This window comes from Cervus canadensis, chromosome 13 (assembly GCF_019320065.1).
Source record: "Cervus canadensis isolate Bull #8, Minnesota chromosome 13, ASM1932006v1, whole genome shotgun sequence".
Taxonomy (NCBI): Eukaryota; Metazoa; Chordata; class Mammalia; order Artiodactyla; family Cervidae; genus Cervus; species Cervus canadensis.
In genome coordinates this window covers 12,807,184-13,960,616 of record NC_057398.1, presented here as the reverse complement: position 1 = coordinate 13,960,616, position 1,153,433 = coordinate 12,807,184, and the positions used below count along the sequence as shown (strand labels likewise).

Genomic DNA, 1,153,433 nt, shown 5'->3' with positions numbered 1-1,153,433 from the left:
GAAATTGAGATTTGACCTCATATCCTCTTCACTTCAAAACTTACTCTTTCTCCAGCAACATTAATTTATTCAGTCACTCATGTATTCAGTTAATGCTACTCAAGGGCTCACTATGGACTAGGCATGTACTGGTTTCTGAAATTAAAATAATGAGTTCAAAAAAGGGCATCATCCCTGCCTGTATGGAGCTGAGAATTTCTGCTCCCTCCGGTTGGTTGCTTATTTGTGATTTATAGATGAGAATTAACTTCCTGAAACACAGACAAGAATGTAAAGTTTGCCAATTTTTTTTTTAAATGTAAGAGATGGCATTTTATAAATATTCCCTTGTGAAACAATATTAAAATGAATTACCAGCCCTAGGTTATATGTGTTTGCTTAGAGCCTTGATGACTTCAAGATTAATGAAGCACAAAAATTAATTAGAGAAGCTGAAACTCAAGAAATCCCTGGTGAGGAAAATAAGGGTTATCTGATTTTTACATGAGGCAGAAGCAATGACAGAAATTGAGTTCCTGTCAGGAAGGATCAAGCATTTAAGACACAGTTTAATAATGTTTCCTAGTAGTTTGAGCACCTTGGCCAGCACTGCCAAGTTCTTAAGTGAAAATACTGCTACATCACCAGCCATCAGCTATAATATAAATGACAGAATCCATTGTGTGTGTCAGGACTTCAGTGCCTGGAGGGGCCAGTAGGTTGTGTACCACATGTGGAAGGCCAGATCTATTAACAGGTAGGAATATTTTTCACTTCCACACACAAAAATATGTTTTCTCCTATTGGTAGATCTTTCATTTTTTGTTCCTTCTGATTGAGATATAGATATAGGAAGTATTTCATTTTCCACTTTACCATAAGAAAAACAACAGCCTGAGGGTTTTGATGAAGGTCTGGTGTTCACCTCACTCTGGGGGAATAGTTTGGAGTGGCCGGGCAGTGGGACCCTGGAAGTAACACATCTTGTGTATTGCGGCAGTAGTTATTCAGCTTCTACTGATGGTTGCCGTGAAAGAGGACCTGGTGGTGCCAGATATTTCATTTTTTAAAGAGAAGCCAGATATATGGATTTTTCTGTGAAATCACCTGACATTTAAATCTTGGCAACTAATTCAAAATTAAGGAAAAAAAAGAACAAAAAACTCTTGCACCAATATTTTTAATAGAGTGATCAGTCATCTTGGTTGGTCCAGGACCAAGGTGTTCTTTCACTGCTAAAACAGAGAGCCCCGGGCAAACTGGGATGGTTGGCCATTCCAGAATGTGGAGGATAAAGAAGATATCTCTGTAAGCCACAGAAAGACTGTAGATGGTCAGTTTGTGGCCTCTGATGATCAGGACAATGGACTGGAATAGGATTCACAGTGTCACATTTTCAAAGGAGGGAGAAGATATTTGATGAACAGCAAATGGCTATGTACATCCAGTTATCACGTTTGCTCTCCCCACAGTCCACATCTGATGACCTCAGCCAGATTAGAAACTAGCATAGTATACTGATTACAGTACTGTAGTGTTCTTTTTTTCAACTGCCTATCTAAAATTTGTTCAACCAAGGAAGACATTTAGAAAGTGGGCGATCCAGAGGGTGAAGGAAGAGGTTGACTTCTCTGAAAGGCCACAACTAACTAAAGGAAATGTTGAAAGGTTATTGGCAAGTATCTTGGGCCAGACTATTTTTATTCTACCTAAGTTTTATAACTAAATATAAAGGTTAATTTTCACAAGTTTTTCTTAAATTAAAAAAAAAATGTATTATCATAGGAAAGCAGCTTTAACACCATGTAGTCCAGAACTTCCAATACAAAGTTGGGGAAATTGAGGCCCAGCATCCCATAGCTAAGCTAGTGGTAGAATGGTTCAACCTGCATCTGTTCGAAATGGTGCTGTTGCTATTTAGTTGCTAAGTCTTGTCTGATTCTTTGCAACTCCATGGGCTGCAACCCATCAAGCTCCTCTGTTCATGGGATTTCCCAGGCAAGAATACTGAAGTGGGTTGCTATTTCCTTCTCCGGAGGGTCTTCCTGACCAAGGGATCAAACCCAAGTCTCCTGCATTGGCAGGCAAATTCTCTACCACTGAGCCACCTAGGAAGCTCTTGGAATGGTGTAGATGGGTGTCAGTGACATGATAAGGGAGGGCAACATGGCTCCTGTAAGATCCAGTTCTAGCAATTAAGGAAGTTTCATGGCACAAAAAAACCCCATTAAAATCTAAAACAACAGAAGTTATTTCAAACTCTGCATTTTGTTTATGAAATTAAAAAAACAATGAATCCCTAAATGCTCATATTGTTGAAACTCAATGCAAATTGCATTCAGTGAAGGACAGTGAAATGGAAAAAGGCAAATCCACTATCAAGAAGATTACTGTATTGTATCTGGGCCATTTCATGTGCAAGGTACACATTTCAAACTAAAAACCTATGATTTGCAAAACATAGACAAGGAAGTTTAAAAGAAGTCTTTCTAACCATCGTTAATCTACTGGCATTGTTCAGTTTCATTCAGTTCTAAATACATCACTTCTTCAGAACAGAATTCTCTTTGAAGTCAGAGAATGAACTCTGCGGGTGAGAATATGCCCCCCAGGCCCACACGAGCAAGTAAAAAACAAGGCTGATCTTTATCTTACTACAGTGGCATGATGCCCCAGCCAAAGAACTTACTGGTCATATTTACGGTCACAAAAAGATGTCATTAGGGTCCAAAGAACCACAGATTCCTTGTTTGAATAATTAGAATTATCCTTGCTACCATCTGGGACAATACAAAATACATAGTATATCTTTGACACCTGTTTCTGCTAATTCCTGGGAATCTCAGTAGATTAAAATAGAGACAATGGCCCAGTAGCTTGAATGTCACACCAAAAGACCACAAAGGCCAACCTGTGTTTCTTGCAGACTCTAAGAAGCTCCTCGAGCTTGGAGGTTGGTTGGTGCTCACACTGTCTTTATTGTGGGTAGGTTGCATATAGCTATAGACCACTTAAACACAAGCTTGGTGAATAGTTCAGAGTGAGAATGACCCTGGTCAGTGTGAGAGGCCAACACTGCATGAGTTTATGGCTACAGACCAGACCCACAGCTGCCCCAGCACTGGCCATACCCCTCCTGATTAGATCCAGGAATGCCGTAAGAAGGGAGAAGTATTTTAATTCTTTTTTTTTTATTATTACAACATTTAAAAATTTATCTATTTATTTATTTTTGGCTGCACTGGGTCTTCATTGCTATGCATGGGCTTTCTCTAGTTTCAGTGAGTGGAGGCTCCTCTCTAGCTGTACGCGGGCTTCTGTTCCAGAGCATGGGCTCTATGGTATGCGGGCTTCAGTAGTTGTGGCTCTTAGGCTTATTTGCCCCTTGGCATGTGGTATCTTCCTGGACCAGAAATCGAACCTGAGTTCCCCTGCATTGGCAGGCAGATTCTTAACCAGTGGATCACCAGGGAAGTCCTCAGTCAGTCAGTCAGTTCAGTTGCTTGGTCATGTCAAACTCTTTGCAACTCCATGGACTGACATGGGGAGGTATGCCAGGCCTCCCTGTCCATCACCAATTCCCAGAGTTTACTCAAACTCATGTCCATCCAGTAGGTGATGCCATCCAACTATCTCATCTTCTGTCATCCACTTTTCCTCCTGCCTTCAATCTTTCCCAGCATCAGGGTCTTTTTCAATGAGTCAGTTCTTCGCATCAGGTGACCAAAGTATTGGAGTTTCAGCTTCAGCATCAGTCCTTCCAATGAATATTCAGGACTGATTTCCTTTAGGATGGACTGATTGGATCTCCTTGCAGTCCAAGGGAAGTCCTGGGGTATGTTAATTCTTGATAACTATTTGGGGGTTGATTATATAGGAACAGGAAGCAACAAAACAGAATTATAAAACATTGTTTTGGTGTTCAGGCCAGATTCCCTTCCAGGACAAATCTCTAAGAGAGTGATTTGGGCATTCTCTTTCAGAGGCAAGTCCTAAGAGTGTTACTGCTGGTGTGTGTGTGTGTGTGTGTGTGGTGTTAAGCTTAAAAGCACAAATATCATACATAATTTCTGAGGGTCAGAAATCTGGGAGTGGCTTAGCTGGATGGTTTTGACTTAGGTTCTCTCATGTGGTTGCAGTTGCAGTGTCTTCAAGGGCAGCAGTCATCTGAAGGCTTGACTGGGGCTTAAGGGTTTACCTCCAGGATGGTGCATCACTGGCTCAAGGTAGCTCATTCACATGGCAGTTGGCTGGAGGCCTCAGTTCCTTACCTTTTGCCTTCAACCTGTCAGTGGGCCTTCTTGAGTGACATAACAAGACAGCTTCCTTCAAAGTAAGTGATCATAGGACTGTAATTAACATTGCTTTTGGAAATGGATTTTTGAGTTCACATGATCTTGGTAGTACTAATTTACTTCATTTCTTCATGCCTTAAAGCCACAATAGTTGAGGGTAGTGTGGATTTCACAAGAGTGACTAAGTTGCTTTAACATGGGAAGCAGATGAGTCCACGTCAGAAGATGTGGAAGGTCTGGCACTGAGACCCAGAGGAGTCTTTTATTTATTTATATATTTATTTATATTTTGGCTGCGTTGGGTCTTTGTTGCATCTTGTGGGCTTTCTCTTGCTATGCAGCATGGGCTCTAGAGGATGAGGACTCAGTAGTTGCGGCCCAGGCTCTCTAGTTGCCCTGCAGCACATGGGATCTTAGTTCCCTGATCAGGGATGGAACCTGTGGTGTCCCCTGCACTGACAGAAGGATTCTTAACCACTGGATCACCAGGGAAGTCCCCCAAGAAGTCTTTTAAATAAATGACTCCTATATTGCTGAAAGCAGTGGTAAATTATCCTTTTCTAATATTTGGAATAGACGGATTTGAGTACATGGTTAGCCCAAACCTTCCATTTCAAAGATGGTAGTTGAGGGCATGAGACGGGTAATTTTACATAAATATTTCAGAGCATTTGTATTTGAGTCATTTTCTTTAATTAACCTTTGTGCTAGAATAGAACTTCCTAGTGACTCAGCAGTGAAGAATCTCCTTGCAATGCAGGAGCCACAGGAAATGTGGGTTCGATCCCTGGGTCGGGAAGATCCTCTCTGGAGGACGGCATGGCAGTCCACTCTAGTATTCTTGCCTGGAGAATCCCATGGACAGAAGAGTCTGGTGGGCTACTATCCATAGGGTTGCACAGAGTCGGATATGACTGAAGCAACTTAGCACGCACACACGTGGGTAGAATATTTTGTAGAGTATAAAAAAGCCATCTCTGGACTTCCTGAGTTCATTGTGAACAACGTAGTGGCTGGCAATGAGGAAACCAGAACTACCATTCTTAGCAACCTTGATTCATGTGAATCTGAATGTAAACAGAGATCAAGATTTTAAACCCATTTCTCCCACGCATGAGTTGTTGGACAATGGGTTGTTGGAAAATTGTAAAGCTTCTTCTGAGCCTTAAAGGTTTTTGAAAAAGTAATGGAACATCTTGGGTAACTGGCTTAATGTTGTTAGCAAGGCCTATTTCCTCTTTTGCCAAATGAGGCTGATGATAGCAACCTTGTAGGATTATGGTGATTAGAAATATCTAAACTGAGTGAATGCTCAGTAAATGGTAGCTGATTTTATAATTATTACCATCATATTTTTTTATTCAAGGCATTAAGCTCATAACCAATAGGCTTGGAGAACCTAGGAGAACCTTTATTCCTTTGGTTCTCAAAACTATATCAGGGTATCTGATAAGTGATGGGGGGAGAAGGGGAGAATGCCTCAGTTCACCGCAGCCGTGTGGCATAGTGCTTCCCCTGAGGCCTCTTGTTGTAGAATTACCTAGTTGTTTGTTAAAAATACAGATTCTTGGATCCTGCCACAGGTCTACTACGTCAGTATATCTGGGGTTGGAACCATGTAATGTGGCTTTTTTTTTTTTTAACCAAGCCACCCAAGTGATTCCTGTGCCCACTCAGATTTGAGAACCACAGGAAAACATGTTTTGAAACTCTTGTGGGGCTCACAGAAGGCAAAACAACTGAATTGATCTCGACCAGAAGTTTCCAACTTTTACAAAATTATGTATCCCCATCAATAAAATCTTTTGTATAATGTAATCCTAATGTTTGTATGCTCATACTTGCACCTTAATTTGTAAATTTTTACATATACCACTATTGTAAATAGCCTATACATTATAAGGCAACATAGACATTTAAAAAAAGATGATATAAAAACTTTCTGTATAAATTTTATTATTTCTTTTCATATCCTAGTGGATCATATGGTATAATCCTTGGGATTCATACTGCCTAATCTGGAGACCACTGGTTAGACGAGAGTGGTCCCTATGCTTGTGTTTATTCAATCACTTAATTAAGCAAACATTTACAATGTTCTTTACAAATGTGAAGCCTGCTGTAAGCTCCAAGGGCTCACGGTGAGTGATTGGCTCTTTCTGTCTTATTGAAGCTCTAATAACATGACTACCTCATCGTGTATAAACACTTTGTTATTTCCAAGGTCTGTGGGTGGGAGCGTTCAGTTCATCTCCTCCAGACAGTAGAGTGGTGCTGCATCTAGTCACAAATATATAATTTAACAGACTATTTGGAAATAGGGGAAAGCCCAGGACAGTCAAGGTGAGCCACAAGAGAAGTGGGTAGAGCCCTCCCTGAATTAAACAAAGCCTCATCTTTGGAGATGTTGTGTGACACTGTGGAAACAACACTGCATTTGGTTCTGGAAGTCCTGTATGTCCGCCCTTCATTCCTTACAGGCTGCATGGCCTTCTGTAAATTACTTACCAATTGAGCCGTCTGTTTGGTCTTTTGTAAAATGAGGATAATAACATCTTTTGTGCTTACTTAACACAATTGCTATCACAACCAAACTCACCTCATCTTTGATAATAATCCTATTGAATGCCAGGTTTGGTCAATCAGCTATCAGTCACTGTTTTATTGAGTGCCTGATGGATATTCCAAAGCACCACCAAGTAAGTAGAATTTCATTTTCCTGATTTTACTAGAACAAGCAAGTTCTTATTCTCCTGAATTTAATAACTACCTTCCATCACCTTCCATCTGTCACCCTTCTGCTCCCACACAAGTTAAGAGAAGTGACTTCAAAGCTTGGCTTTGACACTTTAACATCTCATTTCCTTCAATATAGTTCTCTTGGGCTTCCCTAGTGGCTCAGATAGTAAAGAGTCTGCTTGCAATGTGGAAGACCTGGGTTCAATCCCTGGTTTGAATTCCTTCCTGGAGAAGGAAACGGCAACCCACTCCAGTATTCTTGCTTGGGAAATCCCATGGATGGAAGAGCCTGGTGGGTTACAATCCATGGGGTCACAAAGAGTCAGACACAACTGTAAAATGAGGATAATGATAGTTACCCCCTAAATTATTGTGAGGGTTAAATGAGATAATTTACATAAAATGTTTGGTACAATTGGAACATAGTAAAAATTGAATGAATGATTGTTACTTAAATGGCAAATATGATGAGGTACTCTTTTAACATTTTGGTAAGTGCAGACTACAACCTGAGACGTGTTCAGAAATGGATTTCACATGGTGATTCTAAAAGAAAAAAAGTAATTTGACCTTACATCTTGTATATGATTAACCTTCTTAACTGGTTATTGAGGATGAAGCTAAAAGATAAATTTCTTTTAAGATTCAGTTGGACAATGAATAATGACTAGCTTGACAGAATGGAAATTTTTGCTATGTTTTAGACTGGCCTGGATTTAAGAACTGCCCTAAACATGAAGACTTAATATTTACTAGACATAAAAATAAAAGGAAAAAATATTGCTAGTAATCTTATTTCAGAGAGATGTGCTCAGGGAATAATGAACTGGTAGTCTATAATATGGGCCACAACAAGGCTTTCATTCTGACTTTTAAATTATGTGATACAAATCTTTCCCTGTTGTTTAATAACAGTGGATTTTTTTTTCTTGTTACACAAGCTATTGACATAGCTTAAATCACTTAATGACTCATGATGTAACAGATTGGCATTTCCTTCATCCTTACTTATACACAGATGATTTGATTATACAGGAACATTTTAACTTACCTTCATAATACACCTGCAGTTTAAAAAATGTACAGAGGACAGATCAGTATTTGTTCCTATGTGAATTTATATGCCAGTTTCCCTTAAATGGCCTAACTATAAACCTAATCTTTAAAATGGGGGTTCTTCTTTTTCCTGAGTTTGAAGCTGATCTTCTGTGTTCTGTTTTCTCTTCATAGCTTAGTGTGCTTCCCTAATCATTGTAGACTCACAAGACCATCAGGTGTTTGGACAGGAGAGAACCTTGAAGATTTTCAACCTCTATTTTCTCATTTTTTAGATGTGAAAACTATGACCCTGGCAGGTCAGTTGTTTTCATCAATTTCAGAGTAGAGAACTGATTCTGGGTCAGGACTCTCAGCTCTGTTCCTGGTTTATTTCTCCTCAACTCGGCTTCTTTCCATTTCTCTGACTCCTGATATGATTGTTTCTTTCAAATATATAAGTGTGTGGTAAAATCGTATTTGTCTGAAACACTGTGTTCATTTATTTCCCTAGAACAAGCCTTGATGTGTGAGTGGAAACACTGGTATTTCCAGGTTTTAACCAGTGAGGTGTGGCACACTGGAGCATGGATGTGCCCCTGGATCTGGTTGTATTCATTCCATTATGTCTTTATGTGACTCATAAATTGAGTATAAGATTATCTACATTTTTAGTGAACATTCACATGGAGAAATCACATTTTTTTCCCCCTTTTCCACTGCAGTATGACTTAGGTGAAGTACTTCAGGATTTTACATATTCTAAATAGATTTTTGAAAACCCAAAGTATTGATTAATACATTAGATATTGAAGAACCCAAACTCATTATTGACCTTTAATTGAAGAGAACCATTATGAATGTTAATCTGATACCCTTGATTTTTTTCCCCTTTTCCACTGCAGTATGACTTAGGTGAAGTACTTCAGGATTTTACATATTCTAAATAGATTTTTGAAAACCCAAAGTATTGATTAATACATTAGATATTGAAGAACCAAAACTCATTATTGAGCTTTAATTGAAGAGAACCATTATGAATGTTAATCTGATACCCTTGGAGTTGTAAATATTGTTTAATAATAGCATGTTTCACATTATTGAAACAGGAAATCTTTTTAACACTAGTAAAAGTAATTAATTTAGCTGAAAAGGAAATGTAGTTGTAAGAGATGTCTTCAGAATAATGCAAGACAGGCTCCCAGAATTAGCTGTGTTTACAGAGAAAAACAGTATAATGGCAATTTGGATATACTAGAAGGACATAACCAGAAGTGATTTCAGGATGCATAATTGTGAACAAAGAAATAATCCCAGAACCAAACATGCATTATTATATATTAGGGAGAGGAGTGAAGTGTGAGGAATCTTAGATTTTTAGAAACATGTAGATTGCATCCATTTCCTTATTTCCTTAGTCTCTGTGCTTAAGTTTCTCCATCATTCTGCTGAAATCACTTGAAGCAAAGTCTCCAGTGAATTACAATTTGTCAAATTTCCTTTCTCAAGGAATGTACCTATCTCAAGGAATATGTCTATTGTCTATCTTCCTAGACCTATTTTTCTTTTTAGCATCCATGATGATGCCATTGAAAGTTTTCTGCTGCTCCTCTTCTTTCCCCTGTTCCTTGAATATCAATACCCAATATTCCAAAATCAGTCCTTTTCCTTTTCATACTGTCAGAAATGATGAACATACAGTATGGACCAAATCATGCATGCCCATAACAGACATTGCTAATTGATTTTGGCAATTTTCTGTGATCCTGGATGCTATCCTAGGATTCTCAAAAATACTTCGGGCAACAATCACATGATCAGAGTTTGCAGATGAGAAGAATCTTTTTATACAAGACTTTATAATTATTTTCTAATAAGTAAACTTAACATCTGCTCAATAATAAGAAACACCCACAGGAACTGTGGAAGCTTTCATTTGGGAGTTGAGGAGTTGGTAGCAAGTTAGGGTATTTTCCTCAACGTTATAAATTTCAGTTCAATGGCTAGTGAGGATAAAATGTGCTTTCTCTTTATTCCTAGCCAAGGGTGAAGTGCTGCCGTGCTGTGCTTAGTCACCAAGTCATGTCCGACTCTTCGCAACCCCATGGACTGTAGTGGAGCCAGGTTTCACTGTTCATGAGATTTTTCAGGGAAGAATACTGGAGTGGGTTGCCATTTCCCTCTCCAGGGTCTCTTCCTGACCCAGGGATCAAACCTGCGTCTCCTCCAGTGGCAAGTGGATTCTTTACCAGTGAGCCACCTGGAAAGCTCCAAGGTTAAAATTGTAGCACGTAATTTTGTACTGTACTTTGTAACTGTTTGAAATAATTATAAATCCTCAATAATCAAGGTTGCAGACTGATATGTTTTCTGAAAATTAATAAAGTAAACAAATCTCAACTATTTACTACAAAGATGCTTTCAGTAAAAATTGTTTATGAAAGTAGAATAAACTGTTGTAAACTTTGAGCTTGATTTTTCTCCTTCCTCATTTTTTAATTTTTATATTGATCTATGAAGAATTGTTAAGCAACAGGGAAGTATTTTCCACTAATGTAATACTGCCTAAAAGTTATTTATTTATATATCACCTTTACCAATTTTTCTGTATTCTTATAAAAACGCAATAGTACCTAGCATAAAGTGCTAAATAAATGTTAGCAGTTATATGATTGTATATTATCAAAGATGCGTGGCTTAAACTGAGGGTAAGAAGTGTACATTTTTCAAGGCATGTAATAATGTGGTTGAAAGTGTGATCCATCAGCTCACACAGCATTTACAGCAGTACACATTCAATTTCAAGGTGAAACAGGAAACAGCAGCACAGAGGGGGGTGTAGGAGAGCCCAGGACAGGAGGGCCAGCTTGTTTGTAACGGATCAATTTTCTCGAGCAGGTATTGGCCCCCCTTGGTAAATATTTGGGGCTTTTGGGCCACATGGATTTGTTGTGACTACTCAGCTTTGCTGTTACCGTGCAAAAGCAACTACAGATAATACATAAATGAATGGATGTAACTGTGTGCCAGTAACATTTTATAAAACTAAGTGGTGTCCTGGATTTGTTCCAGGGATCATAGTTTATAGAGCCCCTATACACTATGGTTGTAGTTTTGATGCTCAATTAGTTTTCTTAACCCTGCAAGATCTTCTTTCATCTTATTTTATTGTTTCATCCTCTATGTGTCAGTGTATTGGCCATTGCAATGTGATTCATTTTTATCTCATTCATTTTTAATGTGAACTGAACTTCAATTTGCTCTGATGTAAGTAAGTTCTTCTGGACACTTGCCATCTTATCTGAGATTTGTTTTGCTTCCATCGAATATGGTTTATAAGCTGCATATTGAGATGGGAGCTACATGCAGTCTTTATTGGAAGACCTGAGCTCTGTGCTCTAATATAAGATTGTGTTAAATATTCTATAATAAAGAGCAGACTCATTAGGAATGTATTTTATTTTTGAACATATTGTCTCAGGCTTTAATTCAATTTCCCCTTTTCCACAGAGCCCTGGAAAATGCTAAAGTCAGGAATGTTACCTCCTCCTGACATTGCCTGTGCACTCCTTTGTTTCACTAATCACCAACTTTCTTTGTGGGGGTGTGAGCAATAATTTTCTGGATTTGTTTGATTCAAAATGTTAATTCAGTGTTGTTTCTGGTAAGTGGGAATAGGATTAGTACATATTCTCAATCCTTTTTATTTCTTTCTTATTTTTTTTAGATGCCTCTTTTCAAAGTTTATGGCATAAGCTTAGATTCTTTCCTTGAGTGGCAACTGAGGACTTCTTTTCTTCTTGCTCTTCACATTGCTTGTTCGCCTGTTTGGTCTGTTTATGAGAAAATATTATGGTGGTTAAAGACACAAGCTCTGGATTTAGACTGCTTGTGATCATATCTGAGGCCTACCAATTACTAGTTACAATCTGTACTTCAGTTTCTACATCTATAAAATGGGATAATAATAGTATTTTTTCATAAATGTATTATGTTATTAAATAAGATAATATGTATAAAGTTCTAAGAATAATTCCTGGTACATACTAAGCACTTTTTAAATTTTAAATATTATTGATAAATGTTTTTGATTTTTGTTTACTCAAATATTGAGATAGGTGATTTTGCTATTTGCTTTATTTTACCATATTGACCTTCAGCTATACAATTTTTGCAGCTCTATAGTCATTGGAGAAGGCAATGGCACCCCACTCCAGTACTCTTGCCTGGAAAATCCCATGGACGGAGGAGCCTGGTAGGCTGCAGTCCATCGGGTCGCTACGAGTCGGACATGACTGAGTGACTTCACTTTTACTTTTCACTTTCACACATTGGAGAAGGAAATGGCGACCCACTCCAGTGTTCTTGCCTTGAGAATCCCAGGGACGGGGGAGCCTGGTGGGCTGCCATCTATGGGGTTGCACAGGGTCGGACATGACTGAAGTGACTTAGCAGCAGCAGCAGTCATTCTTTATTAGAAATTAAACATAAAAAGCTTACAACAAACTATTTATAATCACTTATGGACAGCAGTAGAACCAGAAAGAAAAAGGGGCATTTAATATACGTAATAAATAAGTAAATATGAATGAGGTAGCCTTGCAGGTAATCTCTGTTTGCAAATGAAATTGATTCATTTTCAACTCCATGTAGACTTGACTTATTCTGCCAGCCTGACTCATATATGACTTGACTCACTTCAGACCATACACTTTCTACTTTGTCTGTTTGTCTCAGATCAACACTCTTCCAAATCCTCTTTTCTGACCTTGTCTTTTGGCCACAAATTTCCTTTCCTTATCTCTTGCCACTTAGAATGTTGTTGGTTCCACTTTTCCCATTATTTCCCCTGTAAAGGAAGCCTTTGTGCTCCTGGCTCTAAATGGCAGAGAGGTTGGTCATTGCTTGCTTATGTTTTCACCTAGAGTTTTAGGTACAAACTCTGTCCTTCCTTGGGCTTCCCTGGTGGTTCAGCTGGTAAAGAATCCACCTGCAATGTGGGAGACCTGGGTTCCATCCCTGGGTTGGGAAGATCCCCTGGAGAAGGGAAAGGCTACCCACTCCAGTATTCTGGCCTGGAGAATTCCATGGACAGTATAGTCCATGGGGTCGCCAAGAGTCAGATACGACTGAGTGACTTTCACTTTCACTTTCTGTCCTTCATTAAACTTGAATGTGATGAATGGATTCTATCCAAATCAGGGGCACTGGCTCCTTAGAAATCCTTTAACTTGTAAAGATTAATGAAACTTTTTCAACTGGTTGCCCTGGGGCTAGGTATTTATGGATAGGCCTAGTTTTGTGCAGATTTTTTTTTTTTTTAACAATTCCTACACCCTTGTCCTCTTGCAGTAAGAGTTATTTATTTATTATTTTTAATAGTGAAAGTATCATTTATTTAATATCAACTCATGAATCACAAAATATTCACTTAACATCCAAATTCAACATATTTAAAAACAGGCCCTAATAATAAAAAAAAAAAAAAAATTAAAAAAAAAAAACAGGCCAAAAACCGCACAATATTTGATTACTCCTGGTTCTTTTTAAAGATGGTAGTTTCACTTCTCCTGAGACTTTCATTGTCTCCAAAGGAGAGGAGTCCTTGCAATTTTGGATACTTTTGGCTTCACTCATATGGCACAGGATGAGATTTTTTTTCATTCCAACTAGCTGTATACAAATTAGGAAGAGTGATAAGTCAGAAGTTTGGCCTCAACTTCATATTTCAAAGTTAAATCATGAAAGGTCTTCCTTCTAATTTAAGTTAAAGTTTTTCTCTTTAACTTTTAATTTTGTATTTGTGTATGCTGCTGCTGCTGCTGCTAAGTCGCTTCGGTTGTGTCTGACTCTGTGCGACCCCATAGTCAGCAGCCCACTAGGCTCCTCTGTCCACAGGATTCTCTAGGCGAGAATGCTGGAGTGGGTTTCCGTTCCCTTTTCTTGTATTGGTGTATAGCCAATTAATAATGTCGTGATAGTTTCAGGTGAACAGTGAAGGGACTAGGTCATACATACAGTATGAGTTTTTTTTTTTTAATTTTGGGATTATATTGCAGCAAACTGAAAATAATTCTGTTCAATAAAAGCAGCATCACTGGATGGGATGCACAATTAAAGTAATTTTTTGATACAGTGAAGATCAGCTAGAAACACATTTTATCTCAGTCTTTGATGAAAATATTTCTCAAAAGTGTACAGCTGTTCTCCTACCTTAATATTGAAGTTGTGAAGATTATTTTGACTTGGCGCCGACCCCAGGACTTAGTCTAAAAATTAAAGAATATCTTTGATAATAGCTTGTTTTTGATTTCTCTTAAAAATAGACTTTTTCCATGAAAGAAAATTTGTTTCCTGAGTTCTGATTAATTGAGGGTTTGATATTTTTCTTAATTCTTGTTTATATGCTACCACAGAATGAGGTGTAACCATAATATTTGGTCAGTCTGAGTTAAATGGCTCATGACGTCAATTACAAAAGTCTAGATCTAATATTTCCAAATTTCTGTGTAGCCAGTCTACATGAGAACCACATGATGAACCAGATCTTTTAGTCATGTCTAGTTCTATCATATTCATATGACAAAAAAGTAAAGAATGGTAGCATGCCTCTTTAAACCAGTTGGGCAATATTTCAGATTAATTCTAAAAATAATATAACAGACCCCTGTGTTACCACTGTCCAGATTTATCACAGGATTTGAGGACTTCTAAATCCTGAAAAAAGTAAGTGTAAAAGGTGAAGATGTCTCCCTCCCCTTCATAGTCTCCTTTTCCCTCTCTCCTTTGAGGTCATTATACTGAAAATAACATATGCATCCCATATTTACTGCTGTACAGAAAAATTACCCCTAATTCTTAGTGATGCAAAACAAAAACCCCTTGTTATTGCTTATGAGTCTATAGGTCAGCTGGATGATGCTATGACCTGAGATGGGCTGGACTGATCTGACCTAGGCTTGCTCATGTGTCTATGGTCATTTGGCAGCTCAGATGTGCCGGGGTCCAGCCCGGGCAGGATCCAGGGGAACCCTCAGGATGAACGACGTCAGCGAGAGAGAGACACGTAGGACTGGCCTTGATAGGGCCAAGTCTGCTAGGGAGAGAGAGAGAGAGAGAAAGAAAGAGACCAGATCAGGAATATGCAGCAGAGTCTGGCAGTTGCTTTATTTTTCACCATCGCCTTTATACCCTAAGTTGGTACATTTCTAAGGGGCAGATAAGCATACAGACTTAGGTTAACATTACATCAGCTTGTCCTTCACGAAACCAGGTGTGCTCTGTATATTTTTGTTTATGAGAGTCTTTTCCCATAGATTTTTTGTACATTATCTTCTGGCCTTGAGGTTAGCAGAAAACAGAAGGTTGGCAGTCTCATGGTACAGCAGGTTGTAACATAATAGACATACAATCCTGTTAACATAAAAGTCAGTCTTTTTGCAGAAATTCTCAGCTAAATTTATCTAAAAAGTTTAACACACAAAGACTCTGTGGCTCTGGTGAGGCAGCCCCTGATTAGCGCTCTTGGTTAAAATTAACAATTATCTTATTGTTTTTACACTAGGGCTAAACTCTTATTTTACTATATCTTTAACCATATTAACAATAGTGTCCACTGCACAACCTCAGCACATTAACATCAATCAAACGTTGATCTAATAACCACTTTTAAAACAATATTTTTTGTATTTTCTAATAGGGCTTCCTCACCCCCCAAAGGGCTCTGTGCCTATTAGGGCCTTTTTAATGGTTAATCTCTATGTATAATATCTTTTGGCTTTCAGGCCTGTTGACAATTTATGGTTTGCACCTGGTGCAACTTTAAGCAACTTCAGTAGCCGACCCTGTCTTTTTTGTGGTTAATCTATTTTCTTTCTATTAGGTGTCATTTCCAAGGGAACTAGAGAGGATTACATTTTTTACAGAACAGAAATGCAAAGGATTGCAAAAACAGCAGATATGGCACAAAACAGGCTCTCAGTCTAAAAGTTAATTACCTGCAAGAAGTTGCCAGCTAATCTCTATCTAAACTATTTTCTATTAGGCACATTTGTGGTTATAATATTTGTGGAGCTTTTTTCACCCCGCGAAGGGGCCTATGCTTAATAGTTTCTTTTGTTAGTGTACTGTGTTTAGGATGTTTAGAACAATCATGAGCATTTTGTGCAATGAGAGCACACATTTATCAAACAAGCCAGAATGCCAGCTAAAGGGTTTGAACTGAAGCATTTCCTTCATCCCTGGCTCCTTCATAGGGTACCAGCGTCCAGGAGATTTATTAATTAGGCTTTTAAGTTAGTTCTCATCCAGTGAAAGAGGAGCAGGAGAGCTCTCGGCAGGCAACACAAGAATCCACAGCAGGGCAAACAAGAACAACAGCAGAAAAGAGGGGAGGATATAGGGTAGGGTAGAGGCCAAGGCCAACCTGGAGGGTCCCTTATCCTAGACGGCCTTGCCTGCCCGGTATTTTCTTCATGACTTCTTCACGGGCGGGACCTCCCATAACGGCTCCCGACACAGATGGGTTCTTGTTTGTCTTATTACAGTTCTACTCATGTGTCTAGTGGTTAGCTGATTGTAGCCGAGGGTGACAGGGCTGACTGCACCATGGAGAGCTCATCACTCAGCAGACTAGACCAAGTTTATTCTCTAGATGCTAGGAGGTTCTGAGAGGAAGAGTAGAATGGAAGTGTGTTTAGCCACTGGCAAACTATCGCTTCTACTGCATTCTGTGGGTGAAAATGAGAGTCACGATGACGTGAGATTCAAGGGGTAGGAAAACAGAGTTCACTTCTTGGTGGAAGGAGCGGTCAAGTCACACTGTAAAAGTGGATTTCTAGGAGGGGTGGGAAGTCATGGCTATTTTTGTGATTCACTGCAAATCATATGTAGTTTTTCTCTTTATGTAGATGTATTTATATTAGAAATAGTATTTCCTACTTTTATAAATATTAGCATAGTTAAAAACTCATTAAATATATGGCTTTATAGATAGTTTTTTAAAAAATTGTCATTATGTTTTTGAAATTTACTGTTTTGATAAATTTATTACATCACTACTTATCTATACCTTCTCTTGCTGCTGGACATTTAAATTATTTTCCACTGTTTTTTGCAGTCACAGGCAAAGCCGCGATGAACACGCTGTACACAGTATTGTGTGTACGTATGTGGGTTTCTCTGGCTTAGTTTCTAAAAATGGATGGATTGTGCAGTACGATCCATGCGTTTTCAACTTTATTGGATGTTGTCAAATTGTCCAAATCGTCACACACTGTCAGGGAGTACAACAGCTTCACTTCTCCTACATTCTTATGAATTACAGTTTGTGTTATCAGACTTTATATTTTGTGGGGCCACTAGGAGAGTATCATCATTTTAATTACACATTCATTTAGCAAGGTTGAATACTTTTCATATGTACACTGGCCAGATAAATTTCCTTTTCTGTGAATTAATTGTCCATTTATATATTCCAACATTTAAATTTTATTTTAAACCTTAAAAGTGTTTCCATAAAATTGTTTTTTAATTATTACTTGCAGTTAGAATACATATAAATAGTGGAAACCAGTCCTTTCCCAATTATATGTATCATCTTTTAGATGTTGGCATTCATTTTAACATGGTTTATTGTGTCTTCTATTATACAGATGCTTTTAAATAGTAGTATAGTCAAATAATTCTATATTTTCATGGTTTGTATGTTTTTTTGTCTTGTTTATAAAAACTTTTCCTACCAGGAAGTCATAAGCATATTTTCCTGTATTTTCTTTTAAGGTTTAAGAGTTTCTGTTTAGTTTCTTAATCTGTCTGGGATCTCTTTTGTGTGTGATGTAAAATAGGGGTCTAATTTTATCTTTTTCCAACTAGAAAGCCAGTTGTCCTGGTACAAATTATTAAATATATAACCTTTTCTTTCTCAATGATTTGTGATGGTAGTATGTCATATCCCAAGTTCCTATGTCGACTTATTTCTGGGCCCTTTATTCTTTTTGCTTGGTCTCATTTTTCCATCTCTGCATCCTTTTGCTTTGATTGGCCCTTTTAAAGGCTGCAACTTTATAATAAGTTTCCTGTTCAGTGGGTGTAATATCCTTTCTCATTCTCTAACAACATTATTTGGCTCTTCATGGCCCTTTGCTATTTCATATTAAATTTAGAAGCAGCTTGTCAGTTAAAGGGTGGAAAGTTCCATATAACAAGAAAAAGTAGAATAAGGTAAGAGGGATTAAGAGTGCAGGCAGGGAATTTATAGCATTAAATAGGGTGATGAAGATAGGATTCATTGAGAAGTAGGATTTGGGGGAAGGCATATAGGAGATAAAGAATTTCACCAGTTTTCTGGGAAAGAGTCTTGTAGGCAGAAGGAACAGTCATTGCTAAGATTCTGAACCAAATGTGTCAGAAAGAACAAGGAGGCCAGTGAGACTGAAGCAGAGTGAACAAGGGAGAAACTAGTAGGAGTCAAGGTCAAAGCACTTATGGGGTCAACTAAGAAAGCTGAGTGCCGAAGAATTGATGCTTTTGAACTGTGGTGTTGGAGAAGACTCTTGAGAGACCCTTGGACTACAAGGAGATCCAACCAGTCCATCCTAAAGGAAATCAGTCCTGAATATTCATTGGAAGGACTGATACTGAAGCTGAAACTCCAATATTTTGGCCACCTGATGCAAAGAAGTGACTCACTAGAAAAGACCCTGATGCTGGGAAAGTCTGAAGGCAGAAGGAGAAGGGGATGACGGAGGATGAGATGGTTGGAGGGCATCACCGACTCGATGGACATGAGTTTGAGTAAGCTCCGGGAGTTAGCGATGGACAGGGAAGCCTGGCCTGCTGCAGTCCATGGGTTCACAAAGAGTTGGACACAACTGAGCAACTGAACTGAACTGAAGCCATTGTAAGGATATTGGCTTTTGTTTTGTATGTGGTAGGAAGTCCTTACAGTTTTTCTCCCCCCAGACAAGGCTTTATTGGGGCCCCTGCTACAGCAGGAGTAGGGAGAACAAACAAGAAGTTCCCTTGCTTGCTCACTCCCGGAGGGAGGGCGAGCTAGTTCCTTACACGGGGTGGGGGTAGGAGTGTGTCCAGGTTTCAGGCAGAGGAGTAGCTTAGGTGTTTTGCCCATCCCTCTTGCGGTGTTCAGTGCAGAGGGCATGCACCATACCCTGCTTTTGCTCCCAACTTTCAGTTTTTGCTCCTGGCTCTTCAGAAGCGGCAGCAAATTTTTTTTTTTTTTTTTTGTCTTTTGGTATCTTTTGTCCATAATTTGCCCCAACATTTCTCCTCAAGCAACAAAATACAAAGAAACTAGATGGGACTGAAAATAACTGCACTGTAGAGTTTTGAGTAGAGTCATGACACGATCTGACTTAAATTTTTTTTTTTTAACTTAAATTTTTAAAGAATTTCTCTGGCTTCTGTGTGGAGAATAGAAGGCAGGGAGTAAGCACAAGAGTAGGAGACCAGTAAGGGAATTACTGGCAATAACCCAGGTGAGAGGTGTGGTGGCTTGGACCCAGGTAGTAGCTGGCTGGGTATGGAAAGTAGCTGGATTCTGCCTCTGTTTTACAGGTAGAGTCAACAGGATTTCTTGATGGATTTGGTGTTGGGGTGTAAAGACAGACAGGAGTCAAAGATGACTCCAGGGGTTTTGGCTTGAGCAACTGGAATAAAAAATTGCTATTACCTGGTTAGGGAAGACTGGGAGGAGCAGTTTTAGGGAAAGATCAAAACTCAGTTTGGAGCATGCTGAGTTTGAGATGCCTATTAGATGTTTAGGAGATGAGTCTGGAGTTCAGGAGAGAGGGTCAGAGTGGGGATGTAGATTTGGGACTCATTAATATATATATATCTGGTACTTAAAATGTAGAGACCAGATGAGATCATCTAGAAAGTGAGTATAAAGACAACTGGTTCAAAGACTAAGCTCCTTGCCAAGTCAAAGAAATACATACAAGGGACCTTTTTGAGGAAATGGAAATGTTCTAAAACTGTATGGCAGTGGTGTGGTTGTGTGGCTTGGTAAATTTACTGAAAATCTTTGAGCTGTGCACTTAAAACATGTGAAGTTTGTGCTTAGTCGCTCAGTCATGTCTGACATTTTGCCACCCTATGGACTGTAGCCCACCAGGCTCCTTGGTCCATGGGGATTCTCCAGGCAAGATTACTGGAGTGGGTTGTCATGCCCTTCTCCAGGGGATCTTCCCAACCCAGGGATCTAATCCAGGTCTTCTGCATTGCAGGCGGATTCTTTACCAATTAAGCCATCAGGAAAGCCCAGTGAAGTTTATGGTATGTATATTATATCTCACTTTAACAGCCTTATTAATATGTTTTTTAAAAAAGAAGTAAAAGAGATGAGAAGGAACTAGTAAAGGCTATTTGAGGAGTGGCCAGTGTTAGGGGAAAAAAGCCAAGAAATTGTGGGCAAACCAACTCACTGTAACTTCAATTATATTTGTTTGTTCTTCCCTGTATTATTTCTCTACTGTATTTTTTTCACAGCTAAAACTGGATAAAAGAAATCAAAAGTCATTTGTTTGACTACATTCTTAATCCAGGTTCACACCCCTGTTCTGCCAGATTTTTTTTTGGATTGAGTAACAAACTTTAAAGCTTTGCTAGACAGGATTTTCTCAGCTAAAAGAATTGATGGATATTGGAGAATAGAGGTAAAGACAAGGGGAAAAGATGACTTCACACAGAAGATTCTTTGCTAAGATGAGCTCTGCAGGTGTAGAAACAACAATATAGAATGAAGTCATCTGGTCCTGAGTCCCAGGCCCTGGGCATTCTCCACAGGGGTTGGTGGTGGGCTTCTTGGTAAGGTGAGAAGCAAAGTTCATAACAGTTTAAAATGACATTAAACAAATGTGAAAATCCTGTGGCTTTTCATGCTGTGATATGGAGCCTAAGACATGTGGGTCATACTTTGTGGCTTTAGGAACTGATGGTGTAAGAGGCAATGGCAGATGGCTATCTTCTAATATAAGGGCTCTGGTCGCATTATGCAGAGCAATGTAGGGTTTAGTCATCATCCCGTGGAAGCCTCCCCTTTATTTAAAGGGTGTGGTGTGTTGCAAGATGCATGAAGTCACTTCTTAGAGGTGTACTTAATAAGGGAGGATTAAAGAGAAGCAAATACAGTTCTCAGGATCAGAAGAAAAGCTTGTGAGCAATTAAAGCATATTTCAATTGTTTTTTTCTTCATGATGAGAAATTATGTAAAAATCTGAGGCCCAAATAAGGAAACTGAAAAATTAACTCAATATACTGAAACATAAAATGTAGTAGGTGAGGGAGTAACATAACATAGGTAGCAAATGAAATCAGAACAAATTCATGCCAGCCTTTTATATCTTCTACTAGATAATGTGAATCAATATGTTTCTTGAGGATGAAAATAAATTAGCTAAAGAACTCAAGTAGGAGTTGGATAAAATACCTATGATGGATTGAAGTTTGGGGCATTTTGCTTTCACTGCTGCATTAGCATGAAAGATAATTATTTGTTTTAGCACGTCTCATCCAAAAAGCTCATAACTAATATATGTGGATTATTTTGGTTAGAAAAAAACACATTATTTTTTCCTAATAAACAACAATTTATTAGGCTTCCCTGGTGGCTCAGAGGGTAGAGCGTCTGCCTGCAATGCAGGAGATCTGGGTTCGATCCCTGGGTCAGGAAGATCCTCTGGAGAAGGAAATGGCGACCCACTCTGGTACAGTTTATTAGACATGGCTAATCCACAAATCACAGAAACCTTTTAAAATTACTCTGAACACATTGCCATTTCATTTTTTTCAGGTGAAGAGGACCTACTATCAGGAAGGAGCAGGGGAGGTGGTCCACTGGCCTCTCGGGAAGGAGTTGGAGGGATTAAAATGCTCAACAGTGTTTCTGATAGAATGGTGGGAGTTGCAGAGAGTGGGTTCCCTCTGGCGAGTGGTGAGTTCACTCCTGTTTCTGTAGCCGAGAGAGGGACAGTCACAGAGAGGCTGTCCAGAGATGTGGCCGCTTGGTTTCCTGAGGCAACAGTCCTTCTAGTGGCACTTGACTCATAAGTAGAATGTCTCCTCTGTGCCAAGCCGTAGGAACAATGAATAAACTGTCCTGTTGTGCAGGCTGCCGCTGACCACCAGTGAGTCGCCTGAGGCAGTCAGTGAGATCAGGCAGCTTGAGCAGCCGGATGGATGGGGATAGTAGCCATTTGCTCACCCATCCATTTAACACGTTTTACTGAGTGTCATCTAGATGCCAAGAATGGTAGTCTGGTAGTAGATGCTGAAATGTAACCGTGAGCTAAGTAGACATGGGTCCTGCGTCCATTAGTTTAGTAAACTGATACAGAATTAGAACCTGTGCTCAGTAGAAAGGAAAGGCACAGGTGTCTGTGATAGAGTGTGATGGGGTGGAGTGGAACGGACAGGAGCTGAGGGAGTCGGGTGGTCGGGGTTTAAAAGGAAAGAGAAAGGGAGCAGTGAAATGGCCTGCTGGTCAGCAGTTGTGGTGGCATTGCTCAATTTTCCAGGAGCCGGAGGCCTGCCCTGAAGGAGCAGAAGGCCAAGAGGCAGGGCCACTTTGAGAGTGGACGCTCACCTGGGTCAGTGGCAGAAGGAGCATGGGGCTGGGAGTGGGGTGGTGCTGGCGAGGGGTTGGGGAGTGGGGATGGAGGTGAAACCTGGTCCTCAGAACAAAGCTAAGGCTCAAATGCATGGGGGAGGAGGAGTGTTGTTATCCATGCAGCCTAGGGGATATTATAAAATGAAAAAAGCAATTATATGCTTATTTAAAAACAAAAACAACCCTTAACAAAATCAGCAGGCCCCCCTTGTCCACGATTTCTCTTTCTATGTGTTCAGTTACCCATCATCAATTTCAGCCTGAAAATATTATGTGGAGAAATTCCAGAAGTAAACAATTCATAAGTTCTAAATTGTGCACTGTTACGAGTAGCATGATGAAATCTCTCGCTGTCCACTTCATCCTGCCCAGAGTGTGAACTGTCCCTTTGTCCAGCATATCCAGTCCTTTCGTCACTTGGCCATCTCGGTTTCAGCTCGTGTCTCGATATAGCAGGGCTTGTGTTCAAGTAACCTTCCTTTTGCTTAATACCGGCCCTGAAGCACAGCAGGAGTGATGCCGGCGGTTCAGATATGCCAGAGAGTTCATTCTTCAAGTAAAAAAGTGAACGTCCAGATAGAAATGAGTCCCAGTGTCTCTCTCCCTAGACAGGGCTGGATCAAAACAGATACACCCTTACTCTTGGGTTATCATTTTCTTTAACTCATCGCGAATCACCATCCTTCAATTAGCACATTTATAATACATTTCCCATTAAAACAACCAAATACTTTGCTTTGTGGCTCTGTAAGGCAGTTTTAAAAAGTCAAAAGTGAGCAATGACTTGAAATCATTTCTTTAAAGAAAAGGAATAAAAAGTTGTTGTTGTAGTTGTTGAGTCCCTCAGTCGTGTCTGACTCTTTGGGACCCCGTGGACTACAGCAAGCTAGACTCCTCTGTCCTTTACTAACTCTTGGAGTTTGTGCAAATTCATGTCCACTGAGTCAGTGATGCTATCTAACCATCATATTCTCTGCCTCTTCCAATGAATATTCAGGGTTGATTTCCTTTAGGATTGACTCATTTGATCTTCTTGTAGTCCAAGGGACTCTCAAGAATCTTCTCCAGCACCACAGTTCAAAAACATCATTGTCTTTTTAATTTTAACTCTTCACCCCCCTTTCTTTCTTCACTTCCTTCCCAGTTTTGACTGACTGCTATTTTTATGTAGGCGTTTGGTTGGCGGTGGATAGGGAGGACTGGCGTGCCGCAGTCCATGAGGTTGCAAAGAGTCGGACACGACTGAGTGACTAAACTGAACTGGACTGCAAAACTCAGTTGGGATGTTTTCCTCTTTATTATTTAAATATTGTACTGTGCTTCCATCTTTGGCTTGTATTTTCTCTCTTATTTTTCATAATCTGTCCAAATCCCTTTGATACCTCAGGCCATTCAGGACTCTCACCCACACCCTCTCCCTTTTTACTTTTTGAATTCCTGAATGAGGTTTCACCAGTCACTCCTTCTTCCTCCACAGTGGTTGTGGTACCAGAGTGGAGTTGGATTTCGAAGAATTCACTGGTGCTTGAGTGGCAGCTCTCCTGAAGGGCAGTGGTCAATTGCGCACTTCTCATATTACTCAGATGTAGAGCGAGGGCATAGTCTTTCTCATGTTTACTGACAGATTTGAAGTGATAAAGATGAAATAGTTTCCTCAGGAACAATGAGTCAATGATAAGTGTTTTGCCAATTATTTGTCCATTAGAAGTTGGTCCATTGCCAATATTCTTCTTCTATAATAAATCTCAAATTAACATAATAAATACTCTTGTAAACACAAATAACAGCTTTGTGAAGATCTCAGTTGCAGGCTCTTGGAAGGGGTCCCTGTTGCTCTGTGTTCTGTCCCCCTGAAGCACCCTCTTTTTCTCAACAGGCTCAGATGTTCAACCTGACTGCTCTCCAGCCAAGTCTCCCCTCTAAGCTGAGATCCTGTGAACTATTTCTCCTCCCCTTTAACAAACGAAATATCAGAGATTAGAGTTTCCCAAAGGTTACTGAGCACTTAACTTGTTCCTACATGCTTTGCTTAAGGTCCATGCTTTGCTATTATCTCCAGTTTACTCATATTTAATACCATATATTTAAGGCCTGATTCAATCCCTGGAACTGTATCTCTTGGTCTTCTTGTTCAAATGTATAAAATCCCATAGAATGTGCCTTCAGTTAACGTGTTTCTGGTTTAGATTCTTGACTCTTGGTGAAGTCAGTTCGGTTATATCTGGACCCTGGATATTTATGTGTGGCATGATGGGAATGTTGTCTAAGGGCTGGATGAAGCCTTCTCTCCAAACATCTCTGGATGGTTCACTGCAATAAATTATCTTCCTTTCTTCCCAGGAAGCTCACAAAGAAATTTCCCTTCTCTGTTCACAATTCTGGATCTATTTCTGCTGCATGGCATGAAGTTGTTTTATAAACTTAAAAATAGCCTCTTTTATCCTCATTCTTCTGTTACTCCACCCTGCTGTTCGTTTTATCCTTGTTTCTTCTCTTAGCAAGTTGTTGTATTTACTGAAGGACACAGAAGTCCCACCATGGGAGTAGGGGGCAAGGAGATGGGACTATAAATTGGAAACAGCTGCAAAATGGAGGGAGGTGAGGACAATGCTTTTGTCTAATTAGAAAAACAAAACCATTTCAAGTTTTCGATGCTCAAATGGCCTTGCTTATTAATCACCATCACAATGCAAATAATAGTTAACAAAGTGCCATGTGGTTTTTACATGTATTAAATACTATATGATATTTAAAACATGTTCTTCCTTTTTTTTTTTTTTTAACCTTCACTTTACAGGTGAAAAAACTGAGGTTAGAGTGTACAGGTTGCCCAAGGCTACACTGGCAATAAATAATGCAGCAAGCTTCAAACCTCGGTCAGGATGACACCCAAGCCCACATGTGCTGCTTCCCTGCATTCAAATGTGAGAGGTCCAATGGGAAGAATTTGTTACTACAAAATAAAACATATATAATAAAAACACAAAGTCTGTGCAGCCTGCTATGTTGCAGTACAAATGGAAATAGAGCACACACAAATGATTCTAATCAGTATCACTCTTATGCAGTTGAACCAGTTTTTTGCTGCTTATTTCCTTATCTTGCTAGTTTTCACATATCTTCAACCACTTTTCCCACATGCCTAGAAGGTCATTTCCTGTCTTTCAATGATGTATGTGTAATGATGAAATCAAAGTGTCCCTATGTTTGGGAGGTCCTGGGTATTGCCAGCAGTTTCTAGTTCATCCTTTTTAAGATTGAACTGTAAATAATTATCATCCCTATCCAAATGTATTAGGTTCTTCATGTTACCAGAATTTTATAGTGCAGTGATTTAGAGGCTGAGCTTTGACATTTCATAGGTCATTGTTTTAAATTTGTTCTCTGTCATTTTCTAGTTTTGTGACCTTGGCTATATGCTTTCTAAATTTCAGTTTTCCTCTCTATAAAAGGGATATAGCAAGAGTACTTGGTGTGTTTACTTTAGGATTAAATGCACGAAAGCTGAAAAGCACATAGTACAGTCCTTGATGTAATAAACAGTAAACGTTAGCTGGTACTATGAAGAGTAAAATACTAATTTCATGCTTTTCCTTATTATGCAGTGAGAGAAAACAAGAGATGGCTGACGGGATCCTCTGTACTGTGTGATATTAGTTTAGATTGCTTTCAGGGGCAATACAGTGTTTCATAAATCTTATAATCTTTCTAACTTAGGAAACTGAATATATTAGAAATGGCATTTAGATGCATTCAGTTTGTTTATTTTTTTGTATTTGTTTTAAATTTTATTTCTATTCATTTTCCTCCAGTTTTAATATGCATAGTTGACAAATAAAATAGTATATACTGTTTACTATATACTACATATACAGTGTGATTTTTTACAGCCATAAATTCATGTTGTTTTTTGTTCACATTTATTAAGGTTTAGTTAACAAAATAGTAAGATATTTACAGTGTACATCGTGATGATTTGATATACATTGTAAAATAATAACCATAATTAGGTTTATTAACACCTTGTCCGCTCACCTAATTACCATTTTTGTGTGTGTGTGATGAGAACATTTTAAGATTTATTCTCTTAGCAAATTTCAAGTACACAGTACAGTAATAATAACTTTAGTCACCATGCTGTATATTACATCCCCAGAATTTATTCATCTTATCGCTGAAGGCTGGTACTGTTTGACGGCATCTCTCTGTTTTCCCCACCCTCTAGTAACTAATGTTCTACTCTCTGTTTCTATGAGTTCAACATTTTTTAAATTCCACATATAAGTAGAATCATGCATTATTTGTCTTTCTCTGTTATGTCTTATTTCACTTAGCGTAATGTCCCCTAGGTATATTCATGCTGTTGGAAATGACGAGATTTCTTACTTTTGTATGGCTGAGTAGTATCACATTTTACACATGTATATATATATATCTTTGTCGCATCTATATCACATTTTCCTTAGCCTTTTACCTGTTGACGGACACAGGTTGTTTCCATATGTTGGCTATTGTGAATAATGCTGCAATGACTATGGCAGTGCAGATGTCTCCTTGAAATACGGATTTTATTTCCTTTGGATGTAGACCCAGTAGTGGAATTTCTGGATCATATAATAGTTTTTATATTTTTAATTTGTTGAGGAACCTTCATACTGTTTTCCATAATGACCAATTTACTTTCTCATAAGCAGAGTACCATCTTTCTGGTGTGTGTCAAATATTTTCATGTGAATGTAAGAGGATTTAAACTCAGTTTTTAATTCTGATTGAGCACTGCTCTTCTTCCCAGAGTTCAGGATTAACATGAGAAGAAACTGTATTTTCTATTCTGGATAGTTTTTTTTTTTTGGAGATGTTTCCAGGATTTGTTTCTGTGTTTCAGAACCAGCCACAAATGTTGTCTTTCTACCCTCACAAACCAGCAAACGTCATTTCCCAGGCCACCTCTAAATAGGGACTTAGTGGACAATTTTGATGAATAGCTAAGCTCAACTTATTTATGTGGAAATATGCCTGAAGCTTTCAGGATGCTGTAGGAGGCATTTAAAACACAAAACTTGGATGACTAATGCAATGAGAAGTCTGGCCCATAAGCAGAAAAGGGAAATCTCTCTTCTAAATTGCACTGATTGTTCTCAGTGTTCTTTTTTAAAAAAATAATTTTATTTATTTGTTTTATTTTTGGTTGCACTTGGTCTTCATTGTGGTGCTCAAGACTTTCTCTAGTTGTGAGCAGGGGTTACTCTTCCTTATCGTACCTGGCCTTCTCATTTCAGTAGCTTTTCTTATTGCGAAGCACAGGCTGTAGGTGCAGGGGCTTCCGTAGTTGCTGCTTGAAGGCTTTAGAGCACAGGCTCAGAAGCTGTAGTGCATTGGCTTAGTTAGTGCTCAGCGGCATGTGAAGTCTTCCTGGACCAGGGGTCAAACCTGTGGCCCCTCTGTTGGCAGACAGATTCTCATCCACCGTACCACCAGGGTAGGCCCTCAGTGTTCTTTTAATTTTACCATCCCAGACACTTGAAATCTGTAAATCCTGCTAATCTAATACCTGAAAACTGTTGTTTTAAGGATATTTGTGTCTGGTAAAGATCGCAGGTAGATCTAGAGATGAGCTGGCAGGAGGGCATAACTCGATAAATTCTTTTGAGGTGTTTGTTCAGAATTGAATTGATTATCTTAAAGTTGTTTTTTGAGGAAACATGGGCAACGGTACTCTGTAAACTTATGTACTCTATAAAGTTATGAATAACTCTTAAGATATGCTGTAAGATGGCCTTAGCCTTAGATAAATGATTAAACTTATTCTGAATAATCTTAGGGAGAACACATAAGACTAATGAGAGAGAAAACTAGCATGGCCGAGATAGGAACTCTATAGAAAGGTTTTGGGGGGAGTGGTGAGTTTTTTCTCACTTTCTTGGGAACTAGTGAGTTTCCAGTCACTGAGCATGTTTAAGCATGATTGTGCGTCTACTTGTCATGGTGTTACAGAGAATGTTGACAAGATCAGCGACTTTCATTCTTACTCTCTTACAAGGGTATAGTGGAGTTTACAGAAGCTATAACATCGGTGGTTTCACAAGTGTTTAAATACAAAAGTAGATGTAAGAATAGAGCTATCTTCCATTAAAGCAGATATAAAAAAGATTTGTAAAGATGTAAAGTGATGCCATTCTTCTAAACAATTTTTGGAAAAATATTTTTCATAAAATATTATTTATTCTAACATACTATATTTATTAAGATTATTTTATTTTTTATTTATTTATTTTTTATTATTAAGATTATTTTAAATGAATTAATACACAAGTATTTTGAACTCACTTTTTATTTCTAACACAGTAAATATAAAGAGTTATAACTCATATAAATACAAACTATCTGAGATCCTCATACTTGTTATCTGTTGCTATGTAACAAATCATTCCAAACTTAGTGGCTGAAAAACAACAGATATTTATTATTTCGCAGTTTCTGTTGGTCTGGGATTCAGGAGCAGCTCAGCTGGGGAATTCAGGGTCTCACGAGCTTGCAGGCAAGATCTTGACCATAGTTGCCATCATCTGAAGGCTTAACTGGGGCTGGAGGGTCTGTTTCCAGGAAGGTCCCCTCACTGGTTGTGGGCAAGAGGCCTCCCTGCGTTGTCTTACGTGCATGCTAAGTAGCTTCAGTCATGTCCGACTCTTTGTGACCCTATGGACTGTAGCCTCCCAGGATTCTCTGACCATGGGATTCTCCGGGCAAGAATACTGGAATGGGTTGCCAATTCCTACTCCAGGGTATCTTCCTGACCCAGAGATTGAACCTGTGTCTCCTGCATTGGCAGGCAGGTTCTTTACCACTGGCGCCACCTGGGAAGCCTTGTCTTATGTGTCCTCACAATATGGCAGCTGATTTCCTCCAGAATGGGTGATCCAAGATAGAATAAAATGAAAACATGGTGTATTTTGTGACCCGGCCTCAGAAGTCAGGCTTTATCATTTTCCCACATTGTCTTCATTAGAAATGACTAAGTTAAACCCACACCCAAAGGGAAATGCATTAGGCTCCACAGAAGGGATGAGCGTCAGAGAGTTTGTGGACGTATTTTAGAACCGTGGCAGTCCTCTTTAAGAACTGCTGGACTGGATGATCCTAAAGGGTATTTTTAACCCCAAGTTTCCTTGGGGAAGGGAAATGAGGTAAATGTTTAGGTCAGAATAATGATCCAAGAGGCCTTCTTGAAAGGATTTCCCTTATTAGCCACCTGGCAAATTTCCATTAATTCTTTAAAACTAAATTGGGAAATTACTTCCTTCCGAAAATATCTAGGTCTCTTCCTCTGTACTATCTCTGCACTTATGTATTATGTCTGATATTATGCTTTTTCACACCATATTACAATTATTTTGTTTCTTATTCTCTCTTCTTATCAGATGGTGGGATTTGGAGGTCAGAGATGTTATCCTATGTCGTTCTTTCTCTGGTATCTAGCACCGTGTCATCCTTATCATCTTCTGAAGTCACATTTACTTGTGTTTGTTCATTTATTCTTTAATACTGTTCCATCTTTAGTGTCTTATACTGTGTTAGGTATTGGGACAAGATTCCTGCTCTTATGGTATATTTTACTAGGAAGACAGACAATAAATAAGTAAACAAACCAAACCAAAAGATAGTTTCAGAGTGACCCATGCTATGAAGAAAATAAATGCAGACTTAACTATGTGGGTTGCGTGGAGTGGGGGTTACTTTAGGTAGGGTGGTTTGGGAGCACTCTAAATTCTACATGTCTGGTCCTCACTGTCCCAGCCCAGTTCCCCCAACGTGAGACAGACCTCAGAGTTCTGGGTGTAGTGGCCTTAGGACATTCAGAAAACGTCAAATCCAAGCTGCCATATAAAAGCAAGAAACAGATCTGAGGTGAAGACTCTGTAGGGTCAGTGTGGCCAGAAGGGACACATCTGTTACTCACCTGTGGCTGTTTCTTCAGCCATGGAGTTAGCAAGTTTCCTTGGGCAGAAATGTGAGAACAGAGGAGGTTGCCAGTCACCCAGGGCCACTCAGAGTCCACAGTATACGCAGTGAACTTGAGCCTCCAACCCAGGTCCAGCAGTGGACTCAACACAATTACATTCTTGCTGGGAAGAAATAAATTCTTCCCAGTTCCCACAAATTCTGGAAACGTACTGGAGGGAGAGGAGACTTGCCTATTTCAGAGGACCAGAGAGCACAGGTGGAGATGTCATTGCACTGCATGTGGGACACAGAAATGCAAGGCAAGGAGATGAGTGTGGGAGTGGCAGAGGTGGTTCTGGCCTTTCGTGCTCACACTTGTCCCATCCTTTCAGGCCAGGTACCCTCATGTTCTTTTCCTCCCCTATCCAAAGTTGCTCTTGGGAAAAAATTCCCAGACCAGGAAATACTTAGTTGGTGCGTAATTCAGGTGTGGTTCAGCAGGTTTCTACACATCAGACTTGCTCAGTTCTTGGAATCTACTGGGGGAAAGATTCTGAAGATTTCTCATGAATTTGCAAATATTTTCAAAATTTAGTCTTAATATCCAAAAACCCAGCAATTAACAACGTAACTAACAAAAAACGCTCCAAATTCTCAGATGTTGACTCCTCCGTGAAACTTCCCCTGAGTGGTCAACACAGTCTACTTTTTATGGTCATAGCATTTTGTAAATGCCTCTTTTTAAGTCCTTATCATATTTTATGCAGTTAATTGTTTACAGGTCTCTCTTTTGAGGGCAGGGACTGCCCTTTACTCACTTCTGGTATATTTCACTTGGGTCATATTCTTGTTTTTCTTTTCTTCCTGCACTCATTTTATCACTGCTGTGTGTGCTTGTGTGTGTGCTTAGTCACTCAGTCGTGTCTGACTCTTGGTGACCCCATGGACTGTAGTCCGCCAGGCTCCTCTGTCCACGGGGTTTCTCCAGGCAAGAATACCGGAGTGGGTTGCCATGCCCTCCTCCAGGGAATCTTCCCAAGTTCAATAAAGGAAAAGGGAATCTAAAGCCATGAACATGAAGGTGCAAGGGGCTGGTGACTTCTTGTTATATTGTCCCTTCCCCCAGACAGTATCAGTGTACTGCAACGGGGGCTGGTTGGCTGAATGATGGCTTATCTTTCTTACAAAATATCCCTAATAAGGGAAATGCTTATCATATTAAATGATAATAGAGCCAATTGAATTGAATGTAATATATAATAAGGCTTAAGAGGAAGATCTGGGAGGAAATGAACCAAAAGATTGAAATCATAATCTCTAATTAGCAGCATTATTTATAATTTTATTTTCACCTCTTTAATTTTATGTATTATCTGAAGTTCTAGAACAAGTATGTATTAATGTATGTGAGATAAGGGAATTTGATGCCCCCTCCCAAATATCTCTCAGGAAAGCAGGAGTCTCTTTACATTCTAGTCCTTCCAGAATCCTTTGCATTGTGAAATGCTCTCTCTGACATTTTTTGATCCACAAAATACTATCTAGGAAAGACACATTAGCTTTAAATGACCTCAAGAAATAATAAAATTTTAGATGATTGTGGTGATATTCTAAATTTAAAAAAAGAGCAAATACATTTAACATCAATTTAATGAATTCTTCCTTTGGGATAAGATCAAATTGCAAGCTTTAGATGTCATTGTAAGTCAGTTTTCTAGAATTCCCTTTACAAAGCGATACTGTAAGTGGTTAAATTATTAAGATTATGAATATACACTTGTACAATAAATGGAAAAACAATTGTCATAGGGTTTTGTGAATAAGTACTTGTGGCTTGAGATAAAAATTCCAGTGGCAGCATCATAGTTAAAACACACTAGATGAAACAGAAGATTATGTCTGGAAGGCTGTCAGATGGCTCAGAAGTGTCTCTCATAATATGAAGGAGACTTGCTGCTAAAGACACATACAGCAACTTTGAATCCATGCCTTAATGAATGGAAGAGTAGGAGAAATAGTATTTCTAAATTGACTGTTATTTATATGATTTTAAATATGTATGCTTAATTAAATAATTTAACCATTGAAATTATATACATAACTATTTCATCTATATCCCTAAATGTTTATATTTAAGTTAGTCAAAACCATTAATTTTTTTTTTCACTCTTTGGGAAAATGACCTTATGTTAAGGTCACTTTCTATTCCTGTACACTTTTATAATAAGAGGAAAATCAAAAGCACAAACTTGTTATCCCTTCCAGGGACTCTTAAAATTTAATAGGCATTTACACTTTTATGTGAGTAGTTAAACTTTAATGGTGAGAGCTCAGTCATCAGGTGGTGGATGGGGAAGGGATTTAGGGATGCAGCTGGGTCTCAGTGACTGCAGAATAACACAAGGCGGGGCATTGACTTAAACCTGAGGGAGGCTGGCTTTGCAGAGAAAGTTTCCACCAGGGGAAACTTGTTGGCGGAGTGGCTTTGGAGCTCACTCTATAAGTGGATGGGGGACTTCTTAGGAAGAAAGGAATAAAAAGGTATGTGTTAATGATCTACTGCTGCATTACAAACCACCTAAAACAACACCTATTTATTTATCACTGTTCTTTGGCTTGGCAATTTTGGCAGAGCTCAGCTGGGACCACGTGTCTCAACTCTGTTTGCAGCCTCCGGTAGTCAGCTGGTCATGGACAGCCTCTTTCACCACTCACAGTCTGGGGCCTTGGTAAAGGATCCTGTGATGGCTTGGGCACTGGCTTCTTTCCCCATGGGGTCTCTTTCCACCTCACAGATGGGCTTGTTCATATGGCAGCAGTGTTCTAAGAGCATGAAAGCAGAAGGTTCAGGGCTTCTAGAAGCCAAGGCTTGGAATTCATAGGACGTCACTTGTGCCACAAACTATCGGGCAAAGCAAGTCACAAAAGTCAGTTCAGATTCAAGGCACTGGGGAAATAGTTTCCACCTTCTGATGGGCGTTGCTATAAAGACTTCGTGGCCATATTTAACTTATTAGAGGGCATTATATGGGCAAGGGAAGCTTCTAGAAGGGAATAGAGACAAGAAAATGTCAACTGTGTAGTAGGAATTTTAAGGAGTTCAGCCTGATTGAAATAGAGGAAGCTTTTTGGTGAATAGCTCATAGTGATACCAAGTAGGCATCCTGAAGGGCCCAAGGGCTGTAAACTCAGAACCAAGACTTTGGTGTGAAGGTTAGCAAACCTCAGTGCATGTGCCCTGTCCACTGCTTCAAATGATCCCTTTTATAATTTGTCTTCAGTATTGTTTTCGCTTGAGAAATACTCTTGCTTTGAGATCTTAAAAGACCCTATGTCCTTAAAGTGCCGTGTCCAGGAATGGGCTTTTTGTTTTTTAAAGTTAATTTGTTTATTTTTGGCTGCGCTGGGTCTTCGCTGCTAGGCAAGGGGTCTCCCTAATTGCAGCAAGTGGGGGCTACTCTCTAGTTGCAGTGCAGGGGCTCCTCATTGCGGTGGCTTCTCTCGTTGCAGAGAAGAGCTCCAGAGGAGAATGGGCTCTGGAGCTCACTGGCTTCAGTAGTTGCTCTGCAGTTGTGGCTCATGGGCTTAGTTGTCTCATGGCATGTGGAATCTTCCCAGACCAGGGGTCTATCCGATGTCCCCTGCATGGAGAGTCAGATTCTGAACTGCTGGACCACCATGGAAGCCCCAGGAATGGACTTGACCAAAGCCTTTATGAACTTTCAGAAGATAGGAGAGCACAGAACCAGTAAAGGACAGTGGAGAAAAACCTGAGCTCTGGAGCAAAACAGACCTTGGTTCAAATCCTGTCTTTACCACTTGGAAACCATATGACATTTGATTTGTCATTTAACCATCTGAGTTTCCTCCAATATCAAATAAAATAGTACCTACCTCACAGGATGGCTGTGATAATTAGATAATAGTCTTGCAGATTTTCCTTAGGGATTTAAGTATTAAATATGTAAGTTCTCAATTACTATCAGCTGTAATTACTGCCTTTGGATTTTTGTTCTTCATCTGTAAAATGAGATACTACCTCTGGAATTCTAGAGTCTTATTCTTAACATAGCTAATGAAATTGAGCATGAAGAGATTTGCAAATATAAAGGGCTATGCCCATTCCCGAGGAGAGTGCTCTTTATTGTGATCTGCATTTGAAGAAGGTCAGTTTCAAACTAATTGCTTCTTCTCCCTGAAAGAAAACGGACTTTATGGCAAATGTGTTTTACACAGAGTTGATGCTTTGATGAATAAATGCATTTATTCTCTATTTGAATGTATTACATAAGATGATCAGGATGCTGGAGCCTGCTTGCTTTTAACCAAATAGGTTTCCCCTATTTAACAAATATTTAAAATCTCCTACTATGTTACAGGTACTATTCTGGGTTTTGGAGATAAAATGGTGAGAGAAATAAAAATGATTGTTCTCAGCAGTGCTGCATTAAATAAAGCCTAAGTAAAAATATATATAATTTTTTCCCCCCAGGGAATATTTACGAATAGATCCCTTAATTTTTTTTTACCTCAGTCCTGGGCCATTATTCATATTTACTAGAAGTAAGTTAACCTATTTTGAAAAAACCACAGTTATTTTGATAGAAAATTCTAGAGCCATCCCCTAGTCAGACAGTCCATCTGTTTGGCAAGTAGAGTGAAAGCTCTATTGACTAATAGTGTATGGCTTCCCTGAGTCCATTAACCAGGGAAAGAGTTTTCCCATGGCTGGTTGGACCCCTTATCGTTTTGGTGGCACAACATATAGTAAGAAAGATCATTAACTACAGGTACATTAAGAAAAATAATCCATACTCATCCAAGTCAAATCAATGCCTCCCAGACCATGTGATTTGGAATTTATGCTTGGTTGTATTCATGTTTTTCACATATCTACAAACATGAATAACCTTATTGACTCAATAAATAGAATCTTAGTCACATGTAAGAGGCCCAATTTAGGTTTTAGAAGACTTCGAAGTCAAGCTCAATGTCAATGAAACATAAACTATTTGATTGATTGTGGAACTAGCTCCAGCAGAAAAATATGCCATGTTCTGGCTTCATTTCTGTTCTAGGAAAGTACATGGTACCTAATTGTGGGTGGATCTTGGTCCCAAACTGGAGGTCACAGCCAGAGAAAAGCACCCCACATCTTCCTGATTACTTCATTGGGAGCATCTGGAGAAGGCATGAGAAATACCTAGCCTCTCCACTCTGTCTCACTGTCACTTAACTTTCCAAGCATCTGTGTGGGTGCTTAGTTGCTCAGTGGTGTCAAACTCTTTGTGACCCCATGAACTGTCGTGCACCAGGCTCTTCTGTCCATGGGATTCTCCAGGTAAGAATACTGGAGTGGGTTGCCACGCCCTCCTCTAGGGGATCTTCCCAACTCAGGGATCAAACCCAGGTCTCCCACATTGCAGGTGGATTCTTTACTGTCTGAGACACCAGGGAAGCCCTTCCAAGCCTCTATTTGGAAGCATATACCAACCATTCTTCCACTCTTTTCCCTACTCCTGATTTACCCCTATAATTCTCCTTTGAACCACTACCCAGGAAAATAGTTGAATCAGTTACATTATCTTATGTCATATGTTTTAATTATAATCCCAAAATCGGGAAATGGAAAGTTTTGGCATACAACTACTTATCAGACAAAAGAGGAATGTTTCTTCAAATGTGGTGAATAGAATAGCATATAATCTACTGTCAATTAGCTATGAATGTGCCCACTCCAGCACTTTTTAAATGAGTCCCACAAGAAAACCGAGAAATAAATTTTTAATGGAGCCACTTGTGCCTTCAGGCCTTGGGAACTTTAACAAGGATCACTCTATGAAAAAAATTGCTATAGGCATGTATAATAAATTAAACATGAATTTTAAATTATCCACTGAGTCTTCCTAAGGGATTGAGAGGCTGTAGGGATAATGAAAATGCAATGTTAATAAGCAATCAGTAGTGATTTTAAAAAGGGACTGAAAAAGAAGGGCCCATCTAAATTTCACCTTTGCTGAAAAATGAACTAAAAGGATAACTTCAAACTAGTAGTACTAATTAATGTAAGTGTGCAATGCAAGGAATTACTTTATTTTATGTATTAGTGTAGTTTCATTGGTTTGTACTGTTACATGTTTAATCATGTAAACAATTTTAAGAAAGAAAACAATAATAATAATAGTATTTATGAGTTATTTGATAGGACTTTTTGTAAATTATCCCCAGATTGTATAGGAGACAACTGAGTATAGAGAGATTAAATAGCTTGCAGATGGTCATTGAGCTAGGATCTGAACACTGGCTTCTGTAAATGTTCCTTGTGGTTCCTTCCAGCTACGCTATTCTAGCCAAATCCTATTGCCTCTTGAAGGTGGACTGATCAAGAGAAGTAACTAAGGGCACTGCTATCAGAATTCTTAGTTCTAATACCATCTCTTACTCTTTCTTGCTAGCTGTGTGGTCTTGGATAGTTTCTTCCTATTTAAAATAAAGGTAATAATGTAAGGGTTATGTGGACTTAAAAAATATTAACAACCTAAAAGTTGAGAGTTATGTTTTATTCAGTGGGAATTTTTAGAACTTTAAACCTGGGAGATAGTATTTCAAGTAACCCTGAGAGAGCTACTCTGAGAAGGCAAGGAGAGAAGCCAGGTTTTATAGAGGTTTTGTAACGAAGGGCAGGTAGTCTGATCATCAAAATATTATTATTAAGTAATGACAACCAGATATCCCAAGTTAAAGAATTTAGCGCTTTTCTATGTATAGGAAGCTGCAAGAGTCAGGGTTCACTGAAATCATTCCTTTGATATGCACCTCAGTGATTTGGGGCCAGTATCCTGTGTTTTCACATCCAGAGTTTCCTTGGGGCTCACCAGAGGGAGTGGCTGCAGTCTGATGGCTGCTCAGTTCAGTTCAGCTCAGTCGTGTCAGACTCTTTGCAACCCCGTGGACTGCAGCACACCAGGCCTCCCTGTCCATCACCATCTCCCAGAGCTTGCTCAAACTCATGTCCATTGAGTCAGTGATGCCATCCAACTATCTCACCCTCTGTCGTCCCCTTCTCCTCCTGCCTTCAATCTTTCCCAGCATGAGGGTCTTTTCCAACGAGTCAGTTCTTCACATCAGGTGGCCAAAGTATTGGAGTTTCAGCTTCAGCATCAGTCCTTCCGATGAATACTCAGGACTGATTTCCTTTAGGATTGACTGGTTTGATCTCCTTGCAGTCCAAGGGACTCTCAAGAATCTCCTCCCACACCACAATTCAAATGTTCACAGTTCTGATGGCTGCTAGATGGCAGGTATTCTTTCCTTCCTGAGTTCCCTCAGGGCTCACTAGCTCACCTTCTGCTGTGACTGCAATTGCTGATGACTGTGATGTCCTTTGTTTACTGATTTGGCAGGAAATATTCCATTTCTCAGTTAAGTGAGAAAATGCATACAAAGCAATCAATCCCATGCCTGCTATGCAGTGAGAGTTCAATATGGGTTATAGTTATTGTTACGGAAAGTAAACAAAAGGAAAAAGAATGGTGTGGCTGCCTTAGATGACAAACAGCCCCAAAGTAGTGCCATATGTTCTTTCTTGGTGTGGGAAAACAGCAGACTGCTCACTCTGTTGAGTCATCAAGCCTGGGTGATCACAGCCTGTCTCACTCATGGTTTAGGTCCAAAGTCCCTGATGCATCTGACTAGATGGTGCTCACATCCTGCACTATCTGGTGACAATGAAGGAGACCCCTCAGCTCCCTTTGGGTAGTGTCATGGCAAGTTCATGGTCAGGGTGGTTTCTTGTTTTCTTCTCATGTTCTCCTCCTGGAGCTGAGTCAGCTGGGAACTTTCCAACAGGTTTCTTTTTTTTAAAATATCTCTTCCATCCCTTAGCTGCTAGGGCTTTTCCCTGTAAAGGAAGCCTGATTTAACATTCCTAGCTATATTGAAGAACAACAGCTTTATCCTTCTGTGGCTTTTTGAAATTCTTTTCTGAATATGGAAGAGTGAGATGGGTTGAATTCCTATTTCTTTTTTTAAATTTATTTTTCAATTGGAGGAAAATTGCCTTACAATGTTGTGTTGGTTTCTGCCATACAACACAAATCAGCCATAACTATACATACACGAACTGTGTTCTTTCAAAACTCATATGGTGAAGCCCTAGCTCCCAGGACATCAGAGTGTAACTGTATTTGGAGATAGAGTCTTTAAAGAGGTAATTAAGGCAAAATGAAATCATTTGAGTGAGTCCTAATGCAGTATGACTTGTGTTTTTATAAGAAGAGGAAGTTAGGACAGGGAGATGACCATGTGAGGACACAGCAAGAAGGTGACCATCTATAAGCCAAGATCTCGAGAAAACAGACCTGTCAACACCTCAATGTTAGACTTCCAGCCCCCAGAATTGTGAGAAAATTAGTTTCTGTTTAAGTCACCCAGGCTGTGGTGTTCTGCAATACAGCCCTGATGGATGAATACAGGTAGAAAGGTCCTTGCTGCTGCTGCTGCTAAGTCACTTCAGTCATGTCCGACTCTGTGCAACCCCATAGACGGCAGCACACCAGGCTCCCCCATCCCTGGGATTCTCCAGGCAAGAACACTGGAGTGCGTTGCCATTTCCTTCTCCAATGCATGAAAGTGAAAAGTGAAAGTGAATGGTCCTTAGGTGGTCTTAAAGCAGGAGATCCTACCTCAAGTGCTCTCTGGTGAAGTCTGAGTCCGAGGAGGAGCGCTCACTGCCAGGTCACTGAGGGTCTCTGTTTGTGAGGGGCAGTGGAGGGACAAGATGCTGGGAACTTTGAAGTTACTCTCTTGAGAGGGTCTTCCATCTTAAATATCTTCCTCCACAGGTCTGGAATTATATCATTAACAATTTATGTGGAAGTTTTGAAATTTTTTTTTTAGTTCAATTATCTCATGAAAAAATAAGAATGGGATCACTGGGGATGCTGTTGGTAGACTACGGATGTGGGATGTGGATTTTGGAGAAAGGTTCCAGGAAAGGAGCAGTGAAGGAAAAGATGGAAAGGCACAGATCATCAAGTGCTTTCCCTCCCAGCTCTGCCCAGGGCCAACCCCTCTGACTGGGTTTACAGGAAGAACGGGGGAGTTTTGTTCCTTCCTTGGTACCTCATTTCCAGAAAGTGATGCTCTCTTGACTGGGGGCACAGGGCTGTGGTGATTGCTTCATGGTTGGTGGTTGAGACGACCATCCTTTGAGAACCTTCTTTTGACCTTGTAGGTGCTGCAACATTTTGATCAGAAATTTCTGCTTTAAGTATAAGGGATGTGTTACAAATGAGGAAGGAAGTAGGAGAGCAATCAAAACAAAACTTTCTGGCCCCAGTTCAATAAAGCAGAATGCATTCCTGCCTCCTGCCCGCCTCTAAAGTGTTTGACAATTTTCCCTTTTTGTTCATACTTCTGACTCTAGTGTAGTATCATTTATAAGCTTGGTATTTTTGTCATCATTTTGCCTTAAACATGGGCACAAAGAAGACTTCAACAGCAGTAAACAGTAGCTTGTGGAAATGTTTTTGTGTTTGAATTCTGATTAAATTTGTCCTTCAATAAGATTTCTGCTCATGCCCACTCTCTCTCTCTTTACTTTCCCGAAATTTCCCCTCCAACACTGCAGCTCATCTCCACACCCACAGGATGTTAGCAGGTTTAAAGGAACAGAATGTACCTTTTTATGACTGCCAAGACTGAAAAAAGCCTTTAAGACTGCATGATGAATTTCTAAGGATATAGTTAATGATCAGTAGGGCAGATTTTGTGAGGCAGGAGCTGTTCCAAAGTTTCTGATAGGTTAGTCTCTGCACACATTGAGAGTTTTGTGTGTGAGATGGGAAATTAGGAGATGTTACCTTTCTTTTTTTCTGCTTATTTGCATATTTTAAATTGTATACTATAAATAGAGCTTCCCAGGTGAAGCTAGGGGTAAAGAACCCACCTGCCTAATGCAAGAGACCAGGACTCAGTCCCTAGGTGGGGAAGATCCCACCCAGATCCCACCCATGGAGAAAGGCATGGCAACCCACTCTAGTATTCTTGCCTGGAGAACCCATGGACAGAGAAGCCTGGTGGGCTACAGCCCATGTGGTCACAAATGCTGGACACAACTGAAGTGACTTGGCATGCACGTGTGTACATACCATAAATAATCGCTGTTTCCTAACGTGTATGTTCACACTTAACCTTATAGCAAGGACAAAAGACAAAAAACCAGCCCTATACCTGTTATAAAAATTATCTCATTATTTGTTACATTATTGTAAATGAATTTTATTTCATTTCGTATACTATACTTTATTTAACCGTTTATGTCCATTTCTTGACATTTCAGTTGCTGTCGTTGTTTTTGCCATTGTGCCTTTAGCACCCACAACTGTGACTTCATGGGGGTGTTGGCTGCATTCAGGTAAAGGGGAAAGCTTGAGTCTGGTTTGCAGATGGTTCTCCTGATACTGGCTGACATGGACTGCTGAGGTGCCTGGAGGCAGCTGGAGGTTGGAAGAGGCAGGTGAATGATACCCTTGGATTGGGCTCCAAGGTGAGACCCACATGTGTGCTGTCCAAAGAGCGTCTACTTCGAAGGAGACTCTCTATAAAAGGGTGCACGTGGTGAGCTGCAGTATGGATGTCTCTCAGCCTCGTCTCCAGCTATACCAGTGTGTTGTAAGGAAGGTAGGAATGAGGGCTGAAGACTACGAATAACTGCAACAACAAAATTTCCCCTTATAGAGACTGACTTGGTCATTGGCCGCTTTGAGTGCCAAGTTTTCTTTTTTTTTTTTTTAAATATGGAACGCTTCACGAATTTGCGTGTCATCCTTGCGCAGGGGCCATGCTAATCTTCTCTGTATCGTTCCAATTTTAGTATATGTGCTGCCGAAGCAAGCACGAGTGCCAAGTTTTCTAAGCAATGTCCAGTCCTGAGCATTTCATATTGTAGCATATACTAAGTGAGGCATGGAGGGGTCAACCACAGTGTGAATCCTTTCTGACCCAGCAGCACCAGCTCCAGTTGTAGAATACTGAACTACCAGGACCTGTTTCACTATTTGTAAATAGTGGCAGGGCTCACTGAATGGGGTGGCTTGGTTTTCTAGAAGGATTTATGTGTTGTCCTGATTGATTCTGCTCTCAAGAGCCATTCCCAGAGCAATAGAACACTCTGAAGTATCTGTAGTGGATTCCAGTACCGTTCTGTAGGTCTTCTGCACTAAGTGAACTGGTGATGACCTTTGACTAATAGGGCTAAGAGATGAGTTTTGACCATCATCTCCTTTGGGTTTCTATTTACTCTTATCCAGGTTCACCCTTGTGGGAATGATCGTGTCTTTCTCTAGAGCATGGATGAATAACTGTAGTGATGTCTTAGGCTATGCATATGTTCTTCCTCAAAGAACAGTCTTGGAGGGCAGAGGATCAGTTTATCTCTATAGAAGGCTTTGATTTTTTCTAATGCACCCCACACAGTGCTAGTTCCCTTGCACAATATTGACTTGTTAATCCAGGAAATGGTTACATATTCTTTGACTTTCTTTTTATTGTAATAAAATACATGTGCCATAAAATTTACAATTTTAACAATTTCTAAGTTTGTAATTCTGTGACATTAAGTCCATGAATTTTTGCTTCTAAACTTGAGCCCACCTTTCCTTTCTGTCCCTTGGACTACAAGGAGATCCAACCAGTCAATCCTTAAGGAAATCAGTCCTGAATATTCATTGGAAGGACTGATGTTGAAGCTGAAGCTCCAATACTTTGGCCACCTGATGCGAAGAACTGACTCATTGGAAAAGACCCTCATGCTGGGAAAGATTGAAGGCAGGAGGAGAAGGGGACGACAGAGGATAAGGTGGTTGGATGGCATTACTGGCTCGATAGACATGAGTTTGAGCAAGCTCCGGGAGTTGGTGATGGACAGGGAAGCCTGGCATGCTTCAGTTCATGGGGTCACAAAGAGTCGGACACGACTGAGCGACTGAACTGACTAACTGACTTCCTTTGTGTTTGGAAGCTTCATTCTCTCCAGTGCCATGACCGTGTGTCCTTCATGCCAAGGTGCCATCAACTGAAAAATAAACTACCATCTTAAGAGAAACATTTATTTAAAAAACGGTATTCCTGGCAAGTTTCTGTGAATATCACTTACAAGCCACATTCCTATTTCAGAAGAGTTAATATGTAGAAAATGCAAATGACAGGATTGAATATATATATATAGCTTCTCTGTGTCCTGTGGCAATGACAGCAGTTTTAAAAAATGTTTCAGTGAGGAAGGACACTTTCTGTATGGCATCTGTGACAATCAAGCTGGAAACCCATAGCTTACTAGGGAGTGACAGGTGCACCATGACACCTCTGAAATAAAAGGGATGTTTAGGTTTGTGGAGAATAACAGTCTGTTAAGACAATCACAGAAAAAGTTTTTATTGAAGACTAAATAACCACTACCACAGGAAAAGTTTTCATACTTACTGAACAGCTACTTTATTTACATACATTTCTCACTTTACCTTCAATGCAATCTTGGTAGGCAGGTTTGATCCATGTTTTACAGAAGAAGATAAACAGGCTCAGAGTGTTTCAGTAATTTCCAAGATCTGATGCCTGGCAAGTGGTGGAACTGGGGTTTGACATTTGGTCTGAATGACTCTAGTGCCTGCACCATTTAACTCCTGGACTCTAGCCATTCTGTAACATGATAGAAACAACTGAATTCCCTGGTTTCCTTTTAGGCTTGCTGTCTTAATATGATCTCTGCTTTAAACACTCTGGTGGCCGTTCCTATAGAATCATTTGTTGACTAATCAGATACTACTTTGTGATGTGTTTCTATTTTTTGACCCACATTTTAATCTCTGTTATTGACTATTTTATATATTTTTGTCATTTCTTTTCCATAGTTTATAAACCCTGAGAGGACACTGACTTTGACTGTTGTATCTCTCATAGCATTTTGTGAATCACTGATGCTCAATTACTACCTATTGACTTGATTTTAATGAATGTTAGGGAGACATTTTCTGACATAGTTGATCTGAAATAAAAGTCACTGTAAAGATCATTTAAGCCATTAAGATATGGTTCATGGGATTTCTGACAATTCTTATACCCACAATTCAGAAGATTCAGGGAGATTGATGAGTGAATAAATGAAATTTTAAAACTTGAGGACGGCTTTTTCATTAAGGGATTCTAGAAAATATTATTATTGCTTTCCATATTTGCTGTTAAAATTGCTTTAGATTTCAGTCACATTCTCATTATATTCATATTTTTGTCAGTCAGATTATACTCATCATGAGTTTCCACCTCATCAGGGAAACTTCCCTTACCAAACAGACAACATTATTATTTTTGGGTTTTTTGGGTTTTTTTTTGAGATTTTTTTTTTTTTTTTTTTTTTGGTGTGGACCATTTGAAAAATCTTTACGGAATTTGTTACAATATTGTTTCTGTTTTATGTTTTGGATTTTTGGCCATGTGGCAGGTGGGAGTCTCAGCTCCCGAACCAGTGCGTTAGACCTGCACTGCAGGTTAAACCTGCAACCCCTGCGTTAGAAGGTGAAATCTTAACTACTGGACTACCAGGGAAGTCCCTATTACTATTAATTTTACCTCTGAACTTTAATTTTTTGAATATTTCAGAAAACTAGTGCTGAAAATTTTTCATGCTGAAATATCTATCAAGATCAAAGGAGGGCAGGAAAACAAAAGCTAATTTTATTCAGAAGTTTCTGTTCTCTCTTGGCTTTGGCCATTGTTGCCTCCTTGGGACACTTCCCTTGAGAGGGAGACACTAGGCAGCAGCCTTGAGTGTCAGTGAGAATTGTCTCAATGAACAATAAGCAAACTTTCTTTCATTCCATGGTAGTACTTATTTTGCATTGGAAAAGTACATGTAATTCAAACTATAATTCTCATTCTTATGCCAAATGTAATCCTGGAGGAGACTATTGCTGGCATGAGGTTTTACTGCCTCAAAGCCAGTAGCTTGGTTTTTCCATCTGGGCTAGGCATAGATTTTGCAAGCTTTTTTTCCCCCCTGAGTTACCTATTCTCTGGTAAATTCCAGTCCTGGGCTACTGTGGGATATATGCAAGGCTTTGCCCCAAGCACTGGAAATGTACTATGGCCCTGGTTTAAAAATGCTTTGCTACTGGAAGTACAACTAGTTCTACTGAGGTTTGTGTTGGCCACCTCAGGTTTGTGGATTCAGTTCAGAGTTTTGATTTAGCTCTACAGGGTTTTATGGCTTGGCTACCTGAGTGACTGGCTCTCACACTATTCCTTCCTCCAAACTGGGAAGATGTGTTGGAGTACTTGGCTAAAGAGTAACACATTTTCCTGTGGAATAGTCATAAGGATGGCTCAAGTGTTCTTGGAGGGTGTTCGTATTTGGAATTCCCCTATCTGATCTAACACTCCTCCAGTGGTTGGCTTTTCCTGATGGGGAGGTGTTTAAGTACTCTGTCTTATGTAGTGTCTGTTGCGCTGAATTAATTTATGTAGGCTTTCTCAAAGTTTGGAGCCTGTATTTGGTCCCTGTTGCTACAGCAACAAATTACACAAATGTAAACAGTGCAAATTTGTTTTCTGGTGTGCTAGTGTTCAGAAGATCAAAAGACATCTAAGAGGCCAAAAGCTAGATGTCAGCAGTCCTGTTTTTTCCTGGAGGCTTCAGGGGAGAATCTGTTCCTTACCACTTTCATTTCTCGAGTACCCCAGCATTCCCTGGGTGTATCACTTTAAACTCTGCCTTCAAGGTTGCCATGCCTTTTCCTCTGTGGGGTGTGCTCTTCACAACCCCATGGACTGTAGCCCAGCAAGCTCCTCTGTCCATGGGATTCTCCAGGCAAGAATACTGGAGTGGGTTGACATTCCCTTCTCCAGGGGATCTTCCTGACCAAGGGATTGAACCCAGGTCTCCTGCATTGCAGGTGGATTCTTTCCTGTCTGAGTCACCAGGGAAGCCTTTTCCTCTACTGTAGACAAATTCTTTCTTTCAATTACAAGGGCTCTGATTACATTTAGGGCCCACCAGTAATCCAGAGTAACATCCACATCTCACATCCTTAGTCACATCATTTTTGCCATATAAGGCTCTGGGGGGTTGGACATGGACATTTTGATGGAGAAGTGGGAGTGGGGGAGGGGCTCATTGTTCAGCCTACCACAGAGCCTGATGGATCTGAACTTGAATCTTGGCTCTAACAATGTTAAGCTTTCTAAAGCTTAGATTGCTCATGTCTAAATGATGATAATAATGCTTATCTCTTACTAGGTTGATGTTATGATTTTGATGAGTAAAGTAAGTATGGCAGGTATCAGGGACGCCATGGGCTTCCAGCTAATTTTTTTTTCTTGTCTCCTCTTATAGTATCTGAAAAATTAAAGATTTCAGTTGAAGGCAAGTGACTCAGCTTTATAAATACTGTAGTACCCATACAAAGTACTAAAATTAATTCTGCTGAAGTGATTATCATGCAGACAAAATACTGGTTAATATCTAGTTAGGTGTCCAAGTCAGCTTGAAACTGTAATAGAACCCAAGAGAGAATGTATTATTATGTTGAGAGATGTACGTATTGTAATATGAATGAAATTAGAAGCTCTCCAACTTAAATACCACATTGAGGATTTTCCCCTTTTAATATCTACTCTGATTTGTCTCAACAGATCAGCCTACTTTGTGTTCAGGGGACAAGGAGTGAGACATATATCATTGAAGTGTTTCATTCTTCAAATGCTAATATGGTTTTTATTTAGGTATGGGATACATTAAAGCAATGATAATTTGTTTAATGAGTATTAATTGAGCATCTCTGATCAGGTCAGACAGTGGTCAAGATGTTGATAATGTAAAGCTGAAAAGCCATGATTTCTACCTTTAAATGGTTTATAATCTAATGGGGAGACAGAAATAAATAAATAATTTCCATAGATTAGAATAAGAATTGTAATGGGTACAGTGGAAGCACAGGGGAGGAAGTACATGGAGGAGAGATATTCTTGAGCTGACTGTTTGTTTGTTTACTTTTACTTGCATTTATTTTTTGCAGCATTTATTTCTGGGCCATAAGTTTTTGATTCTTCAGTTTCTTCTGCGATATCTTTTTCTTCTGTGAAGATACCTTCTGTGAAGCCTCCTCTTCTGGCTTAGAAACAATCTGTCCTTTTTCAGGAAGGATCATCTCCATGTGGCAGGGAGAGCTTATGCACGGGTTGATCCGACTATGAGCTCCGTTAAGTCCTGCGCTGCATCCTAGCGGCTTTGTTCACCTGGATGACTAGAGAATCTAGTCACCTCAGTGACTAGAGAATCTACACCTAAGCCCTTAAGTTCATCATTACTCTGCATTTTTGAGCATGTGCAGTAAAAATTCAGCTCTCTTGTTGGGCCACTGACCCTGTGTCCAGCCCCACTGTTTGGCCTGTGCAAGGCTACCAACTCCACCACTGTAACGACGGAATGGCACATGTTGCTTCTTTAAGGTGACATCCTGCAGATATTTGGTGGCTTTTCAGATTGCATATTCTTAATGGCCTGGGCAGTTTCACAAGTATTCTTAAAGTGAACATGAAGATTTGAACCTCTTGATTTGCATGATTTTGTGGGATTTTCTGGGTCAAGTGAATACCATACCATTTTTTAGAGGTCACCTCAGGCTGCTTACTAGAAAAGCTTGAACCAACTCTTGAGGAAGGGAAAGGCTGTTTTCCAGGTGAATATGGGGATAGATTAATCTAGGCAAAGGAAGCTGTATCTGAACATGTATGAAGGACCATAATATTACATGCTCACAGAACCATCACTAGCTTAACGTGGTAGGAGCAGACAGGTATAGAAATTTATCTTAATAAACAAACATCTCTGACGTTGAATTCAAGGGAGAATTCAGTTTCATTTTGTGTGGGTAACCCTGGATAACATATATTCATTTATTCAACAAATATTCCTTGGGCAGTTACTATATGTTCTGGGCATGCAAAGTTTAGAGGAGTACATTCTTCTTGCTATTTAGTCAGTAAGTCCTGAAGGTCTAATAAAAGAGCTTGTGATCAATGTGTTCAGACTAGAAATTTGAAGAATTTGCAGTTAAATGCAAGTGGATATTTCTTATGCTGAACCTTTATGAAAGTTGAGAGTCATGAAAACTGGAGTTATAATAGAACTTAAAGTCCATTTGTTTTATTATCCAGGGGCAGTAGTGGCGATTGACTCTTCACCAAAGATTTGCATTCCCTTTTCAGAGTGAGGAGTAATTACTGGGCAGTGGCTTCTTGGAAGTGGCCAAGGGCTGCATTTCCCAATTCGTCTTACACTTCAGTGGGGACATGTGACTATCTCTCACTAATGGAATCTGGCACACACAGCTTGTTGGCTGAGGTGGTTAAGAAGTAGGTACCTTTTCCATCTTCTGTTTCCGCCCTCATCTCTGGCTGGATTACAGAAAACAAAAATAACCCTCTGTGTTTCCGAGGATGGTGATAGTGGAGGCACAAGACAGGACTTGGTCCTTGAATCACCACTTCAAGGAAAGCTACCAGTCCATTAGAAACACTCTCATTGATTAATACAAGAGTGAGACATAATATTATATTCTTTAAAGCTACTAGAAATTTGGTATTTGTTTCAACAGCTTGTATTACCCAAGTTATCACATAATGAGTGTTCCCTTATGCAACATACCATGCTTTCTATGATTGGGTCTTCATTTGATCATGAAGGGTCAATCCTTTTATTTGACAAATCTAATTGTTAGATATAACTCTCTTTTATTATGATAAAATCTTATTACATTCTGTCATTTTTGGCCATTATCTCTGGAGCAAGGCCAGGTAAGAAAAAGTGTATGTGTTTGTGGTATGGAGGAACTTCCTTATTACATCATTGTAGATGGAAGAGTCAAGTTTCAGAGGCCAAGTCAAGCTGGTAGACATGTTACTTGGAAAAGGATTTAAGAAAACAATCAAGCTGAGGACAGTGTGATCATAAACAGAGATGGTCTTGGGAAGGACTATCTAGAAGCTCAAAGCGAGCCTGTGAAGGTCAAGAAGACCCTTGTGTGATAAACACCAGAAGACTGAGAGTTCACCTGAATTCAATGATAGGTCCGAGGGACTATAGGTATCTTTCCATGTATGGGGAGCTTGTTTCCTGAAGGAATCACAATAGGTGAGACAGGAGCAACAGAAAATAATTTACCCTTCTCTTTATGTCCTTCTTCAGTTTTTTCTTTTCCAACCTAAGCAAACCCTCCTTTCCCTTGTTTTTCTTGTAGAGTTTATAAAATTATTTTTAGTTTCTTCTGGATTCATTTTAAGTGTCTAGAATTAAATACAGTACTTCTTGTGTAGCGAGTTTATTGCAGAGGTCAGTGAGATGGTTATTCTAATATCTGACTGTTATACATTTGATGGTAGTGTTAGGAGGCTGAGCTTTGAAATGAAATAGTTTGGATTTGACTTCCCAGTTAGACTTAAAAATTTGGTGCTTTTGGGTAAAATACTTCTTTCAGTCTCAGTTTTTGCTTTTATAAAACAAACAAAAAGATGCTGTGTCATATGACTATTGCCATGTTAACAAACCGCTCAAAACTTAATGACTAAAGCAATAACCACATGTTATTTCTCAAGAGACTATATGGTAGGGTTGGCTGAACTTGGCTGAACTCCCTTATATATCTGAACTCAATGGGTTGACTGATCTAGGATGACTTCAGCTGTGATGACATAAATGGTCTCTTATCTTCTAGCAAGTGAGTCCACACTTACTCATAGGGTGACTAGCAGGGTTCCAAAACAGGCAGCATGGAAGCACATAGGGCCTTGTGAGACCTGGAGTCAGAACTGGCCTGATGTTGCTTTGGTTGCATTCTTTGGCCAAAGAAAATTCAGCTGAAATTCAGAAAATGAAGATTCTACCACTTGATGGGACGCAGGGGGAGGGGAAAGGAAGGGAGAGGTACAAAGTCACATAGCAATGCATGTGGATGGAGGGGAGCCACTGAAGTCAGTATGCAACCAGTCTCCCACAGATCCCTTCCTCCAAGAGATTTAATTGAGATTTACATGGAAATGGCAATCCACTCCAGTATTTTTGCTTGGGAAATCCCATTGACAGAGAAGTGTGGCAGGCTACAGTTAATGGGGTTGCAAAAAAGTAGGATACAACTTAGTGATTAAGCAACAAACTCTCTCCATATATAAACTACCTAGCACCCAGTAGACAATCAATCAATTTTAGATTTTTTCCTTTTTAGTCCTCTCCTTTACTTCTTTTCTATTAATGAAGTCTGAAAAATTATTAGTTTTCTTAGCTGCTACATTTTTATTCTTGGACTTGAAATAAATCCTCAACTAATTTTTTTTTTTGGCATGAATCTGTCTCTCTCACCTTCTATATTTATTTAACATCTTATATTTTCTGGTCCTCAATTTAAGGTTTAAAACTTATCCTTGCTGTTGTTCAGTTGCTAAATCGTGTCTGAGTCTTTGCGACCCCATGAACTGCAGCTCGCCAGGCTTCCCTGTCCTTCACTATCTCCCAGAGTTTGTTCAAACTCATGTCCATTGAGTCAGTGATGCCATCCAACCATCTCATCCTCTGTCACCCCCTTCTCCTCTTGTCCTCAGTTTTTCCCAGTATCAGGGTCTTTTCCAGTAAGTTGACTCTTTGCATCAGGTGGCCAAAATATTGGAGTTTAGCTTCAGCATCAGTTCTTCCAAGGTGTATTCAGGGTTGATTTCCTTTAGGATTGACTGGTTTGATCTCCTTGCTGTCCAAGGGACTCTCAGGAGTCTTCTTCAGCATCATTTTGGAGAAGAAAATGGCAACCCAATCCTGTATTCTTGCCTGAAAAATTCCATGGGCAGAGGAGCCTGGTGGGCTACAGTCCATGGGGTTGCAAAGAGTCGGACACGACTGAGTGACTAAACAGCGACAGCAACAATGGTCCGTGTATTGTGCAAGGTGCTGTGCATAATAGTGTGGTGACCTTCTCAGGAGACAGACTTCCTGGGCCTGAATCCCAGTTTTGCCACTCAGTAGCTCTCTGACCTTGGGCAAGTCACCTAACCTATTCTTTGTAAAGTGGGAATAATAATAGTATATTATATCATATGATTGTTGTAAGAAAAAATGATTAAATATTTCTGAAGCCTTTAGCATGGTGCTCAGCACATAGGAAACTCTGTATGAGTAATTGTTAAATAAAAATGAGTGAATAAAGAGGTCTATTCTTTCACCTTCAGGTTTTCACAGTTACCATGTGATCTCAAATGTACAGTTCCAACATTGTTGAATATTTTAGCACTTTCCCCCTGAATACATAGGACTTCCCTCATAGCTCAGTTGGTAAAGAATCTGCCTGCAGTGCAGGAGACCTGGGTTTGACTCCTGGGTTGGGAAGGTCCCCTGGAGAAGGAAATGGCAAGCCACTCCAGTATTCTTCCCTGGAGAATCCCATGGGCAGAGGAGCCCGGCAGGCTATAGTCCACGGGGTCGCAAGAGTCGGACACAACTTAGTGACAAAACTACCACCACCACCCTGAATACATAGGAAAATTATAATATAAATAGTTATTAAATAATGAATGAGTGAATAAAAATCCTTAATTTCAAGATATCGTAGCAGTACAGTGTTGAATGGATGTAGCCACCAGATATTGTTGATTGAGTCAAAGCTCTTCTCCCTGAGCCCTATGTACCTTTTGAATTCCTCTCAACACAGTATTGCAACAACTTTTACAAATGACTCCACGCAGATACCCAAGAAGCAAACTGTTTTTCCTGCCTAGTCTTCTGGGTTGCTCTTTCTTTTATGGAGGAATGCTATCCATACTGTTTCATAGCCTTTAAAAATTTTTTTTTACTTAGCATTCAATTATGAACTTCCTATGTTATTAAATATTCTACAGCATCATTTTTGATGGTTGCATACACTTTTGGTGTATCAGTTCTGTTCAGTTCAGTTCAGTCGCTCAGTCATGTCCGACTCTTTGCGACCCCATGAATCGCAGCACGCCAGGCCTCCCTGTCCATTACCAACTCCCGGAGTTTACTCAAACTTTGTTGTATAAATGTAACATAATGTAATTAGCAATCTCTATTTTAGGACACTTGTTTTTAGTTTTTTAGTATTATATACTGTGCTATGCTTAATCACTCAGTTGTGTCCGACTTTTTGTGACCTCATGGACTGTAGCCCACCAGGCTTCTCTGTCCATGGGGATTCTCCAGGAAAGAATACTGGAGTGGGTTGCTGTGCCCTCCTCCAGGGAATCTTCCCAACCCAGGGATCAAACCCAGATCTCCTGCATTGCAGGAGGATTCTTTACCTTCTGAGCCAATAGGGAAGCCCCTTTGGATATTATAAATATTGCCATTTGAACATTTTTATGGATAAAATTTTGTGTACAATCATGATTATTTTATTAGAATGGATTACAAAAAGTAGATTTGTTGAGGCAAAAGATGAATCATTTGTAGCTTCTTAATAAATCTGTCAAACTCCCCCCCCCCCCAATATTATTGTTGTTTATATCTTACTGTCATCTATTCTGGGCATTAATATTAAAAATTTTTAGCAACTTTGGTAGGTACAATGTTTTCTAGTTCCTATAATTTGCATTTTATTTGACTAATAGTGTGGTTTAACTTTTAAAAAATAAATCTGGGCCCTTGTAACTTTCTCTTTTGGGAATTTTCTACTTATTTCTCTTGTCTGCTTTTCCATTACTGTAATCATTTTTTTCTTATTTATTTGTACATGCTTTATATTTTAGTGTCAGTGACTCCTTGTCTGTCATATATGTTACCAAATTTTAAACTGTACATAGCCAAATCTAGCTACCACTTGGAAAAATTGTCTTTGGTATTGTCTTCTGGTAATTTTGTATACTTAAATATTTAAACCTCCTAGAATTGATTTTTGTGTGTATTATTGAATCCAGGACCTCACTGGATTGGTTTCTACTCCCATCCTTCCACATTCACTCCAGTGAGAGCAGTCATGCTCAGGGTAGGAGCCTGAACTGGAAATAGCATTGTTCTAACTAGTGCAGCATCTACAGCGTACGTATCAGTGAAGCCAGAGGAATATTCTGATAGACTTCGTGTTTGCTCTGGTCTCATCTTTTTTTCTTCTGCGTTCTCATCATCATTATCATCATTGTTTTTTGCAGCTGAAATAACCACTTCCTTCCCTTTTCTCTGAAGTTCACTTTAGTAAGCTCAGTGCTGCTACAAACTGACTAATTCGAGTTTAAAAAAATCTAGCTGAGTCCACAAGCATTCCTTCCTATTACAATGGCCTTAATATTTTTTTATTATTTTAGCTCAACAATACTTTTTTTTTCTTGTTAATACTAGTTTATGTGGGAAATAGCCTACCCAGAATACAGGATTGGAAGGAACTAAAATTTGTTTTCAAAATGTGAACTTTTGACACTTGGAGGATTTCATTCCAAGCTCTCAATTTTATAATTACAAAGAAATCCATGTTTCAGGAAAACATACTGAATCTTAACATAAAATTCATGTCACTTATCACAGGGTTAGATAGTCAAGAAAGGACAAACTACCAGTGTTCAAGCTATTTAGTCAGTTAGTTCCCTGTGAGTATAAAATATCTAGGAATCACTGAAGGGGACACAAAACAGTAGCAGTATTTACAAATTCAAACTACATGAGACATTGAGAAGAATCTTTTGTTAGTAAACAACACAATAGATACTTTTACAAACTGCCCCTCAAAAATGATGCATCTGTGAACAATATGATAAAGGTCATAATGATGAAGACTTAAATTCAAGGTTGGTAGAGTTGAAGACCAAATTCAAGGTCAAGTACTGATAGACTTTAAAGCAAGGTTGTTGTGATGAAAACTCTAAATTCAAGGACAGATTGTCTAAGAAAGGACAAACAACCAGGTATTTCTGCTTCATTTTAAGTCTTTATTCAAAACAATTTCCTCCCACTTACATGTTTTTATAAGTATAAAATTTTTAAACAAAGAAATGTCTGTTTCTTAGTAGAGAACTATTCTCCCATTGACTTCAAGAAGAGAGAGAAAAAAAAAAAGATTCCCATTTCCTCCTCTACCTCAAAAACACAAATCCAATTCCTAAAGTAGTGTTGCTTAGAACCCAGGGCCTGGCACAATATTTCATGCTAGTTTTATTGTTATAAGCTGAGAACAATTTATTTACATTATTGAGAATTCACCCCAGGTCTTCATCAGCAGTGGAAGTGTTAGTGTTAATTGCTCAGTCATGTCCGACTCTTTGTGACCCCATGGACTATAGCCCACCAGACTCCTCTGTCCATGGAATTCTCCAGGCAAGAATACTGAAGTGGGTAGCCCTTCCCTTCTCCAGAGGATCTTCCCAATCCAGGGATCGAACCCAGGTCACCTGCATTGCAGGCAAATTTTTTACCATCTGAGCCACCAGTGAAGTCAATTTGCTTAAAAAAAAAAAAAGTGAGAACATTGATGTCTTCAAATGATAGCATCAAAGACTTCTCTGTCTCTCCTCCTGGACATCTTCATAAGATTCATCCTTATCTGCTGATTCTTATCATCATCTTCCTTTTCCCCCTCTTCTTCCTCTTCCATGTCTTTATATTCATCAGAACCCATTTCCAATTGAGCTATACATACCCTGAATGTCAGACATGCCATATGTAATCGGGGAATAACAACATTAAAGATCTTGCTCTTCAGGTAAAGAAAATGGAAGGTATACTATCCCTTCATATAGCTTGATGTTGTAGAGAATGTGGTACAGCTTGTGTATTCATATACCTGGCCTGGACCGATGATTGGAAATTCACCAACTACTCCAGATCCTTGAACTTCTTCCACATCACCTTCAGTATTTGTTATTCTCCAGTAGCAATGATCTAACTGACAAGGCTTCTCAGGAAGTGCATCTTTTGAAGTTTCAATCCTGATTTGGTATGTGAAGAAATAGTGGGGTGGATGTAAAGAACTAAATTCTGGCAGAGACAATGTGGAAACTGGAACTGTAATATCGCCAGTCATTGCTACACACACTGGGTCATGAACATACCTGAAAATGTGGTCTCTGATGATAGGGAAGCCCTCCCCGCAATACAACATTGTTGACATAAGAAGTAAACCAGTCAGTAAAAGTCACACTTAAACCTGTCAATAGCAGCTGGATTCTGAGCCATTTGGTCTGGATATTAGCAGATTTCATTTTTGTTTTGGCCCTCTGCAGTTTCCATTGCTATATGTATTGACTGAAACCAATATATATGCAAAAAGTTAAAGGGAGACAATATTTCAGTCCCTATCTCTGCTAGAAGCCTCCAGAAGCTATATCAAAGTCTAAAAATCCTCAGAATAATAGTGATTAGACAGCATCATGCTTCTCAACAAACCAGGAACAACTGACTTCTGCCCATTGTGGATGATAGTCAGGAAGCTTGCAACTCATCTGAGCTTCTACAGCGTCTATTGCTTGCTTGCTAAATTGCTCAGTCGTGTTTGACTCTTTGCGACCCATGGACTTTGGCCTGCCAGGCGAGATTCTCCAGGCAAGAATACTGGAGTGGGTTGCTGTGCCCTCCAGGGGATCTTCCCGACCCAGGGATTGAACCAGAGCTTCTATATCTTCCTTTTTGATTACCCGCCCTCTTTTAGAGAATAACCATCTGAGGACATCTGGGTTCAAATATTTCTTGAGACCATCCCAGGCCTTTTTAATAGCATCATTATGGTCCTTATACCTTCCTACATCAAAGCAAGTATCAATGAAGAGGAATTGCCAATACTGACTCTTCTGTGCTTTGTCCTCCTCAGATATCGGCCACTATTTTTTGCAGTGTCTTTTCCACAGCAGATCATGACTTGATAGCTAACTAAGACTTTGACTGACGTTGGAACAATTGATTAGGTCCCTGTAGTCCAAGAAGGATAAAATGAAGAACAGGGGATCATCGGTGGGCAGCGATACCGGGATCAGGGATACCAGCTCGGTCTCCATGTCTGCCATCTTGTCTGACCTCCGCCCAGCCCTGGCCCATTCCCACTGCCCCCACTGCCTCAACAGCATTTGTAAGCTATGCATTCTATCCATGAAATGGATATAAGACGGAGGTTCTTATCATTAGCTCCAAAGTCCTAGAAATCTTTTTGTCTCTGAAGAGGCAGCACATAAGTGAATCTCTTGTGATTACCATGTGAATCAGTAAGCAGTTGTGATATGATAGAATCTGCCACTGATTCCTGATTTAAATTCATATAAGGGAAAGGAACTAACATTTATTGGGAGCCAGATACAAACATGTATTTACATGTTTAAGTCTAGACTTATTAATTAAGTCTAGACTACAGTTTTGCTGAGGTTACTTATCAGCACTCTGATTTTCAGAAGAAGAAATTGAAGCTAATCAATTTGTCTAAAGTCACATAGCTAGTATAAGGTGGAACTGACATCTTAAAACATTTAGGCCACTCAGGATCATGACTGCCTTTATCATATTAACAGTCCACTAATTAACTGAACTCATGGCTTAAGAATATACCTTAAATGCCAAGATCAAGTAACAAATTGATGTGGCACTCTGGACAAGCCTATGTAATCTATATCTGTATCCTCTGAGGTACCCAAAATGGGAACATAGTTTCTGTGGTACCTTGCTCTGTGCCTAGTTTGGTGATAGTCAGTTAGGCTCAGGAATCTGATTGCTCCAGTACTTCTTTCTTATGTAGTCTCAGAATTTCTGATAAAAAAGAAATTAATACTTACTAGCCACAGAGCTGATGGACATGAATTTGAGCAAACTCTGGGAGACAGTGAAGACAGGGAAGCCTGGTGTGCTACAGTCTGTGGAGTCGCAAAGAGTTGGACACGACTTAGTGCCTGAACACACATATGGACACAGATTTATAGTCCTAGAACCACTGACTTAAACAGATCATCTAAATAATCTCACTTTTAATTTTTAACACCCATCCTAGCCTAATGGGAAAAAAGTTTACCTTACCAAAATTCATTGCAAGACATATTTCTTCAACAAGACGGTAATGAGGCAATGTCTGGTTCCTGTTAAAAATCATAAATAAATGATTCATAACCCAAACAAAAGTATAGACTTCATCATAAACATAATTACTACCCAAGGCATTGTCAGTAGAACATGCTTTGAGAAACATGAAAGGAGACCTTTCTTTATACCTTATTTTAGTTTAGTTGTCACTTGAATCCTTCCTGACAGTTTAGAATCTGACCTTTTTAAAGTGGCTAGAGAAGGAGAGATACATTACTCACAATTTGAAAGAGCTGCCAAATGTATCCAAAGTTCACACCAGGAAGGGACCAATGTGTTGTTTGTTTTGTTCATAGTTACATAGTTTTGTTTCCATAGAAGTTTGAATTTCATGCTCAGGATTAAAAGTAGTAAAGTGCCAATAACAGTCACTGTTTCTGGGAAAGCTATGTAAAACTTCAAATCTAAACCTTGCAAACAGTATTCCTTTCTTCCTTGTTTCCCTTGACCTGTTTTCCCTTCCTGTGGAAACTAGCTTTTGTTTTGAAATCTGACATAGTAATAGATTGTTGTGAAGGAAAACAGGAGAAAACAAATCTTGTTTTAAAATATTGCTGATATGCATGAGTATAACATGTTTATTATTTTTAAGCAAAGCTTTTTGTTTTACTTGTTTAGAAAAACAAACTCTATGCCACAATGCGTAAGAGTGTTACGGAGCCATGCATGGGTGGTCAGTTATTTTGGTGGGGAAGGGAGGGTGGTGGGTGGAGGATAAGAATTTCATGCAAAAGACCTACATAGAGTAGCATAAAATGAAACTTATCAGTAAGAGTCTGAGAGGCAGCTTGACATAATAGAAAAAAATCCTGGATGCAGAGTCAGGAGATCTGTGTAAATTAGAATCGGCTGTGTGAATTTAACTTTGAAATATTCTGTGATAGGAAGTGGACTTGGGAGAGGAGGGAAGAGGTACTTCCGGAGCTTCAGAGTGGAACCATGAACACTAAACAGAAAGGATAGCTCTGGACAAGCCTGTGTGATGTCCTGACTGAGGAAAGACTATTACTCGGGGAGAAGTGGGCATGGGAATGAACTTGAGGATGTGACCTGGGAATGCTGTCTGGTTTTGGTGGGGAGTATGCTTGATTACAGAGAAGGCAATGGCACCCCACTCCAGTACTCTTGCCTGGAAATTCCCATGGATGGAGGAGCCTGGTAGGCTGCAGTCCATGGGGTTGCTAAGAGTTGGACACGACTGAGTGACTTCACTTTCACTTTTCACTTTCATGCATCGGAGAAGGAAATGGCAACCCACTCCAGTGTTCTTGCCTGAAGAATCCCAGGGACGGGGGAGCCTGGTGGGCTGCCGTCTATGGGGTCGCACAGAGTCGGACACGACTGAAGTGACTTAGCAGCAGCAGCAGCAGCATGCTTGATTAAGTGCAACCTAATTTCTGCCTGGAATCATCCTTGCTTGTCTCTTTAAAGACTATGAGGCCAGTCAGGGATCTATACTCAGATGGTAAAAGTGACTAGAATGAGAGACTCAGGTGAAATCACCTGGGAAATAAATGTAGGTAACCAAAAAGGAAAAAATCCAAGATCATTCCAAAGTTCAGAGATTGAGTAGAAACAAAGGGGCTTAAGAGAAGAAAATTAGGAAAGTAGGTGACACTAAGGACAAGAGAGAAAAGTGTTTCAGGAAGTAGGTGTTGATCAATAAAGCTAAATGTTGCTAAAAGTCTCAGTAGGATGGAGGCACAGATGTGTCCATTGGATGTGGCAACATCAGATTACCGATGATCTTGATGAGAAAATGGAAAAACTAGAAGCTTGATTGAAGTGGTCAAGATGAGATTGGGAGGTAAGAAAGTGGAGACCGCAGATTACTCAATAGTTATTCTTTTGAAGTTTTTGCTGTAAAGGGAAGGGAAAAAATGTGATGAATATTAAAGGGTATTTTGGATTGGGAGGGTGAGTTTTAAGATCATATAAACTAGATCAGATGAGACTGATTCAGAAGAATGGGAGAAATGGATGATGTAGCAGAAAGAAGGCATAATTGCAAGGTAATGATACGACACGGTTCAGAAGGTCCCAGTGGAGCAGGCAGTCTTGTTTAGAACAGACACATCAACCTTAGTAATGGCAGGAAAGAATGTAGAAAGACTAGGTACAGAGGGAAACAGACTAATAGAAAAACAAAGGAAGTCCATTTAAGTTGCTTCTAATTTCTCATGAAAATATGAGGTAGGGTCAAGGGTTAGGGTGATGTTTGAAGAGAGAGAAAGAAGTACGAAATAGTTGCCTATGTGAGTTGGAAAGCAAATATACTGGGGAAATGTAAATAGAGTTAGGGTTAGGAAGTGTCAGGTATTCGTATGTGACTCTGAGTCATGAATTGATTGTGGGACTAATTAGGGATATCATATGGTTTTCTTTCTTTTCTTAATATTTATTTAGTTGACTGAATTGGGTCTTAGTTGTGGCACGTGGGATCTCGTTGCAGCACACAAACTCTACTTGTGGCCCGTGGGCTCAGTAGTTGTGGTGTGCGGGCTCTGGAGCACATGGGCTGAGTTGCTCCACGGCAGGTGTGATCTTTGTTCCCCAACCAGGGATCAAACCCGTGTCTCCTGCATTGCAAGGCAGATTCTTAACCATTGAACCACCAGAGAAGTTCCGAAATGGCTTTCTTTATCAAACTTTAGTACTAGAATATGGCCAGAGTTGAATTTAAGGAGATTTGGTGATGTTCCAGGCAAGTAGGAAGGAGGAAGAGAAGGGGAGAATACAAAAAGGAATTTGCATGTGAGTGATTTTTCTGGGCATGGAGGATAGTGAGGACATCAGGAGTGATGGACTGAGAATAAAGTCATTGATAAATGGGGGAGTGATAAGGACACTGATACATGTGCTCTCTCTGGAGGTGGAAGTGAGTGAATTGTAGTCCAATGATATGGGCTTCAAAGGAGCTGGATGTTTTGAAGGAGAGGGCAATGAAAGCTTTGAAAGTAGCACTGGGAGCTAGGAGGACATCAGCCAGGATCTGAAATTCACAGGCTGTAAAGGAAAAAGCAAACGTTGCTTGTGTCCTTAGGAAAAATAACATTTCAGTTAGAGAAAGAAGGTGAAGGAACCATTCAGAGAAAGGGAAGACAGACTGGGGGTTCTATATCATCCTGTGAAGAGGAGGGTAGAGAATGGAAGGGGTGGATATAGGACTCTGGGATCCAGACTGGAGGGCAATGGGTGGATGAATGATAGGGTGTGAGAGTTCTGAGAGTGGTTGAGCAGAAAGGGATATAGAGTGTGAGAGGTTAGGCTTGATGGCCTCTTAAAGGAAGGCCAGCAACTCAAATTTCAGTCTTATAATTAGAAGGAACAAGGAACTGCAGACAAAAGATTCTGTACAGGCTTCCTTGGATTTCTGGACTCTCTTGGTATTCTTATTACTACTAACTAGCTGCATACCTTAGTTCTGCATGGGCAAGTTCTTGTCTGGCTCTCACTCTTTTCATGTATAAAGTGAGTCACTTGCCAGGCTCATGTGATGTTTTCATTTTCTGAAATGACCCCTACTTCCTTGCCAGGCTGTTGAAATCCTTCCCACTCTTTAAGAATCCTCTCAGAAGCCATCTATACTGTTAGACTTTTCTCAGTTTACCCATTTCAACCAGATGTGACCTTTCTATTCTCAGAATCACTTTAACACTGTCTGAACCATCCCAATGGCAGATATCAATCTTTCAAATAATAGTTATTTGTGTTTATTTGTCATCCTTGTCAAAAACTCCATGAGAATAGGACATGGGATGCATTTTTTTTGCCCAAACAGGTGCTCAGTAAGTAACTTTTGATTGAACCAGTAAAGCATACTTCTGGAGGACAAAAGAGTATTGAAGTAACAGAGACTATTAGATAAAGAAAAAGTGAGAAATACCTTGTATGGGCTTCCCTGGTAGCTCAGATGGTCAGGAATCTGCTTTCTATGCAGGAGACCTGGGTTCTATCCCTGGATCAGAGAGATCCCTGGGTCAGGAGGAACCCCAGGAGAAGGGAATGGAGACCCACTTCAGTATTCTTGCTTGGAGAATTCCATGGATAGAAAAGGCTGGTGGGCTAGAGTACATAGTGTTGCAAAGAGCTGGACATGACTGAGTGACTCACACACACACACATGATACTTCAAATTTCTTGGGACATTTAGGAAAGTAGACAATGTGACTTTATTAGATCTAAGAGTAGTCTGTATGCCTCTTGCTTCAAACTTGAAGCAGTTATAGATACAGTAAAGCGATTCTTAGAAGATTAAGGAATCAGTTCCTATTAAATGGAAAATAACAGAGGAAGAAAGGAAGAGGTGAAAAGTAATAGATTTAAAAACTATTGCAAATACAAGGCAAGTTAACTGAAAGAAATAATATGATTCCTAGACTTTAAAAAATGCAAATGTAAAAAAAATGCAAATGTAAAATCTGTACTACTATGAATTAGTGAGGAATTTCTCTGGACTAATGGTTGCCTAAAAATTATCTTTATTGGGAAGCATATTAGGTATTAAGGAAGTGTATTAGTTATTAGGGAAGCCTGGTGTACTGCAGTCCATGGGGTTGCAAAGAGTCGGGTTCGACTTAGTGACTGAACAACAACAAATTAGTTATTGGTCTATGAAACTGCATGACATGATTTGAAATGTGATGTTGCTTTGTCTGTTAAGTAGAGTGACTTTTAAAATTATCTATTAACAGGCTGCATTTTGAAAATGGAAATATATGTAATTGACAGTTAAAATAGTATATGTTTATGGCATACGATTTGATGATATAATATACATATACATTGTTAGATAATCATTATAATCAAGCTAATAACATGTCTACCGATACAGGCTACCCTTGAGCCAAGGTCAAATCTATCCTTTTTGGGGGAGGGTTCAGTTTGGGTTTCCCTGGTGGCTCAGACAGTAAAGAATCTACCTGCAATGCAGGAGACTCGGGTTTGTTCCCTGGGTCGGGAAGATCCTCTGGAGAAGGGAATGGCAGTCTACTCCAGTGCTCTTGCCTGGAGAATCCTGTGGACAGAGAAGCCTGGCGGGCTACAGTCCAAGGAGTTGCAAAGATCTGCACATGACTGAGCGACTAACACTTCCGGAGGCTTAATACTGACAAAAACAGGGTGAGACTCTGGAATTTTTTATACAATTTTTAAAGATTACACTCCATTTACAGTTGTTACAAAATAGTGTAAATGGAGTATTTTAATAGTTGCATTTTTTTGAACCCAGCATTGAGTCACATGATCTGACGAAAAAATAATGTACTTACTGGGACCATTGAGACATCTTATTGGAAACTGGAGGTGTTGGGAAATTCCAGAAGTTTGTTGTGTAACAATTCTACCACCTTCACTACCACCACCACAAACAATAAAAATAGTAACAAAATCTTTCTGAGCCTTACTATGTGTCAGTCCCTAGTCCATAGTTTTACATGTTGTACCAATTAGGGTTCAACCAGAGACCCAGAACCTGTAGGAGACATCTATTAAGAGATTTATCTTGAGGAATTGCCATATGCGATTGTGGGGGTCCATAGGCTGGGTTGTTAGGAAGGACAAGCTGCAACTTGGACATAAACTGAAACTGCATTCCACAGAGTTTCTTCGTCTCTGAGATGACTCAGCTCTGCTCTTAAGGCCTTTCATCTGATTAAATCAGGCTCATTCAAATTCTCGAGGATAATCTCCTTTTCTTACAATCACTTGGTTATGGACTTTCTTCAGGGCTTCCCTGGTGGCTCAGCAGTAAAGAATCTGCCTGCAATGCAGGAATTGCAGGAGATGCAGTTTGGATCCGTGGGATGGGAAGATCCCCTAGAGGAGGGCACAGCAACCCACTCCAGTATTCTTACCTAGAGAATCCCATAGACAGAGGAGCCTGGTGGGCTATGGTCCATAGGGTTGCATAAAACGTTGGACATGACCGAATTGACTGAGTATGCATGCACGTATGGACTTTATTCATATCTGCAAAGTGACCTGTAGAGCACCATTTAGATTGTTTGCTTGAATGACTGGACACTGTAGCCCAGCTGAACAGATAGATAAAACCTGTATTGTCTGATTTAACCCTCAAAAGAATCCCTCTGAAGCAATTCACATGAATAATAAATCTTGGAGCAAGGGTTTGAACCCAGGAATTAATGTAGGACCCAGGGATTGTGCACCATGTTAGAGTGCATTGTAGGACAGAAACTAAAGCCATGCCTGGTTTCTCCTCTGAAGCATCTCCTGGGACAGGCCCCTTGTATTTCCTAGAGAGCCATCAGTCCCTTATAACTAGGGTTGCTGGGTGCGCTCAGGCCGTCACATGGAGGATATGATCCAGCACCCAAGTGACAGTGATAAAAAGAAATTAAATTCATTCTTCCTAGAAAATTGCTTAGTCCCATTTAGTTTAATTCAAAGGGTAAAAGGGGGAACAAAGCTGTTTGTCTTTGTCATTTGGTTTACCCCTCAATACATTTTATTAAGACCAGGAATGTAAAAAATGGTATTGAGACAAGTATTAAACTGAAGTCAAAACTTAGGTGATGACTATAGAGGGTTTATTTTAATCTAAATATTTCTTAGCAATGATAAGAAAGAGCATGGGACTTCGCTGGTGGTCCAGTAGTTAAGACTGTGTCCTTCCAAAGTGAGGGATGTGGATATGGTCCCTCGTTGGGGAACTAGGATTTCACATGCCTCACGTCAAGTGTTACTATCAAGTACTTCTATACACTCTTAGTTTGAGTGAATAAGACAAAAACAAAGAGCAGATCATCTGATAGAAAAAATAGAGAGAGATGGAAATGCAACCAAATTGTGAACAGAAATGTCAGTCTAGTAACTGAGCTGCGGATGGGGATGGATGAATGTGTTTTGACTGTCTCTGTTTGAGCCTCTGGTTTCATGTGAGTCCTGGGGCTCCTGGTGGAGAGGCTAAGATTGCTGATGTCATGGCAGACCTAACAAAACCCATAGGCAGATTTTGGGAAGTACTATTGGTTTCCAGCCCAGGATCCTGCTGAGCCTGGGATCTCTTGTCCCTGGGCTTTCCTGGGACCACACTCCTCTCTTCCAGATACTCTGCTGATTGGATTTTACCTCTCAGTGCATCCTCCTTCAGGATCTCAGTCAGAAACTCTGACAAACAAGAGCAACAAAAACACAAACATTTTGTTCCTGTGTCTGTGACAAACTCTGCATGCCTGACTTAAAAAAAAAAAACAAAACTTTTTATTTTATATTGGGGTATATGAGATTAACAGTGTTGTGATAATGTCAAGTGAACAGCGAAGGGACTCAGCTATACGTATACATGCATTTATTCTCCCCCAAACTCCCCTCCCATCAAGTGCATGCCTTACTTCAACTGCAAGCTTTCTTGAACCCTAGCGTACATGCTAAGTAGCTTCATTCATGGCCCACTCTTTGCGACCTTATGGACTGTAGACCCCTAGGCTCCTCTGTCCATGGGATTCTCCAGGCAAGAATACTGGAGTGGGTTGCCATGCCCTCCTCCAGGGGATCTTTCTGACCCAGGTATCCAACTGGCATCTCTTATGTCTCCTGCATTGGCAGGCAGGTTCTTTACCACCTGGGAAGCTTTCTGAACACTGCTCTCCCCCAAATGTAAGAATTGCATGAGTAGACTGAATGAGGACCCCCAAAGAAAGAAGATCCTAATCTCTGGAACCTGCAAATGTTACCATAGATGGAAAAAGGGTCTTTGAAGATGTGATGAAATAAAAGATCTTGAAATGTGAGTTTCTGGATTATCTAGGTGGGCCCTAAATCTGATCAGAAGTGTCCTTATAAGAGAGAGGGCAGTGTGGACACAGACAGACAAGAGGGATGCAGCCACCAACCAAAGAATGCCAGCAGCCACAGGAAGCTGGTCAGGCAAGGATAGATTCTCCTCTAGAGTCTCTGGAGGGCTCTAGGGGAGATTTTGCTCAAGTAATAATAATTTTGAACTTCTGGTAGTCAGAACTGTGAGCGAGTAAATTTCTGTTGTTTTAAACTGCCTCTTTGTGGTACTTTGTTACAGCAACCACAGGAAACCAATATAGCATCCTAACTTTCCCTTCAGATGACTCCTAATATCTCATCATCTCTGTTAAGCCCTCTGTGAAAAAAAAAAAGAATCCCTAGTAGCAATTCTATACCTCATCCAATGCTCTATTTACTTGATCTTCAGAAGAAAACTCAAATATTTATTGGTTTGTTGTATGTATTTTTGGTTTGTTATAAGCTAAACATAGGAAAGGAATTCTTCATTTGCTTTGTGAAATAGCCAGCATAATGCTCTATAGATGCTGTTTTAATGATAAGAATATATAGAAGACTTTAAAAGAGAGAGAATTATGAGAATAATGGTGTTTGACCTTCAAATCAATATCTGGTTTCATTAGTGGGACTCAAAGGCCATCTGTCTCCTTCTTTTCTTATTGTTGCTACTGATTCCTGGCTTTGTAATTTATGCTGATGGAAAGGCTTCTATTGTTCATCAATAATTACAGCTTTTCTGGGCTAATGGCTTGTTTAGTGTTACAATTCTCTGTGTTAAAGGCCTTGAATCAGTTTTTAGGCCAATGACCCAATGATAAGAATAACTACCATCATAACAATAATGTGGAAGTGAGTTTTATATTGTTTTATGTCATTTGTCAGGGACTTCCCTGGTGGTTCAGTGGTAAAGAATTTTTCTGACTATGCAGGAGACTCAGTTTCAATCCCTGGGCCAGGAAGATCCCCTGGAGAAGGAAATGACAATCCACTCCATCTTGCCTGGGAAATCCCATGGACCGAGGAGCCTGGCGCTACAGTCCATTGGGTTGCAGAAGAGTGGGACATGACTTAGTGACTAAACAACAACAACAGCAATAGTGTCATTTGTCACCACAACAATCTAAAGGAAGCACTCCTATAGATGAGAGAACTGACGTTCAAAGCATTCAAGTGACTTATCCAAGATCAGAGCTATATGCTTAACAATGACATGATGCAGTTTTTTAATCTTAAGTCATTCAATATCATTCAGTAATGATCACAAGATCCCAGATACAGCTCAGGCATTTCAACTCTCTCCACTGGAAAAATGGTCCCCCAGTCTCTCTTTCCACCTCCGCTTTCCAGAAAGGCTAGGGGAGCCCTCTCTGAGACCTAAATCAGGTTCCAGGCCTGAGGTCCAGGGAGTCTTGGGAATATGACATAATTTGTAGTAACTGGTCTAGTCCTCCTCACCCTCCTTTTCTCAACTCTGCTTAAACCTCTTTCCTGGAGGATTTGCATGTATCAATGTACATTATGATTTCGCTTGGAGTGTTGTTCTACAGCTGAATTTAGAGCTAGAAAAGGTCTTAAAATATCTAATTCAACCACTTCCTTTGACAGATGATAAAGACAATATTTGAAAAACATATAGAAGACTTTCAGAGAAAAAGAATTATGAGAACAAAAAGTTAAAAAAAAAATCCTGCCCTCTTTCATTACCACAAATTTGGGATTAGAATGGCTTGCTTGTCTAGTTGCTAAAGTAAGTTAAAGTGGTAAATGCAAAGTAAGTAAGGTTATTCTATGACATTCAGGGTTTTCTGATTATCAGTACAATCTTTTTTTTTTTTTCTGGTGCATTTTAGTATTTTATTACAACATTTGGAGTGTATGTAGATCCTTTTAATTATTGAACTTACCTTAAGCTCTTAGGCTTTCAGGATACAGATCTTTAGAACACCTAATTTGTATACCAATGATTTGGTTAGAGTCTTAATTGAGAAGATAGGTTCATTTGAATTTCCGATTTACAATTTAAAGTGTCTTAATTGGTAAGATTTGTGATACTTTGGCTTTTCTATTCTCCCAAATTAAATAATTCAGAAGAGAAGGGAAAGACAAAGAGTATATGTTCAATATACAAGACAATATTAAAAATCACTTCCGTTTAACAGTAACATTGAAAATTTATAGTATCAGCAAATAACGTATGTTATTTTTCTCAAATCTGGATTTGATAACTATGTGTACAGAAAGTCTTACATAAAAGAATAACTGCAAATGCTAGGAAATTTCCTGAGTGCTCATTAATAAGGAACTGGTCAAATGTAAATCTATAAAATGAAACAGTCCATTAAAATGCAGTAGCTCCATATATGTATATATGATATGTATGTATACATACATGGTATAATCTTCAAGATATATTTTAAGTGAAGAGTGAAAGATGAAGAATAATATATACAGAACCCTACTATTTGTGTTTTTAATTAAAAATTTACTTTTCATTTTGAAATAATTTTATATTTACCAACATTTGTAAAAGTAGCACTAGAATTCCTGTTTATTCTTCACCTAGTTTCCCCCAGAGTTAACACCTTATGTAACTGCAGTAAAATGATCAAAACTAAGAAATGAACAGTGATGTAATCCTGTTAACTAAACTGCAGACTTCTTGCAATTTTTTTGCAATTGTTCTACTAATATCCTTTAGTGTACTTTGATCTGGGTTGGCACCTCCAGTTCGTCAGTCTTTGCCTTTCATGACCTTGATCCTTTTGAAGAGGATTCATCAGATATTTTGTAGAGTGTTCCTCAACTGGGTCTTTCCAATGTTTTCTTATGATTTGACTCAGGTTTCAATTTTTTTGGCCGGAATCTTGTAGAAGTGGTGTTGTGTAATTCATAGTGCATATTGCATATCGGGGACACCTCTCTTTGCTGGAGGTGTCAACTTGATTACTTGGTTAAGGCAGTGTCTTGCAGAATTCTCCATGATTAAGTTATTATATTTTTCCTCTTCTAATTAATAAGTATCTTATGGGAAGTTAGGCTTCCCTGGTGGCTCAGAGGTTAAAGCGTCTGCCTGCAATGCGGGACATCTGGGTTCGACCCCTGGGTCGGGAAGATCCCTTGGAGAAGGAGATGGCAACCCACTCCAGTATTCTTGCCTGGAGAATCCCATGGATGGAGGAGTATGGTGGGCTACAGTCCACGGGGTCACAAAGAGTCAGACATGACTGAGCGACTTCACTTCACTTTACTGTGGGAAGTTAATCTGAGACTATGTGAGTATCCTATTACTTATATTTTCTTGTCTACTAACTTGAGCATCCATTGATTTTTGCCTGAAACAATTGTGACTGATGTTTTCATTTGTGTTTTTAGAAATGACATATACAGCTATGCCTGTGTCTGTGTAAAGTGTCTTGGGAATGATATATCATAAACTGCGAAAAGGATTAGCTCTGGGGAAGAGGACTAGGGAAGAGGGCAGCTAGACAGCCAAGTCAGGGAGATGTTTCTCCATGTAAACTTCTGTGTGGTGTGAATTTACCAAGTTCATATCTCATGATTTGGCAGGCTAGAGAGGTAAGATCAAGTTTGTTGATTTAAAAAGTAAAATTATCTTTCATGTGACACAAGAAAACCTTTTGCCATCAAACTTTTGATAAAAATTGCTGCGAGAAAAGCAAAATTCTGCTCAACAAAAAGGATTTTGATATTTTTCTTAAATCAGAGACTGTTTCTGATTGGGTGTGTGTTCTAGAGCTGTAGCTGGCTGGTTAATTTTATCCTTAAAATATAAACAGTTTTAAAATTTTACTTGTTGCAACTTGTGATAGATTTTTAAGCTAGGTCTGCATTATATAATCTGTCATTTGACATAAATATTAATTCTAAAGAAACATCAATTCAGCAGCAGAATATAGCACTCCTGCTACTGAGAGTATTATGCTGAGCAAGTGCACTAGAATTTTACTTGAAATGTTTTTCAGAACTAAGAGAAAAGTTGCTTTAAAAATTCCAGGTCTTAACATTAACTATGATTTCTTATCACAGTCACTATTCTAAGAGAAGTTTTAGAGCTTTTCAGAAAGTTTTGGAAGCACTGTAGCTTCTCGAACTCTACTGGTCACATATGATATGTCTGTGAACAACTTGGTGAGGGTGAAAGAAGAGAGTGAAAAACCTGGCTTAAAACTCAGCATTCAAAAAATGAAGATCATGACATCTGGTCCCATCTCTTCATGGCAAATAGAAAGGAAAAAAGTAGAAGTAATGACAGATTTTATTTTCTTGGGCTCCAAAGTCACTGCGGATGGTGACAGCAGTCACGAAATTAAAAGACGCTTGCTCCTTGAAAGAAAGCTATTACAAACCTAGATAGCATATTAAAAAGCAAAGACATCACTTTACTAACAAAGGTCCATATAGCCAAAGCTATGGTTTTTCCAATAGTCATGTACAGATGTGAAAACTGGACCATAAAGAAGACAGGATGCCAAAGAATTGATGCTTTCAAATTGTGGTGCTGGAAAAGACTTTTAAGAGTCCCTTAGATAACAAGGAGATCAAACCTGTCAATCCTAAAGGAAATTAGTCCTGAATATTCATTGGAAAGACTGAAGCTGAAGCTGAAGCTCCAGTACTTTGGCCGCCTGAGGGAAAGAGCTGACTCATTGGAAAATACCCGGATGCTGGAAAAGATTGAATGCAAAAGGAGAAGAGGGCGGCAGAGGATGAAATGGTCAGATAGCATCACCGACTCAAGGGACATGAGTTAGAGCAAACTCCGAGAGATGGTGAAGGACAGGGAAGCCTGGTGTGCTGCAGTGCATGGGGTCAAAAATTGCTGGACAACGACTGAACAGGAACAACAAGAATGCTGCTTATATGGGCTTCCCAGGTAGCTCAGTGGTAAAGAATCTGCCTGCCAATGCAGGAGACTTGGCAGGAGCCGTGGGTTTGATCTCTGTGTTGGAACGATCTCCTGGAGAAGGAAATGGCCACCTGCTCCAGTATTCTTGCCTGGGAAACCCCATGGACAGAGGAGCCTGGTGGGCTACAGTTCATGGGTTGGCAAAGAGTCAGATGTGACTGAGTGACTAAACAACAACAATAACAAGATGCTACTTGTACAGCTGATGGGATGCCAGTCTTCTCAGCTTGTGAGCAAAATGGGTCACTTTTGTATTTGTAACTTAGATGCCTATGCCTTACTTCATCAGCGGGTTCCCCCTTTAGCATATGGAAGTAAGGAGGAGGCTTGATCTTATAGAGCTCTTGAGTTATTTACACGGAAGTCTCTTCAATGCCTTATGTCAGGAGTCCCCAACCTCCAGGATCTAATGCCTGATGATCTGAGGTGGAGCTGATGTAATAATAATAGAAATAAAGTGCACAACAAATGTAATGTGCTTGAATCATCCCCAAGTCATCACCCTTCTCTGGTCTGTGGAAAAATTATCTTCCACGAAACCCTGCCCCTGGTGCTAGAAAGATTGGGGCCTACTGTTATGTGACTTCCCACCATTCCAAGTTCCTCCGTGATTCCCAGTGTTGATCCTGTTGACTCTTGTTTTGTTCTTTTTCTCTCCTGTTATGCTTGGCTGAGATGATGCTCATCTCAGTAAAACCACTAGCGAGCTATGAGGGGAAAGTGTGTGTGTGTATTTTTAAGTTACTTTGTTTCTTTAACCTTCCTGAGACTTGTGTACTAGTTCCAATAGAACTGTCAAATAGATTTTTCTGCAGTGATGGAAATGTTCTGCATCTGGCATTCCCTGATACAGTAGTCGCTAGCCATATGTGACCAATGACACTTAAACTGTAGTTAGTGCAGCTGGGAAAATAAAAATTTAACTTTATTTAATTTTAATTAAACTCTAAATGGTCACTTGGGACTAGTGGTTACTGTAGTGGACAGCACAAATTGAATGCCTGTTTTCTGAAATTTGATTGTTGCCAGCTGTGTGATCTTGGGTCAGCTTAATTTTTCTCATCTGTTGGATGGAGGTAATTAGTACCTCTTTCATAGGTTTGGTTTGAGGATTAAATTATATATGTGGAGCACCATACCTCCTTTATGAAAAGGGATCAATAACACTTAGCTGCTATTTATTATACAGTTACCATGGCTCCAGTCCTTTTTATTTGCAGGAGCGTTTCATCTTTTTTTGAAAATTACCTGCTCTAAGTGTTTGTAAGGTTCCCTTTGATGCACACTGTAGTCAAGAATTAATGCTTTTAATTCGTCTTTGCTACTACCTTGCTGGTAGGGGTAGGACATGAAGTTAGTGAATGTTTCTTAGTGAACTGACCCACCTGCAGGTCTTGAAATCTCATTTGCTTCCATGCTTCCCTCTGACCCTAATGTAGACTTGCCCAGGTGTCCTTGGTGAGAGAAAGGTCCTATTCCCCTTTAACACTAGACTTAGTCAGAAAAGTGAAAAGTGAAAGTCGTTCAGCCATGTCCAACTCTTTGCGACCCTGTGGACTATACAATCCATGGAATTCTCCAGGCCAGAATACTGGAGTGGGTAGTCTTTCCCTTCTCCAGGGGATCTTCCCAACTGAGGGATCAAACCCAGGTCTCCTAGCATTGCAGGTGGAGTCTTACCGTCTGAGCCACAAGGGAAGCCCAAGAATACTGGAGTGGGTAGCCTATGCCTTCTCCAGCAGATCTTCCCGACCCAGGAATTGAACCAGGGTCTCCTGCATTGCAGGCAGATTCTTTACCAACTGAGCTGTCAGGGAAGCCCTAAGACTTAGTCAGAAGAATCCCCAAATAATAGTATTGGGGCCACAAGTGAACACTTTAATACAATAGTTCTTTCGGTTTATACAGACACTTTCTCCAAGGCACTTATGTAGACGACAATTTTTGACAAGTTCTGGCAACTGCCACATCCTGTGTCCATGCCACTGTGCCCACAGACTCTGAAACCCTCCACTCCTGGTGAACTTCCACATGGAATGCCTCTTTTCCTGTCTTCATACTGATGTGCTGGCCTTCCTTGGTTTAAGCCTTATTATTTTCAGTGGAGGGAATATGGGTTCTAGGCTTTTTACTCCCATGAGACTTCTCATGTCTAAATAATTGAGAACAAAGTGGATTAAGTAGGAAGAGAGACAGTACCTAACTCTACCTGGTGGCATTTGAAGCCCACGTGTAAATGGCTGTCTTGGGGAAAGATGAAGAGCCTTAGAGTCTTTACATGCTCTCATGTTTGAACTTTTTCACCTCAGTCCCTGAGAATCCTAGCCCCATTCTTTTGTGATTCCTTCCACTAAGCAATGAACTTTCCTAAACAATCACCAAAATATGGAAGTATTCATCTCATAGTAAATTCTTCTTAACTTAGGGGTTTATAGATATCTGAGGAGATTTCAAGGCAGTCCTAGAGAGAATATTTGCTTTATAAGTCAACTATGGAATATTAAATGAACTCACAGTGCTAGTAATAAAATTCTGTTTTTCAAAAGAGAGAGGTATATATGTTTTACTTTTTAAAAAAACTGTTGGTGGTATATTTCTACCTACTGGTTTTGGGTTTTTTTTTCTCCAAATGCTTGTTTAAACAAAGAAATAATCAGTAGGTCTTATTTTGTATAGAAGGATAAAAAATTCAGTCCTTTGTGATGTGCAATAGGAAGAAGTGTTTTGAAAATGCAAAGTTATAACACAATAAATATTAATGTATAATAACTGATTCACTGAATTTAAGCCTAGGGGTTATGTATACATGCTTTAAACACTATTTCAACAGTAAATAAGAAATTCAACAAAATTCTGCTTGTAAAAGACCTTAATGATGTAAAAGTGAAGGCTACTGAAGGAAAAATAATACAAAACATCCTTCCACAACTCTTTTCCTTCATAATTATTAGTTAATGCGCCCATATTTTTTGGATTGACTTTCTTTTGAAATTTCCTTTATGTATTTTTATGTTTTGAATTCATATGTAGTCTTCATAATTCTTGGGTACCCAAGGAAGAAGATATTATGAATAAAAGTTAATATTACTGCTTCAAGTGAGAAATGCTATTACAATTTTATAATACTGTTTAATCAAAAAGTGGCTTTAATTATAGAGGAATATATAGTCAAAGCCAGAATATTGATGGCAGAATATTTCCTTTAACAAACCTACTGAAACCTGGAGGTTATTATCTTTTTTTCTACTTTTATTCTAGGACTCCAATTAATATACATTTTATATATCTTTATAGGTAACCTTTTTTTATAGGTTACTGGAGTTCTGTTCCTTCTTTTTTCTCTTTTAAAAGCTATTTATTTATTAATTAGGAGAAAATCAAACAAAAGTTAAATAATATATATACATGAGAGAGACCCAGGAAAACTGAGTAACTTGTGATGTGACCAAGCCCTCATCTTTAGTAGTTTTTGCCTTAAATACCATTGTCTGCCAAAGACATAAGAGGATGTTGAGGGTGGGAGTCAGTTATGGAAGGCTACAAAGAGAAGCACAGTAATTATGGTTAGTTGACTTAACGTTCAGAAAGTTGAAGCCCCTCATGTATGACAACATAGTGTTTATTTCATTGCAAAGACACTGGTCTTCATTGCAATAGTTGTCAAGCTCAAAAGCAAAATTAGAAATATCAATTTTGTCTGTTATTTTAATGGACTATATGGTTCCATGTGACTGAATTTCATAGATAAGTGAAGCACTGATATTTTCTTTAATAAGATTATAAGCTCCTTGTGGACAGAAACCAAGAATTATTTATTTAAAGTGTATTTCCTAGTGTAAGAACTACAATATTAGACGTAGGTGAGTAAAAATACACCTTTTGACATCTACATAATTTATTTTTCGCAGCCTCTTTAAAAGGAGCAGGGTGGATAGAAGGAATTCTACTTGCATACTCTGGAACAATTATTTGTTTATGTGCTTTCATCCTCTCATAGACATTTTACTTTCTGTTTAGTTCACCTCTGTATCCTTGGTCAGGTTCCCCTGATGGCTCAAGTGGTAAAGATTCCACCTGCCAATGCAGGAGACTCAGGAGAGCAAGTTTCTATCTCTGGATTGGGAAGATCTCCTAGAGGAGGAAATGGCAACCTACTATAGTATTTTTGCCTGGGAAATACCATGGACAGAGGAGCAGCGGGCTACAGTCCATGGGGTTGCAGAGAGCTGGACACAACTGAGCATGCGTGCACTTATCCTTGGTACCCATCAGGTGCCAGCTCAGTGACTTGCACTAAGTCTCAAATGGCTTGACCTGAGGGCTTTGGAGTTAGATTCTCAGAGTCTGTATTTTCACTTTGCCAATTACTAGTTGACTGACTTTTTGCTGATTATTATTCTTGAGTCTCAGTTTATCTGTTAAACTGGGAAACTGATGCACAGTTGTTATAAGACTTGCATAGGGAGATTTACCTAACTCTGGGTCTATCTAGCATGTCATAGGCACCAATAAACGTCTCCTCCTTTTCCTTCCCTATTTCTTTGCTGGGTGGATATTCTTTTCCCTTGTTTTATGCATGAAGTAATTGAAGTATAAAAAACATATGTGATTTATCAAAGTTCACTTTTTTTTTTTTTTGCCACACTGCTCAGCATTCAGAATCTTAGTTCCCTGACCAGGGACAGAACCTGTGCTCCCTGCAGTGGAATTCCACTGGACTGGACTGCCAGGGAATTCTCATTTTTGTATTTAGGAAAAGTACCAGAATTAGGGGCTTCCCTTGTGGCTCAGCTGGTAAAGAATCCCTGGGTTGGGAAGATCCCCTGGAGAAGGGAAAGGCTAACCACTCCAGTGTTCTGGCCTGGAGAATTCCATGGACTATATAGTCCATGGGGTTGCAAAGAGTTGGACACAACTGAGCGACTTTCACTTCACTTCACTTCACCGGAATTAGACTCTGTCTCTTGACCTCCTACTCATGTTTCTGCTATTTGACCATCCCATCTTGTGTTTATCTAACAAAGTCCATAGATAGTTATTGGATTTAGGGACTCAAGCCCAGATGAAGCAATAGATAACAAATTTCTAGCAGAAGACAGTGAGAATTTCATGAATTGATAACAATGTTTCTCGTTGTAGGCTCAGTAAAAGACCTCTAATCTTAGTCTTATGTAAAGTTTGAGTTGAATGTGGCACAGTTATTGCTTTAAAGAATCTACAGATAGTAGAAATAAAAAGACATGAATCCAAAAGGTGATAATCTGGGACTTCCTGGTTGTCCAGTGGCTAAGACTCCACATGACCAATGCAAGGGGCCTGGGTTCAATTCCTGGTCAGGGAACTAGATCCCACATGCCACAACTAAGACCTAGCACAGCCAAATACATACATACATACATACATAGGGTGATAATCCATTGCAGAGCCTCCTGAGCTCTGTAAAGCACAAAGGGAAGTCAGGGAGGTGGGGGGGGTCACTTCTTGATGGCAATATGCTTCGGCAGGTGTAAATATCCCCCCTTCATCATGGTGAGTTGGTTGAAAGGGGCTCCAGTCATGCTCATTTTCAAGTTCTTCTGCCAATGGTACTTACTTCTTGTTTTAGGTGCTGTCATCATAGAAAAACACCTGGATTTGAGTCCAGAGACAAAACTCTTTACTAAACCAGTTGTGCAGTAATTTTTGCTGTCTTGTCTGTCTGAAACAGCTGTTCTGGAAAGTACTGCCTTTGTTTCCCACATTTAATTAGTCACTAATGACCAATATGGTCTATAAATGTGTTCTTTGCCTATTGTTGATGATTCAAGTCAAGAATGGCAGATGCTTCCTTATGCTGAATTTTCCAATAAGCATTTATTACAAGAAGATGGACACCTCAAGTTCAACAGAACAGCCAAGAGCAAACAGTTTGCAGACTGCCAGGGTTCCTAATGTGGGGATATTTCACCACAGGATGCTTCACCACAGAGTTTAGCCTTCTTTTCGAAGCTGGCCTCCCTTTTTGCTTTCTTCACTCTCCTTTTTTCCTCACTGCCTCTTCCCTCCCTTCTTTTTTCTTTTTGCCTTTTTTTGTTTGTTTGTTTTTAAAATTTCTTTTGTTCCTACCCAAGAGGAGTATACAAAAGAAATAGAAGCTATGATTTCCTCCCAGGTGGAATTGCAAATAAATTTAAAGAGATTAGAAACTTGAAGCATAAAAAGATGTATGGATAGAGATAAGCATAGGGTGAGGCAGACCAACCTATGTACTTAAAAGTGGAGAGAATTCACAGTAAGTGATCAGTTTGAGGTGGGGTTTGCCAGGGAAGTTTCTTGAAGTTGATTTGCTTGCTTTCTTTCCTGCTTGCTCCAAAGCAAGTTATGTCAGGTTCTAGTCATTTGATTTCATATGCATTTTGTTCTTTATCTGCATCATCAGCATATCTACATTTTGGGGGGGTTTATCATCCAAGCTGAGTGATGCATAGTGTTCTTATCTTGTTCCTCACTGTTTATATAGTGGTCAAACTTAAGGCCAATTTGTGATCAGTCTTTTTATTCTCTGTATATTCTTATGTTGGTCTGCGGGATTACAACAGTGATGTCCAGGTGATGGTGATGACAAGAAGGCTTGTTTTGAGCACCATTTAATTCCATACTCCAAATTAAAACTTCCCATTGGTCAAACATTGCCAGGGAAATCTTTGGGGGTGCAAAGGCACAGAACTAATATTTACTGAGGACACACCAGCTATATACTGTGCTATGTATTCTAGACAAATCCATTTAACTTTTGTTTATAATAACTTCAGCATACAGAGGAAGGAATTGAGGTATACAGAGATATGTCAACTTGCTGAAGATCATATGACTGGTATATGCTGGAGCTAGAATTCAAACCGAAGTCTGTCAAATCTGTACTGTTTCCACTTTGCTTAAAAGCTGCCTTACTGTAGGATTTCTAAAGGGTTTCCAGATACTGGGAATGCAGCGGAATCCCAGACATGCCACTGCCACAAAAGCCACCACCACTATCCTTGTGGGAAGAACTGGAGTCAAGGGCTCATGGGTGCTTCCAGGAAATGTGGAAACTAGGTGATGTGTGTGAGGAGGGGGCTGGGGAAAGGGGGATGGATGGTGTGTAAAAGAGGCTTCTCTATCATCAGTTTTATGTTCAGCTCTGAACACTCTGCAGTAAAGAACATGGGTGTCCCCAAAGTTACAGCTCTGTAGTTGCATTGGTCTCTCACCCTGCCTACTGTTCATAGTACCAGTATTGTCTCTGTGGAGTCTAGGTGATGTCATTTACCTTGTAGATCCAGAATCAGGATCCCCCTCTGATTGTCTTAGCGCAGGGACCAGTCATCTGATTCAGTCTCAGTCACCTGTTATGTTGTCTGATTCCCTCAAGGGTCTCTTTGCCTTTTTTGGCATTCAGCCTTGGACAAAGCCAATGCAGGCCAATGCAGTTCATCCCATTAGCGTGTTTAAAAAAAATATTTACTTGTATGGCTGCATTGGGTCTTAGTTGCGGCCCCTTTGATCTTTGCTGTGGCATGAGGAATCTTTAAGTTGTGGCATGTGGGATCTAGTTCTCTGACCAGTATTTGAACCCAGGCCCCCTGCCTTGGGACCATGGAGTCTTAGCCACTGGACCCACCAGGGAAGTCCCCATCTCATTAGCTTTTATAGCTTTAAAATCTCTGGGTAAATACATAGTAATCTTAGTTGCTTTTCCTTAGAAGGCCCTGGGTTCTTTATATAGACTGCACACCTCATTTCCAGAAATCTTCATATCCTCTTTTCAGTGGTATGAGAGAGGGGTGGCTTGCCTTCATCTGTTAAACACTAGAGCTTGCTCTCCAATTTACTCAAAATGTAATCTCTGTTTAATGTCAGAATGAGAGTAACCAAAAACATGCTCCTTTCTAAAGGAGATGACAGTACTCTCTGTGGCCTGGGTACTCCTTGAGCTCAGCCGCAGCTCTGCATCCCCTCACTTGCTCGTCCTGTTGCCATCCATGAACCAAAGTGGACTGGAGGTCAGAGAAAGGCAGTCGCAGGAAAGCGCATTTAGGACAAAACGCAGACACACGAGAGCTGAGGAGGGAGGTACCTGAGTGATGGATGGGGAGGGAAGTGAGGGGGTGAAATTCTAATTCAGGAGAGTTTTGACTCTGAGGCAGCTTCTTCCTTGTAACATAGAGAGATATACTGTTTGAAACTAATTAAGCTTAAGCTTCCAGCCTCTCATTTGCATAGGACTCTTCCAAGGCCCTGAGAGGGATCCTACAAATTATTGTCTGTAATTTTATATTCGTTTACTTACAGAAGTTCCTCTTCTTTTTGGGGGGTTTATCATTCCAACCCAAGCTGATGGTTGCTTAGTGTTCTTATCTTGTTCGCCACTGTTTATATGGTGGTCAGACTTAAGGCCAATCTGTGATCTGATCTCAGGTCCCTAGCCTCCAGGGCAGTCAGAAATAAATTTGTGGTAAGTCACCCAGTCTCTGGTACTTTGTCATGGCAGCCCTAGAAAGCTAGTATGGTGTGTTTGTGACATTCCTTCGGGATTTTGTTCTTTTCCATATACTGTGAACTTCCACATATTTTCTGTTTTCTGTTGTATTCATATTGAAAAGCTCTCCCCTCATTTATCCTTTAACCACTCCAGCTTTGGGCAGAACACTTAACAGTGGTGATTTTTGCCACAAGCTAGACTGACTTGATGATATTTCTGTTTAAAATGCCAGCAAGATTTATTGAGAAGCTGGTGAAAAAGGAGGACAATTCAAATTAATTTTGCTGAAATGTACCAGAGGATGTAAATAACCCTTGGCTTGAAAATCTGGTTTAACAGTTGTCAGTCCAGAAAAAAATGTTGCTGGAGAAGGTTATAAAAGTACAGACTTATCATGGAAAGAGTGGTTTTGATCTATATTTTGAATAACATGGTTGAGGTTAGTAATATGTTTATTTCAGAAACAAGATGACGAATTTCTGTAATTATTTGGTGTGTTCATAATCAACTGTAGAGTCAGAAAATGATGTGCCCTGTAACCCTCAAAGACTGGAATCAGAGGGGGGGAAAAACCCCACATCTTGATTAGCCATAATTCATTAACCAGAGTTCATTTACAATCTTCTCCTAGGAGGAAAATGTATGATAACAAAAAACGAACACAAGGCATTTAAAAAACAAATAATCAAGTTTCTAGAGTGTTATCCTAGGATTCAGTATAAATTCAGGCCAATCTCATGTGTCATGTACATCTATATCCAAATATGAATTATTGGCAAAAATTAGGATACTAAGGTAATGCAAATCTTCAATAATCACAAGTTGAGTTAAAAGTTTGTTCATTAATCAGCGTTTACTAAGGCAAGAAAGTAAGCTGGTTACATTAATAAAGCATTTTCCATAGCAAGGATAAAAACAAATGAGCTTTCCTATTTGTTATCTAAACAAGAGCTTTAAAGAATAAACATCAGTCCTTAGAAATAGAGGTATTGTGTTTCCAGTTCCACTAGCAACAGCCTTTTCCTACTAGTCCACTCCCATGTAAATGTTGACTTGGCTTTCAAAACTTCCTGATACTTTTATTAAAGACAATAATTTTTTTAATTTAGAAAAGGCTTTTCTGAGAAAATATGACTGTCAGTCCCTGGCACCCATCTGCAAGAACTGCTGGGTGGGCAACCATTTGCAAGGAGTCTTTCTTCGTGCATACTGCAAACCCCTGGCCTGAACCTCCATTCTCTTTTGCCCGGACCACTTCAGTAGACTCATATAAAGCCTGTGTGCATGCTTAGTCGCCTCAATCGTGTCCTACTCTTTGTGACTCCATGGACAGTAGCCCACCAGGTCCTCTGTCCATGGGATTTTCCAGGCAAGGATACTGGAGTGGGTATTCCTCCAGGGGATCTTCCCAACTCAGGGATCAAACCCACGTCTCTTATGTCAGCTGCATTGGCAGACGGGTTCTTTACCTCATGCACTACCTGGGAAGCCTCCTGTAAATCCTGCCTTACCTTAATCCCCTGTAGTCTGTGCTCAACACAACAGCCAGTGTGACAATATAAAATACGTGTGTCATTTCATGGTTTTCCTTATTTCAAACCCCCTATGACTCAGAGTAAAAACCAAAGTCCTAATAATGGCCTCCGTGAACCACCCTGACCTTCTGCCCCTTCTGTCACTGGCTTGATTTGTCCTGCTCACCCCCTCTGCTCTGGTGGTGGTGGCCTCTCTACTATTTCATAATCCTGTCAGACCTGTTCCTTGTGTCTGGAATGTTCTTTCTGTAGGTATTGCCTGATTTCTTCCTGCATGCACCTTTGAACTTTTGCTCAAATGTCACTCTTTCTGAGAGTGTCTTCTCTCACCTTAAAGCAGCTAGCTGGACTTCCCTGGTAGTCCAGTGGTTAAGAATCCCCCTTGCCAATGCAGGGGACACAGGTTCAATCCCTGGTCAGAGAAGATCCCACATGGTGTGGGGAAACTAAGCCCATGGACCACAACCACTGAAGTGCACACCCCCTAGAGCCTATGCCCCCCAACAAGAGACACTGCTACAATGAGAAGCCCTGCAACAAAAAGTAGCCCCCTCTTGCCTCAACTAGAGAAAAAGCCCATGTGTAGCAACAAAGACCCAGTGTGGCCAAAAATAGATATTAAATAAATTAATAACAATTTAAAAAGAATAATAGCAAGTTAAAAAAAAAAAACCTGCCATCCCTCCACAGCAGCACTTCCCATCCCCTAGCCCTGATTTGTTTTTCTTTATCAGTCTTATCACTGAGGACTTAGTCTCTACTTACATGTTTGATTGTCCTTGCTGCACTAGGATTTAAACTCTGCCAAGGCAGGGATTTTAGTCTATTTTGTGCACTGTCTAGAATCCTGTTTGGTCCATAGGAGAGCCAGTAAATATTAGTTTAAGGAATGAATGACTGGTGAGGACTTTCCCCAGTAACTTATTTATTTACTTGTCAAAGGGGCCAGCAAGAGAACTCAGAAAGAAGCAAAATGAAATTCTAGTAATGGATTAGAGTTCTCAATGAAGTGGAATGAAACAGAGGAAAATAATAAGCATTTTGTTTAGTGCCACCTTGCATTCTGTGGAATTTGACAATAACATAAAAAAGCAAAAAGAGGTAGATTGATATTTCCGTCATAATATCTCCTTCTATATATTAAGACCATAAAAGAAACAGTAGGCTACAAATATTCTCTTTCAAAATAATATTTCTTCCATTGTTTTTTATCTAATCACATAATTTATAAAAACTAATGAGTGGTAGCCATTTTTCAGAAGTTTGAAAAGTGAAAATCCATTGATGCCTTTTTTATTGTTGCTGTTGAACAGATTTTTAAATGAAGTTTAATTTATTGAGTTTTATCACTGCAGGCAGCTGCTGAGTATAGCTGCTCCTAGGAAGTGGATTAGAATATACTTTTTTCCTTTCTTCTCAAATGAAAACCTGACATAAAAATAGCCATTGATGATTTGAAGATGATGATTTCAGCATTTCACCATTTTGGCTCCCAGTGATTCAATATTCAGAATCTTAAAGAAGAGCACTTGCTTGACTGCTCATTGGCAAAAGTAACTGAGGCACTTAACCAGTGTAAAATGATGGATACGATTTACATATGCTCTCAAAGTAGTAACCTACTTCCTGGGCAAGAACATCTTTCATAATAGTTAAATACCAAAATACATGATTTTCCCGTCAGATAGTGATATAGAAGACCTGAGTTTCCTCATGGTGTATATTCTTGTTTTTTCCACATCCCTCAACAGCTCTAGCATCTATCAAAAGCTTGGCTTGGAGAAGTAATATTTTAAAACATCAAGGGAAAAGAAAGTAGAAGGCAGTGAGTATTTGTATGTTGATAATATTTTTTCCATAAGACCAACCACGATTTCTTACCAGTTGTGTTTTCTTTTTGCTGTGGCTGCCAGGAAGCTCCAAGCCATGTTTATTAATAATTTTAGTAACAAAATTAGCACTTAAGGCTAGCATATTTGCTTCTTCCAGGTACTCTTGGCTTTCAGATATTTGTGTGTTTTCATTTACATTTTAATTGCATTACTGTGTATGTCTGTGGTGAGCATCTGAACATCATTTTATAAAATATATAGATTATAAAAGAAACAGAATCTTGTTCTAGTCCTGAATGGCTTCTTTGTTCCTTTTCCCCTTTCTTCCTACTCCAATTCCAGCAGGATGATAAAAATTTCACAAAATGAAAAATAACAGAATTAATTTGTTTAGATTGCATTATGTTCTAGGCCTATGTCACTAACAGTACTGACAGTATATAGAGGCCATGTATTAATAATTGGATTGTTGTATTGGATTACTGAATTATAAAGACAAATGAAACAACCAAACTGACGATTTTTCAGTCTGAAGAGAATTATTAAAACATAAATAAAACAAAATTAGCAAATTGCAGTGTGACTTTTATACTATGTTCTTATGTCTGTGAATTAGAAGGTCAAATGCTGGAGTGTGAGCTCAATGAGCTTGTTAAGGGGGCTTGTCTGTTTTAGTGAGCTTATCCGCAGTGTCTGAAATGTATAGTACAGCTCCAATGAATATTTGTTGAATGACTATTGAATAAATACAGTTTACCATGTAGGATGTGTATATAAAGTATACATGAGTAGTGAAGCCTCATTCAGTCGTATTTCTAAGTGAAACATGGACTGAGTGGTGATGGGAGGGAGGAAATAATAGAGATGTTTCTATCTAGAGCCTGCATATTACAGATTTGGTATTTTCCTTCCTTGGATAGATCTAGATTTCCATTTGGTGTTGTTTTCCTCTGCCCAAAGGACTCCCTTTAACATTTCTAGTAGGGAAGGTTTGCTGTTGATAAATTGTTTCAGCTTTGTATGTCTCAATAAATCTTCATTTCACCTTCATTTTTGAAAGTTATTTTTACTGAGTACAAAATTCTAGGTTGACAGATTTTTGTCTTTCAGTGCTTTATAGATGTTGTCCCATTGTCTCTTGCTTTCGTTGTTTACAACAGGAAGTCTGCTTTTTTATCTTTGGCTCTCTGTACTTAATGTCTTTTCACTGGTTTCTTTTTAAGATTTCTCTTTATCAGTGGTTTCAAGAGCTTTGGTAATGATGTGACTTGGTATAGTTTTATTCATATTTCTTGTATTTGGAGTTTTTAAGTTTCTTGGCTCTGTAGTCTTCATTTTCATCACATTTGGAAATTTTGGAAAAAATTATTTCTTTAAGTAATTTTTTCTCTTTCACCGCTCCTTTGGCAGCTTATTTGCCCAGATATTAGGCTGCTTGAAGCTGTCCCACAGATCACTGATACTCTCCTCATTTTTCCCGTCTTTTTTCCTCTGAGTTCACTTTTGATAATTTCTGTTGCAGTATTTTCAAGTTCAGTAAGTATTGCTTCTGCTTTGTTTAACCTGCTATTAATTCCTCCCAGTGTATTTTTCATCTCACACATTATATTTTTACATCTCTAGAAGTTTCAGTTGAGTCCTTTTATATCTTCCAAGTCTACGTAACCATCATACCACTTTTTTCCAACTTCTTGAACAAGCAGAATACAGTTTTTTAGTAATTCTTCTAATGGCTTTATCAAATACTAATTCTATTGTCCCTATTATTTCATTTCAATTGATTGACTTTTCCCAGTATGGTGTATATTTTACTGTTTATTTGCAAGTTTGGTGTTATAGATTGAATTATGTACACCCTCTCCCCTCCCCACCCTGGCTTATATGTTTAAGTTCTAACCCCCAGCACCTCAGAATGTGGTTTTATTTGGAGATAGGGTTAAAACAGAGTTGGTCAAGTTAGAAAGAAGTCATTCGGGTGGCCCTAACCCAATATGATTGGTGTTCCTCCAAAAAGGGGAGATTTAGAGACACATACATAATTAGTCAAGTGAAGAAACACAGGGAGAACGTGGCCATCTACAAGTCAGGGAAGAAGGCCTGAAACATTCTTTCATTCTTTAGAAGGAACCAACTCTGCTAACACCTTAATCTCAGATTTCTAGCCTCAGAATTGTGAGACAATAAGTTTCTGTTACTTAAGCCAACCAATTGGTGTTACTTTATTACCCAAACCCTAGCAAACTAACATACTAGGTAAGTTTTGATTGGATGCAGAAATGGTGAATTTTACCTTTTTGGGAACTGGATATTTTTGTATTCTTAAACTCAGAGTTACAGCTCCTTAACTCAGGCATATTGTGGGTCCCAGCTGGAAAACCCACACAGGTTTTCCCCTGTGTGTTTCTTATCTACTCATCAGGCTAACCTAAGTGTGTTCTCATGGTTAAGGCCAAGGAGCATGATTGGAAAGAGAGCAAGCTAACTGGATAAAGAAAATTATATGAGTGAACCCCAAATCAAAAGATATAATAATAAAGGACCATTACTGTAATAAATCTTCATAACCAATTTTATGGCCCTTGATATATGAGGTCAACTTACACTTTAGAAAGAATATACAATGTTACCAGCAATGTATTTGTATACTTGTTTTTTATATTGTCTATTCATCTTTATGGTTTACATATTGATTTATATTTTCAGTACTTGGTTATATACCTGTTTTTTCCCTTGAGGAAACTGGTTCTGAGCCATTTATGTCATATTAATCATCTTTTGCTTCTGAATATATATAGTATAATTTCCTTATTGATTATCCTTGAAAGTAATTATCTAAACTCCAAAAATATTGATTAATTTTTTCTCTCTCAATCAATGGAATTCTATTAATGCCTTTGGAGATATAGCCAATACTGGCCTTTGTTTTAATAGAAATTTCCATATGATAAAGCCAGTTTACTTAGAGATGAGTGTGATTAAGTTAGAATATGGATAAAGTTAGAAATGGATTTAGAAGCAAAGACATTTAGAACTGCAAGGACTAGAGAGCATCTGGTATAATGTCTTCTCTCTCAAGATATGTACAAGAAAGAAAACTGGAACATAGAGCAGTTTAGTTACTTGTCCAAAGTGGGGAAAAATACAGTGATGCAGAGTCTGGTACTTAACAAATATGTAATAAGAATGTTTTGAATAAATAAAAAAAAATACAAGACGTGAATTTAGTTCTCCTATGTTTGGTACTCTCTTAATTGTATCACCATCCAGGTATAATGTTTCTAGGATTGAAAACTAGCCTAAGCTACAGGACAGAGAGATGCAAACTGGTTCTGTTTAGGGAAGCACAAAATTTCAGGGTATTAACCTTTTCTTTTTCCTTAGTAAGATATGGTGATAACTTTCTATCAACATCAAGTAGAGGATGTCTTCCTATTCTCCAGAGATGTGTGGGCCAAGGAGTGAAGAAGTGAATGAGGGAAAATGTCATGCCCTGGTGATAGCAAAGGTGATACTAATGAGGCAGCTCCTCAAAGCCTTTGGAATGTGGAGACAGACTAGGTTTGGGGAAAATAGTTTATGACAAGTCCCATAAATTCATCTGTATAAATAATGAATGGATTTAATACAAAAAAAATGTATCCATTCCCAAAGTGAGGATGTAATTATTGTGTGGAATTTGGTTTATTTTTAACTTTATGATGCTTTTAAAGCCTAGGATGTCAGCTCATCAGGAATGTTCAGTAAAGTTTATCTTTTTGTAAATTAACTCTTTCTCAAGTGAAGTACTAGAACTTTTACTAAATGACTAATCTGGTACCAGGTACAAGCCTGAGGTCTTAGCAGTGTTTCAACACAACACAATGGAAAAGACAATCCTAGGTTGTTAACTACTAGTTTCCCATAGATCAAGAATGGTTATCACTCAGCACAGCTATTTAGGCTCCTGGGGGCCAGGAGAGGTATTGGACAAGGTGGTTATGCAGGAATGGATTGCCCAGCTCCCAAAGAACTGGGCTAAATCTCTTGCAGTCTTGTTTAGTAAATATTTTATGGCTGACTGACTTGCAAAATCTGTTTTCCATGGTCTGTTGGTGTTAATTATCAACAGGTATTGCTGGGTATTTGCAACCGGTCTTGATAGGAATGCTCTGGAGGGAATCAAGACACAACAGTCCTGTTTCACCCTAGATAATATACATGTTTTGATGCTGTTCTCTCGAAACATCCCACCCTCGCCTTCTCCCACAGAGTCCAAAATTCTGTTCTATACATCTGTGTCTCTTTTCTGTTTTGCATATAGGGTTATCGTTACCATCTTTCTAAATTCGGAATCGGGTGGAGAGGGAGGTGGGAGGGGGGATCGGGATGGGGAATACATGTAAATCCATGGCTGATTCATGTCAATGTATGACAAAAACCACTACAATATTGTAAAGTAATTAGCCTCCAACTAATAAAAATAAATGGAAAAAAAAAAAAGACCCAACAGTCCTGTAAATTTGGCCATTGTGATAAGGGGGATAAGAAACTCATCTTATAGATGTGATTTGCATTGTTTTAGTCAACAACAATTAAGATTGACAGGATTTATGTATAAATTTTATAAAGTCATGAAGACAGTGGTGAACTCTTCAAGGGCAGGAATGCCTTGGTCTTTTTTCTACCTGAAGACTTTGCATTCACTATTTCCTATTCCTGGAACATGCTTGCTTGCTTCTTGGTGTTCAGGTCTTAGCTGAATGCCATCTTCTCAGAGAGGTCTTCCTTGATAACCCAGTCTATAAACTCATTTCCCCTGTGCCCACTCACTTCATTTTCTCACACATCATTTTGTATGGTTTTCTTCACAGTACTTATTATCTGGAGTGAAAGGCTATATGTTTATTGTATGTTCTATTCTGGTGTTAAAGCTCCCAGAGAGAAATAATATTATCTATCTTGGTTGCCATGATATCCCAGAACTCAATCAATGCTTGTTGAGTAATTGAATGGCACACACATAGCTTATTCAGTGAGTCATAGAATCATGTAAGAAGTAGGGGATATGAAAAGTGAAAGTGTTAGATGCTCAGTTGTGTCCAACTCTTTGCAATCCCATGGACTGTAGCCCACCAGGCTCCCCTGTCCATGGGATTCTCCAGGCAAGAGTACTGGAGTAGGTTGCCATTCCCTTCTCCAGGGGATCTTCCCCACCGAGGGATTGAACCCGGGTCTCCCATATTGCAGGCAGATTCTTTACCGTCTGAGCCACCAGGGGAGCCCAGAAGAGGATATATCCTGACACAAACATTAGTTTTCATGTTCATTAGAGATATTATAGTATATCTATAAAACTTTCTACCTTGATAGTATTAGTTAATTCCCAAAGGCATGAAATATTACTGAGTGATGTATCCACTGAAGTTCATTAAAAGGCAATAAGAATTGTGGCACGCAGCTATAGATGTCTTTTTAAAAATATATCTTTATTTACTATTATTAATTTTGATGTGCCCCACAGCTTTTGGGATCTTAGTTCCCTGACTAGGGATTGAACCTATGTCCCCTGCAGTGGAAACATAGAGTTGTAACCAATGGGTCTCCAGGGAGCTCCCTGTAGGTGTCTTTTACAAAATGTCCTTTGTTTTTTTCCTGTCAGAAAGCAGAATACTGTACTGAGCAGTCTGAGGTCTGGTTCAGAGTAATGGTTTTAAATGTTTCTGTATCACACCTTTATTGGAGACACCAAAGAGTGTGCACATTTCTCAGTTAGAGATGCGAAAGGCAGGAGGAGACTTTGAGATATGATGTGGAGAGATTTCTACCTGAGAAACTACCTAATTGTGGTGACATGTGGATGTGGTCCAGCAGCAAGTGTTTGACATCAGACAACGTAAAGAAGAGGAAGGGGAGAAGGAGAGGAAAACAGGCTGTGACTTCACAAGAGTTTATTTCACCTGAAAACACACTGCATGCAGAACCAAAAATAGACACTGGGGTGGCCTGAGGTTGAGCAAAGAATCAAGGACATTTAGCAAGTGTTGGCCCCCTACACTGCCCAAGTTTGAATCCTAACTCTATCTCTTATAAACATTCTGAGACTCGGTTTGCTCGCCTGTAAAATGGGGATAATAATAGTAGCTTTCTTTGGATTTTGTCATGAATATTAAATGAGTAATACCTTTGAAGTGTTTAGAATGGCATGGGGCCTGGCACATAAATGTTAGTTTTTTGCTTTTTTATATAGAAGGAGCCAAGTAGCCAGTTACATAGGAACTGATGATGGAGGAGTCAAGTATTTAATAGCATTAAAAAAGGTATTAGGAAAGAGAGTTGAAGGGAAAACAGAACAGGACTAGAATTATTCAAGAAGCCTGAGGAAGTTAACAGAAGAGGCTGAAAAAGAGTTCCACTTTGGATTGTGGAACTGCAATTATCGGTGGTTGGAGGCTAAAATGCTTTGGAACATGAAGTTGTCGTGGACCCAGGAGAGCTACATGGACCCAAGTACTAGAAGTGGGACTGCAGAATGGCTACCTGGTGATACACACACAGTAGTTTATCAGAGAAAATCTAAAGCTTTTATCCTCTCAAGCATCTATGTGCTTCCCTGTTTTGGAGACTGTTGAAATTTAAGAGTTGGAGTCAACAGCACTGAGCTATAGGATCAGATGGGATCAAACACTTGGAGGCAGATAAGAACACACCTTCTGGCAGAACCTGGATTGTTTGTCTCAAAGCCAAAGGAATTTGCAAGCAGCTTTATTAATTACAGGATGAGAAACTCTAGAAGTCTAATGAGCAGGGAGTGGTAATTGGAAAATAATACCACAGTAGCTATAATGACTAATTATAAGGTCTAAATGTCATTGACATTGTTTTTATTTAGCAAGTTGGATTATAGTTTCATTTTACTGAATTTAAAACAGTTCAGGTTTAATGATGTCCTTAGTTCTCTAATCTTGTTTCCTCTATAATGTCTAAAGTTTCTCAACTGCAGATTTTCTTACCATCAGGGCATTCAGACACTTTGGAAGTCCTGCCATGCTACAGCAGAGATGAATACTTGGCAGGTGAGCTGAGAGGCTTCTCAGAATAGCAGGGATCTAAGTGGGGTCTTAAGAAAGAAAAGAAACCGGCATTTATTGCATGCTAAGTGCCTAACACCTAAGCATACCAGGAACTTTACACATATCTCAGTTTTCCCCCACCATGCATTAGGGGGACTATCCTCATTTTACAGAGGAGAAACTGGGTGTCATAGATATTAAGTGACTTAATAAGCTGATATTGTCAGAGTCTGAATCGGAGATGTCTAATTCCAGAATCCAGGTTCTTCCTTCTATACCATCTTCCTTCCACTGTTGCTTTAACAGATGAATATGATGAGGGGGTGGGCAGAGATTTGTGGTGGGACAGGAAGGAAAAGATGTGGAAATAGCAATTGACATGGGATAATTTGGTGCAATGAATAGAAGTAGAAAAACTCATGCCTTCACAAGTCTATGGCAGCACTTACATTGTATGCAAGACTGTAAAAAAGTTAGCTGATTAGTGAGCTGGAGAACATCTGGGGAATTTTGGTTATATGGCTAGAGGGCAAGCGATGAGAGGATGGGAGACTGTTTAGGTAACCGTGGCTTGGAAAGGCAGGTAAGAAGGAAAACTGGAGGGACTGAGGATTGCAAAGAGCTCTAGCTCTGTCCTAGGTTGCTTTTGGATTTGGTTTGGCCTTCTCTTGCTTTTCTGGTTATAGGCAACCAGGAGTCACCTGAGATTCTCTGGGTTATTTAGGGTGATCTTGAACCCTGTAAACTCAAAGTAGTATTGACTTTTATTTTAAAGGTAAGTGGGTAGTTTAGCAGGTTACCTAGAGGTGGTGAAATCTGTTATTCGCTCTCTCTTTTTAAAATCTTTTTGGGTCTTATGACCAGTTGAATTAAACACTAAATTCCTGATGGAAAAATAAGTGGTTTTAAAATGTGTTTTTCAGGAAAGCATTTGAAGAATGGTAGTGACCTCTCTTACTGTGCTGTTAGCACTGTTGGTATCCCTTTCAGCTATTCTTCTTTGCTTCTCTTGAATCCATTGTGTTCTTCCTGCTTTTATTGTGGCAGCTATCACAGTTTATTAAAATTGTTACTTGTTTGTCTTCACTACTAGGTTGTTAACTTATAAAGGCAAGGTAGGGCTTTCCAGGTGGCTCAGTGGTAAAGAATCCTGCCAAGCAGGAGATGTGCGTTCAATCACTGGGTCAGGAAGATACCCTGGAAAAGGAAATGGCAACCAACTGCAGTATTCTTGCCTGGGAAATCCTATGGATAGAGGAGCCTGACGGGCTACAGTCCATGGGGTCATGAAAGAGTGGGTGACTAAGCAACAGCAACAAAGCCAAGATAAATTTAATTGCCCCTGTTCTAGTTCAGTGCTTAGAACCTAGTAGGTGCTTAATATGTGTTTGTTGAGTTAACTTGAAAAATTACAAACCTCTCAGACAGTTTGGTAATAACAGTGAGTAGTGCAGGACAGCCTAAGTGTCCACCATAAGTAAGTCTGCTTTAAGTCCTAAGCGATGGACTTCCCTGGTTGTCCAGTGGTTAAGACTCCACATTCCCTGTGTTGGGGGCGGGGGGCATGGGTTCAATTCCTTGCTGGGGAACTAAGATGCTGCATGCCACCTGGAGTGGCCCCCTCCATAAAAGGGTAAATGTGTGAATAAATCGAAATGAAATCTTGACTGTTTAAGTACACCTTGTTGTATTGGTCAAGTGCAAATTATCACCTATGGTACCTTGATTGTGCTAGATAGTCACCCAATGTGGAAAAGCACATGAGACTTATCTTTTAATCAGTACTAGTATGCTGGTGTGTTAGTATCCTTTTTCTTTTTCAGTGGCATTTTCCAACGAACAACACTACACTTCTGAGCCTTGAGCAGCTCACACAGGGAACGGGCACTTGTTTTGAGCTCTAAGGCATCCACAGCTTTGTAAACCACTGAACCGACTAAATGCACAAAGCCCTCTGATGCTGCCTGAGAAAAATACTGTTTCTCAAAGTTCAAGTTGTTTCTGTTTTTGTCTGGAAAATCTTATCTGAGGGAGTGTGCTACATGTATCCTTTTATTTTGACTAGAAATTTTGCTTTTAACTTCTGGGCATCAATCTTTTGGAAACTTACTGATGCTTACCCCAAGTATGTCTTTCTTTTCAACTGGTCCTTGAAGAGAATCTTCCTTTCCTCTATGGAAATTTATGGATATTGGAGATTTAGGTATCAACAGCATTCTAGGAGAGAGAAATAAATATTTGACCCCGGTCAGAATTATTTTTGAAGTAGAAATGGTTTTAATGTCATGCCGACCCAACTATTTGAACTCGTAGCCCAAATTTATTGTGTTTATAGAGTAAAAAACACTTAGATAATTTCTTATCACAGTGGCTTCCTACATAGATCCATTGGAAGTGACACCAAAAAAATTTAGTCTTTTCCATCTCCTGTTTGAGAATAGTCAAGAATTTTGATGACTAGGTAGCTTTGGGTGGTAATTTTGTTCTTTACTTACTTAAGCCATGTTATTAAACAATTAGTAAATAGTTAGCATTGACTCTTGTCGAGTACTGTGCCAGGAAGAAAGACACAGAAAATCCGAGACTACTCTTAAGGAACTGCTTGCAATCTAGTTGAAGAGAAGGGGCATTTGAAACAGTACATTTATTATAAGCATCAACAAGACACATATAGGATGTTTGAAAAGAGCTATCTAAATGTAAGATTTTAAGGCAAAATATGATGAATTGCCAAGTTGGGTTTTGAAGGAAGAGGAGGACAAGGGACAGGTTAGGAAGGATATTTCCAGTGGTCTTTGGTGAGGAGACAGAATAGCACAGTGTGACAGCACTTAGAAAAGTGGTTGGTTTTCCTGTTTCACGTAAAGTGAAGGGTGTGGATAGAAACATGTTCTTGGAATGTTGATCCAACAGCTCAGGGACTTCATACATGCTTTAGAGGCATTCCCTTACCTTTCCCACCTTTCCATCTGCTAGGTTTCCTCATCTTTAGATTTCATCTTAGACCTTACTTCATACCTTACTTCATACCTCTGCTTTAGAGGCATTCCCTTACCTTTCCCACCTTTCCATCTGGCTAGGTTTTTTCATCTTTAGATTTCATCTTAGACCTCACTTTGTCTCACCAGCAATCCTCTAGCCACATCCGTTAAGTGGTTCTCTCTCTCTTTTTTGACTGCACCGCACAACTTGTGGGACCTTGGTTCCCCAGCCAGAGATGGAACCTGTGCCCCCTGCAGTGGGAGTGCAGAGTCTTAACCACTCAAACACCAAGGAAGTGGTTTTCTTGAACTGCAAACCAATACTACTTGCATGCTAAGTTGCTTCAGTCATGTCTGACTCTTTGTGATCCTATGGACTAGAGCCCGCCAGGCTCCTTTGTCCATGGGATTCTTCAGGCAAGAATACAGGAGTGGTTGCCATGCCCTCCTCCAGGGGATCTTCCCCACCCAGGGGTTGAACCTGCATCTCTTTTGTCTCCTGCATTGGCAGGTGGGTTCTTTACCATTAGCACCACCTGGGAAGCCCAAGCCAGTGCTACCTTCCTTTAAATTTCAAGTGTCTTTTCTCCTCAACTAGGTTGTAAGTTCCAATGTTAGGCCATGTATCCCCCTGAGCTCCAGATATGTCTCTTTGCATTATAATTGACTGTTTATTCATTCCTATCCCCACAAAGACTCTAAACAGACTGAGGGTAAGACCAAATGTGTCTTCTTGACTGTTTACCGCCCTAGACTAAGCAAAGTGTCTCACACCTACTAGGGGCACATAACTTGCTGTCAAGTACACATTACTATATTTAAAATAAATAACAAGTAAGGACCTACCCTATAGGCCAGAGAACTCTGATCAATATTATGTGGTAGTCTGGATGGGAAAGGAATTTGAGGAGAAATGATACATGTATTTGCATGGTTGAGACACTCTGCTGTGCAACTGAAATCATCACAACACTGTTAATTGGCTATACTCCAATATGAAATAGTTTTTAAAAAAGAAAATAAAGTATTCCACTTACAAAATCTATCTTAAAATGTACAAATCTGAATACATTTTTTCTTTTTCCTCTCTACAAAGAAAAATGTGAGTTAAAGTATTATCTTTTGTTCTTTATAAACTTTCTTTAAAGTTTTTTAAACACCTCTTCTAAGTGAAATTCCACTTATTAATCCTTATTTCCAATTTCCTCTACAAATCTAAGTGGTTGTTTAAATTTGAATAATTTTCTTGACTATTTCAATTGTAATCCAAAAACTAATGGATATGAACTATGCTTGCCTTGATGAATGTAAAAATAAATATATCAAGAAATATTTTATATGCAGAACAGAAACATAATTTATGATAAAACATGCCATATTGGATTAAAATGATACAGAAGCACATGAGTCAGACTGTACAAGGGAAATGCATCAGTTAGATGTTTATTTAAAATTGAAATTTAGATATATTTACTTTAATATTTGCATGCTTATATTTTGTTCTGTTTTAAAGAAGTTGAATAAAACATACTCTGCCAGTAAAAAAAAAATAATAATTCAGTGATGGACAAAGAATTGAATGGACTTAGTCCACTGAAGGTGTCATTGTTATGAGTATAAAAAGAATGAAGGGCCATTCCTTCTTTGGAAGCTCTGAGAAAAAATTTTTCAAAGGACTGGTGATTAGGGAAATGGGATGGGAGAAGAGGGAAGAGAGGTGATTAGCAGATAAAGAGTGTGGTAAAGAAGGAGAAAGAATATTGTGTTATAGCCTGATTTCTAGTCAGTTACCTTCTTAACAATTTCATTGAGATGATAGCTCATTGTCTATCAGTCATTTCCCAGTCATCAGTTATCTTGATTTAAATTATATTTAATGTCTATACTCAAAGCATATTTAAATCTTTTTAATTCTTGCTGTTGAATTTCATTTCCCCTCTTCCTTTCATCCTTTGACTGTCATTCATTGGTTAACTCATCTAACGAATGTTTGAGAACCTATTTTATGCTAAGCTCATAAAAACTTTGGTAACTGGATATATCTTGTGAAACACAGTAGTCCCAGTTTACATGCTTTAATTTTTTTCTCTTTGCAATTTAAGCCCAAGCAATTGTTTTCACCCATTTGGGTTTTCTTAGCAGGATACAAAGATTTAGATGGAAAGTCCTGGCTGCCATGACTATATTAATAATGGTAATCTGAGTCAGGCCCTTTGAAGTTTTCTACACAAGGTCACAGGGTAACGTTTTTTTCTTCTTTGCCAAATTCTCTCCTATCCCCATCTTCTTCAGCTATTACCAGGGAGTAAATGGCTGAGAAATTGAAGTACAAAAAGATGGATTTCACATTGCACTAATCCATAGCAATTTTCAAACAGGAAGAATAAAGGTAAAGTGAAAAAAAGAGCTTTTTCCTTATCATTTTCCAGTTCTGTATGAGATAGAGAGAAGCAAAGATTTTTACACTTAAATCTCAGCTATTTCAGAGGCTTCCCTTCGCACTAAATGATATACAGTGAGTACTTGGGTCTGCCACAAAACCCCATCGTGGACTGATTTGGTGTTACATGTGACGCCAAACATCGCTTCTCAAATCAATGACTGGGATGGTATCGGAGTTTGCCATTTCTTGTGTCCACTGATAAACCTCTGAAGGTTATGCTAGTGACGGATTTTGTTCTAGATCTGTGGTATAATCTGGGACCTGGGAAGCCACTGCAAAATCCACTTAGTGACTTCTGGATGATGATCAGTGTTTTCAAATTATCAGACAAATCAAGTTGGCATAATTCAAAATAATAGATTATCCTTAAATACAAGCACAGATACAGATACAGATACTCGCTCAGTCGTGTCCGACTCTTTGCGACCCCATGGACTGTAGCCTACCAGGTTCCTCCATCCATGGGATTTTCCAGGCAAGAATACTGGAGTGGGTTGCCATTTCCTTCTCCAAATAAGCTTATAGACTTCTTGAAAAAGTTGCAAAAGAAAATACACTTCATACCACACTGATGGACAAAAACTTCGAGAGAGAGATGTTCATGGTGATCATGATCCTTCCTGATCTAGTCCTGGAGCTCTTTCTCATTTTGTTCTGGCTAATTCCACTGTCCTTAGGTCTCAGTTTATAAACAACTTCTCCTAAGAAGTCTTCCCTGACTCTCTCATGTGTAGGTTGACTGCTTGTTATACTCACATATATTATAATATTAAATGCATTCCTTCTCTTTCCTCACTTCCTCCCCCTGTCTCCTTTCCTTCCTCCTTCCCTTCCTTCCTTCCTTTTCCTTTTCTCCCTCCTTCTTTTATAGAATCTTCTACCCTGTTGAGAAGAATCTATTAGACTGGTTCTGGTTAGGGTGACAGGTGTGAGCAGTCATGCCAGTTAATTTTTCCTACTCCTTCTAGAGGTTAACTCAGGCTCTACTGAAATTCTTTGCCATCCTCTCTGAAATGTGTTAATACATGATTCTCTTGGCCAGTTAAGAAACATTGTACAAACAAGTGTTTTGAATATATGGAGATTTCATAAGTCAGTGAAGTGTAAGTGTACTATCACGCTATGAATGCAATTAATCTAGTTTTCTTCTGTTCACTCCTGCTGAAGAAAACCTTCTAATAGAAAAGTAAAATAACTGTTTTTAAGGTTTCATCCTATTTGACTACCTTGTGGTGGTCTTTTGGCCTCAAGTTGACCTTTCTATCTAATCTGCTTTTTGTTCAACATTTACTTGTAAAATTCATTCATATTGTTTTGTGTGTTACTTGTTGCTAAATGAATTCTATTGCATAAGTATGCCAAAATTGATTAATCTAGTTTGCTTTTGTTGAATATTTGGGTTGTTTCTAATTGTTGAGTATTATGAATACAGCTGATATGAACATTCTTATTTGTCTCCTGAGGTGCATTTCTTTAGATGTACAGGTAGGAGTTAAATTGTTGTGCTTCCTTTTTTTTTTTTTTGACAGGGAAATTCTCTTCAGTGATGTGACAGAACTGCTTAATGCTCATTCAGCATGACCCACAGAGTCACCTCTGAGATTCCATCTCAGAGCAGGAGAGTAAAGTGAGGCTGACTCCTATATGGGTGGTTGCAGTTGTCTAGCTCTTTTGGTTGTTGAGAAAAGCAGCTTGTGAGAAGGTGAGGAAGTCAGTTAAACGCTAGTGAAAGGAATCCTTCTACCTCTTGGTGTTGCTGGGGATGGAAAGAGAGGCTCAGGATTGGCTCTATTTGGAGACCTCTTAGTTGTTCACTCAGGACTAAGTGAGCATCAGTGGTATACTAGAATCAGAAATTTGGGCAGGTGGTCATGGAAAGCTTTTCTCAGAAGGTGACATTTGAAGAGAAATCTGCATCATTTGAGGGGAAGAACATTCTAGTGAGGGAAAAGCATATACAAGGCCCTGGAGGGAGGACATATCTGGAGGGGTTAAGGAAACACAAGATGGTCAGTGAGGCTGGAGCATAGTAAGTAGGAGGGAAGAGGGGCACAGAGAAGGATGGGAGGAGGTAGACCAGGAGCAGGCTCATAGGGCTGTGGCCCCACGGTGGGGGGAGTTAGTGGAGCTCAGTGTAAGGAAAGGAGTATTACATTGGACGGTGAACCTATCTGGTTCATGTTTGAAAGAGATTACTCTGGCTAGATTGCAATGTTGGCAGGAGTGGCAGCTGGGAGACCCATGGAAGGCTGGGCCTCAGGGAGAGATGAAGGTGGCTTGGACTAGAGAGTGGTGGTGAAGGGATGGGTTAGAGCTGGAAGGACTGAAGCCAGAAGAGAAGTTGACTATGTTTTTGTGGCTTGAACATCGAATGGATGACCGTATATGAACTGAGACAGGGAGAGCAAGGCTAGGAATCATTTGGGACAAGGGGAGCGGAAGGAAGTTGTATAAAAAAAATAAAAGTTTTGTACTCGCCATGTCAAGTTTGAGAGGCCTATTAGATATTTCAAGGAAGCATTCAGACACATGAATCTGGAGCTGAGACGGGTGTTCTTTATAAACTTTGAGCAAATTGTTATACCTCTGGGCCCTATCACATGGCATGGCACATGGTGGGCACTCAGTACATATTCAATGTGTAAATTTATTTTAAAAATATGCACGGAGCTCTTACCCTGTGCTAGATACTGTTCTAGGAGCTGAGAATACAGCAGTGAGAAAAAATCCCTGTGGCCTCCCTAGAACTTAAAATGAATAAGTGCATGTTTGGGTACATGAATGAATGAATTAATGAAATGTATATCCAGGTATTAAAGTGTCTCTTAATTTATTTTTTCTCTATGTCTTACAAAAATCTTTGAAAATATTATTAAAAACAGAACTCTCCAGCAGGATTGATGATAAGAGTCATGTGTAGAGAGACTTTATAGTAAAAACCCATTTTGCTTTCTCTTTCTCTTCTCAACTTGGTTTTTTTACCTTTATATGCCTGAGACCTTTGTATCAGTTGGTGGTACAGTGATTTGTGGTAGACGGGTGTTATTTACCATTGCTTCAGAGTCGATTTCTAATTTTCCCTTGAAAAATGTGATTTACAGGCACACTATTTTTGCTCACAGGTGTGAAGTGGCTCTGTGACACATGAAGAAGAAGCAAAATGTCACTTCCGAGGTTTGTGATAAAATTTCTTGATAGATTCTTCAGGTAGCGTGAGACACCTTTCTCACTGCTGTGACACTGTGTTGCCAAGGCTGAGAAGCTGAAGGGAAATGTGTGCTTTAGTGGGGAATGCCTGTGGTCACACCACTGTGCTAAATAGAGTTCCAAGAAGTTTGGTGTTAGTTTATGTTTTGTAAATGGAATTAACATCTGAGCTTTCAGGGAATTTGTAACTTATAACAAGCTGCAGTGATTTTTTTTCCCCCCCAATGAGGTTTCCATTAAATAATACAAAAAATTTGTTTCAGTGACTCATCCTGATGTATTTGGATTCTTATATATTAAATATCCATGTGAATTCCCAGAACAGATTATTCAGTTTTCCTACACTAAGCCCTACTCAACATGATGTTTTAAAAAAAAATGTGTGTGTTTTTGTTTTTTGGACCCTATGTCTCATTGATAACAAAGAGGAAGCTCAGTAGCAGAGTATTCATCTTTTGCCTCATCAGTTCAGTTCAGTTCAGTCACTCGGTCATGGCCGACTCTTTGCGACCCCATGAACAGCAGCACGTCAGGCCTTCCTGTCCATCACCAATTCCCGGAGTCCACCCAAACCCATGTCCATTGTGTCGGTGATGCCAAACAATGATGAGGTTGTTGCCTCATCAACAAGGTGGATATTTCTTAGAAAGTTCATTTTCAACCTGGATTTGCCTTTTTGATTACCTTTAATTGGGGAAAAGATAACCTCTCTAAATTAAATACCCCAGTCTCATCAGAATTAGGAAAGACAAATACTTAAAATCATGTTTCAAAAGGCCTGAAATTGAAAAGGAGTTAGTTAAAATGTTTATACATTAAGGGATGTGTTCCTTAATCCGTAGTATGTGCTTGCCAGAGAGTTGATAGATGCTGATTTGGGAGAGCTTGGAAAGGACTTTTCTAAATATGTGTTTTGTGATTCAACATATGCCCTCTGCTTTTCTTCTTCCTGTCCAATGTATTCCCATTTGAATCCTTGGACTCGCCGAACCAAGTCCTCTCCAGAATAAGGTTAGAAAGCTGGTTCAGAGACATCGGAGTCTGCAAAGAGGACTCTGCTGGTGCAGTGAGCATCCTTCCCTTTCCAGTACACCACACAGCCGATGGGAAAAGATGAACTTTCAAAGGTGGGTAGATTATGAAGGGCATGGAGTCTACGCTAAAGATTTTGATTCACTTACTGCTCAGTTCAGTTCAGTTCAGTCGCTCAGTTGTGTCTGACTCTTTGCAACCCCATGAATCGCAGCACGCCAGGCCTCCCTGTCCATCACCAACTGCTGGAGTTTACTCAAAGTCATGTCCATCAAGTCGGTGATGCCATCCAACCATCTCAACCTCTGTCATCCCCTTCACCTTCTGCCCCCAGTCCCTCCCAGCATCAGGGTCTTTTCAAATGAGTCAACTCTTTGCATGAGGTGACCAAAGTATTGGAGTTTCAGCTTCAGCATCAGTCCTTCCAATGAACACCCAGGACTGATCTCCTTTAGGATGGACTGGTTGGATCTCCTTGCAGTCCAAGGGACTCTCAAGAGTCTTCTCCAACACCACAGTTCAAAAACATCAATTTTTCAGCACTCAGCTTTCTTCACAGTCCAACTCTCACATCCATACATGACCACTGGAAAAACCATAGCCTTGACTAGATGGACCTTTGTTGACAACGTAATGTCTCTGCTTTTTAATATGCTATCTAGGTTGGTCATAACTTTCCTTCCAAGGAGTTAAGCATCTTTTAATTTCATGGCTGCAGTCACCATCTGCAGTGATTTTGGAGCCCCCAAAAATAAAGTCTGACACTGTTTGCACTGTTTCTCCATCTATTTGCCATGAAGTGATGGGACCAGATGCCATGATCTTAGTTTTCTGAATGTTGAGCGTTAACCCAACTTTTTCACTTTCCTCCTTTACTTTCATCCACAGGCTTTTTAATTTCTCTTCACTTTCTGCCATAAGGGTGGTGTCATCTGCATATCTGAGGTTATTGATGTTTCTCTCGGCAATCTTGATCCCAGCTTGTGCTTCTTCCATCCCAGCATTTCTTATGATGTACTCTGCATATAAGTAGGGTGACAATATACAGCCTTTATGTACTCCTTTTCCTATTTGGAACCGATCTGTTGTTCCATGTCTGGTTCTAACTGTTGCTTCCTGACCTGCATACAGGTTTCTCAAGAGGCAGGTTAGGTAGTCTGGTATTCCCATCTCTTTCAGAATTTTCCACAGTTTATTGTGATCCACACAGTCAAAGACTTTGGCATAGTCAATAAAGCAGAAATAGATGTTTTTCTGGAACTCTCTTGCTTTTTCGATGATCCAGCGGATGTTGGCAATTTGATTCCTGGGTCCTCTGCCTTTTCTAAAACCAGCTTGAACATCTGGAAGTTCATGGTTCACCTATTGCTGAAGCCTGGCTTGGAGAATTTTGAGCATTACTTTACTAGTGTGTGAGATGAGTGCAATTGTGTGGTAGTTTAAGCATTCTTTGGCATTGCCTTTCTTTGGGATTGGAATGAAAACTGACCTTTTCCAGTCCTGTGGCCACTGCTGAGTTTTCCAAATGTGCAATACTTACACAGTATCATCTTTCAGGATTTGAAATAGCTCAAGTAGAATTCCATCACCTCCACTAGCTTTATTTGTAGTGATGCTTTCTAAGGCCCACTTGACTTCACATTCCAGGATGTCTGGCTCTAGGTGAGTGATCATACCTTCATGATTATCTGGGTCATGAAGATCTTTTTTGTACAGTTCTTCTGTACAGTTCTGTACAGGTCTTATTCACCTTCTGTAGGTGATGGCAAATTACTGTAACTGATGGCAAATAGTTGGAGGATTTTAAGGGAAGAAGAAGAGAATCATGTTTGTCTTTTAGAATGTGACTGGTGAAGGTTGGGTGGTGGGATATTGGTGGTATAGCATGAATCTGGGAGCTGGAGACCCACCCTTTAGGAAGCCGTGGCAGGAGATAGTCATTTTCCACTCCCACCCTAGCTTTGTTTTGAGTGTTCTCTGTATGTAGGCTTCAGTCTCTGCTTCTAGCAAATAGTTTGTAGTGTAAAGAAGTTGGAGCTGTTGATGCAAACAAAGCTTATTCATCTTCCCAAGAGGGAAGCCTGCAGCCTTGGTCCCATTTCCCCTCCTGGTTTGTAGAAGAACAGTCTTCACTGGTGTTGCCTTTCTTTCCAAGATCAGTTATATTCTACCATGACAAAGTTTAGTGCCTTAAAAAAAAAATTAGCAGAATTTGGAAATCTCACTTTGGGAGATGTCCTGGTCCTTCCATATAACCTGTTCCTCCTAACAAACTTGATTTACTTGTTAAAATAAACATGAAGTAGAGAACAGACATGTGGACACAGGGGAGAAAGAGGGAACAAACTAGGAGAGTCACGTTGACATAAAGACACTACCATGTGTAAATCGATAGCTAGTGGGAAGCTGCTGTGAAACGGGGAGCTCAGTGTGGTACACAGAGGTGATCTAGAAGAGGAGGATGGGGAGCGGGAGGGAGGGAGGCTCCAGAGGAAGAGAATATATGTACACACACAACTGACTGACGGTGTTGTACAGCAGAAACTAGCACAACATTATAAAGCAATTATCCTCCAATCGAAAATATTCTCAGGCAAAATTAAAAAAAAAAAAAACCCACAGAAAACTTACTTTCAAGCCTATACATAAAAGGGGAACCTTTTCCAGCTTTATTGAGATATACTTTACATATAATATTTTGTACAGGTAGTTGTGGAGAATAATAAATGAATTCTCTCTTTTCACAAATAATTGTCAATACTGAGCCACCAGAACTTTTCTGTTATCTCTCTCTTTCACCACTGTAAGAATTAAATGACAATTCCCTCTCCAGAGAATAATAATAATAATAATAAGCATGAAGAAGCTCTTCTGTGAAGCTTCCCTTTCAGTCTGATGTGTACTAAAGGCTGTGCGTTCCGAGAACTTGGCTGTGATCCTCCAACAGGTACCCCTCAGCCCCCTTCCCCCACCCCCGCCTGGCTCCAGCTGGTGGTGCCAGCAGAGCTTCCTGGGGGAGGGGCTCTTGAGGGGCGTGGCCTGACACCTAGGGTGTTGTCTTCCTTGGGAGTGATCCTGGGGTGGAAAAGAAGTGAAACTCTTGGTTTCTTTCTATTTTTTTTTTTTAATAATTCTATTTATTTAGTTCTGGCTTGCTGGGTCTTCACTGCGGCGCGGGCTGCGTCTCTTAACTGTGGCAAGTGAGGGCTCCTCTGTAGCTGTGGTGCACGTGTGGGCTTCTCATTGTGGTGGCTTCTCGTTGCAGAGCATGGGCTCTAGGGCGCACAGGCTTCGGTAGTCGTGGCTCCCGGGCTCTGGAGCACAGGCTCAATAGTCGTGGTGCACCACCTTGCTTGCTCCACGGCATGTGGGATTCTCCCGGATCAGGGATCGAACCTGTGTCTCCTGCATTGGCAGGTGGATTCTTGACCACTGAACCACCAAGGGAGCCCAGGTTTATGCATTTCTTAAGCATGTCTGTATCACTGGAGATCTGTCTTCCTATTCCAGGATTGAGGTTCATGTCAGTGTAAGAGTGAGGCAGGAGATGATATTTCAAGCGAGATTTCCTCCCTAATTGCTGCTTCAAGTAGAAAGAAAATTGGGCTGGGAGTCTAGAGAGCTAAGTTTTAAATGTACTCCATTACTACTTGAAATAAAAATTAAAGAGTATTTTATAGTACATAATTTTTTATACAAATTCTTATAGATGACTTCTTTTATTTGATTTCTCCTTTGATTTTAACATAGAGACATACCTCAGAAAATCTTCCCATTAACCTATCCATATCTGTCTTTCTTTCCACACAATGTCCTCAAGCTTTCTTTGACTAATTAAAAAAAAATGTTTTGAAGGACTTCCCCAGTACTCCAGTGGCTAAGACCCCATGCTCCCAATGCAGGGGGCCGAGGTTAAATCTCTGGCCAGGAAATTAGATCCCACATGCTGCAACTAAGACTCAGTGCAGCCAAATAAATAGTAAAAATAATTTAAAAAATGGCTTGAGATCTCATCTCATGAGCTGAAAGAGCTCCAGAATTGTTCCACTTCTCTGAGGGGACAGAAGGTATGTTAGTGAGTCTGTCTTACAGCCAATAGTCTATATAAACAAGGTAATAGAGAGTGCTCCCTAAATTGGATCCAGATTGCCTGGGATTAAATCCTGATTTTGCTGCTTCCTTTGTGATCTTGGTCAAGTTACTTAACTTCTCTGTTCCTTAGTTTCCTCATCTTAAAAATAAAATAGCTATTGTATCTGCCTCATGGGCTTGTTTTGAGGGTTAAGTGAGTCAATAACTTGCAGGGTTGTTACTAAGATTGAATAAATTAATATATATAAAATACTTAGCACAGTGCCTGGCTATAGTGAACATTATTTAGCTGTTTATCATCCTTTCATGGCTCATTTTTCCATTGCTGACTGGCTCCTACCCACTACTGTCTAAGCTGCTATTGCTGCCATGCCCTTGTCTGTACCGTATTGCCTCATGGAAGACACCAGGCTTCTTCCTTCATACTCCTGAAGGCATTGCACAGCTAAGGCTGCTGTGAGAAACAGTAACAGGTAATAATAACTTAGACTTACTGAGAGCTCTCCTTATGCCAGTACTGTTATTTGTACTTAATGTCTATTCACTCATTTAATTCTCATACCAGCTCTATGAGATAAATATGATCATTTTACAGATGATCAGCCTAAGGAAATAGCTGGACTATAGTAAGAACCAAATGTGTACAGCCTTTCTGTGAGGCATTCTACAGCATTCTCTTAGGGAATTCTCACAGCCACACTCTACTTTCTTTCATTGTTTTTTTTTTTGGAAGTTTTTTTTTTTTAATTTGGACCTTTTTTTTTTTTAAGTTCTACCAGTTTATTGCTACCAACCCGTCTCCCTCCACCCACCTCATGCGTGCATGCTCAGTCATGCAACCCCATGGTCTGCAGCCCACAGGCTCCTCTGTCCATGGACTTTTCCAGGCAAGAATACTGAAGTGGGTTGCCGTTTCCTTCTCCTAATTTGGACCATTTTTAATGTCTTTATTGCATTTTTTAGCAATATTGCTTCTTCTGTTGTTTATGTTCTGGTTTTTTGGTTGTGAGGCATGTGGGATCTTAGTTCCCCAGCCAGGGATTGAACCTGCACACCCTGCATTGGAAGGTAAGTCTTAACCACTAGACTGCTAGGCAAGTCCCCAATGCACTTTCTATTAGTGTCATTTACATAGTTTTAAGAAGGTAAGGACTTGCCTTCAGGTTGCACATTGTTCATGTATTGTTAAGACAAATTTGAACCCAGGTCTCTCTGGCCCCAGAACATCATAGAGCCTCTTTTCACCATACAATCCTACCTTCATCAGCGTCCACTGGAGCCTTTATGCCTTCAAGAACTCCCTGCTGTGTGATTTTTCTTTTGGCAATCGTCTTCTCCCCTTTTTAAAAAAACCTCTCCGATTTAGCTTTTCTTTTCAACAGTTTAATCATATGAACAAACATTTGAGTGTCTACATTAGGTAGAAATACTTAAGTGGATTAAGGATGCTTATTGAAATATTTAACCTTATCATCCCAAGGGGCTTAAATGTGATATCAGTAAATGTCATTAAGATTTGTTCATCTCAATGTCAGCTGTTATTATAGTATTATAAGGTGTTAAAGCAAAATTTCTGCCCTTGAAATGGTCACCTTGGGTGGGAGGAGTGTGTGTGTGTGTGTTGCATACAGGTACCATTTCTCATGAAGTATGACAATCAAGACCCTTCCTAGGTTAATTCAAAGCAGCCACCCTGTTGAGCTGCTTTGCCTGCTGTCTGAAATTATTCTGTGATATTTTTTTAGTAGTAATTATTTATTTACCTGTGCTGAGTCTTAGTTGCAGCATGTGAGACCTAGTTCCCTGTCCAGGGATCAAACCCAGGCCCCTGCAATGGGAGCCACTGAACCACCAGGGGAGTTCCTGGGAATGTGATTTAAGGGTTTGTGTCAGACAATTAAGACAGTCTATAGGCGTGAATGTTTTTTCTTCTTGCATGGCTTATCAACTTAATTGTAAGGCAGTTATTGGATGAATGTTTATATCAATGGTGAGGGGATGTTTCTGGAGAACTCTGGATTGCCTACTGCTAAACCACTTACACTCAGCTGTTGGGTTTCTGGAATTTGCTGTTGGCCATGGTCAGCTTCCTGAAGCTGATGGATTATAGTCATTACTTTCATGTTAATGTGCTCTAAACGTGACTTAACTTTAACCTTTTTGACTGATACATGAAGAAAAATGTGTCCAGACAAAGTGCTATATAACAAATGACCACAAATTTTGTGGTTTAAAAGAAACAACCATTCATTTTCTCTCAGAGCTGCAGTTCAGAAGTCTGAGCAGGTTTGAATAGGTTCTGTGCTCAGGGTCTCACAAGGTTGAAATCAAGGTTTCATGAGAGATTATATGTAAGAAATATTTTTGCCCCTCTGAGCTGTAGATTATATGACCATTTTAAGGACAGTCTTGTAGGACTTGATACATCAGACACTTTAGCTGTAGAGATTTGAGAGGATGAACATTTTGATATTCCATTTAATTTGATATAACTGGGCTTCAGTACTTATACAAGCAACATAATTTCTTCTCTTAATCAACCAGTGACCATATTTTCCCTGACTAAAGCACTGTATTGACAGCCAGAATACCCAAATTGAGCTTTTAGTTCTGTCACTTGAACAAATCATTTTTCTTTGTCCCCATTATTTTTTCTCCTTAAGAATATTTAATTTAGGAAAACCCATGCTCAGCAGAGGTCCAGCAGGTGGTATAGAGCTTCATGATCTCACTTTCTTCTCTAGCCAGTGTTCCTCTCAGACTTTCATGCTGGGAGAAGAAACCTCTTTGTGAGGTGGCTGTGCATGCTTTGTCCCTCCCTTCTGTCGGTCTCTTGGTTACCTGGTGCAAGAACATGTAGCGTTTGTATTGTCCTTTAGAGTTCCCAAGGGGGAGCATGACCCGTTCATACTACAATGTGCTGAATGTTTATGTCCCCCCTAAATGTGTGTTGAAATCCTCATCCCCAAGGCAATGGCATTAGGTGGAGGGGGTCTTTGGGAGGTGATTAGATCATGAGAGAGAGCCCTCATGAATGGGATTAGTGCCCTTAGAAAAGAGACCTCAGAGAGATCTCTAGCCACTTTGACTATCTGAGGTTACAGTAAGAAGGCAGCTGTCTGTGGGGAGGTGGGCTATCACCAGACACAAATCTGCCCGAGCCATGATCTTGGACTTCCTAGTCTCTAGAACTGTAAGGAATACATTTCTGTTGTTCATAAGCCACCCAGTCTGTGGTATTCTGTTACAGAGGCCCAGATGGAATATGAGTGTCTTTCTAAAATTCTCTGAGATAGATATTATCACCACTTCTATTTTATGGGTGGAATGAGTAAGATTCAGGAAATTAAATGACTTTTTCAAGTTCACATAAGAAACAGAGCCAGGACTGGCACTCAAGTTTCTGGTTTCAAATCCAGTGCTCATTCTACCTCACCTCAGCTGAGCAATAAGAGAACACAGAAGAATACAAAGACCCAGCCGCATGTGAAAAAAGTTCAGACTTCAATTTTTGGTCATTCTTTTTGCTTTGTGCCATTTGGGCTTGTGCCAAAAAACTCTAATTTTTGGTTCTTTTGGGTTTTTTTTCTCAAATGTATTTTCCCAGAACCCAAATCCGCATATTGGCATTGTCCTGCATGGTCATCAGTATACACTCTGGGGGACAGCTGTGCTTGGTATGGAAGACAGTAACCAGGAACAAAGGAGTATCTACAATGTTGCTTCAAGGTCAAAAGGAGTTGTACCATTCCTATATTGGCCTCAAATGTTTACAATTCAACATGTTTTAAGTCTGAAAAGGGAGAAAATTTAATTGTAGGAGATTCTCAGGTATATGGCGTTCTCTAGGATTTATATCTTTGAGACTCTGTGAATCCTCTTCATGGAACAATTAGCATAAGAACTTATATACAAAACTTACTATACAAATCAAGGAATTTATTCATCTTTAGCATTGTCTCTTAGCTATAACAAACCTAGACAGTGTGTTAAAAAGCAGAGACATCACTTTGCTGACAAAGGTCCATATAGTCAAAGCTATGGTTTTTCCAGTAGTCATGTATGGATGTGAGAGTCCATAAAGAAGGCTGAGTGCTGAAGAATTGAGGCTTTCAAATTGTGATGCTGGGAAAGACTCTTGAGAGTCCCATGGACTACAAGGATATCAAACCAGTCAATCCTAAAGAAAATCAACCCTGAATATTCATTGGAAGGACTGATGCTGAAACTCAAACTCCAGTACTTTGACCACCTGATGCGAAGAGCCGACTCATTGGAAAAGACTATGGTGCTGAGAAAGATTGAAGGCCAAAGGAGAAGGAAGTGGCAGAGGATGAGATGGTTGGATAGAATCACTGACTCAATGGACATGCACTTGAGCAAAGTCTGGGAGATAGTGGAGGACAGAGGAGCCTGGTGTGCCACATACCATGGGGTCACAAAGAATTGGACTCTGGTTAGCGACTGAACAACAAGAGCATGCATTGTCTCTTAGTCCCATTCCTAACACAACTATTCATGTGTTCATTAATTCCAGAAATAGTAAATTGAATAACTATGTAGAATAGTGGATAGGAGGTAGGGTTCTGAAGCCAGGCTACCTGCATTGAAATCCATGTCCTAAAAAAAATAAATAAATAAAAGAAATCCAAGTCCTGCCATTTACTAGCTAGGTGACCTTGACTAATAACTTAAACTCTCTGTGCCTCAACTATAGAACGGGCTTGATAATAGACCCTACCTATTAACAGCTGCTGTGAAGATCGATGAATTATTAAATGTAAAACACTTGGAACCATGACTGCCTGTACAGATAGAACTTCTCAAATGGTACTCAAAGATATCCTGCCCTAATCCCGAGAACCTGAGTCCATGATGAAGCATCACTGTCAGAATCATATTATGTAGGCACCGCTGACATTAGATAGGAAGAGAGTCTGGTGCAGGGGTCCCCAAACTCTGGGACCTAGTGCCTGATGATCTGAGGTGGAGCTGATGTAACAATGATACAGATAAATGTCATGCACTTGAATCATCCTGAAACCATCCCCCTCAACACCTGTCCATGGAAAAATTGTCTTCCAACAAAACTGGCCCCTGGTGCCAAAAAAGGTTGGGGACCACTGATCTGGTGGACCTAACCTAATCACACAGGCCACTTCTAAAGCAGAGAGCTTTCCCCAGCTGATGACAGAAGAGGAAGTCAGAGAGATCCCAAGTGTGAGAAGGACTTCATGTGCTATTGGTGATGTTGACATTGGAGCAGCCCAAGTGAGAAGGAACGTGGGCATCCTTAAGGAGTTAACGGGGGCCCTGGACTGATGATAGCCAGCAAGGAAACGGGGACCTTAGTGCTGTAGCTTCAGAGAACTAAATTCAGCCAATGCAAATGAGCTTAGAAGTGAATTCTTCCCAGAACCTACCGATAAGAGCCCAGCTGTGTGGTATCCTGACATCAGTCTGAGACGCTCTACAGAGAACTCAGTCAAGCATGCCTGGACTTCTGAGCTGTGAGATAATGAACTGGTGTTTTTAGCCACTAGGCTTGTGGTAAATGGTTATGTAGCAATAGAAAACTGAAGAATCCACCTGCAATGCAGGAGACGTGGGTTCGATTCCCTGGGTTGGAAAGATCCCCTGGAGGAGGGCATGGCAACCCACTCCAGTATTCTTGCCTGGAAAATCCCATGGACATAGGAACCTGGCGGGCTACAGTCGCTGGGGTGGCAAAGAGTCGGACATAACTGAGCAACTTCACTTGTGGCTCAGATAGTAAAGAATCTGACTGCCAATGCAGGAAACCCAGGTTTGATCCCTGGGTCTGGAAGATACCCTGGAGAAGGGAATGGCAACCCACTTCAGTATTATTGCCTGCAGAATTCCATGGATAGAGGAGCCTGGCAGGCTACAGTCCATGGGACCACTAAGAATCGGACACGACTAAAGCAACTGAGCTCGCTCGCTATTGCATTTCTTATTAGATGTCTTCAGTGTGTGACATACTGCATGCAGCCCTGGGAAACAGTGTTGAACAAGATGCCGTGCCAGCCCTCAAGGAGTTTACAGTCAGGAGGATGAATCATTTCATTTCTTCTGACACCCAGGCCCTTTGAAGATTGATCACGTCTCAACCTTGTACACATTTCCTTTTACTTTCCTTGCTTTGGCTCACTTTTATCATAAATGTTCATGCTTTAGTTTCTCTCATTTTTAGCCAGTGGCTAGGCACTGTTTAGCCACCGGCAGCAACTGTTCACCACGAGGTAAATGAGACTAGGAATTATTGATTGTCTCCTGTGCGATACCATTAGGGGATCTACGAAGCTCCAGCGCTTGTGCTCAAATACTGGAAGTCAGACAATGAGGATGGCTGTTTTCTAACAGAGGAGCGATATAACCCTTTATCTCTAGAATCTACCACCTGGTGTTCTCAACAGCCTGGAGCACAGAGCAATTCCCAGTTTAATCAAACTGGAATATAAAAGGAGCCGTGGGGGCCGCAGAGTGTGATCCCCTTGAAGTTGTTCCAAGGGAAAGGGATCCTTTGTTACAGAGACAGCTCATTTTAGAGTTCAGTGACCTGTGACACCTCCCCAGCTGGCAGCTCAGCAGGGACCTGCTGATACCTTCCTGCACTCAAAAGCCATTTCTGGTGGGCAGACAGAGAAAGGATCATTAAGGGCTGCTTGGTGGGAGGGTGGGGGGGGAAGAATGAGGACAATGATGAAACAGTGGTATTAATGAATATGCCTGCAGTGATTTTATGACTTTTATTCAACTGTGAACGGTCTTCATTTTCTGAGTCTTAGCTTTATGGTAAGTTTGGTGAGGGTTTGTGTGTATTTACTATAGGAAATGGGGATGATATCACTGCACTTTTTTAAAAAAACATTCACTTTAAATGTCTTTGCATTGGAGCTGGAGTGAAAGAGGGGAGCCCATGTGTTGCCTATATTAATTGTGAAGCACCCAAACACCTTCCTGAACTGGAATCTTGTTCCTTCCTACTGAGGTTTTTCAGAAAAAAAGACAGGAACCATTCCCAGAGTCATTGCAATATCAAAATAAATTTTATAGAAACCTCGAGCTGTAAAGCTGGGAAGCATCTGAGTCATTTGGTCTCACCCAGCCAAACTGCCCTTGTGGGCAGGAGTCCTCATGACCACATCCCTGGGGGAGATCATGCAAGAATTTGAACAGCAAGGCACTCTGAAGAACAGGAGCTTGGGGCAGGCAGACTAATTTTCAAATCATCATTCTATTATTTCAGGGCTATGTGATCTTGAGCCAATTATTTGGCTTCCTTAAGCCTCAGTTTCCTTATCTGATAAGGGGGATAATAGTATTTAACCTTCAGCCTAATTGTGATGATTAAAATAACAAATGTAATCAACTCCTAGTAATTTCCATCCAGCAATGGTTTTAAAATTTCCATGGTTTAAGTTATTACAGGAAATGACTTGGGCAAAGCTCTGTCTAGACTGGAGAGGCTGGAGGTGAGGGAAGAGGAAGGGGTGTTAGGTGAAATCCTTGAACTTCAGAACCTTATGTCCAACTACTGGGTTGGCCAAAAAGTTCATCTGAGTTTTTCTGTAACATCTTATGGAAAAACATAAGCAAAATTTGCCAACCCAATACCTATCTTTAATACCTATCTCCTGACAGGGGTCAAATAGATTTCTCAGTCTGAATATATTAAAAACCAAGATCCTATTTCCCCCCCGCCCCCCCCGCCAGTGTCCCCCTGGTCTTTATATCTCAATGAATGGCCTTCTGTCTCTCCTTCTAGTTGTAATGGTCAAAAACTTTGATGGCATCCGTCATTTCCTTTCTTTCTCCTGCTTGTTCAGTCTGTCAGGAAATTCTATTGATTCTACCTCCAAAATATGTGTAGAATCACCACCTCCACTGTTTCTGAATTTGGTTCAAGTCATCAGCATTTTTCAACACAGGAGTCAGAGTGATTCTGCAAATATGTGTCAGACTAAATCACTCTTCGGCTTAAAACTCTCCAACAGGCTTCCTACGTCATTAACTACAAGTCAAAGACATACTGACCCACAGCACCTGTGTGTGTCTGTAAACTGTCACTAGTCCATGAGGAGATTAGGAGCTTGGGCCAGAATGTGAATCAGCCATGTTATATTCAATTTGTTTTTGTGATTCTCTCTTGAGAGAGTCTTGGAAGACTCCCATCTTGTTCTGTTCATAGTTTTGCTGGCCTGTTTCTTCTTCAGACACACCAGCCATGCCCCTGTCTCTGAACAGGCTATATAACCCAGAATACTTTCCTCCCGGATGTCCAAGGCTCATTTCTTTACCACCTTCAAGTCTTCACTCAAATATCACTTCTTCAGTGAAGTCTTCCCTGATGACCCTGACAGTCCTTACATCCCAACTCTCTGCTTTATTTTCCTCTCTCACCCTATCACCTTTCAAAATGCTTATATAATTTACTCATTCATTTAAAAATCATCATTCTCGAAACACTGGAATTTAGACTCCGTGAAATGAGGGACTTTTTAATACATTTTGTTTTTTGTTTTATCCTTGGCATCCAGAAAAATGCTGTTTAGTCATAAACACTTGAAAACACTCTAAACAAGAGAATAAATGAGTGCATTTGAAATTAAATGGCTTGATGGAAGCTATGTATTTTTAAAATATTTATTCATATATTTGCCTGCATTGGGTCTTAGTATGGCACACTGGATCTTTAATCTTCTCTGTGGCATGTGGGTTCCTTAGTTGCTGTGGCATACAGGATCTTTAGTTGCAGCATGTGGGATTTAGTTCCCTGACCAGGGATCAAACCCAGGCCCCGAGCACCAGGAGCATAGAGTCTTAGCCACTAGAACACCAGCGAAGTCACTAGTTATTGTTTTATAAGATCACATTTTGAAGGCTTTTAAAAAATTATACAGAGGCAGTAAGGTTTGAACTAAAAGTATGGCTTAAGTCAGGCATGGATGGAACTTGGGATGGCTAGGAAAGCAGTGAAAAGACTTAGTAGATCAAAGGCTTTGTCAAACAAGCAGTACTGATGCTGACATTTCTAAGTATCAGTTCTTTTCTGGGTGCTCATCATTATTTGCTATTAAAATACTATTACTACCGCTTTTGCCCATTGTTCGGTAAAAGTGGTATGGTCCTACTGTTTTAATTTGCTTTTCTTTAATTACAAATAAGGATGAATATTAATTCCATATTTTTGCTCCTTTTAAAAATGTTATCTTGTGAAGTATCACTATTTATTTTTCTTTTATTTAATGATTGGTCTTCTAATATTTTAACAATTTATATCAATTTGTATCAAAAATGTTTCTCCCTATATAAAGATATGAAACAACCCTAGGCTTTTGTATTTGCTATACATATTCTTCTGTCAGATACTTATATTTTTTATCTTTAAGATTTACATATTCAAAGTTTTGAAATTTTATTTAGTTGAATATATTGGTCTTTTAAGTTTTCAATATCTTCTGTCACTTTTGGGTTTAAAATTCAACCCTCCTTTCAAACTTCTAATTTAGAGTTTTTGACTTTTAATTTTGAAATGATTTCTGATTAAAAGTTGTAAATATAGTTAGAGTTCCTATGTACTCTTCAGTTTTCATGTCTTCTTGGCCCTCTCTGCTTCAGTCTCTCCTGTTTTTTCACAATACTGACACTTTGGAGGAGAACTGGTTCGTTATCTGGTACAGTGTCCCTCTATTTGTCTGATGATTTCTCGTGAGCAGATTGAGGTTACGTGTGTTTGGTAAGAACACAGCAGAAGTAGTGTCAGTGCCCTTCTCAGTGCATCATAGACTGAGCTTCATGATGTCGTATGTCATTACTGGTGATAAGGACCAAGATCACTTGGTTAAGGTGGCATCTGCTGGGTTTCTCTTCTGTGAAGTTACTATTTTTCCCTTTGTAACTAATAAATATCTTGAGGGAGATATTTTGAGACCTTGTAAATATCCTGTTTCTCCTCAAATTTTGTCCACTAATTTGGCTTCTGTCTGTGTATGCTTCCTGCAGTAATTATTGTTGTGTTCTAATGGTGAATTTCTTACTGCCTGTGTTTATTCTACTTTTATTAATTAGAATTCTTCTGTAAGAAAGAATTTTTTTTTCCCTCTTTTTAAAATTCATTTCACTCTGGGCTCATGGATATTTACTTTACTCAGTGGGTTATCATTCAGCAGTACTATTATTTCTTCTGTTGCTCAAACTTTTTTTTTCTTAGTACTATTGACTAATTCCTATGCACCTCCATCCTTTCTAAGCAAAATTTATTTGAGTTCTTTTCCTTCCTCTAATTTTACTATAAAAGTGTGTCTGTTTCAATTTGGGTAGGTGGAGAGAGATGGACGTAGGGTTGGAAAGGTCTCGTGGAAGCTAAAGTGTCTTGTGGGGTCTTGAGGTCTTCCAAGACTTCTTTAGGGTGAGGAATCCTTGGACCTAGAGAAGCTGAGTACCCTGAATCCTATGGTTGTTGCTGTTTAATTCATTTGCTGTGAGCCTAGTCTCAAGTGCTGCGTTGGTTCCAACTACAGCCTAACGTCTGTCATCTCAATGATTCTGCAATTAATACTTGATAGAGGAGCTAGGTGTCCCAACTTCTCATTTCTAGTCCAGTGCTATTTCTATGTTCTGAGAAAGCTTAGGGTTGACTGTGGCACTTCTGAGGATATAAGATTTTGAGACACAAGGAAAGGTGGAAAGAGTGGTAGCTTGCTAGGGGTGTGCAAACTTTATTAAAGTGATAATTTTCATTGGGGAAGGGAGTGATACTGCCAATTAGGGAGTGTGTGACACCTCAGTTTGTGTTTGTGTTGAGTCATGGTGTTGGGTCTCCTTCTCAGCATCCCAGCTCTCAGCTGCCTTCTTCCTGTTGTCACCTGATACACCAGCTGGACAACTCTAATCCCTGGGTTCTTGTCCGTGACTAACCAGCACATCTCTTGCTGGATTAGTCCTCAGGGATCACAGAACAGCTTGGCCTCTTCCTTCCCCAAGCAATGTACTGCTAATGCCAAGCACGGGGAACTTGGTGTAATGCAATACAGATACTTGGAATCGCTGACTCATTTCACAGTGATGTCGGTGCCCATGAATGTGAGTGGGCAGCATGGAAGTAAAACAGTCTTTAAGGACATTACTAGACTTTTTAGACACTCCAGTCTTTCCTACACTTGTGTTAAATGTTTTGCCAAATAATGAATTCCGGTTAAGTTGAGAAGGATTTTCTGATACTAAGGACGGAGAAAAGTAAATGAGATATGACTCATGAGAACTTCTTGGCGGAAGTGGCTTAGATCGAATGAACATAGCACGTTAATCCTTTCTTGCTATGTATGTAGATTCTTTTCTTTATTTTCTGTTTTGGCAGTCTGTCCATAATTTGAAAGACAAATCTTGAGGGAGGGGACTATGGAAGGGATGGAACAGTAGTTTGGAGTTAGCAGATGCAAACTAGTGTATATAGAATGGATAAACAACAAGGTTCTACTGTATAGTGTGGGGAACCATATTCAATATCCTGTGATAAACCATAATGGAAAAAATATACAAAGTTATATATATATATATGTACATGTACAACTGAATCACCTTGCTGTACAGCTGAAATTAACACAATATTGTAAACCAACTATATTTCAATAAAAAAGAAAGAAATCTAATTGTTCATAGTTTTAGATAGATATACAATACCCATTTGAGCCAGTGACAAACTGTCCCCATGTGATAGCTTGTTTTTCTTAAGATGTAATTATTAATTTATTTATTTTTGGCTGTGCTGGGTCTTCATTACTACGTGCTGGCTTTCTCTAGGTTGCAGCGAGTGGGAGCTTCTCTAGTTGCGGTGTGTGAGCTTTCTTATTGCAGTGGCTTCTCTTGTTTTGGAACACAGGCTCTAGGGTACAAGGGCTTCAGTAGTTGTGGCTCCTGGGCTTTAGAGCATTGGCTCAGTAATTGTGGCACATGGGCTTAGTTGCCCTGCAGCATGTGAAATCTTCCAGACCAGGGATTGAACCCATGTCCCCTGCATTGTCAGGCAGATTCTTAATCACTGGACTACCAGCGAAGTCTCCAAACTAACAGTTTGGACTCTAACTTGTGACTAAATGTGCAAGGCTAAAAGAAGCTCTGATGCCCATGGCAGGTGGAGAGCATGCAGTACTGGAGGGGTGAGCAGCTAAATCCCCTTATTTCTAGTGGTTTATCTTCAATTTCTTTATTTTTTGTGTAAAGCATAGTGGGTTTCTCTGGTGCTGCTAGTGGTAAAGAACCTGCTTGGAGATGTCCCTGGTAGTCCAGTGATTAAGAATCTGCTTGACAATGCAGGAGACATAAGAGACACGGGTTCTATCCCTGAGTCTGGAAGATCCCCTGGAGGAGGACATGACAACCCACTCCAGTATTCTTGCCTGGAGAATCCTCATGGACAGAGGAGCCTGGTGGGCTATAGTCATAGGGTCACAAAGAGTGGGACACAACTGAGGCAACTTAGCATGCACACATAAAGAATATTACATTTTTCTAATTATCTAGAAAAATTCATTCTTTCAAAATAAATTTACTAATCTTGTTACTGGGTGCCAGGCACTGTGCTAATATATAACAAGATGGCCTTGACCTCTTGGAGCTTAAGGTCTGCAGCAGCACAGCCCAATAGAAATATAATGTGTGCGCATGTTGTGACTTAAAATTTTCTAGTAGCTACATTTAAAAAGGTTTAAAAAAAATGGTTAAAATAAATTTTGAAAATATACTTTACTTAATTCAATGTATCTAAAATATCATCATGCCAACACATAACCAACATAAAAATTGTTAGTGTGACAGTTTACAATTTTTTATTGTACTAAGTCTTCAAAACTTGCTATATATTTTATGCTGACAGCACATCTCAATTTAGACTCACCATGTGTTAAATGCTCAACTGCCTCACATGGCTGGTGATTACTGAACTGGGCAATACAAGTTTACAGAAACCTGATACATAGTCACACAAGTAAATATTTGGATGACAGTGGTAATAAACACTTGGGAATGCTAAAGGTGAGACTTGAGGGATGAGCTGCTATGAGCAGGTATGAAGGAAGATAAGAGTGCTCCAGGCAAAGGAAACAGTCTGAGTGACAACTTTGAGTTGGAAAAAGGAGTGAAAAGGAGGCCAGTGAGCTGAAATTTGTGAGTAAGTGGGGAAATGATGACACTAAGAACAGAAAGACAGAAAACAAAGGAAATGTAGTTTTAGAGAAAAGGTAAATGTGACTTTAAGACCCTGACTTTTTTTTAATGGATATCTTTCCATATCACTATTTTATTTTGTTTATTTTTTATTTTTTGCTGCGCTGGATCTTTGTTGCTGTGCACAGGCTTTCTCTAGTTGTGGCAAGCAGGGACTGCTCTTCATTGTGGTACACAGGCTTCTCATTGAGGTGGCTCCTCTTACTGCGGAGCATAGGCTCTAGGGCGCGGGCTTCACTAGTTATGGTGCACAGGCATAGTTATCCTGCAGCATGTGGGATCTTCCTGGACCAGGGATCCACCCTGTGTCCCCTGCATTCATAGATGGATTCTTAACCACTGGATCACCAGGGAAGCCTAAGACACTGACTTTTGGTTGAAAAAGATAGAGATGTGCAATAGGAAGATGGGAGAAAGGAAAGACCAGAGATTTAGACTTTGGAGTTGGTGGAGTTGGCAAGTTACCTTTTTTTGTCAAAGTCCTAGGGTCTGGACTTCTTTTTCTGGCAACACTCCCAGGTGGGCTGGAGACCACAACTGGGAGGGAGTGGATTAAGTTGATGAAATAGATCAGGAGCAGGCAGAGACAGAGTGAGCATAAAGTGCATCTTGGAAAGGGCCAAAGGTCATGAAGGGGAGATTAAATCCAGTGATGAAGTCTTGGGGGCCAACAGGAAAAGGAATAAAAGTTTAAATCAAAGAGATGGAAGCCTGAGAGTGGTGGAATGAAGTGAGGGAGCAGAACCAAGAAGTAGGGGGTCAAGGTCAGCAAATCAAAAGTGATTGGTGGACAGTTGTATTCCTCAGGCCAGCATCTTCATGGGTGGTGGGTAGACCAGGATTAAAACAGAGGCAAAGAGTCCAGTAGATACTCTCAACAACTACCATGTTTCCAGTACTTCTGTACACTGCCAGCTTCAGACACAGTGACCCAGAGTCTGGTCCTGGAACATGAGTTGATCCTTCTCAGGGCTATGGTACATTTCTGTGCCTGCAGAGAAAGCTTACTTGTTTGGGAGCTATGGGAACCTGCCCATACTGTTACCTCCCATGCTCTTACAATCTGGCATGCAAGGTGTCTGCTGCTCTCAGCAAATCTGAAGGAGATGGCGGTGATGAAAACTGGTGTTTATTTTTCAGATGGTGAAGTCTCTCTTCCACCCATCACCAGGAGAAAGCAGGGCATTTCTGCATCACTAAACCTTGGGTCAAAACTCACTACTCCTAATTCCATCATGAGTTGCTTAAAGCTTGCTGTGTCCCTGCTGAGATCATATGAAGAAGCCTGATTCATAGGTTCCTGGAATTTATATTTTCTTCTCACCTGGAAATGCTGAAACAGTAAAGTGTTCTCTTGGCTGAGTAAGAGAATGCAGCAGTTGGTAAGATGGGCAGTGAGCCTGTTTGAAGACCCAGGCCTGAGCTGGGCATAGATTGCAAACACTGTAGTTCAAAACCAAACCAAACCACCCTGCAGACCAGTCTTTTAGCAGGAAAGAAACTGTTTCCTTCAAATAATGTGATGATGCTCTGCCTTGGAGGTGATAACTGGCTTTCAAGGACAAACATTTTGCTCAGTGATGTTTGTGGAAATGTTGCTATCTACTCTCTAGGTCTTAGTTCTGAAGGTATTCTCCCCTCTTAATCTCTGAAAGTTAAAGATGATAGGTGCATGAATAAGAAGGGTAACAATTTATGGGATAGAAATCATTTCTAAGACCAAAAGAGTCATTTTTAATCTAGGCTTGTCAAAATAACTGTCTACATTTATCGATTGTGTTGATTAAATAATGATTAAGAGCCATGTTAAATCATTCCAGAACCATGCAGACTTAAGCAATTTTGAGTAAATTAAAAGAAAATATGTTTAGGTCTTTGATTGTATGCAATGATCTTGGATGACAGTGCATTCAGGTCTTTTGTGAATGACAAGAGGGAAAGAAAGGAGAGGTGGTCGAGAAGATGGGAAGCTACACAGGGTCACTCAGGGCTCGGAGATCATGACCAGGTGTTTGGGTTTTATTCTAAGAATAATAAGAAGCTAGGGGGATATTCACAGGGGGATATTCACAAGATCTGATTGTCTTTTTAGAAGCACATGCTGGCTACCTTGGGGTGCAGCCATATTGGATCTAGAGGGAGGGTGAAGTTCCCATTCTAGTTCTGGTCATGTTGCTGCTGAAAGGCATGGATTCCCAGATAATGTGGCAACAAATAGAAACAACTCAGAGGAGAGAAAAGAACAGGCCAACTGTTGTAGCAAGAGGTTTCCTCCACCCCGATGTCCTACTGGCTTGCAAATGCAGCCAGAATCAAAGGGTATATAGCATCATCAAGGCTTTGGGGGGAGTTTTGTTTGCAGAGAAGTAATGCTTGGGAACAGGTTTGAAAAACTTAAAAATGTGATGATAAGTCAGGCCTGCCATTCTTCACGGTCAGTACATGGCCGGTGTGCTGAACAGAATTGCCAGGGCAGGCCCCACACAGAAAGTTCCCCTGCAGCCTTCTCAGTACTGCTTCTCTAGGGTGACTCCCACCCTGAAGAGGAGTCGAAGGGGATTTGGCTCCAGAAGGACCATCTGGGATTAGAAGCCCACCCATTTCACTCCTGACAGAGACATATTCTCTGTCCCTCTGCGTTACCCTCCCTTTATCCAGTTGCATAGCATCTCTTCTCCCCTTTGCCAGGCGTCTATGAGGCATAGGGGTACCCTGCCCACAGGCAGTTGACCCTGCAGAGAGGAGACAACAGCACATCTTTTTCAGCGATTTTAGTGAAAATTTCCTTTATTACTGAGAGGAAATTTCAGGGTACAGGTTACATACAGTCCTTCTCATTCTCCTTTGAGTAGAGTCACTTAAGAATTAAGAAGCCCCTTATTTTGCCCCTCTGCTTTGGCTAAAGGAAACCAGCGTTTAGTGTAGCATAGCATGCATGGTCAGTCCTGTCTGACTCTTTGTGACCCCACGGACTATATTCTGCCAGGCTCTTCTGTCCACGGGATTTCCCAGGCAAGAATACTGGAGTAGGTTGCCATCTCCTCTTCCAGGGGATCTTCTCCAACCAGGGATTTAACCTGTCTCCCCAGTGTCTCCTGCATTGCAGGCAGATTTTTTTTTTTTTTAAACCACTGAGCCACTGGGGAAGCCGTTAACTCCTCTGTGTAAGTCTGTGTGATTGAATTCTTCTGTTTCATCCTGACTCTTGCCCCAGAGCTGGACTGGACTGGTTCAACTAATGTCTTTCTCTATCTGCTTCTGAGGTTTCTGAGAAAAAAAGTCCCGTTAGATCTGGGCACAGACTTATTTCTTTCGTTTCAGGCTAGAGTGGTTTTTCTTGAAGCTGCATAAACCCCATGCAGTTAGCAATCTCTGGATTTTGTTCTTGGACCTTGCCAGAATCCCTCACACTTTTTCTTGTATTTGTGTGTCCTAGGCTCCTTCTCCCTGGCTGACTCTGCTCAGCTGAGACTTTGGTCCCTAACCACGTAATTCCTTCTGTAGCAAAGACTTGGCTGACCCAGTCTGCTTCCCTCTGTTGAACCTCATCTCTCTCTACAAGATGTCACCACCTAACCTTTCAGACACAGATTAGCAGGCCCGTTCCCATCATTTTTCACATCTTGAGCCCTGGGATGTGATAAATGTAGAATAACCTGTTCTCATGCCATATCCTAGCCCTGTATGCCATAACTTTTACAATGTTAAGATTTTGAAAATTCAGCTCGGTTATTTTAAAGGTCATCTCTATGGAGTTTTATTAAATTCCTTTTAAAGTTTTTTGTTATATTTTTATTTCAAAAATTTTACCCTCTATATACAATTTTATAAGTATCTGGACCTCCCAAATTTATTAATATATTTCTTTAAACATTTACTGTTTATCTTAAAGAATACTGTGCCATATATATATATATATATTTATAAAAAAGTGGAATGAAAGTGTTAGTTGCTCAGTCATGTCCGACTCTTGCGATCCCATGGACTGTAGCACCCTAGGCTCCTCTGTTCATGGAATTCTCCAGGCAAGAATACTGGAGTGGGTAGTCATTCCCTTCTACAGGAGATCTTCCTGACCCAGGGATCGACCCTGGGTCTTCTGCATTGCAGGTGGATTCTTTACTGTCTGAGCCACCAGGGAATTGAGAGAGCTCTATGATTAGATGATTTTTTATAAAAAGCATTCAGAATAATTTTAAGTGTACATTTTGAACTTTAAATTGAGATGTGTCAGATACTTTTACTTCAGTAATTACAGTTAAAAGTAATTTTAGCTCTAATATTTAAAGAAGGAGACCCTAATAATTATATCCCTTTGTACATTAGTGAAAGCTGGTATTTCTATTATCAGAACAAAGGTACATTGGAATTGTTGCTTTGTCCAGCACTCTGGCTGAGTTGCAGGTACATGAAGAAGAGTTAAGGTACTGAGATGGAGTCTGTACCTGAAGTGTTTAACAAACACAAGTTTAATGGGCTGGTAGGGGAAGAAACAGCATTTGCCTTGGATATTGTTTGGGTCAAGCTTCAGGAACTGTAATGACTTCTCAGAACTTAGGTTGGGTAACCCACTAATCATTCTTGGATCTTTTGTTTCTCCAGTTATAAATTCTCTTATGGCTTAATTATATATGAAAATGTAAACAGAGAAGGGTCATTAAGCAGCCTATAATGAGGTCAAAGTGCCTGTGGATTCTCTACCTGCCTTTTGCTGGATTACATATTAATATTTCCTGGTAATGGACAATCAACTGGGTATTCATAAACTTTCAGGACTCAGAAAAGTATTTACATAAAACCCAATATTCACTGGCTTCAAAATGGGGTCATATGAACATCTCTCTCCTGTCTTCTCTACTCCTGACTTTGAAAAGCAGGTGCCTTAACAGTGGTCCAACCCAGAGTCTTTGTGGAATTCCATGTCTGCACTCTTTGTTTCACCGTGACCTATGGTTTTTAGCAATTTATGTCAATGGAGCTTATTATGGGAGTCTTTTCTTCTTGAAAAAAATGAAGAGCAAAGGGGGATACAGTTTAAAGATATAATCCTTTTTTCTCTCTAGTCATATTCCTCCCACTTGTCACTGTTTCCATCAAGATGATTTTTTAAAAATTATATGAGCACTCCATGTTCACTGTGAAAAATTAGAAAATACAGAAGAGCAAAAGGAAAAAAGTTACATCAAATTCTGCCATGCAGAGGTGTCCAATTTGGTTTATAACAAAGTTCTCATTGGAGTGCACAGCAATTTCTATGAATTCTTCACGGGGGTGTTATCTACTGTGGATCTATGTCTAAAAGTTACTATTACTGGAATCAGGAGAGACAAACTGTTCTTGAGACCAAGTATAGCAGGATGAGAACATGGTAACACTACAGTGTCTTGTGCAGCCAAGGAAAGATGGCATCGACTCACTCTTGCCATCCTGTTGGACCACTTGGCTGTGTGTGAGGAGGACAGAAGAGGTTTCTGTCAGGGTTGTGAACAGCTTGGTTCAAACAGACTTCGGACTGACTGTAGAATGACAAACAATAGTATGGGAATACTCTGGGATGACTTACTGCTTTTTTTCTTTAAAAAGTCTTTGAATTCTTTTAACCAGCTGGCTTCACTTATAATTAAAGAAATACTAATTGGAACAACCCTGAGCTCTGCCACTACTTATTAAATTAGCAAAAAATTAGTAACTGGCAAAATCCAATAATAGCGGAAGGGTTGGCATATAGATAACATTTGTATGTTACAAGTGACATTTCAGTTGCTCCAGTGATTCTGGAAAACGTTTTGTTCAATTATAATAAGGACAGTGACACTGATTTTGTGCTCTTTTACTCGGCTATCACCCATGTTTTGGGATATTGCTCGAGGAAATAATAAAGAATAAAATCATTTATATGAAAAAGTTACAATTTAGATTATTAGGAAAAGCACTGTCAAGAGAGTGTCCTTCTAGTTTATCATTTTCAAAATGTGTTTTGTCCACTTAAGAGAGCTTTTCTAAGTATTGTAGCATTTGAGTGGTGACTGAGCCCAAGGCTGTAGGAGAGAAACTTCTCTTGCTTAAGTGGAAGGGCACAACTGACGACTTTCTGCGCAGGAAAAGCTGCCTGTGGATTTTCCTCATTCCTGCCAAATTCCCCCAATATGTACACTAATGTTGATTGATAGTGTAACAGAATACAGAATGAACAGGCCTCTTAGAAGACATCTTGTTTAACTCACTAACTGAGACGAATACTTCCTCTAAGCTTGTGGGCAGATGTCTGGTCACTACTTCAACTCATAACCTCTTGGAACCATTTGTTGGAAGTTCCATTACTCAGAAAGTTCTTCCTTAGGTTAAAACAAAATCAGAGACTTCCCTGGTGGTCCAGTGGTTAAGACTCTTGAACCCCCAGTGCAGGGGGCATGGGTTTGATCCTTTGTTCTGCTCAGCACGGCCAAAAAAACAAACAAAACAAAATCAGCCTACTTGCAATTTCACCTATTAATTCCACTTCAGTCTTCTAAGAACATGTAGAATAAATCTGGTTTCCCTTTAAGTCTTTCCCCCACCCCCCAGGCTGAAAATAGCTCTTTTAGACTTTGCTCAGATGTTCAACATATGGTTATTTTTCTCTGGAAGCATACCAATTTGTTGATATTCTCCTTTAAACATTGCAGAAGAAAATGACCACAATCCCCTGTATGTAGTCTAAACATTTCAGAGAAGGCCTAGGAAGATTGCTCACTCTTGACACCACATTTTTATGAAAATTAAGACCTTATTAACTTTCATTCCTGCCATTTACCCATATTGTATGTGTGTACAACTAAAAGTTATTAATATCTTCATTTATGTGTTTGTTTGGTTTCTCTATTCTGTAGAAGTGCTTCATTATATATAAATATATAAATACTCTGATGAGGAATCATTCAGAGATAGTAAAAATCCCTAATCTGAATTTTTGCATATGTAAACGCCCATCTAACCACTACCTAGAACAACATGTAGAGACTTCCCAGCACCTCAGTTAACAGCTCCCCAAATGTAACTTTTATTCTGACCTCTGTAACTGTGGGTTAATTTTGCCTGTTTGAACTTCATGTAAATGAAATTGTGATATTCCAGTTCTCACATTGGTGTCTATGAGCTTTATTCATATTTTTGAATGAAGCTGAAGCTTCATACTCTTCATACTCTTTTCAATGCTATTTTGCTTCTGTCATATTAATTATACCACAATTTATTTATCTATCAGTCGTTAGCCTTTCTTGAATAAAACTCCCATGACAGTTGTAATATATGTCTTTTGGAAGATATAAGTACTCACATCTGTTACATACTTAGCTATAGAATTGATGATGAGTTTGCCTGGTTGCTCAGCAGTGAAGAATCCGTCTTCAATGCAAGAGACAGGGGTTTGATCCCTGGGTGGGGAAGATCCCCTGGAGAAGGAAATGGCAACCCACTCCAGTATTCTTGCCTGGGAAATCCCATGACAGAGGAACCTAGCAGGTTACAGTCCAGTGTTTGTCACTCAGTCATGTCCGACTCTTTGTGACCCCACAAACTGTAGCCCGCCAGGCTCCTCTATCCATGGGATTCTCCAAGCAAGAATACTGGAGTGGATTGCCATTCCCTTCCCTAGAGGTTATAGTCCATGGTGTCACAAAAGAGTCGGACATGACTTAGCAACTAAATAACAAAAGAATTGATGTTTCACTTAGTATATACTGTTTTGTTTGGAATCCACTGCCAAACAATTTCCAAAGTGATTATACTACTTTATATTCTCACTAGCAATGTATGGAGTTTCAATTCTCCATATCTTTTCCAGCACTAATTATTGAAAGTTCTTTTCATTTTAGCCATTTTAAAGAGGTGTATGGTGTTATCTAATTGTTTTATTTTGCATTTTCCTGATGACTGGTTAGCTGTATAATATTCAAGTAAAATTAATTGCATGATTCAGCTCTCTTGAATTAATTTTGAATTGCCACTTTATTATCCTATAAATTTGCTATTCCACTAGCTTCTTATTATCCCCTCATTTTAATTATGCCATTTATCCTCCAAGTCCCCATAATATGTGGATGTGTACGGAATAAGGCATCAAGTCCCTCTAAGTTGATATCATGTTTTGATTGGCATCCTTGGGTAGGCCTTTCAACCAGCTATGAAATCAGCCTGTGTGATTAGCCCATATTTCACCATGCTTTCCATGAAGTTGTCTAGAAATATTGAAATTCAGATCTTCTTATACCCATAATATTCTTCTTACCTATCAGTCTAGTTGGTATTCCTACCAAAAATGAAGTAAGTTGGTATTCTCTGTGAATCCAGAATGGCTCCTATTAATCATGTATTCCCTTTCTAGAGCTTACAAATTATCCTTTTGATTTCCTAATGATATATCTTCCACTTTACAAATGTAAGACAGCATTTTCAACTTCTTACTTAAAACAAAAGTGTGGTTTATGATGGTCTCGTTGCTTCATTCAGTTGCTGTGTTTAAGCTGATTTTCTTTTTTACAAATTGAACTCTTCCTTAAAGAGTTTAAGATAGCTCATTGGTTGACGACTACATAATCAGTACTTTTTTCTTAGAGGATAGGAATTAAGCATTTCACAGTGTAAGTAATCATTTTTAATTTATTTCTAAACTTAAATTTCTAATTATCTGATTTTGTGAATCCCATATATACTAAAATAATGCTTTACTTTTGCAAATGGGCAGAATGATAGAAAAGATGGATAGTGGGAAATATTTTTTAAAAAGAAGATACTTCAAAAGTTAAAATACTGTGGATCATTTAATAAAATTATCTTGGTCTATTAAATAGGATCTCAATGAGATTAAAGAGGTAGTCAGCTTTTAAAGTGAGAATCTGGTCTAGTTATGAGAAATATAGAAGCAGTAACAGATATAACCAATTTATATCTTCGGGCTATTGTTGCTTGTTACATTTCTTTGTGAATTAAGCAAGAAAAGTAAAGATTTCATGGAATATATTCAGTTAGCTACAGCAGCTGCCTTAAGATTGAAGATTTGGGTTACCCCAGTTAGCCTTGTCTTCTATCCCTTCATTATATTGCAGTAAAATATTTGAATCAAAGAAAAACAAGAAGTTACCTAGTTCAATGTTTAAATTAACCAGTGAGGAAACAAAAATGCAGTGAAACAAAATGATTTGCTTAAATTTTACCACCCAAGTGGTGGTTGAAGAAGCAGATGGACAATATTTCTGCTTCCAGGGAAATCACATTTTAGTTGGAAAGGGACCTGGAAGAAAAAAATACAAACACTAGAACAGAATAGATGGCGGTAAGTTTTAGACAGACTGGGATACATTACATAGAGTGGTCAGAGCTTGTGGAATCCAGTTCTCTTTCTGCTTTACCAAAATGTTTCTTGAATGACTGTTTCAGAGTGGGAGGAGTGGGTGGGATGCACTGAGAGAGTAGCACTGAAATATCTACATTACAATGTGTAAACCAGATAGCTAGTGGGAAGTTGCAGTATAACACAGGGAGCTCAGCCTGGTGCCCTGTGACACCTAGAGGGGTGAGATGGGGGGTATGGGAGGGAGGCTCAAGAGGGAGGGGACATATGCACACTTCAGGCAGACACATGCTGTTGTACTGCAGAAATCAACACAACATTGTAAAGCAATTGTCTTCCAATTAAAATAAAAAATTAAAAAAAGAAAGAGGATATGAAAGACAGTACTTTGCATGTATATTGAATATCAAAATACGAATTTATTTTCTTTTGATTAACATATATCCCCATTTGTGTGGTTTTTCTGGGGGGGGTATTATTATTGTTATTGAAGCACAGTTTTTTACAATATTGTATTAGTTTCAGATGTACAGCACAGTGATTCTGTTGGTTTTATTTTTTTGGAGATTATGTTCCATTATAGGTCATCACAAGGTATTAAGTATAATTTCTCATGCTACACAGTAAGTCCTTGCTCTCAGTTGTTTTTTAAGAAATAAAAACTCAGAATATATTTACAGAATGAAGATATGTGTAAATGAAAAAGATACTCGAGGGACTCAGAAAGTCCAGCAGTGTTGCTTAGGGTAAATGAATCCTATCGTTTCATCTTTGAAACTGTTTTTCCAGATGTATTGATTAAAATCTTCTCAGAGGAGTTTGATGAAATGGTTTGACTAATGACTAATCTAGAAAATATTTCCATAGCTTTTCTAAGGAAGATTGGAAAGATACTCTTAGAGGCCTCCTCAAATCCTAGTTTTGACATTGAAGCTCTACCAGTGTACACTTCGTCTAATTTGGTGGTCCGTCAGCTTTCCTGCCACTGAATAGGGAAAACATTTAATTAACATCAAGAACTACGTTAGACTTCAGGGAGATTTTTAAAAAAATGTCTGAGATAGGATCCTGGCCCTCAGGGATGCCATACTCTAATTAAGGAGATAAGTCCCAGGTTAGTATGTTAAGCAAGTAGACAGACGAGAGTCTTGATGGCTATCCAGAGGAGGGGAAAATGCCTTTCTGTAGGAGGAAGGCTTCCTGGGATAAGTTATGAGGTGGACTGGACTCAGGAGGATACATGTTTTGAAAAGGAGAATGCTGTAACTACAGCAGTACTGGTGGAGGTTTCTCAAATAAAACTTCTACTGGGACTGGGGCAAAGGTTATTGTTGTTCCCCAGTGACATAGACCAAAAAAGTCCATTTGTGATGAACAAGGCTGGGTGACCGGAAGAGGTAAAATGGGCTAGGGTAGAGCAAAGAGGGAACTGAAAGATGACTTTGTAGTCCGTGTCTGGGTGACAGATGGCTTCATTCATACGACTGAGAGATTCTGAAGGGAAAGCAGGTTTGGGGGTAAGGTCATATCTGATGTTAGTAGCAAATCTGATTCGAAATGTCCATCAGATAGTAGGAGTGAAGGCCTGGGCCAAGAGTGCGGTGATGGTAGTATTGAGGACTCACTGATGTGAGCACTGGTCAGCGAGATGGGGAATGTGGGAACTCTAAGTTAGACACTGACTGAGAGCCACTGCTGCTCTCCCCGGGGGCCTTTCTAATTGATCTCCTAAAGTTAAATGACTCCTTGGAAGCTTAAGGGAGCTGACGGTTATTGACCCAATACTCACCTCATTCAATACTCGATGCTAATGACAGTAAATGGGACAGTCTATATTAGTACCTACATAGTCCTACTCTTGCTTATTAATAGGATGAAATGTATATGTTACACACCATGTATCTATCTCATATACTTTGTGATCTAGACCAAGGCATACTTGAGGGTGGAAAGAAGCACAATTCAGTCATTCCAGGACACCATGTGTACACCAAGACTGCCCCAGGCAAAGCAGCATGTATGGCAGACTACCTATTAAGGAATTATAGTTGTAAAAAACGTGGAAGGTAAAAAAAGAGCAATTTTTATTGTTTTATTAGCTAAGTGACCCTGTATAAACCACTCAATCTCTCTAAGCCTTGGTTTTCTCATCTGTAGAATTTAAAGAGAAACTGTCCCTCTACATTTCTTTTCACATCAGAGTGACCCTTCCAATATATATGCTAGTTCTGAGTACCTTGTTGCTCAGTCGCCCAGTTGTGTCTGACTCCTTGCAACCCTATGGACTGCAAGTACATAGGTGAAAGCAGAGAAGTGGTTAGAACCATTAGAAGACTATTGCAATAATCTAGATCAGAGATGATTTTAGTTTGGACTGGGATGGTAGCAATGAAGGTTATGAGACGAGATTAGATTCTGGATATAACTTGAAGGAAGAGTCTACAAGATTTTTTGATGAGAGAATGAGAAACGTTAAGAAAGAATATAATTATTTTGATGTAAGTAACTGAAGGAATAAACTTTCTATTCATGAGGCTGGGTAGACTATGAGTGGAGTAGATTTCAGAGGAAGATGAACTTTAGAAATGTTAAGTTTTAGATGTCAGTTAAGCATCCAAGTAGAGGCGTTGAGTAAGATATTGAAGTCTGTAGTCCGGGAGAGTTTAAGCTGCAGATATATATATTTGGAAGCCCCCAGATGACATCAGTAAGTACGTGATGGTCCAAGAGAAGAGGAGAGGTCCAAGGTCTGAGCCCTGTGCATTCTGACTAAATGAGAAGGTAAAAGAGATGGAAGGAAATAGCAGAGGAAATTGAAAAGGAGCAGCCAGAGTGCTTGGTGGAAAACCAAACAAACATATCTTGGGAGAAGCAGAAGGAGTATTTATTAATGGGAAGGGAATTATCAACTCGCATGAGCGATTGTCTGCTGCTGATACATCAAGTCAGATGGGGACTTAAAATCATTGAATCATTGGATTTAGCGACATGAAGGCCATTGAGGAATGGTGAGGGCAAAAGCCTGAGGTAGAAGGGTTTACAAGAAGAAAGGGGGAAAATTGGAGGCAGCACTTAGACAACTTTTTAAGAAGATTTTCTCTAACAGGGAGAAGTGAAGTGACAGCTGAAAGGGAAAGTGAAGTTGAGTATTTTTTTTCCTGCAAGATGGACAATGATCAAGCAGAAGAGAAGAAATGGAAAATACAGCAATGAGGAATAAAATTTGTAGAGTGATGTCAAGAAGGAACAGAGCTAGTATGAAAGTTAAAGGGGGATGGGCTCTGCTTGTCTAGTAATAAGAGCACATGGCAGCAGATAGAAGTGGGGTTGACATGAAAAGAGGTCAAGTCTGTGGTTTGTTCTGAGTGTGAGCCTGGTCATTCCACAGTGGCTTTCCACTGTGGAAGAGAGTTGTGTGTCCACTGTGGACCTTTGAATAAGGCTCACTGAAGTCTAGTATATTAATATAAAGTTGGTGCTTTCAGTGCGTGAGACATAGGAAGTCTAGGGTTTTAATCTCAGTTCTACGTGAATTTCCCAAAGTGAGGTTATTTCTCTGACCTTCAGTTTCTGGGGGTTGGAGGGGAAGGAGAGGGATGGAGAGAGTTAGGGAGAGATGGGGTGAGAGAGCACTTTTCTTTTTCTCTTTGGTCCGGAGCATTTATTACTTCTTAATTGTATGCTTCCCTCATTCTGTTTCACTAAATTCTTCCACCCTCTCTCTTTAAATTCCCTTGTTCAGAAGGCAAAGTTAAACCACTGTTATACAATTTCCTTTTTGTTCAGAGTCAGTATACTTTTGTTACTGTTCAATGACATGTTGTATTGGAGGACCATTTTTATGGCTCACAAGTACTTTCTTATAATTTATATCATGTTTGTGAGCAAGGAAGTATCTATTTAACATTTAACATATTGGGATTTTGGAAAACAGAGAGGTTAAGTGACTACTACGTGGTAGACCTGGGCCAGAAATTAAGGTATTTTTCTAATAGTACCTCTCTCTAATAATACCTTTCACAGTATTAAATTTCAGTATTAGAATGGAGGCTTATACTTGAATGCAAAATGCAAAGAAACTAAATAAAGAAAATATTCAAAATATATTCTTCCATTTTGTTCTTGTTAAAAATAAATTATATAAGAATATATTCTTTTTTTTAAAGAATTCTGACAGTTCAGACAAAGCAATTCCCCATTTACTCACCCAAGTCTCACTGCCCTTCATAGAGGTGACTACTGTTATCAATCAGCTTGTACATATCTCTCTCTTTTAAAAAGTGGTCTCTGGTGCTGCTTTATCTGGTTTGAAAAGTAGTATGTTGTCATTATAAGAGAAAAAAGAAGAGAAAAAAATCACCCACTCATTATCTCACTAAACAGAGATAAATATTTTAGTGTCTTTCCTGCTAGTTTTTTTTAAATTAATTTTTTTGGAGTATAGTTGATTTACAATATTGTGTCAGTTTCTGCTGTATAGCAAAGTGAATCAGTTATACATATACACGTATCCACTCTTAGATTCTATTCCCATACAGGTCATCACACGTAGAGCTCCCTGTGCTAGGCAGTGGGTTCTTATTAGTCATCTATTTCCTAGTAGTGTGTATATGTCAATTCCAATCTCCCAATTTATCCCTCCTCCCCTCAGCCCCTTGATAACCTTAAGTTTGTTTTCTTTATCTGTGACTCTGTTTATGTTTCATAAATATTCTACTAGTTTTTATCTATGAGATATTTATAATCATGCATATTTTGTGTAATTGTGTTTTTAGTGCATGTACAGTTGCCTAACTTTTAAAAAGTTTTAACACTGTTGGGTAGCTGCCAGTTCTCCAGCCCAGTCACCCACCTAGAAGCTAGTACCACATCACAACCAGCTGTCTGCATGGCATCTTACCCCCAAATGCCAGATATCTATCCTTTGAGAAATAAATTCTGCTCCTAAGAATATTTCCTACCTCACTAAGGATAAGTGAGGCATTGTGTGCTAACAAAAAACAACAAAGTGCCCTAACCTCAACCAATGGGAGGAAGGTTAAATAAATATGTTGCATCTATAAGATGGAATGCTGCCATGAAAAATCATGATTTCCCCTTAAAGAAAAACGACATCTTTTCTTCTCAAGCTAGGACGGAAAACAACAACTAACAAAAGGTCAAAAGGGATTTTTGCATGTGAACACGCAGGTTTTGGTTGATTCTGTATCTATTTAATACAAAAAGTATGCTATAACCCAAACATTGTGGTCTATTGTTATTTAATAAGCAAACCTATCTAAAAAAAATCATGATTTTCTAATTACCTGGGAAAATGCTTATAATAAAATAATAGGTATATATATCATACTAATAATAATATATATATGAGTATGTATAAACTGTGTGTGTATAAAATACATATAATATTATAACTTAAAAATATATCTTTATGTATTTCATGACTTTACACTAGATTATGTTTTTTAAAGTATATTAATTTGTGCTAGATAATTTCATAAGAAATGCATTAAAATATTAACTGCAGTTATCTCTCAGAAGTGGATGATGGTTGGTTATATCCTTCAACATATTTTTCTGTGCTTTTCTACTTCTTCCAGTAAAGATATATTACTTTTATGAGGAAAACAAATTTTTTAACATTGTGTTATGGGCATTTTCCCATATTGCTAACAATTTTTTTGGAACCCTTGTTTTTAATGACAGCATATTTCTTTAGTTAGGTGTGGTCCCCTAATTTAACTATTTACTATAATATTGGAAGTTTCCAGTATTTTTACAATTATAAATAATGTTGAGATAAATTATCTCCTTTATCAGGTGGGAATGTTCTTTTTCTGTCTAATAGAGTACATCTTCATTTATGAACCTCACTAAGTGTTTTTCAGGAAGAGAGAACAGATTCCATGTTAATTATTGAATCTCATTGTCTAGGTGAGTGCCTCACATCTACTGAGCCACTTAATATCAAAAGAATAATGATGGGGACAATAATAATGAACATGCATCTTTGGTTACTCATTAATGCCATCTGCTCAGTAAACCATTAATGAGCTTACACTTTTGACCTGTGAAAAGTGCTTTTAATTACACTTTTTTCCCCCTCTTTTCGCTGTGTGATTCAACCAGACTGCTGGATCCTTTGAACATGCTGTCACTTGTTTGGAGTGGCAAATAAGCTCTCTGGTTTTATGCTGACTTAAACAATGATTAAAAACAAATCGCCCTCTAGGCTTTGGGTGTTGCAGTCAGTATAGGATGAATATTTTGGAGTTAAGAGTTCCCACAGTCTATTTGATTAATAAACAAATCATGTAACTTTTCAGCAATAGATAATTGCTCAATGATTACAAATAAAAACATAAAAATTATGAAACTAAATATTAATCAAATAAATTAAAACAACTATTAAAGTTAAATATCTTTTTAAACCTATGAAATTAGCAAAGATTTTTCAACTGAAACATCCAATTTTGTCAGATATAGAGAAAAGCGTTCATGAAAAGCTTATTGGCCAGTGAGATTGTAAATTGATTCCCTTTAGACAATTTGGACATAAATATTAATGTCTTAAAATCTACTTTCTCTTTGAGCCAGTGTTTATACTTAGAGAAATGTATCCTCAAGAAATAATTATTACTGTGGGATTCTGGTATAGATTAGTGACAAAAAATGTTCAGCAATATTTATACTAAGAAATAAAGAGAACAATCTCAACCTGAATATATTCAGTCAATATGTATTTATTGAGTCCCATTATATGCCAAATTCCATCATTCCTCAGAATCTTTGGATATAATGGTGATAGAATAGGTGATCAAATACCTATAGTCCAGTAGGTACATCCATTCAGTGAAATCCTAGGCACCCATTTAAAAATTATGCTGCAGAAATTTGCTTCAGTTAAGATAGAGTAACAGGGTTTAGATTTACCTTACTGTGTTAAGCAACAAAATACAAGAGAAATTCTTTTTACAAAGTAATGATATTCAGGCATTGAACAATGGGCAGTGTGGGACTGTAATTTCTGAGAGAAAGGAAATTTAAAAAAAAACTAAGATTTTGGGGAAGTCAAGGCTGCTAACATTGTTAGAGTGGAATGCTTGGGAGGAAGAACTCCATGAAGAGAGAGCTTCATATATCTCTAGAGGGATCCCCTTGAGTCTTTGAGTGCTGACCTGTACATATGTGAAAAGAAACTTCTGAACCTAAGGAAATAACAGCTAGAAGGAATGGGTAGGAAATAGCAGCATCACATGAAGTTGGGAAGTACTAATGTTTCCTTTGGCCAGAGTACAAAGATTTTATAGAGCGGAATTCTTAGAAGGTAATCACTTTAATAATAGAGATTGATTGGCTTTAGACAAAAGGATGCTTTGGACCTATCCTAACAAAGCTTAAAAGCAAGATACACAAAGATGCAGCTGATTGCTAATAATATCACTGCACACCAGAACAAAATCCAATGCTGTTTAAAGTAATTTAACAAAATTCAACTACAAATGATGTAAAAGTAACTCTCTGTAGCAATCAATCAAAAATTATCAGGTATGCAAAGAGGTAGGAACATCCGACCCATAGTCAGAAGAAAACTCAGTCAATAGAAACAGAAATGACACAGGTACAGAAACTACCTGAAAAAGAACATCAAAGCAGCTTTGTTGTTGTGTGTCTATATATATATATACACATATATACACACACACACACACATATATATATATACACACATATATATGTTCAAAAAGGTAGAGGAAAACCTGATGATGATAGAAATTGAAGATATTAAAAAAGGACCTAAGTGGGACTTTTAGAAATGAATAATAAAATATCAGAAAAAAAAATACATTGGATGAGATTAAAAGCAGATTAGATATTGCCAAAGAAGAGATCAGTTTAAAGACAAAGCAATAGAGGCGTTACAAAATGAGGCAAAGATATAATATTTTTTTAAGGAACAGAACATCAGTGATGTGTGAACCAATATAACACATTCTATCACATGTGTTACTAGAAGCAGAAAATTTTTTTTCTGGAAATAATGGGCAAAGTTGGGGAGTTGATTGCTTGCAAAGGGCAAGAAGATAACTTTTTGGATGATGGAAATATTTTATATCAATTAAATATATATATATAAATTGTAGTTATATAATTTTATTCATATGTCAAAACTCATTAGACTTAAAATTAGTAAATTTTACTGCATATTTATCTCTATAAAAATTATGATCCCCTTCACAAAAATGATGTGGAGTATCATGAAATGATGATGAAAAATGTAGTAAAGTAAAAAAGAAAAGCTTGTAATACATGTTTACATTACATTATATTTTTTGAAAAATGTAGAAAAGACTCTTAAGAGTTCCTTTGAAAGCAAGGCGATCAAACCAGTCAATCTTAAAGGAAATCAACCCTGAAGACTCACTGGAAGGACTGATGCTGAAGCAGAAGCTCCAATATTTGTCTGCCTGCTGCAAACAGCTGACTCATTGGGAAAGACCCTGAAGCTGAGAAAGATTCTGAAGCTGGGAAAGATTGAGGATAGAAAGAGAAGGGGATGACAGACGATATGGTTCGATGGCATCATGGGTGCAATGACATGAACTTGGGCAAACTGTGGGAGATGGTAAAGGACAGGTAAGCCTTGTGTGCTGCAGTCCAAGGGGTCGCAAAGAGTTGGACATGACTTAGTGACTGAACAACAACAAAGAAAAAGGCTGAAGAGATATATAACAAAATATTAGCCCTACTGATTGCTTTGTAATGGGAAAAATTTTTTAAGTAAATTAATTTTTCTTCTTTTTACTTAATGTTTAGTTTTAGTTTTCAGTTTTTTCCCAAAGACTGGTTCCACTGTCAAGACTTGAAAGATGTGATAGGAATCACCAGCCCTGTATCTTTCAAGTCTTTGATGATGGAACTAGTCTTTCTGATGGTGGTGAGCGGGGTGTTTCATAATACTCCAAAGTTCAAGAGACTAATGTGCAGACTTTGCCCAAGTCTGAGTATACATATTCAGACTATATACTCTGACCTGGGGATACAATCACCTAATAGGTTTATGGTCACCCAGGACCTATGAATAGGTAGGCTGATCTGTATGATAATCTCTTAACTATAAGTGGTGTACCTCAGGATGGGTCTCCAAGAATTAGCACATTTTGGAGCCGAAGTCAGTAAAGATTCAGAGGACTGGTTATTTCCCTCAGTGCACAATTTTTTTGTCAAATGGTCATACTTCCCACAATTTTCATAGGAAAAGTTAGAAGAGAGATATAAAATACCTGCTTTCGTGTGCTTGCACGTTTCTTCCTTGGCAGTGCCTTGCTTTCCTTCTACGAACTGATTCTGATCAGAGAAGTGGCTATTACAATAGTTCTCATCAGTCCTTTGTTTGCCAGACTTAAAGTTGTTAGTTATATAAATCAAGTAGGACCTTAGTGGGCTCCCCACTATTTCAACCTGAAGGGACCCACAATAAACCAACAAAAAGAATCTTTCACTGAATGTCAGACAGTTCTGCCCATTAGGTTATTTTGCATTTGTGTACCTTGCATTTAATCATTAAAAATCAATACTCAGCTTCTGTGACCCCATAATCCTGGTATTTTTCAGTAAAATCAGTGGAGCTCATTTCCAATGCAGTGCCTCCTGCTTATAGGAAATAACTGCGTGCGTGGGTGCTCAGTCGCTCAGTTGTGTCTGACTCTTTTTGACCCCGTTGACTGTAGCCCACCAGGCTCCTCTGTCCATGGAATTTCCCAGGCAAGATACTGGAGTGGGTTGCCATTTCCTCGTGTGGGGGATCTTCCCGAACCGAGGATTGAACTCATGTCTCCTGCATTGCCGGTGGATTCTTTACCGCTGAGTCAGCTGGGAAGCCCATCGGCTATTACTAGGTGAGGTCTTATGAGACCTTCACGCAAGGCAAGGACAGTTTTAATTAAAAGGAGGATTTGAGACTTTTTCTACTCTCAGTAGACAGCTTAGCTCAGTGTAGTCTGTCATCTGAATCTTCCCATTTGTCCTTGTTTACATCTTGGGGCTCTAGTCTTTTATTACTGCTGCCCTTGGTTTCACCTATATATTTGCCTAGGTTGTGAATTACATTTAATGGACATGGCTAAATGTTACAAAATGGGTAACGTCTAAAATCAATCTTTGAGTTTGTTTTGGGGTTGTTACAGGCCTTCAGGAGCAAGAGATTGGAGACTTGTATAGGACCATTATAGGAAACCCCTGATAATTGGTCTGTATTTTTAGCCAGTAATTTTTAACTTTCAAAATATCCTTCTGTTTCCTTAAGCTATCACATGTCCTTGTGCTTTTTCATTCCTTTTATATAGTAGATATTTGATAGAGGAGTGGTCCCCAACCTTTTCTGCACCAGGGACCAGTTTTGTGGAAGACAGGTTTTCCACGGACCCAGCGTGAGGGGATGGTCTTGGGATGATTCAAGCACGTAACATTTATTATGCGCTTTATTTCTATTATTATTACATCAGCTTCACCTCAGATCATCAGGCACTAGATCCTGGAGGTTAGGAAGCCCTGTTATGTACGGGGGTCTCGCCAAACCTGCTTTCAGTGAGGTCTTCATTCCAGCTGATCACTATTTGCCCTTGGCTGCCATGGGCTGCTACAGTTTCATCCGTTATTACCAGCCAGGTTTATTGTTACATTTGGTTGCAATCAGGTCAGATGATAGATTTATTTATAACGCCTCTGTTTCATTAGGAATCTGTTGCTTGTCCCTGATACCTGATACAGATATCTGCTTATTTAGGTTCTGTGATAGGCAGAACAGTGCCTCTGAAGATGCCCCTCTCCTAATCCCTGGAACCTGTGAATGTGTTAAGTTTACATGGCAAAGAAGAACCAAGGGTGCAGATGAAATTAATGTTGACAATCAACTGGCTTTACAATAGGGAGACTGGCCTGGATTATCCAGGTGGAACCAGTGTAATCACCAGAGCCCTTAAAAATGGAGGAGGGTGTTAGAAAAATGGAAGGTCAAAGGGAGATGTGTCAAGGGAAGAACAGTCAGAGAGATGCAATGCTTTAAAAATGGAAGAAAGACACCTCTGAAAACTGGGGAAACCGAGAAGTGGATTCTTCTCTGGAGTCCCCAGAAAGGAATGCAGACTTGCTGATACCTTGATTTTAGGACTCCAGACTTGTAGAACTATAAGTGAATGATTTTGTGTTGTCTTAAACTACAAAGTTTGTGGTAACACTGCAGTAGCAATAGAAAACTAAGCAGATCCTTAGTTTCAAGCACAAGAAACTACATGGCTTTAAAAACATATATATTTATTTTTATTTATTTATTTGACTGTACCAGTCTTAGATGTGGCATGCAAACTCTTATTTGCTTAGTATGGGGTCTAGTTCCCTGACCAGGGATTGAACCTGGGCCCCCTGCATTGGGAGTACAGAGTCTTAGCCACTGGACCACCAGGCAAGTCCCCTAAATGCCTATTATTGAGAGAGTTTTATCAGATAGCACACACACATCTGGGAGAACCAGAACACAAGCCCTGGAGGCTCTCTGTCCAAAATCATACCACAATCTTCCTGAGAACGTGGTTCACTGAATTGTCTCAGTCCCCTTGGGGGTATAGCAACTGAGCTTGCACTGTTGAGAGCATCGCTGGACACTAGGTCTCAAACACTGTTGCTGGAACTTCAGCCTCTCTCTGGAAACTAAATGTAGGTGCTATTCTGTGTCACCCTCTCCAGACATAGATTTTGTGCAGTCTCCACTTCTTTGGATCATTAACATCTAATCAGAACCTAGAATCTAGACGTATGATTATCTTGGCTTGGCTTGTAGGCTTGCACCGTAGCTGCAAGGGATTTTGAGAAATCTCTGCCATAGCTTACTTTTCTGCTCTGCTTCCAGGGTGGTGTGTTCCTCACTTAAGAAGGTGATTCAGCTGCTAGTTAACCAAAAAGAATGACTAATGTCTACCACAGCATTTATAATCCCAGAAGAGGAGAGATTTTTGTCTCCCAGGGTCTGTTCCAATCTCTGAGAAAGATTCTGACTGGCCTTAGGTCTTTTGCTGACCCCCTGTAACTATTTATTGTTTAATATAAGTAGAGGGTCACTGATTAGCAGGTTTTGGTGGGGGTCCTTGACTTCCCTTTATGGAAAGATATAGGTACCCAAAGGAAAAGTGATTCAGTTAGCAGACAAAGAGGGAAAGGAAAAATCCATATTATGATAAAAAGAGCTTATGACTATAGCTAGACCCATTTGAATTAAATCACTGCTTGCTGGTGTGCAAACTCCAGTTTACTAAATTGTACCTGCATTTTACCAGGGGAGTTAAGCAGTCCTAATTCTGGTGCCGAGTTGCCTGTATATGTCCAGGTTCTGTCACTATTAACTGGGTGATTTTTGTGTTTCAATGTTCTCATTTTTAGAATGGGTGTAAGAATAGTACTTCATAGAACAATTGTGATTAATACATGAATTAATAAACTTAGAATAGTGCTTGGAACATAGTAATTGCTGTCATTAATTATTATTTTAATACAACTCAGACACACAAAGACAGGAACTTAATTATTTTTATATAATCTAGTTTTCAAACTGTTATTTCTGCTAATGGTGGTGGAGTGTGGGTGTGGGAGGGCAGCTGAAAATTGCCAGTAAGGGATAATTCAAACATCATCTTTTAGAGACAAAAGCAGTAAGTTTAAAACTCAAACTCCTAAAGAAACTGTCCCCCCTGTCTCGTGGGGTCTCACCCTCCTCTCCGCTCCTTCCCCAGTGTGAACTGCAGAGCAGGAAGAAAATGTAGATGATCGTGGTAGCAGGATGGTACCCAGGCTGTCTCCTGTATCTTCTCAGATGTCCATCTGACTGGTGTGTCTGGTCAGATCTTGTCCCTTTAATCTTGAGCCAGTGGCCACTGGAGTATGACTGGTTTGGGGCATCCCTGAAGAATTTGGGTCCTGCCACAGCCTCCAGAAACAAAGTCCAAGCTCATTGTGACCCTTCCTCCCGACTCCAGGCGGCTTCGCTTTAATTTTCCTGGAATGCCCAGAATTTCCACCTGTTTTATCTCTGCATTTTATGGTATGCATTACCACCCTCCGGGCTTCCCAGGTGGTACAGTTGTAAAGACTCTGCCTACCAATGCAGGAGACACTAGTTTGATCCCTGGGTCAGGAAGATCCCCTGGAGGAAGAAGTGGCTACCCGCTCCAGTATTCTTGCCTGCAGAATCCCATGGACAGAGGAGCCTGGCATTTTACAGTCCATGGGGTCCCAAAGAGGCAGACACAACTGAGCACTCACACATGCATGCACCGCCCTCTACCATTCCTACACTTTTAACCCCGTACCATATTGAAAAGAGCATGTAAATGTTAGTCTTTTTTAAGGAGTTTGCATTTCCTAAGGGCTATTCTTTTGAGAAATGAGAAAGCCTCTGTACTTGTATTCCTCTAGCTTCCTGAACTTCTTCCTTTTTTTCTTACTCTCTCCTGTCATGTCCAGTTCCCCCAGTGACAAAGATTTCTTTTTTTCCTTTCTCTGAGTTGAGGTGTACCATATCCTGAATTCTTTCTGCCTTTGTTTCCCTGCTTTGTCTTCCAGGCTCTGGTTCTTAATATTTCAAGAAAAACCTTTTGAGTTCCAAAATTTCATTCCTTCTCAACAGAACTTGGTGATCAAAACTTAAAAATGGCACTGAAATGTATAATTTGCAAATTAAACCTGGACAATAACTTTATATTTCCTCTGAAAATGTTAAATGCTCTTGATTTTATTGGGTAGGGAGCAGCAAGGCAAGTACATCAGTTTAATATTTAAAAAATGGTGTCCATAAGCAGCAGATACTTGATAACAAGCTATTCTTCTTTTAGGTAAATATACTTGTTCAAAAGATATCAGTAAACAATGCTTAACTTTATGCATAAATGCTGGAGTTGCTCAGCAATATACTGGAGCCCTATGACATTGGTTCATTCACTCAACAAAGATAAACTGATAGCCTGTTATATGCTAGCACTTGCTTTAAGTGTTCTGTCATTTCCTTTCTAGAGTTTAGGCCAAATAGGTGACATTGCTTTCAACAGTGAAATTTTCTACAAAATAGCCCCAGATTGTTCAGCAAGTTGGGTATGGCCCAAGGTGCACCATGTATATACCAAACCCACCCATTAACAAATAGTAATTTTTCAGTGTAGTGTCCCAGTTCAGTGAGGTTAACGTCTTTTGTCCCCCACTCAGTATTTGCTAAGTAAGGGATGAAAGATCAAGTTGTTGAGAGGGCCTCTGCTGATCTTTCTGTCTGACCAAACCCAGCCCAGCATAATTGCCAGGTTCATAGATCTCCTGTTGGTTTCCTTCTTCTTTCTGCCCGAGGCTGGCCATGAGCTCTGACACTGGCCTTGGCAGCAGAGGAGGCTTAATGACGGTGGTGAGTTATACTGACTCTAAGGAGAAGTCCCCTTGTTGTTCATTCACAATTAGTCACTAAGTTGTGTTCAACTCTTTGTGACCCATTATCTATAGCCCACTAGTCTCCTCTGTCCATGAGATTTCCCAGGCAAGAATACTGGTGTGGGTTGCCATTTCCTTCTCCAGGGGATCTTCCTGACTCAGAGATGGAGCCCACATCTCTTGCATTGGCAGGCAGATTCTTAGCCACTCAGCCACTAGGGAAGCCCAAACTGCCCTTAGCTTACTGATTTTTGGAATGGGAAGCCATTGGTAAAATTGATGTCTCTTACTGAGGAGAAAAGATACTGTTCCAAGTAGCAGAGTTCTGAGTGTGTCTTTTTGACCCTCTGTTTCCTAATTTTATGTAAACATGGTATAATTAGGTTTCAAACTGTGAGAAGCTCATGGAGAAAGCAGGTAATTGGAGACATCTTGGCTATACTATACGTGTCATGTATAGATCCTATTTACTATTCCTAGTTAATAAGACAATAGGTAAAGCTATAGGTTAAGTTTATGATAAAAATAAACTTCTACAACTTAATTTTACCAGTTCTCTGTAATGATAAAAATATAACCAATTTTCCAGAGATCACATGAATTTTTTTGGTATGTGTCAAGGATATTCTAAAGTGTTTTGCTATATATGAAATGGCAATTTTTCATGTGCAAAAGCAGATTTTAGAAAGATAGCAATAGATATGTCAAACTGAAGATGCTTACCCATGCAAGAAAATGTCATATGTAGCCAGATTGGCTTGTAAATGCAAACACTTCTTATAACTCTTGGATCCTCTGAAATGTATGCTTTTTTCCCCTTGTGTGCTAAGAAATCTCACAAAGGTAGCTCATCAGTTGTGACATGCCTACTATGAGGACTATTTCCTTGGAAAATGATCTCACGTTACCCATGCTTCTGTGTGCACGTGCTAAGTCACTTCAGTCATGTCTGACTCTTCGTGACCCTATGGACTGTAGTGTACCAGGCTCCTAAGTCCACAGGATTCTCCAGGCAAGGATACTGGAGTGAGTTGCCATGCCCTCCTCCAGGGGATTGTCCTGACCCAGGGGATCAAATCCACATCTCTTACATCTCTGCATTGGCTGGTGGGTTCTTTACCACTAGTGCCCCCTGGGAAGCCCACCTATACTTCAGTGACTGTCAAATGCCTGAGAAATTCTTTGGAACCAAGACTGAGACATTTTCCAATTTTTAAGCTGATTCTATGTAACATATGTGTTCCTAAACAGCTGTTTTAAACTATGTATTTTTCAACTTAATAATTTCAGTGCAGGAAGGAGAAAAACTCCCAAGCAAGTATCCAAAGCAAAAATCATCTTGTACTCTAATCACAATCTGATTTAGCTATTTTATAATTTTAAAAAATACAGGACATACCTGGTTTATATTTCACATAAAAGAAGGTTTTGAAAATACTAGATTTGTATTTATTAATGTGTAAAGTACACAGATGTTAACTTGATGGGTTTTGACAGATGCATGCCTACGTGACCAACATGTCAGCAAAGATGTAGAACATTTCCACAACTTATAAATTTTCCTAAAGTGCCTTTGCAGTCAATCCCTTTTCTCTCTCCCAGCCATTGTTCTAATCTTTATTACCATAGTTTAGTTTAGCCTCTTCTTGAACTTTCTATAAAGGGAATACTGTCTTGCATCTGGATTCTTCTGTTCAAAATGGTTTTGAGATTCATGTTGTTATGGGTGTTATTAGCTCATTCTTTTTTATTGCTATGAAGCATTCCACTTAGTGATTATGCCACCATTTGTTTAACCATACTTCTATTGATAAATATTTTAGTGTCCAATTTTTGGCTATTATAAGCAAAACTGCTGTGAATATTCTTACAAGGTCTTTATGTAGAAATGTTTTCATTTGAATTAGGTAAATTATTAGGAGTGAAATTACTGGTTCATGGAGTAGGGATGTGTATAATTTACAAAGAACCAATAAATAATTTCCTGAGGTAGTTTCTGCATTTTTTTCTCCCACCAGTAATGTGGGAGTTCCAGTTGTTTCATATCCTTGCAAATATTTATATTGTCTGTTTTTAACCATTTGAGTGACAGTTCTCATTGTGGTGCTAATTTGAATTTCCCTGATGACTAATGATGGACACTTTTTGTGTGATTCTTGGCCATTTTTGTCTTGTGTTTCTTCTTCTTCTTTTTTTTTTTTATGAATGGAAAATAGTATTTAATATGTAGCTTTCAGAAAATAGAAACACCTCAGAGAAACTGTGACACCAGTGTGTATATATATGAGGTAATATCTGTATAATTAGCAACTCTCACAGCAATGGGAAACACTGCTTTTTGGATACATTATACATAAACTTTCTATCTCAAGAATTCCACATTGTTGTAAAATAATTTCAGTTCAGTGCTATGGCAATTATGCAAATAGATGTAAACTCCATTCCCAGATGAACATTAAAAAAGCAGAATGCCTACTAATTATGTATTAACACAAATGTCAACAAAAATAATTTAACAGGTGCAGAAACACAATACTGAAAATATAATTATCAATACAGCTGTCTTAAAAGAGTTAACTAGTACCATCAGGCTTAAAAAAAAGCACTTAAGGTCACTGTTTTCATGTTTCACTCTTTCAGCCACCATACACCAGTGTTACTATCAGTATCTAAATAAGGTGTTTAACATGCTTATATTTTATTTAAGAGCTGGAATACAGGCTTTACAATATATCTGAAACATCATCAATACTGTGATAATGCCATTATGATAAGTCTATGTGTGTGGCATTAAAAAAATAATGGCTGGTCACAGTATGTTTTCTGAACTGAATTTTAAATTTCCTAGAGGCTGACATGATGACAAGTTTTCCTCCCTGACCTGGTGTATTCACAGCCTTCTCTCATAGGGTTCACAGGCATTTCTTGTCTTTCCCTGCACGATCCTGAAGTCCTGAGTGTTCTCTCAGGAGCCGGTCATACTCTTTTGAAAGTCTCTCTGATTGCATCTTCATTATCATCACGTCATTCTGTGCCTTAGAAAGGGCATCTGAAGCCTTCTTTAATTCAATTTTCAGTTTTTCTTTGTCTTCTTCTAGTTTTTTATTTTCTGCTTCCAAAACGTGTTCTTCTTCCTTGCCATAGTTTTTCAAGAGCCGTTTCAGTCTTTCATTTTCTTCCATGAATTTTTTGGCAGCCTGGTTAATATTTTCTGCTTGACGTTTAAGTACTCCTTTGTTTGACAGCTCTTTTGCCAGCTGAGTAATAAGGGTAACCAGACGTCTCAACACCAGCCAGAAAAATAATGAAAATCCAGAAATGTAAAGATTTCTTTGAGACCTGAAGAGTTTCATTTGTGTATGTTCATAGGCAGCAGGTCTGTTGGCTGAGCTCTTTTCAATAGTATGAGTCGAGGAATATTTTCTTACTTCTCTCACAGCATCTAGAAACAGAACAATCAATAGGATTATAATAGTAAGAAAAGCCTTGTTCCAGAAACTTGCAATTTTACCCCAAACGCTAAAGGAGAATATCTTCTGCCATCTCTGAGGAGGAATAAAAGGTAGACAGAAGATTAAAATGAGTCCTATTTCAGCGTAAAGAAAAGTTGCAACTGCCGCCCATTGAAGTGTCATTGTTTTTCTTCACACCCCGCCTGCGGCCGCCCGGCTCCCCGCGCTGCTCCGCGGCCGCAGACGCGCGGGACGTCACACGCCGCGGCGGGGGGAGGGAGCGGGCCTCCCCTCCCCCACCGCCACCCCCGGACCCTCCAGGGCTCCCTCTTCTTTTTTTAAAAAGTATATATTTCAGTTTTGCATATTTTAAAAATTGGGTCATTATTATTAATTTGTGGTAGTTCTTTATATATTTTGGATATAAGTTCTTTATCGGGTACATGTGTCACAAATATTTTCTTCTGTTTCTGGATTTTTTTATTCATCAAAAGAGGAGCAAAAGATTTTAATTTTGATGAAATCCAATTGATTATCTTTATTCATGATTAGAACCTTAAAAAACCTTATCTGCAAAATCTTTGTCCATCCAAGATCATAAAGATAGACTCTTAAATTTTCTTCCAGAAGCTTTATAGTTTTAAGTTTCATGATCAATCTCTAATTTTTATATGGCATGAAATAGAAATTCAGAAGTTGTAAATAGATATATGTTTTCCTAGCACTATTGGTTGAAAAGACATTCCTTCCGCATTCAGTTGCATTGACTCCTTTTGTCAACAGTTTTTTATTTATCATGGATCTATCTTTGAACTCTCCATTCTACTCCACTGATGTATTTGAATATCTGTATATTGATATTACACCATCTTAGTTACTGTAGCTTACAGTAAATCTTGAAATTGGGTAGTATAAGTACTTCAATTTTGTTTCTCTTTTTAAAGATTATTTTGACTATTTTCAGTCATTCTCATTTTCATGTAAACTTTTAGAAATAGTCTGTTAATTTCTATTTTTAAAAAGCCTTGTAGGGTTTTTAATGGTATCACCTTATGTTACATTTATTTTTTATGTTTTTATTGAGGTATAGTAGATTGACAATGTTGTGTTACTTTTTGCTGTCCAGCAGAAGTGATTCAGTTATACATACCATATATACACATTCTTTTTTTTTTATATTCTTTTCCATTATGGTTTATTATAGGATATTGCATATAGTTCTGTGTTGTACAGTAGGGCCTTGTTATTATCCATTTTATACATAAAAGCTTGCATCTGCTAACCCCAACATCCCACTCCATCCCTTCCTCAGCACCCTCCTCCTTGGCAATCACCAGTTTGTTCTCTATGTTCATGATTCTGTTTCATAGATAGGTTCATTTGTGTCATATTTAGATTTCACATATAAGTTATATCATATGGTATCTGTCTTTCTCTTTTTGACTTACCTTCACTTAGTATGAAAATCTCTAGTTGCATCCATGTTGCTGCAAATGGCATTATTTCATTCACTTTTATGGCTGAATAGCATACCACATCTTCTTTATTGAATGTTACTTTAAATCCAGAGATAAATTCGGGGAGAAAATGCCATATTAACAAACCTGAGTCTTAGAAACTCACGAACATTACATATCTCTATTTATTTAGGTCTTTAAGTTCTGTTAGTAATATTTTAGTTGTCACTATAGAAGTCTTCTACATTTTTATTAAGTTTATTCCAAAATTCTTTTATGATATTATAAATGTCAATAAAATTTTAAATTTTTAATTATTTGCTTCTAGTTATATAGAAATACCTGATTTTGTTATATGAACCTTGTAACTTGAAATTTTGCAAAACCATCAATTAGTTATATTAGCTTCTCTATAGATTTCTTAGGATTTTCTATGTATAAATCATATCTACAAAGAAAGACAATTAAAAATCTTCTTTTTTGATATTTATGCCTTTTATTTCTTGCCTTATTGCACTGGCTAAGACTTCCAGTTACAAGTTAAATAGAAGAGCCATTATTAGAAGAAATTACTTCTGATCTTAGGACAAGTATGTTAGTCTTTCACCACTGAGTACAATATTAGCTGTGGTTTTTATAGGTGTCCTGCAAAATAAAGATATATTATTATTAGGTTATCTGCCACCAATTCCTTACACAAAACTCTTAAAACCCATGTAATCTCCTGAGTTATGGGGATGGTGGGAACATCTAATAACAAATATTCTAATATTTGTTCTTTGACACCAGTTCCTGAAATAACATTCCTAAATCTCTTGGAATTTCCTAGATGATAGGAGATTCTTTTGCTCCTACAAGGTGACTCTTCCTGGGTTCATTATCATCTGGATAATCATCCAGACAACTTCATGATGGGTTACCAGAAAGACCAAGCCATGATAAGAAACTGAACTTTTGGGCCTCCTCTCTAATTCTTTGAGAAGAGTAGAGGAGTTAGAGATTGATTCATAATCCTTATGCCTACATGATGAAGCCTTTACAAAATTATCTAAAGTGTAATGTTTGGAGAGCTTCCACAAGCAAAGAGACTGGTACATCCCAAATGGGGATGTACCTACTCTGAGGAAGCTTCCAGACCTCACGCTATTGAAATGTCATCTGTCTGTTCATCTGTATACTTTAATTATCCTTTATTAGATAAACTGGTAAATGCAAGTGAGTGTTTCTCTGAGTTCCGTGAGTCATTCTAGAAAATCAATCCTGAGGAGGTCTTCGGACCTCAGTCTAGAGTTGGTCAGTTAGAAGTGCAGGAAGTTGCATTTGGAATTTGAAGTGGGTGGAGTCTGTGAGACTGAGACCTTAACTTGTGGAATCTAACACTAACCCCAAGTAGATAGTAGCAGAATTGGATTTTAAGACACCTCACGGGCATCAGAGAGTTGGTCAGTGTGGGGGAAAAACTCCACATATTTGGTGAGAGCAGAGGAAAGAAAATAGTATTTATTTCTATATCGTTTACTAGATTTAGGTTGCTGCCTTTTTATTCCTTGTTTTCCAAATTAATGAATTTGAATTTTGTCATATGTTTGTGCTTTTAATGAGATGATTTTATGGTGAACTAAACAACCTGGTGGGCTGCCGTCTATGGGGTCGCACAGAGTCGGACACGACTGAAGTGACTTAGCAGCAGCAGCAGCAGCAGCAAACAACCTATTGGTCATGATGCATTATACTCTGTATATTATTAGATTTTTTCTTTTTTTGGTAAATATATATATATATATTTTTTTGCCAAACCACACAGTATGTGGGATCTTAGTTCCCGAACTGGGAGTGTAATATCTTAACCACTGGACCATCAGAGAAGTCCCTATATTACTAGATTTACTAACATTTTGTTAAGAATTTGGGGGGAATTCCCTGGCAGTCCAGTGGTTAGGCCTCAGCAATTTCACTGGCGGGGCTGGGTTCAACCCCATGTGGTGTGGCCAAAAAAAAAAAAAAAAACCCAAACAAACAGATAAAAAATATTTATATTTATATTCAGTAGTTATTAGTATGTATCTGTAATATCCTTGTCAGGTTTTAGTATCAGGTTTATCCTAACCTCAGACACATTGGGTTATTTCTTCCTCTTTTATTTTCTGAATATGTATAAAATTGGTTTGTGTGTTCAGTTGCTCAGTAATGTCTGACTCGGTGCAACACCATGGGCTGTAGCCTACCAGGCTCCTCTGTCCATGGAATTTTTCAGGCAAGAATACTGGAGTGTGTTGCCATTTTCTACTCCAGTGGATCTTCCTGACCCAGGGATCATACCCATGATTCTTGTATCTCCTGCGTTGGCAGGCAGATTCTTTACCACTGTACCACTGCTATATATAAAGCCTATATAGGCTTTATAGGAAAGCCTATAAAATAAAATTGGTATTAGTTAAATGTTTGATAGAAATCACCAGTGACATCATCTAAGCCTTGAGGTTTCTTTTTGGAAAGTTTAAATATTCCCACATGCAAAGTTTAATATCTTGAACAGTTATATTCAAATTATTCCTATTATTTTTTTATTAGTTTTCATAATTTGTGTTTTCAATCAATCTCTTTTCCATGTCATTTAAGTTGGATAATTTGTTGGCATAAAGTTTTTCATGATATTCCCTTATTATTATATTAAGATCTAGAAAGTCTGTAATGATGTCCTTATTCCATTCCAATACAGCATTTTGTGGGCTTTATTTCTTCCTTTTTATTTCCTGGTCCAGTCTTGACAGGATTTATCACTTAAAAAAAATCTTTTCAAAAATCTAGCTTTTGACTTTTAAATTTTATCTGTTGCTTATTTATCATTTAATTGTTTTACATTCATTTGTATTTTCATTTTTGCTACTTTGAGATTAGTTACCTTGTTTTTTATAGCTTCTTTAAGTAGAAGCTTAGATCATTATTTCTTAAGTGTTTCTTCTTTTCTGATATAAGCATTCAAAGCCAGAAATATCCCTCTAAGCTCAGTATAGCTACATCCCACAAATTTTGACTTCATTAGCGTTTTGCTTGAGATACTTTCTAATTTGCATTTAAATTGCATCTTTGACTTATGGATTATTTAGAAGTAGGTTTGGTAATTTCCAGATTCTGTGGTTTTTCTATTGATAACTGCCTTCTAATTTAATTCTGTTGCACTTGGAGGAATTCTCTAAGTTCTTTGACTTTGAGATTTGACTTATACCCCCATCATACCGGCCTTCTAGATATTTGTTCCATGTGTATTTGGAAAAAGTATTTTGTGCAGTTGTTGTATTTTATTAAAGTCAAGTAGATCTAGTTGGTTGATAGTGTTGGTAAAATTTTCAGCATCCTTATTGATCTTCTCTATTTGATACATTAACATAATAATGACTGAAAGAAGAATGTATAGTTCAACTCTGTCTATTAGATTTCTTTTTCTCCCTTCATTTCTCTTTTTGTTTCATGTATTTTGCGGTCGTTCATGAATGGACACTGTTATCACTATGAAGTATCCTTCTTTATCTCTGGTAATATCTCTCATCTTGAAGTCTACTTCGTCTGATATTAACATGAGCAGTGAGGAAACGATAGACTTTAAAATGCTTTCTGTTCATCTCTCTCATCTGCCAACCTACTGTCCCTCCTGGTGTCCTTTCCCCATCAATATTAGTTCATTGGTGGGGAGTCGGAGGCAGTTTTGGGTTCTGACACTGCAGTTTTCTTAAGATCGGGCAGCACTGAGACAGTACAGGGCGGGAGTGCGGGTCTTTGTTGGTCTCAGCCTGTATGAATAGGGTGACAGGCTTAGTCTACCTTTGGAAACATTTATGATTTTTGCTTCCACCAAGCTAGTTAGAGGTATTATTTTGCTGAGAAAGATTAAAACTGAAAAAGTATTTTCAGGTGGTATCAGCTTGCTAAGAATTGTAGAGGTTATTTTTCTTCAATTGTCTTTATTTTCAATATTTTACACAGTAGAGGAAACTTATGGCATTTTGATTGAAAAGCCTAAGATTCACTGGTCTGGGATTCCAGCCTGAGAGTCAGAAGAATGGTATTTTTTTTTGGTTTGAAATTCCAAATGTCTGACTTAAGGCGAATTTTTAAAAAGCTATCTGCTGCTGCCATCCACACCCCCTTCCCCAACAAATACTGAAACAAAGGCTGTGATGCTTATCGTAACCTATAACTCATGGACTTTTGTTCTTGAATGTGAGCTTTGAGATTATACACTCCTACTAGGTAATTTTATATGTAAGGAGACTGGGGCTTTGAGAAGCTGAGTGATAATGTCTAAACAACATTCAGCACGCTCACAGCAGAGTGGAATTCGAACCCTAAACTATGATTTTTACTAAAATGTGATGGATTTAGAGAGCATTTAGAAAGACTCCAAGATTCCAAAATAATGAGTCTATACAAAATTTGACTAATAAGATGTCAAATAATTTAAAACATTTAAAAAATGCTGTTACCTGAGTTTGAAAAAGCAGAGCAGTGTTTATTTTCCGTAGCTGAATTTAAATTTAAGCAATCATGTCAGAAGAGCCCCATAAATTCTTGTCAAGTACCAAATAATCTGATTTAAAGATGTCATTTTCTTCTTATTTTTGACATAACAGTATCAATTTGTATAGCTTTTAACGATTACAAATGTTTCATTTGATCCTCACAAATAGCACTATAAAAATAATAGCTAAAAATACCAAGTGCTTGCTGCGTGCCAGGAACTCTTCTTCTAAGAGCTTCATATCTATCAACTTTTTCCTTAAAACAACCTAGTTACTTTGTTGCCCTCATTTTATCCATGAGGAAACCAAAACACAGAGTTAAAGTGACTTTCTCAATGTCACAGAGCCTTGAAGGAGAGCTGGTACTGGCCCTAGAATGGACGCCTTTAGTCACGTTCCTAGAGAGCTGCTTAGGTAAGCAGGGTCAAGGTGTAGATTGTTCTTATGAAGCTTTATTTTATTTTTTTCCCCTCCCAGTGCTGCTATATTTACCTGGAACACTTTATCCAGGTACCTTTTTCCAAAGCCATATACTGCATTATATAACTGGGCACTGGCCATGTCTAAGTCATTAGGGAGAGCATTTCTCAAGATATTAAGAAAAATCATGATACATTTTCTTGCAATTAAAATGAAATCTTTAGTTTTTGACTTTGCTATATTTAGGACTTCAAATTACAGAGATTTTCCTCTGCTATACCATTCAATTTGCCAGAATTTATTTTGGGGGAAAAAATTGGAATTCTGTATAATTCTCTTTCTATATGCTAAAGAAATTTTTAAAAATATAGAGACTGAGAAGACAAGTCACAGACTATGAGAAAATATTTGCAAAAGGCACTTCTGTTAAAAAGCTGTTATCTAAAAAATACAAAGAAATCTTAAAGCTCAACAATAAGAAACAACTCTATAAAAATGAGTCAAAGACCGCATATGAAAAGATGTTCCATATCATGTGTAATCAGGGATTAAGTCAACAATAAGATGCCACTGCCCACCTATCAGAATGGCCAAAATCTGGAACTCTGATAGCACCCAATCCTGAGTATTGGAGCAATAGGAACTCTTATTCATCACTGGTGAGACTGCAAAATGCTACAGTCACTTTGGAAGAAAATCTGACACTTTCTTACAGAACTAAACATTCTCTTACCATAGAGTACACAAGTTGCATGCCTTGGTATTTACCCAAAGGAGTTGAAAACCTGTCCACACAAAAACCTGCACATGGCCATTTATAGCACCTTTATTCATAATTGATACAACTTGGAAGTAACCAGATGTTCTTCAGTGGGTGAATGGATAAATAAACTGAGGCATATCCAGACCATAGAATATTATTCAGTGCTAAAAAGAAATGTTATTAAGCCATGAAAAGGCAAGGAGGAAACTTAAATGCATGTTACTAGGTGAAAGAAGTCAATCTGTAAAGGCTATACACTGTACAATTTCAACCATATGACATTCTGGAAAAGACAGAATTATGGACACAGTAAAAATATCTGTGGTTCCTAGGAAAAGGGATGAATAGGTGAAGCACAGAGGATTTTTAGGGCAGTGAAAATGCTTTGTATGATACTATAGTTATGGATACATGTTGTCATATGTTTTTCCAGTCACTTAGAATGCATAGCAATAAAGAGAGGTATAAAGTAAACTATGTACTTTGGGTAAGTATGATGTGTCAATATTGACTCATCAATTGAATAAATGTACCTCTCTGGTGGTGGATATTGATGATGAGAGAGGCTGCATGTGTTGGGAGGGGGATGTAGTATATGGAAAATCTCTGTACCTTCCTCTCAATTTTGCTGAAAATCTAAAATGACTCTGCAGAGTCTTTTAAAAAAGCAGATATGAACAGAACTACATGACACATTGGATATAATATAGATGCAAAAAAATGTGTATAGGAGGATGGGACTAGGTGAAAGATGCAGACTTGCAGGTAGAGATAGTTCAGTTTTGTGTTTTACAATATTTATTTATTGAGTACTTACCCTGAGCCAGGTACTGATTTTTCCCATCCTATAGATGTAAAACTGAAGCTTACAGAAGAATCAGCAACTGAAGTCTTAAACAGAGCAACTGAAGCCAGAAACAGAGCTGGGACTTAAATCCAGATCAGTCTGGCTCTAAGGAGTGTATTCCTTATCATCTGCCATACTGCCTGTGAGATGCTTGTGGGACCATCTGGGAGAGATGTCCACTAGGCAGCAGAAAATAAGTCTGGAATCCAGGATTAGGTATGAATGTGGCCATTGAGTTGAACTGAAGACAAAGGGAATGGCTTGTCACTTTGGATGAATTTAAGTGACAGATACCTCACAACAGAAAAGACAAGGAAGTATGCTACTATAATTGATGTCCAAGTCCAGGAACATGTTAGTCATCTGTTATGGTTGAGTTGTTACTGTCTCCAATCAGGTGACCCACTCTGAGACAAGTGTGACAGAAAAGAAGGCTTTATTTATAGTTTTCCATACATCGTAGCTGCCTTCTACATGTTGAACCCTTTAATAATCCTCCAAACCACCTTCTCTCTTTGGGGGATAATACTGTGTGAAAATACTTGAATCTGGACTAGCACTCACTGTGCACCAGTGCTATATAGAAACAAAAAAAAAATCAACATCAGAGTCCTGGTCTGCTGAAAGCTCAGACCCTATCCAACTGGGATCAGGGCTCTGTACCCTTGATCTTAAGATGAATAAAGTAAAGTGTGAAAATAAAGAATGTATCTTTTATCTGGTTATGTTCTGTTACTTTAAAGTAGTTTAGTCTTGAATGTCAGTGAAGTCCTGTGACTTTTTCAGCCTCCCACCTCCCTTTAAACTAACTCAAAGATAGTTTTCTTTATTTCTCTGGGCTGCTGTCATCTTATACAGAGTTTCAAGACAGCCAAAAGCAGCACCCAGATCATATTTTTCCATCTATTCTATTTTTAAAGAAAATTTTTATACTCAAAAGCCTGTGAATTTTTTTTCCCCAGAAAGAACCTGAAATGATAACTTGAACCTTTTTCCTTTCTGCTTTTCTGCTTGAGAAGAGCTGCCTTGGATCAGAGAGTCCTAGGTTTCGTTGTAATTCTGTCAAGTATTAGCAGTGTAACAATGGACAAGATCCTCAAATACACTGATCCTTAATTTCCTTGCCTATGAAGTGGAGAGAATACCAATGCTTTAGATAGTGAAGATGCAGTGAGATGTATTTTCCATTTAGATACATTCCATGGTTCCTGGTATACAGTAGTCATCTAATACATGCTTGTCTCTCTTGTCTTCTCTCCTTCTCTTTATAACTTATACTTCTCTTTCTTTTCCTCCTGCTGGAAGGGAGAGAACTGAAGACAGTCATTTTGTGTCTGGATGGCCTTCCGTAAGGGCAGAGGGAAATTTTCCTTTGATTCTTCCTCTTATGTGTTTTCTTTGCTCTCCTTTGCAACCTGCCCTGGCCTCCAGCCTCCTTGTTTAAGGTATGCCATTTGCTTGTTCTCCTAAATCCTCCTTTCTATTGCTTCCTCTATTTCTTTATTGTTTAAAGCAAGCTCAAGGATTGGTACATCTAATGAAGGAAAGACAATAAATAAGGACAGTTAAAGGAGTGGGATAAAATTGTCCTTTGAAACCCTGTACTGCAATTCTGTATATATCTAGGAGGAACACAGGTGTATAACACAGTCTTTGCCTGGCAAAATAGTTCTATAGGATGGAGGTCTTCAATCTTTCATGTGCTGAGTTAAGCTCTGAATGACATTCTTATTCTTGACATACTTTCTTGGAGACAGAGGTGAGATGGGTTGTAGGTTATGGACGACTCTAAGAGCCTCTTGTTCTATCTTCTCTGTATTCACCCCAGTTTCTCTCCTAGAGAAGAAATGCAAGTGAATTTGAGATGATTATGGGCATAGACTTTAATTAATTCTTGTGTATAAAAAAGGTGAATCATCCCAACTCCTTAACACTTTGTGTTTGTTAAAGTTTATTGCCTTCTTATTCACAACAGATTGTAGCCTAAGTCTCAAAACTGCATTTGGTTGGTTGCAAATTGCTGCTTTTGAGAGATCTGTTAATCATCCATAAAACCAGAAGGTCTGGATTGGGCTTCCCTGGTGGCTCAGATGATAAAGAATCTGCCTGCAATGCAAGAGACTGGGGTTCAGTCCCTGGGTTGGGAAGATCCTCTGGAGAAGGGGATAGCTACTCACTCCAGTATTCTTGCCTGGAGAATCCCATGGACAGAGGAGCCTAGGGTTGCAAAGAGCTGGGCATGACTTGGTGACTAACACTGCTTTGGTGCTTTCTATGGTTGCTTTGAGATTTAACACATTATGTTTTCCTCACGTTGTGCCGCAAAGTCCCAGATCATACTGGTCATGGATGACCAGATCGCTTCTGAAAGACCTGGTGGTGTGGGTGGAGTTGGGTACCCAAATACATGTTCAAGTCCCCCAGTTCCTGTGAATGTATTCTTACTTAGAAATAGTGTTTATTCCAATGTGGTCAAGTTAAGACGATGTCATCCTGGGTTGGGGTGGAAGCTAATTCAATGACTGCTGTCCTTGTAAGAAAAGGGAGACTTGGACTCGGACACAGACAAGGGAGAAAACTCCATGAGGCAGTTGAGGCAGGGGTCAGAGTGAAGCATCCAAGGATGCTTCAGTCCAAGCCACACCAAGGATCTCTGGTGGCATCCAGAGGCCAGGAGAGAGCCTTGCACAGATTCCCTCAGGCCCCCCAGAAGGAACCAACCCTCCCGCTACCTTAGTTCCAGACTTCTTGGGCCCAGAACTATGAGGCAATACGTCTCTTCTGGTTTCAGCCATCCAGTTTGTGGTCATTTGTTACGGCAGCTCAAGGAAACGGATACGCCTGACAAACTTGAGCTTTAGCTGGTCCTGACCGATGTTTAAAGTTTGGTGTTCTGCCATCCCTTTCACGTGTTCTGAGACAGGATGTGTCTCCAGTGGGCACGTGTACTTGGCCTGTGGGACTGCTTCTCCTGATCTCTCTCCATGGGAAGCTTGTAGGGGACAGTAAGTCCCCTACGGATGAACTTTCAAGTTATGAACTTTCAAAGATGCGAACCTGCATTCACATGTCCAGTCATGTAGGTTAGTTCACGTGTCTCGCACACATGGTCACGTGCGTGCCTCCTCTATAATGGCTGTGGTTTTGTGTACTTTCCTGTATAGTACTATGTAGGGTACAGTAGTATGGTACTTTTTATTCCAAGCCCAGGACGGCTGGAGGCAAGTGTAAAAGCAGCAGTGATGTAGTTGGTACTGTATGATGAGATTAAAAATGTTTTACTTTTGTGTTTGTTATGTGTTTGTATGAAAAGTATTGTAAACTTGTTACAGTATAGTACCATATAGCCCACTTTGTCAGTTGGGTACCTAGGCTGACTTTGTTGGACTTATGAACAAATTGGATTTACAAACACGCTCTCAGAATGGAGCTTGTTTGTATGCAGAAGACTTGCTGTCCTTGTTTTTTGGTTTTCCTGGCAGTTGGTTCCCATGGATTCTCTTGACCAGCTCCTGCTATGGTCTTTCTGCATAGTGACTTCAAAGCTAGACTAGAACTGAGAAGAGATTTTAGAAATCACTTCTTGGCTTCCTTTAGCTGATGTAATTTTAATTTATAATTTTCTTGACAGGGTGATCACCAGGAAATTTTTTTAAAAAGACATTATCCAGCAATCTCATGACAGTGTCATTTTATGCTGATGGGTAATTTGTCCCTTTAGAGAGAGCTATTTCTTGAGTAATTATTTTGGGCGCTAAGTGACAGGCTCAGACTATTTTCGGCCTCTGTGGCCTTGTCGCATGACATGCGTTTACCTTAAGGATAACGCGGGTGGCAGGGCTTGCCCGTGACTCATTCCTCTTCCAGCAGCTTACTGCACCATTCCTGTCTTTAGCAGACAGAAGCATGTGACAGGGCAGGCTTGGAAGACTGGCTACCAATGTGATTTTTATGTAAGACTGGCATAAATGATTGTCCTTGTTCCTTACTAAGCATCTTTTCCCACAGACCAGACTTCTTGGTGACAGCCCAGGAAATTCATTAGATGTGAAGAAATACATGATAGCCAAGTGTTCCATTTGATAGTTTTATAAAAGCTTTCCAATTTGAGGCTGCCTCACAAACTAATACAGGTTTATATAAAGTCATCTTCATTTACGTTTCCTAAAATGTAGACTTAACCAGCTATATATTAATTTGTACCAAAAATAGTACTTTGAATATGGACTATTTAAATTTATTTAAAAATATTTGGAGAAACCCTTCAAATGCTTATAACACATTTTCAGGGTAATGACATGTGCATTGAAATAATGTTCAAATCTTCCAACTCCTACCTTGTCCCCACTTTCACCTCAAGTGACAAATATTAATGACTCTGTTGTGTATCCCATTTGTAATTGCAGATTTTCCATAGATTTCTCTGTTTCAAATCCGCAGCTAAAGTACCTGGGTTTTCCAAGGCTTAAGAGATGGAAACGCTATTTTAGTAATACTGCTTTTTGAATATACAAAGCTCTATGGAGATGAGGGTAAAGTGTCATTGCCTGCTGTGCCCAAGAAGAGTGTGAATGTTCAGATTTATGAGATAATTCTTACTATCTATGTTTTATATATGAAGAAATTGCAATTCAGCTAAGTCCACTTACTTGCTCCCAAATATTTAAACCAGCAGCAAAATAGGATGATTGCCCTGTTCTGAAGGCCCAGTGATTTCAGATCAAGAATTTGAGAATCTGCTCTTACAAAAATGTTGGGGCAAAATCATAGAGGGTAATGCAATCCTTCTAATTAATGGATTTAAATGGTTTTGGCCTCTCCATAGTGTAATTGCTTTACTGGCTATTAGCTACAAGCTTTTTTACTCCTCGGTGGTTTTTAAAATATGAAGAAAACCTCAAGCCAAAGAGCTCAAAGCAAAACACACTGTTTTTTCCTGATAATGACATTTTCCAGACGTGATTTTTCCTGCTGTCAGAGTGTGATAAAAAACTTGGGCTTATAACTTGACCTAAGCCTTACCCTGGTCTTGCCCAGCAGAAATGTGTTTCACTAAATGAACAACAGATCCTAATGCAGAAAGGGAAAGTCAAGCGAATCCCCAAGGTCAGTATTTTGTTCCCATAATCTGCAGGTGTTTAAAAACCACAGAAATCAGCTTAACACAATTTCCCCATTTTCCTCTGTTCAGCTTCTGTGATGGCAACTGCTGGTTTCAAACTGTCCAGAGAGTTCATCTTTCAGGGCTGTTGAGAATTTTAGGGCTACAAAGAGAGAAGCCTGAAGATAGAGCTTATTGATTCATTACTGCATTCGTATAAAAGACTAATGGAATTTTGAAAAGCAGGAAATATAAGAATAATGTTTCTCACATTAAAAAACTGAGAATTTGTGTATGATGAAAAGAATATCTAATCTTAACATGGTACTTTTCAGTTCAAACAGTGCTTTATTTCATTCCTACAGTAATCCTATAAGATAGTTGAACTGTTCAGCTACAATGCCACCCAACACACACACACACACACAAACATACATGTTCAGTTTTCTCTCATATATAAATACCCCAACACTACCATCTCCTCAAACTGTTACTTCTTATCTCACACCTTATCAATTTCTTCTTTTAAGTAATTTTTAAAAAATTTATTTTTGGCTGTGCTGGGTCTTCATTGATGCACGCTGGCTTTCTCTGGTTGTGGTGAACAGGAGCTACTCTCTAGTTGCAGGGCGTGGACTTCTCATTGGGGTGGCTTCTCTTGTAAAGCACAGGCTCTAGAGCATGGAATCAATAGTTGGGGCTCACAGGCTTAGCTGCCCCGAGGCATGTGGGGCGGCTCCTGGACCAGGGATCGAACCAGTGTCCCTGCATTGCAAGATGGATTCCTAACCAGTAGATCACCAGGAGAGCCCTTTATTAATTTCTAAAATTCTTAAAAATGTAACAAAGATGTTGCCATGATAGCCTTCACCTCCTTACTACCACTCTGTGAAATCTGTTTAGTCTTTATCTTTATAGAAAAGCTCTTAGTTACAAATGACTTTCTCAGTGCTGAATCCAGTGTATTTTTCTGGTACTTATTGTCCAAAGCTCTTTGTCATTTTAGATTCTGTGGGTCAACTTCATCATTTCTCTGTCTTGTGTTTTAAATGTTCCTCACTGTGGCTTCTGTGGCAATATTATTTTCTTCCCACTTCTGTGGCAAAGCCTTCTCTATGTCTTTGCTGGTTCCTGCTTCCTTTCTTCTGGAAAATGTGTGCATTCCCTAAGGCTGTGCCTGCGATCCACTTTTTTCCAGCTTCTCCCCTCACAGCCTCAGGCCCCGCTGAGCAATGATTTTACCTGTTTCCTTTCATTGTCCTCCAGCATTTTCTACAACAGCCATCATGGTGCACCCCGACCCCTCCCCTCTCAGCGGATGATTGTGACCCTCCTGTAAGGAGAAAGCAGGGCTGGGAAAGCAGGGTGTGAAGCCTTTTGGCTTTCTGTCCACATTTTGCTGACCTTCACATGCACTCCCTCTCACCTCCTCTCCTCTGGTTTATGAGGAAGAGAATGCCTCTTCCTGCCCAAAACCAATCCTAAGTCATGATTCTGCCCACATTGTCCTTTTTAGGAATAGAACCTACTTGTATTGATTATTTCCTCTCTCTCTGACATTTTCAACTGCTTCCTCTTTATGGTTTGGAGCCCATGCACGTGTTCATATGTGTGTGCTAAGTCACTTCAGTCATGTCCAACTCTGCAACCCCATGGAATATAGCCTGCCAGGCTCCTCTGTCTGTAGGATTTCTTTAGGCAAGGATATTGGAGTGGATTGCCATGCCCTCCTCCAGGGGATCTTCCTGACCCAGTTTGATGCCAGGGATCAAACTGGCATCTCCTGCACTGCTGGTGGATTCTTTACTGCTGAGCCACCAGGAAGCCCACACACAAGTTCAGGTCTCTCCAATCCTTAGAAGTGCTGGGCTCTACCCAGGGCCCTACCAACCTATCTTTCTCTTTCCCAGCAGGGTCAAACATCAATAAGTAGCATCTAGATATTCTATTTCCTCTCTTTTTCTTCTGTTCAGGCTTTAATGTTCGTTTTCTGCCCTTACTGAGGCTTTCAGGGACATTTCATTGCCTCACCATCACCAGTAATCTAATTTATCAGCAGCAAATGACACTGCCTATCACACCCCCTTTTTTGAGACTTTGCCCTCTTGATTTCCATGAGGCTGCCCTCCTGTTCTCTGATTATTCTTTGTTTCTTTTGAACTCTACTCCTTCTTTCCTATTCCTCAAATTATTTCTCTTCTCCTTTCCCACTTCCTTTGGTCCTCCTCCTCCTTCTCCTTTTTTTCTTTTTCCCCATTGATTCTCTCTTTTCAACTACAAGTTTAAGTCCCATTTTTGCACCATGCTACAAATGACAGACACTGTTCATAAGCCAGACACCTCCGATGGGAATGCCCATGTCATTGGCCTCAATGTCTTCTTTCTTGCCCATATAGTAACATGGATTAGAAGGCAGGTGACTGAAAGTGGTTGTTATTGAGGTCACCTTGCATCAGTTTTAATTTCTGAAAAAGTGAATAATTTGCAAACTTTAGTACTTTAACCTTTATCAGTGATAGATTGCTGGAAACACACCTCACAGTTCATTGAACATGTTAGTGTATCACGACAACTTGATTAGAAAAGGCTACTATGTTAGGGGTTCAAATGATTTTGAATTAATTTAGATTTAATACTAGTGATCTTAAGAGCTACTTCCTAGAAAGTTTTGAGCCAAAAAAATTATTTCCCCCCAAAGACTTCTGGATTTACCTACCTATTTATCTTGCCAGTAAGTAAAATTCTTGTTCTATAAGCATACTGGATTAGAGGGGCCCTATTCTCAAATTCTTAGAATTGAGCAGTGAGAAAAATCATTTGGGGGGGCTCTTAACGGCTTTAGGTATTAAAGAGTCCTATATTACCAAGAATAGCTTCTAAGGGAACTAAGATATCATTCAAGTATTAAAGAGATCCCTTCAAGGATAAGGTCTCTGAGAAAGTTTCTGGAACCTGGAAAGAATGGACTGAATGGAATGGCACACATTCCCTTGGGGTGCTCTGGTAAGTTACAGTATCTTGAAACTTTGATAGGAAAAGATTAGAGATTGATGTGAATCAGGGCAGTTTGAGTTCTGAAACATCATATATCTTCTCACAGTGGCTTTTAAGATAACTTTGAATTTCATGACTTCAGTGAACTTATTTGCAGGGCAGAAATAGAGACACTGACATAGAGAACAAACTTAAGGACACAGTGGGGGAAGAAGAGCGTGGGAAAAACTGACAAGAGTAGCGTTGACATACATACACTATCAACTGTAACACAGAGAGCAAGTGGGAAGCTGCCGCATGGCACAGGGAGTTCAGCTCGGTGCTCTGTGCTGACCTAGAGGGCTGGGGCTGGGGGTGGGCGTGGGAGGGAGGCTTAAGAGGGAGGCGGCGTATGTATACCTAGAGCTGATTCATACTGCTGGACAGCAGAAACCAACACAACATTGTAAAGTAATTTAGTTCAGTTCAGTCACTCAGTCGTGTCCGACTCTGCAACCCCATGCACTGCAGCATGCCAGGCTTCCTTGTCCATCACCAGCTCCCGGAGCTTGCTCAGACTCATGTCTATCGAGTCAGTGATGCCATCCAACCATCTCATCCTCTGTCATCCCCTTCTCCTCCTGCCCTCAATCTTTCCCAGCATCAGAGTCTTTTCTAATGAGTGAGTCCTTCTCATCAAGGTGGCCAAAATATAGGAGCCTCAGCTTCAGCATCAGTCCTTCCAATGAATATTCAGGACTGATTTCCTTTAGGATGGACTGGTTGGATCTCCTTGTAGTCCAAGGCACTCTCAAGAGTCTTCTCCAAAACCACAGTTCAAAAGCATCAGTTCTTTGGCACTCAGTTTTCTTTATGGTCCAACTCTCACATCCATACATGACTATTGGAAAAACCATAGCTTTGGCTAGATGGACCTATGTTGGCAAAGTAATGTCTCTGCTTTTTAATATGCTGACTAGGTTAGCCATAACATTTCTTCCAAGGAACAAGAGTCTTTTAATTTCATGGTTGCAGTCATTATTTGCAGTGATTTTGGAGCCTGAGAAAACAAAGTCTCTCATTGTTTCCATTGTTTCCCCATCTATTTGCTATAAAGTGATGGGACCAGATACCATGACCTTTGTTTTTTGAATATTGAGTTTTAAGCCAGCTTTTTCACTCTCCTCTTTCACTTTGATCAAGAGGCTCTTTGGTTCCTCCGCTTGCAGCCATAAGGGTGGTGTCATCTGCATATCTGAGGTTATTGATATGTCTCCCTGCAATCTTGATTCCAGCTTGTGCTTCATCCAGCCTAGTGTTTCTCATGATGTACTCTGCATTCAAGTTAAATAAGCAGGGTGACAATATACAGCCTTGATGTACTCCTTTTCCTATTTGGAACCAGTCCGTTTTTCCATGTTTGTTTCTAACTGTTTCTTCTTGACCTGCATATGGATTTCTCAGGAGGCAGGTAAGGTGGTCTGTTATTCTCATCTCTTTAAGAATTTTCCACAGTTTATTGTGATCCACACAGTCAAAGGCTTTAGAATTGAATGAAGCAGAAGTAGATGGTTTTCTGGAATTCTCTTGCTTTTTCTATGATCCAATGGATGTTGGCAATTGGATCTGTGGTTTCTCTGCCTTTTCTAAATCCAGCTTGAACATCTGCAAGTTCTTGGTTAACATACTGTTGAAGCCTAGCTTGGAGAATTATGAGTATTACTTTGCTAGCATGTGAGATGAGTGCAATTGTGTGGTAGTTTGAGCATTCTTTGGCATTACCTTTCTTTGAGATTGGAATGAAAACTGACATTTTCCAGTCCTGTGGCCACTGCTGAGTTTTCCAAATTTGCTGGCATATTGAGTGCAGCACTTTCACAGCATCATCTTTTAGGATTTGAAATAGCTCAACTGGAATTCCATCACCTCCACTAGCTTTGTTTGCAGTGATGCTTCCTAAGGCCCACTTGACTTCGCATTTCTGGATGTCTGGCTCTAGGTGAGTGATCACATTATGGTTATCTGGGTCATGAAGATCTTTTTTGTTTAGTTCTTCTGTGTATTGTTGTCACCTCTTCTTAATATATTCTGTTTCTGTTAGGTCCATACCATTTCTGTCCTTTATTGTGCCCATCTTTGCATGAAATATTCCCTTGGTATCTTATCCTCCAATTGAAAATACAATCAGTGGAGAGATAATGTTCTCCAGAGATTTATAGCAAGCACGTACTTTTATTTTTATAATGATTTGAAGTAAATACCTCAGTCACAGTGAACTATTAAATCTGCTTTGCCTTTAATAATTAAGGCTCTGAAGGTCAAAATCTAACTTAAAAATTTACATTGACCCAATTCATATTTATTAATATTACCTTTTTCCCCTATAGCTATCCCTATCTACTTCTATTTTTAGCTTATTTTAGTAGAAAACCCATCAGTTTATCTCAGCAACATTAGATTAACAGCTTTTTAAAAACTTAAGTGTAGTTGATTTACAATGTTGTGCTAATCTGCTGTACAGCAAAGTGACTCTTTTACCCACATCTGCATTCTTTTAAAAAATATTCTCTTCCATGATAGTTTATCCCAGGAGATTGGTTATAGTTCCCTGTGTAATGGGTAGGACCACATTGTTTCTCCAGTAGATTAGAAGCTTTTTCAAAGGTGAGAACCACGCCTTCTACTTTTGTTTGAGTACTTTGTACACAATTGATATGTAGTACATTTTTTAAAGTTTTATTCCATCAGTAAGTAAAACATTTATAAGAAATATAGATTTCTGTGAAAGAAAACTCTTATTATCCTGCTAAGCAGAGATAATTACTATCAGCAGCTTAGTGTGACCCAAAGGGCAGTAAACATTTTCTGTAAACAGACAAATAGTAAATATTCGAGGCATCTTGGGCCTTGTGATCTGTCTCAACTGCTCAACTCTGCTGTTGTGGTGTGAAAGCAACTGTAGGCAATAGAAAATAAGACTATCGTAGAAAATGTGTGTGGCTGTGTTCCAGTCAAACTTTATTTACAGAAACAGGCTGGCTGGGTTTGGCCTGCAGGCTATAGTTTGCTGACTTCTGTATACACCATCCTTTAAGTCCATATGTAATATGTAAGGTAATATATGTGTAACATATATATGTGCTTAATCACTCAGTCGTGTCCGACTCTCTACTCCCCATGAACTGTAGCCCGCCAGGCTCCTCTGTCCATGGAATTTTTCAGGCAAGAATACTAGAGTGGATTGCCATTCCCTTCTCCTGGAACCTTTCTTACTCAGGGATGGATCCTGCCTCTCCTATATCTCCTGCATTGGCAGGTGGATTCTTTATCACTAGGGCCAACTGGGAAGCCCATAACATATATACACTGGTTTTTAAAAATGACATCCTAAAGTGGGAGGGAAATTTGGGGGAGAATGGATACATGTATATGTTTGGCTGAATCTCTTTGCTATTCCCCTGAAACTATCTTAACACTGTTAATCAGATATACCCCAATACAAAAGAAAAAGTAAAAAAAAAAAATGACATCCTAAGGATATTACTAAATATCCTTTCAAATCTTGGCGCCTCTGGGGATTGTCTGTCCTGGATCATGATATTTAATTGCCCCAAAGGGGGCAAATACTGATTCTTTCGGGTGGTAAAAGCAAAAACAAAGCCTCTCAGCTTTTACTATGGTTTGTGACCCTCCAATATTTAGCTCTACAAACAAAATCTTATTCTTCAGCATTTAATTTGGAAGAGATAAGGGTTAGGTAATAAATGTCTTAAGTGTCTTAGGAAAATAATAATGAAAAGTATTGAGAAACACTGCTATATGAACCTTTGTCTTTGATTAGGATATTTTTCAACCCTATAGTTGTCAGATAACTGACAAATTGTTGCAAACACAGCTAATTCTTCTCTGTAGACTCACAAATGATTTCTGTACAATGGAGAAGACCACTCTCACCCCCACTATCCATCACTTTGGGAAAAGCCAGTTTTGTGTCTATTTATAAATTTATTTCTGTGTTCATTCACCCCGTATAAATGTGTGGTTCTCTAATTTCTCCACTGAATTGGTTGAAACACTTGCCTAGTGTCCTTATTCAATAATAATAAGTTAAATAAAAACCTTCGACAAATGTATATTTTATATTATGAGAGTCATAGTGTCACCTTTTCAAAAAGATACAATCAACAATTTCCACTGATTTGTCACAATTGTTTTTCACTTGACAATATATCAAAAATCTTTCTGTGTCATTACATGTATTAAAGATTATAAATATTCCATTAAATGAACATATCTTTTAAATGATCTTGTATTGTTGGAAAACAATGAACAGTCATTTTGTGAACAAGGATAGATTCCTCTCTTGAAAACCCTCGGAATATGGAAAGTCATGAAGTGTGTCAAAAGTCTGTTACTTAATTTTTTTGGCATACAGCTTGTTTGCTTTCAGTTCCACGTTGACTTTTTCGAGGACGTGGGCCAGTGGACATAAAGGCCAAGCTATTTTCACAGCTCTGTTTGTTGACAGAAGGTTGCATGGGTCACTCCTATGAATCTAAGATCATTTGGGGGAAAGTGCTGTGCCCTGGCCTTGCCAGAGGTCCACACAGGGTGCAAGACTCCAAGTACACTGCCATGCTTTACTTGGCTTAAAGTACACGGTCAAGAATCCGGTTTGGCTTGCAATTTATTTCAGGAACATGGAAAGGCCACTGTTTTTCTGAGCCTTACATTGCCAGCTCCTAAACTCTTTACCTTCTTACTGCACAGACCCTAACTTCTAGCTCCTATACAAATGTTCTGTATTCTTTTAAAAGTTCAGTATTTAAGTCAAAATTGTTGAGATGGACCTTTTCCAGTTATTTATCCTGTTTAAGTCTTATTTGAGCTTGCCTTCCTCCAACCCTCCCTCTCTCTCTCTCCTTCATCCTTCCTACCTCTTTACGATTGCCAAGCAAATGGGCAGCAATTCTCAGAATAACAGTTTTAGCTTCCTTTCAGGAAACCAAATAAATGTTCCATACACAGAAGGGAAGGCAAAATATAAAGTCATTTTTATGAAGTAGATACTAGTTATAGGATCCGCGTCGTAAGATGGAAGTCACCTCACCCAATATCCTATAAAACAAGCCACTCTTACACGTCTGCATTGGTGGAATAATTAATCTGTTAATATTGTTTTCTCATTGTTAGGGAAAAAACCCATAAAATGTAGCACTTTCAAGATCAACCAGCACTTTATAAAATGATACCAAATTACAACCAGAGGCAAGAAAGATAATCTCTGATTTTTAAACTGAAGATCTCTGATTTTAGAACTCCTAAATTTTGACTTTTGGTAAAGTCTACTTCACATTTTGGGATGCAATCCTTTGGTAAATGTCTGCAATTTTTTTCAGTAATCTCCGCCTACAATAGCATCTAAATTAAGCACTTACTTTTTAAATATGATAATGCACTTTCTCTTATTATATAATTGCATCTCAAAAATTAATAACAAAATGGCAATTTCAATTAAAAAATAAGCAAAAATCTAACCACCCTAAAGTCAAAATGCATATTACAAGCATACTCAACCTCACTAACAAAACAGTTGGCAATAAAAATGTGTGTGTGTTTTAACATCTTAATCATTTTTAGGTGTACAGTTCAGTGGCATAAAATACCTTCACACTGTTGTGCAGCCATTGACGTGTCCATCTCCAGAAATTTTCATCCTGTCTTCAGCCCCTGGTAATCACCATTCTACCTTCTGTCTCTAAATTTGACTGCTCTAATAATTCATATGAATGAAATCATATAATATTTGCCCTTTTGTGACTGGCATATTTTAATTGGCACAATGTTCTTAAGGTTCATCTATGTGGTAGCATGTGTCAGAATTTCCCTCCTTTTAAAGACTGGATACTATTCCATTGTATGTATATATGTTCTACATTTTGGTTATTTATTCATCTATTGATGAACAAGAGTTACTTCCACATTTTGGCTATTGTGAATAATACTGCTATGAACATGAGTATACAAAAACCTAGTCAAGTTGCTGGTTTCAATTATTTTGGATATATACTCCAAAGTAGAATTGCTGGATCGTATCAATTCTACTTCTAATTATTTTTGATGAATTGCTCCGCTATTATCTATACTGGTTGCACAATTTTACATTCTCACTAAGATCACAGTGGGTTCCAGTTTCTATACATCCTTTCCAACACTTGTTATTTTCTTTATTTTTGGATAGTAGCCATCTTAGTGGAGGTAAGATGGTATCTCAATGTGGTTTTAATTTTTTTTTCCTTAATAACTAATGATGTTGAGCATCTTTCCATGAACTTATTGGGCATTTGTATGTCTTCTTTCTGGTCAAGTCATTGGCCATACTTAAAGCAGATTGCTTGCCTTTTTTTGTTGTTGTTGAGTTTAAACACTTGTATTTGTATGTACATGTGGAAAACTAAGTTCAAAGAACTGAATTTTTTCCACCCAATATCCAAATAAATCCTTGGGATAGTTTAGAGAATTACCCAGCTGATGATTGGGAAAACTCCCTTGAAAATACAAAAATAATACATGTTGTTTGTTTGAAGATAAGATTCATTTATTTCCAGTGAGATCACCCCTCTATAAAATTCATCTGTCGTCAACCAAAAGATCATCCACTTAAAAATATGTAGGCTAATTTATAACTAACTTTTATGAATATGACTAGGTAATAGTTGACTGAAATAATTCTGTAACACATCAGGGAAGCATTACCAGGTTTCAAAATGAAAGGTTAGTCCTTGAATGGTAGAGTTGAGATCAGATCTTTGTTTCAGTTTAAATGTCAGCGAAGAGTCTTTCTGAGGATGGTTTGTTGGTGCCCCAGTGAAGAATGCTAAAAGTGCCAGCTTCTCCTTAAGTTGTAAAGAAGGTTGAGGATGGGGCCCTAGAAGTCTGAGCAGGCTTCAAGGTGACCCTAGAGGCCAAACAGTTTGGCTTCAAGCACAAAAGCTTAACTCACTGCTTTAAAATCAAAGCTCCTTTCCATCATTCAAAGTCCACTGCCTTCTCTTTTCACCTTGCTCACCTGACCTAATTTCTCATTCTCTTTCCAACTCATTCTCCCCAGTCAGGCTAGCCTGCTCTTCATTCCAAGCATGCATTGTATTCCTATGGCAGGTATTTATCTTGGGACATGAGGCATGCCAATAATGTGACTTTTTCTAACAACTTAACTTCCATTTCAAGCCATTTTTCTGGTGAGTTATCAAACTCATTTTCAGTAAAATCGAGGTTTTCTTATGTAAAAGTCCCAGGGATTTAAGGTGAGCCAAGGTATCAAATAGGGAGTCCATATTTCCTTGAAGTCCTCTGTCCAGTATTTCCTCACCTCTCTCCTTCCTCTGAGCCTGGAAAATAATAATCTAGCATTCTAATTCTTTTCTCCATGGCTTGAGTCCTTTCTCCTCTCCTAAGAGCCCAAACTTTAAAAAAAAATTAATTTATTTGACTGTGCCAGGTCTTAGTTGCAGTGTGCAGGACCTTGAGTCTTCATTGCGGCACGCAGGACTCTCAGCTGGGGCACGTAGGATCTAGATCCCTGACCAGGGATTGAACCCGCGCCTTCAGCACTGGGAGCGCAGGGTCTTAGCCATGGGACCCAGAGAAGAATCTGAACTTTTTAAAGTTAAAAAACGGCAAGAAAATTCCTTTCTGTTTGTCACTGCCTACTTTTTCCAAGGCAAGACACACAGAGCAGCCCTGCTCTCTGAATGAGGGAAAAGGTGAAGGGGACGTGGGTAGAGGAGAATGAAACACTGGGGGAAAAATAATCAGTTCATACGCAAAAATTTATCTCACCAACTTCAACACTTTTACTTTGCTCAGGTTGTTCTTGGCTTGGAACATTCTTCCTCCTCTTTCCTTTATGACTCCTCTTGTAATTTGTCACATAAGTTATCGTTGAATGTCTTATACTTGCTGTAGGACTGAAAGAAAAGTCACCTCATCTGAGTCATCATATCAGGCTAGAATTTCTAAGGTATCCAAGTGTCTATTTAATTCAGTAGTTCTCAGGGTGGTCTCCCACCCAGCAGTATCAAATGGGAAGTTGTTAAAAATGCTAATTCTCAGGTCTCTTTGCTGAATCAAACTCTGAGGTCAGGTCCTGAATCTCCTTAACAAGTCACCCAGGGGATTCTGTTACTCTGGTTTGAGAAGCACTAGTTTAACCAGTGTTAGTCGCTGGAAGGAGATGCTAGCTAATAGAAGTGATTCAATATTTGAATGCCTATTGAACGTGTTTGAATACCTTTAAGTGATGAGGCACTCATAACTTGCAGAGCATATTTGGAAAACTGATTTATATTGGTCTGAAATCTAAATCTGACAACTTCTACTCATCACTCATATTTACCTTCCTGGATTATGGGGACGAAATCGGATTTCCTTTCCACATGACAATCTTTAAAATATCTCAATATTACTGTCATTTGCCTCTCTCTGCTCCTCTCTTATCCAGGCTAAAGTGGCTTGACTTTTGAGTCCCTTTACTGTCTTGTTTGAGCTTCCCTGGTGGCTCAGATTTTTAAAGAATCTGTCTGCAATGCAGGGGACCCGAGTTCAATCCCTGGGTTGGGAGGATCCCCTGGAGAAGGGAATGGCTACCCACTCTACTATTCTTGCCTGGAGAATTCCAGGACAGAGGAGCCTGGCGGGCTACAGTCCATGGGGTCACAGAGTCAGGCACAGCTAAGTGACTAACACTACTACTGCTCCTGTCTTGCTTGCACACTGCTGAACACAATCCTATTTATTTATAGTTCTCTTTAATGAGCTCTGCTGTGGTTCAAGGTGAATCAGACTAGAGTTTCTTGCTTCTCGGTACTATATATACTCCCATTAATGCTGGCTAATATGGCCTTAGCTGCTGCTTTGGTGGCCACATTGCTAATTCATACAAAGCATATTATTAACTGAAATTCTTTGCTGTTTTTCATCCCTATCTTGGTTTTTACTTTTTAACAGATGCTAGTACTATATTATATCTCCTCTATTTTATACTTTTAGGCTCAGTTCCTTGGATGTATGTGTGTAACTATGTCTATTATTGTTTCCTGATTAGTTATTTGACTATCTGATTAATGACATAATTCACTCTCTTGGCAATACATATCTCTTGTCCCTTGAAGTAGGTCCCAGATGGCATAATGAGTACTTAACAAATAATTTAGAAATATTTTATTGATGTATTGACAGATGTTTTCAGTGCAAAAATTTTCAATGCAGGATCTACAAGTTGTTACTTAATATAAAGTAAAAACACCACTGTCTTTAGTAGCAAACATTCAGAATTATATATGCTGCTTTTTAAAGTTTTCCCATTGGTTGATTATATCCTCAGTCTATATTCTTTCAAATTATATCCAAGGATCAATTATAACCTCGGTCTATATTCTTTCAAAATAATTTCGTAGTTTCTTCTTTTAGAATTGCTTCCAGACACTACTTTATGAACCACAGAAAAGAAACTCTTTCATCTTATAATGGTGGCACCTATTTATTTTTAAAATCAAAGTTGGAACTCTTCATGTTGATACCCCTCTGAACCCATAGGAATATTTTTTTTAAAATGGCTTTTGGTTGTGTATACATACGCTCTCACAGAAGGACCAAAGGTCATTCTTGGCAGAAATTCCAATAAAGACTTTTTGAAAAGGTTTCCAACAATGGCAATGTCCTTGGGAGCTATAGATAACAGATAATTGGACATAACATGTTTGTGTGCTTGCTTCTTGTGGTGACTTTGCCTCACATATTTGTTGTGCCAAATATCCCCACCCTAATAGAAGGAACTACAAAAAGAGATTTGACCTCATAAAACACAGCCCAAACATTTGTAGATCAAAGTAGTGACACTCTTTAAAATATTAGTAGGTAAACTATATGCAGTGAATAATATAAAATATACTCAAATAGACAAGATTAACAATTCAACCATTAAGTGAGAAAAGCATGAGTTTATTTATTCATCAAAATATATAGAGCTCCTTATATATAATGTGTTGGAAGAATGAATGTATATTAGACTCCTGGAATATGCCAGTCATTTTATGTGGACTCGCCATGAAGTAGAACTGATAATCCCATTTTACAGTAGAAAACATTGACTCTGAGAGGAGAAGTTGTCCTAGGTCACAGTGACAGTCAAGTAAGTAAAAAATTAGATACTTGAACCCAGGCCTTTCAGGCTCCAAATCTTGTTCTCTTTCTTGTATATTATACAAAGAATATTATAAACCAAAAGATATAGTTTCTGTACCCAAGGAGCTCAAGGTACTTCATAGAAAAATAAGTAAATATGGATTTAAAAAATTCTCTGTACAAATCAAAGAAAGCTGAGTTAAAATAAAAATTGAGTTAACTAAATAAAAAATAATTTTAAAATGGCAATGTTTCATTTTGACTAGAGCTGAATAAAATCAAGCCTTTTCCTGCCAATTGGTTAAGTTTTATTTTAAAATAAATTTAACAATACAGATCAAGAACCATAAAATATTTATATCCTCTTTTATTATCCTTTATCATAAATCCATTTCTGGAACTGTAGTCTAAGACAGTATTATAAATGTTGAAAAGTGGCATAAAGGTATTACTAACTGAGTTGGAAAAAAACACTCCTGTATACAGGTCAGTCCTGCTGCTGAGTGTGGAATATATAACTAGTGAGAGCCCGCTGTGTCGCACAGGGAGCCCTGCTCAGTGCTCTGTGTGACCCAGATGGAAGGAAGTCCAGAGGGAGGGGATACGTGTGTGCTTGTGGCTGATTCACTTCCCTGTAAGCAGCGACTGATGCAGCACTGTGAAGCAGTTCAGTTCAGTTCAGTCGCTCAGTCGTGTCCGACTCTTTGCAACCCCATGAATCACAGCACCCCAGCCCTCCCTGTCCATCACCAACTGCCGGAGTTTACTCAAACTCATGCCCATCGAGTTGGTGATGCCATCCAGCCATCTCATCCTCTGTCGTCCCCTTCTCCTGCCCCCAATCCCTCCCAGCATCAGGGTCTTTTCCAATGAGTCAACTCTTCGCATGAGGTGGCCAAAGTATTGGAGTTTCAGCTTCAGCATCAGTCCTCCAATGAACACCCAGGACTGATCTCCTTTAGGATGGACTGGTTGGATCTCCTTGCAGTCCAAGGGACTCTCAAGAGTCTTCTCCAACACCACAGTTCAAAAGCATCAATTTTTCAGTGCTCAGCTTTCTTCACAGTCCAACTCTCACATCCATACATGACCACTGGAAAAACCATAGCCTTGACCAGATGGACCTTTGTTGGCAAAGTAATGTCTCTGCTTTTTAATATGCTATCTAGGTTGGTCATAACTTTCCTTCCAAGGAGTAAGCGTCTTTTAATTTCATGGCTGCAGTCACCATCTGCAGTGATTTTGGAGCCCCAAAAAATAAAGTCTGACACTGTTTCCACTGTCTCCCCATCTATTTCCCATGAGGTGATGGGACCAGATGCCATGATCTTAGTTTTCTGAATGTTGAGCTTTAAGCCAACTTTTTCACTCTCCTCTTTCACTTTCATCAAGAGGCTCTTTAGTTCTTCTTCACTTTCTGCCATAAGGGTGGTGTCATCTGCATATCTGAGGTTATTGATATTTCTCCCGGTAATCTTGATTCCAGCTTGTGTTTCCTCCAGCCCAGTGTTTCTCATGATGTACTCTGCATATAAGTTAAATAAGCAGGGTGACAATATACAGCCTTGACATACTCCTTTCCCGATTTGGAACCAGTCTGTTGTTCCTTGTCCAGTTCTAACTGTTGCTTCCTGACCTGCATACAGGTTTCTCAAGAGGTAGGTCAGGTGGTCTGGTATTCCCATCTCCTTCAGAATTTTCCAGTTTATTCTGATCCACAGGGTCGAAGGCTTTGGCATAGTCAATAAAGCAGAAATAGATGTTTTTCTGGAACTCTCTTGCTTTTTTGATGATCCAGTGGATATTGGCAATTTGATTCCTGGGTCCTCTGCCTTTTCTAAAACCAGCTTGAACATCTGGAATTTCACGGTTCATGTATTGTTGAAGCCTGGCTTGGAGAATTTTGAGCATTACCTTACTAGCGTGTGAGATGAGTGCAATTGTGTAGTAGTTTTAGCATTCTTTGGGATTGCCTTTCTTCGGGGTTGGAATAAAAACTGACCTTTTCCAGTCCTGTGGCCACTGCTGAGTTTTCCAAATTTGCTGGCATATTGGGTGCAGCACTTTAACAGCATCATCTTTCAGGATTTGAAATAGCTCAACTGGAATTCCATCACATCCACTAGCTTTGTTCATAGTGATGCTTTCTAAGGCACACTTGGCTTCACATTCCAGGATGTCTGGCTCTAGGTGAGTGATCACACCATTGTGATTATCTGGGTCGTGAAGATCTTTTTTGTACAGTTCTTCTGTGTATTCCTGCCACCTCTTCTTAATATCTTCTGCTTCTGTTAGGTCCATACCATTTCTGTCCTTTATTGTGCACATCTTTGCATGAAATGTTCCCTTGGTATCTCTAATTTTCTTGAAGGGATCTCTAGTCTTTCCCATTCTGTTGTTTTCCTCTATTTCTTTGCATTGATCGCTGAGGAAGGCTTTCTTATCTCTCCTGGCTATTCTTTGGAACTCTGCATTCAAATGGGAATATCTTTCCTTTTCTCCTTTGCTTTTTGCTTCTCTTTGTTTCACAGCTATTGTAAGGCCTCCTCAGACAGCCATTTTGCCTTTTTGCATTTCTTTTCCATGGGGATGGTCTTGATCCCTGTCTCCTGTACAATGTCACAAACCTCTGTCTATAGTTCATCAGGCTCTCTGTCTATCAGATCTATAGTTTTGAAGCAACTATACTCCAATAAGTTAAAAAAAAAATCCTATTTCCCCTTTACTCTCACACCACTGCCATACTGCCATACTTCTGACAGCCAGTGTGTGGGTTTTCCATCCATCAGGCAGTTCTCCATGACACTAACTGGGTGGCCTACGATTCCATTTAATTCTGACACCATCTACTCAGAGTTAGCATCAGATCCCACAAGCTAAAGGCTCAATCCCACAAGCCTGCCCCAACTTCAGATGCCCATTGCAAGTCCCAGGTTGTCACTTGGACTCTTCACCAATTATCTATAAAACAAGATTCCCATGACCCTCTTCTCTTGAGTTTGATCAGTTGCTAGTATGGCTCACAGAAACACATTTATTGATTTATTTTAAAGGATATAATTCAGGCTCTGAGTGAAACGCCAAATGAAGAGATCTATAGGACAGAACATGGAATGCTGCTGAGGTCAGAAGCCTCTGTCCCCATGGAGTTGAGGTGTGCTACCCTTCCAGCATGTAGATGTATTCACTAACCCAGAAGCTCTCTGAACTCCACACTTTGGAGATTTTCATGGAGGCTTCATCACCTCAGTGTGAAAGATCATTAAGTCCGTCTCCAGCCCCTCTCCATTGTCTGGAGAAGGGGGAGCGGGTGCTGAAAGTTCCGACCTTCTAATCATGACTTGATCTTTTTAATGATCAGCCCCCATTCTGTAGCTACCCAGGAACCCACCAAATGTTGTCTCATTAGAACAAAAGACACTCCTGTCACCCAGGAAATTCCAGGCGATTTATGAGCTTTGTGTCAGGAATCAGGGTCAAAGGCCAAATATTAAGAGTACCAAGATTCTTTTAGTGCTCATATCACTTAGGATATTACAAGGATTTGAGAAGTTCTGTGCCAAAAATTGGGGTCAGCAACCATTATAAATATTTTTTTCTGTTTTACATTACCAGCAGTAACTTAAAAAACAGGAAAAAACTGCAACAACTTTATATACCTAATTTATTGCCTAAATGGTTGGGTTAAAATAAACAGTTTGGTCTGTTTGTGTAATATTTTGCAACCATTAAAATATTGGTTATAAAGACCATGTAGCATTATAAAAACAGGTTGTATTAATAAATAACCATATGTGGGTCTACAATATATCGAATACTTATGATTCATGTTATAAGAAAGATATAGGATAAAAATGAAGAAAAAATATGAAATACTATGTATTACAGTGGAATAGTTTAAATTTTTTTTACAAATCTTTTATTAATTTTATGATGAAGGAAAAACAAATCTCCACATTTTCCTGGTATTGTTTGCTGTTACTAGACATATCACATTATTTTTTTTTATTTTAACTTATGCTTTCATTCCAGTAGAACTAAGTTTTTGGAAACCAGCTTTGTTTATTAAATTGGAATCAAATAATTCTAGCTCAGTCTTCTATAGTTCTAGTAAGGGGAATATGACACATTTGACACATTAGTGTAACTCAAGTGTCACAACTTCTCCATTCATTGTGAATCTGTACAATTAAAATTTTGAAGACATTATGGCTCCTAGGATTAGTGGTTGAGATTGGGGATGCAAGGTCAGCCTCTTGGTTTCCAAGGAAAGTACTTCCTTTCATTGTGCCCTGAGTGTGTATGTCTACACTGTGAGATGGAGAACAGGATTAGAGAGTTGCTATTGAGATGTGAATTCTCCTTGGCTCTGGCAAGGCTGTTGGGACTTACTTACATATTTTTGAAAGAAATATTTTAAAAGATGAATGGTTCCTTGGCTCTGCTGGGGCCTCAGCTTGGAACTTGGTGACTCTGACTGTCACAGCAAGGGGGAAGCTGAGCCAGGACAGATAGCTGGACAAGAGTTGGAGCCCACATCACTGTGGGCCGGCATGAGTCCAAGGCCTAGAGAAGGAATAAATGGGATGAGGGGTTAGTGGAGAATTGGGTACTTAGGATAGTATAGGGAGGAACTGGGAACAAAGGCAAGACCAGGATGGAGTTTCATGCAGAGATGGAGCTGGCTCAAAGCAAGAGTTAACGCTCATGGGAACAAAGGGTGGACACAGGCTAGAACATTAAGCCTTGTCAGAGAAAGCAAAGGTAAGAGACAGGAGCCAGGGATGAAGCTGGGCTGAAGCCCGAAGGAAGTTTGGTGTTATAAACGGGAGCAAGGAAAGGCTGGAATTCTGGGGGAGACCTGGGGCTTCCCTTGTGGCTCAGTTGGTAAAGAACCCGCCTGCAATGCAGGAGACCTGTGTTCGATCCCTGCATTGGGAAGATGCCCTGGAGAAGGGAACGGCTACCCAGCATTCTGGCCTGAAGAATTCCATGGACTGTGTAGTCCATGGGGTTGCAAAGAGTCGGACACGACTGAGCGACTTTCACCTTCACCTCTTTCTGACTCCAGCTGCCTGTTGTGATGGCTCACATGTTCCAACTGCAGAGAATTCAGTGTTCAGAGTGCCCCAAAGGAAACTCAACCGCTTATGACCAAATGCCATACAGATTCTGGATAAGGTTTCTCCACCAGCATCTTCCTTAAGACACCAACACTGCTCCAGGGTCTATAGTCTAGATTGAAAAGAACGTTTTGACTGCTGGGAAGACCTTTCTCTTGAGAACTGTGGCTTCCTGAGAAAAAACAGATCTCCGTCGTAATTACCCAGATAAACAATACAGAGTTCAAGTATTTCTAATGCTATTGGTAAGCATTTGTCATTTCAAACTATCAGGGATAGATTCTCTGATTTTTACAGATGATTTTTAACCTTGGAGGATATGTGTGCACAGACGAACATCTCATTCCTCATTTAGATATTTACCACATGTTTACTGTTGACCTTTGAACAATGTGTTGGTTAGGAATGCCAACCCTCCACACAACTGAAAATTCACGTACAACTTTAATGTCAGCCATCTGTATCTGCGGTCAGCAGCTGCATATTCAACCAACCAGTGATCATGTAGTTCTGTAGTACGTATTATTGAAAAACATCTACATGTAAGTGGACCATGTCATTCAAACCCATGTTGCTGGAGGGTAAATTGTTTGTGTATACATTTGTATAAATACAGATATATTTACGTATCTGTATCTACATATAAATATATACACGCTTAACATGTATATTACCTTTTTTTCAATTTGGAAATATATTTTTATTGAAATATATTTGACAGATAACATTGTGCAAATTTAAGGTATATTGCATGTTGATATGATACCTTGGTATATTCTAACATGATTGCCATTGTAGAGATAGTTAGCTTCTCGATCTAAATTAAAACTAAATTAAAATTTAGTTTCTTAGTGAGTTTGATTATAATTCACCATGCTCTGCATTAGATCTCTGTGACTTACTTATCTACTAGTTGCAAGTTTATACACTTGAACAACATCTCTCCTTTTCCCTCCACCCCCCAGCCCCTGGCAGCAACCATTCTATTCTCTTTTTCTGTAAGTTTGGCTTTTCTACATTCCACATATAAGTGATATCACACAGTTTTTGTCTTTCTCTAACTTTTCTTACTTAGCATAATGTTCTCAAGTTCCGTCTATGTTGTTGCAAACAGTAGGATTTCCTTCTTCCTCATGACAAGGGTCTACCTATCTATCTCAAATCTTCTTTAACCATTTTTCTATCTTTTTTCTTAAAATTTTCTTATAAAATATGGTGGCTTTGAATTGAAGTCACCTTGACAATTTTTTGTAATCCATACATGTCTTTCAACTTTTCAATAGATTTAATATAGACTAGAACATGGTGTATCTTGTGGAAAGTTTTCATGGACTCTGCCCTTCTGTGGTCTCACCGATACTGGACTGAATTGTTTGTGGGAGCACAAAGCAAGGTGTCTTAACAATGCAGGCAGCAAACAGCCCAGTTTCTCCTGTAGCCCATAGACGCTGGCAAGTGTGGCCCATTACACGTGACTTTCTTGACCTTCTGTTCTAAGTCCTCTCTGCCACTAAGCAGTCACTGACTGAGTCTTGATAAAGACTCTCTTTGACCAAACCCTGGTTAGGCTCTTAAGTCCTTGAGACCTTGACCTTGTGGTTTCTGTCTGTTTTGGGCCAGCATCACCCAGCTATAGCAAGAATCTTTCTAAATTGGTTTAAAGAGAACCCTCTACCCTTGATATCTGAGAAAATTCCACATTTCCCAGCATTTCTCAAGTAACATCTGATCACCCTGGCCTGCCATCAGCAAGAATTCTTTCAAGTCACTTTACACAGAAATCTTCCCTTGGGACTTCCCTGTTGGTCCAGTGGCTAAGGCTCTGTGCTCCCGAAGCAGGGGGCCTGGGTTTGATCCCTGGTCGGGGAACTATATCCCACATGCCACAACCTGGCACAGCCAAATAAATAAATAAAAATATATATTAAAAAGAAATCCTCTCTTTCCCCTGTAAATAATCCCCTTGTAATCTTCCATCCACTGACCTCCACCCTTGACTATAAATCCCCACTCGTGCGTGCTGTTTCTGAAACTGAGCCCAGTCCCATACTGAGATCTCTTTTCCTCTGTTGTAACTTTCTGAATGAGATATACTTTTACCACTTCAACTACCATCTAGCTCTGACTTTAACAGTCTCAGCTTTAAAACTTTCTGCCACAGTTGCCTTTTGAGCCATTTGCCATGCATTTCATTGGTGCGGAGTTCTGTAAATTAAGATGATTTAGGCATGAGTTGCAGAATCACATAGACTTGTTTTGAATCCCAGCCCTTTCATCTGCTAGCTGAGTGGCATTTTTAAGGATACTTTATCCATTGTACCTCAATTTTCTTATTTTAAAAATGGGCATAAATAGAAAAACAGACATAGAGAATAAACTTATGGACGTGGAGAGAGGGGAGGAGAGGCTGAGATGTGTGGAGAGAGTAACACAGAAACTTATATTACCATATGTAAAATAGATGGCCAACGGGAATTTGGGAGGGAGGTTCAAAGGGAGGGAATATATGTATACCTATGGCTGATTCATGTTGAGGTTTGACAGAAAACAACAGAATTCTGTAAAGCAATTAACCTTCAATTAAGAAATAAGTTTTTTTAAAAATGGGCATAACCTTACAGATCTACTAAGATTATGAGGAATAAATGAAGTAACACTTGCATAAGTGCTTAGGACAGAATAGTTACATAGTAAATGATATTATTATCATTTTGGTAGGGTTGCACAATGAGAAGAAATGTGGGAATGTTTTATAGTGGGAAAACTGCTATTTAAAAGTATATTTCTTTTTTTACATATTCTTTTTCATTATGGTTTGTTATAGGATATTGAATATAGTTCCCTGTGCTAAACTATAGGGCCTTATTTTTTTATCTAGTCTATATATAATATTTGCATCTTACAGTCCCCCCAAAAGTATGTTTTTGCTGTTGGAGATATCAAGTTAACTTGGGCCGGACCTTCTTTTTCTAGAAAGAACTAGTTAATGGCTTTTCTCAGAATCATGGATGTTTAGCAACAAGCTTACTTGTTTATGGAGCAATATGAAAATATTTAAATCATAATCAAGAAAAATATTATGGCATTGAGTATACAATATGATAAAATACTTATAATTTATATTATAAGAAATGTATAGTATAAAGTTGAAGCAAATACATGAAATGCAGATGTATGATGGTGGTAGAATAGTATTTTATCTGGCCAGACCATTGTCTGGCCAACCCCTCTCTATGCTCTTGGTAGATAGGGGTTGCTGGTTGGTGTATGTGGAGTGGAAAGAGGGAAGACATATTTACGTGAGGTGCCAAGGAACTTTTAAAAATCAAAAGGATTGAGATCCTTAACTCTTTTCATTTGAGGTTCAATATTATTAGAACGTCTCTGACCTCATGGACTACGGTGTTTCCAGTTGAAGGCCCTGACCAGGAAAGGAGATCAGGTTTCTCCCACCCAGGAAGGAAGTCACTATGAAGAAGGGAGGGTTTAGGCTGGTGATGCGTGTCCCAAATAAGGTCCTAGATGGTAATGGGGAAGATGGGTTGGTGTCACTCATTCAACCCTCAAAGAAACTCTACAAAGCGGACCTGGTTTTATCCCTGTTTTTCACTACAACGCCTAGGCATAGAGAAGTGAAGAAATTTGCCCAAGCTAAGAGTGCCAGGAGGTTGTTCAGAGCTGGAACTTGAACTTGTTTGTCTCTGGGATCCTTGCATCTCACCACTACACTCATTGTCTTATCTAGATCCTTCTGTGGCTCTTCTCCTCCTCAGTTGACAGAATAAAGAAATGCAAATTGGAGTTGAGGATTAAGACATATACTTCAGTGAGAAAGGTACTGGCAATTAAAAAGAACCGCAAAAGGCTTTGAGGTTTCCTGGCCTCCTGCAGGAGGGTAATGATTATGTGATGTAATCCACATTCTTGCCTGACTTTTGGAAATGAAAGAAAACAAGAATTTTCAAGATGATTGCCTAAGATTAAAGGTCATTCTGTGGCCATGTTTAGTTGGTTATTTTTCCTATGAAAACTTGATCTTTCCAGACCTCAATGATCTCATCTATAAGATAAAAGTGTTGTTCTAAGTCATTGTTTAAGGTTCTTTTCATGCCTTAAAGTTTGTGAGTGCAGGAATTTATAAGCTTTTTTTCTGGTATTTAACCTTTGGCCTTAGCCTCTTTAGCACTATGATCAAAACTGATGAACTCAACTGAAAGTTGATGTGACAGGTGAGGAAGCCAGGACAAAGGACTTGAGGAAAGTTATGAAGCAGGGACAGGTTTCACAGCTAGCTATTAAATGGAGTTGAAAGGAAAGAATTCAAGATTTCAGAAACCAGTGGATAAAGCAGAAAAGGTTGCAGCTCAGAAAAGGCTTTCAGAGGGATTACAAAGAGATTGGTTTGGTTGTGCCTTAGACTTTAGCAGGCTGCAAATAGATTGGCCAGTGTGAGTCAGAAGAAAGGGTTAGCCATCACAGGGCTGTGGGTGATGGATGGCTGTCTGGCGTCTTGGCCTTACCATCCCAGCCGCAGTCTCTCAGAAGCTGGCATAGCATTGACACTATTACAGATAATTCTACTCCCAACTACACAAAGCTTTCTTAGTATTAGTTCAGGTAAAAGAATAGATAGTAATTAAGTAAAGGAAGGGTAAAAAAAAATCACAAAAACATAGATGGAGGCAAATTTTACTCTGAATTGTTTGAAAGAATAACTACTTTTTGTTTCCTCTTCCTTCTTTCTTCTCATCTTCCACCTTTTTGCTCATTACCCACTTCTTTTCTCCACCTTTCTCTCTGGTTCCCTTTCCTCACCCCTTCATTCTTTTGTCCCTCACTCCCAGCACTTACAACACTGTGTTTAAAAGTTCTTGCCTACTTGGCTGGTGGTTCAGTTGTTAAAGCTCCATGCTTCCAATGCAGGGGTGCAGGTTTAATCCCTGGTTGGGGAACTTATATCCCATATGCTACAACAGAGAAAAAAAAGAAACACCAAATAGTTTAAAAAAATCCAATTAAACCAAAAAAAAAGTCCATTCTGAGCACTGTGGCCAACACAAAATAAAGGAGACATGTTTCTGTTTTCTCACAGTGTTCTCAAGCAACAAGTTCAGTTCAGTTCAGTTCAGTTGCTCAGTCGTGTCCAACTCTTTGCGACCCCATGAACTGCAGCACGCCAGGCCTCCCTGTCCATCACCAACTGCTGGAGTCTACCCAAACCCATGTCCATTGAGTTGATGATGCCATCCAACCATCTCATCCTCTGTCGTCGCTTTCTCCTCCTGCCCTCAGTCTTTCCCAGCATCAGGGTCTTTTCCAATGAGTCAGCTCTTTGCATGAGGTGGCCAAAGTATTGGAGTTACAGCTTCAGCATCAGTCCTTCCAATGAACACCCAGGACTGATCTCCTTTAGGATGGACTGGTTGGATCTCCTTGCAGTCCAAAGGACTCTCAAGAGTCTTCTCCAACACCCCCATTCAAAAGCATCAATTTTTCAGCACTCAGCTTTCTTTATAGTCCAACTCTCACATCCATACATGACTACTGGAAAAACCATAGTCTTGAGACAGACAAAGAATGTGGTAAAACATTGTAAGGGCTTCCCTGGTGGCTCAGTAGTAAAGAAATCACCTGCCAATGCAGGAGACCAGGGTTCAATCCCTGGATTGGGAAGAATCCCTGGAGAAGGAAATGGTGACCCACTCCAGTATTCTTGCCTGGGAAATCCCATGGACAGAGAAGCCAAAGAGTAAAAATCCTTCATCATATTTTTTTTCTTCACTTCCATCCTGTCTGTGCAGCCCTATCCCAAATCTGCTAACGTTCTTTCCTCTTTCTCCTCTACTCCCCGCCTCCTCCCTTCTAAAGCTTGCTCTGAGGATTAGATGACTAGTGGCTAAAGATTTTCCCTATGTTGGGAGAAAAAAATTCTCCTAAGGTTCACTGTGTCATATGAACCAAGTTTCGGACATAAGATCACTCACTAGTTGGGGTTCCCTTCTCTCTCTCTTTTTTTTTTTATATTGAAACAGATATACAGAGGGTTTTAAAAAAATAAGTTTCATCTTTTTCTTTGTTGAGTAATGATGGTATTTCTAGGACTTTACTGAGTGCTGGCCGTGTGCTGGGTGCTTAGTGTATGATTTCTAAGCCTTGTTTTGTCACGCCACTGCTGCTCTCAATTCATAGATGAGGACACTCAGAGCAGGTAAGTGTAAGTTGCTCAGTGGTGCCTGACTCTTTGTGACCCCATGGACTGTAGCCTGCCAGGCTTCTCTGTCCATGGGATTCTCCAGGCAAGAATACTGGAGTGGGTAGACATTCCCTTCTCCAGGGGATCTTCTCGACCCAGGGGTTGAACCAAGGTCTCCTGCATTGCAGGCAGATTCTTCACTGTCTGAGCCACCAGGGAAAGCCCAGTCTAAGGTAAAACAGCCAGAAGTGGAATTAGAACATAAATCTGTCTAACTCAAAAACTCAAACTCTTTTCACTACCTCTATGCTTCAATGACAAAGGGAATTCCATACAATCTTTTTATTCCTCCTCAGAATAATTCTACTTTCAAGTTCTCTGTTTTTTGTTTTTGTTTTATTTCTTAAACTTATGAAGTGAAGCACATGTTTAAGCTAGGCTGCTAGCTTTGAGATACAGTTAGATTCCTTCTAGGTTGTACAATGAGTATCTGGTCTGTTTTTGTTATCAATTATAAACTCTACTTTGAGACTCAATTAAATTTTTAATAATTAGATAAATTAATAATTGGGTGGGATGTTTCAAAAGAACAGCATGTATACTATCTATGGTGAAACAGATCACCAGCCCAGGTGGGATGCATGAGACAAGTGCTCGGGCCTGGTGCACTGGGAAGACCCAGAGGAATCGGGTGGAGAGGGAGGTGGGAGGGGGGATCGGGATGGGGAATACGTGTAAATCTATGGCTGATTCATATCAATGTATGACAAAACCCACTGAAATGTTGTGAAGTAATTAGCCTCCAACTAATAAAAAAATAAAAAAAATAAAAAAATAAAAAAATAAATAAACTCTACTATGAGACTCAATTAAATTTTTAATAATTAGATAAATTAATAATAATAATAAATAATTATTATTTATAAATATAATAATAAATAATTGATTAATAATTAGAAAAAGTCTCAGTGGTATGATTTTTTAAAATTAAGGCTTTTTTCTCTTAAAAACTGATTAATGCTTATTTATAAAAACACATGCAGTTTCATAGAATAATATTCATGGTGCAAAACACAGATGGGCTTATTGGCATTAACAAAAGCAAAAGGAAATTGTAAGTTTTTTACTTCTTGGTATCACATATAGATTTAATAGAAGTTTCCAGAATTAACAATCTCACTTTGATGTTGTACATCTTTAAAATAACATTGTGAATTTTTTAACCAATCTTTAGTTCAAAAGATTGTAAAAGAAACCTAATGGATTGTTAATTTTTTTTTATTTTGACATTGATTATATCATTCTTGGCACATTAATATTAATTTGCAATGAGACTATATGCTAGTATGCTTCTGTTACAATATAATAATCAATAAGGGAAAAGTTAGCATTGAATTGAAATGAGTTGTAATAGACTGTGACATTAATTTGTGCTCTTCCTATCATGAATTTGTATCAAATTGTTGAACTGATGCAGGTCATGTCCATATTACAACAGGATTTAATGCCATATTTATGTGGTGCCTGTATATTAGAGGCAGAATTTAAACAGCGGTTCCTTTAACCCATCTGGGTATCAACACTTTCATCTGTAAGTACAGATTATATTGCATCAAAAGAGTGTCTGACACATTGCTAGCATTTGGTGTGAGTTTACTATTATAATTTATGACCCCTGTTTTAAGAGCAGGAAAACTATTAGTAAGGTTGCCTGTAACAACTGTGCTTGAAGCTAAAACTGCCTGTGGTCAGAGATATTAAATCCGTTTAAATGTGGACCTAATACAGCTTACAGTCCATGAGAGAGGTTTGGAGAGAAGGACTTGGACCATATGTGAGGGGTGGGATCTTTAATAGGGGAGCGCAGGGAACAACATTCTGATGTCAGCCATCAGTTAAGCTCTTAATTTTCTGAGTTTTCCAAAATGTGAGTCCAGGGATGCTCAGGAAGAAATTTCAGTGCTGTATCCAAATAAGCTTTAAAAACATTGTGTAACCCACTCTCTTCTTGGAGACTCACAGTATTCATTTACATAGCAAAGGCTTAGAGATATGTGAAAAAGAATTCTGCTTTAACTTAATTCCACCTCGCTTTTCTCAAACTTATTTGATAATGGAACTCTTTAAAAACACACCACCTTTAAATAGCCTGTATAATGAGTCCTCCTTGGAACACATCTAGAGAAATGCTGATTCAAAGAAAACTCAAAATTCAGCTACTTTTCCCTTTTTAAAATTCATGAGTTCAAGACAAGTTGTGCTGACAAATAGCCTCTCCAGTTTACCTTTCCGTCCATATTTAGGTGTGAATAACTTACCAACCACGTGGTAGGTAGTGAATTCATAAAACCCAGGTAAGGAGATCAGAATCCACGCACATGCCAGATATGTCTCCGTTTGATTTTTTTTTTCGGTCACTTCCTCCCTCCCTGGCTCCCTCTCCCTTCTTTTCTTCCTCGTTTCTTTCTTTCTCTCCTTGTCTCTCTTTCTTTCTCTCTCTCCCTCTTTCTTTCTTTTATTTCTGTTCTTTCAGTTTCTTTGAGCTGTAATTGACATATAGCACTGTATAAGTTTAAAGTGTACAGCATAATGATTTGACTTACATACATCATGAAATGATTATCACAATATATTTAATGGACATCCATCATCTCACACAGATATAAAATTAAAGAAATAGAAATAAAATTTTTCCTTGTGATGAGAACTCTTTTTAGGATTTACTCTCTTTAACAGCTTTCAAACATAACATATAATAGTTTTAATTATATTTGTCATGTTGTACATTATGTCCCTACTACTGATTTATCTTATAACTGGGAGTTTGTACCTTTCGTGCAATTCCCCCTCTCCTGACTTCCTGCCTCTGGTCACCACAAATCTGATTTCTTTTCCTATGAGTTTGTTTGATTTTGAAGTATAATTGACCTCCCACACTGTATTAGTTCCTGTTATGCAACATAGCGATTCACTATTTCTGTACATTACAAAATGATCACTATGATAATTATAGTTAACCATCTGGCACCATACAACATTATTTCATTGTTGACTATATTCTCCATGTTGTACATTTCATACCTGTGGCTTATTTATTTTAAAACTGGAAGTTTGTACCTCTTAATCTCCAACACCTAGTTCTTCCCTTCCCGACTCCCTTCTCTGTTGCATGCATGCTCAGTCGCTCAGTAGTGTCCCACTCTTTGTGACCCCATGGAGTGCAGCCCACCAGGCTCCTCTATCCAAGGCATTTTCCAGGCAAGAATACTAAGGTGGGTTGCCATTTCCTACTCCAGAGATCCTCCCGACCCAGGGATTGAACCCACATCTCCTGCATTGGTAGGTGGATTCTTTACCGCTGAGTTGCTGGGGAAGTTCCTCTCTGATAACCACCTGTTTTGTTTTGTTTTTTGTCTATTTCTATAGCTCTGTCTTGCTGTTTATTCACTTGTTTTTTTAGACTCCACATATAAATGAAATCATACAGTATTTGTCTTTCTCTGTCTGACATATTTCATTTAACATCATACCCTCTAGGGCTAGCCATGTTGTTGCAAATGGCAAGATTTCATCATTTTTTAAGACTGAGTAATATTCCATTGTACAGATATACCACATTTGTATATATCCACATATATCCCAGCAGTGCACTCTTCTTTGGCCACCAGAGCTATGTGCTCTAGGGATGCTCCGTATGTGGGCTGTGTGGGTCTTTCTCTTGTGGTGGGCTGAGTACTGTGTGTGGTCTGGTAAGCATTGGGCCCTGGTCTTGTTGGTTTCCAGGCCCTGTATTGTGCAGAGGCTGTTGGCCACTTGTGGGTAGGACCAGGTCACTAGGCTGAGGCTGCAGAGATGTGGGGCCCTAAGGATAGTGCTGGCCCACTGGTGGGTAGAGCCAGGTTTCTTGGTAGATAGTTTCAGGCCTGGGATTCCTGGATCTCAGGTCAGCTTACATGGAGGTAGACCCAGTTCCTGACATGACTGGCTGTTTTGTGGTCCAAGGTGTCCACCCACTGGTGATTGTAGCCAGATCCTGAGGCAGCTGACTAAGGGGTCAAGGTGTTTCAGACCTGGTACCAGCCTTCTGGTGGGTGGGCTGGAGTCCTAACATGCAGGCTACAAGGCCCAGGGATTCTGGAGCTGGTGCCTGCCCCTGGTGGCTGAGGCTGCTCTTGGAGTCACGGCTACCCCACTGGGGGCTGAGCTGGATCTTTGGGTTTCTGGATGCGGGGCTTTGGGGTTCCCATGGCTAATGCTGGTGACCTGTTGTACAGGGCCTGATGTTGGGCCCTCTGGTGAACAGAGCTGTATCCTGTGGGCTCAGGGGGTCTAAGTCAGCTAGCCTGCTGGTATGTGTGGCCATGTTCCTGCCTGGCTAGTTGCTTGGCCTGAGGCACACAAGTCCTGGTGTCAACAAACTGGTGGATGGAACCGGATTCAGTGCTAATAAACTAGAGAGGGAATTCCAGAATTGTGCTTGTCAACACCAATGTCCTCTTGGTAAAAACAAGCTCCCCAAAATGGCTACCATCAGTGTCCATGTCCCCAGAGTGAGTTCCAGGTGCCTCCTACATTTCTGAGAGGCTCTCTAAGATTAGAAGATGGCTCTGACCCTGGCTTCTTTCAAATTACTGCTTCTGCTCCGAGTCCTGGAGTATGTGAGATTTTGTGTGGACCCTTTCAGAGTAGAGTCTCTATCTCCCACATCTCTCTGGTTCTCCAATAAGTAAGCCTTCCTGGCCAAACAAAGCCAAGCATTCTAGGCACTCATCTTCCTCATGCAGGGTCTCTGGGCTGGGAAGCCCGATGTGGGGCTCAGATTCCTCAGTTCTTGCGAGGAATCCTCATCCCGTTTGTTGGTTGCCCACCCAGTGACATAGGTCTTGGCTATATCTCCTCTCTGCCCTTATATTTATCTCATTATGGTTCCTTCTTTATATCTTTAGTTGTAGGAGATCTTTTCTGCTAATCTTGTCTTTCTCACCAGTAGTTGCTCTATAAAGAGCTGTAATTTTGGTGTATCTGTGGGAGGAGGTGATCTCAGGGTCTTTCTACTCTGCCATCTTGGCTACTCCTCACTATTTGATTTTTCAGAAAAGCATCTTAAGACCCTATAACCATGGGGTTATAGTCTCCTTTATAGTATATAGTCTCCTTTCAGTTTCTTGAGGACAACAAAGATGAATCTGGGAAACTACCTTAGGGGAAAAACACACACTATTCCTGGGTAAATTTGCATCCGATGATCTAGGCCTTGGCATTACTAAGTCTTGTTCAATCATTATTTAGCACTTTGTGCCAAGAGTGCTAGGTATGCTCTAGAAACACTTAACTGTCATGTACTTTATGATTTTTATCTTAAAGCTATCTTTTTCCATATTTTATTAGTTATCTATTGCTGCATATCAAATTACTCCCAAATTTAACAGCTTAAATAACAACCATTTATTATCCTTACACCTTGGGGGACCAGACTGCAGCCAGGGGGCTGAAGTTGTCTTGAGGTGTGACAAGGGGAGAATGTGCTTTCAGGCTCATGCATGTGGTTGTTGGGAGGATTTAGCTGTTAGACTGATTGCTGGGTAGCAATCAGCTCTGTTACTATTGGTTGTTAGCTGAAGGTCTCCCTCTATCCTTTGCCACATACATCTTGGTACAGGGCAGTTCACAGTATGGCAGCTGGCCTTCATCAGATGGACAAGTGAGAGAACAGGAGAGGATAAGCAAGATAGAAGCCAGAGTCTTTCTGCAACTTCATCTCAGAAGTGACATTCTATCACTTTCGTGACATTTTATTTGTAGGAAGCAAGTCACTAGGTCCTCTCCACACTCGGGGGAGGGAATTATACCAGGGCATGAATACCAGGAAGTGGGGATCATTAACAGCCATTTTAGAAGTTGTCTATCACACACATTAAAAATTTGTGGCATGGGAGTGTTATTCCACTAAATGGGTCTGGTACTTTAGAATATGTTGATATTAGTCTGGTTCAGAGTTTATAAGTTCATGCATTAAACTTTAATAAAATATTGAATGATAAAATAGAGAAATTTGTACTTACCTCAATTCCTTTCCAAATAAATATAGGATACTCTGTTTATTTGGAAAGAATGTCTTGGTAATCTCTGGTTAGGTGGAAAAAGAGGTCTAGAAAGCAAGGGTCAGTACTCTGTGTCCAGAATGATGCCACAGAGTGGAGTTCGGAGTCCACAGCTATGGAATTCACAGGGTTCTGAGCAGAGTCAATTAGATCTAGATGTCTGAAAGGCAGATGCTAATACTGACATCTGAGTTACACTTGTTTGTGATGTGGAGAGTTAAAAATAGCCTTGGACTTTAGGTTTTTATTTAGACCTGATGATCAGAGTACAAACTTGCATGACTTATCTGCTGATGAGAAACAAATTGCCTCCAAACATAGCAGTTTAAAACAGTAAACATTTTTAGTCCACAGTATCTATGGGTCTGAACATGAAAGTAGCTTAGCTAGATGGTTCTGGCTAAGTGTCTCATGAGGTTTGACTCAAGATGTCAGCAGGAGCTGCAGTCATCTGAAGGTGTGAGTGGGACTGGAGGAGCTTCTTCTAGGATGACTTGCTCACACAACTGCTGGCAGGAGTATTCGTCACCAGGTAGATCTCTCCATAGATCTGCTTGAATATCCTCATGACACATCATCTGGCTTCCCCCAGTATGACTGACTCGAGACAAATAAACAATAAGGAAGCTGCAACATCCTTTATGATCTAGTTGAGGAAGACATACACCTTTGCCATATGCTATGCACTAGATATGAGTCATTAAGTCCAGTCCACACTCAAGGGGATGGGAATTAAGCTTCACTTCTTAAAGAGAGGAGCATCAAAGAATTTGTGGGAAGCATTTTGAAACCACTGCAGTACTTTACATGTTTTTCTTAGCAAAATAAACCTTCAAAAGCAAAGCAAAACCAAATGAACTTCCTAAATATAAATAGCCCTTGTTATTCATTAGAAGAATGCATTTAAGAACAAATTTACCTATATATCTCCTTTCATTAACAAATAAATTAATTCACAAATGTTCAAAATGAATACATACCTGAGAGTCTGAATTTCAGGATATTGTATTTGAAGGTCACTTATCAAAAGAGCAAACGTTAGGTTACTAACTCTAAAACTTGAGGAATGGACATATAAAACTTCTAATTCAGCAGTGTTTATACTAAATAGCTTTTAAGAACTAAGTGAATCAAAGTGGTTTACAATTAGATATTTTAGAGATACAGTTGCTAAAACTTTTTCTTCTATTCCAAAGCATCACTCTTTTGCTTCAAAGCATGTAAGAATTGCTACAAATAAACAGATTGTACCCAAAAAGCAAATACAAATCCCAAACAGAATTTACACTTAACTATTATTTTTCAGGAGTTCCTAAACTGGAGGTTGGTCTTTTTGCCCTTCCTCTCAATTCCTGAGATGGAGCACAAGGGCAGAATGAATAAGAAACGCTAGGAAATACTAAATAACTTTGGCAGTAAAACACTTCCTTTCTTTTAGGGTCAACCTCTATTAGGATTGCTTCTGATTTCCTAGGTTGTCTTGAATTTGGGAAACCTTCCCAGATTGGAGAGTTCATATCTTACACAGAAAGCTTCTTTTCTTCATCCAAGCACTTTTGAAGTCATCTCCTACCCCTAGAAAGATTTGGAAATGTGGAGAGATGTTTTTAGTTATCACCATTGACTAGGAGCTGTTCTTGGCATTTAGTAGTGTGTGTGTGCATGCTCACTCCGTCCTATCCCACTCTTTGCAGCCCCATGGACTGTAGTCTGCCAGGCTCCTCTGTCCATGGAATTTTTCAGACAGCTTTTAGTGATAATGTGCTCCTTACCACTAAAGGATAACCCTACAGTACAAATACTAGTCTGGCCTCAAACATCAGTAGTGCCTCCAGTTCAAAAACGTTTCCTTGTCCTCTCTTCAGCCTTGCCTCTTGTTTAGATTGTAAACTCTGGGACAGAAGGGATGTGGTGGACACTGTTCATTGCCCTAACCTCAGTGCCTAAAAGAGCACCTTACATGTAGTAAGTGTGCAGTAAATATTTGTTAAGTGAAGTGTCACCAATGAATGATTGGTGAACAATAAGATAGGTATAACAAAAACCTACTAACCAAACTTCAATTTTCTTAGGCCTTGAATGATCTGATGTTGGGATCCTAGATAAACCTGCTTTTGTCAATAAAGTTTTGATTAAAGCTTTGAGTCTGTCATTTTAGGAGATGGTTATCCTATGTGCCATTGTTTACTGTGATTCTGGGGTGGGAATATACTCCTAGAGGACTGTAAGAAATCATAGATTTAATTTTATTTTGTGAATCTGTATTCAGGGAAAGTCAAAATATGATGTATACTTTTCAGTAACAGTTTAACACCAAATTTATAAAGATATTAACTTGAAAATATCATCCCCTAGATTTTCTGGAAACATTTAGAAATCTTATAACTAAGCTGTTTTGTGACGGAGTCTGTTTTCAGTCTGTAAAGTGTGATATTCAGGGTTAAAAGGGGTAAAACGGGTTGTGAGGCTTTGGGTGAGTATAACACTTCCTCTCAATAATACTTTCCAGGAGACAAACTGACTGTAAATGTTGGGCTATGTTTCCTAAAAGTAAATAAAAATTTATGAATTATCATAAATATCATTTACATGTAATTTGTATTGTGTAGAAATTACAGGAAAGGATTTTCATCTCGATATTTCATAGAAAAAATTTCCTACTTACTACATTTGTCCTTTCTCTTCTTTTTTCCTCAGTGTTAGCTTTCATATTATATAAAAACTGCTTGCTTGATTAGCATTTAAAAATCTCTTCTCTGGGAATGTCTTTGCTTTGCATTTCTAGTTATTTATACCACCAAAGAACAACTTTTTAAAAAAGATGCATTAACTTTATCACAAAAGAAATATTTGCAAATTACTTTTCTGGTGGCATTTAGAGTTTGTTTCACCTTCTTGCCTCCTTCTGCATTTATAGTATATTCACACATTGAGCTTTTAACATTCCTTCATAATTCTACAGCAGAACTTCTTTCCCCCCAGACAGCTAATTAGTGTTTTTCATAATCACAATAGCATATATATATATATTGTGGCTAAAAATTGCATCTTTTTTTGTACCGAAAGGGATGTTTTAACTGGAGGGGCGGGGGAGTTGAGTAACTCTGTGGACCTGTCTTCAAGGCTGGATTCAGAGCAGCTATTACCATAATGGTCCCTGCTCAATTCTAGCTTCTGGTTTCTTTCTAAATGTAATAACAAGACCTTTGGAAAATAATGATAGCCAAATAAAGAAAACCAGTCCACCACAGAAAGTGGTGACACTTTCTTGGGAGTAACTGCCATTATTTATAGGCTGGTGTTTGTCTGGTTAAGTTGCTTTTGCCAGTGCACACAGCAGTGAATCTCATCACAATCTGGTCTCCTAGGCATTTCTTCTGCCTCTTGATATTGTTTCCTTTTAGTACATATTGGGATGTTCTGGAATGAGCTCAATCAACAGTGCTTTATTTCTGAGTTGAAGACAGTTGAGGAGTGTTAATGCATGTGTGTGTTTGGTTGGGTTGTTCTGCCCTTTCCTTCCCTTTGAAACCATTATTTATTTATTTACTTTTTAAATAAACCTTACATGGGGAGAGGATTTAGAGGAGGAAGATATATTCATACTGCCTTTTCTGTCTAAACCAGAAAAAAATTTTCAAGGCAGAAATTCTGATGGGATAACAAAGGATTATCCCAAGAAATGCCCAAGGGAGAGCCCTGAGTTGGAAGGTGTTCTGGTGAGATGGCCATTCGCCTGTCTGAACAAGCATGTGCAGATTGAAGCATAGTTGATTTGGGGTGTCCCTGGTGGCTTAGACAGTAAGGAACCTGCCTGCAATTCAGGAGACCTGGGTTTGATTCCTTGGTGAGGAAAATCCTCTAGAGAAGCGAACGGCTACCCACTCCAGTGTTCTTGCCTAGAGAATTCCATGGACAAAGGAGCCTGGCAGGCTATAGTCCATGGGGTTGCAGAGAGTCAGACAAGATTGAGCGACTAACACACACACACACACACACACACACACGTAGTTGATTCACAATATTGTGTTAGTTTCTGGTGTACAGGAAAGTCATTCAGTTATACATATTTTTTCATTTTCTTTTCCATTGTGGTTTATTCAGTTCAGTTCAATTGCTCAGTCATGTCTGACTCTTTGCAACCCCATGAACCGGAGCACGCCAGGCCTCCCTGTCCATCACCAACTCACGGAATTTACTCAAACTCATGTCCATCGAGTCGGTGATGCCATCCAGCCATCTCATCCTCTGTCGTCCCCTTCTCCTCCTGCCTCCAATCCCTCCCAGCATCAGGGTCTTTTCCAATGAGTCAACTCTTCGCATGAGGTGGCCAAATAATTGGAGTTTCAGCTTCGGCATCAGTTCTTCCAATGAACACCCAGGACTGATCTCCTTTAGGATGGACTGGTTGGATCTCCTTGCAGTCCAAGGGACTCTCAAGAGTCTTCTCCAACACCACAGTTCAAAGGCATCAATTTTTCAGCACTCAACTTTCTTCACAGTCCAACTCTCACATCCATACATGACCACTGGAAAAACCATAGCCTTGACCAGACGTACCTTTGTTGGCAAAGTAATGTCTCTGCTTTTTAATATGCTATCTAGGTTGGTATCACTTTACTAATTATGGTCTATTATAAGATATTAAATATAGTTTTCTGTGCTATATAGTAGGACCTTGTTATTTATTTATTTTATATATAGTAGATTGTATCTACTAATCCCAAATTCCTAATTTATTCCCCCCAACCCCTTTTTGGTTTGTTTTCTATGTCTGTCTGTTTCTACTTTGTAAATAAGTTCATTTGTATCATATTTTAGTTTCCACATGTAAGTGATATCTTATTGTGTTAGTCTTTCTCTTTCTGGTTTATTTCACTTAGCATGACAATCTCTAGATCTATCCATGTTGCTGAAAATGGCATTATTTCATTCTTTATGGTTAAATACTATTCCATTGTGTAAATATATCATATCTTCTTTATACATTCATCTGTTGATGGACATTTAGGTTGCTTTCATGTCCTGGCTATTGTAAATAGTGCTGCTATGAATACTGGGGTATATATATCTTTGAGTTACAGTTTTCTCTGGATATATGCCCAGAAGTGGGTTGCTGGAACATATGACAACTCTATTTTTAATTTGAGGAGCCTCCATTCTGTTCCCCATAGTGCCTGTACCAAATTACATTCCTGCCGAGAGTGTAAGAGAGTTCCCTTTTCTCCACACCCTCTCCAGCATTTATCTGTAGACATTTTAATGATGGTCATCCTGCACATGTGAGGTAATACCTTATTATAGTTTTATTTACATTAATAATTAGCAATGTCAAACATCTTTTCACGTACCTACTGGCCATGCTATGTGTCTTTTTTGGATAAATGTCTGTTTAGGTCTTTTCCCCATTTTTTGATTGTGTTGTTTGTTTTTCATTATTGAATTTTAACACCTGTTTTTATATTTTGGAAATTAAGCCCTTGTTGGTCACATTGTTTGCAAATATTTTCTCCCAGGCTGTAAGTTGTCTTTTCATTTTATTTATGATTTCCTTTGCTATGCAAAAGCTTATAAGTCTGATTAGGTCCCAATTATTTATTTTTGCTTTTACTTATATTACCTTGGGAGACTGAACTAAGAAAACATTGCTATGATTTATGACAGAGAATCTTTTGCCTATGTTCTCCTCTAGGAGTTTTATGGTGTCATGTCTTAATATTTAAGTTGTTAAACCATTTTGAGTTTATTTTTGTGTTGGGTATGAGGGTGCATTCTAACTTCATTGATTTGCATGAGGCTGTTCAGCTTTTTCAACACTACTTGCTGAAGAGATGGTCTTTTCTCCACTGTATATTTTTGCCTCCTTTTTTGAAGATTAATTCCCTGTAGATGTATGGGTTTGTTTCTGGGCTCTCTATTCTGTTTCATTGACCCACATGTCTGTTTTTGTGCCAAAACCAAGCTGTTTTTATTACTGTTGCTTTGTAGTATTGTCTGAAATCTGGGAGGATTATTCCTCCAGCATTGTTCTTTTTCCTCAGGATTGCTTTTGCAATTCTGGGCCTTTTATGGTTCCATAGAAATGGTATGAAATTTGCTTTACTTCATGTAAAGTGTCGTGGGTAGTTTGATAGAGATTGCATTAAATCTGTAGATTGCTTTGGATAGTATGGCCATTTTAAACATATTAATTCTTTCAATCCAAGAGCATGGGATATCATTCCATTTCTTTAAACTATTTTCAATTTCCTTTATCAATGTTTTATAGTTCTCAATGTTTAAATCTTTCAGCTCCTTGGTCAGGTTTATTCCTAAGTATTTTTTTAATGAGATTTTAAAGGGAACTGTTCCTTTACTTTCCCTTTCTGATATTTCATTGTTAGTATAAAGAAATATAATAGATTTCTTGTATCCTGCTACCTTTGTACAGTTCTTGGTAAAGGCTTTTTCTGATTTTATAGGGAAAAAAATAACACTAAGCAAAGTTAAACACCTAGATTGCTGTCCCTTCATATCACTGAGGATTGGAAAATGGGGAATATGGGAGTTGTTCTAATTTTTTTCTCAGCTAGAGTTATTTCAGAAACAAAAATTAGAGTGAACTCCTCTCTTCCTCCCTCTCTAACTGAGGGGCTTTGGGTACAAAGTTCCATTTATGCAAGATGAATAAGTCCTGGAGATCTATTGTATGGAACAGTGTCTATAGCTAATAATACTGTATTGTACATATAAATATTTGCTAATAGGGAAGATTTTATATTAATTGTTCTTATCCATATATATTGGAGAAGGAAATGGCAACCCACTCCAGTATTCTTGCCTGGAGAATCCCATGGACAGAGGAACCTTGCAGGCTATTGTCCATGGGGTTGCAAAAGAGTCAGATGCGTCTGAACAACTAAATGAAACAACAGTCCATACATATAAAACATAACAAATAAGATGTTGGGAGGAAACTTTTAGAGGTGATGGATAGGTTTCTGGCATAGATTGTAGTGATTCTTTTCATGGTTTTATATTTATTTCTAAACTCAACAACATGTATACATTAAATATAGACAGATTTTTGTGTACCAGGAAGATCTCCTGGTGGAGGGCACAGCAACCCACTCTAGTATTCTTGCTAGGAAAATCCCGTGGACAGAGGGGCCTGGCAAGCGACAGTCCATAGGGTCACCAGGACTCAAACACAACTGAAGTGACTTACCAGGCAGGCAGGCAGGCTGTGCCTCAATAAGATGGTTTAAAAAAGTGGGTGTGGAATTTGAAGTTTAATCTTCTCTGAGTTTGCTGGTCTTTTGCTGTCTCCAGCTTCCTGTCTTACTGTGGCTAACTTACTAAGAGTAGTATGGCAGAGAAGGTGTCCCTCTGGTATAGAAATCTTTCAGAAGAAAGAAGTCCTGCTCTACCTTACACCCCCAAGTATGGCAGGTATAGGAGGTGAGTCCTCTGAGATTTATGGAGGTATGCCAGGATGATAATGATTTAGGCTGAGAGGGAATGGAGCCTTGAGTCTCCCACAATACTGCATAAAAAGGGAAGCTATCTTGATCATATTAGTGTGCTCACCAGTTACTAAAAGCCCTCCTGATGTTTTGGTGGCTTTGAATAAGGGTTGTTTTGGTCCTGTACCACAGAAAACATACCTTTCTATAGAAATTTGGATCAAAGTTCTAGTTCTCAAACCATGGCTTCTAGATAGGTGCTTCAGCGGTCCTGTGAACATTTGATTCAAATATTATTTGCATATTTACCTTAACCATTATATTTTAAGAGTAAATAACGCTAGCTGTCATAAAAAGGTTCCAAACCTTTCTTGCCTAACACAGTTAAAGTTTAGTCCTTGCTCTTCCAAATCTAATAAACTGTTCTTGGTCTGCAAGTGGCCTTCTCTACATGGTCCTTGGAGAGCCCAGGCTTCCTCTGTCTTGTGGCCTTATCCTCCTCTCTGGATCCTTGGAGTCCTCTCCAGCCAGCAGGCTGTCGAGGAAAGGGTTGGAGGGTTGCCTGTGACAAGTCTGCAGGTGCAGGGTCTGGGAGTGGTGTGAATCAGCTCTGCTCACATTTCACTAGGTAAATCTCAGACAAATAACTACAAAGAAGGCTGGAAAACATGGCTGAACTGTGTACCCAGGAAGGAAAGGAAAGAGAGATGATTTTTGTGAAGAGTCCAGCTAGCTATCTTTATCACAGTCATTTAAAAAAGATATTTTAACTCTTTGGAGACCACAGCTTCTTAAAACATTGTCAATGTTAACTTGTTTCAGTGAAGATTTCGGAATGAAATTTCATTTGCTTTATTTGATAAAATGCCCTATGGTTGCAGAAAAAAAAAAATTGCTGTTACAAAAACATCCTCACCACTGCAGGAATTTCTCTGTGAGAATTGCTGTCATCACCTTCAAAGCAGTTGCAAAGAAAATACCCAAAAAAACCCTTTAAATTCTAAAATTGATATAAGTCTTCAAGTCATCTCTCAAAATCCTGATCACATCCATCCAAAAAACCTCTTTGTTCATGGTGACTAAACTTGCAGCATTGGACAGAAATGTGAACTTATACATTTATGTGAATAAAACATTTCTCTCATCTGTTCCAGGTGTGTTCAGGTTGTATGCAAGATTTATCTCTTTAAAAAGGGGTTGCTTTGCTTAACAAAGTAAAAATGGTGCTATCTAGAGTCTCTTCCAGCTCTGACATTTATGCTTTCTATTTTTACATGCCATTGAAGAGAAGACTAACTCCTGATTGCATATAAATGGTTCAATGCAAATTACTAAAGTTGTTTTCCTTAATAGGAAAGTTAAGTTGCACTAGGGAAACCCTTGTACAATGTGCTTCCCCAACTTATCTTAAATCAACTGTTTCTAGAAAATCCTAGTGGCTTGAAATCTCTAGCAGTACCTATCAGCTAACACTCCATTCTGATAGTTTCCACAATTTATTTGAAGTTTTGCAATTTAGACATGCTTTTGCTTGTTCAGAACCACCCACACTTCTCTAGCATTGATTGTAGTGTCAGGTCAGGGGTCTGTTTAATTAAACAGCCACAGGCCTGCCAAAACTAGCATTGATTGTGTCTGCCCTTAGATTTCTACTCGATTAGGTTTGGACATCTGCTTTGGGATTTCCTGGCTCTCCCATCACCCTTTTAATGGACTAGCCCCTGCCTACCTCACTCAGGGGCTGCCTTGGGTCTGAAATCTACAGCCAGGCAACTCGGACATAAATTAGACGTTGCCAAGGCTGGAGGTGCTGTGGCTTTTGTTTTTAGGCTTGCAGTTTGAGGCAGAGGTCATAACTCCTGTTCCCATGACTGCTGGCAGCAGCTCAGAGTTGCTAAGGGAGCAGCCACAGACCAGACTGTGATGGGAGAAATGAACTCAGGTGACCCCGCCTGCCTCACACAGATGAAGCCATTTGGAGCTGTGCCTCCACTGGGGAGTCTTTGCAGGGGACCAGGCTCCTAGATTGTTCATTGCCCTTTACTGAATCAGCACAGGCGTCTGGATGCACAGGGGGCAGTTTTGAAGAACAGTGTTAGCTTACAGAACTGAGCTCTGAGGAGGTGGAGACCCCACAACCCATTCCTGACTTCATCTGCCTGCTGTTAGCCAGTGATGATGATTTGCTCGGTTTGACATCTGCTAATACAGAAACTGGCCCCATCTGTAAGATCTGCTAGGTCTGGATTGCACTTGATCTGGTCCACTTGCAAAATGACCATTTGGGGTTTGAAAACAGATGTGTTTAGATCAGAGACAGGAGAAGACAAAATGGTTTCAGAACGCTGAAAAAGGACCTTGGCGACTCTGAAACGGTATTTTCATTCAGGGCTGACTGTGTGTCAAAGCAGATGCTGGAAGGTCTCTTAAATGTTCTCTTAAAAATTGCTATTATTCTAATAAAATTTTTAAAAATAAATGAAATGCAAAAAGTTTACTATTACTTCTCTGACTATTAGTCCTTAAAGGGCATAAGATGCATGGAACTGGTGCAGGAACACTCAGACATCTATTTTCTTTGACCACCAAGTATGTCTTTTATATTTCCCTGTATCACTCCTCATGTTAGCCTTTCTGTAATTTTTTAATTTTCCCTCTTATTTATTTTCAATCTTTTTTGACCCACACCCCTGTTTTGTTTATTTTTTTATCCAAACCATTGCAAAGAATGACAAACTTGAAATGCTACAGGTGAAAGAAAAAAAAAAGTAAAGCATGAAATACACGTTTTACACACTCATTGGATAAAACATAGAAAATTCAAATTTTAGAAAAAAGAGTGAAGTCATTCTGTTTCTCTAGATTCATCCTTCTTCATGCTACTGAGTGCCTAGGAGCCTGACCGTTTTGCATTCTGACCCGCCTTGGGTTTCGCCAGTGTGAATGAGGCTGGTTATTTATTTCCTCCCTGCAGGGTTACTGCCAGCTGGCTGTGCACCTTGATTGAAGGGCACAGCTCCTACCAAGCAGCCTTCTTTATAGAATTCTCTCTATACATATTCAGGAAACCACTTCCTCCTCCAGCCCCTACCATGTAGGGTGGGAATGGGGTCTGCTCTGGAAGCCTGTACCACTCTGCCCCATGTCTTGCTAATAGTCCCTTAATACATGCTCCACTCTCCTTAAATTATTTAGTTTGAGAATTTCATCTCTTTTCTGCTGAAACCCTGGGTAGTACAATTATAATTATTAACCAGAGATAAGCACTGATAAACATTTTGGTATATTTCTTTAGCTGCCTTTATTTATGACCCCATGTATGGGCAACAGATTTAGTATAATTCTGGGTATGCATCTTTATATCTCAGTTCCCCCTGGGATTATTTATGAGAGTGAGCCCCCATTAGTAAAATGTCCCATACCCTAAATCATGATTTTCATTGGCTGCGTTTTGTTCCACTGTATGGGGGTAACTGGAATTTGTTTTAGAATTCAACAGCAGTTTTATGATCTTTATTTATGATATTGATTTCCTTGAACTTAGTAACTCCCTGTTTCTTACATGTGTTCATTTTACAGCTGGGTCAGAGGGTCATCACTCATTCAGGGACACCTCTTTCAGACACAACCTTAAGCCAAGTTTCCTCACAGACAATTAAACCTATTTATGTCCAGTCTTCACTCTCCTTAGTGGTTAAGGGACTTCTACAAGGTCTCATTCTAGTAAATTGCATAGCTGAACAAATTGAATCCATGACTGCTGTCTCTAAGTCCAGGGCTTACCTACTCCAATATGTTATGTTTACCAATTTGTAAAATGGAAACTCTTCCTCCAACTATGGAAACCACAGTTCTAAGTTATGGAAGAAAGTCAATTAAAAATACGTGTGGTTCCAAAGAAATGGACTATCAAGCCATGAAAATACATGGAGGAAACTTAAATGCATATGACCAAGTGAAAGAAACCAATCTGAAAAGGCTACATATGGAGGATACATTTTGAAGAAAAGCAACACTGTGGAGACAGTAAAAGGATCATTGGTTGCCAGCAATTGGGAGAGATGAGTGGTTGGAGCACAGAGAAATTTAGGACAGTGACACTATTCGGTGTGATACTACAATAGTGCATACATGTTATACATTTGTCCAAACCTGTTGAATGTACACCACTGTACGTGGTAAACTGTATGTAGTCTATGGACCTGGGTGATGAGGATGTGTTAATTCAGGTACATCAGTGGCAACATACATTATCACTCTGTTGTGCGGTACTTGTGGGGAAATTGCATATGTGTAGGGGGAAGGGATATTTAGGAGCTCTCTCTCCTCTAAAAACCTAAAAATACTCTAAAAAGTAACATGTGTTTTTAAAAATGTGTAGTTCTTTTAAAATAGGCAAAGTTTTAGGTTTTAATGCCAATGGATTTGCCATATCTGACTTTAGTTTTCCTTTAAGACAAGTAACTTTCCTCTTTCATCACAAATGTCTGTAGTAAATTGGTGCCCCATCTCTGGGGCTTTCTCACTGGCCACCAGTTTTCCTGTTGTTATTTTCAAGCAGCTTCAGCATTGGTCTCCTATATTCAGGTAATGCAGACACATAATTGTTTATAAAATATACCTGGCTCTAAGGATGTTTTCCTGCTGGAGAGTTTCATACTCAAGTCTTGTAGTGAAGATACGAGAGATCATTTTTTACAAAGCCTTGGAGATTTAGTGGAATAAACTAGAAGCTTAACTTGAGACTTTCAAAATCTGAAAATCTGTTCAAGCATCCATCAGACATGACAGAATGGTTTTATTACCTCCAGAATTGGATGCAGAACTGTATGTATGCTTCATCGAGTTACTCTGGCTCTCAATTCTGATGTCCACTAAGTATGTCTTTTCTCCAGTATATCAACAAGCATGGAAACTTAAAAGTCAGAGCTTTGAAATGATTATGCATTAATTTCTTTTTGTTGAAACGGTTAAGGAAATATTCTTCATGGGCTTCCCTGATAGCTCAGTCAGTAAAGAATCTGCCGGCCATGCAAGCAACCCGGGTTTGATTTCTGAGTCAGGAAGATCCTCTGGAGTAGGAAATGGCAACCCAATCCAGTATTCTCGCATGGAGAATCCCACGGACAGAGGAGCCTGGTGTGGGATACAGTCCATAGGGTCACAAGAGTCAGACACGACTTTAGCAACTAAACCAGAAGAACATATGTGGATAGGTTGCCCTGTGGGTTGCTCAAAAATGAACAACTGAGACCATAACATAAACAAGAGTCTTTATGTGCACATTTTCTGAGACTGGGTGAGTTAAGAAATGCATAAAGGATCAGTGACTAATTTGTAATATGTGAGTCCTATTGTGTATATGTACTTCTAGTGTCCCCTTCCTGTTGATGCGTGGTTATGACAATGATGTTTTGGAAATTTGGTCACCTCCTGGTTTGTAAAATCAGGTCTTCCTGGGCACAGAGTTTTGTTTTTCCCTTTGTCTTCTGACATAGATTCATAGGTTGTTCTTGTTACTTCCACAAAAGGGGGAGGAGAGAGATGTAGATGTGATAAAACCGGATTGTCTGAAAATCATTTCTGTTTGGATTTAGAATTCCTTGTTTGTTTTTAGATAGAAGATATACTGTCCTATGTCATTTTCCTTGCGTTAGTTTGAAAGTTGTATTACTTGAGCATAGAGTGGTAAAAGGCAGCAGAGGCATTTCTGAAAGGCTGACAGGCGAGGAGAATGAGATTTAAATTTTATAGATATCACTGTCTTGCTCATATCTATTCAGATAACTTAGTTCTGTGATATTTGCTCACAGCGCTGTCTTTTTACAAGTTGTGTACTAGATAAGAAATTAAATAAATAAGTTTCTGTCTCTTCCGTCAGTTTGCTGTGTGCTCGCTGTAGACTGGGAATAACCAGCTATCCTGTTTCCCTAGGATTGAGAGGTTTCTGGGATGTGAGGTTTTATGTTTTAACACCAGGAAGAGTTGTTCACTTTAGCTCAAAGGAGTGGAGAAGGCATGGATTCTCCTGGCGGCCTAGGCGAGTTGTAGAACCTTGCAGACAATGAGCAGAACTAGTGGGTTAAAGAAAGACTCAGAGCAGAGTTAAGGAGAGAGGCTGAAGTTAATGGCCAAGTCAGCGTTTGAGAGAGTGAGGGGTGTCCTGGTGTAGAGTCAAATGAAACTAGAACAAGCTACCCCCATTCTGGGTGGATAGTGAGGATTATTTCCCACCGCCCCCAACCAACCCCTGCCCCAGGAATTCCAGAAGAGCTGGCTTCTGTCATGGTCTTCTCATTTGATGCCTTCTACTCCAGGGATGGGCCAGCAGAGGAAGCCGGCACTGTCCTTCAGAGCAGTAGGCTGTCTCCATCCTACCCCAGAAATGAAGGAAACACTTCATCCTAATAATGAACTCTCGTTTCTTGTTTTCGTTTTTTAAAAGTGCTGAGTATTTTATTTTATGATTATACAGGAGAATTGAGTGGTATTACAAGACACTCCAAAATGCATTCCCTGAAAGGTACTCTCCCTGGCTGAGGTGGCCTGGCAGATGACAGCAGCTTGTGATTTTCTTGTACTCTTCTCTATGGGAAGAAGAGAGGCTCGAACTCCTTTCTGAGTCTACATGGGTAGGATTCCTGTCCAATCCCAATGTGGTATGTTTCCCTCTCTCCAAACGTGGGCAGGAATTGTGCTACCCTAGCCCATGGTATGTTTACTCAGTGTACTATATTGACTAACTCAAAAATGTAAAAGAGTGGAAATACTTGAATGCAGAGAAAATAGGTAAAGAATGATGAATCTAGGAGTGAATCCACAAAATGTATGCTGTGAGGTTCCATATGATGGACAAAGGCCACAAGTCACCTCTGTGCCGAGTGAGAAACAGCGTCTATTCCGAGTCAGTGTCCATGAGAAAAGAAGTACAACATGTCTTTGTATCAAAGCAAGAGGTCATTTTTCCCCCATGGGTCTTCTTTTTCTTAACTTTAATCTTTATTTGTTTGTGTCTTAGGCCAGACTGTGCACAACATGCAGCTCTAGTTCCCTGACCAGGGATTGAACCTGTGCCCTCTGCATTGGGAGAGCAGAGTCTTAACCACTGGACCATCAGGGAAGTTCTCCCAGTGGGTCTTCTTAAGAAGGACACTTTGAAATATAGTGAGTAATATTCTCAACAGTACCTTGATAGGCGTTTCATAGAATGTTTCTCATAATGTTCCTCAGATAAAAAATGTATTGGTCTACAGTTCAACAAAATTCATATTAAAATTTTTATAGAACAAAGTGAACTATAGATGTATACATTTTAAAACCAAAATAAATAAAATTCATCAAAAGGTAGAACTAAATGGGACTGTCTAGATATGAAGATCTCTTGCTTGGATCACTTCAAAGATAGATTTTAGAGTATGCAAAGGAATGTCTGGGTTTTCTATCCTTCAGGCAATTCTCCATAATGATGCTTCCAAAGAAAGCTTTGAGGTATTGAAAGCAATGATTCTGATGAAATTCCACCTGACAAATACCTCCTGGAATGCACATTGCTCTGTGGTTAGTTGTGTCTAGAACCCATCAGATAGAATTCCTCAGGCGAATGTAAATAATTCAAATATGGATGCCACCTGAGTAGAGGCCTTTTATTGGGGTTGGGCCAAGGAGTGGTTGTGGCTCTACCAAAGCTCTCCTCACAGTTCTGGTTCTGTTCCAACACATGGCTGAATGGAAGGGCTGTAACATTCTGTATCTGTAGGGCAGTGTGGTAAGAGTGTAAGTATAGTATGTAAAAAAGATTAAGCTCTCAGTCGTGGAGAACCGAGGTCCTTTTATGACTAGGCCTTAGATAAATCTCTTTGGCTTCATTTTGACACTATTCTCAAAGTCACCTCAGAATGGAATCTCTGCTTAACTTGCTCGCTGACTTTTCCTTTGATTTTCAGAGCACTGATGAATGTTCAAAACACTGAGTAGCTTGGCCTGTTCCCCCCCCCCACCCCACCCCTCTAGAACTTTCTTTCTTTTCTTTTTCTTCCTACTTCCATCCCTCCCTTTTCCCCTTTATCCATCCTTCCTTCCTCCTCCCTCCACCTTCCTGTGTCCCTGCCTGCCTCCCCAACCCCTACTCCTTAATTCACATCTAAATTCACAGACACTCTCAGAGCTTGAAAGTAAATTTCTATTTGTCTTCTTCGCTTGCTGTTCAACCTATCTGGGGACCATAGCTCCTATTTCTTAAAGGGTTTCCACTGCTTTTCTTAATTAAATTTTGACCCATATTTCACACAATTGTTTCTTAATATACACATATTAACACAAACATAACTGTTTATATAATTTATTTCAGGCCACTTACTCTGATTCTAGACAGTTTGAAGACATCCCTAAATTAATAATGGTGTGGGGCTGAAGGAAACTGTGTTATTATATTCTCTTTGACAGGCTTCAGAAGGAACATTAAGACAGTATGAGAGTTATAAGCTTTTGTTAGTAATTTTATCCTAAGATCCTAATCACAATTGATTTATGTAATGTTTTTTATAATCCTTACAAGCTGTATGTTTCCATTTTATGTGAAAAACTGATATATAGGAAGATATTTTTAGTTTGAGAGTTTCCCAGAGATAGAGATTTTTTTAATCTTATGAACAATGAGACATTTTCTTTACATTTGCAATTTTTCACTAAGTGTTTTACTGATACTCCCTGTTTTGTGATACTCTAATTTTGTCAAGAGACATGCTCTTAGAAGCACTTTTGACCAAATTTCTGGTGTTCCATTGATAACCTTGAAGTGGGCCTCTTTCCTATTACAGAATTAGCATTTGGTACCTATTTATGAATTACTAAAGCTGCATTTTCCATGTTAAATGATATCTCATTTTTTGGCATTTCTAACTACTATTGTTTTAAAAATTGTGTCCTTGGGATATTCATATATTTTGAATCTTAAATATCAAGCTTTCCACATTTGTCCTTTTAGAGACTGTGTCACAAGGTTGAACTCTAATACCTGAAAACAGTTTGAGTTAAATACTTTACAACTGTTTGGATTATTTATCACCTGTTCTACTTCCAGCTTGTTCTATAAATTCAGACATTTAGTACCTGACTCTGAATCAAAATGTTTTGAAATATTTCAGTAACTAAACAAACCGTGCAATGATCAAGAGTTTCAAACAACATGCTTGTGGTTATGGTTATCAAGGAAACCGTTGCCTTACATAACATTTGACAACAGCTCTGTTTTTTGGTGGGTTTTTTTTTAATACTATAAAAACAAAACTTATCTAGTAGCTTGGAGAAGTAAGTGTACAGTGAAATGAGCCACAAGCTAACCGGAAGTAATGAGAATGTACTAGGTGCAAAATGCTTGATATTAATTGATGTGTTGTTTGATAATATAAACATGAAACTCAAGAGGGATAATAGGTTGAAAAGGGTGATAGAATAGGAATAGGAGTAAAATTTCTTTGTTGAAACAAATTTGAAGTCCCACTATGTTCTTAAAATATACTGTGTGCATGTTTAGGGAAATTGTTTCATTTAGCAAACTGACAATCCCATCTTTGGCAAAGGCAAATTCAAAGGATGGGATTTTAAACAGATTTGTTAACAGAATTAGTTGGAGGTTTAAATGCACTGCCCAGTGATGGACTAGACTGCTAGATGCTATAGGCTACAGGACATGATGAGCTTATTTTGGAGGTTTGTCCAGTTTACGCTGGGTTTTGCTTTTAAAGGGAAGTAGCAAGTTGTGGAGCACAGATATGCTAAAACTCCTTATAGGAAAAAAGATCCTAGAATGTTGATAATGGATGAAATATATTTCTTAAGCCTTTTCTCAAGGTCTGTACTTGCAGAACAAGACCTTAAAGAGAAAAAGATGATGTTGGTTTGGACACTGATTCTGAAATTTTGTGTTCCCATATATAAATCTAGAACATAAAGTGTGACAAGATGATAAGAAAGGTGAATTGTAAAGTGAATGACTTTACAGGAAAAAAAAAAGAGAGAGTAAATTGAGCCTCATTTGAAGCTATTCAACCTGTGAAAAGAAGTATTTTATTTAAGAGATACTTGATTTGAAATGTTAGAAGCCAGATGTCAGTCCAATTGGAAGACAATTTTCAAATAGATTCTGATGTCTGGAAGAAATTATAGTATCTCTTTCTTGGTTGAACAATGTCTTTCCTTATTTTAAAAGCTATTACACTATGTATGTAAACAAAAAAGCTGAGTTTACACCTCTCTCTGCTTTCACCTTTGATGTGTAAAGGCAGATGCAGCACAGAAATAGTAAAATGCTCACTTTTCCCCCCCTTAAACTTGCTACAAAGGATGTTTGGATGACTTAAGATGTCCAAAGATAGAGCTAGCTCATCATTGCTTGTGGCCTCACATTTAAATTGTTTTATTTCTAAAAGACTATTAAATATTGATACTTATCCTACTGCCCAACACATTATTTTCATAAGTACAGAAGAATGGGAAGAGAAAAACAGAATTAATATAGTTTAAGGGCATGAGAAACCTGTAGGCAGGTCAGAAGCAACAGTTAGAACCAGACATGGAACAATAGACTGGTTCCAAATTCGGAAAGGAGTATGTCAAGGCTGTATATTGTCACCCTGCTTATTTAATTTATATGCAGAGTACATCATGCAAAATTGTAAGGTTGCGGTTGCCAGCCATGTGCTACGCTGGGTTTCATGACCTACAGAGGAGAGGATTTCGATCTGGGGCCAGAGACAAGGCTTGCCTACTTGGAGCTTTTTGTGTAGCAGTTTTATTAAAGTGTCATAGAAAGAGGGAAAGGTTCTGACATAGACATCAGAAGGGGACAGAAAGAGTGCCTGCTCGCTAGTTTTTGGCCAGGCGTTTCATGTCTGACAGCCAGCTGCTAGTCAGATAAGAGACGCCTCAAGGCTGAGGGAGTCTCACCAGGCCCCTCCCCTATCCCTGGCCATTAAACAATGGACATGAACACTGGTTTCTTGAGCCATTATCAGCCCAAGGTTTGAGAAAAGAAAAAATTTAGTCCTCAGCGGAACCAATTTGAAGAAAGGCAGAATCCAAAGCAAATACATAGTTTCCTTAACATAGTTTAAGAAAAACATTTCCATAAGAAAAGCACATAGGTTAGCTCAAAGTCTGAGAAAAGTTAAGTTCAGGCGGAACCAGGTGTCCTCAACAGAGAAGGGAAAAACTTCTGCCATTTGCAGTTTACTTCCTCCTGATGCTTGAGGACTTCTGGCCTCCATCTAGTCAAAGCTATGGTTTTTCCAGTAGTCATGTATGGATGTGAGAGTTGGACTATAAAGAAAGCTGAGTGGAAGAATTGATGCTTTTGAACTGTGGTGTTGGAGAAGACTCTTGAGAGGCCCTTGGACTGCAAGGAGAGCAAACCAGTCCATCCTAAAGGAGATCAGTCCTGAATATTCAATGGAAGGACTGATGCCGAAGCTGAAACTCCAAAACTTTGGCCACCTGAAGTGAAGAACAGACTCATTTGAAAAGACCCTGTTGCTGGGAAAGATTGAAGGCAGGAGGAGGAGGGGATGACAGAGGATGAGATGGTTGGATGGCATCACCAACTCAATGGACATGAGTTTGAGCAAGTTCTGGAAGATGGTGAAGGACAGGGAAGCCTGGCGTGCTGCAGTCCATGGAGTCTCAAAGAGTTGGATACGATTGAGTGACTGAACAATAATAAGAGCATGATAAGTGACCTAGTAAAAGAAAATAAATGGGAATGAATAGAAGGAGGAGAATAAGGCATCATGGAATTAGCTTCAGATCCCCATAACATTTCAGTTTGTATAAAAAGGTCCTAAACTAGTGTTTACCTGTAGGTAATTTTTTCCTTTTCTATTACCACACCTCCTGGCACTGTCAACCATAACATTTCTTATCTTTCATATTCTCTTCGAGTTTCCATCTTCCAGTTAGTCAATGAGTATGAGGAAAAATGGTGAAATGTATGAAAACAATAAATAAACTTCAGACAAAAGAAAAGGGGGGCATGCATTTAAAGGGTTATCACATAGAAGAATTTAACCTATTCTCCTAGATAGAACTAGGATCAGTGAGCAGAAGATATATCAAAGTAGACATTAAGTTCTCAGAGTTGCTAAAAATGGACTAGGAGCTTTATCATGGAAAGAACTCCCCATCACTGGAAGGATACTTAGCTTATGACCTGCCCTGTCTTTGGGTGTCATTTGGATGATGGAGGAGGCTTTAGGGTTTTCACTACATCAACTATCTCCTTTCTCTCAAATGGTTTTTCCCTTAGACTAGAATCTCTCATGTCTCTCCCTGTAATCCAAACTCTTCTAATTTCCTTACCGTCCATTCATTCCATCCAAGTGAGAATCAGGTATCCAGTGCTGTTGGTTTGGTGTTCCCACTGTCTCTTGAGTCTGCCCTCTTCTTTCTTTTCCACTGCCCTTCCATCATAGGTCTTGCCTTCTGCTTGAGATGTGAGCTCCTTGAGGGCATGTACATTGCCTTTTATTTCTTTTTTATCCCTAGTTAGCATAAGATCTGGGTGCTCAGTAAAATCTACTGAATGAATGTATGACTTTCAACATTTTACTCTGAAGCCTCTTTTACTTTGAGCGGTATGTTGGTCCATTCATTCAGTAAGTATTTTTGAGCATCAACTATGTGCACTGGGGATATGGGAATGAATATGACATAGTAATTTTCCCTGAAAAGATCAGGGTCTAGTTGAGATGAAAGTGGGTAAACAAAACTTGGTTTTGCTCAGGCAATGTTAATAACAAGAAATATCTACCTGATCAACTTAACTGGATCTCCAGAATATCAAATTCCCATCACTTTGCAGGAACCCCACAACTAGCTTAGGCAGATATTCTTAGAGAAGCCAAGGTCAGGGTCTGGATTTCATGGGGCTGAAGGTAGTTCCTCCCAGAGGTAATAGAAAACATCAACATTTGAGTGGGTGAACTAAGCAAGTTTAGGCAGACAAGCCATAGTTCCATAGTTTTGATTCTGACTACCAGTCTCTTCTAGCTAGAGACTATCTTCTCCTAGGCTAACAAGGCTCATGTTTTTAGTTTTCTTCTTGGGCCTCATCTGTTTCCACATCAAACTCTGTACCACACTGGTTCACCACCAAACTGGTCACTTCTTAGAGTGCAAATATAGTTACAGAGCTTTTGATTTTTCAGCTCTGCAGTTGTTTAAATTTCAGACTTTCTTCTTGGCTTCATAAGTGTGGCTAGTTGTTTTATGATCCCCTAGTTATTTATTTTCCCATCTTCGGTGCAAATCTAAGTAAATGTACAAAATGTTAGACATGGGAGGCTCCTCCAGTGTTATGTATTCTGTTAACCAGTTCACTGGAATTGCTTGTAAATACCTATTCCTTCCCTCTACCAAAAATGCTCGTCAAAGTTTTTTCTGAAGCTTTAATGAGAGTGGTTTTATAGACCACCCCGAATTTAGGAAGAAAAAGAAAACACGTTCTTGGCTGGTTAAAAGCTGGAAGACTTTCCCTCTCTACTATGATCCCCTTCTGTCTCTATTTATTTCTGGTCTCCAACTTCTAAATGTCCTCAGGCTATGGCTCTTGCAATAAAATGTGATTTGGTTATTTTATCTGTTTCATGCTTCTCCCATATAAACAAAATGGGTATTACTATTTTACTAGCAGAAGAGGAGAAACATAGGAACTGCATATATGTGTGTTTTTATGTAGATAATTATGAATACATATATGTGTATATGTTCATGTGAAACAGAAAATTCAATGGATAAAAATCAGAATTGCGAATAAGACAAATAAGTAGAGAAATAAAACTTGGTCATTTGTGACCTCAAGTTTTACCTTCCTTTCTTTTGGTCTGTTTAATTTCCTCCTGTTTAATCTCTGATCGTCCTGACATTCGGAATGGCAGATATCTGCAATGAGCTTTGTCTCATGACACTTGATTCCCAGCTCTGCAGTCTGTGACCGACGCTCTGTGTGCAGCTGGTGACCTGTGACACACCTAAGCCATGTGAGGCCATCACACCACAGTCAACTGAGAAACAGGTGAAGTTTGAAGTCTGTGAGTAGAACCATGAAAGATGCCCTCAGGTTACTTTCCAAAAGCACTTGACATTGAAAGAAATGTCTATGTTCTGATTTTATGATCTAGCCAGTTACTCATTCACCAAGAATGTTATATGTCAGTGATGCAAAACTTATTTTATCAAGTTATTCCACTGCTGCCTTGTGATGATTGAGGGTAGAGTGGGGTGGTATGAGAAACCACAAAACAGCATGTGTCCAACGCTCTCCAGCTCATTTAAAAGTTTCAATTATTCTAACAGGCGTTTGTTTCGGTACTTTTCAGCCTTAAAATCTTCTCTCCAAGTGCCTATACTAATTTGATGTTTCTTTCCCATCTTTCCCTTTAAATCAGAATTAAACAATTAAATTCTGCTATTATTCGTTCATCTTCTACATATCAACCTCAGCATCTCTAGTGTTTTCTGGATTCACAGGGATGGATGTGCCCTTGAGGAAATACCACCTTCAAACCTAGTGTTCATGGAAGGCTTAAATCCAAGACTAACTTAGATCTCTCGGGCTTAAGATCGCATAGATTTTTTCCTTAATAAGTAATCCCAGAGTTGGATAGTAAAGAATTACATGGCTTATGTAATGTAATATGGCCAACTCCAGACTATTAAGAAAAAAGATTTTGTCATAGATAATCTCAAACTTAAAATATATCAGCTTGTATGAAAGTTAGGCATTTCATTCTGCCTAATGAAAATTAGGCAGAACATTTAAGTCAGGCACAAACTAATCTGCCTAAGCATATCCAGTGTTCTCTGCCGACTCTTGATTATGTGGGAGTTGCCGATCTATTTCTCAGATTCTCTGGGTGTCCCCTAAAGTCATGTTCTGTTTTAGGATTCAGATTGCTATGCTTCAACACAAGGCCCAATTCCGGCCTGCTGCTTCTAAAGAGGGTAAGGAAGGAATTCCTCTGGTCCCCTGAATCATGAGAACCTGGTGTCAGCTAGTTCTACCTTGGGTCAGGTTAAGTGGCAGCTAAAATACCTGTTCTTGGCAAACCTCCCGGAAAGCACCACCTTCCCTCAGTCTGAAAATCTCCCCTAGTGTTTTCTATGCAAAGTCTATTGTCTCCTGAAGACCTTGGTTAAAACAGGGGAGGAAAGGCCAGGACTCCACATTGATGGATAATATAGACTGAGTTCCTGGCTCAGGGCTTCTCTGTGTTTGTCCAGTGGATGTATATTCCTGTGAGAGGAAAAAAACGTCCTGATGAAGTTTATCTGACCAGCTAATAAATGTGAATAGACAGTGTTTGTGACCAGAGAGAGAAAGACTGGAGGAAGACATTCGTGACACCTAAGCACTTGGTAATGACACAGAGGGACTGTGTCGCAAGTCTGGACACACATGTTGAGAACCCCATCGAAACACTGAATCGGGCTCCTTGGAGGGGAGGGCCCAGAAACATGCACGTCCCCACTCGCTGCCCCCAAACTCCGCAGGATACTTAGCCGCAACCACGGTTGGGAATTATTCCAACAAAAGTAAGTTTCCTAGAACAGGCTTGAGTTTAGTGCTTTCTGGCTATGTGGAGAGACAATGAATGCTGACTGACCGATAGACTGAATGAATGAATTCATCAGGGGCTAGGTAGAACCTGAGTCTTTAATTATAATTATAGCCTTGTGGCCCCACCCACCCCTTTGCATTCAAGCCTCAACTTCTTTACTAGTACCACTAGGTCCTTAGATGCAATCCGGAGCATAAGGAGAGGAAAGGAAGAGCAAGGAGGACACAAGCAGAAGATGACAATTGAAGTAGCATCTAGAGATGATTGAGGTTCAATCTAGCCACCTCTTTTCCCCCCAAAGAGGCAGATCAACATCCCGTCTCCTCCAACCGGCTGATGTCATGTGCATGATCTAAAGTAATTTATGGCTCCTTTCCAGGATCAGCCTCAGTGCAGGAAAGCGGACAATAGAATGGTGCATGTGACAGAAATGTGGCCTTGTGGGACCCCCAGAGGAGCTCCAAATCCGATCAGCTGTCCTTCATTGATCAAAAGTTGGCTGTAGCTCACTCCTCTATTTGGAATGAGTCTAGCTTTCCATCATTACAGCAGAACAGCAGGTTCATGAATAAGGTTGTAGCCCGAAACTGGGTACACACTTGTTATTGTAATTTCAGCCTGCGAAATGAAACGTCTCAAAGGCCGAATCAAGCTCATGGTCTTCAGTCCCACGCTGAGAGTGTGTTGGCTCTTTCTCCTTTATTCTCTGGCTGGTTTCCTCTTTCTTCCAATGCAAATTGTGGGTGGTGTTCAGAGCATGTGTCCTTATGCATTCAGCTGGAATCTTCAGTGATAAGTCAGGACTGGGAGTGGTCTTCAAGGAAGAAGCACTGGCGGAGGGGAGAACTTGAGATCTGTGCCATTTTAATTAAGCACTGGGCATGCACTCTGCAGCACAGAAATTCACTGAGACATACCACTAATCCCATTTTACCGATGAAGAAACTGAGACTCCAAGATGCTGAGAAATTCCTCTAAACTGACATAGGCAATGATGTGGCAGGGTAGTCAGGAGAGGGTGAGAAGTAGAGAAGTGGAGGGAAAGGCACAAAAAGGATATGAGAAGATCAGTCATAAAGCAAGAGGAGCAGAGATGTTGAAAAAGAATGAGGAGAAGAAGGGTTAAGTGAGTGCAGTTTTTTGTTTTTTAATACCCTGTTCACCTGGATTTCAGTTATAAATCATTTGACCTTTTGATCGGTTATCTCTGTACTCACGGCCAGTTTAGAGTCTTGTCTCTCGATAGCACAGCAGAGAAGGCCAGTAGGGGAAATGCTTTGGGCAGAGCTGGCTCAAGTCTGGTGCCAGATCAAACACATGGGGAATTAGAGCCAGCCAGGGGACCAGACCTTCCCTACTGCTGGTATCAAGTCCATGTGTCCCGGTTTGGCTAGAGCCTTTCCTTGACCCAGCACTTCCTTCTCCTGTGGTCACCAGGCGAGGGTCATGCACATTTCAGAGACCACGTGCCTCTGACCTCCTCAGCCTGTCACTGCTCTCTGTCCCTTGTTTCTCTCTGCAGCAAGCTGGACCCTGAATCAAATCACATCACATGATGCAGTCAGAAAAAAAAAGAGAAAAAAATTCTGTTCAACAAACGTTCCTGCCACACTCTGCATGCTCAGCTATAGATAAAATAAAGGTGGCAAGAAAGTACCTAAAATAGTAATGATCTATTTCTTATTGCATTTTCTTGTACATGTTGAACTGTAAAAGTAACTTTAAATTAGCCACATTTCTTATACGAGTGGTCTGAAATTCACTACTTATTTAATAATCTTCAGCCATTGAGAACTTGGTGCTATACCTGTGAAATTTTAAAACTGAAAAGGACTGATAATTGCAGAAGGCTGATAGTTATGCAAACATTAGAGGGGATTAGAGTTTGTTTATGGTATCTTTACAGTTCCCTGGAAAGTAAATATTAAAACTGTGTTTTCAATTAGGGACCTTGTTTTCATTAACCAGGTCCTTGAAGAGAGCGTCAGGAGGTTGACTGAACATTTAATGAAAGTCTGAGAATTGCCACAGCTTGTACTTTTAGAGAAATTTTTGTCACTGGAACCACAATTGTGACAAGAGACTAATACGTGTCATAAGGTCCCAACTCTCAAATTTATAATGACTCCATTATGATTATATTTTTTTCTTTGGCAATAGGGAAGAAAGACTTAGAAATAGCTCTTCTAAGAATGAGAGTTTGTACTGTGCTTCCTTTTTTTTTTTTAAATGATGCTTGTATTGTTGATCATAAGATGCTCTCTGCATGTCCTCTCAAGGCTGTCATCAATCCTGGAAACTACCTGCTTTGATGAGCAGCAGTTAAGAGGCAAACTAGGTCAGAATTCTGAGTGGGGATTGTGAAAAGTACAGTAAAAGCTGTGTAACTCAAGACACCCTACATAAAACTGCTGCAGCTGCTGCTAAGTCGCTTCAGTCGTGTCTGACTCTATGGGACCCCATGGACAGCAGCCCACCAGGCTCCCCTGTCCCTGGGATTCTCCAGGAAAGAACAGTGGAGTGGGTTGCCATTTCCTTCTCCATACTTAAAATTAGTCCTCTATAAATAATGGCAGGCAAATATACCTGGTTCTGAATTACTAGGGGCTTCCCAGGTCGTGCAAAATATCCACCTGCCAATGCCAGAGATGCAAGAGACGTGGGTCCGATCCTGGGTCAGGAAGATGTCCTGGAGGAGGAAATGCCAACCTGCTCCAGTATTCTTGCCTGGAGAATCCCATGGACAGAGGAGCTTGGCAGGCTAGAGTCCATGGGTTTGCAAAGAGTCAGACATGACTGAGTGACTGAGTGCGGGCACACACACACACACACACACACACACACACACACACACACACTGAATTTCTACTGTTGCTATGTGAGAGTCTTTGAAATTGATTTTTTTTAATGTTCCTGGTCTCTAGCCCTTTATCCTTCTGAATTATTGGTTGAAACTTGAAACCTTAGTAGAATGTCTGTCTGTTCTTTGTAGGAATTGGTTCTACAAAGTAATCATGTAAGCCCTCTCAAGTAGAGGAAACTGGCTAGCTATTATATGGATTGGACATTGCAACCAAAATGGGATAGCTCCCCTCTGTCCACCAATGTCTGCCACCAGCCAGCCTCTGCCTTCTGACTATGAGTTCCTATCCATAAGTGGAGCAATCCAGCTGGCTTCATATGGGAGAGTTTGTGTGTTTATTTTGGAGACATTTCCAAGGACTGTGACCTGTCTTTCTGTCTAGCCAGCCAGCCAGCCGGCCAATAAATATCCACCAACCATTTAGTATGTACAAGTCATTGGGCATATAATAGAAAGACAGGATGAATAGATAGGGTTTCTGGCTTCAGGAAGCTTATTATAGAACAGTAAAGGAAGACAATTTAAAAAGAAAACATAAGTAATATAAGAAGTCTTTTGGTAGAGGAAGAAAACAAGAGCGTGGGAACACACAGTGTAAACACATAAGCTGTGATGGTGAGGTGGGGAGGGTGTGAGAGAAGCCCTCACAGAGGAAGTAATGCCTGAGCTGAAACCCGAGGCTGAGTGAGAGGAAGTCAATCAAAAAGCAGGCAGAGCCGTGCTCTGGGCAAGAGAATTAGCCGACAGGGAGAGAGTCATGGGCGTTCAGAGAACTGAAATGTTGAAGTTCAGGGAGAGGTAACAAGAAATGGGCTTGCGGAGGTTGGGAGGTGTCTACCTACCTCTTCTGAGGTGTCTTGAAAGAGAGGCTAATGAGACTGGATTTCATCCAAGACAGTTGTAGGTTTGGAGAAGGGAAAGAGCACAATTAGATTTCTGTTTCACAAGAATACCTTGGCTGCAGTGCAGATAACAGAGGCAAGACTGAAGGAAGGGGGGCTACTTGATTTTCCTAGTCTTTTTTTAAAATTCAGCATGTAGGATCTAGTTCCTTGACCAGGGATTGAACCTAGGCCCCCTGCATTAGGGAGCTCAGAGTTTTAGCCACAGGACCACCAGGGAAGTCCCTGATTGTCATAGTCTTTACGAAGAACATAGGTGGCCTGAATGCGGTAGTGGTAGTAGGGAACAGAGAGCCAAATAGCATAAATCATTCCATGTCAAGGACATGATAAATCCTTATGATGCTGAGCCTGGATTCTCAAAGGAAAATATGTGAGAAGCATGAAGTGTGGGGATTTTCTGGAGCTTGGAACCAAGTGTCACTTGGATTCTATGTTTGATCTTTTCTAGACTTGAAACTCTAGAAAAGTTTCAAGAGTTAGAAGGATAGAAATCATGCAGTGTACTTTCTCCCTATCCAGTTGGTATCATGAGAGAAATCACACAACAACTGGGTTTGAGTCATAGCTTTGCAGTTGAGTAAATTTGAGCTATCAGGCAAAATACCTAATGTCTAATCAGAGCCTATGTCAGGCCCCAGGAAGACAACAGGGAACACGAATGAAGTCTTTTACTTTTATGAGCTCTAGCTGAGAAGACATAGAATACGCAAATAAATAGAAAATTAGGTAATGACAAATTGTGACAAGCGCTATGAAGGAAATAAAAATGATTATGAGGTAGAGCTAAAGAGTGAAAATTGGTCAGTCACTAAAGTGCTGGGGGAAAGTCATTACAGGCAGAAGGGATAGCACACACAAAGCCTGCCGGTGGGAAAGAGCTTGGTGGTCAAGTAACAGGCACTCTGGAGGTAGGCCTTGTAGGCTAGCAGGAGGTTACATTTTATTCTAAGAGCAAGAGAAACCATTAACGCATTTTAAACAAGGTAATCTACATGTCCAGATTTACATCTTTATAGTGTCATTCTGGCTGCTAAATGAAGAATGAATTGAGAGGGAGAAAGTGAAGAGATCAGCTATGAACTGTTACAATGGTCCAGGAAAGGTAAAAGTAGCTCAAATAATAAGTAATGTGTCTACAGCACTTACATTCTTTAAACAAATGTTTATTTGGCTGTCAGGTCTTAATTGTGGCAGGCAGGATCTTCACTGCATCATGGCAGGGTCTTTCGTTGCAGTGCACAGACTCTCTAGTTGGGGCACGTGGGCCCTGTAGTTGTGGCTCAGAGGCTTAGTTGCTCTGATGCATGTGGGATCTTAGATGCTGACCAGGGATCCAACCTGTGTCCCCTGCATTGCAAGGCAGATTCTTAACCACAGGACCATGAAGAAAGTCCCTAGAAATTTTTAAATAATTATTCTGTGTAAGATTTGGATAAAAAAGACACTGAAAATGTTTTGCTCAATGTATGTATTTCCATCACTTTATTATAAAAATGCAGAAAACTTAGAAAAAATTACAGTGTTGTACTATATACCTACCTCAAAGATTCTAAAATTAACCTTTTACTATTCTTGCTTTGTCACATATGTGTTCCCCTAATCTTTGCTCTATCAGACCATCTTATTTTTTTGATGCATTTCAAAGAAAGTGCATACACAACTCATAAGCACAGAAGCATGAATAAACTTAACTCAGAATCCATATTTTTTTATGATTCCTTTTTTCTTTTGTGATAAAACATACATATTTGTAATGTATAAATTTAAATGTACTCTTTGATGAATTTGCCAAACACGTATAGTTGTGTATGCCCTTTTCTTTGGGGATCCCAGTCAGACTTTACGAGACTTTTAATATTATTTCATAGGTTCCCAAGGCTTCGTAAACATTTTTCAATCTTTTTTCCCTCTGTTATTCAGGTTGGATAATCTACTGAACTATCTTCAAGTTCACTTTGGTTTGCCATCTTCAATCTGCTATTAAATTTCATTCAGTGATTTTAAAACTTCATAGTTTTTTTTCAGTTTGAAGACTTCTTTTGGTATTCTGTTAGTTTATGTTTCTCTGCCAGATTTTCCTGTTCTTTTATTCATTTGTTGTTGTTCAGTCACTCAGTCATGTCCGACTCTTTGCAACCCCATGGACTGCAGCATGCCAGGCTTCCCTGTCCTTCACTATCTCCCAGAACTTGCTCAAACTCATGTCCATTGAGTCGGAGATGCTATCCAACCATCTCATCCTCTGTCATCCCCTTCTCCTCCTGCCTTCTATCTCCCCTCCACCGCCCCACCCAGCATCAGGGTCTTTTCCAATGAGTCAGCTCTTTGCATCAGGTGGCCAAAGTACTGGAACTTCAGCATCAGTCCTTCCAATGAATATTCAGGACTGATTTCCTTTAGGATTGACTGGTTTGATCTCCTTGCTGTCCAAGCAACTCTCAAAAGTCTTCTCCAACACCACAGTTCAAAAGTATCAATTCTTCGGTGCTCAGCCTTCTTTATGGTCCAACTCTCACATCCATACATGACTACTGGAAAAACCATAGCTCTGACTATGTTGACAAAGTAATGTCTCTGCTTTTTAATACACTGTCTAGGTTTGTCATAGCTTTTCTTCCAAGGAGCAAGCATCTTTTAATTTCATGGCTGCAGTGATTTTTGGAGCCCAGGAGAATAGTCTCTCACTGTTTCCATTGTTTCTCCATCTATTTGCCATGAAATGATGGGACTGGATGCCATGATCTTAGTTTTCTGAATGTTGAGTTTTAAGCCAACTTTTTCACTCTCCTCTTTCACTTTCATCAAGAGGCTCTTTGGTTCCTCTTTGCTATCTGCATATCTGAGGTTATTGATATTTCTCCTGGCAACCTTGATTCCAGCTTGTACTTCATCCAGCCTCACATTTCTCCTGATGTACTCTGAATATAAGTTAAATGAACAGAGTGACAATATGCAGCCTTGATGCCATCCTTTACCAATTTTGAACCAGTCTGTTGTTCCATGTTTGGTTTTAACTGTTGCTTCTTGACCTGCATACAGATTTCTCAGGAGGCAGGTAAGGTGGTCTGGTATTCCTATCTCTTTAAGAATTTTCCACAGTTTGTTGTGATCCACACATAATACTCATTATGTAGATATTTTTCTTTTTTTTAATTATGTAGATTTTTTCATTGTAATATTATGTGAATTGTAATAGCTGCTTTAAAATCTTGTCTATTAATTTGAGTATCTGGTTCATTTTAGGATTGGTCTCCATTGATTGACTTTCCTTTTGAATTTTGTTTGTATTTTTCTGTTTCTTTGTGTATAAACTAATTTTGGATTGTATCCTGGACATGTGGATAATATTTTGTGTAGACTCTGGATTCTGTTAAGATCTTCAGAATAATGTTAATTTTTTCAGTTTAAGTAAAATAAAAACAAGAGCTACCTGGTCCTAATCTAAATCTTACATTTTTTGTAAGCAATCTTTGTATATTGACTGATTAATTTACACAACCCTATAAATCCTATAAGATAGATCATTTTATAGATGAGGAAACTAGGCACAGAAAAATTAAATAACTTGCCCACACAGCTAGTAAGTGGAGGAGCTCCAGAGTCTGACCTTCAAATATTTCTTAAAGTGGGGTGCTAGCAGTGGATACAGAAATAGGTGCACAGATCTGAAAATATTAAGAAGTTAGAGTTTCTACAAGACTTGGAGAGATTAGGTATGAGGAAGTGATGAAAAGAGAAGAACCTAAGAGTGCTCTGAACTTTTGTCTTGAGCAATGGATAATTGGTAGTAAAACCTATTGATGTAATGAAAACTGGAGGAATACCTAGATTCTGTTATTGGGAGGGAAGTAGTATTTTAGATTTTTTGAGTTTGAAATTTTATTGGACATTCAAACAGTTGTCTAGTAGGCAGTTGAGAATATGAGTCTGGAGGTTGGGGGTAGGGTGGTTAGGGCTGTAGATACAAGTTTGGGTATCTACACATGGATATCCTTTAAAGTCATTGGACTGAATGAGATAACTAAGGTAAAAGTATAGCTAGAGACGAGCAAATGGCTGGGAAAAAATTCCCAAGATACTTACACACCAAGGAACTGGGAAGTATTTGGCAAAAGAAACTAAGAAAGAGCAGTGAGTAATTCTGAAGAAATTCTAGGAGAACATAGTGTCATGGAAGCCAGGAGAGGAGACAGTTTTCAGAAGAAATAGGTGGTAATATGCATGAAATACCACTGGAATGTTTAGAAAGATAAAGACAGAAAAGTGTCTATTAGAATTAGTAAAATGGATGTCAGTACAGTAATAAGGCTGGACATATTGGAGTAGGTTGAAGAATCAATATTTGAGTGAGGAAGTGGAGACAGGAATTTCTGAATCATAAGTTAATAGGGTTGTAGTGAGTTAGGATCAAAGGAAAAAGCAGAATTTTTTATCTGAGTGGGAGTCATACACTAGAAAGTGATACATTTATCAACATTAATCATTAACCAAATAGCTGATTTAGCCAACTCATTGGATTGTTTTGAAAATCAAATGATTTCTTCAGAACATGAACTATTTTAGGAATATGTTTTTTTTTCCCCTAGGTTTGTAACTTCTGTGGATTATCCTTTTATCTTATATAGTAAGTACCTGTTGATCACAGTCCACATTGACTTATCTTCTTTTTCATTGTTACATTAAAAATTGATGCTTAATGAATGCTTTTTCAAAATCATTTCTTTTGAAGCATTGACTAATTGTTTTATTCCTCTAGATTTCAGTTTTCCCATTTTGGAAAATAGATGATAAATGATGAAGAAATATATTTTTTGTCAGAGGTGTCTGAACATGGAATGGGGGTTTTAAAAAATAACATATAGTGTATGATTCCATTATTGAAAAGTAATATACATACATCAATGTATTTATCTATTCAATTAGTTTATTTTATATATCAATATCTGAAAATATTTTTAATAGACTACCAAATAGAATTGTGTTTATCAAAATATAACTATATGAAATAATAAAATGAAGAGAATAAAGAAACAGAACTGTGTAAAATTAGGTGACACTAATTTTTTTCATAAGGTAGGACAAATTTTGTCATTTGCAAAAAAGATAAGTATCAAAATCAAGATGTCTTATATGGAGTGAAATCCAGTTCAGTTTATTTGAGCCTGAGCACATCAAGGACAATGTTAATTCTGAACTTTCTACTGTCCCTCTAGGAGGGGAAAAGGCCAGCCTGAATACCAGGTGTCTTCTGATCCTTCCTTAAACTTTCCCATTTTCTGTATGCCTGTTCTTCAAAAGGACCTGCCTCCATCTACCTTTTGCTAATAGTACCGGCTCCACTTCCTGACCCATTTCTATAAGTGACTTCTTTTGGTTCTGGCTTTGAACATTTTGTCAGTTGACTCCTACAGGCTTCCTTTTATTCTGTCCTTTATCAAGAGAATGCTGAGTCCTGGCTCAGTGTCAGTTTTGGAACACAGATTTCCTGCCTGGCTCTGTAGGACAAAAGCTACTCTGCTAAGTGTGTGTGTGTGTGTGTGTGTGTGTGTGTGTGTGAGAGAGAGAGACTTCCTTCCGCTGTGTCTGTGGTGGGCAGTGATGTCCATCATGTTCTGATGCCCTCCGTGCAGTCTGCCACTTGCTCATCTGCATCTTGGCTTGCATCCCTGTGTTCCAGTGTTCTTTGTCATTGTCCTTTTTGGATTAGAAGTGCTTTATAGGAAACTGGTAACACTGCTTATTTTTGGCTACTGAGAAAAGAGTCAAAAAAGTCTCAATTAAAAAAAGGACATCTTCTAATTTTTCTAGTGGTTTTCTTTGTTTTTTAAGGTTATCTGAAGGTGAAGGAGTTGAAGAACAGTTTGGGGGGCTGTTTACTCCACCTTAGGGGCCCTTCCTTCTCCCTTCTCCTTATCTGGTGCAGTTCTATCTTCAAAATCCAGTTGAAATCTCCACTACTCTATGAAGACTCCCCACCTCTGCCTTAGGAATCTGCCTTTTCTCTGTGCTCTGGTGACACACAATGACTACACTAGTTTTCAAACGTATGTACTGCCTCTCTGTTAAGTAGTTTTGTCTTCCCGGTTAGACTGTTGACTTAAAAATATTCACAACCTGAAAGTTGAGAGTTATGTTTTATTTGGTGGGAAATTTTAGGATTTCAAGCTCAGAAGACAGCATCTCAAGTAACCAACCCTGAGAGAACTGCTCCGAAGAGGCAAAGGGAGGAGCCAGGTTATATAGAAAATTTTCAACAAAGGGCAGGTAGTCTGAACATCAAAAGATTACTGCTAATTTAAGAAAACCAGATGTCCCAAGTTAAGGAATTTAGTGCTTTTCTAAGTATAGGAAGGTGCAAGAGTCAGGGCTTATTGACATCATTCCTTTCATAGTCATCTCAGCTATCTGGGGCCAGTATCCTGTGTTTTTCACAGAATGAACTCTCTTGGGACTCATCGTAGGGAGTGGCTATAGTCTAATGGCTGCTAGATGGCAGCTATTCTTCTCCTTCCTGAGTGCCCTTAGGACTCACCAGCTCATATTGAAGGCCCGGAATTGCTTATTACAGTGACATCCCTGTTTACTGGTATGGAGGAAATATTTCACTTCTTAAGCCTGTCAGCTTTGCCCCTCACTCACTGATTCTAAGTACAGGCTCTGGAGTATCTGGAACCCCGGCTGTATCACTGGTTACTTGTATGACCTTGTTCAAGCCTCTAACCATCCCTATGCCTTAGACTCCTTCATTGTTCAGTGTGACAATAGTATCTATCTTTTAAGGTTGTTGGGTGAGTTAATCGAACTTGTGTATGAAACATGTTTATATATTTGGTACATAGCTTGGCACATAGCTTGTTGTTCAGTCACTAAGTCATGTCTGACTTTTTGTGACCCCATGGACTGCAGCATGTCAGGCTTCCCTGTCCTTCAATGTCTCCTGGAGTTTGCTCAAACTCATGTCCACTGAGTCTGTGATGCCATCCAACCATCTCATCCTCTGTCGCCCCCTTCTCTTTGATATATAACTAGACTTCAATAATTATGTTTGTGTGGTTATTGTTATTTAACTTTTGAGATTAAAAGAACTGGAGAAAGTTATGAAATACTCTACAAAAATGGGGTCTGCCATAGTGGAATTTAAATTCCAAATGCTAATAACTACCCAATTATTTATTTAAATACTACTCTTTTAATACATACAGGGTAATCTGAACACCCTGGAGGGTTTGGAAAAGTTCCCCTGAGGAAGTGATAAATGAATTTAGACCTTGCAAAGGAATAGGTATGAACCAGGTGAATGTCAGGAAGAATATTCCAGACAAAAGGAATGGCATGTGTGGCGACTGATCTGGAGGAAAGCATGGGGTATCTGAGGAACTGAAAGAAGGCCAGCATGACTAGAACACAGTGATGAAGTCAGGAACTGGGTTTTATGTGTTGTCATTTTGCTGATATCTTATGTCTGTATATTGAGGAGCTCAATTATTAATAATACTTGCTGGTGGTGGAGTCTTCTTGGGTAAAGCTGGCTCACCTGATTCTTTTAGACATCAAAAAAAAAAGCAACTTTCTGGCTAAGTGGTGCATCAGTAAGGGTCCAATCAGGAAAACAAACCACATTGAACATATCAGCAGTGAGAATTGGAAGGATGAGTTAGTCCCACAGGGCACTGGAGAAATGAACAACTGGGGAGGGAACACCAGAGGGAGTGACTATGAGAAGCCATTCTCCAGACCAGAACCTTATTGCCTCTCTCTCACACACACATTCATTCTCTCACAAAGTCCTGTCTTTAGATAGCCCAGAGGAGCTAGAACTCAGAACCACGTGTATGAGGGCGTGGGGTTGGTGGAAGAGGGGCTCTCTGGGCGCTGCCAGTAGGTGCTAATACCTCAGGAGCTTGGAAAAGCTGGGAAGACTTCTCAGTTGGTGCTGGTACCTATACCGTTAAGAATGAACCATTCACGTTAGTTCCAAGAATGCTGAAATAAAGTAGGAGACTGAGGCCAATTGCCTGTCCCAGGGTGGGACGTCATTGCTAAGACAACAGCGATAGAACCGGAAGAAAGCAGAAAGGAACTTGCCTTCAGGGCTCCCTCTAGCGGCCACTATTGGTAGAACATGATAGGGGGTCAGAAGGCAAAGCAGAAATGTGATTTACAGAATCCTAGTGTCGGAACTTCGAAGGACTGATGTTGAAGCTGAAACTCCAATACTTTGGCTACCTAATGCGAAGCGCTGACTCATTGGAAGAGACCCTGATGCTGGGAAAGATTGAAGGCAGGAGGAGAAGGGGACGACAGAGGATAAGATGGTTGGATGGCATCACTGACTCAATGGACATGAGTTTGAGTAAACTCTGGGAGTTGGTGATGGACAGGGAGGCCTGGCGTGCTGCAGTCCATGGGGTTGTAAAGAGTCAGACACGACTGAGTGACTGGACTGAACTGAGTGTGGGAACTGGCGTGCTGCCCGTTCAAAGGGTCACAAAGAGCCGGACACGACTGAGTGACTGTACAACAACAAGGCTGGTGAAGCTGAGCAGGTGCCACCGGAGACCATTTTATTACCCCCCTCCCCTCGCCCATGGTGTGGAAGATTTTTGTCACCTAAACCACAAACTATAGGTTATAAGCAATGTCTCAATATTTGTGAATAGCAATATTCTTAAAAGTTAACCACTGTTTGATACTAAGTTGACTGAACTCCAACCACAAGCAAATGGATTTTTAGTCATCCCAGAAAGTTCTAGCAAAGACTAAAATGTGATGTTCATTAGGTACTTTGGATTATTAAAAATAATGACTGGACTACCCAAAACTACTTTTAAGTACCTTAAAATACACAAGTTTAGGTATAGCTAGTTTTTTTCTCATGTGTCCTATAGTGAAAGATGTGTTTGTGTGGAACATCTATTTAGTGAAAAGTGACTTTCAATTCATTTCTCTTTGTCAGTGACAATACTTGAATTCAGTACTTTAGTTCCATTATTTCAACTCATTTTCCTCCAGAGAATTAGTGAATTAAGGACATTGATTTGAAAGGAATGAACTTTTTCCTTAAAAAGAGCATTGAGATATTATTTGTCATTCAAATTGACTCATTGGTCTCAAACATTCATTTCCTGAAAATAATCCATTGGTATTATTTGTATGATAATTGAAACCTTATTGTTTTATTTCACATACTTTTCCTGTTCTGATTTTCAGCATTAGAAAGCAATAATAACCTTGGTGAAAGAAAATTCCTGTGTGTCATTATTCCATGGCCAGTCCTAGCTGGCCATTAATCCCTCAGTAATGCCACATACTTTGATTCTGTTGCTTAAATCAACAGGAACTAGAATTACTGGCAGTCACAAACAAAGGTCTGATAATTCAATGTTCAACTGTGAAACAAAATGCAGTTTTTATCAGAAATACAAGATACAATAAATGGATGAATATATTTATTTCTCAAAAATATAGGCATGCTATAGATTCCTGAAAAATTACCCAGATACCAATTTTTTTAAATAAGTTATGCGTTATTTATGTGTTTGTTTCTCAACTGGTAATAATATTTATGTGAGAAACAGGAAAAAAACCATGGTGCAAACATAACATAAATCTTTAATGGATTTGGACTTCTTTCTACCTTTAATATGCATGCCCTTGTGGCTGCTTTATGGGATCAACTATGGGTTTGACAGACGGGTCTTCAAAAGTTACTTCATTTACTCTGGATGCTTCACTTTCTGTTAGAATATGTTGCCATAAAGTGCTAGCTAGTATCTTGATTATGTTGTATAGTTGCATACTTTAATATTAATGCATAAAAATGTAACTTATTAGCATAGTAAAGCATAAATGTTGACCTGAATTATGAAACATCATTATTATGTTTACAGTAAATACCAAATTGAAAACAAGATTAAAGTATGTTTAAAAAAAAAAGTAGGTATAATTCTGTACCTTTGTTGATGATCTTAGCTCTTGTCAATCAAACCTCAGCTCTAGTCTAGTTTAAGTTTAGGAAGAAGTTGCTAATACTTAACTTGGCCAAAGACCTTTTTGGCACTTCCACATTTTACTCAGAGTTTTAGTAGCTTCTCTAGCTTCACTTGTATTCCTGCTACAAGATTTAACTTCCTTACAGATGCAGTCTTCTATTTGCCTTTAGCTTCCTCACTTAATACTACTTATTTTTTTTTTTTTTTGTTCTCTAAGATCCATGTACCCAGTCTCTTACTTTCTCTTTAATGGGGTAGCAGATTGTCCTCCTGATTCACAAGGCCAACGCTGATGGAGAGAAATTACAGATATGATATGATATGCCTCTCCCAGGCAGCAGCACACCTAAGTTGACAATCACATTTTTCCCCCTCAACCACATGAAGACCTACTAGTTTCATTTGCCCTTTCTTAAAGGAAACTACTCTGAGCTTCTTTTCTTTTTTTCTTGACAAATTGCTTAGTTGAGTGTCTGTAGAATGAAATGTACATTAAAACAATTCTATAGGAACCCTCATACTCCCCAAGATCTAATATGTTTTCTTTCTGGTCTTGCTGAGACCATATATTCTAAGTTAACTATCTAAGTAATATGGGAGTGTAACTTTTAAAAAAACATTTTATTTATTTATTTATTTTTGGCTACACTGGGTCTTCTTTGCTGTGCGTGGGCTTCTCGTTGCAGTGGCTTCGCTCTTTTTGGGGCACAGGCTGAAGGGTGCAGAGCTTAAGTAGTTGTGGCATGCAGGCTCAGTAGTTGTGGCACACAGGGCTAGTTGCTCCAAGGCATGTGGACTCGAACCTGTGTCCCCTGCCTTGGCAGGTGAATTCTTTACCACTGGACCACCAGAGAAGTCCCAGAGTGTAGCTTTTAAAACCACACTGAAACTCTTTCAGAGGGCAACCAACAGGTACAAAGTGGTTTTAAGACAAACTCAAACACATTAGGGAAAATAATAACTATGTGTAATGGTAGTTTTGGTGGCTAGATTAAGGCAATTCCTTGCAATAGTCCTTTCATAGGCACAGTTCATCTTTGGGGAGGAGATAGGAAAATTTGCATAGGAGCCAAGGAATTTTCTGGGACTGAAGAATCAAGAACCTGGCCCCATATCTTTTGAGTTTCAATGTCATCAGAACATCTTCAGTCAGTTGATGCTAGCTGAAGTCTGCCATCAGGAAGGACTCCAAACGTTCTAAGAAATGTGCAAAATATTATGGTGTCCCAATTTTAACACCAAGGTTGCATGTTGGCGGCAGATATCCACAGAATGTACAAAATGTGAATATGGTAGAAGCTATTCTTGGCCAAGCCAGAAACATTCTGGGGAGCCATATTTTAGATGCAATGACTGTATATTTGATTATGACCTGAAAGAGCTATAGCAAGGGTCAGTGAAGAAATCATTACCAGTGGACAAGCATCCTATGGGCATTCAGAGCTCAGTAGTTATGTGTTGGGGTTTAGTGAATAATCACGCTAGTGGTTTTGCTATACTTCTTGGCTCTCATCATGTGATATTTGAAAATAGGACCAGCAACTTTGGGGTGAATAAATAAACTGGGTAAGCAAACTTGGATAGTTCAGAGCAAGTAGTGGTTCCTAGGCTTCCCTGGTGGTTCAGGTGGTAAAGAATCCCCCTGCCAATGCAGGAGACACAGGTTCAATCCCTGGGTCGAGAAGATCTTCCAGAGAAGGAAATGGCAACCTATTCCAGTATTCTTGCCTGAGAAATCTCATGGACAAAGGAACCTGGAAGGCTACAGTCCAGGTTTCTCTTTCCAGGGGTTGGAAAGAGTCAGACACAACTTAGTGACTAAACCACCACCATCACCCACCAGTGGTCCCTAAAGGAAAATACTAGGCTTCTTGCTAATGAAATAATTAATTGGTATTATAAAGGAAATATAATTACCTTTGTATTCCAAGCTTGGTAAAGAAGATCATGATTAGTAACGTATATTTGAAAATTTTAAGATAGTCATAATTTATTCTGACTGTGTATGTTAGTCACTCAGTTTTGTCTGACTTTTGCGACCCCATGGGGTGTAGCCCACCAGGCTCCTCTGTCCACAGGATTTTTGCAGGCAAGAATACTGGAGTGGATTGCCATTTCCTTCTCCAGAGGATCTTCCTGACCCAGGGATTGAACCCAGGTCTCCTGCTTTGCAGGCTGACTCTTTACTGTCTGAGTCACCAGGGAAACCTAATTTGTTCTGAACTTCAAAAGAATTTGTCCTACATTATGACATTTATCTGGGTTTCCCAGGTGGCATTTGTGGTAAAGAATCCACCTGCAATGCAGGAACCACAGGAGATGTGAGTTCCATCCCTGGGTGGGGAAGATCCCCTGGAAGAGGGCATGGCAACATCTACTCCAGTATTCACGCCTGGAGAATCCAATGGTCAGAAGAGCCTGGTGGGCTACAGTCCATGGGGTCACAGAGAGTCAGACACAACTAAAGCGATTTTGCATGCATGCAGCACACATGACATTTATCATATTTGTAATATTGAACCTATTTTTTGCAAAGATATGGCCTCTCCCTTCAAAATTCATTTATTAAGTGCCATGATTTATCTTTATCTCAACTCTTGCTTCACCTCCCATGGAGTACAGCAAAGCACCTTATGCAAAATAAATAGTAAATTAGCCAACTCAATATTAAAGTATAGAATGAAAGAAAACATTTGGAACACCCAGAATATTTTAAAATGCTCACACATCTTTATGAGCAATATTTGTTTTATTTAAGATAATTAATTTGTTACAATTAAAGTTTAAAATAATGATTTTAATGTTCCAATATTACAGAAAAGTGATGTGATTTGAGGAGTTAAGTCTAAGTGAAAAGAAGACTTAGCTCTCAGCTATGCACCAGAAATTCTCATTGATGTTTGGAACTTGCTGTTGTATGTTTTGGGGAAGTCTTTTGATCTCAGTTCTTTACTTTCCTTGTCAGTTTTATCTGTCTTTATATTTTTTTATGTGTAGTAAGTGTTTCAAGTGGATTTATTCTCAATATCTGATTTTTAAAAGTTTACATGCCACTCTTACAAAGTCCATATCCTGTTTGTAATGACTAATTTGATGTGGCAACTTGGCTAGGCCACGGTACCCAGCTATGTAGTCAAATATTATTTTGGCTGATTCTATGAGGCTGTTTTTGGATGAGATTTAGATCTAAATTGGTGGGATTTGACTGAAGTAGACGGTCTTCCATAATGGCCATCCAGACACTGGAACTTTACAGATATTCTCTGTATCTTGGTTGTTCATGAAGCAGGAATAGCCATTCTGGGAAGCAGGGAGGGAGTTGGAAATATAGAGAAGGATGGTTATTTCATCACAAGCCTATATTTTCCTTTGAGGGAAGAGTCATAGCTTTCATTAAATGAGGGGACAATGAAAGATTTTTAGGTTTGGGAGTGAGCTGATCAGGTCATAAAAACACAACTTCGGTGGCTGTATGGAGGTTGAAATCAAGGAGACAGTATTTCAGAGTATTAATGCTTAGGTGGTGATTACAACAGCCTGGATAAGAGCCAATAATAGTCTAATTTTATACACTAAGCAATGATGATGGAGAGAAAAGAAATCTAAAGAACTATTAAGGGCATATGGATCAAAAGACATAGAGATCATATATATTATGAAGGAGAAAACAAAAAAAAATCTAGAATGACCCTCCACTTTGTGGCTTGAGAAACAACTGTGTGATGGTCCAATCCCTGAAATGGCAGAAAAGATGAACAAGAGTATAGTTTAGAGGAAGACAATAAATTTATCTTGGGATATGCTAGCTTGAGCGCCTCTGAGCCATCTAGATGGAAATATCTGGCAGGCATTTGAAAATACAAACCAGCATGTCAAGACCAAAATACCGATGGTGGAAATGGAGTTGAAACCCCCAGCCACTGAAGCCAAGAAAATGGATAAGATCATCAAAGGAGAACATAGGCCCAGAAGAGATGAATTCTTGATCAAAGAATCAAAGAGACTACCAAGTCGTGAAGAAACAGAGGAGAGTCCTGAAAGAAAATATGGGTAAGAGTGGTGAGAAAGGATGGAATCATTAGGAAGGAAAAAAGAGAATTCTGTTTTAATTTACTATCATTTCAAGAAAATAGGTTAAGCAGTTGTGGCAGACACACTGCTCTGTGTTCAAAAGTCTGTTTCCTGCTCACCGCTCTGGGTTCCAGGAACACTATATTTTCCAGTCCCCCACTGCATCCATGTGGGACCAGAAGATTGAAAATTAGCCAATCGGAAGAAGGTAGAAGTGGAAGTAAGGTAGTCTACTTCTGAACCAGGTCCCTAAGATATTGCAGGTGGTTTTTGTGCATCGCTCTCTTTCCCATCCATGTGACCAGATACAACAGAGCTCCCTCATCAGAAATATTTATATCAGACTTTGCCTAAGTGGGAAATAGGCATTTATTGTGTTAACCTGCTAAGATATTGAGGTTATTTATTATAGCAGTCCTGTATCCTTTTATCTATACAACAATTTAAAAACTTTTTTTTAAAGTTTTACTTTTGGTATTGCTGACACACTTTAAAAACATAGCCATTGTGATGATATTTATCTTTCAAGACTAATTTACATCATTTCAGGATGTAAGTTTCAGGGTCATTGGAATGGCATCAAATCTTAAATTTATGTTTAAAAAGACTAATAATAGATGGAGGAACAAGAGGTTAGTACGTGCGTGCACTTCATGATCTTGTCCTGATTATGTTGTAGCCTGTCAAGAACTCAGGCCTTCTCTCAACCACCCTCTGGGGCCATCCAAATCCTTAAAGAGTAGGACCTAAAATCTCTAGTGTCAAGGGTTCGTGATGTTGCATGTGATTTCTCTGAATGGAATGTCTAAGCAGTGATTTACTACCATAACAGAAGCCTCCTGGTCCTCGGATTATGAACAAAATATAATATAAGTGGAGAACGTTACAAGAGCACACAGGGAACCTTTCCCAAGTCAGTCTTCTGGACTCATAGCAGAGACCTCCCAGGAGCCTGACTAGTTACAAGCTCCTCAGGGTGTGTGTTCAAGAAAAGTAATTCAACCACAAAAAAGGAATGTGGACAACAAAATTAATAACTTTTGGATTAATTATCCAAAGTATGAAATGCATCCATACTCACATAAATAATAAATAATAGAATAATAAAAATAAATAATTAAGAAATAAGTGGGGAGGAAGAGACAAATCTCCCATAACAAAAATTCCAAATAATTCATGTCGATACTGTCCCTTCGAGGAGGTGGAATAGAACTCTCCACCCCTTAAGGGTGGACTACGCTTAGTGGCTTGCTCCCAAGGAGTACAGGACAGGAAAGTGGAAAATAACTCAACAGTGGAGAAACCTGGCAACCAAATGCCTCCTCCAGGTAATCAACACCATCGACAGTGAGTCATGTCGACAGCACGTACCCTTGATATGATGTGGTAAGGATGGCTTTTCACCTCTGTGGTCTTCCTTCCAAATCGGTAACCCCAGTAAGATCAAGAGAAACACATCAGACAAAACCAAAGTGAGAGATATTCTACAAAATAGCTGAGCAATACTCAAAACTGTCAAGGTCTTCAAAAACAAGAAGAGTCTGGGAAACTGTCACAGCCAAGAGGTGCCTGAGAAGACACGACAACTAAATGCAGTGTACCTTGTGTGGTATCCTGGAAGAGGTGAAGGTCATTGGAGAAAAACTAGTGATGTTTTGATAAAGCGTGGTCTAGTTAATAATAGCGTATACATATTGGCTCATCAGGCTTCCCAGGTGTGGTGCTAAGTGGCAAAGAACCCGCCTGCCAATGCAGGAGATGTAAGAGACATGGGTTTGATCCTTGGGTCGGTAAGATCCCCTGGAGGTGGGCATGGCAATCCACTCCAATATTCTTGCCTGGAGAATCCCCATGAACATAGGAGCCTGGTGGGCTACAGTCCACAGGGTCGGACAGAGTCAGACACGACTGAAGTGACTGAGCATGCACACATTGGCTCATCAGCTGTGAGGAATGGATCACAGCAATCTGAAATCTTAACAGGGGAAACCAGGTGTGGGATACATGCATACTCTCTGTACTATTTTTGTGACTATTCTAAGAAATCTAGAATTATTCTAACATAAAAACTTTGTTTTTTTTTAATTTAGAAAAAATCATTTATTTCTTGAAGAAATATAAGCATATAATTCACAGCAAAACTGACCTTTATCTTCTCTAGTTCTCCAGCTTTATGAAACTCACTGGTGGACCATCTCCCCAAATCTATAATCATTCTTCATCTCCATCTGTCTCCCTGGTTACTTTCCTGCCTATATTCCTTTTTTAAGCTCCATCTTCCTTAGTCCAAAATGTTTCCCATCAGATACAGGCCAATGGGAATTTAGTTTTCCCTCTGTTACTAGTTTTCTTGGAAAATTAGGTGACCCAGTTCTTGTCCTCTGCACCCCTTCTCATCTTTGCTTCAGTTCTGGTAAAGGGCTGGGGGAGCTGTGGGCGTGTTGATATTCTCAGTCCTATTATACTGACAGATGACTTTAATAAATTAGCATGTTAAGGGGAGAAAGGCAAATTTCTTTGTTTTAGAAAAGCTACTGCAAAGTTAGTGAAGGAGGAAGTAAAAGTAGACCCTAAACTACCACGCCTTTTATATTTACTGCCCAATATCATATATTTAATAAGAATCAACAACTATTAAATATGAAGTGAAAGTCGCTGTCATGTCCAACTCTTTGTGACCCAAAGGAATCCTCCAGGCCAGAATGCTGGAGTGGGTAGCCTTTCCTTTCTCCAGGGATCTTCCCAACCCAGGAATCAAACCCAGGTATCCCCCATTGCAGGTGGATTCTTTACCAGCTGAGCCACAAGAGAAGCCCAAGAATACTGGAGTGGGTAGCCTATCCCTTCTCCAGCAGATCTTCCCAACCCAGGAATCAAACTGGGGTCTCTTGCATTGCAGGCAGATTCTTTACCAACTGAGCTATCAGGGAAGTCCATTAAATTATGGGAAGCGCATTAAATTAAATATGAAGGGAATTTGATAAACATCTAATTCTCAAGTTGCATGTTAGAAAAATAAGGGTCAGATGGCCTCAGTGGCCAGCTCACCACAACGCAGTTAATGACCAGAGGATCCATGACTATTCATCTCTTCCTTCTTGCTTCTTTTATGTTCTTCAAACACCAAGTTCAAATTTTTGTCATGATGCTGGAGAGCTACAGGCTTTGATATGATAATTCTTTCTTGTCAAGTAAGAAACATGGAAAGAGATAAAACAGCAAATGAATACACTAAAAGGGCCAGACTAACCAAATACTGTTATATTCTCTTTGATTTAAAGACATATCCAGAGATATGTACCCAGTGAGAGTCTGAATAAGCAGCATGTCAACCTTCCTGATCAGCCAGCAGCCACTACCTTCTAGCTCTTGGTGTTCAGATGTGTGGGGTTTCTCAGCCCCATCTCTTAGGTTTCATTCTTCATTAAATACACAGCAACCGCTCTGCTCCTTCAACCTTGGAAAGCTCCAGAGAACTAACATCTTGTTTGATAACCCCTGTCTTTAGCATTTCCTTCAGTAGTCATTCACTCATTTGTTCAGGCATGTGTTCGTTCATCTCCAGTTTGCCAAACACCAGGCAAAGTGCTGAAAATACCAACAGAAAATGCATCACCCCTAAAGTCCAGATTTAACTGTACTAGTCCGGATTTAAATCTACTAACTTAAGTGTTATGAGAGGAGTCTGTATCATTCTCCCAGGTATAAAAATCAAAAGTGTCTCTAGACATTGAGAAATTTCCCATGGGAGGAACAATTGCCCTCTGTTGAGAACCAGTGCTATAGCGTATTCGTAAATCATTCCTTAGTCAAATATTATCTGCAATTAACCAGAGGTCTTGTTCCCTGTAACTCCCTCCTTTCTCAAAATCTGTCCTACAAATTTTAGCTACTTTTGTCTCCCCAGATTCAGATGTCTAGCTCCTCAACTCAGAAAACTCTGGGTCTATTTGACTTCCCTCTGTCTGGAAAGCCACTAAAAGGCAAAAAGAAGTTTTTTTGCGGTCTTGTGGAACAAAAATTAGAGTTTGTAACCGTAAGGAATATACCAGGTACCCAGGTGGAAAAACCTGGGTGGATAATAGTAGAATGAGCCTAAATACAGCTTTGATTTGGCATAATTTCTAGTTGGATGAAGGTCAATACCATCCTGTTAGCCTAGTAGAAAGTGAAATATTTCTGGAGGAAGACAGTAGCATGTGTAACAGTCATAATTTTTACGTGAAAAAGTTCAGTATTCAATCTTAAAATACTAGACACATTGAAAGACAAAACCACATGACTAAAATTCAAAAGAAAAAAATCTAAACAGATATACTTTAAATGACTATAATAATACATAAAATAGAGATTTAATATTAGAGACTTCCCCAATGTGATTGAAATCTATAAAAAGTAGAAATTATGAAATTGAAAGGTATAGTTTCTGAAATTATTAACTAATGTTAATGTTATGAGTTTTAAAGGAACCTATACCTAAGCAGACAAATCGATAGTAAATATTCAAATGAATGACCACAGACAGAATGAAAAACAGCTCTCCAGCTGCAGTGGGCCTCAATGAAAATGTTTGAAAAGTTATAATCTATGTGTAATTAGAGTCCCAAGAGAAGAGGAGAAAGGGCAAAAATAGTATTTAAAGAGATCATGAATGAGAATGATCTCATATTGTTAAAAGAAATTAAGGCATAGATTAAAATAAGTCAAAATAGGCTTTAAAGAAAGAAACCATTAAGGATAAAGGGGATACTTACATAAAGACAAAAGGTTTAAGTTAGCACTTGTGAAAATTGTATACACCTAATAAAATGGCCTCAAAATACAGAAAGTGAAAACTGTCAGAACTTAGAGAGAAATCAACAAAATAAATCATTGAGTGAAAGATTTTAACATATCTCTTAGGAAAATCTTCAAGAAAAAAATTTTAAGTTCTTTTAGGAATTCATGAACTGAGAAGACCAAATGATCAGAAATACATACATGTGTAAGATTCAAACAACACAAATAAGTACAATCAAATAACAGAAAAGTGTACCCCAAATTTAGAGAATATATACTTCTCTCAAGCATACAAAAATATTTAGGAAAATTAACCACATACTAGGTTATAAAGCGATTCTTTATTTCCTCTTTCCTTCTTTTTTGAAGTATAACTGATGTACAACACCATTAGTTCCTGGTGTACAACACAGGGATTTGATATTTCTATATGTTACAACTGATCATAATGGTAAGTCTAGTTATCATCTGTCACTATACAAAGTTATTACAATATTGTTGACTGTATTCCCCATGCTCTACATTTTATTCCCATGATTTATTTATTTTGTAACTGGAAGTTTGTGCCAACTAGTTCCTGTCACCTATTTCACTCATCCTTCTAATCCCTTCTAATCCAGAAACCATTTGTCTGTTCTCTGTATCTATGACTCTATTTCTGTTTTGTTATGTTTGTTCATTGGTTTTGTTTTTTGGTTTTCATATACAAGTGAAATCATAAAAGATATTTATGTTTCTCTAGCTTATTTCACTTAGTGTAATACTCTGTAGGTTCACTCATGTTGTAACAAATAGCACAATCTTATTCTTTTTTATGACTGAATAATATGTCACTGTGTATATAAGACAAAGAATGGACAAGATCTTTATGGAGAATATTTTAAAACTCTATTAAAAGACATAAGAAAATGTTACTAAATGGAATAGATCATGTTCATTTATGGAGAGATACAAGATTTTGAAGATGCCAGCTGCCATCAAATTAGGTTTGTACTTAAGGCACTTTTCATAAATTTTCTGATAGGATTATTTTTGGAGCTTTTGACAAATTGATTTAAAGTTTATATGGAATAAATTTCCATGAAAAGATAAATTTGCAGAGAAAAGAGAGAGATACTTTATCAGATATGAACAATCAATAATAAAAGGAGAGGTCTGTCACAGGAACATTATGCCAATGAAAGAGAAAGGGAACTTAGAACATCTTATTTATGACTGAGAAATTGGCACATGCTAGGGGTGGTCTCTCTGAAACATGGAGAAGGGGATGAATTATTAGATGGTATTGGGAAAAATCATCTTACTGGGTAGAGAAAAATAAATGTGGATCCCTAATTCATACTATATATAAAAAAATTAGAATGGAATGAGTGAGAGCTGATGCTATGAAGTTTGTAAGGAAAATAAAGAAAGGTATCTGTGACTTAAGCTTTAAATATCTTATCTTAACATGAATTTGCCTATAGCACAATTAGGATTTCTGTTCCACAAAATTGAGAACAGACTGACTGGGAACAATTATGATGTCTAAAAGTGAAAAAGTGTTATTATCTAGTGTTTATACAGAGTAACTGTGAACCAGAGAGGGAGAGACAACGCACAGTAGAAAAGGGGAAAAGAATATGAAATAGCAAGTCTCAGAAGAGTAGACCCCAGTGGTTAACATGTTTAAGAGATGTCCATGTCAGTAATAATTAGAGAATAAATAAATGAGAATTTTAAAATTCCTAATTTATATACATCAAATTGGCAAAAAGTAGAGGGTTGGATGATGCCAAATGTTGGTGAGAATAGAAACTCTTAACTCCCCCAAGGAAATGCAGACTGGTGTGGCCATTTGAAAAGCAATCTGGCAGCATGGAGGGAAATTTGATCCATATATACTACTGGAGCCAAAATTTGTGTACTTCTATGTATTTACTCCATAGGAACCTATTCAGTTCAGTTCAGTTCAGTCACTCAGCCGTGTCCGACTCTGCGACCCCATGAATCACAGCACGCCAGGTCTCCCTGTCCATCACCAACTCCCAGAACTTACTCAAACTCATGTTCATCGAGTGGGTGATGCCATCCAGCCATCTCATCCTCTGTCACTCCCTTCTCCTCCTGCCCCCAATCCCTCCCAGCATCAGGGTCTTTTCCAATGAGTCAACTCTTTGCATGAGGTGGCCAAAGTATTGGAGTTTCAGCTTCAACATCAGTCCTTCCAATGAACACCCAGGACTGATCTCTTTTAGGATGGACTGGTTGGATCTCCTTGCAGTCCAAGGGACTCTCAAGAGTCTTCTCCAACACCACAGTTCAAAAACATCAATTCTTCGGTGCTCAGCTTTCTTCACAGTCCAACTCTCACATCCATACATGACCACTGAAAAACCATAGCCTTGACCAGACGGACCTTTGTTGGCAAAGTAATGTCTCTGCTTTTTAATATGCTATCTAGGTTGGTCATAACTTTCCTTCCAAGGAGTAAGCGTCTTTTAATTTCATGGCTGCAATCACCATCTGCAGTGATTTTGGAGCCCCCAAAAAAAAAGTCTGACACTGTTCCACTGTCTTCCCCATCTATTTCCATGAGGTGATGGGACCAGATGCCATGATCTTAGTTTTCTGAATGTTGAGCTTTAAGCCAACTTTTTCACTCTCCTCTTTCACTTTCATCAAGAGGCTCTTTAGTTCTTCTTCACTTTCTGCCATAACGGTGGTGTCATCTGCATATCTGAGCTTATTGATGTTTCTCACGGCAATCTTGATTCCAGCTTGTGCTTCTTCTGGTGGAGCGTTTCTCATGATGTACTCTGCATATAATTTAAATAAGCAGGGTGACAATATACAGCCTTGACATACTCCTTTTCCTATTTGGAACCAGTCTGTTGTTCCATGTCCAGTTCTAACTGTTGCTTCCTGACCTGCATATAGGTTTCTCAAGAGGCAGATTAGGTGGTCTGGTATTCCCATCTCTTTCAGAATTTTCCACAGTTTATTGTGATCCACACAGTCAAAGGCTTCGGCATAGTCAAAAAAGGTATTAGGGGATATATATTAGAATATTCACCTCATCCCTGATAGTGGTAGCATGCTACCAGGGATCTGTTACTAGAACATAGATAAAGGATCCTTTGGAAACATACACTGGAGCACTCCGCTGCAGTCAGTATTAGTGGCTCCAATATACATACAGACACGTGGGTACATCTAGAGACTCAATGTGAAGTGACAAAAAGGAAGAAACAATTTATGCTCTAGCATATTACCATTTATATAAATTAAAACACATAGGGACACAAAATTATATTATGATTATATTAGCCAAGTCTGACTGTCATAACAAAATACCCCTGAATGGGTAGCTTAAACAGTAGAGATATGTTTTCTCACAGTTTTAGAGGCTGCAACTCTAAGATCATAGTAGCAGCATGGTTGGGTTCTAGTGAGAGCTCTCTTCTTGGCTTGGAGATGGCTGCTGTCTCATGTGGGGAGGAGGGAGGGTGGGTGAGAGGAAAGGAAGGAGAGAGAGATAGAGAATATCTTCCTCTTATAAGGCTACAGTCCTATTGGATTAGGGCCTCACCTCCCTTGTAGCTCAGTCAGTGAAGAATCTGCCTGCAGTGCAGGAGACCTGGTTCAATCCCTGGATTGGGAAGATCCTCTGGAGGAGGAAATGACAACCCATTCCAGTATCCTTGCCTGGAAAATCTCATGGACAGAGGAGCCTGGTGGGCTGCAGTCCATGGGGTTGCAAAGAGTCGGGCAAGACTGAGCAACTAACACACTTAATTTATAACTTCATGTATCCTTAATTGGAGAAGTCAATGGCAACCTATTCCAGTACTCTTGCCTGGAAAATCCCATGGACGGAGGAGCCTGCTAGGCTGCAGTCCATGGAGTCGCGAAGAGTCAGACACGGCTGAGAGACTTCACTCTCACTTTTCACTTTCATGCATTGTAGAAGGAAATGGCAACCCACTCCAGTGTTCTTTCCTGGAGAATCCCAGGGACAGCGGAGCTTGGTGGGCTGCCATCTCTGGGGTCGCACAGAGTTGGACACGACTGAAGCGACTTAGCAGCAGCAGCATCCCTAATTACTTCCTAAAGACCCTAGCTCCAGATAGTCACAATGGGGATTAGGTCTTCAACATATGAATTGGGGAGGGCATAATTCAGTCCACAGCATTCCACCCTAAGCCCCCACCCCACATTTGTGTCCTTATCCCACACAATACAGTTATTTCATTCTTTAATAGCTCCCAAAGTCTTAACTCATTCCAGCGTCAACTCTAAACTTGAAAGTTTTATCTAAATATCACAGCAGTTGGGTATGTTTGAGACTTAAAGTATGATTCATCCTGAGGCAAAATTCTTCTCCAGATGTGAACTGTAGAACCGGACGTGTTAACGTGTTTCCAAAATACAATGGTAGGCAGGTATGTGTGATTAGTCACTCAGTTATGTCCAGATCTTTGCAACCCCAGGAAATGTAACCCACCAGGCTCTTCTTTCCATGGGACTCTCTAGGCAAGAATACTGGAGTGGGCAGCCATTCCCTTCTCCAGGGGAATCTTCCCAACCCAGGGATTGAACCAGGGTCTCCTGCATTGCAGGTGGATTCTTGAAGGAAGGGATGATGGATCTCAAGCAAGTCCAAAACGTAGTAAGGCAAATACTGTTTGATCTTAATTCTCAAATATAATCCTCTTTCCTTTAGTACTTTGCAAGGTCCCCACCTCTGAGGCATGGGTGGGGGTCATGTTGACCCCCTGAAACTGGGGAGATCGTCTCATTTTTTGAAATGGAGGAAAAAGTCTTGCCCATGAACTTGTGGTAGGAGTGACAGTGACATGATTTGATACATAGCCATCAGTTTTTAATTTCACAGCCATGAAATTAAAAGATGCTTGCTCCTTGGAAGAAAAGCTATGACAAACCAAGATAGCATATTAAAAAGCAGAGACATTATTTTGCTGACAAATGTCCATCTAGTCAAAGCTATGGTTTTTCTAGTAGTCATGTATGGATGTGAGAGTTGGACCATAAAGAAAGCTGAAGGCCGAAGAAGTGATGCTTTTGAACTGTGGTGTTGGAGAAGACTCCTGAGAGTCCTCTTGAACTGCAAGGAGGTCAAACTAGTCCATCCTAGAGGAAATCAGTCCTGAATATTCATTGGAAGGAGTGATGCTGAAGCTGAAGCTGAAGCTCCAATACTTTGGCCACCTGATGCGAAGAACTGACTCATTGGAAGAGACCCTGATGCTGGGAGAGATTGAAGGTGGGAGAAGAAGGGGAAGACAGAGGATGAGATGGTTGGATGGCATGAGTTTGAATAAGCTCTGGGAGTTGGTGATGGACAGGGAAGCCTGGCATGCTGCAGTCCATGGGGTATCAAAGAGTCGGACATGACGGAGCAACTGAACTGAACTGAATCATTTTTTAGAGATACATACATAACTGACACGTCCAACAAAGTTGAGTGGGTATCTCTATAGGAGGGAGGAAAATGGGAATATGAATAGGGCATGAAGAGAAAAAAACAATTAAACAAGGATGAGACTTTGCATGAAGCTGGGATCATAGCACAAAATGAACAGAGAGGTAGGATTACCCCATCTTTGTGCACTTGAGATCCAAACAGGAAAAATGAATCTAGCCTCCTCCCTTTTCACCTTGTGCCTGCATAATTAGTTACAGCTCATAAGAATTCTCCTTGTGTGACCTTCTGCCATGGAAATTGAGAAAACAACTCCTGTGAAATGTTGATGACTTGGCTGGATTTTGACTTTTCCAGATGAGCTTCAGAAACAAGTAAATTTATTTATGGTAAGAGAGAACATCTAAATGTTAATTATTCCAAAAGGAAAAAGAGGCAAAGGGGAGAGCATATCAATAACTCATTTCATTATTTGGCAGGAAGTGGGAAAAGCAGTGGGGAAGGGAGAGTTGACTGGCTCATCAGGGTTCTTCTTGCTCTGCATTAAGTTTTGTCAGCGGCATGTTTAGGTTCTAGTCTTCCTCCTGGCCAGGCATGTCTTATCCTGCCTTACAGCCCTGGGCCTTGGACTGTCTCAGTATTGCATTAGGTGCTCAGCAAATGACCTGCCTGGTGGCTCAGACGGTAAAGAATCTGCCTGCAATGGAGGAGACCCGGGTTCAATCCCTGGGTCGGGAAGATTCCCCTGGAGAAGCGAATGGCAACCCAGTCCAGTATTATTGCCTGATGAATGCCATGGACAGAGAAGCCTGGCGGGCTGCAGTCTGTGGAGTCACAAAGAGTCAGACACAGCTGAGTGACTCAACAATAGCGGCACCTGACTAGAGCAATTTTCCAAGAAGCCTCAGCCCTGCCTGGAAACACTTCAGCAGCAGCATCTGAGCCAGTGCGGTTGCCTCCGTGATGCCAGAAGACAAGCTTGAATACTCTATTTTCAAAATAAAGGACCATCTTGGTTGAATTCTAGCCTGGCATCTAGAGCATATAAGTTCTTCTAAAAGTAATGAAAAATATCTGTGCTCTCTTGGCTGGATGAAGTTATATGTGAAAGGGTCTCAGTACAATAAAAAATGTTCATATTCTTTTCTTCAAATGTAGAGTTCCAATCTTTTATTAATGCTTGGACATTTAATTTTTGCATTTTAGACTAAGCTCACCATATTTGGGGATTCAGGCTTTTCAGTGTCTCTCCTATAATTTGAAAATCTCTGTTCGGTCTGAAGAGTAAGTTTTATCTTTATTTCTCATTCTGACATTAAGACATCTTGATTTATTTCTGTGGCTCACAGAGGATTTAGTGTTTATTTCTTTTTTTTTAATTGCCACTAAGAGACTAAGCATAAACTGTTCGTTAACTTCTAGCAAAAACCATAATGAAGAAGCATTAAACAAGAAGTTTAATAGCATGATATTACTTAGCAGCCATACTTGCTTGTGTTTGGGGGTATATAAATGAATGTAAACAGTACTTGCTAAGAAATAAACAGTGATACAGAAAAAGATAATGAACTTTCTCGAGCAGGTTCAGGGCAAGGCATTTTTTTCCCTGAAAACTCAGTTGTAAATTTTCCATGCAGTTTTCTTTGCAGACTGAGAATTATGCGCCAGTCTTTTGGATTTGTGATCTAACTATTTAATCTCCTTGCTCCAGAAGTTAGAAAACTATGTGGCAACTGAACCAAGGTTGGGGATACAACTAGAACTTCTGATTTTTGCTTGGATTTAAGAATTATAGCAAATTTAGAAAATGGAAACAATAGAACCTGTTTTCAGAAAGAATATGATATGTTTGATTTGCGGCATCTTTGTGAAGCCTAAGATGCCCATAGAATCTTTAACCCTAATCCTAACCCTAGCACTAAAACCCTAACCCTAACCGCATTATAACTGAGCCAGAGCAATTGGCTGAACAAGATAGAAGTGTGGGTAGAATTTCTATTTTGGGAGTCACTGATATTGAGCTATTATTATATGTCAATATTGAGCTATTATTATATGTCAAACAGTATTAATTCATTTTACAGGTGAGGAAACCAATGTCAGAAGGGTTGAATAAACATCCTGAGGTCCCAGAGCTAAGTAAAAGGCAATCTGGGATTCAAACGCAACATTCATTGAGATGTTGCATGATTATCAATGATCTTGCTGGAAAAAAGAAATCCTAGAGGGACAGGACATGTGGAAAGGAGTGAATGTCTTTTAGAGTCTACTAACCTGTACTTTCTATGGGTATTTTGATTAGTATTTATAAAGGAAGCAGTTAATAAGTTTGGAGTCATGGTATGACACTGTTTTAGTAAGAGCAGTACTTTATTGAGCTACTAAAAGAACAAATCTGATTTAGTAAAGAAGTATAAGAGCTCCAAGATAAATTCCATACAATGGGTAATCTTGAAATGCAGTATTGTAGAAATTTCGTAAATCAGATTGTTGCTATGAAGAAGGTAATGCTGCAACATGTATAATGATGCTTTCTCTGTGCTGTTGACAACATTTGTGAGAAATGCACTTTCAGGGCTTCCCTGGTGGTCTACTGGTTAAAAATCCTCCTGCCAATGCAGGGGACACAGGTTCAATCCCTGGTCCAGGAAGATACCACATGCCATGGAGCCATTCAGCCCATGCACCATAGCTGCTGAGTCTGTGCTCTAGAGCCCATGCTTGGCAACAGGAGAAGCCACTGCGACAAGAGGTCCATGCACTGCAGCAAGGGTGGCCTCGGCTTGCCACAACTAGAGAAAGCCCACGTGTAGCAATGAAGACCAGCACAGCCATAAATGAAGAGATGCACCTTCAACAATCTAACAGGTTCGTCAAATTTCTGGATTTAGGTGAATCAGTGTTGGAGCCTTATCAGCCCTTTACGTGCACCTTGGATAAATGGATCCTCCTGTGACAGGTCGACACATGTCACTTTCCCCATCGCCAGACTTTAGTAGAAATATTTTAAATGCCTTGAAGTCTAATATCTCACTTCTACCTCTAAGTCTTGAAAGCCTCCTTCTGTCCACACTGGGGACAGGAAACAAACCTCTTTGTTCCTCAGACTTTCATTGTTATTTTAGTTTCCCCTTCCTTGGCATCCATGCCAGTGCATTTTATGAGAACTGGCTGTACAGTATCAGTGAAAAATTGACAACGACCTCTATTTGAACCAAAAAATTTTCAAGAGCACTGAAGTTTAGGATTATCCATGTTGCTTGTTTTCAGATGGAATACAGACCCCTCATAATCTGAATCCTAGGCAGCTGCCTGGGCAATACTGGGCATTTATTTCAGTGCCAGGCTAAATAGACAAAAGATCTACTTAGATATTAAATCTGTTCCAGTTTTGGGAAGAGTTGTTGCCAGTTGCTTACAATGGTTCTTTACATTTCTCTTGCTGGTAATTATTACTTTACTTACAGAAATCTTAATCCATTCTGCCAAAGATTTGGGAATGAATAGATCTTCTTAATAATATTTCTTAATTAAATGACACTTATAAGTAAAAGCCCAGCTTAAATCACTAACATATACAGTAATAGAAACTAAAACTATCAAGACAATAACAGAAATCAAGACACAAAAGCCCCTGACCTATGTAACTGAAAAACCCCAGTTAAGTAGTTTCTAATGGATTCACATTCTTCAGCTTTATGATTTTTTTTACCTCATATCTAATATTTCTACTTCAGCTTTTAATTAAAGCGAAAGAATGCATGCAAAATAAGAAGCATGTTTTAAAAGTAAAATAGGAAGGGGTGATTTCTGAAATGGAATCAATATTTATCAATTAATAGCTTTGTGGGAAATTCAAGAGCTGGGAATTTAGTAGAGGAATGTATTGTATTCTTGTCAAAATTATGACATAATGATATTGTCTCACTTGCATTCCCTCTAGTTCCTCAAGACAGATAATCATCCATCCATCATTTCCTAAGACACAGTTATTGTGGGCCTAGGATATTCCAGGTACTGTTTGAGTGCTAAAAACACAAAGATACAGCTTCTTCCTTGGAGAGGAAAGGCAACTGAGTTAAAAATAACAGAACAATATTCCTTAGCTACCCAGAGTCCCTTGTTTCAAGGCGAGATCCAGGTCTGACTCCTCAGGATAGTAAACCAGGGACCTGGAGCTTTCCCTTTTGTTCCTATTAACTCCAGTAATAAAAGATAAATAATTTTTTTCTCTCATATGGAACATAGAACTCATTATCTCAAGCGGTATCACAAAAACAAAAGGATCAAGATAAATTCGTGTCTGATGCTCACAGTTGACTCCGAATGGAAACTAGGTCACTCCTAACTTTTGAAAGTGATGACAAGAACAACCATGTTCTACCATGTCCCTTCAGAACCACTGTCACCAGGAGAATATGGGGTAGTACAGACAGGGACAAGAGAAAGAAATAAATGAAAAGTTCTGAATACCATTCAACCTGTTGGGCTTCCATACTGGGAAACTTAACTGATTTTTTTTTTCCAGTGTGATGTGGGGAAACTTAGAAATTACCATGGCCTTTCTCTGGAGAGAAAATTATACCAGAAAGAAAATAATGCTTTTAAGAAAAACTGGAAAATGACCTAGTTGTTATCTGAATGACACACAGACATGAGTAATCTCTTTGTTAGTGTCTCTATTGCTTCAAAGAAGGGAAACAAAATCTGAACCAAAGGATGAAAAAATACATGTATTTTCACTGATAAATCTAAATGCAAGATGATGACAACATCATAACCTTTAAAAGATTGCTTCCTTTTAAGGCCTTGAGTTTAATCCGACCAGTTGAATATGTGTCCTCTGTTGGTATATTGCTTCGCTCATCTTTCCCAGACATACAGACCTCCCAGCACCAATGTGTACATTCCATCTGACTAGATTTAAAGTGCTAATGGATAGAGCTTCTGGATTGGGGGCCTGGCAGGCTGTTTTTCACGTTTCCTGATAAAACATGGAAAAACACCTCCAATGTCTTCCAAAATATAACATGTGGTAGATGCATTCAGTTTTCCACTACGTTGCAACCACACTATAATATGACTAACCATGGCATCGGAGATCAGTTTAATACCATCCCATCCTCTAGCCAGTATTTTAAAAAATAAGTTTTGTATCCAAACAATTGTAAAACTCACAATATGGGACTTATGGATATGATAGAGAGGTCCCAGTGAATCAGGAGTCACTTTGTAATTCTTAAGATTTAAAAAGTAAACTTCCTCCGTGGAGTATAAGAGCACACTCTTTGTGGATGTGGGCAAACTAATGATTTTGGCAGTCCTCTTTTTTTTCTCCTTGTTCAAAAATTACTCAAGTTCTGAGTGCGTTTAAGAGGCCTGAGCAGTCTCGAGTCCTTGGAACACTGCACATGGCCGCTTTAAAACCAGCACAATATCATACGCATAGCACAGTAGCATAAAGGGCTATCCTCGTTTCCAGATTGTAGGAGGGATGCTTAGAATTTGACCCCAAATGTTGTCCTTTTGGCTTTAATTCTTTCTGGACCAGATAATATCAAGGTGAACAGGAGAATCAGAATGAAACAAACTTGCATTTCTCACAAATACTGAATCAGTAATCCTTTGGGAAGAAAGCTTTGAAGTCTATTGATTGTAAGAAAGAGCCAATAGGGGAACAATGATGTCCCTCTCATTATGCAAATATAGTATTTTACCAGACTCTTAAGAGGGGCTTCTCAACCCAGATTTTTTTCCTTGTAGGCAAGGCCACCATTTGGGCTCCATGGCGCAGTGTTTAATCTCTGTCCGTGAAGTTCACAGATTGACTTGCCCTGTGATTTCCTCGCTGTGACAGCCTCTGGCTGTGTTTTTACCGCCTTAGCAGCTACTGGCAGCCGGCTTGTCTCCCACATTCACTACAGAGTAAACAGGAATTTGGTCCCAGGGTAATTGGCTGCTCTCCAGCCTAAGAATGCAAGTTATTCATGAGCCCAGTGGGCTTGCTTCTGCTTCATGTAGACTGTTTTCACTCCGGAGCACAAGGACAAAAAGAGCTGTGAAGGTTTTGGATCTCGAGGCTTATTCTTTGCAAACATGTGATAACCAGTGTTTCTTCTCCCCAGCTATTTGCTAACCTTCCCCCACCTCTTCTACCACCTTACATTTCATGGTGATTACCAGAAATCTACCAAAGAAACAGCTATGAAATGGCATATTCCTTTCAAAAATATAACCAACTCAATACACACATCTGGGAGCGTTATTATCTTGGAGAAAGAACTGGTTTACAAAACTTTTAAAATTAAATCTTCATGAGAATGTGGGGGTAAGTGCCAAATGAGTTTGTGAGCATGTAGATTAATGATAATTCAAAAAAATTAAGAAAACAATGGAGGGGGAAAAAACAGCTTTAAGGATAGGTGTATATATACTTTGAAATTTGAGTTGGTGAATACTAACTCAAATAGATAGATTTAACGTCTACCCCAAGTTAAGAGATTTAAACAAAATTTAAAAAGGCAAAAAAAGTTATTAATTTATGACCATTGGGAGAAGGTTAAGATTTCCTGCTCCTCTAAGATAAGGCACTTAAAAGACTGTTATCTGAAAGGTGCATACTTTTACCCTGGATACCATACTTTCTGAATTCTTTCATGAACCACACTACAAACAGGACTCTAGTATTTGATACTATAGCCCTAATATCTGCTTAACAGAGACACTAACAGGTGTTTGAGATTTAGGAAAAAGAGAAAATGTTTCATTCCTTCAGTTTACTCAAAGTCATGCAATGAGTGTACAACACACAGAGTATTAAATACATTGCACACCCTGTTTTATTTAGGAGTATTTGCTGAAAACCCAAATGGAGATATTTTTTGTTTTTGGAATGTAATTCATGGTATCAATTCCTTCATATTTCAGTTCCCAATCAGGGTGTGGGCTTCCCCTGTGGCTCAGTTGGTAAAGAATCCACCTGCAATGAGGGAGACCTGGGTTCGATCCCTGGGTTAGGAAGATCCCCTGGAGAAGGGAAGAGTAGGACCCGACTGAGTGACTTTCACACTTTCACTTTCAGTCAGTTTGTGGCAGTTTCTCTCTCTTTCTTGATGATGAGTTTACCTTTTGATCAGCACCTGCCAATTGTGTGGAATCTTTCAAAACAGACCCGTGGAGATTGGCAGAGATCTATTTTTATTAGTGGGTGAAATAGAATATTAGCTAACTTTAACATGTCACCTGTAGCTTTTAAGACCAGTATATTTCATAGTTCAAACATTTGTGTTCCAGGTACTTCCGCTATAAAATTGAATGATGTATGATTTTTGCCCTTAAGGAGATGTCAGTCCAGTGGAGAATATAGAAACACAAACAAACATTAATGATAAAGTGTAAGTGCGATAAAGAGGAATGTAATAAACCGCCATGGTAGTAGTGATGAAAAAGACATTCTTCCTGAAAGGGAGATTGGTGAAGGCGAGTCTAGCAGATGCGGTGCTGTCTGAGCTTGGCCTTGAGGCCTGTATTGCAGAAGGTGGAGGCAGGGGATGGGGAAGGCACTTCAGGCAGAGGGTTAGTGTGGACAGAGGTGAGCGGCATGAACTTCTGGGCAGTGGGTGAGAGGATCGGTACTAGAGCCAGAGGTCTCCTGTGCGAAGGGCATCTGTGTACACACGACGTGGTTTCAAGGTCCTGTAGATGTCTTCAGAGCAAGCAGCACAATCAGGTCCAGGTGCCATTTGGGGTTTTACATGAGAACAATCTAAGCATTTGTTAAATGCTCATAAAGCATATATCCATCTGATTCGTACATTTGGACGTGGATTATTATCCCATTATTAGCAGTCTTGTTCCTTAAAGATTCAGAAAATTCTTTGTAACTAAAACCCTCTGCCTGGGGATATGTGAAGAGTAGGATAAAACTAAACAGGCTTATAATGTTCTGCACTAATACCAGCTTGAGCAAGATTGAGCACTCTTCAGACTTTCTTACAGGCTCAGACTTTCTCTCTTCAGACCAGCTGCAGGGGCATCAGAAGAGCCAGATATGAGTTCCAGGGTTTCATTGCAGCTGCCAAGCCAACTATGCTCTCTTTGGCAAACCGCTTGACTTCTTTAAGTCTCAGTTGTTTTGTCTGTAAAATGATGGGTTGGAAGAGTGGAGGAAGATGATTGTACCTACTTTTTCCAGAGCCTTATGAAATTAAATGAAACTAATCAAGTGATCTAATCGAAGCAAAATTTTTTGAAACCATGAAGTATCACAAAAGATACAGGGTTATGGTTATATTACCAAAAACCAGTAATGACAACAATTGTTTATTAAGGATTTGTTTTGTGCCAGCACTGTTCTATGTTCTTTACCTGTGTGATCTCATTTAATCCTCATAACAATCCTATAATGGAGGTTTTTAAAAGAAGAAAGCTGGGCTTGATAAGGTTAAAAATTCATGAGCAATAGAGCCAGAAGTTAGACCCATGCTTTCCTGACTACAAGCCTAGGCTCTTAACCACAACTTCCCCATCAATCTTTGCATAATTTTTACTTCTTCCTTTAAAGTCCAGGCAACTAACAAGAGATCAGCCACAAATGATAATTTCAGAGTTACCCGGCTAAAGTTGATCAGTGTTTCTTCTTATTAATACTATCTGAATTAGGAATCTAGAGATGGAAATTAAAAATGTAATTCCTTGCCCTTTATTCCAGATAGGAACACTAGCTATGGATTCTCCAAAACACACATTGAGGTTTTTCTGTACCATCTTTTGGAAAAATCTGAGTGGAATTTTTGGCCAGCCCATTATTGTTGGCTACAAATATACTATGCTATGAATTTTTGTTGTGAAAATACAACTCAAGGAAAAATATAAAATAGGAGTCAGTTTTTCAGGGAGGCAAAACTACACAATTTTTGAAGTTATTCTTCATTTCTTTTTTTTTCTCTTTAAAGACTACATTGCTAATAATGGAATACACAGAAAACCTTGAATGCTTGTACCCAGTCCCCTACTGCAATATCTGAAGATCCATCATCCCTTAAACAGTGAGTAAAGATTGTGTTACTTTCAGGTCTGTGAGAAAACTAAAAAAAGGTACAACTGTCTTTCCACAATGTTGCTGAGCATTTGAAGACATTGTACAGGTCCAGGAGTGGTGAAGCTTTAAAAAGCAGTGGAATGAAATGTTATACATTTGATATAGATACATTAGAAACCCTGGCTTGGTTTAATTATCCACAGTGTTGAATTGATCCTAGTGTCTGTTATTTGTTGATGCAAGCCTTGTTGCATATCCTGGGCAGTATCTCAGTGGCTTCTCTCCATCCTTGTCTAAGTGGGTGTTGGTGCTTCAGCAAAGATCCTGGGGACTCAGGTCCCAACATCCCATTGTCTCTGCTCCAGGCAGCAGATGGCAGAATTGAGCTTGGCTTTTGTGATTCTTTGTTCTCACAAGTCTTCATTGGTGAAGTTTAAATAGTCTCAAGCTACTCCTTAAAATAACTTTAGTTTTTGATCAAAAGAACTTCATTGTGTCTCTCTTATTCTATTGAATCTCATGTGTTGCATACTGTATAATGCCTTTTCAAAAAGCTTATAATAACTCTGGTGCATCTCTACCTCATTCGGAGGTTATCTACTCTAAAAAGGATACCACCCTCATTTCTATACTTTTTCTTCTGTCCAAGCTCATCAAAATTTTCTATTAACTTCCTATTCATTTAGTAAATCTTAAAAATCGATGCTAGATTATTTTCTTCGTGTCCTTCAAGTCACTCAAACATATCTACCAGTCTTAAGACTATGATGAGAACTCTTGCTTCCGTAGTATGTGAGAACTAAAGTATAGTCTGTCAATGGAGGCAGAATTCTCTTTTGATATAAATATGTGTTTTGAGAAAACCAAAGTGTTATCAGTTCAGTTTAGTTCAGTCGTTCAGTTGTGTCCAACTCTTTGCAGCCCCTGCAGCACACCAGGCTTCTGTGTCCATCACCAACTCCCAGAGCTTACTCAAACTCATGTCCATCGTGTCAGTGAAGCCATCCAACCATCTCATCTACTCTTGTCCTCTTCTCCTCCTACCTTCAATATCTCCCAGCATCAGAGTCTTTCCCAATGAGTTCTTTGTATCAGGTAGCCAAAAGTATTGGAGCTTCAGCTTCAGCATCAGTCCTTCCAATGAATATTCAGGACTGATTTCCTTTAGGATGGACTGGTTGGATCTCCTTGCAGTCCAAAGGACTCTCAAGAGTCTTCTCCAACACCACAGTTCAAAACCATCAATTCTTTGGCATTCAGCTTTCTTCGTAGTCCAACTCTCACATCCATACATGACTACTGGAAAAACCATAGCTTTGACTAGATGGACCTTTTTTGGTAAAGTAATGTGTCTGCTTTTTAATATGCTGTCTAGGTTGGTCATAGCTTTTCTTCCAAGGAGCAAGCTTCCTTTAAATTTGTGGCTGCAGTCACCATCTGCAGTGATTTTGGAGCCTGCAAAAATAAAGTCTGTCACTATTTCCATTGTTTCTCCAACTATTTGTCATGAAGTGATGGGACCGGATGCCATGATCTTAAGTTTTCTGAATGTTGAGTTTTAAGCCAACTTTTTCATTCTCCTCTTTCACTTTCATCAAGAGGCTCTTTAGCTCTTCTTCACTTTCTGCCATAAGGGTGATGTCATGCACATATCTGACGTTATTGATATTTCTCCCAGCAATCTTGATTCCAGCTTTTGCTTCATCCAGTCTGACATTTCACATGATGTACTCTGCATATAATTTAAATAAGCAGGGTGACAATACACAGCCTTGATGTACTCCTTCCCCGATTTGGAACCAGTCCATTGTTCCATGTTCGGTTTTAACTGCTGCTTCTTGACCTGCATTCAGATTTCTCAGGAGGCAGGTAAGGTAGTCTGGTATTCGCATCTCTTCAAGAATTTTCCAGTTTGTTGTGATCCACAGAGTCAAAGGCTTTAGTGTAGTCAATGAAACAGAAGTAGATGTGTTTCTGGAATTCTCTTGAAATGCTCTATGATCCAGAGGATGTTGGCAATTTGATCTGTGGTTCCTCTGCCTTTTCTAAATCCAGCTTGAACATCTGCAAGTTCTTGGTTCAAGTATTGTTGAAGCCTGGCTTGGAGAATTTTGAGCATTACTTTGCTAGCGTGTGAGATGAGTGCATTTGTGTGGTGCCAGGATCCAGCCCCAGCAGGATCCAGGGGACCCCTCAGGATGAATGGCGTCGGCGAGAGAGAGACACGTAGGACCGGCCTTGATAGGGCCAAGTCTGCTAGGGAGAGAGAGAGAGAGAGAAAGAAAGAGACCAGACCAGGAATGTGCAGCAGAGTCTGGCAGTTGCTTTATTTTTTACCGTAGCCTTTATACCCTAAGTTGGTACATTTCTAAGGGGCAGATAAGCACACAGACTTAGTTTAACATTACATCAGCTTGTCCTTCACGAAACTAGGTGTGCTCTGTATATTTTTTGTTTATGAGAGTCTTTTCCCATAGATTTTTTGTACATTATCTTCTGGCCTTGAGGTTAGCAGAAAACAGAAGGTTGGCAGTCTCATGGTACAGCAAGTTGTAACATAATAGAAGTACAATCTTGTTAACATAAAAGACAGTCTTTTTGCAGAAATTCTCAGCTAAATTTATATAAAAAGTTTAACACACAAAGACTCTGTGGCTCTGGAGAGGCAGCCCCTGTTTAGCTCTCCTGGTTAAAATTAACAATTATCTTATTGTTTTTACACTAGGGCTAAACTCTTATTTTACTAGATCTCCAACTATATTAACAATAGTTTCCACTGAACAACCTCAGCACATTAACATCAATCGAACGTTGATCTAATAACCACTTTTAAAACAATATTTTTTGTATCCTCTAATAGGGCTTACAAACTCCCCAAAGGGCTCTGTGCCTATTAGGGCCTTTTTTATGGTTAATCTCTATGTATAATATCTTTTGGCTTTCAGGCCTGTTGACAATATATGGCTTGCACCTGGTGCAACTTTAAGCAACTTCAGTAGCCGACTCTGCTTATTTGTGGTTAATCTATTTTCTTTCTATTAGGTGTCATCTCCAAGGGAACTAGAGAGGATTACATTTTTTACAGAACAGAAATGCAAAGGATTTCAAAAACAGCAGATATGGCACAAAACAGGCTCTTAGTCTAAAAGTTAATTACCTGCAAGAAGTCGCCAGCTAATCTCTATCTAAACTATTTTCTATTAGGCGTATTTGTGACTATAATATTTGTGGGGCTTTTCTCACCCCGCGGAGGGACCTATGCTTAATAGTTTCTTTTGTTAGCGTGCTGTACTTAGGATGTTTAGAACAATCATGAGCATTTTGTGCAATGAGAGCACACATTTATCAAACAAGCCAGAATGCCAGCAAAAGGGTTTGAACTGAAGCATTTCCTTCATCTCTGGCCCCTTCACAGGGTACCAGGGTCCAGGAGATTTATTAATTAGGGTTTTAAGTTGGTCTTCATTCAGTGAAAGAGGAGCAGGAGAGCTCTCGGCAGGCAACACAAGAATCCGCAGCAGGGCAAACAAGAACAACAGCAGAAAAGGGGGGAGGATATAGGGTAGGGTAGAGGCCGAGGCCAACCTGGAGGGTCCCTTATCCTAGACGGCCTTGCCTGTCAGGTATTTTCCTCGTGACCTCGTCATGGATGGGGTCCCGGACGGCCTTGCCTGCCCGGTATTTTCTTCATGACCTCGTCACGGGCGGGACCTCCCATAACGGCTCCCGACAGTGTGGTAGTTTGAACATTCTTTGGCATTGCCTTTCTTTGGGATTGGAATGAAAACTGACCTTTTCCAGTCATGCAGCCACTGCTGAGTTTTCCAAATTTGCTGCCGTATTGAGGGCAGCACCTTCACAGCCACCATCTCGCCAGCACAGAGCACCAGACTGAGCTCCTTGTGCAGTGTTACATGTTCCCGCATGAGCACTGTTTTAAACGCCGTTTCTTAGCATCAGTTTCCCATGTTAATTGGCTAGCCAGACTCTGACAGGAGAATAACAGTCATTTTGCTCAACCTAAATTTAAACAATACCTGATAACTCTGTACTTGCCGACCGGAACCAAAGTAAACAAGGGATGCCCTAGCTCTGTTGTTATTTCTACCCTAGTGAATTCGTTACGATATGGAGAAAGAATGTGATGTGATTGGAAAAGAATTTTTTCCTGAAGGAGAGATTAATCTATGTTCTGTGATTTTTCAATCCTCCGGATAAAGCCTTTAAAAATAATTTGGAACTAATAAATGTTACAGAAGTAATAACTTGACCCAAGTTAAGCTTACCCCACCATTTCTTTTAGAGAGAGAGAGCAGTCAGTACAGATGATTTCTAGGAGCCTCCAAATGGAGATTTCAAAAACAGTTAGATCGGGTTCTCAATCTTTGCTACACATTGTAATTACCTGGAAAACTTTAAAAAGATATTGATGCAGATATAATCAGTCCAGGGGAAGGCCCAAGCAGTACATTTTTTAAGAGGTCCAGAGGTGATTCCAAGTTGGGAATCATCCATGGCTGGAATGAGGGATACTTGGTAAAGAATGGCACAAAATGAGATTTGAGAGAAATTTGTACATCTGGTTAAGAAATCTATATTTATCCTACAGATAATGCACAGTGATTGAGGGTACTCTAGGCAGAGAAGAACCATAATTTTGATAGTTTTGAAGACTATCACCTTTTTGTTGGTGTGGATAATGAATGAATTGGCTTTGGGAGCCCTTGGGAGCAGGCTTCAAGGGTTGCCTTCATATTTCATGATCTTGAGATTACATGTTTGAATTCATTCCAGCAAATGTTTTTCATTTTATTTTATTTTTTAAATAAAATTAAAGTTAAAATTAATAAAAATTTAAAAATTAAATTAAAAATTAGAGTATAGTTGGTTTACAATGTTAGTTTCTGCTGTGCAGCAAAGTGTATCAGTTATACATATACATATATCCACTTTTTTTTAAGATTCTTTTCCCATAGAGGTCGTTATAGAGTATTGAGAAGAGTTCCCTGTGTCATACAGTAGGTCCTTATTATTTATTTTATATACAATACTGTGTATAGTATACTTGTCAATCCTACCAGGAGGAAAGGATTTTCCTCCTTCCCCCCTTCCCACTTTCCTCCCAGTAACTATAGGTTTGTTTTCTACATCTGTGACTCTATTTCTGTTTTGTAAATGAGTTCATTTGTATCATTTTTTTTTAGAATCCACATATAAGTGATATCATATTTGTCTTTATCTGTCTGACCTACTTTACTCAGTATGGTCATCTCTAGGTCCATCCATGTTACTGCAAATGGAATTATTTCATTCTTTTTTACGGCTGAGTAATATTCCATTATATATATATATATATATATATATATATATATATATATATATACACACACACACACACACACACCACATTTTTTAAAAATTTGTTTTCTATCTTTTTAAAATTCAAGCAGTCTTATTAACATGCCCTCATGTGGTAGCTCCTTTGATGGTTATTTTGTTCTAGTCAAGACTTTCTCCAGATTAAGCCTTTGAAATTATTTCTTACAAATCAACAGCTGTTAGATAATAAACTTACATGCTTAAGTCCCTTTAGTCTCTAAGCCTTTTTAGTTTGGAACATATAGACTTAATTTACTCCTTTGGAAACATGTTTCTCTTTCAAACAAACTGGAATTGTGAATTCCTTTTTGAGGAAAAAAAAAAAGACAATGAACAAATTATCAATTTGCTGTTAGGAAGTTTATGGTTCATAAATTGGAGAATCAAATGACGTTGATTTGAAAAAATACAGTTAAAATAAGAATCACCTTTAAAAAATAATTATTTTCCATTTTCTTCATTTAAGCCTCTAGAGACACTTCATTGTCTGGACCAGGGACTTCCTTAAGGATTACTGTCTTGGAAGTGGTTTAATGAATATGCCAAAAAATTATAAAAGGCTTTGAAATGGGCAAAAATATTATGAAGTATTTTTTTCAATTGAGTGCTGTACTTTTTTTAGTGTATGCTCTTGAGTTATCTGATTCTATAAGAGTCTATATCTTTCAATGTCTTTGACTTGTTTTATGACTCTGTAGACTGAAGAAAACTGATAGTAATGCAAATTATGATGCAAGCCATTTCCATCTGCCCTGTAAAAGAGTCCTGTTTAAAATCCATAATGTGTTCGACATCCTCCAACCACTCAGGTTTGATGATTCACTTGAAGGACTCATAAGACTCAGGAAAAAAAACCCTTATATTAGTGGATATGGTTTGTTAAAGTGAATGGCTACAGATTAGAACCAGCAAAAGGAAAAGGTGGGTAGGACAGAGTCCAGAACACCCTAGGCACAAGCTTCGAGTGCTGCCAACCTGGGAGGCTCATCCAAGCCTTGGAGTCTAGGATTTTTATTAGGGATCAGTTGTGTAGGCATGTAGTATGTGAGTGACTGACATTAGCTACTCAGTCACTATGCCCCGGAGGTCAGACTGATGCAGTGTGACCCAAAGCCTCAGACATGAAATAAACCACTCTTGGCAGGCAGGATATTCCGAGAACTGAGGTCTTCTCCCAGGTGTCAGCAGAGGACCAGTCCTTTCTTTGAATGTGCAGGGTCGAGTAACCAAGCTTGCTGAGTCAGTCCTTTCCTGGACACACCCACCCATCTATACTAAAGAAATGGGAGTGTGTGTGTGTTCTTTAGAGTTCCCATTGAACTGGCTGTTGTTGATTTTACCTTACTTGTTCCCTCATTAGTGTGCTAAATAAAATCTGTGACACATTTGTGTTTACATTAATTGTCATAGTTTAGTTTTACCCTTTAAAAATTAACCCTTTAACAAATGCATGAGTACAAAAATCAGTAATTTGTTTTGTTTCTGTTTGTATGTTTTGTCTTCCTCCTTTCCTTCCTTCCTTCCTTCCTTCTTTCATTCCTCCCATCCTTTCTTCCTCTTTCTTTCTTTTCCCCCTTCCCTCTTTCTCCATAACTGTGTGTATCCATGCCAACAGGGACATGCGGAAACACAGAAACTTACTATATGCCCTATTTCACATTTTCCTTACCAGCACGAGGAGTTATGTGTCACTAACCAAGCACTCTGCACATCTGCACTGAATTATAGTTTAGAGGGGCCCTTCACAGATGCTGCTTCATTTGTCTTCCCTCCATCCTCTTGCGGCAGGCAGGTATTGGGTCTCATTTTTCAAATAATGAGACTGAGGCTCAGTGTTTACAAGGTGACTTGTCCAAAGTTTCATGACTGATAGAAGGCTTGACGTGCTTACGGATCTAGACACACATACATAACAGCCCACTGGTGTTTCTGCTTGAACGTGTTGCAGACAATACGGACTTCACATGCAGAACTGAAACTCTTATCTTACTCTGTCTCCTTCTCCAATTTCTTCTGCTCCAGTTTTTTACCATTCAGCAAATCCAAACTGGTGGCATTCCTGACTCCCCCTTTCTTTTCTCTCACCTCTCATATCTAACCTATCACTAAATCCTCTGGATTTTAACTCTAAAACATATCTCCAACCTATCCTTTTCTTTCCACCTGTACTGTGTGCATGATGGTTTGACACCAGGTCCTCTTTCCTTTAAACCTATTTCCTACTTACCTATAATCATATATCCATATGCCCTCCAGAGTGATCTTTCATTAAAAATAAATTTCATTATTGTACTTAAAATCCATTCAATGCCACAGTAACTTACTTTCTAACGTGTCTGCAGTCTCTGTACAATTTGGGCCTGTTTGCTCTTCTAACCTCCATGCTGCTTCTTGCCAACATGTTCTAGCCCTGTGAACCTCTCTGTGGCTCACACATGCCAAACTTGCTCTGCTTTAGAGCCTCTCTATTCTGTTTTCTCCGATAACACCCTCCCCACCCCCCACAAGCTTTTCATTAATCATGTGTTTAACTCAGACATGTCTAACTCAAACACGTCCTTTAAATGTCACATCCTCAAGAAAAGCATTCCCCTAACCGTCCAGTTCAGTGTAAGTCCTCCTGCATTTTCTAATGATACCCTTTCTTTTCCTTCTGGTTTTTACTATAACTTTAATAAATATTTTTGTTCATGCTTCCCTAGTTCACAAAGGCAATGATTATGTCTGTTTTGCAATATTCTGGCAACTGTAGAGTCAGAAAAGGGTTTAGCATACAGTAGACACTTATTAAGTGCCTGACATGTTTTGTGACAGAATGAAAACAAAGCAACCCCCAGAACCAGAGTTTCTAATTTGGGTGGTGGTTTAGTTGGTAAGTTGTGTCTGACTCTTGTGACCCCATGGACTGTAGACCTCCAGGCTCCTCTGTCCGTGGGATTCTCCAGGCAAGAATGCTGAAGTGGGTTGCCATTTCCTTCTCCAGGGGATCTTCCCGACCCAGGAATCAAACCCCGGTCTCCTGCATTGCAGGCAGATTCTTTACCGACTAAGCTATGAGTCAGGGACTTTTTCCTGATGCTACATTGACTCTTTAGGGAGCCCTCTTCCCATTTTTACAATTTAATTTTCAGTTCCACTCTTACAGATTTAATTTTCTATTATCCAAGTAAAACATGATTAACTCTTTTATCATTAGTTTTTTTCAAGTATTGCATTAAAGGTTCGAAAATGACTGTGCCCTGAGGAGTGGTTAAGTCAGTGAAAGGAATCTGAGGCTCTTATTCCTAAGGCATTAAATCCTAGAGCATACTGGACATTTCTATTCTCCATATCATTCCCTTAGCTCCTTTCATCTACTTCTTTTATTGCCTCTATCAAGTCTATAGTTTTCTTTTTTAAATTTAAATTTTTTTTCTTGTGGTAAGTCACATGATATACTATTTTAACCATATTTAACTGTACAGTTCAGTTGGACTGAGCACACTCACATTGATGTACATCACTATTGCCCATCTCCCAAATTTTTCACCTTCCCACACTGAAACTCTGTCCCCATTAAACACTAACTCCTGATTTCTCCTCCCCACTAAGTCTATATTTTTCAAAGACCTGCAAGTCAGCCTTTCCACCAGCACCCACACAGCTCAACTCTCTTCTTTTCAAATTACTTTTGAGGTTGAAGAGAACTAATTTTCCCTCTAATCCACATTGTGTTACATATTCTAGATATGTAAATGATGCAGAAGGTAGCTCACCATGGAAGGGAGCCGCTAACTAGTAGTCAGAGCTATGTTTCCTGAGGAGAGACTGTGTAACAAATGAGGCACACGCCATTTCTAACCCTCACAACGGCCTTGGAATGGAGGTATTATTATTTCCATTTGTATTAACTGTGTAACAACACCCCCCCCCCAAAAAAAAAGCATAGAAGCTTAAAATGATACATGTTTATCTAACCCATAGTTTCTGTGGGTCAGAACAGCAGGCTTGATCCTAAATGGCTTAGCTTGGCCCTCTGCTTTAGGGATGCTCAGAAAGCTGTACTCAAAGAGTTGGCTGATGCTCTACTCATTCAAGGATCGGTTAGAAGACGGTGTACCCCCACACTTCCAGGAAGCTGAACGTCCACCTCACATGACTGTTGTTAGGCCTCAGATCTTCACTGCCTCTTGGTCCTAACAGAGGGAGGGAGGAGAGAGAGAAAGAGAATATGAATATGGGAGGACCTAATCTTGCAAGTGCTATCACATCACTTTTGCTGTATGCTGTTTTCTAGTCATTAGAAGCAATGGACTGGGTTCAACCAAGCCACAAAGGAAGGGGAATACACACACACAAAGGTGTGAATACCAGGAAGCCATCACTGGGAGCTGTCTTAGAGACTGCCTACCATGCCAGTGGACAGAAAAGAAGAAAAGAGAGACAGATAAATTAATTATGAAACTAGGATTCACACCCAAGTCTGTCTGTTTAAGAACTCATATCCTTTCCATCTCATTTTGTAGCCTTTTGATGTTCAACAAATGATGGTTGCTGAAATGACTCTGACATCACAAACTGGTGCACTAAAATAACCAGATATTTTCCACATCCATAGACTAAACTGCTAATCTTGGCCATCCATTTAACAATGACCTACAGTTGTTCTGAAGCAATGTCTGGTTAGATCAGCAATATAGTGGGAAATCAAGCACAAGAACGCAGAGAGTGCAACCTAAAAGCAGTCAGTTGGGACATGTCTGAAAGACATAGCTCATTACTCCTGTAGAATCATAGGAATGTTGGTGTAGCTTCTGTCTTGATAAATGGGAATTTAATCAAAAAGTTATTGACCCAAGTATTCAAGTAGCAAATGATTCCACAAGTTCCTGCTTGGTGGGAAATAAGTCTACCAGAGACTCAGTCTCCTAGAAGATCATTTCTTTGGTTTCTATTTTCTCCTGTTCAGTTTTTTGGTTTTTTTTCAATCTTTTGGTCACAACACAGCGCATATGGGATCTTAGTTCCTGACCGGAGGTTGAACCCAAGCCCCTGCACAGCCAGCGCAGAGTCCTGACCGCTGGACCACCAGGGAAGTGCCTCTTCGGTTCAGTTTCTAGTACTAGTCATTGTACATTTTCTGTACCCCAAATTTGAGATCACTAATAAAGAAAAGTCACTCTTGCATAATTCCTTCTTACTTTAAAAAAAAAAAAAGTCTTTATTAGAGTCACTCAGATAGACCTGAGTGAACTGCCCTTTTAAAAGGTCAATTTTAAAAGGTTTCGGGTGCCGATCACCAGAGGAAACAGGGGATAGCTGGCAGTCTAATCACCACCCCTCCTCTGTCCCTAAGTTTTGTTTCTCTTATCTTCTGTTTTCACATGCCCAGAAGCTCTGGAGGGGGTGAGCTGTAAGAGTTGCCAGCTGCTTCTTCCCAAAATTACATTAAAAGACTTTAAATCCTAACTGTAAAGGTTATTCTTCATGTCATAAAGCTAGTTCATAGCTGCAGATTTATGCCTGGCCATAAGAAGGACTTGCAGAAACGGACACAGAATTGTTTGATGTCAACTACATGGTCACTGGGCTTCCCAGGTGGCACTAGTGATAAAGAACCCCCCTGCCAATGCAGGAGATATAAGCGACGTGGATTTGATCCCTGGGTTGGGAAGATCCCCTAGAGGAGGGCACAGCAACCTACTCCAGTATTCTTGCCTGGAGAATCCCATGGACAGAGGAGCCTGGCGGGCTGTGGTCCATGGGGTCACACAGAGTGAGCCATGATTGAAGTGACTTAGCACGTACATGCACATGGTCAGTACTTGTAAATTTTGGCATTTATAATTTTTTAGGATCTAGGCATGAGAATTTTAATAGATGGATGTTTTGTATTTCACATACTTTCTCCTAACTCTTTTAGAACAAAAATGTAGCTGGGTCCTCCTAATAACCCTTCAAAGGTATCCTCTCAATGTCAAACTGCAAAGCAGCAGCTCTTATAAGATCCACTGAATGACTTTTAGATTACAGGAATGGAAGAAAGGGCAAGGATTCCGTGCTAAGCTCCTAGTCAAATCTCTTCTGGAATAGATAGCTTATGTGTAAGTGAAAGAAGATTAGTGCCTTTTTCTGATAAGTGTCAAAGTACATGAGCTCTTTGTTAGCAACGAAGATCAGGGAAACAAGATAACCATCACCCACGTGATGGCAGGTAACCCACCCTGTGTAATTTGGCTTTCTTTGAATTTTCTTTTCACATAACTGCTTTTAAAAAGCACTCCGGCAATTGTGCGACAGAATTGCCAGGGCCTTTCCTTCTCAGATAAGAATGACTTCGTCTGATTCATGTGACAGGAATGATAAAGAAACACACTCAGCATACTTAATTCCCATGAAGGCACTTTCCCAAATAGCTCTACAGATCATAATTCAGACCAGAGAACATCTTTTCTTTCTCTGCTCAGTGATACTGCCAGTGGTATATGAAATACAGTTGTGGGATGGGCAATGGAGCATGTAGAATTCTCAGGACTGGCCCCAATATAATTTAATCACCCAAGGTCCAGAACTCCCCTACTGACTAGAGTCTTTAAAAGACCCAAGCAATTCTGGAAAAACTGGTGTCTGGTCTATCCATCTAGAAGACACACATACATGTTGATGAATGAGTGAGAAGCATAGGTCTTGGGTTGACATAATGTTTACATCCTTCACTGAAACTGCCCTAATTGGCATCAAAGAATTTTAGAACCAGAAGGGTGGTTAGACATATAATCAGAAATGGTCATGTTTACAAGTGAGCCTGTCAGTTTGCTGATCAGTGGTAGAGTCCAGTTGATTTCAGTAGGAGTCTTCTTATGGGTACTAAAGTGGACTTTGAATGATTCAGGCAGAAAAGAGATTCATCTAGAAGATATTGGGTGGTTCACAGGATCCCCAGAAAGGCTGGAGAACCAGAATCCAAAGGGGCTGGGAGCAGGGCATGCTGCACTCTGTGTGGTATACGATGCTGCTGGCACTGCCCCTCTTGGAAACTGGATTTCAATTGGCTCTTCATCTGCCATCAACATGGTAGAACCTCCAGCATCTCTAGGGCTTCCCTGGTGGCTCAGAGGATAAAATGTCTGTCTGCAGTGTGGGAGACCTGTATTCAATCCCTGGGTTGGGAAGATCCCCTGGAGAAGGAAATGGCAACCCACTTCAGTACTCTTGCCTGGAAAATTCCATGACAGAGGAGCCTGGAGGCTACAGTCCATGGGGTCGCAAAAAGTCGGACACGACTGAGCAAATACACTCCCCAGCATTTCTGCTTGTCAGTGTCATGAAGTTCCAGTTTGAAATGTGATTGGGGGATTGGAGTAACTGGGAACTTGGGAAGTGAGTATCTACCTTTATACAAAGGGACTTGTGTAAAGCTTTAAATATTAGGTTGGCCGAAAAGTTGGTCCGGATTTTCTATACCATCTTACAGAAAAACCTGAATGAACTTTTTGACCAACCTAATATATGAGGGAGGTTTAGATGGTTGGAGATCAAAAAATTGACAGTGTTCACTGTCTCAGGTGTCTCCTGTTACAATTCATTATAGAATATTAAGGTCCACTCCATAGTTTTATAACAGTTCATTCAATGTAATTTTTTGAGCAATTAGAGTATCCTGAGCGTATTACCATGAATTTGGCGATTCCTCTCCTTCAGGGTTTCACAGATAGTCAGACCTGTACAAAGGTAAATTGTAGTAAAATTGGAAGAATGTTTTCATGTCTATTCCAGCTGCTGTAATAGAATATCATAATCCGGGTGACTTTATGCAACAAATATTTATTCTTCAGTTTTTGAGCCTGGGAAATTGGGTCTGCTTCCAAGTTCATAGACAGCAAAGTCTGTGTCCTCACAAGGTGGAAGTGGACTAGGGAACTCTGGAGTCTCTTTTATAAGGGCACTAATCCCATTTATGAATCTCCACTCAGTATCTCCCAAAGGCTCTAGCTCCTAAAATTGTCATATTGGGAGATAGAATTTAACATATGAATTTGGGAGGGGATACAAACATACGGGTGTTAGTAAATGTCTCAAGAAAAGAATTTCTCCCTAATATACTAAATACATGATATTCTTCCTTTAATTTTAAATAATTCTGCAGGTTAAGTAAATTATATAGTTATTTGGCTGCTTGGTGATAGTTCAGAAGTTCTTCTGACCAAAAAAGCCCTCAGAGAGACAGGTTGTATTGTATCCTTATTGAAAATAAATTTTTTATTTTAGTCTCTACATAGAATGAACTTCACTACTTTTTTCATGTCCAATGAACATTTGAAAAATCAAAATACTGGCTTGTACTGAATTTTAATTGGTTTCAGAATGTTATAAATATGACTTAGTTTTTTCTCGTTTTGAAGTTTAATAATAAAGGTCAAAAGTAAATTTTCTTTTTTTTTTTTTCTGTACAAAAATGTATACATAATAAAGTTTTCACCAGTTTTGGTTTTTGCTCAGACATTCTTATTAGAAACAGTTTAGAGTAAGACCAGGCATGTTTCTAATATACAGAAAGGAGAAACATTTTATTTACTCAACATAGACACAGGGGAAAATTGTGAGGGGAAGTTGTTTTCAGGGTCACTGCTTCTGCCCCCGCCACCCCCACCCCCTTTATAGGCCTTTTCTCCCACCAGCACCCTTCCTGGGCGCCTGTGTCCTTGACTTGACCTCAAAGGCCAGCCGGTAGTTCAGCTGTTTCTCTCCTACACAGAGTTTGCTGCTGTTACTACTGTTGTTTTTAACCAATTACATATTTTCTGTTCTGAGTTGGGCTTAAAGTATTTTGCTGAGCTGATTAAACATATCGATTTTGTAACAAATGAAAAGGGTTAGGGGAGAACTTCTTAGGTTATGTTCAGTACTCTTTCTTCAGTCTTCTGATAATAACAGTTACCACTTACCGAATGTTTTGACAGACTGCTGAAACCTTAGCAATTCTCACAGCAGCCTCTATGGGTGAATAGCATCGTTGGTGTTCCCATTATATGTATTTGTGAATGTTATATGACTTCTTTAAAATCTGCTGATGTTGCTGGGTTTTCAGTCTAGATCAGTATGACTACAAAGCAATATATTTCCATTAAAGGGTTATTTCATTTCTGAGAACTGTTTTGCTTTTCCTCCAATTTAAGATTAGTTATAGTGAACTAATCTTAAAGTGAAATTAGTTAAAGTGTATGTTCTTTTTTTTTTTTCCTTGAGTTTTAAGTATCCCCTTTTTCTTTCATTTTTTTCCCCCTTTCGGTAGAACTCTATTCACTTGCTTGTCTATGATTCATTCCCTCATTATATGTAATAGTAACTAATGAGCCAAATTTCAATTCGCCATAGGCAAATCAATCTAGTTTTTGTAAATAGGCAGGATGAAAAAAAATGGCAGAACAACAAAAAATCCTGGCCTTTGCAATAAGTACTTGGAAGACAGGCTATGCACCAGTTGCTTAGGGCTGCCATAACAAATTACTACAAGCTGGTGGCTTAGAACAAAAGATGTTAATTCTCTGAGTTCTGGAGGAGAGGTTTAAAATCAAGATGTGGCCAGGGCTGTGCTTCCTCTAAGGACTCTAGGGAAGAATCCTTCCTTGCCTCTTCCTAACCTCTGGTAGGTGTGGGCAGTCCTTGATGTTCCTTCTCTTGTAGATACATCACTGCAATCTCTGTCTCCATTGTCACATGACCCTGTGTGTATCTGTCACTGTCTCTTCTCTTCTTATAAGAACATGAGTTGTGTTGGATTGGGCTTCCCAGGTGGTGTAGTGGTAAAGAATCTGCCTGCCAATGTAGGAGACGAGACGCAAGAGATGCAGGTTTGGGGGAAGATCCTGGGGAGCAGGAAATGGCAATCTGCTCTAGTAGTCTTGACTGGAAAATCCCATGGACAGAGGAGCGTGGCAGGCTATAGTCCATGGTTGCAAAGAGTTGGACACAGTTGAGCAGCAAAGCACGCACGCATGCATACACACACACATATTGGATTAAGGGCCCACTTTGGGCCCTTAAGGATTCTACTCTAGTAGGATCTCATTTTAACTTAACTAATTAAACTTGTAATGATATCTGTTTCCAAATCAATTCTGAGGTTATGGAGATAAGGATTTCCCTGTGTCATTTTGGGGAGAAATATGTCAACCCATAGCAGGCCATAATATTTAAGCTAACATTAATTTCCTCTTGTTTCTTAGGGGTTTCAGTTTGTGCTGCCATTACTTAAAAAATACATGTGAAAAATAACCATAACATACAATTATGCTTATACTGGGGAAAAAAGGAGTCCTTGAAAAATTATTTCATTAGCATCTGCTTGTGCCTGGAGCTAGGTATTATGGAGGAAGATACAAGAGGGGACAAAACTTTTGCAATATCATCCAGCAACTGGTTAAAAATGCAGATTGTCAGGATCCACCCCAGACCTCAAGAATCAGAATCTGCATTTTAGCAGGTGCCCACAAACTGCAACAAACTAAAACCACCAGAGCAGGGACTCAGGGCAGTGAATCTGAAACTAGGCTGCACATTAGAATCACCTGAGAATCTTCAGAAACATTTCCATGCCCAGGATGTGCCCTATGCAAATGAAATAGTAATTTCTAGAAAGAGATTAGGCAAGAGTAGTGTGAAAGTGTTAGTCACTCAGTCATGTCTGACTCTCTCTGACCCTATGGACTGTAGCCTGCCAGGTTCCTCTGTCATGGGATTCTCCAGACATGAATACTGGAGTGGGTTGTCATGCCCTCCTCCATGGTATCTTCCCATCCCAGGGATTGAATCTGGGTCTCCTGCATTGCAGGAGGATTCTTTACAGTCTCAGCCACTAAGAACAGTTAAAAAAACAAAAGCAAGCCCACGTGATTCCAACTCACAGCCATAACTTTGCTTCTCAAATTCTCAAGCACATACAAATTACGTGGGGCTCTTGCTAAAATGCAGATCCTGATTGATTAAGACTGAGGTGGAGCCTGAGAACCTGTATTTCCAACCAGTTCCCAAGTGAGGTTGATGCAATTTTATGTCTCTTGTATCTTCTGCAATGTGTTGAGCTCCAGGCACAAGCAGATGCTAAAACTAAATTTTTAAGAGGCAAAATGGTCCAATTATAGAATTAGTTATTTCAGATATGAAGGAAGAAATAGTCTTCGCAATGTTTAGTTTGTCAGTACTTCAAACGGATTTTTTCTCCCCCTCAAACTTGAAGAAGGCAGAAACACTTCAAACAAGATGGCTTTTGTTTTCTCAGGATTCTCTACAAGAAAATAGACTCAATAAGAGATAACAGCTAGGGTTGTTTTCCTGTTCCTTTTACATAGTTGCTTCAAGTTTCATTTTAGGTTCCCTGGGTAAGACACACAGAGATCTTTCCCAGAGTGTATTAAGTTCTTGTGGACTGATTATTTCATCACAGCCCATGTGCACAGACCAGTGATTTGATAAACAATAGATCACCCAGAACTCTTTATTAAGCTTCATGCCACTAACGCATTGTTTTCTGTTTCAAAGGAAACACATCCCAGTTTTGTCAGAGAGATGCTTTGGGGGATAAAAGCTATACGATTTCTCAGTTCCTGATCAAAGTTTAAAGCATTTGATTTGATTAAAAACAACGGGCTTCCCTTGTGGCTTAGCTGCTAAAGAATCTGTCTGCAATGTGGGAGACCTGGGTTCAGTCCCTGGGTTGGGAAGACCCCCTGGAGAAGGCCAGTATTCTGGCCTGGAGAATTCCATGGACTGCAGAGTCCATGGGGTTGCAAAGAGTTGGACACGACTCAGCGACTTTCACTATACTTCTTTTACACAGACTCCATTGCAAGATGATCTGACTTTGATATGATAAAACTGTTTCTAGGCATTCTAGAATTCAGAATATAAAAATATAAAGCTCTGTATATTTCATTCATTTATTGCTTCCCTCCCTCTCACTGTTTCAAACCTCCAATCTCTTGTGTTTTTTTTTCCTGACCTCTTTTTAAAGGTGCTTGTTTACCTCGGCCTTAAGTCAAGGATTGTGTGATTCATATAATTTCACAGGAGAGTCAAACTACATACAATAATAATCTACTCAGCCCTGTGTGTTCAGATTCAATTCCTGCTTAGCACTCGGTTCAATGCTTCCTCCCGCCCCCATCCCTCTGCGCCCCTCTTCATCCCTCAGGCGTTCCTCCAAATTATTCTGTTTGTCTAGGTACTGACATCTGCTATTCTGTCTGCTCTAGGTGCCGAGCACAGGGCTAAGTATACTGTGATGAATAAAATACAGCATCCCCTGAAACCTTTCTGAGTTTTTCCTTTTACTGAATTCTCATGTACTTCTATTGAACACAATGTCATTTCGGACTAAATGGCTCTGTAACTTTTTTTTTCCTGTGAGTTATTTTTCAGTTATTAAGCAGATCAAAGACTTGTTGAAGATGGTGAGTTGGTAGTATTCAAAGCTGGTAGTACACAAAGAAAATCCATACCTGGAGGGCTGAAGAGGCTCTGGAAAATGGTAAGGGAGACACCCGCTCTAACTTTTAGGGTCATGGAAGGCTCATGGACATTTAAAGCTGAGTAGGATAAGCAGGAAGTAGTTCAACCTGTGTCCTTGTCGTGCAGGGGACAATATACAATTAGTATGATGAAGTATCAGATTGTGCTATAGATGCAAAATTCTATAAAGTAAGATTTTGCTCATCTTCCCAGGGACTTTACAGGACCAACAGAGTGCTGTGAGACAGATGAGAGATGGATGAGAGTTGGAACAGTATCCATAGCAGAGATGGCCTCAAACTGTGGGCTGACTTGGAAAGACAGAGAGGAGCGCAATAACACTTCAGGCTGGGAATACAGTCTGAACAAAGGCCCAGTGGTTGGTAGTCACGTTTTACAGGCCTGCTGAGAACAGAGATTTCTGCTCAAATTTGCACAATGATACTTTGGGTTGGCTGGAGCAGGACCATAAAACCAACTATCTGTTTCCTAGATCACAGAATTATTTATTATGCCCCAATGTCAATTTTTTCAAATCTCTGAATATACTTTCTTCACCTTTTCATTATTTCTCATTGATAATCATACAGCACTGACATCCTTTATATCCAAGTTTGCAGCTCAATAGGCCAGGTAAGTTATACACAGAACAATGAGATCTATACTGAAATAACAATGATCTTTATCTTCATCATCTCAGAAATATTATCATCATTATTTTCTTGTTCACTATCATTCTCTTCTTTCTTTTAGCTACTCTTCTTTAAGTTCTTTCTGCTTTAAGCACGATGGTAAGTTATTTACAAATTGTAAGATATAAGGGATTTCTTAATTTTTAGCATCCCCTCCCTCTTCTTTCAGAAATATTTTTTTTTTTCTGTTTAGAGACTAACCCTTCCTCATTCTAGGTCATTGCATCCATACCACTGCCCATAAGCTTTGCAGTGGTTGGGGTCATGGCCTGGCTGAGTCCACAGGTGGGCACATATCCTGAGGTATATGCCAGGCTTTTGCTGGAGTTTTTAGAGATGAGCTGCTCCCTTCTGGTGGGGTCATTAGGTATAAGAGCCATTTAAACCTGAGACTGCCCAGAAGCACCTGCTCCAATAAGAAGAGTCCCTACCTGACTGAGGCCAGCGCACAGGAAAGCAGTCCAAGAGGTGGACAGGGAACAGCAGCATCCTCAAGACGTGAAATGCTGAAGCCAGGCATTCCCGAAGGGAGCATGCTGCTGGGCCTTTCTGTTAGGTGACCCACGGAATTCCTGTCTGTCCTCATTAAGCTAGTTTGAATTGGGCCTTTGTTCTTGGTCAGTAGAATAGGCACAGACCTTGCTTTTTTTCTTTTTACCAAAAAGCTCCTGTTTTTAAACACCAGTATCTTGAAGGATGTATACTGGTCAAATAATGTGAGTAGTCATGTATGGGTGTGAGCCTTGGATCAAAAAGAAAGCTGAGCGCAAAAGAATTGATGCTTTCAAACTGTGGTGTCAGAGAAGACTCTTGAGAGTCCCTTGAATGGCAAGATCAAACCAGTCAATTCTAAAGGAAATCAGTCCTGAATAATCATTGGAAAGACTGATGCTGAAGCTGAAGCTCCGAAACTTTGGCCACCTGATGCGAAAAACTGACTCATTAGAAAAGACTCTGATGCTGGGAAAGATTGAAGGCAGGAGGAGAAGGGGACAACAGAGGATGAGATGGTTGGATGGCATCACCGACTTGATGGACATGAGTTTGAGTAAACTCCGGGAGTTGGTGATGGACAGGGAGGCCTGGTGTGCTGCAGTCCGTGGGGTCAGAAAGAGTCAGACACAACTGAGCAACTCGACTAAACTGAATCACAGTCCACCTGCCTCCAAATTTTGAGAGCTTCCCTTTAAAGAACAACATATTTAGTATGGCAGCTTAGCAAAGTGTTAGATTGTCCACAGAAAAGCAAGTCCGTGAGAGTGCTCATTTTCTCTTGGATGAGACCTGTAATAGGGCGGGAACAGCCGCGTGGGTTTTGGGGAGCTGCTCAGGGTGACTGCATTGCTGCCAGTGTTCTCCCAGCCCTCACCGAGGGGATCACAGGCTTCAGGCGCTCTCCCGACCCAAGCTGCAACTGACAAAGGGTCCTGGCTCTTCTCTTTTGCAACTGGTAAACAAACTCCTCACCATCAGTTGATCAGTTGAAAAGCCCACTGTCACAAGAAAACAGTTTTGCTTCAGAATAGTCAGGCTTGAAATTGATCAAATGGCCCCCTCCGGTGGTTAGAGCAGCTGCTGTATTCTCCTTTTTCAAGAAGCTGCCTGCAGATAGGAGACCTAAAACGAACCTTAGAGACTCTTGTAGATTCTGCTGTCCCCTCATATTTACTGTGTTGGAAAACTGCACAAACTAGCCTGCAGTGACCACAGTACTACTTAGATGGCATCGTTCAAGAAATCCCAGTTTGAATGACTTCTAAATACTAGAATGGAGTTCCTTATATTCCGGGAGCGTTAATTCACCTTTATAAGGGGAAGTTCTCATGAAATAAGCTTTTCAGGAATGTATACTAAATAAAATAAAGCAACCCTAACACAGTAGATTAATTTATCTATGTTTAGTCTGTAGAAGGGCAAGATTAAAATGGAAGTACTATATCAGAAAATTTAAAAAAAAAAATTACAGGCTTCTTGATGTCCCTGAACATTTGGTCTAAATTCTTCCTGGCTTGTTTTTAAATCAGCTGATGTGAATGACAAGTTATAAATAATCAGAGAGCCAGAGTGCCCTGCACTAGAAAGAGATGACCTTTGTGTTCCCTGAACATCTGTTCTAGTATTCTCTAGTGAGTCCACCTGAAATTAGAAGAAGTAGAGCTTATGATGATGTTAAGAATAATTCTCCTTCTTTTCTTCTTTATATTTCATGAGGCTTAAAGTGATTCTACAGTTATTAAGATGGACCTTTTAAATATTTTCAGAAATATTTTTTCATTTTGCAGTTAGATTGGTAGGCCCAACTCCTATAAAATTACTTATTTAATTGGAAAAATAACTTTGTAGATGTCACTGCGATGTTGAGGTCTTAATCTTTAAATACCTTTCTGATTCTAAAATTTTGATAGACATATTCTTAATGAGAGAGATGACTTACACCAACTAGATACTGTGATTCCTTCTCCTTTTGAAATGTTCCTCTGGCTTTGAGATGCCTTATTTCCTTGTATTTCTGTCCTCTCTCTTTCTGCTGGCCTTAAACATTGTTCACCCCAGTGCCCTCCCTGTCTTTGGTTCTCTTCTTAATATGCACCTTATCCTTGGGCGATTTCATCCAACCTCATGGCTCTACTTAGCTACCCATATATTATGGCTTCCTAAATTAGTGTTGTTATCAAAACTCCAGAACTCAGTCCTAACCTCCAGACATAGACATAACACTGACTGCCAAACATCTACCTGAATGTCCCTTAGGACTCAAATTTAATATACACAGTAATTTAATACAGTAAAAATAAACCTACTCTATTTCCTCCCAGAACTCAGTATGAGTTCATTTCATGTCACCAAAACCCAGGAAACACACCAGAATTTCCATTCCCTCTCTTTGTTCAACCAGTCACTTACATTATGCTAAATCATCTACTCCTTCGATGTCTCTGGTATTTGTCTTCTCCTCACTGTTCCCACTGATGTTACATCATTGAGGCATTTGCCATCTTTTAACTGAACTATTGCAAGAGATTCCACTCTCAACTCAGCCTGCACATTGTAGCTAGAGTTACTTTTCCAAAATGCAAACTAAGTCATGTTTCTCTCCTTTGAATACCCTTCAGGTTTTCCATTTCATAAGCATACATTCAAATTCCTCAGAGTAACAGACAAGATCCTCCATACCTGATAACAACTATCTTTCTGTATCAGATGTGTATTGCCAGGACAATGTTGTATAACAACCAACCACAGAATCTCAGAAACATACTTAGAAAACATTAATGCTCTCTTGTCTGGGCTGGTATGCTGTGTTGGCTCTCTTGATCTTGGCAGAAATTGCTCTTGTTTCAGGCGGTTGGCTGGCCTTGACTGGTCTAGGACAGACTTAGCTAGAAAAACTGGGACAGCTTGACTTGGCCTGTGTGTCCCTCATCTTCTAGCAGGGTAGCCTGGGCATAGTTTATGGGAATGATAGAGATACAAAAGAAAGCATAATCAGAAATATACAAGGTTTTTGAGGCCTAGGCTCATAAACAACACACTGTCATATCTGCTAAATTTTTTGGACCAATGGAGGTCATAAGACTACCTCAAATCAGGGTTCAGGAAATAGAATCCTGTCTGTTTAATGAAAGGAATTGCAAAGTCATGTGGCAATGGGCTTGAAACAGGTTTGGGGGAGGGTGAAGAGGGGGAGAATTGGAGGCTTTATTGTACTCTCCATCTTTATCTTCTCTAGCCTATACCTCTACTCTGGCTCTTCTGAACAGAATGGATGGCAGTCTCCTAAATATGTTCAGCTCTTTGTCACTTCTGTTTTGTTTAGCTCTTAGGTATATTTTTAAAAAAGAACAGGGCACAATGAAAAAGGAAAAATTAAAAGAAATACAATTTTTAAAAGGATGGCAAAATAAATCAGTGGGAAGGTTGGAAGATAAAACTGAGGTATATCCTAGAAAGGAGAATAAAAAGGCAGCAAAGTGGAAAGAGGCAATAAGAAAGAAATTATAAGGAAATCAGAGTCAATCTGGCTTCCCCAGTGGCTTAGCGGCAGAGAATCTGCTTGCAATGTAGGGGACACAGGAGACATCAGTTCATTTCCTGGGTTGGGAAGATCACCTGGAGGAGGAAATGGCAACCCACTCCAGTATTCTTGCCTGGAATATTCCATAGATAGAGGAGCCTGGTGTGTTACAGTCCATAGGGTCACAAAGAGTCAGACACAACTGAGTGATTACGTGTACACACACACAGAATCAACCTAGAATATTCAATACCTAATGAACAAGGGATCCAAAGAAGAGAAGGAAATTGTCAAAAATATAGGAAAAAATGCAGATGCCTAGGGTTTATGGCTGGAGAGCTCTCAATTCAGAAGGTCAGTAGGTTGGATTAATGAATTAATTTTATACCTTTCCTCCAGCTTCTTTGAAGCATTCAGTATGAAACATGGAGCAGAATTTTAGAATTGTTGATGCATTATTAAAAGTTGTTTGATTTGAAAATGTGGAGGCTGAATGTGGGAAAATGTCATAAGGATGGGGTAACTATGATTAAAACTTATTTTGAAAGTAGAAAATAGCTACACAATGTTCAGTGATTACAGGAAGTAGAGACAATGCAGTTGCTAAATGAGTCCCTTAAATATTGACATGATTGATTCTGGTGTGACTTGTTTAGTAGGAAGTGGGAGAGGAAGCAAAAATAGACCAAAGCAAACATTTGTTCAGACAAATGAAGAGAAACACATCCTCTCTGTGCTCCTCCACCCCTGTGAAAACATGGCCATACGCTTATGACAGGTTTTTTCCCTTATGTTTCTATTATTATATTTATAACAATATAGTAATTTTTAATACACTAATTATATTATTTCTAAGTCATGATTGTGATGTAGCACATTATAATGACTTATTTGTGCTTATTTGTCTGATCACATGCTAGACAAATATTTTGTGTTTACATTGTCACAACTCTTCAGGGATGAAGGTTACAGCTTTCCTTCATCAGAGACTGGAAAGAAGTATTCAGCACTAGCATCTTTTCTAAGATTATATTAAAATGCAATTTCAAGGGATCTCATTTTTTTAATCTCATCTACTTAAAAAATTATTGAAGTATTACTTGATTTATAATGTGTTTAATTTGTGGTGTACAGCAAAGTGACTCAGTTATAAATATATATATTCTTTTCCATTATGGTTTCCATTATTCCAGTATTATCACAGAATATTGAATATAGTTCCCTATGCTGTACAGTAGGATCTCGTTGTTTATCCATCCTATATATAATAGTTTGCACCTGCTATTACCAAGCTCCCAGTCCTTCCCTCCCCTGTCCCTCTCCCCCTTAGCAACCACGTCTGTTCTCTATATTTGTGAGTCTGTTTTGTTTTATAGATATGTTCATTTGTGTCATATTTTAGATTCCACATAAATGATATCATATGGTATCTGTCGTTCTCTTTCTGACTTACTTCACTTAGTACGGTAATCTCTAGATGCATCCATGATGTCACAAATGACAGTGAGAGACTTTATTTTCTTGGGCTCCAAAATCACTGCAGATGGTGATTGCAGTCATGAAATTAAAAGATGCTTGCTCCTTGGAAGAAAAGCTATGACAAACCCAGACAGCATACTAAAAAGCAGAGACATTACTTTGTCAACAAAGGTCTGTCTAGTCAAAGCTATGGTTTTTCCAGTAGTCATGTATGGGTGTAAGAGTTGGACTGTGAAGAAAGTTGAGTGCCAAAGAATTGATGCTTTTGAACTGTGGTGTTGGAGAAGACTCTTGAGAGTCCTTTGGACTGCAAGGAGACCCACCCAGTCAATCCTAAATGAAATTAGTCCTGAATATTCATTGGAAGGACTGATGCTGAAGCTGAAACTCCAATACTTTGGCCATCTGATGAGAAGAACTGACTCATTGGAAAAGACCCTGATGCTGGGAAAGATTGAAGGCAGGAGGAAAAGGGGACGACGGAGGACGAGATGGTTGGATGGCATCACCAACTTGATGGACATGAGTTTGAGTAAGCTCTGGGAGTTGGTGATGGACAGGGAAGCCTGGCGTGCTGCAGTCCACAGGGTCACTAAAAGTCAGACACGACTGAGCGGCTGAACTGAACTGATGAACATAGGGTTGCATGTGTCTTTTCGAATTATACTTTTGTCTGGGTGTATGCCCAGGAGTGGGATTGCTGGATCAAACGACAACTCTATTTTTAGTTTTTTAAAGAGCCTCTATACTGTTTTCCATAGTGGCTGCACTAATTTACATTCCCACTAACAGTGGAAGACAATTCAAGTGATCCCATTTTAAAGGTTATGGAACTATGTATAGACAGAGTTATTGGAAGAAATTGAGGCAACACTGAAGTAATGCTGAACAGATACTGTTTTACTGAAGTTTCAGTTATAATTGAGGCAAATTCAGTAAGATATGAACACAGTTGGATAATTGCTTAGTTCTCCACTGTGCCTTTTATGTGTGATGTGAGCACTAGAGAGTTTAAATCCCCTGCAGAGAAATCTCAAAACAAAGGAATGGAGAGCACACAAGTCTCTTTTGCCTTTTCTTTGTACTACAACAAGTAACTCACTCAGGCTATATGGAGTGTAAAGCAAAAGATTTTTTATGTAAAGTAAATTAATTCATTATTTCTATCTCTACTGTTTGAGAAAGTATTTCTAGAGACATGTTAAGGTGGAATTAGTGTAAGCACCTTGAGAAATGTCTGTTCTTATTGTACTTGTCTATCTTTACTGTGCTGAATAGATGCATTTAGAATTAGACTGAATTTTTTTAAAAATTAAAGTCATAAAAATCAGAGGCATTTATTGAATAAAATGATAAAAATTCTTATTCTCTGACTTTCTCTTGTATTCTTTATTTAGACTGAGCTTTTCATTTTAAACTATGTACCTAAAAATAAACTATGTGTTGGTGGTGGTGGTGTTAATACTTCTAATACTTAAAAGCTTACAGTGGTAAACAATTATATTCTATAATAAATATGTTATTGTTTTTCAGTTGCTCACTCATGTCTGACGGTTTGCCACCCCGTGGACTACAGCATGCCAGGTTTCCCTGTCCTTCACTATATCCCAGAGTTTGCCTAAACTCATGTCCATTTAGTTGGTGATGCCATCCAACCATCTAGACCATAGCTTTGACTAGATGGAACTTTGTAGGCAATGTCCCCGCTTTTTAATAAAATTTAAATCCAATTGTCTGGATTTGTCATAGCTTTTCTTCCAAGAAGCAAGAGTCTTTTTATTTCATGGCTGTAGTCACCATCTGCAGTGATTTTACAGCCCAAGAAAATAAAGCCTGTCACTGTTTCCATTGTTTCCTCATCTATCTGCTATGAAGTGATGGGACGGAATGCTATGATCTTCGTTTTCTGAATGTTGAGTTTTAAGCCAGCTTTTTCACTCTCCTCTTTCACTTTCATCTTTAGTTCCTCCTTGCTTTTTTCTGCAGTAGTAAATTTTGAGAATATATTGCTAGTGCTGTCCTAATATGAAATCCTGAAACTTAAGCACAATTTCTAGCAAGGAATTGCTGTAATAAAACAAAATATTAATTGCCTATGTCATAAAGTCATACTCTAGTCAAACTTCTTCAGGTAGATTTAGCAACATCCTACCAGACCTATTTAAATGTGAAAGATTACTATGCTTTTCCAAAGATTCTCCTCATGTTTATCAACAATAACAGTTGTATGAACTAAGCCTGGATCAATAATAAGCCAATTATAAAAAGAGGCCACCAGTAGAATCCAATAAGAACTCTGCTACCCAAATGTACTTGAACACTTATTTTTTAAGGTCTATCTAATACTGTTTTTAAAAGTATTATGAATTCTTATTAACTTTGACAAGTTGTAGCCCCCATATCTTTCTAAATCGATTTAATACAATACTATTGGGGGATAAACTGAAGCAAAGAAATAATAGTTCTTTGAGATGATAGAGACCAATGTATATATATATACACAGGATAATTTCAGAAATCATCAAAGGCAGGTTGATGCTTCTTCCTAATCCTTAACTTCTTTCCCTAGAAGATGTCAAGAAAGTAAGATGAATGATTTTTTATTCTGTATAAATTTTAATAATTGTGCATTTTAAGGACCTATTTTTTCTACCATTGCCACACTTTCTTACCTTTCCCTTCTGCTTTACTATAGTACAAAATTACAGTGAAAAACCTATCTCAATGAAAAATACTGATTCAAAAAATACCAAAATTCCAGTACATGGTATTGGAAGCCCTGTGGTAGAAACAGAAAGGGAGTGAAGTTTACTATCATATTAACAAATATATTATCCACATATGGTTAGGAACTTTAAAAACATTGTCTGATTTCTGCTTTGCAACCAACCTGGGAAGAAATAACGAATTCCTCCATTTTATAGACAAGAAAACTGAGGCTCAAAGAGTTTATATGAATTTCCCAACATTACACTGCAAGTAACCAACAGAATTGTCACTGGTAATCCAGATTGCATGATTCCAAAGTGCATACTCCTTTTACTCCACCACCTAGACCTTAAGATCTAAACAAAATAATGCCAAACCAAGTCAGTTAGAGCAATGTTTCTCATAGCCTGTCTGTATCCACCTGAGGTGAGGTAGGGAGTTTGTGCGCTTCCCTGGTAGCTCAGCTGGTAAAGAATCCACCTGCAATGCAGGAGACCCCAGTTTGATTCCTGAGTCGGGAAGATCTCCTGGAGAAGGGACAGGCTGTTCAGTTCAGTTCAGTCGCTCAGTCGTGTCCGACTCTTTGTGACCCCATGGACTGCAGCACGCCAGGCCGCCCTGTCCATCACCAACTCCCAGAGCTTACTCAAACTCATGTCCATTGAGTCGGTGATGCCATCCAGCCATCTCATCCTCTATCATTCCCTTCTCCTCCTGCCTTCAATCTTTCCCAGCATCAGGGTCTTTTCCAATGAGTCAGTTCTTTGCATCAGGTGGCCAAAGTATTGAAGTTTCAGCTTCAGCATCAGTCGGTTCAATGAATATTCGGGACTGATTTCCCTTAGGATGGATTGGTTGGCCCTCCTTGTTGTCCAAGGAATTCTCAAGAGTCTTCTCCAACACAGGGATAGGCTACCCACTCTAGTATTCATGGGCTTTCCTGGTGGCTCAGATGGTAGAGAATCTGCCTACAATTTAGGAGACCTGGATGCTATCCCCGGATTGGGAAGACCCCTTGGAGGAGGGCATGGCAACCCACTCCAGTATGCTTGCCTGGAGAATCCCATGGACAGAGGAACCTGAGGGCTGCAGTCCATGGGGTTGCAAAGCTTCGGACACAACTGAGCAGCTAAGTTCAGCACATCCCAGCACAGGAGTTTGTACCAGAGCACAAAACTGCACGCTGCTTCCCTCCCTTTGCCTCGAAAGCAAATGTCAGTTCAACTAAATAGTGTGCTTAATGAGGTAGTTGATTTGTTTTCTAGAACAAGCCCTTTATCGTAGATCCATAACAAAGAGTTTGGAAGTGGCAGGACTACATTTTGAGTAGCGCTCAACTCAAAAAAGAAACCATAACTCCTGTGAACTAACCAGGGTCACCACCAAGCCCCCTTTGAGGACAGAATCAATACAATTGCATGCCTTGCACCTGTCTAATTTATTACATTGTTATCCATGTGTGTGTACATGCTCATTTGTGCCTGACTCTTTGCGACCCCATGGAGCCCACCAGGCTCCTCTGTTCATGTAATTTTCCAGGCAAGAATACTGGAGTGGGTTGTCATTTCCTTCTTCAGGTCATCTTCTCGATCCACAGATTGAAAATGAGTCTCCTGCATTGGCCAGCGAATTCTTAACCACTGAGCCACCAGGGAAGTCCATTGTTATTCATAGAGGAAATCAAAGTGTTTACTGTAAAGAAGTCCAACTTTTCCCATACAAGGAGAGGGAAATGATTCTGAAATATGGACAGAATCCTGGCTTAAATCCACTTTCTGGAGCTGTGGTATGAAGGAAAAAGCAGAGTTCGTTTGAATTACTGGAACTTTGGTATTTAGATGGACTGGTGAAAGTGTGTTGTAGTGAGGTTAATAGCATAGGCCTGGAAACTAGACCAATTTAAATAATGAAAGGGTCTTCTTTAAAGGGCTGTTGTGAATAATGCAAAATGCTTAGCACTGCCTGGCATGCAGTGCTCAATAAATGGCACCTCTATTAGATTAGGATCAACTTTACAGGGAAGATACATAAGTGAAGTAATTTGAGCATCTTATTCACAGGACATGAAATGCCATCTTAAATTGTAATTTCTTCACATCTTAAAGCCTTTTAATCTTCCAAAAGCCAATTTTAAAATGCAAATACTCTAGACTCTTCTTATTTTTGGCTAGTATGAATAAGAGGTCAGTTTAATTTTCTACTATGTGTTTGACAAATTTCCAAAATGATCATTCAGAATTGTAAAAAAGTATCTTTCTGGAAAGGAGACATGGTAGGTAAATTCATTAGGAATTAGCTTATGTAACAGTGTTTCCCAAATTGTGTTTTAATTTATTATAGTGCCCGTGACATATACTTTGTTTTAAAAAAAACAACAAAAAACATATTAAATAAAGTTGTAATATGAATATCTGAAGATATTAAAGACCAGGGAAAAGTATACAGAAAAGAAATCTTTGTTTAAGCTAGAATTTCCAAACCTCATTTTATCAGAGACCTCTTTTGTTAGGCAACATCTAATCATATGCCATGGAGCACATTTTGGTTTAAGACCGCATAGTGGCTTAAGAGATTATTTTCCAAACAATAGTTAACTGGAAAACCAGACTTTTTAGGAACAGGACATAGCCTAAGCACTTGGAACAAAGGAACATGGTGGGGTTGGGGGGAATTCTAAAAGGGGATATAGGAGGATGACAGTTACCTCTGTCCTACATACAAAGAACAGAGAAGAGAGATTCATGTGACCTTTTGTCTGTTTCTTGTTTATTTACTAATAGCCACTGACCTGTGCTCACCTCTAAGTCAGTTAACTTATCTGGTTTTTAGGTTTTTCCTCTGTCAAGTGAGGGGTTCAAGGCAAGATGTTTGTAGAGTTTCATCTATTAATAGGTCAGCTGTCTTAATCTTTGCTTATTTTGTTCTGGAAAAAAAAACACAACATATTTTTTTATTTTGCTAGCAGTGGTATAAATTTGTTTTACACTTTTAGAGGTGTTTCATTTTCTTTCAAGAACTCTACAGACTATCCCAAAGGTCAATAAAAATATTGTGTTGTCCAAAAAAATTTGTTCCGGTTTCCCTCGAATGAACTTTTTGGCCAACTCAATATTTGACATAAAGCATTTTAGTAACTTTCCTTAGTTCAAATATTGTTACTTGTTATAGTTCAAAGTCTATAGACAAAGTTTTTTGTCTAGACATGGATTATTAATTCAAAAACTGAATTAATATTAAGTGTTTTTTTAAATAATGATAGATATTTTAGATGGACAGATCAACTCATGATTTCATTGCCTCCTCTATTATGTCCATTCAGCTTACTGACAAATTGAATGAATCTCTAGACAATGGGAGAAGTAGAAGATGCCTCATGCTCAGTGGCTAACTGGAATTATACCATTAAACCAGCAATTGTATTTCACTAATGTGCTTACTGTTGACTCAGGTTATCATGGTCTTAGGGAGGGATTAACGTATTTTCACAAAATACCAATGGATTGTCAGGTGGGACTGGATGTCAGGTGGTCAACTTTTGTTATGAAATGACCTGTAGAGGATTCAGAAGCTTTATGGACTTAATAGCCATAAAGTGAGTTGGCTGACAAAGGAGGAGAATAAAAAGAGAGCTCTAGAGGGCATTACTAACCTCTGAATAATAGGTATGCATATCACTGGATTTTTCAGAAGTAGCAGGTGGTCATGAGTCACTGTGTTTATATCTGCCCACTTTTCTGTTACATAAGGGAAGTGTTTTGGTAAAATATATGGTTTTATTGCAAAATAGTTATTTATCCATTATAGCAATTAATGATACCTCTTTGGATATAAAGTATATCAATTTTGTTTGTAGCCACATTTAACACTTGTACTACAGTGATTATATTTTCACTTAACAACTTGGTTTTTTTCCACTCCTTTTAATTCCTGGGAAAGAAAAGCACTTTCTGTTAAAGTCTTTTCTCTTCCTCAGACAGCATGATTATACAGAACATGAAGTCTCTTTTATACCAAGTAGGAAGTGCTTTGAACTTGTTGGATGATGAGATGTCAGTGGTTATTTTTGATGAACTTCTCAAGAATATTAAATAGATCTGAATTAAAATTCTTAATAATTTTCATCTAATATTTATTCCTTGAAACTGCAGTCAGCCTGGAGAAAGAAAATCTTCACTATAATAATCTTTCATTTTTCTAAATTAATACATAAATGCTATCTTCAGATCTCCAAGAGAATGACCATAGCTTTCCTTGGTAAAATGCCATTACAATTAGATATCTAAATGGTAGAGTTTAGAGAAGGTGGTAGTTATTATTCAGTGCTAACAGGTGTGTGGGGGCTTCTCTGGTGGCTCAGTGGTAAAGACCTGCCTTTGATACTGGAGATGCAGGTTTGATCCCTGGATCCAGACAATCCCCTGGAGAAGGAAATGGCAACCCACTCCAGTATTCTTGCCTGGGAAATCCCATGGAGAGAGGAGCCTGGTGGGCTTACAGTGCATGGGGTCACGAAAAGAGTTGGACGTGACTTAGCGACTAAACACTACCAACAACAGGTGTACAGTTCATAATCAGAGGATTCACATTCCTGATGAGTTTCTAAGAAGTGCTGCACAATTTGGGCTTCCCCAGTGGTAGAGTGGTAAAGAATCCCTCTGCAATGCAGGAAACACAGGTTTGATCCCTTGGTCAGGAAGATCCCCTGGAGGAGGGCACAGCAACCCACTCCAGTATTCTTGCCTGGAGAATACGGACAGAGGAGCCTGGTGGGCTACAGTCCACGGGGTTGCAAAGAGTCAAACACAACTGAAGCGACTGAGCATGCTCCCATTGCTCCATTTAGCAAAATTGTTATAGTTTTTCAATTACACTTATTTCCTTGTTAGGTGTTAAATTGTATTTAGACTTTTATGGCTGAACAAGACTAGGATTTCAAGTGCAAAGAGGTAAGTGATGAACTCATTTAGTTAAATGAAAATAGAGACATTTAAAAAATGAAAAATCCAACTACCTAAGACAAAACAATATCTGAGGAAGCTCTAAGGTCTCAGAAGCAAAGGAAATCTCCATCTTTTAAAATATTCCAAAAGCTTGCTTTTACAGCTAAACTTTTGAGTTGAGAGTAAAGACCAAATGCAAGGTTGAAACAAAAGCATGTTTGGAAATGTTTAAGAAAATATGTGGCAAAATATCCTTTAATCTGCGTACTGACTTGGAATTTTAATATGAAACATATATTTCTAAATATACAATTTGGGAACAGAGGATGTGCAATGGACATTTTCTGGAGCATAGCCTTGGATTTTGAGGAATGGAAGACCTATATTCTTATCCTGGTTTTCTACCCATGAATTTTGTCACTATGAATACATCATGTCATCTGCGTGTCCTTGGCTTCCTCATCTGTAAAGTGACAGGAATGTGTTGACTATTTCATTCATTTCTAGCAGCATTTCACCCTATAATTTTAAAATTCTATGGAAAAATTTTTGACTAGTTTTTCTCTAGATACTATTTTTCTGATCTTAGCTCCTTGGAGGTCTAATATTTTGGCACTTAATATATGGTATCCTTTCAATTGTCTGGAGAAACAGATAAAGGTTTCTGGAGACTTTAGGATGCCTCATTTTTCATAATCCTGAAAACTGGAGGAACTGAATATCAAGACACAGGCTAGGCTGGAACTTTCTAATATTTTGCTCTTTGGAAAAGTCTATCACGAAAGCGTTTGTTTGATGACATTTCAGGCAACATGGTTAAAATCCTTAGAGAATAGCAGAATTGAAAAGGAATAAAATAACTTCAAATCCCACCATCTATCCCAATAAACACCTTATACTTCCAGAGTTTCTCACAAATTCTTTCCTAGATACAGGCCTTGATCTCATCATCATTCCAGGAAAAAACAAACGAAATGTACGTGAAATAACTTTGCGACTTACTCATGACTCCTGAGTTAGTGTCTGCATTAGGGAAACTCAAGTGTGAAAAGACAAGGAGGATTTCCTTCTGTTTACAGAACAGATCAGTTTATAAAGTCAATCCATTGACAAGGAAGAAAAAACAAGCCTCCTTGACCCTGATTGAACTTCCTCAGGCGACTCCCCCTGAGGGGTGAGGAGCATCTAGCAGAGAAATTCCCAGCCACGCTGCCAAGGACGGGGGCGGCAGCTCCAGGAGCCCAGTGGAGCAGCTCCGGGAAGGACCGTGTGTACACACCCACGTTGGCAAGGTGCTGAGTGGGAAGATTATACGTGCTGCCGAGCACCCAGTGGCCTTGCCGTCCCTCTAGGCTTCTTCCTCTGTTACATAACATCCTAACAAGCCTTCAACAAGAACCAAGCAGCATTTATTTAACTGTGTGCCAGAAAACCACTGGAGCGCTTTCTCCTCTGGCAGAAGGACATGATGGTTAGTCAATTTTTACTATGCCTGTGGTACAGAGAGAATTATTACACAGCCAGATGAAAATCACAATTGATTGTTTCTGAATCAAGCCTTTAAAAAAAAATTTTTTTTTTCCTGGAGCACAGTTGATTTACAATGTTGTGTTAGTTTCTGGTGTACAGAAGAGTGAATCAGTTACACATATACATATATCCACTCTTCTTTATTTTTTTAGATTCTTTTCCCATATAGGCCATTATAGAGCATTGAGTAGAGTTCTCTGTGCGACACAGTAGGTTCTTATTAGTTATCTATTTTATATGCATGATATATGTGTCCATCTCAATCTTCCAATTCATTCCCTCCTCCCTTATCTGTTTCCAGGTACTGTTTCTGGGTCCCATGCTATAGATTAAATTGCCCTCTGCTCACAACAAACAGCTTACTTTCTCCACATCCTCTTAGCTCTGAAATTTTAGCTTAACCAAGGCCTTAGTTTCCTCTTACTTAGAAGAGGTGGTCAGAGCTCTGCCCTCCCAATAGTATAAACAGAACTTTTCTGACTCATTGCTTTCACTTAGCTCTGTTAACTAGCTTAATATTCCCCATGCATCAGAATTCTATCCAGTAAAATGTGAGCCTCTGACTACCAATGTTTGTGGCAATCATTCTGGATCCTCTTTCTTTTGTTAACCTACACCCATTTCTGTCCTTTCCCCCATTTTACACAGATCAGCTTCATCTTCAGGTACCATTTTAATCTGACCCCTTGATTCTAGAGCATGTTTCTGATCTCTGATTCCTGATTTATGGCTCCCTCTTGTGAATGTTGGCTTGGGTTTAACCTCATCAGTTTCATCTTGCCAGAACTGGTTCTGATTTATCCCATTCCTGAGAGGAGGAATTCAAATAATGGTAATATTATATAACACATGAATATGCTGTAATAAAAATGTGACTAAAGTATATTAGATATTAGGAAGGCCTAAGTCAGCCTGGGAGAGTCAAATTAGACTACACAGAATTGTAAAGGAAAAGTAGGAGTTCTCCAAGCAGACAAAAGGAAAATATGGTTAGATCATAGGCACAATACACTTTGATAACCAGGTAGATGGGCTTAGGGAAAGGGGAGTGTCCAAGATATAGTATAAGCCCGGTTCCTGGCATCAGCATCTGGGTGCTGGCCTCCATATTGGAGAATTGGTGGGTGTTTCACTTGGTTTAATAAACTATGTCTTCATATTAATAGATAATGGAAACTGATGCTGAAATTACCATACTGAAATACCATACTAGACTATTTAAAGGTATTATATGTATTTGGATAATTGGTTAAAAGATAATTTTTGTAGGGAATGTGCTATGCACAGGCCAGTCCTATAACTAACAGAGCAGGACTGGCATTACATCAGAGTGTACAGACTGGGCACTTTGTGCAAGAGCGGCACAGAGATTCTGATGTTCTCTGGTCTACCCAGAGACAAACAGATGGGAAATTAGCTGCACAAATGGCTGATTTACAATAGGTTGCCATACGACTAGGTGATGAAGTAAACAGTCTGCAAAAACAGATTCGTCTTAGGTGTGATTGGAACATTACTTCTTTTTGTGTCACTCCTCACAAATATAATGAATCTTCATTTCATTGGGACAAAGTTAAACAACACGTCTGAAATCAAGGTAATCTATCTCTGGATATTAATAACTTACCAGAGATCATGAACACTTTCTCTCAGAAACTACACCTTCTTTCCAGCAGATCTAATCTGCTGGAAGCAGCAGCAGATGGTATTTCTCAATTAAATCTGATTCCTCACTTGAAAACTATCAGAGGATCAATGGCTGGTTTTATGTTAATCTTTATATGTCTTTTTTTTTTTTTTTCTGTTTCTACGTAGTCTGGCAGCGAATCACCAAGAAAGTCGACGGACAACAGCAATTAGCGACTATCGCTTTGGCTTCTATGATCAACAATAATCAACAAAAATAAGCTTCAAAAAATAAAAAAGTGGGATGTGTAGGGAATATGCTATGCACAGGCCTGTACTGTAATTAACAGGGCTTCTTTGAAAACTAAGAATGACTTTCTCATCACCCCCAGGCGAAGGACTGGGAGCAGTAAAAAGTACATCGTGGAAAAACATCTTGAAAACAAGATGTTGAAGTACTGATGTGACTGATGGAAAACCATTAATGACTGTTGTCGTAACCGGAGCCTTAAGGGAGTTGCTGAGAAAGTCGTCACTAGCTGAAAGGCTAAACAGTCATGAAAGGCCTGAAGGTTTGACATTGAGGACTGCGCATTGTATATCTTTATCCCCAATCTGGGATTGTAAAAAAACAGATATTTCTAGAGCACATACAAGGAAGTAGATATTAGCAATAAAAAGCATACAAGGATTAAGATCTGGGCTTTTGCCTGCAAGCGGCATCAGTCCCCGATTCCTACCTTATTTCTGAGTCTTATTTTTCCTTATTCTTCTGCAGCACCACTCCTTCAGGTTGGTTCGTTGTTGGGCTTGTCCCAACAATTTTGGCTCTTGTTATCAAAGGAGGTTCTCTAAAGTTTTTTGTCAAGATACAATTTTGGTACATTCTTAGAATAATAACCCTATGTATGTATATTCTTCTATAACACAGGCTTTTAATAATTGACTCTGCATCATTAGTCCAAACTGGTGATATTAATTCACTTACTCATTCAGTAAGAATGCATTCAGCTTCTCCAGGGTGCACGCCTTATGTGATCCTATGATAGTGAAAATCATAATAAGTTGGCTCTACTTAGTACAGGTTATTGGAAAATTTACAACAGTAATCCTGGCTTTTGTTTTGTTATATTCCATGGCTCATTAATGGCTCTTGCAAATATATTTTATTTTAGAATTAACAGAATTAAATGTGTGGAAAAATATCTCTAGCTGTCAGACTGAGCCATCACTGAACAAGGTTTTCGTAGGTTCAGCAATACTGACCCACTTCAAGCACTTAAAGTAAAAGCGTAAATGAAGTTAAGCATATATTTCTAGAGAAGTATGCTTTATATGATGTGAGATTTTCTTGGCAGATGGTGTGATTTTACTCAAATAGAGGCAAGTAATCTCCCAAGAAGAGAGGGATATCTCAAAATTAGAGTGAATTATCCATCTTACCTTATAAAGTTGATTTTATTATTTGTACTTAATGTCGGATTGGAATAGATTGAATAGGGACTCATATCATCTGTTGTTGTTTAGTCACTAAGTTGGGACCTACTCTTTTGTGACCACATGGACTGCAGCCCACCAGTCTCTTCTGTCCATGGGATTCTCCAGGCAAGAATACTGGAGTGGGTTGCCATTTCCTTCTCCATAGGATCTTCCTGACCCAGAGATTCAACCCAAGACTCCTGCATGGCAGGCGGACTCTTTATCACTGACCCACCAGGGAAGCCACTCATATCATCTACCACTTGTTGAAAACTGTTAGGACTTAGCAAGTTTCATGTTATTAGTAGAATAAATAACATAGAAATGGCTACCCACTCCAGAGTTCTTGCCTGGAGAATCCCATGGACAGAGGAGCCTGGCAGGCTACAGTTCATGGAGCTGCAAAGAGTTGGACACGACTGAGTGACTAACCATGTATATATGTATATATATTGTCTTTTAATTATTTTAGAAAGGAAATGAACTCTGGGGGGAAAGCTAAGTTGTTTTTATCCTTAGCAAACTTAATCCTTGTTAAAGAGGACTAGAAACTCTTCTCTATAACAAAGAATCCTATATTATTTATCAATGTGGTACCTACAATGAGCTAACAGAAATGTTAGATAGTGCTATAGGAATACTAACCTTGTTTGTTTGTTTGTTTGTTTGTTTCAACTAAAGCCTGAAAGGACTAACAATGAGCAAATAACTACATCTGTATGTGGGAGTATGTATGTGTGCACCTGTGTGCAAATACATGGGCAGTCCTGCATCTTTTCCCAGTCTTTCATGGAGACCCCAAAGGAAAATAATCAATAATAGAGAGTATATTGTCCCCAGAACCGTGTCTCTCATACAATCTGAGGCTCAATAAATAGGTGTTGAGTCAATGGAATCATATCTGCCAGATAACTTTACTTAGGACAAAAGACAGCTATCAAGTTTCTGTTTCCTTGAAACCAATGCCCATGTGCTTTTGAAATGTGATTTCTGTAGACCTTGGGTTTTCATTTGCATAGGTGTCTAGTGTCTGTTTTTCTGTCAGGTACTGTACTTGAAGCTGATGAAAGAATGATTAGAAAGACATAGACAATCCTTGTCCTCAAGTGGCTGACTGTCTCATGGGGTGGTGCAGACAGTCATAAAATGGTGTAATGATGAGGTGAGCTAAGGAGCTAGGAGAGCAAAAGGGGTCCTTGGGTTTTAGAAGTGTAGCTGGAATTGGGAGTCCAGGAAAGGCTTGTTGGAAGGCAGGGAACCCAGTATACACTTAGTTTTTGTCTTTCTTTTAAAAAATATTTGTATTGTGAAAATTTTCAAACATACATAAATGTAAGGAGATAATTTAACCACTATCTACAAATGCTCTGGGAGATGGTGAAGGACAGGAAGCCTGGCATGCTACCCATGGGGTCACAAAGAGTTGGACACGACTGAGTGAATGACAACACAAATGGTCAGTTTTGTTCCATCCATATTCTCTTCACACCCTCCAATCCATTACTGGACTAGTTTGAATCCAGTTTCAGACCTCATATTATTTTAAGTATTTTATTATATATCTTTAAAAGATAAGGATACTTGTTTTATTTAAAAAAACAATTCAGTTCAGTCACTCAGTTGTGTCTGACTCTTTGTGACCCCATGGACTGTAGCACACCAGGCTTCCCTGTCCATCACCAACTCCTGGAGCTTACTCAAACTCATGTCCATTAAGTCGGTGATGCCATCCAACCATCTCATCCTCTGCCGTCCCCTTCTCCTCCTGCCTTCAATCTTTCCCAGCATCAGGGTCTTTTCAAATGAATCAGTTCTTCACATTAGGAGGCCAAAGTATTGGAGTTTGAACTTCAGCATCAGTCCTTCCTATGAATATTCAGGACTGATATCCTTTAAGATGGACTGGTTGGATCTCCTTGCAATCCAAGGGACTCTCAAGAGTCTTCTCCAGAGAAGCATCTCCAACACAGTTCAAAAGCATCAATTCTTCTGCATTCAGCTTTCTTTGTAGTCCAACTCTCACATCCATACATGACTACTGGAAAAATAGCTTTGATTAGATGGACCTTTGTTGACAAAGTAATGTCTCTGTTTTTTAATATGCTGTCTAGGTTGGTCATAACTTTTCTTCCAAAGAGCAAGAATCTTTTAATTTCATGGCTGCAGTCACCATCTGCAGTGATTTTGGAGCCCCAAAAAATAAAGTCTGTCAGTTTCCATTGTTTCCCCATCGATTTGTCATGAAGTGATGGGACCAGATGCCATGATCTTAGTTTTCTGAAGTTTGAGAAACAATACTATTATCTCACCTAAAGTTAATAATAATTATATTTTCAAATATCCAATCAGTTTCAGATTTCCTTTGTTGTCTCATGATTTTTTTAGATGACATACTTGATGAAACTAAGAGCTGGTCCTTTGAAAAGATAAACAAAATTGATAAACACATTTAACTAGAATGACCAAAACAGAGAAAGAGAGAAAGGATTCAAATAAAATAAAAAACAAAAAAGGTGTTACAACAATACCACAGAAATACAAAGGATCATAAGAGACCACAACTGATAATTAAATGTCAATAAATTTTACAGTCTATAAGAAATGGATAAGCTTTTGGAAGCATGCAACCTACCAAGAATGAATCATAATGAAATAGAAAATCTTGAGATTGATTACTAGCAAGGCAATTGAATCAGTAACTTTAAAAAAACTTTCAACAAATCAAAGTTCAGGACTAGAGGACTTTAATAGTGACTTATACTGGACTTTTAAATAAGAATCAATGCCAATCATTTTGAAACTCAAAATATGGAAGGCGGAGGGAGGATTCTTCCAAACACATTTTAGAAGGTCAGCATTACCCTGATACAAATCTAGAGAAGGACACTGCAAGGAAAAAAATTACAGATCAATATCCTTGATGAACAGAGATGCAAAAATCCTCAGGAAAATATTAACAAACTGAATTCAACAACACATTAAAAGGATTGTACATTGTGATCAAGTGATATTTATTCCAGGGATGCAAGGATGGTTCAATATCCACAAATCAGTCTATGTGATATACCACAATAACAAAATGAAGAATAAAAATAATAACCATCTCAATAGATTCAGAAAAACCTTTTGACAAAATTCAACATTCACTTATGGTAAAAATTCCAAACAAAACACGTATAGAGGCAATGTACTACAGCATAATAAAGACGATAATGACAAGCCCACAGCTAACATCATGCTCAGTGATGGATCTGACATCAAAAGCATAGGCAACTAAAGAAAATTAAACAGGTGGGACTACAGCAAACTAAGAAGCTTCTGCACATAAAGGAACCAACAGAATTGAAAGGAAACTTACTAAATGGGAGAAAATATTTGTAAACCATATATCTGGTAAGGAGCAGATATTCAAAATACAGAAAGAATTCATATAACTCAATAGCTGAAAGACAAGCAATCTGATTAAAAATCATCTGAATAGACATTTTTTCCAAAGAAAACATATAGATAGCATGCTCTAAGTACGGAAGAACATGCTCAACTTGATTAATAATCAGAGAAATGCAAATCAAAACCACTGTGAGATATCACTTCACTCATGTCAGAATGACTATTATCAATAAGACAAGCAATACCAAGAGTTGATGAGAATGTGGAAAGAAGGACACCCTTGTGCATGCTCAGTGAAAATGTAAATTGGTGCATCCACTATGAAAAACAGAGGTTCCTCAAAAAATTAAAAATAGAATTACCATATGATCCAGCAATTCCTCTAATCTGAACTTACGTGAAGAAAACAAAAACACTCACTTGAAAAAATATATGCACCCCCATGTTCACTGCAACATTGTTTACAATAGCCAAAATATGGCGTCTTAAGTGCCCATCAACAAATGAATAAATATATAAAATGTGATACACACACACATACAATGGAATATTATTCAGCCATAAAAAATGAAATCTTGCCATTTCTGACAATATGAATGGGACTTAAGGACATTAAGCTAAGTTAAATAAGTCAGAAGCAGAGGAAGACAAAAGCATATAATTTCTCTTCCATTGTGGCACCTAAAAACAATAACAACAATAGCAATAACATATTAATACCAAGCTCATACACAAAGAGAACAGATTAGTGGTTACCAGAGCCCAGGGAGAAGGGGGTGGAAGAAGGGGATGAACTATTTTTTTTAATATATTGTAAGCAACAGAAAACAAAGATGGCATGCTTGAGACCAGACTCAAATGAGATCCACATATAGTGTTGTGCTCAGTTTAGAGTGTGTTTAAATGGCAGAAAGAATTAGCCAAGATAATATGTGACATATGTAGGGCTTTTCGTCTGTATTTTGTTCACTATTTTGTAATTGTTCTTGTAATTATTATTCACCATTTTGATCACCCCAGTGCTTACACATAATAGGTGCTCAGGAAATATTTATTGTATAAGTGAACGAATGCAAGAATGGGGTACGGAAGCATTTCAAGCCAAGGAAGCAGGCGCAAGTGTGCGATCACAGTGCGTGTGGGGGACGATTCATTTTATTTATGGCTGGAGTACAGCACTGTGGTGAGGATAGGAAATGTGGCCGAACCAAAGTCAGGGCCAGACCATGCAGTGCTAAACAGAGTGGGAAGAAACTTTTGGAGGACTTTCAGGAGTGGAGGGACATGATCCAATTTGCATTGTAGAAAGGTTGTGATTTCCATTTACCCCCGAGGGATCATTAGATCCCTTGCAGACCATGTCATATTCAAGACCACACCAATCAAGCTATGAAACTTAATTAAAGGGAAATGAGTGAATGTTGAACATTAGTCACTCAGTCATCTCCGACTCTGCGACCCTACAGACTGTAGCCCACCAGGTTCCTCTGTCTGTGGAATTCTCCAGGCAAGAATACTGGAATGGGCTATCATTCCCTTCTCCAGGGGATCTTCCTGACACAGGGATCAAACCTGGGTCTCCTGCATTGCAGGCAGATTCTTTACAGTCTGAGCCACCAGGGAAGTCCCAGTTAAAGGGAAACTAAATGTTTATTGCAGTGTCCCAAGGGAAATTTTCTGGGAAGGTTCATCATAGAGAATCTCTTCAAATGTTCTCTCCCAAGTCTGTCTCCTGCTAAAATCTCTCTCATGCCCTCAGTTCATTCAGGCTGTCTTGGATCTTTCATCTCTGATCCTTTCCTCATCTATTTTGCTTTTCTGTCCTCTAATATAAATCCAGGTGGACTTCAGCCTCTCCTGTTGTCCCCGTGCCCAGTAGGTCAGATGGACATATCCTCAGCCCAATGGGAGCAGAGAGGTCATTTTTTAAAAATTAAATTTATATATTTTTAATTGAAGGATAATTGTTTTACAATACTGTGTTGGTTTCTGTCAAACATCAACATGAGTCAGCCATAGGTATACTTATGTCCCCTCCCTCTTGAAAGAAGCAGTTTAACCATATGGTCTGTTCTCTGTTACTCTTACATGATACAAACTTCTCTCAGGTTCTGCAGCACCTGTTTGGATGATGGTGAGACTCTGACTGATGCTCTTTTCCCAAAAGGCTACAAATCCAATTGGTACACTTGAAATTGGCCTCTCTTCTTTCACCAGAACACAGCTCTGCTACACAACAGAAAATTGCATCATCAGTGCCTTAATGGTGTGTACAGTTAACTGGAATGTCACTGTTCCAGTCTTAGAATTTTGAATGCCTCCTGGATGCCCCTACAAGGGGTGAGTAGCACCCTGAGGCTCTTGTATGAACAGCCGTGTTGGAGGTTGATGGACAGGAAGGGAGGCAGTCTGGGGAGGCTTTAGGCTCCCAAGAAGCTGTTTTCTGGCAGGATCCAGATGCTGAAGCTGAAGCTCCAATACTTTGGCCACCTGATGTGAAGAGCTGACTCAGAAAAGACCCTGATGCTGGGAAAGATTAAAGGCAGGAGGAGAAGGGGACGACAAAGGATGAGATGGTTGCATAGCATCACCAACTCCATAGACGTGAGTTTGAGCTAGCTCCAGGAGATGGTGAAGGACAGGAAAACCTGGCATGCTTCAGTCCATGGGGTTGCAAAGTGTTGGACACAACTAAGTGACTGAACAACAACAACAAAAAAGCACATCCTTTTTGGATCCAACTTATTTCTGGGGACTGGCTTGTTTTGAATAAAATTTAGAGTCCATATGTGCCTGCCAAGTCGCTTCAGTCCTGTCTGACACTGCGACCCTACGGACTGTAGCCCACCAGGCTCCTCTGTCCAGGGGATACTGCAGGCAAGAATACTGGAATGGTTGCCATTCCCTCCTCCAGGGGATCTTCCCAACCCAGGGATCTAACTCACATCACTTATGTCTCCTGCATTTTCAGGCAGGTTCTTTACCACTAGCACCGCCCGGGAAGCCCCTAGAGTAATTAGTGACAAAATAGTGATTATTCTGGGCCGTTCACTTTGTATTTTGTGTATTTTGTAGTCTACTAATGTGTATAGTAGGAATGAAACCTGATATTTTACAATTTTATTTAATGCAGCATGGGCTTCCTAAAAGAAATCTTTATAGGTCAATCATGAGGTTTTTTTCCCCCTTTTCTGAGTAGCTGCTGCCATCTTTGCTTTTATTGGATTTCTTTTAACAGCTTGTTTGGAAACATACTTATTTTGAAAAAGCCTTTAGGAGCACTCATGTATTTTAAAAAAAAATCCTAATATCACTGTGAAAGACACCAAAAATATCCTCTGATGAACTGCTATGAGAAAGGTTTCCTTACATTTTGAATCAGCACAAACTTCAGTTGCTTCAATGGGATATATTATCAAAACAACCTCTTTGTAACCCAATTGAAAGGATTTTTCTCAAATGAATGTTCAAAGAAACAGAAGGGTAAAGTACCAAACTTAGAGTTTTAAAAACTTTTGAAAAGTGAAAGAAAGTGTTAGTCACTCAGTCATTTCCTTGCAACCCCATGGACTGTAGCCCACCAGTCTCCTCTGTCTATGGAATTCTTCAGGCATGAATACTTGAATGGGCAGCCATTCCCTTCTCCAGGAGATCTTCCCAACCCAGGGATCAAACCCAGGTCTCCTGTACTGCCGGCAGATTCTTTACCATCTGAGCCACCAGGGTAGAGTTTTAAAAGCTTTTACATTCCAATAAAAGAAAAGAGATCATTAGTTTTAATGCTTGCTTTCCACTACCAAAAAGTCCTTTTTCCACCTTAAAAAGACTCCGATGTTCAAACTATTGTTAGAGACTCCTTCTTAAAACTATGTTAATCTAGGACCAATTCATAAGGAAAGAATAAGATATGAAACAGACCAATCACAAGCCCTGTTGACATGCTTAGCAATTCTGACAATGAAGTAGAAATTCAAGTGCATTAGTAAACTGTTAACCTCATTATTGATTTCAGCTACTGTGTAGTTTTTCTCACAATTTCACAGATGACAAAAGGTAACCTGTACAAAATCAGTGGCAAAATGGACTCTTCCTTCTCTCGGAGCAGTGCTTTTTCTTTCTTTTTTATTTTCCATATACTCTTCTTTGCCTTTGAAATGAGTATTTAAAACATAGATTGGTTTGTTAGTTTTGAAAAGTTCAGATCATGAAGAGACTTGCAAGATGTGTTAAAGGAACTTGTATCCTAATGGTAATCACATTTGAATTTTAGAAAGTTTTATCTTCCAGACCTCACTATTCTTTGCATGTGTAATTTATGCCGTCTCTCAGTCTCTACATATCTTTATTTTTATATTATCTAGTAATACATTTTTATATTATCTAGTAATAAATTATAGGCTTGCTAATTATATCATGTGGCAGTTGGTTCAGAGGTTCCTACACTTGAATTTTAGACATGCTTGTAGCATATGTGTATACTTAAGGCTTTGATGTCCTTCCTTCCACCAAAAAGGAAATAAATTGCAGAATGGTATATAGTTTCTGGCAAGAATGCCATTTCAACTGCATTCTTTTTTTATATGTGTGCAGGGATCTTTTTTCCTAATCTGGTAAAAATTATGATTCTTAATACTGAGATTTATTTTTACAGAAAACTCAATTTATCTTGGAAACTACCGTTAACAGCTATAAAAACTAAAGCCAAACATTTCTTCCCTGATAGCTCGGTTGGTAAAGAATCTGTCTGCAATGCAGGAGACCCTGGTTTGATTCCTGGGTTAGGAAGATCCACTGGAGAATGGAAAGGCTACCCACTCCAGTATTCTGGCCTGGAGAATTCCATGGGCTGTATAGACCATGGGGTTGCAAAGAGTCGGACACAACTGAGAGACTCTCACTTCGCTTCACTTCAAATGTTGATGCACAGTGTTTAAATGGCAAGCCCTCTCTCTTCCCAACCTTTGGCAAAATTCTACATAATCCATTGAATACTTCAATGTTATTACTAAGATGATGGGAAGATGATAGAGAATCATGGTCAAACAGATGCTGGACTTTCACACAGACCTTATTACTTAACAGTAGGTTATATCAACCTTTTTCCATCTCTTCCAATCTGGATTGTGTTACAATTGGGAAGCACTAGGGAAAGAGGATCTTATTAATTAATCCTCAATCACTCATTTGCATTTATCAAAGTAAATCTGAAGCTTCTAGAGCTACCTAGAATAAAACACAAGCACTGTGCTGAGGACTTTATGAACACTCTTTTCAGCAACATAGAAACTATTCAATGCACAGGACGTGTCCTATTCAATGCATAGGACAAAGAGAAGATTCTATAATAAATTTAAACATTGGATCCATGTGCATTATAGGGGCAATCAAAATTGAAGGATTCTTCACCTGTAATATTATTGGTGTTTGAGCAGCACAATTCTTGGTTATGTGGGAGGCCCCCAAAGTCGAGAGATTTCGCATCTCAGACCCCAGACCACAAAATACCCATAGCATCCACAGGTCAACAGTGTGACCTTGCCACCTATATTCCCAAGTGTCCTTTGAGGGATGGTTCCATCCCATACAGGCTTCCCTAGTAGCTTAGCTGGTAAAGAATCCACCTGCAATGCAGGACACCCCAGTTCGATTCCTGGGTCAGGAAGATCCAGTGGAGAAGGGATAGGCTACCCACTACATTATTCTTAGGTTTCTCTGGTGGCTCAGCTGGTAGAGAATCTGACTGCAATGCAGGAGACCTGGGTTCAATCCCTGGGTTGGGAAGATCCCCTGGAGAAGGGGACGGCTACCTACTCCAGTTTTCTGTCCTGGAGAATTCCATGGATTGTGTAAGTCCATAGGGTCACAAAGAGTGGGACACAGCTGAGTGACTTTCACTTTCACTTTGCATCCCATATGGAGACGAGATGATATCCATCTTGCCTGTACTCAAACCTCACTCTAAAAAGAATTTCAGAGGAAAGACTGCAACCTTTTTGTCAGAGGTGAAATTCTTGATCCACCTACTTGATTGACCTCATGAATGGAGCTCTTTAGGATGTTGCATGGGTGAGGAAGGCTGAAAGTTATGTACAATCTACTCCTTCCTCTCCCATTAACTAGAGACTCAGTGGTGCATCCATATAGGTTGGCAACACAGTTGCCATATAGCAGTGGTTCCTAAACTTTAGTGTGCTTAGAAATAACTTGGAGTGTCTTTTACAGTATAGATTTTGATGTAGTGTGTTTGAGCCAGGCTTCAGGGTGTGCATTTTACAAAATCACTCTAGAGAAATGTGATTCAAGTTGCCACCTCTCCACACTTTCTTTTATTTTGTTAGTTTACTTGTTTATTTTTTTCCATTGAAATACAGTTTATGTGCAATCAATGTTGTGTTAGTTTCTAGTGTACAACAAAGTGATTCAGATATATATATATGTATAGTTGTTGTTCAGTTGCCAAGTCAACGTTCGACTCTCTGTGATCCCATGGACTGCAGCACTCCAGGCTTCCCTGTCCCTCACCATCTCCCAGAGTTTGCCCAAGTTCATGTCCATTGAACCTGTGATGCCATCCAACATCTCATCCTGTCGCCCTCTTCTCCTTTTGCCTTTAATCTTTCCTAGCATCAGAAGCTTTTCCAATGAGTCAGCTCTTTGCATCAGGTGGCCAAAGTATTAGAGCTTCAGCTTCAGCATCAGTCCTTCCAATGAATATTCAGGATTGATTCCCTTTAGGATAGACTAGCTTGATCTTATTTGTATCTGCTAATCCCAAACTCACAGTTTATCACTCCCCCACCCTGTTTCCCCTTTGTTAATCACAAAGGGGACTTTGTTTTCTAAGTCTGTGAATCTGTTTCTGCTTTGTAAATAAGTTCATTTGTATCATATTTTAGATTCCACATATGAATAATATCATATATTTGTCTTTCTGTTTCTGGCTAACTTCACTTAATATGATTATCTCTACACTCATCCATATTGCTGCAAATGGCATTATTTCATTATTTTTTTACAACTGAGTAGTAGTCTATCATATATATATATATACCACATATATGTATACCACATAATATATACCACATCTTCTTTATCCATTATCTCCGCCATTTCTATAGATACTTCCTTAGAAGATTTCAACTCCAGGAAGAATCTTACAGAGCAACTGGCAATAAAACCCCCTATGTACACACATGTAGGGGATGAGAAAGGTTCTTAGGATAGGTAGACGGCTATATTAGAGGGAGAGAAAGCAGTAGTCTTCTGTATGTAAGTCTAGTGGGTCAGGATTCAGACTTATTTGAAGAGAGAGGAAATAAACATCTGGTCCCATGGGAGTGGTCAGTCTATGAACCCTCGGTAGCACTCTCACCAGAGAGGAAGGATGTAGAAATTGGTGGGAATGTCTTCAGTATACACATGGGTGGAAATGGAGAAGCATTGGCTTCCTGAGCTGCGGTGGACAGGGAGACTATGTTCATGGACATACCCCTCCACCTTTACTGGGATCATTTCCAATAATAAAGGCTCTGATTAGAAACGTATTACTGGGGTTCCTCTTCACTGTTGGCTGATACTCTACAAGGGGAGCATGTTGTGGGAAACCAGTTTAAGATGGTAGCCTACTATCTGTGGCAACCTCCTGCGGCTCCTCATTTACAAGGCTGGTCCCAGGCAAACCTGAGGAAAGAGGCAAAGTTTGTCCTGAGAGCCCCGTCCCCTCTTCCCCAACCTTCTTCAGCACCCCTTCCTCTTCCACCACCTCAAGGCTACTAAAGCAGACCCTCAGTCCTGTTTTTCCAGAGGCTTGTCCTCAGCTAGCTGCTACCTAATCCTCACTGGTGGCTTAACCAGAAAATGAATTAAAATTGTCCTCCAGGAGCTGTGTATTCAACTAGCTCCTGAAAACTGTTAAGCCTTTACCACACAAACGATAAAATGCAAATGCTGAGATCAGGCACCAAGGTGATGGGTCTTATGGGTGATCTATTCATTAGTCTTGAAATAAAATGAAATATCACTCAGAAGTCTGGTTATATAACAGTATGAATTAGAAGTTCATCTAAATCATGTTAGAGTATTAGAAGGGATATTGAATGGTCATGTGGCTTTTAGGCACATCAATACTTGGACACCCTGGAGAAATGGCTTTTTTTTTTCCTTTGCACAAATTTCCACTAAAGAAGATTATAGTGAATATTTTATTACCATGAAGTCCGATCTACCACTGGACTCTAACAGTAGTGCCCTAGTCATCACTGACTCTTGCCACAACTACCCCTTTGCCATCTGTTCTTCCTCCTAAGCTCCGTCCCCTCGTACCTGGTAATCTGTTGGCACACTGAAGCCCAAGTGATCTTTTAAATATGCTAATTAGAGCTTGCTAATTCCCTGCTTAAAATCATTTTGTGGCTTCCTGCTGTTTCTAGGATAAAGACCTTCTTGTCCAACAACCTTCGTGATCCTTACTTAGCCTGTCTCTCTCCCTCTCACCTCCAGCCTCTCTGGTCTCCTTTCTTATCTTCAGAGGTAGCCTCACCTCCTGTAAGAAAAACTTCATTTGACCTTACGAGGGTTGTCATAGCTCCTGCAGGCTTTCCTCTCTGCTGCCCCGACCCCACTGTCACTGTGGTGTTTTAGCCCATTCTTTGGTCCATTGCAACTGTCAGTTTCTCTTTGCTAATGTATTGTGTACTCATTTGATTAATGCTTGTTTTCTCATCTAGACCAAAAGCTCCATGGGGTGAGGACTTGGGTCTCTTTTACTCATACCCAGTGTATGCCCATAGAGAGAGACTACAGTAAGTTCGCAAGTAACATTTTGCCCAATAGATGAATAAGATGTTCCTTTTGTCTAACAACCATCTCTCATGCTTTGGATTGAGCCCATTTTTAATCATTGGAACAGGTGGAGAACTGGTTATTTTCCTCAAGTTCTCCTTTGTTTGAGGATGTAATATAGTAATATTTTGGTGGAAATGCACAGATACATCATTAACATGGAAACTAGGGGGTATAAATTAATTTTAATGTCACTAGAGTGAGTTTATTCATACATGTTGTTAATTTTCTTCATTTTCTTCAATTTGTTAAAACTCTGACTTGGTAACTGGAGAGGGTTAACTCCACTATTCAAGAGTTTAAGGCTCCTAGATTTTTCTATATTAAAAAAAAAAAGTCTTTTTGGGTGGTGCAAGGAGGTATAAACAGCAGGGGAGAGAAATACAGCAGCAAAGATGAATAAAAAAAAGTAAATGTTAGTATGAGCTTTAAAATGGCAATAAAGAAATGGGAATTAAGGATAGGTTTCAAGAAAGAACCAGGGATCTTATCAGATATTTTATTTTAAAGGAGAAAGATTGCTCTTTAGATTATATCAGTCACTTTTTATTTAATCTGAATCCAAAACAAACACATATGGGATCCTGACCAAAGTTTCTCCTGTGCTTTAGATCTCAGAGATTATTGCCTACAAGTGAACTGTTTGGTTTGTGTCTTCTTACTAATAGTGTCCATAATTTTTAAAATGAAAACAACCATTTACAGAGTTTTATGTGCCAGACACCTTACATACAGTATCTTGTTTGGTTCTCAGAAACAGATATGATTATTAACCCTCATTTTACAGATAAGGAAAGTGTGGATTGGAAGATTAATCAGTTTGCCTAGACTTACAGTTTTGGACAGATTCCTGATTCAAATCCCAACTGTGACTGGTTCTAAACTCGGTGCTCCTGTTTTGCCTCAGTTCCTCTTTAAAATGAGATCTCAACATTTGCTAAGGTTTAAGTTTTCCCCGTTTTCACAAGTAAACTCACTCAGAGCTGTGGTTCTCCAAGTGGGATCCTCAGGTCAGATGCATCAGGGTCACATGGTGACTTGTTAGAAGTGCAAGTTGTCTGACCCCATCCAAGAACTGGAGTGAAAACAGGATGAACACAATAGTTTGCATTTTAACTAGCCCTCCATGCAATTCTGTTGCACTCAATGGTTGAGAACCACTACCTGGAGGAATTAAGAATGAGCACCCCCATATAGCTCACTATGCTCGTAACTGATCATGTTATAGCCCACACATCACACTCCCTTTCCAGACGCCACTCCTGAAGAATATGTCTCACTCTTTTAGGTTCTCCAGGGATGAAGCCAAAGCTGAAAGTCTTCTACAGATTTTGTTTGGGTTTGAAATGATGTCATATAAGTTTACACTGGGTTAAGTAAACAGACAACATTTGAACAACATTTTACTTGGATGTTGTGGTGGATTGCAGAAGGTCAAGTGTTTTTTGGTTAATGTTTTCATGTTTCTCCATTTCTACTTTCCTCCAGAACAGGAAGCGGAAGTTCTAAATACTACTATGAAGCCTGCTCTTGGTATTTCCGGACTGGCTGAGACCAGAAAGTAGCGGAAGAGACAAATATTTCTTGTTAGAGTTCCAATTTGATTTCCAAATCAAGGTGCACAGGATCAAAGTTCTTTTAAGTAGAGATCAGCATCCCAAACTTTGATGCTTATCTAAATAAACAACTTTGGACTCTGTGCTACTAGTTGTAACATAGGCAGGTGACTGAGACAAAGAGATAAATCAACCCTAAGGAATAAGGGGGAAATTCTCACCAGATAGCTGAAAACAACAATCCTTGAGATTGTGGTTGCCTTTCTTATTAATTTTCTAAGTATTGATGATGAAAACCTATAATAAATTGAAGAATGAACATCTTAGAACCTGAGTAAGCTAGGAAGAAAAACAATTTCCACAAATGGATTCTTTCATTATGATAAAAAACTTGCAGAAGACCTTTAAGAAATTACCATTTTGAGAATTTTAGCTACTTTTGAGACTCATTCATTTACTTCTGTTGCATTCTCTCGCTAAGTTTTCCTCAGTTGTGTCCAACTTTTTGCAACCCCGTGGACAGTAGCCCACCAGGCTCCTCTGTTCATGGAATTTTCCAGGCAAGAATACTGGAATGAGCTGCCATTTCCTACTCCAGGGAATCTTCCCAACCCAGGGATCAAACCCACATTTCTTGCATCTCCTGCATTGGCAGGTGGATTCTTTACCACTGTGCCATCTGGGAAATCTGTTCTGTATATAATCACTAAGTTAAGGCATATGAAAGTAGAAGAAACAGAGAGGGTTGAAAGATTGTACTATATTTTCTATTTATTATCTAGCTTAGATTTTTGCTTTCAGTTTCTTTTGGTTTGTTTTTGTAGGGAAGAATAATAGTTCACACTACAAAAAACCAAAGGAAATTTAGATTATTTTTAAAATAATGAAACTTCTAGATGAGTAAACGGGGAAGATAATTTGTGAATCAAGCAAGTACATTTACACTGTCATTTTGGAAACGGATAAAACCCACTTACTTAAAAAGGAGGCGAGGGTTTTCTGCTTTCACTAGGGCTTCGCTTGGTGAGCTGGTCCCACTACTATATGCAAATGAATAAAACTAGAGGGATCTTTTAGTCATACTCTTGGCTTAGAATCTTCAGAATTATTAGTCTAGGACTGCTATCTGTCAAGGTAAAGGGATTTAATTATTCATTATCAGCCATAAAATATCTGTACTGATATAGTCACATTAGCCCCTTGTTAAATGTGCTCATCATCAACTGATAAAACACTGGTGTTCTCTCTCCTTTAGACCTGAACTTGACATTTCTGAACAGTACCTCCACTTTGCCACCTAATAGTGTATTGCTTAGAATTTCCTGAAATACTTTGCATGTCAGGTGTATTTCCAGTCTATACAGAAGAACCCTGATACATGAGCACTGTTTTCGTCTAGCTTAAAATAATAAGTCAGTTTCTGGCAAAATCTGAGAACACGCAGCACTCGAATCTTAAATGAGAAATTCTGGATTCTAAACCGGAGCCTGCTGTGGAAACTAATCTTTGCTTTAGATCTCCACCTTGTGGTTGTGCTTAGCTGCTCAGCCATGTCCGACTCTTTGTGACCCCATGGACTGCAGCCCACCAGGCTCCTCTGTCCAAGGGGATTCTCCAGGCAAGAACACTGGGGTGGGTTGCCATGCCCTCCTCCAGGGGATCTTCCCAACCCAGGGTTAGGTGTTTAAAATGTCAATTCCTCTTGATTTTGTGATCCTCATTTATAGATTCTGTTTAGAAGGAGGTCAGGATGTGTATTGTCTGAAAATAACTTAGATGGCCTTGTCTGAAAATAACTGAGGCTGATGATTGGGTATTTAGAAATTTATAATTTGGATTTAGCTTACTCTGGAGTGAATTTTTCCTCTGAAGCACATTTTCATCATTTTTTGTTCAACTACCTTGAGAAATTAATTTTAGATTTCTCAAAAGACATTCAGAGATCACCGTTTGTGATTTCTCATGTAGATGGATCCCATAAGAGAACTCTCATTATTAGTATCTTCCTCTGCCTTCAGTAAACTCCCATGGGTGGATATTAAGGGGTCCAATGCTCACAACCTCAGAACTCTAGGGAAAGATATCCAAACTACTCAAACACGTGGTTTAACTTGGTCCAAGAAAGCAGGTGACAACTAGGTGGCTACTAGGAATTCTGTGATTTCATTTTCTAAATTTCTTAGTTAACAATATGGAAAAGCTGTATGGCATTCCCCGTGTAGCTTTACAGACCAGGTAGGTCAAACATGAAGTCCGGCTAAAGGTGGGCCTGATGTGCTGAGATCTAGATTAGAGCTCTTTGGACTTACATGAGACTTGATTTACAGGATGTGATTAACAGAACACAGTATTTTATCATTTGTGTTTGTCATATCCTTGACTTCTATCTCTTTTGTCTGACTCTAATGGAAAATGGCGACTTTACCCAAAAATCACATCCAGAATCTGATAACATTTTATCACTTCCATTGTTCATTGCAACCTGACATGCTATTAGAACAGAAGGCGAATTCCCATCACATTGCTGCTCAGAATGCGTCTATGACTCCCTTTCACTCAGAGGAGAAGCCCAAGTCCTCCCAGCGACCCTCAGGATCCATGTGACCCGGCTGGTGTTACCTCTGCAAACTCACGTCCTCTGACTGCCACCAGCCGTCCTGCTGCAGCCCGGTCACGGTGGCCTCCCCTCTGGTCTCAGCACAGAAAAAGCTTTCATTACCCCTATCTGCCCGGAGTGCCCCCCCTCCAGACACCCACGAGGTGGGCTCCCTCACTCTTCAGGATTGCTCACAATTCATGTTTCTTTCCTGGATGCACGCTGTGTGCATGCTTAGTTGCTTCAGCGTGTCCGACTCTGTGCGACCCCATGGATGGTATCCCGCCGGGCCCCTCTTTCCATGGGATTCTCCAGGCAAGAATACTGGAGAGGGTTGCCATGCCTTTTTCCAGGGGATCATCCCAACTCAGGGATAGAACCCACATCTCTTAAATCTCCTACATTGGCAGTGGGTCCTTTACCACTAGCGCCACCTGGGAAGCCTTCTTTCCTGGCCACTCTGTTTAAAATTGCAACGGTCTCCCTACACCCCCGTTACCACTTCCCTGCTTTATTTCATTAGTTCCACTATGGTGCATGCATGCTCAGTCAGGTCCAACTATTTGTGACCCCATGGACTGTAGCCCGCCAGGCTCCTCTGTGCATGGAATTCTCCAGGCAAGAATACTGGAGTGGGTTGCCATGCCCCTCTTCAGGGGATCTTCCCAACCCATGGATCAAACCCATGTCTCTTGTGTCTTCTGCATTGGCAGGTGGATTCTTTACCACTCTGCCACCTGGGAAGTCCTTAGTCATGCTTTACATTTTACTTATTAATCTCATGTGTTATCCTTCTCCTCCGCTAGAATGTAACTGCCATGAGTAGGGATTCTGCTTGTTTTGTCTGCTTTTGCATGCTTGGTGCTCACCACAGTGCCTGGATCCAGGGGATAACAGTAACTGTTTTCTGAAGGGGTGACTTTGTCACACATTAGTCTTTAAGTTCCTTGGGTCCACATCTCATTTGTTTGTGCCCAGCACAGCACCCAACAATTTGATTTTTAATCTATGTTTGGTGGATAAATGAATGACTGTTGATGTACCTTTCTGAGGGCTCTCAACTTACTGAACATAGAAACATATAATAATTGTATTTTTTTTCCTTATTACTGATTTTAAATGATCTCTGCTACACTGCCCTTAAAAACATCTTGGCAGATTTCATTTTGTTCTTGTCAGTTTGATCACTGAGTCTGTTTTTTTTTTTTTGTGTGTGTGGATTTTTATTTACTTTTTTTTGTTTTGTTTTGTTTTTTTTAGTTGGAGGCTAATTACTTCACAACATTTCAGTGGGTTTTGTCATACATTGATATGAATCAGCCATAGATTTACACGTATTCCCCATCCCGATCCCCCCTCCCACCTCCCTCTCCACCCGATTTCTCTGGGTCTTCCCAGTGCACCAGGCCCAAGCACTTGTCTCATGCATCCCACCTGGGCTGGTGATCTGTTTCACCATAGATAGTATACATGCTGTTCTTTTGAAACATCCCACCCTCACCTTCTCCCACAGAGTTCAAAAGTCTGTTCTGTATTTCTGTGTCTCTTTTTCTGTTTGGCATATAGGGTTATCGTTACCATCTTTCTAAATTCCATATATATGTGTTAGTATGCTGTAATGTTCTTTATCTTTCTGGCTTACTTCACTCTGTATAAGGGGCTCCAGTTTCATCCATCTCATTAGGACTGGTTCAAATGAATTCTTTTTAACAGCTGAGTAATATTCCATGGTGTATATGTACCACAGCTTCCTTATCCATTCATCTGCTGATGGGCATCTAGGTTGCTTCCATGTCCTGGCTATTATAAACAGTGCTGCGATGAACATTGGGGTGCACGTGTCTCTTTCAGATCTGGTTTCCTCAGTGTGTATGCCCAGAAGTGGGATTGCTGGGTCATATGGCAGGTCTATTTCCAGTTTTTTAAGAAATCTCCACACTGTTTTCCATAGCGGCTGTTCTAGTTTGCATTCCCACCAACAGTGTAAGAGGGTTCCCTTTTCTCCACACCCTCTCCAGCATTTATTGCTTGTAGACTTTTGGATAGCAGCCATCCTGACTGGCGTGTAATGGTACCTCATTGTGGTTTTGATTTGCATTTCTCTAATAATGAGTGATGTTGAGCATCTTTTCATGTGTTTGTTTTATTTGAGTATCTACAATGGCTCATTTGGAAACTTCATTCTTAAACTCTATCTAAAGCCTCCCCTTTCTCTGACACTGCTGTCTGAAAACTATGTCTGCCTGCTGATCTGAAAACTGAGCATATGTGGGCTGTCTTACATACTCTTTCTTCCTTTCTCTTTCCTTTGGAACTTTCTTCTTGACTCTCATCAGGCCCTGGACTCCCACAGGTTCGCAGTGCCTATTGCAGGAACTCAGCAGGAAGGGCGTGGAGGCTCCACTTCCCTGATGGGTGACAGATTCGTGGCTGACAGCGCTTTCACTCAGACTTTCATGTGTAGATTCATCTCCTAGTGGTCTTGATAAAAAAGCAGATTCTGATTCAGGAAGTTGAGGGTGGGGCCTGAGACCCTGCATTGCTAGTAACTCCCTGGTACTAGTAACTTCTACTGCCTATCAGAAGGTCAGGTGTAACAGAACGGCGTAGCACAATCTTCTGCTCCTCCTGACCTAGCCTGTTTTTGTCTAATGTTGGAAGCTGCTGTTGGTATGGTGGTCTCTGCATAGGGGCAATTGGTGGCTTTTGGGGGTCACAGCTTAGCTTCTGTTTGGCCTTTCATTGCTGCCAGGAGGAAAATTGCTGAACTCTTCTCCAGGTTGGGCTGCCCGGGCAGCTCCCAGGGCTTCTGCCCCTCTGCTAATCTATGGGCACTTTCTTTTGGGGGTAAGGAATGAAAGGGGGTGATGACACATATCCTCTAAGGGCCCTGGGGGGGTGGGATTGGGTAGGGCTCACCCCATCCTCCTCTTAAATATGTCATAGAACTGTCCCATCAGACCTTGCAGATGTAGCCTTCTGGGATTTCTTAACTTGGGAACAGATGGTAGGTGACCCTTCCTTCATCCCCGGACTGGGGAGGAGACTGTGAAGGCTAACGTGCCACAGGCCACTCCTCTGAGAATGCGTTGTCTCCACCCTAAGGATGGTCTCACCAAGCCTGACTCCTGTGCTGAGATGAATGTGGCCCCTGGGTTCTGCAGCCCAGTGTGGATCCAGCTAGAACATGATGTCCTTTTCTGCAGCCACCCTGCTGTCCTCTAGGACTTTTCTCAGGGCTTCCCTCCCTTGCCTTCAGGAAGGAAAACTTCCCCACTAGAAAGTGAGGGCTTAACCCCCTTCTGGCAGACACGTGACCTCAAAACCATAGGTGATGACCTCTTCTTTCTTTCTTCTTACAGGACTTGGCAAGACTCCATTCTATGAACTTTACCTCCTTTTGGGGCCCCTCCTTCTCTCCTTGTTTCTCTGTGACTTCAGCCTAGACTCAAAATTTTAGGAGGCAAGGAGCCAGGGATAGGTAGGAATGATGGTTCATCCTCCTTGGTCCCTGCCCCAGGGATGAAACAAAAACTGAGCACCACTCCCCACTCCACCCCCTCACATGTTGAACTTTCCTCTTCTCTCTCCACACCAGAGAGGTGAGTTCTACCCTTCTTTCTCCAACTCAGTCTCAACTGACAAGGACCACCCCTTGTTCTGGCCCATATTCAGATCTAAACCACCACCACCCCCATCCCATATTCATCATCCCTGCATCACCTCTATTCAGGTTCCCATTTAAGTTTAACTCCCTAGATCTTGCATAGGTCAAGGCCAGTTATATCCTATTCTTAAACCTTAGTGAAAGTGAAAGTCACTCAGTCGTGTTCAACTCTGCAACACCATGGACTCTAGCCTACCAGGCTCTACTGTCCATGGGATTCTCCAGGTAAGAAAAGTGGAGTAGGTTGCCATTTCCTTCTCCAGGGGATCTTCCCAACCCAGGGATCAAACCCCGGTCTCCCACATTGCAGGTAGATTCTTTACCATATGAGCCACTTACACCTTACCCCAATCTAAAATCAAGCCTAGAGTTTAAACTTGCTCATAGGGCTACGCACGTCCTAATCCATCTTCTCTCCCTTTGAGGCCTCCATGATACTCCATTGACAGAAGGCTCTGTACACACACAAAAACTGATAATGAATTTTTTAAATTATTATGGGTTTTGGCGGTGGCAGGGCTGACCCTAAATGCCCGAAGTTCTACAAACTTGAAATAAGGAAATATGAAGTGCCATTTACCCTCATCCGGATTTAAGACTTAAATGCAGGTTTGGGGTGATGGGAAAAACCACATTTCATATCCTGGTACCGTTGAATGAATGAACTGCAGCAACCCAAGCCTTACTCTTGTTTCTCCTCCTTTCCTAGGGATGAGTCAGTAGATACAGCTCATATAGGGAGGAAGGTAGGGTAAAAATGAAGATGAGAGGCTTGAAAGTTCAGGGTAATCTGTTAATAAGGTGTGTAATGTGGTAGAGAAAGCACAGATTTTAGGTCAGTAATACTTGCAGCCCTGTCATTTGAAAGCTCTGTAACTGAGGGCAAGTCATGAACTTCCTTGACCTTGTTTACTTAGCTAATAAATGGGGAAAATAATGCTTATTTCTGTGGTGGTTGAATTATATAAATATTAAATTAAATGCTCATGTACTTGATAGTCTCAGACCTATAGTGAATGTTCAGTAAGAGGTAGATATTTGGCTTCCCTGCTGGTCCATTGGTTAAGATTCTATGGGGGAATCTTATTTCTATTGCAGGAGGCGTGGGTTCAACCCCTGGTCAGGAAAGTTCTATGTGCAGTGCAGCCAAAAAAGAAAAGAGGTAGATATTCAATGAACTGTGGTATTACTATCTTCACCTTTGTTTTTATGACTTTGAAAATGTATTTTTCCTCAAAATCTAAATGTCCTTTGGACATAATGCATTGAAGAGGGTTTCCCTCCCCCCTCAAAACAGTAATAAATTCTATAATAGATGGAAAGTGATAAATTGGATAGTGGTATGTTATTAAATGAATATCACTGTTTAGTTAAGTAAAAATGAAATGTTACCTGTGTTAAGCTTAGCATTATTTATTATTTTAGATGATGCTCACAACAAACTCTTATAAATGAACCTGTAAAATTTGTTAGTTAAATAAGGTGAATTTCATGTTTTTTGAGCTCTTAGGCATTATGCTTAAATTTTAAAAACCAAATTGACTTCTAAAAGTTCATACTATCTGTATTTTTTAGGGCCTATGAACAGTATCATACCATTTGAATTAATAGTAGCATTATAAAAACATTTTAGAGGCTATTTCAGATGAAGAGACTTGGCAGTTTGCTAAGGAAACTTCCTTCAACAGCCATAGCTTAATTATAATCCTAATTGTTACCCTGTCTTATTGTTGATGCAATATTTTGACTTTTTTTTTGATACAGTAAAAAGCCTCGGACAGATATGTAGTATTTTCCATTTGCAGGGTAATAAAAGATTACAAGTATTACATTGTTAATCTTTACACACTCATGAGAGAATTATTGTGAAATCCAAAATTAATTTCAATTCTTGACAAGATATCTTGATGTTACAAGTGAGTTGTGCTGAGTCAAAACAAGCATACACAGCTGTGAAGATAAATTTTTTAAAATAACTATGCAAAAATTTTCTTTCAGCTGTGTAGTCTTACGATTTCATGGCCTCAGTAGTAAAAATAATTGCTTTTCATTGAGTGAAACTATATAGTAGTTACTGTATCAAGCATCTTAAATATACTTAGCCATTTAACCAACAAAGGTCCGTCTAGTCAAAGCTATGGTTTTTCCAGTAGTCATGTATGAATGTGAGAGTTGGACTATAAAGAAAGCTGAGCACCAAATAATTGATGCTTTTGAGCTGTGGTGTTGGAGAAGATTCTTGAGAGTTCCTTGGACTGCAAGGAGATTCACCTAGTCCATCGTAAAGGAAATCAGTCCTGAATATTCATTGGAAGGACTGATGTTGAAGCTGAAACTCCAATACTTTGGCCACCTGATGTGAAGAAGTGACTCACTGGAAAAGACCCTGATGCTGGAAAAGATTGAAGGCAGGAGGAGAAGAGGATGACAGAAGATGAGAAAGTTAGATAGCATCACCGACTCAATGGACGTGAGTTTGAGTAAACCCCGGGAGTTGGTGATGGACAGGGAGGCCTGACATGCTGCAGTCTATGGGTTGCAAAGAGTCAGATTTGACTGAACAACTAAACTGAACTGAGCCATTTAACCTTCAAAATATATACAGTAAGTAGCATCTCTTTTCCCATTTTACAGATAAGGAAATTGAGGCTTTACAATTTAAATGACTTGACCAAAGTTTCACAACTTGTAAGCATCAAAACCAGGATTCATGCCCCTAAAGGCTATTTCCAGTAAAAATAAATGAAAAATGTAGGTTCTATCTCCAACCCTAGCAACTAAACATTTGTTGCTAAACATCTGTTGCTAAACCCTTGTAACTAAACATCTGTAAATTGGGTAGAGAATGAAAAGCAATGCTAGAAGAAAGATCTGATCTGCACCCTCATTTTACAGTGGCAGAGTGACTTGACCCAACCCAGACAGCTGCTTGTTGGTAAAGCTCTGATTGGAACCCCTAAACCCTGCTTTGTTTGGCGTTCTTTTCCACTCCGTTTCCTTAGACAAAACAAGTTAGCAGCGTGAGTAGATCCATTACAGAACATAGTCCTCTCTCCTTAAGTGAGCTGAGGCTATGAGAGTTCTCTGGCGATTACTTCCCTCATGTTACTTTAGGAATGTCTTATGTAATGTGTCCTCTTGAAAGTTGTCTGTAAGTCACGAAATGAAGTTGGATGGAGTCTTAAAATTCCATTAGACCCACTCATTCATTCTTGGATAAGGAAATCCTATCCCAGTGAGATGACTAGGTTCCTCTAAGGTCACACACCACCAGTAGTACCAAAATCTCCCTCATTCTACCACATTGCTTTAAGCATTTGTACTGAGATACAGAGAAAAAATAAAAGAGAAATTTAGAGTCCTAGGGAGTTTTGCTCCTAAAAGGTCTTCTTATGAATTGTTTTGTACAGTGGAAAATCCTTCTATGAAGAGAATAATTCTCCCCCTTTATATCTTCTGTATCTTTTCTATTTTTCTTATTTTAAGTTTATTGAATTCTTTGTATCCTTCAACTTTTGTCCACAGAAATGTGGATCATTAGACTCAATTATTCATACAAACTTAAACTTAAATCTAGATTGTCCGTATCTTTCTTTCTTCTAAGTCTTGGGTATATGAACCTGTGATAATTCCCATGGCTTACAGGAGTCATGAATTGAGTGGAAATTTGGCTCCAAGTTTTGCCAAATGGTTTGTGTTGATGAGCATTACATACTACTGAGGTGAAAAGGAGCTTAAACCAACGAGCCCACTCCTTCAGAGTCCAACTTTGTTTGTTCCCCTTTGTTGGCAGGAAAACTAGACAGAAACTGTATTTTGTATGTGCAAAGTGAGCCAGTCATTGTGAGCTCGTGGTAACATGAGCCTTATCTCTCAGGCTATTACCAAAGATTGGAATAAGCAAGAAAGGGATGCCAATCACAATCATTACAGTAATTTTGAATTCATTGCAAATACAGTTGTACGAGAACTTAGAACTTCTGCCAACTTATCTGTTGCAGCAAGTGGCAGCTCTTCTTGATCATGCCTGAACACAGGAATGCCCAGCTACAGGAAAATATGGAGAAAAATTCTGAATTGATTTAATAGAAGAACTAGAAAGTGATCATTCACATTGCCAAATCATCTTTCATTTTGTAAAAGATTGTGGTAATTACTTTCCTAATAAGCTTTCTCAGGGCTGCTGACATAATTTTTAGAAAATGAAAACCATGACTCACATGCAAATATAAAATGAATGCGTGTCAAGGATTTAATTCACTCATTTATTAATGAGGGAATTGGGAAGATGTCAAGAGTCTTTCAAAAAGCATTTGAGGACTTAGATTCTTACAGGCAATTTAATAAAAGAATATTAGGATAAGATTGCTGAAATAGATACTCCCCAAACTCCCCAAATATCCTATAGGGCAATATATCATAATCTTTGGGATTATCTATTTCACAAGAAAAAAAAACATTGTTTGCATCTCTACTGGACAAAATCTATATGTTTCCTGGTAACATCACTAAGCCTAAGATCTTTAATTAGTAAATAGTAAATTAAACATGACATCCCCTAGATATCCCTGGGTGGACCTTCAACCAATATGATCCTGACAAGATTTACCATCTACTCTTCCCCCCTTTTTCCATGTTTGCTACTTTTCCTTAAAAAGATATTTAATTTTTAAAATTAATTGCATATTTTTAGTAATATTGACATGGGGAAGACTAGAGATCTCTTCAGGAAAATTAGAGATATCAAGGGAATATTTCATGTAAGGATGGGGCACAATAAAGGACAAATGGTAAGGACCTGACTGAAGCAGAAGACATTAAGAAGAGGCAGCAAGAATATATAGAAAAACTATATAAGAAATGACCTAGAACTATTCCTTAATGACCCAGATAACCACGATAGTGTGTTCACTTACAGCCAGAAATCTTAGTGTGAAGTCAAATGGGCCATAGGAAGCATTACTATGAACAAAGCTAGTGAATGTGATGGAATTCCAGCTGAACTACTTAATATCCTAAAAGATGATGCTGTGAAAGTGCTGCACTCAATATGCCAACAAATTTGGAAAACTCAGCAGTGGCCTCAGGACTGGAAAAGGTCAGTTTTCATTCCAATTCCAGAGAAGGGCAATGCCAAAGAATGTTCAAACTACCGTACCATTGCACTCATTTTACATGCTAGCGAGGTTATTCTCAAAATCCTTCAAGCTAGGCTTCAGCAGTAGATGAACCAAGAACTTCCAGATGTACAGACTGGTTTCAAAAAGGTAGAGGAACCAGAGATCAAATTGCTAACATTTGTTGGATCATGGAGAAAGCAAGGGAGTTCCAGAAAAACATCTACTTCTGTTTCATTGATTACACCAAAGCCTTTGACTGTGTGGGTCACAATAAACTGTGGAAAATTCTTAAAGAAATAGAAGTACCAGACCACCTTACCTGTCTCCTAGGAAACCTGTATGTGGGTAAAGAATCAACAGTTAGAATTGGACAGGGAACAACAGACTGATTCCAAATTGGTAAAGGAATACAACAAGCCTGTATATTGTCCCCCTGCTTATTTAACTTCTATGCAGAGTACATCCTGTGAAACACTGGGCTGAATGAATGACAAGCTGGAATCAAGATTGCTGGGAGAAATGTCAGCAACTTCAGATATTCACATGAGGTACCACTCTAATGGCAGAAAGTGAAGAGGAACTAAAGAGCCTCTTTATGAGAGTTAAAGAGGAGAATGAAAAGGCTCTGAAACTCAACATTCAGAAAACCAAAATCATGGTATCTGGTCCCATCATTTCATGGCAAATAGATGGGGAAAAATTAGAAACCATGACAGACTTTATTTTCTTGGGCTCCCAAATCGCTGTGGACGGTGACTGCAGCCATGAAATTTAAAAGATGCTTGATCCTTGAAAGAAAAGTAATGACAAAACTAGAGAGGGGATTAAAAAGCAGAGGCATCACTTTGCCAACAAAGTGATCTATATAGTCAAAGCTATGTTTTTTTCAGTAGTCATGTACGGATGTAAGAATTGGACCATAAGCAAGGCTAAGCATTGAAGAATTGATGCTTTTGAATTGTGGTGCTGGAAGAGACTCTTGCGAGTCCCTTGGACAACAAAGAGATCAAGCCACTCAGTCCTAAAGGAAATCAACCCTGAATATTCATTGGAAGGAAAAGGAATTCAAATTATTACAAAAAATAAAAGTTGTGTGTAGAAGAATGGGAAGTCCTTAGAGGAATCCTTGAGATGGGGCACCATAGGCTGCAAGCCCCCTCTGATCTACTACTGTGCTGTCTCTAGTAGGCTTAGTTGTCCAGTTATGCCTGACTCTGCAACCCCATGGACTGTAATGTAGCCTGCCAGGCCCCTCTGTCCATGGGATTCTCCAGGCAAGAATACTGGAGTGGGTTGCCATGCCCTCCTCCAGGGGGTCTACTTCTACTATTTGTCAAATACCTGCTGTGTGCCAGGTGTGTCACATGAGGTATTTTATTAGCACTGTGTCTAATTCTCAGGTAATGATCCTAAAAATAACTCTATTATGATCCTAGAAACTTACTTGAGATCACACAGCTACTGAGTGTGAGTCAGGGTCTAAATCCTCAGTTAGTGGGCTCCAAAGCTTGTGCTCTGTGGAGGTTACTCTATACTCTGCCACTTCTCACCATGTTATTATGAAGGTAAGGATCTTCAAATTTTACACATTTAATTTTAATCACAAATAGGGACTCTCAATCCTTGCCTCTGTATGAAACCTATAACTGATATTTAATGGAGATTGACTAATTGCTAGCCAGTGTTCAAGTGCTTTGCCCTGGTTGTCTTATTCAATTATCCCAACAGTCCCATGAGGGTGATTATAAAGCACCCTTACTTTACTGTTTAAACACAGTGATATTAAATTAAACCTCATTTGCTCTAATTTTAAAACCTCCAAGTGTCTTGTGGCAGGGTGTAGCTGTAAAATAGAGTCTCTTTCCCTCTCTGAGTGTATTAATCTGGAGATACTGTGTAAATGTAAGAAAATATTGACGTTTGTAAAACGAGGCAAATACTGAGCAGAAACATAGATTAAACAGAGATGTAAATCATGTCCATTAGTAGCTTTCCTAAAGCATTGTGAACATTTCTGAGAAAAATATATCAGTGGTAACTTTTAACTTTTTGAAAATCATGAGCTTGCTTTATTATGATGGTACAAACACTAATTCAGTAATTTGGACTTTCTTACTCCTGGCCCTCAATTTAGAAAGTGGAGTTATATACCCTGACATTCTTTCTTTAAAAAATCTCTAAGCAGGAAATTTCTTGGTAGGACAGAAGACTTGAGAAGAACAAATTTGTCATTATCTGTGCTTTGTTTTATTTTTTTATTTTTATTGTAGCTAATAGTCTCAAATGACTTTCATAGGATTAATTTATTAGAATTCCCTTTTTACATCTAGTCAGAAGAAAATGTTGGAACTGATGGGTAGAGATATGTGGACACATGATATTTTGGGAAGCTGAATACATCTGATTTTAAATGTATGGGGTTTGAATGAGTGCACATGTTAGTTTGTCTGACCTTTCTAACGCATTAACTGCAATTTACATATTTATTGGCATGAGAATTTTGCTGGAAGGATATGTGTAGAATCCCAGAGTCAGGAGGGATCTTTTAAGGTCATCATGTCCAAATTCTCATTCAATGAAGATATCTGTTTCACAACATCCTTGCTGTATAATTGTCTCATAGTAGGGAATTGATTATACCTCTTTGGGCTTTTAATGATTCATTGTCTATTAGTTTCCTAGGCTGCCATAACAAATTACCACAAACTTGGTGGCTTAAAACAACAGAAATTTGTTGTCTCATAATTCTGGAGGTTACAAGTCTAGAATCAAGGTATTGGCAAAGCTATACTCCCTCAAAAACCTTTAGGGGAGGATCCTTCTTTGTTTCTGCCAACTTCTGGTCGCCTCAGATGTTTCTTAGTTTGTGGCAGCAGAACTCCAATCTCTGCCTGTCTGTATCTGTCTCTTCACACAACTGTCTTCCTCTCTTATTGTTATTATTCCCCTTCCAGCCATATTGGATCAAGGTCTCACCCTAAATGATCTCATCTTAATTTTGTTACATGTGTGAAGACCTTACTTCCAAATAGCTTTAGGACTTCAATGTATTTTTGGTGGGATACTTGGATGAGGAGTCATAATTCCATTCACAACACACAGTATACCCGAAAAAGCTGACTGAGTACTCTGGCTATGTCCCATTATTGTGCTTCTGTTCTTGGCTTTTTGGCCACAAATCCTTCATAGCTATTCAGTCCTGAAGTCTCACCTGTCATTGTTTCCTTGTGACCCACTACCTGCTGACCAGATACTGCAGGGAGATTTCAGACTCAGATCAGACTTACCCCTGAACCAGTCTTAAATCAGTCATTCCAGGAAGCTTATTCTACCTTTGGATAGATTAAGTTGTTTAGAGTTCTTTTTTATATTTGGTATAAAACTCCCACCTTTGGTCCTAATTCTTTTTTTTTTTCCCCCTGTGGTAATGAAAGGCTGATGCTGAGACACAAAAGACACTAGGATTCTTGGCCTCTGGAGGAGAGGAATTCAACCCGGGGCCAGTAATGAGGCTTGATCACTCAGAACTCTTGTGTAATAAAGTTTTATTAAAGTATAAAAGAGATAGAGAAAGCTTCAGACAGAGACATCAGAAGGGGGCAGAAAGAGTGTCCCCCTGCTAGTCTTTAACAGGAAGTTATACACCTACTAGCAGGTTTCTAATTAGAGAAAGGAAATATCAACATCCGTTGGATCATTGAAAAAGCACAAGAGTTCCAAAAAAACATCTACTTATGCTTTATTGACTATGCCAAAGCCTTTGACTGTATCACAACACACTATGGAAAACTCTTTAAGAGATGGGAATACCAGACCACCTTACCTGCCTCCTGAGAAATCTGTATGCAGGTCAAGAAGCAACAGTTAGAACTGGACATGGAACAACTGACTGGTTCCAAATCAGGAAAGGAGTACGTCAAGGCTGTATATTGTCACCCTGCTTCTTTAACTTATATGCAGAGTACATCATGCAAAATGCTGGACTGGATGAAGCACAAGCTGGAATCAAGATTGCCGGGAGAAATATCAATAACCTCATATATGCTGATGACACCAGCTTTATGGTAGAAAGCAGAGAAGAACTAAACAGCCTCTTGATAAAAGTGAAAGAGGAGAGTGAAAAGGTAGGCTTAACACTCAACATTCAGAAAACTAAGATCATGGCATCTAGTCCCATCACTTCATGACAAATAGATGGGGAAACAATGGAAACATTGAGAGACTTTATTTTGGGGGGCTCCAAAATCACTGCAGATGGTGACTGTAGCCACAAAATTAAAAGACGCTTGCTCCTTGGAAGAAAAGCTATGACCAGCGTAGAGAGCATATTAAAAAGCAGAGACATTACTTTGCCATCAAAGATCTGTCTAGTCAAAGCTATAGTTTTGTTAGGTAGGTAGAATAGGGAAAAGGAGTCCAATGGTGGTGGCTAAAAGACAAGGAAGGGAAAAGCCCACTAAAATAGAACAGAGGAAGGTCAAAGGAAGGTCCGAGGACCAGAGTGAGGACTTCAGGTAGAACAGCGCTCCTGCCTAAGCCCAATTTGCATAGGACAGGCCCAGGGGGAAGAAAACATATAAAAGGAAGAGCCAAGCGCATGCTCTCTCTCTCTCTCCCCAGTGTGCATCCGCTCTTTCTCTCTCCCATGCAATGGGGTGCTCTTCTCTTTGCATCTTTGGATCGATGTGCCCTCATGCCTCGAAGATGAATTTTCCTGCTACCGTCTAAATAAAATAGAGTTGTAACACTGATTTCTCTAAAAGCTATAACATAGTCCGTTCAAGACCTGAGAGCTATAACACGGTCTGTCCAAGACCCGAGAGCCCCCGCCGAGGGGGCTTTAATGTCCGTCACTCCAAATCTTTCTTGTGACGAGACAAAGAACCAAGGAGCATACACTCGCCTGACAGTTTTTCCAGTAGTCATGTATGGATGTGAGAGCTGGACTGTAAAGAAAGCTGAGCGCCAAAGAATAGATGCCCTTGAACTGTGGTGTTGGAGAAGACTCTTGAGAGTTCCTTGGACTGCAAGGAGATCCAACCAGTCCATCTAAAGGAAATCAGTCCTGAATATTCATTGGAAGGACTGATGCTGAAGCTGAAACTCCAATACTCTGGCCACCTGATGCGAAGAACTGACTCATTGGAAAAGACCCTGATGCTGGGAAAGATTGAGGGCAGGAGGAGAAGGGGATGACAGAGGATGAGATGGTTGGATGGCATCACTGACTCAATGGATATGAGTTTGCGTAAGCTCTGGGAGTTGGTGAAGGACAGGGAAGCCGGGCATGCTGCAGTTCATGGGGTCTCAAAAAGTTGGACACGACTGAGCAACTGCACTGAATGTCTCAAAACTCAGAGAGTGGCACCAGGCCCCTCACCCACAACATGCATTTTGGGATAATATTGACACAAAGTGAGTCATCCCGGGCCGGGCCATAAAACGATTGACATGAATCTTGAAGAAAGGCAGGTTTCCAGGCAAATACATAGTCTCATTAACCTAGCTTAAGAGAACATTTGTATGAGTAAAACATACTGGTTTGTCGGTTCTGAGTTTTAGGTAAACCAACTTGAAGAAAGACAGTCTAAGGTAAATACATAGTTCATTAACATAGCTTAAGAAATACATTTCCATAAGAAAAACACATTGGTTAGCTCAAGGTTTGAGAAAAGTTAAATCCAGGTAGAACCAGGTGTCATCATGGCAACACAGAGTTTTAAAAGAAACCTTTTAATTTTGTATAGAGAAGGGGAAAAAACTGACACTTGTAATTTGTTTTCTTCTGCCGTTTAAGAGAAAGATAAAAAATGTCTTGACACTTGCAGACTATTTCCTCCTTTGGAGACCCCTAGGCTTCCTGCCTGCTACCCTCTCAGTAACACACAAAATAACACATCTATTTGTAAAAATAGTGCCATATTTTACAATGAGAAGTCTGCTTCCTGGAAGAGGGCCCTCACGTGATGATGCTGGCACCCTGATCTCAGACTTTGAGCCTCTGGAACTGTGAATGGTAGATCTCTGTTGTCTATTTTTAAAAATCATATTTCTGTATCACTATAATTTACAGAGGGATTTTATATTTTCACATTAAATCTCAACAAGAATTTCTTAGAAATTAACAAAATGAATTGTCCATGGTCACACAACCTTTGAACAGCAAAACCTGGATTCCCTTGAAAGTCATCTGACTCCAGGGCGAGTTCAGTCACTCACTCATGTCCAACTCTTTGCGACCCTGTAGACTGCAGCACGCCAGGCTTCCCTGTTCATCACCAACTCCTGGAGCTTGCTCAAACCCATGTATCGAGTCGGGATGCCATCCAACCATCTCATCCTCTGTTGTTCCCTTCTCCTCCTGCCCTCAATCTTTCCCAGCATCAGGGTCTTTTCTAATGAGTCAGTTCTTCGCATCAGTTGGCCAAAGTATTGGAGCTTCAGCTTCAGCATCAGTCTTTCCAATGAATATTCAGAACTGATTTCCTTTAGGATGGACTGGTTTGCTCTCCTTGAGGTCCAAGGGACTCTCAAGTGTCTTCTCCAACACCACAGTTCAAAAGCATCAGTTCTTTGATGCTCAGCTTCCTTTATAGTCCAACTCCCACATCCATACGTGATTACTGGAAAAGCCATAGCTTAGACTATACGGACCTTTGTTGGCAAAGTAATGTCTCTGTTTTTTAATATACTGTCTACGTTGGTCATAGCTTTTCTTCTAAGGAGCAAACATCTTTTAGTTTCATGGTTGCAGTCGCCTTCTGCATTGATTTTGGAGCCCCCAGAAATAAAGTCTCTCAATGTTTCCATTGTTTTCCCATCTATTTGCCATGGAGTGATGGGACCAGATGCCATGATCTTGGTTTTTTTTTAATGTTGAGTGTTAAGCCAGAGCTTGCACTCTCCTCTTTCACCTTCATCAAGAGGCTCTTCGCTTTCTGCCATAAGGAAGGTGTCATCTGCATATATGAGGTTATTGATATTTCTCCTGGCAATCTTGATTCCACCTTGTGTTTCATCCAGCCTGGCTTTCCTCATATTGTGCTTTAATTATTGTAGTCCTCCTCCTTATGATGCTCCTTTAAATGTTGGACCAAACATTTACATATCCTACTTTCTAGTAATCCCATTCTTACTTATATTCCTAGAATCAACCTTTGTAAAAATACTCCAGGAGACATATAAGAATGTTCTTGGCAAAACTAATCACAATAGCAAAAACCTGAAATAACCTTACAGCCCCATTGACTGTAGAATGGATGATCAACTTTGTATATTCATTCAATGTAATATTATTTAGCAGTATAAATTATTGAACAAAAACAAAAAAGATGGATCCTACAAATGTGAAACATTAAGTGAAACAGTAAGTTCTAAAAGAATACATTCAACATGATATCTTTTTATAAAGTAAAAATCAATTAAAATTAAAACTACACTTTTAAGATGAGATGAGATCTGATTATGTAAGATGAAAGGAAGGGATGCATAAACACAAAGTACAAGATGGTGGTTAGTTTAAGTTGAGGAGAAAGGGATGACAGAGGATGAGATGGTTGGATGGCATCACTGACTCAATGGACATGAGTTTGAGTAAACTCCGGGAGCTGGTGATGGACAGGGAGGCCTGGCGTGCTGCAGTCCATGGGGTCGCAGGGTGTCGGACATGACTGAGTGACTGAACTGAACTGAAAAAAGTGAAAACAAACCTGAAGGCCACTATTTATATCCCTCAACTTGGATGTCCCACGTTTCTTAGTTTCTCATCCGACGTGGCCTTCATCATCATGAGACATCATCAAGAGTGTCTCATCATCTTGGTCATGCCCCCCCCTTTTTTTTCTATTTATTTTTATTCATTGGAGGCTAATTACTTTACAATATTATAGTGGTTTTTGCCATACATTGACATGAATCAGCCATGGATTTACATGTGTTCCCCATCCCGATCCCCCCTCCCGGCTCCCTCTCCATCCCATCCCTCTGGGTTTTCCCAGTGCACCAGCCCTGAGCACCCGTCTCATGCATCCAACCTGGTCGTGCCCTTATCAATGCTCTTCACTTAGCGTTTTCTCTTCAGGTGTCACACTAGAGGGCAAACGTGTGTTCTGCCTAATGCAGGGCCAGTGGACCACTTACTCTTATAATCTGTATAGAAGAGTCTTGTTAATACTAAACTTTACATTAACATTTTAGTCGTCATTTGACATCATTGGCTCATACTGATCTGTGGTCATTTGCAAACTTTGATTATTTTTCATGCTGTAACTCCCATGCCACATTTTCCATCCCACTGAATCCAGATTCTCTCATCTTACATTACATTTAAAAAATTTTCGTGAATCTAAAAAGTGATGTAGGGCTTCCCTGATGTTCCAGTGGTTAAGAATCTAACTGCTAATTCAGGGAACATGGGTTCCATCTCTGGTCCAGGAAGATTCCACATGCCAGAGTGGCAGGGGGCAACTAAGCCCTTGCACCACAACTAATGAAGGCTGAACACACTCTAGAGCCCGCAAGCTACAGCAGCTGAAGCCCAGGCACTCTAGAGCCCATGTTCTGCAACAAGAAAAGCCGCTGCAAGGAGACGCAGCCAGAGAGTAGCCCCTGCTCGCTGCAGCTAGAGAAAGCCCACATGCAGCAATGACGACCCAGCACAGCCAATAGTAAATAAACTAATAATTAAAATTAAAAATTCATCATGCACAGAGTTACACGTTTTAGAAAATCATTTACATTTATCTTTGTTAAAATTTCAAATAGTCCGTTTTTCAGATCTTCCAGATAAAGTAGAATCTCCATTCTGTTATCGAGTATATTAACTTTCCCCACCAATTTTGTAATGTTCACAGATTTAATTAGTATGCTGATTATGTTTTGATCCAAATTGACCAGGACCTGGCAAAGAATGAAATCCTCTGGGATTTAGCCTGGCATGATTTGTTTTTAATGAGCCTGGACTCTTTCTGAGGGGTCACAATTCATCTACGTATTTCTCACTTCAAGAGAAGATAGATGTTATATTTGCCAGTTTATCTCAGTTTCAGAATCTGAGTTTCTGTCATTCATTCATGTATGTTACAGATGCTTACTAAGTGCTGCCAGTAAAAAAGTATATAAAATATAGCCTTAACTTCAAAGACCATATACTTTGTTTCTCCTGATCTCTATTCCTTTGAAAATCAGGGTTATCCTATCTTTGGTCTTCGGGGACATCTAGTAAATATCCCAGAAAATGATATCCATCATTTCTTTAGAAGTGCTGCCCATGGGATCAGATTTATGAACGTTTTATTAAGACAAGGATAGGATAACAGGGCAGGAAATTGCTATTGAGGCAAGTCTTTGTGGAGGAGGTAGAATTTCAGGAAGTCTTAAAATAGCTGATGAATTTTGTTTGAATATTGACATAATTTTATTAGATTGACATAATACAGAAATATGATTGAACTGAGGACTAATTATTAACTTGTCCTGAACCAGATAGTAAATATGAACATTTTTACTGCTGTTGGAATAAATCTTAAGAGTGTGAGGACTAGCTTGCATCTCACAGGAAAACTGGCTTTCTTAAAAAAAAAAAAAAAAAATTAACCTTATTAAGTTTCCCACTTAAAGTTTTATTTTGATATTCTGTATGTGCTCATAATACTAGGCTATAAATCTGGAAATAGTACCTCAGGCACTGGGGAAACAAAGTTTACAAATTTAATGTAGAATCAACTTTTTTTTTCCTTCAAAATAGTAACTTTTTACTGCCTGGTTGTACTCCATTACTGTGCTAACAATTCTATGGGGATAAGGAATCGAGATTTTACTAGAAGTAAGCCGAGTAACTTTCCCCTAAAACTACGTGGTAGAATTGTCACTTCATTACTAACATGGACTTCATTTTACCATTCAGTTATTCTATTCAGCCAAAATCTTGCCCATTATGCTGTGTGTGTGTGTATGTGTGTGTGCATTTTGCTTTCTGTCCTTGTCCATTTCTTACATCTGTTTCCTTACTTGTCCATTTCTTTTCTTGTACCTAAGTTTCTTTCTTCTTTCAGAGAGAAAGAGGGGGGGAAAGCAACATTTTCTCAATTCCCTTTCTTTAGTACTATTGTTTCTCTTCTCAAAGTGTCTACTTTTGGCCAGACTGAAGGTGGTGAGGAACAAATTGGCCAGATTGAAGGTGGATTGGGATGGCTTTGTGACTGAGTGGTTTTTCCTTGGGGCTTTTAAAAAGTAGTCAACCACTGAGAGATTCTTAAGAGAAAGGCTACAGAAGTGATTTAAAGAAGGTAGACATGGCGAGGCAGTAGAAATTGTCACATTTGCAAGGCTATTTCTTCAGTTATTATATAAGTCAGTCCTGAGCTGACGGCTCTGACACCAGAGAAAGTCTATTATTAATGTCTTTTCCCCCCCCTCCGTTTTGTGGGGGAAGAGGGTGAAGTGAACAGCAGAACCAGGGCCAGAGAAGAATGTTGAAGAAAGAGAGGGAAAGGATAACAGTGTGGGTGGCATGCCTTATATATTGGTAGGAACTTGGAACTTCTTACTGAATTCTGAGCTTAAATGCAATTTGGGGGAATACAAATTATGATTTTGAGGGAATACAAAAAAGTGATGAGCTTGGCCAATACCATAATATATTTTGGTGTTGGGTATAAAGAGGCAAAATCAGAACTTCTGTGAACTTTTCTACATTAAAGAAAGCAAGAAAGAAGCAAGATGGGCAATGGCTTTGAACCAGCTGCTTCACTTGATTAATGGGAAGGTGAGCAAAGAAAAACAGTGAATATCAGCAAATTGTAATCTGTCGATTTATAAATTATTATTTATTAAAATTGATTATGTACTTTCTTATCAGATACATCATGAGCTTATAAACTTGAAATATGACCTTTGCGTCCCAGAAATCCTCTTCCAGAAGTTTTTACAAATACTTATTGTTAATATGTTGACTAAAAAAGGTAAAATTACGGTAGAAAAGTTTCTATTTTATAACCTACTCTTTACAAGTGATTCATCATCTATTGCCTGTTAATTGATATACTATTTGAACTTAAATTTCCTTTCTCATGTTTTATTCCTACTTTACTTAGTCTTTAACTTAACTCCAGAAGTCTCCTATTGGTGACTGAAGTTTTAAGATGAGAAATAAGTATTATTTTATTTGCACTGAAAATGAATATAGTGGGGTACCTGTCTACAGCCATTTTTCTTTATCCCTGTTCTGAATAATAGATCCACCTGAAAATCTGTTAAAAATATGAGCCTTCTCTTCATCAAAATGTACAAATCTAAATTTGAGTTGGGAGATCAAGTTCCCTTAAAGGTACAGGGATCCCAGCTAAATACACTTTATCTGGGATGTAGGACTGCAAGAATAGATTATATTGTTAAAGCCTAAGCATGGTGATAGATCTGATACAGGAACAGTGGCAGGAAGGCATTACACATCTTTTACACAGAATATTTCTTGATAGTGTGGAAGCTTCTTTAATTAAAATATGATGAGAACAGCTGGCTACCAGCTAGCACTGGCAACACAACAAGAATGTCAATAAATGCGTCGCAGGAGAAAACTGAATGCACAGCTGTTTCAAATGGAGACTCTGAGTCTGTAGCCCTACAGACAAGAGCTTCAACTTTTCCATTTGGTTCACATTTGCTTTAGCATCTTTAATGTTGAAAATAAACTGAGGACCTCCCTAGAATTGTTTAAAAAAATAAATGCCACCAAGAGCATTTATCGTTTGTAAAATGATGAAAGAGTGGTTAATTCTAAACAACTCATCACAAGCCTGATTGTGAGTTACCGAGAACTCAAAAACACACACACACACAAAATGAGCTGCCGGACTCATGACTTCGGTGTCCTTTTTAACTGTGCCTACGTACTCAGTCGCATGGGCCTCTTAGCGACCTCATGGACAGTGGGTTGCCTCATGGGTGGGTTGCCATTGCCTCCTCCAGGGGATCTTCCCGACCCAGGGGTCAAACCCGAGCCTCCTGTGGCTCCTGCATTGGCAGGGAGATTCGTTACCACGGAGCCATAGCCCGAAGCCCCACGATGCCATCGGCAGCAGGAAACGCGGGGTTTGGGATGCGGTGCCTAAAGCACGCGGCAGGGAGCGCTAGCGAGCAGGCAATGGTGGCTCCTTGGGAGAACGCATGAAGGAAAGCATCTCAGGTGGGTTAGGAGTGATCCCTGGACAAGTCGGAACACATGGTTTCTGATTTTACTCCCCGTATTTGGCAGCTCCCCCACTCCTTATTTCCCCTGCTCTGTTTCCTTAGCTTTAAAATGGAGGCTATTATGAAACTGAAGTGAGAGGGTACAAAGTGTTTTGAAATCTGCAAATCATTAATGTAATAGAAGGTGTTATAATTTTCTCCACTTTTAGTTAATTGGAAAATGACGGTAAAATAAATTTCCTTAGTGCCTTTCCCAGTGTATGTAATCTCTTTTGAAGTTGGTAGAAACCCTCAAGCAAGCAAAATATGGGAGCTTATATATACATCTTATTCCTGGTGGGGGAAAGAAAATTTTGTAAATTAAATAAATAATGTAACTACAACACATTTTCTTTCTCCTTTTGTCAAAATGTATCTAAGCTCAATTTGTCCTGTAATACTGATTAGAAAGAATGAAGTTAGCAATTTAACTAAAAAGAAAGAGAACTAAATTTTTGAATGCTTGTTATGTGCCAGATACTTTGCATAGTTTATCTTATCTAATCTCTACAGCAGCATAAGAGAAAGTATTGATATTGTATTTCTTATTTACAGATGAGAAGCCTGTCGCTCACAGAGGTTAGGTGAATTTCCTACCACACAGATGGCTATCAAAGCTAGGATTTAAATCCAAGCCTGTTCAACTCCAAAGCGTGTGTTCTTCCTACACACCATATGCCATTCTACCAGAAGCATTTTATTGAAAAATAAGGCAAATAAGGCTTAATCTATTCAAGAAGACGTCCTTAAATATATATTAATTATAGGACACTGCGAAGTCCTAGAAATACAGAGAGGAAATAAGAGAGCGCTTGCTCACAACCAAAGCTTCTTGTATCCACACGAAAAAAAGGGAAATTCATTGAAGAAAGGTGGAATCAACTTTCAAGTGTGATTCAAATCTTTTCAACAAAAAAGGAGCTTTTTTGTTATAATGCCTCTCAATCTATTAACACAGGATCATCTAAGACTGAGAGTTCCTACAAATATCTTGAGACATTCATGTCCCCAGATCTTGTGCTACAGCTGAAGTTTTAACTGGAGTGAATTCATACATCTCAGTGGTAAAAACTGCAACATTGTCTATCACATGGACTGAAAAGCCTACTCAGATGTCAGAGCTATCTAGTTCACAGGAGCCTAGAGAGTCTTGGATGATCAAATTCAGGTTCAGTGAGATGAAATTAAGATATCCCTGAACTGCTATGCTAGGAGACAATACCTTCACATGATGTGGGTAGAACTGTATTTTTAAAAGTATTTATTTTAGTTGGTGCTGACTATGCTTGCCATTATTGCCTAGACATTTTGGACTTTGTTTCCAAGCCTTACTTATAAGAAGCAAGTCTTACTTATAAGAAGCAAACTCTAATCTCTTAACCTCAAAATGTATCCCCAAAGACTGAGGAATAAGGTAAACGGCAAAACAGACACAATGCTTTTTACTTGAGAAATCTGCCAGTAGAGGGCAATATTAGTTTTCACACTTTCCTAATACCTCTAGTGATCCTTAACCGTTAAGTATAAAATAGCTATTTATCACAGAGTGTCAGGCTGGGCTCCCTGTGTTAGATAGCAACTTTTCACCAGCTATCTGTTTTACACATGATAATGTATATATATGTCAATGCTCTTTTCTGTGATCCTCCCGCTCTCTCCTTCCCCCACTGGGTCCACAAGTCCATTCTCGACGTCTGTGATGGCTTAGAGGGGTGGGACAGGGTTGGGGCAGGGGAGGCGAGGGAGGCTTAAGAGGAAGAGGATATACGGATTATGGCTGATTCGCACTGTTGTATGGCAGAAACCAACACAACACGTAAAGCAATTTTCCTCCAATTAAAAAATAAGTAAGAAAGGAAGTTTAATTAGGAAAAAAAATAGCTATTTAACAGAAATCTTAGGTGAATAAGACCAGTAACATGTTAGAAGCAAAGATAAAGTGTTAGTTGCTCAGTCGTGTCTGACTCTATTTGACTCCATGGACTGTAGCCCACCAGGCTCCTCTGTCCATAGAATTCGCCAGGCAAGAATGCTGGAGTGGGTTGCCATTACCTTCTCCAGGGATCTTACCAACCCAGGGGTCAAACCCAAGGCTCCTACATTGGCAGGCAGACTCTTTACCATCTGAGCCACCAGGGAAGTCCCGGTAATATCAGGAGTGGGAAGAAGCAAAGATAAGGCAAATGTTAATTATCAAAGACAATTCTACAGTTCTATACACATCATGTGCAGTTATTGTCACAAGACCTTCTAGAAGTAACACCCCAAAAAGATGCCCTTTTCATTATAGGAAACTGAAATGCAAAAGTAGGAGGTCAAGAGATACCTGGAGTAATAGGCAAACTTGGCCTTGGAGTACAAAATGAAGCAGAGCAAAGGCCAACAGTTTTGCCAAGAGAACGCACTGGTCATAGCAAACACCTTCTTCCAACAACACAAGAGATGACTCTACACGTGGACATCACCAGATGGTCAAAATTGAAATCACATTGATCATATTCTTTGCAGCCAAAGATGAGAAACTCTATACAGTCAGCAAAACCAAGATAGGGAGCTGACTATGCCTCAGATCATGAACTTCTTATTGCAAAATTCAGACTTATATTGATTAAAGTAGGGAAAACCACTAGACCATTCAGATATGACCTAAATCAATTCCCTTACAGTTATACAGCAGAAGTGACAAATAGTCTCAAGGGATTAGATCTGATAGATAGAGTGCCTGAAGAATTATGGATGGAGGTTCATGACATTGTACAGGAAGCAGGGATCAAGACCATCCCCAAGAAAAAGAAATGCGAAAAGGCAAAATGGTTATCTGAGGAGGCCTTACAAATAGCTGAGAAAAGAAGAAAAGCTAAAGGCAAAGGAGAAAAGGAAGGATATACCCATTTGAATGCAAAGTTCCAAAGAGTAGCAAGGAGAGATAAGAAAGCCTTTCTCAGTGATCACTGCAAAGAAACAGAGGGAAAAAATAGAACTGGAAAGACTGGAGATCTCTTCAAGAAAATTAGAGATACCAAAGGAACATTTCATGCAAAGATGGGCACAATAAAGGACAGAAATGGTATGGACCTAACAGAAGCAGAAGATATTAAGAAGAGGTGGCAGGAATACACAGAAGAATTATACAAAAAAGATCTTCATGACCCAGATAACCACAGTGGTGTGATCACTCACCTAGAGCCAGACATCCTGGAATGCGAAGTCAAGTAGGCCTTAGGAAGCATCACTACGGACAAAGCTAGTGGAGGTGATGGAATTCCAGTTGAGCTATTTCAAATCCTAAAAGATGATGCCGTGAAAGTGCTGCACTCAATATGCCAGCAAATTTGGAAAACAGCAGTGACCACAGGGCTGGAAAAGGTCAGTTTTCATTCCAATCTCAAAGAAAGGCAATGCCAAAGAATGCTCACACTACCACACAATTGCACTCATCTCACACACTAGCAAAGTAATGCTCAAAATTCTCCAATCCAGGATTCAACAGTACATGAACTGTGAACTTCCAGATGTTCAAGCTGAATTTAGAAAATCCAGAGGAACCAGGGATCAAATTGCCAACATCCGCTGGATCATGGAAAAATCAAGAGAGTTCCAGAAAAACATTTTCTTTATTGACTACGCCAAAGCCTCTGACTCTGTGGACCACAACAGACTGTGGAAAATTCTTAAGGAGATGGGAGTACCAGACAACCTTACCTGCCTCCTGAGAAACCTGTATGCAGGTCAAGAACCTGGTCAACAGTTAGAACCAGACATGAAACAACAGACTGGTTCAAATCGGGAAAGGAGTACGTCAAGGCTGTATATTGTCACCCTGCTTATTGAACTTATGTGCAGAGTACATCATGCGAAGTGCTGGGCTGGAAGAAGCACAAGCTGGAATCAAGATTGCTGGGAGAAATATCAATAACCTCACATATGCAGATGACACCACCCTTCTGGCAGAAAACGAAGAAGAACTAAAGAGCCTCTTGATGAAAGTGAAAGAGGAGAGTGAAAAAGCTGGCTTAAAACTCAACATTCAGAAAACTAAGATCATGGCATCTGGCCCCATCACTTCATGACAAATAGATGGGGAAACAATGGAAACAGTGACAGACTTTATTTTGGGGGGCTCCAAAATCACTGCAGATGGTGACTGCAGTCATGAAATTAAAAGACGCTTGCTTCTTGGAAGAAAGCTATGACCAACCTAGACAGCATATTAAAAAACAGAGACATTACTTTACCAACAAAGGTCCATCTAGTCAAAGCTATGGTTTTTCCAGTAGTCATATATGGATGTGAGAGTTGGACTACAAAGAAAGCTGAGCTCCGAATAATTGATGCCTTTGAACTGTGGTGTTGGAGAAGACTCTTGAGAGTCCCTTGGACTGCAAGGAGATCCAACCAGTCTATCCTAAAGGAAATCAGTCCTGAGTATTCATTGGGAGGACTGATGCTGAAGCTGAAACTCCAATACTCTGGCGACCTGATGCGAAGAACTGACTCATTGGAAAAGACCCTGATGCTGGGAAAGATTGAGTGCAGGAGGAGAAGGGGACGACAGAGGATGAGATGATTGGATGGCATCATCAACTTGATGGACATGAGTTTGAGTCAGCTCTGGAATTTGGTGATCGGCCTGGAAGCTGGGGGTGATGCAGTTCATGGGGTCGCAAAGAGTTAGAGATGACTGATTGACTGAACTGAACTGAACTATCAAAATATTAAAGTCTCTGATAAGAGTTGTTTATTTATTTATCTTATCATGATAACTCTAGATATTGGCTGATTATAATGTGGCTGGAGGGTTGCTGTCTCTTGTGGTATTTCCCTAGTGTCTAGCATATAAAAGGTTCTCAATGACTATACATTGAATGACCTATGAATAAATAAATGCTGATCAGATATATCCGTGTATAGAGACTGAGGGTAGGACAAAGACTTCCCACACTTCCTTCTTATTTAGAATGTAGTCATTTTGTGCATAATTTCTCTAAATGTTTCCAATAGCACCTTGGAAAGTAGTCTCTGTCCATTCTGAAAATTTTAGGGTAACCTTAAATCAGTGAGCTAATCGTCATAGCTTTTTGTTAGTAGAAGACAAACAAACCTGCTGAATTTTCCTTAGAGAAGTTCCAAGTTTTACTTAGTATTGGTAAAGATATTTGGCTAGACTGATTTTATGAGGAGAAAGCTTTGGGGTATTAACATACTGTTGATCAATTGCTGGTTGAATTAAAGGAGCCACTTGATAAGAACTAGAGTCAGAGAGAGTGGAACTATGACCTTTTTAAAGGATGAATATAGTTGAGAGATATAATACAAATGCATTTGTTGAATATGTCTGTACCTCGTTTTGTCAATTTTGGTGTGCAGTTATTATTATTTTGTTCTTTACATAATTTGATAGTAGTAATATTGGTAGTTTGAATTAGTTGGCATAACCCAAATTTTTTTCCAACATCTCTTAAATATGGTTCTAATTTTATACAAAATTTCAGCATACACCTAAATATATAGCATTAAAGAGTGCTCTTTGGAGATGACTGAATGAATTTCCATGCTTCTAATAATTCATTGTACATTTGTATTTAGAAAAATCAACCCTACGCCATAAACTGTAAGTCCAGTGGGAGGAAACCCTTTTCTGTGCAATCTTGATGTTCAGTTCCTTGGCCAGTCTATATGTCACAGCAAAAGAAATTTGTGGAGATGTTTTAAATGTGGTACAGAAAATCTTCTATCAAGAGATTTGGGATTAGCTGCAGTGTAAGTGGAAGGATTTTGCTGAAATTTGTCCGTCAATCTCAGCAAAGTTCTCCCACTAGAGTCATTTATAGTAGCATTTGCTTTGGTTCTGCTCAGGTTCTTTCCCAGGTCAATGCAGGTCAAGTTCCTTAAGAAAGTAAAATATGTGATCTGTCATCAATATGACATTTTGTTTAAGCAATTTTTAAGGGTTTGGGCTTACGATAATCTAGGCACACTCTTGTCCCACACTGACTAATGACTCTGAGGCAACAAGCTGGTATGAGGCTATAGTTTGTCACCAACTATATTAATAGTCAACCTAAATAACTTACATGCTAATAACTTTGGTTTCATTAGCAAGCTGTTCTGATTGAAGTAGTAGTTGCAATTTGTTATAGATAGGTTTTGTTTTTGAGAAAATAATCATGAATTTCTTCTACCCTCGATGTTTCAGTAACATTGTGTTAGTGCTGCTAACACTCGCATGAGCAGCAATGATTTGCCATATGGCAATCAGTATTTTTGCTTTAGGGTACATTTTTTTAATGCTTATTTATGCTATATAATGCATTTAGTCTGATTTCAATATGCCCAGTAGAATTTCTTTCAGATGTTCTGTATTTTAAGCTTAAGACATTATTCTGCTGATAAAATACACTCATGAATTACCATGAATTATTTAATTCACTTCATTGTATGGATGACAAATGACTAATACAAATCATTTGTATTTTTTGACTCTATCATATTCCTGCCTCGTAAAACATGACTTCAGGGCTCCTTTTGCTATTTATTTTATAAATAACCTTTTTTCATTGTGAAATAGTTTTAGATTTGTAGAAAATTTATAAAGATAGAACAGAAAGTTTCCATATACCCCATATCCCGGGTTTCCCACATTGTTAATATCCTTCATTGATATGGTACATTTGTTGCAACTAGTGAACTAACATTGCTGTTGTTGTTGTTCATTGTTCAGTTGCCAAGCTGTGTCCAAATCTCTGTGATACCATGGACTGTAGCACACCATATTTCCCTGTCCTTCACTATCTCCCAGAGCTTGCTCAAACTCATGCCCATTGAGTCGGTGATGCCATCCAACCATCTCATCCTCTGTTGTTCCCTTCTCCTCCTGCCCTCAGTATTTCCCAGCATCAAGATCTTTTCCAATGAGTTGGCTCTTCACATCAGGTGGCCAAAGTATTGGAGTTTCAGCTTCAACATCAGTCCCTCCAATGAATATTCAGGGTTGATTTATCTTTAGGATTGGCTGGTTTGATCTCCTTGTACTCCAAGGGACTCTCAAGAGTCTTTCTTAAACACCACAATTCAAAAGCATCATTTCTTTGTCCCTCAGTCTTCTTTATGGTCCAACTCTCACATCTGTACATGACTACTGGAAAAACCACCACTTTGACTATACAGACCTTAGTCAGCCAAGTGATGTCTCTGCTTTTTAATGTGCTATCTATGTTTGTCATAGCTTTTTTTCCTAGGAGTAAGCATCTTTTAGTTTTGTGGCTGCAGTCACCATCTGCAGTGACCAGCATTAATTAAATATTAATTAAACTCTACCATACTTCATTCATATTTGCTAGATTTTTACTGAATGCTTCTTGTTTACTTCAGGATCCCATCCAGGATACCAAATTGCACATTAGGTTTCTCTAGTCTATGACAAGAATTCTTGGGGGGATTCTTGGAAGGAAGATGACGAATGCTAATCTCATCTCATTAAGAATACATGCTACCAACATGACTTATCATTGTTGATGTTAATTAACCTTGATCACCTGGTGGATTTAATGTTGACCAGGTTTCTACTCTGTATTTTCCCCCTTTCTTTACTGTATTTTTGAGGAGCAAGTTACTTTGTTTAAGGGATGGGTATTTATCTTCCCTCTCCTTGAGGGTGGTGTTTCTACATACATTATTTGGAATTCTTCTGCATAGTAGAAGGATCCCTTGTTTGTTTGTTTTTATCCAGTTATTTATTTGTATCCTTATGGACTCAAGAATATTTATTTTATACTTTGTGTTGTAATTTAGTATTATGTTTTGCTGCTCAAATTGTTTCAGCTTAGACACTAGGAGTTCTTTCAGTTGGCTTCTGTGTCCCTTTGACATAAACTATTATTGTGTGTGTGTGTGTGTGTGTACTTTTTTTGCTTTGTTTTGCATTTCCTTCCTTTATGACCCAATAAGATGCTCTAAGCTCATCTTGTATATTTTCTGTTCCAGCCTTATAATTCGCCATTTCTCTGAGGAGCCCTGGTTCCTTTTATTGGAAATTTCCATTAGAAACCAATCTGGGGGACTTCCTTGGTGGTGCAGTGGTTAAAAAATTCCATGCTTCCAAAGCAGGGGACACGGGTTCAATCCCTGATTGGGGAACTAAGATCCCACATGCTTGCTACGTGGCCAAAAAGAAAGAAAGAAACCAAGATTTGGGCACTAAATGTGCTCATTGCTATTGGAGTGTCATTGCTTGTAGGCCCTCTCAGCTGACTGAGCAAGGAAATACATGTGTGTATATTAGCCTGCATATAAATATGTGTGCAGAATTGCTTCAGTAGTGTCTGACTCTTTGCAACCCCATGGACCTGCCAGGCTCCTCTGTCCATGGGATTCTCCAGGTAAAAATACTGGAGTGGGTTGCCATACCCTCCTTCAGGGGATCTTTCCAACCCAGGGATCAAACCCACATCTCTTATGTCTCTTGCATTAACAGGTGGGTCCTTTTTCACTTATGCCACCTGGAAAGCCTGCCTGCACATATACACATCTCTATAAATATTTTCATATGTGTTTATTTGTATCTGTATCAAGTTAAACTGATTCATTTTGATGTCTCTAACTCTAATCTCTCACCACAGTATCACCGTAACCTTCTTTTTAATTAAAAAGAAAAATTTTTAATTTTAAACTGATTGTAGGGTGAAAATTAAAAGGAAAGAAAGAAGAATGATTTTTATCATATATCCCCTTATTTCCTCAAAGGAACCTGGAATTATTTATCACATTTGGATTAATGTGATTTGAATAGGGCTAAAAAAGTGTTTTTGTTTTTTTTTAAAAATAAAGGCAGAAAGCCGAGATCCAAGTGCTTATTATTGAAGCCAATACCCTTCCCTTTTCATGAATTGATAGAGAAAAACAAATATTTGGAGGGATGTGACCAGCTGTAGTTCTTCTGAAAACAGAACAAGAAGAAAAAGGCTTAACATGTTAGAAGAAATGTAAGGAAAACATTCTGATTGAGAGAGTTACTGAATGTTGGAATATAAGATAGGAAGTTAGAATGTCTGCCTCTGTTTGAAGTTAGGACAGATTCCCAGCTGTCTAAAATAGTAGGTGTTTTCTGATTTTCAAAGCTCTTTTCCCTCCCTGAATTCTGGGCCTCTTTATATACATAATCAAAACCTTAGCCTAGAGAAAATCCCAATTTGAAAACACGGAAGGGAGGTCTGCAAAAAGAGAAAAAAAGCTTCATCCCTAAAAACAAATTGTAGTTAGACTAGAAGTGAAAACAGAAAATGGGTTATATCTACCATTAGCTATACTCTAATACCTTTTCTTATTTTTCAGAATCAAATAAATTGATGTTAGAATATTGGTCTTTCTCTTGTCGTTAATAGAAACTGGTCACAGGCATTGATAGATGTTTCTAATAAACAGATGAGTAGCTAAATAAAATATTCACAGCTTCACACTATTCCCTTTTTTTAAGAGCTACTTTTTTTTCCCCAAAAAACTACATCCTGCTAAATTGTCCTCACTTTTACAACTCGTTGACTATCTATCTGGAGTTAAATAAAGATAGCTTCATGTAAGCAAGATGATTTAAATACATAATTTGGCCTTAGAATGAATAATTTTCTTTGCATAACATTTATTTTTCCTAGAAATGTCAGGTTCAGACTTATAATGAAATTATTTTACATGATGGTGATGGAGTATATTGGAAAGAGGCCTAAAAGACTTGGGTTTAACTCCTAGATGTACAATGTACTACCAATGTGATCTTGGGCAGATTGCTTTCCATTCTTAGTTTAGTTTGTTCATCTTTGAAATGGTTATAGAAATATTTATCTTATAAGATCATTGTGAATATTGAATATTTTTATTTCACTTATGTGACAAGAACATGGTTAAAATATCCCTTAGATGGCAATTGTTATTACTGTTGTCATTATTATTAACCATTATGAATTAAGCAGTTCATTAAAGAAAGATTATTGAATTCCTACTGCATGTTGAGCACAATGTGTTTATGAAGATGACCCCAATATAGCCCTTCAGTTCAGTTCAGTCACTCAGTCATGTCCAACTCTTTGCGACCCCATGGACTGCAGCACGCCAGGCCTCCCTGTCCGTCACCAGTTCTCAGAGTTTACTCAAACTCATGTCCATTGAGTCAGTGATGCCATCCAACCATCTCATCCTCTGTCATCCCCTTCTCCTCCCACCTTCAAGCCCTTATTCTCAAGGAATTAATGGAATCATGGGAAAATATAAAATTAGTTTGAATCGATAAATAATGAGGGAGAAACCTCAGAACTAGGCTTAGGGGCAGGAAAAGCTCATTATATACATATAATAATAAGCATCCAAAGACTGCTTCATGGATAATGGACAAAGCAAATGAAATCAGGATTGTAGTATCTTTTTTTTTTTTCCCTCTGAAAAGGCCAATAAAGTATTTTTTATTATATTACTAATAAAACTTTGAAATATACTATAAGGTAATTACTTCAAAGTGTGATTATTAAAATTTTCAACTTTACTGTAAAATAATAGGGAAAATGTGGACTGAAGGCAAAAGGAGGAGAATAAAAATGAAGAAAAGAATGAGAACAAGATAGAGAACCAGGCCAGATGATCTAACCCCTTTGTGTGAATTTCATCTTTAATTTCCTCTTCTGTGAAATGGGGGTCATTATGTTAACTACCTCATAGCTTTGGAATGAGAACTGAAGGTGGTTAACTGTGTTCATACATAAAAAGTACTTGAAATACTCAATAAATATTAGCTAATATAGCTAGTGAGGCAGAAAAGTGATAATTATGGGTCCAAAATATACTTCCAAGCCCTACTTCAAAATTTTATGAGACCTTGGACAAGTCACTCTCTGAGACTCAGTTTTCTCTCTGTAAAATGAAGACACTGGAGTAGAGAGATACTCTCTAAAATCTTTTCTGGCATTTGAATTGAGATAAAAGAGCAGAAAAGACTGGGTGTGTGAATGTTGCCCTGACTTTATGGGAACAGCAGCTTTCTGTGAGAGGGAATGGAGGTTTGAAAGGACATCTGGAGAGAGGTCACTGAGAATAAATTTTAATTTCTTCCATTTTCTTTTTTTTTTCCCCAGAAAGGGAAGCTGAGACATTCTTGGTTCAAGCCTCTCTCCTTCATTAAGTGTTCAGTTAAGCTTTCAGAAGTTCTCCCCAAGTAGTCTAACTACAGCTTGTAGGTCTCTTGGTCTTTATCCAAGGGGTGGAGGAGGGTGTGGGTAGAGGTGTGGATAGCTGAGGTCCTTATGAAGAGCTCACCATTGACATGCAAACCAAAATCCTGAGTCCTAGAGAACTAGGACAGAGGCTGGGCCAAAAGGGAGGCTCCCTTTGGACAAACTACCAGACACATGTTCCCTCTTCGTTAGGCAGCGTACTTCCCATTTCGTAACAGACAACAGGGGTTTTGGCTTATAAAGGGTAGAAGACTCAGTCCCGGTGCTTTCCCCTCTTCTGGCTGTCCCCCTGGCTGGCCACAAGCTTTGTGGCTTCATTAAAAATGTAAAAGTAGTATGTTCTATTCTGCAAAGCATGCCATGAAAGAGTTATGCTGTTCTTTCTTCTCTTGACATTTGTACCAAAGGAGAATAAGATTGTAAACATCTGTTTTATATAAGCCAATTCCAGGCTTATAACTTGATTAGTATGAGAATATTTGATGTGATTAATTTTCCAGTTACAACACCGATGGCTATCCATCCTTTTATTGCCTTCTTAAGGGGGATGAGAAAAAAATAATCTAACTTTATTATTTTTTTTAAGTTTCATAGTGGTGCCAAGTACAACCATTATGGTCAAAGTACAAATGTACTTATGGTTGCAAACTTACTCTACTTTTAATTCATTGTATTGCAAAGAATAGCCCATTACTTACCCTGTAGAAATGTGCTAAAGTAAACATCAAATAATCCTGGGGCTCCTTACATGGAGAACTAGACATTTGGGGGAAGATCATTGAGGATAATGTCAAACCATCTAGTGAGTTGCAGGAGGCAGTTTACAATAAGTGGTGTATAGACACATTACTTTATAGCAATTGTCTTGAGAACTCAGTCTTTTGAGGCAATGTTTTCCTGAGCTAGGCTTTATTAGGCCTAGTGTGATAAATGCTTCCAATTAGGTGATCTCTTAAAATTCTTAGCCAGTGAGCAGAGTCTGATCTTCTCCAGAATAGGTAAAAGAATTCCAAGGGAGAAAACTGAATTGGAGAGAAGATTTTAGTTGTGATTTTGCTATAAATGTGCTAGGCCACTTTTTAAAACACATTACCTTTTCATATTTCCATCCTAAAATATGGCAAAGATGAGAACCTTCATAAAGAGGATGTTTGAGAGCTAATTTGGTGGTTGTTAGCATGAAACAGGAGATGCTCTGTAATCTACTCCATCTCACTGCAAAATCTGCATTGTTTCTTCATTTCCAGGAGCAGCTACTCCCTTCTGAACTCCCATCCTTTACATCCAAGGATCTTCTAGGACATCTTGGAGGTAATCTAGGATAATATTTAGGGTTGACCAAGAAAGGACAGGTATCACCTACCATGGAACTTGCTTTTTCCTCTCATCCTGGTCTCTGTGAAAACTTTAAAGAATGTTTTTGGCTTGTGCTTGTTTGGAATTACCTCTGCAGATCTTTCATAAAAGGCAATGGGAAATTGCCAAATACTTTTGTTACTTTTTAAAAAAGTAAAACTGTCTTTATTTGCAAATAATGTAATCACATAGGTATAAAGTCCTAAGAATCTGTCTGAAAAACCACATCTTGTTAAACTGATAACAAATTACCAAATTCAGCAAGGTTGTGGTATACAAAGTCAATATATTAAAAAGCAGTGGTACTTTTAAAACTTTTGTTTTATATATTGGAGTCTAGTTGATTTACAATGTTATGTTAGTTTCAAGCATACAGCAAAGTGATTCCATTATACATACATACATATATATATATACACACATACATATATATATACATATACATACATATATATACATACATATATATTCTTTTGCAGATTTTTTTCCCCCATTTAGGTCGTTATAGAATATTGAGTAGAGTTCTCTGTGCTATGCAGTAGGTCCTTGCTGATTATCTATTTTATATATTGTTATTGTTGTTCAGTCACTAAGTCATGTCTGACTCTTTGTGACCCCGTGGACTGTAGCACACCATACTTCTGTCTTCGACTAATTCCCAGAGTTTGTTCAAATTCATGTTCATTTGAGTAGGTGATGCTGACTAACCATCTCATCATCTGCCAACCCCTTCTCCTTTTGCTTTCAATCTTTCCCAGCATCAGAGTCTTCTCCAGTGAGTCACTCTTTGCATCAGGTGGCCAAAGTATTAGAGCTTCACATCAGTCCTTCCAGTGAATAATCAGGGTTGATTTCCTTTAGATTGACTGGTTTGAAGTTCTTGCAGTCCAAGGGACTTTCACAAGGCTTCTCCAACACCACAGTTCAAAAGCATCAGTTCTTTGGCACTCAGCCTTTTTTATGGTCCAACTATCACATCTGTAAACAACTACTGGGAAACCATAGTTTTGACTATATGGACCTTTGTCAGAAGTGATGTCTCTGCTTTTTAATATGCTGTCCAGTTTTGTCATATCTTTCCTCCCAAGGAGCAAATATCTTTTAGTTTCATGGTTGCAGTCAACGTCCATAGTGATTTTGGAGTTCAAGAATATAAAATCTGTCACTTCTTCCACTTTCCCCCTTCTATTTGCCATGAAATGGTGGGACTGGGTGACATGATCTTTGTTTTTTGAATGTTGAGTTTCAAGCCAGCTTTTTCGCTCTCTTTCACCCTCATCAAGAGGCTCTTTAGTTCCTCTTCACTTTCTGCCATTAGAGTGGTATCATCTCCATATCTGAGGTTGTTGATATTTCTCCCAGCAATATTGATTCCAGCTTGTGATTCATCCAGCCTGGCACTTCCATGATGTACTCTGCACAGAATTTAAATAAGCAGGGTGATAATATATAGTCTTGTAGTACTCCCTTCCCAATTTGAAGCCAGTTTGTTGTTCTGGTTCTATTGCTTCTTGGCCCACATATAGGTTTCTCAGGAGATAGGTAAGGTGGTCTTGTACTCTTATCTTTTTAAGAATTTTCCACAGTTTGTTATGATCTATACAGTCAAAATCTTTAGCATAGTCAATGAAGCAGATGTTTTTTGGAATTCCCTTGCTTTCTCCAGGATCCAACAAATGTTGGCAATTTGACATATGTTTCCTCTGCCTCTTTGAAACCCAGCTTGTACATCTGGGAATTTCTAGGTTCATGTACTGCTGAATCCTAACTTGAAGGATTTTGAGCATAATCTTGCTAGCATGTGAAATGAGTGTGATTATTTGGTAATTTGAATATTCTTTGGCATTGCCTATCTTTGGGATTTGGATGAAAACTGACCTTTTCCAGGCCTGTGGCCACTGCTGGGTTTTCCAAATTTGCTGGCATATTGAGTGCAGCACTTTAACAGCATCATCTTTTATAATTTGAAATAGCTCAGCTGGAATTCCATTCCTTCCACTAGCTATGTTTGTAGTAATTCTTCCTAAAGCCCACTTGACTTCACATTCCACGATATCCAGCTCTAGGTGAGTGACCACACCGTTGTGGTTATCTGAGTCATTTAGACCTTTCTTGTATAATTCTTGTGTATTCTTGCCGCCTCTTCTTAATCTCTTCTGCTTCAGTTAGGTCCCTACCATTTCTGTCCCTTATTGTGTCCATCCTTACATGAAATGCTTCTTTCATATCTCTAGTTTTCTTGAAGAAATCTCTAGTATTTCCCATTCTGTTGCTTTCCTCTATTTCTTTGCATTGTTCATTTAAGAAGGCCTTCTTAACTCTCCTTGCTATTCTCTGGAACTCTGTATTCAGTTGGGTATATCTTTCCCTTTGTCCTTTGCCTTTTGCTTCTCTTCTTTCTTTTGCTATTTGTAAAGCCTCCTCAGACAACCACTTTGCCTTCTTGGATTTCTTCTTCTTCAGGGTGATTTTGGTCGCTGCCTCCTGTACAATGTTATGAACCTCTGTCTATAGTTCTTCAGGCACTCTGTCTACCAGATCTAATTCCTCAAATTTATTTATCATCTCCAATTAGGGAATTGATTTAGGTCATACCTGAATGGTCTAGTAGTTTTTCCTACTTTATTCACTTTAAGCCTGAATTTTTCAATAAGGAGCTCATGAACTTGGCCACAGTCAGCTCTCCGTCTTGTTTTTGCTGACTAGAAAATAGTCAATCTGATTTCAGTATTGACCATCTGGTGATGTCTATGTGCAGAGTCATCCCTTGGGTTGTTGGAAGAGGGGGGTTGCTATGACCAGCATGTTCTCTTGAAGAAACCCCTATAGCTTTTGCCCTGCTTCATTTTGTACTCCAAGGCCAAACTTAGCTGTTACTCCAGGTATCTCTTGACTTCCTAGTTTTACATTTCAACCCCCTATGAAGAAAAGGACATCTTTCTTTTCTTTTTTGATGTCAGTTCTAGAAGGTGTTGTAGGTCTTCATAGAACTAGTCAACTTCATCTTTTTTGGCATAAGTGATGGGGGCATAGACTTGGATTACTATGATGTTGAATGGCTTGCCTTGGAAATGAAGTGAGATCATTCTCTCATGTTTTTTTTTTTTTTCATTCTCTCATTTTTGAGGCTGCACCTAAGTACTGCATTTCAGAAGTCGACTATGAGGGCTACTCTATTTCTTCTGAGGGAATCTTTCCCACAATAGTAGATATATTTTATACACAGCAGTGTGTATATGTTAATCTCAGACTCCTAATGTATTAACAATTTCCCCTTGTCTTATCCAATGCTGTTATACCAGTTCATAATTTGGAGCCTCATGGCAGCAGTGCAAAGCGGTGAAGAGCAGGAGCGTGGGAATCAGCTTGCCTGCCTCCAAGTCCTGGTTCCGCTCCTCACTAACCATGACCTTAAGGCAAATTGCAGAAACTGGCTGAATCTCAGTTTTGTTAGATGAAGGATGTTAGTATTATTACTTCAGCCTGGTCCTATTTTTGTCTTTTTCCCAAGTTTACTTTCCTTATCCCATTATTCGCTCATTGTCTGATTTTGCTGAAGTATAACTAATCTTTTTGCTCTTTAGTTTGAATTCCTTCAGTGTCTTTTCATGGCAGCCCACTCCAGTACTCTTGCCTGGAAAATCCCGTGGATGGAGGAGCCTGGTAGGCTGCAGTCCCTGGGGTCACTAAGAGTCAGACACGACTGAGTGACTTCACTCTCACTTTTCACTTTCATGCATTGGAGAAGGAAATGGCAACCCACTCCAGTGTTCTCGCCTGGAGAATCCCAGGGACGGGGGAGCCTGGTGGGCTGCCGTCTATGGGGTCGCACAGAGTCAGACACGACTGAAGCGACTTAGCAGCAGCAGCAGCAGCAGCAGTGTCTTTTCATGCCTTCAGGATATAACACAAGCTCCAACCAACTTCATGCAGGTGTAACCCGATAGCATCTTTTCTCAGGCGTCTCCTGGGCCTCTCTTGTCTCTGTCCTGGGCTTTCCTATTGATGCCTTGGAGCAGGATGCCAAGGAACTCAGATCAGCACACATATTTGTAGGACCCCAAATTGTGGGGTTTTTGACCTGATGGGATCAGTCTTTGACCAATGAGGATGGTTGCTTGCTGATGGCTAGCTAATTTCCTCTTTTACTTCCTTCACTTCCCTTGCTCCTTCACAATGTTGAGGGGCTAACATAAAGGTTTTCAGTCTGTCCTATGGCCCCAGTAGCCAGTAGCTTAAAGCAGAGGCCGACTTGAGAGTATACTTTTCCACCGGCTCTCCTTCTCTGCTGCGTCATTGCCTCTACCCTTCATGCCTGCACCCTGCCATCACACCCCAGACCTTATTTCAGGCTCTGCTTTCTGGGAACTTCAGCTAAGACCAACAGAGAATGTTACAGCTGGAACAAATTTTAGAAATTGTTCAGTATGACCTGCTTGTGAGTGACAGAACTGAAAACAATTAGTGGTTGAAGTCACTAGATTCATAGACTAGTATTCCTTCAGCCTTACAGAGAGTGTTTTTAATAACACAAGTGTGAAAAAAGGCTATATATTACTATTTATTATTATTGTTATTTCTGAGAAATACTGTTATTTCCCAGAAATATATATTGTTATTTCTGGGCAATACTCTGACTTAAGCATCGCCGTCTGTTTTGCCCCACCCTTCCTTCTTCCGTCCTGGGCCGTGTCCTCTTCCTGACCCAATCACTTTCTCCCATTTTATATTCCCGGTATGCTTAGCTGACTGCCTGCCAACATCTACTTTCAGGGAGTCATTTATTTTAAAGTGTAAATAACATTTTCGTACAGGGCTACTTGGTCCCTAGAGATCTGCATTTGAAAAAAGAGTTCAAATTTTATTGAAAAGCAGTGGGAGAACCATGTATGTCTCCCCAATGTTGCAAATCATAGTCATCAATTATACGAGACTAGAGTGGAGAGATGCACTGGGGTTATGGAAGTTAATGTGTATTTACATTAAATATCCCATTTCTTTATCACCTGTTTTCCCCATCATGGTACCTTGTAAACCTTACACCTGTTCTTAAGTGTTACCACCCACTTCAATTTCAGGATGCTAGTGAAGCTACAAAAGACCGTCTATAAATAAACAAGTAAAAATGCCTCCTTAGTTATCCGTCCCTTCCAAAGCATTGTGTCCCCAATGCATATACACATAGCTTCAAACTTGCAATGCTGTAACTTCAAATAAATATAATGGTACTAATACTACTAAACTTTATTGAGTACTTGCTGCATTGCCAGGCATTGGGCTAAGTGCATCATAAGCATACTTTTCATTTTGCTCTCAGGCAAAGAAGGACAATGATCCCAGAGAGATGGGAGATAAATCCTATAACTGTCCCAGTTCACCATCTTCAGAGAGTTTCCAGGCCATGGTGTGTGGAGGTGGAATCAAGATGGAGCGGGGAGGAGAGTCTTCCTTGTACATTCAGCTGTGCTGACCAGCAATGTGCATGTGAGGGAAAACCACTGGCAAGAGTAAGGGTGACTGTGCCCACACTCACACAGGGATGCGGATGGCTCCGTCCCCACCTGCCAGACTAGGAAACCTCATGCTGCAAAGCGCACTGGGGAGAGTATTCAGAAGAGTCTTTCCTCAGCAATGCGCAATAATTCATTCTCCACTGAATAGCGCTTTGGTCTGACATGACAAATTTAAAAAGTGAGTCGCAAAAGGATCAAACTCTTTCCAAATAACTTTAGTCTGTCCCAGAATAGAGTTCAAGAATATTTATAAAAATACAGAAATATCTAATATAAATTTATAATATAAAGGTAAAATTCATATGTCTGACATTCAATCAGAAAATAGGAGACCTGAAAGGTATCAAGAAAATACAACCTATACTAAGGAGAAACACTGATGAATTGAAACTGATGTAGAGCTGATACAGATATTAGAATTACCAGTCAAGGACATAAAAAGTTATTAAAACTGTATTCCAGATATTCACACACTTAAAATGAGACATGGAAGACATATATATATATGATCTAAAGAGAGCTTTTAGAAATAACTGCAGCATCTGAGCTGTAAGGTACACTGGATGAGACAACTGGCAGAACAAACAGTAAAGAAAAATAGATTAGTGAACTTTGAGAAAGAGCTTGAAGACTATCAAAAATTGAAACATAACAAGAAAAGAAAATAGTAATTTAAAAAACTGAAGAGACCATCAATGAACTAGGTAACAATTCCATGGCCTCATATATGTTAATTGTTTCATATAAAAGGACAAAATACATATGACAGAAATTTCTCACTGGAAACAGCGCGAGAAAGACGACAGTGGAATAACCTCTTTAAGGTACTAAAAGGAAAACAAAAACCTGCCAACCTCGATTCCTCTATCCAGCTAAATAAGTAAAAACAACCCACGGACCTAAATGAAACAAAACCCCCAAACTATCAAAAACAAAGGTGGAACAAAGAATTTTTTGAACACACAACAGTGAAAGAATTCATCACCAGCAGAACTGCACTACAGGAAACAGAAAAGCAAATCCTTCATGGGGAAGGAAAATGACATCAGATGAAAACCTGGATTTACACAAAGAAATGAACAGCACCAGAAATGGCAACTACATGAGTAAGTATATTCATTTTTAAATTAATTATATCTTTTAAAAAGATAATTGACTACTTTAAAAATTATATTTAGTGTGGGGTTTAAAATATTGTAAAATAAAATGGATGAAAACAGCAAAAAAGATTGGGAGGAAATTAATGGGAGTATATTATCCTGAGGTTCTCTTACTGTATGTGAAGTGGTATAGCATTACTTGAAGGAAGATGGTGATGTATAATTTAAACACTGTTGTTATTTAGTTGCTCAGTCCTGCCCGATTCTTTTGCGATTCCATGGACTGTAGCCCCCCACTCCTCTGTCCATGGGATTTCCCACCACCAGGCTTCTTTGTCCATGGGAATTTCCAGGCAAGAATACTGGAGTGGGTTGCCATTTCCTTCTCCAGGGGATCTTCCCAACCCAGGAATTGAACCCGTGTCTTCTGCTTTGCAGGCAGATTCTTTACTACTGAGTCATTGGGGAAGCCCTGTTATAAATGCTATGTGCTTAGTCACTCAGTCCTGTCTGACTCTGCGGCCCCATGGACTGTAGCCCTCCAGGCTCCTCTGTCCATGGGGTTCTCCAGGCAAGAATACTGGAGTGGGTTGCCAAGTCCTCCTCCAGGATAAACACTATAGCAACCACTAAAATAAAATAGTTATAGCTAATAAGCTAGCAATAGAGATAAAATGGAATCATAAAAAACATTCAATCAACCCAAAAGAATGCAGAAAAACGGGAAAAAAGAAACAAAGAACAGAAGAACATATAAAAAACAAATAGCAAGATGTTAGATTTCAACCCAACCATATCCATTACATACTGTATGGAAATAGTCTAAAGAGCTCAATAAAAGGCTGAGATTGTTTGCATAAAAAAAGCGAGACCCAATGTTAAGGTGACTACAGGAAGCACATTTTAATATACACAAATAAGTTAAAAGCAATAGGATGGGAAGTTATATATCATGCTAAAACACTAATCAAAACTGGAGTGCTATATTAATATTAGACAAAGCATATTCCACAGTAAATAATATTACCAGGGATAATGAATGTAACTTCACAATGATAAAAATATCAATTAATCAAGCTGACATAATAATCCTAAGTGTGTATGGATTACAGGCTTCAAAATGCATGAAGCAAAACCTCATAAAAGGACAAGAAGAAATCGACAAATCCATAATTAAGTCAGATTTTGATTCTGATTGTTCTGTTAGGAAGGCAGAAATCAGTAAGAATACAGAAGATTCGAAAAACACTATCAAACTAATTGACATTTATGGAGAATTCCCACCAAACAACATTTTTTTCAAGTGTACATGAAACAATTACCAAGATAGATCACTGAATCCTTATTAGGTCTGTTCTACCATTATTTCCATTTACAGCTGAATCAACGAAGGCATGAAGAGGTAGGTAACTTCTGAAGATACCCCGTAATTAAGGGTCACAGCTGGGCATTGCACTCAGATTATCTGACCCAGAAGTCTTAACAGCAAGCTCTACCACCTGGATCAGCTCAGGTCTCAGTGAAGTCTCAGGACTTAGAATGCAATCCCTTTAAGATAAACAAAGGAGTAGGTTACTCAAATAGCATTTTCTAAATACTACTTAGAGAGGAAATACTTTCCCCCTTTCTTCTCATATTCTCACTCAGCCCAAATGGCTAGGCTGCTTCCTTTAAATGACATGACTTATAGGTATCATAAACTCAGGTTCCAGAGTCGCTGGGTCTGAAAGGGAAGACAGTTGCAGATTAAAGTCTAAGAGGCTCAGGGGACCCGGCTCTTCCGGAGGCTGCCTCTGTGTTGGATGGGTGGTCTAACACACATTCCAACTGGATCAAGATGCCTGCTGGCCCCTCTTTACATGCCAGGATCTGGACAGCAGCTCCTTTGGCAGGATGTGAATACATTTTTATTAAAAAGAGGCAAAGAACCCTCAGCTTATGGTTGACTTTCTTTGTCCACCTTGTTATCTCTATTACTGGTACCAAAGTGTAGGGTAATAATGACAAGACGGAAAAACGCTGTACTGTTTTTCGGGCGAGGTTTCCTCACTTATCAGCAAGAAAATGCCACAGAGGGGAACACCTTTGTAATGGGTCTTTGGCTGAGGCTGGGCACACGGGTGTTCTATGGGAGGAAATATGAAATGAGGATATTACTACGCCTCACTAAGCTGAGGGGAGGATTTATGTTGCTCGGCAAGCATGAATCTTGACAGGGAAATTTAACAAAAAATCAATTTTCTCCTTCAGACGGTCTCCCCGCCCCCCCCCCGCCCCCCACCTTCCTTTGCCGCTCTCCCTCTCCTCCGGCGCACTGAGCCTCCATCCTTTACTCCATCCTCCATCCTGTACTCACACCCAACTGCTTTGACTCCTACCATCTTTCCCACTTACGCTCAGTGACTACCCAGGCCCCGCTGTCTCTCTCTCGTTTCCCTCAACAACCCTTTTCCCTGTCCGCCCGTTTCTGGCCGGTCCAGCTCTCTCCTCCCTCCCTCCCACCAAAGCCCCACCGTCCCCGAGGAGATCAGAGTGATAAAGTGGCTGCAGCCCAGCCGGGAGGACCTTTCCAGCTCCCCCTCCCGGCTGGGTTGAGAGCCGAGGACAGGAAGCTGGGCTGCGCAAGCGGGGGGGGAGGGGGGTGGTCTTGGCTTCTTGGGGGCGGCGGGGGGGTGGGGGGGTGTATTATGAACGAGGTGTCTGAAGCAGCGTTTGCATCGCAGAACAACAACAACAAAAAAAGGCAATCCCCTTTGTGCACTGGGATAGCGCAGTGTCCCTCGGTTCGGGACCTTGCCACACATTCTTGAAAGCCATTGTTTACCCCGGGGTTTTGGGGGAGGCGCCGCGCGGGTAGGCGCGGAGGGGACCCGGGGAGCGCTTCCCTGGTACTCAATTGACCCGGGACTCGGTGGGGAGAAGTTGCCCTCCAGGAGGCGGGGCCCGGGAGCCAATCAGGAGGCCCTCGACCAATCAGGAGGCGAGGCCGAGCCCGTCTTCCCCTCCCCGGCCCGCTTGCGGGCGGGCGGCGCGCAGTGGAAAGTTGGGAGCCGCGGCGGCTGGTCCGGGCGGAGAGCGGCGGCGGCGGCGGCGAGGGCAGCGGACTCGGCGCGGCGCCGCTGGCTGGGAGCGGTCCCCGGGGCATGGGCCGGGCGCGCCGCCCGCACTCAGCCACACGCCGCCCCGGCCGCGGGCACTCGGCCGTCCCGAAGGAGGCTGCGTCCGGACGAAGGCTGCCGCATCTTTGCCTGCCCGGCCCCGTGCAGGGATTTCGGGTTTGGTGCTCGTCCCCATCTGATTCTCAGCCCCCAACTTTTTGCAAGTTCAAAGAGGTTTCTGAAGTCGAATAAATTGCCCAGAGAGGAAACCCGCTGCCTGTTGAGGAGGGCTCAGCAGAGTGCTTAGGCGCTCCAGGAAAAAAAGAAAAAAGGAAAAAAAGGAAAGAAAGACAAAATGATTTCCTGGGACATGGTCCACACCATATTCCTCCTCGCTCTTCTTTATCCTTCCCGAGCGCAGGATGCAATCCCCCAGTCCGAGGTCGAGGCAGAAGAAATTCCCGAGGGGGCCTCCACCTTGGCATTTGTGTTTGATGTGACTGGTTCCATGTATGATGATCTAGTTCAGGTGATCGAGGGGGCTTCCAAAATTTTGGAGACGTCTTTGAAAAGACCTAAGAGACCTCTTTTCAACTTTGCTTTGGTGCCTTTCCACGATCCAGGTAAGGGAAATACTTGTTCTTTGTTATTCCTTATGATTACGTTGTTTCTTATGCTACGGAATTGCGTGTCAGTAAGTTTCAGAACCATTTTAAATGTGTAGCTGAATACTGTTGTAACAAAGAATTGCTCGCCTACATCTGGGTTTGCTCTCTGATACCTGCTCAAGTCTCAGTCTTGGAGATGGCTTGTTTGGGGTGCTTGCACAGTGGTACCCAAACCTGGAAAGTGTGGAATTATGAAAACCAGAGCAATGATATAAAAATCAGTTAACTTAAAAATTTTTGAAACTAAATGTTTAAGGCAGAGCGGTACATTGGGTATTCAGCAGCAGTGCTTTAACACCCAACTTGAGAGCATTCTCAAGATAACTCTCAAGTTAGGGGGAGAAAAACCTGTTGTGTGAGACACAGGGAAGCTTGTAAGCAACAATTACTAATAAACTGAAGAGATGAAAATAAGCCATTCATTTGTTAATTGAATCTACTGATCTTCGCACCAGATCATCATTAGTTCGGCTCACAGATGGTAATAAATGTGTCCTCCTCTCATCCAGTAGAAATGCATGTAATTTGGTATGGCGGTGCTCTTTAAAGGTAGTTGAAGTACAATCACTTTGTTTTTTGCCCTAAAGCCATGGGTTTCAGCTGCTGCGCGGTAATTTGATCCTCTTTACTTTTTTCAGTTTCTCTTTAAAGTGGCACCTTTCTGTGAGGCTCATAGGAGCTCTCATTGTCAGTGTGAGGGTAGCATTGCCTGGGGAGCCCTGGGGCTGGCTGTCTAGCATCCACCTGAGTTTCATTAGCACAACTCACTGCCCAGTCGAAGAAATAAAGCAGTGGTTTCTTGGAGTTCTCCCCCACTGTTCTCTCACATTTTTATTGAAATTCTCTTTTCACCAGAAGACTTTGACACAGTCACTTCACAATGAAAACTTGATATTGAGAATCTCAAATTCTTTCCTTGTGCTTTTGACAAGCATATGATAGTTCAATTTATTGCTTGGTTTTAAATGTGGCAGGTTTCAGCTGTTAAAGAATTGGCAGGGGGAGGAGTTTAGAGGAGTTTAGAGGGATTTTTGTTTGTTCTTCAAATGATGAAAATAATAACCTGTTCTGCGCTATGCATATAACCTTAGTAATTTCTATGTTATTAAAAATAAAAATTTTAATATTTGAATAAAGAATGATCATTTACTGTGTTAGCTGTCTCAGTGAGACACCTCATATGTTACAATGTTTTAATTTATTAAATGTCAAGATACCAATTGTGATGCAGACCAAGACTTTGTTAGCTTGGAATATGCTAAATATGTTTCTTCTATAGGAATGAATCTAAGGTTGGCAAAAATGTAAAGTAAAAATTCTTTTCTGTGACACCATAGTTTGCTTTCCTCCAAAAAGCTCTTATGAAATGCTGCTGCTATAAACAGAACTCAAAAAATTGCCTCAAGTCATAAATGGAAACTAGATCATCATGATATTTATTTTGATATGATATGAACAAAATTATTGGAATAAATTGTATTGTGGTGTGTTCCCTTCCAATTGTTACCAAATAGGAAAATTTGTTGTAGTTGACTTTCCTTTATTTTGGCAATCATGATTCAAAGTAGGGGAAACTTAGTATGCTGATAAAAAATGACTAATAAATTAGTTACTTTGAATTAAATAATAAGAGAAAATAATTAACTTAAATTGGCTCCATAAAATTAATTATATGTATAATTCAGCAAAAGCTGTTCTGATTTCATTGTGATTCAAAGAAAAGTGTGTTTGAACTTAAAGACGAGAATAGAAATTAAAACATACTAATAACCTTTAGTTTACTAACTCACAATAATGGATTGTAATATTATCTCTGCATGTCATTTTCTGTTTGTGTGTGTGTACAGTAGTTAAGAGTTTTTGACTCCCTTGTACTTCTGGTTGGTTATCAACTTGGAATCACCAGTGGACAGAAAGGGCCTTGAATGGAGATTTACTGGCTTACTGAGTGACGTTGGAAAAGTCTGTCTACATTTTTGTATCCATCATCTCAGTTATAAAACGGCAGAATTGGATTTGAGCATCTCTAAGGTCACTTCCAACAGTGACATTTTACGACTATTTTACACGTGGTAGTTTTTCACAGTCCCTGATACAACCGACAAGCAAATAAATGATGTGTGTAATTTAATATAGTTATACTAATAACATAGCTTTTCAAAGTGCTGCGGTTGAATTTAGCTAGATGAAGTAATGAATAAGATTTGGGATATAGTCTCAGGCATTTGACAGAGAACTTAAGGCCTTCACAGATGATTGCTTTGGACCTCTGCATAATAATGGGGGCAAGCTGTGTGTTTTGAGGTGGGGGTAAAAATGAAAATACATGGATGTGTAGGTGGCTCAGACAGTAAAGAATCTGCCTGCAATGCAGGCGACCCAATTTCGGTCCCTGGGTTGGGAAGATCCTCTGGAGAAGGGAATGGCAACCCACTCCAGTATTCTTGCCTGGGAAATCCCATGAACTGAGAGGAGCCTGGTAGGCCACAGTCCGTGGGGTTGCAAAGAGTCGGAATGACTGAGTGACTAACACTTTCACATAGACGTACAAGAGATAAGTCAACAAGTTGACAAGGCGGTAATAAAATCACTCAGAAAAATGTAGGAAGCTAGTGTTAGAGGAGTAACAGCATGCATTAGTAGGAGTAACCATGGTAGGAGGAAGTACCACAGAGCGCCAGAGTCATGGCAAGTCAAGACAACTTTTTGATGCTACCTCTGCTTAAGATGGGTTTTCCACTTTCATGATCACATTTAATGTATTAATTTTTAATAGCTTTGTTGACCTTACTATATAATCACTCATTTAAAACATATAATTCTGTGATTTATAGTATATTCAGAGATTGTTATTATTGTTCAGTCACTAGGTTATGTCCAACTTTTTGTGACCTCATGAACTTAAGCATGCCAGGCTTTCCTGTCCTTCACTATCTCCCAGAGTTTGCTCAAATTTATGTCCATTGATTTAGTGATGCTATCTAACCATCTCATCCTCTAATGCCCCCTTCTCCTTTTGCCTTCAATCCTTCCCAGCATCAGGGTGTTTTCCAATGAGTTGGCTCTTCGCATCAAGTGGCCAACATGAAGCTTGAGCTTCAAAATATGTCCTTCCTATGAATACTCAGGGTTGATTTCCTTTAGGATTGACTGGTTTGAAGTTCTTGTAGTGCAGGGAAATCTCAGGAGTCTTCTCTAGCACCACAATTCAAAAGCATCAGTTCTTTTGTTCTCAACCTTCTTTCTGGTCCCAACTCTTACATTCATGACTACTGGAAAAACTGTAGTTTTGACTATATGGACCTTTGTCAGCAAAGTGATGTCTCTGCTCTTTAATATGCTGTCTAGGTTTGTCATAGCTTTCCTTCCAAGGATCAAGCGTCTTTAATTTCATGACTGCAGTCACTGTCAGCAGTGATATAGACATATGCAACCATACCTCAGTCAAGTTTGGAACATCTTCCTCACTTTAAAGAGACACCCTGTGCCTTTTTATTTATCTGTCCTCTTACCTCCACCCCCTCCCCATATTATCCTCCTCCCAAGCCTAAGCAGCTACTAATTTACTTTTTGTCTCTGTGGATTTTCCTATTCTAGACTTTCATATGGATGGAATCATATATTATCTTTTTTTGACTGACTTCTTTCACTTTAGCATAATGTTTTTAAGATTTATCCACATCACAGCATATATCAGTAACTCATTTTTATGGCCAAATAATAATCCATTTTATAGATATACCATAGCTTATTTATCTTTTAATCTATAATGGATATTTGAGTTGTTTCCACATTTTGGCTAGTATGAATAATACGTCTATAATTATTTGTGGGCAATTTCCTGTGTGGACATAGGTGATACTGTGATTTGTAATATGAAATAAATATCTTATCTTTGTCACCTTTTCTAGCATGCAGCTCTTAAAACTCTTGAAATTTCCTAATTGATGAGAACCATAAAGGTATCTTCTGTCATGTTAATGAGGTGACTTTTGGACTTCACTGAAGAATGAGGGCTCATTGCCAGGAGACTCATCCCTGTGATTAGAGGGTTGGGACTTTCAGTCCCACCCCTAACCTCTGGAGAATGTTCCATGTGTACTTGAAAAGAATGTGTATTTTGCTGTTTGGGGATGGAATGTTCTATAATAGTCTGTTATGTCCATCTGGTCTAATGTGTCATTTAAGGCCAACTTTTTCTTACTGATTTTCTGTTTGGATGAGCTAGTTACTGATGCAAATAGTATGTGCAAATAGATGCAAATAGTTATTATTGTATTACTCTCAATTTGTCCCTTTATGTCTGTTAATGTTTTATATTTAGGTTTGTCTGTGTTGGGTGCATATTACAAGCATTATCCTTTTATTGGATTGTTCCCTTTATAATTATGTAACATTCTTCTTTGTTTTAAAGCCTGTTTTGTCTGATATTCTTATTGCTACTCCAACAATTCATTTTGTTTGTTTGTATGGAATATCTTTGTTTCATTCCTTCACTTTTAATCTATGTTTTTACAACTGAAGTGAGTCTTTTGCTGGCAGTGTAGATACAGACTATTAAAAAATCCATTCAGCCACCCGATGTCTTTTGATTGGAGCACTTAGTCAATTTACATTTAGAGTAATTAGTCATAGGTTGTACTTACTGCCATTTTGTTAGTTGTTTTCTGGTTTTTTTCTTAGTTGTCCTGTGTTCCTTCCTTCTCTTGTCCTCTTCCCTTGTGATTTGATGACCTTTTTTTTGTCTGTGTATGTGTTTGTATTTCTTGTATTTTTTGTGTCTCTAGTATCAGTTTTGTGTTTGTGGTTACCATGAAGTTTGTATGTAACAACCTATGTAAATATAACAAGCAGTTAGTCACTTAAGTTCAAGAGCATTCTGAAATCACTAATATTTGTCCATTCTCAACATTTTATAATTTGATGTCATATTCATATATTTTTATGCTGTGTATTGCTTAACTGATTATTTTAAATATCAGTGATTTTTATTTTGTCTTTTGACCTTCATGCTGGTTTTATAGATGGTTGCTGCTGCTGCTGCTAAGTCGCTTCAGTCGTGTCTGACTCTGTGCGACCCCATAGACAGCAGCCCACCAGGCTCCCCCATCCCTGGGATTCTCCAGGCAAGAACACTGGAGTGGGTTGCCATTTCCTTCTCCAATGCATGAAAGTGAAAAGTGAAAGTGAAGTCGCTCAGTCGTGTCTGACTCTTAGTGACCCCATGGACTGCAGCCTACCAGGCTTCTCCGTTCATGGGATTTTCCAGGCAAGAGTACTGGAGTGGGGTGCCATTGCCTTCTCCATAGATGGTTGAACCTTTGCTATATGTTTGTTTTTATCAGTGATTTTCTTCCTTTAATAATTTGTTTTATTTTGCTTGGTTTGGTTTTTGTCTTTTCTAGTTAAAGAAGTCCCTTTAATACTTTTTTTAAGGCCAGTTTAGTGGGAATGAACTCCTTTTAGCTTTTGCTTTTCTGGAAACTCTTTATATTTCCTCAATTATGAATAATAACCTTGCCAGGTACAGTATTCTTGATTGTAAGCTGTTTTTCTACAGTGTGTGTATATATATATATATATATATATATATATATATAGTGCCAGTTTCTTCTGGCTTGTACAGTTTCTGCTGAAAGTTAACTGATGGTCTTACAGGGTTCCCATGTATGTAGCTAGGTGTTTATCTATTGCTGCTTTTAAGATTCTCTCTCTCTTTTTTTTTTTTTTTTTTAACATTTGGCATTTTAAGTGTAATATATCCTTGTAGGGTCCCTCTGGGTTCATCTTGTTTGGGACCCTTGGTGTTTCCTGGACTTAGATGTCTGTTTCCTTTGCCAAGTTAGATAAGTTTTTAGTCATTATTTCTTCAAATTGGTTTCGTATCCTTTCTTTCTCTTCCTCCTTCTGGAACTCCTGTAGTGTAAATGTTACTATGCTTGCTGTTGTCTTAGAGGTATCCTAATCTATATCTTTTTATTATGCTCTTTCTTTTCGCTGTTGGGATTGGGAGATTTCCACTACTCTGTCTTCCAGATCACTGATCTGGTTTCTGTATCCTCCATTCTACTGTTGATTTCTTTTAGTGTATTTTTCATTTCATTGTTTCTTCAGTTTTGACTGGTTCTTTTTAATATTTTCTCTTTGTTGAAGCTCACTGAGTTCATCCATTCTTCTTCCAAGATCATTAAACTTATTTATGACTTGTAACTATTTACCTGGTAAATTGCTGTCACTGTTTTGTTCAGTTCTTTTCTGGGGTTTCTATGTTATTCCCATGTTTGGAAGGTGTTCATTTGTCTCCTGCTTTTGCCTAACTCTTTGTGTTTGTTTCTATATGTAAAGTATATCAATTATGTCTCCTGGTCTTGAAAGAGTGGCCTTAATATAGAAGGTATCTTGTGGGACCCAGTGGCACAGTCCCCCCAGTCATCAGAGCGAGGTGCAAAAGAGGGTCATATATCTTGGGTGAAGTTGGTAGCTGTGAAAATTTTGCGAAATAGTTGGATTCTATGTATATTTTGGAGATGAGACCAAAAGGATTTAGTGATGAACTAGATGTGAGAGAAAACTGATAGAAGACAAGACAGATTCTGAGGATTTGGCCTGAGTGAGTGGAAGCATAGTGTAGTGATTTACTGAGATGAGAGGAGGAAGCATGAGCAGGTTTGAGGAACATTGGGAGACTGAGGTCTTTATTTTTGGCTATTTGGTTAAGTTGGAGATGCCTTTCTTATCCAAGTGGAGATGGTACAAAGGCACTTGGTTATATAAGGTTATAATTCAGGGGAGAGGTCTGGGTCAGAAACATAAATTTGGGATCAGAAGGTGTGTATAAGATGATAATCAGGGTGAGGCTAGGTGGGACCACTGAAGGACCTATTAGATGAAGAATCAATGAAGGTCTGAGGACCCAGTTCTGGAATACTGCAACGTTGAGCAGTCAGAGACAAGAATAAAAGAACAAAGCAGCCCAAGAAACTGAAGAAAGAGAGAAGAGTATAACTACAAGTCAAGAGAGGAAAGCTTTTCAAGGAAGAAACAGTAATTGGTTAGTTAATAAGAGGCATGAGGATTGGCTAATCTGTTTAGCAATGTGGATATTATTGATATCTCACCAAGAAATGTTGGAAATGAAAGCCTGTTTGGAGAGAATTTAAAAGTGAAGAGGAATTGGAAATGTTTGGAATTACATTGCCTTTTCCAACTCCTGGAAAGATTGTTTTGTTCTTGAAGCTAAAATTGAAACTAGTTTTGATAAATAATTCACCCAGCATCTTACAAAATGCAAATGCAATGTAGTAGAGTCTTCAATTTGGAAGTGAAGATTTGTGTTCTCTTCCTTGTTCTTGTCATTTAAGCAAATCATTTAACCTTGCCAGACTTCTGTTTCTTTACCTATAAAAACCAGTGCATTGCTAGATTATTACCTAAGTTGATGGTTTTAGTGATCGTAATATAATGAATGATAATGGACTGCAAAGAGACTCAAAGTGGCAAGGACTTGATTCATTGGGAGAATTAACAGCATTACATATCTCTGCACTTGTGTTTCATAGTAATAAAAGTTTTGAACTCTCAATGACTTTGTATGGTTCTGCAGGACCTACACAGTGTTAAAAAAAAAAAAAAAAACACTCTAAGACTTTTGTAATGAAAATATTCTTTTAGAATTTTTTTCTGAACAAAAGAATAGAAAGATTTTTACAAAGAAAATATTGCACATTGAGACCTTGAAAACCTATACAAATTTACATGAACTGAACTTCAAATTGAATGTTTTCAGTTTCAACATATTTAAAAAAAGGAGCCAAGAAGCTATGAGTCTCCCTTTGCCTTTGGCAGATCCTACAGGAAGAAGGGTTTTCATGAGGAAAAGGATTTAAGTCCAACAGAAATCTAAAGGAAATGAACTGAAATTTAGAGTGAGAGATTTTGGTTAGACAATGATAACTTTGTTTCCTAGGATGATAAGACTATTTTAACCTGAGTGTATAGATCCCATATCACTGGTTGTTTTCTGAGGATACGGAGATAGTTTGCACAGTGAAAACTTTGTCTTGAAGTATAGGGACTGAATCTTGATATATTGGATATGTTAAATTTGTTGGAGATGTTTCTATTTTAAAACATCATCTTTGACTCCTGAAGGATGAAAGGTTTTTTTTTTATATTAAGTTGAGAAACAGCCCTTGAATTGATTGATAGTAAATCAGAATTTGGTTTTATTTATAGTTTGTCTTTGGTCAAACAAACAATAACCATTCTTAGTGAGCTTTATGACTCTGCTTACCTATAATTAGAGGTAATAAAGTTACTATTTGTCAAGGACCATGCTAGGTGCCTTTGATTCAAAGATGAGGCATAACTTACAAGACGTTAACAGTCTTTATGGAGAAGGGCTAGCGAAATAACAATATTATAAACTGTGAAAGATTTTATAGTGGAAAAATAAGCATAGGGAATTGTGTGAGCTGAGAGCAGTGTCCCTGATACCGTATTTAAGAGGGTGGTGGTTAGCAAAGGTTTTCTAGAAGTGTTACCTGGAGAAAGTGCATGAGTAAAAGCAGTTTAACAAAAATATTAAAGCTTTCAGGAGCCTGGAAGGATTATAAGTGAAAAGTGCCATGTTTGGGTTTTCATTTTAAATCCTTATCTTTTGGATAGATTGGAACAAGGCAATCCTGAGAGCTGAGAGAGAAAATCTCAGGCCATCATAGCAATTCAGGGAGGAAAATTGAGGTGACTTGGGCATAGGAAAAAGGCTATGGATTTCAGAGTTATTAATAAAGACCAAAAGAGTGGACTTGGCCTTTAAAACATGGAGAAAAGGGAAATATTGCCTTATGTAGATTAAAATATGAAATTGGCATATGATTAAAGAGAAAAGATATGTAAAGTTAGCTTTAAGAGACACTGTTACTCTCAGGATGGGCGTCTTGCTTATAAGCTCCTTATACATTAATTTGTCCAAAATCAAGTCTCAACCAAAAGTGTCGAGGTCAACAATGAAAAAGTCACAGAAACAGACTTAGACATTGTACAACCAAGTTCTTTTTCTTAAAAAAATTGTGGTATAATTGACATGATATTAATTTCAGTTGCACAGTATGACGATTTGATCTTTGTTTGTGTCATGATATGATCACCACGATAAGTCAGTATTTGTGACCATACATGTTACAAAATGCTTCTTCCTCTGATGAGAACTTTTAAGATTTACTCTCTTAGCAACTTTCACATATAGAATACAGTATTGACTGTAGTCACCATGTTGTACATTACAGCCCCATGACTTACTTATTTTATAACTGCATGTTTGTACCTTTTGACCCCCTTCTCTCATTTTGCCTACCCTCTGCCCCTGACAACCACCAATCTGTTCTCTGTATCAGTGTTTTAAAAAAATTTTTTAGACTCCACATATCAGTGAGAGCATATAGTATTTGTCTTTGTCTGATTTCACTTAGCATAAACCTGTCAAGGTCCATTCATTTGGTTGCAAATGGCAAGATTTCCTTTTTTATGACCAAGTAATAGTCCTTGGAAGGAAAGTTATGCAACCTAGATAGCATATTAAAAAGCAGGGACATTACTTTGCCAACAAAGGTCCATCTAGTCAAGGCTATGGTTTTTCCAGTGGTCATGTATGGATGTGAGAGTTGGACTGTGAAGAAAGCTGAGTGCCGAAGAATTGATGCTTTTGAACTGTGGTGTTGGAGAAGACTTTTGAGAGTCCCTTGGACTGCAAGGAGATCCACCCAGTCCATCCTAAAGGAGATCAGTCCTGGGTGTTCATTGAAAGGACTGATGTTGAAGCTGAAACTCTAATACTTTGGCCACCTGATGCGAAGAACTGACTCATTGGAAAAGACCCTGATGCTGGGAGGGATTAGGGGCAGGAGGAGAAGGGGATGACAGAGGATGAGATGGCTGGATGGCATCACCAACTCGATGGACATGAGTTTGAGTAAACTCCGGGAGTTGGTGACGGACAGGAAGGCCTGGCGTGCTGTGATTCATGGGGTTGCAAGGAGTTGGACACGACTGAGCGACTGAACTGAACTGAACTGAATAGTCCTTTCTCTCTCTCTCTGTGTGTATGTGTATGCATGTCATATTTTCTTTTTCCATTCATCCATAAATGGACACTTCGATTGCTTCCATGTCTTGGCTACTGTAAATAAGGCTGCATTGAACTTGGCAGTTCATGTATCTTTCCATGTTAGTGTTTTTGTTTTCTTTCAATAAATACCCAGAAGTGGCATTGCTGGATCATATGGTAGTTCTGTTTTTAATTTTTTGAGGAACCTTCACATTGTTTTCCATAGTGATTGCACCAAGTTATATTCTCACCAATAGTGCAGAAAGGTTCCCTTTTCTCCATATCCTCACCAACACTTTCTTTCTTTGTCTTTTTGATCATAGCCATTCTGACAGGTGTGAAGGGATAACTCATTGTGGGTGTGATTTGCGTTTCCCTGATGATTAATGATGTTGAGTAGTTTTCATTTACCTGTTGACCATCTGTATCCATCTGTATGTCTTTGGAAAAATGTCTCTTCAGATACACTGCCCATTTTTAAAGAAGACTTTTTTTTTTTTTTTTTTTGCCAAATTTTATCTAAGGTTCAGAGTGTTCATTCTATGCTTAAATAACTAGTCTGTCATGAGCAGTGTTCCAACTGTGGTGGTAGACTGTTTATCTTTATAAATATGTAATGATGTCATTACATATTTGGATCGTACTATTAGTGCTCCTTGTTTTGGTCCCATGCTCACTAAACAGCCTCCCAGTAATTTTTAACCTCATGAATTTTACTTATGGGAAGAGAATGTTCTGATCACACTGGCATATACATCAGATTCACCAGACAGTTATAGTCCTCATTGGTAACTCACAATTTGGCACACCAGCTTTATACATCTGTCTCTGTTGTTTAAAATAGTCTGACAGTGTCAAGTTAAAAGTTTCTGAGTTTGCAAGTCTGTGAGCCAGACATTGGTTGATGGTGAATTTATGAAAGTAAGTTGTCTCCCTGTGTGGATCTGTTTGGGTGGCCTGTCAGTCTCCAGGTATTACCCCTCAGCATTTCCAACTGTCAGTGTTAGTGTGAATAGCGCCAAGTAAGGGTTCTGTCCACTTGAAACTTATGCAGATGACAGCTAAAGCCATTGGAATGAATGAGATCATCTAAAGAGAGCATGTAGATTGAGTAAAGAAGGCAGACAGGCAAGAACTATGGCAAACACAGCATTTAAAAGACAAAAGGGAGGAACTTCCCTGGTGGTCCAGTAGCTAATATTTCTGTGTTTCCAATGCAGGGGGCTTGGGTTTGATCCCTGGTCTGGGAACTAGATCCCATATGCTGCAAGAAGACCACCACCACCACCGCCCCCCTCCCCTGCCCCCAGCCAAATAAATAAATATTTAAAAGAAGGGAACTTTTATAAAAGATTCTGGAAAGGAGAGTCAAGGTAAATAGGAAGAGAAATAAGAATGAGCAATGTTTGGAAATCTGAAAAGTTGTCAGTTTTAAGCAGGAGAAGCTGTCAGCTCTATCCGTTTATAAGGTTATTGAAAGTAAAGGCTAAACCAAGAGGCTACATTAAAATAGACTGTTTTGTAGGAGTTGTGGAGCCAGGAAGCTGAAATGATGGGTAAGAAAATGGAGCTAACGAATACAGTATGTTTCTGTCAAGAAACATAACATCATGGTTTACAGCATAGGCTCTGGAGTCTGATGCCTGGCTTGGAAAATGGGCTCCACCAAGTACTTTTTGTGTGATCTTAACTTCTCTGTGCTTCACTGTCAATAACTGAGGATAGAATTATCTGCTTTGTGAGGTTGATGTGAGAATTGAAATACTAGATGTCCAAAACTTAGTGCAATCCCTTTCACACAGTAAGTTCTCAATAATCATTAGTTATTGGACTTGAGAAAGAACATGTTCTTTTAAGGTGGGAGACAGGAAAGAATATTTAAATACTGCTAGAAGAGAGTCAGCAGAATAGAAGAGATAAAATATTCCAGAGAGAACAGATGCTTTATAAACCCAGTACTTTGAGAAAGCAAGAGGAGATAGGATGCAAAGTAGAAGGATTGGTGGTTCTCCTCCAAAGGAGGAGAAGACCTTTGGCTCAGTGTGATAGGAGCCAAGTGGACCACTGATAGGTACAGTCGTGGTCAAGGGGGTAGGTGAAGATGCAGGATGTTGGATGACTTCTTGTCTGATGGACTCTTTATTTTCTCAAAGGAAAAGGCGGGTCATTTGATGAGAGGAGGGAACTGGCAGAAGGGTAAGTACGATTTTAGAAAACTGGTGGAGTTTGAGAGGTACAGGATACTTTTTATGGACAGAGAGACAGTTTCAAACCAGGATGAGTTGTGGTTCAAAAGATGAATTTGTAGTGCTTGTATGCTGCCTACCTGGGTGATTTTCTCCAGCAACTCTCAGCAACTTGAGTATAATTGATGAGTTTTATCTCTTGTTTCTTCTAGGACTTGGATTTCATTGAGCAGGTGTGGCTAAAGAAAATAGGGTATGTTTGAGAGGAATCAGTTCAGTTCAGTCACTCAGTTGTGTCCGACTCTTTGCGACTCCGTAGATAGCAGCGCGCCAGGCTTCCCTGTCCACTACCAACTCCTGGAACTTGCTCAGACTCATGTCTATCAAGTCGATGATGCCATCCAACCACCTCATTCTCTTTCGTTCTCTTCTCCTCCTGCCTTCAATCTTTTCCAGCATCAGGGTCTTTTCCAAGGAGTTAGTTCTTTGCATAGGTGGCCAAAGTATTGGAGCTTCAGCATCAGTCTTTCCAATGAATATTCAGGACTGATCTCCTTTAGGATGGACTGGTTGGATCTCCTTGCAGTCCAAGGGACTCTTTAGTGTCTTCTCCAACACCTTGGTTCAAAAGCATCGATTCTTCGGCACTCAGCTTTCTTTATGGTCCAACTCTCACGTCCATACATGACTACTGGAAAAACCATAGCTTTGACTAGACAGGTCTTTGTCGGCCAAGAAATGTCTCTGCTTTTTAATATGCTGTTGTTTAGGTTGGTCATAGGTTTTCTTCCAAGGAGCAATTGTCTTTTGATTTCATGGCTGCAGTCACCATCTGCAGTGATTTTGGAGCCCAAGAAACTAAAATCTGTCATTGTTTCCATTGTTTCCCCATCTATGTGCAAAGAAGTGATGGAACCGGATGCCATGATCTTAGTTTTTGAATGTTGAGTTTTAAGCCAGCTTTTTATTCTTCTCTTTCCCTTTCATCAAGACGCTCTTTAGTTTCTCTTTGCTTTCTGACATAAGGATGGTGTCATCTGCGTATCTGAGGTTATTGACATTTCTCCCAGCAATCTTGATTCCAACTTGTGCTCCATCCAGTTCAGAATTTTGCATGATCTACTCTGCATGTAAGTTAAACAAGAGAGAGGGGACATATGTATTCCTCTGGCTGATTCATGTTGATATGTGGCAGAAACCAACCCAATATTGTACAGCAATTATCCTCCAATTAAAAATGAATAATTAAGAGAGACTGAAAAGCTGGATCATAGAGTCAAATCTGGATGTATTGACTGATAAGAGTTGAGATTTTGCTTGTGAAGCACAATATATAACAAGGAATTTGGGATAAATTGGTAAGACTAGCCAGAGTGATTGGTCATAGAATTCAGCTTGAGTAGAAGTGAAGATTATGGGCTTGATATCAAGGAACTTGAGTCTATGGAGTTGATTATGGATGTTACCATAACCTGGATAATAACAGGGCTTAAAGTAAGGAAGACAGTGAGTCAGGCATCAAGTTTGTATTTAATAACAATTATTCAGAAGTCATGTGGCTGCTGACAGTGATGAAGAAGGTTAGAGGGTGTCAGGTGGCATACACCTCAAAATGGAAGGTGTTTTCTCTGAAGGTAGAGGAATGGCATATTGGGTGTGGATACAATGATGACCCTTCTCTCCTGACCTCATGTATCTTGGGTGCTGGAGAATGAGTGGTCTCCGCTGGGGAAGTCTGTGGAGGAGGGGGCACCAATGATGTAAAACCTTATTCCAGCTAACGTGGGAATTAGATGGGGAGTTACTGTGGGAAGGGCTTCCCTGGTGGCTCAGACCACAAAGAATCCACCTGTAAGGCAGGAGACTTGGGTTCAATCCCTGGGGTGGGAAGATCCCCTGGAGAAGGGAATGGCTCCAGTATTCTGGCCTGCAGAATCCTGTGGACAGAGGAGCCTGGCAGGTTACAGTCCATGGGGTTGCAAAGAGTTGGACATGACTGAGTGACTTTCACTGTGCGAAAATGGTTTGGAAGCCACAGAATATGTGAGGAAATAGGATGTGAATGAATGGGTGAGCAGAGAGGAAACGGAATGAGAGGAAGCGGGAAGTAAAATGGTTTGCTTTTGGGGCAGTGACCACAGATAACGGTGATATAAAGCAACGTGGGATACTTTGGTTGCAATGTCTGACTTGTTTAATCCCTAAATCATGTCTGACTCTGCAATCCCATGGACCGTAGCCTGCCAGGCTCCTCTGTCCATGGGATTTCCCAGGCAAGAATACTGGAGTGAATTGCCAATTCCTTCTCCAGCGGATCTCCCCAACCCAGGGATTAAACCTGTGTCTTCTGTGTTGGCAGACGGAGTCTATACCTCTGAGCCACCAGAGAAGCCTGCATTGTCTGAAACTTGGATATAAATCTAAGATACCAGCTCAGGCTGGTGATAGTTGGAGCCTGATGAAGTCGTCTGTTGCAGATAGCCTGGTAGGCAGGGACTCCTGAGCAAACACTTCAGTTCACACATCTTAGTGACACAGGCTTAGTGGTATCATTTTTACTTCTAATAGTCACAGCTACCATCTTAGTTTTTGAGTCATTACCATGGACCCAGGCTAGTTCCGTTACCATGGAACTAGATACATCATTTCAAAATTGATGTTAACTTTTATTTTACATATGAGGCAACTGAGGCTTATATGGACTCTTGTGTTATGTAGCAAATTTCCTGAAAAAGAATAACTTTCTACAAGTTATTTTCTGCCACCTTCTTCTGTTTTGAGAAATGTGTAAAATTAAGGAGATGTGCCCAGGAAGGTGTGGCAGAGGGAACACCGTGTGATTTGTGAGGGCTGCCATAATCAAGTACCACACACTGGGTGGCTTGAATAACAGGAATTTGTTGTCTCACAGTTCTGGAGGCTAGAGACCTACAGTTAAGATGTTGGCAGGGTTGTTTCCTGCTGAACGTTGTGGGGAAGAATCTGTTTCGTGTGTCTCTGTTGTCTTCTGGTGCTTCGCTGGTGATCATTGGGGTTCTTTGGCTTGTGGAAGTACAGATCTCTGTCTCCATGTTCACAGGGTGGTCTCTGTGTGCTGTGTCAATTTCCCCTTTTTGGTAAGGACATCTGTCATTTTGAATTATTGGCCCACTCTTTCAAATCCTAATAGATGGTGCGGTGAAAGTGCTGCACTCAATATGCCAGCAAATTTGGAAAACTCAGCAGTGACCACAGGACTGGAAAAGGTCAGTTTTCATTCCAATCTCAAAGAAAGGCAATGCCAAAGAATGTTCGAACTACTGCACAATTGCACTCATTTCACATGCTAGCGAAGTAATGCTCAAAATTCTCCAAGCCAGGCTTCAACAGTACTTGAACCAAGAAACTTGCAGATATTCAAACTGGATTTAGGAAAGGCAGAGGAGCCACAGATCAAATTGTCACCATCCGCTGGGTCATTGAAAAAGCAAGAGAGTTCCAGAAAAACATCTACTTCTGCTTTATTGGCTATGCCAAAGCCTTCGACTGTGTGGATCACAACAAACTGTGAAAAATTCTGAAAGAGGTGGGAATAGCAGACCACCTGACCTGCCTCCTGAGAAACCTGTATGCAGGTCAGGAAGCAACAGTTAGAACTGGACATGGAACAACAGACTGGTTCCAAATCGGGAAAGGAGTACATTAAGGCTGTATATTGTCACCCTGCTTGTTTAGCTTATATGCAGAGTACATCATGCAAAATGCTGGACTGGATGAAGCACAAGCTGGAATCAAGATTGCCGGGAGAAATATCAATAACCTCAGATATGCAGATGACACCACCCTTATGGCAGAAAGTGAAGAAGAACTAAAGAACCTCTTGATGAAAGTGAAAGAGGAGAGTGAAAAAGTTGGCTTAAAACTCAATAGTCAGAAAAATAAAATCATGATATCCGGTCCCATCACTTCATGGCAAATAGATGAGAAACCAGTGGAAACAGTGACAAACTTTATTTTTCTGGGCTCCAAAATCACTGCAGATGGTGATTGCAGCCATGAAATTAAAAGACGCTTACTCCTTGGAAGAAAAGTTACGACCAGCCTAGATGGTGTGTTAAAAAGCAGAGACATTACTTTGCCAACAAAGTCTGTCTAATCAAAGCTATGGTTTTTCTAGTAGTCATGTATGGGTGTGAGAGTTGGACTATAAAGAAAGCTGAGCACCAAAGAATCGATGCTTTTGAACTGTGCTGTTGGAGAAGACTCTTGAGAGTCCCTTGGACTCCAAGGAGATCCAACCAGTCCATCCTAAAGGAGATCAGTCCTGAATATTGATTAGAAGGACTGATGTTGAAGCTGAAACTCCAATACTTTGGCCACCTGATGCGATAAACTGACTCTTTTGAAAAGACCCTAATGCTGGGAAAGATTGAAGGCAGGAGGAGAAGGGGACGACAGAGAATGAGATGGTTGGATGCCATCAACAACTCAATGGACATGAGTTTGAGTTTGAGTAAACTCCGGGAGTTGGTGATGGACAGGGAGGTCTGGCGTGCTGCAGTCCATGGTCACAAAAGAGTCAGACACGATGCAGTGACTGAACTGAACTCCAGTATGAACCTCATCTTAACTTACTGTATCTGAAACATCCTTTTTATTATTTGTTTTTTAAATAGTCACATTTTGGAGTGCCAGGGGATAGAACTTTACCATATGAATGTTGGTGGGGACACAATTTAACCCATACTGAGACTGTTCAGTAATTATCAACAGTGAATAAAACAAAATGCTTTCACTCTTTTACTAAAGACAGTTCAGTCTATTAATTTCTAATAAAAGATGTTTGCATCAGGGAGTATCATGGACTCTAAGCTCTGAACTCTTTTTGGATAGGAACTGGGTTCTCAGAGAGATATTATGGAGAGAGATATTAATATGTTTGGAATTCTATGTAAGTCCTTGAAGTAACTTGAATTTAAAAAAATCTGTGACTTTTACCGAAAGCATTTAATGCTTTAGAGCATCTACTCTTAAAGTATTTTATAAAGCTTTATTTGATTTTTTTTCCCCCCTTTGGAGATGTTGAGACATTTACTTTAATTTTGAAATAGGGGGAATTATATAGAAGCCAGGAATGCTGGGAATTATTTGTGTGTTCCAAAGTATTTGGGGTTTGTATACCTGTAGATTTCTTTTCTTTCTTTCTTTTTTTTGTAGATTTCTTTTCTTGGAAACTTCAAACACTATTTGGAGCAGTTTTTCCATTAGCACTAAATCTCATAGAGCTTACCTTTAAATATTGTTTTATTCTCAGGTAGGAGGAGTTCCTTGAAGTTCTCAGGCTGCAAGTCACTCTGAGTGCCATCAAAAATGCTTCAGGGCAACTCAGTTGCTGTTTTGCCAAGATCTGACTGGGAGAGGCGGGTTAAATAAGACAGATGGGTGATGGGGAAGAGAGAAATCCATGAGATGGATCTTGTTCTTTAATATTCCCTTTTCCTTTTTAAATCAAGTAGAAGGTCCAGAGAATACATTATTTCATTAATCAGTAGTGAGCAAAATTTGAAAAAGATATTGTACTACCTGGAATATTAATTTTTGAGATTCAAAGTGATAACTGTTTTGCTTTTTAGTCCATTATTTGTACTTCAAAGTCCTTTGTGGGAGTCACAGTAAAGCTCAGTTCTATTGTTTTATATTCCCCAGAGGGTCTTTGCTCTTCTTAAGTGAACATGTTGTCTAGCACCTGGATCAGGTGATCATACTTGTGCCTTGAAGTTTTCTCTGAAGTCACACTCTGTGTTGGAATATCTCTCTGTGTGCCAGACATTTTCTCTCCTGTCATTAAAAGATTTTTCAAAATTTTACCTCTTCCAAGGAATTTTTCTGCAGTATTGGAAAAGTGTCATTCAGTATTCCATCTGTCTTAAATGAACTTAATTTGTGCCTTTGATAACTTCACTCCCCCCCACCGCCACCCCCGCCACCTTGTATCAGATATCAAGGTATTCTTTAATCATTCTTCCTTAAATTATTCACACCCTTTAGTAGTTCCTTCCCCCCCACCTTGGGAATTGTGTATAAAAGTAGGTGTTGATTCACAACCACAGGAGTTTCCCAGGTGAAATTTGAATCCCTTCTCTCAGAGGGTAAGGAGAGACCAAAGAAAGAGGCAGACTATTCTGGATTCTTAAGTGGCAGTTTTAATAAGAAAAGAAACTTACACACTAGTCTTGTCTTGGGTAGCTGCAAGATGAGTTGATCTTTGCATCCACCAACCAGAATCTTAAAAGAGTTTATGTGGAGGCCTTAATGGGATTCAGTACAGATGGTTTTAAAAATACATTCCCCTCTCAAGGCTTTGTCCCTGAAGTAGCTCCCAGTGTGGGAACAGGGGTCTGAACAAACTTACATTGTAAGGAGAGAGGAGGAGGTGAGGAGACTCCAGCTCAAGGTCCTGTTCTCTTGGTGGCTTCCTCCAGTGATAGGAAATCCTTTTCATCTTTTTTTAAAGAGTGTATTTATAGAACCTTAATTTTTGATTAGTAGTTTAGTTAGGTATAGAATTCTGTACCTGTCTTAGTTTATTGAAGATACTATTTTATTTTCAGTTTGTTATTCCTTTTTAGGCAAGCTGTCTTTCCTTTTTAGTTATTTTAAGATTTATCTGTTTTGCCTTCCTGTTTCTGCAGGTCTTTATTGTTTAAGCTTGGATTTGATTTTGGTTTTCCTGCTTGGAACCTGGTTTGCCTCCCCAGCCTGAGGACTTCAGTTTGTATTCAATGCTGTAATTCAGTGTAATCAATTCAATTCTTATCTTTCAGATATTTCTCCCTCTATTCTGTAGTATCCCCTTCATAAAATCTTAAGTGTATTTTGGGTCTTTTCATTCTATTATCCAAGCCTCTTTATCTTTCTCTCATAGTTTTCTTTCTCTCTTTATCCTTGCTCCATTCTGGATGTTTTTCTCAAATCTTTTATACAGTTCTCTTCAACTCTTATTGACTCTTTAAAGTCTATCTATTAAGTTTTCAATTTCAATAACCATAGTTTGAAAAAAATTCTAGAAATTTCATTTGGCTCTTTTTCAGATCTGCCTATTTTATGTTGTATGCTCTTCAATATTACAGTCTCTTTAATATTGTATTATTTCTACCTCTTACAGTGGTGCAAATTCTTTCAACTATTTGGCCTGCTGACATTCTCTCATTGTGATTTGTTTCCTTGTGTTGTTGTTGACTGTGAATTCATCCTTAGCAGGGAGCCTGTTATACCCTGGATGGTGCACTTACTAGTGTTTCCACAGAGAGGTTTTGCATTTGATTTTGTTGAGTTCCTAAGTAATTTTCTCTGGCTTTGGGATATTGCACCATTCAATTAGTATTAGTACAACTCCTTATCTGTTACTTGCTTAGGGTTTCAATTTATCCTCAGGAGATTTATTCCCCCAATTAGAGACCTGGATAGATGGTAAACTTTCTTGCCAATTTTCTAGGTTAGTGTGAGGAATTTTTCCTGACCCTCGTTTCACTTCTAGGACTTGACTTTTAATAGGGTGCTCTATTTTAGTTCTCTGATTCAAAAAGACTGATACCATGAAAACTATACTCATATGGGCATTAAAATTTTAGCAGCCAAGCCCTATATCAGAATCTGACACCCTCTTTTGCTGCCATTGTGACAACTGAAAGTTACTTCTGGTTTGAGTTCTTTTTAATTTAAGTACTTGGGAGATTTCCCCTTTTTATTATTTAAAAGTTTGGCTCTTTATTAAAAAAGAATTGTATTTTTTATCTAGCATTTCTGTTTTGTAGGGGGAGTATCTTATCAGCTTAGCCTGCCATGTTGCTGAAAGGTCACTTCTCATACCTTTGTACTTTTCCTTCTATATGATTTTCCTGAGTCCAAATTTCTCCCATTAAGAAAGTTTTACTCATAGTAAAATATCTGTGTGTTCAGTCGCTAAGTTGTGTCTGACTCTTTGCGACCCCATGGGCTGTAGCCCACCGGGCCTCTCTCTCCTTGGGATTTTCCAGACAAGAATACTGGAATGGGTTGCCATTTCTTTTCTCCAAGGGATCTTCCTGACCCAGGGATCAAACCTGCGTCTCCTGCGTTGGCAGGCAGATTCTTTACCACTGAGCCACCAATGAGGCCCCAGTAAAATTTCTGCCTGCAAGTAAAGCTCTAGGTCCAGATGCTTGCTCAGGAAAGCTTTATCCAATATTCAAGGAAAAATAATCACAATTCTAGAAGACTACTACTTGCCAAAAAAAAAAGGAAACATTTTCCATGAGGCTCACATAACTCTTGTGCCTATATCTGATAAGGCTAATACAAGAAAGAAAAATTATAGGTCAACTTCCTTCAGAAATCTAGTTGCAAAAATTCCAAATGAATTTTAGTAAATCCATCCAGAAATTTATTGACTGTAAAGAGGGATATATGTAATGATCAGGTTCTTTTTATACCATAGCTAAGAAGATTAGTTTAACACTAGAAAATAGTAATTTATCATATTAGAAACAGAAAATAATGTCATCTCAATAGATGTATTGAGATGTATCAGTAGATACATTTGATATAATTATATAATTATATTTATTTTCAAATAAGGAATCAGACAACTCTCAGAAAACTAGGGATATACAATAACTCCTTTAATCAAAAAGAAAAAAAAACCTGTAAAAAACCTCTTCAAAAAACACTAAAGTGATCATCATGTTTGATGGTTGAATGAAAATTTTTCCCATTGTAATTGCAATTAAGATTGCATAAAGGAGGTTTAACTCTAGTGTATCAATACCAATAACTCAGTTTTTATTTCCAGCATTATTTCATTGTGCCTTCTCTTTCTTTATGATCAGTTTATATCAGTTTGTCTATTTCAGGGAAATGGCCTCTGTTTTTTTGGTCATCTCAGTTTTTTTGTTTTCTACTTTATTAATCTATGGCCCTATTTTTATTGTTTCTTAGCTTCCACTTTCCTTAGTTCTGTTCTCTTGTTCCTTTTTATCTTCTAAATTTATATGTTTATTTTTACCGTTCTTATTCATAGTGAAGAGATTTAAGGCTTTTAACTCTAATTCATACTTTTTCTTCTATTAAAAAAATTAAGACTACTTTTATGAAGAAACCGGTTTTGTCAATTATTATTTTCTAAATATTCTGAGTGTGTTTGAAAAAATCAGTATTTTCTGCTTATTGAATGTGATTTTTCACATACAGTTAGATAAATTTACTGATTATATTAATTAGAGAGGCAGTGTAACACAGTGGTTAAGAACATAGGTTCTGGGGTAGATTGTCTAGGTTTCAAGCTTGGCTCTGCTGCTTACTATCTCTGTGAATTTGGGCATAATCTCTCTATCTTCAGTTTCTTCATCTGTAAAATATAATAATAGTATCTGTTCACAGAGTTATTTTCAGGGTTAATTAAGTATTTTTTAATAGTGCCTGGTGCATATTAAGTGCTGCAGAATATCTAACGTGCTGTTGTTCAGATCTGTACTTGTGATTATTTTTGCTTGCCCTATACATTTATAATAGAGATGTGTGGAAATCTCCTGTCATCATCTGTGTTTTTTGCCTTTTACTTTGGTTGGTCTCTCTACTCTCTTTGTTGTAAACCTATACTATTATGTGCATATAAATTATCATTTTTCTCTGGGGTTGGTGAGTTGCCAGGGAGATGGGAATGGGAATGAAGGGGCTCCCCACGAGTGGAGCAGAGGAGAATCAAATTTCTTATCTCCTGTGTAGCATCCTCAGAAAGCATGAATTCTTCTAGAAAATCCAGTCCATAAGCTGGACAGACAACGTTCCCAAATGAAGGTTTGGCAGTGGAAGTCAGTAAGACAGTGTGAATGGTTGGGGAGGTGGAGCTGGAGAGAGAATTTAAGCCAAGAGTTTTACTGGACATTCATGATGAAGTTCTGGAAGAAGAGAGAGTTGTTAATGGCTGTAGCCAGTTCAGTTACTTATTCTTCTCCTTGAACACTTTCCAGACACACTGGGAAACATGGAAGTTTCCTGTGCATACTTTTTCTCGCTTTATGTCTTTACTCCTACATTTTCATAACCCCAGAGAGACACCAAGTCAAATAGGACACAGGTTTGAGTCAGAGGGACCTAGATTTGAAAGTGTTCTCTCGTAGTCATGAGGCCTTGGACAACTTACCTAACATATTTCTCTCTTAATTTTGCCTTAGAAGAAAAAGGAGGGGGTGAGAATAATATCCTCTGCAGTTGTTGTGAGAATTAAGTGAAATAATTGATGTGAAGCACTTAGAGCAGGTGATCGATAAACATGAAATCCTTCCCACTTTTCTTTCTTGCCTTTTTCTCTATCAGTATTCTAAGTGGTGAAGTCAGTCAGTTTTAAATGCACGCGCGTGTTTATTCCACTTGTTCTGCTCTAACTTCAGAATACAGCCTGGACCTGCCCATTTGTCTTAAGTCGCCACTACTATCGACCATTACCATCATCTCTCTTAACCGTATAGTAGCTTTCAACTTGGCCTCCATGCTGTGAATCTTGCTTTCACCCACACAAGAGCCATGGCAATCTTTAAAAAATGGAAATAAATCATATTAGAAACCTTTCAGCAGCTTCCTTCAGATTTTAAACTTTGGTTGGAAAAGTTCTTGGGAGGTTTCTGTAAGATGATACAAAAAAACCCAAACTAACTTTTTGGCCAACCAAATAATAAATTCCTTCTGGTTACCTATGTTCGCGACCCCATGGACTGTAGCCCGCCAGGCTCCTCTCTCCATGGAATTGTCCAGGCAAGGATACTGGAGTGGGTTGCCGTTCCCTTCTCCAGGGGATCTTCCGGACCCAAGGATTGATCTCGGGTCTCCTGCATCGCAGGCAGATTCTTTACCGTCTGAGCACCAGGGAAGCCCAGTTACCCATGAAGCCGTATGTGATCCGAGTTCCTCTTTGTGTACTTTTCCCCTTTTCAGCTTCTTTCTTAGAAATGCTCTTCCATGCGTAGCCCGTTCTCATTTCAAGACGTTTACACTTCCTGTTCTTTCTGCCAAGAATATTTTCAGTTCTCAAATCAAATGCTAAAACTTCAGAGGTTGTTACTGATTACATTATCTGAAGCTGGGGGCTTCCCTGGTGGCTCAGTTGGTAAAGAATCTGCCTACAAGGCAGGAGACCTGGGTTCAATCCCTGGGTGGGGAATATCCCCTGAAGAAGGAAATGGCAACCCACTCCAGTATTCCTGCTGCCTGGGAAACCCCACAGATGAGGGCTGAGTAGCCTGGCAGGCTACAGTCCACGGGGTCACATGAGTTGGACACAACTTAGCGACTAAACCATTACCATCTGCAGTTGCTTCCTCTCTGAAATTGATCTCCGTCAGATTACCTTATTTCAATTTATTAAAAAATAGTTGTCATTGTCTAACTTGTTTATGGTTTCCCAGGTGGCGTAGTGGTAAAGAATCCACCTGTCAAGCAGGACATGTGGGTTTGATCCCTGGGTTGGGAAGATGCCCTGGAGGAGGGGAGGGCAACCCACTCCAGTATTCTTGCCTGAAAAATCTCATGGACAGAGAAGCCTGGCAGGTTATAGTCCATAGGGTTGCAAAAGAGTCGGACACAACTTAGTGACTAAATAACAGCAACAACAAACTTACTTACATATATATATATATATATATGTTTATTATTTTCTTCTTTGAAAGTTTAAATTTCATCTGTCTTGGTTATGTTTCTTGATTCTTTAAATAGTATCAGGTATCTGGTAAAATGCCAGAATAAATTCAGTTAATGCATAAACGAATGAATAATATTGTTTTCGTCAGGAAGACTTTTCAGAGTACTCCCACCGAAGGTTATTTTTTTGTTGGAGTCTTTATTATATTTCATTTGAATTTCTCACCATTTTTATCACAAAACCTGTATTTTGGCTATTTATGGCTATTATCCTGTATATTCTACTAGACCATAGGATGCTAGAGGGCAAACTTGGAGGGCAAGTATTCAGTAAATATTGGTTGAATTGATGAATCAATTACAACAAGAAAATCATCCTTATTTACAATGCTGATAGAAGAGTCAGTGCTGAAAATGGCTGTAGCCTAGCTCACTGTCACTTCTCAATATTCCTTGACAGTTGTGACATTTGGACTGTAACTAGGATTGTTGGAACATAGTTCACCCTTGAACAAGTATGTGGGTTGTTATATGGGTTAATCCATATATAATTGACAGTTAGCCTTGCGCCCCCCCCCCCCATATCTGTATTTCCTCCTCATCCCTGGATTCAGCCAGCCATGGGCAGTGTATCAATGTACAAGTGGACCTGTGCAATTCAAACCAGCATTGTTCAAGGATCAACTATATCATTGTATGAGGGATGAAGTGTTAAGTTGCTCAGTTGTGTCTGACTCTCTCTGACCCCATGGACTGTAGCCCGCCAGGCTCCTCTGTCTGTGGGATTCTCCAGGCAAGAATACTGGAGTGGGTTGCCATTGCCTTCTCCAGGGGATCTTCCCGACCCAGGGATCAAACCTGGGACTCCCACATAGCAGGCAGATTCTTTACTGTCTGAACTACCAGGGAAGCTCTAATTATGCCCTTGCCTTTTCTCAGCCCCATTAGATTTGTACAATTCATTCATTCTTTATTCATTTATACACAGCATTTCAAGCAAACAGCCAGCTGATGGCTTTATTTCCTTTTATGCTTTTAATTTTATAACTGTTTTGCTTTTGAAGCCAGTGGGTTATGGTTTCCATACTTGATACCATGATTAAAAAAACAAAACAAAACTTCTCCACTGTCTTCCTTCTCTTCCTCCCTTCTTTTTCTCGTCTTCTGTTCCTTCCCCCTCACTTACTCGTTTTCTTCCTCCTGCCTTTGTCCTCTTACTCCTCCTTTCTTAAAAATTAGTTTTTGACGCAATAGTTAGAGAAACAACAATTGTTAGGCGTCTTTATATTTTTAAAAGATTTTTTTATGTGGACCATTTTTAAAGTCTTTAATTTATTGCAATATTGCTTCTGTTTTATGTTTTTTGGCCACGAGGTTTATGGGATCTTGGCTCCCTGACCAGGGATTGAACCCGTACCCCTGCATTGGAAGGCAGAGTCAACCCCTGAACCCCCAGGGAAGTCCCTTCGTATGTCCTGTATTTTTAAAAATAGTTGTTATATCTACCATTGTGTAGATGAAGATCAGCAAGGTTAAAGAGCTTGATCAAGACCTCCTCAGGTGGTGGAGGGGGAATTCAAATCCAGATATGCCTACTTCCAAAATCATAACTGCAGACTAACCCAGCAATGTTCCTTGAAACTGTATTTATAGACAGAAGAGAACAGAAACATGACTGAAGGCCATGGTTGGAGGTTTAAGAGTCTAAATTACATTAGGAGAAAAATGCATACATTTAAGCAAAACTTGACTGGGGTCTGTTTTTTGTACTGTCTGTGATTATAAACACTTGAGAGTATTGTCCTTTTCCCTTATTTCCTTCTTGCCATATGAACACATTTTTTCTGTTTTAACACGGCAGCAATGTGTACAGATGAGAATTGTGGAGGGAGAGGGTCTTTGCTGTTGAACTTTGATTCCCTTTCTGCCTTTCCCGGGATGTTCCTTGAATATTAACACTAGAACATTATAATGAGTTGGTTATTCTGTTAGATTCTATCCTGACCTAAACATTAGGGCCATACAGAGAGAAAGTCCTTTTGGATCTGTTCTGTATTTAGAAAGATTTAATAGAAATGAAATACTGCAAAAAAGATGATTTTAGCAGCTATCCTTCATGATCGTGATGGCTCCTTATCGTTTGGTGAAGAGCAAAGTTGGAAGCTGCTTTAACTTCAAACACTTAAGTATTATTTTAACCTAAATTTAAATCCACTAATTTATGAACTTCTTAAGGCATAGAACATGATTCATCTTTATAGCTCTCTTGTTTAATACATCACAGTGTAATAGGAATTCAATACATATTTTTGAATGAACAGATGAAATAACATTGTTTTAGTACCCTTGATATGGACTTGTATATAACCTTGTATTATCATCCCATGATTTTGTTAGTATGAAATGTTTTCTGTTAGATGTCATGGACAATGGGATGGTGTTATGAATATGGAATATTCTTAAACATTACAACTGATAAAACACAGAAGAGTAAATGATACTGAAATGTATTGAGTCAAGTCACTATTAACAATACCAATTGTCATTGTACTGTAATAATAAGAAAGTAACAATGATAATTCTAATTGATATTCAGAACAGATAATTCTTTTCTTTACAGCCAGCTAATTAATGAACAAAGTTATAGTTTGGGGTGTTATAGTGTCAATTTCCTCAACTACTGGTTGGGGATAAGATATAAGTTAAATGGGAGGAAATGCTCATCCAGGTGGTGACCCAGAGCAGGGTATTTCTTATGCGCAGCTAGGGTACCACTTCCTGTAAATAGTTTAAGAAACAAGCCAAGTCCAAACACTCAGCAAGTAGTTTAGTCCAGATTCTGAAATATCAGGTTTAGAGTATTCCAATAGCTGACTCAAGTCCAAAAGCCTCAAAGTAACACACAGTGGAATTTGGTGTGAGAGCGGTTGGACCCCTCTTGTTGTGAGTGGGGGCTGTGGACTTCTGGAGGCACAGTGACAGTTTCCTAAAAGCAAGTTTGAACTCATGTCTTGGAGGCAGTCATTGTCTAATAGTAATTCACTTCTTCATTGATTCATTAAATGCTTACTGAGTGCAATTCTATGCCTTATATCGCCAAGGCATATGCCTTGGTGCTTAGAATGCAATGGTTAGTGAGTCAGATAAGGTCCTTTATCTTAGTAGAGTTTATAATGTTTGGAAGATCATGTTATAAGACTAAGAATTGTGATAATAATACACATCATATAATAGGATGTGGGAAATCCAGATTTTGTGGCAATGATAGTATCTAATTCTTACTGAAGAGGTACTGCACATCTGGTACTGTTGTTGCTTTACATGCTTTAACAGATTTAAAAAAACTATGAAATAACAATATTGTTTATATTTTGTGATTGTCAAAGTAGAGGCCCAGAGAGGTGACATTTTCCTACCCTGGGCCTCATTACTAGTAAATGGTAGATCTGAGATTTGAAATCCAAGATTCATCTCCTGAATCCAAGCATCTAGTCAATGTATCTCCCACCTCCCTGTGGCCTATTGATTTCTCCAGTTCTCAGTAGAAGGTGATGGGACTGGGACACAGAGCCAGGAAACATCCCCCAGGCAGGGGCATGGCAGTTATCTGGGTGAAGAGTTGGGGTGGAGTTGGGACAAAAGGCGCATGGCACAGGGCCAAGGGGAGGAAGGAGAGAGAAAGCATGTTTAAGACTCAAAGGCAAAAAGGAAATGGTGACATTGGAGAGCAGTCAGTCAAGTTGGCAATAGAGCTATTTTTGTTGGCTGATGTATAAGCTTCAACATGAAGTTACTAGGGTCACAGGGAGAGTCTTTTGACTGTAGATATGTAAAAACTGGAGAAGAGCATGACTTCAGGAGAGTAAGATGGGCAGGTAGAGTCTTAGGAGAGAGATACTTGACTATGAACAGGATCGTAAGTCTTAATTAATCTCAAAAATGTTCTATTTAAGTCTTAGCATGAGAGAATTGTGATAAATATGAAAACATGTCTTAAAACAATATTCACCTTTAAAATTGACTGTATACGGAATGATTTCCTGGCCTGCTAACCTATTTTAATAGGCTCACCGCAGCTATTTCAGTTTTACCAGTTGTAAGGCACCAGAAAGACTAGTAAAGAACCGGCCTGGCAATGCAGGAGACCTAAGAGATGTGGATTCGATCCCTGGGTTGGGAAGATCCCCTGGAGAAGGGAATGGCAACCCACTCCAGTATTCTTGCCTGGAGAATCTCATGGACAGAGGAACCTGGTCAGCAACAGTCCATGGGGTTGCAAAGAGTCGGACACAACTGAAGCGACAACTGGGAACCTGAAAGGCTTCCGTGTAGAATATTCTGTGTGATTCGTACTCCAGGGGAAAAAGAGGGGAAGAGTATTTTAGAAAAATGATTTCTTTTCGCCAGGGAAAGACTTAATACTCTACCCTGCATTTCAGTTCTGTCTGGGAAGGAATAACTGGCATTATTTTTTTTGAAGAAGTTTTCCTTGAGAAATTTTATATGTCTCTACACTTTAAAAAAAAGTGCAATAATTTGTTTTAATGAAATTCTAGTTTCATCAGGAAAAGATCTGTAGATGTTATGTAGGTCTTTCATTTACATATGCCTGAGATACATGGTATTTTTGAGTGTACATATTCTGGATACTAGTAACTTGTATTAAGAGGCTAATATTTTGCTTGAACACTGAGGTTATTAAGATGAATGAAGCCTGCACTTGTGTTTTTTTTTAGTTCCTAGAGTCATGGTTCTTAGTTAACATTAAATAAGAAAACTGGAGAAACTAGAAATTGTATCAATCTGTCAATAACCAATGAGAGGAGAAGCAAATTTTACTACTGTTGGTGATGAAGACAGGCAGAGACGCTAACAGGACAGGATGGATGGAGTTCAGCAGAATCGACCATAACATTTAACACTAGTCCATTTTAACACTAGTTCTGATAACAAGTGTCAGGAATAACTTAAAGGAAAAAACTCCCAAGAACCTGAATTGAAAGCTTTTAGTGTAGAAGAGGGTTAGATGTTGGTTCGGACCACAAGATCCCCCTTGTTTTAACACTAGCAATGTTTATGCAAAACTTTTTTTAAGACTTTTATAGAGGTTTTTGTTTTTCCTCTAATGTTATTGTCCTCCTCCTCCTTGTCTTCTTCCAATGATGGAAGTTTCTTCCTTGGTTAACTTATGTATCTATTTATGCTTAAACCATTATGGCCCAAAGATGAAAGAACAGGGCTGTGGGCATGAGAAGACCTGAAGAGATCAGTGCTCTCGGGAAGTTATGTTTAAAAGGGTGGCTTTGAGTCCAGAGGTGCCGAGGCACATAAGCTCACAAACACCAGTAAATTTATTGTGCCGGGAGCGATTCCATTTTCTGCAACAAAATGTGAGGGAGAGCTGATACCAGAAGTGGTATCAGAAACCTAGTCCCAAGCCCACTAGAAACAGGCTGACAACCACAGAAATGAACTTAGGCCTGAGGGGAAATTCCAAGGGTGAAGTGTGAGGTCAAGAGTTGGCTGGAATTACAGAGATACAAAGGCACATTCCCAAAATGAGGTTTAGTTGCTGGAAGGATTTACTTGATGGAAGATCAGAAAGATCTAGCTGAAGGTAGAGACACAGAAAAGATTTTGTCTAAAGTGATATCCTTTGCTGGTGCCCTCTCCTCCCCTGGCTGAAATCTGCCTCTGTGTTAACTAACTTTTGCAACAAGCTGGTGGTGGCACTTTGAGCAACTTTGTAGTTTCTCTTCCTAAATGCATAGTGATAATAAAGAGTAATATCTCATTTTAAGGCAGACTCTGTCTTACATTATATTTTGTAGAAGGAAAGGAAAAGAACGTATATTTTGTAAAAGGACTCTGCCAAGTGCTCACATGCATTATCGCATGTAATTCTCATAATTTTGGCTTGATGTAAGTTCTTTGTATCCCCGTTCTACAGATGAGAAAGTTATGGCTCTGAGAGATTATGTAATTTACCTTGTCACCCACACCATGCATGTTCTTTGTTGTCCAATTACTCATGCTCTAAGTTTTATGTGTTATAATATTTGTAACCTTCCTATTTTATACTTAAATGTTCAAATGATATGACAGTTTCACACAGCTGAGGCATACCCACACAAAAATGTTCATGCAACTTGTTTATTCAGGTCAGGAAGAGAAAATGTATTCTAGGACCCAGGAACTAGATGTTATCCCTATGGGAGTGGGGGCGTCCATGAGGATAGTTCCAGCGAGTTTCCTGAATGGAGAACAAATGTATGTCAAGAATAGCTCGCAAGTCTCAACTTCTTGAATCAGCTGGTGGAATTCCATAAAATGAATTCAAGAAAGAGAAGTACATGCCAGCATATATACTGTGAGTGAAGTCGCTCAGTCATGTCCGACTCTTTGCGACCCCATGGACTGTAGCCCGCCAGGCTCCTTCATCCATGGGATTTTCCAGGCAAGAGTACTGGAGTGGGTTGCCATTTCCTTCTCCAGGGGATCTTCCCAACCCAGGAATCGAACCCTGGTCTCCCACATTGCAGGCAGACGCTTTACCCTCTTGGATATTATGAGAAACCTACATTTTCTGCTTTGCATGGTAAATTGGAGAATGAGGGAGAAAAAAGTATATGTGTTTATCTTCAGTTCAGTTCAGTCGCTCAGTCGTGTCTGACTCTTTGCAATCCCATGGATTGCAGCACGCCAGGCTTCCCTGTCCATCACCAACTCCCGTAGATTACCCAGACTCATGTCCATTGAGTCGGTGATGCCATCCAACCATCTCATCCTCTCATCTCGTCCCCTTCTCCTCCTACCTTCAATCTTTCCCAGCATCAGGGTCTTGTCCAATGAGTCAGGTCTTCGCATCAGGTGGCCAAAGTATTGGAGTTTCAGCTTCAACATCAGTCCTTCCAATGAATATTCAGGACTGATTTCCTTTAGATGGACTGGTTGGATCTCCTTGTAGTCGAAGGGACTCTCAAGAGTCTTCTCCAACACCACAGTTCAAAAGCATCAATTCTTTGGCGCTCAGCTTTCTTTACAGTCCAGCTCTCACATCTGTACATGACCACTGGAAAAACCATAGCCTTGACTAGACAGACCTTTGTTGACACAGTAATGTCTCTGCTTTTTCATATGCTGTCTGGGTTGGTCATAACTTTCCTTTCAAGGTGGAAGTGTCTTTTAATTTCATGGCTGCAGTTGCCATCTGCAGTGATTTTGGAGCCCAAATGTGTGATAAACTCAAAGATGGTGGATCCATAACTGGCATTTCTATAAGAAGTTAGGGCTCTGTGGTTGATATTTCAAGATGGTGTTTTTAAGGCAGCTATCACAGTTTGCATAGAATTTTTGTCTGATGCCATTTCCAGAAAGAGTTGGGAGCATTGTTTTCATTCTTATTAATATTTATTGTGCTCTTCATGTTAGTATTATGGATTTTCTTTTGAACATCACTTTCTCAGGCAGGCTCTATAAATTACCCCTTTTACTGTGCTTCCTGACTGATGGATTCAATAGTAGTATCAAAGCAGGTGATGTACGTATGCACATAGTAGAACCTTTCCTCTGGGACAGGATCAGTTTCTTCCTGTTCCCACTCTGGAAGGTCCTGCTGTACTTATTGCTGACAACCTCCAGTGATCCTAACATGTGTGAAACACATGATGTCAGCACTCAGATGTATTTGAATAGGTTCTGTATAAAAAGAGAAGTCCTGGGATAGAAGGGAATTTAGTCACAACATTTCATTTTAATGAGAAAAAACATTGAGCCACAACACTAAATGTTTTTGAGCCTTAATTATATTTAGACATGTCAGTCATGGTATCGGCCTCATTTCCAGGCCTTTCTTAGGACATCTTCCCCATTGGTAGTCACTGCTTGAAGAGCTGCCCTGTGCAACCTCATTTTATTCTACTCATCCTACTTGCACCATGGCTAACAGGACCCGGGAGAGTGACCTGGTCCCAGGGCAATGAATTCACGGATTGTGATGTGACATGGTAGCAAATGAGAATTTGACTAGTCAGATTCTCTCTTGGGAATTTAAACTGGGAAAAACGGACAGCATTCAGTATGTAATTAAGTACCTAGAGTGTGTTAGTCTCTCAGTCATGTCCGACTCTTTGTGACCCCAGGGACTGAAGCCAGCCAGGCTTCTCTGTCCATGGGATTCTCCAGGGAAGGATCCTGGAGTGGATTGCCACTCCCTTTTCCAGGGGATCTTCCCAACCCAGGGATTGAACCAGGGTCTCCAGCATTGCATTGAAAAAGTTGGCTTAAAACTCAACATTCAGAAAACTAAGATCATGGCATCTGGTCCTATCACTTCATGGCAAATAGTAGGGGAAACAATGGAAACAGTGACAGACTTTATTTTTGGGGGCTCCAAAATCACTGCAGATGGTGAGTGCAGCCATGAAATTAAAAGACGCTTGTTCCTTGGAAGAAAAGCAATGACCAACCTAGGCAGCATATTAAAAAGCTGAGACATTACTTTGCCAACAAAAGTCCATCCAGTCAAAGCTTTGGTTTTTCCAGTGGTCATATATGGATGTGAGAGTTGGACTACAAAGAAAGCTGAGTGCTGAAGAGTTGATGCTTTTGAAGAAGGTGTTGAAGAAGACTCTTGAGAGAGACCGTTGGACTGCAAGGAGATCCAACCAGTCTATCCTAAAGGAAATCAGTCCTGAATATTCATTGGAAGGACTGATGCTGAAGCTGAAACTCCAATACTTTGGCCACCTGATGTGAAGAACTGTCTCGAAAGGACCCTGATGCTGGGAAAGATTGAGGGCAGGAGGAAAAGGGGACGACAAAGGACGAGATGATTGGATGGTATCACCGATTCAATGGACATGAGTTTGAGTAAGCTCCAGGAGTTGGTGATGGACAGGGAGGCCTGGCGTGCTGTAGTCCATGGGGTCGCAAAGAGTTGGACATGACTGAGTGACTCAACTGAACTCCATCCAGCATTGCAGGGAGATAACTTTACTGTCTAAGCCACCAGAGAAGCCCTGAGTATACCATAGTCATTAATAAACTCAAAATATTGGAAATAGAGAAGCTATAAAGTAGACAGTCATATATGACATCATGTCCCTCCTGATACAATGTGTTAAGAAAGATGCAATATTGTTTCAGTGGTATTCTTGCCAGAAATGTGTAACTGCAATCTAATCATGAGAAGATAGTAGGTAAATTCAAATGGAGGGACATTGTATAAAACAACTGACCAGGACTCTTCAGAAATGTGAAAGTCATGAAAGATTAGGAAACACTGAGGAGTGGTTATTGTCATTATATAAGATGTTAAGAAGGCAAGCAGTGTAGGGGGTGTGCAGGAATTCTGTGCCATGCTTGCAACATTGATGCAAGCCTAAAATAATTGCAAAATAAAAAGCTTTAAAATTTTTTCATAATTAAAAAGTCATGAAGGGGGATAGTGACTAGTCTGCAAGTGTCATGGTGAGCCAAAATCCCAAGGAAGCTATGCTTGAATATTTTTAAAGGCATTTGTGAGAGGGAGGGAGTTGGGGGCAGAAAAAGCTAGTTAACAGAGGAGAAAATAAAATTGCACATAGGCAAAAGGAGAATAAATGCTGAAATATGATTTAGTTAAATAGATGAGTGATAATGTTATTGCTAAGTAACTGATGTTACCAGGTGCTTGTCATTATAGATACTGGCAGTGTTCTATGCATTTTACATCTTTTGTTTCATTTAATCTTCTCAACACATGCTTTGAGGTAAGTGCTACCAGTTTCTCTGTTTTACAGACAAGGAATCTGAGTCACCCAGACAGGAAACAGGCACAGAGAGGTGGGAAAATGCAGTGTGTCTACGTTCACACGTGCAGTAGAGGGGCAACTAGGATTGGGACCTCAGCAGTGAAACTCTTCCTGTTTGAACATGGATGCAGCAGGGCAGTGGTTCCCCAAGGGTGATCTCTGAGATCATGAGCAGCGTGAGCATCACCTGGGAATCTAGCTGTTGTTCAGACACTTAGTTGTGTCCGACTCTTTGAGACCCCATGGACTGCAGTACACCAGGCCTCCCTGTCCTTCACCATTTCCCGGAGCTTGCTCAGGGTCGTGTCCATTGAGTCGGTGATGCCGTCCAACCATCTCATCCTCTGTCATCCCCTTCTCCTCCTGCCTTCAATCTTTCCCAGCATCAGGATTTTTTCTAATGAGTTGGCCCTTCACATCAGGTGGCCAAATACTGGAACTTCAGCTTCAGCATCAGTCCTTCCAATGAATTTTCAGGGTTGATTTCTTTTAGGACGGACTGATCTCCTTGCGGTCCAGATATGCACATTCTCAGGCCCTGTTTCAGAAACCCTGCAGGTGGGACCCAGCCACCTGTGTTTTCCCAGCCCTCCAGGCTATTCTGAGTCTTGCTAAAAAAGGCCTAAGGAACTCTGAGAAGGAGTGATGGCCCACAATCGCCTCCTCTTTCCAGTTCTTCTCATCTTTCTTGGCGCACTGTGAAAGGCTCCGTCTCTTCCCAGTTACTCCTGGGATCCTGTGCGCTGCATTCTTGTAACTTGTTGTTTAGTCACTAAGTCGTGTCCAGCTCTTTTGCAACCCCATGGACTGTAGCCCACCAGGCTCCTTTGTCCATGGGATTTCCCAGGCAAGAATACTGGAGTGGGTTGTCATAACCTTCTCCAGATCTGCCTGACCTAGGAATCAAAACTGCATCCCCTGCATTGGCAGGAGAATTCTTTACTACTGAGCTACCTGGGAAGCCAATCCTTGTAACTACCCTCAGTTATTTGAAGTAATTTGAGCCATGTTTGTTCCTTGCATTTAAGAGAGAGAGAGTTAAAACAAACGCTTCAGACATGTGGCATATGTTTGTTTGAATGGGGTTTATTAACCCTGGGGAAACATCTGTTTCTGGAACGATAGTGGACTAGGACACTCAGGACCAATCCTGCCACTGAAAACAGCTAACAAGTCTGGGATGGATACATATAATTTTAAAAGTATCAGAAAGCTAAAAATAATAAAGGAATTACCTGGCTAAAAGTTTAGAGGAAAATGAGACCCAGAATAGTCAGTGGAACACTGAAGCCACTTCTGCTTGAGGACATATGTTAGTTGCAATGCAGGAGACCCAGGTTTGATCCCTGGTTGGGAAGACCTCCTGGAGCAGGGAATGGCAACCCACTCCAGTATTGATGCCTGGTGAATTCCATGGACAGAGGAGCCTGGTGGGCTACAGTTCATGGGTCACAGAGTGGGACGCAACTGAGTAATTAACACTTAAAAGGAAATGAGCAGATAATTAAGGGAGATGATAAATTTGTCAAGTCCTAAGCTTGAGGTTTTCTACATAAAATGTGGGTATATCAGTTTGTTTACAGATTAAGTTATTCTTATTTTCTTTTTCTTAATGGGATTATAAATACCTATGTGCGTGCTAAATTGCTTCAGTTGTGTCCGACTCTTTGCAACCTATGGACTGTAGCCTGCCAGGCTCCCCTATCCATAGAATTCTTCAGGCAAGAGTACTGGAGTAGGTTGCCATTTCCTTCTCCAGGGGAACCTTCCCGACTCAGGGATTGAACCTAGGTCTCCTGCATTGCAGGCGGATTCTTTACCACTGAGCCACCAGGGAAGTTTGAGGACATGGGCAGGTGTTATTTTTGGTTGCAAAACCTAGTCACACTGAACCCAGGACCTACCCATGGTAGGGAGTCTCGGAGGAAATCTCTCTGTGTTAAACTGAGATCCCTAGGCTCCCCCCTGAGCATAAGGATAAGGGTGAACCAGAAGTCAACACTCCTTGCCCTACCCACCTTTAGCGCTGAGTAGTAGAGGGCACAAAACCCAAATCCTAATGAAATAAATCTTTGAGAAGTTACAGCCAAACCTTGATGTTCTCAAGGATGTGGTACTTAAACACACCTCATCTAGACAGTTCAAAGAACGCTGGGTGTGGATTTGGTTTAAGGTGGTCCTGAACTGGTCGTGCCCCTGGGTGTCCCTAGTAAAAGCAAATGAAGATCCTAGGCTTCCAGGAATTCCCAGAAATAGTTCTATGAGTGTAATGGGAAAATCATAGTAAAATTTAGCCAAGTATTTGTGGAAGCCCGGCACCAAGGATAAGTACAAGCAGAAACAACCAGCTGCCAGAACAGATGCAGAAAAATGTAAGGTTGTAGAATCATCAGAGTACAAGATGCAGTTCTATCTTTAAAGAAATAAGATAAGCTTGAAAATATTTTTAAGGAAACAGGGAAATAAAATCCTATCAAATCTGATGGAAAAAAATAGAATTTCAAGAAGGGAAAAAGTAAAAATATATTAAACCAGAACTGATAATGATTAAAGTACACTGTTTTACACTCTAAATAACCGTCTGGATTTTTGATGAGTATATTTTGTGAGATCTTATATTTTGTGTGGTTAACTTTTGATTTAAATTTATTTGAAATTAATAAATGACATGTTTAAATTGTAACTTGATATATAAAGACAATTCAAAGTGGTTTAAGCTCACATTAAATCTGTATTTCAGTTTTGGCATCTGACTGTAATACAGATAATGACATGGATGTATGAGTGACTTCTCCAATAAATTAAACAGTGGCCTAAGTTGGTCTTAATTATCTGAATATATCATGAACACTTGTGAATTTTGAGGCCAAATATTTCAGTTAAATATCCTGTCCCATCACTTCATGGCAAATAGATGGGGAAACAATGGAAACAGTGACAGACTTTATTTCCTCAGGCTCCAAAATCACTGCAGATGGTGACTGCAGCCATGAAATTAAAAGATGCTTGCTCCTTGGAAGAAAAGCTATGACAAACCTAGACAACATATTAAAAAGCAGAGACATTACTTTGCCAACAAAGGTCCATCTAGTCAAAGCTATGGTTTTTCCAGTAATCGTGTATGGATGTGAGAGTTGGACCAAAAAGAAAGCTGAGCACTAAAGAACTGATGCTTTTGAACTGTAGTGTTGGAGAAAACTCTTGAGTCCCTTTGACTGCAAGGAAATCCAACCAGTCCATCCTAAAGGAAATCAGTCCTGAATATTCATTGGAAGGACTGATGCTCAAGCTGAAACTCCAGTACTTTGGCTACCTGATGTGAAGAACTGACTCATTTGAAAAGACCCTGATGCTGGGAAAGATTGAAGGCAGGAGGAGAAGGGGACGACAGAGAATGAGATGGCTGGATGGCATCACTGACTCAATGGACATGAGTTTGAGTAAGCTCTGGGAGTTGGTGATGGACAGGGAAGCCTGGTGTGCTGTGGTCCATGGGATTGCAAAGAGTCATGTACTACTGAGCAACTGACCTGAACTGATTTCAGTTAAATGGAGTCAGTCCCCATGTTATTTATCAAATTTAATTAAAGATTTTAAAGAGTATAAATAACTTCGGAAGAAATGCAAAAATATGACAATAGACTGAGTATATAAGCATGTGAGTGGAAAGTTTCTAGGCTCAACTGGCATGTCAGTGATTCAACAGTAACACAATCTGTGTTCCCCAGAGGAAAATGTCAACTTTCAGGACTGGTAAAACTTATGACTGAGGCTTAGTGTATGGAAAGGATAGAACCACCATTTTCTAACTGTGAGTAAATGTATCTGCAAATGTTGGATGTGTAATATTTGATTCATCCCCAGAGATGCTAATTATTCTTTGAGAATGTGGTAATGAGGTGTAACATACTGTGTGCCAGCAGGCGTAATAGATCATGTTTCATATCATTCGTTTAAATCGGGGCATTAATTTTCACTACAAGATAGAGTCAGTGATAGAGGCATACTATAGAGACATAGATAGAGGGAAACTATGGGAAAAATTTTTTTTAGCAAGTATAGACAATCAGCCACACAATTATTGGCTCTTAAAATGCTGATCTCATTTGCTTGCAGCCAGACTTGTTGAAAGATGGCTATCAGAAGAAAAACAAAAGTCCCCTCTGTGGTGCCCTATTAATGTTAATAGCCCTTAGCAAGGAAAAAAACATAAAGTTCAAGTTAAATTCCATAAAAGTTAATTCTTTTTAATGCAACGTGAAGCCACTGAGGCCATAGTGTCCACTTTTGTAAATATTATTCCTCTGCATTGATTTACTGAACATATGCCATGTCAAAATATACAGGAAGAAGTAGACTTTGTCCAGAAAGTTTACGATATGTATAACCAATAGCCTGGGATGCATCTCATAGGTGAGAGTAAGTTGGCATCTTATTATATGTTTAATGGATGTTTTCATGTTTTGATTTGTATTCCATCTTTCTCCCCCACTGTCTACCTCAGTCATAGATTAGAAGACAGGCTGGGAAAAGTCAGACCTTTTGGAGTAGATAGCTGATTGGTTTTTAGAGACAGGAAAACACATGTAGAAATGAGTTAGGTGAAAGTGGCTTAGTCCATTGTCATGACCTCCGAGAAGAGAAGAAGCGGGGAGATAGGTAGGTCAGTGCTGAGGATGGTAGGTTCAAGAGTGCACAGACTTAGGCTACATCTGCCACTTGGATGGATGAGTAAGCAAAGTGAAGGATTTTGGTTTGAGTTCTATAAGTTGATGCAACATTTATTATATCTAAGTCTTGTAAGAAATTAAGGCATTAGTCACATACTCTCAAAGTGAAAATAACCAATATGGTTTAATGAAAAAAGCATAGACTTTGGAATCAGAAGGACTTGAAGACATGAATTAGCCTATCTTCTCATAGAGAAGATGAAAAGAGATGTAATTTGTAAAATAGCTGGCACATAGCAGGTTATATATAATCCTAAAAGGGTTTGTTTCTGTATTATACGACAATTGTAGGAATTTGTATAATCTTAAATATTTGATTGAGGGAAATTTTACATAATACTTCCTGTGATGTCATTGTGGCTGAGAACACCCTGTCCACATACTTTGGGGATGAGGAGAATTTTTGCATTGAATTATAAGAACTTATGTGCTGCTAGGTGAAAGGGTAGTCTAATTGATGAGAAAATTTTAGCCTATCATATGAAAAGAGAAGTAGTAAAGAGGAGGCTTGGTTGTTAAGGAATGTGTAGGGGTGGCTGTATTAGTTAGCTTTTGCTGTGTGACAAGTTATCCCCGAACTTAATGGTTTTAAACAATAATCATTTACTAAAGTTCAGAGAATGAACTTACAGTTGTCACGGGGAAGGATAGGGGGAAGGGATAGTTAGGGAGTTTGGGATGGACATGTATACACTGCTATATTTAAAATGGGTAACCAACCAACCAAGCCTCTTCTTTACATTGAGTGCAGGGAATTCTGCTCAAAGTTATGTGGCAGCCTGGATGGGAGCGGAGTTTGGGGGGGAAATGGATACATGTATATGTATGGCTGAGTTCCTTTTCTGTACACCTGCAGATGGGTCAGAAAATTTCCCTCAGTCAAATATTTAAGATTATATGAATTCCTACAGTTGTCATACAATATAGAAACAAATCCTTTTAGGATTTTATATAACCTGCTAAGAGTCACATATTTTACAAATTACATCTCCTTTTATCTTTTCTATGAGAAAATAGGCTAATTCATGTCTTCAAGTCCTTCTGATTCCAGAGTCTATGCTTTTTTGATTAAAACATTGACTGCTTTCAGTTTGAGAGTATGTGACTAAAGCCCTCATTTCTTAAAAGACTTAGATATACTAAATTTTGCACCCGAAACTATCACAACATTGTTAATCAGCTATACTCCAATGTAAAATGTTTAAAAAATAAAGTTCACAGTCTTATGGGCCAACAGTTTTGGCTGAGCTCAGTTCTCCTGGTAGTTCTTCTGGTCTTGGCTGGCTTCACTGATGTGTCTTTGATAAACTGCTTAGTCAGCTAGGGCCTGGCTACTCTCAGATGATTTCAGCTGGGATGCCTTGCTCTGCTCCTTGTGGTCTTCCATCATCCAGGATGCTAGCTTAGGGTTCATCCAAGAGATGTGAGGGATCCCAGGAGACTGAGGGTAAGTGTACAAACGCTCTCAGAGTCTTCTCTTGGAACTGGCACACCCTTTCTTTTACCATATTTTATTGGCCCAGGCAAGTATCAAAGTCCAGACTAGATTTGCAGTGGGGGAAGTAGATGCTGCCTCCTGACAGGAGGGCTCATCACATTGCAGAGGGCAGGCATGTATGTAGATAGTTGAGGCCATTTTTGCAAACTACTATAGCCGGGAAGTGAGTTCTGGTATTTTTTATGATGAGAACAAAAGATCTTGAGAAGGAACTACAAGAGACTGATTCCAGCAAACCCAGCAGTTTCTCCCCAGGGGTGGTTAGAAAGGCCTGGATGACTGAGGTAGAACTTGGTGGGAACTCTTTTGGGGAAGAATACTGAAAAGAGATGCAAAGGTGATTTAAATTTTTTCAGAGAGAATATATATTCAACGCATTTTATAGATAAAAGAAATTAACTTTGGAGAGAAAATTACTAGTGTTAAACTTTAAGTTAGATAAATGTTGAAGTCAGCAGTTGGGTCATGGACTATAGCCCTTCAGGCTCCTCTGTCCATGGGCTTCTCCTGGCAAGAATACTGCAGTGGGTTGCCACGTCCTCTATCGGGGAATCTTCCCGACCCAGGGATAGAACCCAAGTCTCTTATGTCTCTAGCATTGGTAGGTGGATTCTTTACCACTAGCGTCACCTGGGAAGCCCGGAGAAAATCAAGTGGAGTGTATACATGTTAAAAAAGAAGAGAAAGGGAAAACACTATGAAGAAAATCCAGATCCTATCCAAAAATACAAATATGACATACAGCTAACTGTGATTTTTTTTTCCTATAGAAATGTGGTACTTTTGTTTTATGAGGCAGTAAGTTCCATTTTAGGGTACCCAGATGCAACAGGAATTTCTGAGAAATCTGATCTTCCCCTTGTAAATAGAATGAGGGCAGAGGGAAGAGAAGTAATGTCCCTTCAGCCTATAAACTGCCTTTAGTTCTGGCAGTGGGGAAATGTGCCTTACCATTTTTCAGAATTTATACTCTATGTGCCTGTCACTAATATTCAGTTGCTTCTACCACGGAGCAATCATTTAGCAGTGATTCTCACTCTATCCCAGCCAGTTAAGCAGGAAGTGAAAACGCAAGGGACATTTAAGGGCTGCTGCTGCTAAGTCACCTCAGTCGTGTCCGACTCTGGGCAACCCCATAGATGGCAGCTCACCAGGCTTCACTGTCCCTGGGATTCTCCAGGCAAGAATACTGGAGTGGGTTGCCATTTCCTTCTCCATTTAAGGGCAGTGCCTCATTAAAGAAGTGTTTGTGATCACCAGACTGTTAGTTAAAGCAATAGGATCACACCATAGCCCAGGCCATTTTATTAGCTCTTGTCTTTATCTTCGTGTCTGTAGTAGTTTTATGTTATTATGGATGAGAGCAGGATCTTTGGCTATTTCTGACAAACAGGGTTAAATAGAAATCAAAGGGTCAGAGAGAATAGGTCTACAATATAACATTTTTATACAAATCTCACTTTGGATATAAGATTTCGCGGTGTGTTACTGGGGCACTATTTATCTCTTTAAATAGATTTAAGGAAAAAAAACAGATTTTTATGTATGCACAAAAAGAAGCCCTTAGAACTACAGTAGTTGAGAATTCTGGTCTTCTGGCACTGTGGCCCACAGGCTAACACAGTTAAGGTTGTCTGCAAAGAAGAAAAGTGAGTGAGGGTTGACAAATAATCACAGGTGCATCTTCACCCTGTCCAGGCAAGGTAAGTGTCCAGGCTGGGACTTCCATCAGCCTGACAGAGCAGCTAAGTTTGGATTTTTTTGAGTGACCTCATAAACTTCTGTGAGCTAATTCGTATTCTTTGGGACACTGCTGATGAATCTTATGTCTGCAGTTTGGAGTTGAATTCCAAGCTCCTGGGACTTTCCAAGAAGTGAGATCAGACGGGGCCAGGACCTCCAACAGGACGTGTTCATCTTTCTCTGCGGCATTCCACCCTGTCGCCGGCCTTTCTGAAGACAGGGGCTTCTGCTGCCTGTGCTCTGAGGCACATGGGAATGGATGAGATTGATTTCTGGTTCTCTTACTGACTTGAAATTAAACTTTTGAAAGTAACATAACCACAGTATGGAAAGTTTAGAAGATAATGAAAATCCCAAGTGTAGAAATTATTAACACTTAATGGTATAGCCATTATCTTTTTTGATAGATTTAGGTAGAGCTTTTCCACATATGATTTTTTTAACTATATAATCGTGACTGAAATGTAAGTATCAGGTATCTTAAGTACCTCATGTTTTCACATAGACACTGCATAGTTTCCAGAGCTAATTTCTTTGAATGAATGTAAAAAGATGTAATTAGTCTTTTATGGTGGATTTGTAGATCAATTCTATTTTTCTTGTTTATAAAGAGGGCTACAGAGACACAAAGGTGCTTACAGACTTCCTTCTGGGTTTTTGATTATTTGCCCAGCAAAGATTCCCGAAGCAGAACCTCTGTGACAAAGAGAGCTCACATCTTTATGACTCAACATATATTGCCACATTGCTTTTCCCATTTATAGGCCTCTATAAATTCTATCGTTATTTATCTTCTAATCAGGCATCTCGTGTACTAAGAAATATAACAGACCAATAGCACGATGCCTCTGTTGGTCTCCCTAGATGGTCTCTGTTTCCCTCGACTCCTTTCCTTTGTTCTCAGTTTCTACTTTGGTTTGAATTAAAACCAACAACAGCAACCAAAAAACCCCTTTCTTCTTATCCCTTTGGAGATGTGACTTTCTTGATTTCTCTAGTTCAGCATCTCTTGGGGTCCAAGGACACTTGTACTTGAGCTCCTATTCTCAGAGAGCCCACCCAAACCCTGTTCATCATTGAGGGTGAAGTGTGAGAAGGGATTTGGATAGTCTGTGGGAATACACAGGTGTAGCAGACTCTCTGAATCATGCAAATAATTGGAAATTATCATTCCTCTTAATACAAAATGATTTTATAGATGACATTGATGAATTTTTATTTGGCACACTGGTTTTCGCTTTTTGAATTATTTAATTATTAAACAGGCATTTTGTATGTGTGTTTCAGATAATTTGACTTATTATTAGAGATTAAATACTTAAAAAATTATTTATTATTTTTTTTGGCTATGCTGAGTCTCCTTTGCTGTGTGGGCTCTTTCTAGTTGCTTCTTGTTGCAGTGGCTTCTCTAGTTGCCGAGCACAGGCTCTAGGGCCCGTGGGCTCAGCAGTTCTGGTGTGTGGGCTCAGCTGCCCTGAGGCATGTAGAATTCTCCACACCAGGGATCGAACCCATATCCCCTGCATTGGCAAGCAGATTCTTAGCCACTGGACCACCAGGGAAGTCCAGAGATTAAATACTTTTAACTGACTGGTTAGACTTAGTCCCTGAGACTTATAATAGTTTTGGGCATTGAAATATATTGAAATGAGTTCAATTCCCTTCTTTCATTTCGGTAGCTCTGCATTTAGGGCTGTTTTGTTATGTTCTAAGCACTGGACCAGAAATTGTTATAAATAGAGATAATACCTTATCTTGAGTAGCCCTGATCTAACTGCCAGATGAATAAAGCTGTAACATGTTGCATTAAGTGCTCAATCACAATTATATGTTTAATAAATATTGTGTGGATACAGCTGCTAGAGTAATTAATTTCCCATGGGGAGAATGTAAGTCACCAAAAAAAGAAATAGTGCATAAGAAGTATGTAGGACTTGAAGCAGGATTAGGAAGTGAGAGTGAAGAGGTCATTCCAGGCAGAAAAAGTGATGCAAGCAAATCATTGATATATCAGATGTCTGGTTTGAAAAGTAGTAATCTTGGGTGGTAAAGAATAAGGTAAGTGGAGGGGCTGGAATTTAGGCTGCAGTAATAAGCAAAGGGCATATCATTGCAGCCTTTGTGTACAATAGGCTGAAAATTTTCAATTTGCTTTTTTGGGTAATGAGGAAGTATCATCAAATATTTTTAAGTTGTGGAGTGATTTGACCAGATTTATCCTTAGATAATAACTGTTAAAACTGTAGGAAAGCCTAGGAGGCCGGAAACATAGTGAGGCGGCAACCACTGAGATACTTAGGTGACAGTGGAAGTGGAGAGAAGAGAAAGATCCACAAGGAGCTTTGGCATCAGTGTCGGCAGGAACTGTTGCTCACTGGGCATGGGAAAGATGACACCGCGGTTCTTAAGTTTGGGCCATTGTTCTTAGTTTGGGTCACTGAGTATCTAGACAGTGATATGTTAATCAATATCAGAAATTCAGGAGGAGAAATATATTTTGAACTTGGGAAGTAGAGAATAAGTTTGGTTTTGGACGTTGCAGTGGCCACTGTTGGTTGTCTAGTTAACTTTAATTTTTTACCTCCTTTCTTAAGATGACCCTTACTTGTGTTCTAAGGCTGTATCATAGCTAGTCTAAGCCAGTGGTGATTGTGCCTCCCAGGGGATATTCGGCAATGTCTGGAGACATTTTTGGTTGTCATAGGTGGCAAATACTATTGGCATGTAGTGGGTAGAGGCCACGATGCTGCTAGACATTCTATAATGCATAGAATAGCTCCCTACAAGAAAGGATGATCTGGCCCTAAATGTTAGTAGTTCCAAGGCTAAGAAACCTTGGTCTAAACTAAGTATGATAGTCTCATTCCATTTGCCAGTGATTGGTTTAGAAATAAGCATGGATCTCTTTCAATGGGACTTCTATAATGTTTTTTCTCTTAGCCCTAAGAGAAACGCTTCATTTATGGATGATGTTGTGTTTGACTATTACATTGTTGCATCCATCTTATCATCATCATTACCATTGAGGATAAAGCCACCATGCAGAGAAGGGCAGAACCAAGAAAAATGCAGAGAAGAGATTCAGAACCTTGATGTACATCTGAACAGTGCCTGTGGCCTGTTCTACCTCTTGTTACGTGGGGCTCTAAGTTTACTTATGGTCTAAGATTGAATGAGTAGAAATTTCTTATTACTTGTAAGCAAAAGCCTCCTGATACTGCCATGTTGAGTTGCTCGTGGATGATTCAGAATGGTAGTGTTAAATGAAGTGTTGAAATGTGATATTAGAGCTTAGGGAGACGTTTAAGCCTGGAGTTAGAGCTGTGGAAGATTCCATATAGAGATGATAGGCATAGTCATGGAGCTGATGATCTAATTCAAGCTGGGTTTGGAGAGTGAGAAGAAAAGGCAATGAAGACAGAAAAGGCAATGACTATCTTACAGTGTGGGTCTGAGAAGAGGAAGATTTAATAAAACACTTGCTGAACGGAGTCAGGAAAGCTCAGTGTCAAACCTAATGAGAGCTACAGTATATGGGAGACAACTTGCCATCTTCAGTTGTGTTTTTGGTTCCATGCTGTGGAAGAATCACTGGGATGCAGTGGAAAAATCTCTGGGATGTTCAGCCAGAAATTATCTTCCCCAGACCCCTCTAACTTCAAGATAGTCCAGTAGGAGAGAATTTGTTATTTAAAGTTTTGGAGAGTTTTGAGCACATATCCCAAGCAGATGGGAAAAAAAGGCTCTGAAGTGAAAGAATCACTGATTGAATAAATGAAAGTTGTGACTGATAGACAGCTTTGGAAAAGTGAAGAGCTGCATGTGAAATCACTTGAAGTGTGAAAGTCAGTCAGTCAAGTCCAACTCTTTGTGACCGCATGGACTATATAGTCCATGGAATTCTCCAGGCCAGAATACTGGGTAGCCATTCTCTTCTCCAGGGGATCTTCCCAACCCAGGGGTCAAACCCAGGTCTCCTGCATTGCAGGCAGATTCTTTACCAGCTGAGCCACCAGGAAAGCCCAGTTCACTTTGAGGAGGAGGGTATACCTTTGGCAAATAAGCATTCACAGTAGTTTGTCTGTTGCAGGAAGGAAAGTAGGAAGAATGGATATACTATAAATCAAGAGGGCAGTTTAGGGGGTTCTTGGCTAAAGTCATCTATTTTTTTCTGACAGTTGTTTACTGAGAGTGAGAAGGGCAGAAGCACGGAGTCTAGTGCTTGAAGCGAGTGATAAACATTTGGAATAACTACTTGTCGGCAATGGAAAAGGGAGCAGAGGAAAAAGAAATTAATGGATTGCTGAACAGCTGAGGTTGAATCTAATAAATTTGTGATGGATCCCATTAACATTTTTATGTGATTCTCCTGGCAATGCTCTGTAACTCTTAAAAGGAAATACAGTTGTATTAATCCAAACTTGGAGATTGGAAGGAGTGGTAGAATGGGGGTAGAATGGACAGTAAACTGGCAAAGTAATAATTCTAAAAGCTGGTAAGAAAGTTGCTGGTATTATTGAGCATCAATCACATTGTCAACGGAAACACATTTAGGTAAATTCTGAAGGGTATTGAAGACCACAGTAGGAATTATGAATTATTAGAACGGATCATTAGTCATCAGTTAATCTTTCAGGGATAAGGCTTATGGGGTGGTGGTAGGGCTTGATCACTTGCTTAAAATGAGAGCAGGATAGAAAGTAATTGAAGACAAGAGATCACAGATGGATGTCCTGTTTCACAAATTAACTTTGTTTTGTTTTTAAAGCTATTTTTAAAAATTTTATTTACTTATTTGGCTGTGTTGGATCTTAGTTGCCACACATGGCAAAGATCTGTGATCTTTTTTAGTTGGGGCATGTAGACTCTTAGTTGAGCACGTGGGATCTAGTTCTCTGACCAGGGATCGAACCCACACCCTCTGCAGTGGGCGCATGGAGTCTTAGCCACTGGAACACCAGGGAAGTCCCAAATTATTAACATTTTGAAAGAGAAATGGAGTTAACCAAAATTCACCCACTTTGTAAATAAGGAATCTGAGCTTCAGAGATGTCAAGGTCAGGTAGCTTTTAATGACTAAATTGAGATTACAACCTGGACAGCTTTGTTTCCAGCTGAATATTCTCATCCCAGAGCAGTTCTGGAGTAGATGAAAGAAAGATCCTTAACAGAGATGTCAAGCAAAAAACAAGTAAGCTTCTTCAATTGAACAAACATGTGCCTCCGTTGCCGCTGCACAATTGTTTCGAAAACATCTCTCTACCATACTTTTAGAAGTTCTAGAAGGCTAGTCACGTCTTTGGGGGCTGACTCCCGTGGTCTGGGAAGGGCGTGCTTTGCAGGGATTCTGGATGCAAGCCAGGTGAGGCATTTGCTTAGGAGTCAAGTAACAGGGTGGCAGAAAGTCACTGGAGGGAAACAAAAGGGGATTTGATGTAACTAATTGATTGTGAATGTAGCCTGAAGCCTGCTAGTTGGGGGGACCTTCACAGTCCACTGGCCAAGTATGTGCTTTCTAATCAAGAGGTTAGTGTTCCTGTTGAGTCCTGTTTCTCTTTTGAAAGGGGCTTATTCATTGGGGAAGTTATTGGGAACATGTGTTTATTAGGCCAGGCTGGTGAAAGCCTTAACATTGTTGAAAGGGGTCAGCTCTGTTCCTCAACCTCTGCTGTGCCCTACAGTAATTAACAAAGCCGCTCATAGGAGTAGGATGGAGAGAGAAGGTGTGGTTTTCTCTGCAGGTTCTATTGACTGTTCCATATGTTGAAACACAATACTGCCAAGGTTGGGTTTGTTTTTTTTTAAAGTGATCCAAATCGTGGCTCAGAGCGTATGGTTTACTAAGTGATAAGTCATTGGTATTTCCTGTTTATATTTATTATTAGATCTAGTTTATTGTCTTCATATTTAAATTCTTTGTAAACTCGCTCTGGCTTTCTTTTTAGAGTTGTTTATGAACCTTTAAATGGCCTCTTTTGTGTTATTTAGTAATTGGAGAGCTGAGCTGTCTTTCTGCATTTTAATTAGATAGTTTGTTTCAAGGGGGGGTCACAGCTTTCTTCACTCTTTAGGATAGAATGTCCTTTGTTGTCACTGAATTCTCCCACAATTGGGTGAGTGAGGAGCATGCCTTTGAGGAGGTGGTTAACTTTCAGTATCAACAATAATTTTATAGGTCTCTCAATTTCCTCCCTTCCTAGCTTTCTCCCTTGTTACCTCAGCTTCTTCCTTCCTCACTCACTCAAAGAACATAGCCATACTATAATATGGAGTAAATACAAGTAAATGCAAATCTTTTTGAATGATTCCATTCGCATGACTTCCTTTTTCTATGATTTAAAAAAAAGCCTCACTAAGGATGAAACTGACTTCATTAGGTCTCTGCTGGAGGTAAATTGTGAAAAGCTTAGTAAAATAAATAGGATTATTTTAAGAGTGGGAAAAATACATCAGCTTTTAGCATCCACAGATGCTTCACTTGCTCCAGGATAACAAAAATCATGATTACTTCAAAATGTTAATATGAATGGCGTGTCTCCTGGTTGTCTATGTAGGATACTTTTCTTTTATCTTGTTCCTGGTGGAATACTCACTTTTTGTAAGACTTTGCAGATTTTATTTCAGTAATTGCTGTTTTCAGTCGGTGAACTCCACCCTGTTGTGTTACTGGTGATTGTTGAGAACAGAGTCTGCACTGCCTTTGAGTGTGGACTGCTCATGTGAGAGAATGCAGTAGTGCTGCTTGCTTTTCTCTTTCAACTTAGCATCCAAGTGTGAAGCTGAAGTCAGTGGATCAATATAGGAGAGTACTTATTATTATAGTTCTACTTTGCATAATTTTCAGTACTCAGGAGTTTAGGTTCCGGTGCCTTTTCCTGTTCTTCATTTCTGCCTTTCCCCCTTGGCCAGCTGTCTGATAAATAAGGACATGAAGAGGTGGGGATGCAGAGAAGAGTATACATGTAGGTTTCTTGCAGTCTCCTCTCCTCCTGCCTCCGTTCTATGACATCCACTCAGAGCACTTCATCTTCTGATATCTCTTAAGTAGGCATTTATTGGTTGTGTTCAATAACTTACTCTCCGTAATCTTATAGTTGTATTATAAAAGATTCTGCAAATTCAGATGCGTGACACAATGTGAGATTGGGGTTCCCGTGTACACAGGGAATCTGGTGCACCGTGCCGTTCCTTTAGGTATTATTCATGTCAGATGCGGGCAGCTCCATAAGCCTCTAGTTGATGGTGATATGGCCTTGATGAGTTCTCTTTTGTCGTCACCCTATTTGAGGCTTACTTGTCATGCCCTTAACTGCTCTTCTGGGACTGGATGTACTGAGTCTTCAAAATGCTGTTCTTTGATAGCGTGAGGAGGGAAGATAGTGGAGCTTGGAGAGGACTGTGGCTGACTGTGGTGACGGGTGGACCCTCTCTGCCTAAAGGCTGAGAAAAACACACAGACTGGGGTTTCCTCTACCTGTTTGGGAGACCTTTCTTATTTTGGGGGGTTTCAGACATTTCTCTAGTTTTTGAAGGGACAGCTCTGGTTTTTGGCCATAGCCTGTTACTTCCAAGAAGTGCTGGCACTTCTATAGGGATCTCTGTGTGTTTCTCCCTGAAGGACCTCCCATCCCCTCAGAAAGTCATCTTGTTTTCCCTTTTCTTTTTCTTCCCACTGCATCCCTCTTTATTGCTAGAAATTTAGTGGGTTGGTTTTGATAGTTCTATTTTCTCATCCTAGCTTTCTTTCTAGGCAGGAAAAAAGAGCTGGACCGCTCAGTGGATGTTTCTAAACTTGTAAGATGCTGTGGTAATGGGAAGTCCTTACTCATGTGAAGGGTTTCCTTATCTTTTTCCTGGGTTGTCCACCTGTCCCCATAACAGCTGCTCTTATTCTTTTTGTTTGTTTGTTTGTTTAAAAAATCACATACAGTAAAATGTATGGACTTTGAGATTATGGTTTGAGAGTTTGACAGATGTTTACACTGTGTAACCAACGTATAGACCAGTCAGGGTAGTGAACCTTTCCATTTCCCCAAAATGTTCCCTTATGCCCCTTCTCTGCTGGTCCTCCTACTACGTAGATAACCATTTTTCTAATAACTGTGGTCATGGCTTAGTTTTCCACATGAGTGTTGTCAAAAGAATACGTATTCACTTGTGACTGACTTCTTTCACTCAAAGCGTTTGTTTTGCGTGTGTAAATTCCTTTTTCATGACTAAGTAATATTCAGTCATATGATTATACCACAGTTTGTTTATTCAGTCTTGTGTGGATAGACATTTGGGTTGCTTCTAAGTTTTTGACTATTATGAATATTTTTGTTTAAGTCCTTTTGTGGACATTATACAGAATGTTTTCATAGGTTTTCATTTCTCTTGAATGAGTATCTGTAAATACATTGCTTGGTCTTGGATTGCTTAGGCTGCTTCTTTAAATAAATAATTAGAGATATAGTAGAAAACTTGGGAATTTGTCACTGCTTACTGCTCTAGTAGAATGTGGTTTAAGATGACTGAGCTACTTTCTAGAATCTCTTTCTGTCTCCTCTAGCATCATTTCCTTTTAAAAAGCTTATTGAAGTTCAGATGAGTTACAATTTTGTGTTAATTTCTGCTGTATAGCAAAGAGTACACATATATTCTTTTTCATATTCTTTTCCATTATGGTTTAACACAGGATATTGAATATAGTTCCCTGTGCTATATAGCAGGACCTTGTCGTTTATCCATCCTATATATAGTAGTTTGTATCTGCTACTCCCAAACTCTTGATCCTTTCCTTCCCCACCTTCTGCCTCCTTGGCAACTGTAAGGGGGCAGTTGTTCTCTATTTCTGCAAGTCTGTTTCTGTTTCATAGATATTTTCATTTGTGTTGTCTTTCAGATTCCACATGTAAGGTATTTGTCTTTCCCTTTCTGACTTTGCTTAGTATGGTAATTTCTAGGTCCATCCATGTAGCTGCAAATGGCTTCATTTCATTGTTTGCCATGGTTTAGTATTATTCCATTTGTGTGTGTGTGTGTGTGTCTGCATAAGTGCACATGTGTAAACGACATCTTCTTTATCCATTCATCTGTCAGTGGACATTACATAGAGGTGCCAGTATCTTTTTGAATTATAGTTTTTTCCCAAGAGTAGGATTGCAGGGTCATATGGCAACTCTATTTTTAGTTTTTTGAGGAACCTCCTCACTGTTTTCCATAGTGGCTACACCAGTTTACATTCCCACCAGCACACCAATGTTGTAGAAGGATTCCCCTTTCTTCATACCCACTCCAACATTTGTTATTTGCAGACTTACTAATGATGGCCATTCAGACTGGTGTGAGGGGCTACCTCATTGTAGTTTCGGTTTGCATTTCTTTATAATTAGTGGTGATGAGCATCTTTTCATGTGCCTTTTGATCATCCATATGTCTTCTTTAGAAAAATGTCTACTTAGTCTTCTGCCCATTTTTGTATTGGGTTGTTTGTTTTTTTGTTTTTCAGTTGTATGAGCTGTTTTTATATTTTGGAAGTTAAGCCCTTGCCAGTAACATCCTTTGCAAATATTTTCTCGCAGTCCATAGGTGGTCATTTCATTTTGAGAATAGGTGTCATCTGTTTATTTTTGCTTTTATTTCTATTGCCTTGGGCGACTGACCTAAGAAAATATTGGTTGGCAATGTCTTAAAAAGAAAGTTGCATTAAGGTTTTGCCTCTTGCTTTATTTGATTGCTATGATACATTTTAAATTAGTTTTAGCATTTTTTTTTCTTTCATTTGTTTGTAGGAAGGATGGTTCTGTGATCTGGGTTCAAACAGCTAATATTCATTACAAGTCCAATGCATAGCAGACAAAATATTGAATATTGCTCAACTGATTCAGAGTTCTCCTTGCCATGTATTATATATATTTCTCAGAGCAGATAGATATTTTAAAACCAAATTTGACTTTATTCTGCCCTCTTCCCTCAGAAGTCCAATAAATCTGCTTTTATGGTCAAACAGGGACAATATTTTTGCAGTGCAACAATGTTACATGATTCTGTTTGTGGCTGAAAGTAGACTCTCTTGTCCTTAAAAATCAAACACTTCATTAACATGAGCAAATCCAAGGACAATTCTGAGATAGAGTCATCTTCCTCTGTGGGATGTTTTAAAACACATGGATCATTCTCTTCACTTGCTGGACTTGAAGTCATTCTATTGTGAGACACTTGACTAAAACAGCATTGCCTACTGAATAGAAGTCTGTTCCATACACTGGATGATCGTGTGTCTAATCCTGTCTCCACCTATTAGCTATTGGCAAGTGCCATTTTTTCCTGTGACTGAAATCCTCAATCAGTAGTGTTTTGTGTGTATCTTAGGGAGTCCCATGCCAGTAAACACAGAGATATCTATAAGACATTTTGAGGTATTTTAGAAGAAAAAATGCATTTGTGATGATGTTGTTATTTATCTGGCTCCAAGGAGGCCCCTTCAAGTTTCCAGATTTAAAGCCCAGAAATGGTTTTCCCTAACATGAAGTGTTCCATGGGAATTCAGAAAACAATATTTGGAAATTGTATTTATGGAATTCGTATTCTTCCATGTTCTCTCTGCATGCCCATTGCCTTATATTTAGTCTTCTTTTTTTCTCTATTAACAGTGATTATCCTTTTCTTCCCTGTCATTTATTTCTTTGTAGGGGGCTCACTGTTTGGCTGATAAGAAATAATCCTAATTTTGTTTTAAGATGAAAATGCACATAGGCAAAGGGAGGCTGGGCTTTGTATTAAAAATGGCGTCTTGGCTCTTTTAGCCTCATCTGGGATTCTCTTGCATCTTGGCTTTCTTTGACTTTCTTGGAAATCTGTTCTATGGCTCAGTCTGATTCGAGCAGTTGCGATGTAGCATTGTGCAAATCTTTGCTAGCTGCAGATACCCCCCTGAAAGATGTATGTAACTGCAGATTTCAATCTGCAAATTATTAATGCTAAAACTATTTGAAGATGGACACATTTCCAGATACCAAGCCAACACGAAGCTTTTACATAAATTAAATATGGCAGAACCAAATTAAAACGATAGAGTTTTTCCCAGTCTCTAGGTTTGGGCCATTGTGACGGCCTAGTTTCCCGTTTGTGGTTAGCATCATTATATCCTATACTATGTGTCACGCCAACGCTGCATCTGCCAGCATTGCACAGGGAGCACTCTTTCTCTCCAGGCTATTGCAAGCTAAATGTGAGATGAAGGTTCATGCTTTTTGGACTTGTCTCTGGCAACATGAGATGACTGCTGTTTTCAGTGTTTTCTCTTTCTCTTTTAAAATGTAATTTCACAAGTTAAAATATACTTTTTAAAATTTGCACTTAGGAGGTGAATGTGTGCATGTGTGTGTGGGTTTGGGTGTTGTACAAAAGTTTTCTTGATGAAAATTTTGCCTAGAAGGCAGATGGAAATGAGAGACCTGCTGGGATACCTCCTGTACCAATCAGCTATACGAGGGTTTGGTTAAGACCAGGCTCGAAGGTGGTGAGAGGATGCCCATCTCAGAAGCTGTTTTAAATTCCATCTTCGCTTGGTTTCTCACTCTGGGGTGGGAAGGTGGGAATTGACAGGCAGGTGCATGGCACACCGAATTAGAGTCTGAGAGACCGACAGAAGCACATTCGGGGCTCAGCGATGTGATGCCGCCTGACCAAATGCATGGTATGCTAATATTGTAAGATGTTTTCTGAGTGCTCACAGGAAAGTGTGTTGGAAAGGGAATGATCAAGGTAAGAACATGGAAGACAGAAAGCCTTAAAAATCCTGAACACTTCCATTGCCATTTTTCAGCTCTCCTTGGCAAGTCCTTTTTCTCTCTGTGGCTGAAATCCTCAGCAAAATGGAATGTATTTTGTCTGCATATTTCAGGGTGCTGTGCTTAATTGCTCAGTCGTGTCTGACTTTTTGCAGCCTTATGGACTGTAGCCCACCAGGCTCCTCCATCCATGAGGATTCTCCAGGCAAGAATACTGGAGTGGGTTGCCGTGTCCTCCTTCAGGGGATTTTCCCAACCCAGGATCGAACCCAGGTCTCCCACACTGCAGGCGGATTCTTTACTGTCTGAGCCACCAGAGAAGCCTAAGAATACTGGAGTGGGTAGCCTATCCCTTCACCAGGGGAACTTCCCGACCCAGGAATCAAACTGGGGTCTCCTGCATTGCAGGCAGATTCTTTGCCAGCTGAGCCTACCTATTTCAGGGTAGAAGGAACAAATTCTGGAGAAGAGATAAAGAAACTAACATTTGCTTATGTGGATTTTCTCTTTTAATCTTGTGAGATTGTGTATACCAAATTATAGGTAATAAGGCAAAGCTCTAAGGAGTCATGTGACTTGGTGAAGGCCAAACAGCAAGTAAATTGTAGCTGAAATTCAGACCCTTTTATTTGGATTCTGAGTTTATGTTTGGACTAATAGATACTAAACCTTTCTCCCACTTGCTTACCCACAAGAATGATACCCAAAGTAACAAGTCTGTCCATAATTAAAAATCAGCTTAGCTTGCTCTCTTCTAAAGGCTATAACCCGGTGAATTAGATTAATTTTAAGCTGAGAGTTTGATGTGTTTGAAATGTATGATATTTCATCTTATCTTAATTTTTGTTCTTGAGAGGTTTTATGGACTATTGCAGAGTTTTGGCATTTCTCTAATGCCAACAAATAGAAATAGGATATAGCTTTATCTCTGCATTTATTTAAATGCCATTACAAAATACCCAATTCAGTACATCTGTACACACATATGTAAGGTACTCTGCCCAGATTTCCCCTCCCCTTACCTTACTCCTTCTCCAAAAAAAGAGAGAGGGAGAGAAAGACAGAGACAGTGTAAATTAATATTACATTAGAATACATGACAGTTTTTTATTTTCATGGAACATGTAAAACATGAAAGATTCAGTATTGACAGGTAAATGCACAAATCAACTTTTAAGGAGTAGATGTTTTTAACCTATGCTAGTGGTTTGGTTGGAATTTTGCCATATTGTTTAAATTAGTCCCACAGCCTGGAGGGGGCTTCTGCAGGAAGCCATTGTAATTTTTATCCCTTAGACGCTGGTATTTTCATGAGCTGGAGTTAAGTGTCTCAAGGGGTAATGGAATATCACTAAAACATTTCCTGAGCTCTCCTGAATTGGACATTGGTATGCCCAAGTCTCTTCTCAGAAGAACAGAGCTTTTGTTTCATTTTGTGAAAAGAATGTTGCTGCCCCCAAATGCAATTTTTTAATGGATTTAAAAAAATATATTCAGAAAAAACTAGTTCAAGTAATGTATTCAGTGAAAATGTTCCATACTTAGTTTGAAGAAATCATGTTTTTTTCTTTGCATTTTCATATCTATGTAATAAAGTGGTTTAAAACAAATTCAAAGTGTTTGGTTAATCTAAGGTTTTCTGAAAAATTATGAAATAAAGCTTCCTAGGCCATTTTGAGATAGAGAAAGAAAACACTTTAACAGCACTTGTTTTTATTATAAATTCCTAAAGACTTGTAAGTTATTTTAATAAAAATTAAAATTTACATACAGTATCTGACAAAACTTATCCACCACTGATAATGTATAAAGCAGTAAATAACCATCATAAATAATGGTACCTTACTGGATATTGATGTGAGTTAACTGACATTTATGTTCTCCGCTTTAGCAGCTAGGTAGATATGTTTTCTGTTAAGATAAAGAACAAAGATATGTGAGAAAAGAGTTGGCTGTTTGGTTAGTTTGAGGTAGTTTGTGGGACCCTCACGAGTAATCACAGAGACACTGGCAAATTGTTCCAGGTTTAGCATGATGTGGTATTCAGACTTCATTATGGCTCAGATTGCATTTTGAAATTACCAGATTCTCACTATGACATGATAAATAATGCTTGATTACATCAGTTAGAAAGCAGGTCATGTACATTGATTCTTTGTGATTTTGTGCAACAGGAATGTTGTAAATGTTACAGAACAGAACTATTGTAGATTTTAACTAAATCGTACCATCGATTGTGGTAGCAGTCCAGAGAATGACATGTGACACGGCTATTTTCTTCACCATGTTTCTGACTTGATTATGGTCTTGTGATTATACTTGATGTACCTTGTGATAATCTTTCAGTAATTTAAGTGATTCAATCAGCCCTGGCTACTGGCAGAGGCAATTTTATTTTTATATGCTATCTGTTAACTTCTGTGGAATCAGGCACAGTCTGTTCCAGGGTCAAAGATTTACTGTTTACTGGTGTAGTCATTCTATGCTTTCCTTTTCTTTTCTTTTGGTCCTATCTCTGGGCTATACCTTACCTGTCAAGAAATACAGAATCTGCCCGAGTCTTTATGTTTGAAAGCTCTTTCATACTTGAGTATTTGTTAGATCCATATTTTCTACAAAAATACCTGTTCCAGTTATGTTCCTTTGAGACTCTGTTCTTTAGTCAGTTTCGATGGGCTCTTGCAAACAGCTTCTCATATCCTTTGTGAAACACGCATACCCTACACTTTATATCCTGGTGTCCTGATCCAAACAACTACAGAACAAAAATTTCCTCTACAACCCAACAACTCTTTCAAACTGCTACTTCAGTATCATGCATTCCTTCATTGTCACATTTATTGAAAGCACATTTTAAACCTACTTGAAATTTCCACTTCCTAGTCACCCCTTCCTGTGTTCCTTGTAAAAAAAAAAAAAAAAGCTACTATTCTTCAGTGGTCGCCAACAACAAGCTTGTTGCCAAAGCAAACAGTGTTTGGTCAGTCTCCGTCTTCCCTTTTCTGTAGACTGTGATGCATCAGTCCTTTCTAACTCACTGTCTTTGTGCTTGACTTTCATATCACAGCTGTATCCTGACTTATGAAAGGAGCAGGGCTTTGCAATTGGATAGACTTGGTGGGAACCTTTGACTTGCTGTCATCCCCATTGTGCTAGCCAAAAAATGCCCTGCAAATTCCCAGATATCCTCTGCAGAGATGATTCTGCCCTGGGTTGAGGGGAAATGGGGGGTTTTGATTATGTTTTTTCCTCAGAGTCCTTGACCTTGCATATAAAGCCTTACTCTTTTATTTTGTTTGAGAGACCAGTGTGGTATGTAAGTCCAGCATCGTGTATATTACCTCTGTCACATAGGATACCTTTTATCCTATTCATACTTATCCAGCCTTGTTTCTTTTTCACTTCCAAGCCTCTGTCTTAACTGATGCAAAACTGTTATGCTTGAGAAACTCCTATGCATACTTTGAAATCCATCAAGACCTAACCTCCTTGATGCCCAGATATGGGACCTGCCTCCTATGAGTGCCCTTACCACTTGCAGAGCATTTATTGTTCTGAAATCCAGAGTCTGTTTTCATGTCCATCTCTCTCAATATACTCGAAGACAGAGACTTGATCTTGTTCGTGGCTACTGTCCGGCATATAGTAGGCCCTCAGTAAATATTTACTGTTACGTGAATAAAACAAAAAATATAAGATTCAGAAACATTTTAGGTGGAAAGAGCTTATATTAATAGGTTATGAACGTTGTAGAGTGAGATGGGCTATTTTAGAAACTTGGAATGTGGAGGGAAATTTTACTGCTCTTATCCTGACAATGAGAATGAGTTAACAAAGAGTAAATAGACTTTGAAGTAGCACCTGCTCCCATCTGAGTTTAGAAAGAATGTCTTTGTAGTTAACTTAATTTTTATTCAAGTAATTTTCAAAAACCCCAGGGCAAGACTGAAAAAACTATAAAACTGTAAAGTTGAAATCAGAAACATGAAGGATAGTGATTATTCAGAAAGATTTCCAAAGGTCAGAATTGGGAACAAGGAAGAGCTGGAGTCCTGCATAACAAGAGTAAGTGAAAAAAGCAACAAACTTTTTTATGAACTGTATCTGTTTAGTACAGAGATTTAAATACATTTGGAGAATTTTATTTTTCATAGTTTCTGAACCCCTATCTTTATCATTGAGGATATTGAAAAGAATCTTTATTTTAAAACTTAACTTTTTCTCAGCACTATTTACAGTTGTCAAGACATGGAAGCAGCCTAAATGCCCATCAGCAGAAGAATGTATAAAGGGGCCATCACTGTGGTATATACACACAATGGAATATTACTCAACCATAAAAAAGAATGGAATAATTCCATTTGCAGCTACATGGATGGACCTAGAGATTTTTATACTAAGCAACGTAAGACAAAGAGAAAGACAAATAGCATACGATATATGTGGAATCTAACATATGATACCAATAAATTTATTTGCAAAACAGAAACAGACTCATAGACATAGAAAGCAAACTTATGGTTAACAAAGGGAAAGGGGCAGGGAGGAATAAATCAGGAGTTTGGGATTAACAGATACAAACTGTTATATATAAAATAAACAACAAGGTCCTACTATATAGAACAGGGAAAGATACTCAGTATCTTGTACTTAACTATAATGAAGAATATGAGAAAGCATATGTTAATATGTACATATATATGTAGGGCTTCCCTCATAGCTCAGTTGGTAAAGAATCTGCCTGCAATGCAGGAGACTTGGGTTCGGTTCCTGGGTCTGGAAGATCCCCTGGAGAAGGAAATGACAACCCACTCCAGTATTCTTGCCTGGAAAATCCCATGGACAGAGGAGCCTGGCGGGCTACAGCCCATGGGGTCGCAAGAGTCGGACACAACTGAGTGACTTTGACTACTACTGCTACTACAAATATATGTAAAAGTGAATCGCTTTGCCGTGCACCAGAAACTAACAACATTGTAACTTTAAAGTCCAAAAACTGTACTTTAATTAAAAACATTTTTTATAGTTGCCAGATTATGTTCTCAAAATTATATTCTGTTTATTCTTATGAGCATGTCTTCACTTCTGTGGCCAATTACTTTGTTCCAAGTATTACTAGTCGGCATAGCTGTTTTGTGTAGAAGTCTTTTCCTTAGCCCATAGATAAATATGAGCTGCTACTCAATGAGCATAAGCACATCTGCTCATATTTATGTGGCTTAATCTTCATTTTTTTTGGTGCTATTTAAGATTTTATGTGGTTCAAGAGATAGGATACTGATTTGGTTTTGTAGTAGTGTTCTGTGTCAATAAAACTGTGCTGTAGCTAATAAACCAAATCATTGGCCAAGGATCCTATGGAATTTGTAGTTTTTTTGTTCTGGTAGTCGGGAAAACTAGAAAAAGATCTTTGCCTTAGGGCATTACAGTTAACTGTTAATATAACCATTTATTTGGAAGCAAAAACTTAGTTAATGCTTAAAACCAGATGAATTAATTTTTTCTAAATACTTTTTTGCTGACTTTATTCAGTGATTTTTGATCCATTAGCTGCCTAGTAGTATATTTGCCTTTGTACAAGAAAAAAGGAGAACTCAGAAGGATTAAATTAGCCAGTTGGTTTGTATATTCCAGTTGAATGATGTCATTTTTAACATGTCATGAATGTTCAGAGCAATCCTAAACAACTTAAGTGAACCCATGTAACTCCTGACGTACAGGTGATTTTGCTGTCTTTTGCTGTGGGAGATGCTTCACCCAGGTGTAGGCCAAAATGAAATTGAGGGCACTAATAGGTAGATGGAATGATTGATGGAATAAACATTGATAAAATGCCTACTATGATACAAGCAGTGAGGGTATAGAGATGAGTAATAGATATGAAAAAATAGCTATAATAAAAACCCCAAAGCCATGCAATGAAAGTATAGAAGTCATTTTAGTAGGACAACTCAAGGTGGTGATAAAAAAAAATTGCTTGGCTCTTTTGCTAAGGAGCCATCACTATGCTAATAAGAGCAATTGTTTTTACTTGCCTGGGCCATTTAGCATTCATCTGTCCTATAACCACAAACCATATCCCAATCATAGTCTTGTGGTAAGCGAGATGTAGCGATAAAACTTGAAGAGACTGACATAAATCCATCACGGTAAGAAAAACCATTCAGAAGTGTTCGGTTAGCTGTTGTTATAGGTGGTTAAGTGCTGTCATCTTTTTGAGTAGAAGATAATTTCTCCAGCGTGTGCATGTTTAGGAGCTATTTGAATTGATGATGTATTTAGTCTTTAAATGTCTTGATGTCAGAATAAAAACTTGACCTATTCAGCTCCTGCATTTTCTTTGTGCATTTTCTTGGTTTTTATTTCTACTGTTATGGTTTAAGTAAAGATACTATATCATTAAATCTCTTAAAGTGGTTTTTACCTGCTAAAACATAGACATGATGGAGAATGGCTTCCACCGGGAGCCACAGATTAGCAATTTATAATTATCACAGATTAGCAATTTATAATTTTTAGCCAGTCAATTCTAGCATGGTTCTGGTAGATTTTACAATTCTTGACATAGTAGTACTGAGTTGGTTTCCTATTGTCGCTGTAACAAATTACCACAAACTTAGTGGCATTAAAAAAACACTGTCTTACAGTCCTGGACTTTAGAAATCAAAATATCAAAGTAACAGCAGGACTGTATTCCTTCTAGAGGTTCTATGGGAGAATCCACTTCCTTGCCTTTTCTATCTTCTAAAGCCACTTGGATTCCTTGTCTTATAGCTCCTTACATTGCTCTAATTTTTCTTTCGTAGTCATAGTTCCTTCTTGGACTCTGATCTACTTGCCTCCCGCTTATAAGCGCTTTTGGGATTACATGGGACCTCCCTGGTGGCTCAGAGGTTAAAGTGTCTGCCTGCAATGCGGGAGACCCGGGTTTGATCCCTGGGTCTGGAAGATCCCCTGGAGAAGGAAATGGCAACCCACTCCAGTATTCTTGCCTGGAGAATCCCATGGATGGAGGAGCCTGGTGGGCTACATTAGTCCATGGGGTCGTAAAGAGCCGGACAGGACTGAGCGACTTCACTTTCACTTTCACCTGAATAATCTAGGAAAATCTCTTTATGTCTAGATTCTTAATCACAGCTGCAAAGTCCCTTTGCCATGTAAGGCATCTTACTCTCAGGTACTAGGGATTGGGATATGGACATCTTGAGGGGACCATTATTCTATCACAGATGCTTTAAAAGTGTCTGCATCATTAAGAATTATTTTAACTCATTTACAATGCTAATTAATATCAAAGATGAGTAACATCAAATATTGAAATTATAAATTTCAATTGAAAATTGAAATTATAAATTTTTTAAACAGGGGATGGGGAAGTGTTTTAAGAATCATTTAGGTTTTAGAAGGGCATTTTTCAAATAATGTATGACTCTAAGAAGATTCTTACATACTCCACATTGGGGTTAAATGTTGCATTCCTCTACCCTCCCTTCTGTTGAGAATCATTATATGTAATGAGAGATAATAAGTGGAGTGTCTTTGTGCAGATGAGCTGTATGCTGACTTAAGAAATGGTTCAGAACTAGTGAATTCAATTTTTAGAAACTATCAAAAGATTGAGCCATTAAGTGTATTTAGATATGTAATCATTTATTCCAAATCATAATAATTTCTGACTTTAAGGCATTAATTTACAACCAGTGTTGTTACTTGATTTCTGTAAAACTTCTTGATAAGGAGACAGGCCTGGGAAATGTTATGATTGCCTTCATTATCCAGAATTTTGGCTTTGATAGGTCTTCTTGAAATTTTTGTTTTCTCCTTCTCAAAGGAGAAAACTTTAAAAAATCTTGTTGAAAATAGTAGGGATGTTTTAACAAGTCTATCATGTAGCTGCAACCTCAAGCCCAAATTATGTATTTAGCTATGTCTTTTTAATGTATGCAGGGCATTCATTTAAAAACGTGTTATAATAACATTGCCCAAATATGACTTTTGTAAGTAACATGAAAGTAATGTCACTATATTTAGAGTAGGGATTCTTAGATTAGAACCTTAACTTTTGGAATGTTAATGTTCAGAAATTGTTTCCATTCTCCATTAAGATCCACTCTGTATTTTATGAAGCAACTACAAATCTTTGCCTACTATTGAAGAAACAATGTGTATGTATGTTGTATTAGGAAGAAGTGAGCGAACCTTAGCCCACACCCGCCTTTACGAGAAGTCCCGTAACTGAGCATCCAATAGTCTTGTCTAGTGTTAGTTGCTCAGTCGTGTCTGACTCTCTGCGACCCCAGGGACCGTAGCCCACCAGGCTTCTCTGTCCGTGGGATTCTCCAGGCAAGATACTGGAGTATGTTGCCATTTCCTTCTCCAGGGGATCTTCCCAACCCAGGGATTGAACCCAGGTCTCCTGCATTGCAGGTAGACTCTTTACTGTCTGAGACACCAGGGACGCCCCGAGTGTCGAATAGTAGTGTTTTAAAGATAGGAGCAGTCATAGTCAAACTTGTGAAATTTCTTTCCCATAGTAATTTGGCCACCAGCTGACAGAAGCTATAGTGCCTTTGACTCACTTAGAACATTCAGTTGCCAACCCAAATATTTTAGTTTCTTAGCTGTCCAAGAAGTGTACATTTTAATCTTGTTACTTCATATAATCACTGAATTTGAAAACAATAAGTTAAAGAATGATTTCAAAATATTTTCCCAAGAGAAATGCCTTCCCCCCACCCCAAGGAGTTGCATGTTGAGTTGGTTGTGTGACAAATCATCAATTTCTGACTGTTGAAATAACCTCATAGTAACATAGTAAATTGGGTGCCCTCACGCCAAAGATGCAGCTCAAGAAAATCATGATGAGAGTTTGGGTGCCAGATTCTGCTTTACACTTCTTCACAGGAATGTGTTGATTGTGAGGATCTTGCCTCATTGCTAAGTTCTCAGAAATGAATGTGATCTCGGTTTACATTGGTAAGGTCATGAAGAGGAGCGTGTCCAGCATATGAGAAGAAATTTCTTACCTCTTTAGTCCTAGAAAACAACTCCTTTTGAAGGACCTGAAGAACCAAGGTCTTGGAGTATCCTTTTTAAATTGCAACACTGATTTCTTCCTCTTTAGGTTTTAAAAGTTATACTTATTAGCTTCAGTGAGGGTAAAGGACACTGACTGTCTTGTTGCCTGTCGTATCCTGAAGTCTTGACCAGATAGGTACTCACTCAATATCTGTTGATTGACTAAGAGAATAATGTTAGTTATGCTTCCATAGATATGTCTCCTTCTTTTTAACTCCATGTTAGAAATCATCTCATCATCTGTTTGATCTTTAACATTTTCTTTTTCCTTTTTTTTTTTTGATCTTTAACATTTTCAAGCTTTAATTTCCTTCTCTGTAAGTGTGACATTGTTAAATTAATTTTACAAACTGTTTTGAAGATTAGTGATGAGGACTTGATACATAATAGATACTTACTTGATGGTAGGAAATAGTATTATAAATAATTATAAATGCAATAAATGCAGCTTTGTTTCCTGATAATATTTTGTTGCAAATGAATAAGATCTTCAGTAAAAATTTCCATGCATCAAAATAATTGGATTAACCACATATAATTTATGAATTGTTCTTACTACTTATAATTGTTTATGTTAAAGAGAAAATAAATTCCTGCTATTGGAAATATGTTAGGCTCTGTATGAGATGTGAATATCTGATAATATCTCTTCTATTTTTGTGAAGAATAAAGCATTTAAAAAAATATATAGATTTATATGACATCTAAGAAAATAAACTGCATTACACCAAGTGAAAGATGAACTGGTTTCAGCATATATAAAAATAAAACACAACAACTACATCATAACAAGCACAGTAGCATAGCACATGTGTGATACCAGTTCCACAGGAATCACTTATTGTTTTCAGTTGCACTGAGGGAAACTCCTTCCTGAACAAAAATCGTATACTGCGACAATGAACATCTTGCCTGGTTAGAGTTTGGTCAGTAATTTAGAATGATTCATGGTAGTGATGAGTGCTGAAACAGAAAAAAATCAGTTGGCTAAGATATATCCACTTGTGTGCTAAGAAAAAGAAATATCCTGGAAAAATCACAGCTAAAATGACTGGATATGTTCTTTTCCATTTCTTGCAGAGCTCCGACAACTGCAGGTTATTCTGATGTTTCAGAACTCTGAGGCTCCAGTTTGGTCACTAGTTCCTTTTGTTCTCCATTCATTTTTAGCTGCGCTGGGTCTTCCTTGCTGCTCGCAGGCTTTGTCTGGCTGCCGCAGGCAGGGGCTCTAGTTGGCGTGCCTGGGCTTGTGGCCGCGGCTCCGCATGTGCAGAGCACGGGCTCTCCGTTGTGGGCTCAGTACCGGCGGCGTCGGCTGGGCTTGGTTGCTCAGTGTCGTGTGGGACCCTCGTGGACCGGGGAAGATTGGCAGGCAGATGCTTCACCGCTGGACCACCAGGGGAGTCCCGGTCATTTGTTCTGTTATTCAGCAAATCCTGTTTGCATGGTGTCCTAGGAACTCACGTGGCGCTGGGATGGTTGAGAAACCAAAAAACCAGATGCAACCCCTTCCTCCTTTGGCTGACAGTCTTGTGGAATGATGGAACTTGATGAAACAGTCAAATTAAAGAGCTGAAAAGGCAATTTAGTGAGTATGAGGCAGTTGGGGGCTTTAGGCAAAGCTTCCTCAAGGTGATGAAGACAGAAATAAATGCCAAGGAAGGACAGGAGTTAATCAGTTAATCATTTAGGGTAAGGACACAGAGGGAAGGTCCTATGGAATAAGAGTGAGTAGGGAAGTAAGAGAAACCGAAAGGGGTGCGGAGGATTAAGGATTGCTGAAGGAATGGGTAGAAGCCAGACCATACAGGGAAAGAGTGCATGTTTAGGGGTTTCAACTTTGTTCTAGGAGCCTAGAAGTCATTGTTGTTCAGCTGCTCAGTCATGTCCGACTCTTTCGAAGTCACTGGGAAGGTTTAATTGGTAGATGATGTAATTAGATGTATGTCTCAGAAAAATCACTGTGGCTTCCTGTGGGCAGTGGATCAGAGAAAAGCTCACAGTGAATGATGGGAGGACCGTTCAGGCCTCTTTCTGTAGTCTAGGTCCTCTAAGAGATAAGAGATGGTGGAGCTAGGACTAAGGTTGTGGTTGATGACATTGGGACAAGGAGAAAGACTCAAGAGCTGTTTAGTAGATAATATGGTTAGGGTTTGGTGATGGTTTAGGTAATGGAGGAGTGAGCCTGGGAGGATGAGTGATGATAAATCCAAAGGTTGTGTATTGTGCAACTGCATGAATGGAAGTACTTTTCAGAGATGGGAGACAGTGTAAGAGGACCGGATGGGAAGGTGGAGATAAAATAAGTTTTTCTTTTATATATTGAATTATATGTAACTTAAAGACATTTTAGTTCAATACACATTCTTGAGTCACTGTTGCCTAGGTTTTAACTGATGTCACTGGATGTATGAGATCAGCTAGGGAAAAGTATCAATGAGATGGCTTAAAGAAAACAACAAAATTCTGTAAAGCAATTATCCTTCGATTAAAAAGTAAATATATATGGGGAAAAAAAAAGAATGAAACTTTAGGAACTGCAAAGTCATTATTGGCCAGGTTAGGCAGAATGAGCGTGCAGCTAAGAAAGCTAGAATCAATGATAAAAGAGGCGGGAGAGTGACTTCCCTGGTGGTCCAGTGGCTAAGACTCTGCACTCCCAATGCGGGGAGTCTGAGTTCGATCCCTAGTCAGGGATTGAGATCTACATGCCATGACTGAAAGATCCTGCATGCTGCAATGAAAACCGAAGGTCTCACATGCCGAAATTAAGACCCGGCACTGCCAATTAAATAAATAATTAATAAAATAAATATTTAAAGAAAGAGGAGGGAGAAAATCAGGACAGTGTGATGTCAGGGACACCAAGGAAAGAGAGTATTTCAAGAAAGAGGGAGTGTTGCCAGATGCCCTTGAGAGATCTTACAAGATGTGGACTGTGTGCTTATTTGATTGAGTGAAAGCAAAGCCACCGGTAACTTCACGCAGAGCTGTTTTGGTGACGTGTTGGAGGAGGAAGCTGGATTTGGTAAAGTTGAGGCTTCAGAAAGAGATGAGGAAATGGTGAGCATAGACAAATATTTTGAAAAGTTTGCCTCCAGAAGGGAAGAGAAATAGAGGATGGCAGTGGAGGAGAACAAGGGGAGCAGGAGCTGCCCCCCACTCCTTTTTTGTTTTAATTAGAAAATTTGTAAAGTTCAAAAGCTAATGGGAAATCAGGGTGGTGTAGATGTATATAGTAGAAAATCAAATAATCTAAAAACTGAGGTTCCTACTGCATATTTAGAATTAGTTTTTTTTTCTCTTTGCTTATTAATCAGAATCTGATTAATTTGCACCAACCTATAAGAAGAGGAAGGTCAGAATTTTCTGTGAACTACTCAGCTCCCCACGAAGTAACCATTACACAAGAAACAGTTTGGTTTTATTAAACACCTCCACTAAAGTTAGCAGAACCAAGAAAACAAGACTTTGAGAAGTAAAAATGATGAGACAAGAAAGCAAATGTAACATAAATTCCTCTAACTAGTTCTGTAAACTTAGTTAAGTTCACTCTTCAATTTTATTATCTCTAAAACCAAAGGGTTGGAAGAGATGACCTCCAAGTTTCCCTCCTGATTAAAGATTCCAGAATTCAGGAAACTTTACTCATTGCTTCTTGGCTGTCCTTTGTTCTCCTCAAAATAAGTCTTTCTGGATCCGTTAGCTATCTGTCAACAAAAATAAATTTTTTATTTCTGAAATAGCCCTCCTAGGGCCCCAGATGTGAGAATTGGGGCAGAAAAGGGAAGAGATGTTTATCCATCTCTCACCACACTCCCTAGATGAGCTGGTTTACAGAGCACTTACAGGTCACTGTTTTTTATGTTCATTTGAAAATTGAGAGAAATGGCTAAGGAGGGCATATTGTGTACTCTCTGTTTTCAAGGTTAATTTTTGGTAATCAAAGAATGATTGTGATAATTGCAAAATTGAGTAACAATAATTATACATTGAACATCACAAAAATAGCACTAACACACCCTTATTTGGTATAATGTCTGCTTACTGAGATATTGACTTCTTTGTATATTTTAGCAGTAGTCTTCATGATTTTGGGGTCTATTGAGTTGTTTTCAGTTTGTTTGTTTGAGAGTCTTCTGGAGTGTTTACTACCTAAACTTCAAATGTCTAAATCATTCTCCTCTAAATATTTCAAGAATGCTTCACTGAATAATTAAAGAAAAAGAAAACCTGATTCTCCTCAAACTCATAGCTTCACCCCCTGCAAGATCTCAGGAGTGACTATGGAACTCCAAACACCCAGAGCCCTGTGGAATTTTGTTGTACTTTGCACTTAAAAATCCACTTTTACGGTGTTCAGCACGAAACTTTTATGTGCTTAAAGATAGCTGCGTTTATCACCAAACAGGTCTCCTACACCCACTTCCACTCATTACATCATTATTTATCTGTTAGTTTCACCTTTAGGACATGTCTTAAATGTGTCCTTACTTTAACCCGATTCTGCGGAAATTCTTATTTATGTCTTAATTGCTTCCTGTCCTGACTATAGCAGTTCCTCTTTTATAGTCTTCCTAAATTCTTGTGCTCTGAACTTCAGCGGGGTCTTAGAATGATGTTATGACGAGATTACAAATTCCTGCTTTTGGAAAGAATGTGCATTGTGTTAAAGTGATGTCTGTTGCCCTAGTGTTCTTTTCTTTTTTAAACTATACTATTTTCCTATTGACCTGTTATGATTGTTTGGTTAGGAAATGGGCAAGACTAACATTTGAAAGGGAGAGTACATTTGACAGTTTCTATTGGAAACTGTATCCTGAATCATTTCAGTTAGATTTTTTGTGGAGAAAAATGGTTATAATGGTAGATTATTCCTTAAATTTATGCTAGATTTTATTCAAATTTTACTTATCTAGCCTTAGCCGGGAGGATGAGAAAAGTGTGCAAAACATACTCACATTTCTCTTATTCTAAAGACATTAAATTTATAGACACAAAAGTTATAATTATAGTAAAGCTTATAGTATTTTGTCTTATATTTTCAAAGTAGTTTTAAAATTGGTAATCCAATTGCCCACATATGCTTATAAAGTGGACAACTAAGAATTTTGTACTCCTCCATTCCACAGTGATCAAGTGGAGAGGCTAAACTTCAAATATTTTACCTCTGGAAATAATAAATTGTTATCTAATAACATTTAGGTAGAAATGTAAATTTTTGTGTATGTGAAATGAAAGTGACTATCAAGTTTGACTAACATTTGCTAACTTTAGCAGGAATTATTAAGTTTTTGACACTCCTCATTATTAATAAAGAACAAAAAAGGAATATGTGTATTTTATCTCTCTCAAAAAAATCTTTAATGAACTTCTTATTTTTGTAAAAAACATAAGCTGTTTGATCTTTTTGTGAATTTATTCTGGGAAAGCAGGATTTTCTTTTGTGGCATATGTGTTATTTGTTTCTCTGTCTCTTTGTTTCAATCTCTGTCTGTTTACCACACATGTCTAACTCTCATCCATGGATGAGAGATGCTTGGTAAATATTGCTGAATGAAATTTGGAGTACAAAAGTACTTCTAAAGATTCAGTGGTAGCACAGTAATTTGCCTTCTTGCTAAAACGCTCCAGTGTTGGTCCAGCCAGGACTTTAGTTGATCCTGGTACAGGCAAAATACACATTTTACTCATTACCACTTGATACCACCTTCATGATTGTGTCATGGCTCATTTTCCATTAAAAAATGATGGCTGAAGAAGTGGAGAGCCACCTGTGAGTGAATCTAAGCATAAACAAACTTAACATAATGATAATAATAATAGGTAAATTTATTGGGGTTTCCTTGATGACTCAACAGTAAAGAACCTGCAGGAGACATGAGTTCAATCCCTGGGTCAAGAAGATCTCATGGAGAAGAAAATGGCAACCTACTCCAGTATTCTTGCTTGGGGAATATCATGGACAGAGGAGCCTGGCCAGCTATAGTCCATGGGGTCGCAAAAGAGTCATACACAACTGTGTGATTAAGCAACAATTTTTATCGAGAGTTTGGCTGTCAGTAATGATAACTTACTAAAATAACTGTCCTAAATGGTTTTATTTATTAAGTCATTTACATGTACAGTGGCTCTACAAAGTAGTTTTATTGTTTGATAGATGAGGAAACTGATACTAAGAGGTTAAATGCTCGGATAGTTAAAAAGACACAGAGATGGGATTTGAACACAGTCTACATTTAGAGTCCACATTCTTAACTGCCTAGCTTTTCTACCTCCACCTCTGATAACTTGGGAGTACTTTTCTCAGATTATAATTCTTTGTTTCTGAGGTCTAACAGAAGTTTCATCCAGCAGTATTTACCAAGCATCTCTCATGTACATTGGCATTGCTTCTTTCTTCATTAACCTGTACAAACTGTCTTACTTCTTAGAAAGAGCTTCCCCCCCCCCCCCGCCCCCAGAGTTTGAAAATTAAATCCAATCCACTAGGGAGGTTTGTATCGATGGTAATATTATGTATAAGTATATAAAATGATCACTGTGTTTTGGTTGTGTTTACTTTGACATGGCTTAATGATGGCAACATGTCGAGAAGTTTGAATTAATTAGTCTTGTTATGAGAGGACTTCCCTTCTCATTTCCTGTCTTGTAAATTTTTTTCATAACATTTCATTTATGAAACAGTTGGGGTTTTTCCTCACTAATTGAGAATACTTAAGATCATGCATTTGACTTTGAAATAACTTTAATTTCACTAGACTTTATAAGTATAATAGTAATTATAAGAGGATGTTTAAGGTTTGAGTTATTTGTATGTTGAAGTTTGTAAAATCAGTATAACAGGTTTTCTGTTAAAAAAAAGCCCTTGTCCCAACTACCTAAGAGTGTTCAAAAACCTTGAATGATATGAAAAATTTTAACACTTTAGTGTGATTGTTTCCTGTGGAAGATTACATAATCCTTGTGAAATAAACAGTGATGTTTTGGTTCCAAAGAGTTAATGTTTGGACTGTTTTCCACCTTGCCAATATTCTATTCCATAGTTGCATGTAATACTAAGGTACTTACACCTTCTGCATGGTTCACAAACAAAACAGATTGCTTCTTAAAATATGAAGAATAAATAAGGTTGAGAAAAGCAAATTAACATTGGTGGTGGTTTAGTCCCTAAGTCGTGTCTGACTCTTGTGACCCCATGGACTGTAGCCTACCAGGCTCCTCTGTGCATGGGATTCTCTAGGCAAGAATACTGGAGTGGCTTGCCAATTCCTTCTTCAGGGGATCTTCCTGGCCCAGGGATCGAACCCAGGTCTCCTGCATTGCAGGCAGATTCTTTACCCACTGAGCTACCAGGGATCTAAAAGATGCACAAACATGTTCATACATACGTACACATGCTCATGTACCCTCACATATTCAAACACAGATTCAAACACGTGCAATGCACATATACAGATATGCACACTAACCAGCAAATACATATGTATGCATGCACACATGCCTGTGCGTGTTCAAGTATACACTCACAAATATACACATGTGCACATAGATACTCACATACACACATATGTACTCATGCTTATACACAAACATGTCTGAAAAACTAGTTTTGGCCAAAAGGCTATTCTTGGATGACTGTGTTTTGATGTAAGGATTTAAAAACTCCTTTAAAATAAGCTTTCCAACCTTATTTAGAATTTATGAAACTGATGCTTGCATTCCTATCTTTTGTATCACTTCTTTCATGTTTATGAATTTTATATCTTTACACTGGATTCTTTCTGGAGAAATTCTTTTATGACAAGAGTACTTTTTTTCTCTTTTAGCTGAAAGATGAGATAACAAATTAGGTGGTATAACTTAACCAGTTTTCTAAAAAGTAAACATCTTAAAACATTATGTTCAGAAGCACAAGTGACAGAAAATTTCTCCTGTAGAAATATTTAAGGCGTGGAATTTTCTGATCTAATTTTTGGACATAGACAGTTCTGGTTTGTATTGAAATTTCCAAATAATTATAAAAATGATGAATGGAAACTGAGGAAACTATCTTTGATTTGCCTCTGTTATTGTTTATGGAGTGGACTACATACTATGTTTTCGAATGGGTTGTGGTGCTTCCTACAAGGTTTTCTTTTTTGTGGGAATAAGCCTAACAGCTGCGTTTTGTGTTACATTTCAATCTTTGCAACTTGATAAACTTTGTGAAATAAGGGAATCCTTCAAAGTGCATTCTACTGTCTCTGCTCCACAGGCATCTGAATGACACAAGAGGTTAACTGTTCCATTTTTCTTGGCAGATCAATATTTCCTTATTTGACTATTAATGATGTGATGGCATCCAGCATGGATCTTTGGGCAACTCTTATAAGAGTCCAAAGTATTCAGAAGGGAAATAGCAACAGGCAGTACGTAATGGATTAGCTCTTTGGAATGGATAGCTATTAATTTATTCCAGACCACTTGTTCAAGGTTACTTTACCCACCCTCCTCTTCTGTGATCCAGAGCCAAAGGATTCAAATGGGTAATTACCTTTTGTCAAATTACATTTTGACTTACCTTATGAGAGCACTTGGTATAGAATTTTTCTCCCAAAGGACATATAAGCACTTTATTAACATCTCTTTCATTCCTAACATATGTCTAAGAAAAAGATTGAGGCCAAGTTTTTTTTTCCTTCACAGTAGTAAAAACCCCATTTTACAGACAGGGCTGGACCATAAGGCCATTTTCTGGAACACAAACTTTGGCAATTTTCTCCAAGAATTTTAATTTTGAAATACTTTCTTTTAATAAGCTTTATTAATAGGAATCTTTGAGATACTCATGATTAATAAAATATGTTCTCTTCTTTACTTCATTGACAATTGAGATGCTCATGATTAATAAAATGTGTTCTCTTCTTTACTTCATTGACAATTGTATATACAAACAATCATATGTATGCACACACATATGATTAGATATATCACTAGAAATTCCTAGTGTGTGTACACACACACACAGCTTCTTGAAAATAGTAGTCATTCCTGAAATATCTGCTATGCATCTTATACTCAGTTGATGAAGATAGGAAGATAAAATTGATGAAAAGGTGATCCTTGCCCTTGCACAGTTAGCATTTCTGAGACTGTTATCAAGTAGGAACTTGACATACTTCCTGATATGTGGATGTTGGGATCAGCCAGATATGAAGTACTCCAATGGTATTTAGATACTGTAGGAGGAGAAGGGGACGACAGAGGATGAGATGGCTGGATGGCATCACCGACTCGATGGGCATGGGTTTGGGTAGACTCTGGGAGTTGGTGATGGACAGGGAGGCCTGGCGTGCTGCGATTCATGGGGTCGTGAAGAGTCAGACACAACCGAGCGACTGAACTGACTGACAATAAGGAGCACCAAAGGACTTTGCAGTCCAAGGGACTCTCAAGAGTCTTCTCCAACACCACAGTTCAAAAGCATCAATTCTTCGGCGCTCAGCTTTCTTTGTAGTCCAACTCTCACATCCATACATGACCACTGGAAAAACCATAGCCTTGACTAGACGGACCTTTGTTGACAAAGTAATGTGTCTGCTTTTTAATATGCTGTCTAGGTTGGTCATAACTTTCCTTCCAAGGAGTAAAGTCTTACCTAGTAAGGAGATTAAAGGTGAGGAAATAAGTTCTTGGAGAGGCAAGTCAAGCTCATCTTTGAAACTCTGTTTGGGGGTTCTTGGTAATTGCAAAGTAATCTTTTGATGCTATGATTGTAGCACTGCAAAGCATAAGAAACTCGGACTCATTTGAGCTTTCATCACACTGTTAAATGGAATGAAGGGGAAGACGTTTTGCGGTTAACTTATTCAACCTCATTCACTTTCATCTGTCATTTTTTCCCATTGATGAAAAAGTCTTTAATATCTCAATAGGGCAACTGCATTAAAACTGAATTTAGAAAGTTTTCCATAATAATTGGGATAATTTTGCCTGTTGGACAGAGTTTGGAAAGAGATAGAAGTGAAACTTATCTAATATGTTGTTGTTCAGTTGATAAGTCATGTCCAACTCTTTGTGACCCCATGGACCGCAGCATGCCAAACTTTTCTGTCCTCCAGTATCTCCCCAAGTTTGCTCAAATTCATGTCCAATGAGTCGGTAATGCTATCTAACCATCTCATCCTCTGCTGTCGCCGCCGCCTTTTGCCTTCAATCTTCCCCAGCATCAGGATCTTTTCCAATTGGTGGTATCCAATTTAATCAGTGACAATTTTAAGTTTAAAAGGAAAAAAACTATTTGATCTGATAAAAAGATTTAGGGGCATCACAGTAATGACTGAAAGTAAAACTCAGGTGTAAGAAAAGCTGCATCAATGTTTTACTTGTTGAGTATTGTTTTGATTTGACAGTGAACACTTAAATAAAGGTAGTTTCACATGTTATGTAAAAGTGAACCCAAATCTCTGTGTGTAGTAAAATGAAATATTTCATCCAATAATCTGCTAATGGACAGCTTTAAATATGTTCCTGGAGAGTGACATATTTTGAATAAATGCTGACTCAATATGTGTATGTATATGTGTCTGTGTGTACACAACATTGGAAGACCGTGAGTTCTTCTCACAATTAATTAAAATTTATAAAGGACATGCAAAATAAAAGTTGAGCAAACACACTAACAAAAATAAATGAAAAAAAAAGTTGAGCAAAGAAATATTGATCATAAATGATTAAATGTATAATCTCAATGGTAAATTGATAAATTCCATTTTTCAAAGTTTAGCTGGATGGTGGTTTAAGAAAAAAATATTCAGACATTTCAGCATTGTTTGCTTATGGAAAACATTTGAAATTTTGTTAGCAAAGAACACTGTAAAAAATCTAAGCATTTTTCCTTCAACATCTGCATTTGCTTATTAAGAAACACCCCACACCCCCTGTCTCTCAAACAAGTTAAGTTTGTCACAAAATGTTTTCAAATGTCATGAAATTTAGTCTTAATTTGTTTGTGCTTCTCCGAGTTTTAGTTTATTTGCTTATTTCATTTGAGTTCTTGTTGATTTATTTATTTCATTTCAACATACCCTTATATTTAAGACTTAAGATGGAAGTAGTCTTACAGAAACTTGAAAAAAAAAATGCTTAAAATTGTTTGGGGTCTCAATTTGAGACATAGTAGATTCTGTTATACTGTCTCCACAAAGAAAGAAATACGTATGTCCCCCTCCAAAGTGCTATCAGGCCATTTCAAACAGGGAAATAGAATTTTGATAGACACGTGTGAGTGTCTGTTGGTGTAACCCATTTTTCTTATGTTTCTGATTTTTAAGTTAGGAGACTAAAAGGAAAGAAAGCAGTGTGGTCTCTTGCTTTACTTGCTCTGAGAAAAAATAAATATATTTGAACACATATGCAAATACCTTCATTGAGTCGTGTTAACGAAAAGATTGAAAGAAAATGCTGAATATACTGAAGTAACCTAACTAGGAGACTTTTTTCTTGACATTTTTTCATATTTTTCTTTTTAATACTTGCTCAATATTTTAAGATTGCCTCAGTTAAGGAGATGAAGTAGTTTCTAGGGCATTTCCTTAAGAATTGTGATCTTATAGAAAACTAGAGACACATTTAATAACATTTGTGAAGGTCATTTATTTTCAGTTTAATGCAGATCCTGTCAGAGCTCTAGAATACTCAGTTTTTGATCACCTGTCAACTAATCTCTTGGTAGTATATAGTTGTTTCAGATGGGCAGCTTTAAACACTTTGCATCTGCTTAATAGTATGTTGGTATTTTTAGAGCGAGATGTAAATGATGATAACAAGGAAACAGCATGTGAGTGACAGGTGAATAAGCTAATTGTTTCTGTGTCCTCTCTGAATTATTTGGTTGATTTCTTCTCAATCAGTATCTTCCTACTGAAACATTAATTTTAGTATTATATTTGACTGAAAAACAATACAAAAAACAGTATTATATTTGAAAAACAGAACATAGACTCTGCTGAAATATTAATTTTAGTATTCTATTTGACTGGAAAACAAAATACACATGATAACATCAAACCAATGAAAAACACAAGCAACTGGATCTCTGTAAGAGTTAATTGACATGGACAAATGAGTCTCATTTTGACTTACTGCAAATATTCCTTAAAATAATAAAAAAAAAAACTGTATGTGTTGCCATATTCAGCTCCAAGAAATATTAAAGTGCTTTCTTATTTGAAATGACTTTGGTTTTTTTCACGTTCTCTGGTTACCTGTTGGTATTAACAATATATAGTATTTGAAATCTAAGAAATAAGAGTTATACTTATGATCTGCTTCCCAGTACAGAGCCCACTTTGTAAATTTTTAAAGGTATATATTTAATGCAGATATTGGGCATTTGAAACAGTTTACGTATTGGTACATAATGTAAGAATAATTGGGTAATTGAGAGAAAGTATTGAAAATATTTTTTGACAGTTTTGTTATTCACTCAATTGTTTCCTAGCTGTTAATTATCCCAATTTAATACTTTCATGTACATGCACACACACACATTCCTTCATTGCGTATCATGCTCAGTGAGATGGGAATGAGTCCTAACTTTTTTAATCTAAGAGAGAAGACATACAGCATGAAATTTATAAAATTTTCAAATTGTCAGTGCTGTACTTCCAAAGAGATACTATTATGAGTTTTCTTGACAAAGTGCATGGGCACACTTTTGATATGCTTTCCTTACGGAAGCTTTTCCTGATGGTTCCCTCACTGCATCTCACTAAAATGATAGCAACGACCTGAATAAGGATTTGTTTAGTTTTTGTTCGTCAATTACCCTATAAAGTTCATGTCTGCCTTGCTCAATTCTGCTTCCCACAGCCTAACATGGAACTTAGCCCATTATATGTAGATGCTCAACTAATATTTGTGAATGAATGAATGAATGAATCAACAGATACTTAGTTATGTAACATTCGTTCATTTATTAAGATTGAAACATGGGTATGTGGAAGCAAGGTAAACTGAGTTTAATGACTGAGGTTTTGACTACCTAGTTAAAATGTGAAAATATAATTGTGCAATAGCAGAGTAATTTCCATTTAATTCTACTTTTGGACACGTTTTAAGCAAATAAAATTCGAATTACTCTTGTGAGAGATACTGCTATAGGAGGGTTTAGGTCAGTTTTGAATAAACGAATTTAGGTAGAAAGGTTTTTAACTTGGGTCTAGAAATACCAGTAGGTGGCTCTGTATTCCAGTGCTGAATAATAACCCTTCTAGAGGGTTGACTCATGGGCTCGGACCAAAATCTTGGCCAATACTTCCATAAGGAATTTTGTATGTCATAGTATGAAGTGCATATCTTAAGTTCTATATACAATATAACCATAATTTGGAGTTTAATAGAATTTTTTTTTTTTTTACTCCTTGGCATTATTTTTGGATTTGAACCACAAGTTTACTATCATGAAAAAGTCATAATTTCACTATATTACATTTGATATACCTTGACCAGGAACTGAAACCAGAGTAACTGCAAAGCCAGGTATAGAACCATCATGAAGAAAGAGTGACAGGAAAGCTCTAGTGAAATTTTAGATGTTATTAGTTCATGTAAGCATGTTTGGCTTACATATCACTTTTGCATTTATGGCATTTTATTATTCACTGCTGAAGACACTGCATATTGTTTTCTGAATGATACACTGGAATTCTCAAAAGTAAAACAGGAACAGTAAAGTGTAATATTTAATTGGGAGAGAAATAGATAGAACCTGACAACTTGAGAATGGAAATGGCCTTCCTTCAAATATGAAGGTTGTTTTCTTCCCTTAAACCAATAGTTGTATAAGCTGTTCTTTTGAAGCAGTTCTTAACTCTTTGACTTAGATGTTTATTCTTCTGCCTTTTAAATAGATGATGCTTTTCTGGAACATTTATGTACAATAAAATTGAAAATTAGTGCTGCAAACAAGGATGAGGAAGTATTTCCCAGTATGTACTCGTTTTCACCATACAATAAATTTTAAACTACTCCCAGTTCTATCTGGGTGTAGTTGAAGATAAACATCTGCTTTCATGATTCTTTTAATAATTTAACCTACCCAATAGGAAGCAAATTTGGTGCTTGGTGACATTTAATCTGTTAGCCACTGGGGACTCAGCAACAAAGGAATCTATTTTCTCTTTTCTACTGATTGTTTCTCGAGAGGTTATTTCTTGAGAAATTATATGATCATATAATTTATATAAAATAATATTTAAATATATTATAAAATAATAATTATATTACTATACTTAGTACTTTTAAAAATATTATTGTATAGTTGTCATAATTTAGATGTTGTGAAGAGTACAAAAGAATCTTTTGGAAAAGATCTTCGTTAAAAAGAGAAAAGGGAACAATCTTGGTTTGACAAGAAAAACAGCACTGACACCAATAGCAAATAAAAAGAGCTTTATATCTGAGAAATTTTACATTTATAATGGTAGATGTATCACTCAGAAATGCTGACTAGATGATGCTGAAGCACAAATTCGAAGGATGATCTAATTAACCTTCAAAACATATTGTTTGACATGGACATTAAGGAAAGGGTGAGGCTTCCCTGGTGACTCAGAGGGCAAAGAATCTGCCTGCAATGCAAGAGCCTGCGGTTTGATGCTTGGTTGGAAAGACCTCCTGGAGAAGGGAATGGCAACCCACTCCGGTATTGATGCCTGGAGAATTCCATGGACAGAGGAGCCTGATGGGCTACAGTACTTGGGTTACAGAGTTGGACATGACTGAGTGACTAACACTTATAAGGAAATGAGCAGATAATTAGGTGGGATGATAAATTTGTCAAGCCGTAAGCTTGAGGTTTTCTGCATAAAATGTGTGTATCAGTTGTTTACAACTTGAGAAAGTTATTCTTATTTTCTTTTTCTTAATGGGATTATAAATATCTATGTGCATGCTAAGTTGCTTCAGTTGTGTCCGACTCTTTGCAACCCCTGGAACTATAGCCCGCCGGGCTCCTTTGTGCATGGAATTCCCCAGACAAGAATATTGAAGTCAGTTGCAGTGCCCTCCTTGAGGGGATCTTCCCGACCCAGGAATTGAACCTGGGTCTTCTGGATTGCAGTTGAATTCTTTACCACTGAGCCACTGGTGAAGCCCATAATACCCGCAGTCATCCAGGATTCTTTTGAAGGGATTTCATGTTTGATCATCTGTTCTGCCAAGAACTGTGCTTATACATGGAAGGTACTCCAGGAAGATAAATAAATGAAAAAATGTGTTTATTCTGAAAAGGAATTTTCAAATCTTTACTTTCATTATTTAGATTATTTGCTGCAGAGGTAATTTTGATGTAGTGTTAGAAGCATCAAGCCAAGCAGTTAGGTATGCACCCTAGGAAGAAAATGAACTATGTTAGTGTGCTCAGTAACAAGTTCGTGACAGTGTTATGCAATTATTTGTTTCCTCTGATTTTCAAAATGTGTGTGCACTAACCCTTTAATGCAAGTATAACTGACAGTAGTGTCATTAGACTTTATCAAGCTGGTTGTCTATGAAAACAACTCTTCAGTTTTGAGACTACTGCTATTTTCACAGGTTGTCATTTCTTACAACTTGGCCACATTAAGACTTGTGGATGACTGGAACTCCTTGCTAAAGTATTTGTACTGCTGAACGCCATTTTGATGCATGTATTTATTATAATGCCAAATAGTGCTGTATACTCCATATCTTGGTGATAATGCTGTTTTTTTTATAAACATGAGACTGTATAATGAATGTCCCTAGGAGTCAGAGTCCAGGCAAGAATTAATGGACTAAGTTTGGCATAAGGAAAAATTGGGAGCAGGGAAGTCTTTTGCTTTAACCAGAGAAATTCCATTTTATTTCCCTTTTAAGGAAGGGCAATCAGCCTGGTCATCATGGGATATGTCACCATCTGGTCAGACAAGAAGATTAAGGGACCCAAAAGAAGAGGAAATTATAGGCAGTAACTAATGCAGATTCATCAATCCATATGCTAAGGTGACTTTGTAATGCAATCAGTGATAATCTTCTTCTACCACTTTAATGTTTAAAAAGCAGACTTGTATATTGATGGATGCTTATAGTATGGTAAAAGGAGAGGAGGTTCGCAGAATTTTACCACCATAGCTTGATCACAGCTTTTAAATCTCTTAAAACCCTTGCTCATCCCCTTTTGACTTCCCAATATACATTCACTTTTTTGATTATAGGGAAAGAGATGAAAACAATTTATCTCCACTATGCCTGTGACAGAGTAAGTTTTAGATAATGAGGGGTGATGTTTGTATGATAATGTCAGCTGTATCTGATTAGCAATAAAGGCAAATTGGAACATAACATGGAAAACCCTGTGGTCAGTATTGGGTAACATCCTTGCAGCGAGAGTGACTCAGTACCACTGCCCCATCGTGGGGGCCGAGGCATTTCAGTACATCTTGTCTTAAGACTTCAGGAATGTCAAATGTTGTTAGGGTTAGTGCCAGGAACTGGGTACATCCATGGGTCACCAGGAGGCAGAAATAGAAAGTGGCAAGGGCTTCATTTTTGTTTATCACATGGTTTGATGGCTGACTGCAATATGCTCTTGATGCTATGGCCTGAACCTCTCTCCAGTCTTCTGCTCAGACCTCCGTCTCCTCACCAGTGGACGCCCCACGAGGGCAGAGGTTGCTGGGGGTTTATCCCCCTCCCACCCCTGCCCAAACAACGTATCTTTGGTGTCTTGAACAGGGCCTGGTACATAGTAGGAGCTCAGTAAATATTTGCAAATAAACTGAATAAGAGAGACTACTCTGTGTAAGGTGATTTCACAGGTGTGAGAGGAGAAATAAAGATGAATGACAAACTCTTTGTTTCTCAGCCAGCCCAGAGCCTAACAGGAAAAACATGTCATGTATATAAGATAGCACAGGATATCACTGAGGGTCTGCAGTGCTGAATGAAGTCTCTAAAACTACAGGATTAGTGCTACGGGGCCCCCCGTGGAGAAAGAGCCATTCAGCTTGGTCTTGAAAGATGGGTTGGCAGCAAGAGGCAGCAGGGGAAGGTGTGCACCCAGGTGATGACACAGACAGGAGCAGAAGACAATGGTGGAGGCGTCAGAGCACGATTGTGGAGCAGGAAACAGAGAGGCTGGGCCAGGGTAGGATTTGTGAGAGGACGAGGTAGGAGAGAAGGTCCAAGGGGAAGGCTGGGGCCGGATGCCGGAGGGCTAGCCAAGCCCTGATAAAACTGTTCACACTTCAGGCAGTGCAGATTTTTACTTAGAGATTTGTGCATGCTTTAAGGGTCAGTTCTCAAATCCTGAAGGTCACTAGCCATAGTTTATATCTCTTAGCATATTGCACAGTTTCAAAACGTAGTTCATTAAATTGTTTCAGATTTTAATTCACCGAAGCCTATGCACTGTATCTAATAGAGCTAATTGTCAAGTGGCTCAAGAAGTAAGTCTGCATTCAGATTTTGATACATGGGAAAGGAAGATTGAGAAAAGCCTTCCCTTTGAGAAAAATCATCCTTCTGTGTGGAGCACAGCAAGCTGCTTTGGCTCATAGACGCTTAGGAGTTAGAAAGCAGTGGAAACAAGCTTAGATGCTTGGTCCCTTGCAGCTACTGTTTTTTCTTTAATATTAGTGGTTTTTACCTGTGTTGTCTTCTTTGGTTTTCCCTCCTATCTGTCCTATCCTGTCTATCTCTTGTATTTGGCTCAACCCAACTCTTTCATCCAAACTTAGATCATTTATTTTTTTCTGTGCTTCTCTCAAAACCTTCCTTCAACTTACCCACATTTATGAGGCAAATAGACCCCCATGTGCACCTAAATATATCCTCTCTTCATATTTCTTTCATTGTACAATCATCATCTTTGATGTCAAGAATGGATCCATTAATCATTCATTCATTCCAAGCCTTAAAGTTGATTATCTAAACTGTCCTTAAACATTTCAGGTGACTGAGTATATGTCATCTTATACCAGTTTTAGTTGTAAGCATACCTCGATGATTTTGTGGGTTCAGGTCCAGATCACCACTATAAAGCAAGTAATCGCACTAAAATGAGTCCTGTAAATTTTTTGATTTCCCAGTGTATATGAAAGTTCTGTTTACACACTCTTATACTCTATTAAATGTGCAATAGCATTATGTCTAACAATGTATATATCTTAACTTAAAAATACTTTATTGCTAAAAAGTGCTCTTCATCATTTGAGCCTTCAATGAGTAAATCTTTTTGCTGGTGGAGGGTGTTGATTAGGGTGATAGTTGCTAAACTTGGTGTGGTTGTGGCAAGTTTTAAAAATGACAACAGTAAAATTTGCATCAGTTGACTCTTTCTCTTACTTGAACTCTTAAAGGCCATTGTAGAGTCATTTACTGGCCTAATTTCATTATTTTTGTAGGAATAGGGAAGCCTAGAAAGAGGGAGGGAGACTGGGGAATGGCCAGTCAGAACACACCCAACATTTATGGAGTAAGCTCACTGGGTGTGGTTCGTGGCACCCCCAAGACGGTTACAATAGTAACGTCAGAGGTCACTGATCACAGATCACCATGACAGATATAATAATAATGAAAAAGTTTGAAATATTGTGAGAATTACCAAAATGTGACAGACACAAAATGAGCAAATGCTGTTAGGTAAATGTCATCAATAGACTTACTTGACACAGGGTTCCTACAGACCTCCAATTTGTAAAAAAGGAAAATGGTATGCCTCTGTGAAGTACAATAAAGTGAAGAACAATAAGCCAAGGTATGCTTGAACTAGAAAATTCCTTACTATATTGAGCTAAATCTATTTATCTGTTTATTGTTTTTATTGCTGTTGATTTAAGTTTTTTTCCTTATAAATGACATGGCTACCAGTGTTTGAAGATGATTATCCTGTTATTAAATATACGTATGAAATGATTTCCAGATGACTGTGCCTTGCAACCTTATAGCCCTTCTCTGGATGTATTTTAATGGGTCACTTTCCTCTCTTAAAACATGTACTTGCTTACAGTTCTCCAGATATGAATTGAGTAGAACTGAATGTACTGAATTCTTACCTTCCTTGATGTAAAACAACGTCTTTATTAGCCCTAAGAGTTTTAGCTTTTTTGTTAGTGATTTTGCATTATTGGATGACATAAAGCTTGCAGTTTACTGAAGTCTGAATATATTTTTCATAAGGATTGAAATATGCTGTACCCAATAGCCACAGTTATTTTCTGAAATTGAAAATTTAGCTTACCAGTCCATATATGCTTTCTAAAATTTGTCACTCTTTTCTTCTTTTTTTGAGAGAAGAATTTCCTATTTGTCATTTTCTGTTCCATTTTCTTATTGTCCGTGAATTCTGAGATACTACATATGTCTATTTCCTTGTGTATAATCTTTCAGAAAATAAAATATAGTTTAGTCAGAAATTAGAGAAAAATTTCCTTCTTTAAAATGATTATTTTCTCCTTGTCTTTTCAATGATTTAACATGTGTTTCTCTGATTACCATGGCTTTTAAAAAAATACCTCTACATAATCACTTTTCTGAAATGTTTTATTTAAAAAATATTCTTTTGTTTGGAAAGAATTGAAGAAAGAAGCAGTCTTACAAGAAATTGTCCCAAATATTTAAAAACAAGAGAAATCCAAAATAGGCAGTATATTGAACCAGTGATGTTTTCTTAATGTAAATAGTCAGTAAAACAATCAGTATTATGAACCCTGACCAAGATTCTGAAATGTAGTTTTATTTTCCTTTACTAACAGTGCATCATGCTGTATATCTGTTTGACATAATCTCTTGAAGGTGTAGTAAGGCAGAAGAGAAGAAAATAAAAACTCAGAGAAGGAGCAGGAAGTAGAGAAAAGAAGTAACAGAAAGGAAAAATGCCCAACGAAGTGTGGCAAGGTTAGAAAAGTGTGAGAACCGCTGCCCGTGGGCTGACACACGTGTGCCTGCTGATGCCTTTGCTTGGAAACTGTCGGCAGGGGAAATGTTGATGTAATCTGTGAGGATACTTTGTTCTCCTCCTCCAAGAGAAAATTCATCTGGGACATGGATCCTAAATGAGATTAGCCTCCTATTTCATTTCACCTGAACCACCTCATCCAAAGACAGTGGCTCCATTTTTGTTACACAGGGATGAATAAAATTATTGAGTCAGAAAAGTAAGTATTGGGGGTTGAATTTTGCTGTAGTCATTTTATAAACCAGGGCTTTCTTTATTCATATCCTTTAAAGTGAAATTTAAAATTATGATACTGAGATAGCCCCAAATAATCTTAGTTGGTGGAATGTGTGCGTGCTAAGCCGCTTGAGTTGTGTCTGACTCTTTGTGACCCCATGGCCTGTAGCCCGCCAGGCTCCTCTGTCCATGGGATTCTCCAGGCAAGTATACTGAAGTGGGTTGCAATGCCTTCCAGGGGATCTTCCTGACTCAGGGATCGAACCCATATCTGTTAAGTTTCTTGCATTGACAGTCGGGTTCTTTACTACTAGTGCCACGGGGGAAGCCCATTTGGTAGAATAGATCATCAATAAATCTAGATCAGATTTGTCAGAAGAGAAAGACTTGGTTCCACATGACTTTTTGTAATGTCTTTCTGTGAAATTAAAAATTGTTTTCTTTGATTCAAAGAAGACTACAAATAATAAAATTTAAAATATAATCTGAAAAATATATTTAAGCTTGTGGTACATGTTCTTAGTCAGGGAAGCCTTTCTTCTTGGGCTTCTTTGGTGGCTAAGATAGTAAAAAATCTGCCTGCAGTGCAAGAGACCTGGGTTTGATCACTGGGTCAGGAAGATCCCCTGCAGAAGGGAATGGCTACTCAGTATTCTTGCCTGGAGAATTCCATGGACAGAGGAGCCTGGTGGGTTACAGTTCATGGGGTCAGTCAGATATGACTGAGTGATTAACACGTATTCTTTGCAGCTTTGAGATTTAGTGAATTAATATGATTAAGATCAAGTTGAGGACCGCTAACCAAATGTATTTGAGTCATCAAAGAATACTTTGTGGGAAATATTGATAGAATATATAATATTTCAGTGCCTTATAGCATTATTTTCTGGCTGTGCAGTGCTTGCGATTAACTGTAAGTGAAATGGATTGTCTATTGCCTTGAGCTGGGTAAAGATTTTCACTCAGGTAGAGATTAGCACGCTGATTTTTATATATATAGACTTTTATATAGAAATTTTCCTTTGCTAGTTCTGATGATCAAGTTTCAAACTTCTAAAATCAGTCATGCTTACTGATAAAAATCTTGAGTATATAACTGTAGTAATATACATATTAACTGAAAATCACATGCATGTACTGTTGTTCCTATAAAGTATATTAACTGAAAAACACACCAGAAATAAATTGGTTGAGATAATTAAATATAACCAGAAATTTCTTGCATACTGAAATCCATATGCACCCTTTTAGGATATGTATACTTCACTGTAGAGATCACCAATATAAAGGATTGCATTCTCTGGCATAACTTTACTAAAGGTACATACATTGAGAGGAATTCTGAGGCTAGTGTCAAGTTTTGTTTTCTCTCTCTTTAAATTTATACTAACTGAATGTCATTAGGTATTTGACATACATTTGATCTAAGATAAATGAATTTTTTATGGGTAGAAAGGTGTTAAGAAACTCATATTCTGTCATGTATTAGTAAAAAGCTAATGTAATAACCAAGTTTAAGGGTAGCATACTATAATCCCTACTGAGTTGCAGACAACTGTGGACAGTTGGTTTCCCCAGAATCGATATATGTAATTTATGCAACCAAAGCAACATTTTAGGATGTATTAATAGTTCATTTATCAGTTTTGTGAGAGTCTGGTGACAGTTATATTCTGTGTGTGTGTGTGTGAGTGACAAGTATGTTTCAGTCTTGGTGTGACTCAGTATTTTCAGCTTTTCTGAGAGCTATGGCTAGCAGCAGGGCTTGTCCATGGTCCCCATCTGCTTGGCCAAATTGGGAGGGGCTCAGGAAGGCCTCAGAGAAGGCTAGGCAACTGGAGAGTAGTTGAGCAAGCAGGCAGAGATGATTCTCTAGGGGTGGGAGAGAGTGTGTCTTGACCTGGCATATGAAACCTGTTGATTGCTTTACTGTATATTAAGTTTTATATGTATATTTTCCCTTCATGCACTAGAACAGCAGAGCTTCAGATATATCAAAACTAGTGTTCTACTTTCTGCTTGCCCGGTCGGCGTTTCCTTATTAACCGGAAAAACTTGATTGTGTTTGGTATAAATTACATCAACCCTTCCCTATACAACTGCTTTCATGTGCTTAAGTCCGCTAGAATATTTACGAGTTTTTTTTTTTTTTTCAGCTGATAAAGGTTTTAAATTAAAGAGTGAGGTTAAAAAAATCTTAAATTAGCATTAGAAATTAGTCTGTTGTTGAGTCTATCTCAGTGGCGAAAGTTCAATGGCATATTGGTTGCTTGCTGTTGTTCAGTTGCTAAGTCCTGTTCACCTCTTTGTGATCCCATGGACTGCAGTACACCAGGCTACTCTGTTCTCCATTGTTTCCCAGACTTTGCTTCAGTTCATGTCCATTGAGTTGGTGATACTATCTAACCATTGCATCCTCTGCTGTCCCCTTCTGCTTTTGCCTTCAATCTTTGCTAGAGCATCAGGGGCTTTTCCAGAGAGTCAGTTCTTCACATCAGGTGGTCACTATATTGGAGCTTCAGCATCAGACCTTCCAATGAATATTCAAGGCTGAATTCCTTTAGGATTGACTGGTTTGATCTTGCAGTTCAAGGGACACATTCTCCAGTGCCAAAATTTGAAAGTATCAATTCTTTAGCACTCAGCTTTATTTATGGTCCAGTTCTCACATCCATACTTGACTACTGGGAAAACCACAGCTTTGACGATATGAACCTTTGTTGGCAAAGTGATGTCTCTGCTTTTTTAGTATAGTGACTAGGATTGTAATAGCTTTCCTTCCAGGGAGTAGGCATCTTTTAATTTCATGGCTGCAGTCACCATCCACAGTGATTTTGGAGCCCAGGAAAATAGCATCTGTCACTGCTTCCACTTTTTCCCCTTCTGTTTTCCTGAAGATAGGACCAGGTGCCATGATCTTATCAGTTTTTTGTATGTTGACTGTTAAGCCAACTTTTTCAGTCTTCTCTTTCACCCTCGTCAAGAGGCTCTTTAGTTTCTCTTCACTTTCTGCTGTAATCCGTGAAGGGAATATTGGTTACGTGGTAGGAGTTAATACACCAAAATAAATAATATTTTAGCAAAAATATGGGCTTCCTTACTTATCATTTCTTAATTTTAAAAATTGGTTGTGTTTTTCCTGATGGAAACATCTGTATTATCCCATTTGACAGATAATACTTCAGATACAGGATTTTTCATTTATTTGCTTGTGAAACCAACTTTGCACCTTGTAGAAAATGTGGAGACAGTGTGAAAGTATAGAGAACAACAAAGTCAGCAAATTTCTAACAATCTCACTGTTAAAATTCGGCATATTTCATTTGTCTCTTGTCTTTCTCTCCCCTCCCTTCACTCTCCTCTCTTTCCTTTTTTTTCAAATGGATAGTACATGAGATAGTTGTTTTGTATTGTACTCTTTTTCCCTACGCATACATTATGGGTAATTCCAGAAAGAATTAACATTATATCAAAACATTATTTAAAATATTACATGTGGATCATCACTTCATTTCATTATTTTCTAAATGAGCATTAAAATATTTTTCTACCCTTAAAAAAAGAATGTTTGATTATGGTAATTTTTTGGAAACAATATAGTCTTGTGTTGAGACATTTTATGGAAAAGGTAGTTCATTTTCTTTTTTTACATAGTCAACAGCAGAATTAAAAATCTTTGTATTGACATTTTCCCAAGCTCCCTGTCATGTCTAAGGCAAATATGGAGAGTGTGAAAGAGTGGGTAGCATATAAATATGCTCTTAGGAATTTAAGTTCAAGTGTTAATGCTAATTTTGTAGGTCTAAATATTGATAGGTATTTTTGTTGTTGTTCTCTTTGCCTCAGTTCACTACACCTTTGATGTTGCCTCATTTTACTACAGATTTCTGGCACAGATGCTTATTTTTAAGGTTAAAATTAGTCACGAGCTTCCTAGGCGCCATCACTCGACTTTGTGGTTTTGGGGAAATTCAACCCAGGTCTGAATCAGTTCACAGGACTGAATGCCAGAAGATAGAAGCAAAAAAATATCCTACCCTAGAAAAATAAACTACCTGAAAGATCTGTATATGTTTCCTTACGTCTTTTTATTTCTAAATTAAGAACTAAAATTTAAACAGGAAGCAGCATTTTCTGTTTAGAATTATAATAATCCTAACTCCTAGAAGCAAGTGATTAGATTACCTAGTACATAGTACAGTCAAGTGTGTTATTATATCTTTATTGCTTTACTAATATCTTACTACTTCTGTTTTTTTCTTCCAAACATATCTGAGCTAGAGCTAAAGGCAAGTGAGACCTGAGTTTGACCCCAGGGTAGGGAAGATCCCCTTGTAGGAGGGCATGGCAACCCACTCCTATATTCTTGCCTGGAGAATCCCCATGGACAGAGGGGTCTGGTGGGCTACATGTAGTCCATGGGGTTGCAAAGAGTTGGACATGACTGAGTGACTAAGCACTAAGAACCAAAACAAGTAATTAGATTACGTAGTTCATAGTGCAGTCAAGTGTGTTATTATATTTTTATTGCTTTTACTAATACCTTACTACTTCTTTTCTTCCAAACATATCTGAGCTAGGGCTAAAGGCAAGTAGGTTTTTGTTTGCTTGTTTAAATCACCATGAACATCATTTAAGGGGGAACTGACAGCACGTCTTTGCTAGAAATGAGAGTAGATGTAATAGTATTCTGTCCTTAACTGTGTGACTTAGATCCTGATAGTGATATTATTCTTAACTCCTGGGTCCTGAGTGCTGAGACTTATGGTGTGTTAAATCCTCTCTACAACCCTGGGAAGGTCTGTTCTACAGGTGGGAATCTGAAGATAAAGGAGTTTAAGTAAATTGCCCAAGGCCATACACCAAGTGGTTGGGCAGTAATAGAACACAGGCTGTCTCTCCTTCAAAAGTCCATGTGTCTAACTGCTAGGCTTTTGTCCCAGGTGAATGAGGTACTCTTTCTAAACTCCAGTGGCTTTGTTTGCCCTGAACTTATCTCACATAATCTTATTTGCACTTTTTTTCCCTTCCTACTAAATTGTAGATTTAGACTAGATATTTTTTCTTCTTACTAAATTCCTTTTTTTCTTCCTACTAAATTGTAGACTTTTTATGATCAGGGTTTGAAAAAGCGGAGAATACTCAAATTGTGTAATCCAATAAAATATGCCCTCTCTGCAGGGTACACAATGCCTTCTGCTAAAATGGCTATTTGATAAGCTGTTTTAATAGGTGTGAGGTGATATCTTGTGTTTTGATATGCATTTCCCTGATGAATAATGATGTTGGGTATCTTTTCCTGTGTCTGTTGGCTCTCTGTATGTCTTCTTTGGAAAATGTCTGTTTAGATATTCTTCCCAGTTTTTAATCAGTTGTTTGTTTGTTTCACTACTGAGTTGTATTGAGTTAGCTTCCTATCAGATATATGATGTGCTGTCATTTCCTCCCATTCAGTAGGTTGTTTTTTTATTTTGTTATTGGGTTATCTGTGTTGTACAGAGGCTTTTTAGTTTGATAGAGTTCTACTTATTTATTTTTATTTTTGTTGCCTTTGCTTTTGCTATAAGAACCAAGAAATCATTGCCAAGAATTATGTCAAGGAGCTTATCATCTTTGCTTTCTTCTAGGTATTTTATGGTTTCAGGTCTTATGTTTAAGTCTTTAATCTATTTTGAATTAGCTTTTGCATATAGTACAAGATAGTGGTCCAGTTTCTTTTTCTTTTCTTCCCCTCAGTGTCACTATTGAAGAGACTCTCCCTTTTCCATTGTATTTTCTTGGCTCCTTTGTCATGAATTAGTGTAGGTTTATTTCTGGGTTCTCTATTCTGTTGTTCCATGTGTCCTTTTTTATACCAATACCATACTGTTTAAGTTAGTATACCTTTGTAATATGACTTGAAGTCAAGGAGTGTGATGCCTCCAGCTTTGTTGTTCTTCAAAATTGCTGTGGCTATTTGTGGTCTTTTTTGTTTCCATACAAATTATAGGACTGTTTGTTCTATTTCAATGAATGCCATTGGAATTTTGGTAGGGATTGTATTGAATCTGTATATTACTCTGGGTAGTATGGACATTTTAACAGTATCAATATTTCTAATCCATGAGTACAGACATCTTTCTGTTTATTTTTGTCATCTTCAATTTCTTTCATTAATACCTTGTAGTTTTCAATGTACAAGTCTTTTATCCCCTTGGTTTAAGTTATGCTTAAGTATTTCATCTCTGATGCAACTGTAAATGAGATGTTAAAAAATTATCTTTCTGATAGTTTGTTATTAGTATAAGTAAGAAACAACAGATTTTTGCAAATTGATTTTGTATCCTGCAACTTCACTGAATTTGTTTATGAGTTTCAACAAGTTTTTGATGGCATCTTTAAGGTCTTCTGTATATAATATTGATGTCATCTTCAGACAATGACAGCTGTACTTCTTCATTTCCAATTTGGATGCCTTTTATGTCTTTTACTTGCCTAATTGCTCTGACTGGTCCTTTCATTACTGTGTTGAATAAAAGTGGTGGGAGTGGGCATCCTTGTCTTGTTCCTGATTTTAGAGGAAAAGCTTTCAGCTTTTCACCATTAAGTATGATGTTAGTTGTGACCATGGTGTATAATACTTTTAATGTATTGTTTAATTTGGTTTGCTAATATTTTGTTGAGACTTTTGCATCTGTGTTCAACAGAAATACTGGCCTGTAACTTTCTTTTTTGTGTCATTCTTGTTGGTTGGGTGTCAGGGTAATGCTGGTCTTGTATGGAATGTGTTTGGAAGATATCCCCTCCCCCCTTAGACCTTTTGGAAGATTTAGAGAAGCATTGTTATTATTTTTGAATGTTTTGTAGAATTCACTAGTGAGGCTCTCTAGCCCTGGGCTTCTGTTTATTGGGAGGTTTATGATTACTGATTCAATCTCCTTGCTGGTAATCAGTCTGTTAAGATTTTCTTTTTCATCATTCAGTCTCTATAGGTTGTATGTTCCATTTCTTTTAGGTTATCCAGTGTTTCCAGTAACTGTTTGTAATTGTCTTTTATCATCCTTTGTATTTCCATGGTACCAGTAGTAAGTCTCCTCCTTCATCTCTGATTTTAATTCTTTGAGTCCTTTCACTTTTTTCTTAGTTCATCCAAACATTTATCAATTTATTTTTCTGTTCAAAGAACCAACTCTTAGTTTAATTGATCTTTTCTTTGTTCTTTAAGTCTTTATTTCATTTATTTATGCTATAATCTTTATTATTTCCTTCCTTCTACTAACTTTGACCTTTGCTCCTTTTGTAGTACCTTGAGGTGTAAACTTAAGTTGTATATTTGAGGCTTTTCTTGTTTCTTGAAGTAGGCATTTATTACTGTGAACTTCCCTTTTATAACTGCATTTGCTATAATCCATAAATTTTGGTATGCTACATTTTCATTCTCATTCTTCTCAAGATATTTTTTGTTACTCCTTTTATTACTATTTCTTCTTTGACCCATTGGTTGTTCATTAGCATGTTGTTTTATCTTCATCCTTGTCAACCTTGATAGGGGAGGCCTTTCAGGCTCTGTAACTACCAAGACTTGATGGAGGAAGCCAATAAAAATAAGAGGCTAATAAAGAAAATGCAGCTCTTGGCTGTTCTGATTCACTTACCACCCCGAGGGGACGTTGAAGGACTGAGAAGGCTGGACAGACCCCCAAGAAGATGCCTGGGCCTGAATCCATGTGCTCTTGTCAGAAAGGGGGGCACTGAAAGGGGGAATGTCCTGAGCACCCTCCTGAGGGACACCCAAGGGGCAACCCCGACCAGTCCCAGTTCTTTGTGAATAAGCTGGATGAGAGAGCCCACACACTGACCGATGGGGCCCGAGTGCCTGCCTGCTTATAGATCCCACTTGATCTTTTCTCATTACCCCAGGGGAGCCTTGGGTCACCATTGATGTAGCAGGTAAAACTGAATTTCCTGTGGACACTGGAACTGTGCTCTGCTGGGCTATGACTTGGCCAGCCAGGGCCCTCTCCACCTGTGGGCTATACTGTGGCAGGAGTTGGTGGACAGCCAAAGGGAGGGCCATTTAATTCTGTCCTTAGCTTCCCAGGTGGCACAGTGGTAAAGAATCTGCCTGCAATGCAGGAGACACAGGAGACTCAGGTTCAGTCTTTGGGTCAGGAAGATTCCCCTGGAGAAGCAAATGGCAACCCACTCCAGTATTCTTGCCTGGAAAATTCTGTGGACAGAGGAACCTGGCTGGCTACAATCCATGGGGTCGCAAAGAGTCAGCTATGACTGAGCAAGTCAGCACATTCATGAATTTTCCAGTTTTCTTCATGTAATTAATTTCTGGTTTCTGGTATGAAACTGATCTATTTCATTACTCTTAAAGTTAATAAGACTGGTTTTGTTTCATAACATGGGATCTATTTTGGAAAGTGTTCCATGTGTTCCACTTGAGAAGAATGTGTATTCTGTTGCTTTTGGATGGTGTATTTTGTAGGTATCTGTTAATTTTATGTGGTCTAATATGTCATTTCAGGCTATGTTTTCTTATTTATTTTTCCGCCTCAGTGATCTACCCACTGATGTAAGAGGGGTATTAAAGTTCTCTACAGTTATTGTGTTTACAAATGTAACAGATTCTTCTTGGATTGGCCCCTTTATCATTATGTAACACTGCCTGTCTGTTAAAACTACAGTCTTTGTTTTAAGGTCTACTTCCTTGGTGGCTCAGATGGTAAAGATCTGCCTACAATGCGGGAGATCAGGGTTCAATTCCTGGGTCGGGAAGATCCCCTGGAGAAGGAAATGGCAACCCACTCCAGTACTCTTGCTTGGAAAATCCCATGGGAAATCCCAGGAGTGTCCACGGGGTCGAAGAGAGTCGGACATGACTGAGCGACTTCACTTCACTTCATCTGATAAAAGTATAGACGTTTGAGCTTTCTTTTGGTTTCCATTTGCATGAAATATCTTTTTTATTCCTTCACTTTTTATCTGTGTAGGTCCTTACATGTAAAGTCTCTCTCTGATAGGCAGCAAATAGATGAGTCATTTGTTTTAATCCATTCAGCCATGGTGTATCTCTTGATTGAAGTACTTAATCCATTTACATTTAAGGTAATTATTAAGAGGTATGCTCTTTTAGTCTTTAGGTTGTTTTAAAGCTATTTTTATAGTTCCTTGCTTCCTTTGTGATTTGATGACTTTATTTAGTGGTATGCTTATATTCTCTTTATCTTTTATGTATTTATGATAGATATTTGCTTTATGGTTACCATGAAGCTTACATGTAGCTAACTTGGGTCTGTAGCAATCTATTTTAAATTGATAGCAAGTTAAGTTTGCTATCACTCATCATAATATCATGATATTATGATATATAAATATACTGTGATTTTCATATTAACTTCGTGCAGCAGGAAGGAGAAATAAGAAATTACTCATGTTTTTCAAGTTCAGTAAATACTTGTGTTAGAAACTACATTAGCCTGTTTACAAAGGTGTTAGCCACACAGAAACACTGAGGAGAGGTATTTCCAAGTCTATTTTATACACAAAGGCAGTGAAGTTTCGAGGTTAAGTAACTTGCCCAGATTCACACCACGAATAATGTAGAACTGGTATAAAAACTCAAGTCTTTATTTGAAATACAGTGCTTTTCTATCGTGTCTTCTTTTAGTGCTGTCTTTAGAGGATATCTATTAAAATTTTAAAATAAAACTTTATTTTGAAAGAAGGGAGGATTTGTGCATTGCTTCCTTCATTTGAATGGCAAGATGAATATGGTAGCAATCACTAATTTCTATCTGTGACTGAAATAGTGATTGTGTCTGAAGTTTTCATACATGTCACAAGTTTAAAAGATTCATGAAGTAATTATATCAGTTCTATTCAAAATGAAACATTTGTAATTTACTCTCAAAAATATATATTTTTTCATTTGAATGCTCGCCTATTTATTATTTATGTTTATTAAAAGTTTATTTTTTAGGTAGGGGTGTATCAACATTCTTAATCTTTGTCAAATCCATTGGCAGACACTTTTATAGTAGTGTTTGGTCAGTTGCTTAGGGGATGAAACCAAACAGCATATTGGTTGTGTTATGTTGGACTTTGTGGTTTTTACAGTTTAGGAAGTGTAGTCCTACTGCAATAGCATGCAACCATTTCTGTTCTAAAATTTTTCCTTCTATATGTAACCAGTGTTTAAAAAAATATTTGGAGGAGACTAAAGAAATTTAGATTCCAGAACAAGGAAATAATGCCACCATCTAATCAATCAGGAATTCATTTGTTTCCACTACAATTAAACATTTAAAAATTATATTTGGAGGAGAGGGACTTATTTGTGTGTGGTTTGGAGTAAAGAATGTGGACCTTAGAGTCAGATAGAGCGAGGTTGAATTCTGGGCTCTGCTGTTCATTTGTAAAATGAAGATAATAATACCTAATTTGCAGGGCTGTTTTAAGGACTACAGAATAAAATAAATATATTTGTATGCAGAGTGCCAGATACAAAGCAGATGGCTATTGTTATTTCTTAGTACTTCCAACTCAATTCCTAAACATGTAAAACATGTGGATTTTGAGAATGTTCATTGTTAAGACTAACAATGAAAGAATTTAGGATCAGACCTCTGATTTGAATGTGGTAGTTTATAGTCAGATTATTCCATCCTCGTCCCAGAAATTATCCAAAACAACAAGGTGAAAGAGAAACCAAAATATGAGCAACCATTTTGGGTGAAACTAGGACACTGATAAAACCCCAGATTCATCCCAAAATGAATTCTATCCAGAGCTATGATACTGTACAGTAGGATGTGGAAATGAAACAGAATGGAGTGAGAGTGTAGTCAATATACTAAAAGAGTATTATTTTTGGAGAAGGGGGATGCATACTTTGGTGCAGTGTCTGACCTCCATTTTTATAACAGGTCAAATGGGGTGAACCAGCAGAGTGCAGGCTCTTTCTCAGACCTAGCTTGGCTCTCAGCAGTAACAATAAGTTAATCATAATAAAATATAAGCCATAGTTAAGAAATATACCACAGCTACCATGTCCACTGGCTGAGGAAATGTGAAGTGCAAATAAATACATAAACAAAATCCTTTATCATGACAAAAAGTGCTGTTATCCTGGAACATGCCCCTGGATCCTTCCCTACATGAATTTCCAGCAAGCAGCTGGTACAGAAAAAAAAAAAAAAAAGTACCAGGGCTACTACTATGATATAAAAAAAGAACCAGCCCAGGATCTTTGTAAAGAAAATCACAAGGAAAATAATGAGGAAATGAAGAAGAATATCAAAAGCTAGGTAAGGAAAAAAAAAAAAGTGAAAGTGTTAGTCAATCATGTCTGACTCTTCGCTACAGTCCACCAGGCTCCTCTGTCCATGGAATTCTCCAGGCAAGAATACTGGAGTGGGTAGCCATTGCTTTTCCAAGGGATCTTCCCAACCCAGGGATTGACCTTGGGTCTCCTGCATTGCAGATGGATTCTTTACTGTCTGAGCCACCATGTAAGGAAAGGTCATGAAAAACAAAACAAAACAATGGAGCCAAGAAAGAGACAAAAATTGTTAGCTAAACCTGGTAAACTTGTCAGAAAAAGAAGAAATAACAATGCTGGAACATAGAAAAGATCTAGAGGATGGATATGAGAAAAGTGAGCAAAATGAAACAAATATAAAGAGTTCAATAAGATTATAGATAAAATTGTAACTACAGAATATAGACAAATGAAGTCAACCATGCATATTACTGGAGTTGCTAATAAATGAAACGGAAATTATGTGACAAAATTAAGTATGTGAACTTCCATAAGCCAAAGACATGGCTTTTACCAAGCCCAGTGAAAGTTGCCACAGAGCCATCAACGTGAAAACATCCATGTTAAATGCTTAACATTGGAAATAGTGAAAGAATCCTTTGGGTGGCCAAGAAAAATGTCACTTTTAAAAGAAAAAGATTAATGTGACCTTAAACTGCCCTGCAACTGTTCGGGGCTAGAAGATAGTGGAGCAACATGTACAAAATCTTAAGAGAAAGAGTGTGACTCAAGAATTTTATAGCCAGCAAAAATGTTGTTCAAGTTCAAAAGTCATAGTAAATGATTTTGAACATGCTTAATCTGGGAATATTGTGCCTGTCAGATATCTTAAGGAATTTTTAAGAAGATGAAGTATGGACATATAAGAGCTGTCTGAAAAAACCAGTGAAAATACTAACCAGGAGCACAAGATCCATGTAACTCTTTTAGGAGCAGAGCAAATATAGGGATTAGGGCAACAAAATAGACTGTAATGATAGTTGTGCTGACAGTAGAAACAATAAATGTTACAAAAGGGGGACAGTAGAGGGAAAGAGAATGGCAGATAAAGTAAGTACATTTATTTCAATATGGAAAATTCTTGAAGAGGTGGGAATACCAGACCACCTTACCTGCCTCTTGAGAAACCTGTATGTAGTTCAAGAAGCAACAGACATGAACTAGACATGGAACAACAGACTGGTTCCAAATTGGCACAGGAGTACATCAAGGCTATATATTGTCATCCTTGTTATTTAGCTTACATTACAGAGTATATCATGTGAAATGCTGGGCTGGCTGAAGCGCAAGCTGGAATCAAGATTGCCAGGAGAAATATCAACTTTAGATGTGCAGATTATATCACTCTAATGGCAGAAAGCAAAGAGGAGCTAAAGAGCCTCTTGATGAAAGTGAAAGAGGAGAGTGAAAAATTGGCTTAAAACTCAACATTTAACTAATAATGAGAAAACAGAAAGAGAAATTAAGGAAATAATACCATTCACCATTGCAACAAAAAGAATAAAATACTTAGGAGTATATCTACCTAAAGAAACAAAAGACCTATACATAGAAAACTATAAAACACTGATGAAAGAAATCAAAGAGGACACAAACAGATGGAGAAATATACCGTGTTCATAGATTGGAAGAATCAATATTGTCAAAATGGCTATACTACCCAAAGCAATCTATAGATTCAATGCACTCCCTATCAAGCTACCAACGGTATTTTTCACAGAACTAGAACAAATAATTTCACAATTTGTATGTAAATACAAAAAACCTCGAATAGCTAAAGTAATCTTGAGAAAGAAGAATGGAATTGGAGGAATCAACCTGCCTGACTTCAGACTCTACTACAAAGCCACAGTCATCAAGACAGTATGGTTCTGGCACAAAGACAGAAATATAGATCAATGGAACAGAATAGAAAGCCCAGAGATAAATCCACGAACCTATGGACACCTTATCTTTGACAAAGGAGGCAAGGATATACAATGGAAAAAAGACAACCTCTTTAACAAGTGGTGCTGGAAAACTGGTCAACCACTTGTAAAAGAATGAAACTAGAACACTTTCTAACACCATACACAAAAATAAACTCAAAATGGATTAAAAATCTAAATGTAAGACCAGAAACTATAAAACTCCTAGAGGAGAACATAGGCAAAACACTCTCCGACATAAATCACAGCAGGATCCTCTATGACCCACATCCCAGAATATTAGAAACAAAAGCAAAAATAAACAAATGGGACCTAATGAAACTTAAAAGCTTTTGCACTACAAAGGAAACTATAAGTAAGGTGAAAAGACAGCCCTCAGATTGGGAGAAAATAATAGCAAATGAAGAAACAGACAAAGGATTAATCTCAAAAATATACAAGCAACTCCTGAAGCTCAGTTCCAGAAAAATAAATGACCCAATCAAAAAATGGGCCAAAGAACTAAACAGACATTTCTCCAAAGAAGACATACAGATGGCTAACAAACACATGAAAAGATGCTCAACATCACTCATTATCAGAGAAATGCAAATCAAAACCACAATGAGGTACCATTACACGCCAGTCAGGATGGCTGCTATCCAAAAGTCTACAAGCAATAAATGCTGGGGAGGGTGTGGAGAAAAGGGAACCCTCTTACACTGTTGGTGGGAATGCAAACTAGTACAGCGCTATGGAGAACAGTGTGGAGATTTCTTAAAAAACTGGAAATAGAACTGCCATATGACCCAGCAATCCCACTTCTGGGCATACACACTGAGGAAACCAGATCTGAAAGAGACACGTGCACCCCAATGTTCATCGCAGCACTGTTTATAATAGCCAGGACATGGAAGCAACCTAGATGCCCATCAGCAGATGAATGGATAAGGAAGCTGTGGTACATATACACCATGGAATATTACTCAGCCATTAAAAAGAATTCATTTGAATCAGTTCTAATGAGATGGATGAAACTGGGGCCAATTATACAGAGTGAAGTAAGCCAGAAAGATAAAGACCATTACAGTATACTAACACATATATATGGAATTTAAAAAGATGGTAATGATAACCCTATATGCAAAACAGAAAAAGAGACACAGATGTACAGAACAGACTTTTGGACTTTGTGGGAGAAGGCGAGGGTGGGATGTTTCAAGAGAATAGCATCGAAACATGTATATTATCTAGGGTGAAACAGATCACTAGCCCAGGTTGGATGCATGAGACAAGTGCTCGGACCTGGTGCATTGGGAAGACCCAGAGGTGGGAGGGGGGATCGGGATGGGGAATACATGTAACTCCATGGCTAATTCATGTCAATGTATGACAAAAACCACTACAATATTGTAAAGTAATTAGCCTCCAACTAATAAAAATAATTAAAAAAAAAACTCAACATTTAGGAAACGAAGATGATGACATCTGGTTCCATCACTTCATGGCAAATAGATGGGAAAACAATGGAAACAGTGACAGACTTTATTTTCTTGGACTCCAAAATCACTGCAAATGGTGACTGCAGTCACAAAATTAAAAGACACTTGTTCTTTGGAAGAAAAGCTATGACCAACCTAGATAGCATATTAAAAAGCAGAGGCATCACTTTGTTGACAAAAGTCTGTATAGTCAAAGCTGTGGTTTTTCCAGTAGTCACGTATGGATATGAGAATTGGACCGTAAAGAAGGCTGAGTGCCGAAGAATTGATACTTTAAAATTACGGTGCTTGAGCAGACTCTTGAGAGTCCCTTGGACAGCAAGGAAATCAAACCAGTCAATCCTAAAGGAAATCAACCCTGAATATTTATTGGAAAGGCTGTTGCTGAAACTGAAACTTCAATACTTTGGCCACCTGATGTGAAGAGTCAACTCATTGGAAAAGACCCTGATGTTGGGAAAGACTGAGGGCAGGAGGAGAAGGGTGTGACAGAGGATAAAATGGTTAGACGGCATCACAGACTCAAAGGATGTAAGTTGGAGTAAACTCCAGGGGATAGTGAAATATAGGGACATCTGGCATGCTGCAGTTTATGGGGTTGCAAGGAGTCGGACACAACTTAGCAACTGAACAACAATTTCAAATGCAAATTAAAAGTAAGCTATAATCATGATCCAGATGATATAAAGCATCTGACTTTAAGTCAAATTAACCTTAAAGTAAACAAAAAGAGCAGTTTATAATGTTAAACAAGATAAAATAACACTTTAAAAGGATTGAACCATTCATAGCAAAGGTCTAACAATGAAATATATCTATGTACTATTCATAAAACAAGAAAAAATAAGCAGTTTAGAATGAAGAACTTTAATTTTCTTACATAGTGAATAACAGACTAAGTGGCCAAAAATATGTAAATCTCTAAGACCTAGGTAATATTACTAAAAAGATGAATCTAATTGACGTATAAAACTGTTTCCTTAAAACAGAGAGTACATCTTCTCTAGTGACCATTGAATGTTAATAGAAATGAAACATTTGTAGTATGACAAGGAAAATTGCACTAATCATAATACTGTAAAACTACAAATTATTAAAGGGCATAAAATTGAAAATAACAAATTAAAACATCTTTCTCTCAAAGTCATGTCAAAAAGGAAATCCAAACTAAGATTAATACAGAAAATAAATATAATAATACAAATACAGCCTGTTTCAGTACCTATGATAGTGGATAAATAACTTACAGAAGAAAAATTATGCATTTACTACTTTGAGTAGTAAGTTAGGAAGCTAGAAGAAAACAACAAAATCCATCTATGCAAAGCAAAATGAAATAACTAAGAAACATAAAGGCAGAAAGAAATCAAATAAATAAGAGATGAATAGTACTTTTCCCTTAGAAAAACTAAAATAAGATTACAAGAAAATGTAGAGAGCAGAAAGAAATACATAATGTAAGAAAGGATAATAGGAAAAATACCTCAAAATGCTGGAAATTTATCTTGTAAGAGAGTTTGCATTCTAAACTCCAGATGAATAATTTGACAAATTGAATAAAATGGTTAAATTTCCAGAGAGAGATAATTTACTATAAGGTTCTCTATATTTTATATAGAGAAAATAAAGACAGACAGATTAAGATGGCATTGGCTAGGAGGGCAGAGAAATATATACTCCCATTGACAAAAACACTAGGTCCTAATGATTTCACAAGAAAATTCTACTAAACCCTTTAAAACCTAATGTCAATGGTATTTAAACTATTTCAGGGAATATGAAAAGGAAGTGTATCAAGTTTTAAAATGATGTGAACATGATGTTAATGTCAAAACTTAATAATGGTTACAATTAAAAAGAAACTTTAGATCATTCATAGTCATATTCATGCAAATAACTACACAAAGTCCTAAATTAAATGTTAACAGAATTTAGCACACATTAAAAGAATAAAATATCCTGATTAAGGGAGTTTATTTCAGGAGTATAGTAATGGTCTATAAAAGGAAATCTGTTAACATTACATTTAAGGAGGAAAAAGCACATGATTGGCAACAAAATTTAATTTAAAGTTCATACTTTAAAACAGAAAAATCTCTAATTGTGACTAGGTAGTTATTTTAACATGATAAAATATATGTATTTTAATCCAAAATCCAGTATCATACTTAATGTGTAAATGCTAGAAGCATTGTTGCTCATTTTAGAACCTGACAATGATGTCCATTGGCTGAGTTTATTTTTGGGGGCTCCAAAATCACTGCAGATGGTGATTGTAGCCATGAAATTAAAAGATGCTTGCTCCTTGGAAGGAAAGTTATGACCAACCTAGATAGCATATTAAAAAGCAGACACATTACTTTGTCAACAAAGGTCTGTCTAGTCAAAGCTATGGTTTTTCCAATAGTCATGTATGGATGTGAGAGTTGGACTGTAAAGAAAGCTGAGTGCCAAAGAATTGATGCTTTTGAACTGTGGTGTTGGAGAAGACTCTTGGGAGTCCCTTGGACTGCAAGGAGATCCAACCAGTCCATTCTAAAGGAGATCAGTCCTGGGTGTTCACTGGAAGAACTGATGTTGAAGCTGAAACTCCAATACTTTGGCCACCTGATGTGAAGAGCTGACTCATTTGAGAAGACCCTGATGTTGGGAAAGATCGAGGGCAGGAGGAGAAGGGGACAACAGAGGATGAGATGGTTGAATGGCATCACTGACTCAATGGACATGGGTTTGGGGAGACTCCAACAGTTGGTGATGGACAGATGCTGCGGTCCATGGGGTTGCAAAGAGTCAGATACGACTGAGCGACTGAACTGAACAGAACTGAATCACAACTCTTTTTTTTTTTTTTTCATTTATTTTTATTAGTTGGAAGCTAATTACTTTACAGTATTGTAGTGGTTTTTGCCATACGTTTACATGAGTCAGCCATGGATTTACATGTGTTCCCCATCCCGATCCCCCCTCCCACCTCCCTCCCCACCCCATCCCTCTGGGTCTTCCCAGTGCACCAGCCCTGAGCACTTGTCTCATGCATCCAACCTGGGCTGGTGGTCTGTTTCACCCTTGATAGTATACTTGTTTCAATGCTGTTCTCTCTGAACATCCCACCCTCGCCTTCTCCCACAGAGTCTAAAAGTCTGTTCTGTACGTCTCTTTTTCTGTTTTGTGTATAGGGTTATCGTTACCATCTTTTTAAATTCCACATATATGCGTTAGTATACTGTATTGGTCTTTATCTTTCTGGCTTACTTCACTCCGTATAATGGGCTCCAGTTTCATCCATCTCATTAGAACTGATTCAAATGAATTCTTTTTAATGGCTGAGTAATATTCCATGGTGTATATGTACCACAGCTTCCTTATCCATTCATCTGCTGATGGGCATCTAGGTTGCTTCCATGTCCTGGCTATTATAAACAGTGCTGCGATGAACATTGGGGTGCACGTGTCTCTTTCAGATCTGGTTTCCTCGTTGTGTATGCCCAGGAGTGGGATTGCTGGGTCATATGAATCACAACTCTTATTTAACGTTGTTCTGGAGTACTAACCAATTCCATTAGACATGAGAGAGAAATCAGAGATGTAAAAAACAGAAAATGATTTGCAGCTTTCATGACTGTATACCTGGAAAACCAAAAAAGAGTCAGCTGAAAATTCTTACAAAGAGTAAAAAAAATTCCAAATGGTGATAAAGATAAATTACTATACAAAATCAATAACTTCTGTATAATACAAAGTTGCAACCACTTAGAAGACATAATGGAAGAAAGACCCCTGATTTTCAACATCAAAAAGTATATCTAAATAGCTATAAACTTAGTAAGAAATATGCGCACTTCTGTTTGGGGGAAAAAAACTATGAAAAACTTCTAATGATCCCGAAAGAATACTTCAATAATTGGAATAATGCATCATGAAAAATCTAAGCATTTTGTCCATTTGTCCTAATTTATTCTATGAATTTGTGTGACATAGACAAAAATGTCCACAGGATTTTTTTGAACTAGATAGACTGATCTTCTATTGTCATTGGAAATAAGCACCAATAGCCAGGAAAATTCAGCCAAAGGAGGGTGATGATGTGGAAATTAGCCCCACCTGAGATTAAAACATATTAAGCCTCAGTTATTAAGACGGTGTGGTTCTGGGCATGAAGGAAAAGATTAATGGAAAAGAATATAGAATACACATGTGAATTGTAGTGGCATGTAATATCAGTAGGGAAAAATAGATTTTTCTGTAAATAATTATGAGCCAGCAGGGTACCCATCTGGAAAAAAAGTGAATCCATACCTCACAGCTTACACCAGCAGAAACTTCAAACAAACCATAGATGTCAATCTAAAACACCAACCTTAAAAGTACTAGAAGACATCAGGGGAGAATTTTATATGACTTCAGCATGAAGAAAGTTTTCCTAACTTACGATAAAAACCAGGAACCATGGGGAAAAGAGTAATAAATTTTACTTACTACATAAAAGAAAACTATTTTTACATGACCAAAATTGCCACAAGAGACATTGAGCTAGAGAATACTTTTTGCAACTCATATCACAGACAAAACCTAATTTACTCAGTGTAAGCAGCTTTCGCAGATTGACACGCAGAGAGTAGCAACCCAGTATAAAATTGGACAAAGATCATGGGCGTTTGTTATTTTACACCAGGGAAATTTAAGAGGTCTTCCCTGAATACTGTACTATTATGCCCACCCCCTATCCATTATTTGTGTCAGTAGCCTGCTTATTTCCATCACAGCACTGATTCCAACAAGTTGCTATTTTCTCTTTGCTCATTTACTTGTTTTATTGTCTTTTTCATCTGCCATATTGTGAAATCCTCAGGGAAGTGATACATATGTCTCCTCCTGCTGTAGGATATGAGGCATTCACAATTCCGCTCTAAGTATGTTCTATTCCATCTTAGAAATATGCCTTCTAAGCTTTCTTCCTTATGATCTGTGCCAAACATGTTCAGCTTTTGTATAGTAAACTCAATAGATGAGTTGAGATTTGCAGAATTAAAACATCACAAATTCACATAGTAACGGTTGCAATGTGAATTATTTTATCAGGCTTCCAATGGTTAGCTTTAAGCATGGGGTATAATTACCTAATAGGGATTGAAAGATGATTTGTTGAATTAAAAAGTGTTAGAGCTTAAATGTTTGTCAGTTTATTCTTTGGCGCAGTGTGTGCTTTATCAATAACTTCTTTAGAGTCTTGAATTCAATTTCAGTTTCTTTTAATTTTCGTAATTCATCCACCTGATTAACTTTATTGATTTAATTATGATGAAATTAATAGTTACGGAGAATGAATGGGCTTCCCTGGTGGCTCAGATGGTAAACAATCTGCCGGCAATGTAGGAGACCTGCATTCTATTCTAGGTTGGGAAGATCCTCTGGAGTAGGAAATGGCTACTTACTCCAGTATTCTTGCCTGGAGAATCCCATGAACAGAAGAGCCTGGTGGGCTACAGTCCATGGGGTTGCAAAGAGTCGTGCACAACTGAGCGATTAACACTTTTACACTGTAGAGACCGAATATACAGTGAAATGAACCTGTTGCATGAAAATTTATTCTAAACCTTAGTGTTGAAACATAACAGATGTTTAGTAAATCACACTTTTTGAGAGTCAGGAATCCCGGTACAACTAAACTAGGTCCTCTGGCTCACAAGTCTACAGTCGAGGTACTGACTGGGTCTGTGGTTGTGGCATGGCTTGCCTGAAGAAAGTCCACTTTCTTACTCACGTGGTTGTTGTCAAGATTGAGTTCTTTGTTGGCTGTTGGCAAAAGACTGCCCTCAGCTCCTTGCCATGGGGTCCTCCCTGTAGGATAACAGGGTAACTCACATGGGTAATTTCCATCAGAGAGCGAGAGAGGGCATGCAAGACAGAGGTAAAATTTTTTAAACCTAATCTCAGTGGTAACGTTTCATTAGTTTTGTCCTGTTCTGTTCATTATAGGCAGGTCATTAAGTTCATCCCATTCTTAAGGAGAGGGGATTACAGAAGGGTGTGAATATCAGATGGTGGGGATCGCTGGAGGCCATTTTAGAGGACATCTACCACATTGGGTTATTTACCAAACAGTTAAGATACACGTCATTAGAAGAGTTCAGAGAAGTGACCTCTTAGGATTGAGACACTCAGGAATTTGTTCCAAAAAAATTGACACCTGAATTAAATCTTTAATAAAAGTTTGATAAGGGAGAAAGTGATCTCTTATATAGAAAAAATACAAACAAAGGTGTAGAGGTGGATATTTTTCTTGATTATTTTGGGCAGAGTGAACAGATAATATAGCTTTAGTAGTATTTTCATATAATATATTAATTAGCAACCCGGAATCATATACCTATTTTTTTTTATAAATACTGTTTTTATCTCAGTCTTGTTTGGGTATTAATATTTTTAAGTATCATTGAAGTGGAAAGTAAAGATCAAGCATATCTTTTAAATACTTGCTCGTGTAACTTCAAATTCTGAGATCTGATTTAATGGCAAGTATGAGAAATGTTCTATTATCTTCAAAAGCAAGAAAAAGTTTTAGTCATCTGAAAGTTTGACTTTTTTTTTCTGATGCAAGGTAGAAATTAAGGCATGACTTGATAAGAATGTGTGTGTCTGTTAGTCACTCATTCCTGTCCAATTCTTTGTGACCCCATGGACTGTAGCCTGCCAGGCTCCTCTATCCCTGAAATTCTCCAAGCAAGAATACTGGAGTGGGTAGCCGTTCCCTTCTCCAGGTGATCTTTCCAACCCAGGGACTGAACCTGGGTCTCTTGCATTCTTTATTGTCTGACCACCAGGGAAGCCCTGATAAGAATGTACTTTACTTTAAAAAAAAAAAGAGAGAGAATGTACTTAACTAATGCCTTTTTGGGTTGGAAATTCAAATTCATTAAATCATCTTAAACAGTGAGAAGTGCAAGAAAAGTATTATGTTTTACTAAACTCCCAGAGTGAATTTATTCCTTATAGTAGATTTTAAAAAAAACCAATCATTGTTGTGTGTGTTCTCTTGTGTCTGACTCTTTGCGACCCTATGGACTATAACCTGCCAGGTTCCTCTGTCCGTGCAATTTTCCAGGCAAGAATACTGGAGTGGGTTGCCATTTCCTACTCCACGGGATCTTTCTCACCCAGGAAATGAACCCATCTGCATTGGCAGGCAGATGCTTTACCACTCCCTGTCCTGGGGAGCCCTTAACCGATCGTAGTACCTACCATAATGTCTTTTACATTGCCGTGAAAGTTATCAACAGTTGCAGCAGTAGCAATAGCAGAGTTAGCGTGTTCAATCCATTCCAAGCACTACGTTTGCTTGCTATCCTCATTAAACAACCTCATTAAACACTTCTCACAACAAACCCAGTGTTTTAGGAATGGTTCAGTTTTCCCATACTAAGATGGGGGAAATAAAGTCATGGAGATTTAGGAACTGGATAAAAGTTAAAAACAAAACAAAAAAATATTATGGCAGAGCCTTGATTGTAACCCAAGTAGCTTTGATTCCAGTCTCTGAGCTCTTAAGCAAGATAGCAGACTGCCTCTTAGGTCAAACATTTAGTAAATGAAGGCCATGTGAGTGGACAATTCCAAATCCAGTGTCACTTTTCATCTAGGTTGTATTGATTTTCTGATGGCATTTGAGTCATTTAAGTGCTGTAAATCAGTTTGGTTGGGAACTGCATTTGGTCAAATTGCCTTCCCAGTGTCCCTTCTAATTTTTATTAGTAGATGCTTATAAAATATGTTAATTATTGCATTTTGGTTTGAGTAATATTGTACAAAAAGTAACAACCCTCACCTTGTGGAGTTCAAGTTTTAAACAGAGGCATATGCTTAGTCGCTTAGTTGTGTCCGACTCTTTGCGGCCCCATGGACTGTAACCTGCCAGGCTCTTCTGTCCATGGATTACTCCAGGCAAGAATACTGGAGTGGGTTGCCATGCCCTCCTCTTGGGGATCTTCCCAACCCAGGGATCTAACCTGGGTCTCCTGCATTGCAGGCAGATTCTTTACCAACGGAGCCGCCAGGGAAGGCTTGATGTAATTGGTTAACAGGAAGGCTGTACAGAGGGAAGAAGAGAAGCATGGGAACTTGGATCTGGGGTATTGAAACCCTGAGATGGAAGACTTCCCTGATAGTCCAGTGGTTAGTATTCCACATTTCCAAATTAGGGGGTGCAGGTTCAGTCACTGGATAGGGAACTAAGATCCCACATGCCGTGCAGTGAGGTTAATCTATCCATCAGGCAGTCACCCTGAGATGCTAAGAAAGGACTGATCACTGTGACATAGGAGAGATGCCACAGTGTCTCTTGTTTTTTATTTGGATGTGTACCACAGCCTTTTGTGCCTGTGGGGACATGCGTGTCTTTGCTTATGCAGTAGTGCGTCGATGAGTTGGGAGGAGAGGAACTGCATTGGCTCTTATGTGGGAGCTTTCCTCTTACCAAGCATGGGCACAGGGCACAGACTTGTCTTGGGTTGAAAACGCCTTGGGACCTAGTCACAATGGCATAAAGTAATTAACTTCAGTGACCTTAGACTATGGTAACTTCCAAATCTGAGATGCTTTTAGTTACCAACTTAGGTGAATACTCTGAACTTCTTCCCCGTAGGAGAGGTATTTAAATTTAAAATGGAAACTTACATTGATGGAACTTCCCTGTAGCTCAGCTGGTAAAGAATCCACCTGCAATGCAGGAGACCCTGGTTCAATTCCTGGGTTGGGAAGATACAGTGGAGAAGGGATAGGCTACCCACTCCAGTATTCTTGGACTTCCCTGGTGGCTCAATCAGTAAAGAATCTGCCTGCAATGCATGAGACCTGGTTTTGATCCCTGGGTTGGAAAGATTCCCTGAAGGAGGGCAGGGTTTCCCAGGTGGTGCTTGTGGTAAAGAACCTGCCTGCCAATACAGGAGACAGAAGAGACATGTGTTCGATTCCTGGGTAGGGGAGATCCCGTGGAGGAGGAAATGTCAATCCACTCCAGTATTCTTGCATGGAGAAACCAATGGAAGAGGAGCCTGGTGGGCTACTGTCCACGGGGTCACAGAGAGTCAGACACAACTGAAGTGACTTACCTTGCATTCAAGTTAAACCAGTCCAAAACCATACTAAGGTAGAATGCATGAGCACAACCTCAAGCCTGTATGTGATCAAGTGAAATCCTCTCTTTCTCTTTAATATACAAACACAAATAATATTTGTAATTTATAATATTTACAAATACAAATTTACAAATTACAAATTTGTAAGCTTGTAATTTACAAATACAAATATGAGAAATTTGAAGATGAAATAATCATTCCTCCACTTATTCCAAACATCAGTTTTTGCTCTGGTGTGACCTTTCAAAATTTGTCCTTATGCTTATCTGCCTTTGTTCATAATTGCAATCAAAGTACCTACAGGTCTGTTTTTTTTGGTGTGGGTCATGTTTAATGTTTTTATTGAATTTGTTACAGTCTTGTTTCTCTTGTCTGTGTTCTGATTTTTTGGCCATGAGGCGTATGGAATCTTACTTCCAACCAGGGATCAAACCTGCTCCCTTGGATTGGAAGGCAAAGTCTTAACTACTGGACTGCCGGGGAAGTGACTTTACCTATAGTTCTGTGTTTGGCTTTTTTTGTTTAATGGCATGTGATAAACATTTACTTGTTTTTTGACATGGAACAATAGTTTAATTGCTGCCTAATATTATTTAGAGACTCATGTTTTTTAATCATTTCTCTATTTTGATACTATTTGTTGCTGTCCTGGCAATGTCAGTATCTGTTTTCAGTGGATTATAACAGTGAGAAATAACTTTATCACAAGATAACTTTAAAACTTATCATACCTATAATCATATCATACATATAACTACAGTGAATTTCATAAAAGTTGCAACTACTTATGATCTTGAAGAGTACAAATATTCCAGGTTTATTTAGTATGACACTGGTTGCAGTGATAATATTAAACAAAATAATTTTCTTTCTTACAAGTTACTTCAAATTTGCTATAGTTTATGTCTCTATAGCAAAATATGAGCATTCGTTTCTAGTCTTGTTCTTTTGTTATCCTGTTAATGAATTTTCCTTTCTTTTAGTGATGGTACTTTATAGTTTTTTTGGTAAAAATTTGAATGATTTCTTCAGATAACATGGATTTTAATTTAAATCGGAAATAAATGTTCCCAAATCTGGCTTTATAGCCTTTCTAGGTTTTAACTTTTACTTGGTTTTTATATATTTATATCTACCAATATTTCCCCTTGTGATTTCTTCTATTACTTTGAAAAGGAGAATGTTATTTTTTATATATCTGATATATATATTCTCAGTTAGATTCAGTTGAAGTAATTATAATGGTTATACTGAACCTTTAGCCCTTTGGAGGTTATTTGTAATAGAGACTATAAAATTTGAATTAGAGTAAATATTTTTTAACATAAATAACCTTATTTTATATATCTTACCTTCAGATGCTTTTTTGTTTATAATTATTAATTCTTTTCCAGTTTTTACATATTATTTGTGTATCAGTACTTCTGTCCTTTCAGTTAGTTATGCTTAAGTTGTCCTATTTATGCTTTTTTTGGCCAGTTTTCATTGATAAAATCACCCATGTGCTATTTAGAATACATTAAAGAATATTGTTGCTAAGTATTCTAAAACACAAGTGAAAAAATTCTTTTTGAGATTTTTAATGTATTAAATCCACAGATTAACTTGGCAGAATACATATATTTCAATATTTAGCTTTTCTTTATATAACCACGGCCTTTTAATTTAAAAAATCTTTTCTGTTTTTCATAAAAAGTACTACTTAGTTCGATGTCATGATAAACCTGGAGTGTTCATACTGTTGCTGGGATTGTGGCTGAGCGGTTCCTCCTTTAATCTTGCTGGATCTGACTTGTGTGTTTCTTCTGGACAGCTGGAGGCACCATCTGTAACCAGCGATGAAATACAAATTGTATAGTTTGCATAAATCTGCATACTAGTCAAATATTCTGATATTTGCATTTAAAATTGGCATTGCACAAAATGAAGATAGATGGTAAAATTCATGCTAATAGTTTAATCTAGACTTGAGTGGGTTGCAAGGAGGAAGAGAAGATCCTCCCAGCATGGTACCTGCAAAGGGAGCACCCCTGGGTGCCAGAATACCCGGAGATCACATGCAGACCCATGCTGGCCCCTGAGGTCCCTAGGGATACAGGCTGTCAAGTTCCCCCTTGTGCCAATGGGACCCAAGCACTGTGCTCAGGCTGAAAACAGGTGAAGTTGAGACAGACATCTCCTCTGTTCCTGGCCCCACTGCCTCAACCCTTGTCAGACAGGCAGCCCCCAGGGATTTTTAAACCTTGGTGGTAGGTGCTGGGAAATGCTTGGTGCATGAATTAGGAGTGTATGAAAAGGCTTGTCCCGGCTGAGAGGCTAAGACTTGGCCTCTAGCCTTGACCAACTGTCTCATGCCCGCATCCTAACCCTCCCCGTCCTCATATCCAGGTCCTCCCGGGGTAGATGGGGGATGGTGACAGCCCCAGGAGCAGGGATGGGGCTGCTGGTAGGGCCTGGGCTTTATGGGATTAGAACAGGTGCCCTCTTCCCTGAAGGTGGTGGGGGGCAGGACGGTGGAAATGAGGCTCCAGGTTTGGAGTGCCTGTTACATCTGCCCATTGAACTTTGCTTTGCAAAACACAAATTAAGAGAGAAAATTACTGCAGGACAGTGACTGCAAAGCATTAAAGCCCAAGGCAGGGGTCTTTTTAAGATTAGGGCTTTGTACAACGTACTGGTCATAAGTCCATTCAGCCACCTCTTAGTTTGTAAGATACACCCAGATATTTCTGACTTTCTTATACTCAAGACTTCCACTCTTTAAATGTAAATATTTGCTTTCTCTTGACAATTTGAACCAACCTTAAGGATAGAACGCCTGTTGTTGATTGAGTGAATGCAAGTATTCAGGGAATAATACCGCATGCATATCATATATACAGATACATAAAAGCATCTATATTTTTGCCATGTCTCTGATTCTCATTGTTTGCAGATAAAGTGTTTACTTCATGAATATGGTTTTGGACCACTGAATTACATTTTCCCTGAAAACATGATCGAAGGATTGCATGCATTTGTTTAGTTGTAGAAACAATCAAGCCTGACATTGTCTATTCTCCTAACATGTTGAAATTTCAACAATATTAATGATTCTTTTCTAAGGACTTGCAAGCATTTTTTTTTTTTCAAAAATACTTTACTGCTCTTTTTATAATTTTTCTTTTCTTTATCCCTCCCTGCTGCCTAAATTTTTTTTTTTTTCCTGCTGCCTAAATTTATTTGGAAGACTGGTAATGCTAAGGAATTGTCAAAGAGAACAATGAAAACTTTGAAATGAATTGGCATATTTTTTTATCTTAAAGTTTAAAACATATTTTTCTGTAAGAATATCATTATTTAAATTTAAAAATATTCTTGAACATAGTATCTATTTTCTTCTTGCTTGTTTTCAGAATAACTTAATCACAATGGGAAGCTTGTTTATTAAATTTGTTAAAATAGCATGACTTAAAATATTATATGTTTTATTATATTTCTGAGTGTAACTTACCAATGCTTGGGTATGTTTTGATGTTTAAATATTTAGGAGTGCAGGCAAAACTGAGAATCTGGATTTTGTTGGGCTATTAAAAATCCCACGGCTGTTTTTGCAAGAGTGCTTGCTGGAGCTCTGGCCAAAATCCAGTCTAAGCAATAACATCCTACTCAGTATACCTCATGATCCTGTGTCAGTTATTAAGGCATTCTTCTTTGCTTCCTGCTCTAAACAGCTATGAAACATTGCTGAATTCATGTTCATGATTTTTTCTATATCCTGTTCAGTCTAAGTGAAATGACCCTTGCATTATACATATATTACCTACAGTTGTGCTAAGTGCATGTGTTTAAGATTATACAACTCGTTGTTAAATGAATAACCTCTTTGGAAAGTAAAACAGAATGCTATGTATGTAATCAATATTACATACTGTGCATGAATTCATCCTTAACTCATATTTTATAAAACACACTAAGTTACATCACTTCATGTCAAAACAATCATTAAAGGTCTTTAAGTGGTCTTGAAAATTACCTTTTTTAATGTGAGTAGGCATGTACTCAATTAAATGAGTCCTGAAATACCTTTGACATTAGCTCAGCTCAAAGTCAGGAAGCAGTTCTTTTTTGTGACTTAGATGCAAATCATTTAAAAATGGTGCTGAGCAGCAACATTATAATTAAGTGAGGAGAGAGAAATCTGGAAAGAGTATCTTACTAAATTGAAAACAATGCTAAGTATAGTTATTAGTCTGATTTTCTATAGCACTGCTAAACAAGAAACATAATTATTAATTTTTATTTAAATAATTTTAATGCTTTAAATATGTGTATATTTATATTACAGTTTTGCACAGAAGACATTATAGTTGATTTGTGTAAAATTAATTGAGAGTAGAATTTTTAGAAAGTGAATGTGTTGAGAGTCAGCTCATAGAAGGCATTCTGAACAGGCCATGTCCCAGCGTCTAGAATTTCTTTGCTCTGATATCACCCTCTGTGAGTTCAGTGTTCCCCTCAAGTCCCAACTCAGACCGCATCTTCTCCCTGATGTCTTCACTGTGTATTTCCCAAGAGCTCAGGGGTGTCTCTCTGGACACTGAAAATATTTGCCCTTCTCTGAGGCTAGATTAATTTTTCATAACTTGCTATTTTAAAAACTTTTCAACTATATTTAAATTTCCTCTATGGCAAGCACTGTGATTTATATATTTATTTTGACCTTTTGTAATGCTTTGAAAATATTGATTAATTTATAGTGCAGCTTAGGGGTTTTCACTTTTCACACATTTATGTACAATTATAAATATAAAACTAAGAGCTACATATTTTTAAAAAGCAAGGAAATTGTAAGCATTGTTATCAAACTATTCACAAGAAGTGTTTGAGACTCCAGCAAGAAGCAGTAAATATACCTCTTATTATTAAGGAACCACTTTGAGTAAAGAAAAACTGTAAGGAGCAAAAATCTGTTAGTGAAAAGGAAAAAGGAAGTGAGGAACTGGATATTGATCTTGCCAAGTGAAGCAGTAAAAGAAAATACTACATTGTGAACTTCTTTCCATTTTTTGCTCAAATTCAATTCAGCAACTCAGATTAGGAGAACAAAGGCTGAGATGTTGGAAATAAATCCAACCCATCTGATAAATCCCTAGGAAACGGGAAATAACACAATTAATGAGAAGAGGAAAGACTTGTTTAGAGTTTCAGACATTTTTTTATTTTTAATCAAAAGTTATCTTCTGATGTGTGACGTACTCCTTGTACTTTTAATAATACATATTTCTTACCTTAATGTTTTTTTTTTGCTTTTTTAAGTTCAGTGGTATGTGGAAAATTGTATATGTTGATTATCTGCATCAATAACTTGATGAAAGAATAAATACTTTTGCATAAAGAGGAAGTGAACCATTCAGTTGACTAGTCAGTGTCGCCATGCTGATTACGTAGCATGATCTTTAGCTGTAGCCTGGAGGTTCCGTGGTAAAATGAAAGGCACACAAAATGAAGAGTCTGAAGACCTGGCCTTAATCTTTATTCTTTTGTTTCCCTTCTTCTCATCTTCAAATGTTTATTTAGAATCTATTTATAGGTACATCTCCTTAGGCTGATAATCAAGTGAGGGAGACAGAAGGCAATGGCAATCACATATGTGATAGATGCTCTCACGTCACAGGCAGACAGTATCATGGTACCGTTCAAAGGGGCTGGCTGGCTTTGACTTACTATCCAACCTTCAATTATTTGTATAATAATATGGGCTTCCCTGGTGGTTCAGAGGGTAAAGAATCTGCCTGCAATGTGAGAGACCCAGGTTCAATCACTGGGTTGGGAAAATCCCCTGGAGAAGGGGATGGCTACCCACTTCAGTATTCTTGCCTGGAGAATTTCATGGACAGAGGGGCCTGGTGGGCTACAAACCATGGGTTAGCAAAAAGTCAGACATGACTGAAAACCACCACCATACCAAACCATAGGTAATAACAGTAATTTGATGAAATACAGAGTTGTTGTGAAAACTTGATATATAGAATTTTTTTAAAAATTAGCATTAGTAAGAACTTTTTTGTTTTTTCTAATTTGAAATCCTAAATTTTCATTTCCCTCTTGAAATCTCCTTGATTCATTCTGAAAAGTGTTTTTTCTATGTTAGTACTCCCACACTACTTTTTCCATACTTTTCTTTCTGCATTTATTGTGAAAAAGTGAAACTGTTAGTCTCTTCTTGTCCTTGTGTTGGTTACTCAGTTATGTCCAACTTTCTGTGACCCCATGGACTGTAGCCCACCAGGCTCCTCTGTACATGGGATGTTCTAGGCAAGAATACTGGAGTGGGTTGCTAAGCCCTTCTCCAGGGAATTTTCCCAACCCAGGGATTGAACCTGGGTCTCCTGAAATGCAGGTAGATTCTTTACCCTGAGTCACCAGGGAAGCCCCTGTATAGTATGTCATAATAATTATATCTCAGTAAAACTGGAAGAAAAAAGTTGCTTCTTTTAATCTATTTTCAAATATCCAGGCACATGACAATAAAGAATTCTAGATATTGTGTGCATCAGTTTAGGCACTCCAAACATGGTCTGTTTTGCCCATGCTCCAGAGGAAAGAAGAAAGTTCATAGTGATATAATCATTGATAGAATGGAGATCTTGGAAAAGAGGAAATGCTAGTGAGCTATGGAGGTTGCTCAGTGTAGAAAGTGTTTTCAGATGTCTTAACCTCTTTCTTCACTACCAAAGTTTTTCAATTTCATCATCTCTGAACCTCAAGTTTTCTTGTCTGTAGATAAGAAAATTGAAGCAAATGATTTTTAATGCCTCATCAAGCTTGAGGATTCTCTTTGGAGACTGATGGTTGTTTTATATTGGATTGACCAGAAAGTTCATTTGGATTTTTCTGTAACATGGAAAAAACCAAATGAACTTTTTGACCAACCCAGTATATTTTTTTGGTGTTCTTTTGGTAAGCAACCAGATAAAGTCATTGAATAAAATGGGCTATGATCACTTATTCTGTTAAATGTTGTGCCCCTTCATTCTTCCCATGTCTTTATTATACAAACATCAACCAGCATTAATGTATGCTGAAGAAAAGGCAGAACATCCAAGGAGATAGGACTTGATTCATACTTTCTAGAATGAGAGGTGTATGGGCAGATGAAAGACGTGGGAATGGCCGTGAAAGACGTGAAGGAAGAGCAGTGTCTTCATGCTAAGCAGTGTGACGAAGTTTGAAGATTAGAGAAATAGAAGAGAGGACCTGTGGTGCTTTGGAGAGGTCTCATTTGATTGTATAGGCAATAGAGGGCCATGTTCAGTCAGGAAGAGAAGACAGAGTTAGACCTGTTGAATGTTGTGGAAGGCTTGGCAGGGGCTAAAAGCAACACGAAAAAAAAGGAAGAGAAGAGGAAATTGCTCATGACACAGCTGGTGTCAGGCTCTATTAGATGAAGAGAAAGAGTGAAATGGACACAAGTCCTGAAAGGAAGGTTGATTTTGCCAAATAGTTATATCATTGCATTCAAAAGAGTTGGAAAAGATGCTTACAACTGGAGGGATATGGCAGCCTAGCAAGGCTTTATCTCTCCTGAGTATTTTTTTTTTTTTTTTTTTTTTGGTCTGAGTATTTCTTATAACTGATAAAAGATTTATCTCAAGTGTCCAGTGTGATTTGTATATAAATGGGCTTCAGGAAATATTTCCTGTCTTTGTTGAAAACAGGTGGATATTTGAATCTCTTGATAATTAAATGAAGGCTAATTATCAGTTTTCCTATTTTATAGCATCCGCTAGTCTCCACTATTGAGGAACAGACATGTATCAGGGCTATTTAAAAAAATTGTTATTATAAGGAATGTTCTTGCATGTCTGTACTATTTATTTTCATATAATTGATTTTTCTAGTATTCTTTGTATTCCGTTCTGGTTCTTGAGTTTGAATTCTAGAATTATTTCAGTATTATGCCATGTAGAAGCACAGAAGCTTGATGGTGCTGCTGACAATTTATATGTCAGGGTGTAACTGCCTGGCATATTCTTTGCTGTTTTGCATTCCTCTGCAAAGTATGCCTTTGTTTAGTCTTGAGGGAGTAGTCTTCTCCGATTTTCCATATACTCAGGACATGACGTTTACATAGCTAATGACTGTTCTGCTCTGTATGGAATGCAGATGTTTGCATTTTCACACAGTTTCTCCAATCACCTCTTCATTCCTTTTGCATGGTGCAAGGTGTCTAATCTGTGGTGAAGAATGGAGACATATTTTCATGTAATTTCTAAGAAAAATTACATGCGCTATGACAAGCATGTCATGCTTCCTATCCAGTTTACCTCATTTATTTCTAAGATTCTGCAATCTGTTTTTGTATCACATTTAGCATATTATAGAAGGCCTGGCTCATTAATTATTATCCTTTGAAGTCATAAGTCCTTTTCTAACAGTATGCGTTTGAAGCTAATGTCTCATAAAAACTAAATGTTAAGTATTTTTATAATCTTCCTTACATAAAATAGAAGAACTTTCATCCACCCTAGGAATTTAAGATGCTTTGTCTGTACGCATGATACTTGGATCAATTTTAAACTATTACTTAAATATATGGATGTTTCTGGGTTTCCCTGGTGGCTCAGACTGTAAAGAATCTGCCTGCAATGCAGCAGACCTGTGTTTGATCCCTGGGTCCCTGGGTCGGAAGGATCCCCTGGAGAAGGGAATGGCTACCCACTCCAGTATTCTTGCCTGGAGAATTCCATGGACAGAGGAGCCTGGTGGGCTACGGTCTGTGGGGTCGCAAAGAGTCGGACACAACTGAGCGACTAACATATGGGTGTTTCCAGGCTTCCCTGGTGGCTCAGATGGTAAAGAACCTGCTTGCAATGCGGGAGACCTGGGTTTGATCCCTGGATTGGGAAGATCCCCTGGAGAACAGCATAGCAACCCACTCCAGTATTCTTGCCTGGAGAATCCTCATGGACAGAGGAGACTGGTGGGCTGCAGTCCATAGGTCACAAAGATTTGGACACGACTGAGCGACTGAGCACACACACATGGATGTTTCCTGGGGGAAGTAATTGATACCTGTAGAGGCCAATTTCAGCTTGTCTATTTTAAAGGTTAATTTTTTTTTTTTAAGAAAATGGTCTTTGCAGATTAAAATGTTTACTATTAAATAAGCATGCTCTATGTGTGTGTATCTATATTTATATCTCTGTCAATTTAACCCTACTGGTATCTGGACTTCTCTTCACCTGGCTTAGGTCTTGGTTTTCACCAGGAAACAGTCCCCCTACTTGTTTCCACTTGAAACAATGGTTTGTACGGTATATTAGGACAGTCGTGAGGGTGGCAGTGACCGCAGAGGTAATTATTTTCATCAAAGGTGTTGAGGAGAATGGTGATAATGAGGGACAGCAGCCCCAGCTGTGGCAAATGAAGTGGTAGCAACTGTGTTTGAACTTTCAATATCCTTGTATCTGTGCTTCTGATCTTCCTATCTGTGGACAAAGAAGGGTCATTTGGCTTTTTTTTTTGGTTTAGTATTAAATGTTTTATTTGCAAACAAGTTTACAATTTGTAGTTGACAGATGAAAATTAAAAGATGAATAAGTGATTAATTTAGAATTCAACAACAAAATAGTTGTTCCATAAATAGTTGCTCTCCACTGACTGGTGGGAGTACAAAGAGACTGAAACTGATGCCTCCTGATTCTTTCCCCTGTGACATTTTAACTCCCTCTTTGCATTTTCCTGATGGCTCAGCTGGTAAAGAATCTGCCTGCAATGTGGGAGACCTGGGTTCGATTCCTGGGTCAGGAAGATCTCCTGGGGAAGGGAAAGGCTACCCATACCAGTATTCTGGCCTGGAGAATTCCATGGACTGTTTAGTCCATGGGTTTGCAAAGAGTCGGACACGACTGGGTGACTTTCACTTTTTGCATTTCCTAAGGCTAAAAATTGACTGTTTTAAGTATGCATCATTTATGACAAATTTTCAAGTAGTCTTTGGTAGCTATAAATTGAGAAATGGTCTTTGTTGTTTTGTTGACTATTTCTACTTGTTCAATTAACTGTACAGTGCATAGTGAAAGGACATTTGCAATGACAGTACGCTAAAGACCTTAATGCTATTGAGCACTATTCTTGACTTACGTCATTTTTATCTCCACAGAAATTGGCCCAGTAACAGTTACCACAGATCCCAAGAAATTTCAGTATGAGCTCAGAGAACTCTATGTTCAGGTGAGTGCTTTCTTTTCATTTTATTTCTTTCAGGGGAAAGGAAAATAATGAACTTTTGGCTGACCATCTTCAGTTTTAAGCCTGAAAGTAATAATTATTAGTTTTTAAATTCCAATACCACTTTTTCTGACTTGAATGATACACATGGAATTGGGACAGATTGGGTTTAAAACACCATCTTCATGTAACAGAACTACAGAATTCTGTAGTTGTGACAGACTGGCCCACAAACCTGAGTGTTTACTGTATGATGCTTCAGAGAAAAGTTCGTTGAATTTTGCTCTAGATGACTTCAGTGATAAAGAATCCACTTGCCAATTAGGAGACACAGGAGATGTGGGTTCAATCCCTGGGTCAGGAAGATACCCTGGAGTAGGAAGTGGCAACCCACCAGTATCCTTGCTTGGAAAATTCCATGGACAGAAGAGCCTGGTGTGCTACAGTCCATGGAGGCTGCAAAAAGTCAGACACAACTGAGCACTAGATGACTCCTTTCACTGACTCCTTTCACTGTTTCATAAGGAACAGTTAATTCTTTTCCTGTAGTCGTTGTGCTATAATTAGGATAATTTAAAAATTCTTTGCTTTAAGTCATCTATATAAATGTTTGTAGGTATAGTTTTGTTAGTAGAGAAGATGAATAGTTGGTTGAAATGTTATTCTGAAAATAGGACTTGGAGATAAGGTTAATAATTACCTTCTCATTCCTTGTTGAGGTCATTTTTCTCAAATCCATTTTTTTTTTTTTTTTAAATAACTTGCTTCTCTGAGGCTGTTATACTGTCCTATCCTCCATAGATGGTCTCTGCTGCAATCACCTATAGGTCTTTTGGGCACTCCCCATTGAGGCTATTGGTGACTGGATCATTGGCTACCTTTCCCCTTTAGGGCGGCCATCATGCCAGGGCACCTCACCGGTTACTGGAATGACCTGTCAGAACCTTCTCCTCTCAGTTCTCTGACCTGGCCTTCAGTGACGTTCCTCTCCTCCATCTCAGCCTTCTCTTCCCACACCCTCTGGACCTTGCGTGTGTGCTTCATTGCTCAGCCGTGTCCAAGTCTTTGTGACCCCTCAGACGGCCACCAGGCTACTCTGTCCATGGGGATTCCCCAGGCAAGACTACCCAATTCATTCTGTCTCTCAGGTCACTCAGGCAAGTTTTTAATCTCCAGCCGCAACCATCTGTTCACCAAGCTTGTTACAGCTTCTTACTACAACTGCTTCTTCACCCTCATCAAACATTCCAGTCCAGTGATCCCTATCCTTTCTCCCAGGCCTTCAGAGCTCTCCTTTTTCACTTTCTTCCAATCTAGCTCAGAGTCTTGTCATTTCAAAAACACTGCTTTTTTTTCTTGTCCATTGCTTTTTTGTTCAAAAGGCAAAACTTCATTCCTGAAGGACCAAAATTAGTATGCCAGGTGCCATTGAAGTCTCATGATATGGCAGGTTGATTTCACTATAAATACATAGCCACCTGCTTCTTCTGGACTCTCTTAATAGTCCTATGATCCTATTCTGTTTCTTTGGTCAATTATATCTCCTACGCCTCCCAATGGCAGTTGCAAACTTTAGCTATTCTTCTTAAACCTGTATTCCATTTCTCTTTTACTACTGACCATTTCCAGCTAACGATCCACTCTGAGCAAGCTGTCTCACTTACTGTTTCACACACAGGCACATTTAAATGGAAGCTCTTAGCTTCCTCATACCTTACATGTAATCCACGTGCATCTGATACCCATCCTATCCTCATTCTCTACATACTCACAACTCCTTGGCTTTCTCAGGATCTTAATGCTATCAAGCTGTTTTTTTTTTTTTTTTTTTAACTGCTTTAGGTGCCCATTTACTTAAAAAAAAATTGGTGTGTAGTTACCTTACAGTGTTGTATTTCTACCGTACAAACAACATGAATCAGCTGTACATATACATATATCATCTTTTTTTGTTTTTACTTCCTCTTTAGGTCACCCCAGAGTATTGAGTAGGGTGCTATACAGTAGATTCTCTTTAGTTTATTTATACTATTTTATACATAGTATTAATAGTGTATATATATGTCAATCCCAGTCTCCCAATTCCTCCCACCTCTTCCTCTATTTCCTATAAATATGTTCAAGTCTTCCTCCAAAACAAACCCCTCTCCCAGTGAACCAAACTGTTGAAAACAAAACAAACTAACCAACAAATCACTGTTTTTCTCAAAATTCTCTTACAGATAGCAGCTTTCATTTCTCGGTTCCTTCAATGCCTGCCATCTTTTCCTCTTGTGCCTTCTGCAGTTAACTTCTTAGTCTATTTCAATCTCGTCCCCACTCCCATGCTGGATGTAGCTCTAGCTGGTGACACATAATCTCTGGTTTTGCTAAATGCAGTGGAAACATTTCATTTGTCAGTATGTTAGTTAAACATCTTTGTAGTTCTTGGCAATACTGGCCTCTCCCTTCATCTTGAGGCATTTTCTTCCTTTACATATTCTTTCACTTTTCTTCCCACTTTTCTTGAGCTTCTTAGGCAGCTCATTTCCCCCCAGTTGGCCATTTAATGTTTAGGGTCCTAGCAGGTTTGTAAACTGGCCCCATTTATTTCTCTCATTTTTATTTTTTCTCTTTAGGAAAAATCATCCATACACACATGAATACATTTCTAGCCTAGAACTCTCCTCTGGGAAATAGACCCTTCAGTCAGTCTCTGGGATGTCACAATGGTGCTCCAAAGTGAAACTCACTTTGGATGTTCTCTTTCCACTCCTTCTAATATGGTTCTAAATCCTTGCTCTTTGTCTTCTGTTTATTATCTTTGTGAATTATGCCTGTAGTATCCTGGTTATTCACCAAAATTCTGAATCATCCTTAATATACACGTCTTTTCCCCTCCAAACCATTAATCAAATATTGGTTTTTAACTTTCTAAATAATTTTTATATCAATTGACTTTTATTCATTAATGTTACCATGTCATAGTCCCAATTATTGTATCTTTAGGCTGAATTAATGCAAAAAAGCTTCTCAGTGATTTCCCTGCTTTTATTCTTGCTTTGATTTTCTAGGCCTTTCTCTACTCTGACCGGCAGACAAAAGATCTAAAAAAAAAGTCACTCAACATTCCCCTCTAATACCCTGTCCACTCACCTCCTACCCTCACTTCATCCAAGTTTTCCTGAGTGACCTGAGGACTGTCTACCTGTCAACCCTTCCTGGAGCCACTCTCTTTGGGCCCTGAGATCTGCTGTAGGGGTCTTGCATAGCGTCTCCTGTGTCTGGATGCTCACCTGTCTCCCTGTGGGGCCCTTGCATGTGCTGTTCTCTTTGCATATGTGTGTGTGAGTCATTCAGTTGTGTCCGACTTTTTGTGACCCCATGGATGGTAGCACACTAGGCAGGAATACTGGAGTGGATTGCCATTTCCTTCTCCTCTCCTTGCATAGGAAGTTCTTGTTCTTCATCTTGCCCTCATGTCCATGCTTCTTTAATCGAGTTTAAAATCCTGTTTTCAAAATCTCATCTGGAATACCACTTCCTCAGAGAATCCTGTCCTGTCCTCCAGGATTGGTCATATCTCATGGCCTCTTTCTGTCACAAAAGTAGTTGGGATTTCAGAGTGAGGGATTATGTCTGATTTAGCTAATCAGTGAATCCCTTAGTAAAATGCATGGCATATAGAATGTGCTCATATAGAATGAATGGAAGAATGAATGAAGGAAGGAAGGAACAAACCACCACTGTGTACAAATTAACAGTTCAAATTAGAGTTTGAAGTTTAATACTTCAATTGGTTTCACTGTTGAGTGCATGACTTCATTTGGAACTATATATGGTATGAGCATATTGGGGCATAGGGTGAAAAAACTCAGGAGTTTGGCATTCCAAATATGTATTCCATCACGATTTTTTCGTTGTGCCTGTCTCTATTTTTAAATTGCATAGTAAATTGGATTATGTTTCATAAATGTCTAAATAGGTTTTTATAGTTATCCCTTGTCTATTTTTCTCTTTTATTAAATTTCTTCTGATAATTTCTATCATTAATCCTCTATTTCCTTTCTCATATCATTCTTTTTCAGTCATTATCTCAATACTTATTTATAATTGACTTTTCTATCCCCTGATATAGCAAATTCTTTTCCACTTTGGATGTCCACATTCTTTGAAAGAAAATTTACATAAAAATTTCTATCCTGTATGTGGAACACAGGAATTTAAAATTGTATTACCCCAATTGTTTATATTTTTGTATTCTGGTGTTTTGAACTCCTGAACTCCTGAGGGCAAGAGCCTTATAGCTCTCATTGAGCCTCTGGTCTACCATGGGATGAATCAGTGTCTGCAGGAGAGTGGACTTAAATAGCTATTGAATAAATGAATGTCATATGAGCTTAGCTTCTTTTAAAAATGTATATTTAACAGTGAAACTATATCAAATGCAATACAAACTTTACCTGATGGTACAAAAGATACTTAAAAATCTTATCATCACTTTTTGTAATATAAAGATTCGGTACGGCCATGTAATGGAGGTTTCTAGCTGAAAGAATGTTTGGAAGAGATTTACTGCATTCATTTCTTTTCCCCTCTGCAAGAATTCAGCTGGGATATATTCTTAGAAAGCTGGCCAGAATGCAAATGCCTACATTCTCACTGAGACCTGGCACTTCCTCATTTCCTGCCTCTCCCCTTCTTTTGTTCTAAGGGATCTTCAGATCCTCCTTGCTCTGTTTGTCTCCAGGGTGGAGAGGGTCATGATCCTTAATCATACTCCATTGATTCCCTTCCCAGAGCCCTCCTCAGCCAACCTCTGGAACTGAACTTGATATAGATACTCTGTAGAGTCATAATGTCTCTGTTCAAGAAAATAATCTTTCTTCCTTCCCTGGAATGAAAGCTGGTGTCCGTTTCTCTGGAGATTTCCTCTGTACTGGCTGCATCTTAAGGATTTATTTTTACATTGTCTTGAGATACAAGAGGATGCTTAATTAGAACTAGCCAGGGAAGGAATCAAATATTTACTTTTTCTCTTCATTCAAAGTTGGACACTGTTATAAGCATCGTGGATATCATGGAAGTATTTTTATTTTCAAAGATTCTGGTGAATTATTCCTTTTTTATCAGTGGCAAAAATTTTCATTAAGTAAGGGTCAAATATGAAGACACTAGGCTACATCATTACTTAACCCTGACCTAAAGAATGTATTTTGTTTTCTCTTCAGTGTTTGTTTAGAGAATATTTTATTTCATAACCCACTCTGAGAAACTAAAATTCACGAATTTCATAAAATTTTAGTATGATACTAAAGTTTGTGTGTGTGTGTGTGTGTTTTTGTGTAATTTCCAGACCCTTTTTTGGTTCCTCTTCTACTATTTTTAGTAACTCTCCCCAAATCACTGATATGAAGAGCAAAAAGGATGGCTGTTTTATTAAAATTAACTTGGATTTTTTTTTAAAAGAAACCTTTAAAAATATTCCTTTCATAATTTAATTGTTTTGAAAACAAGAAAAGGAAATTCAGTTTGAAGTAAATTAAATAATTGCCCATTAACTTTTCACCAGAGTCAGCTACTTTTCTTGTAGGGGTAATTAACTTGAGGAAAAAGCCATTTAAAATTTTACAAGAAAAATGTAAGAGAAATCACTAAACTTAAACCATTAAATGTATAACATTAATTTCATTTTTCTGCATCCTCCTTCATTTGGGGTATAGAACAGTAACTTGTACAGAAAGCATCTGAGCTTTCTCTCTTGGGAAAAGAAGAGACTATAAATGACAACAATGGTATTCAAATCACACAGAGCTTTGACAGTTAATATCCTTGTGAATATGCAGTGCAAAGTCTTATCTCAGATCCCATTCCTTATAAGATGCTATAAAGCTTGTTGATTTTTAGAAAATGGTATTGACAATGATATGCTTTATTTTTTTTTTTCATTATGAAATTTATTTTTTTTCTGTATAATTTCTTTTTTCTTTCTTTTTTAAATTTATTTATTTTAATTGGAGACTAATTACTTTATTATAGTGGTTTTTGCCATACATTGACATGAATCACCCATGGGTGTACATGTGCTCCCCATCCTGAACCCCCCTCCCACCTCCCTCCCCATCCCATCCCTCAGGATCATCCCAGTGCACCAGTCCTGAGCACCCTGTCTCATTCATTGAACTTGGACTGGCGATCTATTTCACATATGATAATATACATGTTTCAATGCTATTCTCTCAAATCATCCCACCCTCACCTTCTCCCACAGAGTCCAAAAGTCTGTTCTTTACATCTGTGTCTCTTTTGCTGTCTCACATATAGGATCATCATCACCATCTTTCTAAATTCCATACATATGTGTTAATATACTGTATTGGTGTTTTTCTTTCTGACTTACTTCACTCTGTATAATAGGCTCCAGTTTCATCTACCTCATTAGAACTGATTCAAATGCATTCTTTTTAATAGCTAAGTAATATTCCATTGTGTATATGTACCACAGCTTTCTTATCCATTCATCTGCTGATGGACATCTAGGTTGCTTCCATGTCCAAGCTATTGTAAACAGTGCTGCGATGAACATTGGGGTACACATGTCTCTTTCAATTCTGGTTTCCTCGGTGTGTATGCCCAGAAGTGGGATTGCTGGGTTGTATGGCAGTTCTATTTCCAGTTTTTTAAGGAATCTCCACACTGTTCTCCATAGTGGCTGTACTAGTTTGCATTCCCACCAACAGTGTAAGAGGGTTCCCTTTTCTCCACACCCTCTCCAGCGTTTATTGTTTGTAGACTTTTTGATAGCAGCCTTTCTGACCGGCGTGAGATGGTACCTCATTGTGGTTTTGATTTGCATTTCTCTGATAATGAGTGATGTTGAACATCTTTTCATGTGTTTGTTAGCCATCTGTATGTCTTCTTTGGAGAAATGTCTGTTTAGTTCTTTAACTCATTTTTTGATTGGGTCATTTATATTTCTGGAATTGAGCTGCATGAGCTGCTTGTATATTTTTGAGATTAACTCTTTGTCAGTTGCTTTGTTTGCTATTATTTTCTCCTATTCTGAAGGCTGTCTTTTCACCTTGCTTATAGTTTCCTTCATTGTGCAAGAGCTTTTAAGTTTCATTAGGTCCCATTTGTTTAGTTTTGCTTTTATTTCCAATATTCTGGGAGGTGGGTCATAGAGGATCCTGCTGTCATTTATGTCAGAGAGTGTTTTGCCTATGTTTTCCTCTAGGAGTTTTATAGTTTCTGGTCTTACATTTAGATCTTTAATCCATCTTGAGTTTATTTTTGTATATGGTGTTAGAAAGTGTTCTCGTTTCATTCTTTTACAAGTGGTTGACCAGTTTTCCCAGCACCACTTGTTAAAGAGGTTGTCTTTTTTCCATTGTATATCCTTGCCTCCTTTGTCAAAGATAAGGTGTCCATAGGTGTGTGGATTTATCTTTGGGCTTTCTATTTTGTTCCATTAACCTATATTTCTTTGTGCCAGTACCATACTGTCATGATGACTGTAGCTTTGTAGTATAGTCTGAAGTCAGGCAAGTTGATTCCTCCAGTTCCATTCTTCTTTCTCAAGATTGCTTTGGCTATTCGAGGTTTTTTGTATTTCCATACAAATTGTCAAATTATTTGTTCTAGTTCTAGTTCGCTGAAAAATACTGTTGGTAGCTTGATAGGGATTGCATTGAATCTATAGGTTGCTTTGGATGGTATACTCATTTTCACTATATTGACTCTTCCAATCCATGAACATGGTATTTGTGTCATCTATTTGTGTCATCTTTGATTTCTTTCATCATTGTTTTATAGTTTTCCTTATATAGGTCTTTTGTTTCTTTAGGTAGATTTATTCCAAAGTATTTTATTCTTTTCGTTGCAGTGGTGAATGGAATTGTTTCCTTAATTTCTCTTTCTGTTTTCTCATTGTTAGTGTATAGGAATGCAAGGGATTTCTGTGTGTTAATTTTATATCCTGCAACTTTACTATTTTCATTGATTAGCTCTAGTAATTTTCTGGTGGTATCTTTAGGGTTTTCTATGTAGAGGATCATATCATTTACAAACAGTGAGAGTTTTACTTCTTCTTTTCCAATCTGGATTCCCTTTATTTCCTTTTCTTCTCTGATTGCTGTGGCTAAAACTCCAAAACTATGTTGAATAGTAGTGGTGAGAGTGGGCACTCTTGTCTTGTTCCTGACTTTAGGGGAAATACTTTCAATTTTTCACCATTGAGGATAATATTTGCTGTGGGTATATCATATATGGATTTTATTATGTTGAGGTATGTTCCTTTTGTGCCTGCTTTCTCGAGGGTTTTTTTTTTTTAATTGTAAATGGATGTTCAATTTTGTCAAAGGTTTTCTGTGCATCTATTGAGATAATCATATGGTTTTTATCTTTCTATTTGTTAATGTATTGTATCACATTGGATAATGATATGCTTTCAATGATATTCTTTTATTCAAATATTTTATAGAGCAAAAAGCATATTAGTCAAACACATTTGAAATGTTAAAAAAAGTAAAATAGTTCTACTATTGAGCCCCAGAATTGAAATGCTTCACATAAAATTTAATTTTTCTTTGAGAAGTCTTTTAATAAAGTTGACCATAAAATTTTTTTGATGTCAAACAAATTTCAGTTTGTTCTTTTTTTTTTTTTTAAAATCACTTGGAAAGCCTATTAAGGTTTACCTTTACTATGTCAACATTTTTAGTGTTAAATATGAGGACTCTTGGACTTCCCATGTGGTGCTAGTGGTTAAGAATCCTCTGTCAGTGCAAGAGATGCAAGAGATAAGGGTTTGAACTGTGGGTTGGGAAGATTCCCTTGAGTAGAAAGTAGCACTCCACTCTAGTATTCTCACTTGGAAAATTCCGTAGGCTGAGGAGCCTGGGGGGGGTCCACCTGGGAAATTCCATGGGCCCAGAAAGAGTTGGACATGACTGAGTGACTGAGCACAGCACCATGGAGGCCCCTGTGTTTTCATATTTTTCTCCTTAAGAGAAAAGCAGATTGAATCTACTCGCACAATTAATCTGTGCTAAAGACCCATTACAAATGTACTGTATGGATCGTATTAAATGTTCCTACCTCTCAGTTTCTTTCCAAAAAAACAAAGTAAAATTGACCTTAATAAAAGCAAGAATAAGTAAAAATATGTGGACTAGCATTGTCACATAGTAACAAGATAGAGTTATGAATTAGGGTTTGGTATAATTATTGTCATTCTTTAACTGGAACAGAAGAGTAAATAGACAAACTGAAGTTAAGGGAAAAAATATTTTACTGTAGCATGGGAACAGTTGATGTTAGAATTAACTGCCAACAGAGAATATGAAAAACCGTGGCCAGATAAGCAAAGACTGTTAAAACTGAGGATGAGATAATGCTGATTTATGATGCCAATTCAGTATACATTTTATTTAATCTCAAGTATTCCAAATCATGCTACTATGTAGAAGTGTCCTTTTCATTTCTAAATTTATAGAAGTCTTCTATATGAATTTAAAAAGCAAAAGTGATATATAACCAAAAATTTAAGAAAGTGAAAAGAAAAGAAATTGACTAGAACCAGGAGAGGGAAAGGATCATGTGTTAGCATAGATATAATGTGGGCTTCCTGATGGCTCACTGGGTAAAGAATCCTCCTTCAATTCAGGAGTCTTAGGAGACACGGGTTCAATCCCTGGTCAGAAAGATCCCCTGGAGAAGGGAATGGCAACCCACTCCAGTATGCTTGCCTGCAAAATCCCGTGGACAGGGGAGCCTGGCAGACTCCATGGGGTATCACAAAGAATCAGACATAACTGAGCACGCACACACACACATGGATATAATGTAGAGTTATAAAAGGTGTGATTTTTATGTTTGGTGTTGGATGTGATTCAGCTGAAGAAAGCAGTTTTTATTTCCATTTAAGTTTTCTTAATATGCATTTCTTATAACTGCATATTTATCAGTGTATATATATGCACTTTTACAGGAGGAATGACGTGTTTAATTTAGGGAGGAAAGTGACAGGAGTCAAATACATGCAACTCATGATATGTGTAAAAGCTACAAGAATAGTAGAACAGCATCTGCTTGAAAGTAAGGGCTTGATAAATGTTAGTTATTGTTGCTACTCTTACTACTACTGTCTCTGGTCCTCCAACAGTCTTTTAGAAAAGATAGTCACCAAATAATTCTACTCTAAATGGACAGCAGTTGTCCAAGTAATTCTACCATAAAGGGATAACAGTTATCTACGTAATTCCACCATGAAGGGTCAATGATTATCCAAGTGATTCCACCACGAAGGGTCAATGATTATCCTAGTGATTCCACCATGAAGGGTCAATGATTATCCAAGTGATTCCACCATGAAGGGACAACAGTTATCCAGGTGATTCCACCATGAAGGGACAACAGTTATTGAACATGTGCCTTGTGAAAGATTTTACATGTGTTTTATTAAAGTCACCTTTTCAATTCAAACCCACACAAATATTAATCTTCCTATTTACAAATTCAGAGACTCAGGCTTTGAGGTATGAGATAACATGTTTTCCTCATGTCATCAAACTGCCAAGTAGCAAGAGCAGTCTCCAAAGTGGAAGTGTTTTACTTTTGAGCCAGTGTCCTTTCTCAATTTGCTACTTTCCTTCTAAATATTGGTTTAAGTAACCTTATTAAGCTAATCAAATTAACATTTATTTATTTAATTTCTCTTTGTGTTTTACTTCAAAGTGGGAAAGTAAAGAATTAAAGACAGATGTAGGTTGTAGGCCTGTCTCATTCTCCATGAAACAGTTTTACTTAAAATTCCTCTTCTGCATCAGTCACTTTAAGTAATTGGCTCACCTAAACTTACTGAGCAGCAAATGACAGTTAACTGTAAATTGAAAATCACTCCCTTTGCTCAGCACGTTTTCTTGCTACTTAGTGTGGTAAGTTTATTTAAGTGGAACCTCACAGTCACCTTGGAGAGACACAAGAGCAGAGTGCATTTTAAGAGATTGAAAGGTAATGTTTATACTGCAGTTGTGTTCATAGCTGATTTTGATTATTTTTATTGTTAGAGTTAGGCTTCTTTGGGCCTGATTGAAGCATCTTTTTTTTTTTTTTTTTTTTACTGATTGAAGCATCTTTTAAAACTTTAGTTTGCTGCTGGAGTTTTCTGTTAGAGGACTACATTTTCTGAGGGACAAACAATCCTATATCTCTAGGAAGTGAAGAATGGGGGCTAAAGATGGGCATTGAGTGAGAATAATTGGCTCTTTCTAGCCTTCCATCCTAGTACCCTGTCCAGAAGCAAATAGCTGGCTGATTTCTTAATGATCTTTTGCATGAACTTCAAAGGACAGAGAGTATGGAAGAATGTTCTGACTGTTGGATTGCTTTTTCAAAGCAGAATACGCAGATATTTAACATGGGTTGGGGGTGGATTGTAATGGGGCCTTTCTTGATATTCTTTTGGGAGTGGGCATGTTGGGGTACATTCTTAAGTGTAAATGCATATGTCATTGTGGAGTAAAATATTATAAATTCTTGTGAAAAAATAACACTTTTAAGAAGAGTCTACTGACCTGTGATGCCTGGATTTATTCCATTCATGCTATTAAGCCAACCAAAGGAGTACTTATTCCCCACAATAAGTACTGTAGCTGATCTTATCTGTTTTGAGGTGATGGTAAAGATGGAGGAAAAAGATGTCTTTCTTGGGAGAATGTTTTATTATCTAAAGCCTAGACTCCTAGACAAAAAAAACCTATAAACCTCACTTTCAACAAAATGGAAAATTAAAGATTTTAAATTAAAAATTAATTTCTTTAATCAAATTGAAGAGTTAATCTTCTCAATCCAACTTGATCAGAAGCAGTTCTCAGGAAGCCATCTTTTTTCTTCTTAGGTCTTAAAAAAGTCTCAAGAATTGTGGAATCTTGCTTTTGGTACTGACTTTGAGTATTATTTGCTCAGTTAAACCGTCAGCTGTTTGGAGCCCTTTCAGAAACTTATCAGTACCCCAGGCAGCTCTAACATCAGTTAGAAATTTGATAGCACTGGCCTTTCCTCACAAGACAATACCTGGGGCTTCTTTTTTTTTTTTTTTTTTTTACATTTATTTTTATTAGTTGGAGGTTAATTACTTTACAGTATTGTAGTGGTTTTTGTCATACATTAACATGAATCAGCCATGGATTTACATGTATTCCCCATCCCGATCCCCCCTCCCACCTCCCTCTCCACCCGATTCCTCTGGGTCTTCCCAGTGCACCAGGCCCGAGCACTTGTCTCATGCATCCAGCCTGGGCTGGTGATCTGTTTCACCCTAGATAATATGCATGTTAATACCTGGGGCTTCTGTGTGCAGTGTCTGGGACCCTCTGTTGGTGTTCGAGGCTGATATGGACTTTCTTAGGCAGGCCTATCCCACTGTCGATTACTGGTCCAGTCACCAGCTAAGTCCCTCAGGTTTCCGTATATAAACTTTAAGTCTTCATTCTTCTATATTCATGTTGATGTAAAGAAAAACAAACTCCCCAGGTAGCTACTGTCTATAGGTATTAGTCTCTTCCTTTGAGATGATCTGGATCTTAGTTCACCAGTCTTGCTTAGTGACTACTTACTAGTTCTAATAATAACAACTTGTCTATCTCAACTTCCATATAAATGCAATATTCATACATTATAATGATTTTATTAATAAAAATATATTCTATTGATAATTTTTTGTCGACCTAATATACACAGTATAAATATATTTTTATCACCTTAAGTAAAAAGAATCACAACAGTACAACTTCCTCAGTTACTCAGAAGCCAAAATAATGTCAGTTATGCTGGAAACAGAAAATCCATATGTGAGTATTGGAGAAGAAAGGAAGAGAAAGATTTTAGTGGGAAAGTAGAGCCTGAGAAATTCAGAGGAACGGTAGAGAAAAGTGAAAGTGTAGTGGCTCAGTCGTGTCCGACTCTCTGCGACCCCATGGACTGTAGCCTCTGTCCATGGCTCCTCCGTCCATGGAATTTTCAAGGCAAGAGTACTGGAATGGGTTGCCATTTCCTTCTCCAGGGGATCTTCCCAACCCAGGGATTGAACCTGGGTCTCCCACATTGCAGGCAGACGCTCTTACCGTCTGAACCGGCAGGGAAATCCAACGGTAGAGAAGGGTCATAGCAGAGAGAAGCCAGGGAGGAAGAAGGCCTTCCTGAGGAAGTGCAAGCGAGGTGAAAGCCTAGTCCTTAGAGAAGCAAAGATGATTAGCTACAGTGGCCTCTGTGACGGTGCCCCGTCCTCCTCTGGCTCCTTCTCACTGAGCAAACAGGAAAGCCATCTGATAGGAGACCAGGAATCCATTCCAATGAGTGTGTGGGTGCTTAGTCACTCAGTCTTGTCTGACTCTGTCACCTCATGGACTGTAGCCTGCCAGGCTCCTCAGTTCTTGAGATTTTCCAGGCCAAAATACTGGAAAGAGTAGCCTTTCCCTTCTCCAGGGGATCTTCCTGACCCAGGGATGGAACCCATATCTCCTGCAATGACAGGCAGATTCTTTACCACTGAAGCCGCCTGGGAAGTCCTGAACCAGGCCAGTGTCTTAATTTGATGGGAAAAGAAAAAGGTCCCAATAGAAACGTACAGAATCCTTGAAAAGGAGGTAATTCTCTAAGTATCAGGGAAGAGGAGAATTACTGAAGTGTATTCTGAGAATTCCAAGGTATCATTTTTGTAGTTTTCCATTTTTGCCTAGAGTTAACCCTGAACACGTCTATATGTCTTCCGATCACGAGAAGCTCTATGGTGGTCCTTCTGTTGTGCTTGGTTACTTACATGCTGTTTCCCTCTTGAAACGACCATGTGTATCATGCTGAGTGACTTCAGTCATGTGTAACTCTTTGCAACCCCATGGATTATAGCCCACCAGGCTGTCTGTGGGATCTCCAGGCAAGAATACTGGAGTGGGTTGCAGTGTTCTCCTCCACGGGATCTTCCCGATCCAGGGATTGAACTCAGGCCTCTTATGTCTCCTACATTGGCAGGTGGGTTCTTTGCCACTAGTGCTACCTGGGAAGATGTGAAAGGACCATGGTCTATTATAATTCATGTAAATTATGAAGCTTTTGAAATATTTTAAAGCATGAAGACACAGTATTTTCTGATTTATTAATCAAGATATTGAATGCCTGGTATATACATTCTTTTTAAATTTTTTAAAATTTATTTTTAATTGGAGGAGATAAGTGCTTTACAATGTTGTATTATTGATTTCTGCCATACAACAACATGAATCAGCCATTAGTATACATATATCCCCTCCTTCTTGAGCCTCTCCCACCCCACTCCCCTATCCCACCCCTCTAGGTCATCACAGAGCACCAGGCTGAGCTCCCTGTGTTATAGGCTACTTCCTACTGGTTATCTGTTGTACACATGGTGGTGTAAATATTTCAATGCTACTCTGTCAATTCATCCCACCCTCTCCTTCCCCCACTCTGTCCACAAGTCTGTTCTCTACATCTGTGACTGTATCCCTGCCTGCAAATCGGTTCGTCAGTACCATTTTTTAGATTCCATATATATGCATTAATATTGTTTAAATGCAAGTGAACTGAATATCCTCTTAAGGCTCAACATGAAATAAGTTCCAATAAATGGAAAGATCAGTTTCAAAAGAGTTAGACCCTTACTATTGATGAGTGGTAACCTGAAAGCCTGGAAATGGTTGTCGTTGTTAAGCTTCAGTGTTCCTGGAACTGAGATCAGCAGTTCTTTGATGGCTTGGTTTGGATTCCATCTTCTTCAGCCTAGTAAAGGCAGCATGGTGGACTGCCTGGAATGTGGCATCTTCTTTTTTTGATTATGGAGATTTGAAGTCTGGACTCAAATATTCTGTCTCTTAGTACATCCCTGCCGTATTTTCTACAAGTGATGAAGACCAAATGTCACTGGTGCATTAGGATTCTACAGTCATTCTGATTTATTTCATACTTGCTTGGAAGCAACTTTAAATTAAATTCGATGTAATTTAATGGTTTCCACATGTACATTCTGTTTTCTTGGTTATAGAATCACACAACTGTATTTTTAGAAAGTGAACTGAGGGTTGTAAACTTTTGTACAGTTTATAACTGAGTTTCATTCCAAAATTTTATACATAAAGGGATAACTGTGCAAATAAGACATTCAAAACAATGGGTGTTCCATGTGAAAGGAATACAATTGCACTCTGAAACTAGGCTTAGTAAATGGTAGCCATGTTAGAATAAGTGTAAATGTTGTAATGCCAATGGGCAGTCTTTTGGACTCATAAATGAACCTACCAAAAATGTTTCTTTCTTTTTTTGGTTGCTTAGAGTTAGGCGTAACTGGAAAACAATTGGTACAAACACTAATCCATTGAAAATAGATGATGAGAATAGAATTGAAATGATCTGGAAGAGAAGTAATAAGGTATGGGCAAAGGCACGCTTTGAGATTAATCTTCTTCCTTCTCTGATCCTTTGTTTGATGAGCATTTTCCCATTAGGTTTTGGGCAGAGACTTGATTTTTCTTTAACTCCTGTCAGGGTTTAAAGGTTCAGTTTATTCCAGTATTACTTCCACACAGTTTTGTATTTAAAAAAGACTACATGGTAATTGTTTTATTACTCCCTTGACTGATAGGATTTCTATTCATTTTTATTTAATCTTTTTTGACAATAATTTATTTTCTGAACATAATTATCACTGTAATTCTGAAGTTAGTTTTCTTTTCCCCTTTAATCTCAAGAGTAGTTTCCTGTGAAATGTCACATGCTTCTGATTTTTTTCTCTCTCTTTGTGTCTTTGGCAACTTGATCAATTGTAACTATCAGTAGAATTATAAAGACAAAATGATGAATGAACCTACTAATACAAATTAGTTATGTTTCAGAGTTTAAATAAAAACACAGCGTTAACAGAGTCAGGCCCTTCTTACATATATTTAGGGAATTATGCAATTCAACACATTATGCAACTTTATATCTATCACAACTTTCATTTTCATGTATGTATACAGGTTTATATGTGATACATAAACATTGCTGTTTGTTTTTACATATAAATGTAAAATTTGACCTTATAATGTTGGGAAGGGGTGGAGGATGTCAGGGAGGGAGGGGGAGAGAGAGAAAATGGGGGAGAAGGGAGATTTAGGGGAGTTAGTTTTACATACTACAATACATATTCATGTATGTATTGCTTAGTTAAAGAGCAGCTTTTGGCTCTTGCATTCTTAGGAGACTTAGCTCTGGAATTTTATTACTTGAATTGAGATGGTCCAGGCTTGGGTAAGCTCAGACTTGAATATAGCAAGTAAGTATGTGTAGGTTGTGTCAAGATTGCTTTGTACAGTCTCATTCACTCATTTACCCACTACTCATTTGTTTATCCACTCATTCATCAAGCAACAATGGAATACTGAGTTCCCCATGAAACAGTGATCTAGTGGGAGGAAGCAGATAGATTACAAATACAAGCCAGCGAATGTAATAGAAGAAAGCACAATATTCTGTGGGCATCAGGAGAACACAAATCTTCTGCTGCTTTTTCAGTTGCTCTGATAAGCTACTTGCAGTCACAGAAGTTGATGAAGGAAATTAAATGCCTCAGTGGAGTCTGTGTAGACTGTCAGGCCAGGCAAAATTGAGTTCAAATCCCTGCTCTTTTAGTTACTGGTTGTGTGATTCTGGGAGAGGGGTTTTTAAGATTTAGTGCTCTATCAATAAATGTGCTAGAAATGATCTCTGCTTCATAAATTGATGTAGAGAGTAAATAGCGTAGTGTGTGAGACACTGCTGTCTCAGTGCTTGGAGCAGAGTTGATATCCACTGAGTTAATACAAGTAGAGTGTCTTATTACCAACAGAAGTATCAGTTAAATTAATGAGACTTTTCATAGGTTTATGTTGATCAGTTCTAAATTTCGCCATTGTAAATGTTTTATAGAATATTATTTTAGATTTTTTCTTGTTATGCAGGTAAAAACAGAAAACGTTAAGACTTTTAAAGGACTACCTTTTAAGTTTGGAACTAGAAACTTAAAACAGTTTGATTTTATAGTTCAGTCACAATCCCATTGCCCTAATTTTATAATTTGTACATGAGTTTGACACAAATTAACCTAAGTATATGACTTGTGTGGCTTATTTATAAGCATGGACCTTGGACCTTTTGACAATGGTTCTCTCTAGTCCTGTTCTGACAAATCTGCCTTTTAGCTAAATTTAACGATCAGAAGTTCAGTTAATTATTTGGGAAACAGTATTAGCAATCCTGTGAGTTAAGTTTCGAAGATATTTTATACATTTATATAAATATATACACATTTTATTTATAAAGTTTTTGTGTATGTAACACATATATTTTAAATGAAGCAAATGATTTACAGATTTCTGGAGTAGATTTTAGCTTGATTCCTAAACCTTAGTAAATTAAAGCAGCTTGAATGTTGTTTTTGATAACTTTTTCATAAAGGCAAAGTTCATGGAAGACTTTTTGGTCAAAGCAACAACCTTACAAATAATAGTCTATACAAATAAATAATAGTCTAGAATGCAGCCTACGTAACTAAAGCAAACATATTACTCTGAAGCAGTGCTGTCCAATTAAAATAGCCACATAGATAATTTAAAAAAAAAAGTTGAAAATAATTTTAATAATCTATGTAATCCATTATATTTAAAATGTTATCATTTTACCATGTCATTAGGATAAAGAATTAGTGCTTCTTCAGTTTTTAAATTTAAATTAATTGAAACATTCAGTTCCTTTGTTTCACTAACCATATTTTCAGTGCTCAGTCACATACTGCTGGTTAGTGGTTATGATAGTGAAAAGAAAGTCAAAGTGAAGTTGCTCTGTCATGTCTAACTCTTGCGACCCCATTTACTGTAGCCTGCCAGGTTCCTCCATCCATGGGATTTTCCAGGCAAGAATATTGGAGTGGGTTGCCATTTCCTTCTCCAGGAGATCTTCCTGACCCAGGGATTGAACCTGGGTCTCCTGCAATGTAGGCAGACATCTTACTGTCTGAGTCACCAGGAAAGTTATGATAATAGATAGCACAGAACCGAAGTTTTCCTTTTATAGCTGATTTTAGTGGTTACTTATGATTTAAAACGATCAGAAAATTAGACTCAAGTATCAGTGGCTTTTCTAAAGGTGTAACATTTTAACTTCTTCTGGAAAAGAGACTTATTTTTCTTTTCAGGAACCTGCTTGTACAATGAGATAGGCAAACTTCCAAGCATTCTAGTAATCTCTAGAGTCTACTCCTGGATGATGCTAAGGAATGAACATCCTGAGGTCCTCTTAGGATAAATTTGAATGCAAGTCAGGTGGCTCAGAGATTGTTCTTCACTCAGTAACTGGACAGCATTTTCATCATTCTTGCCATTCCTAGTATGTGTCTCTGGAGATGACCTAGCTATTCTGATTTTTGGCCCACCAACAGATGACTTCTCCTAGGCCCTTGATACTAGATGACAGAAAAAAAAAAAAAAATTAAATTCATCTCTACTAGAGTTATTTACCATACAGCATTGTTGTGTACTTGGCCACTTAACAAATGCTGTGAAATGGATAATTTATATGGTGATTTACACTCAGGTGCACAATATCAAGTGCAACTGAGAAATGTCTTTTTTTTTTGCTTAAGCTTGTGAAAATACAGTGAAAGTGAAAGTCATTCAGTCATGTCTGACTCTCTGCGACCACATGGACTATACAGTCCATAGAATTCTCCAGGCCAGAATACTGGAGTGGGTAACCATTCCCTTCTCCAGGGGATCTTCCCAACCCAGGGATCGAACCCAGGTCTCCTGCATTGCAGATGGATTCTTTACCAGTTGAGCCACAGGGGGACACCCAAGAATATTGAAGTGGGTAGCTTATCTCTTTTCCAGCAGATCTTCCTGACCCAGAAATTGAACCGGGCTCTCCTGCATTGCAGGCAGATTCTTTACCTACTGAGTTATCAGGGAAGCCTGAAAATACAATAGGAATCTAATAACTTTTTGAGTGGTCCACAATATTCATTACTGATATGCAAAGTTGGCTACAAGTATAAATTATTCCTAGTCAACATACTAAAGTTGCCAATGTGCTCAGTAGCTATTTCCCACTTTCCTATTACACAAATGCTCATTCAAGGGCATTTGCTATATGCAATATTTCCCCCCCCACCCCCCCAATAACTGTTATGCCATGGAAAGTGTGTTACATTGTTAAAGAAGAGAGCAAATTAGAGTCCATCTGAAGAGTGAGTGAGGAAGTACATCTGAATGGGAAAAAAGAGAACATTTTCAAGAGTGGAAGGCATATTATCTCAAACTTGGAAGGAAAATAGTTCAATCTGACAAATATTTACTCAGCAGTTACTGTATGTCAGCAAATGCTATGATCTGAGAACTCAGGATGTAGCACACCATTACTACCATCAAAGAGCTTATGGAAGATGGGAGATTTTAGACATGCATACATTGGTGAGGAATGTTTGATGGTTGAAGTGGAACCGTAGAAAGAGTATTTAAGTGAAAATACTAAAGGAATTAAGGTGTGAAGCAAGGGGCATAATTAAAGAATAGAAAATAGATTAAAAGAAACAATTTTTTTCCTCCACTTTTATTGAAGTATAATTATTATGACATACAGCACTGTATAGGGGCTTCCCTGGTGACTCAGTGATAAAGAATCTGCCTGCAATGCAGGAGACCTGGGTTCGATCCCTGGAGAAGGGAATGGCAATTCACTCCAGTATTCTCGCGTGGAGAATTCCATGGACAGAAGAGCCTGGCAGGCTGCCCCCCATGGGGTTGCAAAGAGGTGAAAAGAGAGACAAAACCAGAGAGATATCTCTAGTTTTATATTTCTTTGTGCAAAGGTCACAAAGAGATGTAAAAGCAGAGAAATAAAAAAATGTTTTCCCCTGTGATGAGAACTAAGTTTACTCTCAACAACCTTCATATATAACATACAGCACTATTGATTATATTTACCATGTTGTACCTTACATTCCTAGTACTTATTTTACTTAAAACTGCAAGGTGGTACCTTTTGACTACCTTCATTATGTTCCCCCCGTGCCTCTAGTAACCACAATCTGATTTCTTTTTCTATAAGTTCATTTGTTTCTGAAATATAATTGATCTACCACATAATTCCTATTACAAAATATAGTGATTTAATATTTCTCTATATTTCATGATGATTATCATGGTAAGTCTAGTTACCAAGGAAGCAGTTTTTGAAGAGGGAACATCAGGAGATAGCAAGCTAGAGAGAGAATTTGATCCAACACAGTAGTTAATGAAAGATTTTAGTAGGAATGTGATCTAGGCAGCTCTTTACTTCAGGAAATATAAAGTTTGGTGGTCGGAAGAGCAGAAGATTAGATAGGAGGCTATACTTGTAATACAATTAATGATAAGAAGAGTGAATTGTAGGAAGTAAAGGGGAAGGGAGGGGACAAATTCATAATGGATATAGAAGGAAAATGGTTTGGCCACTGATTAGTCGAAGGAAGGCAGGGGAGGGGTCAGAGGTGACTCAGGATTTGAACTAAACCTCTCGGCAGGCAGTACCCAAAATAGGGATGATATGGTTGAGGAAAATATAATGAGTTCCATAGTAGATGCACTGAATTGTAGATCCCGTAAAACATCTAGAAGTAGATATCTAAAAGGCAATTGTAAACAGAAAATTGAAATTTGGGAGGTAGGTACAGTCTGAGGATACACGTATACAAGTTTTTGAGAACAGTGTCACCTGTTAAACTAGATGCTGTGAAAATGCATTGTCAGTAACAGAGGATAGGAAACACTTACTGCAAAAATAGAAGGACCTGCTAACTCAATAAAATTTCTGGGAGTTGATAGCTGTTATCTTCTCGAAAGTCACTACAGCGTCCAGCCCCCTACTATTTAATGACGTGATTTTTGATGTGTGACATTTTAAAGTGTGTCTCCGTTTCAGAAGTAATTTGTAACAGTTGGTGCTTGGTTCCAACTCATTCCATTGATGATGTTTGAAAGCTAAAAGCATTGAGTGGGATCCAGTGTAAGAAAAGATTCTTCAGGTGGTCCAGACTAAACGGTAAACAATTCTAATGCTTGGTTTTGTATGACCCTGATGAGTCCTCTGGTGCTCAGGGTATCTGTATCAAAGTTACAGACTGTTTGGAATCTAGGGAAAGCCACAGTAGGAGAATCAAATAGAATTTCCAGAGTTTAGAATAAAACCTTATAGGTAATTCTTTTCATTTTGAGAAAGAACTCACTGTTATTGGGTTCTGATGGACTGTGGAATCACAAGCCCTCCCACCCCAAAATGTTCCCAAGCTGCCCTGCTGTTTCTTTGATTGCCTTTTGTAGGCGTGAGCTGCTTAAGTACAAGACGCTTTGGCTTCTTCATCTTTGTGTGCCTGAATCCTAGCAGAGTGTTTAAGCACTTACTCATTGCTCAAAACATACTGGTTAAAAGTTCATTTCCTTGGCCCTGTAGTTATTGATATCTGCTAAGGAAACATGAGGAAAATGACTACAATATTTGATATATATTATAGATATAATCATACTATGATAGATTTGTATTTATATCTTTAAAACAGAGCAAGATTTGAAAGAACGTTAATGTTCAACAGTAGAGAAATGCCTGACTAAATTATGGGATGTAGACAGAATATTTCACAGTCATTAAAAGCTGTGATTTTGAAAAAACATTGATGACATGATAGCGTAAGTAGGATATAGTCCTAAATTTAGAATATAACATCTAACACTGTAAGCACAACATGCTTAGAGTTCTATCTTTAAATTCATATGTGCTTAAAGGAAATATATGTGGCAGGAATTCCTCTTAGGGCGAGGTCTGTTTTTGTTTAGGACGATATATCAAGCCTAGTAGTAGTGTGTGCTCAGTTGAGTCTGAATATTTGCAACCCCATGGACAATAGCCAGTCAGTCTTCTCTGTCTATAGGATTTTCCAGGTAAGAATGCTGGAATAGGTTGCCATGCCCTCCTCATGGGATCTTACCGACCCTGAGTTTGAACCCGCATCTCTTGCATCTCCAGTATTGATAGGTGGATTCTTTACTGCCAGCACCATCTGGGAAGCCTATTTCGAGCTTAATACAATAGCAGATAAAACACAGAGATTATGTGTTAGTAGTAAAAATGAAGCAGTGTGAAAAGAGTTACAAAGGGGCTGTACTTTACATAAGGTGGTCATGGAGGTTTTCTCTGGTTGGTCACATCAGAGCAGAAACTTGGGGTGTAGGAGATAAACCAGTCTGTTTCTTTGCTGGTGAAAATGATCCAGTAAAAAGAAAAATTTTGACAATGGAATGGAGAGAAGGGATGGTCACAGGAACTGTGTCCTTGATTAGGCACAGGTGAGAAGCTAGCCTTAGCTGTGAGTGAAATGATTCCTTCACCATGAAGGCAGGGCATGTGGCTACTATTACTGGAGGCTAATAGGTATTGGAGTGGGAGTTTATGAAAGTTCTCTATTGATTGCTTCTGTCTTCCCAGTACAATAGAGGGAAGGTCATCAAATAAGAGTCAGAATAAGAGAAGAGGAGATGTATGAAATAGTTATGTATGAGAATGGGAGTCGATCAATATTTAATTACAAAATATATAACAATTTCTATTATTTTGTGTATCTGGGGTGAATTTTTTATTTATCCATAAGTACAGGTGTTTGGTTTTTTTTTTTTGTCTCCACATCACTTTATGTCTTTTCCATCTCCTTGTAACCAAAGTAGTTAATCCAGTGGCAAACAGACAGAAAATAGAAATGAAGAGAACTTTCTTGGTTCTTGAGCTTCTAAGGCAATTTATCATAACTCTCTCTTGTCTGCTAGTGAAATAATAGGATTTTTCTCACTGTTTCTCAACAGGGTGGTGGTGACTGTCCAGAAATGAGTATTGGAGCTATAAAAATTGCCTTGGAAATTTCTCTCCCTGGGTCTTTCATCTATGTTTTCACTGATGCGCGATCCAAGGATTATCGACTCGCTCATGAGGTGCTGCAGCTTATCCAACAGAAACAGTCACAGGTGAGTAGGTGTCAACCCCCCACCCCCCAGTTTTCCATCTGAACGCAGCTGTAAGAAATACAGCATGTAAGAGACTGCCTCCGCTGTCACTATGCCATGTGTGGCAAATGTCAATAACTACAATTACGGATCCACATATAACGGCTCCAGTATGTATGTATGTGTCATTTAATGTAAATGGATATGTGATATTTGTACATAGCATGTAAATGCATTGTTTCACAATATGGAAAAGAAATGATTACGGTTTAATTAAGATGTTTGTTATCATCTTATCCATATAACTGACAAAAGCACAGCCCTAACAGAAAAAGCCTGTATTTCCAGTGTCACCTCCTATGTGAAATCTTGTTTGAGTCAATTACTCATTGTATCAGTTAGCTATTGCTGAGTAACAAGCTGTTCTAACTCTCAGTGACTTAAAACAATAGTCATGCATTTCTCACATGTTTGTCGGACTCAGTTGCCCTAGGCTCTGCTTGCTCACTTGTGTGTCTAGGCCTAGTTTGGTTTTGGCTTATCTCAGCTGATCTCTGGGTGACTTGGCTCTTCCTTGCAAGTTTCTCCACCTCTTCCTGAGACCAGTAATCTAGTTTAGGCATAATCTTGTCATGACCAAGGCAGAAACACTAAGAGATCAAGTGGACATACACAAGGCAATGGTACCCCACTCTAGTACTCTTGCCTGGAAAATCCCATGGATGGAGGAGCCTGGTGGGCTGCAGTCCATGGTGTCGCTACGAGTTGGAAACAACTGAGTGACTTCACTTTCATTTTTCACTTTCAAGCATTGGAGGAGGAAATGGCAACCCACTCCAGTATTCTTGCCTGGAGAATCCCAGGGACGGGGGAGCCTGGTGGGCTGCCGTCTATGGGGTCGCACAGAGTCGGACACGACTGAAGTGATTTAGCAGCAGCAGCAGCTTGAGTGTCAGTTTGGAACCAGTAGAGTGTGCATTTTGCCTTGTGCTTATGGCCAAAACAAGTCAGGTTTCCAAGCTTTGATTCAAAGATGACAAAGTAAACTTTACCTCTTTTGTAAGGTTAACTTCAAGATCACCTGTAAATTGCATGAATCAGGAAGATACACATACACACACATACACACATACACATGTCTCCCACTTGCCTGGCAGTATGTTAATATACAGCAAGTGCTCAATAACCGTATGATGATTTCGCCAAATGCTTTAAATTGTCTTCTTTTTTTGAAAAACTGTAGGTGGTATTTGTGCTTACTGGAGATTGTGATGACAGAAGCCATATTGGATACAGAGTCTATGAAGAAATTGCTTCCACAAGTTCTGGTCAAGTGTTCCATCTGGACAAAAAACAAGTTAATGAGGTCAGTTTGATAAAGTGGGTCTACTTTATTACTCACTACCTTATCAACATCACTTGGGCAAACCTAATTGTGTCAGTTTTGATTTCAAGAACAATTCAAACAAAAAAGTTTTTCCCCCTGGGCTACACGGTAATAAAGGCATTAAGCTGATGTTCAGAAGCATAGGTTTATCTGGTATTAATTTCTAGACAGTGTTATGCTATACTGATAAATTATTTACATTTGAGTATACATTTATTTAAAATTCATTTAGTGGAATTTGAAAATTTTTGTAGTTTTTATTGTTTAGTAAGGTTAGTTTGTATTTCTGATGTAAAGCTTTTGGATAACTGGTAAAATGAGGCTTGATTTGACTCTTCCTTGACTCATTTTACATTTGTTCACTAAACTAGAATATAAGAAGTTAGTTGTTGAGTCAAATTCTAATGAAGTTTGATCTCTAAAATAAAAAATAAAAACTATTGCTCAATAACTATATACTTATCTAAAAATTTTTATGATAGTCTATAGCACATATATTAAGAAAATTTTTGTAGTTTCTAAAAATGTGTTTGAGATATGTTTAATTGTCATGATTCTCTCTTTCGTTCTGTAACCTTACCTTGACCCTACCTGTGATGATAAAATTTTGTTTACGTATTTATTTGGCTCCCAGGTAAGTTTCTAGGAACATGCCAAAACGAAGATAAGATATGACATTTGCATAATTCATGTTTGATTTGATGTGGTCAGGGTATCTATACAAACTTTATATACAAATTTTATTTTTTTGTTTGTCATTACTTCAATTAATATTAAAATTTTTCTTAACAGTTTTCAACTATTGAAGAAAAAAGCATGATTAACTGTATTGTGTGTGTTTATATAAACACACATACATAAATATATATCCACAGGTATATACACACATTCATATATATATATATATATATACATACATACATGTGGATGTGTGTGTGTTATTTTCCTCTTTTTTTGTGATCTAATATGTGGTGAATACTTAAGTTTCTGATATGAGCTAAAAAGATGTTTTTTTCTTTGTAACACAGGATTTTACATATATATAATATCCATATTATATATAAATTTTTATATATTTATATTTTTATAAATATATAAATTTATAATAAATGTAAAATTATATATTTATATATAAATAATCTGGAGCATATTATGCTTATTCAAATAAGACAGAGAAAGACAAATACCATATATTTTCACTTATAGGTGGAATCTAAGAAAAATAATACAAACGGACAGATGTAACAAAACAGAAACGGACCCACAGAGAACAAATTTGTGATTATTGAAGGGGAATGGGTGGGGAGAGGGCAAAATAGGTGAAGGGATTTAAAAGGTACAAACTAATAAGCATAAAATAAATAAGTTTTAAGGATATAATGGACAGCACAGGGAATATAGTTAATAAACAAGTTCTGTTCATTTCATGACAGACTCCCTTGTCTTGAAAGAAATGGTTCACTATGTCCTCTTATGACTAAAGAGTTCCTATTAGATCATGCAGGAACTAACGGCACATTTCAGATTTCTAGAATAAATAATTTAGTTAAAATATTTTTTGCTAATATATGATACACAAACATGGAAGATCACTTTAGTGTAAACAAATTTTCTTGTAAGGAACAGCCTTTGGAGGAAACTATGACATGAGTCCGTATTGTGTCCATTGTGGTGGATTACTCACTAAGTCATGTCTGACTCTGCAACCCCATGGATTGTAGCCTGCTAGGCTCCTCTGTCATGGGATTCTTGAGGCAAGAATATTGGAGTGGGTTGCCATTTCCTTCTCCAGGGCATCTTCCTGACCCAGGAATTGAACCCGGGTCTCCTGTGTTGCATGCAGATTCTTTACTGACTGAGTTATGAGGGAAGCATCCCTGAGCTTTGAGGGAAGCTATGAGGGAAGTGTCCCTCAGTGTCCACTGTAGCAATTCAGAAATGCCTGGGCAGGTCTGACAACTACAGGGGGAGACCTTAACAGTTATTTGAATAAACATCTGCATGAGAGTTTGGGAGCCTGAAGTTGGAGAAGAGTGCAAGGTGTCTGTCTCTGGAACTAGGTTTCTTGTCCCTTGACCTTGTGCTTGACCCTAATGATGGGAAAGTCACCATTTGGAGTTGTTTTTAACCTGGGATTATGTAAGACTCTGGGGTACAGTCAATATCATTAGCATGAAGTAGGGCATAGTGGGGAAGAGCATCATTCTCTCTTATATCAGTGAGGATACCACCCACTTAGGGGGTTCTGAGGCTTTTGGGGGAGTGGTAGTGGTGTTCAGTGCAGATAGATGGGGCATTGATGGCAACAAAGGATACCATGCCCAGAGGACAGGGTGTTTCCCAGCAGAAGGTACTACAGAAGAGAAGAGGTGAGAAGAGTCATGGCTATGGTCAGCAAGCACCTAGTGCATTTGAAAGAGCAGCTGACTGAACCTACAGGTATAACTTGGAGATACTCAAAACAAGTTGGATAAACTTCTAGACCTTTGCCAACAAAGGCCCGTCTAGTCAAGGCTATGATTTTTCCAGTGGTCATGTATGGATGTGAGAGTTGGACTATAAAGAAAGCTGAGCACCAAAGAATTGATGCTTTTGAACTGTGGTGTTGGAGAAGACTCTTGAGAGTCCCTTGGACTGCAAGGAAATCCAATCAGTCCATCCTAAAGGACGTCAGTCCTGAATATTCATTGGAAGGACTGATGTTAAAGCTGAAACTCCAATACTTTGGCCACCTGATGCGAAGAACTGACTCATTAGAAAGGACCCTGATACTGGGAAAGGTTGAAGGCAGGAGGAGAAGGGGACGACAGTGGATGAGACGGTTGGATGGTATCACCGACTCAGTGGACATGAGTTTGAGTAAACTCTGGGAGTTGGTGATGGACAGAGAGGCCTGGCGTGCTGCAGTCCATGGGGTTGCAAAGAGTCGGACACAACTGAGTGACTGAACTGAACTGAAACTTCTAGGGAGAACCTTAGAACTTTATTGTTGGGTTTCCCTTGTGGCTCAGTGGTAAGTATTCACCTGCCAGTGTAGGAGACACAGGTTTGATCCCTGGGTCCACAAGATCCTTTGGAGAAGGAAATGGCAACCCATTCCGGTATCTTCTTGGGAAATCCTATGGACAGAGGAGCCTGGCGAGCTACAATACATGGGGTCATAAAGAGTCGGACACGATTTAGTGATTAAATGATGACAAACATAGGACATTATTAGGTTTGGATCCCAGAGCTAGAATATAACCTTGTCTGTCCCATTAGTGTGACAATTTATATTCATATAATCAGAGAAAATTGATTTATGAAAAATTGAAAATACTATTATCTTAAATTAAGATTATAAGCCCTACAGAGGTACAGACTTTCTTATTAAACAAATGGGATGATGCGTAGTCCTAAGAAAGAGTTCTGTTGTTCAGTCGCTCAGTTGTGTCTGACTCTTCATGACCCCATGGACTGCGGCACACCAGTCTTCCCTGTCCTTCACTATCTCCTGGAGTTTACTCAAACTCATGTCCTTTGAGTTGATGATACCATCCAACCATCTCATCCTCTGTTGCCCTTTTCCCCTTGTGCTTTCAACTTTTCCCAGCATCAGGGTCCTTTCTAATGAGTCAGTTCTTCCCATCAGGTGGCCAAAGTATTGGAGCTTCAGCTTCAGCATCAGTCCTTCCAATGAATATTCAGGGTTGATTTCCTTTAGGATTGACTGGTTTGATCTTGCAGTCCGAAGGACCCTGAAGTGTCTTCTTCAGCACCACAGTTCAAAAGCATCAATACTTCTACACTCAACCTTCTTTATGGTCCAAATTACCAAATAATTTATAGGAATAACAGTTGAAAAGTTTTGGTATAAATTACAGAAAATTGTATGGATGTAGATATATAACAGAAATTTAACCCACTGCTATGTTAATAGTCTTTTTCTCCTAGATTATCAGTTGATACTCAGATCTTTAAGTTCACCTAGGTAGAAAAGGACTAGATAAAAGCATTACTAAAACTGCCCATTTTTGTAAGCTTGAGTTTAATGCCAACAGGGATGGGCTTTAATGTTTATGCCAACCATAGCAATTCCAATCCCCCTTTCAGTTGGTTCATGAAAGGTCCTTAAATCTCAAGAGAGACTTAGCTAAGGGTGTCTTGGAAAAGATATTTTCTGGATATTGTCCTGCATGAATGTAAATTCCACGTCTGGTGTAGGCATCTTCATACAAGTCTGAGCTTGAAAGAAATATGAGGGGGATTAAAGAGCTAAGGAAGTCCAGAGCCTTTGGATTAAGTAAACATTCAGACTATCCTACCTCTAAGCCCAAGAATTAGGGAAGTGATCTTTTTGTTTAAGCCAGTTGGAGTTGAATATTATGGTTCCTTAAAAATAAATGCATCCTTACTTATAAACTGCACTCATCTCACCTGCTAGTAAGGTAATGCTCAAAATTCTCCAAGCCAGGCTTCAGCAATACGTGAACCAAGAATTTCCAGATGTTCAAGTTGGTTTTAGAAAAGGCAGAGGAACCAGAGATCAAATTGCCAATATCCGCTGGATCATCGAAAAAGCAAGAGAGTTCCAGAAAAACATCTATTTCTGCTTTATTGACTACGCCAAAGCCTTCGACTGTGTGGATCACAATAAACTGTGGAAAATTCTGAAGGAGATGGGCATACCAGAGCACCTGACCTGCCTCTTGAGAAACCTGTATGCAGGTCAGGAAGCAACAGTTAGAACTGGACATGGAACAACAGACTGGTTCCAAATAGGAAAAGGAGTACATCAAGGCTGTATATTGTCACCCTGCTTATTTAACTTATATGCAGAGTACATCATGAGAAACGCTGGGCTGGAAGAAATCCAAGCTGGAATCGATTGCCAGGAGAAATATCTATAACTTCAGATATGCAGATGACACCACCCTTATGGCAGAAAGTGAAGAGGAACTAAAAAGCCTCTTGATGAAAGTGGAAGAGGAGAGTGAATAAGTTGGCTTAAAGCTTAACATTCAGAAAACTAAGATCATGGCACCTGGGAAATAGATGGGGAGACAGTGGAAACAGTGTCAGACTTCATTTGTTTGGACTTCAAAATCACTGCAGATGGTGATTGCAGCCATGAAATTAAAAGACGCTTACTCCTTGGAAGGAAAGTTATGACCAACCTAGATAGCATATTAAAAAGCAGAGACATTACTTTGCCAACAAAGGTCTGTCTGGTCAAGGCTATGATTTTTCCAGTGGCCATGTATGGATGTGAGAGTTGGGCTGTGAAGAAAGCTGAGCACCGAAAAATTGATGCTTTTGAACTGTGGTGTTGGAGAAGACTCTTGAGAGTCCTTTGAACTGCAAGGAGATCCAACCAGTCCATCCTGAAGGAGATGAGTCCTGGGTGTTCATTGGAAGGACTGATGCTGAAGCTGAAGCTCCAATACTTTGGCCACTTGATGCGAAGAACTGACTCATTGGAAAAGACCCTGATGCTGGGAGGGACTAGGGGCAGGAGGAGAAGGGGACGACAGAGGATGAGATGGTTGGATGGCATCATTGACTCGATGGGCATGAGTCTGAGTAAACTCCGGGAGTTGGTGATGAACAGGGAGGCCTGGTGTGCTGCAATTCATGGGGTCGCAAAGAGTCGGACATGACTGAGCGACTGAACTGAACTGCACTGAACTTATAAAAGTGAAAGGCATTCAGTCATGTCCAACTCTATGTGACCCCATGGGCTATACAGTCCATGGAATTCTCCAGGCCAGAATACTGGAGTGGATAGCCTATTCCTTCTCCTGCAGATATTCCTGACCCAGGAATTGAACTGAAGTCTCCTGCATTGCAGGCAGATTCTTTACCCACTGAGCTATCAAGGAAGTCCTCCTAACTGTTAAGAATTCTGTATTTTTTTGTGACATGGTCTCTGTAAGTCCCAGTTTCTTTGTAAAAGAAAGTATAAATGGGAACATGTAAATGTAAAATGGGGATAGTAGAATTATATATTTCAGGAAGTTATCATATTAAATGAGATAATGCATATAAAGTGTTCCTCCCAAGTTCCACTATAGGATAAGTGCCCAATAATTGGTAACTAGTATTGTTTTAATCCTTATAATGTTGTTATTTTGCTTTCAAAGTAGGGAAATTGTGCCACTGTGTTTGTCAGAAACCAGATGGCTTCTTGTTGTTGCTGGGAAATAAATTTGAGTGGGACAGTCTGGGAAGAGGCTGGAGTGATGGTTCTTTTTCTTTGATGTGTTCTGAACATCTGAAGATCTGAGAGATGTTCTGAAGGGGTTTCTGGAGCCCCATAAGCCAATATATTCCTTGAAGCCACCAAAGTAAATGATTTTTTTTTTTAAACAAAAAACAGAATGACAGTGTTGAAATTGGATTTGCAAAATTTTTAGCATGTAATAGAGCCATTACTCTTTTCTAATTGTTCCAGGTTCTCCTATTTTGTAAATATTATAAACTCTAAGGAACCTAGATGCTATAATGATGTCTGCACATTTAATAGGTGTAAGAACTGTGGTGAAGTCATACACATACTGAGTCCTTTCATTTTAATAGAGTGATTTTTTTCATCTTTTGTTTCCAAAGGAATCTGTTGAGTATTATGCTTTATCCTCCTAACCCAGTTCATCAGTTTCCTAAGCGAGCAGGTTATATTTTGTGTCAACTCTCTTGAGATTTCTTGAAGTTTTTTTCTTTCTTCTGTTCATTTTTTTTGGATAAGATCTAGATATCTTTCATCTTTATTTAACATAAAAGAGAAACCAAAGAAAAGGAAGTATTTGGCTGAGCATCAGGGGTATATAAATCATTGTGTGGTATTACTCTTTGGCAATACAAGTTAAGGCACATCTCAAAGATGTACTTAATTCACCTTTGAAGACGGAAAAGGAACTGAACAGTCTAAGTCTTTCATTTCTTTGTAAACTGGGTGATTGTCAGTGATGCAACTGATGCTTCCTAGGTTTAAGTCCAAGTTTGAAATCTCAAAGTTACCCACAGATGTTCTATTCTTGTGTCCAAGAACATAACACAAAAGACCCATCATCCAGTGGGTAATTCACTTGTTCTGTCTCCCAACCCTTTCTCTCCACCTCTGCCAGCCAATGTCTTCAGATACCTCCGATTACAACCCCCGCCCCCAAACCTCTCCCTCCACATCCCACACTTGTGGATTGCTTTTATTCCCCACTCCTAAGTAATGTTGGCTAGCTGACTATGTTATAGCAGAAAGAAATTTTATTAAATAAAGAAGTAGTTGTCAAGAAATTTACATTTTTGAAAGAGATCAATGATGATATTTAGAAGTCTCATGAGAATATATCTTAATGACTGTCCTATCATATAACTTGCAGGTTGTCGGTGTAGGATGTTTTAATTCCAACATTCCTTTTGAATACCCAGGACTTTCTTCTAGCGTGGGTGCCCTGTGCTACTCTGTTTGGCATGGACATATTCCTCTTGATTTTCTATCAGACATGAAAGACTCCCACAACTCTTTCCTTTCCTTGGTGTGAGCGTAAGAAAATATGCTGTGTGATTAAGAAAATGATACCAGATCAGAATGATTGGGTGCTTGCTATGGCCACTAAGCAAGAGCTGAATTTTATTTTACTTCATTTTACTTAATCCTTACTACTGCCTATAAGAAAGACACCATGAAGCAGGGCCTCTGTATCAACCTAGAGGGGTGGGATGGGGCAGGAGATGGGAGGGAGGTTCAAAAGGGAGGGGATATATGTATACCTGTGGCTGATTCAGGTTGAGGTTTGACAGAAAACAGCAAAATTCTGTAAAGCAATTATCCTTCAATAAAAAAATAAATTAAAAAAAAAGACTCCATGAACATCACCTCTATTTCACAGATGAGGGGAAGAGGCATAGGGAGGCAGACCATCGTGCTCAGGGTTCAACTGCTGCTGGCTGTAAATGTCCGAGTGTAGGGAACATATACATTATTTATCCTGTAACTGCACCCATAATCATGGTGAATCCCACTTCTGATTTCCTCTTTTGTTTTTATCAGATGATGCAGTTTTAACAGTAAATGACACATCAGAGATTCCATCCTGATTCATTTGTTCAGCACATGTTTGAGCTACCTTATGCACACTGAACACTGGGATAGCAAGATCTTTGAAGTTTCTTCATTGATAGATAGAATAGAGCCACGTGGGATTAAGCAAATAAGGAAATTTCAATAGTCGTCGTTGTTCAGTAGTTCAGTCGTGTCCAACTCTTTGTGACCCCCATGGACTGCAGCATGTCAGGCTTCCCTGTCCATCACCAACTCCCGGAGTTTGCTCAAACTCATGTCCATTGAGACTGTGATGCCATCCAACCATCTCATCCTCCATCATCCCCTTCTGCCTTCAGTCTTCCCCAGCATCAGGATCTTTTTCCAATACTAGGCTCTTTGCATCAGGTGGCCAAAGTATTGAAACTTCAGCATCAGTCCTTTCAGTGAATATTCAGGACTGATTTTCTTTAGGATTGACTGGTTTGATCTCCTTGCAGTCCAAGGGACTCTCAAGAGTCTTCTCCAACAGCACAGTTCAAAAGATTCAATTCTTCAGTGCACGACCTTCTTTATGGTCCAGCTTTCACATCCTTACATGACTACTGGAAAAATCATAGCTTTGACTATACAGAACTTTGTTGGTAAAGTAATGTCTCTGCTTTTTAATATGCTGCCTAGGTTGGTTATTGCTTTTCTTCCAAGGAGCAAGTATCTTTTACTTTCATGGCTGCAGTCATCATCCACAGTGATTTTGGAGCCCAAGAAAATAAAATCTGTCACTGTTTCCATTGTTTCCCATATATTTGCCATGAAGTGATGGGACCAGATGCCATGATCTTAGTTTTTTGAATGTTGAGTTTTAAGCCAGATTTTTCACTGTCCTCAATAGTACCCAGCACAGTCAACTTGGGCATCTGATCTAAATTGACTACTTTATAAGGGATTGGAAAGGCATTGAAAGTGCTGTCTACTTTTCTTTGAATAAGTGGCAGGGTAGTAAAAGTCCAAGGTTTTAGAAATCTTGGTTCTAAGTTCTCCTCCCTCGTAGGCAAGACTGTCCCAGCCACTGCTGAAGCCAAACGTGCTCTGGGAGTTTACCATCAACTTTCTTACAGCAGCAAGGAGAGAGGGATGTCATCCCAGAATTTTTACTCTAAGAATGATTAAAGAAGCACGATATCAGTAATTATCTGAGCAGAAAAGAGATGGCTCACTCAGCGGGGGCAAAAGAAAGTTTAGTGAATAGCAGACTACCAAGGTGTGGGTTGGGCTAAGCAGCCAACAGGCAGTGTTAAAGCACTGAGAGTCCAGCAACAATAGAGGAGAGGGTTTGGACCAGCGCCCAGGGAGATCAAGACTGAGATCCTCTGACAGGCAAACTGCAGCCGTGGAGGATATAACCTGGGGAATCTTTCTTCATGCTTTTCATTTCACCCTGTCTAATTGGAAGCTGGGAGACCATGGAGCCCCTAGTGAAGCAGTTCTCAAAGGTCAGTATCCCTGGATGCAGAGCCTAAAGGAGAAGGACAGAGCATTCATCTGGAGGGGCAAAATCAAAGTCTCCAGTACAAGCAGAACTGTGCAGTAAAGACTCCAGGCCCTGGGACTATGACTCGTATCCCAGCCATGGGATGTTACATAAGTTACACAGTCTTTCTCTCTCAGTTTCCACATCTGAAAAAGAGAAGAATGATAGTACCTATTTTAAAGTTATTTTATTTAGAGCATACCAATAAATATTAACTTATTATTTTTATTTAGTGATGTATTTTAGTCAAAATATTCCAGCAACATTTTAAAAATTTTTCCTAAGACAAATATGTATTTAGCGTCCATTTGTATTGAGATAACCAAACACAGATGCTATGATGGGGCTTTAGGATCTGGGAGATCTGGATTTAAATGAGTACTCTGCCTTTAGCTAGTTGGAAACTTTCTGTAACTTCTCTGAGACTTTCTTCATGTGATAACAGGCATACTAATTAACTCACAGGACTGCCGTGAAGCTTAAATAAAATAAGGGATACATGTAAAAAGCCGAATAGAGTCCTAGGAGAATGGAAATCAGCGAGCCTGGAGGTCCTCCTACGCCAGAGAGAACCTATGATTTTGCTTTTATTGTAGGTCCTTGGGATGTCCTTCTCCCGTGGGGTATTTTGGTGAGCTCCACCTTTACAAATAAATACCTAAGGAAGAATGAACCCAGACTAGTAAAGGCTTTTTGAGATTCTCAAATATTTACAATTGCCCTGTATTTGTCATGTTTTCTTATTTTCACATCACAGTAAAACCGCTTAAAGGTAAAGGGTTTAACTGCTTATTGTGGGAATAATAATAGTATCAATTATAGTCGTAATAACATAGGTCACCCCTAGAGAGCACTTATTATATTCCAGGCACTATGCTGAGTGCATTCCTTTAATCATCACAGATCTATGGGCATTAGAAAAATGTTTAAGCAGTAAGTTATGTTATTTTTTGCTCCCCACCCCCAAATGTACCCATGGCCTCATTTAACCATATTTGTAACCTATAAAGCACTAGTGATAATAATAACATCGTAAGCACTCTCAGGAAGCTCCAAAGAGAATAAATCCCACTTGCTCGAGAGTCTACCTGGAGTCAGCCTGGGTAGTTGCCAGCTGCAGAGAAGAGAGGAAAGTAGGAAGAGTCCCTGGATGCCCTGCATGGAAAGAAGCAGGGGGAGGTGATTGGGCGAAGTGTCCTGGAGCTGAGGAACAGACAGGTTCATGGAGTTCTGGAGGAAGACAGAACAGATGATCATTTTTCTGTATGTAACATGTATTGAGACTCTAAAGAAAACATCTTTATTTGTTTCCATTGGGAAGGGAAGAGTTGAACTTACTAGATATTTCAGAGGCAATAACTGAAACCCAGGAAAATGACGTGGCAATTGGCAACTGATCAGGTGAAAAATATGAACAACCTGGCAACCAAGAGCCTCATTGATTAGAAATTACTGGATGTATTTCTCTTGTGAGTTTTATATTCTTTTTCATTGAGGTCAGTATTGATATTAGAAAAGCTGTAAGCTTTTGCTGGAGGATGAATTCAACACAGCCTCTTCCTGCAATATTGCTAAAGGCTACTTGTGATTAGAATTCAGATCAAGAGTTTTCTGTGTATGAGCTAGCTTAATGATGAGACTCTGAAACCCAGGGTTTTGAACAGTTAGTGCTCCAAAATGAGGTGTCTGCCATTTTCTTTTCCTCTGTTTCAGGTTTCACTCCAGTCATTATTTCAAAAACATAACCTTGCTGACCTTGAAAATAAGTAGGAACGGGTGATTCTTCTGAAATTGGATAATGTATGAGATAGTTATAATATCTAGAAAGCGTCTGGAAATGTGTGAAAAGAACACATAAATGTTTCCACTTATCCCTTCTTTGAATTCACCTAATTAAGTGTTGAAAATGAAGTGGAGAGCTCAGAGCTCATATTTTAAAATAAGATGGATATCTCTACATCCACAAAAATACCAAAAAGGGAATACATACCTTAGTTCCAGTGGAATGCTTTCTTCCTTTATTGTTGTGCCGACTGACATGTTTTCATGAATGTGTGCCGGATACACACACTCCTGTCACTATCTTATCTCTCCAGGGCACCTGGAGTGCTTTACAGGTCACCAAGATGATTACATGAAGCCATGTGTACTTTATGGTTTCAGTTGTTTAGAAAAAAAGCAAAATATAACAATTTATTGTTTAAAAAACTATTTATTGCTCACAGGCCTCTGAGAATGGGAACAGTTTTTCAGGATGGCATTTAAAGTATCCATAAAACATAATATTCCTTGCATGTGGGGGGAAAAAGATGACTGTTCTCAACAGAATCTTATTTAGGCAAAATATACCAAAAGTCAAAAAGAGCCCTTCTCCAATGTGAAATACTGGGGAATAGGGAGTATTTAAAAGATATGCTCTGTAAGGAAAATGGGAATTCCACCTTTCATTTCATGGTTTCATTTTCCATGCTGGCTCTGGGAGCTGTTTGAAGCACTAGTTACAGACTGTGGCAGTACTTCCTGTAAGGGCCATGGGAGTCAGACCCACGAAAAAAAGCTCCCTGCATGTGAAATGTAAAGACAGTCATGATATTTCATCTCTGGCATTACTTGTCTACGAAACTCAGAAAACGAATGGATACCACTCACTAAATTTTCTTTCTAAAATACCAAAAAAGCAAAGAGAAAGGAGAAAAGAAGCTATTACAAATGCCTGAAAGAACATTCCTTAAAGAAAAAAAAAATATTATTTAAGGGCAGATATTAGCCAATAGATTATATGCATTCAACAGGATGAAAATAAGTAGAAAAAGAAAGAAACTTGTTTACTTAACTGATTCTTTTTTTTAATGTGCATTGCAAAATTTTTTAAAATGTTTTTCGTTTTTTATTGAGGTATTGCCAGTTAACAGTGTTTTGATAGTTTCAGGTAAACAATGTAGCTGATTCTATTTTGATTTTTGTTCAGTTGCTCAATTGTGTCTGACTTTTTGTGTCCCCATGAACAGTATCTCACCAGGCTCCTCTGTCCATGGGATTTTCCAGGCAACAATATTGGAGTGGGTTGCCATTTTCTTCTCCATTTTGATTAGAAGCTGAAGTAAAATATAGATCTTAACTGAGATGTCATCTTTAATTCAATCAGTTACTTGCATATCTAATTCTAGGTTTGCAGGCATCTTACTTATCAAAAAGTTACAGTGTCAATCTCAGTCTTTGAAAAATTTATTCAAATCTGCACTGACTTGAAAGAAACAATCTGTTTTCTCCATTTAGAAGACTTGATGGAAGTTAAAGACAAGTTGAGAGAAAAAAATGCCCCAAATGCTTGATATTTAAAACTGAAACAACTAATTAGCCTCTGAAATCACTGATCTTGATCTCTTGAAGAGTTTCAACTGGGAACCACAAAGGAACACAAGAAAATATGAAGAAAATTATTGAAGCAGATAAAATTCTACTGAGCCATTTTCATAGAACCTCAACAATTTGGATGTTTCCTTTCATATTTTATCTATTTAAAATTTAAATGTTCCTTTTAAAGTTTTTTGTTTATAGAGAAAGCATACGTCTATGTTAAAATAGTAGGTACACTTTCTCCATCATTGTCTATGTACACACCTAAAATATATATGTCAGAGTATATCTGATCTTATTTCAGAAAGAATAAAAGAAGTAACAGATTTAAGAGGTTATATACCTGTCGTTTCAAAAAATATTGTATTTTATAAAGATTTATATTATTGTTAAGAAAGCAGTTACAAAACAATAAGGATTTACTGTGTAGCACAGGGACTATAATATCTTGTAATAAGCTATAATGGAAAAGAATCTGAAAAAGTGTATATACATACATATATATAAGTATATACACACACATTTATGTATATATACATGTACATACATACATATATGGGACTTCCCTGATGGCTCAGTTGGTAAATAATCTGCCTGCAATATAGGAGACCTGACTTTAATCCCTGGGCTGGGAAGATCCCCTGGAGAAGAGAATGGCAACCCACTCTAGTATTCTTGCCTGGAGAATGCCATGGTCAGAGGAGCCTGGTAGGCTTCAGTCCCTGGGGTCACAAAGCGTCAGACACGACTGAGTGGCTAACACTTTCTTTCACTTTCTTTTCATATACGTGTGTGTATATATATATATATATACACACAAATACACACATATATGTCCCTGGCGAAGGGCCCACTTCAGTATTCTTGACTGGAGAATCCTATGGAGAGAGGAGCCTGGAGCGCTACAGTCCCGGGGGTCACAAAGAGTTGGACATGACTGAGGTGACTTAGTAGGCACACATATACATATACATGTACATACTATGTTTTATACCTTAAACTAACCCAACATTGTAAATCAACTATAGTGAAAAAAAATGGGAAAAAAGAAAGCCAATTACATTTAATTGTCCAATCTAGGAATTATTAAAGACAGCAAGATTTTTTGGGGTGAAAATTTAGTGAGATCATGTGTCTTAATTATTCTGAAAAGGACCTAATTTTGAATCTTGGGAGGAAGAATTTTGGAATCTTAGTCCCTTCTTACCCAAAAAGCTTCTGAATGTCTAGGCCAGTTGCTCCATCTGGCTAAGACATCTGTATGCCCAGGATACCAAACGTCAGTCTTTTGTCTATCATAGAAGTGGGGGATGAAAAGATCTGGTTACTACACACTGCCTCCAGATCAAGAGGTACTGTTAGTAGTTATCTTTAATAATTGTAATTAAATAATTTGGCCCGAGGTAATTGGACATCATTAATTTTTAGACATAGAAGAGTTTATATAATTTTCTAATTTTCTTTTGTTAATTGCCTACCCAGAAGTCCTTTTATATAATTACTATTCATTTGAAAAAAAACATAACTTTTATATGAAAAACATGTTTAGATACATATTATTTTAAAGTTGCAAGGAAAGAGTTGGTTAGTACTTTTGGCAGAAATAATTGTTATCAATTAAAAGTAGTTTAATACCTCTGGAGAAAGCATATGAATTTGTTTCCTTAAAAGACAGTTTAAGGGATTTCATGAATTGAATACATGTATTGAATACAAAGAGTGAAGAAAACCCATGATTTTATTTCTAATATTTCTGTACAATGAACCAACAGACAGCATTGAAAACAGTAGGATTATTTAGGGAAGTGACAGGCAATTCCATGAAGATACTAGGTTGCAAATGTAGGTAAATGCCAAATACGTATCATGATTTATCCTTATTTGCATTTGTTTCAGCATAAATTAGAAACATTCATCAGGGACAATCTTAATTTTTGCTTCTATTCCTGCAGTAGAGTTAAGAGTCAAAGTAAAGGTAGTTTTATGTAAGAAATTTCCTTGTGATTTAGAGTAAATAAATGGAAACAGAGTCTATGCTTCATATATTTTCCAGGTTTCCTTATGCATTCCTGGAATGAACCAGCTGTAACAGGGTTATAAAAGCAAAGTATTTTGAGAGATGGTATGAGCTACTTTTGGTAGCTCCCTTGTAACATTTTGTACATGATTTGGCTTTATGACAAATATTACAAATGGCTTTTTTCTTTTTTGCTAAAGACCCCAGAAGGAAAATGTACTTTAAGGTCTTTTACCATATAATTTAAACAACTTTGGTATGAATGAATGAATGAAGAGAAAGAAAAAGAAGATTTTCAAAATTCTTATTTATAATCTTCAACAGACACAGATCATTTACTTTAAAAATACCATTGTTTGAATATTGTATTAACTTTTAAAATTATGAACTTATGAAAAAACACATGGTCTTGTTAAACCATTTAAAATTTGAATATTAATTTCTTCTGGGAATAGGAAGAAAGTCATCATAATTAGTAACCCATTTGTGAAAATTTGCCCATTATCCATTCAAATAATATTTATTAAATTAATATATTGACCCAATAATTTGATAATGAATTTTAAAATTTAAATACCAAATTAGTAAAAGGAATAATTAAAAATATTGTTCCTTCAAAGGATGTTTATTGAAATTACATATCTGGTAAGACTTCAGTTTTAAAAATACATTAATCATTTACATATATATGCATATTTCTAAAAAAATTGGAAAGGTTGTACCTAAATATGCTGATGTAATTACTGTACAGGTAATTTTAATATTTTTTATTTTATGTACTTTTATAAAATTTTTAAAATGATGAATGTGCATGCATGCTAAGTTGCTTCAGTTGTGTCCGACTCTTTGGAACCCTATGGACTATAGCCTGCCAGCCTCCTAAGTTTCCTGCGTTGGCAAGTGGGTTCTTCACCACTAACACCAGGTGGAAAGCCTCACAATAATGAATATATTACTTTTAAAATAAAATAAAAACAATGAAAGCATTTTCAGTTAAAAAAAAATCAAATACACTGCATATACTTAGAGACCAGGTTTATTGCAAGGCTCTACACTGCAGTGAAAGGATGAAGCACACATAGACCCAGTGTCTCAAGATACCAGATTCTGGAATCTGGGAGGAGATAGGTCACGTCTCATTCATCCAAAAGCAAAATGAAAAACTAGACTCCACCTTCTACATTTTGCTTCTTTCTTCTTCACCAGACTCGTTGAATGGTAATTACTTTGTCCCCTCATACATATTTATTCTGGCATCTTAATTTTCACTCTCTCCACCCAGTTAGAACTATTCATGTAATCAAAGACTAACCTCAGTCTTCATTCTTAGTAAAAGGTGACACTGTAGACCATTTAGCTTTTTTTTTTTTTGGAAACCCCCTTGCCCTGAGCATCCCTAATATGGTTAATGTTCTTTTGCAGTAGATCTCCATTGCTTCTCTGCCTCCTTTGCTGTTACTTCTTCCTCCTCTTATTCTAAACGTCTGTCTTTCAACCTTGGCTAGCTTCTGAGTGTACCCTTTCTCCTGATATTATAACTTAGGCTTTTCTTCCTTTCTCTGTTGTTTCTCTTCTTTCCTCAGTTCATTTAGATCGTTACTTACATGTCTCTTTCTCCTGGAAGTATTATTTAAAATAGCACTTTTCATTTTCTGTTCTAGTTCCCATTATCCTACTTAATTTCTTATAGCATTTCGCTCTGTCTAGATTTATATTATAAATCCATTGCTTCTGCTGCTGCTGAGTCACTCAGTCATGGCCAGCTCTTCACAACCTTTGGACTGTACCCTCCAGGCTCCTCTGTGCATTTGACATGCTCATTTTTAGAGCTCCCCTTTGCTCTTGACATTACCACCCTTCTTGTATTCATCCCAGCCCAAATGGCGTGAGTCGTCTTTGCCACCTTCCCTTCCTGACTTGCAGTCAGTTATTAAAATGCTTTCCATTCTGTTTTCACACTAGCTTTCCCAGTCAGCACATCGTCTCTTCACCTGATGTCTCATGTAATCTGTGTCCATAGGGTAGTTTTACTTGTGTCTCTGTCCTTCTCTTATTTCACTTCAGTTCATTTCAGTCGCTCAGTCATGTCTGGCTCTTTGTGACCCCGTGAATCGCAGCACGCCAGGCCTCCCTGTCCATCACCAACTCCCAGAGTCCACCCAAACCCATGTCCATTGTGTCGGTGATGCCATCCAGCCATCTCATCCTCTGTCGTCCCCTTCTCCTCCGGCCCTTGATCTTTCCCAGCATCAGGGTCTTTTCCAATGAGTCAGCTCTCTGCATCAGGTGGCCAAAGTATTGGAGTTTCAGCTTCAACATCAGTCCTTCTAATGAACATCCAGGACTGATCTCCTTTAGGATGAACTGGTTGGATCTCCTTGCAGTCCAAGGGACTCTCAAGAGTCTTCTCCAGCACCACAGTTCAAAAGCATCAATTCTTTGGTGCTCAATTCTCTTATTTATTTATATCTTAATTTTTTGCTGTATTCTCTTCACGCATGTACTCATTCAACAATTCCGAAGCCTATCTCCTATATGTTAGTCTTTAAGGATTCAATTTTAAGCAAAAATAGATGTAGTACACATTATCATGGTGCAAAATGGTTTCAGAGAGAGTGGCCATGTATAAAGTCTGGAGGATTTGGAGACTGTGGTGAGAAAGTGAGATATATGGGGCTATCTTTGTTGATAGCCAGTCCCTTGATGTGGCTGTGGGAGTCTGCAGCTGAAATGAAGTGGTGATGTGGTTACAAGAGGCGAGAAAGTCAAGGTATTTGAGAAGCAGGTAACAGATCATCTGTGTGAATATGGAAATGACTGTGTTGACAAGGCTTGGAATAGAAAGGCAACTGGCCAGGTACCAAAGTCTTCAGTAAATAAGGAACGGCAGCAATAGAACAATAAAGATGGATTGAGAGAGGTTTCAACGTAGCTGGGATTTATTCAAGGTGGGGCAAGCAGTAATGAGGAAAAGAAAGCCACCCCAGGTCTCCAAAATATATGGGGTACAGAACAGTGAACGTCCTTCATTAAAAGAAAGTTATCAGAGAAGAAACTCGCCTAAGTGACATATTTCCTTTGAGGTTAGGAAGTATTTTGAAGTTTTGGTGAAGACTGGGAGTAAGGGAGTCCATCAGTGGAATGGGGTTTTTAGAAATCACAGTGAAAGTTTTGAGCTATAAGGATCAGGGAAAAGTTAAGTTACTGGGAAGAAGGCACAGAGCAGAATGAGGATGGTAGTACAAAAAAGAGATTGATAATTGAAGGGATTTCAGTCCTAGAGGATGTCTAGGTTTAAGGTAGAGTGAGCCATGTGAGTTCAGTTACAATGTACTTCTTCCTGTTTTTAGTTGAAGTATAGTTAATGTACAGTATTATATAGGTGTACAGAATAGTGATTCACAATTTTTAACGGTTACACTGTATTTATAGTTATTATAAAATGTTGACTATATTCTCCGTGTTGTAAATGTATTCTTGTAGCTTATTTTTTACATAATAGTTTGTACCCCTTAATCCCTTCTGACTATCTTGCCCATCCCCCCATGCCCTCGCCCCTCTGGTAACCACTCATTTGTTCTTGACATCTGTGATTCTGCTTTCATTCTGTTATAGTCACTAGATTATTGTCTTTTTAGATTCCATTTATAAGTAATATCATACAGTTTTTGTCCTCCTCTGCCTACTTATTTTATTTAGTCCAACCATATTGCTGCAAATGGCAAGGTTTCATTCTTTTTTATGGCTGGGTAGTATTCCATTGTGTGTGAGATGTATATATATATATCCCCTGCATCCTCTTTATCCATTCCTCTGTTTTTGGACACTTAACTTGCTTTCATTTCTTAGTAATTGTAAATAATGTAGCTGTGAACATTGGAGAGCATGTATCCTTTTGAATTAGTGTTTTTGCTTTTTTCAGATAAATACCCAGGAGTGGAATTGCTGGGTCATATGGTAGTTTTATTTTTAGTTTTTTGAGAAACCTCCATACTCTTTTTCTATAGTGGCTGCACCAATTTACATTCCCATCAACAGGGTAAGAGGGTTCTTTTTTCTCCACATCCTTGCCAGCATTTGTTTTCTGTGTTCTTTTTGATGATATTTATCCTGAAAAGTGTGAGGTGATGTATCATTGTGGTTTTGATTTGCATTTCTCTGGTGATTAGTAATGTTGAGCATCTTTTCATGTGCTATCAACATTTCATCATTGGAAAAATGTCTATTCAGATCTGCTCATTTTTAAATCAGGCTGTCTACTTATTTATTTTTGATGTTGAGTTGTGTGAGCAGTTCATATATGTTGGATATTGGTCCCTTTTCAGTCATGCCATTTGCAGATATTTTCTCCTATTCAGTAGGTTGTCTTTTTGTTTTGTTGATGGTTTCCATTGTTGTGCAAGAGCTTTTAAGTTTAATTAGGTCCCATTTGTTTATTTTTGCTTTTATTTCCTGTACTTTAGGAGATAGACTCAAAAAAATATTGTTAGGATTTATGTCAAAGAGTGTTCTGCTTGTATTTTCCTCTTGTAGTTCTTTGCTTCCGGTCTTACATTTAATCCATTTTAATTTTATTTTTGAACATGGTGTTAAGAGGATGTTCTGATTTCATTCTTTTACACTTCGCTGTTTGGTTTTCCCAGCACTGCTTCCTGAAGAGGCTCTTTTTTCTCCACTGTATACTCTCGCCTCTTTTGTTGAGATTAATTGACCATATTTCCGGGCTCTCTGATCTGTTCCATTGATCTATATATCTGTTTTTGTGCCAGTACCATACTGTTTTGATTACAAGATATACTTCTTTTAGTTTCTCTGATGCACTTTGTTTTATCATGTGAGACTTTGGATGGGCTATTCCTTTCTTCCAGAAAACTTTCCAGACTCTGTACCAGTAAATCAATCCCTCATCTTCCCTTAACCTGGCTAATTCCCATTAATCCTTTAGTCTCGTGTTAGAAGTGATTTCCGTTTGTGGCCCTCCTTGAATCCCCTGATTTGGGCTAGGTACCTGTCCTTGGTTCGTCTCTTATTGTATCATCATTTTATATAGTGTATCCACTGTTATAGCCTATAAACTTCACATGAGCCAGAACTTTTGATTTTATATTTCTGCTGCTTACCAGAGTGCCAGGCATATAGTAGACTGGTAGAAACTTGCTGTCTGTTGAATGAACAAATGTAGAATTAAAATAGTGGAATTAAGTTGAGATTTCGACCAGAAGAAATCCCCAGCAATTTCTATACTTACATAAAATCTCAGATCTTCTGTTCGGTGTCATGGAAAACTGAAGAAGAAAGGAATTGTCTTGCTAATAGTTTCACCGTGCATAGGGAGACACTGTATCTAAATTTAGCCATATTCCATGTAAGCAGAGATGCTGAGTCTAAGTAAGAGCCTGATGTTGTCAACTACACACTGGCACTTGCCATGGTTGCTTGCCATCTAGCTCTGCAAGGATTAAATCATATGTTGCTGCTGAGCTCCAGTACACCCTGAAGGAGTCTGGGTGGAAAGCAGAAATGAGGCTCTTTATGCTCCGGGAAGACTGGCAGGATAGGTTTGCAGACAGTTAGCTATTCTTAGGAGCTGATTTTATAAGCCCAATTCTTCTATCTCCTCATATCTAGAAAAGCACTAAAATCCTTTATGAACTTCTCAGGGAGCACTAGTGATAAAAACCTGGCCTGCCAGCACAGGAGATGCAAGAGACATGGGTTTGATCCCTGAGTCAGGAAGATCCCCTGGAGTAGGAACTGACAACTTCCTCTGGTATTCTTGTCTAGAAAGTCTGTGGACAGAGGAGCCTGGTGGGGCTACAGTCGGTGAGGCCACAAAGACTCAGACACGAATGAGCGATCGAATAGCAAAACCAAAATCCTTCATGATGACGATTGTTTCTCATGACTAGCAGAAACTTCATGAGACCGTAGAAACTTTCTACCAAAAAACATGTGCTTGATTGCATATACTCTCCCTTTTGATTCAGTCGCTCAGTCGTGTCCCAGCTCTTTGCGACCCCATGGACTGCAGCACGCCAGGCCTCCCTGTCCATCACTAACTCCCGGAGTTTGCTCAAACTCATGTCCATTGAGTCGGTGATGCCATCCAACCATCTCATCCTCTGGTGTTCCCTTCTCCTCCCGCCTTCAATTTTGCCCAGCATCAGGGTCTTTTTCAGTGAGCCAGTTCTGCACATCAGGTGGCCAAAGTATTAGAGTTTCAGCTTCAACATCAGTCCTTCCAGTGAATATTTAGAACTGATTCCTTTAGGATGGACAGATTTGATCTCCTTGCAGTCCAAGGGACTCTCAAGAGTCTTCTCCAACACCACAGTTCAAAAGTATCAGTTCTTTGTCACTCAGCCTTTTTTATGACCCAGCTCTCACATCTGTACATGAGTACTGGAACAACCATAACTTTGGCTAGACGGACCTTTGTTGGCAAAATAATGTCTCTGCTTTTTAATTCGCTGTCTAGTTTTGTCGTTGCTTTTCTTCCAAGGAACAAGTGTCTTTTAATTTCATGGCTGCAGTCACCATCTGCAGTGATTTTGGAGCCCCCCCAAAATAGTCTGTCATTGTTTTCATTGTTTCCCTATCTATTTGCCATGAAGTGATGGGACCAGATGCCATGATCTTAGTCTTTTGAATGTTGAGTTTTAAGCCAACTTTTTGACTCTCCTCTTTCACTTTCAACAAGAGGCTCTTCAATTCTTCTTTGCTTTCTGCCATAAGGGTCGTGTCATCTGCATATCTGAGGTTATTGATATTTCTCCTGGCAATCTTGATTCCAGCCTGTGCTTCATCCAGTCCAGCATTTCTCATGATGTACTCTGCATATAAGTTAAATAAGCAGTGTGACAATATACAATCTTGACATACTCCTTTCCCAATTTGGAACCAGACTGTTGTTCCATGTCCAATTCCATGTCCCCCTTTACCAAAATCATATATACACTGACCCTCCCCCTTGCCTCTTTGGAGAAGTTTCTCAGAGCTAAATGAAGTGCTATCTCCTGGGCTGTAGTCTTTATTTTGTCCCAAATAAAACTTTACTCCCATCTCTCATGTTGTGCATTTTTTATAAGTCTACAATGTTGAACCCAGGTACTCTGACTCAGTGTCCTGGGCTCTCTCTTATTTCTTTCTGTCAAGAGACTGGAACTTACTTTAATGGAGTCTTGGAGATGAGAAAAGGAAAAATATAAATTTTCCCCTACTCTTCTGTGCCTCAGCTGGAAATCTTGTAACAAAAGACAGTTTAAGAAGAGAAAACAAACCAGTTTATTAATATGTATACCTTATGTACACATGGGAAATACCCAGCGGAAAAATTAGTCGCTTTCCAGGATGACTTAGAAACAGGCTCAAATATCACTTCCAGAAATCAAAAGAAGGAAAGGTTGGGGGAGGCAGTTTTGGGGAGGTAACCAGGAAAAGCAAGGTTATCAAAGGTAAGGTTTGTTATGCAGATTTAAGTCAAGCCCTGTCCATTGAAAAGATTCTTTTGTGACTTTCAGTTATTCTTGTCTTCCTGGTATGGAGAGGGAGACACCATTACAAATGGAGATTTCCTTTATAAATGTAACTTTCCTTTATTCAAAGGTACCTTCTCCTCTGTTTTCAGAACATCTCTTGTGCCTGCTGTTTCTCAAAACAGTTCAGTCGCTCAGTCTTGTGCAGCTCTTTGTGACCCCATGAGGCGCAGCACACCCGGCTTCCCTGTCCATCACTCAAAATAATTCTTGTGCCAAAGAGGCATATGTGGGGATAGCATTCTGTCACTCTTCTGAAGCCCTCAGGAGCCTGCCTTAATTCCTTTGACTCAGCCTGTCCATCAATTGACGCTGTTTTGTTTGTACATCCACAGATTCAGATGTTCAGATTGTTCTTGTCACTTTTCCCGCAGCTTTGGGATTCCTTATTTTCCTAATGGGGCTTCCCTGGTGGTTAGGACAGTAAAGAATCTACCTGCAGTGCACGAGACCCAGGTTCAATCACAACACTAAATATTATAGTGTTAACAAACTCAACATTCAGAAAACTAAGATCATGGTATCTGGTCCCATCACTTCATGGCAAATAGATGAGGAAACAGTGGAAACAGTGACAGACTTTATTTTGGGGGGCTCCAGAATCACTGCAGATGGTGACTGCAGCCTTGAAATTAAAAGACGCTCCTTGGAAGAAAAGTTATGACCAACCTAGACAGCATATTAAAAAGCAGAGACATTACTTTACCAACAAAGGTCTGTCTAGTCAAAGTTATGGTTCTTCCAGTAGTCATGTATGGATGTGAGAGCTGGGCTATAAAGAAAGCTGAATGCCGAAGAACTGATGCTTTTGAATTGTGGTGTTGGAGAAGACCCTTGAGAGTCCCTTGCACTGCAAAGAGATCCACCCAGTCCATCCTAAAGGAAGTCCTGAATATTCATTGGAAGGACTGATGCTGAAGCTGAAGCTCCAATACTTAGGCTACCTGATGTGAAGAACTGACTCATTGGAAAAGACCCTGATGCTGGGAAAGATTGAAGGCATGAGGAGAAGGGGACGACAGAGGATGAGATGGTTGGATGGGATCACCAACTCAAGTTAATGAATTTCATTGTTGTTGTTCAGTCGCTAAGTCATATCGGACTCTTTGCAACCCCATGTACTGTAGCACACCAGGCTTCCCAGTCCGTTACCAACTCCTGGAGCTTGCTCAGACTCATGTCCATTTAGTCGGTGGTGCCATCCAACCATCTCATCCTCTGTCGTCCCCTTCTCCTGCTTTCAGTCTTTTGCAGCATCAGTGTCTTTTCCAATGAGTCAGTGCTTCGCATTAGGTAGCCAAAGTATTGGAGCTTCAGCATCAGTCCTCCAATGTATATTCAGGGTAGATTTCCTTTAGGATGGACTGGTTTGATCCTTGCAGTCCAAGGGACTCTCAAGAGTCTTCTCCAGCACCGCAGTTCCAAAATATCAGTTCTTTGTCACTCAGCCTTTTTTATGACCCAACTCTAACATCTGTACATGACTACTGGAACAACCATAACTTTGACTAGGCGGACCTTTGTTGGCCAAGTAATGTCTCTGCTTTCTAATCGCTGTCTAGTTTTGTCGTTGCTTTTCTTCCAAGGAGCAAGTGTCTTTTAATTTCATGGCTGCAAGTCACCATCTGCAGTGATTTTGAAGCCCAAGAAAATAAAGTCTGTCACTGTTTCCATTATTTCCCCATGTACTTGCCATGAAGTGATGGGACCAGATGCCATGATCTTCGCTTTTTGAATGTTGAGGTTTAAGCCAGCTTTTTCACTCTCCTGTTTCACTTTCATCAAGAGGTTTTTTAATTCCTCTTGGCTTTCTGCCATAAGAGTGGTGTCATCTGCATATCTGAGGTTATTGATATTTCTCCAGGCAGTCTTGATTCCAACTTGTAGTTAAACCAGTCAGCATTTCATATGATGTACTCTGCCAATAAGTTAAATAAGCAAGGTGACAATATACAGCCTTAAAATACTCCTTTTCCATTTTAACCAGTCCATTGTTCCATGTCTGGTTCTAATTGTTGCTTCTTGACAGGTTGTAGGAGACAGGTAAGGTGGCCTGGTATTCCCATCTCTTTAAGAATTTTCCACCGTTTGTTGTGATCCACATAGTCAAAGGCTTTAGCGTAGTCAATGAAGCAGAAGTAGATGTTTTTCTGGAATCCCTGCTTTCTCTGTGATCCAATGGATGTTGGCAGATTGTTCTGTGGTTCCTCTGCCTTTTCTAAATCCAACTTGTACATCTGGAAGTTCTTCGTTCATATGCTATTTAAGTCTAGCTTGAAGACTTTTGAGTATTAGTTTGCTAGCATGTAAAATCAGTGCAATTATGCTGTAGTTTGAATATTCTTTTGCATTGCCCTTCTTTGGAATTGGAATGAAATGTTATCTTTTTCAGTCTTGTGACCACTGCTGAGTTTTCCAAATTTGCTGGTATATTATTGAGTGCAGCACTTTCACAGCATCATCTTTTTGGATTTGAAATAGCTCAGCAGGAATTCCATCACCTCCACTAGTTTTGTTCATAGTGATGCTTCCTAATGCCCACTGGACTTCACACTCCAGGATGTCTGGCTCTAGGTGTTATCACACCACTGTGGTTATCTTAATCATTAAGATCTTTTTTGTATAGTTCTTCTGTGTCTTCTTGCCACATCTTCTTAATCTCTGCTGCTTCTGTTAGGTCCATACCATTTCTGTCCTTTATTGTGCCTATATTTGCAAGAATATTCCCTTTGCTGTTAAGTTGCTCAGTCATGTCAACTCTTTGTGATCCCATGGACTGCAACACTCCAGGCTTCTCTGTCCTTCACTGTCTCCTGGAGCTTGCTCATACTCATGTCCTTTGAGTTGGTGATGCTTTCTAACCATCTGGTCCTCTGTCATCCCCTTCTCCTCCTGCCTTTAATCTTTGCCAGCATCAGAGTCTTCTCTAATGCATCAGCTCTTCACATCAGGTGGCCAAAGTATTGGAGTTTCAGCTTCAGCATCAGTCCTTCCAGTGAATATTCAGGACTTATTTCCTTTAGGATGGACTGGTTGGATCTCCTTGCAGTCCAAGGGACTCTCAAGAGTCTTCACCAGCACCACAGTTTAAAAGCATCAATTCTTTGATGCTCAGCTTTCTTTGTGGTCCAGCTCTCACATCTATACATGACTACTGGAAAAACCATAGCTTTGACTAGATGGACCTTTGTTTGCAAAGTAATGTGTCTGCTTTTTATTATGCTGTCTAGGTTTGTCAAGCTTTTCTTCTAGAGCCAGCGCATTTTCATTTAGTGACTTTAGTCACCATCTGCTGTGATTTTAGAACCCAAGAAAATAAAGTCTGTCATTGTTTGCATTGTTTCTCATCTATTTGCCATGAAGTGATGGGACCAGATGTCATGATCCTAGTATTTTGAATGTTGAGTTTTAAGCCAGCTTTTTCCCTCTCCTCTTTCACCTTCATCAAGAGGCTCTTTAGTTCCTCTTTGCTTTCTGTTCCCTTGGTATCTCTAATTTTCTTGAAGAGATCTCTAGTTTTTCTTACTCTGTTGTTTTTCTCTATTTCTTCACATTATTGCCTTTAAAGGCTTTCTTATCTCTCCTTGCTAGTCTTTGGAACTCTGCATTCCAATGGGTATATCATTCCTTTTCTCCTTTGCCTTTTACCTCTCTTCTCAGTTATTTTAAGGGTTCCTGAGACAATCATTTTGCCTTTTTTATTTCTTCTTTACGATGGTTTTGGTTGCTGCCTCATATAGAGTGTTATAAACCTAAGTCCATAGTTCTTTAGGCTCTCTGTCTATTAGGTCTAATCCCTGAATCTACCTCTCACCTCCCAATGTATAATCATAGGGGTTTGATTTAGGTCATACCTGAACGGCCTAGTGATTTTCCCTTTGTTCTTCAATGTAGTGCTCTTCTGTGCATAGGAAGATACAAGCTTCTGGGTTCAATGAAATAACTCCTTTCATTTGTGTTTCATCTATCTAGAGCCAGCATCATGCCTCTCGATTATTCACATCCTTCATTCCTTCTTCACCTTAGGGAGTGGTGGACGTGGTGGATGGCTGCCTCTTTGACTTTCTCGTATCTTCCTGTCCTCACAGCTCCTCAGTGCTTACCTTGAGGAGTGGCTGATGGCTGCTGGGTAGCTGGCATTGTTTTTCCTGGGCTCAGAAATTCAGAAATTTACTTTTGGAAGGCTGGAATCCCTGATGGCTTTGACATCCTTGTCTACAGATCTGGCAGGAAGTGTTCCATTTCACATATTTAAGAAAATTGCAAGTAGGGAAAAATCAGACAAAGAGACCAATTTGATTGTTACTAAATTTAACTCACTTTTATGTCATTTTTAGGAAATAAATAATTTGTCTTAAAGTATATTATTTTCTAGCAGTGTAATTGTCACAGAATATGAATTCTGATCTTGGCTTCCTGAATTTTTGTTTTTTGCTTTTTTTACTACAATGTTCTTAGTTTTTATTAGAAATGTAGAATAAGACAATACTCAGTACATGGATTTAGAAAAACGTTTCTGAATTCAGGGTGCAATATCAAACAGAATAAAGTTTCTTTTCAGGTGAAATTTCCAAAGTAAACACAATAGGATTAGCCAGTTATTATAAAATGAAAACCAATTTATACTTTTTCCAAACTTACACTGAATACTTTTGCAGCTTCAAAAATATTTGGATAAGTCTTTTAGTATTTGTTCATTTCACTCACTCCCTATACTTCCTCTTTTAGATGGGGCCTGGAAATTGAAGTTCAGGATTTCACAAAAGAACTGTTCTTTCAGAAATGTCTAACCCACACAGATGTCGAAAAGACTAGGACCCTCATGGAAAACCATTCATTACCTATTTAAGGGCTTGTCAGACTAAATCACTTTGAGAGGTTTAAGCTTATTTTTGGTTTAGAATAGAAGTATTTAAGTGCTATTTTTAAAGGCACATAAGCGTGCTTGGCTAGCTGTATTGACCATAGAAGGTTTTCCAAATATACATTGATTTATGCAGTCATGGAGTGAAACAAAGCTCACTCCCTAATGAGACCCTGTGAATCTCGCTTCATCGTGTATAAGGGAACATCCACAACTTATTATTTGCTACCTGAAAGAATAATAAGCAAATTAATGTATTGTTTTTGTGCCTGTATCAAAGAAATGAATCAGTTGTTTTTTAAGTAGAATTTTATTCTTTGATTATGCACCAAAGTGGTTTTAAAGTGTGCTTCATGGAGCTTGTTTGTAATAGGTCTTGGGGGCTCTGCAGTGGCCTGTGTTCCAGTTTCTACTGGAAAAGTTGTGTTTCTGCCTGTTTTCTATGTTTGTTTCTTTCTGCTTAAAGTTTAAATCGAAAAATTGTACTGTTTAAAAAAAAAAAGTTTGAGGAGCATTGATACTGGTTGTCATTGCAACTGAAAACTGAAATTGTTTCGAATTCATTCATGTAAAACCAACAGTCTTGGGACTTAACTCTTCCCACTGCAGAAATTAATATATAAAGAATGGTAAAAATATTTAGTTTTGCAAGTTGAAATATCAAATGGAATTTTTTTCCCCTTTGTTGAAATATCAAATGGAGTTATGCATTTTTCCCTCTGATGTTAATACTAACATCAGCTTGAGTCTTCAGCCATAAGAAATAGTTACTTATAGTGTCAACTCTTCAGTGGTTTTCCGGAAAAACATTTGTGCTCTTGTTCGGCAAGAATCAAGAGCTAAAAGATGTGTATTTTATAGCTGGTGAATGAGACCATTTATAAAGATGGCCTAAAACTGAGTTCTCTTTCTCCATAGCTGTCTCTTGAATCCTAGGCCCCACTTGAATTAATTTTTTCCTTTCTCTATACACTCCTATTTCTCTCCTTTCTATTATGATGTCAGCTTGTGAGTCCTTGAGGGCAGATGTTTTGTCTTAAACACTTAGAGCACCTTATCCTACTGTGAAGTTCAGTTGCATGCTTTCTGAACAAATAATCAAATGAATCATAGAATATACATATATATTTTATTTTATTATTATAGTATAATTGCTTCACAATGTTATGTTAGCTTCTGCTGTACAACAGAGTCAATCATCTGTAAGTATACATATATCCCCTCCCTCTTTAGCCTGCCTCCCACCCCCTCATCCCACCCCTCCAGGTCATCACTGAGCACCAAGCTTAGCTCCTGTTTGTAAGGCAGCTTCCCACTAGCTCTTGTTTTACACATGGTAGTGGATTTATGTCTGGATACTTTATATACATAAATATTTACTACTTTATCCAGCATGAATGCAAAGCATGCTTATAATGTATATCTTTATATTATTATGGCATTAACTGTATTTCCATACATGCTATATATTCACATAATACTTTTCAGCAGATATTACTGAGGTAGAGTTTGCATAAACTAAGTGAAAGTGAAGTCGCTCAGTCGTGTCCGACTCTTAGTGACCCCATGGATGGTAGCCTACCAGGTTCCTCCGTCCATGGGGTTTTCCAGGCAAGAATACTGGAGTGGGTTGGCATTTCCTTCTCCAGGAAATCTTCTCAACCCAGGGATTGAACCCAGGTCTCCCACATTGTGGGCAGACACTTTATGTCTGAGCCATTCTGATGAATTTTGACAAATTTATATACTTGTGTAACCACCTCCACAATTGTGTTGTAGAATATTTTCATCACCCTTAAAATTTCTCTTCTGCCCCATCCCAGTCAGCTTTTTTCTTTTCCTTCCTTTTCCTTTCTAGTCAGTCACTGATTTGCTTTCCATCACCTGATTGGCATAGTCTTTTCTAAACTTTCATGTAAATAGGAACTTTTATATCAAGTTTTTTCATTTAATGTTTTTCAGTTCATCCATGCTTTTGTGTATGTCATTAGTTCATCCCTTCATATTTACTGTATTTTATTTCATGAGTATACCACAACTTATCCATTTCCCTGTTGTCAGGCAGTTGGGTGGTTCCAGTGTTTGTTTTGGTTAAAACAGCTTTTGTCTGATCAGTCTGGCTAAAGGGCTATCAAATTTTAAAATTTGTTTTAAGGAAATAGCTTTTAGTTTTATTGTTATCTTTCATCCTTTTTCTTTCATCTGTTATTTTCCGTTCTTTATTGTTTTTTTCTAATTTCGGATTTAATTTACCCTTCAAATTTCTGAAGGTCAGACCATCTTAAAAACTTTTTTTATGTATGCATTTAATGCTATAATTTTTCTGAAAGCATTGTTTTAGCAACTCCTCAGGAATTAGAATCTATTGTGTCAACTACAGTTGACATGAATAAGCCTCCTCTCCTATCTCAGAAGATATGGAGAAGGCAATGGCACCCCACTCCAGTACTCTTACCTGGAAAATCCCATGGACAGAGGAGCCTGGTAGCCTACTGTCCATGGGGTCGCAAAGAGTCGGACACGACTGAGAGACTTTACTTACTTACTTACTGTAGTTACTGATTTTGTGCCCATTTGTTCTATCATTTATCACAAGAGAGATACTAAAATCTAACTGTATATTTGTCTCCTTAGTTATGTTAGGTTTTACTTCATGTATTTTGAGGCTGTTATTGGGTGCATATGTATATAGAATTGTTGTGTGTTCTTGGTTAATTGACCTTGTATCATTTTGAACTCTCTCTTTTATTTTTGGAAATGTTTCTTGTTCTGAAATCTAGTTCTTCTTATTTTAATAAAGCAATTCCAGTTTTCTTATGTTTAATGTTTATATAATAGATCTTTTCTTTTAGTCATTCTTTTGCATTTTGTTTACCAGTGTGTTCATATTTAAAGTGTGTTTCTTATAGATAGCAAATCTTTGGGTCTGCTTTTTGTACGAATAATACTCCCTTTTTAAAAACTGGAGTGTTTAGACCATACATATTTGGTATAATTACCAATATGCATGGGCTTAAATATGCCACTATTCTAGGTGTAGTTTTGTCCTACAAATAAGGAATGGCCCTTCTATAGTGTCTACTAATTTCACCAAGGTCTCTCTGCTCTGGCTGAAAAGAACTCAGTTAATACTGGTCCTTTGTGATCTCTAGGAATTTTTATCTTGCTTATCCCAAGAAAATTTTCTTTTGCAGGAAGTCGTTCTATCTTGTCCTCATGAGATTTGCCCAGGCATGCACAGATTGTTACTCAGGCAAGACTCAAGAGGCCTCCTATGCAAATATCTGAATTTTTTTGTCTTCAAAACTCCCTATTCTCTAGAATTCCTTCCTTAAAATTCTGGTTGCTTCAGCCTCTCCAAACGTAGATCTCTGTGTTCTCAATTCAGTTTCATTTCTCGGGTGGAAATTGCCTCCAGCTAGAAATCATAGGCTTTTCTCATTTGTCATCTTTTAAGAATCACAAGCCTTGGTTATTGTTGGTTTTGTTTGAAAAAAAGTTATTTTCTCTATTGTCTCATGGTTTGAATTGTTTTGGGGAGCACAATTTCTAACTTGTTATCCCCTCATGAAGCAAAATTGATTTTAAAGTATCTGAAACAGGTTACTAAGCACGTGAATCCAACACTGTATCAGCTTTGGAAAGCACGTGGTACTTTGCGGAGAATGTTTATAGAGGACTCATGGGCACACATGGAGGAAATGCAAAGACATGAGAACTCAGGATCAGACAGAACTGTTTTACTTTATCAGGTCATATAATAGACTTTTGCAAAAAAAAAAAAAAAAGGCTTAAAGGATGGCCTTTGTTGTTTTAAAGATTCAACAATACTGATTTTGCTGAGACATAGGCAAGCTATTACGTATTAAGTGGTAAAATAGCCTTGTTATAAATGATAAAAAATCTAAAATCTTAAAATATGATAAAGTTCAACAATAATGGTTAAGCAATATTACACCAAGAAATCTTTAGGAATGGTGCATGACATCCTTGGTTAAGCCATCATTTTGTGTTTTGTCTGGTAGTAGTACTTGTTTGTTATAAGAACTGTTCAAATTTGAGGAATTCAAGAGAAGTGAGAATTAGTGAAGGAGTTATGAATTCAGTGTATTAGAAAGTATTATTCATTATTAAGAATGTAATAACATTTCTAAGTGACATTATAAATATTCAGAAAAGGATAGATAACATCTTAACAAACTCAGATAGGGAGGAATGAGAACAACTTTATTTTACTTATAAAAAGGCATGCGGACATAAAGACCATGATTATACAGTTTTAAAAAATCGTTAAATAACATTTACCACCATCTCTCTTAAGAGTTTGAGACATAATTGATGCAGACAACTGGATAATGTGATTCCATCCTTTTCTGAAATTATTATGTTCTATAGGTAAATCGTAAGTCTTTCTTTATTAGCTATGTTTTTAGAACTACCTTTTTACTTTTAGGTTGTGACCAAAAAAAATTTTTTTTCCTAAATTGCCAGCATAATCATACTACATGTCACTACAGTGAAGGACTATGTTCCTATGTTCAGTCATTTCAATTAGGTCTCCTGAGGTGTAGGCTTAGCTCCTGTTGCTCTGTTATTAAGGTTTATAAACACACATACGTGCAAGATGAATCAGAAGATTTTGAATGAATAGATCTGAAGTTCTACTTTCCCATTCCAGACACATTATTCCCTTTAATTATATCTACTCTGAGTAATGTAGGGATGCCAGCCAGTCTTCTACCTTTCAATCCATAAAACTTCTAAGAGAAACACTGATTCCAGTTGTCTCTCTTGCTGTGTTGGTAATACTGTGCTTTTCATAGAAATGCGACTCAAGTGAACGATTATACTGCATTTGTGACTCGGGTGGTGAAGAACCTGCCTGCAATGCAGGAGACCTGGGTTCGATCCCTGAGTCCAGAAGATGCCCTGGAGAAGGGACTGGCTACCCATTCCAGTATTATTACCTGGAGGATTCCAAGGACAGAAGAGCCTGGCAGGCTATGTAGTCCATAGGGTCACAAAGAGTCAGACATGACTGAGTGACTTACACTTTCACTTCACTTTCAATCTAAAAGTAGTCACTCAACAGCTTTGTGGTCATTCTATAATGATTCACCAGTTGGAAATCTAACATTTTAGGTTAAAAAAGTGCCCAAATGCTTATTGTTACCTAAGATTCTATCTAAAGATAGATATTATTTGCATAACTCATTGAGGAAGTCTACACAGATTTTGCCTTGTTTCATTAAGCAAAGCACTTTACTAAACATTCTAAGCTTTAATATAAAGATTGTAAACACTTTTAAGACCATGTGCTCTGCATGTTATGTTGGAAGGAAAAAAGGAAAAACGGGGATAGAAATACAGACACACACACACAGAAATCCAGTTATGGACATATTAAATGGTTTTTAATCATTCATGATTTAAACTAAGTAAACCTGTTAGCTCAGCTGGTAAAGGATTGCCTGTGATGTAGGAGACCCTCGTTGCATCCCTGGGTCGGGAAAATCCGCTGGAGATGGGAAAGGCTACCTACTCCCATATTCTGGCCTGGAGAATTCCGTGGACTGTATAGTCCATGGGGTTGCAGAGTCAGACACAACTGAGTGACTCACTTTCAAACATCCAACATATAGAGCTAAGTAGGTAAATGCCCAAGAAATTCTTTAGTTAGGTGTTTAGAAACTTTAGGTCTTAAAAAGTTGAAGCTTGAGTGACTCTCCTTTGAAAAGGTTGTAAATATTTATTTCTCATCATTCTTTTTTATTCATCTCCCTTACATAAAATATGTATAGATCAATCTCATGTTCAAGTTTCTAATCATAAGCCAAATATTTTATGAAAAAGAAAAATATGTAGTGTGCTTTTAGGATGTTGAACTTACTTCTGCAACATCACATTTCACTTTACATGTGGAATTCACCATAGAGGTATATTGTGGAAATTTTATTTAATGCATTTTCTAATGTCAACACTCTAGTCCCGGTGTTCATCACGTCACACCCGTATTACGGCAATCACCACTTCTTTTCTGCTTCTCGTTTCCCGCATTCAATCCAGTAAGATAAGCCTCCTCAAATATCATTTTAATCACGGCTGGTCTCTGTTCTAAACACCCGCCATTACTGCCAAATGAATGCAGTCCAAATTGTTTTTGTTGGAATTCCAACCCTTCTATTATCTGGCCTCACCTTGCCATCCAAATATATCTCCAGATATTTCCTAACACTCCATTCCCTACTCTAATTAGTCTGTCTATTCTCTAATTAGGCCATCTCTTCTCTATATCCACGCAGTGATGAATACTTTGCTGCCTCTGCCCTTCTTCTTCTAAAGCTTCCTTAACCTGGAATGACCTCATCTTCCAGTCCTTAACTTCTTTCCTTTCTACCCTTCAAAGGTCATTTTTGTCCACTTAATAGATAACTGCTTCCTAGAGGATACCTGCCATGTGGACCCTTTCTTAGTCTGAGTACCCGCAGTTCCTACTGTTTATATATGGCACATTTCTCATCCATTCTAAGAGACACTTACAAAATAATGTATTTCTCATGAAATTTCTTTTATAATCAGTGGCATTCATAGATTGATTAGAAGTGTTTCACCTTTCTAATTGGCACATAAAATAATGGTGCATCTGATCAATTTATGGTATCTTAAGAGCTGAAAAATCAGTGTATATATTTATTGTTTTCTTATGTTTTCCTATGTATCTGATGTGTTACCCTGCATTATTGTACATTTGTACCATGGGAATTTTTTTTTTTAAATCTTCTTTTGAATACTGTATAGTTTTACATGTTTGATTGAATTTCTTGGAATTAATTAGCAAAACTTTATTTTGGTTAAATTAAACTTAATAAATTAAGGCATAGGTTTGATACAAAAGTGCTTTTGGAATCATTGTAAATTTTTCTTTATTTTAACCTTTCATTGAAGTATTGTACATATGCAGAAAAATGCACATAAACCTACAGCTTAATCCATTTTCACAAACTCAACAGAGTTTAGGTAACCAACACTCAGATTGAGAAGCAATACATTATCAGGATGCCAGAAACCCTCTTTAAACCACCTTTCAATTACATGGGCTATCCTTATATCCTGGTCTGGAAAAACAAAGATTGGTTTGCCACATTCTGCCCTGTATGTAAATACAGTCACACAGCACAGGCTTTAATGTCTGAGTTCTTTTGTTCAACCTTGTTATTTGTGAGACTCAGCCACATTGTTACCTAAGTTGTAAATCTTCCATCCACATTCGTGTGCTGACTTCTGTTTTATGAATATATCACAGTCTATCCATTCTATTGTTGATGTATTTTGGGTAATTTCCAACTTTAACTTTATACTGATAGCACTGCCCTGAATATTCTAGGATGTTCATTTATTGTGTATATGGATTGATTTTTCTTGGTCAGATATCTAAGAGCAAGAATGTTGGGTCACAGAGAATAGAATCACCTTCAGTTGATGCCACTTAACTGTTTTCTGAAAATGATTCAGTTTGTATTCTCATAAGTAGTATGCAAGAATCCTGGCTTTTCATTTTCACCAGCACTTGGTGTTTCTGCCTTTTTCAGTTTACCATTATGGTGGATATGTATAGTATCATTGTTATTATATTGGAGAAGGAAATGGCAACCCACTCCAGTGTTCTTGCCTGGAGAATCCCAGGGAAGGGGGAGCCTGGTGGGCTGCCGTCTATGGGGTCGCACAGAGTCGGACACGACTGAAATTACTTAGCAGCATTGTTATTATTTTTTTGTACATGTAAAGAAAAAAGTGCTTCCAGCAAAATTTTTGGATTTTCCTTTAGCAATGTGACAGTTACTGAAAATAATTACTTTAGGTTGAGTTTAAGGTTTACATGAAAACTCCTAAAGCTATTATTTGGATATTTGCTTGACTATGGTTCAGTGCCTTTGAGACTAGTAAACATTGTATTGGGAGCTGTCGCTAGTGATAACTTTCTGGTGTAATGATTAACTGTAATCATTTTTGTCTTTGTTGAAAATTTACTGACCATTTCATGTATCTCCAGAGTTATCTATTTGGCTCTCCTAATTCTCGACTTTATAATTGGGGCTTCCCTGGTGGCTCAGAAGGTCTAGAATCTGCCTGCAATTCAGGAGACCTGGGTTCAATCTGTGGGTCGGGAAGATCCCCTGGAGAAGGGAATGGCTACCCCCTTCAGTATTTTTGCCTGGAGAATCCCATGGACAGAGGATTTGGCTCTTCTTCTAATTCTCGAGTTTATAATTAGTATGCTAGTTCCTGGCAGTTGAGAACAACTTAATTAACATCTTGCTCATTACCTCTTTGGATTAATGTCATTTATTTTTTGTTTATAAATATCTCTGATTAGTACCAGCATTGTTTACTGTGTAGATAAATTTAGAATAAAACGTTGCTCCCCAGTGACACTATCATCTACTGTGAATATATTTTGCAAGTAAAAGCTGTGGTTTCAAATCTGAGCGTTAAATCTCTAATGAACTAGTATTTCTCATTGATTTTTCATGTGCTTCAAAATATTTTATGTGCTTGAAGTACTAGATAATTAGCCTGTAATTCCATTTCTCTACCCTGTGACTGCTGAGAGAAACACTGTGGTCATTTTTCTTGCCAATATTCTTTCCTACTCATGTTCGGGCCAAGACATTTGATTTCTTACTGAATCATAAAGCTATATTTTTAAAATTATTTTGAAATCAAAGATGCTGACTTCAGTATATTTAACTCCAGAAGTTGGTACAGATTGTGTGACTAATTACCATAAAAATTATGGCTGAGAAATGAGAAAGGTGTAGTCACTCATAATTTTCCATTTACAAAACAAGGTTTTAGAAAATAACCAAAGATGAATGTGGTATTTTTAATAAACCATGGTCTATTTCCAACTATTTCTTTAGTGGTCTGGAAATTCACAATGCTAAGTTCGACCAGGCACATCCCTACATAACTACTGGAAAAACCATAGCTTTGACTATATGGGCCTTTGTCAGCAAAGTGATGCTATGAACTCTGTCTAATTTGTTTTATATTCCCAAATATTTACCTGATGGGTGAGTACAGAGCAAGTGTTTATAAATATGTATTTGAATAAGGAAACTAAATGTGTAGTATAATCCTAATTAGGTAAATAAGTGTGTATAAGAAACATATGCACAAATGCACAGATATAGAAAGAAATGTAAAAATATTGAAGAGTGATTATTTGTAGGTAGTACAGAAATGGGTATTCCTTTCTCCTTATGTGATTGTCTCTTTTCCATTTTTTTTACATAGCATGTATTACTGTTATAAAAACTTTTAATATATGATTTGAAAATAAAAATATAATATTAAATAGTTTATCTAATTCATATGTTTACCTAAAACAAGTAGACTGCCAGATACTTCTCCAGCAAAGATGAGTTTGAATCAGCAGAGAACTGCAATTCGGGGACCGCAGCCAATGCAAGGCCATAGGCAAGTCCCCCAAAGGAGAACACTTCTGTAGAGATGAAAAGGAAGGAGGGAGGGCTGTAATAAACAAAGAGTCTGTGGCTTTTCATTGGCTGAGTTCTTGCCAGTAAAGATGCAGTCTTTCTCCTTCCACAGAGTGTAAGATCACCTCCATCTTGTCTCTGTTTAATTGAGTTTTCTGTTTATTAACTTGCTTCCTGTATTAGATACAGACACAGCGGGATCGTAAGGACTGATTCTTCAAAACTATGGGTCAAACAATTTTGTTGTTATTTAATTGATAGAGAAACCAGGATTCTTCTCATTGTTCCAGTATGTAAATCAGTTTGATAGTCATGAACAGAACAGTTTTATAGTCACTTTGCTGTAGTGTAGGAATCTAAAACTAATGAGTTTACCTACTCATCAGATTTATTTGTTTATTAATGTCAAGTGTCCGTCTCTCAGCCGTGTCCGACTCTTTGTGACCCCATGGACTGTAGCCCACCAGGCTCCTCTCTCCATGGAATTATCTAGGCAGGAATACTAGAGTGGGTCATCATTCCCTTCTCTAGGGGATCTTCCCAACCCAGGGATTAAACCCAAGTCTCCTGCACTGCAGGTGGATTCTTCACTGTCTGAGTCACCAGGGATAGGTGCACATAATTTGAGTTTTTTCCTCATTCTTTATAATTGGTATAACATCGTAGGATGCGTAGGAGATTTGAAATATACGTTCATGTTGTTTTAGTTTTCTCTCTTTTTTTTTAGTAGTTTTTGCCTTCCATGTAATGACTCTTGAGTGGCTTCCCAGGTAGCTCAGTGGTAAAGAACCTGCCTGCCAGTGCAGGGGACATGGGTTAGATCTCTGGGTCAGAAAAATCCCCTGGAGGAGGAAATGACAACTCACTCCAGTATTCTTGCCTGGAAAATCCCGTGGACAGAGGAGCCCAGTGGGTTACAGTTCATGGGGTTGCAAAGAGTGGGCCGTGGTGACTCTTGAACCCTACTTTCCTTTGGTGTTTCTGGTCATGGTTTAAAAAGATTATCATTCTTCTTATTTCTCAAGCCATAAGTCTGAGAGTCATTCCAGACTTTCCTTCTTTTTCATGTCCACATTAAATTGCCACCAAGGTAACGTTGAATCTAAGGTGTCTTTGGCTTTTGTTTTCTCTTCTTCCTTCCCTCTATCATTGGTGTTCCATTATTTTCATCCTGGTTTATTTTAACTGCCACATTGCTGATCCCATTGAAGAGTGCTACATGTCTTCCTTGTGGATATGTAGCATTAGTTCATTGTAGAGATTTTGTAGAACCTAGTGGCAATTGCTTAAAATGGTCCCTGTCATTTACTTAATAATCAGTCCATGAATGTGATATGTTTGCTATGTATACCCTTTACCAAGCAAGGGCAATAGTGAAACTCACTATTGACTGGTCTTCGAGCAGCTTTAAAAAAAAAAAAAAATCTGACATTGATGGTTGCCATTTGAATGGTGTCATAAGTGGGCAAGAAAGTTGTAATTAATGTATCCTCCAGAAAAATGGGAATGGAGGCAGAGTGAAAGTTTTGAAAACTTTTGTTACAGTGAAAGTAGCAAAGTTTAAGTTTGCCTATGTCCTTTTGTGTGAATCCCTTCCAAGGTACTGGGAAATGAAAGTGTTCACAGAGTTAAAAATTGTGGCTTGGGGGCATTTGCAAAAGTAAGGTATTTAAACTGTGATTGGTTAAGACCATGTCTCCTTCCACTTCAGCTGCCTCCCCCCGCCAACATACACACATGTGTCCTGTGTCTCGTGACATTGGGGTGATCTTGGCTATCTTTTTCTTTGGGCTATAGCTCTAGCAATACTTCAAGTATGCCATGTATGAAGTTGAAATTTTTAAAGTATCTCAGATAATAAAATTTTTTTGGATAACTGATATGAGAGAAAAGACTGTCTTTCTAGTCTCTCTACATAAAATATTACATTTTTTGGTCATGGGAACAGACATGCAAAGAGTATGCAGCCAAAGATGCAAGGGGGGAAATATCATAGCCTCCTGACAGTTAACAATAGCAAATTTTATATTAATGTATTTATTTTGGGAATTTACAGTATTTGTCAGTTTTTAATAATTTGAAAGTTATGTGAACTATTTTTGTTATTGCACATGTATTTTTCTTAAAGAGGGCCCTCAAGTTGTACAAGCGTTCAGCTCACAGAACCTATGTCTTTTACTAAATAGGAGGTCTCTGGAGAAACATTTATGATTTATTATCTTTTGTTGAGGTATCTCTCACTGCTCTATAGTAAAGACCCAGGACTGTCCCCCTGCTCTAAAAGCATGGATTTACTAGTAATGGAACAGAGTGGCTATATTATCCTAGTTTATGATAGCAAATGTCAAATGCCTTTACTCTGGTTATTTGAATCTGATTTTATAAACTATTATAGGCAGGGCAAATACCTTTTTACCCTGTGGATTTAATACAGAACCTAGTTTTTTTTTTAGTGTTTATAAACTTAATATAAAATCTCATTTCAGGTCATTAATCCCTTTCATTTTTTCCTTTAGTGTAATAAACTGTGATAATTAGATTTAAAGTAAATATAATTGTATTTACTCTAAAGACCTTAATAGGTTACTCATTTTTTTCCTCCTCCTTCACTACCCCTGCCCAATATTCAAAATATCCGCCTGCCTCTGTATCACCTTTATTTTATTTCTTTTTTTTTTCATGTTAAGTTACTTAAAAAAAAAAGTTTTATTTTGTATTGGATTGTAGTCAATTAACAAATGTGATGGATTCAGGTGAACAGCGAAGGGACTCAGCCATTCATATACATGAATCCATTCTTCCCCAAACTCCTCTCCCATCCAGGCTACCACATGCCATTGAGCAGAGTTCCGTGTACTATACAGTAGGTCCTTATTGGTTATCTATTTTAAATTCCGCAGTGTGTACATGTCCATCCTAAACTCCCTAAGTATCCCTTCCCACCCCTCCCCTTCCCCTTCACTTTGCAATCTCTTCTTTTTTAGACATGAAGATTACCTTTTGATATGTGGATGGGCCAGACTTTCTCTGACTTAATCCATTGCTTTCATTTGCTTCCCAAATTTTGATTCTTGATTTACTTTTCTCTTTCCCGCTTGGGAGCTGCTAAGATTTGTACAGTTGATTTCAACCACCATCTCTAGTGATGATTTACTTGCAGGTGCTAATAAAAAGTTTTACTGTAATTTAGAAGGGAGACTGAAGATAACTTGGCAAGTACTGAGTATTCACCTATATTATTTCAAACAGTACCAGTAAAACCCAGGCTGTTATATAAATTTAAGTGTTCTTGCTATAGATTACAGGAAATCTGGAAAGAGTTAGTATTGCTGAGGTTTTTGTGCATGGTGCCAGATGTTGAAAGCTGCATAGTATTGAAGTTTTCCCACTCCTATAAAGCTTTCCCAATAATTTTAGTCCACACAGATGGCTCCTCTTCTTGACTGCCTGAGGCATACATTGTTACTAACATTTATTCCTTATGGGGCCTCTGAAATAGCTGGACCTTTAAAATCTTCCAATTGATCGCCTCATCAAATGCACTTAAAGTTATATTATGTGACATTTGAATATATGCTTTTTCTTAAAGCTTCTTGTTTTTGAGTATGTTATTAGTTCTTAGGAAGCTAATTGGAAACATGGAAAGTATGATGAGATCTAGATAACTTCACTTTAAAATCTACCTATAATCAGAACAGAGATACACAAAAGGTTCCTTTTAGTGACTGAAAGACCCAGGGGACAGAGAAACTTGCCTGTAACTGAATGTGCTAAAATCTCTAGATAATATGTCAACCAGAATGGATGGGTGCAGATCAACGTAGAAACAGGGAGACAGCTAAGCCATTATGAGAAATGTTTGCAGTGCCCATCCAAGTTCTGTCTAAAAATGAGGGAGCCTCCGCTCTCTGAGTTAGGGTTCACTTGGTCCTATATGGTTCTGATTAGTGATGAAAGAGCTGTAGTCTCTAGACTGTGAGATTTTCCCATCTCATTGGTAAGAACACATCAGTTGTGAGATTAACTTGATCAACCAAATGCTATCCCTGTTTAATGTATCTGAATTACTTCCTCTGTCTTATTCCCAAACCCAGCAAACACAGGACAGCACAGTGGAGTTACATATTAAGTATGTGTAGGCGTGCATCTTAGACAAGGACATAATTTGAAATTTGCATATAATAAAAATTATGCTTGAAATCTTTTGAATTAATTTTGAATTAGTAGGATTTAGGCTTAGAAACCCAAAATTCAGTTCTTTCTTTTTCAGCCTCCTATAGCTCCCTTTCTTCCTCCTTTCCCTCCTTACTTCTCTCCCTCTCTTTTTCCTCTATCTCCCCTCCCCCTCTCCTCCTTCCTGCCTTTTTTCTCTCCTTTTCCTTCACTCCCCTTCTATTTTTTTCTCTCTATTTTTTTTCCCTTGGGCTGGTTAGAATCTGAGGTTTCTTTCAATGGTAGGAATAAGAGGCAATGGGCACCCAAAGAACTTCACCCTCTATGACATTACAGTGGTTGAGAGCATATGATTTTGACTTGTATGCTTTTTTGGAATTATACATACTAGCAACATGTTATATACTATTATATTTAAATACAGAATATAGAGAAATTGAATGAGGTAAAATTTATAAAGTTCTTAGCATGGGGCTTACATGAAAGTGCTATTTAAGTGGCAGCCATCAAAATAACCATTCAGTTATGATTTGGATTCTGGAATCATAAAGTGTATATTGTGATGTGTGTAGCTATTGATTCACTTGTGCATTGTGAAAGGACTCTCCCCATCTAGTTAATTATCACGTCTACTGCGTCCTGTGTTTCTCTCTCTCTTTTTTCTCTCTCTCTTTTTTTTTTTTGGTAAAAACATTTAAGTTCTAGTCTCTTAGTAAATTTCAGTTATGCTATACAATGTTATCAGCACAATATTTATGTGGAATCTACCAAAAAAAATTCCAGCTCATAGAAACACAGAATGGAAAAGTAGTTGCCAGGGGATCGATGGTTAGGAAAAGAGAGCCTGGTAAAAGGGTCCCAGCTTTCAGCTGTAAGATGAATAAGGTCTGAGGATCTGGTGTATAATAGTCAATGCTTTATGTTTTCGTTATTTTAAATAATGCATATTTCTGGCAAGAGAAATTTCCCCAGTCATTTATAGCGTGTTGAGTTTGTGACACACAGGAATTTTATGAAGATAAATTAATGAAATATACTTTGACACTTCAGAACAGCAGGAATGATTTCACCCTTCAAAAATGTATGAAGTGTGCTTTTATTTTTTCAGCTGTTGCACATTAGAGAACTTCCATCATGTTGAAGGTGTGGTAGTTTTATGCACGTTTTAGGTGTTCATAGAGTTGAAGTGGAGGGTCATTTTTGTCATCAACCCTCTGTAGTTCCCCCGTTGAACCCAGATTTTCTAAGGCAATTCTGATTTCTAAGCCTTTTCCCTGTCCCCTCCCTATTGAGCCTTCCCACCCCTGTCCCACCCCTCTAGGTCATCACAGAGCACCAGGCTGAGCTCCGGTGGTATATAGCAACTCCATACTAGCTATCTATTTGCCATACGGTAGAATCCCAGGCATAGTGGAGCCTGGGGGGCTGCCGTCTCTGGGGTCGCAGAGTCAGACACGACTGAAGTGACTTCGCAGCAGCAGCAGCATGTATGTGTCAGTACTACACTCTCAATTCGTCCCACACTCTTCTCCTGCTGTGTTCACGAGTCTGTTCTCTATGTCTGTGTCTCTATTCGTATCTTGCAGATAGTTTGATCAGTACCATTTTTCTACATTCCATATAAGTGTGTTAGTATATGACAGTTGTCTCTTTCTCTCTGACTTATTTCAGTCTGTATAACAGACTCTCTGCTCATCCACCTCAGTTCAACTTATTCGAATTTGTTCCTTTTAATGGCTGAGTAATATTCCATTGTACATAATGTACCACACCTTTCCTTATCTGTTCATCTGTTGATGGACATCTAGGTTGCTGAGCCATTGTGTACTGATGGACATCTAGGTTTCTGGGCCGTTGTGCATTAACATCTAAGTTTATTATGGCAGAATGATGTATTTCCTTGTTCGTGTAAGTCCATGGTTGGGAAAGGGCTTTGAGGGGAGCCTCATGACTTTAAATTCCATTATATCGCCAATCTTGGGTTTCTCCTGTGACTCAGAGGTAAAGAATCTGCCTGCAGTGTAGAAGACGTGGGTTTGTTCCCTGGATTGGGAAGATTCCCCTGGAGGACGGCATAGCAACCCATTGCAGTATTCTTGCCTGGATAATACCATGGATAAAGGAGTCTGATGGGCTACAGTCCATAGGGTTGTAAAGAATCAGACACAACAAATGCAGAGGCAACCTGTTGAATGGGAGAAGTTAGAATAGTTGCATAGCATATGTTTGATGAGGGATTAATATTCAAAACAACTCAATAGCAAAAAACCCCAATCAGTTAAAAGTGAGTAAATATATGAATAACTATTTTTCCAAATAGGACATTCAGATGGCCAACAAGTACATGAAAAGATGCTCAATATCACTAATCATCAGGGAAATGCAAATCAAAATCACAACCTCACACTGGTTAGAATGGCCATTACCAAAAAAGACAAGAAATGACAAGTTGTTGGCAAAGAGGTAAAGCAAAACGAACCCTTGTATACTGTTGGTAGGGATGTAAATTGGTACAACTGCTATATAAAAGAGTATGACGCTTCCCCTCCAAGTTAAAAAGGATCTTGAAAAATGGAAGTTAATCACTCAGTTGAGTCTGAACTTTTGTGACCCCATGGACTGTAGCCCATCAGGCTTCTCCATCCATGGACTTTTCCAGGCAAGGATATAGGACGGATTGCCATTCCCTTCTCCACAGAATCTTCCTGACCCAGAAGTCAAACCCGTGTCTCCTGTGTATCCTCCATTGCAGGCAGATTCTTTATCGTCTGAGCTACCAGGGAAAACCCCCAAATGATCTCATGATCAAGCAGTTCCACTTCTGGGTGTTTATCTGAATAAAACAAAAGTATTAACTCAAAAAACATATTTACTTCATGTTCATTGCAGCACTGTTTACAATCGCCAATATATGGAGGCAGCCTAAGTGCCCATCTATAAATGAATGATGAAAATGTGGTATATTTACATATACATATTGGGATATTATTCAGCCATAAAAAGAAGGCAATCTTGTCATGTTTGACAACTGGGATGGACCTTGAGGGCATTATGCTAAGTGAAATAAGTCAGACAGAAAAAGACAAATATGGTATGATTTCACTTATGTGTAGAATCTAAAACAAAAACAAAATAAAACTAAACCAGTAATATATAGAGAACAGAAGGTGGGGATTTGGTGGGGTGGGCGAAATGGGTTAAAGGGGTTCAAAAGGTACAGACGTCTAGTTATAAAATCAGTTAAGTCCTGGGAATGTAATGTAGAGCCTATTAGCTATAGTTAATATATTGTATAGTTGGAAGTTCCTAAGAGAGCAACTCCTGAGAGCTCTCATCCCAGGAGAAAAAAATGGCAACTATGTGTGGTGATATATGTTAGTTAGACCTATTGTGAGAATCATTTTGCAATATATTCACATATTGAATCATTATACTGTACACCTGAAATGAATTTAATGTTATATGTCAATCATTCTGATTAAAAAAAGAAAAAAAATTTCTTCCAAAGTTTTTGTCAAATTCTCTCCTTGAAGATGTATGCAAAGTTGATTTCACTTCATTTCTACTTAATGCTATGTATCATGTTTTATAATACTTAATAATGTAGGCTAGTTTTGTGTTTTGCAGTAATATTTGCATTTCCTTCCTGAGTAAAATAGAAATAGGAACTGTTTTTAAGTATTAATTATTATGTAGGATGCAAAATATTTATACTAGCAGAGTGTCTTCAAGGACTCAGGGGCTTTAGAAAAAGTAACTACTGCACCAGAATCAGTGTGGTTAGGTGTTTGAAAGGTACAAGAACTCACATATTAGTTTCCCTCATTTGTAAAGTAAAGGAGCTGGGTTAGATGTTCTCAAAGGCCTTTTGAGATTTAAACTGCTAAAAATCATTAGAGACTGTTTTTACGTTAAAACTTAATGCACAGTGCCTCAGTGGTTTGAAACACTAAACCAATGGTTTAGTAAAAATGTACTCATTCAAGGGATCTCACATTATTCTAGTTCACTTCTTTTTATTGTTACTATCTAAGGTCCTTTCCAATCTCATGAGAACATTTCTCATGGTTAGACAAAGTTTTGTTTCTTTTTCCTTATATGTGGCAACATTAGAGGCCAGAAACCTCACTTTTGGTGATTGTGTGGCTTGTAGGAATCTGCTTTTATTCACATGTTGGTGATATCTGTATTTTCTTTTTTTTTTTTAATTTTTATTTATTTATTTATTTTTATTAGTTAGAGGCTAATTACTTCACAACATTTCAGTGGGTTTTGTCATACATTGATATGAATCAGCCATAGATTTACACGTATTCCCCATCCCGATCCCCCCTCCCACCTGTATTTTCTAATAAAGTGGGTTGCATCTGTCTTCAATTTGATTTTTTTCCTATAATTGTATAAAAAAGTGATTTGAGACTTGTGACAGAAGTCTGCACTGTATCTTTCCCAACCAGTAATATCATGATACATGGTAATCTCTTTGTGAAAGCCTCATAAATGTTGATAAATTGGAAACAGTATTAAGAATAAACCAAAAGCCCACTTATATTTCCTACCATTTAAATGCAGTTCCTGTATGAAAAGGCAACTAAATCAGAAAGTTTTCCATTTTCGCAGGAATGCCTAGAACTTAGTCCTTTTCATCCATAACTAACACAATAGTATAATTTTCCAGTGGTATATCATAACCTTTTACATTCATTTCAAAGGACAGATGTATTTGAGGAGTCATGCAGAATATACATTTAAAGAAAGGTGTACTATATTAAAAATTGATTTCACTTTTATTTCTGCTCAACACTATTGCATTTCATTGTTGAACTTCAGATACTAAAATATCTTTGTTTTCTAATTCTTTTCTTTCTTATTTTGAGAATTATTTATGACCACATTTTGTGTCTTGTCCTTAAAACAAATGTTCATTCCATTTATCTGATTTCTCTTGTCTTTGCCTTCTTTAGTCTCTAAGTCAGACATTATTCTCAAAGTTATTTATCACCAGTAAAATTTATCAAGTGCTTTCTCAGAGAGTAAATCAGTTCTTTGCATTCCTTTGAGTTAGGCGGCCATGATCCATGTTGAAGACATAAAAATGTCAACACTGACTTTTAAAATATGTGTTCTATTTATGGTCAAATATTAGCAATAATCAGTCTCTGGTTTCTATAGCTACATGGACCAATTTGATTGGCAGAATGATTCATATCTTCCTGTTCATGCATGATAGATCACTCCGAACCCATTTTTCAAAATATGGCATCTGCTTCTTTAGGTAATGATATCGATACATACCTATCTCATATGTAAAATCCCAGGTGCTTTATATGGTTAACATCTGAGGAAATATATCATTTGATTTATGCAGTAATTAACTGTAATAGACTTGTTTTTTTGTGCTCAGTTAGTTGATGATACCACTACAAGCTTTTCTTTGTAAAATACTTCTGTTCAAAGTATTACTTTTCTGCTTAAAGCAGGAATTCCTTCGGAAACTTTTCACTTATGTCGTTAGGATAGAATCCGATTGTCATAGCTTGACTTTGTGACCATACATACACTGCCCCTGACATAAGCTTCCAACCTCATCTGCTTCTTGCTTTTCTGAACACTTAACTGTAGCCAGTTAGATGCACTCATGTTCCCAACATATGAGCACTTCTGTCTCTGTATGTTTTTCAGAACTTCTCTTCTACCTGGAATGACTTTGTGTCTGTTTTTCATTTATAGAAATCTTGTCTTTCAGGGATACATTTTTTTCTCACTTTGCCCATGAAGTCATTATTGAAATTTTCAATTAGGGGAAGGGAAGGGAAGGGAATTCAGTTGGAGATGGAGGAAAACATTTGACTATCCAGTATGTGGCAAGTACTATGATGGGCAGTTTACATACGTTATTTCAACAAAGGCTTCCTGTTTTATGAGTTCCTTTCTTTTATTTAAGAAGTTCAGTTTAGTTGCTCAGTCATGTCCAACTCTTTGCAACCCTGTGGACTGAAGCATGCCAGCCTTCCCTGTCCATCACCAACTCCCAGAGCTTGCTCAAACTCATGTCCATCAGGTTGGTGATGACATCCAACCATCTCATCCTCTGGCATTCCCTTCTTCTCATCTCCTGCCTTCAACCTTTCCCAGCATCAGGGTCTTTTCTAGTGAGTCCGTTCTTCACATCAGGTGGTCAAAGTATTGGAACTTCAGCATCAGTCCTTCCAATGAATATTCAGGACTGATTTCCTTTAGGGTTGACTGGTTTGATCTCCTTGAAATCCAAGCGACTCTCACGAGTCTTCTCTAACACCACAGTTCAAAAGCATCAGTTCTTTGGCGCTCAGCTTTCTTTATGGTCTGGCTCTCACATCCATACATGACTACTGGAAAAACCATAGCTTTGACTATGTGGTCCTTTGTTGGCAAAGTAATGTCTCTGCTTTTTAAAATACTGTCTAAGTTGGTCATTGCTTTTCTTCCAGGGAGCAAGCGTCTTTAAATTTCGTGGCTGCAGTCACCAATCTGCAGTGATTTTGGTGCCCAAGAAAATAAAGTCTCTCACTGTTTCCCCATCTATTTGCCGTGAAGTGATGGGACCAGATGCCATGATGTTTGTTTTTGAATGTTGAGTTTTAAGCCAGCTTTTTCACTCTCCTCTTTCACTTTCATCAAGAGGCTCTTGGTTCCTCTTCTCTTTCTGCCACGAGAGTGTCATCTGCATATCTGTGGTTATTGATATTTCTCCTGGAAATCTTGATCCCAGCTTGTGCTTCCTCTAGTCCAGCATTTCCTTCTCTTGTGGTTCAGATGGTAAAGAGTCTGCCTGCAGTGCGGGAGACCTCGGTTCAATCCCTGGGTTGGGATGATCCCCTGGAGAAGGAAATGGCAACCCACTCCAGTATTCTTGCCTGGAAAATTCCATGGATGGAGGAGCCTGGTGGGCTACAGTCCTTGGGGTCACAAAGAGTTGGACATGACTGAGCAACTCCATTTTCATCAATTTCATTCATGTTCATCAATTTCATTCACTTTCATCAGTACTCAGTACCTACAAGAGTTCTTTGAACAATGAACATTTATTTAATGAATAAACACAATTGCCTCACACTGTTAATTTTATGATAATGTCTTAGCCACTTTCCTCATTCTTGGGGACAAAAAAAAAGATGGGGATCCTTTTGACAGAGATTGAAATTATTACACAATACTTTTGTTTGATTCATTGATTTGTGACTACCATTATTGAAATTTTAAAAATACTGTTGTTTGAGTAGCTTGGTGTAGCTTAATACCCAGTGCTGTTCAGTGTTTAGTGAGTAATTATGAGGGAAATTATTCATGATGGAATACCGTCTTGAAGGATAAATGAACTAGAGGAAGATCTTAGGTGGATTAAAGCTTAATATGATCTAGGAGTAATGGTAGTAATTTCAGCTAAGCAGTACCTGTCCAGACATGCCCTGTAAAATGAGGAATTGTATTTGCTGTTGCGGAGCATTTCTGTGGACTAGAAGGCTTCCTTCAAGAGCACACCACTTAACTTGGTTCTAACCTGAAGTATTTTTCCACCTTAAAAAACATAATGATTATTTTTCCCATTATTTTTTGTTATTTTTTATTTTATCATAAAAATGAATGTTTTGCTGGCATTGCAATTATTTTTCAATAATTAATATACTATAGTGTACTCTATTACAGTAATTCAGTACTCGATATATTGAAATTGGATTTGATAATTTGCTAATTGTCTTTTATTAATTGAACTTTGAAAAAAAAACTGAGAAAGAAAGAATAGAGGGAAGAAGAATCTCAGTATTGCCATTACCTAGTTTTCTGCAGATTCTTTTCATTTCTGTTGAGAAGTGGAACTGTCTGTAGTACCTATGCATGTAATATCTTGCACAAGTAGTTTTTGGACACTGTAATCTCATTTTGAATATATTACTCCAAGATATAAAATTTGAAATTTTTTTTTTTTGGTAAAATTTGAAATTTGAGCATGGGTTAAACTAATGTTTTATTCTGAACCTGCTATAATAAGTGGATACAGGGAGAGTTAGGCTTTAAAAAAAATATAGCAGTGTATACATGTCAGTTCCAAACTCTCATCTGTCCCTTCCCCTTTTCCCGCTGCCCCCAGGTAGCCATAAATTCATTCTCTAAGTATGTAAATATCTTTCTGTTTTATAAATAAATTCATTTTATCATTTTTTTGGAGATTCCACTATAAATTATATCATATGATATTTGTCTTTCTCTGACTTACTTCACTTAGTATGATAATCTCCATGTCCATCCATGTTGCTGCAAATGGTATTATTTCATTCTTTTTTATGGCTGTGTTTTTACCACATCTTCTGTTGATGGACATTTTCATGTCTTAGCTATTGTAAATAATGGTGCATTTAACATTGGGGTATGTCTATCCTTTCAAACCATGTTTTTCTCTGGATATATACCCAGGAGTGGGATTGTTTTTAAGAAACCTCCATACTGTTCTCCATAGTGGCTGTACCAATTTACATTCCCACCAACAGTGTAGGAGGGTTCGCTTTTCTCCACATCCACTCCAGCATTAATTGTTTATAGATTTTTTTGATGATGGCCATTTTGACTGGTGTGAGGTGATATCTCATTGTGGTTTTGATTTGTATTTCTCAAATAGTTAGCATTGTTGAGCATGTGCCTCTTTTCATGTGCCTCTCGGCCATCTGTATGTCTTCTTTGCAAAAATGTTTATTCAGGTATTTTGTGCATTTTCCAATTGGGTTATTTATTTATTTATTTTTATATATTGAGCTGCACGAGCTGTTTGAAACTTTTGGAGACTAATCCTCTGGGGAGTACATTTTTCCTGTTCTGTGGATTGAGAAAGTTTGTCTTGACTGTGATTGAAATAAGCCTCACACAGTACAGAAAGCGACCATGTCATTTCATTAAGCAAATCAGCTACTGCTTCAGCAATTCCAGGTGGTATAAAGCTGTAAATATTTTGATATCACTCATATTTCTCTTTTTCTTATAGGTTTTAAAATGGGTGGAAGAAGCAGTGCAGGCTTCCAAGGTTCACCTCTTATCAACAGATCATTTGGAACAGGCTGTAAATACTTGGAAAATTCCCTTTGATCCCAGTCTAAAAGAGGTTACTGTGTCTCTGAGTGGCCCTTCTCCAATGATTGAAATTCGCAATCCTTTAGGTGAGATATGTGGAATATTCATATTAAAAATATTTAAAAATATAGAATATGAAAAAAAAATAGAAAAACCATGAAAGGTAAAAGATTTTTAACACACTTACTTGTTCAAATTAGTGATAACTTTATGAATAAATTCAACCAACTCAGAAGTGACTGGAGAAGATGTTTAAAAATTAAAACTGAGTATTTTTAGTCATAACTATCATTGAGTTAACATGAGATTCAAAAAACTGAAACTCTTAATAATTTAAACAGATGGCATTTACTAACTTAATTGTAACTGAAGTCTCCAAAAAAATATTTCAGATGAACCTGAAATATTTCTTCATCTTTATATGAGGAAATACTTCACAGTAACTTATTCTGTAAAATTCAGTGTTTTGTCATTTTTACGTGAATCATATGAAAAAAGTCCTTTATTACCAAAACAACTGTCTAATTTTTTATCATAGCATTTTCTTGATAAATTTTAATTTTACAGGTTGTTCTTGTTTAGTCGCTAAGTTGTGTCCGACTTTTTGCAACCCCATGGACTGCAGTTTACCACCAGGCTTTCCTATTCTTCACTATCTACCAGGGTTTGCTCAAACTCATGTTCATTGCCTCAGTGATACTATCCCAGTGATACCATCCAACCATCTCATTCTCTGTTGCCCCCTTCTCCTCCTGCTCTCAATCTTTCCCAGCATCAGGGTCTTTTTCCAATGAGTTGGCTCTTCACATCAGGTGGCCAAAGGATAGGAGCTTCAGTGTCAGTCCTTCCAATGAAAATTCAGGGTTGATTTCCTTTAGGATCGACTTATTTGATGGTCTTGCATTCCAGTGGACTCTCAAGAATCTTCTCGAGCACCACAATTTGAAAGCATGAGTTCTTTGGTGCTCAGCCTTCTTTATGGTCCAACTCTCACATCTGTGCATATTTGCTGGAAAACCATAACTTTGTACGTACTTTTATCGTCAATGTAGGTCTCTTCTCTTCAATATGCTGTATAGGTTGTCATAGCTTTCCTTCCAAGGAGCCAACGTCTTTTAATTTCATGGCTGCAGTCACTGTCCACAGTGATTTTGGAGCCCAAGAATATAAAATCTGTCACTACTTCCACTTTTTCCCCCTCTATTTGCCATGAAGTGGACTGGATGCCATGATTTTAGTTTTTTGAATGTGAGCTTAAGCCAGTTTTTTTCATTCTTTCCTCCCACCCTCATCAGGAAACTCTTTAGCTGCTCTTCAGGAGACAGTTTCTCAGGAGACAAGTAAACTCTGCTATTCCCATCTCTTTAAGAATTTTCCAGTTTGTTGTGATCCACACAGTCAAAGGCTTTAGTGTAGTCAATGAAACAGAAGTAGATGTTTTTCTGGAATTCCCTTGCTTTCTCTGTGATCCAATGAATGTTGGCAATTTGATCTCTGTTTCCTCTGCCTGTTCTAAATCCAGCTTGTATATATGAAAGTTCTCGGTTCACGTACTATGGAAGATTAGCTTGAAAGATTTTGAGCATTACCTCGCTAGCATGTGAAATGAGCACAATTGTGCAGTAGTTTGAACATTCTTTGGCATTGCCCTTCTTTGGGATTGCAATGAAAAGTGACCTTTTCCAGTCCTGTGGCCACTGCTGAGTTTTCCAAATTTTCTGGCATATTGAGTGCAGCACTTTTACAGCATCATCTTTTAGGATTTGCAATAGCTCAGCTGGAATTCCATCATCACCACTAGCTTTGTTTGTGGTAATGCTTCCTGAGGCCCATTTGACTTCACACTCCAGGATGTCTGGCTCTAAGTGAGTGATCACACCATTGTGTTTATCCAGGTCATTAAAACCTTTTTTGTATAATTCTTCTGTGTATTCTTGCCACCTCTTCTTAATCTCTGCTGCTTCTGTTAGGTCCTTACTGTTTCTGTCTTTTATCACGCCCATCCTTGCATCAGATGTTCCCTTGTTATCTTCAGAAGCATATTGCACACCTTCTAATCTGGGAGGCTTGTCTTCCGGTGTCTTTTTGTCTTTTCATACTCTGTTGGGTTCTTGAGGCAAAAATACTGTAATGATTTATGATTCCTTCCTCCAGTGGACCACATTTTGTGAGAACTGTCCACTGTGACCCTTCGTGGATCACAGCCTTGTCGTGGCAAAGGGGCTTGTGTAATTTTACAGGAGACAGTGGTTAAAAAACATTTATATTCTCATTAGAATAATGTTTTAATTTGTTCCTTCAATAATTATATGGTATGATTCTCAGTTTTGGCTTAATTCCATCTCTGGTCGAATTTACAAGACTTAAGGTTGAATTGAATAGTAATCTTAAAAAAGAAACCTAATTTTTCTTAATATTCGTGTTTAAGAAATTTTTTAACCAATGATGTTTGCACAGTATTTTTATTCCTATTGTAGCTGAAGTATATGTTACATTTTTTAAACCTTTGTGAACATTTATAAATTGGGAAGGAGTAACTACCATTTTTACTTTATTTGAATCTTAGAAAATGACATACCTTAGAGAAAATAGCATATGAAATTTACCTCAAAGGCTCCAACCACACTTAACAATCAAATTTAAATTTATGAGCAAGCAAAACCAATCTTTTGAGACTGTTTGGTCTTGAAAATAGATTTGTTTGTAGAAATGGATTTGTCTTTTTAGGTAGCATTCTTCTAGTACCATCTATCCTATCTACACAGGAAAGATTTGTGTTGTTCATTATCTGGATTGAAAGTACCTGTAACCATTGCCTTAAGTTCTGCTACTTTAAAAATTCATTGACATTGATATTTTAAAAGTCTTTTGCAGTGATTATAAAACTTCTGATGCAAACATGGGATTCTTTTAATTGATTTGTTTGCGTAACTGCAGAAATAGTCCACACGAGAGCCAAGACTGAAGTGAATAAGTAAACTGTGGCTTAATTCCAAATTTGCTTTCCTTCCTAAGTTCCAACTGTCAGATACTGTATATTGATCTCAGTTGGAGATGATACTGTGTTACTTCATTATACTGTCTCCTCTAATTATTCCTTTGACAAGTAAAAGCTTTCTCCTGTACTTCATGGAAAACTGAGGTTTTATACTTTCTGCAAAGTTATGCCCAGGGCTCTTAATGTTAGTAATATTTTGAGTCATCTCCAAAAAGATATTTATTCTAGTTTACTGTTTTGCCATCTCTTAAGTCTAAATGTCTCTAGTGACTGTACATAACTTCTTTGTAGCCATAATAATCGTTACCTAGATTAACTTTGGAAATATGATTATCGTTTTCCATGTTACTCTGTTTTTAAGATCACATCAACATAGCAAATAGGAATCTGTTACTTCAATTACAGTGTTCAGAAATGGTAAAGTTGAGTATATTTTAGATATAAAACGATGTTTTGAGCTAGAGGTGTAAATGTCCGCCGGGTAATTTGTACTGGAAATGTACACAGCTGATATACATAGCTGAAATAAAGATCATGCTTGTAACCTCTACGTCTGTCTTTCAGGAAAGCTGATAAAAAAGGGATTTGGCCTGAATGAGCTATTAAATATTCATAACTCTGCCAAGGTGGTAAATGTTAAAGAGCCAGAGGCTGGAATATGGACAGTGAAGGTACTGTTCTTTTACAGAGTATCTGCTGTTTTATTTTGATGTTGGCATGTTTTATAAAATGTATATAATAGTTTATTTATATCTTCTCTAACGATCATGGAGAATGCTTTTGCTAAAAATCAATAGACATGTTGCATTCTTTGGAGTTGTCTTGATCATATGAATTGATAGTGTTTGGTTTTGATGACTATGAAAGGGATCAGTACCACCATAAATAGACTTAAAATGCTCAGGTAGTTTTCCTATCATCGAATCTGTAGATTGATTATATTAGCCACTGTCTGCCTCCAAAATAATCAGAGATGGAACCAGTAGACAATGATGTTTAGGGACATAGGCCCCAGTGTGGAACTGCCCTGGGTTTGAATCTCAACACCACCACTTAAAAGCTGCAATCCCTTAGAACTATAGCTTTTCTTGATTTTCTTTCCACCTCTTTAATATAGGATGGTAATAATAGTCCTTTCCTTCATAGAAGTGTTCTGAGAATTAAATGAAGATGATACAAATGAAGTATTTGACATAGTTCCTGTTACAAAATAAGCACTCAAACATTGCTGGTTATTGGTGTTTAGTAGACCTACATTCATTGTGTGCTTGAACACAAAATGGTATTTGTATCCTAGAGTCACATTAAGTAGTATATGTTCATACTAAGAAAGCATTGTATTTTGGCAATGTGGAAGAAAAAACGTGTTTGCCTTCGAAGTTCAGGATACCATAAATCTGAGATCTAGTCCTGCTGCAAATTATATGTGGGACCCTCCCTAGTAGATGCTGTGCATGGCTTGCCCATATTTCTCAGAAATTTCAGTATGCTCTGGCCTGCTTCCAACCCTAGGATCTGCATTTCTGTGTGTGTGAGAAGGTTTTTTTTTTTTTTTTAAAGATAGAACAGGAGAAGGCTGTTCAGCTAGAGAATTAAATCCCTCTAGAGCAGCTTTCAGCCCCTGCTGGAATAAGTGCCGGTGTCCACAGGGAGAGCAGGCTTAAAGGCACACCCTTCATGTGCTGCGTGTATTACTTTTCCTCTTCCGTTAGAATCCCTTGTAACTCCCAGATAAACAGTTTACTCTGGAATACTGGGACAACTCAAATGAGGATTCCGCTGGCATCGTTTACTCTTTCACTGCCTCAACTTCCCTACATGAAGAAAGAAAAGAAAATGAGATCAGTTGGCTCATTTCAAATTAGATAGCTGCTGTGAAAGTACATGGAGGTGTTATACCATAGAAATTTTGCATTCCAGTTTTTTTTAAGAAATACTTAGCTTTATAAAATTAAAGAATAAAAGTATTCACTGTAACTCCATTTAAGTCCTAGAATATCAGTGTTTCTTTTCCTCACAACTCTCAGTCTTATAAGGAAAATAAAACAGTAATATGGATATTTTAACATGAATAATATGGAATAAGGGTTTAAGTAAAAAGGCTATGTGAAATAAAATTAGTAACTTTTATTGAATGGATCACAAACAGTCCCATCTGCCTGTGTTATCCCCCAGTTCCTTGCACAAAGCAGTTGCTCAGTCCTTCCTGAGTGCATCAGATAGTCAATAATGAAGTGTTTCGCTGTTATATTTTAAATAAATGGCAGCCAAATTTGACATTACAGGTATTTTGACCAACTTGCCTCAAATATAACTAGATTGAGTCTAACTTTCTGTGACCACAGTGGAAAGGAGTATAAGAAGTTCTGAGTCTCTGTATCCTCCAAACATTTTAATTTAAGCATGTTCTAAGTCAGCAGTCTTGGGCTAGCAAGTTCACTAAGGTAATCTGTTCTTGCTCTCTGACGAGTAACATTAAGTTGTCTGTTATTGACTTTGAGATGCGTACAAGTGATACCATTCTTCTGTATAATTAGCAACTGATTGTGAAGTATTTGAACCCATTTTATAGGTGATTTGGATTGCTACCAGTGGTATTTCCTCTAATAAAACTCTTGCCTAGAAGGGGGATATTTTACACATCTGATGTTTTTCCTTGTGCCTGACACACCTATTCATTCAGTCATCCATTCAATAAACCTTTAGTGAGTGCCTGATTCTGGCCATGTTCCATGATACTTAATGGGCACTGAGTACATCTTAATTGATCATTAGAACAGAGAGTCATTGAGGATTAATCTGTGAGTGAGGAAGGAGATAAGATGATAGGAACACTGTTTAGACAAGTCTCTAAACTTGGTCTCCTGTAATTAAGAAAACAATAAAAAGATACTATCTATTATCACAGTATTTTAAATTCATATCTAATCATCATCAAAGAAGCATCTGGTCCTGATGTTACACAATATCTGATGTACAATTAGTGATATCTAAACAAAGGATGAGAATTACAATGCAAGTAAAGATAATGAACTTATTTTGCTCCTGAATGAAATACTGAAATAATGTGTCAGGTTGGCGTAAAGGCAGTTGAGCTGAATCTACCGACATAAAGATTGCTGTTGGCTTTGGATCTCCCTTTTGGATGGCTAATGAAGGATAACATTTTACATGTGTGTTTTCTCAAGAGGAGAAACGTCTGAGATTAGACAGCACATCCCTGGTGCCATCTGTCTTACGCTCTGCTACCTGGAAAGTGTCTGCTGTATCACTGGAATTACTAACAGCTTTTTTGACTGTTTCCCATAACAGTTTTAATCTCATGTGTAGAACACAGCCCATCTCTTATTTGACCTTAGCATGGTATTCAAGGAGCACCAAATTGAGCCTCAACCAGTCTTTTTGGTTATCTTCCACCATGTGCCTTTCTACTCTAATCAAATATACTTTTGCAGTGTCTCTCATCTTCTCTTACCACATTCTCTTGGTCTGTGCTTTCTCTCAAGCTGTTGTTTCTTTCTAGAATATTCTTCTTTTCTTATTTTATGTGTGATTCATAACTCCCAATAAGGCTCAGCTCAAATGGTAACACTTGTATCAAAACTTTTCTCATCCAGAATATACTCTTTTCCCTCTGGCTTTCTATTGCAATTTTTTGGCACCTCCCTTTTGCATAATTTTTCCCCATTATGTCATATTTATTTCTGTACAGGTTTTGGCTTCCAGTTTTGCTGTAGACCAGACTTTGTCACAAGTATATGCCATAGTGCCTGGGAAAGAACTATATAAATATTCCTGAATAAAGATGAATTCATTTATTATGATGATATCCAGGGAAGCAGGCAGAAACTTTGGTTTAGTTTGGATCACAGTTGATGTACTGGCACAGAACACTTTATTATGCTCATGATTTGACTATGAGCGTGGCGATTGCTTTTCTTCTGTGGTTTCCCTATGAAACCCTGGTGATTACTTTTTTGTGATTTATTCAAACACTTTCATTGAACAAAGACAATGAGTCAACTCATCCGTATAATTCACATAAGTAACCTGGATGTTTTAGGTTGCCTCTGATGCAGGTGAAAACTTGCCAAAAAGAAGTAACTGAAATGGACCCCAAGTTATTATTACAAACAAAAGAGACAGTTGTTTGAGGCCCCTAAATTCGTATCTGTAGGGAAGCTAGAAATCCTGGGTCTTATTTCTGAGAAGAAGTGTAAATTTTCCATTCGGACAGCTCAATTATACCTAGGCTATTTGAACATAACCACATAAACTCTCAGGCCAGATTGTGTGCTCTGCTCTTTAAGGGAAACTTTGTTGCAAAGACATTAAATAATTGTCAGTACCCTTTATGCTTAGTGGGTAGACACTGTTGCTATTAGTCTAGGATTATCAGTGTGATCATGGGATGTAGCTCATCCCCTGAGGTGTTTCCATTAAGTAAATTTGGATAAACTGTTCTTAGATCATCTCCCAAGTAGAGAAGGGAGTGTACCCAGCCACATGATTATATTGAGATTCTGAGACTAGCAGAAATATTTCTGGTTGTAGTTACTTTGGTTGCCAGAACCTACTAATGCATTTTCTACAGGATAAGGGTAGTTTTAGAAATGCTCAAATGGCATAAACTTGTTAAGGAATTATAGTAAACCTCAAGTCTAACAAAGGACCACACAAGTAGCATATTACGCTGGCCTCCAGTTATTCCCACCTGGTACCTCTTTTGAATAAGCAGTCAGACAACACCAGGCGTATTATTTAAATGGATTAGCTATGGCATTAATTCAGTGTTTAGGGCCAATGGAATGCTCTATAGTAGATTTTCTTCCTGGACTATTCCCCAGTTATATTTGTCTGCCAAGATCAGATTGTCAATCAAATGGAATATTTCCTTTAAAAATTATATGTACACTTTTATTTATATTTAAATGGGTATGTGTGTGTATGTATGTGTAAATATATACAGGATTTACATTTCTTTCCTTGTATCACATTTTTTAAAACAAACAATGACTAGTAAAATGATAGTATTTAAATCTAGCTGCCTTCATTATATGTTTTTGACTAGCACAACTCCTAGCCCATGTTAGCATCTCAATAAATATTTGATTAATAGTATTCTTTACTTTGTAAAGGATGGTATGTTATATAAGAGCAAATAATTTGAAAATAGATGGACATCTATTTTAATTTAAGATATACTACTTAATATATTTTTGACCTTGAAGACATTACCTAAACCTACCCATGTCTGAGAAAAATAGGGGAAAATAATACCTACTTAATATTGTCATGATTAAATTAGATGTTGGTCAATGTTTAAACAGTTCCTGACACAGTGGTAAAATTAAATTAGTTCTTCTCCAGACTGTGTATAAATAGTAAACGGTATCTATATTTTCTATCAATTCTAGATAGACATAAAGGCTTTACTTTATTTACTTTGGCTTATTTATTGTTTTATAAAACATTGAAACTCCTTAGGAGAGAGAAATTAAAGCCAACTCTAGCAATCGTATTTTAATTCATTTATAACATGACAGGCTTCACATTTAGGACCAGGATGTGTTCTCCCTGGCTTAATACAAGTTCATTCCTCACTAGTGTCACATGTTCTGTGAGGGTTGACAGGATGCTCTACTTCATATACTCAGGAGCCCAAGCCGATGGAGACATGGCCATATTTAGAACATTGTTGCTGTTCAATTGCCAAGTTGTGTCTGACTCTTTGCAACCCCAGGGACTGCAGCATGCCAGGCCTCTGTGTCCCTCACCATCTCCCGAAGTTTGCCCAAGTTCATGTCTATTGAATTGGTTCCATCCAACCATCTCATCCTCTGTTGCCGTCTTCTCCTTTTGCCTTTAATCTTTCCCAACATGTGGCCTCTTTTTAGTGGAGGAAAAGACTGGAGAATGTGCATAGAAAAAGGAAGGGATTGTGTCACTTTTAGGATGAGATAGACATTTTTGTGAGTGACAGACACACTTCACTTCCTTTGTAACCCATTGGCCAGAACTGTTATCATGGCCTCATGGTTTTCTGGAGCTGGTTCATAAATGGCTCATGGAAAGTCAGTTATATACTTTCTCCTTCCAACTCAGTGACATCCTGTTGGGAGCTTGAAATCAGCCACTTGGTAGTATTTACATCAAAGAATTTGGCAAATGTCCCAAATTAGGGCTTTTTTTTTTTTTTTTTCAGAGAGAAGTTTACCAACACTCTACTAACCTGACTCCTCCTGAGAGTACATTTAGAAATTTAGAATGGCAAATGAATAGATGGGGATGTTATTGTTTTCTATGCCATAGGGTCCAAATCAACCCAGAGATTATGTCATCCAAAAATGTTAGGCATCGACTTAGAGTATTGAAATTGGAGTAATTGCCATTTAACTTGCTGTCTAAACCTAGGCAAATAATTAGTTCTTTGAGCCCCAGTTTCTTTATGGTGCTTAAAACCAGTTTTGGATGGAACAGGATTTTATGAGCTATCATGTGAACATACTTAGCATAATGTATCTAGAAAAATTCAATGAATTCTTGATGACTCTGGCATCAGTTGGTCCTAGGGAAATGTAAGGGAAACTGGAAAATGTAACTGGAAAATGTTAAGTGTTAGTTGGCCTTATTATTAATGATATTAATAAATCAATTTCATTTATTAAATGTACATGTATTAAGTACCTACTGGATAATATTTTATAGGTGATATATTTGACATAATTCTTGCCTTCAGGGACTTTCTATGTAGAGAAGACCTTCAATATTTAATAGATGTTTAGCTTTAAAAATGGTTTCATCCGCAGTATAGTTGACCAGGAAGATATTGGAAGAGCAACTGATTTTCCCTGGAGCTCTCCATGGTGCTTGTTCACGGTCGTTCAGCCTGCCCTGCTCCTTCCTTTCTCAGACTCTCAGTTCAGAAGCCTGCACTCTGGTCCACTCTGCTGCTGCTGCTTCTCACCCTTGTGTGTGGCTGCCATTTGTAACTAGAGAATGCCAGGAGGTGTCTGGTCTAACATCATTTTTGCTTCAGCTCAGCTTAACACTACAGCAGCCTCTGAATTCCTGACTCAGACCCTTCTGCAACTCGACCAGCTTGACATTCTAACTCAGGGCAGTAATATAACACATTATAAACCTTTATAAATAACATGAATAAGTAGACTGTTTAAAATGCAACTCTTAGAATTTCAGGCTAATACAAACCCAGTTCAGTTTCTGTCTAGAAAATTTCCTGATATGCTTGGAACCACTGTGAGGCTCCTTAATTTCCCTGTTGCTAACTACAAGAGCAATGAGGTGAGGCTGCCTCTGTGCGGAACTGATACTTCTAGATACTCTGTGGTGGAGAGATGCTTTTTGGAGCTAAATTCTCACTTTATTACAGCACATAGTTTGAATCTACATGATATAAAGATCAAATAGAAAAACAGCAAAGCAGTGGTTTTTGTCATACTAATTTAATTATGTATGTAGAAAAATGCTACTAAGATAGCCAAAATAATTCAGAAGGGAAGAAAGGAGTAAGAAATATACAGCTGGACTTCCCCTCTATTTAACTTAGTCATAGATTAGCTAAATTAGCTAAATTTTCCTTGCCCCTCCAGGGCTTTTTTATCTTTTAATTCTCCTCCAACCCCGCTCTGTCCATAACACATTAGAACCCAAAGCCTTTCCCCAATGCTTCTGGGGTTTCCTAAAGGTTAACTTTGTTTTTTGGTCTCCTTGCCTCCGATTATTTGTGTGTCGATTCTAATCTTTTGTGCCTCCATGTTGGGTAAACCTCAGTCCTTTAAAAATTTCAGGGAAATCCAGTAACAAGACCGCCTTGTGAATTTAGTAAGTTTGACTATAGATTTGGGGTTTATCTTGAAGTAACTTGTGTCCTTTTGCTCTCTCCTTGCCCTCCATTCTTCCTTTCTCTATTTTGTTTTGCTTCTCTCCTGTGAATAGTCTCAGGAATTCCATATAGATATTCACTCAGCCGTGTCTAACTCTTTGCAACCCCAGGGGCACTAGGTTCTTCTGTCCGTGGAATTTCCCAGGCCTGAATACTGGAGTGGGTTGCTACTCCAGGGGATCTTCCCAACCCAGGGGATCAAACCCAGGTCTCCTGCATTGCAGGTGGATTCTTTACTGGCTGAGCCACCAGGGAAGTGAAATTCCATATTACTCTTCTGTTATGTAGAGCAATTGGGTATATTTCAGCCTTTACCCCCAAACCAGCATAATTCAGTTCATTGAAATGATCATGAGAAGCACGTGGTGTACCTGTGGAGGTCAGTTTCTGGATCCTCACTGAATTCACATCCCAGCTCTGCTACCCACTGTTTATCTGTGACTTTGAGCAAGTGACTCTACCTTTCTGATCTGTGAAATGAAGGTAATAATACTATCATCTCAGATGGGCTTTTGTGGGGATTAAAGATGGTAATTTACATAAAAGATTTAGCCTCCTGTACGGAATGCATTTTGTGTATGTTGGACCTTTTTCCTTTTTCCAGTTACTGATACATTTTACCATTATTATTCCTAAAATCTTTTTGTTTCTATGACAATAATACTTGGAAGAGGGAGGTCAGCTAAGAAACAGTCTAAAATAATGGCTTACTTTAAGACAACAGATTAAAATAATAAATTGTTAGCACTTTCTCATGAAGATATTGAATGTGATATTTTCTGTTCCTAAAATATTGTCAAAAGTATTATTGTAATTCTTTTAAGAGAATGATTCAAGAATAATAAGTGAGTATCAGAGGTCATTTTTAACTAACTTAGTTTAAAATATTTCCTGGTATTATATTTTTAAATGATAATTGTGGTTTATTTGTGATATCTTTTGCTCCCATTACCCTAATTAACCCAGAGTTGGATGTCATTGTGCATAAAAACTAACTCAGTTGGAAATACCTTTTACTTACAAACCCTTTCAAATCCTATGCAGGGATTTCTACTGTTTACAGTATAATATATAAATAAGAAATTACAATCTTCTTTAATTATGTGTCATATTTTTAGCTTTGCTCAGAGTTTGCCTACGTCCTTATCCCCACCCACTTTGTTGATATGTTATTTGGATCAAGATTAATTTACAATAATTTTGTATAGATTGTAAGGGACTCCCTATTCATCACCCCAGCTTTATTTTTAATGTATTATTTAATACTGCTGCTGCTAAGTTGCTTCAGTCGTGTCCGACTCTGTTCAACCCCATAGACCAGGCTCTGCTGTCCCTGGGATTGTCCAGGCAAAAACATTGGAGTGGGTTGCTATTTCCTTCTCCAATGCATGAAAGTGAAAAATGAAAGTGAAGTCGCTCAGTTGTGTCCAACTCTTTGTAACCCCAGGGACTGCAGCCTTCCAGGCTCCTCCGTCCATGGGATTTTCCAGGCAAGAGTACTGGAGTGGGTTGCCATTGCCTTCTCCAATTATTTACCAGCAGGATACCGTATTTTCAAACACTTGGGTAATTTCTAATTTTTCTCAGATATTGAAGTGAAGTGAAGTGAAGTTGCTCAGTCGTGTCCGACTCTTTGCGACCCCATGGACTGTAGCCTACCAGGATCCTCAGTCCGTGAGATTTTCCATGCAAGAGTACTGGAGTGGGTTGCCATTTCCTTCTCCAGGAGATCTTCCTGACCCAGGGATCGAACCCAGGCCTCCCACATTGTAGGCAGATGCTTTATCATCTGAGCTACCAGGGAAGCCCTCTTTAAGTGTCACTTTTAAAAAAACTTTTTATTTTTTATTGGAATAGAGCTGATCAACAATGTCGTGATGGTTTTGGGTGGACAGCAGAGGCACTCAGCCATGCATAATACATGTATCCATTCTCCCCAAACTTCCCTCCCGTTCAGGCTGCCAGTAAACATTGAGCAGAGTTCCCTCTAAGCACCACTTTGGAAATGGGCTTATTATCAGTTGGTTTGTGCACAAAACACTTGGTAGATGGTTAATACTTGATAGCAGTCATTAGGCGAAGTGTGTATCATATTTGTCCTTGATAACCGCTCAATAGCTGTTTTATCATAGGGGACTTTCTGAGCAACAAGGCAACTAACAGCAATAGATGATGTCAATGAAAAAAATCTAAATCGACTCATAATATTGACTATTTTGTTTCTCCTTGACAAGAAACTAGTAAACAATAGTATTTTCAGTAAAGATCTCATTATTAAGGCAGTTGAACGTAGACTTCTCAAGGTATTATATAGCCCTGTAGGAGATCCTCGATTTAAAATTGGATTATGATATATAGTTTCCTTTTATGTCTATTAATTCATAACACAGTTTCCTTTAGAAATAATGGAATAAGTGTACTGAGACTTCTGCACTTAAACATACAGTATTTTGTAAGCCCTATTAAAATGAGCCATGGTAATTAGGAACATCATTTATGCTAAGAATACAACACATTTTTTGAGAAGGTGTAATTTTTTTTCTTTCCCTTACCTTCATTTTTCTTTCCTTTGAGTTTCTGCAGGTTCTGCTCAGTAAGGAATATGATTGGTAGCAACAGGGACATACATATCTCCTCATCTTTTCTGTACTCATTGCCACATGAGTCACAGTGATTTAGGGAAAACTGGGTGGTTTGCAGAGCCTTGTAGCCATATATAGCCATATATTACCATATATTATATGCATAGTCCTAGACGCCACTGACCAGTAAATTTTGGCTGGAGCTTGGAGTCTGTATTTTTACAAACAACCCAGGTGATTTTGTGTAGGTGTAGATATAGGTGGTCCTCAAATCATAATTAGAGAGATACTTAGGTAGAGGCTCACTCTGACTTACCTTGCCCTTGGAAAACAATCTAGCATAGTGGAAAAGAGTCCAGAGTCTGACCTTTGGGTTAAAACCTGACTTCTGCATTGTTAGGAAAGTTGGGAAACCTTGTGAACTTGGGCAAGGTATTTAATGCTTTGGTGCCTCAATCTGTTTATCTGTGCCATGGGGCTAATGATGGTATCTACCTTATACAGTTGTAATGAAAAATAAATAAGCCAATGTATGCAAGAAGTCTGGGCACAAAGAAAGTGCCAATAAATGTTAGTGTTTTATCCTGTGGCCGTAATCCAAATTATTTATTATTTATGCACATAGAGGTGACGTCAGCTCTCAGCTATTCAATATCTTGTTCATCTCCTTTAGGAGGTTTTAACTGAACTAAACCTAGACTGTGCTCCTTTAATATACATATTTCTTTTCTCTCTACCTTTTCTGTAATTCTATCACTGCATTTACTATATCGTATTGAAGATTTCTCTTCCTCCATCTGACTTCCTCACTGGCCATAAGCTCTTAGAGGGTGAGGATCTTATTTTTTCACTCATGCTTCTTTCTCGTGAACTGAATGCCTTGACTGGACACTGCTGAGTTGAAGATACTGGTCAGCTAAAAGCTAGTTGATAATTGACTCTTGTGCTTGTCCTGACTGTATCTTCCCCGAGCAAAGAGAAAGGAAATATTTTCCATAGTAGAACCTGGATGATGTTTAGGGGAGAAGATTTAGTCACTCATTTATTTCATGAAATGTTTTCCATAATAGAACCTGAATGATGTTTATGGGAGAAGATTTGGTCACTCATTTATTTCATGAATATTCATTTCTTGAACATCTACCATGTGAATCAAGTCCGTTCACTATGACTGTGCCTCTCTATCTTTTACCACTGAGCATGCAATATAATACTCAATTGTATAGACCTTAGGCCTCTGGATTGCAAAACTTGCATTGAAGATATAGAATCACAATTAAGTTCAAAACACCCAGATAAAGGCCACAATGAACAGTTCAGTCTAACTGAACACTCTGCAGTTTCTTATACTGGTTAGTGTTTAGTGTGACCAGCACCCTGGATTAACTGCTGATGGAATTTGTCATTAAACATTTTTCAGACGTCTAGCACTGGAAGACACTCTGTTCGCATCACTGGCCTCAGTACTATTGATTTTCGAGCTGGTTTTTCCCGAAAGCCCACCCTGGACTTCAAAAAAACAGTCAGCAGACCAGTGCAAGGTTTGTATGTGTGCATTAGTTCAATTGGCATAGTAGATATTGAAGTGCAAAGTAGTCCTCAGACTGTGGTTTTGTAATTTTTTAGTTCTTCAATAAAATTGGGAAACATGGCATCTTTATTTGAAATATTATTACACTTCTGTCATAGTCATTGTTTCTCAAAGTATGGTCTGAAGACTAGTGATATTGAACTCACTTAAGGCGCTTATCAAAAATTAAGATTCCTGGGACCTACCTCAGATCTCCTGAATGAAAATTATAGAAAGTAGGTCCAAGTTTTGTTGTTTAGTCACTAAGGCACATCCAACTCTTTTGCAACTCCATGAACGGTAGACTGTGTCTCCTCTATCCATAAGATTTCCCAGGCAAGAATACTGGAGTGGGTTGCCATTTCCCTCTCCAGGTCCCAGGAATATACACTTTAACAAGCACCTCATTGATTCCTATACTTACACTAAACTTTGCAAACTGCTGACCTAGATCTTGGAACTTTTTCTTACTAGCATCTTACTTGCCTATTGTCAAGGTGAAAATATAGTGTGTGTGTGTGTGTGTGTGTGTGTGTGTGTGTGTGTATAGTTAAAACATTGAAGATATCACATAGCATTGTGTGTTCCAGGATGAAGTTATTATTGATTTGAAAGGTACTTTTTCACCTTATTTTTATTCGTGCAAGATTTGTAGCTCTGTAGCTGAAAAGAAGGCTTAGTCTTACTGTGACTTTAAATTTTTTTTTCTGATTGTTCTTTTATTTTTATTGCTTCAGTTATTAGAAGGTTACAAAATAGTGAATCTTTAAAAATATTCATGTAATCAAATATATTATGCAATATTCATAATTCTAATTTTCTACATATAAACATGATTAGATAACTTAAAAATCATTATCTATGGTTTCCTGTATTTCTCTGGTCATAAATAAACTGTCTTTTATATAGAAAAGATTCCAGAGCTGGGCCACAGTTTTTGGCACAGCCGATAGTATTCATACATATGATCCTGGTTACCTGTTGTTACAGTACAAAACTTAATAAATAACCTCGGGTGCATGTTACTTATAAATGATAAACTCTTTCTCTTGTAGGAATACCTACCTATGTGCTGCTGAATACTTCTGGAATTTCCATCCCAGCTAGAGTAGATCGTCTTGAACTTCTGAGTATCTCAGGCAGTTCTCTTAAGACTATTCCTGTTAAATATTATCCTGAGAGAAAACCTTATGGCCTATGGAATATTTCTGATTTTATACCACCAAATGAAGCTTTCTTTCTCAAAGTAACAGGCTATGATAAGGATGATTTTCTCTTCCAGAGAGTGTCAAGTGTTTCCTTCTCTAGTATTGTCCCAGGTAAGATGTCACTTTATTCATCACTGGAGTATTGATAGTTTAAGGGGTTTGTGTGGTCCTATAGGTATAAAATGGACTCTAAAGTAAAAAATAATATCCTCACATTATTACTGAGTCACTATGTGGAAAAGCATTTACACATAGGTAACACAACTTTTCTTAACCATAAAATAGACATTCAAAATTTCATGTTTTAAATCGCACCAATTTGTAGATCTGAGAATCTTAGTAGATTCTAAATCTGTAGATCTGAGAATCTTACTTCAATCAGTGTAAGAACTTGAACTGGGAAATTCTGATGCTCTTCAGTTCAGTCGATCAGTCATGTCCGACTCTTTGGGACCCCATGAGCTGCAGCACACCAGGCTTCCCTTTCCATCACCAACTCCCGCAGTTTACTCAAACTCATGTCCATCGAGTTGGTGATGCCATCCAACCACTTCATTCTCTGTCATACCCTTTTCTCCAGCCTTCAATCTTTCCCAGCATCAGGGTTTTTTCAAATGAGTCAGTTCTTCGCATCAGGTGACCAAAGTATTGGAGCTTCAGCTTCAGCATCAGTCCTTCCAGTGAATATTCAGGACTGATTTCCTTTAGGATTGACCAGTTTGATCTCCTTGAAGTCCAAGGGACTCTCAAGAGTCTTCTCCGACACCATAGTTGAGAGGCATCAATTCTTCGGCACTCAGCTTTCTTTATAGTTCAGCTCTCACATCCATACATGACTACTGGAAAAACCATAGCTTTGACTACACGGACCTTTGTTAGCAAAGTAATGTCTTTGCTTTTTAGTATGCTGTCTAGGTTGGTCATAGCTTTTCTTCCAGGGAGCAAGCGTCTTTTAATTTCATGGCTGCAGTCACCATCTGCAGTGATTTTGGAGCCCAAGAAAATAAAGTCTCTCACTGTTTCCATTGTTTCCCTATCTGTTTGCTATGAAGTGATGCTCTTACTCCCCATAAAAAGCCTGGTACTTGTGTTTAATGTTTGATTAAGCTGTCTAATTTGGCTAAAGTTTATATATGATTATCAGAAACCTTCTATATAATAATCAATACTTCATTGTAAATAACATGATGATTTTGCCTTTATTTGGTTAGTTGGTTGGTTAGTTAGTAGGCTAGTTATTTATATATTTGATTTATTTCCAAATGCTGATGACTGAATTTGACAAAAACTTTATGACAAAAACTTTAAAACTGTGTGTAGCTTGAACCATGGTCTGACACAGATATCAGTCAATGCAGCCGGTCAGTTGTGTCCGACTCTTTGCAACCCCATGGACTGCAGCACGCCAGGCTTCCCTGTCTATCAGCAGCTCCTGGAGCTTGCTCAAACTCATGTCCATCAAGTCAGTGATGCCATCCAACCATCTGTATCCAACAGATATAGAAAGATTGATTCTAATATTGTCCTACTGGATGGAGCAGTAACAATCTATCATTTATATAGAAGGTTATCATTTGGGAAATTCAGGAACAACTCTATTGTTTAATGCTGAAAAAAGATCATAGTAGAACCAGCCTCAGTATTTCCTCATAGACAATATTCAGAGTTAGTTGCTTTAGCCCCTGAATTGAATGCTTAAAAAAACTACTGGATTCTTAGGAAATCAATTTTTTCATTCTTTTTCTAGAAATAGTTACACTATGAATTCAATTCTAAGCTCTGTGGGTTCTTACATACCTTTACATTTTCAGAATTAAACTCTCTTCTCCAATTGATGATGCTTGATAACTTATTTGGTAATTTTGTTTTCTGTCTTGTTGGTACAAAAAAAAATTATGCCTTAAAATCAGTGCAGTCATAGATTCAATGAGTCCTTTCTGGAGATAATCCAGAAATTAATAAACTTGGAACAAAGAAAGATAATTAAAGTGATTTTTAGTGATTTAGATTAATTGGAATGCAGAGAATTTACTGGAATAGTTTAAGCATGAAGCTTTTGAATGGATTAATAGGAAGTACCAAATATCATTGTGACCTTCTTGCCCATGTTCTTTTTTTCCCAGATGCTCCAAAAGTTACAATGCCTGAGAAAACCCCGGGGTACTACCTGCAGCCGGGCCAGATTACCTGCACTATTGACAGTCTTTTGCCTTTTACCTTGAGTTTTGTCAGAAATGGAGCTACACTTGGAGTCGACCAGTATTTAAAGTGTGTAAATGCTTCTATTAGTAACATTTTATAGCATGAAACATCCAAAATACAGATAGATACTTATGTTAATGTACATATTCATTATACATTCTTATTTGCTTCATAATCTTGGAGTATAGCACTGAACAAAACAGACATGATTCTGTACCTTTGTGGAGCTTATATTGTAAAGAAGGAAGACAGTAATAGATAATAAGTATTCTATGGTAATATAATAAATGCTAGAATACATTTAAGAGTTGATTCCAGGTTTTATAGAATCTGAATTTTATAATTTGAGGGTCCCTTGATAAGACAAAGCATACAAAATTATAACTACAAAGTTAGGTACAAGAGCCCTTGCAAATGAAAGATCCTGAAGTTTAAACTTCAGTGGCTTGAGGGTAAATATGTCTCTGAATCTGATTTAAAGTGTTATGATAAGTGAATCTGATGTGTTACAGTAAAAAGTAGAGCAGGTTATTTCAGGCACATAATTACTGATTGATGGACTGCATGTGATTTTGGCCAAGTTGCGATTTTAAAATTCATAGTAGAGACATTTGAATAAGGACCTGAACACGGTGAACGAGATGGTCATGCAGATATCCAGGGAAGAGTGTTCACATACCAGGAATAATCAGTGCAAGTGTGCTAAACCAGAGGCCCCCAGGCATGTGGGAAAAAAAGATAGGAAGAAGCCAGTGTAGCTGGAGCCCAGGCATCCAGGAGGAGAAGGGTGAAATGTGTGCTGGGATGCTGTTAGGAGACATAAGAGACTGGGGTTCCATCTTTTGGTGGGTAAGATCCCCTTGAGGAGGGCACATGGCAACCCACTCCAGTATTTTTGCCTGGAGAATCCCATAGACAGAGTAGCCTACAGGGTCACAGAGTCAGACACGACTTAAGCAACTTAGCACACGCACACACACACACACTGCAGCCAAAAATCAATGGAAGTCGGCTAGAGGACACCAACTTTCCTTGAGAAGACTGGTGAATTTTCTAGACAAATTTAAGTCATCTAATGATAAACGTTAAGTAGGCCTTGAAAAACTAGAGGATGATTTCTGAAAAACTTTTTTTCTTTTCCTAACTGTCAAACAAACTACATTTAAGGAGAATAACTCTAAGTATTATTTTATAAAACTTTCAGACTGATAACTCAACATTCACATAAATTAGCTTCTGTAATATGTTAATTTTTGACAAAGTTCATACAATATCCTCATGGGGTCATTTAAAGCAAAAGCTGTGGCAAGAATGTTTATCATAACTTGAAACAATTTTCCATTAGGTAAAGATTGGACTTATTATTTCCTGCTACTTTCTTAACATATGTCTTGATGATTTCCTTAGCTGCATAGTTAATAACCAGCAACATTAGCTGACCAAGATATCAAATGACAAACTTACATACCTAACTGATGAAATCAAACAACTCTGCTTTGGATTTAAATAGTAACATTTCTGAAAGATACTTGAGATGCTTTATAAACATTAATTTATTAATTTCACACAATTCCTCTGAGGTAAACCACAAGGATTCTTTCCTGCATTTTTCCAACTCTGTGGCTCAGAGATGTGACATGCCTTGCTGACATTTGTTAAGTTCTTTAGATGTAAGAGTCTAGAGACAAAATTGGGCATGGGTGATGATGGATTTGATGTTCTAATCCCAGTTCACTCGCACATCTCTGCCCTAGACTCCCTAACAACTCCAGATGCATGACTGGATCTTTGCTATGTGAGTCACAATGGTTTCTAGGGGATGTGGGAGAGAATTAGTTTCCATTAACAACAAGACTCATTTCTAACTGACGTGTTCCTTCCCCTGTTCCAAAGGCCGTTCCTTCAAAACTTTTTATTGTGGCCATACAATCTTAGTGAACTTCCCGGGTGGCTCAACTGGTAAAGAATCAGCCTGCAATGCAGGAGACCTGGGTTTGATCCCTGGGTTGGGAAGATCCCCTGGAGAAGGAAATGGCAACCCACTCCAGTATTCTGGCCTGGAGAATTCTATGGAGGCACCTCCTCGCCATGGACTAGAGGATAATGCCTACTGATAAGGCTACATGAAAAGGAGAATTGTTTTCATGTAATAATTTCATAAACAAGATAGGAATAAATATAATACTAAAGAATATTCTCTAAGCAACCCATACACTGGTTATGTACCTTTGAATAAATTACTTGTTCTTCTCCCTGGATCTCAAGTTTCTTGTTTTTAAAGAAAGGGCCCTAAGACTAGAAAAATTGCTGCTTTCTATTCTAAAATTTCCATGTGTCTTAAGTTTTTGATGAATCCTATATACTTGGCTCTGAAGTAAGCACTGCAGAAGGCACAAAAAATGTGTGTAATTCAAACTTCTACCTGCCTGGGACTTACCAGTACCTCCTAGATAATGGCATTTGTAAACTTGGGCTTAGCATATTGCTCTAAAGCATTCAAGATGCATCTTAGGTGATCAGTGCAGCAAAAAGTAAGTCATACTCCATTTTCTTCTCACAGTGACAGTAAGGACCACTGACACCTAATGCAGAGATGCATGTGAAAGGAAACAGTATTAACTGAAGTACATATTCTCAGTTACTAAAATTTCCTGATGGCAGGAACCTGTGTCTTGACTTTCTCTTAAAAACTATAGGTTAGTGGTAAATGTACATTAAGAGCTCAATGAATTCTTTATAGTGGTTTGGTGATGAGTACTGTTCATTTGAATTGGGAGGGCTCTGGAGTTATTACTGTGAGGAATATATCTTGTACCATTTTCAGCTTCAGTGGAAGGTGTCTTGACTCTGCAGTGGGTCATTTTATCCATATCTTGAATGTTTAAAAAATGTTGTAAATATCTATGGATGATTATAAGAAAAAATATGAAAATATTTATGACATTGCAATTATATTTTAGAGCAATATAATGCTTATCTTATAGGTTATCAGAATCTTTTCAATAAGCATTAAATGGCTATTACTAAGACATTTCCAGAAGATGAGTAACAGTTTGAAGTGTTAAAGGACATGTGTGCTAAGTTGCTTCAGTTGTGTCTGACTCTTTGTACCCCTTGTTACAAAGCCCACTTTACTGTAGCCCACCAAACTCCTCTCTCCATGGAATTCTCCAGGCAGGAACATTGGAGTGGGTTGCCATTTCCTTCTCCGGTGCACGAAAGTGAAAAGTGAAAGTGAAGTCGCTCAGTCGTGTCCGACTCTTAGCGACCCCATGGATTGCAGCCTATCAGGCTCCTCTGTCCATGGGATTTTCCAGGCAAGAGTACTGGAGTGGGGTGCCATTGCCTTCTCTGATTTATTAAATGAGTGAATATATAACATAGCACAAAGATTTGTTTTACCTAAATGACAACTTTGACTATAAAACTGATTGTTTTCTTTTATTCATTGTATACATATATTGAACCAGATATGGTATATAGTCTTATGTGGAGCTTATACATAAGAAAGTTGAAGATAATTTATCTTTTTGGGAACCAAAAATTCTGTTTTCTACCTTCACACTTGTTAATTATCTGGTTCAGTTGCTTTGGCTAAATCCCACTGAAAATGACCAAAAACTTGAAAAGAGAGGGGAAGGAAAGAAGATTTAAGGAGTGTTTTTCTGCCAGTTTTTAAAAATCTTATTTATTTAATTATTTTGACCTAGTCAGAGAATATTTTCCTAAAGAAATTTATAGTCTCCATAGGCTCAGACTGTATGTCTAAACAGCAAAGGTAGAGGCCTGATCAAAAAATAATAGTAAAAAAAAAATAGACATATGAATATGAAAAAAGTGAAAATTAAAAGTGGTAAAATTATTAGCAGTTTTTTTTAAAATGACCTTTGAGAAAAATTAAAGATGTCTCCCTGATATTTTCTCAGTAAAAAAGGTTCATTCTTCTATCCACAGCCTCTTTAAAGTTATTCTCACATTTGGAAATGATTTCTCTTGTTAGAACCTAGGAAGATCAACAGAAAAAAACAAAACCAGTTACTGTCTTTGTTTTTCTCTCAGATTAGAGAGGCTTAGCTTTCTACTTAAAATATAAAAGGTGTATAGTTTTAAGCTACAAAGAAATCTGCAGTTTAATCAATTTACTTTATTTAAACTGTTTTCTTTATTCATTTGAGTGAATAGACAAGTAGTGGAATCACTGCTTTCAACCTGGTCTTGTTTTTGTAGTAACTAAGCATGGTTCTATTTCCTTACCCCAGAGAATCCGCCAGCGTGACCTGGGATATTGAAGAGGTCGCTCTGTCTGACGAAGGCGCCTATGAGTGCATTGCTGTCAGCACTGCGGGGACTGGGCGGGCACAGACGTTCTTCGATGTGTCAGGTAATTACCACTAATTGCTTGGCAGTTGCCTCAGTATCAATGCAGGTATGGAAATGGGATGTTTGTGAACCAGGCTTTGCTGTGTATTAACTGTGTGACCTGCCTTGGACCAGTTAGGAACTCAGTGCTTTGGTTTTCCCACTGTAAAATTATTATAATAGCAGTAATAGTCTCTTTTTTTCATGGAGAAATTATGAGGATTAAGTGAGAAAGTATATGTTAAGCACTTAGAATAGAATCAGGCACATAGAAACAACTAATAGACATGAGTTTTTAAAAGTATTGTTGTTGTTATTATTGTAGGGGTTTAATAGTTTGAAATCCCCATATGGCATTCTCCTTTGAGAAAACAAGTGAGAGGTCCATTTTTAGAATAGCAAGGTTCAACTTTCCCTTTCTCTTCCCATATTTATAATATGCAAAGTGCTTTTGTGAATGGATTCTGACATCTGAGTTGAAGACAATAAGTATCACATTCAAAAACATAGGACCTCAGTGATTACAATATTGGTATTGAGAGGGACAGAAGTCATGCTAATTAATTCACATTTAAATAGTAAGTTTCCTATAAATGCTTCCCTGGTGGCTCAGAGGGTAAAGCGTCTGCCTGTAATGCGGGAGACCTGTGTTCGATCCCTGAGTCGAGAAGATCCCCTGGAGAAGGAAATGACAACCCACTCCAGTATTCTTGCGTGGAGAATCCCATGGACAGAGGAGCCTGGTAGGCTACAGTTCACGAAGTTGCAAAGAGTTGGACACGACTGAGCGACTTCACTTTCTTTCTTTTCCTATAAATAGACAGGGCTCTGATTATATTATCATTTTTCCTCCAATCTCCCAGAATTCTTGAGAAACCAAAACAACTGCCATGTATTATCAGTGATCAAGATTAAGCCACCTACTCAACATGTATCTAGAATTTATTGGAAATTTTGTTTTGACTCAGTTATTCTCTGCCTGCCTCATAGCCTAGGGCTAATGTGCATTTAATAGTAACCCTATTCTGACCTAAATGTGCCTGTGGAGTTTTCTTATAACAATATCTGAACTGTCAGTTTGTGCATCTGAAATGTCAGATGTGCACTTTCTTAGAAAAATTTAAGACAAAAGAAGCTTCATAACTGTAGGACTGTTTAGAAGCCCAGAGTTTACGTTTATTATCAATAAGTTCAAGCTAAACTTTTAAACTGAGGCATGCAAGCCTGTTCTTCTTGCAGTAAATTATTTGTATTCTCTTATTCTTAGAAAAATAAAGTTTGTCTTCTGAAACAATTTAGCAAGTTGACATACATCATAAACTATTCATTTTTTCATCTCCAGTAATTATGAAAAGCATTGGAATCATGTCAACATTCCTCAGCTTCTGGGAAAACAAACACTTGAGCACTTGAGTTTTTTCCCAGCAATATTAATTAAGAGAAGGACAACAGGGAAAAGAGATTTCAGTGAGTGGACTCAGGCGTCTCGCATAAATAACTGGGAAGTGCCAGAAAGGCTTGTGAACTGACTGCTAAGAATTTGGCCCTATGGTGTCAGTAACTTCTGAATATACACACTACACATGCCCTTGTAGTGTTAACCTGTGCCAGCCAAGCCATGGTATCACCAGGAAGTTGTACTATGCCAAAGCCAGTTTTTAGGAATTGTGTCCCATTTGCTTAATTATGAAAGAGGAGGCAGAAGTATGAATGATATGGCAATTTTGGAATTGGAAGTGTGGACATTTCTTTCTGAACTCTTTTTTTAACCTTCCAGCCTTAAACTTCTACCCAGGCCCTGGCTCAGCCATCCTACTGTTCCTACTAACTAGCAAAAGAAAACCAGCTGTTTATTCATAGGATAATTAGGTGTTATATTTTGACAGGAGTGTTGGGAAGCACAGCATGATGGGATGGTGATGTTTTACTGGTGTCACTGTGGACATTATTTTATAAAGTCACCCGAGAAATGTTTCAAGGAAAATTGAAGTTCCACCAATATGTTACTTCTATATTTTCAGCATTTTCTTCCAGCCAACAATTTTAAAGATTTTAGGTTCACTGGAAATACTGATCTTGATAACTTTAAATGCCAAATGAGTGTAAAAAGAATTACACTTCTTTTTTATTGCATATAAACATATAGAAACTAATGAACAGAACTGCAGAAGCAGGAAAAACTCTTTACACATGGCATTTGGTACTTTAGTACTAGTACGAAGTTATATTAATTTTCTCTACTGAATTTATTTATTAGCATATTGTCCCTCCCCAACACACACACACATACACACACACACACACACACAACCAAAATTTTGGCCTTAAGTAAAACTGAATCCAGAAAACTTGTCAGGCAATCTTAAATTATAATTACAGGATACTCTTTTAGAACAGGGTAAGACATGGAAATAATATTGTACCACCTCATCACTTTGTAGCTAAAGAAGCTGAAAGATGACGTGGGTCGGTGCTGAGAAGTGGATTCCTGGCCTCCCGACTTTCAGTCCAGTGAGCCTTACTTAATGTCACAGGGCCTACACTTATCATTCTTTCTCAGTTTTGAGATTCCACCTCTGGTCCCCTAATCTTAGCCTCAGCCATTCTTTCACTTAGGAATGACTACCCCTCATCCTATCAGGACCAGGCTGTTTCCAGTAGTTTGTTATCTTAGCCTCTCCTGTAAACTGCCGTCATTCTTCTTCTTCATCTCTCCATCACCACCCAGTTTATTGATGGATGCATAAATATTTCAGTGTGCATAATGTTCATCATCTCCAGATATTTATGCGGCAGTGGTACTGGGTGTCATGTTTAAAAGCTCTTCTACCCCTGGATGTCAGTAGAAAGCTGGCGTTTGACATACTTGTATATATATTTGAAGAGGAAATAGACTCTAAGGCAGATTATGCAAGCAAGAGAGTTATTGGGGAGTTTTCTAGGGAAGAGGACCTGCAAAGGAGTGGAAGAAATTCCATTGTGATGCAGCCACAGCAGGGGCCTCAGCTGATCCCACAGGGAGCTTTGCCCCGGGGATGACCTTGAATTGAGGCAAGAGAGCTGTGTGTTTTTCCTTCATAAAGTGGTCCCCGGAAGTGGGCAGCAGTGGAAAGGGAGCCTGACTGGGCATGTCAGCCCCCATGGCTCTGAGCTCAGTACTCAACAAGCAGAGCAGTTAGGGAAATGAGTGCCTAGGTTCTTGAGAAGGACCAAGGTGAGCACCTGGCACCCCCTGTATGCTGATAATATGGGATTTTACAGTTTCTAAACATCCCTAGTCTAACTGAAGAAGGTTGTTTAAAAAGAACAACAGCAAAAAAGGAAACTACACGATACATTTTGTGGTCTTCAGGAAGATTTTGATAGAGTGTTAACACGTATTCTTAAATGCTCACTTCTGGGTCTTTGGTCCGTATTGTCTTGTATGTTACAGTCATAAAGCCTTGGTGCTAGAAGGGTCTTTTGGATTACCCAATTTAATCATCTCATTTTTCAGGTAGTGAAACATTGTGAATATATTGGCTTTTCTAGGGTCGTCCAGGTAAATTTGGATAACATTAGGCAGCCTATGTTTGCTAGATTCAGCAAGTGAAAATACAGGATGCCCACTTAATGTGACTTTCATATAAATAATGTCTCAAAATATTTCATGAGAGATACAAAAATATTATATATTATAATTATATAATATATAAACTATATATTATACAATAATATTTAATACCTGAAATTCAAATTTAGCAAAGCATCCTGCATTTTATTTGTCAAATCTAACTAGAATTCAGTCAAACCTTTCTTACTTTCTTATATAACTCTCTCCAACTGATTCATTAACTTTTCATAAGAGGTTTTAAAAACATAGCAGAATGGTAAAAATTATGGATTTTTTTTTATAATTTAAAATAGCATATATTCCTCTAAAAATGTTTGGAAGACAAAGATAAATGTAAAGGAAAATATGAAAAAATATACATATTTCCTTCTCTCAGAGATAACCACTATGGTTTTGGCATATTTCTTCCAGGTTTTATTTCAGGCTTTAGATATTTATCTGTATGGTTTTGAATAAAGTTGGACCCTGAATATCTGATCCTCTTCCCCATTTCAACTGAAACAGACGCATGGCTTTCCAGCTAGTTTTTTAATGCTGTTATTGCCCAATAATGTGTTGGGATGGCAGGTTATTTTAAAGCTTTTGGGCAGAGTGAGCTTTACAGGGCATTTAGGTTTATCCTCAAACCTAACCAGAGCAATATGTGATTTTCTCTAGAAATGCTGATTAAATATTTAATCGGTAAATGGCTTTTGACCGCATCTGAAATGAGCCTGCCCCACTCAGTGCCTTTTGCGTACGTGGTCCTATGTATATAATTTTATTAAAAGTCAGTCCCTACTGTTAACTTGAATTTCTTAAACATTCTGCTGCTTCTCTGGGGGAATATTCAGTTTACTCTACTGTTGCGCTGTGTCTTAATGAGGTGATAATCTCCTTAAAGCTGATGCCGTTGTATCTTTGCCATATCTCCCATCCTTCATGTGCTGTTTTCTTTAAAACACTAAATCATGGTTTTAAATTTAAAAATCCATAAATGCTACTTTCTTCAAAATTTGACAGACTCTGCAATGCTAAGTCAGCATAGTCATATCCTTTTGCCATGCCTCTTTGATGCTCACAGCTGTAATTTATAGGTTTGGGTTTTAGTGTACTTTGGTATGTAAACATGCATTTAAAGCATTTTTCAACTAGGTGATAGTGAAATTCTCCAGGCCAGAATACTGGAGTGGGTAGCCTTTCCCTTTTCCAGGGGAATCTTCCCAACCCAGTGATCGAATCCAGGTCTCCCGCATTGCACGCAGATTCTTTACCAGCTGAGCCACAAGGGAAGCCCTCTTGATCACCCCATTTGTATTAATGAATAAGTTCTGTTGTACTGCATCTTTCCTACCAGTCTTTCCTACCAGATATTCAATACATTCTTACTAAAATTTTAAGCCACCTCTATGAATGAGTAAAATGACTTCTGGATCTTTCAGCTTGAATCTTCTCGTTTCCCACAGAGCCGCCGCCAGTCATCCGAGTGCCTGATAATGTTACAGTTGCTCCTGGAGAAACCGCAGTTCTGACGTGCCTTGTCATCAGTGCGGTGGATTACAATCTAACCTGGCAGAGGCATGACAGAGATGTCAGGCTGACAGATGCAGCAAGAATGAGGATCTTGGCTAACCTTTCCCTGGAGCTCAGGAGTGTGAAATTCAGCGATGCAGGAGAGTATCGCTGTGTTGTTTGCAATGAAGGAGGATCGTCGACTGAGTCCGTTTTCCTCACAGTGCAAGGTACTGTGCTGACGGTGACTTCTGAGTCATGGTATCTTTCTGTTTTCCTTCTTTGATCTCTATTCCCTTACGTTGTCCATCCAAGGTCCTCTACCCAAACAATTACAGTTTTGAAGGGTAGAATGCTGTGGATCTTGAGGGCCTGAAGGTGGCTAAGCTGGAAACTAAAACATCACTAGCAAGTAGTTAACCTTAAACACAGTTAATCCTAGTAATTGAAGACCTTTATTTTAAGGGAGTAGAAATAGAAATAGTCTCCGGATGATTTAATAGTTTTAAATTTTCTTATCTATTTTGTGAACTTGGAAAAAAAAAAAACTGTTTTAATTGGTAAAAGGAAAAAAAAAGCAAAGTTCCTAATTTGAGTGCATTATTTGGATATTTAATTTACTTTTATGGTTTTAATTAAGTTTTAAGATGTTTCCTATCAAGGTGGAATTTTATTGAAACTTTAACAAAGCTGTTTTTACCTTATTTATCTTAGACACATACGCAGACACACACACACAAAGGGCACTCTCTGAAAATAAGCTAATGATAAACCAGTCTTAATTGTATAGACTAAATGAGATGTTCAAATAGCTAAAAGCAAGTGCGTTAACACTGTGGTCTAACTGATACTAAATAGGTTTTTATTCCAGATTAACAAATGAAGATCAGAAGCTATTCCCAAGTATCTCTTTCAGTAGAATCCTATTTGGCTTCTAAACGTCTCTAGAGTCTTAATGTAATGAGCAACTTACCATTGGCAGTTTTACACTATTTAGCTGAAAGGTTCAGTTGCTGCCTTAGGAGAGTATTTTATTTCAAGTCCTTGATGTGGGAGACTGATTGCATCAGAATCAGGTCTGGCTACTTGGTAATGGTACTAGAAACAACTTTATAACATGCCTCACTTGGTTATAATGTTGTTGTTTAAGAAAGTTACCACTGAGTTTTGAGGTTAGCTCTTGGAATGCTATTAATGGCAAAAAAAAAGAAAAAAGTGAAACTACCATGAGACTTAATAAAATGGTTGACATCTGATTCTGGGTTTCTCACTGGTATTTGAGATATATACTGCAATCTGACTATATGACTGTGCATCTTTCGTTAGTTGATCTGCTAAAACCTCTGGGGAATGTTGCTTTTGTAAATGGTTCACTGCATTTCCACCTAGTAAATGGCCTAGATGTTTGAGTCAATACAAGTAGTAACTTTAGTTACTAGAGTTTTGGAAGTATTTTTTACCAAACTGATTATTTTAGATAGGATACATGCTGATGGACTTCTGAAATATAACCTTGGTTCTTTCCCTTAAGCCTGTTACAATGGGATTTTAAAATAGAATCAGAGCCTTCCTTGTTTCCCCAGGTCAACTGTTAGTCCTTTAGTATTGCTTAGTCAATTTGAACAGTGGTTCTCAAACATTTATGGATGAAGACTTGTCCGAGGAACTTTTTAAAAAGCAAATTTCTTGCTTCATGCCCAGCGATTCTGATTTCACAGGCCTGGGTTAAGGCCTGGAGATCTGCATTTATAACTGACCTCTCAAGTGGTTTCATGGACAACATTTTCCAAAACAGTATTTGAATCTATTCTAAAGTTTGAACCTATGACATAGAAATGCGTATTTTTAAAGGAAACCCTAAAACTTTATCTTCTTTGTGGTAAATAGACTTATTATAGCCTAACAATTTAAGTTCTGAGGTTAGATGTCATAAAATATACAAAATATAAATTAAAAAAACATATGTCGTCATATGATTACTAGTTAGCTTGCATAATCTCTGCCTGCATGTGTGCTAAGTCACGTCAGTCATGGCTGACTCTGCAATGCCGTGGATAGTGGCCCACAGGCTGCTGTGTCCTTGGGATTCTCCAGGCAAGAATACTGGAATGGATTGCCAGGCCCTTCTCCGGGAGATCTTCTGTCTCAGGGATCGAACCTGGGTCTTCCACATTGCAAGCAGAATCTTTCCTGTCTGAACTACCAGGGAAGCCCCTTATGTATAATCTCTAGTGGTGTAAATCTGTTTAAGGGCCTTATTTTATGGCCTGTCTAGTTGGTCTTGAATTTGAGTGAACAATTTTCGATGAAAAATTAGGTCTTAAAAATCTAACAGAACTAGATTCTAGAATTTGATGGCACTGTTTACTAAAAATAAGACTCTAGCTATTATTATGCCCTCTGATTATTTTATGCTTGAATACATTATTGAAAAGCAGTGGATAGTTGATGAAATAAAGTGCTGTACCTAGGATTATAATTCATGAGAATATAAGATACTTGCCAACCATTGACATTGAAACATAAATTGTAAATTAATTTCACTTTTATGCAGTTACATGTTTTAAAAAGAATAAATAAAAAATAGTTCAAGAAAGCTTAAAAGATATATCAGATACTTGGATTGAATACACACTTTAGGAATATTTTTCTTGCTTACAGGAGAATCAGTAGCTTAATTTATAACCTCATTTATCATGCTCTGCCTCCACAGATCTGTTTGGAAACTTTTTCTATCTGTAATACTTTTAAAAGTTAAACATCCAGACTTTACAAGTTTTGGTAGTAGTTTTATGAAATATAATTAGCAAGAATTTTCTGGTTAAAAATAGCACATGTCTAGCTACTGCAGCCTTTTTTCATTAACAGTAAAATATCAAGACCTAAAAAAGACAAAACTGAAGAATACCAAAAACCAGTTTCAGTCTACAGTGGCAAAAATTGGGGGAGGAATTTTATATATTACATATCAAGATTGGTGTTTGTATAAATGAATTGAGTGGAATGAAAATTTCAATCAGCAGTCCATCTTTTTTATGTCCACATGAAAGCAGAGAGCGTGTATCTTTGTTTCTTCATGTCTTAGTTCACTTCAAAAAGAAAATGTTACCCTTTAGGAAGCCAGCATGCTATCTACTTAAACCTATCAATAGCAATAACCAGCTAGTTAAGAAAACAGTAGGACAGAAAGTGGACAGGAAACCTGGCACCATGTAAAAAATTAACCTGAGATATATTTCTCATGAAATGAATATAGAAACATTGATGGGAATGTCAGCAGGGAGTTTAGAGACAAATGGGAGCAGAGGAGAGCTTCCCACCTCATCCAGAAGGGCATCATGGATGAACATCAGGCAAGGAGCTATGCGCATCAGACTTTTAGCCACAGAGCTATAGGGGGTTCAATAAGAATATAAGTAGACAGAGAACAAAGCTAGGTCCCTTCAAATACTTTGTTTTCTGACACTGAGTCTGGATAGAAGCCACATCATTTGAGGATTAATAAACAGAAAATTGTCAAATACAGCAAAACAGGAGAAAAATAGAGCATAGAACCTAAGAAAAAATACTGGGGAACAACACAATGGGGGATAGACTTAGAAGAAATAGGTGCTTTGAAAGTAGCAGTTTATTTCTAAAGACCGGAAAAAATGTTTCACATCACCAGTGTCTTTCGAAATGATCTATCCTCTTTAAGTGGGAGTATATATTTATAAAGGAAGAACTGGCTAATATGAAAGGACAATCACAAGTGTCATGGAGGAAATAAAAAAGGATTTGATTTTTTTGTTTGTTTTTGGATTTGATTTTTAAAGTGCAATATTATAATGCAATCTGAATCAGAGATACTGAGGAGCAGGATTTCTACTACGTAAGAATAAATTCAGAAATGTGCTGAATAAACTTGAGAAGTCCTTTCAGAATGTTGAGGAAAAGGACTAAGAGTTGAATAATATGACTTAAGTAGAAATAAAAACAGAATGGAACTTTAAGGTTTACAGGTATATAACATATATAGGTGCTCAACAAAAACAAAAGAAATGGGCAAAGATATAATTGAAGAAAACTGTACTAGAGAAGAAAAACAAATTGTCCATAGTGAGCAAATCCAGCAAGATCAGTGACGGGAGAACTTCATCTAAACACATTCTGTATGAAATTTCAAATTACTCATATAAGGGCATACAGCATACAGACTCAACCAGTATATTGTAAACAGGGAGAAAATCAGACTGGTATCAAACTTCTCAGGAATGCTAAAAGCTGGAAAGGAATTGAAGTGGATGTTTGTCATATTTTGGCACTTAGGGTCTGAACATGTTCCCTAATTTGGAGAGGAATTCTTTACTACTTTTTTTAAAATAGGAGTATACATGCTTTACAGTGTTGTTAGTTTCTGCTTGTACAACGAAGTAAATCAGTTATATGTATACATGTTATCTCCTCCCTCTTGAATCTCCATCCCACCCATCAAAGTCATCACGGAGCACTGAATTCAGCTCCCTGTAGTTTACTGCGGGTTCCCACTAGCTGTCTATTTGGCACATAGCAGTGTATATATGTAAAACCTAGTCTTCGAATTCATCTCACCCTTCCCTTCTCCCCACCCCCAGGTCTACACGTTCATTCTCTACATCTGTGTCTCTATTCATGCTCTGAAACTAGGTCCATCTGTACATTTTCTAGATTCCTCATTTATGTGTTAATTTACAATATTTGTTTTTCTCTTTCTGACTGACTTTACTCTGCGTGGCAGACACTAGGTTCATCCATGTCTCAACAAATGACCCAATTTCATTCTTTTTTATGGCTCAGTAATATTCTATAGTATATATGTACCACATCTTTATCCATTCATCTGTTGATGGACACCTTGTTTCCATGTCCTGGCTGCTGTTAATAGTGCTTCAATGAACATTGGGATATATCTATCTTTTGGAGTTATGGTTTTCTCAGGGTGTATACCCAGTAGTGGAATTGCTGGAAAACAAATTTATGGTTATCAAGGAATAAGGGAGAGGGAAAGATAAATTGGAAGATTGGAATTGACATATACATGCTACTATACATAAAATAGATGACTTGTTAAAGACCTACTGTATAGCATAGGGAATTTTACTCAATACTTTGTAATAACCTACATGAGAAATGATCTAAAAATATAAAAAAAAGAAATATAAATATATGTATAATTGATTCACTTTGCTGTACGCCTGAAACTAATAAACATTGTAAATCAACTATATCCCAATAATTTTTTTTTTAAAATAAAGTGGAAAACAAAAGAGATCCGATAATTACCTTTCCCTAAACCCTTGCAGGTCACATTACCTAGAGTCAGCCCCTCAGATGCTCCCTGTGGGATTTTTAATTTTTACTGAGACCATGGACATTTAAAAGACTTCAGTTTTGGCAGCATCATAGGATTTTGAGTCCAACAGCAGCAGAAGTAAATGATCCAGTGGCCTTTTTCCATCACTTTAATTTCCCTCACTGACTGTTAGGTTCATTATCAATTTATCAAAAGAGCCTTGAGAGGAAATGCTGATCTCAGAAACTGGCTGTCGAATCAGTTTCACTAATGAGCATGAGGGAATGTGAATGGGTTGATATGCTTATTTCATTGTGTGAATTCCTCACTCGGGAGATAGTAATGTAACTAGACACAGGAAATTTTTTAGAAAACTCTGTTTACCTCAAGCAGGGTTTATCACAAGATTTAGAAATACAGCTGTGCAAGCAAAATAACAAACAAATAGAAGACGTTCATAATTATGCTAGGAGGAAAAAAGTCTGGGTTGATATATACATAAACGTGGTTGTTGGTGTCAGTGGAACTATAAGTGACATTTTTACTTTGCTTTTCTGTACTTGAAAAAAAGTATTTAATAGAGATGAATTGTTTTAAAACTTTGTATAAATAAGATTTTAATAATAAAAGTTTTGAAAATTCTGACATTAATTTTATTAGGGAGATCAAATTATGTGTGAGTAATATGTTTTCTTTGTTTCTTTGCTAAATATTCTATAATTTTGTTTTATAGCTTTTATATTTAAAATAATTAAGATAAAATTTAGAAAGTCAATAGGAGATAATGTAAAAATATGGAATGATTAAAAAATTAAATTAGGAAATAATAATGCTTCTCAGAAAAGTGTTGTTAGAAGTTTTGACAGTATAACAAATCATATTTAAAAGCTTATGGATCTGGAATTTAATAGGATTGTATCACAGAGTCATCTGTTTTAAATCATTTCTGAACCAAAATGAGGGAAAGCAAAAGGAGAAATGCAGAGTATCAATTGATAATTAAATTAGGTTTTCCTATAATGAATAGCCCAGTAAGGGAGTCTTGAAAATCCTCTTGTATTTTCCCTTTGCATGCTTTTCACAGGAGTACATTTTGATTTATAGAAGTCTGAATCCATGTTTGAAAAATAAGAATTGAATTTAATTAGTTCATCTGTTTTCCTAGACATTTTAATACATTGAAGTCTTCCCAGTTAAGCTTTTATTTTTGGAGGTTGACCCTAGACACATATATGTCTGCTTTAAATACCAGTGCCCTAAATCATTCTCTTAAAACTTCTAAATCATTACTGATTGTCAAAAGTTAATTTTATTCAGTTCCTTTGTTCTTTGATGCCTCAGTGTGAATCAGCACACATGAGTAAGATGCTCTCTTAAAATACTAGGTTTTGCTGATTCCTGTACTAGGGATCTGATAAGGAAGATGTTTCAGGCTTTAAGATTTGAAGGAAAATATTCTAGGGGTATTTTACATCAAGTATTTCCTGCAATGATATCCAAGGAATATGTAGTTTTCCTATAGAAATATTTGCTTTCCTAATTCTATCTAAACTTTATGAAGAGAAAAGTTTAATATTAACTTCATCTGATGAATGTATTCTACTGACTCCATGGTTAGGGGCAATCTTCTGTTATAATATGATTCAATTCCATACAGTTAAAATGTAAAAAAAAATTAATATTACGCAGTTCATTGTTTTTGTCTTTCATGCAAAGTATCTATATCTTGCATAGATCTTACACCCCTTTTTAAAATTTATTATTTTTTAAACTTTTTAATTTGTCCTGGGGTATAGCCAATTAACAATGTTGTGATAGTTTCAGGTGAATAGCAAAGGGACTCAACCATACATATGCATGTATCCATTCTTCCCCAAACTCCCATCCCTTCCAGGCTGCTATGTAACACTGAACAGAGTTCCATGTGCTATATATGGTCCCTGTTGGTTATCCATTTTCTATATAGCAGTGTGTACATGTCCATCCCAAATTCCCTAAATATCCCTTACCCCATCCTTACCGGCTGGCAACTATAAGTTCATTCTCTATGACTGTTTTTTAAGTAAGTTCCTTTTATCATTTGTTTTTATATTCCACATTATAAGGGATGTCATGATAGTTCTCCTCTGGATCTCAGATCACTTTAATTGTAGATAGAAAGAACCCTATTTCTCTAAAACTTAGAAGAAGACAGAAACCTTATTAAAATGTTTTTAAATGGAAGTTACAAGGAAGTTTAAAGAATTAGTTATTTACATTATAAAAGAAAAAGAGAGATGATGACATAACAAATACTTCAAGTATATGAGAAATTACTATAAAGAAGTTTTACACCAAGGACATTATAATTTTGAGCAAAACTAGACCATGAAAAAAATGTATATTAAGCCAGACCTGATGGATTTAAGTGAGCTAGAAAGATGTCCAGATGCCAGGGAGGTTAAATGATGGAACCTGATACCTTTTACAGTGCAGAGACTGCTGGATGAGATAGGACAGATGAATCAGCAAGCACTTCAATCCGCTGAATTATCCAAACGAAACTACAGACATTTAAAAATGTTTGAGAATTTGTGACATATATTAGGTAACTCTCACATGTTGTGTGTATTTGTATTAATCTCTGTACTTTACCCATAAAGACGAAGAGCCTCTGCGGAGTTAGTGGCTTGCCCTAGGTTATAAAGTCAGCAGGTGGCAGAGCCTGGATCTGAACTAGGTCTTTCCATTGTTCTGCATAATATATAGAAATGCCTGCGCATGCAATTAACAGGCCTAAGGCACAGGTGGGTAGAAGAAAGTTTAAAAAGAGAAAGGATTCTTCAGTATCTGTAGGAGAAGGCAATGGCACCCCACTCCAGTACTCTTGCCTGGAGATCCATGGATGGAGGAGCCTGGTGGGCTGCAGTCCATGGGGTCGCACAGAGTCAGACACGACTGAGCGACTTCACTTTCACTTTTCACTTTCACACATTGGAGAAGGAAATGGCAGCCCACTCCAGTGTTCTTGCCTGGAGAATCCCAGGGACGGGGGAGCCTGGTGGGCTGCCGTCTGTGGGGTCGCACAGAGTCAGACACGACTGAAGCGACTTGGCAGCAGCAGCAGGAGTATCTCTCGGAAATTGAGTACTGAAGTAAATTTTTTTAAACAGAAAAGATACAAAGTGTCTGTAAATTCCTGGCACATGAGTCACAAATAGCTGGAAATCTAAATCTAAATTTTAAAAAAAATGAAACAGTTTAGTGGACCTTTGACTTAAGTTCTGATAGAGTGGCCGGTAAGGAACAGCCTAGAGGAGAGAGAGAACTGTCTGGATGCACACAGAGAGCCTGTAAGACGACCAGACTGTAAGCTGCATTAGGGCACGGCCCAATTTTCTCGTTTTGTGTCTTTATGCCTGACATAATGCTTATTTTTTAATTGATGTATAGCTGCCTTACAGTGTTCGTTTCTGCTGTAGAGCAAAATGGGTCATCCACACGTGTACAAAAATCTCCTCTTCCTTGGATTTCCCTCCCGTTTAGGTTGCCACAGAGCATTCGGTGGAGTCCTCCGTGCCATACAGCCTGTTCTCATCAGCTATCTAGAGCAGTAGGATTGCACACGCCTGAGAAGACTGAACGAGAAGCAGAGTGCTTAGCTAGGCAAAGCAACTATTGCCAACTCTGAAAAATCCTTTTGTCAGAACATGTACTAAAATTTTATTTGATTCAGATTCCCTTGAAACATTGATTAATGTTTCTTTGAGTTATTTTATAAATTAAGAATTCAACTAGGAAAATTGTTTCTAAAGTTTAGATATTTATAATATGGGAAAAACATAATGACTTGCTATTTTTATACATGAGGAAGGAGCTTTGGTATTTGACTATTATAAATAAAAATGGAATTGGAAATAATGCACAAAGTGGGAGCACTTACTGGTGCATCTGCAGAAGGGTGTGATATGTTAGGGGCATTTGATTATTGTGACTACAAAGCTGATCACTGTTGTGTTGATGGGATCCTCATGTATGCTATTAATTTTCCCATAGCACTATCTAAATCATGCTATGTCAGGTATATTTTTTCCCATAATAATGAAATCAATACTGAAACATACGAAGTGCTTTGACTAAAAATAACTTTTTAAAAAGGTATCTCCTTTGTCCATTCATTCATTCTTGCATTCACCAAAAATTTGTGCTAGGCATTCCGCTCCCTGCCAAGAATATAAATGAGAAGAAAATGACATCCTTCCCTTTAGTAAGTTCTAACGAGAAGACATAAGTAGATTTTCAAAATATTTATTACCAAAAAAAAATATTTATTACCCAAGGGGATAGGAACTTCACCAAGATACTACAGGAGCCTTGCATACTATCTCAGTAATGAGTGGAGTTTGAGAAGGGCTTCATTCAGGAGATGGTGTCTGAAGTATCTACTGGGATATGAGTCAGTATTTGTCAGGTAGAAGTCATGAAATTCTTTCCAGATGGAGAACACTACATGGAAGAATGAGAACACAGAAATATGGGCTTGCTGAGAGTAAAGGCAAGGCTGAATAGGGAGTTGTTTTCCCAAGATAGTGTGATTTTTCTTTTTCCTGCCATCTTCAATCATCTTTTCAATATACACATAGAAGAATCATTTAGGTTTGGGGTTATGTGATGTTGGTTCAGCAAAAGACAAAAGTAACTGAGAAAAGTGTTTGTAGTGATGCTCTGTGGAGTTTAGACCAGATCAAGAAAGAACAGAGGGTTAAAGGCATGGTCTGATAGATTGAAATAAAAAAAGAAGGTTCAAAGGAGTTGAGGCCATGATGAACTTGCTGAAGGGAAACGTGGGAGTCAGGAAGTGACAGCTGGAAGGATGGGAGGTTGTGACTCAAATTGGACCCTGGAGACCAAATGTTCTTCCAATCCCATTGTGAGTTGCTTCCCTGATAAGATAAGTAAGGTAGCAAATGAATTTGTCTAGCAAAATAAATGAATTGCCAGATTTTAAATTTTTTCCCTTCAAGAAAAATGCTATGTAGATCCACTTTCATATGCTTTTGATTTTATGACTGTTGCATGGTAATTTGTAAAATAATGCCTTTTTTTGTAAAGTATGTAACCACATTTTTTAAAAGACTTGTTTTTTTCAGAGCAGTTTTAGCTTCACAAAACTGTCAGTATATAGTCTTCACCTGTTTAAATTGAATTAAGCTAAATCAGTGTGTTTTACTGCTATTGTACCCACCTACTGATAAGTCATTGAGTTAGTGACCTTCTCTTGAAATTTAATATTTTTTCTCTAGTTCAACAGTGTCCACAAAAACTTTTTATAATGATGGAAATGTTGTGTATCTGTGCTGTCCCACATCATAACTACCAGCTGTATGTGGCAGTTGAATACTTGAACTATGGCTAGTACACGTAAGGAGCTTGTTTGTGAAATTTGATTGAGCTTTAGAATTTTTAAATTTGAATTTAAATCGGCTTGTAGGTAGTGGATACAGCTCTAGTTTTTCTGGAGAAAAAAGGCCGATATAGAAAGAGCAGAAATTTTAGGAAACTTGTTGCTACTGCCATGTAGAATAACCACTATCATAATTCGTTTGAGTCACTGCCATTCAGCAATAATTGTACCATTTTGGAAAAGTTCTAGCCAGGCCTTCATGTTTCCATTGATGAGATTTCATTTGAAAATGTTGCATTTGACTCCATATCTTTGGAATTTCAGTACTCTTGACTCTTTGCCCAGGTAATTATCTCTGTTTTGTTTGTTTGGCTGGTTAGTTTTAAATTTTCATCCTTTTCTTTTTGAAAAGAATCCCTGGCCACTTATGCAAGCTGACTAGTAGTCCTGAAAAAACATAAAAATCTTAGTATATTCCATTGCCATGTCTACTCATTGAAGATTGAGGAAAAGTTAAGTGAACAAGCATATATTATAAATCATTCTTAGTGACACTGTGTTAGTTTCATTATGCAAACTTCACATTTTAAAATTAGTTACTACTAAAACTAGCTAGAGTTATCTTCCTCCTCAGAAACTGAAATAATAATACATTTTCAAACAATATCAATATGTTCCAAATAAATGAGCTTTATCAGTAGATATGCATCTTTTAGAATAGGACACAGCTATTAACTACAGTTCTCAGTACGCTCAGTGAGAGTCATTATGAAAAATCTTTTGAAGCTAGTCTTTTCTGTAGTAAATACCGATTTTTAGAAGGATCATAGATTCTGTAAAATACATTTCAGGCTGCAGGACTCCATGGAAGTGAAGTTCTGTAATTAAATACTAATTATTTTCCAACTTCTCATGTAGCATGGCTTAATGTTAAGTCATGCCAATATTTTAAGGGAATATATTATTCACAAAGAAAAATATATTGGGGAACAGTTGTAAAACAGTTTTATTGTGTGTTCAGAAATGCAAGTCAATTAAGTGGTTGGACTGAATGTAGGTTTTAATTATCTCTAAAATGAGGATCTTTACTTAGCTTTTCTTGTGAGACCTCAAGTAAGAAAAGAAACAATACTAAAAATTAGTTAATGGAGTATCTTTCTTCTCATCAGTCTTAATTCCTCATGACGTAAAGTTATCGTTAGGAACATTTAGAAGTTTGGTAATCTTACATCCCAGAGATCAATTTACAGCCTTGAAATACTTTTTTTTTTTTTTTAAGAACATAATTTTTATGCCTATTTAAACAATTGATAATCCGTAGTTCTGTTAGATTCATCTGGGGCTTAAATCCTTTTGGAGGAGGGAAGTAAAAGCTTCTAAAACTTTACAATCCTATTTCTTTTGAACATGAAAAGTTATTGAGGTAAAAATCCTTTCATGGTTGATTCTGTTAATCTAATTTGCTTTGGGGGGTAAGGAAAGCTCTAGACCAGGAAGTAGGGTGCTTGAGATCTATTTTCAGGAATCATGCCTCTCTCTCTCTCTGTCCCCCTCCTCACTCCGCTTTTCCCCAGGCCACACAAACACAATGCATCAGTTTTTAACATTGAATTTCCCATGCCTTTTTTATTTATGGACATCTATATAGGACACATTTTCTACAGCCTGATGATGGAATCAGTGGGTGATTGGCAATGCTAATAGGGATCTGTGTGAATGATCTAATGGGAAGTTTCAAGTTCAAATGGAATTATCCCAGATGTAATGATATTTTTCTACCAATGTGCCTCTCACTTACCCTATGCATGGTTAGTTCAGTTCTTCACTGCCCCTCATATCACTCCCTTTTTTGTTATCTCCACTGGCATCATCCTTATCCTCCTTGTGATGCACATGCCTAAACTAAATCCATAAAAATTCTCTTTTAATGGACTTCCTTTCTTCTGATTTTGTTGCCCCACTATACTCCATAGTACCATCAGGTGAATTTCCCCTAAATATTAATTTAAATGTCCATCTATTCAAACCCTTTTGGTGGTTTCCTAATTACCTTGGAATAAAGTTTACACTCCGGAGTCTTCCACAAGCTAACTTTCTTTTAATAATACTTTGAGTATTTTATCTTCACCCTTTATTCACATAAAATCATGTATGGTGAAGAAAAAACTAAAAATGTTTCATTTCAATATATGAAAACTATTTACCCTAAAAGAATTAGATATTCATGTGCCTTTTCTTTTATTCACATTTCCTTAATATGGATAGCTGAATACTTGAACTTGCTTTTGAGGGTTCACCTCTAATTATTGATGCCAAATAGATAATCTATTAGATTAATTCTTTTATCCATAAAATATTACTGATGCTGCTATATTTCATGTCAGAGTAGTATCAGGCAGATAATTTTTGGTGTTTGTATATGAGATTTGAATTTTTCGTTGTATAGAATTTCTCAAAAAGATAGATAGGTACTACTCTTATCCTGTCTTCAAGTTTCCAGAACTGAAGTTTTGTTTTTTTCAATTTTTTTAAGTCTGTTGAATTTGTTGCAATATTGGCTTCTGTTGTTTTTATGTTCTGGATTTTTGGCTGCAAGACATGGGATCTTAGCTCCCCAAACCAGGGATCGAACCCTCACTTCCTCACTCATCAGGAAGTGAAGTCTTAACCGCCAAACCACCAGGGAAGTCCCTAGAACTGAGTTTTTATGGTCACTGAATGTTTTCTGTCACGCTCCATGTTCATCGTACCTTCAGTGAATTCCTGTTTCCTTGGTGCATCTGGTGGGCTACAGTGCATAGGGATGTCACAAAGAGTTGGACATAGTTTAGCATGCGCGCGCGCGCGCGCACACACACACACACACAGAGCTGAGTGCACACAGACACACACATACACTCAACTCTAGCCCCTGCCCAGTTACTTTCCACCACTATGTGGTTTTCCTCAATTCCACTTCTCATGCTTGAGTCACAGGCATGTCCTGACTGCCTCCAAATTACATCATTTTCCTTCTAGTTCTATGACTTAGCTCCCAGAGCTGTTTGACTTTAATGCTCCCTACCTATATCCTGTTGTTCTTATTGTGGTTCAGTCGCCAAGTCATATCTGACTCTTCGCGACCCCATGGACTGCAGCATGCCAGGCTTCCCTGTCCCTTACCACCTCCTGGAGTTCACCTATATCCTACTTATAATGAAATACTAAGCCCTTCTTTCTGAATATTGTTAATCTCTTTTTAACTGGTATTCTGTAGAACTTTTATTTACTTTTTTGCCACGCAATTCTGCACTTAGTCATGATAAATTTCATGTATCATGAAATTTTATTTGTTTTCCCCTAATCATATTATATGCACTATGAAATACTTACTGCCCTTTAAAAAAAAAATCATAATGCCTTATACAGAGAGAAAAACACAATTGTACCCAATAGATGTATACTCCTTAATTGCTGAATGGACTTCAGAATAACAATAGCAGACTCTTAGGAAGATTGAGTTCATCAACTTTATCTTTCTTGTTTCCATATTAACTTCAATGGATTATTTGAATCACATCACCAATTTTAGATTTCATTATATAGGTACTTTTCCTGTTACAGCACATGCCAGCATGTGACTGCTTATAAAACCGTATTTTCTAACAAAATCTGATAATGATCTGGTGAAAAAATTTATAGAGATGTTATCATTAAGGTATTGTTTAATCTGGTTCACCCTAATTTAATAATTCTATCTTGTGAGTTTTGCCAAATTTTATGATAGGCTAAAACAATTGATCACTTCTAAGGCCACATAGTGGCCACTAAATTTCCAAATGCTTTTTACTTGTCAGGGTTGGGAATAAAAATTAGAAAAAGTGGAGTGGTATTTATTTATATGTAATGGGTTTTAAATTTTGTTTAAAACAGACTAGGGACTGCCCTGGTGGTCCAGTGGTTAAGACTCCACACTTCCAATGCAAGAGGTGTGGGATCGATCCCTGGTTGGGGAAATAAGATGCCACATACTGCACAGCGTGGCCTAAAAAGTAAAACAAAAAACAAAAACAGACTCTCTTCCTGTTTATCTGGAAAGAGAAAAAAATCTTCTGTTGGCTCCATTGATTGCTCCTTTGTGAGGAAGATTGTTGAAGCTGAACATAGGCATCCTGGTGAAATTTTTGCACAGACACTGTAGAGCTGCCGTTTCCTCCACAATCACGTGCTGCCACATGGAGCTCAGAGGGCCAGACAAAGCCTCCTTCCCTCCTCCTCTGTCTGTATAAACATGAGAAGTATTCGTCTTCTGTGGTGTCAAGAAAGGGCAAATATCTGTCACTAATTAGACCATGTCACTGGAGAGAATTTTGCAATAAAAAAGGAAATATTTCTCAAGCTGATTGATGAAGTAAGTCCCTAATGACCAGAATTACTTCACTAAGATTGAAATTGATATTATCAGAACCATATGCTCATTACATCATCATAGCTCTTTTTTAGCATGTGCCAGGTGGCATAGGTATTAGTCTTTTTTCATCAGTAAAACTAAATTTGTCTATTTTTATTGAAATTTCTAATATATTTTGAATATCTGGAAGCATCTCAAATTTCAGAGGAATCAAGTAACATATGATAAGTATTATCTATTACTGGGATGTGTAACTGAATACTATATGCAAATCTAAGAATTGTGATCAAGTTTCATGTGTAAATGTCTGGATAATACATTTGTACATACATATTTTAAATACTGTGGTACTTATTCTATCATTCTTTGTCATACTTTGCCATATAATGGAATATAAATAATAGCAAAAATTACAGAGAACCTATTATGTGTCAGGAATTCTTAAAGTGTTTTATGTATTCAACGGACTTCCCCTGTGGCTCAGATTGTAAAGAATCTGCCTGCAATGCAGAAGACCTGGGTTCGATTCCTAGGTTGGGAAGATCCCCTGGAGAAGAGAATGGCTACCCACATCAGTTTTCTTGCCTGAAGAATTCCATGGACAGAGGAGTCTGGCGGGCTTCAGTCCATGGGGTTGCAAAGAGTTGGACATGACTGAGCAACAAACACTTTCACTTTTCATGTATTCAATATATTAATTCCACAGTAACCCTATGAGTTAAGATACCTTTATTATCTCCATTAAAGTATACATCGGATGCTGTGGATTCAGTTCAGTTCATTTCATTCACTCAGTTGTGTCTGACTCTTTGAGACCCCATCAACTGCTTCCCTGTCCTTCCCAACTCCCAGAGCTTGCTCAAACTCAGGTCCATTGAGTCAGTGATACTATCCAACCATCCCATCCTCTGTCGTCCCCTTCTCCTCCTGCCTTCAATCTCTCCCAGCATCAGGGTCTTTTCCAATGAGTCAGTTCTTTGCATCAGGTGGTCTAAGTATTGGAGTTTCGGCTTCAGGATCAGTCCTTCCCAATGAATATTCAGGACTGATTTCCTTCAGGATGGACTGGTTTGATCTCCTTGCACTCCAAGGGACTTTGAAGAGTCTTCACCAACACCACAGTTCAAAAGCATCAATTCTTCGGTGCTCAGCTTTCTTTATAGTCCAACTCTCACATCCATGCATGACTACTGGAAAGACCATAGCTTTGACTAGACACCATGTTTCGACTTTGACACCATGGATTATTTAACCATTTTGAGTCTTAGTTATTTTTTTTCTTAACCTGTAAAGTGACAATAACACTTCACAGGGTTATTGAGGAAAACAAATGCTGGGTCTGGAGTTAAATACTGGGCACATAGGTACTCAGTAACTTCTGCCCTCCTTCCTATTTCAATGAACTGACTACTAGAAAGAGATTTAGTCCCTAATTGTATATAATACACTTTTGTGTACAATATTCTGTGAGATCTTTGAGGTCACCAGGTGTCAGAAACATAATAGGTACTCAGTAAATATTTGTTTTGTGAAAGGATGAAAGCAGATTTTCCTAAGTACTCTAAATATACCAGTGGTGAAAAATATGTTATTGGTTTGTTTGTTTTTTTTTAGTAATATCCGAATGTGAACGTGAAAGTGGCTCAGTTCGTGCCTGACTCTGCGGCCCCATGGACTATACAGTCCATGGAATTCTCTAGGCCAGAATACTGGAGTGGGTAGCCTATGCCTTCTCCAGGGTATGTTATTGTTTAAGTAATTCAAATCATTACCAATGTCTGATTAAACCACCTTGAAGAGAAAGGCTTTAAGTGTTGTCTTTGATAATTTCCTGTCAGAGGCATAACATCAACAAATCAGGCCCAATTACCAATAACAGGAAATTTGCCTCCTGTGTATTAAGATGATGTTGGAGATCTTTAAGAGTTTGTTGAGATTTTATCTTCCTTGGTCTTTGTAGTCGGAGCTGTGGCTGTTTTCATGCTCTTATATAAGATGCATTTTGCCAACTTGAGCAGTAACAGTATGTTAAGACACCTAAGTCTTTGAGTAGTAGTTTTCATTCCTAGTATCCTAATCTATGTTTAACATTTTAAAATCATGGGTGGGGAATTATGAAAACTGACGTATTTCTCTTGTGGTTAAAATATAAAGAATGAGTTAATGCCTTGTTACCTGACAGAGTGCCACGTTCCCACCACTTTGGCTGATGAGCAGTAAGTTGTTATTTAGGACGATGGTGCTAATGGCCGGCGGTAGTGGTGGTGATGATAATGGCAATGACTGTGGTATTGAAATGAGGTTGAAAACCAACTAAGAATGGATTACTTCTCCTCAAAGCCTAAAAGTAGACTCTTGACTTTGATGAAATTGAACTTCTTACTACATGAGAACTATCTTATTAAAACAAGATGAGTTTTTTTCCCCTAGGAATTAAAAAAAAAAAATCTGACAGTTGAAATAATTATGGTGAGAGATGCCAATCTCTCCTAGCAGGAATCCCACTGGTATCTGAATATCTGAATCTGTAGTTCAGATATCAAAGTGAAAATAAGTGTCAATTTCCCAAACCAAGATGTAGAGAGCTATTATCCAATAAAACCTGGATATAGAGTACATCCTTATTTAGCCTGATCAAGTAAAAGCTGGATCATTCTGATCGTTTTTATTCAACAGTTATTTGGTCAAAATGCAGTTATGCGTGCCTATGTTTGTTCATATTCTTTCTGATTTTCTTATTGTCAGCAGAAATATTCTTTCCAGGGCAGTGGTAAATTTCTCACCTTCTGTGGGATGATGTCATCCCATCTGTATGTTGCACACAGACTTACTTCATGACCCTGAACAGCACCCTATATCCAGGCTTTATTGGAGAAATGACCTCTTAGCTCACTACATCCTGGTTTGGGTAACTGACATTTATTTTCACTTTGATATCTGAACTACAGAGCCTACCAGTGGGATTCTTGCTGGGACGGATGCCAAGCCAGTTCTGGCAGAGGCCACTGGAAGGCATCGTGTTTAGCCAGAAATCCCAGGAGCTGCTGAATCTTTGCAGCAATCCTATGTCAAAATGAGGTAGATATGAGAAACCTTTTATTTTGGGAAGGTGGGAGTAAATGTGGGTATTCAAAAAATTCCAAAGAGAAACAAGTGTTCGTTTTCTTCCACTTCTTCCCCTGAAGATTGTCCACAGCTCTCCCACAACATGTGTAGTACTCCGGCATTTCAGAATTGATGGACTCCAGATGGAATCACAGTTTGGACTTACTGGCTATGGCTAGTCTGCCCTTGACCTCACACATTTCTCTAGCCCTCTGTTTACTAAGAGGAAACCATAGGATAGTATTAGCTATCAACCAAGTCCGCTGGCCGGAAAAACCCTTAAACGTTAACTTCAAAGACAAAATTATTTGAAAAAAAAATATAAACAGGAAAAAAAGGGGAGTGAGTGATTAGAAGCCGCTAGCAATTAGGCACTAATTAGGTTTGTTCTGTGGTGTAGCTGCCCAGTGGCACCATTTGTATCTCTTTCAAATGCATAGGAATTCCTCAGGCTAGCGTGTCTTGGTGAAGCCAACCCACAATTTGCAGACTAACTTATTATGAAGATACACCACAAATATATCCAGATCTAATTGATTAACTGAATTCTTCAAATTCATTTGTAGTGAAAACCTGGTTAAGTGGAAAACTGACACCCTGTTTGACTCATCAGTGTATCACTATAAGTTAGCACAGAGCCTGGAATATAATAATTGTGCAATAAAGCACATTATTGAATTAATTTATTTTTGCTAATACCCATGACATCTATTTCAGACATTGTGCAAATGAATTTATTTTTTATCTTTTTGAGTGGGGCATATTTATACAAAGTAAATTATTTAAACTACCAATTATAAAATAAATAAGTCATGGGGATATGATGTATAGCACAGGGAATTTAGTTAGTAATATAACAATTGTGTGTGGTGCCTAACTATAAAAATAATCATGTTATACACCTGAAATTAATATAATATTGTAAGTCAATTACACTTCAGTAAAATTAAAAAAAATAAGCAGGCTTTAAAGAGTAAGGCAGTCATTAAATATTTCTATGATGATACTTTTGTTGATGATTAATTATTACTCTGAAGTAGTGTAGATGTAAAACATGTAATTGATTAGACCAGCCTTAACAGCATCCTAGTTACCCCAGAGAATTCTTGTATCCTTTTAGATAATACATTTCTGATTTAACATTTTATTTTTAAAGGTTTTTTTTTCTGCCACAGAAGTATAATGCATTTATACTGTATAAGTATAATACACTTATACTTCTGCCACAGAAGTATAATGCCCTTATAGAATATAATATGCACTTTGAATAATGGATATTTTCTGTTAAGTTGAGCTGTTGTGAATCCATGGGCATGAGGCAGATAATCAATATAGCAGGATCTTGAGAGGTTGGCTGCAGGCTTTACAATTTCCAGAACCAAGTTACAGTTTAGGAATGACCTGTGTTTCCTCAATGGTTTTAGGTCTCTGTTATTTACAAGTCACTGGACAATGTGAAAGGGATGTTAAATATTGTGGAGTATACTGGAATGTGGAATAATATGAAAGACATAGCCTCAACCTCAGCAAAATTTATAAAAAATTTATTAAAAAGGGAAAGAACAATTCAAACAAAGCAGGCTACTGTCAGGGCAAGTTTGGTTCTCAACCTATGTTCTCTATATCAGATCAGTTCAGTTCAGTTCTGTCACTCAGTCAGGTCTGACTCCTTGCGACCCCATGAATCACAGCCACCAGGCCTCCCTGTCCATCACAAACTCCCGGAGTTTACCCAAACCCATGTCCATTGAGTCAGTGATGCCATCCAGCCATCTCATCCTCTGTCGTCCCCTTCTTCTCCTGCCCCCAATCCCTCCCAGCATCAGGATCTTTTCCAATGAGTCAACTCTTCACGTGAGGTGGCCAAAGTATTGGAGTTTCAGCTTCAGCATCAGTCCTTCCAATGAACACCTAGGACTGATCTCCTTTAGGATGAGGCAAAAGGCTCTGTCTGGAGACCTTACCTGAAAACAGGTTTATATTGAAGTTCCAGACAAATAGGTGGAAGCCAGTGGTCAGCTAGTTGGAACAGAGTAGCACGGGGCCCCATGGTAACCAGTGGAAACACTGAAATATTTGGATCAGATTCATTTTACTCTCAAAATCAATTTACCTGTCATGCTTTCATTGCTTTTGGTGTTTCTCCTGCACTGATGGGGCCAGATCCCTGAAGGAGAGTACCCTAAGAGCTCTTTTCCAGCCAGAGCCCGGAGGGGAAGCCAGTGTCGTCCAGTGTCGTCGAGGCTTCAAGGGTACCCCCACACATGTGTGGTCCCAGCTCCGCCTTGGCCATGGAGCTCTTGCCGTGGCTGACTGCACGCTGCTGCAGCTGCCACTGCTGTTGCTGCTTGTGAGCCGCGCTGCATGGGCTGAGTTCTAAGCCAGGATCACCCTCACGCTGCCTGCTCTGCTTCACGGTCATCACTGTGGCCATGGCCGCCTGCCTGCCGCTGGCTCAGCATGGCCAGGTACTAGGGAATGTGAGCATTACCAGGTGATTCATCCAGTCCTTCAAGTATGTATATTCAAGTCTCTGTGTGTGTGTGTATTCAAGTGTATATGATACACTTACTCAAGTATATATATATGTGTATATATATATTCAAGTGTATATTATATATATATATATACATATATATATATATATATATTCAAGTATATATTCCCATTCACTTTGAGATAAAGGGCCACCAGAAGCCAGAGGCGGACCACTTCTGTGTCATTGTTTCGAACCGCTAGAGCATCCTGGGCATAGTGGGTCTCAAGGAGGACCTTCCCAAGTATTGCCAAGCAGGAGCTGCTCTTCACAGGGCACATGGGCCTGACCATGTACCTTGGGGCCTCTTCATTGCTGATGCAGATAATCAGTAAACATTGTATAATAGGAAAAGAAGAGAGTTTTATTCAAGTCAAACTGAGGACCGTCTCCTTGGAGACACAGATGCAAGAAACACTTGAATTGTGTTCTGCCTGACTACAAAATGAGGGAGGCTTATATAGGCAAAAACCACAGTGTTGCATAAGTTGTTTGTCAAAATTAGGATTGGAACTGGCAAGAAGTAAGGATGTTTGTTAAGCAAGGATTGTTTGGGGAGTGAGATGGTTGCATAGTTACAAAGGGAGACCTTGAGACCATAAGGGTGCAGCTGGCAACCGCTAGTAGATGTTTTGAGAACAGCTGTTGGTGTCCTTGAGTCTGATGCAGTTCAGAAGACTCAGGTTCTTGGTGATGCAGGAGCTTGTCTGAAACCACATCCACAGCGGCCACCTGTCTTCGTTTTGAACGCTTGAACCACAGTTACTCCATTTTGATTTTCTAAATACATTCTTTAATGGTTAAAGCAGATGTACAATGCGTGTTTGATAATCCATTGACAGGCTGTTCTCACTAGCATAAAGTTCAAGCCAGATCATGTATGAGCCAGAATGACTTCGCCATCCCTCAGTATGTGAACATTGCTTCTGTCATCATCCGGCAGTGCTCCAGGACCTGATGGCCCACGTGGTCCAGTGCGCGGTTAGGGAGAACCTCAAAGTGGGGTGCTGCTCCACCTGTACTCAGGATGACAGTAGGGACCTGCTGCCTTTTGAGAAAGGGGACATCTACCTGGTGATCTAAGTCCGTTTGCCCCTCCCCTCCATGTTGGACCCCACCTTCTCCTACAACCGCAAGAGGAAACTCTTGGCCTCAGGAACCATTAAGGTGGAGGTGCTGAACGCCACCCCTACCAGCAACCTTCCTGAGGCTGATGTCGCCAAGGTCATGGACACCTACCGCCAGGCCAAGAGGACCACCTGGCTAGAGAATGGACAGAGGAATCCACCCCCCGCCCCAGGACCTCGTATCACTGTCATAATCCTGCTGCTCTTCTCCTTGCATTCAGGGGGCAGGAAAGTGGAGGCCTCTTCCTGTCATTGACCTCAGATCCAGAGTCCTGCTGTGCCCTCAAAGGAGAGTGTGCCAGGTGCTTGCCAAGCTCTGAAGGCAAGGCCTTGCCCTTCCTCATGCCTCCAAGATCTGGGATAGGAGCAGGCCTGCCGTTCAGTGGGCTGACAGGGCTGGGCTGACCTACACGACCTTGGGATGAATGACCGGAGATGAGGCCCTCTGCAGTCCTCCCCAGGTCTGTGGGGTACAGAGTCAAGCTTTGGGGTCCCAGCCCCAGCCTGCATCAGTCTTTCATGGAGAGGAGGGGCTCTGGGGAAGTGAGGAGAGCAGACCCTGGTCTCATACAACTTGGGCTGCTGAAAGCTGGAAAACAGGGTCTGCATTCCTTGCCCGCCTTGGGGAGCATGTCTGCTGAGTAACTGCAGCTCTTTTGTTACTGTATATAAACAAGCTCTTGGAATTGCAGAATAAATAAATATTTACAAAAGAAAGGTGTGGTAGTGATAAGTCTGCAAATTTGTTAATAGAGGAATCTCCTGACATCATTGGCATTTCACCCTCTATGTTTTCTTTTTACCTGCAGAACCACCCAGAGTCACTGTGATGCCCAAGAATCAGTCCTTCACAGGTGGATCTGAGGTCTCCATCATGTGTTCTGCAACAGGTTATCCCAAACCAAAGATCGCCTGGACCTTGAATGATATGTTTATCATGGGTTCACACAGGTACTGGGTTTGTATCATGTTCTTTGTTTTTACTGAGTAAGAGGAGTTGATGAAATTTCTGGTCAGAACTAATCTGACCAAATCTCTGGGGTTAAAGGAGGTTTGACCCAAATCCACAGCTTCAGATTTTCTCAATAGACCAGGAAATGTCTATGAAATAATAAATGATGGATGTTTAGAGTTTGAGGTTCTTGAGTGTTGAATTCAACAGCTGGAACTGAGTGTTTCCTCAGTTTGCTTTGTAAACAGAACACTGTGACAGTTGATTTACCATGAATAATTGTGTGCTAAGTCACTTCAGTTGTGTCTGACTCTCTGTGACCCTATGGATTGTAGCCTGCCAGGATCCTCTGCCCATGGGATTCTTTAGGCAGGAATACTGGAGTGGTTTGCCATGCCTTTCCTCCAGGGGATCCGCTTGACCCAGGAATTGAACCGACATCTCTTATGATTCCTGTATTGGCAGGCATGTTCTTTACCACTAGCACCACCTGGGAAGTCCATGAATAATTGACATGGGGGTAATAAACTTTCTGTGGGTAAATTGATGTGCATTTAACCCATGCACTAAAGGCTTGGTCCTGGGATTTGACAGAAGAGAGAGGCAGAAGCAAAGGATGGGACAGTAGCTCTAATTAAAGTGTGTGCAGACTTTCTTCATAACTCATGTTCACCGTTGCCACTCATACTGCATTTCTCATTGTAGTATGTTATTCTGCTGGATGCTTTTAAAAGAAAATGAAACCTCTCATGCTCAAAGAAAGTACTGAACACGTGGGACATAAACAGTGAAGTTTCCAGCCATCAGGCTCCCATTACTCTGGGTTTGGCATGAGGAGACGAGCTTAGCTGTGAGCCAGATTCTATTCCTGGTCTCTTCAGGGACTCGTTTGAGATGTGAGGCATTGCATCTCTCAGGTTTTCATTTTGAGCAACTGTTTAGCTTAGAAGTTCATACAGAGCAAGATTGCCTGGGTGCAAACTTCGCTTCTCCCCTTTACTGATGCTGACTTGGGGCAAGTTGTATAACCTCTTTGCTCATCTGTATAGCAGACAGAATAGTAGTCTTAACTCATTGGATTGTTAGGAACATTTAAAACATGAATAAATGTAAAGCTGCTAGATCAGCCTTGGCACATGGCAAGTATTAGATATGTGGAACCTATTGTTGTTATTATTCTGGGGAAGGAAATGGCAACCCACTCCAGTATTCTTGCCTGGAGAATCCCATGGAGAGAGGAGCCTGGCTGGGCTACAGTCCATGGGGTCGCAAAGAGTCAGACACGACTGACCCAACTTAACACACACGTGTATATTGTTATTATTACAATGTTTCTTCTTACATACTGTTGCTATTAATCATTTTTGCGATCAGCACCAAAAGCATAACTCTAAAGTATTTGAAGATATTTGAAGGAAGTTGCTATAGTTCCTTGATCCTATTATTATTTTTAATTTTATTTTCTTTTTGTCTTTAGGTATAGAATGACCTCAGAAGGTAACTTACTTATCAAAAATGCAGTTCCCAAAGATGCAGGGATCTATGGTTGCCTGGCAAGTAATTCAGCTGGAATGGATAAACAGACTTCTACCCTCAGATACATTGGCAAGTATAATCAGTTTAAAAGCCAGTTCAAATAGAATGAATATCATATCAAGCAATGTAAGAGTGCTTTTTTAAAAATTAATATTAGGAATGAGTCATATCCAGTTGTATAATTTTTTATTTGTCTCACACACTGATTAAAGCAAATATTTTAACTAATTTAAGTTAAAAGTTCAGGGAATGAATTGCTTCATTAGTCAACAGAAATCAAGGAAGATTCCAGATTATAGAAGAGTTCCTGATTGTCCATAGAGTTCTGTCCTTCTGTAGTTGATCTGTTCTTGGTAATATTTTACTTACAAATCAACAGATTCCATATTTTTCCTAGTTTACCTCAACTTTTGTTTTACATTTTCCACTTACGTCCATATATGTTTGAATTTATATATTCATACATAAATGCATATATATGAAATTGTTTATAACATTTATATTATTATTAAATATTTATAACATTTCTGTCACTTATCTAGATATTATTTTTGCTTTTCATCTTCAGTTTTTCCCCTCTAAACTCAAATATTTATTGAAGATAAATATTTTATTTTTCTTATAATAATAATAAATAATATCATGACAACTATTCTATAATATCCCATAATATAGTAGGCTATCATACATTCTAACATGTATAATATAATATAATCTATTATAACACATAATCATATATTCTAATAATAGGTAATATATAATAGAATATTTCTTTAAATTTGACATTTCTTAAAGAAAGGACATGGGCATTACATACTCAGTCTCAGTTTGTAAATTGTAAATAATTAGTGACTAGCAATTTACTTTCTTTCATTTTTATTTACCATAATTCATAGTAAGGTAGTGAACTTGGTAGTGGAGAGGAAGGAGTATAAAAGAGTCATAATAAAGACTGAGAATTATAGATGGTATGTATAGATGAGGGAGGGAGGTAACAAAAATGTCACAAACACTCAACCTAAAAGCCTGGGAAGAGCGGTCTCATTTATAGAAATTAGAAAGGCACGTGGTAAATAAGTTTTTGAAGGGAAAATGGGCTTAAATTTGGAGATGACAATGAAAATCAATCACAGAACACCTATGTGGAGAGAGACCAGACAGTTGGGAGTGGGATTTGCATTGCAGAAATGAATTTTGGTTCATTCACAAAGAAACCAAAATATTCCACCTATTTCTTTCTTTCTTTCTTTCTTTTTTCCACCCATTTATTTAACTTATTAAGTATGTAAAATGCTATGCTAGAGATTGTGGAATATAAATTTTTTTTTTTAAAAGTACATTATGAGGCCCTTACTTTTTTCAAGAGTGTGAATAATGAAAGATATACATAAAGAAATATAATAAGGAAGACACATAAGCACTAATGTGGAAGGCTGGCAGAGGGAAGATTAATAATTCCAGATGGGGAATTTGCAAGCATTTCTCAAAGGAGACAGGATTTAAGCTCAGTCTGGAAGAATGAGTAGGATTTAAAGAGTTGTGACAAAGGGCGTCAGGCAGGAAACAACTTTAGCAAAAGTAGGAAAATGGGAGAGAGTAGGGCATGTTTTGAAACAGTTGTAGCTCCATACCTGTGGCAAGTCAGGAAGTGTGAAGGGGTGAAATTCAAGAAGAAGCCATGCACCAATGTGATTTTCGAAAGCCAGACTAGGAAATTATGAAATGCAATCACTGAAGTTTTCTAACCAGGTAGTAACATGATCTTTGAGAAGTTAACTCTTGACTTTGTTTAAAACTACCTCAGTTGAAGTTGGAAAGACCTAAAATGTTCAGTTCATTTAAAAGAATGGGTGCATAAAATGAAGCATTAGACAAAGGGGTGAATCAAACAGAGCTAAGGAAAGAAACTTAGAGAATGTCTGTATTTAACATCAAAGGGGGAAACAGAGTCAAAAGTGGGAGACTGCCTTTGATAGGTGTGAAGTTTAGCCTTAAGTAAGTAAGTGTTAGTCACTCAGTCATGTCCTGCTCTCTTTGATCCCATAGACTGTAGCTCCCCAAGCTCTTCTGTCCGTGGAATTCTCTAGGCAAGAATACTGGAGTGGGTTGCCATTTCCTTTTCCAGGGGACCTTCCTGACCCAGGGATTGAACCTAGGTCTCCTGCATTGCGGGCAGATATTTTACTATCTGAGCTACAGGGAGGAACCCAAAAAAAGTTTAACCTTAGAGAACAACTATCTCTGTAGATAGACCTGAATATCCTTAAAGTCACATAGAAAATGTGCATCAATTAATTGAAATATATGTCAGTTGTACACATTTCAAAATGTGTATCTCGGAGAAAATGTGCATCAAATAATATCCCAAACTTTTGGACTCTTGTTTTAGCAGACTTATTTTCATCTGATATTCTTTTGGTTTTTATAGATGATCTTTTCATCACACACATCATTGTGCATATACATTAGAAGAGTTTATTTCTATTTATAAAAACTGAGATAGCCACAAGCACATAAATAATGATCATTTTTTTAATTGCTTCATTTAGTAAACATAAACAAGTTGCACGTGGCATTGTGCTAGACTTTAACTGTTTGCATGTTTGTTGTTTTCAGAAGCCCCGAAGTTGACTGTAGTTCAGAGTGAGCTCTTGGTTGCCCTGGGGGATACAACAGTTATGGAATGTAAAACCTCTGGTATTCCTTCACCTCAAGTTAAATGGTTCAAAGGTACATTTCTTAAGCATGTTCATGTCTGATTCACTTAGTATTGCTTTCTCTTTTAGATAAAAATAATTTGTTAAAAATTTGTTTTGGTGTCTGACTTAGCAGCCCCATAAAATGTGTTTATGGTCTCACTAGAGACAGCAGTTCAACATGCTGCACTCTGAATTTCAGCATTTGACATCTGGTGTGGATTATAGAACCGTGAAAATCAAAGCAGGAAAACTTCTCCTCTGCTAATCCAGCTGAACATTCTCTTTGTTAGTTTAGGATTGTTTCCTGTAGAAAATTGTCCAGGAATACTCAGTTCATGTTTAAAATAGCTTCTCTGATTTCAGTTCACTTTACTTAGGCTCTCACAATTAGGAAGTTGCCTAGATTCTGCAGGATACTTTTCTATAAAGTGCTCAAATAAAGACTCATATTAAGCTTACAATTGAATAACATTTGTGATTTAAAGACAAATGTATTTTGTGGTCAGCTTTATCATGCATGGTAGATGTTTATGTCAAGTATAGAAATTATCTGCCCCTATTTGTAACATAAAGGTTCTGCCTCTGTGATTCTGTAATAAAATAATAATAATGTGCTGCTTGTCCTTGGTGAAAATGCCCTTGGGCCCTGATCCAGGCTCAGATGCTGACAGTGGCTATCTCTGCAGAATGTCCCGCTCCTGTTTCTCTCAGTTTTTCCAGTCTATGAGAAAGAAAAATCCCCACAAACACCCTGAGAGGGGAGGTTGCTAGGATTATTGAGATGCTGTTTGCAAAATACTCTTTAATCTTCAGATGAAAAATGCTAAATAGTACAAAGCACTATTGTTATGATTCTGTTTGTTAAATCACAGACATTCCCATAGCAACAGGTTGATCTCATAATCACAAAATTGTGAATTCACCTCGGGTTCAAACTCTTGGGGAACATGAGGTGAAAAAGAACATGAAGCTTTATGCAGAAAGCAAATACTTTCAATAATATAAATCAGAAACAGGGAGGGAAACAAGGAGATAATGTCATTTTTCAGAGTTTTCCTTGTTAAATGATTTTTGAGTCTTGTGTTTTCCCTGATAAGAAAGCATTTGTGAATTTGCTTCTTAATTAGGTTTCAGTTCTGTTTCAGTCAACAAAAATGAATTTTCCTTATTTGAAATGCTTAAATCTTTAACTTTCAAATGAAACAGATAATAGTTTCAAACTCACATCTTAAAGAAATCCAGAAAAAATCTGTTATAGAGATAGTTCTTTTTTTAAATTGTCAATCAGTAGTTTATATTAAAAATGTTTTAAAAACTAATAGAGCCTGCTGATTTTTCTGCTTGTGTAGAGCTGAGTCACAGAAAGAGTCTTTTATGCTCTTAAGTTGGGGCTACCCTCCTGAATAACTTTGTATGTCAGTTTTGGTCCCAGAGATACCTTGGGATCTAAATGAGGAGTTAGGAAACCATGCAGCCGCCACATGGAAGATTCTAGAGTTAACTGTGCATTTGTTTCTCTTCTCCACCAGAGACATTGGAGTTTAATGGGCCAGGCAAATCCTCTCTCATTTCTCTGTTCAAATTATGCACCAGCAGAGCTCGCATGTGGGCATTAAACACTGACAGATGATTATGGAGGACCTGCATTTTGTTCAACAGCAACACGCAGAGCTGCCCTGAACCCCAGGGTCACTGGGTCTCCCAGTCACAGGCAGGCAATTTATTCCTTAGGCAGAGTCTGAATCATAAAGAGAAAAGCCAGGAGACAAGCTCTTTTACTTGCAAACGGGCTTGAAAAAAGAAAGGGGTGGGGGGCAGCTGGACCTTCCTTGTCCACCTCTGCTGGGATGAGACACCAGCAAAATTAGGAAAATCCTACATTGGGGAAACTACAGGGTGAAAGACTAGTTCTTTCCCTAACCATAAGAATAACCTTTTGATCATGCCTTTTTTTTCCCCAGGAAGTTCTGATTGAATAAAGTTAACAGTTTTTTAAATAGACGGCAGAGCCTTGTTAACTCTATGCACCGCTATACAGCAGATCTCTAGAACTCATTCATCTTGTGGGACTGAAACTTTAAACCTGTTGAACAATGACTTCCCATTTCCCCTGCCCTGCAGCCTTTGGAAGCCACCATTCTTTAATAAGTGGTATTTCATCAGACCATTCGAGAAAAGGAATCTCACACATACAAATGCCCACCAAAATTTTAGATATTAGAAATGAGGTGGGTTCAGAGAAAGAATCAAGGACACTATTAAAATATTGTATGAAGAGTATTCCTGGCAAAATAGTAAAGAAATTGGGTTTCTTTAGATTGGTGGTTATTAAAGTATAGTTGGGAATCCCTGGAGGTTCCCACCAACTCTTTTCAGGTCCATGAGATCAAAATTATTTTCCTGATGATACTAAGTTGTTATTTGACTTTTTCACACTCATTGTCTTATGAATGATTCGTGAAGTTTTAGGAGCTATGTAATGTGTGATAGCCAGTAGAGTGAATGCAGAAGCAAAACAGAACACTCATCTGTCTTCTTTTAAGCTAGATAGTCTAGAGATTTGCAAAAATATGAAACAATGCAACTTTTCTCACTAAATTTCTCTAGTTTGGGGAAATATTATTTTTTATAAGATAGATTTATGTTAAAATGTCATGAGTTACTAGAAAATAAGTGCATATGCTTTTAAACTTTTCAGTTTCCTTTCTAAAATGCTAAGTGCAAATAAATATAATCCACATACACAAAAATTCATTAAAGTCCCTGATAACTTTTAAGAGTGTAAAAAGAGTCTTGAGACAAACATTGTTATAACCAATAAAGAGCTTTCAACAGTTTAAAGGATCTTATGTCATGGATAATTATCTATTAGTCTTTATGGGCATAGATGCCAGAATCTAATTTAAACTAAAGTAGAAAGTATCCTCCTTAATGGTAATGATTGTTTTAAATCCTAGAAGGTCAGCAAAGTTTATATACTATAATGTGTGTGAATATTCTTCTAATCTTATCTAATATTAAAACTAAAGAGTTACTCCCCCAATCATCTTCATGTTAAAGTTCTGTATTTCTTTATGGCTTTATAGCAATACTTTGATTGCTAATTGTTCAGTAGAAATCAAGAGAGATTATCAAAATATGATCAGTATGTAAACTTGATATAACTAGTGTTTTCCAATTTATATTTTGTTTCATTACTGCTGTTCTTTAAATACTTTTATTTTTTAAAAAGATGCTAGCATAAAGGTCTTTATTTCATCCTGTTATGTCCTCTGACATATACAGAAAAAGCTAAGGGAGAAGTAAAATGCAAAACTCTAAATGCATTTTAGTCCAAACATTTTAATGCTTGATGAACAGCTTGGTCACATTGCATCCTCCCCTAGTGGGAGGAAGGTTTATGTCAATATCATCTGCTTTCACTTATGAAAATTTCCCAGAGGCACACAGACAAGGCTTAAGCTGCTTCTCTCCTTCTCACGTGGTATGCAGTAGCCAGCTTAAAAGGATGATTGAGGTTTTAAATGTTGGAATGCTGAAAAATACTTTATTTTTGGCACTCACAGTTGCTAATGTAATTTTTTTTGTTTTGAAATTTATGGCTTCTTTGACCTCATCTCCTCCTCAAATTATAAAAACAAAATCAGAATTTGTTTGTCACCCTCAGTCTGTTGGTTGTTGCTTTGTATAGTGGCCTAGAGAATTACTGGCTCTAGGGTTTTAGCCTGTTAAAAGCTAAGGGACACATTAGAATACAAGCTTATGGTTACCAAGGGGGAAACAGAGGGATGACATAAAGGGAAATTAGGATTGACATATATGTACTATTATTAATATACATATATATTAATAAAATAGATAACTAATAACCTACTGTATAGCACAGGGAGCCCTTCTCAATACTCTGTAATGACCTATGTGGGAAAAGAATTTGAAGAAGAGTGGCTGTGTGTATATGTGTACCTGATTCACTTTGCTGTATAGCGGAAACTAACACAACATTGTAAATCAGTTGTACTCCAATCAAAATTAGTTTAAAAAGCTATTTAAGGGAGTTACTTCTGCAGTCCTCAGTCCCAAGACACGTGGCTAAGCCAGTAAATGGCATTTTGGAGAGTACTGCTTCAGACTTGACATCTGGCATGCTGTGAAACCCTAACAGCAATGACCTTTACACCTCCTGGAAATTTTTAGGATCCCCACAAAAAGTTTAACTTCGCCCTTTACAAAAAGAAGCAGAAGAGATAGGAACACTAAGCTGCCATTTAAACATCAGTAAGTAAGTGTTTATCGCTTAGTTGTGCCCAGCTCTTTGCGATCCCAATGATTGTAGCCTGTCAGGCTCCTCTGTCCCCGGAATTCTCCAGGCAAGAATGCTGGAGTGAGTTGCTGTTCCCTTCTCCAGATCTTCCTGACCTGGGGATTGAACCTGGGTCTCCAGTACTAGGTTTTTTTTTTTTTTTTTTATGATACTTGTCATCCTGGTTAATTTCATTCTTAGGTAAGGAGAAACCCTGGAGGAAAGGAAGCCTAAGGATAGGCTAACTCAACTTACAGATTTGTTGAGGCATTGCCTGCTCTCAAATAGAAATGGTTCTTAGAGGACCTCAGGTGTTACAGGGAGAGGCAATCCAGACATAAGTCATTTTTCTTGGGTTATTCTACCCTCACACTGAGGTAAAACTCATTATCTGGTTCCATCTTCCACTCATTTATTCCCTACCTGCTTCTTCCCAAAACCCTGTAACTCTGACTTAAAGAGCTTTGATGTCTAATACAGATTTAGTAGAGGTATCCTGGGAGATTAATATAACAGCACTCCTCTCTGGCCATTTCCAGGAGTTCTTCATCCATTCTTTTTCTTTCAACAAGCTCCTTCCTACCCTCTCTAGCCAGCTGTGGTTCCTTAGCCATTCGTAGAATCCCCTCAGGCAGCTTAAACCTCTCACAGGACAAAATCTGACTGAGAACATTAAGCAAACCAGAAACCTGGGCATTTAGCCAAACTAAGAACACCCATAGTCTCCAAAGTATTTCCTGGATAATTGAAATTCATCCTGTTACAAAGATGGTAGAAGTTTTGTTTCAATCTTCATCTTCTTTTCCATTTTCACAGCCACGGTGATAGTAGCTTCCACTCTTTCTTAATCTCCCAACATATCTTCAAAGAGTTTGTTCTCATTTAGGCACACATACAGTGGGGAATATTTGCACATAATTCATTTAGGGCCTGATTTTTGGTTACAGGTTAGCCTGTGGAATTATATAGGCCTAAATCAGCTCATTACCAAGAAACATTTCCTTCTTTCATTGCATAAGCATTGTTTAAGTGTCTGCATCATGCCAGACACTTGGATTTAAAAACTTTACCATCAGTTTTCTTCAGAAGTTTTGCAGTCAGGTCAACAGTAAACTTTTGAAACCCTTAACTGTATAACGTTCTCCCTGTCGTTCTTACCTAGGGGATCTTGAGCTGAAGCCCTCAGCATTCCTCATTACTGACCCTCTCTTGGGACGTTTGAAGATTCACGAAACTCAAGATTTGGATGCTGGGGATTATACGTGTGTTGCTGTCAACGATGCTGGAAGAGCAACTGGCAGGGTAACTCTGGATGTTGGCTGTAAGTAAGCGTCCTGGCTCTGGTAGACAAGTTTGTTTAGAAATTGACCTGGGATTTTGTCATGCTCACAGCTTTGAAACAGTTAGTGGAAAAACTTGTCAGAATGACAAAATTAGAGTTAGCATTTCATATTATTAATCTAATGTAGTTAACATTTACCAAGGTTTTTTTTTCTATTTACCAAGCACTGTACTAAGAACAGTGTATACATATATATGTATGCATTATATCATTAAACCCTGTTGCTGCTGCTGCTAAGTCACTTCAATCGTGTCCGACTCTGTGTGACCCCATAGACGGCAGCTCACCAGTCTCCCTGTCCCTGGGATTCTCCAGGCAAGAACACTGGAGTGGGTTGCCATTTCCTTCTCCAATGTGTGAAAGTGAAAAGTGACCAAGTTTTTTTTCTATTTACCATGCACTATGCTAAGAACAGTGAATATACATGCGTGTGTGTATATGCATTATATCATTAAACCCTTTTAACAATCTTAAGAGGAATATACTATAATTTTCCCCACTATATAGGTAAGGAAATGTAAACTTAAAAAAGTCTAAGCAAATTGACCAGGTCAAGAGCTATGGAGGGACAGCCTGGTTGTTTGAACCCAGGTCATTTGATTTCAGAGACTATAGGCTTCAGAGTCTCTCGTCTGTTTGCCAAACATTTTCCTATCAGGAGTCATCCATTTGGACAGCAAATTCCTAAGTATTAACATCTGAAGGCCGAAAATTAGACTTTGGCCCTCGATCATAATTTGGAAATGTTGATGACAGAAAAGGTAGCAGATTGTCCTCTTCCTTTTGTTTTTTTTTTTAAATTCACTAGCAGTGACTCCTTTGTGTATAAGAACAAAGCATGAACTACAAATAAACATCAATCACAGTGGGAATGATACATCATGTGCATGACAACTTTAGTCGGATTACTCAAGGAGTTTGGTCCTCCCTTCTTCGTCTCTCCATCTCATGCTTCTTGAAAAATAAAATTACACGGTTATGGTTAACACATGAAATAAAACAGAGCTTGTTTCATACGAGAAGGAACCCAGCAGCTTAATTTTAACAGATAAGTCATATGGTTGCATCACTTAAATTTATAAAATATGACATTTCATTAAATTGCATTTTCATTTATGCATGATAATTTTCAAGCCAAAGCTGTTTTTTTTTTAAAGGTTAAGAACTATAAAGAAAGTGCATTTTTTATTTTGAATAAAGTAGCAAAGAACATTTGAGTTCTACTGTCTTAGTTCTTTAAATGAAAGTCATGTCCCTCTAAGCTGAGTATTTTGTTTTGTATAAACTAAATGTTTTTCCCCTTGGGATCTTTTATGATCCCCAGGCCTCTGGACTTTCTGGTGAACACTCTGAATTCCTGGTGATTATGCCCTTAGGGTAGAATCAACAAAGCTGCATATGGCCACAAAGATCACTGTAGACTCTGTCTGGGGCACAGCAAGATGTGTTTGAACCATGACTAAACCCAGTGGTTACTAAAAGAAGTGCTTTGGAAATAAGATTGGAATCTCTGGGTGGAGGGTCTCTAAATCTATCAGCAGAGTGTAAGATACAAGAAATGCTTTTAGATATACTGGGTCAGCCAACCCATCTACCAGTGTTCAGAAAAACTCAAATGAACTTTTTGACCAACCCAATATAAGGTCCAAATGAAGTGGTCCAAATTCTGTATCTGATACAGATTTCTGTTTTTAAGATACAGAATTCTTGTTTTTAAGAAATATACAAAGTTACAGAGTTTCACTTCTCAACATTTTCTAGTTTTGCTTCTCCCTCTTTCCTGCATGGATATTTTCTGTTAACCAACATTCTTTTCGAGTTATCTAACTCTAGAGGAGTGAAATAGCTCGGCAAAAAGGGAATGATATCCTCAACCCCTCCAAGATTGTAGAAAGTCTCCAAAGAAAAGGGAATGACACCCTCAGCCTTCCAAGATTATAGAAAATCTAAACACCTTACATGCTTACTTGGTGCCTTCTTGATAATTTTTTTAGCTTCTGGACTTTCCAAGTTTCTCTTCTGATGAGCAAAAAGCCATATAGAGGTTAGAGCTGTCTGTGCTGGAGTGACTTGGAGTAGATTAGGAAACATCGTAATAAAAGTTTGGTATTTTATAACCTAGACATCAGTCTGCCTCTCTGTCTTCAGTACATCTCTGATTAGTGCCGTCGGGTCTCTTGCCCTCTTGTATTTACACCCCCTCAGACAGGCTGTAACTTGGAGTCATCTTCACATCCTTTCCTATAATCATGATGCTGACACACCAATGGGAAGGGTGACCTCAACCTTGGGCTGTGATAAATTAACAAAGTCCTTCCTCAGCTCTTGACTCAGAGCTCAGTCCTCCTGTGTATGTGTGTGTAACTTTCTCTCCCATTTCCTATGGACGGTTCACAGCTGAGAACTTTTTCAAGTCTCTTCCTAATCTCTACCACCTTTGCTCTCAGCTGTGGCTTTCCCTTCCACCTCAGCGACGGAAGTGAGATATTTTGGCAGCCAGTCCCTTCGCCTCCTACCTCTGTGTCTGTAGACTAATCCTCACCTCCTTCCCTCTTCTCTCCAAGGTTGTGAAAGAAATGAAGATGGGGAAAAGTTGATAAGATGGTAGTATATGGATCAAAGGACTAAAGGTCGTTAACAGCAAACAGTAAGATTCTGAAAGACTTACCTTAATAAGTCTTTAATTGATGCTTAATAAGTACCAACCATTGTGTGAAGCATTTCACATACATTATTTCATTTGATAATAACTATGAAGTCTGCACTATGAGTATCTTTATTATGAGCTCTAAGAGGTTAGGTAAGTTATCCAACATCATACTGCTAATAAATGATAGACCTAAGAGGACTCAGCCCTCTCATCTGTTATATTACAAGACCACAGGCAAATTGTTGTTGTTCAGTCGCCCAGTCCTGCCCAACTCTCTGCGACCCCACGGACTGCAGCAGGCCGGGCCTCCCTGTCCATCACCAACTCCTGGAATTTACTCAAACTCATGTCCATTGAGTCAGTGATGCCATCTAACCATCTCATCCTCTGAAGCCCTTTTCTCCTTCTGTCCTCAATCTTTCCCAGCATCAGGGACTCTGTTCTCATCAATGACCAAAATACAGGAGAGTCACTTCAGCATCAGTCATTCCAGTGAATATTCAGGGTTGATCTCCCTTAAGATTGACTGGTTTAGCAAATAGTTATAGTGAAATTAAAAAACTGTTTTGATTAGAATTAGAAATTTTAGAATCAAAAATTATTTGATTATTATCTATTATTATTTGAATCAACTGTTTTGATTTAATTAGAATTAGAAAACTGTGGTCTGGGCATGAAATTTGATAAAAAGGAGGAATTGCTGGAGGGCTGAAGGTCTCAAAGTTGGTAGCTGGTTGAAATGGGCCTCAGAGGAACATGATTACTAATTTGGAGCAGAGAGGTGGAAATTTGAAATGGCCTTAAAATAAAAGGATGTAAGAAAAAAAGTTATATATTTATCCCTTGTTCCTTGATCTGGATTTTTTTTTTTCTCTTCACTCATATTCAAAATCTTCACTCTCAGTGACCTTTTCTAAAACAATGGCTTCCTTAATTTTATTCCAGTAATTTTCCTGATGGAGCTACTTACATAAACTCTATTGTTTGCTTACTGTAAACTTGATCATTGTTGGCAATTGCCAAATAACTTAATATTACATCACCATTCATGATTTTGGCATGCCTTAACTATTTCCCTATTCACCATTAGTATTCTGATCATTGTATTAATAGCTCACAGAGTTTGATTAGACCTTTTCTGGCCACCTAAAAGTACTGTTGCATATCCTAGCAAATAGATGATGTAACTGCCACACGCTATGCACATCACAGTTGTGGTTCTGATCACTACAGCTTTACTACAAGTAAGTCACCACCACAACTTACTACAAGTAGGTTTTAGCAGCCCCTGCCCCCCCCCCCAAAAAAAAAGCCAAGTTTTACCCAGAATTTATATAGTGGTTAAGAGAATGGGCTGTAGAAAAGGACTGGGTTTTCTGCCTAGCTTTTAATAGTATCTACTTGATAGGTTGGGCTTCCCACATGGCTCCATGGTAAAGAATTCACCTGAGAAGCAGGAGATGTGTGTTCAATCCCTGGGTCAGGAAGATCCCCTGGAGATGAAAATGGCAACCCACTGTAGTTTTTTTGCCTGGGAAATCTCATGAACAGAGGAGCCTGCTGGGCTATAGTCAAAGAGGTTGCAAAAGGAATCAGACATGACTTAGCAACTAACCAACCTACCAACCAACAACTTGATAGGTTGGCTATAAAGATGAAATGAGGTATTTTAGCCTATGTATTGGGTTGGCCAAGAAGTTCATTCAGGTTTAAACTTCTTGGCCAACCCAATACATTCAGTATGTGAGCAATTACTGCTTTTCCTTCAAAGCTGCTTAATGGGACATGTATCAAATAGGTGAATATTTACTTTACAACCTGAGTGGTCATTTTGATTCTCCAAGTCTTGAAAAATAATACAAAAAAAGCATTAAAAATAGTGGTATAGCATTTAAGATTAAGCATTTTGCTTTTAATATGATAGTCAGTGTTTCAACTTGATTTTTGAAAAGAGGGCTTGAGATAATTTAAGTGCTACTTTTAGTAGTGCATAAAATTATTCATTTGAGTTCCAGAACTATTGGGCATAAATTTAAGTAGATTATGACTTAAGAAAAACTTGCTTTTATCCATATCATGTAACTAGTTGGACTTTCAGATTGTTTTTGTGGGTCTGTTACTTCACATAAACAATACTAGATCAAAAAATAATCATAAAAAGTCTGTTTCATGTTATTTTTGAGTTCAAGCTTCTTGTTGTGAGTCTCCATTTTCCTATTTCTCATTATCATGACTTTAAGTTGTGGACATTTCAGGTCAGCGTTCAGGGAACATTACCAGTGCTTTTCATCCTTCTTCAAAAGGATGTCATTTGGAAGAGAAAAGGATTGGCGACATCAAACAAAAAGTTGGCCTGGCAGTGACTCTATTTGCCGGATTCCACACCACAGAGGGTGATGTTTTAGACTTAGACCATGGTTTCATGTTTTGTGGTTTGGTAGAACCAAAACAGGGTGTTCAGCCATTTTAGAAAAAAAAATTCTCAGTTGGACTAATGTAATGCAAAAGTTGCCATAGTCAGGAGAGATTTAATTGTCACCGAAGGAACTAGAATAACTTTATAGAATAGGTTTTAGATCATGATGGTAGATCTGTTTGTAAGTTTTATATTTTCAAAATAATGTGTTCATACAACCACATCCACCCGTGACACCAGAGCTGTACTGAGCATTAACCCTGTGTGATCAAGGTGCTTGCACATAAATATTTAGGGGATCATAGAGGACCCAGCATAATAAGTCTATTAGACTATGTGCAGAAGCCAGGGACTTCCCTGGCAGTTCAGTGGCTAAGACTTCACTTCCAGTGCAGAAAGTGAGGGTTCAAACCCTGAATGGGAGTTAAGATCCCACATGCCTCAGGGCCAAAAATCCAAAACATAAAAAAAAACCCACAGTATATACAGAAACCAAATTTAAAACTAATATTAGATACATTAAACTCTGAACTATAATTTAACAAATTAACTCTACAGCATTTATGATCACTGATAGTCAATACTTGGGTAATTACTACATGCTAAATGACTGATAATGATTCCTTCTTTTACAAACATGAGATAGGATATGTTATTATCCCTCTTTTGTTGATGGGGAGATTTAGACTGGGGGAGGTAAAATAATTTTTCAAGTTTATATACTAAGGAATAGTGAAGCTGCAATTTGATACCACCTGGTGGGCTGTAATTTCCCTAAGCTACTTCTCTAATCTACTAGCTCCTCTGTGTCAGTTGCTCAATTGTGTCTGACTCTCTACGACCCCATGGACTAGGGCCCGCCAGGCTCCCCTGTCCATGGGATTCTCAAGGCAAGAATACTGGAGTGGGTTGCCATTTCCTTCTCCTATTTTTTTTTTTGTTTGTTTTTAACTAAATTAACTTCTGCTTCCTTTCCTACTGGTTTTAATAACCTATTTACTATCCACCCAACGTAATTCCCTTGGAGTCTGAGTTGGCCACACTCAAGAGTAGGAAGTTCTTAAAAGGCCTCTTGAGTTGAGGTAGGAGCTGCTTCATATTGAGGCTTGCTTGTCATTGATGCTGTCCTGGCTGCGCATCTAGTGCCTGGTACATTTGCCTTGTTTTCTGGTACCAGGACGTTTATTCCCTGACCTTGTGCTTGTCTCGTGCCTAACACTGTTCCCAAAGCTTCTTCACCAGAGGTGACTTCTCTCATCTCAACTGAGCTTTATGGGCACAACTTGAGCTTCACTTATCCTTTTTAAATCTGTTTTGTTCTTGGCTTTCTTATGTCTGAAAAGTCTCATTCATCTCTATTTTCACTGATGACTGTGTTCTATTATGTCACTAACCTTGGTTTCCTCCCAAAGAGTTGATTAGTCCCAGGCTTCTGCATGTCTTTTGCTTTTCTGGAGCTTATTTTCGGTCACATCTCTAGATTCACCTGTTCACTCTGAACCTAGCATATTTTGTGACATTTGCACATCTCTTTTTCAGAAAAGCAACTAGCTCTAGAATAAATGACTAATCTCACTCCAGATAGATGTAAGGCCTTACATACCTAGGATAAGCAAACAGTGAGCTGCTTTCTAAACTATTTTTAAGTGCATTTATTTTACCTATTGTTTTTTATTAGTCAAATTCCCATATAGAGGTAAGAGAAATCTGAATAGGTATACAACTTCTTTTTATAAACACATTACTCAATAGTAGTGTTAAATTTTATTTTATGTAGTTTCAATAAACAAATGACAGGACTTTTGAAATTGCCGTGTTTTTTCAAAATACAAATTCAAATGTACTGGACCAGTGTTGTTTTCAACTTATACACTTAATGCACACACACACACATGCTAGATTATTGTTTTAATATTGATTCAGTCATTCACAGATATCTAGCATTCATGTATAATGCACAGAGTAACATGTTAGTTGCCATAGAAGATAAAAACATGGTTGCAAATATAAATTCTCTGGGGAAGGTCAAATGTGTAGTCTAGTAAGAGACTGAATGGAGCCATTGCCATGAGAGTGGTGTAGACTGAGTTCTCTGAAACCTCAGAGAGGGAAAAAATCATATCCATTTAGGATGGTAAGAGTTGTCATTGAGGAAGGGCCTTTTGAACTGCATTCAAGAACTGTTAGTATTTCAATAGCCAGAGATCAACATCAGACATCACATTTGGAAGGAGGGTGTTGGCACAGGCGCTGATTTGAGAAAGGTCAGTCCTTGCCTAGAATAAGTTCTGATTGTCCAGAGAATAAGATTTGTACAGAAAACTAATGGGAAATAGGGCTACAAAGTAAAAGGAGGTCCTTTAGCCCAGGTTAATAAAGCACTAATGCTACTTGGGAGACAGGTGTACACCCAAGTCCCAGAATTACCATTTAGAAGGAGAGAAGTGATCTCCACACCCATTTTTACCAGCTGGATAACCAGCTTGAATTTGGGCAGTTATAAGAACCCATAGAAAAGAGAGGCTGGTAAAATGATAAAGAACTGTGACTCTGGAGTCAGATCAGTCTGATTTTCAATACTAGTTCCATTGTTCAGCTCCATGTGACACTTAGCAAATTAACCATCTCTGTTTCAGCTTCTATAAAATTGGGATAATAACAGTATCTACCTCATAGGGATATTATGAAGATCAAATGAAATAATTAATGAAGAGGGCTTAACCAAGTCTCTGGCTCTATATGCTATCATTTCAGTCGTTTAGTTGTGTCCAACTCTTTGTGACCCTGTGAACCGCAGCATGCCAGGCCTCCCTGTCCATCACCAACTCCTGGAGTCCACCCCAACCCATGTCCATTATGTTGGTGATGCCATCCAACCATCTCATCCTCTGTCGTCCTCTTCTCCTCCTGCCCTTAATCTTTCCCAGCATCAGGGTGTTTTCAAATGAGTCAGCTCTCCACATTAGGTGGCCAGAGTATTGGAGTTTATAGTTGTTGCAATTCATAACCAATGTTTAATCTTGACATTATCAAGGAGACCTTCTTAGGGTACTTCTTCTTAGAGTCCTACATGAACAGGCTTCATCTATTACCTCTAATAGTATCTTATATGTTTCTCCTTGCCTGATGCCTCACACATCATTATTCATGAGTTCTGTGGGATATACTGAGAGCCTCATCTATTTGGGCTTGCTGACAGCATCCTCCCTATCTTGCATTCTTGTGTTTTCCAAGGTAGGCCTGTTAACCTCTCATTTTTCCTTCTGGCTTCTGTGGTTACCTAAATTCTGTAGGTAACTGTAGACTTCTTATCCATAATTTTATAATTTCTGAATCATTTCTTAACTCTAAGATTAATCACTCCCTAGGTTCCATTTATCAAAAGCTATCCTGTAAATTTAAATTATTGATTTTCAAGCTTCAATTTCTTTAACTCAAAAATGCAAAAGAAAATATAGAAAATGTATTGAGAAGCAAGAATGTGATATACACCAAGAATATAATTTAAGATTAAATACTGTCTGCTTGTTATATAGTGATCTATTGAAGCATAAGCCTTGATATGAATTAATTTATTTAAAAATTCCACCAAAAGAAGTAAGTTTTGGAAATTGTCTAAAGTATTCCATTACAAAGCAGACTTATTTATTAGAAAATTTAAATTTTTGAGGTGAGGAGTGTGGCATAAACTAAAAGACAAATTCCAGAAATGAAAGATTCTCTTTAGTTTAGGAAATCCTGATTTAAATTGTCATTGTTTCTATCTTATCATGTTAAGGGAATAGTCAAACTTCCTTGTGCCTCTATTCATTTATTAAGAAAGTGTGTTTTAATAGCAGACAAGAGTATTTAAAACATATATTTATAATAGTATATGAACAATAAGTTGATTCAAATTCAATCTGTTGTTTGGTTATTAAATTCAGTTCAGTTTAGTCATTCAGTTGTGTCCAACTTTTTGCGACCCCATGGACTGTAGCATGCCAAGCTTCCCTGTCCATCACCAACTCCTGGAGCTTGCTCAAACTCATGTCCACTGAGTCGGTGATGCCATCCAGCCATCTCATCCTCTGTCGTCCCCTTCTCCTCCCGCCTTCAATCTTTCCCAGCATTGGGGTCTTTTCCAGTGAGTCAGTTCTTCACATCAGGTGGTCAAAGTATTGTTGTTTCAGCTTCAGCATCAGTCCTTTCACTGAATATTCAGGACTGATTTCCTTTAAGATGGACAGAGTGGATCTCCTTGCATTCCAAGGGGCTCTTGAGAGTCTTTTCCAACACCACAGTTCAAAAGCATCAATTCTTTGGCGCTTAGCTTTCTTCATAGTCCAACTCTCACATCCATACATGACCACTGGAAAAATCATAGCCTTGAGTAGACGGAGCTTTGTTGGCAAAGTAATGTCTCTGCTTTTCAGTATGCCTAGATTTGTCAATCGCTTTTCTTCCAAGGAGCAAGTGTCTTTTAATTTCGTGGCTGCAGTTTATTCATGCTGTTTATTAAATTAGCTATAAATTAATTTATATTTCATGTGCCTGTATACGATACCAATGACCTTTTTTTTTTTTTTTTTCATTTTAAATATCTTCCAGCACCTCCAGTTTTTATACAAGAACCTACTGATGTATCTATGGAAATTGGCTCAAATGTGACATTACCTTGCTATGTCCAGGGTTATCCAGAACCAAAGATTAAATGGCGAAGATTAGACAACATGCCCATCTTCTCAAGACCTTTTTCAGTGAGTTCCATCAGCCAACTAAGAACAGGAGATCTCTTTATTTCAAGTAGGTTAAAGGAAATATATTTTATGCAAATATGTACATTGAAAGTATACATTTTTTATACATAGGCATTGATATGTTCAAAATAGTAAATTAATCTTGCCAACACATTTTGTGTTTGTTGAATTTCATTTTAAAATAATACTGAACTCATGCCTGGGATTTATCATAAATGAATAGCATTTTATTCAATTTTATGTTGTTACTATATCATCAGGACTTATGAAGCAGTATGAACTTCCTTATATCTCAGTTTCCTATTACAAATAGAGTCAACCTGGGCCTGTAGGCGGATAAGTAATCATATCTTATTTATTCTTGTACCAACTTTTGTATAGAGAGGTAAAATATTACTAGTAGTTAGTTAATGTTAATTGTTTGGGGCCAAGAATTCATAATCACATGCATAGGGACCCTATTCACTATCAATGTAGACTAAAAACTATCTGTCTGGAGCAAAGCGTTTTTTAAAAAGTCAAATATTCCATCATCTCAAACTTTTATCGATGATCTCTTAAGCATTCAGATATTTGTAAACTCTTAGTAGTTTTTCAAATATTGTTAAGAATGTTTGGATAATGGCATAAGAGGAGTAAAAACAACTCAATGATTAATTGACTTTTAAAAAAAATTGCATTTTAGGGTATTTCGTAGAAAGCCCACCATAAGTGATTTTCATGTTTATTAGCAATGTCAAATGTACATTACCCTCCCGTAAAGTTTCAGTACAAATTAATTACAAGCACTTAAGCGTCCAGCTTTGTTCTGGGCTCTGTGGTGAAGACTGAAGTCAAATATTGGGTTCTTCCCTCAGATATTTTATAATCTACTGTCTGAGTGGGTGGCCATACTAGTACATACGAGAATTACTCAATAGATGGGTCAGATTGTGCAGAACCTGAAATGTGCAGGTGAAGAACTGTAGTTGGTAAGGTAGCAAATAGTCCCCCAAGCTTCCTAGGCAGGAAATGGCATGTGAAAGTACTGTTTCAGAACAGCTCCTCTGCAGGATAGAGGAGACATGAGCTAGAAGGAAGAATAGAGAAGCTCACACAGATAGGTTGACACAGTGGTGATGAGAAACAGCCCAGAGGGCAACAAAAAGACTTGAAAACCAATCAGTTGGTGGAAATGAAAGAAAAGAAAAAATAAAGGAGGGCAATGTATTCATCAGTGGTTGCCCAGTTGCTCAAAGTAAATTATCTAAAAGGAAGCTAGCAATTAGAAATTTAGTTCTCAGTGGTATTTTGTATTTCTCTACAAAATAGCCTGAGTTGATAATATGAAAAATATTTTGGTTAGAAATAATCTCCAACTTATTAACCAAGTGGTTTGCTAAAGTTGCCTTGGCAAATGAATGTTTGCTAATTTTGAGAGTACATACCACCAGCATTTACCAGATGCAATTCTATAGTTACACGCATGTGGTTAGCAGAGTAGAAACGTGGTCAGCACTCTCTGAGATAGGATGGAACTATTCATAATGGAAAACTATTATTTTTTTCTCTGTCAGTGTCTTATCAATAGGTTAAAATGTGCTTATTTTAGTTAAGATATTTGCAAAGATGACAATCAGTCCCCTATTTAAAACCTTCTTTTCACTTCTCAGTTGCTCATATTATAAAACTATGCTTTCTAAAAGGCAGCAGTCTACCTCTTCAGGCTCCTGATTATGTCCATATAACCTGTAACCCAGTAATCCTCCCCCTTATCCCCAACACAATCTTTAATTTAAAATATTTCAAAATATGCTTTTTATTATACTGAACATTTTATATATTTGACTGCCCTACATAATAAAAAATTTTAACATGCAAATTTAGTACAAAAGAAAACAAAGTAATCTTTCTTAAAATAATACGTATTTCAGTAGATAAATGGGCTTCCCTGGGGTGGCTCAGTGGTAAAGAATCTGCCTGAAATGCAGGAGACCTGGGTTTGATCCCTGGTTGGAAGATCCCCTGGAGGGGAGGGCACAGCAACCCACTCCAGTACCCTTGCCTAGAGCATCCCATGGACAGAGGAGCCTGGTGGGCTGCAGTCCATAGGGTCATACAGAGTTGGACATGACTGAAGTGACTCAGTAGCAGCAGCAGTAATAGATAAATATCCAGGCAGTGCTCACACAGAATGCATTCATGTTTATTTACATCATCATGAATTTGACAGCTAAAATGTAGAGTGATAAAGGAATATGGATTGATGACCCAGAAACTCTAGGCTGGTTCTAAAATGGTACACACTTTGGGAAAAGTTCTTTCTTTCTTCCACTTATACAGGATTAGGTTGTAGGCTCAAATAACTATAAACAAAGTCATCAAATCCAAAAATTTCCTGTGGGGCCTTCGAAAGTCTTGCTGAACTTGGGATATTATTCCTATTGTGAATCCACCCCCATGCATTGTCTACCTAGGTGTTGCCAGTAGACACCCCTTATTATTTGCTGCTGTTATTTTAAGTTATGTCTGACTCTTTGTGACCCCATGGACACATGGAGTGTCCTGTCAGGCTCCTCTGTCCATGGGATTTTCTGGGCCAGATTACTGGAGTGCCTTGCCATTTTCTCCTCCAGAGGCTCTTCCCGACCCACGATTCAAACCTGCATCTCCAGGTCTCCTGCATTGCAGTTGTATTCTCTACTGCTGGGTCACCGGTGAAGCCTCCCCTAATCATGGTACCAATGAAAACAGTCTCTCCTGCAAGCCTCCAAAATGAGCCCAGGGAGGTGATACAGCTTTCCATTCTTTGAACAGAGCATGATTTTTCAAGTCATATTCTTGCCTTTGAGCCCATTGGGTTTGGACTGCCCTTCCTCTGTTCTACCTGGTGTTTAAGGTGTTTAAGGTATAGCTCAGGCTTCCGTAGTGGCTCAGAAGTAAAGAACCTGCCTGCAATGCAGAAGAGGCTGGGGATATGGGTTCAATTCCTGGGTTGGAAAAATCCCCTGGAAGAGGAAATGGCAACCCATTCCAGAATTCTTGCTTGGGAAATTCCAAGGAGGAGCCTGGCAGGCTACAGTCCATGGGGTCACAAAGAATCTGACACAACTAAGTGCACGTGCACATGCAGATGTTAGCACCTATGTGACTCCTTCCCTAACTCCTCCACATGCACATGCAGATATTAGCGCCTATGTGACTCCTTCCCTAACTCCTCCACATGCACATGCAGATATTAGCTCCTATGTGACTCCTTCCCTAACTCCTCCACATGCACATGCAGATATTAGCTCCTATGTGACTCCTTCCCTAACTCCTCCACATGCCGTCAGGCACTTCTGGTCTCTGCTCGCACAGCTCATGGTCTGAAGCTCAAATGAGAGCATGTTCACACTGCGGTAGGATTGTTGTGTTCTCTGTATGACTCCTCTCCTAGAATGGGAACTACGAGGCGGCAGTATCATATTTTCCACCCACAGATCTCAGCACTGTGACTCACACGTGGTTAATGGGTGGTGCTGAGTGAGTGAACAATCTCTTCTTTTTAGACTTATGGGCAAGTGATAAAGGAACATATATTTGTGAAGCGGAAAACCAGTTTGGAAAGATCCAGTCCCAGACAACAGTAACAGTGACAGGACTTGGTAAGATCAATGAAGTACTTAGCACACTTTTTGCAAACATCAGGCTTCTCTTACTACCTCATTTCTTCCTTGTACCATTTAAAAAAAAAAAAGTAAATATCTAATCGCAACATTAGCTATCCTTCCCTCCTAACCTATTTCATATTTCCTTGATGTTAGAAGTGGAAATAACCTTAGAGATATCTGCTTTAAGCTCCTTACCTTCCACTTGAAGAAATGAAGGTCAGTTGAATAAATTCATTTAAGTCTAAGTATGAATACACACACACACACACACACACACACACACACACACACACACACACACACACACACACACACACACACACACACACACACACACACACACACCACACACACACACGGTTGTGGTATTCTTTTCTAGCTCTTTTCTTTACACTTATCATTTTAGTCCACATGGAATTATTTCTCTGTGTGATATGAATTAAGAATACAAAATCCTTTCTTTCCAAGTGATAAGACTTTGTTACAGTATCTTTTATTGAATATTCTCTTCCCACTGATTAAAATACCCATTTGGCCACACACTTAAATTTATATTCTATGTCTGTTCCTTGGAATTCTGTTCATATGCTACTCCTACACTATTTAAATTATTATAGCATGTATTGTGATTTTTAAATCTGTCAGTTCACATTTCTCATTACTACAATATTTTCTACAATAACTTCTAAAATATTTTCTTCATGTATCTCCCTTTGTTCGTCTATATATGCTTACATCCAAGAAGAATCTCTTAGGGCTGTTACTTTGATTTATGTTGAATTTATTCATTGACTTCTAGAAAAGAATATGTTTACAATGTTTCTTTGCCTGAGCTGTTATAACAGCCTCCTCACTAATCTCATCCCTTCTAATTGTCCCTTGTCCAGTAAGTTCCCAGATGAATACTTCCTGATGATTCTACTTTTCTATTTATCAGTGCTTTCAAACACTCCATCTGTCTGTTGAATATTTTGCAAATTTCTTGGCTTGACTTTTCTGGCCTTTAAGCCATAGACCTACTCTATGTAACCTTATTTACTTCTATACTGTTACCTGTCCTCTTGCCAGTCTCTCTTGCTTAGAAAGGTCCTGTATCTCTATCTTCTAATTTGTACATATGTGCAATTAAATATCTTGTTCTTGAAAACTCGGTTTTCTAATAGCTTCCCTAGTAGCCATCTTGGTCTATAAAAGAATTGGCCTTCCTTTTGAGTGAATTAGGGCTGATGGTGGCCGTGTGCTCCCTCCGATTTAGTCGCTCCGCTCATTGGAATCAGCCCCCCGGTGACCAGTGTAATTGAAGGACAGCAGCTTACTTTACCTTGTGCTCTGCTGGCTGGAAATCCCATTCCAGAACGTCGGTGGACTAAAAATTCAGCCATGGTAAGAGCATTTTAAATCCATGCGTTCATATTCCTAATTTTCTTGAGTAAGAGGCAATGTGTTTCAACCACTGAAATTTCAATAAAATAAATATGCAAACATTTATTTTTTAAATGTATCAAAATGTTTTTTCAGTATTAACATGTTTATGCAGTTTATATGATTTTGGGATTAATATGATGGAGAAGTAGTCAATGGTGTAATTTTTATGATTTTGCATTAAATTCGATGTTACTAGAAAATTCCAGAATATGTAAAAAATGAAGCAAGGATAAAGTTTGTTTTCATAGCATTTAAATATTATATATCCTTCTTTGCAGGACCTAATAAAATGTTAATATTCTCATAAAATTATTTCATTTTATATTTTAATCTTTATTATTATCTTCAAACATTCTTTTACAGTGAACTGTTTTACAATGTGGATCAATTTTGTGTCATTGTTTTTCAAGGCATAACTTGTGATTATGAAGGAATTTGAAAAATTTTCATAGTTCTAAGGAATTATTCTGCAAACATACTATCTATGGCAATAAATTTTCATCTAGTTCAGAGCATTTTCCCTTCTATTTTCCAGAGTACTTAGACTTACTCTCCTCTTGAAATGCCAATTAAAAGTGAATTGAGTCCATGAAATAAGATGTAAAAATGTTCATATTTGCATAAAAACCCTAGAAAGATGAGTGCACCTCACTCAATAATAAATGCCCTTATGACATAGGATGATACTGTTTGAGCACTTAAGTACCCTGTGGTTGAACAAAATACATAAATGGTACAGAGTTAGCGGTAATGATTATTAACAAACTCTTGTCACCCTTCGTTCATGTAGTTCCTATATCATACATTGACTTCTGATATTTGTATCTGTCACTGAATAGGGTGGGTGTTGAGATCATTCTCTCAGTTTGAGTGATGCTTGATTACCAAAATAAAAATGTCAAACAGCTTGCAAGTGGTAAGCAAGTCTTCTTGAAAAAGAACAAATTAAGCCAATAGTAAGAGTCAAATTTGGGATCTGCATGATAACCAAAATTACAGAAACAGGGAATAAATGTTGTTTCTATTTCTTTCTCTTTCCAACATGTGCACAATTCCGACAGATGTTAGTGGATAGAATTTTTGGTGGTATATCACAATGACATACAAATGTTACAATGTTTGGTAACATTTTATGCTCATCATTTTTCACTTAAGGATGTTAAAATATTTCGTTATTTTATAAGACATTTAAATTACCCAGTTGGGAAAGAAAGCAGATCTGCTTTTGGCTTAGACACTATTGCCTTTTTAATTAAAAATGGCTTTTTTTCCCTTCAAGTTGGTCCAAAACCCTTACATCACTGTACGCAGTGATGGGAGTCTCCATATTGAAAGAGTCCGCTTGCAGGATGGAGGCGAGTATACTTGTGTGGCCAGTAACGTTGCTGGAACCACTAACAAAACGACCGCGGTGGACGTGCATGGTAAGAGGCACACCCATCATAATTTTTTTTCCAGTTCAGAACTGGGTCCATGTCTTTAAATCAAATCACTCTGTTCCTCTAATTATAAGAAGTAGATATCTTTCCTAATTGTTATTCTTAACAAAAAGCCTTATTGCTTGAACAATATTTAACATTGTTAAGGCTGTTTCCAGATTTCCCTTTCCTGTGTACACAAAAAGATATTATTGGGAGTCACTAGCTGAGTCTGTCCAAGGGCTTTTGTAAGTGGTTTCTTAATTGATAAAAGTGAACTTAGCTCTCAAAGAGTTATGTTTAAAAATACATTTTAATTTCAGGCGAGCAGAACTTATTATACCATCCAAACTGCCTCTTCTTTTCAGATTGTGTAAGTGGTCCTTACTAATAACCCCTTTGTGTGTTAGCTAGAAATGACCTAAACTTTTCTAAAGGCCATCTCATGTGCTCCAAACAATCTTTTTGCATGTTATAAAGGTCAAAAATAAAAAAATCCAGAAGCTATCTTTTTTCCATTCGTGAGTAACCATTGTCAACTTTTTACAACTCAATAGATGACAGCTACATAGTTTAAGAAATTGTCATAATTTTTTTTTAATATTTCCTTTAAAGACTTTGCAGCATTGCTTTTCTAAAGTGTAGTATTAAAAACTAGCTCTGTGTACAGGGATGAAAGTAGAATAGAACATTTATTTTTAGTAGTTGATTCAGTCTTTTTTAGGGCCTGAATTGGACAATCCATTAATTTCCAAATTTTGCTTGTTCTATTGAAGTTTCCAGTGAATGCAGGCCATCTTCTTTTTAATGTCTGCTTTTCGTATAAATAGCCTCTTCCACTACTTTCAGTCTCAGACCAATCTTGTGCCAATCTTCACCAATCTTGTATGAAATATTCTTGAAGAAATAGTCAAGTAACACTAAGTTATTTATGGTCCAAAAGAGTAAATGCATAATGCCAGGTTGGCTACAGTTGTGTTTCATGTATGGCTAGAACCCATACATTTCCCAGAGGGTGCGTATGGGCTGGTTTGACAATCGACAGTAGAAATGTACTCACGTCATCTTCCTTTGACTTCTAACAAAACTGCCTAGAATATTGCCTTGAGATGGATTCTGATATAAATTTTCACTTGGGTGAAAGAGTGACATGAAGTTGGCCAGACTCAAGGAGTTGGAGAAGACCGACAAACCAATGATATGGTTCATTAAGATAAATGATATGGTTCATTAAGATAAAGGAAATTTAACAATGAAAAGTTAAAGAGGTCATTTGAGAACATTGTTTCATCCATCATAGTCCAAAGTGAATAACTGATTTAGTTAATAAGATTAAGAAAAAATTAACCTAACCATTTGACATAGACTAAACCAACCAGCTATCTAGAGGAAAGATTTGTCTTTGAGTTGGATGTGATGCAGTATTATAGTTTCTCTATACCTCTGTATTTATGTTAATTTCATCACTCTGCCTCTCCACTTTTAAGAATATTTATTCTATCCTGAGTTAAATCATAATGGAAAAGAAAAAAAGAATGTATATATATGTTTAAATGAGTTACTTTTCTATTTATGAGAGATTAACACAACATTGTAAATCAACTATACTTTGGTTTAATCAATAAAAAAATATAGTAAAGGCTCTCAGTGAATTCTTAAAAGAATTGTATTAACAAATGCACATACAAATGCAAATTAAAATAACAAGCCATTTCATTCTTTACGTTGATTTACATAGATTGACAATCTGGAAAGTAAAAGCTCTTCCATACTCAAATGTGATCAGAGTTGAAAGCTGTTGCCTGCATTTACAGCTGACATTTGCCTTTATACCTGTCAAACTTAATATGCATTTAAGAGAATGGCTTATTCCACATTGCCACAAAATGACAGCAAAGTTGAAAATTGACTATTCTGTGATAATTCTGGAAATTAAATTTCTCGCTTTAAAGAGTAGCCCGACATTCTTGTTTAGGGCTGGGAATTTGCTGCCAATTCTTCAAGAAGATATTATCTAAGGAGTAAGCCTAGTCTTAGGAAAATACAAGTATATAACAAAGCTAATCTAATCTTCCTTTTCTAAAAGGAAGCTTTTGCACTGAGGTCTCTGGTATCTCTTGTCTGGTTAACTTCAACTCCAGGGTAGCTGGGATCATTCTAGGTATATTTGACTTAAAGATAAGAGACACAGTGCTTGAGCCCTAGAGAGCAGCTCCATCTTTCAGGGGAAGGAAAGGAAATGCATGATATATATATATACACATACATATATATATATACACATGCACTTTTATGATGTTCATTATGCTGTGTTAGGAACTTTCATGTATGAGAGCTTCTTTAATCAAATTCATTATTTTGAGAACATCAAATAATGGTAATTTTTTATATTCGGAGAGGTTATGATTGGGCTTCCCTGGTGGCTCAGATGGTACAGGAGACCCAGGTTCAATCCCTGGGTCAGGAAGGCCCACTGGAGAAGGGAATGGCAACTCACCCCAGTATTCTTGCCTGGAGAATCCCATGGACAGAGAAGCCTGGTGGGCTACAGGTCATAGGGTCAGAAGAGTCAGACATGACTGAGAGACTAACACTGGTATGATTAGCAGATTTACACAGAATGGAATGATAAAATCTTCTCTTTCTTATTGCTTCACTCATTAGTGTCAATTCTTTAGTTGCTTTCTAAAATCAAAATGTATGCCATTTTTCCTAGCAAAAAACATCGACTTAGAATCTTGTATTTTAGACTTTTAAATGTAAACTCCTAAGGCCTTTCAAGTATAACTTTTGAGTTCCTTTTGAGGAAACAGATTCTTTTTTCAAGGTTAAATTTAGTAGCTTGCTACGTGATTCTTGTGTATAGACAGATATTTAATGTGTAGTGGTTAAATAGTCCATTTCTCTAGAGTTGAGTTTAAGTCAGCTCACTGCAGCTTAATGTGTAATGCACAATGTTGGAAGATATATATTAAATGTGTAACACTGAGGGTGTAGTTCTATCTTGAATTTCTGGAAAATACAGATTTCCTTCAATCCTCTCATATTTTTGTTAGGAAAATCAACCATATTACACATAATTTACTACTTCATTTTAAGTTTTTATTTAAATTGTTCAGATTGTAACCCTTGTATTTACTTTATTACACTCCCTTACAAATGACCCTACATTTTAACAGAAAGGATTGTCTTTGCTAGTTCTTCTAAATATTTGGTTTATCTTGAAAAAGTTCTGCTTTAAACTTGTCAGGCAAAATGGAAGGGTAGGCACTCAGATTCTGCATATTGCTTCCTTTTCCAGTTCTGCCAACCATTCAGCATGGACAGCAGATCCTTAGTACCATTGAAGGCATTCCAGTAACTTTACCCTGCAAAGCAAGTGGAATTCCCAAACCATCTATTGCCTGGTCCAAGGTAAAGGATGCATTTAGTGGTGCTTGTTAATGACATGTACTGTAACAACAACGTTTGAATGTTTTTAGTCATACGTGGAACTTGTCACTCTCCTATAGGACATTATAGAAAGGAAAAACCATGCAGTTTTACTTCTTGGAAGTGACCTTAAAATGTCCTTAGTGCATTCACCTATTTGATCCTTAAGTAGTGTTCACACAACAGAGAACATTAATATAGCACATTCTGTGGGCTAGGCATTTTTCTGAGCATTTCACATGTTTCAGCAGATCCTTTTTTTATTCCCTATCAGTGGTTGATCCCAAGCCATTTTGACTTCAGTGTAGCTCTGGTGGACAGCTCCATGCTCTCTGCCAGGGTCACCCTTCATGCATGTACCTCTCTGGTTTGGGGACTCAGGGCTTTCTTCAAGCTGCGCAACGTCCCTCAGCCTGCTGAGTGGTCAGGAAGTACAGGAACATTAACTCCTGGGAGGGGGAGATGTCCAATATATATGCCCCATTTCTCATCTATCAGGAGAACCCTTCTGAGTCCATGTGCATAGTGTCTCAGAAGAGCCCCAGCGCCAGAGCACACCGGGGCAGTGAAACCCTTTATTAGCCCGCCTTCCTTCTTGCATTGCTCTCCCACCCTCCTCTTCAAGGCTCTGGGAATCACTTTCCAAGTAAGTTCCCTGAGTCCAAATCTTTGTCTTAGCATCTACTCTTCTCAAAACCAAAACAAGACACATATGTGAACTTGTTTGGACTTTGCTAGTGACTCAGTGGTAAAGAATCCACCAGCCAATGTAGGAGACACGGGTTCAATCCCTGGGTCATGAAGATCCCCTGGAAAAGGAAATGGCAACCCATGGTTCTTGCCTGGGAAATTCCATGGACAGAGGAGCTTGGCGGGATGCCATCCATGGGGTCATAAAGAGTCAGACATGACCTAACGACTAAACAACAATAACAGTGAACTCGCTTATCTCCCCTTTATATTCCCTGTCATGAAGTTTTATGGTTTTTCATTGCAGTAAGGAAAAACACATTTTCTGGCAAAGTCCTTTCCATAGTTTAATAGCTTTGAAGATGGCATATTTAATTAAATCTGGTAGAAAATAATGTAAAATGATGGCATAATAATGAAATGTGGTGTTTGTAGAATTAGAACACAACCAGAGTGTTGTGCCTTAACATCTAATTTTTTAAACTGTATATTTTATCTTGAAGTATAGCCAATTAACAATGTTGTGATAGTTTCACATGCACAGCAAAGGAACTCAGCCATAGATGTACATGTATCCATTTTCCTCCAAACTGCTCTCCCATCCAGCCTACCACATAACATTGAACAGAGCTCCCTGTGTTAAAAAGTAGGTCCTTGCTGGTTATCCACTTTAAATATGGCAGTGTGTATATGTTCGTCTCAAATTTCATAACTATCCCTTCCCCCAGTACTTCCCTCTTGGTAACCGTAAGTTCATTCTCTCAGTGTGTGAGTCTGTTTCTGTTTTGTAAATAAGTTCATTTGTATCATTTCTTTTTTATATGTATATTCAGCATATGAGGGATATCATGCAATAATTCTCTTTGACTTACTTCACTCAGTATGACAGTTTCTAGGTCCATCCATGTCATTGCAAATGGCATTAGTTCATTCTTTTTAATGGTGAGTAATATTCCATTTACCACATCATCTTTATCCATCCAAGACATTTGGGTTGCTTTCATGTCTTGGCTATTGTAAACAATGCTACAGTGAATCAGTGAATGTTGGGGTGCGTGTGTCCTTTTGGACTGTGTTTTTGTCCAAATAGCCATAACATCTAATTTTATGCTTCTGAAAGTCTCTGAAATATAGAGAAATTGGGTTTGATATCTGTAAATTAAATCAAAAGTCTCAGATTCCTGCTTCCTGGGCACAAAAGTATGGTGGTGAAGCTGACTCTCCAAACTGCACAGTGTCTGGTACTGAATAGAAGTTTAATGCATTTTTGGGAAATATAAAAACAAAATCTTTCCCGAATGGCCTGTGTTCTGATAATACAACGGAGGTGAAGAGTTTGGCCTCCTGAGCCTGCCTGCCCAGGTTCAATTTCTAGTTCTACCAATGACTGACTCTTTCACCTTGGGCAAGTTATCCTACCAAGCTCCCAGACTTAATACTTTCATCTGTAAAATAGGGATTGTGGTAATTACTACTCATAAGATTGTTGTGAGTACTACCATAGTTAATTCATGCAAAGTGTTCAAAACGGTGCCTGTCTCAGCACAAACACCCATGCCATTTGCTGCTTCCTCATCCTCTCCAATTTTGGTAGTTCTAGAATGAAGGGGACCTGGTTTAGTTGGAAGAAATGTCATCTTGGCATTTTTTGTTTTTCTTACAAAGAACTTGCTTTAAATTAGCATCCTTTCAATCTAATATTTTCTCCCTTAGAGATTTTTTTTCTTCCCTCTCTTCCTCTTCCAGACATTAAGTCACTCCTTTATTGTCTTAAAAAACACTTCTCTGTGTTGTTTTGCAGAAGGGGGAGCTGATTTCCACCAGCAGTGCTAAGTTTTCCGCAGGGGCTGATGGAAGTCTGTACGTGGTGTCCCCCGGCAGTGAGGAGAGTGGGGAGTATGTGTGCACCGCCACCAACGCAGCTGGCTACGCCAAAAGGAAAGTGCAGCTGACTGTCTATGGTGAGAGTCGCCGTGGACGACTGTTCTCTGATGCTGTCTGTCTGAGCCAAAACTCACATTTCTCTCCCAAATAATGTTATCAGAGGCCTGAACCCCTAAAGTGAACTACTCCCCCAAGTTTATAGTTTTTTTTTTTAACAAAAATGTACTTTTCCTGCCAACCGACATCTCCTCTCTTTAGATTCTGATTTAAAGGGAGAGAAATGGTATAGCCTTTTGGAAAAAATTTAATGGTGTTTTTCCAAGGAGTATGCTTATGGCACCCAACCCTCTTTAGAAACACCACATAGTTAAGGCTCCTAGCAAAGCCAAACCTCAGCTATGTCTTGGTTAGCGCTTTGCCTTGAGGGGTTACTTTACATATGGCAGATTCTGAAAGGGCATTTTGGCGGACCTTTTCATTGTGTTCTGAAAGGAAGAGCTGAAAAGGAAAATGTTCTAGTCATTTTCTGTTAAACTCTCACAGTAAATGTTTATGAAAAGCTTTAGATATGTCCACAAACTTTGAAATCAACAGGATCTTTTTGAAAATTGTCTAAGAATATTAGTCGTCCTGATTTTAACTTGAAGTGTGCTTTGTTTTCAATGTACTCTTTCCCTTCCCAAACTTGTGTTTATTTTAGTAAGGCCCAGAGTGTTTGGAGACCAAAGGGGACCATCCCAGGATAAGCCTGTTGAGATCTCAGTCCTTGCAGGAGAAGAGGTGACCCTTCCATGTGAAGTGAAGAGTTTACCCCCACCCATCATTACCTGGGCCAAAGAAACCCAGCTCATCTCTCCATTCTCTCCAAGGTAGGTGACCTGGGAGGAATTGCAACACGTGAAACAATCTCTTGGGACAGATGACTGTATCTGTTCGGCTTTTCACATGTCTCAAAAAATAAACAAAAACTTTTTATTTTTATTAATTTTTATTGGAGTGTAGTTGCTTTACAATATTGTGTTCATTTCTACTGTACAGCAAAGTGAATCAGTTTTAAGTATATATCTATCCCCTCTTTTTTAGATTTCCTTCCCGTTAGGTCACCACAGAACGTTGAGTAGAATTCTCTGTGCTATGCAGTAGGTTCTCGTTAGTCATCTATTTTATACACAGTATCAGTAATGTACATGTGTCAATATTAATCTCCCAGTTCATCCCATCCCCACTTTTCCCATTGGTGTCCATAAGTTCTCTACATCTGTGTCTCTATTTCTGCTTTGCAAATAGATTCTTCTGTACCATTCTTCTAGATTCCACATATAAGCAGTATTATATGATACTTGATGCTACTTGTTTTTCTCTTTCTTACCTCACTCCATATGATAATCTCTAGGTCTATCCACATCTCGGCAGATGGCACTATTTTGTTCCTTTTTATTGCTGAATAATATTTCATTGTATGTACGTACCACATCTTCTTTATCCATTCCTCTGTCGGTGGACATTTAGGTTGGTTCCATATCCTGACTATTGTAAATAGTGCTACAGTGAACAATGGGGTGCATGTATCTTTTTGAACTATGGTTTTCTCTGAGTGTCTGCCCAGGAAAGGGATTGCTGGGTCATATGGTAATTCCATTTTTAGTTTTTTGAGGAACCTCCATACTGTTCTCCACAGTGGCTGTACCAATTTACATTTCCAGTAACAGTGTAGGAGGATTCACTTTTCTCCAGACTTTCTCCAGCATTTCTTGTTTGTAGATTTTTTTCATGATGGCCGTTCTGACCAGAGTGACGTGATACCTCACTGTAATTTTGATTTGCATTTCTCTAATAATTGGTAATGTTAAGCATCTTTTCATGTGTTTGTTGGCCATTTGTGTGTCATCTTTGGAGAAATATCCATTAGATCTTCCCCTCAGAATGGGAGAAAATATTTTCAAACAAAACAACTGACAAGGATTAATCTCCAAAGTATACAAACAGCTCATGCAGCTCAGTATAAAAAAAACAACCCAATCGAGAAGCCCAATTTTTAAATTTGAGATAATTTATATTATAGTGAGCCTACAGGAAACATGTTAACCTTCTAAATCATTCTTTAAGAACAGAAATGCTAAAACTGAGCTTTGACATAACTTTGCACTGGTGCATTCTACAAGGTAGTTACGGAAATGGTTTGGATGTAGATTTGTATGTAGATTCTTGTTAGCACGAAGTGCGTATTATCTATAAAATTGCATTATTCCCAGAGAAGCACTAAAACACAATAGGTTCTCTAATATCAAGGTTTTGACTTTCATTAGGTAGTTTTGTACAAATCTTCTTGATTAAACTAAAGCCCTTAAACAAACAAAGGTTCACTGAAAAAATATTTGATAGGCTAAGAGTCATGGAAAGCAGAATGCCAGAGACTTTCAGAGCACAACTTTTGTTGCCATGCAGGTGTGAGATTAAATTTACCTCCACTACATAAAGCTTCTCTGAAACTTTGGCAGTTTTTTCAGTGGGTCTCTTTGAACCTCGGACTTTTTGTTTATAGAATGAGGATAATTCCTGAAAGGATGATACAATGTGCATTCCATATTTCTCCTCTTGTTCTCAAAGAACGGTATCAATTACTGTTTTAACTCAGTATCATGCCAGAAGTTACTGGCAGAATAAGAACTATAATCTCTAGCTATCGTTTCTTGGACTTGTTGATTTGTATAGTTTTGAAGCTATAAATTCATGCCACTCTAATTTCCCTGCCACTGTTGAGGGAAAAAAGTAAACAATGAAGAACTACTTTATTATTTCTTTGAAAAAAAAACTTGCCTTGAAATTTTTGAATAGCAGAATACCTTATTTCAGATAATGTTGAAGTTTCATTTTTCCCCTTCTCAGTCTCTTTCTCTCTTCTCAGGGGCAAACACTGCCACAGACTTGATGCTCAGCCTATACATACGTCCTTAGATAGTATAGAATATTTTCTCTGCTTTTAATTTTGTTTCATGTACTTGTTTTCAGTTTACCATTGTAGCATGTTGCCTATTATTCTACTGCTTGCTTTATTGAGTCAACTTTTATCCATTTTTATACATGTAGATTCAATTTATTCATTTTCATTACCATAAACATATTCTGCATTTTATTTATACAAATTTCTCTATGCTCTGGTTTATTTTGTGTTTCTACATTTTATTCCTTTTTTTTCCCCTTGGCTTTAGAAACGAAACTTTTCAGGGAATATCTTTTTATGTCTCTCTTTATATGCATATGCATGAGTTTCTTTGAGACTTGTACCTAAAACCACAATTTCTAATTAGGATGAATTCCTATTTTGAGCTTTGTAGACATTGCCTAACTGCCTTCTGAAGGGGCACTCCTGATTTACCTCCCACCAGCAGAATAAAGATGTACCTGTTGCCACATTATCAACAATGCATGGTGTCGACTGACTTAAAGTTTTTTGCCATTCATATAGGTGTGAAATGGTATCTTGCAGCTATCTTACTTTTCCCATAACTGAATTCCAGTGAGCCTGGAATGCTTTCTCTTGTTTGTTGGCCATTTGTGTTGTCTGTGAATTGCATCTTTAAACCTGCTCCAGTGTTCTGGTGACTTGTTTTTCTTTTTATTGTGGAATGTAGAAATTTGGGTTTTGTTCTTAATAACAATCTGTCTCTTGTATGTGTTGAAAATATCTCAGAATACTCCTTGCCTTTCAAGTTAATTTATATATGGTGTCTAGTTCCATCCCTGGGAGGATCCCCTGGAGGAGGAAATGGCAACCCTCTCCAGTATTCTTGACTGGAGAATCCCATGGACTCAGGAGCCTGGTGGGCTACAGTCCACGGGGCTGCTAAGAGTTGAACATGAGCGTTCACATACTGGTTGTACAGAATTTAAAAATTTGCGTGTAGCTCAAAGTGTTTATTTTTCAGATTTGTACCTTAGTAGTTCATAAATAAAACTGCAGTGTTTTATTGCAGTGTTTTAAATTTGTTTTCACAGTTTGAATGTTAATACTTCCGAATTTTTATTTTGTGTATACACTAATTCATGCTCTAATTTTATTTATTTTCCCATGTGGAGAGCCGCTTGCCCAACACTATTTTTGAATAGTCAGTCCTTTCCTGACTTTCTGTAATATCACCTCTGATGTTACATATTACATGTTGAGTTCTCATATATGCTTCAGTCTTTTGGTGGGGATGAGGGGGTCTCCATCTTTAACTGTTTATCCATTTGTCGTTCTCTGGGCCAACAGCACACTTTATTTGTCTTAACTTATAAGAAATCTTGATAGTAGGTAGGTCTATTTGGCCCCCTCCCTCTTAAAGCTATTTTAATAAAGTATACACAGTAACATTTTATGTGTAGATCTGGTTTACCTAATTACATAAGAGGAGTGTGTGTGTGTATATTCTCAATATATATTTGAGAATTGCATATGTACCTTCTTTTGTCTCTATTTTAGCACTTAAAATTTTTAAATGAAGCATTGGATAAAAACTATAGTATATTCGAAGTATCTTCAAAGTTTATTAAAACATATTTGCTTTGTAAAGTTATAACTGAATAAAGCAAAGAGATGTACAGTTATGTGACAGTATCATACCCTTAGGTTAAATTTAAATGTGAAAGCAACTTAATTTGGTATTTGTGAGAACATCATACCGAATATGCAAGATAACTATGAAAATTCCTGACTTTTAAGGTGCATAGAAATGACGTTATAGGTTGGAGAATGGTTTCAAAAACTGTTTGCAGAGTCGTCATTTCCTAGTGAATTGCAGTTGCTTAGGGGATATTTAAATTCTCACACTTTATGGTCTGCCCTGTGGCTTCCTTCTCTTAGACACACGTTCCTCCCTTCTGGTTCAATGAAGATCACTGAGACCCGTGTTTCAGATAGTGGGATGTATCTTTGCGTCGCCACAAATATTGCTGGGAATGTGACTCAGTCCGTTAAATTAAACGTCCATGGTGAGTTTTGAAATGAAAGTATATGCTATCTGTGGACTAGCCACCAGGAAACCTATTGTCCCAGTTTCTCTGATAGTTATCCTCAAATTGTATACTGAGTAATTATACAAAAATTTTTTAATCTGAGATTCACAACTTTCTTTCATCTCCTATCCATAAACAACTTTCCCCTTCTTCTTCAGGTGAACAGTATTAAAATTTTGGATCTCAATTTTACTAGATGTCTATCCACAGGTCATTTATAAGTATTGCTGATACACCATAAAAAAAGAAATATGTTTAGGAACTTCCCTGGTGGTCCAGTGGTTAAGAAACCCCTACTAATGCACACGACATGGGTTCAGTCCCTTTTCAGGGAATAAGATTCCACCTGCTGCAGGGCGGTTGAGACCCCCGCTCTAGAGCCCATGCTCTGCAACTAGAGAAAGCCCGCGTGCTGCAGCGAAGACTCAGGATAGCCAAAATAAATAAAAAAATAAAAATAAGTAATTCATTCTAATGCTAAAGCATACTTTAAAAAAAAAAGAAATGCATTTAGGCTGATGGGTTCTTGTGGAAGCAAATGCAAATGGTCAAGGAAGCGTTTAATAGCATTTAAATGGTCAGTTTCAATGTTTATAGAGCTCAACCACTGAAAACATTCTGCTCCTGGGGTTCTTTAACTACTTTAAAATTTTCTAGGTAGTCTACTTTCTTCCCCCAATTTGCCATCTTCTAATTACTCATTCATTCAACGTATGCTTAGTGAGCACATATTCTATGCCATGCATTCAAATAAGAGAAGAAATTTTCTCACATAGTCTTGACCTGATTTCACTCTCAGATCAATCACTACACTAGTGTCCTCTTGACTGTGGGATATAAAATCCTCTGAGAGTTCTGTCATTCACTAGTTCTAGGGCATTAGGTAAAACCTACCCTCTTTATCTTTAATGTTTTTTTTTCCATAAAATGATGATAATAATACAGGCAAATCTTGGAGGTATTATGGGTTTGGTTCCAGAGCATCTCAGTAAAATGAATATGGCAATCAAGTGAGTCACACAGATTTTTTTGGTGTCCCAGTGCCTATAAAAATTATGTTTACACTATACTATAGATCACTAAATGTGCAATAATAGCATTATGGCTTTAAAAACAATGTACGTGCATTGAGCATAATACATACAATATTAACTTGAAAAATATCTTCTTGCTAAAAATGCTGAATATCATTTGGCAATGTAGGGTTGCCATAAAACTTCCATTTGTTAAAAAAAAAAAAACAAAAAACTTCCATTTGTAAAAATTGCATTTTCTGTAAAGTGCAATAAAGCAAAGCACAGTAAAAATAAAATGAAGTACACCTGTATACTATCAACTCAAAAAATTGTTGCAAATGAAACCTTTAGAATATCTTGGTTAAATATTAAGTTTTAACAAAATGACAGAGGAATCAGGTTTTTCAAGGATGTAAAGTACATAAGTTCTAATCTATCCTTAGGAATCAATTTGATTTTATAGTTCACAATGCATGTATGTGGAACCTAACACTATTTTTGATAAATTATCTCATTTACATTTCTGAAGGAAGTGGATAAAGGGAAATAATAGAAGTTTTATCTTGATTTTCTTCTCTGAAATAAGTGAAAGCTATTATGAGAAATAGTTCTTACTGTCTGGTTAAATCTTCCACAAAGAGAACAGAAGCTAAGAGTCCATGGAGAGAAACACTTTTTGTTTTCCTCTATTACAGAAATCAACTGGATTGCCATTTTAGAGGCCTTTAAGCCTTACGTTATTTATGTAAGAAATCTGACATCCTTAAATGCTTAGTATTCCTCGAGTTTGGAATGAGAAGTTTAAATTCATTCTTTCCCATAATCCTTGCAGTGCATTGGTACTGAAGAGGCTATTTTGCCTGGATTAGCAAGGAAACAGGCCTCACACGGTATACTGAATCACCCTCGATCACACAGCTAGTAAGTGGCCTGAGCCTGGGTCCCCATCCTGAGATGATTCTACTTTCCCATGCTGCGTCTTGGTGAGGAGGTCTCATTTAAAGTGAAAAAAGGAAGGAAGTTTTAAAAAATTGAATTATTAATACTCAGTCATTGTTTTCAGTGCCTCCAAAGATACAGCGTGGCCCTAAAGTTATGAAAGTCCAAGTCGGTCAAAGAGTGGACATTCCATGCGGTGCTCAAGGAACACCTCTTCCTGTTATCACCTGGTCTAAAGGTGGAAGCGCTGTGCTGGTTGATGGCCTGCAGCATATTACTCATCCAGATGGGACATTAAGCATCAAAGGAGTGGTGCTCTCAGATGCTGGTGTATATACATGTGTCGCTACTAACATAGCAGGCAGTGATGAGACAGAGATAACACTACATGTTCAAGGTGATTTGGGTCCTAGGAAAATATATGTATAGTAGGGTGGGGAGTGGGGGAAAAACCCTGGTGTCTACGCAGAAGATATAATCTTGCTTAGTCTTGGATCACTTTCCGAAGACTTCTTTATAGCTTTATGACTCTCTAGTTATCTTTGAAAGGAAAATGATTCCAGAAATGAAATGAAACTATATGTTAGTAAATTGTTTACCTTTGAAAATGGAGTTGCCGTGGATGATGCAGATAGTGGAAACAATCCTAGATAAGTACCCCACCCACTGTTTTCGGTTTGGAAGAAATTGTGGGCACAGTTGATTGGAGTAGGATTTAGCTTATAGTAGTAAGGTGCACTCAGGATTAATCCCTAGAAAGTCGAGGTCCACTGTTCCCTCTAATGATGGCCTTATATTGAGGGTTTAAAGATTAATCTTTGGGGAATTCCCTCCTGCTCCAATGATTGGGCTCCACATTTCCACTGTAGGGGCATGAGTTCGCTCCCTAGTTGGGAAACTAAGGTCCCACATGCCACACGGTGCACCCCTCCCCCACCAGATTGATTAATCTTTATTCCTTTAAGCAACAAGTGTTTATCAAGTTCCTGCCAGGTTACTGTTGTGATCTGAGCAGTGAGGAGAAGATTTTGACAGAGGAAAAACACCTGCTCTCATGACTCTGTAAGTAGGCAGAAAGCAAGCAGGCAAATAAGAAATAATAGATTGTGAGACGTGCTTTGTAGAATATTAAAATGGGGTGATGGCTACTGTAGATTGAATTTTCATGAGGACTTCTCTGAGGTGGTGATAAGTGTAGTGAAATCTTACTGACTAGAAGGAGTCGGGCATGTCTAATCAGGAGGAAAGGCATTCCTATCAGGGAGACTACCAGTGCAAAGGCAGGAAAAGAGAAGCAGGTGTCATACGTAGCCTCAGAAGAATTCAATATTGCCCAAGGAAAGCCTGTGATAATGCATTTATTTTTCTAATAGAACCACCTATTCTGGAAGACCTAGAGCCTCCATATAACACTCCATTCCAAGAAAGAGTGGCCAACCAACGCATTGCGTTTCCTTGTCCTGCAAAAGGTGTGTACTACTTGGTTACGTGGGCATTGGCATAATATTGTATTGTTCTAGAATTCTGTATTGAACCCCAGGCATCATTAAATTCTACTTGTCAGTCCTTGTTATAACATTTGTGCAAAGTGGAAACTAACACTTCTTTCAAATAAAAACTCTTTAAATTAGGTATTCTTCCCTCCAGGTGTTTTATTTCCTTCACTGGAAATACCTTCTGTTCTTTCAGACTTGCCTAATCTGGTATGTTTTCCTTTTCATTCGTGCTCCTTCCTGTTACTTAGTTCATTTTATTTCTGACAAGATTTCTGTTTATAATGTGACAGGGCTGTTCAAAATATCGCATATTTATCTCAGTCAGGGGTATAAATTAGGACCATCCCCTTGTTACTCTTTTCTAAAAACTCCTTTCTAGATTTATCCTCTACTGGTAATTCTGGAGCCAGGTGGTAACTTGGCTCTCTGGTGCTTGTCCAAACTCCTCCTTTCCCTGAATTTCTGGGCTTTCTATCCCATCATGTTTCCTGGCAGGAGATGGTTCTTCTTTCTCCTCCAAAGCCTATAAAAAAGGTCACTATCGCCTTACCCTGGATGCCCAATAGGTGGCCCAAAATATTCTCTCTTTCACATAATGTTCGTATTCAGTGACTCAAATGAGCCTGTACTAATTCTGGCAAAAACCAAGCAGTATCCTTTCCATCATCTCCTGGAGGAATCCATGCTCCCACACGAGCCTCTTAGTCGTTGTTCCTGGAGACAGTGGAAGTTGAAGGACCTTACAGCTCTCTCTGTTTCTACAGCAAGATCTTAACAATATCTCTCTCATCAATGATTATTTTCTACCAGCATTCAAAAAAAGATAACTCTAATAAGCTCTTCAGATATGTAAAGAGTTGTCAGTAACTATTCCTAGGGTCAGTGATGGCTTCCCTGGTGGCTCAAGGGTAAAGGATCTGCCTGCAATGCAGGAGACATGGATTCAATCCCTGGGTTGGGAAGATCCCCTGGAGAAGGAAATGGCAATGCCCTCCAGTATTCTTGCCTGGAGAATCCCCATGGACAGAGAGCCTGCCAGACTATAGACCATGGGGTCTCAAGAGTCGGACACAACTTAGCAACTAAACCACCACCACCACTCCTAGGGTCAGTGGGGTGGCAGGCAAGACCTGGAGAAGAATCCTTGAGACAGGCAGGTTCAAATAAGTTCTGTGGGCGCTCACTACCAAGGGAGCCCTGCCAGTGGTACTACTGCTTAGTACTCTCTGCTGAATCCCTGACTTACAAGCTGACTTGAATGTCCCTTTTCCATTTTGATATACTACCTCTTCCTAGTTTCCTATTTCACCTGTGATAGAATTCTTGTGTTAATTTAAAATTGTTGTGTTCAGTGGCTCAGTCATGTCTGACTCTTTGTGACCCCATGGACTGCAACATGCCCAGGCTTCCCTGTCCTTCACCATTTCCTGGAGCTTGCTCAAACTCATGTCCATTGAGTCGGTGATGCCATCCAACCATCTCATCCTCTGTCATCCCCTTCTAGCTTAGTGCTTTTTCATCGTCTTTGCCATGAATTTAATCTTAACCATGGTTGTTTTACCATTGAGAAAGTAAACGTAATACAAGTTGTTTCTTATGCTTGTTTAATTTGGTTTTTCATTTGTTAGCTTAACAAATATTAGTTGAGAAGTTTGAGAAATCCATGAAGGAATAAGTAGGATGTAAGGAAATGATTATAACCCCCTTTTATCCTTGGCAACATGTGCAATTGTAGTCCATCAGTTTTATACTTTCTTCTTTACCAGTCAGCATCTTATAGTGAGGTCAGTGAAATATGCCACTATTTTTGTTTTATTTTTTTCCCACAAATATAGTTGTTTTTATAATTCAGTCATTAATAATCAGTCATTTTTATGATAGTGTGACTCAATTTGAGTTTAATCTTAATGATACATCCTGTGTATTCCTGCCATTTGTGTACTTGTCTTTGATATATGACCATTCTCCATTCTTCGATGTTTTTATTATGCTTTAAGGTTATTAGCCATGTCTCATACCATATATTGATTTTACTTAATGTGCTTTATTTCTTGTATAAGTTAAGTAAAATGTGAAAGGACTTAGAATAGTGCCTGGCACCTTCTTTGCTGTATAAATAGATTCACATTATAGAGTTAGCGTTCATCTATTTTCATTGTGTCCTTTTGGCTCCATGATGCATGTTAAGATGGTTTTTATCACTTTTATTCATATAACTTCCATTTACTCTGTTGGCCATAAATAAATCCAGGAAAGCCGTTCTGCTCACTGCTTTCTCAACTTTATTATCAGTATAAAAACTCAAGAATCAATCTTTGCCCTCTCTTGAACAGAATGGGATCCTCAGAAGATGTGTGAAGAGTAGATGTTCCTCATCTCTGCTCTATCAGGACTGTTTAAAATGTGAATGATGAAGCGTCATTTCTGTACATCATTCGCTTCCTCTTTGTGTTTGCATAATCTTCACGTTCTGTTCCTCTGAGAGTATCTTATTTTTGCTCTTCCTTTATTATCACCCCAAGGCTCTGCCTATTTCTAGTCTATTTAACTAAAATAGCTTTTTCCCTCATTAATACCATGGTTTCACTCAAGAAAGTGTTTTGCTTACTATCATCTGAATGTCTTGATAAAAACGACTTTGATCAAATTCTACACTGGAGACCTTAGATCTTTTAAAACCAATCAGGAAATAGAGAAATGACATACCATAGTCTCTTCAAAATTCCATATATTGAAAGTACATACGGGCACATAGTATAATCATGAGATATCTTATTTCTCCTCAAGATAGTTGATTTTAATAGTGATTTCTAATTTTGTTGTAAAATATCACAAAGCTTTTATTTCTTTCTTAGGTACCCCCAAACCAACCATCAAATGGTTGCGGAATGGTAGAGAGCTGACAGGCCGAGAGCCTGGTATTTCTATATTAGAAGACGGCACACTGTTGGTTATTGCTTCTGTTACGCCATATGACAACGGGGAGTATATCTGTGTGGCAGTCAATGAGGCTGGAACCACAGAAAGAAGATATAACCTCAAGGTCCATGGTAAATACAGATAAAATCATATAACTGAATATGTAACGTGGTCAAATTCCTTTATATGTTTTTCTTTCAGTGTAGTATCATTTAATATTTATATAAAAAGACATGTTATCAATTTAAAAAGTAGTAGTCTAACTTCATTTATTCATTTGACTTAATATTTCATATAATTTTTTATTGTGATTTTACATCATTGAAAATTCAAATGGTAGAAAAAGATACAAAGTCAAAAGTCTCTTGGTCCTGAGCTAAGCAATCTACTTTATCCTCCCTATGGGCAAGGAAAGTTGTTAGGGGGGTATGTGTGTGTGTGTATCTTCCCAGAGATATTTTATGCAAAAATGAAGAAATATGAATATATATTTCATCCTTTTTTTAACATATAAAAAGAATTTATAGCAGACTATTTTATCCATTACTCCATACCTTGCATGTATCATTGAATACTCTATCTTAGAAATTATTCAATATTCCTAACTCTTATTTATGCCTAACTAGGATCACACTGTACCATGACTTAGCTTTCTATGATATTAATAATGAACATTTAGTTAGGTACCAGTTGTATGCTCTTTTAAGTAATGCTTCAGTGAAAATCATGTACATATGGCACTTTGCATGAGTCAAAGAATATATGCACTTAAAAATTTAATGGATATTGGCTTCCATAAATACTGGGCAATATTCATTCTTATCAGCAAAGTAGTCCCACATAACTTGAGACGAGCAGTTTGCATTTTGAGTGGTATGTGAAAAATAGTTTCTCCCTTAAATTTATCCTTAATACATAACTGAATTATTTTTTAATTTTTAATATTTCATTTTTAGTTTTAATTCATAACTGAATAATTAAAGTAAAACTTTAGTGAGTTACTTATAAATATATTGTCAAGACTCTTCATTTCATAATAAAAGCTTTGCTTAAGTATGACCAATCTTTTCTAGCTACCAAATACTTCAGATTTGCTTTCCAAAGTCCTTTGTAAAGAAACTATATGTAATATTTATTTTAAACTAACTACAGTTCCTCACTTTTTGCAGTTCCTCCAGTAATTAAAGATAAAGAACAAGTAACAAATGTGTCCGTGTTGGTCAACCAGCCAACCAGTCTCTTTTGTGAAGTTGAAGGTACTCCATCTCCCATCATTACGTGGTATAAAGATGATGTTCAGGTAAATGGAGACATCCAAATATGCATACATCTTTGCCTCTGCCTCTGAAATTAATCATTCAGATGTGACTGTCTTATTAATAGCAATATAAAAATTTTGCTTCAAATTTTAATTAGACATTTTTATTAGGATTGGAAATAACATTGACCTTTTTGGCCTTAAAAGGTGACTGAGAGCAGCAGTATTCAGATTGTAAACAATGGGAAGATATTAAAGATCTTCAGAGCCTCTCCAGAGGATGCAGGAAGATATTCCTGTAAAGCAATTAATGTTGCAGGCACTTCTCAAAAGCATTTTAACATTGATGTGCTAGGTAAGGAAAATATTCTTTTCAAAAACTACAATTCAGGTGTGTTTTTTATAGCATAGCACTGACTGTAATAAAGAGCTAAAGAGATGAAAATTTGATAGAAATAGAATTCACTTTACTCTTATTATTTTTGTCTTTAATATTGGTTAATCAGAACTATATGATATAGAAAGTTTGTAGATATTTGTTATTTATCATATAGTGATGTCTTTGGGTACATGGTACTTATACATAAAATACTAAATTACTGCTCTTGTCCGTTTCTCTATTGAGGTGGTCAGGGAATTCTTTGGGAGATAACTATAGAGGATAAGAAAGAAAGTGAAGTTGCTCAGTCGCGTCTGACTCTGCGACCCCACGGATTGTAGCCTACCAGGTTTCTCCGTCCATGGGATTTTCCAGGCAAGAGTACTGGAGTGGATTGCCATTTCCTTCTCCAGGCATTGAACCCAGGTCTCCCGCATTGTAGGCAGACGCTTTTACCGTCTGAGCCACCGGGGAAGTCACAATGCAGAGTAAAATTCAGTCATTTGCTGACCTCTCCTGAAGCTCCTGGGTTGTACTTGAACTGATAAATGTAACAAATTCACCCTCCTCTGCATTCTGAATAATTTCTGTAACTAAATTACCTCAGCCCTAATTCTAATTAAGTGGGGAGAATTCTGAGAACAGGCTGAAACTGTAACAAATTGGTGTTTAAAATATTTAAAGTGTTTGAATCCTAATCATAAATTAGAATTTTCATAAGTTTAGCTTGTGAAATTATTTTTGCTGATTAAAGTTCACTTTGTGATAAATTGACTTCCTTCCTGTTCAGTATTTTGGTCATCAAAGGACATATGATTTGTAAGTCTGGAATGGAAATGACATCTGGGAATGATCCTGTGTTAAAGTGATCATTCATAAACTGCTATAACATAAAAATTCTGTCTCATAAGTGTTGTCAAAGCCCGAAGTACTTTGCATCCTCTACCAAAATTGCCATTATTATCTATAAGTATCAGCTATAAAAACAAAGTAATCTTTCTGTCATCAGTCTCATTGGCATTATTTCTCTTGGTACTCATTACTCTCATGACTTTTACTACTGTCTGTGTGCTGATGAGTTCCACATTTTTATCTCCAACTCAGACTTCTTCTCTGAGCTCTCAGGCTGTATGTCTAATCTCCTCCCCAGTATCTTGGTTTTTTTTAGCTCATTATCCTTGGCTCAATATCCTAGTTACGTAGAGAACAGAAAGGTCTCAGCAAATGTCTGTTCTGGTCACCTTCAGTGACCCACATCGTAGTGACCTTCACCTGCATACTGCCACTTGCTTCTGCTATGCTGATTCTGGCACTGATTCTTCCTAACTCCCTCTTCCCAACTCTGTGAATTTGTCTACATCCTGTTAAGTCTGCTTCTTAATCCCATGTTAATTATAAACTGAATTAACGTAATAGCCTCCTAACAAGTCCACTTCATCCACTCTTTGCTACTGGAATCTGATGTTCATTTGGAAGCCAGCATGGTCTTAAAACAAATTTGATCACCACCCGCCCCTCCTGGCATATGATACCTTTTAGTGGCTAATCATTCCCTGGTGCCTCAGATGGTAAAACAATCCTCCTGCAGTGTGGGAGACCTGGGTTTAATCCTTGGGTTGGGGAGAACCCCTGGAGGAGTTCTCCAGTATACTTACTCCAGTATTCTTGCCTGGAGAATCCCCGTGGACAGAGGAGCCTGGCGAGCTACAGTTCCTCGGGTCCCAAAGAATCAGACATGACTGAGTGGCTAAGCAAAGCACAACATTTGGCTCTGAAGATGCAAGTTAATCACCATAACATGATGTGAAGGGAGAGGATTTGAAGATCAGGGAAGTTTATGGGAGCTCTTTAATATGCTTGGTAATTCTGAGAATAAAAATTAGCACCTTTTCACATGAGATATAATGTGAATCTTTTCACGTTTTATCTGACATGCAATTTTAGCATAGAAGGCCTTTAAAAGAGACAAGGGTGGTATATTTCAAACAGCACTATGGTATAATATGTAGAATTTGAACATTATCAGATTGTTGTTGACTATGTCATTCATTATTTAAAATGTATAGCCATAGCAAATTTCATTATATGAGCTTCACTGCTCATTTATATTCTAAATTCCTTTTGTGCATTGATTTAATGTTGCTTGAAATGAATTCTTTATTACCACAATTCTTCTCAGTAATTGTTCTGCTGTCAGATTTTTCATGAATGTGTTCCTATATTTAAGTTTGATATTTGAGTCCACAGATGTGATATGAAAGGGGATTATTGCATGATATTTTATTTTTGACATTAAGAACTTGTTGAAATATTATAGAAATCATTATCTTCTCTCCCTCCTCTACTCTTCTTGCTAAGTCATAGATTTTCATGATAAAATATCTTTGTTTAAGTCCCACCCACCATAATAGGTGCTGGCTCCCCTGGTGAAGTCTCGGTTGTCCTGAACCAGGATACCACCCTTGAATGCCAGGTGAAAGGCACCCCCTTTCCCGTTATTCACTGGTTCAAAGATGGCAAGTGAGTACTTTTTCTGTATTTGTTGCAAGTCAAACTGTTTGTGAATAGATGTGGATCTTCTCCCTCTTAATTATCTTACCACCTAGAGTGTTAATAAGTGAACATGAAGGAAAAGTAATATTCACAAATGGTCTCAAATTTATGAATTATAAGATGCTTTAAAAATGCTAGGAATTTATTTTAGAGACATGGAGAAATTCAATTTGTTATACACTGAGTATATGCACGGGCTTTCCTGGTAAAGAATTCGCCTGCAATGCAGGTTTGATTCCTGGGTCTCGAAGATCTCCTGGAGGAAGGCATGGTAACCCACTCCAGTATTCTTGCCTGGAGAATCCCAATGGACAGAGGAGCCTGGCAGGCTACAGTCCATAGGGTCACAAAGAGTTGAACACAACTGAAGCAACTAAGCACAAATATACGCTAAGAGCAACAAATAAAGAAATGCAAGATCCAAATAAAGAACTAATTTTGTGTTTACATGGAATTTTGTGAATTATTAAAAAATGAAATTTGCTTATGACATCAAGATAAATACTTAAGATAGTTTAATATATGGGCAAAAAGAACACCCCCTAAAGAGCAATTAAATGTTTCCCAGACTTCAAGTTCAAGGGCTGCTGAGGTTTGCCCACATTGATAATAGGTGCAATGATTTGTATTGCTCATGAGAGCTTATTTATTACAGTTTGTGTATTTTTATAATTTCTAAAGTAGGTATCAAGACTTAAGTAGCAAAAAGTAAAGGTTTACAATGTATGAACCAAAGGATTGTATAAAAAGTTTTTATATGTCAAGAAAGACAACATAGGAAAATGTATGGAGGGTATAAACAGGCAATTAGAAAGTTATATAGTTAAGCAATAAATGTTTTAAAAGATGCTCACCTTCAATAATTTGGAGAAAGTGAGCAAAAATAACATGACTATTTTTCATAGATCAGTTTGGCAAAAAAAAAAATAGTAGAAGTTTGAAAAATATCAGTTGTTGTCTTAAGGTGCAGTAGATTAGGATATGATACTCTGACGGAGCAAGGTATCAATAAATTAGTACTCTGAAAGCCAATTTGTTGATATATATTAAATTTTAAATGCTCATATGCTCTAATACAGCAGTTACACTTCCAGTGTCTAGGAAAGGGAAGTCAATTGTCTGTTCCACAGGAAGGCTTGTATGTTAATTCTCTCTGAAACAGTGATGGCAGCAAAGTGAAAACTGCTTAAAGCTTGACCTTGGGAGAATAGATAGGTGACATACAGTGTTGTCATATTGTGAAACACTGAACAGCAATTAAAAAGAAAATCAAGCTATAGGTACCAAAATTATCTCCATAGCTACTGTCAAATTAAAAGAAAAATAGAACAATAATATAATGCCATTTATGTATAACAACTTGAGATTCCTCTAGCAATACGCTTATGAGTAAAAATGTTTAGAAAAATGTGTGAAAGAACACAAACTGACAATAGTAACAGGAAAGACTCATGTTGTGACAATAAACCAAGAAGGCCTTTTCTCATTATAATGCTTTTTTGTTTCAATTTTTATGTTACATGCATAGTGAGCAATCAGTGAAAGTTTTAAAGTAGCTTAAATTTGAGTAGCATTACCAAGTATTCCCACTTCTTTAAACAGAATACATTAAAGTAAGATACTTTATTCTGTCAGTTTTAGGGAACTTCAAAGTGTCATACCAAGGAATAGTAAGGGGTGCTCCCGCAGAAAATTAAATGTGTTTTGTTTAATCTTTTAATCTTAGTAGTGACTTTTAATATAGCACTGCATTCATTTATCATGTGGCAAATTCCCTGCAGCTTTTTAAACACAAGATATAGGTCTTCCTGAAAGAATATCAATGGGATTTTAAAGGTATGACTCTTAAGATATCATAGGCTTTAATAACCGTGATGTTTTAAGTATTAAATAAAGCTGCTACCAAAAGAAAGCAGTCACATAATAGTAGTTGGTAAATGACTGAACAGTAGAAAAAGACTCCTTGACAAATATATATGAACTACCTTTGGGGTAAATATCTTTCAGTACTAATGATTATGAAAGCATTCATATTTATTATAATACCTACTTATCAGGAAAGTTGACATCATTGTCTTTAGTTAGTAATAACTATATATTGTGAATATTTTTCCAGATATTATAGTATTAGTTTACAATAAATTCCTTGACTTAAAGCTCCTGTACACTTAGTTTTTCTTTTCTGAATGATGGTAGAAAATTTATCTATATAAATTTAAAAAAAGGGGGGCAGTGAATGAATGAAATAAAATGTTTTATTATTACTGTTCAACAATTTAAGAGGAAGAATCTTTTATCTAAAAGTGATAATTAACTTTCATTAATAAAGTAATTTAATAATTCCATTCTTCCGAACAGGACTACTTAATCATATCATTGCATTTTTTAGATTCCTACTAAAAAATACAACTTAATGATTTCTGTTGTGATTAATAAAACAGAAAATGTTTAGGAAAATGAAAATGGATCCATAGAATAAATTTGTATTTTTTCTAGGCCTTTATTTTTGGGAGACTCTAATATTGAAATTCTAGAGAGAGGACAAGTTTTACATTTAAAGAATGCACGAAGAAGTGACAAGGGGCGCTACCAGTGTACTGTGTCTAATGCAGCTGGCAAACAATCCAAGGATATAAAACTGACAATCTATAGTAAGTGTGACTTTCTTATGCTTTTTACTATTATTATCAATTCTCATCATACATTGAAAATCAGGGTTGACTGTTAACTGCTCTTTTATGCAACGCAAAATAATTTTAAATGGTACTTTAAGGGAAAAAGCCTATCTTCTTCTGTTTTAAGCTAGAACATTGCATCTGATTTTAATGCATTTTATCATTGAGTATGTATTTCTTCAGGATCCAGTGATTTTCATATGATCTCACTTAAGAGGTCAGGTATTCCCATATTTGTTAGTGTCACATAAATTAAATGTCTGTATACCTAGAGGGGTTTTTAAAGAGCTCTATAAAGAGTAGAGATGCATGAAATAAAATGAAGTTGATAGTATGCAGTTATTCCATTTTCATTCCATCTTGGCCTTTCTTCAGACCACATGATAATAACTTAAATATTTTAAGCAGTGCTGTTATTTTCTTTCAGTTAAGTCCCCATGAGAGGTATGTAGCCCTTATTTCACTAAAACTTTCATTATCGTCTGAGGAAGATGACCGCTAAAGTCATGTCATTTTTATGCCAGAAGCCGTGGAAGGTATTTGAATATGCTCTTGCAGGCACAAAGAATTACACCATAGAAAGGAGTAGAACTCATTAGGTCAGTCATGCTTATTGGTGGGTCTGCTTCCTGCACTGTCTTTTTTTCTGTAGCGTATGATGCTCAGAATAAGTTCAAATACCTCAGGAATGTCACTTCTACAGGATCTTCCCAATGCAGAGGAGTCACCTAATGACTCTCCATTACATTGTCCTAGTTTTCCTTATAGCATGGATCACTGTCTGATAGTTTTAATTGCTTAATTATGGGTATATTTACTTATTTGCTGTTTCTTTCCAAGGAAGGTAAACTTCATAAGAGGAGGACCTCGCTTTGCGTGTCTGATAGCATGCACACAGGCATACAGTAGCTCTCAAGAAATATTTGCTCAGTGAATAAATTGTCTAGTGACAAACTTTTCAGTATGGTAACCATCAGCTATAGTTGACTGCTGAGCACTGGAAATGTGGCTACTTCAAACTGAGACAAGCTGTAAGTGTAAAATGTTGTGGAGTTACAAAGTTGTGTTTGACTCTTTTGCGACCCCATGGACTATAGCCCGCCAGGCTCCTCTGCCCACGGGATTTCCCAGGCAGGAATACTGGAGTGGGTTGCCATTCCCTTCTCCAGGGGATCTTCCTGACACAGAAATCAAACCCACATCTCCTCCTTTGCAGGCAGATTCTTTACTACTAAGCTACCAGGAAAGATCTCAAAGACAAACTTAATATGAAAATAAAATGGAAGATGCTTAAGTAATAATTTTACCTTGATTACATCTGAAATGATGATATTTTAGATATATTGAACTAAGTAAAATGATTTATTTTCATAGTTTTCAGTGTGACTATTGGAAAATTTTAAATTATATATATGGTCATTGTATTTCTGTTGGACAGTGATTGTTTGGTCGTCAATAAGAACTTGGGCTTCTGAGGTAAGCCAGCTTGCGTTCAGATCCAACTTATGCCACTTACTAGCTTTGCAACTTTGAACAAATTGCCTAACCCCTCTGAGCTTCAGTTCCTCATCTCTAAAATGGGGATAATAATAGCACCTACTTAATAATGAAATTGTAAGGATCAGTTGCTGGATACTTTACATGTATTGCCTGGCTTACAGTGAAACTTCAATAAATATTTATGGTGGTTGTTTAGTTGCTAAGTTGTGTCTGACTTTTATTATTATCTACTTACTATTCTATTGTCTTGCCGCTTGAAGTCTATATATAGAATATAGCTTGGTTTCTATATATCTTCACTGAATTGCAGATCTTCCTCTTTTTAAAATGTTAGTTGTCTTTATATAATGTTTGAATAGCTTTCTTGAATCAAAGAAATTTTACTTAATACAGGCTTTTAAATCATTTCTGTCTATAAATAGAAGCGTGTGGAAGAAATTAGTCTTGAATAGACATGTCCTCCAAAACACAGTAATGTTACTGAAAGATTAGCTATACAGGCATCCAAGTTAAACGAAAGGACTATTGCTACCATTGGCCTCCGACCAGAATCAGGTTTTTAAACAATAGGTGCAATATTTCCCTTAAGCTGTTGAGTAGTCTTCTCTGCATTGTTGTGTTGTTGCCCAAGTCTGTGATGAATACTTGTGGTGATTCAGTGAGCCTCCTACTTCCATAGGACTTGGCTTCTTTCACTTCAGGTCCTCTTGTTCATTCGGTATCATGCCCTCAGGCACACAGGAGACAGGCCCGTAATGAATGATTAAACCTAAGGTTGTCAGAGATGAAAGGCGTTCCAGCACTGAAATTTTAAGTATTATAATTAGGAAATAATACCATTTCTTCTCTGGCAAGCTCGTCTACCCCTCTGAGTGTGTAATCTTAAGCTTATTTTATTTCACTTGTGAAAATGCTTTTATTTATAAGAATAAATGAAACATTGACCATACTTGGATGAACTGTGAGGAATACTAATATAGATCTCAGGTTGAGAATGTGTTTCTCACTGCAGCTGATTCATTCATCTTCTTTCTTTATGTGAGGATAAAGCAGCTGGATCTGATGCACCTGAAAGGCAGAAATGCACATTTTGCCTGAATAAGGAAAGAAATGGAGAGAAAATATGAGTGAAAAATAAAAGATATGGAGGGAAAATGAGGGGAAATGAATGAGAAAAGGAAATAAATGAGCATTTAATAACCTATGGGGAGATTGTGCAAATTCATAGCTAGTACTTTGAGGTAAAGATTTTTAACTTAATCATGGATAAGTTTCAGATCTGAGAATTTCCACAAATGGTATAAAAGTTTTTGAGTGTATATACATGGTACATTTTAATGTACAGTGGATTCATAGCATTTACCTGTAACACCTTTCCTCAAACAGAAGTATAGGACTCAGAAAAGTATATGTGAAATAAATTGAAGCAGGAAGAAATATTTATCTGGGAAATTTAAACAGTAGATGGTATATTGTTCTTCTGTCAGCTAGAAATGTTTTTTGAGTAATTTTTCTCAATTCATAAATACAAACTTTTTAAACAAACCCTTTTCAGTACAAGTGATATTCCTTTGTAAAACATTCATGGAGGGTAAGGGGTTGTTTGAACCTATGTTCTTGACTTCATTAATTTATCATCCAACTAATTAGGCTAGCCAGTTTATTTAGACAATTTGAGCCATAGAGTTGATATACATTTCCAGATTAATGTCAATAGGCTGAAATCAAAATTAAAACTTAAGTCTGAGTAAATGTTCCTTCTTAAGATTTAAAAATGGTGGCTTGAATTTATATTAACTATTTGTAGCAGAACTTGACAAACCTTTTTATAAAGGGAAAGATGGTAAATAGGTAGATTTACTCATTGATAATTAGATTCAAAGAATTAAATCTGATAGAATGCCTGAAGACCTATGGACAGAGTTTCATAACATTGTACAAGAGGCAGTGACCAAAACCATCCCAAAGAAAAAGAAATGTAAGAAGGCAAAGTGGTTGTCTGAGGAGGCTTTACAAATAGCTGAGGAAATAAGAGAAGCTAAAAAGCAAGGGAGAAAGGAAAAGATATATGCAACTCAATGAATGCAGAGTTCCAAAGAATTTCAAGGAAAGATAAGAAGGCCTTCTTCAATAAACAGTGCAAAGGAATAGAGGAAAACAACAGAATGGCAAAGACTAGAGATCTCTTCAAGAAGATTTCATGTAAGAATGTGCACAGTAAATGATAGAAACAGTAGGGACCTAACAGAGGCAGAAGAGATTAAGAAGAGCTGGCAAGAAGGCACAGAAGAGCTATACAAAAAAAGGTCTTAATGACTGGGATAACCATGATGCTATGGTCACTCACCTAGAGCCAGACATCCTGGAGTGTGAAGTCAAGTGGGCCTTAGGAAACATCACTATGAACAAAGCTAGTGGGGGGTGATGGAATTCCAGCTGAGCTGTTTCAAATCCTAAAATAAGATGCTGTTAAACTTATGCATTCCATATGTCAGCAAATTTGGAAAACTCAGCAATGGCCACAGGACTGGAAAAGGTCAGGTTTCATCCCAATAGCAAAGAAGAGCCGTGCTAAAGAATGTTCATACTACCATACAATTGCATTCATTTTCCATGCTAGTAGGATTATGCTCGAAATCCTTCAAGCTGGGCCTAAGCATTACTTGAATTGAGAACGTCCAGATGTACAAGCTGGGTTTAGAAAAGGCAGAAAAACTTGAGATCAAATTGCCAACATTCGTTGGATCATAGAGAAAGCAAGGGAATTCCAGAGAAATATCTACATCTGCTTCATCAACGATGCCAAAGCCTTTGACTGTGTGGATCACAGCAAACTGTGGAAAATTCTTAGAGATGGGAATACCAGACCACCTTACCTACCTCGTGAGAAATCTATATGCAGGTCAAGAAGCAACAGTTAAAACCTTATGTGGAACAACTAACTGGTTCAAAATTGGGAAAGGAATATGTCTAGGCTGTAAATTGTCACCCTGTTTATTTAACTTATATGCAAAGTACATCATGTAAAATGCCAAGCCGAATGAGTTACAAGCAAAGACATTACTTTGCCAACAATGGTCCATATAGTCAAAGCTATAGTCTTTCCAGTAGTCATGTATGATTGTGAGAGTTGGACCATAAAGAAGGCTGAGCACTGAAGAATTGATGCTTTCAAATTGTGGTGCTAGAGAAGACTCTTAAGAGTTCCTTGGACTGCAGGGAGTTTCAACCAGTCAATCCTAAAGGAAATCGATCAACTCTGGATACTCATTGGAAAGACTGAGCTCCAATACTTTGGCCTCCTGATATGAACAGCTGACTCATTGGAAAAGACCCTGATGCTGGGAAAGATAGAAGGCAAAAGGAGAAGAGGGCAGCAGAAGATGAGATCTTTAGATAGCATCAGTGACTCAATGGACATGAACTTGGGCAAACTCCAGGAGATAGTGAGGGACAAGGAAGCCTGGCATGCTGCAGTCCATGGGATTGCAAAGAGTCAGACACAACTGAGCAACTGAACAACAACAAAGTTGGAAAATATTTTAGGTTTTTCAGACTGTGAGAAAATCAATGATATTATGTAGGTATTTACATAAAAATAGAAATAAATGTCTACCAATTAATTGTTTGATATTCTGTCTTTCTGGCAATTATAAAAATTGTAAAATATGTTGTAATACAAGTCTACTAAAGAGAATGGAGTTCCTTTGGAAGGGTAACATTTTACTAAGAGTTCAGAGTTAATGATTACTGTCACCAAAGTTGAATTCAGGTGTTCATCTGTTAATACTGATCTGTAATGAGATTTTATGTATTTCGTCTTTGAAAATGTCTTTTCATGAAAATAGATATTCAAATACTGATGTCATTTCACGAACATGATTTTAATTGATTATATTCATTACTTAAAAGGCATTTGTAGTATTCTGTTATATTCTCTTAATATTTGACTTTCACCCTGCCGTTCTACTAACCAGCTAATCAATTACAATTGAGGGTTAGATGGAAGGACCTCATTTTCAGAGATAAATGGACTTTAAATGTGGAAGGTTATTCTGCATTTGCATCAAAATCTGATAAATGTTATTGAAACTGAACGTTGAGTTCAGAAAGTATATTCATTGCAAATTTGTAGGGAAATCAAGATCTAAGTTTTGTTTGACAGAATGGAAAATGCATAGAGCAACTTGTGATTACTTGTGATACAAACAACAGAATGACTGTCAGCAATATAGATTTTTTTTTCCATTTATTTTTATTAGTTGGAGGCTAATTACTTTACAGTATTGTAGTGGTTTTTGTCATACATTGACATGAATCAGCCATGGATTTACATGTGTTCCCCATCCTGATCCCCCCTCCCACCTCCCTCTCCACCCGATTCCTCTGGGTCTTCCCAGTGCACCAGGCCCGAGCACTTGTCTCATGCATCCAACCTGGACTGATGATCTGTTTCACCCTAGATGATATACATGTTTTGATGCTGTTCTCTTGAAATATCCCACCCTCGCCTTCTCCCACAGAGTCCAAAAGTCTGTTCTGTACCTCTGTGTCTCTTTTTCTGTTTTGCATATAGGGTTATCATTACCATCTTTCTAAATTCCATATATATGTGTTAGTATACTGTATTGGTCTTTATCTTTCTGGCTTACTTCACTCTGTATAATGGGCTCCAGTTTCATCCATCTCATTAGAATTGATTCAAATGAATTCTTTTTAACAGCTGAGTAATATTCCACTGTGTATATGTACCACAGCTTCCTTATCCATTCGTCTGCTGATGGGCATCTAGGTTGCTTCCATGTCCTGGCTATTATAAACAGTGCTGCGATAAACATTGAGTAACCAACAAATCATAGAAGAAATCAAAAAAGAAGTCAAAATATGCATAGAAATGAATGAAAATGAAAACACAACAACCCAAAACCTATGGGACACTGTAAAAGCAGTGCTAAGGGGAAGGTTCATAGAATTACAGGCTTACCTCAAGAAACAAGAAAAAAGTCAAATAAATAACTTAACTCTATACCTAAAGCAACTTAGAGAAGGAAGAAATGAAGAACCCCAGGGTTAGTAGAAGGAAAGAAATCTTAAAAATTAGGGCAGAAATAAATGCAAAAGAAACTAAAGAGACAATAGCAAAAAGCAACAAAGCTAAAAGCTGGTTTTTTGAAAAAATAAACAAAATTGACAAACCGTTAGCAAGACTCATTAAGCAATATAGATTTTGCATTTAAAAGCTGATTTTGTCTGATAATTTTAAGTTGAATTTATTAAGAAACATTGTCAAGTTGGTAGTAAAACTAAGTTCCACAGCCATTCAGTAGGCAATAATGGTGTTTGAGAACAATTCTCATTCAAAGAAAATTCAGTCTTAGTATCAAGCGCAATGTAATTTTTCCATCATTAAGACATTAAACGGCTATAAGTTAGGATAATTCATTATATTCACCTTTTAATTCTGACAAAAATTCATGGAACTGATGGTATTTAAGTCCATAAGAGCAAGTAAGATACACCATGGACAGTACTGGCGTAATAACTCATGAATATTTTACACAAGTGCTTGCTGATTAATACTACAAAGAATAAAGATACTTTTAAAACTGTACATTTTAATAAGCCTTGTAAATTTCCCTAATAACCTTAGTAAATTTCTCTAAACCAATGGTGTTTTTTATCACCATCAGTTATAGCACATCTTAACAGATTCCACTTCAGACTGTAATCAATTAGTGTTTTTTCAACTTCGTTGAAGTTGCAGTTGTTCCATGCAGGCTATTCTTAGTGGCCAATTCTTCAGTATATTCAAACATGGCATTGACTTATCAAATAAAAGACAACTAAGTAGTATCAGCAACATCTGTCAATGTGTTAAGAGCCAAGAATATAGTTCAGAAAAGTCCTTTTAAATAAAATTATTAATGTTGTCAATGTTCTCAACTCTTCAAGCAGTTATTCTTATGGAAAAGCTAATAGTCTTAAACAAACTGATTAGACACAGTTCTTTGCTAATGCAATCATTCTTGGCTTATTATACTTAAATCACTCTTAAATTAAAGGCTTGGCTAACAAATGAGCCACTAAGAAACTTAAATTGTAGGCTTATTTTGACTTTTTATCATTGTGAAGAAATTCTGCTTAAGGAAACATTCCATTTTTTATTCATTTATCTGTTGTCTTTCTTTGAGTGGGAAATATTGTGATGAGTGCTTAGTCTTCTAAAGTTAGTATACACTGATTTTAATAACACTATTTTTTTTAAAACAGCTATACTGTTATTAAAAAAGAAACTGAGTGCTTTGCTATTGAACCTAATAGCAGAATAATCCACAATGTGCTGTGCTTTAAAAATGTTACATTTTAAAGCCCATTTTTCTCTCTTTTATTTTCAATGTTTTGATGTGAGGAGTATGCACTAGTAATAAAGATAAAATAAAATATCATGGTATGGTGATATTTATGGCACTTCAAATGCTATTTGGTTATAACTGTGTCACTGAAATTTATGGTGAGCTGAACAACAGTGAGAAGCAATGAGAACACCATATTTGGTATTTATTGCAACAATTTAACTTGGTCATCGTAGAAGTGAAAGTAGGCATGGACAGTACCCAAACAGATGAACATGATTGTATTCCAGTAAAACTTAATGGGTGTTGAAGTTGGAATTTCATATAATTTTTACATGTCACAAAATATTATTATTTTGCTTTTTTTTCCAGTTGTTCAAAAATGTAAAAACTACACTTGATTCAGCATCTCCTTGCTTAGCCTGTGAGCTGCTGTCCTGATCTATAGAGTAAATTACCTTATAGAAAAATTATTCTACCATCAAATTCACCTCACAATGTAGGTATACATCTGAGATATTGCAGGTTTAGTTCCAGACCACCACAATAAATATTGCAATAAAGTGAGTCAGACCCATTTTTTTTTTTAGTTTCCCTATTAGATGTACAAAAGTATTATGTCTTAAAACTTAATTTTAAAAAATACTTTATTGCTAAAAAATGCTATCATCTGAGTCTTTAGCAAGTCATAGTAGTAACATTAAAATCACTGATCAAAGCTCTCCACAACAAATATAATAATAATGAAAAGGCCTGAAACATTGATAGAACCACCAAAATGTGATGGAGATGGCAAGTAAGCAGATGCTTTTGGAAAAATAGTGCCAATACACTTACTCAATGCAGGTTGCCACGGACCTTCAGTTTGTGAAAAATTCAATGTCTGCAAAGCACAGTAAGTCAAAGTGCAATAAAACGAGGTGTGCCTGTAGATCTTGCCTTCATTTATGTGTGAGAAAAAAATGTGTATATGAATGTTTGTCACTATGAACTGGTTCTAAGAACAATTATCAGAAAACATTAAGGAATTTCACTGAAATTCAGATATTGTTTTCTAATATTCTTTTCCACTAAAAAGAACCAGAGCTTCTAGGAGAAATAGTTACTTCTATTTCTGGGGCAGAACTGGGGCAGGGAATATATAGATGAGCCTGGAGCCTCTAGTAGGAGCAGAAAACAAGAAAGTACAAAAATAATGTGATGTATGTCAAAGGGGTTCGGTTCAGTTCAGTCGCTCAGTCGTGTCCGACCCTTTGCGACCCCGTGAATCGCAGCACGTAAGGCTTCCCTGTCCATCACCAACTCCCGGAGTTTACTCAGACTCATGCCCATCGAGTCGGTGGTGCCATCCAGCCATCTCTTCCTGTCGTCCCCTTCTCCTCCTGCCCCCAATCCCTCCCAGCATCAGGGTCTTTTCCAATGAGTCAACTCTTCGCATGAGGTGGCCAAAGTATTGGAGTTTCAGCTTCAGCATCAGTCCTTCCAATGAACACCCAGGACTGATCTCCTTTAGGATGAACTGGTTGGATCTCCTTGCAGTCCAAGGGACTCTCAAGAGTCTTCTCCAACACCATAGTTCAAAAACATCAATTTTTTGGTGCTCAGCTTTCCTCACAGTCCAAATCTCACATCCATACATGACCACTGGGAAAACCATAGCCTTGACTAGATGGACCTTTGTTGGCAAAGTAATGTCTCCGCTTTTTAATATGCTATCTAGGTGCTTAGGTAGGGTCAATTGGAATTGTTCTTAATGGCCATAACTGGAAAAATTTGAACAATGAAATAATATAGTGTTGGATTATACTCAAAGTATAATAAGTCTCCATGAGTCTATATTGATATAAATAGATAAAGTGGGGATGAGAGACAAATCTCCCATACAGAGAATTCCAAAAAAAATTATGTAGGTAGTTTCCCCCTCTCAAGGAAGTAGAACATAATAGCTCCTCACCTGATACCTGTGGGCTGGGAAGAGTGATTATTTTCAAAAGGGCAAAAGAGAGTAACTTTCCAGTAGAGAAACATAGCAATATCTACCTCAACCAGGTGATGAAGGTCAACATCATCAGTGATATGCCATGTTGATATTGTGTATCCTTGATACAATTGATGAGAATGGCACTCTACCGTTGTGATTGTGCTTCCAAAACTTGTAACTCTCGTCCCATAAGAAAAACATTCTCTTCTAAACTAAAAATTGATGTAAAAAAATAAGACACTCAAATTCAGGCACATGCCATTTGATTTCTTTTAAGCTATTGGAATGATAGCAGAATCTTGGCATGATCGTGTTCAGAGTATACAGCAGGGCTTGAGCCAGTGGCATTGTTTTTCCCGCAGCACTGTCCTCATGTGGTGTGAGAGGCCAGGCATGTGGTTGCTGAATTATGGAAGATACACATGCAACCAATTAGATGAGTATAGTTCAGTGAATGAACTCTCTGTGGTTCCAAAGAAAAAAAAGTAAGCAAAAGTAAGCAAAAGTTAGACTCTACAGTTCTTACCAGTAGCTGGGTTCTAAAAGCACTTCGACCTTTTTTATTTCCTGGGGAAAGGGCATACAGTTTTACCTCATCTGACATTTTTGCTCTCTTGGCCTGATTTCAAACTTACTGTATTTACTCTAAGTGGGATTTAGTTTTGTTTTGCTTTGTTTGTTAAACATGACTTTCTTAGTTACAGTAACATGATCTATTGGACTTAAATGAACCCCTGAAATGAAAACTGAGTTTCTACTTTTACTGAAATCTGACTCCCAAAAGGAGGGTGATGAAGATTGTTTTGACAAGACAGGCAACTGATTGTTGTTATTATCATTTAGTTGCTAAGTTGTATCTGACTCTTTGCAACCTTGTGGACTGTAGCCCGCCAGGCTGCTCTGTCCATGGGATTCTCCAGGCAAGAATACTGGAGTGAGTTGCCATTTCCTACTCCAGGGGATCTTCCAGACTCAGGGATCGATCCTGCATCTCCTGCGTTTGCAGGCAGGTTCTTTACCACTGAGCCACCAGGGAATCCCCAGACAACTAATTATCGGTAGATAAATCACAGACTTCCTAACTGTCTTTAATTCATATTTACTTTACTGCATTATTTAAACATCTGGAGCATTCATTTGAGACTTTTATGCAGATGCTAAAACTTAGAAGCCTTGTTTGTGTTCTGAAATCCTTTGTAGTTCCACCTAGTATTAAAGGAGGGAATGTCACCACAGAAGTGTCAGCTTTGATCAACAGCATAATTAAACTGGAATGTGAAACACGAGGACTTCCAATGCCTGTTATTACTTGGTATAAGGATGGCCAGCCAGTTATATCCAGCTCACAAGCACTTTATGTTGAAAAAGGACAATTTCTTCATATCCCTCGAGCACAGGTCTCTGATTCAGCGACATATAAGTGTCAAGTAACCAATGTTGCTGGAACTGCTGAAAAATCATTCCATGTGGATATCTATGGTAAGGAAAACACATATTTTTTTATTATGTGCTTTCTGCCTATGCTTCCTAATACACCGACATCCAATTTGTTCACTGATAAATCCCTGCTGGGTTGTATTGTCTTCTATATTTATGGATTGAAATTGGAAGAATTTGTCCTCTGATTTGGAAAAAATTTTTAAGAAACTAAGATTCGTAAGAAGTGATCATTCATTCAGTCAGTCATTTGCCTTTGGATCCTAGGAATCTAGGCCATTTGATTTTTATGGAGAATGTAAAGTAGTTCTTAGGACTGAGATCCTTCTCTCTAGTCCGTCCTTTGTAGACCAGACATGGTACAGAGTAACCCACAGTATTTAGAACAGTTGTAGATAAGCAGAACCAAGAAATTCTTTCCTCAGTAGCTTAGTGGAGGAGGGACGTGACTATAGTTTTGATTATAGGTCCTATAGTCAACCTGTATGAGTAAAAAGAAAAATCCCGTTTATTTCATTACGATTCCAAAGCATTGCCTGAAATATGGCTTTTTTCTGCCTCTAGTTCCTCCAATGATCGAAGGTGACTTGGCTGCGCCTCTGAATAAGCAAGTGATTGTTGCTCATTCACTGACACTGGAGTGTAGAGCTGCCGGCCACCCTCCTCCAGTTCTAACCTGGTTGAAAGACGGTGTACCTGTGAAAGCCGGTGGCAACATCCGCATAGAAGCTGGTGGGAAGAAACTAGAAATCACACGTGCCCTAGAAGTCGATCGGGGCCAGTATGTGTGTGTGGCTACGAGTGTGGCAGGAGAAAAGGAAATCAAATACAAAGTTGATGTCTTAGGTAAATGAGAAGGCCACCCCCTGTATTCTCATGTTCATAGCACAACCTGCCTTGTTTATGAAATGCTTTTGTGTTCGTGAAATAATCAATCTTAGAGAAGGTTTATTTATCTGTTCAACTTTGGACTACCTATTACTGAATGGTGGATTGACCACCAGAGTCCCAAGATCTAAAAACCCACCTGAATCTTCCACCTATTCTGATAGGTATACTTTTTAAATAGATAGATGCATTTTTACATCTGTGACAAAATCTGATTACAGTAACAGCATGGTCTCTCACTGTGACTGTGAGTAACATTTTTACATCTGTGACAGTATCTGTGCGTTGAGTGACAACGTGTCATGAACACTGTGGTAAGCAACAAGAAACAGTCTGTGGACCTTGGGAAGTCATCTTGTAGCCTTGAGTCTCTCTTTATGAAATGAAATGAAACTTCCAATGCAGACCCAATTTTTGAGGTTCCCTTGTCATATTCTAATGACAATAAACAACGTAAGATATGAATTGACTATGTTCTCTTAGCATCAGCAGTGCCATTGTGCTCGGTTCGCTGAGAAAAATGCAGTGTGTCAAAAGTATATTTATTGACCCTGGCAAATGCATATTGTAAAACATATCTTAGAGTCCATTTCAAGTATCCTTCATGTACCAAATGACTGTGATATTTATCAGCCTCCTAAAGAACAACTTAGTATTGCTTAATGGATACTGTATTTTCTCTTTTATACATTTCTTTGTATGTTTCATCCCTCTTTTTTGTAGTGCCACCAGCTATAGAAGGAGGAGATGAAACGTCTTACTTCATTGTAACTGTCAATAACTTGCTGGAACTAGATTGTCAAGTGACAGGTTCTCCTCCACCAACTATCATGTAAGGGCTTTGGTATGTCTTCTAAATACCTCCCACTTTTTTATTTGAGAGTTTTAAAGCTATTTTGAAAGAGGTTCTGTGTCATTAAAAAGCGATTGTATAAAGTTATACTGATTATATACCTCTTTTATTAAAAGATGTATTCTGTAATCGGGTTGGCCAAAAATACCATTTGGCAGAAGAAAGCTGAATAAGCTTTTTGGCTAACTCAATGCAAGGCAACTTTTATCTGATACTCACAGGGCCCATAAATCTGCTCCATTAGAGGAATTCATTATATGCTCTTAAAAATTACATTTTCAATTCATAGAAACAGAATATTAAGTATTATCTATCAGATCTTCTTGAAGCACTGAGATGTTTAATGAACAAATACATTTAAAACATTGTACCAGAAATAGAGAAATAGAGGAACTTAACATGAATATATGACTACCAATTCTTTTATTTTCATTCCTTCATTCACAAAGTATTTCTTGATTACTTACCTTTCATTTCCGAGGTGCTATGGGATATGCAAACGAACAGATGCTGAACTAGTTGTTGGAATAAAATAGCTCCACACATGATTATGGACTTCTCTAGTGGCTCAGACAGTAAAGAATCTGCTTGCAATGAGGGAGACCTGGGTTCAATCCCTGGGTTGGGAAGATCCCCTGGAGGAGGGCTTGGCAACCCACTCCAGTATTCTTACCCGGAGAATTGCATGGACAGAGGAGCCTGGTGGACTACAGCCCATGGGGTCGCAAAGAGTCGGACATGACTGAGCGACTAAGCACACACACATGACTATAAACTAAATGGAAAGTGATAACTCATAATAAACTAAAATTTATAAAATACCATATGATTTTAGGGTTTTATTTTACAGATGTTTTAGGATTGTGTGTGTTTTGCTGTTAATGTTATCTAAACATTGGAAGTGAGAGACATGTAGGAGCATTTGCCCCTTTCTGTAGCTCGGCATTAATAAAAAAAATGAAGACCTGTACACATAGTTCTTTGGTTTCCTACAATATGCCAACTTCTTTTTAAACTTTTTCTTTTCCTGATTTCCAATTTATTTCCTAGAGTGAGCAAATGGGAAATTAGGCAAGTACATAATTGAAAAAATATATAAATATATCATGCTCTTCTGTGTTGTGCTAAGTCGCTTCAGTTGTATCTGACTCTTTGCGACCCTATGTACTGTAGCCCGCCAGGCTCCTCTGTTCATAGGATTCTCCAGGCATGAATACTGGAGTGGATTGCCATGCCCTTCTCCAGAGAGTCTTCCCAACTCAGGGATTGAACCCATGTCTCTTATATCTACTACATTAGGCAGGCGGATTCTAAACCACTAGTGCCACCTGGGAAGCCCAAATATATGTGTAAGGAAAGAAAGTGAAGTCGCTCAGTCGTGTCCGACTCTTTGCAGACCCCGTGGACTGTAGCCCACCAGGCTTCTCCATCCATGGGATTCTCCAGGCAAGAATGCTGGAGTGGGTTGCCATTTCCTTCTCCAGGGGATCTTCCCGACATATATAAATATATAAGCCCACTATATATTAGTAAATGTAGTTTCTCCAAAATAGATAGAGTGGTTGACTGATGATTTAGGAATGCAGTTATTTAAAATATATCTCCAGACTTCTTTTTGCTCTGTTTCTGTAGGTGGCTGAAGGACGGCCAGCTCATTGATGAAAGAGATGGAGTCAAGATCCTACTAAGTGGACGCAAACTGGTTATTGCCCAGGCTCAGGTGTCAGACACAGGCCTTTACCGGTGTGTAGCAACGAACACTGCTGGAGACCGCAAGAAGGAATTTGAAGTAACTGTTCATGGTATGCTGAAGAAGGGACAGGGACATTTCACTGAAAATTCATTTACGCATCGTTTCAGTATCTAATTCAGATTGTGACTCATTAATCTGGATGAAACTTGCATTGTGGAAAGTAGTACAAATTTGAATGTGAATTTGGATGAAAATTTGAGTTAAATAATGGAAAATTTTAAGGCACTGTACTAACATGGAAGATTTAACCACGCGATAACCATGTGAATGAATTGAGATGGAATTTAAATGGTAGGAGGTATATTCTACATAGCATGCAAGGGTCTGAGCAATGAGATCAAAGAAGAGATAGGCAGCAAATAAAGGGGGGTTATAAGCATTCAAGCTTTCAGCCAAAACAGAAGGGAGTGTGAATTAAGTCATTTCCAGAAATGGAGGCTGAAGGTATGATGCGGGGGATCCAGGGCACATAAGTGTATTCTTGGAACTGGCATAATAGGGTTAGAACCATTACTCTGGCAACAGCAAACCTCTGCCAGGGTATTATGTATCTCACTTGCTAGTTGTCCTTGGGAAGAGAAGGACTGGAAGAAGAAACTGGAGAGCCTTTGAAAGCTACAAGCAGAGGTTTCTATGAACATCAGTTTCAGTCTTCCCAGGCAGATTGTTTTTTTCCCCCCACTTTTTCAATCCCATGATAGAGTATAGGCAATCCCGTTTCTCAGTGTCAATTCCAGTTCTTGAGGGAGGAAATCTGGCAAGCCCAGCTTAAATCAGATTACCATTCTGGATTTAATCAGCCCTGCTGGGGACAGATTCATGTGGTATAAATATGGGTACTGGAAATGCACCCTGATTAAATGAGGCAGTTCTGGAGAAATGGAAGGTCATAATACATTAGGAAAACAGACCAAAAGGTTGTAAGCCAAACATACATGTGGATTGCAATTGCTGTAAACACATTTTACTTATTCTTTGGAGAATTAGAGATCCTACTTAAGAAATATGTAACTCTAAAATTGCTGAAAATGATAAATGAAATGCATTGGTGAATTTATTTTGTTGTTTGTTATTTTGTGATCTTTTCCTTTCTAAATTTTAAACTTTCAAGTTTTGGAATACAGATCTTTAAGTATTGATTCTCCTGATTATGGTTTTTGTTCCCTCTCGCCCTCTGTCCCCTCCTCAACTTTCTTTTTTCTTCCTTCTTTCTTTCCTTCCTTCTCTTCTCTTTTCCTTAAATCTAGTTCCTCCAACAATCAAATCCTCAGGTCTTTCTGAGAGAGCTGTATTAAAGTACAAGCCCATCACCTTGCAGTGCATAGCTAATGGCATTCCAAATCCATCTATTACATGGTTGAAAGATGGACAACCTGTCAACACTGCCCAAGGAAACCTCAAAGTAAGTATGAATATTATTATGTCAAAGATGGTAAAGCTATATAAGGAGCTGTCATATTCTCTTTTCTTAACTATAGATTTTCCTGTTGGACAGATTTTGCAGGAAATGCAGTAAAATATTATGTGTTGTCTTTAGGCTTGTTTAGAATTTAGTTTAATATTTTGACTTGAAAAATGGAATTAAAGACTAATAACTTCAGCAATGATGTTGATTTTAACATAGTGGTTGTTATTTGTATTATCTCAACATATGCCTGTTTTACTTGTTAAAAAAACCAGTGTCCCACAGATGAACAGTTCATCAGTACTAAGTCAGAGTATCCCAAATATGTTCACCTTTGACTAGGATTAAAGTGGAGTTATGACTACATAAGCCTAGGTGAAATATGTCTTGGAAAATATAGTTTAGTTTATAATCTTCAAGATGACAGAGACCAGTCTCTATGAGTAAGTTCATTTCTGTATCTTTCATACTGAGTGTAGTCCCTGGCATATAACTATAGTCAGTACATATTTGTTGAATTAAGAGATGGGTAGATTGTAAACCTGAGTGATTTAAATGATGCATTTAAAATAATAGATTTTTCTTCTAAGATCAGGTTAATTGACTAAAATGGGCTTGCACTTTGCTTGAGGTAAGTTTCAGTAGTGAGGGATATGCAAAGTTCTTTTCCTGGCAGAAGTGATGGTATCTGTTCATTTATTACTCCTATTCCAAATCTAGTGGAATTAATCTCACACATTTTGTGCTAACAAAAGATTTAATACATAGCCTTCTAATATAGTGCAGGTAAACAACTGCTTACCTGTAAGACAGATATTTATCATATAATCATACAAAAGTATAATTGGAGACAGGAATGAGTAATTTTAAGAGAGAGTTAGAGAGGTTTAAGAACAGATAATAAGAAATGCTGCCTTTGAGCATGTGTGGTTTGCAACCCCTGGAGCTTCTCGGGTGTAATCTAAAACCACCTTCCTATTCAGAGGGGAGAGAGAGACCTCAGAAGGAGTCACAGCACTCCAGATTGGTAGCAGCAGGTTTAATAAGCAAGGGAACTTACTTTCCAGGCTTGTCTTGAATGTTTGTAAGATGGATACATCTCCTCACCTGCCTACCAAATCTTAAAAGTTTATATAGAGGCCCTAACTAGGTTTAGTCACATATCCATTCAGATGGTCTCAACACCACACTACTATCTCAAGGCTATATCCTTGGGCAGTGTCTGGCACTGGAGAGGCAGATGGAATGCACATTCCAAACACGAGGAGAGGGTCAGGAGCCTCCAAATGCTTGAGTCCAGCTCACAGGTCATGCAGGCGGTCACTTCCTCTCAATGACCTCTTCCAAAAGCATGAGGGTAATTTATGAAGAAAGTCTGTAAGGAGAGATCTGAAGAACACATGGAGTTAATGGAAAAGTTAATAGAAGAGAGCTGAGTAGAATCTTTCAGAGAAGATGTTCATGGGCAAAGAACTTAAAGGGCAGTATGACACCTCTTGAGAACCTGAAAGCAAGCCATTGGCTTAGGGAAGCAAGAGCAAGGGAGAAATGATATTAGAAGAGATCAGAGGATGTTAGAAAGTATTTGAGTCATGTTAATGATTTTATTTTCACTTTAAAGCAATGGGAGGTTTTTGAAGAGTTTTCAGAGAAAAATGACTTGAGCAGGCTTACATTTTCAGTAGTTACCTAGGCCTCTTTAGAGAATGAATTGAAGGAGTCAAGAGTAGATACGTGGAAATCAGTTGAACTTACTTATTTTTGTCTAGGAGAGAAAAGATAGAAATTTGAACTCATCTACTGGCCACAGAGTTGAAATACATGGATATACCTGAGAGTTATTTACTGGTTAAATCATTAGAGCTTGATTATAGATTGTTGATAACAGGTGAGGGAGTGGGGAATATCAAGAAAAACTAGTAGGAATCTAATATACACAAGTGCATAGATAGTGATGCCATCCAGTGAGAAAGGAGATTTTGGAGGCAGACAAGTTTGAGGGGGAAAAACTATGAGTTTTAGACTTTTTAGGGTTAAGATGATCTTGAAATAAACTAGTGGAGATGCCAGGTAGACCATTGAATATATGGTCTTGGAGCTCAAAGGATAGCTGTAGATATTGACACATTATGATATTTGAAACTCATGGACAGGGATGACTTAATTCAAGGGCAGCATAAAGAGTGAGAAGAAACAGGAGAGAAAACTGATGTAACGCAGAGTCTTAAGAAATTATGGCACTTTTTAAAGGCCATGTGTGAAAGTCCAAAAGTGAATATAAGTATGTGAATGTGTGCTTGCCATGTTTAGTACAGTATGACTGGAGAAGAAGTTAAGTGGGAGTGTACATGGCAGCACACAGAGAGATCATCTGGGGTCAGAATGTGGTGAGCCTGGAAGGTTTTGCTGAGCTCCAGTTTCGTTCTGGGCAAAGTGGTGAGCCGTGCATGAGCTTTGAAGGGGGACTGGTAAAAGGATCAAATTTGCGTTTTAGACAAATTATTCTGGCAACAGTATGCAAGGCAGATTAGCAGTTTGGGAGGCTGGAGACACTGGAATATAAATTAAGGAGCTATTATAATCCCACAGTGGCTGTGAGAATGGAGGCAAGGGATCTGAGCATGGCCTGATTACTAGGAGAGTCAAAGTGGCCTCTGAAACCCAGATGACCGGTGCCATTAAACAAGACTGGAAACGTGACATGAGAATTAGGTTCAGAAATACACGGAAAACAGTTATAAGCTTTGTTTTGGAGGTGTTGCATGTCATGTGCTGACTTGTCCAGCAGACAGTTAGTTGGAAGCTCAGGAGAGAAGTTGAGGCCAGTCCTGTAAATTTAGGAGCCTGCACAGGATTCTTCATCAAAGACATGGGTTTGGATGAAAACTATCAGAGAGCCAAGTTTCCTGTTTATGGGACAGGAGGAAGAAGCAGGTTCTGTAATCTACTAAGAAAGTCAGAGAGTGAAAACTGAGGGAGTACTGTCTCCTCAACTACCAGAGAGAGGAGTAACTGAAGGAGTAGGAAGTCCACAATGTCAAATGCTGCAGTGTTAGCTCACTGCCTAGACTGCTGGGTGCTGGGATTAGAAGTTACTGGTGGGACTTCCCTGGTGGCCCAATGCTTGAGACTTTGCTTTCTAATGCAGGGGGTTCAGTCTCTAGTTGGGGAGCTATGATCCTGCATGCCTCACGGCTGAAAAAAACCAAAACATAAAGCAGAAGCAATCTTGTAACAAATTTAATAAAGACTTTAAAAAATGGTCCACGTCAAAAGAAATCTTAAAAAAAGGAAGTTACTGCTAACCCCTGAATAATCAGTTTCAAAGTATAACCACAGAATCACGAGTTCCAAAATGGTGGAGGCTGGTTGTCATATGCTTAAGAGGGAAATAAGGGAAACCAGACAGGAGGAAATTTATCTGCATTTCCATTACTCATATTTTATAATTTTTATTGTTTTTCTGGCCCCTGTGACCATTTAATCAAAAAAGATTGTTGTTTTAAAGCTATTTATGAAGTGTTATATAAATATAACCATGTTTTTTTTTCAAATAGCTACATTTTCATCACATACCTCATAGTTGCAGTGCTAAAGCGTTTTTATTCAGTGGACTTTTATGACTATACCAGCAGGCTGGCCTTAGGTAACTTGACTTTGTGTTTTCCAATGCATAAGAAAAGCTTTTCACTCAAAATAGTCTGCTTTCTTGTGCATGATGAAGCGATCTGGCTCTAATTTGTCAAAAGGTAATTAAGATACCAGCATAAGAATATAATTAGATATTATAAACTTAAATGAGTTTGTCTATGCAGCAAATACTTTCAAGTCCATGTGTAAAGTACAGAACGTTGCCATCCTTTTTGACCCCGATTAGATACAGTCTTCTGGTCGACTTCTACAAATCGCCAAAGCCCTGATGGAAGATGCGGGCAAATACACGTGTGCGGCTACCAATGCAGCTGGAGAGACGCAGCAGCACGTTCAACTGCATGTACATGGTAATGGCGCCTCCATGTCTTAACAGAGGAGTGTTTCTGTGGCCTTTTTGAAAAACATATTGGGCCCATTTTTATTGAATTGTAATATAAAAGAGATGAGTGTTTATTTTAGTCCATATGAGCAAAGTATATCGTTTACATTATTGTCATCACTCATATTGAAGATCTTCAGTTTTCATGTTGTCAAATAGACATGCTAGAGCTCATAAACACACACACCACCTTGGGTTTTAATTATTTCAATTCTGTCAGCTGATAGCTTTATACAGACAACTTTTGTTGAAAAACCAGAAGTTGCAGATTTTTTCCTTCGCATTGTCTGTGATTGTCTTGCCTGCCTAAAAGATGAATTTTTAGAAGCTATCTGTTTTTAGAAGCTAGAAGTGAGTAGAAGCTATCTTTGACTGAGGATCTTTTCTCGTATACTTTAATAAAAAGTCTGAGTGGCCATGGAATGCTTCATGAATATTACAGCTTCACAGTAAACTTGAAAGACTCCCTGACCGTCAGTGTGAGACTTCAGATCTGTAGAGGTTCATCAGAAAGGACCAATAATTGAAGGTTTGGACTTTCCTAATTCAAGCAAGGATATTTGCAGAGAGCTAGCGAAGATCTCCTTGTATACTTTGTTCATTTTCTCTAATTCATGTGATTGCTTGTTAAACCTTTTATTCATTCATTCCATCCATTCATTCATATATTCACCCCATATTTACTGAGTGATCTTAACCTGAAATAACACCCCAGCATTTAGCTTAACTCGAGGTATATAGTAGGAAGTCAATAAATGTTTGACAAATGAAAGAGTAAATAATAAGTGAATGAAAAAATTTTGTGTGGATATTGAATTCTTCTAATCTGTTTCTTTACATGTTTTCTTTTAATTAAATCACTCAGTTAAAAAATTCAAATGATCAATTCGCTAAATGTTTCCAAAAACCCACTTTATTCTTTCCCCAGTTTTTCAGATATGAACATCTGACTTATGTCATATATATAAACCATATTTCTTAGAGGACCTTTAGTTTTTCATTTAATAATTAATTTAGTGATCAATATCTGACTGTAACCATCTTGGAATTGTCTCACCATACTTGAGGGTTGCGGGGCAGATTGACTTGCTCTTCCTTAAGTTGCCTTGAATTTACCTCATGCCTTGTGAGGCCTTCTGTATCTTTCCAGTGTTCTTTGGCAGCTGTCTCCAGCATATACTCAGCCTCAGCTTCCATCTAAGAGTGTGTTGGGGGTGGGCTTGCTCTCCTTCCCCATTTTCCTGCCCTGAGTCTCCTTGTCTCCTTTTCGTACGGATTGCTTATCTTCTCCTTTCCAGTAACTTCAATCCTAATCTGGTCTCCATTGCTGGCTAAGAGAATGCAGGTGAGTAGGATAGCATGATATGTTGCCATCATCTCAGGCACTGGACTCATGCCAACTTTGGTTTCAATTCTTTGTTAACCATGATCTGTATAACTTTGAGCAAGCCACTTAATTAATCTCTCTGAGTATCTGACTTGAAGAGTGCTTTCGAAGTTTAAAGGTTTTAGATATAATATTATCTCCCACTTCTACTCTTTTAGAAGCTATCCAGAAAAGAGAATTTATTTGCTCTCTAGACTGCTTTAAATTACTTAAATGAAGACTCTGTAGTGGAGAAGAGAACATGTCTCCAGAACTGGGAAAAACCAGACCTCAGTATTTGGGGCTCCCAGACTTGTATTCATAAAAATCATATATATTGCTTTTTAGAAATACAGCTTTCTGGACCCATTCCCACATCTCATGAAACAGCATCTCTCATGCAAGTAATCTGAGCCTTCACATGGGGAAACATTGGCCCAGACTATAAGACTGTTCTAGAGACTTGCCAGTGTAGTCAAGACTGACTGGAGATTAAAGTCCATGAAAGAACTCAAGTATCCCATCAAACACAGGGCAACAACAGAAAAGAAAAAAGCAGATCCAATATCTGAGATAACACAAGTCTATCAATGTACTATCTAAATATGGTAACAAAATATATGTTAGCAAGAGATTCAATTAGAGTACACAAGTGAAAAATCATCAGAGACAGGGGAAGGAGGCTGGAGGATATCTGGATCAGTGTGAAAAAAGAGAGAAACACAAGATTGGTCACTGTAAGGATTTTTAAAAAACTACCAGACTAGTCGGAAAATATAAAACAGTTTTCTTGATATGAATTACCATAGAATATAAGTAAGATATATTACTAGCTGAAAATGTTTCCTCTAATATGATCTTGACTTGTCTGGATAACATTTCATCAACCTGAAGGAAGAATAAATGATGAAGTGAACTTCTAATCTAATATTGATCATGATAACCTGGAGGAAGTAGTTAACATGACATGTGACAGGAATATGAACAGAAAGTGATGTATCATCTTGGCCTTCATGATGACTGTGTCACATTGGAGGGACATGGTGCCAGACTTGATCCTGTCCTCTTTTGTATTTGTATTCATAATTTCAGGGAGAATTGGAGATGTTAAAAAAGAGGTAGGAATTTCTAAGGGATTAGTTGATGGATTTCACAAAGACCTCAGAGGTTAAAAATGACAAATTAATCTGAGGCCAAAAATTGCATAAGAATAGGGAGAGAGTGGCTTAAAGATACGACACATTGAAGTACTTGAGATACTAATGACTCTCTCTAATTATTAATTTGATAATTCAATTTTGTAATAAAGCTAAGAAGTCAGTAATAGAAGTTTGCAGTAGCCTTCTTATATTCTTGCTTTCTGAGTGCTTCCAAAGTATTATATCCAAGTCTGGTGCTGTATATTAAGAGGGACATTGAAAAATCTATAGGCAAGCAACTGTCATTTTATTATTTCTTTTATTGTTTAACCAATCCTATGGCTGTTTTTTAAAATAGGATTTGTTTTAATCCCAGGAGTAACACACTCAGCAAGCAAGTCTTTTCTATCCATACAATTGTCATCCAAAAGTATTCAATCCTAAGAAATTCAGCTTTCAAATTGTTTATTATTTTGCTTTTCTATAAAAAATGAGTGTAGATGCTTCCATTTTTCTCAAACATGGAAAAAAGTGTTTCCAAAAGGTGGAGTAAGGGTGCGTGGTCTCCTGGACTGGGAATGAAGTCATGATCATGAGGAGGGGAACATTCTTATGATCCCCTGGGTTTTCCAGGGGAAGTTCTATTATAGAAGGCAGAGGCTCTCCGTAGGTGGTCCTTTTGATGATCAAAGTTTCATAATTCTGGAAGTTCTAATTCTCTAGACCAAACTATGAAATTATATTTAAACCTCAGATACTTGCCAAGTGAGACAGATGTTTCCACAAACAAATGATTCTTTGGGGTCTAATGGCTCAAACATTCATCTGCACGTAATTATTTTCTAGCCAAAATCAACCAAGGTGAAGCAGCCAGAAGTATAATATTGTGGTGAAAAGCTTTGGACTGGGGCTGCTACACTCTCAAGTATTATCTGGAGGAGAGTGGGCTTAGATGCTAACTTTTATAAAGCTTAGTTTTCTCATCTGTAAAATGGAAAGGATGAAGATAATACCACAATCAGGGAAGTTGTTCTGAGGAATCAATATGAGACTAGACATGAAAAATATAGCCTGGTGTCTGGTTCCTAGTCATTATCTGTAAGTAGCAGCTTAATGACTGTTTTGGCCAAACACACATATGGCTTCTGGCCCTTCTCATTACACCAACATTTTAACAAATATATCTAAAGTCCTGCTGTCTTTACTGTTGGCCAGGAACTGTTTTGTGTCTGTATTACTTGTCTGGCTAAAACATTAGTAGAGCACCCTTAATTTTATTATTTGGAAGTATTTGTTTGGCTAAAATATGCTAACACCCACTTAAAATTTTTTTCTACGTTGTTTTTGTGTTTTGTGTAATAGTTCACTTGTGGCCTAGAGGAGACTTGAGAATATTGTAGAGAACTTTTCTCTTTTAAAGGGTAACTTTAGTTCAGGGCTCTACTATGCTCTTTTCTTGGTATTGGTGAACTTATTATTCATTGTATTATAATTTTCATGGTTAGGGAGTATCCAAGGCACATTTGATCAGTTATATATTAATTCAAATTTTACCATGATTTGAAAAAAATGAATTAATATCTCTGAATGATTAAAATAATAGGCAAAATTTAGACCCACAAAACGTTCAGAGGAAGGTGTTTTGATTTTGGCATGATACATGCCTGGAGCTTTTAGAAGAAAGAAAACCAGTAGGTTGAATAGAGTTCAGTCTTCTACTTGGAATACTTAGTATGCAGACATCTTATTGTTATCACAAGATATTATTACCTTATCAATTCCTCTTCTACAACAGTGTTCACCTAAATTCAAAATTCCAAGACCATCTCTTTGTGCTAGAAGGGAATAATAGTATTTATATTTTTATTTAGTTTTTATGTTTAATGAACCAGCACCATTTATTGAAAAGGCTAATCTTTCCCCCACTGAATGGTTTTTGAAGTCATTTGATGGTACATGTAAGGGTTAAATTTCTCTAAAATCAATTCTGTTCCATTGCCTAATTGTGATTCTTATGCCAGTACCACTCTGTCTTTTTTATTCTTTTTTCCCCAGCTTTATCAAGATATAATTGATGAATAAAATTCTATACATTTGAAGTGTACCATGGGATGATTCAATGTATGTATACTTTGTGAAATATTATTAAAATCAAACTAACACATCCACCATTTTCACAGTTACGATTTTTGTGTGTGTAGTGAGAACATTTAAGATCTACTGCCTTAGCAATACAGTATTTAGTAGTAGAATAGTCATCATGGTGTACATTAGATTCCCAGAACTTGATCTTGTAAATGAAGGGTTATACCTTTTGACCAGTATCTCCCCATGTCTCCCACCCCCCAGCCCCTGGTACCACCATTCTATTCTCAGGTTCTATGAGTTCAACTCTTTTTAAATTCCACGTAGAAGTGAGATCACATAGTATTTATCTTTCTCTGGCTTATTTCACTCAGTGTAAGGTCCTATAGTTTCAATGCATTAAAGATCTAAATGTAAGACCAGAAACTATAAAACTCCTAGAAGAGAACATAGGCAAAACACTCTCTGACATAAATCACAGCAAGATCCTCTATGACCCACCTCCCAGATTAATGGAAATAAAAGCAAAAATAAACAAATGGGACCTAATGAAACTTAAAAGCTTTTGCACAACAAAGGAAACTATAAGCAAGGTGAAAAAGACAGCCCTCAGATTGGGAGAAAATAATAGCAAATGAAGCAACAGACAAAGGATTAATCTCAAAAATATACAAGCAACTCCTGCAGCTCAATTCCAGAAAAATAAATGACCCAATCAAAAAATGGGCCAAAGAACTAAACAGACATTTCTCCAAAGAAGACATACAGATGGCTAACAAACACATTAAAAGATGCTCAACATCACTCATTATCAGAGAAATGCAAATCATTCAGGTTGTTTCAAGTGACAGAATTTCCTGCTTTCATGTGACTGAGAACTATTCCATCTGTCTGTCTGTCTCTCTCTATATATAGTTACATTATATAATATATACATTAATATTAATTATATTATACATATATAATATATATATAATATGTACATATATAATATATACATATATAATTATACATAATTATTAATGTATATATTATATAACGTACGACTGTGCATGTAATAAACACACAGAGAGAATGAGAGAGAGAGAGAGAGAAAGGTAGCATCTTCATTATCCATTCATCTATCTATGGACACTAGATTGTTTCTATGTCTTGGCTGTTGAGAATAATGCTGCAATGAACTTGGGAGTTATAGACATCTCTTTGAGATACTGATTTTATTTCCTTCAGATATATAACCAAATATGGGATTGCTGGACCATATGGTAATTCTGTTTTTAACTTTTTTGAGGAAACTTCATGCTGTTTTCTAGTGGTCATTACCATTGACATTCCTACTGAAAGTGTATGAGTTTCTTTTTTTCCACATTCTCACTAACACTTGTTATTGCTTGTATTTTTTATAATAACCATCCTAACAATTGTGTGGTGATAATTCACTGTGATTTTGATTTACATTTCCCTGATGAGTAGTGATGGTGAGCCCCTTTTCATGTACCTGTTGGCCATTTGTATATCTTCTTTGAAAAACTGTCTATTCAGGTCCTTTGCCCATTATATATTTGTATTATTTATTATTTGTTGGTGGGTTTTTTTTTTTGGCTATTGAGTTGTCTAAGTTTCTTGTATATTTTGATTATTCACCTTTTATTATATATATGGATATGACACCAAAAGCACAAACAATAAAAGCAAAATAAACAAGTGGAAGTACATCAAACTGACAAGCTTCTGCAAAGTAGAGGAACCCATCAGAAAAATGAAAAGCAACCTACAAAATGGAAGAAAATATTTGCAAACCACATATGTGTGTGTGTGTGTGTGTGTGTGTGTGTGTGTGTGTGTGTGTGTGTGTGTGTTTGGTGTCATATCCAAGAAATCATGCCAAGAACACTGTCAGGGAACTTTATTCTTATGTTTTCTTCTAGGAGTTTGTGGTGGAGAAGGCAATGGCACCCCACTCCAGTACTCTTGCCTGGAAAATCCCATGGACAGAGGAGCCTTGTAGGCTGCAGTCCATGGGGTCGCTAAGAGTCAGACACGACTGAGCGACTTCACTTTCATTTTTTCATTTTCATGCATTGCAGACGGAAATGGCAACCCACTCCAGTGTTCTTGCCTGGAGAATCCCAGGGATGGGGGAGCCTGGTGGGCTGCCGTCTATGGGGTCGCACAGTCAGACACGACTGAAGCGACTTAGCAGCAGCAGCAGGAGTTTGTGGTTTCAGGTCTTACACTTAAGTCTTTAATCCATTTTGAGTTAATTCTTTAGTATAATACTGAATTGAGTACAGTACTTGATTTTCGTATGTTAAGCCAACCCTGCCATTCTGGAATAAATTCCTCTTAGTCATGGTGTATATTATGTTTTACGTGTTGCTGGATTCACCTAACTAGTATTTTCTCGATGATTTTTGTGTCTCTTTTCATGAGGGATATTGATCTATAGTGTCCTTTTATTGACTCTGTCTGGTTCTGTTATTGTGTTACACTCACCTCTTAGAATGATTTAAGAAGTGTTTCACTCATTTTCTGCTTTTTTTTGAAAGTTTGTGAAGGACTCAGTTTAATTCTTAAATGTTTGGCAGAATTCACTATTAAAGCCATTCTCCAGTTTTGTGAGTATGTATGTGAAGGACTTTTTTATTATTATTAATGTAATTTGTTTTTATGTGTCTATTCAGATTTTCAGTTTCTTTTTGAGTCTGTGTCAGTGGTTTGTGTTTTCCCAAGAAATTATCTATTACATCTAGGTTATAACCTAATTGTTGGCACAAAACGGTTTATAATATTACTGTATAGTTATTTGTAATTCTGTAAGGTTGGTAGCAATGACCCTTGTTTCTTTCCTGATCATAGTAATTTGGTCTCCTCTCTTTTATTTTATCTTGGTCAGTTGGGCTAAAATTTTGTCCCTTTTATTGATCTTTCAAAAAAACAGATTTTAGTTTCATTGATTTTCTCTTTCTTTCTATTGTCTGTTTTTGCTCTATTCTTTATTATTTCCTTTATTCTGCCTGCTTTGGGTTTAGTTTACTCTTCTTTGTTATTCTGGTTTCTTTAGGTGGAATGTTAGGTTACTGATTCGAATTTTTAATATAGTTCTTTACAGCTGCGAATTTCACTCTTAAGTGTTGGTTTATGTGCATCCCATAAGTTTTGCTGTGTTGTATTTTTATTTTAATTTATCTCAGGGTATTATGTAATATCTTATATGATTTTTTCTTTGAGAAACATGCTATTTAGGAGTGTGTTATTTCATTTCTACTTACTTGTGAATTTCCCAACTCTTCTCTTACGATTGATTCATAATTTCATTCTGTTGTGGTTTAAAAACACACCTTGTATGATTTAATCCTTTTAAACATCCTGAGACTTCTTTTATAGCCTAATATATTTTATTCTTAAAAATATTACATGTGCACTTGAGAAGGATGTTGATTTTGCTATTCTTGTGTGGACTATTCTATGTGTATCTCTTATTTATAGTGTTGTTCAAGTCTTCTATTTTTGATTTTTGTCTAATTGTTATATCCATTATTGAAAGTGGAATATTGATATCTCCACCTATTACTGTTGAATTGTCTTTCTTCCTTTGATTCTGCAGAATTTTTGTTCCATGTATCTAGAGACTCCATTGTTTTGTGAATGCGTATGTTAGTTACTCAGTTGTTTCTGACTCCTTGCAACCCCATGGACAGCATTACTGGAGTGGCTGGCCATTCATTCCCTTCTCCAGGGGATTTTCCCAACCCAGGGATTGAAACCTGGTCTCCTGCACTGCAGGCAGATTCTTGCCTGGAGAATTCCACGGACAGAGGAGCCTGGCAGGCTACAGTCCATGGGATCGCAAAGAGTCAGGCATGGCTGAGTGCTTAACACTTTTCCTTATGGGCTTCCATGGTGGCCCAAATGGTTAAAAAAAAAAAAAAATCTGCCTGTTCTCCAGGAGACCTGGGTTCAATCCATGGGTCAGGAAGATCCCCTGGAGAAGGAATGGCTACCCACTCCAATATTCTTTCTTTGAGAATTCTAAGGATAAAGGAACCTGGTGGCAAGTTCACGGGATTGCCAAGAGTCAGATACCACTGAGTAACTGTTTTTTGAATATGTGATTATAATTGTCACATATTTTGGATAAATTGATAACTTTGTGTCATTTAAAAATATCTTACTTGGTTGCTACTAACAATTTTTCTTTCAAAATCTGTTTTGTTTTTTATATTGGTGTAGCCTCTCCATTTTTATTTGCTTACTGTTTGCATGGTTTATCTTTTCCATCCTTTTACTTTCAACCTATTTGTGTCTTTGAATCTAAAGTGGGTCACTTGTAGACAACATAGTTAGGTCATGTTTTTATTTTTCTTTTGCTTTTTAAATCCACTCTGCTGGTCTCTTCTGCCTTTTGCTTAGAGTGTTTAATATGTTTGCATTTAATGTAATTACTGAGATGCTAGGATTTATGTCTACCATTTATATGTGTGTGTGTATGTGTTGTTTTTGTGTTCTTCCATTACTACCTTTTTGTGTTAAATAGATATTTTCTTGTGTACCATTTTGTTTATCTTATTCCTTCTTTTTCCATATTTTTGAGTTCATTTTTAGTGGTTGCCCTAAGGATTACAATTAGCAACTTAATTAATAATCTTAATACTTTGGATTAATACTAATTTAGTTTCAGTATTATAAAAACTTTGCTCCTATATAGATCCCTTCCCTTTCTCCTCTTTTGTGCTGTTATAGTCATACAAATTACAAATTACATCTTTATTCATCATGTGCCTGTTAATATATGTTTATAATTATTGATTTATGTTATTGTCTTTTAATCAGGAAGGAGAAAACAGTGTTACATGCAAAACGTACAGTTTTCTGTCTTTACTATTAATTACCTCTACCGGTGTTCTTTACTTCTTTATATGTATTAAAGTCACTTTTTATGCAGCCTGAAGGACTTCCTTTAGTATTTTTTTTTTTTAGTTCAATTTAATGTTGTCAATCAGTGGACCTTAAAATAGGGAGATTATTGTGGATTATCTAGATGGACCCAGACATGTCATGAAAAGTAGAAAATCAAGGCAGAATTCAGAATGATGGGATGTGAGGTCTTTTGAGCTTCCCTGTTACTAGCTTTGTAGATGGAGGAAGGTGTCCAGAAGTCAAGGAATATGTGTCCTCTCTAAAAGTTGGAATAGGCAAGGAAATAGGTTTTCCTCTAACCCAGCAGAAAGGAAATGAGTCCTTCTGCAACTTTGATTTTAACCCAGTGAAGCCATGTTGATTTCTGACCGACAAATAATACACTTGTGTTGTTTAAACTACCAACTTTGAAATAATTTGTTGTGGAAGGGAAAGGAAACTAATACGGTAACTTTCCTGGACAATCTCTGTGAAGTCTGTTTTGATAGCCTTTAAAATGCCTCTGGAAAAGGGGCTGATTTCACTGAGCAAACTTTGGGTCTGGCTAGTTAAAGTCCTATGAGTGGAAATTTCCAGAGAAAGGCCAGACAGGTCAAATAGTGAGTTTTCTAGGAACGGGGCTTTTAGGTAGCTCTACTGCCCTCCAATATTTACTGTGCTTTCACTGTGGCTGCAGAGCTGTTTGTTTTCAAGATTACTGCTGAGGTAGGGAAAGAGTAATGGGAAGAAGTGAGATAAAATGCCGTAAAACTCACTCTCCTTAATTAGATTTAGTTGTTCTTCTTGAATAAACACTTCTTGAATTATTGTAAGCATTTGGTAAATCCCCCGAGTTGTAAGAAAGTTGGTTTTGATAATTTTCCAATGTTCTTTCTTTTTTTATGGTGCAGTGGATTTTGCGAGTCCTTATTCTGCCATTCTTGCTGACATCTAATCTTTTTTCTTTAAGTTCTCTAGTGGAATGAAAAATAGCCAATCTGCTTCATGGCTCTTTTCTTTCTTATTCCCACCATATTGTTATATTGCAGCAGTAACATAGCCTGTCAAAGCCGTCAATGATCACTTTAGTCCAGAAGGCTTCAAGTTAGTATTTAAATAACTATTTTGGAGGAATGTGCCATGGACTAATTATTTTTCCTTTCCAGTTGTAGAAGTCAGATAGTCATATTTAAAGGTCTTTTTTTTCTTTTTTTGCTCAAATGCCATATCATAAGTCAGATTGCAGGAGAAAACAGGAACAATATAAGCATTTCAAACAGAAAGGGTTAATACATTGAGTTAGATGAATACAGATGAACTACAGGTGTGAGGGCCACGTGGCCTCTAAAGTTTGTCTTCAGGAACAACTTCCAAATAAATAGAAATCTGATCTATCAGGTCATCAACTTTTGAGGACAGGCTTTATTTTAAACTTGTCAAAAACCAGCTTTGAATTATATTGTTTGTTATTTCTTTTGCTTGTTTGTTTGCTTTGGTGTAGTCTTCTACTTCTATTCTTTCTTTATTCCTGACTTTTTAAGGTTTATTTTGTTGGTCTTTTTCTAGAATCTGAGTTGAATACTTAGAACATTTATTTTTTGCATTTCTTAGTTTTTAATATGTTTATTAGAACTTTAAGATTGCCTTTGGGTAATGTACTGCTTATTGATGGGCCACAGATTTTAGTTTTTAATCAGTCTCATTTTAATTAACTTTTTCCACCCGTATACATTTATCTTGATTTCCTCTTTAATAAGGTTTTTCCCCATGTAGAGAACTTTGTATTTTACTACTGAGTTCTGTGATTTTCTTATTATGATTTTTTAAATTGTGGCATAAATATCTTATTGAGATTTTTTGTGACCTAACATATAGTCTGTTTTGAAAATATTCTGTTGGCATTTGAAAATAATATGTATTTTTGTTAACAATAAATACACAAATAACATGTGTGTATATAAACATATATATGTTTGGGTAATTTTAGCTTTCAAATTCTTTATAACTTTATTTTTTGTTTCACTATGTAGTTAATTTCTAAGAAATACTGAAATATACTACTTTTAGATATTTCAAATTTTCTCTCCGTTTTTATTTACAATTTTACTTTTTTATTCAATGCATAAAGCATTATCATTATAATGGATTCTTTCTGAATTACAACAGTTCAGTCAGTAGAAAGCATTATTTTTGCCTTGTATACCAGTTTGTCAGAAATTGATATCTCCCTTATTGTTGCTATATCTCTGTCCAGCTCTTTACTGTCAACATTGTTACAGTTGTTTTGCTTGTACTTTTTAATTAAAAAAAAAACTGTTAACCCTCAGATAGTCTTAACTCTTTCTGTATTGACCAAGAAAATTAACTCATTCACATTTATGCCCTTGATTTACATATTTGATTTTATTTCTACCATCTTGTTTAGTTCTAATCATTTTTCTTATTCCCTTGTCTCCTTTTCCCTTTCTGTTTTTGCTAGGTTAATGGATCAGTTATTTAACTGTATATGGGGTGGAGGTGAGGGGCTCTAGTGCATTGAATAAGTTGAATTTATCAAATCTTTTTTTTTTTTTTTATAGTTTTTTTTTTTTCCCCCAGTGGGTTTGTCATACATTGATATGAATCAGCCATGTATCAAATCTTTAAAATGTTTTTTATATAAACCCCAAAGTTAACATATACATAGCATCTTTTCCAAATAAGAGAAACCTCTAGTTTACTTGCAGTTTTGTTTTTCCTCACATCCCTCCTGCATTCCTTAAGATAGGAGATGTAGGGCTTTGCTATTCCAAGTTGTCATTACTTTTACACTGTGCCTCTTAAACTTTTGAATTCCTACTTTATAAATACATGGTTTAGTCACTAGGTCATGTCCAGTTCTTGCGACCCCATGGACTATAGCCTGCCGGCTCCTCTGTCCATGGAATTTCTCAGGCAAGAGTACTGGAGTGGGTTGCCATTTCTTCAGGGGATCTTCCCAACCCAGGGATCTAACCGATGTCTTTTGCATCGCAGGTGGATTTTTTACCTCTGAGACACCAGGAATGCCCAACTTTAAAACTAAAGCAGTATTATCTGTGATTATTTAAAGTTGAAAATGTAGTTTTCTGTTTTATTTTACTAACAGTTGTAACTTTTCTATCAAAAAAGACTCTAATAAATAAAAATGATTCTATATTCTTTGAAATGATTTAAGAGAGTACTGTTCTAAGGTAAAGTCAGGCTTCCCTGGTGACTCAGAGGGTAAAGAATCCACCTGCAACACGCGATACTTGGGTTCGATCCCTGGGTTGGGAAGACCCCCTGGAGAAGGGCATGGCAACCCACTCCAGGATTCTTGCCTGGAGAATCCCATGGACCAAGGAACCTGGTGGGCTACAGTCCATGGGGTCGCAAACATTTGAACATGACTGCGTGACTAAGCACAAGGTAAAGTCAGATATTTTGAGAAATACTGATGTTCTTCACTGAAGAGTTCAAATATATTACATTACTTCTTGGTAACCAGTCCATCCTGAAGATCAGTCCTGGGTGTTCATGGGAAGGGCTGATGCTGAAGCTGAAACTCCAGTACTTTGGCCACCTCATGCGAAGAGTTGACTCATTGGAAAAGACCCTGATGCTGGGAGGGATTGGGGGCAGGAGGAGGAGGGGACAACAGAGGATGAGATGGCATCCAACAGAGGATGGTTGGATGGCATCACTGACTCGATGGGCATGAGTTTGAGTAAACTCGGGGAGTTTGTGATGGACAGGGAGGCCTGGCATGCTGCGATTCATGGGGTTGCAAAGAATCGGACACGACTGAGCGACTGAACTGAACTGAAAGGCAGTTTATCATCAGACTAATCAGATTAATTGAAATTAAAAATACTCCCTTAACTTTCTTTTACTACTCTGCTAATGTATGTATCCAAGGCTTTTCCTTTATGGGCACAAAGTCATGGATGATCCAGAAAACCTTTTAAGATCTTTTATATCCTGTTCTTCAATACTATTTAATAGTATCCCTCTGCCTATGGGGATTCTCCAGGCAAGACTACTGGAGTGGGTTGCCATGCCCTCCTCCAGGGGATCTTCCCAACCCAGGGATTGAACCCAGGTCTCCTGCTTGCAGGCAGATTCTTTACCATCTGAGCCACCAGGGAAGCCCCACTTAATAGTGTACCTTAGTTTTATTCCAAATATATCATTGTATATAAGTGAAAGAAAGGAAGGAAAAAAGAAAGAAATGACAAGTCCCAATGAGGAAACCATTTCAGTTTAATACCCTATTTATGTGTGCTAGTTAGCCTCTTTGGGCTTCTTGCAGAACCACCCAGCCTGGAGGATGCAGGGAAGATGCTGAATGAGACCGTGGTGGTGAACAGCCCCGTACAGCTGGAGTGTAAGGCAGCTGGAAATCCCTCACCTGGTATGTTTGTTTGCGGACTCTGTAATTTACCAACGTTTTAAGATTTCTGTGAATTGCTAAATCTGTCTATAAGGATACTATAGTAATTGCTAATGAAGAAAATATTATAGAATACATTTCAAATGTAAAACACTGATAAGGATATCATTTGGTGGATGATATTTTTGAATTTTCATTGCTTTTAGCTCCATGAAATAACTTACCCATTTAAACAATGTTCAGATATGTGAATAATTGCCTTACTGTGGCCACAAAACCCACAATGTCATTGTATATACATACATTTATGCTGAAAATATACTTTTAATCTAGTCTAAGTTGATTATGAACCATTCATTTGATGAGACTATTATGGTATTGATTTTCATCACTGGTAAGTTATTCATATGAATCGATAATAATATAAATTTTTTGAGGCTAATAGTGTATACTGTGTTAGGTTTTGATTAGAAGCCTAAACAAAATTTTTGTAGATGAGAGGCATATTTCTACGAGAAGAAATAGAATTGATTAAAAGTTTGCTCTCAAACAAATATTGATACATTAGAGAAAATGTAAAGAATATCATTTTTACAAATTCACTTCAAGACACTTATATTGGCCTGACTATTCATATTTTTCTAATGTTTACCTCCTTCCTCCTAAAAATCAACCTTAAAGAAATATTTAAACAGACTAGAGTGATAAGCGTAAGAATAAAGCAGTTGTTACTATTGTAGTTAACCTCTAATTCAGTGTGTATATTGAGTTTTTAATTAATTTTTTATTGAAGGATAATTTTTAAAAGAAACATTTAAATAGATGAACTTCTATTCTCCTTGCAGCTATTACATGGTACAAAGATAATCATCCACTGTCAGATTCCAGTAGTGTGACTTTCTTGAACAGAGGACAGATCATCAATATCGAAAGTGCCCAGATCACAGATGCTGGCATATATAAATGTGTGGCCATCAACTCAGCTGGAGCAACTGAGTTATTTTACAGCCTGCAGGTCCATGGTTAGTGCCACTACTAGATTGATCCAGGGTAAAGAAGCATTCAAAACGATCAAGTGAAAAAAAAAACAAAACGATCAAGTGCCTCTATAAAATTCTAGTGTTGATATTTAACAGAATGTGTTATTGTCATCTTTATTTAAGGATGCAGTGTTCTAATACTGATAAGTGTTTACATTTTTGGATTCCTATTAAATGCTCTATTTTCACATGCTATTGAACTTAAGTTTGCTTTAGATGAATTGTTCAGAATGGTCATCAACTATCTTATCAGCTAATGACAGTATCCCTGTTTGTCAATATAGTCTATCAGAATCATCGGTTCAAGAAAAGTTTTCAAGTTGTTTTCTCTAATAATGCTTTTAAGAGGAATTCATAGTTAACATACTAGAGTGGATACAGTGGAGGGAAACACACATACACACACAAACCTGGAAATCAAGAAATAAAAATGTGAAACATATTATTATGGACAGAACACATAGTTGTTATTATTCTGAGATAAAATATTCTCTGATGTTAACATGCCTTATTTTTATTTACTTTTTTGTTCCTTTCCAGTGCCCCCATCAATTTTTGGCAGCAATAGCATGGTGGCAGTGGTGGTTAATAACCTGGTGAGGTTAGAGTGTGAAGCCAGAGGCATCCCGGCCCCGAGTCTGACCTGGCTGAAAGATGGGAGCCCTGTCACTAGTTTCGCTAATGGGATACAGGTACTCTGTGTCATTTCTTAAGGCAAATCTACCATCTCATATTCAGCCCACAAAGTCGGAACAAATAAAACTGTTAAAGGAACTTGCAGAACAAGGATTCACAAATGTTATCCAAAAATGTATATATATATATACATCTATAAATATGGACACACAACTGGGATTTCTAGACAGTTCATTAAAACCTCAGTATATCTAAGAGTTCCCTTGTCTCATATAGAGTTCTGTATTTTGACTATTGTTTTAGGTACTTCTGCTTCCCTATTCCCACTCTCTGGTATCACCATAAGAGATACCCTACACAAAGAAATGTTCATCAAGAACAGAAGCAGGAATTTCCTGGTAGATACATTTAAATTTCTGAAAATAATAATGGATCAGAGAACCATCTAGAGTATAGTCACTTCTACAAAAACATCATATCAAGAAAAATGAAAAAAGACAACATCATGAGAAATGAAATTTGAGTCTGAGAACAAAATTTAAGTACTTTGAACTGACTCAAAATTTGAAATACAAAGACATATATCCCATTTAAAGTGTACCTTAATCTTGTTTTGCCTTGAAGAAGGCATAGTTATTCCACCATTCTATTTCTTGAAAATCCTTCACTTGCAGAATTTGGGATCATAGACTATCCAGAGTCAATGTCCGTATTTTTGAGGTACAGCTATGTCAATGGAATAAAAGGGCTGTGAGTTTGACTAATTAATTTGACTGCTATAATGATATTAAACTTCTTAATTGTTCTCCCAAGAATAATTAGGAAGAGGATAAAGGTAGCTTTCTCTCTTTCTGTAGTAAGCATAGATAAAGTTGGATCTTCACTTGATCCTGTATGTGGAGAGTTGTTTTCAGTGATTATTGCCAGCTTTGGTTCTATTCTCTGTCTTCCTCCATGGAGAAAATGAGGAGATTAAATGATGCTTTCCCTCTTTAAAATATCCAGGTAGAAATACTTCTAGAGGCAGATGTTCGATTTATTAATCTCAGAAAATAATTGAAAAAGTATGTTTACGCCTACCCTTCTTAGGAGACACGTGGGTTATTTAGTGTTCTGTTCTTTGATAGGTTCTGTCTGGGGGCCGCATCCTAGCATTGACCAGTGCACAGATCAGTGATACCGGGAGATACACCTGCGTGGCAGTAAATGCTGCCGGGGAGAAACAAAGGGACATTGACCTCAGAGTATATGGTGAGACATTTTCATAATTATTTCTGCTCCAAAATAGCTGTGTTTAAGTCCTAAGATCATTGACACAGTTGAGAGTTTTTGACAATGGAGAGCTATGAACAATAGAAATGAAGTTATAAAATTAACAGAATCAGTTTCACCCTTTCTGCCTCATATCTGACTTTGACTGATTTTCCCTTTTTGAACTTCTGAGAATGAAAATGCATACAAAGATATGATCTTCTCACTAAAGCAAGCTCCTCTTCAAGTAGCTCTCTTGATCGATTCTATTTGAAGCCTAGATTTTCTTACCTTTTAATTATATGTACAGTAATATTTTATAGTTAATACTACGTCTGTGAATTAAAGGATGATTTAGGAAGCAAAAGTTGAATATAAATTAGGCAAAATTCAAGTTTTTTTCCTACCTGTGATGCAGCTGTAATATACCAAAGGAAAGGTCTGGTTCCGTCACACCAAAAAGCCCCCAGGATGAAATTGCGGTCTCATTGGCCTCCATTCATAGATTACACTCGTCATTTCACATTTTAGTATACCTTTGCATTTAGGACTTTTTCAGGTTTGTTTCTTTTTAGTGTCTCATTTGCGTTATACGTTTGCTTCCTGGAATAATGGATTTGTTTCTTCTGTGGCCCTCAAAGAGTATCTGTTTAATGCAGGTCTTTCCTTCTAGGTCCCACCTCAGCTCCAAAGAATTCACTCCTTTTAAAAATATGTATTAAAAAATGTATTATTTTTTTAACCTCCAGGCCATGTGAATTGATGTACCTTTTTGAATTCGCCAAAAACAAATATAGTCATCACAAATAACTTTGACTTAATAAGTCTTAATTTTTTAATTAAAAGGCCCCTCGTGACAGCATAGATACCATAGATATCTAATTTAGCTTAAAAAAACCCAGTTGGCATCAGTAAACTACCCAAAACTTGTATGCATCCCCCATTTTTGTTGCTTCTGCAGTTGACATGTGTGGGTATCCCTACTCCAGGCTTTTTGGTGCTCTGTGTCTGAGAAAACAGAGTCTAAAATGCCCAATCGCAAGGAATCTAACTCCTTCCCTTAATGGATCACTTTATGCTTTATGAAGAATTGGAATGTTTCCAGTCTAAACTGTTTTTAGAGGATGATTGATCAGTTTAAGTTTGTGACACAGTAGCTCCTTCAGTCATGAGCAAGCCAAGCCCAGGATTGCCATTGGTATTCACTGGGTTTTAGTCAGCTCTGAAAATCTGGCTCTGGCTTTTTCCATTTCTGCATTGATTAATGTCAAAAGTGGACCTGAGAGGTGATAGAGAGTTGATATTTTCCAGGAGTTATGAAGATGTGCATGACTATTCTTTAAGATTTTGTTAAGATACTCTCATACAAGTCTTTTAGTCCAAAAACCAGAATCTTCCCTCTGTAGTAAAAGTCAAGAGGCCAGCTAACATGTACGTGTGTTTGAAAATGTGTGTGTGTTTAGTAGCTTGCTATGCTTATGTATTTCTAATGTTAAAGTGTCAAACCATTTTAATTTGAAATTAGCCTCTAATCTGTCCTCTACTATTTATATTATGCCCCTGCATTATGTTCCTAAGTTTGTGGTATTAACCTTGGCAGTCTTGGGTTGGTTTGTTGCTCATGGCCAAAGACAAGTTCAGATCCACATCATAGAGTGTAGGGGTATAAAAGGAGCACGTCCTGGATAAAATAGCTATCCCTACAGTTACAAGCATCGTTCATTAAACTGTTTCTCCTTGGTATAAATTTGGAGGATGCTTTACTGTATTCTGAAGTGCTGAGACAAGAGAATTGAGTTTTTAAATGATTTAGATTCCTGCAGTATCTTTTCTTTAAACTGAAACTCAGAGAGCTTTCTTAGCGATCACACATTCCCCAGCATCTCCACAAGCATAGCCCCATGGCAGTTCTGACTTGGTTACTTACGTGTCACGGGTATAATGCACAGGATGAGAAACAGGCCCAATATACCCCTTCCTAAGCAACATGGCTGCAAAGCAGAATAGTGATATCATCTAAGAAACCCAGGGTTCTAACAGGTGGAAGATTTTTCTCTTTTCAGACTAAACAAAAAGTTGGAAATGAAAGACAGGGCAGAAAAAAATAGATGGGCTTTGGTAATATATATCCTCAACTATAATTAGATTTGCTTTAATTTATGTTAAGAAACAAATACTCTTCTGTTTTTATATTTTTCCTCTCAATGTGAAAAACTTGGTTTCCTTTGGAGCTTGACTCAGCTTACGTAGCTGTAAGAAAAGTAATTAAAGGAAAACTATTTGGAAATTAGCATTCTGCTCTCTTGAATTATTTCTGACATTTACAACTACAAGCAGTCCTAAAGAATCCATGCTCTTTTAAAAAGTCTAAGTAATCTAAGATAAACATGTTTTACATAGTCATGGGGCTTCCCTTGTGGCTCAGCTGGTAAAGAATCCACCTGCAATGTGGGAGACCTGGGTTCAATCCCTGGCTTGGTAAGATCCCCTGGAGAAGGAAAAGGCTGCCCACTACAGTATTCTGGCCTCGAGAATTCCATGTACTATAATGACTCCGGTATTCTGGCCTGGAGAATTCCACGGGGTTGCAAAGAGTTGGACACGACTTAGCGGCTTTCATTCTCATAGTCATAGTACATTTTTATCCAGAGACCAGACTTGACCTGAAATTATTTCCAAGCTATGACATATGCTGTTCTATTTAGGACTCTTTATGCAAAGATTGGTAAAGATATCTTTTTCTTTTTCATAATAGAAGATGGCACTCATTGTGCTCATTTTGCTGAGATTATAGAAGTTTTCATCTCAGACTAGTTGCGTATCTTTTTCTGTTGTCTCACATGTGAAAAATAATCCCACTCTTTTCTGTCACCGTAGATAAATTTAAGCTGATGGAGAGCCAGTATCTGTGTGTGCTATTAAATTTAGCAGAATGGACATCACAGATCTCTGCCCAAATGCTCCACTGGTCTGTTCCAACCATTGAGTGTGAAATTTCTTTTGTTAGCATTAATTCCTTTGGGTTTAGCACAAGTCCTGCATCCAGAAACAGCATAAGAACGTACCCTGTAGTTCGTATGCCTTTTCCTGTGTATCAGAGAAATCTCCTGGTTACAGAAAAACATGTTACTAGCTAAAATTCACAGGAAAAACATGTTGCTAGCTAAAGTCCATTGTCATTTTGCCACACGCAGCAGTGTCAAGCCAGAAGCAATGGCTAATGGGTTGTTAAAATGTTCTGTACCATGAGCACCTTATTTCTCCCAATGCATTTGGAAAAACCCTTTAGGATTCATTCAGTGAAACTTTGCCTTTCTTGTAAAAACAAAAACAAAAAACTACAAATATGGTATGTTTCTTACAATCCTAAATAGTTATAGAATTTAGTGAGAAATGGCTGGGGAAATTCCCCTTTGTGCTTTTTTGGAGTCGCCCTTTAATAACAGGCCTGATTTCATTATTAGTTCATGTTTTTGAATTATTATAAATACAGGCCTGAAAGAGTCCTTGAGAGCTTATGAAGCCCACCCTCTCATTCTTGGCAGGACTGTACCTAGACCATCTAAGACAAATGATTGTTTACTCTATTTTTTAATATACCCAAGGGAAGGCGATTCCTTAAACTCCTCCAAGAACATATTTCAGCATCTGACAAGCCTTGTAGCCAGGGAATTCTCATTTTAATCTCATTAAAATTTCAACTCATTTCTTCTTTTTATGTAGCTGTGTGTTATACAGCTGGTCACTGATTTAGTTATCCCACATGGTCTTTATTCCATAGAATCAGTTATTTCACATAAGGTCTTATCTGTCACCCATCTTATATTTTGCATGCTGAGAGGTGGGACAGGATGATCCCTTTCAACTCTATTTTTATTTTGCCTCTATGTATATGCAATTTATTTTTATTTTGCAAAAAATATATAAGTATCAAAAATGTATTTGCTTTTAATTCATTGTTATTTCCAAAATATTTCATGAGTGATTTAATACTTTGAAAATCTTAAAGGGTGATTTAGAGTTCAAGAAGTTTCTTAAATGGGCACTTGATGAGAACTTCCAGTTCTAAAACTTTTTTGCACGAAAAGTTAGTGAAAAACTATTTTTGTTCAACAGGAACACATTAATCAGTGATTTATGAACACTTGATTCTGAACCAAGTGATGCAAAGAGGGTATGCTAGAATTACTGTGATCCTACATCTTAAAAGGACTAATAAAGTTATACAGTATATGTCCTGATGATTAATAAAGATAAGCAGTGTGCTGGCCTCTTTTATCCTGAGGGAAAACCCATCTTTCACTTAGTTGCACCAAATATTATGGGAGAAGAACAGAACGTCTCTGTCCTCATTAGCCAAGCTGTGGAGTTACTATGTCAAAGTGATGCTGTTCCCCCACCGACTCTGACCTGGTTAAAAGATGGCCGCCCCTTGCTGAAGAGACCAGGTCTCAGTGTTACTGAAAATGGGAGTGTGCTAAAGGTAAGGCTACAGATTCATTTACTTCTTATTTCTAAGATCATGGCTTTAGTGTTACCCCTATCAAAATAGTACACTATTAAACTTTACAAGTATCCTACTAAATTTATCCTCTAAAATTCTAGGAACCCTTCTGAGTTTTGTGATATTTTTTCTAATTTATGCCTAGTAAGATTTAAATATTTAAATGTCAGTTCATATTTGAAGGCAAAAGCCATTCAAAAAATGCTTCTAGAAAAATATGATAGAAACATTCTAAGGTGTGCATTGTTTCAGTCATCCAAGCAATCAGCGAATACCCATTCTAGGTGCTCTGCATAGGGATGCAAAAAAGAATGACACATTTATGCAAAATTTTCCAATTCTACATAAATATATAAATATATATTCAATATACATACATATAAAATTATTTCCAAAATTATATAATATATGAAAATCTAGCAGCTTAATTGAAAAATGCAGCTAAGTGCTATAAGGCTCTAAGTTACTTACTCAGTGGATGATACAGACAGTACATTTGGAAAAAATAGCAAAAAGTAAGGTTATGGTTGCCTAGAATAGTCTTGGATGGCTATTTGGCTTTTTATGGGTAGATGGGACAAAAGACCTGCTATGAACAGCAAGTAAACTCATGATACTGAAACAATTTAACAAAGTGAATTTTGGAAATAATGTTGACAGGGTTGATTTGAGTGGAATAAGAACTAACATGGAAAGTCAGCCTAAGGAATTAGGATTCAGGAAGCTAACAGGCCACTGGAATGTTTATAAAATTCTCATAATAATAACCCTATGTAGAATTGAGAGAATGGCTAAGTAATCTGCCCATAGTTACTAAGTGGCAGAAATGGGATTAGAACATAGAAGTATAACTTCAGAATCCATGCTGCTAACCACTATGCCACATGGCTTCTTGGTAAAAGAAAATTATCACTGTTAAACAAAGAGAGTCTTGAGAAGTGAATGAAAATTGTCAGCATGAAGGGAAGCTAAGAAGCTTCCGCAAGTAGAAGTATAACGGAGAGAGGGGGAGGGAGCGCGAATGTGTGTTATCAGAGGCAAGAGAATGGAGTCTTTCAAAATAACAATCCTGTAATGATGGAGCTGGTAAGGCTGGAAAAGGTCAGGGTCGCTGATAGAGGAAGTAAGATCCGTCAGTTGAGTTATAGAGCGGGAAAAAAGGCAAAAAGTGCTGCCCTTCTCAGAAGCAGAGCCCAGAGTTCTAGAAAGCAGCTAGAATTCTCAAACCTCAGCACCGACTGAATGATAGGGGGAGATGATTATATTAACACAAGTCCCAGCACTGCTGAGGGAGAGCGGTACATGATTAGAACTGTCTTCGCAATTTCAGTGAGGAGAGGAGTTCATTTCTTCAGAGCACAGATCCCAGTGGAGTTGGGAAGCCAGGAGAGAGGGAATGAAGAAATCCTGGGATCCCCTGAATCTCTACCACCAAGGCCATCCAGGCGCCCTGGAATGTATGGGTCCAGAGGAAGGGATGTAGGGAGAAGACGCCATGGAGATGAGAACTAGTGAAGACTAAATACTTTCGGTGATAACTGCAACTCCAGTGATTCGCCCTCTTTTGACTATTCTAGCAATTGATTTCAAAGTTAGCCATCAATTATATATTATTTGTTATACCTCTTATAGTATCTTTTATTGTTATTTATACCTTGTTTATTATTAAACTCTTTTATGTTCACATGCTTTATATTATCAGCTAGATTGCAAACTCAAGACAGAAACCATATATTACACTATATTTCTTAGTATCTTCTACCTGTAGTACCTAGTATAAGATTCTTAATAACTGCTGAAAGGTCTCAGAATAAATGATGGATAAGTATTCATGTATGTTGTAGATAAATATATGGAAAATATTTACTGATATTCAATTATCTACCAAGCACCAAACTGGGTACTAGGAGAGTAAGACTAATTGAGTATAATGGTTGACTTGAAGGAGCTTTTAAATGTGATATAGAAGAAAGCAATAAACTAAGAGTAAGGGTATTATTTCACTGAAGATGTCCTGGGCATAAAAAATTGTATATTTAAAGCCATAAATAACTCATTCAAAGGTTAATTGTGGGGGTTTTTTTGGTGCTATTTTATCTTAATCATATTTAAAAGACCTTTCTAGACCTTCAGCCACTAAAGTTAATGAGATTAAAACAAGGTATGACAAGGTAAGTGATAATTGTTGAATCTTGATAAGTATTGAACGTGGGTAATGAGCATATAGCCATCAATTTTATTGGGTTGGCCAAAAAGTTCATTTGAGTTTTTCATAACATCTTAAGTGAAAAACAGACCAGACTTTTTGGCTAACCCAATACTATTTTCTCTACTTTTTATATGTTTGAAAACCTTTAGTACAAATGAAAAATCAGTGATCACAGCAACATTAATATAAACCCCCAATTAATTACAAAATATAAACTGGTTTCAAAGCATGATTTTGTTTTCAGATTGAAGATGCTCAGGTTCAAGATGGTGGTCGCTACACTTGTGAAGCCACAAATGTTGCAGGAAAAACTGAGAAAAACTATAATGTCAACATCTGGGGTAAGTGAGATCAACCCTTAAATGATTCAGCTTGTGGTTTGACCTTTCATTGTTTGTATCAGTTCTTAAACTGACAACCACATAAATAATACATAGATAGATATTAATTAATATGTTTAAATGATGCAGAGCTGTCCTGAATATCAGCTTATATACTTAATTCAAGGGCAACTAAATGGATTTCTTAAACCTAAATATATAGATCACTGTAACTGTGATGTTCTCCTCTCCTGACTGATTAACATGCCCTCTAGCTTCTATAGCCAAGATCTGCTAATGATTGAGCATTCTCCATGAACAGAGAGCATGTTGGTTAATTGAAAATGTCAGAAGACCAAATTATGTATGTGAATTTAGTGTGTGAGAAAGACAGAGCAATTGCAGTTGGAGTGGGAGATGAGGTTACCCTGCTGAGGAATGTGAAATGCTATACTCACTTGAAGTTTTAATAAGTTACTAAGATAATTTGTTTGCTACTGAGATAGTTTTTAGGAATAATTGCAACTTTTATGTTAACTGTGGTTGTCTGCCAGTTGTTAAAAAGTGTTACTGTTTCCCAAATAATCAACTTTTAAGTACTTGTTTACATTCATTTATAACATATTAAGCAATATTAATTTTGATTATATTTGTTTAAACATTTTAATTATTGAGATAATGACATGAAATATAACTTTAATTATAAAAGTTAATTAAAAACATTTTAAAATAAAAATAAGCAGAGGAAGTAATCTGATTCCAATGGAGAACAACTATTGTTTAAAAGTATGCATTTACTTAGAGAATAGCTTGTTAATTATAAACTGTTATTATCATTTTAAAAATCTTGAAAATTATGAGAAGTGTTATCATTTATCCTATAAAGGAATACATTTACTTTAAATACTAAAATTTACTATGTAGTAAATTTATATTTATTACATATTAGTTACATATTGGGCTTCCCAGGTGGCTCAGTGCTAAATAATCCACCTGCCAAACAGGAGACATAGGATCAATCCCAGTGTCGGGAAGATCCTCTGGAAGGGAAATGGCAACCCACTCTAGTATTCTTGCCTGGGAAATTCCATAGACGGAGCCTGGTGGACTACAATCCATGGGGCTGCAAAAAGACAACTTAGTGACTAAACAACATGTTACATATTATTGACTTTTCTTCCTAATTCCTTCCATCCTTTTTCTCCCTCTGTGTTTCCTTTACTTTCCTTCTCTTATTTCTCTCAAGTGGGAAAAATATTCATATACTTCCCAACATGGACAAGACACTGCTAAGTGTTATCAAGTAAAGGTTGAAAAAAGAAGTGAAAAAGAAAAATTCGGAATGATAATCAATTAGAAAGTGAGGTGAAGAATTCGCTTTTAAAAAATTGTACAACAAAATATAATTTTATTTTTAGTTCTTTATATTTTTAAAGTTTACTTTATTGAAATACTGTTGATTTATCAGTCAGTTCAGTTCAGTCACTCAGTCGTGTCCAACTCTTGGCGACCCCATGGACTGCAGCACGCCAGGCCTCCCTGTCCATCACCAACTCTTGGAGTTTACTCAAATTCATGTCCATTGAGTCGGTGATGCCATCTAACCATCTCATCCTCTGTCATCCCCTTCTCCTCCTGCCTTCATTCTTTCCTAGCATCAGGGTCTTTTCCAATGAGTCACTTCTTCACATCAGGTGGCCGAAGTATTGGAGCTTCAGCTTCAGCATCAGTCCTTCCCATGAATATTCAGGACTGATTTCCTTTAAGATTGACTGGTTTGATCTCCTTGCAGTCCAAGGGACTCTCAAGAGTCTTCTCCAACACCACAGTTCAAAAGCATCAATTCTTCAGCTCTCAGCTTTCTTTATGGTCCAACTCTCACATCCATATGTGACTACTGGAAAAACCATAGCTTTGACTAGATGGACCTTTGTCGGCAAAGTAACGTCTCTGCTTTTTAATATGCTGTCTAGGTTGGTCATAGCTTTTCTTCCAAGGTGCAAGCATCTTTTAATTTCATGGCTGATTGCTTAGAGTAAAAAGAATATGTATAGAAGAGTACTGTGTAGATTGACTCTCACATACCATGTAAGAAGGAAGACAGAAAAAGAAATTCCAGATGGGAAACTGAGTTGAAACATTTGTCAAAAAGGTGGGAGGAAAACTGGGTAAAGCTTCTCTTGTGGAAACTCAGGACAGTGGTGTTCCCAGAAGAAGAACGCAAATAGGAAATAGGTTGGACATGGATATATGAATGGGTGAATGAATGCATAATGGCACACGTTGCAGAGAAGTCAAATGACACATAAACTGTAAAGTGTACTTAACAGATGAGTAGACTTGTGCCTCTTAAAGAGGAAAGCAGTAGATGTAAGAATGAATGATAAAGGAAAGTTGAGGCTTAAAGACTGGATTCACTCAAAAATTATTTATGGTGTGACTCTGTGTTCTAGGCACTATGCCATGAGTAGCATAGGTAGGTTCATAAGAAGGACAATGACACTGGTCACACAGAACTTAGAGCCTGCTGGTGTAGAAATACCTTTCAAAAGATAATTAAAATTGCCTCCTAAGAGTTATCACAGGAGATTTTGTGGGAAGACATAGCAAGGGGCTGGTGACATCTAACTGAGGTTTTAAGGATGAGTAGGTGTTAGCTCTCTGAAGATGGAAGTATAAAGACCTAGAGAACATTGTCTATATTCAATGAATGGACCATCATTCACTATGGAGCCTAGTGTGGCTCAGAAGAGAATAAGAAGATATAAAATTAGGTAGGAAAGAGTAAAAGGGGCATATAGAAAAGGACTTATAAAATCAACTTTAAAAGTATGGATTTGGTTCTAAAGGTGATAGAACACCACTAACAGGATTCAAAGGAGGACTGGGGCATTCAGATTTGTATTTTAGGAAGAAAGCCAGTAAACTCTAGTTTTTTAGTATTAAATTAATTATTTAAGTTTTTAAGAAATTGAATTAATAGAATTGGTTGATTACATTGAGAGGTATAGAAACAGGAAAGGGTAAAAGATGGATGTTGGTTTGGGCTGATCAGCTGGTCTGTGTGGACAGCAGCATCCTCCCCTGGAGAGGGAACAAAGGTTCAGTTTAGGGCAAGTTGAGTTTGAGAATCCCTCTAAGGTACCCACATTGAGATGTTAAGTAGACAGATATAAAGATGGTCAGCATCATTAATTATTAGACAAATGTAGATTAAAACTACAATGAGATATCACCTCACACCAGTCAGAATGGCCATCAAAAAATCTACAAATAATAAATGCTGGAGAGGGTGTGAGGAAAAGGCAACCCTCCTACACTGTTGGTGGGAATGTAAACTGGTGCAGCCACTATGGAAAACAGTATGGAGGTTCCTTAAAAACTAAAAATAGAGCTACCATCTGATCCAGCAATCCTCCACCTGGGCATATAACTGGAGAAAAATGTGGTTCGAAAGGAGACATACATACCAGTGTTCATAGCAGCACTATTTACAATAGCCAAGACATGGAAGCCACTTAAATGTTCATTGACAGATGAATGGATAAAGAAGATGTGGTATGTGTATACAATGGAATATTGCCCAGCCATTAAAAAGAATGAAGTAATGCTATTTGCAGCAACATGGATGGACCTGGACATTATCATACTAAGTAAAGTAAGTCAGAGAGAGAAAGACAAGTATAATGTGATATTGTTTGTATGTGGAATCTAAAAAATGATACAAATGAACTTATTTACAAAACAGAAACAGACTTAGAGAATGAATTTATGGTTACCAGGGGGAAGTGGGGGTGCAAAGGGTAGATTCGGAGTTTGGGATTGACATGTACACACTGCTATGTTTAAAATAGGTAACCAACAAGGATCTATTGATAATTAAATGTAGTCAGATATAAAAGTCCAGATCTCAGGGACTGTGTCTGCATTACAGATACAGGTTTTCAAATATCTGTATTAATGGAAGCCATGGGAGTAGAGTGGAGTTTGGTTTGGAGGTCATGGATTTATAGTTGGTGGCAGTCTGTATAGCTGTCATTTTATTCTGTAGACATTTCATGTGTGGGATAGGTTATGTCAGAGTAATCTATAGAATTTATCCCAAGAAATGATATTGCTGAATAGGAAAAGCAATGGTGTAGGGTAGCTGCGAATATTGGCAGAAGACCAGTTGAAATTATTGAACACGAAATCAAAGCTGGATAGTGAAGTAAGTAAATAAAAAAGTAGATAGCAGATTGAGTGGCTTCTGAAAGGTTTAAGGACTTGACATTCAATTAGGTCATTGAGTTGAGAGTTAGGAATACTTTAGTGAAGGAGCTGTAAGGATAGAAAGTGGCCTACCTTTGTAAATTAACAGAAGAAATGTTCTAGATGGTGAGAAGTGTATGGTTTCTGATGGAGAAAGGGATGAGGATATCAATGAGCTGAGGGAACTGAGTAGTCAGATGTTTAGGCATGGCATTTGAGTTTATATATAATGATGGCAGGTCTTCAATGTGAAGAGAAGGGGTGGAAACAAGTACCAAATTGTTCAGTGAAAGGAAAAAGAATGACAGGTTCACAGAGAGTGAAAAGAAAGAGAAAGGGGAGTAAATGGATGATATGAGCCTCAAAGGAATAGAGACTTTCGTGGAGGTGGTTGAACAATGGCTGGAAGCTGCATTTGTGGGTGAGGAGGATTCTCCTACCCCTCAACTCCCAAGAGCTTAGGAGAACAAGCATCTATCATGTGATAATACTGCAGCCAGAAGAGTGTCCAAGGGGAGAATTTGGCCAGCAAATGCAGACTCAGCCTCTTAGAGAAAAGTCTGGGTAGTCGATTCACCTTGAAGGTTCCAAGGAGAAGTTGGAGGCCAGTGGGGAGACAGACTGTGCAATCCAGGATTGGTAACATATCTGTTTCTTAGATCAGATTCCTCACCTGTGTTTTTTATTGTTTAGTTGCTAAGTCATGACCAACTCTTTTGTGACCCTATGGACTGTAGCCCACCAGCCTCCTCTGTCCATAGGATTTCCCAGACAAGAATACTGGGTTGCCATATCCTTTTCCAGGGAATCTCCTCCACCCAGGGATCGAACCCATGTCTCCTGCTTGGCAGGCAGATTCTTTGCCACTGAGCCACCTGGGAAGCCTTGCCTCTGTTCTTTGCTTTATGTTGTATGCCTGATGCTTTTTGATTCTGTCCAGCATCTGAGATATCAAAGCTCACAAGGTGCAAATGGCTGGGTTAAGTTTAAACTTGATAGATGTCTTCATTTTTCAAATTTAGCATGTCTAAATATCCATACTATACTATATCATCTTTTTATGTTGTTCTGAATATTTTGATAATTAAATTTGTCTGTGAAAATGGGAAATCTGCTATTACATACTCATTCTATATCTTACAATTGGCTTTTAATGTGATGTTGATATGTCAGCTTCAAGTGCTAGATTATTTCTTCATTCCATTTGAGTGGGAACCTTTTCTTTTAACATGCAAAGCATTAGGGAAATTTTATAATTGTTCTTAAAACAGTGTTTTTCCTTTTTAAAAAAAATCTTTCAGTACCACCAAATATTTCTGGTTCTGATGAAGTTGCTCAACTTACAGTCATTGAAGGACACCTCATTAGTCTATTGTGTGAATCAAATGGTATTCCACCCCCAAATCTCATTTGGAAGAAAAAAGGTTAGTTTTCATCTTTTGACATTTATATAATTAAGTATAAATATTAAATGAATTTATGTTTTATTTGACAAACATGCCAATTTATTAATAAACTCACTTGAAGTTTGCATACTAAAATATTAGACTTCATTCTTGCTTTATGCTAAATGTGTCACGTGATAATTCTATACTGTCAAGGTGATAATCTTCAGATTTGAGACTACTTCCAAGAAGAAATTAATTTAAAGGGCAGCTATACTGATCACGAATCCACCATTCAATTAACTATTTTTTCTTCTTTAAAATAGGTTTAAAAATTATTTTCTAAAGTAAGCATTTTTTGGTATATGTGACAGTTTTGTAATGTATGTTAAATTGAATTCTGAAGTTCACCAGATTTTCAGTTATTCATCCACAAATATGTGTCCTTTAAGTACCAGATCTTCTAAATTTTTAGCTGATTTAAGAAATAATTTTTGTTTTACTTAGAGATTTTTTTAAAAATTTATTTTATGAAATATGTTTTCTTTAAATGCAATATTGATTGAAAGAAAAGTTTGCAGAAGAGAGCCTGCTCTTCCTCCTCCTCCTCTTCTTTCTTCTTCCTCTTCTTCCTTTTTGCATAGATTATTATACAGTACCCTCTGCCTTTTAAGCATGTGAACAGGAAGTAAATAAATATGTATGTGTATTCGTTAGAAGTATATACACAAATGCCTTATATGTTTGTTTCCCATTCTGCCACTTGGTTTTACTTGCAGGCTCTCCAGTGCTGGCTGATTCTGCAGGGCGACTCAGAATTTTATCTGGAGGCAGGCAGTTGCAGATTTCAATTGCAGAAAAATCTGATGCAGGGCTCTATTCATGTATGGCATCGAATGTTGCTGGGACTGCAAAGAAAGACTACAGTCTGCAAGTTTACAGTAAGTTATTGATTAGCCAGGCTTTGGCGCAGTTAAAAAAAAAAAAACTTTTCCATCCTTCTCTTTTACTTTTTCTTCATATCTTTAAGATTCAAAGTAGTATAGTTATAATATATAGTTGGCCCTCCTTGACCCTCCTTATCCATAAATTCCACATCCGTGTTTTTTTTTTAATGTCCAAAAAGTTTTTAAAAAAAAGCAAAACTTGAATTTTTCTGGGCATCAGGCAATTATTTGCATATCATTTACATTGTATTTACATCTATTTACATATCGTTGTAAGGTATTATAATCTCATGATGATTTAAAGTGTAACAGAGGATGTTCATAGGTTATAGGTAAATGCTGTGCCATTTTCTATATAATGGACTTGCGCATCCCCAGATTTTGGTACCTGAGTTAGATCCTGGAACTAGTCACCTCTGGATACGCAGGGACAGCTATACCTTTCATAAGACCCACACGTTTAAATTGTGTTGACATAACCAGAGAGCAGTTATTTCTTTCTAGCTAGTACTTATTCAGTTATACAGCTGTCCATTTCTGCATCAGCTCGCTGATGGCAGACTCACAGTGTCGCTATGATTTGTTGGAGGCAGGGTGGTAGACATGAAATGGGGAGAATGGCATTGTATCATTGGGTGTAGTTACAGTATGTAAAAATATCCATTTTTGTTTGTTTGTTTACCTTAAACCTTTCTTTTGTATTGGGGTATAGCTGATTAACAACGTTATGATAGTTTCAGGTAAACAGTGAAAGGGGCTCAGCCCTACACATACATGTACCGGTTCTCCCCCAGATTCCCTCAAATATCCCATTTTAAAGATTGTTTAATTTATGTAAAATTTTAAAGTATTTAAAATATTTGCATTACCTCATTTAATCTCTACATGAACTATGATATGAGACAAAAATATGGCCTCCCTTTTATATCAGCAAAAACTTAAGCCCAGAGAAGTTTCCATGACTAGCTGAGGTCATATGACTTGTGTATGACAGGATTGGCACTTGAACACAGGATTACTAACACGGGTCCATTTTCTTTCCCACACAGATATGTCTTTGAGTTTGTTTAATCTTCTTTCTTGGAATCAGGTTCCATTAGGTGAATTTAGCTGTAAGGTTACAGAATCACTGGCCATCGGTGGCTTAAACAAATAGAGATTTATTTTCTGACATAATGAGAAGCTGAGGTTGGCCGTCACTAAAGTTGGTCAGCATCTTACTTTTATCAGGACAGGACAGGAGATCTAGGATCCTCCTGGTCCTCCTTTTGTGATCTCAAGATTCTGGTTTCTGTGTTTGTAGTGTCAAGTCCACATTGAAGGCAAAAAGAAGGGGAAGGGATATTATCTTTCTCTTATAGCAGGAGAGCAAAAAATTTCACAAATCTGCCCCCTCACTTTACCCCTGCCAGCAGACCTTCATTCAGATTTTTTAGATCTACAGTGATTTGTTTCGTCACCACAATTTCTAAAGGCGGAGAAACAGTTTTTCCAACTCCTCTAGTGGGTGAAAGAAAGGAACCGGTAATGGACATTGGGTCATGAACTATACTATTGTATTTATTTAAAATTAGTACTAGAAAGACTTATATAGGTTGGAGCTACAAATGATGATAAGTTCAAAAACTTGTTTAATGTCTCCAAAGCAGGAAGAGTAGCTAATGGAGCTTTCTTTCCTTACTATACTGAGTTTAGGTACGAACCCATTTAGAAACATTAGAGAAGAATTCCACCTCTCAATATGGCAATGCCATGTCTACTAGTCCTAGGTTTTTTCTTTGTAGTTAATTTTTTGACATAAAAAAATGAATTTAACTTTACCTGATGAAAATTCTTACATAAGACTTGGACTTCCCAGGTGGTGCAGCATAAAGAATCTGCCTGCCAATGCAGGAGACACAAGAGAAGTGGGTTCGATCCCTAGATTGGGAAGATCCCCTGGAGAAGGAAATGGCAACCCACTCCAGTATTCTTGCCTGGAAAATTCATGGACGGAGGAGTCCAGCAGGCTACAGTCCATGAGGTCAAAAAGAGTCGGACATGACTGAGCACAGCACAGCACATACGTCTGTACTCTGCCTTATCTGAGGCAGACATTTCCTATTTCTTTTCTTTTTTTTTCTTCCCCAGCTCGACCAACTATATCCAACAGTGGTAGCCACCCTACTGAAATCATTGTAACTCGAGGAAAGAGCATTTCCTTGGAGTGTGAGGTGGAAGGTATTCCTCAACCAACAGTGAGCTGGATGAAAGATGGCCGCCCTTTGACCAAAGGAAGGGGAATGGAAATAATGGATGAAGGTCGTGTTGTTCAGCTGAAGAATGTTCATGTGTCTGACACAGGCCGTTATGTGTGTGTTGCTGTGAATATAGCAGGAATGACTGACAGAAAATATGACTTAAGTGTACACAGTAAGTATAAAGAGGCTCCTTAAGTCTATTAACTGGCTGATATAATCTACAGCCTCCTGGATGGGAGATACAGACCTCAGGTGTTGAGTGTTTTATTTATAGTCTATTATTTTCTACTCATTGGAAAAGACTCCGATGCTGGGAAAGATTGAGGGCAGGAGGACAAAGGGGTGTCAGAGTATGAGATGGCTGGATGACATCATCAACTCAATGTACATGAGTTTGAGCAAATTCCAGGAGATGGTGAATGGACAGGGAAGCCTGGCATGCTGCATTCCATGGGGTCGCAAAGAGCTGGACACAACTTAGTGACTGAACAACAACAATTTTCTATACTTATACCACTTCTTTAGATCAGTCTTATCACTTAGCATTCTATGCCTGACCTCCCTTGTCTTACTTTGCTGAAATAAGCATATATTGGATATTCTTTTAGAAAAGCACATTGTGAAGTCAATAATTATCTTTTTCAAATACTTTTGATCCAATGACATCCCAAGTAATATTCGTTGATTCTATGTTTTCCACGTTAGCTGACTTGACAAGTGTAAATCTAGATTCCTTACAGCTTACTGACTCAGCTTCAGTTGGGTATAAGTTGTATTGAAATCAGCTTTAAAATTCTAAATAATGAGCATAAATGTCAGTAGGAATTGATCAGACACACATATACTCCTATTTATGTGTGACACCTATTTGTATGCATATGATTTGAGTTGGAGTTTTTAAATCAATGGAACCAACGGTAAATCTAATAGACTTAGTCTTCCAACTTAATTCCAGTTAAAACATGCATAAAGTCCAGTATCGTTTGCAAGCAATGTGTGAATCAAGCTTATGATTGAAAAGGAATCAGTCTTATGTATCTTTTAGTTAAATTGTGGGGGTTTTTTCATTCTTTTTAACAGGTGCTTATTGCATTATTTGAATGTTTCATACTTTATTTGATCAATCCTCTAGGAAAGAACATTTAGGTCAGGTGTATTAACAAGAGTGTCTGTCATAAAATTTCCTAGGCAAGACTGATGTTGAGAAATCAAGATCTCAGATTATGATAAATTCCAGTTGACTCAGTCCTCTGCTTGCTTCAATTCTGTGAGACCCTGAAAGTAGAGTGTCACTGGCCCTGCTCTGTACAGAAGGAAAACATGATGGAGGGGTATCTTTCCCTGGACTACTGAGGGACATATAGAGACACTCAAGGCCTGTGTGTAGCCTGTTTCCTCTATCTTCTGGTGTTGGCTTAATTGAATTTTAATACCAGTTCTCTAACCCAGCCCTTGCACTTGTCCAAGCCTGTTGGGTCAATTTGACCTGCCATCCCATCCTCAGACTATCCTGATTGTACTCTGCTCTTCGCCCAAACTTGCCTTCTCAGCCTGCTTTGTGTGTTTCACATGTTTTCACCCACAAGGCATACTTGCCCTCTAGGAGCTGGTCACTCCTGTCTTCTCTAGGCTTCTGGGTTCGCCCTCCTCTGCCCCTCTTAGCTGATCTCTGAGTCTCAGGCAGCTCCTTCACATTTTTACTTCCAGGAATGTCAGTCATCATCATCATCATCATCTCATTGTTGTCATTGTTTATTTTGCTAGTGTTGACCAGAAAATTATTTTTAAGAATAAACTATTTAGAATTTGGCCCTTTGTCTTACAGCCCCTCCAAGCATCATTGGAAACCACAGGACACCCGAAAATATAAGTGTGGTGGAAAAAAGCTCAGTGTCCTTAAATTGTGAAGCTTCAGGAATTCCCCTGCCTTCAATTACGTGGCTTAAAGATGGGTGGCCCATCAACCTTAGCAGCTCCCTGCGAATCCTCTCAGGTATTAAAAATTCTTGTAGCTTGGTAATCTGGTTAGCTTCCTGTGGCCACAGCTTCTCCTTAATTTCTCATATCTCCATGTTTTATTTTTTCCTTTTTTGAGCTAACTGCTTACTATAATATCCACTGATCATATTAAGAAAACACTTTGGAACGACATCAGAAGCTATAGGACAATGGGGAAAATCTCTAAATATCTCTGGATCCTTTTGAAAGAGTAATCTTGGCACTCGATTATTACTTAATTCATGGGGATGTCAGAGCATTCATGCTAGAATGAGTACAAACTGATTTGAAAAGTGAAGAATGAAAAGAAGTACTGGAATTGAAACCAGAGCCTAGAGGATATAATGTTATATAACATAACTCCATATTCAAACAAAGTGTTTGAATTTATTCATGGCTGTTCTAAGTGAGATTTGTATTTCCAAGATGGGATAGTTTCTTTTGAGCTAAGACTTCATCGTTATTATAGAATATACTCTGCTGATTCCTCATCTAATTATGTAGGAAAATCTATTATCTTATTCTTTATAGATATAGTGTGGAGAGAGATGTCTTGGGGCATGCCCCTGGAATCTACACTTGGCTCCTTTCACTAATGACTTGGATACAGACTAAGAAAATAATCTCTCCAAGTTTATGGGTAATAAAAAGCAGGGGTACTTAGAAGAATACCTAACGTGTTGAGTGAGGATGTCTGAATTCAAACACATCTTACTCTGGAACTTCTGAATTAAACCTAACAAAATGAAAGTTAAGTAGACTCCAGTACTTACATTCAAAAACCAGTGATGAAAATTGGGGTTTTGCTAAGAAATATTGCTTCAAAATTCTTCATATAAAAAGATCTCTGAATTGTGTTAGTGATTGAGTATGCATTAACAGTGTAAGGTGTTTTATTGCGAAAAGCAAATACAGTGTTTTGCCACCTGAATATGTTTTTACCAGTAAGACATGACTGGTTGTATTCTGAACTTATCTTACTCATTAGGAAGATGTAAGAAGTATTTATTGACAATATTTTCATGGAGGATAACCATGATGGCCAATGATTGCAAAATAAGCTATATGCTTGATTCCGTTTAATCTGAAAAAATAAACTTTGTGTAACCTGATGATCTCATAGTGAAAATTACATTTAAATACTTGAAGAGCCATGGGGTAGAAGAGATTATGTTGGTTCTGTGTAGTTCCAGAGGTTAAAAGTAAGGGACAGATTTGGGTCCAAATACGAACAACTTTAAAAAAATATTTGTGTTGTTGAAAGTCAAGATGAACTATTCTAAGAGGTAATGAGCTCCTTGCCCCTAAGTGTATTCAAAGTTTAAATTCCCATTTTTGAAGGATTTTTCAGAAAAGATGTTTTCCTTGTATTTGAATTAGATCTAAATATTCTATTATATATTTCTTCAAGATCTTGGTCTATAAATGATAGGGACTAAATGAGAAACGTACATTGCTGTAGTTATGATATTTATTGCCTATAATTATATAAATAAAAATAATTATTATCAATATTTATTGCCTGTAATGGGCTTCCCAGTGGTAAAGAATCTGCCTACTGATGCAGGAGACGCAGGTTCGATCCCTGACTCAGGAAGATCCCCTGGAGAGCAGAATGGCAATCCACTCCAGGATTCTTGCCAGGATAATCCCATAGACAGAGGAGCCTGGCAGGCCCCAGTCCATGGAGTCACAGAGTTAGACACAGCTGAGCGTGCATGCACACATTACCTACAATACTAGATCTGTGCCCTCAGGCAAGTTACTTCACTTTGCTAACCTCAGTTCTTCACTTGTAAGTGAAGATATTAGTAGTATTTAGGGATTTTTATAAAGATGAGTTAATATGTGTAAAGCAGCTAGCACTGTGCCTGCTTATGTCCTAAGCATCCAGTAACATGTTTCCTTTTATTGTCATAGACAACCAGCTAAAAAGTTTGGGTCTCCCTATCCTGGGAAACTTTCCCATGTCCTACAGTACGTTCATTTTCCATCCTCTGTTGATCTTAGAGAATGCATACTCATGGCAAAGATTTTATAATTTGGTTACCAAAAACCTGAACACTTTATCTTCTTCTCTTAAAAATATCCTTGTATTGTTTTTGTTTTTTTTTTTTCCATTCTCAATTGCTGAAAAAGTAGGAAACTTTTTAAATATAACTACATCAGAGCTCCTGGAAGTGAAAAAGTCAAGACAGAGTGAGGTACTCTGGCCTGTAATAGATTCACAGGAGTAGTGTTTTGGTTTTATCATATAGTTTTGTTTCGCTTGACTAGCAAATGGAGATCCCTGAGCGAACACGTTAGAAGTATTTCACGTTTGTGATGCTGCCAGAGGAGTCATTCAGTTTTACAGTCTGAACATGTGTGTTGTGCACGTGATGACTGAGAATCACCTAATGGCGTATGACTCTCTCGTTCCTTGATCTGCTGCCCCTTTCTGTTTCATTAAGATTAGTTCTCCTGAGACGTTAAGTTTTCCTGAAAGCAGTACATTGTTGAAGGCTCTATCATTGTTATGAAGTTACCTGCCAAGAACAGATAGCTGCTATAAAAATTTAATAGGTACAAGAAATGTCTCCATCTAGGTCTAACTTACTGTCAAATCTTTTTTTTTTTTTTTTGGTCTTTCACTGGAATGAGGGAGAGGACCAGGAAACAAAGAGAAAAGAAAGATCGTGAGATTTATGAGGTTGAGGTTTGCTGAGCCAGCAATGACTCATAAAAGTTGTATTGTTTTAATAATACCTCTCAACTGGCATCATAGTATGGTCTCACGGTCTCACTAATCTGAAGTAGTAGTGAGTGCTTGAATCTTTTCTTAATTAATATAAGTTTTTTGACATGTTTAGAGAATTTTTGTATTCAACTTTGCTTACTTAAATTCAACTGAGGAAAAAGACTAAATTTGGTAATCCGTTTTGTCCAAGTAAGATGCTAGACAAAGTTCATCTTTCGGTGGGTTGAGGATAAGTAGGTTGCTTAAAGGAAAAAAAAAGCTCAATGAGGACTTGCTGTGTTTATAAAAACAGAAAGCAGATGGAAATTCCTGATGAATTCAGATCCAGGTGAATATTTACATGAAAATTTTATGTTTAACCATTTCAATTGTTTTAGTTCAAATTCAGAGTACTAAGCAAAAATATACCAAATGAAAAATTATTACAAAATCTAAGAAGTGATTTACATTTTGTTCTTAGAAATTACTTCTCAAACGATTTCAAGGACTCTGCTCTTTCAATATGTTTCAGTCTCATTTGCTGACTCCTCTTTCCTTGATCCTTAAGAGGAATTTTCCTCCAAATCACACCCTTCAGCATATCAGTTTCATTCCCAGTCTACCAGAATCTTTTCTTCATTATGTAGAAGTTCAGACTATAAGGAGGAAAAAAATCAGAGTCATGCTAATAAAGGGAGGTGACCCTCATAAACATTGATATAAATAGCTCTAGAATTCCATGAAACTCAAATTGAAAACTGGTTGTCAGTCTTCATGGTTTCATCCATCCCTTATATAACTGATGTCATTCCTATCTGGGTTGTTGGTATAGTGTTCTTTCTAATGTTTCCATTTCATATGTTCCATGGAAAACTGGGAATCTTTTCCTAAACATTGTCACAGTTGTTTTTCTAAAGTACGAATCATACCATGACTTTGTTTACATACTTCATAGCCTTTAGTGAACATAATAAAGCCTAAATTCCTTAACATTGCCTTTGAGCACCCACAGAATCCTCAAAATTGGTCATACTCCAACTGGTCTCATCTCTCACTATCTTCTCCCCCTGTTCTGTTTTAGGTGCCACACCTACTTTCTACCTCTATATCCTCATACTCTACCTACAGTGGTATCTCTTGACTCCTTTCTGTGTTAAAGTATGCTTACCTTTCAAGATTATGTTCAAACATCACTTCTGTGAAACTCCATTTCTTGCTTGGTGTCACCTGGGTTTGTATTAACTTTTTTTGTCCATTAAACTGGAAAATTATTCTGAATTATCCATTCTGTTATATACAGCCTTAAAATGTGATATTTATAAAAAAGCTTGACATAAATACATTTTAAAGGACTTTGAAGTGAATTGATTAAATTTTACCAAAATTCAGCACTGCATGGCAAACTTGTAAAGTTACAGATTTCTTGAGTCATCTGGTGGTTTGCTTCTCCAGGAGGTAGGATTCTGCGATTGATACAGATCAGAACAGAAGATGCTGGCCAGTATACATGTGTTGTAAGAAACGCAGCTGGTGAAGAAAGGAAAATCTTTCGGCTTTCAGTATTAGGTATTTATACAGTTTACAATATTGACTCAGTGGACATGAGTTTGAGCAAACTCCAGTAGATGGTGAAGGACAGGGAAGCCTGGCGTGCTGCAGTCTGCAGTCCATGGGGTCACAAAGAGTCAGACACGACTGAGTGACAACAACAACAGAAAAAAATAAAATTATCTTAAACACATTCTGGAAGCAGATTTAACATTTATCTGCAGCTTGATCTTATATTTATGTATTCTTTGGCCCCTGGATTGTGACTCTTGGCAAGAATTCAATGTCAGAATAGTTTGTATGTAATCAGTTAAATTAAAATGGCTGAAATGCCATGTCTTGTCAGTTCACAATTGTTCACCAGTGTTCTAAGAATGTGATAACTTTTTTAATGTGAGTGTGTATCTGAACTGTAGAGAGAGAAATAAGTATCTAATAGATTTTCTTACTTATTGACTTGTTGATATATTTATCTGGATTTTATGATTTACATATAATAAAATTCATTATAATTGAATTTATGACATGTAACTTTATAGTTTAGAATTGATCAAGCAATATGGTAACATTGTTCTAGTAAACAAATAATAATGAGAATTTGGAATGTTTTAAAGGGTGCAGCCTAATAAAAAAATATAAAATAGATACCTATAAATAACCAAACTGCTTTTACAATTGTTCCTTTTTCTTTCTTTCTTTTTTTTTTCAAGTACCACCTCACATCGTGGGTGAAAATACATTTGAAGATGTGAAAGTAAAAGAGAAACAGAGTGTTACACTGACTTGTGAAGTGACAGGTAAGGGGCTCATCTCTTAGATTCTTCCTCAGCTCACTGGCTATCCATTGCCTTCACTTACATCACAATTAGTTGAGAAAAATCAAGCATTTGAAATTGAATTCTAGACCAGTATAGATGGTAGAAATATAGGAGGAAATCTTTCAGATTCTATGGAGATAAAAAGGAAATTCTTAACAGTGAAAAAAGGAAGGGAAAGAAGCATGGAACAGAGACAGAGAAAGAAATACATTCTGGTCTTTTCTTTGAATTAGGTAAAATTTTTTTTTTTTAATTCTTCTGTTTGTGGGTAGGAGTTTTCTGTCCCACCTCCTGTTATTTTTTTCCTTCCTTCCCTCCTTTTGTACCTTCCTTTCCTTTTTACTGTTTTCTTCAAAGAAATAATTTTGGTGAAAGGATAGCATCACTAATAGTTACCCACCATCAGTTATGATCAAAATTGTCACCTTTAGTTAACATGTTTGTATATGATAAAGAGAATGGAGATGAATAAAAATGAAAATTCTAAAGCCAATTTTACTGGCTTTCCCCATGAATCATTGTGTTGTATGTAATACAAATAAATCTATGAGAGAACATTTCTGAGACCATCTGTTTAGTGAAGACATGACCTTGCAGTTTTAATGCAACAACTGGAGCAGCCCATACATTTTATAGAAAGTAAGAGTTTTAAGAAAGATTCAATTAATTTATTGCTTTGTTGTTTAGGTGCCCTATAATACATTTATGAAAGCAAGGAAGTATTTTCATTTTAGAAAGGCAGATATAAAAACTGTCACATATACATTGTGTAACCTGTTTTCTTTTTTTTAGAATGATGTGGTAACGACTATGCAAAGAGACTATCTGCCTAAATTTTATAACATCTTATCTTGAGCCTTCTAGCTTCTTAATGTTGTCATTTGGTTTTTAGAAATTTCTTTTTTATTTTTGTTTCATCAAGATATAATTGATATATAATATTGTATAACTTTAAGGTGAACAACATAATGATCATACACACACAGAGAGAGACTACCACACTGTTAACATCCATCACCTCACATAGCTGCACACTTTTTTTGTGGTTAGAACTTTTAAGATCTACTTTCTTGCAGCTTTCAAATATACAATAAGTATCATTAACTGTAATCATGATTATTATCTTGTTATTAGAATTTTGTGCTTTTTGACCACCTTCACTTATTTATCCCACCTCCAACCCCCTACCTATACAATCACTAATGGGCTCTCAATTTCTGTGAGTTTGATTTTATTAGTCTCTGTGTGTAAGAGAGATCAGACCATATTTGTCTTTGTCTTTGACTTATTTCACTTAGCATAATGTCCTCAAGGTTTATCCATGTTGTCACAAATGTTAGGATTTCCTTCTTTTTCATGGCTGGATAATATTAAAATATAATATATATATATACACACACACTATATATAGTATTTAATATTAGTATTATATATTATAGAATAATAGTATTTAATAAAACATTAAATTATATGTATAGTTTTTCATAAGTCACATTATCTTTATCCAGTCATGTATCTATGGACACTTAAGTTATTTCCTTGTCTTGGCTATTGTGAATAATGTTGCAGTGAACATGGAAATGCAGATGTCTCCTTTGAAATAGTGATTTCATTTTCTTCAGATTGTTGGACACATAGTAATTCTATTTTCAGTTTTTTGAGGAACTGTGATACTGTTTTCCATAGGGGTTATACCAATTTACATTCCCTCCAAAGGTGTCCAAGGATTCCTTTTTTTCACATCCTCATCAACACTTGTCATTAACTGTAATTTAAAAAAAAATTTTTTTTAATTGGACTGTGGTCGATTTACAATGTGTTAGTCTTAGGAGTATAGCAAAGTGAATCTGATATACATATATCCACTCTTTTTTAGATTCTTTTCCCATATAGGTCGTTAGAGTATTGAGGAGAGTTCTTTGTGCCATCCAGTAGATCCTTATTAGTTATCTGATTTCTTTGTGCCATATAGTAGGTCCTTCCTAGTTACCTATCTGATATATAGTAGTGTGTATATGTCAGTCCCAGCCTTCCAATTTATCCTTCCCCTCTCTTATTCCCTAGTCACCATAAGTTTATTTTCTACATCTGCAACTCCTATGTTTTTGGTAATAGCTATTCTAACGGGTGTAAAGTGTTATCTCGTTGTGTTTTTGATTTTTATTTCCTGGTTGATTAGTGACATTGAACAGCTTTTCTTGTACCTGTCAGACATTTGAATATCTTCTTTGCAAAATTATCTATTCAGGCCCATTGCCAAATTTTTAATTGAATCCTTTGTATCTTTGTGTGTGTGTGTTTTGCTGTTGAGTTATATGAGTTCCTTACATATTTTGAATATTAACCACTTTATCAGATAGTGGCTTGCAAATATTTTTCCTGTTTTATAGTTGCCATTTCATTTTGTTGATGGTTTCTTTGCTGCATAGAGTTTTTTAGTTTGATATAGTCCTGTTTGTTTGTTTTTGCTTTTGTTGCCTATACTTCTGGTGTCATATCTCAGAAATCATTGCCAAGACCAGTGTCAAAGAGCTTTGTCCCTATGTTGTCTTTCAGGAGTTTTAGAGCTTCAGGTCATACATTTAAGTCTTTGATCCATTTCAAGTTAATTTTTATGCGTAATATAAGATATGGATCTAGTTTCATTCTTTTGCATGTGAATATCTGGTTCTTCCACCAGTATTTATTGAAAAGAATGTTTTTTTCCATTGAGTATTCTTGAACCGCCTGATTGTATATGTATCAGTTTATCTTTCCATTTATAATTTTGTTCCATTGGGCTATGTGTCTTTTTTGATGGAATACCTTACTGGTTTGATGACTGGAGCTTTGTAATACAGTTTAAAATGAGGACATGTGAAGCTTCTCACTTTGTTCTTCCTTCTCAGGATCACTTTGGCTATTGAGGATGTTTTGTAGTTCCAAACAAATTTTAAGACTTTTTTTTCTGTATCTGTTTAAAAACAAAATGCCATGGGAATCTTCATAAGGATTGTATTGGACCTATAAATAACTTTGAGTAATATGGACATTTTAACAATATTAATTCTTCCAGTCCATGAATACAAGATATCTGTCCATTTATTTGTGTCTTCTTTTATTTATATCATCAGTGTCTTATAGTTTTCAATGTAGGGATCTTTCACTTCCTTGGTTATACTTTTTCCTAAGTATTTTTTGGTTTCAATGCTATTTTAAATGAGATTTTAAAAAATTTCTTTTGCAGATAATTTGTTGTTAGTATATAAAATGCTACTGATTTTTATCTTGATTTTGTTCTGAAGCTTTACTGAATTTGTTAATTAAATCTAACAGGTTTTTTTGGTGGAATCTTTAAGATTTTCTCTATAATCATGCCATCTACAAACAGAGACAACTTCTTCCTTTACAATTGTGATGCCTTTTCTTTTTTGTGTGTGATTATCTGGCTCAGATTTCTAATACTGTGTTGAATAGGAATGATGAGAGTGGGCACTCCCATCTTGTTCTTGGTCTTCAAAAAGAAACTTTTACTCTCACCATTCAGTATGATGTTAGCTGCAGAGGTGTTATAAGGCCTATTTTATATTGAAGAATGTTCCTTCTATATACAACTTCTTGAGTTTTTTTTTTTTTATCATGAACAGATGTTGAATTTGGTTAAAAGCTTCTATGCATCTACTGATATGGATATGTGATTTTTATCTTTCATTCTGTTGATGTGATATATTATATTTTTTGTGTGTCTTGAACCATCCTTGCATCCCAGGTATGAATTCCATTTGATCGTGGTGCATGATCCTTTTAATTTAATGTTGAATTCCATTTTCTAGTATATTTTTTTTTTGAGAATTTTTTTTGTATTCATCAGGGATATTGGCTTATAGTTTTCTTTCTTATCTGACTTTGGTATCAGGGTAACGCTGGCCTTCTCAAATGAGTTTGGGAATGTCCCCGTGTCAATTTTTTAAAGAGTCTGGGAAGAATTGATATTAATTCCTTTTTAAACATTTGGTAAAATTTATCACTGAAACCATCTGGTTTTAGCTTTTCCCTGTTGGGAGGTTTTAGATTTCTGGTTTAATGTCCTTACTAGTAATTGGTCTGTTTAAAATTTTCTGTGTTCTCATGATTTAGCCTTGGCAGGTTTTATATTTCTAAGAATTTATTCATTTTCTCCTAGATTGTTCAGCTTTTTGGCTATAGTTTTGGAGAGTAGTTGCTTATGGTTCTTGCAGTTCTGTAGTATCAGTTGTAATGTCTCCTCTTTCATTTGTAATCTTATTTTGATCCTCTCTCATCTCTCTCTTTTTTCCTTAGTCTAGCTAAAGGTTTGTAAATTTTATCTTTTCAAAGAACCAGTTCTTAGTTTTATATCTTTTCTGTTGTTTTCTTGTACTCTATTTCATTGATTTCTGCTCTAATATCTAATTTATTTCCATTTAAGAATGCCATTTTTAATTTCTTAGAAGACTGGTCTGGCGGTGGTTTTTGTTTTTGTTTGTTACTCTCAGCTTTTGTTTGCTTGGGAAAATCTCTTATTCATATTTTGTCAGCTTTAGTATTCTTGGTTGACAGGCGCTTTTTTTTTTTTTCTCAATATTTAGAGTATCTTAGGCTATTCTCTCTTAGCCTTCTAAGTTTCTTATGAGAAATCTGCCTACTCTTACGGGAGTTCCCTTGTATGTGATGTGTTGCTTCCCTCTTACTACATTTAAAATTTAGTTATAATGTATTTAAATGTAGCCCTTTTTAGTTCAGCCTATTTGGGATCTTTGGGGACTCATGAATGTAAATGTTTATTTGGGGAAGTTTTCAGACATTATCACTTTAAATATACTTTCTCTTCCTTTCTCATTCTCCTTTCCTTCTGGGATTCCCATAATGTGAATATTGCTTCGGTGATAGTACTTCGTAACTCCTGTAGGCTTTCTTCATGTTTCTTCATTCTTTTTTTCATTTTGATCCTCTGTTTAGATAATTTCAAATCTTCTAGTTCACTGATTATTTCTTTTGCTTGGTCAAGTCCGAAGTTGAGGCTTTCTTTTGAATTCTTTAGTTTGGTCATTGTATTCTTTAGCCCTAGGATTTGTTTGTTTGGTTGTGGGGTTTTTGGGTTTTTTTGTGTGTGTGTGTGGTTTCTATTTCTTTGTTGAACTTCTCATTTTGTTCATGAATTATGTTCTTACTTTTGTTTACTAGTCCTCTTTAAGAGGATTATTCATAGACCTCCACATTTTTAGAGTCAGTTATTTTGTTATTGGAGCTTTATTAGTTTCCAGTAAAGTGTCATGTTTAACCAATCCCTTGCAGTGGTATCTGCACACTTGAGGGTCTCCATTTCCAGACTAAAAGTTTGCTTCAGCAGAGATAGTTCTTCACCATGCAGCTCAACTTGGGATTCTGTCTGGGTCAGCTGGTAGCATGCTTGTACAGATGGGCCTTTCTGTCAGGGTCTCTATTTGGGTGAGGCCCACTGTCCCTTCCTGAGATGTGAGGTCAGGACACGGAGTGCCTGACATGTGTGCTATACTCAGCAGTTAGGTGGACCTGTGAGTTTGCTTTCCTGCCCTGTTAGGGCTATAGAACAGACTTCATGGCCAATACAGTTGAGCCTTAATATATCATCCTTGTCCACTTTCCTAACAGAACTTGTCTTTATAGTTTTACATTTTCAAAAATAAAAAATTTGAGCAATTTAAAACAGTATTTTTAAAAGTCTCTTTAAAAATATGAAAGGTATTTTTTCTAAAGGCTATAAATATTAAAGGAATAATACTATTTATTTCTGTCTTTCTATCTATCTGTATATCTATGCTAGAATCCTGATATAAACACAAAATACCTGGTTGTTGAATTGTTTAATTAAAGGCTTTCCTTATTTGCAGCTTTCCCTCAATAATATGAAATCTTCTTTAGAAATTTAATATGCATATAAAGGTATTCATGAGTAACAATTTTAGTAAAAATGCATGCTCCATTCTTTTTTAAATGTATTTTACTATGAAAATATTTAATTGTAATAGCCTAAGGTATGGGGGTGTGTGTATGTGTGTGTGTATGTGTGTGTGTGTGTTAGTCATTCAGATGTGTCTGACTCTTTGCAACCCCATGGACTGTAGCCCACCAGGCTCCTCTGTCCATGGACTTCTCCAGGCAAGAGCAATGGAATGGGTAGCCATAGGGATCTTCCCAACCCAGGGATCAAACTCAGGTCTCCTGCATTGCAGGCAGATTTTTTACCATCTGAGCCACCAGGGAAGCCCAAGGTATGGTATAAATTTAGTTAAACACAAAGACTAATATAACTGTTTCACTTGTATATTTTTAAAATATAAGCCTGATTATTATTGTAAATTTGCTTATGTTTGCAAATTTATTTTTAAATGAATAGCTATTCCATTCTTTTAGAAGTGGAATAATTAAAAAGGGAAATGAATGAAAAATGCATCCTTTTCTTTATTTTTTAAATTTGTATTGGAGTATAATCCAGAGAAAACCGTAATTTGAAAAGATACATGTACCCCAGTGTTCATTGCAGCACTATTTAAAATGCATCCTTTTAGTTACCAATTGTAGATGTGATAATTAGCCAACTCTCAGAAATGTCTTTTTGTTACAGGGAATCCAGTACCAGAAATAACATGGCATAAAGATGGTCAGCTTCTCAAAGAAGATGACACTCATCATCTTATGTCTGGTGGCCGTTTTCTTCAAATTACGAATGCCCAAGTGTCACACACTGGAAGATACACATGTTTGGCCTCTAATACAGCTGGTGACAAGAGCAAAAGTTTCAGTCTTAATGTGTTGGGTAGGTGTAAGCATTGCTTCAAATCTTGAAGAATCAGCCATGGCAACAAGTTCAATTCTCTTCTTTTATTGTTTAGTTAATATTTCTACCTGGACCAGAGCTTGTGTACATTTGCTGGTTTCTTGCATTAATTAATTTATACATTCATTCATTCCATTTGGCATACCTGCTGTTTCCAGGTGCTGTGTTTTGTACTAAGCACAATTATGAATAAGATATACATTAAATAAACAGTAATAAAGGAAAAACAAATACTGGTCAAAGAAAAGCAGGTCAGCAATGAAAGGGGCTCAACGTGTGAGATATTTTATCATTTCTTTGGGGGATTTTGCCGCTATTGGTAATTGTACATACTGGAATCTCTGTTGGTAACTAAGATGAAGAACAGATGTGGACAAGCTCATCAAACTTTTACGCTTGCTCATGAGTGATAATGAATTAACACAATCCCTTGTGAGGCCGAAGGGTTAAAACAGCATTAAAATGCTTTTATTTTAGAAGTGTGTTTCCTCTGTTTTAAAACACATCATCTCTTCTTCCCTTTGCTAACATATAGCAGAACTCAGAGCTGCTCCCACTGGGGTCAGCAACTGCTGTAGATTTTCTTTTCCTTCGTATAACATGCTGCTCCTCTATTTGTATGTGTGTTTATCTATGTCGTTTGCTAACTCACTAATACCTAAAAAGTCTTAGAGGGTACGGCTATGCGGTAAATTATGTTGAAATTGCAAATTTAGGTTTTTAACCATTTGGTTAGTGATTCTTTTTCCCAGCTAAATTCCCTCCCCTTGAGATTAATATGCAATGTGTAAATTCTATATTGAGTCAGTGATGAGCTGTGAAGATTCCTAGGTTAAAGAGTGCACTGAGACCACAAGTGTAGGTTTTAAATCTCAAATGGTTTCCTTCTCATTTAACACAGATCAGTTGTACATTTGAATATCAAGCCCTTTGAACTCAAGAAAAACTATACCATGAAAACAGATGGACTAAGAATGATGAAATAACTGTACATTCATTTTCTATAGCATTAAAGTTATGTCTCAGGAATGACATTAAAATAGAGTCCAGATTTCTGCTCACATTAGAAATTTAAAGTGTACCACCTAAGTATATTGCATTTGATTACTGATATCAAAACATGTTTCATTCCACTAAAAAAAAACTGACTATAATTGAGGATGCAAATTTTTGCAGTTTTTTAATTTCTTTACTTGTATGTTGTGATACTTACTGGCTAGACTAGTGGAATAGCTCGTCTCCTACAAGATACAGTCCTCAAGCAGTTTACAGTCTAGTTGAAAGTAGAAGAGACATGTAGGCCAGAAAAGTTAAGTCAGAATAGTGAATAATGTATAAGTAAGTGTCAGATGAATACCCTATATATAAGTAATAATTATATAAATATAAGCTCCCTAAGGCAAAACAGTTTTTATCTTGAAAAAATATAGCCCCAACACATAATATGTTATGTATGGATCAATAACAACGAGAGTTCATGAACCAGTTGTCCTATAACAAACTCATCTTCCCTGCATGCCCATCAGTGTTTGAAGCCCTGGATTTCCTTCCCTCTGCTGTTACCTGTTGCTTCTCTTAGAGCCCTAAATTCTTCATGACCCCTTCCTCCCACCACTAATTGACCTCCTAGTACAGGCTTATGCCCAAATCCTACCCCTGTCCTCTGGAAACCGGATTTCAAACTCTTTCCAGCTCCTTGCAGTAGTTGAAGTCTGACTCTTCCCAAGAGACATCAGCTCCCTGGGGATTCTCTCCAGTGCAGATCATTTATTCTTTATCACAGGCATCTTAAGTTATATTATCTGACTATATTCTTTCCTCCACTTCCTACTCACTTCCTGGTTATTTATTCCTTACCATTCTCATTCATTCATTGAAGATGAGGGATCTAAATCACAGTCTTCTTTTCACCAACTTCATATAAAGCTAAGGCTGTTTAAGTGTGTATACTTGTAAGTTCCAGTCTACCCAGCCATAAGTCAGTGTTTTCACTCTTTCTTTCCCCAGAGGGTGAATTGTCCTTTTTGTTCAGTTATCGCTTCTGCCCTTCATCCTCTATCTTGCCCCCTTCTTTGGTCTGTCAGTCATATCCACTGTCTGCCTTACTTCCAGCTTCATCTTCTGTTGCCTCCATCACTTCAGATAGTCAACACTCTGTCTATATGTCTTATCCCACTAAAAACAAGCTTCTGCCCACACCATTCTTGATACTACTGTTGTAAGACTACCTGTTGTTAGATCAAACATCGTTCAATTCTTTTGTTAATGTTTGGATCCCCTAACAATGTATCCCTTTCTCCTGGACACTGTCCTTCCCTAGTTATCCTTGCATACCTTTGGTTGCTCTCTTTCTCCCTCCTTTATGAACTCTTACTTAATCCATCTCTTAAACGTTAGATCCCCTTATGTTTCATCCTTATTTCACTGCTCATTTTACTCTAGTCTCATCAGGTAACAAATTTAATTCCCCAGCGGTTTAATTATCATTTCCTATCAACTGGAGACTTTTTAAAATCCATACCTGCAACCCAGATCTTTCTCCCAAGGATCAGATTTCTATATACAATTACTTGTTGGACATTTCTACCTGGAATTCTCACAAGCACTTAAAATTTAAGATAGTCAGACTGAACAAACCATCTTCCCCTCCTGAATGTGCAGGTCTTTCCATATTTTCTCTTTGTTTTGCCTCAGTGCAATTTACCTAGGTTCATTCCCAAGCAAGAAAATTGGAAGTTACCTTTGACTTTGGTTTCTTAACCCATTAAATTCTATCATCAAGTCCTGACAGCTGGCTTTTCTAAATCCTTCTTTAGTTGTCCCCTCCTCTCTGTTCCTTTCCGCACTGCTCTAGTTCAGGCCCTCATTATTTTTGTTTTACAAAATAATATTTCTGTATATTCTCAGAGTTGGATTAGAAGTTTCAAACCTCATTCAAACTGTTCTTAATCACCAAGATAATAAATTTTTTAGACTTTTAACAGTAATACTAGATGCCAGAACACATGGAACTATATCAAAATTTTGAGTGACTATAAATTAGAAATCTAGCATTCTATTCATGCTAACTCAAACAAATAGAATCAAACTGTCATAAATTTTTTAGGTAGGCAAAATTTCATAAGTTTTCTAAAAAATACATATTATACATACTGTATATGTATATATATATATATGGGCTTCCCAAGTGGCTCAGCAGTAATAAGTCTGCCTGCCAATGCAGGAGATGTAAAGACATGAGCTAAGTTCTTGGGTTAAGAAGATCTGCTGGAGAAGGAAATGGCAACCCACCCCAGCATTCTTGCCTGGAAATTCTCATTGACAGGGGAATCTGGCGGGCTATAGTTCATGAGGTCACAAAGAGTCAGACATGACTGAGTGCGCATGCATGCACACACACACACACACGTATATGTATATGAAAGGTTTTTTGAAAAATACAAATGCCTGGGTATTGCTTTTTTTCCTCCAAAGCTCCAGATGTGTTTCTGATGAGCACCCATGTTTAAAAACAACAGGACTATATGGTGATCTTCTACTTTTATGTAGTGTGTTTCACTTTTTCAATTTCACATTCAGTGCTCCCATTTCGTTTAGTTTATGTTTTCCAATTTCTCTCTCTCTTTTTTTTTCTTTTGATGTTCTTTCTCATGCTTTTCCCAAGTATAGTAGAAAAGCTTTCATTATCTTTTATGGAGCAAGTGTACCTATCTTTCTCTTGCTTCCAAACTAACCCCTTTGAGTCCAAACTCTGTGTATTTCCTATATTCTCTGTATATTTCCTGCTTGCTCCTCATTGTTTACATTCCTCTGCTCCCAATATGCCCCTGCCTCCTACTACTCTCCTTTCTTTCATCTTCTAACCAGTACCAGTTCTTTGACGCTCACTTTGAAATCTCCCCTTTTAGGTGATCTTCTTTGATGAGAGTCCTCCCACAACCCCACACCTTAGATTGGGTTGGATTGGATGCTCTGGTGCTGCTCTGTACTGCGATTTCCATGATTGTCCACACTGCAATGTGTTAGGATTCCCTTTTATGTGTCATCTCCTCCTTCACTCTGTGAGCTTTTGAAGGTTCTCACTGCTATTGTGTAGAATGAGAACAGTAATCAATTGTTTCTATAGTTGTTAGGGAATGGAATTATGCAAATAAGTACTTATAGAAACTTAGAAATGCACAAAGAAGTTTCTGCATCTATTTCTTGGATTAAATTTTAAATCTTTTTCAGTATCTCCTATAATTGCTGGTGTTGATAGTGACGGCAGCCCTGAAGACGTCACTGTTATCCTTAACAGCCCCACATCTTTGGTCTGCGAAGCTTATTCATATCCCCCAGCCACCATCACCTGGTTTAAGAATGGAACTCCTTTAGAATCCAACCGAAATATCCATATTCTTCCAGGTAACTAGCTTACTTCAGATACCCAAGATGCGTTTGTGCCACCTACTTTTATAAAAAAAACAGAACCATTGGCTATTTTTATATAAACACTTATGTTGTTCGTGGTACTATGGCTATCTTATTTTTTTAATTTTATCTCTATATCTTGTAATCTAGGGTAATAAAATTACTTTTTGAAAGACCAATAAAGTAAATAAAAGGCAAGTAAATAAATACTACAGTGTGATTAATTGCTTAAATATAATATGGAATACCAAAAAGGGTAGAAATTCACTTCTTGTGAAATTGAACCTTGAAGGTTAGTATTTAGATTGACAGTTTGTTATTCCTCATTAATACTTGGAAATATGTATGAAAACAGAAAACATTTAAAAGTATGATCACTGACTTTAAGAAATTTATAGGGATAATACATGTGGAAGGAAGTTCATTAACAGTAGGAATCCATGGATAATCATGGGTTATGAATAGTCATGTTTTTGTGTAGTTGCTAAGTCATGTTTGACTCTTTGCAACCTCGTGGACTGTCGCCCACCCAGCTCCTCTGGCTATGGGACTTCCCAAGTAAGAATACTGGAGTGGGCTTCCATTTCCTTCTCTAGGGGATCTTTCCGTCCCAGGGATTGAACCTACATCTCTTGCATTGGCAGGCATTCACAGGATGATTTTTTTTATTGATAGTCATAGAGTATAATAAATGAGGTAGTGACAAGTTTTATAAGAATGAAAAAGGAAATGGCCACCATAGGCTGAAGTGGTCATGAAATGGTTTGTCATAGCCAGAACTTGAACCAAACCTTCAAGAAAGTTATAGAACTTTGTTGGTTGGAAATGAGTTAGGGGAGATTTCAGATCCATCAGAATGACTAGTATGGGAAAAGTAGAAGGTAAGAATGCCCTGTTTACATGCAGGTAATAATAAAAATACTCCTTACCTCCCTCCTGAGTAGACTGTGTGCACAGGTATATATGTCAGGGAGGAGGGCATGCAGGATATAGATCAGAATGGAATGTTGGAGTCTTGTTTTGAATGCCTAGATTTAAGAGTTTTGACTTTATACTTTAGTCAATTGAAAATCATTTAAGATTTTTTGGAAGAAAGATTATAATGAAAAACTGTGTTTTAGGGACTTCCCTGGTGGTCCAGTTGCTGACTCCACAATCCCAATGCAGGGGGCCCAGGTTCGATTCCTTGTTAGGGAACTAGATCCCGCATGCTGCAACTAAGAGTTCGCATGCAGTAAGTAAGAGCCAGCACAGCAAATAAGTAATTTTTTTTTAAGTTGTTTTAGCAAAATCAGTCTTCACTGATAGGCCAGGTAGATGAAAGGAAGAAGATGACTAAGGCAGAAGAACTGTCTGTAAAGACACATGTACACCCATGGCTGATTCATGTCGATGTATGGCAAAAACCACCACAATATTGTAAAGTAGTTAGCCTCCAATTAAATTAATTAATTTTAAAAATGCTAAAAAATAAAAAAAAATAAAAACCCTAGTTATAGTGTGTGCAAAGAGGTAGGGGAGGGTCAGAATGAGCATGAAGAGTCATTACCACAGCAGACCACTGAGGACTTACCAGTCTATATTGTATTTTGTCCATCTATATTGTAGTTTGTTTTGTCTGTTGTAGAATCAGCATAGAGAAGAATAAATAGGTAAATAGTAAGAACTAAAACTTGTGGTTTGTGCAAACCCCACTGCCACTGTGACTTCAGAGATTCTTTGGTGTTCCGTTGCTTTTCAGGAGGCAGGACTCTGCAGATCCTCAATGCGCAGGAGGACAATGCTGGGAGATACGCTTGTGTAGCCACTAATGAGGCAGGGGAGATGGTAAAGCACTATGAAGTGAAGGTCTACAGTAAGTTCTGAAAGAAAACTATGTTCCAGGTTTTCTCCAGGTTTTCTAACTTTTTCAATTCTGTTTTTCATGCTGGGTTCATAATTATTTATATTCATCATTAAAGTTGATCATTTATGCAACTCTCTTCATTAAGATGGAAGTTGAATTAAACATTGTGCCCATGACCTCAGTTGCTTCAAGATGTGAAAAGCCCACTGAATCTACTCACTGACATTTTGGAGGACTTGTCAGTAGCACTTTCTTAAGTTCCTCTATTTTTTTTCTTGTGAATTACCCTCTTCTCAATTTTGCTGTGTAGAAGTACCTTCATGTTCAAAACTGTTCCTTAACTATACATGCTTTATTCTGCAGCCTCAGATGAGTTTGTCAGTGACTTTGGGCTGATCCACTGTACACTGATTTATTACAAAAAAAAAAAAAAAAAGAATGGTAGCATTAATAAGGACTACATTTGAAGGTTTTTTTAAAAAAGAAAGGAAAAGCATCTGTTTAATTATCTTTTGTTCATTGACTAATTCCCCTTAGAAACTAATAAAATGCATTTTATGGGTTATACTCAGGCTGTGTTTGGGGACCCAGAACAAACTAAACTAACTGTTCTGTGAAGGATGTTAACCTCACTGGCAGTATTATAGTGATGAGGGGAGAAAGAAAATTTTCTCCACATTCTATGTGTGAACACTGCCGTTTCATAAAGTGCTCAGTTGGGTCCTTGATGAAAGGAGAGCACAAGTGCCTAAGTTATTTCCTTGTTTTCTTAAGTGGTTCTCATTGTGATTTCCATGGCATTCCATTTAAAGAACTAATGTTTGGGACCTCCCTTTCAGTCCAGTGGTTAAGACTCCACGCTTCCACTGCAGGGGACACAGGTTCAACCCCTGGCCAGGGAACTAAGATCCCACAGGCTATGTGGCATGACCAAAATAAAATAAAATTAGATTGTGCTAATGGTTACACAACATTATAAAAAAAAATTAAAATAGAAAAAATTTTAAAAAGTAAAAGAACTCATGTTTAATACTTTAATATTTGTGTTTATGCAGTTCCACCCATAATCAATAAAGGGGACCTCCTGGGGCCAGGTCTTTCCCCTAAAGAAGTGAAGATCAAAGTAAACAACACACTGACCTTGGAGTGTGAAGCCTATGCGATTCCTTCTGCGTCTCTCAGCTGGTACAAGGATGGACAGGCCAGTCAAGTTTTTTTCTTTTGTTGATGGTCTTTTATAGACTAAAATGGTCAATTAAATTAAAAAATCAAAACACCCAGACACAGGTAACTCAGAGAATCAGTGTGACCTTAAAACTAGAACAATCCCATGCTGCTAGAGTGTAAAATTGCAAAAACACACACACACAAAATTGAACCATATTCAACAATTTTAATATTATTTCATCACTAAAAAGTTTGAAGGACTGTTTTAATATACACTAGCAATTGTCTTTGAAAATCCAGCCACCTTCCCACTGGTGAATGATTTTTGTGCTCTGTGGTTTTTCAAAGTAAACTTTGTGGAGAAGAAATACAAAAACAGTGCTGAGTCAGATTAGAATGATCGGTATGACATAAATACTAAGCTTATTCAGAACTTTCTCTAAACACCTTTAACTCTTCTTCAAAAGGGTAATATTCCTAACATTTTAAGATGAAGAAAAAAGGCTAAATGTGATGACGAAGTGCCCAATACAAGTAACTGGCGCCATGGAAAGATCCAGCCTTCAATTATGTAATCTGACTTTCAGACCACACACTATTTCTCATTCAACTTACTTACTTTTATGCATGTTTTAAAAACATGTGCTAGTGTTTTAAGACCAAAATAGATTTTTTTAGCTGCTGTTAACACTCTGCTTAATACAGATGTGACATAGCTAAGCTGATGTTTGTCCTGTTTTACACATAATCAACCAAATAGTCAAGTTCCAACTGTAGACGTTCAGGTCAGAGTCATAATTTAAGATGCAGAAAGATATTGATTTATTTTTTCATATCACAGATGGATTCTGCGATCCTGGTGGCCAGAAAAAAAATCATCTCTTACAAAATAAGCAAATTTCATCTGGAAGCCATTGCCAAAGGAAAAATATGGAACTCCCACTATGTTCTGTTTACAGTTTCTTTTCTGACTACAAACACACTTTATGAACAATATCAATTCTATATGACTTTGCTTGGAATCAAATAATTCCTTTCTCCTTTGAAATGTTATTATTTTATTTTTAATTTCACCTCAAATCTTTTCATTCCTTGCATTTCATACACATGCACACATATACATATATACACATAAAAATTTGATAAAAGCTGGCATTTTACTAGGAATAGGGCAGTTTTTCTTAAGTTTCATAATGAGCAGTTAAACTAGTTTCACATCCAGACTGAAACTGATCCTATTATTATGCTTTAGTTAAATTGCTAAATTTTTCAGGATTTGCGATTGGTCCCCTAAAATGTGTACAAAAAATACTGGTTTTGGTTTATCTTCCATATCACTCCTTCCACTAGTTCATTTCTCAGATAAGCAACACTGCTTGAAAAGTCACCAAAAATATCAGCAGCATTAACCACAATAAGTTTTGATAGAGTCTATCCCCTGGAGAAGGAAATGGCAACCCACTCCAGTATGCTTGCCTGGAGAATCCCATGGACAGAGGAGCCTGGTGGGCTACAGTCCATGGGGTCGCAAGAGTCGGACACAACTTAGCGACTTAACTACTATTACTACTACTACTATGTGTTTGTTTACTCATGCTCTGAAATGTTTCTTTGACATGGAAAGTTTAAATTATACTATTTTTATATGTGATGTTAATAATGATTCATTGCACCCCAAATTATTTATTGAGCATATAGTAGTTGCCAAACACTATTTTAGATCCAGGTGATACCACTGTGAAGGAAATAGACACACACACACACAAATCTTTGCTTTTGTGGAGTTTAGGGGTAGGGAGGAAACGAAACAAAAAAAATAAAACACACAGTGCTTAGGGGTGAATGTTACAGAGAAAAGAGGAGTATGATCTCCTATTTATCTAGGGAAGACCTCACTGATAAGGTGGTATTTAAGCTGAAACTCAAAGCACGTGAAGGAAGCAGACATAAGATGCCTGAGAGGAAAATATTCTAGAGAGACTAGCAAAAGACAGAGGCCCTGAGGCATTTGGCTGGAGTGCAGGGATCAATGGAAACACGAAGGAAGGTGAGAGCAAAAGATTAACGGAGGGTTGGATCATGCTGAGAGCTAAGGCGGCACAGTGGTAAAGAATCTACCTGTCAATGCAGGAGAGGCAGGTTCAACCCCTGGGTTGGGAAGATCCCTTGGAGAAGGAAATTGCAACCCAACTCCAGTATTCTTGCCTGGAGAAGCCCATGGACAGAGGAGCCTGGCAGGCTACAGTCCATAGGGTTGCAAAGAGGCAGACACGAATGAGTCACTGCACACACACATACAGATTATAATGCGTATAGATCTGTTGGCCTTTTACTGATGGAAAGCCTCTGGAAAATTTTGAACACAGGAGTGAAATGATCTGACTTAAAAGATTTTTAAAAGATTACATTGGCTTCTTTACTGGCTGAAGAAAGAAGTCCAGAAATGAATTTATTAAAATTGTCCAAGAGATAGAAGTTGGTTGCTTGGATGAAGGTGGTAGCAGGATGTGAGGGAAAGAGATAAGTCAAAGGTTTTGCATGAGATCTCTGGGAGAGTGAGATTAGGTGGAAAGAGACGAGGTCCAAGGATTAAGCCCCAGGGAACCTTCTCTGAATCAGGAGGAGAGTGAATGATAGTGAAAAGATTTCAAGTTCAGTGAATTTTGGGTGCTCCTGTGGCAACAGAAAATTATGGGAGTTGGGATGCTAGAGAAAATGAGTTAGAGAGTTAAGAGGTGATGGTCAGAAGGTGAGAACTTGAAACTGAAATTATCAAGAGCTGTGATTATTGATAATTATCAAGTTCTAGGTATAACTCTCCTATTAAGTGACTGAGAGAGGGCTGGGACCAAAAAAATAAAAAAGATTCAAGGAGCTGAGAGCACAAAGCATTAGATGGCTGCCTATGTGGGTTTTGAAACCACCAAGAATTATGAGAAAAATCATTGGAAGGAGTAACAGTGAGCCAAGAACTAAAATTTTCAAGAAATAAGAGGGAACTTAGTATATACAGAATGTTTAAAAGATGAGAAATGTCCTATTAAATGTAGCTAATGTTATCAATAAAACCTCATAATATATATATCTCTAGGTTAAATTTTTTCATTTATTAAGTAAAGATGTTTCTGAATGAGCAATAGTGATTTTTAAATCTAATCAGACTATGCTAATGCCTTCAATCTTTCTTTAAAAAACTCTAGCCTTTGCTACAAAATAATAAGAGATGCTTCACTACAATGTGGGATCAGCTAAAGTCATTTTTTTTCCAAACATAAATATGATACCTTAAGAATATTTTTCATCATAAATGATTTATAAATGCACCACCCAGAAATACCTAGCACAGATATAAACTACATGAACTACAATTTTCAATAAATAAAGACATGATTGCTCAAAAACAATCAGCTTATTCAAAGTAAATTAAGTTATTGTTGTCTTGAGTATTTCTATTTGACCTACATTTTAATTTTTATTAAAGAATCATAAAAACTCTCAACTGCATGGCCCCCTTGGGGATTTATTGGAGTACTTAATGATAACATTATTATAATTGAATCACAGCCCCTTAAATCAGATGATCATGTTACTATTGCTGCCAGTGGACACACACTTCAAATCAAGGAGGCTCAAATATCAGACACTGGACGATACACGTGTGTAGCATCTAATATCGCAGGTGAAGATGAGCTGGATTTTGATGTGAATATACAAGGTAATGCTAATATGCTTATTAAATGTAATTTCATTTATATGCTTTGGCAAAGCAATGACAAAGAAATTTGGCTTGGTTTGCTTTAGTATTTTTTTTTCTATTGACAATAATATAAATTCATTATTGAAAACTTGGACTCGAAAAATTAACAAAGCAGAAAATAATCCTGTCATTCAGGGTTACTTCTGTCATTTTTGTGTGTTTCCTTTTGATGTATTTTTGTAAATGTGTATGTTATTTGTAAATTGGGATCACCCAATACATACTTCTCTGTTACATTAGCTTTCCCCTGAAGTTTATCAGAAACTTCCCCGGAAGTTTATCAGAAAGCCAATGTAACATTATATCAGATTTTAAAGTAGTGAGACTTGGAATCTGATGAACTTAGGCTCCTTCAGGCTTTGTGACTTGGTGAGTTACCTATATATTTTAAGCCTCTTTTTCTTCACTTTTAAAATTAACACCTTGTAGAATTGTAGTGAGTACCAAATAAGATAAATTAGATAAAACTCTTAGCAAAATGCTTAAGAAATGATACTTGTTTTTATTGTTGATATTTTGCTCTCAACATGATTTTTTTTTCAACATGATTTTTAATAACTTACCTGTTTTATCAGTTGAGTATCCAAATATTTATTTAACCAGACTCTTATTGTTGATTGTCTGGGTTGTGTCCAAGCTTTTATTATTCATAAGTAATACTTTATTGAACATCTTTATACTTAAAACTTTTGCACATTTTTTATTTTTCATAAGTTGCTAATGATGGAAATTTTAGGTCAATTGTTTATATACTTTTAAAATTTTGATGTACAGGCAAATTGCCTTCTAGAACGTTCATAGTTCTCACCCAGAAAACTTTAAGAATGTCCCTTTATTTTTGTTAATACACTTTTTAATCTTGGCTAATATCTTCTTTAGATTTCTTAATTAGACAAATCATTGGGAAATACTCTATTGAGCCAATATTTTTTAATGGCTTCTCGAAATTAGTTTTCCCTGCTATGATCATATTCTTTAGCCATGTTTATTATATTAATAGTAGGTCCTTCCTAAGAGCAGGACAATCTATCTTCTAAGTGCTAGATCCTTTAAACATGAATGGAGAGCAGAACATGAGCACAACATTATGAGCTCCAGCCTCTTGCTTTTCCACTGGAGAACCAGCTCTGACTTCTGTCTCCTATCTTTTTTTTTTTAGCTAAGGGCTGAGTTGGTAGGTGTATAAGTACTTGAAAATATTTTCACATTGTCTAATTTATTACATGTACAAATCACTCTTGTACCAGGCAAGATCTTTCTTTCATGGATGACACTGTCATTTACATGAGTCCAGAATTGTATATGTCTTTCCTCTGTAGTTCCTCCAAGTTTTCAGAAGCTCTGGGAAATAGGGAACATGCTGGATACTGGCAGGAGAGGTGAAGCCAAGGATGTGATCATCAACAATCCCATCTCTCTTTATTGTGAGACTAACGCTGCTCCCGCTCCGACACTGACATGGTATAAAGATGGCCGCCCTCTGACCTCAAGTGAGAGAGTACTGATTTTGCCAGGTAAAGACTGCTAGGAACAGGGTGCAAATCTGAATCTCCGTCAGATGTGCTTCTTCTCATTTATTGAAGTGAAGTGAAGTGAAAGTCACTCAGTCGTGTCCGACTCTTTGGGACCCCATGGACTATGCAGTCCATGGAATTCTCCAGGCCAGAATACTGGAGTGGGTAGCCTTTCCCTTCTCTGTTAGACCAGTCGAATTGATTGATTTTATGGCCACTGGTATCTATGTAGCTTCAAGTTAGGAGAGTCTAGGCTGAGAATTTGACATAGGATAGAACACCTTAGTTAATTTTCTATGGAATCATTCTATCAAGTTAAAATCTTTTGGCTCCAGGTGCCTCTCTTTTTCTATATAATGTGATGAAATAATCGGCTCTGTTTCTGTACATTATTAATGATAAATTCTAAAGTATATTTGCAAATAGTTACTACTCAATTATTAAATGCATTTCTCATAAATCAATCGTAAAGATGATTAGTTTCAGATATTTCAGTTATTACATAGTTTATGATGGAAAAAGAGATGTTTAAATTGAGGAATAATATTTTCAAGGCTTCTATTTACTTTTAGAAAATATTCAAATAGGCTTGTCAAAATTTATCAAACTGTACATTTAAAGTCCAGTGCCTTCCATTGTATATAAACTTCATCTCAATTAAATAAAATAATCTTGGAGTTTAAAAAAAGGGACTAAATAGAAATGATCACTAGATATAGTATGTGATCCTATATTGGATCTGAGCTTGGGAAAAAAATAGATATAAAAGACAATATAATAATAATGAAATTTGAATATGGACTCTGGTTCAATAGTAGTTTTTTCTTGATTCTACATATTGATCATTATACTATCATTATATAGGGATTATCCTTGTTTTATGAAATATAGATTTGTGAGTATTTAGGGGTAAAGGGGCAACATGTTAACAATTTACTCTCAAATTTTATATATATATATATATATGTAATCTTTTTCTAAATCATTCTAGAGTATTACATATTTATATATATATAAATAAAAGTTAATATGTACATATATATGACAGAGATCAAACTAATGGATTTAAATATAAATAATTGATATAGATAAAATTTTTATATAAATATTGCAACTTTTCTCTGTTTGAAATTACACCATCATGAAAAGTTTGAAAATATAGCTATTCTTTCAAAATCATATGTATAATGGTATACTTTATACCTTTTATATCCTTGGCTATTATTTGCTCAAATCAGTACTTATCTCCAACAGTGTAAACTTCTTTTGTTGCTATTGTTTGTTATCATTTAGTCAGTATGTCATGTCTGACTCTGTGACCTGCTGGGCTCCTGTCACATGTGTTTAGAATTTTATGTAAAAGCAAGAAGTCACACGTAACAGCATTCCACATGGAACATGAGCAGGGCATAGAGCAACATTCCTCCCTTGAGGAAAATCTACATAAGCTCTTTAGTTCTCAGAAGGTCTCGTTTATATGCTGGGTCACTTTTCAGTAATGCACGGTTTGGTATAAATGTGGTATGTGGGGTTAACACTGGAACACTGGGTGAGGGCCTTAGAAAATGTAAGGAAGTCGTTAGAGCTGAAAAGTTATAGCTCTGTTTATGACCACTTTCACTCTAAGATTTAGAGAAGTAGACATATGTACTGGGATCTGTTTTCAGGAGGGCGAGTGTTACAGATTCCTCGGGCTAAAGTAGAAGATGCTGGGAGATACATGTGTGTGGCTGTGAATGAGGCTGGAGAAGATTCCCTTCAGTATGACATTCGTGTACTCTGTGAGTTTGTTTGGTTTTTGTTTATTATGCATTCTTTCACTCAAAAGGTTTTTGAGGGACTAATGTTTGCATGCTGTTGCACTCAACAAGTTAGAGACATAAAGATAATCAGAAACTGATAGTTCTCCCAGGGAACTGTCGTATACAAATTGAGAGCACCTTAGTTAGTATGCCTGAACTATCAAATAAGAAACTGGCTTAAATTTAAAAAAAAGAGAGAGAGAGAATCACTGATCCATGAACCTGAAAACTCCTAGGCTGCAATCATGTCTAACTTCTGTGACTCAGAAGAGATCCACTGAACTTTCTCTTTCTCTTGGCTTGCTTTTCTTTCCCAGTATTTACAACTGAAGTCCTAAAATAGGATCTCCGTGGCTTTAATTGGCCAAGCATGAGTCACATATCCATATTTGAACCAAAAACAGAGGCCAAGAGGCCTCACTGATAAGGCATAATTTACATGTCCACCCTGGGACTAGAGACATGTTATGAATGCATGGACTAAGAGTAGAAGTACTGTACCTTTAAGGGAAAAGAGAGGGGATGGTAGTAGAAGCAGGAAAAAAATAGATGTTTTCATTAGAAGGAGCTAAGCTAGAGAAGTAGCAGTGAAAATGTATAGGAATCAGTTGGTATGAAAGTTTTTATAGAGGAAGTGATTAGGTTATATGAAGAGGTAGGCACTTATCTGAGAGTATAAGATGAAACAGATTTTTGTCATGTGTGATTAAGAAAATTATAGAAAGAGTAATAAAAATAAAAGATTTAGGAAAACAACATGACTTGAGAAGAATGAAATCAGTGTTGTTTTGGATATGTTGAATTTAGCATGGTACCAAGATACTCAGGAAGATGTTGAAAGAGACATTGGAAATACGGAACTACAACACAAGAGGGAGAATTGAACTAAGAATATAGGTTTGAAAGTTGTACACAAACAAATGATATTAAGAGGCATGAGATTTTTCAACAGAAAGTGTTATAGATAGGAATATCAAAAAGATCATTGAGCATCATTTACAAGCAGGAGACAGGACAAAGAAAGTAGATTAGAAGAGGAACAATCTGAGGAGTTCATGTAACCTATGAAGTCATAGAATCCAAGGCATAAAAAAGGTTATCAAGAAGTGGAGCTTGTCCATCAAGTCGGTGATGCCGTTCAACTATCTCATCCTCTGTCGTCCCCTTCTCCTCCTGCCTTCAATCTTTCCTAGCATCAGGTCTTTTCCAATGAGTCAGTTCTTTGCATCAGGTATTGGAGATTCAGCTTCAGCATCAGTCCTTCCAATGAGTATTCAGGACTGATTTCCTTTAGGATGGACTGGTTTGATCTCCTTGCAGTCCAAGGGACTCTCAAGAGTGTTCTCCAACTCCACAGTTCCAAAGCATCAATTCTAAGGCGCTCAGCTTTCTTTATAGCCCAACTCTCACATTCATATATGACTACTGGAAAAACCATAGCTTTGCCTAGACAGACCTTTGTCAGCAAAGTAATATCTCTGCTTTTTAATATGCTGTCTAGGTTGGTCATAGCTTTTCTTTCAAGGAGCAGGTGTCTTTTTATTTCATGGCTACAGCCACCATATGGAGTGATTTTGGAGCCCAAGAAAAGAAAGTCTGTCACTGTTTCCCCATCTATTTGCCATGAAGTGATGGGACCGAATGCCATGATCTTCACTTTTTGAATGTTGAGTTTTAAACCAGCTTTTTCACTCTCCTCTTTCCCTTTCATCAACAGACTCTTTAGTTCCTCTTCACTTTCTGCCATAAGGGTGGTGTCATCTGCATATCTGAGGTTACTGGTATTTCTCCTGGCAATCTTGATTCCAGCTTGTGCTTCATCCGGCCTGTCATTTCTCATGCTGTACTCTGCATGTAAGTTAAATAAACAGGGTGACAGTATACAGCCTTGACATAATCCTTTCCCAATTTGGAAACAGTTCATTGTTCCATGTTGGTTCTAACTGTTGCTTCTTGATCTGCATACAGATTTCTAAAGAGGCAGGTCAGGTGGTCTGGTATTCGCATCTGTTTCTAAGAATTTTCCATAGTTTGTTGTGATCCATACAATCAAAGGCTTTGCTGTAGTAAATAAAGCAGAAATAGATGTTTTTCTGGAATGCTCTTTCTTTTTTGATGATCCACTGGGTGTTGGCAATTTGATTTCTGGCTCCTCTGCCTCTTCTAAATCCAGCTTGAACAACTGGAAGTTCTCGGTTCATATACTGTTGAATCCTAGCTTGGAGAATTTTAAGCATTACTTTGCTAGCATGTGAGTTGAGTTCAATTATGAGGTAGTTTGAACTTTCTTTGGCATTGCCTTTCTTTGGGATTGGAATGAAAACTGACTTTTTCCAGTCCTGTGGCCATTGGTGAGTTTTCCAAATTTGCTGGCATATTGAGTGCAGCACTTTCACAGCATCATCTTTTAAGGTTTGAAATAGCTCAGCTGGAATTCTCAGGAGCTGACTATGGCTCAGATCATGAACTCTTTATTGCAAAATTTGGACTTAAATTGAAGAAAGTAGGGAAAACCACTACACCTTTGATACGGTTCAGTTCAGTTCAATCGCTCAGTCATGTCCGACTCGTGAATCAGAGCACGCCAGGTCTCCCTGTCCATCACCAACTCCCAGAGTTTACCCAAACTTATGTCCATGGAGTCGGTGATACATCCAGCCATCTCATCCTCTGTCGTCCCCTTCTCCTCCTGCCCCCAATCCCTCCCATCATCAGGGTCTTTTCCAATGAGTTAGCTCTTATTGGAGTTTCAGCTTCAGCATCAGTCCTTCCAATGAACACCTAGGACTGATCTCTTTAGGATGGACTGGTTGGATCTTTGAGAGTCCAAAGGACTCTCAAAAGTCTTCTCCAACACCACAGTTCAAAAGCATCAATTCATCGGCGCTAGCTTTCTTCACAGTCCAACTCTCACAACCATACATGACCACTGGAAAAACGATAGCCTTGACTACACAGACCTTTGTTGGCAAAGTAATGACTCTGCTTTTTAATATGCTGTCTAGGTTGGTCATAACTTTCCTTCCAAGGAGTAAACATCTTTTAATTTCATGGCTGCAGTCACCATCTGTAGTGATTTTGGAGCCCCCCAGAAATAAAGTCTGACACTGTTTCCACTGTTTCCCCATCTATTCACCATGAAGTGATGGGACTGGATGCCATGATCTTAGTTTTCTGAATGTTGAGCTTTAAGCCAACTTTTTCACTCTTCTCGTTCACTTTCATCAAGAGGCTTTTTAGCGCCTCTTCACTTTCTGCCATAAGCATGGTGTCATCTGCATATCTGAGGTTATTGATATTCCTCCCAGCAATCTTGATTCCAGCTTGTGCTTCTTCCAGCCCAGCATTTCTCATGATGTACTCTGCATATAAGCTAAGTAAGCAGCGTGACAATATATAGCCTTGACATGCTCCTTTACCTATTTGGAACCAGTCTGTTGTTCTACGTCCAGTTCTAACTGTTGCTTCTTGACCTGCATACAGATTTCTCAGGAGGCAGGTCAGGTGGTCTGGTATTCCCATCTCTTTCAGAATTTTCCACAGTTTGTTGTGATCCACACAAAGGCTTTGGCATAGTCAATAAAGCAAAAGTAGATGTTTTTCTGGAACTCTCTTGCTTTTTCGATGATCCAAGGGAAGTTGGCAACTTGATCTCTGGTTCCTCTGCCTTTTTTAAAACCAGCTTGAACATATGGAAGTTCACAGTTCACGTATTGCTGAAGCCTGGCTTGTATAATTTTGAGCATTACTTTACTAGCGTGCGAGATGAGTGCAATCATGTGGTAGTTTGAGCATTCTTTGGCATTGCCTTTCTTTGGAATTGGAATGAAAATGGACCTTTTCCAGTCCTGTGGCCACTGCTGAGTTTTCCAAATTTGCTGGCATATTGAGTGCAACACTTTCACAACGTCATCTTTCAGGATTTGAAAAAGCTCAACTGTAATTCCATCAGTTCCACTAGCTTTGTTCATAGTGATGCTTTCTAAGGCCCACTTGACTTCACATTCGAAGATGTCTGGCTCTAGGTGAGTGATCACACCATCGTGATTATCTGGGTCATGAAGGTCTTTTTTGTACAGTTCTTCTGTGTATGCTTGCCACCTCTTCTTAATATCTTCTGCTTCTGTTACGTCCGTTCCATTTCTGTCCTTTATCGAGCCCATCTTTGCATGAAATGTTCCCTTGGTACCTCTAATTTTCTTGAAGAGATCTCTAGTCTTTCCCATTCTGTTGTTTTCCTCTATTTCTTTGCATTGATCACTGAGGAAAGCTTTCTTATCTCTCCTTGCTATTCTTTGGAACTCTGCATTCAAATGGGAATATCTTTCCTTTTCTCCTTTGCTTTTCACTTCTCTTCTTTTCACAACTATTTGTAAGGCCTCCTCAGACAGCCATTTTGCTTTTTTGCATTTCTTTTCCATGGGGATGGTCTTGATCCCTGTCTCCTGTACAATGTTACGAACCTCTGTCCATAGTTCATCAGGCACTGTATCAGATCTAGTCCCTTAAGTCTATTTCTACTTCTACTGTATAATATAAGGGATTTGATTTAGGTCATACCTGAATGGTCTAGTGGTTTTCTCTCCTTGATACAGGTATGACCTAAATCAAATCCCTTACAATTATACAGAGGAAGTGACAATTAGATTCAGGGGATTAGATCTGATAGACAGAGTGCCTGAAGAACTATGGATGGATGTTTGTGACATTGTACAGGAAGCCGGGATCAAGACCATCCGCAAGAAAAAGAAATGCAAAATGGCTGTCTGAGGAGGCCTTACAAATAGCTGAGAAAAGAAGAGAAGTGAAAAGCAAAGGAGAAAAGGAAAGATATACCCATTTGAGTGCAGAGTTTCAAGGAATAACAAGGAGAGATAAGAAAGCCTTCCTCGGGGATCATTGCAAAGAGATAGAGGAAAACAATAGAATGAGAAAGATTAGAGATCTCTTCAAGAAAATTAGAGATACCAAGGGAACATTTCATGCAAAGATGGGCACAATTAAGCACAGAAATGGTATGGACCTATCAGAAGCAGAAGATATTAAGAAGAGGTGGCAAGCATACACAGAAGAACTGTACAAAAAAGATCTTCATGACCCAGATAGATAATCACGATGTTGTGATCACTCACCTAGAGCCAGACATCCTGGAATGTGAAGTCAAGTGGGCCTTAGGAAGCATCACTATGAGCAAAGTAAATTTAAAGAAATGAAAACTAAAACAGGTCATTTGGCTTTGAAACTAAAAAATCATTGGTGAAATTCAAAAGATCAATTTATGTTTAGTATGGTGTGGTACTCAACCACAGAACAGAAGAATATATATTGAGCAAATAATCAGATAGAAAAGGAAGCAAATATAGAGTACTCTTAGGAGCTTTTGAAGAGTCAGGAAGAGGTATAATTGAGTTGTAGGATAACAGCTTGTTTGAAATAATATATTTAAGAGAGTTTTGAACTTGCTTATAGATCAAGGAAAGTGCTCCAACAGACAGGGACAAGTTAAAGTTTCTAGTGAGTGTGTGCAGATGGGAGGAAGGTACAAGATTGATGGAGCAAGTCCTAGAATAGGTGAAAAATGCAGTCAAGAAACCAAGGGCGGGTCAAGTAGGGTTCACTACCTTCCATGGCAGTGAATTGCCATCCCTTAAGATGGTAAGAAAGGATATGTGGGAACACAAACAGATGTATTTAGTCCTTTCCTTAAGTATGAGAATAAGAGAAACAGTGGTCGGGGTGGTATTTTGGTCCCATGGAAAACAGAGAACATTAGACATTTCCACCATGGGGGCAGCGTGTGATAGACAGTCAAACATTGAAGTTGGAGCTACTTGGCTTCATCATTGCTTTCTGCTCCCACCCTCATCAACCTGGGATCAGAGATTAAAAAAAAAAAAAAACTATAATATGATCTAAGGGTGGGGAGGGGAGTCTGTGAGGGTGGTGCGGAAAGGTAATAATCAGTATTAACCTAAATGGGAAGCAAACTTTGGGAGTCCAAGGTAGGTGAGGAAGGAAAATATAAACCCAAATTCACATAGTCTTTATCACCACCCTAATTTATTAATATAAAATGTTACTTCAGGATCATGGATTCTTCTTCAGCTTTTGCTTCTCTCTTATCCCAAACTTTAAAAAATTGTCATAAAGCTAGAATAATTTCGAAAGGACTTTGCTTCCCATCTTTTCTCTTTATTTCAATCACTTACTAGTGCCGCCGGTTATCAAGGGAGCAGACGGCGATCTCCCTGAAGAAGTCACCGTGCTGGTGAACAAGAGCGTGATGATGGAGTGTTTATCCAGTGGCAGCCCCGCACCGAGGAGTTCCTGGCAGAAAGATGGGCAGCCGTTGCTAGAAGATGAGCATCATAAGTTTCTGTCTAATGGCAGAATTCTTCAGGTAACAGTAAACAGTCTAATTTAAAAATAGCTATTTGACTTTGTATTTTATAATCACTGTCTTTTTGCTTTTAGAAATAATTTGTATTGGTTTATAAATATTTGTGGACTTCCCTGGTAGCTCAGCTGATAAAGAATCTGTCTTCAGTGCAGGAGACCCCAGTTCTATTCCTGGGTCAGGAAGATCCCCTGGAGAAGGGATAGGCTACCCACTCCAGTATTCTTGCCTGGAGAATCCCATGGACAGAGGAACCTGGTGGGCTTCAGTCCCCATTTATAAAAACAACACAGCATAAAAAGGATATAAAATACAATTATTCTTCCTCATTATTTTCTCATTATCACTGGTGACCACTGTTAACAGTTTTATGTGAATTCTTCCAGAAGTCATCTGTACATTCAAACACACATACACCTAAATTTACTGTAATATGGCCTCTGTGTTAAAAATCAAATTATAAGCAAATTATTATAATATTTTCATTGCAGATTTCTGATGATAAGATTCTATATGGTATAAGGTTCTGTGTAGATTAAAATTTGTCCTCTGTTGGCAAAGAGTTGATAATAATGGAAATCATATAAATATCCTGAATTATTGTGCACTAATGGGCATGTTTTATTTTTTTCTTTTTAAGTGTCCTAAAAGAAAGATAGGCACTTGTAGAAATAACACCAACTCTTTTGTTAGGACACAACTTAAGAAATTACTTCTCAAATATATTAATGATGTTCTGTAGGCCCAAGAATTTAAGCATCAGGGAATCCAACCCAGAACATATCTCATGGAGTTCTTTATTTTTTTAAAGAAAGTATGAGATTCACTACTTATAAATAATCTTGAACTCTTAAAGTATCTTCTAAACATCATGACTTTTTTTATTTGATGCACATACAACCTCTAGCTAAATGCTTAAATATTTCCATTGGCTAGCGCTAAAAGATATATAGATTGATAGAAATGTCTGCATAATTTTAAAAAAGTAGCTACTACATAGCTATAGCTACTGCATCCCTACAGTAGGGATTTATTCAGCTCACAAGCCTTCTGGTTGACTGGGTGATTTTCTGGTCTTGGCAAGGCTTACTCAATCAAGTGTCTACATACTGTGGGTTGAATTAGTGGCTCTGCTGGTCTTAGCTGGGCTCTTGCACATTTCTGGGGCCTCGGTTGCAATAACTAGGATGACTCTTCCCATGTGATCTCTCACCTTCCAGCGAGCTAATCCTGATTTCCTCAAAGAGTGGTGGCAGGCTTCCAGATGAGTGAGGGGACGCACACAAGGCCTAGGTTTGAAATGGAACACTGTCACATCCATCACACTCTGCTGGTCAAAGCTGGTCATAAGGCCAACACAAATTCTACATCTTTATTCCACTTCCTGATGGGAGGAACTTCCAGTGATGTAGTCACATAGGCAGCGATGTAGATGGGGAAGTGGGAGACAGATTTGGCACTTTCCCTAGTCAATATGCAAGTCAATATGCAATTGCCTTTTCTGATTAGAAATCTTTATAAATGTTTATTTAATTGACCTCATAAAAACCAGCATCAGCTGTGTTACTTACAAAAATTCTTTATTATGTTTATCTGGTATTAACTAGAAAGAATATGGATTTTTTATTCTCAAAATTGACAAGTTGCTTTCTAAAAAGTTTCAGTTGGAATTTCTTCATTTTTCCCATTAGGTTCTAAATAGTCAAATAACAGATATCGGCAGATATGTGTGCATTGCTGAGAACACAGCTGGAAGTGCCAAAAAATATTTTAACCTCAATGTTCATGGTAAGAGCTCAGTTCCAAAAACATCTGTTAGAGTATGCTTGAAAAAGCAGGAAAACTGTGTTTTAGATTATGTAGGCTTATTTCCTATTTTTTAACTTGAACAATGTGTGGAGCCAGCATTCATTCAATCTTTCCCCTTCTTTCTTTCTTACTGCAGCTTGTGGGATTTATAAAGTACAAATCTTTTAGGAAGACTGTTTTTATATTATTTCAGTCCCCTAAGACAAAGTAGTTACTCCTACGTATTTTAAAGTAAAAAAAAAAAAAAAAAATCAAAATTTGAAATCCCAAAGAGTAAAAGTTTATATGACGTAAGAACCAAAAATAGCTCTTCTACTCATGAAAATTTACCCACTGGGCCTGATTGGAACCAGTTTCTGTCCTTAGTTATAGAATTCATGTTTAGTTACACCCTCCAGAATTTAGTACACTCCCCAAGGAAGAAAAAGTCACTTTGTGGAGTTAAATAATTCCTAAGAACCATCCATACATCTAATTCATTTATCAGATTTTAAGTTTTCGATAAATGCTAGACACTCCATAACTAATAGTTTTTTTGTTTTTGCTAAAAGTGCTGTTGGATGTCAACCATAAATAATTTTATTTTCATGACACACAGCTGCTTCCAGAATATTAAATTGGAAATGGTGAACAATTATTATAACAGATTTTCTTTAACTGTTTGATTCACATGGCTCAGCTGGTAAAGAATCTGCCTACAATGTGAGAGACCTGGGTTCAATCCCTGGGTTGGGAAGATCCCCTGGAGAAGGGAAAGGCTACCCACTCCAGTGTTCTGGCTGGAGATTCCATGGACTAATTAGTCCATGAGGTCGCAAAGAGTCAGACACGATCAAGCGACTTTCACTCACTCTCACTCTGTGTGGTTTATATACCAAATTCTGGCTCATTTTGAAAATAGCAGAAATTTGACATTAGTGAAACATTTCCTCTTTCAAAAGGCTTTTATTTAGCACAATGGATATTCTTTTGTGGTGTGATATGTAGGAAGTATTGATGTCGAGCAGTATCTGGTACTGATGCTGTGTAACCGATTTGAGCCACGGCTATCTGTGCAGTCCCAGTGCTTAGCAACTTTTGTTGAGTAAATCTGACCGAAATGGTAAAAATGTGTTATGATTTCCTGGAAAGAATGAATTAAACAGTAATAATCATTGTGAAAGTATACATTCTAATCTATAAAGTACAGTAGAATAAATGTTGAAAAATAAAAGTGTTGATTATTTTTCCTGATTCCCCAAGGCAGGATTCATTTTTCTTCCTTTACGTGGTCAAAAGCATCTCATAAAAACCCCAGTTTTAGCAGTCACAGATGCTACCTTGTTATCTTTATATGTCTGTATCTTCACCTCTATCTTATAACTTTATTATAAATGCTGTAGACAAATGGTGATTTCTTATGGACCTTGGTCTTCCTAGTCTAAAGACATGGTAGTTGCTAAATAAATATTTGTCGTTCCTTGATTATATTTCCTTCATATCCAGTTTCTCAATGTATAGCAGAATCATCTGAATTGGGAACCTTGCATGAATTGAGAGGCAGCTGCCATTAGTGTTTACTGTTAAGAATTGGACAGGAGGGCGTCTCCTCTTTTACCAGTTCATGCTATCTTGATCTCGTGACTGCAGAAGGAATCCATACTTAATATTGGATTAAATACTGGAAAATCCACGTGGGGGAGAAACCATTTAAATTGCTTCCCTAAAACCACACCATTTGTTTGACAACAGTGCTTGTTCGTTTTGGTCTCTAACCTTCATTCTGTTGACCTCCAGTTTTTTTCATACCTCTGTGTCTTTGCTTTCCTTCACATCCAGCTTAGCCTTCATTGACCAACATATCAATTACTGCTCTTAGCCCATGTCTTCTCAGTGCTCTTGCTTAGTAAAAGCTCAGCTCCACATATAGCAACACAACATACTGACTGCTTGATACCTACAAGATGATGCATCAGGTCTTTTTATATATGTTATTTTACTTAATTATCTCAACCCAGGTGGTTGGTCCTATTATATATATCTTTTACGGATGAAAAAGATGAACCTCTGTGAGATAAAGTAACATGGCCAAAGTTACACAGCTGGCAAATACAGAACCAGGATTTTAACTCAGGTAGTCTGATTTCAGAGGCTTTAAACTTAGCTGCTTTTCTGTATTACCTCTCAACTGAATTCCATACGTACACCTAGGTAGGTAACCCTGGCTGGAGAAACTCTTGGCATCAGAAATATTGGAGTATAAATTCACAGGTACTGCTTGGAATGAGCCCTTTATACTGGCTAGGGCACATCCTTATGTCTCTACTTCAGAGTGACTCTCATACCTTCTCGAATGTCACATGGCCCCTGTCTTAGCTCGGGCAGCCATTAACAAAATACCAGAGACTACGTGGTTAAACAATGAGAGTTTATTTTCTCACCAGTCTGGAGGCTGGAAAGTCTAAGATCAAGGTTCCAGCAGGATTCAGCTTTGATGAAGGCTCTTTCTGGCTTGTCGATGACCAGTTTGTCCTCGCAAGGCCCTTCCACGAGCACACATGGACAGAAAAAGCAAGGAAGCTTTCAGGTGTCTTATTTTTATAAAGACAGTAATCTGGTAGGATCAGGTTTATGACCTTTATGACCTCATTTATGTTGCATTTCTTCCTTTCAGTCCCCATCTTCACATACAACCACACTGAGAGTTAGGGTTTTAGTATATGAATTTTGGGGGGACACAAACAATCAGCTAATCACAGCCCTCCTCTCACTTTCAGTCAATACCCTTATCTCCTGTTTTTTACAGGGAAAAGAGAAGGCATATTGCAGAAACCACTTCTAATTCCTACCATCAAATTGACAGTATCAGCTGCATCTGATATTGCCATTTCTTCTTTCCTTCTGTTACAACACAGAATGGAAGAGTTCCTCTGCCTTCCAAAGACTGACTTGGCTCTAGATCCCTACCACTACCCCCTGAGAAATCCCACAGTCTCCTCTCTTCCTCTCCAATATTGAAATTCACACTTTTACTGGCTCTTTCCCAAGAGCACTTAAATTTACTTCTCTCTTCCCTCTTTTTTTTTTTCTCTCTTCCCTCTTAAAAAATAAAAATAAGAAACTCTCCCTTGGACCTAATACTTCTCTTCAGCTGCCTCCCTCTCTTTGCCCCCTATTTCAAAAAACCTTCTCTAAATGCTGTATATATTTACTGTCTCCATCTCCTTACTCCTGCTCACTCCTCCCTCCACTACTCACCAGATTTCACCCCCACAACTCCAATGAAGCTGCTCACTGAATTCAGGAAATGACATCAAAAATCCAGTAGGCATTTTCCAGGCTTTACCTTTCTTACTTTTGAGCATTTGACATTCTTTAGCATTTGACCATCTTTTTCAAAATTTCTCTTCCTTTGGCTTATGTGACACTTACGTCCCTTATTTATATCTTTCCTTTCCAATCTCTCATTCCCAGTTTCCTTTGTTAGTTCCTCCCTTCCTACTTGACTATCACTTCTTATTTTTCTAAGCCCTTGACTTCATTTCTTCGAACTCTTCCTCACGCATCGTATGATCTCATGAATTCCCAAATTTTAGATACCATTTATGTGCAGATAGTTTGCAAAGTTTTATCTCTAGCCAGGCCCCCCTCAGGATCTCTAGACTCTTCTATTCAGATATTTACTTCCTATCAATACAAATGTGTGATAGTCATTCTTAAGACAATGTATATGTAACTGAGCTTATTACCTTTTCCCCAAAATGTGTTCCTCCAGGGATCTCTGTGTCAGTAAAGGGAATCACCATCTTCCCACTGTTCAAGCCAGGAAAAGGAATGTCATCCTTGATTCCTCCTCCTCCTTAAACCTCACACCCAAAGCATCACTTTTCTGTTCTTTGTGACACCATCCTGAGCATAGCACTATAATCTTTTGCACTTATCACAGCAATAGTCACCTAACTGGTCTTTCTGAGTCTGTTTTAGCGTTCTCACCAGTTCCCTCCACTGTGGCCAGAGTGGTATCTTTTAAGTGAATTTTTGAGTAAACCACTCTTCTCTTTCCTTTCCTTAGGCTGTATTTCAGTATCCTTAAGATACCCAGAGGACCTTGTAGGACTTGATCCTGCTTAGTCCTTTAATCCTGTCTACTCTCCAGCCTAACTCCCCAACAACCTTGCTCTTCAAACTCTGGTCAGGTCAGCCTTCGGGTTCATGTTCTTTTCCCCGTTTGGACCATTGTATATGCCTTGCCTTCTTTCTGGAAGATACCCCCATTTTCTGTCTTCTTGGAGAATCCCATGTACAGAGGAGCCTGACAGAGTACAGTCCACGGGCTCACAAAGAGTCGGACATTGACAATTAAGCATGCACACTGGTAATTACAAGGCGGTATCAGATGGCGGCTAAGAACAGGACTCTCAAGCCAGACACCAGTCTCTCCCGGTAACCGTGAAACCTTAGGCAAGATTCTCACCTCTCTCTGTCTCAGCTTTCCTCATCTATAATAAGAGGATAAGAACTGTATCTAACACGCAAGTTTTATGAGCTTTCAATGAAATGGCATTACGAAGTGTTTGGTGCCTGGCACAGCGTAACCACTCAAAAACACGTTATCTGTCACTTTTTTGCTCAATCCCACCACCACCAAATTATTCTTCATAGATATTATCTATTATATTTTTGTACTGCGTCAGCATTTAGCACAGCATCTGAAATAAGTATAAATGAATGGTCATGAAAATCAGTGATCAAAAATTTGACAGTAATATTGTTAAACTAATTTTGTCTTTTTGATCTTTTTTTTGTTTTGATGCTGTTTTAAAAACTCAATCTGAATATAATATGTAGAGAGAATAATATATAGAGTATAATATAATAATAGAGGATTACATTACATTTTTTAAAAAATATGGAACGCTTCACGAATTTGCGTGTCATCCTTGCGCAGGGGCCATGCTAATCTTCTCTGCACCGTTCCAATTTTAGTATATGTGCTGCCGAAGCGAGCACTACATTACATTCCTTATGTCATATCTTACTATCTTCACTAGCCTGAGCAAGACTTATCTCTGCCTTTATTAATCTATTCATTCATTCATGTATTCATTCATTTTTAATGCCCATTCCTCACTCCTATTCCCACCCCATCCCCACTTCGGAAGTCATTTGAATCTGTAATATTATTCCTTCAATATGCATGTGTTCTTATAAAAACATCTATTGTTCCATAAATGTGTGTTTTAATATGCATAATTGTCATTGCATTATTAGCCTTTTTGTGACCCCACTTTTTTCTGTACTGCTTTTGCTTTTGGAATTCTTTTTTGGTTTTGAACAGTAAGATGTTAATTTGTTTATTTGTTAAATTTTTTGCTCATCTTGAAAGTCATTTATTTACATTGTTGAAATTACCTGTATAATTTACAAATAGATACTCTGAAATAAAATGTCTAGTATTACTATAAGCAAGAAAATTAAAACTTTAAGGGTGTAATATTAAAAGCCAGAATATTCAAATATATTTAATGAAAAGCAGTATTAGATCTTTGTACATTGACAAAACCATCTTAAGTACTTCCAACTACATTTTACAAATAAAATGCACAATAATTCTGCCTTTGAAAATTCTAGTATTTTCTTTCAATTGGAAAAAACAAAACTGATATACATGAATTTGATGAAGGCATTAGGGAATTCTAAGAAGAAAGGTAAATAATTAACAGTATCATTAACTCAGTGCTTTAGCAGAGTACAGTGGTTGGGCTTATATTAATAAATTGGAATATGTGTTATTGATAATATCATTTTTCACTTTTAATATGTTTAATATTAACATATTTCACTTTTAATATATTTACTATTATAGTTCCTCCAAGTGTCATTGGTCCTAACCCTGAAAATCTCACTGTTGTGGTGAACAATTTCATCTCTTTGACCTGTGAGGTCTCTGGTTTTCCACCTCCTGATCTCAGCTGGCTCAAGAATGAACAGCCTATCAAACTAAACACAAATGCTTTCATTGTGCCTGGTAAGGAACTTAGTACTCTTTTAAAGTAGGTGACACGTTCTCATTTTTCTTTATTCTTAATACAAATGGAATTTCAACTTAGTCTCTTTCCAGACTTCTGTCTTGCTACATTAATTTGTTCACATTAAATGCCTCTCTCTAGCCATTTGGGGCCGTTAGGATGAAACTGTGTAGACTTTTATGAGTTTAGTGGGAATGTACGGTAACAAGGTCTGCTTCAAAATTATGAAATTTAGGAACAGAACTGTTTACTAATCCCTTGGGGATGATAAGTTTACAAAATAGTTCTTTCATTGGATAAATTCACTGGTTGTTTTTAATCAGTACTAAAGCTCCTGGAGGGTAGATAAATTGACTAACAGATGATAGCCACTTCCGTACTGTGGGAGGTTTAAACCAGAAATACTTAACACATACTGACTATAGTACAATTATTATTTACTCTGAAGAATCTGTATGAAACAGTTCTGTTATCCACATTTGGTTACTGGAGATAAATTTTTATTAATTTCTTCTTTTAGAAGGAAGTAGAGTAAGTAATGGGCTTATCTGGTTGCTTAGATGGTAAAGAATCTGCCTGCAGTGTGAGAGACCTGAGTTCAATCCCTGGGTGGGGAAGATCCCCTGGAGAAGGGAATGGCAACCCACTCCAGTATTCTTGCTGGAAAATTCCACGAACAGGGGAGTCTGGTGGGTTATAGTCCATGGGGTCACAAAAAAGAATCGGACATGACTGAGTGCCTAACACTTTCACTTTCAGAAGAAGTAATAAGGAGAGGATCCAAGGAAACTGATTAAATTTTCATTTTGTATATGAAATGCTTCTATTAATATATATAGATTTCTCTCTAAGGGAAAGGATACATTTTGTCATTTATCTTATCGATAAACTAGTTATTACAACAATTTCTATACCACTCTTCAATTTGCATTATATTTGCCCACAGGTGGTCGAACTTTGCAAATTATCCGGGCCAAGGTATCTGATGGTGGTGAATACACTTGTATAGCTATCAACCAAGCTGGGGAAAGCAAGAAAAAAGTTTCCCTGACTGTTTATGGTTTGTTTATACTCTTCTCATAAGAGTCTTTCATTTTTAAACTGGTATTAGCTATTTTCTATCTGAGCATCTTAATGGAAAAAACAAAGCCTCTTTTTATTTTCTTCCTTCAGTGCCCCCAAGCATTAAAGATCATGGAAGCGAATCTCTTTCTGTAGTTAATGTAAGAGAGGGGACCTCAGTATCACTGGAATGTGAATCGAATGCTGTCCCGCCTCCAGTCGTCACCTGGTATAAGAATGGACGGATGCTAACAGAGTCTGCTCAGCTGGAGATTCTGGCCGATGGACAAATGCTGCATATCACAAAAGCTGAGGTGCATCTTTTATTCTTGTTTGTGTGTTGTGCGTGACTCCTTGGTGGGATTATGAAAGAGACAATTGGAAGTTATATCTTTACTACACTAAAAAATTATTTTCATTAAAAAAAATAACATCATCAATACCATTATCTTCATTTTTTCGTTTAAAAGAAAAAGCAGGATTGTAGAAGGCAATTAGGACTGGGGCATTTGAGCATAAAGATGACTGATGATTTAATCTACACTCGAACAGTGTGATTGGTCATCTGTAACTTAATGGAGCACATACAATAGTATCTTTTTCTTTTAGGTATCTGACACAGGCCAGTATGTATGTAGAGCTATAAATGTAGCAGGACGAGATGATAAAAATTTCCACCTCAATGTATATGGTGAGCATCTGCCTCTAATACAAGTCTTTTTTCCCCCAGATATGCAAATGAAAGAAAGTATCCTGAATTAACTTAATGAGGACACATGATTTTCTTCTGTCTTTTTACAGTGCCACCCAGTATTGAAGGGCCTGAAAACGAAGTCATTGTGGAGACAGTCAGCAATCCTGTGACTTTAACATGTGATGCTACTGGAATCCCACCTCCCTCAATAGCATGGCTGAAGAACCACAAACCCATAGGTAATGTAACTGTGCATTTCTTATGATTGTTTGCTCCTCATTCATTAGGTTAATAAACTAGCACACGTTCAGTATTGTGCACATAGCTATGTTTAGTTCAGAAAGCCTAATGTACTGTAATATAAACTTACAAAAGAGTCTTCATTTTACAGAGATTTTTCTCCTTGTCTTTCTCAAAAAATAAAGCTGTCCTTTAAAATCAAAGCATATGGGAGGACCTTTAAGAAATACATTTATCACATAGAGTCAGACATTTTTATGGTGAATTGTAGAGATGTTAAAATAAAAGCTTTTTTATGATTTGCTTTGTTTCTACCGCTAGAAAATTCTGGCTCACTGGAAGTTCATATTTTGTCTGGGGGAAGCAAACTCCAAATTGCCAGGTCCCAACATTCAGATAGTGGAAACTATACATGCATTGCCTCAAATTTGGAGGGAAAAGCACAGAAAAATTACATTCTTTCAATTCAAGGTATGTGGGGTACACTCTGATCTGTCTTCAGTGTCTTTATTCCATTCTACTTATAGTACAAAATAAGTGTTTATCTAAACAGATCATTTATAATTGGTTCAAAATATCTCTGTGTGTTTTGGATATTGTGGTCTTTTCAGTATATTGAGATTTAAGTGATGTAAAGAACCATATAATTTTAGAGTACACAGCATAATGATTTGACTTACGAAACATCTTTTTTAAAAGATTTTGTTTTATGTGGACCATTTTTTTTAAAGTCTTTATTGAATTTATTACAGTATTGCTTCTATTGTTTTATGTTCTGGTTTTTTGGTCATGAGGCACAAGGCATTTAAGATCTTAGCTTCCCAGCCAGAGATCAAACCTGTACTTCCTGCATTGGAATATGAAGTCTTAACCACTGGGCCACCAGGGAAGTCCCAAAGTATCTTTAGATAATCAAAAAATACTGTGAGTTTTCTGTCCTACATTTAATAGTAGGTAGTGTTTTCATGAAAATGGACATAAATGTGAAGAAAAGAATAGTAGAAATTTCAAAATCTATTTTTTCATGTGTCCAGAAATGTGTACCTTCCTATAGTGTATATTCTATTGAATTACTTGTTCACTTAAAGCTGGAATAACTTATTTTGATGCTAAGCTTATAAGTCTCTTTCTATTTATATAGGTAAGTATGATTTATCTCATGAAGAGATTAAATATGTCCTAATTACTGGTCAAGGAATGGGTAAATTTAAATAATCATGAATCTAATTGGAGGTGAAAATAAAGAGCATTGATTTATCCAAGAAATATTTAATTAACATCTATGTTCCAGCATAGAATTGAGCACTGCAGGGAGAACTTGCATCCTTTTGATTTTCAGCAAACTTCTGGGTATTATTCTCAGCCTAATTTTTAAATTGAAATGGAAGTCTAACTTGAAACCAAGTTGAAATGCTTGCTTTTTCCAATTTTATTATAGTTATTGTGAAAAGAATTTGTCCTAAGTTTGTCCAGTGCAATTGTGAATATGTATTATCTACTTGCTCTGTGCTCTGCTAAAAATAATCACAGAAAAATTGCAATTTTTTTTCCAGTTTTATTGAAATATAGTTGACATGTAACATTGTATAGGGCTTCCCATTCTGTACTCAGAGGTAAAGAATTCACCTGCCAATGCAGGAGATGTGGATTTAATCCTGGGATGGATGGTTATAATCTTTATAACTAAAATTTCCCCAAATAAATCACCTTCTATAATCTTTGCATTATCACAAGAAAGAGGAAATGGCAACCCACTCCAGTATTCTTGCCTGGGAAATCCCATGGACAGAGGGGCCTGCTGGGCTACAGTCCATGGGGTCGCAGAGTTGGACACAACTTAGTGGCTGAACATGCACCAACATTATACAAGTTTAATGTGTACAACATAATGATTTGATATATGTATATACTGCAAAATGATCACCATAGTAAGATTAAAATCCATCACCTAAAAATTGAAATTAAAGAAAAATCAAAATTAGTTTATAAGTATCAGTGGTTTTTTCCTATTAGTGGTGCTGAAGATTTTAGAAGCACAAAAGGAAATATAGCTGTTCAGAGATTCAGTGTCAGAAATTACACGCCTAATTTATGCTTAATGTATTAATAATAATAGATGCCAATCATGGAGTATGTGGTATGATCAAAGATTTTTTACCAGACATTTTGTATATGTTACTATATCTTAAGACTATATAGAGACTGTATATGTACATGAGGCCTAGTCCATGCTTTTCCTTTGTTGTTTTAGTCGCTAAGTCATGTCTGACTCTTTTGCGACCCCGTGGACTGTAGCCTGCCAGGCTCCTCTGTCCGTGGGATTTCCCAGGCAAGAATACTGGAGTGGGTTATTTTCCTTCTTCAGGGAATCTTCCCAACACAGGGACTGAACCCACATCTTCTGCATTGGCAAGTGGGTTCTTTACCACTGAGCTACCCAAGAGCCTGCTTTCCTGTATTAGACACTTGTTATGGGATGTCTCATTAGCATTCTTATTGATTCAACTTCTTTGGTAATTATTACTATCTTCTGGACAACTGAAATGAGATTTGGAGAGATTATGCAGTGGTGTGTTGGTAAACGTCTAACAATTGACTCTGCAAGTAAAATGGTCTTGACTTGGAACCAATCATTTGTCAGTTTCTGTGGTGGGAATATTCCCACCGTGGCCCGTTTCAACCTATCACTTGAAATCATGGCACCGAACACAGCGTTGTAAAGATCTGCAAAACTGGCTCTTGCAAGTTGGTGTGAACTACCTCCACTATATGAACCACACCACTGTAATTATTAAGAAGAGTAGTTCAAATGTGTTTCTAATAGAATTGTCAATATTTTTATTATCCATTATTTCTTAATTGAATCATTAAAGTGAGGAAGAAAGATGCTAGTAAAAACAATAGAGATGATTGAATCTTGAATAATAAGCTATTTGTTGTTCAGAATAAATAGTATTTAAACTGTATCATAGAGAAAGAAATACTCAATTCAGATACCTTTCTCAGACTTATGCTAAACTTTTATAAAACAGATTCTCCTGAACTGTATAAATTCTGAGCTATCTTTTGAGGCTTTAATCAGGAGTGATTCTCTCTGGCCAAGAAGGGTGCCCATGAGGTAGATTTGTCACCAACCCCTATGACTAAATAATTATTATCAACTTATAATGTGCCAAGAATATTGAAGTGATTTCTATACTTATTTTTCAAGTAATTTCTGACAATGGCAAGAGTTTGATCTTGAACCACAATCTAGGAAGACTATGACATAAAAATGGCATATTGTTCTATGATTCTGTTGTATTCAGAGAATTTACATTCTTATGCCTTGATAATGAAAGTCTTAATTATTTCTCCAAAGTTCCTCCAAATGTTGCTGGTGCTGAAATTCCAAGTGAAGTCAGTGTCCTTCTTGGGGAAAATGTTGAGCTGGTCTGCAATGCAAATGGCATTCCCACCCCACTTATTCAGTGGCTTAAAGAAGGAAAGCCCGTAGTTAACAGTGAAAGAGAAAGAATTCGGTATGTGTAAAAAGAACCTTTGTGTCATTAATTGTAATGTCTTCTACAATGCTTGATGCTTCAAATTTCACATGAATAATAGTGAATTCAGTCTTTTGGAACTTGGTTATCATTATATTCAGAAAGAAAAAGGATAAGTTTTGGAGAGCTGGACACAAGATATTCTCCTGGGAGAATCATTCAAAAGTATTTGTGTGTGCATGTGTTCTTTATCTTTTAACTCTGTGTTATAAAATCTCCCTACATGTTCATTTCTGCAAATGTTAGTTAGCTGTTGTAGATTTTATTCCTCTAATTCCAGAACATTTATACCAAAGTCTGCATCATAAAAATAATTAGTTCTTCTTTCTTGCTAACATCAAATCAATTTCATCCTACGAAAGATTCATCGGTCATCTCTTAGATGTGATTTTGTGTCCTGAAATCACCAAACCACCAGACATGCCATAGTGCTTGGCTCATTTTGAGAAAAGATACTATCATCATAACCTGGTTCATCCCTTATAATGTGTCCAAATCCCGTTTTTAGTTGACTCTTCATGCCACAAACCTCACAGAGATGGAATGATAAATGTTACGGGCTTCCTGATATTTTCAACAAATGCATTTTGAAGGACAATCTATTATTCTGTACTCTGCTAGATTACTTCTTTACAAAGTCCCATAATATATATACACCAGAGTAATTGTAATTACTTGAAGAATTATATGTACCTTGCATGCACGCTTAGTTGCTCAGTCATGTCTGACTCTTTGAGACCCCACAGACTGAGGCCTGCCAGGCTCCTCTGGTCATTGGATTTTTCAGACAAGAATACTGGAATGGGTTGCTATTTCTTTCTCTAGGGGATTTTCCTGACCCAGGTATCAAACCATGTCTCCTACATTGGCAGGTGGATTCTTTACCACTGAACCACCTGGGAATCCCTTAAATATACTTCAGCAGGCATTAATTAAATGTACTGCAAACTTTATTACTTTGAACCAATATTTTAAATTTAAGGGTTTGCAGTATATTTTCTAATCAATGAATTGAATATACACAATTTATGGAAAAATAAATGTTTTTTTCTTTAAGTTTTATGTTAAAATTTAGGTATTAGTCCCCTTTACAAGATTAGGTGAATTGCCAAATAATGTTTTAGTTTAGAGGTACATTTTGCATTTCACTTCTCTGGTTGGACATCCCTCAAAAGTTAACCAATATTTAACTATTTTTATTAAATCAGCTGTGATATCAACCCATTTCCAAACCGAGTACTAGATAGTTGGTGGGACTTTAAGTTATTCTAAAAGGTAATATTTCTACCTAGGAATTTAGGATCTATCACTTCTCATCTTACATTAAGATCTCAAATAGATTTATTCTTATTTTCAATTTTTTGATTATTTGTTCCCAGCTGCACAATATATGTAGGTTTGTGAGTGGGCCAATTTATCCGTCAAATGAAGTAATTTTTCCAAAGTCAACTTACTGTTTTCCTTTAGTCATGGCAGCTTGCTTTTTGTTTATTCATATGGTTAAACTCATGGGATTTTAAAATTTATGTTTTGAAGAAGAAAAAATAAAATAGACCCAGATAATAAAATTGTAACTCTTAATAATTATATTTAATAATATGATATAGTAGAAATGGAGTATTTACTCGACACTAGGAGAATCTAATAAAATGACTATTGTAAGAATAACTGTAGATAGTAATTTAACCTCTTTATAAAACATAGCAAGTTTTATTTGATAATAAATGGTGTGTGAATAGAATCAGTAATGTAATAATCTTAATTTAGATATCATTGATAATGTAATCACATTGTTAGTATTCACTATTATGTCATTCAAAGAGAAAGCTGTAGCAATGTGTGGAAAAAGTTTTGCAAATGACACCCATACATAAATACTAAGCTGTTGTCACTGTTTAAATAAATTATTCCATCTTGCTCCTTCTCATTTAGACTAATACTAAGTTGTTTATAGCTAGATTTTTCACTTTAATTTCTCATTAAAACATTATAAACATTCTTCAGTTTTTATACCAAAATTTTTATAATTTTCATTTAATTCCAATCTTATATTGATAAGTAATGACAAAACATTCTATTCTGAGAAAAACATGCCTTTGCCTGTGATTTGGATAGAAAAATTCCTGGTGTTGTTCATTTCCTTTTCCTCAGGAGGCGGCAGCGGGGGTATGACACCCATTACTGCAGAAGTTTAGTCGGTTACCTGAGATCACCTTCAGTTTCACTAGCTCTGATTTCCATGTACTTAATGAAAAAACTTTGAACCATTATATCCAAGATGAAGATGCATTTTAGCGTGACTCTTTTTTTCTTTTTTAAGAATATAATAATCCAAGTGAGTTTTCCAGAAATAGCTAGCTCCATACAAATCATCTCAGTGCATCTGTTATCCTCTTTCCTGCAGGGTGACTGCAGATGGCAGCGCATTAAACATTTACGGAGCTCTCCCATCTGACATGGGGAAGTACACGTGTGTTGCTACTAATCCTGCTGGAGAAGAAGACCGGATTTTTAATTTAAATGTCTATGGTAAATATGAAATTTCATCCTCTTTTGATTATGCTGCCTTAGAATCTAGCAGACGAAATGAAGCCATAGGTGTCTGAAGCATTTAGTTCTAAGATCTGATGTCCTTGTTATTTCCTTTTGGGATACAAAGCAGAAATATGGGTAAATGTAGTTGAATGATTTAAACTAGTAATAAACCCACTCCCTCCTCTCTCATTTTCTGCATGACGTAGTTCCACCTGCAATTAGAGGTAATAAAGAAGAAGCAGAGAAATTAATGGCTTTGGTGGATACCTCAATAAATATTGAATGCAGAGCCACAGGAATGCCTCCTCCACAGATAAACTGGCTAAAGAACGGACTTCCTCTGCCTCTCTCCTCTCATATCCGGTTGCTGTCTGGAGGACAAGTTATCAGGTCAGCTTTTATTGTGTGTGATTTGCTAAACAGTTACTAAAATTGTAAACCTTAACTTAGGTAAAGTTGTACCAAAGTTGGCTCCCTGATAAAGAATCCACGCCTGCAAGAGATGCAAGAGACATGGGTTCAATCCCTGGGCTGGGAAGATCCCCTGGAGGAAGAAATGGCAACCCAATCCAGTATTCTTGCCTGGGAAATCCCATGGACCAAGGAGTCTGGTGGACTACAGTCCATGGGGTAGCAAGAAAGTTGAACACAACTTAGCTAGTAAACAACAACAGTTCATCTAAATAATGTTTTTAAAATGTCTTTTCCTACAGTTTTTTACTTTTTTTTTCTTTCAGTTTTGTTTTTTTTTTTTTTAAGAAGAGGGACAATGGCAAATATAAATTTGAAATGCTTTATTATTATTTAAATGTTCATGTTTTAGTAAATTTGTATACAATAGGTCTTTCATAGACTTATATCTATCATATATATATTTCCAGGAGCTGCTATTTTAGCTAAAACTTTGTATGGCAAAATGATGGGAAGATGCTTATTATAATCATGTGGTTTTCATTCTCTATTAATATGTATTTGAAAAATATTCATCTCTCACATTGTGTTACATTTTCAGTGGCTTACTCTGAGTGCCTAATCAGCTTTGTCAAAGAGATTTCACTGGAGGCGTCTTATGTTTTGTGATGGATGGTTAAAATCTTTATCACTAAAATTTCCCCAAATAAATCACCTTCTATAATCTCTGTATTATCACAGGTGTTTTTATTTGTATTTGTTGATCAAATATAAAATTATAAAGTGGGATGAAATTATGAAGTGTTGGGTCAAATTGTCTTTCAGGATTGTGAGAGCCCAGGCATCCGATGTTGCTGTATACACTTGTGTGGCGTCCAACAGAGCCGGGGTGGATAATAAACATTACAGTCTTCAGGTTTTGGGTATGTTACCAGAAACGTCCCTAGTACTTTACTATATGTCCAGTATTAGGCAACAGGCTTAATTTCAATATTGACATATCAGGAAAGATTGGTAAAATAGGATCTTACTAACTAGGGCAGAATGCCTTTTTTCCCAGAGGATACATATATATTGAAGCATACTGTCTGTCAAAATACTTTTGTAACCTGGAATTTAGCATTAAATGAAATGTCAATTTTTTAAAGTAGCATTTCAATCCAGACACAAGACCAGTCTTTTCATACAAGAAGACAGTTAAGACTGTTTTCTAATATGTTATCGTCTGAGAGTATTTAAAATATGAATGGATATTTGTGTGTATACTGAATATCTGTCTGTGATGTTAGACAGAGATAGAACCCAAAACGTTCCATTTCTCAAGATTTGCTAGACCAGAGACTTCACAATCCCCAAGAACATCTCAGAAAAGTTAAGTAACTATTTACCATAGGCTAAAAATGATTTATGTTGGATTATATAAAATTGACTCTGGAACTTATTATTTTGTTTATTCTGTACAAGGTAGTTGAAAGTATACTTCTGGAATAATATCAGTTCAGTTCAGTCACTCAGTTGTGTCCAACTCTTGGCGACCGTGTCCAACTCTTGGCGACCCCATGGACTGTAGCACCTCCATCCTCCCTGTCCATCACCAACTCCCAGAGTTTACTCAAACTCGTGTCCATTGAGTTGGTGATGTCATCCAACCATCTCATCCTCTATTATCCCCTTCTTCTCCCGCTTTCAATATTGCCCAGCATCTGGGTCTTTTCTAACGAGTCAGTTCTTCGCATTAGGTGGCCCAAGTATTGGAGTTTCAGCTTCAGCATCAGTCCTTCCAATGAATATTCAGGACTAATTTCCTTTAGTATGTGCATCCTAAAGGTTTGATCTCCTTGCACTCCAAAGGACTCTCAAGAGTCTTCTCCAACACCACAGTTCAAAAGCATCAATTCTTTGGCGCTCGACTTTCTTTATATTCCAGCTCTCACATCCATACGTGACTACTGGAAAACCATAGCTTTGACTAGATGGACCTTTGCTGGCAAAGTAATGTCTCTGCTTTCTAATATGCTGTCTAGGTTGATTGTAACTTTTCATCCAAGGAGCAAGGGTCTTTTAATTTCATGGCTACAGTCACCATCTGCAGATATTTTGGAGCCCCCCAAAATAAAGTCTGTTACTGTTTCCACTGTTTCCCCATCTATTCACCATGAAGTGATAGGATCAAATGCCATAATCTTAGTTTTCTGAATGTTTTAAGCCAACTTTTTCACTCTCCTCTTTCACTTTCAAGAGGCTCTTTAGTTCTTCTTCACTTTCTGCCATAAGGGTGGTGTCAACCTGCGTATCTGTGGTTATTGATATTTCTCCTGGCAATCTTGATTCCAGATTGTGCTTCATCCAGCCCAGCGTTTCTCATGATGTACTCTGCATATAAATTAAATAAGCAGGGTGACAATATACAGCCTTGACATACTGCTTTCCCTATTTGGAAGCAGTCTGTCATTCCATGTCCGGTTCTAACTGTTGTTTCCTGACCTGCATACAGATTTATCAGGAGGCAGGTTAGATGGTCTGGTATTCCCATCTGTTTCAGAATTTTCCAGTTTGTGGTGATACACAGTCAAAGGCTTTGGTATAATCAATAAAGCAGAATTAGATGTTTTTCTGGAACCCTCGTGCTTTTTCCATGATCCAGCGGATGTTGACAATTTGATCTCTGGTTCCTCGCCTTTTCTAAAACCAGCTTGAACATCTCAAAGTTCAAGGTTCATGTACAGTAGAAGCTTGCCTTGGAGTATGTTGAGCATTACTTTACTAGTGTGTGAGATGAGTGCAATTGTTTGGTAGTTTGAGCATTCTTTGGCATTGCCTTTCTTTGGGATTGGAATGAAAAGTGACCTTTTCCAGTCCTGTGGCCACTGCTGAGTTTTCCAAATTTGCTGGCATATTGAGTGCAGCACTTTCACAGCATCATCTTTTAGGATTTGAAATAGCTCAACTGGAGTTCCATCATCTCCTCTAGCTTTGTTCATAGTGATGCTTTCTAAGGCCCACTTGACTTTGCATTCCAGGGTGTCTGGCTCTAGGTGAGTGACCACACCTTCGTGGTTATCTGGGTCATGAAGATCTTTTTTGTACAGTTTTTCTGTGTATTCTTGCCACCTCTTCTTAACATCTTCTGCTTCTGTTAGGTCCATACCATTTCTGTCCTTTATTGAGCCCATCTTTGCATGAAATGTTCCCTTGGTATCTCTGATTTTCTTGAAGAGATCTCTAGTCTTTCCCATCCTATTGTTTTCCTCTATTTCTTTGCATTGATCACTGAGGAAGGCTTTCTTATCTCTCCTTGCTATTCTTTGGAACTCTGCATTCAAATGGGTTTATCTTTCCTTTTCTCCTTTGCTTTTGCTTCTCTTCTTTTCTCAGCTATATGTAAGGCCTCCTCAGACAACTGTTTTGCCTCTTTGCATTACTTTATCTTGGGGATGGTCTTGATCCCTGTCTTCTGTACAGCGTCACGAACCTCCATCCATAGTTCTTCAGGCACTCAGTCTATCAGACCTAATCCCTTGAATCTGTTTGTCTCTTCCACTGTATAATCACAAGGGATTTGATTTAGGTCATACCTGAATGGTCTACTGGTTTTCCCTCCTTTCTTCAATTTAAGTCTGAATTTGGCAATACGGAGTTCATGATCTGAGCCACAGTCAGCTCCCGTTCTTGTGTTTGCTGACTGTATAGAGCTTCTCCATCTTTGGCTGCAAAGAGTATAGTCAATCTGCATTAAATATTGACCATCTGGTGATGTCCATGTGTAGAGTCTTCTCTTGTGTTGCTGGAAGAGGATGTAACATCTGGAATATATTATAATCAATTACAGGTGAAAATCTAAAATGTTAAAAAATGACCAAATTTAAACCACATTTAGTTTTGTATGTTCAACAAGGAAACAATCCTGAGAGTTTATTATTAATATTTTGCAAAGTTAGAAATTAGCTTATAACACATGCTCTTATAGTAAAGTCATTAATTATATGCTATTTTAAATTCTTTAATTTTATAGATCATGGAAACACTATAGAACTAAGTGAACCATTAAAATTTTTAATCTAAATTCATATAAAATAATAATAGATATATAATTTTGTTTTCTATATAGTACCACCAAGTCTGGACAATGGGATGGGAACAGAGGAAATCACAATTGTCAAGGGTAGTTCCACCTCCATGACATGTTTTACTGATGGAACCCCAGCTCCCAGGATGTCCTGGCTTAGAGATGGTCAGCATCTGGGTCTAGATGCTCATCTGTCAATCAGCTCTCAAGGAATGGTCCTTCAGCTCATCAAAGCAGAAACTGAAGATTCAGGACGGTACACCTGCATTGCCTCGAACGAAGCAGGAGAAGTCAGCAAACACTTTATCCTGAAGGTCTTGGGTGAGTAAAATAATTGGGAAATATGTCATAATAAAGACAATGAGTAAGTGTAATTTTTAGAATCACTGGCCATGGGACAGAATTTTTAAAACTTTCATTGTACTTCATATTTCTGTTCTATAATTCACCTACATTTACTTTTATCTGAAGCATGTTAAATTATTGTTTCTTCTCTGTATAAAAGGATGAGCCCTACTACTTATAAAACATCATTCACTGACCACGTTATACAACTAGTAGATAAGTAGTTTTTTAACTTTTTCCAAGAATTAAAATCTCCCTTCATGGGTAACAGCCTTGTCAAGGTGAAGGGGCTTGCACAACTCAATGAAGCTATGAGCCATGCCTTGCAGGGCCACCCAAGGTGGATGGGTCATAGTGAAGAGTTTTGGCAAAACATGGTCCATTGGAGGTAGAAATGACAACCCACTCCATTATTCTTGCATTAGAACACAGCAAACAGTATGAAAAGCAAGAAGATATGACACCCCCTCCTTGGAGGGGGAGGCCCCCCGCCAAGTAGAAGGTGCCCAGTATGCTACTGGCAAGGAGTGGAGGGCAGTTACTAATAGCTCCAGAAAGAATTAAGTGGCTGGGCCAAAGCAGAAACAGTGCTCAGATGTGTACGTGTCTGGTGGTAAAAGTAAAGTCTGATGCTGTAAAGAACAATATTGCATAGGAACCTGGAATGTTAGGTCCATGAATCAATGTAAATTAGATGTGGTCAAGCAGGAGATAGCAAGAGTAAACATCAACATCTTAGGAATCAGTGAACTAAGATGGACTGGAATGGGCGAATTTAATTCAGATAACCAATATCTGAATTAGGCAAAAATCCCTTTGAAGGAATGGAATAGCTCTCATAGTCAACAAAAAAGTCCAAAATGCAGTACTGGGACTCTGGCTCAGATCATGAGCTCCGTATTGCTAAATTCGGGCTTAAAGGAAGTAGAGAAAAACCATTAGGCCACTCAGGTATGACCTAAATCAAATCCCTTATGATTATACAGTGGAGGTGACAAATAGATTCAAGGGACTGATCTGGTAGATAGAGTGCCTGAAGAACTATGGGCAGAAGTTCATAACATTGCACAGGAGGCAGTGACCAAAACAGCCCAAAGAAAAAGAAATATAAGAATGCAGAGTGGTTGTCTGAGAAGGTTGTCTGAGGCTTTACAAATAGCTGAGGGAAAGAAGAAAGGTGAAAGGCAAGGGAGAAAGGAAAAATTACACCCAGCTGAATGCAGAGGTCCACAGAACAGCAAGGAAAGATAAGAAGGCCTTCACAAATGAACAGTGCAAAGAACTCTTCAAGAAAATTGGAGATATCAAGGGAACATTTCATGCAAGGATGGGCTCAATAAAGGGCAGAAATGGTGAGGACCTAACAGAAATAGACGAGATTAAGAAGTGGTAGGAATATACAGAAGACCCATACAACAAAGGTCTTAATAACCCTGATAACCATGATGGTATGATCACTTACCTAGAGCCAGACATCCTAGAGTATGAAGTCAAGTGACCCTTAGGAAGCATTACTACAAACAAAGCTACTGGAGGTGATGAAATTCCAGGTGAGCTACTAAAATCCTAAAGATCATTTTAAAGATGATGCTGTTAAAGTGCTGCACTCAATATGTAAGCAGATGTGGAAAACTCAGCAGTGGCCACAGGACTAGAAAAGGTTTGTTTTCAGTCCAATCCCAAAAAAGGGCATTGCCAAAGAATGTTAAAACTATCATACAGTTGCACTCATTTCACATGCTAGCAAAGTTTATGCTCAGAATCCTTCAAGCTAGGCTTTAGCAGTATATGAACCAAGAGCTTCCAGATGTTCAAGCTGGATTTAGAAAAGATAGAAAAACCAGAGATAAATTGTTAACATTTGTTGGATCATGGAGAAAGCAAGGGAGTTCCAGAAAAACATTTGCTTCTGCTTCATTGACCACATGAAAGCCGTTGACTATGTGGATCACAACGAACTGTGGAAAATTCTTCAAGAAATGGGAATACCAGACCACCTTACCTGTCTCATAAGAAACCTACATGCCGGCCAAGAAGCAACAGTTAGAACCTCACATGGAACAACTGACTGGTCAAAACTGGTAAAAGAGTATGACAAGGCTATTCATTGTCACCCTGTTAATTAAACTTCTATGCAGAGTACATCATGCCAGATGCCAGGCTGGTGAATCACAAGCTGGAATCAAGATTGCTGGGAGAAATATCAACAGCCTCAGATATGCAGATGATACCACTCTAATGGCTGAAATTGAAGAGGAACTAAAGAGCTTCTTGATAAGGGTGAAACAGGAGAGTGAAAAACCTGGCTTGGAACTCAGCATTAAAAAAAACTAAGATCAAGGCATTGGGTCCCATCACTTTGTGGCAAACAGAAGAGGAAAAAGTGGAAGCAGTGACAGATTTTTTTTTCCCCTTGGGCTCCAGAATCACTGTGGATGGTGATTGCAGCCATGAAATTAAAAGAAACCTGCTCCTTGGAAAGGAAGCTATGACAAACCTAGCATGCTGAGTCACTCAGTCGTGTACAACTCTTTGCAACCCAATGGACAGTAGTCCACCAGGCTCCTCTGTCCCTGGGATTCTCTCAGCAAGAATATAGGAGTTGATTGCTGTGTCTTCCTCCAGGGGATTTTCCCAACCCAAGGCTTGAACCCACATCTCTTACATCTCCTATAACGGCAGGTGGTTCTTTACCAATAGTGCCACCTGGGAAGCCCTAGACAGAATATTAAAATGCAGAGACATCACTTTGCCAACAGAGGTCTGTAGAGTCAAATTTATGGTTTTTCTAGGATTCATGTACAGATGTTAAGAGTTGGACCATAAAGAAGACTGAGCGCCAGAGAATTGGTGCTTTCAACTCATGGTGCTGGAGAAGACTCTTGAGAGAATAAAGAGAAGAGTCTTTATTCCCTTGGGCTGCAAGGAAATCAAACCAGTCAATCCTAAAGGAAATCAACTCTGAAAACTTATTGGAAGAACTGATGCTTAAACTCCAGTACTTTGGCCACCTGATACAAAGAGCCAGCTCATTGGAAAAGACTCTGATGCTGGGAAAGATTAAAGGCAAAAGGAGAAGAGGGCAGCAGAGGATGAGATGTTTAGATAGCACCATCAATTCAGTGGACATGAATTTGAGCAAATGCCAGGAGATAGTGGAGGACGTAGGAGCCTGGCACACTGCAGCCCATGGGATCACAAAAAGTCGGACACCACTTAGTGACTGAACAACAGCAAAGAGAACTAAAAGCTCTTCTGATGATAGTGATTTAATGGAAAAGCATAATTTTATGCTATTGTGTTATTCCAACAGTCTTTACATGATCCAGTCTGTAGATTCTAGTTGTAATGGTCATTTCAAACGATCTAGTTCTATTTATTCTTTTCTACATTAATATATATATATATGTATGGAAGAAAAATTTCACTGTGGAGATATACACGCTTGTATATGGTTTCAAAAAGCCAACCTGGCAAGCTGAATAATTCTGGCCTAGATTTGATTAGGGATTTTTTTTTTTTTTACTGAAGTATAGTTGATTAACAATGTTGTGTTAATTTTTGTTGTACAGCAAAGTGAATCAGTTACACATATATCCACTCTTTTTTGGGATCTTTTTCCATGTAAGTCATTACAGAGTATTGAGTAGAGTTCCCTGTGCTACACAGTAGTTCCTTATTACCTATTTATATATAGTAGTGTGTATATATACCAGTTCCAATCTCCCAATTTATCTCTCCTTCATCTTTCCTCCCTGGTAACAAGTTTATTTTCTGCATATGTGCCTCTATTTCTATCTTGTAAATAAGTTCATTCGTACCACTCTTCTATATTTCACCTGTAAGTTATATATGATATTTGTCTTTCTCTGACATACTTCACTTAGTGTGACAATCTCTAGATTCACCCATGTTGCTGCAAATGGCATTATTTCACACACAAAAATATTTTAAATGTGTGTTCCAGTGTTCTGCGTGCAAACAAATAGTATAAAGAGAAAACATATGCTTTCCGTGAAGTAAACCATTTTTATTGGGAGGAGAAATGAGCATGAAAGAAATGAACTATTTCAACGATCAATAATTTTTTGGAGTTTTGTTTGTTTTTTCATAATGTTTGAAATAAACCTCAGGCTCGTTAATTTTTTTTTTCAACAAAATATGCCCCACAAGGAAAAATTAAAAATTTTGGTAGCCAAATGTTTTCAGGATGTGCTATAAACTTTCTCATAGTACTTATTACAATTTTAATTTTTTGTGTAACCGTAAAAGTCTGTCTTATCCTTAGTTAAACTCTGTGATGAGCAGTACCTTTTTTACATACTGCTATATTCCCAGGGCTTAGCATGGCATTTGACACATAATATTTATCTGTGGGCTTGAACTAAATAGATTTAGCTACTTATCAGCTGGACCAAAGTGAGTTTTAACTGTAGCAGGAAACAGAACAATATCAAATAAGCAAACAGAAATACTGTGGTGTAGACAAGTGTTCCACAGAATGAAAGGTGATCGTGAAGGCCGTACTCCAGAATATTTAGAGACAGAAGGCAGAAGAAGGTGTGTGTTAGTGAAGAAGGGTGGAATAACAAATTCCTATATAGCAATTCACAGAATATGGAGAATACCAGGAGATGACATAAATGTGATCTTGTACGTTAATTATTCACATATTATTAATTATTGACTATTTATTATGTGCCTGGCATGTTTCTAGTATCATGTAGCACATTATCATTGAACACCTACTATGTGCCATATGGTACTTGAATGCATCATTGAATAAACAGGATGTGGTCTCAGCCCTTAACTTCCTGCATCAGCGGAGAACACAGATATAGAACAAGTGATGACTTTTGAGTGTGATAGGAATGATATGGTGAAAATTCTGTGGGATGGGACGGTTCAGAGAAGATTCCCTGAAGGAGACATCTAAGCCTTAAAAAGTCGAATTGCCCTGATGAATGCAGAGATGCATCCATTTTTCACCTAGGAGTGATAAAGCTTGAGTTTTCTGTTTGTGCTCACTGAAGTTGAGTGCGACAGGAAATATACCTGGACAGAAGCCATACTGTGAAGAGATTCTGAAAATCTGGACCTCATTAGGAAGGCAGAAGCAGGAATATGTTACAATCAGATTTCACTTCCAAAAAAATCCCTCTGACGACAGAGTGAAGAATGACTTGAAGAGTCTGTTATACTCATACAGGCCTAAAAATACAGGGGCATGTGGCAGTGGAGAGAAGGAATACTTCTCCAGGAATTCCAGAACCCAGGAGCAGAATCACAGCCCGGTGCTTTTATGGATGTAGAAAACAAAAAGGAAAGTAAGAAAAATGCTGTTAGAGTCGTATATCAATACAAAGAACAACCTGCCCTCCTGCAAGATTTATAAGGATATTAAAACAGGTTTGAAAACCGCTCAACAGAAAGATGAGCAGCTTTAGCATTTCAGCGTCTGTTGAAGGCTAGTTCCATTAAAACCTGCAAAACTTCAGTCTGTACTCCACTAGGAATGTGAATGTAAATATCCTAATTTGGGGAAATGCTCGTCTCAACTTAACTCCATCCATCTGGTGGGAGATCTCACGGTGTGTTAGAAGTTCTGAAAAGTCTGCTGTGGCTAAAATACTAAAAACAAGGGAGAAGATCATGCAGAATAAAGCTCGGTTTGGGGGTGGGGGGCAATTGACAGGGTTCAGACTGGGAAGGGATTGTTGACCACGTTAAGAATCTGGAATTTTGTCCTAGAACAATGGGAAATCTTTAAAAGTTCTAATAAGGGGAATGCCATGAGTAGAGTTGCAGTTTGAGAATATCATTCTGACTGCAAAGTGGAGAGTGGCCTGGAGCAGGACAAGAGTGGACTCTGAGAGACAGTGTATTATTAGGAATGGTGTTTAACTGTGATTAACAGAGTCTAAACATGGTGACTTAAAGAAAGAACTTTTGTTTTTCTCACTGAACAAGATGTCTGGAGCTGGGCCCTACTTGCAGTCATTCAGCAGTTCAAATCTTTACAGTTCTCTTGGCCCTTGGCCTCAACATCATGGTCAGTCTGTGATCGTGTCATCAGCTCACCCCAGCATCACTAGTTGCAACAGTAGAGCAAGAAAAATAGGGAAGGCAAAAAATTGTCCCTTTCAGGATTTTCTTAAAATTCCCACAAAACTACCCCACTTACATCTCCTTGGTTAGATTCTTCACATGCCACTCCATCTACTACCTACTAAAAAGGCTAAACAATGTAATTTTTATCACAATGACAGCCCTAACAAGATTGAGTTCTGTTAACATAAAAGAAACAGGTAAATGATATTGGGTAGGCACCTATAGCCAAGATGTATTAGTCCAAATAAATGGCCTTGTAACTCAGATTAGTGATAGAGGTGAGAGGGAAAGATGTACTCAAAAGATAACTTCAGATAGAAGTATTAAGACTTGATTGTGGATTTGGATGTAGGGAAGTGATGATGATGAAGAAGATATCAAGGATGACACCTAGTTTCTGGCTTTTGTGACTGAACAATTGGCAGTTTTATCACATAAATGCAGGGAATGCTGGAAATGGACCAGGTTTTGAGGAATAAGGTCACAGGTTCAGTCTGAGTATATGTTGAGTTAGAAGTTGTTTTCAAAGAACCCACTGAAGATTCTTATCTGGTAACTGGTTATATGGATCTGGAGCCCAGAAAAGAGATCTAGGCTAGGAATGTAAGTTTTGGAGTCATCAGAGTATGAACAACTCCTATCCTGCTCAAAGTGTAAAACAAATTGGCTTCCCTTATAGCTCAGCTGGTAAAGAATCTGCCTGCAATGTGGGATACCTGGGTTCGATCCCTGGGTTGGGAAGATCCCCTGGAGAAGGGAAAGGCTACCTACTCCAGTATTCTGGCCTGGAGCTTTCCGTGGACTATATAGTCTATGGGGTTGCAAAAAATTGGACAGGACTGAGCAACTTTCACTAGTGACAGGATACAGGGTGAAATGTGTTTGCAATCACCTAACACATGTGAGATCTGATGGCTGGGGTTTGAAACCGTTGGAAACATGCTGTTTCTGTTGCTGCTGCTATTGCTGAGTCTTTAAATCTGGTACTATAATCTTTTGAGGATAAAGGCCATACTTACTTACTCTTTGTATCCACAGTGACTTACCCACAGTAAATAACAAAAAAGTGAGAGGAATAAAGAATTGCCTATAGTCAAATGGAGAATCCGATCAATGCTTTTGAGTGATACAAATAGCATACTATGAATATTGGTGGTCGTGGTTTAGTCACTAAGTCATGTCTGTCTCTTGCGAACCCATGGACAGTAGCCTGCAAGACTCCTCTGTCCATGGGATTCTCCAGGCAAGAATACTGGAGTGGGTTTCTGTTAAAGGGATAGAAATTTTAGAGTTTGTTGTAGAGCAAGAGGCAACTGAACTTGTTGAGGGAGAGTAGTAGTCTAATTTGAAATCTAAGTTACATAAAGTGTATTAAAAATAAATAATATTATAAAGAGAGATTGAAGCTATGTTGTAGAAGTCTTGGAAACCATGATGAGTTTTTATTTAATTCAGTGAGCAACATGGAGACACTAACATCTTTTAAACAGGGAATCTTGGACTGATCTAAACTGCACTTAAGAAAATGTATCTTGACCACAATATATCATAATATGGATAAAACTGAAAAAGAGTGGTCATATGGGACAATAGTTAAGAAACTCTGAGTTCTTAATTAAAATATATTACCTTCTTCCAGAAAGGAAAACAAAGACCATAGGTACAAATTTTAGGAGGCAGTATTTTTAAATTTATTTTTAATTGGAGTATAATTGCTTTACAATGTTGTGTTGGTTTCTGCCGTACATCAATATGAATCAGCCATAAGTACACAAATGTCCCCTCCCTCTTGAAGGTCCTTCCCACCTCCCACCCCATCCCACCCCTCTAGGTTGTCACAGACCACCAGGTTGAGCTCCCTCTGTTATATAGCAGCTTCTCATTGGCTAGCTATTTTATTTGTGATAATGTATATATTTCAGTGCTGCTCTCTCAGTCCGTCCCAGCCTCTCCAACCCCTGCTGTGTCCATAAGTCTGTTCTCTATGTCTGAATCTCTATTCCTGCCCTTCAAATAGGTTCATCAATAGCATTTTTCTAGATTCCATATATATGTGTTAATATGATATTTGGTTTTCTCTTTCTTGTTTACTTAACTCTGTATAACAGACTCTAGGTTCATCCACCTCACTAGAACTGACTCAAATCCATTCTGTTTTATTGCTGAGTAACATTCTACTATGTATATACATCTACATCTATATGTATATATCAGTTCAGTTCAGTCACTCAGTCATGTTCAACTCTTTGCAACCCCATGGACTGCAGGCTGCCAGGCTTCCCTGTCCATCACCAACTCCCAGAGCTTGCACAAACTCATGTCCATAGAGTCAGTGATGCCATCCAACCATCTCATCCTCTGTCATCCCCTTCTCCTCCTGCCTTCAATCTTTCCCAGCATCAATCTTTTCTAGTGAGTCAGTTCTTTGTATTATGTGGCCAAAGTATTAGAGTTTCAGCTTCAGCATCAGTCCTTCCAATGAATATTCAGGACTGATTTCCTTTAGGATAGACTGGTTGGATCTCCTTGAAGTCCAAGGGACTCTCAAGAGTCTTCTCCCAACACCACAGTTCAAAAGCATCAATCCTTCAGCACTCAGCTTTCTTTATAGTGCAACTCTCACATCCACACATGACTGCTGGAAAAACCATAGCTTTTACTAGACAGACCTTTGTCAGCAAAGTAATGTCTCTGCTTTTGAATATGCTGTCTAGGTTGGTCATAGTTTTCTTTCAAGGAGCAAATGTCTTTTAATTTCATGGCTGCAGTTACTATCTGCAGTGATTTTTGGAGCCCAAGAAAAGAAAGTCTGTCACTGTTTCCATTGTTTCCCCATCTATTTGCCATGAAGTGATGGGACTGGATGCCATGATCTTGGTTTTCTGAATGTTGAGTTTTAAGCCAGCTTTTTCACTCTCCTCTTTCACTTTCATCAACAGACTCTCTAGTTCCTCTTCAGTTTCTGCCATAAGGGTGGTGTCATCTGCATATCTGAGGTTATTGATATTTCTCCCAGCAATCTTGATTCCAGCCTGTGCTTCATCTGGCCTGGCATTTCTCATGATGTACTCTGCATATAAGTTAAATAAGCAGGGTGACAACATACAGCCTTGACGTACTCCTTTTCCTATTTGGAACCAGTCTGTTGTTCCATGTCCGGTTCTAACTGGTGCTTCCTGACCTGCATACAGGTTTCTCAGGAGGTAGGTCAGGTGGTCTGGTATTCCCATCTCTTGAAGAATTTTCCACAGTTTGTTGTGATCTACACAGTCAAAGGCTTTGGCGTAATCAATAAAGCAGAAGTAGATGTTCTTCTAGAATTTTCTTGCTTTTTCGGTGATCCAACGGATGTTGGCAATTTGATCTCTAGTTCCTCTGTCTTTTCTAAATCCAGCTTGAACATCTGGAATTTCACGGTTCATGTACTGTTAAAGCCTGGCTTGGAGAATTTTGAGCATTACTCTGCTAGCATGTGAGATGAGAGCAACTGGGCGGTAATTTGAGCAGTCTATGGGATTGCCTTTCCTTAGGGTTGAAATGAAAGCTGACCTTTTCCAGTCCTGTGGTCACTGCTGAGTTTTCCAAATTTGCTGGCATATTGAGTGCAGCACTTTAACAGCATCCTCTTTTAGGATTTGAAATAGTTCAAATGGAATTCCATCATATATACCACAACTTCTTTATCATTTATCTGTCAACAGACATCTAGGTTGCTTCCTTATCCTGGCTATTATAAATAGTGTTGCAATGAACATTGGGGTACATGTGTCTTTTTCAATTCTATATGCCCAGTAGTGGGATTGCTTTTTCAAATATGTGTCTTTTTCAATTATGGTTTTTCTCAGGGTATATGCCCAGTAGTGGGATTGCTGGGTCATATGGTAGTTTTATTCCTAGTTTTTTAAGAAATCTAGGAGGCAGTTTTTAATAATAACACCAACAGATGTAGTATACTTAGTAGTAGTTATAACTTTCTTAAGAAAGTTTTTATTATACTAATAAACCTTTAATTACAAAACAGATTCAGAAACACAAAAGAAATATACTTTATAGATTATCTCATTGAATCTTCACAATTCTCTTAGTTAAATAATAGTGTGGTCTTTTTTTTTTTTAAAGATTTGTTCAAATACACTAACCTAATAATTGTTGGAGCCAGGAATGAAAATCAGGCTGTTTGATTCCAGATTCTCTGTCTCCTACTGTGAACCTCTGCTCTAAACTATGTGCCTGATTTAAAACACACACACATGTGCACACACACACACAGAGCTAATCCTTGGAGCTGTCCAACAGCTATTTTTGCTGCCTTGTGAAATAGTAAGCTGGAAAGTTTCATAGAAAATTTGAATGATTAGTGTAAGGGAAATCTGTTTTAAAGTGATTCTTAAACTTAGGAATAGTTGGACTAAGAAACTTTAATGTTTCCTCCAAGTGTTTAGATTCTTTAACATCCTCTTGAGAAAGGTAATTTAGAAGTATAAATAACAAAAGAGGAAATTATTTCTGCCCAGACATAACAAATGTGTTTTATGCAGAAATAGTCTCCAAATGTAACTGTTTTTCTTCTGCTTAGTCATTGTTTCCTCTTAAAGTTCTTCATGGAAAAGATGATTGCAAAATTTCATAGCATTTGCTCATTGCTTTTGCAGAAACAATAGATATTTTAAAGGTGCAAAAACACACTACTATATTTAAGTAACTCTTTAAAAAATAGTACAAGATGGGTTCAGTTTTTATCATTTTCAAATCTTTACAGTTAAGTAAAACTGCTCTAATTATCTGAATCTCAGTTGCTGAGCTTTAATTACCTTTGATGGCTTGCGGCTTACTTCATGATCTATTATAAGAATGATCTGTCTCTTTTAAAATAGTGCCAGTGAAAAGATAATGCACAAAGACTTTATATAGTGCTGACACTTAATAAATTGTTCCTCAATAAACTACAATAATGGAGAAGGAAATGGCAACCCACTCCAATATTCTTGCCTGGAAAATCCCATGGACAGAGGAGCCTGGCGGGTTCCAATCCATGGGGTCACGAAGAGTTGGACCCAACTGAGCGACTAAAACTAAACTACGGTAAAATAAAATAGTGCCAATGACAAATAACATCTCATTAATAATACCAAAATGAATAAGGAATTATCATTTTGGTATTCTTGTCCAAATCAATTTGTATTGTACAAAGATAAATTTGAGTTGAATTCTTAAAAGTTTTTCTAAACTGCAGTATCTTATCAAACAGCAAGTTTATTTTGTTGTTGTCTTTAATTCCTTTTAAATAGAACCACCTCATATCAATGGATCTGAAGAACCCATAGAAATGTCAGTAATTGTTAATAATCCTCTTGAACTTACCTGCATGGCTTCTGGAATCCCAGCTCCTAAGATTACCTGGATGAAAGATGGTCGACCCCTTCCACAGATGGATCAGATGCAGACTCTTGGAGGAGGAGAGGTTCTTCGAATATCTAGTACTCAGGTTAGTTCAGAGTTCATATGATTATTTTGTCCTAGGTTAAACTTCTTACTTGCTAATCTCTGGGCAGTGTTGGAGAAATTGTCTTGGAGTCTGAGTATATCATAGATCTCTGTGACTTTAGCAAGGGTAGATTTGTTCTATGACATGCATGACTGAATAGACACTTACAAGGTAACATGACTAAAGCGAAGAAGTAAAATTATCAGATTAAATGTAGAAGAAAGCAAGATACATTCATATTAATTTTTTCAAGTTTTCACAGTGCCATAAGTGATAGTATATTTCCTGAAGCTCTTGATTTGTGCCATGTGGCCCTTTATAGAAATGGCAAAAAGCAGTCAAATGTATGTGTATAAGAGGCTTCAAAGGGAACTTTTGATCTTCAGAATGAACTCACAGACATGAAAATCTGAAGAGATGGAATTTTTCCAAAAATGGTCAATTCAATAGAATTGACTGTTCTTTTAGTTTATGTTTAAGGAAATTAATCTGAAGTGTAAATATATTAAAGAAAGGTATGTCTCAGGGTGTCTTATTGTAACAATATACTCTTCTGCAAACAGAGGCAAATCTTATGTTACAAAAATTATCCATATGTTCTCTGATGCCTTCATCTGTTAACTGGGGATGGAAATAGGAACAATGCTGAACTTATGTCCTTAGGGCTTTAGAGATAATCTAAAGTGATGTGCTTAGACGGATGCCACAGGCATGGAGAGATGCTGAAATGGAGTTAAAATGATTATTGTTACTGCTGCTCTTATTGTTATTATAATCATCATTGCTTTAAAGGTATTTATATTCAGTCAGTTCAGCTCAGTTCAGTCGCTCAGTCGTGTCCGACTCTTTGCGACCCCATGAATCACAGCACGCCAGGCCTCCCTGTCCATCACCAACTCCCGGAGTTTACCCAAACTCATGTCCATCGAGTTGGTGATGCCATCCAGCCATCTCATCTTCTGTTGTCTTAATCACATTTCATGTATATTTTCACTGAGGAAACAGAAAGGGAGCTAGAAAAGAGAGCTGAGGGTTATGAATTGCCTCAGTCTTATGTTGGGCTATGAGGTCTATCACACCCATGGCTACCATGGCAACTCGGTGAGGCAATGTCTTTATCCCCTTTCTACAAATCCAGAAACAGAGAAGGATTAAGTATTCACCTGTCCAGTACTTATCACTGCTCAGTGATGGAACTGATCTCAATCCTGGGTCTGGTTCAACAGCGTAGCCAGTGGAAGTCTCTTGTTTCTAACATTGAAGAGAACACACCTTCCATTTCCCTCTTCTCTCCATCAACCATTTTAGCAACGCAGAAAAAACTCAGGTCACACTGTCAAACCACTTGCTGAATCAAAATACTTGAATGCTATAATTTCAACTGACCAAAAGGGAAGCAAAATAATTTTGTAACTTAAGGAATAGCATGGAGACAGTGAAGTGTGCACTAGAACCATAAATATAAAGGAATCATGGTAAATAAAGCTCTAAGGAGAGATTGAGGCCACATTACATTAGGTCTTAAATGTGAAAATGAAACATTATGTTAAACAAGACAGAGTTTCCATCAAGGATTAAACGGTGACCCACATAGTCTAGCTATTGTGAAGAACACAAATGTAGTACATAAGACATTTCTCAGCCTTCAAGAAGTTTTCAGTTGTCTAAGAAAAGTAAAACCACACACATGATAAAATTAGGAAAAGGAACAATAGAAAACCATTAAAACCTTATAGAATTAAAAAATTAAATATTATCAAGTCCCAAGACTGCTAGGGGTTCCTCTGCTCCTCTGTGTTTTATTTTCTCTCTGTCAGAGCCCTTATTACTAAATTATACCTTAGTTACCTGAACTTTGTCTTTTTGTGTATGTATCTATTGCACATAATTATGCCTGGTACATAATGGATATTCTGCAAATTCCAAATTGTGTGGTGAAAGACGAGAGTTTGCTAAGACATTTTCCATCAAACTCTTCTTCTGTGACAAAACAGGTTGGAAAAACTCTATATACTGTACCTTTCTCTCCTTTGTGAGCTATAATGCATGTCAATAACTGCAAAATCCTTCTCTAAAAAACCCGATTAATTATAATTTTTCAAACACCCTATTAAGAGAACACACATTAGAAAATGTAGCTACTGATAGTAATTATCAATATTCAGAAGGGTGTACGTTGTCAGGAAATGGTTCTTGGAGGAGGTGAGATCTAAGAACAGTCATGAATGATGGTGCAAGTTTGGCTGAGTCAGGGCCAGTGGAGGGGGCGATGTAATTGGGGAATAGACTGTATTGGTGGAGAAGAGCTGACTTTTAGAGGTTTTCAAGGTATGATGAGCAACTTTGAAATTATTCTCCAGGCAGTAGTGCATCCCTTTCAATTCTTTAATTGAAGGACAATGTGGCTGTCACTCTTCTAAAGTTATATTTAGTAATTTTCCAGATATACTAGTCTTAACATGCTAATCTAAAATTTTTTCAGTGGAGTCTGTGCACCTTACCAAAAAAAAAAGTTTTTCAATAACCCATAAAGTCAGTTTTGAATGTAAGAATTTTAAAATTCTCAATATTCTAGGAGTATTCAAGTAATAGATGAAAACAGGATTTTCTACTTTTTCAAAATATGTTTTTCACAGTAGTAAGATCATATGTTTTTCAGTGTATACTTTTCACTTATTTAAGCATGGACTGTGTTTACACAATGTCAAATATGAATAAAGTCTAACACTTCAGTGGAAACCATACATGGGGATTTTTAAAGAAATGTTTCTGGTTTTAGTCAGAAAATAGTAGATTTTTCTGTCAGCCTGACCTGTTTACAGCCAAATTACATAACATAGCTATATTGTTTCACTATGTATATCAAGGAATATTAAAAATATGGTATTAATGTTCTTTATTAAAATAACCTGATTTTTATTTACTTTGGTTGGTTGGTTGGTTGGTTAATGTATTTTACTTGCTTCAGGAAGCCTCCAGTAGAATTTTGCAATCTGCAATTTAAATTCATAAATACTTCTTCAAAAAATACTGAGTAGTATTTGTGTCACATATGGTGCTGTATTCTATATGTATCTGCCTTTTCTGACATCATTAACATATATAACATGCAAACATTCTGAGATCAAATACTGAAACCCTGTTTTTGTTTTTTTTGACAAAAAAGAGATTTTATTGGGAACAGGTGCCCTGAAACCCTCTTAAATCTATGTCAGATACATAGATTTATGTGTAGCAGAGATGCTGAGCCATGCTCAGTATCAGAGTGCTAAATACAAATGTTAAGACATTTATTAAATTTTAATTATTGTGCTATATTAATGATATCTTGCTTTGTGTGAGTCCTTTACATTTGTTCTAATGGATATTTATTCTCATCATCAAAACTAGCCTGTTAACCTTGTGTAATTCACTTATTTGAATTTTATAGGTGGAAGATACAGGAAGATATACATGTCTGGCATCCAGTCCTGCAGGAGATGATGATAAAGAGTATTTAGTGAGAGTGCACGGTAACGTTGGCAAAATGTCCTGCAGTCCATCATACACTTATACCTAATTAAAAGGCATAATTTATGGAAGATAGGGCAGCTATCCAACACATCATAAAACTATGTTTATATATTAGGAAATATGTATTTTGCAAATTTGATTTTTATATTTGACTGATGATATGTTCATAGGAGTAGTTTAATGGATTTTTGAGTTATATGTTTTGTTCCTGCACAAGTAATTCATATTCATTGATTTTAAATCATAGAATATAAATTAGAGTAAAAATGAAAATAAAAGTATTCATAATCTCATCACACAAGAATAAGACCTTTTTACATATAAATATTGTCACAGGAACGTGATCATGCAGCATACAGTATTTAACTTTTTATCTCAGTGGCATGTTGAACATGTTTTCATGTCAAAAAATATATATTTTTATAACATTACTTTTTAGCAGTTGCATGATTTCTAATTTTATGAACATACCATTACTTATTTAATACATTCCTTATTTTTGGCTGTTTCTGTATTTCCACCAACATAAGCAGCGCTATTATAGACATCCTTATATAAGTGTGTTGGCCTATTTTTAATTATTTTGTTTTAATAAATTTCTATAAATCCACTTTCTTGAATATATGTAAGTATATGCATATGCATGTACACACACACACACATATTCAAGACCAAATTACCTTCTAGAAAAGTTGGGCCAATTAGACTGTAGCTGGTCCTACTTTGACATAGAGCTGGAAATTACTCTTCAAAGAGAGGAACATTTAAAGAACTTAATAGAAGATCTTTATCTCCTCATAGCCTAAATCACTAAGCAATCCAAACTGTAGGACTGGTGTAATGTAAGAGTGTTCCCCTGCCCCCACCAGTCCTACACACAAATTAGACCAATTGACATGTAAATTGTGTATACAGCAGTCACATAAAAAATATACACTTTTAAAATTGTGGTATATTTGATTTACAATATTATATTAGTTTCAGGTGTACACCATAGTCATTGAAAATTTTTATAAATTATACTCCACTTAAAGTTATTATGAAATATTGACTGTATTCCCTTTACTTTATATCCTTGTAGCTTATTTATTTTATATATAGTAGTATATACCTCTTAATTCCTTACCCCTCTTTTGCCCTCCTTTCTGCTTATTAAGAAAAATCTATATATTTCTGTTTGTTATGATGGATAGAACCTAATTTGAAAGTTTTAAAATATGTTCAGAGAAAGTTATTACCAAGTGTAGACCTGGACAAAAAAAAAATCCCTTCTTTGGGCCTTAGTTTCTTTACCTATTAAATGGTGATAAAATGTGGTTATATTACTTATCCTATCATTCATGCGGCTATTGGAAGAATTTCATTACTTAAGGTACTTAAGTACTGAGTATGATTTAAAAAATTCACTATTTGTTATCAGGGTACTATAAATTGAATGAGCAGCATTTTAAATTTATGCTGCTTCTTTCATACAGCAGAAACAACACTGGTGAACACCTAAAATAATCCAGAGTATTTTCCATCTCATTTATTAAAAGCCTTTGGTGTATCTGTTTTCCCACCCAGTACCCCCTAATATTGCTGGAACTGGTGAGCCCCAGGACTTCACTGTGTTACGGAACAGACAAGTGACGCTGGAATGCAAATCAGATGCAGTGCCTCCACCTGTAATCACTTGGCTTAAAAATGGAGAACGGTTACAGGTAAGTCTTGCCAAGTTCCACAGATTCATTTTGAGGGAAAAAAAAATCAGCTATAGAGTCCTTCTACATCAGGTTACTGGTTATTCAGCATTGCAGGGCTGAGCACAGAGTCTTTTTGTCAGCCTTCTTTTCTCAGCCTTTGCTGGTGTAGGTAGTAGCTAGTTACGAGTCAAAAGACAGGTATTTTGATTCACATACTCTGTAAATTGGCCTAAGTATGTATCGCCTGAAGCTGGTAAATTAAACTTGGATTGAAACACTCGTGTCTTTTCTTGAAAGAAAAGAAACCATCAAAGTCTCAAAAGAACTGACTTGTCTTGCCAAGTCCCTGGGCAAACCTGTTACTGACTTTCCTTGATCTAAACTTGCACCTCAGGAGTGACCCCAAGGAACTGTGAATCAGTTCAGTTCAGTTACTCAGTCGTGTCAGACTCTTTGCGACCCCATGGACTGCAGCACGCCAGGCTTTTCTGTCTTATCACCAACTCCTGCAGCTTACTCAAACTCATGTCCATTAAGTCGGTGATGCCATCCAACCATCTCATCCTCTGTCGTCCCCTTCTCCTCCCGCCTTCAGTCTTTCCCATACCAGGAGTCTAGACTGAAATCTTGGAAACACAGTTACTGGCTCTGTGAGACTCCCATGCTCTGGTGATGCCTGTCTGCTGCCATAGAGTATCACGGCCTAGGATCCTAAGTAGCCTTTTAGGATTGGCTCTAAGCCTTGACTTTGAATGTTCAGATTGTCCTTATCCTAGTAGTTACTTATCCTTCTTTTTCCTCATCCTCTTAGTATAACCAATTGTGATACACTGAGTCTAAATAAAAGGAAATTATGTCTCTAATACCTAAGACAGAGAGACTTTAACCATGATCACATCACACAAACACTAAACACAGACTGGATTCTGAGAGTTACTAACATGTTTAATTATCATGCATATCACTTAACAGCCCCATGCCTCAGTTTCTCTCTTTATTGTGTGCCTGCTGTAATGATGTGCATTGTGATTGCTCCTGACAATAATCCTGATCCATAAGGAGCTCATAGACTATCTGAAAATATACAGAAGTACATCAAAGATTATAGAACATTGATACTGCTGATAAATTTTATCTTAGAGGGATATACAGAGCGGAAACAGTGGGAAGAAGCAAGTAACCCAGACTGAAGGGTAAAGAATAGCCCAGGGGAGCCTCTTGGAAAGTGTGAGTTCAGTTTAAATGTTGAGTGAGAAAGAAGGGGACTCCAAACACAAGTGATAGTATGTACAAAGACATTACAGGAAAAGGAATGCTGTTGTCTCAGGAACTGCAGGTAGCTTGGTTGGGTTGAAGTAGACCTTTAAAATCCTTTGATGATTCTCCATAGATTTCGAGTTTCAGGTTCAGTTGCCCAGCTTTGCTTACAAAGCCCTTCATGCTCTGACTTTTCCTCCAGAGTCTTATCTCCCATGTGTGCATTTCACTCTAGACCACTAGATGTTCAGACAGGGACTGAGTAAATATTAATGATGGAGAAATCAATCTAATTTCAGATATGACCAAGTGATGTCAGTGCTGGAACAGACTGAATTCAACAGTAAATGGAAAAAAAAAAAAGAGAGAGAGATGAGTTCAGTTTTAGATATTTTGCTATTGAGGACCACCAAATCAAATATAAATATATTTGATTTGGTGGTCCTCAACAGTATAGCCTGTTGTTGAAGCTGTAGGTTTGTATGAGGTCAACCAGAAAGCGCATGGTGTGAGAAGATTTGTAAATGAGAATAACACCTAAGGCAATATTGACGATTAAAAGCAAAGGAAAAGAGGAGAAAAGTGGGACTGAGAAGGAACACTTGGATAAATTGGTGTACTGAAAGCCAAGAAATAGAGAGTTAACAGAGTTCACTCTGTTAACAGTTAACAGAGTTCATGTCAAGATACAAAGAAAACTGTATTTATTGGCTTTGGGTAATACACAGATGTGATTCAAGATGTAAGCAACCTTCAGTAGAGTGATCGAAGTAGAAGACATGTTACAGTTGTTGGGAGAGTGAAAGAAGAGGAAGTGGAAATGGTTGTGGACTATTATTTAAATACAAAAGAGATTTGTATATTCTTATTTACTAAAAAGAGTTTGAAGATAGAGAACCAAGTGTGTTGAGTAGGGAAAGGATGGGACCCCGGTGACAGATGAAGAGATTAGCCTTGGACTGAAGGGATGACCTTTTTCCACAGAGATGGAAGTGTAGGAAGGAAGGATGCATTCATATGCAAGATGATAGGAAGAAATTGCAGGCTCTTGGCTTTGATTTTCTCAGTGGAGTAGGAAACAGGGTCATCTGCTCAGAGTAAGGAAAGAAATCAAACTGGAAGAATCACTGGCAGTAAGTGGGAAGAGAACCAGAGAAGGTATAGTGAGACTGAGTAAATTAGCAGAACGTACTGATATTCATGGAAGAAAGACATGAAAATCAACTCAGAACTTTTTAGTAGCATAAAGTCCTGCTATACCCATATTGAACTTAAAAATTAAAATATGTTTTGTAGAACTTACTATGTATGTTGAAAAACTCACCTGTTCTCATTAGAAATAATAAAAATTTACCACTAATGGCCCCTGTAGCAATTAAAGGCCTACAGATAACGTGTGGACTTTAAAGATAAATTGACCTGAACTGTACATCTTAGTGTGAACAACTTTTTTCACTAGAAATATATGTTTATCTGGGACAGAACCCATATGGTAGAAAAATCTCATTTGGACTCTTCCTAAAGTAGATCCACTTTGGCACAACCAGAAAATATCAGCCTTTGTTGCTACCTGGCATTTTTTTAAAAGTTTATGAACAATCCTCAATTGGACATAATAGAGTAGATATCACTATATTTCAGTATTTCCTCTCAATATAGATCTCTATAGTTTCATAATTTTTGGTCCCATGCCTGGACACAAAATATATGCTTAACAAATATTTGTAGACGAAAAATCATTTATTTACTTATTTTTTAAATGTTGAAGGATAATTGTTTCAAGTTAACCAAAGTTAATTTATTATCAGGAAACTTTCAGCTTTAAGTAACAGGCTTCAGACTGTAAACAACTTAATTGGGAGCAGGGGGAAGATATTAGCAATAAAAATCAGTGAACTTAAGTTTTGGGCATTATCCAAAGGCTCTAATTATGTAGTCAAACATCTCTGTCCTTCCTTCTTTATCTCAGTTCTGCTTGTGTCTTAGAGTCACAGCAAGTTGTCCGCACATGGTGGTACAGCTGCCACCAGCCTATGTCATCCTCACTATCAGATTCCAGTAAAAATATGCCTGTTCCAACACTTGGAGAAGTGTCCTGCAGGGAGCTCTCATGGGCCCAACTTGAAACACTCTTCCACCCTTGAGTGGATCACTGCGGCCGTCACTGATTGTGCGCTTGCCTTAACTACACTCATAGAGGTAGCTCCCAAGAGCTTTTGATACCAGGATAGTAGTAGGGGGAGCAGACAAAGATACTGGGAGACAGGTATGCTACAGTTCACTGTTTAGTTACTTTTGATGATTCTTATTTCATTTTCCTGACATTTTAATGGCAAATTTTACTTGTTGAATCCAGGCAACACCTCGAGTAAGAATCCTATCTGGAGGGAGATACTTGCAAATTAATAACGCAGATCTAGGTGATACAGCCAATTACACCTGTGTTGCCAGCAACATTGCGGGAAAGACTACAAGAGAGTTTATTCTCACTGTCAATGGTAAGAACGCTTAACCACTGTTTCACAATCAAAAAATTTAGACAGGACATTCAAAGATATAACATTTTTGTTTTTTATGAGCATACTAAACAAATTCTTGTGCTTATCTTATTTCTTTTGACATAGACAGCGTGTGACATTTGTGCTATAGCTATATTCAAACTAACTCAACTTCAAAAATATAATTAAAGATACATTTCTCTTAGAGAACAATACATGTCCAATTGTTATCAGCATATTCTGATGTTTTGTATCATTCAGATCAGAGCCACTGGAGAAGTTAATATACTAAATCTCTGGGTGACAAGTAGCCAATTATTTAGTCACTTTTATTGAAGTTGGGGTTTGATTATATATGTGCTAGACAGAGACTGCCATGGAACTGTAATTTTCTCAAATATAAAATCTAAACACTAAAATCTGCCAAATTTCAGGAATATGACACCAACTTTCTAAAACCGTTCATCTGATGTTTTAATAGATGAAATTTTACAAGTTGGATGACCCAGGCAGTTAATATCTCTAACACTAAAATTAAAATTCAAGTTTTCTATTCCCATGTGAACTCAGTGATTAGTAAAATACATGCTCTGAGACTTGCATGATTAATCACAGATGTGTTTTTCTAAAACAGCCCACTTTCTAAGCCTTATTTAAAGCGAAGTTGTTCCAGTGTTAACATTCTCTGACCATTATTTGGCCAAAGAGAAATAAGAAATATCATCTCTAATTTGTATCATACCAGAGCTGATTTTTGTTTTTGTTTTTTGTTTTTTTTTTTACTCTTTTCAAGCCTCTTCCTTAGAAAGACAGACTTCACACACCATGAGTGAGTGAGTGAAAGTCGCTCAATCATGTCCGACTCTTTGCAACCCCATGGACTATACAGCCCATGGAATCCTTTAGGCCAGAATACTGGAGTGGGTAGCCTTTCCCTACTCCAGGGGATCTTCCCAATCCAGGGATCAAACCCAGGTCTCCCACATTGTAGGCAGATTCTTTACCAGCTGAGCCACAAGGGAAGCCCTTCACACACCATATCAGGGATTTAAAGCCCTGTCTTCTATTAGGGAAGAGGATTGGCTCAGAGGTTAAAGCATCTGCCTGCAATGCAGGAGACCTGGGTTCGATCCCTGGGTCGAGAAGATCCCCTGGAGAAGGAAATGGCAACCCATTCCAGTATTCTTCCCTGGAGAATCCCGTGGATGGAGGAGCCTGGTGGGCTACAGTCCATGGGTCACAAAGAGTCGGACACGACTGAGCAACTTAACTTTCACTTTCTCTCCCCACTATTAACTCTTCACTTTTGTGTAAATTTTTAAATAAAATCTTATCTTGAATAAGGTTTTAGGAATTCAACCCCAATTCTATTTATATTAACCTGAATTAGCTGTAGGCAAAGCCATATATTTGACTCAAATCTCAGCTTGTATTATTACCTAGTCAGTCTTAGTTCAGGCTGTGTTACTGATATAAATGAAATTTTCCACATGTATCTCTTTTACAGTTCCTCCGAGCATAAAGAGTGGCCCCCAGAGTCTTGTCATTCACTTAAATAAGTCAACTGTATTGGAATGCTTTGCGGAAGGTGTGCCAGCCCCAAGGATAACATGGAGAAAGGATGGAGCTGTTCTACCTGGGACTCATGCAAGGTAACTAGAAAAGGATGAAAAACACTGTAGGAACTGAAATGTAAGTTTTTAAATATTTGATCCAATGCATTATTTGAGTCTTTTCATTCTAAAATTAGTCTCTTCATCTTAATATGAGAATCAAAACTCAGTATTTTAAAACCCTAACCCTAATTCCTCAAGGCTTGCATCTAAAATGTAATGGTTATAATGTATCCAAGATCATAAGTCCATCTGCTATACCTCTTTGCAGAATATCCTTTTTTTCTACCAAGGGTATTACAAATTTCTGAAGCAGGAAAAGGACTGAAAATGGATAACTGAGTCTTTTAAAATGCTTTCAGTTAAAATGTGCATTATCAGAAAGACTCATCCAGAGACCTTCACGTGTGATCTTTCTTGTAGATACTCCATCTTGGAAAATGGATTCCTTCATATCCAGTCGGCACAAGTGACTGATAGTGGGCGATATTTGTGTATGGCTACCAATGCTGCTGGGACAGATCGCAGGCGAATAGATTTACAGGTCCATGGTAAATATACGTTTATGAACAACATCCAGTCTTAGAGTCAAGCGTTCTTTGGTTGCCTAAACCAGTGAGGTCATAGCACAAAGACCTTCAGGTCTAGCGCTCTATTATGAACAATCAAGACTCATGGCGAATAGCATTATCACAGCACTATGTAAGTTCAGAGAACCTTATTGTGTTCACCAATGTAAAGTAAGTTATCAGTGATTAATTTCAGTTTGGCAGAGATACTTCAAATGGCATACTGTTTGCTGAATGTGTTTTCTCTCTCACTTGGTGACTTTGTTTTAGTTCCTCCATCCATTGCTCTGGGTCCTACCAACATAACTGTAACAGTAAATGTTCAAACCACTCTGGCTTGTGAGGCTACCGGCATACCTAAACCATCAGTCAACTGGAGAAGAAACGGGCATCTTCTGAATGTGGATCAAAATCAGAATTCATACAGGTAAGGAGGAATTTACCTGGAAAATTCCACCAGCAATTTAGAAACATATTTTTCAAAGAATTAACATTTTCACTTTATCAATGGGGACAGAAAATATATAAAGTATGAACTAGCTAGTATGTAGAGAGTGTATTATTTTTTTCTTAGCATTGAATTAGTTTTTCAATCTAAAGTATTTTTTTCTGAATTATAGGTACAACTTCTCTTACCATAAGCCCTGTGGATAACTGTCAGTGAGCTCTGTAGCATTAGATTTCCATTCTGCTGCTGTTTTTAGCACCTTTTGTAATTTTATAATGACAAAGGATAAAACATCATTTGGTATAAGAGAAAAAGTGCTCTTGAAAAATAATACAAGTTTTAGTTGAAGAATAAAAATCAGATTTTATACCTTCAAATACAGTGTATGGATTTGGCAGCACGTATAAGGATGAAGAATAGCAGTTTCTCCAATTTTCTGTACTCTTTCAGCTTTACTATCATTCTTCTTACTATGATATCATATTTTTAAAGGCTAACCTTAAAAATACTGTGGATTTCTGATTCCTTAGATGAGCATCATTTCTTGTATCTCAAGTTAATAGATATCTTGTCAAAAGATTTGCCTTGTCACTAAAAACAAGAGTTTTCATAGACCTATCCTGATAAAAATCGATTCTGTTACACCTGGAAATATGAAATTAGGAGGGTTTCACTTGAAAATCTGTTGTGTCTCTTTCTCATCCTTTTAATCTTTTGGCATTGGGGGTTTAATGACTTGAAAGTATACTCTATGTGGAAAATGCCCATGCCCTTGAGTTAAAAAGCAGGTCAAATATGTTCCCACTGAATCAAATTATTCCCAGTCATCAGTGCACAGTTTGAGGTAAGAAAACAGATATTCTTATTTAGATTACTTTAAATAATGTATATGTATTTACTCAGCCTTTTGTATATTTGAAGTGATTCAGATAACTTAAGTTTGGAGTTTATTTCAAGTTAGATTCTAATTTATGTACTGTGTATCTCCAAGGTATCTACCACATTTAAGGAGACATGTGAAGTAGGGAAAGATGCAAGACAGACTTGTAGTTACCTATCGGTCAGTGGAAATAATCAAATACCAAGCTGCAGCGTTAATGTGAAATTTAGAGATAATCTATGTGAAACATTTGAGATAGTACCAGGAATGTATTCAGTGGTCAGTAAATAGCAGCTATCATCAAATGTGCTCATTTCACTGTATTTCACCTAGGAGAGCATGGTTGGTCATGCTATCAGCATTCAGAAAATGCAGGATTCCCTCATAAGGCAATCATTCCACACCACTGCTTCCTGCAAATGTTGAGGCTGAGGCCCTGTTAACTCACTGCCATATAAACTTAAAGTTTGATACATAAAATGATGCTCAGTTTAACATTTGAGGAAAGAGTTCCATTTCCCTCAGTTCACAACATGGTACCATGTTGAACCAACTAGAAACATTTGTGAAAACTGATATATAGCACCTCATTGCTTTGAAATCTCTCTTCTAGGCTCCTTTCTTCAGGTTCACTAGTGATTATTTCCCCTTCTGTGGATGACACTGCGGCCTACGAGTGCACGGTGACAAATGATGCCGGAGAGGACAAGAGGACTGTGGATCTCACTGTCCAAGGTAGAACTGGCTTAGTGTGTGGACTGAAAGTTATTAAATGATATCATTTCTTCTTTTCACCACTTCACAAAGGGGCTTCCTGTTCCACTTACCAAACATTCACTTTCAGTGTAGAAAGAGGAAGATACATGAGCAGGCTTTGGAAATCTGTCAGGGTTGGAAACATGTAGTTTTCTTTCTTTTCGTTGTTGCTTTTTAGTTCCACCTTCCATTGCTGATGAGCCTACAGACTTCCTAGTGACCACACACACACCCACAGTGATCACCTGCACCGCTTCAGGAGTTCCGTTTCCCTCAATTCACTGGATGAAGAATGGTATAAGGCTGCTTCCCAGAGGAGAGGGCTATAGAATTCTGTCCTCAGGTAAGACCCAGCTCAGTGATTACACAGATATTGATTGGGTTAGTTACTAATGGATGGCCTTATTTGGACTTTCGTTGCACTAGAAGAAAAGAAAAAAAATATCAATATTCCTAGGCTTAGGCATTTGGGAAAAAATTCAGTTAGGATGGGGAGGGCAATGAGGGAAAGGGGTAGAAAAAAACCTAAAAACAAAATAATAAATAATATCTAAAACTGATCTACATATATTCAGCATGACCACTTAGATTTTATGTGCATATTTTCTAAACCTAAGGTTTGGAAGGGCTTCCCTGGTGGCTCAGTGGTAAAGAATCCGCCTGTTAATGCAAGAGCTACAGGAGTCGCATGTTCAGTCTTTGGGTCGGGAAGATCCCCTGGAGGAGGAAATGGCAACCCACTCCAGTATTCTAGCCTGGGAAACCCCATGGACAGAGGAGCCTATTGGGCTGCAGCACATGTGTGTGGTAGTCACTCAGTCCGTCACGTCCAATTCTTTGCAATCCATAGACTGCAGCCCACCAGGCTCCTCTGTCCATGGAATTCTTCAGACAAGAATACTGGAGTGGGTTATTTCCTTCTCCAGGGGATCTTCCCAACCCAGGGATCAAACTCGTCTCCTGCACTGTAGACAGACACTTTACTGTCTGGGCCACCCGGGAAGCCCAGTCCATAGGGTCGCAAAAGAGTCGGACACAACTTTGCAACTAAACAACAACATGGTTTAAAATTTTTACTGGTTGCCTTTGGGTGAACCACACCTCTTTGGCCAAGTAGAATGTCCATTCATTTAATAAACATTTAGTACCTAAAATGGGCTCTGTACTCCACTAAATTTCTGAGGATCTAAAACTAAGACAGGGTTCCTGCTTTCAAGTTTTCTATAATTTAACAAGTAAGTTTGGGTGGTAAGTGTTATGATGTGGCTGTTTTTTGAGGGTGGTTGTAAACACCATTAATAAAATTTAAGCTCTGCAAATTTTATGTATTACAAAGAAAAAATAATTCACCTAAATGAAAGTGCAGGTAATTCACATTTGTGTTTCTGAAAATTCATCCTGCATTGAGGAGATACACTGGAGATGAAAAGTAGCAACTAAGATCCTGAACATCCTGGGGCTTTATGAGTATGTACATCTTATGTTAAAGAGAATTTATTTCTTCAAAAGAAGGAAAATAATGAAAGATGAACTTGGCTTTCATAGCAAAGTATGTTGGCTATCTCAGAAATCTGCATAGATGGGTAGCAAGTAAAATCATAAAATTTAATTAACTACTCTTCACCACAAAGTACTGTGCTAAGAGAACAGTTTAGAACTTTCTCAGAAAGAGTTAACCCTATGACCCAGCAACTCCACTCCTAGGTATCTTCCCAGAGAAATAAAAACATATGTCCACACAAAGATTTGTATGCAAATATTCGTGTAGCAGTCTTCTCAAGAGCCAAAAATGAGAAGCAGTGTAAATTTCCATTAACTGGTTAATGGATAAACAATGGGGATCACTTTACACAATGGAATTCTATTTAACAATAAAATGGAACAAAAATACTGACACATGCTACAAAAGATATAGCTCAAAAACTATGCTCACAGTAGAAGTCAGACTCAAAAGATTTCAGTATGATCCCATCTAGGTAAAATATCCAGAAGAGGTCGATATTTAGAGACAGAAAGTAAATTAGTGATCTCTGGGGTTGAGTGAGGCAGGACTATAAATGGGGTGAGATTTCTTTTTGGTATAATGAAAATGTTCTAAAATTAAACTGTGATAATTGCAGGAGTCTGTAATACGCCAGGAGTTATGGAATTGTACATTTAAATGGCTGAATTTTATAGTCTGAAAATTTGCCTAAATAAAGCTGTTAATGGTGTTTTGTTTTTTTTTTAAGTTCTGTGCTAGGATAAAAAAAAGTTCTGTGCTACGTAGGCACAGGGAATACAAGTAGGACTACAAGCCAAGTACCCCCACGCAAGGGGGACAGAGACACAAAAATCAGAGAGACATGGTTTATCAAACCATAAAAAGAGGGATGCCCTATGCATAAAATTCTTCTTTCCTTTTTAGGAGCAATTGAAATACTTGCCACTCAACTAAGCCATGCTGGAAGATATACTTGTGTTGCCAGGAATTCAGCTGGTTCTGCACATCGACATGTGAGCCTTCATGTCCAAGGTATGAAAGGGTACTTATTCATTAAAATCTTGCTGTTATCTCTTTAAGTCATGTTTTTTTCTTCAAAGATGGTCCTGTCTAGGGTCATAAACCACAGTAATATTTTGGGGACATGAAAGCTGATAGATATTCTTCAGCAGACTAAAGAAAGCATACAGATGACAAACCACGCTGAACAACCTCTAAATTATTTTCGTTGAATTTTTACAACCTGTTTCTGATTTTAGTCTTTTCTCTGGAGTTCTTCTAAAGGAAACTAGCTGTAGTAACAAGACTCAAAAAGCAACGTGATATGGCTGATATGTGCTTTTCCTTGGGGCAATGAAATCACTAATATTTTGGAATTACGAATTCAGACAGGTTTAACCTTACGGCTACAGTAGACATTTATGCCACTAACTCGTGTCCTTGCAACATTTCTGTTGATTGGTTCTTATAGAGCCTCCAGTCATTCAGCCTCAGCCAAGTGAGCTGGACGTCATTCTAAACAATCCCATTTTATTACCCTGTGAAGCAACAGGGACACCCAGTCCTTTCATCACTTGGCAAAAAGAAGGCATCAGTGTCATCAGTTCAGGTACTGTTTCTCTCAAGACAATCATGACAACTCAGTTTTATCATTCAGAAGTCAGTATAATTCTTTTAACAAAAGGAAAAATTCTTCTAACCCCGTTCTAATAACCGTGACGTAGGTAGAAGCCATGCAGTTCTTCCCCGTGGCGGCTTGCAGATCTCCAGAGCTGTCAGAGAGGATGCTGGCACTTACCTGTGTGTGGCTCAGAATCCAGCTGGTACAGCCTTGGGCAAAATCAAGTTGAATGTCCAAGGTACGTAAATATGCTTATAGCAGTGCCTATCAAAATTCATATTATGTCAAATAATGATGCTGTCATAGTCCTTCATAGTCTTAGTTTACATTATTCTATTTGTCTTCTATTCTATTTCTGTTCTCTTACTATTTTGAAGAAAAAAGTTTAGTGCTTGGGTGGTTTGGGGGCATTATTTGTATAAGAAAACCGAGACATCTCATATTTTAAATTTCTGTGAAATTGGTACTTCTATTATAGCACATATTTAAGGTGATTTTTAAAACCATTTTCTCCATAATGCTTCTCTGTACACATTACAAAACACTGGATTGTAATATCCACTTAAAAATCATAATTGTTTTAAATTTTACAAAATGATAGTTGTGAAACCAAAAAGTAAATCATATTGCAAGTAAACCAACTTGATGAGAAAAAATATATAAGAGAGTGGGTTTTTTTTTTTTCATAGGACCTTACATTTTCTTGATGTAATGTTCATATCTTGCATGCATTGCTTTTGTGGATAAAAACCTGACCTAGAAATGGGTTCTGAGCTACTCAGCTCACATTGGCTGGTTTGAATTTCCTTGTAGTGTGATTTTCCTAGGGTGAATGAATAACTGTAGTAAAGCTCACTTACTTATCTGCAGGTTATAAATCTAATTTCCTTATATTTTTCAACAATTTTAATAAACATTTATTGGGATGTTAAGTAGAAATACATTGAACATTACAGACATAATACTTTTATGCTGTGAAGAAGGAAAAAACAAAACCAGTCTTTTCTGGGGGCACCATTAGAGCTGAGATCTGCATGATGAGTGAAGATGAGCCATGTAAAGGTGTCCACGGAAGAGAAGGCAGCATGTACAATGGTCCCGAGGCAGGAAAGGGTAGGAAAAGAATCGTGGCTGACAGTGGTGAACGTGGGAAGGCTGACAAAATGGGAAGGAGATCAGAAAATAAGGTGGGGCCAGTGCATGGAGCACCTGAAAGACCAGAGGGAGGGGTAAGATTTTCTTTTCTGTGCAGCATTGGAAGGCTTTCAAGGATTTAACCAAGACATTTGTTTGGTTTTAAGAAGCTCTCTCTGCTGGTATGTAGGTGATGATTTAGAGAAAGCTCAAGACTATATCTGGAAGAACTAGTAAAGTGCTTAGGCCAGGGGTCCCCAACCCCCAGGATCTAAGACCTGATGTTTGGAGGTGAAACTGATGTAATAATAATAGAAATATAGTGCACAACAAATGTAATGTATTGAATCATCCCGAAACCAGCCCCCCTCCCCAGTTCATGGAAAAATTGTCTTCCAAGAAACTAATCCCTAGTGCCAAAAATGTTGGGGACCGCTGCTCTAGGCATCATGCGATATGGTCTGGCTGGGAGTGTGTGTGTGAGTTATAGGGGTAAATGAAAAAAAAGTGGTAGAATCAAGAATTTTTTTGGAGATGTAATAGCCAGGATTGCTGATTAATCAGATTGGGAGGTCAGGAAAAGAGAAGAGTTCATGATGTTTCCTGGGCTTGGGCTTGAGCAGAGATAGTGCTATGGGGGCTTCAAGGAAAGGAACTGGTTTTGGAGGAAGGAAAACATGATTTCTGATCATGTTAGATGTGGGAAACTGTTAGAAATCCTAGCAGAGATGTCAAAAAGCATTGATTATTTATGAATTCAGGAATCAAGGGAGAAGGACAGTCTAAGATACAAATTTGGAAGTAATTAGGGTTTTTCAGTCCACAAGACTGGATGAGTATTTGGATAGAAAAGAGCCCAGGACTCTGCATTGTTAAGAGGTCTGAAAAACAGAATGCTAAAAAGAATAACAAAGGAGAGGGAAGAGATGACAGAGGAAAACTAGATGGAGTCTAGGAGAGGACAGTGTTTCAAGAAGGAGTAGACAGATTTTTTTCTTTTTAACCCTAGGGAGAGTCAATTAAGATGATGACCAAGAAATAGTCATTGGTTTTGGCAACATCGTTGTCATTCAGTTGCTCAGCTGTGTCCAACTCTTTGTGACCCCACAGAATGCAGCACGCCAGACTTTCTTGTTCTTCACAATCTCCCAGAGCTTACTCAAACTCATGTCCTTTGAGTCGGTGATGCCATCCAGCCATCTCATCCTCTATCATTCCCTTCTCCTCCTGCCTTCAATCTTTCCCAGCATCAGGGTCTTTTCCAATGAGTCAGCTCTTCCCATCAGGTGGCCACAAAGTGTTGGAGCTTCAGCTTCAGCATCAGTCCTTACAGTGAATATTCAGGGTTGATTTCCTTTAGGATTGACTGGTTGAATCTCCTTGCAGTCCAAGGGACTCTCAAGAGTGTTCTCCAACATCACAGTTCAAAAGCATCAATTCCTTGGCACTCAGCCTTTTAAACTGTCCATCTCTCACATCCATACATGACTACTGGAAAAACCAGAGCTTTGACTAGACGGGCCTTTGTAGGCAAAGTAATGTCTCTGCTTTTTAATATGCTGTTTAGGTTAGTCATAGCTTTTCTTCCAAGGAGCAAGCGTCTTTTAATTTCATGGCTGCAGTCACCATCTGCAGTGATTTTGGAGCCCAAGAAAATAAAGTCTGTCACTGATTCCACTGTTTCCCCATCTATTTTCCATGAAGTGATGGGACCAGATGCCATGATCTTTGTTTTTTGAATGTTGAGTTTTAAGTCAGCTTTTTCACTCTCTTCTTTCACCTTCATCAAGAGGTTCTTTAATTCCTCTTTGGTGTCATCTGCATATCTGAGGTTATTGCTATTTCCCCCCACAATCTTGATTTCAGCTTGTGCTTCATCCATTGGGATCATATAAAAGAATTAGTGAGGATTTTTTCTTTCACTAATTGATTAAAATTGCATGAGCAATTATGGGACAAAGAAACACATTAAAACAACTAATAGAATTTCAGTATTCCAAAAGCAATCAGAGATAATTTCATACTCTAGAGGCATGAAAAACTCTGAATAGACCCTCCCTTTTCAGATACAATATGTAGGGACTTCTCTGGTGTTCCAGTGGTTAAGACTCTAGCTTCCAATGCAGGAGGCATGGGTTTGATCCCTGATTGGGGAACTAAGATCCCACATGCCATGCAATGGGAACAACAACAACAAATCTCTAACAGATATAGTATGTAATAGCAAGCAGAAAATCAACCAGATAACTTTGGTTGATACAAATAATTTTAAGTTATTAATATTTTTCACAACTTGTTTATTTACTCATTATGTGCGTGCGTGTGTGTGTGTGTGTGTGTGTGTGTGTGTGCGCGCGTGCATACGCACTCAGTCATGTCTGATTCTGCAACCCCATGAACTGTAGCCCACCAGGCTCATCTGTCCATGAAATTTTCCAGGCAAGAAAACTGGAGTGGGTTGCCATTTTCTCCTCCAAGGGATCTTCCCGACACAGGGATCAAACTCACATCTCTTTTGTCTTCTGCATTGCAGACAGATTCTTTGCCATTGAGCCACTGGGGAAGCCCACTCATCACTATTAGTGTACCCTAAAATTGGCCATTTCTGCCCAGCCTCCTCTAGAGACGCAGCAGATATTTCCAGGTCTCTGGGACTTGCTATCCACAGGGCATAACTTGGATCAGTAGAGTTCTCAGAAGCCCCTTGTTTCTTACAGCATGTGGTAACAAGTAATATTTTGAATGGATTGTAGACATTTCAGACGGTTTTATTCTTTTGGCCTGCACATGTTTAAAAGAGGTAAATTTACCATCATCGTTTTCTGCACCTTGTCAGTGTCTCTGGACTTGCATTGACTGACATTGGGAGGGGGCATCATCCTTACCTTTCTTTCTCCTGTGCTTGTGGTTGGTTGTTCCTCACTTGTGTTTGATTGGTCTCTTGTAATTATGTGATGTGTCTTTAAAGCTTAGTAAAACAGCCTGAGTGGTAATTACTATTGTAAACATTGGGAAGAGAACCAGTTATCATAAGCCTGTCCACAATTTTCTGAAAAAGTAGGAAGAGTTCTGCCTGTACAAAGTCAACCCTTAACCAATACAATTTGAACCGTGCAGATCCACTTCAGTTCAGTTCAGTTACTCAGTCGTGTCCGACTCTTTGCGACCCCATGAATCGCAGCACGCCAGGCCTCCCTGTCCATCACCAACTCCCGGAGTTTACTCAGACTCATCATGCCCATTGAGTCAGTGATGCCATCCAGCCATCTCATCTTCTGTCGTCCCCTTCTCCTCCTGCCCCCAATCCCACCCAGCATCAGGGTCTTTTCCAATGAGTCAGCTCTTCGCATCAGGTGGCCAAAGTACTGGAGTTTAAGCTTCAGCATCAGTCCTTCCAGTGAACACCCAGGCCTGGTCTCCTTTAGGATGGACTGGTTGGATCTCCTTGCAGTCCAAAGGGACTCTCAAGAGTCTTCTCCAACACCACAGTTCAAAAGCATCAATTTTTCGGTGCTCAGCTTTCTTCACAGTCCAACTCTCACATCTATACATGACCACTGGAAAAACCATAGCCTTGACCAGACGGACCTTTGTTGGCAAAGTAATGTCTCTGCTTTTTAATATGCTATCTAGGTTGGTCATAACTTTTCTTCCAAGGAGTAAGCGTCTTTTAATTTCATGGCTGCAATCACCATCTGCAGTGATTTTTGAGCCCAAAAAAATAAAGTCTGACACTGTTTCCACTGTTTCCCCATCTATTTCCCATGAGGTGATGGTACCAGATGCCATGATCTTAGTTTTCTGAATGTTGAGCTTTAAGCCAACTTTTTCAGTCTCCTCTTTCACTTTCATCAAGAGGCCTTTTAGTTCCTCTTCAATCTCTGCCATAAGGGTGGTGTCATCTGCATATCTGAGGTTATTGATATCTCTCCCGGCAATCTTGATTCCAGCTTGTTCTTCTTCCAGCCCAGCCTTTCTTATGATGTACTCTGCATATAAGTTAAATAAGGTGGGTGACAATATACAGCCTAGACATACTCCTTTTCCTATTTGGAACCAGTCTGTTGTTCCATGTCCAGTTCTAACTGTTGCTTCCTGACCTGCCTACAGGTTTCTCAAGAGGCAGGTCAGGTGGTCTGGTATGCCCATCTCTTCAGAATTTTACACAGTTTATTGTGATCCAATCAGTCGAAGGCTTTGGCATAATCAATAAAGCAGAAATAGATGTTTTTCTGGAACTCTCTTGCTTTTTCAATGATCCAGCAGATATTGGCAATTTGATCTCTGGTTCCTCTGCCTTTTCTAAAACCAGCTTGAACATCTGGAAGTTCACGGTTCACGTATTGCTGAAGCCTGGCTTGGAGAATTTTGAGCATTACTTTACTAGCATGTGAGATGAGTACAATTGTGTGGTAGTTTGAGAATTCTTGGGGATTGTCTTTCTTAGGGATAGGAATGAAAACTGACCTTTTCCAGTCCTGTGGCCACTGCTGAGTTTTCCAAATTTGCTGGCATATTGAGTGCAGGACTTTCACAGCATCATCTTTCAGGATTTGAAATAGCTCAACTGGAATTCCATCACCTCCACTAGCTTTGTTCGTAGTAATGCTTCCTAAGGCCCACTCGACTTCACATTCCAGGATGTCTGTTTCTAGGTGAGTGATCACACCATCGTGATTATCTGGGTCGTGAAGATCTTTTTGTACAGTTCTTCTGTGTATTCTCGCCACCTCTTCTTAATATCTTCTGCTTCTGTTAGGTCCATACCATTTCTGTCCTTTATCGAACCCATCTTTGCCTGAAATGTTCCCTGAAATGTTGGTATCTCTAATTTTCTTGAAGAGATCTCTAGTCTTTCCCATTCTGTTGTTTTCCTCTATTTCTTTGCAAGTCCACTTATTCAGTAGTAAATACTACATTACTGCATGAGCCAAAGTTGGTTGAATATGAAGATATAAAACCACAGATGCAGAGGGGCCAGGGATACTGAAGGCCAACTATAAGTTAAATTTGGATTTTCTGTAGTGCAGAGAGTCATCACCCCTAACCTCTGTATTGTTCAACGGTTAATTGTAATTCTTTTCGATATTTCACTTCTTCATTCATTAAAATAATACTTTGTTAAATATGATCCCAGTATATGAGATCATATAAACACTGCAGGAAAAGCATGAATAAAGGGGTCTGAGCAGGTGAATAATTTCCAAACCTTGAAGAGATCTATTTTGAAAGTTTAAGGAACTGATGAATGAATCACATAATACATGTATGTTAAAGAAAATACCTCTATCAACACAGTCTTAGTTTTCTAGACATACAATCCCTCATGAGTTCATATTTAAAGCTTAAGATTGATTGTCATTTATATTTGTTAACTATGTAGAGAATGATTTTCTGCAACAGATTCAAAGAATCTTCTTTTCCAACAAAAACAAACTAGCAATCCTTTGGTGATGATATGGTAAAATCAGGGCTTTGTTTCTTAACAACGTGACTTCATTGTGCTAGAATAAGACCACATTGCATAAATAGTACATTCACGCTTTTAAGATGATGTTTAAACTTTGTAACTTTTAGTTCCTCCAGTCATTAGCCCTCATCCTAAGGAATACATCACTGTTGTGGATAAACCCATCATGCTACCGTGTGAGGCAGATGGCCTCCCACCACCTGACATCATGTGGCATAAAGATGGGCATGTAATTACGGAGTCAGTCCGCCAGCGCATCCTCAGCTCCGGCGCTCTGCAGATCGCATTTGCTCAGCCTGGTGATGCTGGCCAGTACACGTGCATGGCAGCCAACGTGGCAGGGTCAAGCAGCACAAGCGCCAAGCTCACCGTCCATGGTAGGTTGTTTAGCAGAAGCTATTTCAGTTTACTACTGTACCACAGCAGAGAGGAAAGACCACCAGCGAAAAATAAGATGGAAATAAAAACAATGAAAAACAGCAACCTAGAGTGGAGTGTGGTGTGTGCCTGTGGTGTGTAGGTACACTTGTCCTTCAAATATGTTACTGGTAGGCACAAATATGTTATTTGTGCAAATACCTGTGTGAGAGTGATTTTATTAATAAAGCCAGGACAATTAATCTGTTGCCAGTACTTTCATATGGTGACTATTGGAATCTATAAGTTGACTTATGAGGAGTTCATTTGTTTTGTTGCTCTTCTGCTTTACTTTTCAAGTTGCAAGTCCTCTTGGCCCAAAACTAACCAGCATATGACCTACCTTATAACTGTAATGTGAACCTAGTGAGAATTGGAGATCTATTTGATTCATTATTTTATAGTAGCAAAACATTTACAGGTATATTTTTGTAATAGAAAAAAAATACCTGTTTTTCCTTTGTATTCAGACAACTAATAAAATATCTAAAAATCAGCACTGAAATATTTTAGTTATTAATATATATTTTAAGACCAAAGATAGAATAACCATTAATATCAGTGGTAAGAAACAAGAAGTAAATTAAACTGTTTTCAACTAGTATTTTCAGAAGTATCTCTCATTTTAATAACAAGTTTCTGTTTTTCCTTTTTAAAAAATTTGTGAAAGTGTTTTTTTTATCTTTCAGGTGTATTTGAGTTTTCTAAAATTTTATTCTTGCTTTCAGTTAATATAATTGAACATTAGTCTTTTGGTTTCAAATAAATAATAATATTTTTTCACATGTTTATAGAAAGTTTACCAAAAGTAACTGTATACCAAACAACAAAGAGGGGCTTCCCAGGTAGCTAAGTGGTGAAGAGTCTGCCTGCAATTCAGAATCACAGGAGACATGGATTCAATCCCTAGGTCAGGAAGATCCCCTGGAGGAGAAAATGGCAACCCACTCCAGTATTCTTGCCTGGATAACCCCATAGACAGAGGAGCGCGGAGCCAAAGAGTCAGACACAACCGAGCATGTGTGCACACAAAGAACAAAGAAATCATTAATAATAACTTAAAAGTATAGGCCACAATCCCCACCCACAATGCAATAAAGCTTGAAATGAGTAATGAATTTTTAATGCCAAAACCTGAACCCCAAGCAAATTAAAAATGATCATTCTGATTAACAAGTAGGTCAAAGAATATGATTTTATTTTCAAATTATTTAGAAAATCATAAAAATAAGGACACCACATAGCAAAATGTATTGTATGTACCCAAAGCTAAAATCAAGTATAGTGGCACAACCTTAAAATTTTCATTTTGAAAAAGAATAAGTAAATGCACTAGTGTTGCAACTTTATAACTGTTAGCAAAGTTGAAATACCAACTCCAGGGAAACCAGGATAAATGAGATAATGAAAATATAGCATAAATTAATGAAAATGAATTGGATATTTATGATATACCATTCAACAAAATAGGTTTTAGGCTTTTTTTAAGTTATCTATCGTTTATACATGCATGTGTGCGTATATGCATGCTAAAGTGGCTTCAGTTGTGTCCGACTCTGTGCAACCCTATGGAATGCAGCCTGCCAAGCTCCTCTGTTCATGGGATTCTCCAGGAAGAAAACTGGAGTGGGTTGCCATGCCCTCCTCCAGGGGATCTTCCCAATCCAGGGATCGAACCCAGGACTCCTGCATTGCAGGTGGATTCTTTACCATCTGAGCCCCCAGGGAAGCTCAAAAATTCTGGAGTGGGTAGCCTATCCCTTCTTTCAGGGAGCTTCCTGACCCAGAAATTGAACCAGGGTCTTTTGCATTGCAGGCAGATTCTTTACCAACTCAGCTACCAAGGAAGCCTGTTTATGCATATAATTATTCATACAGTGTTTGCATATCCATATAATCTTTTTTTTTTTTTTTGCTGAAACCTATTTTTGTTCTGTAAAAAAATTTGTGAAAAAGTTGATCCATTTCTCACTGATGTACTTGAATATTTCTGAAATCTACTGTTTTGAGAGGAGAGTATATTTTTTCTTTTTTAGTCAAGTATTCTTAACATATTTAAACATTTCTGTTAGAAGTAAATATCTTAGCTCTGAATCCTCTAAAGTATTTCTTCGTACCCTGAAATATTCAGTTGATCTTTCCATGTTGCCTAAATTCCATTTCAAAAAATTTGAAGCATAAGCAGTATTTGCATGGAATTATGAAATCACTATAAAACATTTCCTCTGTGATAGTATAAAAACTAAATTAAATGTTTTCACCAGTTTTACTTACATTTGTTGTAATATGTAAAGTACTGCAATAAATTTTTTTCTTTAGCTTTACTATGAGGTATTTTATAGTGCTTTAAACTAGTGAGTTTTATCAGTTTATCCTCACAATATCTCTGTGATACAAATCCAACAGTTATACAACTATAGAAGTGGTTTTGGCTTTAGTTGCTCGTTTGTTTTATTTCATTGCAATAAACAAAAGAAACTCAAGGGAAAGTCAGTAAGTCAAATAAAATCTAAATATTTCTCACCAGTTCAATGTCGTTTTTTCAGAGGCTCATTGTAAATATATCCAACATGTACAAATGCCTTAGAATTCTTGCTGGTGTCAAAAATATTGATTGCTTTCAGAGTAACAAACAAATGACTTGATATATTTTGTTAGTATTTCTACCAAGTTACTCTCAAGAGAATCAATTGTGTGTTCATTTTCAGTGTGAATAATGATTGAACTCAACATCCCGAATGACTTTCTTTTTTAAAACTCTTTATAGTACCACCTACAATCCAAAACACAGAAGTACATTACACGGTCAATGAGAATTCACAAGCCGTTCTTCCATGCGTGGCTGATGGAATCCCCACACCAGCAATTAACTGGAAAAAAGACAATGTTCTTTTGTCTAACTTGTTAGGAAAATATACTGTCGAACCCTATGGAGAGCTTATCCTGGAAAATGTTGTGGTAAGTTTAATAAATATGAAGAGATACATTGAGACAGATTATTAATTCACCATTTTAGTGACCTAGCTTAAAAATGTATATTTTGTTTTGTTTTTGTTTTGTTTGTTTTTGGCTGTGCCACACAGCTTGTGGGATCTTAGTTCCCTAACCAGAGGTCGAACTGTTCCATGGCAGCGAAAGGGCCAAGTCCTAACCACTGAAGCACCAGGGAATTCCCATGTATTATTTAATCATGAAAGAAAAGTACCCATATAAATGCAGGTCAAAAAATTAATTTTATACGTATTTCATTTTATGTTCCCGAGAACAGTATTTGGTACATCATGGGAACTTATAAATGACTTTCTTCTAAAGTTATTTTATTTTTGTGAAAATCTTTGTTTATCAGGAAAATTCTAAGTTCTATTATATTCCATGCTTGTAACAGTGCATGAGAACTGTTCCAAGAAGAGAGATCATAATACGTTTGATGTATTATTAAGCAAATACAAAAAACAGGCTTTTTGCTCTTTTCAGGATTTTAAATAACTCTCAGTCTTAGGAATCTGTGCAAGCTGGGAATTTTGAATATTCTTAGGTGGTATTTCTCCAGTCTGCAGAATGGTAGCTATGGGAAGCATCTGTTTTTTTCAGCATTAGCCTATTTGAAGAAGAATCTATATTTATGCGTACCACATGACTTTTAAAAATTATCATGTGATTTCAGTGTATCAACAGTTTGTACCAACTACTAAACATGATTAAAACATGAATCACTTTCAGAGTTTTTGTGCCTATCTTAGGAAATGGCACCCACTCCAGTATTCTTGCCTGGAGAACCCCATGGACGGGGGAGCCTGGTGGGCTATAGTCCACGGGGTCGCAAAGAGTTGGACACGACTGAGCGACTTCACTTTCACTTTGGGCTTCCCTGGTGGCACAAACAGTAAAGAATCTGCCTGCAATGCAGGAGACCCAGGTTCTATCCCTGGGTCAGGAAGATCCCATGGAGAAGGGGATGGCTACCCACTCCAGTATTCTTGCCTGGAGAATTCCTTGGACAGAGGAGCCTGGTGGGCTACTGTCCATGGGATCACAAAGAGTCAGACATGACTGAGTGACTAACACTTTCATTATTCCTTTTCACTACCCTTCAGAGTACCTAAATTTCATTATAAAATCTTCATAGAATTAAATTCAAACAGATTAAATGGATAAAATTGATCATATTCACTTCATAATATAATTTCAGCTGTTAGCTAGATTCCTTGATTACCAGAAAAATAGCCCTAGGAATAGGCTAACTTGATCTTATGTGCAAGCAGAAATTGTATTTATTCAAATCTAAGTTTCCATCAATTGTAAGATGCACGTTTATTTTAGGTACCACTAAGAAAGAAAGAAAGAAAAAAAATTCAGTCAAGTAAACTAGAGAAGACCATCAATTTTTACATTGTATCCCAATTTCAGAGCTATTAAAAGTTAAAAATGTGAACTTAAAAATGATAAAACAATGTTAAATTTGTTTGTTTAAACTGGTATACAGTCTCTGGTATACTATCAAATTCAAGAATGTTGAATATGACCTCTCAATCACTCTTACAGACCTGAAGGAATTAAATGAGAAAAGTTTAAACTTTTAGTGGGATAACTGGGATAAATTTTTTAAAATAGCAACAATAAGGTAGCTTATAAATATCAGATGAAAGACACAAGTGATAAGTCTATCTGTGAGTAATATGTATAATCTGGATTTTCCAAAGCTTCAATTCCATAAAATCTTTGATTTTTAAACTTAAGATGTTAAGATCCAGGAATTTAAGAGTAGCTCAGTGGTGTCAGGGTGAGGAGACATTTACATGGAAAATGATTTATTTCTGTTTGCCCTTAAAAAATCATTATGAAACCTACCAGTGTTAGATTGTATCTATAGTAAGTGATTATAATTTTTATGCTGCATTGCCAATTACTTGATGCTTCAATGAAAAGAAAATCTATTCTTAAACTTCTTTTTAAAAAAGAAGGTAAAGTCTGTGCTATGGACCTTAATAGAATCAGAAGCATTCAGTTGTTAATTTAACAAATATTTATTGAGTATTGAGTACCTTCTCTATGATCAGCACAGATTTAGACACTGGGAATAAATACATCGAACAAAACAATCAAAGATCCTTGCCTTCATCGAGTTTATTCCTAAAGGAGGGAGATAGTAAATAACAAATAAAAAAAGTGATGCATACATCTCAAAATAATAATAATAAAGTAGTAAGAAATAAAAATAAAAATGTATACAATTCAAAAGAAAACAACTAGTGTGAAAAATAAAACAAGAACCTGTAGAAGGTATCAGAAGTTAGAAGAGTACAAGTTACATTTTAAATAGCATGGTTAGAATAAATGTCCTCTGGGAAACAAACACTTTGAGCAAAATTTGAAGGAAGTGAATTAGCTAAGCAGGTATCTGGGAGAGGAGCATCCTGGTTTTCTTTGCCTGGGAGAGAGGCAGAAAACTGGGATCCCCTACCCCAGATTTGGGGGGCAAAGAAATGAAGGTGGGTGGAAAGAATAAAAAAAAAAAAGTAGGAACATGCCTGATCTATTTGAGAAACAGGAGACCAGTGAAAACAAAGGGAGAGAGAAAGAAGTCAGAGAAAAATGAAGACCAGATACACGCAATGCCTTATTGCTGTTCAGTTGCTCAGTCGTGTCCGACTCCTTGCCGTCCCATGTAACAATTTGCATTTTCCTCTGAGTAAAATCAGAATCCATTAATCAGGCTTTGAGCAGGGGAGCAATGTTGTCCGCCTTATGTTTTTGCAATATTGCATTGGCTATTGTGATGACGATACATGGTAGGGAGGCAAGGAGAGAAGCCAAAGACCAGTTGGGAAGATGGTGTGGAGGCAGATGAGAGATTATAGGACTCAAAGCAGAATATCAGCCGAGAAGGGGTGGGTGAGAAGTGGTTGGATTTTGTGTATACTTTGAAGCTAGGATTTCCTAGCTAGACTGAAAATAGTGTGAAAAAGAATAAACAAACACTCCAGTGTCTTGAGGGCAAAGTCATGAACAGCTGGAAGAACAAATCAGCCATCAACTGAGATGGCGTGAAGGCTGCAGATAGAGCAGAAAGGGGAAGAGGGGAAGTTGGTTTTGAAAACTTGGGCTTGAGATGTGTTTTAGGCAACCAAGCAGAGCGTTGGAATGAGAAGTTCAGTACAATTGGAGTTTGGAAGAAACACCTGGGCTGGACACACTGGTACTCATCTCAGCATGTCGGTGGTATTTAAAGCCATTAAAACCAAGTTGAGTGTGGACAGAAGAAAAGAGGAACAAGAGACTGAGCCCTCTCATACACCTACATTGACACATTAATGTGGAGGGGAAGCCAGCAAAAGGAGATGGAAGAAAAGCAATCAGTGAGGCAGAAAGGAAACTAGGGGAATGGGGTGTCCTGGAAGCCAAGTGAAGACATGGTTTTAAAAAGAAGGAAGCCAGAATTGTGTCAAATTCTAAAACTTCCTGTAAAATGATTGCCAAGAGCTGGCCATTGGATTTAGCAAGTGAAATCTTGGAATTGCAGCTAATTGCCCTGACTCTTGCCATTTCCTTTGATCATTTTCATGGTCCTATGTACCACATTACCCAGAGAACCAGCTATGCCATCAAGATTCTAACAGCCTTTGGGAGTAAATTTGCTCTTTAGTTGTACATTGCAGTACAGCAGTTGATGTTTAGTAAAACTGTATAATGTAAGGTTTTCTAAGATCTTCTTACTGTAAAATGCTATAGTTCTGTAAGGTATGGACTTTTGTTTAATTTCTTAAACGTTGTAAATTATGCTTTGTAGAAACTAGCCAGATGGTTCAGACTAAAAGATGGAAATTTAAATCATCTTTAGAGTGTTCCTTTGGGGACCAAGCTATGCAGTTTTATGAATTATATGTAATATGATGTAAGAGCGTGTAATTTTATGCACAATGACTTTTCTTTCTTTAAGCCGGAAGATTCTGGCACCTATACCTGCATTGCTAACAATGCCGCAGGTGAAGACAGACACACCATCAGCCTGACTGTTCATGTTCTTCCCACTTTTACTGAACTCCCTGGAGATGTGTCGTTAAATAAGGGAGAACAGCTGCGATTAAACTGTAAAGCAACTGGTATTCCATTGCCCAAGTTAACATGGACCTTCAATAACAATATTATCCCAGGTTGGTACTTTAATTCTTAAGAAGTGAATAAGTACACTGATAGAGAACTCGAAACCCATCTCCATTTTCTTTAACTGTGGGAATTGATTGAAAAGTTAAATGAATCGATGGCTTTAAATTCTGTAAAATGTGTACTTTCGCCTGGATTTTAGCCTATGCCCAGTATATGTGCTCTTTTCATTCTTTAGAAAGGACATGTTGGTCACAGGACCATATATTGAAGGATATAGGTAGGTTTTTTAACCTAAAAGTATCTCCCTTCCCCCTGAGAAGTCATATACACAGACGCCCAAATGTATCCCCCTGACCTCCTCGCTGTTCTTACTCAGTCATGTCTGACTCTTTGTGACCCCACCGACGGCAGCCCACCAGGCTTCTCTGTCCATAGGATTCCCCAGGCAAGAATACTGGAGTGGGTTGTTGCCATTTCCTCCTCCAGGGGTGTTCCCGACCGAGGGATCAAACTCGTGTCTCCTACAGTTCCTGCACTGGCAGGAGAATTCTTTACCACTGGCTACCTGGGATCTCCTTCCTTATTGAAAAATGGATTAAGATGACTGAGAGAGCCCTGAAGATTCACCTGATTTTACAGAGACTGTACTTTTCACTGTATGAATTAACCTCTCTAATCCACTACCAGAGTGTAGATCATTAAGTAAAGAGTTTCCAGTCTGTGTGTGCACTTGCATGTTCAGGTAGAGCCACGCATCCTGGGGAAGATGTGTTTCTGTCTGTTAGACTTTTATCACCAGCACAAAAATACTGTTTGTAAAAAGAAATTGTTGCTTCCCAAAATTGAGTTCTGAAGTACTACACTATTAGTATTTAATAAATGCCTTGCTAGAAAGTCAGTCATAAGCTTGAGTTTTCTGTTATAAAGATTTATGATAACTAGAATTCATCAGCTGCGTCACCGTAACAGTAATAGTGTAATATACTTCACTGAAGAAAAATAAACTCTAAAAAACCTAATCAGTACTGTTTTCTGAGGATATAATACTAACTTAGATATTTAAGTGTTTCAAGCTTAATTTTCCACTTACTATTCAGCAGTATGAAAACTTGAAAAGATAATTTGAACCAGCTATATAGCACAGGGAGCTCAACCCCATGCTCTGTGATGACCTAGATGGGTGGGATTGGGGGTTGGGGGTCAGGGGTGGTCCAAGAGGGAGAAGATATATGTTCACATATACCTGATTCACTTTGTTGTACAACAAACGCTAACACAACATTGTAAAGCAATTATACTAAAAAATAATAATAATTTGAATGGGAGAGAACCTGCAAAGTAAACATACTTAATGTAATTAGATATTGGTTGATCTAATCGGAATCTTATTTAGTATCTATTGTTTTAGGATTTGCATATTTATCTTATACTCTATTCCAAGTACTGAAAGTACCTTTGGTAATTTATATCATTACCACTTATGGGCAAGTTCAAATTATTACAAATTTAATTTTGTCATTATTACCTAACTAGCGTAGGTGTTCATGACTTTCCCTCTGAGCTGCCAGGTCAGTTGAATTATAACTGAAAAGGTTTTCATGTTCTTGATGTAAATTGTTTGGGAAAATTGGTGGTGAGAGAAATGAAATGGAAAATGTCATATTTCTGAATGAAAGAGTTTTGAAACCTAGAGAGGGTGCAAGCCAGCTTTAGGCAACTCTTTGAGATGAAAGGTGCAATCGAAAATAATTTTAGAAGATGTTTGTTTTCATTCTCTTTTCCTGTTCCTTCTGCTGTTTTTCATTCTTCAAACAAGTGTCTAGAGACATAGCAAATAGCTCAGAGGAAGAAATTTCTGGAAAGGGCTCTCTCCTCCAGTGTCATAATGAGATCTCTTTGGTTGAATTGCTGACCGACTCAATAAATCTAACCTGCAAAATATTGAGCTGTTGTGATTATTTTCTGAGGTTACTGAGAGGCGTTTGTGTTGTTTTCTACCTTTTTTCCTTCAGCCCACTTTGACAGCATCAATGGACACAGTGAACTTGTTATTGAAAGGATATCAAAAGAGGATTCAGGCACTTATGTGTGCACTGCTGAAAACAGCGTTGGTTTTGTGAAGGCGATTGGGTTTGTTTATGTGAAAGGTGCGTGAAAGTGTTCTGTTTTTAATATTTATGATAAATGGTTTGTATTTTGCATCCCTATTGTATAGTAATATGATGTAACTTCAGTTTATTAATTTAGTCTTATTTCACAGATGTGCAAACTCATGAGATATAAAAAAAATTATGAACGTTCATCTCAAAAGTAGGTAAGCAGTACGTAAAGAGATCACTTGGCACAAAATGGAATCGTCCACTTAGGTTATTGAAGTGGACAAAATTCTCTCGTTGATTAGCATGAGCAGTTGATTCTGGAAGATTCATGGGGCTCAAAAGTGGATTTTCCCCCTCTTCAGACTAAATTATCTTTTAAACAGGTTAGAATCACAAAGACTGATGTACACTCGTCTTTTGTTATTTCCCAGAACCTCCAGTCTTCAAAGGTGATTACCCTTCTAACTGGATTGAACCACTTGGTGGTAATGCAATCCTGAATTGTGAGGTGAAAGGAGATCCCGCCCCAACCATCCAGTGGAGCAGAAGGGGGATCGATATTGAAATTAGCCACAGAATCCGGCAACTTGGCAATGGCTCGTTGGCCATTTATGGCACTGTAGTAAGTCACACTGAATTGTCAGTACACACTTTAAATGTCACAATCAACACCTCTCTGTGGGTACCATAGGAAGTTTCTCTGCATTCCTATTTTAATCATAAAATCTTAATCAATGGGTTCTTTTAAAAAACTGAAAGAATAGTTCAAATTGATTTTTAGCCCTTCGAAGGAGTATGAGCAATAAAAAAAATTTTGCTGCTTTGTTCTCTATCATTGACCTGTTATTCAGCATCAGTAGGTAACTTCCTCAAATCTGTTTTAGAATGAGGAATTTGAAGAATTACAAACACCATTTTAAATACAATGTAGATTTCATCACTAAGTCAACAACTTTATCAGGCTTTCCAAAAGCTTCAGTAATTCAGGCAATATTAGTACTTTAAATTATTCTAATTTGAGGGTCAAGTGAATGAGATATTTTATCTAAAAAATTCTTAACTAAAGGTGAGTTGTTAACCCACTGTTGAATTCATTGAAATCATAATTAGACTATACTGTCCAATGGACCCGTTCCGATGGACCACTTTCAGTCTTTTATTCAGCTTGGTTTTATTTCAGCATTAGATGCTGTTGACTGTTCCTTCAATTTTGAGATGATTTCTACCTCTGGCTACACTAATCAGTCTCTGCTTCTTCACTGCTGCTTTCCCCGCTTTCAGTTCAGTTCAGTTCAGTCGCTCAGTCATGTCCGGCTCTTTGCAACCCCATGAACCGCAGCACGCCAGGCCTCCCTGTCCATCCCCAACTCCCGGAGTCCACCCAAACCCATGTCCATTGAGTCGGTGATGCCATCCAACCGTCTCATCCTCTATCGTCCCCTTCTCCTCCTGCCCTCAATCTCACCCAGCATCAGGGTCTTTTCAAATAAGTCAGCTCTTCGCATCAGGTGGCCAAAGTATTGGAGTTTCCTCTACACAAACATAATTACTTTTGAAGTCCTTGGTACTTCTTCTAATATTAATACTGATTTTCCACCACACAATTTCAGATTCCTAACCCTATACCTTCAACCCTGAAACTCTTTCAAGTTCCATCTACAGTTTCCTACTAGAAATTTCTATCTGGATCATGCATTGATACTTTGATTAAATATCTAAACCAACATCCATCTTTCTTCTCCTACCCTCTTCCACTTCCTGCAATTCATTTCCCCTTAATTGACTTACTCTTTTTATTAACAAGACCAGAATTCCTCTGTTCATAAGACCTTAGCAAAATCTCTAATTAGTCATCAAATCTGAATTCATGTGGTACTTCTTTTCTGTATAGATATGTATAAATTTATCACTTATGTTCTGTGATTTGCGTCACCTGTAAATTAGTTTTTCACTTTCTTTCCTACATTTCAAGCTTCTAAAGTAGAGGCTAAGATTAATGTTTTTTTAATAACCTCTGTAACAAAGAACTAGGTATTTTTTCATTTATTCTGAATATTTAATGCTTTTTAAGATATCTATAAGAATATATTGGCATTTTTCTTTACTAAGGCAATTTTGGATAAATCATTATAAAAAAATGGTATTTCTGCTTTGGTTTCTACCAGTTATTGTTCCCTGAGAGTTCCCTAGGTTTTTTAGGAAAAAAACATTAGGCTAAGAATTTTTTTCTTTTTTTAAAAAAATCTATTTGTATGGTTAAATGTATGTAAGTTCTCCTATTTCTATTAAAATACCTTCTCATAAACATAATTGCATAAACAAGCTCACAGTGAAAAAAAATTTTTTTCTCTGCTCTGTAGGCTCCTATTTTTATAAAACACTGCTTATTTCCGTAGAATGAAGATGCTGGTGATTATACGTGCGTAGCTACCAATGAAGCTGGGGTGGTGGAACGCAGCATGAGTCTGACTTTGCAGAGTAAGCTGCTTAATTACTTAAACACTTGATTGAAGAAATGTCCATATAATTGTTCATTTAACTTTCTAGCAAATACATTAATGGTAGGTTTCAGAGTCTAATTTAGTTTTCTGCTGCTGATAGAGCAATTGTTACCAACCAGAAGACTGATACAACTTTGCACAGGTATTTCTGTCTGTTTTACCTAACATGTGCAGTTCAAATTTGCAGTGGTTTGGTATCAGAGCTTTTGTTGTTGTTTGCAATATATTCAGTCAAATACCCTTTTTATAGCTCCCTACCATTCTTGTAAGGAGGTTACAAAGATGTCATTTTACGGCACTTTAAAGCTAGGTGTTGAAAATGAAGACTAATGTAAATGAATTCAAGAGTTCTCTGGATCGATTGCTGTCAATCTGTTGTGAAGTGTCTGTGTGTTCTGGGCAGGATGAGCGTGCTTGTGATGAGGGTCCTCAGTATAAACAATCAGAAGACAAGTTTTCATAATTTGAAAATCGTTAAAGACTCAAGTGGCTCAGTGGACAGTCCCCAGGACCACTTCAGGGGCTGACCCAAGAACAGTGTCATTAAGTTAAGGAAATCAGTTTATTTTGTGAATAGGCTCAGTATTTAATGGAATGAATTTACATTTTTTATTCACTATTAAGAGATGCTGTAGACCAGCATTTACTAACAGCTGTTTACCAAACTACTCTTTAAAGCTTGAATAAATATTTCTCTATTTCTATATATTCTCTGAAATGCTGAATAGATATTGAAGACAGTGGTCCCCCCCTGCAGCCTTAGTGAGGTATAGTTGACAAATAAAACTATGTATATTTAAACCGTACAGTGTAGAACTTCCCTGGTGGTCCAGTGGTTAAGACCCTGCACTTCTACTGCTGGGGGTGCAGGTTCAATACCAAGTCAGGAAACTAAGATCCTACATGCCATGTGGCGTGGTGAAAAAAAGTGAAGTGTACAGTGTGATGATTTGATATACATATATTGAATACACTGTAAAATGATTACCACAGTCAAGTTAATTAACATATTCATCACCTCACACATTGTTTTTTGTGGGATTTTTGGTGAGAATATTTAAGATCTACTCAGCAAATTTCAAGTATACAGTACAGTGTTACTAACTGTAGTCATCATGCTATACATTAGATTCTCAAAAGTTACTCATTTTTGTGATTGAAAGTTTGTATGTTTTGACCAGTATCTCCCCATATCCCCCATCCTTCAGCCCCTGGCAACCACCAGTCTATTCTCTGTTCCTGACTTTTTAAGATTCTACATGTAAGTGACACCACACAACTATTTGCCTCTTGTCTGGCATATTTCATTTAACATAATGCCTTCCATGTTGTCACAAATGGCAGGATTCCCTTCTTTTCATGGCTCAATAATATTCTATTATATGTGTGTATATATAGAGATACACATACCATAAGCTTGTTTCTGTGTCTAAGATAGTGTTTTACTTAAATACATACGTACCAAATAATAACTTTATGGATATCATTAGGAGAAAAGTAGAATGCCATCATTGAATAATTATGAGAAAAATAGATTAAACAAAGTTTTCATTTATTAACTATACATATTTATATATATAGTTACATATATAAGAGCACCTACTATATGCCAAGCTTTGCTTAAGTGTACCAGTTTTCTTTACTGCAGATATTTCCAGAAATGTTAGCATGCAGATGTGAATTTAACTCAATTAGAGGAGGATATAATATTCTAAATTTCCCCCCAAAAAATGTTATTCTCATGAAACCCTCCTCCCTGCTTTCTTGGGTGAATGTATGTAGGGCACCTCACAATTAATCTCCCATGGAAGAGTGATTCACTGGCCAAGTTTAAGAAAAACTGCATTAGATTAGCTCATCTACATATTACTGACAATAAATTCATTGTAATAAATGAGGGATATAAAAAAGTAAAAAATGTAATGTTTAAAATTGAGATTAAAGTACCATAAGGAATGTCTTCTTTTAGATAAAATGCTCATATTTAACAAATTATTGTGTGACTGACAGAATTAATTCAACTTTGAAAGATGTATGTATGGAATTTTTTTACATATGGTATTTATTGTTAATTTATAGACTTATGTGCCATTGGAAATGTTCAAATATGGAATCTAAATTAAGATTCTTAGTTTTATTTAACACTTTTTTGACCATAATAATATGAACAGGCTTATTTATTCAATGTTCTTATTTAGTGTGTTGCATGATTAATCTGAGCCACTTACTTCATTCAACAATAGTTTATTGAATACATAATATAATCTGAAACTGGGGGGGGGGGGGCGGTGTTCTTAGAGCCCAGAAAGTTCTTAAGAGTGATTTTAATATAAACATCAAGCAAGAATGCAATTTGAGGATGATGTGGACATATATATGAATAATACATTAATAACACTGAAAGATTCAAACCTGATGTGAAATAATTACTTTTGTAAAACACAACATGTCAGTGATGCTTTTGCATAAAATACTATCATAGTAGTATTACCATAAAACACATTTTATTTGTTTTTGTTTTGTGTTTTGTCATTCCAGATAGACTTCCTGGTCTGTAATATGCAGCCACCACCCTGAATTATCTTATATGCATTACTGTTTGTTGAACCAATCCTTCCACCATTCAGTTCAGTCTCACTAAAACACTGCTGTCATCCTATCATACTCTGTCAAGAAAAAACACACTCCCCTATTCTCACCTATTCGAATGTAAACCCTTTAGATTATCTTTTAAGATTTTAACGAGATGTTTAAAACCTGCATGCTACTGCTGTCCAGGCTGAATCACCTTTCAGAGCTAACTCTGTCTCTGTACTGTTTCCTTCTCTCCACGGCAGTTCCTTTCTCCTCTATGTAATCTTACTCACTTTTTAAAAAATCCAGTTCAAGCTGCTTCTCCATGAAGTCCTTCATATTCTCTTTCTTAACACTGTAGACCAGAATATAGATAAAAGGAACTAGAAAAAGTTGGTGGCATAATGTTTATCTTTCCAGTAACTTCATTTGAATAGCTGTCATCCACTACAGATACTGTTGACCTCTCAATCCTCCTTGAAACACACTTTGGTTGCTAGGATACCATTTTCTCCTGAGTTTCTTCCTTCCTCAGTGATCAGCTCTGAGTATCATTTACAGGCTCATTTTCTGTCCGTTTCTTACCTAATAATGCTGCCATCGTTTCTATCTTGGATCTCTCCCTCTCATTTTAGACTCACTCCTGAAGCAATCTTACTTCCATCTCTATTCTGAGCTTGAGATATGAATATCTAGACATCTCCACTTGACTGTCCTACAGATATCTCAAGCTCAGCATTTCTAAATGGATGTGAATCATCATTCCTTATTCCTTCCTAATAAATCTGTCCTTTCTTGTGTATTCTACTGAATTTACCCAAAGATACACTGTATTCCCCAAATCAAAACCCTGTAGTCATCAGTTCCTCCCTTTATGCCATACTATTGAATGGCTAACTCCTATCACTCCTACTTTCTTAATAATTCTTGAATGTCTTCCTTTACCTCTTCATTTCCAGAGACATGCTTTTGTTTGATGTATTGAGTCACTATTGTTTATGCTCTCATGTTATCATACATTTATCTATTCTTTACTAAATTTTATATGTATATTATAGCTCAATAATTGGTTACTTGTCTGTCTTATAAATGGACTCTGAGTCCCTTGAAACTAGTAACTGTATCTGTGCACAATGCCTGGCAAGAAATAAATTCTCAATATATGTATATATTGAGAATGATGATCAGTGATGAAAGAATAACTTAATAATGACTCTTTACCTCAAAAAATGATGTAAGGAAGAGAATTGAATGTTCACCATGTAAAACACAGACAAAATCAATAACAACAAAAACAATAAGAAGAGTAATACTAATATTGTCTTCTTGTCTATTGTTGAAGATCTGTGCTTACATCATCTTAGTTGAGTCAAACAAGATCCTCTGAACTAGGCACCATTTTTAAGGACACAGTGATTAAAAAAGGTAGTAAAGAGCAGAGGCAGAATGTGAACCCAGAAAAGCACAACTGCAGAGCCCATGCTCTAGGCTAGACTGCTTAGGGATTTAAAATTTTTACCATTTACTAAATAAAACATTCTGTCAATGGCAATTACAACCTCAACCGCTGAGAAGCTACATTGTATTAAAAAAAAATCAGCGTAATTTTTTTCTAAATAATGTTATTATATAGTATGACTCACAATGTTAATATAATTCCACAAAAACTAAGAAACATGTGCTTTTCTCCATAGGTCCTCCTGTTATCACTCTTGAACCAGTAGAAACTATTATTAATGCTGGCGGCAAAGTCATCTTGAATTGTCAAGCAGCTGGAGAGCCTCGTCCAACCATTACATGGTCCCGTCAAGGGCACTCTATCCTCTGGGATGAGCGAATTAATGTGTTGTCCAACAACTCATTACATATCGCTGCTGCTCAGAAAGAAGATACGTCTGAGTATGAATGCGTTGCTCGAAACTTGATGGGTTCTGTCCTTGTGAGAGTGCCGGTCATAGTCCAGGGTGAGTGTGATATTAGTTTACCCTGAGATATCCTTGTTAAACAGTACCTGGGGCAATCTAAACAATAAAAATCATGAAGCATCTTGGCCCACATCCCTTGTACCCTCAAGATACTTATAGATTATAGGGATAGGACAAAAATCACATTACAAACTGAAGAGATTAAAAACAATACAGATGAGAGCTGCGGAATACCAAGTTAATAATTCAAAATCCCAAACGGAATTTTGTTTTTAAAACTAGGTTAAAATTACTCTCGAAAATCAGTGCATAGTTTTGCTTCAAAGAATGACTTAATTCCAAAAGGTAAACAGCATATAAATGTCTTCGTCGCTCACTCTTTCAACAGCCATGTCCAAAGAAACTCTAGTTAACTGCTCAGTTCTTCTTGGATGCTTCGGTTTTAATTTTACAGTAAAGAAGAGCCTCCATAAACAATTGCTCAGCCTTTCTAGGTTCAGCGCTAGACCCAGTGCATATCTTCCATGAAATCTGACTTACAGTTTTTGTATCTACAATAACAGAGACCAAGTACAGTGTTTCATTTGCAGTGCCCGGTGGCTTTTCCCAGTGGTCGGCCTGGAGACCCTGCAGCGTCACCTGTGGAAGAGGGATCCAGAAGAGGAGCCGTCTGTGCAACAACCCCTCTCCAGCCAACGGTGGGAAGCCTTGCCAGGGATCGGATTCAGAAATGCAAAACTGTCAACAGAAGCCGTGTCCAGGTACACCTCTTTATTCAACAGACAGGCACGTGGTTCAATAGATACCCACGTCTGTCTCCTAACTATGGTTTGTCTCAGTATAAGTTCTTTCGATTGAAATGTCTCTGATGGTGTTAACGTGTCGCCTTTGGATAGTGGATGGGAACTGGTCAGAATGGAGTTCCTGGGAAGAATGCACGAGGAGCTGTGGACGTGGCAACCGAACCAGGACCAGAACTTGCAATAATCCATCAGTTCAGCACGGTGGGCGGCCATGTGAAGGGATTGCCGTGGAAACCATCATGTGCAACATTCGGCCTTGCCCAGGTAAGAACCCAGAGATAAGCAAAACTTATGTCTTTTTGACCCATACAAAGGAGTTATAATTACCTTTTCTTCTTTATTAGGAAGAGATGTTATGGCCTATGTTCTCACTTCTGTCTCATGGATGAACTTAAGGAGATGTGACATTAAATCAGTGTTAATTCAAGTACCTGATTTAACTGAACATGAGAAAGAGTTCCAAACTGTAATATATTTTTTAATCATTTAAATGTAATCGAATTAATAGAATTTTAGAGATGTTGAAGACCTTAGATAACAGCTAATCCAGTCATTCACTTTCAGACAGGAAAAATGAAGTCTAGAGAGGTTAAAGACCTGCCCAGAAACACACAGCTGGCAAGGAGAAAAATAGCATTAGCTACATTCACTCAATAAATGTCATGTGCTAGGAACCATGCTTAGGACTGTATCTACGTGTCATTTTTGACTTTGTGAAACAATAGGTATTTTAGGGTTCTAGGTATCTTCACTGTAAGAATCTTTGCTGCCAAGCAAGCAGTATTGCCACATAACTAAATAGACCATAAGACAATTTTGCTGTAAAAGATGAATTAATGAAAATAAAGGTATATCTAAAAGGATATAATTAAGATGAAAAAAACAGTTTTTAAACAATTTGTTGTGAAAAATTAAAATGAAAAAATTTCAGAAAATATTTGAATACATTCCAAATGTGTGTAAATTCATGTTGTATAGCTTCCCCAATGGCTCAAGTGGTAAACAATCTACATGCAATGCAAGAGACACAGGAGACTTGAGTTTGATCCCTAGATCAGGAGGATACCCTGGAGAAGGAAATGACAACACACTCCAGTATTCTTGCCAGGAAAATCCCATGGACAGAAGAGCCTGGGGGGCTACTGTTCATAGGGTTGCAAAGTCAGACATGACTGAGCTTGCATGCACATAGTTGTATTGAGGTATATCTTGGAAAACAAAGGTACTTCCTTTCTCAAAGTTTATCATCAGTGATTCAGGATCTTAGTGTGTTAGCCACTCAGTCATGTCCAAGCAACTCTTTGCGACCTCTCCATACAGGTTATGAATTACAGTTAGTCACTCAGTCATGTCTGACTCTTTGCAACCCCATGGACTGCAGCCCACCGGACTGCCCTGTCCATGGAATTGTCCAGGCAAGAATACTGGAGTGGGTACCCATTCCCTTCTCCAGGGGATCTTCCTGACTCAGGGATTGAACCCAGGGTCTTCTGTATTGCAGGCAGATTCTTTACTGTCTGAGCCACCAGGGGAAGCCCCTTTCCTATGAATTATTCATCACCCTTTTATATTCACCATAGCTTGGTAAACCTTTGCTTTTGACAGGTGGGAGGGATGACTGTGCTCACCGAAGGATTTACAAACTGATATGTTATCACTTTAGTATGGTGTGCAATCCAACTTTATACTCTTATTTCACACTTCCAATAAGTTTTCTTATCACTGTATTTTCTATCAAGTCATGCATAGTTATTATTGACTTTTCTAAGGCCATCATATCTGTTCATCACTCTATAGATCTTAATGAGACCTAAGATGTATGTAATATAAAAAATGGGAACACTGAGTCAGTGGAGAAATGAAACCACTGCCAACTAGTTGAAACCTGTCAACCAGTTATTTTATCTTTCACAGCAAAATTGCCCCATAGCCAATTAGTTGGAGGAAAACCTCTTTGGGGCAAAGATTCTCAGAGTGACTCTACTAGGTGTGGTATATTAGGGCCCTTTCAGATTAAAGTGACAGAAATTAAACTTAAATAAATAGACCATCTGTTTATACCATCTAAATAGACCAAGCTTAAATACTAAGCTTCCATAGAAAATTCTATTTTCAGGTATGATTGAATCCAAGAATTTGGCTAATGTTTGTACCAGAGTGTTTTCCATCTCTCATCTGCTTTCCTTTCTTTGGCTTTATTCTTCATTAGACTCTTTCCATGTGGAAAAAAATGACTGGTGGTACCTGGCCTACAAGGGCCTTAGCATCTAAGGCCTCAAAGCAAAAGAGTTCCTCTCTCTCAGAATTTGTATCAGCCCCTGGGAAGGAACCCTGCTTGACTTTGTGGGTCCCAGGCTCACCTCTGAACTCAGGGAGTCCAGGAGAAGGATACCGCTCTGAGAGCCAGCTTGGGCCACTGACCCACAGTGGATCGAGAGAGGCAGGGCTCCTTGTTTGACAGCCTGAAAGAAATCCTATGGAATAGAAGAGTGGCTGTTGATTCATTAATTCATCCCTTAAATCACTCATTAATCCAACAGCTGTTTATTGAGCACCCAGTCTGTGTTCAAGGCACTGTTCTAACTGCTAGAATTAGAATGGTAACAGAGAATATCATTCACATACTGATAAGCATACAGAGCAAACTCAGGAGTTGAAGTGACAGAGCATACCTGGAAGAGATACTTTACCTGAGATGGTCTAAAAAAGGGGTGTTGACAAAAATGAGATAGTCACCCTCTGCATGGGGTATTGCATTCTATTGCATAATTCAGGAAACTATATGATAAAATATTTGATATGAGAAAATATATGATAATTTACTGAGGTTGTATAACTACTAAAAAGTGAATTAAGGATTTGTATGCAAGTTGATCTGATTCCTAAGCCTATTCACTTAGATCTTGGGTGTCTTAATTTGCAGCTCAGAATATCTACTATAAAAATTAAATATTCTTATGAAATCTTAAAAAAAATAAAGCCAAAATTATTTGAATCTTGAAAAATTAGAAAGCTAATTATAATAACATATCAAAGTAAAAAGAACCAGCAATACCTGATTAATCTTTGTACAGTTTATCAGCTATGGTATCTATATAATGAAAAGCTAAATGATTTTTGTACATGTCCTAAAACAAAACTCAAGGGTTTTTTTGTTTGTTTTTATTGAGTAACTATTGGCTTACTGCTGTTTTGCTCACTATTCTGTTGGCTTACTGTTTTTTAGACTTTCTTTGGTTATCTCTCAGCCCCTAAACCAATTGAATTTAGCTGTTACTATGGCATATTGTCAGTGGTGTTCTGGATCCAGCCTCTGAAAGCGTGTGTCTCTTCCCACTGGGAGTTTCATGATATCACATTACTAGGTAGATATTGACCATGGTGGGAGTGTTTTGTACCATAAAAACTATAGATGCTATAAATCAGTTTCCTCCCTACTCCCAGAAAGCTGGCTGTTAAACATTTATCAGTGTATACCACTGCAAAATGGGCAGATAGCCTAAGATGGTCTTTTTCATCCAGGAGGTATGTCAGCATCTTAGGGACAGAAGAGGTTTTCTTTTAATACATTGTTGGAGTCAACTTGATAATATTTGTTGAGACTTTTTACATCTATATTCATGAGAGACATTGGCCTAGACTTTCATTTTCTTATAATGTCTTTGTCTGGTTTTAGTATTAGGGTAATGCTGGCCTCATAGAAAGAGTTAGGAAGTAGTCTCTCTGCTCTGTCCTCTGAAAGAAAAGGTAGAGAATTGGTCTATGGGGTACATTTTTTCCCACAAATGTTTGGTAAAATTCAACAGTAAACCCATCTGGTACTGTGTTTTCTGTTATGGAAGTTTATTAATTAGTGATTACATTTCTTTAATAGATATAGAACTTTTCAAACTTTTTTCTTGTGTGAGTTTTGGCAAATCGTATCTTTCAAGGAGTTGATCTATTTCATCTAGGTTGTCAAACTGGCAGACACAGAGTTGTTCAAACTCTATTAATATTCCTTTTAATGTTTTTAATACCCATAGGATCTGTAGAGATGCCTTCTCTTTTATTTTTGATATTTTTATTTTGATATTAATTTTTGATTTGATATTAATTTGATATTTTTATTTTGATATTAATAATTTGTATTCTCTCTTTTTCTCTTGATTAGCCTGGCTAGAATCTTACTGATTTTATTGATCTTTTCAAAGAATCAGCTTTGGGTTTCATTGATTATTATCTGTTGATTTCCTATGTTCAGTTTAACTTATCTCTGCTCTAATTCTATTTCTTTTCTTCTTACTTCTTCTTACTTCTTACTTACTAAGTAAGTACTTTTTCTTACTTACTTAGATTTCATTTTCTCTTCTTTTTTAGTTTCCTCAGGTGGAAATGTAGATAATTTATTTTAGATCTTATGCATTCAATACTATGAATTTCCCTCTAAGCACTACTTTTGCTGCATCCTACAAATTTTGATAAGTTGTGTTTTCATTTGTATTTAATTCAAAATATTTTTAATATCTGTTGAGATTTCTTCTTTGAAATTGTATTATTTAGTAGTGTGTTGTTTAATCTCCACGTATTTGGGGATTTTGCATCTACCTATTATTGATTTCTAGCTTGATTTCACTGTGGTCTGAGAGCAGACATTATATAATTTCTATTCTTTTTAATTTGTTGACGTATATTTTATGGCTCAGAATGTGGTCCACCTTGATGAATGTTCCATGTGAGCCTGAGAACAATGTGAATTCTGCTGTTCTCAGATGAACTAGTCTATAGATGTCAACTCTATCTAATTGATTGCTGTTCTTGAGTTCAATCATTTCCTTATTGTTTTTCTGCGTGCTGGATCTGTCATTTCTGATAGAGGAGTATTTGAGTCTCCATCTGTAATGGTAGATTCACCCATTTGTCTCTGCACTTCTGTTAGTTTTTGCCTCACATGGTTTGATGAGATTTTCTTTTAGTAAAAAATTATGTTTAATAGTGTCAAGCTTACAGAAAAGTTGCAAGAATAATACAAAGAACTTCTGTACACCTTTTACCCAGATTCCTCAATTGTGCATATTTCCTAAAACAAGAATAGTCTCTTTTATAAACACAATTATCTAAATCAAGAAATTTAACTTTAATACTATTATAAATCTTATCTAATCCACAGTTCACATTCAAATTCTATTAATCGTCCCAGTCATATATGCTTCATAAACTCTTTTTTCCAGTCCAAGATCTCTTCCAAGATCACATTCGCATTTATGTGTCATGTCTCTTTAGTCCCTTTCAACTGGAACAATTTCTTAGCTACTTTTTATGTTTTATGGCCTTGCTGTTTTTTTTAAGTATATGGGCTAATCATTTTGTAAGAATTTTCCGTTTAGGTGTGTCTGATATTTTTTCACGATTAGATTCAGATTTTGCATTTTGGCAGACATATCATAGAAATGATTTTGTGTCCTCAGTACATCATATCACATGATGTGTCTAACTGGTAATGTTAACTTTGTTCACTTTTTTAACGTGGTGTTTTCCAGTGTGTAGTTACTATATTTACCTTTGTAATTAATAAGCATTTTGTAGGGAAACTTTAAGACTTCATAAACATCTTGTTTCTTATCAGTCTTTTACCTACCAGTTTTAGCATCTATTTATGATTTATTTTTGCTTTAAATCAGTTATTGCTATGATCTTACAAGACATCTATTATTGGCTTTCCATTGTAGGAAAGAACTTTTCTTTCTCTTTCTACCTTTTTTTTTGAGTTATATCAGTAAGAACTCAAATACCATTTCCTTCAGTGATTTATAATGCACTACCGTCATCATTTATTGTGATGCACAAATTGTCTTGGTTAGTGGAGATCGCTTGAGACTATCTTCAGTTTCCTCTTGACATGTGCCCATGATTCTGTGAACACTTCTGCTTTCTGGTACAAATTGCTATTTTAGACCTATCTTGTCCTCCCCCAATTAGAGATATTTCTAAACTGACAGCCCTCTCTCTAAAAAAGATTGATATCTTCTGTTGTAGGCCATTCTGCTGCCATTTGAGTCAGTCATGAAAGATATATTGTTGGATTGCTTAAAGACTGAGCTTTTTTTGAAGTGTTATTCTGAAAGCATTGAGAACTTTGAGTGAAGACTAGCAGTACTAGCTCAGAGCTCACACTTAGGTGACATTGTGTGTCTTATACTATTTGAACACTTTTCATCTATCAACTCATTATTTTTCACACCCATCCTAGTAAGGGAGGTTCTTTTCTTATCCACACATGGCAGATGAGGAAACTAGAGGCCCAGAAGCTAAGTAACTTGTCTAGGATCTCACAGGTAGTAAGGGCAGAGTGGTTATTCAGGCACAGGGTATCTGCTCTAGAGTCTCTGCTCTCCTGCCTTTCCAGAATCAGAACTGCAATGCAGTGTAATAGCAAACTCATCTGTTTTACTTTTCATAATCTTCTAATTTCTCCATAGCTGTTTTCTTTTGTATTCTTTAGATACCATGAAATTTTACACCTTCTCTGGTTTATATTGTCATTCTTGCTATCATTCCATTCACATAAAAGAAACATTTCAATTCTTCTACGTTTCATGCCATGAAATTCAATTTTGGTTAGGGTTTTCTGTATTGACTTAAAAAATTAAAAGGATCTTCAGCTGAAAACCTCTATCCATATGTCATAGAAACTATAGCCCACCAGGCTCCGCTACCCATGGAATTCTTCAGGCACGAACACTGGAGTGGGTAGCCATTCCCTTCTCCAGGGGATCTTCCCTACATAGGGATCAAACCCAGGTCTCTTGCACTGCAGGCAGATTCTTTACCATCTGAGTCACCACGGAAGCTCCATAATAGATAGAATCTACACAGATAAGAAATTAATAAATGTCACCCAGTTGTAATCCTCCAAAAAATGCATGTATCATAAGGCTCTTTATAAGAGCGAAATGCTTTCATTAACCAACATCCTTGAAAATAGAACATATTAAAACAGTTGGAATAGCAGAATTTTGAAATGCCATAGTCCTTATGTAATACCTATGAACATCAGTGATCTTAATTAATAAAGTAGTAGTCTTGAGTAGTACTTGCCATTTAATGAAAGGCTTTCTTTCCCTTTTATGTTTCGTCAAATAATTTTTAGTGAAGATTCTTGTCAGCTGAAATAAATTTGTGACTGTGTTTCTTGTGTCTACGAAGTACAAGAATATGTAGTCAGTTCAATTAGACAATAGTTAATTAGAAGGAAATTCAAGATGTGTTTTAAAATATTTTCTAAGCAAAGAAGCCAAATGGTAATTCCATTCCTTGTTTTTCAACTTACAGATTGTGTTAAGAGAATATTTAGACAGGACCTTAAAGCCCTATGGTTCCTATCTTGGTTAAACCTGGTGACCACGGCAAAAAACTTTTTGAGCCCCACATCTAGAAAATACCTTTTGACAAAAACATGACCTGTACTGACTTACACATAAGAGAAACCATGTTTATTCTTAGCCCTACACCTGGAAGGAAACATAAGGTTGTTCCAGGCTTGTGGTCAGATGGTGTAATATGTTAGTTACTAAAAGGAAGGGCTTAATCTTATTTCTTGGAAACTACTGGTCAGTTTTTTCTGTTGTTTAGGAAGCAGGTGAGTGTGTTATTTAGAACTTTTAATTCAAGAACATTATGTAATGGGGAAAAATTTTCAAAGAGTTATAACTGTGCAAATCATCATGCTGCTGAAAGGTCCAAGTACATTTTTAAATGTGAAGCTGAATCAGGTTTGAAGATGTGGCCTTGCAGTGTGGGGTCCAAGTTATCATTATGGAGACCATTGTGTTCGCCATAACTGCATCGAGATTAGTTACACAGCTTAGCTTCTGGTTCCTTCCACATTCCCCAGAAAATACTTAGTTAGGGCTTATAAGCTCAGACTTTATTTACGGGTAGTAGTTTGATTACATTTAATTTTAACAAAAGAGCCCCTTTGGATAATTTTAAGCATTTATTTTGGCATCAGATAGCCTTCTCAATTTTCCTATAGATACTAATTCTCATGAAAATCTCACCAGAGGGAGAAGGGAAGAACATCATTTGTTATGTTTCCTTTGGTTCAATTTCAGTTATTTTAGATTCTGGGCTAACTTAACTCATTGAGTTATTTATTTATATAACAATTTTTTTTAATAACAAATGTGGTTCTGTGACTTAAAACTGTGTCTTGGGATGTTTGTAGTTCATGGAGCATGGAGTACCTGGCAGCCTTGGGGTACATGCAGCGTAAGTTGTGGAAAAGGTACCCAAACAAGAACAAGACTGTGCAATAACCCACCACCGTCATTTTCTGGATCCTACTGTGATGGAGCAGAAACACAGATGCAAGTTTGCAATGAAAGACACTGTCCAAGTAAGATAAATACAATGTTTGTACCCTCAATAATTTAACCTCTACATCTTATCTAGGGAGTATGTCATTAAGAATCAATGTCAAATGTACACACTGCTATATTTAAAGTGGATAACCAACATGGTCCTACTCAATAGCACTCTGCTCAATGTTATGTGGCAGCCTGGATGGGTGGGGAGTCTGGATACATGTATATGTATGGCTGAGTCCCTTTGCTGTCCACCTGAAACTCTTACAACATTGTTGATCGGCTATACGCCAATACAATACAAAATACAATACAATACAAAATAAAAACTTAAAAGAATCAGTATCAATAAGATTATCATTCAACCTATCAATGTGCAGGGTTTAACTTGATCATTTCTAAGTAGTAACAGAGCACATATGTTTTTCTTTAACCCAGTTGATGGCAAGTGGGCCACTTGGACCAGTTGGAGTGCCTGCTCTGTATCCTGTGGAGGCGGCGCCAGGCAGCGAACAAGGGACTGCTCTGATCCTGCCCCTCAGTATGGAGGCAACAAATGCGAAGGGAGTGATGTCCAGAGCGATTTTTGTAATAGTGACTCTTGTCCAAGTGAGTGTTGGAAATAGTGAGTCAACATTATACTTTCTTAAAGTTTCATTATGGACTTAAGTCCTTAAAATTCAACAGTCTGTTACTTAATTTGTCTACCATTGGTCTAGGATATCAAAATGTTGCGTGATTGCTGTTGGGTCTATATAATACCATAGACCCCACTGATTTAGATGGGCAGAGGCTGCATTCTATTCCATGTCCTTTATAGGACCAGCTTCAGAGTGCAAGGACTAGGGCATCCTTCCACACTAACTGGTGATGATGTTGATTCCGTAACGGAAGCAAGCAGGTGCCTCTCTGCCTTAATGTAGTCACCCAAGCTAGAAGTGTGGACCCTAGCAGCATTTCAGTTCACTGTATCCTGAATGTTATAGCTTGACTCCTCAGAGACCTTTTCTTATTCCTATCCTCCAGCTCCTGGAAAACTTTGTTGTGGTTCAGTTGCTGAGTTATGTCTGACTCTGCGACCTCTTGGACTACAGCACGCCAGGCTCCTCTGTCCTCTGCTGTCTCCTGGAGTTTGCTCAGATTCATGTCCACTGAGTCAGTGATTCTATCTAAACATCTTACTCTCTCCCTCCCCTTTCATCTTCACTCTTTCGCAGCATCAGGGTCTTTTCCAGGGAGTCAGCTCTTAGCATTAGGTGACCAAAGTATTAGAGCTTCAGGAGCAGTCCTTGAACATTCAGGCTTGATTTCCTTTAGGATTGACTGGTTTGATCTTGCGGTTCAAGGGTCTCTCCTAAGTTTTCTCCAGCACCACAATTCAAAAGCATCAATGCTTTGGCACTCAGCCTTGTTTATGCAGGTTAAATGGAATTGCACAGTCACTGGAATGTATACCCAGTTTCCAGTCAAACCACCTGTCTTTGGAAGATGCCTGTTTATCGCTCTGTGTGTTTCTTTTCACTTCCTGGATAGTCTTTCTGTACGCTTTGGATGAGCGTCATTGATGACCACTTTTCCAATGGTTCTGTGTCGCAGCTCATGGGAACTGGAGTCCTTGGAGTGGCTGGGGAGTGTGCAGCCGGACATGTGGCGGGGGGCAGATGCGGCGGTACCGCACATGTGATAACCCCCGTCCCTCCAGTGGAGGAAGAGCTTGTGGAGGCCCAGACTCCCAGATCCAGAGATGCAACACGGACATGTGTCCTGGTGAGCTTCCCAACCCCTGGTGGCAGAAGTAGTAAAGCCTTTCATTCAGTGCTCCTTGTGGCAGCCCCATCACATCAGGTCTTGAAATGAAAGTTGTATAGGCAGAGTCACCGTGAGGGTAGATTTTATTACCCATTTGTTAATATTGACCATCTTGTTCTTGTTCACAGTGGATGGAAGTTGGGGAAACTGGCATAGCTGGAGCTGGTGTTCCACCTCTTGTGGAGGAGGTGAAAAGATACGAAAACGGCTCTGCAACAATCCAGTACCATCTAAAAGTGGTCGCCCCTGCCCAGGAGATGCTACTCAGGTATCCAGATGTAATATACAAGTATGTCCAGGTAAGCAATTACATTAGACTTTGGCAGGACCACATTTACAGACTTTCTGTGAATTAAAAAAAAAGAAAAGGTGTCACTCTGAACCCTCAAATTATAAAATAGTGCCAACTCTGGATGAAAGAGGGGCTTCCCAGGTGGCTCAGAGGTAAAGAATTCACCTGTCAAGCAGGAACATAGGTTTGATCCCTGGGTTGGGAAGATCCCCGGGAGAAGGAAATGGCAACCCACTCCAGTATTCTTGCCTGGGAAATCCCATGGAGAGAGGAGCCTCATGGGGTACAGTCCATGGGGTTGAAAAGAGTTGGACACAACGTAGAGACTAAACAATGACAACAACTGGATGGAAGAATTAGGAAAAGGGCACTTTTTCCCCCTCATTGATGCAGCTCTGCACCAAAGCTCATGCTGTATATTAGTCTCTACTTGCCCCCTTATAGGCTCCTTTTATAAAAGGATATAGTCTTCCCCCAGCTGTAAATAGTAGTCCTGAGCTTGAGGAGTAAGAAGGGCAAGGAAGAGTGGGAAAACCAGGCTGAGATTCCAGGCAGAAAAATGAGGGTGGGGCAGAAACTGAATAGTTAATAGAAATACACACTTGGAGGCTGTTCTTTCACAGATGGAAATATAAAAAACATGAGTACAGACAGTAAAATAGGGAAAATCCTGTTTTTAATTAAACAGGAAAAGGAAAAGATTAGGGGGAGATCAACTACTATCATTCAAGTCATGCAATATGCCAAGATATTGTGATACAAAAATTCAGAAGGAACAAAGCTGGACTTCTAGAACTCATGGATCTGAGTTTATTGGAGTCCCAAGAAATGGAAAATATTAAGAGTATTCATCTCAAAGAACTGGACTGCCTAAGGGCTTTCAGAAGACCAAAAAGAACATTTTTACACAGTTGAAATATTGGCACCATTGGACATTCCGAAGCTTTAAGGCTGCTTTGGAAATTAATTATCCCTGAAAATCAGCAAGGCCTATTTGAAAGAGTGACAGAAAGGAGTTATATGAACAGATGTATAGGATATAAGCACGCTGAAAGAGCAAGCATCCCTCACTCAGTTGCTTAATATGTCTCCTCCACATGGCGCTGATCACCAATGATGTTGAGACTCTTAACATGTAGGCACAGTGATGGGTCTCATTTCAGGTGAGATATTTTGTAGCTCAGTCTCTCATGGTATCAGGGACCCAGTGACAGAAGGAAGTCCAAATAGGCAAATAATTTGGATTACAGGATCTGATAGAGAGTTTGAAGGATCCCAACTGGGTAGACAGAACTAGGAGACATCTATTGAACACTGGGGTTCAAGTTCCTCTGTGAGACTAGAGAATCAAGGTCAAAATGGGAGGCCACTCGTTAGTGATGACCTGAGAACTAAGGAAATTAGTGACCCTACTATCCTCCTCTGGCCCTGCTTAGGACTCAAGAACAAAAGTAGCCAGCCAGGTCCTACTATGTGCTTTTCCACGTCATCTTGCTGCATGGTTCCCATCACTCTCCAGACTCTCTACTCTTAGCTGCTCAGATGTGACAAGCCGCCATCTCCTAAAAGGGTGACATATGCTGTATCTTCTACCCAGAAAGCCTTTCTCTGCCCTCCTTGACTTGTGTGCATGCTCAGTCCTCGACTTAGCTAAGACCTAAGCAACTAATTTTTCCATCTCTAGTCTATTTTTACCTCTTTCTCAGACTTCCCTGAGTAGTAGATATCTTACACATTAGTGCATTTCACATCTATTTGTAGAGAATTCTAATTTAATTATCTCCCCTGTTTAGATATAAGTGCTATGAAAGCAAGCTTCATGTCTTTTTTATTTTTCTTACCATTGTATTTTCAATACTTGAGTAACAGATGAATATAATCAAGAACATGAAGGGTGAATCAATGTGAAAAAAACTGTTTCTCTCGCTAGTAAAATAATGCAAAATAAAATGATGAAACACTTATTGACTTTTCTCAGATTGAATACAACTGTATTTCTCCCCAGTATATAATTTGTTGTTTAGTTGCTAAGTCATGCCCTGCTCTTTCGCAACCCTAAGGACTGTAGCCTGCCAGGCGCCTCTGTCTGTGGGGTTCTCCAGGCAAGAATACTGGAGTGGGTTGCCATGCCCTTCCTCAGGGGATCTTCCCCACCTGGGATCAAACCCACATCTCCTGCATTGGCAGGCAGAGTCTTTATCCGTGAGCCATCAGAGAAGCCTCAGTGTATAATACATGACAACAACATCTGAAACACCTTATGATTGCTTTAAACTATACTCAAGTGTGTGTGTATTTAGTCGCTCAGTTGTGTCTGACTCTTTCTGACCCCATGGACTGTAGCCCGCCAGGCTCCTTTGTCCATGGGATTCTCCAGGCAAGAATACTGGAGTGGGTTGCCATTTCCTTCTCAGTAAAAGGAATCAAATAATGAATATTTTTAGTTATTAGCTGCTCTGAACCCAGATACCAAGAATATAATTTGCATTTCTATGGGATTATTCTGATTTTTTTTTTAATCTTATCCATTCAGCTGTCATTCATAAAATCCTTTCCTTATATTTCAATTTAAAAAAGAAAGCTATTTAAAACCTGGCAATATTCACTTTGCTAAATATTTCTGAATGGATGCAGAAACATATAATATTGTAAATCAACTATACTTTGATAAAATTAATTTGATGTTTGACAGAAAACAACAAAATTCTGTAAAGCAATTATCCTTCAGTTAAAAATGAATAAATTTAAAAAAAACTGGAAATAGGCAAAAAAACAACTGTTAGTTTCTTCTCAGTGTATTTCCCTCTCTTGTCAAAGCATGGACTCCTTAGCCACTGATTCTGTGTTAGTAACCAATATTTTTGTTGAACAATGGAAAGAAGGCATAAAATTACTGTAAAGCTACTTTTAAAAGATTGTATGATTCTTGCTCAGCATAAATGTCTTGGTATAAACTTTGCAGCAATGTTAAAAGTACAACATTCTTCTCAAATTTTTCTCAAGGTAAACATATTCCAGTATATATATATAATATGAAGAGCTTGGTAAGCCATTGACCTGAAACCCAAGACTGAACAATAACCCTTAAACGCTTCACATTTATGTTGGTAGTGACCTGTCACAAGGCTTTGGAGCTGTTTCATTCCTTCCTTCTGTGTTCTCATGAAGGAGGTAATGGATAAAAGAATATGGGTTTTCTGAACCATTTTTCTAGAGCCCCCATTTACGCATTAATGGATGATAACTTGTTTTTCTCTTTCTGACACACAGGGAGCTCACCTCGGCGCTCTGTGATGACGTAGAAGGGTGGGATGGGGTGGGAGGGAGGCTAAGAGGGAGGAGCTAGATGTATACATGTGACTGATTCCCCTTGTTGAACAGCAGAAACCAACACATTGTAAAGCAACTGTACCCTGATAAATAAATTAAAAAATAAAGAATATGGGTTTTGATGACAAGCAGATCTCTGTTTATAGCCTCATTCTGTTGCTTCCTAATTAAGTAATCATGGGACAACCACTTGAATGCTCTGAACTTTATTTTCCTAGTCTGCAAATTCTATTTATTTTAACTGTGGCTATTTAAACTTACCTTATAGAATTGTTGCTAGAATGAGTTAACACATGTTATGTGCTTCTTGTAGTACATGACATGCTCAATAAACCCTCATTATTATCAACATTTCATCACCGTCACCAAACACATACTTTATTTTGGCTTTGGGACTGGGTGCTGAATGTATTCTTTGGATTGTGAAATAATACTATGATGTACATAGATTGGAAGGATCCTAGATTTATGCGGGATGATGAGTGTTACATGGGAGTAGAATGTTTTGAAAGCTTATTTATTTCACTCTGAAATTCAGATGTCATATGATATTTTAAATGTTTGGGAGAAGATTTGGAGCATCTTTGAATACTGGCTCTCTTTTCTCCAATGTAATGTTGATGAAATTGTTTCCTTTCCAAGAATGTTTTTTCTTCCCACAATAGGTGGGCCCCAGCGAGCCAGAGGAAGTGTTATTGGAAGCATTAATGATGTTGAATTTGGAATTGCTTTCCTTAATGCCACGGTCACAGATAGCCCAAACTCTGATACTAGAATAGTACATGCCAAAATTACCAATGTACCTCGCAGTCTCGGTAAGTCTCTTTGCTGATAAAAGTTGTCAATAAGCCTCTTTTTAAAAACATACATTATTCTTCTTCATCTGTTATTTCCACTAAAAATTTCTAGGGATGCTACTACTAAATGAGCAGTGTAATGGTCCTTAGTTTTATCCCAATGGTAAACTCTTTTTAAAAACTGATATTTTTAGATGCTGATATTTTTGTTGTTATTCAAGTAAACTTAGGATTCATCCCTTTGAATAACTTGCTGTGAGTAACAACAATGGTCTGTAAATGTTTTGCTTTGACATCTTATTTACCCCTTTTTTCTCTAGGTCCAGCAATGAGAAAGATAGTTTCTATTCTAAATCCCATTTATTGGACAACAGCAAAAGAAATAGGAGAAGCAGTCAATGGCTTCACCCTCACCAATGCAGTTTTCAAGAGAGAAACCCAAGTGGAATTTGCAACTGGTTCGTATCAACTGAACTTAATATCCTATTGCTATTTAAAAATATGATCACTATAAAAATTGGCAGTTTAGAAAAATATATGTTCCCACAGAGGATAATTTCAAGGTTTTGTTGCCATCTTATCATAAATGACATAAAAGCAACTTTATATTTTCCTATAAACTTTTACTGACATGGCTCTATAAGAGGCCATATGTTTTCAGATAGTATAGTGATTTTTATAGCCTAAAAGTTCTTTTTTCCTTCATCTTTCCTGTATCTGTTCTCTTTAATTCCTTAGAGAGGGTTTTGAAGGCCAAGCAGAGCAGGAAGCTGAGTTATAGCTATTAATTAAAGGTTTTTGTCTTTGAACTGGAGATTCAGTTATATCTGATAGGGATTCTTTAATCAAAAAATTGGAAACATAAGCAAGCAAATCTAAAGACTTTTCACTTTATCCTTAGCTTTAATGCATATGGATTAGCAACTCATTGTCTTTTCCAAGGGCAGACAACTTTTTAAAGACCTTCATATGAAGTATCTTCGAAGGTGGTCTGCCTTTGTAGCAGTGATCTTTAAGGTAGCAGGGCTGAGGAAAACCATAGCTTTAATCAGCCCACGGGACACGTGGGTCTTTGTATGGCAGTCCACTTCCTAAGATGTCCCTTTGCTGTTTCTAAAAGCATCAGCAAGAACAAAGCGCTGGATCCAGACTTGTAGCTGTTGCCAGTCTTCCTGTTCACGCTGTCTGTCTCCTTCTCACAGGCGATCAGTCCATTTCTGTAGAACTGCCTTGCTATTGCTTGTCAATTCAAAGTGTGGATTCCTTCACCTAATTATAGGTGTAATCGGGTGAAAATTTTTGTAAAAAAAAAAAAAGTGAAAAAAGGAATTTTAAAATCACTTTAATTCAGTAAATCTAAGTCTTTAATTTGTGGACTAAGTGCTATTTTAATTCTCTTATGATTAGTATTTAATCAAGCGTGAAGTACAATAACATAGCTGAACTGGTATAAAAAATCTGCAATGTGCTTACACAAACCATGTTTTATAAATACACACACACATATATATGCATGTGTGCATACTTATTCGTATCTGACTCTTTGTGACCCCCATGGACTGTAGCCCGCCAGGTTCCTCTGTCCATGAAGTTTTCCAGGCAAGAATACTAGAGTGGGTTGTCATTTCCTTCTCCAGGGAATCTTCCTGACCCAGGGATCGAACCTGCATTGACAGGTGGATTTTTTTTACCACTGGGAAGTGTCCCACACACAGTATATATGCTGTTGACATGAATCAATTGTAATTCCTAGGAGAAATCTTGCGGATGACTCACGTTGCCCGGGGCTTGGATCCTGATGGTGCTCTGCTGGTAGACATCATTGTGAGTGGCCATGTCCTGCAGCTACAGTCACCTGCGGAAGTCACCGTGAAGGTAAAACATTAGGGTAACTTGCCTTCCCTGTTTACTGGAGTAATGCTAAGAGTAAGAGTCAAAGATCATTAAAGAAGCACAGAAAACTTGTATAGTTTCCCTTGTTCACTTTGGAGATTAAATCTCTAAACCACTAAGGGTAGAAATGGCTATGTGGTCTTTGTCTAAAAATCTTTGAAGAGGAATCTTTATAAGCTTTTAGTAGTTTTATGACCATGCTTATCAGGACTAAGATCAGAGCTATGTTGATTTAAGCCATTTAACTTTCTATAGACAAAGAGAATAGTAAGTCTTACATAAAAGATTTTATAGACCATCCACAAAAGTACTCCAGAAATTAAAGGATGATAGCAATCGCCCTTTCACATTTTTACTTTACTTTTGACCGACAATTCTGAGTCCCTTAAACTCTCATTTATGACACTAAAATTATGAAACTAAGGTAGTTACAATGGTAGGTAGGTTCAAACTTTAAGTTGAGCACTGCTATACAATTATGATTTTTATTTAGAACTGTATATTTTAGACCCTACACCATTTTTATTTTTAGCTCATTCTACATATCGTAGTACCCTCAAGAAGAAGAAAAAAAAAAAAATGGGCCATGCTGATCCTCAAATCCATATTGTCCTTCTTAGGATTACACTGAGGACTACATTCAAACAGGTCCTGGGCAGCTGTATGCCTACTCGACCCGGCTGTTCACCATTGATGGCATCAGCGTCCCTTACACATGGAACCACACTGTCTTCTATGATGAGGCACAGGGAAGAATGCCTTTCTTGGTAGAAACACTTCATGCATCCTCTGTGGAATCTGACTACAACCAGTTAGAAGAGACAGTGGGTTTTAAAATCCATGCTTCAATTTCCAAAGGTAATTTGGTTAAGGGGAAATCCAGCTCTCCATGCTATGTAGTCCTTTCTAAATGGGTAAAAGAATTGCACTGATGCCATTCAAAATAAGGATGTCAAGGTACAGACTGAACGTAACATGTTTTTCATGTGTGTTGTCTATGTTTTATAAGTAAAGTCCTATGGTAAGTCCAATCCAATTAGCATTCTAGTACATTTGGTTCGCTAATATGCGTCTTCATATATTAATAGCATATTGGAGTTGTTACTGTTCAAACCTATATACACAGAGCAGTTTTAAAAGATATCCTGTGTCAACGATTTTTCTTTGGGTAATAAAGCCCATTTGTTCTTGTTTTGAGTCTTACAAGATTTTTTTTAAATTCCTGAAACATGTAAAGGTGTATCTAAGCCTAGTCAAAAAAAAAAAAAAAGTTTCTGTATTTTAAAAGCAACTTTTAAAAACTGAGGAGTAATCACCAGAATTCCAGCTGTCATTTATTTTTCTTGGAAATTATAGCTTTCGAACTACTTCCTCTTGGTCTTAGTAGTACCCCTATGCTGGTGGGTTTTGATGTATCTATATTCTGAGATATCCTTCTTCATTTTTGTTTTATTTAAATATTTATTTTTAAATTTATTTTGGGGTATAATTGCCTTACCTTGTTGTGTTGCTTTCTGCTGTGAACAGTGTCAATCAGCCATCAGTATTCATGTGGCCCCTCACAAGCACTGGGCTGAGCTCCCTGTTTACACAGCCACTTCCCATTAGCTCTCTCCTCTACGTATAGTCATGCGTGTGGTTCAGTGCTACTCTCTCAATTTGTCCCCCCCTCACCTTCCCCCGTTGTGTTCACAAGTCTATCTTCTATATCTGCCTCTCTATTCCTGCCCTGCATATAGGTTCATGAGTACCATTTCTCAGTTGTAAGAGGCACCATGACAATTAGCATTCCATATCCCGTGGGGTTTTGATGCGTGGAGATACTTCCTTGCATGTGATTATGTTACAGACACTGTTTGGATGACTTTGATACTGACCTTAGGCTCCCATGAGTGTACCTAAAATGATTCAGAGTGGTCTGGTGACTGTGTGTTTTGCTTTGTGCAGGCTTTCCTAAAATAAATCCAAATAGATTTAGCCAGCATCATCTTATCATGCTCAGCACATACACCACAAATTCATTTTCACCGTTTACCCTTGGTCTCATCAGTTGTGCATGTAACTGTTTTCATCTTCAGCATCAGAACGACTTCATCAAATTTGAGATCATAGTAGTGTAAGAATATATTTACATTTTTTTAACTAATCTCAGATTCATGAAGCCTCATAGCCCCACACCTTCTCCACCCACGTCAGTCACCACCACCTTATTTTACTATTGTCATGCATGTTACTTTTTAACTTGGACAAGAGAAAAGAGCCACTGGAACAAAGAGTTATATTTTCTTTTCTAATTTAATCTCCACTTCTACTTTTTCCAGTCCTCCATATAATTTTTTAAAAAAACTTTAGCACAAGATTTTGGTTAAAATGAATTTATATTATCTGGGACTAGAGGAATTAAAATGATTTTTGAAAAGTCATATGTACTTTCTACCCAATCGTGTTAAGTCCTCTAAACTTGAAACTGCTTGATGGTCTTTATGGTTTCTCTCTACTGAGGGATTTGAGTCCCACGGTAGAAGGAAACACTGTGAGACATTAAAACCTCTTACTATTCCTGGATACTATGATTTTATGAATTACATTACAGCTGATGTAGTTGCCCATTGGTTGTTATTGTTCCTGATTGTTGTAAGAATTGTGCACCTGCAGTTTCTTTTTAAGTGACCACCAGGGGGCAAGCCTGCATTCTGAGTTGCTTAACCAGCATGTTCTCTCTCTTTGTTGGGTCTAAGCTAGAACTATGGTTACAATGTAGTTAGACTTGTACAGAGCCTGATGATAGTTCAGATTTCTAGACATAAAGATTTTGGTTTACCTAGTCTAAGGTAGGACCTTGGAGTCTGTATATTTAAAACAGCCCCTGAATGATTCTGCTGTATCTAGCCTTTACTATATGATCCAAACCTAGGTTGCCCACATCATAGTGACTGTAAGGAAACCTTCATACTGCTTAAAAACACAGGTTTCCCAGGCTTCTTCCTTTGCCATTCTGACTGGGGTAGAACCAAAGGATCTATATTTTTAATAAACCCTCCAATAGATTATAGTATCAGTAAAGTTTGGCAGTTATTAGTCTAAAAAGATCCTAACTTAATTTTTTGAAGCATATTCTGATAGTATACTAATATGATAGCATACTGATAGAAGTGACTGCAAGGAAGAGCATCAAAATCTTGGCAGTAGCTTGTCTCAAGTGAAAAGGGTACAGAGAATTTTATACTTGTCAATGTTTTTACAATTATATATTACCATAGCACAAATATTTTGTATTGCCTTCCTACTGTGTCAAAAAAGAAAATCATGATATAATTCAAAGTCACGTTCTTTAACTACAAGAGAAAGAGTAAAAGTAAAATGTGTATTTTATGTACTTTGATATAAAAATCTTTGGACATTATAGATAGAAGTGTTTATATGGCTGAACCAATATTTAGAGCCCAAGTATTATGTTTAAAAACAAAAAAAAAGAAACACTGAGTGATTCTTGGTAACATTCTGACTAAAACAATGTACAATGAACCATCCATTTACATGACAGTTGCATTCCTGGAAAGTTCATTGTATATTTTAATCACACAAAAAATGTTTAATAATTGGAAGATGAGTTCTAGCCATAGATAATTACAAACAGCTTTCTGGATTCCACAAAAATCTTTTGGGGAAAGGGACACATCTTCATCTTGCATCCTTATCCCACACATTGCAATATTTAAAACCTGCCCTGGGGTCCACCCCACTCACGAAATAGGCTTCCTATTAAATCTTGTCATCACCAGGACAACCAAAGTCTCTCCCAGCAAACTTCCCAGATGCCGCCTCATGGAAGCTATCTCCCTGTTTAGAACCAAATTCTAAAGCTTCTATCAGATAATAACTTATATTTATGTGACACATTTTTCCACAACTGTGGCCCCAACACAATGCTGTACGCAACATACTGGCTACATTACGGCATAGGTAAATGAGTGAATAAAAATGAAGCATGAATTATAACCACCTGAATTGTATTCCTTTTAAAACTTTATGTTGGGGTATAGCTGCTTTACCACATCGTGTTAGTTTCTGCCGCAGAGTGAAGTGAATCAGCTGCCTGTATACGTATACCCCTCCCTCCCGCCCGCCCCACACCTCGGTCATCACGGAGCACTGAGCTGAACTCCTGGCACCATACAGTCAGCTCCCCGTCTGTTCACACATGGCAGCGCCACTCTCCCAGTTCATCCCACCGACCTCTCCCCCTGCCGTGTCCACACATCCATCCCCTACATCTGTGCCTCTAATCCTGCCCTGCAAATAGGCTCATCTGCACCATTTTTCTAGATTCCATATACATGTATTAATATCAGTATTTTTTTCTTACTTCACTCTATGTGACAGACATTTCTCTAAAGAAGACATACAGATGACCAAGAGACACGTGAAAAGATGATCAAAATTACTAATTATTAGAGAGATACAGATCAAAACTACAATGAAGTATCATCATCTCACACAGGTCAGAATGGCCATCATCAGAAAATCTATAAATAAAAATTGCTGGAGAGGATGTGGAGAAAAAGAGAACTCTCTTACACTTTTTGTGGGAATGTAGATTGATACAGTCACTATGGAGCACAGTATGAAGGTCCTTAAAAAACTAAAAATAGAACTACCATATGACCCAGCATTCCACTACTGAGCATTTGCCCTGAGAAAACCATAATTCAAAAATACATCTGCACCCAGTATTCATCATAGCACTATTTACAATAGCCAGGACTTTGGAAGCAACCTAAATGTCCATTCACAGATGAATGGATAAAGAAGATGTAGTACATATACATAATGGAATATTACTCTGCCATAAAAAGAAAGGCGATTGGGTCATCTGAATTGTTTTCTTGAGTTCAGTGGTTGAAAGTCACACGGACTTGCATCTAAATCCTTGTTCCAGATTATAATTTTATTACCTTTGACTTTAGGTTACTTGCATGACCTCAGTCTCAAATTCTTCACCTAAAAATTGGTTATGATGGGAGGTGGGGAGTTCTGAGATTTAAATGTAATATAGCACATGAAACTCACAGTACTGTGTGACAATCAGCTATCATTTAGCAAACGTTTCTATCGCATCTACCCTGGCCCCATTCCCTTGAAGATGCAGGAAGGCTTGGATACCCTCAGGGTCATTTTTACACTTGGAGAGGAAATGGATCATGAACCTCTGCTTTCTCTTCAAGGTTTTAAACAGTTTGATTACCTAGAAATAGCAAGTAAGGCTTTAGCTTTCTAGTCAAGGAACTATATTCACTGGAGTAGTATTTCTTCCACCCCCCACAAATATAAATGTATGAGAGTTTTGAACAGTGTCATGGTCTCAGCAGGGCTTAAATAACTTTGTAATCAGAGACTCTCCAAAGTAGAATGAATATGAAAAATAAATATGCAGCCTCACTCTATGAAGAACACCTAAAGCAATAAAAGTAAACCATCTCATGTATTTGGAATTGAAGGAAAATCTAAGATAATTTCTAAGAGATTGAATATAAACTCAGTGTATTATATGAATTAAACAAAAATCCCCTTAAGAGAAATCTATTATGTCAATGATTGTCTTTTAAGGTGTGTGTGTGTGTTTATATTACTTTGGTAACTTGAAAATTAGTTTAAGTTTTGCATCTCATTAATGTTTATAATATATTGGTAAAATAACTTACATCCATCAAAACAGTTACATTATAAGAAAAGAGATTCCCTAACCTACCTATTCTTGTTAATATGTTTTCTTCTAATGCTAATCTAACATCTATCCCATAATGATATGCCTGTTTCTTCTTGCTTTGACTACACGGAAAGGAGAACACTTGGTTATACACAGAGGAAGTTTGCCCCAGATGCTTCACTGTGCAAATGGAGATTGACAAAAGGAGAGGTTTTCTTCATTAGAGTTTGTTTTTTACTGGCATAAATTATTTTAAGGGTTTTCAAAATACCATTCCAACTTCGGGAACAGAGAAAGTAAATGGCTGGAAGAATAGGATTTTGCCTGTGGTTATGCCTGGCAGTCACATTGATTCGTATCCTTTTTTGTTATTAAAGAATAATTAATTTTCTTTTGATTCATGTAAACTACTTAAGCAGAAAATCTGCTTCCATTGGCTGCTTGCCAACAGTCTCTACTATGATTCATTTAGTTCTTGGTTGAGAAACAGGAAAGGTTTTCCATTCTGCTTGTTTTCACCTATTGCATTTGCTGTCTCATGTGTTCCACTTTTGGCATATCTTCCCAGGGAGGATGGTTCTGGAAAGAAATAATGTGCTAAAGTTCTAACAAGTCAGTTAATTTTGCTTTTGTCTTTATGGTAGGAGAACGCAGTAATCAGTGTCCCTCTGGGTTTGCCTTAGACTCGGTTGGACCCTTTTGTGCTGGTAAGTACAAGAATAAATGATGCATTTTTGTTTTTCATAATCTGTTCATGCTATCATTAATGGACTTTTACTGTCATTTTGCTAGCTATTTGTTAATCACAATAGTTCTCAGTCTCATTTTACAGGTGAGGAAATTGAGACGTGAAGAAGCTGAGTGCCTCAGTTCACTCAGCTATCAGATGGCAGAGCTAGGTTTGGATTTAAGACAGATACAGAGCCGTGCTGTTTCAGCTAGTTTCACAGTCAAGTATGTCAGGGATCATGATCAAGTGCAGGGGTAGACTGGACACAGAAACCAAACACTGGACCGTGTTTGACCACCTGATTGCCACGCGTGTGAAACAGCAGTAATTCATCTCTAAGCCACCTAACCCTAGAAGTGCCCCGTTGTAGCATAGGGCTGGATTGTGGGTGGAGGACTGATGACTAAACCTGCCTTGTGCCATCCATGTGCCAGTGCAAAAGAGTCACAGAGAAGTAAACAGCTAAATAAATGGGATTCTCCAGGCAAGAATACTGGAGTGGATTGCCATTTCCTTCTCCAGGGGATCTTCCTGACCCAGGAATCGAACCCAGGTCTCCCGCATTGCAGGCAGACACTTTAACCTCTGAGCCACCAGGGAAGCCCAAATAAATGGCTAGAGGAGCTCAAACTGGCATACACAGTGCCTTTCTTTTTGCTGCTAGGCAATGAAACATCATACAGTGATAAAAAGGTCATCTTTAGAAACTGTACTGTCCAGGTTCAAATCCCAGCTCTGCCGATAATGACCTATGTGACCTTCAGCAATTTAGTTAGTTCTCTTTGTTCCTCAGTTTTAGCATGCAAATGAAATAGGAATCCTAGGAATGTTGAGATAACATAGGTATAATAAAAAGCATTTCAATCACAGTACATGGTCATTATGTCTTAGCTTTCATCATTGTTGTTTTAAAATTAATCCAACCACTGTCAGAGATAATGTGAGGCCCCAAAAGCAATTTCATTTTGTGTTTCTATTCTGTGGCACATGGAGCATTTTCTGTTACGTTGGATCCATTCATTGGCCTCTATAGGCAACTCTCTTTCACCCACTTTAATAACTCCTTGAAAGTAGGGCTTCTCCATACTAACTGGGTCTTGTTTCTTCTTCCAGATGAAGATGAGTGTGCCGCAGGGAATCCCTGCTCTCATTTCTGTCACAATGCCATGGGAACCTATTACTGCTCCTGCCCCAAAGGGCTCACCATAGCTGCCGATGGAAGAACTTGTCAAGGTAGTCACACGGCTAAATCTAATCCACACATTTAAGCAATGGGCATGGCAATCTCTGACCTAGGAAAAGCATGGAAGACCAAGACTCTTCTTTACTACCGTTTTCTGCCTCTGCCTTCATGAAGTTGAAAAAGTAAGGCAGAGAGAAGACTGCTCACACACTGCCTTCTTATGGGGCACTCTGGGGGCAGGGATGCCTCTAATGATTCACTCAATCCCCACAATACAATGACAAGAGGCAGGTAGGCCTGTTACCATATGCATTTTACAGGGATAACACCAAGGAAAAATAAGGTTATAAAGAATTTAAGTGAACTGCACAATCCTGGTAGGACTTTAGGAACATTAAAAAAAGAAATCACACATTTCTATCAGATTCTAGGTTCGCTTCACAGTTAGAAATTGTATAGGAGCCTAACTTATAAATAAAAAAATGAAAAGAAGAAAGGATTTCTCCTTCTATGCCCAAGGAGGCCTCTGTCTAAATACAAGAGAGAGAGGGAGTAGGGACGTAAGAGGGCACAGGAAGAACTTCTATGGGAATGTTCATATGGATTGGGCACTTTGTATACATTATTTCCTTTAATTTTTAAAGGAGTACTGAGAGACAGATATTATTATCCTCATTTTACAAATGAGAACTCAGATGTTAGAAAGAAGTACCTTTTTTCAGTCACCTAACTTATAAGTGGTCTGATGGATGGCCTGGTCTTTGAAGATACACACTGTCCTGCTAGGAGCTTGTCAGCTCTTCAACCCATCTGAAGGGACCTACCCCAAAAGTTCTTGCTCTTGTGTATTTCAAGTGTCACTCATTGCCTTCCTTATTCTTATTTCACAGCAGGTTCTTAAATTGGTTTTTTTCCCACCCCCCTTTGTTAAATGAATCACTTTGTTGCAGATATTGATGAGTGTGCTTTGGGTGGATACACCTGCCATGCTGGTCAGGCCTGTGATAATACCATTGGATCCTATCGCTGTGTAGTCCGCTGTGGAATTGGCTTTCGAAGAACCAGTGATGGGCTGAGTTGTCAAGGTATACAAATGGAAGCCCTTGCTTTATCTTCATTATATTAAGAGTTAAAAACACTGCCTGTTGGACCATTTAGGGTGAACTCCATTTAATAGATTGAGCTTCACAGTAAAATATTTAAATGTAATATTCTATAGCTATTTTAAGTATTTGTAACAGTGATTTTGAATAAAACTTGCCTATAATACTTGAAAGAGGAGATCATACAGCATGTTCTTAATAAAATGTTTCATACTTGAGATTCAACAGATGTACAAGAAAGCCTTCTTAGAGTTCCCCTCACCTGAGTAAAAGCAGAAACTTCTGAGAAATGACCATGACTATCAATTACCTCTTCAGGGTAGAGTCTAGTCCGAGGAGAGAGACATAGAGTAACCCTACCATAAATCTCTTCTGCAGGGTATTTCATGATCCTGAAGAAGATGCAAAAATCACTCATCCTTGTACAGACAAATATTATCATACAATCTCTTTTATCTCATTGTTTTCTAAAGAACCCTGTCTGTTCTTATCATAGAAGTCAATTATCCCCTCTTCATTTCTGCTGTTAGGTCTGGTTTATAAGCCTTTAACTATCACAATGAAACATGTTACTTTTTTGGTTGGCACCTATGTGCACAGAAATAAACCTTTTCTCTTATTAAAAAAAAAAACCCCTCCATTTCATAAGACTGCTATTTATTGCAGGACTTTTGATGTAAAACTTACTTTTTAGAGGAATTTTAGATTCACAGCAAATTTGAGTAGAATGGAAAAGAGATTTTCTAAATTCTCCCTGCCCCAACTCCTTCACAGCCTCCCCCACTATCAAATTCCTTCTAGAGTGGTACATTTTTTACCAAGGATAAACCTACACTGACACATCATAACAACCAAAAGTCCATTGTTTACATTAGAATTTACTCTTGATGTTCTATATTCAAATGTCATGTATCCTCCATTATAGTATCATGCAGGATTGTTTCCCTATCCAAAAAATCTATGTTACACCTAGTCATCCTTCCCTCCCTCAACCTCTGGGAATATTGATGTTTTTATTGTCTCTCTAGCTTTACCTTTTCCATAATGTCATATAGTTAGAATTATGCAGTATGTAGCCTTTTCAGATCAGCTTCTTTCACTTAGTAATACACATGTATGTTTCCTCCATGTCTTTCCATCGGTTGATAGCTCCTTTCTTTTTAGTGCTGAAAAATAATCCATTGGATGACTCTACCACAATTTATTTATCCATTCGCCTACCAATGGACATCTTGGCACTTCAAGTTTTAGCAATTATGAATAAAACTGCTGTCTGGATTTTCCAAGGAAAGGCACAGTGGATACAAAGCTAAATTCTTATCAATAGTAGAAAGAATGAATGAATTATGGCATATCTTTACCATAAACCACTGTGTGGCCATTACAAAGAATGGGATGAAGCTGTACTGTTTGGCTTAGAGGAATTTCCATGAGACATCCGTTAGTGAGAATACTAAGATGTAGGAAAGCATATGTAACTTGTGTAGGAAAGATTATGTGACTGGAAAACAAACAGTAACAAAAGAAAAAAGGAAGTGTATTTATATATTTAGGGAGAGCTACAGGTGTACATAAAAGAAATATGCTATTACCATTTCTATACTAACTACAGATGTTATTTATATTAGATTGTTACTGTAGGTTGGCTTTGGTGAACAAGAAGGGTAAAAAGGATAAAGGCCAAGCAAAAGAAGAAGAAAAACGGCACAAGAGAATCTTTTCAAAGTATATGATCACAGAGCAGGGAGCAGACAAAATGGGGGAGTAGAAGGATTTGAGCTCACCTCCTCTCATGAAATCACCAAACTTACAACGAACCACTGAACAAAAAAGACTGACACCTACCAAAAAAGATATTCTGTACATCCAAAGATGAAGAAGCCGCCACAGTGAAATGATGGAAGGAGCATATTTGTGATATAATCAAATTTCATTCCTACCACAAAGTGAAAAATATTTCTATCACAGAGGTTCTCCCCAGGAGTGAGAGTGCTAAGCTCCATATGTCAGGCTCCCTAGCCTGTGAGTCTGACATTGGGTGGAAGAGCCCCCAGAGCATTTGGCTTTGAAGGCCAGGAGCTCCACAGGACTGGGAGGAAACAGACATTCCACTCTTGGAGGGACACACAAGGTTTTACATGCCCTGGGACATACAGTAAAGCAGTGACCACATAAGAGCCTGAGCCATACCTACCTGTGGGTCTCAGAGGGTCTTTTGGAGAGGAGGGGTCAGCTGAGGCTCTCTATGTGGGCAAGGACACTAGAGGCAGAGGCTCCAGGGAATATTCATTGGCGTGAGCTTTCTCAGAGGTCTCAACAGCAAGACCTGGGCTCACCCAACAGACTGCAGTCTCCTGTGCTTGGACACCTCAGGCCAAAGAACCCACAGGGTGAAAAGGCAGACAGACTGCCTAAAGCCTGAGCTCACAGGCTATGTTTAAACATACCCCTGACATGGACCTGCCTACCAGAGAGACAAGGCCCAGCTCCACCAGTGGGCAGGCATCAATCCCTCCCACTAGGAAGCCTGTACAAGCCTCTGGACCATCATCACCCACCAGAGGCAGATACCAGAAGCAAGCATAATTACATACCTGCCGCCTGAGAAAAGGAGGCCACAAACACATAAAGTTAGACAAAATGAGTCAGCAGAGATGTTCCAACTGAAGGAACAAGATAAAAGCCCAGAAGAACAATGAAGTGAAGTGGAGCAAGGCAATCAGACTGAAAAAGAATTCAGATATGACAGTAAAGATGATCCAAGATTCAGAAAGACAGTGGAGGCACAGACTGAAAAGATACCTGAAATGTGTCACAAAGACCTAAACACTAAAAAAAAAAAAAAAAAACCAGAGTTGAGCAATACAGTAAGTGGAATGAAAAATACACTCTACGGCATCAGTACCAGAATAAATGAGGCAGAAGAGCAAGTGAACTAGAAGAAGAGATTGGTATTGGTGGAAATCACTGCTGCAGAACAGAATAAGGAAAAAAGAATGAAAAGAAGTGAGAACAGTTTAAGAGACCTCTTAGACATTAAAGCACCAAAATTCACATTAAAGGGGTCGGTCGCGGAAGGAGAAGAGAAAGGTCCTGAGAAAACAGTTGGAAGAAATAGCCAAAAACTTTCCTAACATGGGAAAGCAGACATTCAAGTCCTGGAAGCACAGAGTCCCATACAGGATAAACCCAAGGAGGAAGATGCCAAGACACACATTTATCAAACTGACAAAAATTAAAGACCAACGAGAAAATATTAAAAGCAACAAAGGGAAAGCAGCAAGTAACATACAAGGGAATCTCCATATGGTTATCATCTGACTTTTCAGCAGAAACTCTGCAGCTTGAAAGGACTGGCATGATATATTTAAAGTGATGAAAGGGAAAAACCTATAAACAAGAATACTCTACCCAGCAACGCTCTCATTCAGATTCAACAGAGAAATCAAAGGTTTTATAGACAAGCGAAAGCTAAGAGAATTTAGCACCACCAAACCAGCTTTACAACAAATGCTGAAGAAACTTCTCTAGGTGGAAAAGAAAAGGCCACAACTAAAAAAAAGAAAATTATAAATGGGAAAGTTCATCAGTAAAGTCAAACAAACTGTAAGGATAGAAGATCATTTACAAACAAAAATGGTATCAAACCAGCAATCATCAGGAGAGTGCAAATGCAGGATATTAGAAATGCATTTGAAATTAAGAGGCCAGCAACTTAAAACAATCTTGTATGTTTATAGACTGCTATATCAAAACCTCATGGTATTAATAGCTGCAAACCAAAAATCTACAATAGATGTATACACAAAAAAGAAAGATCAATCCAAGCACAACACCAAAGATAGTTATAAAATCACAGTAGAAGAGAACAAAAGAGGAAGGGACCTACAAAAGCAAATCCTAAAGAATTAACAAAATGGCAATAAGATCATACATACTAATAATTACTTTCATCTATATTGTCTAAGAGACCCATTTCATATCTAGAGACCATACAGACAAAGTGAGGGAATGGAAATAGGTATTCCATGCAAATGGAAATTAAAAGAAAGCCGGAGTAGTGACAGTCATATCAGACAAAATAGACTTCAAAATAAAGACTGTTACAAAAGACAAAGAATACTACATGATCAAGGGATCGATCCAAAAAGAGATGACAGTTGCAAATATACATGTACCCAACATAGGAGCACCTCAATATATAAGACAAATGCTAACAGCCATAGAAGTACAAGTAACACAAGTCAACAGTAACAGAAGAATAGTGGGAGACTTTAATGCCCCACTTACCTCAATGAATGGATCAGAGAAAAAAGTCAATAAGGAAGCATAGGCCTCAAAGGACATATTAGCCCTGATGGACTTAATTCATATTCATAGAGCATTTCATCCAAAGGTAGCAGAATACACATTCTTCTCAAGTGCATATGGAACATTTTCCATGATTGATCACATACTGAGCCACAAAGAAAACCCTGGTATATTAAATTGAAATTTCTTTTGCAGCCACAGCACTATGAAATTAGACATCAACTATTAAAAAAAAAACTGCTCAAAATACAAACACATGGAGACTAAATGACAAAAAAAAAAAATGGATCACTGATGAAATCAAAGAGGAAATCAAAAAGGACTCAAATGAAAACACAACAATCCAAAAATGTTGGGATGCAGCAAAAGCAGTTTAAGAGGGAAGTTTATAGCAATACAGTCTTACCTCAGGAAACAAGAAAAATCTCACATAAACAACTTACCTTACACCTAGAGCAACTAGAGAAAGAAAAACAAAAACAAAACCCAAAATTAGTAGAAGGGAAGAAATAATAAAGATCAGAGCAAAAATAAATGAAATACAGACAAAAAACAATAGAAAAGATCAGTTAAACTAAAAGATGCTCTTTGAAAAAATAAAATTGATAAAGCTTTAGCCAGACTCATCAAAAAAAGGGAGTGGGCTCAAATCAATAAAATTATTGAAATAAAAAAGGAGAAACTACAAATGACACCACAGAAATACAAAGGATTGTAAGAGGCTACTACAAACAACTATATGCCAATAAAATGGACAACCTAGAAGAAATGAACAAATTCTTAGGAAAGTACAGTCTCCCAAAACTGTCAGGAATAAATAGACAACATGAACAAACCATAGCTCAGTTTGTAAAGAATCCGCCTGCAATGCAGGAGACCCTGTTTGATTCCTGGGTCAGGAAAATCTACTGGAGAAGGGATAGGCTACCCACTCCAGTATTCTTGGGCTTCCCTTGTGGCTCCGCTGGTAAAGAATCCACCTGCAATGTGGGAGACCTTGGTTCAATCCCTTGGTTGGGAAGATCCCCTGGAGAAGGGAAGGGCTACCCACTTCAGAATTCTGGCCTGGAGAATTCCATGGACTATATAGTCCATGGAGTCACAAAGAGTCGGATGTGACTGAGTGACTTTCATGAACAGACCAATCACAAGTACTGAAATTGAAACTCATTCAATGGGGACACCATCACTCTGATATGAAAACATGACAAAGACACCACAAGAAAAGGGAAACTTACAGGTGAATATCACTGATGAACACAGATTCAAAAACCCACAACAAAATATTAGCAAACCGAATCCAACAATACATTACAAGAATCATATACCATGATCAAATGAGATTTATCCCAGGGATGCAAGAATTTTTTAATATCTGCAAATCAGTGTGATATACCACAGTAACAAGACTGAAGAATAAAGCCATATGGTCATCTCAATATATGCAGAAAAAGCTTTTTGAGAAAAATCAACATCCCTTTATGAAAAAACTCTCCAGAAAGTGGGGATAAAGGGAACTTAACTCAACATAATAAAAGCCATGTGACATATCCACAGCAAACATCATGCCCAATGGAGAAAAGCTGAAAGCTTTTCTTCGAAGATCAGGAACAAGACAAGGATGTCCACTTTCACCACTTTTATTCAATATAATTTTGCAAGTCCTAGTCATGGAAGCCAGAGAAGAAAGAAAGAAAAGGAATCCAAATTCGAAAAGAAGATGTAAAACTGTCACTCTTTGCAGGTTACATTATACTATACATAGAAAATACGAAAGGTGCTACCAGAAAACTACTAGAGCTCATAAACGAATTGGGGAAAATTTCAGGATACAAAACTAATAGCCAAAAGTCTGTTGCATTTCTATAAGACAGCAAAAGATCAGAAAAAATTATAAGTTACTTAAGAATAAATTAAGGAAACAATCCCATTTACCATCACAGCAAAAAGATTAAAATGCCTAGGAATAAATCTACCTAAGGAGGTAAAAGATTTGTACTCTGAAAACTACAAGATGCTGATGAAAGAAATCAAAGATGATTCAAGTAAATGGAAAGATATACCATGTTCCTGGATTGAAAAAAAATCAACATTGTCAACATGACCATACTACCCAAGGCAATTTACAGATTCCAATGCAGTTAATATCAAAATACCAGTGACATTTTTCACAGAACTAGAACAAAGATTTTTAAATTTGTATGGAAACATAAAAGACTCAAAATAGCCAAAGCAATTCTAAGAAAAATGGAGCTGGGAGAATCAGGCTCCCTAACTTCAGATTATACTACAAAACTGCAGTAATTAAAACAGTATGGTACTGCCACAAAAACAGAAATATAGATCAATGGAACAGGATAGAAAGCCCAGAAATAAACCCCACACACCTATAGCCAATTAATTTATAACAAAAAGGCAAGAATATATAATAGAGAAAAGAAAGGCTCTTCAATAATCGGTTCTGGAAAAACTGGACAGCTACACATAAAAGAATGAAGTTAGAACATTTTCTAACACCAAATACAAAGATAAACTCAATGGATTAAAGGCTAAATGTGAGACTGGACACTGTAAAACTTAGAGGAAAATGTAGGCAGAATACTCCTTGACATGAATCACAGCAATGTATTTTTGGATCCACCTCCTAGAGTAACTGAAATAAAAACAAACAAATGGGACCTAATTAAAGATAAAAGCTTTTGCACAGCAAAGGAACCATAAACAAAACAAAAAGATAATCCACAGAATGGGAGAAAATATTTTCAAACGATGCAGCTGACAAGGGATTGATATGCAAACTGCTCATGTAGCTCAATATGAAAAAGCAAACAACCCAATCAAAAAATGAGCAGAAGATCTAAACAGACATTTTTCAGAGACATACAGATGGCCAAAAAAGCACATGAAAAGATGCTCAACATCACTATTAGAGATATGCAAATCAAAACTACAGTGAGGTATCACCTCATACCAGTCAGGATGGCCACCATTAAAAGGTCTACAAATAAGTGCTGGAGAGGGTATGGAGAAAAGGGAATACTCCCAACTGTTAGTAGGAATATAAATTGGTACAGCCACTATGGAGAACAGTATGGAGGGTCCCTAAAAAACTAAAAATTGAACTACCATATGATCCACCAATGGGCACTCCTGGGCATATATGTGGAGAAAATAATAATTTGAAAAACCACATGCACCCCAGTGTTCACTGCAGCATTATTTACAGTAGCTAAGACATGGTAGCAACCTAAATGTCCATCTATACATGAATGGATAAAGATGTGGTACATATATACAATGGAATATTACACACTCATAAAAAGAATGAAATAATGTCATTTGCAGCAACATAGGTTATCATACAAAGTAAATAAACTAGAGAAAGACAAATATTATTGACATCACTTACACATTTGATCTAAAAAGATGATACAAGTGAGCTCATTTACAAAGCAGCCAGACCCACAGACACAGAAAACAAATTTATGGTTACCAAAGGGGAAGAGGTGGGAGGAGGAGATAAATGAGGAATTTGGGATAAAGATACACACAGTATTATATAGGCTTCCCATGTGGCACTAGTGGTAAAGAGTCCTCCTGCCAATGCAGGAGACATAAGAGATGCAGGTTTGATCCCTGGGTCAGGAAGATGCCCTGGAGTAGGAAATGGCAATCCTTTCTAGTATTCATACCTGGAGAATACTAGGGACAGAGGAGCCTGACACGCTAAGGTCCATAGGGTCACAAAGAGTTGGACATGACTGAAGTGACTTAGCACACACACACATATATAATAGAGATAATCAACAAAGACCTACTGTATAATACAGGGAGCACTACTCAATATTCTGTAATAAGCTATATGGGAAAATAATGGATATATGTATATATGTAACTGAACCACTTTACTATACACCTGAAACTAACCAACATTGTAAATCAACTATAGCCCAATACAAGATAAAAATTTAATTAAAAAAAAATGTTAACACATTTGTGCATTTATATGACATGTACAGATTTTGAAAGATTAAATTAGAAGATTTGAAATAGAAAATAAGAACAAAATAAGATACTGGAAATCTCAAATTTAGGAATGTAAGATGAGAACACAAAGACCCTAAAATATGTTTTGTTCCTCTAAGGGTTTGGAATAGGACAGTAGGGAAGTGGCAGGAGCTTGAGGTGAGTATAGACCTGAGAGAGGGACTCTGTGGAGAAAGGAAAGATTTGATTATGGCTACAGGGTTATGGGAAAGATGGCAGTAAGGACCAAGAGCTTTAGGAACATATGAGAGAAGGAAATGCTTGGTGGACCACAGTTCTCATCTTAGTGAGGAAGGAGAAGACAGACCACAGAGATCAAAAGCTCAAGTAGAGGAACCTTTCTTAAATGGAAGTAGTCGTCTCCCTTTTTCTGGGAACAGAAGGAATGAGAAAAGAGAAAGAACAAAATCCAAGCGCGTACGCCTCAGTTGGGGGAATTCACCGTTGCACTTTTTTTCCATTACACTGTGACCCAGATGATGTTCACAAAGATTAACTTGGCAGTGACTGCAGATGAGGATAAAAGCTAAAGTTGCCGCAGTCATTTGAGCACAACGTGATAAAGACCTGCATTGGGCTAGTAACAGCAAAAATCCTGAAGAAAGTTCAAATTTCAATAGATGTTGCAGAAGACCCTAACTTTACTATTATTTATTTTCAGTACCTTATTCTGTCAGCTATGTTCCAGGGCTGAAAGTTCCTAAAAACAGGAATGGGAGCCATAAAGTAAACAAAATAGTTAAACTACAGAAGTATTACATCAACATAGCTCTGAAGCAATAGCAAATATCAATCTTGGGAGAGTGTTAAAGAGAGAAACCCTCACTAGCAGTTAATTCTATTAATTATCTAGCAGATCTCTTGAGAGCAGTTAGATTGGATTCTTTTTAGGGAAGATCTTAAACATAATGTTGATCAAAGATCACTAAAATATTAGACATTTGGGATAAACCTGTCTTCTCACAGCACGTAATGAAAGTTTTGTTTTATTTAACAGATATTAATGAATGTCAAGAATCCAGCCCCTGTCACCACCGATGTTTCAATGCCATAGGAAGTTTTCACTGTGGATGTGAACCTGGGTATCAGCTCAAAGGCAGGAAATGTGTGGGTAAGGACAGGGCTATGAATTCAAAGCAGTGATGTCGTCTTAATGCTGTCTGATTGAATCCGTGTGTGATATAGGGCACCTACCAGGCATCGTTTATGTGATCCGTGCAAAAGCAAAAGGAAACAAATGCTGTACTTTACAGGTTTCATTTTCCAATTTTACAACCATTTTTAACATGTTCTCTATTACCATTTTTCACAAAATCATAACATATGTGTGTATATGGTTATATATGGGCTTCCCTGGTGGCTCAGACAATAAAGAATCTGCCTGCAATGCAGGAAACCCAGATTCCATCCCTAGGTCTGGAAGATCCTCTGGAGAAGGGAATAGCTACCCACTCCAGTATTCTGTCTGGAGAATTCCATGGACAGAGGAGTCTGGCGGGCTATAATTCATGGGGTCAAGAAGAGTGGGACACGACTGAGCAATAACACACACACACATAGTTATATATATAATATACAACTTTCCTGGTGACTAAGTTGGTGAAGAAACTGCCAGCAAGGCAGGAGACACGGGTTCAGTCTCTGAGTCAGGAAGATTCCCTGGAGAAAGAAATAGCTACCCACTTCAGTATTCTTGCTTAGGAATCCCATGGACAGAGGAGCCTGGTGGGCTGCAGTCCATGGGGTTGCAAAGAGTCGGACACAACTTAGCAATTAAATATACATATAATTTTTATTTTTCTCGGAGGGGGAAATGTTTTGGCATGGCTTCCATCTATAATATTTTTAGTTTTTATCATTATGTTCTAAAATAAAGTGTGTTACATACCTTGATGGATTTAAACACTTCAACCTTATACCATGATTATATAATCATCTATATTATTTATCCTTAAAATTCAAAGGCATATTTTTATGAAAAAGTGGAAGAAATCACTTTCTCAATCTGCATTATCTTTGTTCTTTTATCAAGATATAAATGAGTGTAGACAGAATGTGTGCAGACCAGATCAGCATTGCAAGAACACTCGCGGTGGCTATAAATGCATTGATCTCTGTCCAAATGGAATGACCAAGGCAGAAAATGGAACCTGCATTGGTGAGTGTCTGGCTATTTCAGTGACTGAGATCCATTTACTGTGAACAAGCCAAATAAGGCATCCTTGCTTAAAACTAATGATTAGAATAAATTTCATCCAACAAAGAAATATCTTTTTCCATAGGTTTTTTACTACCAACTTCTCGTATGGTTGAGCTCTGAAGTCCTAGCATCATGACCATACCAGGAAATGAAAGCTCACCCAAGAGACTTAGACCATTTTGAGCTCCCATGAATTACACAATTGGTTTATATAGTTTAATATCCACATACATTAATATTATCTCACATAATTTCTAATATGAAATTTAGCATATATGTTAAGAAGTTCATTGGAGGGGTTAAGAAAAACTTGTTTGTAGAGACTTATTGAAAGTTCAAAATATAATTATTTTAAAACTAAATATTCTTTAAATGTTAAATCAATGACCAGACAATGAAGTAAATTATATTTCTCCCTAAGTTTGTTCTTTGTGTGCCTATTCTGTGCTAGTCTGCCATAGTTGGTGGAACTGTGAGCTTCACAATTTACAGAACTGAAGCAGATAGCATTCCTGTGCTCATATACTTACAATCGCCTGGGATAGATCAGCCAACTCCACTTGCCTCACCAAAAGAAAAAAAAAAAAAAAGAAAACATTAATATAAGATGAAATGCCATAAAAGAGGTACAAGTAGGACTTCCCTGATGGTCTAAGTGGATAAGAATCCATATTCCAAAGCAGGGGACCCAGGTTCAATCCCTGGTCCAGGAAGATCCCACATACCTTGGGGCAGCTAAGTCCATGTACCACAACTGAGCCCTCGCGCTGCAAGTACTGAAGCTAATGCGCCCTAAAGCCTGTGCTCCACAACAAAAGAAGCCATTGCAATGAGAAGCCTGTGCTCCACAACTCGAGAGTAGCTTACGCTTCCCGCAGTTAGAGAAAGCCCATGCACAGCAACGAAGACCCAGCACAGCCAAAAATTAAAGAAAGCTTATTTACAAAAAAAAAAAAAAAAGAGGTACAGATAAAATTGTTTAAGAGTACTCAAAAGAGTGCTCATATCTAATAGGAGTGACTAACAGCCATGTCATGGAAGTGATCATATTTAAATTATCCTTGAATGGAATGTTAGTATGTGGAGGTGGTAGTAAAAGGAAAGAAAAATAGCCCTGTATGAAGGGGAAAGAGCTGGAGTTAGGGAGAACATGTTAAAATTCATCCTTCTTAACAGCTATCTGACCTTGAACAAGTCTTAAAATGACACAGAAATTTGAGTTTCTGTAGAGGAACATAGATGTTTCTCATTTTTAAAATGGGACATTTTAAGAATTTAGTACTGAAACATTAATAAAGTTAAAATATGCCTTGGATTTGTTTCAAAATAATGTAAGAGAGAGGGGAGATTGTAGATATAAATGAAGGAGTAGTGACCACTTGTTGATCTTTGTTGAGATACAAGGAGGTTTAGTATACTTTTTTAAAAATGGGAGGGTGGACTATCAGATTGCAAAGACCGTTTTCAGCAATATGGATATAGGTAAATATTTTTCTAAATTCCTATGAATAGTAGCCAATTCATAGCATCATATACAGTTATCTGTAACTGTATTTTAAAGAATATCGACTCTAGTTATATATAAGATTAATTAGAAATAAGATAAGCTGAAAGATCAGAAGATTGTTTAAGAAGATATAGCAAAAATATCACTACATGAAAATGGAAAACGGGGATACGTGGCTTTGTTTGAAAGAAGTAGAATTACTCAGTCTTGGAAATTTAGGGAATAAAGATAACTCTGATGTCTACAGTTTGGGAAAACAGAATGCTGTTATCATAAATGGGAGTAATGATAACAGTAATTATACTCTGAACATGCTGAGTTTGAAGTTCTAGTAAAATATGGTGATGGAGATGGCCAGCTAGCAGCTAGAAATCGGAGTCTGTAGATAAGAAGCAGTGTGGTACTACTCTTCTAGACCTACATCAGGAAGCTCATTAGAGTCAATAGTATAAATAAGATGACAAAAGGATGAGGGGTATAGACAAGGGAAGAGAAAGCTGAGAACAAAACTCTATCCATAGTAGGGAGCAGAAAGAGGAAAAGAAGCCAATTAATAAGTGACCTGGAGGAGGGCATGGCAACCCACTCCAGCATTCTTACCTGGAGCATCCCCATGGACAGAGGAGCCTGGCGGGCTACAGACCATGAGCTCACAAAGAGCTGGACACAACTGAGCAACTAAGCTTTCTAATAAGTGACAGAGCTGGGACTTGAACCCAGTTTTTCTGACTCCAGGGTTCAATCACATGGTAAGAAATGCAACATTCTAATCAGTTAAAATGTTCATTTTAAATATAGTGACCTCAGGTTTTAAAAGAGGAAATGTTATTGCTTTTTATTGCCTCCATGTTTATAGACGTTGATGAGTGTAAAGATGGGACCCATCAGTGCAGATACAACCAGATATGTGAGAATACAAGAGGCAGCTATCGTTGTGTGTGTCCAAGAGGGCACCGGTCCCAAGGACTTGGAAGACCCTGTTTGGGTAAGTTAACAGAAACTCTTATTGAGTTAATAAAACTGTTAATGTAATTATCCACCCCTACCATCTTGATTAGGACCACTGTATCTTCAAATGCTTTCTTGCTACATTTAGAAGAGTAAGTTGGTTTAAGTAATCCATTACACAGTTTGAATTACTTCTTAGAGATTTCATATTGAGTGGGACTTACACTGACTTTCAAGTGATAATAATAACTACTTACAGAATGCTTACTATAAACTACACATATCAAAGTGAGGTGTGGTATAATTACCATGACAACTTAATTATGAAGATTATCTCATTGTCTTGCTATGCACATGATATGTTTGTATAGATACACTTTATTTGAATGTGAAGTATATTTGTATGTACTATGAAGGTTTAGTTACAAGGGATTAAAATATGAACACCTTTTAAGTGAATTGGTAATTAGCACTTTAACTACCGTATATTTAGCGCATACTATATACCATTCCTGGTGCTAAGAATCTCATTTAATTCTTCCAATTGCCTATTTGTTTTCATCTCAGTTATAATTGAGTGTAAAGTAAGGCAGGTAGATAGAAAATATCTTTAAGAAGGGAACCATATGCTTTTTTAAAATTAACACATTTATAATCAAGAAACTGACCTATAAAATATTCTACCTCAGAATATTTACATTGACATGCAGCAAAAAAATTGTGTTGAGCTTTTAAATACTGGCTTCTGGTTTGCATGCTATTATACTTTTAAAATTGGATGCCTTGGTTATGTATTTAAGAGACAACCTGTCTTTATAGCCACAAAGAGACAAGCCTGTCCTGTCTTTATAGTGAATTTTTCCATAAAAATTTAGTACTGTCTTTATGTAGTTCCTAGCATAGTACTTTGTGCATAGCAAATGTTTATAGTAGTATCATTATTATGAACTCTTTTAAAATAAATACTGTTTAATAGAAATGCATGTCATTTTAGTCTTCTATTTAGGTATTGTAATTTATATATAATTTAACATTTTGATCAGTTATTACAGTGACCTAGCAGAATGAAATATGTTCAGTTTTTCACTTGTTGACTTGAAGCTGAATGTCAGAAATTGGGCTGGGGGATAAATTTGTAAAGAAGGTAGGGCCATTGCCTTAAAGAGATTAAAAATGTTAATTTTAACTTTTGCCTACTGAAATAATTATTAAAGCAAAATTTACTAGTTTGTTCTAGTTATTTATGTTGTTTTCCTTCATGGTACTTTGGTAATGAATTAAAGAAATTGGTTTTGATCTCTGGTATTTATTCACTTTACAAGATGTGTTGTGAGTACATACTCTGTGTTGATCTAGGAAAGAATAGCTTTCATTTTTGAACTTTGTGAGTTTCTTAGGAAGAATGATTTTGTGTCATTTCCTTCTTTTTAATTTTTGTTAAGAAAATGTGCTTAGCATGATTATTCATAAGTAATTCTTGATTCAAAAGAAAAAAGGAAAATAAAACTGATTGTAGTTGTACCAATATTCCTGCATCTGAAACTTGTAATTATATGAAAGATTAGAAGCCCTAAGTAATCAAAAATATAATTAAACTCTAACTAGAGATATGATTGCATTCTTCAACAACAAAATTAAGATCTATATTAGCTCTGAACTCTAGTTTTTCTGGATTCAAGATCACATTTTTCATTATAACCCTATTTGTTTCTACTGTAAAGCAGCCTTTAAAGAGAATCATAGAATCTCTATATATATTTATAGCTTAATGATGAAAGCTTTTTCAAAAGTTTACAGCAATTGAAAAATTACTGTATTCCCAGCTTTGGAAGGTAACATAATGTTTTCAGTTTGTTTCACAGACTGATTCTTTATTCCTGTGTTTTCTGTGTGTATATGTGTGTATGTTTTTTTTTTCTTTTTTATGTATCATGGCACACGAGCAGATATTAATGAATGTGAACAAGTGCCTAAGCCTTGTGCATATCAGTGCTTCAACACCCCTGGCAGCTTCAAGTGTATCTGTCCACCAGGACAACATTTGTTAGGGGACGGGAAATCTTGCGCTGGACTGGAGAGGCTGCCAAATTATGGCGGTCAATACAATAGCTATAACCTTGCACGCTTCTCCCCCATGAGAAACAACTATCAACCTCAACAGCATTACAGACAGTACTCACATCTCTACAGCTCCTACTCAGAGTATAGGAACAGCAGAACATCTCTCTCCAGGACTAGAAGGACTATTAGGAAAACTTGCCCCGAAGGCTCTGAGGCGAGCCTTGACTCATGTGTAGGTAAATGTCAGCCATATTCCATTTCCTTTCTGTGGGTTCTCTTATGGACCAAAGTCTGAGCAGATGTACAGCACCCATGAGAGTCTGGGTGCAGTGAACTATGCCTGGTTTCAGATACGGGATGACTCAAAGCTTCAAGACATTTACTCTGGCACCTACACCTACTGCCAGTTTTCTCAGATGAGTGATGTATTAACACGTGTACATTCTGATAATTTATTGTTTTATGTTGGCAATTTCTCTTTTTTTTGATCGCCCCTGAAAGTGTTACTAAATTTAATGCTATATAGAAGCAAAATGCAGTGGCATTCAGAATATGGTTTTTTTAAAAAAAAGAGAATATGCATATTACCACTGTAATACAATACTAGCAGATTATGGTTTTGTCCAATGAATGCCAAAGTAGTGGGTTAAAAGTGAAACTCTCTGCTACTGTGTCAACTGCTTGCTCTGTATGACAACATACAGCACTGCCCTGACTGTAGTTCCACACTCCCCATGGAACTTCTCCCTTTATTTTCTGTATATGCGAGTCACTGAAAAGATAATGTAAGTCAGGACAAAACTTTTGTCAATTGTTCTAAATTGTGTGCTTTCAGTACCTTTAAATTTACAAGTCTGTAACTTAATTTGTTTACAAAAGTGAAGTGTAATTTCCAACTCCAGAATGAAGACCCTGTCCTTCAGTTAAATTGCAAACAATTCCATCTGTCGTTCATATAATTCACTTTTCTGTGAGTATCCACAGTTTGCATGTCATGGAACTATACGCTGAGAGGAATTAGCAAGCACAAATGAGCCCTACAGTTTGGTCAAAGAAATAAGAAAACAAGAACGAAAGGGAGCGGGGAGGAAAGAGGGGAAAGAATGAAATTCTGTTTAAATTTGAAGACCCCTATGCCGACCTCATGTTATTGCATTTTTCTTAGGTACTCTATGCTTCATTTATTCTCTCTCAAATGTGCTCTCTGTTAAACATTTCTTTTAAGTACTTAAAAAATACCATCTGACTTCAATTTTTGTCATTTCTTCTTCTCCAAGTCCTATTCCTGCATCATAGTCTTCTTTGACATGCGTCCTTTGTCACTGTTAGGTGGACTCAGCTTCTCATATCACCTCCACTCTGCTGGACCTCAAACCCTCTAGATCAAACCTTTATTCTTTAGCCCCAGATGTGCCCAGAACTTTTCTATCTGGCTGTCTTGAAGTACTTAAAGCTTAATATGATGTATATGGATTCTTCTACCTGTGATCAGCTTCCCTGAACTGTAGACAGTGCTCGTTTCTTTTACTTCTTGAATGTGAAACATTCATACGTTCATTAACAACTCTCAACATTTTTCCACATATGGTCAAATACTACTTAATTATTAATACTAAGCCTGTGGACTCTACTGTTCTTGGGAGTATATCAAACATTGCTCTCAGTCAACTTCAAACTGTTCTGATTGGGTTTTTTTCATGCGTAATTTCTTAGGCCCACAATTATGACCTATTAGTGAAACTTTTCACTTTGGACAAAATTAACATCTAATGTTTCGTTTTTCAAAGTTTCTTCCAAATAGTCATTCCCACTGACAAGTTTTCACATCCTGTTAACATCTCACTCTCTGCCTTTGTTTCAGACAACTCTTTTCTCTTCTACACCAAAAATCTTTGCTTAAGCTTTGATAAGTGAGGGAAACAATATTCCCCACACCATACACCATCTAGTTGATTTCTAAATCATCTGAAGGTCCAAGTCATTTTAAGCATCCCTAATTGATAACCATGTCTCCTTTTCTCTATCACAATCTATACCCTGTAGTTTCATTGCAGTAAAATCTTACGGACATTTCCTTTGTCTCTGTGTTTATATTATACTAACATATTTATGTGAATTACCTTCCCCAAAACAATCTACTGTGTGAGGCAGTTGCTACTTCAGAGTAAGGATCAGTCTTGGAGAACCTAAAGTTAACTTCTATAACTATATTACTATATATATATTTATATATATATATTAAATATATAATATATATTATATATATTACTATAATATATAACTATATTATATATATATAACTATATTACTATATATATAATTATATAACTTATATAACTATAACTTTATTACTGGATATTTAAGTTTTCTTGGGGACCGCTGAATAGGCTTAGAAATATTTCTTAAAATACAGTGAATATTTCATAGTGTTTGTACTAATAAAGAAATTCACACTATGATTGCAGACAGCTTTGGAATTATGTAACAAGCAACTTGCAGTAAACACCAAATGTCTTTCTTTAATTAACCATCTGGGCTAGACAGAGTACAAAAGATTCAGATTAACACCATGGCATTTTGTTAGACTTGGGCTAAAAGTTAGCTTTTTAAGGACTTTATTCCAAAGCTTCTTACGGACAATGAATGATACATTGCTTCTGACCATAGAAATCACACTTGGGGCCACTTTAAACTAATTGGAGTTCAACATGATTTACATTTCTGTTCTTATTTTTGTTAAAGCAGATTATAAAGGGAAAATGTAAAAATAACTCAAGTGCTGCAGTGAATGCTTTGGTTAACTAAAATGGGGCAAAAACAATGACAAATATTTGATGAGTATTTGTCATTAACAGATTGAGTCATTGCAATTATAATCTGAGCACCTGCAGAATGAACAGATTCTTTTGCTCTGAGTCATCTCCAGGTTTTCACTTTCTCTTCCCTTTACTTCCAGCCCACAGCCCTGCTGCTCCCATTTCATACCATCTTCTCCTCTTTCTTCTAAGACTGGTTGGCAAATTTTACTATTAGGCAGAACACAGTTGGGTCAGTAAATCTAGGCCTCTCAAATCCCATCCCTGATTCTGAAAGCAAATAGCAATTAATTTTTAACTATCTTTCTGTCCTTTTTATTACTGTTTTCTTAATTTTGTTTAGTGATAGCAGGTAGATTAGCTCTTTATAGTTTATAAAGTGTTTTCCATATTTTATTATGTTTGCACCTTCCAACAAACCTGTGTGAAGTAAGGAGATTGTGTCCATGACTCCTCTTGGCAGAGGAATCAACTGAGACCTTGAGAAGTTAAGTGGCTGGCCCAAAGTAACAGAGCAACTATGTATATGTAGTTGTCATTAGTGGAATACTTTATAATTGTATAAGCTGGATAAATATTCCTATTGCAAAGATAAAACCACCTCCACTAAATGATATCTGCAGATGGGAAAGTTATACATGGCTGTTGGAGAGGGAGAGGCAACTAAAGTTTAAATAAAATAGAAAAGAATATTTCTTTTTCCAGTTAATCTCAATAGAAACTATCTTTTAGGTAAATTCTACTGTTCTGTCAAGAGTTTAGCACCTTAGTGGTTTGGGATCTTGCACAGTTGTTTCATCTGTTGTTCTAATCTTACTTAAGTAACATTGAAATTGGCTAGGTTGGAGTTTCAGCTCAAATACATTTATACACAAAAGAGATGTTCACATTTTATAATACTGGACAGCTTATATTGGACTCCATTAAAAACAGATCCTGATACGAAACCACTTTGAGCATTTTTAAACAGAGTATAAAATCACTAAGTTGTCTACTGTATGTCAAAAGCTTGTTTATAATTGATTCTGTCACAGTTTCTGCCTTTGTTTTGTGCACTTACATACCCTTTCTTTCTGCACAGATATTGATGAATGTGAAAATACAGACGCCTGCCAGCATGAGTGTAAAAACACCTTTGGGAGCTACCAGTGTGTCTGTCCACCTGGCTATCAGCTCATGCTCAATGGAAAGACATGTCAAGGTAAGAAAACTTCTGGACATTTACTGCTGCAACTTAACTTAAAACCAATATAGCGTAGTGTGAGAAATTTCTTTTTTTCTTTTGAATAATCATTCTTCTAGTTGATTCCTTTCCCTTCACATTGCCATGGGTCAGACTTATCTTTAATCATTGCTTTTGCAAGCAGGAAAAGCAGAAGACAATTAAGCAAAGGAAAATTTGAGAAACATTTTTGGTATGGTCTTAGAAGAAGGCACAGGAATGCCTAAACCAGTTCATATCATATATATTTAAAACTAAAAGGAACTAGACCTCTTCAGACATGTGTTCACAATCCAGCTAAGAAGAAAGGAGAAATGGGATGAATGCTCAGTAAATGTACTTCAGTGTTAAGCATTATTTTATACTTTGTTTTAGTGATCAGTGGGGAATTGATTAACTCATTCATTCTTTGAATCAACTGATGAATACCAATCATTTTCTAGAAATTCAGGATGCAGTAGGTTAAAACAGGTGAATAAGCTATGCTATTTCCTTTATGATCTTAGAGTCTAGTGGATACAGACATGCAAATAAGTGCTTAATCAACATACAAAGTTCTATTACTAGGTGTTACAACGGAGTTTTAAACAATGTGTAGTGATGGTAGAAAGAAAAAAAAAAAATCAATCTCAATTGTACCCTCTTCACACAAAAATGTGAAAGGAGCATTGTATTTTGATGAAATGTAGTATGTTGCAGTGTGTACTTAGAGCAAAAATGTATGAATTTACCTAAATCGTCAAAATCTAAGAAACCAGTTCTATGGACCAAAAAAAAAAAAAACTAATATTATTTAGGTCTTTAAAAGCTCTGAATTTTATTCATCTCTGTCCTGTATGAAAGACTTCCCTTTACAAAACACTTACTAGGATGCAGCTCATGGAAATGTGTTCTGGAAGGCAAGAACAGGATGGACAGTGGCTTCACCTGGGTTACTGTGAGCCTCCCCACCCTTACTTACCCCATTCACCCAACATACTCCCTCAGAGCCCCCACTGGTCATGTGAACGCAATAATAAACTTTGCACCAGTCATCCTTCACCAAACATTTATGAAAAGCCTGCCCTAGGAAGAACACTTTACTAAGTTTTAAAATACTGGAATAATGTATCTACATTATAGTTTTACATTTTTATGAAACAGTTGTTAGCTCATTTTAATCAGCAGTATAGCTTTGTTAAGAACAATAATTCGGGCCCATTCTAGAGATGATAAAACCAATTCTTAGAGTGATTATGTGAGTCTTAGTGTCCTTAACCATCAAGAACAAGGGTAGGACTTGATCACAGATTTCACAATGTTTAGAATGGCCCTTTGTTTCTCCTATGATGCTGTGAACACCAGCGTCATTGTAGTGTGACAGCGGAGAGATGTAAGAGTGCTCACACTGTCCATATCTTACAACTTTCTCCAGCTCTTCAACCCAAGAATCCTTCTGAAGGGGAGGCAGTGTACAACAATACCATTACTCTCTACAGGTGCACCAGGTACCAAGGAAGGAAAGAAGGGGATAGATACTGAAGCATTTGGAGTAACCTAGTGGACTACAAACTCCTTAGCCAGATTTTCAAGGGTTATATTATGTCATATTCTCATTACAGGGTTTTTCCTCCTTTAAATTTTGCCAGTATGTTTTTTTAGTTGCCCTTGTCACTCATTCAGTTCAAAAGATTTTTCCACTTTCACTTGTGCTCCAGAGAGTGGAAAATAATGTGCACAAATCAGAAATAGGCATCATCTAAAACATTTGCAATTTAAGCAAGTTACATATTTTTGTGATTTTAAAAAAGGACATGAGAGAAAACAGTTAGAACCTTTAAAGAAGTCTCCACTCTAAAGAATAACTTGGAGTCTTTTATGGCTTTAGAAAGTGTTTGAGACATTTATGAGGAACAAAAGACTACTTTTCATTCCCAGATGAATTTTTGAAGCTTTATACCTTAGTGTTAGAGACATCAATAATAAAAGGGGTACTAAAGTGAATTTGACATTGAACATTGACAGAAACTAGTCAAAAGTAGAAGTCATCAGATTGCAAAATGAAAAGCAAAAACATGACCAAACATAATTTTCCCCAAAAGCAGAGAGGAGAAACTGAAAAATGTGTATGCTAATTTTAAGCCCCACTAATTCAATTCCTATCCCAAAGAAGGGCAATGCCAAAAATGTTCAAACGATTGCACAATTGCACTCATTTCACATGCTCTCAAGGTAATGCTAAAAATCCTTCAAGCTAGGCCTCAATAGTACATGAACTGAGAACTTCCAGATATACAAACTGGATTTAGAAAAGGCAGAGAAACCAGGGATCAAACTGCCATTATCTGTTGGATCATAGAAAAAGGAAGAGAATTCCAGAAAAAAAATCTACTTCTGCTTCAGTGACTATGCTAAAGCCTTTGACTGTGTGGATCACAGCAAACTATGGAAAATTCTTAAAGAGATGGGAATACCAGACCACCTTAACCTGCCTCCTGAGAAACCTGTATGCAGGTCAAGCAGCAACAGTTAGAACTGGACATGGAACAATGGACTGGTTCCAAATTGGGAAAGGATTATGTCAAAGCTGAATATTGTCACCCTGCTTATTGAACTTATATGCAGAGTACATCATGTGAAATGCCAGTCTGGATAATCACAGGCTGGAATCAAGATTGTCAGGAGAAATATCAATAAGCTCAGATATGCAGATGATGCCACCCTTATGGCAGAAAGTGAAGAGGAACTAAAGAGCCTCTTGATGTAGGTGAAAAAGGAGAGTGAAAGTGGGCTTAAAACTCGAACAATCAAAAATCTTAAGATCACAGCATCCGCTCCCATCACTTCATGGCAAATAGATGGGAAAGCAAAGGAAACAATGACAGATTTTATTTTCTTGGGCTCCAAAATCACTGTGGACAATGACTGCAGCCATGAAATTAAAAGACACTTGCTCCTTGGAAGAAAAGCTATGACAAACCTAGACAGAGTGTTAAAAACCAGATACCACTTTGTCAACAAAGGTCCATATAGTCAAAGCTATGGTTTTCCAGTAGTCATGTATGGATGTGAGAGTTGGACCATAAAGAAGGCTGAGCACTGAAGAATTGATGCTTTTGAACTGTGGTACTGGAGACTCGAGAGTCCCTTGGACTTGAAGGAGATCCAACCAGTCCATCCTACAGGAAATCAGTCCTGAATATTCTTTGGAAGGACTGAGGCTGAAGCTCCAATACTTTGGCCACCTGATGCAAAGAGCCAGCTCATTGGAAAAGACCCTGATGCTGGGAAAGACTGAAGGCAGGAGAAGAAGGGGACAACAGAGGATGAGATGGTTGGATGGCATCACTGACTCAATGGACATGAATTTGAGCAAGCTCTAGGAGATGGTGAAGGACAGGGAAACCTGGCATGCTGCAGTCCGTGGGGTTGCAAAGAGTAGAACACAACCAAGTGACTGAACAACAATCTAATTCCAAAAGTGTTAAAATACTCTGTCTTGGCATTGCCTTCAAAATGCATAATCTATCCAAGTTTTTAAGAAGCAATTCATGTCTATTGAGAATCTGAATTACTTTACTCTCTATAAGTCAAATGTTTATTCTGAATTACTTTTTTAATACATCCAGAAGGACTTGGTTAAATGCATTCCTATGTTCTAAAGCTATTACTGTGAAAGTTTTTCAACTCATCTTGGTATACTTTTCTTGTAGCAATAATATTGGTATGAGAAGCCTATACTTTAATTTTTTATCACAATAATTTTTGAATAATATTTTGTAATTTTATATAATATTATGTACAATTATTTAAATTAATCTTATGATATTTTATATAATTATATAATATCTTACAAAAAACAGATATTACCACACTGTCAGTTAAAAGAAGAGAGCCTGATTGCTCCACCTTTTCTGGCTACTTTTTTTTAAGACTAGTGACAAAAGTGAGTGAACAAAGTGAGCAGACTGAATGCCTTAAAGATACTTACTCCTAAGGAGATAGTGACAGACAGAAGACAAAGAAAGGTTACCTTCTCAGAAGCTCAAATACTTTGTGAAAGCTCTTCTATGGGAGGTGTACATTATTATGGAGCTAGGGACAAACACTTGGTATATCAGATTCTGACACTGATATATTCATATTCAGCCAATGGAAATAGGTGATAAAGTAGCTGTTCTTACTATGTATAAATGTATATCTAGATTCTGGCCTCCAAGCCACCATTTTCATAGACCCTAACAGTCCACTGGCCCCATGTTTCTGTATGAGTTCACTATAAAAATTTGAGCTAAAACGAAATTTGGAATATGAATGGGAGGGGAATGGGATTTTTTTATGATAGCAAAGATTAGGTTAATTAAATTTCTTTCACATTTTCCTAAAGGTCTTTTCACTTCATTCTGAGACAATTTCATTTTGTCAAGGAGATGGAACACTTCCAACAGATAAAAATCATAATTAGAAGTTGGTTTGCAGAGTCAAAAGGCAAGATTTAACTGAAGTAAAACATGTTTGTTTCATTCCTGGAGGAAAACTAATCCTATTGTAAAAGGAGTAACAGAAAGCACATTATGTCATTATCAGGCTCAAGTCCCAGCTCTTCCCACCAGAGGGCAGACACCAGAAGCAAAAATAACTACAGTCCAGCAGCCTACAGAACCAAGTCCAGAAATGCAGATCCGAACCTACCCTAGAACCACCTGGTCCCTGGCCCTTTGGTGACAAAAGGGGAGTGTACTGCTGGGACACAGAGGACATCCCCCATAGAGGCCACTTCTCCAAGGTCAAGAAACATAACTAACTTTCCACGTACATAAAAATACAAATAGAAGTCTAGACAAAGACTTCCCTGGTGGTACTGTGGATAGGAATCCGCCTACCAATGCAGGGGACACAGGTTTGATCCCTGGTCCAGAAAGATTCTGCATGCCATGGAGCAGCTAAGCCCATATGCCACAACTACTGAAGCCTGCACATTCTAGGGCCTGTGAGTCACAACTGCTGAGCTCGCATGCTGCAACTCTTGAAGCCCCTGTGCTGTAGAGCCAGTGAGAAACTACTGGGCTCACCACGATGAGAAGCCCTATGCACCACAGCTAGAGAGGAGCCCCCACTCTCTGCAACTTGAGAAAGCCTGCACACACCAATGAAGACTCAGGGCAACCAAAGACTTTTTTAAAAATAAAAAAGAAAGAAATCCAGGTGAAAGAAGATAACAGAGGAGTATGTTCTAGACAAAGAACAAGATAAACCCCCAGAACAATTAAGTGACATGGAGATAAGCAATCTACCTGAGAAAGAGTTCAGAGTAATGATTGTAATAATGATCCAACAACTCAGGTAAAGAATGGATGCACAGTGCAAAAACCTGTAAGAAATTTTTAGCAAAGAGTTAGAAAATATAAAGAATAGCCAAAAAGTTGAAGAATACAATAATTGAAGTGAAAAACACCCTAGAAGGAATCAATAGCTGAATAAATGGGGCAGAAGAATGTATAGGTGAGCTGGAAGACAGAATGGTAGAAGTCAGTACTGCATAAAAGAATAAAGAAAAAAATGAGAAGAAATGAGGGCAGTTTGAGACCTCTGAGACAATGTCAAATGCACCAACATTTGCCTTATAGAGGTCCCATAAGGAAGAGAGGGAGCGAAAGGGCCTGAAAAGATATTTGAAGAGATAGTAACTGAAAACTTTCCTAATGTGCAAAAGGAAGCAGTAACCCAAAGCCCAGGAAGTGCAAAAACTACCATACAGGATCAACTCAAGGAGGAACATGGCCACACACATAGTAATCAAACTGACAGAAAATATTAAAAGCAACAAATAACATACAAGGGACCCCCATAAGGTTGTTGTCTGATTTTTTAGCTGAAACTCTGGCTAGAGGAGAGTGGCACGTTATATTTAAAGTGATGAAAGTGAAAAACCTACAAACAAGATTACTCTACCCAGCAAGACTCATTCAAATTTTGACAGAGAAATCTAAAGCTTTACAGACAAGCGAAAGCCAAAGGAACTCATTACCACCAAACCAGGTTTACAAAAAAATGCTAAAGAAATTGCTCTAGGCAGAAAAGAAAAGTCTACAACTAGAAACAAGCAAATGAGGAAATGGGAAAGCTCATCAGTAAAGGGAAACCTACTGAAAAGGTAGGAAATCATCCACATTCAAATGTGATATTGAAACCAGTAATCAGGTGGAGAGTAAAACTTCAGGATACTTGAAGTGCATTTGAAATTAAGAAATCAGCAACTTAAAACAATTGTGTGTATACCTAGACTGATCAAAACCTCAAGGCAACTGCAAATCAACTCTGTAATAAGTACATACAAAAAAGAAAAAGGAATCCAAACACTGAACATAGTCATCAAATCACAAGAGAACAAGAGGGGGAAAAAATACCTTCAAAGGCAAACCCAAAAGAATTAACAAAATGGCAATAAAAACATACATATATAACTATCTTAAATGTAAATGGATTAAATGCTTGAACCAAAAGACATAGATACAAATGAATGAATGGGTACAAAAACAAGACCCATATATATGCTGCCTAAAAGAGACCCATTTCAGATCTAGAAGCGTGAAGACAAAGTAAGGGAATGGTTTGAGAGATTCCGTGTATATAGAAACCAAAAGAAAGCTGGAGTAGCAACAGTCATGTCAGACAAAATAGACTTTAAAATAAAGACTTCTACAAGAGACAAAGAAGTATACTACATAAATGATCAAAGAATGAATCCAAGAAGAAGAGAGAGCAATTGTAAATATACATGCACCCATAGGATACACAATGGGACACATAGGAACACAATGTAGGAAATCATCCACATTTAAATATGAGATTGAAACCAGTAATCATGAGAGGAGGAGAGTAAAAATTCAGGATACTTGAAGTGCACTTGAAATTAAGAAATTAGCAACTTAAAACAATTGTGTGTATACCTAGACTGCTATATCAAAATCTCATATTCAAGGCAGTTAACAGACATAAAAGGAGAAATTAATAGTAACACAATATTTAGGGTGGGCACTTTTAACACTCACCCCACTTACCTCAATGGACAGATGATCCAGGCAGAAAATCAATAAGAAAACAGACCCCTTAAAAGACACATTAGTCCAGATGAACTTAATTGGTATATATAGAGCATTCCATCCGAAAGCAACAGAATACAGATTCCTTTCAAGTGCACATGGAACATTGTCCAGGATTGACATGTGGTACTTGTACAAGTACAATCGAAGTATGTACTTGGCCACAAAGCAAGCCTCAATAAATTTAAGAAAATTGAAATCTTATCAAGCATCTTTTCTGACCACAGCACTATGAAATTAGACATCAGCTACAAGAAAGAACTGCAAAAAACAGAAACACATGGAGGCTTAACATTGTGCTACTAAATAACAAATGGATCACTGAAGAAATCGAAGAGGAAATAAAAAAAATACCTAGAGATAAATGAAAACAGAAACATGATGATCCAAAACATGGAACGCAGCAAAAGCAGTTCTAAGAAAAAAGTTAATAGCTATACAAGCTTAGCTCAGGAAACAAGAAAAATCTGAAACTACCTAACTTTACACCTAAAGCAACTAGAGAAAGAACAAAACAAAACCCAAAGTTAATTAAAAGGAAAGAAAGCATAAAGATCAGAAATAAATGAAATACAGAGGAAGAAAAACAATAGTAAAGATCAGCGAAACTAAAAGGTGGTTCTTCAAAAAAGAATGTATGTATGTATATGTATAACTAAATCACTTTGCTATACACCTGAACAGAACATTGCAAGTCAAGTATACAATAAAATTTTTAAAAATAAAAATGTCAAAATATTAAAAGCAATAAATAAAAATAAAAGCTGATTTTTTGTAAAGATAAACAAAATTGATAAACCTTTAGCCAGACTCATCCAGAAAAACAGGGAGACAGCCCAAATCAATAAAATCATGAATAAGAAAGAAGTTACAGTCAACACCACAGAAATACAAAGGCCCATACTAAAAGCAACTATTTGTCAATAAAATCGACAACCTACAAGAAATATGCAAATTCTTAGAAAGGTACAATCTCCCAAGAGTGAAAAATGAAGAAAAAGAAACATGAACAGACCAATTTTAAATACTAAAATTGAATCTGTGATTTTAAAAACTCCCCTAAAAGACACCATATCAGATGACTTCACAAATTCTATAAAGCATTCATAGAAGAGTTAACACCTAAATCTTTTGAAACTATTCCAAAAACTTGCAGAGGAAGGAATACTTCCAAACTCATTCAATGAGGCCACCATCACTCTGATACCAAAACCAAAGATACCACAAAAAAGAAAAATTACATACAGATGTCACTGATTAACATAGATGCAAAAATATTAAACAAACTACTAGCAAACTGAATCCAACATTACATTAAAAGGATCATACACCATGATTAAAATTCCAGGGATGCAAGATTTTTCAGTATCCACAAATCAGTGTGATACACCACAGTCACAAATTGAATTAAAAACTATATGATTATTGCAATAGATGCAGAAAAAGCTTTTGATAAAATTCAATACCCATTTATGATAAAAAGTTCTCCAAAAAGTAGGCATAGGGGGAACTTACCTCAACATCATAAAGCCATTTTGACAACCCCTACTCACAGCTAACATCCAACTCAATGGTGAAAAGTTGAAAGTATTTCCTCTAAGTTCACAAACAAGACCAAGGGTGAAGAATATCCACTTGGCACTTTTACTCAACAGAATTATGGAAGTCCTAGACATGTTAGAGAAGAAAAGAGAAATGAAAGGAATCCAAATTGGAAAAGGAGTAATAAAACTGTCACTGTTTGCAGATGACATGATACTATACATAGAAAATTCTAAAGATGCTACCAGAAAATTACTAGAGCTCAATAATTTCAGTACAATTGCTGGACACAGTTAATACACTGAAATACTTTATTTTTCTATACACTAACAGTTACCACTGCATCAAAAAGAATAAAATACCTTGGAATAAATCTACCTAAGGAGGCAAAAGACCTGTATTCTAAAAACTATGAGATGCTGATGAAAGAAATCAAAGATAACACAAAGAAGGATATACAATATTCTTGGATTGTAACAATCAATATTGTCAAAATGAGTATACCATCCAAGACAATCTACATATTCAGTGCAATTGCTATCAAATTACCAATGGCATTTTTCACAGAATAACAAATTTTAAAATTTGTATGGAAGCACAAAAGACCCCAAATATCCAAAGAAATCTTGAGAAAGTAAAACAAAGCTGGAGGAAACTGGCTCCCTGACTTCAGACTATACTCAAAGCAGTAGTCATTAAAATAACAGGGTACTGGCACAAAAACAGAAATACTGATCAATGGAACAGGAGTGAAAGCTCAGAAACAAACCAACACACCTATGGTCAATTAATCTACAACAAAGGAGGCAAGAATATACAATAGCAAAAATACAGTTTCTTCAATAAATGGTGTTGGGAAAACTAAAGAAGCGCATGTAAAAGAGTGAATTCAGAACGTCCTCTAACACCAAAACAATAAACTCAAAATGGATTATAACCTAAATGTAAAACCAGATATCATAAAAGTTTTGGGGGAAGACATAGGCAGGATACATAAATAGCAGCAATATCTTTTTGGATCTATCTCCTGAGTAATGAAAATAAAAATTTAAACTAAAAAGAAAATCTTTAAAAATGAGACCTAAATAAACTTAGAAACTTTTGCACAGCAAAGGAAATCATAAACAAAATGTAAAAGACTACTTACAGAATGGAAAAAAATCGCTGACAAGGGATTAATCTCCAAAATATATAAACAGCTCATTTTCCAAAAAATGGGCAGAAGATCTAAATAAACATTTTTGCAAAGAAGATATACAGGTGGCCAACAGGCACATGAAAAGATGCTCAATATCATTAATCATTAGAAAAATGCAAATCAAAATTACAATGAGGTATCATTTCACACCACTCAGAATGGCCATTATCCAAAAGTCTACAAATAATAAATGCTGGAGAGGGTGTGGAGAATAAGAAGCCCTCCTGCATTGTTGGTGGGAATGTAAACTGTTATAGCCACTATGGAGAACAACATGCAGGCTCCTTGAAAAGCTAAAAGTAGAGCTATCCTGCTTTTTTTGCTCCTGCAGCTTTACTTCTGGGCATATATCTAGAGAAAACCATATTTGAAAATACACATTCACCCCAGTGTTCATTGCAGTGCTATTTACAACAGCCAAGACATGGAAGCAACCTAAATGTTTATTGACAGATGAATGGATGATGTGGCATATATATACAATGAAATATTAGTCATAAAAAGAATAAAAAAGGATAAAATAATGTCATTCTCAGCAACATGGATGGATCTAGAGATTACCATACTAAGAGAAGTCAGAGAAAGATAAAGTAACATGTGCTATCACTTAAATGTGGAATCTAAAATAAAAAAAGATACAAATAAACTTTCACACAAAACAGAAATAGACCCACAGAAAGCAAACCAACTTATGATTACCAAAGGGAAAAGGGAGTTGGAGGGAGGGATAAATTGAAAAATTAGGACTGACATACACACTACTATATATAACATAGATAACCAACAAGGATCTACTATATAGCACAGGGAACTATACCCAATATTTTGTAATAAACTAAGAGAAAATAATCTGAAAAAGTATATATATATATATATATACACACACACACATATATAAATAATTGAATCACTTTGCTGTACATTGGATTAACACAGCATTATAAATCAACTATACTTCAATAAGAAAAAAATTTTTTAATTTGCCTGGAAATTAATTCCCTGAAATAGTTGCCTGCTGTCATAACTGCTGGGAGTTTTCATGTACTACCAGGGGAATACAGATACCACAGTTTGAAACTATTGCTGTAAAATATGATTAACTTGGGGTCTCAACATGCCTTAAATTATGTTGAACTCTACAGGCCCTTTTATCCAGAAAAGTCAGTCAATCTGAGTCTTGTTTCAACTCTCTTGCTAACTCGCACACACATACCTACATATTCAACATACATAAATGGTTTCATTCGCAGATCCCCTAATGCTTAAATATGGACCTGAAGTTTAAAATCATGGCTTAAAAACACTCATTTTCAGGGAACTCAAAAAAACGTTTCTTTTGGCTTTATCTTGATGCTTTTTAATTTTAGTGATTTAAATGTGTTAAAAAAAACAAAACAAAAACTTTGTGTAGAAAACAAAATAAAGAGCATTTCATTTGCATACTTCCCCAATATCCTAGGGAGAGTACCCTACCTGTAACAACTGAGGATGGACTTTACATAGTTTGGATTCGATCAAACTTGAATTATGGTTCTTGGGTCATCCATTTGATCCTGTTTTGTTTTTTGTTTTTTTTTCCTATATTCTGTATGTCTCCACAAGTCTTCCTTGAATGTATAACTTCTTTAAATTTCTACTACTCAACCTCCCAGCCAGTAATTTGACCTTACAAAATATTAGGGAAAGATCAAGGATCATTAATGTTTTAAAGAGATTTTTCACTCCAAGAGAGGTGCACATGTCTTTTAAATTTTTAGCTTGTTTTTAGTGAATTTAAAGTATTATTGGCTTTACAAAACTCAAATGCATTCTATTTCCCAAGTGTAAAAAAAAATTTTTTTTTCTTCATAGCTTCCCTTCTACTTTCATAGCTCTTATTTTTCAATGTCGTCTCACTTTTTTTTTTTTTTTTAAAAAAAAAACCTCAGATCAATCAGTCTGGGAAACAGCACATCCAAGAATCAAGATCCCCACCTGGTGGGTGAAGAAGCTTAGGTGCAGCTACCAAGTTCATTCTTGGGGAAGAGAAAGCTAACCCTCAATATTCCAGGCAAACATGCACAATGCCTGCCCTGATGGCCCTGCCCTGATGGCCTCTTCTGACCCAACTTGCTGATGCTATGTGTTCCTTGTGCTGTTGTAGATATTGATGAGTGTCTGGAACAGAATGTGCGCTGTGGGCCAAATCGCATGTGCTTCAACATGAGAGGAAGCTACCGTTGCATTGAGACACCCTGTCCACCTGACTACCAACGGGATCCTGTGTCAGGGTATGTCTTGCCTTCTCTTCCCAGGCATGCTTTTGAAAATCCTTCTTCCTCTCTCTCCTTGACCAACAAGCCCTGTCTGCGGTCATGTTTCTCACTCACAGGAAGTCAATAATCCCTCAGGGGCTAGGGGTTTACAGTGTGTTCCTTCTTCAGAGAGTGGGCAAAAAAAATGAATTCATCCTGCAGCAGCGATTGCCAGATTTGAGCTGCCAGAGTTTCCTGGAACAAGTCTGTTCAGTGTGTAATGCACCAGGCAACATCTAGAATCCTTCCTCAGCAGGGAGCATTTTATAGGATGATAGAGCCTACCTATCTTTGTCTCTTTTCTCTTGGTGTTGCCTCAGGGTTTTCAGGGCTCTTTGCTTTTAGAGCATTCGCTCTAAGAAGTACCTCAGTTGTTACAGTGATGAGTCATCATGACTCCATGGGACTGTGGAGGAGACCAAGGATGAGTCAGTAGTCTGTTCATTCACATCTCATCTTGTTTACATATTCTGCTGTCTGAAACACTGTCTTTTCTGGGTTTTGAATAAACTGCTTTGTTTTCTCCCTCCCCTTACAGAAATGTTGCATTCTGTTTAGGCACCAAGTTGGTGGGGTGCTTGGAAAATGAGATAATGGCCATCATGAATAGGCTCCACTAATAAGGAGGTAGTTCCGAAACCAAACGCTGGTTGGATCTCACTTTGTTTTCCTCTCAGTGGTGACTCCCATGTTACTGTAACATGGTCAAGTGTGTGCTGCCCAGGATTCATTCAAAACCTATTTGTAATCTGTCTGAGGGGGTAGGGAAGGGGGAAGATTAAAAAATACAGACTTATCAGACTTTTAGAAATACTAGGAGTGAAGAATCTGTATCTTCAGAACAATGTCCTTTGTGCATTTTTTTGTTTTACTATTACCAGTGATTTCCAGCACACAATTTCAAAGTCATGACGACTCATAAACAACTACTGTGGGCTCTGGAAAAAGAAAATGTACTATTTTAAATCTAAAATGATGTGGAAAGCAAATACCAAAAAGAAAGTTCTGTGTTTTTTTTTTTTTTTTGGAGTCATAATTGATGTTTTATTACTTTTAGAAAAATAAACCACTATCAATATATTCTATTTCTGCTTTCAAATAGTCTTCAGGTAGATGTTAAAATTTTAAAGTCATTTATAGTCCTCTCTTGAAGAAGTCCTTGTTTCCAATATATATGCAGATGTTTCTCTTTCCAAAACTGACTTTCATTTTAAAGATGTTCTGTGGTACTTTTTTCGGTGGTTCAAAAGCTTCTGATTTTAATGGAGCTGAGAGAGAAATATATGACTCTAGACCAGCACACTCTCATCGGCATCTGGTTTCAGTTAATAACACAGACCATAGGGTGAGCCTTAGTATTTTGCAGTCAGACTGTCTCCTGCCTTTAATGCCCCAAAATTATCATGGATCATGATCACCTGCATCATGCCTTCTCCTGCTTCCAAGCCAAGATAACTTTATATATTTCATGTGATTATTGTCCTTAGGTTCTGCCTCAAGAACTGTCCACCCAATGATTTGGAATGTGCCTTGAGTCCTTATGCCTTGGAATACAAACTTGTCTCCCTCCCATTTGGAATAGCTGCCAATCAAGATTTGATCCGGCTGGTTGCGTACACTCAAGATGGAGTGATGCATCCCAGGACAACTTTCCTCATGATAGATGAGGAACAGACTGTTCCCTTTGCCTTAAGGGATGAAAACCTGAAAGGAGTGGTGTACACAATACGACCACTACGAGAACCAGAGACCTACCGCATGAGGGTCCGAGCCTTATCCTATAGTGCCAATGGGACCATTGAATATCAGACCACATTCATAGTGTATATAGCTGTGTCTGCCTATCCATACTAAGCAGCTCTCCAAAGCGTAAATCCACATAATTAAGCCACATTTACCGTGGGAATTGAGTTCCCTGAACAGCTGCAGTCTTGGCAACTTGAAAATGGTGCTGTTCTCTCTTTTGTGTGCCTTCCTTGGTACAGCTGAGGTATTTTCATGATCCCACCATGGTCATATCTTTTGGTAAGGTCTAGAAAAGTCTCGTAGTATTTTCTTTATTTATTACACTGGAGCAGTTCCTTTGCAAGGATTATTCTGAACATTTAACAGGACCCATCAGCCATGTTTTATAGTAACGTAGTAGCTAAGATAATTTTGTAAAAAAGAAAAAAAAAATTCAAAGCCAAGTGAATTTGAGCATTTAACCATTTTGAGAATAATAAAGCTAGTTGCTGTGTGTTTTGATCAAAGCTTACTAAGTAACTTATGAAGATACTTTTAAGTATTAATACTTTATATTAATAATAGGACTTACATACTTATTTTCACTTTAAAAAGGAAAGAAATACCACTCATTATGGAAGTATAGTACAGCTTCTAGAAAGCTTTTTAATACCAAATGATGTTCACCTTGACTGAGCATCCAAAATAAGGATATTATTTTCAGTAATTTTGTGGAACCAGCTGAACCAGTTATAATAATAGAAAAAAATATATTTGTCCTCAGTGATTATGGCATGGATCTTTGCTCCAACATTTTTGACATGGCTTTCCATTCAGTTAGCACCATAAATTTTACATTTTAGCATTTTTTAAATTTTCCTGTCAATTGGAAACAATTTTTTGAAACATCAATGGGATAGTTTTGTTTTTCTTGAAAATCTTGTATGTTCAAATTAGCATAATGTTAAACGTCAATACACTGTACATTGTGGTAACAGACTCTGGAAGCAACTGCCGAGATGTATTGTATTTTTATGAAGTGTATATATATTACCTTAGTGTGTATTTTCTTTATAATATCTTGATGGACTCTTTTAAAGTTATTTTATAAAAAAATTGTTCCAGTAAAACCTGCCTAAATAAAATTTTCACATCTTAACTTTTTTTAAAACCTAAATTTGATTTCTTATACCCAAAATAAGTATTAAAATTTATAGACATACATACATGTATGTGTCATACATATCATGATTTAATCTTCACAACTCTTGAAATAGTATTATTCACATTTTATATGTCCACATCCTGGGATTCAGATAACCTATGTAACTTCCTTAAGATAACACAGCTAATTAATGGCAAAAATGGCATACCTTCTACATCTCATAACTCCAAGTTAAATGATGTCTCCATTTCATGACAGTTTTCTTACTTAAACAGTTTTATATTGCATCAAGTGGTTTCATCTACCTGTGATAGCTAATAAACTAACAAAGGCCTAATCATGGCCTGTGATTGAAGAATTTTTACCTAGATCACATTATTCAAAGAAACCTGGAAAAATCATCTAGTCCACAGCCAGGCAGTCAGACAGGTGGTTATCTAAATCAGTGTTTGCCAAAAAAATTCTATAGAACAATAGCCCAGTTAAGGTATTTTGAGTCAACTGAGTTCCAGTATCAAACAAGTTTGTGAAACACTATATAACATGTCCTCCTACTAAGTATTTACTATGATATTAAGCAAATACTTAACTTAGCAGGGGCCACAGGACTAGAAAAGGTCAGTTTTCATTCCAGCCTCAAAGAAGATCAATGCCAAAGAATGTTCAAACTACTGCATAATTGCACTTATCTTACATACTAGCAAAGTAATGCTCAAACTTCTCCAAGCTAGACTTCAACAGTACATGAACCAAGAACTTCCAGCTGTCCAAGCTGGATTTAGAAAAGGCACAGGAATCAGATCAAATTGCCAGTATCCACTGGACCACACAAAAAGCAAGAGAATTCCAAAAAAACATCTGCTTCATTGACTACGCTAAAGCCTTTGACTGTGTGGAGCACAGCAAACTATGGAAAATTCTTGAGAGATGGGAATATCAGACCACCTTACCTGACTCCTGAGAAACCTGTATGCAGGTCAAGAAGCAACAGTTAAAAGTGGACATGGAACAATGGACTGGTTCCACATATTGGGAAAGGACTACGTCAAAGCTGTAAAATGTCACCCTGCTACTGGAACTTTTATGCACACTGCTGCTGCTGCTAAGTCACTTCAGTCGTGTCCAACTCTGTGCAACCCCACAGACGGCAGCCCACCAGGCTTCGCCATCCCTGGGATTCTCCAGGCAAGAACACTGGAGTGGGTCGCCGTTTCCTTCTCCAATGCATGAAAGTGAAAAGTGAAAGTGAAGTTGCTCAGTCATGTCCGACTCTTCGCAACCCCATAGATTGCAGCCTACCAGGCTCCTCCATCCATGGGATTTTCCAGGCAAGAGTACTGGAGTGGGTTGCCATTGTCTTCTCCTATATGCACACTACATCCTGAGAAATGCTGGGCTGGATGAAACACAAGCTGGAATGAAGATTGCCAGGAGAAATATCAACAACCTCAGATACGCAGATGACACCACCCTAATGGGAGAAAGTGAAGAGGAACTGAAGGGCCTCTTGATGAAAGTGAAAGAGGAGAGTGAAGAAGCTGGCTTAAACCTCAACATTCAAAAAACTAAGATCACAGCATCCAGTCCCATCACTTCATAACAAATAGACAGGGAAACAATGGAAACAGCAACAGACTTTATTTTCTTGAGCTCCAAAGTCTCTGCAGATGGTGACTGCAACCATAAAATTAAAAGATTCTTGCTTCTTGGAAGAAAAGCTATGACAAACCTAGACAGCATATTAAAAAGCAGAGACATTACTTTGCCAACAAATGTCCATATAGCCGGAGCTACATTTTTCCAGTAGTCATGTATGGATGTGAGAGTTGGACCATAAAGAAGGCTGAGTGCCAAAGAATTGATGCTTTTGAACTGTGGTGCTGGAGAAGACTCTTGCAAGTTCCTTGTATTGCAAGGAAATCAAACCAGTCAATCCTAAAGGAAATCAATCCTGAATATTCGTTGGAAAGACTGATGCTGAAGCTCCAATACTTTGGCCATCTGATGTAAACAGCCAACTCATTGGATAAGACCTTGATGCTGGGAAGAGTTGAAGGCACAAGCGGAAGAGGATGACAGAGGATGAGATGGTTGGATGGCATCACCAACTTGAAGGACATGAGTTTGAGCAAGCTCTGGCAGATGGTGAAGGACAGGGAAGCCTGGCGTGCTCAGTCCATGGGGTCCAAAGAGTTGGACTCAGTTAACTAAGTGACTGAACAACAATGACATTAAGTCCAAATATCAAACAAGTTTGTGAAACACTATATAACATGTCCTTCCATTAAGTATTTACTATGATTACTGATACTTACAATCTTAGAAAATAATCTTAGAAATTCAGTAGTAAATAAAATTTGCTCAAGTTTGAACTGTTACCAAGATATTGAATCACAAACATTTTCCCTCAATATATTGTAATATATATATTGTGGTCTTCCCTGATGGCTCAGAGAGTAAAGAATCCACTTGTAATGCAGGAGGCCCAGGTTCAACCCCTGGATCAGGAAGATCCCCTGGAGAAGGGAATGGCAACCAACTCCAGTATTGTTGCCTGGAGAATTCCATGGACAGAGGAGCCTGGTGGTCTACAGAGGAGCCTACAGTTCATAGGGTTGTAAAGACAAGAACATAACTGAGCAACGAACACCTAACACAAGATATTTAATCACAAACATTTTCCTCCAATATATTGCAATAGATCCCTGGACTTTTGGAGAATACTGGTTTAATATAGTCAAGATATCTGCTCGATTACAGCCCTTAGAAAGGACAGTTTATAGCCTACTTTAGTAAACAATCCTAGCACATGATCCTGACCATTGAGCTTCTTTGTAAATTAAACCACATTGACTTCAACATCCTACTCACATCACTGGACAGATCATCCAGACAGAAAATCAAGAAGGAAACACAGGCCATTACATTATCAGATGGACTTAATTGACATTTATAGAACATTCCATCCAAAAGCAGCAGAATACATATTCTTTTCAGATGCACATGTAACATTCTCCAGGATTGATCACATGCTGAACAACAAAGCAAGCCTGAGCACATTTAAAATAAAATCTTATCAGGACTTCCCTCGTGGCTCAGACAGTCAAGAGTCTGCCTGCAGTGCGAGAGACCCAGGTTCGATCTGACAATACTATGAGATTAGACATCAACCATAAGGAAAAATACTACAAAAAACATAAACATATGGAGGATAAACAGTGTGCTACTGAACAAACAATAGATCACTGAAGAAACCAAAGAGAAAATAAAAAAATATCTAGAGACAAATGAAAACAAAAAAACAATGATCCAAAACCTGTGGCACAGGTGAAAGCAGTTTAACAGGGAAGTTTATAGCAATACAACCTTACCTGAGGAAACAAGAAAAAAATATCACAAATCTAACCTTACACCAGAAGCAACTAGAAAAAGAGCAAACAAAATCCAGAGTTAGAAAGAAATCATAAAGATCAGAGCAGAAATAAGTAGAAACTAAGACAACAATAGAAAAGATCAGTGAAACTAAAAACATTCTTTGAAAATCTAAAATTGATAAACCTTTAGCCACACTCATCAAGAAAAAAAAGAGGGTCCAAATCAGTAAAATCAGAAATGAAAAAACTTAGAATGGACATCACAGAAATATAAAGGATAAGAGGCTACTACAGGTAACTATATGCCAATAAAATGGACAACTTAGAAGAAATAGACAATTTCTTAGAAAAGTACAACCTCCCAAGACTGAACCAGAAAGAAATAGAAACTTTGAACAGATCAGTTACAAGTACTGAAATTGAATCTGTGATTAAAAGTTCCCAACAAACAAAAGTACGGAACCAGATGGCTTCCCTGATGAATTCTATCAAACATTTAGAGTAGAGTTAACACCTATCCTTGTGAAGGTATCCCAAGAAATGCAGAGGAAAGAACACTTCCAGACCCTTTCTGTGGGGCCACCATTACCCTGATACCATAACCAAAGGTACCACAAAAAAAAGAAAAATTACAGGTCAACCTCAAGTTGAACATAGACACAAAAATTCTCGACATAATACTAGCAAACCGAATCCAGTGCAAAGGTGTCATACACCATGAACAAGTGGGATTTATCCCAGGGATGCAATTATTTTAATACCCACAAATCAGTGTGGTATACCTCATCAATACATTGAATAAAAGCTATATGATAATCTCAATAGATGCAGAAAAAGTTCACAAATTCAACATCCATTTATGGTTTAAAAAAAAAACAAAACACTTTCCAGAAAGTGGGCATATAGGGAACCTACTTCAACATGAAGGCCTTATATGGCAAACCCACAGCTAACATCATATTCAATGCTGAAAAACTGAAAACATTTTATCTTAAAATTAGGAACAAGACAAGAATGTTTACTCTCACCACTTTTATTCAACATACTTTTGGAAGTCAAAGAAATAAATTCAAACTGGAAAAGAAAAGCTGTCACTGTTTGCAGATGACATGATACTGTACATTGAATATCATAAAGACACTACCAGAAAACTATAATGATAGAACTCAATGAATTTGGTAAAGTTGTAAGATAAAAAATTAGTACACAGAAATCTGTTACATTTCTACACACTAACAACAAAAGTTCAAAAGCAAAATTAAGGAAACATTCTTATTTACCATTACATCAAAGAGAATAAAACATCTAGAAATAAACCTATCTAAAGGGGCAAAAGACCTGTACTCTGAAAACTGCAAGATGCTGATGAAAGAAAACAAAAGATAACACAAAGAAATAGAAGGATACACTGTGTTCTTGGATTGGAACAATCATGTTGTCAAAAGGACAAGGCCATCTATTCAAGGCAATCTACAAATTCACTGCAACCCTTATCAAACTACCAATTGCATTTTTCACAGAACTAGAAAAAAAGATTCTAAAATTTGCATTGAAACACAAAAGAGCCCAAACAGCCAAAGCAACCTTTTTTTTTTTTTTTAATCTTTTTTTTTTTTTTTAATTTTTTTATTAGTTGGAGGCTAATTACTTCACAACATTTCAGTGGGTTTTGTCATACATTGTCATGAATCAGCCATAGATTTACACTTATTCCCCATCCCGATCCCCCCTCCCACCTCCCTCTCCACCCGATTCCTCTGGGTCTTCCCAGTGTACCAGGCCCGAGCACTTGTCTCATGCATCCCACCTGGGCTGGTGATCTGTTTCACCATAGATAGTATACATGCTGTTCTTTTGAAACATCCCACCCTCACCTTCTCCCACAGAGTTCAAAAGTCTGTTCTGTATTTCTGTGTCTCTTTTTCTGTTTTGCATATAGGGTTATCGTTACCATCTTTCTAAATTCCATATATATGTGTTAGTATGCTGTAATGTTCTTTATCTTTCTGGCTTACTTCACTCTGTATAAGGGGCTCCAGTTTCATCCATCTCATTAGGACTGGTTCAAATGAATTCTTTTTGACGGCTGAGTAATATTCCATGGTGTATATGTACCACAGCTTCCTTATCCATTCATCTGCTGATGGGCATCTAGGTTGCTTCCATGTCCTGGCTATTATAAACAGTGCTGCGATGAACACTGGGGTGCACGTGTCTCTTTCAGATCTGGTTTCCTCAGTGTGTATGCCCAGAAGTGGTATTGCTGGGTCATATGGCAGTTCTATTTCCAGTTTTTTAAGGAATCTCCACACTGTTTTCCATAGTGGCTGTACTAGTTTGCCAAAGCAACCTTGAGAAAGAAAACTGGAGCTAGAGGAATCAGGCACTCATTGGCTTTAGACAATACTACAAGGATACAGTCATCAGCTGTATCAACAGTATGCTGCTGCTGCTGCTAATTTGCTTCAGTCGTATCAAACCCTGTGCGACGCCATAGACAACAGCCCACCAGGCTCCCCTGTCCGTGGACTTCTGCAGGCAAGAACACTGGAGTGGGTTGCCATTTCCTTCTCCAATGCATGAAAGTGAAAAGTCAAAGTGAAGTCACTCAATTGCGTCTGACTCAGCGACCCCATGGACTGCAGCCTACCAGGCTCCTCCGTCCATGGGATTCTCCAGACAAGAGTACTGGAATGGGGTGCTATTGCCTTCTCCCAACAGTATGCCACTGGCATGAAAAAAAATACAGATTAATGCAACAGGATAGAAAACCCAGAAATAAATCCACACACCTATAGTTAATCTATGACAAAGAAGGCAAGACTATATAATGGAGAAGAGACAGCCTCTTCAATAAGGGACACTGGGAATACTGCACAGTCACATGTAAAAGAATAAAATTAAAATATTTTCTAACACTATATACAAAAGTAAACTTAAAATGGATTAAAGACCTAAGTATGAAATTAGATACTATAAAACTCCTACAGGAAAATATAAAATACATAGACAGAATATTCTGACATAAATCACAGCAGTTACTTTCCGAATTCATCTCCCAGAGTAATGGAAATTTAAAAAATAAACAAGTGGGGCCCAATTAAACTTAAAAACTTTTGCACACCAAAGGAAACACAAAATGAAAGACAATCCACAGTGCAAACAATGTAACCGACAAGGGTTTAATCTTCAAAATATACAAACAACTCATGCAGCTCAATATGAAAAATAACAACCCAATCAAAAAATTTCATATGCATATGATACCATCCTAATGGCAGAAAGTGAAGAGGAAATAAAGAATCTCTTCAGTTCAGTTCAGTCGCTCAGCCGTGTCTGACTCTTTGTGACCCCATGAATCACAGCACGCCAGGCCTCCCTGTCCATCACCAACTCCCAGAGTTTACTCAAACCCATGTCCATAGAGTCGGTGATGCCATCCAGCCATCTCATCCTGTCATCCCCTTCTCCTCCTGCCCCCAATCCCTCTCAGCATCAGGGTCTTTTCCAATGAGTCAACTGTTCGTATGAGGTGGCCAAAGTATTGGAGTTTCAGCTTCGGCATCAGTCCTTCCGATGAACACCCAGGACTGATCTCCTTTAGGATAGACTGGTTGGATCTCCTTGCAGTCCAAGGGACTCTCAAGAGTCTTCTCCAACACCATAGTTCAAAAGCATCAATTCTTCGGTGCTCAGCTTTCTTCACAGTCCAACTCTCACATGCATACATGACCACTGGAAAAACCATAGCCTTGACTGTATGGACCTTTGTTGGCAAAAGAATCTCTTAATAAGGGTGAAAGAGGAGAGTGAGAAAAGTTGGATTAAAACTCAATTCAAAAACTGAAGATCATGGCATCTGTCCCATCACTTCATGGCAAACAGAAGGGGGAAAAGTGGAAACAGTGGCAGATTTTATTTTTTTGGGCTCCAAAATCACTGCAGACCCTGACTGCGCTATAGAATTATAAGATGCTTGCTCCTTGGAAGGAAAGCTATGACAAACCTAGACAGCATATTAAAAAGCAAAGACATTACTTTGCCAACAAAGGTCCATCTGGTCAAAGCTATGGTTCTTCCAGTATTCATGTATGGATGTAAGAGTTGGACCATAAGGAAGGTTGAGCCCTGAAGAACTGATGCCTTCAAACTGTGGTGCTGGAGAAGACTCCTCAGAGTCCCTTGGACAGCAAGGAGATCAACCCGGTCAATCCTAAAGAAAATCAACCCTGAATATTCATTGGAAGCACTAATGCTGAAGTTGAAGCTCCAATACTTTGGCCACCTGATGTGAAGAGCCGACCCACTGAAAAAAGACTGTGATGCTGGGAGAAACTGAGGGCAAGAGAAGGGGGCTACAGAGGACAAGATGGTTGGAAAATATTATGGACACAGTGGACATGAGGTTAAGCAAACTCTAGGAGATGGTGAAGGACAGGGAAGCCTGGCATGCTGCAATCCATGGAGTCACAAAGAACTGGAGACGACTTAGCAACTGCAACAAGAAATCAAAAACTGGGTCTGGTGCACTGGGAAGACCCAGAGGAATCGGGTGGAGAGGGAGGTGGGAGGGGGGATCGGGATGGGGAATACATGTAAATCCATGGCTGATTCATGTCAATGTATGACAAAAACCACTACAATATTGTAAAGTAATTAGCCTCCAACTAATAAAAATAAATGAAAAAAAAAACTGCATAGGAAGATGGCATATAGATGGCCAATAAACACATGAAAGATGCTCAACATCACTAATTATTACAGAAATACAGATCAATACTACAATGAGGTATCACCTCACACCAAGCAGAATGGTCATTGTTAAAAAATCTACAATATATGCTGGAGAGGGTGTGGAGAAAGGGAATCTTCTTGTATCATTGATGGGAATGTAAACTGATACAGCCACTATGGAATATTATGGAGTTTCTTCAAAAAACTAAAACTAAAGTTACCATATGCAACAACCCCAATGCTGGGCATATACACCCAGAGAAAAACATAACTGAAAAAGACACATGCATCCCAGTATTCATCACAGCACTATTTACAATGCCGGGACATGGAAGCAACCTAAATATCCATCACCAGAAGCATAGATAAAGAAGATGTGGTACGTAGGTACAATGGAATATTACTCAGTCACAAAAAGGAATGAAAACGGGTCATTTGTAGAGATGTGGATGACCTAGAGACTGTGACAGTGAAGTCAGAAAGAGAATAAATATAAATACTGTATATTAACACATGTATGTGGAAACTAGAAAAATGGTATAGATGATCTTATTTGCAAAGCAGAAATAGAGACAGGCATAGAGGAAGACACCTATGAATACCAAGGGGGACATGGGAGAGTAGGAGGAATTGGGATCCATACATACACCATTGAGACTATGTATAAACCGGATAACTAATGAGAATCCGCTGTACAGTATAGGGAACGCTACTCAGTGCTCTGTGGTGACCTAAATTGGAAGGAGATCCAAAGAAGAGGGAATAAATGTGTATGTATAGTTGGTTCACTTTGCTGTGCAGTAGAAGCTAACATTGTAAAGCAACTATTGCTGTTTAGTCACTCAGTCATTACTGACATGTTTGATCTTTGCGACCCTATGGACTGTAGCTTGCCAGGCTCCTCTGTCCATGGGATTTCCCAGGCAAGAATACTGGAGTGGGTAGTCATTTCCTCCTCCTGGGGATTTTCTCGACCCAGGGATTGAACCCAAGTCTCCTTCATTGGCAGGTGAGTTCTTTAGCACTGAACCACCAGGGAAGCCCCCAAAGCAACTATACCCCAATAAAAATTTAAATAAATTGACTTTTCTCCAAGGAGACATACATATGGTCAAAAAACACATGGAAAGGTGCTAAGGATTGCTAATTATTATAGAAATGCAAATCAAAACTACAATGAGGTATCAACTCACACCAGGCAGAATGGCCATCATTAAGTGAAGTCATTCGGTAGTGTCTGACTCTTTGCGACCCCATGGACTGTAGCCCACCAGGCTCCCATCCATGGAATTTTCTAGGCAAGAGTACTGGAGTGGGTTGCCATTTCCTTCTCCAGGGCATCTTCCTGACCCAGGGATCGAATCTGGGTCTCCCGCATTGCAGGTAGATGCTTCACCATCTGAGCCACCAGGGAATCCCATTAAAAAAATCTACAAACAATAAATGCTAGAGAGGATGTGGAGAAAAAGGACCCTCCTACATTGTCGGTGGAAATGTAAATTGGTGCAGCTACTATGGAGAACAGTTTGTAAATTCTTTTAAAAACTAAAAATAGAGCTACCATATGATTAGTAATCCTACTCCTGGGCTTATCTCCAGAGAAAACCACAATCTGAAGAATTACATACACCCCAATGTTCATTACAGCACTATTTACAATAGTTAAGACAGAGCCAACCTAAACATCCATGGACAGATGAATGGATAAAGAAGATGTGGTATATATGTCCAATAGGAAATTACTCAGTCATAAAAAGAATGAAATAATGCCATGTGCAGTAACATGGATGGACCTAGAGATAATCATACTAAGTAAACCAGAAAGACAAATTTTGATATTGCTTACATGTGGCATCTTAAAACATGACACAAATGGGCTTATATAAAAATATATGCACAGTCATAAAAACAAACTTATGGTTATCAAAAAGGGAAGGGATAATTTAGAAGTTTAGGATTAACATATACACACTACTATATATAAAATATATAATAAGGACCTACTGTATAGCACAGGGAACTCCACTCAATATTCTGTAATTATGAGAAAAGAATCTGTAAAAGAACAGATATACGTACATGTGTGACTGAACCATTTTGCTGTAGACCTGAAATGACACATTGAACATCAGCTATGATTCAATCAATAAATAGTGTAGTGAACCCCCCAAAATAAAACAATATAAAAAAGAGCAGGGAAGTGACTTTGTGTGGCTGTGATAACGGGTTGGCCTCATATTCTTTGTGTTTCTCACTATCGTGCTCTTATTCTACTCTTTTTCAGAACTCCCATCCACTAGTAAACATTTCCCTCTGCTAGAAAAAAAAATAGTAATATGATGTTTAAAGCCACTGATACTCCTAGCAGGACTTCTGACGACAGTCAAGGCTTGGAGAGAATGGGAAAGTAATGCTTTAGTAAACATCTAAAATGGGCTTTGCAGGTGGCACTAGTGGTAAAGAACCCACCTGCCAATGCAGGAGACATAAGAAATGCAGGTTCAATTCCTGGGTCAGGAAGATCCCCCGGAGAAGGGCATGGCAACCCACTCTAGTATTCTTGCTTGGAGAATCCCATGGACAGAGGAGCCTGGCAGGCTATAGTCCAGAGGGGTCACAGAGTCGGACATAACTAAAGCGACTTAGCATGCATGCAAACATCAAAAATAATGCCCTGGGAAGAAAAACTATTGTCAGGTCTGCCATAAATTGCCAGGTCTGCCATAAAAATCCTAGCTTACAACAAAAATCATTACAAGTATAAATAGGTACATACTATATGAGTATTATTAATTCAAACACAGAGAAAATCCCCCCTCCACCAATTTGAGCACAATGGGCAATACCTCTTCACTGTCATGCCCATTATCTTGCCCACATTTGATTCCTTTTAAAAGGGTGACTTATACCTTTTCCATTAATCATGGCTACTTTCATTATTGAAAAACACCACTCATGATTTATATACCACTACACCCATAATGGTTCTTGGGGCTATGGTGAGCCTCTTTGGGGCCATCTCTGGCCACCTGATGCTACAGATATCATCAGTGTTTTAGAACTCAGACGCAAACTGCATTCCCATGAATGCCTCCACTCTATGTGCTTACAATGAAGACCAGACAGGTGCCCATAGGATAGGAATGAAAAGGACTAAAAGTTGGGCTAGAAATCGTCAGGCTCTATGGAAGTGGTGGCTAATGCCCTCTTACTACATCATCTCATCTCAGCCAAGGGCATGGAATACTCCTAGACTTAATGATTTTGAGTGGGCCCTTATCTCTGTATTGTGTGCATAACTTGTCCCTTCCATGGATTCAGATGGCTGCTTTCTTGTTAAATTCTTCTGTTCCCAGATCTCTTGTTGCACCTTCATGATATGTCTGGATACGAGGCACCCACCAGAATGAGAGCCCAAAGACAAGGGCTCCCCAGTAAAAATTTAGCCCCTGTGTAAATGCTTCTTTTTTAATTGATGATGTGTGACACGAGGGACTTTAGATATTAGGAAGTTTGCTCCCATTCACCACAAAACATAGTAGTACTCAACATCATCCCAGGAGGGCCATCAGATTAACACTGGCAGGAATAGGATTGGCAGGGCAGTTGGTAGCTCTATGAGGAAGCTTTGCCTACCATGAGGTAACCCTAGAAAATCTAACTAACACTTTAGAGAGCCTCACCCTAATCACTAAATCTATCACTAAATAGATTTTCAGCTTCTGTAAACTCACTGGCCAATGTGGTTAGGACAGTAGATTGGCCTTGGATTACTTGGTGGCCAAGCAGGGTGATGTTTGTGTAGTCATAAACAAAACCTGCTGTACCTATGTTAATAATTTGGGCCAGATGAAGCTGGACTTCCCAGGTGGTGCCAGTGGTAAAGAATCTGCCTGCTGATGCAGGAGACCCAGGTTCAATCCCTGCATAAGATCCCCCGGAGTAGGAAATGGCAACTTGTTCCAGGATTCTTGCCCGGAAAATTCCATGGACAGAGGAGCCTGGCAGGCTATAGTTCATGGGGCTACAAAGAGTCAGACACAACTGAGCACATACAAGATGGGCATCAGGAAGATTTCTGAACAACCATCATGGTTATACCAATACCACTGGGGGTCAGACCCTAATGCCATCAGGTCCACCATTAAGGGAGCCCTTCCTAGGCTTACTTAGTTCCTGCTCTTTCTGGACCAAATAATACTCATATTCCTCCTCCTCCTCTTTGGACCCTTCATGTTTAACCCCTGGGTAACATTTATGTTTTTCAGGTTACAACAGTTCTGTATGAAAATGATGGCTATTCGAGGAGTCCAGCACCTACCACCCTGACTTAAGACAAGATGCTGTCCTGGCCCTGGGGACCCTAGATCAGGCATCCAGAGATTTTTTAGTCCTCAACAGGCAGGGTCGATGCCTCTGCCCAGCCCTGAAGCAGCCCCAGAAGACAGACCATCAATCCTCTGCACCCCATAAAAATATGGGAGGAAACTCTAAGGAGGGAAATGAGACAGGAGGGAAAAGGGCAGGACACAGATGCTAGATAATGAAGAAGGGGCATAGCTCTTGGGATGCAGTAAAGACCAGCTGAAACCAAGGTGGCTTTGAGAATAGTCTAATAGTTCATTATACCTTCACTGTAATACTAAAAATCACCACTTCTTACACCACAATAGTTCCAAGGAAGGCCAAAAAGTGGGCAGTGACCCAATTCCTGGGTAACCCACACCTATTCTGAAATAGCAAGACTATTCTTCCCATTCGTTAGCCTATGAAATGACTTAGCCCATATAAACCTATGACCCCAAGCCCTGGAGCACTCTCACTTTGAGATGATCTGCATTCTGACTATGGACTATGTATCTCTCTAAATAAACTTGCTTTTCCTTCACTCTGGTTCCCTCTTGAGTTCTTTCCCTGTGTGAAGCCAAGAGCTCACTTGGCAGTCTGTCCTAAGGACTTCTGCAGGTTCCAGGACCTGACATGGGTCTCTCCTGCAACAGCACCTCCCCCATAACGGGTCCTGTTATGACCGTGCTGCGGAACAGCGTTTGAGAGCATCTCAAGAGTCAAAACAATTGTGCACTACGTCTCCAGCCTGACCATGTGTGGTCTAAGTCAAACCCCACTCTTTGGCCCTCTCTCTGGGCTTTTCTGAATACACTGGCTGGTATTTTGACAGGTCAATCTGTGGAAGAAGTGATCCTCTTGCATCAGAGGATATAATTTTCAATTAGGTGTCCAGCATCCCTTTTTGATAGGACTTGTATCGGCCATGTATTTTTGGCCTTCCCTGGGAAGCCCTAGCACAGGCTTCTGGTCTTACCTTTCCCTAGACCTCTGGGGGAAGGAGCTCCTTCCTGGGGTTTCCAAGAGTGCCCTCTGTAGGCCTAACGTGTGTTCTGGTGGGACTCTGATGTCAAGCTGTTCCGGTGAAAAACTTCAGGGTGAGGTGTATCAGATTATTCACCAGCTCATCCCTCACTGTCAATTTCACCCAGGGCTCCTGTAGATGATTAAGTGCCTCAAGCCCAAGCCCTTATCTTTCATCAGAGTGTTCCTCTCTTTCTACCATATGAGAGGCTCTTTTGTCTCATTGTTTTTCTTCCTGTGTTCAGTCTAGGGCAATCTGTTTCCAGGGGTCTTCCTCCTTACAATAGCACACTGTATCTTCCCCAGTAGCAGCTTCCCTCTCTGCCCCCCCACCCACCATGTCTTCCCCTCCCTCAAGGGTTACTTGCCTTCTGAGAATTCAGTGCCACCGCCAAAAAAGTGGCGTTTCATTTTGCATTTTCCTTCTTGTGTAGTTCTCTGTTCAACATTTTAAAAGCAACTCTACCAATTGAGAAGAGTCTATTCCAAATGTACCATCTAATCTTTGCAACTGTCTCCTGAAATCTGAGGCATTTTGCCCCTCTAAAAAGTTCAAGTTTATCATTCTACTATTTCCAGGGGCCTCAGGATCTGCATTAGTATAATGTCTGTAGGTCTGATAAGTCTTTTCCAAAAATCTTTTCTAAAAATTCAGAGGTGTCTACATTTGGTGCTTTTTGTTTGTTTGAGGGTTTTGGGTTGTTTGGCTGGATTTCCTGAGTTTTGTTCAAGCCCTCTTACTTTGGTTCCCCTTTACAAAGCCCTGCCAAGATGCACTAAAGGTGTTCCTCCCTTATTAGGTCCCAATTTGGTTCAGCTGTGGGTGCTGCCAAGTGGACTTTAAGTGTAGAAGATCCTTCTATAAGGATCTTCCCAAGTAAGCAAGTCTGAGAAACCCAGGTGGCTTGTCCTTTGCATTTAGCCCTTCTATAAGATAAGGGCATAAAAGAGGTGGCCTGCCCTGGGCGTGACTCCTGGCGCAAATTGGGTGCCCCGTCAGGTGTTAGAAAGCAACATCAGACCAAGTCACTGTTTCCAGGGACCTAACACAAGATTTTCTAACTCGTCCCGATAAGGAAGGATAGTTCTGAGCCCTTGCGTCAGGAACTGGAGCTGAATAGAAACACAGGGTAAGGTAGGAAAAGGAGCAGCTGAGGCAGGTGTTAAGATTCAGAGCAACTTGTCCTCACTCTCCTTCCCTTTCTTTTCTTAATTTTCACAAATGGTAGCACAAATTCTTACACATAAACAATTTTATCATTCTTCCCCTGTTAATCACAGAATAGCCACCATAAAACCATAGATAACAATTGATTATCTCCAACCATTAAAAGGATGCCTTTTTGCCTTGGCATCAACCAACCAGGCTGAACTCTGGGCTGGGGCTTTTTGTGATTTTAGGAACCAAATCAAACATTTTCTCCCTGTAAATATGCCACAGACACATTTTTTTCTATTCCTATTTGACACCAGTAAAAGTTTTAAATATTTATTTGACACCAGTAAAAGTTTTAAATATCACAAAACTAAAAAAAAATTAAAATAAATTATCACAAAATTCATTTGGCTGTAAATGGAGAAATAGTACCAAACAAAAGGAAACAAAAAATCCAAAGGACAAACAAAATCCTAAATAAACCTTCAAGTTTGGTCTTGGGGCTTTATATATACCAATGACACAGGAGTCCACAAGCGATGTAATTAACACAGCAAGGGTAGCCATATGTGGTACACAGGGTCCCAAGATAACCCTGCCTAAACCCCTTGTGGGGATCCTAACAGGTACTGTAACCACACATTGTTACAATAAAATAGCATCATCTTCTCACTCATAGGTTCATGACTGTAATCAAATCACTTATCCAAAAGAACATTAAATGACTTTCTTTAGAGCTTGTTGAAACATTCCCCGTTGTTACTGACAGAAATTCAAGACAAAGTACAAAAGCCACACACGAATGCTAGCATACAGAGAAAAAAATGAACCGTTTCGTAAATCAGGTAAAAGTCCAACAGCTTTTTCCTCTCTCCGACAGGGTACCCAACTCAAATACAAAGCGAATTGGCTTATTTCAGGAAAAAAAAATAAGCCTCAAATGGAGAGGAAATAAAGTTTCCAGTTGTACACACCAGAGCAACTTACCCTTCTGTATGGAGCCCGAGGGTCGCAAAGGTTGACTCCTTGATCCCACTGCCAAGTGCTGGGGCAGGCGATGCCACTTTGGGGAATTTTGAAGGACAAATCCTCAAGAGAAGTGGTCCCGGCAGCTGCTGGAGCCTGACCCAAAAATCCTCCAACCGGGTCGGCTGGCCTCAAGCAGCAAGGCTCCTGGCTGACTCCTCACAATTTGTTACGAAGTCCAAGCTCATACTATTTGATGCACGAGAGGCCGGTAAATTAAAAGATGAGCTGCTGGGGCAAGGCATAGTGACTTTATTCAGAAAGTCAGCAGACCAAAAAGTAGACACCTCGTGGAACCATCTTGCCTGAGTTAGACTTCAGGGTTCTTTTATACTTAAAGTGGCAGGAGTAAAGCCAAACACTTCCCGTTTCCGGTCAACCTCCGGAAGGGGATGTGTTTTCGTCCTTCCTGCAGTCATTCACAGGTGGGCCTACTCAGGATGTTTTCTGAGGGTTAAAAAAAGGTATTTTAGCTTAATGCTTATTACCTGGGAGACAAGGTTCCCAGAGGTGGGCCATTATGTGTAATTTAAGCTGACAGGCAGCATCTCTTTAGTGATTAACTTGTAATAAAGTATAAAGTTTCTTCCCTATTACAACTCTACTGGTTGAGCAGAGTTAGGTAATGATACCCAATCAAGCTTGAAGGTTCTCTTAGGATGACAGGACAGGGTGTTGAACCCTCCATGGCATCTAGCAAAGCTGTAAAAAGCAAGCCCACATTTTGTATGTTGCTGTTGTAGTCATAATAACATAAAAGAGAAGGTCTCCAAAGGCAGGTAACCAAGTGGGCAAGTGAGAAATCTTTTAGGCAATAGTAGACTCACCTATTTACAATTTCTTATGTGTCATATAAAGTCTACCTAGAATATAATTAAGTAATCTGATGTTAACATAGAAAGAAGTATGATCTACACCAGTGGTCAGCAAACTTTTTCTGTAAAGACAAAGATAGTAAATATGTTAGGCTCTATGGGCCATATGGTTTCTTTGGCTACTAGTCAACTCTATTTTATAAGAAAAACAGCCACAGACAGTCTGTATACATGTGTTCCAACATTACTTTATTTACAAAATCAGGCTTCTCTGATCTACACCATGAGTATAATTCTTGTAATCCTTCAACTTAATCTAAGCTCAAATACAGGCACTAGACAATGGCTCTGATCAAGTTTTGTAACAGGTGTGTACCTCTGTTTATGTAATCCTGCCACATCTAAGCCAGTCTATTTTTTCTTAAAATCCATTTTATACTCTGATCCCTGATATTTAGGTATCTTTTTTTATTGGAGTATAGTTGCTTTACAATATTGCATAGTTTCTACTATACAGCAAAATCTAAGCCATTCTTATTCTTTAAATTAACCCAGCATACAGACTTAGTTGTTAAGTTAGCCTTGCACTCCCTTTAGAAACACAGGAACCTTGCACACAGGAACATGCTTTGCAGAACTGGATTACAGCACACTGAGAAATGGAGTATTTCCTGCCGTATCAATAAATACAAGGATGTCACAGTCGTCATAGATCGAAGCCCTCCAAAGTGAGCTGGTTAAACCCTGAGGGAACTCAAGAAGGACAAGATTACCTGCTATCTAGCAGCCATCAGACTGCAGTCACTCCCTTTGGTGAGCACTGAGAAAATTTGGAATGTAAAGACAGGATGCTGCCCCCAGATAACTGAGGTGTATATCAAAGAAAGGATTACACTGAGCCCAGACTCTTGTCATACATTAAAAAAAAAAAAAAAAGTGCTAAATTCCTTAACCTGGGATATCTGGTTTTCTTCAATTAACAGTAACCATTTGACATTCAGATTACCTGTCCTTTGCTGCAAAACCTCTATGTAACCTGGCTGCTTCCCTCACCTCCTCTGAGCAGTTCTTTCAGCATTACTTGAATTGCTGTCTCCGGGCTTGAAGTCCTAAAAATTCCCACCAAATAAAACATAACTCTCAATATTTATGATATGAATATTCTTCAAGTTGACTACAGTCACTAGAACTTATTTGACATTTCAGTCCCTCTGAATGAGCAAAGTAAGGTGGAGATATGACACTCCCTTCCATGCTCAGAGCATGAACAGAGATATTCCAGTCAGTTTGGAACAATGAGGCAGCAACCCTGAGGATGTTGATCTACATACTAAGGATGGAGAAAGAAGGAAAGAGCTGAGAACTTATATGACACTGTTGAACCACACTGTGAGCACGGGAATAAATTCTGCTTGTATGAGGGTGATAAACCCCTTGCTTATTCAAACCCTTACCTGTTGCCTTGTCTATATTAACAGGTAAACTTCCATGCCTCAGGCATAGCCCTCCAAACCTTTTCCTTTCCTACACTTTCCCAATTAACCTAGAAAACTTATTATAAAGCTGAGACATTACTTTGCCAACAAAGGCCTGTATAGTCAAAGCTATGGTTTTCCCAGGAGTCATGTATGGATGTGAGAGTTGGACCATAAAGAAGGCTGAACACCGAAGAATTGATGCTTTTGAACTGTGGTGTTGGAGAAGACTCTTGAGAGTCCCTTGGACTGCAAGGAGATCAAACCAGTCAATCCTAAAGGAAAACAATCCTAAAGGAAATCAGTCCTGAATATTCATTGGAAGGACTGATGCTGAAGCTGAAGCTCCAATACTTTGGCCACCTGATGTGAAGAGCCACCTCATTAAAAAAGACCCTGATGCTGGGAAAGATTGAGGGCAGGAGGAGAAGGGGATGACAGAGGACAAGATGGTTGGATGGGATCACTGACTCAATGGACATGAGTTTGAGCAAGTTCCAGGAGATGGTGAAGGACAGGGAAGCTTGGCGTGCTGCAGTCCATGGGGTCGCAAAGAGTCGGACACAACTGAGTGAGTGAACAACAAAAACAACTACTATTCAACCACCTACTCCAGCTGAAACCCTGGGATTCACTCATAATGTCTCACTTACTCATACTCACCAAATTCAGTTTATCTAATACTATCACCTTAGGTGCTATGGTTGGATGTCTCCCCCAAATTCATATGTTGAAGCCTAATCACCAATGTGATGGTATTTGTAGATGGGGCCTTTGGGAGAATAGCCTTTGGGCCTATTCACCTCATGAATAGGATTTATGTCCTTATAAAAGAGACCTGGGCTTCCCACATGGCTCAGTGGTAAAGAATCCACCTGTTAATGCAGGAAATGCAGGGAGATGCAAGCTTGATCCCTGGGTCAGGAAGATCCCCTGGAGGTGGAAATGGCAACCTACTTCAGTATTCTTGCCTGAAGAATCCTATGGACAGAGGAGCCTGGAGGGTTACAGTCCATAGGGTCACAAAGAGTCAGATATGACTGAGTGAGCGTACATGCATGCATGCACACACAAGAGACTCCAGGGAGCTCCCTAGCCCTTCTACCATGTAAGGACACAGCAGTACAACAGCCATCTCTAAACAGAAAGCAGGTCCCCAGCAGGCACCCAATCTGCCAGTGCCTTGATCTTGGACTTCCCAGAATCCAGACCTGTGAAAAATAAAGTTCTATTGTTTATAAGCCACTTGGGCTATGATAATCTGTTAAAGCAGCCAGAACTGACTAAGACAGTAAGCAAGACCACCATCTTCTCACACAAGTCATTCCTTACTGGGTCCTTCTCCACCTCTCAGCTACACTCTATTTTTTACCAGACTGATCTTTTAAAAACATCAGATCATGTTATTCCATCAATGACATTCCATTCTTCTTTTCTTCCATAGCCTAAAAATCTTATATAATCTAGTGTCTGCCTACTGCATCAGCTTAGATAAGCTGGACTACATACCCCTTATCTGCATAGTTCAAAGTGTGTCCACAAGAGACATTTCTTACAAAACTTGGAAGGCAAAAGTGAAGCTACAGTCAGAGTGCTTTTACCCTTTGAAGGCTGGTGCAGGGGTCCCGGGTACTGTGGCAGCTTGTGTACCTTGTCACCATATTCTGGCTCCCTTCGCTAGTGTAAGATGGTCACAGGTGTGGGTTAGTTATTCCACCTCCCAATGGATCTCCTACAACCCCTGGGTCAGTTAAGTGTTTATCTCTGTGTCAGAGCCAGCTCGTTCTGGAAGAGACCCACACCACTGAAGCTGGAGGATTAAAGATGAGAAACATAGGTTCTAGTCTGTCCTTATGGACTCCAACTCATATTCCTGGATTTCAGTTTTGCCTTGGTCTTCCCTGCACATCCATCTTCCCAATTCCCTGAATGAAATCAAACTCCTACCTAAGAGGCAATGTTTTATAGATATTTTATAGAGATATTAATTCATACTCCATATTGCAAAAGCTCAAACATACACACACAATTTCCTAATGATTAAGTCTCTGTAATAGAACCTGATGGATACAGACTTTAAATGGATTCTCTGAATTGGTTCTGAATTAATTTTAATTGGTTGCATGATATAAATAGATATAGCAGCATTAATAAGCTGCCTCAAGTGGTAAAGTGGACACTGATAGTTCTTGGGAGGCAGTGCCAAAATAGTACTTAAATTGTCACCAACAGACATTTCTTTAAAAAAAAAAATATTATCACTGAAGTATTTTCTTGGGCTCCAAAATCACTGCAGATGGTGACTGCAGTCATGAAATTAAAAGACGCTTGCTCCTTGGAAGAAAAGCTATGACAAACCTGACAGCATATTAAAAAGCAGAGACATGACTTTGCCAACAAAGGTCCGTATAGTCAAAGCCATGGTTTTTCCAGTAGTCATGCATAGATGTGAGAGTTGGACCATAAAGAAGGCTGAACACCGAAGAATTGATGCTTTTGAACTGTGGCATTGGAGAAGACTCTTGAGAGTCCCTTGGACTGCAAGGAGATCAAACCAGTCAATCCTAAAGGAAAACAATCCTAAAGGAAATCAGTCCTGAATATTCATTGGAAGGACTGATGCTGAAGTTGAAGCTCCAATACTTTGGCCACCTGATGTGAAGAGCCAACTCATTAGAAAAGGCCCTGATGCTGGGAAAGATTGAGGGCAGGAGGAGGAGGGGATGACAAAGGATGAAAAGGTTGGATAGTGTCACTGACTCAATGGACATGAGTTTGAGCAAGTTCCAGGAGATGGTGAAGGACAGGGAGGCCTGGCATGCTGCGGTCCATGGGGTCGCAGAGTCGTACACAGCTGAGTGACTGAACAACAGCAACAAATAACTGCTTTACAATATTGAGCTAGTGTCTGCGGCACAGCTAAGCGAATCAGCTCTGTGTGTGTGTATGTGTCTATACATATATCCTTTCCCTCTTAAGCCTCCCTCCCACCCCAGTGTTTAAGGAATCAAGGCTTTGAAGATCATTTTGGTGAAAATGGAGAATCTGTTGATTGCTTGCTTATAAGTGCACTGGAGAATGTGGAGACTGAAAATAATGAGTTCGGGGCTTTAAATTCCCAACTAAAGTTCTGCACTAAGGATGTAAAATTGAGTGAAACCCTTATCTCCTATAACTGCAGAGTCAGTTTCTCCAAAAACCAAAACAAAGATTTAATTCTTAGAGTGGCTAGATTATGACACAAATTTAACTCTCAATCTCTTATGTTAAAGTTAGGGCACTAAAAGAAATGTGTTCCTAAAACCTGGGATAGAGGCATATGAGCAGATTTTGATGAAGCTAGAAAACTTGAACCCCAAATCAGATGTGTCTTCTCTGCCAATAGAGACTTGCTCTGTCTGAGGAAATTATTCCTCTTTGTCTAAAGTGCTCGTAATAGCCTCTCCCAGAATCCTTGCAAGAGACTCTTACCCTCCTCAGATATTTTGATGCAGAGTTAGGGGGTTATAGGATTTGAGGATAGGAGGAGCATTGTCAAACTCAATGAATGTTGGGATGTGTGCAGTGATAGTTATCATCACAAATGGATATATCATTGTCATTAATGATGATAAGAAGTTAAGACTTCATACAAGACAGCCTCTGCTTTTTCTGTTAAAATGCATGCTAAAACAGAGGGATTGGGAGTTTGAGTAGAGTCAAGTTCTGGAATAGCAGCCAAGAAGAGTCAGAATCACAAGAGACCTGCACTAAGATTGGCATATTAAGAGCATAATAGAGATCATCAGAAAGCTTGAATATTTATGAACAACAGTACAAATAATCCTGTGTCAGCAGCTGAAATGGTAAAGAGAAGGCAAATGGTTCAATTCATCCATAATCCAAGCTTTACTGAGTGGGTAAAATGCAGGAAAGTTGAGGCAATGGGGTTGATGGGCTACTGAGAGCGATGTCTAAACAAAGGGATGATGGATAGTAAGCCAGAGAGGAAAAAAAGTGGAACCAGAAAGTGCATAATAAACCAAACAAGTAAGAAAAGTGAAAGGCATGAAGATTTATTAATTTGCTCATTTGAAAACTATTTTATTTTTAGCAACTTTATTGAGAGTATAATTTATAAACCATAAATTTTATCCATTGTAAGTGTAAATTTTAATTATGTTTAATAAATTTACAGAGTTGTGCAACTGTCATGACATTCTAAATTTAGAATGTTTATGTCACTCCAAAAATCGTATACATTTGCAGATATTCTTTAATTTTACCTCCAGCACTAAATAAACATTAATCAATTTTCTGTCTTTATAGATTTGCCTCTTCTAGATATTTTATATGAATGGAATTATACAATAATATGTTGTCTTTTGTATCTGGCTTATTCTACTTAGCAAAAAATTCCTGAGGTTCCTCCATGCTATCCGTATTTCACTCCTTTTTATTGCTGAGTAGTGTTCCATTGTGTGACTATACCACTTTTATTTATCTATGACTCAGTATCCTATTTTTGGTTATTATAAATAATACTGCTATGAAAATTCACACCTAAGTCTTTGTGTGGACATACGTTTTCATTTCTCTTGTACAGATGCCTTGGATACCCAAGAACCTGATAATTTTACTCCTGGCTGGGAATCTATGCAAGCGATGTCCACACAAAGACTTACACATAAATTTATGTTTAAATTTGCAAGAAATTGTCAACTTGTTTTTCAAAGTGACTGCAATGTTTATATTCTGAATAGTAATATATGAGAACTCTAATTTATCCACATCCTCAGCAACACTAATTATTATTCACTGTAGTGGATATAGAGTGGTATCATCAATGAAGTGAAGTGAAAGTCACTCAGTCGTGTCCGACTCTTTGCGACTGACCCCATGGGCCACACAGTCCATGGAATTCTCCAGGCCAGAATACTGGAGTGCGTAGCCTTTCCCTTCTCCAGGGGATTTCCCAATCCAGGGATTGAGCCCAGGTCTCCCACATTGCAGGTGGATTCTTTACCAGCTGAGCCACAAGGGAAGCCCAGCATCTCCAAACAGCCAAGGGTATCATCAATACTGTGATTTACAAGAAATATGTATTTAATCATGCAGATCTTGTGCATTTAATCATTTGGTCTTGCGCACAGTTCCTGGCTCAAAACTCTCCCAATCCTTGGAATTTCCTAAGTATTGAGAGTCATAAAAGTGTCTTTTGTTATGTGAGTGAGCTGACTTTGGGAAGCACCTAAAGATGGGGGCTGGTTGCCAAGAGAATTAACCCTGTGATTTCTTGTTTAGTCGCTGAGTCATGTCCAGGTGGAAATAGTGACAGATTTTCACACTGTTCATGGGGATGGCCGCCTGATGCAAAGAACGGATTCCTTAGATAAGACTCTGGTGCTGGGAAAGATTGAAGGCAGGAGGAGAAGGGGATGACAGAGGACGAGATGGTTGGATGGTATCACTGATTCAATGGACATGAGTTTGAGCAAGATCTGGGAGATGGTGAGGGACAGGAAAGCCTGGCATGCTGCAGTCCATGGGGTCGCAAAGAGTGACTGAGTGACTGAACAACAATAACAACAAATTGATAATCTAGTGAATAGATGAGTTTTTCTGAGTTCTGTGAGCCATTCTAACAAATTAATCAAACCCAAGAATGGAGTCTGATATCCAGTTGGTCAGAAGTACGGGTAACAACTTGGGCCAACAGCTGGCATCTGAAGTGGACATTGGTCTTGTAAGACTGTGCCCTTGAACTTTGGAATCTGGTTTTATCTCTTAGCATACAGAATTGAATTCAATGCTCAAACTCCCTGCTGGAGTCCAAGAACTGCTTATTGGTATAGGGAAACTTCCATGCACATACGTTGGAGTTGGGTCCAAAAAACCTTTTCTAATACCTCATTTTAATTTGCTCTTGCATAATTATGAGTATTTCTTGCATGTGATTATTAACTATTGGGACATCTTCTTTGGTAAGATGTCAATTCAAATATTTCACCCATTTAAACTGAGTTATGTCTCATTATAATGTGTTGTAGGAGTTTCTTATATATCTTAGATGTCTGATTTGGAAATATTTTTCCCAGTCTGTGGCTTATCTTTTCATTTTTTTAATAATGTCTTTTGAAGTGCAAAATTTTATTTTTAAGTCAAACATCAATTTTTCTTAATGGATTACACATTTGGTATTGTAGCTAAGACATCTTTTTGTTTTTTCTTGGCCACGCAGCTTGCAGGATCTCAGTTCCGTGATCAGGGACTGACCCTCGGCATGACAGTGAAGGCCCAGAATCCTAGCCAATAGGCCTCAGGAGAGCTCCCAAGAAATCTTTATCTGAACTAAGGTCTCAACTATTTCCTTTGTTTTCTTTTAAAACTTGAGAGTTCTAGCTCTTACAGTTAGGTTTATGATACAGTGATTTAATTTTTGTGTATAATTTGAGATAAAGATCTAAATTCACCTGGTTGCCTAAGGACATCCAGGTGTCCCAGAACCAGTTTTGAATATGCTAACTTTTCTCACTGAATTGAGTATCATTGTCAAAAATCAATTGACAAAAAATTGATTACTGTAGTTTTATATAAGTTTTATAAACAGGAAATGAAAGTCCTCTACTTTTTTCTTTCTTTTCAAGAATATTTTGGCTATATTGAATCCCTTGTATTTCCACATAAATTTTAGGTTCAGCTCACTGATTTCTATAAAATAGCCTGTGATATTTTGATAGAGATTATGCTGAAGCTATAAATCAATTTGGGGGATTAAAACTATTCCCAAATTATAGAGAAATGGCTACAAAATAGATTCTGGAGTCAGATGATCTGAATTCACATTTAGTTCCATTTTCCAGAGAACCAGGGCTTCCATGGTGGCTCAGACAGTAAAGAGTCTGCCTACAATGCAGGTGACCCAGACTGGATTCCTGAGTCAGGAAGATCCCCTGGAGAAAGGAATGGCTACCCACTCTAGTATCCTTGCCTGGAGAATTTCATGGACAAAGAGCCTGGTGGGCTACAGTCCATGGGGTCACAAAGAGTCAGATGCAGCTAACGCTTTTGCTTCTTCCCACAGCATCATCTTGGACAAGATTGAGGTTTATCAGTTTCCTCATCTTTAAAATGAGGATATTAATAATATCTGCTTCTGCTTCCCTGGTGACTCAGATAGTAAAGAATCTGCCTGTAATGCGAGAGACTTGGGTTCGACTCCTGGATCAGGAAGATCCCTTAAAGAAGGAAATAGCATCCCACTCCAGTATTCTTGCCTGGAGAGTTCCACAGACAGAGGAGCCTGGTGGGCTATAGTCCACAGGGTCGCAAAGAGTCGGACTGAGTGACTAACACTTCGCTTCTGCTTATTCAGAATCAAAAGATACATCTCCTATAATACCTATAGCCCAGTGCTTCGTGCTAGCCATTATTAGCGCATTGGCATTTATTAGTACCAGGAGCTGCATAGGCAACTAAAGATAAAAAGAGTTACAAGTTGAAGTAGTCTTTATAAAAGGAAGAAATAGGATTGCCCCAGATACCCTGTGTTAGTTGCTTTTAGTGGGTGGAGGATAAGAACCTAACAGGAAAGATGAAGCCTAGTAGGAAGACATGTGAAAGGGAAAAACGACTGACTCCCCCAGCTACCTATAAGAAGGAAAAAACTTCTCATGATTTTACATTCATTCAACCAACACACAAGCTCCCTCCTCACTATTCTAAAAGAAAAATAGGTCAAGGAGGTTATTCTTTTATCTCCCTCTCCTGTTGAGATTTGTTTTCTCTTCAAGATTTATGACCATTCTTTCTATCAAGTAAGAATAGAATCAAGTAAGAATAGAATAATAATAGAATTACTCTATTATTCGCAGAGTAATAATGTGTCCATAGATGGATGTGTGTGTGTTAGGGGGAAGGGTGTTATTTGACTCAAGCCCAGTGTTTTCACCACTCTAAGAAAGTTCCTGGGCTTCCCTGTGGCTCAGTGTCAAGAATCTGCAGGTTTGATCCCTGGGCTGGGAAGACTCCCCTGGAGAAGGAAATGGCAGCCCACTCTAGTATTCTTGCCTGGGAAATCCCACAGACTGAGGAGTCTGGTGGGCTGCAGTCCATGGCGGGGTCGCAGAAGAGTTGGACATGACTTAGAGACTAAATAACAACAAAGAATCCTAATAATAGTAAGGGACTTGGATCCAATGAGACAAAAGCTGCATGATTTTCTGGTGCTAGAGGAGGCTACCCTGCACCCTGACCCACGTTGTCCTGTTGGTTCTCAGTTCCCAGAGTGCCTGACTCTCAGGCCTTTAATCCACACTGTCCCGATGTTTCCAGGTTCCTCCAGCTCTGAGTCAGAGGCAGGGTGCAGCTCGCCACGCTCTGGCCCAGGCTCCCCAGTAAAGCGGATCCATGTGTGGAAACAATGCCTGACGTGTCCCACTGGCTGAGGTCGTTCCAACTCTGTAGGGACACTGAAAGAATGTATCAGCAGACTTGCCCAGGTATCTAAAACACATTTTCAAAATGTCAAGTCACCCCTGATGAGCAGCCTGCTGATTAACTGCAGCGTCCCAGGGGTCCTGGGAGGGGAGAAAGAAGCTGAAGCCAAGTTTTCAGTGTATAATCACCTCTCACTGAGTCAGAAAGCTCACTGCCAAGCTGGAGCAGCAGTAGAACATGGTCAGAATGATTGTAGTTTCCGTCACCGTCCTCAGCCAACATTCTGCTTCAAGTTCTCTGTTCTCAGAGGGACAGCCTGGGAATTTGGAAGTTCTTCATAGAAGTTCCTGGACGAACTCCCCCCTCCTCATTTCTACCACCTCAACCCTCACGCCAGCTGTGAGACATTGCAGTTGCATCAGCTGACTTCCATCTTTGTTGGTTCTCCCCCTTCTCACATCAGCCTGCCCTTGGTAGCAGACTCATCTTTTACTAGGCTTTGTCTCTCACCTGGGAACCTACAGTAATACTTGTTAGTGATGTAGAGTTGATATTAAGCCAACAACCATATCCTTAATGATTTGCCACCCAATCACAATCAGTTTACAAGGAGAAATATACAAGGTTAAAGTGAATTTTCTTGAACTGGAACACTTGTTTATACTATGAGTAGATCCAAGGACCTTACCAAAATAGACTGAGGAACATTTTGGGCTTCTTTTTCCTGGGCACTTCCAGGAAACAGGTATTTCCCATAGTTGCATAGGCTATAGAATTCAGCAGAGATTGTGAATCACAAGGGAGAAAGTTCAAAGAAAGAGAACACACCAAAGAGAATCTAACCCTTCTGTTCCTGCCATTAAATGTGCCACTCCTTAGCTCCAACTTGGAGGTCCAGAATAATCACTGACAATGTGGCTGTTTTTTTGTCATCTGACAAATGATTGTCTTCACAGTAATTTCCAAAGTGATAAATAAAAAAACTGTACAAATGAAACAAATTTAGTAGATATTCTGTAAAAAAATGAAATATTAAAAGTGTGAATGGACATTGGTATCTCTTAACTCATAAATCTTGGTCAGCTTCTCCCCAAGCTTACCTGTTTACATACTTTATACTGTGGCTCAAATGGTAAAGAATCTGCCTGGAATGCAGGAGGCCTGAGTTTAATCCCTAGGTTGGGAAAATTCCCTGGAAAAGGCAATGGCAATCAACTCTGGTACTCTTGCCTGGAGTTTTCCATGAACAGAGAAGCCTGGAGGGCTACAGCCCATGGAGTCTAAAGAGTAGGACATGGCTGAGTGACTAACACTTTCACTTCCTTAAAGTATGCATTTTTAATGTAAAAAAATCATTGATATCCTGACTTCTTTATGTGGTTATCCTGTACACACATGTCCCTGTTGTTTCTGTGTGTCCAAACTGCATCTTATATGGTTTTAAGGACATCAGTCAGGTTGGACTAAGGTCTGCTCTATTGGCCTCATTTTAACTCTATCACCTTTTTTAAAAAGCTCTTTCCAAATACAGTCACACTCTGAGATACTGGGGGTTAAATACTTCAATAAATGAATTATGAGGTGACATGATTCCATCCATAGTAATAGTATATGGTAATTATCTGTTTATTCAGATACCAATGCATTTGTAAATAAATTTATCTCCATTTAGCATTTAGCAGCGCATATAGCTTGATATGTATGTATGGGCGTATGTGTGAATGTATATGTGCCTAACATCATTGTGGTCACTAAGGAAAGTTTATTGATTTGCCTGGTTTTAGGTGGAAGGAAAAACCCCCTATTAAATATTAATTAAAGATATTTGAATGTTGCTCAAAAACCCTTTAGGATGGTGTCTGTGTCTCCAAAATCAAAGATCCTTGAAGTTATGGCTAATGGGATTAAGACTGCCACTTTTCTGCCATGCCATATCCTATTCACTTCATGCTCATTTACATGTGAATTACAGTACCAGAGCTGTTTAAAGAGTTAACAGTTAACGGGAACAGGCAGGAGCTTGGGAGTACAGGGTAAGACCAAATGAAATATTTAGTGGGAGGTGGAGAAGAGTGATTACTAAATGGCTCAGCTGTCCTGATGTCAAGGAGACCAAATGAGATTAAGGAAATTGAAGCAGAACATAGAAACATCTGGATAGCAAATGAAAATTTCAGTCATTTTCCCAGATATTTGGTGGACACAAAACCTCACTCCACAGCATCGGACAGTCTTCAGAAGAGTAGCTGAATGCTTCACCTCTCTCCTGGGTTTCTCTTGTGTGTTGAGACACAGTCAGGCCTCCATCTCTGAATTCCCAGGGAATATGGGGCGGGAAAAGCAGTGATGTTCTAGTGCCAAATGATCACAGCTGCCAGCGGGGCAAGACTTTACGGGTATCCCATGGCATTTCCAGGATATGGACAATGGCCTTGGGAGCAGCAGTAAAAGGTGTGTGATGAGACATACCTGCCTGTCTGTGTGCTGCATACCTCTGAACAGGTATCACCAAGTGTGAGGGAGGACCCACGACAGAGGATGAACTCCACGAAGCAGCCTATCCTTTTGGGATAGGGAAACTTGATAAAAAGAGTGTGTCACATTCCAGGGAAATGAAACAGCTTCCTGGACTCACTGCAGAGAATAAGCTTGTGAAAGAAGTTCTGTGGGCCCAGTAGGAAAGGAACAGGATGTTTCACAGATATGGCTTTCATCTCGTCCTCCTTTGAAAGCAAAACTTTTAATGTGGTGTCTCTGAGGGTGGGTGGTTTGGGAATTCTTTTAAGTGACTTGACTATTGAATACGGGAAAGAGCAAGAAGAGATGAAGTATAACTACTCTGTGGTAGCAGTATTAAACACCCACATGGGACTGTGCTACCTCATCTCAGCATCTTTCCCAAAATATAATACTGTTTGGTAGGTCATATGGAAAGGATAAGCACAGGGAACTATGAGAGTACCTGCAGGGTCAATGAACCAGGATGAAGGGGTCCCTGAGGAATGTAATAGCTAGGCAAAAATCTGGATCACAACAATGTTAGCTAACCCATATGAAGCCAGACACGGTTCTACATAAGTTACACATATTATCAAAATTTGTCAATAAATACTTTAACAATCCCTTGAGGTAAGGACTGTAATTTATTCCTAGACTATGGTGAGTCAGTGGATAAAGGCCATTCTCTAAAGAGATCATTGGTTTTGTAGAGGCTCAGTGGTGAGTGAGTAGTTCAGTGTGGCTAAAAGGCTGGAGAATTAAGCAGATGCCAAGATATGAAGGGTCTCATAAATCCTTTTAAGAAGTTTTGACTTTATTTGCAGAGTAACATGAAACAAAATTTGTTTTGAGAGACCCAGGAGGGCTAGACTCAATGAGACCAACCCTGGCAAGTTGGTCCTTGTCCAAAACTGAGGCATATGAGAGGAAATTTAGGAATGGATTTTTTCATACTTGGCTGAAGTTCATTTATTTTCCATAAAGCAAAATGAGTGAACGCCCTTATTCTAGGTGGTGAAGTTGAATGAGTTTTAATCTCATCTCTAAAATGAGATCTACCAGATGCTTAACAAGGCCAGGAGGCCAGAGGTGGAATCACTGGCACCAGAAAACCAGGACTGTGTCTCAGAAATGGAGTTCCCCCCAAAACTTGAGGTTGCCAACCACTGCTTTCCTGGAAAAGCCTGAGTCTGGCCATTAAAAGGCAATCAGTGTCCTTGCTGCTACTGATACATACACATGGGGTGTTTGTCTTCATGATAATTCTCATCCCTGGTGTGAGATCAAAGGTACCAACAACTGTAGAAAATTATAGAAGGAAATAGAGCACTTTAGCAGCATTTGGAAAGCCATTGCAAAAGGCAGGAAAAATTCTTCAGTACTTGTTATCAAGTAAGATTAAAAGCAAGGATAAAATATACTAAATTAGCATTATCAAGCGAAGTGGTGTTCCATCTTTTTTGTGGTTATTAATTGCACTTTGAAACAAACTACAACTCAAAATATCTGATTGTAGTCTAGGAAAATGATTATCCAAAAAGTAGAAACTGTATGTGTGTGTGTGTATATATATATATATATAGAGAGAGAGAGAGAGAGAGAGAGACAGAGACAGAGAGAGAGACGGAGAAAGAGAGAGAGCTTTATTCCCTGGTAGCACAAAAGTTAGCTTTTATTCAAACCAGATGAGAATGAACAAGAAGTGATGCTTCCATGCATCCACTCAGCTTCCTGCCTTCAGGGTATTAGACAAAAGGTGAAAGATGGAGACACCTTAATCTTTCTCAACCCTCAGGAGCTTGATTTCTATGCACTGGCTTTTGAATACCAATGGCTACATCTGGTTTATGAACAAAGGAGGCTGAGCTTCCTTAGCCTCCAGTTAGAACAGGCACAGTCATCTGTCCTTAATTGACACACACCCAGCTCAAATGTTGCTGCACTGGCTGGCCTTCTGTCCTTGCTCTCTTGACAGCAAAATCACTATCATCTGGCTCATTTGGATGAAAGGACATGCATTTGATGTAGGGCTGTCCCTTACAGCCTCACACTTCGTTATTATTACCTCTTTGGCATCATGGTAGAGAGATGAAAAATAGGCCTCCTTTGATATGCAACAGAAACAGCTACCCGACCTACAGGCTGAACTTGACTGTTTGTCTGGTAGGCTCTCTGGAACTGCGGCTTCTGCAGTTCCTCTGTTCTGTTAGAGGTGGCTTAAGATGTTGGGTTTCCAGAAACCTTTAAGTGTGAGCCAAAAACAAGAGAGAGATTGTTGATATGAGAAACGAGGATGTTCCAAACGGGGAGGCAGTTTATCTGTCAATCCCAGGACGCCAAACAGTAGGGCTTGTTTTAGTCTGTCCCAATCACTGCCCCTAATCAAAGACCTCTGTTTCAGAAATGTTGGCTGCCCCAGTGGGTTCACACATGCTGTTACTCTGCAAGCTTGCAAGTTGTGAAGTCATTTTATACATGGGGAAGCTGAGGGCAGAAAGGATGACTACTGTGGGTAAGGTCAAGCTGTTCGGGACCTACTCTAAGCTGGATACCACTCAATAGAGCATTTCCCAACCTTCTCGTTTTTGGTTACACTTACAAATCTCAAAATTTACTATAGTCACTGGAGTATGGAAAATGGAAATAATCCTAATGAAAATAAATATGGGAAAGAGTTGGGAGGTGGTAGCATTGTGGATAAGAGAATACACAGACTATAGAATAGCGAACAGAACAAAGGAACAAAATGATAAAGAAAGAATAGGGCACCTGTTATGATTGAATTTTGTCCCTCAAAAAGATAATGTTGAAGTCTTAACTCCTCATACCTGTGAAAGGGACCTTACTTGGAAAGAGGGGTTTTGCAGATGCAATCAAGTTATAATGTGGTCATTAGGGTGGACTCTAATATGACTGATGCTTTTACAGGAAGAGGAAAGTGTCATGTGCAGAGACAGACACACACGGAAAATGCCAAATGATGACAGAGGCAGAGAACTTCAAGAATTGACAACTACCATCAGCTTCCCTGGTGGCTCAGATGATAAAGAATCTGCCTGTAATGCAGGAGACATGGGTTTGACTCCTGGGTTGGGAAGATTCCCCTGGAGAAGGGAATGGCTACCCACTCCAGTATTCTTGCCTGGAGAATCCCATGGACAGAGGGGCCTGGCGGGCTATAGTCCACGGGGTTGCAAAGAGTTGGACACGACTGAGCAATTATCGCTTTCACTGATAGCCAGGAAGAGGCAAGAAAGTGTTTTTCCCTACAGGTTTTAGAGGGAGTGTGCCCTATCAAGACTTGGATCTTGGACTGTAAGCCTCCAGAACTATTAAAGAATGAATTTCTGTTGCTTTGAGCCACCCAGGTTTTGGTTCTTTGTTAAAGCAGCCCTTTAACAAAGCCCTTTAAGGGAGGCTTAAACAGGGCACACGAGGAGAAACCTGCACCTGATGTCATTCAACTCTACCCTGATGTGAAGTAGGATTAAGCAGCTTCAGCATCATTTCAAAAGCCTAACATGGTCAGTGTCTTCTTTACTCTTTGAAAAGTGAAAACAATCTTTGCTTATGCTCAGCTTTCCAGCACCTCTCTACTTCTTCACAGTGGAACAGAGCTCTCTGAAGCCAATTAGATTATTTCGTTTGCCAGTTGTGTTGGTAACCCAGGATTTAATCTTCTAGTTCTAGAGACTTGAACTCACTGAAGGCAGCCAGATGAATCTCAACCCGTCTTTAGATGGTTGTGCCACCCTGACTATGTTCTACCTGAAGTTCAATCTTATCAATAGACAGAACTGAAACCAAATAGATCAGGAGAAGTTCGCTTTACCCATGTTAACCATAAAGGACTTGTATCAAGTTTTTGTTTTTGTTTTGCCTAAAACACAACTTTGCCTCTCTGGTGGGGTGCATTGCATTGTGTATATCACTGCTGGTAACACAGGGCATTATTCAGTCCCTCCCCCAAGAGTCAAAGTAAAAAGGACTCACATCTTGTCATTCTCCTGTCTGGGACTTTACATAGTTCAAAAGTGAAACAAAGCTATCCAAAGGGGAAGGGATGTTTGGATTTTTTTTAGCCAACTTTGTATTAGGCTTTGTCAACAGCTATATCCTGTCGGCTTTGTTCTGCTAATGCATGATTACTATACCTCTTTCCTGCTTCTGATTTTTCTTCCACATAAGTGTATCTTTGTCACATAAGAATGATTTTTATAGGCAGAATTGCTGAGTCAAAAATTCTGATGACTTCTGAGATTTCTGAGAAAATGTCCAAATTGTTCTTACAACAAATTATACCAAGTTACATTCCCAGATGTGGAAAACATTTTATCTTGTCAACTTCACAATACATTTTTACTCTTATAAAATTATAACCTATATATTTTATGGTACACTTTGTTGCTGTTATTGTTCAGTTGCTAAGCTGTGTCTAACACTTTTTGACTCCATGGACTGCAGCACACCAGGCTTCCCTGTCCTTCACCATCTCCCAGAGTTTCTCAAATTCACATCCACTGAGTCAGTGATGCCATCCAACCATCTTACACTCTGCTGCCCTCTTCTCCTTTTGCCTTCAGTCTTTCCCAGCATCAGGGTCTTTTCCAATGAGTTGTTTCTTACCATCAGGTGACCAAATTATTGGAGCTTCAGCTTCAGCATCAGTCCTTCCAGTGAATGTTCAGGGTGGATTTCCTTTAGGATGGACTGGTTGAATCTCCTTGCAGTCCAAGGGACTCTCAAGAATCTTCTCCAGCACCACAATTCAAAAGTACCCATTTTTTAGCATTCAGCCTTTTTTATCTTCCAACTCTAACACCCATACATAACTACTGGAAAAACCATAGCTTTGACTATATAGACCTTTGTTGGCAAAATGATGTCTTTGCTTTTTAATACATTGTCTAGGTTTGTCCCAGCTTTCCTTCCAAGGAGCAAGCATCTTTTAATTATTTGTAAATGAACCAGACAAGCATAACTACAGTCAATGTGTTTCTTCAATTCTAATTCTTATCAGAGTTCTTTTAAAAACTTGTGTTTTTCTATTTGCCAGTGTACCCCAGCACCTGACCAACAAGTAACACATAGTTAAGTGCATAATAACAATGTAAATAAGTGAATATGAATTAATGTCTGAATGGGAGACCAGTTTGAAGAACAGAAATCTGTAACATTGCAGAGAACATTATCAGCGTTTTTTTTCCATAACAGAAATGTCCTCAAGTAAGTAATAGGACAAATATTCAAAGAAAAAAGAGAATACTATGAAGATTTTGCCAGATATATCATTCTTTAATCTTTACTTTTGAATGATGTATTAGCTTTATTAACAAACTACAAACAAAACTACAAACAACAGATGCAGAAGTGAAAAGTGGATGTTCTTCCCATGTCTATGCCTGAATCTCCTACTTTCCTTCCAAGAGGCAACTATGATTACAGCCAAACCACATTTTTAAATGCTATTAACTCACTCAGAGGCATTCTCCAAATTCCATCCATCAATGGACACCATTCCTATAGATAAAAGCATGTTTGCAAAGCATTCCACAATTTTTCTTTCTAGCCTTGGATGAAGATACAGTGTGGAGGACTCTATAATGATGGCTGACATCTGGACACCAGCAGTACTTCCCACGACCCTGAGGGAAGAAGCAAACATCTGTGGAGTGTCTGCCTTGCCTTACCAGAGGCCTGAGAGCACACTTGTGTGTTCTGAGAGTGACATCCACTGGTGTACAGTCATCACTGCATGTGCAAGGCCTTCAGAGATCTGCACATAGGAAATCCTTAACTTAAACATTTTACCAGGCATGGTGATTCTCAGACATCCATCCATCCAGTTCTCTTAAGTTTCCAAGCACAGTGGCCATATCTACATTGAATCTTAGAAGAGAAGATATAACAACCACCAGGTCTAGATGTGCTGCATCAAAAATAAAGATGTGCTGCTGGACATCGTTGCAAATGAATCAACCGACAAAGGATTAATCTCCAAAATACACAAGTAGCTCACGCAACTAAATATCAGAAAAAACATAACTCAATCAAAAAATTGGCAGAAGACATTTTCCAAAGAAGACACACAAATGGCTAGTTAACACATGAAAAAATGTTCAACATCACTTATTATTAGAGAAATGCAAATCAAAACTACAATGAGGTATCACCTCATACTGGTCAGAATGGCCTTCATCAAAAAATCTACAAACAATCGATCTGTAGAGAGAATGTGGAGAAAAGGGAACCCTCTCGCACAGTGGGTAGAAATGTAAATTGATACAGCCTCTATGGAGAACAGTATGAATATTTCTTTAAAAACTAGGAATAAAGCTACCATATGACCTAGCAATCCCACTACTGGGCAAATGCCCTAAGAAAACCACAATTCTAAAAGACATTTGGTATTTGGTACATACCCCAAAGTTCATTAAAGTTCTATTTACAATAGTCAAGACACGGAAGCAACCTAGATGTCCATCAACAGATGAATGGACAGAGAAGATGTGGTACATATATGCAAAGAAATATTACTCAACCATAAGACAGAATGAATTTGAGTCAGTTCTAGTGAGGTAAGTGAACCTAGAGTCTGTTATGTAGAATGAAGTAAGTCAAAAAGAGAAAAAATATCATATTAATGCATACATATGGAATCTAGAAAAATAGTACTGATGAACCTATTTGCAGGGTAGCAATAGAGACACAGACATAAAGAACAGACTTGTGGGCACAGTGGGGAAAGGAGAGGGTGGGTGAATTGAGATATAACATTGAAGCATATACATTATCATATGTAAGATAGATTATGAGAATTTGCTATATGATGCAGGGAACTTAACCTGGTGCTCTGTGACAACCTAGAGGTTGGATGGGTCGTGGAGTGGGGAGAGGAGGGTACATATGTATACCTTTGGCTGATTCATGTTATTGTATGGCAGAAACCAACACAACATTGTTAAGCAATTATCCTCCAATTAAAAATAAACAAATGTTTTAAAAAATAAAAAAAAGAAAGAATATACTTAAAAAAAATATCCTGTGATAAGCCATAATGGAAAAGGATATTGAAAAAGAATGTGTGTGTGTGTATATATATATATATATATATATATATATATATGTATATGTATAACTGAATCACTTGCTATACAGCAGAAATTGACACATTAGAAATCAACTATACACTTCATTAAGGACTACCCTGTGGCTCAGAGAGTAAAGCGTCTGCCTACAATGTGGGAGACCCAGCTTCAACCCCTGGGTTGGGAAGATCTCCTGGAGAAGGAAATGGCAACTCACTCCAGTAGTCTCGCCTGGAAAATCCCATGGATGGAGGAGCCTGGTAGGCTACAGTCCATGGGGTCGCAAAGAGTTGGACATGACTGAGCGACTTCACTTTCTTTTCTTCTTTCTTTTATACTTCAATAAAATGTTAAAAATCCATACACATTCTGAGAAAAACCAACATCCTTAATCTCAATATCCACTTGAATTCATTCTATGTCATCATCCCCAGGAAGCAAGGGTCATTTTGGTGAAAGCAGCAGGAGTCCCATGTCAGAGACTGAGGCTTTTTTAATACAACCATCGATGACATGAGATTCAGTCTGCTCATGACTTTATGCAGCTGGAATCTGAGACTACACCCTCCAATTATACATAGCGTGATTCTGTATACTCAGCGGCTGCCCACAGAGCTTCCCACCCACCCCCCACTTTGGCATTACTGAAATAACAACCAAAGCTTATGATCCTGGAGGCTTCAGAAGTTCTTCAAGGAGATGCTTCTCAACAGGGTTGCATTTAGGACTGGTTCTAACAGCAGTGGAATGTGTCTCTGATCCTTACAATGCAGTCTTTCCCATTCAACCAATTCCAAAATCTCTTTGGACTTGATGGATCAAATAGCAACTCTTAACTCTTAATCAAAAACAGCTTAATTCTTATAAAGGTAAAGTTAATCCACACACAACGGGTTAATGCAGTTTTAGCATGGAATAAATGCTAGCTACAGTCTTCTACTCTCCCAGTAGGCTTAATTAAAAATCTGAGTTTATTTAATTCTTATTAGATTCAATTTATAACATCAGCTTTCAGAATAAAGCACATGACAGATCAAGAGATACTGTCTCTACTTGCAAATGTGTGACTATTTAAGGTAACTAGATATCATGCTTTTTTAAAATTGAAGTATTTTAAAGGTCATGCCAATCTCTGCTCTATGGCAAAGTGACTGAGTTGTACATATATATACATTCTTTTTCCGATTCTTTTCCAGTATGGGTTTATTACAGGATATTGAATATAGTTCCCTGTGCTATACGTTAGGACCTTGTTTATCCATTCTAAGTGTGACAGTTTGCATTTACCATCTGCTGCTGCTGCTAAGTCGCTTCAGTCATGTCCGAATCTGTGCAACCCCAGAGATGGCAGCTGCTCTGTCCCTGGGATTCTCCAGGCAAGAACACTGGAGTGGGTTGCCATTTCCTTCTGCAATTCATGCATGCATGCTAAGTTGCTTCAGTCATGTCTGACTCTGTGTGACGCTACGGACAGCAGCCCACCAGGCTATCTACCATCTACTAACCCCAAACTTGCAATCTTCTCTCTCCCCCCACTTCCATTTGGCAACCACAAGTCTGTTCTTTATGTCCATGACTCCCTTTCGGTTTTGTAGATAGGCTCATTTGTGCCATATTTTAGATTCCACGTATAAATGATCCAGATATCCTACTTGTTGAGTACTGTACTTAGATGAGTGGGAGATTAAAAATAGCAAAGGAAAGTGAAAGTGAAGTCACTCAGTCGTGTCCGACTCTTTGCGACCCCATGGACAGCAGCCTGCAGCAGCCTCCTCCGTCCATGGGATTTTCTAGGCAAGAGTACTGGAGTGGGTTGCCATTTCCTTCTGCAGGGAATCTTCCCGACACAGGGATCGAACCCAGGTCTCCCGCATTGTAGAGACGCTTTACCGTCTGAGCCACCAGGGAAGTCCAAAGGAAAAATCTCTGCTAAATCTCATCAGATACATTGAAACCTGTCCTATCATGACTTATAGTGACTTATTTAGGCTAATGGCATAATTGTCTTTTGAATACTCCAGATTGAGATACTCTGGATATTTGACCCTTATGGGCTAATTATGATTGCTTTGGAATCTGATCAAAGTACTGAGTCTAAATTATTTTTAGAATATAAGTATGGAGTATGTTTGAGACTAAATAAAAGCAGTATTTTTCTTTCCATATCGAAAATCATTACCAGGGAAAATAAATTCTTAAAAATAAAACTATTATACAGCATACGAATTTTGGTATCAAGGGATTATTAAATACCGGAATGCTGATCATGAAAATACAAGGCGTTACTGTATTTAGTCTAAAAGACATTGCAACAAAAATTTCTTTGTAGCAAGTCTGTGCTTGCATGACAAAAAAAAAGAGCAGTCTTCCAGCTGAAATTATAATAAAAAGAAATCATATTGCATGAATAATGCTACAGCATTGATCAAAACTCATGCCTGCATGTCTAAAAGGCATTAGAAATGTGGGGACTCAGAATAATAAAGACAGAAAATAAATGAGCACCTAATCCAAAACATTTGAAAATCTAAGAGAGGAGCCCAGAAAAATGATACTGTGGGAGATTCCATATCAAGAAGAATCAATGCATATATGTTCTAGGTGTCCTTGTGGATTCATTTAATGGTGGGTGGCTTAGTTTCCCCTTGGGAGGTAAATATAAAATTGTTCACAAATAGCACAGATCTAAGTAGGGCCTAACTTACCTTTGTTGAGAAAGATCTGTACAAACAAGACCTTCTTATGACCTGCTTAATGGGACAAAGTCATATTCACATTTATTTAAACCACACTTTGTGGATTTTTTTTTTTTTTTTTTGAAAGCAGAAAAAAAAATTATCCCAAAAGGTAGTAGAAATAAGAAATTCATCCTGATAATATACTTTGGTATAATTCTGGTGGGACAAATTTTCCCTCTGAACAAGTTTTCCTACTGACAGACCCCCTGGAGTCTTATTGTCATGTTAACATTTTTAAACACTTCACTGATTCTCATGTTGTGAGCAGGTAGGAGCCATCTTCAAAATCACTGGTTCCAAGGAGAGAGTAACATTATCTCTCAGAAGAACAGCACTTTTGATCTCAGAAGAGTACCTAATCATTTCATTGAGGCAGCACAGTTTAGATTAAGTGGGCACATCACTCATCAAAGTGTAAAAATGGTGATAGGAAAAAATTACTGCACTGTAGAATAAGATGTTCAAATGTGGTGTGAACATTTAAGGCAGCTGATGGCCAAAGGGAGCGAATCAAGGAAGGTGGTCTGGGTATGGAAGTGATTTTGCATCTAGAGGAGCTCTCTTTGTGACCTCAATGACTGATCACAGGCAAGCAAGCCTTCTTCCTCAAGGTCAATGATACTAGAGGTAACAGACAGTTTCATTTTTCAAGCGTGTTCTAAAGAGAGGCCTGATGTGGGCCAGAATTGCAATCAGCCAAAAGAGGAACAAACAGAACAGGTCACCAACATACTGATGGTAACTCCTTGGTTGGGATCCTTAGGGATGAACCAGGGCACCAGGAAGCTGGTGAAGACCCAGAACATGCTCATCACACTAAGAGGCACGGTGAGGCCAGGATAGGCCATGGGGGTCTCACGCTGTGTGATTGTGATAGAGGAAATGAAGCTCATATTTATTAAGTGTCTGGTCTATGCCAGCACCAAGTTATGTATCTCTCTCATAGCTTTCTTATAGCAAAGTTATTTTCTTTTTTAAAAATATCATTATCTTTATTTATTTGTAAAGAAATGGAAGCTCAAAGAGGTGAACTAACAACAACTTAAGTGTCAATTAACAGATGAATGGATAAAGAAGTTTTACCTACATATACATATATGTATATATCTACATATAAGCATACATATGTAAACATATATATATCTACATGCATGCAATAGGATACCACTCAGCCATAAAAAAGAACTAAATTTTGCCATTTGCAACAACATGGATGGACTTGGAAGGCATTACGCTAAGTGAAATAAGTTATACAGAGAAAGAGAAATACCAAATGATATCATTTATATATGGAATCTAAAAAATACAACAGATGAGTGAATAAAACAAACAAGAAGCAGGCTCATAGAGGACAAACACAGTTACAAGTGGGGAGTGGGAGATGGAATATAGAAGGGTGGGAATGACAGGTACAAACTACTGCATGTAAGATAAGCTTACGGATGTATTGTATAACATGTGGAATATAGCCACTATTCTGTAATAACTGTAAATGGAAAGTAAAGATGCTACCAGAAAACTACTAGAATTCATCCATTAATTTAAAGTTGTAGGATACAAAATTAATACACAGAAATCTCTTGCATATCTATACACTAGCAGTGAAAGATCAGAAAGAAAAATTAAGGAAACAAGCTCATGTGCCATCACAACAAAAAGAATAAAGTACCTAAGAATAAACATACCTAAGAAGACAAAGGACCTGTACTCTGAAAACTATAAGATACTGATGAAAGGAATCGAAGATGACACAAAGAGATGGAAAGATATACCATGTTATTGGATTGGAAGATTCAATATTGTCAAGATGACTATACTACCCAAGACAAATTCAATGCAATCCCTATGAAATTAACAATGGCGCTTTTCACAGAACTAAAGCAAAAACGTTTTAAGTCTGCATAGAAACACAAAAGACGCTGAATAGCCAAAGCAATCCTGAGAAAGGAAAATGGAGCTGGAGAAATGAGGCTCCCTACTTCAGATTATACTACGTGCTGCATGTTCACTCTTGTCTGACTCTTTGTGACCCCCATGGACTGTAGCTCCTCTGTCCATGGGATTCTCCTGGCCAGAATACTGGAGTGGGTTGCCATTTCCTTCTCCAGAATAACAATAATCAAGACAGTATGGTACTGACACAAGAAAACAGAAATATAGACCAATGGAAGAGGATAGAAAGCTCAGAAGTAAACCATGCACCTGTGGTCAATTAATCTACAACAAAGAATGCAAGACTATACAATAAAGACAGTCTCTTCACTAAGTGGTGTTGGGAAAACTTGAAAACTACATGTAAAAAATAAAATTAGAACATCCTCTAACACCTTACACAACAACTCAAATTGGGTTAAAGACTTCAATGGAAGACCAGATGCCCTGAAACTCCTATGAGAAAAACATAGGCAGAACATACTTTGACACAAATCACAACAGTATCTTTTTGGATCCACCTCCTAGACTAGTGGAAATAAAAGCAATAATGAACAAGTAGGATCTAATTAAAGTTAAAAGCTAGAAATCAAAACAATACTGTAAAGCAATTATCCTTCAATTAAAAATAAAGAAAAAAAGAACAAACTCATAGTAAAGGTTGCTTATTTTAAAAAAAAAAGTCAAAAGCTTTTGCATAGCAAAGGAAACCATAAACAAAAAGACAACCCACAAAATGGGAGAAAATATTTGTGAATGATGTAACCAACAAGGAATTAATCTTTAAAATATACAAACAGCTCATGCAGCTCACTATCACAAAAATAAACAATCCAGTCAAGAAATGGGCAGAATATCTAAATAGACTTTTCTCCAAAGAAGTCATACAGATGGCCAAAAAACACATGAAAAGATGCTCTACATCACTCATTCTTAGAGAAATGCAAGTCAAAACCACAATGAGGTATCACCTCACATCACTCAGAATGGCCATTATTAAAAAGTCTATACATAATAAATGCTAGAGAGGGTGTGGAGAAAAAGGAACCCTCCTAATGCTGCTGGTGGGAATGTAGATTGGTACACCCATTATGGAAATCCCTTAAAAAACTAAAAACAGAACCACCATATGATTCATTTCTGGTTATGTATGCAAAGAAAACCATAATTTAAAAAGATACATGCACTCCAATGTTCGTAGCAGCACTATTTATGATAGTCAAGACATGCAAACAATCTCAAGGTCCATCGACAGAAAAATAAAGAAAGCATGGTATATATACACAATGGAATGTTACTCATCAAAAAAAAAAAAAAAGAATGAAATAAGGCTATTTGCAGCAACATGAATGAACCCAGAGATTACCGTACTAAGTGAAGTAAAAGAGAAAGACAAATATCATATGATATCACTTACATGTGGAATCTAAAAAATGATGCAAATTAACTTATTTTACAACACAGAAACAGACTCGTGGACGTTAAAAACAAATTTATGGTTTCCAAAGGGGAAAGGCTGGGGGAGGAGGGATAAATTAGGAGTCTTGGATTAAGATATACACACTACAACATATAAAACAGATAATCAACAAGGACCTACTGTATAGCACAGGGAACTCTACTAAATATTCTGTGATAATCTATATGGGAAAAGAATCTGAAAAAGAATGGGTATATGTATATGTGTAACTGGGGACTTTCCCAGTGACTCAGTGGTAAAGAATCTGCCGGCAATGCAGGAGACTCAGGTTTGATCCCTGGGCTGAGAAGATCCCCTGGAGGAGGGCATGGCAACCAACCCCAGTATTCTTGCCTGGAGAATCCCATAGACAGAGGAGCCTGGTGGGCTACAGTCTATAGGGGAACAAAGAATCAGACACAACAGAGGCAATTAAGCATATGTGTAAATGAATCACTTTGCAGTACACCTGTACTGCAAAAATTGTAGCTCAATTATATTCTAATATAAAATAAAAACTAAATTTAGAAAACCATGGGGGATATAGTCAATATTCTGTAATAATTAAAAATGGAAGGTAGCATTTTAAATCATATAAAAATTTAAACATTGAAAAAATTTTAATAAAATAAATTAATCCACAGTTATATTAAAAGAGAGGTGAAATAACTTTTAAAGTTGGTTCATGGAAGAGAATAATGGGAATCCAAGTTGTTCGGTCTCCAGTTCCACATGCAGGGGTCCCTGCCTTTCCCTCCATTAAGTCTGCTGTAGGCCCTGAACCAGCCTTACCCACCCGTGGGTAGACACCAGATGCAAGAGAATGATCCAAAACCTATGGGTTGCAGCAAAACACTTATCAGAGGAAGTTTATAGCAATGAAAGCTTACCTCAGAAAACAAGAACAAATCACTAGCAATCTAACCTGACACCTAAAGAAATTAACAGGAAGAACACACAAAACCTGAAGATAGTAGAAGGAAAGAAGTCATAATTCAGTTCAGTTGCTTAGTCGTGTCCAACTCTTTGCAACCCCATCCACTGCAGCACGCCAGGCCTCCCTGTCCATCACCAGCTCCCAGAGTTTACTCAAACTCATGTCCATTGAGTCAGTGATGCCATCCAAACAACTCATCCTCTGTCATCCCCTTCTCCTCATGCCTTCAATCTCTCCCAGCCTCAGGGTCTTTCTCTTCACATCAGGTGGCCAAAGTATTAGAGTTTCAACTTCAGCATCAGTCCTTCCAATGAATATTCAGGACTGATTTCCTTCTGGATGGACTGGTTGGATCTCCTTGCAGTCCAAGGGACTCTCTCAAGAGTCTTCTCCAACACCACAGTTCAAAAGCATCAATTCCTTGGTGCTCAGTTTTCTTTATACTTTGTTATACTTTATACTTTCTTATACTTTGTTAAATAACAAATTCAAACTTATCAAGGAGACTTTTTTTTATGAAAGAGATTATTGCAAGGTGGAAGTGGAAGGGAGTGAGAGTACTGTGACCCCAAGATCTGCAAAAGTCTCAAGAGTTAGGCAAAGTAATAGAGAGTCCTAAACCAGTTGGGAAGAACTGAGTATGGGGAGGCAGGAGAAAAGGGTGACATGATCAGACAGTAAAGAACGTTTCACCCTGAGCCTGGTGCATTCTCAGTAGGGGCTGTGTGCTGACCTGAGTGAGGGGCAAGGTTCAGGCACTTAGGGGAAGGAGAACAAAATCAGAAGTATTTTGTATCCATTGATCAGTGGGGACAAGTAGTTCAGTAACTACTTATGAGACAAAGAATGGAAATTTGAAAGGACTGTATCTGACCTTGTCACAGGTAAACAAGTGGGGAATCCATGAGTCTTATCTATGTTATGTGAAGAAGGGTGATATTTCGCAGTAAATCATTTTCCAGGACGCAAAGGTAGACAGGATTTCTCAACCTTCACCATTTTCTAGGATCAGTTAAAATTCAACATTGTCATCCTTTATGACTCTTAGTGTTGACACAGCTTAGCAGTTAGGTGATGTGTTAAGGGTTAATACCTCTGCTCAAAAATATCAGTTAGAAAAGTTTACATTGCACCTTGATCAGGGAGTCTTAGTTTTCTTTATATACATTGTCTACATTTCTAGTTAAGTTTCTTGTAGAAGTGTTATGTCTTTTGCTATTATTAAAGAAGCTTCAATATTTTAAAATATCTTCTATCTAGTTGTTGTCTCTCCTTATATGTATACACACACACACACACACATATATATATGAAAACCATAAAAATAAAAGTAGATAGAAAAATTTAATCCCCATTAAATACATCCTTTTATATTTAAAAATACCAATTAGGCACAGGCTCTGAATGCCTGCATTAGACAGTCATTCTACTAGCTTGTGGTTTGATATTACTTCCTAGACACTTCCTTTTAAATGCACACATTCTTGGAAAACTACTGAACTTAAAACTCTTGACTGTCTTTAATGTGATGCCAGAGGGAAAGAAGCAAAGATTTTCACAAAATCTCCTTGAAGCTGGGCACATTCATTTTATTCAGTTATTTGTTCATTCATGCAGCAATATTTAATGACCCTCTACCATGTTCCAGGTACTTTCCTACACTGCAGGGATTCAGCCATGAAAAACAAAGCAACAAAAAACACCCTACCCTCTTGGAGGCTTCAGTGAGTGGGAGAGCTAGTCAAGTAAGTATGAATATATGAATGATACAATTCTTTTCATGATGAGAGGTATGAATATAACAAAACAGCACTAAATAAATAGATGACCATGGGCAAATGATTCCTTTTGTGTAGAAAAGTCCAAGAGGCTCACTCAGAAGAGAAATTTTAACAGCCATCTGAAGACCTGAACAGTAGGAAAGAGGGAGTGATACAGAAACATGCGGAAGAATTCCTGAACAAAGTGATGCCAAGTCCAAGCTCACATGCTCGCCACACTAGAAGCCGATAAACTGAGAAACTAGTTGTTGGGGCAAGGAATAGCGACTTAATTCAGAAAGCCAACAGACCAATAAGATGGTGGACTCGTGTTCCAAAGAACCATCTTGTCTGAGTTAGAATTCAAGCTCCTTTTATACTAGCAGGGGAGGGAGTAAAGCCAAACATTTCCTGGTTCCAGTCAGCCTCCAGAGGAGAGGTGTTCATTTCATTCTTATGGCAGCCATTCACTTGAAGGCCTGGTCAGGACGCTTCCTGTGTGCTAAAGACAGGTACTGCAGCTGAATGCTCATTACCTGGGAGTCAGGGTTCCCAGAGAAGGGCCATTATGTATTAATATAATTTAAGCTTATAGACAACCCCCTTTAGTGATTAACTTGTAATAGAATACAAATGGGGTAGTACCAAAATAACATACCAGTGAAATGCCAAGATATCTGCATTGACTACTAAAGATAATTCTACTAAAATCACTATTTAGTTTTTACTTACATAATTTTACAAGGAAAGAAAAAACCATATGTTTCCTAACTCCAAAAGAATATGATAGCCTTTTATAAGGTTAAATGTAAGAAAATCAGTTACTATTATGATTCATAAGTAAGTGTAATCTTCTCTAACAAACAAACAATGAATATAATTTAATGAAAATAAGTATCATAGCCTCAATGTTAAGGTTTGTTGTAATTAGGGTAGATGATTCCCATAGAGAACTTCTTATAAACAAACCACAGAATTTTGTAATGATAAGATACAGCTTAAGTATGGAAGTGGTAAGAAAGTTTCTTCATCCCTTCAGGCCCTGTGTTTATATATTCAAACGACCTAACTGGTGAATAGCCTCATCTTCTTTCTTACAGTTGTAAAAAAGAAGTTAAAACGACTTAGTACTCTGTATCCTGAAAGCATTGTGTTAATAGCTCAGCTGTTCCATCTTAAGCTTCCTTTTGTTGGAGCCTGTGCCCTCTGGGCACATATTAATTTTAATCAAGACAGAAATAGATATTTTGAACCTATGACAATTTATCTTTGTATTTTCTTTTCATAATTAACTTAAATCACACATGTAAAGCATTTAGAATAGCGCCTGACACACAGTAGGTATTTGGTTTCTTGTAGTCCCTATGATAAATTGTGCTACCCTTCTTATGCAGCATCCACTGGCTTTTGCTGGTTCCTATCCTGGATGTCATTTGGCTCTTTTTCTGCAAGTCCAAATATCCTGCTTAAGTCCAACACAATTGCTATGGCTTATAGGAAGCCCTTCCCATTCTTATCCCAAAGCACGTTAGTGAACTTATATTACACATTTTCCCGCTTCTTTATATCACAGGTTTATGTCTTATATTTTTTGCTGAACAGTAAGCAGTGGTGCTTTGAAGGGAGGATCTTTGTCTTACTTTAATTTTCTTCTGGATGCCTGAGTGACTGTTGCATAGAGGAAGCTCAAGGAATGTTGATTCATTGTAATCAAGAGTAAAAAAATGTTAGTGGAGGGCGAGAGAAAACAGGATCAGCATGAGGAAAGCAAGGAAGAGCAAGAGAGAAGTTCAGTGATTACTCCGGAAAGGGAAATGACACTTGGAAAATGAGAAGCTTCCGTGACTTTAGGCATCGTCCTCTTTCCTTCCTTTCCTCCAGAACTGATCAACGTTCAGCTATGTTCCAGGTGCTGAGGAAGAATAGTAGCTATGGCTTATTGAGTGACAGCTTGTGTACGAAGCAATGTACAAAGATCCTCCTGTTAACATCCCCAAAACAGAATTATTAAGTCACAGTTGAGAGAGCTAAAGATGTGAGAAATTTGAACATTTATCTAGGGTGATCCTGTCAGTAGGTAATAGAGCTGGGACTGAAGCCCAGGTCTGCCTCACTTGCCCTTATTGTTCCACGTTAAGAGATGCTTAAGTTCCAACTTGTCCCTCCCTGCCGGCAAAAATTATGCAGCTACTTATAAAAGAAAACTGAAAGTCAGTACAGGGAGCTCAGCCTGGTGCTCTGTGATGACCTAGATAGGTGGGATCAGGGGTGGGAGGGGTGGGGGTGTACATATATGCATAAAGCTGTTTCACTTCATGGTACAGCATAAACTAACACAACACTGTAAAGGAACCATACCCAAATAAATTTTGTTTTAATTAAAAAAAAGAATGGAAAAGAAATCACTGAGTTCATTTCAAAGCATCCCATGTATTTCTGTTAAGCCATTTACTGCTCAAAAATCCTCACTTTGCCAGATTCAGACAGCTTTGCACCTGGTTCCTTTTCTCTGGATTCTTCAACTGAAACAAATGATTTTGAAACTCTTTGACCCATAAAATGTTCCAAAAGGATTCTGAAACCCCTTGCTTCTTGCTATTCTGTTAAAAGCAAGAGTCGTGTCCCTAAATAGGAGTCTGCTGGGAGTCTAGACTGCGTTTGTTTCTCTGTAACAGTCTGTGATTTGACAAAGCGGATGTCGGGGCGCCGAGATGAACATCTCTGGGATTTGGGTGTGTTCAGAAAAACATATTTGCAGCAGACTGAGATTGTCTCCGTTGATGTCATTGGGTTGGGTCTGACCGTGGTCCGACGCCTCTCACTGGCTCACTAGTCTGTTGGGTTTCCAACCCCTGAATGCTTCAGGACAGTGAAACCCTGGTGGAAAAAAAAGAGAAAGCTCCCTGGAGTTTCACTGTACAAAGAACAAAAGAGGAACATGAAAGACAGCCAGAAATCCATGTCTCCCCCAGAGAAGCCCAAAATGTGCTTCAACATTCAGAATGTATTACCTCAGTGTAATCTCCTCATGAAGCAAATATTGAGCTATGGGGAGAAAGGAAGGGATGGGCTGCAAAGAGAATGGGCAGCTCTTCTAGAAAGGGCTGTGGTTATCCTTGTGAAGTAAATGCTACATGGCTGTTCTCACACAGCTGAGGGATATTTATATGTGACCAACAGGCCTTTCCCCCATGACGGACAAAGAACAATTAATGTGTCCCTGATTGCAGTCTCACTGCTCCTTTTTGTAGCTGTTAAAACAATATATGCCAACATCCCAGAAACATATCACAATGAAAAAAGATGACTTGGGGTAAACACAGACCTGCAAGTAAATCTGGCTCTGATATTAAGCTCATGGTACCTTGGACAGGCAAGCTAATCTCCCTGATCCTCAATTTCTGCTACTATAAAATGGTGAATATAATATCTAGCTTGAAGGATTCATATGAGAACTGAAGAAAATAATGTAGTAAAATTTTCTGGCCCAGGACCTATGACATAGTAGGTGTTTAATAGAACCTTTATATGGTCCTAAGCAATGATGAAGGAAAAGTGTTAGTTGCTCAGTCATGTCCAACTCTTTGCAACCCCACGGACTATATAACCCACCAGGCTCCTCAGTCCACGGAATTCTCCAGGCAAGAATATTCCAGTGGGTAGCCATTACCTTCTCCAAGGGATCTTTCCAACTGAGGGATTGAATTCAGGTCTCTCACATTGCAGGCTGATTTTTTTTTAACCACCTGAGCCACCAGGGAAATCCAATCAGTGATGAAGTAAAACCAAATAGCTATTTTTTTAACTTTTCTATCTGACATCAAGTAACTGTTCACCAGCTTGAGAAATTGCCTACTTGATTGAAACGATCATGTGCATCACTTGCTTTGGCATCTGACCCAGCTATGGTTTGAATGTTTGTGTTTACCTACCCATCCCCCAAATTTCTATGTTGAAATCTTAATACCCAACATGATGGTATTAGGAGGTGAGGGATTTGAAGGGGGATTTGAAAGGTGGTTAAGTCATAAGAGTGGAGACCTCACTAATGGGATTAGTGCTCTTATAAAAGAGACTCAGAGCCCCCTTGACCCTTCTGCCATGTGAGGATACAGTGAGAGGTCTGAGACCAGGCAGATGATTCTCAGCCAGTCCTGCTGGCACCCTGATCTCAGACTTCCAGCGTCCAGAACAGTGAGAAATCAATTTCTGATGTCTATCAACCATCTATACCTAACACTTTGCTATGCAGCCCAAATGAATTAAGACACTGGCCTTTTAGTTACTTTGTCTGCATTCTCTCTTAGTGCTTTTTTTTTTTTTTAAGAAAAGCTTAGTTAAAAAAAAAAAAGTGGGCTTCTCTTGTGGCTCAGCTTGTAAAGAATCTGCCTGCAATGCAGGAAACCTGGGTTTGATCCCTGGGTTGGGAAGATCCCCTGGAGAAGGGAAAGGCTACCCACTCCAGTACTCTGGCCTGGAGAATTCCATGGAGTAGCAAAGAGTTGGACGTGATTGTAGTCTGGACATGAAAGTAATCGATCACACGACTATCACTTAAGTAAAAATAAAAGAAATATTCTGCAGAATTCCCTCCAGTCATGTCCCCCTGCCTTCTAATATCCATAAGCATTGGCAGCATTCAGGAGGGAGCTTCAGAGCATCTTTAAGATATTGTGTTCTCTATCAGCCTCATCTCCCAGGCCACCCCCTCATAGCCCTGTTATAACTCAACCAACTAGGATATAAGACTGTCTTACATCCTTGTATAGCTGAGCCCAGCAGGATTCAAAGTATGTTGTTGCCATGCTAGTAGACCAACTACCTTACAGAATTCTATCCTGACTGGCAGACAAAACGGATGAAAAATGTCAGAAAACTGGAGGTGACATATCACACAGGATACAAAAACTTTGTCTATTATAGACTTCACATCCATGAGTCTAATGTCTTTGGAGAGTTTCTGTGGTAGGTGGAAAAATGACCCCCAAAGTGCCCAGGTCCTAATCCTCTAGAATTTTTGAATATTTTGTCTAATATGTGAATATACCTTATATGAAAACATTACAGATTTGATTAAGAGTAATGAGACAGGGAGATTATCCTGTATTATCTAGGTGGGTCCACTGTAAACACATGATCTTTAAAAGAGGGAGGCAGAAGGGTCAGAAACAGAGATTGAAATATGCAATAATGATGACTTTGAAGATGGAAGAAGAGGCCAAGAGCCAAGCAAAGTAGGAAGCTTCTAGAAACTGGGAAAGTCAAGGGAATGACTTTTCCCCTACAGCCTCCAGAATAAATGCAGGCCTGAGAATGCATGGATTTTAGCCCAGTGAGGTCCATTTCAGAATTTTGACCTCCAAAGCTGCAAGATAATAAATTGGTATAGTTTTAAGTCACTCACTTTATGAAAATTTGTTTTAGAACCAATAGGAAACAAATACAGCTACTAGATTTTATGTTTCCAGCATAAAATGGATGCCTATATAGGCCATTAGAAATTCATTCATTACAAAAGGAATGCCTATATAAGGGTGTCAAATTTAGTACATAAAAAAAAAAGTACACAGTTAAATTTAAATTTCAGATAAACAACATGTAATTTTTTAGTATAAGTATGTCCACTCAATAGTTGAGACATACTAAAGACATTCATTTTTACCTGAAATTTATTTACCTGAGCATCCTGTATTTTACTTTTTACCTAAGTCTTTAAGTTAACTACCCTCTAGAGAAGGAAGACTTTACTCTTTTCATCTTAACCCTACTTTTTCCAAGTTTTGAGATCTCAATTCACCTAGATTTGATTAAGCCAAAAAATTCGTCTCATCTAGTTTCATCAAAATATTATAGGCTGGGGCTGTGTGTTTTTTCCATAGTTTTATAAAGAAATTCCAATTATATTCACATGGAAAATTCTTGCTGCCTAACACCGGGAATCTAGACCTCAGCAGAAAAACACTCTTGTTTTGGTGTGAGGTGTCTGTTAAAGAGAGCCACTAGAATTAAAATATGCTAGTGTGAAAGTAATGCTCAAAATTCTCCAAGCCAGGCGTCAACAGTACGTGAACCGTGAACGTCCAGATGGTCAAGCTGGATTTAGAAAAGGTAGAGGAACCAGGGATCAAATTGCCAACATCCACTGGATCACAGAAAAAGCAAGAGAGTTCCAGAAAAAGATCTACTACTGTTTTATTGACTATGCCAAAGCCTTTGACTGTGTGGATCACAAAAAACTGTGGAAAATTCTTCAAGAGACGGGAATACCAGGCCACCTGACCTGCCTCTTGAGAAAGCTGTATGAAGTCAAGAAGCAACAGTTAGAACCGGACATGGAACAACAGACTGGTTCCAAATCAGGAAAGGAGTACGTCAAGGCTTATTTAACTTATATGCAGATTACATCATGTGAAATGCCAGGCTGGATGAAACACCAGCTGGAATCAAGATTGCTGGGAGAAATATCAATAACCACAGATATGCAGATGACATCACCCTTATGGCAGAAGAGCCACTTGATGAAAGTGAAAGAGGAGAGTGAAAAAGCCAGCTTAAAACCCAACATTCAAAAAACTAAGATCATGGTATCCAGTCCCATGACTTCATGGCAAATAGATGGGGAAACAATGGAAACAGTAACAGACTTTATTTTCTTGGGCTCAAAAAATCACTGCAGATGGTGACTGCAGTCATGAAATGAAAAGATGCTTGCTCCTTGGAAGAAAAGTTATGACCAACCTAAACAGCATATTAAAAAGCAGAGACATTACTTTGCTGACAAAGGCTCGTCTAGTCAAAGCTATGGTTTTTCCAGTAGTCATGTATGAATGTAAGAGTTGGACTGTAAAGAAAGCTGAGTACTGAAGAATTGATGCTTTTGAACTGTGGTATTGGAGAACACTCTTGAGAGTCCTTTGGACTGCAAGGAGATCAAACCAGTCAATCCTAAAGGAAATCAGTCCTGAATATTCATTGGAAGGACTGATGTTGAAGCTGAAGCTCCAGTACTTTGATTCGAAGAACTGACTCATTGGAAAAGACCCTGGTGCTGGGAAAGATTACAGGCAGGAGGAGAAGGGGATGGCAGAAGATGAGATGGTTGGATGGCATCACTGACTCAATGGACATGAATTTGAGCAAGCTCTGGGAGTTGGTGATGGACAGGGAAGCCTGGCATGCTGCATTCCATGGGGTCGCAAAGAGTCGGACATGACTGAGTGACTGAACTGAAATGACTGAAGTGTGAACTGTGACAGAGAAGAATAATGCCCTCTCTTACGTTGTTATTGCATGTAATGTCTCCTCTAGAAGTTTCATGGACACCTCAAACAGGTCCACAATTAAGCTCATCATCTCTGCTTCCCATCTCTCCCAGATCTACCTCCTTTTCTTTCTCTTTTGAGGGAATGACATCACCATCCACCCATATACCCAAGGTATTCTGGAGCCTTCCCCATCTTTCTACTTCATCATCACATCTATATTCTTAATATTTCTCAAACACGTACTTTCCATTCCACCCCCACCACCACTGCTCTGGGTTAGGCTCTTGTTTATCATTTTCTAACTGGGGTTTTTGCCTCCAGTCTTCCTCTGGGGTGAGGCTGAGTTCTGAGTTACCTTTCTGAAACAGATCTGATCATTTCACTCTGGTGATGTAAAGCTTGAAGTGGCTCCCTGGTGTCTTCATTATAAATTCCAGACCCTAAACATGAGACAAAGATATTTCTTATCCCAACTCTTGTCCTGTTTCTATCTTCCTGCACCATTGCATTCACATCAAGAGTTTTGGGTAAATAGAGCTGCTTCACTGAACACACTGCCTTCATCACATCTCCATTCTTTTGCATTTTCTATTACTACTACAGATAGTGTCCTTGCTTCACTTATTTATTTAGGTAACTGCTATTCATACTCAAAATACAACTCAGGTTTTATCTCTTTCCTAGTAGCCTTCCTTGATTCCCCTCTGAAATCTGAGTTTAAATCTTCTTCACTCAAGAATCTAAGATTTCTTCTTTAAAAAAAAAAAAAAATATTGGCTGTGCCAGGTCTTAGTTGCAGCATGCAGGGTCTTTGATTTTGGTTGCAACATGCAGAATCTTTAGTTGCAGCATATGAACATGAGTATGTGGGATCTTGTTCTCTACTCCTGCCTTCCTGAATTCGGAGCAGAGAGTCTTATCCACTGGACCACCAGAGAAGTCCCTTAGATTTCTTCTAAATCACGTTTGGTATCAGTAGTCAGGCATCTAATCAGAGCGTTACTACTTCCATGGTTTGTGTTCATGACCTTTCCTTCAATGGGATATTTAGAGTTGACATTATATATTTGAAGTTTATCAAAGAACACAATTTCATCTGCATTTCCTACTGACTAAATTTTCCCTTTTTAAATGAATTAAATATCATGGGAATTTAAAAGCTTCTATTGAAACTTGGAAAATTTTGACAAAGATGAGCACCTGAATGACAGTTCTTCACTATACATCAGTCTATCACACCAAATCATCCCAATTTTTTATATCTATAATCTATTCTAGAATATTTAGTAGTTCCTACTATCAATAATTAAATATTTTGGCTTGAGTGGGCAACATTCTAGATATACAATATTTTCTCATTTTAATATTTCATCATAGTAAATAGAAACCAGAGACTTTAACTTCATAAAATGTAAAACAATGAATAGTAATATTTTTGGTATTATTGATGAAGTTGAGTATATAGAATAAATTTGAAACTTGTCAGAACATGCTGGATACTACAGTGGAGCTGTATTTTAAAATAATAGCATTTCTTAATATTAAATGGAAATGACACACATTTGAGTATTTAACTTCACATTTTTTCTAAGTAGGAATATTCCCCAGCAATTATTTAATATTCAAAACTCTGAATTAAAAAAAGATTTATTTTTGTGAATGATCAGCATGTTCCTGGCTATAACTCAAACTATGATCTCAAAGATATAAAACCACAAAATGGATTTCAGCAATTAGCCTATTAGTACTAGTATTAAATATTACATTAAAAAGAAGAGGTAGATTACCATAAAAATTTTGACACATTTTTAAAAATTAATTTATTTCAATTGGAGGCTAATTACTTTACAATATTGTGGTGGTTTTTGTCATGCATTTACATACATCAGCCATGGGTGTACATGTGTCCCCATCCCGAAACCCCCTCCCACCTCCCTTCCCATTTCATCCCTCTGGGTTGTCCCAGTGCACTGGCTTTGAGTGCCCTGTTTCATGTATCAAACTTGGACTGGTCATCTATTTCACATATAGTAATATACATGCTTCAATGCTATTCTCTCAAATCATCCCACCCTTGCCTTCTCCCACAGAGTCCAAAAGTCTGTTATTTATATCTGTGTCTCTTTTGCTGTCTCAAATACAAGGTCGTCACTACCGTCTTTCTAAATTCCATATATATGTGTTAATATACAGTATTGGTGTTTTTCTTTGTGACTTACTTCACTCTGTATAATAGGCTCCAGTTCCATCCACCTCATTAGAACTGATTCAAATGTGTTCTTTTTAATAGCTGAGTAATATTCCGTTGTATATATGTACCACAATTTTCTTATCCATTTGTCTGCTGATGGACATCTAGGTTATTTGCATGTCCTAACTGTTGTAAACAGTGCTGCGATGAACTTTGGGGTACATGTGTCTCTTTCAATTCTGGTTTCCTTGGTGTGTACGCCCAGCAGTAGGATTGCTGGGTTGTACGGCAGTTCTATTTCCAGTTTTTGATACTGGACAGTTCAGTTCAGTCACTCAGGGGTGTCTGACTCTTTGCAACACCATGGACTGCAGCATGCCAGGCCTCCCTGTCCATCACCAAATCTCAGAATTTGCTTAAAATCATGTCCATCATGTCGGTGATGCCACTCAACCATCTCATCCTCTGCCACCCCCTTCTCCTCCTACCTTCAATCTTTCCCAGCATCAGGGCCTTTTCCAATGAGTCAGTTCTTCCCATCAGGTGGCCACAGTATTGGGCCTTCAGCTTCAGCATTTGAAGCTTGAGTCCTTCCAATGAATATTCAGGACTGATTTCCTTTAGGATGGACTGGTTTGATCTCCTTGCTGTCCAAGGGACTCTCAAGAGTCTTCTCCAATACCACAGTTCAAAAGCATCAATTCTTTGGCATTCAGATTTCTTTACAGTCCAACTCTCACATCCATACATGGCTACTGGAAAAACCATAAATTTGACTAGATGAACCTTTTTTCGGCAAAGTAATGTCTTTGCTTTTTAATATGTTGTCCAGGTTTTTCACAGCTTTTCTTACAAACAGCAAGCATCTTTTAATTTCATGACTGCAGTCACCATCTGCAGTGATTTTGGAAACCCCAAAAATAAAGTCTGTCCCTGTTTCCACTGTTTCCCCATCTATTTGCCATGAAGTGATGGGACCAGATGCCATGATCTTAGTTTTCTGCATGTTGAGTTTTAAGCCAACTTTTTCACTCTCCTCTTCCACTTTCACCAAGAGGCTCTTCAGTTCTTCGCTTTCTCCCATAAGGGTGGTGTCATCTGCACGTCTGAGGTTATTAGTATTTCTCCCAGCAATCTTGATTCCAGCTTGTGCTTCATCCAGCCTGGAATTTTGCGTGATGTACTCTGCATATAAGTTAAATAGGCAGAGTGACAATATACAGCCTTGACGTACTCCTTTCCCGATTTGGAACCAGTCTATTGTTCCATATCAACTTCTAACTATTGCTTCTTAACCTGCATACACTTTTCTCAGGAGGCAGGTAAGGTGGTCTGGTATTCCCATCTCTTGAAGAATTTTCCACAGTTTTGGACAAAAACACGTTATTCAGAAAAATATAATTATCCTGATCAAAACTTTTACTTATTTTGCTTTTCTTTCTATACCTCAATAGTACTTTTCCCCAGTTGGAGCTGTCAAATTATTCAATAATTATGTATAATAAATTTAGAATCTTAGAACTATCCAGTATTTATTCTATAAAAATTATGCTCAAGCAGTTATATAGATTAAAATAAAATTATATAGTCCAAAAAATATTGCATCACAGGTTCTTTTTCTCATTTCAAGTAAAAATAAGGATTAAAGTTAAAATTCAAACCAGATTACACTACCAATATGAACAATTTAACCAAGATTAGAATGCAATAAATGATATTTGATTAAAAGCTGTTTGTACATGCACATCTACATCACATACTATTCACTGCCTAATTCCTATAAAGATGTATTGATATCAATAATAAGATACTTTTATATTTTAGAAATATTAAAATATTTTTAAAGATATGTGTTACAGACTCGAGGAGTATTATAGATTCAGGGAATACAGATTTATTTGTATTTCTCTCTCTCCCATAAAACTGTGTTTTCCTATAATACAGATTCTGGGTCTTTTTCTTCATTACCTCAACCATTTGATGAATATTTGAAAAATGAGCAAATGGATGAATAAATGACAATGTTCAGGTAATTCATAACATCTTAATCTCTGCTATGCCCAGTACTTCCCACTGAGGCAATTTTCTATACAGACTGTCTTGTGACCTGCTAACTGGTAGAGTTAGTTATAGGTCCTAATACTCAAAGAAGTTCAGTAAGCCATGAGGCGACGGAAGAGGAGACACAGCCCAACAATGAGTGGCCAGAAGTACTGATGACCCAGTGAGACCCTTTCTTACAGTGCATTCAGAGAAAGCAGCAGGGATAATAGTAGCTCAGCTGGTAAAGAATCGGCCTGCAATGCAGGAGTGCTTTGGACTTAGTCTCTCAGTCATGTACGACCCCATGGACTGTAGCCCACCAGGCTGTCCATGGAGATTCTCCAGGCAAGAATACTGGAATGGGCTGCTATGCCATCCTCCATGGGAATCTTCCCAACCCAGGGATCAGACCCAGGTCAGACGCTTTACCAGCTGAGCTACATGGGAAGCTGCTCCGGTTCAATTCCTCAGCTGGGAAGATCCCCTGGAGAGGGAATGGTCCACCCACTCCAGTATTCTTGGGCTCCCCTGGGGGCTCAGACAGTAAAGAATCTGCCTGCAATGCAGGAGACATGGGTTCAATCCCTGGGTTGGGAAGATCCCCTGGAGGAGGGCATGGCAACCCACTCCAGTATTCTTGCCTGGAAAATTCCATGACAGAGGAGCCTGGCAGGCTACAAACAGTCCATGGCATTATAAAGAGTGGACCTGACTGACTAAGCGCAGCATAGCAATCAGGGGACCAGAAGATGGCTGGGTCAGTACACAGGCCATTTTATCCTCAATAGTGTTGGACTACGATTCTAGTTCTTTGTGAGCCCGGCTGTATATTCCCTCTTGTCACAGAGACACCAAGACTTTGTGCTATTTCTGAGAGAGTTTCCAGTCTTCCTTACTTGAACTTCTATCTTTAAGAAGTAAACATAATTTCCAACTTCAGGTAATATATAATATTTACTTCATTTTTGTGTGGTGGATTAAATTATTCATAAGCATATGTTCACTTTCTCTCCTCATTTCCATGAGAGGTGCATGCTTGTTTACTCCATGGATATTGGGATTGGTTATAGGATTTGCTTTGACCAATGAAACATGAGAGGAGAAACAATGGGCCAGGTTTGAACCCAAATGTTAAGAAGAAGGGTATGTTTTTGCTCACTCCTTTTGTATTTCTGCCTTTCTCCATGAGAAGAACATGCTGCTGGTCCAAGAAGGATGAGGGACACATTCAACAGACTTGTATCCACCTCACAGAATAGAACCAAGCCCTGTCTGGGTCAGATAAAGCCAGCCCACTCGCCCATAGAGAAACGTAATAGAGAAAAGCTCTTTCTGTTAAGCCACTGACATTTTGTGGTGGTTTGTTGTGAAGCAATAGTTAAAAACATCCTCTGAATCAGCTTTAACTGTCTTTTTTTTTCCTCGAATGGAGAAAATGTCAAACTGAGTCATCACTGATGTCATCTTCACAAAAATCTCAGGGGTCTTACATAAGGTACAGAACATTAACCCACATAAGTCACTGATAATAACATTGTCTATGAAAGCATGGTCCCCAAAGGTGGGTGACTTCACTGCGCCAATGCCGTCTTTATGCACTACAATCTTTATCAGGGCTGAAACCCTGATTCCTGGGGCCAACCTCCTTAGATAGGGTAGAGATTGACTAGCTATTCTCCCTTACCTCCTGGAAACACATATAAGTTATTTTCCTCTAGATTTTGTTAAAACCCCATGTACCCATATGACCAAATTCCAGCCAAGTGGAAGTGATATACCAGGCAGACTTCACTGTACTTTGCTTTATTGCACCTCACAGATACTGCATTTTTATATGTGACTCCCTTGGTAGCTTCCATATTCTTTTACTTTTCTGGCTGGATGGGAATAAATATAGCCTTCAAGGCAATCTTGGAAATCAAATGGTAAAGATGTTGAAGTCATAACGTGGAAGAAACCCAAGTACACTGATCACCCCTTCAAGAAGAGGTGTTTGACCAATAGGGTAACCAACTTGTTCTAGTTTGCCCAGAACATTCCCAGTTTTAACCATGACAATCTCACATCTCTGGATCCCCCTCCACCCTAGGCAAACCAGAACGTTGGTCACTTGACTGACCAAGAGCCTCTCCATCGGTGTGTTACATAAGCTAGGGACAAGCTTTTATTATGATAAGCCACTGAAATGTGGGGAATTATTTGTTTCAGCAGCTAGTGTTACTGAGACCAACATTTCAACATGTGTGATAGTGTTTCATATTTTAGCAGTTTGGAAGAAAGTCAGGACAGAGATGTAAAATCCTTGTAACTGCTTAGCATGTTTGAAGTTTTGCCCAACTTTTAGTTGATTTTTATTAAATCGTGGTTCTGATATTGTATCTACACTGGATGATTCTTAAGTTATTGTCATAACTAATAATTTGAATTTATTGGCAGAATGAACAGACATTCTATTTTTACAGAAAATGAATCAAATCCATACTTTTGAACCTCTGTCTGGTTTCTACTCTGTTTTCCCAGTGATGATATGTTACTATTCAGTTAACTTCTCCTTCTCTTCTCCCTTTATATGCCTAAATATATACACAGCCACATACATACTTATGACTGTAGGCATATGATATGGAGTGTCTATTCACACTGGCTTCTATTTCCAAAATGCAAATGCTTAAGCCTGCTTCCTGCAATGCAGGAGACCCCAGTTCGATTCCTGGGTCAGGATGATCCCCTGGAGAAGGGATAGGCTACTCATTCCAGTATTCTTCCAGTGAGCTTCCTTAGTGGCTCAGATAGTAAAGAATCCACTTGCAATTCAGGAGACCGGGGTCTGATACCTGGGTTGGGAAGATCCCCTGGAGGAGGACACGACAACCCTCTCCAGTATTCTTGCCTAGAGAATCCCCATGGACAGAGGAGCCTGGCAGGCTACAGTCCAGAGGGTTGCAAAGAGTCAGACACGACTGAGTGACTGAGCACACACCTCTGGCAATAGCAGATTGTCGACAAATCAAGACTATCATCCTCCAGGCTCCTACTTCCAGAGATTCTCCTCAAGCTTAAACGAGTCTGGAGAGAGAGACCAGTTCACCTGAGACCTCTATTGATGTACACAATTATGTTAGAGAGTCACTGATTCTAATGATAAATCAGCCTTGGTGAATCATGCCTTGATGTTTATAAAGTAATGCGAAGCCCCAACTCTGATAAAAGCCACAGCCAGCAGGCAGCTACATAGTTCCACACAGAAGCCAATCTCTTTATGGTCGTCTATCCATCCACCAGTGTTATGCTTAGTGGAAGAGCCCCTAGACAGGATGCCCAGGTTCCTAATGATGGAAGTTCTTTTAATTTCTGGTTTCTCTACCGGTGTGAAGTTGTAAAAATTTGGCCTGTGATAGAACAAAGCTGCATGACAGTAGTAGAGTCACTTTGGCGGAAGACACCAGGCAATCCAGAATGAATCTTAGCATGGAAGATGCTGGTAAGAAAAGTATTCTCTCTACCAACAAGGCTATTCATACATGTTGGATCTAAAGCCTAGAGTAAAAATAGAATCCTCGGCTAGAGCTGATCCTGTGGGCACCATGATAGGACCCTTTCCCAACAATGCTTTGGGGAAAGACTATCTCTAGCTCCATGGACCCTGTCTCCATATTGTATCTGAATACTAACACTTGATGTAACCTCTGTCAATAAGTTCACTTAGACAGTTCACCTACACAACCTACTTTCTTGAACCTGAACAAGTCACCCCAAGAAACTTGGTCAGAATGTTTTCTCTCAGAGTTGAACCTCTATTTTTTCCCCCTAGAACTAAGAGGATAATCCTCAACTATCCTCCAAGGTGACTTCTCTCTGGCCCTAGTTTAGTGGTGAAGACCTCTCTGGAACCTACTACATGCCACTACACTTGGTAGTGGTTTTAGTCACTAAGCCATGTCCAACTCTTGCGACTCCATGGACAGTAGCCTGCCAGGGTCCTCTGTCCTTGGGATTCTCCAGGCAAGAATACTGGAGTGGGTTGCCATTTCCTTCTCCAGGGGATCTTCCTGACCCAGGAATTGAACCCAGGTCTCCTGCATTGCAGGCAGATAGTTTATCAACTGAGCTAAGAGGAAAGCCACTACACTTAGAGAAACAGAAACATATACACAGATCTGTGTGGGCTGAAAGAGTATGGTAAGTATATAGATAATCCATGGTGATTATTGGAAGGGCATGGTGATAATTGTATGAAGTATCTCAATATTTCATGCAAATGAATTAAAGAAAAGAAAATTCGAGAGTTAAACTGCTCCATTGGGTCAAGACAGCCACCCACTTTTGAGCAGGATTAAAAGCACAGCAGGGCTGAGTAACTCCAAGTGGAGGAGCAGAGTTGGTGATGTCTAGGGAGAAGCAGGGCAAGAAGATTTCAGGAGGAGAGGGGTGTGTGACTCACTGCGGAGGCATCACACATCTGATCCCTGACACCATCTCACCCTTGGGCTAAGGAAACCATTCCCAATGAGAGATACGCAAGTAACTCCCAGGAGAGCCTCAGTGAAACGACTTCCAAGGTCACAAGTACACACAGGTGCAGCATACGAGTGGCTATTGCCAACAGAAAGCAAGGCCCTCAACAAATGGACCCTGGTGATCTGTACATGACCTTGAGATTTCCCAAGAAAGGCAGACAGAAGAAAAGGTAGAAACAGACTATTTTCAACTAAGGTGCACAAAATAATGTGTAAATTTTGATACAAATATTCTTTAGTTATTCGAGTAACTATAGGTAAAAGCTGAGTAAAGGTAATGAATTAAAAGATTGAGCACCAGAAACACACAGCCTGGGTTATCTCCAGTGTGGTGCTGGACAGGGTATTTTAGTTCCACAAGTCTCAATTCCTTCATCTGTAAAATGGGAATAATAATAGTTCCCAATCAGCTATCACTATCATCATCATCTACGTGTAATGATGTCTATTTCCCAGGTTTCTAAGTCAGGAAGTCCACATAGCTTAAGAAGAAACAATATAAATGGATTAATATCTGGAAGACAGCTCATACATTCAGACATCTTTAGAATGGGACAATACAATCACAGCCTAACGAAGATGCGGACCCTTAGTTAGCAGCGACAGCATAATATTCATTCCCATTGAAAGGCAAGGGTGAGTAAATATGTGTAATAGATCTGAAGAAAATGAGTGAGTTGCCACACATCTGGAGAAGATGAAAAGGAAGTAGGCAAGAAGTAGAAAATACACACACTTCCCTCATGGCTCAGATGATAAGGAATCTGCCTGCAATGCAGGAGACCCAGGTCGGGAAGATCCCCTGGGGAAGGAAATGGCAACCCACTCCAGTGTTCTTTCCTGAAGAATTCAATGGGCAGAGGAGACTGGCAAGCTACAGTCCATGGCATTGCAAAGAGTTGGACATGATTGAGCAGCTAACACTTTCATTTTCTTTCAAGAAATTAGATTATGACTCCTTTCTTGAGGTTTTCATATACTATTTTTTTCAGAAAATAAATTAGACAATAAAAAAAGAAGGAAAATCAGGCTCTTGATTACACTGTGACTTTCCTCTTATAGTTTTGAAGCCTGCATACCTGATTTCTAATACTTGTTCTCTCTAGATCCCCTTCCAGGGTCCTATTTTCACAAGAACTACTTTGTTGTGGACTGATTGCAAATAAAAGGCTAGTTAGTAACTCTACTCCTTCCTTGTGCAATGTATGCATTTAAATAGGGGATCCTCTTAAAGGAATAAAGCTCCGTCATGACCCAGGGACTTTCCACAGAACCCCTCACTTACACCACAAAAACTTAACATTCAAAAAACTAAGATCATGGCATCTGGTCCCATCACTTCATGGCAAATAGATGGGGAGACAATGGAAACTATGACAGACTTTATTTTCTTGGGCTCCAAAATCACTGCAGATGGTGACTGCAACCATGAAATTAAAAGACGCTTGCTCCTTGGAAAAAAAGCTGTGACCAACCAAGACAGCATATTGAAAAGCAGAGATATCACTTTGCCTACAAAGGTCCATCTAGTCAAAGCTATGGTTTTTCCAGTAGTCACGTATGGATGTGAGAGTTGGACCATAAAGAATGCTGAGCACTGAAAATTTGATGCTTTTGAATTGTGGTGTTGGAGAAGACTCTTGAGAGTCCATTGAACTGCAAGGAGACCAAACCAGTCAATCCTACAGGAAATCAGTCCTGAATATTCATTGGAAGAACTGATGCTGAAGCTGAAGGACCAATACTTTGGTCACCTGATATGAAGAACTGACTCATTGGAAAAGACCCTGACGCTGGGAAAGATTGAAGGCAGGAGGATAAGGGGACTCCAGAAGATGAGATGGTTGGGTGGCATCATTGACTCGATGAACATAAGTTTGAGCAAGCTCCGGGAGCTGGTGATGAACAGGGTAGGCCTGGCATGCTGCAGTCCATGGGGTCGCAAAGATTTAGACACAACTGAGCAACTCAACTGAACTGTGGAAGTCTTACTGTTTGGCAAAAATCGTCACAGGGTACAAACTCATGGGTAATTTAAAAATTATCTTCCTCATCAGTCATCAAGTACAAAATGTTCCTCAACATGATGAAAACTGCTTGATGATGCTAGAGATTAGGGAGGGAAGGAAGGAGCTTGGATTTTCACAAAACAAGCCACTAAAATTCAAGTCTTTAAATGAAGGAACCATATATGAATAAAGGAAGCCTTCTTAATCGAAAGCCCTGTTTCAAATATTCAATACATCTTGGCTTTATACAGACCCAGAGAATGGTCTTTCCCTTTACTTGTAGTTCACCTCCATGAATAGGTGGCTACGTGTTTTTTTCATCATCCTTTAAGAAGGTAATTGTATCAATATATACCTCTGAGAGGTTGCTCAAAAAGAAAATATCCTTTAAGTGTAAGGCCAAAGACACTAACAGTTTTCACCACTATCACCAACCCAGCCACTGATTCATTTAATATAGTTAAGGCTTCAATTATCCCATAAGAGCCAAAGAACATTTGCTTTCTCCGAGATGGCCTCTTCTGTGACCTCAAGAGATCCACTGGGCCCCCAAGGAACATGTTTTCTCTCCAGCTCAAATATTTCACCACATGTTTTTGTTATGATTGGCTAAGTATGTGGTGACTACTATTTAATTAGGGCAAGATTTAAACTCCTAAAAGAAGATGTGGTTCATGTTTTTAAGATCAGACCATCCTAAGACCGTCCTCCAAAATAAAAACCAGTGAAGCCATAATTCTTCTCGTGAAACAGATTTTCAGTCATATAAGGAGGAAATAATTTTAATATTCTCTAGTGATATATAGGCACAAATAAAAATTTCAAAACCTCAGAACATCTGTTTCCTAAAATAAAGAAAAATGCATCTTTCTCTATTATATGCCTATGTGGTTCCAGATGACAATATTTCATCATGGATATATTTAGCTGTGACTACTAATTCAGGACATTTGATTAAAATATGTCAAATTAAATTATTCACCCTAATTTTCAGCCTAATGTGAATTCCCTCCAGGAACATGTTTATAATTGTCTACATTTGTTTCATTTTCTCAGAAATTTTTGCTTTTCTTTGTGCATTCTTTTTTATGCTATTTTACTTTATAATTCTATTTTATACTGCTTCATAAGTGATGGAGGTATATTTTATGCTCTCTTTTGAGTTATATGTAGCAGAATTATGACAATCATATCTTCTCCAGGGGCAATGCTCTTCAAAACTGACACCAGTCAAAGTATTTTTCAATGCCATAAAGGAATAACAGAAATCATTATTATATACTATATAAAATTACAGTATATATTCATAGTACACATTGTTGTTATTCAGTCGCTAAGTCATGTCCAGTTTTTTGTGACCCCATGGACTGCAGCATGCCCAGCTCCTCAGTCCACCACTGTCTCCCAGTTTGCTCAAAGTCACGTCCATTGAGTTGGTGATGTCATCCAACCATTTCATCCTCTGTTGTCCCCTTCTTTTGCCTTTGGTCTTTCCCAGCATTAGGATCTTTTCCAATGAGTTGGCCCTTTGCATCAGGTGGGCAAAATATTGGAGCTTTAGCTTCAGCGTCAGTCCTTCCAATGAATATTCAGTGAATATTGATTTACTTTAGAATTAACTGGTTTGATCTCCTTGCAGTCCAAGGGACTCTCGAGAGTCTTCTCCAACACCACAGTTCAAAAGCATCAATTCTTCGGCGCTCAGCTTTCTTTATGGTCCAACTCTCCCATCCATACTGGAAAATCCATAGCCTTGATCATATGAACCTTTATCGGTAAAATGATGTCTCTGCTTTTTAATATGGATTAAAGTTAACCCATATTAATTTTATGTGTCTGGGTTTGTCCTAGCTTTCCTTCCAAGGAGCAAGCATCTTTTCGTTTCATGGCTGCAGTCACCATCTGCAGTGATTTTTTTGAGCCCAAGAAAATAAAATCTGTCATTGCTTCCACATTTTCCCCTTTTATATGCCACGAAGTGCTTGCTCTGAGGTAGGTACTAGTCTAAGTGCTTAACATTTATTAACTCATTTAATCCTCAAAACATCCCCATGAACAAAGGTTCAACAGCAGTCTCTGACTTATGATGGTTTAACTTACAATTTTTCAACTTTATGATGATGTGAAAACAATATGCATTTAGTGGATATCATATGAATAATGATCTCCACTTTACAGATGAGGGATTTGAAGCAAAGAGTTTAATGACCTGTCCTAACTCATCAGCTAATAACCAGCTGATAGACCCAAGTTTCAAGCACCAAAAAGCCTCACATTGAGAGATCCATTTTCTTAACCACTAAGCTGGGTTGCCTCACTGAACTGAGATCACTTTACACCATTGCCACAAATGTATATCAAATACACAAAAATGTTCTTGCCATCCCCTTGTTGACAAAGGTCTGATACCTCCCCACTGATCCAGCTGTCCATGTATTATACATTTCCACACTCAACTCATTATATGGCATTTATGCTTGCGTAACTCTCCACATAAGAACCGTAAATTCTACACAGACAAAAATCATGATTTACTGCTGCCTGTTTGGTTTGAAATTTTTTTTGCCTCAGTCTCTAATAACACACTTCCTTAACTCAACAGAACTTGTTAAATGCATGTACAGTGAAAAAAAAAGGACTGCACAGAGGACCAGGTGTCTGTTGCTAGCTGAGCCCTACAGAAAGGTGAGCAGCTCAATGTAAACAGTCCTAAGAGTATAAAAAAGCTCAGTTAAGTTTCATGGAAAAGCAAACATATTTATCCCCAAAGGCCAAAGGGATCGTTTGGTTGGAAAAAAAATAGTTAAGAAAATGCAATAATGATATAAGACTGGACGCCTCAATACACTCAACATCATTCGCTCCTCTCCTGCACAACAAACACTGGAAAGAAAGTTTAGAAATTAAATAACCTAAATTCGTCTTTAACAGATGAAGAAACTTACCCACACAGGTAAAGGGACATGTCTAGTTTCACCAAACTGGCTAGAGGTAAAACTAGGTCAAGAATCAAATTCCCCCAATCTCCCTCCAGGGCTCTGTCTGTATTCTATCACACATCTACTTTTCAGTCTGCTCTGTCTTAACTGAAACTGCTCAGTTTCAGCTCCTGGTTTCCTGCTTAACTCAGACATAAAATTTCACTGTGTCAAGGATCTACTGCCACCCCAGATCATCTACTTAAATTGCAGTCTGGGGTGGAATCAAGGCATCGGTGTTTTGTTTTTTGTTTTTTTACAGTAAAAAAACTTCTCATGCATATTCAAAAGTAAAGTTTAATAGCCAAGAATCATCCTGTTTCATCAACTATCAACTCATCAATGATCAATCTTGCTTCATTATAGCTTCTTCCTCCAGATGATTGTCAGTGAATTCCATGTCATGTTATTTCATCTAAAAACATTTTGATGTGTGTGCATGCTCAGTTGCTTCAGTCAGGTCCAACTCTTTGCAACCTTATAGACTGTAGCCCGCCAGGCTCCTTTGTCCATGGGATTCTCCAGGCAAGGATACTGGGGTGGGTTGCTATGCCCTCCTCCAGGGGATCTTCCCAACCCAGAGATTGAACCCTGGTCTCCCAGGGCTCCTGCGTTGCTGACAGATTCTTCACCATCTGAACCACCAGGGAAGCCCCAATACTTTGATATGTGTATCTAAAAAATAAGGACTCTTTAAAAACAACCACAATAGCATTATCGCACCTTAAAAATTAATTCTAACTCCTTCATAATGACAGATATCCAGACAGTATTATCTAATTATTATTATTTCACTGGTGTTTTCAACAGGAACTGGAGATTTATATCTTGCATTCAGAGTACACTTTCTTAGACACTCCTAGCTTATGGGCTATCCCTCCATCCTCTCGCCTTATAATTTTTTTGAAGAAATCAGGTTGTTTTCTGTACAGTGTTCCATAGCCTGTATTTTGCTAATTATATACCTGTACTATAATACCCTTTAATGTGTTTCCCTGCTCCCTGTGTTTCCAATTGATCAAGAATTAGGTAAATAAATTTATTTGGCTTCAATTTTGATTCTTTGCAAGAATACTTCATAGGCAGAGGTGCACATATAATGTTTGGTTGTGCCTTTATGTGATGCTGGCTGCTAATAATCATTGCCTAGATCCACTAATTTCACTTGGGTTGCAAAATGGGAAATGCTAATTTTACTGTTCCTTCCATGATCATTAGCTGGAATATTCTTATGAAGAGGAACTTTCCCTCATTGACTCTGTAGTTACTTTGAGGAATATTTCATATAGGAAAAATAAGAAAATGCTTCTATCTTTTAATTTACCACTTTCAAAATAAAGAGTTATTTTACTAACAACTTCCAAATGTGACCATTAAGAGTTTTTGTTTTAATCTTTTGGTAGCTTTATTAATTTGTGGATGGAAATATCCTTGATGTGCATTAATTGCTGCTAGTATCCTACCAGTAAGACCTTTAGGTTAGTTTACATTCCTTTTTGCTATGACCCCAGCAGTATTTGGTAGCAGTACTATCTTGCTTTCCAGAATAACAAGACATTCCAGTCTCACAGCCACATGTGTATCAATGAAATTAGAACACACCGTCACATCATACACAAACATAAATTCAAAATGGATTAAAGAATTAAATATAAGACATGATAGCATGAAATTCCTAGAAGAAAACATAGGCAAAACATTCTCTGACATAAATCGTACTAATGTTTTCTTAGGTCGGTCTCCCAAGGCAATAGAAATAAAAGCAAAAAGAAACAAATGGGACTTTATCAAACTTACAAGCTTTTGCACAGCAAAGGAAACCATAAACAAATGAAAAGACAACCTATTGAAAAGGAGGAAATATTTGCAAATCATGCAACTGATGAGGGCTTTATCTTTAAAATATACAACCAATTCATACAAACTTAACAATGAAAAAACAAACAACCCAATAGAAAAGCAAGCAGAAGACATAGGCATTCCTCCAAAGCATACAGATGCTCAAAAGGCACATGAAAAGATGCTCCACATCACTAATTATTGATATTAGAGAAATGCAAATCAAACCACAATTAGGCACCACCTCATACCTGTCAGGATGGCCATCATTAAGAAGTCTATAAATAATAAATGTTGAAGAGAGTATGGAGAAAAAGGAATCTTCCTACACTGTTGGTTGGAAAGTAAATTGGTGCAGCCACTATGGAAGACAGTATGGAGTTTCCTCAGGAAACTATCCAACAATCCCACTCCTGGGCATGTATCTGGACAAAAGTTTAATTTAAAAAAATACATGCACTCCTATGTCCATAGCAACACTATTCACAATAGGCAAGACATGCAAATGACCTAAATATCCATGGGTAGTTGAATGGATAAAGAAGATGTGGTACATATATACAATGGAATACCTCTCAATCATAAAAAAAAGAATGAAAGAGTGCTATTTGCAGCAACATGGATGGACCTGGAGATGATCACACTAAGTGAAGGAAGTTGAAAGAGAAAGAAAACTATCATATCATATCCCTTATATGTGGAATCTAAAATATGATGCAAATGAACTCACCTATGAAAGAGAAGAAGACTCACTGACATAGAGAACAGACTGTGGTTGTCAAGGGGGAGGAGTAGGGGAAGGATGGAATGGGAGCTTGGGGTTAGCTGATGCAAACTGTTATATACAAGATAGATACATGACAAGGTTCTACTACATAGCACAGAGAACTATATTCAGTATCCTGTGATAAACCATAATGGAAAAGAATATAAAAAAGAATGTCTGTCTAGTCAAGGCTATGGTTTTTTCAGTGGTCATGTATGGATGTGAGAGTTGGACTATAATGAAAGCTGAGCACTGAAGAATTGATGCTTTTGAACTGTGGTGTTGGAGAAGACTCTTGAGAGTCCCTTGGACTGCAAAGAGACCCAACCAGTCCATCCTAAAGGAGATCAGTCCTGGGTGTTCATTGGAAGGACTGATGTTGAAGCTGAAACTCCAATACTTTGGCCACCTGATGCAAAGAGCTGACTCATCTGAAAAGACCCTGATGCTGGGAAAGATTGAGGGCAGGAGGAGAAGGGGACGACAGAGGATAAGATGGTTGGATGGCATCACTGACTCAATGGACATGTGGACTTGGGTGGACTCCAGGAGTTGGTGATGGACAGGGAGGCCAGGTGTGCTGCGGTTCATGGGGTTGCAAAGAGTCGGACACGACTGAGTGACTGAACTGAACTGATATATATGTAATAAGTATAATGTGCATATATGTAATATATATTAATAACTGTACTATACAGTTTACAAATAATTTCTTCTCAGAGAATAAGAGAAGCAAAAGGCAAAGGAGAAAAGGAAAGATAAACCCATTTGAATGCAGAGTTCCAAATAATAGCAAGGAGAAATAAGAAAGCCTTCCTAAGTGACCAATGCAAAAAAATAGAGGAAAAATGATAAAAAGGGAAAGACTAGAGATCTCTTTAAGAAAATTAGAGATACCATGGGAACATTTCATGCAGAGATGGGCCCAATAAAGAATAGAAATGGTATGGACCTAACAGAAGAGGAAGATATTAAGAAAAGTTGGCAAGAATACACAGAACTATACAAAAAAGATCTTCATGACTCAGATAACCATGATAGTGTGATCACCCACCTAGAGCCAGACATACTGGAATGCAAAGTCAAGTGGGCCTTAGGAAGCATCACTATGAACAAAGCTAGTGGAGGTGGTGGAATTCCAGTTGAGCTATTTCAAATCCTAAAAGATGATGCTGTTAAAGTGCTGCACTCAATGTGCCAGCAAATTTGGAAAACTCAGCAGTGGCCACAGTTAGTTCGAATAGGTCAGTTTTCACTCTAATCCCAAAGAAAGGCAATGCCAAAGAATGTTCAAACTACCACACAATTGCACTCATCTCACATGCTGGTAAAGTAATGCTCAAAATTCTCTAAGCCAGGCTTCTACAGTATGTGAACTGTGAATTTCCAGATGTTCAAGCTGGATTTAGAAAAAGCAGAGGAACCAGAGATCAAATTGCCAACATCTGTTGAATCATATAAAAAGCAAGAGAGTTTCAGAAAAACATCTACTTCCACTATATTGACGACACCAAACTCTTTGACTGTGTGGATCACAATAAACTGTGTAAAATTCTTCAAGAGATGGGAATACCAGACCACCTTACCTGCCTCCTGAGAAATCTGTATGCAGGTCAAGAAGCAACAGTTAGAACTGGACATGGAACAACAGACTGTTTCCAAATCAGGAAAGGAGTACATCAAGGCTGTATATTGTCACCCTGCTTATTTAACTTATATGCAGAGTATATCATGTGAAATGCTGAGCTGGATGAAGCACAATTTGCAATCAATATTGCCAGGAGAAATATCAATAACCTCAGATACACAGATGACACAACCCTTATGGCAGAAAGTGAAGAAGAACTAAAGTGCCTCTTGATGAAAGTGAAAGAGGAGAGTGAAAAAGTTGGCTTAAAACTCAACATTCAGAAAACTAAGATCATGGCATCTGGTCCCATCACTTCATGGCAAATAGATGGAGAAACAATGGAAATAGTGAGAGACTTTATTTTCTTGGGCTTCAAAATCACTGCAGATGGTGATTGGAGCCATGAAATTAAAAGATGCTTACTCCCTGGAAGAAAAACTATGAGTAACCTAGACAGCATATTAAAAAGCAAAGACATTACTCTGCCAACAAAGGTCTGTCTAGTCAAAGCTATGGTTTTTCCAGTAGTCACGTATGGGTGTGAGAGTTGGACTATAAAGAAAGCTGAGCGTCAAAGAATTGATGCTTTTCAACTGTGGTGCTGGAGAAGACTCTTGAGAGTCCTTTGGACTGCAAGAAGATCAAACCAGTCAATCCTAAAGGAAATGAGTCCTGAGTGTTCATTGGAAGGACTGATGCTAAATCCTAAATACAACCCCCTGTATTCATCCTAAATAAATACATACTCACTTTTTTTCCTATAAAAGAATATACGTATACATTATAAGAGTAAAACTTCATTAATTGAAATAACTAAATAATGACAATAATTCAATTTTCCATCTAAGTTATAGTGAATAAATTATTGGTGAATTATTGCTATGAATGTTATGTAGATCTGAAAAAATAATAGTAGCACAGATTAATCTCCAAAGAGACAATTAGATAATAAAAATATGTGACAGGAGTATACACAGAACATAATCTTGATATTAAATAGTCTTAGAGAGATAAGCCAGGAATTCCCTGGTGGTACAGTGGATAAGAGTCTGCCTGCCAATGCAGGGGACATGGGTCCAATCCCTTGTCCAGGAAGACTCCACATAAGCTACTAAGCCTGTGCACCACAACTATCAAGCCCACATGCTACAGCTCCCGAAACCCACGTGCCTACAGCTTGTGCTCTGCAATAAGAAGTCACCACAGTGAGAAGCCCGTGCACTGCGGCTAAAGAGTAGCCCCCACTCGTCTCAACTAGAGAAAGCCTATGCACACCAACGAAGACCCAGTACAACCAAAATTAATACAATAAATAATTTTTAAAACTCTTTTAAATAGAAAATTAAGCAAAACACTTCTAGGGAAAAATAAAATAAATTCAGGGTAGTGGTTATCTCTGTAGGGAGGAAAGTAGATAGGTTGGGATGGGATATACAGGAGTCTTAAAAGTCTTGGGAGTTCTATTCCATAAACTGAATTATGGCTACATAGGGGTCTAGTTTATTATTACTATCTATGATTATTCTTAAGAGTGCATATTTAAATTATGTATATATTTTTGTGTCGTATGTTTAATAATATTTTAGTTAGATGTACCTGTCAATGAGGAAAAACATTTGAACATTCAGCATACTAATGATCAAATAACCGAATAGTAAAGTAATGAAAAAAGTTTATTGAATTCATAAGCAAGAAATTAAATAGACATATTTTACATATAAGGGCTTCCCTGGTGGCTCAGCTGGTAAAGAATCTACCTGCAATGTGGGAGACCTGGGTTCGATCCCTAGGTTGGGAAGATCCCCTGGAGAAGGGAACAGCTACCATTTCCAGCATTCTGGCCCGGAGAATTCCATAGACTGCATAGTCCATGAGGTCACAAAGAGTCACACACGACTGAGCGATTTTCACTTTGACTTTCATTTTACATATAAAGTAAAGGGACAATAAGTCAGGCACCCATGTTCAACTTATCAGATATAAACCATTATATTTCTAAGAAATAATTTTGTTAATTATTTAGCAGAATGCATCAAGGGTCTTAAAAATGTTTTTATCATTTGGTATAATTCATTTTTCAGTTCTCAAAGAAGCATCTGGGAAGATTATGTAATGATGTTCATCATGATGCTTCTTATAAATTCAAAAAATATAAGCAACTTAATATCATAATTAACTATAAACAAACAGATTAAAGTATACTCATGAAGTGAAATATGCAAACACTAAGAATATATTTTCAAATTTTAATAATGTGAGTAAATGCTTATGTGAAGTTTAAGAGGGGAAAAATCAAGAATCTAAACAGCTTATATAATATCCAGGTGTTCCTAAAAGCCTTAAAATTAATTTTCTTTGATGTTTGAATTCATTTTTTAGGCACCAGTTGCAAAGTACCTAGAAATATTCACTGTTAGATTTTTGGAGGGATATGTTAGAATATTGAAAGTGATTATTTCTGGAGACAAAAATTATAGGGACTCCTGGGATTTTTTTTAACTTTTTTTTTTTTTACATTTTTCTTATACTTTACACTTTTCTGCACCTTTCAAAAATCTCACAAGAATGCAAATTTTGTGATGCAAAAAGACATCACTAATATTTTTATTAATTCATTCAACAATTATGCATTTAATACCTGTTCTGTCTAGACACTGAAGATTTGTTTGCGAACAGGAATAACACTAGGTCATCTTCCTCAGACCTTACATTCAAAGGGAGGAGACAAAATAAACAAGGGGAAAAAAATCCTGCTGGTTTGGATGTGGGGTGAGACAGGAAGAAAGGATTCAAGATGGTCTGAGCTACTCAGAGTATGGTGACATTCACAGAGGGAGAGAAAGTGTTTCAAGAGTGTCAAATGTATAGAGAAGTTACTGATCAAATAATGTACATGAAATACACATATAAAGGAGTTGGGATTGACCCTTGGCTGAGTACACTGAAAACTAACTCCCCATTTGTCTTCAAATCATAAAAAAATAAACCTTTCTTTTTAATTATGAAGATTTCAATGTAATAAGTTAAGCACTTCTTATCAAAAGGAAAAAAACTGAAAATTAAAGGATTTCCAGGTTCTATAGCTTTTTGCAACTTCAGGTTTGAATTTCTTAACTTGCCAGAGAGGCTAAGAAAATTAGGTTGGAAGCTTTTGAGAGGCATTTTATAGGGTCCCTTCATCAGATTAATTTCACTATTTTAGCCAAAATTTTTACAAGTGTGCAAGCATTCTCTAATTATAACCATTATCTGTACTTTGACAATGCAGATTAATCAATCTCTTTTTTTGTTTCCATGAAAAAAGATCACTTCAACTTAAGAATTGTGATGTTATCTCCAAGTGTCTTAATGTCACACACACCTAATACTTTTCTTTGACCTTTACTAGTAGATTCATATATTATTCAATGGCAACCTAGGTTACTGTGGCTTATCAAGCATCAAATAGTCAAATAATTTTTACATACAAACACACCTGAGAATGTAACCTGCACTTCTTAAATTTAAAGAGAGAAAAATTTCAATATCGTATTATGTGACCGCTAAAGTCATATGAGGGTCTTTACAATTTCATGCCTACCATCTTCTCCTTCTATTCCAGGATGCCCTTGCCCTTCCCCATCCTCGTCTGGTCTATAGTTGTTATTATTCTTTCTACTGTTACTCCTCCTCTTTCACAGTACACTTTAGGCGATCCCCTCTTCTCACAGCCCTAACTGACACCCCGCTTCACCCCAGCAGTGTTAAGTGCTGCTATAACCATAGGAGATCTCCTCGCACTTTTGTCTTTAGCTGCATGGAACTTGCTTACTCCTCTGCATCAATGATTGATTGCCAAAGTCCAAGACACTGTGCTAGGGACTAGGGACACAGTGGTAAAGAAAATAGTCCCTATCTGAAAACCCCTTGAGTAAACAGAGCTTTTATAGTTTATACTCAATGTTTTGTAATCGCACAAATAAATAATCTGGAAACTAGATAGAGTCACTATTATTACAGAGCTGTGGTGTGCGTAGTCGCTCAGTCCTGTCCGACTCTTTGAGACCCTTTGGACTGTAGCCCACCAGGCTCCTCTGTCCATGGGATTTCCCAGGCAAGAATACTGGAGTGGGTTGCCAAGCCCTCCTCCAGGGGATCTTCCCTACCCATGGGTTGAAGCTGCATCTCCCGTGTCTCCTGCATTGCAGGGGGATTCTTTACCCGCTGATTCACTGGGGAAGCACCACTACCACAGAGTTGGCCATAAAAAAGTAACTCTGGTGGTTATAATATCCTCTGTGATTATGTCAACAAAGCATAAAGTAGATTTTAAAAGTTGAGAACATTTCCTTGTGACTACTAACCTAAAATCTTGAAGAAATTAAAACAGTACTTTTGAGAGAAATGAAAAGCAGTCAGAATACAAGGATATGAATTTTCCATAAAAGTTGAAAATGCTTTTGAAGCCCTGAAGCAGTCGTTTTTTTCAGGCCATAAATTATGCTTTGTTTTGTTTTGCTTAGTTTTCATATTTTGCATGCATGCAATACCTTCAAAATCAGTGTCATATTGTATAAAAAACTTGTAACTAAGAAGTCAGAAACTTAGGTTTTAGGGCAATCACCATAGTTTCATACCTATTGGGGAGGTTCTCAGTATTTCTTAGTTTAAGCTCCCATGTGTACAAATGGGTCAAAGATACTTGTCTTTTGTCTCAAAAGACTTATGAGTTTCAGTTGTGCAATCATAGATTGGAAGTCCATCAAAACTTAAAAATGATAAGAGAGATATACTTTGATGGGAGTGGAGTAGTACTGTCATTGCTATCTACAGTTGGCAGACTAAAACCCCTGACAAAAGAGGTATAATTCCTAAGCCTCAGAACCTGTGAATGTGTTACATTATATGGAAAAAGGAGGGCTTCCATTGTGGCTCAGACAGTAAAGCATCTGCCTGAGATGCGGGAGACCCGGGTTTGATCCCTGGACTGGGAAGATCCCCTGGAGAAGGAAATGGCAACCCACTCCAGTACTCTTGCCTAGAAAATTCCATGGACAGAGGAGACTTGTAGGCTACAGTCCATGGGGTAGCAAAGAGTCGGATATGACTGAGCGACTTCACTTCATATGGCAAAAAAGAACTTTGCATGCAGATGGGATTAAGAAACTTGAGATGGAGAAATAATCTAGGTAGTAACAAAGATTCTCTTCTTGATCAAACTCTGATCAGTCTCCTCTGAGTCCCCTTCTCCACAAGGCCTCAATAATGGCCTATGAAGACTTGGGCAAACACTGAAATAGTTTCTAACAGCTCCAGGGTGCATTCATAGGAAGACCCTAGCCCCTCCTTAAAGTTGCCTGCCAGAGTAAACAAGGCTGCCAAGAGAATTTACTGTTTGTTCCAGCCAACATCTGAAGATAGGGCCCCTGTCTCCCCATCTCTGTGGGAGAAATGAGCCTAACCATGACAAACACCAGTTAGCAAATCCAGATGGATTTTAAATAGACCAATGCCCACTTCCTTCTTTTTACAGTTTTTCATTTCCCTGATTCTGCTCAAGCCATTGCCACTCCTTAATCCCTCATTCTCCCTTTAAAACACACAAGCGCCTCTGCACAAATTAGAACTGAACTCAGATTTCCCCCTATTTCTAGTAGTCACCGAATAAAATCTGTTTGTATTACTTTGACTGATGCCTGACTTCATTTATCTTCGATAGTGAGACAATATAAAATGACAAGGATCCTTATAAAAAGAAGGCATGACCATTAGAGAGAGGGGAGATGCGACAAAAGAAGCGGAGATAGGGATGTAGCCAAGAGTCAAGAAGTGTGGGCAGCCTCTAAAAACCAAAGAAGGCAAGACAAGATTCTTCTTTAGAACCAAAGAAGCGATGCAATCCTGCTGACACCTTGATTTTAGCCCCCTTCAAAATGATAAGACCTCTGACCTTCAAAACTGTAAGATAATACATTTGTATTATTTTAATCCACTGTTTGTGGTAATGTGTTAAAACAGCAATAGGGAACTCATATATCACCTGTGTTACATGATCAGTCCAACAAAGAATGTTAATATCATCTGACCATATGAGACAGTATACTATCAATCATTTGTATGGACTTTGTTTTCGCCATGGAAGATCAAGAACCTACCAAACTGATAATCAACACAGTTTTAAGGAATATATCTTCAAACAGGTCCATGATTTAAAATCGAGTATTTTGGGGAATTCCCTGACCATCCAAAGGTTAAGACTGTATTTTCACTCCTAAGGACATGGGTTCAATCCCTAGTCAGAGAACTAAGATCCCACAGGCTATGTAGTATGGCCCAAAACAGAACAACAACTCAAATATCTTTCTTTGAGAACATCGATACATGTTAAACACCAGAATTCTCACAAAAGACTGAGTAGAATTTCTTGCCCAACATTTAAGTGTTAAATCATCATCATTTACCTCAACACTTATAACAAGGCTGACTCATCTTTACTGAAACAAATTCATTTCACAATTTCTAAGGGAAACTTTTGACTTATAGTAATCTCAGATAGCTCGGCTCACAGGAGCAATATATTAAAAGGATACATGGTTGACCCAATATCAGTTTCTTATAAAACCTTTAAAGGGTTGCTTCTGTTTTCTTGGTATGCTTACTTACAGAAGGGAAAGAATGGTGGACTATATTGCCAGAAACAACATAGAAAGACCAAGCAGGCAATGACCAGCAACTACATGTAGCCTCTTTGCTGAAGATGAGATGTGATTTTTTATTTGGTCATTTATGTTCCCTCTCTTGAGTTTAGAGTGACTAAAGGTGACTAAAGATGACTTAAGATGAGCTTAAGGTGACTAAAGATTTTTGTATTTCAAGGTGTTTTTGTTGTTTTGTTTTCAATTCTGAGGCAAAAACCATCAGATGCCACCACCAGTTCCTTTCATGTTTTCTAACTTACTAATTTGATAAGTTTCCATTGCTGCTGTCTTTCTTAGTTAATATTATTCAGAATAAAGCATCTGGTCCAAGTTTGCCCAGTCATGAGGACAGCTATTAACATTCCCATTTATCTCACATATCTCTTAGATGTACACTTTATAATCTAATACTTCTGGGCTCAATCAATTTCTTCAAGATACATATAACACAAATAATTGTGCCCATTTCTATTTGGCTGCACTTTTGCTTGCCATGTCTGGGGGCAAATAACTGGAAAATGACTTCTTCTCGGGACTCTTTCTGATGTTCATCTAGGTTCAGAGATATTAACAATTCAAACTGGATGAACACTTGCAGCAAGGAAAATGGAAACTATATTTTTCTGGGAACTCCTGTTTTGTCACCGTTAAATCATTCTATGAAAAAGTTTCAGTTTGGAAAGATCTCGTCTCTGCTCCATCAATCCTGTGGCTCCAACTGGGCATCTTCCTTCAAACTATAAACTTTCTTCAGCTTAGTTTAAATTTAAATTAACTTCATCAGGAAAGTAGGTGAAGAAAAATATTATGTCTCAACTGTAAGTTTGGAAGGGATTCTGTTGTTGTGCCCCTTTGCGAATTCTGTAATGGCAAAACTGCCTTGATGCAAACAACCCTTCTTTTAACACATGTGCATGATACACATGGTTTATGAAAAGGAAACCAATTATACGCCGAGATCCATCTGTAATGAAGTAATGTCTCTAAAATTACCATTGACATTCTACCTTCTTTGGTGGCAAGTCTTGCAAAAGCAACAGCTAAATGAATAAATGTGTTACTTCAATTTGTGGAGGATTATAACTGGTACATCTACTCCTGAGGGCCTCAATGTTTCATAAATTGAGAGTTGCCTTCTAAATTAATTAAAGAAGACCCGGTAGGAGAAACACAGATCTAGTCAACTTGATTGTAGAGTCTTGGGATGGAGCAAGTCTCTAGAAGTTAAATGTCATAGAACTGACTCTTCCTTTAAAAAAAAATGCAAACTGACCTTCTAGAGAGTCAATTAATTTGGTTATCTATCATTGTTTGGGTGAGTGAGGCACTGAGTAATATGCCATACTTAACTTGACAATTGTACATAAGAACTTTAAGTATAATAAAATATAATTTATTTTTAAAAATTATATGATATGGATTTGTGCTTCTAGGAATGGTAGATCAAGCCTTCCACTGAAGACAACTAGAAAATCTAGACCAAAAACTTTTGGAACATATACATTACCATATGTAAAATAGATATCCAGTGGGAATTTGCTGTGACTAAGGAGCTCAAACCTGGTGCTCTGTGACAACCTAGAAGAGTGGGATGTGGTGGGAGGTAGAAGGGAGATTCAAGAGGGAGGGGACATATGTATGTTTATGGTTGATTGACATTGTTGTATGGATCAGAAACCAACACTGTAAAGCAACTATATTCCAGTTAAAAAGAAACAAATGTAAACAATAAATATTAAAACATTTTAATGACTTGATGGAATATTAGAGCTAATAAAATACAGAGGAATAACTAAGCCAGGAACCAGTGGAGGACAGAGGCTTGGAAAGAAAGTCTGGAATCTGGGTCACTTCTCCCCTGGGGATGTTTGCCAATCTTGGAGGGCTCCTTTACTAACCCCGAGGAGAACACTGAAGTTGAATGGTGCTTCAACAGCCTCACAAGTCTTGCAAAACAGAGCGTAAGATCCAGAAACTACCGAAAGTGTGTTTGATGAACCATCGTTCCTTTATTTCAGAAAAGGAGAATTGTACTCGAGGATCAGGAATGAATCAGAAGTTGATAGCCCAGAAAATGAAGAAAACGTGTCTCAGCTTCAATTATCTCAATGCCTAAGACGGAAACAATATGAAGCACCCAGGCAGAAGCAAATGTAAATCCACGCTGGAGGAAGATTACATCTTCCTAGGATTCCAGTTCCAATCTGGCATAATAAAAAATAACCAAGCCAGGGCCATAAAGGAAACACATAACATGAACTAAAAACTAGAAAGAAAGAAAGAAAAAGACCTACAGGCGCTTCAGAGAGTGGCATTAATAGACACGGACTCATGATTGTTGAAAAAGAAGAAAAAAAAGTTTGCTGTCTGGCTTATCCTGAAATATCAAATTGCTCTAGCATCTCTTTCCCAGACTAGCCAATCCAGAATGTGTCCCCTCTACCCTAATATCTCTTCAAAACTACTCAACACAAGCCCCCCTACTTCCCCTTGTTGACACAACCTATGGTTTATTCCAAGCACATTCTCCTTGCAGTAGCCAATGAAATAAAAAAAAAAAAAAAAAGACTTTAACTTTTAAGTGTATTTCTTGCAGTCTTTGTTTGGTGGCTTTAATACAATTCAGCCAAAGCGTTAATATCATGTCCCTCCCTGAGGGATAAGAAAGCTCTGATATGACTTTCTAACAATTGTAGACATTAATAACATAACAGTATGAAATATGAATTTTTTGAGTACTGGGAGTCATCTAAACAATGAAAAAAAGCCTTAGACATTTAGTTTCTATTAATCACATATCTGAAGAAGATAATAACATTATAATTCCAGGATTCTTTAAGCTATGATGGCTTTCCCTGGTGGCTCAGAGGATAAAGCGTCTACCTGCAATGTGGGAGATCAGGGTTGGATCCATGGGTCAGGAAGATCCCCTGGAGAAGGAAATGGCAACCCACTCCAGTATTCTTGCCTGGAGAATCCCATGGATGGAGGAGCCTGGTGGGCTACAGTCCACGGGGTCACAAAGAGTCGGACACAACTGAGCAACTTCACTTTAAGCTATGATACCAATCATTTCCTTGAAGGAACAAAAAAATTATGACATAGACATCATGGTTTAGAGCACTTAACAACAGGTGATAAAATCCTTTAAGTTTAAATTAATTAATTAATTTCTTTGGCTGTGCCAGGTCTTAATTGCAGCATGCAGGATCTTTAGTTGTGGAATGAGGGATCTAGGTTTCTAAACAGGGACTGAACCTGGACCCTGGCATTGGGAGTGCAGAGTCTTGGCCACTGCATCGCCAGGGAAGTCCAATCCTTCAAGTTGTATATAATTATTTTTTATTTCATATTTTTAATATTCTAATTTAGCAACTTTTGTTTAAGATAAGCTTTGCCTTGGCCACAGGTTCATAATTTACTTATATGAATACTGAAAGGCAATATTATTTCACTTTCTTTGACTTTATTTTTGAGTGCTTGTCCAGTTGAGTGCCAGAGATAACACTTTCATCATTGCCTGAGCCAATGAAATCAGAGTCTCTGGGATGGGACCCAGATACTGGAATATTTCTAAGCTCCAGGTGATCTGAAGTTCATCCAGGATTGAGAATCACAAGTTTACACCTCTTTGTCTTAATACAGATATAAAAAGAAAACCTTGTTTAGGATAATGGACATATTTTCAGGTCACATTATTCTGTTCTGCAAATTAATCATATAATTGAAGCAAGGTTTAAGTCACAATAATAATAAAAGTTCTTTTCATAACCAAGAGGAAGGTGTCATGCAGATCAGACTTTCCACTACATTTTTTCATTCTACAAAGATTTATTGAGTGCCTACTGGAAGTCAGGCCTTGTGCACTGGAAGGAAGAGTGAACCAAAGACCTCAAGGCCTTCAAGGACCTATGGTTTACAGGAGGAGCCAGACATTAACTAAAGAGTCACATAAATAAGTATTTTAGAATGTGACAAATGCCATGCTATGAAGAAACAGTACAGAGTGCTCTGAGAGAACACACGGAGACTCCTGTCTCAGTGTAAATATTAGGGAAGTTTGAGTTGGGAAATTAATAAGAAAGACAAGAGTACCCTGGGGGAAAAAAAGAAAAAGCATGTGGAACATCCTTAAGTAAAGAAGTGATATAGGGTAATGCTTCTCAAAGTTGAATGTGAAAAAAAATTTATTTGAGGGAGTCTTACTAAAAGGCAATAGACATGAAGTAGAACCTAGCATTTTCATGGATAACAAGGCCCCAAATGATAATTTTGGTCTTTAGATCACAGTTTGACTATTAAGAGAAGAGCAGTCAAGAAACTGAATGACTTTCAATGTGTCTGGACCACAGACAAGGAGAAATGAGGCAGAAGCCACATTATACGGTAGGGTCACAAAGGTCATGGAGTGCTAGCAATTTGCCACTCAATTCACTTGGGTTTTCCAGATTGATGAGCATTATCATCTAAAATTAACAGCTTTTCCTTTTTTTCCCCTCAATCTGTATAACTCATTGCATTTCTGAAAACCTCCAATACAATGTTGAATAGTTGGAAAGAGAGTGCCAATGTTTTTCTTCTCTCTGACTTTAATAGGGAGCTTCTAAAGTTTCACCAAGGAGTATATTTACTTTAGTCTTTCATGTGTATCCTTTTTGCAGTCAAGGAAAATTTCTTTTATTCCTTGTCTGTTAGGCATGAGTGTGTGTCTTTACTTGTGAATAGGTGTTAGATTTTATCAAATGACTTTCAATATCTATTAAGATATCAAGTGATCTTCCCCATTCAATGTAATTCAGTAAATTACAATAATTTTCTAATGTAAACCATCCTAAAATTTCTGAGAAAAATCTAGCATTAAAAAACTAGGACATAAAGTACTGTTCTTTTAACTTACTGCAGTATTCAATTTATTACTGTTTCACTTACATTTGTGTTCATAAATTGGCTTCAAGTTTTTTGTGAAACCTTTATCTAGTTTTGGTACAGTGTTTATCCTACCTCCATAAAATGAATTGAGTAGCTTCCTATCTTTACCCTGTTTCAGGGATATTTGTATAATTGAATATTGTTTCTTGAAGATGAGTAAAGCTTGCCCAAATACTGTAGGAATCTAGAGATTTTTAGAGATACAAAATTTCTTATATGAATCTTGGTCTATTCAAGGTTTTTTAAAAATTATTTGATGAATTGATATTAGTAATTTATATTTTATAAACTGTTGGCATAATGTTGTATGTAGTATTCTCATAATTTTAAAGCATTTCTTCATTATCTGAGGTCAGTCTCCTATTTCTTCCTAGATGTGGCTTATTTGTCGATTCTTCTTTTTATTTGGTTATTTTCACACTCTTTTCTACCTTTTAAACTTTAGACTTCATTTTATTGAGGAACTTTTGTTATTTCTTTAGTTCTGATTTCTGTTTCATCAATTTCTTCTTTTTCATTTCTTTGTTTATGCTTTCTTTGGATTTATTCTGTTTTACTTTATCTGGTTCCCTGAAGTAAAAGATCACTTAATTTCAAGCTTCACTGTTTTCAAATAACAATTACTTTGGTTTCATTACACTAAATATTTTCTCTAAATGCTACTTTAGCTGGATTCTACAGGTCTTATTATATAGTGCTTTTCACTTATTCACTCAATGAATACTTACTGAGCACATACAGTGCTCCAAAAAACTGTTCTAATTGCTAAGACTACAGCAGTGAATGGATAGTTCATTCACTCGTGAATAGTTCATTTCACCCTCGTGAAAATTACATTCAACTCTTCTTTTAGATGGACTGAACAGAAAACGCATTTCGCAGGTGATAAACTTGAACAAAAATGAGAAGAAAAATCTAAACTAGTATCCAAAAGGAAATCAGAATAAGCATAAAGAACAATAAGTAAATGGCCTTGAGGTTAAAAAAAAAAAAAGCAGGAGGAAGCAGGTGTGGAAACAGCAGAAAGAGTAAAGAGGAGGCTGAAGGACAGGAATACCAGATGGGACCTGGAAGGCCCTGGTTAAAATTTTTAGGTTATATTATAATTGAGAAATGAAGTCAATGCAAAGTTTTGAGCAGGAAAGTGATGTGATCTGACTCAAGTTTTAAAGTATCTCCCTGGTAGAAAAGACAGTCTCTTCAATAAGTGGTGCTGGGAGAAACTTCCCTCGTGGTCCAGTGGTTAAGAATCTGCCTTGCAGGGGACACCAGTTGGATCCCTGATTCAGAAAGATCCCACATACTTTGAAGCAACTAAGCCTGTGCACCACTACTGAGCCTGTGAGTCTCAACTACTGAAGCCTGTGCCCCCTAAGAGTCTGTGCTCTGCAACAAGAGAGGCCACCACAAAGAGAAGCCCGAGCACTGCAACAAAGAGTAGCCCCTGCTCCCAACAACCAGAGAAAGCCCACACAGAGCAACAGAGGCCCAGTGCAGCCAAAAATAAAATAATAAATACAATCTAATAAGTGGTACTCAACTTTCAGAAAACTAGATCATGGCATCTGGTCCCATCACTTCATAGCACATAGATGGGGAAACAGTGGAAACAGTATCAGACTTTTTTTGGGGGGCTCCAAAATCACTGCAGATGGTGACTGCAGCCATGAAATTAAAAGACGCTTACTCCTTGGAAGGAAAGTTATGACCAGCCTAGATAGCATATTAAAAAGCAGAGACATTATTTTGCCAACAAAGGTCTGTCTAGTCAAGGATATGCTTTTTCCAGTGGTCATGTATGGATGTGAGAGTTGGACTATAAAGAAAGCTAAGTGTGGAAGAATTGATGTTTTTGAACTGTGGTGTTGGAGAAGACTGTTGAGAGTCCCTTGGACTGCAAGGAGATCCAACCAGTCCATCCTAAAGGAGATCAGTCCTGGGTATTCATTGGAAGGACTGATGCTGAAGCTGAAACTCCAATACTTTGGCCACCTCATGTGAAGAGCTGACTCATTGGAAAAGACCCTGATGCTGGGAGGGATTAGGGGCAGGAAGAGAAGGGGATGACAGAGGATGAGATGGCTAGATGGCATCACTGGCTCAATGGACATGAGTTTGGGTGAACTCCGGGAGTTGGTGATAGACAGGGAGGCCTAGAGTGCTGCGGTTCATGGGGTCGCAAAGAGTCGGACACGACTGAGCGACTGAACCAAACTGGAAAAACTGGAAAGCACATGTAAAAGAATGAAATTAGAACAATCTCTAACACTATACACAAAAATAAACTCAAAATGGATTAAAGACCTAAATGTAAGACTGGATACTATAAATCTCTAGAGGAACACATAGGTGGGACACTCTTCAACTTAAGTGGCAGCAATATCTTTTTGGATCCATCTCCTAGAGTAATGGAAATCAAATAGAAATAAACAGATGGGACCTAGTTAAAATCTTTTACATATCAAAGGAACCCATAAACAAAATAAAACCCACAGAATGGGAGAATATATTTGCAAACAACAGGACTGACAAGGGATTAATCTCCAAAATATACAAACAATTTGTGAGCTCAATATTGAAACAAACAACCCAATCAAAAAATGGGCAGAGGATCTAAATAGATATTTCTCTGAAGAAGACATACAGATTGTCAAAAGGCACATGAAAATACGTTCCACATCACTAAATTATTAGAGAAGTGCAAATCTAAACTACAATGAGGTACCACTTCACACCAGTCAGAATGGCCATCATTAAAAAATCTACAAATAATGTTGGAGAGGGTATTGGGAATGTAAATGGTGCATCCATTCACTACGGAAAACAGTATGGAGGTTCTTCAGAAACCTAAAGATAGAATTACCACATGATCCATCAATCCCACTCCTGGGCTTGTACCTGGACAAAAGTTTAATTCAAAAAGATACATACACTCCTGTGTTCAGAACAGCACTATTCACAATAGCCAAGACATGAAAAAAATCTTAATGTCCATGAACAGATGAATGGATAAAGAAGATGTAGTACCTATATACAGTGGGATACTACTCAGCCATCATGGCATCCGGTCCCACCACTTCATGGCAAATAGATGGGGAAACAGTGGAAACAGTGGCTGACTTTATTTTTGGGGGCTCCAAAATCACTGCAGATGGTGACTGCAGCCATGAAATTAAAAGATGCTTACTCCTTGGAAAGAAAGTTATGACCAACCTAGATAGCATATTAAAAAGCAGAGACATTACTTTGTCAACAAAGGTCCATCTAGTCGAGGCTATGGTTTTTCCAGTAGCCATGTATGGATGTGAGAGGTGGACTATAAAGAAAGCTAAGCATGGAAGAATTGATGCTTTTGAACTGTGGTGTTGGAGAAGACTCTTGAGAGTCCCTTGTACTGCAAGGAGATCCAACCAGTCCATCCTAAAGGAGATCAGTCCTGAATATTCATTAGAAGGACTGATGTTGAAGCTGAAACTCCAATACTTTGGCCATCTGATGCGAAGAGTTGACTCATTTGAAAAGACCCTGATGCTGGGAAAGATTGAGGGCAGGAGGAGAAGGGGATGACAGAGGATGAGATGGTTGGATGATATCACTAACTCAATGGACATGGGTTTGGGTAGACTCCGGGAGTTGGTGATGGACAGGGAGGCCTGGTGTGCTGTGGTTAATGGGGTCGCAAAGAGTCAGATACAACTGAATGACTGAACTGAACTGAACTCAACCATAAAAAGAATTAAATAATGCCATTTGCAGTAACATGAATGGACCTAGAGATTATCATACTAAGTGAAGTAAGTCAGAACGAAAAGATAAATACCATATGATATCACTTAGATGTGGAATATAAAAGACACAAATGAACCTATCTATGAAACCAAAATAGAATCACAGACATAGAGAACAGACTGGTGGTTGCCTAGGGAGAGGATTTAGGGGGAGGGATTAAGTGGGATGTTGGGTTAGCATATATAACCTTTATATATAGAATAGATAAGCAACAAGGTCATACTGTAAATTACAGAGAACTTATATTCAATATCCTATGATTAACAATAATGGAAAAAATATCACAAAAAGAATGAATCATTTTGCTGTACAGCAGAAAAATTAACACATTGTAAATCAACAATACTTCAGTAAAAATACTAAAACTGAAAACAAAACACTAAAAATAGAGTTATCATATGATACTGCAACCTCACTCCTGACATATATCAAGAGAAAACTATAATTCAAAAGGATACATGCACCCCAGTATTCATTATAGCACTATTTACAATAGCCCAGACATGGAAACAACATAAATGTCTATCAACAGACAACTGGTTAAAGAATATGTGGTATATTTTTACAATAAAATACTTCTCAGCCATAAAAAGGAATAAAATAATGCCATTTGCAACAACATAGATGGAGCTAGAGATCATCATACTAAATGAAGTCAGACAAAGACAAATGTCATACAATATCACTTATATGTGGAATCTGAAAAATGATACAGGTGAACTTATTTACAAAACAGAAACATAGTCACAGACATAGAAAATAAACTTATGTTTACCAAAGAGAAAAAGTGTAATAATATATACACACTACTATATATAAAATAGATAACAAGGATATACTATTTGCACAGAGAACTATACTGAATATTTTGTAATACCTATAAGGGAAATATTTCTGAAAAAGAATATATAAAACTATATGTATATAATAACTGAATCACTTTGTTGTTCACTTGAAATAACACAACATTGGCAATCCACTGTACTTCAATAAAATATATTAAAAACAAAAAATTTTAAACAGCAAAAGTAAATGTATACATAATAAATAATTTCCTAGGCTACTCTATAGATAATAAATTATACTGAACTGGAGTCTTTCTGTCCTGAGGTGTTTTAAGCTTACACTTTGGATTTTCAACTTTAAAGACATTTAGCAGTTAGTTTGCATTTTCTAAATATATATTTTTTTGACAAATTTCATTATTACATTTAGAGAAGTGAGTATACCTCATTATTAACAGGTTTCATTTATATTGAGACTGAGACCCAATTCATGATCAAATGGTTTAATCAGACACCATAATCATTCCAATCATAGCATGTTTCATATGCATTCTGCATAACAGCCAAGAAGCAGTATCCACCCAAAAGTCCAGCAACAGAAAATCAAACTGAGATATACACATGCAATGGGATATTATTTAGGAATGAAGTGCTGACATGTGCTACAACATGGATGAACTTCAAAAACAATATGCTGTGTGAAAGAAGCCAGACACAAAAGATCACATGTTGTGTGATTTTATTTATGAGACACACAGAATAGATAACACCATGGAGACAGAATAAAGACTGGTAGTTTCCAAGAGCTGGGGACAGTGGGGAGTAAGGAGGAACTGCTAAGTAGATAAAGGGTTTTATTTTAGACTAATGGAAATTCTTTGGAACTAGACAGAAGTGATGGTTGTACATTTTGAATGCACTTAATGTCACTGAATTGTTCACTTTGAAAATAGTTAATTTTATATTATTTTAACTTCAACTCAGTAAATATTTTTTTTATGTGGAGACTGATTTCCACTTTCATTCCTGTACTAAATAGAGTAGACACACTTTCTCTATTCCTCATACTAAATATAAATTCCTCCCCTGAATGTTACATACAAAACAAACATGATGAAACCCTGAAATGTGGAGATTAAAAAGCCAGACTGTCTAGAGATATAGAGATCCAAGAATCTACAAGGTCCAAGAATCTACAAGGTCCAAGAATCTACAAGGCGGTATGCTCCTTGGTTTTTTTTTTGTTTGTTTGTTTGTTTGATGTATCTGGGTAATGGAGAAGCCAGAAATGGAAATCCCAGTAGTACAAAACAACAACAAAACTCTGAAGGAAAGTTTTCTTTCTCCATTCAAGGGACCAAGAAAGAGATAAGACAAAAGCTTTTCAACAATAATTGCCCTAAGCCAGCCATACAGCCCAGAAAAAAAAAAAAACAAAAAAAACTGTCCCCCATTAACAGAGGCAGAGTGAGGAGCTTAGAGTCCCATCTCAAAAGAGATAAAGAGGGATCTCTCCCTTCCCTGCTAGGTGATATCAGAGAAGGCCTAATGGGGAGTCAAGGATTTCACTGCTATGTGGTAGTAACAAGGCCACCCCAGGAAGTGTCAGTGGAAGCCACGTGCGGAACACAAATAGGACACACCTGCCGTTCTCAGCCAAGGTGGTATCAGTGGAAGCTTAGTGTGGCTGGAATGTTCTTTCTCACCCAGCTGTGAAGAGGGGCCCTTCCCCCATCCTGCATCTCAATGGACACTGGCCTTCCACCTCCACTTAGGAGTAATAAAGCAGTGCCCCTCCTTCCCCACCAGAATGATGTCAAAGTCTGCTAAATAAACCAGTGGTTACCAGGGAGAGAGGAGGTTAAGAGGTACAGACAATTATGGGTAAAATAAGCTACAAGAATGTAATATACAACACAGGGAATATAGCCAATATTTTATAGCTATAAATGGAGTATGACCTTTAAAATTCTGAATCACTATATTATTCACCTGCAATTTATATAATATCATACATCAAGTATAACTTAGTTTAAAAAAAGAAGCCAGCTAAGCAGAACATTTGAGTATGATTCAGAGTCTCATGACAGAATATAAAAATTTCAGGTTCAAACATAAGTCTCTTTTTATACTAAGAGCTAGGAAAATCTCAACTTGAATCAACAGACTCCAAAACCAAGATGATGTAGATAGACGTTAGGATCATCTGACAAAGATTTTAAAGCAACCAAATGAAGAACCAAATGGAAACTTTAGAACTGAAAAATACAATAACCTCAATAAAAAACCCCAAATGAATAGTAAGCTCAACAACAGAAGGGAGTAGAGGAAAGAATCAGAAAACTTGCAAATAGAAATTCCCCAATCCAAAGAACAGAGAAGACAGATTGACAAAAAATGAACACAGCCTTAGCGATCTGTGGGATTATAAACTATAACAAAAGATTTAATGTTTGTGTAATAAGAATCCAGAGGAAGAGAAAGAAAAGGGTTGAAAGGTATTTGAAAAAATAATAACTGAAAATTTCTTAAATTTGGCAAAAGACATAAACATACAGCTTTAAGAAACTAAGTGAACCTCAACTTAGATAAATTCCCCCAAAAAGCCGAACATAGTATAATATTTTCAGGACATAGGGCTTGATGAAGAGTTACTAGACATGACACCAAAAATATAATCCATAAAAGACATTATTGACAAATTGGATGTCACCAAAAATGTAAATGTTTGCTCTGTGAAAGAATTCTGTTAAGGAGTTAAACAGATAAGCTAAAGACTGGGGGAAAATACCTGCAAATCATTTATACTAGAAATGACTTATGTTTAGAATATACAAAGAGCTCATCAACAACAAAAGGTATACAATCCACTAGAAAATAGACCAAAGACATGTATAGATATTTCTTTAAAGAGGATATACATATGCTCAAAATCATTAGGTATTAAATAAATAAAAATTATATAGTGAGATATTGCTTTTTACACATAATTTTGTTATGAAAGCAAAAGAAATTGAAATAGTAACAGTACTAAATGCTAATAAAAATGGAGAAAACCTGGATCACTCATAAATTGCTGTTAGGAATTTAATTGGTACAACTACTCTGGAAAATAGTTTGGCAGGTTTTTTAAAAAACTAAACATATACCCATCATATGACCCATCAATCATGCTTCTGGACATAAAAAAAAAAAAAGGAAAAATGCTCACAAAAATCTTTCACACTATTATTCATTGTATCTTTATTTATAATAGCCCCAAACTGAAACAACCCAGTTGTACTACAACAGGCAAGTAATTCAACTATAGTACACTGTACAGGGAAAGCTACATGTTCCCTTTTTCAGCAATAAGAAGGAATGGCTTTTGCAAGTAGGCCCTTCATTGACTGCTTTCTTTCCCTCAAATAATGGATTTCAAAGCTGTGTGTACCTATTTGATTTTTTTCCCTAAAACTTCAAATGAGCTGTTTTCTTCCATGCAGTATTGTATGCTTGCTTGTGTATAGAAGAGGCTGGTGAAAGAGTCCCACTTAAGCAAGTGCAGTGTTTTACATGCAAAATTTTTTTAAAATTAAGTTGTCCTGATTCTATTTTGTAAATGGAGAAACAATCATATCTTTCTAAGCAGTAATGGAAAAAGACTAGTGCTTTGTGCATTTTGATATATTTGAGTTCATCTTTTTCCACAATGTAATATATTTGACACAGTTGGGTTTCTTATATTATCCTAATTCATGTAAATCAGAATTCTAAATAATACTGTACTTAAGTTTTGTGTTGCAAGAACAAATGAGGTAAACTTGTATTGTGCTACCAAAAAAAAAAAAAAAAGGGAATGGCTATAGATTTAAAAAAACTTCTATGAGTATCCAGGGAATGATGCTGAGTGGGGGAAAAAGTCAATCTTAAAAAATCACATGCCACGTGATTTTATTATATAAAATTATAGAGATAAAAAACAGATCAATGCCCACATGATTTTATGATATAAAATTATAGAGATGAAAAACAGATTAGTATTTTTCAGAGGTTAGAGATGGAGGGAAATAGAGACGGGGCAATGGAAGAGAAGCACAAAGGAGACATCTGGGGTGAGGAATCATTTTGAATCTTGATTGCACTGGTGGTTACAGAATCTACCCATGTGATAAAATGACATAGAACATCCATTGTATCAATATAAATTTCTTGGTTTTGGTATTGTTATATTTAATATTATTATAAATAAGTTTATTTATATATAAATTATTTGTAAATAATTTCAATTTCTGGGTCGGGAATATCTTCTGGAGAAGCTATAGGCTACCCACACCAGTATTCTTGGGCTTCCCTTGTGGCTCAGCTGGTAAAGAATCTACCTGCAATGCAGGAGACATGGGTTTGATCCCTGGGTTGGGAAGATCCCCTGAAGAAGGGAAAGGCAGCTAACTCCAGTATTTTGGCCTGGAGAATTCCATGGACTGTATAGTCCAAGGGGTTGCAAAGAGTAGGACACAACTGAGTGACTTTCACTTTCTTTTCACATTGTAAATAAGTACTATTGTACTATAATTACATAAATTATAACCTATAGGGAAAAGTGGATATAGGGTACATAATCTTCCCTGTATAATCTTTATCACTTCCTTTGATCTATAATTATTTTAAAAGAACTGGTGACTATAATTTGACAGCCATTTAATTTAGAGGAATTTTGCTTTAGTCATATTTTCTAATGATTTAGTATAATGCTCTGGGATGTTTGGTTGAAATTTAAAGGAATTACCACTAGATGACACCATAGATTGCACAACCGAGCCATCAGAATATTCCCTAAGGGTTTGAAATTTACTTAAGCCTCCATTTAAAAAAAAAAAAATGAGTTTTTATGAGTATAAATGATGGAATTTACAATCAAATAAAACTTTACTTTCTGTTGATCTTAAGCTCTCTCATATCTTAAAGCTTACAGATAATTTTTGTTTTTAAAATTTTGGTCCAACAACAAAAAAATGGTTTTATTAAAAAACAAACTTCTAGGTACTTCCTTAGAAGCACTAAAGGTATTTTGTGGCCATGACTGAAGACCAGGAAGGTGGAAATATCACTAAAGAACCCTGAGAGATGTAAATCCTGAGTTAAGTACCAAATCTGTGAGACAAGCTACAAACCAACTTCAAATCAAATGTATATGAAGCCTCAGTCAGTCAGTTCAGTCGCTTAGCCGTGTTCGACTCTTTGCAACCCCATGGACTGCAGCATGCCAGGCCTCCCTATCCATCACCAACTCCTAGAGTTTATTCAAACATATGTTCATTGAGTCAGTGATGCCATCCAACCATCTCATCCTCTGTCGTCCCCTTCTCCTCCTGCCTTCCATCTTTCCCAACATCAGAGTCTTTTCTACTGAGTCAGTTCTTCGCATCAGGTGGCCAAAGTTATTGGAGTTTCAGGTTCGACGCCAGTCCTTCTGTGTCCTCCCTATTTGCTCTAAGCACCTAGGAGGACTTTCAGGTTAAGCAACCCCACTCCCATATGTTTTTTTGAAGGTGAACCTGTTTTCCTTGGTCTTGGAGGGCAAGAGGGGTCATATGGAGTGACAAATACATTTCGACTTCAGAACCTCTGTTCTTACTGTTATGTTTGCCTGGAATAACCCTTTGTCAGATGTCTGTTTGGCTCACTCCCTCCCTTTACACAAGTCTCTGTGTGTGCTTGCTCAGATGTGTCCAACTCCTTGTGACCTCGTGGACTGTAGCCGCCAGGCTCCTCTGTCCATGGAATTTTCCATGCAGGAATACTGAAGTGGGTTGCCATTTCCTACTGTAGGGGATCTTCCCAACCCAGGGCTTGAACCTTCATCTCTTGAGTCTCCTGCATTGGCAGGCGAATCCTTTACCACTAATGCCACCTGTTCTCCAAAACATTTACCTACTCAGAGATGTCTTCCCTGAAACACCCTATCACGTTTAGCAAGCTGACCCTGTCACATACACTCTATTTCTTTAGCTATGCCACCCACTTCCTTTTATTCCTCTTAGTACCTATCTGACATTGTGGCATAATTTTCCCTAAGGTAGGAACTTAAGTCCATTTTATTCAGTACTCCTATCTAGTACAAATACATGTTTATGAGATAAATGAACAATTAAGAGAGATATATAGCAGAACTTCTAGAGCATGCACAATAAGAACTGGTTTCTAGGGCTTTTGAATATTCCTCTTTGATAGCCAACCTATTTCTGGTAGCCTCTCCTGACATCTAAAAACCTACAAGCAAAACATGACTGTTTGGAGCTCTTCACAGTTTAGTATTTAAAATCTGATGACTTTCCAATGAATTTTCAAAACTAAGCCATATTTTCTAAAAGCCACATTTTTAAAGGGCAGAAAATATCAAAAAACAGAGTAATTAGTTGTCAGCAATACTTGTAAATTTATTTAAAAGTTGCAACTTTAATTAAATTTTATATTGGTTTTACTTTCTGCCAGTAAAAACCAAAACATGTGGCATTGGTTTGTTCTTATGAAAAACTAACAAGTGTTTCTTAACATAAAATAAGTATAAATCATCAGTAATAGTTTTTCTTCTTATGAAGCTAGCAGTATAAAATGATACTCCATAATACCAACATAAAAAATTAGTACTCAAGTTTAACTATCATCTACTCATCAGTACTTTCTTATTGTATGTTGAGAAAGTTGTATTTTCAGTCGTATGATCTTTTCATCTCCTTTATCAAGGTCATATGTTCACTGAAAAAGTGAATTATCTTTAAAAAAAAATGAGAACATGATTCATATTCAGACAAAACCTATTCACAATTCTACAATTCAAAAATGTTCCAAAAAATTGAAACTCATTTAGTCTATAAAATATGACCTGAGAAGCATATTTTGTTCAGCAGAATAAGAAGCTCTGAAAATCAGCTTCTCCATAAAGGCAATGAGGATACTGGCAAATGGGTCAAATCAACTTTTTCAGAATTCTGAGAAATAGCCAAAAGTCACAATAATACAAGGAACATTTCTGAAGAACTATTACAACTCAATATTTTAAAGACAAATAGCACAACTTAAAAAGGGCAAAGATTTGAATAAATCTCTCTCCAAAGATACAGAAATTACTAATAAGTACATGAAAAAGTATCTGACATAATTAGCCATCAGGGAAATAAAAATCAAGATTGTAATGGAAACCTCTTCACAGTCACTGGGATAGCAATCAAAAATATGGATGATAACAAGCACAGGCAAAATCAAGGGGAAATTGGAACCATAACACATTGCAACCATTTTGGTAAAAAGTTTTTCAGTTTCTCAAAAATTTAAACAGTTACCATATGACCCAGAAATTCCACTCACAGGTAAATACAAGTCCATACAAAAAATTTGTGCCTGATTATTCTTAACAGCATTATTCATTAAAACCAAAAAGTAAAGACCCCAAATATCCATCAAATGATGAATAAACAAAGTGTGATATATTTACACAATGGAATACTATTAAGCAATGAAAAGGAGTGAAGTACTGATATATGCTCTAACGTGGCTAAACCTTAAAAACGTTATACTTGGGACTTCCCTGGTGGGCTAGGGGTTAAGACTCCATGCTTCTAATGCAGGGGGCATGGATTTGATCCCTGGTTTGGGAACTGACACCACCCTCCCCCCACCCCCGGCGCAAAAGCAATGTGTTAAGTTAAAGAAGGCAGACACAAAAGGCCACATATTATATAATTCCAATTGCATGAAGTGTCCAAAACAGGCAAGTCCATAGGGACAGAATGTAGATTACTGGTTGCCAGAGAAAGGGAAGGGAGAAACAGGAAGTGATGATATATTCTAGAATTAAGAGTGGTGATGGTTGTACTGCCCTATGAATATATTGGAAACCTCTGAATTGTACACTTTAAAATGATGGATTTTATGGTATGTGAATTATATCTCATAAAATTGTTTTGGGGACTTCACAGGTGACTTAGTGGTATAGAATCCACCTCTGCAAATGCAGGAGACGTGGGTTTGATTCCTGGGTCAGGAAGATCCTCCGGAGAAGGGAATAGCAACCCACTCCAGTGTTCTTGCCTGGGGAATCCCATGGACAGAGGAGCCTGGAGGGCTACAGTCCATGGGGGTCGCAAAGAGTCAGACATGAGTGAGCACAGACAATATTGTTTTAGAAAGTAAAAGTATGACTTGAGCACATCTAATAGCAAAATCTAACTACTATAAAATTGTTTGTTATCTTTCTTTATGCCACTTAATGTAACTATTCATATATTTTCCTTCAGAAATATTACTGCAATTCTTTATCAAGTACTGTCCTGAACCCCACTACATGTGTTGATATTATGAAATGTGTTTTCTCTTTACCATTCTAAAGTGCTATAAATTCTGAATACTTAACAACAGGTTCCAGGGATTTTTGAATAAAAAATATGAACCTAGATTATTATTGATAACCACTTGTATAATGATTAATCCTGAACTCCAATTTTGGTTTCCCTCTTGCACCCCAAGACTAGAATGAATAGATATATATTTAATAAAACAGCTACAACGGGGTTACTTGGTCAGAAAGCACTCCTAGACATTTAGACCAGAAAGGGACTATCTATGATCTATGTAGATACCTCTGATCTAATGTTGGTTTGTAAACTAGGTTTGTTCCTTTATTCACAGAACTCACAGCTCTCAGAAGTTGTTGTTGATATATCTACCATTTCCCTCGCATCTTCAATCACAGCCATAAAGATACTTTAGCACTTCTGAGAAGTGCTTAGTAATTTTTCTTTTTTCTTAACACTTTTTTTTAAATGGGACCAAAAGTTTAAAAAGAAAAACAACAAAGATAAGCAACAAAGCCAAGTAAAACACACATGTACAATGTATACTTCCTGATACAATGATCTCTCCCATCATCTGTAAGACTAACATGTCTCTTGTGAATTGCCCATGGGATGAAACACGAATCAGTGTGATACCATAAGTCAGTTTTTCTTTCATGTTAAAAGCACAGACCATGATTATTAGATACATCAATGCTGTAATAAAACAACCTGTGGGTTCTTGGAGAAGCTCAGTGAATTATTAATAGTTCTTGGTTTATACTTTTGAAAATACTAGATTGTGTTTAACCGACAACAAAACAAAATTTCCAAGGTAAGGCCTAATTTTTAGTTTGCCTCTTGCTGGGAGCTGAAAGATATAAAGGACCTCTAAAAATGTATTTAAACACAAATGGTTTGAGTACCATATATCTAGGCCAGTGATCCCCAAATACTGGACAAGCAGTATCAGCTTCAGCATCATCTGCATACATGTTAGATACACAATCCTTGGGCCCCACCACACACTGACTGAATCAGGAACTCCAGTCAAGGTGGGCAGTACTGGGTACTCACGAGCTGAATATTTATTGGAAGGACTGATGCTCAAGCTGCAGTACTTGGGCCACCTGATGCAAAGAGCCAACTCACTGGAAAAGACCCTGATGCTGGGAAAGACTGAAGGTGGGAGGAAAAGGGGGAGACAGAGGATGAGATGATTTGATGGCATCACTGACTCAATAGACACGAATTTGAACAAGCTTCGGGAGATGGTGAAGGACAGGGAAGCCTGGTGTGCTGCAGTCCATGGGGTTGCAAAGAGTCAGACATGACACAGTGACTGAACAACAACAACAAAAGGTTTCTAGGTGATTCTGACGCATGCTGAAATTGGAAAACTACAAAATGTCCATGTGGAATATGAAATATCTCCATGTATTCCCAAATATTGGGGGAAGTGCTTTGTGTAGCATTCCCCTTTAAAATGACATGCTGCACACTAACTGCATATTAAAGCTGAGTAGCCTACAGTAAGGTCTTCCCAGGTAGCTCAGTGGTAATCTACCTGCAACGTAGGAGACCCGGGTTCCATTCCTGGGTTGGACGGATCCCCTGGAGCAAAGCATGGCCACCCACCCCAGGATTCTTGCCTGGAGAACCCCTGGGTGGCTACTGTCCGGAGTGTTGCACAGTTGAAGTGATTAAGCAGCAGCAGCAGCCTCCAGTAAAAGAAACGAGAAAGCCCAGGAACCCATGGGACTAGTGCAGGGCTTCACTGTGCCTTTGGGGGCAGTTTGTTGCTTTTCTGGAGACACAGCTTCAGTGTACAGAGATCAAATCTGTTTTCCCTTTAAGCACTGCAGTAAAAATTATTTTTAATGGTCATATGTGCTCTCTTTTTGTCTTGCTTGGCTGCGATTGGTCTTTATGTAGGGCACATCTGCCTGCCTGTAACAGGCTATGGTAAATTGCTCTGGTTCCCAGAGGGACCCCACATGGCTTGGCAAACTCTCCCTGTAGGAGGGCTGGGTTTTAGACTGTTTTTTTCCATAAAAGAAAAGTAGGGATGCAACTCCAACCAGAGACAAGTTGCAAAGACTCAGAAGCTGGTACAGATGGGGTTCATTAGTAATATTCTAAAAAGGCTGGGGGAAGTCAAGAGTGGAGCAGTCTCTCATTCTTTCTCACTCTTTGTATGATATTCTTTTATTTATTTATTTTTGTCCAAATTCACCTTTTGCCCTTTAAACATCTGTTTAAAATTAAGAAGGCAATTTATTATTGAAGAACCTGATAGCTATACTGCCTTTAAAAAAAAGAGAAAAAAAAAAAAAAACCAACCACATACTTTTTTACCTCTAGGCTTGACACCTCAGTCTCAAACTGATCTGGAAAAAATAAGCAGTTCTCGTTTCATTATTGTCATTACAATTGCACTCTATTAAACAAAAACTTCTACCTTCTCAGCAAACGTATAGATCACGAAGATATACATTTTGTGCATTAGCCTTATTCTTTCTCTTAGTTTTTTCTTTGCATCAACCTTCTCTCTTTATATACATTATGTTTTTATTTTTGCCAGATTGCTTTACATTTTCTAGAAGTAATCTATGAATACAACTGAATTTGTATTTTCTCTTTCATTCTTATATGTAAAGAAATAACCAAGTTTGGTTTTTTCCTTTAGCACTCTTTACACCTTAGCAAATATTTTTTGAGTAATCCACTGTCTGCTCTATGGCAGGAAACATAGATATACAAAATTATACCCTTTTTATCTCTAAAGTACTAGTAAAAACAATTAGGCAGAAAAACCAGGCAATTTATGGAAAAATTCAAGTAACAGTCCCAGACAATGGTGAAGGAAAGAAAGGAATGTGATGAGCAACATTATCAAAAATGACTTGTAACTGGATTGCATAGACAAATTTATAAAGCTGCCTACACTTTGTTTCTTCTCTATTTATGACACAAATTGGAAATAAGATGAAAGATTGAGAAATGTTTTGTTTAAATTTACTATTTTAGGGACTTCCCTGAAGATCCAGGGGTTAAGAATTCACCTTGCAATGCAGGGTACAAAAGTTTGACCCCTGGGGAACTAAGATCCCACATGCCACAGAGCATCTAAGCCCACGGGCCACAGTAGTCTGTGCACTGCAGCAAAAGGTCCTGCCTCAGCGAAGATCCTGCATGCCACAGCTAAGACCCGAGGCAGCCAGATAGATACATTTTTTTAAAGTATAAATTAGTGCCAAATTTAGTGCCATCCAAACAAAGGCCCAATATCTGTACTATATCTCTTTAAAAATGCAGGAGAAAATAAAAAATCCAACTGAAGGGTTTGTTTGACCTAACTTGCAATTGGGAGAAATGCAACCTAAAACTACACTTAAATGCTTGTCCTCTATGTAATGACAAAACAAAACAAAACAAAAGGCTGACAATGCATGCTGGCGATAAACTGCGGGGAAATAGACACTCTCATAAATCACTGGTGGAATGTTTTAAGGGAAATTTGGACAATTCTAACAAAACAAAATATGCACTCAATTTTTGATCTAGTAATCCAACTCTGGTAATTGACCCTGAAGATGTGCCTCCAATTATACAAAAATGATATGCACAAAGTTATTCACTGCAATTTTGCCCATAATTTGCCCATAAAATACTTAAAGCCCCCTAAATGCTTATATAGAGAAGAGTAGTTGAATAAACTATGGTACATCTATACAATGGAATATACACAATTGTAAAAAAAAAAAAAAAGAGTAACTATAATCTCTATAAATTGATACATTTTCCAAAATAACTTAAATAAAAAACTGAAGTACAAATGAGTATCTATAACATTCAGTTCAGTTGCTCAGTCATGTCTGAGTCTTTGCGACCCCATGGACTGTAGCACACCAGGCCTCCCTGTCCATCACCAACTCCCAGAGTTTACTCAAACTCATGTCCATTGAGTCAGTGATGCCATCCAACCATCTCATCCTCTGTTGTCCCCTTCTCCTCCTACCTTCAATCTTTCCCAGCATCAGGGTCTTTTCCAGTGAGTTAGTTCTTCACATCACGGGGCCAAAGTATTGGAGCTTCAGCTTCAGCATCAGTCCTTCCAATGAATATTCAGGACTGATCTCCTTTAGGATGGACTGGTTGGATCTCCTTGCAGTCCAAAGGACTCTCAAGAGTCTTTCTCCAACACCACAGTTCAAAAGCATCAATTCTTCGGTGCTCAGCTTTCGTTATAGTCCAACTCTTACATCCATACACGACCACTGGAAAAAAACCATAGCCTTGACTAGATGGACCTTTGTTGGCAAAATAATGTCTCTGCTTTTTAATATGCTATCTAGGTTGGTCATAACTTTTCTTCCAAGGAGTAAGCATCTTTTAATTTCATGGCTGCAGTCACCATCTGCAGTGATTTTGGAGCCCCCCAAAATAAAGTCTGTCATTGTTTCCCCATCTACGTGTATGAAATGATGGGACCAGATGCCATGATCTTAGTTTTCTGAATGTTGAGCTTTAAGCCAACTTTTTCAGTCTCCTCTTTCACTTTCATCAAGAGGCTTTTTAGTTATTTTTTGCTTTCTGCCGTAAGGGTGGTGTCATCTGCGTATCTGAGGTTATTGATATTTCTCCTGGTCATCTTGATTCCAGCTTGGGCTTCATGAGCCCAGCATTTCTCATGATGTACATTGTGCAAAACAAACAACGAACACAAGAGAAATAAATCAGAAAATGATAAGATTGGTTACCTAAGAGGAATGGGGGTAAACATGGTGGGGGAAATGGGGGAAACGGAAAAGGACGAAGGAAATCACATAGTAATAGAATCCCTATGAAGCTGGATGGGGAAAAACCAAACTAACCTTAGCAACTTTGGATAATATTCTGTTTAAACTATATACTCCAAGGTTAAAGACAAGAACTGTGCACATAAACACTCCTCAGTTAGTAGATTTGTTTTTCATAGGGATATTGTTTAGCATGTGAAACTACTTGCTCTAGGACCAAGCAAATAAGTAAATATATTGTGGATAGTGAAAACTAAGTTTCTTACTGTTGGAATAAGGTGTTACAAGTTAAAAAAAAAAAAAAAGAGTGAATACTGTGGTATTGGATTGAACTCCTGTTTTTACTAAGCATGCAGATGGTTAGATACAAAAATAAATGTGGAGTGTATGAGTGTGTACTTGCTTTTTTATGGCTCTATCCTCCGAGAAGGCCTAGAAGCGAGGCTACAGCAGCACCAAGGAGCACACCTGGTGCTCGGATTTGATTTCTAAACACCCGCCGGTGACCCTGCCTGGGTAGGGGAGGGGCACGGAACCAAGGCTCCCTGGAGAAGCGGCTGATTCCAGCGCTGCATGAAAAGTATAACACTGAAATCTCTCGTAGTGCCAGGAAGCAGGAAGTGCTCTAAGAAATGATGGGGCTACGTCTAATGGACATGGGAACCAACTTGGTTAACACCCCCGATGGCCAAATCTAGAACAGTTTAAATAATAAATAATGATGTCATAGATTATTACCCATTTAATAAAATACGAATCCATAAGTCCATTCTGAATAAAAATAGGAAAACTATTCCTTTTAGTAGGATTCCAACTAATAAATGTAGAAGGAATGAAGAACTTGAAAATTATTTGCTAACACCACTGTAATAATTATTCTAGATGCTAACATGAATGGTTGAAAGCATAATGAGAAACAAAATATGTATTCTTAAATTATCTCCTCACAAGATATTTATCAACTACAAAGGTTTAAAAACAAAGTAGCTTTACAATGGAAGGCTGGGTAGATACCACACCTTTGCCAAGTGACCAAATAGGTAAAATCTGCCTCCTAAGATATATTGAGAGGACAACATTCCTTCTGTAGTATTCTTGATAAAAATGTATAGCCTGAACTTAATCATGAGGGAAAAAATCAAACTAACCCAAATTTAGGGGAATTTGCAAATATTAATTGGCCAGTACTCTTCAAAATTGTCAATGCCACTGAAACAAAGTCCCCCTAAAAACAAATTCCCCAGCCAAGTTTATGATTAACTTCTCCATCTTTTTTTTTTTTTTTTAACTTCTCCATCTTAAACATTATTCTATTTCTTGTTTCACCCCTGTTCCCTTCAGGGTTGAGAGGTGTCAAGAAAAGGGAGGATTGAAACTGTATAGAACCTTGAGGGATCCTCCTGGGTACAAAGGCCCTTCCATGTCCCCTGTTTCTTATTTTTAGAAAAAGACTCTAATCTCTTAGGCCTTCACTGAGTTCCAAAGAGCAGACCCAAGCAATCACCAGCTGGGAAAGTAATGGAATGCAGAAACAAAGGGAGCAGTGCTAATTTTAAGTCTCTTCAGTCTTTGCGACCTTATGGACGGTTGCCCGCCAGGCTACTCTGTCCACAGGATTCTCCAGGCAAGAATATTGAAGTGGGTTGCCGTTTCCTCCTCCAGGGGATCTTCCCGACTCAGGGATCAAACCAACATCTCTTATGTCGCCTGCATTGGCAGGCGGGTTTTTTTTTACCACTAGCGCCACCTGGGAAGCCCCTAAGAATATTGAGAGGACAATATTACTTCTGTAGTATTCTTGATAAAAATATATAACCTGAACTTAATCATGAGGAAAAAGAAAACCAGGCTAACTCAAATTTAGGGGGATTTGAAAAGGAATAAAAGAGAGTCCTAGTTCCTTCCCAAGAGATACACATAATAACATGATGTATACTTTTGAGTTGTTCTGCAGAAACTAAGATCAAGTGGATGATGGTGACTGCATGCTGACCACAGGAGAGGAGACCCCAGACTGGGTGGAACCAGAAGGTTGATGATTAAGATTTCTGAAACATCATCCCGTTACGTCACCACAATCAGAAGAAAGTCCATGAGCTGCAATTCTCATCTCAAATGTTGCCTTTAAAAACCCTTCTCTGAAGGTCAGTGGGGAGTTCAGGTCTCTTGAGCATGAACTCCTCATTCTTCTTGCTTGGTGCCCTGCAAATTAATGCTGAACTGGGGCTTCCCTGACAGTCTAGTGGTTAAGACTGCACGTTTTCAATGCAGGGGGCCTGCGTTTGAAGCCTGGTCAGGGAGCTAGGCCCCGCATACCATGACTACAGATCCTGAGTGCCAAAATGAAGATCCTGCATGCTGCAACTAAGACTTGGTGAAGAAAATATGTTAATTAATTTTTTAAAACTTGCTGAATATCCTTCGCCATGAACCAGTTTCAGTAGATTCGCTTTGCTGCATGGGGGTTGGCAAGTGGACCCAAGTGATGTTCAGTAACATTATTAAAGAAAAAAAAACTGAAATTTCCCAAAGTATAGGAGAATGAGGCTACATGACATTTAAATGCACTATATAATGCTGGATTGGACCCTGGGCCAGAAAAGGACATTAGTGGAATAATGAAATAAAATATGAAAAGTATATAAATTAGATAATAGTATTGTCATATTTCTTGATTTTTAAAATTGTGGTGGCGTAAGATGTTTACAGAAGTCTAGGTGAATATGTGAGAAATCTTTGTCATTTCCCAATTGTTTGTGTCTGAAATTATTTAAAATGAAAAGTTCAAAATAGCAATTCTAAAGTGATAGTCTTCTTATTGATAGTTCTCTTTCAATAATGTTGTTTGAGTTATGTAAATATACTCTTTTCTCAATAGAGCTTTTTATTTCTAATTCAAAAATGCAAAATACAGCTTTTTTTTTCTGAATTCCTTTCATGAAAGAAAGCAAAAAAAAAAAAAAAAAAAATGCCATTGTTAAATGTCAATAAGTACAGTTGTCCATAAGCCAGAACAGAATTCTGCAGATAAAATACAGTATATATTTCTTTTCCTTATGCATTTTAATACAGCATGTGTACATTTTAAGTTAAAATCAGTGGCAGCCTGAAAAAGAGAAAATAAGTGAAAAATAAAACAACATGTAGCTTGAAGTAGGAGAAGTAGAAAGGTTGGGCCATTTCAGCTATTTATTTTGATGACGGTGGTAGATGCATGCATTTAGTCATTCAACGAATTTCTAGGCACTGAGGTATGAGAGAGAACAGAGATGAACGAAACATGAGCATTGTTCTCGAGAAGCTCACAGTAGGGTGTGTGTGTTGGGGTGTTGGACGAGAGGGTAGAGTGAAGAATAAAGTGCAATCAGCAGACAACATTGGAACAGGGCTATTACAGGGCTCTTCACACTGACATTGGAATACACAGGGCTACACACGGGGCTATTACAAGGCAGAGATGAAGAAACTGATCAAACGTCTTTAAGGGAGCAAAATTCGCCACTCCAAGATGAATCCCTTTTGCACAACGATTAATTTAGGCTGATTATTTTTTTATTAACAGAAGACTCAGGATGTAAGAGCCTGTTTCTGGAATAGAGCTATCATCAGAGAAATTTATAAAGAATATGGACTACATGTGGTGGAGAAAACTCAACAGGGTCTAGAGATCAGAGTCTACTGTGTCCCATTGTCTCTGCATTGCCCAACAAACATTTGTTTTCCAAACATTTGCTTTTCCATCTCTGTTAATTGCCTTCCCCTGCCCCCCAACCTTTGAAGTCCTAAACCACTAACCCCAACATTCTCTTTTTAGCTGAAGATGGTGTTTAAGACGAGGCTTCCAGCCATTTTGGTGAATTACTCAGCTCTCCTGGGTCTCTCCCAGGTATATATGTTATTAAACTTTGACTTTCTCCTTTTAATTTGTCTCAAGTCAATTTAATTCTTAGACCAGCCCCAACATCTTCCAGGTAGAAAAGACGTGTAAGTGAGGAAAAAAACTCAGAATTACTAACCATATTTCTTTAAATCCCCTCAGATTGCCTTTTTTTTAAAATTTCCATTACTACCAATTGCCTCCTTGAATCTCTGTCCAACTCATCAGTCATGGGGAAAGTAGAAGACAGCTTTACTAGCTCTGAGAAGAGGAACAACATTGGTACAAAGAAAAGTAGAACTGAGAAAGAACAAGAGCACGAGAAGAAACTATAAAACATGCAATATGGTCCATGTAGAATGACAGTGGGGATTAAAAAGAGATGGGGCTGCAAGGTAAACAAAAGCCAGCTCATGAAGGACTTGTATTCTACCTGAGCTTTTCAACATTATTCTGAGGGAAAGGGGCATGACTCTTTACAGAGAATTTTATATTTCAGTGTATAAATTTTCAGTAATTTTCAGTTTTGTTTTTGGACCTGCTGTTGGAGAAACTTCCTCTGTCTCTTCCAAAGATAACAAAGATCTTACTGACTTGCTGGGTCCAATAGAAAACTCTGTTGATTATATGATATATTCAAAGATGGAGACCAAAGGAGATTATCTTTGGGAAAAAAATCCTTCTGCCTAGAATACTAGTGTCTGGACTTCTCTGGTGGTCCAGTGGCTGAGAACCTGCCTGTCAATGCAGGGGACATGAACTTGACCCCTGGTTAGGGAAGATTCCATATGCCGAACAGCAGCTAAGCCCATGTGCCATGACTACTGAAGCCCGCACTTCACAGCAAGAGAAGCCACCGCAATGAGAAGCCCATACACGGCAAATAGAGTAGCCTCTTTTTGCCACAGGTAGAGAAAGCCTGGGTGCAACAACAAAGACCCAGCACAGTCAAAATTAAATCAATCAAAAAATTTTTAAACAAAAGAAAAAAGAACACTAATGTCTAACTCTGTCCCCAGCCTTCTTTCCCTTTCTGAAACTGGCTTTGCTTCTGAATCCAGGAATTTATGGCTAGTAAGTATCCTCTGTATCCTCTCAAGAATAATGGTAACTAATACTTTAAGAAAAAAAAAAAAAAAAAAACATAATGTAATGGCATTCCTGGTTTCCATTTCTGTGTATGAGCAGCTTGGAGTTACCACTCCACTGTAACAAGTAAAAAGGTCTTTTTTTTTACAAGTAAAAAGACTGAAAAATCAACCACTCTTAGATCCATAAGAGAAGTGAGGCCACAGAGCAAAATGCTACCCCTAAATTTGGAGAACACATAGAATCACAACTTACCAAGCAGAAACCCCAAAATGGAATCCTTCGTGGGAACCAATTCCCTAGTAGGAAAACCAGAGCTGTAACTGATAAATTGCTGGAGGCTCAGACTGGACAAGTCTGAAAGTGAAAAACTCCAGGGGGACCCAGATATAGGGGCCCACTGAGACCAAACAGGGCCTTGTGGGGCTCCCAGGCATGGAGGCCGTTTTGTACCCCATTTCTCGTAGGCAAGAGAAAGGTCTCCATGACCTTTCCTGAGTTCCATAGGGCAGATTTGAATAGTTGCTAATCAAGGGAGGAGCAGTCAAGAAATCACCTCAAACAAGGTTAAATAGACTAGAGAAGCTCATCAAGATTAGGAGACACCTGAGAAAAGGGCTTCCCTGCTGGCTCAGCAGTCAGGAAGGGCAGCTGAGGTGGCTGCCAACATAGGAGACAGGGAGGCGTGGGTTCGGTGCCTGGGTGGGAAGGGTCCCCTGAAGAAGGAAAAGGCAACCCGCTCCAGTATTCTTGCCTGGGGAATCACACGGACAGAAGAGCCTGGCGGACTAGAGTCCAAGGGGTCACAAAAGAGTCTGATACAACTAAACAACACCTGAAATGAGTTTTAAAAAATGCAGGTTCTACACACACCCTAGTTTTGCCAGAGACCCTACCTTCGAACCCTCATCAAATCCTCCTGGGTTGGGACACACAGTTTTTGAGGGCACAAGGCCACCGTGTCCCCCTTTGCCTAGCAAAGGAATAAAGCTATCCTTTTCTACTTCACCCAAAATTCTGTCTCTAAGACTTGTTTCAGCCCCAGTGTCAAGTTTTCAGTAACATCACCGCCACACTTTTGGGACTCTTACCTCCAGGAGTTTGACCAGAGTCTCAGAGTGAATACTGTAGAAAAAGCTTGTGCTTCCAGCAGTGAGAGGGGGAAAGGAGCCATTTTGAAATACACCAGAACACTCTAGTTCTTTGTAACAAGGCCTGCCCTCAGAAGAAACTAACTGACCATATTTAACCTGCTAGGGTTTTGTCAGAGGCTAACTGACCCTGGGGAAGGGAGATAGCCAACTTTAGCCCACTCTAGCCTTCCTGTTTAAGTATGCGGGAGGGGAAGGTGAAGAACAGTGCAGGAGAGATTAATCAGAAGCACTTGTGAAGTCCAGTCAAGAGGTGTAGGCTCACTGAAAGACGGAGACTTAATCATAGGACTACAGGATGCTTCCCCTGCTGCCCTACCTCGCCATCACATTAGTAAAGGCTTATTTACAGAAGTTTCTTTTACCAATGACATCATGTCTGGCTATAAGCAAAAACTGCAAGATACAGTAAAAGGCAAAAAAACACAGTTTGAAAATACAGGGCAAGCAGAATCAGATATGGTTGGAATACCAGACCAGGAATTAAAAAACAAACAAACTATGATTAATTTATTAAAGGCATAAAGTAGGCAACAGACAAGAACAGATGTGTAATTTAAGCAAAGAAAAGCAAACCCTAAGAAAGGACCAAAATGAAATATTAGAGATTAAAAATACTGTAACAAACATGAAGGTTGCCTGTGATGGTCTGATTGAGAAAAACAGAACAGAATATCCAAGGGCTGTGCAATAACTATAGAAGATGTAACACATGTATGATGGGGATATCAGTGAAACAGGAAGGAAGTGGACAGGGCACAACCTTTAAAAGAATGACATAGTCATAGAAGAGGACAAAAACTGGTCAGAATCAACTAGATCCAAGATGGCAGAAGATTCAGCTCCCAGACCATAAAAACTAACCACTGCATTTTCAGGGCCTCTCACCTTCTGAGACCGCCCACACCCTAAAGAGTGCATTTCTCCTAAGGCTGTTCTCACCTTTTGAGTTGGACTCCATAGTGTCTATGGAGTATATCTTTAAATAAATCCACTTGTTACCTATCACTTTGTCCCTAGCTGAATTCTTTCTGCAATGAGATGTAAAGAACCTGAGCCTCATTAAGTCCTGAGATCAGGAGTGTTGCTGCTGCTGCTAAGTCACTTCAGTCGTGTCTGACTGTGTGTGGCCCCATAGACGGCAGCCCACCAGGCTCCTCTGTCCCTGTGGTTCTCCAGGCAAGAATACTGGAGTGGGTTGCCATTTCCTTCTCCAATACATGAAAGCGAAAAGTGAAAGTGAAGTCATTCAGTCATGTCTGACCCGACTCTCAGCGACCCCATGGACTGCAGCCCACCAGGCTCCTCTGTCCATGGGATTTTCCAGGCAAGAGTACTGGAGTGGGGTGCCATTGCCTTCTCCGGATCAGGAGTGCAATCTCAGTTAAAAGATTGTGAATTCCATTTCCAATTTGAATTCTGGCTGGGTTTAAGTACTGGTACATGGGTTTAAGTGCCAGTCTGAGGTGCGCAGTATGACCAGGAGGAGAAGAAAGAGAGAAAGGAGCAGAAGACAAATTTGAAACAGTAGTGACTGAGAATGTTGTTGAACCCAAGTTTGTGTGCCCTACAGGGAAGATAAGCAAACCAAAGCGTCGGAGTCTGGAGCAGAGAAAGGTTAATTGCAAGGGCCAAGCAAGGAGAACGAACATCTCAGTGCTCAAAAAGCCCAAATTTCCCAGTGGCTTTGAGGGAAGAGTTTTTAAAGGCAATTTGGGGGTAGAGCTCTAGGATATGACTTTCTTCTGATTGGTTGCTGGTGAGGTAACAGGGTGGTCCAGAAATCTCAACCATCAGCCTTCTGGTTCCAACCAGCCTGGGATCTATGTGCTTGTGCTCCTGAAGCTTCCACCGTGCATCTGGGTGGAGGCCCCAGCACCTGGAGAAGAATTCAGAGATATGCATCACTGCTCTGCCCCTGACGAGGGGCCAGGGAGCTGCCCCATCATTGCACTGTGGTTTCTGACTGCCTTTCCTCTGTTTCTGCCTTCCCTCACTTCCCCAGGTAGTAATTGTTTGAATCTGCTGTATTTAACTCAGAAAAGGTCTAGGAGAATGAAGCCTTTTTCCTACAAACAAGAAACAGGGACACAGAAAGGCTTTTGTATCTAGAAGGGCTCCACAGGGTCCAGATCAGTTTCAAGAATTTTCCCAAATTCATGTCAGACACCAAACCACAGATTCAGGAAGCTCAGAGAATGCCGAGCAAGATAAGTGCCACCAACCACAAACTACCCCTGCTACTGTTGCTAAGTCACTTCAGTCGTGTCCGACTCTGTGCGACCCCATAGACGGCAGCCCACCAGACTCCCCTGTCCCTGGGATTCTCCAGGCAAGAACACTGGAGTGGGTTGCCATTTCCTTCTCCAATGCAGGAAAGTGAAAAGTGAGAGTGAAGTCGCTCAGTTGTGTCCGACTCTTCAAGACCCCATGGACTGCAGCCTACCAGGCTCCTCCGTCCATGGGATTTTCCAGGCAAGAGTAATGGAGTGGGGTGCCATTGCCTTCTCCAACAAACTACCTGACTATACCCTAGGTATAGTTATATATATATATAACATATATATATATATATATATAACATATATATATATATATAACATATATATATATATATAATATATATATATATATAACATATATATATATATATATATATATATATTTTCATCCTAAAAGAAGCCAGATGGGAAGGGCAGGGGGAATCCCTTATCTATAGATGAAAAAAAAAAAAAAAAAAAAGATACGCATTATAGCTGACTCCTCCTCAGAAACCATCCAAAGAAGATAGTAGAGTGAAAGTGTTTCAAAGTGTCGAGAGGAAAAAATGTAATTCACTGTGGACTGGTGTAATTGAAACGGCTCACCACAATCTTTTGAGGTTCAGAATGGTGACGTTCAGGACTGATTTCAAGTGGCCAAGCGGAAAAGGCTTGACGCTACTCACAATTTGATGCAAGGGATTTTCCATTCAGTCTCCTCTTTCCAGTTGCCAGAGGCACTTTGTAAAATTACTCACCAGAGATGGAAATGTTTTTCAGTGTTATCTCAAGGGTGTGTTCGGCTTCATTGGAAGAAAAATCAGTCCACATTTCACCAGTTTTGTAAGATTTCTGTATTAGTCAGACTACGCTAACTGCTCTGTTGTGTGGTCGCTAAGTCATGTCCAACTCTTGCAACTGCATGGACTGTAGCCTGCCAGGCTCCTCTGTCCACGGGACTTCCCAGGCACGAATACTGGAGTGGGTTGCCATTTCCTCCTCTGGGAGATCTTCCCGACCTAGGGATCAAACCCACATCTCCTGCATTGGCAGGTCGGATCTTTACCAGTGAGCCACCAGGAAAGCCTGCTATAAAACAAAACCCCAACCTCTTGAATTTCTTTACACAGAGTTTATTTATTGCTTCCTTAAGGCACAATCTAATGCAGGGTATAGGAGAATGGGGACGTCTCATCCACAGTCATTCAGGGAGTTAGGCTTTCTAGATGATGGTGACCAGCCATCATTTAGCACCTTGGAGTCCTCAGCTTTGGACCAAATGAAAGGGGTTATACATCACTTCAGCCGATGAGCCATTACAGCCGGATATGAAAGTGAAAGTGAAATTGCTCAGCCGTGTACGACTCTTTGCGACCCTATGAACTGTAGACTACCAGGCTTCTCCGTCCATGGGATTTTCCAGGCAAGAATACTGGAGTGGGCTGCCATTTCCTTACAGCTGGGTGGCTCCTCCTAATTGTAAAAGATGCAGATAAATGCAGTCCAGTTCTGTGCTCAGTTTCTCTTCCTTAATTTCTATGTGAAGACTTGAGTTAACTGGCTCCATATTTCTGATTTATTTCAGTAATTTTTTTTGTGACAGCTGTTGCCATCTTCTTCCCTTCCCAGCTCTGGTTGGAGGCTATCATTTGGATATTGACTGGATATTGTCATGCCTTTTGGATTCATATCATCAACAGTTTAATATGCTTGCTTTCTCACAAGTTATTTATTGGTCATATTAATTTAATATGGCAGACAAGAAAATGAGCTGTGTTTACAAAACCTATCTGAACTATCTCCAGTGTCTTTTTAAAAACTTTGTAGCAGAGAATTCATTGAAGCATTTGAAATACATGCAACTTTACAGAAACAATCATGTGACCCAAGAGACTCTTGTTATAGTTAAGCCATAAATTTAGCCTTAAAATTTCTAGCAATTAATATAAATAATTGTTATTTCTTCATATATGGATTCTAATTATTTATCATCTAATCATTTCATAAAATATAATGCTGTAGGGACCTCCTGGGTTCGATCCCTGGGTCGGGAAGACCCCCCTGGAGAAGGGAATGGCCACCCACTCCAGTATTCTTGCCTGGAGAATCCCAAGGACAGAGGGGCCTGGTGGGCTATAGCCCATGTGGTCACAAAGAGTCGGATATAACTGAGCAACTAACACTTTCACTCCACTTTCAGGGACCTCCCTGGCAGTCCAGTGGTTAAGATTCCTCATGCCTCTTGGCCAAAAAACAAAACATAAAACAGAAGCAGTATTGTAACAAATTCAATAAAGACTTAAAAAAATAAAAATATGTTATATATACAGGTTATATTTTTTGTGAATAAAACATTGAAGACTTTTAGACATACAGCCTTTTACAGATATTTTTCAAGGGATTTTTGTGATGTTTTTAAAATTCAAATTCAATGGAGAATTATGAACTTTCATGTTAAGGTTTGACTCAGGTGGATGATGGGATGTGGGTTTGAATGGGGTTCAAGAATGGAGAGAATCTAAATGAGATTTCTTTGATAAAATTGTACAATATTGTTATGCCCGATGTCCGAATCCCCGAGCGGGAACAGAGAAGGCTTCCAAGACAATGCAACTCGCAGGAAGGGAAGTTTATTACTGACTCCAGCCAGGACTCTCCACCCGCAACCAACGCAGTGGTGCGGGTCAGAGAGCCCGGAGCTCAAGCTGTTACACAAATTTATAGGGTGAGAAGCGGATTGGTTACACGTTTGCAAAGCAATTTCATTGGTCAATACTTTCCCGCGCGCGGGACTTTCCTGGGGGTTTCCGCCCGGTTCCTAATTTCCTAATTGGCAAACAGCGGTCAGTATTAAGTGAAAGCTAATTGTCCTAATTGGCTAATTGGTTGTATCCAGGTGGCTTGATAATCTTACCAAGTAGGAAGGCCTACTCCTAATCTAAGCTGCGTTACTTCTGCTCGCCTCACAAATATAACCATTAATTCTTCTGATTCCAACCTATATTTTTCCTTCTCTACTATAAACCCACTTTATATTTGAAAATGCCATACTTTTTCATAGAATAATCTGTTAAATCTCAGAAGACAGCCCTGTGACCATGGATTGTGGTATCACATCAAGTAATTCTTAAAACTCATGAAATAAAAACAACGGTGATATTTAAAGGTAGCTTTCATTGAGTGTTCAACAGCCTTGATTTGAGTTATATTTTGTGCTATTGTTTTATTTACTCTATTTTTGCTAAATATGCCTACATATTAGGTATCATGTGGTATACTTAAATTTATAAAGTTTTCTATTATATCTGGATTTGCCTCCAGACTTTACATTTCTGTGCCTTATTTTATGATTATATAAGTTAACAGCCCTAATAATAACAAACTGACTCAAATGTGCTCCTGGTTCTCTGCCTAATAATCAATTGGCTAGACGCTAACACGGTTCCTTTTCCAAAGTTTAAAAGCAAGATGTGGAGAATTCCCTGGTGGTTTAGTGGTTAGGACTCTACACTTTCACTGCTGAGGGCCAGGGTTCAATCCTTAGCCAGGGAACTAGGATACCACAAGCTGTGGAGAAGTGGTCAAAAAAAAAAAAAAAGATGTGAAGATTTGTTTATTAAGTCTCTCAAAGTAGCTTTGATAAAATTTGCAGTTTGCAATTTGATAAAATTGCAGTTATGAGCATTTATGCTTTAAAAATATATATTTAAAAATTTTGTTTATTTATTTATTTGGCTGTACCAGGCCTTAGCTGCAGCATGGGTAGTCTTAGTTGCAGCATGTGGGACCTAATTCCATGACCAGGGATCGAACCCAGACTCCTGCATTTGGACTGAAGAGTCTTAGCCATTGGACCACCAAGGAAGTCCCTCTATGATTTTTTAAAAATAGTTTTCTTTAATTAACATTTGTTAATGTCTATAAAATCAAGTCAGGGAAATGTATGAAAAAATACCCAGGTTACATCTAAGAGAGAAAATAGTCCCAGTCCTGAGCTGGGGCATACTTTTACATCTGATGTAATTAGCTGTTCCATCTGAGAAGAAATTAGAATTCTCCTTGATAGATTTTAATGAGTTTAAAACCACTTCTGTGAACCCCACCTTTCATCTCTCAGCCTTGGGAGAAATTCTCTTAGAGAGTCAAATGATCTTAGACTACAGTCCTTCATTTCCTTATCTAAGAGTGTAAGCTCTAGACTTTACCATTCAGTTCAGTCACTCAGTCGTGTCTGACTCTTTGCGACTCCATGAATCGGAGCACGCCAGGCCTCCCTGTCCATCACCAATTCCCAGTTTACTCAAACTCATGTCCATTGAGTCAGTGATGCCATCCAGCCATCTCATCCTCTGTCATCCCCTTCTCCTCCTGCCCCCAATCCCTCCCAGCATCAGGGTCTTTTCCAATGAGTCAACTCTTTGCATGAGGTGGCCAAAGTATTGGAGTTTCAGCTTCGGCATCAGTCCTTCCAATGAACACCCAGGACTGATCTCCTTTAGGATGGACTGGTTGGATCTCCTTGCAGTCCAAGGGACTCTCAAGAGTCTTCTCCAACACCACAATTCAAAAGCATCAATTCTTCAGCGCTCAGCTTTCTTCACAGTCCAACTCTCACATGCATACATGATCACTGGAAAAACCATAGCCTCGATTAGATGGGCCTTTGCTGGCCAAGTAATGTCTCTGCTTTTTAATATGCTGTCTAGGTTGGTCATAACTTTCCTTCCAAGGAGTAAGCGTCTTTTAATTTCATGGCTGCAGTCACCATCTGCAGTGATTTTGGAGCTCCAAAAAATAAACCTGACACTGTTTGCACTGTTTCCCCATCCATTTGCCATGAAGTGATGGGACCAGATGCCATGATCTTAGTTTTCTGAATGTTGAACTTTAAGCCAACTTTTTCACTCTCCTCTTTCACTTTCATCAAGAGGATTTTTAGTTCCTCTTCACTTTCTGCCATAAGAGTGGTGTCATCTGCATATCTGAGGTTATTGATATATCTCCCAGCAATCTTGATTCCAGCTTGTGCTTCTTCCAGCCCAGCGTTTCTCATGATGTACTCTGTATATAAGTTAAATAAGCAGGGTGACAGTATACAGCCTTGACGTACTCCTTTTCCTATTTGGAACCAGTCTGTTGTTCCATGTCCAGTTCTAACTGTTGCTTCCTGACCTGCACTGGTCATAGCAAACACCCTCTTCCAACAACACAAGAGAAGACTCTACACATGGACATCACCAGATGGTCAACACCAAAATCAGATTGATTATATTCTTTGCAGCCAAAGATGGAGAAGCTCTATACAGTCAGCAAAAACAAGACCAGGAGCTGACTGTGACTCAGATCATGAACTCTGTATTGCCAAATTCAGACTTAAATGGAAGAAAGTAGGGGAAACCACTGGACTATTCAGGTATGACCTAAATCAAATCCCTTATGACTATACAGTAGAAGTGAGAAACAGATTTAAGGGACTAGATCTGATAGACAGAGTGCCTGATGAACTATGGACAGAGGTTCATGACATTGTACAGGAGACAGAGATCAAAACCATCCCCATGGAAAAGAAATGCAAAAAGGCAAAATGGCTGACTGAGGAGGCCCTATAGATAGCTATGAAAAGAAGAGAAGTGAAAAGCAAAGGAGAAAAGGAAAGATATTCCCATTTGAATGCAGAGTTCCAAAGAATAGCAAGGAGAGATACAGACTTCCTCAGTGATCAATGCAAAGAAATAGAGGAAAACAACAGAATGGGAAAGACTAGAGATCTCTTCAAGAAAATTAGAGATACCAAGGGAACATTCCATGCAAAGATGGGTTCAATAAAGGACAGAAAGGGTATGGATCTAACAATAGCAGAAGATATTAAGAAGAGGTGGCAAGAATACACAGAACTGTACAAAAAAGATCTTCATGACCCAGATAATCATGATGGTGTGATCACTCACCTAGAGCCAGACATCCTGGAATGTGAAGTCAAGTGGACCTTAGAAAGCATCACTCCGAACAAAGCTAGTGGAGGTGATGGAATTCCAGTTGAGCTATTTCAAATCCTGAAAGATGATGCTGTGAAGGTGCTACCCTCAGTATGCCAGCAAATTTGGAAAACTCAGCAGTGGCCACAGAACTGGAAAAGGTCAGTTTTCATTCCAATCCCAAAGAAAGGCAATCCCAAAGAATGCTCAAACTACCGCACAATTGCACTCATCTCACACGCTAGTAAAGTAATACTCAAAATTCTCCAAGCCAGGCTTCAGCAATATGTGAACCGAGAACTTCCAGATGTTCAAGCTGGATTTAGAAAAGGCAGAGGAACCAGAGATCAAATTGCCAACATCCGCTGGATCATTGAAAAAGCAAGAGAGTTCCAGAAAAACATCTATTTCTGCTTTATTGACTATACCAAAGCCTTTGACTGCATGGATCACAATAAATGGTGGAAAATTCTGAAAGAGATGGGAATACCAGACCACCTGACCTGACTTTACTGTTAAAAATCTCCTTTTTGTTGCTGTTGTTGTTTAGTCACTATGTCATGTCTGACCCCAAGCACAAAGTCACCAGGCTCCTCTGTTCATGGGATTTTCCAGTCAAGAACACTGGATTGGGTTGCCATTTCCTCCTCCAGAGAATCTTCCTGACCCAAGGATGGAATCCTTATCCCCACATTGGCAGACGGATTATTTACCACTGAGCCACCTGGGAATCCCTATATGTCTCTACCGGGAGAAAAATCATGGTTTTTGTGTGAGAAATGATTGTGTCTGAGAAATTTCTTTACAGATATTTTTCAAAGGTTTGTGATTTTTTTTAAATTAAAATTCAACTAAAAAGTAACACAGCTTCATCAGCTTCATTGTTGAATTTATTTCCTTTATTGATTAGTGAATATCCTTTATCCATTATTCAAAGACAATGAATTTCCTTTATTCATATCCTTTCCAAAGGCTTGCTTTTTTTCCCTTTAAACATTAATTTATTTATTTGGCTGTGCTGGGTCTTAGTTGTGGCATGTGGGATCTAGTTCCCTGACCAGGGGTTGAACCCAGGCCCCTTGTATTAGGAGCATGGAGTCTTAGCCAGTGGACCACAGGGAAGTTTCTCCAAAGGCTTGTTTTTGATAGCATGGCTTTGATAGGAGGACATAACCTCAACACTGATGCCTGAGGGGACGAAAGGGGAACATCTCTTTAGGGGAGAAAATATTAGATTCAAAAGTTAGCATAAATTATATTTAAAATGGATAACCAACAAAGACCTACTGCATAGCACAGGAAACTGTTCAATTTCATGTCATAGACTGGATGGGAGGGGAGTTTGAGGGTGAATGGATGCATGTATATGCATGGCTGAATCCCTTCACTGTCCACCTGAAACTATTGAAACATTGTCAATAGGTTACATTCCAATATAAAATTAAAAAGGTTTTTTTTCTTTTGTTAGCATAAAAAGCCAAGAAAGACTCATGACACACTCTGATGTATGGCAGAGAACAGTTTCTCTCCAGCTCTATGACTGTAAACTCTCAAAGTCAGGGATGAGCTAGTGTATTGTCTCTACATTTTATAGAAGATCAGTTATTTAATGCAACTTAACTTTTGAAAAAGAAGTAAAGTTCTCTGTGCATCAGTTATTTCAGAATATTATTTGCTTATTCCCTATGGACCATACAAGGACCGATTAGGAAGAATGATTTCACTCTTAACATCTGCTCTCTAGATGACTGGAATAAACTTGTCTCGGCTATGTTGACATGAACTATAAAATTTACATTTTTGAAAATACATCGATTTTTTAAAAAATAGACGATTATCCACTATGTTATAAAATTTTCTTTCTTTGTATATTTTTCATTAGGTGACTTTTATTAGTACCACTTGGGCTGCCATCATCAAACACTCAACTCCAGCACATCTGGATTTCTGGTGCTGCTGCATTCACCACGCCTACAATAATTCTAACTGCCACTATTGCCATTGCCACTGTGAATAATGGAAAATGTGCTAATTAAAACATAATCTTTTGAGGCACTTGTCTCAAAAAGTACCAAGTGAGAAAAAGATACCACTCTTCCTAGTTCTCCAAACACAGCACGTTCTTTGCTAAGAAGGGCTGTAAGCCCTTATGTGATACGTAATCCAGGGGGTCTGGTTAAGTGCCCACCCGATACACTCCACCTCATCAGGCCTCAGTGTGTCCTCACCCTTTTTCTTTGGTCAGTTCTGTCCTATGCTTATCCCCAGCTTGCTGCTGCTGCTGCTAAGTCGCTTCAGTCGTGTCTGACTCTGTGCGACCCCATAGACGGCAACCCGCCAGGCTCCCCCGTCCCTGGGATTCTGCAGGCAAGAATACTGGAGTGGGTTGCCATTTCCTTCTCCAATGCATGAAAGTGAAAAGTGAAAGTGAAGTCGCTCAGTCGTATCCGACTCTTAGCGACCCCATGGACTGCAGCCCACCAGGCTCCTCCGTCCATGGGATTTTCCAGGCAAGAGTAATGGAGTGGGGTGCCATTGCCTTCTCCACCCCCAGTTTGCTACCAGATCTTAAATACCCGCTGACTACTGTTGTTTCTGGACATTCGAGGGGCTGGGTTGTCCTCCACCTCCAACCTGCCACCCTGGAGACCCATTAACTTCCCAGATCCATGTCTCAAGTAGTGACTCACTCTTTCCTTCATTAAACCCCTTGCTGATCATCACTTTTTATTATGTTTTACAATTCCCTGTTGGTACTTCCTCACTAATGCTAGCAGTTCTGAAACTGGCTGCTTTTAGGCAAAATATACTTTTCTATTGAAATTTCTCTTAAGATTTTTTCCTACATAACTTTTATATTCCCCCTGCCTTTAGTTTTCATGCGATTCAGTCAATAACTCCACATATGCTGGTTAGTCTGTTGGACTACTAGGATGGACCTATTGGTTGTCACAGGAACCTCAGCAAAGGCTGCAAAGAAATGGCATTAGCAGCTTCTAAAGAGAAATCTTCTGAAGGAGTGAATGGTTTTGTGTGTTGCCAGTGGCGGGAAGCCTGGACTAGTGATTAGGTCACTCCCATTGAGTCTTTGATTCATAGGTTTGCTTCCTGTAAAAAGGCTTTTAAAAAAATGTGTTGAACCCAACTTTCCTTGATGCAATGAAACAAGTCAAGGATGTTCAGGTGAAACTCCAAGAGCAAAGGGGAGAGGAGTAGCAGCGGAAACCAGGAGATATAAACTGACCCATTACCCAAAAGTTGCTGTAGTTTGTTGATCCAGTATCCCGACAGTGAGTCACTCTGGCCGGCAGACTTCATTCTGGTTTATGACAGTGCATCACTTATAAGAATTGCCATCAAGGAAGAAGAAACTGGCCACAATCCATGAAGAACAAGGAGCCACTCTTAACTTTTCTGCTCTATGTTTGAAAACTTTCACTTGCTTTTGAGTTGTTTTCTTTATATCATGATTCACTATTGTTTTGTTCAATGATAAAGTATAAACAAAAGAGCCACACTGTTGTCTCTCCCACCCTAGACACCTCAGCCCAGGACTCTGGAATGGCCACACGGAACAGAGTAAGAATTATCCCTGCCAGGACTCTGTGTCTGACAGAGGCCCCAGGAACATGGCAGGGCTCTGCCTGACTGCTCCATATCGTCTTCAGGTCAGAGAGATTCTCTCAAAGCCTCCAATTAGCTCTGCTGCTGCTACTGCTAAATCGCGTCAGTCATGTCCGACTCTGTGCGACCCCATAGACGGCAGCCCACCAGGCTCCTCCAGGCAAGAATACTGGAGTGGGTTGCCATTTCCTTCTCCAATGAATGAAAGTGAAAAGTGAAAGTGAAGTCCCTCAGTCGTGTCTGGCTCTTCACAACCCCATGGACTGTAGCCTACCAGGCTCCTCCGTCCATGGGGTTTTCCAGGCAAGAGTACTGGAGTGGGTGGCCGTTGCCTTCTCAACTAGATCTTCCCTGGTGGCTCAGAGGTTAAAGCATCTGCTTGCAATGCAGGGGACCTGGGTTCGATCCCTGGGTTGGGAAGATTCCCTGAAGAAGGAAATGGCAACCCACTCCAGTATTCTTGCCTGGGAAATCCCATGGACAGAGGAGCCTGGTGGGCCACAGTCCACAGGGTCACAAAGAGTTGGACATGACTGAGCGACTTCACTGTCTCAATCAGCTCTAGCCATTCCTTAATTCATCGGAGCTATTCATGGTGTCAGCCCATACCCCTCCTTGTGACTCTCAGCCTCTGAAAGCAGCTCTGATGAGGCAGCCCCTTTTCCTAATATTTTACATATTAGATGTCATCTCACTCTTCAGTTTTCTTAGAGGTCAAGTACGAGAGTGGTCTACGTGTAGCTTCTGGTTTGACACAGTGCCCACCATGACCATGGTCAACACATCCACTGATATCGAACACTTTTGTCAACATGGTGGGATTTATTCAAGACTGTGTAAAGAGGCCTTCCCTGGTAGTTCAGTGGGTAAGAATCTGTCTTACAGTTTAGGGGACACCGGTTCGATCTCTGGCCTGGGAAGATCCCACATGCCACAGGACACCGAAGCCCATGTGCCACAACTACGGAGCCTGCGCTCTAAGGCCTGGGAGCCACAACTACTGAGCCACATGCTGCAACTACTGAAGCCCACGCAAGAGAAGCCGTCGCAAGTGCGAAGTCTGAGCACCGTAACCAGAGAGCAGCCCCCGCTCACCACAACTGGAGAAAAGTTCCACGCAGCAACAAAGACCCAACGTGGCCAAAAATAAATAAATAAATATTTTTTAAAAGTTGAAAACAGCCTGTGTAAGGAACAAGGACAGGAAGAGTGACGTTGCACACCACAGAGCACATGAGTTAATAAGTCTTCATTAGTCAGTTGCTGTTTATTTCAATTTTCCGTTGGAGATACGTTTCTCTCTCCATCTTCTCTCCAACCCAGGGCTCACTCCCTCTGCTTCCTTCTACCTCTCTTTACTATGCAGAATGCCTGAATGCTGGCCAGCTTGTACTTTGCTAAGGGCTTATGAAATTCTTATTTCAACCAAGTGGTCTCTCTCGGGAAGGCAACAGGGGGGTGCAAAATGAGTTGTCGCTTAAAAAAATAAAATTTTCCGGATCATTGCATTACACAATCTGTAGTTTCTTGACTTTCCTGTGTCAAACTAATTTTTTAGATTCAAAAACAGAGCCACAAGATAGTCCAACTGGTTTCTCAAAAGTTTTAAACAATCCCAACTTTAGTTTTACTGGCATTCAAATAAATTGCTCTGCCTTTTCCCTCCTCTGGTATTCCTACCTGCCTTGTACTGAATAAAGATAGGTGGTTCTGTGCAAGACTGTGTCAGCTACTTACGTCTAGATTTATCTTTTTTGGCCTTTTACTTCTTTTCTCCGTAAGTCCCCCACATTCCTTTTCTACAGGAAGCATGGAAGAGATAAAGGTGCCGGGAAAGATATTAGCTTTTGGCTGCTGGCTTCAGTGTTGCCCTTTAGCATTCATTAGCTAACTTTCTTAACTAGCAATATACTTTAAGATGAGCCATAAAGGAAAAAAGAACCAAAGGAGAGAGCAGTTTCTGTTTTCAACATTATGGAGGGCTGATTGTAAGTTTTCTGAGTTCTGGGGTCTTTCAATGGAAGTTTCCTCCGAGAGTCACTTCTCTTCCCAGCACTGTTCCTTGCCTTACTGGGTTTTTACAACCTGTTTTCCAAGGCCAGATATCACATCCATTAGTTTTCTCATTTCTACAAATGCATGTGGTAAAATGGAAAAATAAACAGGAGTGTATCTAAGTAGCAACTCATTTTGCTTGTTGGGATGGGAAAAAAGAATTTTTAAAAAGGCCTGTCTTACTGATGATAATTCTACAGTTTCACTAAACTCAACTCGATATTTCATGAAACACTTCTTATGTGCAAGTCCTTTTCTAGGTGCGTACATGCGTGCTAAGTCACTTCAGTTGTGTCCAGCTCTTTGCGACCCTATAGACCATAGCCCACCAGGCTCCTCTGTCCATGGGATTTTCCCGACACAACTGGAGTGGGTGGCCATGCTCTCTTCCAGGGGATCTTCTCTGGATCCCACCCAGGGATCGAAACTGCATCTCCTGCACTGCAGGCAGATTTTCTTTACCACTGAACAATTGGCATATGGACAAAATTTTGAAGAGAATATGTAAGTATATAAATAGTTGTATTACAAATGGTAAAATTATACATGAATGTTTTTATTAGTTAAAACATTTTTATAATTAAATAAAAATTAAAAGCTGAGACTTACTTGTCTTATTCTACTGATTCATCACCTATGCTGTCATCTATGATGACAGCCATCTATGAAGGAGCAAGCCACGTCTATCTTTTAAACTGGATCAATGTTTTAAAGATCCAAAGCTTTTTTTGGTTCATACAGTAGTTCAGTGTTAGAATTTGGAATGTAACATTAAAAGAATCTACCTCTATAATTTTTAGACAAGCGTAGGCTGGAATCCTCCTTCCAATCAGAGGAAAAGCTACTGAAATGCTTGTACTCAGTTTCCTTACTTGAAAAGGGAATAATAATAAAACCTACTTCATTACTTGTTTTGTTTTTGTTTAGGTTTGTCTTGTTTTAATAAGAATAAGTGCCTGGTACCTTTTTAGGTTTCCCTGGTGGCTCAGATGGTAATGAATCTGCCTGCAATGCGGGAGACCCCGATCTTCAATCCCTGGGTCAGGAAGATTTCCAAGAGAAGGGAACAGCAACCTACTCTGGTATTCTTTCCTGGAGAATCCTGTGGACAGAGAGCCTGGTGGGCTACAGTCCATGGGGTTGCAAAGAGTCAGATACGACTGAGCGACTAACGTTTTCACACTTTCACCTACTTGGTATTCACTAAACATGGATGGGAGTTGGTGGGAATGTTAGCTGAAGCCTGACCAGACTCTGGGGGACACTGCTGGGACCTTGAATTCACCTCCATAAAGGGTACAGCTCCTCATGATACTACACTTCAAGGAGGACTTGAGGGGACAAAAAGATCTGGCCTATACCAAGCCCCTGCCATAAATGCTTCCTTTGCAGAAAGAGCAGAGTTCAAATAGAGGATAAATAAATAACCATCCTTTTCATCTCCCTCTCCAGTCCCTTCCCTCTTGTGGCTTAATTCTCACATACAAAGAAATAAGGGGCTTGTAAATACCAAGACTGTCCTTCCCTGTCTAAGGGAGAGGAAGGAGAGGGTCTAATATTAGCTGTAACACTGATTCATGAATTCATTCAACCAAGATCAATGGAGCCCCCTGAGATGTAAAGACCTTCTGAAGTCCAGTTTCATAAGGCAACAGCTTAAAGGGTCAAGAGGGGAAAAAACATTGAGTTTTATTTTAAGCTTCTGATTGTTTTCTGTATCAAGGTGAAGAAAATTTTCACTGGAGCAATTCATCATAAATGTCTTGCTTCTTAATTCTTTTGACAGAAACTAGCTACCATGGGCAGACAAAGGGATTTTTACAAAGACTATTAGGCAATGTTGTACTATCAGCCAAAACTGCATTATGCTCAGTGTCTTTGAAGAGCCTGGCATTTCTGCTTTGGAATGACTCAATAAAATGTCCTAGATGGTGTCTCTTGGAAGACTTTCCTCTTGTCCCACCTATGTGTGGTCCTTCAACCACAGCCAAACTTCGCTCCCACTCTCTGAATTTCCCAGTCTCAAGTATTTGTCACACTGAGTTATTAAAACATCCCAATTCACTTTCACTCACTTAACAGTTACGTGAAAATTACTCACGTTGTTGGCTTCTGGGAAATACATTTGTAATGATTTCGTCTGAGCTGTCATACATAATATCCTTCCTTGACATCTGGAATCCAAGTGATGTATATTGGAGAGATTGCAATGCTGTACTGGTAATGGCTGGAAAACAGAGATGTGATGGCAAAGTAGCCCTTAGAAGAAAGACAGTAAACTTGAGTTAAATTCAGCAAACATATAGAGTATCAATTAGGTACAGAAAGAATATACACTACAGAATGAGCCTAATGTAATCACTCTGGATCCTTCAGAAGCTTATGACTTAGTGTGAAAAATGGATATTGATAAGTAAGAAATCCCCTTATAGAATACAAAGAAAGTTATGTAGGAGCACAAAGTAGTTATTAACCTTGGATATGACGCACTGGGTCACAGAATTGGTTAAAATCATGGCTTTGTAGCCGGCAGGCGTGGTTAACATATTCACTTTACCATTTACTGCTTTCTAGTCTTAAGCACATTACTTAATCTTTCTGTGTCTTAACTAGCTCAAAGGTAAAATGGGTTTAATTACAATAGTTATCAGATCACTGGGAGGCACAATTAAGACATGTGCATGCGCCATGTAGCTTTCCATGAGAAGTGGGGAAAGAGGGTGTCCAGGTCAAGTGATTTCCTGTCTGGGAGGCAGAGTGGAGGCTGTACATACTCCATCCACTCACATTTCACTGGAGAAAATGCAGTCACCTTGTCACGCACGACTGAATGGGGAGCTGGGCAGCGGAATCTCTAGCTGGGCATCTGGAAGAGGGTAGAAAAGGCCCACGACCTCCGCAAACAAATGCAGTAATTCTTAGGTAATGGTCAGACTTTTAATCCATGTTGGAAAAAAAAAAAAGCCACAACTCTGTGAAAGTGCTATGAACAGAGCAGACAGACCATGTGTGGTGTCATGCTGTGTCTCAGTCGTGTCTGACTCCCTGTGACCCCACGGACTGTAGCCTCCCAGGCTCCTCTGTCCATGGGATTCTCCAGGCAAGAATGCTGGAGTGGGTTGTCATGCCTTCCTCCACTGGATCTTCCTGACCGAGGGATTGAACCCAAGTCTCCTGCATCTCCTGCACTGGCAGGCGAATTCTTTACCGCTGAGCCACCTAGGAAGCCTGAGGTGGTCCCCAAATCCTCTGCTCTATTCCATAGGAGAGGTCACCAACCTTTTTGGCTACAGACCGGTTTCATAGAAGACAATTTTCCTACAGAGGGTGGGAGGCAGGGATGGTTTTGGTTTTGCCCACCACTCACCTCCAGCTGTGTGGCCAGGTTCCTAACAGACCGGTTGGGGACCCCTGTTCCAGAGTACGTTAATTTGGCATTGTGAGCAACACTGGGGCAATGGAGAGCAAAACTGCCTCTGTGGCTTTCCCTTCCCGGCCTTCAGTTTTTCCTAGGCTGCTTCTGGAAGAAACAAACGCATCCGAAGTGTGGAAAGGTGGAGAGCAGCCGCTCGATGCAGATCCACTGGCTACGGGGCAAAGTGACAAGGAAGAGCAGGGATGGGGAGACAGCACAGCAAGTAGAAGGACACATCGGTCTGGGATAATTTAGTGCAGAGAAAATATCCCTAAACACACTTCAGTGTTCTCTGAAGGCATCACTGTGTTGCTGCAATAATTTAATGCAGAGAAAATATCCCTAAACACACTTGAATGTTCTCTGAAGGCATCACTGTGTTGCTGCCAAGCACAGACACTGGTGTTCATGAGGGTGAATCCAGTGAAAAACATCCCTAGAAGATGAGGGTAGGAGCCAATATTATTAACACCCTCTCCCCCTCTCTTTACCCTCCTCCCCATGTCCCTCACACCAAAAACCAGTCCTGAGATAATTTTTATCCCAATTGAGTGAGGTTTAAGTGAACATTAAGAAAAAACGTTTAAATGAGAAAAGAAATCTCAGAGGGGGAACCTATAATCTAATGGAAAGATTTCTGTTTGGTCAGCAAGGAAGGCTGAATGGTCCATTACTCACAGAATGAAGTATTTAGTACAGTTTGTATAGTTAGTAGATAAAATGAAAATACTGCCATACTTTAGAGGCAAACTTTACTTACCCAGATAGCTTCATTACCCAATAGAATTATACAAATCAGGTTAAACTCCATGAGCTTAATATTTAATAAAGTTTCCCATTTTTTCCCTACTGTAATATGCAGAGACAACGTGTTTGATGTCTCAGTGAATATGTTTAAAGTTGTTATTGGTCGCAATTATGTGTGTGTGTTGTCAGTTTCCTAAGCTTAGAAGGTGAATTTAGCAAGAATTACTAGAGAAAATTTTTCAGCCACTTTAAGAACACCGTTTGTGAACTTCCCTGGCAGTCCAGTTTCCACTGCAGGACTGATGCTTCCACTGCAGGGCATATGGGTTTGATCCCCAGTTGGGGCACGAAGATCCCACAGGTCATGTGATGCAGCCAAATAAAAAAGAATATATCTTGCCATCATTCTAATGATTTTCCATCTTTATCCAAAGAAGGAAAACATTAGTACAGATAACTCTAGAAGGCAATAATCAGAACTCAATCTGTTTAAGAATATATGTCTGTGTGTATTTCTGATATTCTTGGTATTCCCAGCATTTCAACCAACTAACAAGAAAACAATGTAAACATCTGACTTGAAAAAGTTACAAAGCTTCTAGCTTCCCCTTCTTGACCTCAGGAAAGCTAAGAATTAATTCAGTTCAGTTCCATCCAACAGGATTGTCTCTACATCTGCTATGTACTGATTAGTGACTTTAAGTAAGACAAATCATAATTTTTAGCCACTTTCATCCCCTAAGGGAGAATCTGCCGTAAAGACCCAGGGTAAGAAGGGAAATGGGTCTCAGGAACAAGGAATAACCAAGACCCAGAAAGCTCTCAGAACACTCTCTGTGTGACTGCTTCCTTCATTTGCATTATCTTTATTCTGAAGGACTTTCTCTACTTCTTTAGACAGTTGTTCACACATTATATGTCTACGTAGACAAACTTGTCATCTCTGGGTTGCAATTCCAAATTTCCAGGACAGGGAAACATATTAACCTAGTTTATTTCAGGTTTCTATTTCCAATCTTGCTGGCTGAGTCTGATGTGGCAAGATCATGTATATGAAACTGGCTAAAAGGGAAACATCCCTAAAGTCAGGGAGGTAGTTCTCAGAGAAAGGAGATTATTTAGATCAGATAGTCTCTAACTTGTCCTCATACATATAGCCCAGAATAAGAATTGTGGAAACAAAAGAGATGCTTATATTATCATCTCTGGCTTTACAAAGGTCACAGTCACATAAACCCACATGTACTCACGGAGGAGTAACATTTAGTACTATGATTAAGTACTGAAGGGGTGACTTTCATCAGAAGGGAGCCAGACAGAGTAGGAACACAGTAGACCTCAAAATAAATAGGTTCAAATTTTGGCTCTTGCTCCTACTCATTTATGTATCCTTAGTAGGGTCACAGATTCTTCATTTGTGTGTCTTCATCTTATTTGTAAAATATGGATGATTATATATAAATTTAAAGGCATTTTTTAATGATAATTAAGTGTAGCACCTACCAAACGCATAGTATACAGCAGACTCCAACTCACAATAGTTTGGTTCAATAAGCTTGTATGGAACACATCCTTGGTGAAGCACTGGACTACATATGAAGACATAGAAGTTAGTTGTCCTGGGGATATTCAGATTGTTCGAGGGGCCTGGGAGGTGGGAATAAGACAGATGAACAGTTAATTCAATAATCATTCCAGTCGTGCTTTATATTGATCTGACAAGATTTCAGGGAGGTGCTAGGACATAAACTAGGCCCTATGTAGGTAGAGAGGACTTGAACAGGCACGTCCATGCGTGCTCATTCATTTCAGTGGGGTCCAACTCTCTGTGACCCCAGGGACTGTAGCCCACCAGGCTCCTCTGTCCATGGGATTCTCCAGGCAAGAATACTGGTGTGCGTTGCCATTCCCTTCTCCAAGGGATCTTTCCAATCTAGGGATCAAACCCACGTCTCTTAAGTCTCCTGCATTGGAAGGCGTATTCTTCACCACTAGCGCCACCTGGGAAGCCCTTGAACAGGAACACTTCCTATCAAACCGGGTATAACCTTGAGCTAGCTGACCCAACTCTAGGAAGCTGATGGTTCACATTTTCTCTGTGACAAGGAAGCTACATGAATAAGTAAAATGTTTTCCAAATATTGCTGGGCTTAAATAAAGGTGTCAAGGGAGACATCAATGTAGTTTTTAAGCAGGTTTTTACATAGTAAAGGAAGTTATAAAATCCACAGTGAAAATCATCCACCTAATAGGTAACTGAAAGCATATTTTCTGTGCTCAGGGAAAAATGAAAATACTCAAGAAAAGAATTAAACATTTAAATGTATAAGTTCAGAAAACTTATGCCATAAGCTGAAACTAGATAAAGTTTCAAAAACACTCTTTGCTGGGTTAACTGGAAAAATAAAAAAAAAGAAATGATACCAGCATTTGACTATTTTAAAGTTGCTGCACTAGTCAAAGCCTGCCAAGCAATTTACCATCTCAGAACAATTTGTTCACTTCACTTAGAAATTAGAAGTGTGTTTGGGCCAATAAATCTAAATTTATTTGTAGTAGTCATTTTATTAATGAAAGTGTTTTCCAGATGTTACTTAAGTCTGGTCGTCTGGGACCTGTTCCAATAAATGAGGAAAGTTTGATTTCATAGGTTGTCACTGTTGATTTTGTCTAACCTTTGGACTAATTGGTTCATCCTAACATATTTGCTCTGATATATAAGACTTACGGGACACTGGAGAAATTCATCTCTCCTTTTACGGGTAAGTGTTACAGTTAACTTGCTTCATGGAATTATATGTTTTCAATTCAATAAGGATATACTTTATTAAAGGTACTTGAAAAGATTTATAAGGATAGTAGTTGGAGAGTTTAGAAAAGAATCACATTTATGCAATACACCTGCTGAAAGCTTATGAATTTATATTGAGAGTTAAGAGAAAGTTGGAATGATAACTCTGTTTGTTAAATCAAATTTTACTAAAGCTGGTTACTTATTTTTTCCCTTCAACATAGGATTTAAACCTTGCACTGTAAGTACTTGCTATAATTTGAATAGAGTTTTAAGATAGGTCTTTTTTTTCTATTTGGGAGATTCTAAAGTATTAAAATGGCCAGTAACATGATTGAGATGGTGATTTGATGATTAATGGTGAAGTATTTACAATGAATTAAGGCTGGTTACTTTTAAATGTCTTGTTTTAAGAATGGGAAAGTTTTTTTTATCATTAAATTGAATTTTAAAATGATTGAAATGCTGTAATACAAGCATAAATTGGTGGTGAGATCCAAGAGGAGTTTTCTAATACTTTTATTTTCTTTTCAGCGAGGGCTCAGTACCTGAAAGCAGCCATGGAGTGGAAAACGCTTCCCATTTACTTGTTGCTGCTGTTTTCTGTTTTCTCAATTCAGCAAGTTTCTTCTCAAGGTACCTTAACCGTCAGAAATACTTTTATTTGACAGAGATTGCTAATTGTTCAGTTCTGATTTTTATGACAACAAAAGAAATAACTTTCTAAAAATGATATTTGTCTGAGTTTAATGCATAGTAAAACCTTAAAAGTAAGTAAAGAATATGTAGCATATTAATAAGCATTTTGTATTATGAAATCTTTCTAGAAGTTTTGAGCTTTTCAATAGAGTAGTTTTTGTGCTTATTGTTCTATGGTTCTCCCAAAGGTTTAAAAAACACAGACACACAATAAAACTATGTTGGAATGATATATCATCAGATTAACTGAAATGAACAATATTTAAACAGCATATGATTTTTCCTACATGTTTACAAATAAATTCAACTAATCTTTTATATCAAATAAATTATCAATAGCTTATGTTGGCATCATGTTGATATAAATATACTACAGTGAATATTTACATTTCGAAGGGCATTTTAGTAATCTTGAAAGTGTGCTTTCTTCTTTCAAGGACTATTCCTTCAGATAGGAATTTACACAGGTGTGAATGTCATTTTACAATACTGAACCATTCATAGCCCTCCAAAAATAGTCCTGTAAGAACAGTTCTTATTATTCATTTTTAGAAAATGTTAAGGTATGTGCAGTGTAATCACCTTAACAGAAGTCTCTAGCATCATAAAATAGATTACTTAACAATAACACCAAGCTTTGGATTTCTGTTTCCCTTTTTTTTCTTTGATAAGCAAAATATGAGAGAAGAAAAATCAAGGTACATAATTGTTATGGCAAAATTACTCTTGTAAGGTAGACACTTCCAGTGAAGTGATTAAATAAACTGAGCATGTGAGATACCTGCCTGCTTGGACATAGTTTCAGAATCACTTAGGTAAGGTGGAAAAACTCATGAGAGCAAATATAAATATTTAATCAGGAATGATGACTACTCTGGTGTCTCCATGCTCTTCTGCTCTCTCAGAATAACGTTACAAGTTTCATAACACAGGTGCATTTCCTAAGTCACTTCCTCATAATACTATTGGTGGGTCACAAAAATTTTTCCTCTCCTTTAATTAAATGAATTTAAAACTAGTTGTTAAAACCAACATCAATAAAACTGGGACATTCATTAAATCCAAAGAAATAAATTTTTCCTATAAAAATAACTGACGTCCCATTTCAGAAATCTGCTAGTTGTAAAATAATCTTTTGATGTTGTCTTGTCTGCTTTTCTTGCCTTCTCAATTTCTTCCCCTTTTTTCTGTATATATAATATATGTATTTATATACATACACTATATATGATATGCATTTTTATATGCATTGTGCACATATGTATGTAAAAAGTTCTGAAAGTTGTCCTAATGTTCAATGTTTTACTTGCATAGTAAGACTTTAATTTTCCTGGATTCATTATTCTGAGATTTTTTTCAGTGCTTCAAAGTCCCTCTGTGGATTTAGAACGCTGCACCTGCCAGTCTCTATTCCACGGATGGGTTCAGTTGTTACATTTCTGTGGTTATTTCTCAGGGAGGTTTTCATGGTGTTTCCAAATGATTTAAAAAATATATGTAAGGATAATTATACTTTTATCTAAAATAATTCTGTTCATGACTTTTATATTCATGCTCAGATGTTTTTCAAGAATTACCTATTTTGTACTCTCTTTAGCAGTGGTTGAAGGCCTCTGACTTCTTCTCACATTTATAGACCCCAGATATTCCCACCAACGAAAGGAGCAGGAGTATGGGAAAATTAGTGCTGGCATAGCCAGCTTGCTATAAATGCATCATCAGGAATGAGAGGCAATGTGATTGGGTGGGGAAAGTTTGGGTTTTGGATTCAGATATATCAGAGTTCAAATTCTAGGTGGGCTGTTTACTTAGGATGACCATACAATTTGTTATACAAATCAGGACATTTCTAAGAGTGAAAGAGGTTGATAAGAATGATTGATAGGTGTTCACTGACCTGTAATACATATATGCTGGAACTACTAACTAACTGGGTGCCCTTGAGCAAGTTCCTAAAATTTCTGAGTTTCAGCTTTTTTATCTCTAAAAAAGGGACTACTGAAACTCTCCTGGCAACGTTTCATAAGTGTTAGAGATAATGTATGACTCAGTGACCAGCACGGAGCTGCTCGGTAAATGGCAGCATTCGTAGAATTGTAGCTGCCAGCCCTCCCCCAGGAAGAGCACCCTCTTTGTCCAAAGCCATTACTCAGCCTGGTTTTCAAAGGTGTATTTATGTTCTCAGTCTAGTAATGACTAAAGAGGCATGGTCAAGGTCACCTAGGAGGAAGCAAATGTCACTGGGACCCATCGCGAACCATCCTTCCCAGCCTTTTCCAATGGATAAAATTCTCCATCACCGAGAGGCTTAGTCTTACTCCTTAGACCCCTTCTTTTTATAAAGTCATTTGGCCATGTTTACGCTAGTGTTGTATGATTTTAGATGTAGCAAGCTGTGCGGGGAGATGTGGGGAAGGGTATTCTAGAGATGCCATCTGCAACTGTGACTATAACTGTCAACACTACATGGAGTGCTGCCCTGACTTCAAGAAAGTCTGCACCGTGGGTAAGTCCTGAGAGCTGGTGTCTCCTCTGTCAAGCTCATGTCCCGTGAGAGCAGTGCTGTTGTCAACCTGTTCACGTCTTTGTGCTGAAGTGCCTTTCTCCCTTCCCTCGCGTAAATGTTGCAGTGTGCTGTGCCTGACGATGCCGTCCAAGCTGCAACCGTAGCGGGACAGGGAGGGGAACCTGGAAACCTGTCACTCGCACAAGGCTATTGACTAGGGCCCAGCATCAGCTCTTGTTTTAAATAGAGACTTAATACAGTGACTCAGGAGTCATGAAGTAAACAGTAGTAATTCTTTGCTATTAACCAGAGAAGTAATTACTTAGTGATGGAGCCCTTCAATATCTTCATCAAAGAAGTTCATGGAAATAAAATAATTTTGCTTACTGTTTGACTTTTTGATATTAATATGTTTTAGGTTACATGAAAAAAGGCACTTTACAGTGTTTAATAATGAGTATTTAATGATGAATTTCAGTTAAAACCAAAGGGTACAATTTTAAGTTATGATAGTTCACTTAAACATATTTTGGACCATTTTGTTGTTAATGTGCAAAAATTTCACTTTTGTGAAAATTATTAAGGTGGCTCAAAGTTATGTCGGCTTTAGAATTTGCATGTGAAGTTGGTAAATATATTGTTGTACAATTTATTTGTTGTGTAAGGTAATTATTTCAAATATGCCTGTGTATTACTGGCACTGTGGCTTTAACCAAGGCTCTTGGGGAAAACATGCAGATTTCTCTTATATAGTCCATATCAAAGGATTGGGCTGACATCTCTCAGCTCTATACCATGCCAGGTTGTCATAATAAAGGTTTGTGCATTCTGAAAAATTTTTGAGCCTAACTAGTGACCTATTTATTTTAAGTTGACTCTTTAGGATATATTGTTATAGAATATGTATGATCAATTAACAAAAATCAGTTTGGAAAGTAATGGTGTGAGGAGAGGATGGGGGAATTCATATGAAGGATACTTACCTCTTTAGACATTTCTCAATTTTCCACTGTCCATACATGAAATGACTCAGACAGCACTGGGATGTCTCTTGGAGCCTTGAAGGGCAAGAATAGTTTCCCCAAGTCTCCAGATTTCTTTCTTGACTTCAGCTGTCTTCATTTGGGAAACTAACCACTTTCCAAATTCCAGAGAAGACTTAGCTATGCACTTTTGGAGCTCTAGTCAGCTGTAAGGTGGAAAATGGTTAATCAATACATAGGCACCACTGACCACGCAACCAATAATCCATAATGTTTTGCTTTGCTCTCGGTAGAGCTTTCCTGTAAAGGCCGCTGCTTCGAATCCTTTGCAAGAGGGAGGGAGTGTGACTGCGACTCAGACTGTAAGAAGTACGGCAAGTGCTGTTCCGATTACGGCACTTTTTGTGAAGAAGGTAAGCATCCGGTTACCCTCAGCGCTTCCCAGTACAGCCAGATCTGGGCACCTCCCCTAGCGCCACAGATCATGTCTAACACGTGGTCCACCTCGGCTCTTGATTTTACTAACACGTAAGCTTTTTGTTTCACCATGATGAATTAAAGAAAGAACGCGTCTTTCTATCACTCCCTGGCTCAGCCAGGTTCCAGGAGCACAAGAGATCGCAGGTTGAGTAACAGAGATGGGGGCCAAGTATCCATGCTTTTCTCCTCCAGGTGTGGCTCAGCTGCAGGTTACGTGGACAGTATCCCGCTCATTTGATGATTTCTTGTCTAATCCCATTGTGCTGACCTCAAAAAGTCAACTGTCCTTTGACCTATCTGTGCTTTTGCTCTCAGTGTTCTTGAGTGTGTGTCTGAGGACAGAATCAACACGTTCAACTTCTCTGAACTAGTAAACTTAGGAGTCAGTTTAAAGCACTAAATTGATAAGCAAACCAAAGTTTACTGTCAAACTGTCTATTGTTTGCAGTTAACTGTCTACTGTGTTCCTCTCCCCTCTCTACAGTCTCCTCAATAGTCTCTATCTAAATGTCTGTATATGAAGGGATCAATAAAAAAGGTAGTTTCGTTTTTTTTTTTTTCCTTTTTTTTTTTTTCCTAATTCCAAAAATCCATTTAATATATTGTCCTCGGATAGAGGACGTATCAGATATTAAACTGATAAGAACAGATACTACACTTGATCTTAGCCAAAAGGCCGAGAAGCGATTAGTTTCGTTTTTAAATCCTCTTCTCTGATTATAGGTCCTGAAGGAGTACTCTGACAGCTTAATAAAACCCTCTAAATTTACCAAAAGAAAAAAGATTTACAAAAATGTATTTAAATAGTTGATTCCTTTCTTTTACCAAATGTTTGCTCTTAAATCCTACCGTTAAAACAAGATTATCTGTAAAGTAAAAGTGAAAATGAGTACTGCTTGCATAATCTTATCATTTTATTTAAATAAGATTGCATCTTCTGCTTCTTTCAAACAGTGAAGAAATAGGGTGGAAAACTATTAATCAGCATAGTGGAGGAACATTTCTTAACTCTTCAATGTTTTCACTGGAAAACATTCCAAAAATAATGGCGACAACACCCTTGTAATTAAAATCTCCAAGTGCAGAGTTCCTGCAGCTTTCAGATGGACCTATGAGATGAGTGCTTCTTATTCACTCATCACTGATAGTTGTTTTGGCTGTGAGACAAAAAACTAAGAATTTATTTTGGGCAGAGGATGGATGGGGAGGGAAAACGATTAGAGAATGATCAATCATTGAGAGAACCATATTAATAAAGGCAATAGTTTAGCTACCAAGTGGCGGGTTAGATTACTTGAGGTGTATGTAAAACTCAATGAACAAAAATTGATGAAGGTAGTGCTTCATTCACAGAATTTACAGAGATCGTCAGGGTCCAACTGAAAATAGAGGCATCAATTAGAGCTTCAGCATTTTCTTTAAAAAAAACAAAACAAAACACCCGAACTGTCTTGCAACTCACCACTTAGTCATTTTAAGATTGCTATAGATACTGCTTATAGGCATCTATATGTCTAAAAGTCCTAACAGTTCAAGAATTGAAGCAGTCAAGCACCTCTGAATGTGGGTGAGAAAACAGTCCAAGAGGTTAAATAGCTTGGTCAAGATCATTAGAATGTGAAAAAACTTTTCAAGTTGTGGTACCTGGCATTTTCGTGGGGTGGAAGGACAAAGAGGGAACGTTATGGTGGTCAGCTCATGGAAATTACAAAAACAGAGTTTGGAGGAGAAGTTTGGTAAGAGTAGCAGGATTTATCACCACTCTCCTCCACCCAGGGGCCCTTCTCTCTCCCTGTTCTCTTATCTTTCAGATAAGTCCCTCTTCTTTTCTTCTCGTTTCTAATGATCAAACATATTCCATGTCTTCTCTTCTAGGCATGAGAAGGGGCAAAGAGTAGGGGCAATAAAAGGTTAAAAAGGTACATGCCAAACCATTAAGCTATTTTATCTTGGAGACGGGCAATGCATTTTGAGGAAAGCATAATATGAAAGTGTGAAATTCTTCCAGGGGTAAATATTCATGTAGAACTTTTGTAATTGAAAAAAAAAAAAGGAAGGTAAATTGGTGTCATTTGATTTAAATGAATATGACAACAGGAGAATGTAATTTTTATATTTTTCTTCTTGAGAGCACAAATATCTGTCAACCACATGCAGGGATTATTTTTGTATCACAGAAGGCTGGCATAAAGAATGGAGTGCATAGAGTTAAGCATTTTTTAGGCAGGCAAACACCTCAGGAAATCATCTAGGAGAAAACATCTCAGTTTGCAGGCAAGGGGGTTCAAGAGGGTTTGCCCATTTGTCCAAGGTCAACAGCAGAGCCTTGCAGGTCTAGAACTGGAATTCAGGTCTTCTGACTCCTGAGTCTTTGCTCCAAGTCATAATTTACAGTGATTTGAGAATCATTTTTTTTTTTTTAAATAGCAATGCATTCTCAGAATTCATTAGTTTGGAGTAGTTAGTGCTGGGCTGAGAGCTTGCCTGCACCGGTTTTCACCAGCATCTACTCTTGAAGCCAGATGGCATCTGTGCCTTTCACAGTTAGAGTTGCTGATGAATGTGAACAAGATGTTAACCGACCTGTCTTGCTTGGCCTCAGTGCATAACCCCACAACACCTCCACCTCCAAAGACTGCACCTCCACCTCCAGGAGCATCTCAGACCATCAAATCAACAACCAAACGTTCACCCAAATCACCAAACAAGAAGAAGACTAAGAAAGTTATAGAATCAGAGGAAATAACAGAAGGTAGGAAGATGACAGATGTAACAAAAGGTTGTTTCTAAGATGAAACAATCTGTAGGTGGACTACTTCTATGAGCTCTTCATAGAATAAGGTGATCTTCTAAGTCATTAAAGGCTCATCACACTTTTTGTTTAAGTCAAAGTTCAAGCCAAAGTTATTTTTCTTATTTACCAAACTGTACAGGACTAGATTAAACTAATCAGAAGAAACAAGATTTACTGTTTTTTAAAAAAAGAGTTCACGATTTTCTTTGTATAACGACTTGATTCAGTGGGATATAAGAAAGTTGAGTGAAAGTTATATATTGAATAGTTATACTCTAGTATCTGTGACAAGCTCAGGTGCCTTGCTTTTAACTGACATTTATTTACAAGAGCAGTTGCTCATTTTACTGATAAAACAAAAGCAGAATATGACATTTGTAGATCAATAAACAGCATTTCTTGTTGCATTTGGACTGGCAGTTCTTTTTTGCTTTAAATCACAGTTGGTGTGATCAACTTTTTTATTTGATTTATAGAACATTCTGTTTCTGAAAATCAAGAGTCTTCCTCCTCCTCTTCCTCTTCCTCTTCAACTATTCGGAAAATCAAGTCTTCCAAAAATTCAGCTGCTAATAGAGAATTAAAGAAGAAACCCAAAGGTTTGAGCATTGATAAAGATCAATGACTATATCAATGCCATGTTAACAATAATTATCTAAAAGTCATGTGTGTGGGAGAATGATTTGAGGACATTCCAATATTGAGGGGGGTGTAACTTCATAAATATTAAAAGATATCCGTGAAAATTTCCTATAGGAAACTAGTGCCAAGCAGCTAAGACACCACTCTGTAGAGCCAAAGAAGACGAGAACAGCAACTGTAGAACCATAGGATGGCATCAGAGATGATTACTAATGGTTTTCTATTTCAGTTCCTCTCTACCTGATAGCATTTCTCTCTCTTCTATATTGTGGTTTCATTTCTCCTTCCCTATAAAGAACATTTATATTGTTCCTTAAGTATTTTGCAACTTTAATCCATTAAATTATCATACATTCCTGAAAGGCAATATTATTGTTCACATTTTACAGATCTTTATTATTTTTCTAATTATGTCATATCTGATTTTTCTGTAGTAAAGGACATACTACAGAATTGGCGATTACCTCCTAAAGAGAAATTTCGTTTGTTCTGCTTTTTAAAAATTATTTCCTGAATTTCTAAAATATATTCTCATTCTCCAGGAAATGGCAGATTTTGGATATTGAAGTTTTGAAGAATTCTATTTCCTGGGTGGTTATTTCCCCTGAAGCCTTCTTTCTAGCTGAATAGCAAGATATTTAATCTCTGAGCATTAATAGAATTGATAAACAGAACTCATCCAAGTGATGTGCCTCTTGGGCTCTGGGGTTCACCTATGGGGTGGCTGCTCTGGGAAGTCCTGTTAAATAGGGTCCTTTTCCTGCCATGGTATCCTAATCTCCCTCTCTGTATCCCCTGAGACTGCTAAGTTTAGATGGACAGGGAAAAGAAGGCTGTTCAAAGCCATGTGCATGGAAGCAGGGCTAAGCTGGAAGCTTGGGGTTGACTGGAACAGATTCCTTGGATGCAGTTACAGAGGTTTCTGAGGGAATTGGTGCAGTGGGTCTAAAAGATGCTGGAACTAGGTTTCCAGTAAAGGGGCAATGAGCAATAAGGAATAAGAAGAGCTAAGAAAGTGAGGAGCAAAGAACATTGATATGAGAGTTGAATTAGTGTTATTGATCATATTAACAATTTCCAAGTTGCCACTTGCTTCCATGTATTAATTGTATTGAGTTTTGTATTTTTCATCCCTTATCTCATTCATTCACTAAAATAGTCCAGTAAAATAGTGTTTACCATTTTACAGTAAATCAATAGACATGTTAGAGATTAGCAATTTGCCTCGACACACACAGCCAGTCAATGATAAGGATGGCATCTTTATGTCACAAAAATAAAAAGATGTATCTTTTTTTTTTCTCTCTAGTAAAAGATAACAAGAAGAAAAGAACTCCTAAAAAGAAACCTACCCCAGGACCACCAGTTATAGATGAAGGTGGAAGTGGACTGGATAATGGTGATTTCAAGCTCACCCCAACTCCTAACATTCCCACCACTCAACGTAATAAAGTTACCACAACTCCCAAGATTACAACAGTAAAACCAACACTTCCTAAGCCCAGTCTTCCACCTAAATCTGACACAACTAAAGAGACACCTTCGACAGTCCACACAGAGACAATAATTGAAACTAAAGAGACTTCTACAACAAATAAGCAGACTTCCACTAGCGCAAAAGAGAAGACTACTTCAGCTAAAGAGACACGAACTGCAGAGAACACATCTACTAAAGGTCTTGCACCCACACCTGAAGTTCCTGCTACATCTACACCCAAAGCTGAAACTATAACCAAATCCCCTACACCCACCACCCTGAAGGAGCCTGCACCCACCACTCCCAAGGAGCCTGCACCCACCACCCCCAAGGAACCTGCACCCACCACCCCCAAGGAGCCTGCACCCACCACCCCCAAGGAGCCTGCTCCCACCACCCCCAAGGAGCCTGCACCCACCACCCCCAAGGAGCCTGCACCCACCACCCCCAAGGAGCCTGCTCCCACCATTCCCGAGAAGCCTGCACCCACCACCCCTGAGGAGCCTGCACCCACCACCCTCGAGGAGTCTGCACCCACCACCCCCGAGGAGCCTGCTCCCACCACCCCCAAGGAGCCTCACCCACACCCCCAAGGAAGCCTGCACCCACCACCAAGGACCTGCTCCCACCACACCCCAGAGCCTCGTCCCACCACCAAGGAGCCTCACCCACCCACCCCCAAGGAGCCTGCTCCCACCACCCCCAAAGGAGCTGCAACCACCCACCCGAAGGAGCCTGCACACACCCCCGAGGAGCCTGCTCCCCACCCCAGGAGCCTCACCCACCACCCCGAGGAGCCTGCTCCCACCACCCCCGAGGAGCCTGCACCCACCACCCCAAGGACCGCCACCCCACCACTTCCAAGGAGCCTGCACCCACCACCCAAGGAACCTGCACCACCACCCCCAAGGGAGCCTGCTCCCACCACCCCCAAGGAGCCTGCTCCCACCACCCCCAAGGAGCCTGCACCCACCACCCCCAAGGAGCCTGCTCCCACCACCCCGAAGGAGCCTGCACCCACCACCCCCAAGGAGCCTGCTCCCACCACTCCCAAGGAGCCTCACCCACCACCCCCAAGAGCCTGCTTCCACCACCACCCCCAAAAGAGCCTGCACCCACCACAAGGAGCCTACACCCACCACCCGAAGGAGCCTGCACCACCACCCCCAAGGAGTCCGCTCCCACCGCCCCCAAGGAGCCTGCACCCACCACAAAGGAGCCCGCTCCCACCACCCCCAAGGAGCCTGCACCCACTCCCAAGGAGCCCGCACCCACCACCCCCAAGGAGCCCGCTCCCACCGTCCCCAAGGAGCCCGCACCCACCGTCCCCAAGGAGCCCGCACCCACCACCAAGGAGCCCGCTCCCACTGCCCCAAGGAGCCCGCTCCCACCGCCCCCAAAAAGCCGCACCCACCCACCACCCACCACCAAGGAGCCCGCTCCCACCACCCCGAAGGAGCCTGCACCCACCACCCCCAAGGAGCCTGCACCCACCACCCCCAAGGAGCCTGCTCCTACCGCCCCCAAGGAGCCTGCTCCCACCACCACCCCCAAAGAGCCTGCACCCACCACCACCCCCAAAGAGCCTACACCCACTCCCAAGGAGCCTGCACCCACCACCACCCCCAAGAAGCCTGCTCCCACCATTCCCAGGGAGCCTGTACCCGCCACCCACAAGGAGCCTGCTCCTGTTGAACCCAAGGAGCCCACTCCAAATTCTCCTGAGACATCTCCTCCAAGTTCTCCTGATATACCTGCTCCAACCACCTCAGAGGCCTCTACTTCAACTACCACCGTGGAGCCTCCCACTACTCCGAAGAGCCCTGCTGAATCAACTCCTCAGCCTCCTATAGAATCCACACCAAAGGCTCTTGAAAACAGTCCCAAGGAGCCTGCAGTACCCACAATCAAGGCTCCTAAAGTGAACAAACCTGAAATGACTACAACAGTTAAAGACAAGTCCACAGAAAAAGACATACATTCTACACCTGAAATTACAACAGCTGCAGCTAAGATTATAACAGAGGCAGCAACTAAAACAGAAAAGACTACTGAAACCAAACTACCAAGTACAACCACAGATGTAACATCTACCACAACCGAAGATACCACAACATCATCCAAAATTACTCCTAAAGCAACTCTTGCACCTAAAGTAATGACTGCAACAAAGAAGACGACCAAGAAGACAAGCAAACCTGAACAGACCACAGCTGTACCAAAAGGCACAGCTACTAATTCTCAAGCGACAACTCCTAAACCTCAGAAACCAACCAGAGCACCCAAAAAGCCCACTTCGACCAAAAAGCCAAGAACACCTAGAGTGAGAAAACCAAAGACTACACCAACTCCCCCAAAGATGACGACATCAGCAATGCCTGGACCGACTCCTACCTCTTTACCAGAAGCCATGCTCCAAACCACCACCAGCCCTACCCCAACCCCCAACTCAGAAATAATTGAGGTAAACCCAAAGAATGAGGATGGAGATGCTGCTGAAGGAGAAAAACCTCATGTGATTTTCAGGCCCCCTGTGCTAACTCCTATAGTTATTCCAGGCACTGAAATCATAGTGAGAGGACCCAGTCAAGGCTTCGGTATCAGCCCCATGTTTTCAGGTAACATCAGTTATTTTCACGTTTAAAATTGGCAATGTTAAATCTTTCTGAACCAGAATGCCCTGATTTAGTATTATTCTATTGATATATATTTAAAACCCTGAAACTTAACTCGTGAAGTTTTACATCTTCTCTACAGCTAAGCAAATAAGTTTATTTGGTATTTGGAAAATCAAATAACAACCTAGGGTTATAAGAATGTGCAATATTCTTTGCCAAACCAATTCCACAAGGCAATCAGAACTAAGAAAAAAAATTTCACATTGAGACTGAACATCCAATACCTGGCAAATTTACATGAAGATCAGGTACCCTGACCCATTCCAATTCAAAATGTATGTTTATATATTTTGAGTAATATCACCTTTAAGTACAACTATGAATAGTATTACTTTTCTTTAACCTCTGAAGTACATGTACGTCAAATATGTACTCTTCAAGAGCTTAGGAAAGGGTGAACAGAGGAAAGAGAACCTGATGGGAAGATTTGAAAAGAGCGAAACCTTCTCATTTTTATGTTGGCCTAATTTGTGTTAATTTGTTTCAGATGAAACTAATTTATGCAATGGTAGGCCAGTAGATGGACTGACTACTTTGCGTAATGGGACATTAGTTGCATTTCGAGGTGAGTTTTGTACACATTTCTTTTTCTGCTCCTTGTTTTGTTCCTGGTATTCATGAGAACGCGTCATTGGAGAGTACAAATTTGAATTGAGCTTCCTGGAGGGAAACCTGACTGATAAACTTACCTCACATAATTATTATAAGGACCTGAGGGTAAATACTAAAGCATTGGATTAAAAAAGTTAGAAATAGTTAAAGTATGTTAGTTGCTCAGTCGTTTCTGACTCCGCCAACGCCATGGACTGTAGCCTGCCAGGGTCCTCTGTCCATGGGATTTTCCAGGCAAGAATACTGGAGTGGGTTGCCATTCCCTTCCCCAGGGGATCTTCCTGACCCAGGGATCAAACCTGGGTCTCCGACATTGCAGGCAGATTGCTGACCATCTGAGCCACTAGGGAATAAAGTAACAAACACAACTAAGTTATTTAATTGTAACTACTTAATTCTAACAGATAAAGAAATTGAGAGATTAAGTGACTTTCTGTAAATCCAAGCCAGAAGGCCCTTTCTAGAGAAACTGGGAAACTAAAAATTTTGTCATGCTAAATTTCAGACTTGAGAAACATGTATTCTCAGAAATGTTTAAATACGGTCGTCTGCATTTAGTACTTGCAATTCTGACTAGCCATCGTAGAACGCTTGTCAACACATTCAATCTGTTTATGATAAACTATTTTTAAAAGATTTGATTTTGATTTCTTCTGGGATAGGTTTCAGACTTCATTCAGCTTGTAGGCTGATCATCACTTTCAATTTTAGGTCATTATTTCTGGATGCTAACTCCATTCAGTCCACCATCTCCACCTCGGAGAATTACTGAAGTTTGGGGCATTCCCTCCCCCATTGATACTGTTTTTACGAGATGCAACTGTGAAGGAAAGACTTTCTTCTTTAAGGTAAGAAAAATATCCTTGTGAGAGAAATCAGCAGTTATTTTTTATTATGAAACCATAAATCAGTTTAACTTCCATTTCAGAAAGTCTCCATACATAAACAAACTACCATTAAAATTTGATAAAAAGTTAATATGGTAACCCTGTCAAATTATTCAAATTATTAACTAAGGTAAAACTTTCTCCCAATACTTAAATCTAATAATGAGTTTCTAACCTTCCTCCCACTTGCTTTATAACCTTTTAAAAAGCTGTTCACGTCATTTCCTCTTTTTAATTATCAGGATTCTCAGTACTGGCGTTTCACCAATGATATAAAAGATGCAGGATATCCCAAACTAATTTCCAAAGGATTTGGAGGACTAAATGGAAAAATAGTGGCAGCTCTCTCAATAGCTCAATACAAGAACAGACCTGAATCTGTGTATTTTTTCAAGAGAGGTATGTGTTACATAACTAACAAAATTAAAACTTTTAAGGAGAAATCTGACAGGAAAATTTCATTCAATATTTTCATTTATTACTGGGATTACTGTTAACAAATATCTTTAATGTCTAAAATCAAATATTTTCAATTAAAAAATAAATTAAGGGCAGTAAGAAGTATTTTGCTTTCTTGAATAAATTAAGGGCAGTAAGAAGTATTTTGCTTTCTTGACATTCAAATCACGATTTCATGAGTTTTCAGGACATTTATATAAAGAATGTTATTTATTTTAAAACAAAGCTAAATATATAACTATGCAGTGCGTTGGCTTTATTCACAAGTACTTCAAGAGTCAGTTATTTTTATAGTACCCTTGACTAGTAACCATTATTAATGTCTGGACCACACTGTATAAAAAACATCCATTGTTTCCTCTACCTTGTAAAAAGCTCTCTTCCACCTCTTTTGGGCATTAGAATTAATATTCATACTATATGTGATTTTCTAATTCATCATAGGTGGCAGTGTTCAGCAGTACACTTACAAACAGGAACCCACCCAAAAGTGTACTGGAAGAAGGCCTGCTATAAACTATTCCGTGTATGGAGAAACAGCACAGGTCAGGAGACGTCGATTTGAACGTGCTATAGGACCTTCTCAAATACACACCATCAGAATTCAGTACTCACCCATCAGAGTCCCTTATCAAGACAAAGGTAATATTTTTTACTGTGTTAATTTTTACACATGAAGTAGATGTAATATAGTATCAATTATTAAATATAAATTCTGGCCAAATAACCCTAATACTTTAAGCTTATCAATTTGCCTCAATGAATGACCAAAGATCAATACCGTATTTTTCTTTGTGGATAAGAAAGACAATTTATTCAGGTTTATTAATTATAATAAACACCATTAACTAAGAACATTAAGCTCAAACCTATAACCCTCACAACAGTCCTATTTGTATCACATGAGAGACAGCAAAAGTTGAGGCACTGAAGTTAACTCACCCAAGGTAACAGAGCTACTAAGTGACCAAACTAAGGTTAAAACCACGTCTGTTTGCCTCAACAACTGCTCTTTCCAACTGCTTACAGAACATCACTGCCTTTCAATCTCACATTTAAAACGTCATCCACAGGTTTCCTCCATAATGAAGTTAAAGTGAGTACACTGTGGAGAGGACTTCCAAACGTGGTTACTTCAGCAATATCACTGCCCAACGTCAGAAAACCCGATGGCTACGATTACTATGCCTTTTCTAAAGGTAAGTTATTATCTTTGAGACATGAATAAAATCAAAGCAAAACCAAGTGTTCAATGGTGACTAAAGGTGAGAAGTTAAATTCTATCACTTATTCTAATTATCCTGAAGAGAAAGCTTAGGTTATTGGTTTAATTAAACTGAATGGATTACAATTCATTTCTGCCCTATCCTTCATGAGATTAAAGCCTAGTATAATAAAACATCCACTAAACTGAGTTAAAACTGCTACTGAAAATAATATTTTCCTTTGTTATCAGTGGCATTTAACAGAGGCCTTACTTACTATGAAGTTATACCTATTTATATCATTATAGTCTGTAAGATCAGAAAGAAGTTCCTAAGAAACTAATTTTATTAATTATATTACCTGGGGTATTTTTCTTTGAAAAAGTCATGAAAATATAAGCTATTCTGCCTATATAAATGACATCAGAATGTATTTTTTTAAAGAATAAAATTCAAACAAATGATCATTTTTTAAACTAACTTGGTTTTCTCAAATTCTTACACTGAAAAAGCAGAATTAAATATAATTTCATTGAAAGATGGTGAAAGGTCAGTCTGCCTAAGCAGCTGGTTTTCTTTTTGTCAGAAAGTTCAAATTAATTAATTAATACATTTTTTGTACTAAAATGATAAATACTCTCTTTGAGCATAAAAATAAATAGAAACTACTTTTAAGTGTTTTATTTTCTTTTTAATTGAAAAGTGATCCTTCCTCTTTTTAGATCAATACTATAACGTCGACGTGCCAAGTAGGACAGCAAGAGCCATTACTACTCGTTCTGGGCAGACCTTATCCAATACCTGGTACAACTGTCCTTAGACTGACGGGCGACGGAAGAATCAACTAATTAAAATGAAGAAGCGAATGATAAATGTTGACACTGAAATACATTTTATTAATAAAGAACGCTGAGATAAGCATACCAATTTAAATACAAAAATGTTTTTAAACTTGACAATCATTACACTAAAACAGATCTGACAATCTTATTCACAGTTATTGTAGTTTACAGAACATTTAATTAATATTTCCTCTATTTATTCCTCCTCTCCCTCCCATTGCATGGCTCACACCTGTAAGAGAAAAAAAGAATAAATCTGAATGCATCTTTCAAAAAGCTAGCTCAAACTAGAGTATTTTAAGAAGTTAGCTTAAAACTAGAGTATTCACTTACCCTAATTCATTATAAAAATTTTCAAGATCAAGTGTCTAAGCGTATAGACACGAAACTGTTAGGTATTTTATATCTTCAATGGAAATCATTACAATTAGATTAATGTTTTATAACATGAATGCAATCTCTAATAGTTAAACTGGAAAACAAAGATATTAAAATTTTACATTTTTCTTTACATTTTTTTTTCTTTTCTTTTGTGACTAGCTAAACAAGTCACAAATCCTTATTTTTCTGTAAAAAAGGTATAACAACAAAAGGCAGAGATGTAACAAATGATTACACAGCAGTATAACATTTTAGCTTTTTCAGATCTTACCCTGAACTCAAGGAAGAAATGAGTAAAAATAAAATATAAGCACATATTCATTATAAACCTATGGTACACAAACCTGTCTACAAGTAGTTTATAGATTAGTAAACATCACAAGCTCAACGTGTAATTATTTAATCAGCCCCTGGAGTATTTTAAAGAACAAACAAAAAATGTCAAATAAATACACACTGGAAGCTTCAGGATTAGAAAACTCATTCCATTTAATATTACTGCACATCCTATCACGTGATCAGCATATTAGAAATTTACCTCTCTGTCTGTTAAACTGGCGACCACGGACACCTTGTCTCAATGTTGTCTGAAGTCTTACCCGTCTGAAAGGCTTCGGCTGACTACTGCTAGTATCTAAGAAAAGCATTAATATACAGGAAAGCAAGTTAATAAATAAGAAAGCAGTTAAAATGACAAAAACTGATACTAAGTGAATGCATGGATAGAATGCAAAGGTGCCCACTGCTTTCTATATTTAAATATTCTTTGTTTTTTAACAAGGGACATTTAACAAACAAAAAGGTAAAAAGTTAAAAAAAAATTTGTTTTTGACTTTTTCATTCATTTCACCCAACTGTTATGATTTAATAATAAATATTTACTTGGCTCCTATCCATGTATCAGACACTGAGCAAGGAGCTGGGGAATACAATGGGGAAACAAACTAGCAACATCCTTCAGGAAACAACAGTCCATTGCAATATACCACCAGTCATATCTGACTCTTCCCTTTTCCAGAAATCCCCAATCCAATCATTAGCAAATCCTGTAAGCTCTAATTTTAATCTATATCCTGAATCTGACTCCTCACAATCTTGACCCCACTATTCTGTCTAAAACATCCACTATCCTGTCTTTACCTTCAATTACCGCAATATTCTCCACACTTTCGCTTTGTTGCTGCCCATTACTCACTTTCAGTCTCTTCTTTACACAGCAGCCAAACTGATACTAAGTTCAGTCAGATCATGTCACCACACTGTCTGAAGCCCTCCAAAAGCCTGCTGCATCCATGAAAGCTGAAGAAATGACAATGGGCTACAAGATCTATCCTCCCCCCACCCGTTATCTCCTGCCATTCTCTCTCTGTCCAGATTATGCTTCAGCCACACGGGCCTCTTTGCTGACCCTGAACGTATCACACTGTTGCCTATGGACTCTGCATCTACTCTTTTTCTCGTCCTGGAACATGGTCCCCTGAAGAGTTGCACAGCTTTGCTTCCTTACCTTCAGGTTTTTCCTTAAATATCAAATTCTTTGGTAACGCCTCTGTAAAACTGCCTGGCACTTGGTAGGCACTTAAATATTTGCTGACCACATGGATGACTGCTCAGATGGGGAGGATTAGTGTTAACACCCTAATTTCATATTATACTGTAAAAGGGAATAAGAACCATATTTTCTTATGCAAGATCTGGTAAGATATAACTCGTGCCCTCCCATGGAGGAAAGATAATTCTCATGGGACATCAGAATACGACTGGGGGCACAGAACTTCAATTATTATATTATCCATAATGCTATCATATTGATAATAATTATGACAGCTACAATTTGAGCCTTACTGTGTGCAAAGCACTGAGTTATATAATTTATATACATTATTTCTAATCCTGATTGCAAGATGAGTTATGAATATCCATATTTCACAATGAAGTGAGCAGAGATTTAAAGTTACTAGCTGTTAAAAGACAGATACAGAATCTGAATCTGGGCATATTAGCTAATGGGTTAATGTGTCACAGAAAAGCAGCAGAAAGGGAGAAGAGGTTTGAGAGAGCCAAGTGCCATGACTGAAAAAAGTAGTAATTGAGAAGGTCTTCCATAAAACCTGAAGGTTCCATGACAGAGTTTGAAGATTACTGCTATAAACAATTTAAAATGAAATAATTAAGAGTGGGTGACTGAGGATATATTTCTTTAATAATAAAAGAAATTGCTTAGCTAAAAACTCTGAGATAAATAAGCTATCTCAGTGTACCATTTAAGAGTGGCATCTCCAGTCAAACTTCTTGAGTTTGCATCCTGGCTTGCCTATTATTGTGTGACTTTGAAGGAAATTATTCAACCTTTTTGCGACTCAGTTTCCATTTCTATGAAATGGAGATATGTGCTTACCATGTTGGGTGGTATGAGAATTAAATGAATAAATACAGGTAAAGGGCTTAGAATACTGTCTGATACAAAGTAAGTGCTCAATAAATATTAACTATTTTTTAAAAAGAACTGCAGAAATAATTTTTATTGCAAGAAAGATCCATGGCCCTTTTCAAAGTTAACTTCAAAAATGTGAAAAACCAAACTTTACTATTTACATCAGTAAATTTCAATTTCTTTTTAAGCAACAGGCCTCCCAACCCTCAACTCTACATACCAAATCTCATGTAGAACTTATCAGTTAGAAGAAATAAGAAAGGAATTGCTCTGGTTTAAATACAGGCAAGAGGCCTGGAGACTACTCTTTAGTGTCCCTCGCAATAATCCATCCCTCCAGCCCCTATGGCACCTTTGATACAACCAATTCCCTTTAATACAAATTAAAAGTTCTTTTTAATAAAGTAAAATTTTCCTTTCAAATGAAGCATTTTAAAAGGCAAGGAAAAAAGAATTATCAATTGTTACTAACAGAACAGTGTCTTTTGCAAACAAGACTGATGTGTAAAAGCTATACTGTAGTCTGGAGCAGGGACTTACCTACAGAAGAACTGGAAGGAGGGTCCTGGCTGGTGGAAGGAAGATCTGACTCATCAGAGGCCTGAACAGGCTCTTCTTCCTGCTGGCTATCAATTTCGAGGCCTGCTTCTGAACTAATACTAAGAAAGGAAAACAAAAATTCATTAGAAAATATAAAACTGATCCTAGCATGTATCCTAAATTGTTCCCAAACTTTTTTTTTTTTATATAGTCTATCATTTAAATAACCCAGAGGTCCCCTCCAACTCAAACTTTCAGACTCTAACAATAGTAACCATATATTTAAAAGGCAGGGGAAAAGAGAGCTCAAGTTCCGTTTTCCTCACTTCTTTTCTCGCTAGGACATATTCCAATTTTATTTTTTCCTCCTTTTTGCTGTTCTTTTTTTCTTTTTAACAAAAGATGTTCATAGTCGATAACAGTATCTGGGTTTTGATAAATCGCAAAACAACGTTCAACGAAAGCAGATACTAAAATAACCCACAACAGTTCTAACTATTAATAATATACCACTGTTTCACCATGGGCTCTAGCCCAGATGAGGCTAGGGTAGATGAATTCCTAGCTCAAAGCTATAAGTCCATTTCTCTCTCCCATTTGAGAAAGCACATCAAAAAACAAGTGAGGAAGATTAAGAGTACAAGAATAACTTAAATGTGCTCCTGTTTTTATCATCTGCAAACTTCAGTACACTTATTAATAACAATGTACCTGAAAGATCAAGGCTGTACATTGTTACCCTACTTATCTAACTTATATGCAGGTTACATCATTCGAAATGCCGGGCTGGATGAAGTACAAGCTGGAATCAAGACTGCCAGGAGAAATATCAACAACCTCAGATATGCAGATGACACCACCTTATGGCTGCAAGTGAAGAACTAAAGAGCCTCCTGGTGAAAGTGAAAGAGGAGTGTGAAAAAGTTGTCTTCAAATTCAACATTCAAAAAAGGAAGATCATGGCATCCAGTCCCATCACTTCATGGCAAATAGATGGGGAAACAAGGGAAACAGTGACAGACTTTATTTTCTTGGGCTCCAAAATCACTGCAGATGGTGACTGCAGCCATAAAATTAAAAGACGCTTGCTCCTTGGAAGAAATGCTATGATTAACCTAGACAGCACATTAAAAAGCAGAGACATTACTTTGCCAACAAAGGTCTGTCTAGTCAAAGCCATGGTTTTTCTAGTAGTCATGTATGGATGTGAGAGTTAGAAAGCTCAGCGCTAAAGAATAGATAATTTTGAACTGTGGTGTTGGAGAAGACTCTTCAGAGTACCCTGGACAGTTAGGAGATCAAATCAGTCAATCCTAAAGGAAATCAGTCCTGAATATTCATTGGAAGGACTGATGCTGAAACAAAATCCAATACTTTGGCCATCTGATGTGAAGAATGACTCACTGGAAAAGACGCTGATGCTGGGAAAGACTGAAGGCAGGAGGTGAAGGGGACCACAGAAGGTAAGATGGTTGTATGGCATCACTGACTCGATGGACATGAATTTGAGCAAGCTCTGGGAGTTGGTGATGGACAGGGAAGCCTGGCGTGCTGTAGTCCATGGGGTCACAAAGAAGTAGACAAGACTTAGCAACTGAACTGAACTGGACCTGAAAGATACTCTTACGACTCTGCTACAGTTGAAAACTAGAGAAGTACAGTCTAAGCAAGTTGTTTTAACATGTTCAGAATCTGAGCTTTCTTATCTGTCAAATGGGAGCAAAACTTCATAATACTGTGTGGATTAAAAACGACACCCATGAAGTGACTTGCATACATGGCATGGAATTAAAGGCAGCTAGCATTTTCAGCAGGGTCTGTAACTTTCTCAAACTAAGTAGCATTGAGTTAGAGGCGTAATAGTAGACTTCATTTTTTCATATATTTACTAGAGTTGGCCTGTTAATTACACTAACAAAATGTTGCTAAATAAAACAAAACCTGAGCACTACCTAGGAATCTGGATTCTACTTCTAGCTATGCTTTTGACTACGAAGTCGAACATTTTTATTTTATAAAGAATCAGGTTCCACTTTAAAAGTTAAACTTCTCCAAAGCACTGTCCAGTGAGTTCTATTAAATTGTTCCACCTCCTTTAGTTTAAAAAAAATCTGAATGATTTGTTGTGAAATACTTCTTTTTACACTTTATTTATAACTGATGTGTTAAGTCAGGTCTTGAAGATTTCTAATTTTTAAGAAGTCAGTGTTTCAGACCAAGTTCTAAACGCACATAAATAAAAAAACAGGTGAGGTTTGCTTGAGAGCCCACTACTAAATGGAAAACTGAGTCATTTCCTAACATTTCCTAATTTTCGCAGAAAGACTTCTTTCTTGGGGAAAAGTTCAAGCAGCTACATTAATGGAAGAGGACCAGTGATTTTAGAGAATACTTTGTCCTAGAATGCATCATATGCAATTTTCAAGGATATAACCATTTTAAAAGTTATCTGTCTTCTGTAATAATAATGTCTAAGTCTTAAAATATAATATTTTGTGCAAAAGTTGGTTTTCCAAAATATATGGCTCGGTTTATTTTTGTAAAAGGATGCCACTGAAAATATAGCTCAAGAGACTGTTTCTTTCTGGCTTAAGGAAAGAACAAAAAAATCTAAAAGTCTGACAAGTATAAGCATGCAAAAATTACCAGGTAAACATTTACCCTTCAGACTCTGCCTCCACAAATACTTCATCTCCATCATCGCCTGCTGCTGTTTCGTTTGCTGTGGATAAAGTGCCAGTGGACGTTGTCACCATTGGAACAGACTGAGAAGCATGCTCTGAGGCATCGGAGGGGGTGCTCTCGGTAAATACGGTCACTTGAAAATGAAAAGACCACAACAGCAATGAAAACTTTAGCTTTGTGGTTTCCTGAAATTTTTAATCACAGGTTTCCATTTCACCAATAAAACATAATATATTGATCTGCCTTTGATACCTACCTGGGGCTGCTACTTGTAGAGGAGTAGTAGGAACACTTCGGCCGCCCGACTCCTCTTCATGTGCTAGGAAAAGGGGTGTTTCATACATTCCCAAACCTAAAGACAATTTTGAACATTAATGATTGAAAGGACAAAATACTGTCCACATCCTAGATATCCAAAAGAAAGAAAACTAATCAGTGCAGATACTGATTAGTTCAACTCTGCTGAAGCCCACAATTAGCCCATTAAGCAAAAGTCAATCCCTAAAAAATGTAAATACAATTTAAATGTAACCTTAAAGTTAACAATAATTTGTTGTTTTTTAGTTGCTCAGTTGTGTTTGACTCTTTGCAACCCTATGGACTGCAGCCCACCAGACTCCTCTGACCATGGGATTTCCCAGACAAGAATACTAGAGTGGGTTGCCATTTCCTTCTTCAGGGGATCTTCCCAACGCAAGGATCAAACCTGCATCTCCTTTATTGGCAGATGGATTCTTTAATCAATGAGTCACCATGGAAACAACACTAATTTAAGTACCCTAATAAAGACCAGCTGAAGTGCTCTCATAGTTTCATAAAAGCTAACTTTATTGAGTAGCCAACTATGAACTAGGTACCATGTTTGAATTTACTCTTCACCAAAACTGCAAGTTTATTATTAGTCTCCTTTTTTGCTAAAGAAATTGAATTTCAAAGAAGTTAATTAATTTTCCCAAAGTTACTAGTAAAGTGGTAGCATTCCAATCTAAGCTTAAATCTGACTTCCAAGTCTTAGAAGTACTATAATAAAGCCACATCAAAACTTTGAATTTCTCTGAAGTCAACTCACAATTTATATTGGTAGAGGCAAACAGTATTAGACCTAACTAACATCCTAAACCACCCAGGGACTAAGATGAATTTCATGACTTACATAAGGGCTGCAGATTATTCTTCTGTTCTGGTCTTATTATTAGACCAGTATGCATCCCCTATTCACTTACAAAATACCATAACAGCTTCCCAGAAATACAGTGTGTTTTATGAATGCCAACCAATGATTAAAAGGTAATTAATTCCAGAAAGAGCATAATTCATGTCCAAGTAACCAACTGCTATTACTTAATTTAGATGTCATTTTATTCCACATATTTTTAACATTTTTTATTTTTAATGTTAATGGAAAATATCTAACTAGTTTTATAAACTTAACTGGAATGTTAAACATCAAACTAAAAAAATATGCTGCACTCTTTCCAACAACTTTAAAATGGATGGTAGTACCCATGTATATTTATGGGCACAACAAATATTCCTGATCCTATACTAGGAGCCAAAAGAGATACAAGTGTAAAAGTTAGTCATTATGCCCAAAGAAGTGAAAATTTTGTTGGGAACACTTATATCTAAGGTAGTGCTTAATAAGTAGTAAATATATTACACCTTTTTTCCATAAATTAGGATAAGAATTATTTACATATATTTTTTTAAATTAATACTCGCTCACTTAAAAAAAAAAATCATGTCAGAACAGTTTATTACCAAATACATGCAAATCCAGGAGAGCTAAGCTTTTATGTAGCTATTTACCTCCTTGAGAAGCAAGTTGGCCAAGATCAGAGTGACTAGAACTTGTTTGTGGCATATCTTCAGGTGGTCCAAACCGGAATCTAGGAACACCAGCAACCTGTGGGGAACTAAATAGACAAAAATTAATTTAAGATGACCTTTAAAGTTACCTTGCTTAAACTGCAATAATGGAAAGAAAACAGGAAGAAGGAAGAATAAACAAAGTAGGAAAACAGTTTGAAGATAAAGTTGACAAAGAAACTCTTATATATGAAAATATTTTCAAAATAGCAGTTGTCAAGAACTTAGCAAAAATATAAATCATGTGATTCATATTATGGGATTTATATAAACATGACTTACACATAAATAGCTTCCAGCTCTCCTGACCTATGCCTCATATTTCTCAAATCTGCTAGAAATCTCTATGTAGATACATAAAAAGCAACATAAACTGAACATGAGATATAACAAAAAACGAATATAATCATGAAAAAAGTTTTGTCTCAGTTTTCAATGTTGGTCTAGAAAACATTTAATTATTAGTTGGCTAGAAATTTGTTTTCTCCCTGCCCTAATAACACTACCATTCACTTTCTGCCCATAATCCAGGATATATAATAGCATTATCTCACTCTTTGCCCACTCCTTACCCTAACCTTCCCTGGCTAGCCAGCTATTGATGTTTATGGATTATACCCTGGTTTATGGATTGTACTCTTGAATCTATTTCCTGTTTCCATCATTGCTTTAGTTAAGGACAGTCTCTATCAGGTAAGATTTTAAACCTGTCTCCTTCTATGAAAAGGAACTTAAGTTCCTCCACTGCTATGTGAGAATGCTGTTGATTGGCTGGCACTGAGCAGTTTTTTAGATGAGTGTTTCTGATTGGCTGACTTTCAGAAAGGTGGGGCTGATGCTGATCAATTGGCTTGTAAACCTGTGTTACCTGAGGTGAGTTGCAGTTAACGGAGCTAAAATCTGTTCTGATGGCCATATATTATCATATACCTTAGAAAATTAATCAGCTCCCATTTCTGTAGAAACATGTTTTTTTCTATTCTTCAAGTACATATCATGCAACAGATATTTCAGCCACAATTAAACATACACACTTCCACGTGAAAAGCCTTCTTATCCTTTAGGAGTGTATAGCACAAGAGCTAAAAATAGGTTCCAGAGCCAGACTGGTTTGAAATAAAAAACTGTCACTTCCTAGCTGTCTGAAATCTAGTCAATGTGTTAACATCTCTGTGTTTCCTTATCAGCAAATGAAATAACAGCATCTATTCTCACAGTTCAGTTCAGTCACTCAGTCGTGTCTGACTCTTTGAGATGCCACGGACTGCAGCATGCCAGGCTTCCCTGTCCACTACCAACTCTGGCAGCTTGCTCAAACTCATGTCCATTGAGTCTGTGATGCCATCCAAACATCTCATCCTCAAGTCATCACCTTCTCCTCCTGCCTTCAATCCTTCCCGGCATCAGGGTCTTTTACAGTGAGTCAGTTCTTCACATCAGGTGGCCAAAGTATTGGAATACTGGTAGTACTGGACTATACTTCAACACCAAAGTATTCCAATGAACATTCAGGACTGATTTCCTGTAGGATTGACTGGTTTGATCTTGCTGTCCAAGGGACTCAAGAATCTTTTCCAACACCACAGTTCAAAAACATCAATTCTTCAGCGCTTAGCTTTTTTTTTACCGTCCAACTATCACATCCATACATGACTACCAGAAAAACCATAGCTCTGACTAGACGAACCTTTGTTGGCAAAGTAATGTCTCTGCTTTTTAATATGCTGTCATAGCTTTTCTTCCAAAGAGCAAGCATTCTTTTAATTTCATGGCTGTAGTCACCATCTGCGGTGATTTTGGAGCCCAAGAAAATAAACTCTGTCATGGTTTCCATTGTTTCCCCATCTATTTGCCATAAAGTGATGGGACCAGATGCCATGATCTTAGTTTTCTGAATGTTGAGTTTTAAGCCAGCTTTCGTACTCTCCTCTTCATCTTTATCAAGACTCTTTAGTTCTTCTTCACTTCCTGCCATGAAGGTGGTGTCATCTGCATATCTGAAGTTATTGATATTTCTTCCGGCAATCTTGATTCCAGCTTGTGCTTCTTCCAGACCAGCGTTTCTCATGATGTACTCTGCATATAAGTTAAACAAGCAGGGTGACAATATACAGCCTTGACGTACTCCTTTCCCAATTTGGAACCAGTCTGCTGTTCCATGTCCAGTCTAACTGTTGCTTCTTGACCAGGATACAGATTTCTCAGGAGGCAGGTCAGGTGGTCTGGTATTCCCATCTCTTTAAGAATTTTCTATAGCTTGTTGTGATCCACACAGTCAAAGGCTTTGGCATAGTCAGTAAAGCAGAAATAGATGTTCTTCTGGAACTCTCTTGCTTTTTCTATGATCCAATGGATGTTGGCAATTTGATCTCTGGTTCCTGTCTTTTCTAAATCCAGCTTGAACATCTGGAAGTTCTTGGTTCACATACTGTTGAAGCCTGGTTTGGAGAATTCTGAGCATTACTTTGCAAGCATGTGAGATGAGTGCAATTGTGTGGTAGTTTGAGCATTCTTTGGCATTACCTTTCTTTGGGACTGGAATGAAAACTGTACTTTACCAGTCCTGTGGTGACTGCTGAGTTTTCCAAATTTGTTGGCATACTGAATGCAGCACTTTCACAGCATTATCTTTTAGGATCTAAAATAGCTCTACTGGAATTCCTTCACCTGCACTAGCTTTGTTTGTAGTGATGCTTCCTAAGGCCCACTTGACTTCTCATCCTGGATGTCTGGCTCTAGGTGAGTGATCACAGAAGAAGACACAGAAGGACTATACAAAAGATCTTAAAGACCCAATAACCATGATGGTGTGATCAGTCTCATAGTTATCAAGATTAAAATACTGATTCATGGGAATGCTCAGTAAGCTTCAGGAATTTTTTTTCAAGACTCAATTTAATGCTGTCCCCATTAAGTCCTCTCTCATTCTTTTCCCCTATGTGTTGGTATAAATCACTCCTTCATTTTTATAAACAAAGCTTCTTGCTCATTCCTCTATTCTAGAGTGTTAAGATTATCATTAGTTGTGCATAAGCTTAGCTTACACAACAGTATTATCCATTATGATGACTGTAATTATTAACACTTTCACCAACATATGATATAAAGCATTTACTATGTGTAGGTGATATTATATAAATATGATAACATAAATTCCTTTAATTTTTACAATCTATGAGGCAAGAAATATTGTGTTGTTCTCATTAATAAAATGAAGATACTCAGGTACAGAGAATACACATAACTTGATACAGCAAGCAAGCAGTACAGCTAGGTTTCAAAGCCAGGCATTCTAACTAAAGCCCACGCTTTTAACCACCATTATACTGCCTTCAAATTTTAAATTCCTGATGGAAGCAACTGTATTTCATTCATCTTGATGTGATTTTCTCAAACACTATATCCTCAACCCTTCTACTCTCAAGTGCTTAGTACCCATCATAGAACTTAACAAATAATGTATCCATCAAATGTAATCAAGTTAAGAGGGAAAGAGTTTGATTAGTCACAAAGTATGGTTCTATCTCATTAACTTACTGAATTGCTTCAGCAAATCCATCAGTACGATGTGGCACCACGAGAGTTGGGGTACTTGGAACTGTTCTATCTTCGTCATCAAAAAAATGCTGCTGCTAAAAAAGACAGAAATCAAGTACTTCACAGACATGATAGAAGCATCCGTATGGACGAGACAAATAATTGCTGAACAAATGAATCACTTTTACATGAGAGGCAGGCACTTACCATGCCACCTATTCCTGGAGTCAACTGAAGCCCACGTCCTACAGATTGCCTTCGAGTCATCTGAATTCTCTGTGTCAAGAAAGGAATTTCATTTAAGGAATTAGGCAATGAAAGAAACACCAAATGCTAACAGATACAGCTTACCAGACTGGTAATAAAATAACTGAAATGTTAGCAGATTAATATAATCATTGGAACTTTTCTTAAACTGCTACTAATCTTGTTACTAGTATTAAAGAAGTCTATTTTGTAAACAGTGATGTTTTTAATTACACAGACTATAATATTAACCAACAAATATTTTATTAACCAGTAGATAATATTAATCACTATGTAAAACCAAACTCTGATCCTATGTTATTTGTTGATAACTAAGTTAGTTTCTATCTCCTTGATTTAAGTGTTTGGATGTTGAAGCTTAATTATCCTTTAAAGTTCCAACAGCAGTATTGACTACTTGTAAACTGCTTCCCAATTTAGACAATTAAAAATTGATAGAGATGGTATATTTTGCAGGATCCATAAACAATCCTCTAAGACTTTATATTTTCAGAAAATGAGAAAATTTATCTTCACAAGTGGTATTTCAGTAAAATCTACCCTTGACAGTGTTTAGTATACTACAAAGTAAGACTCAAGCTACATGATTAATAGATCCTTTCTACTTTTCCAGCTGTTTCTTCAAGAGCTTCTAATAGATTTGTCCAATCCTACAATAGTGTCTCATGTAAAGGGTTATGCACATTATCATGAACTTGAAAAGTGGGTATTAATATGTCTGATTCCAAAAAATAAGAAAAAAGATCTGTTAAGAACAGAAATTTCTTTTAAAAAGAACTCATGCACCTTGGAGAAAGAAACCTTCAAAACAAATGGGTCAGCTGCTGAATTATCTTTTAATCAAAATCCAAGAAAAATTTCTTTTTTAACCTGTAGAAACAGCAGACCCTTATTTTCTCTGAATATAATCACTTCAACTTATACATGACTTTAGCAAGCCTTGCTTTTCCAAAGTTCACATCTGCCATATTTCAGGGAAAATAACGGAGATTAGTTCCAGCTCAAAAATTTTATAAAAATGTACCAAAACATTAAAAAGTTCACTTAATTCCTGGGGAAAAACAAAGTAATAGCTAATGGAAAGAAAGGGAGAAAAAGCCAACATTTTTCAAAGTAAAATGTTCAGAATGACTAGTACTTTTCATACCTGAACTGGCGGCCCCAGCTCCTGAGGTGGAGCATGAATGGTCAGTCTTGGGGGAAGCGGGTGTGGTGGGCGTCTTGGTGACTGAGGTGCTCGGGGGGTCTGTCTTTCAGATGCTGATGATGGCTGCTGTTCTCTAGATATCTCCTGGGAAAAAGAGGACTCTGCTGTACCAGTATTTCCTTCACCTACAGGAAAAGAGAAGTTTATTCTGAACTGAAGTTTACAATAAGGTAACTTGGACAATTGCTAGAACTATAAATCTTACTACTATGAATGTTCACCTAACTAATATTTTCATAAAAAAAGTAGTGAGGTGTGGCAGAACCAGAGATAACAGGTATGCAATTAACAGCTGTACAGCCTTAAGCAAGTTCCTTCTATTTCTTTGGTTGGTTCATGAAACCCACAAGAAACATTTACATCCATGTACCCACAAGAAACATTTTTCTGAAGATTTCAAATAATGGACATAAAGCATTTAGCTTAACACAAGATAAACATTTTAACACTTAATAGCTTTTAACACTTACCCTGGTTCTATCACTTTCTGTCTGCTTTTCAGATTCTTCACTGGTACTTAACACCTGATAAGCTTATTGTAAGAATTTCCCCAAAAAGTATTCAATGAGCATCTGTTATATTTTGTATTGAGGAAAAAAGGCTATGAACACTCATGCTCACAAGACTTAGCTTTCAGTGATAATACTAGGCAAAAACTTTCCCTCTATAACCCAATTATGTGACACAAAAAAGGTATTTCTTAAATCCATAAAACGCTTTAAAGATGTAAATTATTACAATTAATCTCCTTAGCTCCTTACCTCCCTTAAAAAGCAACACTATTCTTCATTATATAGTTCAATATTCATTCTCTTAAAAAATTTAAAAGTTGAAAAGACAGCCTGGCTTTCCTTTCCTTAATTCAAATGAGAATACAATTTGCATTTTTATACACAGGCCTACACAAAAACTCAGATATTCTGTTTTCCCACTGGTCTACATATATAAGGTTTTTATTATATTACTACTGATTTTGGCTCAGTATTATCTGTTAAAACCAGAATATCAAAACCAGATGGTCACAGAGTCTTCAAAAAAGATTTAAAAATGATTCTAAAAGAAAATAATTTTCTATGCATTCTATAATTCTTTACTGCCTACAACATTTTAGCTGATTGCCAGGACTCATCTTTTCAAGAATTAGCAAAAGGCACGCTCTATTCATGAAAAAGTCTCTTATACATCGGAAAACTGGACAGTATTTTAAAACTGATACCCACTAATCTTGAAACATGCAGCTTGATTAGACTGACCTCTCCTGGTTGTGAACTGCTATTATTGTTATTAGAAGTCCTTGATTAAGTTTTACACTTAAGACCAGAAGCAACACATGGCATTTATAATACTTTATAGATTTAAAATGTCTGACTCTCACTGTATTCCAATGAAGTAGAAAAAAATAGTATAATGACTACATTTTAGATATAAACACAGTAGATTTTATGAGAATAATAGTGACAAAGCAACAATAAGAGCCAATCTTTTCCTTGCCAGTTTACTAAGTTTTATTACCCATGTGATAATTAACTGTAATCTTAGTTTAGAAAATGTTAGGTTAAAATATTAAGTAAAATATTAAAAGCATTCAATTAAAAAGAGACAAAAATAACAAAAGAAAAACTAAACAAAATCTCACCACTGTTTTGAGAATCAGCTGCTCTCTGATTACTTTCACCTCCACCCATACTTTCTTCTGTTTCTGTACCTGGATCAGTCCCGTCACCACCCTGAAAACAAAATATGAATGCTAAATGCAAATAAGTCAAGTGATTATCTTCAATAATTTACCAGATGACAGCAGAAACAAAAAACCCAAAGATGTGAAAAGTTGCAGTGTTCTGAGAATACAGCATTTTCATACTCTTGGAAAATACCAAGCAAGTTCCTGAAGAATATGATGTCCAAGTTCTAGCCAGTTACCTCAGCATCATCAGCTTCATATCCGTCATTGCCATCTGCACTACCAGTTCCTTCATTACTATCTTCACCCTCATCTCCCATCCCTGTGTCATCTTCATCATCCTCATCGTCGTCTTCATCTTCTTCATAATCCTTGTAAAAAACCCCAAGTATAAATAAAGATACAGGATATGGTACACACGTTCTACATTATCTTGATACCATGATTAGAAATTTAAGGGACACCTCATTGATCAGGATACAGGAGCTGTCCTGAAAGATACGGAATTCAGATTTCAGTCGCATCAAGAATCAAAACGGTGATGCTTACTTGAATTAGTATTGTTAACGGTCAACTCTGAATTCTAACCGTCCGTATGAGATCAATTCAAAGATAAAAACTTCTAGGTGTCAAATGAATGTCAAGTGGTCCACTTTGATTCTAAATTTAAAATGTGGCATTGAATGAGAAAATGGTGAAATTATACTATGAGCTTTTAAATACCTAATTTGATTAATAAAAGAATCAAAAAAGGAGGTGTCAATACTGAACTAACAACCAAAACAAAATGTGAAGTTTCACTTAGAAAATAATTATCTTCACACTTCACTTTCTTTTGAAAAGAACTATGAAGGTTCCACAAAATAAAAAATAATCCTTTTATTTTCAGAAACCATAGTACTTACAATTAAATCTACAGTCACTTATCAGTGAGATTTAACAGTAATTAATCTTAACAAATCCTAAGGACTTAGTAATTATTAAAAAAAAATGAGATTTTCCATCACTTGCTCCATGTAAATTTCACTACCAAAGGTTAAGTTCAGAACTAATTAGGATAAAAGAAAAGCAAAATAATCTACTTAAAGTGACAGGGAATCAGAATTTCGGTTTAAAACAATAAATGATTTCAAATCAAATTCACCTCATGTTCCCCATCATTTTCATCCTCCTCCTCCTCTTCATCATCACTGTCAATTACAATAACATCATCTCCTTTGCCCTGACCATCTTGGGATGAAGCTGTTTGTTGATCTGACTGAAGACCTCCAAGGTCTATTTGTAGAGATTGAGAGGTTTCTTCACTGTCTTCCATTGGCGTATAATCTCCCTGGGTGACTCCCTTTAAAAGTAAAAAAAAAAAAAAAATAATAGTCAATTATACTTAAAACTATCAGTGACATACTGTAGATATAAGTAAAGGCTAAAGAATACTAATGCGCTATGAGAATTTTATTTTAAAAAATGTGGTTTTCAAAAGCAGAATTAATTCAAAATAAATGTTTTGGGTTTCTTTACTGTCTTCTTATAGAAAAATTATTCTAAACCCCACTCAGTAATACTCCAATAAAAAAGACAGACCACACACACACATACACACACACACATGTATGTGTCAAAGCTACCAGGGTGGTACTGTAGATGAGTGTTGTCCATCAAAAGTATAATGCGAGCCACAATACATTTCACATGTATAATTTAAAATTTTTTAGCAGTCACATAAAAAAAAGTGAAATCAATTTTAATAATAACCTTAATATATCCAAAAATCATTTCAGTGTGGAATCAATATAAGAATTATTCATCCTACCTTTTAATATTTGTAATACGTCTACAAAATCCAATGTATGTTTCATATTTAATATCTCACTTTGGGCTTGTTGCATTTCAAGTGCTCAACAGCCAACACAGTGAGTTAACAGTGCAAATGAAAGTCAGAAAAAAGAATATCCGTGGAACGGCAACATATAATTAAAAAAGACAAAAAATGTTCCCCAAACCAGAAACTGTAAATAAGACAAACTACAATTATTTTTTTACAAAAACACTTCTCTCCCTTTCTAAAAACCCTATCTTAAGTCTTCAAACCACATTAAAGATATACCAGATGTAAAAATAATTATTTCCTTAATCTAACAATTTCATATTTTTAGCTACTGAAATAAACCATAATTTAACTTTATTTTTGATATTTCTTACAAAAAAACTGTTCACGTTTTAGTTCGGTACTCAGCAAAATCTGTTCTTTTTTTGGGGGGAAAGGGGGACTGTGCCACGTGGCATGTGGAACCTTAGTTCGTGGCATATGGAACCTTAGTTCCCTGACCAGAGATAGAATCCACACGCTCTGCAGTGGAAGCACAGAGCCCTAACCACTGAATCACCAGGGAGTTCCAAAATCTCTTTCTTGTATACAAGGCAGAAACAATGCCTTACGAACTAAATCATTCATAAAGATTATGTTTACTGTAATGGAAAAAATGAGTAAGTAATGGTATAATTAAAAATGTAACTCAAACTGACATGCTTATTTCAAGAAAAACAACACTTACAAAGAACATCTGCTTCACTGTCAGAAAATTAGAAAAATGAACTGTTACACATTCACACACTGAGTAGACAGTAATAGAAGGCAGAATGCAAAGTCCAATGGCACCTCTGAGTCACAGACAATTTTGTCAATCTCAAGTAAATTCTTTGTACAAAAAATTTTAGTATAATTTAACCAAGTCTGGCAACAATACCAAAATTCACATCTTATTTCAAAATTGTTATGCTCTTCAGGTATGACCCTCTCTGAAAGATACATGAAACTGATGCCATTTAGAGTATTACCTATTCATTTTGGAGGTTTAATTTTCTGTTCACAGTCAAGGAAATCTGAAAAAATTACCTTAGAAAATTAATGCATCTACGAAACTAGTATTGATCTGCAATCTACGGTTACTTGTGATTAGCCTGAAACAATTTCTTTATTTTATACAGATAAAATAATTTTAGAATAAAGTGATCCTAAAACTTTATCGAGAGAGAAAGTATTGTTTCAAGCTTAACAAGACAAATGAAAAACAGACAACCTGAGATTAAATTCTAGCTCCAACGCTATGAGAACTGGGGTACATGACTTAGGCTAGGCATTGATTTCTTCACCTATAAAACAGGGTTGTGACCAGATCTGTTATAAGGATTAAATTATTTAAAAAATGCAAATATTTTAACTACACTTGGCATATAATGATGAATTGTGTTAACTAATGATATAATATTACAAATAAATTACTATAAATTGACTTCCCAGGTGGTACAGTGGTAAAGAATCTGCCTGCTGATGCAGGAGTTGCCAGAGTCACAGGTGTGATCCCTGGTTGGGAAGATCTCCTGCAGAAGGAAATGGTAACCCACTCCAGTATTCTTGCCTGGAAAATTCCATGGACAGAGGAGTGTTGGAGGCTACAGTCCACGGGGTTGAAAAATCGCCGAATACGACTGAGCAACTGAGAACATGCACATACGCGCGCACACAATCAGTTATGAATTCTCTATTTGTGGGCACAGGAATGGAAGGAAAGTATTAATTTGAGTGCCTAATATATGGCAGGTACTATTTTAGGTACTCTGCAAGACTAAAAGTTATTCCAAAAGATGAGAAAATTGAGGCTTAAAGAGAATTAACATCTTGTTTATAGTCATACAGCTTCTAAGTGATAGAGCAATGAACAAAAGCTAGAGCTTTGTACCTTCAGAGTCTATGTATTTCCACTAGTCAGGCTGTTTCTGGAGAAGGCTCAATGAGAGTTCAAAAGATGAAGATGTATACAAATGCATTTCCTTTCAGAGATTATTTTAATTTAGTAAGGGAAGCAATAGAGGGGAGCAACAGAGGACCAACAAATGGGCCTTACGGCTAAGCGCAAGACTCAACCAGCTTGTCCTTCCAAATAAATAAGAGTGGATAATCTTTACTTGTGACACCTCTTAGCTCAGAAAGTTTGTGCCTTCTATAAAGAAACACATTTTTTTAAATAAAATTTAGAAGGCAGGACACTAAACAGAAGTAAAATAAAGCATAAATTGTATTAGCAATTCTAATAATATTTCGTTAAATATAAAAGCAGCATATTGAAAATAGAAGTCCAAAGAATATTTCAATTTGGCAAAGCTCATTTCATTCAAGCAATCACTTGTTTACTTTACTTTCAGTAGTTTTACTTACTTCTCCAATGGAATCTTGAGAATCCTGGGTGTATACTTGAGTTTCTACCTCTCCATCAGTACTTTCTTCTGCCATAACTTCTTCCTGAATCAGAACATACAAGTGTGTGAATCAAATCAATTCACTAGATGAAGCAACACTTGTTCAGCTAGGTTTCCCAATAAAACAAAACTCAAATCTGTAATTTTATGAAACAATACATCAGAAATGTTCACTTACATTTACTTATAAAAATATAACCAATTACATTCCTGTTTGGTATATACAAAATAAGGTTAATGAACATGAATTAAATACATGCCAGTGAAACGAATTTAGTAGTTTCAATGCTTGTTAAGAAAACAATTCATTACAACTTATTCTAAACAAAAGAAAATGAAGGAAAACCACTTTGGTCAACCACAGGGCAAAAATGGCAGGTACCAGTTTAAAACACCCATGAGACTATAAACTTCCTTATTCTTTGAATTAAAAAAAAAACAAAAAAAACAAAAAAACAGAAATGGAATTCATTCTATGTTTCTACAACTGTGTTTTTAAAATTGAAATTGGAAATTCAATAAAACATATGCAAAGAATATAAAACAGTATTGGCAATGGTAATAGTACCAGGGCTGTCAGTGGAAACATTGTTACTTAACAGCAGTTTTTTCTGGATTTTGACCCCAAAAGCCTCCATTCACTTAATAATGTTGTAACTGAAAGAGTATCTTGTTTCTATTGGTAGAAGTAAAACAGAAAGACCTTTACATACCTCAGTTCCTACAGGTGTAACACTTTTTAGCTTCTTTGGAAGAGGCATTTCCACTGTATCATCAGAGATCTGGTCTGATGCTTCTATGGTGCTATCTTCTTCCTCTTCACGTGTACGCTTCGGCAAAGAAGAACTTGGGGTAGCTGAAACTGTGAAATTATGTAATTTAAATCTTGAATTATGCATGATAACAGCTCAATTTAAACAAAGTTAATCTGAAAACATCTTGATCATTTAACTAAAAAAACAAAACCACAGTAAACATTTATTTGGACAGAACAACAAAATATGTTCCCGCCAATTTATGTGTAAACAAAGAGGAATTTATGTTCTGAATCAATGGTCTCATACTATCAACTTAACCTTTGGTTAATAAAGCCAATAATCATTTACAGTAATACATCTAACTCACTGTGACTGCATTACTATAGAATTGCTACTCACAAAGGTTACACAGGACCTTCTTATAATTTATAACCTCAAGACTCCTTGGACAAATAAAAATTTCCTTATATGTTTAAGATTTGAAAATTCTTACATGATCTTTTTTTAAGTATCTTTTAGTTCTCAGGACTTGTATTAAGTTACAGCTCACCCTTGAACAATTCAGGGGAGAGGGGCACTATCCTTCCAAATTTGCCATTCTTTTATCTGCAGATCCAAGCAACCAAGGATGTGTAGTTACTGTGGTGTTCACTACTGAAAAAATCCACACTTAAGTGCAGTTCAAATCTGCGTTGTTCAAGGGTCAGCTGTACATATAACATGTTATGGGTTGTACCACCTTTAAAATCAGTGAAAAAATAATTGGAAAGGAAGAAAGATCTTAATGACAAAAATCAGTGACCTAAATTAGGATTCAGCAGTAAACATAAAATAAGATGTTAGGAATACAAACATCTCCTTTAATACCCGATAGAAAACAAGTATGTACAAAGAATATTCAGGTAATACACTCAAGAAAATGTAAATGCACAGGTCTACTCTAACTTCATTTTAAAATTAGTCTTACCAGTGCCAAATACTGCTGTGGAAGTAGAAGGCCGCTCAACTGGCGAACTCTGCACCACCTCCACTATGTTTGGGGATAGTTCTTGATTTGTAGGCTCAATCTGAGGATGACTCTGTTGAGTAGGCTGCACAAAAGCTGTAGCCTGTGTTTGTTGTTGAACTGTTAAAATGGGTTGAGGGATAGAAGGCTGGACGTTAGGACTGGTAGAACGAACAGATCCACTTGTGCTTCCGAAAACTGGAACATGTTCCACAGGCCCTTCTGACTGCATAGCTGAAAAACAATTAGAGCATATAATGCATTAAGTTTTCTATTCTTACCAAAGTTGGGATTACCCTTCCCTACTCTGTTACAGGTGACATTGTGCATAGTTATTTGTGTACAGACCTCTCATCAATCATCAGATAGAAACACTGAGGGTAAAAGAAATGTATTATGCATCTTTGTATTGCCTGTGTGACAGATACGGTAGTGTGCAGTAAACTGTTGGTTGAATGAAATAAATAAATACCTGAAACTGTTTTTGCATCCATTGTTCTTTTCAAATGATGACCAAATAAAATGATATAAAGAGACTTAAGTATCATTTTGCTTTCAATTGATATAAAATAACCATTAAGTTTAACTGGTAATATATCTTATAATCATTTTACTGAATGTAGTTCAAATGAAATATTCTGTCCTTTCATAGCATACATAATTTTATATATTTTTAAACACAAATAATTAACTGAATTCTACAATTTGTTAAGCACCTATGGGAATTGTATTTAGTAAAGTTTTACTGACACCTATTTTGAGATTAGGTAAAGGAATTAAAACAATGAAAAAAAAAATTCCTACGTTTGAGAAGCTCAATCAAGTGGAATTAAAAAAAAATATTCAACTGAATAAGATGTTGTTTAATTGTTGTAATGACTAAGAAAGTGACATGGGAACAAAGTGGAGAAATAAATGAAAAGATCAGATAGCTTTAGTGAAGAAATGATATTCAGGATGAATCACTGATTTAATATGGTTTTCCAAAGTGGATTTCATATCATCTTTCTTAGCCAATAGAGGTAAAAAATGTGGTCCTGAAAAAGATGACTTATGTTTGTAAGGGTGTATTTCCCTCTTTCTTTAGCTTGAAAACAAAACAAAGCAAAAATGATGGGAGGGAGGAAATATGCTACGTTAACAAGTAACCCAGGAGGCATGCACCTGAAAATACTAACTGCCCACTTTTACTATGGTGTCTGACGTTAGCTTTAGTGGAAGTCTCATTTATCCTTGAAGTTACACTCATCTTCTCATAACAAATCGAAGAAAACTGTCGGTTCCATCAGATCTGTTGTTATTCTATTTACCTTCCTGTGACTCCACTTGTGTAGTGGGCATCACTGTGGCTGTCGGGGTAGTAGTAGGATTTGTAACAGTTGCAGGTGTAACCATTGGGCGGATACTAGCTCTGGGTGTTGACTTATTCCCAGCCATAGCTGCAGCTGTCACTTTACTTGGTGTAGACACAACAGGGGTTGGCTTGATATTGGCTGTTGGTGGGTCTGACATGCTGGCACTTATGGAAGGAAAAATGTGAAAATAATAATTCACAAAAAGTACTACAAACATTCCTTATAAAGTATAAATACTCCATCAAAAGTAAAGCACGTATGCTTACTGAAGTGAATGTCCAGTAATTATTATCATAATATACATTCAAACCTTATTAACTGTTTTCCTAACACTGCTCTGAGTAGATTTTTGGCAGATTAGGAAAAAAATTAAAGACAGTAAATACTGTTGTTGTTCAGTCGCTCAGTTGTGTCCGACTGTCTGCGACTCCATGGACTGTAGAAGTAAGCCGCCAGGCTTACTTAAAGACAGTAAGTACAATTCTATATTTTTTTGTTCACTAAATATTATGAAACTCTTATTGAAGAGGTTCTGAATTTAAGCATTAGAAACTGTGCAAGAAATAATCTACAGTGGTGCATCCTGACAAGGCAGAATGTATTAACTGCATTACTGAACCTCAGTCTCACCTTAGCCTCTTGCTCTTCAACTATGTAATTTTATAATGCAAACTTTTTTTCTCCCTAAAGATCACTAGGTCCTTCCTGTATTTTAAAAGAAAAGCAGGAAACAGACTGTAAACAGAGTGCCAAAAAATAAAACTCACATTCCTCTTTCACCAGAAGCTGGAGTTGTTTTCAACGTGATCTGTCTCTGCTGTTCTGGGACCTATGGAAAGAAAACTATGGATTAGTGTGCCGGTCCTACAAGAGTCCACCCAACAATGCCATCAAAATATTTTACTTGCTAATTCTCTCTGACAGAGGCTCCTAAATCACCAGACATCTTCAAGCAAAATGTACAGAGAAAAAATGATTTGTCATTTAAACAGAACTGGCTGATTACCTTATTGGTAGGTTCCTGAGGCTCGTCTCTCTGTTCAAGGTGTCTCTCTTGATGCTCCCTGAGTTCTCTCTCCAAGCGACTAATTCGACCTTCGTACTGGGACTTAAGAGCAGTCATACGAACATCCAGTTCATCTTTCTGCTGATCTAAGGCTCCATTCCTTTGTTTAAGCTCTTCATTTTCTTTAGTTAGCTGATCTTTTACACCTAAAGAAGTAACCATATCATTCTATTAATATCATAATCAAACACTGGAAACAAAAAATATTTATGTGCTTGATAAGTATTCAAAGGCTGTACTGGATTCTATTCCTGAACTTTAGCATCTACAATAATTCTGATATACTCTACATTTCAATAAACAAAGTTTTAAACATGTGTTCATTACTCCAATATAAAACATACTCCAAAATAAAAAAAAAAAACTCAGCTTTTCCTAAGATCTCAAAAAAGATAAAGGATCTACCATAAACTAGTCAGCAGAAGCCCTTTCATATGGCCTTTAAATATTTTTAATAGAGACTATAAAATTTTCATTTCATATAATTTACAGCAGATACTCAAGGATAATTAAGTAACTTCATTTTTTTAAAAAATTAAATAAGTTGCCAGGGGCATTATCTTAGCGATCCATTTAAAAAACCGTTCATAATAAAATTCAACCTACTTGGCATTTTATTTACCTACTAGCAGACTGGTAAGCAAGGTACAGTAAGGCCCTGAGCGTTGTAGCACTGGGATCCTCATACAGCTAACATGACATTCTCCCTGAAGGGCTAACAGCCCTCTGTGAAGTGAGGCACAGAAAACTCACTGGGCTAAGGTCCAAAGCTGCCTAGAATTTACAGAAGGCCTCGGGACAGTATACTATGGACCCAAAGGGTTACCATCAGAAGGCAGTAACAGTTCCACACTAAAGCAGAAGGACAGCTGTATTCCCTATCTTCTATCAGTTAGCAATTAAGAAAGACATCATAAATTAAGGACATCCTTATTACTTGAAAATTAAAACTGCTGTAATTTGAATCCAATTAAATAAACCTAATATCTAAAGTATGCACACACATACACAGAAGTCACTTACTAGTATTTACTTTTCTTTCCCATTTAATTGTAAGCCTGTATCAAATAACCAACTTTCACCATCAAATTCGAATCATAAAGCGTATAGAAACTTACCAGCTAAATGTGCAATTTTTGATTTTGCTGCTACAATGGCCTTTCTTGTTTTTTCTTCCTTTTCAGTTATCTGCTGTCGAAGTTGTTCTTCCTGTGTGGTTCTGTCTTGAAGGTCCTGACGAAGTCGTGCAAGTTCAGATTGAAGCTCCAAAGTCTGTTCCTGGAGACTTCTTGCTTCTACCTCTTTCTCAGACAAAGTCTTTTTTTAAAGGAAGATAAAGTATTAACCGTGCAATTCAGCCAAATCAATATAACTACATACCCTATAGACTTAAAGCATAAAACATTAATTTGTTTAAATGAAAGTATAAATATAAAATGGTAATCAAGTAAGTGGACACTTCCAAGACGACTAGGTATTATCTGCATACATAAGTCATTCAAAGAAAAATTAACGATGTATGTTTCCAGATGATAAGAGAAAGTATCAGTGTTTAACACATTTTTCTTTTTTCAAAATTCCTTTATGACTGAACTATATTCCATTGCATTTTTCCAGCCTTTCAACAAGGAAACAATTAGGAACATACACCTTTCACTTCTCACTTCTCTTCCACTCATACCTTCTGCAGGTTCTCCACTTGATTCTCGAGTGACTTTGACTTGGTTTCTGCTTGGCTTAGGGTCTCTTTTAGCTCCTGCATTTCCTGGACTGAGATGTGCTGTTCCTGATGGTCTCCAGAAGACTGAGCTGAAGTCTCCATGACCTAAGATGACAAACACTAATAATATACTTGCACATTTATATTCAGTAATTCTGCAAATTCATCTAAGAAAATAATAAGTATATAAAGAAACTTACATTTAAGGGTATTCATAAATAAATCTTCTATAAAACAACTTTAATGTTCAAGCTATTAGTTAAATAGGTTAGGGCTTTCCACACTACTGGATATTAACCAGCTAATCAAAACGATGATGCACTGTTTAACATAGAATTATCCAGAAAAACAAATCACTCATATGTAAAGGAAAGCATATTAAAGTATTAACAGTGGCTAACTGAGGGGTAAGAATTTTGAAATTTTTCTTCATAAATTTTCTAGTGTAACAAGTGCTAAATACACAGTCTCAAGTCAATATATAAGTTCTTTACCACTGGTAATCAAAAATAAAAATCAAGTCTAAAATAAAATAAAGATTTAAAAATTCTTTTTGATAGACGGCATTTACTACTATTTCTTTATGAATTTATAGTTCATTTTAGGACATACTGAAGACCTAATCTTAAACTAAATAAAATATCACACATAAGATTAAAAACCAATAACTAAATATTATGAATAAGGTTTTTGTAAGACTCATCCAAATATGCATATCCATATATCTAAGTATATACAAAGCTGTGTATAAATTGTGTAGACCAAAATTGTGTGTATCAAAAAATTATAAAGAATATATAAAAAGAAAACCACTTCAAAAATACCTTATCTTGTTGTGCTTTAAGTTCTTCATACTGAGTCTTGTACCTACGTCCAATTTTCTTGACTTGAGTAATAGTTTTAACCTTTTCTTGAATATCAATTATTTTGGCATCTAACTCCTTCTGGATATTTTCCTTTTCTGTTCTTACTTTATTTAAATCTTCCTTTAGACTCTGGATTAAGTTCTGGTTGTTAGTCAAAGATGCATTTGATCTAAGCAAAAAAGATGGGATAAAGCAGAAAAACTAAATATTTGAGACTTTTCAAATTTTAAAACCTTTTAAGTTATATTTTTATTGTGTTGCTTTAGTGTGTGTTTTATTTAGAAAATTCTAAGAAAAGCACACACACACACTTTTTAACTTGTGAACCCGTGGTACTTTAGGAAAACGTGACTGACTTGTTACATGCCATATACACCCATTCTAGAGGTGAGAAGAACTGAGATGTTAGTGGTTAAGTAACATGCACTTTTACTCTGCATGGTACCCGGAGTTTAATCCACATCTGCCTGATAGCAAAATCTACTAAGTACATGAGGTTTTGTAGGCCACATACAGCGTTTGCTCTGTGTTCCTCTTTTTTTTACGACACTTAAAAAATGCAAAAATCATCCTTAGCTTCCAGGTTGTGCAAAAAAAGGCCTGTAGGTTATAGTCTGCCAACTCCTGTATTTTTATCATAAACTGAACTTGAAATCATATGACCTGAGTTAAGAGCATGTTGCTAATCATTGCTAACCTTAGAAGTAAGCCTGGGTACCTTTCTGAATCTTAGATTCCTCATCTTTAAAATTAATATCTTTCCCACTTAAAATGCCAGACTACTGTTATGAAAAAAAGAGAATAAACATGACAAAAATCTGTAAGATGTCAAGTATCATATAAATAGGGGCTAAGATAGGGACAAAGGACATTAAAGCTTACAAGAGGTAAGCCAGAAACATTCATTTTAATATGACATTTATCTTTAAAAGGCAGTATACTTCACTATAAGTTCATTTAAGAACTTTCTTTAGGAAATTCCCTGGTGGTCCAGTGGTGAAGAATATGCCTTCTAAAGCAGGGGACATGGGTTTGATCCCTGGTTGGGCAACTAAGCCAAATTAGAGAAGCCTGCAAGACACAGCTACTGAGCTTGTGCTCCACAACAGGCTTCTGCATGCTGAAACAAAGACTCAGTGCAGCAAAAAAAAAAAAAGAAAAAGAAAAAACCTTTCTTTATAAAAAACTTTCAAAATAGATTCATGAATATATGTTAACCAAAAAAAAAAAAAAAAAAAGAAAAATCTACTTGCAAATGTTATTTTGACTATTTAAAAAAATGGTCTGCTTTAGATTCATACCAACTACGTAGTTTAAAAAGTAATCAAGTATGGAGAAATAATTCATAAATGAAGGCATAAAACTAAATGACAGCTTGCTTGTTTTTATAAAGCAATAAAAAGAAAGCTACATATAAGAGGTCCAGCACTTTCCATTCTCTTTAAAGTCAGGAAGCACTTAGGGGATCACATAAAGAACAGAAACAAACTTCAAGATTGTCCAAGTGTTGTATACAACTTAAGGTTTGTTCCATATACCTTGCAATTTCAGCTTTAAGTCTTCCAATTTCTTCAGTCAATTGCTGAATACGCTTAGTGTGAACTTCCTTTTCAGAAAGCAGCTTACGATATTCTTCTGTATCTGGATCTTTCTGCTGACTCACTAGATGCTAGAATAGGAACAGTGTATAACATGGTTTTATGAAATTAATGTGCTGTAATAAAATATCAGAGTATCTAATTATGTTTATACTAGATGCTTGCGTACATAGTGATCAGTCATCAAATTATAAGAAAATAAAATCAAAGCTTTAGTTCCTTTGTTTAGATAAGAGGTTTAGCCAAAATGAAAGGGGAAAACAAAGGAAATGTCATTCACTATTCATTATTTTTCACAGTTGCAAAGGAACATTTCAGAATAGTTACAATAGAGTCAAATAAAGGGATCCAAAGAATCTATAAGCTTTTAATATTAAATACCCAATTTCATTAAAGTGACATATATGGGGAAAAAAAGTTCATCATGCATTACAAACAAGAAAATGAAAATAATCCTAAATGCAATAGATTCCATTAACCAGAAAGGAAGGCAACATAATTTAACAGGAATATATCTAAACTTGGGACAGATTATCCTTTCTGGATTTTTCAGACTCTCTGCGTGAATAAAAAAAAGCATGAAGGGGCTCTAAAATTTTAAAATCCTATTCAGATATGAGTAGTTCTTTAGAGCATTTTCTAGGTGCTGGGTGAACTGCTTCATTTAATTTTTGTAAAATGAACACAGTGATTCCTCTGTAAATGATACCCTCATTTACAAAATCAAGGAAAATTGTCTGAGGAAGATTAATGTCCTCATTTTCACAAAGCACACAGCTAGTAGGAGGTAAGGCAGATTTCCAACTTCTTCTCTGAATACAGAGCTACAGCTTCTAACCATACTATGTGTGTGTATAGTATGTGAGGTTATATCATATAACCTCAGATATGCAGATGACACCACCCTTATGGCAGAGAGCAAAGAACTCAACAGCCTCTTGATGAAAGTGAAAGAGGAGAGTGAAAAAGTTGGCTTAAAACTGAACATGCAGAAAACTAAGATCACAGCATCCGGTCCCATCACTTCATGGCTAACAGATGAGGAAACAATGGAAACAGTGAGAGACTTTACTTGTGGGGGCTCCAAAATCACTGCAGATGGTGACCGCAGCCATGAAATTAAAAGACACTTGCTCCTTGGAAGAAAAGCTATGGCCAACCTAGACAGCATATTAAAAAGCAGAGACATTACTTTGCCGACAAAGGTCTGTCTAGTCAAGGCTGTGGTTTTTCCGGTGGTCGTGTATGGATGTGAGAGTTGGACTGTGAAGAAAGCTGAGTGCCGAAGAATTGATGCTTTTGAACTGTGGTGTCGGAGAAGACTCTTGAGAGTCCCTTGGACAGTAAGGAGATCTAACCAGTTCATCCTAAAGGAAACCAGTCCTGAATATTCACTGGAAGGACTGATGCTGAAGCTGAAACTCTAATACTCTGGCCACCTGATGAACTGACTCATTGAAAAAGACCCTGATGCTGGGAAAGACTGAAGGTGGGAGGAGAAGGGGACGACAGAGGATGAGATGGTTGGATGGCATCTCCAACATGATGGAGAGGAGTTTGGGTACTCCAGGAGTTGGTGATGGACAGGGAAGCCTTGTGTGCTGCAGTCCATTGGATCGCAAAGAATCAGACACGACTGAGTGACTGAACTGAACTGAACTGAATGTGTGTGTGCATTTTGTTGCTCAGTTGTGTCTGACTCATTGTGAACCAATGGCCTGTAGCCTGCCAGGCTTCTCTGTCCAAGGGATTTTTCAGGCAAGAATACTGAAGTGGGTTGCCATTTCCTTCTCCAGGGGATCTTCCCGATCCAGGGATTGAACCCAGGTCTCCTGTATTGTAGGCAAATTCTTTATCGTCTGAGACACCACGGAAGCCAAACACTATGCTATATGGTTTTGTCTTCTCTCCCCCAACCCCCAAAATATTGCAGTGAACGAGTCTTCTTAAAGCACTTCAATGAATTATATAAATCCATTTTTCATGTACAAACACATTTTTAAAGATAAAGCAAAAGCCTAAATTTGGAATACAAATAGACAATTCAGCTTTTTAAAGAATACACACAATATAACCAAAACTTCAAAAATTTAGTTATAAGCTTAATGCCTGACACATAGGTATATGTAACAAACACATTGGACTTTCACTGATGAACATAAAATACTTCCCACTAGCTTATTAAATATTTTTATCCTCTTAAATTTTACCCTGTTATATTAAATCAACATGTTTTTATGTTTTGGAATGGGTTTGACTAAATTTACCTGGTTACGTGCTTTCCAACGTTTTACATCTTCTTCTAATAACTTCTTCTCTGCTTGCAACATACCGCTTTTCTCACTCAGCTCAGCATTTGCTTCTTGTAAGGGTAAAATATCTAACTCCAGTTTCCTGACCTGAAAATAGTTTCAGTATTTTTTTTTAAATACCTGATGTGAAAATTTATTTACAACATTACTAAAAATATGTCTCTACTCTTCATTTGTAAATTACAAACCTTGGCTTGCATCTGCTGTAGATCCTGTTCCAGCCTCTCCTTCTCTTCTCTCAGCATCTTATTGGTCTCCATGACTACGTTCATTGTTTCGGTTTTCTTCATCAGTTCCTCATGCTGGGCCATTGTTTTTGCAGTTACCTAAAGATTTCAAACATATGTGTACAGCAACATATACCAACAGATTAAGGTCTATCTTTTCCCACCAGCTCTCATCTTTCCTATAAAAGTAGAAAGGATTAAATGTCAACTTTTAAAACAAATTTTTAGGAGTCTTACATGTTTATTTTTCTGTGATTCGTGCCAATTACAGGGTTCAAACATGCAAGAAATTAAAAGATGGAAGTAAAAAGATACTATAAATCTCACCAACAAATAGTTATTTACATTAGGTAAAAACATAATCCAGACCTCTATCTTCCCGTTTCTATTCTTTTTCTTGCTACACTGAATTCAGCAACAGTTCTAAAAGGATGTTATTTTGGTCCCCAGTTTTCCCCCTCTTTTTCACAAACTCTTTTTCATTTCACTCGATTGTCTCATCACTTTGATTCTGAGCAATTTTACTGAATACTTGTTCACTCGTGAAGTTTCTGTTCTGAGTATAATTATCCATTTTTTGCATGTATTACTTTATACCTTCACCATTTTTAAAGCTATCATTCATGGTTGCCATGCTACACTACTTGACTTAGATAGACATATTATTTTTGATATAACTTAGGTTACTTCATGACTCTCTCCCTTTGTATGTAAGACTTGGTTGAGCTGGGTATTTTGTAGTATGATTTGCCTTTATGTAGCCTAAAGGAACAGGAAAGAAAACACAAGAGACTGAAAGAATATACAATCACTAGAAACCCTGATTCTGTTCTTTCCTGCAAGTGTTAGCTCCACTGAATCAGAAGGTCTGTTTATTATTTCCATAGTGAGATATTTGAATTTGAGTTGTTTTCTCAATAGGATGTAATTCTGGAACTTTTCATTTCTGTCTGAAAATGTAAATCCCTTAAGTTTACTTGTTCAATTATCCACTTTCTCCTGTTTCATGGTTTCTCTCTAGTAGCCATTCCAACTAACAGTTAAAAGAAGATAAATGATTCAAGGTCTTAATTTCCTTCTTTCTAGATGTGGAGCTATATTACTGCATCTCCTCAGAATGAGGTTATGCAATAATAAGGTTTTGGTTGCTTGGGTGGACTGAGTTGAGCTTGTGTTGTGATCATACATTCACCAAACACCCTTTTCCCCCGCTTTGGTTGACTGTTTTGACTACATTTTATACCTCTGCTGAGAAAAAGAAAATTCCATAGCAATTTCAACCAACCATTTTTTGTAGATGACTAATTTCTATAATGACAATTATAGTAGTAAATAAAGATAACCGAAATTTATTAAGCACTCAGTGTGTACCAGACATAATTCAAAAGTTTCATGTGCACTAACTAAATTCTCACTGTTTTTATCACCCTCATATTACAGACAAGGAAGTTTAAGAGCAAGGAAGTTAGACAATGTGCCCAAGTAACACATTTGAATGGTATGAACTAGAATTTGAAACCAGGTAGTCTTGGTTATCATTAGGCTCTTATCACTATACTGTGCCAATGTTTAACATCTAATGAACTTACGAGTTTAAGAAGAATGTTTATTTCAAACTAAATTTTATGCTACAAGAAACTGAAATGAGTACCTCTCTTGATTTAACAAGTGCCTTCTTAAAGCTTAGGATACATACCTGAACTTTCTCCCTTTCAGCATTTAGGCTATCCTGCAGTTCCTGCAGCTCTCTTTCTAAAAGTTCAACCCTTTGTCGATATCGCAGGCTCTCAACTTGAGCCACTTCAAATCTAGTTTCAGCAATTTCTTTTTCTCGTCGTATAAATCTATAAAAATATGTAAGATGTTACTTGAATAGAATTAACGCCAGTAACAGAACATTCAAAAACTTGGATAATTTTCAAGATAACAAAATTATTCACTTTAAAAACTATTTTCATTAAAAAATAATAATAGAAGATACACTTTATTACAGACAGTGGTTTCTATCTTTAAAATAAATCTGATGGAGAAGGGCATGGCAACCCACTCCAGTATTCTTGCCTGGAGAATCCCATGGACAGAGAAGCCTGGTGGGCTACAGTCCATGGGGTTGCAAACAAGTCAGACGCAACTGAAGCAACTTAGCACCCAAGCAGTAGGAGTAGCCACATCCAACAAGCACTGACCAAGCACCTCTGATGGTCAGGCACCATTCTGAGTGCTGGGGACATAGCAGTGAACAAGACTATGGCTCCTGCCCTTGGGAACATCAATGTTTTCACTCACTGTTTCGTGGGCTCCATTTACATACTTGAAGCCACAGGGCAAGCTAGAGCCAACAGAGGTAGTATGTGCCAGGCAGTGCAGACTCCTGAGAAAGCTCAGTCTCTGAGGCCATGGGCCTAAGATTTAAGATTCTTTTCATTCATCTTAAATATGGCCGTGGAACAAAATGCTCAGCAAAAATCCCTGCCTTTTCAGGTCAAATTAGGTGCTTGTACCTTTCAAATGCACCAATCTCCCTTAGGCTTAAAAAAAAAGAAGAGGATCATGTGTTTAATTTTATCAGAATTGCCAGATTCTCCATTGTGCGTTTTGTGACATAGAAAAATGCTTTTGATATGTACTATTAAGGATGATACAGAGTCTAGAAAAAGAGTAATCCAACTTGCAAAAAATATATATATATATATATACACAGGTATAAATATAGATCTGTGCATATGTACATATGAAAACATACAAAGTATGGAGAAATAAATACTAAAATGACAAGGTGTCGAAGGAACCATGGGGGTGCTGTTTTTTATTTTCTTCTCAATTCTTTCTTTACTCTCAGGATTTCTAAAGGGAACATACATATACCCAAGACTGTGTATCTTTCCTGAAGACATAGTCCAGTGTCAAAAAAAAACCCCTTAGGCACTAACTTAAGCAAGGAGGTGACTTGTACACTGAAAACTGAAAAACATTGCTGAAAGAAATGAAAGATGACATAAATAAATGAAAAACGGAAAAAAATAAATAAATAAATCTGAAAGGCATTTACTTTTCCAAGGAATCCATTCAAGTTCTTACTGTCAGATTCAACTTCTACTCACTTATTTAAATCAGCATATGTCTAAATGTCAAAAGTGACCACTAATTGGGTAGCAGTGGGTTTGTTGACTCTATGTGACAAAATGAGCTTTATATTTATTTACCTAAATAGCATATAATTTCCACTGGCCTCATTTATACACATACAGTGTAACTTCATAATTGTTGCTCATCATAGAAGTAAATAAAGCATTAAGAATATATTGGATTTACCTGAGAATTTCTAAAATTTGTTCTTGGGATTTTCCTTCTTCACTGAGAGATACATTCAATGGACCTTGTACACCTTCCTTCATTGAGGAAACGACTTTGTCACTTAATTTTTCAATCTGATCATGAAGTAACCTGTTTTGTTTTTCTAGATCTTCACAGCGAGACACACTCTTAGAAACTTCATCCTATAAGCCAAGAGTCTATCATATAATAGCAGATTTTCCAATGTATGTTAAAAAACAATAAAAAAACACCAAACCTTTCAATTTCCCAGAACATTCTATTATGAACAATACCTTTAACATTCTCTCTCTCTCTTCCCAAGATGCTTTACATTCCAACAACTGTGATTCTGCTTTTTGGGCTGTTTCTTCCAAATGCTGACGCACTGATGCCATTTTGGAAACCTGTTCCTTGGCAGCTTGGAGAGCTTCAACATCAGCAGCGTGTAGCATCAATTCTCTCTCATACTTATTCTGAGCTTCCACAGCTATTTTAGCCTGAAAGGAATTATTGCCCCATTGACACAGATTCCATAAGGCCAGTCTTTGAAAAGATGTACACTGTGTTACTTATAGCAATAAACGTGAACACAATCTCAATGTTCCAAAATATTTAAGAGAATAATGAAAAATTATGCTGCACCTATTTGATGAAGTGTTAAACAACTGTTCAAAATGAAACTTAGAAAGATGAGGTAGTAACTTGGAACAGACTTTATGAAATAGACTAAATATAACTCAGTTACATAAAATATATGCATATATACACACAAAATGAAAAAGGGAAATGAAAATAATTTATTTGAATACTGAATCATGGATACATTTATTTTTTACGGATACATTTTTTTATTCTCATTTCCAATATTACAATGGTTGGCAATAAGCCAATGATAATTCATTTTTGTCTAATTTACCTTCAGTGTGAAGTACTTTCCCTTGTACTCCATTTTTAAAATAATCCTGATATATATACATATTATGCATGTTAAATAATATGCTATTAACATACCACCAATCATAAAAATGAGAATGTTACCAATATCCTTACATGTATTCCTTTCCCATTCTACCATTTCAATAATTCTCATTTTCCTAAATTGTTTTATCATCTCTTTTTCATAACTATAAAAAGCAGTATCATGTATATGTGTGTGTGCATGTGTGTATATATACTTAAATAATGTGCTTTTGTACTGTTAAAGCTTATAAACAGTGGTGCATAGAAATCTGTGTAAGCTCAGTAATTCATTAACAATGTTTTCAAAATATCCCTGTTTTGCTGAGGAAAAGTATCTCTATCTTGTCTATACAAGCTTTACAACTAGACTTAGTGTAGCACTGCAATAGTGAAAGAATGCTTGCAAGTGAGATCAAGTACACATTTAATCTTCTACTCCTATTTTTATATATTTTCTCCATTTACCAATGTTGTTTTATTAATGGACATTGCTCTAAAGACATCTCTTTTTTCCTCCAAAATTTGCTATATGCCTGTTTGCTTTTATGGAAGACCTAGGTTAGTATCTGTTTCTGCTAAACAAAAGAAATCCAAAGAGGACTACTGCTTTTACAGAAAAGTGAAAACAGTGTTCAACAATTGTTTAGTAGATGCCATTATTGAGGCAGTGAGCACCCTGAGTAGCAAAAGGGGCACCACCAAGCTCCTTCCCCAGGAATTACACTCAGCATCTCAGCACCAAGCCGTCATAGCTTTGGACTGCGAGCGTCTGTGTTTTATCTCCATTTAATCTGTGTTTCCATCAGGAAGATGTGACCTGAGATAACTGTTTCTTCCCTTTATGCCACTTCAGCTTTTCACAGGAGTGTTCTACTTCTGGAGAGCAGGAGAAACCTGGCCTTACTTTTAGCTTTCATCTATACTTTTCAGTTGATCTTATTCCAAGTGTCCCAAGAGTGGAAATAACTTGCATGTTTTATAAAATGCACCAATCTCCCAAATGCATTACTATACTTGAAGAACTGTGCCCTAAGATCAAAGCTCACTTTCCAATAACTGACTGAGTGACACTTACTTGTTCCTGACAGTCCCGTCTGGCTTGCTGTTCATTACTCAAAGCTGTGCTTGCTCTCTGAAGAGCTTCTTGTACTTCATTCTGAACACTATTGAGTGTTTTCTTTAACTCAGATAACTAAATTGAAGAACAAGATTAAAACCAAGAGTTAACTGCAAATTTACTTTAAAATTATCGAAGTTAGGTTTTTTAAAATACAAGTAGTCCAAAGACTTATTAAGTTTAAATAGTTTATCACCTGATATACTGTGCACATTTTGCAGGCTTATATTCACTCCATGTTATTAAAAATGTGTACAGAAGTAAATTTTTAGGCAGAGGCTTCTGAAAAGCAACACTGATATCTAGTACCATAAAGTAGTCTCAAATATCCAAAAGGAAACATGTACAGACCAGAGTAAAATATAAAACTGAAATAGTTATATAAGGTATGTGTTCAATCAGTATCTGCTGGGAATAACTGAATGGTAATTAATGAGCTAGATAAAAGAATCTAAATTCTTACAACAGAAAAAGTGATTGGTATGGTAATAACCTATTTTACCTGTTGTTCCATGCTCTCTATGGCTTTTCTCTTGTCATCCTGAAGTTCCTGTTTTTCCTTCTCTACTTCCATCAACTTCTTTTCCAGCTGTGTCTGAAATTCGGCTGACTCTTTTAAGCGAACTTCAATGTTCTTACGTACTTCTTCTGTCACCTTCACCATCAACCCAACAGTAGGGCACAAAGAATACATACACTTAAAATCATACAATTAGTTTCCCCAAATCAAAGCTAAATTTATTTATTTTTGATAGGTAAGAAGGGGATTTATTTAGAGAGAAACTGTTCATAGACTGTGTGGGCCATCTCAGAAGGCAAGACTAGCCTAAGCTAAATTTAAAACATACTAAAATTCACAAATGGAATACACTGGCCTTCCTATCTCAGCTAATAGTGCCTATTACAAGGAATAACTTCCGACCTTTACTATTCAAACGATGCTTTCCTTCAAGGCAAAAATGCCATCTCCCCTGTGAAGTCATGCATACTCAAAAGACAAACAATCTCACCTACCACCCACTCACATCAGCATTTCATCTGTACTTTTTCTACGGGAATATACTTCCCATGTTCTACAAATTTTGTGTGATTTTTTTGTTCTATCTGGCTTATTAGACTTAAATGCTTATAAGAGGTAAGTAAGTGCAATGCCAGTTGAACCCTCACTTTGACACAGTGCCTTACACATCCTAACTTCAAAAAAAAGTACATGCAAACTGATTTCAAAATTGTATATACCTGTTTTTCCTTGTTGAGGGATTCTTCCAAACTAGTAACCATTGCACGATACTGTTCCACATTACTAGTGCTTGTTTTGAGTCTTTCCTTCAAGTCATTCACCTGCTCTTCTGCCTGCCTTAGCTGGCTCAGAAGGTCATCCATATCTTCTTTGTTGCTAGGCTGACCTAATAGATATAACGGTTTTCTTAAAATTAACATTTTAAATGATATTAAAGATGACTGCTATTAAAGAATTTGTGAAACTAGAATTAAGGCTGAGATGTAGACGTATTTAACTATCTAGAACTTTTTCAACCTATGCTGAATACCATAATAAAAACAGGTTACTATCAGTAGGTTATTTCTTTAAAAACAAAAATGTTTAAGTATTTGAACTCTACTGTTACAAATATTTGTTTTTAAAAAGTATTTAAAAGATAATATATTTCCACTAAACTGAAATAACTACTTGTAGAAATTAACATTCTTAATTTATTTAAACCATTGTTTATGCCAAAACCATACAGCTTAAAACATTTAGCATAACTTTCATTCTAAAATTCACAGAAAAGGAAGAAATTACAGATTAAAAGGAATGTTTTCTTACCACATGATAACAATAAGAAAGAAGTACTGGAAAATTATATATACACAATATATATCACATACATACACATGTATATTTATGTTTTAAATTTCTTCTGTATTAAGAAATAAATAAGACCATGTAGAAAGATTACTTGGACTTAATGGGTTTGCATTTGAAATAATGTATTGACAAAGAGTAGCAAAATCTAATGAAACAAACCTTTTCCCTGCAGCTGTCAATGAGCAAAGATTAGGAATACTGCTCTAAAGAGATCAAACAAATCCATGATTTCTGTAAGTTAGCCTTATCATTACAAATTTAGCAAGTAACTTCATCTCAAAAGGGAGAGTTAAAAATTCAAATTATCAACCCTCCACAAGAGAAACATTCTTAAAGCATCAATGAAATGGTTTCAATAACAGGAAAACTAAAAGCATATCTTGGTCAGCTGCCATATGTACAACTATTCTGAATCTTTCAAGTCTGTGCATTTATTAATTTAGGTGGGAAACTGGGCTTTACTGTATGAAGAGTAAAGTTTTTGTTTTGTTTAAATCTTTTGTTAGTATCAATGAAAAAAAAGGCTATTTATTTATAGGATATGTTACAAATTGAAAGAGGTACTTTCATCAGCCTACTTAATTATTTACCTTTACCAGTTCTCTGTGAAGACTGAGAAGCAAGTTGGACTTCCATATTACTGAGGTGCTGTTTCAATGTAGCAATTTCCTTTTGAGCATTTTTTAACAGTTCTTTTGTGTTAAGATGAAGATTTGTCTCAGTATCCAGCTGTCTCTTTGTATCTAAAAGCTGAACCTATAAGAAAAAAATACATTAACCCTACAAACACTATCTTTCAGTTCTTAAGTAACTAGAAGTTCAAGTTACCTTTATGCAGAACTTTTAAACCAGCTAAAACAGAGCAACAGAACGGATATTTAACTCCTGAACTGAAACAACCAAAAAAAAAAAAAAAAATCAACAACAAAAAACAGACAAAACGCTTCAAAACAACAGGAAACAGAAGAGATGAGCCCTACAGTTTCTCAGCATATTGATCATTGATTGAAGAGTGTCCAGGCTATGGCACAGGGAAAGGTAAATGAGGCCACAGATTCCATGAACCGGGAACACAGAACTCAGAGAAGAAGGCTAAACCAGCTTGAATTCATCAGACAGACAGATAATCAGAGATGAGAGCTGCCTAGACAGAGTAATGTGGAGACTTGCACAGGATCCCTTCTTGAATATTCAGCAAAAGAGTGATCAGTGCATGCCTGTGAAAATACCCCAGACAGCGTAAAGAATCACACAGGCACTGGAGTGGTCTGAAGACCGAAGACTCTCTGGTCCTCAGAGCAAGTCAGGTATAAAGCCTGTTTTCAGCAGCCTGACTGAAAAAGCTCTTAATTCACTGGACTCTGGGTCTAGAACTCAGGAAGATACTGCCTTGGCTCAGTTCAGTCGCTCAGTCGTGTCTGACTCTTTGCAACCCCATGGACTGCAGCACGCCAGGTTTCCTTGTTTATCACCAACTCCCAGAGCTTACTCAAACTCATGCCCATTGAGTCGGTGATGCCATCCAACCAGCTCATCCACTGTCGTCCCCTTCTCCTCTCACCTTCAATCTTTCCCAGCATCAGGGTCTTTTCAAATGAGTCAGTTCCTCACATCAGGTGGCCAAAGTACTGGAGTTTCAGCTTCAACATCAGTCCGTCCAATGAATATTCAGGACTGATTTCCTTTAAGATGGACTGGCTGGATCTCCTTGCAGTCCAAGGTACTCTCAAGAGTCTTCTCCAACACCACAGTTCAAAAGCATCAATTCTTCGGCACTCAGCTTTTTTAATAGTCCCAACTCTCACATCCATACATGACTACTGGATAAACAATAGCTTTGACTAGATGAACCTTTGTTGGCAAAGTAATGTCTCTGCTTTTTAATATGCTGTCTAGGTTGGTCATAGCTTTTCTTCCAAGGAGCAAGCGTCTTTTAATTTCATGGCTGCAGTCACCATCTGCAGTGATTTTGGAGCCCCCACAAGTAAAATCTCTCACTGTTTCCCCAACTATTTGCCATGAAGTGATGGGACCAGATGCTGTGATCTTAGTTTTCTGAATGTTGAGTTTTAAGCCAACTTTTTCACTCTCCTCTTTCACTTTCATCAAGATGCTCTTCAGTGCCTCTTCACTTTCTGCCGTAAGGGTGGTGTCATCTGCATATCTGAGGTTATTGATATTTCTCTCAGCAATCTTGATCCCAGCTTGTGCTTCATCCAGCCCAGCATTTCGCATGATGTACTCTGCATATAAGCTAAACAAGCAGGGTGACAATGTACAGCCTTGACGTACTCCTTTCCTGATTTGGAACCAGTGTGCCATTCCATGTCCACTTCTAACTGCTGCTTCTTGACCTGTATACAGATTTCTCAGGAGGCAGGTCAGGGGGTCTGGTATTCCCATCTCTTGAAGAATTTTCTACAGCTTGTTGTGATCCACATAGTCAAAGGCCTTGGCATAGTCAATAAAGCAAAAATAGATGTTTTTCTGGAACTCCCTTGCTTTTTCTATGATCCAACAGATGTTGGCAATTTGATCTCTGGTTCCACTGCCTTTTCTAAATCCAGCTTGAACATCTGGAAGTTCACGGTTCACATACTGTTGAAGCCTGGCTTGGAGAATTTTGAGCATTACTTCGCTAGTGTGTAAGATGAGTGCAATTGTGTGGCAGTTTGGACATTCTTTGGTATTGCCTTTCTTTGGGACTGGAATGAAAATTGACCTTCTCCAGTCCCCTGGCCACTGCTGAGTTTTCCAAATTTTCTGGCATATTGAGTGCAGCACTTTAACAGCGTCATCTTTTAGGATTTGAAATAGCTCAACTGGTATTCCATCACCTCCACTAGCTTTGTTTGTAGTAGTGTTTCCCAAGGCCCACTAGACTTTGCTCTAGGTCAGTGATCACATCATCGTGGTTAACTGGGTCATGAAGATCTTTTTGGTATAGTTCCTCTGGGTATTCTTGCCACCTCTTTTTAATATCTTCTGCTTCTGTTAGGTCCGTAACATTTCTGTCCTTTACTGAGCCCATCTTTGCATGAAATGCTCCCTTGGCATCTCTAATTTTCTTGAAGAGATCTCTAATCTTTCACATTCTATTGTTTGCCTCTACTTCTTTGCATTGATCCCTGAGGAAGGCTTTCTTATCTCTCCTTGCTATTCTTTGTAACTCTGCATTCAAATGGGTATATCTTTCCTTTTCTCCTTTGTCTTTAGCTTCTCTTCTTTTCTCAGCTATTTGTAAGGCCTCCTCAGACAACCATTTTGCCTTTTTGCATTTCTTTTTCTTGGGGATGGTCTTGATCACTGCCTCCTGTACAATGTCACAAACCTCTTTTTTTTGTTTGTTTGTTTTTTTTGCTATTTTCTTTTTTTTTTTAATTTTTTTCATTTATTTTTATTAGTTGGAGGCTAATTACTTTACAATATTGTAGTGGTTTTTGACGAACCTCTTTCATAATTCTTCAGGCACTATAAAATCTAAATCCCTTGAATCCATTTGTCTCTATTTTTTACACTTAAAGTTGAGCCTGCCTAATAAATCATAAAAAACAGACTCAAGAGAATCAAACTATTTTCTATTTTCAGCTAACTTAACTGCAGTCCAGGACAAAGCTCAAGATTTAAAGAAAACAAAATATCTGGCACCCCTCAGGATAAAACTCATAATGTTATGGCACTCAATGAAAAATTACTAGTCATACAATAAGGCAAGAAAAACTTAAGAGTTTGTAAGAGATCTCTTCAAGACTATGCTTCAACATGAGCTTGATTTTTAAACATAAATATTCTATAGAAACTCAGAACACTGATAAGACTCACATCCAGATTTCTAGTAAGTGTATGTCTCTGTTCCACCTCATTCTCCAACTTCTTCTTTAGATGAGATATTTCATGCTCCAATTTTTCTATCTGGCTACTAAGCCTTTGTTTGGTTTCTGTTTCAGATCGCTCTAATATTCCCTAGGGTTAAAACAAAAAAAAAAAAAGATTTTGTTTATACTTAAGAAAAAAGTAAAAGCAAATGAACAACAACAACAAAAAAGCAAAGGCAACTGGAAATTACAGGAATACAACTCATTTCTACATGAAGCAGTTAAGATCTAAAACATTTACCAAGAAGGTATTTTGACATTTTCCATAGTAAAACATCTATTTAACAGGGAAAATAAGAACTATATTACCATAGCCAGATTTCTTGACGTTTTGAAGAATATAAACCAAAGATTTAATCTTGTAAACAATTAAACTGCATAGGAAGGACTCTGCAAATATAGACCTGAGGATCAAAACTGCCAATTGCCTGGCTTCAGTCAGCTCTCTTTCAATGTTTTATTTAAAATACTGTTTATTTAAAAACTTCAAAATTCAATGATCATCATAATGCATGACAAAAATGACATAAATGCTCTCTTTAGGGAAACTGAGAGAACACAATGTTAAAATTATTCAAATTTAACTTAAAAAATTTTTTCTACTTATCCCTTTTTTATTTGGTTACCTGAATTGTTTGCAGATTAGTAAGCAGTAAGTTTTGCCCTCTTTGCTCGGCCAACAAAGATTCTCTTTGCTGAGAAAGACGGACTTCTGACAATTTAAGCATTTCCTTTTCTTTTTTCAGGTTTTCTGCTCTTACCTTGAGTCAAGAACAAATTAAAGAAAAAATGTTGAAAAACATGTGTCAAATGTAATAACACAATATAAAAGTTTCATGTACTGAATTATGAAACAAATATTATTGGAAATACCAATAGATCAAAGGAAAAATTCTTACAATTACCACAAATAGTTATATTATCTTTGGTAGAGCAAATCAAGACTTTTAAAAAAACAACAAAAAATCTAAAATGCCAGAGTATAAGAGGCAAAATTGCAAAACTATGCAATAGTCACACCTGCATACTATTAAACTATACAAGTTTTAGAAACTAAACTTGGCTTCTAAGTATCTGTTTGAGTGCTGACTTATCTATTTGAACTTTTTTCCCCCATGAAGAGTACCCTCTGAATCTCAGAGGGTACAGAAGGTGTTGCTGACAATCAGTATCCTCAAAGTATTCATATTTATAGGATGAGTCAAAAACTATCAATCATAAAACTTACTCCACCAGTTTGAAACAGTGCTGCTGTCTATTCTCCACAAAGGGGTGGGGACAAGATAGAAATAACAGAGCCAACAGAATTAGAAAAGCTAGATTTTAAGTCGCAACCAATTCGTATCTCATGATGGCCCCTAAACGGGCAAATTACTTAGCTTCTGAGTCCTTTTCGATAAGTAAAATGGGGGAATAACTATACCGAGATCATAAATAATGATTAAATAGTTGTGAGAAATGTTTATAAAAAGCAAAACACTGTTATGACAATCTATCATCAAAGATTTTAGAATTTAATTTGAAAGTACTGTCAATTTCTGATTGACATTTACATTTATGTTGCAATTCAGAAATAGAGTTCAATGCTATTGAAATTTTTATACTGTTTTTTTACTAGAAATGAGCAAGAATGGATAAAATATCCATCCATAACCTTTGTTATAACCAAAGAAATCTTAGCCCAGAAAAACAAATTTCTCTCCCTTTCCCCTTTTACTAGAAATGATCACCCAACTGCTCTGATGGACCGGTGGATGCCAGGAAACTATTTGATAAGGATGTATAATCCACAAACCTCAAAAATCTACATTATACCAACCAGTAAAATCAAAGTAATAATTAAAAAACAAGTGTCAAATCCAACTGATAACACAAGACAGATGACAGAAATTGGCCTCACTTCTGCAACAGCTAGCTTTTCGTTAGCTCCTCTCAAATCCTGAGTCATTGTGTTGATGATCTGTTCCTGCTTCTGAGTTGTTGCAGTGAGTTTCTGATTTCTCTCATGTAGGGATGTTATTTCTCGACGGTATCCTTCTACATTATCTTGAAGCATTTCATAACTTATATGAAAGAAAAATAATTCTGTAAGCAAATGAAATACTGTATCCTAGCTCAATTTCTTGAGTTTCACAAGAGCTTAATTTAATGATTGATAATATGAAAAATATGACATGCAATAATGTAAAAATCTTCATTCTTTTTTCTAATCTCCAGGTTTAGCAGTTCAGTTCAAATTCTGAATAAGCACTGTATTTCATGCTGAATTAACTTTTTAATCATACTCGTGTACAAGCATTTTAATCCTATTCAAAATAATGTCAATATAACGTTCATACAGGAAGAAACCCATCACAATGCAGTATGCAATTTAAGGTATTAATGCATGGTTAGTGACGGATTTTTGTCAATCCTTTTTTTCCCATCTATAATTCTTCATCTTATTGCTGTATGTGCTTATGTCTTACGTGCTTAAAAGCTTAGAAAGCGGCTAGCTAGAGATATCAACATGGGGGGAAAATGGTGCTTTTACTGGGATATCAAACTGTTGGAAACTATAGAGGCTGTGGTCATACTTGCAAGAACAGTCTGATCATGTAGTATACAAAGAAATAAGATTTTCCTAACTTGATAAACTGACAACTATTCAAAGGATCTGTTAACTACAGAATGAAATTTACTGTTATTCCTCTGCAAGTGACCAAAAAAGTCAATTTTTCCAAAATTAACTCTAGTGCCTGCTTCTCTTCTACCTAGACTAGAAAAGGCTGAATGAAATTTTCCACACTTCTCTTATCCTCCTTAATTAAAATAATTAAGTCCTATGGAAATAGTATGTCCTTTAATCTCAGGAAGGAAAAACAGACACATTCCTTATATGAACTTACCTGGACCCCTTAGTAACATTCACAGGAACCATTAATCAAAAGTGAAAAATGAACCCCTGTAACTTCTCAACCTGGATCAGAATCCACCAACAAAAGTAATATCACAAACTAACTCTCAAATTTGATTCCACTGAATATCAAGTATTTATATGTTTAGACTTAACTTTTGAAAAGAAAATTTACCGTTTAGAAGCAAAATCTAGCTGGGTAGAGATTTTGGTGTTTTGTGATCGCAAATCTGTGACTTGCTCCTGAAGTTTCTCAAGCTGCTCATTCTGCATTTTTTCATTATCTGCCTTTTCTTTTTTGTAGTTCTCAAAAATTTCCTGCAGCTAAATATTAGAGAAATTATTAGATGACAGTCCATGTTCTCAAAAATGTGACTCAAGATAAAGGTGTCAAGTTAGGGGTATTTTACCTGTTTAAGTGCAGCCTTAGCTTCTATAGCCTCTGCTGGCTCAATTACTGGAGCAGGAGTGGAAGCAGTCTGTGATGTACTTGAACGTTTTGGAGTTGACACAAGAGAAATATCATCCAAGCTTGAAGCTTCAGAAATGTAAAAGAATGATGTAACACCTCTTCACAAAATAACATCATTATCAGAAGTCAATAGGCTGACTTATTTAAATTAAACCACAAGATTACAGAAATTATGAAACAAAGAACCCACTAAATAACTTACTAGAATTATTTATGACTTCTAGTTAAATAAAGTAATTTTTGCAGGCTAAATGTTAAAACGTAACAAAAATAAGTAATATAATTCATTGACTCTCAGACACATCCTTTGCAACAATGATCAGCGTTTCTCTTACCTAAAATAATGGTGTATTTTAGAACTGATGATGTATTACAATCACTCATACATGGTAGCCACATTTGAAGTTATCATCATTAGAGTAGACATTGCTTATGTAGCAAAATCCATTCTCTAATATACATTTCAGAAATACTTCCCAGAAATACTTGGAAACTTTTAAGATAACATATAAAAACTCCTACCCTGCAAAGGAATGGCAACTCCCGTTGTCTGTGACAACAAAATTCGGTACATATCACGCTGACGAACTATAGAATCAACAAGCTGCATTTGATGTTGCCGTGATTCACGGAGTTGTTCCAATTCAGTGAGGGCGTTCTCAAGTTTGGCCTGAAGCTCAGAAATTCTGCAGGAAAATAAATCAAGTCTATTTAACAGGACTGAGATTGAGAGGCAGTTATAATTTCTACCGTAAACTGACTAAGCATTTTATCACCTGTCATTAAGCATAGTATTTTCATCTCTCTTATCCTTTCCTTCTTTTGTTGCTATTTTAAGAATAGCTTTTAAAACCCCCACTACATAGGACTCAGGTACTCAACAAGGTCATCTGAAAAATTTGTTTGCAGAAATCAAACCAATTCCACTGAGTCCAAATCCCAATCTTCTTGCTTTCATAGCCATTCCTCCTTCTCTAGCAACAAAACCATTATTTGAAAAGATTCTTTCCTTTGAGTTATTCTTAAGTATCTTCTTCATGAAGCCAGGTCTGTTCCCCCAAATCTAGGCTGGGTCTCACACCTCTACACTCTCATGAAAGGCTTTTCTCTATTACTGCACAAATCACACTGAACTAAAATAATCTATTTATTGATCTTATTATCTATCTCACTTACTAACCATCTCATCCAAAAACTGGGGTCCTTGAGAGTAGAATTTTTCAGCAATATGGTTGCTTGATTTTATTTTTTTCTCCTAAATCACTATATTCCCAATATCCAGTACTGTTTAAAGCACACAAAAAGTTTTCAATAAATGTTTGCTGAATAAACCAAAGTAAGTCTATTGCTTACTTGGATGAAGTTGTTTCTTGTTCTTCTCTTTCTCTGGTTTCCCCAAGTTCCCGAAGGGCCACTAAGAGACGCTGGTTTTGCTGTTGAAGCTCTTCAATGTTTCTATAAGATACCAGATGCTGTGATATTACTTCAGATGAACTACTTATATCAGCAGAGCTTACTTCCTCATCACGGATTACATGGTTACCCCTCGCTTCTTCAAGTTCCATCAGAAGCACTCTAATCTAAAAAAAAAAAAAGAGTTTTAATATGTTATCAAATAGCATTGGTTGTGACTTTGGAAATGTTTAGAAGTGAAAATTTTCAAATGACAAGGTTACTTTACGAACACCTTCGACGGAGTATTAAATTATCTTAAAAAAACTAATTTTCAAGCTTATCATTTTAGATATTAAGAACTAAACAAAGAAAATCTTAATTGGAAAAATTATTTCTCATTTCTATGAAAAGTATGTAATGAAAATTGTAATTTTTAAAAAAGAAGTCAAATTATAATTCCAGAGGCATGGTTCCATTTTTGTAAAACAATGACCATATAAAACATTTAGATATATATACCCATTGTGTCTGTACACTTGCACTTGCATGCTTAGATATGTGTTACACAGTGGGGCAGAAGGGGAGCATGGGAAATAGATGCTAACTTCATTCATGTGAAATTTTTATCTATGTTTGTGTTTGTGTATTTGTTGTTGTTCAGTCATTCTACGTACAAAAATTAGGGTAAAATATATGAACAAAACAGATCTACATCTCCAAACTTAATCAGCTAAAAAAAAAAAAAAGTGTTAGGGGAATGCACTTACAGATGCATATACAAAATAAGTGATTTTATTTCAGTAAAAACAAAGAATGCTTACGTATGTTCATATATGCTCACATGTATCTGTACACATAAGATGTGAAAGAATACACACCAGTCTGCTAACTCTCAGACTTGAACTGTGGGAAGATAACTCTTTTATCTTTAAATTATTTCATTAATTACAACCAGTTATCTTCAAACTGAAAATTTATCAAACGCTTAAAGAAAAGAAAAAAAGGAGGGGCTAAGAATAAACAATGACTAGACTGCAATTCATTTAGAGCAGTTTTCTCAGTTGATGAGAATTTCATATGTACTAGTTCTATCTTACATACTTGGAAACAAACATTACTAGGCAGTCAGTTCAGGAAAAAACAAAATAAAATAGGAAAAGAAACAAAAAACTAACCTGTTGTGAAAGATCTTTTATTTGTACTTCCATTCTTTGATTGTCTCTTTCAAGCACAGATGAATGTTTATTGGCTTTATCTGTGTCCTCCTGCAATCGCTGAATCTCCTTTAAAATGAAGTCAAGTGAAAATTCTGTATTTTCTTCTAAGATGCATACAAATAGCAGTTACACAAATAACAAAAGTACACAGTGCTCAAATATCACAGTAATCAACTTATAATTTTAAAATATTCTATATAATATAGTAGCCTCTAAAGAGAAATTTCTTAAAAATACAAATACATTTCTTAATATTTCAAATAAGCTCAATATTATAATGTTCATCACCGTATGATAATGAAGGGGGTTCCCCCCAAGTTAACTGTGAATCAAAATGTTACAGCCACACCAAATTCATAGTATATTATCAAATGATGTTGGAGATCAAACAAATACTCTCTAAAAACTTTGTTACTAAGACAAAAACAAAGGACTGCATTACAGTGATAATCATTATTATACTATCTAGAAATAAGTATTAAAAGCAAAAAATGTTGGGTAAGACTTGGATTTATTAAAAAATGCATCGGGAACTAATTTTAAAGAATCAGCAACTAATGTCACAAGGCTGTTAAAAAAAAGAAAAATGGTAACATATTGCAGTAACGTTTGCATCACAGTATTATTAGGGATTTAGGGGCTTGATGTAAGCCCCTAAGCTCCGTTTTAAGGAGCCTGATGTAAGCACAAAGTATCTTTGAAATCTTATGTTTTATCTCCAATTCATATAAATTTTGCTTCCTAATGCACTGTTCTCACATAATACGTATTATTTCACAAAGTATGTATTGTTACAGATACTATACAAGTGAAAGATGGCTTATATTTATCCTGGTGTTTCAAGTGCCTCTGAGCACAATGCCTTCAAGGTACAAGGATAAACTAATTTCAGTAGGAACAAGTATGAGACAAAATGAAGCAGACAAATATTCATGAAAAATGGTTATGACACAAACCTACTAAGTTCAAACTGGGATCAATTAGGATGCCAAGGAAGAAAGTAACTTGGTTATAAAATTCTAGAAATCTGAGAAATAAGCACCACAGAATCTAGACTGGACATAATATATGTTATGGACAGAAGATTTGGCTACCAAAAAAAGATACTGAAATTATTTTTAAAGCTTTTGGAAGTTATGAAAAAAGTCTGTATTTATTACTATACCTGCACATTAGTGATGAATTAACAGGTTTTCCCACAGTGAACAGCCACTATTACCTGATTCTTAAGCCCTCCACTATACTACCTCCTCAGACAATAAGCTTCAGGTAAAATGCTCACTTTCAACAATGAGCAAGTCAAGCAGATCCAAAGGACCTCTTTTTAAACCACACCAGAGGGGCTGGGGTGTGTCTTAACGCCCCATATTCTCTCAAGGCAAGACTGCTAGACATGATTTGATTCAGGAAAAAGAGACCATTAGACACAATACACTCTTGATTTAAATTGACATCTAAATTGTAATAACAATAGCAATAAAAGTTTAAGTCAAATTAAGGCACATTTGGGCTTCCCTGGTGGCTCAGATGGTAAAGAATCTGCCTGCAATGCAGAAGACTTGGGTTCGATCCCTGGGTCAGGAAGATCCTCTGGAGAAGGTAATGACTACACACTCCAGTATTCTTGCCTGGAGAATTCCATGAACAGAGGAGCCTGGTGGGCTACCATCCATGGGGTCGTAAAGAGTTGGACAGATTGAGTGACTAACACACACACACAAAACAGAGATTCATTTATACTATTCAGCACATACAAATTGATTTAACTGATTTCCTTCAATAAAATTTGTTTAATAACTCTCAAAGATTTCTCAGTAATATTAACAGCTGTATCTTAATAAAACATTGTGCACGTGTGCATGCTAAGTTGTTTCAGTAGTAGAGTAGTGTCCAACTCTTTGTGACTCTATGGACTGTAGCCCGCTAGGCTCCTCTGTCCATGGGATTCTCCAGGCTAGAATACTCGAGTGGGTTGCCATGCTGTTCTCTAGGGAATCTTCCCAATCCAGGGATTGAACCCGCGTCTCTTACATATCCTGCACTGACAGGCAGGTTCTTTACCACTAGCACCACCTGGGAAGCCAGCATACAAACACTCTTCTTAAACCAATATCTATTAAAAAAGAATCTAAAGAAATAAAGAATATTCTCAGACTTCCTTGGTACTTCTAATACACAGAGGAACAGTAACAAAATAGTGTATATGAAGATTTGCCAAATTGTGAAATGATATTTTTATAAAGGAGTTCTTTTTGACAAACAGCATTATCATATCCAGAGAGAATATCAGAACTGCCTGACAAAAAATGATCATTACTAAATTTAGAAAAGTTCTATTACAAAAAGAGATTGTGGCTATTTATCATCCACTAGAGAACCCTACAGAAAACATCCCAAATGTCTTAAAAAAATGCTAAAGGTTTTCAATGTTTGCTGAATAAAGATAAAACATTTTGCAATTAGAGATGTTTAATAATGCAATGACAAGCTTTAAAATATACAATTACCCTACTATTGAAAAAGCAATTAGCTTTAGAGGTAAATTCTTTATTTCTAAGAAAGAACCATCCTACTTAGTAAATTATTTCTCCTATGTATTTTTTCTATAGTTAAAATTTAGGAATGGAACTAACCTTCATAGCTTGTTCAAGCTTAACGGATAAACTTGCCACAGCTTTCTGTGCACGCTCATACTCCTCACGCTGGCGTTTCAAAATTGGTGCTTTGGCTTCAACTTCTTTCACTATTTCATCTAGATACTTATTAATTCTTTTGTTTTCTAGTTTCTCCAAAAGCAGCTGATCCTGAGTTTCCACATAAGCATTATACAGCTGAAAGAAGAGAGATCACTTGAAGCCAGGCATAATATAGCCTGTATAGCTTCTTTACAAACATCCATCAGCAATAACACAAGATGGAAATGTTTACTATGTGTTGCATAGAACCAGGAACCAAGAAAGCCTTCCCTAAAACGATCCATTAATCATTAAACAACAAGAATAAATTTTGGGGGTAGTAAGTGTCACAGAGGTCTGAACACTTTTGCTGATGGAAAACAACAAGATCTGAGACCACTCTCACCTCAGTTAGCTTCATGCCAGGTTTCACTATCTTGGCTACAGCTGCTGCAGTAGGAGACATGGCTGCCAGCTCCTCTTCCGACAAGACGGCCCCTGTGCCGACACGGAAATCTAGTGTACGTCTCGAAGATTTCAAACTAAAGCCACTAATGTTTCTTACAAAACAAGCAAGAAGTGACACCTACTGTACATCATGTATAAATTCCTATGAAGGCTTTAAAATATGACAACAAATAATCATGTAACACAATTCTAAAAACCATGCAGCATTAATAGTTAAAACAAACTCTTCTGGAAACTAACACACAATCATGTGTGATCAAATGGTACTTACACCTGAAAATAAGAGACACTATTAGTGAAGTTCAGCGAGGACTAACGAGGACTATGTAGGAAAGCTCTAGTATTTCTAGCCTTTAATAAGCCGTCTACTAACCCATACCTTTACGTTTTGTGGCAGAAAGCAGGTCATTTGCATTCTCTAATTCCTTCTCTAATTTCCTTATTTTCTCAAGCATTTCTTTTTCCATTCGATCTTTAGATTCTTCCACCTCTATGATATGTTCTTGAAATCCTTTACTGGCTAACAACATTATAGAGACAGAATAACCAAAAACATAATTAAAATCTTTGAGTTTATAAAATGTAATAGAATAGTCATCATTTTTCCCTTCAGCAGACAATATTAAATTCTACAGACGCTGTGGTTGGTAGTTATTACTCAATGGAAGCTCTTACTGTACTTACAATTCCTGAGGTGTGTGGCCTAGTGAATCTATTTCTTCTTTTGCTATCTCTTTTGTAAAAGTGGGGAACTAGGGGAACTCAAACTGTAAAACAGTGGCTCTAAGTATCTTTTTGGCTTAATATGATCTTAGATGTCTAGAACACAAGAAATAACTGGGAAAGATCATACATAAATAATTAAAAAAAAAAACAAGTATAGAAGAAAAAAAATAGTTTAAAAAAAAGCAAGTATAGAAGAAAACCAAAGACTTTAAAAATAACTTAAAAAGTAAGACTTACTTATGGATTAAGACAGTACCCAAACTATAAACCCATATGTATTAATATTTATCAAAGTAAATGTTTCAAAAATGGAAGAAAAACTTCCTATTAGAAATCAGAATACATATAAGGCTATTAGATGCAAAAAACAGAAAAACATTAGATACCTATATTTTCAAATATACTATTTGCTGAAACAGAATTTAAAATTTGATCTACGAATCTTTCTTATATCAAATTTTGTCCCTAATACAGTTAATCTGACCTCTAAATCTACACAAGGGTAAAGAAAACAGTACCTTCTATCTAAAAACAAAACAATCTTCCCATAATTGAAGTGTCTTACCTTCTCCAGTTGACTTCAAAAGCCTGTGTAGCTGGTCCACTGCTCGGGTCAGTTCATTGCTCTTTGCCTCTGAATCATCAGCAGCACTCTAAAATTTAATCTTAAAGCAGTTACCCAATATCCATTAATGCAACATTAGAGTATGAAAATGTATGGTAGAGTACTTACCTTGTAAAGGTTAGAGAGTTTTATGTGAGCATTTAATTCATTGTGAAATTTCTCTTCCATACTAGCCTGCTGTTCCTTGGCCTGAAAAACAAAAACAAAACACCAAAAAACCAATTACAAGAGTCTCATTTGAACTGAATTTAGAATGCTTACCAAATGTCAAGATAAGAAATTCAGTTTTAAAAGTAAAGAGGTAAAGATTAAAACACCACTAAAATTAAAATCAGTTGTCTTGATAGTGATGAATTACCTTAAGAATAAAATATTTGATATTTTTATCTTAAAGCAGAATAGTTAAATGTCATTAAAATTAACCGTACTTAATTTTAGATAGTACTTTAGGTGTGGTATACAATTGATTCTAGTGATTTTAGCCTAACTACAACATATAAAAGTGTTCTAGATATTTTATGGTGTTAGGAACAGTGCAAAACATGCAATCATTTTACAAATTAACAGGTTCTTGAGTGTTACAATATTTTCGTAAAAGAGACATTTTAAAGGGGTCAACTGTACCTCTTTCAGTTTGGTCAACAGATCCTCTACATGCTTTTGAAGATTCTCATTTGATGCTTTCAGGCCATTCATCTGTTCTTCCATTCTAGAAACCTAGAAACAAAAATTCAGAGTTGGGTGGGGGGTGGTGGTGGATACTGTATTAACTGAAATTAATTTGATACAAAGTTTCACTGCCAAGTAAAAGCAAAATAATCCCCACCTACCAAAAAAGCATTTTTTGGACCTCCCTGGTGGTCCAGTGGTAAATAATCTGCCTGCCAATGCAGGTGACACAGGTTTGATCCCTGGTGTAGAAGGACTCCACATGCCATGTGGCTGCTAAGCCTATAGGCCACAACTACTGAACTGACATTCTAGAGCCTGGGAGCGGCAAGCAGAGAGTGGCTCCCAACAAGCTGCAACTAGAGAAAGCTTGTGTGCAACAATGAAAACCCAGCATTCCCCAAAATAAATAATTATTAAAAAAAGCATTTTATATAAAATATGAATGCTTGAGAAAATGAAAAATAATAGTTCATACAAGAACATGTTTGGATTAAGCTCACAGAATCTAACCACCACTTCTTAAACATGTATCTTAGGAAAGATATACTATAAGACAGAAAATAGTAACAAAATTTATCAAAGAATACCTTAAGTTCTTTATTTAAATGCAATTGGTTAATTTTCTAGGCCAATTATTTATGTGTTATATCCTCCACATTTGAATTCCTAATCTTACAAAATATTTAATTAGGTATTCCACTACATAAATTTTTATAAGTTGGCACACAAACATAAGTTATAACCAACAACTTACTTTTTGGTAAGTTTACTAACTTACCTCCTCTTTTTTGTTTTCAAGATTACATTTAAGCTCTAGAATTTCATTTCCTTTTTCTCTGCCGAGAGCCAGAAGTTCATCAGTTTTGGTTTTCAACTCTGTATTGAGCCAAGTATTCTGATTATGTAATAATTCCTTTTCTTGCTCCAAGCGCTTTTCTCGATACTAAGGAAATCCGAGAAAAAAAGGTTTATGGTCAAAGATTAATATATGGTTATTCAAAAGATTTTGTGTGTAGCTATGGGACACAAGCAGAATTTTATTTTACCACAGAAATAAGTATTTGCATGTATTCTTAACAGAAAACAGAACCAGATAAGCACTATGTGAAATTTAAATACCCCATAAGCAAAACAGTTCAATCAAAATTGTCTTAAAACTTAATCCCGAAAAAAAAACCAAAAACACCTTAATCCCGATAATAAAAAAATATAACTTTTAATTACTTTACAGATAATTTGCCTATACTTAAAATATAATTTAGGTGAGTTTAAAGCAAATGTTGTATTTTGTGCATGAGAAATTAACTTGTTTCTCACCTTAACAGAAACATCAGAAGCTTGAAGTTCATCCAGTTTTAACTGAAGCTCACCCTTTGTTGCATTGCTTTCCTTAAGTTTTTCATTTAGACGTTTAAAATCCTCTAGAAGGGTCAGAAGAGAAAGGGGAAATGATTAATTAATGTTCAGAGGAACCAAATATCAAAAATACATCTCTAGGAATATAAACATCTAATATAAGTAGTTCTCAACTCTACTATTTTAACTTGTTTCTGCCATGCTTAACCACAAATCTAATTTTAAATGAAGCCAAATTCATGCATCCAACCAAATATGCAAATTATAATGGTTATTTTAAATGTAGTATGTAAAGTTAAATATACAATATTAACACTAATTTCCTCATATTAACCAAAAACCTATTAAAAATTCACAAATTAGCCATTTCTAAGTTAAAAAGCAACTATACATATCAAAAATTTATACTTAAAACCAGCCAGGATATACACGTAATTTTTCTTATGTTCCTTACATGAAGGTTTTTATGTGAAAACTTAATTTTATCTACCCACTAGTTGATCAAAAGCAACTTTTTTTTCTGAGACTAGTTGGCTAATTGACTATTATTGTATAGTAACATAAATATTTGAAAATTCTTTCTTTAGCAGAAATAAAATTTCTCAAAACTCTTAGAAAAAGAACCCAAGTGAACTGGATACCATTAAACTGCTTAAGAGTCACTTAAATACATCAACTATATTATATATTATACTCTATATTCCTGCTTCTTAATTCCTTCAGTCTGCCCTTTCAAATATGGGCTCTCCTTTTAGATTCTTAAATTGAATGCTTATGGACAGCTTTTATCAGTAAGGATGCCTGTATAAAATGAAGGAGTTCAGCCTCTACAACAAAACATCTAAACGAGTTCCCAATTTTGATACTATAAACCATATTGTAGTACATAAACCTTGGTCCAAATTCTTTGAGATGATTTTCATTTGTGTATTTGTCTGTAGCACTCTTTAAGTACTCAGAATGATCCGATACATTACTCTGAAATCTACTCTGAGCTATAACACCAGCCAATAGAAATGGACTGGGCATTAAATCTTACCACTATTAGGAGAGAAAGGAAAGAGTGAAGTTGGAAGTTAAGGGTACTTCTTCATACCTGTTAAATATTCAAGTTCTTGAGACAGTCTCTCATTGGTTCTAATCAAGTCTCTTTTCTCAGCTTCCAATTCTTCCTTTGTCCGTGTAAACTGGCTCTGTCACAAAAAGGAGTAAGCATAATATATTTAAATAAGAAAATCAAACTGATCAATTATAAAGACATGAACATGGAATTGGCACTTTAATTATCATTAGCTGTGGTTTAAATATGCTTGATTTTCTTCCTCATGGCTTATACATCAAAAAGTTTAAAAATTACCCATAATCTCAACGCTTCTGTTCATATTCTAGATTTTTTAAGTTACTTTTCCTAGATTCACAAAAATAATTTCCCAGCCTGGATGGGAGTGGACTTTGGGGAAGAATGGATACATGTGTATGGATGGCCGGATTCCTACACTATTTACCTGAAAATATCACAATATTGTTTGTTAATCGGCTATATTCCAATACAAAATAAAAAGTTTAAAAAAAAATTTCCCATGTCACTTTCTAATCACTTGGAAGTGTCATATAATTATATAATTACTTCAGCAAGCCTTTATAGGAAACTAGGTTTACTTCTCATTTTTCTGTCATAAAATAAAACTTTGATGACTATCACTGCATCTTGGTTCAAATTATTTCTCAAGAAAAAGGCCCAGAAATGAAATTACTTAAAACCCTTAATATATTTTGAAAAATTACTTTGTAGCAAGACAATGGCAATTTATCTCAAGCCACTTATGCCAGTACTGAAGATTATGCTTAAATAAGGAGCAAGAGAAAAAAAGAAAAACCACTGTTAACATGGGGAGGTGAAAAATAATTATATCCTGTTACATCATCTGCATTTTTCTGATTATGAGTGAAGCAGAACAACATATCATATTGTTACTGGCTATTTGTACCGCTTCCTATGTTTTTAAAAACTACTTTGCCCATTTCCCCCCTTGAATGGCTTTTTTTTTTTTTTTTTCTGGTCTTATTGCTTTAGACAGGGAAATGTATTTTCTCTGTGAATTGTTGGTAACTTTGTGATGTGTGTGTGTTAGTCGCTCAGTCGTGTCCGACTCTTTGAGACCACATGGACTGCAGCCCACCAGGCTCGTCTGTCCATAAGATTTTCCAGGCAAGGATACTGGAGTGGGTTGCCATTTCCTTCTCCAGGGAATGGCTTTCTTATAATTTGAAAGTAGTCATGTATTAAAGATACATATATGTAGTGTCATATTTTTATTGAGAAAATGGTTTTTCGTGATTGTTCTTTGTATGTAGAAAATTTTACATTTCTATTGAATCAAGTCTATCACTCTTTCCTACTATAAATACTTTATGTATTTCTTAACCTCAAATCAAAAGCAAATTTTTTAAAAAGCAATGGCAAGAATCTGAAGGTCTATCTGGTCAAAGAATCACTGGGTATGATCACTTTATTAAACAAACTGGCCTGCAATCCTTGTGATCACCATCAATCTGTTATTCTTAATCACCACTCTAAAGAAATGATGATCACTGTAGATTCACCCATATCCCCAACTGCACTGAAATACTTGAAATAATGCCTGGGCAACAGTAAGCATTAAATAGGTAATTTCTAAAAGAATGGAAGGTAGGTAGGTAGTTAAGTAGGTGAGTAGATCTATGAATGCGTGGGCTTCCCTGGTGGCTCAGATGGGAAAGAATCTGCCTGCCACGTGGGAGACCTGGATTCAATCCCTGGGTTGGGAAGATCCCCTGGAGGAGGGCATGGCAACCCACTCCAGTATGCTTGCCTGGAGAATCCCCATGGATAGAGGAGTCCAGCGGGTTACAGTCCATGTGATTACAAAGAGTAGGAGACAAGGACTCCTAGGAGCAACTAGGCATATACAACCTGAATGTCTACCCTACTTACAAATTTATGGCATTTTAATTACAACGCAAAAAAAACCCTTTTTAAAATGACTTAAGAGCTACACAGCTAGTAGCAAATGTGTGGTTTTTTTTAATATCAAGTACTCATATTTTCCAATAAGTAAAAGCAATGTCCAATTAATCATTACAACATAAAATCCCACTAAGAAATTTAGGTATACACATTTTTGTTAGTAGCTTCTCCTAATTGAACATATTTCATCTTCCCACTGACTAAATGAACAACAAGCACAATTAGAACAGAAAAATTCCTCAAGTACCATGTTCACAATTAGCTTTATTCACAGGAATAACTATTACCTGAATGGCAATACTGCGATCCTGAGCAACTTCAAGTTCCTTGTTTTTCTCGGTAAGTGCCTTCAGTTGACTGTCTGGATAAAAGGAATTTTATGAATGTCACACACGTAAGCTTAAAATCTGCAAATGACAGCAATGACAGTGTCACCCATACACACTTTGAAATTAAGAAACTGAATTTCAGAAAGGTTGATTTGTACAAAACTGCATTTCAAATTCCTTTTTTTTTTCTTTTTTTGCATTTCAAATTCTTAAGTACAACCCAAATTGACTGCATTTCTAGTACAACTTTTTAAATATGCTATCCTGTTTCCAAAATCATATTTGCAATCATTCTAGCCAACATTCTTAGGAAAAAGTATTTGCAATTACTCATTTCCTTATTTTTCAATGACATCTAAGTCAATCATAATGAACTATATTTACAAATTTAAAAATTAAGTACAAAAAAGACAAAAATCAAGAGACCAAATAATATTTAAACCCATATAAAGTGTGTACAGAATACATCACAAGAATGGATAATTGTAATTCAGCTGGTTTATGTCCCTAAGAAGAGCTATGCTTAATACTGAATTTTCAGTCCTAGGATCTCCACCCATAATGTGTTACCTCCCCTGATAGTTTCTCTTTTAAATGCATGTTGATAATTAGGAAGAATGCACTTTCTGAAATTTTCTTCCACTAAAACACATATTATGTACTAGCGATTTAATGAACAATTATTACTATTTCCAAGTTAAACAAATGGCTTGTCAAAAGAAGAAAAATCCTGCTAATTTAGTCTAAATTTTCAATATAGTTTTAATGCTATTTACAGCCTTCTAAACTTACAAATTCAGAATAAACTACAAAAACAAATAAAACAAAACAAAAAAACTGTACACCCCAGGAAAGTGTGTCTATCTAGGTTTATCCCCATCTTCTCCTCCCTCTCCCCTTCCCAGATTTCATATAGGAAGCTGTCATCAGTCATTTTCTTAAAATTTTTTAACACTACTGCTCTACAAACCTTTTATTTTCCATGCCAAGATAAAACAATGTAGAGGTGATGAGTCATATACAGCTACTCAATAACTATACTCTCATTACAAATGCAAACATACCATCATATGTATATGTCACATTTTAAAAATGAGATGTGCCAAAATTAGCCAAAAAGAATTTCAACTCATACAGCCAGTGGGCATGGACTCAGTTAAGAAGACTAAGGCTTCAAGTTTTCTCTTGATTATTAGCTTTTTGCATTCCCAATCAAATTAAAATCCAGCTGTATCTAGTAATATTATGATGTCCCTACTCTATAAGATCTTCCTACATTTGCTTTTTTTCTACTGCAAACAAAGCACATAAAACACATCATCTTCCAGATCTTATGTATTTTCAGGACTTAGTGATGTCAGAAAACTTATCATGAAGAAAACTGGCTGCTCAGCTTTCAAGGAAATTACACCTTAAAGCAGAAATTACATCCTTAGATTTAAAAATATTTATAAAAATTATAATGAGAGCTAAAACACAAATATTATAATGGAACTAATAGGCTTTAATTTTTCAACATAAAAATAATCAAGTCACTTTGTTTTTCAGTTGCACAGTGCTTTAGCCTTTTCAAAATGCTTTCATACGACATCATTTGACATATACAACTGTTGGAAATAGACAGACAAGTGGTCCTAGCCATTTTGTAAACAATAAACACTATCACGATTTATATGATAAAAGAGCTTTTAACAGCAGTCAGAACTAGAACCCACACCTCCTGACCAACAAGCCCTGTACTCTTTCAATATCTTTACCGCTGAATGAAAAAAAATCCTAATATTACCATAAATTAAGAACAATCAACATTTTCATATACAGTAATTAAATATTTTCAAAGCGTCTAAAGGAGTAGCCAACCTCAATACCCCAAGGCTATTAGAAAGACATAATTAAATACTTACTGAGCTTCTCTAGCTCAAGCCGCAAGCTCTGACACTCTCGGGTTTCATTCACAAGTCTCTCCTGACTGTGGGACAGTCTCTTCTCAATCTCAAAGTACTGTTGTTCTACAGATGATTAGAGGAAAAAAAGAAAAAATCAAACACACACATGTACACTGTCAACATTGCTACTTATTTTTAATAACCTTGATTTTAAGATTTAGGACATAATATTGGAACCCACACTCCATATAAGAACGAATCTGAGTAAAGACAAATAGATCCAGTATCGTAAAGGACTTCAACACAACATTTCCAGTTGACTTATACGTATATGACAAAAGAAAATAAAGCCTGAATGGGGTTTCAACAAATAATTTTTATGTTTACTCCACAAGATTATGAAATTCCTCAAGGCTGGCAACATGTCTTATTTATCATGGTATTTCCCCCACACATCAACTGACTTCTTAGCATAAGGCAACCCCCTCCCCCAAAAAAATTAAATGGGGAAAAAAAATCATTTTGGTTAATAACCGCTTTGTTTTAAAGAGGCTTGTATTAAAATAGCCTAAATAACATCTGAACAGACAAAATAACTAAATTTATGTAAAAATATTTGTTAACTTTCCAAGGGAAGCAACTGATAACATACTGCTCAGCAAAGTATCAGTCACACAGAAGACATTCAATATTTATTGTGCAAATTAACAATCAGTGTTGGGATTCAGATAATTTTCAACATCAGTTCTGCTCGACAATTACAACTGTTTTGTTTTTTTAAACAAAAACTTACTTAAGGAGTTTCAATCCACTTAGCAAAACCAGTTACAATCCTCACCCCAACCTACCCCCAAAAAACTGGTAAACCAAGACACACAAACGGTTTAATTTTCAACATCAATTCTGTATCGACATTTTACCACTGGTAATTACTATGACCTTAATCTTTCTTAAACGTTGTTCGTCATTATATCAGCAACTTTCTTATTTGTGGGTTTACTACAGTTATTTGTAAACAGATCTTAATATATTCTCGATCAAACTTCAATTTTTAGAGAGAAGTCAGATATATTAAACATACTGCACGTCTGCTGTGCTTCCAGAGCTGTCTTAGGCACCTACTCGTTTTTTGTGTACATTTAGTTCATCACAGCACCAAAGCGACACAGTCAGAACAAACGCAAGAAGTTATCAATTAGCCATAGTCCTCTGAACATAGACTACTAGAAAACAGAAAAACTACTGTCATTGAACGTGCAACAGACAGACAGGCTTAGAAGAGTCAAGAATCGCACACTCTCAGAGACTCAAATCACCACAATGGGTTTGCTGGACAACGTTAGCTTTTCCTAAATGAGACCACTCTAATTACAAAGAAAACGAAACTCCAATGTAGAGTCAGAGTTAAAAAACAAAAAGGCTCTTTCGTATCAAACCGGGAGAGGGGGTAGTTGAGAGAAGGCCTACGGTGCCCACCGAGCCGGGGAAGCGATGCCACCAGGGAAGCTGTGGGCAGAGCGAGCTTGCAAGGGGAGACCAGCCATCGCTGTGGAGTCGGGCCCAGAGAGCAGGGCGGGAAGAGCGCCGCACTTACCGCTCTCCACCTTAAATTTCTCGTGCCGTCCCTTCAGGCCGTCGATCTCGGACTGCTGGTCAGCAAGGAACTTCTCAAGTTTGTTCTGGACGGACTTGGGCAGCTTGTTCAGCTCCGTGCGCTCCAGGACCTGCTGCAACACCGCCGCCATGTCGACTGGGCCGGGGACCGCGGCAGCAGCGGTCGACGCGGCAGAAACGGAAAAGAAAGGCGAAGACCCAGAGGACCCAGAAGCCTGGGCGGCCGCCTCGACCTCCTCACCCGGTGGCTCGCGCGCGCCCGCCCGCCGGAGACTCCCGCGGCGGGACCCTGGGAAATAGAACTCTGTGTTAGCCGCGGCACTAGACGCGCCACAGCGCCCGCGCTCGCAATGCGCGCGCAGCCGCCGGAAGCTGTGCACCCTGGGAATCCGAGTTCTGAGGCAGCCTCTGACCCTGTTCTTGCAGGCCGCAATCCAGCTTTCTCTCACCCTCCTCTCCGCCCAGCTTCAAGCAGCGCAGGCTTCTGGGAAACGTAGTTTTTTCCAATCCCTTCCGTGAGTCCTATGCCGCACCACCCATTTCACTTCCTTCTTTCACCCCCGGCCCCCAACTCTCGCCTGCGCGTGGACCACTCCTCCGCGAGGTGGCGCCACATCGTACTCGTCAACCCACATTCCTCCCCGAAGAGCAAGGCAACCTCACCGTCAAAGCTTCGGGATGCCATGGGTCGTCCTCTTTGGCGGTTTCTAGATACTGAGCCACTAGAGGGCATCGGTCTTGGCAGGGCCAGACAACAGGCACTGGGCTACTGCCACGCTCTCAATGGCGCCCAGAAGGGGGCGGGGTGGCGACCGCAGTAGCTTTGGCTGAGGTGCGGCTTGGGTAAAAGCTGGGGCGGGGGGGGGGGGGGGGGGGGGGGTGTCAGCTGACGTCATCAATCCGCGTCACCTGACTCCAGAGACCCCGGGTTTGGAGTGGGAAGTGAGGTGAGGGAAGTCCGTCGCTTTCTGATGAATTCACTGACTGTGGAATTGGGACCGGACGGGCACCTGGTCCCTGGAGGCTTACACTTACACACTAACCCCCTCCTCTGTCAGGGGATCTGACAGTTCGTCAGATTTGCCTGCCACGTGTGCACAGTCTGAGTACAGGTGAGTCAGCTTGAGGGTGGAATTCATGTGTGTGTGTGTGTGTAATGTGTGCACTCGGACACAGCTGCCTTTTCAAGGAGGAAAAGAAAGGGACAGACTGTAAGAAACATATGGACGGACACTCCTACACAGCACAGATCCCGTTTGGAGACTTGTCTTACTTAGGTGTTTTTGTTTGTTTGGGGTGGCAGGGGTGGGTAACAGTGATTTAACAGAAACGTAAGGAGTTCCGTTTATTTCCAGGAAGAAACCAAGAGGAGTTTGAGTGTTGCTTTTATTTGTATGTTCTAAGGTAACATTGCGGAAAATGTTGCCTTGTGTTTATATTGTTAAATTGAAAAACTATCGGAACAGAAATTTTTAAACACATTCTTGAAAACCATTTCTCCTGACACCGTAACAGAACAATTTGTTTCCAGATTGTAATTCGATGGCTTCTAAGCTGAATCTGGGAATTGTTGCATGTTTGATTATTCTTGAAAAGAATTTGCTAAATTCTTTATTGAAAATGAAGCATTCCTAATATCGTACTCCCACCTTTGAGAATACCAGTAAGGAGCTTCATTCAGATTTCTTTCCCCTCAGATATTCTGTGTGTGTTAGTCACTCAGTCGTGTCTGACTCTTTGTGACCCAATGAACTGTAGCCCACCAGGCTCCTCTGTCCATGGAATTCTCCAGGCAAGAATACTGGAGGGGGATGCCATTTCTTTCTCCAGGGGATCTTCCCGACCCAGGGATGGAACCCATGTCTCTGGCTTGGCAGGCAGATTCTTTATCACTGAGCCACCTGGGAAGCCCGTATTATATCCTAGGCCCACAATATCATCATTATTGATCTACTATTTGGAAAACACCGATGTTCTATACTTGAACTTAGAGAATTCTAAAATTAGGTTTTCAGACCTGCTATCATCCAAATTCTTTATTTTGAAGACTAGCAAACTAGAGTTCAAGAAAGTTGAATGGTTTCAATCAGCTTTTGAACAACTTCTAAAGCTTCTACTGATATGCAGCATTTCAGGAAAAATTGAACTGTGTAAGAGAAGATCTGCATTTTTAGTATTACCCTTTATTACAGTATGATTGGCAACATTTAAAATATTTGAAGGAGCACTAAAGGAAAAAAAATATCCAGCAGTCAACTAGATTTCATAACCCAAAGATTCTCATCTTCCTATTCCATTCAGTTTCTTACATATTAACATGGCTAGTATATGATACTAGAAAAAGGAAGATGAAAAAATTACATATCATAACCTTGGAGTGACTACCATTGTTATTTCTTGTAAGAATTAAGAATTATTTAGGGCAGAAAGAAAGGAGTAGAATAGCATGAGAAGTAGAAGAGAGTTTAATACACAGAGTTGCATACCTTAAGGTGCTAAAAGTGGAAAGCTCCTTAACTTTATAAAGGCACTAATGATAGATAGTTCTAGATTTAGCAAATATATGTGCACATCTGAGAGCTAGGAAGAAATTTAATGCATTTTGAGACAAAACGACGAAAAAAAAATAGATGATCTAATAGGTCATTTCAAACCAGAACCAATTCTCTGGGCTTTAGTTTTAGAATAATGCAAAATCATTGTGACTGGCAGTTTATTTTACTGGTGTTAGATAAGACACCCCAGCACATCTAGAATTGCCTGGGCTTTGTTGCCCTGAATAAGATTGGAATTTCTTTGCAGGTAATGACTGTACCTATATTCAGAATGTTGCTACTGTTTCTTCAGAGTCTCTATGGCTCTTTTTAGGTTTTTGGAATCATGTCTTTTTTTTTTTTTTCTGTGTACATGTGTGTGTGTGTGAATATTAAATGTCACCATATGTTAAATACTTAGAACAATGCCTTAGACGAGTGAAAGCTCTGCATGTTTTTGTTATTATTACTTTGCTTTTGTTTACTTCCATCATTCTAGTATTCTGAGTCACTCAAGGGCAGAGACCAAGTATTATCACCTTTGTGCCATCCCACGTTAGTACAGTTTTTAGCACATAGTAGGTCTGGCACCCCACTCCAGTACTCTTGCCTGGAAAATCCCATGGATGGAGGGGCCTGGTAGGCTGCGGTCCATGGGGTTGCTAAGAGTCAGACACGACTGAAGCAACTTAGCAGTAGCAGGTCTCCATAGTGTGCTTCTTGAATGCATACATTTGATTTTCTTTACCCCTCATTGAGCAACTCAGAAATTATCATCTTTTCTATTTTAGAAACTAACACAGAGAGGCTCAGCAGTAAATTACCAAAGATGATACAACCAAGGAGTGGTCGATTTAAATAAGAAATCTGGTGTGTGGCTTAAGCTTAGTGTTCTGTTTATCTGAGATATATGAGTGATAGTCGCTCAGTCATGTCCAACTCTTTGCAACCCCATGGACTATAGCCCACAAGGCTCTTCTGTCCATGGAATTCTTCAGGCAAGAATACTGGAGTGGGTTGCCATTTCCTTCTCCATATCTTCTAAGATAGGAGAGTAGGCTTATTGCTCATGTCAACTGTAGTTGATTGGAAGTCATTTCTTGCAACTCTCTGTTGAGAATTAGAACTTTGCAAGAAAGAGTACCCTATTGAGTAAGCAGTCACTGTAAGGTTTGGGATATTGTCAGGTTAGTACAGTTTCTCTATATTACCCCAATGAGAAAAGTCATTGCAAATTCTTGTTTTTTCCTAAACATGCTGTATAATTTTTTCTTGTAATTTAGGAAGTTGAATTAGTTCTTAATAATGGGAAGAACCTACATTGTAGAAGAGGCTGTTGGCCAGTATCTTTCAAACATCAATCTCCAGGGAAAAGCTTTTGTCTCTGGCCTTTTAATTGGACAGGTATGTATCTTTTCTTCTGCATCTATTGATGAAACTAATTTGTTTACTTTAAAGTTAAAATATTCTGTTTAATAGTAAACCCAATTTAGATGATGGAGGGATATAATGAAGAAGAATGTAACCCAGGTTTGCTCAAGTCAGAACACATTCCCTTTTGATAATGTGAAAGTAACTTATAAGGTAAAAACTCCAAAATTAGGATTTTACTGACCAGGTTATTCATATTTCATTGTCTTTTCAAAGTGATTTTTACTCCCCTCTAATCTTTAATTCCAGGTTGTCCAATTCTTTACAAAGTAGCTTTTGACAGTTTTATTTTGAGTTTGTCTTATCTCAGACCTGAGGTACAGGTCATATATTTTATTACGAACCATGGTACCCATTAACTGAATTTTTTTTTTTTAATATTGATTCAATGGAGAGGGAGAGACGGGATTGGAGAAATTTGGAAAGTAGAAATTTATTTTCCTCTTAGAGTTAAATCTTAAAAAGCAACACAAAGTGGAACAACTGTTTGAAGAATTACTTTAAAAAGCATAAGCACCCACTGATTTTTTATAATTGGTGGGAGGAAGTGTTAATCAGCAGGGAGGACTGTCAGCAGTGCGCAGCAGTGAACAGAGGAGAGTCGCACAGGTCACCAGCTGCTTCCATCTTCACTCTATTTGGGGAGAGTGTACTGTGCTCCAAGGATTGATTTTGAGGCCTAATAACAAATAAAACTCTGTTGGGACGGGTCTCTTCCTGGATATTTTAGCATGATGCTTTAGAACATTCAGGTTGCATAATTAACGTTCCTTGTTCTGACTCTGTGCACATTCCCAAGCTACTTTCTCTTATAATTGGATGTCCTATGTTGTCTACTCGGAGAAGGCAATGGCACCCACTCCAGTACTCGTGGCTGGAAAATCCCATGGACAGAGGAGCCTGGTAGGCTGCAGTCCATGGGGTCGCTAAGAGTCGGACATGACTGAGCGACTTCACTTTCACTTTTCACTTTCCTGCATTGGAGAAGGAAATGGCAACCCACTCCAGTGTTCTTGCCTGGAGAATCCCAGGGACGGGGAGCCTGGTGGGCTGCCGTCTATGGGGCCACACAGAGTCGGACACGACTGAAGCGGCTTAGCAGCGGCAGCAGCATGTTGTCTACTTAGAAAGAATGCACTCTGCAGAGGATTTATGTGCTCACACCCCTTCACAGTATTCTCGTTTTTCAACATCATTCTGATTGAGTTTAGTTAGTGTCAGTGCAGCCCCGAGAGACAGGTCTCATTGGAAGAATTTTCACAAATCTGATTTCTCATAAGACAGGGCAGACCCAGCACTGTTCACCCAGGTACTACCGACTCATGAGGCTTCTCACCAGACAGCCAGATGACCTCTCTGGCTGAAATTCTTTTAGATTCAGGTTACTTAACATCTATTATGGGATTCTTTTTGTTAGAAACCTTTTATTTAAGGATCTTTACTTCCCTTTATTTTAAAAATTGAAGGAAAGAAAAGTCTTAGAGAAAGATATAATCAGTAAAGGTAAAAGGTCAGGGAGAAATACCTTCTTCCAGACTTGCCTTATTGCAAGTGGGCCATTTCTTAGCAAAACCACCGTCTCACATGTAAGTCGCCCACATTTTAGGGAGAATTCCACTCTCTGTTCATGTAGCTTTTTCATTCCTGCCAGTATTCTACTTGCTTCTTCTTTCTCTTTTTTCCAGGTTCATCACAGTTCTCTCCTTCCCCTCAAGCTTTCAGGCTTGCCTGTTTCCTATTCTCAGAGTCAGTTTCTTTTTCAAAATCATAGATTTTATGAAAGCAAAGAGTTTTCTTAATCAGTGCCTACCTGTTCCCAGTGTTCATTTCAGTGTAACATTCTGAAAATAACTTTTATTGAAATAACATATCTTCAATTTTTTTTCTGTTCCAGGTTAATACTAACAATTAAGATATCAGGTCACGTGTGAGGATAACATCATGCTACCTTGTACTTTTACTCTTTCTTTGTAGGAGATTTTCACTATAATGACATTGAGCTAGTAAATTTCCCCCAGTTTTATCTTTAGATTTCCCACTTTTGGTTAGCATTTAATTGCTGTTAAAACTGAGAAATATCAATCTAATAACACTTTGGTTATCTGTCCTACACCCCCTTTGTTTTTCTGTGGACCACATGAGCAAGTTCCCCACTGCCATTGTTTCAATGAAAGTGAGACGCACAAGGTCATTTCTGACTTTATTTTCCAGGGATTTTCTATTTATTGAACTACCTAATCTGTTGAGATTACTTAGAAAATAAATATAATAGCTAGAAAATTGAGCAAGCATGTCATCTTTTATATGCAGTTTATGGGACTTTCTTGGTGGTCCAGTGGTTAAGAACCTGCCTGCCAATGCCAGGGGCAGGGATTTGATCCCTGGTCCAGGAAGACCCCACGTGTCACAGAGCAGCTAAGCCCGTGCGCCAAACTGCTGAGCCTGCGCGCCAGAGCTCGTGCTGTGCAGTGAGAGAAGCCACTGCATTGAGACGCCTGTGCACCGCAACTAGAGAAAGCCACACACAGCAGGGGAGACCCCGCGCAGCCACAAATAAATAAATGCATTTCTAAAATGCAGTTCTTTCAGTCATCTAGGAAGCCATTTTAAAGGACCACTACATGATTCATATTCATGATGCCAAATAAATAAGGAGCTGGTATTAAATATACTGAAAGATAAGACGTGAGGGAAGTATTCTAGGGCTGTCCATCAAAGTTGGTTTCCCTGTAGATTCACTCCGTTATAATACAGGTATTGACCATTTAAGCTGCTACAAACATTGCTCAATTTTTGCATATCATGAAAACTTTGCATTCCTCGGTGACATTTCCCTCTAGTAAGCTTTTCTAATTTGTTTTTTAAGTGTTCCTCACAAAAGGATTATGTGATTCTTGCCACGAGAACACCACCCAAAGAAGAGCAGAATGAGAGCCCCAAACATTCCAAAGCCAAATTGGATAGCTTGGATGAAGAATGGGCCACAGAACATGCCCACCAGGTCATCATGTTTGTCTCTTTATATAGTTAAGTTTGTGTTTACTAATAAAATAAAAGTACTTTATTCTCAGGTTACTAGACTAAGATTTCAGAGTACTCATTCTTAAGTTTTCAAAACTTGAGTAGTATACCAAAAATTAGGAGTATTTTCTGCTGTGTTTTGTTCACAATTATATTTTTTTGTTTTTCATTACTTGTATCTAGTTTTAAAAAAAGCATTTTCTTACTTGGAGTTAAGTAATTCACCCAAGATTAGTATAACAGGTAGTGAAACTGGGATTTGAACCCAGGCAGCATGACTTGAAAACCTTTGATCTTATTATGCTATGCTTTTCCATTGTTGAATTTTATCTGTTGTGTTTTTTAATTTAGCTTATTTCCAATTTTTCTATACTTTAAAATAATACTAGTTATTGATAACATTGTTGCTGGTCAGATTGTTCTAAAGACTTAAGCTAGGTACTGAGAAAGTAAAATGATGGTTAAAATTTTTTTTAATGTCCTTAGAATTTATATTTTAACTCAAGTGAAAAACATTATTACCAAATGAGATTAAATAGAACAGTATTATAGGAGTATAGAGTAGGGGATGATCAAATATCTATAAATGATTGGATTCAGACAGCTTCACAGAAGACTCTGAACTTTAAAGATGAATAGGACTTTGCTAGTAGAAGTCACGGAGGACATTGAACGCACAAAGATGTGGATAAGTGACCCAAAGGCATGAAATTTAAAGGTGTGTTAGAATAGCAGGCAACTGGGTATAATTGAAGCATGGTGTATATTAAATAATGTGTTTAAACTTAAGATTGTATGGGGCCACTTTATGGATGGTTTGAAGTGTCAGTCATCCTGGGAAGGGAGGAGTTCATTTGGGAGCCAGTAGCTCTGTGGTAGACTTTCAGAGCTCCCTCTTTGGAGGATTGATCTGCCAATAATTGAGAAAGTAATTTCAGTGCCTTGGTACAGTGTAAGTGGAGAGTAGGGAGACTGGAAAGAGAGCAGAACACATGATTATGGTAATAGTTCAAGAAAAGGTGACATTATCTGGTGACTAGACCCTTCAGCTTCATGAAGACAAGGGTCATGACTCTTTTGTTTATGGCTGTATCCTTAGAGCCAAACATAGTATTCCCATGGTTTATGATGAGAACATCAAAATAAAGGGTAAGTGAATGGATGAATAAACAAACTAATGCAGAGGGCTAAACTTTGTTGCCAAAACATTTCAGAGAAAGAGCTAGCATTAAGATGATTAAGTGACCAACTAGACTGGCGGTAAAGAGATTATGAGAGCAGAAGAAGGTTACTGAGACTTTTCCACGGTGTCCAGGAAAGCGGTTTTGCCGTTACACAAAGAAGAAACAGGTTTGGGGTGGGTGACAGGAAATGATGAGTAAATTCACTTAAAAGTGAGTTGGATTATATCATCCAGTGAACAGTGTTAAAATAAGGTAAAAATAGAATTAGTTCCTTGTCCATTTAGCTTTAAATCTTCAAACACACATACTTATTTGTCTGCATTTATTTTGGGAGGTAGTATATAGGGTTTTTTTTAATCCGTTAAATATTTAATATGATCTTCTGATGAAGTATTAAATATTTAATGGATAAGAAGATCTATATGCATCTATACAAACATAAAATTTATAGGGCAAAGTGTATAGCCTTTTTGCCTCTAGAAAGAAATGGTTAATTTTATTTATTTATTTATGATTTTGAAAAGATATACAGGTTCCCCATGCTAAATATGAAAATTTCATTCCTTTTGTAGGTCAAGCTTGTGTCTCTGTAGTATTCAGAGTTTGTGAAATCAGAGGGAGCTATCAGCAAACGTGCTGTGTGCTTGGTTGTCAGTCATGTCTGACTCTTTGCGACCCCGTGGACTGTAGCCCACCAGGTTCCTCTGTCCATGGAATTCTCCAGGCAAGAATGCTGGAGTGCGTTGCCATGCCCTCCTCCAGGGGATCTTCCCCACCCAGGGATCAAACCCAGCTCTCCCACATCAGCAGACATAATACAAATATATTAGGAGTTAGATTATGGTATCTAATTTCTGAAGACTTTGAGTATACATTAAGTACATAAAAGATAACCAAAGCACTCTGACCTCTGAGTTTAGCTGGTAGAAAGCAATACCTGTGGCATGAGGAACTAGCCACAATCATGTGGAAGGACAATCATATTATAAAGGACAAACTGGTAGTACGTGTCAAAATCCTGAAAAACATGTATAACTTTTCAGCCTTATTATCCACTTCAAGAGATTTATTATAAGCAGATAATCCTGTGGACGCAGAAACTTGCTAGGATTTTTAACCATTTATTATTTAAGAGTACAGAAAGGCTGTAAATAATATAAATACCCAATATCAATAAGATTTTTAAAATTGAGGTAAATCTAAACAATAGGAAACAATGGATTTTCAAATTGTACTCCCTCTCTTCAAATCCCAGACTCTGCTGAATATTATAGGAATACAGAGGTGGTTGAGAGTTAAGTTCTTCTATTAAGGAGCTCCCAGATCAAGAAGTAAGGTACACATAACCGTAGTACAGGTTCATGTGATAAGCTTTATGGGAAAACTGCAGTGAAATCCTGTGTGAGTTTGAAGATCACAGGATCGAGGAATACAGCTTCCTCAAGCTGACTTTGAGGTGTTCAGTAGAGTTCCGACACGTAGATGTACAAGAGAAAGTCCTTCTAGGCTGAGTGAAAGAGATAGAGTTAGAAAACCTAGTCATATGTGTGGAGAACAGTGAGAAGTTTGTGATTGACACTTTAATATTTCATGGGAAGTAGTATCAGATGAGGCTCTGCATATCAGATCTATCAGATTTTAGAGAGTCTAGAATACCAGCCTAAGATAAAATTTGTTTATTTAGCTGATAGTGGAAGTCACTGAAAAATTTAGTACAGATTTCAGTCTTTGATCTTATGAGAAAGAAGTTCATTTATTGCTGTAACTAAAAGGTGTCATCATTAAATGGTTTTATTTATAAGGTAGTTTTAAGGTAGAAAGTTAAGAATACTCTAGGAAGATTGACACCCCATTCATCTTGGTTATCATCCATTTCTCAATATTTTAACCATTTTTTCAAAGCTCTTACCTCAGTGCTGTGCATATAGTTGGTACTAGGTAGGCATTTACTGATCTAATATTTAGCTTCTCAAACACAGGTTGCATATAATGTCAAATGCTTTTGTCAGCTAATGCTTTATTTCTGTTTTTAGGTATCCAGGATGCTACCAGGGGGACTTTTAGTTCTTGGAGTATTTATTATTACAGCTTTAGAAATGGGAAATGAATTTCAAAATACCCTGCGTAGAGTAAGTCTGAAATATCAAAAATTCTTAAAGTTACATCTTAATTGCTTGTATGTGTTTACAGTGAGCCTCGGCACATTTAGATTAATTCTCTATGATGGGATTATGTTAAAACAGCCTTTTCCACCCAGTTGCTTAGTATCTTGAGTGTAATATATGTCAATATATATTTTCAATCAAAGCTATGTATTTTAAAAATATTCCTTATTTTAAAGATAATTTTTTACTATTTTGAAACAATTTATACAGGGTTAACAATTTTTATTGTGCAATAGCAATATTCTGCTAGAACTCCCATTTAGCTCCAAGTGATTGCCTTAATGTGAAATTAATGTTTTGTAATTCTTCATCTCTTCAATTCTCTCAGGATCCTGAGAATAAGACATAAAGTAGCAGCAATCAGATACTTTTTCTTTATTTTTGAACAGAGTATCTATCATGAATCACTTACTTTTTGTTTAATTCCTGTGTCAGTCAATTGGGTAAAGTAGTTTACCAGTAAATATAAGGGTCTACAAACTGTTTTCCCTTAAGCCCAAACCTAAAGCAAGCTCTGGGCAGCCAGCTTGCATCTTTTTTAGTACTCAAGATCCAGATAAGAGGACTTCCCTGAGGTCCAGTGGTTAAGAGTCCATCTTCCAATGCAGAGGATGCAAGTTCAATACCTGGTTGGGAAACTAAGATCCCACAGGCTGCAGGGCAACTAAGACCCAATGCAACCAAATAAATATTTTTTAAAACTCCAGATAAGCCTTCACAAATTTATTTTCCACCTCAAGAAAGAAGGGGCCCTCATTATCTTGAGAAGTGAAAACCCACCAGAATCCCCAAAACCCTTTCTCTAGTAAAAAGCATACAGCTCAGAATCCAGATGCTTCAGATTCTTCCAGTTTTGTAACTTTCTCTCACGTCAGATATCCCACCTTCTAACCTTTGATATTTGTACCTATGGGATTAAAGGAAGAAGGGGATGATAATCCCTCCCCCTGGCAAATTATTCAACTTTGTACCATTTTTACCATTTTAAATAAGTGTACCTCTTTCACAGTTGTTCATCCTGTTTGGCATTTTAAAATGTAACCTATGTCCACATGTATTTAACAGCATCCGCTGTGCATCATTTTGTGATTTGCGTTGGATTGAATGGCTCAGTGCTACAGAGAAACAGATCCTCCTTCCTCTTGCTTTCTGCATCTCTTATTTCTAAGAAGCATATAAGATTTTAGAAATGCTCTGTTTCATAAACTGTAGCCTTTTAGTTTCTTTCTTTCCATTGGCCTGCATTAAGGATATGATATGAAGTAAGCTTGTAAAACTTGTCACAGTCTCGCATAAGGTCATTGCAGAGAGCTTTGTTCATTGTATTACATAATACTGTCTTTGAAGAAATTTCTTTTGATAGCATTATCAAGAAAGTTGTGCCTATTCTTTTCAACTGTTTAGCTTATGGACCATGTGAATTAGGGAACAGATTAGGTTTCTTTGTGCACAGTATTTTTAGAAAGCTTAGAGCTAAATTTATGAACCCTCTCCACATATCAGGTATGCATTTTTATCTTTCTTACCTGTGGCATAGATTTATGTCATTATTTCTGATTTTCTCACTTATAATTTGTATTACTGTATTTTATGTACCCTTGTATATTGCCTTACATCTTTTGTGACATTTAAATAAGAAATGCCAAATGGGTGACATGCTCCATTTTTTAGGCTAAAAATCATTTGTCATTTCTCATTCTAATTAAATAAAATCTTTATACTTCATTTGAATGTTGCGTGGGTACTAAGTCATGTGTACTAAGTCACTTCAATCATGTCTGACTCTTTGTGACCCTATGGACTGTAACCCACCAGGCTCCTCTGTCCAGGGGATTCTCCAGGCAAGAATACTAGAGTGGGTTGCCATGCCCTCCCCCAGGGATCTTCCTGACCCAGGGATCGAACCCATGTCTCTTACATCTTCTGCTTGGTAGGCAGGTTCTTTACCACCACCACCACCTGGGAAGCTCAGTTACCCCAAATTGGGTTCAGTTGATCGTTAATGACAGTGAATTATGTTTTTTTATTTAATACCCAATATTTATTTATCTCTAAAAATGGAGCTCAAATTATTAATAATCAGTTGCACTCTTTCTTTTGAAAGAAAATTTAATGATAGGATCATGGAATTTTAAAGCTAGATGGGACATTAGGATTATTATAATTGTCTTTTTCTTCACTCTCCTTTTTTCTTTTATTTTGCATTCAATTGTGTTTTCCTCTTTTTCAGCTAGTATTTGCTGTGGAAAAATCTGTGAATAAAAAGAGACTGTGGAATTTCACAGAAGAGGAGGTCTCAGAACGAGTGATACTTCACTTTTGCTCTTCTACAAAAAAGTATCTTTTATTTAGGTGTTCATGTTTTAAAGTATATGATACCAATATAATGTTCCTGCAACTTTTTTACCCGAATGTTTATTTAAATCATTTATAAGTTTTCTGTAAATAACACTTAAATAGGACTGCCAATAAGAATAGTGTTAATGGTTGTTAATCATGTCTCATGTTGTAAGGAGTTTGAGAGAGGAGGCAGGGACTAGGCCTTCTGAAGTTCTTCACCAGCTGCCTAACCCTGTACATTAAAGTACACTAGGTCCCCTACAGAGAGGGATAGCTTAGGCAAAGTAGTGCTTTTATATTGTTTACCTCCAGTTCCTATAGATAAAATGTTCAACTCAAAGCACACTTAGACTGAGCTGGAAATTTTTGTTTCTTTGGCCAAGGTCAGGTGACTCTAGAAGCCAGCTATAGGGCCTTCTTAGCTTCTTTCCTCTACATGTTAGCAGGGCAGGTGCCTCCCAAGCATGAGGCCGTCTTGCCAAGGGAGTGAAGCGATGTAAGGGACCGGTAAATTAGGACCTGCCAAAGACAAAATTCAAATAAGTGGTCATTCCTGCAGAAGCTGAGCTCTTAACTCCGTTGCTATTTAACTAGAATGTTTCCTGTACAGACCCTTTGACCCAGTAAACGTTCCCAGGCTTGACTCCATTCAAAACAGCACTCCAATTTGTTAAAAAGGGTGTGTATATGAGGACAATTTTGTAAGAGTTATCATTCTATTCACTGGGATGAGCAGGATTTATAAACAGTAGGAAACAAAGTATCAGAAGTATTATAGTTAAAGGAATTTATATATATATAAAAGTATATATATTTGCACAAACACATGTATGCATATATATGTATTTGCACACACACATGTATGCATATACGTGTGTGTGTATACCTATCTTTAAGTGTCATACCATGAAGTGGTGTGATTTTGTAAAAATTTGGATGCGTATACTTTGTTTTTATTTTTGGATGGGTTTTTTTTTGATTATTAAGAATTGCTTTTTTATTTTTACTTTTTTGGTTATTTCTGTCCTTAATTAGTAAAGAATATTTTGTCGAACTTATGATATTCATGATCCAAAGGTAAGAAAAATTTCTCTTTACAAAGACTTTTCTGTGTTGCAGACTATTTTTAAATGAAAATCAAATTTTCATTTTAATAATTCTCAATGCTGTCTCTTCTTACTGATGTCCACAACCACCTGTAGTTTTTTATTGTGAAATATGCTTAATTTCTTTGCAGACAAGGAAAATTTATGTTTTGTTTTATTGTTAGAATATTTTTGTTAAACTCTCCTTATCTTGTTTATTGGCCCAGTATTATATTTGAGAGGCTTGTAGCAAGAGTGTCTAGGCTTGTGGGAGCCACAGTGCCTAGTAAACAAACTGTCTGTACTCAGAGGAATCCAAACTAATCCTTTGCTAAGGTGTTGAAAAAACAGAGTGAAAAAGTAGCTGCAGTATTTTGTTAGAAGGAATAGGACAGAAGGGAAAACATCTGGCACCTCATAGTTGCCAGTGATCACTGAGTGAATCACCTCAGTGATTATTGATGCCACATCAGAAGCTTCAGAATTGACTGGTGAGGCTACAGATGAAAACTACAGGACCAGAGGACTTGCCAGAATTTTAAACCAGCCTTTCACTGGGGAGGGGAGTTGCCAGGATTGCCTGGGATGTGTTGAAGAATACCGAACTTTTAATGCATGCTTTACTTTTATTTAGTTCTAACCTGTTGCTCTTTGATGAAGGAATTTGGCCAAATATGTTGGATAACAGTTTGTATGAATTAACTAGGCTGTACATTTTATGATGTTTTATTGCTCTGTGTGTTTTATCTTAATCACGTATTTTATGTTTTCTTCCCCTTTGCTAAAGAGTTCTGCAAAACCGGCAGATTGGAAGTATCAAAATGGACTATCAGCTTCATGGCTTTCCTTAGAGTGTACAGTTTATGTTAATATTCATGTCCCGCTGTCTACTACTTCTGTCAGCTATACTCTGGAGAAAAATACAAAGGTATCAGAATAAAATGAATTTTCTTTAGTGATTGCTGAATAGATGATCTACCTTTATTCTGGTTGTCTATGCTGTTCATTATATAATTTTGAAATTGTGTTTTAATTATAATATCGTTACAGGTAACTAATTCGTTAGTCCAGCCAGATTAGAAATTTAGACATGGGACAATGTCATCATACTATTGTATTTAGCATAATAATAAGTGCTTCATGAATATTTGTTAATTAACATGTAATATGTACATTGTCTTGGAGAAGGAAATGGCAACCCACTCCAGTATTCTTGCCTAGGAAATTCCATGGACTAAGTCTGAACCTGGTGAGCAGTAGTCCATGGGGTCACAAAGTCGGACATGACTTAGCAGCTGAGTACATATACATTGTAAAATACAACTTTGTAAGAAGATACACTGTTTGATCTTGTTTGTTTTCATCTTTAGTTTTTTTAAAAAAATTTTTAATTGAAATATAGTTGTGAAGTAATTAGCCTCCAACTAATAAAAAAAATAAAAAAATAAAAAAATAAAAAAGAAATATAGTTGATTTATAGTGTGTTGATTTCTACTGTGGCATCACTGATGCAATGGACATGAATTTGGGCAAACTTTGGGACATGGTATGGAACAGGGAGGCCTGGCGTGCTGCAGTCCATGGGGTTGCAAAGAGTCAGACACGACTATGTGACTGAACAACAATTTCTACTGTACATCAAAGTGATTCAGTTATACATGTATATATATTCTTTTTCACATTCTTTTCCATTATGATCTGTCATAGGATATTGCATGTAGATTAAAAGTTAAGGATTAGCAGATGCAAATTTTTATAAATAGAATGGACAAAAACAAGGGCCTACTGTATAGCACAGGGAACTATCTTCCTCTTTAGTTTTGTTTTCCATATTCCAGTTATGTTTTGTAATTCTGTACCATTCTTTTGTTCATAGCTTTTTTGTCTTCTCTTTTCCTGTTGAAGGAGGTAAATGGAGCTTGCTTATTGTTTCCTCTTTAATACTGTTTTATATATTTGTTTGAGGCTCTTTCTCTTCTCTTACTTTTTTAACAGAAATTACTGAATTTTATTTGACTGTGGCTATTAAGCCACCTAAGTCTGTGATATGTATGTTAGTTGGGGAAAAAGATTAGAAAAACTGTTATTTAATATGGGTAAGGTTCCAAAAATTGGGGATATACTTTTTTGTTGTTCATGGTACTGAATTTAAATGCCACATTATTGAAACTTAGGGATATTTATCATTAATATTTTAGAGTACTAGGTGGGAAAAAGTAGACTCGAGAGAGTTTAACTGAGATGGCATTATAACTGAAAGATGTCCATGTTGTGTTTCTTTTAAGAATGGACTTGCACGGTGGGCCAAGCAGATAGAAGATGGTATTTATTTGATTAATGGGCAAGTTAAAGATGAAGATAGTGACCTTTTAGAAGGACAGGTGAGTCAAGAAAAAATCATCTTATGAAATTATTTGTGCTTAAGGAAAAATAAAAGATGACTTATCTTTGGTTATTTAGGCCTTACCTTCATGAAAACAATTTTTATCTACTTCTTATTTCTAAGGTCTTTGAAACTAAAGGGCAAATAATTATCTGAGAAAATGATAGACGATTATTTCTGAAATCATAGGAATTTTGAAACCTGCAGGAGAGGTTGTCATCTAAATTTTATCTGATTTCTACTTTGCAATCTGCTTACTTAGAACTAAAGTCATATGTTCTGCCCTGATAACGGTTTACATACCAAGTTTGGCCATTTTATAGGGGGTCTGTATGGGGGTTCTTCTAAAATATCTTTGGTCTGAAGAGGAACTTTGGTGATTTCTCCCTTTGGAGCAGGGTTCAGTGAGCTTAATGTAAAAAACCAAGTAGTAAATATTTTAGACTTTGTAGGCCATGTGTTCTCTCTTATAGCTAGCTATTCGGCCCTTCTGTTGTAGCATGAAAGTGGCCACAGACAGTATGTACATGAACAATCTTGGTTGTGTTCCAGCAAAACTTTATTTACAAAGACTAGAGGTAGTTTGGATTTGATCCGTAGGCATAGTTTGTGAATCCTTGCTTTAGAGGAATAAAAGTAGGAGATGAATGGTTTTTAAGAGTATGCATTATATTTGTAGAATATAGAATACACACAATAATGTACCTATAGAAAAGACTAACGTAAAACAGATGGTAAGACTGTTTCCCCCTCTCAGTGTTTGTTGGATAGCTCCTAGATTATGTTCCACTCCAATCTCAACAGTCTAATTTTTTAATTTCTGTGTCATTTCAGAAAAAATCTTCTAGAGGAAATACTCAAGCAGCTAATCATTCATTTGATATTAGAGTGCTAACACAGTTGGTAAATACTTTAAAATACTCCTTATCTAAAATTAAAATGCAGTATTTCTTAGCATAAGCTTAATGAAATTGTTTTTTTTTTAATGTTTATTGATTTTTTGGCTGTGCTGGGTCTTTGTTCTTGCTGCCTGGGCTTTTCTCTAGCTGCGGTGAGTGGGGGCTACTCTCTAGTTGCATGCACAAAATTCTCGTTGCAGTAGCTTTCCTTGAGTGGAGCACAGGCTCTAGGGCGCACAGGCCTCAGTAGTTGCGGCACATGGGCTCTAGAGCACAGACTCAGTAGCTGTGGTCCATGGGCCTAGTTGCCCCTTGGCACATGGCATCTTCCCGGACCAGGGATCCAACCTGTGTCTTATGCACTGGCAGGTAGATCCCTTACCACTGAGCCACCAGGGAAGCCCCGTTTCTCTTTATATGCTCATGATTAGAGTAAAAAAATTTTTGAGATGTAAAAGAGACTGTAAAAAATGTTCCGTTCAAAGAAAGTTATTTCCAAGGATTTATTCCCAAGTTATTTATTGTAATCTGTTCGAGTCTATTGCCTCAAGACTATTAAAATTTTGACATCATGTAGCTAGCAGTTAGGAAAAAAATGTATATATGGGCATGTATATATACATATATATGTGTGTGTAATATTTTGTATGGTAAGTTTTGTGAGCAAAGTTTTAATTTTCTTAACTTAAAAGATGTGTGCAGTGATGTGCGAAGAGTTGTTACATACCTAATTTGAAGTAAATCTCTGATTTGGTAAAAATCACACAATATTAGCAAGGTTTCTATTTTTATATTGTTGCTTTACTTTACACATGTCTTCTCAGAAATTTAAATTTGGATAATTATTCTTAAAAGTACGTATATGTTTGATTTTAGTCCTGCTTGAAATTATCCTCAAGCAGGATACATGTACAGTACATCCATGATTTTAGAAAACTTTTCATTTCAATATTATACTGAAAATGTTGAAACAGGGAAATGCTACCAGGACTTGTATTTTTTTTTTAACTTAATAAAATAGACTTAAAAGCCGTTTGTCACAGGAGGTGCTTTCATTGCTGCTTTTTTCCTTTGTGTTTAGCAATAGAGCATTACTAAATTGTCAGACTTATGCCACTAAACATTTCTCAATTTCTCTTCTCAGGACCTTAAAAGTATTTTTAGTCTTTAGTTTTCCTCCTCCTTTTTCGTTTTAGAAGTGTTCTTTAAGTTTATTCCGCTACCTGTATGCTTTTTACTAGTTATACTTTCATGACCTCTTTGTTTATTAAACAATTCAGTTAAAATTATTTCAGTTATAAAATTGCAGTTAAAAATGTCTGGAGAGTGGGAATATAGAGAGAAGAGTAGAAGATAATACCATGAGATAATTTATTATATATTACTATAATAAGTAGTCAATAAGTATTTGAGGCCACTTTTCTCCCAGGCACCCTCTATCAAGTTTTGTTGATTCTTTCTTTGCAGCATAGCTCATCTTTTATCTTATGGTCCCATTGCCATTAGCCTTACAACCTAATTGTTTTACCTAATTCATCACAAGGAACTTAGTCTCTCTCTTTCCATTTATTCTTATCCAAAGTGATTCATTCTCTGAATCCCTATACCTTTGTTTGTATATTTCCTGGGATATCTTTCATATTTCTGATCTGTCCTGTGTATTACCTCAGATTATCCTTTCGGAATCACAATTTGCATTCATTCACTGTCCATTTACTTATTAGTTTTTTTATTTTTTCCATTAAATATAGTGTGTGTATAAGGGGCAGACACTGACTGTGTTACTCCCCTTGTGTAAAATTCCTTAATTGCTCTCTACGTGCTAGTTCGAATTCTAATTCAAGGCTTTTTGTGGCCTCAGCATGCCTGTTCATTATTTTCCAACTTAACTATTTTAGGTGTGTGCTTTCCATACCTTTAAAGTTCTGTGTATTTCTCAAGTCATTTGTCTCATCAGTGCCATTTTTTCCTTTATTATCCAGACTGTCAAAGTCCTACCTGTACATTAAGATGTAGCCAAAATGTTACCATTTTCATAAGGTTTCATTTGGTTACCATAACCAGAGGGATCTTTTCTTTTCCAAAATATAATATCAGCATCACAGAAGTTCCTCCACTTATGAATAGGTTAGATTTTCAAAGTCTGCTAGCTGGTTTGTTCTGAAGTCCAAAGAAACCAAGACGGGTTGACATTTATAGAACCCAAATACATTTCTATCAAAAAGGAGTGAATCAAGTCCTTTTATCTTTTAAAAAGTCTTCTCCTTGATATATGTATGTGTAGTCTTTTATATATACAGTCTAATCCATTTTGGAAAATAATGTTCTAATTTATACATATATATATGTTACAATGATGTCAATATAATATGTGCTGTAAATTAGATATTAAATATGTAAAATGGGGTGTTATTCTTCTACAGTAGAGTTAGGTTTAGTGGATAAGGGGAGCTCATTACTCTTCCTCCACTCCATTTATTGATATATCAGTGATCTCTACAAGTATCATAGGAGACTTATTCCAAAGAGTATCAGCATTGTCACCCTGTTGCTTCATTTGATAGTTTTGAGTGACCTGGAACCTTCTGAACTGTTTGGCCTGTGACAGATTTTTGACCAAGACCTTGACTGTTTTTAGGCTTAAATTGTTTAAAAAAAAATTAGCCTTTGCCTGAATTACATTAGAGTCACTGGACATGGTCAGTTAGCACTGGTTAAGTTGCATGAGTTGTCTTTTTTCTTCAGAATTGACTCTATTGTGGTTTTTTAAAAAAATTACTTATTTACTTGTTTTTGGCCATGCTTGGATCTTCATTGCTGTGCGTGGTCTTTCTCTAGTGGGGCAAGTGGGGGCTAATCCTGCAGTGCATGTGCTTCTCACTGCGGTGGCTTCTCTTGTTGAAGAATAGACTCTAGGTGCAACTTCTTCAGTAGTTATTCCATCTGGACTTAGTAGTTACGGCAGATAGGCACTAGAGCTTGGGCTCAATTGTTGGGGCGGATGGGCTTAGTTGCTCTGTGGCATGTCGGCTCTTCCCGGATCAGGGACTGAACCTGTGTCCCCTGCATTGGCAAGCGAATTCTTAACCACTGGACAACCACGGAAGTCTGTTTTTGAATGGTTTATTTCATGTGCACTTAGAATATGTGTTTGTACCACGTCCTTTTTTCTTTTTAAAATCATGATTTTTGTTTCCAGTATGATTATACAGATCTCTAGTAGTACTTTTGAAGTTTCACTGCTCTCCTTGTCTTGGAACTTGTTGAAATGATTAGGTTAAAAATGTCTGTGAAAAAGCTCAAAGCCAAGCATGAACTAATGCTACTTAGATTAGAAAAGAATGGGTCTATGAGATGAAAGTGATGATCACTGATATCCTCTTCTGGTGACAAACAGTTGACCTGCAGAGTCTGTAACATTACTTTTGATTTATGAAAGTTATGAGTTAAAAGTATAAACAAATGAATGTTTATATGTTGCTTGTAATTTTACTGTATTTATCGCATCCTGCTCTGTATTTCAGTTATTTTCTTTTTTTTGCAGATCTTGCATTACATACCTTTTGTTACTAGATCATGTTTTCTTTTTACATCTTTTCATCTTGTTAGTACATATCTGAGTTATCTTCAAATAATATATGTTTAATGAACATATTGAAAGAATATAGGTATTATAGATAGGTATGTTAGTAAGAAAAATTTAGGTGTAGTGTATTTAATTTCAGATTATGTTCAAAATACTCAGAAAATAACATATAATTTATAAGGAGAAATATAAAGGCCTTCTAAAAATTTATGAAGAATGTTTTCGGACACCTGGGTTAGTTAAAAATTTCTTGCTTCATGAAATGACTTATGTAATGTTTAAATGTTTCATATATAGTTAATAATCATTGGCTATTAGAACTTAAACAGATTTTGTCTTTCAGCTTCTGAATTCAGACCACAGATCCACAGCCATGGTCCAGATCTGCAGCGGCTCTGTTAACCTTAAGGGTGCTGTGAAGTGCAGAGCTTATATTCATAGTCATAAGCCCAAGGTTAAAGATGCTGTGCAGGTACAAAAGGGATAACTGGTCTATGTCAGACAGAAGCATGTTAACATAATTACTAAAAAATCCTAGAATTTTATCTTTTTTCAGTCTCAAGTTTCATAATTAATTTGATTTTAACTGATAAAAGCCCAATCTGTTGGGCAGTCCAACTATACCAAATGATTCATCCCAAGATTTTCATATGTATAATGTCTGTTTTTCATATATAGAATATCCTTTATAAAGTGATGATTATACAGGTTTATTAAGTGTTCCACAGTTAAAACTGTACATGTCAGTACATTTGAAATCATTTCTTCTAAGGGAAATTGAGCTTTTTAATAGCAAGAAAAGTGCTCCTAGGAAGAATTGCTAGGTGGTGTTCTATGATTTATATAATTTAGAAATATTAAAAATGATGACTAGCATTTTTGTCATGGTTATACATTTACTAATTTGAAGTACTAGTATTATCGTTCAGACACAAAATTTCATTCATTTTTATTTGGTTTAAATTTACTGTATAGATGAAGTTTAGGTAAATTTGCTGTTAAACATGATAAGCATGTTAAATAAATGGACATTAAAAAATGAAATGATGTACTAGTTATTTTAGTGGACACGTTTATACATGTGTGCATGTTCAGTCGCTTCAGTGGTGTCCAACTCTTTGTGACTCCATGGACTATAGCCCGCCAGGCTCCTCTGTCCTACGGATTCTCTAGTCAGTTATGTGGGAGAGGGGTTGATGATAAAATAATGTGAATTTAAAGTAATAGATCTTATTTCTCATTGTGGTTTTCTTTGTTTTTCCATAGGCCATGAAAAGAGATATATTGAATACAGTTGCTGATCGTTGTGAAATACTATTTGAGGATCTGCTTTTGAATGAAATTCCAGAAAAAAAAGTTATGAGTATAAAATTAAGTAATTTTTTTGCATGTGTTCAATCTATATACTAGGATGTCAAGATCACCTTTTTAACTGCATATATCTATTAAAATAATGTCATCATTTACTTTTCTTTTTTTTTTTTACTTTTCTTATATAATGAAAAATTGCAGTTGCCACCTAAAGAAAGTTTTGAACACCTTGTAATAGTAAATCTATTAACATTTAATAATTTCAGGGAGGATTAAAAAATATATTCTGTGTGAATTTTTGCCAGAATGGATAAACTGTTACATTTTAAAGCCATTATTTCTTATGAATACCAATGAAGTTTTTTCAAGAACTTATTCATGATCAAAAAATTAATGTATTAGTGTTCAGTGTTATATATAATAGAGTCTTTAATAGGTATATATGCAGTTATATTCTTTTCAGTTTTTTTTTGGTGTGTGTACTAGTTTATATACTTTTCATCTGTGTTACTCTACAGACTTCCCTAGATTTAAAAAAGGCTGGTCATGAAGTCTTAACCTTATATAATTCATTTATACTTTTTCAGTAATTTGTATTAGAAATCTTTTATTTTTACTCAAAAGTAAAGTTATTATATTGAGTATGCTTTTGAAGCTACACATTTATCTGCCTTTCTATGTTCAGGTGTGAGTGGATTTGCAGAAGTTGTATATGTACATAGTTGAAACATACATATTAGTTTTTTAAGGGAATGTGTTTATTTTTATAGGAAAAAATGCATAGCTCCTGTGTATAAATAATTTCTTTTAGTTTTAAAAGCCAGTATATCAGTTTTGGTGGACTGCTTATAAGTTTTTTTGTATTCCTAGTATGATAATATCTGGAATTTCCAGATTTAACATACGTCCTTCATGTACTTCACAAATAACTGAAGTTCCATTCACTAATAATATATCATTTTCCTGAGACATGATTTTGAATTATACATGGAGCTGTTGTATTGAGAGTTTTATTTTGGGAAGTAGTTAAAGCCTGGTCACTTAGCCACCCAGTGAGTCTAGCATTTCTGTGGCTTTGTTTTTGCTGCTTGACTTCATGTGTGTGCTAATTCTCATGATATTAAGCATTATTTTACTTTCTGAGTAACACTATATGTTACAACTGAACTGTGAATTTTAGGATTTTCAGGGACATGGGGGTGTATCCACCATTAATGCCAAAGTTCTACTGTATCATACATGTTAGTTAAATATTCCCTTCCATTACAAATGCTTCATAAATAGGGTATCATAATACTGCTCTGGTATTATTTCATATTAAGTGAGTTAGTATTTTGAAATTTTTGCTGATGTCCAATCAGTAAAGTTAACTCTTTCTAATAGCAATTGTTTATAGATTATATTTTAAAAAGAAACCAAGTGTAAATGCACATTTTTGAACTGTAGTAACAGGATAATTATTCCAGTAACGTCAGTATATCTTAGGATATCAAGGTAAAAAATATATTGCAAGTATAATAACACAACATGTAAATTTTATAGTTGAGTATATATGCACTACATTTTAGATCTTAGGTTTAGTTCTCATTTTACTTAGCTTATCTTTCTTATATACTGGTAAGATCTTATAGATTTATAATATGGTAAAATCTAGAATATATACTATGTTAACCTAAACTGGAATATTTTTTGCATGCATAAGGAAATCTGCAAAGGGCATATTAACATTACATTTGTAATCTTTAACATAAACATAGTTTTAAAATTCTGGCTATCCAGATGATAGGACTTAATATTTAAATGACAGTTAAAGAAAGGCAAAGGACCCCACTTGGTCCTTTTACTTATTGTGGTCTTCCTCTTCTCTTTCCCTTAAGAAGTGTCCCAGACCGTCTTCATTATTCTCTATCAGCCTACATTCAATCATGCCTACTTACTCAGTAGATGACAACTCTCATGAAAACTGAGGTCGTTGATTATGAAATCTCTTACCTTCTTCCGTCCTTCCCTCCACATCTATCTGTACTACCTGTCCTCTCAGAACGTTTGTATTCCTTTTTGGCTGTAGTCATGGTTACACTTTCTTAAGTGTAAGAAAGTGTACACTTTCTTAACTTTCTTAACTGTACTTCTCATTTAACTGTACAACTTAACTGTACAACTACGCTTTCTTAAGGGAAAGAAAGTTACACTTTCTTAACTGTACTTCTCATTCCTTCATGCATTAAGAGTCACCTTAGATATCACCTGTTCTGCAAAATTTTCTGTAATACTCCAGTATGACTTAGGATTCTATACTTAATCAGCAAAAACTCAATTCTTATCATATTGACTTCACTGTAAATGTTTTTATCTGTTTTGAACTTATTTAAGTAATTTTGAACTAAATACTCTGCTATGGGAATATACCTAAAGGATTATTTTTTTAAGTACTTTTTAAGATGTGCTGTTTTAAAAAGGTCTCCCCTCCCATTTTAAGCCTCAGATGAGCTAGAAAGCTTGGTCTTATTTGGATAATAAATGGCTAATCTATCTTTAATTTGAAAATTATATTCTTTTTTAATAATTTACATTTATTGCAACCAATTCTTTAACATTTGATTTATAAGCAAAGATATTTGTCTCTTTTTCAGTCAAACTTAGAATTAATGCAATTTTAAATAGTTTTAAAATTTTGCGTGCCAATTAAACATATACATTAGTGCCACCTTTGAAAGTTTTTAATTTAATCTGTTTCAAGAAATTATGCCCACCTCCCCCAAAATAGATACTGTGGCCCAAAATAATAGTCGTAACATTAATGTGTGGATGATTCACATACTACAGTACAAATTGCAGTAATGTAATTTTACAGCTAGGAGGCAGTCTGGTCACAGAGTAAAATTGGCCCAGTTCTCATATGAAAGCAATATATTAAGCAAATCTGGCAGGAACACCTAATTTAAGCCGTGGCATTTTCTATGACGCTTAAGGCGTTCTTCAGTGTCATCTGTTATAAAGCTAACACTTGTTTCTTAACAATGAAATGTAAGTTACTGTTAAAGTTAGCCCTGGTTTTCTACTTTGATCTATATATTGGTAGCTTTTAAAATCACGTATCCATTATTGAAAGTCGTTCTTTACACAAAATCTCTATTTTTGTTGATACTTCATCGGTCATGATGTTGTGCCAAACAATAATTATGTGTTTATGTGAATCAGTGACTATGTTAGAAATTGAGGGAAATGTGATTATTGAAAGAAGAATGAAATGCTCATTATTTACTGATGTCCATGTTACTTTGTCTAAAAATGATTTAAAGCTGTTCACAAAAAGGCATTGCAAGTTAACAAGACTAAGTATTAATAAAGAGAATGAGGCAAAGGGAAAACGAAAGCAAAATGGAGTTGGTGGTGAGATTAGTACAGAAAATGTGTATATCTTGATATCCTCTACGTGCTTGACTGGGGAGCTGCATCATAGATGAAGTCAGTGGTGAGGTTGGTATGGAAATGAACGCTGTCATGATCTATACATTTAATGTAAGTGAGCCATTAAACTTGCATGAAGGGCAAAATTGTTCAGAAATTTCAGTATTTATAAGGTTAAAACAAACGAGGAAAACAACAACTTCTGAGACCAGGTACAAAATTGTTTCCTGAGTATTTTTTCACAGAATAGTGAATAACATAAATATGTGTAATCAACAACATCCTCAGATTGAAGGCAATGGTGAGTTGATATTTTATGGGAGTATCATTTAGGTCCCTTGTGGAGGTCTTAAATATTGAGTTAAAGAATTCAGTAAGAATTTTGTATGAGATGAGTTAGAAAATGAAAAGACCTTTTAGGTTTTATTTCTTTTGGCATATACTTTCATATACTTATATTTATCACTGATACCAGTGACAAACCCATCTAAATATTGTTTCTTCTCCTTTTAGATTCTGAAAAAGAGTTCCACATTCTCCCTCACCGAGTTTTTGTCCCCATTCCGGGATCCACTGTAATGTTATGTGATTATAAATTTGGCGATGAGTCAACTGAAGAAATAAGAGACCATTTTATAGAGATGTTAGATCATATGATTCAAATAGAAGATTTGGAAATTGCAGAGGAAATAAACACAGGTAATTATATGAGGTTATTTAAGAACCAGGTTAGACTATGGCTAAGGTTACTTATGGGACATCTAGTTTAAGTATCATGTCTTTAGATTTCTTTCAAGCTAGTCCTGTTTGATATTTTTGAGGCATTTAAAAATGTGTCTGTTTAATTTCTACATAGTATGTAAGCATCAGTCTTTTTTTGGAAAATTGTATCATAATGTAAGATACATTAGATTTTTTTTTGTTCAAGCCTAGCAAGTAGATCTTCATAAAACAAGTTCAGTCTTAAATAGGTAGAAATATATAGCTTTAAGGGATTTCTTTTATTCTAAGTGAAGTTTTCTCAAAATCCATTATCTTAACTAATTATTTGGTTAAGCATCAGGTCACAGATTTTTTTTTTAAACGTCTTCAGACTATTTGCTGTTATTTTCCTATCCCCTTCATTTAATTGGGATGCTAAGCTAAAATGGGCAGGTCCAAAATTTAGATCCAGATTATTTTTACAGAGTGTAGATTTGCCATACTGAGTAATTGTATAACACATTCTCTTTCTCTAACCATCACTTTCACATTTGATCTTGCATTTTAAAAGTCTTTTTTTTTTTTTGTTTTACTTTGCTCTGCTTGCTTTGTTTTTGTTTCTAGTGAGAGCAGGATATGAAAACATATCTATAAATAAATGTATAAGTATATACAGTCTTCCTGAAACATTTTAAAAATATGTGATAAAAGTATTACTTGCAGATATCCATAAATATGTATGTATGTAGCATTTTTTATCAGTCTTGAAATTTCTGTTATCATAGTAGTTATTCTTCTGTTGCTTAACTAATTCCCACCCCCCACAAGAGTCGAGTGATTGAGTCTTGTTGTTTCTTTTGTGAATCAAGTTAAGTGTTTAGTTGATGGATTTCTAATCTGTCAGTAAAGCCTCAGGCTAGCTGGAGATCACCAGACTTGTTTTTTCAACAGCTCCAGGCTCATATTAATCATGTGGAACAGTAAGTTTGTTTTAAAGCAAAACAAAAATAAAAATCTCTAAATTGCTAAGTACCAAATGTTAAAGCTTGCAGGTATGTTTCAGTCCCCTGAAAACTAATATTTTTAAAGGTATAGCTATAGCATATTCTCTAAGTGACAGATTTTGAGGCAGATTGGTAGAAATGTTTGCTACTTTGTGAAATGTTTTTCTAGATGAGCGACTACACTATTTCTGCAACCAGTCGTAAAGACTCCAGAGATTTTTTTTTTTTTTTTTTGAGGTTGGAATTGCTTTTATTGGGGCGAGCGCAGCAGGCCCACGTGGTTCCAGAGATTTTTGTTTGCCTTTGTTCTTGATCACCTCTGATGTTGATAACTTGAGTAAGTTAGAGTTGGCCTGGTTCATCCTCTTTCTTATAATACTGAAATCTATAGGTATTTAGACTCTTTTCATCCTTACTTTGAATTCTAGTCTGCTTTCTTGAAATTTCTACTTTGTTCAGTAATCTGGAGCGATTAAATATGAGCACAGTTGACCCTTGGACAGTGCAGGAGGTAGGGGCACTGACTTCCATGTAATCAAAAATCCATGTATGATTTTGCAGTTGGCTTTACATATCTGCAATTCTGAGTTCACAGATTCAACCAACCATGGATTGCCTAGTACTGTAGTATGTATTTATTGAAAACAATCTGCCTATAAGTGGACCTGTGCATTTCAAACCCATGTTGTTCAAATATCAGCTATTCTGCTTCTTTATTGAAGTCTTGCTTTAAGTTTAAACTGAGGGCAGTTGTCATGTTCTAAATATTTCAAAGCCAAATACTCCCAAGTATCTTTAACTGTTCTTATTATTACAGTTTCTAGACCTCATTTTTCTTTACCACTTTGTTTACCTTCCTCTAGATTAGGAATTTTTAACCTGGGGTGTCCAAAACTTTCAGGTCATAACTGGCTGTCAGGAGATCCATAAACTACTTGAACATACCTGTGTAATTTTTTGGATTCTTTACCACTGAGCCTCCAGGGAAGCCGTAATTTCTCACTTGTTGGTTAGAAGCTATTACCTGTTATCATGTATAGTTTTCATATTTTTTTGAATTATTTGTCACACTTTTGGTGCATAACACATTGCTGAATTAAGAATGACTAAAGAGAGCACTATATGCGAAAGTTGATCCATTCACAACTTACTTTGAAAATCAGAATAGGCTGAGAGAAATTTCATTTAGGTTTTTTTAAGACTACTGTCTATCTGAAATAGTTTTATTTTAATTTCATGTTCTATTTTAAACATAAGCATTTATAGGCTAGTTTGTATTTTATTCAATACTTTCTAAGTTACATTTTAAAAATAATTATAGTTATTAATCTCAATAACAGAGTTCATATCCATTCTTTATAATGCTAAAACAAATTAAAGTAAAAATCCAAGTAGCTTTCACCATTGTAATACATTCTTAAGGAGGCAGATATGGCAGCCTGGCGTAAAGCTTTCCCCAGATAAAATGAAAACCCAATAATTTAAAATCCTAATGAGATAATTTTATATTGCATTTTAGCACTTACTGATTTTTCCATAAGATTCTCAAGGAGAGGGACTTTTCATTTCTTGCTCTCTGCTTTCATTTTTAGCACTTTACTGAAAATCTATCCTTAACACAACATAGGTCCTCAGTAAATATTTGTTGACTGAACAGATTGTGGAATTTGTCAGTCCTACAGTTTGGGGTCCAAAGATCAATAAGATACTGATCCTGTCTTCAAGGAGCTAAATAGCATTTTTTTAACTTGTGTAGATACTTTCATGTGCTCACATAAAAGCTCAGACTGCCTGGATTCCTCCATTATGTTTAATTATAGTTTTTTGCTCCTTTTTTGCATTATTTTCCATTCTTATAATTATTGACGTGTATCAGTTGCATGTTTAATGATGTTAATCTTTCACATAAGACTGTAGGATTCTTGAGAGTAAGTGTTTCTCTGAGTTCCATGCCTAAAGCATGATAGGTATTCATAAATACCTGTTACTAACTGAATGACATAGACTGAATAGGTCAATTTTGAAAACTATAGCACACCTTTTTTCATACTTTATGCTTAAGAAATTGTAAGCATATCCTTAGCTAGATAGAACGTTTTTAAAGTTTGTGTAGTGTGCTACACTGAACATGATGATTTTAAAAGGATAAATAGTCATAGCTCTATAGCTCAATAGTTTAGAATGTTTTAAGGGATGTAGAACATTAAAACATGACAGCATGTAACACTTAATTGTTGCCCCATAAATGTTAATTTTAGTTTATAGCATTTAGTATGTCTATTTATTAGATATTTATTAAGCATTTGCTCTGTTCAAGGCAGTGTTATAGGTGACAAATCAAAAGTCACATTCCTTCCCTCAACAAGCCTATAATCTGACTTGGAAATAGACTTGTATGCTTTATTAATTATGCAGGGCACGTAGTAAGGTCCTAAGAGTCACTAAGAACTCAAGAACATCAAGATTACTGACAGGAGCTTAGGGTCTCCAGTGATTTGGTTGTAATAATTCAGTCAGAAAAAATACCTGTCATCAGAAAGGTGAGCAGTAACCTGGAATCTATGGTGACAAAGGTTTGACATTAGTGTTTTCAAGTTTTAGTAAATTCTTTTGTTTTTTTTCATTTTTTATTATTATTACTTTTATGTTTTGCTTTAACTAGTGGTTAGTTCTATAATAAGAGAATGAACAGGGAATTATCAGAACATTTAGCACAGCAACTATCCCTATAAGTGGTTCAGAGAAAGCTTCAGAGCAGGTGATTCTTGAGTTCATTTTGAAAGATGAATACATTAAAAGTAACTCTTAAGCTTTTTAGGAATTAAACACTTGGATCAGATGTATTGTGACCAAAAATAAGACTTGTGTATTGTTTTTGCTTTATCAGGTATTTGTTGAATTAGAAGGAAATAGTTATTTAGTTATTTAGAAGCAAAATACATTCCAAATTATGGAATAGGGTAAAAACATAAACATTTTAATAGAAAAATTAAGTGCTTTTACATAAACATTCTATTAGTTTAGAATTATCTTCACTTTTGCATTTACTCATTCATTCATTTATTTATTCAAAAATATTGGAAGTGTAATTTTACCAGTTGTACATCTGAGTCCAGGCCTGCCAGTTACAGCTTCAGTTCAGTTCAGTCACTCAGTCATGTCCGACTCTCTGCAACCCCATGGACTGCAGCAAGCCAGGCTTCCTTGTCCATCACCAGCTCCTGGAGTTTGCTAAAATTTATGTCCATCGAGTAGGTGATGCCATACAGCCATCTCATCCTCTGTTGTCCCCTTCTCTTCCTGCCTTCAATCTTTCCTAGGTTGAGGGTCTTTTCTCAGGAGTCAGTTCTTCACATCAGGTGGCCAAAGTATTGAAGTTTCAGCTTCAACATCAGTCCTTCCAGTGAATATTCAGAACTGATTTCCTTTAGGATGGACTGATTGGATCTCCTTGCAGTCCAAGGGACTCTCAAGAGTCTTCTCCAACACCGCAGTTCAAAAGCATCAATTCTTCGGCGCTCAGCTTTCTTTATGGTCCAACTCTCACATCCATACATGACCACTGGAAAAACCATAGCCTTGACTAGACGGACCTTTGTTGACAAAGTAATGTCTCTGCTTTTGAATATGCTGTCTAGGTTGGTCATAGCTTTTCTTCCAAGGAGCAAGCATCTTTTAATTTCATGGCTGCAGTCACCATCTGCAGTGATCTTTGAACCCCCCAAAATAAAGTCTGTCACTGTTTCCACTGTCTCCCCATCTGTTTGCCATGAAGTGATGGGACCAGGTGCCGTGATCTTCATGTTTCGAATGTTGAGTTTTAAGCCAGCTTTTTCACTCTCCTCTTCCACTTTCATCAAGAGGCTCTTTAGTTCTTCACTTTCTGCCATAAGGGTGGTGTCTTCTGTGTATCTGAGGTTATTGATATCTTCCCGGCAATCTTGAAGCACACTTACAGCTGTTCCCTTTGAACCCCAGGTTCTCTTGGGGTTGATATTACAATTTACTAAAAATGTTAGGGAAAATATATTCTGAACAGAAAGAGATATATAAATGTAAGGTGATACTTACTAGAATTATTATAAAATTTTTAAATAATGTACCTTCTGAATTATAATGAAAGTCAATAATATTAAAGTATGAGATTAATGCTATATAGCATGAATATATTTTCCTAATTATTTGAAATTAGGGTTTCCATGGAAAATCATAAAAAGTAGAGCTCACATGTTCAAATTTAGAGATTGAAATCAATGATTGTACATTTACGATTGTTAAACTTGTTATAAGTATCTAGCTTTATTCTCTAAGTATTTTATGTTATTTGCTTATTTAATTATTTCTATTCTATAATATAGTTGCCAAGTAGTTGCTATGTTTAAAATACATATTTTGCCAAGTAAGTATTTTACAATAACTTAAGGGATGAAGAACAATTTGTCAAAATGACTCACTTAAGGTGAGGAATAACTGGCTTTAAAATTTCTTAAATGTATTAGTCATCTCCTAGTAGATATTAACTTAATAATTCATATGTACTTTATTCACAGTATCAGCTAAAAATTTAAAGACACACCTTTAAAATCTGGTGCAACCCATCTTTGCTAATTCTGTCTTGGTATCAGAGGTGAAATTAATTTTTGTTGTTTGGTTAAACATTGATAGTAAAGGAAAACAAGTAATTGTGAAGATGTATTTTCATGGCTAAATCACTGACTAATGAAACCTCATTAACTTAGGAGTCAGGGATCTGGAAGATGAAAGACGATAGCTAAGAGTTTAAGTTCTAATGTTTCATTTTAACTTTCTTCTAAATAGTCCTACCTGTCAGCAGCTCGGAGTGAAATTTAATATATCTACGACTTAGCATGTATTCATCATGCCCTTATTTTCTCTTTTGTTGACAGTTGCTTAAGAAAGATTGCTTTCGTACATGAATAATTTGAATTTGTCTGCAGTTAAAATTACCTGGTTTTAAGAAATGATCTAATTTCCTTTTGAATCACATGTTGTTTGCATTTAAAGTTCAGCTAACACTAAGGTGTTGGTAAAACTACAGTGCCTGAGATTTTAATTAAATTCTATATGCCCTCATAGGGACTTCCCTGGTGGTCCAGTGGTTAAGACTTCATGCTTCCATTGCTGGGGACATGAGTTCAGTCACTGGTCAGGGAACTAAGATTCTGCATGCTGCATAGTACGGCCAAAAAATATAAAGTAAACGTGTATTTAAAAAACCATTCTACATGCCCACACCCAAAACAGACACAAATTGTTATGATAAGGATTTATTCATTCTTGAAAAATGCTCTTTAGTAAAACTATCTCAAATTTGTATCAAATCAATATAATTTTGTATGATAGATTTTAAAATGAAAATAGAGCAATGGAATGTCTTTTTTTAAAGAGATGTAAATTGTTTATACAAAGGATTTGACTCCTTTGAGCATTATGTTCACATATAACTATTCAGTATTAAAGGTGTAAGTAATGTCATGAAAAATAAAGCCATTTTTGTGCTCTTTATAAATACCGAAGTGAAAAAGTAAAAAAATGTCTCTAGCATATAAGTGAAATAAGCGCACTTCATACTTCATCCATTATTTGTGTTTGTATCGGAACTAAAGATTTTAATGGCCTAAAGAAAAGCTTTTAAGCAATGATATTTGCTAATAGAAAAGCCAAAGGTGTGTGTGTGTGTTTAAAATAAATAAAATTGTACTTACATTCAACTTTTAGACTTATGGATGCAGTTAGGGAAGGTTTTAAGCTAGTGAGCTAATGTAGTCTAGAAGTAAAGTGTTACAGCGAAAACTGGGAGCTATAGAAATATAGAAGACTGAATAATTCTGGAGACAGTTCATAAGAACAATTTGTTGGTCTTTGTGACTGATCTGATATGGGAGTAGAACAAAAGAGAAAAATGTTTTGTGTTCGTTTTTAAAGTACTTTAGTCATATGCTCAAAGAGGAAAAAAAGAGTGGTTGTACCCTTGATTCTAATGAGGTGTAGCTACTGAGGATTATTTCTCAACTTGACAAACTTTTCTTCATGAGAAATTGATGAGAAGCAAGCAATTTTTTAAATCCATTTTTTTAAATCCAATTTTTAAAAAAATCTAATTTTTAAAATCCATAATATTATTATTATTTCAATAATTTTATGTGTCATCCTTGTAAGCACATTCTCATGGATGTGCACACAGTATTAGTTCAGGTCTGTTGCTCAGTCGTGTCCGACTCTTTGCGACCTCATGAACTGCAGCACGCCAGGCCTCCCTGTCCATCACCAACTCCCAGAGTCCACCCAAACCCATGTCCATTGAGTTGGTGATGCCATCCAACCATCTCATCCTCTGTCGTCCCCTTCTCCTCCTGCCCTGAATCTTTCCCAGCATCAGGGTCTTTTCCAATGAGTCAGCTCTTCGCATCAGGTGGCCAAAGTATTGGAGTTTCAGCTTCAACATCAGTCCTTCCAGTGAACACCCAGGACTGATTTCCTTTAGGATGGACTCGTTGGATCTCCTTGCAGTCCAAGGGACTCTCTAGAGTCTTCTCCAACACCACAGTTCAAAAGCATCAATTCTTTGGTGCTCAGCTTTCTTTATAGTCCAACTCTCACATCCATACATGACCACTGGAAAAACCATAGCCTTGACTAGACAGACCTTTGTTGGCAAAGTAATGTCTCTGCTTTTTAATATGCTGTCTAGGTTGGTCATAACTTTCATTCCAAGGAGTAAGCGTCTTTTAATTTCATGATTACAGTCACCATCTGCAGTGATTTTGGAGCCCAGAAAAATAAAGTCAGTCACTTTTTTCCACTGTTTCCCTATCTATTTGCCACGAAGTGATGGGACCAGATGCCATGATCTTAGTTTTCTGAGTGTTGAGCTTTAAGCCAACTTTTTCACTCTCCTCTTTCACTTTCATCAAGAGGCTCTTTAGTTACTCTTCACTTTCTGCCATAAGGGTGGTGTCATCTGCATATCTGAGGTTATTGATATTTCTCCCAGAAATCTTGATTCCAGTTTGTGCTTCTTCCAGCCCAGCATTTCTGTGATGTACTCTGCATATAAGCACACAGTATATTAGGATACAGAAATGTCTATGAAAGATATTTCAAACCCAAGCAATAAGATATTTTATTTTGAATTTAAACAGTATTTATTGTTTCTCACTCTGCTTTTCTCTTCTCTTTGTAAATATTAATAACGAGATCAATATGAAGTGCAGCTGATCCTTGAGCAACATGGGGATTTAAGGGCACTGACCCTCCCACAGTCAAAAATCGCATATAGCTTCACAGTATGGGCAGTACCGTGAGCTTCCCAGGTGGCGCTAGTGGTAAAGAACCCGCTTGCCAGTACAGGCAGACTTAAGAGACATGGGTTTGATACCTAGGTTGGGAAGATCCCCTTGAGAAGGGGATGGCAACCCACTCCAGTGTTCTTACCTGGAGAAAGAGTCCCACGGACAGAGGAACCTGGTGGGCTATGGTTCATGAGGTCACAAAGAGTCAGACATGTCTGAAGCAACTTAGCACACGTGGCAGTACTGCATCCATGGATTCAACTGACCATGGATCATATAATATATATTTAGTGGGAAAAAAAAAGTTACATGTAATTAAATGGATCCTTGCAGTTCAGACCGTGTTGTTTAAGGATCAACTGCAATTGCTTTCTCTAGAACAGCACCCTGCTATCACCTCTTGAGGCAAAAGAGAGAGAATGCGCTAGGATCCACTTATGCTTCAACCAGAGTAATTCTGCTTTCATCTATTTTACATACTGGGATTTCCTGTCCGATTTTTCAGCACTAGTTTAAAAAAAACCATTTGTCTGTGTGGTCCCTAAGAATGTTTTCAGTTCAAAGACTTTTAGTCAGTTTTAAATAAATTCGCTAGGCTAGCCCTCACAAATTATTGTCAGCATAATGAAGTAGGAAGAAAACTTGTACTTGAATCCTCATTCTGTTGCTTATGATGCTCAAATATTCACTTAATGTCCCAGATTTTATTTTTCAGCTAATAAAAAAATAAAATAATGTACATACTCTGCTTAACATTGAGTTGTTTTAAGGTCAAACTTATGATCACATTTTGCTTATATATTACGAATTTCAGGTGATCTAATGTTTTCTGTAAATGTTTTAGGTATGTGAGGTCTGTCCTATGGACTGTAGTTTGGCCTATGGGTTAGTTTGCCATTCATTGCTTTTGTATTAATATATGATTGCTTAGAATGATTAATTGCCAGAACCATCAATAAGTACATTATTAATTAACCTAGACAGCATATTAAAAAGCAGAGACATTACTTTGCGGACAAAGTTGTCTAGTTAAGGCTGTGGTTTTTCCAGTGGTCATGTATGAATGTGAGAGTTGGACTGTAAAGAAAGCTGAGTGCCGAAGAATTCATGCTTTTGAACTGTGGTGTTGGAGAAGACTCTAGAGAGTCCCTTGGACTGCAAGGAGATCCAACGAGTCCATCCTAAAGGAAATCAGTCCTGAGTGTTCATTGGAAGGACTGATGCTGAAGCTGAAACTCCAATACTTTGCCCACCTCATGCGAAGAGTTGACTCATTGGAAAAGACCCTGATGCTGGGAGGGACTGGGGGCAGGAGGAGAAGGGGATGACAGAGGATGAGATGGCTGGATGGCATGACCAACTTGATGGACTTGAGTTTAAACTCTGGGAGTTGGTGATGGACAAGGAGGCCTGGCATGCTGCGATTCATGGGGTTGCAAAGAGTCGGACACAACTAAGCGACTGAACTGAAGAGAGAAGGTTACCCTGTCTGTGTAGTTTGATTTTTAGTATCAGTTTATCTCTACTATCATATGGTAATCAGATTATAGTTTGTGGACATCATTCAGAACTAGCTCTGTGGCTCTTTGATATCAATCAGTTATAAAAGTACACAAAGTATTTGAAAAAGTATATCAGTCTGACATATAGTCCAAGAAATTTAGTTCACCTACACTTAATAAAGAGCAAATTGTTATTTTAAAGTCAAGTTGAAAAAAATAAATTTTTTAAAAAGTCAAGCTGAAGGAAAATGGAGCTCATTGTGTGTTTTTTATAGTGTTCTTTAAAGGTTATTTTAAAATGATAATTATTCCCGTCTTACTTAGTATTTATTATCTTCTTGCAGCCTGTATAAGTTCCTCTATAGATACTGAAGCTTCATTGGAAAACACAGATGATGAACAACCAAAACATCCAATTAAAACTACAATAGTGTTGAAAATTCAGCAAAACATAGGTATTACATTTCTTCTATAACATTGAAAAGATGATATTTTGGATTTGCGTTTTCTTGTTACTTTAAATTATTTTCATTTTGTTTTCTTAAAAGAGCTAGATTAAGCTAGTATTTATTGAGTACTATGCAAAGTGGTGGAAAGATTTATAAATAAAGCATTGTCCCAAGTGCTCTCAAAAATGACACTTCCTATTAAATGTTTTGGTGTTTTTAGAAGAAAATCATGTTGAGATTGGGGGATCAGCAAGTATAGTAGCACCAATGTTTTCCACATTGGTGTTTCTAGGATTGCTATTATGAAAGATTTTGATAGATATTCTATGAAAAGAATCAAATTCAAATCTAAAAATTCCTATGCAGTTTAATTTTAAAGTTTCCAAGAAGTATGGTGGTCACTTTACCATTTTTCAGACTTATTGATAGAAGAACATATGACCTGTTGCTTAGTTAGTTAAGACTTTCGGCTGACTGAGAGTTAGAAGCGAGAAACTTCAGTTATTTTTCATGTCACTTAACTCACTAGGTAAACTTAATTACCTAAATTTTTTGTACCTGTGTGTGTGTGTGTGTATCTAGACTACTATGGTCAGTTTTGTTTTTGTTTTTTTAACTTAAAATGCTCAGGGAAAAAATTATAAATAAAAGTTGCCAACATAAGCTTAATAATTTTAGATTTTAGTTTCTGTGGTTTTTGATATCTATATAAATGACTTTGCATTGTGATGTCTCTTTGGTTTAAGCTAAGTTGCATGAGATGGCATGGCTGAAATGTCAATATAAATATTTATAGAAGCCTTTTAAAGTATGTGTTCGTTTGTCTCTTAGATTGTCTCTTAGATGTGTATGAGTGCACTTGTGTATAAGAAAAGACACTTTAAAAAAAAAGAAAAGACACTTTTATTTTAAGGTGTTACAAGTAGATAGATTACCAGTCCAACCTTTGTAAAATATATTTTGAACTATTGCTATATTTTCCTCTAAGATTTTGCTGGCTTTCAATGTCTATATATGTGTATGTATACATATTTGTGTTTGTGTATTGTTATTGTTGTTTAGCCCCATCAGTTACTTGCATTTCAAAGCCTAGGAGCAATTAAACCTTTCTTTTGCTCATTCCATTTCCATTTGTTTTGTGTTTGTTTCACTTTTAGGTGTGATTGCAGCGTTTGCAGTTGCAGCCCTTGCTGCGGGTATCTCCTTTCACTACTTCAGTGATTAGGTTGAGGCACAGAGAGCTTCCTGATCATCCAGAGAACAGTGACCAACAATTATGAATCATAAAGATGCAAACAAGCCATCTGCATTTAAGACAACAGCAGCCAGATCTGCTGCCAGAGTCCTGTTAGATGTGTTTCTGACTAAAATGAAATCACCAGCTGCCTTGTTTAGCCTTGCTTCTATAAATTATAGGTGGCTCAGGCTTCCAAGAATAAAGTTATGCATCTAGATGTAAGTTGTATATAACAAATCGTTATTGTCTGTTTTTTAAAATGTTCCGAACAATTGTTTATTTTCATAGATTTTAGTCCTGTTGACCTGAACTACATGTTGATCAGGACACTGAAAATCTGAATAGTCAGGGCTGTCTGAGTATCTTGGTAATAGAATAATAAGAGAAATTTCTACAAGGTGGGGCAACAACTTGTTGGATAAGTTCGTACTTTGTACAATCAGTTCCAAAATACTGATTGAGTTCTGATTGAGAGGTAGGAAACCTCTCCATACCTCTTTGAATCAGCAAGGATTGTCATAAATCATGAGCTTTCTCAGGTTATCTCAGGTATATCAGGTTAGTATATCATATATTAAATAAGACTCTTGCTTCCAGTAGTACTTTGGTACTGCAGAACAGCTAGATCTTGAATAAAATCTCCTTTAATAGGCTCAAAAAAGGTAGGGGAAATCTCTAAGAACCATACCTCTATTTTCTGTTTCCTGACAAAATGAACACATTTTGATCTGTAAATTGTGACAACTCCGTTAGGCCTAAGTTTGGCAGTGGTTGCCTGGATGACAAATACTAGTTGCAGCTTTGCTATATGCTGTTCTCCTCAGACCAGAAACAAGGAGATAAATCTGAATCTGAGATGCCCCATCCAGGACAGGTGAAGTCGGCCTCAGTTTGCAGTACCCTATAGTTCCTGGTAGAAACAAGATCTAGGCCCAAGATTCCCATAGATTAAGATAAAACGATACTATTTCATGATTGGAGATCAGCAGGTACAATTGGAAACTGCCTATTAATAGCATGAGGAAGAACCCATAGAAATAAACTTTGGACTCACTTTTCCACAGTCTCGTCATCAACGCACATAAAGGATGGAACCACAGGCAGATCTGAAAAAGAAATGAAACTGCTAGATAAAAAATATATTACTTGCAATTAAAAATAAAAAAACAGACATGTTGAATATGATATTAACTCAGCTGAATAGTCAATAAATAAACTGGAAGCTAGATACAAAGAAATTACCCAGTGTGCAGCAAGAAGAAGGTGCTAGAAAATAAATATTAAGGAGAAGGTAAGAGATATGGAAGGAAGAATTTTGAAGGCTAGAAGTACCAGCAGGAGAGAATAGAGAGGATGAAGTGGCAATATTTGAAGAAGTAACAATTTTCCACATTGGTTGGAAAAACACAAATTCATAAATTCAGGAAGCACAATATATCCTAAGTATATATAGATGAAATCTAAGCCTAAACTCAATGTATTATAACTGTGAGATACCAAACAAAAGATTCTTAAAGCAGTCAAAGTGAGGAAAAGATCATCAGTAAAGGCAAGACAGAACTTTAGAAGGCTTATCGATAGCAACAGGGACTCTGAAGATGGTAGAATAGTGGCTGCAAAATTCTGAGAAAAAAAATTATCAACTTGGAATTTGTATGAAGCAAAACTGAAATAAAGCTACCTTCAAATAAAAAACAGATTTTACCATCAGTGGAATTTCATTAAGGAAATTGCAAAAGGATGATCTTCAAGAAGAAAAATGATTTCAAAAGGACAGTCGGAAATTGAAAACTAGTAAGCAAATAAATGAAAAACATGTAAATCAAAAGTGTTTTTTTGTATAAAACAATTGTGATGAAAGAAGTGTTTATAAGAAGCAAAATTGTAATTAAATAAAAACATTTTATGCAATATTAATGTGGACTTTTAAAATAGGATATAATTGAAAAACTGAATGATAACTTATAAGATGGGAGGGGAGTGATTAGAGTTCAAGTGTTCTGAAGTGTTTCTTATTCAGAAAATGGGTTAAGATACTATTTAACTTTGAAATTATGTTAGATATGTATCGTAAAATGTATAACTGTTAAAACAATAGATATGAAATGAACAGTTCCAAAGAAAAATTTTAAAATATGGAATAGGAAGATTACAACTCAATACAAAAAGGAAAGAAATTAGGGGTGAGGGACAAAATTAGTAAGATAATAATAGTAACAAGTCAAATAATGAAAATAACTATGAATAGGCTAAACCCAGTTAAAAACATTGATTCCGTTTTTTGAAAATCTGGTATAGGCTGGATTTTTTAAAGGATGAAAAAGATGGGCAAATAGCAAAAGAAAATGTATGTAGCTTTGGTGCTATCAAATCAAAATTAGACTTTATGATAGTATTATTAAAGATGGAGAAGACCTCTAAATAATGGTAAGAGGATAAATTCATTAGAAATATATATATAATTTTAAATTTCTTTATGCTTAATAAAATGGCCTCAAAATGTGTAATGCATGCGTACTAAGTCACTTCAGTCATGTCCAACTTTTTGCGACCTTGGGCGGTGGCCCACCAGTCTCCTCTGTCCTTGGGATTCTCCAGGCAAGAATACTGGAGCGTGTTACCTCCTCCAGCGGATCTCCTGACCCAGAGATCAAACCCACATCTCTTACGTCTCCTGCATTGGCAGGCGGGTTCTTTACCACTAGTGCTACCTGGGAAGCCCAGGGCTAAAGCAGCAAATGGAGCAACAGTCAGAAATTGTAACAGCTCTCAGTTACTAACATGTCAGACCCAAAAATGAAAATGCAAATTTTAACAATGCAGTTAACAGTATTGATTCGATGACCACGTCTAGAATGAGCAACAGAGAACATTCTTCGGAAGCATTGTGTTTTAGCAAGAATTGAGCATTATTAGGCATGAAGTAAGTTACAATAAATTTCATAAAGTTGGTATTAAATGAACAGATAAATTAGAAGTTGGTTATTTTAAAAACTAATAAAAGTTATTTTTTAATCATGGTTTTACAAGATTAAAAAAGCTTCATAGATGAAAGAAAAAAACATACTTAGAACCTAATTATGTGTTACATTTGGAAAAATTGGGTGATGCACCAGAAAGTGCACTTAGAGGAAAATGATTTTAAATGCTTAAAGGCAAAGTGTATAACTTAGGAAAAGATTGACAGAATAAACACAACATAAAGCAGGAAGACACAGGAAAAGGGAAGAAATCAATGAGTTAGAAAACATAGAATGACAATGTTGAAGTTGTTTTCATGACAAAACAAATTGGTGTATTTGAGTAAGAAGAAAACAAGTCTAAACAACATAAAGATTGAAAATGGGGTCTTAACCCATAGCAGAGATGAAAATGATAAGACTACCAGGAGCATTTCTAATGTATTTGAAAACTTAGACAAAATAGACCAAGGTCTAGGAAAGTACCTTTCCCTTAAATTGGCTGAAGAAGAAATAGACAAGCTACATACTACTTACTCAATAGTATTGAATAGAAAATGCTTTTAAAATTTTTGGTAAAGAACATCCAAATGTTTTACTTCCCTTTCAAAGACTGTGCTATTCGAACATTTCATGCAAACTCAATAGATAATGAGGGAATACTCTTCGGCTCAATTTACAAGGCCTGTGTAGTTTTTATTGATACTTGAATCAGACATTTGGTAGGAGAAAAGAAAATTGCAGACTTACAGCACTTATTAACAGATCTGAAAGTCAAAAGCATTATTGATAAACAATTCAACATTATTTAAAAAGGATAATGCATCATGATGAAGTTGTATACATTAAAAACCAGGAACATGACAAGGATGCCTATTATCACATAATTTCTATTCATCATTGTCCTGTAAGAAAAAAAAATGAGCAAAAGAGAAATGGCATTTTAAGAGGGTGTGACTAAACATATGAAAAGATGTTTAATTTCAAGAGATCAACTAATTAAAAGGCCACAATGAATACTATTTTACATCCAATAGATGGAGAAATTAAGAAATACGACAGTACCGATGAAGAAGATGCACATCAGGAAGATTTCTAAAGGTGGAGTTGTAAACTGGTACACTTTGGAAAGCAATTGGGCATTATCTTGTATAATTAAGCATTCATGAATTCTAAAACCTAACCATTCTACTCCTGCATGTATACCTTAGATTCGTGCATATGTGCGTAAGAGTACATGTGTGGGAATGTTAAGGCAGCTCTGTTCTTAGCCACCACTGACAAGAAAGTAAGAAGTTGTAGGTTTTGTAATTTTATTTAGCAGTGAGAATGACCTGAGAATGATGGGATGATTAAATAAAGCAAGCCTTAGAAGCCTACATGCAGTTTTTATAAAGCTTAGAAACAAATCTAAGCTGTGTTATTTTGGAATACATATATTTGTGCAAAAGCTTTTTTTTTTTTTTTAAGTAAAAGAGCTCAACATTCAGAAAACAAAGATCATGGCATCTGGTTCCATCACTTCAAGGCAAATAGGTGGAGAAACAGTGGCAGACGACTTTTTTGGGCTCCAAAACCACTGCAGATGGTAACTGCAGCCATGAAATTAAAAGACGCTTGCTCCTTGAGAGAAAACTTGTGACCAACCTAGACGGCATTTTAAAAAGCAGAGATGTTACTTTGCCAACAAAGATCTGTCTAGTCAAGGCTATCGTTTTTCCAGTAGTCATGTATGGATGTGAGAGTTGGACTATAAAGAAAGCTGAGTGCCAAAGAATTGATGCTTTTGAACTGTGGTGTTGGAGAAGACTCTTGAGAGTCCCTTGGACTGCAAGGAGATCCAACCAGTCAATCCTAAAGTAAATCAGTCCTGAATATTCGTTGGAAGGACTGATGTTGAAGCTGAAACTCTAATACTTTGGACATCCAATACAAAGAGCTGACTCATTTGAAAAGACCCTGATGCTGGGAAAGGTTGAAGGTGGGAGGAAAAGGGGATGATAGAGAATGAGATGGTTGGATGGCATCACTGACTCAACAGATATGAGTTTGAGTAAACTCTGGGAGTTGGTGATGAACAGGGAGGACTGATGTGCTGCAGTCCATGGGATTGCAAAGAGTCAGACACGACTGAGTGACTGAACTAAACTGAACTGAAAGCAGCATGTAGTAAGAATTCATGGTTACCATTTCAGAGTGAGAGTGAAGCAAAATAGAAAGGTGAGAAGGAACAAATGAACCAATTAGACAATATTGGTGATGTTTTAGTTCTTGGGTTGAAGTGAGCTTTTTTAATTGAAGTATAGTTGATTGATTAGTGTTGTATTAAATTCTGCTGTAAAGCAAAGTGACTCAGTCATACACATGTATACATTCTTTTTAAATATTTTTTTTCCATTATGGCTTATCCCAGGAGATTATATATAGTTTCCTGGGCTATACAGTAGGACCTTATTGTCTATCCATTCTAAGTGTAATAGTTTGCATCTACTAACTCCAAACTCCCAGTCCATCACTCACTCTCCCTTCCTCCCTTGGCAAACACATCTGTTCTCTGTGAGTCTGTTTCTGTTCTGTGAGTCTTGTTTCTGTCTGTAGTCTGTGCCATATTTTAGATTCCACATTTAAGTGATATTATATGGTATTTGTCTTTCTGAATGACTTCACTGAGTATGATCATCTCTAGTTGCATCCATTTTGCTGCAAATAGCATTATCTTTTTTATGGCTGAATAATACTGCATTGTATATAAGCACCACATCTTTATCCATTTATCTGTTGATGAACATTTAACTTGTTTCCATGTCTTGGCTATTGTGAATAGTGCTGCTATGAACATAGGGGTGAATGTATCTTTTTGAATTATTGTTTTGTCTGGGTATATGCCCAGGAGGGGATTGCTGGATCATATCGCAACTCTACTTTTAGTTTTTGAGGAACTTCCATACTGTTTTCCATAGTGGCTAAACCAACTTACATTCTCACCAACACTGTAGGAGCGTTCCATTTTCTTCACACCCTCTGCAGCATTTGTTATTTGTAGACTTTTTAATGATGAGCATTCTGATTCGTGTGAGGTGGTCCCTTATTGTAGTTTAGATTTGCATTTCTCTAATAATGATGTTGAACATCTTTTCATGTGCCTATTGGCCACCTCTATGTCTTCTTTGGAGAAATATCTGTTCAAGTCTTCTACCCTTTTTTTGATTGGGTTTGTTTGGTTTTTTGTTGAGTTGTGTGAGCTGTTTGCATATATTTGGAGATTAAGCCTTTCTTAGTCATATCATTTGCAATTATTTTCTCCCACTTCTGAAGTTGTCTTTTCATTTTTTTCTTTTTATGGTTTCCTTTGCTGTGCAAAAGCTTGTAAGTTTGATTAGGTCATATATATTTATTTTTTGAAATGAGTTTCTTGATCATTTTATTTCCTTAATGATGTTAACACATGTGTTGCTTTGATTGTTTATTACTAACAAACCATCCATAAACGTAATTGACTTGAAACAACAATCATTTAATTTTTCAAATAATTCTGAGTTGACAGGTATCAGTTGGCTGATTCTGCTCTATATGATGTCTAGAGCTACAATTTTCTGTGCATGGGATTTTCCAGGCAAAAATACTGGAGTGGGTGTCCATTTCCTTCTCCAAGGAACCTTCCTGACCTGGGGATCGAACATACATCTCCTGCATTGGCAGATACGTTCTTTACTATTGAGCCACTAGGGAAACCCCAGTACAGTTGTATAGTATTTGCTTTTATTTACTCACTAAGTTGTGTCTGACTCTTCTATGACCCCATGAACTGTAGCCTGCCAGGCTCCTGTTTTTTGGTACTTCCCAGGAGGCGCAGTGGTGAAGAATCTGTCTGCCAGTGCAGAAGATGCAAGAGATGTGGGGTTAATCCCTGAGCCGGGAAGATCCTCTGGAGTAGGAAATGGCAGCCTGCTCCAGTATTTTGGCTTGGAAAATTCCATGGACAGAGCAGCCTGGCAGGCGACAGTCCATGGTGTCACAGAGAGTCAGACACAACTGGGCATGTGCACGCACACACACACGCGCACACACACACACACACACACACACACACACACACACACACACACAACTTTCTAGGAGGCTGATCAGGCTTGAAACATCCAAAATAATTTACTCACATGATTGGCTATTGATGCTGGCTGTTTGCTAGGTACTCAACTCTCCCACCTCGATCCTCCATGCAGCTGTAGTTCTTCTGTCATGGTGGCTGGACTTCTTCCTATCCTGATGGCTGGACTTCTTCCTATCATGATGGCTGGACTTCTTCCTACCATGATGGCTGGAATCCAAGCAGTAGCATCCGAAGTGAGAGTTCCAAGAGAAGTAGAAGCTGTAGGTTCTCTTGAGGTCTTGGCTCGGAAGTCTCAGAACATCACTTTCTCTACATTGTATTTCTCTATATTATATTGTTCAGAAAACTAATCTATAGGACAAGCCTGGATTAAAGGGGAAAAGGAAGAAGAAATTTTACCTCTCAATGGTTATGTATATGCAAGAAGAAAAAGGCTTGATGGCAGCCATCTTTGGAAATTAGTTACCATAATATACCCCTGGCTATAGCAGTTCATGTTCCTGACATGTGGAAAATGCATTCACCACTTCCTCAAACACCTTAAGGTCCTATTCCATAAGATGCAGGCTCAAGGCTCATAATTTTGTCTTCTAAATCAGTTTCAGGTATACATGAGCAACCATTGCTGCAGTTTCTCTCAATCTAAAGATGCATGATCTAAAGAACCAACTTTTCTGCCCCCTCTCATCCAGCATATAATGGAAAGACAGGCAGTTGACACTCTTGTTCAAAAAGAAGGGAAGTTGGAGGTACAATGCAGTGAATGCTCCATAGTAATTCTGAACTTCAGTTAGGCATATGTCTAATTCATCACGTTCTGTGAGAAGAGAATGTGTGTCAATTAGGACCTAATTCTTCTCCCTGAGAGTGATTTTCAAAATTGTGCCTCTATTCTGAGTCCTTTTTCATGAGACATAGCAAATGTTTGAAGCTGAGAAGCTTTCTCAACTTGCTCCCTATTCTTGAAGGTTTAAGGCTCAGAAGCCTCTTTATTTTGACCTGTCTCTCCCTTTAAGACTAAACTGATGTAATTCCTTTAAAGATATCTTTTATTTAATGTGAAGCAAATTATCCATTCCATTGGATAAAAGGCATGCCCACAAATCTCTTCAAGATGGACATCTCTCCGTCCTCTGAGCTGAGAGTCAGGGCACTGAAGGACAATACCCTTGAAAATCTTAGATACCCATTGTCTAGCTTAGAGGACTACAGTCTGATCATATGATTCTTAGAAGTCTTTTTGTTTGGCTAAGAGATCTATGAGTTACTGGCTTAAATATTTCCAAAGTCTTAAAGATTATTATAGCTCCATGTTTCACTAGCAATTCCCTGTCTTTGATCTTTGCCCACAGGGCATTTCCTTCTTGAGAAACTCTTGCTATCTGGACAAGTGTTCTGGGCCCTTTCTATTTTTTATAAACTTTTCTCCAAAACTGAACAGTTTCTTATTTAGTTCATCTCTCTCTTCTCATATTTGATCATGGCCAGTTATAAGAAATCAGTTGGCATTTTCAGTATTCCACCTGTAAATCTCTTCGGCAAGATCTACAAGTTTATTAGGTTACTTCTTCTCCTTTGCAATTTTCACAAGTTTATTCTACATTTCACATTATTGCAAGTGAAAGTGCTGTCCTTCACGATGAGGGTTGCCATTTAATGACAATTTCCACTAGCCACCAATGTTTCCTGAAGATTCTACAGCCTCCATTTCCTTCTGAGTTTCAAAGTTAAAGATACATGTTTAGTCTTTGGCCACTAGAAACCTTAATGATTTAGTGACTGAACAACAACAACAATAGCTGATTTCCAATGTCGTTTTAGATGTACAGCAAAGTGTTTCTGTTATACTTGTGTGTGTGTGTATATATATATGAATATAAATACATATTCTTTTTAGGAAAATATTTTTTCACTCAATTTGTTTAGTTTGTTAAGGGGATCTTATGTTTACAGAACTGTAAAGAGAAACTTGATAATGGGGATGAAGGTACTTTAATCAGCTCAGATTCTATTTTAGTCAAATCCAATTTAGTTGTAGATATGCCAGATGCCTGCCCATGATTAAAATTCTGAATGTCAATAAGTTGCTGACTGCAATATCTACATCTACACAAAAATTATGTCATTTAAAAATATTTCTAAGAAAGATTTCTATGCTTTCAAGAAACGTACTACTTTTCTTGAAATACTACTAGTATTTTCTTGAATACTACTAGTATTATTAGTACTACTGATAATAATTTTCTAGATTTTAATTATAAATGAAATAATACCTAATGATAACGGAGAGTAGAGTTGTATCCCTGGATCTTTCAGTTAGGAAACAACAAAACCTCAGGAAGTCACTTAATTGCTTTGATCTTTAGATTGAAACAAATTCTAACAACGTTAAACTCTCTCATTATATATTGCTTTACAGTTTACAACAGAGGAGGAAATGGCAACCCACTCTATTATTCTTGCCTGGGAAATCTCATGGACAGGGGAGACTGATGGGCTATAATCCATAGGGTTGCGAAAAGTCGGACATGACTTAGCGACTAAGCCACCAACCACAGTTTACAGAGTATTTTCATTTTTACCATTTTCATTCCTTTATTATTTCATTTTTATCATATTTAAAAATATTTATTTGGCTGCGTTGGGTCTTAGTTGTGGCATGTGGGATTTTTCACAGTGGCTCATGGACTCTCTAGTTGTAGCATGGGGCTATAGTAGTTGCAGCACACATGGATTTCAGTAGTTGTGGCACGCAGGCTTAGCAACTTCGTGGCGTGTGGAATCTTACTTCCCGGACCAGGGATCAAACTCTCTTCCCCTGAATTGCATGGTGAATTCTTAACTTCTGGACTACAAGAGAAGTTCCTATCCTACTTTTTAAAAACAATTCAGAAGCTGAGGTTCAGGAAAGTATCAATAACTTACTAAACATAGTAGTTGGTAGAGCATATATATGTTAAGGGGAAAGATGCTGATGAAAGAGAGTGATTGAATATGCAGAAGCAAAGAGGGATAACTATACCGAAGAAAACATGAAGGTATGATTCCTGAGAAGGAGGGAGGGGAAATTCTCTAAAGCATAGGCAGCTACTGGCTTTGGGAGAAGGAACATCTATTCTAATATAATAGCTCAGAGAGAGGAGAAAATTGGTGCAGGTGTATGTGGGCTTGTAGATTCAGTAGTGGAAAGTTAATTTCATCTGATGACTTCAGATCTTTATGAAGTTGGCAAGGTCATCTACTGTGAGTGAAGAAAGATGAGTGTGAATAAGATTTCATAGGCTTGTTGCAAAGAATGGGAGATCAACTCAATCAAACAAACACAGCAGGGTTACCAGATACTGGTAAGCCCCATTTGAGGTTAATAATAATAAATAAATGAACTTCTATGATTCCCCCTCCAAGTAGCCTGACTTCTCAGATTTAAGAATAGAAAAAGTAAGTGGCAGGGTTTGAGGGCCTTGTTCAACAGATAAGCTGAAAGCAAAGGCTAAGAAATTTAAGACATTGCCGATAGGGTTGTTTAAAGGATATTATTTAAATAATGAACATAAATCTAAACTGAGTTAAAAAATGAAGAGAGAGAAAGGGGGAAAAACAATGCAATAGAGAAAGAAAGAGAATGTTCTGGTGAATTGTATCAATGCACTGAAGATCGAGAAAAAAATAAAAAACTCAAAATTTTGGTAGTTGAGTAAATACAGAGATATGATTGTGATTGTGATCATAAGCAAGAATGCTTGGAATAGTGATTTGAGAAGAAACTCATAGATGATAGTAAATGAAGTGCATGACTGAGGTAAACTAGGTTACTGGAGATAAAGAAATGAGGCAGTCAAGGAACAGAGTTCAGATTATGGAAGGATGATCTGCTAGAATAATGATAATACTCAACATGATAATAGAACTTGAAGCATAAGAGAAGGCTGTGTGAGTTGAGTATGATATTTTTGATAAATGAAGGAGAATAATTGGAATGACACTAGTTGACAGTTTCAAGGGGGAAGGAAAAGTGATGCAAACAACATGAGTCTTTTGAAGTGGTAATTGTCTATTCTTTCAAAATCCAAATAGCATTGACACTCTCCTTCACTCTAGATCATTGTTCCCACTTGCTTGCAAGTGTGTCAATGCTATTTGAATTTTGAAAGAATAGACAATTACCACTTGAAAGCAATAAAGAGAAAGAGGATCTTCTTTGAAGAACTAGGTTCCACTTATGGCGAAGATGTGGAAGGAATGCTTGGAGAAAAGGTTGAAAATAAAGGGAAGCATACTGCTTTTAGAGGAAATGGAAGTGAATGGTGACAATGGTATAGTAGCATATTATGGCAAACAGCAGGTTGGGAATGGGCAAGCAGTAGTGAGTAGGAAGAGACTGGGAGAGCTTTCACTTTGGATGTCGACTGTGATAATGCAAGGTTAAGAATCATAGCTGATTTAATCTCAGTGTCCTAAAAAGCAGTGATCTGCTTTATAGTGACATAGCTTATTAACCTTTGAAAATATTCTTTGTGTGCTAGATGGGGGAAATTATTAGTTCACTAATTATTCATTGCAATGTTTTATATGTCCCTTAGATCAAACTTCTTAATTATGTGGTTAATAGCTACATTGATAATAATTTTTTATTTGATGTATTAAAGATCAAAAGAACTGAGCTGAAATATCTGATGGTGGATTAATCACTTTCTTCCTGTATTTTATTTAAAAAATTATTTTTAATTTTTTTTTATTTAAAAAGTTTTTTTTTGGCTGCGGCATGCAGGATCTTAGTTCCCTGATGATGGATTGAATCTGTGTCCTCTGCAATGGAAGTGTGGAGTCTTAAAACCCTGGACTGCCAGGGACCTTCACCTGTATTTTATTAATTTGTACTGTGTATATTTTATAGCATTTTATTAGGTATTTGTAAGCTTAATATTGATAGATCTTCCTGTTAAAATGTACCATATTATCATTATGTAATGACCATTTCTATATCTAATAATGCTTTTCTCTTTAAGCTTATTTTGTCTGATATTAATTTAGTGATTCATGCTTTAAAATTATTTTCTTGTTGTAGCTTTCCCATCATTTTACTTCCAACTTTTCTGTGTCCTTATATTTTAAACGTATCTCTTTTGAACAGAAAGTATCTTGATTTTTAAAGTCTAATCCCACTGACAGAAGAACCTGGTGGACGGCAGTCCGTAGGGTCGCAGAGAGTTGGACACAACTGAAGCAATTTAGCATGTATATGCTTTAACTAATAGGTTTAAATAATTTATATTCTTGTTACTATAGTTATGTTTGAAACTGTTTCTACTTTAACTTTTCACTGTGGAACTGAGAAGAGTAGTAAAATAATTCTTATTTCAAATGGGTAGTATTTCACTGCTACTCACCTCAGGAAAAGTCAAAACAAGTTTAAAATTCCTTTCCATTCCCCCACTAAAACAAAAACTACAACAAAAAAAATTTTTAAGTCCTTTTTGTCCTTAAATACTCAAGGTAGGAAAAATGACAGGCAAAGTGTCATCTGTAATTTTAATAAAAAGTAAATATAGTGTAAAGCTATAGTCTTATTCTTCTAAACTTCTTGGCACTTATGTAATTTATTATGTAAGTCTCATAATTCAAGTAGCCCAACAAGTTGAATTTCAAGTGTGATTATTGTTGCCTGTTGAAAGTACATTAATTTGTTAGAACAGGATCAGTATATTAAAGTTAACTATGTGTTGTCGATAAATAAGTGACAACATTTAAAAACAAATTACTATTTTTGAGATAACATATTTAAATTAAGGTAGTATGTGTTCAGGGGCTGGGAGTGGGGATGGACACTGAGAAGTAAAATAGCTTAGGGTGAAATACCTGGTTTTATGGAAACTAATTTTTAGAAGCTCCAAAACTTTGGCCACCTGATGTGAAGAGTCGACTCATTAGAAAAGACCCTGATGCTGGAAAAGATCAAAGGCAGGAGAAGAGGGGGACGACAGAGGATGAGATGGTTGGATGGCATCACTGACTCAACGGTCATGAGTTTGAGCAAGCTCCGGGAATTGGTGAAGGACAGGGAAGCCTGGCATGCTGAGGTCCATGGGGTCGCAGAGTCAGACATGATTGAGTGATGAAGAAGCAGCATTGTCTTATATATTATGGAAAAATAAAAGAGCCATGAAAGATAAAAGGACTTTGATGCTTGTTATAACTGAGAACCTCAAGTAAAGATAAAATGCAATGTTTTCCTTAAATGCTATTGCCCACATAAGGAAAACCCATAATTGAAAACTGAGATTACTGTATACTTAACTTTGTTCTCTCTCCCCAGGGCCATGGCCACTGCATTTGTTGTTGGAGTTGTGAAATATACTGAAGCTTTGTCTGGATTCCAGGTAACTTCTGCTTTGTTTTCTGTAGAATTGAGATATGGACTTGAAATGTGTTAAAACAGATATTCTAATCCCCGAGAATCCCAAATTTGGTTGTTAATGTGTTCTTCATGTTGGTGACTGCTAGATAAAGAATATGATGTAATCTGAAAAGTGTCAGTGCTGGGCATTAAGTTCAAATTCTACCTCTTCTTAGCTGTATAAAGCTGAGCAAGTCAGCTGAGCACAAACACTTCGATCTCTCCATCCTCTATGTTGGTTAACTTGATTGGTGATGGGGATCCTCTCACGATGTATGTGTGTATCAAATCATCTTGTTGTATACTTTATATGTCTTATAGCTCTTTCTATTATACCTCAGTAAAGCTGGAAAAAAATGTCTCCATCCTTGAACAAGACATATTAAAACCATTGTTCTGCTTCTCTTATAGAGGAATTGTGAGAATCAAATAAGATAATATATGTGAAATCTTTTGATACTATAACACATTATAAAAATGTTAGCTATGTTATTTGGAGTCTCCAAAGCTGCTATTGGATAACATGGCTAGTATTGCCTTCACATGAATTCTTTAGTAATCATGACTTACGTGGTGTTTTTGCCTTTACATTTGTTTCAAGATGAGGATTATAGAGTCTAACGGGTTTAGTGGTTAGATGGTTGTGTTGTGTATTCCCCCATTTGCCTCTTAAGAACCACTTTCTATCCTTCTCCAATCTGCTTTGTGCCCAGGGAAAGTTGACTTAACACACATTGAAATAAGATTCTCCTGCCCTGTGGCCTCTGGTTAGGTTTGGACAATGGGAGGCATGAAGGAAAGATAAGAGAACAGAAGGAAGAGAGCCCCGGTTATTTATTTTGATGTATCTCTCCCTCCTGGGTCATAGATTGGCAGGGGCAGTGTTCTCTCCCAACAGCTACAGCTCCTGTTGGGCAGCACTTTCTTATACTATTGATATGTCTCACTGGTTTCCTCAAGGCTTGAGGGGTAGTAGTCATTTTCATCTGTTGCTGGCCCTGTGGTGCTATACCATTTCTTGTTAATTTCTTGCTCACATCCTTGTATATATACATATAGTACATATGTGTATATGTGTGTGTGTGTATGTGTGTGTGTGTGTAGTCTCTTCATTAAACTTCCTTCAGTCATACCTTTCTGTTGTGTTGTTCCTTGCTAGAAACCTTCCTGACACAGAGGTCATTGTCAGAATCACTTTTAGTGGAGTGGTTGAGAAAGAGAGGTGGAGAAGTAAATGGAAAGAAAGAAAGAAAAGATTAATAAGGACATGGATTTTTTTTTCAAGAATATGGCAATGAAGAGAAGGAAAATGTTAGAGAACATCACAGCTAGTGAGAATTCTGAAGACCTAGAGAAAAAATTTTAATCAGAGATACATACTTGACTTTAGGTTGTGAATAAGAAATTAGTTAGAAGGAGAAGAAAAATTATATAATTTAAGCAAAAAAGTTGTGAAATTTGAATCGTATAATCTGATTAAAATCACAGATGTCAGGATTAGCCTTGTAAAGAGAGACATCTCTGAGAACAATGAAATGGCAAATAGTGGGTTAATATACATGAGGTAAATAATTAGGGAAATTCTTGCTGAGGAGGCTCAATTTCTTCTGCAATGTTGAAATCAAGCTCATTTGTTCAGAGGAGGAAGGATTTGTAAGGGGAGGACTGAGGGAGAATGAGAAAGGTTTGAAATGTTGGTTGTGAGAAATGGAAGAGGTAATTGTTTACTGGACAAGCTATGGACTCTAGTTGAAATGTTCAGAACTTTGGGGACTTAAAAGAGAAGTGCTTTGGAAGAATAAAAGGATAAAATATGGAGTGGGCCAGCAGGAAGGTGGTTGATGTCATCTGCCAAGTGTCTAGGCCACATGGGAAGGATAGAAACCATGAACATGGAGATACTGTTAAAAAGATGAGGTTGAGAAATTGGAGGTCCTAAAGAATATGCGTTGGGAATAGAGGATTGAGAGCGTTGAAGGGGTAGATGGCTATCATCAGAGAATGATTTATTGAAATTGAAGATTCAAAAAGGAAGTTAGTAGTGACAGTAAGAGGAGGAACTATAAGTAGATACAGCAGTGTATTAGCTAATCAGAGGGGCCTGAGTGAATGACAGTTTCTTCACTGAAATTCAATATCAGCTTGGGTTCCAGAAGAGAAGGCCTCGGAATGTGAGAAATAAAAATAAATCCCCATCTTTTAAATTTCAGAAATGTGTGCTCCTAATTGCAAGTATCTTGAGAAGAACAAATAACTATATGTTTCCCATTTTAATCACCACACCTCTATTATCTAACATAATTCCTTGTACATATTAGATACTCAAATATTTGTTGAATATTTGGAAAAAGAGCAAAGAAAAACAGATCAAATTTTTATTGTAAGATAATAGCTTACTAGATTTATTTGAGCAGCTAGATATATGATCATAATTATATTCTGCAATAAATTCAGTATGTGCATGAGTGCTAAGTCACTTCAGTTGTGTCCACTCTTTGCAACCCTATGGACTGTAGCCCATGAGGCTCCTCTGTCCATTAAATTCTCCAGGCAAGAATACTGCAGTGGGTTGCCATGCCCTCCTCCAGAGGATCTTCCCGACCCAGGGATTGAACTCAGGGATTGAACCCACATCTCTTATGAATCCTGCATTGGCAGACGGGTACTTTAACACTAGCATCACCACTATTGTGTAGATTTCTTTCTTATTTGTATGCTAATGTTTATTTGGTACTTCTATTTTCAAAACTGATTTAATTTATATTTTTGTGATGACACAAAATGACAATTTCAAATTGTCAATTTGAAATGACAGCTTTTTATAATCTTTCTCTTTCAGTTCAAATATATAGATTTAAAAAATAAGGTCTTATATAGAGGAATGAGTGGTATGGTTGGGTAAATAATAACATTCCAACTTATTCATAAATGAGCTTCTATTTATGTAAGCATATCTTGAGATCTTATATTTATGTACCATATTACCATTTTGCTTCATATATAATTATATATAACAATATATAATTATCACAATAATAACTAACATTGGGTGACAGGTGCCATTCTAAGTAGTTTACATAATTTACTTATTTTTTTTTCCAAACTGTGCTATTATTTTCCTTATTTTATAGATGAAGAAACAGGTATAAAGAAATTAACTAACTTGCCTAAGGTCACAAAATTAGTGAGTAGATTCAAACCTAGAAAGTCTGGCACCAGTGCTCAGAATACTAACTGCCACTGCTAATACAGACATAGGCTTATACACAAATGTAGGTGCATTATTCATCTACTGCTTGTTTAAATGTCTCTTTACCTTGATCTCCCTAAGGTCAAGGACACTGCATGGCACACTGCAGCTTATCAATAAATTTTGTAAACTAGTGAATAAGCTTCTCACTTTCCAAGATAATTCTGCTGTTCCCTACAGATTTTCCTATTATTTTCCAACTAACGCTCTTGGCTTTTCTTTCAAGTCTATTCCAGTTCTTATTTGGGTGGTTTGATTTGGGACATGTTATGACATTTGAAATCTTTACATTAGAAACTTTATTCTTTTGCTGAGACAAAAATGTTTCTCTTTCTCTCCTCCTGCCAAATATCATAGCAGATTAAGTGTTTACATGAGGGGAGTTTGTAATCCAGGATTTCTGCCACAGCGGGCTTCAAATATTCTAGTCAAATCCTGCCTTTTGTCTGACTCTTCCTGATGCACTCATCAAAGCTTCACTCTGGCATCTGTTAGTCACTGAGTGCTTATTTGGAGAATGGTTGCTATCATCACTACTGCCTTTACATAGGTACCACCTAGTTACTTTTGTTTTGGCAGTTATGGGTTAAATACATTCCAGGGTCTAGTCCTGCTTAAGCTTGCTAGCTCTCTATTTTAAATTAATGCACAGTGGGTTATTTCTTAAAAGAGCAAAGCTTTCATTGAACAGGAATTTTTTCAAAGCACTCATTTTTCCTTTTTTCCATAGATGAGAGTCTTCTTTCACCATTAAGTGATGCGTTTCTCCCTCTGCCCCACGAAGCTACACTACACTGCAGTTAATAATGACTGATGATTGAAAAGAACTTATACTTTACTCTTAAAATATTGTTTTCTTTTGAGATACATGTTTGACTATTCTTCCTCACTGCCTTGCAATCATCTTTTTAAATATTTACTTCTAGTCCATGGAATTAATATCAACCTAAAAGAGCTGTTTTACTAAGGAGTTTTTAAATTATAAATATACATATAAAGATCCTATTTTTGCTATGGTTTTTAAGTCCAATAATTCCCTGACAGAGAACCCTGTAAGAGATTAATAAATTCATTAGCAGTTACTTGATAATAGAAAACATGTGGAACTATTTTTTAAAAGCTCCTCACTTTATATATAATTACCCTTCAGTCTCCCTCCCAGCACTTTTTATCTTTTTGTTATGTCTAGCATTCATTAAGTTAGAAATAGGCCACAGGGTATTTAAAATGCCTTTCCCAATTTATAAAGAGGAAAAGAAGATGGAATTTTGGATTCATAAGCAGAAACTACTTATTGTAGCAACTATATGCTAGGGCTGGTCATTGTAAGCTAGTCATAGTTAGGAATTCTGGCTCACCCACGTTTGTATCACCATTATCTAAGGTAATTGCAGATCTTCTTTTTCTTTACCATTCTTCTTTTCCTTTTTTCCTCTTTCCTCTAATTGAGAAATGAGATTTTGGAGTCCAGGAGAGAGGGAGAGCTGGAAATGGGATTTTGAAAGCAGTCTGAATATAAATAGTATTTAAGACTATAGGTGGGAGAGGGCTACCTAGGATGAATGTCTAGAGAAGTTAGAGAAGGAGATTTAGAAGGAATAGTCAGGTGATAGGAATAGACTGTATTTTCAAAGAAGCTAGAAGTGACTTAAGAGGGGAGGTGGTCAGTGCTGACACATGCTTATTGGAGATAGAATAAAATAAGGAATAATGTTACTGAGTCTAAGCTCATACTGCTTGCTGCACAACAGGCCAGTAAATTAAGAGAGGAGTTGTTGGGGCAGGGAATTCTTTATTCAGAAAACCGGCACACTGAGAAGATGGTGGACTGTGTCCCAAAGAATCATCTTATCTGAGTTACGATTCAAGTGTCTTTTATACTAAAAGGAAAGGGATTGTGGCTGATTTTTGCAAACTTTGGTGCTGGAATCCTTTGCTCTTGCATTTATCCATGTAATCCTGGTCACAGTGTTCCTATAAACCTCCAAGACAAATGTTATTCTCAGATGTGCAACTTTTTAATCTCTATACAAATGGAAAGTGTCACATGTTTAATGGTCAGAACCTTGAGAATGGGCTATCCTGTATATTCCAGGTTGTATTCTTTTAGTGACCAACTTATAGCAAAAGCAGTATAACACAAAGGTTAACATAGAAGCAACAGATCCCATATGGAGTCAGATTTATTCTTCCCTGTTACAATAAGACTTGTAAGAAATAAGCTTAAGTTTGACAAATTGACTACAACTGTAATTAGGGTGCTTGGGACAAGGACCTGATTGGAGTTGGATGAAAAAAATTGGAAATGAGGAATAAAGATAATGACTTTAGACCCTTCTTTCAGGAGACATGATTTTAAAGGGAAGCAGAGAAGTGAAGGATAGCTGGAAATTTTAAGGGGCATATTTTAAATAGCGGACAGTTTAAAAACTCATTTACAAGCCAATATGAAGAATACAACATAGAGAAAGTGAGAAATAGATGATGTAAGTAGAAGGGAAATAATTTCAGGAGTAAAATTACTGTGCAGGTGAGCATCGGATCCACAGCATACTTTTCTCCATTGAACTTAGATGGCTGCATAAACTTCTTCCATGTTCACATCAATGGAAACTGTTTACACACAGGTGCACATTTTAGATTGGTGATGGAAAGGTGAAGCAGGGCTCATCTGATAATTTCTGTTTTCTTAATGAAATACGGGCAAGGTAAAGTGTTTGTACTGGGGTAAAAAAGGTTTAAGGAAAGAAGAGAAGCCATAAAATAGTCATCTAGGAGACTGGAGACTAGAACTTTTGACATAGGTCTGGCTTCAACATTGTCTCATCAGGGGAAAATGTGCCAACCTGTTTTAAGCACACTTGTCACTGAGAGCACATTTTTGTTTACTTACCAAGCACCATGCCTTCAACAATAGGACATATTTTGGCTCTCACTCATGGTTATTTTTTGCTCTGATTCAGATATCTAGAAATTTCTTTTATCTTGCTCTTTATCTCATTCGTGCATTTAAAAACATTTTTCAGAATATATTTTATTTTGTATTTCCATGTGTTTGTGTAGCAGGAGAGTTTTCCAAGTGTTTAACAGGGAAATAGAAGTAGAACTTCTACTTCTCTGAATTTCAATTTCATCATTTATGAAATGGGAGTAATATTTACTTGCAGAATTGTGGTTAAGTATTAGAAATGACATGTATAAAATATTGGCCCTTAAAAGACAATCAATAAATGATAGTTGTAATTATTGTTACCACTAAATATTATTCTTTTGTCTAAAAAAAAAAGACCTTGTTTCTACTCGCTTTTTTTCTTAGTTATTTTCTGAAACTGAAACTGTATTTTTAAATAAATCCTTTTAAAAAATAATTTTAATGTGCCACAGTGTTTCTAAGTTTCTTATGTATTAGTTTATTTGGAATATAAAATATCTTACCAAATGAAAATTTATTTGTATTTTGGGTTATATAATGTTTTAGGGCCTTGATAATATAATATTTGAGAGAGAACAGACTTCAAATAGAGACTTGTTTCCTTATGAGACTTTATTCTTATTACACAAGCAAATTTATAATTAACAATATAATTTGAAAAACCTAGTAATAACAATAAGGAAAAGCATGGAATAAAAAAGCCAACATATAACTTGAAAGGGATTTTTGAAAACTTTCAACAGTATTTTTCATATACTCTTTGTCTACTAACATTTTGCTGAAGACTACAATGTTTTGGGGTAAAGTGTTATATCAACTTGAGTAACAAATATTAAGAAATGCTAATCATATAATTGGGGTCACAAAGAGTCAGACATGACTGAGCGACTGAACCGAATCATATAATTTTAGTGTCAGTCTGGAGTTCTTCTTCCCCAAATTAGAAAAGCCAGGGCTATGTTTGGTATTCCCTAAAAGAATGTGAATACTACCAAAATCAATATTCAATGCTTAAAGGAGAAATATGAAATATGAAACATTGACGTAGTGAATCTTTATTCCATATCTTCTTCCATGTTGCTCTGCTCTAGGACGTGCATCTCCTTTTCAGGTAATAACCCATATTCATTTAGGAAAGACTCCACATCCCCGGTAAAAAATTCTTCGGCAAGCTGTTCAGTAACACTAATGAAATTGCTTAGGAGTTCCCCACCTTTGTAGACAAGCAATGTGGGGAGTACGTCTGAGGAAAAGCGGTCCCCAGCGCCTGTATTAGAAGCCTTTATTTTACAAAACTTGACTATAGGGTATTCAGCTGCAAGGCATGTTAAGCTACTGTTTAGAGCATCACAGCCCTTAACACCATCTTCATAAATGTGAACAACGATAGTGGTGATTTTCTGTTCCTTTTCAATGGTTTCCAGGAATTGCTCCCCAGATTCCAGCTCATACACAAACCCATATCTGGGCCCAAAACTCAGCTTCTGGTGCATGTCCTGCATGCACTGTCTGCGGTATTTACGAAGGCAGTTTTCATCTTCTTTGTCTTTGTGGATTAGTTCATATTCTTGAACGCTCATCTGGAAATAGATGAAAGAAATGAGAGAGATCAATCAGTCAGAAATTTGTATTCCTTATGCATAACAAACCCATTCTCAACTTAAAGAGTTTGCATTTGCTATCTCCTCTACCTCCATGGGGTCGCAGAGTCGGACGTGACTGAGTGATTCACTTTCACTATCTCCTGAGGTGGCCTTTTCTTCCACCTCATTTGATCAAATGTCACCTTCTTTGATTATTCTACTTAAATGTGTCCCTGCCCCACACTTTCTACCCCTTTTGCTTTATTATTTTCCTTCATAGCAATAAATAATACTTGATATTATTGTATATGTTTATTTGTCTAATATTAGTTTTCTTAACTTTTGTGTTCTATGGGGGCAGGAATTTTTTGTGTGTCATCCATCACTCTCTAATATCTGTTTTGTGTCTGGCCCATAATAGAGGTTCAGTAGTTATTTCGTGATTCAATGCATACATTAGTATTGCTGAATATAGTTGAGCTATGAGATGGTCATGGAATGTTCCAGTTTGGGTGAAAAAATACCCAACAAGGTCTACTTTAGAGTGACTTTCATAAAACTAAATACACACACATGCACACAAGTGCCTGCATACTCACTTAAATGTGTCCCCAAAAAGTGCATTTGGACATTATTGTCTCCTCAACAAAAGTTGTTTAAAAGATTTTGTCTAATCACTTACTGATTTTTTTGGAATCTGTAAAAAACAGCTTTTACAAATATTTGAAGTTCACCAGATTAGCCAGAAGACTAGCAGCATCACCGCCAGCTGAAAAGTTCTGGGAAATGCAAATCTGGGGACGCCACCCCAGATCTACTGAATCAGAATCTGGAAGGGTGAGGCTGAGTGAGCCATGTTTAAACAAGCTCTCCAGGTGATTCGTATGCACTGGTTTAGGCTAAAGTGAGAAAAGACCTAACTTCAGTTTGTAAGACAGCTACTTTTCACTGCAGCTGGAATATAAAATTACCTGCAGAGCCTTTCTTAATTGCAATGTCATTATGATTTAGGCAACAGAATGTTAAACACCCTTTCCCTTCACACACACATGTGCACACATGTGATATAAAGGAGTGTTGATGGGATATAGTGTGATTAATTGATGTGGAACAGCCCAGAACCATGGAAATTGGATGACCCCCAAATTTACGGAAAATTTACTATGTCTTAGATAATTTATATAGATTATTTTCTTAATCTTCACAATAAACCTATGAGGTAGGTTTTTTATAGAAGATATCAGGATTAAGTAGAAATATCTGGTGCTTTTGTTGTTTACTTCTCTTGTTTCTTCCTCCTATATTTGTTTTTCTAATGTCCTCATTCTCTCTTTTTTTTAATCTCATTCTTCTTATCATATTATTTTTTCTGCTTTAAGGTTATCTTTCCAAATTATCTTAACCCTAATCATTGTTAAATATTTTGTATAATTTATAAGTTGCTATCATAGTTCTTTGTTAAACAGACTGAACCACAAATAACAATTTACATACACATTATATAATAGACAAATGAGAATTTTTTAAAATGCTCTTTTTAAAAAAAAATATCATGGATATATTGCAGCTTATTCTGCTTACCTTCTTCCTCCTTGTTGGGGTCCTTTAGTGGACCGGAAGCTGGTGGTACGGAGTCGACGATAAGAAAGTAAAAGAGAGAAAGAGGCTGATATTCCCTGGTTTACACAGAGGACCGATAAAGCCCTTGACACAGGACTTGCATCGCTCACGAAGGCACCAGGCGCCCTCTCGAGGGGGTGAAGGCACAAAGTGCCTTCTTGAGAGGGTCTTAGAAGCCTGGGCAGGAAAGTGAGCACGACGGGTCTCCACGCTTCAGAGAATCAGCCAGAAAAAGAGAGAGAGAGAGAAACAAAAAAGACATGGGGACCTAAGCTCTGATGGAGCAAAGGTGCTTTAATGATTTTTCTATGAGTATATTTAGGCTGTGGTGCAAGAAACTTCTTTTGGGAATGATAGAGATCAGAAAACCAAACGTACAGCAACCGTTACCAGGGGAGCAAGGGGTAATGTTAATCACACGGTCAGGAGACAATCCATATCTCAAGAAAGGGGAGCAAGACTAAACAGTTTTGTCATAAAGAGAATGTTTACAAAAGGAGACCCAAGCCTGCCTCACACAATGACCTCAGTCCCTGGGAACCGCGTGCTGTTCCGCGGGAAGAGGGACAAAGGACTCCTGAGAGACAGCACATAGGAATCCTCCCGTCAAACGTTCCCTGACACCTTCTCCTTGGAAGGAGGAAGCTGAGAACTGTCAATAAACCCCACCCTTCCACTTAACCAATATTGTCAGTTTGGTCAGTGTCTTTTCATACTTTTTTACATATGTTCTCATATAATCATTTCAGCATAAATACAAATATAGTGTTTGTTTTCTATTGCTGTAGAAAATGGTATCACATAACTTTTTGTATCTTGCTTTCTCATATTGTGGAACTATCTCTAAGTCAGGTCATGTATTTGTAACTCATTCTTTTAACAGTTGCCTATGCTAACTTTTAGGCAAAGGCATTTACTGCATTCCTTTTTTTTTTTTTTTTGCTAATACAAACAATACTTTAATAAAAACATATTGTAGATTAATAATAAGTAATAGATTTTTTTCTTATCTTACCTTTCTGCTGAATCTTTCTTTTGAGTCTTTGTCATCTCTACTCTGAGGAGAAGACATCTGTCTGAGAATCTCCTTCTTGCTAGGTGCAGCTGAATCATTATCTTCACTCTCCAGTTTAAACTTTCTCCAATCATTTATTACTCCTTTGGGTCCTGAAATAAAATTTAAAGCAAATTGTCTCCCTTTTCCATGTTTCTTCCCTCTCTCTCTTCCTTCCTTCTTTTCCTCATTTATATAGCTAAATTTATCAATCTTCCTTTATGATTTCTTGGTTTTGTGTCATACTTAGAAGGTCACTGTCATTATGAAATTAGTTTTCATGGATTTTTGTTTAGTATTCATATGAATTCATTCAAACTCCTGACTAAATCTAAAAATTCTATATGATCATTAAACAGAGAAGGGAGTATTACTTTAATATTCAATAGAGTTAAAAGAAACCTGAATTAAAAAATTTAAACCATGCTATTTGACTTTTAAACTCTTGCTAGTGGTATATAGACAGCCACACACAATTTAACAGATCAAGAAAACAGGCTTTGGGTAAAATGAAGTCTTAGTTATTCCGGAAGAATATTGAAATCAATTTTATTTAAGATTTTTAAAAATTAGTGTATTTTTTTAGATTAAAAGAATTAAAATTAAAAACTCAATTTATTTATTTTTCTTTTGGTCTTCTATTATTTACAATTGCAAAGAAAGCCCACAGTGGGGGAGATTAGGAGAGAAGAAAAGTCACTTAATTATAGTGTAGATAGAGAGGCTTTATCTACAAGCAAAAAATTTTATCTATCAGCAAGAAATTCTCAATAATCAGTGTTTTTCTCTTTCTTTGATATCTAAATAAAATTGTTTCAAAAGTATTTGATTTCACATTAATTTATACAGTCAAATATTTTTTAGATGATTCCATCAACCCATTCAAAGTTATTACTTAAGTTTCATACTGAGTAATGATAAGAGATCTCCAAATTTAACTTTAATTTTACAATTGTTTTTTCCTTCTGACTTTGCTTACCTGTGTGTGAGGCCTGTCCTTCAAAGTCTTCCTCCAAACTTTGGCTTTTTGCTTCTTCCATTTTAGAGATTTAGTTTTGATATGATCTATAGGATGAATAAAGAAGTAATGATGACAGATGAATTCTAGGAGAAATAGATGTATATATATTCTGCTGTCAGGTTCCATGTAAGTTAAGGGTTGTCACTAAGTGATATAGTGTTTAGCATTCTTCCTACCTCATAAAAGGACATTAGTTTAATATCTGGGTCATTAAAGATATTTTGACCTAAGAATTTTACATAATTTATAGTTTGTCTTTACTTAAAAAGTCTTCAGTTTAGGTCTATGTACTTAGTGAGTATTATTTATTACTGATTTTCTTTTTTATTACTGTTACCAAATTTCATAAAATTATCACTTTATACAATAATAATGTTTTAATTAATAATAATTACATACTTACTATGAACACTTGTATGTACCTGGCATTGTATCAATCATTTTATGTGTCAAAAGTCACTTAATTCTCACACAACCATATGTAGCAGGGACATTGTTAACAGCATTTTACAAGCGAGGAATCTAAAGGACAGGGAGTTTAAGTTCTACTAGCTTAAGATCACATAGTAAGTGGTAGAGCAAGGATTTGAACCTACATTTGATTTTAGAGCTGAGTCTTAAAGCATTAACTTTTAAATGGAAGTTAAGATACTGTATCATTTTTTCTCAGTATGGTTTGACAAATCCAGCTTCTAAATTGGCATTAAAGATTTATGATCTTAAGGAACAGTGTAATTTGAAGCCTTATACCATAATTGCTCTCCATACCATAAAGCACGTTTTGGTGATGTCACCCACCAAGCAAATGGAAGCAACCAGTAACTATGCCTATAGATTTTTGAGGAGCTAAAATAAATTGTCACAAAATCCACTGAAAGCTTGTGGAGTTTTATTCTTAGAAAACTCCTTGATGCCCTTGTGTAGAACTTATTTACTCTTAGTTCACATTCAAATCCAACTTATTTGCCTATTTATCTTTCCATTATTTGGAAAACTCTCATAAACATACTAACACATTCCCTAAGAAGGTCTCTATAGTTGTGATTTTCTTGAAATTTTCAAGTCAGGGGAGGGTAAACTAACAGGGGGATATACTCTCTTTTTACTCTTTCTCCCCCTTCTACTCTTTTCCCTTTGTCTTTTTCTTTTGAAGTCAGTTTTAAGCAGTGATATCATCCAGCTTATGTGTTGACCCCTCTTAATTTTTTGTTGATATACAGTGAGCTTGGTCTGTTTGGTGTTTCCCCAAGGCACAGGATGGTAAACCAGAACTCTTTGTCTCAATTCCGTTTTTTGCTGGGACTTCTGCCCCTAACATTTGCACTGCTATCTTAATTTTATTGTTTCCCTCGTTACAATTCCTACTCAGAATCACTGGAGGTCAAAAGTCTTTGCCAGTTTGATTGCCAGTTTGAACAGGAGAAGACTTTTAAGAAAAAGCTGTCAAGGGGATGCCAACCTATTCCACAATATATATGTGACTATAAATATACAACTGACAAAGAATTAATCTCCAAAATATACAAGCAGCTCATGCACCTCAATACCAGAAAAATAAATGACCCAATCAAAAAATGGGCCAAAGAACTAAACAGACATTTCTCCAAAGAAGAAATACAGATGGCTAACAAACACATGAAAAGATGCTCAACATCACTCATTATCAGAGAAATGCAAATCAAAATCACAATGAGGCACCATCTCACGCCAATCAGAATGGCTGCCATCAAAAAGTCTACAAACAAATGCTGGAGAGGGTGTGGAGAAAAGGGAACCCCCTTACACTGTTGGTGGGAATACAAACTAGTACAGCCACTATAGAGAACAGAGTGGAGATTCCTTAAAAAACTGGTAATAGAACTGCCATACGACTCAGCAATCCCACTGCTGGGCATACACACTGAGGAAACCAGAACTGAAAGAGACACATGTACCCCAATGTTCATCGCAGCGCTGTTTACAATAGCTAGGAAAGGAAGCAACCTTGATGTTGCTTCTATGAAGACAAGTGGATAAGAAAGTTGTGGTACACAATGGAATATTACTCAGCTATAAAAAATGCATTTGAGTCAGTTCTAATGAGGTGGATGAAACTGGAGCCTATTATACAGAATGAAGTAAGTCAGAAAGAAAAACACCAATACAGTATATTAATGCATATATATATATATATGAAATTTAGAAAGATGGTAATGACGACCCTGTATGCAAGACAGCAAAAGAGAAACAGATGTAAAGAAAAGACTTTTGGACTCTGTGGGAGAAGGCAAGGGTGGGGTGATTTGAGAGAATAGCATTGAAACATGTATATTACAATATGTGAAATAAATGACCAATCCAAGTTCAATGCATGAAACAGGGCACTCAAAGCCAGTGTACTGGGAAAACCCAGGGCATGAGATGGGGAGGGAGTTGGAGGGGGGTTCAGGATGGGGAGACACATGTACCCCTGTGGCTGATTCATGTCAATGTATGGCAAAAACTACCACAATGTTGTAAAGTAATTAGCCTCCAATAATAATAAATAAATAACTAAAATAGATAATTTTAATTTTGAATAGCTTTAGTTGTGAAAAAGAATAAAAGAAAATGAAAATAAGAGAAAACAGAAATAAGTGAATGTTGTTGGACAAAAGAATTCACTTAATCACCTACTGGGATTATTTAATAATTTTTGCATCTAAGAAAAATTAATATCAATTTTCTTCAGAAGAACAAAGTAATGGAAAGTGTTTGATAACTTCAATAGCTATTTAGTCCTCAGAAAGCTAGTTTCAAGCTCGTTTCTCCTTTTTTTTAAATTGGTATTTCAAATGAATGACAGTGAAAGGGCTAGTCTCTTTTATTTTGCAAAAGTAAATTGGTAATTTGGGATAGCTGCTATTTACACTAAATGTACATAAGTTTAAGAAAACCTATGTGAAATTTTACTTCACATGGTGAAGAGAAAGAAGCATCCTGCTTCTTAACCTGTTTCTTGCCAACCTAGTTGGCAATCTAGTGGAGAAAAAAGAAATTTCAGTTTTCAAAAAGACTTTCACCAATTTCAAGGAATTCTTTTACTGAAAAGATAATCCAGTTACTTGGGGAAAACCTGATCCATTGATTGTATTAGTCTATGTTAAGAGTAGACTGTGGGGGACTTCCCTGGTGGTCCAGTAGTTAAGAATCCTCATTGCAAAGTGCAAGACCTGAGTTTGATCCTGGGGAACTAAGATCCCACGTGCTGCAGGACAGCCAAGCCCACACACCTGCACACCTCAAGTACTGAGGCTGGCTGCCACAATTAAAGAGAAGCCTGTGCGCTGCAGCTGAGACCCGCCGCAGCTAGGAAGAAAAGAATAGACCATGGACCAGCCTTTCCTCTGGACTCTGAGTTACACGAAGAACGAAACTCATCTAGTATGGCATTCAGAAGTTCTAAAACTTAGGTAAGCCAAGTTGCCTGTGTAGTAAAAGATAGAGTCCATTCCTTACCTAGTGCCTCCATTTGAGTTAGAGTACACAGATTGGTAAAATTTACAACAGAGACAGACATTGGAAAAAAATTGGAAGAGGCATATTTGCTTGCACTGCTTGAAGACACAAGCCTATTAGTTATTGGTAAGTTTGAGCTACACACCTGTTAATATCCCCTTCATCAACTAACTCCAAGGTTTTCTGATTATCTCAAATAGTTTATCTTCGTCAAAATTTGCTTTTGTATCCTAAAATTAATCCAGTTAGTATTTGGAAGGTGCTTAGATGATTGCACATAGTAAGTGCTATGTAAATCTATAAAATAAAATAAAAATATTTCTATATATTTCTATGGATAATAGTCATTTAAAAATATGATTAATGTTTAATTTGCAATGGTATTATTAGTTCCTAAAAAATCCATGTCTACTTTAAGTTAAAAGGATTTAAAATAATAATAAGATAATAATAAGATTATTACAAGACTTTGTGTTATTGTAAACACAATAATATTGTAAATACAATCATATTATTACTGTAAACAATACAATATTACATGGTGACTTATAGATGTCATTGGGAATAACAGATGTGACTGGAAATCGGTGATAAAATCAAGCAAGAAGACAAAAAATCTGCCACCTTCCCCAAGATTTACTGTGGTTCAAGAATTACTCTATTTTCCATATGATATATTATAAAAATCTGTGTTAGTGTTCTTTTTTATTTCAGACAGTTATGATACTGTTTCAATTAATAAAATCTGTGTAAAGTAAAAATTGTGTTTGGATGACCTTTGACAGACTACCACTCAAATGAGTACTACAAAACTCTTAAAAGTGAAACTAAATATTGGTGAGAAATAGAATTTAAAAGTATAATTCTACCAAGTTAGGTTTTATTTTTCTCTTAGCTTAGGATTTAATAGTATGTTAAAATAATAGCTTATATGGGATAAGATTTTTCAAACTATGTCTTCAAAACTCTTAACACCCCCCATCCACGGTTTAGTAGTTACTAAGAAATAAAATGTGACAATTTAAAACAATTTTTCTTTTAGTTCCTGTTTTGCACATAATAGTGATCTGGAATAAAAAGGAAGTGAGTAAAATTCTTAAATATTTGCTTTTAAAATCTCTCTTAAAAACCCCAAATCCACCCCTAGAATATTTCATTGTTATCATTATTCCTGTTCACATGAGACTGTGATGACATTCATTAGTCATTTTATATATGTTGATTTCATCTAATCAAAATGTCTAGTTTCGAACTGACTATAGACTCTCAGTGTTCCTGAAGTAGAGCTTTGCTTTCAATACTAACTGTTGTAATTTACTGGTGAGTTTTCAAATAGTGGTATCATCTCATCACTGAACCTTAAACTGATTTCTGTCCTAGCATCCACAACAATTTCTAGAACTTATCTTACATGCTTCATTACTGTAAGTTCTTCCAGGACAGAGACTAGTCTTTACTTGTCACTGTCTTACTTCTGATAATTGTTTCACATGTTGTAAAAAAAAGTCCATAAATGATGGCAGCAATTTAGAAAGAACCTAAGTGGTATGTCCACGTTATATACACACTATTTTAAATGTTCACAAAATCTTTTCCTCATTTTTCAGATGTGAATTCTCAGGCTCTGAGAGATTCAATGACTTGCCAAAGCTCACAGAGGTGGTATGGAGTAGATAGAACTCAATTTCAAATCCAGGTTTCTCTGACTTCCAAATTTCTAAAATCCTTGTTTTTTTCACTGTTCAATAGCATGCTTAATGAGTGAATGAATTAATGAAACAAATCCACCTAATTCTTGTATAAGCATTAAAACCAAGATGAGAATATGAAAAATAACAATCAATAAGTCACTGTGTCCTTATTCTTTGAGATAATGCTTATTCTAATGATATATTTCTTGAGATAGTGTATATTTGAATTATATATTTCTTGAGATAGTATTTATATAAATTATATATTTCTATGCTTTGGATTAAACCTCATTCATTTATACTAAATGTAATAGAAAAGTCTGTTTATTTCAAGTTTTCTGAATAAATTCTAAATGACTGATAATGACTCTGGAAAGTTAATGCAAAAGACAAAATGGCTTTGCTTGCTGTTGATTCTTGACAGTCATACATATTGCCTGAGAATTTATCATCAATCCTATGTCTCTGGATCACTGATAAAAGCCAGTGTAATAGGCAATATGCATCAATTTTTTATCAAAATACAACTGCAAAATGCTCTTTATAGAACTACCCTCGCTTGTATAGCAAAATTATGGAAATGTTACACTGATCTTTGTGTTGAGATTTGTGTAGCAAAGTGAGATACTTCACTCAAAGACTCATCTCAATCATTTTAAGATAATTAATTCTACATTCCAAATAATGACATTTGCATTTTTCAATGTGAAAGTGTTAGTCGCTCAGTCATGTCCAACTCTTTGCGACCCCATGGACTGTAGCCTGCCAAGTTCCTCTGCTCATGGAATTCTCCAGGCAAGAATCCTGGAGTGGGTTGCCATTCCCTTCTTCAGGGGATCTTCCCAATCCAGGATTGAACTCAGGTCTCTTGCATTGCAGGCAGATTCTTTACCATCTGGACACCAGGGAAGCCTTTTTAAATGTAACTGAAGAAACAGTTCTATGACTTCAGCAATCTTTAAGAGCAAATTCAAAAATTAAGCCTGTTTCTTAGTCCTGTTTTTATGTAGCTCAACTTTTATATAACTTTTATATAGAATCTTCTCAATGTGTGGCATATGTTTTCAAGCTAACACTTTAGTCTTTAAAACTTTATACCACTTTTCTACTTGTCAAAAATCACATATAAACCTAGTTTACTGGTGGCTAGTCTGCTAGGGCTGCTATAACAAAATGTGATGGACTTTGAGCTTAAACAACAGATATTTATTTTCTTACATTTCTGTAGCCTAGAAGTCTCAGATTAAGATCTGGCAGGATTGATTTCTGGTGAAGCCTCTCTTACTGGTTTGCAGAAAGTCACCTCCCTGTTATTAAATGATACAGAGAGCTGGAGTTCTGACGTCCCATATTGTCAGGACACTAATCCTATGGATCAAGGCCCTACCCTCATAACCTCATGTAACCATTAATTATTTCCTTATTAATTACTTATCTCAAAACACCATCACATTTGGGATTAGGTCATCAACATATGAATTTGGGGGGATACAGTTGAGTCCATAGCACCTGACTCTTAATTGTAAAGCATTATCTAAATTATATAGATTCTGGCCACTATTTCTGTACTTATATATGGCCTGTCTTTCCCTTACTTTGTAAAGCTTTGGTATTGGGCCTCAGCATTTCTCAGATTTCCCCAGCTATCCTTTAAGAATGGCAGGTAGGGAAATGAGGCATAGTTAGGATTATGTTGCCCATTTTTTAGATTGTTTATTAGTTCTTTCTCTGCCCTGAACCCACATACCTGGGATGCCACAGAAGGTCAGTTAAATATATAAGCCAGGAAACTCCTACATATCAAATAATACAAGTGCCAGTTATTTTCTTGGCCAGTCGTGGAGTTGTTCTGATGTCTGTGGAAAATTATTGATGTTCTATGCTAACTACCCATTGGGTCTAGCTGGTTAAGAATGGTAAAGGTGGCTCAGTGGTAAAGAATCTCCTGCCAGTGCAGGGGATGCCGATTTGATCCCTGGGTTGGGAAGATCCTCTGGAGTAGGAAATGGCCACCCACTCCAGTATTCTTGCCTAGCAAATTCCATGGACAGAGGAGCCTGCAGGGCTGCAGTCCACATGCTAACTGCAATACAAACTACAGTACAATACAGTACAACCTATTGTGTTAAAAAATAGATCAAAAGAGTGATACATAGACTTTGTTCAGAAGTTCACCTTGGTCTAGGTCAGATTAAGTAACTATGGTACGTTTAAGAATACAGTTTATCAGTATTTTCCGTACAGAGGGAAAAATTGTTTTAAGCATTTCAATGAGTATTATTTGCTGTTGAGAAGTAAGAGGCCCAAATGCCAGAGCAGGGGGAAGCCTCCGTAGAAATATTCCATTTTATTTACTAGAGCTGAGGCTCAGCTAAATGTGTTTTCGTTCCTTCTCCTCTTTTTAATTGTAGTTTAAGATTTTAGATGCTGTATTCTGACACCAGTTTCTCTAAGTACAAAATCAAGGAGATCCAACAACCAAAGATAAAAATGGTCTTGTTGTGACATACATGGCGTCTTTCCATGAACATCAAAAATGTAAAAATCACAGAGTATTAAAGAATCTTCAGTGTGAGATTTTTGAAATAATTTTTTGTTGTTATTATACAATTTAAAACAAATAACCTTCCCCCTCTCTTATACATGAATGCATATGTTCCCTTTGGAAAACACATTGAATAAGAAGCTGTTTCAGTGAAGGTGCTGTACTAACAATGGCATTATTATGTCTAAACTTGACTAGCCACGAGATATAAATAACTGACTGGGAATAAAGTACTGAAGTGCTTGATTAAAATAATTCTTTAACTTATATGAACTGGGATATACCAAATTATCTATCTTTAAGCCATACTTAGAACATACTGTGCCATTAGGTGGATAAAACCAAGCAAAACTTCTTGGTGAAGAAAGTCTATAGATATTCTGCTTCACCTTCACTTTTGATAGAATTCTAGATTCTGTGTCTTGGTCTGTACTCCATAAGGATGATACATCCATGCAGGACTTCATGTTCTACATTTTCCTACCTTTAACCATACGTCTTCTTATATCTTTGCCTTCCTGTGTTTTCCAAGGTGACTGTGAGCTAATCTGATCAACTAAGCCAGGCTAATGTTCTCACCAGTGCCAGTATATTAATGTCAGATGTTTTAAGTCCTGCCACAACTGTCTTACCAATGACATATGGGCTCCTGTAGAAAACAGTTCTGCTTTTTCTTTCTTTTTTTTTTTTTTTTTAAAAGTGATTAGTGGTACGAATTTCACATCAGATAGGTCTGACGGCACCATATCAGATCATGGAAGTTATTACTGGACTTGTGAAGACATCATTATCTCTCAGATCACAAAAGTAACTGATGATTTCACCCAACCCACAATTTCCTCTTTCTCTACCCCACTCCACTATTTTATGTACTGACTATGAATTAGAGACTTTTAGTAAGAATTAAGTGGTCTTGCTTTAATATTAATATAGAAGGGATTTTATGCCTCACATCAGTTAATTTCTTGAATTACTCTCTAATTGGTTTATTTATATATATCTTCTACCCAGTGAAGAATTAGCTTCTTGTGGGCAAGAACCGTGCATTGCAATGCTTCCAAGTGACAGTATAGCATAATGATTAACAACACATAAACTCTTAGGTTCAAATCTAGTTCTGCCTGTTACTGGTTATGTGATGTTGATCAAATCACCAAATTCTCTGTGCTTTTGTTTTCTCTAACTATAAGATTGGAGTGATCAAATAGTGTCTACCTCAAACAACTGTATAAAGATTAAATGATATAAAATGTATAGTATTGGGGGGGAGTAGTAGGAACTTTATAGGTATTGAGTGGGCTTTGCAGGTGGCTCAGATGGTAAAGAATTTGCCTGCAGTATCGGAGACTTGGGTTTGATCCCTGGGTCAGGAAGGTCCCTTGGAGAAGGGAATGGCTACCCACTCCAATATTCTTGCCTGGAGAATTCCATGGAAAGAGGAGCCTCGTGGGGCTACAGTCCATGGGGTCACAAAGAGTCAGACATGACTGGGTGACTAATGCTTTCTTTCTTTTTTCACTTTTCAAAGTGATAATTAGTAAGTAATTAAAAGTTTTAGGTACTAAACCCAAATATTTAAAATTCAGTTCAGTTCAGTTCAGTCGCTCAGTTGTGTCCAACTGTTTGCAACCCCATGGACTGTTGCATGCCAGGCCTCCCTGTCCATCACCAACTCCTGGAGTTTACTCAAACTCGTGTCCATTGAGTCGGTGATGCCATCCAACCATCTCATCCTCTGTCATCCCCGTTTCCTCCTACCTTCAATCTTTCCCGGCATCAGGGTCTTTTCATATGAGCCAGTTCTTCGCATCAGGTGGCCAAAGTATTGGAATTTCAGCTTCAGCATCAGTCCTTCCAATATAGTCATACTAATATAAATTTTATTTTGTGATCAATATGTATATGCACTTCTTATGTCTAATTAGCTCCCTCACCCAAATACATGTGCATATGTATGTGTGTTGTGTGTGTATGTACACAGCCACACACATATTGTATATTTATCTCAAAGCTGTTTTATTCTCTTATTTCATTACTGACTAAGATCCTTTACCATATACTTTGACTTACTTCTAGCAAGGTCTGGTTGCCACAAGGCATTTAAGAATGTGAAACCTGAAAAGGAAGTTAATTTGAGGTCATGAAATATGGGCTAATAAAATGTACATGAAATTGCCTTGAAAACAATAGTAAAGAGATTTTCTAAAGATGCATACATAGATGGAAAATGGGAAGTGATTTTAATTTGAATGTGACACACTTGTTTTCCAGTGAATTACTTCTCTACTTCTAATTTTTTTAACTCATAAGTGATTTTCTCTTTAAATTTCAGCGTTTATGTCACAGTGATTCATATATTTTCTGAATTTCAGTTGTCTAGCGGAGTAGGACTTTGCAAAGACAATAGCAGCTCTCAGGATTTCTGTTATCACTTCTAGTCTGTTTAGTTGTTAATTTGGGGGGAGGTCAACTTTTATATTTTCACATCATAAGGAGATTTTTCTTTAAAAATAAATCCCCAGAAAGATGAGTGGGATATGGGACACACCATCCTCAAAATGGCTGTAACAAATAATGCTGAGCAAATGATTGGCTCTAACTAAGCAAATACTCTTCCTTTCCCTTACATATGAAACTCAAGTATTGACACTATTGAAAACATCCCTTACTTTATTACTTTTTTCCCCTGTCATTTATGAATGTTTATGATAAATTGATAGAAGAACTGTAATAGGAACTTTAATGTAAGACACTGCAGAGCAGGTAGAATGTTTTCTCAGCTTCTACCTTTCTCAAATAGTTTTGATTTTTCAACAGATGAGACAGGGCAAGTGGAAGATGTAGGGAGGCTTTGAACAATTTGTATCTCAGGAAGGTACAACAAATAGCAATCTATTTCTCAACTAGTATCATCAATAAAAAATATTCTTGGAAAATAGGAGTTTTCAAATTATAACTGAATTATTGTTCCTAATAAATGAAGAAGACAGTAACTTATCCAGGTTTTCTCTTACTACATATAGATATTTTCTTATTTGTTCTGAAAAAAAATAGAAATGTCAAAATCCTATGGGAAATTCAGAGCAAATATATCTTGTATCTTGTAAAAGTGCTATACCAGGACATACTATTTGAATTCCATTATAGACATCACAGATGGTTTATATATACTTATATATTTGACAGCAGAGAAAGAAATGGCAACCCACTCCAGTGTTCTTTCCTGCAGAATTCCATGGACAAGAAAGCCTGGTGGACCGCACCCCATGTGGTTGCAAGGAGTCAGACATGACTGAGTGACTAACACACATATTTGACAACAGCTTATGCAACATTAAATCCAGTTTATAAACATAATATTTAGGCAAAAAATTACTGTGGTGAATCAGGTGATGTTTAAAATTTTTTCTAGCTTTAACATTAGGTAATTCTAAGTAGCATAAATAGTGGTCAAATATATATATATTAAATATATATATAATGGATATATATAGTGTATATTTAAATATATATTTAAAACCTATATATATATATATAATGTGTATCTTTGCAGTTAATAAAAGTATTCCATGGAAAAAGAATGGGAAAACCTCACTACATTTATTTTCATGATGTAAGCTGTAAGTTTTATTAGTAGTAATAACCACCTCCACAGGAACAAAATAAAAAAAAAAAAAACCCAAAAAACCCAGAAAACAATTGAAAGGAAAATTTTACCTGATTTAATAAATCTCAACAAACCCCTTTATTTTTTTTAAATATCTCATTAAATTCTTGAAGTAACCTTCTGAAACAGACATTATTATCCTTAAAGATTAAAATAACAACAAGAAAAAAATATAATATCAATAAGAAAACCCAGGAACACACAATTGGTTAAGTATTTGGTTCAGAGATCTGAGAGAGCTTTAGTGCTGAATGCTAATACTCCCTTTCACAGTTTGGGAGTCAACTTCACAAAGTGTAAGGAATCATCACTTCTTCCCTTCAGTTCACCCTTCACTCAAAGGAAGGACTGTAGAATTATAAATTTCAAAGTTAAATCCTCTATTCATGGTTTTAACTTTCTAGAATATCATTTTCAAAATTGTGTGTTTACTCTGAACTTAATGAAGATGACTTGTGCAGATCACTTTAAAAGGGAAAGATATACAGTACTTAGGGTCTTCCCAGGTGGCTCAGTGGTAAAGAATTTGCCCACCAATGCTGGAGACACAGGAGAAGCAGTTTAGATCCCTGGGCAGGGAAGACCGCTTAGAGGAGGAGATGGCCACCCACTCTAGTATTCTTGCCTGGGGAGTCCCTTGGACAGAGGAACCTGGTGGGCTGTTACAGTCCATAGGATCGCAGAGTCAGACACGACTGAGCACACATGCACACACAGTATTTAATTATCTTCATAGTGGATAAATATTACTTAATGTTACTTAGAAATATTTTTAAAGAACTCACAGTAATATATAAACAGTGAAATCATTATTTCCCCCCTAAGGTAAAATTTTTAAAATTATATTATCAAGAAGACTACCTGCAGACTCACAGTTTGGTTTTCTGTGCCTGATGTCCTTGATTGTGTTCAGTGGATAAGAATTACTGTCTGCTAAACTCCTCTTGAAGTGGAACAGGTTTAAGCTCAGATTTAAGATCCCTGGATATTGATGACCCTTACAGAAATAGCTCTGAACAAGTAATAGGATTGAGATAAGAGAATTAACAAAACCTATTCATTAACAGTGAGGAAAAAAATAAACTGAAAAAAGTAGAGCTTCGAGTCCTGTGACAAGTAGAGCCTTTGGTCACCAACGTTACATTATTTGAGAAGAAGATTATTTCTTTTTATCATAGGCTGTTAATAGTTCTCAGAAATTCACATGTCATTTTCTGAAAGAAAAAATCAGTTTTTCTGATCAAATTTTTTTTTTGATCCAACAGTAATAACTGTCCTTCTCAACAACTTCTTTTGGCATAGACCATCTTTTCCTTTTAAAATGGTCAAACAGCCATTTCTTGTCCCTTTTTAGTGCCCTGAAATGTCTTACGTCTTTAAAACATCTGCTAGTTCTTATTGTTTTGTTTAAATCGTAGAAAAGTTTGAATACAGTTTTTAGTAATGTTTATGACTTTTGCCTTGCATCTTCCATCTGCTTTGGAAGGAAAGCAGAACATCTTTCCTTGTTCTTATTTGTTTCTTTATGGTAGTCATTTCACTTTTCTTTCATGTGCCATTCAAAACAGTGAACTCTAATTCATAAACAATTCACTGACTAGCCCCCTCTTTGCTAGGGGATGCTTTCTAAAATGTTACTGCAGTCTTTGGATATTAGACTTTTACAGTGAGCCTGTTGGTTCAAGGCTACCCCATAGAATGGATATTCTATGATCTAAGAGTAGTCATCTAATCCTATAGTTTATAAGATACACCAAATGAGTGAGAGACAGCAAGTACATGAGTTTTTATTTATTACAATAAAATGAAAATGAATATGTTTAGTCCCATAAGCATGTGTTGAGCACCTATTTTGTATCAAGCAAGCAGTACCTAGACACTGAGGATACAAAGAAAATTAGGCCCTATTCTCTATATCATGGGACTTAGTCCAGCAAAGGGTATAAGCGAGCAAAAGCATAATCACAATGACATGGTATAATAACCACAAAATCAGGAGTCTGTAAGAGATATTCTGTGGTATACATCGAGTTCATTTTTGTCTTTTTCTTTTTATCTTTTATCTTTTTCTTGTACAGATTTTAATAATATTTTTTAGGTTGGCAGAGTCATTTATGGGTGTATTTGATTTCTGAACTTTAGTTTTATTGTTTTCTCCTTTGTATTTTTCCTCATTGTTGCTAGTTTTCACCATTAAAAAATTCTTTTCCTGTTTTAAAAAAGATGTAGGGAAGTAGATAGATGTGTTTAATTTGCCATCTTTTTTCTAACACCTTTCATTCTCATGGCCAAATTTCACACCTAACTTTGCCAAAGTAGGAAATTTAACTTACTCTATGCTTAAAACTGGAAACTTGTAATTTGGAAGAGGACAAATATTAATGTATAATATTAATGGCAATTCAAATGAAAAAATCTAAATTCATTTGTTATAAGGTTTAACTCATACCATTTTGCTTCAGGTCACTTCAGCCAATGGACTGGCATAATTTGGCAAAGTTCACACCCTTGGTTTAATCAGTTTTAGCCAGAAGGCAAAGATATATGATCTAAAAAGGGTTACCTCTTCAGATAGGGCTGGGGCACTTTTGGTTATAAAGGCCATAGGTGAGTGACATCATTTTTACTAAAATAAATCCTTGCTTGTTTTGAGCTCAGAAACATCTCTCTCACTCTTGAAATAGCAAAATAAAATTTACAGCTGGGAGAAAATGTTGGAAGCTAGACTAAAATGCTGAAGTGACTTACTAGAATGAAATAGTGCTGTAATCTCTTCTGTTTAGTATTTTATTTCCCTTTCCAATATGTGTTCTCTTTCTTATTTAAAATTTATTCTCCTTGATTGAGGAGATGAAAGAAAAGTAAGAATTTCATAGTTCTCTCTTGCAATTTTCTACTGAAGAGAAGACCTACATCTTCCTTCATTGTTTTGCTCTGAATGTAATTCTAAGTCTCCTGTTGTTTTTAGCATTTTTTAAAATTGGAATATAATTGCTTCTTGGGCTCTAAAATCACTTGCCTTTTCTTGGGCTTCTAAAATCACTGCTGATGATGACTGCAGTCATGAAATCAGAAGACAATTGCTTCTTGACAAGAAAGCTATGACAAACCTAAATGGTGTGTTGAAAAGCAGAAACGTTACTCTGCCAGCAAAGGTCCATATAGTCAAGACTGTGGTCTTCCCAGTGGTCACGTACGGTTGTGAGAGTTGGACTGTAAAGAAGGCAGAGCACCAAAGGATTGATGCCTTCGAACTGTGGTGCTGGAGAAGACTCCTGAAAGTCCCTTGGACTGCAAGGAGATCAAATCAGTCAATCTTAAGGGAAATAAACCCTGAATACTTGTTGGAAGGACTGATGTTGAAGCTTAAGCTCCAGTATTTTGGTCATCTGATGCAAACAGCTGACTCATTGGAAAAGTCCTTGATGCTGGGAAAGACTGAGGACAGAAGGAGAAGAGGGCATTAGAAGATGAGATGGCTGGATGGCATCACTGATGCAGTGGACATGAACTTTGGGTGATGGTGAGGGACAGGGAGCCCTGGCATGTTTAGTTCATGGGGTTGCAGAGTCGGACATGACTGAGCGACTGAACAACAACATAATTGCTTTCCAACATTGCATTAGTTTTGGCTGTGCAGCAAAGTAAATCAGTTGCACATATACATATATCCCCTCTTTTTCGCATTTCCTTCTTGTTTAGGTCACAGCAGACCATTGAGTAGAGTTCCGTGTGCTATACAGTCTGTTCTTATTAGTTATCTGTTTTATACATAGTAGTGTTTATATATCAGTCCCAATCTCCCACTTCATCCCACCCACACCCCCCTCTCCCAGTCCCCAGTATTCATATGTTTGTTGTCTATGTCTGTGTCGCTATTTCTGCTTTGCAAATAGGTTCGTCTATACCCTCAGCCACCAGGGGAGCCCTTAATGAAATATTGTTGTTGTTTAGTCACTAAGTTGTGTCCAACTCTTTTGCAACCCCATGAACTGTAGCCTCTGTCCGTGGGATCTTCCAGGCAAGAATACTGGAGTGGGTTACCATTTCCTTCTCCAGGGGATCTTCCTGACACAGGGATCACTTTTGCATCTTCTGCACACATCTCCTGCATTTCAGGCAGATTCTTTACCACTGATCCATCTGGGAAGCCCCTACATGGAACAATACTCAACTGTAGAAAGGGAGAGAATAGTACCGTTGAAAGAGATGTGGATAGACCTAGAGACTGTTCTCAGCATTTTTTTGCGAAACTTAGTCTATTTTGGACTGTAGTATTTCTAAGATTATTTTATCATACTTAATTGCATGCTTTCTTTCCAAAGATACCCTTTAACAAATCTGAATTCATTTGAATACTCCCCGTGATGTTGCCCAATTACCCACTTTATCTTTCACCTTTCCTTGTAATCAGTGGAGAGGGTTATTGTCAGAATTTTATTTTGTCACCTCCAGATTATTTTTCTTTTAGAGTCTTGGGCCATTGAATGATGTCTTACTCTTTTCTGTATATCTGCAATATGTATTCTCTTGCACTCAGTCTTTCCTTTCTTTTCCTTGGTAAGTCCTGAAGTCCCCTAATTATTTCCTTTTGAAGATTCCCAACACTTCCTTGTTGCTTACTAGTTTTTCTTTACTGGCCAGAATTAACTCTGGGGTAGCAGTTCACTTAGTTTCATCCACTATCTTCTGAAAATTATTGTCAACAAAAGTAGTCAAGACATTTTCGTTTGCACTGAAGGAAGCAACTAAGAAATAGATGCTCCATAACTAGACTATGTTAGTTTTATTATCTCTATATGGAACATTCTAGTCTCTCACTTTATCTGTGCTGTACATGATAATATCACCATCACATTTCTGCTGCTTTTTTGCTTATTCCATAAGATAGTTGCCTTTTCAGGCATATAGATTTCCAAATGCTTCCTTTCTGGGCGGACATGTGGAATGACCTTCTGCACCTTCAAAATAACTTATGTTTTTAAACATGTTTTATTCTTATTTTTTTCCTGAGTTCTGTTACACCAAATGTTGGTAGAAAATGCCAAGATATGTTTACTTGCTTCTATTGAAATTTTAAATTTAACTTATTACCTATATTCCATATAACAGTTTATAGAAACATTACATATGATACAGTGGAGGAGCAGTGGACTTGGAATTAAAGTTAGAATGCTGATTGTCATTTCTTGGTTTTGTGACCATTAATTAGCTGGTAAACCTCTCTAAAATAGCCTTCTCAGTAAAAGGAATAGTTGCTTTCACATATTTTTGTGAGGATTAGATATAATTTAGTGTCACAACTTTTAAAGTCCCATTTAAATATGCTACCATTATTTATAGATTGTTCCCAATTATTTTGAATTTTCTTTGAATTCCCATTAATCTTTACCCCTGCTCCTCTTTCGGCTATATTCCTGAAAGCTTTCAAGAAATTATACTTTACAACTGATTGTATTTTTTTCTACTTTTAAAAACTGTTTAAATTTTCATTGATTTGATTGTGAAGTCTCCAGAAAAAATGCTTTTCCAATCCTGTGGCTATACTCTTGTTGTAGGCCCAGAGTAACCAAACACAGTTTGTAACCAAAACAATCTTGAGAAAGAATAAAGCTGAAGGTATCACACTTTTGATCTAAAAATATATTAAAAAGTTATAGTAATTAAAGTGTATGGTGCTGGCAACAGACAGACATATAGACCAATGGAAAAGGAATGAAAAGCCAACAAATAAACTCATGCAAATACACTCAACTGAACTTCAACAAGGGTGCCATGAATACAAAATAGAGAAAAGATAATCTCTTCAACAAATCATGAATATCTACATGCAAAAGAATGATATTAGATCCTTATACCATACACAAAAATCAACACAAATTTGATTAAAGACTTAAATTTTAGACCTGAAACTGTTAAACTCCTATTAGAAAACATAAGGGAAAAGTTTCATGACATTGATCTTGGCAGTGATTTCAGGGCTCTAACATCAAAAGCATAGACAGCAAAAGCAAAAATAGACAAGTAGGGCTATATCAAATTAAAACATTTCCATATTATAAAGGAAACAACAGAACTAAAATACAACCTAGAGAATGGGGAAAAATAATTGTAATCCATGTATCTGATAAGGGATTGGTATACAAAACATACAAGGAATTCCTTCAACTCAATAGGAAAAAGCAAATGACTGGATTTTAAAATGGGTAAATGACATCAGTAGACATTTCTCTAAAGAAGACATACAAATGGCCAACAGGTGTGTGCTAAGATGCTCAACATCACCAAGCATCAAGGAAATACAAATAAAAATCATGATGAGATATCACACGCACTTATTAGGATGGCTATAATTAAAAAAAAAAGATAACAAGTGTAATTGAGCATGTAGAGAAATTGGAATCCTTGTATCCTTTTGGTGGGAATGTTGAATGGTGCAGCCACTATGAATCAGACACTACTTTAATGGCAACTGGAAAATGTTTCTTTTATCTGATATAACATTCTAAATATTACTTTGTAAAATTTTTCTAAAATGTCTTTTTGGTGGTTCTGAATCATGGTCATACATCAAAATTGTCCTTGGAGACTTTGGAAATACACATTTCTGGCCCCTGGTGATTATAAGTCAGTGAGTTCTGGGTCAGTCCTACATTTAAAAAAAAATTTCCCTGATGTTTCTAATATCCTTCCAAATTTAAGAATCACTATTCTAATATTTGACAGAGGCAATTTTTATATCCCTTCATCCCAAGTATTAGTGAAATAGAAAGTTTGTTTAACTGGTCAACAGAGATTGTTAAAGCAGAAACCAAATGACTGTCTCTTGCCTTGTTCCTGCCCAGACTATATGGAATGTATATTTTCTGCATTATTTTAGCCAAAATGTATAAAAATGAATTTTATTTCCAAAATCTCTTGCCAGAAGTGTTCTAATTTTAAATTTTTTTCTTTATTTTATCAGTTTGATATAATATTAGGCTGTCAGTCTAATCATCTGAATCTACACCTCAGTTCTTCTAATGATGTCCTCTGCTTAACCCCTTGGACCATATTGTAATTTTTACTGAGAGATTATAGCTTTATGGTATCAATAAATCAGTCATTTTCATGTTCAAACATAGGGGACTTCTAAAAAGTTAACTCTTTTTGAAGTGTTGCTTTTGGTCAGAGGATGTGGTTTATATGACAGAATTTGGAAAATATTGAGACCAAGACTTCACTTATGACCTAGTAAACTTTTTCCTATCCTTGAAAGAACTGTTTTCTGTAAATGTTGTGTGCTACATTCTCTATATGACCATGAGATCAAGTTTTCTTGTTTGCTAGTTATTCATATTTCTCATATACTTATTACTTTTGTTAGTTTGATCTGTTACTATCACAATTATGATTAGGAATGTAACATCTTGTCTTTACACTTTTGTCAATATTATTCTGAGGCTTTAATTTTTAGGTGTAGATAGATTTTAAATTGTTAAAGCTTCCCATCTAATTATTGTTAATCATATATATTTACCATCTATATATATAACAATTCTTTTCTGTCTTGGGCTTTCCCAGTGGCTCAGATGGTAAAAAGCCTGCCTGCAATGCAGGAGACCTGGGTTCAATCCTTGGGTCAGGAAGATCCCCTGGAGAAGGAAATGGCAACCCACTCTAATATTTTTCCTGGAAAAATCCCACGGATGGAGGAGCCTGGTGGACTATAGTTCATGGGGTCACAAAGAGTCAGACACAACTGCGTGACTAACACTTTCACTTTCACATTTCTGTCTTAATGCCTGTTGGTAGTTTTCCTCTGCAATGTCTTTTTTTATATTTTTACTTTTAATATCTTTGTTTCATGCTTGGCTCTTTTAAGTAGCATATAGGTGTATACTGTCTTATATCCAGTCTATTAATGTTTCTTTTTCAATTAGAGAATTTAGTCCATGTACAGATGTTGTGATTACTGATATATTTAATGTTGATCTTATTTTGTGCTTTCCATGCATTCTGCTTTTTAATAACATTTTCATGACTTTATTTTTACTCTTTTCACTTATTTCCAAATCTTTAAGTTGATTATACTTTCTTTAATCCCTTGTATTCCCAGGTAGTCTTAGTGGTAAAGAATCTGCCTGTCAAGGCAGGAGATTCGAGACATGGGTTTGATCCCAGGGTCGGGAAGATACCCTGCAATAAGAAATGGCAACCCACTCCAGCATTCTTGCCTAGAAAACTCCATGGACAAGAGGAGCTGGCGGGCTACAGTCCATGAGGTTGCAGAGTCAGACATGACTGAGCATGTGTGCACATCTAATCCCTTATAATTGTTTCCTCTAATTTGAAAGGCATATATAAGGCACTCACTCTAAAAAATATCTTCTACTGAAATATATTCAAAAGGTGCACATACCATAAGCTCAGTAAATTTTCACATTTAACTACCAGTCTCCCTCCACTTTTCCTTTTCCAAGAGTAACCATTATCCTAATGCCATAGATTTTATATTTATAACACATAAATATGTATAAAATATATACATACACTATACATACATAAATAGCTCTTAAGTATAAGAAAGGGGTTTCCCAGATGACTAGTGGGTTACAAATCCACCTGCAATGCAGGAGACACAGGAGATGTGGGTTCAATTCCTGGGTTGGGAAGATCCCCTGGAGGAGGGCATGGCAACCCACTCCAGTATTCTTGCCTGGAGAGTCCCATGGTCAGAGGAGCCTAGCAGGCTGCAGTCCATAGGGTTACAAAGAGTCGGACATGACTGACGTGACTTAGCACATATGCACTCAAGCATAAGAAAATATGTTCAACTTTATGCATAATATGAGAAATAATAAATATGAAAAATTAAAATTCCACTAAGATACCGTTTCTCACTTAACAGATAAGGAAAAATTTTAAAGCTCAGCAACATGTTTTGTTGGCAAGATGTGAGTACAAGCTCTTTTATACGTTGTGCTCTGCTTAGTTGCTCAGTCACGTCAGGCTCGTTGCGACACCATGGACTGTAGCCTGATAGCTCCTCTGTCCATGGGGATTCTCCAGGCAAGAATATTGGAATGGGTTGCCACACCTTTCTCCAGGGGATCTTCCCAACCCAGGGATCGAACCTAGGTCTCCCGTATTGCAGGTGGATTCTCTACCATCTTAGCCACCAGGGAAGCCCTGGAATGTAAACTGGTACAAAAGTTACAGAGGGATATTTGATAATACCTAATAAAACTTCATATGCTCTTATCTTTTGACTTAATAATTCCATTTCTAGGCATTTATTCTGAAAATTTACCTCCAGCTATAAGAAAATTAATATGAAGAAAATTATTCAACATTATTAATTGCACAATATTGGAAACAAAAGAAGTGTTCATCTGTAGGAGACTGTTTAAATAAACAGTAGTACATCCATACCATGAAGTACTTTGGAAGTTTAAAAGAGAAAGATCTCTAAGGTTGATATGGAGTGATTTTCAGGATATATTACTTAGTGAGAGAAGCAGAATAAAAATTATAAGCCATCCATAATATGCTATCTTTTGTGTAAAAAAGGAGATATAAGAAAATACACATGCATCTATTTGTTTTTCCAAAAAAGAAACACAAGAAGGAAAAGCCAAGAAGCCAATAAAGTTGGATATCTCCTGGACTGAGCAGGAATGAAGGATTGGGGATGAGAGTGACCCCTCTCCAAGTATAAATTTTCATACAGTTTTGACTCTCATAACCACACTAATATTTTACATACTCAAATGAAAACCACAAAGAAAAGTAAAACCAATAAGAATGAGGGGAATCTAAAATGGAAGATAAACAGAAAAAAGGTGAAATTAAGTTGTTTCAGATGAAAAGTTGAACCACATTGAAGGTGAGTGGCAGCGAGGCCAAGTAACTTTTTGATACAGTATTTTGAAAACTTAACCTTAGAATAAATGCCAGAAGAACGGTACACAAATATTGAACTCTATTCAGTAAGATTGTTATTTTGCCATGTTGTTGGTTCTCAATTTGTTACTATGTTATGCTAACAGAATAAAAGAAGTCTGGCTTCTCACAACTGTTGACAGGAGTACAACCATGTAGTGGGGGATGTGATTTTGGACTGGGATTTGAGGTATCAGTATGAATCCATGGTTTGTTGTATATCTGTCTATCTGTCTATTAAATTATGCATCATCTATCTATAATCTATCTATTTTTCATCTTTCTACCTACCTAGCAGTGTGCTTGTATATATACAAACACACATATATACATTTTCTAGCTCTGTTATATTAAATTATCTATCATCTATCTATAATCTGTCTATCTCCCTTTCATCTTTCTACCTACCTAGTAGTGTGCATGTGTATATACAAGTACACATATATATATTTTCTAACTCTGTGTACTGAGGGCATAGAATCAACACTCCTGTATCCGTGCGGACTATGCAAATCTAGGGTTCTAAATAACATTCTGACTAAAGGGAACCAGGGCTCCTTGGGAAAGAAAGAAAAGCTGGATCAGAGAAACCCACAGAGTGAGCCTGGGATATCATCTTATACCAATAATTAATGAATGTTCAAAACTCAGGGAAAAAATGTACAATGTGAGAGTTGCAAGTTAAGTTTTATTTGGGGCAAAATGAGAACTGCAGCCCAGGAGACAGCACCTCAGATAGCTCTGAGAAACTGCTCCAAAGTGGCAGGTGGGAAGGTCAGTATATATGTGATTTTGGTGAAGGCAGAATATGTGCAATCAAGCACATAGTTTTCCAGAAGGTTTCTGCTATTCTGGTGAAGCTTTCTACTAGTCATGAGGAGCAGTTGTCACCATGAAGGATTTTAGTGCTTTTCTAGATAGTAGTACGTACAAGAATTGGGCTCATAAAATTGGCTCTTGAAAATATCTGAGGACCTATCCTGCCAGTTTTCCCCTGAGCACAGAGTGCCTAGTTTCCGCTCTCCACCCTGAACTCCTTTCAGGGGGTGTGAAAGGTCAGCAGCTGCAATAGCATATGATTTAATCCTTGAAGAGATAGATAGCAAGTGCCCATGGCAAGTGCCAGTTTCTAGTTGACAGAATTTAACTTCAGGAGATGCTAGAAGTTAAAAATAATTTTTAAAGAGTTTCAAATGAAATTACTTTTATTTGGAAAAGTCATAACAAATTTGGATTAGAGGTGTTTAAAATAATAACTTTGTCTTCTGTGAGCCTAAATAATGATAATTCTTTGAACTGGTACCTCAACAAATAGCCAACTTACAAGGCTGCTGCTGCTGCTAAGTTGCTTCAGTCGTGTCTGACTCTGTGCGACCCCATAGACGGCAGCCCACCAGGCTCCTCTGTCCATGGGATTCTCTAGGCAAGAATAGTGGAGTGGGTTGCCATTTCCTTCTCTTACAAGGCTAGAGTTTACATATCTTAGGAAGGAAAACAATGCAATTCCTTTTTAGAAGTCACTGAGGATAGCCTAGTGCTCAGGGGTGTAGACTGGAGCAAGGCTGCCTTGGTTCACCACTTGTGTGGTCTTAGTCAAATTGCCATAGTTGTGTTAATCCACTTAACTGAGTAAATCCATGTAAACACATTTACATTTGGTAAGTGGGCAATAAACCTTCAGTTCAGCTCAGTCGCTCAGTCGTGTCCGACTCTGCAACCCCGTGAATCGCAGCACGCCAGGCCTCCCTGTCCATCACCAACTCCCGGAGTTTACTCAAACTCATGCCCATCGAGTTGGTGATGCCATCCAGACATCTCATCCTCTGTCGTCCCCTTCTCCTCCTGCCCCCCAACCCCTCCCAGCATCAGGGTCTTTTTCAATGAGTCAACTCTTCGCATGAGGTGGCCAAAGTATTGGAGTTTCAGCTTCAGCATGTCCTTCCAATGAACACCCAGGACTGATCTACTTCAGGATGGACTGGTTGGATCTCCTTGAAGTCCAAGGGACTCTGTAGAGTCTTCTCCAACACCACAGTTCAAAAGCATCAATTTTTCGGTGCTCAGCTTTCTTCACAGTCCAACTCTCACATCTATACATGACCACTGGAAAAACCATAACCTTGACCAGACGGACCTTTGTTGGCAAAGTAGTGTCTCTGCTTTTTAATATGCTGTCTAGGTTGGTCATAACTTTCCTTCCAAGGAGTAAGCGTCTTTTAATTTCATGGCTGCAATCAACATCTGCAGTGATTTTGGAGCCCAAAAAAATAAAGTCTGACACTGTTTCCACTGTCTCCCCATCTATTTCCCATGAGGTGATGGGACCAGATGCCATGATCTTAGTTTTCTGAATGTTAAGCTTTAAGCCAACTTTTTCACTCTCCTCTTTCACCTTCATCAAGAGGCTTTTTAGTTTCTCTTCACTTTCTGCGAAAAGGGTGGTGTCATCTGCATATCTGAGGTTATTGATATTTCTCCCGGCAATCTTGATTCCAGCTTGTGCTTCTTCCAGCCCAGCGTTTCTCATGATGTACTCTGCATATAAGTTAAATAAGCAGGGTGACAATATACAGCCTTGACGTACTCCTTTTCCTATTTGGAACCAGTCTGTTGTTCCATGTCCAGTTCTAACTGTTGCTTCCTGACCTGCATACAGGTTTCTCAACAATAAACCTTAGGCATTGCTATTTCCTCTTAGATTTATGCATTGTGTTATTTAAGGGAACTACCTTTTCTGTGAAGGTGTAGACTCTTTTCCACCATGAGCATCTCTTATTATTACCCTTTGAGTTATAGTTGCCATTTAAGCACCTGTAGTTGCCATTTAAGCACAGGTGCTTAGAATTTTGTGACGTCTCATTCAAGAAATGGTCTTAAAGTTTGAAATATAAATGGTTCATGATTCTTAGGAATTCTTTTCTCATATTTTGTTTATATTTGATTTCATTCATATAGTTTTATTTAAAAATAATTTACCTTTATATCTGTTATAGAGTAGTTATTGTTTTAATTTTATTGAGTGTTTTGGCTTCATTTCTTCTCTCAACAATTTAAATACTTCACTCCACTTCTTGTTTGCATGGTTTTTGAGAATTTAGATGTAAATCTTACCTTTGCTCCTTTATATGTAGATTCTTCCTCCTCTGGCTTGTTTCAGGATTTTTACTTCAGCTTTGATTTTGTACAGTTTATATACGAATGACCCGGGGTAGCTTTTGGGGCATTTATCCTGCATTTGTCCCAGTGTTTGGGGATAATCTGTTCTGTTTTGTCTTTTCTGCTTTCTCTCTCACTCTTTTTTCTCTTTGCTTTTCAGTTTTGAAAGTTTCTTTTGACATAGACTCAATATCTTGAGGATGTTGAATATCCTCAGATTCTTTTCTCAGCATGTCCAGTCTACTAATGAGACTAGCAAAGGCATTGTTCATTTCTGTTACAGTGTTTTTGATCTCTAGCATATCTTTTTAATTCTTTCTTAGGACTTCCCTCTCTCTACAGACACTATCCATTTATTCTTTTTTCATATATATATTTTATTTAATGTTTTATTTACCGCAAATATTTTTTCTGATATATACGAAAATAAATACATAACTATGAAAAAAAGTCTCCACCCATATATTACCTGATAGCTATAGCACACTTTGGGGAACACTGATCTGACTTCATCCTTTTATAGTTGAAGAAACTGGATCCAGCAAGGCAAGAAATTTGCATAAGGGCTAATCAAAAGTGACAGAAATGGGATGAAAGTCTGGTTCCAGCTTTTCACCTGCTTTTTTAAATTCCCCAAACAACGTGGTATAGTGGCAGTGTCCCCAACCATCTGTGTATCCTTGGACAAGCTACTTAATATCGCTGTGCCTCTGTGTTCCCATCTGTAAAATGGGGATAGTGATTGTATTCATTCATAGAATTGTTTTGAATATTAAATGAATTAATCTTTATGAACTATTAGGGCACTGCCTGGTACATAGTAAGCATTATATATATTTGTTAATACACAAGATAGGACTTGTAGTCATCTATCCATTCATTCTTGCAAATTATCTACTGTTTTATTAGAGGCTTTAGTGTAATAATCACAGTTGTTTTAAATTTACATTTTGAATCTGGTTCCGATGCTTGCTCTGTCTCTTTAAACTGTGTTTTTTGCCCTTTGTTATTACTTATAATTTTTTGCTGAAAGCCAGACATGATGTACTGGGTGAAAGGAACTCCCAGAAATAGGCCTTTAATACTGTGCTGATAAGGGACGGGGAAGCAGAAGTGTTCTATAGTCCTGTGATAAGGCATTAGCCTTTTAGTGAGCCTGTGTCTGAACTGTGAACTTCACAGGTTCTTCTCAGTCCTCCCCTCCCACATTTTAGGTGGCGCAGATGACTGGAGGGGCTGGAATTGAATATTTTCCTTGTTTCTCATGGAAAGCTATGGGGGGTCAGTTCAGTTCAGTTCAGTTCAATCGCTCAGTTGTGTCTGACTCTTGGCGACCCCATGGACTGCAGCACACCAGGCCTCCCTGTCCATCACCAGCTCCTGGAGCTTGCTCAGACTCATGTCCGTCGAGTCGGTGATGCCATCCAACCATCTCATCCTCTGATGTCCCCTTCTCCTCCTGCCTTCAATCTTTCCCAGCATCAGGGTCTTTTCAAATGAGTCAGTTCTTTGCATCAAGTGGCCAAGGTATTGAAGTTTCAGCTTCAGCATCAGTCCTTCCAATGCATATTCAGGGCTGATTTCCTTTAGGATTGACTGAGTTTATCTCCTTGCAGTCAAAGGGATTCTAAAGAGTCTTCTCCAACACCATAGTTCAAAAGCATCAATTTTTCAGCGCTCAGCTTTCTTCACAGTCCAACTCTCACATCCATACATGAGTAGTGGAAAAACCATAACTTTGACCAGGCGGACCTTTGTTGGCAATGTCTCTGCTTTTTAAACATGCTATCTAGGTTGGTCATAACTTTCCTTCCAAGGAGTAAGCGTCTTTTGATTTCATGGCTGCAGTCACCATCTGCAGTGATTTTGGAGCCCCCAAAAATAAAGTCTGACACTGTTTCCACTGTCTCCCCATCTATTTCCCATGAGGTGATGGGACCAGATTCCATGATCTTAGTTTTCTGAATGTTAAGCTTTAAGCCAACTTTTTCACTCTCCTCTTTCACTTTCATCAAGAGGCTTTTTAGTTCCTCTTCACTGTCTGCCATAAGGGTGGTGACATCTGCGTATCTGAGGTTATTGATATTTCTCCTGGCAATCTTGATTCCAGCTTGTGCTTCTTCCAGCCCAGCATTTCTCATGATGTACTCTGCATATGAGCACAGGCCTCGTTAAAAGAACAAAATGCTCTGCATATCCCCAAATAGTTAGTTTTTCCCTTTCCTTGTCAAAAGCCCAAGGAGATTTTTCTTTGATATTTACTGTGAGAACTTGGTTGAGTTCCAGAGGTAAAACTCCCCAAAGTTTTCTTTCTTTTTTTTCTTTTAGGGTGGGTCTTTCAATGCAGTGATTCAAAATTCATGATATAATAATTGAGAATCTGTAGACAGAGAATGATGAGGGTTTTGAAGGTACCCTGATGAATCACTGTTTGATAAGAGAATCATTTCCCTGGTTCAGTGATCCAATGGCCTAGAGTTTTTAACTCTCAGACTTGTCTACATTGTTATTGTTGTTTAGTCTGCTAAGTCCTGTCAGACTCTTTGCAACCCCTTGGGCTGTAGCCCTCCAGGCTCCTCTGTCCGTGGGATTTCCCAGGCAAGAGTGCTGGAGTAGGCTGCCATTTTCTTCTTTATGTCTACATGGAGCCTTCAGCAGCTTATCTATTGCAGTTCAGACTTTTCTACCCTGCTACTAGTTCTGAAAGTTTCTGCTGTTGGGTTTCTGCTCTGATAAGTTGTGATTCTTTCTGCCTGTTTCTCCAGGGTAGGGGGAAATGGTTTGTCTGAGACCTCGCTTCTCTGACAGATCTACGAAGAGTTGTTGATATTTTAGTTTGTTCAGATCTTTACTTGTTGGGACAGAGTGGCAACTTTCAAGGTTCTTACACACTGGACCAGAAACCCCAAGTTCCCTTGGTTTATTTCTTATCTTTGAGAATATTAGTTTTGAAAGGTTAGTAATTTAACTTGAACATATTTAGCTGTAATTTTTCTCTTCATAAAATACTGTCATGTCTGTAGAATGTTGTTTTGTTTCCTATTGCTGCTGTAACAGATTACCTCAAACTTCCTGAGGTAAACTAATCAAAATTTATTCTCTTATGGATGTGGGGACCAGAAGTATGAAATGAGTCTTATGGGGCTAAAATCAAGGTGTCAGCAGAGTTGGTTTCTTCAGAAGGCCAGGGAAGAGTACATTCTTTGCCTCTTCCAGTTTCTAGAGGCTGCTGATGTTCACTCTGGCCACATCGCTCCAATCTCTGCTGCAGTAATCACGTGGCCTTCTTCCTTTCTGTGGTCAAGTCTTCCTCTACCTTTCTCCTAAAAGGATACTTGCAATTGTACATAAGGCCTGCCTGGATAGTTTAGGAAAATCTCTCCATCTCAGAATTCTTAATCATATCTGCAAAATTCTTTTTGCCACATAAGGTAGCATTCACAGGTTACAGGGTTTAGAACCTGGATATCTTTGGGAGTCATTATTCATTCTACCACCAATGTATTTAGAAAAGTACCATTTCCGCTTCTGATTGTTAAATGTACCTTGAGAACTTTTTATGAATTGATGGCACTAGGTTTCATTGCAGGACAGAATAAATAATAATAAGTGCTGCATAGGTAGCAGAAGGAAATGCTTTGTCATTTCTCGGCTGACCAAGACAGTGATTTAAGATCTCAATTTTAATAACAACAGCAAAATAAATGGATATGCACAAATTTTTATAGATGTTTGGTTAAGATGAATTTGTATTTCCCTAGCTGATTGAAAAAAAAATGGAGAGCTCCTATACATACAACAAGAATGTAACGTGTTGACTGAAAAAAATGCATGACCTAAAAGTTGAGAGTTATGTTTCATTTGGAGGACATTCTTAGGACTTCAAGGCCAGGAAACAACTTCTCAGATAACACTGAGAAAATTGTTCTGAAGAGGAAGAGGGGAAGCCCTAATATATAGGAGTTTTTGCAGTAGCACCAGATAGTTGGAACAAAAGGTTACTGTTAACAAAAGAAAACTAGATATCTCAAGTTAAGGAATTTAGTGCTTTTCTATGTAGGGGGAGATGCAAGATTCTGGGCTCACTGAAATCATTCCTTTGATATTCATCTTCGCTATCTGGGACCAGTATCCCAGATATGTCTTTTCTCATCCTGAGTTTCCTCCGACTGCACCACTGTGGGTAACTACACCCTGATGACTAGATGGCAGGCATTCCTTCTTTCCATTCTGAGTTCCCTCAAGGTTCACCATCAGGGTGGCCAAGATCATTGATGGCTGCCACATCCTTTTGTTTTACTGATGTGGCAGGCATTATTTTATTTCCATGTGTGCTGTTTTCAACAAGAGCACTGCCCCTCTTCCCTTCCATATATGCCCCTCAGGACTGTGTTGCCATTTAAATTTTGATTTAAATATTTCATCCAAATAAAGTATTTTAGGACAGAATATGTGAAAAGAGCATGCAAGGTAATTTTCCCAGGATCTTAATTCCCTTCGGAATAACTTTGTAGCTTTAGATCTTAATGACTCTAGGTCTGGTCAAAGAATCAGAAATACAAAGCTGGAAATGATGAGAGGGTAGTGGCACAAAAGCATGACACTTCAAAGTATTTAAGGAAAAAATATCTTTTAGTGGGTATTTGTGGAGTTTCAGGATAATCACTGAGAAGCAACATTTGAGATGTCTGACAAAACAATGAAAATAACTTCAGACTTTATGAATAGTTGAAAGTCAGGTTTAAATGAAAGCTTGTCTGAACTTCAAAACAGTGGATTTGGTGTGAGAAGTCTATAATTATTGTCATCAGATGCGAGGTCCCCCAACCACCATCATGTTAAATTAAACCCTCTGAATGCTGTGTTTATCTTTCTGGTTCTTTATGTGGTGGAGAAAGGAGAGTTCAGAGATAGTTATGGTAGAGCCTGAGTGCTTCCCCTTCATTGTACACATTTTTGTTTTAGTGAGCAGGGCCAATATAAACATTCAAAATGTAAATTCTCCTATAGGGGAAGGAATTTTCAAGTGAATCAGTATATTCAAAGGGCATTTTTTAAAGTGAGAGTCCAGACTTAAAGAAAGCAGTGGTAGGTATCAAGTTGGAAAAAAAAATCACCATGAAAACAGCAATGCAAATATATAGATATAAACACTGGGCAACATTGCTGACTTGGGAAAAGCTGCACTTTTAAAAATACCTTACTTGACATATTACCCATATGACGATTTTAGAAAGCAAGATAAAAACATACCCAGAACACATCACCATACAGTCATATGGTATGAAGTTAGTCTGCCCCCAGTGATGTCATTGCTGGTTTCAGACCATTCTAGGAAAAGACTCTGTGGATAGATAGAGATACATTGTGCCTTCTGGTTTTATGGTGTTGGAATTCAGACTACATAAATTATAATTTGTTTATGTCTGCTCTTTGTGTTAAATTAAAAGAAGTTGGATTGCCTAGACAATGAGTGTTTTGCTTGAATGAGTCTGCTAAAAGAAGCTAGTATTTATAATGTCATGAATCACACTAAAAACTTCCCTTTATGAAAGAAAAAATGCAAAGCAACGGTAGATTACAGATTGAGTGAAAATAGAATGATTAAGAGGTTGTGCTTCAGAGGCAGACAAGACACATGCTTACATTCTGGCTGTGTCGCTTACTGTAGTGTAATTTTAGGCAAATTGCTTAGATTCCTCACACCCTGTATTTTCTCATTTGAGTAATAATAATAACAGCAGCAATAACAATATATAGCAGCACCAACTTCAACAGAGTTTTGCAATAAGTAAAAGTATTGATACATATGAACCCCGTGATTGCTCAATGAATAGCCTTTGGTACGATTATTGTTGCTGAGTGAACTTCATGGTCCAGACTCCACAGACTCCAGTCAGTACCCTATTCCCAGCAAAGGGGGAGAGGAATGTCAGAATGTGGAAGATGCCATCAGCCTCAAAAGCTTAGTAAATCTCTTTGTGATCTTATCTTTGAGAACATCTTTCATAACTTTTTCCAGATGTTAGTTAATACATTTGCATTTCCTGTATACTGGGAACTGCTTTATAAATTTATGTTTTAATTTAAGACATTTCCTTTTATCTGACATTCCGGCCACTGTAAATTTAAAGCATATCTACTTGCCCTAGGATTTTATGATTTAGGAAGCATGAATGTCGTTTCCATTAACTATTCACAACTGAAACAATACAAGCTTGTTTGAACTTTTACTGTGTTCCAGGTACTGTGATAAGCATTTTACATTCTTTTTGTCATTTAGTCTTCAAAATAGTCTTAATGAGGTAGGCAATATTATTTTTTAAAGAAAGAGTTTAAATCTATGGTGCTTCTAGGCACCGGTGTTCTTGATACTTTTTAGTTAGTATTCCGATGGTAGCCTTTTATCTACTATAGTTTTTTCGTAGTTAAGCATTTAGAGCTATAATTAAAAGCTGTGTATTGAATTGGTTGTGGACACAAGCTATGAATTATGAAAGACCTTGGTTCCAGTCCTGACTCTAAATGTTCACCTTGGATAAACTGCTTAACTTTGTTGTTTAGCTGCTGAGTCGTGTCTGACTCTTCGTGATGCCAGGCTCCTCTGTCCTCCATCTCTCCTGGAGTTTGCTCAAATGCATGTCCATTGAGTCAGTGATGCTATCTAACCATCTCATCCTCTGCTGTCCCTTCACCTGTTGCCTTCAGTCTTTCCAGTGAGCATCAGGGTCTTTTCCAGTGAGTTGGGTCTTCGCATCAGGTGGCCAAAGTATTGGAGCTTCAGCTTCAGCCACAGTCCTTCCAATGAATATTCTTGGTTGATTTCTCTTAGAATTGATGGCTTACCTTTGGGGAGCAGTTATTCACTTATTGAAGGGGGCTAATATTAACTACTTCAAAGATTTATTTCAAGGGTTAAGTGACTCAATTAATATAGTGAGTGTAAGATGTTGGTGATAGAACCTGGCACATAATAAGCACTCATCTAATGGTGGTCATTATTTTTGATAAACATGCAGTGAGTTACTGATAGATAAAACATACACACACAGCTAGAGACCATAGGAAATGCTAAGCTAAAAATAATATGCTGTACAGTATTTGGATTTATAATTTAGTGAGAAAGCAGCATCTGTATATTAAAGAAGTACTTTAAAAAAATACAAGCAAGGGCTTTATAAGGTTGTAGGAGATAGTGATAAATTCTGAGTGTTGGGGTATAGCTCAAATGAGAGGAGACAGAGAAAACAACACTTGAACTGGGCTTTGAAAAATGAAAATATGTTACTATTTGGAGAAGGGAGAAAAGAGCTTTCCTGATGCAGGGAATAGCATGAGTAAACGCCCTGAACTATTGAGTACAGTGCTCAAGGAATAGTAGCTGTTACGGTGTGTGATGTGATTGGAGAATGGAGTTTGTGGAGACATAAATTTAGAAATAAGACTGAAAGACAGGTATAGCCCAGATTGTTAAATGCCTTGCTAAGAACTTTTAATCTTATTGTTTAGAAGACTCTTTGATTAGAAATGTGGAAAATACATTTGGAAAGGTATATAGAATATACCTCGAGGATATAATTTTTTGGATTAAGAATAGGGTGTGGGAGGGTCAGTGATTCTGGAATACACTTCTACAAAGGCTTTGACAGAACCTGTTTTATTAACTCACATAAACCCCACCTGCTGGGGCTTTTGCTTGACTGGCAGTCTGGTAATCCTCTTGTGAGAATTAACTGACAGCTTTATCTATAAATAACATTTATTTTCAAGTGTGAGATACAAAGGTGCAGTTTTGGTGATGAGAGGTTGTCTAGCCTACCACCTTTTTAAATCCAGAGGTAGTCCCTAAATCCAGAGTATTTTTTTAAGTCCAGTTTGTCAAGCTTTTGCATTCTTGTCACGTTTCTAAGATCTTAAGGCATAGTTCATGAAGAAAATGACTTTTCTTGGAGGAAATATGAACCTGTTTTAGGATTCAGGCTATTACTAGTATTATTATTATTCTAATGCTTAATAGTGATTCAATAGGTAACAATGAATCACTTTTTTCTTCCAGTTTTATTGAGATATAATTCACATACAGCACTGTATAAGTTTAGATTGTATAGCATAATGATCTGACTTACATACGTCATGAAATTATTGCCACAGTAAGTTTGGTGAACATCCATCATCTCAGATAGATAAAAAATAAAGGAAAAGAAAAATAATTCTGTGATGTGAACTCTTAGGATTTACTCTTTTAACAGCTTTCATATACAATATTCAGTAGTGTTAATTATATTAATCATATTGTGCATTACATTCCTAGTATTTATTTATCTTATAACTGGAAGTCTGTACCTTTTGATCACCTTCATCCAATCTACCCCTCCACTCCCCACCTGTACTACAAATCTAATCTCTTTTTTCTTGAGTTTGTTTATTTTTGAAGTATAATTAACCCAACTGTGTTACCAACATAGTTGAAGAAGGAAATGGTAACCCACTCCAGCATTCTTGCCATGGGAAAATCCCATGGACAGAAGAGCCCGGTGGGTTAGAGTTCATGGGATCACAGAATCAGACATGA

At 37.9% G+C, this 1,153,433-nt stretch overlaps 6 protein-coding genes, 4 non-coding genes and 3 pseudogenes across 17 annotated transcripts; 3 read left to right on the top strand and 10 right to left on the bottom strand.

The window, feature by feature from the left end:
* Positions 1-41,408: 41,408 nt before the first annotated feature.
* On the bottom strand, positions 41,409-41,515 carry LOC122452699. The gene has a single exon (XR_006272847.1). It is a non-coding gene; the product is annotated as a U6 spliceosomal RNA (small nuclear RNA).
* Positions 41,516-54,095: 12,580 nt separating this feature from the next.
* Positions 54,096-55,650, bottom strand: LOC122451692 (annotated as a pseudogene).
* Positions 55,651-136,048: 80,398 nt separating this feature from the next.
* On the bottom strand, positions 136,049-136,121 carry TRNAG-CCC. The gene has a single exon. It is a non-coding gene; the product is annotated as a tRNA-Gly (tRNA).
* A 5,670-nt stretch (positions 136,122-141,791) lies between these two features.
* On the bottom strand, positions 141,792-142,833 carry LOC122452419 (B-cell receptor-associated protein 29). Its single transcript, XM_043486013.1, has one exon. It carries the CDS (start codon positions 142,750-142,752, stop codon positions 142,030-142,032), a length of 723 nt encoding a protein of 240 aa, XP_043341948.1. The 5' UTR covers positions 142,753-142,833; the 3' UTR covers positions 141,792-142,029.
* A 57,908-nt stretch (positions 142,834-200,741) lies between these two features.
* Positions 200,742-200,814, bottom strand: TRNAG-CCC. The gene has a single exon. It is a non-coding gene; the product is annotated as a tRNA-Gly (tRNA).
* Positions 200,815-342,717: 141,903 nt separating this feature from the next.
* Positions 342,718-855,125, top strand: HMCN1 (hemicentin 1). 5 transcript variants are annotated; one of them, XM_043486092.1, is made up of 107 exons: positions 342,718-343,016; positions 459,796-459,866; positions 482,753-482,911; positions 484,134-484,256; positions 534,285-534,456; positions 537,933-538,039; positions 549,277-549,397; positions 550,482-550,745; positions 552,758-552,902; positions 557,096-557,217; positions 562,254-562,529; positions 584,961-585,102; positions 586,581-586,708; positions 589,256-589,369; positions 594,801-594,959; positions 604,637-604,831; positions 608,316-608,411; positions 609,673-609,800; positions 611,122-611,266; positions 614,562-614,674; positions 617,184-617,343; positions 617,967-618,135; positions 622,110-622,237; positions 624,341-624,613; positions 625,590-625,685; positions 628,568-628,762; positions 629,801-629,931; positions 630,097-630,244; positions 632,662-632,788; positions 635,318-635,472; positions 646,531-646,809; positions 647,332-647,613; positions 648,379-648,487; positions 650,141-650,310; positions 651,509-651,663; positions 655,544-655,667; positions 669,501-669,602; positions 670,427-670,603; positions 671,162-671,313; positions 672,385-672,508; positions 676,816-676,991; positions 679,466-679,562; positions 685,094-685,216; positions 685,957-686,118; positions 688,255-688,536; positions 690,190-690,357; positions 694,534-694,647; positions 695,340-695,426; positions 702,049-702,240; positions 706,492-706,665; positions 708,413-708,526; positions 709,573-709,718; positions 713,249-713,399; positions 714,761-714,955; positions 716,623-716,736; positions 722,970-723,157; positions 724,846-724,942; positions 730,809-730,970; positions 731,918-732,031; positions 732,145-732,347; positions 732,643-732,724; positions 732,835-732,966; positions 733,289-733,438; positions 736,329-736,488; positions 738,914-739,038; positions 739,251-739,434; positions 740,281-740,378; positions 743,564-743,842; positions 755,266-755,462; positions 758,893-758,974; positions 760,542-760,678; positions 764,274-764,415; positions 765,923-766,067; positions 766,452-766,579; positions 766,868-767,024; positions 768,539-768,660; positions 768,860-769,024; positions 771,089-771,196; positions 771,636-771,773; positions 771,889-772,023; positions 778,497-778,766; positions 781,574-781,764; positions 785,744-785,957; positions 787,923-788,057; positions 788,441-788,631; positions 790,406-790,487; positions 794,779-795,048; positions 795,600-795,770; positions 795,906-796,076; positions 804,019-804,189; positions 804,596-804,766; positions 805,754-805,924; positions 806,095-806,265; positions 810,254-810,403; positions 810,706-810,843; positions 812,139-812,260; positions 812,899-813,136; positions 818,630-818,692; positions 819,829-819,948; positions 820,849-820,983; positions 830,357-830,470; positions 831,392-831,517; positions 833,923-834,051; positions 835,961-836,311; positions 839,973-840,092; positions 852,079-852,205; positions 853,717-855,125. In XM_043486092.1, exons 1-107 carry the CDS (start codon positions 342,749-342,751, stop codon positions 854,081-854,083), a joined length of 16,908 nt encoding a protein of 5,635 aa, XP_043342027.1. In that variant the 5' UTR covers positions 342,718-342,748; the 3' UTR covers positions 854,084-855,125. The 5 variants fall into 5 exon arrangements, with proteins under 5 accessions (XP_043342027.1, XP_043342029.1, XP_043342030.1 ...); XM_043486094.1 differs by lacking the exon at positions 694,534-694,647; XM_043486095.1 differs by lacking the exon at positions 835,961-836,311.
* Positions 729,846-729,952, bottom strand: LOC122452603. The gene has a single exon (XR_006272767.1). It is a non-coding gene; the product is annotated as a U6 spliceosomal RNA (small nuclear RNA).
* Positions 855,126-894,424: 39,299 nt separating the features above from the next.
* LOC122452591 lies at positions 894,425-894,660 on the bottom strand (annotated as a pseudogene).
* Positions 894,661-981,285: 86,625 nt separating this feature from the next.
* PRG4 (proteoglycan 4) lies at positions 981,286-997,698 on the top strand. The gene is given in 14 exon segments (XM_043484605.1): positions 981,286-981,388; positions 981,952-982,053; positions 984,500-984,622; positions 985,899-986,018; positions 988,688-988,837; positions 989,356-989,478; positions 990,831-992,057; positions 992,060-993,616; positions 994,164-994,241; positions 995,000-995,136; positions 995,418-995,574; positions 996,079-996,276; positions 996,708-996,833; positions 997,562-997,698. Coding segments are annotated over 13 exon segments (4,170 nt in total). The 5' UTR covers positions 981,286-981,388; positions 981,952-981,977; the 3' UTR covers positions 997,660-997,698.
* Positions 986,606-986,773, bottom strand: LOC122452669 (annotated as a pseudogene).
* Positions 997,699-997,713: 15 nt separating the features above from the next.
* On the bottom strand, positions 997,714-1,058,747 carry TPR (translocated promoter region, nuclear basket protein). Of its 2 annotated transcripts, none has more exons than XM_043484600.1 (52): positions 1,058,583-1,058,747; positions 1,057,900-1,058,208; positions 1,056,324-1,056,428; positions 1,054,378-1,054,451; positions 1,052,180-1,052,276; positions 1,051,045-1,051,148; positions 1,050,506-1,050,670; positions 1,049,680-1,049,772; positions 1,049,164-1,049,244; positions 1,048,996-1,049,083; positions 1,048,084-1,048,224; positions 1,047,643-1,047,734; positions 1,047,195-1,047,392; positions 1,044,520-1,044,627; positions 1,043,303-1,043,529; positions 1,042,472-1,042,635; positions 1,041,888-1,042,015; positions 1,041,653-1,041,801; positions 1,040,482-1,040,644; positions 1,039,208-1,039,342; positions 1,038,529-1,038,669; positions 1,035,297-1,035,462; positions 1,034,076-1,034,242; positions 1,033,339-1,033,491; positions 1,032,795-1,032,911; positions 1,031,053-1,031,256; positions 1,030,757-1,030,941; positions 1,029,141-1,029,288; positions 1,027,406-1,027,543; positions 1,027,173-1,027,304; positions 1,024,846-1,024,976; positions 1,023,266-1,023,476; positions 1,022,403-1,022,546; positions 1,021,840-1,022,038; positions 1,020,662-1,020,867; positions 1,020,423-1,020,484; positions 1,019,611-1,019,819; positions 1,018,262-1,018,534; positions 1,017,250-1,017,398; positions 1,016,496-1,016,579; positions 1,013,427-1,013,624; positions 1,012,522-1,012,653; positions 1,012,238-1,012,328; positions 1,010,542-1,010,726; positions 1,009,335-1,009,403; positions 1,009,128-1,009,222; positions 1,005,531-1,005,637; positions 1,003,978-1,004,073; positions 1,003,698-1,003,854; positions 1,001,037-1,001,155; positions 998,601-998,696; positions 997,714-997,913 (listed from the first exon to the last, which is right to left on the bottom strand). In XM_043484600.1, exons 1-52 carry the CDS (start codon positions 1,058,650-1,058,652, stop codon positions 997,858-997,860), a joined length of 7,311 nt encoding a protein of 2,436 aa, XP_043340535.1. In that variant the 5' UTR covers positions 1,058,653-1,058,747; the 3' UTR covers positions 997,714-997,857. The 2 variants fall into 2 exon arrangements, with proteins under 2 accessions (XP_043340535.1, XP_043340536.1); XM_043484601.1 differs by having other exon boundaries at positions 1,009,128-1,009,219.
* A 60-nt stretch (positions 1,058,748-1,058,807) lies between these two features.
* On the top strand, positions 1,058,808-1,095,713 carry ODR4 (odr-4 GPCR localization factor homolog). Of its 3 annotated transcripts, none has more exons than XM_043484604.1 (14): positions 1,058,808-1,059,031; positions 1,061,737-1,061,857; positions 1,064,751-1,064,885; positions 1,068,123-1,068,218; positions 1,070,485-1,070,591; positions 1,071,635-1,071,671; positions 1,072,467-1,072,607; positions 1,073,965-1,074,060; positions 1,074,897-1,074,965; positions 1,078,891-1,079,019; positions 1,079,814-1,079,922; positions 1,083,783-1,083,968; positions 1,085,213-1,085,312; positions 1,094,135-1,094,245. In XM_043484604.1, the coding sequence occupies exons 2-13, from the start codon at positions 1,061,759-1,061,761 to the stop codon at positions 1,085,296-1,085,298; spliced, it is 1,290 nt and encodes a 429-aa protein (XP_043340539.1). In that variant the 5' UTR covers positions 1,058,808-1,059,031; positions 1,061,737-1,061,758; the 3' UTR covers positions 1,085,299-1,085,312; positions 1,094,135-1,094,245. The 3 variants fall into 3 exon arrangements, with proteins under 3 accessions (XP_043340539.1, XP_043340537.1, XP_043340538.1); XM_043484602.1 differs by lacking the exon at positions 1,085,213-1,085,312 and adding an exon at positions 1,095,397-1,095,713 and having other exon boundaries at positions 1,058,812-1,059,031; XM_043484603.1 differs by lacking the exon at positions 1,085,213-1,085,312 and adding an exon at positions 1,095,397-1,095,713 and having other exon boundaries at positions 1,058,814-1,059,031; positions 1,079,814-1,079,904.
* A 20,465-nt stretch (positions 1,095,714-1,116,178) lies between these two features.
* On the bottom strand, positions 1,116,179-1,120,420 carry PDC (phosducin). Its single transcript, XM_043485364.1, has 3 exons — positions 1,120,360-1,120,420; positions 1,119,342-1,119,493; positions 1,116,179-1,116,703 (listed from the first exon to the last, which is right to left on the bottom strand). Exons 1-3 carry the CDS (start codon positions 1,120,418-1,120,420, stop codon positions 1,116,179-1,116,181), a joined length of 738 nt encoding a protein of 245 aa, XP_043341299.1.
* Positions 1,120,421-1,153,433: the final 33,013 nt, after the last annotated feature.

Bases quoted from the DNA above. Each gene is read 5' to 3' on its own strand.
- LOC122452419 (XM_043486013.1), bottom strand. From the start codon at position 142,752: ATGACACTTCAATGGGCGGCAGTTGCAACTTTTCTTTACGCTGAAATA.
- TPR (XM_043484600.1), bottom strand. From the start codon at position 1,058,652: ATGCCCTCTAGTGGCTCAGTATCTAGAAACCGCCAAAGAGGACGACCC. The intron at 1,056,429-1,057,899 runs GTAAGTGCGGCG...AATCATCTGTAG, and splicing joins GAAATTTAAGGTGGAGAGCG to AACAACAGTACTTTGAGATT. The intron at 1,027,544-1,029,140 runs GTATGTATCCTA...TGAAATCTTTAG, and splicing joins CTGAAAGGGAGAAAGTTCAG to GTAACTGCAAAAACAATGGC.
- ODR4 (XM_043484602.1), top strand. From the start codon at position 1,061,759: ATGGGAAGAACCTACATTGTAGAAGAGGCTGTTGGCCAGTATCTTTCA. The intron at 1,061,858-1,064,750 runs GTATGTATCTTT...TTGTTTTTTAAG, and splicing joins CTGGCCTTTTAATTGGACAG to TGTTCCTCACAAAAGGATTA. The intron at 1,064,886-1,068,122 runs GTCATCATGTTT...TTCTGTTTTTAG, and splicing joins CCACAGAACATGCCCACCAG to GTATCCAGGATGCTACCAGG.
- PDC (XM_043485364.1), bottom strand. From the start codon at position 1,120,420: ATGGAAGAAGCAAAAAGCCAAAGTTTGGAGGAAGACTTTGAAGGACAG. The intron at 1,119,494-1,120,359 runs GTAAGCAAAGTC...ATTTTATTTCAG, and splicing joins AGGACAGGCCTCACACACAG to GACCCAAAGGAGTAATAAAT. The intron at 1,116,704-1,119,341 runs GTAAGATAAGAA...ATCTATTTCCAG, and splicing joins AAGAAAGATTCAGCAGAAAG to ATGAGCGTTCAAGAATATGA.
- HMCN1 (XM_043486092.1), top strand. From the start codon at position 342,749: ATGATTTCCTGGGACATGGTCCACACCATATTCCTCCTCGCTCTTCTT. The intron at 769,025-771,088 runs GTAAGACCCAGC...TTTCCTTTTTAG, and splicing joins CTATAGAATTCTGTCCTCAG to GAGCAATTGAAATACTTGCC. The intron at 818,693-819,828 runs GTAAGTACAAGA...TTCTTCTTCCAG, and splicing joins GGTTGGACCCTTTTGTGCTG to ATGAAGATGAGTGTGCCGCA.